We start from the raw sequence: 1,153,433 nt of genomic DNA, 5'->3' as shown, positions 1-1,153,433 counted from the left end.
AGATTTCCCCTCCTTCAGAGGTATGCAGTCTATGAGTTAACAGATGTTATGTAACCAAATTGATTGAATTAAGTCTCTGACACTGAAGATTCAAAACACAATTCTAATAAACACACCTTTAAGCCAGACACCAGAGTCACCAAAATGTGTGTAACCAAATTGATTGGATTAAATCACTTGGCACAGGTTCAGAACACAGTCAGACCAATGGTCCATCTAACTCAGTATCCTGTTTCCAACAGTGGCCGAACCAGGTCACAAGTGCCTGGCAGAAACCCAAATCTTGTCCAAACCTTTTTTAAACCCAGATACGCTAACCACTGTTACTACATCCTCTGGCAAAGAGTTCCAGAGCTTAACTATTCATTGAGTGAAAAAATATTTCCTCCTATTTATTTTAAAAGTATTTTCATGTAACTTCCTTGAGTGTCCCTTAGACTTTGTACTTTTGGAATGAGTAAAAAATTGATTTACTTCTACTCATTCTACACCACTCAGGATTTTGTAGACCTCAATTACATCTCCCCCTCTTTAGTCTTTCCTCATATGAGGGGACTTCCATCTGCTTTATTATTTTGGTTGCTCTTTGAACCTTTTTTAATTCAGCTATATCTTTTTTGAGATACGGCAACCAGAACTGAACACAATACTCAAGTTGCAGTCACACCATGGAGTGATACAGAGGCATTATAGTATTTTCAGTCTTTTTCACCATCTCTTTCCTAATAATTCCTAGCATCCTTTTTGATTTTTTGCCTGCCTCTTTACACAGTCAAGTTCACTTACTGTGAACTTGATAGTAGACCTTCACATTTGATGTGTTAACCTTCATCAATATTTCCTACATAAATGGAAAAAATTTACCAGCAAACAACAGGAAAAATAGGAGCCCACAACAAATCTCAGTAAATAAAAAATCTACCAATCAAATACAAAGAAATTTAACGCATACATTTATCTACATCACAGGCGCTTTAAAAACTTATTGAAGTGATATGGAAGAAATGCTGGATACTACTGCAGTTTTTCTCTACAATTTTGTGGATGAGTATTTATTTATTTATTTATTTATTGCATTTGTATCCCACATTTTCCCACCTTTTTGCAGGCTCAATCTGGCTTACAATCAACAAGAATGGTGGAAATAAGTTAGAATTAGACAATTAGTGTTACAGTAGGATCTTGGGTAACAAGATAATGAAAAAAAGAACATGATCGTGGTATAGCAAGTAAATATTGTAAGACATTTCTGATTATATGTGGAGGAGTTGTATATAATCACATTGGTTTAATACATTTGGTTAATACATTGGTTTAATACATTTGGACATTTTCTTTGTATTTGATTGGGAGATTTTTTACACATGGATAAACAAAACTATTCAGAAGAGACTATTTCCCATTCTGATAGGAGATATTGAGTAATGCATGTGGAGGGGCATTTTCAATATGAAGTCTAAATCCAATTTAGTAGCTAATCAGCTTTCTGATTATTTAGAACATATCATCTCAATCAGACACAATCAGGCATTAGAATGGGTTTCAGTACAGAAACTCTCCTAGGAACTTTGATTACAGACATACATAGAGGGGCATAATCAAAAGGGACGCCCAAGTTTTGTTGAAGACGTCCTCGCAAAATGTCCTGATGGAGGGGCGGGGAAACCCGTATTATCAAAACAAGACTCCCAAATCTTGAAATTTTGGTCATCCTTAGAGATGGTCATCCCAAGACTTGGTCGTTTCTGATTTTCGGCGATAATGGAAACCAAGGACGCCCATCTCAGAAACGACCAAATGCAAGCCCTTTGGTCATGGGAGGAGCCAGCATTTCTAGCGCACTGGTCCCCCTCAAATGCCAGAACACCAACCGGGCACCCTAGGGGACACTGCAGTGGACTTCATAAAATGCTCCCAGGAACATACCTCCCTTACCTTGTCTGCTGAGCCCCACACCCCCCCTAAAACCCACTACCCCAACTGTACACCACTACCATAGCCCTTATGGGTGAAGGGGGACACCTAGATGTGGGTTTCTGGTAGGTTTTGGAGGGAGATGGGCCTGGGTCCGCCTGCCTGAAGTGCACTGCACCCACTAAAACTGCTCCAGGGACCTGTATACTGCTGTGATGGACCTGAATATGACATCTGAGGCTGGCAAAAAAATTTTTAAAGATGTTTTTTGAGGGTGGGAGGGAGTTAGTGACCACTGGAGGAGTAAGGGAAGGTCATCCCCGATTCTCTTCAGTAGTCATCTGGTCATTTCGGCCACCTTTTTGTGCCTTGGTTGTAAGAGAAACAGGACCAGGTAAAGTCACCCAAGTGCTCGTCAGGGACGCCCTTTTTTTCCATTGTGGGTCGAGGATGTCCATGTGTTAGGCACACCCAAGTACTGCCTTCGCTACACGTCCAATACGCCCCCTTGAACTTTGGCCGTTCCTGCAACAGAAAGCAGTTGGGGACATCCAAAATCGGCTTTCGATTATACCGATTTGGATGACCCTGGGAGAAAGATGCCCATCTTCCAATTTGTGTCGAAAGATGGGCATCCTTCTCTTTCGAAAATGAGCCTGATAATCTTCTAAGTATGCTACAATTTGACCTATCTAGTGTTTTTGATTTGATAGTTCATGCACTGCTTTTGGAGTTATTGGATAAATTTGAAATTGCAGGAAATGTTTTGAGCTGGTTTAGGGGCTTTCTGTAATACAGATCTTAGTCATATTTATGGATAAGATATCCAACTACTGGCCATTAAATTGTGAAGTACCACAAGGGTCTCCTCTCTCTCTGACCTTGTTTAATATTCTTATGAGTACTTTAGGAAACATTTGATCAAATTACCTATTAAATACTATACATATACTGAAGACATAGCAATTCCTATATCAATACATACTAATCATACAAATTCTCTTTTCATTAGATCTGAAACAAATTATATGACTTTCTGTCAAAAGTTTAAAACTTTTTTTTACTTTCTGTATTACCCTAAGAAATAAGTCTCTGATTATTGTAATTCCCAAATATGACTGGTAATACTCATTTATAAATCCTCATTGAACCAAAAATATTTTGGTAGTAGCAGTATAGACATACCTGTATTGTATTATATTTATTTTATTGGTTAGGATTTATTTACCATGTTTTTTTAAAGAAATTCACTCAAGGCAGTGCACAAGAACAATCTGGACATAGGCATTACACAATTTCAGCAGAAGAAAATGTTCAAATAAACTACATATTATGGCATATGCTACTTACAATGTCAACACAAAATGCAATAAAACATATTAACAGACAGCATAAGGTGTAAGCAGAGGTGGATCATATAGACAGATAAGAGAGAGTAGCAGGAGTTAGAAAATAAGGGGACTAACTTAAAGAAAGCTGTGTGTGGAGTCAAAAAGGTGCATGGATATAATCTCAGCTAGGGGAGGAATGAATAAGCAAGTCCTGCTACAGTATGTATAGCTGGTGTAAGTCCCTGTGTGGGTGTGAGTAGCAAGTTAGTTGCTAGTCTACCGCGCTTGCTCTGATCTCCTCTGTCAGGTCCCAAAGCTCTACATTTGCTGATAGCTCCACCCCTCGTGGGCTCTGATGCTCAATTGCTTCTCAGCTACTGTACTTCCCTTCACCTGAGGCTGTCACTTCCACTACCTCTCAGTCATTGGATGCCAGTTCACCTGGGACCTAGGCTCTGTTGGCATGTCCAAAGCCTATAGCATCTTCCTCATTGGGTGGATTGTATATTGCCTGAGTTTACAATTGTGCTGGGTCCACAGCTCAGTAATTTGCTTAGTGGTTCTAGCTGTGATTTCAGCTGGCTATACAGTTTAAAACTTTTCCCACCGGGAACGAACCCCTTCCTTTCTCAGCTGTAAGGCCAAGAGTCAGGCAGGATGATGCAAAAAGAATGTACAAGTTTGTCCCCTACCATAGCCCCTTCTTTTCATAGCCTGAAACCCAGCTGTCCAGATTTTCAGTCCTATGATCAGCGTGAGAATCTACTCAGTGAATGACATCCTGAAACCTTGTCTCAGTCTACCCCAAATCAAAGATCTCTCTCTCTCTGTCTCAGGCTACAGGTTTAGTGGCATATTTTGATTACTCATGTAGTAATATGTAGTTTAAACTTATCAGTAAAAGTCAGGAATGTACAGTTCCTGCCCATATGCAGATTCCTTTAGTCTGAATTTTCCTAGGCATTCCTTTCCAGGATTCTCAGCAGGTGTCTCTACTAATAGTTTATATTAAATTGCATGAGTTTGTCTTTCCTGTTTTTTATGCTTGAAGTTCATTACAGCTAAAAAAAAAAATTTTGATTCCTCTACCCACAAACATGGAGGAGAGGTTCATTTATAAATAGGTTCCATTCTTAGCTGCTAGTAGAAAGGGAAAAGGATCTAAAAGGAATAATGTCAGGCAGGGCTGCCAAGAGACAGAGCTGGGCTCGGGGCAGGGCCACCGCCCACCCCCCAAGGATCGTCACTGCAAATGCCAATGCCTCCCCCCCCCCCCCCCCGGATCGCTGCTGTCTGCCATAACTGTAAATGCCTTGTCTGGCAGGGATTCCAAGGCCCCGTCAGCAGAAGAGTCTTCCTCCAGTGCTGACCTTCTTCACTCTGCCGCATGGCCTTCCCCTGCGGCTGCTTTTCTCTCAAGTCACGCATGCTCAGTTTCAAAACTGAGCATGCGCAGCCTGAGGGGAAAAGCAGCCACTGGGAGGCAATGCAGCAAAGCAGAGTGAAGAAGAGCAGCGCTGGAGGACGATCTCCTCTGCAAGCGGGGCCTGGGGGGGAATCCACCAGCCTGCCATGTCTGCTCCTCTGGGTCCTCCCTGCCAGCTTGCAGTGTCTGCTCTTCCGGGTCCTCCCCAGCCTCCAAGAGGGGCCCGGCGCCGGAGTTTTCTCTGTCCTGCTCCTGTCACCTGGGTCCCGTCAGGAGCAGGAGAGAGAGACTCCAGCACTGGGCCCCCCTTGGAGGGAATTTTGCTCCCCACTTGGCAGCTCTAATCTCAGGAGCTGATGTAGTACACCCTGTGTTAGAGCCACGTACTAAAGCTCAGCATATATCCTAGCACACATGTAAAAACAAAACTTTGTATTCCAATGCAGTAACCAAACAGCATGCAAAAAAGTTATGCGTAAAAATTATGTGTATACAGGGGAGAGCACATCAGAAGCAAGCACACACAGATCTGTTCTAATAGCAGCTAGATTTAGTGCACACAAAAAAAAAGAATTGTATTGGCCCATATACACATGTACTGCAATGCTATATTCCACATAAATTTGCAGTCCAGTACTTTACTGTTCATAATGGTGGCACCTCTCCCTCAGCTCCTTCCCTGTGGGTTTTTTGTAATCCATACACATCAACTCATTAAGAAAAAACTTGGAGGTCCTTCATACTCGTAGAATAAAGAAGAAGCAGACATGAGATCCCTATTAACACCAGCCACAGAAGAATGAACTAAATTGTACTCCTCCTCGGACTTGCCTTTAAAGCCCCAGTTTTGGGAAATTCTGCGCTTAGCCTTCAGGTCTTCTTCACACTTCTGTGCATCTGAATTTAATTGCTAGTACTTCCATTACCATGAGGTTCAAACTGTGAGCTGGTGTCAATGTGAGTGTGCACAGTTTTTGTTTTGATGTTAACAGTTTTAATCCTGTATGTTTCATTTTGTGAATAGTGAGGAGTATCTTCTGACAGAAGCTATTACCACGCTCAGCACATGTGAATGGTTTTACTCCTGTGTGTATTCTATGGTACTTTGTTAGCTGTGATTTATGAATAAAGCTTTTTCTACATTCAGTGCATGTAAATAATTTCTTCCCTGAAGGGATTCTATACTGCTTTCACAATAATTTCTTGCAACTGAAACGTTTCTTACACTCCATACTTGAAACTGGTCTCACTCCTGGGTGAAATTTTCCATTTCTTGTGGAGCTTTCTTCCTGGTTGAAGCTACCATCATAACCAGGACATGTTTGCTTTATTGATACAGCTTTTTCCATATTCTATACTTGTACATATCTCAGTTTCTTTATTATTTCTCAAGTGATAACTTTGCAGATGACACAAAACTATTCAAAGCTGTTAAAACACATGCAGACTGTGAAAAATTGCAGGAAATTGGAAGACTACATGGATGAAATGTGTTTTACTTTCATATTCCATAAAGGAAACTATTTCATGTTTCCTTATTCACACCTGTATTTTCAAGATATATATTTATGGTTTATTCTATGGCTTATACTTGCTCCATGTAATCAATAGCACAATCAACAGATTTTCACAAACATTTCTTTTTTATATTCATTAGTTAATTGCTGCCATCACTGAGGCACTTCATAGCAGATTAGATTCAGTACTGTATAGATCTAAATATCAAATCAGAGCTTTGGAATATCACGAAGTATCAGTCTGGGATAAAGTAACTAAAGATATCCAAAAAATAAACTTTAAAGTGATGCGTCGTCCTTTATGCTTAAAAGAGGAAAAGCCTCAAATGCTAAGAGGAACTCCGTTGTTGATTTATCTTACAACCTTAGGGAGCCCCCTTTCATTCATCATAGGCTTCATCATAGGTTTTTGAAGCCTATGATGAATGAAAGGGGGCTCCCTAAGGTTGTAAGATAAATCAACAACGGAGTTCCTCTTAGCATTTGAGGCTTTTCCTCTTTCAAGCAAAAAGGACGACGCATCACTTTAAAGTTTATTGTTTGGCTATCTTTAATTACCTTATCTCAGTATTGTATAGACCAGGTATGCTTTATCTTAAGCACACTAATTGACATCAATTGTTGGTCTATCGCCTTTTTTGTATTTATAATTGGCCATTGCAATTAGATCATTTACATTATGAATTTTTACATATATGCAATTCATTTTTTGTATTTCATATTTCTATCCCATTCATATCATATCTTATGTTCATATATATTCGTTTTTATATTTTTAATATTGCATGTTCATTATTTCTTTATTGTTTTATTTCTTTTCATATTTTATGGGTTTTTTGATATTTTACAATGTTTTTCATATGTGGGTTTGTTTGTGATTATTTATTTATCATATTATTTGTAACATTTATTCCCCTGTTTACTAAGCCGCTCTAGCGGCTGCCTTGCACCAATGCAGACACAGACATTCACTTTGAATGGGCTGTGTCATCATTGCCACGTGGCTTAGTAAACAGGGGGGTTAGTCTAGTAGCGCTATAGAAATAATACGTAGTAGTAGTAGTAGATATTGTGACACCTGAAGAAGGCATTTCTGTCAAAATACAGATCTGTGACAGGTTCATCTGCTCATTTGTGCTATTTTCTGGTGTACATTGTGATGTGGGTCCATCTGTTACTGTACTATCCTCTGATGGACATTATTATATGGAAATTGTTAAGCCTCTGGCTTTTTTACAGTGATTGATTTCATTAAAGGAGTATTGAACTTTTATCCTCTGGTTCCTCTTTCTCCTCTCCTGTGCAAAGCCCTTGGTCCATCCCTACTCATATTTGCTGCTTAGGTTTCATGGGACCTGAGGGCCTAGGTCAAGGTCTGTGGGTTCTCAACTAGAATTTCCAGTTTTTGATGGCTGATATTTTCTTAATCTGTTAATGATTTTCATTGACGTCAATGAGAAGTTACAACTTTACCTTGCTTCTGGAGATGAACCAAAGATTCAGGGCTAGTGAAGAAGTAAAGAACTGTGCTACACTTAGCACAGTTTTCTGTGTCATAATCAATTCTATATGCAGCTGATTAGTATGCATTTCCAGGCTAGCTGTGCTAAGATTAGTGCAGTGCATTACTTCCTGGTTGGTGCAGACTTTTATTGGACTGAAACCCTTGTTAAATGGGAAATAATCTAAGCACACAAAAAATATATATACTAAACATGAAGGGAGTGGTTTAGTTTAGTTCAGTTTGTTATACTGCTTTTCAAACCTTTTTTAGAGGCAAAGGGAGGTGGTTTACATATTAATTCAGAACAAGGGGGTGGGGGGGAGTACAATAATCCTAGAAGGAGCAGGAATGGGAGGGAGATAAAGAGGGGAAAGAAAGTTGGTCACGAGTCACTGTTTGCACACAGCCTTGTTTATGCAAGATTCTCACTTGGCCAAGGAGAAAAGGTGTGTCTCCAGAAGGATGTTGAACCAGGATCAGTCCTGCTTTCTCCTTTTCTCAGGATGAAGGGCATTCCAGAGTTGAGGACCAAAATAAGAAAAATATGACTTTCTTGTACATTCCAGGCAGAGGAGGAGGTTGAGGGAAGGCAGGTTGATAACATTATTAAGGGTGTGTAGGATACAATGACGTGAAAGGAGGTAAATAAACTGGAAAGATAACAACAGATGCATGTTCTTGTACTTTTATACACCAGAAGTAAAATCTTGTATTGAATGTGACAAGTTATTGGAAGCCAGTGGAGTTCTGAAGTGAAGGAGTAATGTGACCATATCTTCTGGCAAATGTAAGGATCCCAACCACTGTGTTTTGAATAAGTTGCAATATATGAGTAGTTTGCAGCATTAAGCAATGGTAAAGGGAGTTAAAATAATCAAGTCTACTCCATACAAAAGCAGAGATTAGTATCTTTAAATATGGATGATCAAAAAATAGTTTGACTTGAGTGCAGCTGGTGCAAGGTAAAGTGTAAGATTTAATAACAGAAGCAATGGGTGGGATCCAAAATTAGATATAAACAAGTTTTGATGCCTAAAATCAAAATGCAGTTGCACAGAAGGAGGGAAATATAGGGAGAGAAGGGCAGTGAGAGACTTAATTTCTCGCGGCAATATTTAAGTCACTCTGGGTTACATAGCAATCAGATGCAAAACATGCAAATGCATACTTTGAATCTCATTACTATGCAGATACTCTACCGTGACTTGCAGTGATACATTGTAAGTCATGTTGGGGCCAAAAAAATCTTTTATTTATTTATTTGTTGCATTTGTATCCCACATTTTCCCACCTATTTGCAGGCTCAATGTGGCTTACATAGTACCGTGTTGGCGATCCCCAATTCCGGTATGAGAAATACAGTGTAGCATTACGTTAGAGTTCATGAGTGACAGAGTGGATTGGTAATCAAAGAGGAGGAGTTAAGTTTTGTCCAGTTATGGTCTAAGTTTCATCATGGGAAAATAACCCCAGCTTTTTGGTGGGGTTATTCCACTGCCTGAGAGAATCAGGCCACAAAGCTGCAGCTTGATGCTCTAGGGCTGACAGAGCAGTGCCCCCCTATCTATTAGGCCCCCCTCCCAGGTCATGCCCCACCTACCTCCCACCCTCACTTTTAAGATAGCCTTCATTCCTTCAAAGGGCTACATTTAGAATATTGGTGGACTAGGGGGTCTTCAGGCAGGAGCAATGCCCAATCACTTCTGCTGATTCCAGCACCAGCTGCAAAATTGTGCTACTACTGCTACTGATCTTATTTCCATATAAGGAAACATGACCCCTAGCTATAGTCATGCCATTTTGCAGCTGGTGCCAAGCTGGGCAGGAGTAACTGGGCATTGCTCCTGCCCAAGACCCCCCCCCCAGACCACCAATGTTCTAAAGGTAGCCCTTTGAGGGGGCAAGGGCTACCTTAGAAGTAGGGGAAAGGGTGCACCTCAAATAATGTGTTCAATTCTGGTCGCCGCATCTCAAAAAAGATATAGTGGAATTAGAAAAGGTGCAGAGAAGGGCGACAAAAATGATAAAGGGGATGGGACGACTTCCCTATGAGGAAAGGCTGAAGTGACTAGGCTCTTCAGCTTGGAGAAAAGACAGCTGAGGGGGGATATGATAGAGGTCTATAAAATAATGAGTGGAGTGGAACAGGTAGATGTGAAGCGTCTGTTTATGCTTTCCAAAAATACGAGGACTAGAGGGCATGCAATGAAGCTACAAAGTATTAAATTTAAAACGAATCAGAGAAAATATTTCTTCCTTCAACGTGTAATTAAAATCTGGAATTCATTGCCAGAGAATGTGGTAAAGGCGGTTAGCTTAGCAGAGTTTAAAAAAGGTTTGGACAGCTTCCTAAAGGAAAAGTCCATAGACCATTATTAAATTGGACTTGGAGAAAATCCACTATTTCTGGGATAAACAATATAAAATATTTTGTACTTTTTGGGGATCTTGCCAGGTATTTGTGACCTGGATTGGCCACTGTTGGAAACAGGATGCTGGGCTTCATGGACCTTTGGTCTGTCCCAGCATGGCAATACTTATGTACTTATATGTACTTATATAAGGAGGAAGACTTTGTAAGGGAGTGGGGGGATAGCCGGGGCATGACCTGGGGGGGGGGGCTTTAACTGAGGGAGGCCTGCTCTGTCAGCCTGGGAGCATTGGGCCACATCTTTGTGGCCCAATGATCCTTACCCCCTGGAATAGCATTGCTTGTGAGATGGCCAGGGCTGCCAAAAGGGAGGGGCAGGGGGGATAAAATTCCCTGGGCCCAGGCCTCCAAGGGGGGCCCGGCGCCGCAGTCCCACCCACCGGGCCAGGCCCCCTGAATTGAAATCACAGTGCCTCTCACCTCCATGTGAAAGCACTGCAGGCAGCAGCAGATCACCTCCCTTTGGTCCTTCTTCCCTCCCTGTGTCCCGCCCTCGTCTGACGTAACTTCTGCGAGGGCGGGACACAGGGATGGAAGGATGCCCAAAGGGAGGCGATCTGCTGCTGCCTGCAGCGCTTTCACATGAAGGTGAAAGGCACTGTGATTTCAATGCAGGGGGCCCGGCCCAGTGGCAGATGGAGGGGGCGGGTGGAGGGTGGGAGTGGCGGCAGCGACATAGGGGGCGGGGCCCCGGGGGCGGCCTTGCCCCGGGCCCGGCCCAGTCTTTCGGCGGCCCTGGAGATGGCTTGCAAACAGTGTTATTCCTTTGAAAAGGGATTCATTAACTTGTGGGACTGAGATACTGCAGGTCGTTAAATCCCATAGGAAATCAAAATGTGGTAAAAGGCAATCTTTTACCACACCTATATAAATTCTGCCCTATCTTTAAAAGGGGTGACAGAGGCAGGTGCCACCTTATAGAATAACCAGTTTATTGAGGCAGGAGCTTTTTTTTGATGACCAGAGTCCAATTTGTCAGATGCATAAAGTGAAGTTCAGAACATATGAAGAGATTCATAGGAGAGGGAAAGAGATATAAAGTATTATAAAGTGCAGGGCAGGGTGTGAAAAGGTAGATAATGGCTGCATAGTTCAGTTACCTGACACTGGCAGTTCTGGTGAGTGAGAAAGAAGAAAGAGTATTACCTCTTGTTTTAGTATGAATCCATTTCCTAAACTAAATTGAAGTAGCTGTTGGTGATGGTGCCTTCGATATAGTGATTTGCTACTGCCCCCTTGTGACCAGTTAGCAGCAAAGCACTAAAGTGTGCCATGGTTCATATATCTTCCATTTCACCTGATTTTAAAAGCCTAGCATCATGACACTTAAGTGCAAATCAGTGAGCACAGGCTGCTAATAGTAATGTAAGCTTTAGGTAATGCACTTCTGTTTTTGAGAAGGCAGCAGTTCATTGGTACATAGACGAGAACTAGTGTTACTTAGGAATGCGTTTGCAGTTATGCTACTCTTATTTGCCAAAACTGTTTTGAGGGCCATCTCAAAAACAGGGGAAGCACAGGTGAAGGGAAGGGCATAATAAGTAACATATGCTACACTTGTGACATCAAAGCTGGATGTGCAAGCATGCATTGGCTATTCTCTTACAAACTTTCATATGTAAAGCCCCTGGATCTGTGATTGGGGCACCACTAGGGGTGATAGGGCTAGGAAGTTCTGCAATTCATGGGTACCTCTAGATTCTAGAACTTTTCTGGCCAAGGGCTATATTTTTCTTTCTGGAAGACTTTATGTTGGGGTGATTATGACTTTCAAAGAGCCTGAACCTCAATTAAGTGGGCACAAGGCTGAAGGTTTGCACCAGTGGCATAGCTACGTGCGGCCATGGGGGCCTGGGCCCCTGGTTTTGCTGGCGGGGGTCCCCAACCCCTGCCAGTTGAAGCCTTGTCAGTGCCGGTCTCTGGCTCCACCACGTTGCCTGCCCTGCTCTGTCTTCCCCTCACGTCCGGCATTCTCCTTTTAGTTAAACTGAGCATGCTGAATTTCACAAAAAGGAGCTTGCAGGATGTGAGGGGAAAATGGAGCAGGGCAGGCAATGTGGCAGCCAAGGTATTTGCTGTGGCAGTGGGTGGAGAGCAGCAGGGCAGCGGGAGGGCGGTGAAGCAGCAGGGGGGGTGGCAGACCAAAATGTGCCCCCCACCTCAGGCTCTGGTCCCTTCCCACCGCGAGGTCTGGCTACACCCCTGGTTTGCACAGGGCACCCTGTACTCTTGCACCGGCCCTGGTTTTGCCCAAATATATAAGGAAGAGACTGCATTACAATAGTATTATGGTGGTGCTGATTTTGTTTATCTTATGATACTAACTGTTCAGAGTGTAGATGACAAGAAATAAAGACATTGGCACAAGCTAATGGAATCTTAGATAAAATTGGTGCTGCTATGTCCCATGTCATTGTCAATTTCATTATATTCACTCTGTAGTTTCAAAGTTATTTGGCATGAGCTCTCTCCTAATTAAGTCTTCTTGGGTGTTTATTTTACAGATAATTAGTAGGGATGGGCTGTCATTTGCAATGATATGGGAAATGTCAGCATCATATCATTAACAAATGGAAATCAACAGAAAAATACCATGTATTTCATGTTTTTCATTCACCAATAATACTGTGCCATTTTTGCACAGAGTGTGCACTATTAGCAAGGAGTTGCACTCTTTTTCCAGTAGTTCGTGCATGCATGTCACATGCATGAGGGTTCACATATGCACACACTATCAGGAAAAGAGTGTGAACTCTTTGCTAAAAGTGCACCCACTCTTTAGGAAGAGTACAGCCTCTTTCCAAATAGTGCACACTCTTCCTAAAGCAAGCACCCTCTTGATATTTGGCCCAGACCAAAAAAAACCTGAAAAAGTGAACAAAACAAACATTCCCGTATACGACATGACAATTTTCCAGCTGCTCATCCCTAATAATTAGGATTTCTTTGAGAATACAAAAAGCCAGTATTTCCAGGCTTGAGATGCTATTCTTTTCCTTGTCCCTAGTTCCCACAGGCAGCTTCCTGTAAATGGCTTATGTGCCTGCCACACAAAGGTGATGGTTTCAATGACAGGATCTAAGGGGCCCTTTTACCAAGCTGCAGGAAAAAGGACCCTACACTGGTGGCGGGGGCCAGGGTCCTTTTTACCGCAGCAGGTAAAAAGACCTCAGGCACACATGGCCATCAGGTAAGAGAACTCTTACTGCATGGCCATGTGACAGGGAGCCCTTATCACCACCCATTGAGATGGTGATAAGAGCTTCCGTGCTAACCCAGCAGTAACCGGGCAGGGTTATCACTGCTCAAGCCATTTCCTGGGGTTTTCTTTTTCCTCCGGAAATGGCGCATGCTTGGGGCAGGACTACTGCCAGTGGCTGCGTTGGGCTGGCGGTAGTCCTGAAAAAGCGAGCAGTAAGCCCGCATTGGGCTTACCGACGCTCTGTAAAAGGGCCCCTAAATGGGGTGAGATTGCCAGTGCTACTCCTAGCTATTCCAAGGCAACGGAGGGTTAGGTGGCTTGCCCAAGGCCACAAGGAGGAGTTGTGGGCATTATCTATGTAATGTGGGCATTACTATGTAAGCCACATTGAGCCTGCATTATGTGGGAAAGCGCTGGGTTCAAATGTAATAATAATAATTATCAGTGCAGAAGAGACATAAAACTTCAATGGAATATACAAGATGGGGTGAAAGAGCAGTAGAGGACATCTTTAAACAGACTGAACATTTTTCTCAGTAGTAGATAAATAGTGAAAGGACATCTAAATTTTCTCATACCACTCTGTGCTGATGAGTTTAATGTCTTTTTTTTTTTTCAGAACAAGGCTGAGACTATCTGAGGGATTGTGATACTCTTGATGTTGGGTGAAGAAAAGATTGTGAGTTTGGTTCAGAGGGTTAATATTACCACTTGTTACTTTGATCTATATCCAACCTCATTAGTTCAGATTGCTCATGAGCAGGGCCGGTCCTAGGGTCTCTGGTGCCCCCCTGCAGACTATGAGTTGGCGCCCGCGCGCCCCCGCCCCCCCAGCATCTCCTTTCTCTCTTCTCCCACCCTGCCCCTGTCCAGTGATTCTCCTTCGCCCCCATCCCCCGCCGCCCTTGGTGCTTTAAATCTTTAATTTACCTCCGTTCCAGCAGCCGCATCATTTGAAAGCCTTGCCCTGACTCTAGCCTTCCCTCCCTTCGTGAGTTCGTTCTGCAGTCCCGCCCTCTAGGAAATGATGTCAGAAGGCAGGACTGCGGAACGAACTCACAAAGGGAGGGAAGGCTAGAGATGGGGCAGGGCTTTCAAATGATGCGGCTGCTGGAACGGAGGTAAATTAAAGATTTAAAGCACCAAGGGCGGCACGTTATGGCAGCGCAGCGCCGCAGCGGCACCCTTGAAGGCAGGCGCCCTCCTGCGGCGCTTACCCCGCTTACCGGGTTTGACCGGCCCTGCTCATGAGAGGTTGAAATCTACATTGCAGAACCTAGCTTATTTCTTGTTGGCAAGGAAGTAGTGCTGCTAGAGATCTTGATGGAGTTTCTGGAGCAAAGGTGAAGGAAGTGTTTGAGAGTAGCAGTGAGAATATTTAGTGTTTGTCTTTATTACCTGCAAAACCAGCTGTGATTACATTGGAATCGATATGGGATGCCCTGGTGAGTCTGGAAACTTCTTTTTCAACTAAAATTTCAACTTTCATGACTCAAACCAAATTACTTCCTGGTAAAGTTGCAGATTTGGAGTTAAAGGTACAGAATTTGGAGACTTTTGGTTCATCTACTAAACTTGATATTGGGAAACTTCAGGAGGGACAATGCATTGATTAAAGAGAATTTAGTATTACAAAGGAAAATAGAAAATTTGGAGAATCAGCAAAGATTGAAGACACTACATTTTATTAATTTTCCAAAGTTACTTGCTGTAGCCCCTCTAATTACTTTTAAAATATATCTTGCTGAAATACTAAAAATACCAGAAGAATCATATCCATCTGTATCTAGAATATACTATTTGTTGCCCTATCTAAAGAAAACTACAGGTCAGGTGATAACAGAGGGATCTGAAGTACCTTTTGATCATTTGAATTTGACGCAGACAATAGAAGATGAAACCATTGGAATCCAGGCTGCTACTTTGATTGTAGATTTGTTGCAACCAGATCGTGATTGGATTTTGAAGATGTTTTTTTGTCACAGACATGATTTATTTCTTAATTATAAGATTAGAGTTTTTCCTGATGTCTGCAGACAAACCCAGCAGGGACGTCAAGCTTTTTTGAAATTACGTCCACGTGTTTTGCAGCTAGGAGGCGTATTTTGGCTTACTTTTCCATGCAAATGTGTGATTCAAATTCAGTCAATTAAATATGTTTTTTGATCCTTCACATTTAGTGACTTTTTTTGGACTCTAAGCTGATTATTACTCTTCCTCCCCTCCCCTTGCTTTGGTACTTACAACATCTACTCCATAAAATATAATTAGCTTGGACAGGACTTTCTGCTTATTTTTTCTTTTTCTTTGGTAACAATATTTCTTTGAATTCTGCCTTGCACTCCATTAATTGTGGACTTTAGATATAATTCTCTTTTTTTGTATATTTCTTTAGTTCTTTGTGAGATATATAAGGAGGATTAGTCGGATTTGTATTAATTTTATATTTTGAGTTTTTTTTCTTTTTTATGAGAACTTTTACTTCTTATTAATAAGATTTCATATCCTTCTGTTCAAGAGTTTTCTTGTAAAATTTGAAAATTACTTATAGATTAAAAAAAAAAAGTAAATTTGTTGGTTCAGAACATCAAACCTGGAGTGATCTGCCTTATTGACAAAAAGTTTGACTAAAAAAAGTGTACAGCTTGTGTGGTATAAGTACGTAAACCTCTCAACTTCTGACGTTCCTGGCCTGGTTCCAAACTAATAAATCCTTTTAGCTTAATTGTTTGATGATTGGCTTACACTAACTCATGCATGAGCCCTTTCTTGATATGTGCCTTCTCTGTAGAGCATGCTACCAGCTGTGTGATTTTCATAGGGTTTTTAAAGGACTATTTATTTAAAAGTGCTGACTTGTGTTAGACTTTTGTTGTCTTCCATCTGTTTCTTCTGAGTTTGTGCATTATTTATTGTAAATATTTGATTGTATCTCGCCTTGACCCATGGCAATTTGGTGGGTTATAAGCTTTGTAAATAAAAAATAAATAGAAAGCACCTAAACAAAGACTTTAGGGGACCTTTTACAAACATGTGCTTAACGTGCGGGAAAATGCATTAAAGCGATTTGTAATAATTTTGCATTTTCCATACACTAACGCCCAGCTTCTATAAAGGGCACTGAACATTTTGGATGCAATCCTGAGTTGTGTGTGCAACTCAATTGGTTAACAACCAATTAACAGTCAATAATTAGACACAATTATTTGCATTACTTGGCATCAACTCACTGCATGCTATTCAATAACACAGGTCTTGTAGATCCCACAGTGTGCCACCCAAAAAGGGGTGTGGCCATGAGAGGGGCATGAGCAGGTCAGGGGTGTTCTGAAAAGCTGAAGCTGGTATAGAATTCAACAGAAGCATGCTCAACTTGCATGTCAGGATTTACACCAGGTTTCAGCTAGTGTAAGTCCTTGTGACCAAAGTTGGCCATAGGAATCGGCACTCTGTGCTTTTCTATAAAGAGTGCCCATCTCAGAGTGCCCTTTTTAGAATAGCGCTGAGCACTGATTTCTCCCAGCGCCTAATTTTCGGCACCATTTACAGAATCCAGCCCTAAACGTGTATTAATGAATTTTTTCAATTACGTTTTGGAAGGAGGCTTGCCATGGATGGGGGATGACATCAGTTTCACAAAATGACAGGTACTTAGCTAATGCAAAATTGTAATCAGTACTTCTGTAAATTAATATAAAGGAAATGCCCTCAGATTATTCCAATCACTCATATAGTATTCATTAAGGGATACCTCAAAAGTGAATATATATGGAAATCTACATCACTGGAACCACCACACCAAAATTCAATGAAAAGTGTTAAAGTATCCAAAAACAAAATCAAAATCGTTCATAATATAAGCAATGATACAACAAAGTACAGCTATATATAGAAAAGAGAACTGAAATATTGCTTATCTTACAGTTCACTGTGTGTCAAAGTAACTTTTTCAAGCCCTCCAAACAGAGTATTTTTCTCTCACAAACTCTTGTGTCAATGCCCCTTCATAAATCATAATAACACGCCTGACCACAGGAAAATCCAGTGCCCTGAGGTCAACAGTTTTTGTACCTGGAAGCCAATTGAAGAAGGCTCGAGCCTTGAAGGTGCCACCTGAGTCCTTGTGAAGACGCATCAACACGAGAGTTTGTGAGAGAAAAAAACTCTCTGTTTGGAGACCTTGAAAAAGTTACTTTGACATACAGTGCACTATAAGATAAGTGATTTTTCAGTACTCTTTTCTCTATATAGCTGTACTTTATTGTGTCATTGCTTATATTGTGAACAATTTTGATTTTGTTTTCAGACACTTTAACACTGTTTATTGAATTTTGGTATGGTGGTTGAAAATGACCCGGTGATGTAGATTTCCATATGTATTCACCTTTGAGGTGTCCCCTGGTGGATACTATATGAGGGGTCCTTTTACTAAGCTGTGGTAAAAAGTGGCCAGCGTTAGTGTGAGCGTGTCTTTTGGGTATACTGGACCATTTTTTACTATGTCTAGGAAATAGGGCCTTTTTTAAGGGGCCAGAAAATGGATGTGTGTTAAAATTGAAATCAGTGTGCGTCCATTTTTGGCCTGAGACCTTACCACCACCTGTTGACCTAGCAGTAAGGTCTCATGCGCTACACGCATGGTAAGCATGCAGCATGCTCCAACTGCTGTTTACCACTGGGTAAGCGACCTGCAGTACAAAATAGATAATTATTTTCTTCTGCAGGATTTGGCAGGCGCCAAATTTGGAATTACCATCCGGCTCACATGCTAGCTGGGCGGTTGTGCCGATTTGTTGCATGCTGTACGCAAATAGGCCCTCCCGCACCTTTGTAAAAAGGGCCCCTGAGTGATTGGAATAATCTGAGGGCATTTCCTTAATATTAGTTTACAGGAGTATTGGTTATAATTTTGCATTAGCTATACCTGTTATTTTGTGAAAGTGACGTTGTTTGATCAGACTGGTATGATTTAGAACTATTATATGGGTGGGGAATGGGCATGGATGTGTTAACCAGCTAGCATGTGCTAACTGGTTAATACAGAGTTAGGGGCCCTGGCACGGGAGGGCCTACGTGCATACAGCACATGCCAAATCTGCACTACCACCCAGCTAGCATGTGAGCTGAGCATTAATTCTGAATTTGGCGCGCACCAAATCCTGAGGAAGAAAATAATTTTCTAATTTCTACCAGGGGCTGCTTAGCCGGCGGTTAAACAGCAGTTGGCGCACGCTGCATGCTTACTCTTCAGGTATTGTGTGAGACCTTACCACTAGGTCAATGGGTGGCTGTAAGGTCTCAGGCAGAAGATGGATGTGCGCTGGTTTCAGTTTTAGCGCATGTCCATTTTCCGGCCCCTTCAAAAAAAGCCCTTTTTCCTAGACACAGTATAAAATGGCCCAGCATGCACCCAAAAGACGCACTCACATGACCACAGGCCACTTTTTACCACGGCTTAATAAAAGGACCAGTCAATGAGGGAACACATAGCATCCCCTAAATAGGAAGCCATAAGTGCTCCAGTGTTAATTATTTTTGCAGGTCTCATACACTAATGGAAAAATTAGCGCAGGACCTGCAAAAAGAAAAAATAGTCCTATTTTATAGCCACTTTAAAAATGGGCTTAGCACGTGGGAAAGACCTGCATTAAAATGCACTATGAATTTTGTTTATCACATTTTTAACACATTTTAGTAAAAGGGCCATTTAATTTTGGCAGAAAAATTCATACTTCTTAAATTTAGGAAAAAAGACTTTAAATCGGCTTAAATGGGGGCGTGCCAAGATGGTGGACTGACTGGTAGACGCTCTGCAGCATCTCTGAATCTTTCCCTGGTCGTTGAGATTTTCTCCGATGGAGTAAAGAAGCTGTTTTTTCCTCTCTAAATATGCCGCATACCAAGCGGAAAGAAGTAGTCAAGGGCTTACTGGTGACAAACTCGGAAACTGCTCTACTTCAGACGACGCTCGACAGATATACCACTAGTACTCCACGACAGACCGGTTTGAGTCAAATTCCCGCAGTGGGAGACGTTGGTGTATCATCTTTCTCACAGGGAATAGAAACATTATTATCCTCACCGGAGGTTAATCCCCCGCCTTGCCCAGCAGGTCTCAGAAGTGGGCTAGACTTCCTGGAGACGTCCGAAGATGGCGCAATAGGAGATCTCGTTACCAGAGCCCAAGCTGAGACGCTGGAAGAATTAAGCAAAGTTGAACTAAAACTTCCCGAGGCGGTAACTTTAGATTCCATCTGGAAAGCGATACAGACGCTGACTACTACAGTTGCTCCAATCGTGAGTAAATTGGACTCTTTAACATCCGCATTAGAGACTTTTAAAAAAGAATCAGAAAAAACTAATGGTGCTGTTCAACAAGATCTCTCTACTCTAAAAGTAAAAATGGACTTGCTAGTAAAAGATAAATTGATGATACATTGAAAGATAGAGCAGTATGAAAACTACAACAGGCGTTTGAATCTAATGTTGTTGAATTTTCCAACTTCTTCAGATATGAATGCGATGGCTATGTTCAAAAAATATTTGACTGAAAACCTTCAATACTCCCCAGATTTAATTCCCCCAGTCAACAAAATATATTATTTACCTGATTTAAAACATGGGGAGAAATTGAAGGAAGTACAGGGATTACAAAATTTAACTGCTCTTCTAGAACAATCTGTTATTGAGATTTCTGAAAGGAAAACATTACTTGTTTCGTTGGTCTTTGAACAAGATCTAAACTCCACTTTGAAAATGTTCTTTAAAAATTCCACAAAAACATTTCTTGGAGATAGAATATGGATCTACCCAGATGTGGTGAAAACCACACAGGCTAGAAGAAAAGCTTTCCTGGCTCTTAGAGAAGAGACGCGATTGTTGGGGGCAAGATTTATTCAATCTTATCCTTGTAAATGTTTGGTAAATTACCTAGATAAAAAATATGTCTTTTTTGAACCAGAGCAGCTGAAAGTGTTCTTAAAAATGAAAAAAGTGACCAGATAGTCTCTGAATATTAAGAAAATCTGGATTGAGATATAATTTACGTGAAGTTAACCAGGCCTTCTATGTTAAGATGTTTTTCTTCTTATTTTTCTTCCACCAGTGATACTTAATGCCCCCTACTAGTCTGATTAGGTGGTCTAAGAAAGAGTTATATTTTCTTTAACCTTCTCTTAAATTTTAAGAGAGGTTAACTTACTTATTTTCTAATGTTTAGCATATGTGCTGTGTTTTTCTGTAACAAGATTTAATGCTTGTAATTTAATGTTGAAATTATAAATAAATAATTTTTAAAAAACACTTTAAATCTGTGGCAGAGAGGCATAATTTTGTCAGGAGTACAGAAGAAGGAATTGAACTATTACCTGATTGTATGTTCTGGCAGAGAGTAGGTAGATAAGGAAATACGTGTACAAATTAAATATTGCTGAGCTTCAATAATGCTACAAAGACGGGAATTGGTGTGTTTTATAGCTGTTTTGTCAGTTCCCACCCTGGTCCCAAACCAATAAATTCTTTATGTCTGCAATCTCCCTTAACATTATTTGGGCATACATTGGGATTTCCCCTTATACAGCCAAGATTCATTTATCTAGTTTTAGGGCAAAAATGTTTCAGCTTCCAAAATGTGGAATTAAATTCCTTATGATTTATATGTCAAAACAGATTGCATTTCAGGAAGAAATTAAAAGCTCATTTTTCCTCCATTGCCTTTTTTAATCCATGGATCTAAGAAGATGAATTGTGTTTTATGAAGAAATTACAAATCCATTTATTCTATATAGTTTTCAATATACAATAAGTATAAATATTTTATGTATTTTGAATTATTTGATTTGATTTAGAAGGTATTATGTTTTTCTGTAATTAAGTTGTAATATATGTTTTTTGATGTAATTGAGTTGTACTCTGCATTGAGTGCCTTGTATAACCAGTGGTAAGGGCGAGAGTAATAGGATTTAATATACCACCTTTCTGTGGTATAAAGTGGTTTATAATTATTATATACAGGTACTTTCTTTGTCCCTAGTAGGCTCACAATCTAAGGGGCCCTTTTATCAACCAGCGATAGAGTTACTTTTTTTTAAAGAGCCAAACTGGCCAGATCTGCCAGTCACCTAGGGCGGTATATAAAGTTTTAATAAAATCCCTGATTGACAGAGTTATCCTGGTCCCTATCCTTTAGCACTCTATCTCTCAGAGATTTGGTCTTGTATGAATGTATTTTACTATCCTGTCTAATTTTGGGAATTGGTCTTCTAGTGGAGAAGTAGCCTAGTGGTTAGTGCAGTGGACTTTGATCCTGGGGAACTGAGATCAATTCCCACTGCAGTTCCTTGTGACTCTGGGCAAGTCACTTAACCCTCCATTGCCCCTGGCACAAAATAAGTGCCTGAATGTATGTAAACCACTTTGAATGCAGTTGCAAAATGCCACAGAAAGGCAATATATCAAGCCCCATTTTCCCTTTTCTGTGCCTGATGTTTTAGTATTGTTAACCACAGTGACCTGCTTGCTCAGATACTGCAGTATATCAAGAAATTGCAATAAACATAAACATAAATATACTGCCTATCTCAAATACTACCAATCAGAAAAATCTAGTACTCAGACAACAAAGGTAGAAAATAAAAAAAAGTATTTTTATTTAATACTTTTTTAAGGACTAAGATGTGCTTTGTGAAATGTAATTTTTTTTTCTATTTTTGTGTTTTGCAGAGTACAGGAGAAAATTACATTTCTGTTTCTCTTTTATCAGTATTTGCACTTCTTATAGTGTCTGGCTTTCCTGGGGTTCTCCATTTCAGTTTTTATCTGCATGATTTTTTGTGGTTCCCTATTCTGTATAATGTAAGGATCTGTCCATGATCTACATGTGCAACTCAGTGGCTTAGCTACGGGTAGGCCTGGGTGGGCAAAGGCCCACCCAATCTTGGCTCAGGTCCACCCACTTGCAGCATGAATTTAAAGACTTACAATGCACTGTGATTGAACAGCTGAAGATTTGTATTGGGGGGGGAGGGTGTTAAAAATGGTTAAGGCAATGAGACAAGGGATTATCAACTTAATATAATTGAGCCTAAAGGTTTGAATTGCTCAATTGAATGGCAGGCTTTCTTTAAGTGACTTTAATTGACTTTCAATTATGTCATTAATGATTCTTGCAATTGGATACTCTGATCTTATGGGTGTTATTTGTTGGATGCCAGCTTGTTGCCTTTCAGATTCAGTTCTGCCCTCCTGACGTAGCAACTATGTGAAACAAGGCTCTTGTTGGGTGATCTATTTTGGATGAAGCTACATATGAATTGTGGATTACTATCGTCGGTTGATAAAAGATTTGCTTTTGGGAATCACTGACATTTGTGACGCTGGAGTATTTAGATAAGTGTTGCTTGCTTGAGCATTTTTAGTGCACATTAGCATTCTTTTTTTCCTGCTAGTAGAACTGAATGCTTCCTGCCATCATGTGAATAATTTGAGCTGGTTTGATGCTTCACCTGTTTTTTTGGATTGGGATTTTTCTCTCTATGAGAGTTTATCTCACTCTTTTTTTCTGGGTGTTGCTAGCCTGTGATAAGAATTGTCTCTTTTTGAACATTTTGTGTTTACACCAGTGTTTTGGAGCGGTTGAGACTAATTTTGATAAAATAATTTATGAAATCTGTTTATTAGAAACATAAATAAATGACAGCGGATAAAGGCCAAATGGCCCTTCCAGTCTGCCCATCCTCCATAACTACTAACTTTTCCTTTTCCTATGGGATCCCACGTGCTTGTCTCACGCTTTCTTAAATTCTGATACAGTCCTCGTCTCCATGACCTCCACCAGCAGGCCATTCCATGCTTCCACCACCCTTTCCGTGAAAGAATACTTTCTTAGATTCCTCCTAAGCCACAGGTCATTTTCAAAGTATTTTTCATCTTTTTAAGTATGGAACAGATTTTATTGTCCTTTTGAAGCTTGCTTACTTGCTTTTATGAGATTTAGATAGTCTTGATGAATTTTAGAAGCTTTTCAAAGTGTTTTAAGATTTGACCCCTGACTTCTTTGGCTAGAGACATAAGCAGCAATGAATCAGTGCCAGCAGTTTCACTACAAGCTGTCATTGCATGCTGCTATTTCAGAGACAGCTGGTAAGTGCTATCCATCCTGTTCATCTTGGTATTTTTATTCTGTGCTCATATGGTTGCTTGATGGTTTTTGCTCTTTTATTCATTACTTTTTAGCTTTTACCAAGTAGGTGGAGCCATCACTTTGGTATGTCTGTTTCTGTTTCACCTCCCACGTTTGAACAAGTTTTTGACACTATATTTGTTTACACTCTTAATTTTAGTCTTTGTAGTTGCATTCAGATATTATTTGTCTTTTATTAATTTTTCTCATGATTATTCAATTAAGTTCTTATGATTTCCATTATTTATGTTTTCATAAATCGTGTCATATTAGTTTAGTTTGGTTCTTACAATTTTTGCTAACATGTGTGTTTATTTTTTGACAGCTGTGTCAGGCTTTTAGGTCTGTTAACTGAATGTTGTGGTCAATAAACATGTATAAGGACTTTCTTCATTGATCTGCTCTTTGCACTACCTTGATGTTGATTCATCCCCAGTGTCCAATGTAGCTCCAGGAGCCATAGGGGTTGATGGATCAGTCTTCTCTGCACCAAAAAGATGTCATGCTATCTTTCTCAACCTTTAATTCCGTTTTTGACATCTGTAAACAGAGTTTACAGGAAGAGGAAAAGTGGTCAGGCCTCAAGCACTTCAGGTACCAATTATGAATGTCTGTGGGGGACATGGTTCTACTGAACCGGGTGCACTTTTAAAACCACTGGGAGTTTTCAGGAACATGTCGGGAAAATTGGTTGAAGTGAAATCAGGAAAAAAGAATATCCCAACCAGGATGACTGAGGCCTAAAGAGGCTGAGTGAGCCACAAAAAAAAATAAAGAAAACTTAATAAATACTGAAAACCTGACGGGGAATGTTAAGAGGGAATAAGGAATTGGCCCCATGTCAGCACTTTCACAACAGAAAAAAAAATAGGAGAAGTTGCTCTGAAGGTAAAACCTACACAAGCTAAGGGGGAGAGCAACAAAATGCAACCTCACTACTCAGTGGAAGAAAACAGACTGGCATGGTTCCGTGCAATGTCGGTGAGTGGGAAGGTGTGTCCATGCGTGGTGCACTGCCCTAAAAGGCTTCTGGAAGTTGCTGGAGAACTTTTTGGCCCGAGGGTCCATCAGATGACATCACTCGTCAGTGTGGACAATTTAGCCTGCTTGTCCTGGGAAAATGCCCCCTCCAAAAAATACTTCAATACATTTCTATGAGGAAAGCAATTCCACAACTGCAGTATATATAACTGATTCATAATGATTATGGAATTGGAACTTTCAAACTGCCTTTCTCTCTCATCTGCTCTCCTGAACACAGACACACAGAAAGTATGCGTGTGTGCCTGTGCACACACACGGAGATACTTTCACATGCAGAGGGGTTATAAGGAATTCTATGAGCTATACTCTGCTTGGTTTCCTAATTTGTTTCTTTGTTTATTTGATTTTACTTCATTTGTGAATTGCTTTGTTACTATGCTCTCCTCTTATTGATTTGCTTTTATAAATCTTTAGAAAAAATATATACACACATGGTTATTGGGGGGGGGGGGAAGGAACCTCTAGATTTTGTCATCTAGATTTTTTTGTTTAAGTGTAATTTAAGCATATTTGGGTAATTTATACCAAAAAAATCAAGCAAACACAAAGGATTGATTTTATAAAGAAATCCAGCTATTAAGGCAAATATATAAATTATATCATGATTATTCTTGGAGCCATCCTGTAGACTAAAGTGGAGAACCAATGGTATAAGGAATGGAAACTGATAACACTAATGTATTGTGGTGGCAGCTGTGAACTGTTAGAAATTCACAGACCTCCTATTTCTGCCTCTGTTCACTGCAGAAGAGCCAAATTGCCATAGGTTATAACTGCCAGCACTAATACAGGAGTGCAATAGGCAACTAGAAGACAGTAGAATCCATTTAGATCTATTAACTTATCATTACATCTTTTGTTGCATCTCTAACATTCTTTAAAAAGCTCATAATTGGTGATCCTCCAGTCCCTCGTTCTTCTAAAGCTGAGGAAGGGACATAAAGGCTTCCAATCTTTCCTCCTTTTGCTTTGGCATTGACTCCTGCCAAGGAAACATACTTGCTCACTATGGCAATGTGATAGGTCCTCAGTTTGACTAGGGTGGCCACACATTCATTGTAGGCATGGAAGAGTTGCTGGTTTTTAGTGGTGAGAATGTGCTGTTGAAGGGAGGGGCTGGCATTTATTTCCTCTATGAATGCCTTGTGATGCGGTGGCATGTAATCTCTCATCCGGTGAAGAAATGCAGCTGAAACAAACAAGCAGAGAGAGTCTATCAGTCATCACAACACAGTGCAAAGTGTATGCCAAATATAACAGATGAATCAAAGCTATTGTCCATAACACAAAGGTGTGCTTATGACATGAAAGTGTCACACGAACTGTATCCTCAATAAAGTCTGAATGGGATCTACACATGTTATAGAAAAATCTACCACCAGTATTTAAGTTAATTTATTCTATCAGTATGGGATTTAGCCAATAATTTATCACTCAGTAATGTAGCAGTTAGCTATATATTTATAATTCCCCCAATATTCAGCTGCTGACCAGTTAAATAGCATTTAACCAGTTATCCCCCTCTGAATATCCCTGGTTAGTGGCTAGTAGGTAGCTGGTTATATCAACCTATATAGCCAGATATCCACTGATTTTTAAAGTGATTTTAGCGGCCATATTTGGCCACGTGAAAATGTGGGATATCTTTAGTCGGTTTAAAAATAACCGGCTAATTCTGAATATAGAATGATATGATGAATTTTCAGAGTTATTGATTTTACTGGATACAGAAATGTGTGGCAAAGACTTTGAATGTAACTTGCTCACAAAGTAGAACTGGCTCCATCCTCCCCCTTTCAGACCACTGCTCTTCATTGTCTTCAAACAATTCAGAATACTGCCACCAGGATCCTCTTACATGCTTCCAGATTTGACTGTGTCACACTCCTTCTTACTCAATTGCACTGGTTACCAGTCTCTTCTCGTATTCTCTACAAAATTCTGGCTCTCTCCCATAGGGCTTTCTACTCCGGTCACCCAGCCTAACTCTCTTCTTCCCTAATCTCATATACTCCTCCCAGACTCCTCTGATCACTTAATGATAATCGTCTTTAAATTACACCTCAGAAAGAAGCTCATTTGGACTCCACCTATTCCTGTGCCTTTTTCTGGCTTGCCTTCTCCCTCTGGAATGCTCTTCCTGTGCCTATCTGCCTTGAGCAGTCCTACCCTAAATTTAAGACCCTTTTGAAGTCATACCTATTTGAAATGGCTTTTGCCACCTCCCCAGGCCCAGCTGGCTCTCTCTGAATCCACTAGCCTTCTCTCTTAAAATCCCCTTCCTCCTTTGTTAAATGTATCTTTCCTTTTTATAAATAGTGTTTCTTTCTGAACTCTATTTATTTTAATTTCTATGTACATCACCTTGTTATCTTTGTGATGAAAGATGATTAACTAAATGTCAATAAATCAAATCAAATCCACTAATATTCAGCACATTGCAGCTACGTTTGGTGGCCAAATTGGGCTGCCGAAATAGCAGGCTTATCTTTGGCCGGTTTCAACTTAACTGGTCAGCACTGAATATTGACTTGGCCGGTTAAGTTGAAACCAGCCAAAAATAAACTGGACATTCAATGCTGGTCACCATTAATGGCATGACATTGAATATTCGTGCTCAGTGCTGACCACAGGAGATAGCCCGGCTAACTTCTGCAGTCTGAATATCAGCCCCATATTCTGTCCTTTCAGGGACCCACTTCCAACAGATTCTCCCATTAAGAATATTCTTGCACATGGTACCTACACCTGTTTTTCAGCTCCTGAGTGAGGTTTCTCTTCCTTGTCCGTTCAACTTGAAGGCCAATTAAATATCAGTCAAAGGTGTGGGTAAAACCTCTGTCCTGTCACATTCACTTCACACTGGACACAACTCAAAAGTCATGGGAGACTTCACACAAGACACAAACAAAGTAGACCTAATGGTTGAGCCTTAGACACACATTACTGTACTTCCACAAAGAAATCTTCCACCACATCATACACTCTCTAGGGGGATCTCTGATTTATATAAGGGCAGGCAGTACCATTGCAACAATCCCAGAAGAGGGATGCTGTGACCAGATAGTATACACCTCCTCTATACTTTGACTTGGTATAGTCCTGAGCATACTGGGCTAGTAAGGGTCCTGCAAGGATCCTTACAAAAACTAAAAGAAAAAAAATTGTGTCTGAGTTCCATCAGCTTTGTACCCAATCTGCCATTCATCCAAATGGCTGATCTACCAGACTTACGCCATTTTGTTATACAATATAACCCAAAATGGCCAGTGCCTACCACCCACCCCTGCATTCTCCAGCATCTACTGGAGATACCCCTGGTGGGTAGTGGGGAACAAGAGTATTCTGTTATTTGAAACCTAACCCTTGAGGTTGTACTATAAGACTTTAACTATGGCATCTGAGACTGACATTTCTGCTGATGGAACCACTGGGGCAAGAGTGACCAAAAATTGATTCCGTCCGTCACTACCCAAAAGAGAAGACCCCCCTGATAGATGCCAGAAGGGTGCAGAGAAGATTCAAAGGTTGGAGCATGTCTGAAGGGGGAGGGGGTTCTTTTAAAGGGTGGGAGGGCAGTTCAAGAGGGCATTCTTATTTCTTTAGGGATCAGAGTGTGTGGGAACTAATTTCTGCTAGGTTCCAGCTTCTAAGTTGCTACCTGGGAGCACTGGGCTACATGTTAGTGGATCAATCTCCTGGGGAAGAAAGTTAACTCTATTTCTTGAAGTGTGGTGACTTTTCCATGAATAATACAACTTGCTGTGTTATTCATTTTGGAAAATAATGAACTGCTCTACTTTGTAGCTCATTCCTAACTTGCACTGTAGTAAAATATGCTGTCTTAAGCATTACTGGCAAACAATGTACAGTGATAGGCAAATAGTGCTTGCTATTGCCTTAACACAGTTTTGTAAATAGGGGCCTTAGTTTTCAATGAAAGAATATCCCTAGAAGCCACAGGAGGTTTGTCACATAATCTCTTTCTCTCTCTTCCTCCCATGGACTAAGACTAGCATCTTAAATTCAATTCTGTAGGGTACTAAGAGCTAACGATGTTGTCTCAGCAGAAGCATCATATATCAGAACACCGTGCATTACATAATTAAACAGCTGTATTCTGAAGTATCTGAAGACGCTTAACATTAGCCAAAAGAATGCCAACATAAACAATGTTACAATAGTCCAAGTGGGAAACCAGTAATGCATAAAGTAAAGAGTGTAAGACACATTGTCAAAGTGGGTCCTAACAGACCTGAGTTGACGGAGGACATAGAAAACCTTCGCCATGCAAGAGTACTGCTCTGTGTGAAGAACAGCTGGTAATCAATCAATACTCCTAGATACTGAAAGGAGTCCACAGCCTGCACAGGCAAGTCAATCAACCCCACAAGTCAGAGAGCAGACCAATAAAACCATATCCTCAGTGGAAACAGAAAACGAGCCACCAGAAAGAAAGGAGGCAAATCAGTTAAGTACCTGATCTCTAAGTTCAGTAGTATGCAAACGAGAAATCAAGCGCTAATGTTCCCATCAGATTAAAGAATAGATCACATGGATGAAAGGTGAAAAGGTACTGTATATCTATATATATTTACCTCCTCATAAGAGGCCTGTTTGTGCACACTTTTTAAGCTGGTTCCCTCACATTTTATTCATTTATTTTCATGATTCATAAAACTGATGTATTTGATATGTTTATGTTATTATTTAACTCTTTGAAGTATGCTGCCCGTTATTCAAAATGATTTAGCCAACCGGTGACTGGTTAAATCGCTTGGTCGAGGCTAGTTGCTAATATTCAGCGGCACTTAACTAGCTACGTGCTGCTTAATATCATGTTTAGCGCAGAACACAAAGCTGGCTGTCTTAGGGGTGTTCCGGGCCCCGAGTCAGCACTTGGCTGCTTAACTGCTGATATTCGGAAGGTGCTGCTATAGAATAAGTTCATGCCGCATGTCCTTGGGGCACCTAATTGAAGGGCCCAGTTGTATAATTTTCCCCTTGATGCACACAAAATTGATTTAACATGCAGCAACCTATCAAGAAACATCATTCAATAGATTTACATGCTTCAAAAAGTTCCAGCAGATGCTAAAACATTTTTCTTAAAGCGAATGCTTGAAACAAACAAAAATGTCTGAATATTAGGGAGAAATCTGAAAATTCAAAAACAGACTGAAATTTTGTCTGTGCATGTCCTTACATGTTCGAGAGCCTACTTTGTATAACAGAAGTGAAAGAGGTAAGGAGAGAGTTTATTTTTAAAACCATTTTAAACTTACCACTTTCCTGGCTGTGGCTGATCCCTAGCAATTCATCGAAGGCGTGTAGTATTGTGCTCTGTGCCGCACTGCCTCCAGAGTATGCCTTTGGATCTTCAGCGACCCCCTCATAAACCAGCCCTTCTGGCATTGCTGCATTATCTTTCCATCTGAGGAGGAATATAGGATTGATGAAAATGAATGCCACTGAACTATGCTATGAGCGAGACAGAGTTAGGTAATGTGCCGTCTAACATTGCCCTTCCAATCAGTCAGCACAGCTAATGGTTTTCTTTGACACACGTGTATTTACCCTGACTAAGATATACAAAGATACACTTCCTTAGTCAGTTGTACTTGACTTGTAAAATAGTGTAAACAAAGAAAAATACTTTAGTGACTGACATAGTCCATCTACACATAAAGACTTGTCAGCAACAGCATACTGTGATTTCTAACATAGAATCTTATATGGTAGTTAGGCCCTGCCCAGTGCATCCCAGGATGTTTGAAGATAGTGGCTTGGAGAAGCAGGAGTGAGTGGGCATTGCTCATACTTCTGATGAATGGTTTGGAGGTCTGGAGAGATGGGCTAGGTTACTAGACCACTAGATCACCAAGTCAAAGTTGCTGGGGTCCTGGCCTAGACTAGCCAAGAGGGTGCTGACCCATGAGCCTATTTATGACTGGGGAGCTGGGGTTCCACCAGACCACTTGGGCATTATTTAAGGTTTGGAGAGGAGAGGGCGGATGATGCTTTGGGAAGAAAGGGCTATTAGTCCACCAGTCTTTTTTAATTGGAAAAAGCCAATCCAGGGCAGGGTGGTCGGGTTGGAGAGAAAAAAGAGGTGACGCTAGACACCTCTTCTTTCAACCAACCCTTCTACCACTGCCCTGGACATAGTGAAAAATTCCCAGTGCTAAACGTGCCTAAAAAGCTTTGGGGCATTGTTGCGGGGTACCGAATGACTGCATTTAAATGTGGTCTGTGCTAATGGTTTCAGTGCCTGTGCTGAAACCAATAGAGCATTCTACACATATTAATGTGCATACAAACCCAGCATTCATAGGAGCTGACTCTGTGGGTGCTGTGGGTGCTTGAGCACCCCCAATATTGAGAAAATTCCTTGTATGTGTCCAGGGAGGGGTTATTTCCACTGGGCTTAGCACCCCCAATAATTTTGAAAAGTTGGCTTCTATGCCAGCATTAATCCCCTTTTCGCACAGGTAGCTTTGAGCATGGACCCCATAGTCACTTGTATTGGCAGTGTCCCCATTCAAATAATACGTCCATCCACATCTAATAAGTAAAGAGAATGCTAGATTGTTTGGCGTACTTCTAGCTATAGCAATGCAGACCATATTTTTGGAGTGGAAGGATAATACTGCAATTAAAAGGCAAACTTTCTCTATATTTAAAAGTTTGGGCTCCTTTAGATTTGTATTGTCAAACTGCTAATGTGTGGTTTTGAATGAAATCTCAGCTTATTTGGAATATGGGACAATGTAATGTATTTGTATAACCTGTGTCGTGGGGGATTGTATTGTTTGTTTTCTTTCTTAATAAAGAAATTGAACTACTTATCATTATAGTGCCACTGAACATTATGTAGTAATTAAGAATGAGGTCCCTGGCCAAAAATATTTAGGGACCGATATTTTAAAGGTCCTTATCCAGTTAGCAGATGCTATTATCTGAAAAATGGCTGATAAGAAAGATTTTTAGTGGTACTAACTGGTTAATTAGCGCCACTGAATATTTTGTCTGACCATCTTAGTACTATCCAGACAGTGCCAGGGTAGTCTGTGGACAGAACTTGGGCACACTAGGCCTTTTTTTCCACTGCTGGGAAAAAAGGCTTTTTTAATGTGTCAGTAAATGGCCGTGCGCTAAAATTAAAAGTAGTGTGTGGCTATTTATTTATTTATTTGTTGCATTTTTATCCCACATTTTCCCACCTATTTGCAGGCTCAATGTGGCTTACATTGTTCCGTCATGGTAATCGCCATTCCAGAATGAGAGGTACAAGTGGTATTACATAGAGAACATGAATGACAAAATAAAATTGAGCAAACAGGTATAAAGAGAACACATTCAGGATAATAAGTAAAGAGGTAATGCGTTAAAGCTCATATGAAGGATCATTGCGGTATGCCTTCTTAATGAGGCAGGTTTTCAGTAATTTCCGAAAGTTGGTTAGGTCGCTTTGTTTTTTCACGTCAAGTGGTAATGCATTCCATAGCTGCGTACCTATGTAGGAAAAGCTGGATGCATGTGTTAATTTGTATTTTAGTCCTTTGCAGCTGGGGAAATGAAGATTTAGGAATGTGCGTGCTGATCTTTTAGTATTTCTGGGTGGCAAGTCTATGAGGTCTGACATGTAAACCGGGGCATCGCCATAAATGATTTTATGAACCAAGGTGCAGACCTTGAACGTAATATGTTCTTTGAGTGGGAGCCAATGCAGTTTTTCTCTTAGGGGCTTGGCACCCTCATATTTTGTCTTACCTAATATGAGTCTAGCTGCAGTATTTTGGGCTGTTTGAAGCTTCTTGATGATTTTTTCTTTACAACCAGCATAGAGTGCATTGCAGTAGTCTCACGTGACTTAGTACCATTGATTGATTGTACTAGAATGCGAAAAATGTCTCTTGGGAAGAAAGGTTTACTGCCTAAGCCCTTACCAACACCCAATGACCTAGCGGTGAAGGCTCACGCACTACTCTTGCAGTAATCATTCAGCACACACCAATGTGGCCTAACGCCCCCCAGTAGAAAATTAAAAAATATTTTCTACTGCAGAAAACAGCGGACGCCAACTTTGAAATTACCACTCTAACCCGATGGTAGTGTCGATTTGGTGCATGCTACCCGCATGTTAGTCCTACTGCTTAGAAAAAGGGCCCCTGTGTTAGCTACTACTACTACTACTACTACTATTTAGCATTTCTATAGCGCTACAAGGCATACGCAGCGCTGTACAAACATAGAAGAAAGACAGTCCCTGCTCAAAGAGCTTACAATCTAATAGACAAAAAATAAATAAAGTAAGCAAATCAAATCAATTAATGTGAACGGGAAGGAAGAGAGGAGGGTAGGTGGAGGCGAGTGGTTACAAGTGGTTACGAGTCAAAAGCAATGTTAAAGAGGTGGGTTTTCAGTCTAGATTTAAAGGTGGCCAAGGATGGGGCAAGACGTAGGGGCTCAGGAAGTTTATTCCAGGCGTAGGGTGCAGCGAGATAGAAGGCGCGAAGTCTGGAGTTGGCAGTAGTGGAGAAGGGAACAGATAAGAAGGATTTATCCATGGAGCGGAGTGCACGGGAAGGGGTGTAGGGAAGGACGAGTGTGGAGAGATACTGGGGAGCAGCAGAGTGAATACATTTATAGGTTAGTAGAAGAAGTTTGAACAGGATGCGAAAACGGATAGGGAGCCAGTGAAGGGTCTTGAGGAGAGGGGTAGTATGAGTAAAGCGACCCTGGCGGAAGATGAGACGGGCAGCAGAGTTTTGAACCGACTGGAGAGGGGAGAGGTGACTAAGTGGGAGGCCAGCAAGAAGCAGATTGCAGTAGTCTAAACGAGAGGTGACAAGGGTGTGGATGAGGGTTTTGGTAGAGTGCTCGGAAAGAAAGGGGCGGATTTTACGGATGTTGTAAAGAAAGAAACGACAGGTCTTGGCGGTCTGCTGGATATGAGCAGAGAAGGAGAGAGAAGAGTCAAAGATGACCCCAAGGTTTCGAGCTGAGGAGACAGGGAGAATGAGAGAGCCATCAACAGAAATAGAAAACGGGGGGAGCGGGGAGGTGGGTTTGGGGGGGAAAATGAGAAGCTCGGTTTTGGTCATATTTAATTTCAGGTGGCGTTGAGACATCCAGGCAGCAATGTCAGACAAGCACGCTGAAACTTTGGTTTGGATGCAAGGTGAGATATCAGGGGTAGAAAGGTAGATTTGGGAGTCATCAGCATAGAGGTGGTAGGAAAAGCCATGGGATGAGATTAATGAACCAAGGGAAGAAGTGTAGATAGAAAAGAGGAGGGGACCAAGAACAGAACCCTGAGGTACACCGACAGGCAGAGGGATAGAAGTAGAAGAGGATCCACCAGAGTGAACACTAAAGGTGCGGAGGGAGAGGTAGGAAGAGAACCAGGAAAGGACAGAGCCCTGGAATCCAAGTGAGGACAGGGTATCGAGAAGTATGCTGTGATCGACAGTGTCAAAAGCAGCGGAAAGATCAAGAAGAATGAGGATGGAATATTGACCTCTGGATTTAGCCAGTAATAGGTCATTGGAGACTTTAGTAAGCGCAGCTTCAGTTGAGTGGAGAGGGCGAAAACCAGATTGTAATGGGTCAAGAATAGCATGTGAGGAGAGAAAATCAAGGCAGCGGCGGTGAACAGCACGCTCAAGTAATTTGGAGAGAAAAGGAAGGAGGGAGATGGGTCGGTAATTAGAGGGACAAGTAGGGTCAAGTGAAGGCTTCTTAAGGAGAGGTGTGACCACAGCATGTTTAAAGGAAGCAGCTACTAGACTACTCTTGCTACAACAAAAGCTGTAACCCTCATGAGGTGACATGCAAAAACAGCATAATAATACCTAGGTTATGAAGGTAAATGAGGTTTGTATCTTAATAAGGAGATTATTGCCTCCAAGATAAAGATTATTTAGTAAACTGGGGTTTAGCTATCAGAATTACCTATAGGAAAAAAAAAAGAGGCAAAATATCTCTATTGAAGTTGCAAACATCTGTGTAAAAGGAAAGAAAACGACCTTTAGAAAAGCTTGCTAAAATTCAAGTCACCTACACAGCAGCAAAACCTGTAACAGAAGCCAGAAAGTTGATTAATCTGACCCATGGATAGGTATCAAAATATGTAATCAAAGCTAATGCAATGACACAAATGATTGATGTGAAAAAATATTGTGATGCACCCATTCATCACAAGAGATAATTCAGAAAAGTGGGAGCAGGACCTGGATCCACCTTTCCTGGCAGCATACTTGAAAAGTGGAAAGAGTTAGCTGCAGCTGGCATTCGATAATTTTATACGATGATCCAGACAGAACTCTGGCACATACTGAAGATCATTTTGGAGGCCCAGATGCAGCCACTTCTATGGTGGATGGCCAGTGTGCAGATTCCTGGTACTCTGTATTTCAGCACGGCTTTTGGGAAGGGGTACTATTTTGTTAATGATACAAATTGTGGACCAGAAAGATAAAAGAATCATGATCAGACAGATAATCCACTAGTAAGCAGGAATGCACCTTTACTATTCAACCACCTGGTTACACCCATATGTAGAATTATTCGATCAGAATTAGTGTTTCTGAGATGATAGTCCTCCTGTTCTGTGCCGATTGTGTTCATTCTGAATCAAGAATATGGGTGAACATCTCGATTGTTAATGAGAAAAGATCTGGCCCTAGTCTAATTTACTCCTGGGCCCCCTCATCTAGATGTTAATTAGGACTAGAAATATTTACTGAAGCTAAGGCAAAAGACTAGGATATTTTTATTTATTTGTTGCATTTGTATCCCACATTTTCCCACCTATTTGCAGGCTCAATGTGGGAAAATGCATTACATAATGCATTACATAATGCAGTAGTGGCAGTCGCCAATATCGGCATGAACAAATACAAAGTGAGGTTATGACAGACTAATGATCAGAATTGATAGACATATTGGGGGTCAAGGGGGAGAGTAGGTTATGTCGAATATGAACATGTATGTTGTTGTGTTGCGGGTTTAGGCATTTAGGTTGAGTCGTTTGAGTATGCCTTTTTGAACAGGTTTAGGAGTTTCCGGAAGATTAGGTGGTCGTATGTTGTTTTCACATCGGTCGAAAGCACGTTCCATAGTTGTGTGCTTATATAAGAGAAGCTGGATGCATAGGTTGATTTGTATTTAAGTCCTTTGCAGCTTGGGTAGTGGAGATTTAGGTATGCTCGTGTTGATTTTGTTGTGTTTCTGGTTGGTAGGTCTATGAGGTCTATCATGTATCCCGGGGCATTGCCGTAGATGATCTTGTGAACCAGGGTGCAGATTTTGAATGCAATACGTTCTTTGATTGGGAGCCAGTGTAGTTTTTCTCGTAAAGGTTTGGCGCTTTCGAATCTTGTTTTTCCGAATATAAGCCTTGCTGCTGTGTTTTGAGCAGTTTGGAGTTTCTTTATGATTTGTGCTTTACATCCCGCATAGATTCCGTTGCACTAATCTAGATGGCTTAGTACCATGGATTGTACTAAGTTGCGAAATACTTCCCTCTGGAAGAAAGGTTTCACTCGTTTGAGCTTCCACATTGAGTTAAACATTTTCTTTGTTGTGGCTTTCACTTGGCTCTCCAGTGTGAGATTTCGGTCGATTGTAACTCCGAGAATTTTCAGGCTGTCTGAGATAGGGAGGGTGTGATCTGGGGTGGTTATGTTGGTGGGTTTGATTGTGTTATATTGGAATGTGAGGATGAGTCAATGTGTTTTTTCCTGTGTTGAGTTTTAGTTGAAATGTATTCACCCAAAATTTCATGATGTTCAAGCTGAGTTTGATTTCTTTGGTAATTTCCGTTAGATCATTTTTGTAAAGGATGTACAATGTGACGTCGTACACATATATGAAAGGGTTAAGGCCTTGATTGGATAGGGACTTGGCTAGTGGGGTCACCATTAGGTTGAAAAGGAGCGGTGATAGTGGTAATCCTTGAGGTACCCCGCAGTCTGCTTTCCATGGTGGTGATATGGTCGATTTCGATTTCACTTAATAGGTTCTGATCGTTAGGAAGCCCTTGATCCAGTTAAGTACACTTCCACCGATCCCAAAGTATTCTAGTATGTTTAGTAGTATGCTATGGTTCACCATGTTGAATGCGCTAGACATGTCGAATTGTAGGAGAAGTATGCTTTTGCATGTTGCAATTTCTTGTTTGAATTTGGCTAGGAGTGTAGTTAGTACTGTTTCGGTGCTGTGGTTGGAGAGGAATCCTGATTGTGATTCGTGTAGTATTGTGAAGTTGTTTGTGTAGTCAGTGAGTTGTTTGGTAACCACACTTTCCATCAGTTTGACTACCAGTGGGATTGAGGCTACTGGGCGGTAGTTGGTGATATCATCTGTTTTTTTCTTGGTATCTTTCAGTATTGGGGTGAGTAGGATGTTGCCTTTTTCCTTCGGGAAAAGCCCATGTTGAAGCATATAGTTTAAGTGGGATGTGAGGTCTGCTATGAAGCGGTGGAGAGCAGATTTTAATAGGTAGCTAGGGCAAGTATCCAATTTACAGTGAGTCTTAGAGAACCTATTAAGCACTTGATTGTTTTTTTTTTAATAATTTTTTTTTAATAATTTTTTTGAATAATTTTTTGAATAATTGAGGCCAATATTCTTTACAACAAACTCTTTTATGTCAGCTGGAGGATACACAGAGTTTTAAATAGACTGAGCACTAAATAAAAGGCTTATATTTTGATCTTGCTTACACCCAAGGGACTAAGCAACAAGCAGAACAGCTGTGTCAGGGACTTGAGAGAACAAATAGCTGAAATATCCTTTCCCAGTTATTTTTAGCATCCCTAAAAATACATTTTAGAATACCAAAAAGAATGAGAGGTTGTAAACATTTTTTTTAATTGTAAAAGTATGCTTTTTTTTTAATGCTTCAATGTATCCACAAGATAAGGTAGCTAGTTTTAGATGCAAGGGTGCAGTTGTACTACCAAAAGTCCCCTTTTGCTTACATGGAGGGCTTAACTGGCTGGTTCAAAGCAGACAACATGAGTTTGCTTCCTGAGGCAATTCATCTGCTTCCTGGGTCAGCCAGAATGGGTGTGGTGCCAAGGAGTCATTCAAAAGCCCTGGTGGGTAGAGGGAAGAGAATCCTAATCATCATGCAATGGTGACACCTAGAGGCCAGCAACAGTTCTTGGTCAGCAGGCCACACATTAGGGTTCTTTCTAATATCCTGTAATCATGGTCTCTATTTCAGGTTACTGGGTGTTATCACTCTGCGATGACTAGGATTCCTTCCCTTCAGGAGCTGTGAAAGTTGCTTGTGCAACATCCGCAGCTCCAAATGACCTATGGAGCAGAGACTTGGCTCAGGCATCGAACCTAAGTCCCTCCACAAAGCAGTACTGTTAGTGAAAAGAAAGGTCTAGACCAAGAGTTCATTGTATTAGACTGCAAGTGGATACACAGAAGTGAAATCTAAAAATATTCCTTCAGAAATATAGTGGTGGATGCTTAGAATGACTTTCCACAGAAAGTGGCAAAGATTAAAATTAATAAATAAATAAATAACAGAATTCAAGAAAGCCCAGGATAAGCACAGAGATTCCTTAGCTGTGAAAGAGTGAAAGAGTGAAAGGAAAGATGGAGATCAACTGCTATCTAGAACTTTCAGTCTTCCTTTGTTATTTCACACTTCTGTGTCATCAATGGTGAAGTGATACATACCCAGAGAGGAAGATACGGATGACTGTGTAGAATATTTCTGAATCAACGTAATCTGCAAGAGAAAGTGAAAGCCTGAGTGTCACTTCTGGCAAAGAGCTGACATTTTGACATTTGTAAATGTTGTTAAAATGACAGAAACAAGTTCACCTACTCTTATATTCCCTTAATAAGATTCCTTGGTATGTAACCCAAGATCAAGTACAATAAAAAAGCATGTTAACAGGGTACTGTTTAATTAGGTTTTCCACATTATTAGACAGGTTTCTGATGACTTATTTTGAGGAATGGGGATTCTATTAACTCTGTCCATGTGGCTATCAAAAAACTTCAGCTACACTATCACCAGTCCACTATCTGCTGATAGCATCCTCTTATGAAGAAAGATCACAGGCTCAAAATGATATTGCTTCTTTCCTGTTTTGCAGGAGCACAGACAGATTCACTAGTACACAATTATATGGCATTTTCCCCGTTATGATCTCATCCCCCATGGACAGCTGCTCCAGAACAGCAATATTTCAGCATGGTTTCTGAATTAACCATCATCCATCCTGCTCCACATAGCTGCTTGGCATGTATTCCACTCCTGGTTTTCAGGTTCCTGTACTGTTTAGTCTGACTTTTGCAGGTTGCAGTGGGATGGGAATTAAAAACTCAGTTGTGAACTAACATCGTATGTTGACATGCAGTCTATGGCTCAGTTCAGGTATCACTCCCTCAGTCCCTCCTCCCTTTCAATACTTCAACAATGCAACGATACAGCTAGGTTGATAATAGGAGATATTTGTATTCTGAGGTATGCTTAATTAAATTTCAATAACGTTTTTTTTTAAAGGTGGTGTACTGTACTGATCACATTAAGAAAAAGCTTGAGTGCTCCACCTACACAGTCTACTGGCTACCTTTGTTGCTGAATTGTTTAAGTACTGACAAGGGAATGGGAATAAATTGTAACAGTCAAATTTGATCTTTCTTCCCTATACAAAACAATTGTGGGGGGGATTTTTAGTGCTTGGTTCAGACACCACACAGAATCTAAGTTACAAACTCAGATTTGTGTCACAGATTATCCTCTTTTTAAATATTTGATCCAGCCCTGCCACTTCCCTGTGCTATAAAAAAGAAAGAGAGATAACTTTTGCAGGATCTCTCTACCCATCCCAGCTTCCTGCTCTGGTCCCTTCCCTATACATCAGGTCCTCACATGGAAGGAGAAATCCCTATTCACTCTTGTCAAAGAAGACAGATACAGCCTAAACAAAATGTGTTAGGTGATTTAGAAAAACATGGAAATAGCATGTGCAGTACGCAGATGTATGTCTATGTCCAAAACATACTGATTGAGAGGAAAGAAAAAATAAAGAACACTGACTATGTCCACATTAAACAGAAATAGGCAAACATTCAAAGTAGATATAGGGGGTTAATTCTCAAAAGTCCACCTATAGTTAGGCATCTCAAATGTGTGTCTCAATGTAAATTTTATAATGACAATTACACGCATAATTGCTGTTATAGACTACAGTTACATACCTAACTTTAGGCGTAAGCATTTTTGCTAGCTCAATGGCTGGTGTAAATGCTGTCACCTAACTGCTGTCAATTAGGCATTTAACTGACAATATTCTACAACAATGCATAAGTACTAGGCATACCCATGATCTGCCCATGACCCTCCTATATCTACACCATTTAGCAGTTGTACGCTAAAGGAATTATGTGCTATGGCTATAGAATACATATTAAGTGCAGTTATGTGTGTTGACTACAAGTCAGTGCCAATTAACACCAATTATAGCAAATTCTTGATTGTTAATGCCAATTAGCACCTACTTTAACAATTAAGCTACATGTATAACTGACATAACAAAGACTAGGGGGCACGCAATGAAGCTCCAAAGTAGTAAATTTTAAACAATCAGAGAAAATATTTCTTCACTCAACGTGTAATTAAACGCTGCAATTCGTTACCAGAGAATGTGGTAAAAGTGGTTAGCTTAGCAGGGTTTAAAAAAGGTTTGACTAGCTTCCTAAAAGAAAAGTCCATAAGCCATTATTAAGATGGACTTGGGGAAAATCCACTGCTTATTTCTAGGATAAGCAGCATAAAATGTATTGTACTGTTTTGAGATCTTGCCAGGTACTTGTTACCTGGATTGGCCACTGTCGGAAACAGGATACTGATGTCCTAGTATGGCAATGCTTATGTTCTTATGTCATAACCTGTGTGTGCAATTTTGTGTACTACATGCAAATATGAGCACATAAGATTATGAAAGTAGGGGGATATATAACTAATGCATGACTTTTCTGGAGGCATTTTTTAAGACCAGAAAGTTTGCAGCTCCTGAAACCAGATTTAGTCACAAGCACTTCATTATCAAGAGGAAATATAATCTGAATGAGCCCATACCGTGCATCTGTTTCAGAGCCTCTGTCATCTTCTCAATTGACTTTGCCAGATCATGCAGCGCATGGTGCAGCAATTTGGCATTACGCTGTAGTAAGGCATCAACCGTCTGAACAATAGCCTGCAAGCCATTGAAAAGCAGAAGAGTTTGAAGGTTAAGCTTTGAGGTTGTTTCACCACCATGAAGCCTGGTTTTGCATATGTTGTTTAAATAGGAGAAGAGATTAACTCTGGATGTTCCCAATCAGGAGAGTATTTTAGAAGAGGTTCTCTGGGTGTGGAACAGTTTATAAAATAACTAGTTAAAAAGGCCCGTTTCTGAGACCAATGAAACGGGCGCTAGCAAGGTTTACATCATAGTGTGTATATTTGAGAGAGTGTGTGTGATAGTGACTGTGTGAGAGAGAGAGACAGAGTGAATGTGCGAGTGTGTGTGTGACATAGAGTGAGGCTGTCTGTGTGAGAGTGTGTTGGCTGACTGGCTGGCTGGTTGGTTGGGTGGCTGGCTGGCTGTCTCCCTCCGACGTTCAGGCTGGCCGCCTGTCTGCCTATGTGCCTGCAGGATGCGAGGGCAGGGCAAACAGTCATGGGCAAACTTTGATCTACACCACCACAGATTTAGAATGTTGGGACTTATGGAGGCTTCATTAGAATGTTGGAGGTGCGTTTTATATAGAGAGATTATAAGGGCATGGGAAATACACAGGTTAAGTGCAAGCACAGAGGCAGTGCAACATCTTTTTGATTGGAAGGTCCACCCAAACCAATTTCCTGCCCTGTCCCCCAAGCTGTCTAGTTGCTAATGCTATGTTGGGCATAATATTGGTGGCCCCTGTGAACTACCCTATTCCACTGCCTATGTGCCAGCATATACAATGGGAGCATCAATTTTAGAAATAACGAAATTCAGAAAAAGAGCAGCATCATTCAGGGCTTAGCACGTGTAAATGCTGACATACATATGAGAAGCAGGTTTTGCAGTCTACATAGCTAAGTGCATCCACATACACATATATATGCCAGTGTTTACAAACCTCCACCAAAAAGGAGTCAATTAAAGATCCAAGGTGCAAACTTTGATTTTGTGGTTTTTAATGTGGTTTTAAACTCCAGAGAGGGAAGCACAATTGCCCCTCTTAATCATTTGTCTAAAGCCAAATGAGCACTTAGCTCTCCACTTTGGACTACTGTAATACTTTACTATGTGGGATTACTCAGAAAGAAACATGGCGTCTTCAGTTGGTGCAGAATGCGGCCTAGCACCTGGGCATTTTGATCATATTACCCCACTCTTGAGGACTGAACATTGGCTCCCTCTATCTTTCTGGGAGTCCTTTAAGCTACTTATTTTTGTATTTAAGGTTTTACAATCTGATCTCCCTGTTTATCTTTCTCAATTTATTTTGCCTTATACACCCTCCAGGACACTTTCTCTTCACAAAGGGGGTCTTTTACAAGCCACACTAGCATTTTTAGTTTGCAGTAAAAATCAGCTGGCGGTAAACGCTGAGATGCCATGGGCATCTCAGTGTTTACCGCTAGCTGATTTTTACCACAAGCTAAAAACACTAGTGTATTTTTGTAACAAGCCCCAAGAGTTGCCTCCTTCAGGTTCCCTCTTACACCTCTGTTCATCTTTTCTCTATTAGGAATACACTATTTAGTGTGCAGGGCCCTACTTTATGGAATTCTATTCCACTGGATTTATATATTGCATATTCTTTATCAGACTTTAAGATTAGACTGGAAACATATTTGTTTTGTCAAGCATTTGGGTCATAGGCGCTTTTGGGGCCTGGCTGGCATATGGGTATTCGATATGTGGCAGTGTTGGTTTTCTAGGTTTCTTTTTCTTTTCTTGGTGTACCTCCTATTCTATTTTGTATCATTGTAGTTCCATGTCTCTCTTTTCTTTTTAATATATTAATATTGTAAACCGCTTTGATAGCTTTCTCATAAGCAGTATATTAAGTTTGAATAAACTTGAAACTTACACATGCCTTGGAGCAGGTATAAATGCCAATGTCTTGATTTTTTTAAATATACAGGCATACTTTTCAGAGTTGCTTAAACCACACCTACAACAAGCAACCTTTCAAAATAGTGCTATGGAATTACACATGTAAGTAGCAGTAGCGTAGCCACAGATGGGCCTGGGTGGGCCCACTTAGGGCTCAGGCCCACCCAACAGTAGCACACATTTAGCGGTAACTGGTGGGTGTCCCAAGCTCCGCCAGCTGAAGACTTCCCCCTGATGGTAATAAAAATGCTACTCTCCACGATACTGGCACCTATGCTTGGAAGAACACTTGGTGCCCACCCACGTCTTGCCTAGGTCCACCCCAAAACTGGTTTTCTGACTACGCCCCTGGTAAGTAGTGGCTTTTCTAAAACTGATAATTACATGTGTAAAGTATTTACACGTGTAAAAACTACTATTTTTATGTGCAAATGCTCCACAAGCTTTCTGCAGCTTGACAGTGTCCATCCATCACCGACATTGTCTTCATTAGTCACATCTGCAGAAATAAGTCCATTGGTGTAAAACTCACTTGCATTTACGATAGGCAGAATGCCTCTTTTCTTTCATTTATATAGGGGAGAACATGGGAAGAAAATATATATTAAGGCTGTCAGCAAAATGCTGAATTATTTCAATGACACTGTTTCAAATACAAGGCCTTGGAGAAAGGGCCTTCCAAACTGTATCTACCTAACTGGGTTAATCTTTTTATCTCTACTTTTACTGATCTATACTTTGCTTTGTATAGCATTGTGCACACCATCAGTGTTGTCTAATTATAAAACACATCACATAACAAATTCTCTCTTTCATTCAAAATTTATTTATTTATTTATTACATTTGTATCCCACATTTTCCCACCTATTTGTAGGCTCAATGTGGCTTACATAGACAAAATCCCTTGGTGATGCCAACTGTGGTGAATGCAAATGTAGCAACGTATTAAAATCTGAATATTTTTACTGCTTTAATTGTCTATTGCCTATATTTGACTTATTCTTGCTATATAACGCATTGAGTGAATTCCTTCAAAAAGGCAGTAAATCAATCCTAATAAATAAACAATAAAAAAAATAAATGTGGGAGTTAGAAGGGGAATATAATCCAAGGATACAAAGTCTGTTGAAAACATATTATTTTACTCATGCCTTTGGCTTATAGGTGGCGGGGGCTGTATAGTTGCTTTAACTACTGCCTGCAAGGAATTGTTTTATAAATGTCTGTATGACTTTTTTTCCATTTTCTTGGTTTGATTGTGTAGGTCTATCCTATTTTTAAATGGAGTTCTTTTTTTATTTTATATGTTTATTTTTTTTTATAAACTGCTGCAACCTGTATAGTTTTAGCAATATAACACATACTACTACTACTACTACTTATCATTTCTATAGCGCTACTAGATGTATGCAGTGCTGTACGCTTGAACATGAAGAAACAGTCCCTGCTTGACAGAGCTTACAATCTAATTAGGACAGATAAACAGGACAAATAAGAGATACGGGAATTACTAAGGTGGGGATGATAAAATAAGTATTCTGAACAAGTGAGTAAGGGTTAGGAGTTAAAAGCAGCATCAAAAAGGTGGGCTTTTAATCTAGATTTGAAGACAGCCAGAGATGGAGCTTGACGGACCGGCTCAGGAAATTTATTCCAGGCATATGGTGCAGCAAGATAAACAATGTCTTATGTTTTCCTTTCAAATAATCTTTATGGAAATGTTTATGATGAAGAAAAGGGAAAAAGATGGCAAATTGTAAGCAGAAACATATCAATAGCAAGCTGATAATAGTTTTCTAATAGATTTCAACCCACTGAAAGATGTGGTTGTTAAAATGAAGGCACCTAACAGTTCTGGAGACGTGCATCTTTAAAATATCATTTGTCTAATAAAAGAATTATTTCCACTTAACAGATGCTGGTTTTAGTGACCTACCAAGCATTCCTTTTTTCTTATTTCTGAAGCATGTAAAGTTAGTATTGATGGACACTTCTTTTAATTCAAGCTCAGGAGTCAACAGAATAGGAGCAGTTGCTTCATGTGATAATTCTTTGTCTGAATATGATTGAATGTGATCTGTGCCAGAAGACTGTGCAGCTCAGGAACTGGCTTGTATTTGCATACAAAGCATCAAATTGACTCACTCCAGGCATGTGCAAATCATATGAAGAAGTAAAGAAATGTCAGAGAATCTCAACTGTGTTTTGGGTCACTGTAAGAAGAGGTCAACTGGCAGACTGAATGGGTGTTATGGTCCTTATATCTCATCATTTTCTGTCCTTCTATAGGTTACCTTAAGTCCAGGCACAGCTGCTAATTCAACCAGGAAGGTAACCAAAATGAATCCTCTCAGGCTCTCTCCACCAGGCAATGAAACAATGGGATCCAAATTCCTTGCAAGAGACATTAAAATGGCACCCCGAACAGCAGCAAATTAGAGTGAGGCATTTTAAACTTTTCATACACTGCATTATATCCCAGGTTATTTTCCTCTGCTTATAAAACTTGAATACTGAAAGCTGCAAGTCTTCCAATTCACAACAAATATGATTCTGGATGGCATGCAACAATTAATAAACAGTTTTGGTGGGAGTGGCTCTAGGACAGTCAGTGTGAGGGATGGGAATAGCTGGCAAATGCCAAGGGTGAGAGGGAGCTTCCCCATACCAGGATTCAGCCAGCAACTCTGGGATGAAGCAATGGAATCCACATCTCCTCCCACCCCAAGATACCCATAAAAGCTTTAAAATATAATCTGCACAGCAGCTCATTAGAAACATGTGTCCCTTTTTAATTTTTATTACCAAATTACAGAAGAGTGTCACTAATTAATTTTGAATGCAGAGCTCGGCTGAGAGGCTTAAGCAAAATTTCAAGGGGTAGTTTTTCCTACAGCTGTAAATACATTCTTACGCATGAGAGCTTTCTAGCCAGGAATTAAATAATGTAGTAAGCTTACTCAATTTTCAGAGGTCTACATGGAATTTCCAGGCAGCAGTGACAGATGTGTTGGGAAGAAAAAGAAACAGAAATTAGTTTTCAGTGTGAATTTCATATTTAACATTTAATACGGGGGCAATTCTACAACAATTCTTCCATTTAGGTGCCTCGAGGATACACAGTAGAAGCCTATTTTGTAACAGAACCTTGAAGTCCATGTCCCATTACAGAATACTAATATAACCTGGTATCGGCTCACCTAACATTTACCTTCCCACAGTTACACCAGCCATAGACATGGCATAATTGTAGGTGGTGCATAAATGCAGCAGGGAGATGCATAATTGACAATATTCTGTAAGTTACACACATAACTAGGTCACCTGAGGCGGGGGCCTCAGGCAGCATTCTTGTGAAGCAGCATCGCCCTCTGCCCTTCCCTCCCCAACCTAGATCCACTGAGAGACATAGCCGGGCCCAGGACAGAACTGGACCGCTGCAAACCACCCCCCTTGCGTCACCCCCTTGCACCGCCACTCCCACCAGCCCCCTTATCTTTCTGTGTTTGTCTTCAAGGGGGGCCCAGGCCTGGTGCCGGCAGCAAGAAGGAGCGGGGGAAGACAGACTTGGAAAAAGGGAGCAAGAAGAAGCTTGCCAATGCCGGGCCCGGGCCTGCCCCCTCTCGGCGGCCCTGCCCCCTTCCCTGAAATTACCTTTTTCTTTTCTTTTCTTGTTTTTCAAAAGAAGGTAGCAGCAGCGACTCTCATAGGCTGCCCTGTCGCAGGTCCCAGCCCCTTCTTTCTACCGTGAGTGGTCCACCTCTTTGGAAACAGGAAATTATGTCAGAGAGGTGGGCCACCTGCAGTAGAGAGAAGGGGCTGGGACCAGTAATTTCGGGGAAGGGGTTGGGAGGGGGCAGCAGCTCATTTTCTGCCTCAGGCAGCAGATTTTCTTGGACCACCCCTGTGTCCCCCTGTATGCTCAAATGCATTTACATGTTATGTAAGTCAGGCACGCCATTACAGAATAATATTTTGGTCCCCTACTGTCACTTTTGTGGTTAAGTGTACAGTAACGTGTAAGTGCTAGTATTCTGTACATTTACATGTGCAAGAGTCAAGGCTTTTTTTGAGGGGGTACTTGGGGGTACTGAGTACCGGCACCTTTTCCATTGTCTGCTTAAATTGACCCATGGTCCCCAAGTTTTAATGAAAGAGCTCAGGTTCTACACACCAGTTCTGCTTTGCCATAGATTCTGTGACTGGTTGCAAGGGGCCTGGCTATTGTGGGGTTGGTCCCTCAGTGATCACCCCACCCCTGAAGGGTGGTCTGGCATTTGAGTACCGGTACCTTTTTCCCTAAAAAAAAAGCGCACTGGCAAGAGTCATGTAAATGCCAGCGCCCAGATCACAGAATTGTCCTTCAAATGACTTTTGAGGGTAACATATCCACAAGCCTAGTGATAATGTTTAGGATTGTGTTGCAATTTACATCTGTTTCATGTATCTGACATTCTCTCTCCTACACCAACATCATTTTTGGGAGGAATACGTAAAATGAAACATGGTATTCCATTATTTCCCCCTAAAACACATCAAGGGCCAGATTCTATATATAGCACCTAGAAAATCCATGCAGAAAACATTTCCACCTAAGCGTATTCTATAAGTAGCGCCTATATTTAGGCACGGTAAATAGAATACGCTAAGTTGATATGCAACCGCCATTACGTCAAATGTAAGGCACATTGAGCCTGCAAATTGGTGGGAAAATGTGGGATACAAATGCTACAAATGCTCATTTCTTCAACAAGACACATCACTAAGATCATCACATGTGAAACCCCCCACATGTACCCAGAATTATCTTATAATGTTTTCTTGTTATCTCACTATTATGCTTTATCATTATCATGTAACCCAAAATCCTTCTGTAACACCAATTGTCCATTCTCTTCTCATTTCCACTATTCATGATGTATTGTAAGCCACATTGAGCCTTCAAAGAGGTGGGAAAATGTGGGATACAAATGCAACAAATAAATAAATTAAATAAATAAATAAAATAAAAAAATAGTGCCTAAAACTTCACGCATCTATTTACGCCAACAAAAACATGGCATAAATCCTAGTGTGTAGATTTAGGCACAGAGGGCCATATTCTATAACAACTCATGTAAATTTTGGAACACTCATGAAATGCCCATTTCCCAACCATAACCATACCCTTATTTGCCTGTGCGCATTAAAATTTAGACACAGTGCATTACAGAATACGCTTAGAGAGTTGTGCGAGTAAATTTTAGTTATCACCAATTAGTGCTCATTATTGCTTGTTAAGTGCTGTTGACAATGCTGATTGGCTTGTTAAACCAATTAAGTTCCACACATTGTTACAGAATACGCTTGGATTTCAGCGAGGAATGCTAGGTGCGCTATATAGAATCCAGGGGCAAAGGGCTAAAAGACTAATTGAATACTAGAATTGTGACAATCAACTTTCTTTAAACTGGTTCCCATTTGACCTAGCACTGCCAACTATTTAAAATTTTACTTTTATATCCAATGAACATAAGTTCTCAGCAAGAAACAAATAGCATAGAAACATTTTTTAAAACCTTTTCAAATAAGGGGTGAAAATGAAGAAAAAACCAAGCAGGCTGTGTTTATCAGTCCACAGATTGGAGGTGCAGTCTAAATCCATATTTAAAAATATATTTTTACAAAATTAGGTTATAACTGTTTAAGTGAGTCTACTCCTATACTATTCCAGTGCATATTAATAAGAAGGTGGCGAAAGAAAACCACACCAAAAATTGAGCCAAAACAAAATTCCCTAGCTGTTAGACCCCAGGATGCAAAAGGAAATTTTTTTTTCTTCTATGGGTAAATTTGGAAACATCAGAATACTTTTTGCTGAAACCAGCTTCTCTTCTTTACTGGCTTCTGCTGCAGCAAGTCACAAGCAAGCAGAAAAGCATTAAAACAAATAAAGAAGAAAAAAGCCAGCAAACTACTGTGAGTCTAGCATTTATATCCACTGGAAGTCACTGCTGACATCATCCAGCCTTAAAGGCACAACATTGTTATACCAACTCTACCGACTGGACTCAAAAGGATAAACACACTTAGAGGTAAAAGTTTGCTAGGTTTATAGACCTAAAGAGCAAATTGTGACCAGGTTCACCCTTTCAGAAGTGTCAAGGGGGAGCATTTTTTGAGGAGGCTTTAACGCAAACACCCTGCTCTGCTCCACTGCCTCCAGTCCCAACCACTCCATCCCATGCACATTCACTTTGCCTCTTATCTCCACCCCTGCCTCACTAGAAACTACTCACCTACTCACTTGATGCTCTTTCCCCGATTCTCACACCCTCCAATTCACTCACTCAACCTCATGATGTTTTTCACCCTCTCTTATCCCCACTCATCCATTTGATGCTTTTTCACCCCATCCTTACCCCCCTCCCGCTCAATATTTTTCCCTATTCTAATCCCTACCCATTCAATGCTTTTTCCTCTATTCTCACCACTACCCACCCACCCATCTGCTCACTCATCCATCCATTCACACACTTGCCAACCAACTAGAGGTATTCCTCCCTCCCTCCCTCCCTCCCTCCATTCCTTCAGAGGGGTTCTCCCCCTTCTTTCTCACCTGTCATTTCCATAGCCAGCAGCAGGAGATACATTAATAAGATATCCTCTCATGGTGTCACTGGAAAGCTGTGAAATTTTGCAGTTCTTATTGCGAGGTTGGTCTCATGGCAGCAGAAGATGATATCTTATTAATACTTCTCCTGCTGCCAATGGAGGAGGAAGCTGCCAGAGCACATCTGACCTGCTGAGCAGGAGTTTATGATTCCTCAGGAGTGTGGGAGATCACCCATGAAAGGGGAAGTCTCCCTGAATGCAGGAGACTTGGCAATGGATGAATCAATTCATAGAATATGAAGAATTATAACACTCTTCATTGACTCATAAAATAATATTTTATACATTGATCATTATGGGCCTTCCTCTCCCCTTAATCACCGTGTCCATTAATCACAAATCACCTTTGCCTTCCCTGTTTGGTAGTTTCTAACAGATTGGCTTTAGTATGCTAACATTGTGGTCCTTTCAGATATTAACGTCAAACAAGAAAGTGAAACCAGGGCCGGTCTTAGCAATTGCGGGGCCCTGTGCAGACTAGTTCAGTGGGGCCACCTGCCCACGCCCGCCACCGTAAGCAATAATTTATCAGAGTTTAAAAGGAGGTTTAGAGCTCTCAGAATCCCACCTCACCCCATACCTTGATGTACATCCACCACGTTTCAGTAGAGAGCAGCAGACAACAGCAGCGATTTTCATATCCCATCAGCTGCCGAGCCCAGAACTTCCTAGCTGCTGCATCCCGCTCTTGTGGATGCAAGAAGTGACATCAAAGGGGGGCAGGACATAGCAATGAGGAGGCTCTGGGCTCGGCAGCAGATGGGATATGAAAATCGCTGCCGCTGCCTGATGCTCTCTACTGAAATGTAGATGCACATTAAGATATGGAGCAGGGAGGTGTTCCAAGACAGGAGGACAGACATGCCAGAGATGCGGGATCCTTAGGAGCACGGGGCCCTGTGCAACCGCCCCTGTCGCCCCTGCCTAAGACCTGAATAAAACTCCCTTCCTGGAAAGTTTCTAACCTTCCAAGAGTTCTACCTTCTATGAAATCTGTCTGTTTCCAACATAGTACAATACAAGTTTAGATAAAGGCAAAACAATGTGCTTTTTTCATGTGCCTCTAATTATAATAATTTAGCTTGTGGCATTATATCTGCAGTGCTGAGCAGTTATTTGTTAGATGTCTGGATGATAACCTATGTTTGTCTAAAAGTTACAAGGAGCCTGAGATCTGCAAGAGGGTATTAAATCTCAGGTGAATAAACCAAATGCAGTGATCTGCAGAATTACATGGTAAGAGTGAGTGGATACAGTTTCTGCATATGTATTCTTTTGGTTTGCTTGATTTACATACCCATTTGGGTTTCTTTTTTTCCAGTTAGCTAGCACTAAATCTGCATGAACGAGAATAGGTGGCAGCCCAAGTGTCTGAGAGATCTCATAATATGGAACTGCAAGATTACGTGGCAGAACCTGGAAAAAAAAAAAAAAACATTAGTAATGAAATGTATGTGTCTATTTTCATTTTTCATTTAAATTTCAAGTATTACCCTCTCTCTTCTAAAAGACCTAGAGTATCTTACAATATGAAAGCAGCAATACAATAAGTTACAGAACACAAATCACAAGTAGTATGAACATTTTGATTAAAATACATTTCACAACAAAATCAGTCACACTTTTCCACAATCCTTAATCAGTTCCCCTCTCCTACAGAAAGGTCATAGGTGCCGACTCTATGGGTGCTGTGGGTGCTCAAGCACCCCCAATATTTCACCCACCGGAAGTTCCCTTCCAGCCCAGAATTTTAAGTCCCTCCCTCCGAGTTCCAGGGCCCGCCCTCCGTCCCTCCGAATTTTAAAAGCCATCTTCTTACCTCATTGGGTTACTGCGGCAGCAGCACGCAGTGAAAAGCGTGAAGGCTTAGCGCTTCAGCCTTCCCTTCTGTGTCTCTCAGCTCTGGTCCTGCACTCATTTCCTGTTTCCACAAGGGCGGGACCAGAGCTGAGAGACAGAGAAGAGTTATGCTGCTGCCCGCCATAACTCCGAAGAGGTAAGAAGATGGCTTTTAAAATTCGGTCGGACGGAGGGCCCTGGAACTTGGAGGGAGACCCTGGAACTGGGAGGGAGGGACGGAGACCCTAGAACTGGGAAGGAGTGACGGAGGGAGGGAGGGAGACCCTAGAACTGGGAGGGAGACCTTGGAACTAGGAAGGAGGCCTTGGAACTCGAGGGAGGGAGACCCTGGAACTCGAAGGGAGGGAGGGAGGGAAAGGAGAGAGAGAGGGGAGGGAGGGGGGCTGGAACTGGGAGGGAGGGTGGAACTGGAACTCGGAGGGAGTGAGGGAGGGGGGCCTGGAACTGGGAGGGAGGGGGACGAGAGAGAGAGGGAGGGGGAATGCACCACCTGTAAAAAAAAAAAAATTTTTTCAGCACCCCCAATCATTTTGAAAAGTTGGCTCCTAAGAGAAAGGTTACAGTAAGGTTGCATGGCTCATGCACTGGAAACTATGGGCCTTTTACTAAGCTGTGGTAAGCACTAACGCGTTCTTACCGCAGCAAAAAATGGCTTGCCGTAGGGCATGCTGAGGTGTCCCGTGGTAATTTTTGGATGTGCACACACTACCCACATGCTAAAATAGAAAATGCATTCTTTAGCACTGAGGGTGACTCTGGGGGCAGAGAGTGGATGTATTAGGCACTAATTGGTTAACACAGTTACATTGTTGCATGCTAAAGGGCCCTTTTACTAAGGCGCGTAGGCGCCTATGCGCATACAACACATGTCAAATTGGAACTATCACCCAGCTACCGCATGCCCCGGGCGGTAATTCCATTTTTGATGTGCATCCAAAACACACAGTAGAAATTTTCTACCATGTGGTGCTTACCCATTGGTAATCGGCAGTGTATGTGCGTTGACGATTACCACCTACTTAATGCTTGAGATCTTACAGCTAAGTCAATGGGTGGCAGTAAGGTCTCAGGCCGAAAATGGACATAGGCTCATTTTAATTTTGCCACACGTCCATTTTCGGCCACAAAAAAGGCCCTTTTTGCAGGCCTGCTGAAAAATGGACCTGCGCACGACCAAAACACACGCCTACACCAGTGCCGGCCATTATTCAGCATTTCTTAGTAAAAGGGCCCCTAAGTGATTAGTGTGTGGTTAGCGTGTGAGCCCTTACCGCTTACATAATGCAAGGCGGTAGGGACTCATATGCTAATGGCCACACACTAATAGGAAAATTAGTGTGTGGCCATTAATAAGGAAAATAGAAAAATCGGCTGTTTTACCCTAGTGGTAAACATAGCCATAGCGCACACACATAAGGATGTGCTAAGTCCATTTTTTACCACAGTTTAGTAAAAGGACCTATATGTAAATACCATGACTTTGCTGTACCAGGAATACTTTGGGATCACAACCCTGAAGAACTGTGAAGCTTGAGGAGGTTGTAATTATCTAGGACATTCCAGTTCCAACTGACAAAATGTTTGAGGAAAGAAAACTTGCCATAGTGGTAAAAGACAAACAGCATTGCTAATAAAAATGTCAGTGCCAAGCAATTATTCTACAGAATGCATGGAGAAACAGAAAAACTTCAAGTTCCAAGAATAATACAGAAATATTCTATTTTTTTAAATTTATTTATAAAATTACAACTTTACAACCAAGCAAACAATACTTGTACTTAAAAGTGATAACCAAATATAATCCTAGAATAAAGTGATAACCAAATATAATCCTAACAGTAGGACTAATAGTATACAAAAGAAAAATCATTCAGATCTACATAATAGGATCCACGATTACAAAGAGGAGAGAAAAAAATCAAAAAAAGAAAAATAAGCAAAAGAAATACCGTATTACTGACCCAACTGGGTTGCAAAATACATTTCACTCCATGGATTTCAGTGACTCCTCCTGAAGCAATCCTGTCTTGACTGCTGAACTAGTATAAATCACAGATTTCTTGCAAATTTTGTCATCTAGACATCTAACAACTAACTCCCTGAAGCTCAAGACCCTAGTGTTTTGAGACAGATACATTTAAAAACTGATCTGTGCATAGCTATCTATCTATATATCTATAACTATATCTAATATACTGTATAGATACAGATAAATATACTGCCTTCTTCTTTTGATGTGGAAATTAGTGGTTATCTGAATTTGCCTTTCTTCTGACCACTAGCATTTGAGTGATAAAGCAATTAAGTCTGCAGTTAAATATCTCAGAATAAGAACAATTTGCATACATTAATGGCAGCAGCAGAAATTATGCAGATTGAGAGCACTTCAAAAAAAATTATTGAAGGAAACTAGACACTGAAATAGAGTCACTGGGTATTTCAAATCATTTTGTGAAAAGAAAATGTTCCAAGTGTGTCTAGATCTAAAACTTTTCAGGTGTTAGTATTTATTAATGTATTTAAACATTTCTAATCTGCTTGATTGCCATGCTTCTAGGCGGGGAACAAAGAAGGAACAATAAAATGCACAAACATATATACAAAACATTTAATCCAGACTGCCCCAATTTGACTGCCCCTATCGGACTGACCGTTCACTCATCTCTTAGATTGTAAGCTCTTTGAGCAGGGACCGTCCCTCTATGTTAAATTGTACAGCGCTGCGTAACCCTAGTAGCGCTTTAGAAATGTTAAGTAGTAGTAGTAAAACCCCATCATAATAGTAACATTGTAAATGATGACAGATAAAGACCTGCATGGTCCATCCAGTCTGCTCAATAAAATACCCATACTTGATTCTGTCTTTGCCATTTTCGAACAATAGAAACAAGATCAGACCTAGAGTCCAAGGAAATCTTTATTGAAATGTTATGTGGGTTGTTTTGTTTTTTTTTTTGCTGCAAAGGGAAGGGAGAACAAAACCTTGAGATAGAATCCCTTGCCCTCAAGGGACTCTAACTGGGGGGGCAGTGTAATACCCAGGGCCGCCAAGAGGGGGGGCAGGGGGGACAAAATTCCCCGGGCATAAAGCAGCATTTGGATGTTTTTCTCATAAAAACGTCCAAATCAGCATTTTCAAAACCTATGTTTAGACATTTTTCTTTGAAGTCCTTCAGAAGTGCGTCCAAATCTAAAGGGGGCGTATCAGGGGCGTGTTCAGGGCGGGACTTGGGCATTCCTGAGACTTAGACATTTTTTAGCCATAATGGAAGAAAACAAAACCATCCAGGACTAAAACTAAGACATTTTGAGCTAGACCTGTTTTTATAACGAATAAGGCACAAAAGGTGCCCTAAATAACCAGATGACCGCTGGAGCGAATCAGGGATGACCTCCCCTTATTCCCCCAGTGGTCACTAACCTTCTCCCACCCCCCAAAAATGCCACCCTCAGATGTTATACTCAGGTCCATTAGAACAGCATGCAGGTCCCTGGAGTAGTCTAGTGTTGGGTGCAGTGCACTGCAGACAGGTGAACCCAGGCTTCTACCTGCCCCTACCTGTTACACTTGTGGAGGAAGCTGTGAGCCCTCCAAAACCCACCAGAAAACCACTGAACCCACATATAGGTGCCCTCTTCACCCATAAGGGCTATGGTAGTGTTGTACAGTTGGGGGTAGTGGGTTTTGGGTGGGGCTTGGGGGGCTCACCAGACAAGGTAAGGAAGCAATGGTGAGATGTGTACCTGGGAGCATTCTATGAAGTCCACTGCAGTGCCCCCTAGGGTGCCCTATTGCTTTTCTGGGATGTCAGGGGGGCCAGTGTACTAAAAAGGCTGGCTCCTCCTACATCCTAATGGCTTGATTTTGTGCATTTTGCACTTGGACTTTTTTTTTTTTTCGAAAATAGACCGAAAAATAAAACGTCCAAATCACAAAATCTTCTATTTTTGAAAACAAAAGGTAGACATTTTTCTTTTTTTGAAAATGACCTTCTTTGCTATTCAGATTTTGGACGTTTTTTGCAAAACATCCAAAGTTGGACTTAGACGTCATATCGAAAATGCCAGTCTATATCCAGCATGTGTCCATGATCTAATTCTCTGGTTACCTGGCAAAGAAATCAATCAGATTCATTTGGCACAATTTTTCTTTTCTAAAACTATGTTGCCTTGGCTCTTGAAACACATTGAATTCCAAGTTCACTATCCTTTGTTTCAGCACTACCTCCATTACTTTTCCAGCCACCAAAGTGAGGCCTACCAGCCTATAGTTTCCCAAATATTATTTATTTATTTATAATTCCACATGTGCTTTTGTCAGCTGTATTTCTCTCCGCTTTTATATTTCATTAATGCTACTTCTTTTGTGCTTATTTTTTCAGCCACTTTTTTGGAGAACTACATTGGTTTCATCTTTTTCTCTTGCTTTTTTTAAATTTACTTTTCTCAAAGTTCTGTTGCCATTTTGTTCAGTTTGGACCACTGTCTTTTCACTTCCCTTATGTTCTCTCAACTCCTCATCTCTTTCTTGAGGTAATCCCCCATTTTACTAAAGTCGACATGTTTGAAATCCAGGACTGAGTTTTGTGTGTTCTGCAGTCCACTTTAGCTCGTATACCAAACCATATGGTATGATGATCACTACTGCCCAGGAGGACACCCACCCAGAAGTTAGACACAAAATAAAAAATTACTTTATTAAAAATATTGACTTAATACATTACATCATAAATTAAATACACAAGCAAATAAGAAAGTCTTCAATTTTTTTCCAAAACTCAGTTCAACCAATACGTGCTCTCATACCATCAGGTAAAGAATTCCACAAGCTTGGGGCACATATTGCAAATGCCCTAACACATGTAACTTATAGGGATGGGCTATCATTTGCAACGATATGGGTAATATCAACGACATATCCCATGTCATTCCATATCATTAACAAATGAAAATGATAGTAGTGTACCTTCTTTGCACATAGTGGGGTGAATTCTATATATGGTGCCAAATAAATTGGTGCCAAAAAAACACACTTAGCGCTATTCTATAAACCTCGCCTAAAGTTAGGCACAGCTTATAGAATATGTGTAGTGCCCATTCCTGTGACTAAAATGTAGAAGCGACCATTTATGCCAACTAAAACCTGGTTTAAATACCCGCATCTAACTTAGGTGCAGATCGGGCATATTCTTTAAAAATGTACACAATTTTTAGGAACGCCAATGTCCCACCCATATCCCTCCCATGGCCACACTCATTTTGAGATCAATGCATTAGAATTTACCCGCACCATTTTACAGAATACGCTTACAGGCTTATTTTCAAAAGAGAAGGGCGCCCATCTTTCAACACAATCGGGAGATGGGCGTCCTTCTCTCAGGGTCACCCAAATCGGCATAATCAAAAGCCGATTTTGGGTGTCCCCAACTGCTTCCTGTTGCGGGGACGACCAAAGTTCCCGGGGGCATGTCGGAGGTGTAGCGAAGGCGGGACTGGGGCGTGCCTAACAGATGGGCATCCTCGAGCGATAATGGAAAAAAGAAGGGCGTGCCTGATGAGCACTTGGCCGACTTTAATTGGTCTATTTTTTCTTATGACCAAGCCTCAAAAAGGTGCCTGAACTGACCAGATGACCACCGGAGGGAATCGGGATTACCTCCCCTGACTCCCCCAGTGGTGACTAACCCCCTCCCACCCTGAAAAAAACAATTTAAAAACTTTTTGCCAGCCTCAAATATCATACTCAGGTCAATCGCAGCAGTATGCAGGTCCCTGGGAGGGAGATGTGTGTGTGTCAGCGGAGGCATAGCGAAGGCATGGACGTCCTTCTTTCAAACATTTTGGACGTCCTGAACTGCCCCCCCCCCCCCCCAGGGATGGACAAATTCCAAGGGAGTGGAGTGGAAGAGTGGCCTAGTGGTTAGAACACTGGTTTTGCAATCCAGAGGTGGCCAGTTCCCACTGCTGCTACTTGTGATCCAAAATCCAAATAAATAAGTAAAGGGGGTGTCGGAGGCATAGCAAAGGCATGGATGTCCTTGTCACAGAAGCATCCACATTTTGGACATCCTCAACTGCCCATCGCAGGGACGGAAGCATAGCAAAGGCACCCAACACTTGGACGTCCTTCACCCATACTCAAAAAAAAAAAGATGTCCCTGATGAGCACTTGGATGTTTTCACCTGGACTTGTGTTTTCTTAAGGTTGTAGACGGCTATTATATATGCAGCTTGTCTGCGTGTATGAAGCCGTCTTTGGCATGCGCAGAGAAGCCACGCATAACGCTTGGCTGCTCTGCACTGGCTTCCCCTCCTTAGGAAGGAAATCGTGAGGGCCATGTCCTGTACTAAAGACACAAAAGTGGACATCCCACAACTTAAAATCAGAGTTGACATCACAGTTGTTAAGCACATACTGAAAGGGTTTCAGAAATTGAGGATCCACTTTGATGAGAAAAAAAGAGGTGTAGTCGTGTTAGTCCACTTTTTAAAGGTAATCAATAGAAATAAAACATGGAAAAGAAAATAAGATGATACCTTTTTTACTGGACATAACTTAATACATTTCTTGATTAGCTTTCGAAGTTTGCCATTCTTCGTCAGACCTCTTCCGCCTTTGGGGCAGGAAAGAGCCCCCTCTTTCCTTCCCAGAGCGCTGCCCTGCATGCATCCTTCCTGTTGGTGATCTCGGCGCCGATTCAAAATGTCCGCCAAGAGTTGAAGTGACCTCGCGACACTTCAACTTTTGGCGGCCATTTTGAATCGGTGCCGAGATCACCAACAGGAAGGATGCATGCAGAGCAGCACTCCGAACAGGAAAGAGGGGGCTCTTTCCTGCCCCGAAGAGGTCACTAGACTACCAGGGCAGTAGTAAGGTAAGGGGAGGGGAGTGACGGGGTGTGTGATGGGGGGGGGGGGAAGTTGCAGGGGGCGGAGCGAGGGCATGAAAGGGGGCAGGGTGGGGTGTGTGGTGGGGCGGGGCATGTGTCCTCCTTTTTGGGGGACAAAATATGGTAGCCCTATAGGTATTAGTATTTACACCAGCTCTATGGCTGGCATTTAAGTGCTCACGCCTAAGAGCATGTGTGTATAAGTACATAAGTACATAAGTAATGCCACACTCGGAAAAGACCAAGGGTCCATCGAGCCCAGCATCCTGTCCACGACAGCGGCCAATCCAGGCCAAGGGCACCTGGCAAGCTTCCCAAATGTACAAACATTATATACATGTTATTCCTGGAATTGTGGATTTTTCCCAAGTCCATTTAGTAGTGGTTTATGGGCTTGTCCTTTAGGAAAACATCTAACCCCTTTTTAAACTCTGCCAAGCTAACTGCCTTCACCACGTTCTATGGCAACGAATTCCAGAGTTTAATTATGCATTGGGAGAAGAAATATTTTCTCCGGTTTGTTTTAAATTTACTATACTGTAGTTTCATCGCATGCCCCGTAGTCCTAGTATTTTTGGAAAGCGTGAACAGACGCTTCACATCCACCTGTTCCACTCCACTCATTATTTTATATGCCTCTATCAAGTCTCCCCTCAGCCGTCTCTTCTCCAAACTGAAAAGCCCTAGCCTCCTTAGTCTTTCTCCATAGGGAAGTCATCTCATCCCCGCTATCATTTTAGTCGCCCTTCACTGCACCTTTTCCAATTCTACTATATCTTTCTTGAGATGCGGCAACCAGAATTGAACACAATACTCAAGGTGCGGTCGCACCATGGAGCGATACAACGGCATTATAACATCCTCACACCTGTTTTCCATACCTTTCGTAATAATACCCAACATTCTATTCGCTTTCCTAGCCGCAGCAGCACATTGAGCAGAAGGTTTCAGTGTATTATCGACGACGACACCCAGATCCCTTTCTTGGTCCGTAACTCTTAACGTGGAACCTTGCATGTATATACCCTCTTAAGCAAGTATCCTATAAAGAAAAGCAGGCAGCCACTTTTCCTTATAGAAAATATGCCAATCAGATGCCCTCTGGAAGCACACCATTGCAGAATTTTCTCCCATGTGCTGTATTTGCAATGTAGTTATTCATAGCCCAGCAAGGGGGTACTTTCACGTTCCTGAACAATTTGCTGCCTTCAAATTTAAAATATACCATTATCCTGTGAGTCTGCTCATTAATCGCATTTAAGTATTTAGTATCTGAGTAAAATAAAGCAAAGGTTTTCATCTTACCTTTACAGTACTCTGTTCTCCTTCCTGCCATACATAGCCCATAGTAATAAAACTAAGAGCTAAGTGAGCCAGGCGCAGTTCTCGATGGCCGTTCAGGTACTGAATGTTCAATTCAGGCATCTGACAAAGAGAATTTTATCAGTAGGGGGCTGATATTTAAAACCATTTGCAGATTGCCTCAGCATTTTCAAGATAGGGGCAATGCTAGAACTCGGCTTCTCCATCTGGGCGTGCCAATACAGTGTGCTGACTGTCACTTCTATAAACAAGCATCTAAGCATTGAGATGCCGTTAAAGAATACTAGTGTCCCAAATCGACATGTCTAAATTTAGGCACAACCATTTATGCCGAGTCAATGGCAGGCATAAATGGGCACACATAAGTGCGAAAAAACCATAGAAGAACCAGGGCTTTTTTTGAGGAGGTATTTGTGGATACTAAGTACCGGCACCTTTCCCGTTGTCTGCTAAAATTGACCCATGGACCCCAAGTTTTAATGAAAGAGCTGAGGCTCTACACACCAATTCTGCCTTGTCATACATTCTGTGACTGGTTGCAGGGGGCTTGGCTATTGTGGGATGGGTCCCTCAGTGATTACCCCCTCCCCTGAAGAGTGGCCTAGCATTTGAGTACCGGCACCTTTTTTTTTACTAGGAAATACACACTGAGAAGAACCAAACAACAAAAAGATACCACAGTAGAGGTGATAAAGAAAACAAAAATGACTTTATTCCAAATCTTTGCTTTCACTGTTTACAGTTTTGGCAGGCAGAGTGGTTGCTGACTCTTTGTTGGTATTGTGGTTCAAGCCACATTTATAAGCATCTCTGTGGGTGTTTCAATTGCCTCATTTTAAGCATAAGAACATAAGTATTGCTATACTGGGACACATTGAAAATCCATCATGCCCATTTCCAACAGTGGCCAATCCAGGTTACAAGATCCCAAAACAGTACAATACATTTTATGCTAGAAATAAGCAGTGGATTTTCCCCAAGTCCATTTTAATAATGGCTTATGGACGTTTCTTTTAGGAAGCTATCCAAACCTTTTTTTAAACCCCGCTAAGATAACTGCTTTTACTGCATTCTCTGGCATTGGATTGTACATTTATGTAGCGGTGATTTAAGACTAAATGTGTTGACTCCTGATACAGGCGCTGTGGCCAAAACCCGGCCACGACTAAGTGCACCATGCAAAATGTATAACATAGTTTTCCATAAATTACATTCATAAGCTGGACCAGGCCCATAGCCAACCCATGCTCCATCTACATATGCGCCCCCTTACTGTTATACACTGTAACAACCGTATAAAAATAAATCCTACTGTGTTTATACATATAAATGCTAATTTCAACATCTTTGATGCCTCTTTGTGGCGCATAAATGTAGGCATCAAATTATAGAATGGCAGCGCTTGGGCAGAAACACAATTTATCCAGATAACTTAGGAAAGCAAAAAAGCTGTCTTAATGGTACCAGATAAGCTGACTGGATAGCCTGATTGAATTTAACCGCTGTCCGCAGAGTGCTGGCACCTTACCACTCTGGCTAGAGACTCAGCAACAGCCACTATCCAGATGGTTCTACTGAATATCCAGATTCACTAAGCGCCACAGGCTCAGTATCAGAGGGAAGGAGTTTAAATTGGTTCCTAAATTTAATATTATAACAAACTGTTTAGGTGCTCAGTCTCAACACCAGGGAAGAGGCCATGACGTCAGATTTGAATCAAAGTTCTTGGTTTATTCTTGGTGCTTCCCAATTTTGCTTAATCCATAAAGTCAAGAAAGGTATTTCCTTGTGTTACACCTCTGGAGGAAGTTCCTCAGTAATTAGGACACAAACTTTATATCTATAAAGAAGGATATTTCAGTTTAACAGAGATTTAAGGCTATATCATCTATAAGGGAGGTGACGTGGGCCCCCAGTTGGATTGGGAAAGATCTCTGGATGAACACCCACTTTATGTGGCCTTAAGTCAAGTCACCCTACCTTGGCCTCACTTTACACAGCTGTAACCGGCTATAATGCTATGTTCATTCTGCCCTCTGGATGCTTTGTAGTGATAATTTTATAAAGGATTCTTCACTCTTCAATTTCTCTTGGTTTACCCATACTATTTGATAAGATCAAACCTATATGTCTTTATAAAATAGGCTAAATAGGTGTCTGCTTGCTCTCTAACCCTAGGTAATCTGTTATAGAATTTCCTTCCAAATGAATAGTCCAAGCACCAGTAGTGTACAACCACACCAGAGGTGGCTGAATACATGATTCTGAAGTGTTACATAATTATATTATTCCAGGATCCATAAGACAAGAGATTCCTCCAGTGGTGTTCCGAGGGCAGGGCGGTCCACCCCGGATGCACGCTGCAGGGGGGGCAAGCAGGGAGCAGCCGCATGGCTGTCGGCTCCGCCGGTTCCCTGCTCCCCCTGATGTTATTTCCTGTTCAAGGGCAGAGGGAGCAGGGAACTGGCGGAGCCAAGAGCCGCACAGCTGCTCCAAGCACCCCAGGAGGTAAGAGCAATGCACTCGAGGGGGGGGGGAGGTGTTCTGAGGCGCTGGGAGGGGGACACTGCTGCACCTGGGGAGACAAAGCTGCATGGGGGGGGGTGCACAGCAGCGAACCACCCCAGATGGCAGCCAACCAAGAAACACCACTGGATTCCTCCAAAGCTACACATATTGCAGAAGCCCAAAAACTATGGGTCAGTATCCAAAGAGACTTGTAAATGTAGCAGCAGCCACTAAAAATATGTCATCTATCCATACATTTTGATTGCCAATATTTGCATAAAACAACTGAAAAGTTTCTGTAACTTCATCACTATCCTTGCGTTCCCAGAGCAAAGCAAGGGTATTTTGCCCAGCTTTACATATAAAAGGCAATTCTATAAGCTAGGCATTTATATTTACATGCATAATATGTGTGATATAGAGGAGGTGTACCCTAATGGTTAGTGCAGTGGCCAAAGAATCAGGGGAACCTGGTTCAATTCCTACTGCAACTCCTTATGACTCTGGGCATTTTGTAATTTGTATTTGTGAAACTGTGGTGGGGAAACTTGTGTAATGGTGAAACTTAACAACTTCCCTGCTTTTCTGTTTGTTTGTTTTTAATCCTAGTTAAAACAACCCATTGTTCTGTGAGTTTACACTGACATCTAGTGGAAATAGAAATTAATGTTTTAGAATTTGGTAGAGACAAACTTAATGCTTTCACTCTTTAAGCTAATCAAAGAATATTCTCAGTCTAATACAATGGCACCAGCTGAAACCCAGATACTGACTTATTGCCCAAATCTCTCTGAATATCTGGCTGTGCACCATGAGAAAAGTGGTGCTGTGTACTGAGTGCTCACAAATAGTTCTTTGTTTGCTCAGTTTAGCAAACTTGCAAAATTGTGAGACTGTTCTTAGTAACATTGACCATCTAGGAGATTATATTACTCCTTCAAGCATGAAGTACATCCAGCAATAAAGAACATTTACCATGTGAACTTCGGAGCGCAGCTGACGTTTTTCAATAAGGTGGGGCAAGTTCTTTGCAATCTTCATCCAAGGTCCATAATATTCTGGAAGTTCTGTCTATAAAACACAACATTAAATATTAAAGCAGATTTGCAGAATTCTAATGGCCTTTTGAAAAAAAAATTCTTCCATCATTATGAAAGTGTCTGAGAAAAGATGTTCACATTATTCTCTGTGTAAAGGTGAAACATACCATTCTCTGCGTTTTCCGCTGTTTTTACATTCAGGTAACTCTGATTGTATATCTGAGGCACTGAAGCTGTAGATCACAATTAAATATACTTTATTTGATTTTTAGCCATCCTGCTTTGGATGTGGATGTAATGTTATTGCATCTGCTAATTGCTCCTTATATTGTACAGGTTCTCAGGCCCAGCTAACAGAGAAAGGGGACTGGATTTGATATACCACCTTTCTGTGGTTACAATTCAAGTAGTTCATATATTATGTGTAGGTGCATATTTTGTACTGTGAGCAATGGAGGGTTAAGTGACTTGCCCAGAGTCACAAGAAGCTGTAGTGGGAAGGGAATTGAATCTATTTCTCAGGGCATTGCACTAACCATTAAGCTACTCTTCCGCTCCTAAGGAATGGTCCATAGTTCATAACTCAGATCAAATTTTTCAAGTTTCATTATTTATAGCCTGCATTTTCAATATTGTTCAAGGCAGTCAGCAGTAATAGTCTGAGATACTGAGTTTGATTAAAGACAGACTTTCTTGAAGACTTACAGCACAGCAGCCAAAATAATAATGGGGAGGACAACTTTCAAAGCCATTTCTGCAGGTAATTCAGCATTTTACCTGTTAAAATGAGCTTTAGAAAACTGCCCACCCTCTATCCATGTACTTTTACCTGCATGCTTAGAAGTATGCATAAAAAGCAGGCATCCCATTTGAGTAATACTATTGTATAAATTCCATTAAGCAGCCTTTGTGGTGCAGAGGAGTCCAAGGAAGGAGGGGGCCCACTCACAGGCGCCTCCAAATCCTGTAAGCAGGGATGTAGCTACCACTGATTAAGCCCTGCAACATTCCCAGGGCACCCAATGGTAGGGGCTGCCTGAGGTTTACCACCACATCAGTTTTAAAGTTTTGGTCCTGATCTTTCAAATTTCCCACTCAAGTTTACTCCCTTTTTCTTAACAGGGCTCTTATTCCATACTTATCCACTCGTTCTTTATGCTCTGCCCACCAGAACCTTCTAATGATTTCCCGCCCATGTTCAGGTTCGTTCTCATTCTGCCCATATTTCCTGATTTTTCAGTTTTTACCCCTACCTTATGGAATGCTTTACCCACTGAATTACGGTTAGAACTTGCTTTTTTAAAATTAAAGACAGCCCTTAAGCAGGGGCATAGCCAGAAGTCCATTTTAGGGGGTTCCCAAAGGTGAACTGAGGGGGCCTGGCATTCTCTCCCCCTTCCCCCTTCTCCCTGTCACCACAATAAAGTATTGCCTTTGCCGGCAGGGATTCCAAGCCCCACCAGCCGAAGACATCTCCTGCAAGAGTCTCGCTTGTGCTGAATGAACAGCACTTAATTCAGCAGGCCGAAGCACACCTGCTGAATTAAGTGCTGCTCATTCAGCAGAGGAGGGACTCATGCAGGAAATGTCTTCAGCTGGCAGAGCTTGGCATCCCTGCCAGCCATGAAAGCAGAGGGGGCCTGAGCTAAAGGTGAGAGAGTCCAGGCCCTTGAGGCCTCCTTTCCACTTCCCACACCCCTGCCCTTAAAGACCAGCCTTTTTGTGAAGGCCTTTCCTTTTCAGACTTGAAATATTATGCTGGATTCTTATCTCTCTCTCATGACCTTGATGGAGACTACTTGTTAGCAGAACCCCCCCCCCCCCCCCCTCACAGTCTTGTCTACTTCTTCACCTCCTTCCCTCCTTTTGTGTGCTAATACAATTATACATTTATGTTTACTTATATAATCTATTATAGGATTTATAAGTTTTATATCAATATTATAAACTAGGGACTCCTTTTACAAAGCAGCATTACCGCTTAGCGTGCACTGAATGTGAAAAAGCCCATGGGAATTGAATGATCTTTTTCATATTCAGTGACTGCTAATTGATAGTGCCACTTTGTAAAAGGAGCCCTATTACTTTGGACTACATTTAGTAAATGGTGCCCAAATTTGGGCACAGAAAAAAATGCGCACTGAGCTCTATTTTGCAAATAGCTCTTCGAATTGGGTGCCATTTATAGAACAGAGCCTAGTGCCGGGATCTGCGCACAACTTTTAGGCATGAGGATTTACACCAACTGAACCCTAAATTAGATGTGGATCACCTGAATTCTATAATAATGCACACATCTTTAGTGGATGCCCATGCCCCTCCCATGTTGGAAACTGTACAAAGCAGATCGTAGATAAACCAAAAAATATATTAAAAAATATATTTATTGATATAGTAAAAATCAAAATAAAATATGCATACAGTGGATAGCCACTGTATGCATATTTTATTTTGATTTTTACTATATCAATAAATATATTTTTTAATATATTTTTTGGTTTATCTACGATCTGCTTTGTACAGTTTCCATCTTGGAGTTTGCAGATCGTCTGCCCCTTTGTTTTCTTGGACATGCCCCTCCCATGGCCATGCCCCCTTTTCAGTTATACACTAACCCCTGGATTCTATATAGTGCGCCTAAAGATTGGTGCTGAAATCGATGCAGATTCTATAACAATACGCATAATTTAGCAAGCTAATAAGCGCTGATAACAGCACTTAAGTAATAATGAGCACTAATTAGCACTGATTAGAATTTAGGCTCACAACTCACTAAGCATATTCTGTAATGATATGGGCCAAACTTCTAACATGCACAGGCAAAAAGGGGTGTGGTTATAGGTGGGGAAATTGGTGTTTTCTGGACACTCCGAAATTTAGGTGCCTAGTTATAGAATATGGCCCAGTGCACCTAAATCTACATGCTGGGATTTACACCATGTTTTACTTGGTGTAAATGGATGCGCATAGATTTAGGCACTGAAATATCAACTAAGCATATTCTATAATCGGTGCCTAAATCTAGTTGCCGATTAAAGTATATGCTTAGGTTGGCACTGATTTCAGCGCCAGTTTTTTAGGCGTCATATATAGAATTTCCTCCTAAAGGATTTGCATATGCATCTTTATTTATTTATTCAACGTGGTTCACATTAGAAGTAGAACATTTGATAACAAATCCGAGTTACATAAGTTATAAAGACAGAAATTTACGGGAATACAATGTAATAACAATAATAGAATGCAAAAAGCAACAGGAATAGTATATCTTAAAGATTGAACAGTGAACTAGATGCTTTCGTCAATGAAAGATGATCTTAATAAGTACGTTTTTAGCAATTTGCAAAACATGAAATAGTCAATTATATGATATAATCACTTAGGAAAGGAGTTCCATCTCTTAGCACATTGATAAGAGAATCCAGCATTATGAATTGTTTTGTATTGAATTTTATTTTAATTTGGGAAGTGGAGAACAAGGAAGTCTCTGGAAGATTTCAATGTGTTGCGCATTGGCACCTCAATAAAGGTCTGCATACAAGATGGAGATATGCCATATATTTTTGAATAGGTGAATATACATAATTTGAAAGTGATGCATGCATTTTTTGGAAACCAGTGTAATTTATAGAATAGTGCTTAACAAGATGCACATGTAAATCCAAATTTTTGCCAATTGACATCAGTAATTGATTGTTAGCACCAAATTAATGGTTCTATTAGGCCTTGTTACTCAATTAAATTGTGCACGCTAATTGAGAGCATGCCCTAATTTGCACACAGAATTTTAAATGCGGTATATTAAATAAAGGTGAAATGTGAAAAAAAAATAGGATATGAAAGTATGATGAATAATTTTGGCCAATCTAATATTTCTTTTATAGGCTACTATGTTTGTGATGTAGTTAATATAACTAATTTTGTAGCTCTGGGGAATGACGTACGATGCATAGAACTTAAAAGTAGAGTTATATGAGTACATACAGTTTTGAAAAAAACCTTTAGCTAATGACTCAGATTCTGTATATGGCTCTTAGGCAGAAGGTGGAGGAGGGGGAGATGTGTAGGAATATGAGTGTATACACATGTGCACTTTAGATTCAGCAGTGAAAAAATAAAGGAGTATGACTATTTTATTCACACATGGATGCTATACAAAACTTCATCGACACAGAAGAATCCTGGCACTGCCAATCTGATTAACCTATTGAATTTGTTTTTCCAGTGCTTATATAGAAGGGTTTGAATGAAGGCCAGGGATGTTTTTCTCAGGTTGTACTAGAGAATAAAGGTCTTCTTTTCTGTTGTAGTGTTGGCTGCAGGACAGGAATACAATGTGAGGTAACTAACCTTGTAATTATCTGCTGTGCTTAAAAGAAACAGTTGGCTTTTCTTTTGTGACCCTTTGCCCTATTACTGTCTGAAAGTGTGCAGGATATGCAGCCCTTGTGGCCTGTTTCCTAACAGATAGACTACCTGAGGATCCAAGGCTTCTGCAAGGGTATTAGGTACCCTAGGCAAATCTTCAGCCTTGCGCTCCCTACCCCCTCCCACCACATAAATATGCACTATGTAAGTTAAGCAGGAATTTGCAGAATCAGCACTAAGGTACCAGCCTAGCATTTATATACATAAGTACATAAGTAATGCCACACTGGGAAAAGACCAAAGGTCCATCGAGCCCAGTATCCTATCCACGACAGCGGCCAATCTCAGCTCTCAGGCTTCAACATTTTCTTCCTTTCATTCAACCATCTTCATTCTAAGTGCATCTCATCTTCATCGCTGTGATCATGCCTCTCATATTCTTCTCCGTATTCTCCTGCTCTCTGCTGGGGATTTCAGTCCTAATCCTAGTCCTTCAAATCAACTCTCACTCTACCCAAGCAAATCCCACCACAAGGTCTCCAATCTTATTTCTGTTCTTCTCCTTTCCCCTTCTTCTCTGTCTTTCTCACGTGCCCTGTGGAATGTCAGCTCTGTCTCCAACAACCTTGCCTGCATCCACAATCTCTTTCTCTCTCATACTCTCCATCTGATTGCTCTAAATGAGACTTGGCTTTGCCCTAAAGACTAATTATTTGCTGCCCTGTGTCATGGAGGTTACCTTTCCCAGTTGGCCACGAAGGTGGTGTCAGGCTGCTACTCTCATGTTCTTGTAGATTTCAAACTCTTCTTCCACCTTAATCTCACTGCTTTTCTTCATTTGAAGTCCACTCCATCCATCTATTCATTTCACTACCTCTCCAGGTAGCTGTCATTTATCAACCTCTCAATAAGTCTCTTTCTTCTTTTTGACTGACTTTAGCTCCTGGCTTTTCTTCTTTCTCAAAATTTCATCTCCTTTCCTCATCATGGGGTTTTTAACATTTATGCTAATGACCACTCTGACTGTTATGCCTTAAGTTTCTCTAACACCCTCATTCATTGATTTCAGCTGTCCTTTATTACCTATACTCACCAGAATGGCCACTATCTTGGTCTTGTCTTCTTCTGCAACTGCTCACTCTTCAATTTCTTCACCTCAGTTTTTCTCCTCTCTGACCACCATCTAATAACTTTCACACTTAATCACTCCCCCCACCATCTACCCAGTCCCATTGAATCCCCACCAATACATTTAGAAATCTTCAGGCTATTGACCCTTGCACTCTGTCCACCACTGTTTCATCTCTCTTCTCATCCAGTATATTATCCAAGTTGGTCAATGAGTCTTCTCCTACAGTCACTTCATTGGCTTCCTATCCATTCGACAAACTCCTCTTATTGACTTACAAGTGCATTCATTCTGCAGCACCTCAGCATCTCTCCACTCTTATCTCTCCCTACACCCTTCCCCGGGAACTCTGTTCATCAGGTCAGTCTTTCTTATCTGTACCCTTCTCCTCCACTGCCAACTTCAGAGACCATTCCTTTTATCTTGCTGCACTGTATGCCTGGAATAGATTTCCTGGGTCAGTAAGTCAAGCTCCATCTGTGGCCATATTCTAATCTAGGCTAAAAGCCCACCTTTGTGAGGTTGCTTTTAACTCCTAACTTCTATTCACCTGTTCAGTACCCATGTCTGTTTTAATCATTACCATAATACGTATTTCCCTAATCCCTTATTTGTCCTGTTTGTCTGTCTCGAACAGATTTTAAGCTCTGTCGAGCAGGGACTGTCTCATACTTGTTTAGTGCACAGCACTGCATATGTCTAGTAGTGTTATAGAAATGATACGTAGTAGTAGTAACATAGTAACTTTCCTGTGCTCTTCTGGGCTCTAGGAGGGTGGATCCAAACTGGCGCTGTCGGAGATGATGACAATCGCGTGTGGCTGATTTATTCTTGCTGAACACATAGGTACAGGTAAGCAACTTCTCTAATGTGAAACTGTTGAAGTTAAAGCAAGATCTGGAAGGCTAAGAAAAAAATCTGATAAATTGCCTGAAAATTGGTCAGGTTTGCAAAACAGAACCCATGGGTCACAGCAAACATACCCAGCAAAGTTTAGTTGGTACTGGAATAGTTGTCCACAGTACAATGTTACTTATACAACAATACTGTGGGTGGAGGTTTTTTTAACATCCTTTAGATTGTAAGCTCCTTAGAGCAGGGACTGTCCTTCTATGTTAAATTGTACAGTGCTGCGTAACCCTAGTAGCGCTTTAGAAATGTCAAGTAGTAGTAAATGATGGCAGATAAAGACCTGTACGGTCCATCCAGTCTGCCCAACAAGATGAACTCATTTTACATGGTATGTGATACTTTATATGTATACCAGAGTTTGATTTGTCCTTGCCTTTCTCAGGGCACAGACCGTAGAAGTCTGCCCAATACTGTTCTTGTACTAAGTTCTGAAGTTAACATCGAAGCCCATTAAAATTTACACTCCAGCCCATCACTATCTATTCAGTCACGCACGATCAGGGCTTAGACCGTAGAAGTCTGCCCAGCTCCCGTTTTGTTTCCAATTACCGGCGTCGCCACCCAATCTCCGCTAAGATTCCACGGAACCATTCCTTCTAAACAGGATTCCTTTGTGTTTATCCCACGCATGTTTGAATTCCATTACTGTTTTCTTCTCCACCACCTCCCCCAGGAGGGCATTCCACATATCCACCACCTGAGGCTGCCCCCCTTCAACCCCAATTCATGTCCTCTAGTTCTACCACCTTCCCGTCTCTGGAAAAGGTTCATTTTTGTATTAATACTTTTCAAATATTTGAATGTCTGTATCATATCACCCCTGTTTAGTATATTCAAATGCTAGCATTCCAAATATCTATATGCATAATCTACATGTAAGTGTGAGTGCCTAGCTTCTAGAACTGCCCTGATAATGTCCATTTTCCCTGCAGGTAAAAGTACATGCTGATGGCCCTTAGAATTTGTGTCTATCTGGGCCTATTGCTTTCTGTGGATGCTTTTTGCTGCATTCCAGAAGCTGCCACCCCAGGCAACTGCCTAACTTGTCTAATGATAATGCAAGCTCTGTGAGAGTATCATTTAAATAAGACTAGGGGAAAGTGATCTTTCAAAATGTCTACATATGATAATGCCTTTAAAGATCATTTTGACTTGGTGCAACTAATACTCTTCCTTTGCTGAAACCCAAACCAGAATTGGTTTCAGTGGTATAAATTCCACTAAGCAGCCCCTGTGGTGTAGAGGAGCTCAAGGAAGGAGAGGGTCCATTTGCAGCCACTCCCATATTGTGTAAGCAGGGGTGTAGTTACCATTGAGTAAGCCCGGAAAAAATGCCCTCAGTCGCCCAGCGGTAGGGGCCACCTGAGGTTGAACCCTCCTCCCCAACCAACTCTGGCATCACTCCCTTCCTGTGCCCTCCTGCAGGACCAACATCTCTCTAACCCTATCCCTCCCTCTCTCCCCCCATTTCCTCTCTGATGTTACTTCCTTGGATAGGTCACGGCAGAGGATAGACCCTACTGGGGCGGGGCAGATGTAGAATGTTTTCATCACTTCCTCTGCCTGTGACCCGTCACATATTGGGAGGACCATGGTTTGGGGGGAGAGAGGGGAATTATAGGGATGCTGGACTCATGTGGAAAAAGAGAGGGTCAGAGAGAAGCTTGACTTGAGGGTAGAAGGAGAACAATGGGACGAGAAAGAGAGAGAGACCTGGGGCAAAGGGATGAGGGAGAGAGGGGCATTAGAGGGATGTCAGGCCTGCACAGAGGGGGAGAAATAGATATCGGGCTTGATGGGGTAGCAGAGGGAAGAGCAAAAGGAAGGAGCAAGAGTGGGGGAGAGATGCTGGAACTGGGAGGGTAGCACAGGGCAAACAGAGAAAGAAAGCGACCTGGAACAAAAGGTAGGAGATGTAGAGATAATGGATCTGTTGGTTGGCGGGGAGAGGGGAAGACAGAGGGAAAAGAGAGAGAGAGAGATGTTGAGCAAAAGAGAGGAGGAAGAGAGAAGGAGATGCTGGCCTTGGGGGGGGGGGGGGGGTAGAGGTAGATGATGGACCTGGGAGGGAAGCAGAGGGAAGACAGACAGACCAAGAATGAGGGAAGGGGAGAGATACTAACCTGGGGGGGAGGGGATAGATAGATAGATAGATAGATAGATAGATAGATAGATAGATAGATAGATAGATAGATAGATAGATAGATAGATAGATAGATAGATAGAAACTGGACCAAGTGGAGGGGAGAGATTATGAAACATAATGAAGTGGGCAGGAAGAAGGGAAGAGTGAGGGGGAAGCTGGACACTGGGAGGGACAGGAACACAGAGGGGGGATGCTGGACAGAGGACAGATGCTGAAGATGGAGGGAAGATAGGGATAGGAACATATAGGAGAGACACTAGACAGAATGGATAGGGACACAGAGGGAAGATGGACATAGAGAGAGAGAGAGAAGAACTAACAAAAGGACAGGCGAACCAAGAAAGAGAGTTAAGAAAAAACAGATAAAAGCGGAAAAGAGACACTAGTGCCAAATGCAATGCTTAGACATTAAAGGTAAAAAAAAAAAGGTCTTTTGTTAAAATTTATTAATTGTAATATGTCATCTTTGAGAAACATGCATTTCTGATATCTTGCATTTCAATTTCTATTCTTATTAGTATGACAGGTCTTGTAGATGGGTCTGGAATGTGTTTGCTTTTTGCAGGGCTTGTTTACTGGAGTTCTGAAGGGATTCCTTCTCCACCCCACCCCCTCCGATCCCCACTACCTTGGGAGAGAGGTTGTTATGTGCTTTAATAATTTACTTTAATAGGGTAATTTAGTTAAAGGCTTTTCTGTATGTAAAGTCAATTTCTCATATGAAAAATGGCTTTTATAACATTGGGCAGCCATATACACACATATAAGTACAGTATGATTCTGATTATCCAGACTATCCTCGGCAGGAGGTAGTCTATATAATCATATATCCAGATAATTGGACATACATAGAGCACAAAATAGAACATTGAATAATGAACATATCTGTTTAATTTCAACAGTTAGTGATGAAAAAAGGCAGACCACAGTACAGTACTGTATTTGCAGTATATATACCACTGTATTTCTATTTTAAAAAGCAAGTTGTTTTTTTAAGTGAAGTATGAACAGTACAGTATTTGTTGTACAAACAGTACTGTATTTCTATTTTAAAAAGGAAGTGATTCTTAATTGCTTCAGGGCTGACTTTCATTTCTCTGCTGCAAGATCACGTAGTCTTTTCAGACAAAGGAGCATGGTCTTACTGCTTTCTTCCTGCTTTTCCAGCCAAGTCATTGCTGTATTTATATATTCAAATGCTTCCGCATGTGTTGGTCTCAAATCAGCATTAACCTAGTGATCATCATCTGTTTCTGATTCCTCATGTTCCTTGTCCTGTACTGATTCACTGACACCTTGGATCATTAGCATCACTGCATATCCATTCACCGACATCTTCAACATTATTATTATTATTATTATTATTAGCATTTGTAAAGCGCTACCAGACGCACGTAGTGCTGAACACCTGACACAGAGAGAGACAGTCCCTGTTCAAAAGAGCTTACAATCTAAAAAATACAGACAGACAAGACAATTAAGGGCGAGGGAAGTATTGGGTGAGAAGGAACAAGGGGAGGGCAATTGAGAAGTGGCTAGGAGCCAAAAGCAGTGGTGAAAAGGTGGGTTTTCAGCATAGATTTGAAGACAGGTAGAGATGGAGCTAAACGTACAGGCTCAGGAAGTCTATTCCAGGCATAAGGTGCCGCGAGGGAAAAGGAACGAAGCCTGGAGTTAGCAGTGGAGGAGAAGGGGGACGACAAGAGTGATTTGTCCAGTGAGCGGAGTTCACGGGGAGGACTGTAGGGAGAGATGAGAGTGGAGAGGTAATGGGGGGCTGCAGAATAGATGCATTTAAAGGTCAGTAAGAGAAGTTTGAACTGTATGCGGAAGCGGACAGGGAACCAGTGAAGTGACTTAAGAAGTGGGCTAGTGTGGGTATAACGATTTTGGCGGAAAATAAGTCATGCTGCAGAATTTTGGACAGACTAGAGAGGAGAGAGATGGCTGAGTGGTAGACCAGTGAGAAGTAAATTGCAATAATCCAAGCGAGAGGTGACAAGGGTTTGGATAACATCACAATCAGAGCAGCCAGGAACCTATAGAAGATCCTTGGTGATGTTTTTAAGGATAACTTCTTCTTCTTCTTCTCCATGTCATTCTGATTTATTTAGAATGATGCCTCACTCATTTTTCAGTGTTTGTTTTTATTCCATGCATTGGCAACCATGTAGGAACAATCTTTTAAGGTCAATCCTCTTTTAAATTGTATCATGCCACATTCATTTTCAATATCACCCAAAAGAAGTTTTTGTACCAGTTGTTTCCTGTAAAGTCATTTTTAAAAAAACAGTAACTTCTTGATCCATTGGCTGCATCACAGATGTCACATTTGGAGGCAAAAAAGTACTTTGAGTCTACCCTACTCTCGCTCTAGGCTTTCTACCATGGGATGTAATGGTGCATTGTCCAACAATAAAATGGTGTTGTCATCTTTTTCTGCTTGAAGCTGAAATCTTTTCACCTCTGGTATGAAGCAAGTGTCATACCAGTCGAGGAAAACCTCATTGCTCATCCAGGCTTTTATTTTTTGGCTTTTCTATAACAGTGGCAGCTTAGATATGTTTTTGAATGCACATGGATTTTTAGATTTACCAATCAGCAATAACTTCAATTTATGACTACCAGTTGCATTTCCACCAACCAACAGTGTGACACGTTCTTTGGATGATTTGAATCCAAGAGCAGATTGCTCCTTGTGACGAACCAGAGATTTACTGGGAAGTGATTTCCACCTGGGACCCATTTATAAACATAGTCGGAGTCATAGTTCTTTATAATGTCATTAATTTGAACAAGAAAGTCATTAGCTGCTGGTAAATTCACTGAAAGCTTTTCACCATGGATTTCTATCTGCCTTATTCCGTGGTTTTTCTTGATATTTCCATCCAGTGCTAGCTTTGAAATCAGATTGCCCCCCACCCCACAGTAGATAATTGAAAAAAAGGCCACCTTTTCAGCTAATAGCAGCCCAGAAATTGGATGGCCCAATGATCTTTTTTGCAGAAACCAAAGATATAGAGCTATATTTACCTGTTCAACAGGTGACCTTTTCATGGTTTTTCTGGAACAAATCCCTTTTTTTCGAACAAATCCCTTTTTTTGAGAACTGAGACACAGTTTACAATAGCATCACTTTATCTTTTTTGTGTCAGATATTATAGATGTATCTATGCCATACTTTTATGCCAATTTTTCCCAGACACTCCCTTTCTTAATTTCTCCACAATGTCAATTTTTATTTTTAATGACAAAGTGATGCATGTGGGTAAGAGGAACCCGAATTATAGCTACGTCTTGCAAGGTTCCGCGTTAGGAGTTACGGATCAAGAAAGGGATCTGGGTGTCGTCGTCGATGATACGCTGAAACCTTCTGCTCAGTGTGCTGCTGCGGCTAGGAAAGCGAATAGAATGTTGGGTGTTATTAGGAAGGGTATGGAGTCCAGGTGTGCGGATGTTATAATGCCGTTGTATCGCTCCATGGTGCGACCGCACCTGGAGTATTGTGTTCAGTACTGGTCTCCGTATCTCAAAAAAGATATAGTAGAATTGGAAAAGGTACAGCGAAGGGCGACGAAAATGATAGTGGGGATGGGACGACTTTCCTATGAAGAGAGGCTGAGAAGGCTAGGGCTTTTCAGCTTGGAGAAGAGACGGCTGAGGGGAGATATGATAGAAGTGTATAAAATAATGAGTGGAATGGATCGGGTGGATGTGAAGCGACTGTTCACGCTATCCAAAAATACTAGGACTAGAGGGCATGAGTTGAAGCTACAGTGTGGTAAATTTAAAACGAATCGGAGAAAATTTTTCTTCACCCAACGTGTAATTAGACTCTGGAATTCATTACCGGAGAACGTGGTACGGGCGGTTAGCTTGACGGAGTTTAAAAAGGGGTTAGATAGATTCCTAAAGGACAAGTCCATAGACCGCTATTAAATGGACTTGGAAAAATTCCGCATTTTTAGGTATAACTTGTCTGGAATGTTTTTACGTTTGGGGAGCGTGCCAGGTGCCCTTGACCTGGATTGGCCACTGTCGGTGACAGGATGCTGGGCTAGATGGACCTTTGGTCTTTCCCAGTATGGCACTACTTATGTACTTATGTACTTATGTACTTATGCCTTTTTCGCTTTGACATTCTATGCTGAGTCCCCGCTCTCATTGTCAGTTTTCAGGGCAGACCTTTTCTCTGCTTGCTTTCGTTAACTTTATTTCCTGAGGGGGAAAGTGCGTACCGCAAGGATGAGTCACTGAAAAAGGTACAGTACAACATTGTAGATTTAGGAGGGGGGATGCTAGGGAAATGGAGATAGGGAGGTGATGTGCTACAACTGTTCCCATTCTGGGCCACATGTATGTACAGTACTGTACTCTGTACAGAACCACTCTGGATAACTGGACATCTGGTTGATTGTCATTCAGATAATCGACGTTGTACCATACATACACTGAAAAGATTGCATAGACTTATAAATGCAGAACACTTAAGGATTCCCATGAGGTGTAGTTTGGGCAGGGACAGAGTTGCGATGTATACATATATTTTAGAAAATACTCATGTACACACATACAGAACATACACACATTTATACTTTCAGAACAGGTGTCAATTTGTGCATGAGAATACTGTTGGAGTTGGTTCTGGGTTCTTATTTTATAAAGCCACGTGTTGTCTTTATAAAATAAAAACCTTTTTTGTACTTCGACATAGTCGCCCTCTTATAAAATTATCCCCTAAAAGTGTTCTAAAATAGATTGCATCCCTAGATGAAAAAGTACAGCACGGATAAAGCACAACATTTTGTGTGGGTGTAGTCATGCCCACCTGTCCTCTCAAAAGTATAGATGATTGTGGGTGCAGTAGGTGCAACTTCCTTCACTGTGTCCATGGAAAAGTAATTTGTGTTAAGTTTAGCACACCCCAGCCATCTTGAAAAGTTGGCGCCTATGTTCAAAGAGCAAACACAACTTTCCTTTTTCAGACCCCCCCTTTAACCTACAACAAAATGTTTATGATTTCTTGGCTGAAATCGGCACTTTGACCCCATGAAATGAGATGCTTTGCCAGGCTGCAGTACAAAACTGGGATGGACTGTGGACAGTAACATTTCAGAAATACTTTTACCCCTTTCATACATAGGCATAATTTTCCTGCCAAAGAGAAGGGAGGTCATACAGGTGCTGGAAGAGGGAGCCAGTTCAACTCTTGCTCCTGTAACATTTGAGAGGATGCTACCCTTCATGTCCTCTCAAAAACTACACTTAAGCTTTAATGCCAGAAGGATTTAGAGATTATTTTTCTTCAGGCACTGTAGTCCAGGACAATTTCCATTAAAGGTTCCTTTTACTAAGTTGCATAAAACAGCTAACATACTGTAGGTTACATGGCACAGTAGCTATTAGTGCAGACTCATGGTAGCAGCTTTCATGCATTAAGCCAACACTATAAAACACATATGGTAGCTGTTTACAATGGGTAGGGGCAGCTACAGTGCATGCCTTGCCATGAGAGCTAGCACACGGCCAGTGCCATGCACTAGCTATCATGATTGCCAAAAACACGGCTGCAGCAAATGCCACCTCAAGAAGTGGCCTTAGATGGTGTCCAATAGTGAGACTGTAGCCCAAAGTTAATGAAAAAGAGGCACAGTGGTGGTTTCATTCCTTTCTAATCCCCCAGCACTTCAAGAGCTCCCCCAGAGACATTCTCCCTCCCCCCACCCCCTACCGGCATGGTCCAACCTTCCCCATCACCACCCCAGGACTCATTCAGGGCTTCCCTGATGGTCTAGCATCACTGGGTAGGTGCATGTCCTCTGCTCCTACCCCATATAGATCTAGGGTCATCTTTCCATATAAGGAGTAATGAATTGCCTTATAGTAGTATTAAGTATGATTAATGTTAAACATTTCAAGAAGTGCTGGCAAGCAGTTTTAGAAGAAAAACCTAGGGTAACTAGGAAGAATCATTTTTACTGAACATTTTGCTATCTTGTTTTGACCCAGAAAGATCCTCCTGCTTTCTAGTGTTTTGAGCTCAGCTGGAACTGGCTCTGGTGATCTTTCTCCTATTTCTATTTCCCCTCCAGTTCACTATGAACTATGATTTGATCATTGGGGTGAGGGCTAGAGGCTATGCACTAGGGCTTCTAGCTGAATCCTGCAATATTTGCCTTAAATCTGGCCACTATTGGACTCTTTTTCAAAAGAGAAGGACGCCCATCTTTCAACATAAATTGGAAGATGGACGTCCTTCTCCCAGGGTCGTCCAAATCGATATACTCAAAAGCCAATTTTGGACATCCCCAACTGCTTTCCGTCGCAGGGATGGCCAAAGTTCAAGGGGGCGTATTGGAGGCATAGTGAAGGCGGGACTTGGGCATGCCTAACACTTGAACGACTTCGACCCATAATCGAAAGAAACAAGGACGTCCCTGACGAACACTTGGACTTTACCTGGTTGTGTTTTTCTTACGACCAAGGCACAAAAAGGTGCCCAAAATGACCAAATGACCACCGGAGCGAATTGGGGATGACCTCCACTTACTCCCCCAGTGGTCACTAACCCCCTCCCACCCTCAAAAAATATCTTTCAAAATATTGATTGCCAGCCTCTATGCCAGCTTCTGATGTCATACTAAGGTCCATCAAAGCAGTATGCAGGTCCCTGGAACAGTTTTAGTGGGTGCAGTGCAGTTCAGGCAGGCGGACCCAGGCTTATCCCCCCCTACCTCTTACGTTTGTGGAGGAAACATCGAGCTCTCCAAAACCCACCAGAAACCCACTGTACCCATATCTAGGTGCCCCCCTTCACCTGTAAGGGCTATGGTAGTGGTGTACAGTTGTGGGTAGTGGGTTTTGGGGGTGTTTTGAGGGGGCTCAGCACACAAGGTAAGGGAGCTATGTACCTGGGAGCAATTTATGAAGTCCACTAGTGTGCCCGGTTGGTGTCCTGGCATGTCAGGGGGACCAGTGCACTACAAATGCTGGCTCCTCCCACGACCAAATGGCTTGCATTTGGTCGTTTCTGACATGGACGTCCTTGGTTTCAATTATCGCCGAAAATCAGAAACGACCAAGTCTAGGGACGACAAAATCTAGGGATGACCAAATTTTAAGATTTGGACGTCCCTGACCGTATTATCGAAACGAAAGATGGTTGTCTCTTGTTTCGAATATATGGGTTTCCCCACCCCTGGATTGGGACGTTTTGCAAGGACGTCCCTTTCGAAAATTTCCCTCCACGTGTCACCATTCCTTGGTCAATGTAGAAGAGTAGACAATCTGAGCTGGGAATTGAACCTAGTTCTCATTACATGGCAGTGCATAACACGAGCCATTGGGCTGGTGCAGCCTTTTGTTTTTTTTAAGAAACCTATTGGGTTAATATTCAGTGGGACTGTACATGTGGGATAAGGGTACAGATAATACCACGGAACATCTGGACAGACCTTCTCTGCACTATCCATGCAATGCTGAGGCAGTCTAATGGCATAGCCTGGACAGAATTGATATATACCCTGTTAGTGGCAATATTCAGTCCCCTATCCGGGTAAATGCCCAGATAAAGTTAGGAAAGCAAAATGGCTTTTCTGACTTTATCCAATTACTTATCCAAATACTGGTCTGAATATTGCTGGCACACAGATAAGTAGTGGCCGCTCAGAATCCAGATTCCCAGCACTCAGTATCCGGGTATAACCAAAAAACCTGAGGTGGCCAGCATTTTTAAAAACGCTGATCACCAGGGGGTGAATATAAGTGAGTATATTTATTTTGTGTTGTGGTTCTACTATGGTTGTCAACCAAAACTGCAACAATTTCATATGGGGGATGGGAAATGTACCCAGGCTTACCTCTAAGTCACTAGTACTGCAGACTAACCATTTTGCGGATCATACAGCTTTTTATTCGGTTGATAACATTCCTGAATTTTACTATTATTAGCCTCTTATGTACAGATTTGCCATCGTCATCCATGCTGTCTTAACATTAGGACCATTACCCTCTGAAGAGTCAGTCCCTTTAATGACTGCATGTTTTTAGATATTGTACATCTTAAGTCCCATAACCACAGTTTCTGGTAGCTTTGTAGGACCAGAAGCAAACTTCATTACCCACAATTCAAGTTACCTCCTCCTGCTGCTGCTGCCACATGCATTCCCATTTGATTTATAGCCTGACTTTTTAGTGAAAAAAAAACCCCAAATACTATGCAAAGCAGCAAAAAGTAGATAATTCAAAATACAGCAAGCAAACAATAATCATCTCTCTATGTAACCTGATCATTACATTTCGCTCAGTTTAACACTGTTTAATCAACCAATTAAATGATAAATCCTGCTCAATGAGACACTGAAATTAAAAAGAGCATGTACTTCATGTCTGCATGGAGGTAATCATCTCCACACTTCATTTGAGTCTTCAAGAAAACAGAAAGGATCCTTACCAGTGGGTTTGGAAGAATAAATCCATATTCTTCGGATATATAGAACTTTTCTAAACTAAAAGGCTTTGACGTCTTTTGATGGGCACTGTTGATATCCATGATGTGATGCTAATCTGAGTCTATCTTCCTTGTGAATCAGCAGATTGTATTATCTTAATGTGGTACCGTCAGGGCACAGAGTACCGTATTAGATGAAACGATGTTCTGGTCTGGAGGCACAGAACGTTTTACTCATTAAACACGCTGGTTTACAGCATGTCATAGCACAATCCTTCCTGTAAAAGTCAGGTGGAAATGAGAAAGCACAGCTTAATGTTGTTTGCCGGAAGATTTGACAGGAATTTCTAAGTACCTTGTCCAGGGGTGGAATATATGCTGACCAATGACTTTCAGACCAAGCTAAACATTACTGAATGCCAGCTGATAACACTCTGTTATAGGTTGGCCAACATAAAAAAAAACCTGGATTAAAGGAACAGCAGAAGAGGTCAATGTCCAAGGACCCTCCAAGTTCTGAGTGCATCCAGTGTCCCTTAGCAGTTCATACCTGAATTTCCATTTTCTCCACTATCATGATTTACATGGACAATGGCTCAAAGGACCCTGATATTCCTGGCCCTGTTTGGAATGGCTCTGAGTTTTCCAGTTCATGTTCACTTAGTATCCTTTTTTTTCTTTCTTTCTTAGTAGTGTGCTATCTGCACTAAGAACTGGCACCAGCCATGGAACTATTAGGGCCAGGGCTGCAAAGTTCCATTGTACATAGGTTTAAAGTTTTCCACATCCCACACTATAAAAATTGCTTCAGCTTCCCCAAGAGGAATTGTGTTTTGCATAGTTCATGGGTTCTTAATGGAGGTCCTCAGCAGCTAGCTAGACCACATTATGCAAACAGATTCAATGAATATTCATAGTGGATATCCTGATAGCCAGATCAGCTTTAATGCTACACTAAGCACCTTTCCTGTAATTTATTGTGTTTTACTTACTTTTCAAAAGGAACAGTCTGACATTTGTATTCCATTTTCCATGCATAGTAGCTAGGTTTGCAGAAAATCATTTGAAGTAAACTAAGCAGACAGAATTAAAAAAAAAAACACCAGTAAAAGCTGAAATGGAAAACCTTAATTCCTAAACAAAGCGTCACCTAAAATCATAACACTGCCCATGAAAGATGTGTGTGATTTGCTTAGCATTATTGTATGGCTGCATAAGGAATAGGTAACTATAACATGACAGCTTTCATGGGAAAGTAGGGCCCACAAATGGTGTACTCAGGAATTACAACTTGGTACACACAGACTTCAGCAGGTCAAGAAATCCCTAGCTAACATATGATGAACCTTTATCTGAATAAGAATATCCCCTATATCTACCCAAGCTCCCTAGCCCCCCCCCCCCCCCAAATACAATCTCCTGCTTCTAGTTTTATTCCATAAGCAATCTTCTAGCCTGAGCCTTTTACCCACAAAACATCCTATCCACCTTGCCTCAAAAGCTTCCTTCCTTCTCAGTCCTTTCCCCTCTCCTGCACATATAGCACAACCTGCCCAGTGTGCAGCAGTGGCAGACAAAAAAAAAAGCAAACAGAATGCTAGGAATTATTAGGAAAGGGATGCAAAATAAGACCAAGAATATTATAATGCCTCAGTATCGCTTCATTCAATTCTGGTTGCTGTATCTCAAAAAAGATATAGCGGAATTAAAAAATGTTCAAAGAAGAGTGGCCAAAATGATAAAGGGGACTGAACTTCTCCCATATGAGGAAAGGCCAAACAGGTTAGGGCTATTCAGCTTGGAAAAGGGACGACAAGGGGAATATGATTGAGGCGTATAAAATCCTGAGTGGTATAGAACGGGTAGAAGTGAATCGATTTTTCGCTCTTTCAAAAAGTACAAAGACCAGGGGACACTCAATGAAATTACATGGAAATACTTTAAAAAAAATAGGAGGAAATATTTTTTTCACTCAAAGAATAGTTAAGCTCTGGAACTTGCAGCCGAAGGATGTGGTAACAGTGGTTAGCATATCTAGGTTTAAAAAAGGTTTAGACAAGTCCATAGTCTATTATTGAGATGGCTATGGGGGAAGCCACTGCTTGCCCTGGGATTAGTAGCATTGAATGTTGCTACTAATTGGGTTTCTGTCAGGTACTTGTGACCTGGATTGGCCACTGTTGGAAGCATGATACATGGCTAGATGGACCTTTGGTCTGACCCAGTATGGCTATTCTTATGTCCTTTATGTTACTCTTTCTGGCAGTCACTCCACTCTCCACCTGTATAGCATTACCAATATTTGCTTCACTTCCTCATGTATACAACCTCCTCTTTGCTCACTCTGTCCCTCCCATGTACACCTTGACCCTTGTCTTCAAATACACTGTCCACACCTCACCTAATACCCCTCATCCTACACACAAACACCACCTCTTCTCTTCAATTCCGCAAACTTAACCTCCATGCTCCTCACCCCCATCTTAACCTCACAAACACTCTTTTCACTTCTCCTATATACCATTTTCCTACTTCTTGTCCCTATCCCACAAGCACACTTTCACCACTTTATCCCCTTCCCCTTCTGCTCCTGATATACAACTTTCCTGTCTTCTACCCCATCCCACAGAAAACCCCTTGACTCTTTCATTAACTTGCACAACTTTTGAAGAATGTCCAACAAGATCACTTGTGGTCATGTTTGCTGTAATTGATTTTGCACCAGAGCCAGAATTGCATGACTGTATTAAGCAAACCACTGGACTACCTAACTGTTATTACACAAATGTCTACTTTATTGACAATTTTACAGATAGATTTATGCACAAGCACTTCTTTGGTACCATACATTATGAAACAAAGATAATTTGGGCATATACAGGACTACAGTGGGTCTTACTGCTATAATTTGGGGAAAATCCACTGCTTATTTCTGGGATAAGCAACATAAAATAAACTTTTTCAGGATCTTGCCAGGTATTTGTGACCTGGATTGGCCACTTTTGGAAACAGGATGCTGAGCTTGATGGACCTTTGATCTGTCCCAGTGTGGCAATACTTATATACTTATGTAATTTATTTATTTTCATTTCTCTCTCAGTAATCTGGTTGTGAGTTATAACAAAAGCATTAAAACAGACAAGACTGCAACCTTTACAATATATCAAAAAATCCCAACATAAACAAATTGCCAATATAAAGGATGAAAAGCAATCCTAACTGAACCAAGGGACAAAAAAAAAAGATTAAAATATAGAAATAAAACAGAAGCCCTGTGCTTCTAAAGAACAACACATAAACATAGCTGGGATTTCTAAGCTAAATCAATATTTTAAAAGTGCAAAGGGGTGCAGAAGTATACATCCAACTTTAGGGTAGAAACCTTGGCCATGAGGTTAGGTGCCTGATCATTTCCGAAGAGGAGATGGAAGAATGCTATGATTTATACTCGTGACCTTCATAACTCTGCAGAGTGTCAGAGAGATGGATATGATAAGTGATTTCCAGAAGTTCTGGCTTGCCCTTTATTGTTATACACTTTCAACTAGGTCTCCTCCCATACATAGTAACACTGTCATAGCTACCAGCAGGGGTGGACTGAGGGTGGTCTGGGCCCCCGTGCATTGAGGGCGGTCTGGGCCCCCAACCCAGCCGCTGCCTGACACCCCCCCCCCTGCCGCCCCTGCTGCCACAGCTGACACCCCCACTGCGCCGGTCCTACCTGAGGGGTCTTGGTAGTCTCGTGGCCTCTGCGGGGGGGACATGTTCTTTCCTGCCCATTGTGCTGCTGCTATTCCCCCACCTGCTGGCGCTGCTATGTTTTCAAAATGTCAGCCGAGACTTCCTGTGGTAGTCTCGCAGGTCTCAACAGTCTTGCGAGACTTTCGCAGGGAGTCTCGGCCGCCATTTTTAAAATAAGGTGGTGCCGGACAGGGGGGAATAGCAGCAGCCCAGCGGGTCAGACAGGAAAGAACATGTTTACCCCCACTGAGGCCACTAGATCACCAGTGGCACGCCAGGCATCCGGGCAGTGCCTCTGGGTCCTCGGGCACTGCCTGGTTGCCCAAATGGTCAGTCTGCCCCTGGCTACCAGTTCACAGCAGCCACCTATACACAGCTAAGGTAATAATGGGCCCAATATTCAGCCCAAGGCAGTAGAAGCTTTAAGCCACTCACTTTGTTTCCTGCGCTGTGCTGGCTAAACTGTAATTCAGAGTCTGCCCACCAAATACCCTTTTTTTGGTGAAGACTGGTTATACCTGTTGTGACATCTGATTACTACGTATATAGCACCTTACCTTCAGCACTTAACCACATAAGTTAACCCGGACAAATAGGACCCCATAAAACACAGACCTCTCTTTGTCTGGTTTAACTTATGTAGTTAAGTGCTAGGTGGCCGCACATAGCCTGGATATTCAATGCCATTGACCAGACATGTCCCAGCATTGAATATCAGGGCATAACAGTGCTGACCACCATCAACTGAATATTTACCCTATTCTCAAAATGTCCTGGGGACCCACAGCTATCTGGTTTTCATGTTATCCATGATTTATTTTTATTACATTTGTACCCTGCACTTTCCCACTCATGGCAGGCTCAATGCAGCTTACATGGGACAATGGAGGGTTAAGTGACTTGCCCAGAGTCACAAGGAGCTGCCTGTGCCAGGAATTGAGCTCAGTTCCTCAGGACCAAAGTCCACCACCCTAACCACTAGGCCACTCCTCCACTCCATTTTGGAATATACATCAAAATATCAATACTCCTTGACTAATACAATATTTTTTTCTCTCTCTTAAACAAACTCCAAACTCATAATTATGTGTATTAAATTTTATAGTCTTTATTATGAAATCAATTTAATCTAACAATAAAATACTCTCTATCACATACTCTCACAATATCCTACTCTCTCCACACAGCGCGTTCTGCAAATGTCCTTCTTCAGTACTATTGAATGAAGTCAGAACAGCTGTGACACAATCATCAAGTGTTCCAAAATGATGGCCCATTTCACAATATGGAGGAGTGGCCTAGTGGTTATGGTGGTGGACTTTGGTCCTGAGGAACTGAGTTCAATTCCCACTTCAGGCACAGGCAGCTCCTTGTGACTCTGGGAAAGTCACTTAACCCTCCATTGCTGCATTGAGCCTGCCATGAGTGGGAAAGCGCGGGGTACAAATGTAACAAAAAAAAAAAATATATATATATATAGTTCCCACTGTTCTCATTCCCTCAAATCAGGGTCACTAACAGGCTTCTTTTTGAAAAAGAAAGATGCCCATCTTCTGACACAAATCGGAAGATGGGCGTCCTTCTCACAGGGTCACCCAAATAATCAAAAGCTGATTTTGGGCATCCCCAACTGCTTTCCATCACGGGGACGACCAAAGTTCCCAGGGGCGTGTCGGAGGCATAATGAAGGCGGGACTTGGGCGTGCCTAACACATGGGCTTCCTCGACCCATAATGGAAAAAAAGGGCGTCCCTGACGAGCATTTGGATGACTTTACCTGGTCCTGTTTTTCTAATGACAAAGGCACAAAAAGATGCCCAAACTGACCAGATGACCACTGGAGAGAATCAGGGATGACATCCCCTTACTCCCCCAGTGATCTCTAAATCCCTCCCACCCTCAAAAAATATATTTAAAAATATTTTGTGCCAGCCTCAAATGTCATACTCAGGTCCACCACAGCAGTATGCAGGTCTCTGGAGCAGTTTTAGTGGGTGCAGTGCACTTCAGGCAAGTGGACCCAGGCCCACCCCCCCCCCCCCCCCCACTTGTCACGTTTGTGGAGGAAACATCAAGCCCTCCAAAACCCACCAGAAACCCACTGTACCCACATCTAGGTGCCCCCCTTCAACCGTAAGGGCTATGGTAGTGGTGTACAGTTGTGGGTAGTGGGTTTTGGGGGGCTCAGCACACAAGGTAAGGGAGCTATGTACCTGGGAGCAACTTATGAAGTCCACTGCAGTGCCCCCTAGGATGCCCGGTTGGTGTCCTGGCATTTCAGGGGGACCAGTACACTACGAACGCTGGCTTCTCCCACTACCAAAGGGCTTGCATTTGGTCGTTTCTGAGATGGGCATCCTTGGTTTCCATTATTGCCAAAAATCAGAAATGACCAAGTCTAGGGACGACCATCTCTAAGGGCGACCTAAATTTCAAGATTTGGGCATCCCCGACCGTATTATCGAAACAAAAGATGGGCGTCCATCTTGTTTCGATAATATGGGTTTCCTGCCCCTCCATCGGGCCATTTTAAGAGGACGTCCTCAGCAAAACTTGGGCATCCCTTTCGATTATGCCCCTCTAAGCGTTGTTGAACAATATATTGCTTTTAAATTGCTGATAGCATCTAAAGATGACCCGCTGATCCTTGAGAGAAAAAACAGTATTCCTTCTGTTTCTTCCCTTTCCCAAGATGTCCCACCACCGCCGCAGCTGCCTCCATGCCCCCCCCCCAAACCGGAAACTTTCATGTCTTTACTTCCTCCTTCCCTCACTCCCTTCTTGCCATGCAAAGCCCTTACCTGCCTGACTCATCCATAGGCCCCTCCCCAGGCCTACCTGAAAGCACTGGTGGCCCAGTGGTGAGCTGGGGCAGGAGTTATCCCTCACACATTACTTCCCTCACAGTCTTTATAACGAGAATGGCTGCTATGAGTTCCAGCGGCAATCTCGCAAAAGTTCCACCAACTAGTGGACCATTCAGTACCAGCATGAAAGTCTACACATCTTTTGAGACAAACACCTTCTGTAGTCCTAAGATAAGGTGTTCAATATCCAGAGTCCTTGTTTATCTTGTTTTTCTCAAAAATGTCTGTATCATCCTGACACGACAAGTTTTGTCTGTAAAAGTCTGTACTTTGATGCCTGTAAATTGTAGAATATCTGATTCAGGGTACCATGCTGTCACTCTGGTTTTTGATCTATTCTCCTTTTGCTAGCAATTAGTTTTATATACTACAGTGAATAAAGCAATCTCCTACTGATATCTTTGTTAGATTGTATTCTTTTTCAGTCTAAATCTTCAGAACAATAGGCAGCCTGTTACCTTAAAAACTAACCAACTAATTCAAAAGGGATCACAGACACAGAGAAAGAGCATGGCGTCTTACAGTGTTGTACAACCTCAAGACAGAAAAACTACCTCAAAGAAGTACTTGTTTTGCACGCACCACATTCAGTAAAGAGAGCTGGAGCACCACGTATCTGTTTTCTGAGATAGCTTTTGCAGGGACTTCTAGGCCAGCTCCCACACCCATCTGGAGAGAACCCACTACCTGCTTCCTTGTAGCCAAGAGCAAAGTAGGAAAGGACCAGGAAGAAATAAGTGATCTGTTGGGCTCTGGGGTATAAATCCAGCAATGGATCACTCCATGACTAAGATACCCCCTTACACAAACATAAGGGAACACTGGTCCTAGAACATTCTTATATTACTGCAAACCTGTCCTTGGCCAAAATACTCAGCTACCAGGAGCTGGCAGCCAAAAGGGGCTGAACAAAAAAAGAAGAAAATAGGTAAATCACTCTGCAAGGTATACACACAGTTTAGTTAGTAACTACTATGAAATGTCATTGTTTTAGTTCTCCTAGGCAGTTCCTTAAGTATTCTGAACGTGGATAAATCTACATTTGGGGGAGAAACCTCTCAACTATATGGTTTATGTATGTTGTGCTCGAAAACAATATTTTTAGAGCTCTGCAGGGACTGTATCTCTTCCTGGGCTCAGGTTGACTGGTCTCATACCCTGTTCCTGCCTACTCCCGAGCGCTGAGTAAAATTTGTACATTTTACCTCTTGTTAATGGTGGGGATTTTAACTATGGAAGTCCCTCTGTGTCTGCTGTGGCTTCAGGCAGGGTAAGACACAACTTCAGATACAGAGGAGCCTTTGACCACAAGGCAGGCAAATACCGTTCTTCTCCCTTCTACAGCTCTGTAGTAGGTCAACTGCTTTCTGGCAAACGTTTTGCTTGCTGAAGTCCTTGGGAATCAGGGGTTAAAAGCTATGCATTACTTTATTGTAGCTTCAGCAGCACACTAGCATCTGCTGTATGCTGGGGCCACATCTCAGTTTTTGCATGACTCTTTTGCAAGGAGCAAATAAACTCACATCACACACCCCGAAATAGGTACAATTATACTTAACTCTTTATTAGCAGCAGGTAAAAAAAATCTGGAATCACAGGGATCTAGCACAACTGCTATACATCAGATAATAATCAACACAAGAAACAAGCACAGGGGCTCCTCAGCTCTGTCCAGCTCCCAGGGACTGAGAGTGCAAGACATGTCATAGACACCAGTTCCAAAGTCACAAGGTATTGTAGAGGTCTCAGCACCAGCACAGACACAAAATGTTTTAGCAAACTGTCCCAAGCAAAAGTTTTAAGCAAAATCTTCACAGAATATCCCTGAAGATGTTGCAGAAGATAATTAACATGGAGTCCCGAAAGTAAAAATATGCATTAAGGATTAAGCTTTCTTCAGATGGGAGGTGATGTCTTCTGAAGCCAAACAAAACCACAGAAATATGTTAAAAACCTGTTTACAAAAGGGGCAGGATGGGGTGAGAAAGATGGATATGCTTTCCTTCTCAGTGTCTTGTAGTGTCTTTCACGGACTGATAAGAGGGAACCAAACATGTATTTTAGCTAAGAAGGCTCTCCCTAAAGCAGAATTATAAAGCAATATGTTAGGACAAAATAATAATTTTAAGCATGCCTTTTTAGCAATCTGAAAAATCTCTTAGAAAGAGAAGAAAATGTGGTTTTAAAAAGACAGTGCACTTCAGCAATGGGCTAGGCCCAAAACATAGCCATGATTTTTCCATCATGCATCAGCCTCTCCTGCCAATATTAAACTCACGCACTAGTTATATTAGCAGTCTCCTAGAGTTCAAGAAACAGCCCATATGGAAGTTAACCCTGTTACTGCAAGTAGATGCAGAGTGAGTCCTGCAACTTCCTGCGAGTTCCACTGGCATGATTTAAAGGAATCCACTCCAGGTTTTGACACTAGCTGCCTACAGGCTTTGCTTTGAGTCCCATCACAAACAGCAATGTCTTTGTTTCTGGTTTTACTCCATTTAGGGAAAGAAAACTTCAGAAATTTGGTTAGTTTAATACTCAATTCTTTATAAGCTCAAAGGGAACTTGAACCTCTTTAAAGTGAGGCCCCTTCACACTTACACTGCATGGTAAACTGGAAAGGGCTACCAGGGTTAGTAAGCAATGAACAGGATAAAGAGTGTTTTGTTTAATTATTGGACTTTAGAATGTGTTTGGTATGTTTGTTTGTTTATTTATTTATTTATTTATTGCATTTGTACCCCACATTTTCCCACCTATTTGCAGGCTCAATGTGGCTTACATAGTACCGTGAGGTGTTAACCACCTCCGGTGATGAAACAAATACAGTGTGATGTTGTTATAGACACATTAGAGAATTAAGAGAAGAGTGATATATTGTTCATTGCAGGTTATGGTTTATAGAAATGCTAAATAGTAGTAGTAGTAGGTACTTAAGTTGGATCAGTAGGGTATGCCTTTTTGAACAGATCGGTCTTTAGTGATTTCCGGAAGTTGAGGTGATCCTGCGTTGTCTTTATGGCTTTCAGTAATGCGTTCCATAGTTGCGTGCTTATACAGGAGAAGCTGGATCCGTAAATTGATTTGTACTTGAGTCCTTTGCAGTTTGATTCAATTTTTCTATTTTTATGGTAACATATTGCACATGACATGTAGTAAACTGGAATGTCTTCATTGGAACAATGGTGCAATACTCTAGTAGCCTTGATGGTCCTCAAGAAAATTGTAATCTATGGTATATCTTTGTGTGGGTCTTTTTTGTGGATGCCAATAGAAATTGTCTTAGAATCATGGCAGGATTCTTAATATCTAGTTTCTTTTAAGAAAATAGATTCTGAGATTGAAGAAACTGCATGTATTTACTGTAGGTTACTTTTTGTTGTTGTTGGGCCACATTCTTTAAGTACTCGCACAAAAGTACTCCTGTATATGTGCTTGTGTTTACTGCAAGAACAGGATAGGGAAAAGGTTATGGTAGTGGCAAAGAGCAACGCCATGCCCTAAAAATCTTCCTTTTAAAGCCTGTTCCTCATTGATAGTTCTAAGGAAAGGATGCAGGGGCAGATGCCGAGGATGGGGTGATAAGAGACATGGGAAAAGATGCTGAGTCGTCATTAAAATTAGAGGGAATGTTGGTGGTATTACCAACACTTTTATTCTCACAGCATTTTAACACCTAGTGTTTCAGAGATATATATGCAGCCACCTCTGAGGTAGACGGTGCCTGACTCATATGGCAATGTGCCACATGCACTGTAGTATAACTCTCCAATACTGGATATGATTACATTTAGCTGCCACAGTGAAGAGCAGGAAGGACATCATAAGTGCTCCACATTTGGTATGATTCACACTCACAGTGTCTTGATGTCAAGCAGCTGAGCATTTTTTGTTAAATCTCTAATAGTCTTTAGGAAGCACATGAAGCTTGTGCCTCCCGTGCCTTTCTCTGGTAAAGGCACTACAGCACTGTGGAATAAGCACCCTCTCCGTTTCTGCTTTCCTGCAGGTATCGTGATATACTTAGTGACAACTTGGATGTGGTAGTCCCTCAGAGCCAGTAGGGCAGAAACACAACTGTTAAAGGCTTCCTGTAGCCTGTCGTTTCCCGCTGCCAGAACAAAGTGGCGAAGAGATGGTCCAGAAGCTAGGGCTTGGATGAAGGCCCGGTGAGAGGCAGGCATGTAATCCCGCAAACTCTGAAGGTATGCAGCAGCAGAGTCTAAAACCACAAAAAAGTGTAAAATTTAGTGTACAAATACATTCTCCCAGCTCCAATGAAGGAGTAGCATTCTGTCATCATTCGGATGACTTCTTTGTGCTCCTCACTTACCACTTTCAGGGCTGGAGTGGATTCCCAGCAACACATCAAAGCACTGAAGTGTGCTACTCTGCCCTGCACTTCCCCCTGAAAATTCTCGAGGAGTCTTCCACACCCCCTCATACAACAAACCTCCTGCCATCAACGGGTTATCCTTCCAGCTAAAGAAAAAGAAAAAAAACAGTGCGCTATGTAGCCTGCATTACTTGGAACTGCAATCACACCGGCAATAAACATCATCTGCTCTTTTATATCCATTTTACACTACAGTGAGAAAAATGGATAGGTCCATTGCATTTTATTAGTGATGCTGTCCCCTATACGACAATGGTGGATACAGTTAATTTGGTTGGAATATGATATTGGTTCTTCAGACTACCCTTCTTGCAACAACCCACAATTTGAAAAATGTATGTATTGTTGGGGGAAAAATAAATAAAAATAAAAACAGAGATTCTTCCCATCTAGATTCACAAGATAGAAAAGAGTGCTTGAATGAAATTCATGGATCACCTACAGCCAGCAAGTATTCCCTTCCCAAACCAATTCCATTACTAATTGTTTGCTTAGACAAACGTGGCAGTCAACACAAAGCAATCAGTTTCAATAAAAATGTTTTTGAGGTAAAAATGAAAATAGAAAATACTGCCAAAATACTTTTTGAATGCAACTAAAGCTATAACAAAATGACAAGGGAGAAGATTTAAAATCAGAGTTAAGGATCCAGGCATAATAAAATGCAACAGAAAAGGGAAGTATTGCTTTATGGTTTCCACTCTTATGCAATAGTATGGTGGGGGAGGAGAAGCGGGCTAAGCTGGTAGTTTCCTCCTGCTCTTTTGGGCTTCTAGCTAAGCTGCAACCAAAGCTGAAATCTGGAGCCATAAGTCTTTCTTCATGCCCAGCCAGTTTTTCCCCTCTGTATCATTTCCCCCAACCAGCCTGCTCTAATTTAGTTAGGGTCCCTTTTACTAAAGGGTTGCTGCATGGCAACCCGGAACTACTGCAGGCCCAATGTGGCTGCCGGTGGTACTTCCGCCTCAAGCGTGCACCATTTCTGGCACTATGGAAAATAATTCCGTATTTTCTAATGCAGCGCTAACCCAGCAGTGATCGCTGCCCAGTTACTGCCAGGTTAACGCAGGAGCCCTCCCCCCCCTCCCCCCCAATGCGGAAAGAATAATCTTGTCACATGGTCATGTCTTTTTTAGGGTTTTTTTTACCTGCTATGGTAAAAAAGGTCCTGGTGTGCTGCAAAAACAGCCTCCACCGCTACCACAGGGCCCTTTTTACCACAGCTTGGTAAAAGGACCCCTTATTGCAGTGACAGTCTGAGTCATGTACTGGAGCTCGTTCCAAAATCTTGAAATCATGGGTCCTAAATCTGACCACTAGGTGTCGCTATTACACAAACTGGCTCTCATCCCAGGGACTGTGAGCACTGCCTTTACAGCATCCCCAACCGTGGGTGACCTGACAAGCAGAAGACCTGAGCCAGGAATTAAACCAAGGCCTCTTTCCACAGCCATCCACCGCACTGTCACAGGACATCCAACTGGCTCTCCCATTCAATAGTTGCTCACAAATGTCCATAACAGGGCAAGAAATCATTTTCTTATATCTACTTTGACCAGGCTAAGAAACACATACATTTTCTATGATTCTTTATTGTAACCTGAAAGTGTGCTGTACAAGGGAATATTAACACATCCACAAAATAGTCATATAAAGTACAGTAATATGTAGCCATTCTACATGGCAAAACGTAAGGAGTGGGTGAGACTGGGAAGGTGAGAAAGAATGTGGTGGGTTGGGGTTACAGAGGGAACAGTGATTGGAGGATGTCGGTGTGCAGAGCAGAGGGTAGGAGAAGATGCTGGGGATGGACTGATGGAGAAGAAGAAAGGAGAAATGCTATGCAAAGACAGAGATACAGAGATGGGGGGCGGGGGGGGGGGATGATAGGCACTATGGCCAGGGAGCAAAGGAAGAAAGGATGCCTTCCTGTTGTCACAGCCACCAAAGGAGGAGAAAATGCTGGAGCTACTACTGGTAGGGAAATTGAGGTGGGGGGAGAGAGTGGGAGAATGCAAAATAGAAGGTTATTCTAGGGCACCAAATAGCCTTCTATTAGTTCAGCTTGTGCATCAGGACAACAGAGTGAATATTTCTGTACAAAGAATAATGTCTCTACTGCTCTTCCTGTTGAGTTAGAAATGAGAAAAAAAGGAGGAAATGAGAGACAACTCACCCAGACAAGTAGATGCGTAATGTGTTAAAAAAAACTTCTGGGTTTACATAACCTGCAAAACAAAGTTCAATTTATTTTTCTTACGGAAATACCCTTACACTGGCAAGCAGACAAAAGAGAATGGTATAATTAATGTACCTCAGGGCCGGATTTCCTATTAGAAACAGCAGATATGTGTCTAGGAGCACCATGAGTTAAATGTGGGTAGATAAACATTTTATATATTATAAACAGATGATACTATATGAGAAACCACTGGAAGTTTTCTTTTTTTGGTGGGAAGGGGCATGCTTAGACCTTACATTGTTGGAGTTTACAGAGGATCAGGTCCTGGAATGGCCAGTCCCACTTTACCAAGAGATAGACACATGTTCCACTTGCCGACCAGTAAGGGCCATTCTTTCATATTGTAATGTAATTGTAAAATGCAAGTTATGGCTATTGTAATCTAAGAGCCATGCAGAGAGCAGTTTGATACATACTGAAAGTTGCTTCTGATGTGATTTGTACCTTTTGTGAGCTATTTTCTGGCACAACAAACTTATACGGATCAATTTTCAGCCCACAGCAGTTAGTGTTTCTTTAAATACTGCTGCCAGCTAAATTAGACCAGGACATTTTTTTTTTTGTTACATTTGTACTCCGTGCTTTCCCACTCATGGCAGGCTCAATGCAGCAGGCAATGGAGGGTTAAGTGACTTGCCCAGAGTCACAAGGAGCTGCCTGTGCTGGGAATTGAACTCAGTTCCTCAGTTCCCCAAGACCAAAGTCCACCACCCTAACCACTAGGCCACTCCTCCATCCTCCATTAAGTGCTGGGCTACATCCAGGTGCCGGCACTGAATATCTGGCTCATTGGCAGTGCCCAGAAGTTATGCAGGTATGGCTGATACTCAATGCTATACCCACATAGCTAACTGGGCAAAGTGAGGACTGCCTTTTGTGCAGTCCAACTGGAGTGCTGTGGTAGTCAGAACAGATATCCAGCAAAACTCACTGGTTAAGTGCCGCTGAATATTGACTCCAAGCCTGCTCAGTGTGATTTAAGCTGGCAGGAGTCTATCTTGCCTGTTTAAACCATGCTGAATATTGACCCCATGAAGGGGAAAGGAAAGGGAAATGGGACTTGATATACCGCCTTTCTGAGGTTTTTTTACAACTACATTCAAAGCGGTTTACATATATTCAGGTACTTATTTTGTACCAGGAGCAATGGAGGGTTAAGTGACTTGCCCAGGGTCACAAGGAACTGCAGTGGGAATTGAACTCAGTTCCCCAGGATCAAAGTCCACTGCACTAACCACTAGGCTACTCCTCCACTAGCAGCATTCCATGTAGAAGCCTGCCCTTGCAGATCAGCAATGCGGCCGCGCAGGCTTCTGTTTCTGTGAGTCTGACGTCCTGCACTAAAAAAAACTATGGGGCTCTTTTACTAAAGGGTTGCTGTGCAGCAACCTGGAACTACTGCCAGGGACTTTCTTTTAAGTTTTGTAGTTCTTGTTATGTCCAGTCTTTTTATTATATGTAAATCGCACTGAACTTCATTGGGGTATGTTGTGATTCATAAGAAATAAGCTAAAATGCAGTAAAGTGCTACAGGTTATAGGGGTTTCCTCCAGGGTGCTTTAATCCTCTGCTTGGCATGGGATCAAGTACAATGAATTTGGTGGGGTTTTCTGTGCAACAGATGAAAGATTTTTGTCATTTAATTTATTTGCATGAATAATCCCCTTCTGATACAAAGTGGGGTTTCTACCCTTCAGACAAGTTTAGGATTAGATTTACAACCTGCATTATTGTAGTTTAATGTGCATTATTTAACATAGAGCATGTTATTCTCTATGAGACCTATCTATTAATAACACTGCCATTTTACTAAAGGGTTGCCACGTGGCAACCCGCAAGTACCGCTGGTTGGCATTGCAGTTGATTGGCAACGCGGCCACTGGTGGTAGTCCACCTCGAGTGCGTGCCATTTCTGGTGCTATGGAAAATAATTCCATATTTTCTAGCATGGCACTAACCCGGCGGTAATCGGCGCTGCCTGGTTACCACAGGAGCTCTTACTGCCACCTCAATGGCTAACTTTGTCCCCTCCCCCCCCCTCATGGCCATGTCTTTTTTTAAAGACTTTTTACCCGCCGTGGTAAAAAGGGCCCTGGAACACAACAAAAATGACCCCTGCCGCTACCGAAGGGCCCTTTTTACCGCAGCTTGGTAAAAGGACCCCAATGTGTATTAAACAGCATTACTATGTATTTAAATAGCAATAATGTGTATTAATACAGTGCAAGTTAGTAGGTTTAACCCTTAGTTTGTTCTGTTTAAGAGAGAAAAATTGTAAGTTGCTGCTTTGTTCTTTTTGACAAGCAAAATGATTACATGATTAGTCATGGTTATACACAGGGTACATACCATGAATTAATTTAAAGGCATCCCGCATCTTGGAGATAGATGAGGTTACATCTTGTAGTGCATTTTCCAGAGATGTGATGTCTTGATGGAGCATGGCACTAATAATCTTTGGAATAGCCTTCAAAATAATACATTAAACACATATTCAGGACACATTAGTACATTCTGTATGAATGACAAGACAATTTACAAGTACCATCTACTCTCATGATGAGAATTCTGATCTTTCTGACATCATTGCCTTTCAGGATATGCATGAAAAAAATATATTGTTAGTCATTTTGTTTCACTCAAGAGCAATTTCTCTAAAAGGGTTAGTTTTGCACATCTTATGTCAGTAATGAGCCTCACTTCTAAGCCAAGATATGTGGCTTCATTTGTTTTGTTATAGCACATGTAATATTTTTAAATGGCATATATTTTCTTTTGAATTGTATTTTCATAATAATAATACATGCTAAAGCATACAACAAAACATAACAGAGATAATATTCAGCCGGTAGAGCTCAGCATTTTTTTAAATGCTGACAGTGGCCGGCTAAATAAGCCCCAGATATTCAGTGCCGAGGTAATGTACAGGTACTAGCACTGAATAACCAGAGCTAAATATTCCAGTGCTAGCCACTGGAGCTTCATGGCCAATATTCAGCTGGGGCCCATATAACTGTCATATGTGGACCTCGGCTGAATATTGGCCGGGATCTGCATAACCCAAAAATCTTTCAGAGGCCCTCTGAATCCCCCTTATATAGGAGTCCCCCACCCCTCCCACACTTCAAACATGCAGGATAGGCCCCCGGGCCTACCTGCAATCCCTTGTGGTCTAGCGGGGATGATGGGGGCAGGATCAAAACTCACTTACTCCTGCCCCTAGCAGCTGCCTTTCCAAAATGGCTGCCACGACCTCTAGTGGCAGTCTCACATACTTCAGCAGTATCACAAGGCTGCTGTGAAAGGTCACAACAGCCATTTTGGAAGGGCAGCCGCTAGGGGCAGGAGTGACTGGGCTTGACTCCTGCCCCTGCTGGACCACTAGGGATTGCAGGTAGGCCCGAGGGGGCCTATCTTCCATGTTGGAAGGGTAGGAGAGGGTGGTGGGTTGCATGATTAGAGGAGGGGGCAAGGGGCTCCTGAATCAGAGGGGGAGTGGGACTGATGGGGAGAACCAAGGGCCTCTAAAGGTTTTGGAGGTTATGCAGTTGCCAGGCGATATTCAGTGCCAGGGCCTGCATAGTTAACCGGGTGAATTTAGGACAGCTTTTCACTTGTGCTAAATTTGCTGCTTAGCTACGTGGATGCTGGCACTGAATAATTACGGCACCCGCATACCTGATGGATCCTCTCCAACTTTGCTCCCTGTACTGCCCCCGTATCGCCTCTGTCCCACCTTTTTTGTTGGGTGGTCAGAGCCCATATTCAGCGGCACTGACTGGTTAAGTACCACTGAATGAGCAATTTAAGCAGGCAGGAGTCTCTAGGGTGAAACTGTTATTTTGGATGGAAATGGACACATATATAATATAACTAACATTGCTGATCTTCTAATAAAATTTTAAAAATCACAGTATGTCTGTAATTTATTTTGTTAGTAAATAAGGAGCCATTTTACTAAGCCATGTTAGAATATGGGCCTAGCACATTTTAATGCAGGAATTTCCTGTGTGCTAAACCCATTTCTACTGTGGCAGTATTTTTGGCATTTTACCATTTTTTTTTCAGGTCATGCACTAATGTTCACATTAGCGTGCATGACCTGAAAAAGTTAATGAGGAAGCACTTAGTGCCTCTTATATCTAGGAGATGCTAAGCGCTCCCGCCTTAACTCTGCATTAACCAGTTAACATGTGCTAATGCGAACATGCTAGCTGGTTAAAGCTTCCATACCAATAACATGCCCCAAGCAAAACTTATTTTTAGAAAATAGCTAACACTTGAATTAGCACACGTTTACAAGCAAACTACTGCAAAATGCTTTAATACATTTTGTGGTAAACATTTTTCCCTGCATTAACGTGGTTTAATGGCTCCTAAGTTCTACCATGCCTGGATTCTGTTTCTGTCATTGTGCCTGAACGTTGTACCTGTGGTAGAGTATTAGTTGTACACATGTGCTGGAGAAAATGGGATTCATCACAGGTTGTGACACCTTCCATTGCAGCAACATAAACGTTATCCATAAACCTTGTACAGAGTTTGAAAAACTATATCAGCCCCTCTAGAGTGCTGAAGAAAGGTTGAAAAGGCCGCATACAAGATGTTTGAAAAATTCATATGTTCTGACAGCTTACAGAGAATCTAGTTTCCTTCCAATAAAAAGGTTTTAGGTTTGTGATACTGTAATGATATCTTTTATCACAAGATTATTTGTTACTGATAATTGAATCCCAGGTAAGAAAAACAATAAGGGGAAGATTCAAGAAAAAGTATCACACTTTAGGCACTGGGATGATGCGTGCTAAAAACGAATTCTATAACGGCAGTTCCACATAGAACTTCCATTATAGAATACTAGTTTAAGTCGCCATAACTTTAGGTGCAAGCACTTACGCCATGTCAAAGCCTGGTGAAAGTGCTCATACCTAACTGTTGGCAGTTAGGCGCATAACCCCTAGTATTCTACAACCTGAGCGCCTAACTCCTAGGCATATCCTTGACCTGCCCTTGCTCCTCCCATGTCCATGCCCCCCTAGACATTGTGCATAATGGAAATTAAGTGCAGAATTTTTAGAATAGCGACTAAGGGCAGATGCGCATGCAACTGGTAATTGCTGCCAATTACCGCCAGTTACCCCCAATTTAAGTTGCTCATTGGTTCACTCCAATTAATTGCCAATTATTAAGTTAAGCTGTATGCACCACTGACCTTATTCTATAAATTGCATGAACAAATTTGTCCGCTAAGCGTAAAGTTGGCCGCCCTATTTTATAGAATTAGGGGGTAAATGACCATTAATAATCATTAAATCTCCTTATTATTCTTTCCAACTCACCTAAGGGGCCAAGACTTTTTGTCTCCTATCTGTCCATCTGTTGCCTGCTTGTCTGGGAGCAAAATAGCTTTCTGAAAATGTAATCAAATGGGACAAACTTTGGCATGGCATCGAGTTCAAAAACAGGTCAGATAGGACTGAGGTTTCCAAAACAGGTAAAGTCCCCCAAATAATACCTAATACATTTCTGTGAAAGAAGCTGTTCCAGCTTTTACAACATAGACATTGAAACACAACACTTAGAGAACTACTCTTTTCAAACTGCCTCATCTGTCTGCTCCAATCACGAAAAGACATACATATATATACACAAACACTCATAAAACACAACAAAACACTGAGACAAAAATACATAAAACACAGACACATACAAAGACACATATACCCACACACAAACAGACTGAAATTAATCCACGTGGCATGTTGCCATGCTTTACGTATTATTTACCTTCTCATCTTACCTCTAACCCACCCCTGTGCTGCACACCCCTATCACTACTGGGCTGGTTCTTAGTGATTCAGAAGTGCATTTTATTGTCTTTGTTGTAAATTCTACTATAAAACCCAGTGACAGAACTGTATAGCTTTCTTAATGTTTGCTATGTATGGTGACACCTAGAAACTGAACCTCATAGTTTGCTACTGATCATGTCTACTGCCAACTAGTGGTAGAGAACTATGGCAATGTCTGATGCCATCATAAGGGGCACCCAGCGGTTAAACTGTAAATTCCATCCTTTGAAATGCATTCACAGTGTCATATAATCGGTTTATATTTTATCACACTTGGTTTCATTTAATTATTATTCTTTCTGAACCAACAGAATGTTTGAGTACTGTGCTGTTCAAACTGTACCCCTCCTCTTCCTTTCAGGTCAGAAACACATACAGAGACAATACTGATATACAAAAAACCCTCCTTCTTCCCCAAAGGGATCAGAAAGAATTAGATTATTCGTGTTCTGTATCCTTTCCCCTCTTATTCATATATGCCCAATAACACAGCTTATTTTTTTTTCCAGTTATAGAGAATACATCACACAAGATTACATCAAACTATGGACCCTACCCTGATTCCTGGAGCAGCTGCCATCTCAACCAGAAGTGAGACCAGGAAAAAGCCTTTAGAAGTTTCTCCACCAGGGAATGAGAAAATGACATCTAGATTTCTAGTAAATAAATATTTAAAAAGTATTTAAAATCATCTATTAATTAAAGTAATACAGTAACAGTAAATATTGGCAGATGAAGATCTGTATGGTCCATCCAGTCTGCCAAACACTCTGCAGGTTCCACTTTTTCATGATTAAACACCAGCATCATAAACAGGGCAGTCAGAAACTTGCCTTGCCAACCTCATATGTGCAATTATATGATGCAGTCTTAGAACATACCGCTGCTTTCAACCCTAAGAATAGCTTCCCCTCCCCCACTGCTAACATCATTTATTTGCTAATACCAACTTTATTATTCTATCCCTCCCCCTCCCTCACAGAGATATGCAGCACCTGCAATCATAGCATATGCTTTAAAAGAGATTAAGTATGAATATATCATATCACAGTTTCTCCCTGCCAATTTTGGGGCATATACTGTAGAAGTCTGCCCGCCTCCAGTTCTACTTCCCAGGCATTGGAGTTGCTGTCGAAACACACTCCAGCCATAATCCTGATCTGACTTTGCAGTTTTTGAGACCCAGACTATAGAAGTTTGACGACATTAGTCTTACTTGCCTACCTCTGGAGCTGATTAAGCATTAGAGGAAGCCTGTTCAGAGTTGGGGACTCAAACCCACCCAACTGAATTTAAATCAACAAAAGAAAGTTTATTCTTGTTGGGTATCCCATATTCTGATGCAAACAGACACAATTCTATCTTCTACCAAGGAAGGATATTGGAAATGGATTGCATAGAGCTAATTCCTGGAACACCAGATTTTCATAGCTCAAGCAGTTTTCGGAGTCAGGATTTGAGTTGGTTACAGCTGAATTTGGCCATTCTTACTCTGTAGCTCACTCATATTCTTAAACAATATAAATTGAAGCCCAATACTCATACTGGGACTTCCTGTCATGGGGCTGAATGTTCCTTTCCTGACCTCCTTCTTTGTCATAGCTTGTGGAGGTTTGAAGGGTAGTGGACTGATGGGGTGAGTAACCTATAGGTGTTAAGGAGCAGAGACAGGAAGGCATTTTCTACTCCTGTGTGGTTCAATGCAGTTTGCTCACTCATCCTGCCTGATTTGTGGAGTCCTGTGGGTTGATCCATGTTGGGGTGGGATTTTGTCATATCTTGGTGGGTTTGGAAAGGTGAGCCCTTTAAAAGTCCAGCTGAAGGTGTATGGGAACTGGAATTTGACCTTGAGTGACTCATGTTCTCTTACACTGTCACTGGAGAAATTGTGTGAGTGCAATTTAATAAAGACGTGGGACTTTGAACAAAGCACCTGGCCTTACCGCTGGATTTTGGATGGCCAAAAATGAGATTTGAGCAACACCTTCTAGTCGTAAGGCTGAATTTGATGTATATGTTCTCTGTTTATGGCTAGAGGTGGTGAACCCATGTTAATGTTGAATTCTATTTACCTGACATTCTTTTGTTGTATAAGGTCCGTTAATAAAGCTGCAGCCCTATTATACATATAAGTTGTATCTGTAATTTTGGGGGGTGGGATGAAACTGTGAATACCTAAGTTACATTTTAGAATTAAGAAGATACACGTTGTTTTGTGAAGGCTATGCCAGTGGAGAGAGAAAGACAAACACATAACTTATCATTAACAGAGCTGTATTGCTTTTGAGATGTCTAGCTATAAACATGTATAGCATCTTTTGTGATTTGACACAAATGTTCAGGCTCTTGTTGATCTGTGAGCTGACAGTGCATAGCCGGTGGTAAGAACACTGCATAGCACCACACCTTATAATTCATTGGCATTTACTAAAAGACGGGCTAATCATGCAGAGTAAGACTGGAACGTACAGAACTCCTGTTTGTTTATAACTATGCTAAGTAGCAAAGAGATGCGAATTGAAGCAATAGGATTGGCTGAGACTCAAATGCTGTTATTTCCAAATTTGTACTTTTGAAACAAAAGCATCAAGTGGAACCAAAGCTGTCAAATTTTCATTATAAAAACCAAAATGTTAAAAGTAATGTGAAGCATAGCTTAATGTACAACAACCGATGCACCTACAACAGGATATCTTCTAGGTCTGTGGTTTCTAAATCTGTCTTGGGTGATCCCTGGCCTGTTGGGTTTTCAGAATACCCACAGTAAATACACAGGATATAAATTTGCATGTAATGAAGGTCAATCATGCAAATCTATCTCATGGATGTTCACTATGGATATTCTGAAAACCCAACTACTTGGAGATCTCACTGAATCACTATTTTAGACAGTTTGCCAACCCACATAGTGGTGCTTTAACTTAAATATAGGTTCTAGGCTCTCAGAGGAAAGAATCAGTTAAGAATTTGATTTATTTTCCATATCATTGGGAAACCCCCACAACATTCTAAAAACAACATTTGTGGTCAAATTATTTTAATATATAGTGAAATTATTTCAACATCTATAACTTATCCTGGCAGATCCCTTCCAGCAGAGATCCTTCTTATTCTATCTTTTTTACATTTTGTGTAGATTGTTTTTTCTCTGTCTGAATGAATGATCTCTCTCTCTCTCTCTCTCTCTCTCTCTCTGTATATATATATATATATATATATATATATACAGTACATCTGTATCTACATCTATAGATATGTATATCAATAATTTGACCATAAATGTTGTTTATAGAATATCATGGGGGGTTTATCCAACAATATGAAAAATAGTGTTTATGTATTTATACGCACACACACAAACACACACATATCTATCTATAGATCTAAATACACACACACACACACACAATATGTATATCATAATGTTGTCAGTGGTGCCTTCAGCCTTAGAGCTCAAAAACAAAACAAAACACTCCCCCCCTAAAGTCCAAATCCAAACAAAAACAATCCAGTCCAGGTTTTCTTTTTTTCCCCCAGCCAGTCACACTTAGACCTGATATTGTCCCAAAATAAAACAAAAATCTCATCTGGCTACTGTGACCAAAAAAATATTGTTCCTTAAAGATTAAATTAGATCCAAGCAGGAACAGCCTTCCCTCCCCTTCCCCACCTTTAAGAGCACACCCGTAGTATGGAACTGTTCTCTGTTCACTCATAAGCAGTTTGTAATCCACACCAGGCAAACAGCCTTGAACACTTTTTTTATAACCCCCCAAGAACTAGTCCCAGGAAAGTTCCCCAAATCCGGTGCTTGCACCATCCCAAGTCTTTTCAATCTCTTCAATTCTGGCTCCCTATAGCAGTGTGAGAGGGTTAAAAAGTTTCCCCTCCTTTTGTATACTAAGCAGTTCTTTCTCTGATAAAGAAAAAGTCTGTTCAGCTTCTAATAATATATAATTAGCTCATGACTTCCAACAGTTGTGCTGGTAGGGCTCCTTGTTACAACTAGCAGTAACCTTAAACCCAGAGTCATAGTTCAAGCTCTGGTTCACTCTGCAGCAATCTCTGTCTCTTCCTCAGAACAAAGTTCCCCTTCTAAAAACTCCATGCTGTCTACTGGCTACTCAAAGGTCATGCACTCAGGCTGCATCTCTTCCTCCCCTCTGACAGCATTTTCCCAGGGAGCTGTGGGGTGCACTTCCCCTCGCCAACCTCTCTTTGGTTCTAGCATATATTGTTTTCTAAGCTATGGGAACTGGACTTTATCAAACTCTGTCCCCTGGCCTGCTGGATGACTGACATTTGCTCTTCTAATAAGACCTGTGTTCTGCAAACTACTCCATTCCTAGGGACATGCCAGATCTTCCCTGTTCCCCAGGGTTCTATATTTGCCCTGAGGCAAGCTTGGGGGGGGGGGTATTCTTTGTACCCTGGGAACTCTCTCTCTCTCTCTCTCTCTCTCTATCTATCTCTCTATCTATCTATATGATATTAGCTGTAATCTAATTCACAGAAGATATTTGGCCTTTGTCCCCCTTCCCAGTCTGTCCACAGCACTCTTCTCCCAGCTTTCCATCTCCCCCCCCCCCCCCCCCAATTATGTAATTCCACTTGGGGCATCCTCTATGTTGCTCCCTGGCCATTCCATGGTTAGTTCTCAAAGAGTATGCATCAGACAACTCACAGTGACCCTGGTAGTCATAGCCAAAACAGCATGGACAGAAAACCAGCAGGCAAAGGATATTAAATATATAAATATATACTTACTCAATACTCAGTGGTCTTCAACATCCAATACATATGGAAGATAAGCCAATGCAAATAAAAAAAAAAAACAAGAAAAGTAACTATGAGTAATATAATGGCAGCAATAATGGTTTAGTGTACTATTAGTTCTGTAAATGACCTCCACGTTGAACCTGTATCTGGAATACTTCAAGGACAACATAATAAAGTGTGCTAAACTCTGTGCATTATTATATTTTTGGCTTAGCACATGCTCATGTGTTTAAAAAGGGAGAGGTAAAGTGAGCTAATTTTAGTGTACTTTCCTTGCAATTTCATGGTAATAAGCTACACAAGACGTTACTTCCACTTTTCAGCTTCCCTTTGTTCTTCACCCATGACGTGGCATTTAACTTCTATTTATTGTAAAGGAAAATAAAAGGCAATGGAACTAACAAAAAACTTTAGACGAGAGCCATAGTTCTCCACACATTAGAAAAGAAAGAGAAATCGGTAGAGAAGAATAACAAAGAAACAATAAAAAAGATAAAGTGCAATTGACTTGACAAATTGGTTAGTGAAATAAATAACTCTAGGGGCAATTCTATATATGAGCACCTCCTTTTAGGCACCCCTGTTCCATGTGGTGAGAGCCTATTCCATAATGAATATTAGCATAACCTGCTATCTGCATGCCTAAAATTTAGATACCTGCAATTATACCAGGCGTAGATCTGGTGTTACTGCAGACGCCTAAATGCAGCAAGGGCAAGCGCAACTCATTGTGTACATAAGTGGCAGCATCACTGGTGCCCCTCCCTAGCATTTACACTTATGTGGACCCTTACAGAATAGTGCTTAGTTATTTTGCTGTCACTTATGTTTATATGTCTACACTTACCCACAAGAGTGCTGGTGTCCTGTGTATTTATGCAGGTAAGTGTCATGTAAACGTGGGCATTCAGTTATAGAATTATCCTTCACATGATTAGAAACCACTACAGCAGCAAAAAATTTCCTTTATGATAATTTATGGTTTTTACCAGATCATTCCATCAATCATACCATGTATATTTGGTATGATTGATGGAATGATCTGGTATATTTAGCAATAAAAATGTGTGCCCTGGTTCTCAGACGATATAAAAATAGAAGCCTTGATATGGCCATCTTCATGTTTTGGCAACCAGTACCTGCTTCAGGGATTAGCTTAATAAGCATCTTTGAGAAACAGTGAACAGAACCAATCTCCCTTCTTCAAGTAGGCGAGAATGGAGGGAGGAATGCTCATCTTGAACTTTTCCTTATACCGGAATAGGTTGATATCCTTGAGATCTAATATGGGATGCAATCCTCGTGTCTTTTGGGATATGTGGAAGTACCTGGAGTAGAATCCTTGATACTTTTCTATACTGGAGCCAGCTCTATTGTGTTGAACTGCAGGAAAAGATTGGTTTTATCCAGGAGCAGGTAGGTATGGGCTTGGGGTGTCTAAAATCACGCCAAAGATTAATCTGTTGGCAGATACTGAAATATTAGGTGTTAGCCCATTTTTATGATGTTGACAACCCATAAATATGCTGTAATCTATTCTATCTTCTGAAAAGAAGAAGTATACCACACCCCTACAGGTAAGACTGATTGGGTATTCTGGAGGCACACTCACTATGATTGTAGGGGATGGTAGGGGATGGTGAAAAAGTAAAATGTTGCTTCAGTTGCCCAGGTATAGTCTTCTTCACTTGCTTTCTTTTTTGCTGATGAGTCTTATTGAAAGTGGAATGTTGAGCCTGTTGTGGTTCTCTTGTCTGGATCTTCGTATGTTATGATAGTAGAATCTTCTGCAGTATTGGAATATGCTCGTTTATTAGAAGATGTATATGGCAGTGACACAGCTGAGAGGTGTAAATCTTCCTTACTATGTTACCAAAAAAAGAATCTCTCATACAAGGAGCATCTACTAGACATATATGAATTCCTTTACAGAAGCCAGATGCATGCAGCCTTGCAAATCTTGTGGCAGTAATGTCAGAAACTGAGGTATCCTTTTACCAAGCTGCGGTAAAAGGGGGCATGTTTTTGACGCGTGCTGACGCCCCCTTTTACCACAGTGGGTAAAAGGCTGCCTTTTTTTTTTTTTAAAGAAATGGCTGTGCAGCAAGTGAACCACTTGCCGCACGGTCACTTCAGGGTGGAACACTTACTGTCACCCATTAAGGTGGTGGTAAGAGCTCCTGTGCTAACCTGGTAGTAACTGGGCAGTGTGCAGCCCAGCCCTGCCCGGCGGCTAAGCACGGTGTTTATGATTATGTTTACTCTGGCTTGATAAAATCGCTCTATTTACAAAGCAAGTCACAGCGATGAACAATCCAAATAAATAGACTAAAATGTAAGAAAATAACTCCATAAAATTATGGGAAAAGGGACCTTCATTTGTACAATATAATCCCAAAAGTAAAAGAAGAGAGGACAGAGAAAAATTAATAGGGTAAGCATCTTGCTTCTTAGCTTGCTAACCAGGCTGCCCAACCACATGTAAAGTGAAGACATTTGTAAGAGACAGTGGTGCTTGTTTTCAAGGTGCATAGACTTACAAAGTTACGTGGAGGGGCATAATCGAACATGAACGCCTATCTCCATGGGCGTCTATGTCCGAAAACGGGTACGTGAAGAGGCAGGACAGACCGTATTTTCGAAAAAATGGACGTTTTTCAGCTGGGCGTTTGGTTTTTTTTAGCGATAATGGAAACTAAAAACGCCCAGCTCAAAAACGTCCTAATCCGAACCATTTGATCATGGGAGGGGCCAGGATTCGTAGTACACCCCTGATATGCCAGGACACCAACTGGGCACCCTAGAGGTCAGTGCGGTTGACTTCAGAAACAGCTCCCACATGCATAGCTCCCTTACCACGGATGCTGAGCACCCAACCTCCTCCCCCAAAACCCACTACCCACAAATGTACAACACTACCATAGCTCTTAGGGGTGAAGGGGGCACCTACATGTGGGTACAGTGGGTTTTGGAGACCTCCCATTTACCAGCACAAGTGTTACAGGTAGGGGGGGATGGGCCTGGGTCCACCTAGCTGAAGTGCACTGCGGTACCCACTAAAAGTGCTCTAGGGACCTGCATACATGCAGGCCTCTAGGACTTGTTGCTGCTATATAACATTGGCACACCAGTTGACACCTGAAGACTAATCTCTCCGAAAACGTCCTTTATTGGAATAAGCACGCTTACTCTACTACTACTACTACTATTTAGCATTTCTATAGCGCTACAAGGCATACGCAGCGCTGCACAAACATAGAAGAAAGACAGTCCCTGCTCAAAGAGCTTACAATCTAATAGACAAAAAATAAAGTAAGCAAATCAAATCAATTAATGTGAACGGGAAGGAAGAGAGGAGGGTAGGTGGAGGCGAGTGGTTACAAGTGGTTGCGAGTCAAAAGCAATGTTAAAGAGGTGGGCTTTCAGTCTAGATTTAAAGGTGGCCAAGGATGGGGCAAGACGTAGGGGCTCAGGAAGTTTATTCCAGGCGTAGGGTGCAGCGAGACAGAAGGCGCGAAGTCTGGAGTTGGCAGTAGTGGAGAAGGGAACAGATAAGAAGGATTTATCCATGGAGCGGAGTGCACGGGAAGGGGTGTAGGGAAGGACGAGTGTGGAGAGATACTGGGGAGCAGCAGAGTGAATACATTTATAGGTTAGTAGAAGAAGTTTGAACAGGATGCGAAAACGGATAGGGAGCCAGTGAAGGGTCTTGAGGAGAGGGGTAGTATGAGTAAAGCGACCCTGGCGGAAGATGAGACGGGCAGCAGAGTTTTGAACCGACTGGAGAGGTGACTAAGTGGGAGGCCAGCAAGAAGCAGATTGCAGTAGTCTAAACGAGAGGTGACAAGGGTGTGGATGAATGTTTTTGTAGAGTGCTCGGAAAGAAAGGGGCGGATTTTACGGATGTTGTAAAGAAAGAAACGACAGGTTTTGGCAGTCTGCTGGATATGAGCAGAGAAGGAGAGAGAAGAGTCAAAGATGACCCCAAGGTTTCGAGCTGAGGAGACAGGGAGAATGAGAGAGCCATCAACAGAAATAGAAAACGGGGGGAGCGGGGAGGTGGGTTTGGGGTTTGGGTTGTGCCCCACTGGCAACGAGTCTCGCTGGTACTGAGATGAGCAGTAGGTCCGAGCTGGCAGAATGCTGTACAATGCCCTCTTTCAGCCACATTCAAGGGAAGAACTAAGTTCTCTAACGTGGCTAACACGTGAACGGAATCTAAAACTGGCTTACAAAAATGGCCACTACCTCATGGACTACCGGAAACAAAACAGGGCACACTCTGACCCAGTAAGCAAGGGGAAAAGCACCATGGGAGTAGAGCCTACCAACTACCAACATCGTGAGCATTTGCCACAAGCTAGTGGAAACAAGGAGCCCAATACCCTACACCCACCACAATGCATTGCTGATGTGACTCTGCAGTGCGCATAACAGAAAAGGTGTCACACTCACCCGAGAGCCACATCAGAACCAGGGAAAGGCTGTCATAGGATAGAACACATTCTGCTGTCATAGAGGTGGGTACGGCATTTGAGGCTGGCATAGAGGCCGGACAAATGTTTTTAAAGTGGGTTTTCTTTTGGTGGGAGGGGGTTAGTGACCACTGGGGGAGTCCGGGGAGGTCATCCCCGATTCCCTCCAGTGGTCATCTGGGCAATTGGGGCACGTTTTTGGGACTTGTTTGTGAAAAAAAAGGGTCCAAAAAAAGTGACCCAAAATCACGGTAAAAACGCCTTTTTTTTTTTTCGATTATCAGCTAAAGACGCCCATCTCTCCTTGGCCGATAACCATGCCCCAGTTCCGCCTTCACCACGCCTCCGACACGACCCCGTCAACTTTACCCGTTTCAGCGACAGATTGCAGTTGGAAACGCTCAAAATCGGCTTTCTATTATACCGATTTGGGCGTCCACGGGAGAAAGATGCCCATCTCCCGATTTGGGTCGCAATATAGGCGTTTTTCTCTTTCGATTATAAGCAGGATAGTAATATAAGTAACTTTGTAAGTCTATGTGCTTCAGTGTGTACAAAGAAGTGAACAGACAGGTACAGTAAGGGGGAGGAAGAGGAGAAGGAATTGGAATGCTGTTCTCTGTCATTTGCCCACAGTGACTGTAAAAATACACTTTAAGGGCTGGGAAACCGAGTGGAAGAGGGGAGATCTGCTGGGCTGTGTTTGAGAGAAAGGGGATAGCTTGCTTTTCTTTCAGCTCAGAGTGCACAGGAGGGGTAATGAGGAGAGTGTTGGTATTTGTAAAAGCAAAAGCCAGGCTAAACACAGACTGTGGTGAATATCTGTCTGACAACACAAATTGTAAAACAGAAGGTCTGTTTAAAAAAGACAGCGAGAGGTTTGCAGGTCTGGCAGAATCATAAAGCAGTAATGCTATGCCTATGATTGAAAAAACAGAAAGAAAGAAACAGCTAGTCTTGAGGGTGAAATGCTTTTTGTTCCTGAAAGATAACGAGCCATGAAGTTCTCAAAACGAAAGGCTGAGTCATTTGCTTACAGTTGACCGTAAAAAACCCCACACTTTAAGGGGTGGAAAAATAAAAGGAACCCAACTGCATATACTCAGTGCCTGCGCAAACTGCACATACTCCTCCAAGGCTGTAGGGGGCAGTTTCTGGCGATGGATGTCATGTCCTGTGATGTCACTAATCCAAAATGGTAGCAGATAGTGTAAAACGGGAAGTGATGCTATGGGTTCCACTAGCTTGGATTTGTGCAACCCATAATCACAGCTTTCTTGGAAAAGTGGTTATAACATCTCTTCCAGTGATATCTCCAAAAAGGGCAGGGTTTAGAGAAGAGCTCATCAATAGAGGTGGGGTGGGAAGGGAATGGCTTTGTGGAGAATGGGTGTGGTTTGGTGGGAAGTGGATACGTCTTAGGTGGGGCTTGAATGGATCCTCCTGACTGGCTGTAACCAGAAGTGGGCATGACCATGTGATAAAACTACTCAAAATAGGTTTGACACTCTGCTAGCCCAGTCATCAACCAAGGGCTACACACTATGGATCCTTTTGAAACCCCCCATTCATGGGCTCTAAATTTGATTCCTAGGTTTCACCACTCCTCGATGGCTGAAATTCTCTCCCCCCAGAGGTTGTGAGCACTGTATCTATTCCATAGCATCTCCAGATCTGAGTTGAGACAAAAACCCAAGCCCCTCCGAAAGACAGCACATCCCAGTCACTGAGCCATCAATTTGGCCTGAGTTGCAGTCATATTTACCATTGTAATTTTTAGTACAATGTTAGACCTTCTTTCTCTTACCTCTTCATCCCTTTCTCCGATGCCTTTAGATGGCTAGATACTGCTATAATGCTTTTGCACCCTGTGTTGAAAATATTTTTTAAAAAGTCTTGGTATTCCAAGGGTTGTGCTTTTTTACCACTGCCTAATTGGCAGCAGAAACCCTATGGAGGTTAAGTGAACTAGAATCTTCTTAGCTAGCCAATACTAGAATAGGTAAAGCTTTATCCTGAGTGAGCTTTTTATAACTCATATTTGATTTTCAGAAGAGGGCTGGATATATTGCACTAAACCAGTAGTTGGGAAACTTATTGACTGAAGATCTGTGTTGGCAGTTCCTGGGAGGATTCTTCCCTTAAAATTTCATGAACCAGAGGTCCTCAACAAAGATTTCATAAGTAAGTATTTTCCATCTCCTTGCTCTCCACTTTGTCCCCATTCCCTTCCTGCCTTCCAATCCCCTCTCTCTTCCTTTCCTGCCCCAACTGCTCTGTTTCTCTTATTTAAGGTCCCTTCTGCATGGAACAAGTAAGGGAGAAGAGAAGCAGTAATTACAGTATACAACAATTAGGAGGTGGTGAGAAAGCACCACATGAAGTTTTGCCTCCTGCTCACCCCCACAGTGAGCTTCAGTCATTGCTGCCCCTCCTTTCCTGTGCCAGATGGAGGCCGTTGCAACAGAGGATCCTCATGATGTCAGCACACTTGGGGCAAGCAAAATAGCAAACAGAGCAGAAGGTGGGAGCTTGGATGCATTATCACGGACCAAATGAAAAAAACCCTACAGGCCCGTGGTTTCGCACCCCTCAGCTGTATCCTATTCTGTGCTGCTGCATTCTACATACCCAGATGGATCTTTCTTCTTCCAATTTGCCAAAACACAGTCTGCATAGACCAGAACAGGAGGCAGATCAAGGACCTCAGATAGCTTGCAGAATGGAACAGCAAGTGTTCCTGGAAGGACCTAGTTTAAACAAAGAATTATTATGAATTTGATTGGAGGAAATGAGAGGGACCCTTGGGAAAGAATGATTTATAGCTATCCTGAAATTACAGGGATGAAAATCTCAAAGTCAAGCCTCGACTAGCATCTCATGATACAAAGCCACTATAGGTGATAGCCTTAATTTAATTTATTGCATGGCAAGAAAACAATAAGGATAAAGAACATAAAGTAAATCAATTAAAACAATGGAAATAATAAGAATAAAAAGAACAGTAAAATGTTCTGGAAATATGTAGCACAACTAGACCTATGTATACAAACTATTTCAAGCCTACAGAAGGATGAGATTCTCAGCAACTTTGCTTAACATTTGCTTATACCTGTTACAGGCTACTGTGAAGCATGAGTGGGGGTGGAGGGGGTAAAGGAGGCATACTGTACAGCTACAATGAGGATTAATTATTGCAGTCATTTATTTATTTTATTTGTACCCTGCACTTTCCCACTCATGGCAGGCTCAATGTGGCTTAGGTACTTATTTGTACCTGGGGCAATGCAGGGTTAAGTGACTTGCCCAGAGTCACAAGGAGCTGCCTGTGCCTGCAGTGGGAATCGAACCCAGTTCCCCAGGACCAAAGTCCACCACTCTAACCACTAGGCCACTCCTCCACTTATTGACCTTAGAACTATCGTAACTGAAACCCAGGACCAATTTTTGTACATTTACTATTGTCAACTGTTTGGTACCTCTTTTGTGAAAGTTTATCGCTTCTATGAGCTGTTTGAAGAAATATAAGCCAAGAACAATAGGGGCCCGGATATCCCTAGCGTTAGTAGACGCTAATTTTTAGTGCACACTAAAAATGCTAGCGTGCCTTCAGCGACTTCGTAAACAAGTCCCTAAGCCTTTTGAGGGGGCGAGGTTAATTTTATAAATGATTTTACTAGGGATGGGCTTTTAGTGCACTATTAATTTGATTAATTTTGTAAAATTTTAACTAGACTAATCCAGACCAAAATTTTTAACTCCCCTCCATTGTCCAGCATCGTTTTCTCTCCCTGCCTATCCTATTTCACCTTGGCATAACGCAGCAGAGGAAAAGCATCAACATCAGTTGAAAATAGCATGTGGGAATCGCTGTTGGAGACCCTATGAAGAGCCAAATAAATGTTAATATAAATGCATGGTGGGGGAGAGGAGGAGATGCTAGACCTGTGTGCTGGGGGGGAGGGGTAATCAGTAGCAGTAGCAGGAGGAGAGAAATAGGTATCTGTGTGTCAGAGGTAAGAGGTTTAGCAGCAGAAGGGGAGATACTTGGATGTATGTACAGGGCAAGGAAAGATGCAGCAAGATAGGAGAAATGTCAGTACCTGACATACAGTCTGCACAGTGGAAATTTACTAGTACAAAGCCATCCAGCCCAGAAGTATGACTAATCATGTGATTGAAATTTTTAATACCACGATTAATTTTGATTAAAAGTTTTCATTGTTGGCCATCCATAGATTTTACACAAATAAACTCTTAAATGCATAAAAGACATCTTATAAAATTACTCCAGGAGTTATGCATGTTTATGCATGCACAGTGACTAAAAGGTGCATAATGTTACATAACTTGGGTACAGGCATGTTCAGGGGCAAGTTTTGGGCACAGCGTGGGTGGAGTTGCAATTAACCTACATATTGTATAAATTATAGGTGTACATGCATACTTTACATGTAAACATTTATGCCTGCCCCTAAGTAATTATAAGTCTCTGCAGCTTTTGCCCTAGTACTTCACAAAGATATATAGACACTTATGGTGCTCATATTCAAAGCAGATAACCATCTCAAAATGGCCAAAAATGACCAAATTGTGATTTTGGAATGGCAGAATTTGGACATTTTGTACTGCTGTTCATCCAAATAGCATGGGGACATGTTGTGGGTGTGTTTTGGGTAGGCCCCAGATTAGCCAACAGTGATAATTGAATAGGAAGAAAAGTCCAAGTCTAAAAAGAAGGATGTTTTTATATTTAGACCTATTTCAATCACACCCGGGATATAAAAAGGTTCCCTGACTGAGTAGCTGACCACTGGAGGGATTAAGGCATGACCCCTTCTTAATCCCCCAGTGGTTACATTACCCCTCCCTCACTGGAAAGGGAAACTAAGCTCCTTGACAACATTAGGTATTAAGAACTTTCTGAACACAGCAGCAAGCAGGTCTGTAGGGTATCCTAGTGGTCAGTGCAGTAGACTGTAAACCAGCAGACTCAGGTTCAAATCCCACTTCAACTCTCTCTTTTTAACCTATTGTGAGTCCTACAGAGTCCAGAAACAGAGATAAACCTAGTGTTTCTAAATATTAAAGATACCTGCAAGCCTGAGGGCTATTGAGGTGGTACATATCTAGATACAATAGGTAGTTCCCTGTTTTTGGAGAGCTCACCATTTAAAATAAGAGTTGTAATGGAATACAAATCTGGGGGCCTCAGATTAAAGTCCACTGCACTGACCACTAGGCTGCTCCTGAACTCTGCAGCGATGTCTGTGTGGCTATTTTTGTGCAAATGCTACCAGACAGACATAGGCGCTGACTCCATGGGTGCTGTGGGTGCTCGAGCACCCCCAATATTTCGCCGACCGGAAGTTCCCAAAGTCCCTCCCTCCAAGTTCCAGGGCCCCCCCTGCCCATCTGTCCATCCCTCCAGGGCCCCATCTGTCCATCCCTCCCTCCGAGTTCCAGAGCCCCCCGCGTTCACCCCTCCCTCCCTCCCTCCCTCCCTCCGTCCGTCCAAATTTTAAAATCCATCTTCTTACCTCGTCGGGGTGTTAAGGCGCCAGCTGTACATAGTGAAAAGCGTGCATGCTCGCGCTTCAGCCTTCCTTCGTCTGTCTCTGACCTCTGGTCCCGCCCTCATTTCCTGTTTCCGCTTGGGCGGGACCAGAGGTCAGAGACAGACGAAGGAAGGCTGAAGCACGAGCATGCACGCTTTTCACTACGTGCAGCTGGCGCCTTAACACCCCGATGAGGTAAGAAGATGGATTTTAAAATTTGGACGGACGGAGGGAGGGAGGGATGGAGGGGTGAACGCGGGGAGATCTGGAACTCGGAGGGAGAGAGGGAGGGATGGACAGATGGGCGGGGGGGCCCTGCAACTGAGGGGGAGAGGGGAATGCACCACCTCTAAAAAAAAAAGAAAAAATTGAGCACCACCAATCATTTTAAAAAGTCAGCTCCTATGCAGACAGATGACCTTATCCCTAATTTTGAAAATGGCTGTTCAATTTGGGTGTTCTCATGCATTTTTAAACAGAAAACCCTAACATTTTTTCTGTTCAAAAATGATTATGAGATTGATGGGGATGTTTTGGATGTTATGAGTGGGATGCCCCAATTCTGACTTGGACATCTGTTCGAAAATGCTGCTCCATGTGTCTTTAAAAAGTAGTCTCAAAATGCAATCTGTTATAAAATTATCCTCCTCATACGCAATTGCTTGGTAGAGGAACACAATATCATTTGGTATCTTAGTTTAACACTATCAAACTATTCTAGAAAGAATTTCCAAACCAAACTGTTGCACCCCAAAAGAAACCTCTAGTAGTTCTCCTAAATTATAGGATTGTGCTCTTCATATGCCACCCAGTACTTTCCAGAATTGTGAGGGCTCTCCTTACTATTGAAGTAATCATAGGAGGAGACCTCAGCTTGGAGGGGACCTTATTGTTTAAATACCAAGCCCAGAGACCACTGTGCCAAGAAAAACAGAAATTAGAAATCTTGGGTTAACTCAACCATTGTACCATACAGGAGAAGGAATCTCTTGCTATCCCATCTTTGAACCAGAGTAAGGTTACAGAGCTGCTTAGGTCACTGCACTGTACAGGGTGAAAGGAAGGAGAATAAAAGGTTTCCACTGATCCTGGCAGTGAGCAGAAGAATTCAAAGAACAACCTCAGTAGCTGAGACCAGGAGGGCCCAAGGTTCTACAGGAAAGAGAGTGCCTGCAATCACATATCTGTCCAGTATCCAGAAAATATGAGACATCATTCAGTATCCAGTAATTGTGAAATATCTGAGCATAGTGGATTCCAGGAAGATTCAGGGTTCAAGAAATTAGTGCCTTCAGTCGGCACCTGTGATCTACCTCTAAAGAAGAAGTAACAAGGAAAGAGATGGAAAGTACCAGAGCCCTCAGCTTACGGTGAAAATACCAATGCAAGGAGAAGACTAGTTTTTCCATATCCAAGGAAAAATAATTATGTGAACTATATTTTGACTATTTTGTAGTTTTCATTCCTTTTTAATTTAATTATTGTTTGCTCACTTAAAAACTTTCAATAAACTGTGTTGGTTCAGAACAAAACCTGGACTAGACTGAGTTTTTGGAAGTGAAGCAAGTACCAGTGTGAGTGATTCCAAGAGCCAATGGCCTTCCATCCCCAGCTGGTCCCATTACAGAGCCCTTTAAACTCCAGGTGAAAGTCACCGAAGCAGTTTGCCTCCCAGGAAGTCTTCCCACATAGTACTTAGTGCTCACTGAGGACCCAAAACTAAGGGGCTATATTCTGAAAATAAGAAAGATAAGAATTTGAGAAAAGTACAGTGGGTACATAACAATTCAGCAGTACTTTTGAGAATGGCAGCTGACCCAAGCTTAGCTATTTCTATTTTAGGAGGGAAATTAGGACGTAACATAAGAGAGGGTAGAAAAGCCCACAGACCTTCTGAGCTTTTTCACTTCCATTTTGCCAGACGTATCCCATTGTGATGAACCCAAGAGCCAGGTGTGCCAGTCGCTGCTCCTTGTAGTCTGTGAGGGCATGCGTGCTAAGCAGTGGCATCTACAAGGGCCAAAGAAAGTAATAACTCAAAGTATGTGTATAATCTACAGTTAATAAGCCAAAGGCAATTGGCAGGAATACAAATTTAAATAAAGAGTATCAATAATAAAGAAAAATCACAAGATACCTTCTCCACTTTTGAGCAGAGCTGACAATTTTCAATCAGCTGGGACAAATTGCTGGCAATCTCCATCCAAGGATCATAGTAGCTTGGCAGCTCTGTCTACAAAAAATAATAATATATAGATACAGAAATCAACTGCACACTAAGAAAAAGTGTAGTAAAAGTTTTTCTCTAGACACTCAGGAATCAGATTGAAATATTCACCACCATAGATAAATAGACCTGCCATGTCCCCCATATTCAAAGGAAGACGCCCAATTTGGTGGGCCATCTCTCACACTTCAGCTGAGGAGGCCAATACTCCCACTCAGCTGAGTGAGGAGATGTGGAGACTTAGAAGGTTAGTCTGAAGTGGTCAGCATGGCAGCCTGTGCATACTATAGTACAGCAAAGAGAGGAAGCAAAGTGCAAACACAAGCCCAAACAGCAAAAATAAAGTACCAGGCGCCTCAAAAATAGGGACATAGATCTTTTAATCATACACCTTTGTAAAATAATCTTCAAAAAGACCCAACACGGGCCATGTTTTGGCGCACAGTGCCTGCGTCAGGGGTCACAAAAGTAGCAGGGACAGTGTGCAGCGATGTAAATCAACTCAACAAAACTATTGATGGTCGTAGGCTGCAATAACATCTATTCCTCCATGTATAATACGCGCTCCTGCAGGTGTGGAGTCCAACACATTAAAGGTTTTGTAAAGTGTTGCCCCACAGAGGTGACATCCTGGTTGGTACTAGCATTTTTCATAGGTCTCTAACACTGTACCAGTGATTTTATGGTAAGAATCCTAAAAGGGAACTTTAAAACAATACAGGAACGTAAGACCTTTGAAGTCAGAATGATTAAATATTTTGACATCCACCAGACAGGACTTAACAAAGATCTGGGTTTTCTAGCCCATTATAAACCATAAAATTGTACTGCTTTGCCATCCTCTTATCTGCATGCATATCTCCCTGCCCCTCATCCACTCGACTCTCCCCGTCTCTCACCTAACCCACCCTCATCCTGTTAGACTGTCACTGGACTGCTTTGATGTTTCACTTATATATATTGTCATCTACCAACATTTGCTTATTTCCAATCTGCCGAAGAAGGGCTACCTTCGAAATCTAATCAAAAAATGTATTATGTCCAATAAAAAAGGTATCATCTTATTTTCTTGTCCATGTTTTATTTTGTTTTATTTCTATTTATTACCTTTAAAAGAGGACTAACACGGCTACCACATCTCTCTACTCAACATTTTTTCATGTTTCCTCTTCCCCTGGCACATTCATGCACATAAATTCATGCATACATACCAGAACTGAAGTGGCAGACCCATTCACTTTACAGTGGTGAGAGGTTAGAGACCTTTGCTGAAAAGAATAGGGCTGGCCCAAGGGTATGTAAACCCCCCCCCCCCCAAATTTTGTACTATAGCATCTGCCGTTCCATAGTCCTCAATAATCCAGCATCTCCCTTTGCCTCCCTGCCCCTTCCCCCAGTATCCAGCATTTTTCCTTCCCTACAGCCCAGGTGTCCATTATCTTCCTTTCCCAGTGTGATGAGTTGCTGAACTATGGGGTCCAAAGACAAGCACTGCACTGTCTTGCTACCTTCTGTGCCTTTGCTTCTGTCCAACCCACCATCTAACTACCAACTGGGTTCTTGCATGCCTCTGAGCAAATAGCCTGCCCAGAAACTACTTCTTGGTGGTTTCATTGTCACCTCACAAAACCCCAGGCTCACATAGCTCCCAGAAGGGTGCTTAACACTCATTAAACCACTGGGACTCATTCATCGGTCTCAAACATACTAGTAACTAAAAAGTTTATTATCTACAATTATATACAGTGAATGCAAAAATCGAAAAAAAAAAACCCCCTAAACTAAAACTGCCAACAAGCAGAGGAAAAGTGGATTTTTACAGTTTGCCTGCAAACCTAAGTACTACAGTTTTCCCCAGCAGGCATGGAGTTACAACCAGATTTTGTGGAATATTATACTAAAATTATTTGAGAAGCAAAGTGCTGGTTTTCTCACTGTTTCTTTTCGATTAGAAAAAAGCTGTTACTTAGATGTGTATATCTGCAACATGCACAAATTTGAAGGGGCTTTTCCAGGGAATAGTTTGAATTTCTACTTATCAGTAAATATCCTTCAGTATAAGGTCAAAAATGTTTGTTGTTGTTCTGCTATTTTGTGGCAGAGACATTGGTGAAAAATACCTTGCATTGAATGCATGCAGAGACAAGGTGGAAGGGCATGATAAGCTGGTGGAGTTGGTGTTACTCCTGATGAAGCTGTAGTGAAACAGTGTGCTCTAATGAGCACACCAAACACCAATTCAGATAAGTGGCCTTCATTTAAAAATCTTTTATTGAAAAGGTATTTTTGAAAGAGACAAATTAAAACAATAAAAAATTGAAAGAAACATATACTGTATACTAGATAGTAAATCAGAATAATTGTTAAAATAAATGAGAGGTTTTTCTGGATTCATGAGGAAACTGCTCAGCTTTAGTCCTATTTTGAAAGTGGGACACATGGAGGGGCATTTTCGATATGACATCTAAGTCCAACTTTGGATGTTTTGCTAAAAACGTCCAAAATTCAAGTGGGGAATATAGCCATTTTCAAAACAGAAAAAATGTCTATTTTCTTTTTTCAAAAATGGCTATTTGCTAGATATTTTTGTGCTCTGTGCATTTATCTTTTTGGTCCATTAAAAAAATGTTCACATGAAAAACTAAGAAAATCAAGCCACTGGGTTGTAGGAGGAGTCAGCATTATTAGTAGACTAGCCACACAGACATCCAAGGAGAGCAATGGGGCACCCGAAGTGGCACTGCAGTGGACTTCAAATAAGTGCTCCCAGGTACACATCTCACCATTGCTCCCTTATCTTGTCCGCTGAGCCCCAAAAAACCCACTACCCCCATCCGTGCAACACTACACTAGCCCTTGTGGGTGAAGGGGGCACCTATATGTGGGTACAGTGGGTTTCTGGTGAATTTTAGAGGGCTCACAGTTTCTACCACAAGTGTAACAGGTAGGGGAAGGTATGGGCCTCGAGCCACCTGTCTGCAGTGCACTGCACCCAACACTACACTACTCAAGGGACCTGCATGCTGCTCTAATGGACCTGAGTATTTATTTATTTATTTATGTGTTTGTTTGTTTGTTGCATTTGTATCCCACATTTTCCCACCTATTTGCAGGCTCAATATGGCTTACATAGTACTGTATTTGCAATCGCCAGTTCCGGTATAACAATTACAAAGTCAGTAATGGTATAATAAGTTTATGTTTTGTATAACATCTGAGGCTGGCATAGAGGCAGATATGTAATATTTTTAATCATATTTGGGGGTAGGAGGGGGTTAGTGACCACTGGGGGAGTAAGGGGAGGTCATTTGCTCATTTAGGGCATTTTTGTGGCTTTTAATAAAACAGGTCTAGATCAAAATGTCCAGCTTTTAGCCCTGGATGTTTTTTGTTTTCTTCCAGTATGGCAGAAAAACGTCCAAGTGTTACGAATGCCCAGATCCCGCCCTTAACATGCCCCTGACATGCCCCCTTGTGACTTGAACTCACTTCTGACAGACTTCATAGAAAAACATCTAAAAATTGGTTTTGAAAATACCAATTTGGATTTTGTGAGAAAAACGTCCAAATGCAGATTATTGCCACTTTTTGGATGTTTTTCTCTTTTGAAAATGAGCCGCATAGTCTTCACTTCTGAAGTCCTTTTCTCTCTTTTTATTGAAGAAATAGATTTGAAGCGTTAGCCTCAGTAGCAATTTGATACATATAGAATGCATCTTGCATTGTTGTTGGAAGTGAAGTTTATTCTTTAAGCAAGATCGAAGCCATCCTTAGTAGTAATCAACGAAAAATACCTTGACAATATCTATGCTCTTCTTACACTTCTACAAAGCATGTTCAAATTGTAATTGTGGCTTTTGATTATTCTAATCATTGCAAGTTCTTTTGATTAGAGGTTTATTACTTTCCAGGTTTGCTGTATTTAAACCTAATTTTGAAATCTTCCTTTCAAAGTCAATTTAGTGTTAAACTCTAAAGCTCAGCTTAATTATCCCTTTATCCGCAACTATCCATTAGATATTGGAACAGGTGTTAATTGGATGCTTCCATTAAAAAGACAGCGAATCAGGTCAGTCATGACATAGCCATAGGAACTTAAGAGTACAAGCATTGCACTTTCTGTAGTCATAGTATTTCCTCCATTCTGTTTTGTGCTGTTTGAAATGTGCCTTTCCTATAAAAGATCCTCTCTGAGGACTTTTATCCAGTGCATATTGAAATAACTTGGCACATGGCAAGTTTTACAATAATGGTAGATTCCTTGATACCACTGAAAGCAGTTGGGCCTTCAGGAAATCCAAAGTATACATATATTCATTGCAAGCTCTGTACTTTTACCAGTGGCTTCTACTATATTTGGTGCAAACTTTCTAGAAGCTAAATCTACAAGCGATAACGTTCTTACATAGGAAAATACATCTCTGCCAATATGTATTATCTTCTTATAGTTTTACAGCTCATAGGTGCTATATTACATATATATTAAAAATTGTACTGCAGGAAAACATTAACTTTCTCTAATGACATTAGATGTAAGGAGTATGGCACTCTTTTGAGGAATCCTATCCTTGAAATGCCCATTGAGGCTTCATCATAAATTTATTCAGCCTACCTGTGGATGTGGAAGAACAAATCCATAGTCTTCTGAAATAAGATATTGGTCAATTTTGATGAGCAGATTTTCAGCAGAGGTTTTACCTTTTCGTTCCATTACCCAGCTACAGTTGCTACTAATGTCTGCCTCTGTTCAAGCCATCTATATAAGGAGCAGTCGAAATTTAGCTGTTCACATGTTCCCCAAGCATGATTAGCAGTGGAATTTCCAGTGTCCTCATATGATATGTGATCGGGAAGGAGTATTTTCTATTTTTTACCTCATTCAATAATGCCTTTACAACTGTTTACTTTCACTTCCTTTTGTAATGAGTTCCTTTATTACTGAAGCGTGGCTGCTGCTAGTCCAACTCAGCAACGTGGCATTCAGCTACACCTTCCCACTCTTCTGGGTTTTTTTTTTTTTGTTTTTTTTACATATCCTTTTCAGAGGAGGCAGCCTGGTTTTTGTAGGTTTAGGAGGAAAGTTATAAATGTGGGCTACCATTATGATGGATTATTTTACCACAAGTCATGCTATTTTAGCAGAGGGTCCCATTTTATACAGTGAGACCCTGTACAGTAATAGCACACCCTGTGGTAAAATAAAATGGTAGCCCTCATTGATAACGTCCCCCCTCCCCCATACTCACTTAAAGTGATCCTTGTCCTCAACTCTGTTTGTAACCCCAGGTTTGTGTAATCACCTAGACAGTCACCTAGGGCTGGATTCAGTAAATGGCATTGAAAACTAGGTACTGGGAAAAATCAGTGCTTAGCACTAATCTATTAAGGGTGCTCTGGGATGAGCATCTTTTATAGAATAGCACCTAGAGGGGATTCCCGCACCCAACTTTGGGCTCGAGGACTTATGCCAGCTGAAACCTGGTGCACAAGTTGGGCGCTGATCCCCAGAATTCTATAACACTGCATGTATCTTTTGAGAATGCCCTTGACCCGCCCATGCCCCTTCCATGGCCACGCCCTGTTTGGGCTGCATGCTATAGAACTTGAGTGGCCAGAATTATAGAATAAAGCATAGCCAGATGAGTGCAACCTCCAAATGGTACCAATTAACATCAATAACTGATTGTTAGCATTCAACTGAGTTTAATTGGCTAATTAATCAATTAGGTTGCATGCGTATTTTGGGATTGTGGCCAAATTTGGACACCAATTACTGGGTGCCCTTTATAGAATACAGGAGCTAGTGCATGCCCTGAATGGTGGGAACCCAGCACATAAACAGATTTATTTGTTTGTCAGGACCAGAGCTGGGACTGGAATAATTGAGGAAGCCAAATAAGTAGTTCTCTGACTTTAAAACTACTCCATCAATACATCAGTTGACTTCAGATATTGTGTACTGAACCAAGTATATACTAACTCACTCATAAGATAAATCACAATGTCTCAATATAGTAGAGGCAACAAAACAGGTTACAAACAGTAGCAAAACAGTTTAATTTATTGGAGAATAAGAATGTTCCTTTCAGGCCGTTAACACTTCTCATTAAACAGTTCAACTACTGTACAACTTATTTGGCTCAGATTTTACTTCATTCTATTCTTTCTCATTCATTTTTCTCCTTCTCCATCATGACTCCAAGTGTCTCCCTCTTTAGGTTTCAGCTCCAATGATATTAGCCCTTCACCAAGGGAACTCCCTTTTCCCTTTCAGAAATCGGTCCTCTCAAATCAGTCTCTTAGGTACTTTTCTCCTTTTGTCAAGAGCATCACTCTCCTTATCTCATAAGTCCCACCACTGGGAGTGACAGGGGTTAAACTCGGTCCTCCTTATCTTTAGTCCTGCTGCTGGAGCGGACAGAAAGTATAAGACAGTGGTGTAGCCATGGGTGAACCCAGCCTCGGCTCAGGCCAACCTAAAATTCTGACACTCTTATGGCTGGCAGGGATCCCCAAGCCCCGCCAGATGAAGATGTCCTTCGGCAGCCAGTATCCTACCTACTACAGCCGGTGGCACTTTCCACTCATTGCCACAGCACCAACCCCCCCCCAACTCACCTCATGCAGATGCTTGTTTTTTGTACATGCCTGAAAACCAAGCATGTACAGGAATGGAGAGGCTAGCATGGCAGCAATGGGTGGAAAGTGCCGCTGATTGTATCAGGTAAGAAAATCATTTGCTCTGGCCGCCGAAGGACATCTTCAGATGGCGGGGCTTGGGGATCCCTCGCTAGCTCAGGTATTTATTTTATTCTTTGGGTTTAGTGGTGCAGGTCAGGGGCAGAAAGCATGCATGGGGGGGATGATTGTATGCCCACCCAGTTTGGGCTCTGGCCTACCTAAAATACTATGTACTACTACTACTACTACTTAACATTTCTAAAGCGCTACTAGGGTTACGCAGCGCTGTACAATTTAACATAGAGGGATGGTCCCTGCTCAAAGATCTTACAATCTAAGAGACAAATGAACGGTCAGTCCGATAGGGGCGGTCAAAATGGAGCAGTCTGGATTTACTGAATGGTAAGAGTTAGGTGCCGAATGCAGCATTGAAGAGGTGGGTTTTAAGCAAAGACTTGAAGATGGGCAGGGAGGGGGCTTGGCGTAAGGGCTCAGGAAGGTTGTTCCAAGCATAGGGTGAGGCGAGGCAGAATGAGCAGAGCCTGGAGTTGGCAGTGGTGGAGAAGGGTACAGAGAGGAGGGATTTGTCCTGTGAACGGAGGTTACGGGAGGGAACGTAAGGGGAGTGGCTATGCTACTGGTTTAAGACACTGATTGGATTCACTTAGAGTTCTTAAGATTCTAGCTGTGAGCTTCAGGTCCCTAGAACTCCTAGCTCTTTTGAGCACAGTTTCCACCACCAGAGAATGATGAGGCAACTGTGGCCTGTTAAACCCAGGGGAACTCTGGATCTAATACATGGTGTCAATTTTCTTGAGGAGGACAGGGCCCAACAGAAGGGACTCCCAAGTTCTTCACCTGAACATCTAGCAGGATCTTGTGAAGTGGCACCGTCACAGCCTCTCTAGGAAGACAGTCATAGTCCAAAACCTTGAATATCTCAGCCCTGGGCTTGTCCTCAGTCTTCAACTGAATTGGAATGATACTGCCATTTCCCTGACAAAAGCAGGGAAGGAAAGTCTCTCAGGTGGAGACTTCCTCCTTTCCTCTGGAGGAGTCCTATGGGATACTATAGGACTCCTCCTCCGAGAAATACCTAGGGACCTAATTAGACGTCCATAAGTGCTCCTCATTGGTGTCAGCAAAGAACTCCTCATGGGAGGGCTGAGACCAAGCCTGCCTCAAGATAGAAGAACTATGTCCCTGTCTAGAAGTGTCAAGATGCAGGCTCCACCCTTGAATCAGGTAAAGCTTCCTCCATCAACATCGAGGGGATGCCAGTACAGGCAGCCATCGACACTGGTACTGCATGGAGTACGGTGTCATAGACCTCACCGCAGGCTGAGGGTCCTATAGGGGAGCAGGAAGAGGCATGACTGGTGCAGGCATTCCAGATGCCAATGTACTGTGTTGCAAGAGCCCTGCCAAGTGCTCATGAAGCATGAATCAGATGCACTCATCGAGGGCTGACATTGGGAATGACTGGGGTGTCAGTTCAGAGGCAGCCTGTTGAACTGTCGGGTCAATGCAGGCACCTGGTCCTGGCTGAATGGAGACCCTCGCATCGGCACTTCTACAATGGAGGGGGAATGCTCCTCCCGGTGCTGACATGTCTCGGAGACTGGATCTCTAGGTGCTCCAGTGCTCCCAGCATCTTGCATCAAGGAGGATCGATGCTTGTGTTTCTTGGCATTCTGTTGATGCTGAGCATCGACACTCCTCAGTGCTGACAAGGATGATGTCGAAACCCCACATGTCCTCAGTGTTGGGTCCCATGCTGACCAGTGCCGGAGGCCTGCACAGTGGTCAGCATTGAGGCAGGTGGACATCCATTCCCAGCGTTAGACCTGGGAGACCGATGCACCTGATACTGAAATCAACGATTCGGACCGGGCTCCAAAAATGTTATCTCTTTGAGCTTCTCTGGACAGCCAGGTTCTATTCTGCATACACAAAGAATACAGCTTCTGGCCTCAGACACTGAAGACACCAAGAATGGGTGTCTTTGCCAGAGACGGTCCTATTGCACCAGGTACAGTGCTTAAAGTCACTGGGAACCTTCAATGAAATGGAAGGAAAACAGCCATGGCCAAATCAAACAGCTTTACGGTGACTAAAAAACGGGCAAAGCACCAGAAAAAATAGAGGGACAAAAGCCCGACCAGAGCTTAAGCCTAAGAAGGCCTACTGAGTGTGTAAAAAAGAAAAGGAATCCTAAAAGTGGGGAAAAACCTAACTAAAAAAGTAAAGGAAGGAGAGGATAATTTCCAAAGAAAAAATAACATTCAGGAAAAAAAAAACCTGCAATGAAGGCACAAAAAAGCTAAAAGAAAAAAAAAAAGATCAAACGTATGCACCAGATGCTGTGAGGAGTGCAGGACAATATGTTCTCTCCTCATTTTGGATGAAGAGAGATTGTACTGTTGATGGATTTACTGCTATCCAAGGTTATTAATAATTAACTTGGTCTCATTGCATAAAATGGGTCCTGTGCTAACATAGCATGAGTTAGTGATAAAATAACATATCTTAATGGTAGCCCACATTGATAACATCTCCCCTTAATCTTTTATTTGCTTTATTGATTATCACTTAGAACCAATATGCCTAATGAAAGACCTTCAATATGAAAAATGAGGCTGTTTAAAGTGTTACGCTCTGCTACACTTCTCCGGGATGGGTCGATTTCTGTTTCCTAACCTGGCAGCCGTCATCCGGCTTGGAGCAAGAGCAGCAGCCATCTTGGCTAGCTCAGGAGGGGGCAACCATCTTGTCTAAACGAGAACAGGAAGGAACTCCATATCTGGTCGTGGGAGGATCTCCTATGGGGGCTGCCATGTTGGATGCACCTGAGTTTGGTTTGCTCTGATTGCTTCACTATTTAAAGCACTGCCTCCAGGCCTTCTTTGCTTTGGCCTCAATTGTTCTGAGGAGTTGCTGTTCACCGGCTATCGTCTGTTCCTGATTTCCTGTGTACCGGACCTTGGCTACTTCTTGGATTTCGCTTGTTTGCTGCCTGCCTTGACCCTGGACTGATTTTTGACTATTCTTACCTATTCAGAGTTCTGGTGCTGGACTGTGTCTGAATTCCTGCCATCCTGGTCAGCAGCTGTGCAACCCCGCCGGTTCCAGAAGTCCTGGTGGCCACCTGCAGCTGAGGGCTCAACTCTTGGTGAACGGTGGTCGCTTCCCAGGTGAAGCTAGGGGTTGTCTGGCTGCCTGACTGAGTATGGCATCTCTCCATCTTCGCCGTGCTCAGTTGGGGCACAACGGCTCACACATCTCCAGTCATAACATAAAGTGATAAGCAACCCTAAGACCCCCACAACCAGCATAGCCATGGATCGGCGTAGCCACAGTTCAGCAGATGAGCTTGTTCTGTCCTCTGACAGCCTTGCACTAGTTTATAATGTGACCCTAAAATGTGTTTCAAGCCTTTATGGTTATTCTCATTTCTAAGGATTTTTATTGCTGCAGTTCTCACTGCAAAGATACGTGAGCAAGGCATTGTGTGTAATGTAGTTCACAGGCAATGCAGCCACACTTGCCTATCTGAATAAGAACTGTTACCATTGGTTGTGCTGCTGCCTAGATCTCTTCTCTTTCTCAGCCAAGCTTGGCTCCTTTGTCTACCTGCTATCATTTCCTGGTCATTCTTACTATCTCTGTCCTGAGAGGTCAGCCAGGTACGACCTTTCCTTCCAATCGAGGGCTGTCCCCTAGGACCACTCTTGCCACCTGGTGGCAGGCTCTGTCCCGATTGGTCTTTACCCCCTCCTCCCTGAGCTTGTGTGAGCCTTCTTGACCTCCCTGTCTCTGTCTCCATGAAGCATTCTCCATCTTGCTTCAGACAGCACTTGTCCTGCCAAAACTCCTGGGAGCAAACTTGTTTTTTTTACCTTGAATATATTTTCCTGGTGAGATATTGCTCTCCAGTCACCCAGCTCTGAGCTATTTCTGCCTACTTAACTATTCTCTCTCCTCTGCAATAAAGCTGCCTCTCCTCAGATTTCTACCTCCAACCACTGATACAGCTCTCAGAATTTCACAGTCTCTGTGCCCTGGGGCAACACTTCGGAACATCTGACTGTGAGTGTGATTTATTCAATAAAAGAAACTTCAGAAAATAAGAGACTTCAGGTGTGTACTGGTGTGCCAAGGTTATACTTCAAGATTTCCTTGTATGACAGTACATTGTACAAAGAGGACAGCCAGAAAACATTTGTTAATGTCAAGGCTTAAAAACATTTTGCAGATTTCTGTGTTGTATTAAAACATGCACTGATTAGGTATTCTTTCCGTACAAAGGTGAACAGACTTTTTTTTAACCGGAAGGTCATGTTGAGTGTGCACTGGGTGCATGTGAAGCTGCTATTAGACAGCTGAGGAGAAAAGGGAAGGGGAAGAGGCAAGCTCTGTCTCCTGCTTCAGCAACCTAATTCCAGGAGAAAGACAGCCACACCTCTGCCTGACTTGCAGGAAAGAGCCACCACACTCCACATGCCAGAATCAAGTTTATTCCCACAAGCTGGGTGAAAACCCACTGTGTTAGTGCCATCACTAATTTCCTGACAAATCCTCATCTACACTCATTTCCAGCAAGTTCTCATAAACACTGTTAATATATTTTTTTACATGGGGCTAGATTTACTAACACGTGCTGCCACAATACTGTGCAATAGCAAGCATTAACACTTATTATTTCCTGCTTGTCCTATTCTATGCAGTGAGATCTATTTGCTGATAATGCACATTAACCCCCAGATTCTATATATGGTATCCAAATTTGGGCCCTCTTCCAAGATGCACACGCTCAACCATCAATAATTGGATGCTAACAACCAATTACTGATGTTAATTATCACCAATTAGGATTTGCAGGTGCATCTGGCTACACTTTATTCTATAACTCTGGATACCAACACCCCATAATACTCAGCCCAAAAGGGAGCAAGGCCATGGGAGGGGCATGAGCGGGCCAGAGGCATTCTAGAAAGTTGCTTGCTGTGTTATAGAATGGGTCTCCGCACTCAACTTGGGTGCCAAGATTCACACCGTGTTTCAGCAGGCATAAGTCTGGTGCCCAGAGTTGGCCATGAGAATCGGCGCTAACCACTATTCTAGAAAGGGCACACACCCTTTATAGAATAGTGCATAACGCTGATCTTTTCCTGCGCCTATTTTTCAGTGCCATTTATAGAATTCCCTTCTAATGGTGTTAGCACATGCTAATATGGTTGTGCACTTTTTAAAAGTCTGACCCTTGCTAAGCTAGTATATAGTATTTTAAAGGAACTCACACATGCATCGGAAAGGACAGTTGGAAACTGGACAAGGAATGAATGGTATTGCTACAGTAAACAGGGTTGCTGTAATGAGGATGCTGCTAGTGGTACAAAATAAGGATGATGAAGCCCTTCCAAGAAAATCTGTGTTTATTAGGCTTCAACACATACTGTAAGACACTATCTGCCAGATTCCATATAGTTCGCCTAGTGTTCTGCACTGAAATCTAAGCGTATTTCAGAAAAATGCACATAAGTTATTTGGCTTAACAAACTAATCAGTGTTGATAACAGCACCTAACAAGCAATAATGAGCACTGATTGGCAATAATTAGAATTTACACACACAACTCGCTAAGCGTATTCTGTAATGAACTGTGCTTAAATTCTAATGCGTGCAGTTCAATAGGGATTTAGTCATGGTCAGAGAAATGGGCGTTTCATGGGCATTCCAAAATTTACATGCATAGTTATAGAATATGGCCCAGTGTAAATCTACATGCAGGGATTTACGCCATGTTTTCATTAGTATAAATGAAGGCACATAGTTTTAGGTGCTAGGATATCAACTAAGTATATTCTATATACCGTGCCTAAATATTGGTTCCCTTATAGAATACGCATAGGCGGAAATGCTTTCCATGCAGATTTTCTAGGCGCCATATATGGAATTTGGCCCTGTATGAATTGCTCCTGCAAGAGCTGCTACTTTAACTTTTGACTTTTATAAAGAACACAAATATCATCTTCCAAAACAAAAAAACATGCTCAGGGCCATACATAACCAAGAAGTCAGAAACATACAACATGCCCAATCTCCCTTCCCTACTCCCCCCCCCCCTCCCTAGATTTGAGTGTTGCAGTTTTAGTATATGTTAAATACAAGAGTGATTCTGTAAGAAACTACAAGCAAATGGTGTATGCTAATCAATTCATTGGGGTAAGTTGTTAATTTGTGAATTAAATCGCTCTTCTGTTGAGCTCAGAGAAACCACAGCTCATGGTCACATGCTGTTTATTATATACTGTTTGAATGAATTTTGTGACTCAGAGTGAATTGCCACATTCTGGAATATTATTTTTTCAAAATAATGAAATGGTTTTGTGACCCAGCAGTTTCCTTCTTATTTGCATCTCTGGCTCAAAAGGACACTGGGTTGGCATTTGGGGCAATACGCCTTCATTCAAAACTACATGGGAATTTTTTTTTCTATCTTTGTAACCTCTCTACATTATCTACTGCAGTCTTTGCAGAAAAAGCTCTTTGGCCAGGGGCTATAATCTAGGATTTCTTTTAGATATCTGTAAATCTAGTCACTGGAGGTCACAACTGAAGAATTCAGTGAACCTGCAATCAGCAAAAAGTCTGTCCTTCATTTTATTAAATATTTTTCTGATAACGAGATTTGAATTTAAAAACTTGTGTTCAACATCTCTGCGCCTTTTCTGTTTTCTCGTTCATGAAGCCCTTGACAAAAAAATGTCCCATATTGGAGCTTTTTGCCCACTTAAACTGTGCTCAGCAGCTGGCTGCCAATATTCAATAACGCTTCACTGGGCAGTGCTTCTGAATATTTGCACTAACCAGCCAACTCTAATCTGGGCAGGAGAGGATCATTCCAAGGGTGGAATTGGGGGAGGAGCCAGGAGTCATGCAGGTGTTGGCAATATTTAGCACCAGCACCCGCATATCTAAGTAGGCAGATAGGACTGCACAAAAAGCAGTCCTATGACCACTTAGCTATACGGGTTCCAGCACTGAATATCAGATAGCACCCATGTAGCTTCTGAGTCAAGGTCCAACTCCCATCCTGACCCCAACATGACTCCACCCTTCAACATTAATCAACCCCCTCCCACCTCCATGACCCAACCCCACCTCCCAATAACAAACTCCCTTCTCAAAACTCCCCCCATATAAGATCCCCTCTTGGCACTCCCCCTGAGAATAGGTCCCCACTTCACCAACCAGCTGTAGACCCCCCCCCCCCTCCCTCAGGCTGACCTTAAGCTCCCTGGTGGTATAATGGGGTAGGCTACACAGGAGCAAACACTAACTGCTTCTGCCCCTGGTGGCTCTAGCCATAAAAGGCCAGATTCTATGTACACGACGCCTTGAAAATCCATGTGGAAAACATTTCCGCCTAAATGTATTCTATAAACGGCACCTAGATTTAGGCGCAGTATATAGAATATGCTTAGTTGATATCCTAGCGCCTAAAACAACGTGCCTCCATTTACACCAATGAAAACATGACGTAAATCCTGGTGTGTAGATTTAGGCGCAGAGGGCCATATTCTATAAAATACTTGTAAATTTTGGAACGCCTGTGAAATGCCCATTTTCCTACCCATAACCATGCCCCTTTTTGCCTGTGCACATTAAAATGTAGGTGTAGTGTGTTACTGGCTGCTCATGGTTCTACACTTCAACATTAGCACACCATAATGATAACAGCTGAGAATAGAATGTTTAATGATTAGAGACCTTTTGCATGCCAATAGCCATCAGTTTCAGGCCACTTGGGAGCCTTCTTGGGATGCTCTTACACCAAGAGTGCATAGCTCCCTTTTAAATCTTTAACTGTTTTATTTGTTCGGGGATCAGGAGGGAGGGGTAGGAGGGTGGTTGGGGTTTGTAATGTTGATAAGCTTTGTACTTAGTCTAGTTGGATGTTGTATCTGTTTTTCTTGGCTTTTTAATAAATATGATTTAAACATAAAATAGGCTACAAATAGGTACCCTTTTGTCCTTTCGTGTGTGACATTTTATTACAGGTCACCTATGTGCCAAATAGACACTTATTTCTAGCCTATTTTATAGAGGCACATAAGTGTCTTCAGGATGTGTCATTATAAAATACTAGGGGCAAAGCAGCAGAAGTGGTGCCTAAATTGCAGTCACAGACTGTCTACAGGAACCGCCAGGGCCTTTCCCACCACGTGTACGTGTGTGTACGTGTGTGTGTACGTGTGTGTGTGTGTGTGTGTGTGTGTGTGTGTGTGCGCGCGCGTGTGCGCGCGTGTGTGCGTGTGTGCGTGCGTGTGCGTGTGCGTGTGCGTGTGTGTGTGTGTGTGTGTGTGTGTGTGAGTGTGAGAGAGATACTGGACCTATAAGAGAGGGAGGGGTGGGGGTCAAAGCAGAGGGACCACAGGAAGAAAAGGTGAGAGATTATGTTGGACTCAAGGGAGTGGAGTGGAGAGGATGGAAGAGATAGAGACAGGAAAGGGGGAGAGATACTGGAACCTAGAGTAAGTAAAGGGAAATGAGAGCGTGTGAGGGAGACTGACTGGGCCCTGAGAGGGAGAGATTGATGCCAGACTGTGGAGGGGGAGGGGAGAGAGAGGGAGACGGTCCTGGGGTTGGAGGTGTGAAAGGAGGGGAACAGAAAGGCAACAAGCTGAATATGTAGAGGGAAAAGGACATAGAGAATAGATGCTAGACACAGGGGAGGGATGGGGACACTGAGAGGGCAGGTGCTGAAATGGGGAGAGGATAGGGATAAAGATGCAGAGGGAAAATGGATAGTGGACTTAGAGAGAGAAGAAATGTTAAAAGGACAGGAGACCTTAGAAAGAGATTTATGAAAAAGCAGAGGAAAGCAGAAAAGAGAGACAACAAAGGTCAAAAAAAGTTTTTTTTTCTGAATTTATTAATTGTAATATGTCAGCTTTGGGAAATGGGCATCTCTGATGTCTTGCATTTCAGTTTCTATTTTTGTTACTATGAAGGTTTTCTATATAGGGCCGAGATGTGTTTGCTGTTTACAGGATTTGTATACTGGAGATCTGAAGGGATTCCTCCACCTCCCCTCCCGGCCCCTACTACCTTAGGAGAGATGGAGTTATAGGGGACCCATCTTAATTTTTCCACCCGGAGCCCATTTAGTCCTAGCTACACCACTGATGTAATGACAGTCCATGGCAGGAACCCTCATTGCAGACAGAATTTCATTGATCTCATGGGTACTTCTGTCACCTGTTTGCAAATCCCTGCTACTTATCAGGCTAATAGGGATAAAAAGAATTAACAATACAGAAAGAAGAACAGTCCAATTTTATTAAATGAATATTAGAACTACAATTATTTTAAAGAAATTAAAAAAAAAAAGCACAAATCCAGTTTTAACTATGACAAGATTGAGGAATAGATTTATACTAATGAATTATCAGAAACATCAATGATCTACTACTTTTAGGGCACAAAACTGAAGGAAAGCTGTTGACTGTTCAGGACCTCTACTTCCATCTGTTCTGTCATCAAACTGCTTGTCCTCTAATCACTAAACCCTAGAATTTGGGAGTAAAGCACATAATTAGTTGATTCAAGGCAATATCATTACTTAGAACACTAGGGAGACAATTCTATAACATAGGTGCTAACATTTACAAGCCCATTACATGCATAAATATTCAGAATCATTGCATGTATGTGTACACATAAATGCTTAGCTACCAAATGTACACCTAAGCACTATTTTGTAAATATATGTGTAACTTACATAGCACAAATTTGCAAGGGGGCATACACATGGGTGGAGAATGAACGGGGCTCCAACTTTAACTTATAGAATACTGTAAATTATGCACATCTCTGACATTTAGGGGCAAGCAATTACACCAGCTCTACAGCTGGCTTAAGTGCATGTGCCTGGGCACATACAAGCATATATATCCCCTGTAAGGCTAGTATTCTATAAAGGAAAGGAGGTGCCTCTGCTCCTTTATTGAACAGCCATCTATCAGGCACCCTCTGGGGGACTAATTGTAGCCACCCTATTATAGAAATGCCCTTCTCATGTTAATTTCCTAGAACAGTACAAATGTATCTGTCATGCCTTGTTCTAGACTAACATGGACAGCTGAAATAGAGAATGCTATCTATATTCATTGTGAACTACTTTGAACAGAAAGCAAAAATAAATTATGTCCAAAATAACTTTTACAATGCTATTTTAAACCAGTGGGTGAGGTTTCATGTTGTTACTTGAATCAATAAATATTTTATAATCACTTGTGATGGAAAATGGCATAAATGTGGTAATAAGAAAACAGTTGAAAAACAGTTGATAAGATTTCTACAAGAAGTGACACCTACCTACCTATTGATAAGTTAGTGCAATATGTTTCACTATATTTGTGCAATAGACAGAACTCTACTGTAATAATAATAAACACCTCAGAAACCAATTTCAAAAACCTCAGCAGTACCACTCCGGTAGCTCATAAAATCATTGCTACCTAAGCTTTATGTACCAAATCGTCATTGCTTCTAAATTTTGAAAATAAAATTTTAAAACGTTTTCTTTCTTGATTTATATTCTAGTTTATTAACTTAATACATAAATGTAAAAGCTGGCAAAGTAGTCTCCATACCAATGCTGAAAACTAGCTTTAAAATTGCTACAGTTGCTATTGCCTAGTTTATAGAATTTCCCTTCATATGTACAGCAGTTATATTCAGCCCCTGTACACATAGCTCGACAGTTTAGTATACCACAGTCTTTTTTCCGGTTTAAATTAAATCACTAAACTATACATATAGCAGCTGAATATCACTGCTATACGGTCCATGTTTCATTGAAACCACCTGTGTCGGGGGTCTTGTACAGTGTCAAATGTATCAATCCTTCAGTAGAAAGATACAGTCACCTATAACAGGCATGGAGCAAAAAGTAGTATCCAAAGCACTCTCGCACAGTGTAAACAACTTTCTCAGAGCAATCCACTGGTGGTTTGCTGTGAGAAAGAAATTTACAGCAAACCACTGCTATGACATGCCATAGTGGTGGTTTGCATTGGTTGACTGTCGATGCATGAGTTAAATTTAAAATTTGTTGTCTGATTTTCAAAACTCTGGTGATGTTCCTGATAATTTTCCTTTTTTTGATTACGATGCTAGCTGGATCTCGTAATAATGGACGTTTGATGTTGTCTTTTCCAACTGTTAAAGGTATACATTATAGGAAAGTTCATGAAGGGGTCATGTTATTATTATGTGGTTATGCAATGGAATGGAATGCTTTGCCTTTAAATATTCCTCAGAGTCCAACATTGTTTAATATCTAGTATTTGCTACTGTATTTTGTTTCAAGTTTGTAACCTGGTCTGAACCTGTAATTACAGGGATTTTGCAGGATATAAGCCTTGTTAGCATGGCATATTGCCTAAGACTGTTCATGTTTACAAAATTGGACTGTATATTTTTACTGAAAGATTGATACATTTGATACACTGTACAAGACCCCTGACACAGGCCATCGAGGGGGAATCGACCTGGGTTGCGGCCGACGCCAGTACCACAAGCGGCACCGAAGATGGAGACCTCACCACAGGTGATGGCCCAGATGCCACCTTCGCAGTCGGTACAGAAGGTGCAAGCACCCCCGACACTGAGGCAGACTGGCGAAGCAACCCGTCCAGAAGCTCTGGAAGAAGGGCCCTGATGCGTTCATTGAGAGCTTCCATCAGAAAAGGCTGGGGGACCAGTGCAGGAGTTGGTGCCAGAATCTGAGGGCCGGTACCTGGCTGCCAGATGACCGACGCATCGGCACTTCTTGGATGGAGGGTATGCGATCCTCCCGGCGCCGACGCTTCTCGGGTGCCGACTCCTTCGGCTCCCTGGTGCTTTCAGTACCATGCATAGAAGGAGATCGATGACAGTGCTTCTTAGCCTTCGCTCGACACCTGTCATCGAGACTCCTCGGTACTGAAGAGGAGGACGTGGAATCCTCACGCCTCCGACGAAGGTCGGTCCCGGGGAGCCTGCATAGCAGGAGGCCTCGAGATAGGTGGAGACCCACTCGATGCCTCACTGCTCCCAGCGTGATGCGGTTGTTCGGCAGCCATTACCTGTGCTGTCGATGTCGCTGCTTCCCTCGACACCGCCGACCTCGGTACTGATGTCGATGCCGAAGGACCAGACCGGTTAGAAAAAAGTTTCTCAAGCTGGGCCTCTCGTTTATTCATCAAAAGACACAGCTTACAGGCAGCTGGCAGATGGTCACTGAAGACACCATGCGTGGGGGTCGGTACTCCAGATGGTCCGGTTGCAGTGAGTACAACGCTTGAAGCCACTGGGAGTCCTCAATGACATGGACGGAAAAACAGCGGCTGCGAAATTAAAAGGCTCGATGGTGCCAAATAAAAACGCACAAAAAAGGGAAAAAAGGCCGGCCGAGCAGCCTAAAGGCGGCTGCAATGAAAAGGAAACTTGAAAAAAATGAGAAAAAACTAATATAAAGGGGAAAAAAACTACTTTTTTTTTTAAAGACTAAAACTAATGGAATGAAAAAAAACTAAACAAGAGGGTAGCGATAAATGCTGAGTGAGTCTCCTGGACCAAAACCTTGAGCAGCAAAAAATCGTGACCGCCAAGGCACGGACAAAAAGAAACTAAGTGCACGCTCGCGTCACGGGCGGGAAGCCGTTCGCGCATGCGTGGTGCGTTCGGCCCATGCAACGGAGCATTCTGGAGTCTTTTTTTTTGCTTTGAAGTTTCCTTCCAGTCTCCTGGGCCGTCGCGGACGACGACCCATCAGTGAGAATTTTTGTTTTGTATAAGAACTAAAATATTGTCCTGCCACACCAAAAAGATTCCTTTGGGAGTATTAAAACCTCCCTGACATGTCCACTTTCTTTAAGGTAAAGTTGTCCTTTTGGGTCATAACCTGTTGCTTAAGAGCCATTCCAATGTTCCTATATCACAAGTATCAGAGATTGTAAAATAGAAACTTGCACGTTTATATATACATCAAAAAAACATTGTGGTGGGAGAGCTGAGAATCTACACATGGATGTTTCTAAAATTGCAGGCAGCTGTGAATGGTTAAAGCTTCAAACCATCTATGTCTGCCATTTTATAATAGGCAAATAAATGTTGAAACTGGATACACATGTTTGTATTAATTTGCCATTAAAGCTAGGATGTTTTGAGCCATGGTTTACTATCATTAGCTAATAAGTTTCCACTACTACTGTGATTTCCAAATTAGTACTGTAAGCAATATTCTATAGATCTGGGGGCTGTGCATATCTGATAGCTAACCGTTGCCAGGTATCTACTTTAGAAGGAGCCTAAGAGGAAAGGAAAAAAATGCTTTTTTTCTATTGCAGGTTCTGTCCAGATATATGACAGCACTTTCTTGTAGATAAGGTATACAGTGGTATATGTGTTTTACTAAAAGTGCCCTTAATGTCAATTTTTCCATGTCCCTCAGACAGCACACCTGGGAGTACAGCAGAGGATCTCTGGAAACACCTCTGATTTCAGTCCAAAACAGTTTGCCAGTGTCTTCATAATTCTAGACTACTGATTGGTGTGTGTGGGGGGGGGGGGGGGGGGGGGAATATATTAAACCTTTTGTATACAGTTCATTCTGTTGGATGAGGGTGACACTGCAGCATGTTGATAATTGTAGATATCGGGGGGGGGGGGGATATTTTAAACCCTGTTTGAATGGCCGGCTCCAGGGGGGCAGCAGTTACAGGGGCAAACCTTGCACAAGATGTCTTATGTCTGTCTCATGCAGCCGATGTTCCTCAGGCTCCCCAGCCTGCCCTTGTGGTGTTGGGATAGGCCCTTGATGTGGCATTGAGTCCAATGAACCCCCTGCCCTTGCCACCCCATCTCCTCTCTACCCTTCTCCTCCTTAACCTCCAGAGGCGGAAGAGACCAAAGTGTCTGTGGGGTCCCTCTTTAACCCTATCTGTGGCATGGTGGGGTCAATGCTGCTCCCCAACTTTCTCAGGCCTCCTCTTCCTTCCCTGTCTCCAGGTCAGATGTAGAAGAGCTCTATTTCTGTTCCTCCTCCTCCTCCAGCCTCATCTCAGCTGTAGAAAGACCCACTTTCTGCATTTTTGACCCCTTTTATAACACATTTGAATCTGCACATGTACCAATGCAGTATTTAGTAAAGATCCCCATCTATGTCCTATATATTTATTCCACTTTTAATAGGTGATGGGGTAGAGATACATCGATTTTATTTGGCACATACATGCACAGCCCTGGTCTTGTAAAATATCCCATGTACTGCAGGAGTTTTACTAACATGTGTTGATATTCACACATCTGCGACCTACAAAAATGGCTACTCATATCTTTATCAAATAGGCACCTTTTGCCCTCTTTGGAGGGTAATTTTATAACAAGATGGGTATGCTTAAAGGAAAGCAAAAGAAGAGAGAGAAAAGAGAGAGAGGGAGAGAGAGAGAGAGGAAAGAGAGAGAGAGAAGAGAAAGAGAGAGAGAAAAAGAAGAGAAATAAAAGAAAGAGTAATTTAAAGAATACTTACCTGATACACCAGATGAACCAGATACTCTAGTTATCCTAGATCCACCCGATTCTGAGGACGTTGGAGAGATCCTGGAAAGATAAAAAGTAGCAAAGAATCAATTCAAGCTCTTCGTAGCATATTTTATAAAGTCCCATAGGTGTTTATCAGGCTTATTTTCGAAAGAGATCGCCGGCGATCTTCCAACACAAATCGGGAGATGGCCGGCCATCTCCCAAAACCGGCCAAATCGGTATAATCGAAAGCCGATTTTTGGACACACTCGCCGGCATTCTGTCGCGGAGGTGGCTAAACTTCAAGGGGGCATGTCGGCAGGGTAGTGAAGGTGGGATGTGAGCGTGCTTACGAGATGGCCGGCTTCAGCTGATAATGGAAAAAAGAAAACCGGCGATGACGAGCATTTGGGCGGTTTTACTTGGTCTATTTATTTTCACGACTAAGTCTCAAAAAGATGCCCAAACTGACCAGATGACCACCGAAAGGAATCAGGGATGACCTCCCCATACTCCTCCAGTGGTCACCAACCCCCTCCCACCCCCCAAAAAAACTTTAAAACATTTCCTTCCTAGGAGGGGAAGCCAGTCGGCCAGCTCGTAAAAAAAAAAAAAAAAAAGGATCTTGCTGATCAGTTATGTTATGACTTACTTGTTCTGGAGTGTTGTATTTTGTGATACTGTTTTGAGAAATGTTCAAGAAAGACTTCATACAAATTAAAAAAGTCCCTGCCGTTCATTTTCCCTTGATGGCCGTCCCTGACGTGCACACTTCCCTTAATAGCCGTCTTTCTCTCCGAAAGTGCACTTCTCTTAATGGCCGGCTTTCTCCCCAAACAGGGATATCAAAACAGTTTTTGCAGTAGTAACAGTGGGATTTGAAGCAGCCACCTCTGCATTACAAGAGCCATGATGTAACCACTTGGCCACAGCTCCACTTACTTGGCTGTCCCTCCCTTTTGATTATACCCCTTCAGGTCTCTCTCAGCCAATCACAGTGCGTTAAGCTGTCTGTGAGTGGCTGAGAGAGACCTGGAGGGGTATAATCAAAAGGGAGGGACACCCAAGTAAGTGGAGCTGTGGCCAAGTGGTTACATCACTGGTCTTGTAATGCAGAGGTGGCTGGTTCAAATCCTACTGTTACTACAAAAAAAGCAGTGTGCAAAAACTTTTGATTTCCCTGTTCAGGGAGAAAGACGGCCATTAAGAGAAGTGCACTTTCGGAGAGAAAGACGGCTATTAAGGGAAGTGCACGTCAGGGACAGCCATCAAGGGAAAATGCACGGCAGGGACTTTTTTCATTTGTATGAAGTCTTTCTTGAACATTTCTCAAAACAGTATCACAAAATACAGCACTCCTGAACAAGTACGTCATAACATAACTGATCAGCAAGATCTAAACATCCAGAAGTACCAGTGCACTACGAATGCCGGCCCCTCCCACGGCCAAATGCCTTGGATTTGGCCGGGTTTGAGATGGCTAGTTCTAGTTTCCATTATCGCTGAAAAACAAAGTCAGCCATCTCAAATCCGGCGATCTGTGGCATTTGGCCAGCCCCAACCGTATTATCGAAACAAAAGTTGGCCAGCCATCTTTTTCGATAATACAGTTCCAGCCAGCTGTTGCAGCACCGCCAAAATAGATCGCCGGCGATTGATTTCGCCGGCGCTGTTTGATTATGCCCCTCTACATATCTTTATAAAATACTAGGGGCAAAATGGCAGAAATTGCACCTAGACTGAAATCACTGACACTTATACCTGCTCGGGAGAAAGCATACATGTTCATAAGTAAAGCATTTGCATACATACATATTTTGTAAAACACATGTGTAAATTATGATTCCACCTGTGCTGTGCCCAAACTCTATCCCAGATCACACCGATATAGGGTAAGGCAAAAAATAAATAACCCCCTCAAGTTTTCTGCTGTTTCCTCAGCAACCGCTTGGAATTTCAAAGTGGAAATTTTACAGCTTTATTTGCTGTTACTATCTATATTTATGTACCAAGTGGAATGAGATTATCTTTAAACATGGTGAAGTTACAGACTTTTTAGCATGATCACCCAGCAATTTTCGCATGTTCAAAAATGTCACAGTGATGTAGACTTTAGTAAACAATAATCTGAATTTAAATAATTTCTATTGGATAATATGATAATTTCCAGATAATTTCTTTTAAAAGCATTTTGGATTGAAATGGCAATCATGGGCAAGGTGTCGTTAGCGGACAAAATGAGAATCCAAACACTGATTGAACAAGGTTTCGGAGCAAAGGCAATAGTGGCCGCATATCATCTCAAGAACTGGAAACTCAACACTGTAAAGAAAATTTGTTGACATGTCAAGGTGACAGCAAAATTCTTACACATTGTTAATTGTATCGTTTCAATGACATTATTTTTACTGTGTTTTAGCTCAAACATTTTTAACATGCAAAAATTGCTAAGTAGTAACGCTACAATGTCAGTAACATCAACATAGCTTAAGATAATTAAATGTTGTATAATAGTAATACGTAAGTATGATGACTAACCCCCCTGGTTTACTAAGTCGCCCTAGCAGCTGCCACTTGCCAATGCCGACACAGCCCATTCAAAGTGAATGGACTGTGTCAGCTTAAGCACACAGCAGCTATTAGTGTGGTTAGTAAACAAAGTGGTTGCTGAGAAAACTGTAAGGATTTACTTTTTTTTTTTTTTTTTGCTTCACCCTGTACATGGGTTGCAAAAGTACATGCCTTCTTGGCATCAAATATGCTTTTATATGTGTAACCCCTGAAGTAATATTTACAAAAACCCTTTTACATGTGTAAAAAGGGCTTTTATAAAATTGCTCCCTGATAGCTTGGCTGAGCGATTGAGCCCGGGGCTTCTAAGAAGCCTGTAAAGAAACAACCTTAAGCAGCTTAAAGTCCCTTTGTTCAGGACATTAACTCAATCAAAAATGGGGAGCCAGTCCTATCAGGCAAACCACATCTGAGCAATAAAGGTTCTTTATATATACAGGTGGAGGCATAATCTGTTGTAGGCCTCCATGACCTTCCACAACTCTGGGTTTTTATTTTTCTGGTTGGACCAGTCCCTCCTGACAGTTTCCCAGCTCTGGCTCTGTTAATGTGGTCCAGTGAGGGATGTCTATAAGAAGGACTAGGATTCTTCTATACACTCCCTCACATCCCCTATATGTATAGTTGTACTGAAAAATTATATATAAAGAACTTACATGTTTATTTATTTGGTTTTTGCTCACAACTTTTCAGTAGTAGCTCAAGGTAAGTTATGTTCAGGTACACTGGGTATTTTTCTGACTCTGGATGGCTCACAATCTAAGTTTGAACCTGAGGCAATGGAGGGTTAAGTGATTTGCCCAAGATCACAATGAGCAGCAGTGGGATTTGAGCCAGGAGGGTTAAGTGACTTGCTCAAGATCACAAGGAGCAGCAGTGGGATTTGAGCCAGCCACCTCTGGATGTCAAGACGGGTGCTCTAACCACTAGGCCACTGTTTAGTGTGAGTATTTTATGTATAAATCCCTTTAAATATTACCCATAGATGTCTAATGCTCCATGACAAACTCCTTTCCACACAAAGGCTATAAATGCTGTTCCTGCAGGCAGCCTAGGAAGCTTGAGGGAGGATCTTAACCCAGATTCTTCCACATGGTAATGCTCAGCATTCCAACTGAGCCACTGAGTTATCTTGATCTGAATCATTTTAATTAACTCAGGAGTAAATATTCTTCCAGCAAGTAGTCAACAATTTTTTGGCCACTACTAGCAGGCTGGGAAATCCAATGTCAGGCCATATCTGTGCACCAGCATTGAATAATGGAAATATGCAGCCAGCTGTCACTTATCAAGCCCAGTTTCCTGTTTCCAACAGTAGACAATCCAGGTTACAAGTACCTGGCAAGATTCTAAAACAGTACAATACATTTTATGTTGCTTATCCTAGAAATAAGCAGTGGATTTTCCTCAAGTCCATCTTAATAATGGTCTATGGACTTTTCTTTTAGGAAGTTATCCAAACCTTTTTTATACTCTGCTAAGCTAACTGCTTTTACCACATTCTCTGGAAGTGAAGTCCAGAGTTTAATTGCACGTTGAGTGAAGAAATATTTTCTCCGATTTATTTTTAAATTTAATACTTAATAGCTTCATTTCATGCCCCCTAGTCCTAGTATTTTTGGAAAGAGTAAACAAGCAATTCACCTCCACCCATTCCACTCCACTCATTATTTTATAGACCTCTATCTTATCTCCCCTGAGCCATCTCTTCTCTTATCCATGAACACAGAACAGAAATAATTGTTAAGCAGTTCAGTTTTATCCTTACCGCTTCCATGTATTCCTCCCCTTCTGCTTTGAGCCTCACAATGTTAGTTTGGCATTTCCTCCTGTCATTTACATATCTGAAAAAGTCTTCCCCCCCCCCCCCCCCCCCCCCCCCAATTTTACTGTAGAGGGTAGTTATGAGCACTTCCTTCCTCCCTCCTCCCCCCCCCCCCCAAAGAAAGAAAACAATGTCTCAAACTAAGGAAACAAAGGAAAAAGAAGAAATAAACATGAGAAGCTGGAATAACAAAGGTCTCTCACAAGTGAGAAGAACGGCAGGAAAAATTCATATGGCTGCATGGTACCCTGAAGACTAAAGAGGTCCTGTACAAGGGTAGGAATTTGCATGCATGTGCAGTAGGGCCTTGCTGGAAAAGCCTTTTCCTGCATAGGATCCATCAGATAAAATTAACCATGTCAGGACTTGATATCTTGCTTGCCCTCAGAAAAACAACAACAGGGATAGATATTTAAAAGAATTTAACCTGGTAGGAAGGCTCCTGCCAGATTAAGTCCCACTGGTCAGCTCTGCTGCTGATATTCAGTAGCACAGACCACCATGGCACTATCTGGTTAGTTCTGGGGTGGTTAGTAGCAATTTTCAGTTCGCTAATCAGGTACATTATCTGGACACCAGTCTGAATATTAGCTGACACCCAGACAGCTGCTGGCAGGCTCCAAAATCCCATATTTTCAATGCCTATGCCCAGATTAGGCCCAGCATTCAATATCTGGCCATTTTCTTCTCACAGTGGTCAGTGCCTCTGTAATCACTGACTGCTGCTATGTCAAGCTTTGTGTTTTATGTGTGCATTAAAGATTCTTACACCTTTACTATTGTGTGCTCATCTGTGATGTGTTCTTGTTGCTGCTGAAGAGGAAGAAAATGACAAATATTCATAAAGCACAAGAGGTGGGTGTTTATTGGTGGAAACAAGGTTTGTGACCAAGGAATCCTGATAACAGGATATGTGGGAAAAGATTAAGTAGTAACATAGCAAATGTCGGCAGATAAAGCCCCACACAGTCTATCCAGTCTTAGTAACAAGTATTTCTTTAATGAAAGATGTGACTGCATGGAATAGCCTTTCAGTGGAGGCAAATATGACACCGGGATTCAAAAAAAAAAAAAGGGGGGGGGGAATAGGGGCTCTTTTAACAGTGGGAAACAGATGTTTGAACTTCAAAATAAGTAAGATCTGTGGCATTATAGTAGCAAGGGAAAACGCAGAGGCTCAAAGAGCAGTCTAGTGTGTTTTTAAAATACTGTCAAATAAACACTCCCAGTAACGTCAAAGATATAATAAGACTTTTTTTGAACATGGTAGAAATCTTTCTGCATATAGAAGTCACTGGGAAAAGGAATTATCCCTTAAGATAAATGAATATTGCTGAATGAGTTCTAAAGTTGAAAGGATTAAGCTGTGGAATAGCTGCCCTTAGAAACCATTGTAACACAGTAGATGATAGCAGAATATAATATCTAAACAATGAATGTACAGTGTAGTGCATTAAATATACTGTCCATATATCTCCTATGATTTTTAAGTTTAGAAATACAACAACCTTATACTATAGTTGCTTCAGTAAACAAAACATTTGTCTAGAATATTTCAGTACAATACCTTTTATACCACATTCCTAATGCAATAGATGCACAAGTGGCAGCAAAAATAAAAGGAAGAGCGATGCCAAGCGTTACTGGAATGACACTTGCTGACGTAGGATTACTGACCTTGGTAGTACCAATACCAACCGTGGCAGAACCTACAAAACGGAAAATACTACTGAAATGCTGACAACAGTTCAAATAAATGTAATTAACAACCTTCCTCCATTCTATCAAAAAACATTCTTATTATGTGCCTTAGGACAAAATGTTCCAATTGACTTTGTATTACCTTTGTCTAATGTAGAGCATCCACTGTTTGCTTCTTACATTGTTAGTAGTAAACATTCTGACTGATGTTAGGTAAAGGATGAACACAGTTCAGCTACCCTCATCCCCCCCACCCTCAACTTGCCAAGTTGGTTCTAAAAAATCTGAAACTAACATAGCAGTGCTATTCATTGTCTAGCAAACAACAAGGCCAATTTTACGTGATTAGCCCATATAGTTTTAGCATATGCAAATGAGCCTAGAAGAACGATTTCATGAATAATTCTTCAAAGGACTTATTACCAAAATCATAAATATACCTCTGAAGTGTAGCTAAATTTCCTCCATGGACAAGTAGGATGAGTCAGCCACATACTGGTGACATCATCAAACGGTGCTGAGTCTGGACTTACTCTCCAAGAGTCTACAAAAACTTAGAAAGCTTTTCTGAGTCTGTACCAAAACTACCACTCATGATCAGCCCATATTCCCCCATCAGTTTGTTTCATCCATCTGTCTGCCAGAGCCAATTTCTCTGCTCTCCTCAACTTATTAATAGATCATAAAAAAAACAGAAAGGAACAGAAAAAGAAAAAAATAGAAAGAAACAAGCAAAACTGTTTCACATCTTTCATCAACTTTTGACATCAGCATGGCCAGCTACAAACTGGCCTTTAAAAGTTCCCCAAATGTGGTAATATTACATTAACTGACGCAAATGATCTGTGTTTCAAGTGCCTGAGGTCTTCCCACAAAGCTGATTGCTGCCCAAGGTGCATTAAAGTGTCCCTTGAGCCTGAAGAAACAGGAACCTTACCTGAAAGAATCCCTTGCAGCTTCTTCTGACAGTATCTGCACTCCCCTATCGCACACAGATCCAAAGCACATGGCTGTCTAACACTGCAGTATGTCCATATGGCAAGAGGCCATGGTCTAGGTATGTTCTGGGCAGGACTAGGGACAGCCAAGAATATGGATGTCCAACTCTGATCACAGAAGGGCTATATCCTGTTCTAAAATACATGTGAGATGGACATCCATTTGTGATGTTCTGACTTAGACGTCCATATTCTGAGTTGGACGTCCTTTCTAAAATGCCGCTCCACATCTTCCAACACTGAACCATCTTCCATAGTGGCTGCCTTGTGATTACCACAGCCCCTTTTTTCTCCCCAAATCTCTGCTATCAGATAGCAATGAAGTCAAAGCTTATCTGCTCAGTCTAGCATAGGACTCAGATAACACTAAATTATCCTTCAGGTTTCTACAACCTTATTCACCAGATAAACAATCAGACCGCTTGCTGCCACCTCCTCAAGTTAAGTCACCTCCAGAAGACCTATTCTATCCTAAATTTTTGCAAAAACTTATCAACCATCTTCTCCTGACTCCAAAGGACACTTTTGACCTCAGGAACAAATTAGTAGGAGTTCTAAAGTATCCTATCATAAAATCAACAGTAGCTGTTATTAAGACTCTCATAGACTTATTACTGTAAAGTCATGATATCTTAGAGTATAACCTTGGCACACCAGTCACACCTGGAGTCTCTATTATTTTTATGAAGCCTCTTTTATTTGAATAAATCACAGATAATTTACTCACAGACAGATGTTCAGAAGTGCTGCTCCAGGGCACAGAGACTCCTTAATCTGAGAGCTGTTGGAGGTGGAGATCTGAGGAGAGGTAGCTTTATTGCAGGGGAGAAAGACAGTTGAACAGGTAGCGGTGATTCAAAGCTGGGTGACTGGAATGTGTGATATCTCATTAGGGAGGAGATATTTTCAAGGTAAAAAACCAAGTTCGTTGCAAGGAGTTTCAGCAGGACAGAGCTGTCTGGGCCAAGATGGTGAATGCCTCATGGCTGAAGGGACAAAGGGGTGTTGAGGCTTCACACAGGCTCAGGGAGGAGCAGATAGAGACCAATGGGGACAGAGCCTGCCACCAGGTGGCAAGGGAGGTGCTAGAGGACAGCCCTCGATTGGAGGGAAAGGTCATACCTGGCTGACCTCCCAGGACAGAGATAGTAAGAATGGCCAGGAAATGATAGCAGGAAGACAAAAGAGCCAAGCTTGGCAGAGAGAGAGACAGAGTTCTGGGCAGCCTCACAACCAGTGGTAACAGTTCTTATACAGCCAAGCAAGTGTGGTTGCATTGCTTGTGAACTATATTATACACAATGCCTTGCTCACGTATCTTTGCAGAGTGAGAACTGCAGCAATGATACTCCTTAGAAATGAGAATAACAGTAAAAGCATTACACACATTTTAGGATCACATTATAAACTAGTGCGAGGCTGTCAGAGGACAGAACAGCTGTATCCATTCATAAGATCCTGATGGACATCATCACAAAAATATGTCTCTCAGACAAAGTAGTGGAGATAAAATACCAAGTTCAATCAGCTTTGGAGTTTGCTAAACTTTGGCTATGCCATTATCCAATAGTGAAATCAGCAACGTAAAGTCCAAAAGCACTTGAACACATCTTCAAGAAAGGAAGAGAAGACCCTAGACATGATGGCCATGTTGGGCTCCAGAATTTCTGCCCACTGGTTTCAATACAGTAGTAGGATTTCTTGCTGAACAATGATAAGGATTCTACACCTCTGCCATCAGAAGTTAAGTCCCAACTATCCAGATCTTTCAAAACATGGACAAATGTTTAAAACACCTGATCTGCTCAGCATTTAAAAAGAGCTCTTGTACAGCAGGCATAGTCATCAGCACAAGACAAATGGTGAGGCTTCAAGCCTCAGGATTCAGGGAAGGCATTCATTAGCAGATGCCCCTTATACAGCCAAAAACTTCTTTGGGAAGAAGCTCAAAATGACTGTGAATGTCATTGAGGCCAACTGCACCCTTGTCTAAATACTATCTCCAGATGGCTTGGGACTGCATATTTTCATGCATCACTATGAAAATCCTTTTCCTGGCCTGTCTCAGAGCCCACACTGGCAACTGTACCACAGCTGACAGGATTAAGAGTCACTTAGAAGCTGCTGGCCACAGATGTGTCCTGAAGGATGCTGCTAGCTTTGGAAGCCCAGCAGAAGTAGCAGACCTCATCGCTGAAGAAAACTTTGACGTGGCATTGGCCATACACCTTTATAAAGTAGGAAGACTTCTGCTAGGTCATGGAATTCCTTTTGGTGCAATCTTTGGTGGAACTGATATAAATGAAGACATCAAGCATGAAGAAAAGTTGAAGGTGATGGGGGCAGTGGTGGAAGCAGCCAGGTTTTTGGTGGCTTTCACGGTCAAAATGAAAGAGATGGCAGAAGAGCATTGGATCCAATGGTGGTTCCTCCTGAGGAAGATCTAGTGAAATGTGGATCAGCATCGGGGAACTGACACACACTGGAGACACCAAGGGTTAATCAATGACCTATTCACCGACTTCTCAGCACCTGTACAATGCTGCATAATTGTGATTTTTGACTTGGTGGTGGTAAATGGAGGATTTACATTTGACTTGAGTGTGATACATCTGGGACAAACACAATCAGCATTTGTTTGCTCTAAGAGTGCAGTGGCCAAGTGGAAAGCGTGGCGTGAATCGCTGCATTCTACAGACTGAGCAGTGCTTTTGTAATTGTGAATTGAAGTTGGAAACAACGTAAATAGAATATAATGTGAATTTTGCAAGTTAATGTATATATTGTTTAGTGCAGCACAAGGCAAGAAGGGTGATAGGATGGTAGGAGTGGAAGGTTTTAATGTAATTATAGTAATAAAAGTGTCTTTTTGATAAATAAAATATATAAAAATACTGGAGCTTCTTTGAGAAAGATTCTAAGTTTTGCTCTGGGAGTTGAGTTGTATCCCGATTAGTGGTTTTGTTATCAACTGCATATTTATATCCAAAAAAAACAGAAGAGGGTCAGAATAAAGGCAATATTTCCAATCATGTTACTATCAACCATACTCAAAATGGTAAGCATCAACAACATTACCAACAGGCATACCACTCAGCATGTAGCAGAAGACATATCTGATAGAATACAAAGATGCATTCTACTCCCTCTCTGAACAAAGCCACTTCAATTTTGACTATCTGGAAAAGGAAGACCTGCCAGTAGAAAAGCATCTAACATTCTTTACAAAACAATGTTACTGAAACAACAAATCAGTGGGTACTGGAAATAATATGCATCGGTAACATTATCAGCTTCCACTCCCCACCAAGCCTCCTTATATCTGCAGGATATCAGAAAGCAGCTTATCATCATCCAAACAAAAATCCACTCTCTCTTCCACAAATACGAGTAACAAAGCCTGTTCCACCCTCTAAGCTGCACCAGGAATTCTACTCTTAATATTTTCTCAAATCCCAGAAAACTGGCGGCTTCCGGCTCATTTTTGATCACAGAAAACTCAGCTTGCTAGTATGCAAAGGTAAGTTCAAGATGAATTAATCAGGGCTTTAGCTAGTATGTGTGGCTGGTGTGGCTGCACAGGGTACAAGTGAAACTGGGGTGCCAAACTTGCACCATGTCCATTGGCTTCCATTGTTGGAATGATGCAAGGGGACATGGTGGGAGTGCACCAGGAGTGTTTGGGGGCATGTCACACAGGGCGTGTTTGAGGACAATCCTTTATTTCTTTTAGCTTCTACTAAGTATTCACACCATTGCAATCCACCAGAACCAGAAGCATTTCCTTTGCTTTTCAGTCTTGAATCCATATTACCATTATTATGTCTTTCCATTTTGATTCTCCATGCACCAAGAGAATATAAGAACATAAGAGTAGCCATACTGGGTCAGACCAATGATCCATCTAGCCCAGTATCCTGTTTTCCAAACAGGTTGTACCAAATGTGTGGTTGCAATGTCAGTACACATCCAAAAAGTCAGAGGGTGCATCTTTCCCTATTTGGACAATTGGCTTCTCACAAGATGAAGCACATCAGGAAACAGTGGCAGTACTCCAGACAACCACTATCACCTTGAAAACCCTTGGCTTTATCATCAAAAAACCAAAAACACACCTGACATGTATACAATTCTAGGATTTCATAGGGGCTTTTTAGAACATTCTTGCCACTTCACCAAGGTCAGACAATAACCAATCTTATTCAGAACTGCCATCAGCTCAGATACTAAGAAAAGCTTTCTAGTCTGGACTTAGTGCTGTTGGATGATGTTACTAGAAAAGCCTAGAAATCTTTTCATTGAGTTCCAAACTAGGGTACTTTAGCCGAAACAGAGAGGTGAAGGTTCATGTCGCTGATTTAATCCTGCTGTCTATGGAGAACCCCTGTTTAAAGGTAAGCAACTGTACTTTTTGTGAAATTGCACCTGTGAAGCATTTGCTAAGAACAATTTAATTATGTATTCATAGCTAGTGAGCTATTTTGCATAATTCTGCATCATAGTAGCTTACTAGCTTGAAGTTATGTGCTTAAACATGCAAATATGTATGCTACTTATGACTGAAGTGTGATTTCCACATGAACAAATATAAACATTAACAACATTTTTAACTTGTGCAATACCATTTACAAAATCTTAGCACACTGGCCCCTAAGGAAGCATAAATGTCACAAAAGCACTTACTATATCTTTGTTTTTGCAGTGTGATAAATTTTAATAGGTGAAAACTAAGTCACCCCTATGTTATTTTTCTAAAGAACTTTGGCCCCAATGCACAAAGACAGCCGTAAAATACGTCTGCCTCACTAAAATTTAGCAAATCGCTAACAGCCAGCAGTGTACAAAGGGGATCACATACAAATGAGCTGCACGGATTCTCCTTTGTGCATCCTCACTATTTGCAAGTTTGAGCTGTCAAATCCATTTGACAGCTCTGATACACTGGAACTCCACTGTTTTTTAAATTTACCCTGGTGGTCCAGTGGATCCTGACCCCCTAATCTTTTTTAAAACTTTTCCTGGTGGTCCAGTGAACCATGATTTCCCCCCCCCCCCCCCCCCCCCCCCGTGACCTCAGAACCTTTTAAAAAGTTTTTCCCTGGTGGTCCAGTGGCCAAACCCCTTCCCCTGCGTAGGCACACACCCCTCCCTCCCGCACCCAACCCACACCCCGCCCCTCCCTGTACCTTTACAACAAGGTGGAAGCAGGAGAGCAGGAGCAATGGTTCCTCCCTCCTGCCTCGGGCCCACCTGGAACAAAATGGCAGCGCCCAGGCCCTGCATTCTGGGATGCACTGAGCAGGGCTAAACACCATATAAGGAGTTTTTTCCCCTTATATGGAGCCTCAAGTTGGCTTCTGCTAACATCATTTGTGTTCTTTTCAGCAGGTCGATGGCTTTTGTTTCGGTGGACAGGGACTTCAACCCATCATCCACATAGAATTATATAGTATGCCATACTTTGTATTGATTTTGAATATTTTTACTGCTGTAATTGCCTATTGCTGATGTTTGATCTATTTTTACTGTACACCGCCTTGAGTGAATTCATTCAAAAAGGCAGTAAATAAATCCTAATAAATAAATAGTTCAGATAAAAGACTTTGGAGTTGGCTGAGTTATTTGTGAAGACAATGCTAAAGGTCTGAACTGCATATTCAGCCTCCTGGTACAAACCAGTCCTGGCCCTGTCCACAACCAAGAAGTATGACTGTGTACCTGGTCCCTATTCCACAGAGTTTAATTTAGCCAACCACCTAACTAAATACACCAACCAGGGGTTACAGACATAAAAAAAAACTACCTCAAAGCAATTTGTGTTTTCTATAAATCTTCAGTATAGTTTAGTTGGAGCACCCCTTAAGAGGCTCTTTATGTTACTGGCAAAATATGAAAACATGCTCCTTTGGTTTTGAACAGAAATCTCTTATCTTTCTCCCCCCCCCTCCCCCCACCTCTTCAGAGAATCTGCTGTTAGAGGTGAAACAGCATATACTGACTGACTGTGGAAACTGCAGCAGGAAAATAAAAAAATATGTGTGCACGTGGGCAAGCATCACACTCTATGGTATACCCAAACAAGGGACTACATTTTCTGAAAATTGGCCATGTTAGATTTTTAATAGGACTGTTTTCCTGGAATATTTATTAACCTAATATTCAAATACTGTTACCTGCATAAGTGCTATTGACTGGGGCCTTCTTATGATTTTCAACAGCATTATCCTGACAATGTTGCTGAAAATCACTGCTTGGTACTATTTGAAAATTAATTACAAACTCGCTCCAGTCTATTAAGTACAAAATATCTTTATTGAACACATATGCTTCAAAACAGTGCACATGTATTTAAAATCAACTATAATAAAAATACTCACTCGTACCTTTCATACACATTCATTCATTCATAGTACCTGTCTAGTGGATCTACATGTACAGTGGTGGAAATAAGTATTTGATCCCTTGCTGATTTTGTAAGTTTGCCCACTGACAAAGACATGAGCAGCCCATAATTGAAGGGTAGGTTATTGGTAACAGTGAGAGATAGCACATCACAAATTAAATCCGGAAAATCACATTGTGGAAAGTATATGAATTTATTTGCATTCTGCAGAGGGAAATAAGTATTTGATCCCCCACCAACCAGTAAGAGATCTGGCCGCTACAGACCAGGTAGATGCTCCAAATCAACTCGTTACCTGCATGACAGACAGCTGTCGGCAATGGTCACCTGTATGAAAGACACCTGTCCACAGACTCAGTGAATCAGTCAGACTCTAACCTCTACAAAATGGCCAAGAGCAAGGAGCTTATAAAAACAGAGGAACCGATGTTTGTATAAGGACCAAGTTAACAACAGATGTGGGAGCGATAGATTCATTCTGTTCATCTAGTACCTGAAGATGACTGAAAGTTGTTGGATTCATTTGAGAACAGTGTTAGAAACCAGTACAACAACTTCCAGAAATTCATCGTGGAACTGGGAAATCACAGATGACTGTGTCAGAGACTGTTTTTTCCAAGTTTGTTGAGATCACTTGTGATTTGTGAAGCGGCAAACATTTATGTAATGAGTGGTGTTAAGATATCTAGGGAAACACCATTAAATTGAAAATGTAATCAAACGTAAAAGCACAAGTAGTATAAGAAAGAACAATACGAGTAGTATATACATGTAGATCCACTAGACAGGTACTATGAATGAACGAATGTGTATGAAAGGTACGAGTGAGTATTTTTATTATAGTTGATTTTAAATACATGTGCACTGTTTTGAAGCATATGTGTTCAATAAAGATATTTTGTACTTAATAGACTGGAGCGAGTTTGTAATTAATTGTTGGCGTGTTCCAGTAGCTCTATTGGGTCCCTACTTGAGTGGTACTATTTGAAAATACCAGACATCTCAGGGATTGATTGAGGGCAGTCCCCAGAGTTATCCAGTTAGTGGCAAATTTAGCTAACTGGATTAACTAAATGTATAAAGTTAAGACAGCAAATATATCACTGCTGTCTGGATAGAACCAGCTTCACTGTTGAATCCAATATTCAGCACTGGCCGCTATCCAGATACCAGAACTGAATATTTAGATTTATTTCAGACATGGTAGCTAGCATTTTAAAAACTGCTGACTCTCCCCTCTCCCCAAATTTTGACCTGTATATGTGTGGTTTCCCTGTAGATTATACATAGAGTCATAAACTCAATATTTGTTAATAAAATGCTTGTATTTTTTGACATTTGTTTTGTAATTCTTGCCATTTGTACATTCCTTGGCTGGAAGCCATCCCCTTGATATTCAGAGCAATTTAAGCAGGCAGGAGAAGCTCTGGGTCACTTAAATCACTCAGAGCTGCCTAATTGACGATATTCAGTGGCACTAAACTGGGCAGTCACACAAAACAAGAACCAAACAGGTAAAGGAACCCCTACACACAGAACAGTCACATCCAAAAGCAGGGGTGGACCAAGAAGACTCTTGCAGCGAGCTAGATACTATCTATAACTTTATTAGGCATCTCTCATCTACTGAACCCTACTTTTGGATGTGACTAAACTGAGCAGTACCACTGAATATCGCCTCTGACCACCCATGTCAAAACTGGGCTGCTCAGGGGCGGAAAACAAAAAGAGCAGATCGTGTGAAAGGAAAAATATAATTTATTTCAAACGATAAAACAATTTATGTAAATATATAAAATCAGCCCGACACAGGCCGTGTTTCGCCCAACTGGGCTGCTTCAGGGGCTATAAGAGAAACATATAAATTGTCTATTATGATATTAAAATATAACATATATATATATATATATACACATACATGTATATGCACATACAACAAAGATATCGTATATATAGAGATGTATATACATAAATCTAAAATGATACATACCAGAACATGCTCTGTATAAAAACACTTAATTTAAAAATTATATATATAATATAATATAGAAAACATCATCTCAAATTATATTGGATATTGATATAAAAACATAAATTAAATGATAAATACAAAGAAGAGATGCCAAAAATAGCTGTCTCATATAGTTGTAATAGTGTTTCCTGGTATATTTATAATTGCAGTGATTAATTTGCACATATAGTAACAGGCAAAAATGGATTAAGACACCCACCTATACATGCGTCCTTTATTACCAAATAAAAGGCGTATTGAAAATGTCCTGTCAATCACTATAAAATAAAAAGCAAATTTAATTTTCTTGGACCCTGCTCAGGGGCGGTACAGGGGGCAGCACTGTGGAGGAGCCAATAGTTATGAAGGTGGCAGCTATATTAAGTGCCAGCTCAAAAGCTGTCTTTAACTTTGGCTGGCTTAGCTATGCGGGTCCCAGCACAGAATATCTGCCAAGTCCTGCATCATTTTTTTTTTTAGTTCCCTGATCCCCGAAAAGCCCCCCTCCTTTCTTCCCCCTCCCTCCAGCCCTTGAGTTACAAACCCTCTTCTACCCCACAACCCCCCCCCCCCCCCCATCTCAGCAGGTCCCCCAAGGCCTACCTGATATCCCTGGTGATCAAGTGGAGTCGATGAGGGCAGGAGTGAAGGCTACTCACTTCCTTCCCCTTGCAGCCACTAAAATAAAATGGCTGCTGCAACCTCTCGCAGCAGCCTCACAATACTACACAAGTACTGTGAGCTGCCACAAGAGGTCGCAACAGCCATGTTCCCAGCAGACGCAAGTGGCCTTCACTCCTGCCCCTATCAACCCCACTGGACCACCAGGGGAGGTCGGGGGGACTCGCTGACTGGAGAGAGGGGGAAGAAAAAAGGTGTAGTTTTGGTGGATCAAGGAACTTAAAAAAAAAAAAAAAAAAAAGATATGTGGATTCTGGCCAATATTTAGCTGGGGTCAGAAGGCCCCAGCTGAATATGGGCCCTTTCAGTTAGCCCCAGATATTCAGTGCCAGTGCCTGGACATGGTCCAGCACTGAAAATTGTGTGTGGGGGGGGGGGGGTGGTGAGGGGTCTAATCTAGCTGTGACGTAAACTTTTTTTTTTTAAATGCTGCCTGCCACCGGCTGAATATTAGTCAGCATGTATCAGGGCTCACTGTGAAACCCTGTGACTGTGATTACTGAAACTCCCCACCAAGGCTGTGAATGCTCTCTGCAGCATCCCCAGCCAGCCCAAGAGTGGAAGACTTACTTTGTGGCAGTGCACAGCGCTATCACTGAGCCTCCAGCCTGGCTCTAATCTAATTAATGTTAGCATATTTTCTTGGTGCTTACGCTTAGTGATGTATGTCATTTCAGTTGTGGTAGGGACATCGACATATGAGATATCACGCATAGGTCCACTGTCGATACTTCCACCAAATCCACCTCTTGCACAGTCTGGGGGGGTAAACCCCCTTTTACAGTGGCAGTTGTTTTTATTATTGCACACCTGAAAAATATAAGAATGGTTATCTGCAGAAGCAAATATTAAACCATATAGAAAATGACTCTGTCATACGTATCTTCAGTAGGACTCATAAAATTCCATTTCTCTTATTTTTAAATACTAAACTGTAATAAAAGTACAACGAATCCTGACTCAGTAAAGCCATATCTTTTAATTCATTTCATATCCTAAATTAATGTGACGGAGAAGCATGGTCCCAATAATCTATTTTCTGAAGCTTTGGCTCTGTTTCAGGTTTTCACTTTTTGCAGTATAACATGATGTATACTGCTATATATGTTTTAAACAAGATATACCTACATTTGGTTGAAATCTCATACACAACTGTTACACAGTGCAGAATTGGATCAAACCAATCTGAAGCTGTTAGGCAGTGAAAACTTTCTGGTGAAATCTCCTGAAGCAGGGAAGAAAAGGAAAAGGAACCCTTGTCAGGATATTAGTAATTCGAAACCCCTACTTCATGAATGGAAAGTGTAGCACCTGTTTAAAGCTAAGTATTGTGAACTTGTAGAGAACATATCACCACCGTGGAAAGCAGTCTGCGGAGTATCTCATGGATCACCATTATCACCAATACTCTTCAACATGATGATGATTCCACTGGCACAGTCCTTATCCAACCGAGGCCTTAACCCATTCATTTACACAGATGATGTTACAATATACATCCCCTTCAGACATGATCTGACAGAAATAACCAACAAAATCAACAGTCTGAACATCATGGACTCCTGGGCAAACTCATTCCGACTGAAACTGAACACCGAAAAAACACATTGCCTCATCCTCTCCTCTCCATATAACAAATACAAACCCACAACCATAAATACTCCAGGACATACCCTCCCTACCTCAGACACTTTGAAAATACTCGGTGTCACACTCGATTGCAACCTTATCCTCGAAAGCCAAGTAAACTCTGTAACAAAGAAAATGTTCTATTCAATGTGGAAGCTCAAACGATTAAAACCTTTCGTCCCAAGAGCAACTTTTCGATACCTAATACAATCAATGGTCCTAAACCATGCAGATTATTGCAATCTATGCGGGCTGCAAAGAACAACTCATAAAAAAACTTCAGACCGCCCAAAATACAGCAGCCAGGCTGATATTCAGCAAAACACGCTTCAAAAGTGCCAAACCCCTCCGAGAAAAGTTGCATTGGCTCCCAATCAAAGAACGGATTATCTTCAAAATCTGCACCTTAGTCCACAAAATCATGTACGGCATACATGACAGATCTTATAGACTTACCAATAAGAAACAAAGTCAGATCGTCAAGATCCTACCTAAGCCTACACTACCCAAATTGCAAAGGACTGAAATACAAAACTACTTACGCAGCCGGCTTCTCCTACATAAGCGCACAACTATGGAATGGGCTCCCAAAAGCTGTGAAAACAATCCACGACCACTTGAACTTCAGGAAATCACTAAAAACCTACCTCTTCAAAAAGGCCTACCACAACGACCCCACGTAATCCTCTTCACCTACCAACGCAGCATGACTATGATCGAACAGGATATCACGCAATCTTCATCCATTCCAACCCTCCACTTATACCTCATACGATCACTATACAACTTTGTATTTGTTATCCACCGACTGGGCAAATGCCTTTGACGGTACTATGTAAGCCACATTGAGCCTGCAAATAGGTGGGAAAATGTGCGGTACAAAAGCAACAAATAAATAAATAAACTGATGGGCCCACGCACAAAGCCCATAATGCAAAACCCCATCCTATATAATAATTCTCACGTCCAACGTTCTGAGGCTGCCTGGAACTGTGGCTTCCGGCTGCAGGTTCAGATGGAGTAGATAAAAGTGAAGTCATACCACCAAGACAGCTGAGTGTCACGCGAACGATAACAATAAAACAAGGCTCGAGCCTGTCTGCCAGCCTCCCGCGCACAGTAACCGCTTTCACAAAAAAAAAAAACTGCTGACGGAGCACTGTCCCAAATCTGCAGTACTCCTCGACAAAACCTGCAGCGCTGTCCCAAGAAAAGAAACAGTTGAGCGCTCTCACAAAACAATCCAGCTGACGGAGCGCCATCCCAAGAAAAGAAACAGCTGAGCGCTCTCACAAAACAAACCTGCCGACGGAGCGCCGTCCAAAATCTGTACTCCTCAACAAAAATTGCAGCACTGATAAAAGAAACAGTTGACGTTCTCCCGCCAGCAAAAAAAGAACCAGCCTGCAAAACAGCGCCGTCGTGAACCTGCCTTACTCCTTAAAAAAAAAAAACCATAACCAGTTCACCATATTGATGAGTCGCCCTCCTGAACCTACAGCACCAATAAAAAAAAACAGCTGCACTACTACCAACAGCACGAACCCAAATGGACAGAGAAAAGTACCGGATTAAAAAAAAAACAAACACCCGCTGAGAAGACTGACGCCCTGCACAAGGTGCATCAGAAAACAACGACGAAAAGCTAGAGAACTGTCAAAAAGCACTGAATAGCCAGCAATGACAGCACAGAGAAGTGATGCTGCCATGAGACAGGTGCATGAGACACAACTGAAAGAAGAAAAATATTTAACTACTACTCCAAACCCTCAAACTGATCTGGGTAAGTGTCATACTGCTTATTATGTCATTCAAGAGGGGGGGAACTTCATTCAAAATAACCTTACACTGTCAGTCACACATGAGGGAGAGAGGGCATCAACTTGGAACTAAGAGAGGGGGCGGAACATGCACCACTGACAGAAGGAGGGGTTCATGCACACACACAGACACATACTCTGCCCCACACAGACACACTCTCCTGCTTATTTTCGAAAGGAGAAAAACGCCCATGTTCGGGAGATGGGCGTCCGTTTCCCGTGGGCGGCCACAAATCGGTATAATCGAAAGCCGATTTTGGTCGTCTTCAACTGCACTCCGTCGCAGGAACGAATAAAGTTGATGGGGCATGTCGGAGGCATGGTGAAGGTGGTACTGGGGCGTGGTTATCGGCCGAGCAGAGATGGGCGCGCTCGGCCAATAATGGAAAAAAGAAAGGCATTTTTAGCGAGAATTTAGTATCCTTTTTTTGGACCCTTTTTTCTCACGAACAGGTCCCAAAAAAGTGCCCTAAATGACCAGATGACCACCGGAGGGAATAGGGAATCACCTCCCCTGACTCCCCCAGTGGTCACTAACCCCCTCCCACCAAAAAAAACCCACTTGCAAAAACCTTATTTCCCAGCCTCTATGCCACCCTCAAATTCCGTACCCACCTCCATGACAGCAGAATGTGTTCGATCCTCTCACAGCCTTTCCCTGGGTCAGATGTGGCTCTCGGGTGCACTGCAGGGTCACATCAGCATTGCATTGTGGTGGGTGTAGGGTATTGGGCTCCGTGATTTCACTAGCTTGTGTTACAGTCTCACAATGTTGGTAGTTGGTAGGCTCTTCTCCCATGGTGCTTTTCCCTCTGCTTACTGGATCAGAGTGTGCACTGTTTTGTTTCCGGTAGTCCACGAGGTAGTGGCCATTTTTGTAAGTCCGTTTTAAATCCCTTTCGTGTGTTAGCCACGTTACAGAACTTAGTTCTTACCTTGAATGTTGCTGAAAGAGGGCATTGTACACCATTCTGCCAGCTCTGACCTTCTGCTAATCTTAGTACCAGGGAGACTCGTTGCCAGTCGGGCACAACCTCTGATCTGCAGTTAACTGTGAGTAAACGCGGTTATTAAAATAAAGGACGTTTTCAGAGAGATTAGTCTTACGGTGTGAACTGCTGTGCCAAGGTTATACAGCAGCAACAAGTCCTGTCCCTGGAGCAGTTTTAGTGGGTAATGCAGTGAACTTCAGGCAGGCGGACCCAGGCCCATCCCCCCCTACCTGTACCACTTGTGGTGGTAAATGGGAGCCCTCTAATCCCCCCCCCCAAAACCCACTGTACCCACATGTAGGTGCCCCCCTTCACCATTAAGTGCTATTGTAATGGTGTTGAGTTGTGGGGAGTGGGTTTTGGGGGGGATTTGGGGGTCTCAGCACCCAAGGTAAAGGAGCTATGCACCTGGGAGTTAATTTAATGTTTTTTCCTATTTTTTAAAAGTGCCCCCTAGGGTGCCTGGTTGGTGTCCTGGCATGTGAGGGGGACCAGTGCACTACGAATCCTGGCCCGTCCCACGACCCAAAGCCTTGGATTTGGTCATTTTTGAGTTGGGACACTTCGGTTTTGATTATCGCTGAAAAACGAAAACGCCGAGCTCAAATAAACGCCCACATCTCAAAAACGCCCACATCCAATGCATTTGCCTGGCACAAACCATATTTTCGAGACTAAAGATAAACGTCCATCTTTTTCGGAAATACGATTCGGCCCACCCCTTCACGACCCGTTCTCGAAAAGTTTGCCTATTTGCGGATGATACTAAGATCTGTAATAGAGTGGACACCCGGGAGGGAGTGGAAAACATGAAAAAGGATCTGAGGAAGCTAGAAGAATGGTCTAAGGTTTGGCAATTAAAATTCAACGCGAAGAAATGCAAAGTGATGCACTTAGGGAATAGAAATCCTCGGGAGACATATGTGTTAGGTGGGGAGAGTCTGATAGGAACGGACGGGGAGAGGGATCTTGGGGTGATAGTATCTGAGAATCTGAAGGCGACAAAACAGTGTGACAAGGCGGTGGCCGTAGCTAGAAGGTTGTTAGGCTGTATAGAAAGAGGTGTGACAAGCAGAAGAAAGGGGGTGTTGATGCCCCTGTATAAGTCGTTGGTGAGGCCCCACCTGGAGTATTGTGTTCAGTTTTGGAGGCCGTACCTTGCGAAGGATGTAAAAAGAACTGAAGCGGTGCAAAGAAAAGCTACGAGAATGGTAAGGGATTTGTGTTACAAGACGTATAAGGAGAGACTTGCTGACCTGAACATGTATACTCTAGAAGAAAGGAGAAACAGGGGTGATATGATACAGACGTTCAAATATTTGAAAAGTATTAATCCGCAAACAAACCTTTTTCGGAGATGCGAAGGAGGTAGAACGAGAGGACATGAAATGAGATTGAAGGGGGGCAGACTCAAGAAAAATGTCAGGAAGTATTTTTTCACGGAGAGAGTAGTGGATGCTTGGAATGGCCTTCCGCGGGAGGTGGTGGAAATGAAAACGGTTAAAGAATTCAAGCACACGTGGGATAAACATAAAGGAATCCTGTTCAGAAGGAATAGATCCTAAGGAGCCTAGCCGAGATTGGGTGGCACAGCCGGTGGCGGGAGGCGGGGACAGTGCTGGGCAGACTTATACGGTCAGTGCCAGAGCCGGTGGTGGGAGGCGGGGTTGGTGGTTGGGAGGCGGGGATAGTGCTGGGCAGACTTACACGGTCTGTGCCCTGAAAAGGACAGGTACAAATCAAGGTAAGGTATACACAAAAAGTAGCACATATGAGTTTATCTTGTTGGGCAGACTGGATGGACCATGCAGGTCTTTTTCTGCCATCATCTACTATGTTACTATGTTCTTACACATGGGCATTTGCGTTCGATTATGCCCCTCCACGTCTCTCTTTCAGACAGTCAGTCACACATGAGGGAGAGAGGGCATCAACTTGGAACTAAGAGAGGGGGAGGAACATGCACCACTGACACAACAAATTACTTCGTAATCTAAGTTTACTTACATGAGTTACATGTCTTACAAACACTTTTAAAGAAACTATATGGGTAAAAACAAAAACAAAAAGAAAAAAAAACCTTGCTAGCGCCCGTTTCCTTTAAAACAGAAACGGGTCTTTTTTACTAGTAGCACAATAACAGTGCAGAAAAATAGCTAAGCGATCCTCAAAGGAAATGATATGCAAATAATATATGCAGCTAATTGGAGCTAACAAGCGGAAAGCATGGCACATGCGCACAAGGGTTTTGCGGCAAGTGCAGCTTTTGTTCACATGTCCATACAAAACCAGAAGTGCAAGTGCACATCAGCACTGTTCTTCTGCGCTTTTACTAGTTTCAAGTGTACACTAATGGATATTAGTGCTAAATGCCACATGGGTCATATGTACAGAACACTTACAGGTGAATTTTCGAAAGAGAAGGGCGTCCATCTTCCGACACAAATCAGGAGATGGGTGTCCTTCTCTCAGGGTCGCCCAAATTGGCATAATCAAAAGCCGATTTTGGGCGCCCTCAACTGCATTCCATCACGGGGATGACCAAAGTTCCTGGGGGCGTGTCGGCAGCGTACCAAAGGCGGGACGGGGGCGTGCTTAAGAGATGGGCGTCCTCGGCCAATAATGGAAAAAAGAAGGGCGTCCCTGACAAGCGTTTGGCCGACTTTATTTGGTCCATTTCTTTTCAGGATCAAGCCTCGAAAGGGTGCCCAAACTGACCAGGTGACCACAGGAGGGAATCGGGGATGACCTCCCCTTACTCCCCCAGTGTTCACTAACCCCCTCCCACCCACCCCCAAATTTTTTAAAACATTTTTTCCAGCCTCTATGCCAGCCTCAAATGTCATACCCAGCTCCATGACAGCAGTATGCAGGTCCCTGGAGCAGTTTTTAGTGAATGCATTGCACTTCAGGCAGGCGGACCCAAGCCCATCCTCCCTACCTCTTACACTTGTGGTGGTAAATGCTGAGCCCTCCAAACCCCCCCAAAACCCACTGTACCTACATGTAGGTGTCCCCCTTCACCCATAAGGGCTATGGTAATGGTGTACAGTTGTGGGGAGTGGGTTTTGGGGTTTTTGGGGGGGGCTCAGCACACAAGGGAAGGGAGCTATGGACTTGGGAGCAATTTAGGAAGTCCACTGCAGTGCCCTCTAGGGTGCCCGGTTGGTGTCCTGGCATGTCAGGGGGACCAGTGCAGTACGAATGCTGGCTCCTCCCATGACCAAATGCCTTGGATTTGGTCATTTTTGAGATGGGCATCCTTCATCTCCATTATCGGCGAAAACCGAGGTTGCCCATCTCTAAGGTCGGCGATCTCAACATTTAGGTTGACCATCTCTAAGGTCGACCTAAATGTTGAGATTTGGGCGTCCCCGACCGTATTATCGAAACGAGTCCATCTTGTTTCGATAATATGGGTTCCTGTAGGAGTATTTGCTGTGATCTCACCCACCCTGTGTGCATATGAGAGCACCTTTACAGCCAAAATGGACGCTGCAACCTTTCACCTATATGTCTGACTACCAACTGTGCAGAAGTCAGCATTTCAGCTTGTAATAGATTTACTGAAGCCTGCACCACCTCCAAGGTTACTCTGTATCGGGGGAGAATGCATGTCCTTGAGGGAGAGAGAGAGAGCTTACGAGATAAGACGGACAAAGGAAGCTTCATACAGATGCTGGGAGTACATGGTGGGATTATTTCTGATTGGCTCCCAGAAAACTGATTGATCTGAGAAGCGGGAACAGAAAGAGAAGTTGCTGAAGAAGAAGAGAGAAGAACAGAAGAACAGAAGAGGAGAACACTTGCATTTCTGCAAGCACCTAATTTACCTGAGAGACTTACTGATAATACCTGGCAAAGCTTTTCCCCAGATTACAGCTGTCTACAGGATCTATACTGAGTCTGTATCATCTGTGGCTGATCAAGACAAGTGCATCACCTGAGCTTGTGGGACCTCGCTGAGACATTCGGCTGAGGCATCGGAAGGAATCTGATCTGGTGACCGGGACGGTGAGATCATAGTTTACTTCCTTCAGGCTGGGTTAGATAATTAGTCTGTGCTCGGACCCATCAGATGTGTGACGTCAGGATTTATGATCTCTAGTTGCTGTTAGCCTAGTATAAGATTTGTGTGGTAATCATTAGGATCTTGGTATTGTGTTTATCTGTCATTACAGATTTTAGCCAATAGGATAATCATAGGTATTCTCTATATTTTGGTATCATTGTGCATGCAATCAGGAATTGCTGATGCTATAAGCTGATAAGAGTTTTCTATATTTTTGTATATAACGCTGTATAAATAAACTAATATATTCCATTGGTCTGTCCGTTATTTTCCATGCAGCTAAGGTTGGGCAGAGGCCACGCCCCCTAGACATAAGCGAGTACATAGGTAGGAATTGGCCTCTTACAAAAACATATATATATAACCACCTACAAATTGGGGCTCTCGTCCGGGACGGTTGGTGCAGGAATAGCAGAAGTTAAAACTTTTCTGGGTTTTTTCAGAAAGCTGGCTTAACTCTCTGTTTCTTTTTGCACGAACTGCAGTTTTACCCTAGCTGACGGCAGAACTTTGTTTATACAGCTGTGTTTTATTGCTGTAATTGGTTGACAGATTTATTACTCTGAGCTCCAAAAGTGAGAAAAAACGGTTTCTCTAACTCTCTGTAAGGAAGGAAAACAGGGTGTGTTTAGTCTTTAACATGGCGACCGGCACGGTTGGCACATTGCCTGACATGCTCCTGAGTGAACAGGAGAAGGGCGTGCTGAAAATATTACTGCCACTCTCTCATAGTAAGACAAAACCAGCACCTCCTACAGTAGAGTCTGTACGTGCTTTATTTAGTAGCAGTTCACCGAATAGCTCAGAAGCATATGCTACGGTTTTAAATACAATTATAAAAGAGAAACAGCATTTGTCACAATGGATGCTTTGTGAACTGGGCGTGTCTCTTTTGGCAGTTAAAGACTCTTTGATGAATGAGATAAGACAGGTATCTGTACCTCTAACAGATCGCATAGCAGAGTTGCAGTTAGATTTGTCCCAGACTAGGGAAACTGTCCAGGAGCGAGACAGCGAGTTAGCTGCATTACGAGTTGATTTAGAGACTGCCAAATCTGCTTTAGCAGGGACCAATGTAAGCCCCGCCCCACCTCATTCCTCTGAAGAGATTTGTACGGAGTGCCAGACACTGTATGATAAGTGTAAAACTTTGCAGTGTGACATAACTGATTGTGAAGCACTTAATTACACATTAAAGCAAGAAATTGCCCAGTACCTCGTGTCTTTTGATTCGTTGCAAGAGAAATTTTCTCGTTTGACTGATGCATTACACAACCAGACTAGGGAAACAGATAAGTTGCAGACATTAAATCGGGAGCTAAAACAGGTCTCAGAAGGTGTTCAGAGTGAGTTGCGCAGGGAGCTAGTGGCCACTCAAGAACAATCTGTGTCTGTGTTTCAAGATTGGCACGCAGCCAAGCTAGAGTTGGCGGAGTTAAAAGAGAAGCAGGAGACAGTCTCACTACAATTAGAATGTACAGTGAAGGACAGAGATTCATTGTCTAAAGCATTAGATGAGTGCACTGTAAAGATTTCCACAATGCAGCAAGAGCTTACGCAAATGGCGCAGGAAGAAGTACAGTATACCTTAGAGTTCCCCGACAGTTTTGCTGTGGGTCACCCAAGCCCAGCTCCCGAAATGAACCGTTACGTGAGCCGGGAGGGACCCGAGTTAAACACACCCACTGGGGGCATGGCTCCGGCTCTTTCCCGCCCCTCTGTACAATTCAGCCCCATAGTGGCTGGTGAACGAAGCAGCAGACCCGAGACAGTGCCACACCCATTGGGGGCACGGGTCCAGGGACTGCCTGCTGAAATCATCAGCTCACTTTGGTCAGGTTGCCTAGCTCAGGGCCTCAGCCTTCGGCAGATCCACCCAGTTTAGCAACGCACCTGCCCCGAGGTTCTCTAACACCTGGTAGTGATCAGCGGGCACTTCAAGCCGGAACCCAAGAAAGGAATGTCTATGGAGAGGCAGGCATATGTTTATAAAGATGCTACGCACCGTAATAGCGCCTTTAAAGAGTCTGCCTTGGTATCCATAGAAACCCATCTTAAGGCAGTGCATGAACTCCTGCAGACCATGCACGTCTCTTCTGAGAATGACATCATAGCCCTCCTCAAATGGACCTTTAGTACCGAGTGCCATGAAGTTCTAGATTTGATCATGTCCGATAACCCCGATTTACGGTCAGTGGAGCAAGCCTTAGCTGAAGCGCTACGGTCTCTTGCCAACTCTCTTGAAGCTAAGCGTGCAGCGTATACTATTAGTTGTAATCCGGAGGAGAGAGTCCGCGGGAGTGGGCCCATCGCTTGAAGCATGCATTTTACCAGGGGGGGGGTCCGCCTGATTCTAAAGATCTTGAATTTGGTGATTTCAGGGAACTTTTATACAGGGTCTGCCTGATCGATAAGATTCCCTTGGCAGGAAAAAACGCAGAACCCTATTCCAGCCTTCTAAAGCAGGCTGAAGGAATTTTTGAAATCTGCCGCGCCAGCCAATCGCAGAGACTCCGAAACCGGCAATCCAGAGTCGCAACAGGGTGATCCCACCGCTGTTTGTGCGGTCACTTCCACGCTTTCTCTGGAAAACAAAGCGCCGAGACCACTACGTCCGCCGGGCTCTCAGGCCCTGCCGCGGGATGCAGCACCCCCTATTGCACAGGAGGGACAGCAACAACCTAAAAAGAAGCGGTTTAATCAAAGAAGTGGAATGCAGAGAAGATTCCGCGCTAGGCAAGCTCAGCTGGACCAATTGATGGCCAAGATGTTCAATCGCGGAGTCTAGCAATGTACCTAAGACACCTCCATCTCATAAAAAGGTCAAATTCCAGAAGCAGAAGGACCAGTCTTCTAGACGCCGACCCCTCCGGGGCTTAGTGTTAAATCTGTTGAGGTGGAACAGCCATCCTCTTCGGAGGAAGAACAAGCAGACTAGACGTTGGCCACAAAACCTGTTACCGCAAGCGTCCCCACTGTCCACGTGGATGCGTTGTTCCCCATCTAGTGAGGAGTCCCCCGTGAACCATGCTGCGTCGCAGCCCTCGAACGCCGGAAGGGCCTCTTTCAAAGGACTCATCCCAGGAAGTCAGGTATTTCTAGGTAAGCTTATATCTAAAGGTTACAGATATACCGTGGAGTTGTTAATTCAACAAGTACTTTCCTGTGAAGGTCTCCTGGATACAGCCTCAGAGGTACTTTGGTCACCCAGGGCCTGTTTCAGAAACTAGAGGCATCTCTAGGGGGGGTCAGGATGTTCTGCGTGTCACACCGTGCGACTTGTCACTGGTGGCCTATGGCAATCAAAGTATTGGAACTGTGGGACAGGTTTGGCTATCTTTACAGCTTGGACAGATGACCGTCAGGCACCCAGCCATCATCACTACCAGTGAGGGTGAAGAATTTCTGATTGGAAATGACCTTTTGAAGAGATTTCGGGCCTGTTTGGATTACGACGAGGAAACGATCTGGTCTAAAGTCACTCGACCCCTTAAATATGTGCGAGGGAGATACTGGCGTACAGTCAGTGATGCCAACTCTGTGGAGCTACAGGACACTCCCCTGCGGACTGATCTCCGGTGTTCCGCGGATCCGCCCATGCGGGAGCCTCCTTTGACAGATGCACCACAAGGGGGTCAGAAGCATGAAGAGCTGGTGCAACAAGCGGACCAACTAGAGATTGTTTCACAGGACTCAGCCAAGACGGATGACTTAACAGATACTGTGTCTCCCGTATTACTTGAAAAATCACCTCCTATCTCTGGTCCTGATTTTGCTCATCCTTGCAAGGTGACTGTCATCACCCAGAAAGGTGATGAATTCACCATACCAGTTCAAGGGGCTAACACCCAATTGCTTCAAGCTACTTTACTGTTCACTAGTGATCTCTCCTACATCAGTGACTCGTTGTACAGCCAAATTCGTAAGTCTGTACAACTTCCCTTCAGCAGATGTTCCTCTACTTCGGTACAGGTACCGGGACAAGGCTCCAAGCCGCTTGACGGAATATGTGGCCTTCCCTTGACTGTGGGAAAGAAGACATTCACTCACCACTTCTCTATTGTCCGGGGCTTGAGGGAACCCTTATGTTTGGGGTCAGATTGCCTTGCACGACTGGGAGTTTATGTGGACCTGGTGAATCTTGTCCTGTGGAGTAGAATGCAGAACAACCCAGTGGAACTTGAACCTACGGCTGTTTGTTTGAAGTCTGGACAGACCATTCCCCAGGTCTGTGAGGTAGTCTGTGACAAGGATGTAACCATTCCAGGAAGAGTTCGGGATTTTTCCCTCAAGCTTCGCCTCGCTCAAGGACAACGTCTGCTGGATGATGTAGTGTTCTTTAACCCACATGCCCACTTTCGAGACCTTGGATTGGCAATTGGTGTTCTGCCATGTTTGGAGGTCACCGGTACCACCTTATACCTGTTGGTCACCAATCCACAGTCTGCTGAAGTTGAGCTATCTGCTGGAGATTCTTTTGGCTTTCTGGTTGGCCAGTCTTTCCATGATGTCGAGGTAAGTTTGCCTATCCTTGGCAGGCTGCCTTCTTCTTGGGACACCTGCCAGGGGGGGGAGACGACTGACAGTTGGTATACCTCTCCCAGGGGCCTCATATCTCTCGAGTTTGTTTGGCCCTATGATGCGACGTGTGCTCAGGTACAGGTGGAAGATGACTTCTTGTTTCTGTCCAGGGAAATGTCTGTACCTCAGAAGCCTCGAAGGGTGAATTCTGTGGAAACCTCAACCTTGCAGGAGGACATTGAAGAACAGGTGGAAATTTCATCCAACCAACCTTTCTCAGAGTTTGATGCTATGGTGAAAGAGCAAGTGGAACAGGCTGATGCTTGTACTACTCACACAGAGAAGAGGAAGTTGACTCAGTTGTTGTACAATTACAAGGACCTTTTTGCTGTAGATTCGTATGACTGTGGACTTACGAACCTACATGTCACCAGAGTGCCTACGGAACCTGGTAGCAAGCCTGTCTTTGTGCGTCAGTATAAGATTCCATTGGCTTCCTATGAGTCTGTACAAGAGATTCTCAACACTTTGGAGACCAGGGGTATCATCAGACAATGCAACAGCACGTACAACTCCCCTCTGTGGCCCATCTTGAAAAAGAATAACAGCTGGAGAATCGCTCTGGATTACCGTCAGTTGAATAAGCGAGTACCCTTGTCCCGGTGGCCTATGGCTCCACTGGATCAGAACCTTGCAACCATCAGGGGGGCTAAGTATTTCACCAGCCTGGATTTGGCATCAGGGTTTTGGACAGTACCAGTCCATCCCTACGATCAGCATAAACTGGCTTTTACGTTTGGGAAGAAGCAGTATACGTGGAACAGGACACCCTTTGGGTTTCTCAATTCACCTGCTGAATTCAACATTTTCCTACACAAGGCCCTACCAGATGCTGAAGCTCGAGGAACAGTGGTCTATGTGGATGACATTCTGATCAAGAGTCCTACCTTTCAGGAACACCTGGAGGAGATGGAGCATGTCTTCACACAGTTGGCAGATGCTGGAGCTAAACTGACTCTTGCCAAAGGACAATGGTGCAGGAAATCACTGAATTACTTAGGGTATGAAATTTCTGCTGAGGGTCTGCGACCCCAGAAGAAGCGAGTGCAGTCTTTACAACAGTTGAAACAGCCCACCAATATCACTGAACTTCGTTCCTTTCTAGGAATTTGCAACTACTCCAGACAGTTCATAGATGAGTATGCGGAGATCACCCGACCGTTGGTCAAGTTGTTGAAGAAAGATACACCTTGGGTCTGGGGGCCAGAACAGAAATCTGCTATGCAGGAGCTGAAAGACAAGCTTAGCTGCTTCCCATGCCTCGCATACCCCGAGGGAGGTCGTGAGTTCTACGTGGACTTGGGATATTCCCAACACTCTATGAGTGCTGTCCTATATCAGAAGTATGACACGGATAAGAGGGTAGTGGCGTATGCCAGTAAAGGACTAACGGATGTGGAGAGGAAGTATTCCGACTGTGAGAAAGCGCTCCTGTCTACCGTTTGGGCTTTGCAACACTTCAGAAGTTACATCCAAGGTGAGAAGCTAATTGTGGAGACTTGCCACCAGCCCATCAGTTTCTTGGGTAGTGACCGAATTAAGACCGGTCGAGTGTCAAACAGCAAAATAGTCTCCTGGACATTGGCTCTTCAAGGCTGGCCTCTGGAGGTAAGGTATGCTCAGAAACATCGTAACGCAGTAGCCCAAGGTATGGCTGACCTACATGATTGTGCAGAACAGGATTCCATTGCAGGTATTCCCGAAGCAGATGTTCCCCCGCTAGAGAAAGAACCTCATCGACACCATCTGTATGATGAACAGACTTGTGCTACCATGCCTAAGGTCTATGTAGATGGTTGTGCTTACCGTCGTGATACAGTCAAGGAATTGGTTGCAGGAGTAGGAGTGGTATGGGATCCAACCAATCTTGAAGAGACCCTGAAGCACAGCTTGGGCTCGCGAACTAATCAGTACGCTGAGATTGTGGCAGCTCTGGTGGCGGTACAGTCTGCAATTCAGAAAGGAGTCCGACAGTTGGTCATATGTACGGATTCGGACTATGTGAGACAGAATTTTGTGTCCCATTTGCCCATCTGGAAGCAGAAAAATATGTTAAATTCCAAAGGAAAACCAGTACATCATGGAAACTTGATCCAGATTTTAGATCAACTGGTAAAGGACCATGACATGACCATCTATTGGAAGAAGGTCAAGGGTCATGCAAAAGTTGACAGTCCCGACAAGCTGGGAAACGACTTGGCCGATCACCTGGCCAAGGAGGGTGCGCTTACAGGAGAATTATGGCGACCCCCAGAAGGGGAGACTGCGGCTGTCCATGCTGTCACCCGACGACAGGCGAAGCAGTCCAACGACACGCCGGTGGTCCAGTGGTGCAGTGAAGTCCCATCCTTTGATCTTGTCATGGCACAGAAATCCGACCCGGTGATCGGGAGATTTTATGAGTACATATGGAATCCGCAAGACTGTTCCCTGACGGAAGAAGACAAGTAAGATGAGGAAATGAGGATCCTCTATGCCTCCCGAGAGAAGTTCAAACTTCACAAAGACCTGCTTATTCGGACGAGTAAGCATGGCATTGAGCAATGGGTGGTGCCTAAAGAATATCGAGGCATTATGTTGCAGCATGCCCATGACGAACCATGTGCTGGACATCGAGGGGAGAATATCACCTATGAGACCCTAAAGCAAGTAGCTTATTGGCCTCACATGTGACAGGATGTACAGTTGTACACGCGAGGGTGTTTGACCTGTTGTCGTTTCCAGCCATCTTCACCCTCTCACCGAGCACCACTTAGGAAGAAGGGTATTGCCATGCCCTGGTCAGATATCCAGATTGATTGGGTTGGTCCTGTAGTTCGATCCACTCGTGGTAACAAGTACTTGCTCACAGTCACCTGCTTGTTCACCAAGTGGTTGGAGTGTCTGCCTGCACCCAACTGCACTGCAGAAACCACGGCTACCTTACTACTGAATCATGTGTTCAGCCGGTGGGGTTTGCCCATGCGAGTGGATTCAGACCAAGGTTCTCAGTTCACGGCGGAGGTGATTCAACATATGTGGAAGATGCTTGGAGTAAAGAGTAAGTTGCACATAGCTTACCGACCTCAATCTTCGGGACAGGTGGAAAGAGCTAATCGCACCATCGTGACCATTCTGAAGAAGTATGTGTCATCCTCAGGTAAGAATTGGGACATTGTCTTACCATTGGTCCTTATGGCGATTCGTTCTACACCCCACCGTTCCACCGGAGTGTCTCCTTTTGAGATGATGACAGGTAGGGAAATGACATTACCAATTCATTTGTTGTACAGGACTAATGATGTGAACTTGTCCAGTGCTACCTCCACTCATGAATATGTCACCCATTTGCGTAAGCATTTGCAAAGTGCCTTTGCCTTTGCTCAGAAAAATTTGGAAAGTAGCGCTAGAGGTAGAAAAGCCTATTATGATCAAGGGACTACCTCTAAAGAATACCAAATTGGCGACAAGGTATTCTACTTCAATTTTGCCAGAAACAAGGTTAAAGAAAGGAAGTTTCTGCCTAGTTGGCGTGGTCCATTCCCAATAGTGGAAAAAGCTTCACCTGTGGCTTACCAAATTTGCCTCAAGAAAAATACTAAGGGTGAAGACACCCTTAAATGGGTCCACATCAATCAGTTGAGACCACGTCATCCCAGTCATTTGATTCCAGACGTATGTGTTGATGACACGAACTGTACTAACACCCCAACAGCATAGTCTGTTTTCTTTGTACCTTGCAGATGCAGAAAAGAACCCTGATGATCGTGTTCTTGATCTCCGTGCTGCTGGGATCGTGGTCCAAGATGATCGAACCTGGTCCCATGTCTGGAGTTGTTCTGCAAGATACCCCTGGCTTTCTGATCACCCAGTCCCAGATTGTTCCACAGAAAGTAGTTGTGTCCCTTGACCCAATGCATGTACTACTGAAACATTTCAATACGAGTAACTTATCTCTGTCTGCTGTCACCCATTCCTGGTTTCTCAATTATATGCAAAATGCCCGTGCACAAGTGAAGAACATTTTGCATCAACTGGACAAAGTCATGGTACAACCTATGCAACCTTATAATTCCAGGTCCAGATCTAAGCGTTTTCTTGGTCTGGCCGGTGGTTTGATTTTTTCGGCCATTGGTTCACTTTTTGGTATTTCCATGTCTGTTGCCAACGTAGTTTCTGTCCAAAAGCTGCAGGCCAATATACAAGCCATCCAAGCAGACTTGAAAGCCATTGAGACCAAATTGGTAGTCCAACAGAGCCAACTTGTGGCCCAGGGTAAAACTATTGCTGATACGGTCACTCTTGTGAATTTACATACACATAAAATTAGTGCTAACACAGCTGATTTGTTGACAATTAAAGGTACCATGAATGAAGACCGTGTGTTTATACAACCTGTTAAGGACCTTATCCAGGATTTATTTAGGGAAGTAGATACCAGTGTTAGTAAGCTAATGCAGGGACAGATACCAACGTACCTGATACCATCTGATGTTGTTAAAGATGCCTTTGCCAAAGTTACCCGTTTGTCTATTGAACCTTTTCAAATTCAAATCGCATTTCATTTAGGTACTGCCCTTCCCCTTTATTTGGATATGGAGCGTATGGAAATTGCCTTCATCCTTAATTTGCCATTTATTATGCCTGAGAATGTATACCAGCTTAAACAAGTTGTAAATGTAGGTACCTGGCATGAGAATTTGTACCTTAATGTTGATACACCTAAGTATGTTGCTTACCAACAGGATGCTCCGCAACATTATTTGGTCCCTAACTTAGACCTTTGCCACAAAACTAAAGATGTTAATTGGCTATGCCCTGGTAAACCTTTCCTGAAAGACACAACAGAAGCTCTTTGTGGCTTGTCCACAGAGAATGTCCAAGAGAAGTGTAAGGTTACCGTATCAAAATATGACGATTTTTCTGATACCACTGTAGCTGTACTGGATACGGTATGGTTAGTTAGCACACCTAGTACGGAACTTACTGTCACCTTTCAGAAGCATGATGTAATCAACCGTTACACTCTTCCTTGCAATGTTTGTGTGATCGCTGTACCCAAGTATGCTGTTGCCCATGTAGGAGGAGTTTCCCTGTTTTATCTTGACACAGACCCGGTTGTTTCTGAGTTGGAAGTGCTTGATGTATTTCGTGGACATCCTATTGACTTTGCTATGGACCTTATACCATTTTTACAGTCCAAAGACTCTCACACTGTTGAATTATCTGTTGACCATGAGACTCTCGAGGTTGCAGATTACAAACGTCGTTCATCTGATGTCACCCAGTTCCACATGTCCACTCACGTTGTCATCCCACTTTTGACCATCTCGTGGGTCATCATGCTCCTGTGTGCTGTAGTGTTTTGGAGAGACCTTCGTCATTTACGCTATCGCGTAAACACTTTGTCACCTACGGCGATGAGATTGCAAGACTTTATGTAGTTACATCTGACCAGAGTTTTGCCACAATTTATTCCAGTTTCACTTTTCTGTACTAATATGCTTTGCTTTGCATGATGGTGATTTTCATGATCTATTGTGATTATGGTTCATGATTTGTTTGATTATTTTCATGTGTTAAGACTTTAACTAACGGCACATGCGGTTCTATATTCAGATATTTGCTGTATTAGCATTTGTGATTTCCTTGGAACATTATTTGCTTAATTGAACTGTTTGAAGAGTGTTAGTTTGCATAGTTGAGATTTACTTTGAAACTTTTTGTAGTTTTGACCATGAGTTTGTACCTGAATCCTGACTGAACTGTCTGGCTTATTTTTGTAGTTAGGTTTGAGAAGGCCTTTACTCCTTTGCAGTAATTTCCATCTCCAAGGGGGGGGGGGGGGGGAATCTTGTAGGAGTATTTGCTGTGATCTCACCCACCCTGTGTGCATATAGGAGCACCTTTACAGCCAAAATGGACGCTGCACCTTTCACCTATATGTCTGACTACCAACTGTGCAGAAGTCAGCATTTCAGCTTGTAATAGATTTACTGAAGCCTGCACCACCTCCAAGGTCACTCTGTATCGGGGGAGAATGCATGTCCTTGAGGGAGAGAGAGAGAGCTTACGAGATAAGACGGACAAAGGAAGCTTCATACAGATGCTGGGAGTACATGGTGGGATTATTTCTGATTGGCTCCCAGAAAACTGATTGATCTGAGAAGCGGGAACAGAAAGAGACTAGTTCCTGAGAGAAGAAGAGAGAAGAACAGAAGAACAGAAGAGGAGAACACTTGCATTTCTGCAAGCACCTAATTTACCTGAGAGACTTACTGATAATACCTGGCAAAGCTTTTCCCCAGATTACAGCTGTCTACAGGATCTATACTGAGTCTGTATCATCTGTGGCTGATCAAGACAAGTGCATCACCTGAGCTTGTGGGACCTCGCTGAGACATTCGGCTGAGGCATCGGAAGGAATCTGATCTGGTGACCGGGACGGTGAGATCATAGTTTACTTCCTTCAGGCTGGGTTAGATAATTAGTCTGTGCTCGGACCCATCAGATGTGTGACGTCAGGATTTATGATCTCTAGTTGCTGTTAGCCTAGTATAAGATTTGTGTGGTAATCATTAGGATCTTGGTATTGTGTTTATCTGTCATTACAGATTTTAGCCAATAGGATAATCATAGGTATTCTCTATATTTTGGTATCATTGTGCATGCAATCAGGAATTGCTGATGCTATAAGCTGATAAGAGTTTTCTATATTTTTGTATATAACGCTGTATAAATAAACTAATATATTCCATTGGTCTGTCCGTTATTTTCCATGCAGCTAAGGTTGGGCAGAGGCCACGCCCCCTAGACATAAGCGAGTACATAGGTAGGAATTGGCCTCTTACAAAAACATATATATATAACCACCTACATTCCCCCACCCCTTCGCGGCGGCGCCCGTAGAGATGGTCGTCCCCGTTCGATTATGCCCCTCTTAGCATTTAGTATGTATTAAGCTTTAGTAAAAGGGCCTCAGAGTTATCCTACACCCACATCACCCAAGAGAAAAAGTAACTGTCCCCAAAAAATTGGTTGCACTGTCTTTAGCAGCGATAATTGCAATCAAACACTTCCTATAATTTGAAATGAGAAATCTTAGACTACTCTTCTTTGAAGAACTGCTTTAATTGAGACATATTCATAGGTGTTCATGCATGAACTGATTGTTTCAGGCCCTGCCATAGCATATCTATTGGGTTCAAGTCAGAACTTTAACTAGCTCAGTCCAAAACTTTAATTTTGTTTCTCCTTAGCCATTCAGATGTAGGCTTGCTTTTATGTTTTGGATCACTGTCTTGCTGTATACTCAATTACACTTTACCAGAAAATTTTTGAGATGAACGTCTAGTCACCTGTTAGCTGAAGCTAAAGTGCAAAATTCATAGTTCCTTCAGTAACGGCAAGTTTCCAGGTTCTGAGGCAACAAAGCATCCCCAACCCATCACGCTTCCACCACCATGTTGGTATGATGTTCTTACTTTGGAATGTCCTATTTACTTTACGCTAAAAATAATAGGACCTGTGTTGTCCAAAAAGTTTCACTTTTGATTTCTCTGTTCATAGAACATTATCCCAAAAAGCTTGGGGATCATCCAAGTGTGTTTTTGCAAATGTGATGTTACTGTTGGATAGCTGCGGTTTCCGTCTTGCAACTCTCCCATGAATATCATTTTTGCCCAGTCTCTTTCTTATTGTGGAGCCATAAACACTGACCTTAGCTGAAGCTAGAGAGGCCTTGCAGTTCTTTGGATGTTCTTCTGGGAAGTTTCGTGACTTCCTGAATGACTGGTATTGCACCCTTGGAGTAATTTTGGCTGGTTGACCACTCCTGGGAGATTCTGTTACTTTCTGGATGATTGGTATTACACCCTTTGGAGATAATGACTCTCACTGTGGTTTGGTGGAGTCTTAGAGCTTTAGAAATGGCTTTGTAACCCAATCCGGGTTATATTTCAACAACTTGTTTTCTCATCTCTTTGACCGTGGCATAGTGTTCTTGTAGAAACTTTGTGGTGATTATTTTGTTTTAATGGAAAGTTTCAATATATAATGAGGTTTAGCTTCAATAGAGCAGGTTGAAAGCAAGCCTGGCTGTCTTCAAACTGCTGAATTTAATTATCAATTACATTTGGTCAACTTGAGTTAAGGGGGCAGTTACTTTTTCACATGGGCGATATGAGTGTTGGATAAATTTGTTCCTTCAATAAATGAATTTAAAAACTGTTTTGTGCTTACTCAGATTCCCTTTGTCTAATATTATATTTTATTTTAAGATCAAAAACCATTCAGTGTGACATATATGCAATAAAGGGGAAAACTGAGTGTGAGAAACTTTTTCACATCACTGTAAGAGTTCATTTTTTTTTAATTGTGGGCGCATAAAAAATGATGGCAAACAAAAAACATTCAGCAGACTGCCCATTCATACCAACTTATATGTTCTACAATTCTTTCTTCTCCCTAAGAGATCCTTTGTGCATGTCCCACGGATTCCTGAATTCAGATTTAGTCCTCATCTCCATTACCTCCACAATGAGGCCATTGCACACATCTATCAACTTTTCCATAAAGAAGGCTTTACCTAGATAATTCGTAAGTTTATCCCCTTTCACCATCATCCTACACCCCCTCATTCCAGAACTTCCTTTCAGTTAAAAGAGACATGCCCCTCTGTGTATTTATGCCACACAGATAGCTAAATGTTTCTAGTATATCTCCCCTCTCCTGCCTTTCTTCCAAAATATACATATCAAGATCTTTAAGGCTGTCCCCAAATGCTTTATGACAAAGACCATGACCACCTTCAGGACTGACTCTATCCTATTTATATGTTTCTAAAGGTGTGGACTCCAGAATTGTACATAGTATAATAATCTAATGCACTTATTTTGTGTTTCTCATAAAACTTTGAATATAACACACCAAATCTCAAATTGAATTTTTTTTTCTTGGAATGTCTTAAGTGGGGGAGTAGATAAAGTCTGTGTATTAAGGCTAAAACAAAAGGTTTATTTATGCCAGTGAGTATTAAATCAGAAAACTGAGTAGCAGTAGCACACATTTCTTTGAAAGGAAAGTTTTTAATTCAGTAATGCTGAGTTTAAATTAAAACCTGTTTTAATTACACAACTCATAGTTCTAGCACATCAGCATTCTAATAGGGTAAGAGTACAGCAGGGAGCAGACTTAGAGGTAGATGCATTTACCTTCCGTTAGAGCTATACTTTAATGCTTGGAACATGGTTGCCTAACTCAACCATAATGCAAACATTTTGCTCTCCAAATTACCACAGCATTAAAAGTGTGGGCTGTCAGAAACTAATAGTGCACATCTTGTGGTAAGATGCAACTGTTTCTTGAATCAGGGAGAAAAATATTTCCCTTCCCATCAGAGCATGACCTCTCTCTTTGACAAGAAGAAAGATTAACAGTCTAGAAGTCTCAGATCTCCCCTCTCTCCCAATAGTTCCTTGCTGACTCAATGGATCCAGAACCCCCAGTACTTCTAACTCTGCCCCAAAACCCCACAAAAAAATCCCTGATGGTCCAAAGGCCCTTAGTCCCTGGCTCCAAAGATTTCCCTGAGGGCCAAGTGGCCCGCTCATTGGTCCTCAACCTTCCCTCCAACCCCACTCCTATCCCAAGGATTTCCCTGATGGTCCATCTGCCCCATTCCCCCTCCCTTACTCCACAAAAAATTATCCCAGGGACCAAGTGGACCATCCAATGACCCCCAACACCTCGCAACCTCCAAATCACACCTTTAAATTTAGGAGGCAGGAGCAATGCCAAATCACTCCTGCTTCCATGTCACTATCTTGGAAAATGGTGGCATCTGACCTTAAGCGGTGCATCCCAGGATGCACCATGTGGGGTTAGTCTGCTAATATATGGTGTTGTTTGACAGACTGATCCTGCACGGTGTATCTCAAGATGCACTGTGTGGGGTTAATCACCACCATTTCCCAAGAAGGCAGCACAAAGGTAGGATGAAGTGGGCATTGTTCCTGACTCCCAATTTTAAAGGAGTAATTTGGGGGGTTTAGGAGGGACCCTGGGGTTATTTTGATGGAGTGGAATAAGAAAGTGGAGCCCACAGGCTACCAGGGAAATCCTTGTGGTGGAAGGGGAAGAGTCAGGAGCTAGGGGGCCGGCCACTGGGAAACCAAGGCTGTTTTTAGAGTTGAGGATGGGGAGGTCCAAGGTTGTCAGCAACATGAGGGGGAATAAAATGGCCCAGGTTACCAGTGACTTTGGATAATCTGAGGTGAAGTGTCACATTTCACCTCAGATAATCCCTTTGCTTCTTATACTGACCCTCAGATGGGACAAAGTTGCAGTGTTAAAAGTATAAAAACTGCATTCAATTCTAGCACAGATTTTTTACACATTGGAATAATTACTAGCTCATCTATGTTATATGCATTTTGCATGCCCACCAAGCTACACTTTAGTGCAGTGGTTTTACTCAAGATTCCCACACTAAACGTTTTTCTGCATTGGGGAGTAAGACTAACATGGGAAAATCTTGAGTTAAACCGCTGTGCTAAAGCATAATGGAGTTTACTGTATCAGTCCCTTGGTCTATAGCAGCAGGAATGAGAGAGTGCTTTCTCAAAATGCTTGGTCAGTGTAAACAGCCTGTGAGAGACAAGAGGATTAAGAGTTACACTTGACAATGTGGTGTTATTATAAAGCATATTAACTCTCAATGCCTTACTTCTTTTTGTTTTCATTCACTGCAAATTAGAAGCCCCCTCTCAGAAAACAAGTTTGTTTATTTAATGTTATTTACTTAAATATTAGATTTATATATTACTTTTATGAATAGATTCACCCAAGGTGGGGCACAGCAGATACAGCTTGATATAAAAATTATCCCAACTCATGGCCACTTACCTAGATGATTGTCATTCTTCTTTATGCCCTCATCACCTCTTTAAAGTTGTCTATGCTGGTCTCCCTAACTATTTGATTAAATGTTCGCAACTGATACAAAATACCACAGTTCAACTTCTCTCACATGCTAAGAAACATGATCATGTGTCTCCTCTTCTAATTCATCATCATTGTCTTCTCATTTCTTTTCAAATGTAGTTTAAACTCCTGACACTAGCACACACAGCTATTTCCTCAGATGTATATTCCTGTTTGGCATCTTTGATCATGCCCTATATCCTAGCCTGAATACTTTGTTCTGCCCATGAGTGCAGACTTTTCATCCCTTCAGTTTGGTAGGCTGATCTTGAGTCCAGTAGAAAATCTGCCTTATTCTCTGCTTTATTCTGCACTGTCCCCTTGCTATGGAATGCCCTTCTTGTGTACCTTCCCACCCCAAGTTCAGGTCAAGATTAAATACCCACCTATTCATGAAAGCCAATAGGTGATCTCTGGACCCTGTGGGTGCTTACAGCAGGTCGCAGTCTGCTGTTTAATGAACTTTTGGCTATCCCAGTCTTATTGGATCTCTCGAGCAATGACTCAGTTTTTTTTCCTGTATGGTATGTGGGGCACACGAAGAGACAGATTAAGCTCCGCCTTACAGAGCACAAGAGTAGACTTAATAAGCAAGTAATGACAGCACCACTGGTAGCACATTGTGTGGAGAAGGGCCATCAGTTCATTCAGTTAAAATGTCTTATTATAGATCAAGTGATTTGTCCTACCAGAAGAGGGGACATGGATCAGATGTCGAATAATAAAAAACAATATTGGATTTTTCAATTAGAAACAATGGTTCCCAATGGATTGAATGACTTCATTGAATGGAATACTATAATCTGATGGACTCGGTTGATTTTATCAGCCGCGCCTTTAATTTTTGAAGTTTCTCTATTCTGACTTCTGACCACTGCGTGATGACATCATTTCCTGCTGGGGAGTATTTAACAGCCTCATTCTTAATGATAGGTTATCAGTATGGAGGAGCGCCACTCATTCAAGTGATTTTGATTAGAGGAGAATTACAATTTTTGAGTTCCTGAGGAAGATTCCGAAACCCTGCAGAGTCGAACTCGTTTTGTCTCATTGAGAAAGAATCCTTGGAGATGACAAACTGAGAGGCGGGATTCCCGTTGAGGAACCCGATAACAGCTATCCTTTATAATCCGGCCACGACTGAATTCATTGATCTGGACAGAAGTTAATATTTATATTTCATGAAGGATTGCAGTCATTGATGTGGACAGATGTTTTAAAGGACTTGTTCGATCATCTCCTAAGCTAAGTGCCGATATGATATTTATATTTGAGAAGCATGAAGTATATGAGGTTTTACAGGAGTAAGTGACAGGATTGATTTGCTCAGCTCTGAGATTTGTGAGTGTTGAGTGTTTATTTATTTATTACACTTTAATTTGCACTTTAAGTGAAGCACGGGTGGTGCCATTTTCAAAAAAACACTATAGTGAGAAGTTCCATGATAGAGAACCTTAGCCACCCTTAGAGGTGCTACTTATTGTGATGCCTCGTTGTTGGGTGAGTTCATTACTCTGAGACCTTCTCTACTAAAAATAAATATATTTTTTGTCACCCAGAGTAGGATCAGGTCAATCCTCGCACTTAATTAACTCCTGGTAGTACTCTGGTATTATTTCATATAAATAAAAACATAACACGTGGCAAAGCTAGGTGTGTCTGGATAAGTCTGCAGACAGAATGCAAAGACCCTAATAAGAACAACAGGTGACTGGTAGATATTTAAAAAAAAAAGGTGTTACCACCATTCTAAATACTTTCCATCTATCGAAGATCAGAAAGAAGCAACAGCTAAACATGGAGTCCCACGAACCCCTAATATACAGAGGACCAAAAGGGGTAAACAACACTTATTGTTAAAGAGAAGTCTTTATCTTACTACTACTACTACTACTACTACTTAACATTTCTAAAGCGCTACTAGGGTTACGCAGCACTGTACAGTTTAACGAAGAAGGACAGTCCCTGCTCAAAGGAGCTTACCATCTAAAGGACGAAATGTCAAGTTGGGGCAGTCTAGATTTCCTGAATAGAGGTATAATGGTTAGGTGCCAAATGCGACATTGAAGAGGTGTGCTTTGAGCAAGGATTTGAAGATCTTAAAGGTCTCGATGCCGAGACTGACAACTACCCACCGGTATCAACCTGACAGAATCACAAGCATCGTTAGTGACCAGAATGTGCAGTGTATGGCTGAAAGGGAACATGAGGACCCGTTGCTGGACCAGGAAAATTACATAGCACTGGATGAAGTGTTATGTGGGCAAAAGCTGTTTGACTCTCAAGAAGTCAACATCTTACTAACAGAAGACCTAAATTGTGAACAGAATATAACCATGACTGAAAATGCTGCAGATTTTCCAGAAGATACATTTGATGATGACGTTATTGATGTAGGTCTGAGGCTGAGGACATGGAACTCATGGATCTTCTAAATTAGACAGAGGCGTTGTGTTCCCCCATTTCACAGGTAAGTATGTAATTTTGTTTTTTTTCCACAAAATATGCTCTGGGGTATACCTTTGTGGATATTTTCCTTGATCCACCTTTTAGCAGACTGTCCATATTCTTTTGTAGGTGAATGGCAAAGGGTATAGAGACACCACGAAGCCATAGCTTGGAAAGATGGAGACTGAGCCAACACACGTGCCTGAGATGGCACCCTGATGTCAAAATGCAGAAACTATGAACGCTTTGCAAGAGACTTAGAATGTATTATAGGCATCACTCTGATAACTGGGTATAAAATGGAACTACTGATGGTTTTTAATGAAACTAGAGAGCTGCAAGAACGAAGCCCAGGATGCCAGAACAGTGATAGAGACCTGCCACGGACCCTGAAGAAGGTTTGAAACTGTATTATACGTGAAAGAAAAGTTGATTACTTTTACAAATGCGTGTAGTTCTCAATATGATTGTTTCTGTTTGAGACTGAGGCATGTTTATAGCAACTGTATTATACTTGAAAGAAAATATGATTCCTTTTACAAAAGTGTGTACTTCCAAACATGTTTGTTCTGTTTCAGACTTTGGGACATGTTGAACAGGGACAATGCATACAAGCGTAGATTATGGCCTGCGCAGGCTACTGTCACAGAATAAAAACATATCATTATAATAAAAATAATAAAACTAATGAAGCATCACGTGTGTACTTATGAAACTGTGTAAAACACGGTTCAGGACATTTTGTTTTTCCCCAACATTAGCACATCTGGTCACAATTGACCTTTTGGACGGTCGACCAAAAATATAGGGGGTGGGTGTCACAGAGAAGGGAGTCTCTCATCCTTTGTCCAACCATATTTCACATAAGCATGTTTATCCTGAAACACCCCCCAACTGGGTAGACTACTATAGCACCAGGCTTGTGCCAGAAGGATAGTATGACTGCTACTACTTAACACTACTACTTAACATTTCTAGAGCACTACTAGGGTTACGCAGCGCTGTACAAATCAACAAAGAAGGACAGTCCCTGCTCAGAGGAGCTTACAATCTAAAGGACGAAATTTCAAGTTGATGCAGTCTAGATTTCTTGAGTAGAGGTGTGGTGGTTAGGTGCCGAAGGCGACATTGAAGAGGTGTGCTTTGAGCAATGATTTGAAGATGGGCAGGGAGGGGGCCTGGCGTATGGGCTCAGGGAGTTTGTTCCATGCATGGGGTGAGGCGAGACAGAAAGGGCGGAGCCTGGAGTTGGCAGTGGTGGAGAAGGGTACTGAAAGGAGGGATTTGTCTTGAGAGCGGAGGTTACAGGTAGGAATGTAAGGGGAGATGAGGGTAGAGAGGTAAGGAGGGGCTATAGATCGAGTGCATTTGTAGGTTAGTAGGAGAAGCTTGAACTGTATGTGGTACCTGATCGGAAGCCAGTGAAGTGACTTGAGGAGAGGAGTGATATGAGTATATCTGTCCAGGCGGAAGATAAGATGTGCAGCAGAGTTCTGAATGGACTGAAGGGGGGATAGATGGCTGAGTGGGAGGCCAGTGAGGAGTAGGTTGCAGTAGTCAAGGCGAGAGGTAATGAGAGAGTGGATGAGAGTTCGGGTGGTGTGCTCAGAGAGGAAAGGGTGAATTTTGCTAATGTTATAGAGGAAGAAGCACAGGTCTTGGCTATCTGCTGGATATGCGCAGAGAAGGAGAGGGAGGAGTCGAAGATAACACCGAGGTTGCGGGCAGATGAGACGGGGACGATGAGGGTGTTATCAACTGAGATAGAGAGTGGAGGGAGAGGAGAAGTGGGTTTGGGTGGGAAGACAAGAAGTTCGGTCTTGGCCATGTTCAGTTTCAGGTGGCGGTTGGACATCCAGGCAGCAATGTCGGATAAGCAGGCCGACACTTTGGCCTGTGTTTCCGCAGTGATGTCTGGTGTGGAGAGATAAAGCTGGGTGTCGTCAGCATAAAGATGATAGTGGAAGCCATGAGATGAGATCAGGGATCCCAGGGAAGAGGTGTAGATTGAAAAAAGAAGAGGTCCAAGGACAGATCCCTGAGGGACTCCAACAGAGAGCGGGATAGGGGTGGAGGACGAACCATTAGAGTGTACTCTGAAGGTACGATGGGAGAGATAAGAGGAGAACCAGGAGAGGACAGAGTCCTGGAATCCAATAGAGGACAGTGTGTCAAGAAGTAAGTTATGATTAGTGTCAAAAGCGGCGGATAGGTCGAGGAGGATGAGGATGGAGTAGTGACCTTTGGATTTGACGAGGAACAGGTCATTGCAGACTTTAGATAGTGCCGTTTCTGTCAAGTGCAGGGGGCAAAAGCTGGATTGAAGCGGATGGAGGATGGCATGAGAGGAGAGAAAATCGAGGCAACGGTTGTGAATGGCGCGTTCAAGTATCTTGGAGAGGAAAGGTAGGAGGGAAATGGGGTGGTAGTTGGAAGGACAGGTAGGGTCAAATGGTTTTTTGAGGAGAGGTGTGACTACGGCATGCTTGAAGGTTTCCGGGACAGTTGCAGTGGAAAGAAAGAGGTTGAGGATATGACAGATAGGGGGGGTGATAGTAGGAGAGATGGTGTTAAGTAAGTTGGTGGGGATGGGGTCTGAGGAACAGGTGGTGCATTTCGAGGAGGAGAGGAGATGGGCGGTTTCCTCTTCGGTGATATCAGAAAAAGAGGAGAAGGAGGCCTGGGTTGGTTGGTTGAGAGAGTGGGTTATAGGATGAAGAGGAGGAGAAGGTTTAGTGGTGAATTCAAGGTTGATCTTCTGGACCTTGTCACGGAAGTAGTCAGCCAGTGATTGATGAGAGAGTGAGGGGGGGTGGGAGCGGAGGGCACTTTGAGGAGGGAATTGAGGGTAGCGAAGAGACGACAAGGGTTAGAGCTGAGGGAATTGGTCAATTGGGTGTAATAGTCCTGTTTGGCGAGGAATAGGGAGGACTGGAAGGAGGATAGCATGAATTTGTAGTGAATGAAATCAGTATGGGTGCGAGATTTCCTCCATAGGCGTTCAGCCGATCGGGTGCAGGAGTGAAGGTATCAGGTGCTGGGGGTCAGCCAGGGCTGGGAATTAGTACGCCTTGTGGGACGGGAGACGGATGGTGCAAGGGTGTCTAGGGCCGAGGAGAGAGTGGCATTGTAAGTAGAGACAGCCTTGTCGACAGATTCAGAGGACATGATGGAAGGGAGGAGATCAGAGAGGATAAGGCGGGGGGGTCCACAGCCTGGAGATTCCTGGAAGTGGTGGTTAGTGTTGGGCGAGACTGAGGGGGAGGGTGATGAAGTGTGAATGTGATCAGGTGATGGTCAGAGAGAGGAAGAGCTGATGCACAGAAATTGGATGGTGAGCAGGTAGAAGAGAGGACGAGATCAAGACAGTGACCAGATTGGTGAGTAGGGGTGGTGGAGTTCACCTGGAGGTTGAAAAAGGCGGTTAGAGTGAGGAATTGAGAAGCGTATGAGTTGGATGGGTTATCAATGTGTATGTTGAAGTCACCAAGAATGAGGGATGGGGATGAGGGCTCAAGAAAAACGGAGAGCCAGGCATCAAAGTCAGTAAGGAAAGAAGGGAGGAACTTATCAGGGGGGCGGTAAATGACTGCAACTCTGAGTGGCAGCGGGTAGAATAGACGGATGGAGTGGACTTCAAAGGATGAGAAGCAGTGAGACTATGGTAGGAGGAGAGGTTGAAAACTGCAGGAGGACGAAAGTAGTAGACCAACACCGCCACCGCGGCCAACTGGGCGGGGCGAATGGGAGAAAAGATAACCTCCGTGGCATAGGGCCGCGACTGAGGCAGAGTCGCCAGGGTTGAGCCAGGTTTCGGTTGGGGCGAGCAGTTGAAGGGAGTGGGAGATGAAGAGATTGTAGGTGAAGGAGAGTTTGTTGCAGACTGAGTGGGCATTCCACAGGGCACACGAGAAGGGGAGGGAGGAGGGGGGGAGGAGAATGGAGATGAAATTGGAGATATTGCAGAAACGTTTGCATAGATGAGACGAGGACAAGGACAGGTGTGGGGGACCTGGGTTGGGGTTGATGTCTCCCGCGGATAGCAGGAGGAGCAAGAGAGAGCGGAGAAGGGTGGGGGAGATAGGGCGACGAAGGCGACGAAGACGGGATGCGCTTAGGAGGAATGGGGAAGGGTTCATGGCAAGAAGGAGGTGTTGAAGGTTGAGAGCTAGGAAGGAGGAGGAGGAGGACAGTAGGGATGTTGAGGTGGTGGGGGACAGGGATAGGTAGGGTATTGCAGTGGTGAGTTGGATGGGAGAGGACATGGCTGGGCAGTGAGTTTGTGTGGTATACTGCGGTGGGAGGGGGAAAATATTAGGGAGGGATAGGGCAAGGAATAGAATGTGAATGGGGCCATAAGTAGTAACTGAGGTGTTAGTGGGGGCAGGTAGCTGGGCTGTGAGACAGGCAGGTTGAGGTGACCAGTCGGGCAGGAGAGTGATGAACTGGCAGAAAGATGGACTGGGAGACAGGCAGGTAGGTGAGCAGTTGGGCAGGAGAGTGATGAGCTGGTAGGAAGATGGACTGGGGGCAAGCAGGTTTCAGGAGGATGAAGCAGTCAGTCAGGAGGATGAAGGGCTGGCAAAGTGGCAGGTTGTTGATGGGCAGGTGGTTGGCTAGTAGGCAGGTTGATTGGCTAGCAGGCAGGAACAGGTGATTGGGTAGCGGGTAGGCAGGTCGATTGGCTAGCAGTTCGGTAGGCAGGAACAGGTGAGTGCGGTGGAAAGCACAGCAGCAGGACTGGAACAAGCTGGAATGGTTTGGAGCAGAATAGAGCAGAGCTGGATCAAGCTGGATCGGGTGGGCTGGAACAAGCAGGGAGAAGCTGGATCGGGCAGGCTGGAGCAAAGTTGATCAGGCGGACTGGAACAAGCAGGGAGAAGCTGGATCGGGCGGACTGGAACAAGCTGGAGCAGATGGACTGGAGCAAGCAGGGAGAAGCTGGATCGGGCAGACTGGAACAAGCTGGAGCAGATGGACTGTGTAGCTGGGTCCCCCTTCCAGGACCCAGCCGGGCTCGACCCTGCTTAGCTTCCTTCTTCACCCGACTGTTGCCTCGCTCCACACCACCTTGGCCTGTTCTGGGAACTCAGTGCCAGACCCCCTGAGAGCTTGCAGGACTTCCTCCTCTCTCTATTGTTTTCACAGAGGCTCAATCAAAGCAAAACGTTTATAGAAAAAAAACTTTATTTTCTTGCTTCCATTCAGCATAGACACAAAAGGAAAACACCTTACTCCCAGGTTGTTAAGGTTTGCTGCCAAAGTCTCATTCAGGGTTTAAACAGTCCATATAACTTCACTTTAGCCAAAATTACTTCTTTTAGGGAGCAGTATATTATCAGAAAGAAAACACAATAGCTTGGTAGGTTGCAGGCCCAGACCTTTCCAGTATGAAACAGTTTACACAGTCTTTCTTACAGCACAGCTACACAGCTTTGGTCCCACCTGGTTCAGACTGGGGTTTCAATTGTGCCCAGCCCTCTTTCTCTCCCAGGGGCTGCACCTGTTTCCTCTTTAGTAGAGATCTCCCCCAGCGCCTCAGTCTCTCTCCTCTGGTCTTCCACCAGTCTCTCCAAGGCACAGCTAGCCACCCTCTTACAGCAGCTTTTCGGGTTTGAGCCAGAGCTCCAATCTCCATCTGTTCCTCCTCTAGTCCTTCAGTAACCTCCATTTTATCCTCCTCTTCAACTTCCCCCACCCCCAACCTCTCCAGCTGGCCCTCATCACCTCCCTCAGAGACCATTTCCCAATCTTCTATCTCCTCCCCTAATTCTTGCACAGCCAGGTGGGGAAGAAAGGGATTCTGGGACTGGTAGTTCCTCCTCTTCTTCCTTAACCCGGCCAACCTCTCTGCTTCCGGTAGCGCAGCTTTCTGAATGTGGGTGTTGTGCACATGAAGTCTGCCCCGTTGGGGTTGCCCAGCTGCCTGCACCCCCCTTCTGCGTGACTTCCCGGATCCCCTTTCACCTACCCTCTCACAACTGGAACAAGCAGGGAGACGCTGGATCAAGCGGGCTGGAACAAGTTGGAGCAGATGGACTGGAACGAGCAGGGAGAAGCTGGATCAGGCGGACTGGAACAAGCTGGGGCAGATGGCTGGAACAACAAGGAGAAGCTGGATCAGGCGGACTGGAACACGCAGGAAGAAGCTGGATCAGACGGACTGGAACAGGCTGGAGCAGGTAGCTGGAGCAAGCAGGGAGAGGCTGGAACAGGCGGACTGGAACAAGCAGGAGCAGATGGATTGGAACAGGCAGATGGATTGGAACAGGGAGAAGCTGGATCAGGTGGACTGGATGGAATGAGCAGGGAGAAACTGTGGGTCAGGTGGACTGGAACACTCTGAAACAGATGGACTGGAACAGGCAGATGGATTGGGGCAGGCTGATGGGCTGGAACAGGCAGATGGATTAGAGCAGGCAGGAAAAAACTGGGTTGGCAGAGTGGAACAAGCTGGTGCTGATGGACTCTGCCTCCTCCCGGTCTAAGTCCCTGCCCCCGTCGGCCCAATCGCACAGGTCGCTGGATCGGCGGGCTGGAATAGGCCAGGGCTGATGGACTCCGCCTGCTCTCGGTTCTTGTCCCGCCCCTGTCGGCCCGGTCGCACCATGAATCCACCAGGCAGTCGTCTCTCGTGGTCTGCAACCGCAATCTGCGCCCAGGCCGTTCCGGCCAGGGAGTGTGGTGGCAGTGCACCGGACCTCGGGCACGACCAGTGCGGCAGACCACGGCCCACCTGACCTCTCCATGCAGAGACCCCGAGCCCGGGTTCCCCCGGAGTGCACGGGCCAAGGCAGAGAGGTTGCGGGAGCCCCAGGAAGCCGGACTACAATGAGGGGATAGGCCGCAGCCACAACACAGAAATGGAATCTACAGAGAGCAGCTGCAGTGATATGGTAAGGTTTTTAAAACATTACATTTTCTCTTCGCATCAACTAACATGAATGCATAACTTACTACAGGCCTATGTGTTGTACACAGAAAGAACACAATGACAGTGTGTCAGGGGTCTGGGAATAAGAACGGAAAAACCAACCATAAAGCATTGCTGCACATACTGTTAAAACATGCTTACAGCAGAAAAGAAACGATACAGGGGCCACCAAATTGGTATGTCAAACCTAGAGATAAGTTCAATCATTTGGAAAAATGACTGAGGAGCACAAGTGAGAAAAGAGGAAAATGCACGAGTAGCCTTCCCATGGAAAAAGGGAGAAAAAAGGTGCTCTGTGATACCACAACCGAGAGCAGATCTTCAGACGTGGACACCACTGGTAGTGATTATGAGGCCAGTAAGATTCTGAAACTGTGATTGGGCCTGCTATAGACAATGCATCTGAAAATGATACAATGGACCCTGAAATTGGGCCTGTTATACACAATGAGAGGCATTTTCGAAAGAAATGTCTAAGTCAGAATTTGGACATTTTACAAAGACGTCCAAATTCCGAAGCAGGGAGAAGGTCATTTTCGAAAAAAGTGGACATCCATTTTTTGTGTTCGAAAATACCATGGACGTCCTTGGATTTGGATGTTTTGCGATTTGGACGTCTTTGATTTTTGGTCATTTTTGAAAACAAAAATGTAGTCTAAAACGTACAAATTCAAGCCATTTGGACTTGGAAGGAGCCAGCATTTTTAGTGCACTGGTCCCCCTGACATGCCAGGACAGCTATCGGGCACCCTAGGGGGCACTGTAGTGGACTTCATAAAAAGCTCCCAGGTATACATCTGACCATTGCTCCCTTACCTTGTGTGCTGAGCCCACCAACCCCCCCCCCAAACCCACTACTCCCAACTGTACACCACTACCATAGCCTTTACGGGTGAAGGGGGCACCTATATATGGGTACAGTGGGTTTCTGGTGGGTTTTGGAGGGCTCGCTCTTTCCTCCACAAGTGTAACAGGTAGTGGGGGTATGGGACTTGGTCCACCTGTCTGAAGTGCACTGCACCTACAACTAAACTACTCCAGTGACCTGCATGCACTGTAATGGACCTGAGTATGATATCTGAGGTTGGCATAGAGGTTGGCAAGTAATATTCTTCATCACAATTTTGGGGGTTAGGAGGGGTTAGTGACCACTGGGGAAGTAAGGAGATTATACCAATTTGGATGTCTCTGTGAGCTGGACATCCAAATGCTGATTCATGTCACTTTTTGGACATCCATCTCTTTCGAAAATGAGCCCGAGTGTGTCTGAAAATGTTACAACGGACTATGAACCGGTGAGATATATAGAGTTTGTGAACAGGTGGACTAGGCCTTCTCCGAACTTTAATGGTGTGAGCTTCTCAAACCATTTTTGTTTTGTTAATATAGACTTTATAAGATCGTTCAGCAATGTTCAAAATGCTATACAACAAGTTATCCAACAAGCTTTAGATATCAAACATTAGAGCATCGCTCGAGGATTACTTACAAATAAGATTTATGCCTTGGGGTTTATATAATTCCTTGTATTCTAGAAGTCACCAACTGGAGGGGGAGCGAGGCAGGGCATTCCTTAGGACAGGTCAGTAATTTTCTGCAGAGCTTCAGAGAAATGCACATCAATGAGAACATGTATCTCATTGTAACGGAGGGGGTGGGGGTTGTAACAGGTCTTTATAAAGTGTTCTCGATAGCCAAATTATTGGGGGAAAAAAGAAGACATTTAGTAGATCTAAACAACATGGGATTAACTTGTGCTTTGTGGGGAGTCTCAAGGCACTCACCACCATTGTCAAGCTAAAAAAATGTAGAATTGTTACACGAAGCCAGAAAACTACACACCGAGCTAGTGTTGTCAGAAAATAAAAACCCTATGCTGAGCGACGTAGTGGTTTCTGAACAACATCTGGGTGTAAATATACGAGTTCTACATTGTATAGACAGAAATGGCTGGTGTCTTTTTAAAACAAGCGACCGTCTGCCATTCCATAAGACTGTATATCTGTTACTCCATCATGATCATTTTTATGGTATCTTAGATATCAAACAATTCTATGGTAAGAAAAAGTTCTATAAACACTGTAAAATGCCTTATAGCCACAACCACATGTGCAAATCACTCTGTCATCTGTGTCTATCCAACACATGCATGGTTTGGGAGGGCTGTAGAAAGAGGTGCCCTAACTGCTGGTTGTACTGTCCTTCTAAGAAATGTTCAAAATGGCATACAACAGTGGCATCCAAAAAAGAGATAGAATGCTTGTCTAAAATATTTTGCAATAAGTGTGACTCTTACACAGAAAACCCCCCCACAAATGCAAAGTCATAAAGAGTCTGCAGTATGGTGATCCTTTACTGAATGGGGAAAACATTTATGCTATATGACAAGATTGGCAAGGCCTAAAACATCCAAAAGATATATCATTTATGACTGTGAATGTATGCAAGAAACAGGGATACATAACCCCAGCTAGACCTTTGCAACGGATCTTTACTGTGAGCATAAATGGAAATTCAAGGGGGTGAACTGTCTCTCCGAGTTCATAGGTTCTTTTATTGACAAGCGGTTCAAGGACTACACTTTCATTGCACACAATTCGAAAGGTAAGGACAGTTATTTCATCATCAGTCAGCTGTTGTGGGAAATGGTGGATATCAGTTTGTTAACACAGGGCGGTAAGCTTTTACAAATCATTGTTAAAACGCTGGGCATTCGCTTTATAGACTCTAGAATTTTCTGCCCATGAAGCTTAGCAAGCTCCCGCAAGCCATGGGCTTTGAAGGCAGCAAAGCGTACTTTCTTCACTTTTTTAACACCGTGGAAAACCAAAACTGTGTGGGGGAAATGCCGCAGAAACAGTACTATGGCATCGAAAGCATGATGCCTGATGAGAAAGAGGTTTTCATATACTGGTATGTTGAGAATAAGCATGAGGTTTGATTTACAAAAAGAACTAGCCTTCTATTGTAAGCAGGATGTCTATATTTTACAAAAAGCATCTGTCCTGTACAGAGAGAAGTTATGGAAATGATGGAGAGGGCTTTGGAGGTAGACATAGAAATAGCGGGGTGGGGCAGAGACCCTAAAGAATTGTACAGACCCGTTCCAGTACATCACACTCACTTCCATTGTATGGCCATGTTCAGGTTCATTTAAAACTGAAAACAATAGCTCTGCCAGCAGTCGACGATTATCATCGGCAGACCAAAAGATATTCAACCACTAGTATCCACTGGCTGATGTTCACCAAGGACAAAGAACACATACAAATCAGGCATGCTTTAAAGGGGGGCGAAATGTGTGTGGGTAACTACTTTCTTGATGGGTATGCCATCGTTAACGGCGAGTACACTGCCTTTAGTGGATGCTCTTACCACGGCTGTACAACTCCTATGATTCTAAAAAACAGAACCCTTTGATGGGCACCACCTTCGGTTTCTCAACTACAAAAATATTGCATCATCTCCAAAATGTTCATGTGAAGGGGAATAACGTGGCATTACAAAAGAAAATAAGCAAGTACTAATAATCAAAAAACCCTAAAGTTCTGATATTATTATCAATACAAAAGAAAATAGATCTTCCATTACTGATGGCCTAGAACTAATCACCCATTATGAACCAACAAGAAATTTTCCAACTGTAGAGAATCCCAGAAACATAATCCTTATTTTAACAGGAAATCAAGCATTTACAGGGAATTAAAACAAAGAAAAAACTGGCATCAAGGACCAACATTCTAGGTTTCAAAACCAAAAACTTTTTCTAGGTTGTGTACACCTTCCAGCATCAGGAGACACGTGGATCCTGGCTCCATTAAAGGAAATATCCTTTAAAAAAAATATTATTTCACTACTGTGAATTTGTCATGCTCGTTTGCAAAGGTCACAAGGAAAGCAGACTTAGAGATTGCATCCTGAGAGTCTTCAAGGAGCCCAGTTAAGTCAAATTCCAAAGAAACTAACTGATCCATATCCTGGAGATCATCTGTTTCTTACTAGAGATGTAATAACAATTAGATACAATCATAATATCTATCAGAGGAAGACAGTGCTAGAAATTTCTTTGATATAAGAATCTCAGGTGACAATAAAAATAATTAAAACATAAGTTTCTAGCCTTACAGGCATTTTCCATTGCTTCTAACTTTAAGTGAGTATTTAATTGCTGAAGCAAAAGCTGTCTAGAAAGATCTGAGTTTCCAAGAAACACAATCACTTATCCAAAACAGTATGATTAGTATCCACAGTCATACGTTTCTAAACAGTCTCCTCAGAAAAAGCCACATTATGAGTGATTACAGTTTTAAGCAAACCCCTTCATACAAGAACCAACCAACCTAACATCTTGCCTTCAGAACTGAGTTTCTGGATCTCTTCTGGAAACAGTAGAAATCCAGGAAAATTAAGAATATACCAAAGAAGTGGATAAAGGCTTAGCCCCCTGATGCCCCAGTTCTAAAGGCAAAGAGGTGCATGGTTGTAGCACCCCCAAAGAACAGGCATTATCTGGAGGAGGAGGAGAGGAGGAGTTTTATTATTATTTTAATCTATTAGGTTACAAAAAAAAAAAAGATTGCTTCATAATAATGTCCAAAAGTGAACATAAGCATTGTCTAGGCTTGCAGCAATGAATGCAACCTCTAATGGGTTATATTCAAAGTTTTAAGAGAAACACAAGAAATTCTAAGTCAGTTTTAGAGTGCATACAAATAAGGAAAGGAAGGTAAAAGTCTTGAGACATATTTAGTCCTTGGTACTTACCCCCCGTCCACTGCATGTTGTTGCATTATTGCAGTCGCTTGAAAGAGACGATAAACTAACACACTTCCTATTTACGCAAATCTGCAACAAATGGTATTGTAATTCCATTTATACAATTACAGACATAAAACAATGACCTAAAATATCAAAGTAGAAATACTGGATTATCAATTCTGCTTTTTCAACATCATTCACACTTAAATATGAAGAATGCTTTCTCATGACATATGAGAAGCCAAGAATGGAAGAAAATGTTCTAGGATTTATAAAGCGAAGATACATACCTGTAGCAGGTATTCTCCGAGGACAGCAGGCTGATTGTTCTCACATGTGGGTTGACATCTGCCTCAGTCCGGGAATTGGACGGCTATTTTGCAAGCAAAATATAAAAAACCTTTCCAGAGTCTTCTGGCACGTGTGCAGCGCGCACCGCACATGCGCAGCCATCTTCCCACCCGTCGCGTGAGTGTTCCTCCTCAGTTTACTCAAAAAGCAAATAACAAACAACAACTCCAAAGGGGAGGTGGGCAGGTTTGTGAGAACAATCAGCCTGCTGTCCTCAGAGAATACCTGCTAAAGGTATGTATCTTCACTTTCTCCGAGGACAAGCAGGCTGCTTGTTCTCACATGTGGGGTATCCCTAGCACTCAGGCTCACTCAAAACAATGAACATTGGTAAATTTGGCCTCGCAACAGCGAGGACAGAACATAGAATTAACTTGAAACATAAACAACTGACTGAGAGTGTAGCCTGGAACAGAACAAAAATGGGTCTAGGGGAGTGGAGTTGGATTCTAAACCCCAAACAGATTCTGCAGCACCAACTGCCCAAACCGACTGTTGCGTCAGGTATCCTGCAGGAGGCAGTAGTGAGATGTGAATGTGTGGACTGATGACCACGTTGCAGCTTTGCAAATCTCCTTAATGGAGGTTGACTTCAAGTGAGCCACTGACGCAGCCATGGCTCTAACATTATGAGCCGTGACATGGCCCTCCAGAGTCAGCCCAGCTTGGGCATAAGTGAAGGATATGCAATCTGCTAGCCAATTGGAGATTGTGCGCTTTCCGTTGGTGACTCCCCTCCTGTTCGGATCAAAAGAGACAAATAACTGGGCAGACTGTCTAAAGGGTTTTGTCCGCTCCACGTAAAAGGCCAATGCTCTCTTGCAATCCAAGGTGTGCAAACTGCTTTCGCCAGGGCGGGAATGAGGACGGGGAAAGAATGTTGGCAAGACAATTGACTGGTTCAGATGGAACTCTGACACCACTTTCGGCAGGAACTTAGGGTGCGTGCAGAGGACTACTCTGTTGTAATGAAACTTGAGGTTGCATTATCCTGCTAAGTCTGTCGGCCAGACTGTTATTTACACCTGCCAGATAAGTGTCTTGGAGAAACATGCCGTGACGGTGTGCCCAAAGCCACATCTGAATGGGTTCCTGACACAGAGGGCGAGATCCGCTGCCCCCCTGCTTGTTGGTGTAGTACATGGCAACCTGATTGTCTGTCTGAATTAAGATGACTTGGTTGGATAGCCGATCTCTGAAAGCCTTTATAGTGTTCCAGATCACTCTTAATTCCAGGAGGTTTATCTGCAGACCTTTTTCCTGAAAGGACCATGATCCCTGAGTGTGGAGCCCATCTACATGAGCTCCCCACCCCAGGAGAGATGCATCCGTCATCAGCACTTTCTGTGGCTTAGAAACTTGGAATGGTCGCCCCCAAGGTCAAATTGGATCGAATCGTCCACCCCTGAAGAGAATTCCGAAAGCTGGTGGACAGTTGGACTACATCTTCTAGATCCCCCGCAGCTTGAAACCACTAGGAAGCTAGGGTCCATTGAGCTGATCTCATATGTAGATGTGCCATGGGAGTTACATGAACTGTAGAGGCCATGTGCCCCAAAAGTCTCAACATCTGCTGAGCCATGACCTGCTGGGACGCTCAAACCATGGACACCAGGGACAGAAGGTTGTCCGCCCTTGCTTCAGAAAGGTAAACTCGAACTGTCTGAGTGTTCAACTGGGCTCCAATGAATTCCAATTTTTGGACTGGGATGAGATAGGACTTGGGTTAATTTATGACGAACCCCAGTAGCTCTAGCACCCAAATAGTCATCCGCATGGACTCCAGAACACCCTCCTCTGAGGTGCTCTTCACCAGCCAATCATCGAGATAAGAAAACACATGCACTCCCAGGCTCCGTAGCGACGCAGTGACTACAGCTAGGCATTTGGTAAACACTCTGGGTGCAGACACCAGGCCAAAAGGCAGTACACGGTACTGAAAGTGTTGTGTTCCCAACCAAAATCGAAGATACTTCCTGTGAGCTGTAAGTATCAAGATGTGTGTGTAAGCATCCTTTAAGTCCAGAGAGCATAGCCAATCGTTTTCCTGAATTATGGGAAGAAGGGTGCCCAGGGAAACCATCCTGAACTTTTCTCGGACAAGAAATTTGTTCAGGGCCCTTAGGTCTAGGATGGGACGCATCCCCCCTGTTTTCTTTTGCACAAGGAAGTACCTGGAATAGAATCCCAGCCCTTCTTCCCCTGGAGGAATGGGTTTGACCGCTTGGGCCTGTAGAAGGGCGGAGAGTTCCTCTGCAAGTACCTGTTTGTGCTGGGAACTTTAAGAATGAGTTCCCGGTGGACAATTTGGAGGTTTGGATTCCAGATTGAGGGTGTACCCTGACTGGACTATTTGAAGAACCCACCGTTTGGAGGTTATGAGAGGCCATCTTTTTCTGAGACTATGCTGAACTGGAGCCAGTCAAAAGCCCGTCCCTTGCTTTTGCTGGGGAGCTGCAGAGGCTCTAGGCGCACGCTGTTGACGAGAACGAGCGCGCTGGGACTGAGCCTGGACAGGCTGCCGAGAAGCAGGAGTGTACCTATGCCTAGCATAGGAATAGGGAGCACTCCTCTTCCCTCCAAAAAACCTCCTGGATGAGGAGGTAGTAGCAGAAGACGCCCGGTGGGAGAGAGAATCCATAGCATCGTTGTGCTTTTTGAGCTGGTCAACCAGATCCTCTATTTTCTTATCAAAAAGGTTATCCCCCCGGCAAGGAACATCCACTATCCGATGCTGGACCGAATGATCCAGGTCAGAGACACGCAGCCATGAGAGTCTGCGCATCACTATAATTTGGGCAGCAATTCTGGATGCTACATCAAAAGTGTCGAACGTACCCCTGGCCAGGAATTTGACATGCCTCCTGCTGCCTGACCACCTGGCGAAAAGGCTCGGCCTGCTTCGGAGGGAGCACATCAACCAAGCTAGACAGTTGCCTCACCGAGTTCTGCAAGTGGATGCTCGAGAACAGCTGGCATGTTTGGATTTTGGCAGTGAGCATAGCGACCTGATACGCCTTCCTCCCAAAAGAGTCCAAGGTTCTAGGTTCTCTGCCTGGGGGAGCCAAGGCATAGTCCCTAGTACTCTTAGCTCTTTTGAGAGTGGAGTCCACACCATGGAATTGTGAGGTAGCTGAGACTTCATCTATCCAGGTTCCCCGTGGATCCGATATTGGGATTCAGTTCTCTTCGGGATCACGGGGTTAGACAGAGGGAACGACCAGTTTCACATAAGGACTTCCTTGAGTACATTATGCAAAGGAGCTGTTGCAGCCTCTCTAGGCGGAGAAGGATAAACCAGGACCTCAAGCATCTCAGCCCTGGGCTCATCCTCAACCTCCATAGGGAAGGGAATAGCCGCAGCCATTTCCCGGACAAAGGAGGTAAAGGATAAACTCTCCAGTGGAGACAGTCTCCTTTCTGGAGGAGGGGAAGGCTCAGAAGGAATCCCAAAGAACTCGTCAGAAGAAAAGTACCTGGGATCCTCCTCTTCTTCCCACGAACGCTCATCTTCAGTATCGGACAACATTTCCCTCAAAGCAGTCCGAAATTGAGCCTGCCTCGACGCCAAGGAATGACGTCCTCGATGGCGATGCTGAGAAGTTGACGCCTGCCTGGACTCCAGTGAAGCTTCCTCCACCGACGTCGAAGGAGAGTCGACCTGGGTGGCAGCCGACACCGATGCCACAGGCGGCACTGAGGTCGGGGACCTCACCACAGGCGAAGGGTCAGGTACTGCTGCAGCAGACGGTACACAAGGCACAAGCACACCCGACACTGAAGCAGACTGGCGCAGTAACCCTTCCAGAAGCTCTGGAAGCAGGGCCCTGATGCGCTTGTTGAGAGCCGCCGTCGGACAAGGCTGCGAGGTCAGTATAGAAGTCGGTGGCAGAATCTGTCGAGGCTCGGGAGCAGGTACTGGGCTGCTAGACCGACGCATCAGCACTTCCTGTATAGAGGGAGAGCAATCCTCTCGGCGCCGACGCTTCTCGGGTGCCGAATCTCTCGACGCCCCGGAGCCCCTGGCACCATGTGTCGAAGGAGAACGATGACGGTGCTTCTTTGCCTTCGCTTGACGCCCGTTGAGACTCCTCAGTACCGATGAGGAAGACGTGGAATCCTCACATCTCCTCAGGGCCAGGTCCGACGAAGGTCGGTCCCAGGGGGTCTTGAGACAGGTGGAGACCCATTCGATGCCTCACTGCTCCCAGCACAAGTTGGTCGTTCCGAAGCCATTACCTTAGCTCCCGACGTCGATGCGTCCTTCGATGTTGACGCCGCCGACTTCGGTACTGATGTCAATGTCGACATCGAAGGACCGGACTGAGCCCCAAAAAGCTTCTCTCTTTGGGCTTCTCGAGACGCTTGGGTCCGTGTCTTCATGCGAAGACACAGACTACAAGCAGCTGGGCTGTGGTCGGACCCAAGGCCCCGAATACACCAAGCATGGGTATCGGTACCTGAGATAGTCCGGTTCACCGAGGACAACGATTGAAGCCGCTGGGTGTCTTCGATGACATGGAAGAAAAAACAGCTTCAGCGAAATCAAAAGACTTGATCGTGCCTGTTAAAAGAGAAAAGGGCACGAAAAGAAGGGAGCAACCCGGCCACGTCGAAAATAAAAGGAACCTTAAAAGGGCAAAAAATAAGGAAAACTATATATTCCACTATAAAAAAAAAAAAATAAAGAAGAAAAAGACAAAAAAGTAGACAGAAAACTCTTTCCCAGGCCTGCGAGGAGCAGGGAAAACTCGACCGCACCTCACCGTGGAGAAAAAATATCTGAGCAAGAAAGCTCAAGCGATGGGCGGGAAGACAGCCGCGCATGCGCAGTGCGCGCTGCACACACGCTAGAAGACTCTGGAAAGGTTTTTTTTAATATTTTGCTTGCAAAATAGCCGTCCGATTCCCAGGCCGACGTGGACGTCGACCCACATGTGAGAACAAGCAGCCTGCTTGTCCACGGAGAATGTCCTACTATCATCCTAAATTAGCAGAAACAAGGTAATATTCTTCTAAATATGTGGCTTACCTTCTCAGACTCACATTTGGCACCATCATGTACTGCTCCAAAATCTATCATATCCATACCAAAGTGATGGTCTACCCCATAGCACAGATTCTTCTCAACGGTGGCTTGTATGATGGTACTGTGATCTGGAATACTGGACGGCAGACTGAACACTTGCACACATTGTAACCTTCCACACATGACATCGCTGAATGGAAAATAAATATAACAATCCCAGTTCTCATGTATTTTTACCAAATGAATAGTACTGAATTCTACATATGGCCTCAAGAACAATTTTTCTTGGATCTATAGCCCAAAATTATGGCAAGGAATATCATAAATGATTATTGGAACTAAAAGGAAAGACCACCAAGAAAAAAACATTGTTATAAATCAAATCAATCAATTAAACCTTTGAAGGGTATAAAAACTGGGATTTTAGACAGTTACTCTAAAGCAGTTAGCTAATGTTCTCTTGGGAAAGTTTTTTTTACCAGTCACACGCATAGTTGATGCCGACTGTGATGCTGTCACATAGTTTCCTTTTCCTAACCTTTCTTATAAAGTTTTATTGCTTCTCAGCATGTAGAGATAATTCCTGTTGAGCTATAGCATGCCTTAAAACTATCAATAAGGAAATGAGCTCAGTTCCAGAAGAGGATGTGTGTGTGATGAACAAAACTGATAGAACAAGATTTACCTGTAGTTGATGTTCTTTGTTACCTCTAAGGTCAAACTCTTTGGAGGCAATTCTGCAACAAGACATCACCTTTTAGGTACCTCAATACAGCGCAGAAAGTGCTTATTCTATAAAGGAACTGGGCAATCCAATTCAGTTATAGAATAGCATTAATGCACTTAAATTAAGGCATGACTATTTACATCAGGTCAATGTCTAGCATATACAGGCATGCCTAAGTGCACCAATCATTACATATAACTTATAGTATTCTATAAATTATGTGCATAATTTGGAAACATGCCCATGCCCCTCCTATGTTCTGTCCACATGCTGCAGTTATGTGCTATAGCACTTACATGCTATCTTATAGAATAATGCAAAAAAAACAGAAGAAACCAGTCTTCGCAAGAAAAACAGCAAATGGCAAAACAGCGAAGATGACTAACAAAAAAAATACCATAGATAAAAAAATAAAATTAATAAAAATATCAAAATCTAAAAATAATAAAATATGTATTTAAAAATATAAATACATAAAAAAGACGACACTGATATTAAAATTAAAAATATGTACTTTATTAGCCATAAAAAAGGGAGAAAAAGACGCGACACAGCTGTGTATTGGCTGTTCAGGCCTGGGTCAGGAGTCTTCTCACCAAATAATGGTGGCTTATTCTATCCAAATGTCAGAGGAATGTGTCAATCTCTTTCTAATCTGGTAGCGCTAAAATCTACTCAAAACAATGTAGAACGGAAAAGCTTAGAGCAGCGTTTTCTATCTGAGCTTTTCCTTTCTACATTGTTTTGAGTAGATTTTAGCGCTACCAGATTAGAAAGAGATTAACACATTCCTATGACATTTGGATAGAATAAGCCACCATTATTTGGTGAGAAGACTCCTGACGCAGGCCTAAACGGCCGAAACACAGCTGTGCCGAGTCCTTTTCTCCCTTTTATATGGCTAATAAAGTACATATTTTTTAATTTTAATATCAAAGTGTCGTCTTTTTTATGTATTTATATTTTTAAATACATATTTTATTATTTTTAGATTTTGATATTTGTATTATTTTTTTTTTATCTATGGTATTGTTTGTGTTAGTCATCTTCGCTGTTTTGCCTTTTGATCTTATAGAATAACGCATTAAGTAGCACTTTTCTGTACATTTTTGCATGCAAGGTGCATGTGACTGCACGTGTCCAGTTACAGAATTGCTTTTTTTGTGTCAGTCACACTTGTAGGATTCTCTAGCTAAGGGGTCATCCTTAACTAAAAAAGAAAATGCAAACCACCATAAGTTTCCAGTCAATACAGCACGGAAAACATTTCTGTGGCAAGTTTAAATTCCCATTTGTTCTGCACAACCCAAAAAAAAAATAACCCTCAAAAAATGCCTGGAGTAGGGCACTGAACTCAAAGTGAATCTGAGGAACTGATTGCCTGAACATGTTGCTTTGGGAGTCATTATTAAGGGAGCAATGCAATGGAATGCAATGCAAATGTATGGTCTGAATTCCAAGTCACAACATTCTGCCCCCCCGCATCTATTTGTGCGCAAGTTTGACTTTGATTTGTATTGCATTGACAGTCTAGGTAATGTAAGATACTTTCTGCTTGGTCCTGTAACCTTTGTACTCATAGGTTAAATATTGCATGTGACCCCATCTCTCATGTCTCCTTGAAACCTGCCTTGATCAAATGTAACTTTTGGCCCTATTTGTCAATTCTATAGCCCCTAGCCCTGTGGGGTGTCCTCTGTATCCTTCCTCCTAGTTCTTCAAGCAAAGTCACACAACGTATTTTCCCCCCTCACTGTCCCTGCAAGCCTATTGTCTTTTCACCAGATCTATGTTCAACAATCTGATATTCATTCCCACAGAGGTCATGCAGTTATCAGAAGAAACAATTCAGACAGACTCTACCTGCTACTTTCTTGTTTCAAAATTCTGCATGCAGTAAATTGGTTGCTCATTACTTGCCTGAATCAAATATTTGGAAACTAAGGGGCCCTTTTACAAAGCCGCAGGAGGGCTAACGCGCAGGTACTGCACACCAAATCAGCACTATCGTTAGGGTAGCACATGCGCCTGGTGGTAATTACAAGTTTGGCGTGCATTGAATCCCACAGTAGAAAATATTTTTCTATTTTCTACCGCAGGGGGTGTTCCCTTATCTCTTGTTTGTTCTGTCTGTCTGTCCTAATTAGTTTGTAAGCTCTGTCGAGCAGGAACTGTCTCTTCATGTTCAAGTGTACAGTGCTGCGTACGTCTAGTAGCGCTTTAGAAATGATAAGTAGTAGTAGGAGGATTTAAATTTTTGTACATGCCCATTTCCTGGGCTATTATAACAATGGCCTTTTTTCCGGCCACAGTAAAAGGTGGCCCAGCGCACACCCAAAAGATGCACCCACACTACCACGGGCCACTTTTTCCGCAGGTTTGTAAAAGGACCCCTAAGAGACTGAATCTCTTCAATGAATACTGAACTGAATTAGAGGCCAGCGAATTTTAATTTGATTACAGTGCTGAAACTAGCCCAAAATCCTTTTTCTGCCTGGTTTCAGTTTCGGAACAAGGCTATGGTCATGGTTTCAGTTTTGGCTGAAACTGAGCTGTGTTTTCAGTGAAAGCTGAAAATTTGTAGTTTATCTTATCTATTTCCCTCCCTCTCTCTCCCCTCTCCTCTGAACAGGAGTTGCCTCTTCCCCCTGGTCCAGCTGTAGGCACTTGCTTCAGACCTATTTTATAATCCCTGGCAATCTAGGGGTGTAGTAAGGGCAGGAGTGATCCCCAGTGGCTCCTGCCCATGCTGATTCTGCTCTCAAAATAGCTGCTATGACCTCTAGTGGCAATCTCATGAGACTGCTGGAAGAGGTCATGGCAGCCATTTTGAGAGTTGAGCTGACATGGTCAAGAGCAACTGGGGATCATTCCTGCACTGAATATACCACTAGACCACCAGGGATGTAAAAGTCGGGGGGGGGGGGGGGATATTCTTTGCATTCTTGTTTTTATGTGTGTATGTAATGCAATTGCAAGTAATGAAGTTATGATCTTGCATAGTAGTTTATATAGTAAATAGAATATTCCAAATAAATGCTTTAGAAAAAAAAAGTTTAGCGGGATTTAAGTCTGTAAATTTGGAATGAAAAGCTCCTTAGGAATTAGCCTCTCTGTGGAGATATGACAACAATTGTCACTCCAAATGTAGTGCAAAGTCAGCCATTAAAAAAGCACTGTGGCTTTTAGTTTATTTTCATTAGATAAGGTCTATGTGTGCAGAGGCTGTTTTGCTTGGAGGTAAAATATGATCTTTCATTATTTAAATTGTACCTCTTCTGGCTTGGATACTATTTGGGTCATTCTAAAGAATTTCCAGGCTCTGTCATGAAGAAGATACAGCATTTTAATCAAAATTATGGTGTGCAGAAGCTAAATTCTATGAAAAAGGAGCCTGCAATGATTGCTTTCAAGTACAAGTACTGATCAGCTTATAGTGTTAGTACGGAAATATTAGAAAGTAATTTGATCACTGTATTGCTCTTGATTGCAGTTTTTCAGAGCATATAGTCCTCACATTCAGTGACATCAATATGCTTTTTTTTTATTCTGGATTGTGCATCAGGCTGGTATAATATTTGCAGTGTAGGCCAGTGTCTGGACTCCTATACTCCATTTTAGAAAAAAAATCTGTATCATGTTTGTCCTTAATCAGTTTTATAACAAAACAGGAAACATCTCAATGCTACTTTCTCTTGCTACTTGTGCACAGTTTGGGTAAGCATAAAAAGCTGATAATCCTGATTTTTTTTTTACATGTTCTCAAAGTTCCTATCTTAGAGGATATTTAACTATATCTGCATTAACTTGGAAACCTAAAAACATTCAAATACCAATACAATTCCCAATGGGTCCAATGTGGTTTACAACAAAAATTTAAACATACATCCATACAAGATGCTATCTGACTAATTGTACCCTTCATATCTTCAAGAACTAGTACAAGTATCAAAATATTGTCCCTATAGGACAAAAGCAGTTCATCTGGGTAATACGACCTAAAGAGGCCATAAAAAAATGAAAAAGGAGAGGAGATAAAGGGGGCACCCACAACTTGGAGACCAAAATTGTGAAATGGAACCATCCTTCCACACACAATAACATACCACACTTGTTGAGAAGTCCTTGTTAAAATAGCTCTCCCAGTGGTCAGGCTGTGCTTGCAGTCCCTGAGACTGAAGGGAAATAATCTCCTGTGGGTTTAGCAAAGGAATATAGACTGCAAGCTCTGACAATCCTCAGTGGCCCTCATTGGTTCACATTCACACATAGGCGCCCGGTATTGGAGGCTTGGGGAGGCTAAGCCTCCCCAGCCGAAGATCAGATCCTGATGACGACGCTCGTCCCAACTGCCCACCCTCTTTCCTCCAAGATCCGTTTCCTTTTTTAAAAAATTTACCTTCAGTTTGGCAGCGCAGCAACAGACAGCGTCAGTGAAAGTGCTCCCAGTAAAAGCGCTTCTCTTCGCTCAGTGCCCCGCCTTCTTCTGACGTCGTGACGTCAGAAGAAGGCGGGGCACTGAGCGAAGAGAAGCGCTTTTACTGGGAGCGCTTTCACTGATGCTGTCTGTCGCTGCGCTGCCGGACTGGAGGTAAATTTGAAAGAAAAAAAAAGTAAAGGGATCTTGGGGGGAGAAGAGGGTGGGCAGTTGGGGCAGGGGAGAGAGTGAGATAAATGGGATGGCAGGGCTCAGGGAAAGAGGGGAATTGCTGAATATGGGTGAATGGAGGGGGGCAGGGGAGAGAGGAGCATGGATGGGATGGCAGGGCTCAGGGAAAGAGGGGAATTGCTAAATATGGGTGAATGGAGGGGGGCAGGGGAGAGAGGAGCATGGGTGGACATGGATGGCAGGTTACCATATGGCTCCAGAAAAAGGAGGACGGATTGAGCCAGCCGGGTTTTACTTCCATTGCTTTCCATTGAAAGCAATGGAAGTAAAACCCGGAGGGCTCAATTACTTCCATTGAAAGCAATGGACGTAAAACCCGGCTGGCTCAATCCGTCCTCCTTTTTCTGGAGCCATATGGAGAGGGGAGGGAAGAGAGATGACGGAGATGAGATGAGGGAAAAGGAAAAGAGAAGAAAAACTGCACATGGATGGAGAAAATAGGCAGAAGCTGGATCCACTGGACAATCAAGTCTGCGGAGGACCCAGCTTTTACTTAGGATATAGAGCAAGAAATGAAGAAGAAAGGCAGAAAGTAAAGAAATAAATGGAAAGGAAGCCCTGGAAATGGAGTTAAGAGGACAGATAGCAGCAGAATCGGATACTGGGCCAGCATGATCAGAAAAACAAAGTCACCAGACAACAAAGGTAGAAAAGATAATTTTATTTTCATTATAGTGTTTAGAATATGTCCACTTTGAGAATCAGGTGCTCAACATTAAAAGTTTATATTTATTTACTTATTTATGGCATTTTATCCCACATTAAACATGAATTAGGGTGTTTTGTGGCTGTACATGAGAATTGTGATATTATGATCCCTTGTTTCATATTGTTGACGGTCTGCATTTTCCGTATGGGTGGTGTATTGGTGTATTAAGTTCTGCCCAGTGTAATATTTATGGTACAGTAAGGTTCTGAGTGTGTTTTTGCACAAAGTTGTGCATAGTGTTTTGCAGTTGAGCGATTGTGGTTAGTATATGCTTTGAGCAACCACTTTATTCTTTGACATACATATCTAATATCTAAATTTAATAAAAGGTATTAATTGTGACTTTTATTTTTATTTTTTTTCTGTGTGTTATCAGACAATTATGGATTTAAGCTCCCCCCATTTTGGTTATCCTCTAAACTGAGTATTAGACTGGTTTAACTGTTGATCACAAATTGCACTAAGAAGTGAAATGCAGTATGTGAATGGTGATGCAATCCTACATCTTTATTCAGCAGGAGTTGACTTTAGATGGGCCATTCATGCAGCAATAGCTCTGATATCCCCTTCAAATGTCAAACCGACTTGGGCATTTGCAAAGGATATATAGAGGCGCATTTCTGATAAAACGTCTAAGTCTGATTTTGGATGTTTTGCTAGAAATGTCAAAAAATTGAGTGCTGAGAATAGCCATTTCGGAACCAGAAAAACGTCTCTATCTTTTTGGTTTGAAAATTGCCTTTTTCCTAAACTCCCAAAAAATAGCCATTGGGATGTCTGGGGGGGGCCATCATTCTTAGTAGACAGGCCACACAGGGAAGTGGGGGCAGCCCAGGGGGCACTGCAGTGGATTCACATAAAAGGTCCCAGGTACACATCTCACCATAACCCCCTTATATTGTATGGTGAGCCCTCCAGGAACAGAAAAATACCTATGATACCTCACTGCACACCACTACAATAGCTCTCAAGTTTGCAGGTGTCACCTATTTGTACATACAGTAGATATTTAGTATATTTTAGAGGGCTCACAAATTCCACCACAAATGTACTAGTTAGAGTGGGTTATGGGCCTGGGTCTTTTCCTCTACAGTCCACTGCACTGACCACTAGGCTATTCCTGGGACCTGCATGCTGCTCTAATAGAAATGGCCATAATACGTGAAGTTGTCTTGGAGCCTAGTATATACTGTCACTGTCCCATCTTAGGGGGCTGGGAGGGGGTTGCTGACCATTGGGGGACTAAGGGGGGTTATGCCTTAATCCCTTCAGTGGTCATCTTGTTATTGAGGGCACCATCTGTGATTGAAACAGGTCTAGCCAAAAATGTCTTAATTTTGGCCCTAAATGTTTTTGTTTTGTTCTGTTATTGTAGAAAAATGTTGAGTCGCTCATGTCCCACACAAAACACGCCTCATCACGCCACCTTGAAATCTGGATGAATTGTGAAACAAAACATCTAAAACTGAGGTGTTGAAAATCGCAACTTGGATTTTTTTTTTTTTTTTTTTTAGAGAAAACACCCTTCTGCCACATTGCAACATTTTTTGGACATCTTTTTGTTTTGAAAATGCGCCCCAAGTCTATTACTCAATTAAAAATAGTTCTATCAAAGACATCTATTCAAGCTTTGGTTTTAAAGAAATAAATAAAAAGTTGGATGAACTTTTGGCTAGTAGTTCAAATAGAAGACAATAACTTATTTTGCAATTCAGAATGAAGAGCAAGTTCAACTTTTGTGGCACAGGGCTTGAGAAAAGTAGGATACTGGGCTAGACCCAGTATGGCAATTCTCATGTTCTTCCTCTCTTTCTTTTTTTTTTAATGTGTAAATCTTTTTATTGCAATTCCAACAAACAAACCCGATGCCAACAGAGGTATCCCAGACCCCAAGGTTGAACCGCTCTTCCTTTTCTGTCATTGCAGTTAGCCTACTTTCCTTCCGAGGACAGAGTAGAAAAAAGTCATTTCTACTCTCAGAAAGCTAGATTGGCATTCCAAGCACACCATCTCAGGTAAAGAGGTAAAATGTCTGACTGCGTTCTAGGAGGGAAGAAAGTTGAATTATTGTGTGTAGGTACAGCATTTTTGTGGGCAAGTGTGGGTTTTTTTTAATGCAGGTTTTCTTTTTGAGTTTAACCTCCCCTTATTTTGGTAATTATTGTATTTTCTCATTCCCCTTCCTTATGTATGTAGCCTGCACATTCACCTGAACCCAGCCCAGGTGGTTCGAGGCAGCCCAAAGTCTGTGAGCTTCTTGCAGAAACCTGTGGTGCTAAAAGCAGAATTATCCTCGCCTCCCCCACCCCATCCCTCAGAGTTTGTTTTACCAATTGTAGCCAGTCCATGTAGCATAAACTCTGCTCTCTAGTTCACAAAATCCTATATGGTGAGGTACCTGGCTACATGTTATATCTCATCATCCTACCTCTCTGGAATACATTTAGACTCTCCCGTTCATATCTTACCCTTCATTATCCAGAATGCAACGGCATCAAGTACAAATCCACATATGCTACCTCCTTCTCTTTCATCAGCACTCAGCTTTGGAACTCTTTGCCAAAGCCATTAAAACCATCACCAACCATCTAACTTTCAGGAAATCTCTAAAGACCATGTTATTTGGAAGTGCTTATCCCACTGCCACTGCATGTGTCTCCACTGTTGGAAGCGCATCGATCTACAGACATTTTGGACACATTCCCCTTCACTCCAGGTTTCCCTAATCCTTCCGTCCATTCCTACTCTTCCCCAATATCTCTTGTAGGTTTTTCTGCTGTATTAGCTTCATTTTACTGCATTGGCGTCTGCCTCTGTGGTCCGTTGTAAACCACATTGAGCCTGACACTGTTGGGAAACTGTGGGGTACAAATGAGATAAATAAATAAACCCAGATCTGCCTAATTGCTCTGCATGGTTCTAAATGGACAAATGTTATCGGTATCAATATTATCAACATTTTAACTTACTGTTCTGCACATTTAATGTATGATTCATCAAATCCACAATTACCAAACCTGTCACCTTTTACATTTGCCGATTTAAAGCAGGCTTTGGGGGCCACTTCAGCTTCTGCAAAGAGAAAAGACAACCATAAATTATAAACCAGGTTGATCTGGGGACTAATGTGTCTTTTCAACAATACTTCACATGCTGCTTAATTTCTCCCCCTCCCTCCCACCCCAAATATTTAAACTCTGCAGTCATTGCTTTGAAATGCAGGCTGTGGTGTTTAAATTTATAGGTGGATATTCTATGCTGGCCTATACATGGATACTGAGAATGAATAACTGGGTATAAACTGCACAATGGAAGTTATTCAGGTAATGGTGATATTCAGACTGGTACCCAGATAAAATTTGGATAGCGAAGGTACTTACCTGTAGCAGGTGTTCTCCGTGGACAGCAGGCTTTATATGCTCACAATTGAGTAATGCCGACCTGCGTCGACTGGTCCAAAATTTACCAAAGCTAAATGAGAGCTTTGTGGAGCTCGAAACGTGCTCCGCTGTGCAACCTTTCCACCCACCGTGACAACGCAGTCTCCTCAGTTTAATATTTTAGTAAAAATAAAGTAAAATTAACAAGGAGATAAGAGGAGGTGGGAGGGATTGTGAGAATATAAAGCCAGCTGTCCTCGGAGAACTTTTGCTTTCTCAAGGACAAGCAGGCTTATAATTCTCACGTGTGGAATCCCTAGCATCCAGGCTCACCAAAAACAACAAACATTGGTCAGTTGGGCCTCGCAATGGCAAGGACATAACACAGATTAGCCTGCAAGGACATAACACAGATTAGCCAGAAACTATATACAATCTGTTTGACAGTGCAGCCTAGAACAGAAGAAAACGGGCCTGGGAGGGTGGAGTTGGATTCTAGACCCGAAACAGATTCTGCAACACTGTCTGCCCGAACTGTCACGTTGGGTATCCTGCTCATGGCAGTAATGTGATGTGAATGTGTGGACTGAAGCCCACGAGGCAGCCTTGCAAATTTCTTCAATGGAGGCTGACCTCAAGTGGGCTACCGACGTAGCCATGGCTCTGACATTATAAGCCATGTCATGACCCTATAGGGCCAGCCTAGTCTGGGCATATGTAAAAGAAATGCAATTTGCTAGCCAATTAGAGATTGTGCATTTCCTATTGGCAACCCCCATCCTGTTGGGATCAAAATAAACAAAAAGCTGGACAGACTCTCTGTGGGGCCTTGTCCGCTCCATGTACTAGGCCAGTGATGGGCAACCTTTTGAGCTTGATGTGTCAAAATTCGCCAAAAAACCGAGCATAACTCGGGTGGTGTGTCACTTCGAGAAAAAAACCATAATTTCGCGATATTTATAGTTTAAATAACAAAAATGTATAATTGTAATATATAACTGTATTTAATAAACCAAAACCTAATTATTTAACTTACCTGCTTAGTGACTTCTTTGTTCATCTGTCAGTTGGTTTCTTTTGTTGGTCTTGATATTATTTAACTTGTGTGGGGTGCCGTGAACTAAGATAAGTGAGGGGGAGGGGGAATTCTTTAACTAATCTGCCTATTAGTGACTTTTTTGTTGCTGAATTTCATTGGCTAAATCTTCAATTGAAGGTTGGTATTTTGTACACTTCAAGCCCAAGCAAGCGCTACTAACTTCATCTTTCAATCTGTTTCTTTTGTTGGTTTTGATATTATTTAACGCTGAGAATAAGGTTTCACAAAAGTACGTAGAGGGAAAAATTGTGAGTAAAGCCATTGCTATATTTTTCAGGGTGCTAAAAGTGTCTGGTAATCGGGCACTCCAAATTTCCTGGTAACTCAGATATTCTCTTAATAATTGCATCTTTATTCTGCATATCGTGAAATAGAACTGGTGCACATCTTAGGAGAGTTTCTTTAATAAATCCTCCCTCACTGAGTGCTTTTCCATGCTGAGCTATGGAGAGAGCAATGCTCAAACTTGCAGATGTTAAATTTGTAGAACCTTTTACAAATGTAAGGATGGAATTAGATTGGCACTTATAAAAGTGTAGCTGCCTGGAAATGTATTCCTTCCTTTCATCCTCACTTTTTTTCAAGAGCTGGGAATGATTAGTTTCAAAATGTCTATTTATATTCCACGTTCTGCTTACTACCGTTTCAGTACATAGAACGCAAAATGATCTGCCATTTTTTTCTATAATGTCATACATCTCGGTCCATGTCTCTTGAAAGGGTCGGCTACTGCTACTACCACTTCCTTTACTTAACCTTGGTTTTTTATTTTTTGGGTTCTCCATCAGGGGGGCAGTGACAGAAGATAGAATTATAGATAGCCTGTTAGCCCTGCAGGCAATTAGGGGTTAACTAGCCTAACTGACCACCTTATGTAAATTAAGATGGCTGCCGCTATTTCTAATGGTGGGAAACGGCACCCATAGCACATGCCCTCACCTCTCCCAGCCTCCCCCTCACCTATCTCAGTAATGATGGTCAATTAGAAATCCACGACACCCCAAAACAGTAGATTGGATGATGGTTGCTGTGGTTATGTGGTTGCTGGTAATGGCGATCACAGGGCTCTCAGAGATGCGTCCCCCACTGCATTCCGCCGCTCTCTGCTCCGCCGGCTGGAAGTGAGGTCAAACGGCCGTGCAGGAGCCGGGGCAGAGGGAGCAGCAGGGAGGGAATGAGCGGAGGACTCGGAGGGAGCCAATAGGAGCGCACACGGGTAAACATGCACCGGGGGGGGGGAGGTCGCGCTGCACCTTGGGGGGGGGGTGCATCGGTGATCCGCCCGGGTGTCAGCAAGGAACGCCGCTGGTTCTCTGTATGCGGCCACATGCGGCCGCGTGTCATCGAAAATGGCTACGCGTGTCAGTACTGGCACGCGTGTCATAGGTTCGCCATCAGGGTACTAGGCCAATGCTCTCTTGCAATCCAAGGTGTACAAGCTGGCTTCGCCAAGATGGGCATGAGGTCAGGGAAATAATGTTGGCAAGACAATTGACTGGTTCAAATGGAACTCCAAAACCACTTTTGGCAGGAACTTAGGATGCATGCAGAGGACTACTCCATTGTGATAAAATTTAGAATAAGGTGCATCCACTACTATGGCCTGAAGCTCACTGACCCTACGAGCTGAAGTAACAGCCACCAAGAAAATGATCTTCCAGGTCAAGTACTTCAGATGGCAGGAATTCAGTGGCTCAAAATGAGCTTTCATCAGCTGGGTGAGAATGATGTTGAGATCCCAAGACACTGGAGGAGATTTGACAAGGGGCTCTGACAAAAGCAAATCTCTCGTGAATCGAACAACTAGAAGCTGTCCAGAGATGGACTTACCTTATACACGTTGATGATAAGCACTAATTGCACTAAGGTGAACCCTTACGGAGTTGGTCTTGAGACCAGATTCTGATAGGTGTAGAAGGTGTTTAAGCAGGGTCTTTGTAGGGCAAGCAATGTGATCTAGGGCCCTGCTCTCACATCAGACGGCAAACCTCCTCCTTTTCATTGAATAACACCTCTTAGTGGAATCTTTCCTGGAAGCCAGCAAGAACCGGGAGACACCCTCTGAAAGACCCAAAGAAGCAAATTCTAGGCTCTCAACATCCAAGCTGTGAAAGCCAGACACTGGAGGTTGGAATGGAGACCCCTCATTCTGCATGTTGAGGGTTGGAAAACACTCCAATCTCCAAGGTTCTTCTGAGGATGACTACAGGAGAAGAGGGAACCATATCTGCCGTGGCCAGTATGGCAGGATCAGAATTATATCTTCACGGTCTTGCTTGAGTTTCAAAAAAGTCTTCCCCCCTAGAGGTATAGGAGGATATGCATACAGAAGACCTCTCCCCCAATTGAGAAGGAAGGCATCTGATACTAGTCTGTCATGAGCCAGAAGCCCCAAACAGAGCTGAGGGGCCTTGTGGTTGAGCTGAACGGCAAAAAGATCCACCAAAGGGGTACCCTATGCTCAGAAGGTCTTACGGGCAATGCCCATATTGAGAGACCACTCATGTGGTTACATTATCCTGCTCAGTCTGTATTGTTTTTGCCCGCTAGATAAGTGGCTCGGAGCATGCCATGTTGGCAATCCCAATGCCACATCCAGTCAGCCTCCTGACACAGAGGGCGTAATCCAGTACCCCCATGCTTGTTGGTGTAACAGGGGATTGATCTGAAGATTCATTTCCTGGGAGGACCAAATTCCTTGAGTGTGAAGCCCATCTACATGATCTCCCCATCCCAGGAGAGATACATCCATCGTCAACACTTTTTGTGACTGAGGAATTTGGAATGGAAGTCCCAGAGTAAAAGTGGATTGGTTGGACAATCACTAAAGGGAGCGTACAAGCTCTGGGGACACTTGGATGACATCTTCCAGACTCCCTGTGGCTTGATATCACTGAGAAGCCAGGGTCCACTGAGCAGATCTCAGGTGAAGGCGTGTCATGGTTGTAAGATACACTGTAAAAGGGTAGCTGGTCAAAATAGCCCCGACAAAAAAACTCCAAACAAAAAAAGCTCCCGACATAATAGTCCTTGACATAACAGCCACTGTCAAAATGGCCTACCCACAATATAACCCTTGACAAGTTAGCTGCATGACAAAAGGGCCCAATCAGGCTGTCCAGAATATGGCACTGCATTTTTTTCCTAGTAATCTTAGCTTGCCAAACAGGATAAGGTTGGTAAGACTATGAAAATGATGACTATATATATATATATTTTTTTTAATTAGCATGTTGATGGAAGAATAGTTTCTGTAAATAGCAGATCAGATCATGAATACCAGTTTGTAGCTATAGAATTTTGTTTATTTATATATGCTTTATGCTGGTAGGAGTCTTTATCAGTGAGTATTTCAGTTGTAGTTTAATATACTTTTTGTGATCTGTTATTTTTTCTTAGGTGGCTGTTTTGTTAAGGGGGCTGTTTTGTGTAGAGACTATTTTGTCAAGGGTTGTTTTGTGGGAGGGGCCATTTTGTCAAGGGCTATTTTGTTAGGGTGTGAAATGTCAAGGGTTATTTTGTTACAAGGCTGTTTTGTCAGGGCTTTTTTGTCAGGGCTATTATGACTGGGTGCCCTGTAGAAGCCATGTGGCCCAACAATCTCAACATCTGCCGAGTTGTGACCTGCTGAGAAGAACAAACTTTGGACCCATGTGCGAGAAGATTGTCCTTGCTCATGTCTGGGAGGTAGGCTTATATCATTCGAGTATTGAGCAGGGATCCTATGAACTCCTAACACTGGACAGGGTGGGTTTGGGACTTGTGATAGTTTAAAATGAACCCTAGTAGCTAGAGCACCTGAATAGTCATCTGCATGGACTCCTGAGCACACTCCTCCAAGGTGTTCTTTACCAGCCAATCGTCGAGATATGGAAACACGTGAACTTCCAGTCTGTGTAGCGATGCTGCAACTACCACTAGACATTTGGTGAAGACCCTGGGAGCTGATGCGAGGCCAAAAGGCAACACATGGTACTGAAAGTGATGTGTTCCCAGTCGAAATTGAAGATACTTTCAGTGGGCTGAAAGTATCGGCATTTGAATACATGTATCCTTTAAGTCCAGAGAGCATAGCCAATCGTTCCCCTGAATCATTGGGAAAAGTTTGCCCAGGAAAACCATCCTGAACTTTTCTCAGACTAGGAGTTTGTTCAGGATCCTTAGGTCTAGGATGGGATGCATCCCCCCTGTTTCTTTTGCACAAGGAAGTACCTGGAATAGAATCCTTGCCCTTCTTTCCCTGGTGAAATGGGTTTGATCACATGGGCCTTCAGAAGGGTAGAGAGTTCCTCTCCAAGTACCTGCCTGTGCTGAGAGCTGAACGAATGAGCTCTCGGTGGGAAATTTGGAGGTCAGATACCAATTGAGGGCATATCCGAGACAGACTATTTGAAGAACCCACTGGTCGGAGGTAATAAGAGGCCACCTTTGATGAAAAACTTCAACCTCCCCCCGACTAAGTCATCCAGGACGAACACTTTTACTGAGGCTATGCTCTGCTGGAGCCAGTCAAAATTTTGCTCCTTGCTTTGCCTGCACTGGGGTTGAGCCTGAGCAGGTTGGTGAGCCAAAGGGTGGTACCTATGCCTAGGATAGTAATAGGAACTTCTCCTTGGCTTGCCAAAAGTCCTCCTAGCTGAGGAGGCTGATGCAGAAGGCGACCGGTGAGGGAGAGAAGAGATGGTACCATTGTATTTTTTGATTTGGTCTGCGACCTCCTCAACCTTCTCTCCAAAAAGGTTATCCCCCGGCATGGGGCATCCGCCAACCTCTGCTAAACACGCAGCCATGAGAGTCTGAGAATTGCTATGGCTTCAGCAGAAATCCTGGATGCCACAACAAAAGTGTTGTAAGTGCCTCTGGCCAAGAACTTTGAACACGCCTTCTGCTGCTTGATCATTTGGTGAACTGACTCAACCTGCTCAGGCGGGTGCGTGTCAGCCAGGTCGGACAAATTGCACATCGAGTTTCGCAAGTAGACACTCATGAAGAGCTGTTAAGATTGTATATGGGAAACAAGTATTGAAGCCTGGTACATCTTCCTCCTAAAAGAATCCAGGGTTCTAGCTTCTCTACCTGGGGACGACGAGGCATAGTACCTGGAACTCCTGGCTCTTTCAAGAGCAAATTACACCACCATGGAATTGTGCGGCAACTGAGGCCTATCAAACCAGGTGCACTGTGGAGCCAATACTGGGTGTCAATCTTATTGGGCATAACAGGGATTGACAGAGGGGACTCCCAGTTCCTGACGAAGACTTCCTTGAGTACCTCATGGAGAGGTGCAGTCACAGCCTTCTTAGGAGGAGATGTCTAGTCCAGGACCTCAAGCATCTTGGCCCTAGGCTCATCCTGCACTTCCAAAAAAATGGAATGGCATCAGCCACTTCCTTTACAAAAGATGGAAATGAAAGGCTCTCCGGAGGACTTTCTCTGTTCAGGTGGAGGGGAGGGTTCAGAGGAAATACCATAGGACTCATCTGAGCAAAAATACTTTGGATCCCATGAGCACTCCTCCTCAGTGTCAATCAATACCTCCCAATGATACTGTCTCAATTGAACCTGCCTCGATGCAGAAGAACCACGTCCTCGAGAATGGCATTGAGAAGCCAGCTCCTGCCTGGACTCCGGCAAAGCTTCTTCCATTGACGTCGAGGGAGTGCCGGCTTGGGTGGCAGTCAACACAGGAGCTGCATGCGGCATCAGTGTCGGAGGCCACACCGCATGCTGATGGCAAGGCGGGGCCACAACGGGAGGCAGGGTAGGTGCAAGCACTTCCGATGCACGTCATTGCATGACACCATCCAGCAGCTCAGGGAGCAAGGCCTGGATGTGCTCATCGAGGGTCGAGACCAGGAAAAGCTGGGGTACTGCCTCAGGTGCAGGTCGCAGAACTGCTGGGATCAACACGGGAGCTGTATGTTGGCTGCTGGGAGACCGGTGCATCGGCACCTCCTGTACAGAAGGGGAGTGGTCCTCCCAGCGCCAATGCTTCTCAGGTGCAAATCCTTCGACACCTTAGAGCTTCTGGCACCATGCGTCAAGGGGGACAGATGACGATGCTTCTTGGCCTTCACCCGAAGCTATCACTGAGGCTCCTAGGTGCCGACAAGGACGATGTTGGGGCCAGTTCCAACGATGGACGGTCCCCGGGGGCCCTGCACAGCAAGAGGCCTCGAGGCAGGTGGAGACCCACTCAATGCTTCACTGCTCCCAGTGTCTAAGGTCTAGTAACAGCCAGATGCCAATGCCGACGTCAAGGAACCAGACTTGACTCCAAAAATCCTCTCTCGTTGAGCCTCTCTGGAAACCTGAGTCCTCTTCTTCATGCGAAGACACAGTTAGTGGGGCTACGGTCGGGCTCAAGACACAGCAGACACAAAGAATGGGTGTCTTTTCCAGAGACTCAGAGACTGTCTGATTGCACCAGTTACAGTGCTTGAAACCACTGGGAACTTTCGTGGACATGGAAGGAAAAACTTTGTTGGCTAAATTAAATGACGCGATGGTGCCTGAAAAAGAGGCAAGGCATGGGAAAGGAAGGGAAAGTTCTCGACCGAAGTCAAGGCCTAAAAGCAGCCTGATGACACCAGAAAATAAAAGGAAACTTAAAAGCAGGCAAAAATCACTAACAAATTAAAGGGAACTTAAAAGGACAGAGGTTCCAACAACAGGAACACAATAAATGATGAAAAAATAAACAGAAAAAGCTGAAAGGCACAAAAAAAGCTCTGTAGGACCGAATGATGTGCGGAGACGGTAAAAAAACATGCCCTCTCCTCACCACGGAAAAAGAAGAACTGAGGAGACCGCAGCGGGCAGGAACACACTCATGCATGTGTGGTGGAGAGCATCTCTCTTTCCATAAAGCTCTCATTTAGCTTTTGGTAAATTCCAGACCAGGCAACATGGGTTGGCGTCACCCACTTATGAGAATTATAAGCATGCTTGTCCTTGGAGAAAGACCTTTTGCCATCCTAATGTTATCCGGGTAGTTACCCAGTTAGCATACTAAATATTGCCACTAATAGGGTAAGTGGAAACTCCATCCAAGCCTTGCCTCTGGATTACAACAGCATTACTCAGCTAGCGCCAAGGCAGACTGGATTTTCAACAGCATTATCTGGATAATGCCACTATTAATATGGGTATGGTGAACCTCATTAATCTGGATAGGAGGTACTCCTACCTAGATAAGAGCCACTGAATATCAGCCTGTCCTCTAAAAGGTGCAAGACACTTATTCTCTTTGTATGCTTCTTGCCAGCCTCAATCTGCCTTACTGCCAGTAAGCTACAAGCACACCTCTCCTAACAGGGAAATATTTACTTTTCCAAACAATGTTTGAATATCAGGGTGAAAAAGTGATCACGAAGCCCTTTGCCTATAGTCTGGGAGTTTTCCTAGACACCAATCTGACAAAAGTTGATTACTGTAACTCTCTATTTCTGGGAATACCATCATCCCAAATCCAAGCTCTGCGGGTCATCCAAAATGCATCTGTGCGATTGATTACTGGAATCTTAAGGTCTGAACACATCACTCCAACATTAAAAAAAATTACATTGGCTCCCTGTAACGTACAGAGTTCAATTCAAGACTCTTGTATTGACTCATCAACATATATCTGGGACTGTTTCAGCCTACTTTCGAAATACCCCGCAATCATATAAACCAAAATAAACACTGAGATTTGAGGTGTCCTATCAGCTCTGTTTAACTTCCATGAAGTCATAACAATGTAGAAACAAAAATACGGGCCTTCTCTATCGCTGCCCCATCCTTGTGGAATGCTCTACTTGGATACCTAAGATCATGAAAAGATATTCAACAATTCAAGCGGTTGCTAAAAACACATCTATTTGTAAAAGCCTTTTTGGCTACATGAAGAACTATCTAGTTTTTTGGGTTTTATCCATTTGGGTTTTTTTTTTGGGGGGGGGGGTTCTGTTTGTTTGTTTTCTTTTTGTCTTTTCTGTTATTACAGCCATGTTATTAATCATGTTTCATCATCATCATCATATACCTAGCGATTGTTATGTGTGTAGGACCATGTATGTGATTATTGTTTAAGACTATGTATGTGACTATTGTTACCCACCTTGGATAAAGGCGGGATATAAATGTATTAAATAAATGAGTTAATATGGTTATAGTACAATGATACAAGATGGTCTGAGGGATAGTGGGGGATGGAAGACCATGTGCAGAGACTTCCTGTAGGCCTTCATTTACATAACTACTACTACTATTACTACTTATCATTTCTATGTGCTTCTAGATATACACAGCGCTGTACACTGGACATAAAGAGACAGTCCCTGCTCGACAGAGCTTACAATCTAATTAGGACAGACAACGAGGACAAATAAGAGATAAGGGAATTACTAAGATGGGAATGATAAAACATGGGTACTGAACAAGTAAGTAAGGGTTAGGAGCAGTGGCGATCCTAGCCTGCATGACACCCGGGGCGGATCGACGATGTGCCCCCCCCCCCGGGTGCAGCGTGGCCCCCCCCCCGGGAAATGACACCCCCCCCCCGGGTGCATGCCGCTGGGGGGGGGGGGTGCCGCGGCACGCGCCTGTCAGCTGAGTTCGCTGACTTCGCTAACTTCGCTGCAGCTCCCTCTGCCCCGGCCGGAACAGGAAGTAACCTGTTCTGGGGCAGAGGGAGCTGCAGCGAAGTTAGCGAACTCAGCTGACAGGCGCACACCGAGGCACCCCCCAGTGGCGTGCACCCGGGGCGGACCGCCCCCACCGCCCCCCCCCCCCCTTGGTACGCCACTGGTTAGGAGTTACAAACAGCATCAACAAGGTGGGCTTTTAGCCTAGATTTAAAGATGGCCAGAGATGGAGTCAGTAGGGACTGAAAAGGAGTGCAGAAAATTGGGGCCATGTGTGAAAAACCTAGTTGTAGAGTTGGCCCCGCAACAGTAGAAAATCTAGAAGGAAATACTGTTGATCAAGGGGCGGCCACCTAGAAAGAGTTGCCAAGTTATCCAACTCCAGGAGAGAGGCCTTTTGGCCAGTCTTGCTTCAAACTCACATCCTAACAGACAGAGCCAACCTAAGGGATCCTGAAGCCCTACACAAAGCCTCCCACCTCCAAGAATGGCTAAAGGCCCTATCCCTCTTGTAATCCAGCATCTCCCTTTCCCCTAGGTGTCCCCAACCCACTTTCCCCTCTCTAATCCCCCTCCCAGGTGTCCAGCATCTCCCCTTAGCCATCCATCCCCCCCCCCCCCGAGTTCAACATCTCTTCTCTCCTTCCCTACCCCACCCTTAATAATCAGAACTCTTTGGTAGTGGAGGAGTGGCCTAATGGTTAGTGCAGCAGGCTTCGATCCTGGCATCCTGGGCTTGATTCCCACTGCAGCAACTTGTGACTTTGGGCAAGCCATTTAACCCTCCATTGTCTCAAGTACAAAAACTTAGATTTTGAGCCTTCTATGGACAGAGAAAGTACATGCATATAATGTGTACAGCTCTGCGTACGTCTAGTAGCGCTATAGAAATGATTAGTAGTAGTATGTTCAATATCTCCTCCCATCTTCCTTTTTCCCTGCTACCACCACTGCCATCCTATCTGTTCCCCACCACTGCACAAGTACTTAGCACTAGTGTGGGAATTCTCAGTAGAGGCCCATGCTACAGCTCTCCATCCTCCTGAATGCATGTCCTATTGGAGGAGGTAAGGACACTGCAGTGCTTGCTTGCATGAAAGTCTCTACTGAAAGATCCTGCATCAGTGCTAAGTACAGTTTGGAGTGGCAGAGAAGTGGTAAGGCAGCAATAACAGAGAAAAGGGAATGGGTAGGAAAGATACCACTCTACTCTGTGTCGCTGCCTCCCCAATATTGCTACCTTAGGTGGATGCTTAGTCTGCCTAGTGGCAGGGCTAGCCCTGTAAACACAATGATATTCTACCCATTTAAATCAGTACTGCAGGTCTCATAATGCATCTAGATGTCATTGTTAGAATTCCAGGGTTGGCCTTCAATCTCCCTCCTGCAATCAGGTAACTCAGCATCTCTGTATAGGAGGCTCTGAACAACATGCAGGGCCCTCAAAAATAGCATACATGTTTTCAGTGGTGCAGCAAAAGCACAGTTTTTAGAAGCACTGTGCAAACACTATTTAACTGTGTTTCCCAGTTCTGGTGCCTTTGGAAATCTTAGTCTAATCTAGGCACTGCTTTTATAGAGTGCAAGCTGCTAACTGCAATTACTTTCATGGATGTGGAAATTGCAAATCTAAATCCTGCAGCACTATACCAAGGGCTGTGGGACCGGTGAAGTCACATAGAGTGCAAATATAGAGTGGGGCAAAAATTGCTCTCAGCCCACTCTCTTCTCTTATTGGCAGCAGTGAAACTGACAGTGCAGTGTTGCGGGAGGGGGGGTTGGAGAGCACATGTGGTGAGTCACATAGGGCATAACTATAGCTCAATATAGCATAACTATAGTTCAATATAGTCAAACTCCACTGCCTTACATCATTGGTGCCCAAGCTTTTTCAATAGAGGGCCAAATGATTACAAATGCATGTGTGTAGGGGCTGAACAAATGGTTTTAGTTGATAACTTTGTTGAAGAATAGCCTGTTTCAATTGCAATTGCTCTTAAAGTTTTAATTATAAATATAGTTAATTACTTTGTCACAATAATCTCATATTATAATTACAAATTCAAATCACAAGTTCACATAAGCTAGATAAGTTAAAAATCTCAAGTACACTGCATTTAGTCCACAGATTGCATTTTGGATGTTTCTGCTGCCTTACATGGAGCTAAGCCTAGATTAATTTTCATGCATCTGCTCATTACAACCCCTTTGCACTGATCTGTAGGGATGTGCATTTGTTTGAAAAGTTGTTTTTTTCCCCACAATGAAAGGAAAACCCTCAAATTTTGTTGTTTTGTGTATATGTGTTAATAGTGTGCACTTTTACAAAAAAAGTATGGATGTTTATGAAAGAATGCACACTTTTGCAAAGCGTGAGCAGTATTCACGAAGAGTGCAAACTATCTGCAAAGATGGCACACTCTTTTGGAAACAGTCCGCATTCTTTCCAAAAGAATGCATCCTTGTTGCAAATAATGAGTACTCTTTGGTAGTTATTTAGAAGCTCTATTCCTGTTTTGGACCTCTGAAAACCAGCATTTATACATCCATATTGCATGTACATCCAAATCCTGATTTTATAAAGCCAAGATATGCACACCTACAACAGCAGTACATCCATATGGCAAGGGGGAGTGGTCTGAGTGTGTTTTGGGCAGGAGTAGAGAGGAGCCAAAAGATGGATGTCCAACAGCTACTGAAGAAAGGGTAGAGATGTCCATGTCCAAAAAAGATAGATACCCGTATTTAGACCTGGTACTTGGCACTTCCAGGTTACAGAAAAGTGCTCCAATTGAGCAGTGAAATTTAAAGCCAAAGAGTGTGACATACTGCTAATGACTGCATACTGCGCATATCGTCGTGGTAAGACACTAGGTGAAATGCTGACGTATAAGCGCTCGAATTAGAATTGGAAATGAAAAAGAGTAAGACCTTTCTTCCCAAGGACTGTTTTCCGTAACCTAGTACAATCAATGGTGCTCAGTCATCTAGACTACTGCAACGCACTCTACGCCGGCTGTAAAGAGCAAATAATCAAAAAACTTCAGACAGCCCAGAACACTGCAGCTAGACTCATATTCGGTAAAACAAAATATGAAAGTGCTAAACATTTACGAGAATAGCTACACTGGCTCCCACTTAAAGAGCGTATCACGTTCAAAATATGCTCTCTAGTTCACAAAATCATTCACGGAGACGTACCAGCCTACATGTCAGACCTGACAGACTTACCGCCCAGGAATGCTAAAAGATCATCCCGCACATTCCTTAATCTGCACTTCCCCAACTGCAAAGGTCTAAAATACAAACTAATGCATGCGTCAAACTTTACCTACTTGAGCACACAGTTATGGAATGCATTGCCGCGCAACTTAAAAACGATTTATGAACTAACCAACTTCTGCAAACTACTGAAGACCCATCTCTTTAATAAGGCATACCACACAGATCAATAAATGTGAATATACACCACTCTACTACTACTACTACTACTACTATTTAGCATTTCTATAGCGCTACAAGGCTTACGCAGCACTGCACAAACATAGAAGAAAGACAGTCCCTGCTCAAAGAGCTTACAATCTAATAGACAAAAAATAAATAAAGTAAGCAAATCAGATCAATTAATGTGAACGGGAAGGAAGAGAGGAGGGTAGGTGGAGGCGAGTGGTTACAAGTGGTTACGAGTCAAAAGCAATGTTAAAGAGGTGGGTTTTCAGTCTAGATTTAAAGGTGGCCAAGGATGGGACAAGACGTAGGGGCTCAGGAAGTTTATTCCAGGCGTAGGGTGCAGCGAGACAGAAGGCGCGAAGTCTGGAGTTGGCAGTAGTGGAGAAGGGAACAGATAAGAAGGATTTATCCATGGAGCGGAGTGCACGGGAAGGGGTGTAGGGAAGGACGAGTGTGGAGAGATACTGGGGAGCAGCAGAGTGAGTACATTTATAGGTTAGTAGAAGAAGTTTGAACAGGATGCGAAAATGGATAGGGAGCCAGTGAAGGGTCTTGAGGAGAGGGGTAGTATGAGTAAAGCGACCCTGGCGGAAGATGAGACGGGCAGCAGAGTTTTGAACCGACTGGAGAGGGGAGAGGTGACTAAGTGGGAGGCCAGCAAGAAGCAGATTACAGTAGTCTAAACGAGAGGTGACAAGGGTGTGGATGAGGTTTTTGGTAGAGTGCTCAGAAAGAAAGGGGCGGATTTTACGGATGTTGTAAAGAAAGAAACGACAGGTCTTGGCAATCTGCTGGATATGAGCAGAGAAGGAGAGAGAAGAGTCAAAGATGACCCCAAGGTTTCGAGCTGAGGAGACAGGGAGAATGAGAGAGACATCAACAGAAATAGAAAACGGGGGGAGCAGGGAGGTGGGTTTGGGGGGGGGGGAAATGAGAAGCTCGCTTTTGGTCATATTTAATTTCAGGTGGCGTTGAGACATCCAGACAGCAATGTCAGACAAACACGCTGAAACTTTGGTTTGGATGCAAGGTGAGATATCAGGGGTAGAAAGGTAGATTTGGGAGTCATCAGCATAGAGATGGTAGGAAAAGCCATGGGATGAGATTAATGAACCAAGGGAAGAAGTGTAGATAGAAAAGAGGAGGGGACCAAGAACAGAACCCTGAGGTACGCCGACAGGCAGAGGGATAGAAGTAGAAGAGGATCCACCAGAGTGAACACTAAAGGTGCGGAGGGAGAGGTAGGAAGAGAACCAGGAAAGGACAGAGCCCTGGAATCCAAGTGAGGACAGGGTATCGAGAAGTATGCTGTGATCGACAGTGTCAAAAGCAGCGGAAAGATCAAGAAGAATGAGGATGGAATATTGACCTCTGGATTTAGCCAGTAATAGGTCATTGGAGATTTTAGTAAGTGCGGTTTCGGTTGAGTGGAGAGGGCGAAAACCAGATTGTAGTGGGTCAAGAATAGCATGTGAGGAGAGAAAATCAAGGCAGCGGCGGTGAACAGCACGCTCAAGTAACTTGGAGAGAAAAGGAAGGAAGGAGATGGGTCGGTAATTAGAGGGACAAGTAGGGTCGAGTGAAGGCTTCTTAAGGAGAGGTGTGACCACAGCATGTTTAAAGGCAGCAGGGACAGTCGCAGTGGAAAGTGAGAGGTTGAGAATGTGACAGATAAAAGGAATAAGAGCAGGAGAGATGGCATTAAGAAGGTGGGTGGGAATGGGATCAGAGGAACAGGTGGTACATTTTGAGGAAGAAAGGAGAAGTGTAGTTTCCTCAATAGTAACTTCAGGAAAGGAGGAAAGGGAATGAGGGGAAGGAGACAGAGGGGAACGGACTAGTGGAGGGAGAGGTGGTGAGGTAGAGAAAGCATGGTTTATCTCTTGAACCTTGTTGTGAAAGAATTCAGCAAGGGTCTGAGGAGATAATGAAGGGGGAGTTGGGGGAGGGGGCACCTTGAGGAGAGAGTTCAATGTGGTGAAGAGAAGTCGAGGATTACAGCCAAGAGAGTTGGTCAGTTGGATATAATAATCCTGTTTGGCACGTAAAAGAGCAGATTGGAAGGAGGTCAGCATGAACTTAAAGTGTAAGAAATCAGCAAGGGCCCGAGATTTCCACCAGAGGCGTTAGGCGGAGCGGGTACAGGAACGTAGGTAGCGGATATTAGAAGTCAGCCAAGATTGGGGTTTTGTACGCCTTACAGGGCGGGTCAACAAAGGTGCAAGAGTGTCTAAGGCAGAGGATAGAGTATTGTTGTAAGAAGAAACAGCCTCGTTGACAGACGTGGATGGTGCCACAGTAGAGAGGAGGTTTGAAACATGGGAGGATAGAGATGAAGGGTCAATATCATGAAGATTCATAGATAAATTAGATAAGATAGGACGGGACTGGGAGGGAGGAGATTTAAGTGTGAAAGTTATAAGATGGTGATCAGAGGAGGGAAGATCAGAGGCAAGGAAACTAGAGGGTGAACAGTTGGAGGAGAAGATGAGATCAAGACAGTGACTATTTTGATGAGTGGGGGAGGTGGAGCTTAGTTGGAGATTAAAGGAGGACGTTAAAGGGAGTAACTTGGAAATATAAGAGTTGGAAGGATCATTAGCAGGAATATTAAAGTCATCAAGGATGAGAGAGGGGGAGGAAGGATCATGGAAGAAGGCAAGCCAGGTGTCAAAGTCACTGAGAAAGGATGAAAGGGACTTATCAGGGGGACGATAAATGACCGCTATTCGAAGAGGCAGAGGAGAGAAAAGGAGGATAGAGTGGACTTCAAAGGAGGAAAAACAGTGAGATTGAGGTGGAAGAAGGGGTTGAAATCTGGAGGAGGGAGAGAGAAGTAGTCCAACACCGCCCCCACGGCCAGCAGGGCGAGGAGTATGTGAAAATAGATAACCACCATGGCACAGGGCTGCGACTGAAGCAGAGTCATCAGGGCAGAGCCAGGTTTCTGTTATGGCGAGCAGATGGAGGTGACGCGAGATAAAGAGGTCCTGGATATAGTGAAGAGTTATGCTAGCCCTTGCTCTCAGTAAAATACAGGCCAATGGCTCATAATAAGAGCTAGGCTTCTTAAAATCAGAATCATCTCTGATACAAAAGAGAGCTAGCTTGTAAAAATCAGAGATCACCTTTGACACAGTTACATTTCACTGTGGCAAGTGCTGAACTGGCAAGGGTGGGGGCAATCTACTCTATAAACAATCCTGAGATTGGCACCTGCAAGACGTCATAAGCAAGAGTTGCTATGGTTACGTAGAGATAGTGCTGGGTCAGCTGCACCCCGGGTGAGAATATCCAAAGGGGGGGCTACAGGAAGGTTTGGGAACATGTGAAGTCATTCTGATCAACTGATAAGGACTAGGAGCCCTGTTGAGACAGCTGGGGTCCATTGAAATGAATAGGGCCAAAATTGTATATAAGCAGCAGTTTGAGGAGTATTAGTTCAGACGAGACGAGATGAGAAGAAGAAGGAGACGAGAGGAGAAGACGAACAGAGAAGGGAGACTCCAGAAGGCTAGAGAGAGAGGACGTGCCATGATATGCGGTTCCATTATGTGAATGCTTAACCTACCTGTATTACCATTGGTAAGATTGTAATAAACTATCTTATTATATCTACTACATACTGGGGTCCTTTCTAATTACAAGAGTCCATACTGCCTGACGGTGTAAGCCTGTCATGAGCAGATTCAAGGTTGGGAAAGCTAGATATTTGGAGGGCATATGTAACATTGCCCAGAGAGATGAGAAGGGCCACTGCTTCCGCTGCTTGATTAGCAAAGGCAGATTCAGAGAAAATAAACAATAGGCGAGTTTGTTACAGATAGAGCGGGCATTCCATAGGGCGCAAGAGAAGGGCAGAGAAGAGGAGGGGAGTAGAGAAATAGAGATGAGGTTAGAGAGGTCGCGGTGAGATCTGTAGAGTTGGGATAATATTTGGTGAGGGGGGCCAGGATTGGGATTGATGTCACCGGCTGAGAGAAAGAGAAGGAGTAAAAGAGAGCGGAGGAGAGTAGGAGAGGTGTGGCCACGAAGGCGTCGAAGGCGAGAGGTATTTAGGTGGAATGGGGAAGGCAAAATGGATGGAAGAAAGAGGCGGAGATTAAAAGCCAAGAGGGAGGAAGAGGGTAGGAGAGAAGGTGAGGTGATGAAGTCGATGGATGGGCAGTGAGTTCCTGTAGCGGAGAGAGGTAGGGGTGAGGGAAAAGATTAGGAAGGGACAGGGCTAGGAAGAGAATGTGAATAGGGGCCATAAACGACTGAGGTACTTTAGCAACTGGGAAGAAGATTAGATGTAAAGAGAAAAATGCCCCGGCGCGCAGCACCTAGAGCGGAGGCCCTGAGTGGATCGGAGTGGACCTGGGTGTCACCCCGGAGAAGGCTGTAAGGATATGCAGATGAGCTGCAAGTCCTCCACAGCACCTGAAAGGCAGCCGGTGGTAGAGCAGGGCACCTCTCAGCTGAGGAAAGGCTTACCAGGGGTTAGCCGAAGCCAGCATTCCTCCCCCTGAGGGTTGCCTGATCCTCCACATATATTCAGACCTGTTTTATAATATCTGCTTGTTATATTACTATCATGTTTTATCATTACCATGTAACCAAGATTCTTCTGTTACACTAAATGTCTATTTTCTATTTTCTAATATATTTCCACCATTCAAGATGAATTGTAAGCCACATTGAGCCTGCAAATAGGTGGAAAAATGTGGGATACAAATGCAATAAATAAATAAATAAATAAATAATAGTCTCCCTGAGGAGCTTCCATGACATTTTAAATGCAATAGCTGTCAATGGTGTGCAACTACCATTAAAGGCTTGGACTGGGAACATCCAATTTCATGACGACGGATTACGGCACGCAACAGGACTGACTCCACTTCAAAAAATGTAATCTACTTGATTTTATGTCCATGCCCCCTAATTTATATAGGCAGGTCAGCATGAACGATTAAAAAAACGTTTAAATGAACACAAATCAAGAATAAAGAATGCAGTTATGAGCACTCCTCTAACACAACATTGGATAGAGAAGAGACATGAATTGAAAGACATCAAATGGAGAATTCTAGATAGTGTCCAGTTGGGGTGGGAGGGAGGCAATGTGGACTATTTTCTACATTTAAAAGAGCAAAAATGGATATTTGATCTAAACACGTTGTACCCAGCAGGGTTAAATGCTGAATTGGATTGGTGGTCAGTGATCTGATTGGTGTAGCTTAGGAGCTAGTCTTCCAATCAGGACATGGATATGCATGATCAGCTGATTAGGATATAAAGGTGGGCAGGTTGTAAAGACGCCGCAGCCATTTTGTTTCAGAATAAGAATAAGAGAGGAGATGTAAGAGGTATGTTATAGATGGAAGAATGGGTATTATAAATAAAGATTTTAAGGTATATTGATATACTAGTAAAAAAGGCCCGTTTCCGAAACCAATGAAACGGGTGCTAGCATGTGGGTTTTTTTTTGTGTGTGTGTATGTGTCACAGAGTTATTTTGTGTGTGTGTGAGTGTGTGAGGGTGCGGTGTGTGTGCAGGTTGTTGATGTGTGTCTTTGTTTTGTTTTTTGCTTGGGGGTTGGGGGATGTGCTGTGCTGTGCTGGCAAAGTGGGTTGGATTGGTGTGTGGCTTTGAGGGTGTGTTTCTGTTGTATTGTGTGTGTGGTTTTGTCTGTCAAGGAGGTTTGTGGAGGGGGGTCTTTCTGTTGGTGAAATGTAAATGTGGTTGTAGGGGGGGGTCAGCCTTTGTTGAGTGTTGTTTTTTTCTTCCATGTTTTTTTTTGTGTTGTGCTGAGGCAGCAGTGTTGTTTTAGATGGGCGGAAGGTTGAGGAGCACGTTCTTTGTCTGTCGGTATTTTTTGGCCGTTTCATGGCTGCTGTAGGGGAATGCTGGAAGAGAAATCTGCTGTTGGAAGCAGCGCCATCTTTTTCCATTGGGCTGGGGTTCTGGGCATCCTGGAGGTGGGTGACGGCTTGCCTGAGGACGGGGATGGTTGTTTTAAGTTGGCGGAAGGTAGAAGAGCACGGTCTTGGGCCGTCAGGGGGTGATCCGGTATGTTTGGTCCATTTCAGACCGGCTGCAGGGGAATGCTGGAATATTTATGCGCTGCAGGAATCAGCGCCGTCTTTTTCCGGGTGCTCGGGGAATCCCCGAGGTGGGAGACAGCTTGCCTGAGGCTGGGGATGGTTGGGCACGTCCTTGGTCGCTTCGGCAAAAGGGGAAGAGGAAGGGGGTGGGGAGTTACCTGCAGCCGCCTGAGAAACCATGTATTCTTTGTTTGTTTTGTATTATTAGTTTGCATTTCTGTTGAAGAAAGAGTGGATGCCTTTCGAATGATGGAGGTGGTGCGTCGGTGTGCGGTTGTTTCGTTAGTTTGGCAGCCAGTCTCCAGCGATTCCTAGGCAGGGAAGGAGTAGGGAAACACGCTGTTTGCTGCTGGCTGGGTCACGGGTAATCCTTCCAGCTGGGCCGCAGCTTGTCCTGTTCGCCCACGTCCCAGATGGTGACGGGCACGTTGTTTTCCGGCTCCTCTGACTCCATGTCAAGCGATCCCAAATATAGTCTGTGCTATAGGCCCTCTGGCACTCTTCACTACTGGCATTAGGCATTTAAAAAATTCCCCCCCCCCCCCCCCAAAATGCCTCATACCAAAAGGAAGGGGATAGTAAAGAGCCAGACGCCAACGGCTCGAACTTCCTCCCCATTTCAGCAAACACTGGACCGGTTCACAACGCCCCTCCCTGTTGTAACGGCGAGCGATGCCGATTTGGGGGCCGTTGGAGGAGCTTCGGCCCCCTCGGATTTAGAAATATCACTTTCGCCGCCAGACAATCGACCTCCGCACCCAGCGATTACGGGGCAGGGAGAGGAGGAAGAGCCTGCTACGGAAGTCGTTTCAGACCAAACCTCGGTTGGCGCTAACCCTCCCCTGTACGCTGAGGTAACAACTTTGGAGGGGAATCCTCCGGCGGAGATAAGCCTACAGGCGATATGGAGAATGCTGCAGGCTTTGAACCAGACACAAAATCTGCCCGAGATACTTCTCAACTAGTAAGTAAAATTGACTCTGACCAATTCTTTAGAAAAAACTAAACAAGAAGCGACGTTACAAACTGAGGTATTTCAGCAGGAAGTAAAGTCATTAAAAGCAGTGACTGAATCCTTAGTAACGGACAAAATGGTGATACACAGAAAAATTGAGCAATTTGAAAATTTCAATAGAAGACTTAATCTTAGAATATTAAACTTTCCTTGGATTCAGGAATTGAGTCCTACTGAGCTCTTTAAGAAGTATTTAAAAGAAATTCTACTGTACCCGGACTCAGCTATTCCTCCCTTAAATAGAGTATACTATTTACCAAGTCCTCTATCAGCTGAGCCGGGAGATAGTGGCAAGAAAAATAATTTGGACAAACCTTCGAACCTTCAAGCACAGTTGGATATCTCATTAATTTTGGAGACATCTATATCTGATATCGAGCAACGTAGAACTCTTTTAATATCGTTTGTCTTTGAACAGGATTTGAACGCTGTATTGAAGTTATACTTTAAAAATGCCTTGAAAATGTTTTGTGGTCAAAGAGTGTGGATATACCCGGATGTCTGTAAAACAACGCAAGACAGGAGAAAGAAATTTTTATTGTACAGAGAAGAGACCCGAGCTCTGGGGGCAACATACTTATTGGCTTACCCATGTAAATGTCTGGTTAAATATTTGGGCGTAAAATATACCTTTTTTGAACCGGAACACCTTAAAGCATTCTTGGAGATGAAAAAACTAGTTAATAAACCTGTAGAGTAATCAATATCATTTAAGTATTAAACTAAGTGGGGGGGGGGGGGGGGGGTAGAAGGCCAGGCCATATATGCATTTTCTTTTTTTTTTTCTGTTTAAGATCTCCTATTATCTAAATCACTTCCCCCTCAAGGCAGAATTGTGGTCTAATTAATTGTATAGCTTGCTCTTTTCCTTATTGAAAGTAATGCTGTAATTACCTTTGTTTTTGATCAAGTTGTACTGTGTATTACATATTGCATGGTTCACATGTAAAAAAATTAAATGATAAATAAATAAAATTAAAAAAAAAAAAACATTTCCCCCCCCCTCTCCCCCGGTCTATTTTTGCACAGCAGGAATATTCTTCTCTCGTTCCAGCGGTGGTTCTGTGCTCTCCGTGCTGCACAGATAATGAGCCATTCTGCTGGGGAATGCTCCCTAGTGTTGCCTCAGAACAGTGTTGTGATGGTCCTTTGTGTTTCAGAATGTTGAGGGTGTTTTTTCTGATTGGTCTGTCATGCGAGGGCGGGGCAGAGAGACATGGTCAGTGTTCTGGTTTCACCACCATGAATCCATGAACCCTTCAGTGAGTGACTGAGTGACTTCAGAACGTTGTCTTCAGAACGTTGAGGGTGAGTTTTATTATAGTAGATAAGAGTGAAATGATGATGTCTAATGCCCATATGGTTATTCGCAGAGAACCTCCGCCCTGAAGAAGTTTCGAAACCTGGCCAAGTCGGCTGAGGTTCTTAGTGGGTGAAAGTTGCGGTTGCGTTCAGTGTTCTGCTGCCAGTTAAGTAATGAAGAAGTTACATACATATATACATTATATTGGGTTAAGATGGACATATGATAAGAAAATGTGAAAAAGAAGACTGAAGTTAATAGGAAATAAAAAACAAAAACAATTTTCAAAAAAATGTTTTATATAAAAAATGCAGATGAACACAGAATTAGTGAGTGGAACATCGATTAGATCAATGAGGATCAATGAGGATGTGCATCTGACTACATAAAATATCACAGATATAGTAGCCTAGAGACAATAGGTCTGAAGATCCTCTATAGCATACCCGATATGATAATCTTTTGAAGATTAAGAATTGTTGTGTGCTTGGGAACTACTTAAAGATACCCCGCAGCCTGAAAATTATTTTTTGTTCACATCAAGTTGATTAATGAGTAAGACTTGGCATCACTGAGAAGACTGTTTCCTCATAGTCTTACCTGGGCCAAAGATCTCCTTACAATGCTGCTTATAGTCATAGCAGACCTTATTGTAACAAATAAGTTTATCCTGCTTGCATGGCAATCCATTTTTCAAATATACATCAGGTGGACATACCGCTGATATCCCAGTACAAACTTCAGGCAAGTCACACTCACTAACACTTGGTCTGCAAAGTTTTCCTGCAGGAGCAAACTGACAAAATCAATGAGAAACTGAGCTTTCCAAGCTTTTGATACCATTTCACATTTGGACAGGTGGTTCTTATCTGACTTGGTACCAATTTAAAAGTAAAACTACTAGCATTTAACCTACAAAAGATATTCTATGATAAAAGCAGTGCAGTAAAACATATATACTCAAAAATTATATTACACAAAATCAAAATACATTATTATATACACATTTTTAAAACCTTAATGCATTTGCATGAAGGACATTTGTTTATCTTGTTTCAACTGTACACAAATATATTCTGAAAGGCAAACTAGATAGTGGCAGTTGAGTGACACCCAGAGTATGACACAGCTACTGTATACCAATAAGCCATCATTAGGTCTTCAGTTTATTGTTTGCTTTTGGTTTTTTTTATTGTTGTTTTTGGTTGGTTGATTTTTGTCTAACAGAAGCCAGCAAGTTAACTTGCTTCACACAACAAAATCTATGCAAGTAGAGCTCATAAATTTTCATTGCGGGTATAGTAAAATCCAAATGATTCATGTACTGGTCCCTTTCTTGATATAGTGAAGAAATTACTGGAAGAAATAACTACAGTAGATGAGTCATTTGATTTTTTTCCATGGTATTTTATTACCTCATCCAAGTTTATTTAGCGCTTAGTATCCCACATATCATGCATAATATCTGAGCAGCTTACAAATCTCACTCACACACACAAGGAGTGACATAGGCTGCACATACTGCAGCAAGACAAGTTTATCCACTCCTACCCTATCTGAGATAATATTTAACCATCTCTATGACCCCATGTGCAAATTTCTTTAAATTAGTCACCTTACTTCCTAGCATTTCTTACTCTCTTACCTATCTTATCTGCACTCCAGACTCTGTTCCCTTTATCTTGCTGCACCATATGCCTGGAATAGACTTCCTGAGCCAGTACGTCAAGCCCCATCCCTGACTGTCTTCAAATCTAGGCTAAAAGCCCACCTTTTTGATGCTGCTTTTAACTCCTAACCCTTACTCACTTGTTCAGTACCCTTATTTTATCATCCCCTTCTTAGTAATTCCCTCATCTCTTATTTGTCCTGTTTGTCTGTCCGAGCAGGGACTGTCTCTTCATGTTCAAGTGTACAGCGCTGCGTATGTCTAGTAGCGCTATAGAAATTATTAGTAGTAGCAGTAATACTATATGTTCCATCTTTGCTTTACCCTTTATTAGCAATTAAAATGTTCTATTACATATTGTATTGACATTGTAAGTAGTATACTATTAACACATTTTCTCAAAGGTTTGGCTTAGATCCGGACTACAAAGAAGAATTTATTTTAAACCGCCCAGGCAGTTGAGGTTTCTTTTGTTTAAAATAAATTCTTCTTTGTAGTCTGGGTCTAAGCCAAACCTTTGAGCAAATTTTTTAGTAGTTTTCTGATACCTTTTGCCCTTCAGCATTTTTCTGAATTTTTGAAGTAGTATACTATGCCATTGTTATTTGAATATTTTTACTGCCGTAATTGCCTATTGCTCATGTTTGATCTATTCTTACTGTGCCCGCCTTGAGTGAATTCCTTCAAAATGGCGGTAAATAAATCCTAATAAATAAAAATAAAATAACAAGGGTCAATTTTCGTCACAGGCATAAAAAATCCTTTCAAAAAGCTATTGTTAAAACTCCACTCGTCTTCAATTGCACTGGATCCAAAAACCTCTATGTGACTCAAAATAGGAAAGAAAGACAAAAACTTGATTTTCAAAAAACAAGTGCTCTTCCACTTTTAGCATCAATCACACTGACTGTGGCCACAATTTCACTGCAAAGCTGTCTCAAGGTGTGACCAAAGGATTCAGCGTTTTCAAGCACAAATTTTTAGTGTCACTCAGATCCCTCTCTTCATCTGTGTATATAAAACCTGTGAGGCCAATGGACTGAATGAGGGTAAGTAGTGGGGCCATAAAGATATTAAACAGGGTTGGCGGCAGTATGGATCCTTGAGGAATGCCACAAGTTGCAGAGAATGGTCTAGAGATGGTTCCTTGGTAGTTCACATATAGAACAGGGGTGCTCAAGCCTGTCACAGGGGTCCACAGACCAGTTGGGTTTTCAGAATATCTTTAATGAATATGCATTAAAGAGATTTGCATGCCTGTCACCTCCATTGCATGCATAACTCTCATATGCATATTCATTACGGATATCCTGAAAACCAGATTGGCCTGTGGAACCTTTTGAGTATCCCTGTCCTAGAAGGTTACTTCAAAATATGCCTTGAAATTAAGGCATCTGCAAATGTCCCATACTGGGGAAGCATGCATTTTTTAAAAAGATTTCCTGATTAAAAATTCTCAGGGAAATATTCAGCCCACAACAGTAAACATTTTTTAAACACCAGCTACTGCAGGCTTTTTATACCCAGATATTTAGCACCAGGCTGAATATCTGGATATAAAGCAGGCAGTGGCACTTAGGAGGAACTTATCAAGGTGTGGTAAAATGAAAGCATTTATTGTACCTTGATTTAGCACAGAAGTTACCAATGTGTGGTATTACACTACCACAGGTTGCTGACATCTGTGGTAAATGAATAATGGTACTTAAATGTCACCTCACAAGCAGCATTATTGAAGCAGCCTGGGAGTATTGGACCTCAAAGGTGCAGCCCAGTGCTTTCAGGCCACATCTTAAAGGGGAAATAGTGCTGCCCCCCCCCCCCCCCGATCAACACCCTAACACTTTGATCATCACCTCCCCCCTGATCAGAAGTTCCCTAACCGTTCCCAAATTCCTCCTTGATCAGAAATCCAAGTTACTCACCTATAGCAGGTGTGCTCTGAGGACAGCAGGATGAATATTCTTACTGATGGATGACACCATTCAATGGAGCCTGGCATGGGAAATGCTCCCCCATATCCATTCTGGAAGCTCTTGGAAGCAGCTTACCACACATGCGCACACCTTCCTGCCCACCATTGTTGAACAGGACCAGCTCAGTCTGATGTAATACCTGAAAGAATACAATTCCAAGTGGAGGTGGGTGGGGCACTGAGAACATTCATCCTACTGTCCTTGGAGTATGCCTGCTATAGGTAAGTAACTTCACTTTCCCTGAGGACAAGCAAGATGAAATAATCTCACTGATGGGAATCCCTAGCTAGCAGGCTATCTTAAAGGAAAAGGGGAATGTAACTGGGGCCTGTAACAAGCAAGACCTGTAATCCAACCAAAATAACAATTAACATACGTTGTATTTTGAGGGGAGAGAGTTGACAGCCTGGATTAGAAATCAAATGGATCTAGGGGGTGGAGTTGGATTCTAGACCCCAAACAAATTCTGAAGAACTGCATGACCAAACCAGCTGTTGCATCAGGAGTCTTGTTCTAGACAGCAATGAGATGTGAATGTGTGGACTGAAGATCTCCTATACTGAGGCTGACCTCAAGTGGGCTACAGATGGAGCTATGGCTCTGAGATTGTGAGCCATGACATGACCTTCCAGAGTCAGCCCAGCTAGCCAATTTGAGAGAGTGTGTTTACTGATGGTAACCCCTATCCTGTTGGTGTCAAGAGAAACAAAATGCTGGGTGGACTTCCTATGGATCTTTGTCCACTCCAGACAGAAGGCCAAGGCTCTCTTGCAGTCAAGAATGTGCAGTGTGCTTTCACCTTGATGTATGCTGAAATGACTACCATCATAAACAGGACCTTCCAGGGAAAAGGTAACAAGTGGCTGAATAGGAGCTTTCATCAGCTAGGTAAGGACAATGTTGAGAACCCATGACACTGTGGGAGGCTTCATAGGAGATTTTTAGCAGACAACTAAAGGCTAAGCAGAGATGGGTTTATCCTCTACGTGATAATAAGCTCCAATTGCACTGAGATGAACCCTTATGGAGTTGGTCTTTAGATCTGACGGACAGTTATAGAAGGTATTCAAGCAGTTTTTTGTAGTGCAGAAAAGGGATCTAGGACCTTGCCCTTACACCAGATGGCAAATTTCTTCCATTTGAATCCATTTGACCTCTAATGGAATCTCTCCTGGAAGCAAGCAGAACTTGAGTGATACCCTCTGGTAAGTTCAAGGAGTCCATTTCTAACCTCTTGACATCCAAGGCATAAGGGCTAGGGAATAGAGGTTAGGATGGCAGAGGGACCCTTCATTCTGCGTAATGAGGATTGGAAGGCAGGCCAATCATGGCTCTTTGGAAGCTAGCTCCAGAAACTGAGGGAATCACATCTGCCATGGTCAGTATGGCATAATGAGAATCATGATCCAATTCTGTTTGAGTTTCAGAAGAGTTTTCAGTATGAGAGGCATTGAAGGATATGCATAAGAAGACCCCTCTTCCAACTGAGAAGAAATGCATCTAAGGCTAGTCTGCAATATGATCCTGGTCTGAAGCAGAACCAAGAGCTTTCTTGTTGAGAGGCAAAAAGGTCTATTGATGGGGTGCCCTACTTTCAGAAGATCTTTCGGGCAATGCTCTTGTTTAAAGATCACTCATGTGGCTGCACAAACCAGCTCAGCCAGTCCACCTGACCATTGTTTTTCGCCACTAGGCAAAGGTTCTGAGCACCATCCCATGAGAGTTGGCTCATCTCTACATTCTGACTGCTTCCTGACACAGGAGATACAAACCCATGCCTCCATAGTTGTTGACATCATACATTGCAACCTGGTTGTCTGGAGCAGGATAATTTGGTTTGCCGATACCTGATTGCCTATAGAGAGTTTGAAATAGCTTTTGGCTCTAGGAAAATTATTTGGCGTTGTTTCTCTTGAACAAATCATTGACCCTCTGTGTGAAGCCCATCTACATGAGCCCCCCACCCCAGGTTGAATGCATTTGTCGTAAATTACTTGTGCGTTGAGAAATTTGGGATGACAGACCCTTGTCCAAATTGCTGTGAATTAGCCACCAACACAGAGATTCCTTCAGAGGAACTGTAACAATGATTACATCCTAAAGATTCCCCATGGTTTGAGTCCATTGAGCCTGCCTCAAGTTGGTATGTGCCATGGGAGCGACATGGATGATGGAGGCCATGTGACCCAGCTGTGTTAACATCTGCCGAGCTGATACCTGCTGACTCTGATTCATCTTCCGAGAGCCTCTATCCTGTGTGGTGGGAGGAAATTGCTTGCCTGAGTCAACTGAATTTAAAATAGCAAACATTATTAACTAGTCTCTGTTGTATAAAACTCTTTTCCCCATAGTTTTAAACTTGAACTTTATGCCACAGCCTACAGCATTAACAAATAAACACTAGAAGGCAGAGCAGGGACTAGTTCAGTCACAAGTACCTAGTAAGATCACAAAAGAGTAAATCAGATAATGCAGATATTCTCTAATAAGCAGCAGCAACTTGAGATCATGTGACCTATGCTATGTTTACTAGGGATGTGCATTCGTTTAAAATGGGATGAGATGCGTCAACAACATTCACCATGCCATTTCATGATGCTTCCCCCTTTCCCACCAAATAACAGGAAAAAAACATTGATAGTACACACTGCCAAAAAAGTGCACACTTTTCACAAAGAGGGCACACTAATGCACACTATTTGCAAAGAGGGCACAATCTTTTCTGATAAGAGCACAGATGAACGCACTATTGCACATGTACAATTGTTCACACATACATGAACTCTTTCCTGATAATGCATACTTTCAGAAAGAATGTGCATTCTTTACAAAAAGGTCATACTCTTTTCAAAGAGTTCATATTCTTCCAATAAAGTATGCGTTCTTTCTGAATGTTCATTCTTAACAATACCGCTCCCATATCGAAAAAAATACAAAGAAACAAAAAAAAATCCCCTGAACAAAACAAAAATTCCCATGAACAACATGGGAAATGATACAAAATGAAAATCTTCGGGCTGCATACTCTGTTTACTGGTCACATGACTTAAAAGTGGGATTCTGACATCTACATTTAACAGAACAAGCAATTTTCTCTTAGTTAACCAATTTCAGAAAACCCAAACAATCTCACCTTACAATTTGTGCAACAATTTCCATGAGCACATTCTACACGCGTTTTAAATTTACAAGTTCCAGGTTCACAACATTTATTTTGTGCACACTCCTGTAAGGAAAAAGATATATTAATTTTCTTCTGGACAACTTTGTAATAAATTTTGTAGCAAAATATCAAAGCCAAACAAATTGAAAAGTATACATATATACCCCTAGATTCTGTATAAGTTGCCCATATTTGGGTATAGATTGTAGATGCGCACATAAACTAGTCAATTTGGTGCTAACAATTAATTGTTGGAGTTAATTGGCATGTAATTGCCACTAATTAGGAGTTACATACCTTATTCTATAACATGCACACCTAAATTTCATAGAACGCAATTCAAAAGAAAGCATGGCCATAGGAGGGGCATGTGTAGGTTGGGCATTCCCAGAAATTAGGTGCAATGCTATAAAATACGTGGATTTGCCTGCCCAACTGCCATCAGTTGACCATGAGCATTTACACTAGCTTTTGGCAGGCATGAGCACTTGTGCCCAAGGTTAGGTGCAGGAAGTACACCAAGCCACCAGAATGCCCTTTATACAATACTTAGCGCGGATCAAAATGGTGCCTAACTTTGGGTGCTATTTGCTAAATATGTCCCATAGTGTGACAAAATGGTTCATTTCCTCTTCCTCTATTTGCAAATTCATGAATGCCTGGGGACCCTTGTGAAAAGGCATAGCAATTTGTGTCTTGTTCGGGTGATAAGAGGCTGTATGAGGTATGTGCTTGTGTGTCTTTGTGCCTATGAATACGGACAGACATATGCATATGGATGGACAGACAGGTGGAGCTTCCCCAATAGGCACTATCCCTTGGGCAAACTGCACCTATAAATGAGTTGTATGACACTCAAAGTCTTCTCTTTATTACTTTGGCGTCTTATTCAAAGATTAACTGTGATCCTTGCTTGGGAAGCACTGAATATACAAGCACTATATTTACTAACCTTTTGGGAGCCACAGTCACATTGTTCACCTGTTTCCACAATCCTATTTCCACAGCGTTGCATAACATAGGTTGAGCCTGGTGGTGGGTAGTTCCACAGGCATCTTGTACTTTCAAAGACAGTCTGTTTTACCAGGGCAGCACGACTGCAATTACTGAAGGTGGTAGCAAGTCTAATGAAGAGATACACAAAAGCAAGTCGTGTATCAAACAAGTTTATGTCCTACAAATAAATACATTTCAATTAAACTGCTTAAGGTGAGGTAACAAGATTAAAATAAGAAAGCATGCAATAATAATTAGAAAAGTAACAATAATAGTTAGAGACCCCATTTTACGCCACCACTACTTTCCAGAATTGGGAGGATTCTCCTTACTATTGAGCTAATGGTAAGAGACCTCAAAATCAAGGGAAAACTGACTGGTATAAATATTCAGTTCAAAGGCAATTTCCTGCCTTTTTATGCTCTGGCTAGCTAAGTAAGAATACCAATATAAACAAATTAAGAAGTCAGTGATAAGTAGTAGCCTCTGGGAGGAGGCGAATTAAGGGTTGCTACTGACACTTGAAGTGAAGAAGAGGGTTCACAGGACAACCCAGGGAGCTGAGACAAGGAGGTACCGGCTGATGCATCTGCATCCAGTTTCCAGAACTGCAAGGTATTCTGTTTGTGTAAGGGAGAGAGTAGGTTTCCTTTTACAGAGGGAGATCCCAGAAGGATACGAAGAAGAGTTTCTCTACCCAAGAGTAAAGAGTTAGGAGTACAGGTGAATAGTGACTTTTACTATTTTATATTCTGTGAGGTCGATATTCAGCCAGCAGCGGTGAGTGTTTTCTTAGCTGCCATCAGCATTATTCATGGATATTCAATGCTGGGCCCTATCTGGGCACTGTTATTAAATATCTGGGTTTATGCAACCCGCTATCTCTTATGCAATTAAGTGCAATATTCAGCACTTAACTGCAGGAGCAACATCGCATAAAGGTAAGACTGACTTTTATGCAGTCCGATATGATAACTAAACTTAGGTGTTTAAGTGCTGAATATGTCTATGTTTATTAAGTGGTTTACAATCAATCATACTAAAAGCAAAACAGTAGGAGGGAACACAATTGCATAAAAGAACAGACAATCATCCAAGAACAATCAAGACAATTCAAGACTAATTATTTAAGACCAACTGCAGCATCCCAGGCCATTCCCTGGACAAAAGACTCACTAAGAGCAGGTTTGAAAAGCCAAAGAAAAATAGAGTGTTTTGAGAAGTGCCTTGAATTTAGGAAAAGGCTCTTCAATAAGAATGTGCATAGAGAAAGAATTCCAAAGTGTAAGAGCCAAGAAGTAAAAGGCTGAATGCTGTGTGGATTCTAGAGAACAAAGTGAGAGAGAGATGGAGTGTATGTAATAGTTGAAGTTGAGACAAAAAAGGGACACCAGAATAAAATGCTTTATGAGCAAGAACTAGGATTTTGAATGGAATCTGGAACTGAACAGGAAGCCAATGTAACTGGATGAAGAGAGAATGTAACACCCAATGAACCGAAAAACCAGATTTTATAATTCCAGAGACTTGCAAACGCCAGAAGAGAATCAATCCAAATACCTAAGTGTAACCTGGGCCTCACCCAGTTCTAGCTCCGGACCCGGGTACATAACACAGTCACTGCTCATTCAGGCAACACGTATCACACTCGGACCTTCAGTCAAACTCCAGTTGAGCTGGGAGTGGGTCAGTGGTCCAGAATAGCAATCCAAGGGGTTGGGAGATACTTTACCAGGCAGGATTCCACCCTGCTCTTCAGTCCAGGAACCACTCTGTACTTCGGGGGGTTTACTAAATAAACTTAACTTTTATTGAACTTGGCTGCAACAGGCAGTTAGCAACTTGAACTTTCTTTCAATACATTCCAAATGCTTCAACTCTCAAACAGTTTTAGTGCCAAGACTACTGATGTTTGGGGGACCCCATGGACTCCAGTCCTTTCTCACAGGTATATTTACAGGGAATTCTTAAATCCGGTTATTTACATATAGACAAATACTCCAGTCCATGCCTCACCTGAAAGCCAGGTGTTGGTTTTCAAGGGCTATATTTCTCCTACTCCCAAGCTCGCCTCTTCCATCAGGCACAGTCCCCTTTAGGGCTGTCCTCCTTCCGCAAGTGCACCTCGCTAGGTTAAACCCTAGCCTTTAGCAGACACTCCTGCTTGAAAACCCGCTCCTGGATAGGACTCCCCAATCCTACCAGAGCTCTCTCTCTCCTTCTCCAGTACTGTGAGAACCACAATAATTGCTCCTTAATTTCTGCCCAATCTGGTCCATCTGCCAAAAACATACAAATTGCAATTTTCCAAAGCTACAATCTGGACATCCTACACTGCAGTTTGTGCAAATGACACAGGGGTATGTTGTAGGAGTGTTTAAGGCGGGACTAGAATGGACCCAAATATAGGACATTCAAGTAAAAAAAGAACAACTATGTCTTAAGTTAGACCTGTTTCAATCACGTCAAGGGTACAAAAAGGGGCCCTGACTGAGTAGCTGACCACTGTAGGGACATCTGTGTGGCCATTTTTGTACAAATGCTGCCAGACAGATGTCCTTGTGTCTGGTTTTTTTTGGCATTCATAATTTGGATGGTTTATTTTGGAAAATGGCTGTTCATATTTAATGTGGCTTACATAACAATTAGAAAACATGAACATGTTTAAAATATATTAACAGAAAGTAAAATACATCATATAATGTTAGACCAGTAAAACTTGAGTTAGGCGCAGATTTAATTAAAAATGGTGGAAGAATTCACCTTCAGAAGTTTTATATTTAATAATTTTTATTATTATTTGCAAACTTTAACAGGTATAATAAACTGTCAAGTTAAACACAGCCATAATAGTCATACAGATATAGTCATTTCAAACTTACAATCCAATACAGTCTGGCTTACTTAGACCTCAAAGCCTAAATAAGGCAAAAGAAAAAAAGGGGGGATAGGAATTAGTGAAGTTTAACAAAAATCAAATTATCAAATAATTTATCCAAATTTGGAGTCGTATTTCTCTACATTTCTTTTAACTCTGACTCTGTTCTACTTCCAGAAAGGATTTAAGCTGATCAGGAACATAAAAAACATATTTTGTCTGATTAAGCCTTATGAGACATTTACACGGGTAAGCCAAGAGGAAAGTTCCCCCTTTATCAACAACTTTTGACCTCATAGAGAGAAACATTTTTCTTTTTTCTTGAGTTGATTTTGTCACATCGGGGTAAAGCCAAATCTTTTGACCTGCAAAAATATGATTAGTTGATTTAAAATATAATCTCATAATTGCATTCAGGTCTTGCTGAAAAACAAAGGACACCAACAGTGTCCCTCTTTCACTTGCATCATCTATAGATTTCTCCAAAATAGCTGTGACGTTTTGTAAATTATTTGAAATCTCTCCTTCAACCTTTTTCATTGTGCTAGGTATATAATAAAGGTATATAATAAATCTTATTTAATGGAGGAACTACTTCCTGTGAATAATTCAAGTTTTCTTTCAAGAATCTAACAAACATATCAATTGGAGATACACCCAACAGTCTAGGAAAATTTAAAACACGTAAGTTCAGTCTCCTGTTATAGTTCTCCATTTGTTCAATCTTCCTTCTAATATCCAAATTATCCTTAATCACAGCCACCTTGAAATCTACAGTCTGCTTAGTCTCTCTCTGTAAGGCCTCAATTCTTGTGGAAAAATCTTGTTTGGCCATATCCAGGGAGTCTTTCACTTCTTTCACGTGTAAATTTAAAGATTTTCCCTCTTCTGAAGAGCGTCCCAAGGCTTTCTCAATATCTAAGAGCTTCAGCCAAATCCTGTCCAAATTTACCTCTGTGTCCTGCAATCGCTGTTGTCTCAACTCTACCGCGTTCCCCTATGGGCCTCTCTGAATCGCCCCTTCCGGGCTCCAGGGTAGATCCCGTACGGCTGGCAATCGTTGCAGGGCACGGAGGAGGTGTCGAGCATGGCGGGGAAAGAGATATTTCAACTTCCAGCGGGGGGATCGCTTCACCAATTCCCTCCGTCAAGGAATCCACACCGCCTCGACGAGAAAGAGCGGGGAAGAAGCGCTCGAGTCCTTGTCCTACCGGTGTGGACGTTCCCGAAGGTAGGGGAATCCCTCGGAGCGTCGCCTTATGCTTAGTATGCGGCATATCACCAGGGATTTGTTTAGTTGGAAGGAAAGGGTCAGAGCTCACTTCCAGCACGTCCGCTCACGACGCCATCTTGTCCCTCACCTTCAGAAGTTTATATTTGTATGTGTGTCTGTCCCTCTAAATAGGATGGGTGAGATAACTTGTGTAACAAGTTGGTTTCTTATTACCGGTTTGTACTTTCAAAATGTCGTAATTGTTCATACACCAGAAAAAGCTAGGGCTTCTTATACAAAGCCATGCTAACGATTCCCACGCAGCAAATGAGAGGAAGCCCATTCAGTTCCTATGGGCTTCCTCTCATTTGCAGCACCGGGAATCAGTAGCATGGCTTTGTAAAAGAGGCCCTGAATGTTTAACTTCCAGCCCCCATCTGCAATATCCTAATTCCAAAGCTCACGGGAGAATGTACCTCATGATTCTCTTCTCTCAGTAGGAAAATAACTACATTATTTTGCTTTTGAAGGATCAAATGAGACAGACAGAAGTAAAGTTTTTACGAGCAAAATGAAACAAAGCATGGTTAAAATAGCAGAAAAAGAGGAGGCAGAACAGTGCAGGGCACACAAGGTTTGTTTCTTGGTTTCATCCAATAAATTTCACTTGTGGTTCATGAGGTGTTCGGGAAATGGCTGATGATGACCTTGAACTATTAAAATCTACTGTAGGTCATCGATGGGTCTGGGTAAAACTTGGGTCCACGGGATCCAAGTTTTACCCAAACCCATCGTCAATTTCTTCATTTTTTATATTCAATGGAATGGTAACAAACTCTGAAAAGGAAAAAAAAAACCTCTTGCTTCTGTAGAAACAAAATAAAATGATTACAGCTGTAAACCTTATAACAAATGCAAGAGCAATCTTCCCTAACAAATATCAATTTGAAATTTTTTTTGTTATGCATATATATATTTTTTTTTTATTTAAACAAGAGTCTTTATTGAACAAGTAAGACAAAATGTGAATACAGCCACAACATTAAGCTCACAGGCTCTAGTATATACTGTAAAACTGGGACCTTGTTTCTTCAATACTCATCCATTGAGTAATAAAACATTCAGTATTCTTGTTGTTTTACATATTTTTCTCAACCTTCTTCCCCCTGTACAATTTGCATCAAAACATTTCCACGTTATTAATCAAAATCCCCTCCAAATCCCCCTCCCCCTTACAGTGTCTAAGGTAACAACAGTAATTCAACATATCAGATGTTTCTCTATAGCTCATAAAGTCTTCGATATATCCAAAGGTTCCCAGATCTTAGTCCATTTCGACAACTGGTGTCTCTCTTTTGCCATCAATCGTTCTCTCTCTGCAATGTTCCGCAGTAGGGTCATCCATTGGACTACAGACGGGCTATTTTTTTGCTTCCATGAGCGAGCAATAAGCAATCTGCCCGCACATAAGCAATGTTTGATTAACACTTGACCATAGTCATTCACCCCCAGGATAGTTTTATGAAACAGAAATACAGCAGGGTCATATGGTATCTCAACTCCCACCCAATATCCAATCCGGGCCTGGATGGCTTTCCAGAAGGCTTTTACTTTGTAACATGTCCACCAAATATGACCTAATGTACCACGTTGGCCACATTTACGCCAATAAGTCGGGAAAGCCGATCCAAACATATGATTCAACCTTACCGGGGTTAGATACCAATGGTATAGTACTTTTGTTAAATTTTCTTGAACATTTACGGCTGGAGGTATGCGTACGGAATGCCTCTCCATTCTCTGCCACTCCCTCTGCCGAGTAACCCACCCCTAATTCTTTCTCCCATAGCACCCTGTGCTTATGGCTAACATACAGGTTATCTCGCAAGTGCCCATAAATCAAAGTGATAAGGCCTCGTGTCCCTTGTTTCCGAACACAGAGTTCTTCTAAAAAGGTCACGTCACCAAATAAATAGGCACGTCTGCCTTCTGATGACAAAAAATGAATCAATTGAGTGTAGGCATAATGATCTGTTGAAGGTAACGTGTATATATCTGCCAATTCCTGGAATGATATAAAATTATCTTTATTGATCAACTGTCCCCATAGATCTAACCCTTGCCTTTTCCATCTAGTAAAAACTGAGCGTGAGCAGCCTAATGGAAATGCTAAATTACAAGCAATAGGTGATAACCGAGAACAATAGATTCGTTTTAAACGTTCCATTTTATCCCAACAAGATAAAGTAAACTCAATGATTGGGCTCACCTCCTCCCCCAAACAACGATGTTTAGGCGGCAGCCAGAGTAAATGGCCTAACTTCAAAGGGCTATGTAGTATATATTGTTCCATCTTTACCCAAAGTTTGTGAGGGGCTTCTTGAAACCATTCCACTGCGGATTTAACCTGAGCCGCTTTATGGTATAAATCTACCCTAGGGATCCCCAAACCACCCTTGGTCTTTATACATTATGGAGGGGTGGATTCTAGATTTGCCTCCTTTCCAGATAAACTTCTGCAATCGTATCTGCAGGGAGTGAAGCACATGGTCACTAATAGGGAGTGGCAGGGCCTGGAAAAGATACAGTAATCGCGGTAATATATTCATTTTCACTGTAGCTATTCTCCCAAACCAGGACAAACCAAGGGGCTCCCATCTCTCCAAATCCTCTCTGATGTCTTTCAATAACGGTGTATAGTTGGCCTCAGTAATGCCCTGTAATTTAGCAGTAAAGAAAACCCCCAAATATTTAAGACCCTTAGTCACCCACCTCAAAGGATATAGTTGCTTACAACGCTGATAGTGTTCCTCTGTCATACCACCTGCCATTGCTTCCGTTTTCTCATAGTTAATCTTAAATCCAGACATCCGTCCATAAGTTTCCAATTCACATATAACCTGGGGTATAGAATCTAAAGGCGAGGTAAGGGTTAAGAGGACATCGTCTGCAAACAATGCCACCTTTGATTCCCAGTCTTTCACCCTCACTCCCCTTATCCCTGGATGATTCCTAATAGCCCACGCCAGTGGTTCCATTACTAAAGCAAATAAGAGTGGCGATAGAGGACACCCCTGGCGTGTTCCTCTGTTCAGCTCAAAGAAAGCGGATATCTACCCATTAATCTTTACCCCTGCTTTCGGCTGAGTGTATAATTCTTTAATCCAGTCCCTAAAATTAGAACCAAATCCAAACTGTTGTAAAACCTGGTGTAGAAATGGCCAATGCACCCTATCAAATGCTTTTTCAGCATCCACACTTAATAGGCAATACGGTGTTTTACTCTTCCTGGCAATATACATAGCATTCAGAGTTCGTCTAATATTGTCTGAGGCCTGTCTATTGGCGACAAAACCCAGCTGATCTGGATGTATTAAGGTCGGCAGAATTTCTGTTAATGTACTTGCTAATACCTTAGCTAGGATGCGGACATCCACATTGAGCACAGAGATGGGGCGGTAAGAAGAGCACTCAGTCATCTCCTTCTTAGGCTTCAGGATCACTGCAATCCATGCCTCTTTCATAGTTGGCGGGAGATTATTGCCTTTCACTATTGCATTAAGCACATCCGTTAAAACAGGTGCCAAATAAGGGGCAAATGTTTTATAGAATTCAGCCGTATAGCCGTCCAATCCCGGTGATTTGGCTGTTTTCAAGGTTTTTATAGCTGCTAGTACCTCGTGCATGTCAATACGGGCATCTAGCACTTGTTGTTGATCTTGTGTTAAGGTTGGCAAAGCCATTTTTTGCAAATATGACCGAATACTCTCCTCCTGTATACCCCCATCTCCAGCATAAAGCTTAGCATAGTATTCATTGAAACAGGCTCTAATCTCTGGAGATGTTTGGAGCACCTCTCCTTTGGGTCCCTTAATACGATAGATATTACGATCTGCCCTTAGTTTTCGCAATTTAATAGCTAACTGCCTACTGATCTTATTTCTGGTAGTATATGTGTGAAGCTTTAGTTTTTCATTAATATATTCAAGGTCTTGAGCTAGCAAGGCATCTAGTTGTATTCTGGCAGCTTGCAAAGCTCTATATATCTTAAGAGAGCCTGTGACTTTATGTTTACTTTCTAGGATCTCAATTTTCTCTCTTAGCTGCAAGGTGGCCAGCAACCTCTGTTTCTTAAGCTTTCCGGCTACCTTAATAAAGTGACCTCTGGATACTGCTTTAAGGGCTTCCCATACTATAGCAATCGAGGGCCCTGAGGTTAAATTAAAAGACAGGTATTCCTTCAGGACCTTTACATATTCCTGACAAACTGCTTCCTGTTTTAACAGCCCGTTATTTAGTGTCCAGTGCCCTACCCGCTGTTTTCCTGTCTGCCAGTCCAGTTGTATCACACAAGGAGCATGATCCGACACAGTAATATTATTTATATGTGCTTTTGTGAGTTGATCTCCTAATAACTTATCAACCAACAAGTAATCAATCCGTGAATATGTAGAATGTACTGGAGAATAAAAAGAATAGTCACGCTCAGTAGGGTGCATGTCTCTCCAAGAGTCAAAAAGTCCCATATCCCTGACAAAAGTAGTAAAATGTTTGGCTAAGACTTTGTCACTACCAGAGTTGCGTCCCGATTTATCCACTTCGGGGCATAGAGTGGCATTGAAATCACCACCCAATATAAGCTGACCTCCCAGCACTGTATGTATTTGTTTCTTAAGTAATTGAAAAAAGGATGGTTGATTAGTATTTGGCCCATATATAGATCCCAAAGTAACCTCCTGATTTTCAAATGTCCCCTAAGTAGAAGATATCTGCCCTTTGGGTCTCTTTTTACCTGATGGATTTGTATAGGCAGGTCAGATTGGAGCAATATCGCTACCCCTCTTTGTTTCTTGTCAGATATGTCCGAGGCAAAATAAATCTTAGAATAATAAACATGTCTAAACAAGTATTCATGTGCCCTTTTCAAATGGGTTTCTTGCAACATAACCACCTGGGGTCTATGTCTATTTATCTCTTGCCAAATCAGCTGTCGTTTTCTAGGAGCATTTAGGCCTTTGACGTTGAAAGTCATAATCTTTAAAGTAGATGCCATAGAGTATACTTAAAGAAAAAAAAGAAAAATCATTTGCATGTCTAAATGTCACCTGCGAACACTGTAATGCCCCTCCCTCCCATTTCCCCTTGACCCATCCCCCCCAGCCTCCCACATCCCGTCCTCCCCTATCCCCTTCATAAGTAGAGTAACAAACTTCCACGAGAAATAGAATTCCCCTGAGGAGTCTACTTACTCACTTCCTAGCAAGATCAACCCCCACAGTATACAGCCCGCCCACACCACCTCCGCCCAACCCCGCATGACATCATCCATATAATCGACAGACTTATCTCCGCTGTAAATATAGATCATAAAGAAATGAAGAAGAAAATGTCAACCTTCGCTCACTCTTTCAACAGCCTCACTTTGGAGCAGTATTACAGTCAAGTATTGTGCACAGTCAGCCGTGGTTTCTTTGCCTTATTAAAAACTTGTTGCCATTGTCGCACTTTATCTCTCTTGTCAACAGTAGTCTCCAAGTGTAGTTCTGTAGTCGGCCCCATCATACCTGCTGCTTGTAGAATCTGCTGTGCCGCCTCTGGGGAGCGAACTTTGTGTAGCTTACCAGCAATAGTAAAGCATACTGCAAAGGGAAAAGCCCATCGGTATTTTATGTTATGTTGCCCCAATACCTCCAGAATCGGTTTCATATTTCGTCTTTGTTGTAAAGTATAGGCTGATAAGTCCTGAAATACCGAAATAGGTGTATCTTGAAAACACAAGTCCTTTTGTTGCCTAGCCAGGCCATATAGGTGTTCTTTCTCTGAGTATTTCCAGAAGCGAACCACAATATCTCTGGGTTTATTGGGGAGCGACTTGCCTAGCGCTCTATGGGCTCGTTCAATTTCCGGGACCTGTTGGTCTGGATTTCCCTTCAAAATATGCTTACACAGTTCATGTACTAGTTTGGGAAAATCTTCTTGATCTCCAGCCTCCGGAATGCCCCGAAACCGTAAATTATTTCGTCTCCCTCTGTTCTCGATATCATTAAGTTTATATTGTAATTCCTCCATTTGGTTAGCAAAATCCACCTCCTTCTCTTTCATTTGGTTCATCAGTTCCACGTGTTCGTCCACCCGGCCTTCAAGGTCCTCCACTCGATTACCAATTTCCTTGATCTCACCTCGCACATTTTCAATGCGTTCCACAATGTCTGATTTCATGCGAGCTAAATCTTTACGGAGGTCTCGAAGCACTTTGGTAAACTGTGAATCCTTATTGTTACCAGTATCTTCGTCGGAGTGAGCCGAATCAAAATCTGAGGCCTCCTCCTCCCGAGATGAAGCATGGCTGCTAGCAGTTTTAGCATTGCAGAGGCTGCCATGCACTCCTGCTTTGGCATCCGCGATTTTCGATTTCTGTGACATTTCTTTTCTGTAACTACCACTTGTATATTCCTCCTGCCTTCGTTTCGCGGTAAAGTCCGCCGGTTATACAGTGAAAAAGTAGCGATTTTAGCGGGGCTGAGCCGGAGCGACGGGTTCAGGCTGCCATCGAGGTTGCTGATGTCACCGGAAGTCCGTAATGCATATATTTCAACGTCACTTAAAGGACAGAAAAACTTCACAGCACGTGGGAACTCACCTAAGTTGGGGAAAGGATGGGAGGCCGCCTGAAAGATCTTTCTAGCTTATAAAACCTCCTTGGCTACACTGCACCATGCAGCACTCCCACACCACCAGCACTGCCCTCCTGCAGCATGAGGTCTGGCTGGGGCGGACAGAGCCGAAAGCAGAGATGCCTGCGCGGTTTCAGCTACCGCTGCAGTGTTCAGTGGCACCGGCCTGGCCTCGGTCAGTGGAGACACACAACAGGGCTCCTCGCTTTCCCCTGGCAGGGTCACCATATTAACACAATTTCACATATATTTCTGTAGTTCTTCTACTAAACCTTATTCAAATTGTAAGTTATTGAGAACCATCAGAGGTGGACTTCCTTGAGAGAATCTTCTCTTCTATACGGGAAGCAGGTAAAATACCTAGGTCTTCATTGGTCCCAGAGTTAAGCTTTTTTGTTTTTTCTTTTCTGTAAATATTACTCTCTCTTTAGCTTTACATAATAAATTGTTTACTTATCTTAAGTTGTAGAGATACTGTGCATTGCACTGCTCAGTCTCCTCTTTTATCATAGTCAGGGATGTTCTTGTGTTACCATATTAGCCAGGCACTGAGACGGTGGCTGAAGTTACTGCTGTTCCTCCTCCTCCTGCAGTTGCTTTTTTAGTGCCTTCTGGGCCGCCATAATTTTTTGGTGTTCGCTAATCAGATTGCACTTCTTGCACGCAGCAGCTGCGGCACTGCTTGTGCTTCCATCTGCACTTGCGATGGCAGGCCAGGGGCGAGGCAAGGCATTTAAAGTCAGCCGGATCCAGTCTCCCTCACCCTCCTATTGGTTTAATTTGACCAACAGAAGGGCGAGCAGACAGAGCACAGGAAAACCGACCAACCCGTGGACCACAGCCAGTGTTGCCATATAAAAAAAAAATTCCCACCCAAAACAGCCCAAAACCTGCCCAAAAACCGCACACACCCCACCCCCGATGTCATCACCCCGCCCCTTCCGTCATCACCCCCACCCCTGCCGTCATCAACCCCGCCCCTTCCGTCATCACCCCGCCCCCACCGTCATCAGCCCTGCCCCCACCGTCATCACCCCGCCCAATACGTCACCAAACCCCGCCTCTGTCGCCGTTAGCCCCACCCCCCGCTGGCCGAAAAACCGCCCAAAACCCGCACGAAAAAAAAAACCAAGCCCATAAAACCGCAACCCGCCGTGGGCAAAAGTTTCCCGCGGCGGGTTGCGGAAAACCGCCCATCTGGCAACCCTGACCACAGCGATGAAAACCGCCAAAAAAGTCATGACCTGCGACCTTTTGCAGGGGGCCGTGAGAACCCGCCCAATTCCACAGGAAAACCATGGCCCTGGCAACTTCCCCCAGAAGTGCTCCAACATACTATGCATTGGTCCCTTCCTTTGTCAGCAATAAAGCAAACAGCACAATTGGTGCAAAGGAGTAATCCCACCTCACAGGGCCTTCGTTGAATCTCCAAAGATTTAGGGGGGCTTTATCAGATGTGCTCAGATTCAGGAAGCTAGGATTGCCAACTGTCTGGATTTTTTCAGGATTCTAAAATTTGTAAATTACCTGTCTCAAAGTCAGAAGGATGGCTAAGTGTATGGATATTTTTCAGAGTTTAGCCCACTTCAGCTGCTCTCCAATTCCACCCCCCCCCCCCCCTTTCAGTATAGAGGCTGTGGTAGAATCCAGCCAATGGGAAGGCTTCTAGTCACAGGAAGGATGGGTTGAGCTGCAAGGGCTCGGGGCTGTAGATTGGAAGCTGAGCACTGCATGCAGTGTTGCCAGGTGGGCGGTTTTACCGCCCAATTGGGCGGTTTTCCGCGACCCGCCGCGGGAAATTTTTGCCCGCGGCGGGTTGCGGTTTTTTGGGCGGTTTTTTAAGCTTCCGGGCGGCTTTTTGATTTTTTTCGGCCGCGGGGGGCGGGGTTAGTGACGTTTTTGGGCGGGGTTAGTGACGTTTTGGGCGGGGCCGATGACGTGGGAGGCGGGGCCGATGACGTGGGAGGCGGGGCCGATGACGGGGAGGCGGGGCTGATGACGGGGAGGCGGGCCCGATGACGTGGGAGGCGGGGCTGATGACGGGGAGGCGGGCCCGATGACGTGGGAGGCGGGGCCGGTGACGGCGGGGGCAGGGCCGGTGACGCGGGGGTGGGGGTGTCAGGGGCGGGGTTTGTGTTTGGGCGGGTTTTGGGCTGGTTTCTGGCCCGGATTGGGCTGGAAAAAAAAATTCTACCTGGCAACCCTGACTGCATGGAGTCTCAGAGAATCTGTAAGTTTTCTGGTGGGCAGCATCAGTACCAGCCCACTACCTGAACGAGCATCAGAACATCAGTAGAAAAGAGAACTAGAATGTGAATGCACTTGTGTACGTTTCTGTATTTCTGGTGAGGATAGTCTCATATGAACAAAGTTTCCCATTGAAAATCTGGGCTGAAGTGAAGAAGTTCAGTAAAGAGAAATTTTCAGCACATGGAATTTACCCTGTTAACTATTAAATTACTTGGGCAGCAAATTCCTTTGAACACTGTCCTAATGCTGCCGCTACTCTGCCTATATTCTTTCAGAAGCATCAAAAAAGGCTAAAATATTTTATTTTGCTTTTTCCAGTTGTGAACCTTTTTTCACATGTAAAACTTTGTAAATTTATATCTTGGACACATTGCCCTTAAATATCGCTCTTTCTGGCAGTGCATCCTTGGAATCTCTAGATTGTATCCGAGGCAATAGTGAACATGACTTGCCCAGTTTCCCTCGTTTTTCAGCCCACTGCTGCAGAGCTGCCAAGCTACCCAGCTTCATCCAGGAGGGAGACTTTTGTCAGTCCTATTTTTGAACATATATCCCAGTTCAGTGCTCTATGTAGTCCCTGATACCACCACTAAAATCAACACGTCGGGTCCCATAATATACCAGGATAGGGTTGCAGAATTCCAAGACTGGCTCAATATTTCTTTCCTGGAACTGGGTAACTTAGCAGCTCTCCAGCTCTAACCATTAAGCATATACTTGCATTTGCTCACTCACAACTATAATGTTATATACCCACAGCTACGCTGTGTACTTTTTTTGCTTCTACTTCTGGAGAGATAAATGATAGTTGGGGGTGGGGTCCCTGGTGGGGGTGTGGGGGGGGGCACAAATATATGTTTGCCTAGGGAGCCAAACCAAGAAACAGTATGTCCCTTCTCCCCCCTCCCTCCAAGTTTGTCTTCCTGCTGCTGCTCTGCTACTTATTGAGGCTCATATAGCCCAGTGCTCCCACCATTTCTACCTCCTGTGAGATAGAATGGGGTAATAATATTTTTAATTTTTGTGAGGAATGGAAACAGTGCTACTTATCAATCTGTGTATAACTCTGAAGGATAGATTTCGGAAAGGTGATGGTGATACAGAACTTAAGTTTCTTCAAATCAACACAGAAGTCAAAAGGAGAAGTGACAAGTGTTATAGGTGACTCTGAGAAAGAGACCAAGACCTGACATTGTTCAGCACAACCAGTGAGTACATTAATCTTAGTTGAGGGTATGCATTGCACAAATGTTTAGCACATCTGCTGGACAATGAGGAGCCGGTTGATATTGTATATCTGGATTTTCAGAAGGCGTTTGACAAAGTGCCGCACGAAAGACTCCTGAAGAAATTGCAGAGTCATGGAATCGGAGGTAGGGTATTATTATGGATTAAGAACTGGTTGAAAGATAGGAAGCAGAGAGTAGGATTGCGTGGCCAGTATTCTCAGTGGAGGAGGGTAGTTAGTGGGGTCCCGCAGGGGTCTGTGCTGGGTCCGTTGCTTTTTAATGTATTTATAAATGACCTAGAGATGGGAATAACTAGTGAGGTAATTAAATTCGCCGATGACACAAAATTATTCAGGGTCGTCAAGTCGCAGGAGGAATGTGAACGATTACAGGAGGACCTTGCGAGACTGGGAGAATGGGCGTGCAAGTGGCAGATGAAGTTCAATGTTGACAAGTGCAAAGTGATGCATGTGGGTAAGAGGAACCCGAATTATAGCTACGTCTTGCAAGGTTCCGCGTTAGGAGTTACGGATCAAGAAAGGGATCTGGGTGTCGTCGTCGATGATACGCTGAAACCTTCTGCTCAGTGTGCTGCTGCGGCTAGGAAAGCGAATAGAATGTTGGGTGTTATTAAGAAGGGTATGGAGTCCAGGTGTGCGGATGTTATAATGCCGTTGTATCGCTCCATGGTGCGACCGCACCTGGAGTATTGTGTTCAGTACTGGTCTCCGTATCTCAAAAAAGATATAGTAGAATTGGAAAAGGTACAGCGAAGGGCGACGAAAATGATAGTGGGGATGGGACGACTTTCCTATGAAGAGAGGCTGAGAAGGCTAGGGCTTTTCAGCTTGGAGAAGAGACGGCTGAGGGGAGATATGATAGAAGTGTATAAAATAATGAGTGGAATGGATCGGGTGGATGTGAAGCGACTGTTCACGCTATCCAAAAATACTAGGACTAGAGGGCATGAGTTGAAGCTACAGTGTGGTAAATTTAAAACGAATCGGAGAAAATTTTTCTTCACCCAACGTGTAATTAGACTCTGGAATTCATTGCCGGAGAACGTGGTACGGGCGGTTAGCTTGACGGAGTTTAAAAAGGGGTTAGATAGATTCCTAAAGGACAAGTCCATAGACCGCTATTAAATGGACTGGAAAAATTCCTCATTTTTAGGTATAACTTGTCTGGAATGTTTTTACGTTTGGGGAGCGTGCCAGGTGCCCTTGACCTGGATTGGCCACTGTCGGTGACAGGATGCTGGGCTAGATGGACCTTTGGTCTTTCCCAGTATGGCACTACTTATGTACTTATGTACTTATCCCCTGCTATAAATATGTCACCGCACGCCACTGCACGGAGGTAGTTCTAGCTGAGAGGACAGGGAGAGAGAATGGTCTAGGCAAGACAACAATACAGATGTGCATTCCATATTTCACATAGGGAATCCATGTCTACAGTAGGAAACCCAGATGCTGGAATTTATACTTTGTCCGAGCACATCAAAGTGTCTGCTTTAGAGGCGGCTGTGTAAATCCTGACATTCTGGGTCTCACAGTCCCAGCGCTCCTCCTTCCTCTGAAAGCATAACCTGACAGAATGCCTCCCCCCCCCCCCCCCCCCCCACATACACAGCACACTAGACTACCATCCAGCACAAACTCCCACTTTTCCCAGCAGCATCATACCCCCCTCTTAGCACAGACATCCACTTCTGAGCATACCGAAACCCCACCACCACCAAGACCCCTCCCTCTTTCCGCTAGTAGAGAGACTCCCTGGACCTCTCCCCTGGGTGGAGAAGGCCCCCTTTTGCAGACACATTGCAGACTCACCCTTCCTCCTTCTAGGACCCAAGGTCCTGAAAACCAGTCTTGCAGATGCAAGTCCTCCCACCCCACTTACTGAGTTCCCAGGCTTACTGGGGGATCCTGGTGAGTAGTGGGATAGGAGTGATGACCGCTTGCTCCCACTTCATGTCCACCACTGCACAAAATGGCCACCGAGATCTCTAGTGGTACTATTGTGATATTAATGCTAGGGGGGGGGGGGGTTCAGGCTTCCATATATGGGCAAAATGCTTCCGATGATATCACCAGAGGACTTAGCAGCCATTTTGTACAGCCGTGGATATAAGGTAGGAGTGATTGGGCATTGTTCCCACTCCACTACTCACCAGACACCCTCAGTAAAACCAGGGACTTGGTTAGGGGGGTGGGGACATCTCTGTTTAAGAGCCCCAATTCCATGTGGAGAGAGTCTATTCTATAATGGCATTTGGGCAACCAAGTTATGTTATAGAATACTAGCATAACCCAGGATTAGCATGCTTTATATTTAGGCACCTGGTGTAATTACGGGTGTCCAAATGCAGCAAAGTCTGCACAGTCATGCCCCTCTGTGGCCCCACTCTTATGAATGCCTTTACAGAATAGTGCTTTGGTGTTTTGCTGCCACTTATGTGTATAAGTATACAAAATACTGTCCATTTAAAGGTAAGTACACACTTAAACGCTCAAGTGGTGTGTAAATGTGGTACAAAGCGATGAGCCAGGATGAGTGCTCATATTCTTTAAGCAACACAAAATAAACAAGTCCCAGATGAAACATATAATGTAACGCTTGCTTGTAGATGTAATACAATAAAAACATTTGCTTGGAGATGAACTCAACACGGTCCATGTTTCAGCAAGCATGCTTTCATCAGGTGTCCTCATAAACAAAGAACAAACAGAATACATATAAGCAAGCGTTACTGTATGTGCTTCATCTAGTGGGAAAACAAGAAGGCAAACGAACCACTAGATCCAGTGTGGAACAGAAAGAAAAGTAGACCTTGTAAAGAAAAGCAGTTTTTATTGGTTCACCAGTGCTCCCAGGATTCACATACAAGTGTCCAACGTGGCCATGTTTTGCCACAATCGGCTATGTCGGGGGCAAAAAACCAGCTCATGGAGGACCTTAAACTTCACCAACACCATTCTGTAATATGAGTGCCTAAATGTATGCGCCATTTACACACTCAGATTATAGAATGCTAGCACTTACGCATTTGACTGTTACATATTTGTACATAAGTGGTAGTGGGATGCTAGGCGATATTCTGTAATCTTAAAGTGTAACTTGCCTAGCGTGCAATTGCAAGGGAGCATTTACATTAGTGAAGAATGAGTGTCCCCCAGTTACATGCACATATTATAGAATAGTGTCATTGACACACCAAAGTGCAGCATTTAGGCATGTGCACTTAAACTTGCCATAGACATGGCATAAGTGGGTGCACCTAAATGCCAACTTATATTAATATTTTACAACAGGATCTGGGTGCCCAGCATTTTAGCACTTGAACTCTTAGTGCACTTTATAGAATTGTCCTATATATATGTACATGCATATTTTATCAAATATCTGTGTACACTACAGCTCCATCCCTGCTCTCCCAACACTATGCCTCCAGAAATCCTTATGCGTGGTACAAATAAAGGCAGGCTCCGTCTTTCATTGACCCTTTTTTTTAGATGCACATTTTATAAGAGCCATTTTCCACATGTAAAACATGCATTATACAGGGAAAATAATTATACAATTGCCCTCTTAATTTTCTGGACAATAATTTTTTTCATCATCTTTAATCAGATAAAGACAGAAAAAAAACTTTACTTACGAGGCATATTTGTACATGATGCAAACTTTTTCTGTACAATGACAATACTCATCATCATGCAGAAACCCAAGGGTATGGCCCAGCTCATGGGCATATACAATTGCATTTGCTAGCATGTTGTTAGATGACAACTATATAAAACAGCAGAAGAGAAAACATTCAGAAAATACTTATATTTATAGTGCTTTAAAAATACTCCTATAAATAAACATCTAATTATGTCATGTAATAATTGCCTTTACTCCATGAATGAATTGATCATTTTCCATCAACAAGCAGGACTGAGTCAGGCATAAAAGTGAATGACATCAAATCTAGCCAGGATGGAACAGCTCTCCTAGAACTCAGAACTAAATGTGAAAGCTCTGAGTACGTGAGGCCCTTCCCAATCACAACACTCCTCAGCACTTCAGTTTTGTTTTTCCTCGCTGCCAAAATAATGTGAAAACTAAGCTCAATAATATGTACAAGAAGTTCACCTGTTGTTCTTTATAATTTCATTCCTAAATAAAAAGCCATTTAGGAGCTCATTTTCGAAACAGAAAAATGTCCAAATAGTGGTACAAAGCAGCAAATGGACTTTTTTTGCCAGAATATCCAGATTGCTAGTTTCGAAACTCATGTTTAAGACATATTTCTATGCAGTTCATATGCAGTGCATCAAAATCACAAGGAGGCATGTTAACATAGTAACATAGTAGATGATGGCAGAAAAAGACCTGCACGGTCCATCCAGTCTGCCCAACAAGATAACTCATATGTGCCACATTTTGTGTATACCTTACCTTGATTTGTACCTGTCTTTTTCAGGGCACAGACCATATAAGTCTGGCCAGCACTATCTCCGCCCCCCAACCACCAGTCCCGCCTCCCACCACCGGCTCTGGCACAGACCATATAAGTCTGCCCAGCATTATCCCCGCCCCCCAACCACCAGTCCCACCTCCCACCACTGGCTTTGGCACAGACCGTATAAGTCTGCCCAGCACTATCCCCGCCTCCCACTACCGGCTCTTGTTGGTGGCAGGATTTGGGCATTCCCAAAACTTGAATGTTTTTCTGCCATAATGGAACAAAGGAGAAACATCCGGGGCTAAAAGTTAGACGTTTGGTCTAGACCAGTTTCAATCACGACTAAGTCACAAAAATATGCCCTAAATGGCCACTCTAGGGATTAAAGCAGGACCCTTCCTTGCTCCCACAGTGATTACTGACCCCCTCACACCCACCCCCAAAGATGTGAAAGAAACAGTACAAGCCAGCCTCTATGACAGCAAGATGTTATGGCCAGTCCTATAGAGTAGCAAGCAGGTCCCTGGAGTTGCCTACTGGTCAGTGCAGTATAGAGAAGGGGACCCAAGCCCTTATCCTACTCTAACTGTTACACTTGTGGTAGTGGTAGAAAGTGTAAGCCATCCAAAACCCACCAAAAACCTATTGTACCCACATATAGGTGACACCTACAGCTATAAAGGACTATTATAGTGGTGTACAATTGAGTACAGTAGTTTTTTGATGGGTTTTGGAGGGCTGCCCATACAATAAAAGGGGATAATGATGAGATGTGTACTTGGGACCTTTTAGGTGAAGTCCACTGCAGTGCCCCACTGCTATGCTGGAATGTCTGTGATGTCTGTGTGGTCAGTCTAATAATGCTGGCCCTCCATACTTCCCAATGGCTTAATTTTGTGTGTTTTTCCTTTGGATGTTTTTTTTTAAATGATCCAATGAGATAGATGCACTGAGCACAAAAACATCTAGCAAATGGCAATTTTCGAAATAAAAAGACATTTTTCTGGTTCAAAAATCACTATGGGATTCTTTTACAAAGGCACGCTAGCGTTTTTAGCACACACTAAAAATAAACATGCTAAATGTTAGAGACGCCCATATATTTCTATGGATGTCTCTAACATTTAGCGGGTGCTAATCATTAACGCGCACTAAAAACGCTAGAACACCTTTGTAAAAGACCCTCTGTTCGATTTTGGATTGTTTCCGTACTTATCTTCTGTTCTCTTGACACCTCAGAGAACTACATCCTCGGGAAAGGCAGATGAAGAACCTTAAAATTACCTCACAAGTTATATAGATAAAAGTAGTGCCAAGAAGCTGCATACTTTTACACAACCCTCTGTAGATGGGTTCTGTGGTAAAGTGTGGTTGGAGCACAGACAGGCATAGAATTTATAAAATATGCACATACTTTTTATGCACATCATTTATGCCTGCTCCTGAGCAAGTGTAAAAGTCAATGCTTTCAATCTAGCCACAATTTGATTCATAGATTCAAAGCAGCTCTCTCACCTGTGTGTCCTTCTCTCTTTATATCTATCCTATACAGGAAAAACAAACTCCCTTTCCTATCACTTGCAGAGTGATCTGAGAAGATAGTAAGGATTTTAATACTGATATTGTAATCCACCTGGGGAAAGTGACCTGGCCAACAATAGCAAGTTTGGATCACAGAGAGTGTTCCAGAAGCTTGGGGAGAGACTCAGGTCTTTAGTTTTGAGTGCAGCTTTCTCTGAAGTTATTCCTATGTATGGGAAGGAAGAGGAAAGACTGCAAAACAGAGAAATTCAAAAAGTGGCTTGACGATGGTATAAAGAAGAAAGTTTTAGTTACATAGGAGGATGGGACAGTACATGGAAAAATAACAGGCTGTACTGCAATGATGGGGGGAAATGATCCTGGGGAAGAAAATCAGACAGTATGTTTCTAGACATTTAAACTGGAGGGTGGGGGTGACAAAGAGAAGCAAGGGAATCTATAAACTCACTCCCAGGAAAAGCATGGCAGCAGTGGGGAAGGTAATGTTAATATAGAAAACCACCTAAACTCACTCAATAACACATGGAAAGCAATGAGCACAAATACTTTCAGTCTAAGTAAAACGGTTCAAGATTTGAAAGTCCTAATGTTTGAGGAGGACTTGGATATTGTTGCTATTACAGAGACATGGTTCAATGATTCTCACGAATGGGATGCCACCACACTGGGCTATAATTTTTTTTAGGAAGGATAGAGAGGGTCGAAGAGGTGAAGGAGTGGCACTGCATGTGAAAACTAACATCACTGCGGCTGAAATGAAAGGAACTTGGGAAAAGGAAGAAGCTAAATGGATCATCCTAGAAAGAGAAGATGGAACCTGTATCCACATAGGTGTTATCTACAGACCTCCTGCATAAATAGAGAAGCTAGACAAGGATCTGAGTTTGGAATGAAAGGGGAAGCACTGTTGCTGGGGGATTTCAACTAGTCTGATGTGGATTGGAACTTCCTGTCGGCAGAATTGAAAAGAAGCAGAGAGATTGTGGATGCCTGTCAAAGTGCTTTGCTCAGACAACTGGTGATAGAACCCATGAGGGAAGGGTCAACGCTGGATCTAGTGCTCACAAATGGAGGAAGCATTTCCAACCTCCAGAGGGGTGTCAACCTAGGCAATAGTGATTATCACACTACATTTATTTATTTATGTATTGTGTCATTTATACCCCACAGTATACAGTAGTCAATTGTTTCAAAGTGGCTTACAAATAAAGTTGTAAATATACAAATTGTGATTGAACATAGTGTGGGTTAGTAGCGAGTTCATCTGAATCTGAGAACATATAAATGAATACAGTTATATGAGATTATATTGGCAGCAATTAGTGTTGAAGAAGGAGTGGATTGATGAATAATAGATTAACTCTCCATAGGGATCTTTAAATAGCCATAGTCCTTAAAGCATTCGTGTGTATAAGATGGGGTCTAGTTGAGACTGGCAATTGGTTGATTGGTTAGTATTAACAGATTCAATAGTTCGTTTGTGTGTCATCTTCCTGGAAGTGTTTTTTTAAAGAAGAAGGTCTTTAGATGTTTTTGGAATCTTAAATAATTGGTGATTTTTCTTAGATCTTTAGGTAGCGCACTCCAGAGTTGAGAGCCTAGGTAAGTGAGGTGTGATGCATGTACATTTATGTATTTGATACCCTGGCATTGTGGGGGGTGGTGAGTCAGATAGTTTCGGGTGTCTTATTTTGAGTTCCATATTGGAAGGTTGATTAGGGTTGTCATGTAGTTTGGTGCTAATCCAAGATTATTCTGTAGACTAGTGTGCATATTTTGAATAATATTCGTGCTTTGATTGGGAGCCAGTGGAGAGCTTTTAACAATGGGCTTGCCATAGATGAGTCTCATGGAGGTATTCTGGGCTGTTTGTAGTTTTTTGAGGGTTGAATCTTTACAGCTTGCTTGTACTCCATTGCAGTAGTCCATGTGGGTCAATACCATGGTCTGAGTTAACATTTTTATTTACCACCTTTTTGAAACAATTCACTCAAGGCGGTGTACAGTAAGAATAAATCAAACATAAGCAATAGACAATTACAGCAGTAAAATATTCAAATAATAATACAAAGTATAGAATAGTATACAACTTACAATGTCAACACAATATGTAATAGAACATTTTAATAGAACATGCGGAAAATGGATGTAGGAAAGTAGTTTCTTATTCGTTTTAGTTTCCACATCATGTTGAACATGCTTTTGGTGATGTTCACAACTTAAACAAGTTTATCTATGGTCAGTTCCTGATCTAGAATGACTCCTTGAATTTTCAAGTGATCTGCTATGAATAGTCTTTGTGCGTCCAGTTCAATTAATGATGTGGTATATTGCTTTCAAACATGCTGTTGTCACTCCACTTCTTAAAAAACCCTCACTTGACCCTACCTGTCCCTCCAACTATCTCCCCATCTCCCTTCTTCCTTTCCTCTCCAAATTACTTGAACGCGCTGTTCACCACTGCTGTCTTGACTTCCTTTCTTCTCAACCTATTCTTGACCCACTCCAATCTGGTTTCCGCCCTCTTCACTCTACTGAAACTGCACTTACCAAAGTCTCTAATGACCTGCTGCTGGCTAAATTCAGAGGTCTCTATTCTATCCTTATCCTTCTTGACCTATCTGCTGCTTTCGACACTGTTGACCACACCATATTCCTTGATACGCTATCCTCGATTGGATTCCAGGGCCCTGTTCTTTCCTGGTTCTCCTCTTACCTCTCACTTCGCACTTTCAGTGTTCACTTTGGCAGTTCCTCTTCAACTTCCATCCCGCTTTCAGTTGGTGTCCCCCAAGTTCCGTCCTTGGACCCCTCCTTTTCTCCATCTATACCTCTTCCCTTGGTACCCTGATTTCATCTCATGGCTTTCAATATCATCTTTATGCAGATGACTCCCAGATCTACATCTCCACCCCTGAAATCTCAACCGTAATCCAGGACAAAATTTCATCCTGCTTGTCTGACATTGCTGCTTGGATGTCTCAACGCCATCTGAAGCTGAACATGACTAAAACTGAACGTCTCATTTTGCCCCCTAAATTCACCTCCCCTCTTCCCCCATTCTCTATCTCTGTTAATGGCTCTCACATCCTCCCTGTCTCCTCGGCTCATAACCTTGGAGTCATCTTTGATTCCTCTCTCTTCTTCTCTACGCATATTCAACAGATCACCAAAACCTGTCGTTTCTTTATCTAAAACATTAGCAAAATCCGCCGCTTCCTTTCTGAATACGCTACCAGAACCCTTGTTCAAACCCTTGTCACCTCTCGTTTGGATTATTGCAATTTACTTCTCACTGGTCTTCCTCTCAGCCATCTCTCTCCTCTCCAGTCTGTCCAAAATTCTGCAGCACAACTTATTTTCCGCCAAAATCGTTATACCCACACTAGCCCACTCCTCAAGTCACTTCACTGGCTCCCTCTCTGCTTCCGCATACAATTCAAACTTCTCTTACTGACCTTTAAATGCATCCATTCTACAGCTCCCCATTACCTCTCCACTCTCATCTCTCCCTACATTCCTCCCCGTGAACTCCACTCACTGGACAAATCTCTCTTGTCGTCCCCCTTCTCCTCCACTGCTAACTCCAGGCTTCGTTCCTTTTCCCTCGTGGTACCTTATGCCTGGAATAGACTTCCTGAGCCTGTACGTCTAGCTCCATCTCTACCTGTTTTCAAATCTATGCTGAAAACCCACCTTTTCACAACTGCTTTTGGCTCCTAGCTACTACTCAATTGTCTCCCCTTGTTCCTTCTCACCCAGTACTTCCCTCACCCTTAATTGTCTTGTCTGTCTGTATTATTTTTAGATTGTAAGCTCTATTGAGCAGGGACTGTCGCTTTATGTCAGGTGTTCAGCGCTGCGTGCGTCTGGTAGCGCTATACAAATGTTAATAATAATAATTTGCGGTGGTGTGAGGTTAATAGCAGGCATTGGGTTTGTCTTTGATTAGTTTGAGCTTCCCCAAGATTGCATGATGTTGATGCCTGATTGTATTCTGTGTTTAATTTCTGATACATCCTTTTCAAACGGGATGTATATTATGACATTGCTGATGTAAATGTAAATGTAGTCGGTTTTTTTTTGCAAGTGTGTTGGCCAAGGGTGCTATCATTATGTTGAATTGTAGCGGGGATAGTAGTGAGCCTTGTGGGACTCCGCATTCTGCTTTCCAGGGCATGGAAGTTGTGTTTCCCATTTTTACTTGATAGGATCAAGTTGTTAGGAAGCCTTTAAGTCAAATTTAGCACGGGTCCTCCAATGCCAACTTTGTCTAGTAATCAAAGTAGTATCAAGTGATCTACCATGTCAAAAGTGCTCGACATGTCGAATTGAAGAGAAATTTTTTGCCTTTACTGTTTTCTTGTCTGAATTTTGCAAGTAGTGTTACTAGTACTGTTTTGGTGCTATATCCTGGTCTGAATCCTGATTTAGATTCATGGAGGATTGAGAAGGTGTTTAAATATTCCATAAGTTGTTTGGTGACTATGCTGTCTGTGATTTTGGTCATAAGGGGTATAGAAGCTACAGGTCTGTAGTTGGTGATTACGCTTATATTTAGATTCACATTTTTGTTTTTGGGTATGTGTGTTAGTATTATTTTGATTTTGTTGGTGGGGAACAGACCATGTGATAGCCAGAATTTCAGGTGAAGTGTGATTTGTTCAATGAAAGTTGTTGAAGTAGTTTCCAGTAAGTATCTTGGGCAAGTGTCTAGAGTGCACTGACTTGTAGGATTTTTTGATGGCTGTGTGTACTGTATCAGGTGTTGGAGGTTGAAAGGTTGTCCATGTTCTGTCAGCTATGATATGTTCCTGGGTGCTATCGAAGTCATCAATGAAGGTCTCCAGTGAGGTGACTGAGTGATTGATGTCCTTTCTTAGTTCAGTGATTCTGATTTTGAAGTGTGTGGCTAGATCTGTTGCTATAGGGAGAGGGTTATTTGTAGTAGCAATAGGGGGGTGTATTAAGCATCCAGCTTATTTTCGAAAGTGATCCCCGGCCATCTTCCGACATAAATCGGGAGATGGCCGACGATCTCACAAAAGCGGCGAAATCGGTATAATCGAAAGCAGGTTTTTGGACACCATCGCCGCTTTCCCGTTGCAAAGCCGGCGAAAACTCAAGGGGGCTTTCGGCAGCGTAGCGAAGGTGGGACATGGGCAGGCATGGGCGTGGCTATCAGATGGCTGGCTTTAGCGTATAATGGAAAAAACAAAAGCAGCGTAACAAAGCATTTTGCCGGTTTTACTTGGTCCTTTAATTTTCGTGTCCAAGCCTCAAAAGGTGCCCCAACTGACCAGATGACCACCAGAGGGAATCAGGGATAACCTCCCCGTACTCCCCCAGTGGCCACCAATCCCCTCCCACCCAAAAAAAACCCAACAAAAAAACTATTTTTCCAGCCTCTATGCCAGCCTCAAATGTCATACCCAGCTCCCTGACAGCAGTATGCAAGTCCCTGGAGCAGTTTTTAATGGGTGCAGTGCACTTCAGGCAGGCACACCAAGGTCCATCCCCCCCACCTGTTACACTTGTGGTGGTAAGTATTGAGGCCTCAAAACCCCCCCAAAACCCACTGTACCCACATGTTGGTGCCCCCCTTCACCCATAAGGGCTATGGTAATGGTGTAGAGTTGTGGGGAATGGGTTTTGGCGGGGATTTGGGGGGCTCAGCACCCAAGGGAAGGGAGTTATGCACCTGGGAGCTATTTGTATATTTTTTGTAACTTTTTAGAAGTGCCCCCTAGGGTGCCCGGTTGGTGTCCTGGCATGTCAGGGGGACCAGTGCACTACAAATGCTGGCTCCTCCCTCGGCCAAATGCCTTGGATTTCGCCGGGGTTGAGGTGGCTGCTTTTATCTTCCATTACCGCTGAAAACCAAAACCGGCCATCTCAACCCCGGCGAAATCCAAGCCATTTGGCCGGTTCAAACCGTATTTTCAAAAAAAAAAATATGGCCGGCCATCTTTTTCGATAATACGGTTCCAGCCAGCTGTTGCGCCACCGCCAAAATAGATCGCCGGCGGTCTATTTCGCCAGCGACGTTTGATTATGCCCCTCCATGTTGACTAGTTTGTATAGATTTTTGATATTTGGCTGATCTGAGCCTAATTGTTCATTGTAGAATTTCCATTTCTTGTGCCTTATTTTTTATTTGTATTGTTTCATTGTTTTTCTCCATTCCTCTCTGTTATGTGTTTTGATTTTGTTCCATAGTCTTTCTTTCCTTCTGTATATGTTTTTTAGTTGCATAGTTATTTGTTGAACCAGGGTGCTGGTTTATATCTTGAACTTTTTTTCTCTTCTTCACTGGGGCTATTTTGTCTAGTGTGGTTTTGCATTTATCATCCCAGTCAAGTAAAAAGTTGGTGGATTCCAATGTTTGCCATACAGTTTCTCCCAAAATAAATCTCGGTCTATCTTTCCACATATTTCATGAGTGATTTGTATTTTTTTCTTTGGTTCATTATTTTCTTTCCAGTAGAGAGTTAAGTGGAGTTTAAAGTGGTCGGACCAGAGGGATTCCTCCCAACTGTGGTTTCCTAATTATAAATTATGGTTTGGGGAGAATCTGGTTGCAGCTATGTCTAGGGCGTGGCCTTTCATGTGGGTAGGGGTTGGATGTCCCAGAGTTTGAGGAATTATTTTAAGTCTCTGGTATGGGTGTCTTCTTTTTCCTAAGTGAAGGTTGATATCCCCAATCAGTAAGATGTTGTTAAGGTTGACGCATATTGTTGAGACGAGTCCATGAATTCGGTCTGGGCATCCGATCAATTTCCTGGTGGTCTGTAAAAGACGACGCAGCAGATTTGACCATGCAGAGTTTCATCGTGAAGTTTGAGGGTGGATATTTGCAGATGAGGAGTTATCAACTTTGATACGGCTTCTGTTTGAAAGAAGGACCTGTATATCAGTGCTATATCCCCTTCTTTCTTCTTTTCTCTGGTCTAGTGCATGATCTTGTAGCATAGTTCGTTGATAGAATCATCTTTGGAATGGAGCCAGGATTCAGTGATGGACACCATACCTAGGTTCTCCTCTTCAATCCAATTTATTAGTGATGTGGTTTTGTCAATCGCCAATCTTGTATTGGTATATCCAATGGGGATGGGTTGACAGTTGTTGTCATTCATGGGTGTGGGTATGATTTTTTCAGTTGACATTGGATTTCTTTCTTGGAGGGGGTGTGTTCATTCCAGGTTGGTGGGTGTGATTGGTGCGTTGTTGTGGTAGCAGTGTGGTCAGTATCTGATAGATAACTGAATTGGTCCAAAACACGTGGGAGAAAGTAATTTCTATTTTCTACCGTGTGACACTAACTGGGCGGTAATTGGCAGTGTACGCGCGCTGACGATTACTGTCCAGTTAACGTTAAAACTAAAACTAGCACGCGTCCAGTTTTGGTCTGAGACTTTACCGCCACCCACTGACTTAGCAGTAAGGTCTCAGGCCAAAACTGGATGTGTGCTGGTTTTAATTTTGCCGCACGTCCATTTTCGGTCACAAAAAAAGGCTTTTTTCCCAGGTGCACTGAAAAATGGACCTGTGCGCATCCAATACACAAGCCTACACCAGCGCAGGCCATTTTTCGGCGCACCTTAGTAAAAAGACCCCGAAATGAAGAGATGTGCTAGGGGTGGGTGGGAGTTGGGGAGGGAGTGGACCTAAAAACTGAACTAGGCCCTACTGTGACTAGAGACTGCTAATGCTGTAGGCTGTAGCAGAAAGTTCAAGTTTTAAAACTATGGGGAAAAGGGTATGGGGACTAAAGTTTGCTTTTTTACATTCTAACTGTCTTTATCAATAAACCTACAATTCCTCTTTTAAACCCCAATCTTTAAATCACCAAAGGTCAGAGCAAAAATAATGTTCACTTACCCAAAGAAATGTACTCTTCTCTAAGAACTTCTCAGAAGGAATATTACCTGGGGACCTTTCCTTTCTATTGATTCCCCACCCCTCCCACCCTATTATATTTTAAACTCTCTGTAAACTACTTATATTTTAACTAAAGGGGCATATCAAATAAAATTGAACTTGAAAGGACGTGCTCTTTTATTTGGGAGGCTGAACCCAACAGTGCCATTCACAGTACTGCAAGGAGTCAGGAGCCACTATTTTCAAGATGGTAGTGGAAGATGCTGCCTCTGGATGCCTGGTCCACATGGAGTGGCATTTTCAATATTATGTCTATGGCTGGTCCAGTCTAACAGACTGAAACAACAATTGATGCTAGCATCACCATTCCAAAAGTCAATTAGAAATCAGAAGATTTTCAGCTCCCTATTCCCCGTTCTTGGAGTCAAAATATAGAACTCTCTACCTATTCCTGTCAGAACAGAAAACTACTACATCAGCTTCAGGAAGAGTGTGATATCCCCCTTCTCACTCAGGGTGACCTGGTTCCCACTAAGCAAATTAAACAGGTCTCACCAACTACATATTTCTCAGGCAACTCTTTATTCCAGCCCCTGGGCACACTTCTTACTACTACTACTACTATTTAGCATTTCTATAGCGCTACAAGGCATATGCAGCGCTGCACAAACATAGAAGAAAGACAGTCCCTGCTCAAAGAGCTTACAATCTAATAGACAAAAAATAAATAAAGTAAGCAAATCAAATCAATTAATGTGAACGGGAAGGAAGAGAGGAGGGTAGGTGGAGGCGAGTGGTTACAAGTGGTTACGAGTCAAAAGCAATGTTAAAGAGGTGGGCTTTCAGTCTAGATTTAAAGGTGGCCAAGGATGGGGCAAGACGTAGGGGCTCAGAAAGTTTATTCTAGCTTAATACTATGTTTTCATAGGTCTTCACACTGAGCCACCCCACACAGATATATGGGCTCAATACTAGCTTCAATACTTTGGGGACTCCCAACCTCAGGCTTTGCAGCCTACTTCTCTCAGTACTCTGGACACACAGTCCTCACTTTGAACACACAGTTCTTTACCAGTACTTGGGACACACAGTCCTTCCTTTGAACACACAGTTCTTTACAAGTACTGGGGGACACACAGTCCTTCCTCCTTTGAACACACAGTTCTATAAGTACTGAGGACACACAGTCCAACACTAATGCTTTAGGGACTTCTTACTCCAGGATTTTCAGCCTGCTTCTCTCCTTTGGACACACAGTCCACCACAAGTCTATAGGGTTAGCCAGTATCTTCCAGGGGGATCTCTCTTCTTCTGCTGCCCGCTCACCTCTCTCCTTTCACAACTCAGGTGGGGTATAAAGTGGTTAATTAGCTACACAGGACCCAGCCCACAACCCCCTACACCTGTGGACATCCCAGGGCTCTCCCCAGTCCTAGCGACCTCCACCTATTCTCCTACTAGTGCTCTCTAGTGGCCTACCCCGGATAGGACAGCCTCATACTTATCACATATCCCCACCCTTAAAATAATTGCTGCTCTACCTCAGCAACCCTCTAAGCCTTCTCCACTGAGGAGCAGCAATTCTTCAAAGAGGGCATACACTTTTCCCGGCTCATCCCTGCTCTAGCCATGGGCCTCACCACCCCCCATCTAGGCTCCTCATCCCCCTCTTAGCACATCACATGGCCCGGGCCCTTCCCATTCACTAGGCCTTGAGGGGCTCTCACTGCAGCAGGCCCTACCTGACCCTCTTCTCCTGCAGCCCCCTGCTACCTCCTGGGCGCCCGACGATACCATGATCCCTCCGAGGGAGGGGTCACCTAGCTCGCCTAGGTCCCTTATCTTCCCCTTAGCACCTCACATGGCCCGGGCCCTTCCCTTTCACTGGGCGCCCGACGATACCATGATCCCTCCGAGAAAGAGGTCACCTGATGACTCCTTTGGGCGTTCTTACAGCAAGTCCCCTAAAACTGGGTTCTCAATGTCCATCTTTCCCAGATCTTCTCCATCAGCCATTGACTCAGGCAAGTGCTCTAGCCTTCTCCTCTCCGGCTTCTCAGGTCTCCATCCTTCATGGCCGTCCGATGGGGTGCACCCTGCAAACACAAAAAAACACATCCAAGTGTGGCCTGTTCACTCTCCTGGCCCCCACACTTGCACTGCACCTGTGGTCTGTGGCCTCCTCCATCCCCTACAGCCACTCCCAAGCCTCCAGATCTTACAAATCCACCCTCACCTCCCCCCTAGTTACCCTTTACCTGGGGAAGGTGAGCAAAGTGCTTTTGCTACTGTTGGCCCCCTTGACGGGCTTCTGGAACACGGCCTCTGGTACCTCCAAGGACACCTCCATCTCTCTTCACTGGGGATACACCGACTGCCTGAGTCCACACCCGTCCTCAGCTCTTCCCTTGGCTTCACCTTTCTACCAGTGGTATTCAACTGCCAAGGGTAGCAGAGATCCTCTGACAACCTTATCATCCAGTGGTTGTTCAACAGTCAAGTCCCATCTGGGAAAGTGCCATTTGTGATATCCCCCTTCTCACTCAGGGTGACCTGGTTCTCAACATGCAGATCATATGCAAATTAGTGTGCTACCCTTTCTCACTCAGGGTGACCTGGTTCCCACTAAGCAAATTAAACAGGTCTCACCAACTGCATATTTCTCAGGCAACTCTTTATTCCAGCCCCTGGGCACACTTCTTCTAGCTTAATACTTTATGCTTTCATAGGTCTTCACACTGAGCCACCCCACACAGATACATGGGCTCAGTACTAGCTTCAATACTTTGGGGACTCCCAACCCCAGGCTTTGCAGCCTGCTTCTCTCAGTACTCTGGACACACAGTCCTCACTTTGAACACACAGTTCTTTACCAGTACTTGAGACACACAGTCCTTCCTCCTTTGAACACACAGTTCTATAAGTACTGAGGACACACAGTCCAACACTAATGCTTTAGGGACTTCTTACCCCAGGATTTTCAGCCTGCTTCTCTCCTTTGGACACACAGTCCACCACAAGTCCATAGGGTTAGCCAGTATCTTCCAGGGGAATCTCTCTTCTTCTGCTGCCCGCTCACCTCTCTCCTTTCACAACACAGGTGGGGTATAAAGTGGTTAATTAGCTACACAGGACCCAGCCCACAACCCCCTACACCTGTGGACATCCCAGGGCTCTCCCCGGTCCTAGCGACCTCCACCTATTCTCCTACTAGTGCCCTCTAGTGGCCTACCCCGGATAGGATAGCCTCATAATTATCACAAGAGGCTAAAAACTTTTCTCTTCCCAAAGACTGCTTCATAACAATTCATCATGACTTCTATTTCCTAGTATCATCCATTATCCTTTCCTTAATGTTTTTAGTCTTATGCATTAATCCAATGGTCTCTAATGTTTCTCAGACCTCACACTAACACTATTTGCTTTTGTCTCACCTAGAATGTAAACTGCACTGAACCCTGGAAAGGGGATATTAGTGGTATACAAGAATTGATTTGAATTGAATTAAAGACTGATTGTAGCACCTTCATTCTCCAGAAAAATTATTTCAGCCCAGCAGATAGCCATCCACAAAGTTTGCAAGGTAACCCACAGTAGCACAGCTCAGCTCAGCTCCCAACATTGAAAAATAGAAACATGATGGCAGATGGATGAAGGATCTTACCTTTTGTTAATTACAGTCATTCCCTTGTATCTCCTTGAACTCTCCTTCAGCCTATCCAAATAAAACACCTGCTAAATGAGAAGCTGCAAGGCTGGACACTTCTAGCTCTGCTGTATTCCATCTTTCACCCCACCCCCTTCCCCATGTGGGCACCACTACAAGAAAGGCCTTAAAGTTCCTAGATCAGGAGAGTGGAAACTTCAAAAGGTAAAAAAGAAACCTTTGCTACGACCATCATCTTGGCTGGCAGGAAAACTATGCTAGATGGTGTTTTGCCCCCCCCCCCCCCCCCCCACACCACTTGCTCAGTTCAGAAACTGGTGTGGAGGATGCAGCTCTTTGCAGCCTGTTTGAGTTCCATCGCTTTGCTCAACAAGGCTCAGCAGGACAAAGGGTAGATTAGCTTCCCTTTTTGTTTGCCTGTCACCCAGACATTAAAAAGAAATGAAGATCTGCAGAGAGTAGCACTTTCAAAAAACAAACAGCTACTATTCTTGCCCTGCAGTTATACTATATATAAAAATATAAATTATGTTTCTGCAGTCTTCTGGGGACCAATAATTAAAACAATCATGGAACATATTTTTGTTTATTACTATTATCATTATTTGTATAGTACAAGCATGGTATATATGGTACTTGACAGTTGGGTTTATGAATTTAATTTATGTGTTTTTGTCCAGACTTGGAAATTTATCTTTCAGTTTATAATCATCAAATTGTCATAATTTATTTATTTATTGCATTTGTATCCCACATTTTCCCACCTATTTGCAAGACCACCACTACAAAATCATGCAGACTGTAAGCCTCCTGGGGCAAATAAATAAATCCTGAACCTGAATTTGTAGCTGTCCTTGTGCTCTAATTGGAAAAGGCAAATAATAAATCTAAAAGCCAAATATTTCCCAGTTCCCAACAAATCTATTGTCTTCTCCTCAGCACCATTTACACAAGGAGGCACCAGAGTTCTGCCTGCCTCTAGAGTCCTGCATGTGAAACAGAAGGCATTTATGAAAATGCCATATTGGATGTTCTGGATTTGAACTTTTTACCCAAAAGCCTATATTTGGCTTCTGAGGCCTCCCTCTCACACCCTCCCATGCATGTCAATATAGTCAGCTTCTCTCCAGCATTAACTAAAATCCTATCTAGGTGACAAACAAGGTCCACCACCTTTGCACCAGGTAAGTCAATTATCAACTGATCCTCATACCCACCAGACACTCAGCTATCTACATTTCCAATGATTATATTGCCAACTACAATGGCTGTCCCTAGCCCCTTGAGACACATACTTTATTATCTGTTATATACTGTTACATATTTTTTATGATTATGTATTGTTATAATGCAGTTTTGCTATGTATTATTCTTTTTGATTATAATTTCACCAATAGAAAGGCATGGTCAAAACTGAGATAGGACATGATGATGTTACCATCCACTCTGACTACTCATTTTTTAATCAACAATTACAGTCTCTAAGAAAAAGATGGAGTTGTGCCAGGTTATCTTTTGTGTATTGTTTGCACAATAATACTGGCAATTATCTTTACATGCTTACTATAAGTAATTTATCCTAGATGTGTATCTAGACCAGTCAATAGTTACCGTAGCAAAAAAACCAGATTGGGAAGGGATGCAGATGGCACCTATAAAAGCTAATCCATGAGCACCAGCTCCTTTTTGCCTGAAAAATACAAAATATCAACTATAAATCTAGTATCATTTAAGTATCAGATATGTATAAACAGTTATTAGAGAAAAGAAAACAACAAAATGCTGTTACACCCACAGAGATATCCTAAATGTTAAGATGTATAATACACTAACAACTACAGGAGAATACAAACTCTAAAGAAAATATTCCAACCTGCTAAAAGGAGTTTGATTTATATGTATAAAGTTAGTTTGGAGGTGTCCCTTTAAACTGATGGAAAAAAAATTTCCAACCCATACAAAGAATATGTATCTCACAAATGGAACCTCAAACCTCCTAACAAGGAACAATATTGAAGTATTCACAATACCTTGTATAAACAGGAGTAGGTTAATATCATGGGTTCCTATTAAGAAGGAAAAAGAGAAAAAAAAACCCAGACGCAAAAACTCATGCTACATGAGAAAAACGAATGGGATGAAAAACTCTCTTTCCCTCTTATGAATAACAATTAAACGGACACCAAAAACCAAACTACCCCGAACTAACCCCAGCCCAAAAAAAGACTACCTCAAAGGAGCCCCCCCGGGAGGAAAAAGAACCCTGAAATTTAACAAAGTTTAACAAAGAGCCTGAAATAGCCAAGGCAAACACTTATACCCACTCTTACCTAATGAAGCATACAACAAGCATGCCAAATACAATGGCTAAAGAGTTACTTAGCTTAATCCAAGCAGGGCAGCTTCAGTCAAAAATTCCCCCCCATGGACTCCAGAGCCTTACAAAAATTCTTCAACCGTCTGGGTTTTTTTCTCTTTTTCCTTCTTAATAGGAACCCATGATATTAACCTACTCCTGTTTATACAAGGTATTGTGAATACTTCAGTATTGTTCCTTGTTAGGAGGTTTGAGGTTCCATTTGTGAGATACATAGAGGGGCATAATTGAACAAAAACGCCTATCTCCATGGGCGTTTATCTCCGAGAACGGGTCCGTGAAGGGGTGGACCGAACCGTATTTTGGGAAAAAATATACGCTCATGTTTTATTCAACAATGTGTGAGCTGGGCGTTTTTGTTTTTCAGCGATAATGGAAAATGAAAGCGCCCAGCTCAAAAACGAATAAATCCAAGACATTTATTCGTGGGAGGGGCCAGGATTCGTAGTGCACTGGTCCCCCTCACATGCCAGGACATCAACCGGGCACCCTAGGGGGCACTTTTACAAAACCAAAAAAACAGGTAAAAGAGCTCCCAGGTGCATAGCACCCTTCCCTTGTGTGTTGAGCCCCCCCAAATCCCCCTCAAAACCCACTGCCCACAAGTCTACACCATTACTATAGCCCTAAGGGGTGAAGGGGGGCACCTACATGTGGGTACAGTGGGTTTGGGGGGGTTGGATGACTAATAAGCATTAAGCAGCACAATTGTAACAGGTAGGGGGGATGGGCCTGGGTCCACCTGCCTGAAGTCCACTGCACCCCCTAACAACTCCTCCAGTGACCTGCATACTGCTGCCAGGGAGCTGGGTATGACATTTGAGGGTGAAAATAAAAAGTTGTGAAACATCATTTTTTTGTGGTGGGAGGGGGTTAGTGACCACTGGGGGAGTCAGGGGAGGTCATCCCCGATTCCCTCCAGTGGTCATCTGGTCATTTAGGGCACTTGTTGGGGCCTTATTCGTGAAAAAACAGGGTCCAGGAAAAGTGTCCTAAATTCTAGCTAAAAACGCATACTTTTTTCCCATTATCGGTGAAATGCGCCCATCTTTGTTCGGCAGATAACCACGCCCCAGTTCCGCCTTCGCCACACCTCTGACACGCCCCCATCAACTTTGTCCGCATCCGCGACGGAGTGCAGTTGAAAACGTCCAAAAATCGGCTTTCGATTATACCGCTTTATTCGTTTTTGTGAGATAAACGTCCATCTCCCTATTTAGGTCGGAACTTGGGCGTTTTTCTCGTTCGATTATAAGCAGGATATTCTTTGTATGGGTTGGAAAAATTTTTTCCATCAGTTTAAAGGGACACCTCCAAACTAACTTTATATATATAAATCAAACTCCTTTTAGCAGGTTGGAAGATGTATAATACAACCATATGAAACTGGTATGGCTCCAACGGCTATCCTGGGGTAGGATTTAGTTATGACTTTTGACTAATTTTGTCATTGGTATTAGCATAATCTTGTTTTCTATTTTATTCAGTCTTGTAATACAGTTTATACTTCACCTTAGACAGTTTTGTTCAGGGAAAAGACAAGATATAAAATTCAACAACAAATGGAAAAGATTTGCTTAGCTAATTCCAAAAGTCAATAAGGGTCCCTTTTACAAAGATGGAAAGCACTAATACGTGCTTACCGCAGCTTAAAATGATGTAACAAGGGGCACTCTCAGGCACTCCCTGGTAATTTTTTAATGTGCGCATGCAAATTGCATGTTAAAATGTTTAAGTATTTTTGCAGAGAGGGTGACTGGGGGTGGAGAGTGGGCATGTCTATGCAAGTTGGTTAGCATGTCGGCATTGCTGCATGCTGACTAGTACATGTTTATCATATGAGTCCCTACACCTACAAAATAGGTGGCATTAGGGGCTCATGAGCTAATGGGAAAATTAGTGTGTGGCCATTAATGGGAAAATAGCAAATTCGGCCATTTTACCCCTAAATGATTTAAAACAGAAAATTACCAAGCACTTTATGTCAAATTTCAAAATATTATAAGAAATAAAAATCACATCTTACAATGCAAAAGCTGCACTGTCGCACTTTACACGTAAATCAAGATTCGTAGTCTTCCACTTATTAAAATTGCCTAAAACACCACTTTCAGGGCTGATAAGTTCTTTAGTTGTCCATATCTCTAGTCCAACCAGCACAATCTTCACATTCAGTGACTGAAATAGCTAAAACATAACATTAAACAGATTACAAGAAAGCACTAAAAACCTTGGGCTCTACAGTAAAACAGTCAAATTGCAGCACTCTGATCACTTTCTTCAGCACACATACTATTATATGTGTCCTTATTCAGAAACATGACCCCTAGCAGTAGTCACGCAAGACTACCGCTAGGTGCACCAATTAGAGTAGGAGTGACTAGGGATCACTCCTGCCCGAGGAACCCTGAAATCACCAGGGAATTAAGGTACAGGCACAGTGGCAAGGGCAGAGCCTTTGGGGGTGGGGGTTTGATGGAAGGGTCTTCTTTGGGGGAGGCAATGATCAGGGGGGGGTCATTCTGAAGCCACTACTTTGAGGGGAGGAGCCAGATCAGGGGGTGCTCTTGGTTGAGGGGGAACCTTGGAGATCATGGCCGGAAGGATTGGGCTGCAGCTAAAAGCTGGGGTTATTGTATCATAATTTTAGAGCAATAACGCAACATGTGTACACCCAGTTCTCTTTGCAAGTTGCATTACGGATATTACATAGTTTTAGCTGTTTTTCATACATTTCCATGTTTTGCATCTGTTCTACCCGATGCTTGCCTCCTGGGTGGCTAGATACAGACTCTGCATAAGGCAACAATTCTGTCTAAGCAACTGAATTGCAAGTTGGATTTTCTTTATTTATTCAAATACTATAATAAAGAAGATTACTTAAGAACTGAGAGTCTACTGGTAAAGCTTCTACTTGGGGATGGTTTAAGGTGGCTGTTGAAGCTACTCTATATTTTGCCTAGAATAGTACAGCATCTTATTACTATGTAACTCACGATGATTTAAATGTTAGGGCAAGACAAGCTGCACTAGTATCCTTTAAGTTGTGTTAAGGGGCACATAATGTGACAAAGCCCCAATGCAGCTTGATAATGTCCACCCAAAGGTATTAAGAGAAAACGTTTGTTCCCCTAACCCTCCTCCAAAAAAGTTTACAAGAATAAGCAGTGACATTCTAAAAGAAAATGAATATTGTAATTATTTTGTGTTTAAAATATCTAATAGTTAAAACAGCAACTTACAGTGTCAGCAATATTAACAATGTCGATAACCTGCATTATCATGGCAGTTTCGTTATTGACTTTATCATACTGTAAGAAAAAACAGAAAGAATAGTGCTCTTTTCCCATATAACCTCTTTTTGCAAGCTACAATTTTTTGATAGTCCCTATTACTGGCTGTATGCAGACAGGTGAATTGAGGCTCATCTGCACATATGTAGAATGTACATAACAAATTGCTTACTGGCAATTCTATCATATGTGTCCTGTCAAGGAAGATAAATTGATATATTAATATATTATGGAATACAGAGTGCTGTCACAACAGTAAGCCAGCACACATACACAAACATAGGGGAGGAGGCTGGGCTTGGCTTGTTTTATGAAAAGCTATAGACTGATTGGACCTGATTAGGTAGGCTTCCTAAAAGATTGTTCTGTTGGTGACATCTTGCGCATTTTATGCCTAAGTGTATCTTAGAGCCTGTGGTAGGTTTGGCCCTTGACAAGGAGAAGGTTTTTTACTGCCTTGAGTGGCCATACCTGCTTCAGGTTCTTCGATGGGTTGGCTATAATGAATCATTTATAAATTGGATTAAAACCTATATTCAGAGTATTACCAAGTAACATTTAAATGAGATATTCTTCTACAATGTGGCACTCATCAAGTGTGTCCTCTCTCCCCCTTAATCTATAACCTAGCCCTAGAACCCCTCTTGTCTGCTATCCAGCAATCTCCTCTCATCCAAGACATTAATATAAAAGGTAATCAAGTAAAATTAGTTACATAGGCAGATAATGTATTACTCTTTATTAGGAATCCTAAGTCCTCTTTACCTGCATTTATTAGTTTGGTTGAAACTTATTCCTGTTTCTCAGGTTACAAATTGAGGTGTATTTTCAAAGCACTTAGACTTACAAAGTTACGTGGAGGGGTATTTTCAATATGACGTTTTAAGTCCGACTTTAGACTTTTTGCAAACAATGTGCAAAATCTGAATAGGAAAGAAGTTCATTTAAAAAAAAAAAAAAAAAAGTCTATCATTTGTTTTCGAAAATACTGTTTCTAACAAGGTTTTGTGCTTTGGACGCAAGTGAAAAACAGAGAAAATCAAACACTGGGATGTAGGAGGGGCCAGCATTTTTATCCCAGGAGATAAATGGGGCACACTGCAGTTGACTTCAAAAACATTCTCTCAGGTACACTTCTCACCGTTGCTCCCTTATCTTGTCTGCTGAAGCCCCTAAGGCCCACCCAAAACCCACTGCCCACAATTGTACACCACTACAATAGCCCTTATGGGTGAAGGGGGCACACAATTTCCCCCACAAATATGACAGGCAGAGGGAGATAGGGACCAGAATCCCCCACTCCATGGTGCACTGCACTGCTCACTATACTACTCCAGGGACCTGCATGCTGCTCTAATAGACCTGGCTCTAACATCTGAGACCGTCATAGAGGCTGCTAAATCATACTTGTATTCACATTTGTGGGGGGTGGGAAGGGGTCAGTCAACACTGAGGGGTATTTAGGGCACTCTTGTGTGCCTTATTCATTATAAAAACAGGTCTAGCTCAAAATGTCTTAGTTTTAGTCCTGAGCACTTTTGTTCTATTATGGCTGAAAAAGATCCAAGTGTTAGGAACGCCCAGACCCCGCCCCTGGCACACCCCCTTGTGATTTAAACATACTTTTGACAGACTTCATAAAAAAATATCTAAAAATTGGTTTTTAAAAAACCAATTTGGACGTTTTTGTGAGAAAAACGTTCAAATGCAGATTTATGCCACTTTTTGGACGCTTTTCTCTCTTTAAAATAAGCTCCATAGTAACCTATGGAACGTTATAAGTTTAAATGCTTTGAAAATGAGCCCCAGAATTTTAAAGTAAACTAAGATAAATCTGAACTCATCCCTTTAAATGATCTGGCCTTGCCTTCTGACAATTCAGATTTGAAGTTTATTTGGACGTCCCAAACCCCTAAATACTTAGGCATTTTGATTCATAAAGATAGTGATCACATTTTATCTGTAAACATGGAAAAAATTAAAACCATTGTTGAACAAACCATTACACATTGACCACCATTGAATCTCTTTCGTGGCCAGGTTGAATATCATTAAGTTGTCACTAGATCCCCCTATTTTATATATTTTATCTATGCTCCCTGACTTATGCCCTAAATCCTTTTGCAAATGGATAAATAAACTTTCCTCTTTTTTATGGAAAGGTAAATCACCGCGCATAGCATTACAAAAATTTAAAGCATCCAAACCTCATGGGGGAATAAACGTACCTGATTTCTACTTATACCATGTGGAGGGGCATTTTCGATATGACATCTAAAATGTCCAAAAATCAAGTGGTGAACATGGTCATTTTCGAACCTGAAAAACATCTATCTTTTTGTTTTGAAATGGCCATTTCCTAAATGCTTTCTAGATGTTTTGTGTTTAGTGAATCTATCTTCTTGGACCATTAAAAAAAATGTCCAAGTGAAAAATGCACAAAATCAAACCATTGGGATGTAGAAGGAAATAGCATTCTTAGTTCACTAGCCAGACAGACATCCCTGCAGAGTAGTTGGACACCCTAGCGGGCACTGCAGTGGACATCACATAAAAGGTCCCAGGTACACATATCAGACTTAACCCCTTATGTTGTATGGCGAGTCTTCCAAAACCCACCAAAAATGTACCCAACTATACACCACTACAATAGCCCTTATGCCTGCAGGTGTCATCTATATGTGGGTATAGTAGGTGGTGGGTTTTGGGGGACTGACACTTTCCACCACAGGTGTACCAGTTAGATTGGTTTATAGGCCGGGGTCCCCTTCTCCACAGTACACTACAGCGACCACTAAGCTACTCCAGGGACATGGTTGCTGCTCCAATAGGACTGGCCATAACATCTGAAGCTGTCACAGAGGGTGGTAAGTACTGTTTCTTTCGCATCTTTTTGGTGGGTGGGAGGGGTCAGTGACCATTGGGGAGTAAGGGAGGGTCATTTCTATTTCTCCACTGGTCATCTGGTCATTTATGACACTTTCTTGTGGCATAGTCGTTATTAAAACTGGTCTAGACCAAAACGTCCAAATTTTAGCCTTGGACATTTTATCGCAGAAAAAAATCCAAGTATTAGGAATGTCCACATCTCACCCTTAATACACCCCCAACACACCCCCTTGTGATTTGGATGCACTGCCAACAGGCTGTATAGAAAAACATCTAAAAATGGGTTTTAAAATTTATGATTTGAATATTTTGGGAAGAAAGATGTCTAGATGGCACTTTATGCCATTATTTAGACATTTTTCTCTTTTTGAAAATAAATTCCGTAGCATCCGTATATAGTACTTTTTGTTTGCAATATTCTCTGAACACTTTAGATACCCCTTCATGGCTTCAAGTAGATAATACTATTTGCCCTCCTATTCTATTAGCACTGTTAGCCACCATGTATCCTCCCTCACATCACAAATCTTATGGACTCTTGTGTGCAACTCATGCTGCTTTACATATCTACTATAATAAAAAGCACCTCCAACGTTCTGAAGCTGACTCCATGGCAGTGAAGGGTTTGTAGGGTTCGTGCTGCCTGTAATGCTGTATCCATCTCCTGTGCTGACGTTAGTGTGCTTCCTGGTTCGTCACAACCAGCAGTGACCAATCACAGGATAGCAGCACCAGGAACACCAACTTACGCTGCCCCCCCCCCCCACCCTCAGTCTGCACCCAATGTCACTGGCATCAACGCTGCCGGTACTGTCACCGCTACCACTCCCCTGCAAGCTACTCGCTCCCTCCCTCACAACCCCCCTCCCAGACACACGACGCCCTCCCCCTAGGTCCGCAGCCAACATCACCGGTAACAACTGTGCCAATAGCGCCACCACCACCGCAAACACGCTCTGAGACACACGCCCCCCCCCCCCCCCCCCAGGAAAGGAGGGAGGCTGGAAGGGAAAAGTCCCCAGCTACTCCCACACGGTCTGCCTCTAACGTGTCTGCTCTGCAACACACCCGCGCTTCTAAGACGCACCACCCTCACTCACTTTCTGGCCACTCCCCCCTCCCAGTTCCAGGGTCATCGTCCCTCCCTTCCTCCCTCCTTTCCAGTTCCAAGCCCCCTCCCTCCAAATTTTAAAAGTCATCTTGACTTACCAAGTCGGGGTTACGGGGGCCGCCAGCAGCGGTAAAAGGCGTGCAGGCTCGGCCCTTTCTCTCTCTCAGCTCTGGTCCCGGCCTCATTTCCTGTTTCCACAAGGGTGGGACCAGAGCTAAGAGAGAGAGGGGGGCCGAGGCTGCACGCCTTTTACCGCTGCTGCCGGCCGCCGTAACCCCGACTTGGTAAGTCAAGATGACTTTTAAAATTCAGAGGGAGGAGGCCTGGAACTGGAAGGGAGGGAGGGAGGGAGAAAGGGAGGGACGACGACCCTGGAACTGGGAGGGAGGGGGGACCCTGAAACTCGGAGGGAGGAGACGACCCTGGAACTCGGAGGGAGGGAGGGGATGACCCTAGAACTCAGAGGGAGGGAGGGGGGATGACTCTGGAACTCAGAGGGAGGGAGGGAAGGGGGATGACCCTGGAACTGGGAGGGAGGGGGAAAGACCCTGGAACTGGGAGGGAGGGGGGACGACCCTGGCACACACTCATTCTCTCACACACACACTCTCTCTCTCACAAACACACGCACCCAGTTTCACTCTCTCTCTCTGTCACACACACACACGCACATTCACTCTCTCTCTCTCACATGGGAGGGAGGGGATGACCCTGGAACTCAGAGGGAGGGGACGACCCTGTAACTCGGAGGGAGGGAGGGAGGATGACCCTGGAACTCGGAAGGAGGGAGGGAGGGGGGCGACCCTGTAACCGGGAGGGAGGAGGGGGACCTGGCATACACTCATTCTCACACACACTCTCTCTCTCACAGACACACTCGCACCCAGTCTCACTCTCTGTCACACACACACACACATTCACTCTCTCTCACATGGGAGGGAGGGGACAACCCTGGAACTCGGAGGGAGGGAGGGGACAACCCTGGAACTCAGAGGGAGGGAGGGGGGGATGACCCTGGAACTCGGAGGGAGGGAGGGAGGGGACAACCCTGGAACTCAGAGGGAGGGACGGGGGGATGACCCTGGAACTCGGAGGGAGGGGGGGAGGGGGGACAACTCTGGAACTTGGAGGGAGGGAGGGGGGAAGACCTTGGAACTTGGAGGGAGGGGGCCCCTGGCACACACTCTCATTCTCACACACTCTCTCTCTCACAGACACACTCGCACCCAATCTCACTCTCTGTCTCACACACACACTCGTACATTCACTCTCTCTCTCTCTCACAGTCACTCTCGCACATACACTCTCTCTCTCTCAAACATACACACTCCGAGGAAAACCTTGCTAGCGCCCATTTCATTTGTGTCAGAAACGGGCCTTTTTTCCTAGTAACTAATAAGATTGCTAAGCTTTCTTTATGAGAAGAACTACATATGAGCAGAGATGGGTAGTAAGTACTTAAGTACTACTGGCAGTACTTTTGCTTGTAATTAGAGAATGACATGGGGACAGGGACTCGCAGTAACTGTGGGGTTGCGGACGAGGACAGAGCTTGCGGGGATGGGGTAGGGACAGAGCCAATCTTTGTCCCCATGTTATTTTCTACTTTGAAGCCTGTTAATGAACTGGACTGTTATTTATGTTTGAGTGATGCAGACAATATTTTGATTTTTTGGAAAAACAAGCAAATACGCTGGCCATATCTAGCAAAATTTGCATGGGGGATCCTGTACATCCTGCTACCAGCACATCTTCTAAGAAGACATCTTCTATTGCAGGAAGGACTGTGGAAGACAGGAGAGCTAGACTGAATCCTGAGATTGTTGATGACTTATTCATCCACAGATTAAAAATCATAACAATGCTTCATAGGGCATATTTCTCCCCTCTAGGGCATACAGAATGGGTTGCATTTTGTACCCCTGGACATTTTAACAGGGTGGATTAGGATTTCTTGGGATAGTAGAAATCAGCTGCTGTTGGGATTGGAAGGGTAGAGGGTGGTGGTGAGGAGGGTTATTATAGCTGCTCTCTGTTATTATTTTCTATTTGTAATTTATACACAATAGTTGTACAGCATATTGTTCCTTTTTATACTTTAATAAAAAGATTTAAATATAAGATCATAATTGTTCGAGGCTTCTGCAAATGAGGACAGAGCCCATGGAGACGGAGACAGGGACCGTGATTACTTTATCCCCATGGTAATGGGGATAAAAGGATGGCTGGCTGTCCTGCCCACCTTAACATGCCCTGGTGTTGTAGTCTTTCCTTCCCACTGTCAATTACTTTAGCCCTCGTTAATGATAAAAGGCTGGCTGGCTGCCCTGCTGCACTGCCTCCCCCCCCCCCCCCCCAAGCATACCTTAACATGCCTTTGTAGTCTAGTGGGCTCTTTGGGGCAGAATTAAACCCCACTCTTTCCTGCCCGCTGCCGCTGCTCTCAATACTGCCGCTTATTCAAAATGGCTGCTAAGGCTGCCGCTTGAAATTTTGGCAGCCATATTTAAAAAGCAGCAGTATTGAGGAGAGCAGTGGTAGCGGGCAGCAAAGCGTGGAGTTCTTTCCTGCCCCAAAGAGGCCAGCCAGCCAAGCCTAGCCAGTGAGTGGGGGGCTGTGGTGTGTGTGAAGGGAGGGGGGCTGTTTCTGTTCCATTGTACCCTCAGATCTAGACAGATCTCAAGTTCATATATACATATTCACAGTACTGCTTGTAAACATGCTAGATTATGTGGTCCAACTTGTTAAGAATACTTTTTACTTTGTAGTAATTTAAGAATCTATACTTTATTACTTTTACTTAAGTTTTTTTTTGGATAAGACTTTCTATTTTTACTTTACTACTTTTGAAGTCAGTACTTCTACTTTAGTACTTTTAAAAATTTTACTGCAGTACTTTTCTTCACTTTAAATTGTAAAGCGCTGCAGAAATGATTTATAGTATTAGTAGTATTTTTGAATACTAACGACCCCATCTCTGAAAATAAAATTTAAAGGTAGGCCTGTATTTTGGAAAAGGTGGCAAACAAATTTCATCTGGATGCTAGACCAATTTATTACTAAATAAACAAATTCTTTCATTTGAAGCTTTCTGTGCATTATACCCATCTTTGAAATCTTATTACTCACAATAGTTATGCTTAACTCAATGTATTTTAAACAGCTTCATACCCCTGAGATCGGTGTGATTTACAGGAAGCAAAGCTGTGTTCACCTTCTACATGACAGGTGCTGGACCCAGGGATAGAGAGATGGAGGTTCTATTCTATTTGATCTGGGATGGGGGAAGGGAGGAACAAAGAGATAGGAAGAGTTGCTGGACCCATGTGTTAGAGGGAAAGGTAGAGAAATAGGGATAGATGCTGGACTAGTGGGGGGGAGTAGAAGGGAGGGAGAGGGTGAGAGAAGGGAGGAGAGGAAGTGGGGGGGGAAGACACTGGACCCAGGAGGGAGAGAAGGGAAAAGACACTGTAGCCAAGAGGGCAGATGATGGAAGTAGGGAGGAGAGAGTGGCAAGTTGTAGGTAAAACAGTCAAAAGAAGAAAATTGATAGAAAGAAATATGGACAGGCAGAAAATAAATTAAAGAAAGCTCTAAGGAACTGGAGGAGATAAAAATGACAAAAACAGGAAATCTTGGCAATAGAGTTAAGAGAAGATGACAAAAGTAGAAACCACAGACAGAGACTAACACAATTAAAAAAAAGTACATGGCCAGACAACAAAGGTAGAAAAAATAATTTTATTTTTAGTTTAAGATAAAGTAGTGTGGTAGCTGTGTTAATTTTTTGTTTTACTTGTAGTTGCTAATATGTAATGTAGTGAATGGAAATGTCAGTTTTTGAAATTCACGTCTGCTATCTGTATAGCAATATAAAGGGAAAATATTTTTGTTTTTTTGGTGTTGCCCTCCATGTTAAGAGCCTGGTTTTGGGCGTTTCAGCTGAATTTGTGTCTACATAATTTATTAGTTTATGGTCACTCTTAGGGTTTTTTTTTTTGTTGTTGTTGTTGGACCTAGGGACTGGTGTACTATTTTCAATTATGCCTTTTTATAAGAGCCATGGCTGGTAAAATGGGTGTGGCTACCTTAGGGACGAAGCCATATATAGTAACCCCACCCTTGTTTGGCCCTATATGAGTACTGGTACCTTTTTTATTACAAAAAAAGCACTGGGTAGCTTAATCAGCTATTTAGCATGCATTTTAATATGCTGTACACTGATGTCAGCAGTGCAGAAACCCTTTCAGCATACAATAGCCATTAACAAGCAAGCAAACTGCTCATTAAGGCTGCGCTGCAGCCCGCGGTAAGCTTTCTGCATCAGCCCCCCCCCCCCCCCCCCCCAGTTAGAGGCAATATTCAGTATGTTAATTGGGTAACTATTCAGCTAAAGTTAGACCAGGAAAAAGGCTGTCCTAACTTTATCTGGACAGGTATCAGTTTGAATATTGCTAGTGCCAGAGGCTGCATTATACTGTACCTGGATATTTGGCACTGGTGTTCAGATATGGCCTGCAGCTGAATATCCGAGTATAAAAAGCCTGCAGCAGCCAGTATTTTTAAAAATATCTGACCACTGCGAGCTGAATATCAACTGTAGACTTATAGGGACTGCTGTTCTAGAAACACTGGCTATGACAGGGTTGATATCCAAAGCAATTTAACTGGCCAGAAATGCTCCTAGCTGTTTAAATTGCCTATTCGGGACTATGCTAATTTTCAGCAGGACTTAACTAGTTAGTGCTGCTGAAAATAACCAGTGTGCACTGAACCGAAAACTGGCTATTTTGGGGGCATTCCGGAGCTAGAGTCGTATATTGGCCAGTTAAGTGCCAGATTAACTGCATAAATAGGACCACACAGAAGTCAGTCCAATCTTTATGCAGTAACCCACAGCCGATTAAGTGCTGAATAGCACACTTAACTGGCTATGCACTAGCTGGCTCCACAAACCCGGAAATTCAATGCCGGTGCCTGCACATCGCCCAGCATTGGATTTCCGGGTTTAACACCAGCAGCGGTCAGCACAATATTGATCACCGCCGGCTGAATATCAGGCCCCAAATTTTCATCTTTAGTTCTAAGAATGAAGATTTATTCTGATAGTTACCCTGTATAACTAACACATTGAGAGGCATTTTCGAACGGGGATGCCCATCTCTGAGGATGTCCCCACGAAGGGGCGGGGAACCCGTATTATCAAAACAAGATGGGCGTCCATCTTTCTTTTCAATAATACGGTCGGGGACGCCCAAATCTCAACATTTAGGTCGACCTTAGAGATGGTAGACCTAAATGTTGAGATGGTTGACCTTAGAGATGGGCGACCTCGGTTTTCGCCGATAATGGAAACTGAGGACGCCCATCTCAAAATCGACCAAATCCAAGCCATTTGGTCGTTGGAGGAGCCAGCATTCTTAGTGCACTGGTCCCCCCTCAAATGCCAGGACACCAACCGGGCACCCTAGGGGGCACTACAGTGGACTTCACAAATTGCTCCTAGATGCATAGCTCCCTTACCTTGGGTGCTGAGCCCCCCAACCCCCCCCCCCCAAAAGAAAAACCCACTACCCACAACTGTACAACACTACCATAGCCTTTACAGGGTAAAGGGGGGCACCTAGATGTGGGTACAGCAGGTTTCGGGTAGGTTTTGGAGGGCTCCCATTTACCACCACAAGTGTAACAGGTAGGGGGGGATGGGCCTGGGTCCGCCTGCCTGAAGTGCACTGCAGTACCCACTAAAAACTGCTCCAGGGACCTGCATACTGCTGTGATGGAGCTGGATATGACATTTGAGGCTGGCATAGAGGCTGGAAAAATTTTTTTTTTAATTTGTTTTTTTTTAGGGTGGGAGGGGGTTGGTGACCACTGGGGGAGTACGGGGAGGTGATCCCCAATTCTCTCCAGTGGTCATCTGGTCAGTTCGGGCACCTTTTCGAGGCTTGGTCGTGAAAAAAATTGGACCAAGTAAAGTCGACCACATGCTTGTCAGGGATGCCCTTCTTTTTTCCATTATCGGCCAAGGATGCCCATCTGTTAACCATGCCCCTGTCCCGCCTTCGGTACACTGCCGACATGCCCCCATGAACTTTGATTGTCCTCACAATGGAAAGCAGTTAAGGACGCCCAAAATCGGCCTTCGATTATGCCGATTTGGGCAACCCGGACAGAAGGACGCTCATCTCCCGATTTGTGTCCGAAGATGGGCATCCTTCTCTTTCGATTATGCAGCTGATAGTCACTTACCCTTTGTTTTGACACTACTACGAAGGCTTCTACATATTGGATATCAGTCAAAACAATACCCGTCTCCTATTACAAATAAGAAAAGAGAAGACTGGATTTGTCAGTTATTATTATTATTATTTATTGCATTTGTATCCCACATTTTCCCACCTATTTGCGGGCTCAGTGTGGCTTACAATAAGACATGAATAATAGAAATACATTTGATTCGACTAAGTTATGGATTACATTGAACAGAGTTGTGCGAGACATTCGAATGTCAATAGGAGTATAACAATGGGACATCAACATGGAAACATTAGAAGGAGACAATGGGAAAAAGGGCATTGTTAGAAACCTGGTATATAATGTACTTTGTTTCATGAGTAAGTGAATGATTGACAGGATAGAGGGATGGGGGATCAGAAGTGGATGTGTGTTGAGTTGGTGACCAATGAGTGTGGTTTCTAAGTGTTTTGGCTCTTTCCGTAAGTTTGTTCAAATAGGTGAGTCTTCAGTAGTTTACGGAAGGAGGCTTGTTCACTAATCGTTCTTAGGTTGCGCGGTAGTGTATTCCAAGACTTAGTGCTCATGTAGGAAAAGGTTGACGCGTGTATCGTCTTGTACTTCAACCTCTTGCAAGTTGGGTAGTGAAGGTTGAGGTGAGTTCGGGATGATTTTTTGGCGTTTCTGGGTGGTAGGTCTATTAAATCAGTCATGTACGCTGGGGCTTCACCGTGAATAATCTTATGGACTAACGTGCAAATTTTAAAAGTAACGCGGTCCTTGAGTGGAAGCCAATGTAGCCTCTCACGCAGTGGTTTTGCCCTTTCATATTTAGGTTTTCCGAGGATGAGCCTGGCTGCTGTGTTCTGGGCTGTTTGAAGCTTCTTCAGTATTTGCTCTTTGCAGCCTGCGTATAATGAGTTGCAGTAATCCAAGTGGCTGAGGACAAGGGATTGCACTAGGCTGCGGAAGACGAATCTAGGGAAGAATGGTCTTATCCTTTTCAATTTCCACATGCTGAAGAACATTTTCTTGGTTATGTTGTTTGCGTGAGTTTCAAGTGTTAGGTGGCGGTCGATTGTCACACCGAGGATTTTTAGCGTTTCTGAGATTGGAAGTTTTAGGTTTGGTGTGTTTATCACATTGACTTCGGTTGTGTTGTATTGGGAGGTGAGTATCAGACATTGGGTCTTTTCCGCGTTTAGTTTCAGGCGGAATGCATCTGCCCATGTGTTCATGATATGTAGACTTTTATTGATTTCGTTGGAGATTTCTTTGGTGTCTTGTTTGAATGGGATGTATATTGTCACATCGTCGGCGTATATGTATGGGTTTAGGTTTTGTTTTGATAGGAGTTTTGCTAGAGGGATCATCATTAGGTTGAATATGGTTGGCGATAGAGGTGATCCTTGTGGGACTCCACATTCCAGTATCCATGCCTTGGACTTGGTTGAGTTTGATGTGACTTGATACGAGCGCAGGGTTAGGAACCCCTTGAACCAATTCAGGACGTTTCCTCCGATGCCAAAGTATTCAAGTATGTGTAGTAGGATTCCATGGTCAACCATGTCGAAGGCGCTTGACATGTCGAATTGTAAGAGGAGTATATTGTTGCCCGTTGCGATTATTTGTTTGAATTTAGTCATAAGGGTGACTAATACTGTTTCTGTGCTGTGATTTGAACGGAATCCTGATTGGGCATCATGCAGTATTGAATGTTTGTCTAGGTAGCTTGTGAGTTGTTTAGTTACCACACCTTCTGTTATCTTGGTTATTAGTGGTATGGATGCTATTGGCCTGTAGTTGGTTATTTCGCTCGCGTTTTTCTTTGTGTCTTTGGGAATTGGTGTGAGTAAGATTTTTCCTTTTTCTTCTGGGAAGAGTCCGTTTTGTAGCATGTAGTTTATGTGGTTAGTTAGGTTTATTATGAATTGTTGAGGAGCAGATTTCATGAGGCTATTTGGACATATGTCTAGTTTGCAGTTGGATTTGGCATATTTTTTGAGAGTTTTGGAGATGAGGTTTTCTGATAATAGTTCAAATTCGGTCCAGGTTCTGTCTGCTGGGTGTGTTCCTTCTTCTGGGTCTAGACAGTCTAGGAGAGTGGTGTATTCTGTAGGGCTGGCGGGTATTTTGTGTCGTAATAGTACAATTTTCTCCTTGAAGTGATTTGCAAGGTTGTCGACACTTGGTATATCTTTGTCATTGGTTGTAACAGGTGTGGTGTCTAACAGTTTGTTCACGAGGTTGAAGAGTTTATGTGTGTCTTTGTAGTTTGGTCCTATTAATGTTTTATAATGTAGAATTTTTGTCTGTTTGATAGTGTATTTGTATTTTCTCCGTAGTTGTTTCCAGTCATTTAGTGTTTGTTCGTCTCTCTTTTTATTCCAGGCTCGTTCAAGTCTCCTGACTTGTGATTTCAGTTTTTTTAGTTCTTCGGTGAACCATGGATTTGCATTTTTCCTGTGTGATGTTCTGGTTTGGGCTGGGGCGATTTTGTCTAGTGTCGTTGTGCTTATATCGTCCCATTCTTGGAGGAATTGGATGGTGTTAGCGTTTGTAGTCCATTCGCTCTGGTAGATTTGTTGCCAGAATGTTGTGGGGTCTATTTTTCCTCTCGTTGTGTAGGTTGTTCGCTCATGTTTATTGATTGTGTTTAGTTGTGTTTTTCGCCAGAAAAGAGTAACGTTTGCTTTATGGTGGTCTGACCATAGTGTGGGTGTCCATCTTGTATTGGTGAGTGTGATAGTTGAGTCCGGTTCGAGTCTATTTGTTATTATATCTAGTGTGTGTCCTTTTTTGTGGGTTGGTTGTAAGCTGGGTGTTTGCAGATCCCAGAGTTGTAGGAATTCTTTGAATTCTCGTGTGCTTGGTAGGTTGTCATCTTCTAGGTGTAAGTTGATGTCGCCTAGTATGAGGATGTTTGAGGCTGATACGCAGGTATTCGAGATGAAATCCATGAGTTGTGTTTGGGTGTCTTGCCATTTTCCTGGCGGCCTGTAGAATAGGATTGTGTTGAGGTGTCCTATTAGGCTTGGATGGTTGATTCTTGTCGATGCAATTTCGAGTTGTGGTGAGGTAGATTCACCTGTGATTGTGATGGTGAATTCAGGTTTGTATATTATAGCTATTCCGCCTCCTCTTTTTTCTCCATTTCTTGTCCAGTGCGTGATTTTGTATTCTGGTGGGCATGTTTGTAGGATGGCGGGGTCTGTAGGACTATGAAACCAGGTTTCTGTGATAAATAAGAGGTCTAGTTTGTCTGTGGTAATCCAATCTAGTATGTCTACTGAGTTGCTTACTGCTGATCTTGCATTGACGTATCCTAGTTGGATTGGGTGATGTGGTTCCGAGGTGGGGTTAGATGTGTTTATTTTTATTAACTGTCTGTTTCTTCGGTGGTTGGGTTTGTGGTTGTCACTGTTTTCCTTATTTTGTCGGTGATGTACATATCCGGGGTTTATTCCAGTTGGTTGGTTGTTGTGTCTTTGATCTGGTAGGTTGTTTAAAGGTTGTGCATAGGATTGGTGATATGTAAGTGGGTTGTTGTGGTTATTGTTTTGGGCGTGCATTATGTGTATGTGAGTGTTATGGGGATTGTGAGTAGTGGGGTTGTTGTTGTTTAGGTTGTGGGTTGTGTTTGGGTGTAAGAATATAATCAGACACTGGATGGTTATGAGTATATTGCTGGTGTTCATTTCTATGTGTTGTACGCTGTGACAAATAGGCATCTGGTGTACATTTGAGCGATACAAGGTTTGCAATTGCATTTGAGCTTAGCTACAATTCAAGCGGGTAGTGCTGACATTTTCAATTAAGCTTAGTAACAATTTAATTTAATTTAGAGCTGGCAGCATTTCAGTGCTAGGCAGGCGCAGTGTTGCTTATATTTGTATCCATCATTTTCTAAAAACAACCCACCTGGTTATTTCTGTACACAATTTAAGGCTCTATGTCAGCTGCCAGGTATAAGTTGTGACACTTGTAAGATATCAATCCCTACCCAAGGCAGTTTTTATCATTTTCTTCCTCAGTACTTCAGCATCTTGGGTAGAAGAACTTGCTGCTGAAGCAAGAGCTGGTGGTAACAATACTTCATACTAGGTAAGAACTGGGTCTATGTAATTTGTAAAATTGTTTTTTTTTTTTTGCTATTTGGAATGAGAGTGTTAGCAGTTTCAGCGGTTTGTTTTTCCCTACTAGCCACATTTGTCTCAATAGAGGTCAATTAGTAGTTTACATTAAAAAGTGCAAAATTAACCCCAACCATAAATTGGGTTTACTTTAGGTAAACTGTAGGTCATTAGCAGAGCAAAAAAAAAAGAAAAAAACAAAAAGGCACACAACTGCTTACAAAACAGTATATAAAAAACAACAAAGCAGTGGAATCAAATGCATTTATTGGAACAATACCCGACGTGGCCACGTTTCGCCCTCAGGCTGCGTCAGGGGTACAAACTATGAAAACAAAACACAAGTATAAAAACATATACAGCCATACATAATAACAATGTCATAAGCATGATTCAACAAATAAAAAACGATGTCATAAGCAAGATTCAACAAATAAAAAACAATTATTTAAAAATTTTAAACGATTGTTTATATATGTTGAATCAATTTTTAAATAATTGTTTTTTATTTGTTGAATCATGCTTATGGCATCATTTTTTATTTGTTGAATCATGCTTATGACATTGTTATTATGTATGGCTACATATGTTTTTATACTTGTGTTTTGTTTTCATAGTTTGTACCCCTGACGCAGCCTGAGGGTGAAACGTGGCCACGTCGGGTATTGGTCATTAGCAGAGTAAACAAAAATAAAGGAAAGGTTAAAGAAGATAGAGCTCTAATTAGACATAAGCACTCTGTCTACACTCCAGACCTTAGAAATCTCCCTGAGCTACTGAGAGAAGCAGTTGGAGAAAGAGTGATCAAAGAACCAGAATGCATGGCCCAATTGAAAGCTAAGACTCAGGAAGTCCTGTCTCAAGCCAGTGAAAGAGAACAGGTCACATACTTGAGAGGTTGTCCGAAGCATAAGTCAGAAGAGGTTAACCAAGCTGCAGGAGCAGGTAACCCTTATGACAAAGGGGCTGCTTGCTGACCTGAAGGAGGCAAAAGGAGCCCAACTGAGTTGCAAAGAAGCGACGGGAGAGTGCCTTGGCTAAATTTTGCCTGTTCCATGAACAGTATAGACAGCTGGAGATTCAGGTGGAATAGCTGTGCTGTGAAGAGGCACAGCTCAGCAGAAGTTGCCAAATGCTGGTTGAGACAACCAGTTGGGAGAAAGAGAAGGAAACGTCAAGAACAGTTGGAGAGAAGTGTTCCAGCTGATCAGTTTCAGGAAATGAAGGAAGGTAGCCAAGAAAGTTCAAAAGCTGACAGAAGATCCAAGTGCTGAAGAACCAAATGAACTGGTTGACAGTCCAGATCGAGGGCTGTCAGTCCACAGCAGAGACTGCAGAATCTGAAGTGGAGCAGCTGCAGCAAGAGGTGGCAGCAATAGTGCCATTGTGTCAGCATACTGAGCTGCAAGGGCAACTAGATGGAGTCTTGCAGAGTTGTGAGGAGCTGAAAGCAAGGGCAGGAACTGAGTCTTCATGAGGAGGGGGGCAGCTAGAGAGAGAAAGCAGTCCAGCTAGAGTGTACCAGGCTGGCAGAAGTGAATGGATTGTTGACCCAGCAGCTGGTAGAAATGGAAAAGAAGGTGTGCACAGAGTATGTCAACGTGCAGCAGCACCGAGAGGAAATGGCAGTGCTAGGGAGTAGAGTGTACATACTGCAAGGCCAGCTGGCCCAGACGGAAGTCTCCAGGGGGAGGCATAGAAATAGTTGGAGGATATGTCTTCAGCCATGTTATAAAAAATCCCTGATGAAGCCGGACACAGTGAAACTGGGACCCCCAGTTGGAGTGGTAAAAAGATTGGCGCTATTTGCTAGAGACATGAAGGGATCAGCATATTAATAGAAGGCACACTTTGGGATAAAATTGCGAAGATGATAAGCTGAAGATATTTTGATTTTTTTGTCATTCAAGTTTGATATTGTTTTCGAGATTAATATATTGGTGAACTGTATTAATATTAATATATTGGTTAAAAGACCTTACCTATAGGGTTGTGCTATGATGGAAAAAATAGTGCTGACCATCTCCATTAGACACTAATTCTGCACAATTTGATTTCTGAGCACACACTATAAAAATTAAAAAAATTATAAATATATCATAATATATTGAAAAGTGTTAAAATTGATACAAAAGGAAGAATAGTTAATCACCCATGATCATGGTACTATTGGAATCAAAAGTCCCACAATGGACAGAGAGTGGCCTCACCAGTATTGAGAAGGAGACCCAGTCCAGTGTCCCGGAGGTTTGGAGAACAGTAACAGAGAATGTGGGTGGATTGAGTGAACTGTTACAGGCATATGAGGAAGCCACTGTGAAACAGTTGAAGGGCATTACAATAACGTTCTCAGAGAATGGGAAACCCATGAGCTTCATTTTGGAGTTTTACCCTGCAGCTGAGGACCAGAATGCAGTCAAAGAATGCAGAGCTATTGACAAGCTCTTAAGAGACTGGGCAAGTACTTCCTTGCTTGTGGAGTGTGAAAGCTCCCAGTGTTAAGTAGCCCAGAAAAGGGTGCCAGAGTAAGCAAGGAAGATCTATCGCACAGACCCCCTTGTTTACTAAGCCACGCTAGCGGCTGCCATGCACTAATGCCAACACAGCCCATTCACTTTGAATGGGCTGTGTCAGCATTGCTGCACAGCTTAGTAAACAGGGGGGAGAATGTTTACTTTGAAGATAAGTAGAGTGAAGGAGTGGGCTTGAAAGAGCCGACATGTTTTGGACAAGGATGCCTCAGGCAGAGACAGTGTGGTCTAAAAGAATCCCTGGCTGTGAAACTGAGTCCTGGAGCAGCGGTTGCGTGAAGATGTGGCTCCAGAATAGAGGACAGATAGACAAATCCAGATAGTGCAAGGCCATTGGTGTGATGGGGCAAATTATCATTGTCAACTGCTGACCAACTTCATGGACTTCATTTCAAACACATGTGTAACCAACTCCAATACACTAGTACTAGGAGACATCAACCTTCACTTAGAAGACCCGAACTCTATCAACGCACGAGAATGTAAGAAATTTCTCCATTTATGCGATCTCAAATGGCCACAAATGCAAGCAACCCACGTCAAAGGGCACACACTTGATCTCATCTCACACAAACTCTCAACAGACCAGAACCTAACAATAACAAATGCGAAATGGACAGAGACACCCTGGATCGACCACTACAAACTAAATTATCCCTACATTGGCGGAAGAAGGGTATACAACGAATACTAGAACACACATCCTACAGCACAAGAGGTCAAGTAGACACGAAAACATTCTGGCAACTAATATACAATAACGAATGGGCAACACAGACTCTATATACTACCTCATAGAATGGGACAAAAGATGCAAAAGCATACTAGATGAAGTTGCGCCCTTACGAACAAGAACCCCACCAAGCATAACTCGACACCATGGTTCAACGATGAACTGAAAAAGTTAAAAACACAAACCAGGAAACTCAAACGAGCATGGAACAAAACAAAAGATGAACATACACTCAACACATGGAAACAAATACAAAGAAAATACAAATACGCAATAAGACAGGCCAAAAGATCATACTATAAAACCAAAATAGGGACAGATTACTAAGACATGAAGAAATTATACCAACTCGTGAACAAACTCCTAGACACCAACTTGGTCACTACCACGAATACAGACATCCCATCTGCACATAAACTTGCGAAGTAATTCAATGAAAAAATTGTAAACCTACGCAACACGCTACCCTCAGAACACCGACATTGAAAACTTCCTTAATGAATTGGACCCAACCATTGGAGAATACCCAGCAGATCGGACCTGGTTAAACTTCGCCCTCCTTACCGTCGAAACAGTTACCCAGGCGATTAGTAGGTTTTCCAGCACTCACTGTCAACTAGATACCTGTCCCAGCTACCTAATGAAATCCTCCCCTGACCGCTTCATAGCAGACCTCACATCCCACCTAAATTACGTGCTTCAGCAAGGCCTCTTCCCTAAGGAAAATGGCAATATCCTACTCACCCCAATACCAAAAGATACCAAGAAAAAAACCAAACGAAATCACTAACTACCGTCCAGTAGCACCTATCCCGTTGGTGGTCAAACTGATGGAAATCATGGTAACCAAACAACTTACAGATTACATAAACAAATTCTCAATATTACACGAATCACAGTCAGGCTTTCACCCCCTCCACAGCACGGAAACAGTATTACTCACTCTTCTAGCCAAATTCAAGCAGGAAATAGCAACAGGCAAAAACATCCTTCTCCTCCAATTCGACATGTCTAGTGCATTCAACATGGTAAACCATAATACATTAATAAGATTACTAGATAAGTTCGGGCTTGGTGGAAACATGCTTAACTGGATCAAGGGCTTCCTAACCACAGGAACATATCAAGTAAAATCAAATTCAAACATATCACCGTGGAAAGCAGACTGTGGAGTACCACAAGGATCGCCATTATCACCAATGCTATTCAACTTAATGATGACCCCACTTGCCAAGTCCTTATCCAACCATGGCCTTAATCCTTTCATATATGCAGACAATGTCACAATATACATTCCTTACAAAACCAAACTGACAGAAATCACCAAGGAAATCAAGCTCGGCCTGATCATGGATTCATGGGCAAATGCATTTCAACTAAAACTCAAAGAAAAAACTCATTGTCTCATCCTCTCATCCCAACACAGCGCGGACATCCCCACAAGTATCAACACCCCAGATCACACCCTTCCTATCTCAGACAGCTTGAAAATCCTCGGCGTTACAATGGACCGTAACTTAACACTAGAGAGCCAAGTGGCATCCACAACAAAGAAAAAGTTCCACTCAATGTGGAAACTCAAACGCGTGGAGCAATTCTACCAGAGGGAAGCATTTCGCAACCTGATACAATCAATTGTTCTACATCATTTAGATTACTTGAATGGAATTTATGCGGGATGTAAAGAACAAACCTTAAAGAAACTTCAGACCGCTCAAAACACGGCAGCTAGGCTTATATTTGGTAAAACGCAATTTGAAAGCGCAAAACCCCTCCGCAAAAAACTACACTGGCTCCAAATCAAAGAACACATCGCCTTCAAAATCTGCACCCTGGTTCACAAAATCATCTACGGAGAAGCCCCGAGTTACATAGCACACTTGATCGACTTACCAATTAGAAATACATCCGAATCAACATGATCTTATCTAAATCTGCACTACCCAAGCTGCAAAGGACTTAAATACAAAACAACTTACACATCTAGTTTTTCCTACATAAGCGCACAACTGTGGAACGCAATACCAAAAGCCTTGAAAATGACGCAAGACCACCTAAACTTCTGGAAATCACTAAAAACCAACCTGTTTAAAAAGGCACACCCTACCAATCCAACTTAAATGCCTATCTCTGCAACACAACCAAACTAAAGCACGTAATGGACATAACACAACTCTTCCGTTCTCCGATTCCCTAATGTGGCTGTGCCACATGAACTTGATCTTACCACATCATCACTCTGTATTTGTTCACACCGGAGCCTGCAAAGGCCTCTCCAGTACTATGTAAGCCACATTGAGCCTACAAATAGGTGGGAAAATGTGGTGGGATACAAATGTAACAAATAAATAAATAGGAACAACAAACATAGTTTGAAATATCTATATGCAAATGCCAGAAGCCTAAGAAATAAGATGGGAGAGTTAGAATATATTGCACTAAATGAAAAATTAAGATATAATAGGCATCTCTGAGACCTGGTGGAAGGAGGACACCAGTAGGACACTGTCATACCAGGGTACAAATTATATCGTAGTGATAGGGTGGATGGATTGAATTGATGGAGAGGTAGCACTTTATGTTAAGGAGGGCCTTGAATCAAATCAAAGAACTAGTGGTTAGAGCACTGGTCTTGACATCCAGAGGTGGTTGGTTCAAATTCCACTGCTGCTCCTTGTGATCTTGGGCAAGTCGCTTAACCCTCCATTGCCTCAGGTACAAACTTAGATTGTGAGCCCACCAGGGACAGAGAAATACCCAGTGTACCTGAATATAACTCACCTTGAGCTACTACTGAAAAAGTGTGAACAAAATCTAAAAAAATAAAAAACAGACTATAAATTCTTCAGGACACAAAACACAATATTATCAGAAATGAGGGAGGCTCACAAACTGGGGAACACAATAATAATGGGTGATTTCAATTACCCCGATATTGACTGGTAAATGTCACATCTGGGCATGCTAGGGAGGTAGCAGGTACAAGAACCAACACGAGGAGGAAAATTCTAGACCTAGTCCTTAGTGGAGCGTATGATCTGGTGCAGAAGGTAATGATGCTGGGGCCACTAGATAACAGTGATCATAATATGATCAGATTTGATATCAGCTCTGGAGTAAGTACACATAGGGAATCTAATACATTAGCATTTAACTTTCAGAAAGGAGACTATGATAAAATGAAAAGAACAGTGGAAAAAAATACTTAGAGGAACAGCTGCACCGGTCAAAAATTTACATCAGGTATGGATGCTGTTCAAAAATACCTTCCTGGAAGCCCAGGCCAGTTATATTCCATGTATTAAAAAAAGGAGGAAGGAAGCCAAATGATAGCTGGCATTGTCACAACGTTAGATGAAGGAAGTTATTAGAGCTAAAACAAAATCCTTCAGAAAATGGAAGAAGGAACCGACTGAAAATAATAAGAAACAGCATAAGGAATGGCAAGTCAAATGCAAAGCTCTGATAAGGAAAAAAAGAGAGACTTTGGAAAAAAAAAAAAAAGATTGTATTGGAGGCAAAAAGACATAGTAAAAACCTTTTAGGTATATTAGAAGCAATAAGCCAGCAAAAGAATCAGTTGGACTGCTAGGAGGAGTAAAAGGGGCACTCGGGCAAGACAAAGCCATACTACTACTACTACTACTTAGCATTTCTATAGCGCTACAAGGGTTACGCAGCGCTGTACAAGTTAAAACATGGGGAAGGACAGTCCCTGCTCAAGAGAGCTTACAATCTAAAGGTAACAAGCTATGTAGTCAGTGTAGGTATCATGAATGGGGAAGGTGGTTAGGTGCCAAAAGCAAGGGAGAAGAGATGGGCTTTGAGTAAGGACTTGAAGATGGGCAGGGAGGGCGCATGGCGTATGGGCTCGGGGAGTCTGTTCCAGGCATAAGGTGATGCGAGGCAGAAGGGGCGGAGTCTGGAGTTAGAGAGATAAAATGAATTCTTTGCTTCTGTCTTCACCGAGGAAGATTTGGGAGAAATACCGGTGCCAGAAATGGTATTCAAAGCTGACAAGTCAGAGAAACTAAATCAAATCTCTGTACACCTGGAAGATGTAATGGGGCAATTTGACAAATTGAAGAGTAGCAAACCTCCTGGACTGGATGGTATTCATCCCAGAGTACTGATAGAACTGAAAAATGAACTTACAGAACTATAGTTAGTAATATGTAATTATCTTTAAAATCAAGCATGGTACCGTAAGATTGGAGGGTGGCCAAGGTTCCAGAGGTGATCCGGGAAATGATAGACCGGTGAGCCTGATGTCGGGTGCTAGGCAAAATGGTAGAGACTATTATAAAGAACAAAATTACAGAGCATATTCAAAAGCATGGATTAATGAGACAAATTTCAGACATATTTTCAAAGCACTTAGCCTTCCAAAGTTCCATAGGTTTCTATGGAACTTTGGAAGGCTAAGTGCTTGAAAGTAAGCCCCTGTCAATATGGATTTAGTGAAGGGAAATCTTGCCTCACCAATCTACTACATTTCTTTGAAGGGATGAACAAACATGGATAAAGGTGAGTCAGTTGATATTGTGTATCTGGATTTTCAAAAGGCATTTGACAGAGTACCTAATGAGAGACTCCAGAGGAAATTGGAGAGTCATGGGATAGGAGGTAGTGTTCTATTATGGATTAAAAACTGGTTAAAAGAAAACGGAGGAGGAAGTGATGTCACCCGTGCAAATAGCAACTTAAGCTGTTACCTCTGTGGCAACTTTCTGGGAATTTATATGTAGCAGCTCCTATCGGCGGTGCCTGGCTGTGATTCCTGCCTGGCAGGACTGTTTTGAAGGAAGGCAGTTTTATGTTGTCTAGCAAGAAGCATCCCCTTAATGTCAGCTGGGATGACTTTGGTACAGAGTGTGCACCACGTGTGTACAATGGCAGCAGGCATGGCGGCTCCACCAAGTCCAGCGGCACCCCAGGAAATAGATCTCACCTCTTGTCTCACAGAGATGCACGCCTGGTTCCAGGAGTTAAAATCTGATCTCACTTAGGTGAGATCGGAATTACAGGACACATTGGAAGAGTTGAAAAGGGACATGGGAGAGATTGGCAAATGTGTGGACAAGACTGAAGCACAGGGACTAAAATACAAGCAGATACACGCCACCACCTTCTAAAATACAAGCAGATACACGCCACCACCTTCTCTTACATGAGCACGCAGCTGTGGAATGCATTACCAACAGCCCTGAAAGCGATTGACGAAATAACTAACTTCCGCAAAACTTTGAAGACACATCTCTTCAACAAAGCCTACAAAGAGAACCCATAGCCTTACAAAACCACCTTACAAAAATACCTCACCAATCCATCCAGTTATTATAGTCCACCTTCCATCCTGCCTAACACCTTCCTTCTCTCTTCCCTTAATTAATCTTTGTACATTACTAACTGTATCTGATATCATGGAATGATTATGTCATAACCAAACTCTGTAAGCCACATTGAGCCTGCAAATAGGTGGGAAAATGTGGGATACAAATGCAATAAATAAATAAACTTCTACTTTAACAAGTACTTGTTTAAGTCCCTTAGGTCTAGGATGGAGCAAAGCACCCCCATCTTCCATCTTCTTAGGGACCAGGAATACTTGGGAGTAAAATCCCTTCCCTTTTTCTCCTGGTACAACGGGTTTGACTGTTCTGGCCTGTAAAAGGGAAGAGAGCTTCTTTATAAGAAATTGCCCACTGAGAGCATCAAGATTAAGCTCTCAGCACTGGGAATTTGGAGGGGATTTTCCACCAATGAAGGGTTTAGCCCATCCAGACTATTTTTAGAACCCACTGGTCTGAGATTACAAAGGGCCACCTTTCTTAGAAAAAGTCCAGCCTCCTTCCTATCAACAGGTCATCCAGAATGGATACTTTTACTGCGGCTATGCTTTCTTGCTGCCAGTCAAAAGTCTGCCCCTTGATTTGACTAGTGACCGGGCTGGAACTTCTGAGCTCTCTGCTGCCATTGTCGGAGACAGAAGCTCTGGGATGGTTGGGGTGGATGAGAGGGAGGAGTGTAACTATGCCTGTCTGAGTAGTAGGTCCTCCGGCCAACTATGTCCTACAAAAGGAGGTTTCACTGTGAATGGGCCAGGACAGTGAATTGATGGCATCAGTAAATTTCTTGATGAAGCTGGTGACCTCCTCCACCTCATCACCAAAAAGATTGTCTCCCTGGCATGGAATGTCGGCCAGCTTCTCATGAACTGCTGGTTCTAGATCTGAGGCACACAGCCTGGCAAGTCCGCTTTTCCTGATACCTATGGCAGAGGCCCTGGGCACTTTATCAAAAGCATCATAGATTACCCAAACCATGTGCTTTCTACACTTCCACTGCTTGGCTACTAGCTGGTGAGGTTCTGCAACCTTCTCAGGTGGTAATGTGACTGCAAACTCCACCAGAACACTATGTTCCGCAAATGCATGCTCATGAAGAGCTGGCAAGAATGTATTTTGGGAGGATAGCATAGCCTTCCAAAAGGTTCCAAGGTCCTAGCCTCCCTCCTCAGGCATACCAAAGAGTAAGTCTTGGAAATCTTCACCTTTTTGAGAGCAGATTTGATGACCATAGAATGATGCAGAAGCTGAAGCTTCTCAAATCCAGGAGCTTTTGGATTCTATGTATAGATTCAGCCTTCTTGTGAATGGGCTGTACAGAGGGCAGTTTCCCGATTAGAGAGAAGAATTTCCACTGAAGTCTGAGGATGCTACAGGCAGGATGCCACGTCCTGGAGATGGAAAAGGTACTCAGGGAAAAAGTGTGCTATATTATATTGTAACTTTGGTATGGACCACAGTGTGGAAGCAACTCTGTGCCATTTGAAGTAAGACTGTGAGATTAACAGTCAGGGGTGAAGGACAGGACCATAAGATTATGATGGAAGTTAAAAGTCCTGTCCAAGGGGTGGTGGCTGCTTAAATGAGATCCCAATTCTCCAGAAGTAGGGCTCAGTTAGAAGATTTACTTTATGAACTGTCTTTTTGAAGAAGAATTCCCCCAACAAAGTGATTAGTGAAGGCTAGGAGAATCTGATCTGCATGTCAGCTGCCTAATTTGCATAGGATCTAAAGCTTGCTAACCAAACATTTTACTCCTATGAAAGGAGCCATGTGGTGCATCAGGGGTACCAGAACTATGGTTTGATCCAAGAAGAAAACAACCGGGGGGGGGGGGGGGGGGGGTGAAAGTCACCATGAGAGTAAAGAGGTCCCCTATTACTAACCCTGAGAGTACTAGCTGGTACAGTTGGCTATCTCTGAGCAATTGTTAGAAGCAAATCTCTAGTTGGCACTAGAGTGGGCCATTGGCTACAAAAGGCCCATCACAATACAGTGCTGTATAAAACTCATTGTGCACTAGAATCTTACCATGGTTCAGTTTCTGCAAAAGCACGGTCTCAGATCAAAAATGGCTCACTGACAGGAAAAGCAAGGTCTCATCTCAAAACATCTTTAATGTTCACTTTCTTTAGCATTTTCTTTGCCATTATCCATTGCTCAAACAAGCCTTGATAGAACCAGTGTCTCAGATCAAAAACAGTTGCATTGCAGAAAAAGCACAGTCCCAGGCACAAGTTATGGTTCCCTTTGAATAGAGGCCAGGGCCGGCATTAGGGGGTGGCAAACAGGGCATCTGCCCTGGGCTCCCATACCATAGGGGGCCCCAAGTCTGCCTCAAGCTGAAGGAGACATAGGCTGAAGGCTAACTTTTGGGCCCCTTCCCCGATTTCTGCCCTGGGCCATTGAATGTCTAACACCAGCCCTGATAGAAGCATGATCTAAGATCAAAAATGGTTCCCTGTCTGAAAAAGCAAGTTCCCAGGTCCAAAAACTTTGCTTCCCTTCCATAGAAGTATGGTTTTGGATCAAAAGGTTCCATTAATAAAAAAGCAGAATCCAGGCCCAAAAATTACTTCACGTACAGTACTGGCAAAATGGAAGAAAAGCCATGTGCTTCTTAACGGCAGTGAGGGGTGCATGAAGGAGTATCAGCTGTTACCCCTTATCTATTTCTTTCCATCTTTCTACGCCTACCTCCCAACGCTCATTTCCTTCTACACCCAATTCCTCTTATGTTCAATTTACTTAACCGTTAACCCCATTAATTTTGCGTTTCCTACATACTGTATATTCTTCTTACAGCTTTGTAATTCTTTATATTGTTACTATGTAAGCCGGATTGAGCCTGCCATGTGTGGGAAAGCGCAGGGTACAAATGTAATAAATAATAATAATAAAGCATAGTTCCCTTGCAGAAAAGCACGATCTCCAGATCAAAAACATGGCTTCCCTGCAGCATGTGAAGCCAGAAAACAGGAAGACAACCTGCACACTTCTTAATGGCAATGCAGTGGCATCACTGGGGGGGGGGGGGGGGGGGGGTCTATCGGATATGCCGGATGGTCAGATTAGCGTTTAAGTCTTAGCAATGAAATTAGCGAAATGTCTGACGAAAAACTGAGAAGAGGAGAGCTGCTGATATGTCCCGTGGATGAAGAAGACTGAAGGGAATAGAGAGCCTGAGGCAGCATGGTGTGATACAGAACGGATCCAGCAGACTTAAAGGTTCCCTGTCGCAGGGTAGCAATGTCTTTACAGCAGGTATTAAAGGAAAAGAGGTAGCCATATCCCTTTAACGGAAGGGGAATGGAACTCTTATGTAGGCTACTAGTCCTCTATTAGGGAGACCCCCCAGCTCCAATTAATTTGATAAATCACAGAGAAGGGTGAGAAGAGATGTTAATTCCCCTGTGAGGTATGTAAGCTTTCCTGAGAAGAGAGAAGGGGAGAAAGGAAGAGCCCCAACTTGACAGCTGGAAAAAGTGAACCCTGAGAAGCCCTGAGAGAAAACACTGCCATTTGAACACAGATTAGAAAGACTGAAATGGAACAGGACCTTTGACAGAATTTTGTGTACTCTCTTGATGCTGTTGTACTTTAAGAAAGAGAAATGTAGACTGTTTTAATTGCAATAGAGCATTCCTAGAAAGCGTTATTGGATTTTCTGGAAAAATTCACTCTGAGTGGGAAGGACCTAAAAGGAGGAACCCTGTCAGCTTTAATGCCTGTGGAGACAGATTCCTGCATTAATAAAGATCGGTTTAGAATCTTTATTGGGTTGTCCTTTGCGAATGGTGGATCTTTTACCTTAGGTCTTTATCTGTCATATACTATGTTACCTATGTTACAACTAGAGTCCTTCTCTGGCTGTTCTCTGGTTCTGGTGGAGTTTCTTTGACACAGTAGGAACCCCCACACATGCTCAAAGAAGTCTTATTTAGACTTTTCTGAGCTACAGAAAAGTCCAGTACACTGGCTGTCAGTGAGCAGGAATTTGAATTATTTTAGATGACTTTGAAATGTACCTGCCTTCCCCTGCTTGTCTGTGGAGAAACTATGCTCTGGCCTTAAACACAATCTCAAAGAGCCAAAATTTTGAGATTTAGAACTCCTCTTATACTGGCCTCCCTATGAGGAAAGGTCAAAGCGTCTAGGGCTCTTCAGCTTGGAGAAGAGATGGCTGAGGGGAAATATGATAGAGGTCTATAAAATAATGAGTGGAGTGGAACGGGTAAACATGAATCATTGTTTACTCTTTCCAAAAATACTAGGACTAGAGGACAGGCGATGAAGCTACAAAGTAGTAAATTTAATATGAATCAGAGAACACGTTTCTTCACTCAACGTGTAATTAAACTCTGGAATTCATTGCCAGAGAATGTGATAAAGGCGGTTAGCTTGGCAGGGTTTAAAAATGTCTGGACAGCTTCCTAAAGGAAAAGTCCATAGACCATTATTAAATTGACTTCGGGGAAATTCACTGCTTATTTCTAGGATAAGCAGCATAAAATGTGTTTTCTGGGATCTTGCCAGGTATTTGTGACCTGGATTGGCCACTGTTGGAAACGGGATGCTGGGCTTGATGGACCTTTGTTCTGTGCCAGTGTGGCATGTACTTATGTATATATAGTTTTACAAAATTTGGTACAGATACATATACTCGTTTTGCTTGTGTTTAATAAAACGGCTATTCCCACTGTACCGTGAATATTCTGAAGGACATTCCTTTTCCCAACTAGATGTCCTATGCAAAATGGGTCTTTAGAACTGTTTGTTCTATTTCATGGCTATCAGTACACTGCTGTTTTGTCACCTCTTGATTGATGTAGTGTATCTACATTTTCAGAAAGCTTTTGAAAGGTTCCTCATGAGAGATTCCTGAGAATTAAAAAGTCATGGGATAGGAGGCAATGTCCTTCTTTGGATTATGAATTGGTTATTGGACAGAAAACAGAGGGTAGGGTTAAATGGCCATTTTTCTCAGTGAAGGAGGGTGAATAGTGGAGTGCTGCAAGGATCTGTACTGGAACCGGTACTATTTAACATATTTATAAATGATCTGGAAATCGGAATGACAAGTGAGGTGGCTAAATTTGCAGATCACACACAATTATTCAAAGTTGTCAAAACACATGCGGACTATCAAAAATTGCAGAAAGACATTAGGAAACTGGAAGACTTAAAGTATCCAAATGACAGAGCTGATTCCAAGATGGCGCTGTGAATAGATGCACCTGTGTTTGCTCCTGGAGGCTGCTGTGTTTGTGAGTTTCTTTCGGTGCCTCTGTAGCCTCGTTAACCATGGGGAAGCGGAGGGGGAAGGTAAAGGAATTTCCCTCGGTTCCTGTGACCTCCTCGACGTTGAAACAAACAACCCTGCAATTTCCCAGGCAGCAACCGGGTCCTCAGGGAACTTCGACCCCCACTGCAGCTCTCGGCCCTTCAGAGTCGATTGAGAGTGGAAACGGGGCTTCCTTGAGCCCTGTGGAGCGAAATGCACCTCCCCAGCCTGGAAGAGAGTTGCTGGCTGTTCAAACAGAGACAGACGCCGAAGTGGCTCAGCTGGTCCTGTCTGAGGGTGTGACTGCAGCAACGGAGTTAGATTCTCAACTTCGGGGAAACATTACTACAACAGGCTTCAAAGGTATTGCCTCAAGCTATTGTTTCCAAGTTAGCTCGAGCTGATAGTCTATCTCAATCTCCTCCTGTGGCTAGTGGAGTGATTAGACCAGCAATTGTGACTCTGGAGTCACTATGGGACATGGTTTACAATATCCAAACCTCTATGAAAACTACTTTAAAGCAGAATTCTTCTGATATTGAAGTTCTTTCTGAGGCTGCCCTGCTTCAAGCACAAGTGACTGCACAGCAAACCCAGAAATTGGAACGTGTGGATATCAAAATTCAAGAAATGGGATCTATAGAAACAGCTTTGGTTAAAGACAATAATTTCCTACATAAACGACTTGAATACCTTGAAAATCAGACTAAAAGACTTAACCTTAGGTTTCTTAATTTTCCCAAAACACCGTTAATTTCTCCTTTGGAGATGGTCAAAAAATATTTGGTGGACATCCTGGGAATGGACAAGGACTCACTCCCTCCCATTACACGGGCTTATTACATCGGGAGTACTGGAGTGGTGGTGGGAAATCCCCCCGTAATAGGGGAGGGAATGAATCTTACCTCATTCCTAGAAAGCTCATTAGAAATAGTTACTCAGAGGTTAACTCTGCTTGCCACTTTTGCGTTGGAGCCTGATAGGAATGCCGTACTACGGTTTTCATTGAGACACTTAGAAAATCTGTTTTGGGGCTCAAAGGTCCGTATCTTTCCAGATCTCTCACGGCCTACACAGATGAGACAAAGGGCCTTTTTGGAACTTCGCCCCAGGGTGGTGGCATTGGGAGCAAATTTTGTTTTGCGATTTCCTTGTTTTTGTAATGTGATGCTTGAGGGTAAACATTTTCAGTTTGTAGATCCAAAACAGTTGAAAGAGTTTATTGATGCAAGAGTTGATGTGAATATAGTAAACCTTCCCTAATTTAGCAGGCTGGGTCTGAACCAGAGGAAGCATCTATTGATTATTAATTTTTGTATTTCTTTTTCTTTTTTTAATTTCCTTAATCTTGGAATCAAATTTCTTTAACTTGTGGACAAATGGGCTGTAAAGATATATACTTATTTTTGTTTCCTAATGTTAAATAATGCCGATTGCATATTCACTTTAAGTGGTGATATATTGGAAAATTTAAATAATTAAAAAAAAAAAAAAGTATCCAAATGACAGATAAAATTTAATGTGGACAAATGCAAAGTGATGCACATTGGGAAGAATAATCCGAATCATAGTTACCTGATGCTAGGGTTCACCTTAGGAGTCAGCACCCTAGAAAAAGATCTAGGTGTCATTGTAGACAATACACTGAAATCTTCTGAAAGCAAACAAGATACTAGGAATTATAAGAAATGGTGGTAAATAAGACCAAAAAGCGAATGCTACATACCTGTAGAAGGTATTCTCCGAGGACAGCAGGCTGATTGTTCTCACTGATGGGTGACGTCCACGGCAGCCCCTCCAATCGGAACACTTTACTAGCAAAGGCCTTTGCTAGTCCTCGCGCGCTCATGCGCACCGCGCATGCGCGGCCGTCTTCCCGCCCGAACCGGCTCGTGTTCGTCAGTCCCGTATATAGCAAGACAAAACAAGGGAAGACACAACTCCAAAGGGGAGGCGGGCGGGTTTGTGAGAACAATCAGCCTGCTGTCCTCTGAGAATACCTTCTACAGGTATGTAGCATTCGCTTTCTCCGAGGACAAGCAGGCTGCTTGTTCTCACTGATGGGGTATCCCTAGCCCCCAGGCTCACTCAAAACAACAACCATGGTCAATTGGGCCTCGCAACGGCGAGGACATAACTGAGATTGACCTAAAAAATTTACCAACTAACTGAGAGTGCAGCCTGGAACAGAACAAATAGGGCCCTCGGGGGGTGGAGTTGGATCCTAAAGCCCAAACAGGTTCTGAAGAACTGACTGCCCGAACCGACTGTCGCGTCGGGTATCCTGCTGCAGGCAGTAATGAGATGTGAATGTGTGGACAGATGACCACGTCGCAGCTTTGCAAATTTCTTCAATAGAGGCTGACTTCAAGTGGGCTACCGACGCTGCCATGGCTCTAACATTATGAGCCGTGACATGACCCTCAAGAGTCAGCCCAGCCTGGGCGTAAGTGAAGGAAATGCAATCTGCTAGCCAATTGGATATGGTGCGTTTCCCTACAGCCACTCCCCTCCTATTGGGATCAAAAGAAACAATTGGGCGGACTGTCTGTTGGGCTGTGTACACTCCAGGTAGAAGGCCAATGCTCTCTTGCAGTCCAATGTGTGCAGCTGACGTTCAGCAGGGCAGGAATGAGGACGGGGAAAGAATGTTGGCAAGACAATTGACTGATTCAGATGGAACTCCGACACAACCTTTGGCAAGAACTTAGGGTGAGTGCGGAGGACTACTCTGTTATGATGAAATTTGGTGTAAGGGGCCTGGGCTACCAGGGCCTGAAGCTCACTGACTCTACCAGCTGAAGTAACTGCCACCAAGAAAATGACCTTCCAGGTCAAGTACTTCAGATGGCAGGAATTCAGTGGCTCAAAAGGAGGTTTCATCAGCTGGGTGAGAAGGACATTGAGATCCCATGACACTGTAGGAGGCTTGACAGGGGGCTTTGACAAAAGCAAACCTCTCATGAAGCGAACAACTAAAGGCTGTCCTGAGATCGGCTTACCTTCCACACGGTAATGGTATGCACTGATTGCACTAAGGTGAACCCTTACAGAGTTGGTCTTGAGAACAGACTCAGACAAATGCAGAAGGTATTCAAGCAGGGTCTGTGTAGGGCAAGAGCGAGGATCTAGGGCCTTGCTGTCACACCAGACGGCAAACCTCCTCCATAGAAAGAAGTAACTCCTCTTAGTGGAATCTTTCCTGGAAGCAAGCAAGATGCGGGAGACACCCTCTGACAGACCCAAAGAGGCAAAGTCTACGCTCTCAACATCCAGGCCGTGAGAGCCAGGGACCGGAGGTTGGGATGCAGAAGTGCCCCTTCGTCCTGTGTGATGAGGGTCGGAAAAGACTCCAATCTCCACGGTTCTTCGGAGGACAACTCCAGAAGAAGAGGGAACCAGATCTGACGCGGCCAAAAACGAGCAATCAGAATCATGGTGCCTCGGTCTTGCTTGAGTTTCAACAAAGTCTTCCCCACCAGAGGTATGGGAGGATAAGCATATAGCAGACCCTCCCCCCAGTCCAGGAGGAAGGCATCCGATGCCAGTCTGCCGTGGGCCTGAAGCCTGGAACAGAACTGAGGGACTTTGTGGTTGGCTCGAGATGCGAAGAGGTCTACCAAGGGGGTGCCCCACACCTGGAAGATCTGTCGCACTACACGGGAATTGAGCGACCACTCGTGAGGTTGCATAATCCTGCTCAACCTGTCGGCCAGACTGTTGTTTACGTCTGCCAGATATGTGGCTTGGAGCACCATGCCGTGACGGCGAGCCCAGAGCCACATGCTGACGGCTTCCTGACACAGGGGGCAAGATCCGGTGCCCCCCTGCTTGTTGACGTAGTACATGGCAACCTGGTTGTCTGTCTGAATTTGGATAATTTGGTGGGACAGCCGATCTCTGAAAGCCTTCAGAGCGTTCCAGATCGCTCGCAACTCCAGAAGATTGATCTGCAGATCGCGTTCCTGGAGGGACCAGCTTCCTTGGGTGTGAAGCCCATCGACATGAGCTCCCCATCCCAGGAGAGACGCATCCGTGGTCAGCACTTTTTGTGGCTGAGGAATTTGGAAAGGACGTCCCAGAGTCAAATTGGACCAAATCGTCCACCAATACAGGTATTTGAGAAAACTCGTGGACAGGTGGATCACGTCTTCTAGATCCCCAGCAGCCTGAAACCACTGGGAAGCTAGGGTCCATTGAGCAGATCTCATGTGAAGGCGGGCCATGGGAGTCACATGGACTGTGGAGGCCATGTGGCCCAGCAATCTCAACATCTGCCGAGCTGTGATCTGCTGTGACGCTCGCACCCGCGAGACGAGGGACAACAAGTTGTTGGCTCTCGCCTCTGGGAGATAGGCGCGAGCCGTCCGAGAATCCAGCAGAGCTCCTATGAATTCGAGTTTCTGCACTGGGAGAAGATGGGACTTTGGATAATTTATCACAAACCCCAGTAGCTCCAGGAGGCGAATAGTCATCTGCATGGACTGCAGGGCTCCTGCCTCGGATGTGTTCTTCACCAGCCAATCGTCGAGATATGGGAACACGTGCACCCCCAGCCTGCGAAGTGCCGCTGCTACTACAGCCAAGCACTTTGTGAACACCCTGGGCGCAGAGGCGAGCCCAAAGGGTAGCACACAGTACTGGAAGTGACATGTGCCCAGCTGAAATCGCAGATACTGTCTGTGAGCTGGCAGTATCGGGATGTGTGTGTAGGCATCCTTTAAGTCCAGAGAGCATAGCCAATCGTTTTCCTGAATCATGGGAAGAAGGGTGCCCAGGGAAAGCATCCTGAACTTTTCTTTGACCAGATATTTGTTCAGGGCCCTTAGGTCTAGGATGGGACGCATCCCCCCTGTTTTCTTTTCCACAAGGAAGTACCTGGAATAGAATCCCAGCCCTTCTTGCCCGGATGGCACGGGCTCGACCGCATTGGCGCTGAGAAGGGCGGAGAGTTCCTCTGCAAGTACCTGCTTGTGCTGGAAGCTGTAAGACTGAGCTCCCGGTGGACAATTTGGAGGTTTTGAGGCCAAATTGAGGGTATATCCTTGCCGGACTATTTGGAGAACCCACTGATCGGAGGTTATGAGAGGCCACCTTTGGTGAAAAGCTTTCAACTTCCCTCCGACTGGCAGGTCGCCCGGCACTGACACTTGGATGTCGGCTATGCTCTGCTGGAGCCAGTCAAAAGCTCACCCCTTGCTTTTGCTGGGGAGCCGAGGAGCCTTGCTGAGGCGCACGCTGCTGACGAGAGCGAGCGCGCTGGGGCTTAGCCTGGGCCGCAGGCTGTCGAGAAGGAGGATTGTACCTACGCTTGCCAGAAGAGTAGGGAACAGTCTTCCTTCCCCCGAAAAATCTTCTACCTGTAGAGGTAGATGCTGAAGGCTGCCGGCGGGAGAACTTGTTGAATGCGGTGTCCCGCTGGTGGAGCTGCTCTACCACCTGTTCGACCTTCTCTCCAAAAATATTATCCGCACGGCAAGGCGAGTCTGCAATCCGCTGCTGGATTCTATTCTCCAGGTCGGAGGCACGCAGCCATGAGAGTCTGCGCATCACCACACCTTGAGCAGCAGCCCTGGATGCAACATCAAAGGTGTCATACACCCCTCTGGCCAGGAATTATTTGCATGCCTTCAGCTGCCTGACCACCTCCTGAAAAGGCTTGGCTTGCTCAGGGGGGAGCGCATCAACCAAGCCTGCCAACTGCCGCACATTGTTCCGCATGTGTATGCTCGTGTAGAGCTGGTAGGACTGAATTTTGGCCACGAGCATAGAAGAATGGTAGGCCTTCCTCCCAAAGGAGTCTAAGGTTCTAGAGTCCTTGCCCGGGGGCGCCGAAGCATGCTCCCTAGAACTCTTAGCCTTCTTTAGGGCCAAATTCACAACTCCAGAGTCATGAGGCAACTGAGTGTGCATCAGCTCTGGGTCCCCATGGATCCGGTACTGGGACTCGATCTTCTTGGGAATGTGGGGATTAGTTAGAGGCTTGGTCCAGTTCGCCAGCAATGTCTTTTTGAGGACATGATGCATGGGTACTGTGGACGCTTCCTTAGGTGGAGAAGGATAGTCCAGGAGCTCAAACATTTCAGCCCTGGGCTCGTCCTCCACAACCACCGGGAAGGGGATGGCCGTAGACATCTCCCGGACAAAGGAAGCAAAAGACAGACTCTCGGGAGGAGAAAGCTGCCTCTCAGGAGAGGGAGTGGGATCGGAAGGAAGACCTTCAGACTCCTCGTCAGAGAAATATCTGGGGTCTTCTTCCTCTTCCCACGAGGCCTCACCCTCGGTGTCAGACACAAGTTCACGGACCTGTGTCTGCAACCTCGCCCGACTCGACTCCGTGGAGCCACGTCCACGATGGGGGCGTCGAGAGGTAGACTCCCTCACCCGCATCGGCGAAGCTCCCTCCGCCGACGTAGTCGGGGAGCCTTCCTGGGAGGCGACGGCAGCCGGTACCGCACGTGGCACCGACGCCGGAGACCTCACCTCGGGCGATGGACCAGCCGACGCCACACTCGACGGTACCGGCGGCGCAAGCACCGCCGGTACCAGAGGGGTAGGGCGCAACAGCTCTCCCAGAATCTCTGGGAGAACGGCCCGGAGGCTCTCGTTCAGAGTGGCTGCAGAGAAAGGCATGGATGTCGATGCAGGCGTCGACGTCAGAACCTGTTCCGGGCATGGAGGCTGTTCCGGGCTGTCCAGAGTGGAGCGCATCGACACCTCCTGGACAGAGGGTGAGCGGTCCTCTCGGTGCCGATGCCTACTGGGTGCCGACTCCCTCGGCGACCCAGAGCTCTCGGTGCCAACACGGGAAGGAGACCGGTGACGATGCTTCTTCGACTTCTTGGGACGAAGCATGTCACCGGAGCTTCCCGGCACCGACGAGGAGGACGTAGAATCCAACCGTCGCTTCCTCGGGGCCGAGGCCGAAGGAGGTCGGTCTCGGGGGGGCTGTACCGCAGGAGCCCTCAGGGTAGGGGGAGACCCACCCGAAGGCTCACCGCCACCAGCAGGGGAATGGACAGCCCTCACCTGCACTCCAGACGAAGCACCACCGTCCGACGACATCAGCCGACGAGGTCCCGGTACCACCGACGTCGATGCAGCTGTCCGATGTCTCAGCGCCGATGCAGAGGGCTGATGCCTCGATGCACTGGCGGCCGAGGATGAAGCTCTGGATGCTGAAGACGTCGATGCACTCGATAACCCAATCTCGCTACCTGAGTCCGCTTTTGCAAAAGGGAACACAGACTACAGGCCTGCGGGCGGTGCCCAGCCCCCAAGCACTGAAGACACGACGCGTGCCTGTCAGTGAGCGAGATGACCCGGGCGCACTGGGTGCACTTCTTGAAGCCGCTGGGAGACTTCGATGTCATGGGCGGAAAAATCACGCCGGCGAGATCAAAAGTCGAAATGGCGGAGAAGGCACCCGAAAAACAAGGGGAAGAAAACTTCGACCCGAGGCCTAAAAGCGGCCTACCCCGACGACGAAAGAAAACTTACCGGGGCGAAAAAGCTGGAAATAGCGGGGGGAAAAAAGACTGAAGAGTCTCTTTCCACACACAGAATGGATTTTTTTTTTTTTTTTTGAAACAACACGAAGAACGCGCGAGGTCGACTTTGCGGGGCACGACACGGCGAAAACACGACCGTACCGAGCGCGGACAAAAGAAGACTGACGAACACAAGCCGGTTCAGGCGGGAAGACGGCCGCGCATGCGCGGTGCGCGGTGCGCATGAGCGCGCGAGGACTAGCAAAGGCCTTTGCTAGTAAAGTGTTCCGATTGGAGGGGCTGCCGTGGACGTCACCCATCAGTGAGAACAAGCAGCCTGCTTGTCCTCGGAGAAATATTATAATGCCTCTATCGCTCCATGGTGCGACCTCACCTTAAGTACTGCATTCAATTCTGGTCGCCGTATCTCAAAAAAAAAAAAAAAGATATAGCGGAATTAGAAAAGGTTCAAAGATACAGAGACATTATAATATTTTTGGTCTTATTTACCATCCCTTTCCTAATGTCCCCTTTGGTCAGAATAAGTAAAAGTGTATTGATTTTTCATTCTTTCAAAAACTACAAAGACTAGAGGACACTCAATGAAGTTATATGGAAATACTTTTAAAACAAATAGGAGAAAATATTTTTTCACTCAAAAGAATAGTTAAGTTCTGCAACTCGTTGTAGCAACTGGGCAGCAGTGACCATCAAACGGTTTGGTTTGATATTACAGCTAAAGTGGAGAGCGGCCACTCAAAACTCAAAGTTCTGGATTTCAAGCGGGCCGACTTTAGTAAAATGGGGGAATACCTGAGGAAGGAGATGATGGGCTGGGAGGAAATACAAGAAGTGGAATGACAGTGGTCCAGGCTGAAAGAAGCTATAAATAGGGCCACGAACCTTTATGTAAGGAAAGTAAATAAAAGCAAGAGATAAAGGAAACCGATATGGTTCTCCAAGCAAGTGGCTGAGAAAATAAAGGCTAAAGAGTTGGCGTTCCAGAAATACAGAAAAACTCAAGAAAAGGAACACGAGGAGGAATACCGGATGAAACTGAAAGAAGCCAAGAGAGAGATATGTCTGGCGAAAGCGCAAGCGGAAGAACAAATGGCTAGAAATGTAAGGAGGGGTGACAAAAAATTTCTTCAGGTATATAAGTGAAAGGAGAATTACTAAAAAGGGAATTGTGAGACTAAAAGATACTGCGAACCGCTATGTGGATAATGATGAAGAAACAGCAAATTTGCTAAATAGATACTTTTGTTCTGTTTTCACAGAAGAAAATCCTGGAGAAGGACCGCGATGGACTGCAAAAAGTACAAATGAGATTGAAGTGGATAGAGCACCGTTCACGGAAGAGAGTGTGTATGAACAGCTTGAAAAGCTAAAGGTGGACAAAGCCATGGGACCGGATGGGATCCACCCCAGGATATTGAGGGAGCTCAGAGAGGTTCTGGCAGGTCCTCTTAAAGATTTGTTTAATATATCCTTGCAGACGGGAGAGGTTCCGAGGGATTGGAGAACGGCGGAGGTGGTCCCTCTTCACAAAAGTGGTGATAGGGAAGAAGCTGGAAACTACAGGCCGGTAAGCCTCACTTCGATTATTGGAAAAGTAATGGAAGCGATGCTGAAGGAAAGGATAGTGAATTTCCTGGAAGCCAATAAGTTGCAAGATCCGAGACAACATGGTTTTACCAAAGGGAAATCGTGCCAAACGAATCTCATTGAATTTTTTGATTGGGTGACAGGAGAATTGAATCAGGGACGAGCTATAGACGTAATCTACTTAGATTTCAGCAAAGCTTTTGACACGGTTCCCCACAGGAGGCTCTTAAATAAACTGGATGGGCTGAAGATAGGACCCGAAGTGGTGAACTGGATTAGGAACTGGTTGACGGACAGAAGCCAGAGGGTGGTGGTGAATGGAATTCGCTCGGAGGAGGGGAAGGTGAGTAGTGGAGTGCCTCAAGGATCGGTGCTGGGACCGATTCTGTTCAATATATTTGTGAGTGACATTGCCGAAGGGTTAGAAGGTAAAGTTTGCCTATTTGCGGATGACACTAAGGCCCAGATGCACTAAACGTTTTTCATCGTTAAATGAGCCCTTAAGGAAGAATTTCCTATCCTTTCCATGCACTAAAGCCTATTTTTCGACGGCAGTAGCAGCTAACGAAACTGGAATGCAAATGAGAAACTACCATTGAAATGTAGACAATTTGGAATGCACTAACCATACCGACGATAGCAACGATTCACTTACCGCCAGAAATTTAACGTCAGCTCAGACCTGTCGTTAAAGCCTGAGCTGTCATCTCCCCACTGCCCCCTGCACGATGAAAAACCAAATTGCTGGCATGTTTTAAAAGAAAAGTGGCTCCCTGCTTCCCTGTGCCTAAAATAAAAAAGGAAACTAAATTAAAAAAGGATCGGAAGGGGGCAAAGGCGCTCATCAGCAGCGTCCTGTATGGAAGGCCTTGCCTTGCCCCCCCCCCCCCCCCCCCCCGAAGTCCCCGCTGCTCCGTTTGTGAAATAAAAGCTTTTAAAAATGAAACCTTTGCAGTTGCTGGGCTCCCCCTCCGTTCCTGTCTCTCTCTTCTTCAGTCGGCAATGCTCCGCCTCCTGCCCTCCTCCACCTCCGTGCCCCGCCCCCCCGATTTCGTCCCCGCCGCTCCCCCCCCACCGGACCCCCCCCCCCCCACCATAATGGCTGGTGCAGCGCCTCTCACCTATGTATGAAGGCGCTGCACAGGATGGATCAGCTGTTCTTGAGCTCTTCTGTCTCCTCCGATGTCTCCTTTTTCTTCCTGTGTCTGCCCTCCTCTGACGTCAGCTATCTACGTAGATAACGGACGTCAGAGGAGGGTGGACACAGGAAGAAGAAGGAGACATTGGAGGAGACAGAAGAGCTCAAGAACAGCTGATCCATCCTGTGCAGCGCCTTCAAACATAGGTGAGAGGCGCTGCACCGGCCATTATGGTGGAGGGGGGGTCCGGGGCACGGAGGTGGAAGAGGGCAGAAGGCGGAGCATTGCCGACTGAAGAAGAGAGAGACAGGAAGGGAGGGGGAGCCCAGCGACTGCAAAGATTTCATTTTTAAAAGCTTTTATTTCACAAACGGAGCAGCGGGGAGCAGCGGGGACTTCGGGGGGGGGGGCCAAGGCAAGGCCAGGCCGTCCATACAGGACGCTGCTGATGAGTGCCTTTGCCCCCTCTCGATCCTTTAATGTTTGTGGAGACATGCAGGGGAAAGTGGGGAGCCACGTGTTTGTGTTTTCTTTTTTTTCTTACGTTTCTGGCATGCGCAGAGCAGCCAGCATAACGCTTGGCTGCTCTGCGCATGCTTTACGAGCCAATTACCGACGGGGTTTAGTGCATCGTTCTTTGCAATACTGCACCGAACTTGTGCGACTTGTTTTTTTGGAGCATTGGTCGTTTTTTAAAATTCGGTAATGGCTTTAACGATTCTGCTTTTTTTACGTTTGGTTGATGCATCTGGGCCTAAGATCTGTAACAGAGTGGACACCCGGGAGGGAGTGGAAAACATGAAAAAGGATCTGAGGAAGCTAGAAGAATGGTCTAAGGTTTGGCAATTAAAATTCAATGCGAAGAAATGCAAAGTGATGCACTTAGGGAATAGAAATCCTCGGGAGACGTATGTGTTAGGCGGGGAGAATCTGATAGGTACGGACGGGGAGAGGGATCTTGGGGTGATAGTATCTGAGGATCTGAAGGCGACGAAACAGTGTGACAAGGCGGTGGCCGTAGCTAGAAGGTTGTTAGGCTGTATAGAGAGAGGTGTGACCAGCAGAAGAAAGGGGGTGTTGATGCCCCTGTATAAGTCGTTGGTGAGGCCCCACCTAGAGTATTGTGTTCAGTTTTGGAGGCTGTACCTTGCGAAGGATGTAAAAAGAATTGAAGCGGTGCAAAGAAAAGCTACGAGAATGGTAAGGGATTTGCGTTACAAGACGTATAAGGAGAGACTTGATGACCTGAACATGTATACTCTGGAAGAAAGGAGAAACAGGGGTGATATGATACAGACGTTCAAATATTTGAAAAGTATTAATCCGCAAACGAACCTTTTCCGGAGATGCGAAGGAGGTAGAACGAGAGGACATGAAATGAGATTGAAGGGGGGCAGACTCAAGAAAAATGTCAGGAAGTATTTTTTCACAGAGAGAGTAGTGGATGCTTGGAATGCCCTCCCGCAGGAGGTGGTGGAAATGAAAACGGTAACAGAATTCAAACACGTGTGGGACAAACAAAGGAATCCTGTTCAGAAGGAATGGATCCTAAGGAGCTTAGCCGAGATTGGGTGGCAGAGCTGATGGCGGGAGGCGGGGATAGTGCTGGGCAGACTTATACGGTCTGTGCCAAAGCCGGTGGTGGGAGGAGGGGCTGGTGGTTGGGAGGCGGGGATAGTGCTGGGCAGACGTACACGGTCTGTGCTCTGAAAAGGACAGGTACAAATCAAGGTAAGGTATACACAAAAAGTAGCACATATGAGTTTATCTTGTTGGGCAGACTGGATGGACCATGCAGGTCTTTTTCTGCCGTCATCTACTATGTTACTATGTGGTAACAACGGTTAGCGTATCTAGGTTTTAAAAGATGTGGACAAGTTCCTGGAGGAAATGTACATAGTCTGCTATTGAGATAGAGATGGGGGAAGTCACTTCTTGCTCTGGGATTGGTAGCATGGAATGCTACTACTATTTCAGTTTCTGCCAGGTACTTGTGACCTGGATTGGCCACTGTTGGAAACAGGATACTAGGCTAGATGGACCATTGGTCTCACCCAGTATGGCTGTTCTTGTTCTTTTTTCCAATTATGTATCGCCTAATAACCCATCTTTGGGACCCCAAGCCACAGGATGTGTCCGAACAACTGTTTTAAGCCCTGCTATGCATATTAGGTTCAACTCACGCTTGGTGCAGGTGCAAGATCCTCGCTGATAACGGGCAAAAACAGATGCTCATTTGTTTCATTTATTCCACATGGTGTCCCTTCTAAGTGTCGATCCTCCGTCCAATATATACGGTGCTGAAATTTAGAAAAAGGCTGTAGAGGTTCAATTCCATAGTTGAAATCCTTGATCTTTAGAAATCCCCTGAAAGTTGAAATAAACATCAATGAGGGATTCAAGTAATGCCATAGCATGAAACAAGCAATATCACCAAAAGGTCAGGTGGATTAAAATGGCTACTGTACCACATGCATCTCTAGTTTTGCCATGGTCTACATATGAGTTATTTCTGATGTGCACTTACAGTTCATAGTTAAGAAGCCCACAGACCATATCATCCCCAAGCTATCTTTGCCACGAATGGGAGAAATTTGATCAAAACTGATAGGAAATAAGTTTTGTGCTTTCATTGCTTCAGTGGACTTTTCTGTGCTGTGCTTTGTCTTTCAGAAGTCACTGGCAGCCTATCTTGCCCTGTGCTCATGCCCCGTGAATGTTTGACCCTGCCCACTGGCATCGCGAGTGACGTGGTGTCTTTTCCAGTACAACTAGAATTATAGTAGCAGCGACAGCTTACTTTTCTGTGCTTTTGTTACTTAACTGGACTTTGCTTTGCTGTGCTTTCTTTTTCAGAAGTCTCTGACAGCCTATCCTGCCCTGTGCTTCTGCCCTGCAGCAGTTTGAGCCCATCCACTGGCGTCGTGAGTGAATGGCGTCTGTGTCTTTTCCAGTATAAGCATCCAAGGAACAGAACATGCTCCGTAGACAAGCTTCTTGGATGAGCTCCTTGGGGCAACAACTCCGTGCGCCTCTCTGGATACTTTGTCTGTTGATCCGCCTCATCTTTTTGGTTCTGGGCGGTATGTGCTGTTCCCCTCTTACCATGTCCCTTATCCAGTTGTCTGGGGCCATTGCCCTCTCCCTCCCTCCTTCTCCCCACCCTTGCTTCTTGGTTCCTTGTAACTTGGCCCTTTCTTCTCCCCTTGTCCCCTCCCTATCCTGTCCTCTTTCCTTCCCTTGCTCCCTCCCTATCCTGTCCTCTTTCTTTCTCTCTTTGCTCCTTCTTAACTGTAGGTCACTCTGTACTACAAGGATGTCTTTGCAGGACATCCTTGCTTCTAATCCTCCCTCCCTCTTCTTTTTTTTATGGAAACATGGCTTCAGGACTGCAAAGGTGCCATTCTATCTCAGTGCCTTCCATCAAACTTCTTGGCAGTTTTGGCCCCCAGACCAACCTGCAAGAAGTGTGTGCCACGGCTGTGACCATGTCCTGACTCACCTTCTGTGCTCAGGGGGTATCAGGGTCAGGATCTGTGACTTTTTCCTGGACCTCAGACTGCCTCTCTGTTGTGGCGGGGCACCCACGCTGTTGCTCCTGGTGTTTCAGGGCACCCTGACAGTTGTGCAGACAGGTTTTGCTCTGGTGCAGGATCGCTTAAGCACTCTGAGGATCAAACCTTAAAGGGCCAGTGGCAGGAAAACACCTGGACACCTGCTGATGACATCACAAGCTGGGGCCTTATAAGAGAGTTTGGGACTCTTCTGCACTGCCTTTGCAACAAGTTTTCTAGCTTTGCCTAGTGTGAGTTGTTTCAGCCTTTCTGATCCTGTTACAATCTGCCACTCCAGCCTGCCCGCTCCTGTTCCAGCCCATCTCTCCAGCCTGTCTGCTCTTATTCGAGCCCATCTCTCCAGCCTGTCGGTCCTTGTTCCTACTCCCTTCCTTGAATTAACTTCTCGGCTCTGACCCTGGCTTGTTTCCTCAATTCCTCTGGACCACCACCTGCTCTGACTCCTGCTTGCCTGACTGTGCCTTGATTGTATCGTTCCCTGCACTCCGTGATTGTTTGGACTTTCTTGAACCTCTTCAGTACCATTGTTGGTATCCGGACCAGCTTACCTGCTGTTGGCTTCTGTTACAGCACTCCCTACTTTCCTGGTCAACCTCAAGACTTGACCAGTCCTGATCCTAGCCTGGGTGTGACTCACCTGCCGCCAGTCGAGACCTACCTAGCCTCCGGGTTAGTTAGGCAGTGTAAACTCGGCTGCAGGCCAAGGGCTAACCCTTCCTGGCCTATGACAGAGTGGTGGTCTCGCTTGTTTTGGTCCCATTTGATTCACCTTCTGCGCTGAATGCTCTACTACTTCGCACTCCACCACGCATGCAGAAGTGCCTTTCCGCTCGTCGTGTGAATGCTGTTTCCTCAGTTTTAATACTATAGTAAAAAATAAAGTAAACAAAGGAGACAAATCCAAAATGTTTCTCCTGTTGGACCTGACGCGCACTCTCCAGCTTATTTTCGAAAGAGAAAGACGCCCATATTTCGACCCAAATCAGGAGATGGGCGTCTTTCTTCCGTGGGCGAACAAATCGGTATAATCGAAAGCTGATTTTGGTCGTCTTCAACTGCACTCCGTCGCAGGAACGAACAAAGTTGAATGGGGCGTGTCGGAGGCGGGACTGGGGCATGGTTATCGGCTGAGGAGAGATGGGCGTCTTTAGCTGATAATCGAAACAAGAAGGCGTTTTTGACGAGAATTTGGTCCGCTTTATTTGGACCCTTTTTTTTCAGGTCCAAGTCCCAAAAAACTGCCCCAACTGACCACCGGAGGGAATCAGGGATCACCTCCTCTGACTCCCCCAGTGGTCACTAACCCCCTTCCACCAAAAAAAACCCACTTTTCTTTTCCAGCTTCTATGCCAGCCTCAAATGCCGTACCCACCTCCATGACAGCAGAATGTGTTCTATCCTCTGACAGCCTTTCCCTGGTTCTGATGTGGCTCTCAGGTGTGTGTGCCACCTTTTCTGTTATGTGCACTGCAGAGTCACATCAGCAATGCATTGTGGTGGGTGTAGGGTATTGGGTTCCGTGATTCCAGTAGCTTCTGTTAATGCTCACAATGTTGGTAGTTGGAAGGCTCTACTCCCATGGTGCTTTCCCCCCTGTTTACTGGGTCAGAGTGTGCCCTGTTTTGTTTCCGGTAGTCTATGACGTAGTGGCCATTTTTGTAACACAGCTTTAGATCCCTTTCATGTGTTAGCCACGTTACAGCACTTAGTTCTTACCTTGAATGTTGCTGAAAGAGGGCATTGTATAGCATTCTGCCAGCTCTGACCTACTGCTAATCTCAGTACCAGGAGGACTCTTTGCCAGTGGGGCACAACCTCTGATCTGCAGTTAACTGTGAGTAAACGTGCTTATTCAAATAAAGGACTTTTTCAAAGAGCTTAGTCTTCAGGTGTGCCAAGTTTATATAGCAGCAACAAGTCCTAGAGGCCTGCGTGTATGCCGGTCCCTGGAGCACTTTTAGTGGGTACCACAGTGCACTTCAGGCAGGCGGACCCAGGCCCATCCCCCCTACCTGTAACACTTGTGCTGGTAAATGGGAGCCCTCCAAAACCCACTGTACCCACATGTAGGTGTCCCATTCACCCCTAAGAGCTATGGTAGTGTTGTACATTTGTGGGTAGTGGGTTTTGGGGGATGGGGGTTGGGGGCTCAGCACCCGTGTTAAGGGAGCTATGCATGTGGGAGCGTTTTCTGAAGTCCACCGCACTGACCTCTAGGGTGTCCAGTTGGTGTCCTGGCATGTCAGGGGGGGCGCGTGTACTACGAATCTTGGCCCCTCTCACGACCAACTGGCTTGGATTAGGATGTTTCTGAGCTGGGCATTTTTATTTTCCATTATCGCTAAAAAAAAAACAAACGCCCAGCTCACAAACGACTAAATCCATGGCATTTTGGTCCGTACAAACTGTATTTTCGAAACGAAAGATGGACGCCCATTTTTTTCTAAAATACGGTCTGTCCCACCCCTTCACGTACCCGTTCTCAGACATAGACACCCATGGAGATGAGCGTTCTCGTTCGATTATGCCCCTCCACGTGTCCTCAGCTGCATTTGTAAACACATCCTCCCAGCTCCATGGAAGAGACTGAAGTACCTGCACTTGCACGTCAAGCAGGAAGGCACCTGCACATGCGCAGTGTGACACTGCCAGAACTTTCTTAAAGCTTTGCGCACTAGGTAGCATCTGCACTAGGCTCCTTCAGATGACATCACCCACATATAAGAATACATTGGGCCTGTTTGTCCTTAGAGAACAGAGCCTTCCTTATGAGACTGAACCCAAATGGAAAATTGGCACCACTTAGACTAAAGACTTTGGGTTGCTGGTTTCCTTGAAGCCATTCTGTGAAAGATAGATTCTCAGCGACAAGGGCCTAAGATTGGGGTGTAAGATTTGACTGTGTGCCTGTCATCATTGGTTGGTCCAGAAATAGATTTAATAGATGCAGACACCAAATTTGTCTTGGCCAGTGATGATCTACAAGGATTACTTGCAGTCTGTCTGTTCAAATCTTTTGAAGAACCCTGGAAATGAGGGGAAAGGGTGAGAAAACGTATAGCAGCTTCTGGTTCTAAGAAATGACAAATGCATCTGATATGATTCTATGTCAATTTGGAAATAGGAAGCATTGTCCTGTGAAGTAAAGACATCTATTGAGGGTGTTCCTCATAGACTGAATAACATTTTGGGGCAGTGTTTGAATCTAGAGACCATTCGTGAGGATTTAATTTTTGGCTGAGGGAAATATGCTATGTGATTCTGATGCCCTGGCCTGTACATCGCTTGAAGAGTGATTCACAAGTGGACCACAAGGTTCCAGATATTTCGAGCCTTTCTACAGTGGGTGAGAGATCCAGCCCCCCCCCCCCCCCCCCCCCCGCTTGTTTATGTAGAAAATGGTGACTTGATTGTCTGTCCAGACAAGGAGAACCCTGGAGTGGATCTAACGTGAAAAGGTTTGTAGTGCATTGAAAACAGCCCTAAGTTTAAAAAGATTTATGTTTAAGTTTTGCTCATAAAGGCTCCAAACCGCCTGTAAACCTCTGTGAGTGTCTTCTTGTACAGTGGTATACTAAATACGCAAGACAATAAAAGCTTTGGAAAAGGTGAGCCCTCTCATTCCATAGTAGATGCATCAAATAAGTAAGATGTAGAAGTTAAGGTTGGAAAGGGCACCGCACAGTAAGATTGAAACATTGAATTCACCATTATAGTGAAAGGTCTATTGTGTTTGTTAAAGGAATCTTTTTGCTGAGAGAACGGAGATGTCTATTTTAGAATTTTCACACCCTGACATATCTACAGCCGTTCATACAAGCTGTATTTAGACTTTTTTTTACATTATATTTTTTATTTTAATAATCCTTGTTCACATCATGCCAGTTCCGAGGATTTTCATAGAGATAGCTCATGCAGGCGTCATTTAGGGCTTCTTTTACTAAACCGTGCTAGCGATTCTTAGCACGGCAAATGAGAGGAAACCTATAGGAACTGAATGGGCTTCCTCTCATTGCCGCACAGGAATCACTAGCGCAGTTTAGTAAAAGCAGCCCTTAAGTAGTTTGTAAATTTTATCATTCTTTGGCTGATTATTTTATGTGTGCAACTGTTATCCCTTATCACTGCTCGCTAGCAACATGTCTATTACAAACAAGTGAATTATTTTTAGACTTGATTTTTAATACATTTATATATAATTTGACCAGGAATTACTATGTTTAGTAGTTCCTTCTGCTTTTTGTTCTCTTACTAGCTTTACTGAGCTTTAAAATGGTAGGCAAGACACGGCAATGTCATTACTTGATTTCCATATTGTAATAATCATTAACATAGCGATGAGGAGGCAACTGTGTGAGCTGTTTACATGCTAGCCACGTATTTTAAAAAGATTTTAATCATTATATAGCAATTTGATAGTTTCCTCACTTATAAGATTTTCATCACTTCTTGTTTAATGTTTTTCACAGACCTTAGCGCTCTTGGTGGCTGTGTTCCTGTGAGTTTCTAGTTTTCAATTCTTGTGCCTGTAGACACTGGCATTAGTGGTTTCTGGATACATTTGTATTTGTTCATACTGCTGCTTTTAAACTTTACTGCTTTCTTCATTTATTGTTATTTTTTCACTTTTTAAAATTTAGTATCATGATAATTTAATTACTACTTATCATTTCTAAAGCGCTACTAGACGTACATAGCGCTGTATATTTGAACATGAAGAGACAGTCCCTGCTCGACACAGCTTATAATCTAATTAGGACAGACAAACAGGACAAACAAGAGATAATGGAATATTAAAGTGAGGATGATAAAATTATCTTGTAAGCCTGGAAACTGCTGTGGTCCTGCTCACCTACAACCACCAGAAGACAATGGGAAAATTAATGGGTTTATTACTACTCATATTATAACCATGCTGATGATTACCACATATATAGCTTAAGTAGAGGTGACTGAAGCAATTAATACATCTCATCGGGTAATAATGCCATATAATTTGGTCATATATGTGTACACTGACTTCTCCATAGGGGTTATAGTTAACATTTTTTGTTATTTTTCTCAGTAACATCTGGACTGTGATTTATAACCAATATGTTCGTTACAGCACTGTGTGCATGATTATTATACTCTTAAAAGATTTCTTTGATTTTAATTTTTATGCAGCTCACCAACTAGTTTGTTATGCCATCTTTTCCGGTTGACCTTATTGTATTTTTAGCAAAACGTCCAAAGTTGGACTTAGATGTCATGCTCCTGCTTATATGTATAGCCTGATTGACCTTCCTCCATGAAATTCCATGAGGTCATCCCGCACCTATCTCAATCTTCACTTTCCAAACTGCAGAAACTTGAGATACAAGCTACTTTTTGGATCCTCTTTTAGCTTTATGAGTCCCCGTTATTGGAACGCATTACCACTATCGTTGAGAGATATCCGATCACAGCCTGTTCAAGAAGTCCCTGAAGACATACCTATGTGATCTATCATACTCCTCTGCTGCTTGACCTCCTGCAACTCCTTATCCCTTTATCCTTTTGTTTCCCTCCCTTCCCCTCTTCTGCCTTATTCTCTGTTGCTCTAGCATTACTATGTTACTACTTTACTTGAATGTTGTAAGCCACATGGAGCCTGGCTCAGTGGGATTTTGTGGGATATAAGTGTTCTGTCAGGTTCTCAGGTTCAGAGCCCGCGGGGCCGGGCTCTGAAGCAAACATGAGCCCTTGGGCTGCTGACGAGGAGCGACAGCAGCAGGCAAAACCCACCAACGCTAGGCAAACACACCCGCACCGGCAGGGACTGCAGACACCGCCCAGTGAGCCGGAACACACGGACTGGAATCCCCCGGACTGGAACACTGGACTGTAATCCCCCGGACTGGAGGACACAGGACTGGAACACACGCCGGACCGGCACACACTGGACTGGAGCACATCAGACTGGAACACACACCAGACCAGAACACACTGGACTGGAGCACACTGGACTGGTCCGTACAGCTTCACCTGCGCTTGGCCACTACCCCCCCAAGGGTTGAGCCCTTGGGTTCGAGTGGCCGGCAGGACTTACCGGATACCGGATGACAGAGACCAGGACTGGAAACAGAAGAGACAGCAGTGCTTCAAGGAACTGGACTAACCAGGGCACTCCTAGGCCTACACTAACAAAAGGACTTCCTAAGCCCTATACTAACAAACTAAACACAAAACTAACAAGGTGCTTCCTAAGCACTACCCTAGCAAGCTAGACACAAAACTAACAAGGTGCTTCCTAAGCCCTACCCTAGCAAGCTAGACACAAAACTATCAAGGTGCTTCCTAAGCCCTACCCTAGCAAGCTAGACACAAAACTATCAAGGTGCTTCCTAAGCCCTACCCTAGCAAGCTAGACACAAAACTATCAAGGTGCTTCCTAAGCACTACCCTAGCAAGCTAGACACAAAACTAACAAGGTGCTTCCAGAACCAACAGGGAAAAGCAGGAAAGCTAAACAACACACAGACCCCAGTGCACACTGCACAACAATAACCTGGACCTTAATAAAAGCAAGCAGGGAAACTAGACACAAAGTCAGAAGTGCACACTGCACCACCCTACCTAAAGCAAACACCACTGTTGCAAAAGGCTCTGAAGGAAAGAGCACCACTTCCTTATCAAGGCCCTCCCTGATGATGTCACACTCCCTAGACCCAGGCAGCACACTGAAACACAGAGAGCACACTGAAGCCCATAGAAGCCCAACCCACACCAATGCAGCACCGTGAAGCACTTGAAGCCAGTACACCCAAAGAGAGGTGGAGCTAACTCAGTCCACACACACACACACACACACACAGCTGTAGTAAAGTGAGACAATTAGAGTCATGCTGCTGGAAGCTGCCAGCACAGAGAGAGCGAGCCAGCTCAGACAGGACAGACAAACGAAACAGAAGCCAGCTAAGCTGACCACCAGGAAAAAGGTAAGTTTGAGAGGGGTTATGACCACAATCATAACATGTTCACAAATAAATAAATAAATATTGAAAATGCCTCTCCATGTTATGTAGTAATTTTTGTATTGATTGAGTGCTACAATAATTGAGATATTGATTGAATGTTGCAATATTTGAGATAATTATATGTGTGGTTTTTTGGTAACACATTAATTTGCTCTATATTGTTAAAATTCTTTACAACAATATTTCTCATTTAGTATGAGAAGATATATTGAAGACTAACCATTGTAGTGTTTCCATATTTGGTATTTATATTATTCATATTTTGAGTATGTCTTTTTTAAATTTTAAGTACTGTTTTTTAATTCGTATATTTATGTGTTTTGTTTTTTTAAATATTGTTTAGAACCCTGATGCAGGCTATTGCCAAAGCACGGGCAATAAAGTCAGCTTCCATCTACTGTTTGGCTCAGTTGTTCCATCTGTGGCCCACTTCGCTGTTTTGCCTCTCATTGCATAAGTGTTGTTGCTTCCCTCTTTGTTTTGTTGACCATTGATAGAAAAAATGCTAGAGCCTGCCACCCACAGGGAAAGGAGTCAAAAAGCAGTGAAAATTAGGCACGCGGAGCAGCCAGCAGTGTTTGTAACTTACATTCTCCTGGAAGTTACTTCTGAGCATATGATTGCATTTTGGCTGACTTTGAATTTGTAGTCAATAAAAAGAAATTTAAAAAAAAAGGCTGGTAATGTCTTCTGGGCTAAAACTTAGAAATATTGGTTTTGCGAAGGTCTTTTTTTTAGTGGTATTGCTGTTTGTTTTTGTGTTTTTGGATTGAACGTTAGCTTCCTGGCTTCCTTGCAATGAGAGCTACCTGATTGAAGAATGGTATTTTACTTGACATACATCTAACTTTTTCAACAGAGACGTTCTCCCACACAAGGTGCACCTGTTAGTCTATCATGAAGGTCTTTTCTATGACTGAATGCTTTTAGCCAGGCAATGCAATGAGGAGCAATGGCTGCTGCTGATGCTTGGGAAGAAGTATCATAAGCATCATATGTGGATCAAATGAGATGGAGGTTTATAAGACAAGAGGAGACTTAGGGGCCCTTTTACTAAGGTGCACTGAAAAATGGCCAACGCTAGTGTAGGCGCGTGTTTTGGAGCGCGCAGATCCATTTTTCAGCGCACCTGTAAAAATGCCTTTGGGGGGGGGGGGGGGACTGAAACTAGACGTGTCAAATTGAAAATTGGTGTGCATCCATTTTGGGTCTGAGACCTTACCCCCACCCATTTACTTAGGGGTAAGGTCTCACGCATTAACCAGGTGGTAATGGTCAATGCGCATTCAAATGCTGATTACCGCCCGTGTGCAGGAAAATAAAATTATTTTCCGTCGCACATAGTAGATGCACGTAGAAAATGAAATTACCACCCGGGCCATGTGGTAGCCTGGCTGTAATTCCAAACTGACATGCTTTGGGCACACGTAGGTGCCTACGCAGCTTGGTAAGAGGGCCCCTTAATAAAGAGGTGGAAGTATGGCAGCATAAAAATCTTCTAGTTGATGCTTGGAGTGCTGGTAATATTACATTACATTACAGTGTGTTTATTATTTACATGGTGCTCGTGCCATAACTAGATCAGAGCAGCTTACAGTATTAGAAATAGAGCAATTTCTAAGAAAAGCAGAATACTCATCAAAACAATATAAAAAAAATATGAAACAGCATTTGCAACTAGTACACTACAATTTTGAGCATCAGCATAGAACTTTGGTATACTTTCTTTCCCACAAAATCTAGGAACTTGTTATCCTTTCCTGGTGGACCATAAATCTGTAACTGTGACCTTGTTCTTCTTTAATGCTACCAATACTACAGATTGAAAAGAAAATTGATGCTGATCATGTTCTGGTACTTGTAGGACATAGTATCAGAGCTCCAGACATCTTGATGCTGGTAGTGTAGAAGAGGTCTTCCACATATTTACGGTTCCTGCAAGAGCTCATCAGTAGGAAGAGCTATAATTTCTTTAGTTACTGACAAAGGTTGGAGAATGGATCTAAAATATCTCCTGTCACCCAAAGAGATGTTTTGTAATATTCTGGACAAATTTCATATAAGACATTTAGGTGGGTGCTCCCCTTATGGTTCCTGAGATATGGAGTCTGCTTCAGACTGGATGAGGTAAAGTCCCCAACAATGGGAAAAGTGAAGGCTCTGAGATTTGTCATGTGCTAGTGAATGCTGTGTAGACCAGACAAGCAGTGAAGAAAAGTGTATACTACCCTATACTTCTGTGGAAGGCTGAGGGACAACTGGTAGAGATTCAGTTGATCGTGAGAGCATCAGTGTCCTGAACAAAATGCTTGAGAAGCTCTACAAGGTTGTAGAGGCTTGTGAGGATGAGCCAGATCTTGCTGGGGCTGCTGGGCTGAGGAGAAGTATGGTACTATGTTTTAATTTTTGTTGTTTTTGTAGGGGGGACCTCTGATGGATGAAGAGTTTTCTGCCTCTTTAGGGTGATCATGGTTGTCTGAGGGATTGTGATACATGATTCCCAAACCTTTTTAGGGAGGAAGATGGACTGTTTAGCATTTTTCCCTTTATCAGGATGAGCAGATTGACTTATGGAAATAGTGCTTCTTTTTCCATTATGTTTAGTTAGGTTACTCACAGTTTTGTTTTTGTCCCTCTGCAGGTTTTGGATAGAAGGTAGGAAAGTGGATTGTAGGAGGTGGGAAAGTGGATTGTAGGTCCTGATTCAACAGAACTGTTGCCTCAGAGCACCCAGCCACAGGTTGCATGATTGTGGCATGCTGAGTGGCTATATTTGAATTGATAATGCCTTTTGGTCCCAGTGGGGGACCCAAAGACTGCAAGGGACGCTGAGGTATTGATGGAGAAGCTATTGATTGAAGCATTGTCATAGTGTAGTTGAGTGCAAGGGAGCCACTGTGGAAACTGACCCAAAAAATAAACACTTGCTCTGACGAAAACTTGGAGGTGCGAGAGAGGTTGCCGACACGTCCCATGGACAAAACAGACTGAGGGGCAAGTGAGAGAGCATGGTAGCATGGGAAATCCTTTGCATGCTCAGAAAGGTTTAATCAAACCTCTCTGGGCTACTGAAAGAATCTGGCATGCAGGCTCAGTTGGATGACATCTGATTATGCCTTTAGTCCCCTATGCTGTCTGAAGAGAATATAACACTACAATAGCCCTCGACAACCCACCTATAGGATGTGTAAAAAGAGATGGAAGATAGCATAATTATTGACTTCATCTTCCTGTTACCTCCACCTATTTATTATCTGTCTCAATAACACTTAAACCAAAGGATTTTTCTGGGTTACCATTCTTCTACAGCAAAAATCCTCTCCCAGATCAGGAACGTGAGAGGTTAACACCAAGTCCAATGTGTTATTTTGTTATGTAAACTGCTGTGACCTACTAAAATCAAGCAGTATAGTAAGTTTTAAAAAACAACAATATTTTTTAAAAAGCCGAGCTCCTAAACTTAAGCGCCCAAGTGTCTAAATGTGTTCCCTATTTTCAGTCAAACACAATAGATTTCTTCTGAAAATTCATCTAAACTTAGAAACTTAAAAGCTATGCTCCTGAATATAGGTCTGTCATCCCTTTGCCTAGAGTTATGAGCATAGGCATAATTTGACTGTTTCATTTGGGGTGGGGGAGGGGAGCTGTGACATATTAGCATATTCATTTGTATGTATACATCTCATACGTACTCATTACGGTTATCTGAAAAAATAGACTGGTTAAGGGAACCAGTTTATTAAACAGTGGAGATTTTCATTTCACTGAAATGAGCTAGCACAAAGGAAACTTGTCTCATGGTGCCCTCGCTCACATCCCCATGAATTGGCAAGAGGAACACACACACTCAGTCTCCCCTTCCCCTCATTACTGTAGCCTGCTCTCTCTCCCTCCCTCCTTTGGCCAGCACTCCCTCTTCCCCCAATACTCCATTATTTTCCTCACACCATGCCAGTCTGAACCTTAGAAATATGTAGGCTCTAGATGTAAAATTTTGTATTTGGGAAGCAAAATGGTTGACAGTGACAGAAAGTTTTATGTTTCAGAGTAACATCTTCAGATGAGTTAGTTTTGTGTATTTCATAACAGCTACAGGAATGAACCTCACTCTTAAATCATAGTATGTTGCCTAGAGATGATCTCAGACTCTCAGATATACTGTTAATGCTCATCTCAACACTTTTCTTTGTGTAAAAAACAGCCTCCTTCAGAAGACTGTAGCATCGACAAGCAACATATACACTTTATGTTGCTTGTTAATATTACACCTTACATAGTTCTGAAAGAAGCTGTTCTAAACACACTGAAAAGGTCAAGATAGCATTAATAGTATACCAGTTTACCATGATCACTGGTTAGAAAACACTTCCCTAGAATATCAATACACCTCCTACTGGGAAAACAGAGCAAGCTGGACTGTTACAAATCCCTAGTCAGAAAATATATCCTAGCAGAACTGGGCTGAGGGTCCACAAAAGGTAGTTTGAAGAAAGGGAGCGGAGGAAGGTAGATCGAAGTATAGGCAGTAGGTAAAGAAAGGGTTAAGGAAAGGGAGGGGGGAGGTCATAAAGAGGAGTGACGCAGGTAAGAAGGGCATTTGGAGCGGGTAGCGGCATGATCAACGGAGCTGCTGGGTGGAAAGACTGACCAGACCACGAGGTCTGACTGGATCACTCTTACCTCCTACACAGGGGTGCTTCAGCCTTCAGGTTGTGCATTAAGGCAGCAAGGTTTGTTCTTTTTCACCATGCTCCGTTGTTTGCTTGTGTTGGGTTTCTTTTGTTTAAATTCTCCATTCTGTGCGGTGGCTGGGTCCCTGAATTTCCGTTAAAAAAAAACCATATCCTCGCTGGGAAGACGCTCTCGAGCCTTCGTTTAAAAAAAAAAAAAAAAAGCGTAGCCCCTGGAGCGAGGCAAAAGGTTATGAGCGGTGTTGTGTCCATTTCCTACGCTCCAGAGGTAACAGAGGACGGAATGGCGGTCTTTGCGGGAGGTTTTGTTGCGGTGGGTGCTGGATCAAGGCGAAAGGTGATATGGGGTGTTATGTCCACTTCCCGCACTCCAGAGGTGTCAGAGAGGGCGGGATGGCGACCTTTGTGGGAGGTTTTGTTGTGGTGGGGACTGGATCGGAGTTCGCCGTCCGTTTCGGGCACTATCGCTGCTCCGCCGCGCGGATCGCGAAGTGGGGGAAAGTCAGCGGTTTGCGCTGCACGAGGCTGCAGATGCAGGAGGGCGCGGTTTTTTCCTTTTTGTGCCGCGCTCCCACAGAACCAAAACATTTATAGACACATTGCGATTCTGCATGATCCCGCACTGTGCCAGGTGATTTTAAAACGCTCGTGGCTGCCAAGGAGGCTTTGCCTATTTCCCCACGTGGCTGCTGTGTTGGCGCCATGATGTTGGGGGTGGCGCGAACTCTGGACACGATTCTCCCGCCGCTTGTATCTCCTTCCTCTTCCCTCGATAGGCCTCATGAGGGGCGGAGACTCGAGAAGGCGGTCCTTATATTGCTGGTTTCTGATTCATTTTGCTATTCAAATGTTGTTAGGGCTTTAATTTGTCTGTCGGCCAGCAGAGGGCATGGTTGTACTGTACATCTCCAAGGGCTAGATGCACTAAACCTTAACGACCCTCTAACAAGCCTTTAACGAAGGAAATTCCTAACCATTGCATGCATTAAAGGCCTTTTTCCTACGAAGCAAGCAGCTAACGAAAACGGAATGCAAACGAGAAACTACCATTGAAATGTGGACAATTCGGAATGCACTAACCATACCGACAATTGCAACGAATCATTTACCGTCAGAAATTTTACGTGCGCTCAGACCTGTTGTTAAGGCCTGAGCTATCATCTCCCCGCTGCCCCCTGCACCATAAAAATCCAAGCCAGCATGTTTAAAAAGAAAAGTGAGATACAAACACAAACACGAGGCTCTCCGCTTTCCCCTGCATCATTACAAAACAAAACATACTGCTTCTCCCTGCAGCTTAAAAATCCTGTCTCTCTCCTTCTCCCACAGCTTTGAAAATTAACACTCTCTGCTATCCCCTGAAGCCAATTTTCCCAGTACTGTAAACAAGCTGCAAAGAGGTCTTTTGTTACAAAAGGGGATTTACGAGGGTCGTTCTTTTTAGAGTTATCTTCAACTGCACTTTTCTGCTAGATCAGACAGCTAAAAGGCTTGCAGGTCGCGATCCCTCCCTCGCACGCCCCAGTCTGAGGTAAGCAACCTACATAGGTTTAATACGTTTGTGGCTGCTCTGCGCATGCTTAAGGGGCAAATTAATGACGGGGATTACGAACGTAGATACATTGTACTTTTCAATACCGCACCGAACATTTCTGAGCTGTTTTTTTTGTGCATTCTTCGTTGTTTCAAATTTGTTAAGCACTTTTATGATTTAGATTTTTTAACGTTTGGTTGATGCATCTAGCCCCAAGTGATCTGAAACTGCATGTGTATTGAAGGATATGGAACTTTGCCATTCCACAGGTATTTTGCATATATTTTCATCTTTAAAATCTCTGTGTTCTGCTTCCTAGCACTACCACTTTAATTCCTTGGTACTTACACACTGCTTAAGAGGAAATTATGTATGTGGAAGGTTATTCAGTTGTATGCTAACTGCCTTTCTTTTATAGTGCATTTATTGCAGACATGCCTGCTCATCGCAAGGTGCAAGGAAGGACTCCGTCAACGCCTAAACGCAGCTCTAAACCGCGGACCAGAAAGGGATCATCAGCAGTGCATAGTACATCGTCATCTGGTATGGACGCCCTGATGGCTGAACTCCAGAGACAAATTGATCAGCACGGGGTGGCATCTGTTACCCAACAGCTGCAGACCATGGGATGGGCAGCGTCGGCGGCTATGGCAACAACTTCACAGCAACTGCAGACTGGAGAAGCTGAGCCATCAGGCATGTCTGCTCCTGTTCCTGTAGTGCCCGAGGCACTGGCTGCGCCGGGTAAGTCTGCTGAGTATCCCTCATCACAGCACATGCAGGACACATCTCTGGTGGAAGTCCTTAGGAGGGTGCTAACAGAGTTTGACGCTTGGCCGGGCGCAAGTATGATCCCAATTGAGGTGCAAGACAGAGTCAGTAAAGACATCTACACCCGTGTTGAGGGCAGATTTGTCCTCTTTGCCACCTAGCAATGTAGGTTAATTAATTTGCATGGAGCCAAAGGGGTTTGTCGACAATTTAACAGCAGACAGTGTACGTGGCACCCCTGTAAATTCCGTCATACCTGCTCCCACTGTGGTGGCGGACGTTCAACAACGCAATGTAGACTCGCAAAGGAGAGACAGGCCTCCTCTTTCCCGTCTACCCAAGCCGCTGAGGGAGCTGGCCCCGTCTCCCATTAAGCTGCAGCCCATGTTGTACTGGCTGGCTAAGTACCCAGACAGGGCGAGTGCGGACGCAATTCAGCAGGGATTTCTTAACGGCTACTCAATTCCTTATAAAGGGCGTTTGTTTAAGTCTATTGTTTGCCCGAAAAACGCCAAATCTATTGATACTTACCATCACGTAGCTAGGAACAAGATAGAGAAGGAGCTGTGGTTGGGTAGGGTAGAGGGTCCTTTTGATACACTACCTTTTCCAGCCGCGATTATTTCCCCTATTGGCATTGTCCCAAAGAAGGAGCCGGGTAAATTTAGGCTTATTCAAACCTTTCTTGCCCTTTGGGAAGGTCTGTGAATGCCTTTATCGACCCGGAGGATTGTTCGGTGCAGTTCACTTCCCTAGACCAGGCCATTAAGATCATTAGGGAACAAGGGGGCAAGGCTTATTTGGCGAAGGCTGATATTGAGTCAGCTTTTCTCTTGCTCCCAATTTGCCCGGACTCTTTCCACCTTTTGGGTTTTCGTTTTGATGAACATTTCTATTTTGATCAGTGTATGCCAATGGGCTGCTCAATTTCTTGTGCCTACTTCGAACAATTTAGTACGTTTGTGCAATGGGTGGTGGAGCAAGTGGCCCTAGGGGGGGCCTTGGTCCATTACCTGGATGATTTCTTGTGCATTGGACGGGATGCTCGCCAGTGCGCAGCCATGTTGCAGACTTTCTCGGAAGTAGCACAGCAATTAGGTATCCCATTGGCAGTGGACAAGACGGTGGGGCCAAGCAGTGCTCTCACCTTTCTGGGTATCGAGTTGGATGTCAGGGGTCAATTGTCGCGGCTTCCTGAAGACAAGATTGCCAAATTAAAGGCTGCTGTTCGGCAGTTAAGGCAGGTGCGTAAAGCCACGTTACGCCAATTTCAAGAATTGCTAGGGCTTTTATGCTTTGCCACGAGAGTCATTCCCATGGGCCGAATTTTTGCTAGGAAACTAGCTTTAGCAACTCGGGGGGGGGGGGGGGGGGTATCGCAGGCCTATTACCATATACGAGTCACTCGGGATATAAAGGCAGACCTTGGGGTTTGGGAGACCTTTTTGACAAATTTTAATGGAATTTCCTTTTGGCATGATGCCCCTACCACCTTGTCAGCTCTCCATGTGTTCACAGATGCTGCGGGAGGAGAGGGTTTCAGTATCTGCTTCCAGGGTGCTTGGTGCGCGGCTCGCTGGCCCAAACTGTGGGTCGAGTCGGGGACCACGAAAGATATCACATTCTTAGAGTTGTTTCCCATCAAGGCGACCTTCCACATTTGGGGTCAATGACTGGTGAATCAGGCACTGTTATTTCAATATGGCTGTAGTGGAAGCTCTTAACAGGTTGTCGGCACATACGGTGCGCACTGTCAACTTATCAAGGGACATAGTTTTACAATGTTTATGTTTGAATGTTGTCATTAAAGCGCTACATGTGCCGGGCAAGCTGAACTCGATAGCTGATGCTTTGTCTCGTTTTAAGTTTGCAGAATTCAGAGTGCAGGCACCGTCGGCAGATCGATGGCCGACACCAGTACCGGGCAGCGTCTGGCGGTTTGGCCTGTAGCGGTGTGGGAACTGATGCTGCATTCCCTGTCGGATGCCACAAGGAGAAGATATCTAGCTGCTCTGGCGACTTTTCTTGATTTTATGGATGACCAGGGACAGACGGCAGTATTTAGCTTAGATGCCATTCTGCGCTATCTACTGGCCTCCAGGGCGCGAGGGGTGGGTAGGGGTTGAGTGGCTGTCACATTGGCCAGTATCGGCTTCTTTGCAAAGGTTATGGGCTTAAACAATACGACATGAAATTTTGTAGTCACCAAACTTTTAAAGGGATGGCACAGGGAAGAGGGGAGTAGTCTATATGGCAGACGGCCTATCATGCACAGTGAGCTGCTTCAGCTGTTTTCTGCGGTGGAAGCGGTATGTGCTTCCCCATATGAAACCTGCCTTTTTCTTTGTGCATTTTCTTTGGCATTTTTTGGGGCGCTGCGTTTGAGTGAGCTGGTAGCCAAATCGACTGCGGCTTCCCCGGATATGGGGCTTTTGATGCGGGATGTCACCTTGCAGGGATGCTCCTTGCAGTTATTGATCAGAAAATCAAAAACGGACCAGATGTCCAGGGGAACTCGTCATTACAGTGACAGGGTGATGCGAGGACATGCCCTGTGCGTTCTCTGTCGGAGTACTTACGGGCGAGGCCTGCGGGGGTGGGTGGCTGCTCGTGCATCACAATGGGGCACCTCTCACTCGTTTCCTGTTCACACGCGTACTTTCTTTATGCGTCTAGCGAGCGGGGCTGCCATCCAATTTTTTCAGTTCACACTCCTTTCGCATTGGGGCGGCTACAACGGCGGCCGCCTTGGGCTTGCCGGCGCAGCAGATTATGAATTTGGGGCGTTTATAAGTCGCAAGTTTATAGGTCCTATATCAGACCTCAGTCTGCAGGGGCAAGCTAGTAGGCCTTGTACTGTTCATCTCATGCTGGATACTGTTCATTAGGTTCTTGTGCTTTTTATTCAAGTGATATGCAATTTTATTTGTTAATAATCATTGTCTCACTTACTGCTATTTTTTCACTGTTAACCCCCCTTGCTTTGCATATTGCTGGTGGCCGGAAGGCAGAGCGCAGGATCTGGATCTGCGGTCATTCCTTTGTGCACTGAGCTCGTAGGAGGGTGGCGATGCAGCCCCATGGGGAGAACTTGGGTTTCCTCAAGAGACAGGTGTCTGTCACTTGGCTGGGACTAATAGGGATGCTCTGGGCGCAGTTGCTGCCGACCTTGGTATGGAGATTGAACTCTCAACCTACCCCACAAGTCTTGATCGTGCATCTGGGAGGGAATGACTTGGCCCTGGTTAATGGGATCCTCCTTTTGAAAACGATACAAAATGATCTCATACAATTGGTATGCTTATGTCCACAGGTGCAGTTAGTCTGGTCTGACATTATACCACGCAGAGTGTGGCGGGGGGAGCGTTGCCATATGGCCGTGGAGCAAACTAGGAAGAAAATTAACAGGTGGATGGCCAAGTTTATATCCACCCTGAAGGGTCATGTGATTGCCACCCCCTCCTCACGGAATCCTGTGAAGGTTTGTATAGACCAGATGGGGTGCATTTATCGGACATAGGGCTGGATATATTTAATTCTGATTTTCAAGATTATATTTAAGCCACTAACTTGGGTCATTGGCGCTAATGCTTAGAACTTTACGGCCCTGGTGGGCCGCAGCCAGGTGGGGGGGGGGCCCTCGGCAAACGAGGTGTCGTTGCCGAGCGCTGTGGCGGTAAAGGACAGTGATTATGTAAGAATATGGCGGGTACACAGCATGTCAGCACATAATAGGGCGTAATGGTTGGGGAATAATTGCTGAAATGTTACGTTCAAGATGAAGTTCATTCTTACGCCTATATGTTGGCAGATGGCAACTAATTTACTGTGAGTACCTTGTCTCCTGGCTTAGACGGCCGGGAGACCAAGAGCTTACGCGGGGTGCATCCTTAAACGGGATACACCATAATCATTGGGTGCTATAAGAAACAGCACATATAGGAGGGGGTTTGCTTAGACGGCACAACCGGAAGCGTGTTAAAACACAATGGGAATGAAAGCTGTGTACCCAGGGGTTTCAATGGATTGTCATGTTATTATACTGTTTGCAACATATCTAAATAGCATTTATGAGATTGAATGTTTAAATTGCCTGGCTGCGGCCTTAATAAATTCCAAATTCGTTCAAAGAAAGTGGCTTCTGGATCTTTTTTGGCGGTAGAAGGAGAGTGGATGTGCGGAGTAGTGCCAAATGCCCCAGTTGATTAGGTGTTAGGAGTATCAGAAGGAAAAACCTCAGATCCCACAAATTGCACTCTTCAGTGCTCAGGTGTCTCTCAATCACTGGCATAAAAACCTTCTGTTAAATGTCTGTGACTGTTTAATAATATAAACTTCTCTTACTTTTCACTCTAAGTTATGTAAATTTCCACTATTTCTCAATACAGTTTTCTAAAGTGTATTCCATGGATTAATAAACTCACTTAAACTTATCTTCAAAGTGTGCTGGAGCTTCTAGTATAACAGGTCTGCCTGACGGTGGGCAGCATTTTGCTATGAACACATCGCTGCTTCAGGGGCTGTCACTCAATATTCATACTGTTTATTATTCTATCGCCTGCTTCTGTGAAACAGGAAGTTACATCATGAGGAGGGGTAAAAGGAGAGAAACCGACAGCCCCGTGCACAGTTTCATTTTATTTGCAACCACAGGGTGGCAGCAGGGCAGTGGGGGGAAGTAAGAGGCAGGGAAGAGAAGTTTGTAGTTTCTCCAGGCCACTGCGGACTCCAGAAAGAAGCAAGCGGGAGGAGAAGTTAGTGGCTGAAGCTGGGGAGGCTTATACAGGCTGCCTATGTCCTTGCCCAGGTAGGGGCAGTTCATTTGGGGGGGAGGGACAATGCCCCCTCCCCTCACCCCAAATTGTACCTATGATTATGCCTATTTTAGGTGCTTAGTGCTGAAATTCAGTGCTAAGCTATTAACTCTTTTTTCCTTGTCCTAAATCTGATCCTATTGTTCTACATTTAGCAATCTAAAAAGTGAGTGAAGTTCAGTGAAGCTTTGAGCATAAACATAAGGACTTTTTTACTAAAGTGTGTTAAGCACACAGGGGTAGATGCTACAAAGCGCACCAAAAATTAGACACCAAAAACATGGGCACTAAGCACCAATTCTGTATCAGCAATTGTTGCCATTATAGATAGATGCATGCATGCCAACATATACACTAACAAAGGCTGGTGTCCAAAGTTGGCAGTTGTGCAAGTGATGGTGTTCTGTAACTTACACAAATGCAGGACATGCCCCCTTTCTGGTTGTGAGATACACAGCATTTACGTGCTATGTTTATACAGCCTAAGAGCAGTTGCACGTGTAACTACAAATTAATGTCAATTAACACCACTTAAGAGCTATTATACTTAATGCCAATTGAAGCCTAATTTGACAATTAAGTTAGGTGCACAACTGGCACTATTCTATAACTGCAAACGTATGCACTAGTGAGAAATTTGGGCACCCATGGTTAGAGTGCGGCAACAAATTACCACACAAAAGTGTTAAGAGATTGTGAAGAAATTTGCCTGTTACCTCAACTTAAACCGAGTGTTATATTTTTCTAAATTTTTCCCATAAAGGGGCAATCCCCTTAGGCACTCTGCCCTGGTAAATAAATATTCAGAGAAGACCATTTAGGAACATAACTTTCAAGGTTAGGAACATAAATCCTTTCAACTGTGTAGTTACTTGATGACAATAAAGGATTTCTATCTTTAGTCCTCCACATCCTAAAGATCTTATTGCTCTCATCTGCTCCTATCATTATGCATGTCCTTTCCCATCTCTTCTGTACACTGACTAAAAATGGCAATGACATGTTGCCGAGTACACAACACCAAGATCTTCTAGTGCTGCTCTTGGCCATCTGCTATGTATCACTTTAACAACAGCACTTGCTGTTCCTGCCTAGAAAACCAGTACTACTACTACTTATTTCTAAAGTGCTACTAGACGTATGCAGCGCAGTGGCATAGCCACAGGTGGGCTTGGGTGGGCCGGGGCCCACCCAGTTAGGGCTCAGGCCCATCTAACAGTAGCACATGGTAATGAAAAAGCTGCTCTCCACAATACTAGCACCTTTCAGCGCATGCCTGCTGCAGACTACCAAGGTGGAGACTGGAGACAAGCATTTTCCCACAATCTGAGATATTTTTTTGGTGTGGGGGTGGGGGAGAGAACATTTTGTGCCTACCCAATTCTTGCCTAGGCCCACCCAAAATCTGTCTAGCTACGCCCCTGATGCAGCGCTGTACATTTGAACATGAAGAGACAGTCCCTGCTCGACAGAGCTTACAGTCTAATTAGGACAAACAAGAGATAAGGGAATATTAAAGTGAGGATGATAAAATAAGGGTTCTGAACAAGTGAATAAGGGTTAGGAGTTAAAAGCAGCATCAAAAAGGTGGGCTTTTAGCTTAGATTTGAAGACGGCCAGAGATGGCTCTTGATGTACCGGCTCAGGAAGTCTATTCCAGGCATATGGTGCAGGAAGATAAAAGGAACGGAGTCTGGAGTTAGCAGTGGAGGAGAAGGGTGCAGATAAGAGAGATTTATCCGGTGAACAGAGTTCCCGGGGAGGAATGTAGGGAGAGATGAGTGGAGAGGTACTGAGGAGCTGCAGAGTGAATGCAATTATAGATCAATAAGAGGAGTTTGAACTGTATGTGGAAACGGATAGGAAGCCAGTGAAGTGACTTCAGGAGAGGGCTAATATGAGCATAACGACACTGGCAGAATATTGAAGAGGAGAGAGATGGCTAAGTTGGAGACCTGTGAGAAAGAAGTTGCAATAGTCTAAGCAAGAGGTGATAAGAGTGTGGATGAGGTTTCTGGTAGTGTGCTCAGAAAGGAAAGGGCGAATTTTGGTGCATTTTGTCTCAATTCAGTTACTTTTCATATATGGAACTCATTTGGGGTTCTCAAAGAGCAGATTTCAAAATCTTTGGTGTACAATCAGTTTCTTCCTGTTTGTTTAGCTATTCTAGCCATTGAGGCATTATGTTGCTGCAAGAATCCATTGCCAGGCCTTTCTGTCCTTTTTTACCTCTTCTGTTCATATGGACAAATCCAAGGTATCCCAAGCAGGGGCATAGCTATAAAGGTGGGGGGAGACTGGGCTCTCCCACTTTGGGCTCAAGCTCCCTCCAAAATTGTAGCACCAGTTTAATGGCTGGTAGAGATGTCCAAACACTGCCAGCTGAAGAAGTCTGCTGCCTAAGTCCTAGTACATGCTACCTCAGCAGCGTTGAAGTCAGTGGTATGCTTTAGCAGCTGAAGGAGGCTGCTGACTTCCACGCTACTCAGGCAGCAATCCTCTTCCGTTGTTGGGGCTTTGATGTCCCCACCATCAAAGGTAAGATTTAAACACAAGGGTTTGGAGAGCTGAAAGGAAATATATGGCCCCCTCAGTCTACCCCTGGGTCCCCCCTCCAAAAGGACTTCTGGATACTCCCTTGGTCCCAAGTCCCTGGAAGTACCACTGATTTGTCTCTTCATCCACTTATATCAAGAAGAGCTAGAGAATGGTTAACTGTTGAATACTGTGGGCCCAATATTTAAAAGCATTTATCTGCATAATGGTGGTTGTTATCTAGATAAACACCTTAGCCATTGTTGGCTATAGAATATTTGATGGTTGTAAATGTACATGTACACCACCTAGGTATGGTTAGGGTAGTTGCTGGGGGAGGGGGGAAGCAAGGGTGGAACTTGCTTACAAAATATAAAATGTAAGTGGAATAAACTAGTACTGAATTTACAAAAAAAACATAGGCTGCAAAATTAAAATTACTACCATATTTATATTTCTGTTTTGTACAATGCCTTGTCTTATTTCATTAAGATTCATTTCTTCATAGTAGAACAAAGTTGTAGTACCTGAGTCCAGCGCAGGTGCTGAGTGCCACAGATGAATCTGCGATTCCTTCCACATATCCATTAAAATAGCAATCATCCTGAAATATATAAACCATAAAATAGCTAATAATGTCAAATGAGCATTAATACATATGTATAAAGGATGGAATTCAGAAATGGCATACCATCGCTAGCATACTGCATCTGTCTAAAAAATATTCTCTTTTCTCTCCCACTATTGCAACAATAGAAAGTCTTATATCCATCCTAGCACTAATGTGCAAACTAATCTTCTAAAGATATATTTTTTCAAAGATTTTCAAAATTCTTTGTGACCTCAGCGGTGCCACTTGCCTGTGTCTTCACACTTTGCAAGATAATCTGCACCCACCTCCTCATCAGAACACCTGATTTAACAAACTTAAATTTGAATCTAATTTTAAAGTGATTATTTAGTACTCATCTTAAATATTGTCAGATGGGGGGGGGGGGGGGGACATAACGTCCGACATGCAGAGTCATGCACTTGGGTCACAAAAACCCGAGGGAACGGTACAGTATAGGGGGGTGAAGTGCTTCAGTGTGTGAAGGTAGAGCGGGACTTGGGGGTGATTGTGTCTGATGACCTTAAAGCTTTCAAACAGGTAGAAAAAGCAATGGCCAAAGCCAGAAGGATGCTTGGGTGCATAAAGAGAGGCATGACCAGCAGGAAAAAGGAGGTGATAGTGCCGTTGTATAAGTCTCTGGTGAGGCCCCATTTGGAGTACTGTGTGCAGTTCTGGAGACCGCACCTACGGAAAGATATGAACAGGATGGAGTCAGTCCAGAGGGCAGCTACGAAATTAGTAAGCAGTCTTGAATGCAAAAATGAGAGGGACAGGCTTATGAACCTCAACATGTATACGCTGGGAGAGAGGAGACATGATAGAAACATTTAAATATCTAAAGGGCATTTATGTACAGGAAGAGAGCGTTCTCCAAATGAAGGAGAGCTCTGGAATGAGGGGGCATATGACAATATGACAAAGTGAAGAGGGAATAGGCTTAGGAGTAACCCAAGGAAGTATTATTTCACAGAAAGAGTGGTAGAGGTGTAGAATGGCTTCCCGGTGGAGGTAGTGGAGTCAAGGACTGTTCCAGAATTTAAAAAGGCATGGGATAAGCATGTGGGATCGCTTAGGAACAGGTAGAATTGGGGGTTACAGAGGATGGGCAGACTGGATGGGTCATATGGCCTTTATCTGCCGTCATGTTTCTATGTTTCACCTCCACAGGCTGTCTCAAGGACTGTCCCCTATAGCCTTCTTTAGCGCCAGTTCAGCTTTAGTTCATGGGAAACTCCTGCTAATGTCTCAAAAAAAATGACATTGCCTAGCTGGAAAGAAAGCAAAACTGTTCTAAAACAAGCCTACATGGAACCCTCCCTACTTTAAATATAGAATACAGGGCTGTGGAGTCGGTACAAAAATCCTTCGACTCCGACTCCTCAGTTTATGGTACCTCCGACTCCGACTCGGACTCCTCAGTTTTTAATATGTATTTTTTTTTGCATGTTGACTGAAAGAGTGCAGCATGCAAGGCTGCATGTTAATGTTTGGGTTTAAAATCTATGTCATTGTGACTTTTTATTTTATTTATTAAAGAAACTATAAATATTCATTAATCCTAAAGTTTAAACAAAAAAACACACATAAAAAAACAAGGTTATGTTTATTGTTTTTTTTATCAAGTATAAAGTCATCATAGCATTAGCAAGTATAAAAATCTGGAACAACCACATCCTTTGGAAATTCTAGAACATCATTATATATCAAGCCCTTCCATTCCAAGAAGAATTTACCTGGTGTTAAATCTTCATATTGCCAGCTTCTTGGTAACAGCAAAAGGGTAAGAAAGTAGCCTAATTCTGTAACTTGAGCCCACTGGTTTTCTTTTAATGAAACATTTACATTGTCCAGTTCTTCAAGAAAGTATTTTAGTTCAAGCAAACCCTTTATCATCAAGTAAGTGCTTCCCCAGCGCGTTGCTTGATCCAAAATGGCTCCTTTTCCAGCACGTCTCTTCAGAATAGCATCTGTTTTAGGGATCCTTGCTGCAACAGCTACTTGCCTCAACTTGCTAATTAGTGTAGTCGCATGACGATCCTTCAATCCATCTCTTATTGCTAGTTGCAGAGTATGAACAGCACAACGCATATGTTGAATGGTAATAAGCTTAGATGCTTCTTCAGCAATATCATCCAAACTTTCACAGCTTTTTTGAATTGCAGAACTGTCATCTTCTGATATTTGTATGCTGCTTTCTTCATTTTTTTCAATTGTGCTTAACATATTTGAAGCATTATCAGTTACAATACATAGAATGTGTTCCTTTTTAATTTCAAAATCTTCTAAAACACCTTCCACTAACTTCTGCAGATACTCACTGGTATGATGTGCCTGAGTGTCCTTTACTCCTAATGTCCGGGTTATTGTTTTTTTGTTTTCATCAGCAAATCTAACATTAATTGCAAAATAATTGACTCTGTGACGTGTGCATGCATCCATTTTAATAAAGACAAAACGTCCTTTCAGACTTTTTCTTAGTTCTTCCTTCTTACATTTGGCCTCTTCAAGTATAAGTTTCCTTATACTTTCTCGTTCCAGAGAAACTCCAAGCTTTTTAGCCATTTCTCTATTTAAGCCTAAAAAGGCTGGTTCTGAAAAAAAAGATAGTGGTATACTATTCTTTACTGCCATTTCAATAATGTGGTTTTTGAATTTTTCTGGTGTCATTGTTATAGTAACTGTCAGCTGTAAAAAATCTTGATAGTTGTGTCTGGCCTCCAGTAGATTTCTGATCTTTTATTGACCCTGAAGTAGATGGAATGTTTTCATTGCTATATTTCTCATTCACAGCTTCTAACACTTTAGGATGGAAACGCTGCAAGTGTCTTTTTAAATTTGATGCTCTTGTAGGTGCATTTTTTTCATAACCACTGAAACTGCTAATTTTTGCATCACATGCTTTTTCACCATCATCATCTTCTATAATACATTGACATACATAATGTTTCCCATCTGTTGATATTGTAAAGTGTTCATAAACAGCAGACTTTGTCATGTTTCCTGACATTCTTTTTGCCATTGTGAATGGTGTGCCACTTCCACTAAAATATAAAGCTCTTCTTGCAGAGAGAGAGGAAGTTGGGTGGAGTCTCTCTGCTGCCTTATCTGTGTGTGCTGAATGATCTTCTCTTGGAGTTTAAGTTCACTGTGGGGTCAGACAGGAGGTGCTCTACAGCAGGTCAGTAAATGCAAAGGGAGACTGAGCAGAGGGAAGCTCTCCAGCAAAATAGTTCAGCTGGACTTCACACTAGTGAAACAACTAGGTACTAAGCTTTATTCACAGCAGAGAAGTACTTTATTCAAATGTATGAGGAGTTGGAGTCGGTACATTTTTGCAGACTCCAACTCCGACTCAATGTACCCAAAATTGCTGCCGACTCCGACTCCACAGCCCTGATAGAATATGATCCCTGTTTCATAGTTTGTTTTTTCTCTCATTTACTGATGGAGATTCAAGTGAATAAGAACTACTAGATTGTAAAATATTGAATGAAAGACAAGCTTCCTTAGAAACTGACCCCTTTGAGGTATGTAAAGTCCAAATCACATGATTACCTCAACCCACCTCCCCGCTCCCCCCGTTTTCTCTTTCTGTTGATGGCTCTCATTCTCCCTGTCTCCTCAGCTCGAAACCTTGGGGTCATCTTTGACTCTTCTCTCTCCTTCTCTGCTCATATCCAGCAGATCACCAAGACCTGTCATTTCTTTCTTTACAACATCCATAAAATCCGCCCCTTTCTTTCCGAGCACTCTACCAAAACCCTCATCCACACCCTTGTCACCTCTCGTTTAGACTACTGCAATCTGCTTCTTGCTGGCCTCCACTTAGTCACCTCTCCCCTCTCCAATCGGTTCAAAACTCTGCTGCCCGTCTCGTCTTCCGCCAGGGTCGCTTTACTCATACTACCACTCTCCTCAAGTCGCTTCACTGGCTCCATATCCGTTTTTGCATCCTGTTCAAACTTTTTCTACTAACCTATAAATGTACTCACTCTGCTGCTCCCCAAGTATCTCTCCACACTCGTCCTTCCCTACACCCCTTCCCGTGCACTCCGCTCCATGGATAAATCCTTCTTATCTGTTCCCTTCTCCACTACTGCCAACTCCAGACTTCGCGCCTTCTACTACTACTTAACATTTCTAAAGCGCTACTAGGGTTACACAGCGCTGTACAATTTAACATAGAGGGACGGTCCCTGCTCAAGGAGCTTACAATCTAAGAGACAAGTGAACGGACAGTCCGATAGGGGCGGTCAAATGGGGCAGTCTGGATTTAGTGGATGGTAAGAGTTAGGTGCCGAATGCAGCATTGAAGAGGTGGGTTTTAAGCAAAGACTTGAAGATGGGCAGGGAGGGGGCTTGGCGTAAGGGCTCAGGAAGGTTGTTCTAAGCATAGGGTGAGGCGAGGCAGAATGAGCGGAGCCTGGAGTTGGCGGTGTTAGAGAAGGGTACAGAGAGGAGGGATTTGTCCTGTGAATGGAGGTTACGGGCGGGAACATAGGGGGAGATGAGGGAGGAGAGGTAGTGAGGGGCAGCAGACTGAATGCATTTGTAGGTAAGAAGGAGAAGCTTGAATTGGATGCAGTATCTGATTGGAAGCCAGTGAAGTGACCTGAGGAGAGGGGTGATATGAGTAAATCGGTTTTGGCGGAATATGAGACGTGCCGCAGAGTTCTGAACGGATTGAAGGGGAGATAGATGGCTAAGTGGGAGGCCAGTGAGGAGTAAGTTGCAGTAGTCAAGGCGAGAGGTAATGAGAGCATGGACGAGAGTTCGGGTGGTGTGTTCAGAGAGGAAAGGGCGAATTTTGCTGATGTTAAAGAGGAAAAAGCGGCAGGTCTTGGCAGTCTGCTGGATATGCGCAGAGAAGGAGAGGGAGGAGTCAAAGATGACTCTGAGGTTGCGGGCAGATGAGACGGTGAGGATGAGGGTGTTATCAACTGAGATAGAAAGTGGAGGAAGAGGAGACGTGGGTTTTGGTGGAAAGACGATGAGCTCGGTCTTGGACATGTTCAGTTTCAGGTGGCGGTTGGACATCCAGGCAGCAATGTCAGATAGGCAGGCTGATACCTTTGCCTGGGTCTCTGCGGTGATGCCTGATGTGGACAGATATAGCTGGGTATCAGCATAGAGATGATACTGAAAACCATGAGATGAGATCAGGGCGCCCAGGGAAGAGGTGTAGATTGAGAAGAGGAGGGGTCCAAGGACCGATCCCTGGGGAACAACAGATAGGGGGATAGGGGTGGAGGAAGATCCATGAGAGTGAACTCTGAAGGTGCGGTGGGAGAGATAGGAGGAGAACCAGGAGAGGGCAGAGCCCTGGAACTCAAATGAGGACAGTGTGGCAAGAAGTAAGTCATGATTCACAGTGTCAAAAGCGGCGGATAGATCAAGGAGGATGAGGATGGAGTAGTTGCCTCTGGATTTGGCAAGGAACAGGTCATTACAGACTTTAGAGAGTGCTGTTTCTGTCGAGTGTAGAGGGCGAAAACCGGATTGAATTGGATCGAGGATGGTTTGAGAGGAGAGAAAATCAAGGCAGCGACTGTGAACGTCATGCTCAAGTATTTTGGAGAGGAAGGGTAGGAGGGAGATGGGGCGGTAACTGGAGGGACAGGTAGGGTCAAGTGATGGTTTTTTGAGGAGAGGTGTGACTACGGCGTGCTTGAAGGTGTCAGGGACAGTTGCAGTGGAGAGAGAGGTTGAGGATATGACAGATGGAAGGGGTGGCAGTATGAGAGATGATGTTAAGTTGGTGGGGATGGGATCAGAAGAGCAGGTGGTGGATTTCGATGAGGAAAGGCGGCGAGCGGTTTCCTCCTCGGTGATGACAGGAAAGGAGGAGAAGGAGGCCTGGGTTGGTTGGGTGAGGGAGAGGGTTGCAGGGTGAAGAAGAGATGGCTTGGTAGTGAACTCAAGGTTGATCTTTTGCACCTTGTCGCAGAAGTAATCAGTCAGTGATTGAGGAGAGAGCGAGGGTGGGGTGGGAGCGGAGGGCACTTTAAGGAGGGAGTTAAGGGTGGAAAAGAGATGACGGGGGTTGGAGCTGAGAGAATTGGTCAATTGGGTGTAGTAGTCCTGTTTGGTAAGGAAAAGGGAGGAGTGGAAGGAGGATAACATGAATTTGTAGTGAAGGAAATCTGAATGGGTGCGGGATTTCCTCCAGAGGCGCTCCGCAGATCGGGTGCAGGAGAGAAGGTGACGGATGCAAGGGGTCAGCCAGGGCTGGGGATTAGTATGCTTTGTGGGACGGGAGGTGGAAGGTGCGAGGGTGTCCAGAGCAGAGGAGAGAGTGGCATTGTAAGCGGAAACAGCCTTGTCGACAGACTCGGAGGACATGATGGAGGGGAGGAGATTAGAAATATTAGAGGATAGGGTGGGAGGGTCGATAGCCTGGAGATTCCTGGAGGTAGTGGTTAAAGTTGGACGGGGCTGAGGGAGGGGTGAAGAAGTGTGAAGGTGATTAGGTGATGATCGGAGAGAGGAAGAGTTGAAACATGGAAATTGGAGGGAGAGCTGGAAGAGGAGAGCACGAGGTCAAGACAATGGCCGTCTCGGTGAGTAGGAGTGGTGGAGCAAAGCTGGAGGTTAAAGGAGGAAGTTAGAGTGAGGAACTGAGAAGCGTGAGGGTCGGACTGGTCATCAACGTGTATGTTAAAATCTCCGAGAATAAGGGACTGAGATGAGGGTTCAAGAAAGATGGAAAGCCAGGCATCGAAGTCGGTGAGGAAGGAAGAGGGGTTTATTAGGGGGGCGGTAAATGACAGCCACTCTGAGTGGTAATGGGTAGAATAGCCAGATGGAGTGAGCTTCAAAGGATGAGAAGCAGTGAGACTGCCTTCTGTCTCGCTGCACCCTACGCCTGGAATAAACTTCCTGAGCCCCTACGTCTTGCCCCATCCTTGGCCACCTTTAAATCTAGACTGAAAGCCCACCTCTTTAACATTGCTTTTGACTTGTAACCACTCACCTCCATCTACCCTCCTCTCCTCCTTCCTGTACACATTAATTGATTTGATTACTTTATTTTTTGTCTATTAGATTGTAAGCTCTTTGAGCAGGGACTGTCTTTCTTCTATGTTTGTGCAGCGCTGCGTATGCCTTGTAGCGCTATAGAAATGCTAAATAGTAGTAGTAGTAAAATATTGAATGAAAGACAAGCTTCCTTAGAGACTGACCCCTTTGAAGTATGTAAAGTCCAAATCACATGATTACCTCAACCTTCCACCCCTGAGTTATAAGCATGTCACATTTCTGGCCCTGATGGACTGTAGGATATAACCTTAAGAAATATTTCATAACACATGTTGGGTTTCAATCACACAAACCATGAAAATATGGTTAGTAGTTCATACACTAAAAACTTACCTGGATATGAGGTTCTTCAAAAATTAAGGCACCACTCTTGCTGTAGGTAAACACTGGAAAATGTGGGGATAGCAGAACACTGCAAAAACAAACCAAAGGCAGCATTATAACTGCTAAACTTCTAGGCACTGTCCACAACTCTGAGGTTCAAGCTAAATTCTATAGGAAGTCCAACAGGTATGGTTTCTCTGACACATAAGCAAGAAAAGAATTACAGTGCAGTTTCTATGAGTAGTTTTTTGCGGTAAAACAAACAAAAATACTATGGCTGTTAAACATCTGATAAGCTGGTTTCAGTTCAACAATCCCTCCAGTAGGGAGCCAGCCTTAGGAAGGCCAAACTGGAATTTTAGGTGACACCACATTGCTGGGATATCCCTGCCAAAGAGGTTGAATAAAACAGGAGATGAATTGAGCCTATCTAGTCCAGTGTATGAGCTGAAAGCAGTAGGCAGAGCTTGCCACGGTTTTAGTACACCCAAAACAATAGCAAAGGGTTATTAGAAATAAGGGACTGCCTATGTGTGGTCCATCTGTAACAAGTCTAAAGCTGTTTCAGTTGGATAGGCAGTGCCTTTAAAAGGTGGAGGAGAAAAGATTTTTTAAAATTTATTTGAAAGCTTCCCATATATAGGTATAAATATCATGAAATAACAATTGAATATCACTATAACAGCTTCAAAAATTATTGTAGCTGGTAGAAACAGCAATTATAAACTATTTTGTGCTCATTTTTCTACACTGTTCTATACAATACAGATGGCCAAATATCCTGTTTCCTGATGGATTCATCTTAACTGTTGTAATCTGCCTTGGGAAGCCTGGTGTTATAAAGATGATGGAATATATTGAAATTAAACGGAAGCAGAATTAAGCTCTCCTTTCATTGGGGCACATGGAATCATATCTTCATCTGTTTTGTAGACGTTTACCTTATAGATTGTGATATCCCCCTTCTTACTCAGGGTGACCTGGTTCTCAATATGCAAATCATATGCAGATTAGTGTGCTACCCCTTCTCACTCAGGGTGACCTGGTTTCCACTCAGCAAATTAAGCAGGTCTCACCAACTGCATATATCTCAGGCAACTCTTTATTCCAGCCCCTGGGCACACTTCTTCTAGCCTAACACTTTATACTTTCATAGGTCTTCACCCTGAGCCTCCCTACACAGATACATGGGCTCAGTACGATACCAATACTTTGGGGACTCTTAACCCCAGGCTTTGCAGCCTGCTTCTCTTAGTACTTCGGACACACAGTCCCTCTTTGAACACACAGTTACATAGTAACATAGTAGATGACGGCAGAAAAAGACCTGCATGGTCCATCCAGTCTGCCCAACGAAAAACCTATAAGTGTATACCTTACCTTGAATTTGTACCTGTCCTTTTCAGGGCACAGACCATATAAGTCTGCCCAGCAGTATTTCCCGCCTCCCAACCACCAGTCCCGCCTCCCATCACTGGCTCTGGTACAGACCGTATAAGTCTGCCCTCCCCTATCCTCGCCTCCCAACCACCACCCCCTCTTCCCCCCAACTGCTCCGCCACCCAATTTCAGCTAAGCTTCTGAGGATCCATTCCTTCTGCACAGGATTCCTCTATGCATATCCCACGCATGTTTCATCTGTGGACACACAGTCCCTCTTTGAACACACAGTTCTAGACACACAGTCAAACTCTAATGCTTTAGGGACTTCTTACCCCAGGACTTTCAGCCTGCTGATCTCCTTTGGACACCCAGTCCACCCCCAACTCCATCAGGTTAGCCAGTATCTTTCAGGGGCTCTCTCTTCTTCTGCTGCTAGCTCACTTCCCTTCCTTTCACAACTCAGGTGGGGTATAAAGTGGTTAATTAGCCACCCAGGACCCAGCCCATAATCTCCTGCACCTGTGGACCTCCCAGGGCTCTCCCCGGTCCTAGCGACCTCTATCTTCTTCTAGCGCCCTCTAGTGGCCTACACCCTATAGGACACCCTCTTACTTATCACAAGATACACAAATGGATTATTCTGTTTTGAACATGTTTCAGGGGCAAGTGGTTTGATAAGTAAAAATAAAAACAAATATTTTGTTTCATGCAGATCTTTTGTTTAAACATAACTAAATGGGCTATAATGCAGTCCATTGGTTTTCTTATATTTTGTTCTTTTGAGATGACTTATACTATGCCAAAACTGAAAACTCTTATCTCTATCTGGTCGATAATAAAAAGAGCTCTGTGAACACTACCCCCCCTAAAAGGTTCTTTTGTGGCTGTACATGAGGAATTGTGATATTGAATAAATAAGACTATGTTTGTATCCCTAGTCATGCAACCAAAGTTTATATAATCCTTTCAAGAAATGTAGTTCATTGTGTAACTTATTAGTGGAACATAACCACAGAGGCATGGAGGGGCATAATTGAACGCAAACGCCTATCTCCATGGGCGTCTATATCCGAAAACGGGTATGTGAAGAGGCGGGACAGACCGCATTTTCGAAAAAATGGACATTTTTCAGATGGGCGGTCTTTTTTTTTTTTGCGATAATGTAAACTAAAAACGCCCAGCTCAACGTCCTAATCCAAGCCATTTGGTCATGGGAGGGGCCAGGATTCGTAGTATACTCACCCCCCTGACATGCCAGGACACCAACTGGGCACCCTAGAGGTCAGTGCGGTGGACTTCAGAAAAGGCTCCCACATGCATAGCTCCCTTACCACGGGTGCTGAGCACCCAACCCCCCTCCCCCAAAACCCACTATCCACAAATGTACAACACTACCATAGCTCTTAGGGGTGAAGGAGGCACCTACATGTGGTTACAGTGGGTTTTGGAGACCCCCCATTTACCAGCACAAGTGTTACAGGTAGGGGGGGGGATGGGCCTGTGTCCACCTGGCTGAAGTGCACTGCGGTACCCACTAAAAGTGCTCCAGGGACCTGCATACACGCAGGCCTCTAGGACTTGTTGCTGCTATATAACATTGGCACACCAGTTGACATCTGAAGACTAATCTCTCCGAAAACGTCCTTTATTGGAATAAGCATGCTTACTCACAGTTAACTCCAGATCAGAGGTTGTGCCCCACTGGCAACGAGTCTCCCTGGTACTGAGATTAGCAGTAGGTCAGAGCTGGCAGAATGCTGTACAGTGCCCTCTTTCAGCCACATTCAAGGTAAGAACTAAGTTCTGTAACGTGGCTAACACATGAAAGGGATCTAAAACTACCTCATGGACTACCGGAAACAAAAACAGGGCACACTCTGACCCAGTTAGCAGGGGGAACAGCACTTTGGGAGTAGAGCCTACCAACATTGTGAGCATGTAACACAAGCTAGTGGAATCACGGAGCCCAATACCCTACACCCACCACAATGCATTGCTGATGTGACTCTGCAGTGCCCTTAACAGAAAAGGGGTTCACACTCACCCAAGAGCCACATCAGAACCAGGGAAAGGCTGTCAGAGGATAGAACACATTCTGCTGTCATGGAGGTGGGTACAGCTTTTGAGGCTGGCATAAGAGGCTGGGAAAAAAGTTTTTAAAGTGGGGTTTTTTTGGTGGGAGGGGGTTAGTGACCACTGGGGAGTCCAGGGAGGTCATCCTCGATTCCCTACAGTGGTCATCTGGGCAGTTGGGGAACTTTTTTGGGACTTGTTTGTGAAAAAAAAGGGTAAAAAAAAAGTGACCCAAAATCGCGGTAAAAACGCCTTTTTTTTTATTATCAGCTAAAGACACCCAACTCTCATCGGCCGATAACCACGCCCCAGTTCTGCTTTCACCATGCCTCCGACACGTCCCCGTCAACTTTACCCGTTTCCGCGACAGATTGCAGTTGGAAACGCCCATCAGCTTTCAATTATACCGATTTGGGCGCCCACGGGAGAAAGACGCCCATCTCCCGATTTGGGTCGCAATATAGGCGTTTTTCTCTTTCGATTACAAGCAGGATAGTATGGTCACATCCTATATAATAATTTGCACCTCCAACGTTCCATTGCTGTCTGGCTGCCTGGGTTCATAACATCAAATGACATCAGCCAGCCTCCAGCATTCCGTTCCCCCTCACTGCCCCGCCCTCGCGTCAAAACATAATGACGTCAGAGGGCGGAACAGTGAGAGGGAAGGGAACGCTGGAGGCAAGCTGAACTGACATTAGGGGATATTACGAAAAACAGGCAGACAGCGATGGAACCCCGAGGTACAATTTAGGCAGCAGGGTGGCGGGAAGCGGGCGAACGCAGTAAGCAATGGTGCGAGACAGAGGTGAAGGACAGCAGCCTACAACGCTACGTTCCCCCTCACTGTCCCGCACTCGCAAAAAGATGTTATGATGTCAGAGGGTGGAACAGTGAGAGGGAAGGGAAAGCTGGAGGCAAGCTGAGCTGATGTTAGGCAGACACGGAACCACGAGATACCCAGCGGATGATTCAGCACATAAATTTATATATAACAGAAAAAAAAAACAGGACAATAAAAAAGAAAAGGATACAAAAACACACAGACAGTGCAATCACTGTCACACACACTCACTGTCTCTCACACACACACAGACACACTCACTGTCTCACGCACACACACTCACTCTCACACACACACACACACCGACACACTCATTCTCACAGACACTTACTGCGTCACACTCACTGTCACACACACACAGGCAAATTGCAGGATATGGGAGGCAAGGGGAGGGGAGAACATAGAATCGGTGTACATCATGTAGAGGCCACAATCACTGGAGACATAGGGAAGGGGAGGGAACGGCATAGGAGAATTGCATCGGAGAGGATGAGAGCATAGGGAAGAATTGCAGCACATGGAGGGGAAGGCAGGGCACCGAGAAGCATGCTACGATGTGAATCTGCTTGCTATGCTGTACGTACAGCATAGCAAGCAGATTCACATCGTAGCATGAGGTTGTTCCCTTGATAAAGCCTGCGACGGCAAAACGGGACCCCATCGGGCGTACAAGAGTGAAACCAAATTGCAACTGTATTGGCGGCACTAAAGATAAGAGTTCGTTAGATGTGATCATATGTTGATTAAAGTTACAATTGGAGGTTTTTTAGCCAATGAAGATTCCATCCCGGTATAACAGACACGATTATGTTCTGAAGCGAGAATAGAGAGGCTTTTTTCCTCCATTTACGTAATACAAATAGCAACTGTTGAACGTAATACAAACAGCAACTGTTGAATGATTTGGCCACGTTAGTTGATGCATATATTAAAACAGAGGCAAACAGATTTAATTATATTCAACAAAATCAAAAACTGTTAAGAGTTGAAAAATACTCTGGGTTAATAGACCACCTTGCAAGTGAGGCTGCAAATGGAGGATTTACACCTGGCCAGGCATTTATTTTACCATTATCATTTGCTGGCAGCCCAAGAAATATGCATCAAAATTTTCAGGATGCAATGGCAATAGTTCACATATATGGCAAGCCAGATCTTTTCATTACTATGACCTGCAACCCAAGATGGGAAGAAATTACTCAAAATCTTAAAAAAAAAAAAAAGGTCAGGCACCAGAGTTTCGACCTGACTTATTGGCAAGGGTGTTTCATTTAAAACTAAAAGAGTTACTACACAATAAATGGAAAAAAACATATACTTGGTGTCCCTCTTGCAAAACTTCATGTCATTGAATTTCAAAAGCGTGGTTTACCTCACGCTCATATATTAATTATCATGAAAGAGGAACACAAGCCGAAAAGAAAGAAAATAATTGACAAAATCGTATGTGCTGAAATTCCTGAAATAAACAACTTTCCACGTCTCCATGCAACAGTTGCTAAACATATGATACATGGCCCATGCAGTGACCATAACTTAAATTATCTCTGCATGCTTTATGGGAAGTGCTCTAAACAGTTTCCAAAACCATGAGAACTGTGACAGATATCCTAAATACTTCAGAAGGGATAACGGCGTCGGTACACTCTTAAATGGAAAATTCATTAACAGTTGGGTAGTCCCTTATAACTCTTATTTACTTGTAAAGTACAATTCCCATATAAATGTGGAAGTATGTGCATCTATTAAAAGTATCAAGTACCTAAATATGTCTATAAAGGACACAATTGTGCGAATGTGGTTATTACAGAGCACCAAACTTTACAACATGATGAAATTAAAACGTTTACTGACTCTAGATATGTTAGTGCTCCTGAAGCTGCATAGCAATTAAACAGTTTTGAAATGTATCACCAATCACATACTATTCTAGAGATTGGAAGTACATTTACCAGATCAACAAAGTACCAGATCAACAAAGCAATGTTTTTCACCCTAACGAAGTTGAGGCTGCAGTACAAAGAGCCAGAACTGTTTTTAGGCCCCTTGTACCCCTTCCCAAATTAGCATGTACCAGCCATCCACAATTTGGGGGGATAAAAGAAACCAGGGCTACGTGCATATGAGAAAGTCAATTTTTTTATTTACTTACCAAGTACAGATACAATTAATAGTTTCTCATGAGAGATCAGTACAGTTACATAAAGAGATGTTCACTGTGACTGCGTCTCTAAAATACTGTTCTGATACGGCTGCTTATATCATTTGTTTCAGACAATGATTTACATTACTTTTTATTTATTTATTTTAGTGCATTTCTATCCCACATTTTCCCACTAGCGCAGGCACAACGTGGCATACAGTAGCTCAAGAAAAATTACAATAAAAGAAAGGTAGAGACATAGGATGACAGAGTGAGGTTGAATTCACAGGAAAGACATGGGAAGGAAAAACAGTCCAACAAGTGCATTTGGGATATAGTCCCACTTCAAACTACAATGGGAGAGTCAATGGAGGGGTTCATTAAGGAATAGGCTTTCATAAAAAGGAATGTCTTTAAGAACTTCTTAAATAATTGGTGGTCTAATATCCCTTTTAATTGCCTCGGCAGTTCATTCGAAGTCTTAGCACTGGTATATGGGAAAGACAAAGCAAACATATGTTTGTATCAGACTTTTCTGCAGCTGGGATAGTGAAGACAGAGAAAGTTGCGCGACGTTGACAAAGCATTTCTTGGGGGCAGATCAATTAGGTCAAGCATGTATTCAGGGGCCTCTCCATATACGATCTTGTGCGTTAAAGAGCAGACTTTGAAGACGATGCAATCTTTGACTGGGAGCCAGTGCAGGTCAAAACACAATGGTTGTGCATGGGCAAAGCGCGATTTGCCTAGTATTAATCGAGCAGCCGTGTTCTGGGCTGTCTGGAGTTTCCGAAGTAAATAGTCATGACAACCAGCATATATCCAGCTACAGTAGTCCAGGTGAGAAAGGACCAGCCAGTGAACGAGAGTGCGGAAGAGATCTCTAGGTAGGCAATTTCTGATACGTTTCAGCCGCCACATTGCAAAAAAACATTCTCTTCGTGACAATCTTCACTTAATGGTCCAGAAGCAGGTGATTGTCTAGCTCGACCCCAAGGATTTTCAGGCTATTTAAGATTGGTAGCTTAAAGTCATTGACATCAAGTGAAGTTGGGATTACTTTATTGTGCTGAGATGAAAGCATAAGACAATGTGTTTTGTCTTTGTTTATCTTAAACTGAAATATTTTCGTCCAGGAGGTTAGAATGTAAAAGTTAGCTTCGATCTCATAGATCTCTGTCAGCGTAGATTTGAAAGGGATGTAAATAGTTACATCATCTGCATAAATAAATGGATTGAGATCCTGTTTGGCAAGCGCTTTCACCAGAGGGGTCAATACGAGTCTCCAATGGTGCGGAAATGGTCAAGTTAGCTTTAACTTGGTAAGTTCTTGAAGCCAGAAAACCCTTAAACCAGTTAAGCACGTTGCCTCCAATTCCAAAAGTGACCATAAGACAAGTTAAAAGCCCATGGTCCACCATGTCAAATGCACTGGACATGTCGAATTGTAATAAGATTTTCCGCCCCAAGGAAATTTCTCTTTTAAAATTTGACATAATGGTAACCAATACAGTTTCAGTGCTAAATTGTTTCTGCAAATAATCCTTCTCATAGATTATTATCTGGTTCTCACCATCTGCTTTCCTTAACATGTTAAACCACATTCTTCCTGTTGTTTATACTAGTTTCTTTCCCAAGCCTGCTTGCTTGCCCTTAAGGGCCTTTTGACCTATTCCATAGTGCATGACTGTGATCATAATTCTACAGAACCAGGGACACCACTTTAACAGCGTGGTTTAAACTTAATGCAGAAGAAAATCCTCCAAAGACCATTTTGTATGTAGATATTCCTATGAACTATACTTTTGACAAAAGAGAACGAAAGTGGAAATGTAGAAAGCAGGACATGACAAAACAGGAGAATGTATGCAGTTCATTTTTCAGCAGACCCTGAGCGTTACTGTTTAAGGCTAATTCTACTACACAAACCAGGGGCTAAGTCCTTTGAAGACTTAAAAACAGTTGCATGTGTTCTTTAAAATACATTTCAGGATGCAGCCAAGAAAATGGGGCTCATTGACGATGAAGCTCTGTGGGGGAACACCTTAGATGATGCACTCACATGCAGCATGCCACAGCAAATCAGACACCTTTTTGCATATCTTTGTATTTTTGCCGTACCATCAAATGCTTTCCAAATTTTCCAAAAATACAAACTTAATATGACAAGATTTTCAACACATCTATGGTTGCAAAGGTGATTGCTCGATTTGTGAACAATTGTGCCTTCAGAAAATCCAAGCCGTTCTGACTACACATGGCAAAAAATATGAACACTTTGGTTTACCAACAGTCGTCCACAGAATAGAAGATCCTAAACTTGCCTTCAATGGTGGAGATGAAAAGCAGAAAGCTGAACAAATGGTAGAAAAACTAAATGATGAGCAAAGGGAAACATTTCATACTATACTTTCTGCCTGCAATACAAAAAACATAACCCACACGTGCTTCTTCCTAGACAGTCCTGCTGGAAGTGGAAAAATGTATACGTATAATATTATCCTGAGCTCCATCCAAGGATATGAAGGAATTGCACTACCTATTGCTTCTACAGGAATTGCTGCAAATCTCCTTCCAGGAGGACGAACTTATTATTCACAGTTTAAGTTACCTGTTCTTCTACTGGAAACGTTAACATCAAATGATGCTTCCATCATTAGAGATGCTAAAATCCTTATTTGGGATGAGTCAACTATGGCACCCAGTATGGCACTTACTACTGTAGATAGAATCCTCAAAGACATCATGAACAATCAGAAACCATTTGGCGGGAAAGTTCTCATTGGTGGAGATTTTCGACAAACTGTACCAGTGGTACCACACGGTGATCGAGCTCACATTATTGAAGCCAGCATTAAGTTAAATAAACTATGAAAAGAATTGAAATACTAAAATTAAACAACAATGTCTGCTCTGTAGACCCAGATTACAACAACTGGCTTATTACTTTAGCAGACGGAAATCTTCCATGTCCAGACGGTTTCAAAGATATTATCGAAATCCCACAGAAGCACATTTATGGCGGCGATATAGTTAATACCATTTTTGGAGAAAACATTACCACAGATACTGTTTACAACTTTGCTAAAAAGGCTATTCTTTGCCCAAAAAATGCACATGTTGACAAGATAAATGAGGCTGTTCTAAATATTTTAGAAGGTGAGCCAATTACTTATTTAAGTAAGTGAACTATATGCTACAAAATGGACTTTTTCCGAAGGAGAAAGGAAACATCCTACTCACCCCCATACCCAAAGACACAAAAAAAATGCTAATGAACTAACCAACTACAGGCCAGTAGCATCCATTCCCTTAATAACCAAACTAACGGAAGGGATGGTGACCAAACAACTCACAAACTACTTAAACAAATTTTCAATACTACACGACTCCCAGTCAGGATTTCGGTCTAACCACAGTACCGAAACAGTACTAGTTACTCTGATGAATTTCAAACAAACGATTGCAACTGGCAAGAACATACTACTTCTACAATTTGACATGTCTAGCGCCTTCGACATGGTTGATCATAGAATACTATTACATATCCTCGAGTACTTCAGAATTGGAGGCAGCGTTCTCAGTTGGTTCAAGGGGTTCCTAGCCTCACGATCATACCAAGTGACATCTAACTCGACTACATCAGCTACATGGATACCTGAATGCGAAGTTCCACAGGGATCCCCCCTCTCACCGACCTTATTCAACCTAATGATGATACCCTTGGCCAAATTACTATCAAACCAAAACCTCAACCCATGTATATATGCAGACGATGTAACGATTTACATCCCATTTAAACAAGATTTAAAGGAAATTTCCAATGATATCAACCAAAGCCTACATATCATGCATTCATGGGCGGATGCATTTCAACTGAAACTCAATGCAGAAAAAACCCAATGCCTAATCCTCACCTCTCAACACAACACGAACAATTCACCACCATTACCACATCAAAACTGAACCTCCCAATTTCGGATACCCTAAAAATTCTTGGAGTTACCATTGATCGACACCTAACTCTTGAGAGTCACGTGAAAAACACAACTAAGAAGATGTTCCACTCAATGTGGAAACTAAAAAGAGTAAGATCTTTCTTCCCAAGGACCGTCTTCCGCAATCTGATACAATCAATGGTACTCAGTCATCTAGACTACTGCAACGCACTCTACGCTGGCTGCAAGGAGCAAATAATCAAGAAACTTCAGACAGCTCAGAACACAGCAGCTAGACTCATATTCGGTAAAACAAAATATGAAAGTGCGAAACCCCTACGAGAAAAGCTACACTGGCTCCTACTTAAAGAAAGCATTACATTCAAAATATGTACCCTAGCTCACAAAATCATTCATGGAGATGCCCCAGACTACAAGTCAGACCTGATAGACTTACCACCCAGGAATGCTAAAAAATCATCCCGCACATCCCTCAATCTTCACTTCCCCAACTGTAAAGGTCTAAAATACAAACTAACGCATGCCTCTACCTTTTCCTACTTGAGCACACAATTCTGGAACGCACTGCCGCACAGCCTGAAAACGATCTATGAACTAACTAACTTCTGCAAACTACTGAAGACCCATCTCTTTAACAAGGCATACCACAAAGATCAACAAATGTGAACTCCTACAAATATACCCAGAATTGTCTTACAGCATTTGCTTGTCACTCTACTATCTTATTTCATCATTATCATGTTAAACAAGATCCTTATGTAATACTAAATGTATATTCTCTTATACATTTCCAACATTCATGATGTATTGGTAGCCACATTGAGCCTGCAAAGAGGTGAAAAATGTGGGATACAAATGCAATAAATAAATAAAACTCATCCTCACTTTTGTGTCCATTGCTTTTCCTATACGAACTGGACAATGTTGGCATATTAAGACTGACTCTAGACTTCTGCATGAAGGTAGCTCTGCTCTTATTATTCAATGTTTGTCTTTTAAATAGTAGTAATAAAAAATATCAAGTGCATATACCACTGTAATCCACAAAACAAAAAGGAGCAAGTTCACACTTGCCATTCTTTTGATCTAAGCACAGGGGGAAAAAAAGATTTTAAATGCTCCCAGGTTTCAACCTAATTAATGTTTAATGTGGGATATAACTGTCATAAATAAGTAAATAAATCAATAGATAGAAACTCTGAATGTTATGCACGTGATTCTCATAACATGATGTCTGTTTTAATGGCTCTGTACTAGGAGAGAAAAAATGTCTGCATGAATATAACACGTGCTAGGGTGTCCCTATAACCAGCCCCACCAAAAGTAAAAGCGTACCTTGTGTGAAAAATAGCACAAAGCTCCCAGAAACACATCAAAATACCAACTTTTAGGCATTTTGCACTATTTTTTTGCAGGAAGCACACTTTTGCCATTAAAGAGCTGCTGTGATGCAAAATCACACAGAACCAAAACCATCTTTCCTTCCTCTCCTTTGTTCAGGTATTGACAGTAAGTGCAGGTTATTAAAATTTAGGCACAGTCCCCCCTGATATTCAATCATCGGCAGGCAGCATGGTTAACTGCCACCAGCAGCGCTGACCCTGGATATTCAATGCTGGGCTGTTTCCGGTGACCAGCATTGAATATCCAGGGTCTTTTGTGGTTGGCTCTAACTTAACCAGCTATGTGAATATTCTGTGCTGGCTGGTTAAGTTAATAGTGGGTAAAGATAGGACTGCTATTTATGCAATCTGATTTGCCCACTAACAACTTAGCTGGCCAGAGCTTGAATATTCGCGGATAACCTGTTATTGGCCAGCGGCTAAGCACTAATATTCAGTGGAGATAATCGGCTATCTCATGCTGAATATTAGCGCTTAGCCAGCTAAGGACTATGTAACCGGCCAGGAACGGCTCCTGGCTGGTTAAATAATGCTGAATAATCAGGCCCAGTATCTTTTGCTACAGTTTTATGATGGCTCTGTATAAGACCATTTGTTAATGTACTATGTTCATTTCATTTTTACGATATCACACTTAATGCATTTGAAGTCCTTTTACTAAGCTGCAGTATAAAGTGGCTTTAGCACACCCTTACATAGATTTTTCCTGCACGATCTGGTCATTTTTACTGCAGCAGTAAAATGGCCGATTTTCCATCTTCTGCATTAATGGTCATGCACTAATGTCACCATTAGCATGCAGCCATTTAAAAAAATTACCAAGTACCTACCTATTGACACCCATTTTGTAGGTGGTAAAGGCTCACAAGGTAATCCTGTGCCAATCAGTTAGTGCACAGTAATATGCTTGTGCAAGCTGATCCCATTCTCCAAAACAGTAATAAACTACTAGGTGCTAATCATAAAACCATATATAAGGGTAAGTCACCCACAATCAAGTGCACTTTCAAAAGATCTATCTAACAAAGTTTTTCTTGACCTCAGCAACGCAATTCAATGGTCTCTTCTTCACCAATGAGCATTACGCATTATAGTCTTCACTGGTCAAGTTTTTTTATCTTCACAAGACATCTATGTCCAAAAAGCACCCACTCTCTACTCCAGACACGCCTCTCCATGCAAAAAACAAAGTTTCATGCAAATAGCATGCATCAATTTTAAACTTATCGTAGGATGCCTGAATTTGCCCCATGTAAAGCCACTTTAAGCTGCGGTAAAGCAGTCACTTACCTGTAACAGGTATTCTCCAAGGACAGCAGGTCAATTATTCTCATGCGAGTGTTGTAATCCATGGAGCCCAGTGCGGAAATGCTACTTAATATACTATCCATTTAAGAACTTGAAACAGTGTTCTCATTGCAAATGCGCAGATACCATCCCGCATGACTCACAAGCGCGGGACCAGCCGTACAACAACATAGCCATAAACTAAATTCAACTCTTAGAGAAGGTGGGAGAGTATGTGAGAATAATTGGCCTGCTGTCCTCGGAGTATACCTATTACAGGTAAGTAACTTTGCTTTTTCGGAGGACAAGCAAACCATACAATTCTCACATGTGGGAATCCCTAGCTACTAGGCTCACCAAAAACAATATGATTAGGACAATAGTGACTCGCAACAGTGAGGCCAAGTAGATCAACTGACCTGAAACTATATACAAACTGGTTGTAAAGGTACAACCTGGAACAGAATAAAATGGGCCTAGGAGGGTGGAGTTGGATTGTAGATCCAAAACAAATTCTGCAGGCTTGTCTGACTAAACTGGCTGTCACATCAGGTGTTCTGATCAAGGCAGTAGTGGGATGTGCATGTGTGGAATGAAGACCACGTTGCAGCCTTGCAAATTTCTTCAATGGAGGCTGATCTCAAGTGGGCTACTGACACAGCCATAGCTCTGAAATTATGAGCTGTGACATAGAGGGGCATAATTGAACGAGGCCGGCCAGCTATATGGGCGGCCATCTTTAAGGCCGGCCCCATCAAACAGCATACAAGACCATATTATCGAAACAAGATGGGGAGTGGGTTTGGGGGGGGGGGGGGCTCAACACACAAGGTAAGGGAGATATGCACCTGGGAGCTTTTTCTGAAGTCCACTGCAGTGCCCCCTAGGGTGCCCGGTTGGTGTCCTGGTATTTCAAGGGGACCAGTGCACTACGAATGCTGGCTCCTCCCATGACCAAAGGGCCAACCATCTTTCGTTTTGATAATACGGTCGGGGCCAGCCAAATCCCTTAGAGATCGCCCAGTGATGTAGCAAGGTGGGGGCGGACCGCCCCGGGTGCCAACCAATAGGGGGGGGTGTCCTGCTGTGGTCTGCCGATGCGGCGCGCAAGCTTTATACCTGCTCCCACGGCGCTGCTCGTCTTCTGCTTCCTCCACTGTCCAGCGCCGGCTCCGCTGTCGACGACGTCACGACAATGCCTCCTTCCCCTGCGGCACCCTGCGTGGTGCGTGCGCGTCAGTGCGCTGCGCCTTGCGGTGTTGTGGCCGAGAAGTGAGTAGCGCTGTAATCGTCGTGAGTCGCATCTCCTCCCGGTCGGGTCTCCGAGTCCTCTCTGGCCCAGGCGCTGAGGCTCTGCCTCTGACTGCCCTGACTCACTGCGTGACTGGCTGCCCTAAGCTGCTTCCTCCCCTGCCCTGGCCTGACCTTTTCCTGCACTCACTGCAGTGGCTCCACTCCGTCCTCCTCCAGGCTCCACCCCTGCCGTCCACAGGCCACGCCACCAGCAGAAGAGAACTTAGAGAAGAAATCTCTGGTCTCAATCAAGTCTTTATCCAGGTAATGGCCCTGCGGCATGGATCTCTTTATTTATTTCGGCTGCTGCTGTTGCAGTCACAGTGCTGCTGCTAGAAATTTGATGACGAGCACTAGACCAGCAAGCTGCGGTGGGGGGGTGTTGATGGGTCATAATAATAATGTAAAAGATCAGGACGGGGGGGTGTTGACTTGAGGGGTCATAATAATAATGTAAAAGATCAGGACGGGGGGGGGATGTTGAGGGGTCATAATGTAAAAGGTCAGGACGGGGGGGGGGGGGGTGTTAAAAAAAAAGGTCGGCCCCGGGTGTCAAGTATGCTAGCTACGCCACTGAGATCGCCGATAATGGAAACTAATGCTGGCCATCTCAAACCCGGCCACATCCAAGCCATTTGGTCGTGGGAGGAGCCAGCATTCATAGTGCACTGGTTCCACTAACTGAATGGAAAAGCCTTTCCCTTACCTGGAAAGGAACGGGCATGCATGAAGGAAATTGCATGCAAATGAGCTGCTCGCTGTTAGCTCATTTGCACACGATTTCCTTCCTAAGAAGGGGAAGCGACGGCAGTTGAGGATGTCCTTCCCTGTGACGGCAGTTGAGAACATCCAAAATATGGATGTTTCTGTGAGAAGGACATCCATGCCTTTGCTATGCCTCCAACACCCTCTTTATTTATTTATTTGGATTTTGGATCACAAGTAGCAGCAGTGGGATTTGAACTGACCACCTCTAGATTGCAAGGCCAGTACACTAACCACTAGGCCACTCCACACCTTTGAAATTTGGCCATCCCTGTGGGGGACAGTTGAGGACGTCCAAAATGTTTGAAAGAAGGACATCCATGCCTTAGTTATGCCTCTGCTGACACACACACATACCCCCCCCCCCCCTCAGGGATGGCCAAATTTCAAGGAAGTGGAATGGAGTGGTGGAGTGGCCTAGTGGCTAGAGCACTGGTCTGGCAATCTGGAGGTGGGTGGTTCAAATCCCACTGTGGCTACTTGTGATCCAAAATCCAAATCAATAAATAAATAAAGGGGGTGTCAGTGGCATAGCAAAGGCATGGACATCCTTCTCACAGAAATATCCACATTTTGGACATTCTCAAGTGCTGTAACAGGGAAGGAAGTCCTTGAGGACGTCCTCAACTGCCATTGCAGGGAAGGATGTCTTCAACTGCCGTCGGACGGAGGCTTAGTGAAGGACATGCTCTAAAAAAAATAAAAAAGACAAAAGTTTATGAAGCTTTTTTTTTCGGGGTGGGAGGTGGTTAATCACCACTTGAGAAGTCAGGGGAGGTCATCCCCGATTCCCTCCGGTGCTCATCTGGTCAGTTCGGGCACTTTTTGATGCTTGGTCGTGAAAATAAATGGACCAAGTAAAGTCGGTCAAATGCTCGTCAGGGCCGCCCTTCTTTTTTCCATTATCAACCCAGGGCGCCCATCTCTTACCCATGCCCCTGTCCTGCCTTCGCTATGCCTCCAACATGCCCCCTTAAACGGCCTGCAGTTGAAAGCGCCCAAAATCAGCTTTCCATTATACCGATTTGGGCGGCTTCAGGAGAAGGGCGTCCATCTCCAGATTTGTGTCAGAAGATGGGCGCCCTTCCCTTTCGAAAATGAGCAGGATGGCGTTCCAGAGTCAGCCCAACCTGAGCATAAGTGAAAGAGATGCAGTCTGCCAGGCAATAGAAAAGAGTGTATGTACCGATGGTCACCCCCATCATGTTGGGATCAAAGGAATCAAAAAGTTGAGTGGATTGTCTATAGGGTCTAGCCTGCTCCAGGTAGAATGCCAAAGCTTGTTTGCAGTCCAAGGTGTGCAGTGCGCTTTCACCAGGATGGGCATGAGATCTGGGGAAGAATGTTGGCAGGATGACTGACTGGCTAAGATGGAATTCTGACACTACTTTAGGAAGAAACTTAGGGTAGGTGCAGAGAACTACTCTGTTGTGATGACATTTTGTGTAAGGTGGATCCACTACTGGGGCCTGAAGATCACAGACCCTGCGAGCTGAAGTAACTGCTACCAAAAACAAGACCATCAGAGGACAGTAAATTAGTGGCTCAAAATGAGATTTCATCAGCTGGGTAAGGATGAAGTTGAAGTCCCAGGACACAGTTGGAGATTTAACAGGAGGCTTTGTCAAAAACAAACTTTGTATGAATCAAACAACTAGAGGCTCTCCAGAGATGCTCTTACCTTCTACATGGTGACGATAAGCCTATTGTTGGTCTTGAGACCAGACTCAGAGGTGCAGAAGGTATTCAAGCAGGTTCTGTTTAGGGTAAGAAACAGGATCTAGGGCCTTTCCCTCACACCAGATGGCAAACCTCCATTTGAAATAATATCTCTTAGTAGGATGTTTCTAGGAAGCCAGTAAGAATCTGGAGACATCCTCCAGGAGATTCAAGCAGGTAAATTCTATGCTGTCAACATACAAGCCTTGAGGGCCAGAGACTGGAGGTTGGTATGTAGGAGACCCCTCGTTCTGCGTAATGAGAGTCAGAACACAGTCCAATCTCCATGGTTCTTCAGAAGATAACTCCAGAAGAAGCAGAAACCAATCTGTTTGGGACAATATGGGGCAATCAAGATCATGGTTCCCCAGTCTTGCTCGAGTTTCAGCAAAGCCTTCCCAACAAGAGGAATGGGAAGATATGCATACAGAAGACCTGTCCTCCAATGAAGGAGGAAGGCATTCAATGCTAATGTCATGCGACCTGAGCCTGAAGCAATACTGAGGGACCTTGTGATTGCGTTGAGTGACTGATGGACTCATTTTCAAAAGAGAAGGGTGCCCATCTTTCGACACAAATCGGGAGATGGGCATCCTTCTCCCAGGGTCACCCAAATCGGCATAATCGAAAGCCAATTTTGGGCGCCCTCAACTGCTTTCAGTCACGGGGATGACCAAAGTTCCTGGGGGCGTGTCAGAAGCATAGCAAAGGCGGGACTGGGGCGTGCTTAACACATGGGCGTCCTCGGTCGATAATGGAAAAAAGAAGGGCGTCCCTGATGACCACTTGGCCGACTTTACTTGGTCCTTTTTCTTTTACGACCAAGCCACAAAAATGTGCCCTAAATGACCAAATCACCACTGAAGGGAATCAGGGATGACCTCCCCCTACTCCCCCAGTGGTCACTAATCCCCTCCCACCCTAAAAAATGATAAAAATATTTTTCCAGCCTCTATGCCAGCCTCAAATATCATACCCAGCTCCATGACAGAAGTATGCAGGTCCCTGGAGCAGTTTTAGTGGGTACAGCAGTGCACTTCAGGCAGGCGGACCCAGGCCCATCCCCCCCTACATGTTAAACTTGTGGTGGTAAATGTGAGACCTCCAAAACCCACCACACCCACATCTAGGTGCCCCTCTTCATCCCTAAGGGCTATGGTAATGGTGTACAGTTGTGGGGAGTGGGGTTTTTTTTTTGGGGGGGGGGCTCAACACACCTGGGAGCTTTTTCTGAAGTCCACTGCAGTGCCCCCTAGGGTGCCCGGTTGGTGTCCTGGCATTTCAGGGGGACCAGTGCACTATGAATGCTGGCTCCTCCCATGACCAAACGGCTTGGATTTGGTCGTTTCTGAGATGGGCGTCCTCAGGTTCTATTATCGCCGAAAATCAGGAACGACCATCTCTAGGGATGACCATCTCTAATGTTGACCTAAATGTGGAGATTTGGGCGTCCCTGACCATATTATTGAAATGAAATATGGCCGCCCATCTTGTTTTGATAATACGGGTTTCCCCGCCCCTTCACAGGGAAGTCCTGCGAGGACGCCGTCAAGAAGACTTGGGCGCCCCGTTCGATTATGCCCCTCAAAGAGAGCTACTGAGGGGGTGCCCCACTCTCAGAAAATCTCACAGGCAATACCCATACTGAGAGACAATTTGTGAGGTTGCATTAACCTGCTCAGTCTGTCGGCCATGCTGTTGAGGTTTCCCGCCAGGTATGTGGCTATGAGAACTATCCTGTGTTGGACGGCCCAGTTCCACATCCTGACAGCCTCTTGACACAGAAGGTAGGGAACCTATATCTCTCCTGTTTGTTGACATAATTCATTGAAACCTGATTATTTGAATGAGCACAATTTGTTTGGACAGCCAGCCAATTTCTGAAAGCCTTTAGGAGCATTCCAAATTGCCCAGAGCTCTTTAAGTTTGATCTGAAAATCCATCTCTTGGGCTGACCATGGACATTGAGTGTGAAGTCTGTCTAAATGAGCTCCCCACCCCGTTGGATGCATCCATTGTTAGCACCTTCTGGGGTGGAGGAATTTGGAATGGTAGTCCCAGGGTCATATTGGACCGAATTATCTACCAGAGGAGGGACTGAGTAAGCCCCTGTCCAGAAAAGTTTTGTATTAGACTCCTGATGCAGGCCTAGTTGGCCGAAACACAGCTGTGTCAAGTCTATCATCCTTAATAAAAAAAAAATTTTCTTCTGGAGCGTCATCCATTGCTTTTGAGTCATCTTCACTGATTTTGGTCTATGCTAATCTGGAGCCAGTCAGGAATGCTTTAACTGGGGAGCTGGTTGGGCCTTTTGCGTTCACTGTTGAAGAGAACAAGCATGCTGGGGGCTGAGCAGGGCAAAAAGGAATGTACCTACAGCCTCTACTGCTTCCTGTGCTAGTCCCATTTACATCACAGGAGATAGGACAAGCATAGGAAGCAGTAGTGGCATGCAGACAGCTGCAGTCCCTCGCAACTTCCTTGGTTGTTTATTAGCATGGACCCGGCGGAGATACAACAGGAGGGAGGAAATTGTAGCTGCATGAAGTAGGTGGATGGGAGGGAGGCAAATGAAACTGATAATATTGTAAGCATAAACAACCCGTGTGTAGGAGGAAAACCTCAAGAAGCACCTTTTCCCACTCACAAGGCAGGCAAAAAGGGCTAGGGCTTCTTCATCATTGGAAAAACCTCCTGGGGTTCAAAGTACCTAACATTTCAAAAATCTTAGCTCGCACCTTCTTTGAGCTTATTCAGATGTTAAGAACAGAGGTACTTAGCTTAACTGAAAAGCCCTCAGTCTCCTCTAAGGCTCCTTCGTTACTCAGACCATGGTCAACGTTTTGCCACTGCTGCATCAGAACCTCCGGTCCAGTATTATTCCGTTCAGACTGCCGATGGACACATTTTTGCCTGCCTTGTGAGTGGGAAAAGGTGCTTCTTGAGGTTTTCCTCCTACACATGGGTTGTTTATGCTTACAATATTATCGGTTTCCAAGAGCCTATGTCTATAGGGTGCACCTTTATAGGAAACTGTTTTCCCAATTTGTACTATAGTTTATGTCAAGGGAGGCAAATGAGCCAAGACTGGATGGGTAGAAAGGAAAAGAGAAACAGGGCAAAATGAGAGAGAGACTGGAGAGAGAGAGAGAGAGAGAGAGAATGTTGAATGGTGCCGTGGAGGGGACGGAGAGGCAGGGAAGACAGAGACAGGCAATGATGGATGTCATGTGGGAGGAGGAGAGAGAGGCAGTGCATGATGATGGGGGGAGGGAGAGAGAGAGAGAGAGAGAGACAGGGGCAATGCAGGATGTGGGGTGACAAAAGGAAAGAGACAGGGTAATGGCAAATGATGCACAGGGGGAGAGGAGGGAGGAAGAGAGAGGACAGATAGGGACAATGCTGCATGCCAGGGGCAGAGAGGGAAATAGACAGGGCCAACACAATTAGAGAAAAATAAATGGCCAGACAGCAAAGAATTTTATCTTTAATTTAGGATTAATAAATATGGTAGCTGTGTTAAGCTACTTTAAAAATATAAAAAGAAAAATGGAAATAAAGGTGACACCTTTTTATAGGCCGGTAAACTTCACTTTGGTTATTGGAAAAGTAATGGAAGTGATGGTGAAGGAAAGGATAGTGAATTTCCTGGAATCCAGTAGGTTACAAGATCCAAGACAACATGGTTTTACCAAAGGTAAATCGTACCAAACGAATCTGATTGAAATCTTTGACTGGGTGACCAGAGAATTAGATCAAGAATGTGCACTACATGAAATCTACTTAGATTTTAGCAAAGCCTTTGACACGGTTCCTCATAGGAGGCTCTTGAATAAACTTGACAGGCTGAAGTTAGGACCCAAAGTGGTGAATTACATTAGGAACAGGTTGACAGATAGACGCCAGAGGGTGGTGGTTAATGGAATTCAATTAGAGGAAGGAAATGTGAGAAGTGGAGTGCCTCCAGGATAGGTGCTGGGTCCCATTCTGTTCTATACAGTGGCATACCTAGGGTAGTTGACACCCGAGGCTGGTCATTTTTTAACACCCCCCTCCAAAATCCAGTACTAGGCATACCGAGAATACAAAACACTCAGGACCTATCGAGCAATTTTTGCATACCATAAGCAGTAATTTCTACAAGTCACACAAGGGAAAGGAAAGCATCTTAAACACTACAGTGAGCACTAGAACATCAATTCATCTATTGTAAAACGAAACCAGACAGAATAGTACAGATCGTCGATCCTGCACAGTCAGTGCCAACTGAAAGCCATGTCTTTTTCACAAACACAGATACACCCTAAACCACTATAGAATAAGTAATCATAAACTTTCTATTTAGACAAAAATTAAACTGAATCCCCAAGATACCAGACTCTGCATACAATGCAACACCACAGAAACAGAAAATGTCCCCTAGTACTGTGCAAAATAAAAAGACAGTAGATGTAAATTTGAAAAAACGAACAAATACCAATCACCACTTTACAAATTTACAAATAGAAATAAAACAAATATAGAAAATAAAATACCACTTTATTGGACTAATACATTTAGCTTTCAGAGGCCAAAATTCCTCAAGTCAATACAGTATAGTGCTGTTACAGTATCCTATCCTGACCTGAGGAAAGGGGTTTTGTTCTCCGAAAGTTAGTCAAAATGTATTAAAATTAGTCCAATAAAGAGATTACCTTATTTACATGTTCTATTTATAAACATTTATTAACACATCTACAATACTACTTTATCCTAAAGCAAAAAAATAAAAATATATATTTTATTTATAGTTTGTTGTCTCTGGTTTCTACTTTCCTCATCTTCTTTTCACTGTCTTCCTTACATCATCTGCCTTTGCTCTCTCTCTCTGCCGTCCCCTCCATCCAAAATCTGACCTCTCTCCTTGCTCCTTCCATCCACTGTCTGCCCTCTCTCTCCCTTCCATCCAAATCTGCCCTCTATCTCTGCCCCTTCCATCCACCATATGCCTGTCTGCCCTCTCTCTCTCCCCCTTCCATCCACTGTCTGCCCTTTCTCTCTGCCCCTTCAATCCACCATTTGCCCTCCCTCTCCCATCCATCCAGGGTCTGCCCTCCCTCTCGCGCCACCTTCCATCCAGGGTCTGCTCTCCCTCTCACTCCCCTTCCACCAGGATCTGTCCCCTCTCTCTCTCTGCCCCCTCTTTCCGGCCCCCAGTTTCAGCCCCACTATCCCACAGTCCCCAGCTTCAGCCCCAGCCCTTTTCTCACACCAGTCCCGAGCTTCAACCCCAGCCCTTTTCTCACACCAGTCCCGAGCTTCAGCCCCAGCCACTTCTCCCTGTCCCCTTTTCAGCCCCCAGTCTCCAATTTCAACCCCAGCCCTTTTCTCCCACCAGTCCTGAGCCCCCAGTCTCCACAGTTTCAGCCCCTGCCCCTTTTCAGCCCCCAGTTCCAGTACTAGCCCCCTTATCCCACCTACCCTCCTTTTCAGCCCCCAATTCCAGTCCCCTTCATCCACATGCCTTGCATTAGGGCCCCCATTTTCAGCCCCAGACCCATTCTCCCACCTACCCCAGGCATGGCCCCATTCTCCCTCCTGCCCCCTTCTACTACTACTACTACTACTTGACATTTCTATAGCGCTACTAGTAGCGCTTTAGAAATGTTAAGTAGTAGTAGAGGATTACGCAGCGCTGTACAATTTAACAAAAAAGGGGGGGCAGTCCCTGCTCAAAGGAGCTTACAATCTAAAGGACGAAATGACAAGTTGGGGTAGTCTGGATTTCTTGAATAGTGGAAGGCGACATTGAAGAGATGGGCTTTCAGCAGGGATTTGAAGATGGGCAGGGAAGGGGCCTGGCGTATGGGCTCAGGGAGATTATTCCAAGCATGGGGTGAGGCGAGGCAGAAAGGGCGGAGCCTGGAGTTGGCGGTGGTGGAGAAGGGTACTGAAAGGAGGGATTTGCCTTGAGAGCAGAGGTTACGGGTAGGAACGTATGGGGAGATGAGGGTAGAGAGGTAGGGAGGGGCTGCAGAACGAGTGCATTTGTAGGTTAGGAGGAGAAGCTTGAACTGTATGCGGTACCTGATCGGAAGCCAGTGAAGTGATTTGAGGAGAGGGGAGATGTGAGTATATCGGTCCAGGCGGAAGATAAGACGTGCAGCAGAGTTCTGAACGGACTGAAGGGGGGGATAGGTGGCAAAGTGGGAGGCCAGTGAGGAGTAGGTTGCAGTAGTCGAGGCGAGAGGTAATGAGAGAGTGGATGAGAGTTCGGATGGTGTGCTCAGAGAGGAAAGGACGAATTTTGCTAATGTTGTAAAGGAAGAAGCGACAGGTCTTGGCTATCTGCTGGATATGCGCAGAGAAGGAGAGGGAGGAGTCGAAGATGATACCAAGGTTGCGGGCAGATGAGATGGGGATGATGAGGGTGTTGTCAACTGAGATAGAGAGTGGAGGGAGAGGAGAAGAGGGTTTGGGTGGGAAGACAATAAGTTCGGTCTTGGCCATGTTCAGCTTCAGGTGGCAGTTGGACATCCAGGCAGCAATGTCAGACCCCAGTTCCAGCTCCAGTCCCCTTCTCCCATCTGAGCACCCCCAGACACAGTCCCCCTTCTCCCATCTGAGCCCCCACGGACACAGTCCCCCTTCTCCCATCTGAGCCCCCCCACCCAGTCCTAGTCCCAGTCCCCTTCTCCCATCTGAGCCCACCCATACCCAGTCCCCTTCTCCCATCTGAGCCCCCCTCCCCGACCCAGTCCCCACTACTACTACTACTACTTAACATTTCTAGAGTGCTACTAGGGTTACGCAGCGCTGTATAATTTAACAAAGAAGGACGGTCCCTGCTCAGATAAGCTTACAATCTAAAGGACAAAATGTCAAGTTGGTGTAGTCTAGATTTCTGAGTATAGGTGTGGTGGTTAGGTGCCGAAGGTGACATTGAAGAGGTGGGCTTTGAGCAGTGATTTGAAGATGGGCAGGGAGGGGGCTTGGCGTATGGGCTCAGGGAGTTTGTTCCACGCATGAGGTGAGGCGAGGCAGAAAGGGCGGAGCCTGGAGTTGGCGGTGGTGGAGAAGTCCCCACCTGCCCACCAGCTCCGTTGACAGATGACACTCTTCTGCCACCCGGCACCCAGCCTTAAAAAAAAAAAAATCAGTGAAGCGCCTCGCATCTGCTGTGCTGTAAAAGAAGCAAATCGCCTCATCACGTCGGCCCTTCCCTCATTGTGTCCCGCCTTCTGATGTAACTTCCTATTTCCGCGAGGGCAGGACAAAGTGAGGGAAGGGCCGACGTGACTAGGCAATTTGCTTCTTTTACAGCACAGCAGACGCAAGGCGCTTCACTGATTTTTTTTATTTTATTTTAAGGCTGGGTGCCGGGTGGCAGGAGAAGAGTGTCGTCTGTCGATGGAGCTGGTGGGCAGGTGGGGACTTCGGCGCCAGCGGACCCCCCCCCCCCCCCACCTGCTGACACCTGGGGCGGACCGCCCCCAATGCCTCACCCTTGCTACGCCACTGGTTCTATATATTTGTGAGCGACATTGCCAAAGGGTTAGAGGGTAACGTTTGCCTTTTTGCAGATGATACCAAAATTTGTAACAGAGTGAACACCCCGGAGGGAGTGGACAACATAAAAAAGGATCTGCAAAAGTTAGAAGAATAGTCTAATTTTTGGCATTTAAAATTAAATGCAAAGAAGTGCAGAGTGCTGCACTTAGGGAGTAGAAATCCAAGGGAGCCATATTTGTTAGGCGGTGAGAGGCTGATATGCACAGACACGGAAAGGGATCTCCTCCCCCATTCTCTATTTCTGTGGATAACACTCTCATCCTTCCTGTCTCATCAGCTCGTAACCTTGGAGTCATCTTCGTCTCCTCCCTCTCCTTCTCTGCACATACTCAGCAGACTGCTAAAACCTGTTGTTTCTTTCTCTATAATATCACCAAAATTCGCCACTTCCTTTCTGAGCACACCACCAAAGCCCTCATCCACACTCTTATCACCTCTCGCTTAAACTATTGCAACTTGCTTCTCACAGGTCTCCCACTTAGCCATCTCTCTCCTCTTCAATCTGTTCAAAATTCTGCTGCACGACTAATATTCTGCCAGTGTCGTTATGCTCATATTAGCTCTCTCCTCAAGTCACTTCACTGGCTTCCTATCCATTTCTGCATACAGTTCAAACTCCTCTTATTGACCTATAAGTGCATTCACTCTGCAGCTCCTCAGTACCTCTCCACTCTCATCTCTCCCTATATTCCTCCCCGGGAACTCCGTTCACTGGGTAAATCTCTCTTATCTGCACCCTTCTCCTTCACTGCTAACTCCAGACTCTGTTCCTTTTATCTTGCTGCACCATATGCCTGGAATAGACTTCCTGAGCCGGTACGTCAAGCTCCATCTCTGGCCGTCTTCAAATCTAAGCTAAAAGCCCACCTTTTTGATGCTGCTTTTAACACCTAACCCTTATTCATTTGTTCAGAACCCTTATTTTATCATCCTCACTTTAATATTCCCTTATCTCTTGTTTGTCCTGTTTGTCTGTCCTAATTAGATTGTAAGCTCTGTCGAGCAGGGACTGTCTCTTCATATTCAAGTGTACAGCGCTGCGTACGTCTAGTAGTGCTATAGAAATGATAAGTAGTAGAAGTATATAGTATCCGATGATCTGAAGGTGACAAAACGGTGTGACAAGGTGGTGGCCGTAGCCAAAGGATGTTAGGCTGTACAGAGAGAGGCCTAACCAGCAGAAGAAAGGAGGTGTTGATGCCAGGAATGCCCTCTCAAGGCAGATGGTGGAGAAAAAAAAAACTGTGGCATAATTCAAAAAGGCATGGGATTAACACAGTGGAACTCTAATTAGAAAATGAATGGTATAAAAAACATGCTTGTAAAGTGGTGCTTAGATGGCTACTCTGGCTGTAAAACTAAGGCCAGTGCTGGGCTGGCTTGTACAATCTATGTCCCACATACAGCAATCCAGTTTAGGATAGGCTGGAGAGTGCTTTGTTGGAAACTCTAGTAATTTGGAGAAGAAAAGAGGACAGTGCCAGGCAGACTTTCAAGGTCTGTGTCCCGCAAATGAAATGACGGATCCAGATAAGCTGGAGTGGGCTTTAACAGCAACTCCAGTAGATAGAAATAAGGACAGAGCCGGGTGGACTTCCATGGTCTATGTCCCAGAAACACCAAAGAAAGACCATGATAAAGCGAAGTTTCTTACCTGAAGCAGGTATTCTCCGAGGACAGCAGGCTGGATATTCTCACGTGTGGGTGACGTCACGTTGGCCTCTGGAGGATTTCTAGCAAAATTCTCTAAAAGTCTCTTCTGGAGCGTTCCATCGCGCGTGGCATTCGTACTGCGCATGCGCGCACGTAGTTTCCCGCCCGTCACGCGGTCACGCTCCTCAGTTGAATCCAATAGATGAAAAGAAAGGCAACTCCAAAGGGGAGGTGGGAAGGTTTCTCCGAGGACAAGCAGGCTGATATTCTCACGTGTGGGGTATCCCTAGCCCCCAGGCTCACTCAAAACAATAACCATTGGTCAATTGGACCTCGCAATGACCTGAAACAAGAAACATCTAACTAAGAGTGCAGCCTGGAACAGAATAAAAATGGGGCTAGGAGGGTTGGAGTTGAATTCTAAACCCCAAACAGATTCTGTAGCACCGACTGCCCAAACTGACTGTCGCGTCGACTGTCCTGCTGAAGGCAGTAGTGACGTGAATGTGTGGACTGATGACCACATCGCAGCCTTGCAGATCTCTTCAATAGTGGCTGACCTCAGATGAGCCACTGACGCAGCCATGGCTCTAACATTATGAGCCGTGACATAGCCCTCTAAAGTCAGCTCAGCTTGGGAGTAAGTGAAGGAAATGCAATCTGCTAGCCAATTGGATATGGTGCATTTCCCGACAGCAACTCCCCTCTTGTTGGGATTAAAAGAAATAAACAACTGGGTGGACTGTCTGTGGGGGCTTCTCCGCTCCACGTAAAAGGCCAATGCTCTTTTGCAATCCAAAGTGCACAGCTTTCTTTCGCCAGGATGGGTATGAGGACGGGGGAAGAATGTTGGCAAGACATTCGACTGGTTCAGATGGAACTCTGACACCACCTTCGGCAGGAACTTAGGGTGCGTGCGGAGGACTACTCTGTTATGATGAAATTTAAGATAAGGAGCATGAACCACTAGAGCCTGAAGCTCACTGACCCTACGAGCTGAAGTAACAGCCACCAAGAAAATGACCTTCCAGGTCAAGTACTTCAGATGGCAGGAATTCAGTGGCTCAAAAGGGGGTTTCATCAGCTGGGTGAGAACAACATTGAGATCCCATGACACTGGAATAGGCTTGACAAGGGGCTTTGACAAAAGCAAACCTCTCATGAAGCGAACAACTAAAGGCTGTCCAGAGATAGGCTGACCTTCTATACGTTGATGATAAGCACTAATCGCACTAAGGTGAACTCTTACTGAGTTGGTCTTGAGACCAGACTCTGATAAGTGTAGAAGGTATTCAAGCAGGGTCTGTGTAGGACAAGAACGAGGATCTAGGGCCTGGCTGTCACACCAGACGGCAAACCTCTTCCACTTGGAAGCATAACATCTCTTCGTGGAATCTTTCCTGGAAGCAAGCAAGACTCGGGAGACACCCTCAGAAAGACCCAAGGAGGCAAAGTCTACGCTCTCAACATCCAGGCCGTGAGAGCCAGGGACTGGAGGTTGGGATGCAGAAGTGCCCCCTCGTTCTGAGTAATGAGGATTGGAAAACACTCCAATCTCCACGGTTCTTCGGAAAATAACTCCAGAGGAAGAGGGAACCAGATCTGACGGGGCCAAAAGGGTGCTATCAGAATCATGGTCCCTCGGTCTTGCTTGAGTTTCAGCAAAGTCTTCCTCACCAGAGGTATGGGAGGATACGCGTATAGAAGGCCTGTCCCCCAATGAAGGAGAAAGGCATCCGACGCTAGCCTGCCATGGGCCTGTAGTCTGGAACAGAACTGAGGGACCTTGTGATTGAGTTGAGGGGCAAAAAGATCCACCGAGGGGGTGCCCCACTCTCGGAAAATCTTTCTGGCTACAGCCATGTTCAGCGACCACTCGTGAGGTTGCATTATCCTGCTCAACCTGTCGGCCAGACTGTTGTTTACGCCGGCTAGATAAATGGCTTGGAGAAGCATGCCGTGTTGGCGAGCCCAAAGCCACATCTGAACGGCTTCCTGACACAGAGGGCTAGATCCAGTACCCCCTTGCTTGTTGAGTTAGTACATCGCAACCTGATTGTCTGTTTGAATTAGAATAATTTGGTTTGATAGCTGATCTCTGAAAGCCTTTAGAGCGTTCCAGATCGCTCGCAACTCCAGGAGGTTGATCTGAAGACACTTTTCCTGAAGGGACCAAACTCCTTGAGTATGAAGCCCATCTACATGCGCTCCCCACCCTAGCAGGGATGCATCCGTCGTCAGCAATTTTTGTGGCTGAGGAATTTTGAATGGGCGCCCCAAAACTAGATTGGATCGAATTGTCCACCACTGAAGGGAATTCCGAAAGTCAGTGGACAGCTGGATCACATCCTCTAGATCCCCTGTAGCTTGATACCATTAGGAGGCTAGGGTCCACTGAGCTGATCTCATGTGTAGACGTGCCCTTGGAGTTACATGAACTGTGGAAGCCATGTGCCCCAGAAGTCTCAACATCTGCCGAGCTGTGATCTGCTGAGACGCTTGAACCCTGGAGACCAGAAGGTTGTCTGCTCTTGGCTCAGGAAGATAGGCACAAGCTGTCTTCGTGCACAACAGAGCCCCTATGAATTCCAATTTTTGAACAGGCCTGAGATGGGACTTTGGGTAATTGATTACAAACCCTAGTAGCTCCACCACTTTAATAGTTATCCGCATGGACTGTAAAGCTCCTGCCTGGGAGGTGCTCTTCACCAGCCAATCGTCGAGATAAGGGAACACATGCACTCCCAGTCTGCATAGGGACGCTGCAACAACTGCCAGGCACTTGGTAAATACCCTGGGCACAGACGCCAAGCCAAAAGGCAGCACACAGTACTGAAAGTGCTGCATTCCCAGCCGAAACCGCAGATACTTCCTGTGAGCTGGAAGTATCGAAATGTGAGTGTAAGCATCCTTTAAGTCCAGAGAGCATAGCCAATCATTTTCCTGAATCATGGGAAGAAGGGTGCCCATGGAAAGCATCCTGAATTTTTCTCGAACCAGATATTTGTTCAGGGCCCTTAGGTCTAGGATGGGACGCATTCCCCCTGTTTTCTTTTCCACAAGGAAGTAACTGGAATAGAATCCCAGCCCTTCTTGCCCTTGTGGAACGGGCTCGACCGCATTGGCGCTGAGAAGGGCGGAGAGTTCCTCTTCAAGTACTTGCCTGTGGTGACTGCTGAAGGACTGAACTCTCGGTGGGCAATTTGGAGGTTTGGATTCCAGATTTAGGGTGTATCCTAACCGGACTATTTGAAGAACCCATCTGTCGGAGGTTACAAGAGGCCACCTTTGGTGAAAAAATTTTAACCTCTCTCCGACAGGCAGATCGTCCGGCACGGACACTTTGATAGCAGTTATGCTCAACTGGAGCCAGTCAAAAACCCGTCCCTGTTTTTTGCTGGGGAGCTGCAGGGGCCTGCTTCGGCGCACGCTGTTGACGAGAACGAGCGCGCTGTGGCAGAGCCTAAACTGGCTGTTGAGAAGCAGGAGTGTACCTACGGTTCCTAGATGCATAGGAAGCACTTATCTTCCCTTTAAAAAACTTCCTAGATGAGGAAGTAGATGCAGAAGGTGCCCGGCGGGAGAGAGAATCCATAGCATTATCACGCTGATAGAGATGATCAATCAACTCTTCAACCTTCTCTTCAAAAAGATGATCCCCCCGGCAAGGGATATCCACAATCTTCTGCTGAGTTCTTTCCTCCAGGTTAGAGGCATGCAGCCATGAGAGTCTGCGCATCACTATACCCATAGCAGAAAATCTGGAGGTCATATCGCAAGTATCGTAAATGCCCCTGGACAGGAATTTGCGACACGCCTTCTGCTGCCTGACCATTTGACGAAAAGGCTTGGCCTGCTCCGGCGGGAGCGCATCAACCAAGCTCTCAAGCTGCCTCACTGAGTTCCACAAATGAATGCTCGTAAAGAGCTGGTAGGATTGAATTTTGGATGCGAGCATGCCAGCCTGATATGCTTTTCTCCCAAAACAGTCCAAGGTTCTATGTTCCCACCCCGGGGGCGCCGAGGCAAAGTTCCTAGAACTCTTGGCCCTTCTGAGAGCGGAATCCACCACTGCAGAATCATGAGGCAACTGAGGCCGGACGAAACTGGGTTCCCCGTGGATCCGATACTGGGACCCAGCCTTTTTGGGGATAGTTGGAATGAAAGAGGCTTCTCCCAGTTCCTCATCAGCACTTCCCTGAGTGTATCATGAAAAGGAACTGTGGTAGAAGACTTAGGTGGAGATGGATAATCCAGGACCTCGAGCATCTTGGCCTTGGGCTCATCCACAGTCTCCACAGGGAAGGGAATGGCCTCAGACATTTCCCGCACAAAAGATGAAAAAGACAAGCTCTCCGGAGGGGAGAGCTGCCTCTGAGGTGAGGGAGTTGAATCAGATGGAAGACCTAGAGAATCCTTGGCAGAGAAAACTCCATGCCTGCCATCCTCATCAGATGAGTCATCATCGGATGGGGCCAACAGCTCAGAAAGAGCAGCCCGGATCTGAGCCCGTCTCGACATGGAGGTGCGGTGACCTCAATGACGGTGTTGAGAGGTTGACTCCCCAGGAGATTCCGGTGAAGCTTCCTCCACCGATGGCAATGGAGAGTCGACTCGGGAGGCTCCCGACACCAGTACCGGTGAAGGAGACCTCACCACCGGCAAAAGGCTAGATGCCACAGGAGCCTCCGGCACCATCAGTACCGGTACCTCTGATGCCGGGCGCAAATGGTGCAGCACCGCTTCCATAAAACCAGGAAAAATAGCCTTGATGCGCTCATCTAGAGAAGCTGTCGAGGAAGGCTGCGGTGTGGGCTTTGGAGACAGAATCTGCAGAGGCTGGGGAGCCGGTACCGGGCTGCCAGATGACCGTTGTGTCGACACCTCCATCACAGAGGGAGAGCGATCCTCATGGCGTCGACGTTTCTCGGGTGCCGAATGCTTCGACGACCCGGAGCTCCCGGTACAGTGTCGAGAAGGAGAACAATGACGGTGCTTCTTGGCCTTCGCCCGACGCCAGTCATCGAGACTCCTCGGTACCAGTGAGGACGTGGAATCCACACGCCTCCTCGGGGCCGGGTCCGATACAGGTCGGTCCCGGGGGCCCTGCAAAGCAGGAGGCGCCGAGGCAGGTGGAGACCCGCTTGATGCATCACTGCTCCCAGCATGCATTGGTCTTTTAGCAGCCTTCACCTGGTCTCCCAACGCCAAAGCTGCCCGCGACGTCGACGGTACCGATGTCGACGCCGAGGTAACAGACCCAAAAAGTTTTTCTCTCTGGGCCTCTCTGGAGATCTGAATGCCCTTTTTCATTTTTAGGCACAACTTACAGGTCTCCTGAAGATGGTCGGGCCTAAGGCACTGAAGGCACCAGGAGTGCGGATCAGTGCCAGAGATGGTCCGGTTGCAGCGGGCGCATGGCTCGAAGCCGCTGGGCGTCTTCGATGACATGGCGGGAAAAATTGCGTCCGTGAAATCAAAAGACGCGATTTTGTCAGAAAAATCAAGACAAAGCAAGGAGAAAAAACCCGACCGAGCAACCTAACCATGGTCGCGACGAAAAATAAAGAAAACGTATAAAGAGGGAAAAAAACTGAAAAATAAAAGGGAAAAAGTTTTTGTTTTTTTAAACAGTCCTCGTAAAAAGGAACGGAAGCACGGTCTTCGACGAAGACGAGAAGAAACTTCACTCCGGGAGCAAGGAAACGCGAAGCGCTCAAAAAGAACTCCGTGTCTCCTCAGACGCGGAAATGAAGAAACTGAGGAGTGTGACCGCGTGACGGGCGGGAAACTATGTGCGCGCATGCGCAGTACGAACACCACGCGCGATGTAACACTCCAGAAGAGACTTTTAGAGAATTTTGCTAGACATCCTCCAGACGTCACCCACACGTGAGAATATCAGCCTGCTTGTCCTCGGAGAAAGTACTCACGTTCATTGATTTAGTTTTGAATTGATAATGAATGTGACTGTTGGGCAGAGTAGATGGACTGTTCAGATCTTTATCTGCCATCACTTATACTATCAGGCTTATTTTCGAAAGTGATCGCCGGCCATTTCCCGACATAAATCGGGAGATGGCTGGCGATCTCTCAAAAGTGGCGAAATCAGTATAATCGAAAGCAGTGTTTTTGACAGCATCGCCGCTTTCCCATCGCCTCGCCGGCGAAAGTTCAAGGGGGCGTGTCGGTGGCTACCAGATGGCTGGCTTTCGTGGATAATGGGAAAAAAAAGCGGCGTTAAGCAGTGTTTTGCTGGATTTACTTGGTCCTTTAATTTTCATGACTAAGCCTCAAAAAGGTGCCCCACCTGACCAGATGACCACCGGAAGAAATCGGGGATGACCTCCCCGTACTCCCCCAGTGGTCACCAACCCCCTCCCACACCAAAAAACACAATTATAAACATATTTTTCCAGCCTCTATGCCAACCTCAAATGCCTTACCCACCTCCATGACAGCAGAATGTGTTCTATCCTCTCTCTGACAGCCTTTCCCTGGTGGTGATGTGGCTCTCAGGTGAGTGTGACATCTTTTCTGTTAGGTGCACTGCAGAGTCACATCAGCAATGCATTGTGGTGGGTGTAGGGTAGTGGGCTCTACTCCCATGGTGCTTTTCCCCCTGCTAACTGGGTCAGTGTGCGCCCTGTTTTGTTTCCGGTAGTCCATGAGGTAGTGGCCATTTTTGTAAGCCAGTTTTAGATCCCTTTCATGTGTTACCCACGTTAGAGAACTTAGTTAGTACCTTGAATGTTGCTGAAAGAGGGCATTGTACACCATTCTGCCAGTTCTGACCTACTGCTAATCTCAGTACCAGGGAGACTCTTTGCCAGTGGGGCACACAACCTCTGATCTGCAGTTAACTGTGAGTAAACGTGCTTATTCAAATAAAGGACTTTTTCAAAGAGCTTAGTCTTTAGGTGTCAACTGGTGTGTCAAGGTTATACAGCAGCAACAAGTCCTAGAGGCCTGCGTGTATGCAGGTCCCTGGAGCACTTTTAGTGGGTACCGCAGTGCACTTAAGGCAGGTGGACCCAGGCCCATCCCCCTCTACCTGTAACACTTGTGCTGGTAATGGGAGCCCTCCAAAACCCATTGTACCCACATGTAGTTGCCCCCTTGACCCCTAAGAGCGACGGTAGTGTTGTACATTTGTGGGTAGTGGGTTTGGGGGGGTTGGGGGGGCTCAGCACCCAAAGTAAGGGAGCTATGCATGTGGGAGGTTTTTCGGAAGTCCACCGCACTGACCCCTAGGGTGCCCAGTTGGTGTCCTGGCATGTGAGGGGGACCAGTGCACTACAAATGCTGGCTCCTCCCACGATCAAATGCCTTGGATGTCGCCGGGTTGGAGATCGCTGGCACTTTTTTTCCATTATCGCTGAAAAACAAAACCGGCCATCTCAAACCCAGCGACATCCAAGGCATTTGGCTGGGCTAAACCGTATTATTGAAAAAAAAGATGTCCGGCCATCTTTTTCGAAAATATGGTTCCGGCCAGCTGTAGCGCCACCGACACAATAGATTGCCGGCAAACTATTTCGCCAGTGACGTTCGATTATGCCCCTCCACGTTACTATGTTGTCCTTACTTAAGGAAGGAGGCTTTGGACTCCCAAAATAGTTAAAATGTAATAAGTTAGTCCAATTAAAAGGTATAGGCTTGTTTTCCAGAGAGCATGAGTGCATGCACGCACACATGTTTTGGCTCTCCAAGAGTTACAAAATTTACAACGGGGAGCCTGATAAAAAAAGGTTTGGACAAGCTTGATTGAACAGCATTTTCTGGTGGGAGAAAAGGGCCTATGGTTACCAGAGGATGTGGTAACAGTGGTTAGCATATCTGAGTTTGGACAAGTTCCTGGAATAAAAAATAAACCATCATCTTAATGGTGCAATCCATATAATAAATGATTTTTGTTTAGGACTCAAGCCTCCTTTCATTCATGGGTGGAGGTTCCCACCTTATTCTCTTGTGTCCCATCAGTCTGCCTCAGTATGGCTATTCTTATGTTGATTATTTTTGTTGTCTTTACTGTATTTATTTCAGAGTACACACCGAATAGGAGCAATAAAGTCCAATGATCGAAATTAAATCATTCAAGCAAGTTCTGTTTCAATACTCAATGAACCTAAATAATCACTACCTAGGTTGTAAAAAGGATAGACATCTCCCCATTAGCACTTCTGCAGGTGTTATTTTAATTTTAGCTTTAATAAATACTTTAAACATTTTCACCATCATGTTCCAAAGGATCTATTCCTATTTAAAAGGAGAACATAGATTTCTGATCACTTGAAAGGTAATTTCACCTTGCTGGAATTACCTGGCAACTTGATCAGACAATATCCTACAGCCCTCTGAAAATAGAAATCTAGCAAAAGTATCATAATAACAGCAATTTACTCTGCATGAAGATTTAGAAGGAAAAATGTCACTTACGTCTTCTTTTTCAGGCGAAGGGTATATTGTTTCCCTGTTACTACAATCGAATAAGACAGCTGAATTTTTCAGAGCAAAAAAATGAAACATATGTGAAAAGTAACATCCATACAAATAGTTTTGTGATATTAATTTCAGTTAGATATTTATTCTATAGTGTAATGCAGTCCATGAGGTCAGTGTTTTTAAACTAGAGGGGACATACACCTATGCTGGGCACAAAAAGTGTTTTGATGTAGTCATTTGAAGGACAATTCTACTACAGGGCACTCGCATTTACATGCCACTTGAGCACATAAGTGTACAGAATACCGTCTCTTTCACACATAATTACATGTGAAAATGACAGCAGAGCAACTAAGTGCTATTCTGTAAGGGCACGCATAATTGGCACAACATGTAAATGCAAGTGGGCATATATATGGGTGAGTATAATATAGGTGGGGCTCTCATTTACATGCATAATTTACAGAGTACTACTCAGTTGCATGTCCTTGCCACATTTACTTGATCGTAGTTATGTCAAGTCTATGGTTGGTCTAACTGCGGGCATGTAAATGTAAGGCATATCATTACCCGGTTAAGTTTATAGAATCAGCTCTCACCACAAGGTGCCCACTTACAGAATTGACTCAAGGTATCTTTATAAAGATTTTTTTATTATTATTATTATTTAAATTTTCCAATATATCACCACATAAAGTGAATATGCAATCGGCATTATTTAACATTAGGAAACAAAAATGATAAGTATATATCTTTACAGCCCATTTGTCCACAAGTTAAAGAAATTTGATTCCAAGATTAAGGAAATTATAAAAGAAAAAAGATACAAAAATTAATAATCAATAGATGCTTCCTCTGGTTCAGACCCCAGCCTGCTAAATTAGGGAAGGTTTACTATATTCACATCAACTCTTGCATCAATAAACTCTTTCAACTGTTTTGGATCTACAAACTGAAAATGTTTACCCTCAAGCACCACATTACAAAAACAAGGAAATCGCAAAACAAAATTTGCTCTCAATGCCACCACCCTGGGGCGAAGTTCCAAAAAGGCCCTTCGTCTCATCTGTGTAGGCCGTGAGAGATCTGGAAAGATACGGACCTTTGAGCCCAAAAACAGATTTTCTAAGTGTCTCAACGAAAGCTGTAGTACGGCATTCCTATCAGGCTCCAACGCGAAAGTGGCAAGCAGAGTTAACCTCTGAGTAACTATTTCTAATGAGCTTTCTAGGAATGAGGTAAGATTCATTCCCTCCCCTATTACGGGGGGATTTCCCACCACCACTCCAGTACTCCCGATGTAATAAGCCCGTGTAATGGGAGGGAGTGAGTCCTTATCCATTCCCAGAATGTCCACCAAATATTTTTTAACCATCTCCAAAGGAGAAATTAATGGCGATTTGGGAAAATTAAGAAACCTAAGGTTAAGCCTTTTAGTCTGATTTTCAAGGTATTCAAGTCGTTTTTGTAGGAAATTATTGTCTTTAACCAAAGCTGTTTCTATAGATCCCATTTCTTGAATTTTGATAGCCACACATTCCAATTTCTGGGTTTGCTGTGCAGGCACTTGTGCTTGAAGCAGGGCAGCCTCAGAAAGAACTTCAATATCAGAAGAATTCTGCTTTAAAGTAGTTTGCATAGAGGTTTGGATATTGTAAACCATATCCCATAGTGACTCCAGCGTCACAATTGCTGGTCTAATCACTCCACTAGCCACAGGAGGAGATTGAGGTAGACTATCAGCCTGAGCTAACTTGGAAACAATAGCTTGAGGCAATACCTTTGAAGCCTGTTGTAGTAATGTTTCCCGAAGTTGAGAATCTATCTCCGTTGCTGCAGTCACACCCTCAGACAGGACCAGCTGAGCCACTTCGGCGTCTGTCTCTGTTTGAACAGCCAGCAACTCTCTTCCAGGCTGGGGAGGTGCAATTCGCTCCACAGGGCTCAAGGAATCCCTGTTTCCACTCTCAATCGACTCCGAAGGGCCAAGAGCTGCAGTGGGGGTCTAAGTTCCCTGAGGACCCGGTTGCTGCCTGGGAAATTGCAGGGTTGTTTGTTTCATCGTCGAGGAGGTCACAGGAACCGAGGGAAATTCCTTTACCTTCCCCCTCTGCTTCCCCATGGTTAACGAGGCTACAGAGGCACCGAGAGAAACTCACAAACACAGCAGCCTCCAGGAGCAAACACAGGTGCGTCTATTCACAGCGCCATCTTGGAATCAATACGCACCTCTTTATAAAGATTTGAGTGCATATATCCATTGGAGGAGTGGCCTAGTGGTTAGAGCACTGGTCTGACATCCAGCGATGCCTGGTTTAAATCCCACTGCTACTCCTTGTGATCTTGGGCAAGTCACTTAACACTCCATTACCTCAGGTACAAACTTAGGTCCTCTTTTATCAAGCCACGCTGGCTGCTCCCGTGCGACAATGCAAGTGGAGCCCATTCAAAGTGAATGGGCTTTGTCAGCATTACCGTACCGGAAGCCGCTAGTGGGGCTTGATAAAAGAGGCCCTTAGATTTTAAGCCCTCCAGGGACAGGGAAAATACTCAGTGCATCTGAATGTAACTCACCTTGAGATACTACTGAAAAAGGTGTGTGCAAAATCCAAATAAATAAATATAAATATGCACACTGGTCACAGCAAGTCCATATGTAGAGTGCATGCTTCTTCAGAGAAGATGTAAGTTTATTGATGAGAATTCGCATACTATTGGGGCTGGTTCCAATTGCTTGTCTTATAAATGCTCAAAAATGCACTACCAACTAAAGTGAGAAAAATTAATCAATAATGACATCCGTCTTCTCCCACTCAAAATTTAACTGAGCCCTGAAAACCTCAGTGGTGCATCTTACATATGATTTAAATTAATGTAAGGATTTCCTGCACCCACCTTGTCATTGGTTCTCAAGAGGTTGAATAGCCAATTTATTATGGACTTTAACGTTAATTTCTTATCTTCCCCATGGATACAAAATTTTTCATATACACATTCTCCAGAAACTCAAACTGTATAAATCTTATAGAATGCACTTACAGACAGGGATAAATCGTCCAACACAATCATGGTTCGCCCCGCAGGGCTGTTTCAAAGAACATCCCCTCAAAGAATCAATAGTGCCAGCTTAGCTCCTGCATATCAGGTCTTCCAAGCTGTCTCTCTCTCCTTTCATCCAGCAGTACTCTATGGAGGAGGAGAGAGAGAAACAGACAGACAGACAGACAGACAGACAGAGCAATGCTGGATGTGAGGAGAGAGAGAGAGAGATGAGGACAATGCTGAATGGTGCAGGGGGAGGTGGGAAGGAAGAGAGATGGGGTAATGCTGTATTCCAGGTGCAGAGACTAACAGACAGAGGCAATGCTGGTTGTCAGATCAGGGGAGAGAGACAGAGGTACTGGATGGCAGAGTGGGGAAAGAGAGAAGAGAGGGGATGCTGGATGGCAGATGGTAGAGAGAGACATAGAAGCCAGAGATACTTGATGGCAGAGGTAGAAAGAGAAGATTCTGGATGGCAGGGGGAAAGAGGAAAGAATTATTGAAAGACTGGGAAAGAAGAGGAAGAAGAATGGGAGGGAAATAAATGGAAAGCTGTAGGTAGACACAGTAAAAAGAAGGAGAGAAAATAAAAGACAAATGGACCTTTGGAAAAACTCTACGTTACCAACATGCCATACATGTACTCCAAGCTGCTAAAGCTCACATTCCCCTAAAACTTGAAGGACATAACTTTATAATTGTTGGGATTTGCACAAGCATACCATCTTATTCTACAATTTAATGAATCTCTCTCCTCTAAACATGTGGTATGGAAATCAAATGCTTTACTCTATCCATTAACCAGGGTGGGACCAGGCTGCTGGCATCCTCATTTAAAAAGGAGATACAGCAGCTTTTAAACTAGAAGCGGGGGGGGGGGGGGGGGGGGGGGGAGGCCAACAGTCGTTCAAAAGCGCATGGTTCGGGATAAGGTATCTTTCAAAGATATCACGAAAACAGGGAAGATAGGGTATCCTGATAGTGAGGTTGCAAAAGAGGCCATAGTGGATCAGGTGTCCTTAAAGAAAAATAAAATCAGACAAAAGATTGCAAATTAATACTGTCAAGTACTGAGCATGATGTAAATAGGAACAACAAACATAGTTTGAAATGTCTGCATGCTGTGAAGCCTCCAGCTTCAGATCCCCCTGGGCATGTCCTACTCCGCCCTCTAAGTACAGGTCCAGCTCATCACGGAAGCACTTTGCAGTTTATTTAGACACAAAACATATAAGATAATCCTCCAGGTAACAGATAGTATGGTAATCCACCGAGTAAATTTGAGCAGGGACTGTCTTTCTTCTATGTTTGTGCAGCGCTGCGTACGCCTTGTAGCGCTATAGAAATGCTAAATAGTAGTAGTAGTAGTAGTAAATAAGGTACCGACTCTGTTGTCCAAGCGGCTTGGCCCCCAATGTCCAAAACCCCGCACTGCAAAAAGGAATGATTCCCAAAATACAGTAGTTAACCCAAAGAAAATAGTTCAAGCACCCCAGCAGTTCATATAAAGCAGTTTATGCCAAGCAATTCCCAAAACACAGCAGTTCAAAGGGTTCAAAGAAAAAAAAAAACAGCAGTTCATATAAACCAGTTTAAGCAGAGCACTACCTTTCCCCTCTCCCTCCTCTCTTAATCACCACAGGGAGAGTAAAAGGGTCCCACCCAACTTGGCCAGCACTACCTCCTGACCACCACCCCAATACCCAACAGTTTTAAACATTCTCTCTTAACTCCCCTTCTGGACTAGCCACCTTTTCCCTTTTTCTACCAAGCCTTCATAACATGCAGCCAGCTGCTGTTTCACCTGGGTGCCTCCCAGTTTAGCCAGAGCAAAAGTACCCATCAGCCCTCTTATCTTCCCTCCTCCTCCTTTTCTTCCCCTTGCCAGTCCATGGGTTCTTCACCACACCCACTGCTCAGCTGCTCCTCATCTCCCTGATTGGGTAGGCTCAGAACCTCTTCCCTTAGCCTAGTTCTCTGTGACAGGTTTTCCCAATTCCCCCCTCTTGTCCTTCTCCTAGCAACCTCTGGGGGCTGTTGGGAATGGAAGTCCCTGTTTCTATGGTATGTCCTAGTCAGGGGCTGTTGGGAGTTGTAGTTTTTCCCTTTCCTCCATTCTTCAGGAGAAAAAGAACCTTTCTCTTTCTCTCTCCAGCACCCTCCTTCCCCCTTGCGTTTTCATTCTCCCTCTCCTCCTCATATTCTTTACAATGCAAATGCCAGGAGCCTAAGAAATAAGATGGGAGAGTTAGAATATATTGCACTAAATGAAAAATTAGATATAATAGGCATCTCTGAGACCTGGTGGAAGGAGGATAACCAGTGGGACACTGTCATACCGGGGTACAAATTATTTCATAGTGATAGGGTGGATCGAATTAGTGGAGGGGTAGCATTGAATATTAACGAGAGCCTTGAATCAAATATATTGAAAATTCTACAGGAAACAAAACACTTCTTGGAATCACTATGGATGAAATTCCACGTGTAACAGGAAAAAGGATAGTGATAGGAGTGAATTACCGTCCACCTGGCCAGGATGAACAGACGGATGCAGAAATGTTAAAGGAAATTAGGGGCGCAAACAAACTGGGCAACACAATAATAATGGGTGATTTCAATTACCACAATATTGACTGGGTAAATGTAACATCGGGGCACACTAGGGAGGTAAAATTCCTTGATGAAATCAAGGACTGCTTTATGGAGCAGCTGGTACAGGAACTGACGAGAGAAGGAAAACATCTAGACCTAGTCCTTAGTGAAGCGCATGATCTGGTGCGGGAGATAATGGTGCTGTGGCCGCTTGATAACACTGATCATAATATGATCGGATTTGATATTAGCTTTGAAGTAAGTATACATAGGAAATCAAATACGTTAGCGTTTAACTTTACAAAAGGAGACTATGATAAAATGAGAAGAACGGTGAAAAAAGAACTTAGAGGAGCGGCTGCGAGGGTCAAAAATTTACATCAGGTGTGGATGCTGTTCAAAAACACCATCCTGGAAGCCCAGGCCAAATATATTACGCGTATTTAAAAAAGGAGGACGGAAGACCAACCAACAGCCGGCATGGTTAAAAAGTGAGATGAAGGAAGCTATTAGAGCTAAAAGAAAATCCTTCAGAAAATGGAAGAAGGAACTGACTGAAAATAATAAGAAACAGCATAAGGAATGTCAAGTTGAATGCAAAGCACTGATAAGGAAGGCTAAGAGGGACTTTGAAAAAAAGATTGAATTGGAGGCCAAAACACATAGTAAAAATGTTTTTAGGTATATTAAAAGCAGGAAGCTGGCAAAAGAATCAGTTAGACCGCTAGATGACCGAGGAGTAAAAGGGACGATCAGGGAAAACAAAGCCATAGCGCAGAGATTAAATTAATTCTTTGCTTCGGTCTTCACTGAGGAAGACTTGGGTGGGATACCGGTGCCAGAAATGGTATTCGAAGCTGACGAGTCAGAGAAATGTAATAAATTCTCTGTAAACCTGGAGGATGTAATGGGGCAGTTCTACAAACTGAAGCGTAGCAAATCTCCTGGACCGGATGGTATTCATCCCACAGTACTGATAGAACTGAAAAATGAACTTGCGGATCTATTGTTAGTAATGTGTAATTTATCCTTAAAATCAAGCGTAGTACCGGAAGATTGGAGGGTGGCCAATGTAACGCCGATTTTTAAAAAAAGGTTCCAGAGGAGATCCGGGAAATTATAGACCGGTGAGTCTGATGTCGGTGCCGGGCAAAATGGTAGAGACTATTATAAAGAACAAAATTACAGAGCATATTCAAAAGCATGGATTAATGAGACAAAGTCAACATGGATTTAGTGAAGGGAAATCTTGCCTCACCAATCTACTACATTTCTTTGAAGGGGTGAACAAACATGTGGATAAAGGTGAGCCGGTTGATATTGTGTATCTGGATTTTCAGAAGGTGTTTGATAAAGTACCTCATGAAAGACTCCAGAGGAAATTGGAGAGTCATGGGATAGGAGGTAGTGTTCTATTGTGGATTAAAAACTGGTTAAAAGATAGAAAACAGAGAGTAGGGTTAAATGGTCAGTATTCTCAATGGAGAAGGGTAGTTAGTGGGGTTATCCAGGGGTCTGTGCTGAGACCGCTGCTTTTTAACATATTTATAAATGACCTAGAGATGGGAGTAACTAGTAATTAAATTTGCTGACACAAAGTTATTCAAAATTGTTAAATCGTGGGATGATTGTGAAAACTTACAAGAGGACCTTACGAGACTGGGCGTCTAAATGGCAGATGACGTTTATTGTGAGCAAGTGCAAAGTGATGCATGTGGGAAAGAGGAACCCGAATTATAGCTACGTCATGCAAGGTTCCACGTTAGGAGTCACGGACCAAGAAAGGGATCTAGGTGTTGTTGTTGATGATACGTTGAAACCTTTTGCTCAGTGTGCTGTTGTGGCTAAGAAAGCACATAGAATGTTAGGTATTATTAGGAAAGGAATGGAAAACAAAAATGAGGATGTTATAATGCCTTTGTATTGCTCCATTTGTGCGACCGCACCTCGAATATTGTGTTCAATTCTGGTCGCTGCATCTCAAAAAAGATATAGTAGAATTAGAAAAGGTACAGAGAAGGGCAACAAAAATGATAAAGGGTATGGGACAACTTCCCTATGAGGAAAGGCTAAAGTGGCTAGGGCTCTTCAGCTTGGAGAAAAGGCGGCTGAGGGGAGATATGATAGAGGTCTATAAAATAATGAGTGGAGTTGAACAGGTAGATGCGAAGCTTCTGTTTATGCTTTCCAAAAATACTAGGACTAGAGGGCATGCGATGAAGCTGCAAAGTAGTAAATTTAAAACGAATCGGAGAAAATGTTTCTTCACTCAACGCCACAACAAAAAAGGAGGTGAGGGTCTTCACTCAACGTGTAATTAAACTCTGGGATTCGTTGCCAGAGAATATGGTAAAGGCGGTTAGCTTAACAGAGTTTTAAAAAGGTCTGGACGGCTTCCTAAAGAAAAAGTCCATAGACCGTTATTAAATGGACTTGGTGAAAATCCACTATTTCTGGGATAAGCAGTATAGAATGTTTTGTACTTTTTTGGGATCTTGCCAGGTATTTATGACCTCGATTGGCCACTGTTGGAAACAGGATGCTGGGCTTGATGGACCTTTGGTCTTTCCCAGTATGGCAATACTTGCGTACTTATGGACAAAGGTTTATTTGATTTCCTTATCTCTATTGCCTAAAAACTTGTGATTACTGGAAGGATAACACTCAACTCTTCATCCAAGAATGATGGAATTGGATTTTGTTTTACAGGAAATATAAGATAGGCAGCTCCTTGTGACTCTGGGCAAGTCACTTAACCCTCCATTGCCCCATGTAAGCCGCATTGAGCCTGCCATGAGTGGGAAAGCGCGGGGTACAAATGTAACAAATAAATAAATAAATAAATACTGGCTTCCAAATCCATCATTAGCAATAAGCACTGCCACATCTGGAAAAAATTGGACATAGGCATCTTACTGTAAATGTATTCAAATTTCCACTTACCCATGTGAAACTTCTGTTTCTGGTTATATGTTTTGTTATGGTTTTATGTTTGTACTTTCCTATGAAAACCAATAAATGTAGTCTTAGAAAAGAAAATATTCTAACACGTAACCAAAGTGAGTTGGGGATGTTATCAAGGAGCAGGGATGTGTAGGACCTTGCAGCTTTCACTCACAAAGTTCCACTTCTTTCTGAGTAGTCAATAAAAAATTTAAATTAGACATAAATACTACCTCTCCATCGCTGACACCTTTGGGTTCTAGTTTCTTTGGGATCACAATTTCATAGGAAGATAACCATGAAGTCTGGTTCAAGTCTAAAGATACAATCAAAATGAAGTTTGAGGAAAGGGGGATTTGGTTGAAATACAGCTTTTTTGGTTTCTAAAAGATGCAAAATTCTAATGCCAGTTAAAATGCAATTCAAGGACTACCATGTATTAGAAAACAATATAACATGCACTGGTTTCGGATCCATTGAATTTAATGTATGACAAGTACCTTTCAGTTCATGAACCTCAATGTAAAATTTGAAAAGCATAACTTACATGTTTTTATATCATACATATATTCAGAGACACTATCCATGTAGGTAGTGCTACTAAATATCCACATATAACTTCAACCATCTAAATTAAAAATGGTTCAAGTTATACTGGGTATTTGTGCCCTAACCTAGATGCATAATTTATATATTTAGTGGTTGAATATTGGTGCTTTGATATTAAGTAATACAAATAAGTGTTGCTGCCACCAGAATGCCTCAAACCTCTTTCCACCATTTTCAGATGGATAATTTGCCATATGAGCTGCTAAGTGCACTTTAACTGTAAACAGTCAAAGCACAGTAAAGAACACTTCAATGCAGTAACTGCAGAGGACATGCCCCTCAGAGGTAATTCTATAATTGAGCAATTCTATTTTGGTGGCCCAATGCTGCACAGTAAGAACCTATGCTATAACAGCACTTTGGCACCCAGATTCACTTATAGAATACTAGTGTAATTCAGCATCAGTGCACCTAACATGTCTGCACCTGCATTTACACAAGCCATAGAAGGGCATGTATACTTTGCAGTACTCTGTAAGTTGCATGCAAAAGTGGCAGCATTGCCCATGCCCCTTCCATTCTCCACCTATATGAACCCTCTTGCATTTATATGCTATGCCACTTACACATACACTTACAGATTAGTGCACATTCACTTTGCTGCCACATATGTTTGTAAGTGCACACCTACCAAGGAAAGTGCTGACATTCTATACATGCACACAAGTGGTGCACAAATTTGAGCACCTAGTTATAGAATTGCCCTTTATGTGTGCAACTCTAAGGGAATATACGTGAACTGGGTGAACCATTAATCAACTATTATTAGAGTTTCCAATCTATGGGTAAATAATGTCACTTTCTCTAACTGCATCAGTCCCAATGGACACAAATGGGGGACTCCCAAAATTTACAATGCCTGTCAGACTGCAATACACATGAACATCCATAATTAGAAGAGATCTGAAGGGAAGGAGTCGTGCATATAGGGTATAGATTAACAGGTACTACAGATGCAACCAGAAGTTTCCCGTACTAAAATAGCTTCAGGTTTCTACAATCCCTAGCAGTAATTAATTTGTAATGGGAATTATCTATATTGATGACAATACCCATAGGAAGGATGTCAAGGGATACATTTGTGGTTAACAAAAAGTCAGTGTTAGGTTTGGAGCAAGTCCTTTTTGACTGCCCTTCCTGCACTTTGTCAGGGCCTATGGGTGCTTCTGGGCTATGGGGCCTGGTAGATTAGGGCTTTGGGAGAGGAGGTGCACATTGTACTTTTGGGTGTTGGAGTTGCCTTGGTGCAAGTCCTACTATTTTAGATACCAATAATTGTATTGTACCAGCCTACCTGCTGTTTGACCTGAAACTAAGGAATTCAACAGAACATTCTACCTTTATTTCCTACTAGTAAAACATGCCCATTTCTGGAGGAGATGAAATGGGCGCTAGCAAGGTTTTCCTCCTGAACCCCCCCTACCCACCCCTTCGGCATTGTGAAGCCACTGACCACCATTGCTCCGCACCTCGTCAGCGCACGCCACCTTCATCCACTGACGCCATTGCTCCGCCCTCGACGTCATCACGTTTGACACGAGGGCGGGGCCCAGACAGTGATTTCGGTGGCTTCACCACCACGAACCCTTCGAACCCGAAGGAAGTGCCCGCAGGAAGTGACACTGACGTCAGTGTCCTCAGAACGTTGAGGGTGAGTTTTATTATATAGGATAGCCATCCTGAAAGGATACTTTGCTTTATTCAAGTAACAAAGTACATCTAGATGGATTTCTGTGAGCTTTCACAAACAAGATTCCTGGAAGATATCTTCCACCCTTTCCACCTCCCAAGCATGGTCCAACTAAGGGTCCTGAGGGCCAAAAGCAAGAGATGTAAGACTGCTGTCTCCAGAGGCAGAAAGGATGCTAACTTCAGCTGCAGGTGAGCAAGGGTGCTGGATTTGAGCATGGGCCTGGAAGAAGCAAGGACACTGTCCCAAAGAGGGCAAGTTTATAAGCTTTTTGTACACAAGCAACAAGTGCAGGCAAGAGTGCTTGCCTTGGGAGCAGAGGGGGAAAGAGCATTTGCCCCATGCGCAGGGCTGGGACACAAATTATGGTTTCAAATGCAAACCCCAGGGAGGACACTAGAGCTAAAGTCCAAGTGCTAAGCAGTAAGATCACTTGCATCAGAAGTTCAAGAGCACTGCTCTTGAGTGCAGGCTCTAGGCATGGGGAACAGGAGTGGTAATTTTAGCTGAGCACAAAGACATTACTGTACTGCTTTGTTTCAGTTACAGTATGAATTGGCAACCTGACATGGAGAAATAGTCTAGTGATTACAGTAGCAGGCTGAGAACCAGAGAAATTAAAGTTCAAATCCTGCTGATGCTCTTTCTGATCTTGGGAAGTCACTTCACCATCCATTGTCATGGGTACAAATTTAGATTGTAAGCCTTGTGGGGACAGATAAAACACCCACTGTACCTGACTGTAACTCGCTTGAGCAATTAATGAAAAGATTTGTGCTAAATCCAATAAATAAACTTTCTGAGCACTGAAAATAATATCCAGCAGATCACTATAGCACTAAAAGACTATGGAGTCTGTGATGGCACAGCATCTGGCAGTCATTAGCTCTTTATTAGCCAATCAAGAACGGAGATTACAGTCTATATTGTCTATGAGAAGGCACTGCAGTTCTCCCAAGACGGTACTGCTTGCCAGATTGACAAGAACCTGGAATGGCAGGGATCCCATTATCAAGGGAAATGTCCACTGAGCCCAGTGGGTGGAGTTAGCCACAGCATGATGGGCAAATCCGGGAATGAGGACAGTATCCTCAAAGGAAGAGAGCATTATTCTCCCAACATAGTACTGAAAGTTTTAGCTGCTTAAGGTTAGTCTGATCCATGGAACAGATTATGAAAAACATATCAGCTGCAATCTGATGAAGAAGTCCTGAGAAAAGAACATCTGACTGAAAAAGTAAGAAAACTGGGACCTTGATTGATAGCTGGCATTGTGGTTGCCTGGCAACCAGTTCAAAAGCATCAAGTTTCTAAAACTGTCAGTGTGGGATCAGCACCCTTAAATGACATCACCCATCTGTGTAACTCCACTAAGGTTGCTTCTGATTAGACAGTATCTATATTTTATATCTATTTTTCTTCCTTGTACACTCTAATGTCCACAACTGCCTGTGTCATGCCAGGGTGGCCTTCTCTGCTTCCTTTCCTTCTCAAGCCTATGCCCATCAACTGACTCTGAGTGATGAGGCATCTGAACCCGAATAGTCCAAGGTCTGATCTTAGCCACAAAGTCAGCTCCAGTAACTGAATTTCATTCTCACTGAAACCAATTCAAACATAGTTCTGAAACACTCATTTTAGGATTATATGGCCTTTCATAGTGAAATTGGAAGAGTGGAGGAGTGGCCTAGTGGTTAGGGTGGTGGACTTTGGTCCTGAGGAACTGAGTTCAATTCCCGGCCCAGGCAGCTCCTTGTGACTTTGGGCAAGTCACTTAACCTTCCATTGCCCACTGCATTGAGCCTGCCATGAGTGGAAAAGCACAGGGTACAAATGTAACAAAAAAAAAATTCTTCCCAAATTCAAAACTAAAAATGTCTGGGGAAGGTAGAAGAGTGACCTCAAAAAATGCAAATAAAAACATTCTGAATTTTAACTTTCCATTACTTGCTTTTTCCCAATAGTAATGTACAGCCCTGTCAGCTCACTGTATTATAAATGCTTATCTGTGTCTTTAAAACCCAGGGTGACAGAGAGAAGTCCTTGAATCCTATTGCAGAGTCTGCCAGACTACATGTGGCTAGAGGATGAGGGTCAAGTCTAACTCCATAGGCAACATATCTCACCTTTGCTAGAAACCAGTAATGGAGGCAGAAGCTGTGGCAGAAACAGCAGCAGCCCTGGGCCAAGCAGGCTCTCTGACTTCCACATTGTTCACAGCTCTGGCTAAAGCTCACTTCCTTCACACTTTAAAGACCTAGCTGCAGCTGCAGCCTCTCCTTTTGAAGCACTGCCTTTAAACCTCTCCTCAGATGAAGGATGGTGCTTATATTCCAGCTCAGTGAAGGGAAACACGCCTTATGAGACTAATGAAATTCCTGAAAGTACTATTGAGATGGGAGATGTGCAGGGTGTACCTGAGCTGCATGTGCTGAGTGGCCTGAGTTCAACGGTCAGACTATGGATTAGTGATGTCACAAAGGTTCAAAATTCCAAGGCTTCATGGGGGACTCCATGGAGAGCCCCAATACAGTATATGGTGCCAGATTATGAACAGATTTCGAAAGGAAGGCTGCCTATGGCTAAACCTGGAACAAAATAGATTAGTTGTGCCCAACTGTAGCTTGAGACCCCAATTGCAGTCACATCAGTGGATGGGATCTGAGAAACAGGGCTGCTCCCCTCCTTCTGGGCTTCCTCTCTGACCTGTATCCTGAAGTAGTGGTCAGCAAGGGGCCTATGAGTCAATGAATGTTCACAGGTTCTGTTCCTTCCTTCTCCAGTGCCAGTTTCTTGAGTACTGTGGTCTCTCAGCCCACACTGGCACACAGAACCTTGTGCTCAGCAATGTTATTATTACCCCAGCTCCTGCTACTTTCATGCTTTTGACAAGTGTGGGGAGGAGGAAGTGAATCAGTGGCACAGACAAGGGTGGGCCCAGGCCCACCCACTTTGGGCTCAGGCCCACCCAGTAGCAACACACCTATGATTTGGCTGGCAGGGATTCTTCCCAAGTCCCACCAATCGAAAACTCCCAACAACTGTCCCTCCTGCATACCTTGTAAATAGCAGATCTTTGAATGTAGCAAGCAGTTACTGATACATGCTGTGGGACCAACATGACCAGTGTGTATTAGTTGCTGCCGGTGAAAATCTGCTATTTAAAAGGTATGCGGGGGGGGGGGGGGGGATGTTTGAGAGACCACATGGTATGCAGATGACAGAGGGAAAGACCAAATCACTTGTGGGACAAGGCAGAGTTCTTCTGCCCACCCATCTTGGGCCCAGGCCCACCCAAAAGCGAAAGCTACATACCTGTAGAGGGTATTCTACGAGGACAGCAGGCTGATTGTTCTCACGACTGGGTGACGTCCATGGCAGCCCCCAGTATCGGAAGATCTTCCTAGCAACAAAGTTTGCTAGCTCTCGCGTGATCCGTGCGCATCGCGCATGTGCGACCATCTTCCCGCCCGAACGCGAGCGTGCCCGTTAGTCAGATAGAAAGCAAAAGACCAGGGAAGACACAAATCCAAAGGGGAGGTGGGCGGGTAGGTGAGAACAATCAGCCTGCTATCCTCGGAGAATACCCTCTACAGGTATGTAGCTTTCGCTTTCTCCGAGGACATGCAGGCGGCTTGTTCTCACGACTGGGGTATCCCTAGCCCCCAGACTCACTCAAAATAACAAACATTGGTCAATTGGGCCTCACAACGGCGAGGACATAACTGAGATTGACCTAAATAACAACAACTAACTGAGAGTGCAGCCTGGAACAGAATAAAATGGGCCTAGGGGGGTGGAGTTGGATTCTAAACCCGAACAGATTCTGCAGCACTGACTGCCCAAACCGACTGTCGCATCGGGTATCCTGCTGAAGGCAGTAGTGAGATGTGAATGTGTGGACTGAAGACCACGACGCAGCCTTGCAAATCTCTTCAATAGTGGCTGACTTCAAGTGGGCCACGGATGCTGCCATGGCTCGAACACTATGAGCCGTGGCATGGCCCTTAAGAGTCAGCCCAGCTTGGGCATAAGTGAAGGAAATGCAATCTGCTAGCCAATTTGAGATGGTGCATTTCCCGACAGCCACTCCCCTTCTATTGGGGTCGAAAGAAACAAACAATTGGGCGGACTGTCTGTGAGGGCGTGTCCACTCCAGATAGAAGGCCAATGCTCTCTTGCAGTCCAATGTGTGCAAATGACGTTCAGCAAGGCGGGTATGAGGACGGGGAAAGAATGTTGGCAAGACAATTGACTGGTTAAGATGGAACTCCGACACCACCTTTGGCAAAAACTTAGGGTGAGTGCAGAGGACTACTCTGTTATGATTAAATTTGGTATAAGGAGCATGAGCTACTAAGGCTTGAAGCTCACTGACTCTACGAGCTGAAGTGACTGCCACCAAGAAAATGACCTTCCAGGTCAAGTACTTCAGATGGCAAGAATTCAGTGGCTCAAAAGGAGGTTTCATCAGTTGGGTGAGAACGACATTGAGATCCCATGACACAATAGGAGGCTTGATAGGGGGCTTTGACAAAAGCAAACCTCTCATGAAGCGAACAACTAAAGGCTGTCCAGAGATAGGCTTACCCTCTACACGATAATGAAAAGAACTAATTGCGCTAAGATGAACTCTTACAGAGTTGGTCTTAAGACCAGCCTCAGACAAGTGCAGAAGGTATTCAAGCAGGGTCTGTGTAGGACAAGAACGAGGATCTAGGGCCTGGCTGTCACACCAGACAGGAAACCTCTTCCACTTGGAAGCATAACACCTCTTCGTGGAACCTTTCCTGGAAGCAAGCAAGACTCGGGAGACACCCTCAGAAAGACCCAAGGAGGCAAAGTCTATGCTCTCAACATCCAGGCCATGAGAGCCAGGGACTGGAGGTTGGGATGCAGAAGTGCCCCCTTGTTCTGAGTTATGAGGGTTGGAAAACACTCCAATCTCCACGGTTCTTCGGAGGACAACTCCAGAAGAAGAGGGAACCAGATCTGACGTGGCCAAAAAGGAGCAATCAGAATCATGGTGCCTCGGTCTTGCTTGAGTTTCAGCAAAGTCTTCCCTACCAAGGGTATGAGAGGATGCGCATACAGGAGGCCCTTCCCCCAATGCAGGAGAAAGGCACCCGACGCTAGTCTGCCATGGGCCTGAAGTCTGGAACAGAACTGAGGGACCTTGTGATTGGTCTGAGTGGCAAAATGATCTACCAAGGGGGTGCCCCATGCTTAAAAGATCTTGCGAACGACTCTCGAGTTGAGAGACCACTCGTGAGGTTGCATTATCCTGCTCAATCTGTCGGCCAGACTGTTGTTTATGCCTGCCAGGTACGTGGCTTGCAGAAACATGCCATGACGGCGAGCCCAAAGCCACATCCTGACGGCTTCCTGACACAGGGGGCGAGATCCGGTGCCCTCCTGCTTGTTGATGTAATACATGGCAACCTGATAGTCTGTCTGAATTTGGATAATTTGGTTGGATAGCCGATCTCTGAAAGCCTTCAGCACATTTCAGACCGCTCGTAACTCCAGGAGGTTAATCTGGAAACCTGTCTCCTGGAGGGACCAACATCCCTGGGTGTGAAGCCCATTGACATGAGCTCCCCACCGCAGGAGAGACACATCCGTAGTCAGCACTTTTTGCGGCTGAGGAATTTGAAAGGGACGTCCCAAGGTCAAATTGGAGTGAATTGTCCACCAATGAAGGGATTGGAGAAAAACTGTGGACAACTGGATCACGTCTTCCAGATCCCCCGCAGCTTGAAACCACTGGGAAGCTAGAGCCCATTGAGCTGATCTCATGTGTAGACGGGCCATGGGAGTCACGTGAACTGTGGAGGCCATGTGGACGAGCAATCTCAACATCTGCCGAGCTGTGATCTGCTGAGACGCTCATACCCATGAGGCCAAGGACAGAAGATTGTCTGTCCTGGCCTCGGGGAGGTAGGCATGAGCAGTCTGGGAGTCCAGCAGAGCTCCTATGAATTCTAGTCTTTGGACTGGGAGAAGGCTTTGGATAATTTATCACAAACCCTAGTAGCTCCAGGAGTTGAATAGTCACTTACATGGGCTGTAGAGCTCCTGCCTCCGAGGTGTTCTTTACCAGCCAATCATCGAGATAAGGGAACACATGCACTCCCAGTCTGCGTAAAGACGCCGCCACTATCGCCAGAGGCGAGACCAAATGGAAGCACACAATACTGAAAGTGCCGTGTCCCCAGACGGAATCGAAGATACTGTCTGTGAGCTGGCAGTATCGGGATGTGAATATAAGCATCCTTTAAGTCCAGAGAGCATAGCCAATCGTTTTTCTGAATCATGGGAAGAAGGGTGCCCAGGGAAAGCATCCTGAACTTTTCTCGGACCAGATATTTGTTCAAGGCCCTTAGGTCTAGGATGGGATGCATCCCCCCTGTTTTCTTTTCCACAAGAAAGTACCTGGAATAGAATCCCAGCCCTTCTTGCCCCGGTGGCACGGGCTCGACTGCATTGGCACTGAGAAGGGCGGAGAGTTCCTCTGCAAGTACCTGCTTGTGTTAGAAGCTGAAAGACTGAGCTCCGGAGGACAATTTGGAGGTTTGGAAGTCAAATTGAGGGCATATCCTAGCCGGACTATTTGGAGAACCCACTGGTCGGAGGTTAAAAGAGGCCACCTTTGGTGAAAAAACTTTAACCTCCCTCCGACCGGCAGATCGTCCGGCACAGACACTTTTATCTCGGCTATGCTCACCTGGAGCCAGTCAAAAGCCCGTCCCTTGCTTTTGCTGGGGAGTTGCAGGGGCCTGAGGAGGCGCACGCTGTTGACACGAACGAGCACGCTGGGGCTTAGCCTGAGCAGGCTGGGAGGCAGGTGGATTGTACCTACGCTTACTATAAGTGTAAGGAGCATTCCTCCTTCCCCCATAAAAACCTCTACCTGTTGAGGTATATGCTGAAGGCGTCCGGTGGGAGAGCTTGTCGAATGTGGTGTCCCACTGGTGGAGCTGTTCTACCACCTGTTCGATGCGCTCACCAAAAATATTATCCCCCCAGCAAGAAGCATCCGCAATCCGCTGCTGGACCCTATTCTCCAGGTCAGAGGCACGCAGCCATGAGAGTCTGCGCATCACTATACCCTGAGCAGCGGCCCTGGACGCTACATCAAAAGTATCGCAGGCACCCCTGGACAGGAATTTCCTACACACCTTCAGCTGCCTGACCACCTCCTGAAAAGGCATGGCCTGCTCCGACGGGAGCTTATCGACCAAGTCCGCCAGCTGCCGCACATTGTTCCGCATGTGGATGCTCGTGTAGAGCTGGTAGGATTGGATCTTGGGCACGAGCATAGCAGAATGGTAGGCCTTCCTCCCAAAAGAGTCTAGAGTCTTAGATTCACGCCCCGGTGGCGCCGAGGAGTAATCTCTACTACTGTTGGCTTTCTTGAGAGCCGAGTCCACAACTCCAGAGTCATGAGGCAACTGGGTCCTCATCAACTCCGGATCCCCATGGACTCGATACTAGGACTCAACCTTCTTGGGAATGTGGGGGTTACTTAATGGTTTCGCCCAGTTCGCCATCAATGTCTGCTTGAGGACATTATGAAGGGGAACAGTGGATGATTCCTTAGGTGGTGAAGGATAGTCCAGGACCTCGAACATCTCAGCCCTGGGCTCGTCCTTAGTAAACACTGGGAAGGGAATGGCCGTAGACATTTCCTGGACAAAGGAGGAGAAAGACAGACTCTCGGGGGGAGAAAGCTTTTTCTCAGGAGAAGGAGTGGGATTGGAAGGAAGACCACAAGACTCCTCATCAGAGAAATACCTGGTGTCCTCCTCCACCTCCCACGAGGCCTCACCGTCGGTATCGGACACAAGTTCATGAACTTCAGTCCGAAGCCGAGCCCATCTTGACACCGAGGAACCCGGTCCTCTATGGCAGTGCCGAGAAGAAGACTCCTGCACCGGCGGCGACGAAGCTCCCTCCAGCGACGTCGGCGGGGAGTCCTCCTGGGTGGCAGCAGATGCCAATGCCGCAAGCAGTACCGGCGTCGCAGTCCGCACCACGGGCGGAGAGCCAACCGCCACATCTCTCGACGGTACCGCCAGTGCAGGCATTGGTGGTACCGGAGCAGAAGGTCGCAGCAGCCCTTCCAGAATCTCTGGAAGTATGGCTCTGAGGCATTCGTCCAGAGTCGCTGTCGAGCAAGGCAGTGGGGCCAGTACCGGCGACAAGTAGAGAACCTGACTGGAGCGCGGAGGCGGTACCGGGCTGTCCGGAGCAGAGCGCATCAACACCTCTTGTATGGAGGGCGCGCGGTCCTCCCGGCGTTGACGCTTCATGGGTACCGAATCCTTCTGTGTCCCGGAGCTCTCGGTACCATGATGGGACGGTGACCGATGACGGTGCTTCTTTGCTTCCGCGTGAAGCACAGAAGAGGACGACGTCGAATCCAAACGTCTCCTCGGGGCCGGGTCCGAAGGTGGTCGGTCCCAGGGGGCCTGCACCGCAGGAGCCCTCGAAGTAAGTGGAGACCCACTCGATGGCTCACTGCTACCAGCGTGGGATCTCTGGACAGCCATCACCTGCGCTCCGGACATCGATGCTCCCTCCGATGCCGACATCAATACCGGCGATGACCTCGGTACCACTGGCTCCGTCGACGTTGAAAGACTGGATGAGGCTCCGAACAGGATGTTCCACTGAGCCAATCTTGCCGCCTGGGTCCTCTTCTTGAGCTGGAGGCACAAAGTACAGGCGTTAGGGCGATGACCAGCCCCGAGACACTGAAGACACGAAACGTGCCTATCAGTGAGCGAGATCGTCCGATTGCACCGCATGCACTTCTTGAAGCCGCTGGCAGACTTCGAGGACATGGGTGGAAAAATTGCGCCGGCGAGGTCAAAAGCTATGATGCCAGAAAAAGGGGTACCAAAAAAAGGGGAAAACCCGTACGGGCGGCGAAAAAAGCCGCTAACGCAAGAAAAAAGGAAACTTACGGGAAAAAGATCTAAAATGAAGCGGAACTCTTTTTTTTTTTTTTAACAGGAACACATGAGGAAGATGCAAAAAGGCACGAAAACCACGTGAAGAACGCGATGGGGGCCTCTCTGGGGGAGAGAACACGTCCATTCTGACCACGGAAAAAGAGAGACTAGCGGGCATGCTCGCGTTCGGGCGGGAAGACGGTCACGCATGTGTGATGCGCACGGATCACGCGAGAGCTAGCAAACTTTGTTGCTAGGAAGATCTTCCGATACTGGGGGCTGCCATGGACGTCACCCAGTCGTGAGAACAAGCAGCCTGCTTGTCCTCGGAGAAATTGGGTATCTGGCTAAGCCCCTGAAGTGAATGAAGGAAAGGAAGGGACTAGAGGTCTCTTATTTTGTTTTCAGCATCATCTGGAGTTGTAAATTTTTAAGTGTTAAAATGGAGTCATATTAGATAAACATTTGGAAGCCACTGAAACACAGGTTGAAAACAAAAAAACAAAACAAAAACAAACAAACAAAAAATGTTTGGCCAAGGTAGCATTTTTCTTTCTTTACACCTTGGGGAATTATGTGATTATACATGCACATAATTTTCTGCATAGTAAATGATCTACACAGAATTGTCTAAATCTGCAATAATGTTTTGCTGCATCAGATATCAGTGGTTGGTTTACAGCAGGCTTTGGCGAGCAGGCAATCTGGGATGTTTCTACAATGGCGTACGTGTGGAATAATGTTGTCCTTGTATTTCTGCCCCCTCTCCAACCCCAATGTGAGGCTAAATGTCATAAATAACCCCACTCCACTTCCAGAAGCCCCACTCCATACATATATATTTCTAAGGGTTGACCTGCCCCTTCCTCTCCTCTTCCCTTTACTCCTCCCCCATCCCTTCTTCAGGACCTCCAACTCACCATAAGGCCTTATTTGATGGTCTGACCCCTAGTGTTAATACCACAAGACTTCTGACAGGAGTCAGGGTGGCACCATTTTTTCGGAGGCAGTAATCAAAGCAGGAGCAATTGGAATCATTTTGGCTTCCATTGCCCCCCAGACCCCTTAGGGCTGCATAGAAGTCTTGGAGAGGGGGAAGGAGGAGGCAGGCAGGCTGATCCTCAGAATTATGGAGGAGGGATGTGGCTTCAGAGGGGGCTTTTTACAACCTTTTAATCCCACACTGGAGCTGGGTCAGGCCATTGGCCCACTGGAGATCAGCAGTCTGGAATGGTGCATAAGTATTGCTATACTGGAACAGACTGAAGCCCAGCATCCTGTTTTCAACAGTGGCTAATCCAGGTCACAAGTACCTGGTAAGAACCAAAAACAGTACAATATATTTTATTCTGCTTATCCTAGAAATAAGCAGTGGATCTTCCTCAAGTCATTTTAATAATGTCTAATGGACATTTCTTTTAGGAAGTTATCCAAACCTCTTTTTAAAGCCCGCTAAGCTAACTGCTTTTACTACATTCTCTGGCAATGAATTCCAGAGTTTAATTACAAGTTGAGTGAAGAAATATTTCCTCTGATTCGATTGAAATTTACTACTTTGAAGCTTCATTGCATGTCCTCTAGTCGTAGTATTTTTGGAAAGAGTAAACAAGCCATTCACGTCTACCCATTCCATTCCACTCATTATTTTATAGACCTCTATCATATTTCCCCTCAGCCGTCTCTTCTCCAAGCTGAAGAGCCCTAGCAGCTTTAGCCTTTCCTCATAGGGAAGTCATCCCATCCCCTTTATCGTTTCTAATTCCACTATATCTTTTTGAGATGCGGTGACCAGAATTGCACATAATATTTGAGGTGCGGTCGCACCATGGAGCAATACAAAGGCATTAAAAAATCCTCATTTTTGTTTTCCATTCCTTTCCTAATAATACCTAATATTCTATTTGCTTTCTTAGCCACTGCCACACACTGAGCAGAGGGTTTCAACGTATCATCAACGATGACACCTAGATCCCTTTCCTGGTTGGTGACTCCTAATGTAGAGCCTTGCATTATGCAGCTATAGTTCGGGTTCCTCTTTCCCACAAGCACTCAATACTACATGACTCACAATCAGGATTCCGCTCCCACCATAGTATCGAAACTGTCCTAGTCACTCTCCTGGCCAAATTCAAACAGGAAATAGCCATAGGTAAAAGCATACTTCTCTTTCAATTCGACATGTTGAGCGCATTCGACATGGTAAACCATAATATACTACTAAGACTCCTTGCCCACTTTGGGATTGTTGGAAACGTACTCAATTGGATCAAGGGCTTTCTAACCACCAGAACATACCAAGTAAAATCAAATTCAAACATATCACCACTGTGGAAAGCAGCCTGTGGAGTACCTCAAGGATCACCATTATCACCAATACTCTTCAACATGATGATGATCCCACTGGCAAAGTCCTTATCCAATCGAGGCCTTAACCCATTCATCTATGTAGATGATGTTACAACCTACATTCCCTTCAGACATGCCTTGACTGAAATAACCAATGAAATCAATGATGGCCTGAACATCATGGACTTTTGGGCAAACTCATTCCGACTGAAACTGAACACTGAAAAAACACACTGCCTTATCCTCTCATCTCAACATAACTACAAACCAGCAACCATAAACACCCCAGGACACACATTCCCTATTTCAGACAGCCTAAAAATACTCGGAGTCACAATCGACCGCAACCTCACTCTGGAGAGCCAAGTAAAAACCATAATAAATAAAATGTTCTACTCAATGTGGAAACTCAAGTGAATAAAACCTTTCTTCCCGAGGGATACCTTTCGTAAACTAATACAATTAATGGTCCTATGCAGATTACTGCAACAGAATCTATGCGGGATGTAAAGAACAACTCACAAAAAAACTCCAGACAGCCCAAAACACAGCAGCCAGACTGATATATGGTAAAACATGATTCGAAAGTGCTAAACCCCTTCGAGAAAAGCTGCACTGGCTCCCAATCAAAGAACGGATCATCTTCAAAATCTGCACATTGGTCCACAAAATCATCTACGGCGTAGTCCCAAGATACATGACAGACCTCATAGATATACCAACTAGAAACAGACTCAGATCAGCACGATCATACCTAAACCTTCATTACTCAAACTGCAAAGGGCTAAAATACAAAACAACTTATGCATCTAGCTTCTCCTACATAAGCGCACAACTATGGAATGGACTCCCGTATGCAGTGAAAACAATACATAACCACCTAAACTTCAGGAAATCATTAAAAACTCACATCTTCAAAAAAGCTTATCCCACCGATCCAACAAAAATCCCCACACCCAGCAACACAACATAATCAATGATCGTACTGGACAATTTACTATCCTCTTTCCCCTCGACCCCATGATGCCTGATTCACTTCTACCCCATTTGACCACAACACAATCTTGTATTTGTTAGCAACCGAAATGGCAAACGCCTTTACGGTACTTTGTAAGCCACATTGACCCTGCAAATGGGTGGGAAAATGTGGGGTATAAATGTAACAAATAAATAAATAAATTTTGCACTTGCTCATATTAAACGCCATCTGCCATTTGGAGCCCAGTTTCCCATTCTCGTAAGGTCCTCTTGTAATTTTTCACAATCCTCTTTTCCGATTTAATAACTTTGAATAACTTTGTATCCTCAGCAAATTTAATTACCTCACTAGTTAGTCCCATTTCTAGATCATTTATCAATATGTTAAAAAGCAACAGTCCTAGCACAGACCCCTGCGGAACTCCACTATCTACCCTTCTTCATTGAGAAGACTGACCTTTTAACCCTACTCTCTGTTTTCTTTTAACCAGTCTTTAATCCACAATAGAACACTACCTCCTATCCCATGACTCTGCAATTTTCTCTGGATTCTTTCATTCATGAGGTACTTTGTTGAATGTCTTTTGAAAATCCAGATACACAATATTGACTGAATCTCATTGTTCAGGAGGTCTCTTAAAAGGTGGTCTTGGTTTTATGAGTCCTTTCATACTGTAAATCCACGTTTGTTCACCCCTTCAAAGAAATGGAATACATTGGTGAGGTAAGATTTCCCTTCACTAAATCCATGTTGGCTTTGTTTCATTAATCCATGCTTTTGAATATGCTCTATAATTTTGTTCTTTATAATTGGCCAGTGAGACCTTCAATTTTTCATCAGCCGCTGCCACACAAAGAGGGAATATTTTGACTCCTGCAGATCTTGAAAAACGAACTAAATCTCTTGAGCTGTAGTTATTTCTTCTGCAAAATAGGCTCTCAAAGAATCTTAACTAGAGAGAGGGTTTCAAAAGGCAGCAGAGATGCCTGAGCAGGGGAGGTGGAGGAAGGAGTGCTTGATGGGGAAAGACTCAGGGAGGCTGAGAGGGGAGAGAACTGAGATGTGGAAGGATAGGGTTCCCTAATGAAGAAAGGGAGAGGAGCAGGGCCGTGCCTAGGGTCTCTGGTGCCCCCCTGCAGACTATCAGTTGGCGCGCCCCCCCCCCCCCCATGTGGCACAAGATGGCAAGGCTTACAAGCCTTTCTTGCAAAATACTTGATTGCAAATAATTTTTTATGATTTTTAACCGTGAAAATGATCGCTCACCACTTGCCACACTGACAGGAATTGTCAGCAATATTCTTAGAAAACAAATTGCTATACATTGCAAAATAAGATAGCAGATGTAAATTCTCAAAGTGGACATATTCCAAACACTAAAATGAAAATAAAATGATTTTTTTCTACCTTTGTTGTCTGGTGACTTTGTTTTTCTATCCATATTGGTCCCAGTCTCTGATTCTGCTGCTCTCTATCTGTTCTCTTAACTCCGTTTCCAGGGCTTCCTTTCCATTTATTTCTTTACTGTCCTCCTTTCTTCTTCATTTCTTGCCCTATATCCATAAGTGAAAGCTGTGTCCTCCTCTGCGGAATTGACTGGAGGAGGTATAACGTGGATCCAGCTTTTGCCTATTTTCTCCATCCATGTGCAGTTTTTCTCCTCTCTTCCCTTTCCCTCATCTCCATCCATGTGCAGTTTTTCTCTTCTCTTCCCTTTCCCTCATCTCCATTCATGTGCATCTTCTTCTTTTTTCTTTCCTCACCTCTATCCATGTCCAGCACTTCTCCTCTCTCATCCCCTCCATCCATGTTCAGCATTTCTCCTCGCTCGTCCCTCCCCTGTATCCATATAAAGCAATAATTCTCTCTCCCCTCTCCTCCATCCAAGACCAGCATTTCTCCTCTCTCCCCGCCAACTCCTCCAGCCATCCATGTCCAGAGAATCTCTTCCCTGCCCTCCCCTCTCATCCATGTCCAGCGATTCTCCTCTCTCCCCTGCCCTCCCCTCTCATCCATGTCCAGCGATTCTCCTCTCCCCTGCCCTCACCTCCCATCCATGTCCGATTCTCCTCTCTCCCCTGCCCTTCATGTCCAGCGAATCTCTCTTCGCTGACCTCCCCTCCATGCCCAGTATGTCTCCTCTGCCTCCTGCCCTCCCCTCTCATCCATGTCCAGCCATTCTCTCTTCCCTGCCCTCCTCGTCCCTCCATGTCCAGCATGGAGAGGGGAGGGCAGGGGAGGGAGGCGACATGCTGGACATGGAGGGGAGGGCAGGGGAGAGAGAATAGCTGGACATGGAGGGGAGGGCAGGGGAGAGAGGATAATCGCGACTTCGGGTAAAAGATTTTGGATCGCGAGAGCAGGAACAGAAGGGAGCGGGCAAGTGAGCCGGACCTCAGGAAAAAGGTGCCGGTACAAAAAAAAGCACTGAATGTATCCCTCATTGATAAGTCTCTGACTCTAAAGTTTAGCAATTTCATTAAAGCAAAACGTATATTCACATATCACAAACTCTTCCTATCCAAGCAGAATGTTTTATATTTATTTATTGCATTTGTATCCCACATTTTCCCACCTCTTTGCAGGCTCAATGTAACATAGTAAATTACAGCAGATAAAGACCTGTACAGTCCATCCAGTCTGCCCAACAAGATAAACTCATTTTACACGGTATGTGATACTTTATATGTATACCTGAGTTTGATTTGTCCTTGCCATTCTCAGGGCACAGACTGTAGAAGTCTGCCCCGCACTCTTCTTATGCTAAGTTCTGACACTAACAATGAAGTCCCTTAAAATATACACTCAAGCCCATCCATATCTATTCAGTCACAATCAGGGCAGAGACCGCAGAAGTCTGCCCAGCAATGTTCATATACTAAAAGTTTTGAAGATTCTGATGGCTTACAATACATCATGAATGGTGGAGATATATGTTTAAATCTTTTTATTATAACATATAAGTAACATCACTTCAACAAAGTGTTAAACCAATTGAGATACATGAAGTCATCTTCTCAAAAGGTACCATCATACATTTTACTTTCACCCCACCCCCCCAAAACTCGTACCCCCATGGGTTCTACTGTCACCTCCCTTGTGCTGTAATAATAGATACATCGCATTAAAACTTTGCTGAGATGTGAAAATATCCGCAAAGTCTTCTGTGAGGCGTCCTGGATGATATGCATTATTAACTAATGCCTGAGGTTACATATCAATTAATGCCTGGAGCTGCCGCGGGCCCTGACTCTTGTAGCCCTTCACTGCAGGATGTCACCTCTAGTATGTGTGTACAGGCTTCTATTGGTGAAAGCACATTACTAACAGACTTCATAGCTTCTATCTTTCTAATCCCACCCCTTCCCTTTAACCCCCCCCCCTTAAACTCTCCCCCCTCTCCCCTCCCACACCTACCCCTTCCTCAACACAAGATAACAATCTCTGGTCCAACATTGCATTATCTGCGGAGCTGCTAATTGAGAATTCTACTGCATGCTGTGGGTTGTAGAGTGTCCCAAAAGTTCGCCCATGTAGTTTGAAGCTTCTGGCCCTCATTTGACTCCAAGTCATGAATTCCACGCCTCTCCATCTTCAGAAGTTCTATCATTTGCGACCTCCAAACTCCTATTGGCGGTGCCTTATTTTCTCTCCAATAGAGCAGAATGGCTCGCTTCCCCATCAATATGGCCCTCCGAAGGAATTGACAAAAGCCCGGGAGGGCGGGTTTTGTGTGTTTGAATTCTCCAAATAAGAGAAGAGGCTGTCTTGGAATCGTGCGTCCCCAGTATCTCTTTATCTCGTTAAGAATATGAGTCCACATTTGAGATGTATTTCGGCAGGACCAGAACATGTGACCAAGTGATGCTCGAGCTGTGCCACACCACGGGCAGGAATCTGTTTGTCCAAAGCCTGCCTTAAATGCTCTGATGGGGGACACATAAAGTCTTAGGGCAAATTTGTATTGCATCTCCCAGAAACGGGTGAAGATTGTGGTTCTCTGTATGGAGCCCAAGAATGTGCACAAAGTCTCTTCTGTGATCTCGATTTGTAAATCTATGGCCCAGCTGCGCGCTCTGGTGCGATAGTCTATGTCCTCTGTTGAGTCTTGCAGATATCTGTGGTGATGTTTTAGTGGTACTAGATTCTGTGCTCCCAGCGTCAATGCTGTATTTAATGTGTCTTGGACATCCTCGCTCAAATTGCTCCAGCCCAAAGCTGTGATGTAGTGGTGAATTTGCAGATAGGCAAACCGGTCACCTTCTGTCAAATTGAAGTCCCGTTGCAACTCTGTGAATGGCCGTGTTTTGCCTTCCTCTGATACCAGCTGGTAGATGTATTGTATTCCATTTCTCCTCCAACGGGCAAAAGCCGACGAGGAGGTCCCCTCTGGAAAGTCTGGGTTATGAAATAGCGGCAAGAAGGGAGTCGCCCTCCAGTCAAAGTGATGTCTCTTACAGAGCCATTTCCAAGCTGCTCTGGCTGCTGCTATTAATGGGTGTGCTCCCAACCCCTCCCCCAGCCCCTGTCCTGGTGTATGTAATCCCCAGCCCAGGTGTGCAGTGGGAGCCAGACCCATTTCCAGGGGGGTCATTGAGAAATCTTGTTTGCCTGTTAGCCAGTCCCGTATGTGCCTCATTGAGCACGCTATTGTTAGATATCGTATACTAAGAAGACCCATCCCCCCATGTGACTTTGGTTTCTGTATTACATGTATTGGAAGTCTGGGCCTTTTCCCACCCCACAAAAATTGTTGTGTAAGATGGTTAAGCGCCTGTTCCTCTCTCCTCTTTAGGTACAGGGGCAGCATCTGAAACGTATAAAGCCACTTAGGGGCAATCATCATGTTGAAAAGACCTACTCGGCCTGAGAGAGAGAGAGGACACTTGCCCCATAGTTGTAATAATTTCCTAGTGGTGGCCAAAAGCGGGCGGACATTGACCTCGTACAACATGGTTGTGTCGATCGGTATGGTGACTCCCAAGTACTTTATCTGGTGTTGTGCTCACAATAGTGAGAATGAGCCTCTCCATGTCAGCCTCACCGCCTCACTGAGTGGCAGGGCTTGTGATTTTGCTCGATTGAGTTTGTAGCCCGAGAGTTTCCCATAATTATCTATAATGGAAAGGAGAGACGGTAAGGAGATCTGCGGTTCGCTCAACAACATCAGCACGTCGTCAGCGTATGCGAGCACTTTTATCTCTTTCCCTGACACCTGGATGCCTTTTATGTTTTTATGTGCACGGATCTCAGCTAATAGGGGCTCCAGTGTTAACAAAAAGAGCAACGGGGACAGGGGGAACCCTGTCGAGTGCCCCGTCCAATGGCAAAACTCTCTGTAAGAACCTCATTCACTCTTATTTTGGCCTGAGGGCTGACATACAGTGTTCTAACTGCTTGCAGGAACCACCCCGTTAAACCTCAGTCCTCCAGAACTTCGAACATGAATGGCCATTCTACCTGGTCAAAAGCTCGTTCCGCATCTAAACTCACGAGCAACCTGTGAGCCTCTGGTTGTGCACTCGATAACATAGCTAATAATAATTTCCGGACATTAAGCACAGACTGGCGGCCCCGGACAAAACCCATCTGTTCCTCTTGCACCAACTGTGTCATCAGGGGCGCCAGCCTGTCTGCCAATATGCAGGACAGCAGTTTTACCTCCATGTTGATAAGCGATATTGGTCTGTAGGAGCTGGGTTCCAAGGGGTCCCTGTCTTTTTTGGGAATAAGACTAATGGATGCCATGTTCTCATGTAGAGGGAAGCAACCTGTCTCTACCACAGTATTAAGATAATCAGCTAATGGGCCTACTATCTGCGTTTTCAACATTTTGTAAAACTCTCCGGACAGACCGTCTGGTCCTGGAGCGGAGTGCAATTTCAGTGCTCCAATGGCCTTTTGAAGCTCTTTTGCTGCTATTGGGTAATTAAGGAAGTCTAAATGAGCCGCTAATGTAGCACCCAAACCCAGCTCCTGCAGATATTCCTGTATACGTGTACGCGAGATCACCTCTTCCTGTCTCCCCTCATACAGAGCGGCAAAATGCCCCCGGAAAGTCTGGGCTATCTCCGTTATGTTGTTTGTCACCCCCCCCCCCCCCGGACCTCCTGGCTGCAATAAAGTGAGGCTTGCGAGCCCCCTTTACCAACCTAGCCATCATTTTGCCTGCTCTATCTTCAAACTTATAAAGCCGATATTTCCTAAACAGCAGGGATTTCATGGTCCTCTCTTGCAGCAAGCTGTTCAATGCTGTTTTGGTCGACAGGAGGAGCTCGTATTTCGACTGGGATGGAACTCTGGCGTATTGTCTCCTGGCCCCTCTTAACTTCTTCTCTAATTCTACTATTCCCTGTGTTAGTTGCCTGTTTCGTTTACTTACATAGGCTATTATCTCACTCCTGAGTACTGCTTTGGCCGCGGACCAGAACAGAACAGTGTCCTCTATGTGCTCAATGTTGTGTGTTTGAAACTCCTCCCATTTCTTTTGCAAATGCTCTTGGAACTCCCCAGAGGTGAATAGATATGCTGGGAATCTCCACCCCGGCGACCCCTGAAAGAATGTTCCTGCCTCCATATCTATCCAAATAGGAGAGTGATCAGAAATCTCTTCCGGGCCGATCGTAGCTGCAACTATTCTAGCGAAGAGATCCTGTGTGACAAAAATGTAATCTATTCTGGATTGTGTTTGATGTGCTCTTGATGTGTGGGTGTAATCTCTCTCTTCCCCGTGCAAGATTCTCCAGGGGTCCACCAGACCGATTCCCTGACAAAAGACTTCAAGGGTGGAGGGGGATGGTGCTAGCCTCTGCGAGGGTGGGTTAGATCTGTCTAAGTCCGTGTCCATTACCAAATTCATATCACCTGCCAATATTAGCGGCAATGCCCGTTGACCCTGGAACCGTGCTAACAATTTGGCATAAAACTTCTGTGCCATCATATTAGGGCCATAAACTGATGCTAGCAAAATTTCCCTCCCTTGCAAATTAAGTTTAACTCCCACCAGTCTCCCGTCTTCATCTTTTATCTGCAAACTCGCTGTGCACATGAGTGCTTTGTGTATCAGAATGGCAACTCCCCCCTTCCTACCCATAGCCGGGGAGCAGAATACTTCTCCCACCCAGTTTTTCATGCTCTTCTTGCGATAGCCTGGGCTCCTGCAGGCATGCCACCCTAACTTTATGTCAATTAAGAGCTGTTAAAATTTTTGATCTCTTAATTGGGGAAGAAATGCCTCCCACGTTCCAGACCAGGCGAACCCTACTGTTCAGCGTGTGGGCTCATGTCTTGTCATTTTATCAAGATTCCGGTGGTCCATAACTCCAGAGCACTCAGCCTTGCCCCAGAGCGCCTTTCCTCCCACTGCACACCTCCTCTCTGCTAGTCTCTGCCCAAAATAAAATGGAAGTGCGCGCCGTGTAATGCTGTCCCAGTGAGGTGTACCTCGTGTTGTGTTGTTACCCTGTGTTGCCTCCCTCTCTAGCCCTTTCCCAACCCCATGAACTAATGAACTGCCCCCCCCCCCAAACTGAACCTCTAACTCCCATTCCCTGTTCATCTTCCCGTAACTGATTTAAACTGGGGGGTTACTGCCATGCTTGAGGCTTCCCGCCCTTGCATGGATGTAGTGTTGTGTGCTGTCCTCACTTACTATGTGTGCCACAGCCGCCATTATCCGCTTTTTGTGTCGCTCTCACTCTCCCACTTCTTGGGCTTTCCGATCACTCACAGTGTGCTCCAGCTCAGCGATGTAATCTTTTGCTGCCTGCTCCGTATCGAATGAACGCCATCTGTTAGCGTGTCGAACGCGCAGCACCACTGGGTAGATAAACATAAATCTTATCTGCATGTCTTGAAGCCGGCGGCATAGCGGAGTGAACTTCTTCCGCCGTTCTTGCAGGGACATCGAGTAATCTTGGAATATTCGTATAGGGTGGCCTTCATACTTGGTGTTCTCACACTTTAACCTGTAGCCTCTCAGGATCTCCAACTTGTGCAGATAATTGTGCACCTTTAAAATGACCGCCCGGGGGGGTCTGGCGGCCATCTTGTATTCTGCCTACTCTGTGCACCCTCTCTAGGCACAAGGCCCCGGCGTGATCTGACCGGGCGAATTCCGACTTCAGCCAATTTTCCACCACAGTTGTTAAAGCGGTGTCACTGATCGACTCTGGCAGTCCAATTAGGCGCAGGTTACTGCGTCTCGATCTGTTTTCGAGATCGTCGACCTTTTCGTTCAGCACGTGCCCTGTGTCTCGCAGCTGCTTTAGTTTCTGTTGTATCGGAGGCTGTCTTCAAGATCCGATATACGCTTTGCGGCTTCCGTCAGTCTGGTTTCAAAATTACCTATCTGTTCTGACAGCTTTTCAAATCGCGGTTCTAGTGCTTGAGTTGTAAAAGTTGCTCTTCTGTGAAGGCATTCCCACCTCGTGGCGTCTGTTGGTCCGCGCCTGAGTCTGCTGCTCGCAGTTTCTCTTTATCTTTTTTTGCGCTACGGGTGGGCATTGTTTTGTTCAGCGTTTCGATGAATTTATCCATCAATGGATTAACTTTGCCAAACGGAGTGGAGTTCCTTCCAACTGATTCTGAGCTGCTTAAAGTAGATAGTTGACTATTTTGGGCGTTAGGCCTCGGAGAGCAGAGATCTCACGTCTTGCTCCCTCAGCACATCACGTGACCTCCCCCGTGGTGGAGATATATAAGAAATAAACATTTAGTAATTACACACAAAACCTTTAGTAATTACACACAAAAAACAATCAGATTTTCACTTACGAGCTCTAAGCTAAACTTCCTCTTTGAACCTACTGTTTGAACCATCAGCCAATAAAATGGCTTTTAGCTGTAGATATCTCAGGTTACCTGATAATTATGCACACATCATTGCAGTCATGCCCTCCACTCAGTGTACATGCTTAGCAAAAAAAAAAAAAAAACAACAACTTTGAACCACTTACAGATTTTAACAAACAATTACACTATTTATTTTTTTATTTCTCCCCAGTCTCACTTGCACACCTCCCTCCAAACCTGTTCTCTTTAATCTGAATGTTGTTCAAGTTCATCCTGAATGAGGAGTTCTTCCCACACCAAAGACATATATAGCACTGGTTGTACTCTTTGAAGCAACTTTAGCAGAGTGTGTCTGCCTCAGCACTGCTGGGCTATCTTCACTTCCTGAGGCGGAGAGGGAAGGGCAGGGGTGAGAGGTAAAAGATTTTGCAAGTGAGCGGACCTGGGCGGCGCCCTCCAGAGGTCGGCACCCCCCTGTGGTGCTTACCCTGCTTACCGTGTTGGCACGGCTCTGAGGAGGTGTGCCTGATGAAGAGATGTAAGGGAGAATAGTCTTGTAGGCAACAGGGATCAAAGTCTCAGGGTGGCAGAGGTATCTTAAAGTAGTGGAAGGAGGGAGGTATCCATGCATGGGGGAGAGACAGTAGAGTGAGGGGAAAAGAGCCAGAAACTGGTTGTAAAGAAATCAAAACACCACATGTAGACTTTAGTCGCATACGTGCATATACAGAAACACAAACACACAGAGGGAAATCAACAGTGTGTCACAAGAGCACACTTATCCACTTTGCCTCATTTACAGACTTTAAATCATGCATACACAGACCTAAACTGATTTTTTTGGGTGCATAATTCCCTGGGGTGTAGTTCTTTACCCACAGTTAGTGTGAGTAACCTTACATATCAGCCCACCAGTGTTCTGCCTCTCAGTTAATCATTCTTGCTCCTACAGCGTTTCCTGCCTATTTTTAAGATGCCATTAAATTTAGCCTCAAGTGTCAAGCCTACAAGTCTAGTGTGTGAATGCTTCTTCCATTTATTCCCTATTACAGATTCAATCTGTTACTGCAATCGGGACCACATATGGGGGGCTCTTTTGTTTTTCCCCAAATTAGCCCTGTCCCATATAAGAAGCAAATAAACCCCACTTTTACAAAATAATGCTGAAACTGCCCATTCAAAGTAAATGGGTTGAGTCAGCATTGCCACGCAGCTTTGTAAAAGGGGAGGGTAATTTATACTATATAAATTTTTATTTTGAAGCAATACCTAGCATTCCTGAATATTTGCATACAAAGATTATTGTCAAAACATAAAATAATTCACAGCCAGGCAGATTTGGGAAAATTAATTTTTATCCCTGGATGTAACAGGGAATACATGTACCCTCTGAGATCCTGCTGGCTACTTGTGACCTGGATTGGCCACTGCTGGAAACGGGATGCTGGGTCTGATTTATTTTGTCAGACTCAGTATGGGATTTTTATGTTCTTCTATCATTTGCGTAAAAAAAAAATTGGATCAAGATTTTCATAGGGCAGGAAAAGTGAATCCACTTTGAGGGATTCTCTTCTGTTTGGCAGTTCAGGGTTGTATGCTTCCTTGTTGAGAGAGAAGCTGGGAGTGAGTCAGAGGGGTTGCCTCTGCTCAACCTTAATTGTTCCCTCATCTCAGTTCCTGTTTTTCTTCAGAAAGGAAGGGATGGATTTGAGAAAGAAATGACAAGCTTTAGCAGTCTATGGATATGTGGAGAGAAAGAGAGAGAGGATTCAAAGATGACCCCAAGGTTATGAGCTGAAGAGACAGGGAGGATGACAGTCATTCACATGGGAAAAGGTGGGTTTAGGAGGAAAGATAAGAAGCTCAGTCTTGATGTTTCTAATTTGAGAAGAAAAATTGAAAACCTGGAAAATGCTCAAAGATCTAAAAATCTGAGGTTTTTGAATTTCCCTAGGGTAGTTACTACTACTCCTAGAGAAATGATAAATAGATATTTGAAAGAAATTCTGGGTTTTACAGATGACATTTTACCTCCAATGACTCAAGTATATTACTTACCTAATAAAAATTTCGATGAACCTGAACAACAGATGAATCAATCACTGGATGTTTCCGCAATTTTAGAAACACCAACAGCAGATTTAACAAGTTCCGCAACTTTACTAGTTACATTGGCCTTAGCCATGGATAAAACAGTGGCGTAGCCACAGGTGAGCCTGGGTGGGCCGGGGCCCACCCACTTAGGGCTCAGGCCCATCCAACAGTAGCACATGGTAATGAAAATGCTGCTCTCCACAATACCAGCACCTTCGCATGCTCAGTTTTCAGCGCCTGCCTGCTGCACACTACCAAGGTGAAAACGGGAGAGAAAGCATTTTCCCACCAGCTGAGATATTTTTTTTGATGTGGGGGTGGGGGAGAGAACATTTGGTGCCCACCCACTTCTTGCCTAGGCCCACCCAAAATCTGCTGTCTGTCTACGCCCCTGGGATAAAACTTTAATTATGAAAAAATTCATTAAAAGTAGAGAGAAAGATTTCCTAGGACTTAAGGTCCGTATATTTCCGGATGTATGTAAAGATACCCAAAAGAGGTGTAAACAATTTCTTTTGTTAAAACCAGGGGTGCTTCAACTGGGAGCTACTTTTATGTTACTATTTCCTTGTAAATGCATAATTTGTCATCAATCGGCTAAATATGTTTTTTATGAATCTGTTCAATTATCTGAATTCATAGCCGCCAGAAGTTCTATGAGGTAAAGCTCTTAAATGGAAAAGGACACTGTCAAATAGATCGGCTCTTTTTTCCTTTATTTAATTTAGTTGTAATCCCTCTTAGTAGTAAATCTTGGATTAGATGTTGTGAACTTGAGTGTACTTAGTCATAAAGTTAATTTTGGAATGAGATTTCTTTGTAAAATTGACGAAGGTACCTTTTCTGTTTCAAATGTATTATTTGTTAAATTTTTTTTTTGAAACTAATAAATAAATTACAAAAAAAAAGAAGCTCAGTCTTTGCCATGTTCAGTTTCAGATGACAGTGAGACATCCAGGCAACAATGTCAGCCAATCAGGCTGAATACAATGAAAGGTGATCAGAGCACTAAGGCAACAATATATAGAGAAGAGAAGAGGTTCTAAGACGGAGTCTTGAGGTACACCGATTGACAGTAGAAGAGGAGGAGGATCTACCAGATCATACTCTAAAAGTGCAATGGGAGAGATAAGAAGAAAACCAATCCAGAATAAAACCCCAAAAATCCAAGTGAGGACAGCATATCAAGGAGTTGGTGATGATCAACAATGTCAAAACCCACAGATATGTCAAGAAGGATGAAGATTGAGAAACGTCCCTTGGATCTGGCCAGGGACAGGTCACTGGAGACTCTAGCAAGGACTAGTTCTTTAGAATGTAGAGGGTAAAGCCATATACTGGATCAAAAATAGTTTGAGATGAAAGTCAAGACTGGCATTGAGCAGTACATTCAAGTAGCTTGGATGTGAAAGGGAGGAGGGTGATGGCACTACAGTTTGAAGGACCAGTGAAGGTTTCTTGGGGTATGATGTAACCATAGCATGTTTGAAGGCATCAGGAACAGCTACAGTGGAAAATGATAGATTGTGGATATGATGACAGTAGGGGAGCAGTGATGTATTGTAACTAAGTAAATGTAGCTAGTTACTTGTACTTAAGTAAAAGTTTTGTTACTTTTACTGGTACAGAAGTACAGGATAACATTTGTTACTTTTACTGAAGTAATAATTTTGCCAATTTTTACTACTTTTACTCAGTTACATCTGATGCTTGCAGTTAAAAGTAAAAATGGAACAGAGATGTAAATGATGATTCCTCAATAAACCAAATGAAACAGCAAACCTTTTTACACAAACAGTGGATCATCTCATCTTAAATTCTGCTGTTCAGTGAGTATAACTCAGTGGAGTTGTCTGTTTGTTGAACTGGTTACTAGTCTCCAGCCACACAGAACAGTGATGAGTTGGGTCACTTTAAAGTGGAGATGAAGCTCAAGCTGGTAGCAATTCTTCGTGATATGTCTCTACCACAACAGACTGGGGTTAACTGTCCACTGTAACTGGATTGATAAGAGTTTTTAGGGATGAAGTCTGCTTGTCTGGACTTAAGATTGAAGGGTTCCTACACATTTGACATTGACAACCCTCTGCTCAGTGTGCTGCGGTGGCTAAGAAAGCAAATAGAATGTTAGGTATTATTACGAAAGGAATGGAAAACAAAAGTGAGGACGTTATAATGCCTTTGTATCGGTCCATGGTGCGACCACATCGTAAATATTGTGTTCAATTCTGGTCACCGCATCTCAAAAAAGATATAGCGGAATTAGAAAAGGTACAGAGAAGGGCGACGAAAATGATAAAGGGGATGGGACGATTTCCCTATGAGGAAAGGATGAAGTGTCTAGGGCTGAGGGAAGATATCATAGAGGTCTATAAAATAATGAGTGGAGTGGGACGGGTAGACGTGAATCGCTTGTTTAATCTTTCCAAAAATACTAGGACTAAGGGGCATGCAATGAATCTACAAAGTAGTAAATTTAATACGAATCAGAGAAACTTTTTCTTCACTCAATGTGTAAGTCAACTCTGGAACTCATTGACAGAAAATGTGGTAAAGGTGGTTAGCTTAGCAGGGTTTTTAAAGGGTCTGGACGGCTTCCTAAAGGAAAAGTCCATAGACCATTATTAAATTGACTTGGGGAAAATCCATTGCTATTTTTGGGATAAGCAGCATAATATGTATTGAACTTTTTTGGGATCTTGCCAGGTATTTGTGACCTGGATTGGCCGCAGTTGGAAACAGGATGCTGGGCTTGATGGACCTTTGGTCTGTCCCAGTGTGGCAATACTTATGTACTTATGGTTGTCTGTGGATACTATCAATGTGCAGCCATTTTACAGTGGCTTGTTGTGATGTAATATATTTCTTGTGTACCACTAACTCCATTTTAAGAGGTTCAAAGCAGTTAACAGAGCCAAATGAATACCTTTAAACTGATCTTAATAACTTACTCCTTAACATTGATTTACACTACTCTAACCACTCAACTCACAGAAACTAACATGATACCCATACTACACACATATCAAAGACCAATTGGACATAAAACACCTTATCAATCTGACAAGAATTCAAATAATGAAAAAACACCAACACGCGGACATCCACAACAGAAGGGAAATATAGGTACTACCAAAATAAAGGAACGACAACTAATAAAAATCAACACATCACCAAACACGGACCCATACCAAAAAATTCTAGTGGGATACACAAACGCCAGATCAGTAGTCAATAAAACAATAACCATAACAGATTGGATCACAACAGACAATCTTGACCTATTAATTATCAGCGAAACTTGGATCCATGACCAAAAGGACCCCATAATTTTGGAACTTTGCCCCCACAGGCTACAAAATTACCCACTGGACAAGGAAAGAAAAAAGAGGAGGAGGCCTAGCACTAATCTACAGATCTCACTTTACTATAACAACAACTACCGAATCTATAACTCCGAAACTTGAAATCGCCTCAGTTAGAATTAACCATAATGCCCTGATTGACAACTTAAATGTGGTCTTGTTCTACAGACCACCAGGCAATTGGCAAGAATGCCAATCATATTTTATGGATTTCATATCGAATACCTGTGTATCTAACTCCAACTTAATCATAATTGGTGACATAAATTTACACCTAGAAGACCCTAATGCAACCAATGTACGTGAATGCAAGGACTTCCTCCAGCTATGGGACCTTAGCTGGCCTAGCATGCAAGCTACCCATGTCAAAGGACACACAATTGACCTCATCACACACAAACTATCCTCAGACCTAAACCTCACACTAACAGATACAAAATGGACAGAGATACCATGGTCAGACCACTGTAAACTAAACCTCACCCTACAGTGGCGGAAAGAAGGTACGCACCCCAAACAAGAACCCACAACCTACACTACGAGAGGCCAAATTGACCCTGTAACATTCTGACAAGAGATCTACAATAATGAATGGACAGCACAAACAGATTCCAAACACTTTCTACTAAACTGGGACAACAGATGTAAAAACACACTAGACAAAATTGCACCATTACAAAAAAGGACTACACGAAGACAAAACTCAATACCTTGATTCAACGAACAAATGAAACTACTAAAAACACATGTTAGGAGACTTCAGCAAGCATGGAAGAAAATGAAAGATGAACAGACACTTAATTCATGGAAACAGCTACAAAGAAAATACAAATACTCAATAAGACAAACAAAAAAAGCATATTACAAAACCAAAATAGGACCAGACTACAAAGACGCACATAAACTCTACCAACTCGTGAACAAACTAATAGACCCTACACCGGTCACCACAACCAGCACAGACACACCATCGGCAGACAACCTTGCCAAATAATTTAATGAGAAAATTATAAAACTACGATCCGCGTTACCACTTAACACTACGGATTGCGAAAAATTCATGGATTGCCTGGACCCGAATCCCGATGAATACCCTGCAGATCGAATCTGGACTAACTTTGATCTGCTAACCGAAGAAACCATTACTCAAGCAATCAATAAATTTTCCAAAACCCACTCCAAACTGGGTATCTGCCCCAGCAATCTAATAAGGTCCGCCCCCAAACGCTTCATAACAGACCTTACGTCACACTTGAACTACATGTTGCAACATGGACTTTTCCCCAAGGAAAAAGGAAATATATTACTTACACCTATACCCAATGACTTAAAGAAAAAATTAAGCGACACAACCAACTACCGACCAGTAGCATTCATCCCCCTGATAATCAAACTAATGGAAAGTATGGTAAACCAAACAACTTACCAACTACTTAAACAAATTCACAATATTACATGAATCACAGTCAGGATTTCGATCCAACCATAGCACTGAAACAGTGCTAACCACTCTCATAACTAAATTCAAACAACTAATTGCAACCGGAAACAATGTGCTGCCCCTACAAATTGACATGTCCAGCGCGTTCGACATGGTCAGCCACCAAATACTCTTGAACATCCTAGACTACTTCGGGATTGGAGAAAACGTACTAAAATGGTTTAAAGGCTTCTTAACAGCAAGAACCTATCAAGTGATTTCAAAATCAAAAACGTCAAAACCATGGAAACCCGAATGTGGAGTATCACAAAGATCACCGCTCTCACCAACCCTTTTTAACTTAATGATGACACCTTTAGCCAAATCGTTATCCAACCAAGGACTCAACCCGTACATCTATGCAGACGATGTCACGATATACATCCCGTTCAAACACGATCTAACCGAAATCACAAACGAAATCAAACACAGCCTCCAAATAATGAACTCATGGGCGGATGCATTCCAACTAAAGCTAAACGCAGAAAAGACACAATGTCTCATCCTATCCTCACAATATAACACAAACAAACAATACCATAAACACCCCAGATTATACCCTTCCGGTCTCTGACAGTCTAAAAATTCTGAGAGTCACAATTGACCGAAATCTCACAATTGAAGAACACGCGAAAAATACAGCAAAGAAAATGTTCCACTCAATGTGGAAACTTAAAAGGATCAAACCTTTCTTCCCAAGGGAAATATTCCGCAGCCTGGTACAATCAATGGTACTAAGCCACCTAGACTACTGTAATGCCATCTATGCCGGATGCAAAGAACAAATCATTAAAGAAGCTTCAAACCGCTCAAAACACAGCAGCCAGACTCATATTTGGGAAAGCGAATTACGAAAGCGCCAAACCCCTAAGAGAAAAACTACATTGGCTCCCATTAAAAGAACGAATTGTGTTCAAAGTTTGCACCCTGGTCCACAAAATTATACACGGGGAAGCCCCGACCTATATGTCAGACCTTGTAGACCTACCTACTAGGAACGCAAAAAGATCAGCAAGCACATTCCTCAAACTCCAGTACCCCAACTGTAAAGGACTAAAATACAAATCCACATTCGCAACCAGCTTCTCCTACATTTGCACGCAACTATGGAACGCACTACCAAAGGCCATAAAAACAACGCAAGCCCTAACTATCTTCCGAAGACTACTGAAAATTGACCTGTTCAAGAAGGCATACTATAAACAACCATCCTAATTACTAAATAATAAGACTGATCATGAACTAGACAGAACCAAATTCTTATCACTAGACTGATTAACCTCATTGCTATGAATGAACAAGCACTACCACTTGGTGGACTTTGGTCCTGGGGAACTGAGTTTGATTCCCGGCACAGGCAGCTCCTTGTGACTCTGGGCAACTCACTTAACCCTCCATTGCCCGTCGCATTGAGCCTGCCATGAGTGGGAAAGCGCGGGATACAAATGTAACAAAAATAAATAAATAAATATGTCGAAAATGATTTCTCTATAACTGATGACCTAACATATGTTACAATACAATCTATTACTCAGGAACTTATATGCAATACCATAACATATTCTTCTCTACTACTAATAAAGCCAATTTGGTACTGAAGGGGGGCAGTCTCAAGAAGAATGTCAGGAAGTATTTTTTCACGGAGAGGGTGGTGGATACTTGGAATGCCCTCCCGCGGGAGGTGGTGATGAAAACGGTAACGGAATTCAAACATGCGTGGGATAAACATAAAGGAATCCTGTGCAGAAGGAATGGATCCTCAGGAGCTTAGCCTAGAATGGGTGGCAGAGCTGGTGGTTGGGAGGCGGGGCTAGTGCTGGGCAGACTTATATGGTCTGTGCCGGGGCTGGTGGTTGGGAGGCGGGACTAGTGCTGGGCAGACTTATACGGTCTGTGCCGGGGCTGGTGGTTGGGCGGCTGGGATAGTGCTGGGCAGACTTATACGGTCTGTGCCAGAGCTGGTGGTGGGAGGCGGGACTGGTAGTTGGGAGGCGAGGATAGTGCTGGGCAGACTTATATGGTCTGTGTCAGGGCTGGTGGAGGGAGGCGGGGTTGGTGGTTGGGAGACGGGGATAGGGCTGGCCAGACTTATACGGTCTGTGCACTGAAGAGGACAGTACAAATAAAAAAGTAGCACATATGAATTTATCTTCTTGGGCAGACTGGGTGGACCATGCAGGTCTTTTTCTGCATCATCTACTATGTTTACTATGTATGTATGCACCTTAACGCAATACCACTTTAATCCTTATGTCAAAATTGATGACTTAATATACGTTGCAATCCAATCTATCACTCAGGAACCTATATGCAATGCCATTATGTATTCTTCTTTACCATGTATGTACGCACATTAATGCAATACCATTTGTAATTCATTAACCAGAAATGGCAATCACCATTACAGCAAATATAAGCCACATTGAGCCTGCAAATTGGTGGGAAAATGCTACAAATAAATAAATAATAACCAGAAAGAGAAATGACATAAGGCGCTTATACAGTGTGAAGATGAAGCTAAGATAAGGCTTCTGCTCCCCACTGGCCTGTGGCCTCTGAACAGCACTCCAACCAATCTCTACCCAGCAACCTAAGCAATCCAACCTCAAGATCCTGGGCCCCTTTTTCACTCAGGGTGAGCTGGTTCTCAATATGCAAATGCTATGCAGATTAGCATGCTACCCTTTCACGCTCAGGGTGACCTGGTTCTCCAGAGGCAAAATTAAACAGGTCTCACCAACAGCATATTCCGCAGGCAATTCTTTATTCCAGCCCCTGGGCACACTTCTTCTAGCTTAAATACTTTATACTTTCACTTGTCTTCACACTGAGCCTCCCCACACAGATACCTGGGCTCAGTACTAACTTCAATACTTTGGTGACTTCTACCCCCAGGCTTTGCAGCCTGCTTCTCAGTACTGGGACATACAGCCCCCCACCTCCTTTGGACACCCAGTCCTACTTCTTCTTTGGACACCCCGTCCTTCCTTCTTTGGACACCCAGTCCTTTCTTTGAACACCCAGTTCCTCTAAGTACTGAGGCTACACAGTCCAACACTAATGCTTTAGGGACCTCTTACCCCAGCCTGCTTTTCTTCCTTGAGCACACAGTCCACCACAAGCCCATAGGGTTTAGCCAGTACTTTCCAGGGTGATCCTCTTTCTTCAGCTACCAGCTCTCTTTTCTCCCTTTCACAACTCAGGTGGGGTATAAAGTGGTTAATAGCTAAACAGGACCCAGCCCTTAACCGCCTGCACCTGTAGCCATCCCAGGACTCACCCCGGTCCTAGCGACCTCCACCTATGCACTTCTCCTACTGGCACCCTCTAGTGATGCACCTGTACATTTTCCCTGGCCATTTTTAAGGGAACAGTGTCATCTAGTGGCCTGCCCAGGATAGGACAGCCTCTTACTTATCACAACAGATAGGTCTTTGCTTTATAAAGGAGAGGTAATTGGAAGACCTGCACAGTTCCAAAGGAAGTGAAAGACAGAAATGTGATGCCTGAAAGCAGAAAGACATCTCCAAAATCTGTTGAACAAATCCTTTGCTTTCAGAACTCCATATGCAAGAGGAAAATATTCTGGAGCAGAGCCATCAAACATTTTGAAAATTAAGCAGGCTAACTAAAACAAAACTCTGGAATGAATAGGTAGCAATGTAAAGCAACAAGTGCGGCTATTGAGCTGTCAGATTTTTATGGCTCAAAATAAGTTTTGCTGCTGTATTCTGTAATAATTGTAATTTGAGTTGAAATTTTAACATGAGAGAGACATAAAGGGCATTGCAATAGTTTAGAAGGCTCAAAATGCATGCTCGCACTAGAATGGTAAAACGGGATTTATCAAAATACCATCTGATATGGCGCAAGTGACATAGCTTAAAACAATTTGTGATAAGTGATTGTCCTGAAGCTCTAAGGAAAGAGAAGAATCTAGAATAGCACCAGGAATTTTAGAGGACAGATCAATAGCAAAAGATATGTTTGTAGATACAAGAAGAGAATCGGGAATAATAGTACCCTTACATGCTAACCAGAGTAACTTAGTTTTGTCAGCATTTAATTTAAAACCATGAATAGAACTGTAGTGTTTGATCATATTAATACATTTAGCCACTTTCAATGTGGTATCAGACCAATTTTCGCAGACTGGGACAAGCAACAACATATCATCTGTGTAGGAATAAAAGTTCACTCCCAGTTAACAAAAAACATTGAGCAAAATAGGTGACAATGGGGAGCCCTGTGGGACACCATTGGACAGTAACCATGGAGCTGAGAGATCACCCTTCATTTTAACAGAATAATGTCTGTTACACAAAAATTCTCTAAATCATGTACGGACTTTGCCAGAAATACCTATTGAGTTCAATTTAAATAATAAAATTTCTATCCACTGTATCAAATGCAGTGGTCATGTCAAACTGCAATAATACTAAGTCTTTATCCCTTGCCATGAGACATTTAGTATCTGATACCAATGCTAATAAAGCCAATTTGGTACTATGAAATGCTTTAAATCCAAACTGAAGTGGGCTAAGACAACTATATTTACACAAATGAGATAACTGAGTAGCTGCCTCCCTCTACAGTTCTTCTTCAACCCCCTCCAGATAGTTCAGCTTTTTCCTCTTTAGATATCATACTCTTTTCCTGAGGCCTTCAATCTGTGTGGACAAGGGAAAGGGTGAAGAAAGCTGAGTAACTATTTGCACACTTGGGAGGAGATACTCGAAGCAAACCAGGCTTGCAACGTTTCATTTAGATCGGTTTTAGCGCACGCTATTGTGCACCTAATGTACAAAGGGTCTTGGCACAGCTTTTACCATTTGCAGAAAGCACTGAACGAAAATGCAATGCAAATCTATGAAAATAAGCTCATTTGTACTAAAATGAGCATTTTAATACAACATGATGCACAGATGTTTCTGAGCACCTACCTGTAATGTTCAAAATGTTCCTGCAGGTCTCAGCTGTTGTTGCAAGATGGTGACTTCTCAGTGGAGCAGTCTGCTTGCATTAATAGGATCTGCATGCCAGTGTGTGGGAAATGTGCGAGTGGAAAATATGCCATTCTGTGTATTTATATGTGTGTATTATGCCTGTCAGAAAGCAGTATGCTTGCATTTTTTACTAGTATCTGCACACATGTGGGAAATGTGTTCTGTGCATTATCTATGGGGAATGTACCATGTGTGTTTATTATATGGGTGCGTGTTCTGCATGTAGCAGGATTGTGGAACATTTAAACAAACAATGAATCAATCTTCATGAACTCATATGACATCTGTCTATGGTGCACAATCACAAAAGCTTTCATGGCCGTTGTGAACAGCAAAGAGGCCAACATAATACTCGTACTGGCTTTTAAAGCAGATTTATAACACATTACTACACTTCGGTGCCTTACAGTGTAATGTTACAATATATACCTATGACATGTGTCTTGGATGCGCATCTATGATGCAGTTATCATTCTGCTTTTTGTTTTGTGTAAAACATCGATGTTTACCACGAGACTGTCCTGTGCACGTGCTAGGTGCTTTCTCTACCAAGCTGCATGTAGACTTTCTGTGTAGCTCATTTGCATGCAATTTCCTCTGAACATTGATCGCTGTTCCACGTTCAGTAAATTCAGCAGTGGCTATTTACATATGCAGATGTTAATGGTGACTTTTGTGCATCCCCCCCCGGTTTCCTCTGTGCTAGCCTTCTTGGTCCACTTTGTATACACCTTCTGCAGAACAGTTCGCTTATTGATACAGCATGCCACAGGTTTGCAGCAAACCCAAGGACATCAAACAGATACACTATTCCTATATTGATTACAGAATGAGTGGTTGCTATTTGGAAGGTTTGGAGGAAGGGTGAACTGAGGGGTTTGTTTAGGAGTGGGAAGGATCTTTGCTCCCACTGCCAGACAGAAGGCCAGGCCAACAGCCTCAGTGGAACTAAATGGTATGGGCAGTCTGGAGGATTGGGTGTTGGGCCTCATTTTGGGGGGGGGGGGGGGCTATAGGTATAGCAGGTTGGGGAGAGGTAGGAGAGCTCTTTGGAAGACCAGGAGGGAATGGGGGGGGGGCGCTCTCAGGGCCACCAATAGTTATATGGGTTCTGGCCAATATTCAGTGCCAGGACCCCATAGTTAACCAGATTTAGGACAGCTATAATTTCTAAAGATTGGTGGGTGACCAACATAAAGCTTATTTTTTAAAAAGGGTTCCAGGCATTGGCACAACCATGGGTGGACCTAAGTGACCACAGACCTACCCAGCAGCAGTGCACAGGGCCAGTCTTAGCAACTGCGGGGCCCTGTTCAGACAAGTTCAGTGGGGCTCCCCTGGCCCCTTGCCTAGCCCTGCCCCCTGTTGACACAAAGCTTTTTTTTTTAATGAAATTTCAAATAAAGACCCACAGATGGTGGATAGGAAACAAGGAAAATTCTATACGATTAGATATAAACAGCATCCTAGTCTATGTTAAAAAAAAGAATGAGCCAAAGACATTTTGGGTACAGTACAATAAGCTCTGTCAGAGTTTCAAATAGTAAATTTATTATCACAGGCAGGAATCATAATTTCACCAATTATCCTCCTTTTAACAGGAAAGCTACTCATTCAAATAAAAATAACTATCTGGCCATTATTATTATTCCAAGAATTCTAGAAACAGGAAGGTAATTCATTATTTGTTCCCTATGCATTTGGACAATGCTCCACAGCCAAATTTGCAGCTCTTTGAGCAGGGACTGTCTTTCTTCTATGTTTGTGCAGTGCTGCGTATGCCTTGTAGCGCTATAGAAATGCTAAATAGTAGTAGTAGTAGTAGGGATACAATTTGGTCCACAGGAGGGTCAAGGAATACTTTTTTGATGGTCTGGTTCTACAAGAACTGTACAAGTAAATACATCCACTAGGCTCTGTACTGACTTTTTAAATAACTGGTTAGATGAAAGACTGGAACTGAAATAAATAGGAAAAATTAGATTTTTTAAAAATCTTGGTTGAAAGCATAGGTGCCAGCTTTGCAGGTGCTATGGGGGCTTGAGCACCCCCAATATTGTGCAAACTCCAAGACTGTGTCCAGGGAGGGGTAATTAATTTCTATTAGGGTTAGGAGCTCCAATAATTTTGAAAAGTTGGCTCTTATGGTTTGTCCTTCTCTCACTGAAGTTCAATAGCTACAGCTGTCCAAATTGCACAGATCAGCCTTATATACGTCATACGAGAACTGGAGAGACATATGTCAACATTCCAATTGTTATATTTTCTACCTTCTTTCCCCACTTAGAGAAAAACAGATTTGAATAGGATTGTCAATTGAGGTTGACTGTATCTGCTGTGCCTGCAAACAGTGCTTTGAATCTGATCTTAAGAATAGCCCCTTACTCCTATCTCCTGAGAGAACTATTGCTAGTTTGTGGAGTCTTGGGGATGGATCTGTGACAGTCTGCTTACCAATTATCAGTTCAGTTTTGGTGTTCCTGTTTCCCTGGCTTCTTCGGGGGGGGGGGGGGGGGGGGGGGGGGGACTTGCCCAAGCACAGCTGGGTTGACACCCGACCCAGATTGCGTTCAATGTTGTTTACAGCAGCAGCAGCCCGGCTCCTAAGAACAAATGGGCCGGATCACTCCCATTCACAATCATAGTTGCACTTCTCAGGACTCAGCCACAGTTTTTTCACATGGCTGAGCTGCTACAGAAGTGCAGCTGTGATTGGTCAGGGAGCCCTGTCTAGCACCTAAAAGAGCGTTCCTGATTGGCCAGATGTGGGCACTAACTCAGTTACTCCTGGTGTCTGGCCAATCAGGAGTACTCTTTAGGTGCCAGACAAGACTCAGACACTCGGACTGGTTGTTTGCCACATGGCGCAGAAACAGGTAAATCCTGCCAACCAATCTAATCTCCTTGCTGCTGACCAGGTTGACTTGTGAACATGGCGGGGTTCCGGCGAGACTGAGACTCGTTGATGCCATTATACTGGGGCAGCTTGGGGCCCCTGGGAGTGTGAAGCCCTGTGCAGCCACCCCTATCTAAGACTGGCCCTGGCGGTGCACCTGTAATGTGGCTGGCATGGATCCCCAAGCCCTGCCAGATGAAAACACCCAGCATCTCTTCCTCTCCTCCCCTGCAGGTGATTCAACATCTCTCAATACACTCCTCCCTCACCTGTGTACCTTTTAAGCAGTTTGTTTTGCCAGCAGCGTCAGCAACTCATACAAATTGCTCATGCCAGCCTCAAAGCCTTTCCTCTTATGCAACTTCCTGTTTCTGTATAGACGGGACCACGTCAGAGGGAAGGCTCTGGGGATGGCATAAACAATGCATATGAGTCGTTGAGAACTGAAGTGTTTCAAAGGTATGGGGGGAGGAGGATGTTGAGATGCCAGATCATCTGCTCGGGGGGGGGGGGGGGGGGGGGGGGGGGAAGATGCTAGGCAGAGGGTGAGGTTCTTGTGCCTACCCACTTTGGGCTCAGGCCCACCTAAATTTGGGTGTCTAGCTATCTCACTGGTTCCAGATGTGATCCAAGAAACTGTCTGTAGACCAATGAGCCTGATGTGGTAGCTGGGCAAAATGATGACATAATTAAAAAAAAAATACTGAACATATAGCTAGTTGTGGTTCACCAGGCAGCATGGATTTAACCAAGGCATGTCTTGATTTACCAATCATCTATCTATATACACACACACATTGTTAAAAGCATTAAAAAACATGTGGATAAAGGTGATCCAGTTGATACCTGGATTTTTAAAAAGCGTTTGATAAAGTCCCTCATGAGACACTCTTCAGGAAATTAAAAAGTCATAGGACAGAAGGCAATATGGTCTTATGAATTAGAAAAAAAGTTAAAAGATAGAAAAAAAGTGAGCATGGTTAAAAGCTCAATTATCTCAAGAGATCTAGGATTTTAGGGGAGTGTCCCAGAGATCCGTACCAGGGATATACATCTATGAGGAAGTATTTGAGTCATATGAGTGGCTAAAAATTTAAAGGACATGCAAATTGCTTAGGTATGCATACACCTAGCCTCAGAGTCACATAGCTAATGTTATATTCCTCTCAACACCTTAAAATAGGCTCGGAGTGGATTACAATTCAAAATAGAACCAGTCTACAAAATTGGGAGCTCACAAAAAATCCTATATAATAATTTGTACCTCCAACATTCTCTGGCTGGCTGGCTGGCTGGGTTCGTAACATCTCCTGACATTACAAGCCTCCAGCGTTCCCTTCCCTCTCACTGTCCCGCCCTCGTGTAACGACATAATGACGTCAGAGGAGGGCGGAACAGTGAGAGGGAAGGGAACGCTGGAGGCGAGCTGACGTCAGGATGTTACGAACAGAACGGAAGCCAGCCAGCCAGAGAATGTTCAGGTACAAATCGCTGGACATGGAGGGGAGGAGAGAATCGCTGGACATGGAGGGGAGGGCAGGGCAGGGCAGAGGAGAATCGCTGGACATGGAGGGGAGGGCAGGGCAGGGCAGAGGAGAATCGATGGACATGGATGGGAGGAGAGAATCGCGGGACACGGATGGGAGGGCAGGGAAGAAGAGAATTGCTGGACATGGAGGGCATGGGATGGGAGGGAAGAATCGCTGGACATGGAGGGGAGGGCAGGGGGAGAGAGAGAGAAAAAACCACTTACACGAGAGCCTTCCTAAGGCTCGTTTCATTGTTGACGAAACGGGCTTGGTTCCACTAGTAGGCTGATAAAATAAGGTACAAAATGGAAACAGCATTATCTAACTAAAGAGCACATATTTTCTAAATAAATTTGTTTTAAAAATCTTATTTATTTATTTAGCCATTTATACCCCACTTTTTCCCACATGTACCTTATGAAATGCTAAGTAACATCATTGAGATTTCACCAAAGTTGGTAAAAGATTCCAAACTTGAGAGGCTTGATATGAAAATAAAGCTGTAAAATATTTCTGTGAACATGAGCCTCTATAAGAAGGAAGGGATAGATTTAAATTATTATGACTATAATGCTTAAAAGTCCAGCTTCTCCTACATGCACGACCTAACAAACTTCTGAAAATCACTAAAAACTCACCTATTCAAAAAGGCATACCACAATGATCCATCCTAAATACCAAAAAACAAAACTTATACCAAACCTGGACAAAACCGAAGTTCTACACCTGACTACCTCAACTACTTTGATATTAATGAACTTTAACGCAATACCACTTTATCTCTCATTCCGGAAATGAACTCTCTATACTTGACTGCTTAAATTACTCTATCACTTATGAACTGTAATGCATTACCTATATGTATTTCTCACTCCAGTAATGGTGATCACCATTACGGCATAATGTAAGCCACATTGAGCCTGCAAATAGGTGAGAAAATGTGGGATACAAATGCAACAAATAAATAAAATACATTAATCACTGAATATGTATAGCATGGAGTCATTCCCTTCAAAATTTTATAAACAAAACCGCAAAGCTTAAAAAGAACCCTAGCTTCCACCGGCAACCAGTGGAGTTTTTCATAAGCAGGGGAAACTCTATCGAATCTACCTAAACCATGTATAAGACGGATGTCTCTATTTTGATTGGTTCTGAGTCTTCTTAATAAATGTTTTTGTACAACCAAGATATATGTTATTACAATAATCAAGCTTCATACGCACTAATGCTTGAACAATTGGAATGACTCTAAGGTCAAATACTTCTGAATACGTCTTAAATTACCCATCATCCAAAACCATTTTTTTAAAACAAGACAATGGGAAAGGGACTTGATATACCACCTTTCTGAGGTTTTTGCAACTACATTCAAAGCAGTTTACATATATTCAGGTACTTATTTTGTACCAGGGGCAATGGAGGGTTAAGTGACTTGCCCAGAGTCACAAGGAGCTGCAGTGGGAATTGAACTCAGTCCCCCAGGATCAAAGTCCACTGCACTAACCACTAGGCTACTCCTCCACTGCTAACTTTCAGATTCTTTTCCAGAATTAAGTTGCCAAAAGAAGTGCACAGTCTGTAACTCAGCTGTTTCTTTCAGCAGTTGCTTTCACTTTTGTGTCACAGCCAAATAGTGTGCTAGGCTGTTTGATGCTGCTCTGTTTATATCTGTCTTTAAACAGTATAAAGGATTTACAAGTTCAATTTGAGACTCCTGAGGCAGGCGTTCACTGCATGCTGAAACGCAGGATCGTTCACTGCATGCTGAAACGCAGGATCGTGTCATCTTGAAATCAATTAACAGATTTTTATAGATCCCTCTGGACTGTATAGTTTTTAGTTGGATAATTTTAATAAATATCCCTTGGTACTGATCAGTCCCCTCTTTGTTCTCCTTGAATACATAAAGATCATAGAAGTCTCTGTACAGCACCATTTTTTTTTTTACCTAATCAAGATTACTGTTAAAGCAGTAGTCCCAGGATCAGGTGTTTACACCCCCTGTTCTTTCCATGCTGGAGAATTATGAAATGCTCTTTTCCTCCATGTTCTGCCCTCAGTTCTAATGCATAGATGGTGTAGACCAATTATTCCACCAGCAAATTTGTACAATTTTGTTGAGCATGGATTAGCCTCTAGATAAAAGGCAATTTTGTATTAATTGTAGCTAGAGTTCTACTTGCTGCTCCATGCAGCTGCCATCCCCCTCATGCCCTGTTCAAAGTGTGAAGGCTCCGCTCATTCTGCCTCGCCTCACCCTATGCTTGGAACAACCTTCCTGAACCCTTACGCCAAGCCCCCTCCCTGCCCGTCTTCAAGTCTTTGCTTAAAGCCCACCTCTTCAATGCTGCGTTCGGCACCTAACCCTTACCGTTCAGTGAATCCAGACTGCCCCAATTTGACTGCCCCTATCGGACCGACCGTTCACTTGTCTATTAGATTGTAAGCTCTTTGAGCAGGGACTGTCTCTCTTTGTTAAATTGTACAGCGCTGCGTAACCCTAGTAGCGCTCTAGAAATGTTAAGTAGTAGTAGTAGTGAAGGTCATTTAAAATGTTTTGCTTTTATTCCACGTTTTTTCTGTATAGGGATTCTCTGTATTTATTCCATGAGTTTTTGAATTTGGTCACTGTTTTTGTTCCCATCACCTTCCCTGGATGGGTATTCCAACACCCTCTCAGTGAAAAGTATTTCCTGGTGTTATTCTTAAGTGTACCCCTTGCAACCTTGATTCATGTCCTCTAATTCTACCATTTCCCCATCTCTAAAAAATAATTTTGTGTATTAATACTTTGAAGTACTTAAACCCCTTTATCATATCTCCCCTGCCCCTCCTTTCCTTTAGGGTATAAATATTCACCAATGGATTGTATACGTCGCCCAAAGTTGGCTGAGTAATTTTTCACATGGATCATAGATCCATGCTTAAACTAATAGGCATAATCTAATATAATAAAACGCACCCTCAACGTTCTGAAGCCAACGTTCTGAAGCCATCTGACGTCACTCCCAGGCTGAAGGATTCGTGGATTCATGGTGGTGAAGGTGGGAAAATAAGCCAGGCTATCCAAAGAATGGAACCAAATAATCTTTACTTAAAAAACAAAATTTTAATAATCTTCAAACAAATAATAATATAACAATAACACATTAAAATTGACTCGACCCAACGTTGTGTTTCGGCCAAATGGCCTACATCAGGAGTCTATAGACATAAACAAAACAATAAATAAATAAATTAAGCATATAGAAATAAATATTAACAATATGGAACAAAAATTATACTAAAAGAGGAACATATATAAATTATCAAATAATGAAAATCTATAAATATAAAACCCAATAAAAACTATACATGTATATATACGTATATGCCAAACAATATGTTGAACGAACTTTATAAGGGAAAAACAAATCAAAATATACATACATGGGGGTAAAAATTGAATGAAAAAAACTAACCTTATCTATCAAATTGAAATTAAATATAACACATCAAGGGAATCTCAAAATGCAGATAAAAGATTCCAAAGATCTACAGATGAGATCTTGAAAATGGTCTGTAGAAGACAAAGAAAAATTTTTAGTGGAAGCCAGAGAAGAAAACCATCAGAAAAATACAATGTGATTAGCATTCACAAGAATCACACCAAGCAATTTAATTGAAAAAAGCCAAAGGATAAAGAGTCATATGATCTACCTATTTATCCTTTTTACAGCACTGGTCCGAGATTGAAATACAAAATAAAGAGTCATGTGATGTACCTATTAAACCTTTCTGCAACACTAGTCCGGGACTGAAACGCAAGACTAGCTCAAAAACACAAGGTTAGCTGCAAATGAAAAACTGCGCACTGCATATTTATAATAGAAAAACAGCGCTCAAGTGAAACAAAAATGATAAATATGATAAAACGCTGCGGAATCAGAGGCGCGAGCCGCATGTGTTGGAAAAAAACGCGAGACACGTACCTTGAGAAAGACCGTTGCACAAGTGGACCGTCTGTCACAGTGATTTCAGCAGTTATAATAAAAGAAAAATTGAGCTACACGACACTTTAAATAGCCAAAACAGCGCGTAACTTCTAGAAGACGCTGATATCAGCTGATACAAAAAGTGAAAACAGTGAAAACAGGACGCTGTGTAACCGTCCGTACGTCTAGCATACGTAAAATAGGCGGAAATGCGTCATCGCTTACCTCAAAGTATGTATATGTGGAGAAGTGAGGTTTAAGCGCTATTTTGCCGTCCGTGCGTTTGGAATACGTAAGATAGGCAATATGCGTCATTACGTTGCTCACAAGCTTTTTTAAAAAAAATATATATATATATGAAGATGTGGAGCAGTTAAATAAATTGATCAAATTAAAGTGCTGTCGATACTAAATGAGATGCTAATCATCATGGAAATGAAGTGGAACTTTTAAAAAACAAACCATACTAATGAAATGAATATATAAAATATGTGTTAGACAATATATATATTATTAAGGGATGCAAATATTAAGTATGAGAAAAAATGGATGAAAAAAAATATATAATTAAAAAAAGGTCAAAAATATGTATATATGTAAAGAAATAATGAATAGACAAAAATAAATGAAACAAAAATTTAAAATTAAAAAATACTTAAATTAAATTAAGAGATATTTTTGAATAATGGATCACAATTTAAAAACCTAAAATATCCCATGTATGTATAATGAGATGCATTGGGATATTTTAGGTTTTTAAATTGTGATCCATTATTCAAAAATATCTCTTAATTTAATTTAAGTATTTTTTAATTTTAAATTTTTGTTTCATTTATTTTTGTCTATTCATTATTTCTTTACATATATACATATTTTTGACCTTTTTTTAATTATATATTTTTTTTCATCCATTTTTTCTCATACTTAATATTTGCATCCCTTAATAATATATATATTGTCTAACACATATTTTTATATATTCATTTCATTAGTATGGTTTGTTTTTTAAAAGTTCCACTTCATTTCCATGATGATTAGCATCTCATTTAGTATCGACAGCACTTTAATTTGATCAATTTATTTAACTGCTCCACATCTTCATATATATATTTTTTTTTTTAAAAAAAGCTTGTGAGCAACGTAATGACGCATATCGCCTATCTTACGTATTCCAAACGCACGGACGGCAAAATAGCGCTTAAACCTCACTTCTCCACATATACATACTTTGAGGTAAGCGATGACGCATTTCCGCCTATTTTACGTATGCTAGACGTACGGACGGTTACACAGCGTCCTGTTTTCACTGTTTTCACTTTTTGTATCAGCTGATATCAGCGTCTTCTAGAAGTTACGCGCTGTTTTGGCTATTTAAAGTGTCGTGTAGCTCAATTTTTCTTTTATTATAACTGCTGAAATCACTGTGACAGACGGTCCACTTGTGCAACGGTCTTTCTCAAGGTACGTGTCTCGCGTTTTTTTCCAACACATGCGGCTCGCGCCTCTGATTCCGCAGCGTTTTATCATATTTATCATTTTTGTTTCACTTGAGCGCTGTTTTTCTATTATAAATATGCAGTGCGCAGTTTTTCATTTGCAGCTAACCTTGTGTTTTTGAGCTAGTCTTGCGTTTCAGTCCCGGACTAGTGTTGCAGAAAGGTTTAATAGGTACATCACATGACTCTTTATTTTGTATTTCAATCTCGGACCAGTGCTGTAAAAAGGATAAATAGGTAGATCATATGACTCGTTATCCTTTGGCTTTTTTCAATTAAATTGCTTGGTGTGATTCTTGTGAATGCTAATCACATTGTATTTTTCTGATGGTTTTCTTCTCTGGCTTCCACTAAAAATTTTTCTTTGTCTTCTACAGACCATTTTCAAGATCTCATCTGTAGATCTTTGGAATCTTTTATCTGCATTTTGAGATTCCCTTGATGTGTTATATTTAATTTCAATTTGATAGATAAGGTTAGTTTTTTTCATTCAATTTTTACCCCCATGTATGTATATTTTGATTTGTTTTTCCCTTATAAAGTTCGTTCAACATATTGTTTGGCATATACGTATATATACATGTATAGTTTTTATTGGGTTTTATATTTATAGATTTTCATTATTTGATAATTTATATATGTTCCTCTTTTAGTATAATTTTTGTTCCATATTGTTAATATTTATTTCTATATGCTTAATTTATTTATTTATTGTTTTGTTTATGTCTATAGACTCCTGATGTAGGCCATTTGGCCGAAACACAACGTTGGGTCGAGTCAATTTTAATGTGTTATTGTTATATTATTATTTGTTTGAAGATTATTAAAATTTTGTTTTTTAAGTAAAGATTATTTGGTTCCATTCTTTGGATAGCCTGGCTTATTTTCCCACCTTTTTATTTTTCGTTTCACGCCTCGTGGGATCTATTGAGTTCTCCACCTTTTGTGGATTCTCTTTAGTTCATGGTGGTGAAGCCATCCCACTCACAATGTCTCTCTGCCCTGCCCTCGCGTCAAACGTTATGACGTCGAGGGCGGATCTATAACAGTGAAGGGATCGCTCGAACCACCAGACCACGCCCCCAACCTCACAGATGTCACTCTGTTCCTACAACGCTGCCACTTCAACGCCCCTCCCATCCCTCCCACTGACTTCAACACTCACCCCTCCCTCCAATTTCAACACCCCCCTCCCTTCGTGTTTCTGCCCCCCCCCCCGGACCCCCCCTGGCAGGAACCTGAGGACAACACGCTTTCCTGCGCAAAACATCCCACAAAGCCTCTGGCCGCTACCCGCCCCAGGTCCATCGCTCGCTCACCCACCGATGCTACTACGCCCACAACTTCGCTGCTCCACCCGCCCCCCCTTCCTAGCAACGGACCACGCCCCCTCCAATGAACGAACACTGCCTCTCATATCGCTTCTCTTCGGGTCGACTTCCCTCCCTGTGTCCCGCCCTTCCGGAAATTACGTCACAAGAGGGCGGAACACAAGGAGGGAAGACGACCCGAAAGGAAGTGAACTGCTGGGTTGGCGAGGCGTACTGCGTGCAGCACTACACCGGAGCTTCTGTGGGACAAGAAAAAGGTTGGTGGGCCAGGGATGGAAATGGTGACCGCCGATCTCAGGGGCAGGAGCGACTGGAGAGCTCAGGGGGAGGGGCATGGATGGCCTGGCCTGCTGCGTGCAGCACTTTATAACGGGGGTAAGACGCGGGGGGGGGGCGGTGACCGGCGATCTTGGGGGCAACCGCAACCGCATAACTCAGGGGGAGGGCCATGGATGGGAACAGAAAGGGAATGATGGTGGACATGGGGTTCTTGGGGACAGATACCGCATGGCAGGGCAATGTAGGAGAAAAGGCAGAAAAGACAGGGAGCACTCTGGAACTGGGAGGGAGAGAGGACCCTCCAACTGTGACGGACGAAGGGATCCAGAAACAGGGACGGAGAGAGGGAGGGAGGATCTACAAACACAGAAGGAAGGAGCAGGAACCTGGAGGGAGGGAGGGAGTGGGGGACCAGGAACTGGGAAGTAGGGAGGGACCAAACCTGGAACTGGGAGGTAGGGATGACCATGGAAGGGGGGGGGGGGAGTGGGGAGTGACAACAACCCTGGAACTGGGAGGGAGTGAGGAGAGGGGACCCTCCCCCCACAGACTCTCATTATCACACACACTCTCTCTCTCATACACACACGCACACACACACCCCCAGTCTCACTCTCTCTCTGTCACACACACACACTCGCATATTCACACTCTCTCTCTCTCATACACTCACTCTCACACACACTCTATCAGACATACACACTCTGAGGAAACACCTTCCTAGCGCCCGTTTCATTCGTTTCAGAAACGGGCCTTTTTCACTAGTAGGTAATAATAATCAATTACTGGCATTCACAAGTGCTAATTGGTAGTCATTCTCTTTGCTTCCTGTACAATTTCTCATTCATAACAGATTTTCTAAATGTTAAACATCCTTATCTATCCCAGTACGTTTATGGTACTGTATTGTAATATTGGATTCTTTCAACAAACTACTTTATTATGCATTATTCTTTGTTATGTATTCTATACTATTTACTATAAGCCACATTGAACTCAAACTTGTTTGGGATAATGTGGGATATAAATGTCACAAATAAATAAATTAGTAGTTATACACAGATCTGCCCTAAGCCCACTAATCTGTTTGTGTCTAACTTATTTTGTGTGCAACTCCAAAGGAGGCATGGCCTGGGGAGAGGCATGGGCAGGTCAGAGACATTCCCAGGATTTAGGTCCGTGGTTATACTTTACTTGAATTTCCATGCCTGACTGTATTTGGGTGTGAGCATTTACGCCAGCCAAAGTGCTCATGTCCAAAGTTAGGTTGAAATTGTGCACTAAGCTATTATTCTAGTGTCCTTTAGAACTGAACACAATGTTCCTAGTGTGGCCTCACCAACAATTGGTACAAGGGCATTAACACCTCTTTTCATCTACTGGTTATCCTCTCTCTATGCAACCTCGCATCCTTCTAGCTTTGGCCACTGCCTTGTCATAAAAAGACACTGTGACCCCAGGTCCCTCTCTTGATCTATGCTCATAAGCCCCCCCCCCCCCCCCCCCTTTTGGTACTACTAGGCGAATGCCTATTGCATGTCCAGAAAGCTGGAAAAGGGACACACACTCTTATTTGTCATGGAACTAGAGCTGGGACCAAGATTTCCCTAGGAGGCCGAGCAAGCACACTCCAGACTTTATATTCCATTCCAAAAACGCAATCCACACCAAACGTCTTTGTCTGAACCAACACTTTACTAAGTTAAATTCAACTGATGAATTAACAGCTCCCTTCAGAATACATGTGGCCAACTATACACAGGATTTGTTATTTTCTTCTCATTCCTCCACTGGCAAACAATGCAGTAAAGTAATTGTACTGCTCTACCCTTTACTTTCTCACTGGATTGGTACATATACATCTTCAGTTCTCTTTTAACTGTTCTGATTGTGTCAGCATCAAATTACAAAAAGATGATTCACTTACATATATCAGCAGGCTAATCAGAGGCAGATTCTTAGGCATCTACTGAATGATGGTTTTACCAGTTCACCTCTACTCCTGATGATACATATGGAGGGGCATTTTTGAAGAAAACGTCTAAGTTGGAATTTGGACGTCTTTGTAAAACGTCTAAATTCGGAGGCAGGGAAAAGATCATTTTCGAAAAAAGATGGACGTCCATCTTTGTGTTCAAAAATACTATGGACGTCCTTGGATTTTCGGCCAATTTTCGAAACCAAAAATGTCCAAGTCTAAAACATCCAAATTCAAGCCATTTGGATGTGGGAGGAGTCAGCATTTGTAGTACACTGGTCCCCGTGACATGCCAGGACAGCAATCAGGCATCCTGGGGGGCACTGCAGTGGACTTCATAAAATGCTCCCAGGTACACAGCTCCCTTACCTTGTGTGTTGCGCCCCCCCAAAAACCCACTACCCCCAACTGTACACCACTACCATAGCCCTTACGGATGAAGGGGGGCACCTATATGTGGGTACAGAGGGTTCACTGTTTCCTCCACAAATGTAACAGGTAGGAGGGGTATGGGCCTGGGTCCACCTGCCTAAAGTGCACTGCACCTACTACTAACTACTCCAGGGACCTGCATGCACTGTCATGGACCTGAGTATGACATCTGAGGTTGGCAAGTAATATTTTTAATGATGTTTTCTGGGGGTGGGAGGGGGTTAGTGACCACTGGGGGAGTAATGGGAGGTCATCCCCGATTCCCTCCAGTGGTCACCTGGTGAACCTTTTTGTGCCTTATTCGTAATAAAAACAGGTCTGGGTGAAAATGTCCAAGTTTTAGTCCTGGACATCTTTGGGTTTTTTTCCATTATGGCTCAAAGACATCCAAGTCTTAGGAACTCCCAAGTCCCGCCTCGACCATACCTCCAATACGCCCCCTTCCGATTTGGACGTCTCTGTGAGATGGACGTCCAAGTGCCGATTTATGTCACTTTTTGGACGTCCATCTCTTTTGAAAATGAGCCTGATGGGCTCCTGGTTCTGGGTATCTAATATAATAAAACGCACCGTGAACGTTCTAATGAGGACAACGTTCTGTGAAGCCCTGAAGCCCTGAAGCCATCTGACGTCACTGAAGCTGTAGGGTTCGTGGATTCGTGGTGTGAAGCCTTCAAGCCAGCCAGCCGTCTCTGCCCCGCCCTCGCGAAAAAAACAAACAAATCGGGAAGCGAAACGTCAGGGAAGGAGGCGGCGCTCCCGACGTCTAGCCTTCCCTTCGCTGTGTTCCGCCTTCAAAACAAGGCGGAACACAGCGAAGGGAAAGCTAGACGTCGGGAGCGCCGCCTCCTTCCCTGACGCTTCGCTGCACGAACCGCCACGGAGGTAAATTTAAAAAGAATAAAAAAAAAAAAAAAGGGATGCATGGATGCGAAGGGGGGGGGGGGGGGAGAAGAGGGCGGGCCAGGCTGGGACATGGGAGAGAGAGTAAAATGGATGCGAGGGGGGGGGGGGGGTCATGGAAGGGCGAGAGGGGACTTGCTGGAAAAGGATGAATGGAGGCGGCAGGGGACAGAGGAGCATGGATGGGTATGGATTAGGAGGACAGGGCACAAGGAGAGAGGGGAATTACTGGAAATGGATGAATGGAGGGGGCAGGGGACAGAGGAGCATGGATGGGCATGGATTGGGAGGGCAGGACTCAGGGAGAGAGGGAAATTGCTGGATAGGGAAAAATGGAGGGGCCAGGTGACAGATGAGCATGGATGGGCATGGATTGGAAGGGCAGGACTCAGGGAGAGGGGAATTGCTGGATAGGGATGAATGGAGGGGACAGATGGGCATGGATGGATATGGATTGCAGAGCAGGCCTCAGGCAGAGAGGGGAAATGCTGGATAGGGAAAAATGGAGGGGCCAGGTGACAGAGGAGCATGGATGGCCATGGATTGGAAGGGCAGGACTCAGGGAGAGGGGAATTGCTGGATAGGGATGAATGGAGGGGACAGATGGGCATGGATGGATATGGATTGCAGAGCAGGCCTCAGGCAGAGAGGGGAAATGCTGGATAGGGAAAAATGGAGGGGCCAGGTGACAGAGGAGCATGGATGGGCATGGATTGGAAGGGCAGGACTCAGGGAGAGGGGAATTGCTGCATAGGGATGAATGGAGGGGACAGATGGGCATGGATGGATATGGATTGCAGAGCAGGCCTCAGGCACAGAGGGGAAATGCTGGATAGGGAAAAATGGAGGGGCCAGGTGACAGATGAGCATGGATGGGCATGGATTGGAAGGGCAGGAGTCAGGGAGAGGGGAATTGCTGCATAGGGATGAATGGAGGGGACAGATGGGCATGGATGGATATGGATTGCAGAGCAGGCCTCAGGCAGAGAGGGAAATGCTGGATAGGGAAAAATGGAGGGGCCAGGTGACAGAGGAGCATGGATGGGCATGGATTGGAAGGGCAGGACTCAGGGAGAGGGGAATTGCTGCATAGGGATGAATGGAGGGGACAGATGGGCATGGATGGATATGGATTGCAGGGCAGGCCTCAGGCAGAGAGGGGAAATGCTGGATAGGGATGAATGGAGGGGGCAAGTGACAGACAAACATGGATGGCCATGGATTGGGAGGGCAGGGCTCAGGGACAGAGGGGAATTGCTGGAAAAGGATGAATGGAGGGGCAGGGGACAGATGGCCATGGATTGGGAGGGCACGGCTCACACTCTCTCTCTCATATACAATGTCTTTCTGACTCTCACTCTCACACACTCTGTCTCACACTGTATCACATTCACTCTCTATGTGCCACACAGTCACTCACACACTCGCTTGGTGTCATACACTCACTCTCACAGAGAATCTGTGTCTCTCACACACTCTCTCTCTTGCCCACACACACACACTCTCTCTCACACTGTGTCTCACATACACACTTGCACACACTCTCATTCTCACACTCACAAACACACTCACACCCAGACTCACTCTCTCTCTCACACACTCACACTTTCACTCTGACTCTCAAACAGTCACTCTCACATACACTCTCCCAAACATACACACTCCAAGGAAAACCTTGCTAGCGCCCGTTTCATTTGTGTCAGAAACGGGCCTTTTTTACTAGTAATTTATAATTTCCTCCTTCAGCCCCAGATAGAACCTGCTCTTGGTATGTTAAGGGCAGGGTGCTTGCTTAGTTGGTAAAGCTGGGAACCTGAGGACTCTCTCCACTTCTCTAGGAACTGTTTAGGGGTTCCCCATATCCCTGCACTACACAAGGAAGCAACTTCTTAGATTCTGTTTCTTGACCCCAGGCCCTTTATCATCTTTCTTCCTGAGCAAGTGCCATATATTGTTAAACTGTGAGGATGTAGCTGACAGGATATTCTTTCAGATACAAAGCAATAGACTAGGCATGATGGGATCTCCTTGTGAATGCAGGTCAGAGATGGGATATAGAACCTAAGACAACTGTAGGAAGCATGAAGTGGACTTATATGCTTGGGGTTGGCTACTGTTACCATCAGACTCCCTGATTATCACAAGGCACTCCTATGCTTCTACTAACTTCTAGAACCCCTACACTGTTATATACAGCTATACTCCTTTCTGGATGTTTCTGGTGCCTTCTGCAACAGGTGCAGGAAATACCAGGATTCAGCAAGATGCCACAGTTAGAATGGGCCTCAGGGAAATTGGCTGAAAAAAGTAAAGAGCTTCTTACTATTGACTGGCTCACATCAAAAAGCCAGCAGTGAAAACACTGAGGGGTCCTTTTACAATGGCGCACTGAAAAATGGCTTGCGGTAGTGTAGGTGCGGATTTTGGGTGTGCGTCAATCCATTTTTTAGTGTGCCTGTAAAAAAGGCCTCTTTTTTTTTTTTTTTGCTGAAAATGGATGTGCGGCAAAATCAAAATTGCCACGCATCCATTTTGGGTCTGCGACTTTACTGCCAGCCACTGACCTAGCGGTAAAGTCTCATACGGTAACTGGGCAGTAATAACCTACATGCATCAAATGCCATTTGGCGCATGTCCTATATGCGCCTCCAAAAATAAAAATTTTATTTTTCAGCAGTGCGTATCGGATGCATGCCAAAAATGAAATTACTGCAAGAGCCACGCGATAGTAGGGCGGTAACTCCATTTTGGCATGCATTGAGTGCGCGTAGATGCTTAAACGGCTTAGTAAAAGGGCCCCTGTATTTCTTATGATGTTACACATACAAGTCCTTTGGATTTCAACACCTCAGGTGGATCATTGTGCACTTCTTTGCATTACATTTTAACTGCCAAACCATTCTATCTATTTTTGTAGATCATTTCTCATCTTGTCCACTACCTCAGGGGTGTCCACTCTGTTGCACATTTTCGTATCACCTGCTAAAAGGCCAACTTTTCCTTTATCTCTTTGGCAATGTAGCTCACAAATGTATTACATAAACATTGCCATACTGGAACAGACCAAAGGTCAATCAAGCCCAGCATCATGTTTCCAACAGTGACTGATCTAAGTCAGAACTATCTGGCAAGATCTCAAAAGAGTAAAACAGATTTCATGCTACATATCCCAGGAATAAGCAGTGGATTTTTACAGTCCTTCTTAATATTGGTTTATGGACTTTTTTTTTAGGAATTTGTTCAAACCGTTTTTAAACTTTTTGTTTTGTTACATTTGTACCCCACGCTTTCCCACTCATGGCAAGCTCAATGTGGTAGGCAATGGAGGGTTAAGTGACTTGCCCAGAGTCAGAAGGAGCTGCCTGTGCCGGGAATCAAACTCAGTTCCCCAGGACCAAAGTCCACCACCCTAACCACTAGGCCACTCCTCCACTCAACCATGCTAACCTAATTGCGTTTTCAACACTCTTTCACAATGAATTCCATGGTTGACCATATGAGCAACTGGGCAGTGCCCGAGGGCCCAGAGGCCTCCCCGGGCCTACTTTGAAGGGACCTGGTGGTCTAGTGGATTCTTTGGGGCAGGAAATAATCCCACTCTTTCCTGCCCACTGCTCTGTCTGGCACTGCTGCGTCTTCAAAATTGCTGCCAAGACTTCCTGTGTTAGCCTTGCAAGACTGCTGAGACCCACAAGACTACCGCAGGAAGTCTCAGCAGCCATTAAGAAGCGGCTGCGGGCAGGAAAGAGTTGGGTTCTTTCCTGCCCCCAAAGAGGCCACTAGACCACCAGGGCTCTTCAAGGTAGGCCTGGGGAGCTGTAATGAGCATGGTGGGGGGAGTGCTGGAAATAAAGTTGGGGGAAACAGCGGGAGCACCAATGATCCTTTCTACCCAGGGGCCCAGATCACTGTCAGTCCACTCTGCCAGGGTTTAATTGCATGTTGTTTAGAAATATTTTGTCTAATTTAAATTTACTACTTAAAAGCTTCATGTGTGTCCTGGACCTTGTAGTTTTGGAAAGGGTAAACAAGCACATGAACATTTAATGTGAGAAAGTGCAAAGTGATGCATTTAGGAAAGGGGAACCCAAACTATAGCTAAATCACCACCCAGGAAAAGGATCTTGATTTTGAATTTCTCCCCCTCTTATTGGTTCCTGAACTAGCTGCTCCATAAAACAGTCATTGATTTTATCTAGGAACTTTACCTCTCTAGCATGCCCTGATGTTAAATTTATCCACTCAATATTGGGGTAAATGAAATCAGCCATTATTATTGTTATCCACTTTGTTAACCTCCCTACTTTCTGCTACATATCTGTTTGTACATTATGGCCAGGCATATGGTAGCATACTGTTATCATTATCCTTTTCCCCTTTACAGATGGAATTTCTATTCATAAAGATCCCATGGTGTATTTTGTATCCTGCAGAACTTTTAGTCTATTTGATTCAAGGCAACATTCTAGAAATACAGAATTCAAGGAGAGGAACACAGAAAAGGTTACTGGATAAAACGCAAAAGAAGCAAAAGAGAGAAATGCGTAGTCCGGTAGCACTATAGAAATGATAAGTAGAAGTAGTAAATATGTCTAGCAAAAGCACTGGTGGAAGAAAAATGGCTGGAAATGTAAAGACATAGAAAACTAGAAATGGAATTTTAAGAATGAAAAATGCTGAGAACTGTAATGGGAGAGTTATCAGGAAAAAGCGGACATGCTAAACAAAAACTTTTGTTCAGTGTTCACTGAACAGAATCTTAGAGAAGGCCCAAAACAGCTGAAAAAGGAGAGCTCTAAAATATAGAATTAGGATCTTAACCTGGATGTAACAGTGGACCGGGAAGCCAGCATTTCTGCAACAAAAGAGGCATTGTATGATTGATTCTTTTGGTTCTGCAGAGATACGGACTGCAGTATTGTGAAGCGTCTGTAGACTTCTCATGACCATTTGGGTAACACCTGCATGACTAACACTGTAATAATTGAAACATGAGATAAGAAGTGCATGTAAGGTTGAATAACTGAAAGAGCTACAAATGGAGTGCAGTTGACGCAAAACAAAAAGGCCCTTTTTGATCACGGAGGACACTTGTAGTGAAAGTCAGCTCATAATCAATCATAATACATAAATACTTAAGAATGCACAAGGTGCACTGGGTAACCAAATAATATAGGAGTGAGAAGGATGAGCAGAATGATATGAAGTCCAGCAAGCTATGTTTTGTTTTTACATTGTTAAGCACTGGACAGTGGGAATGCAGCCAAGAGGATACAGCATCAAAACAGTGGAAAAATGGACTTAAGTCCAGATTTTGGGGAGAGGTGTGATAAATTAACAGGATTCCATTTGCATAATAATACCCACAGATGCTAAAATCCTAAATAAGTGTAGCAAAGTGCATAAAAATATTAAACAATAGATTTTTCCAGACTGTCGAAAATATGAGCAATCTGTAATTTTCTTTTAAACTTGACTAAGTCAATCCAAGTTTGGAAAGCATCGTGAGGTTTTTAGGTACAAACTTAAGTAGAGAGGTGTGGTAGCCGTGTTAGTCCACTCTTAAAGGTTATCAATGGAAATCAAACAAAATAAAACATGGAAAAGAAAATAAGATGATACCTTTCCGATCTGACGAAGAAGGGCAACCTTCGAAAGCTAATCAAGAAATGTATTAAGTTATGTCCAATAAAAAAGGTATCATCTTATTTTCTTTTCCATGTTTTATTTTGTTTGATTTCCATTGATAATCTTTAAGTACAAACTGAAACCCTTTCTGTGATACAGAAAGTTGTGACTGAGAAGAATATTACATTAATTATAGGGATCTCAGGGGTCAAAGGGGGGTAATCCCTGGAGTAAAATGTCTGTCTTCCTCCGTCTCTCCCTCAGCCCCTCTAATTCATGTGGTGACCTCTGTGGTGCATACTGTGATATGTGTTCCTGCTTGTGGATTTCGTGGTGGTTCTTCTCTCCCAAAGCCTGTCTAAAAAAAATCACTCTCTTCAGTATTTCTAATTGTAACATCAGATGTGTTTTATGTGTTGAACATGGTGAAATAAATAACTCCTCCGAGTCATTTCGTAGAAGTTTACAACTTCTTTCAGATATATCTGGTTCTCTAGTTTTTTAATCATGCCTTTCATTTGATCTATAGTCAGAATCTAATCTAGGTCTGCTGAGCTAGGGATCCCTTGCTCAGTAACTGTGCCTTCATGGAAAAAAAAAGTCTTTTTTAGTTACTGCCAATGGGTATATATTACCTTGTTTATAATCTATTTTGTCTCTTTTATATTTTTCATATTTACCCCTGTTTACTAAGCCGCGCTAGCGGCTGCCATGCAGCAATGCCAACACAGCCCATTCAAAGTGCCGGCATTAGCATATGACCACCGCTAGCAAAGCTTAGTAAACAGGGGGGTTAGTTTTTTACAGTCTCTATGAAAATCTTCTAACTTAGAATTAAGATCTAATATATATCTATCATAATTCTTGTCTATATTCTTAAGTGTCTCCATCTTACTACTGACATTTTTTATAATATCCAATTTTTCTTTGGCAGTTACAATGAGTAATATCATCAGGTCTAGGGAACATTTATTAAGAACTACAAACCATTTTTCAGTAAAAGATTTATCATCCTTACACATCTGTGGTTCTTTTTGGATACACAATCCTCTAAGGATGTGCTGGACTCTACAGTATTGCAACAAGGTAGCATAATGCTGCTGAAATACAACAGCATCTTTTTTCAAAGCAATCAAGTCTTGCTATTCATCGACATTAGATTTCTCCTCCATATCATTAATAGGAGGAGGATCCTGAAGTAAATGTTGAAGTCTGTCTTCCTGGTACAGCTGACGACGTTCTCCCAGTTCTTAATGGCCATCCCTCAAAGGAATACTAGAAACACAGAAGAGGGAAGGTAAAATTATGTATTACCTGATAATTTTCTTTCCTTTAGTTGCAGCAGATGAATCCTGGAACTGGTGGGTTGTATCTACCTACCAGCAGGTGGAGATAGAGAACATTGAAAGCAGTGACCCTGGATGCCCAGCTCCCTGTCTCCTCAGTATTGGTCATATCCCAAAGCAGAGAAACAAAGGGAGGCAGAAATTGAACACTCGCCTCACAGCAAAAGGGCAACAAGCCAAACACAAACAATCTGAAAATGTAACCAAGTCCAACTCCATGAACTGAAAAGGAGTCAAATGAACGGTTAAAATTAACTGTCTTCTATCAAATTCTGCTTCTTTTTCTTCTATCTTGCTTAAATGTCTGCAAATGCCAAAAAAACACAGCAAGGTATTAGAAAGTAGGGAGGGATCCTGGATTCATCTGCTGCAACTAACGGAAAGAAAATTATCAGGTAATACATAATTTTACCTTCCTTAGCATTAGCAGCAGATGAATCCAGGAACTGGTGGGATGTACCAAAGCAATCCCTAAACAGGGTGGGAAGATGCCACACCCTGAGAGAGCACCGCCGTCCCAAAACTCGCATCCCTCCTCGCCTGTACATCAAACCTATAGTGTTTAACAAACGAATGGCGCGAAGCCCAAGTAGCTGCCCGACAAATATTCTCCAAGGAAAGAACTGAAGTTTCCGCCCAAGAAACCACCTGCGCACGAGTCGAATGAGCTCGCAGACCTTCAGGAAGAATGGAACCCTTCAGCAAATACGCAGACGAGATGGCTTCTTTAATCCAGCGAGCAATCGTCGCTTTGGAACCCCGTCTGGGTCCAGCAAAGAGGACAAACAAATGATCCGAACACCGGAACTCATTAGTCAATCGCAGATACTGGATAAGCGAATGATGCACATCGAGAAGATGCAGCGGAGCAAAGTGATGAGGAAAATCCTCTTTTCGAAAAGAAGGAAGAAAAAGAGGCTGATTTAAATGAAAGGCTGAAATCACCTTAGGTAAAAAGGAAGGAACCGTCCACAAGGTGACGCCCGAATCCGAAAACTGCAAAAAGGGCTCACAACAAGACAGAGCTTGCAATTGTGAAACTCTGTGTGCCGAGGAAATAGCCACCAGAAACAAAGTCTTCAAAGTTAGATCTTTCACCGAAGCGGCACGCAATGGCTCAAAAGGGGCTCCCTGAAGAGCACTAAGGACTAAATTCAACTTCCAAGACGGACAAGGACTCCGAAAAAGGAGGACTGCACCACGTCCGAATGAGCTGCGAGAGAAGCACCCGCAAGCCGCCCTCGGAAACAAGCTAGCGAGTTATAAGCCAGCCCCTTCTTTACACCATCCTGCAGAAAGGCTAAAATCTGAGAAATCAAGGCCTTAAAGGGAGACCAAGCACGTTCTGCGCACCACGCCTCAAACATGCACCACACCCGGGCATAAACTGAAGTAGTAGAACATTTACGAGCATGGAGCAAAGTGGCAATCACTGACTCATCATAACCCTTTTTCCTCAACTTCGCCCTCTCAAGAGCCAATCCGTAAGACCAAAGCGGGAGACGTCCTCCATCTGAACCGGGCCTTGATGAAGCAACCGGAAGCTGCAGCGGGGACTCTACAAGAAGTCACATAAGATCGGCATACCAAGGAAGGCGAGGCCAGTCTCGGGCTACCAACACCACAAGACCCCGATGACTCCTGATCAAATGTAGGAGACATCCGAACGCGTAGAGGAGACTGACTGTCAGTAAGGTTGAACAAGAGCGTCCAGACCTGCCGAATCTGACTCTCGCCTTCTGCTGAAGAACGCTGGCACCTTTGCATTCCGTTTGCTCGCCATGAGATCAATTACTGGAGTGCCCCACTGCTGACAGATTAGCCGAAAGGCCTTCGTCGAAAGTTCCCACTCTGCCGGATCGAGAAGATTCTGGCTGAGTAAGTCTGCTTGCAAGTTGCTCTGGCCCACAATGTGCGCACTTGAAAGACAAAGAAGATGGTCTTCCACCCAAGGAAGCAGGTTGTCTGCCTCTGAGGCCAACGCTACACTCTGAGTGCCTCCCTAGCGATTTATGTAAGCTACCGCTGACATGTTGTCTGACAGGACTCGAACTGCGTGACCCTCCAGAAGATCTTGGAAGTCCTGGACAGCTAGGTTGATTGCTCTCAATTCCAGACGGTTGATAGACCACTTTGCCTCCGTCTGAGACCCCAGTCCCTGAGTCACCCAATGAAAACAATGCATTCCCTAGCCTGAGAGAATGGCATCCGTCACCACAATCACCCAAGGAGGAGACGCTAAAGGCATCCCCCTCCGTAGATTGCTGGCACAGAGCCACCAGGCCATGCTGATTCTGGCACCCAGAAGCCACGCCAGACGACAAAGATAATTCTGAGACATGAGAGACCAGCAACTTAACAAGGCGCGCTGGAGAGGACGCATATGAGCCCTAGCCCATGGAACTACTTCCAGAGAGGCCGTCATCGATCCTAGAACTTGCACGTAATCCCAAGCTCCAGGATGAGAGAACTGCAACAGACTGCGAACCTGCGAACAAAGCTTGAGCCTCCTGCTCTCCAGCAGGAAGATCCGTCCCCAAGCCATATCGAATAGCACCCCCAGATATTCCAACATCCGGGAGGAAGTAAACGGCTTTTGGAAAAGTTGATCACCCAGCCAAGGGACTGAAGAAACTCGACTCGAGAGGTCGCCGTCAGACTTTCCTGAGCTGAATCCGCCCGAATGAGCCAATCGTCGAGATACGGATGAACTTTGATTCCCTCTTTCTGAAGAGAGGCCGCCACCACGACCATTACTTTGGAAAAATTACAAGGTGCCATGGCCAGGCTGAAAGGGAGAGTGCAAACCTGAAAATGGCACCCCAAAACCGCAAAGTGCAGGAACCTTTGATGAGGGGGCCAAATGGAATGTGTAAATGGGCCTCTTTCAAATCCCAGGCAGTGAGAAACTATCCTGGCTGAACAGGGGAGATCACCGATCGAACTGTCTCCATATGGAAATGACAAACCCGGAGGCAATTGTTCACTTTCCGGAGGTCAAGAATAGGCCTGAAGGCGCCCCATTTGTGAGGGACCACAAAGTAAATTGAATACCGTCCGGTGCCCCATTCGGTTTGTGGAACAAGAACCACCGCCCCAATATCCAATAGCGCTTGAAGGGTATCCTGAACGGCCTGCTTCCCGAAAGACGTGACACAGTGAGACTCCAAAAATCCGTCTCCGACGGGAAAGCCAAACTCTAACTTGTAGCTGTTTTTTTATAATATCCAAGACCCACTGGTCGGACGTTATAGTGGCCCACACCTTGTGGTAGAGGGACAGCTGACCTCCTATAGCAACATTCAAGGGATGGACCTGCGCTCCATCATTGGGGAGGCCTACTGGTAGTCTGAGATCTGTTGGCAGCTCCTGCTGCTCTTTTATCGTTCCGAAAGGAAGGCTTCTGCTGGAACTGGGAACGCTGAAAGGAAGAAATATGACCCGGAAGATAATGGCACATCACACAAAATCGAGGTCTAGCCGCATTACATTTAGGAGCAGACCTAGTCCTGTCCTCAGGGAAACGGTGAGATTTAGAATCTCCCAAATCCTTAACTATCTTTTATAGATCCTCCCCGAAAAGTAACTTCCCACGAAAGGGAAGCCTCGTGAGACGCTGCTTAGAAGCCATATCAGCCCAGTGACACAGCCAAAGCAAATGCTGAGCTGACACCGCCAGAGCCATCTGTTTGGCCGAGGCCCTGACCAAACCATAAAGAGCATCCACTAAATAAGCGAGCGCTGACTCCATCGAAGCAGCAGCCAAAGACCCAGAGGTTGAATTCTGATCTTGTTCCAGACTCTGTTGAAACCAGGCCAGAGAAGCTCTGGCCGCATAAGACCCACAAACAGCAGCATGTAAGGTTAACGTGGCCATCTCAAAGGAACACTTAAGGGAAGCTTCAAGACGTCTGTCCTGCATGTCCTTAAGTGCCACTCCCCCTTCTACTGGGAGAGTGGTTTTCTTGGTGACAGCAGTCATCAAGGCATCCACCTTAGGCAGAGAAAAGGCCTCCAGGGAAGGAGCCACTGGATAGAGGCAAGTCATTGCCCTAGCCACTTTTAAAGATCCCTCAGGGTCGGCCCACTGAGCACAAATAAGTTCTTGAGAAGACTCATGCATGGGAAAGGCCCTAGAGGGTTTCCTCGTGCTCGCCATCCGAGAATTAACCACAGCCGTAGACAGTTCCTCAGGATCAGAGATATTAAGAGCTGCTAAAGCTTCGCATATGAGAGAAGAAAGCTCCTCATGATGAAAAATGCGCACAGCAGCAGGATCAACCTGTTCCCCCATCAGAGGCTCACCCTCTCAAGTCCTCCAATTTAGAGGTCTAGAGGATTCTCCGGACCCCATCACTACTGAAGGAGGGGTAGACCCAGGCAGCCTGGACCCCCATCAGGGACAACAGACAAACGTCTGCGTTTAGAAGCCATGTCCTCAGCAGACAAAGGAAGCCAAATCCTCCTGAGAAGCAAGAGCCTCCCTGCATTCAAAAACAGACTGCGGGAAAGGAGTCCCCGAAGACATACCCCTCTTGAGCAAATAAGCCTGGTGCAATAACAGAACGAAATTGCGGGAGAATCCATCTCAACCCCAGCAGGGCAAAAAGCACCTCTGAAAGCACCAGGAGGCGCTGCAGCACCGCTGCTCCCCATAGCACCGAAGCGGGAAGACTCCAGAGTCCAGAGGAGAAAAAAGCGCACCGCGGGCACTAAAGGCGCTTCCAAAAGTGCTGCAGAACCGCGGGCCATGTAGTCCCAAAACGCAGGCAGAGTCACTACTCAGCTCCCCTGCCTCTGCCATCGCTTCACGCAATGCGCCACGCAGAGCCCCGCTGCCAAAACGGTGAGAGCCGCAGCGGGAACACCTCTTTACCGCCTCCGCAGCCATAACTGCCTCAAACGCACCCGCCAGACCCGCCTCCCCGACCATACCAAGAAGCGCGAGGTACTTTCCGGCGCCGGCGGTAACCGTATGGAAAGGCTGTCACTCTCCCAGGGAGCCCAAAATGGTGCTCCCGTCCTCCCACAGCCTGAAAGAAAGCTGAGTCAAAGCAGCCAATTCCAGCAGAGAAAAATAAATAAATTCTCTGTTTCACCCTCTGAACTTTAAGCAAGACTGAGTAAAAGGGCTAACAGGCTTTTCTCTGTAGATTTTTCCTCTTTTTTTTTTTTTAATTGGCTGCCAGCTGCACAAGGTGTGAGAAGAAATTTTGATTTTTTTTTTTTTTGCAGCAAAGAGGGAGGCAACATAAAGAGAGGAAGAGATGGGTAGGACAGGGATCTGCAGCACAAGCATGTCCTTAAGGTCGGCACCCTCAGCCAGACGCCCCCATACTCAACTGGCCAAAGGGCCCAGGAGAACTCCAAGAATCCAGGAGCAGGGTTGCCAGGTGGAAAATTTTTTTCCCACCCAAAGGAGCCAAATCCAGCCCAAAACCCGCCCAACTCAAACGCCGCCCTGACACCCCACCCCGCGTCATCACCCCCGCCGTCATCGGCCCTGCCTCCCCCGTCATCGGCCCCGCCCAGAACGTCACTAACCCTGCCCAGAACGTCACTAACCCTGCCCAAAACGTCACTAACCCCACCCCCCGCGGCCAAAAAAAACGCCTAAAAAAACGCCCAAAGACACAAAGAAGCCCAAAAACCGCAACCCGCCGCGGGCAAAAATTTCCTGCGGCGGGTTGCGGAAAACCGCCCACCTGGCAACACTGTCCAGGAGCTGGTAAGGATCTGTCCACCACCTGTGGAAGATAGAGATATACTGAGGAGACAGGGAGGGAGCTAGGCGTCCAGGGTCACTGATTTTAGTGTTCTCTATCTCCACCTGCTGGTAGGCAGATACAACCCACCAGTTCCTGGATTCATCTGCTGCTAATGCTAAGGAATTCAAAGTATACTGAACACAAGAGCAAAAATAAAGCACAAGCAGCCTTCAAGGGTGGGATATCAACTCAAATTTTATTAACAGACCCCACACGGTCCGTGTTTCAGTGAAACCACCTGCACCAAGGGTCTAGATAAATGTGTATATATAAATACATAAACCAGTGGCGTAGCTAGGTGGGGCGCCAGGGGAGCAGCCGCTCCCCCAAACGGAGTTTCTGCTGGCGCCTATTTTTTTCGTTGTGTAGCACTGAAAATGTGCGCCGGCAACCTGGCTACACTTCTGACATAAACATGGATAAATTTCATGGTGCATGAAATAATAAACAGTAAAAATTAAAAACACTGATAAAATAGTCAACATGAACAGATCATAAAAAAAGGTGTGATAAACCGTATCAAATGGATGATCTTTAATTTTGTCAAATGAGTAAAAAAAAACCCTATGTCTGGGTTGGTAGTCTGAAAGAAACAGAAAATGATTACAAAGGGGGTTGTGAAAAATGGAAAAAATGACAGAGGACATTACCAAGATGTGAATAAGTGCTTTATAATTTATGTTTATGAACACACAAATGAGAGATTATAAGTGGTAGTGAAACTAAATAATACTGAATGCTGAACGTACTGAAAATGAACTGTTTACTCAAAAGCAGGGATGCCTACACAAGGAAAACTCATACTGTGACTGTGCCAAATGCATAAATAGTTGAAAGGTAAAAAATACAAACAGTGAGAGCTACCATATAGTGTTATATTTAAAAATACTAATTTATAAACAGGTGTCATGCTCTAAAAATTGAAAATGAGGGAAATGCTAGAGGAGTAATGGTGGCTGCAAACCTCAGAACAGTGAAAGAACACCAAAACAGAGCGCATTCTGGGGAAGAAAAGAAACAGTTTAATTCTTGAATACCAAGTAATAGAAAATAATACTGAACAGTAAGTGCTTACTAACAAACAGCTTCGTGAACAATAACCCACACAAGGAAAACCTGACGGAGAACCGGCAGAGTAACGCTTCTAAAAATAAAACTGGTGATGCTCTGGGAAATTTTGAATATAGTATTATAAGAAGGGAAAATACGTGCTCACTTAATAGAAACATTGCAATGTACATGAATGAACATAAATGCATGAATAATAAATGGTGACAATCAACAAAAAATATCCAATTAATATACTTTCAAAGGGAATAAATAAAAACATCAAAACATAAAACATCTGTCTTAAAAAAATATTGTAACCAACAATTGTAACGTACTAAGGATAAAATATTGATGCTGTAAAAATATGAATGCAGTAGAAAATAAAACAGAGCAAACTGTACTAAAAATGAAAAAGTATAACCAATAGTAAAAGAGACTAACACCCGTTTACTAAGATGTGCTAGTGGCTGCCGCACATTAATGCCGACACAGCCCATTCAAAGTGAATGGGCTGTGTCAGCATTAGCGCGTGGCTTAGTAAACAGGGGACGTAAATTTTCTATTTATAGAGTGTATTGTGAAAACTACTGCATATATATTATATATAATATATATATATATATATATATATATATATATATAATATATATTATATATATATATATAGGTGTGTGTGTGTATGTGTGTATCACCTCTAATGAACACACATCACACATACGCAGTGGAAGAAATGTTCAACTACAACACAAATCTGACTGCTTTACACAAAATGTTATATATAATCATATGTCCTTGTTCCTTGATGAATATAGGAAAATCCATCAGACAAGTCAAAATAGAATCATTGAACATAAGAATAACGCTAGAAGATGTAACAAGGAAGCCCCCCTTAAATTAAATAACATTTTTTGTTCCGAAAACATTGAACCACCACATGGTGAGCAGGTGACGCTGAACGCATTTATTACAAGCGGAACGTCTCATATTTAAGTTTGCTACAGTTGGTCCAGCAGGTCTAAACAATGAATTAGACCTTATGTTTTCTTATAGATGCATTTCATTGCATTTATTTTAATTTTATGATACAATCTGCATTTTGTGTAACATGTACGTGTTTCTACAACTTTGTATTTCTATATTTTCAGCATTGGTAAAATTTTTCCTCAGCATATTTGAACATTAAGGTTAGAAAGGCATAGAGCTTTTACTGCTCTATATGGGACCTCATCGTCTTTCCATTAGAGACGACACAACACACACACACAACACACACATATATAATATATATAGTTTTCACAATACACTATAAATAGAAATTTTGGTCTCTTTTACTATTGGTTATACTTTTTCATTTTAAAACAGGTTGATCTGTTATATTTTTACTGTATTCATTTTTTACAGCATCCCCAGACTTGAAAACTCAGACACTGCCTGTTAAATTATTCAAAGGAAGATAAAAGAAGAATTGCCATATAGGGCTTCCAGCTCTTTCAGTCTCAAACAAATCCATTTGGGACACATCTCCTTTGCTTACAAAAGGAAAAAAAAAAAAAGAGGGATAGCCATATATAGACTTCTTAGCCTCTCAGGAATCATAACATTTTTGGCACAGAGTCAAGATTTGCAGTCACACTTAAGATTTCCTGGCTCCCTGCAAAAGGGCAGTGTTGCTACGTGTTTGTGTTCACCAGAACTACAGAGAACTCTTCCACCTGTTTATTTTACCTGTGCAAGCCATGACAGAGCCTATTGAGTCAAGACAAACAGTAACTGAGGAGCTGAAGTAACTGAACAGTACACAACACACCAACAATAGCAGTGAAAAGGGGTCAATGTCTGGAAGACCACACATACTTACAGAGAAAGTCAGAGAGATGTAAGAAACTGAACTAGACAAATATGTCTCCCTTTTAAACAACTCTGGCTCAAGTAGTGCAGAAAATAAGTGAGGTATCAGAAAGAGACCAGACTGAGAGCCATTATGAAGACCAATTGAAAAACCCTATAAGCAGATCAGCAAAAATCACTAGAGTACTGTCAATTTCTAGCAGGAAAAATACAGCAGATAGTCTGGGCCAAAAGAGAGAGACAAGAAACACAGACCTCACATGCCAGGCCATGGTAGCCGAAGTAATTAAAGGTATAGCAACACACACAGCCCTGCAGAGCAAAATCTGCTCCAATACTCTGGCAGCACTAGAGACTGTAAAGCAGCCATTAAGTGTAGGGGAGTAGTGACCAGGAATGTCAGTGCCTTACACCCTGACAAGAGTAAGCCTACATACAGGAACCCCAGCCCCAGAGTCAAGTCACAGCGGGGAGAAGGAGGGTAGAGCGTCACCACTGAACCTTACTCCAAAGTGTACAACAAATGTGCGGAGGGCTGCAGTGGGCGGTCGTGCATCAGATATGTGTAGCTAAAGTATATCTAAAAGAGCAACCAGAAAAGGCAGTAAAGATGTCATCATAGGTGAGCAAAGTAATCAGTCCCTAGCAAGGACAGAGTTCTTTGATCTATTTGACATCCAAGGAGCTTGCTATCCCTACAAGCTCAAGACCTGTTCAGGGATGAGAAAGAGGACAGGGAGAAGATCAAGTGGAAACATAATAGAAGTGATGGATGGTAACAAACAAGACTTATCTACCGACTCTTCTTGAATGTAATCAGATGCCTGATAACCAAGAATTCCTACACTGCAGGTTGCACAACGCCATCGTCATCTCCAACCTATAGCAGGCCTGCAGACCCAGAGGCCAAGATCTAACTCTTGTTGGGAAAAGATGCATCAACATTAATCAGAATTTGTGGGACTGGGCAGGTCCACCTGATGCCCCGTACGCCTACCAACTCACCCTAAGATAGGTGATAGTAGGTGAGGTCTGCCTTAACAGACTAAGGAGACCAAGTGTAAATGACTACAACAGTGCATTTTGGAAAATGGGCGCACCACCTTGTACAAGCCTTGTCATAAACATCTGCACGTGAAGGAGGTTTACAGCTGGGAAAAGACCCTGGCCAACCATTTGTCAGGACACCTCTCCACCAGATTTAGGAGAACATTTGGGGAATATGGTGTTCCAAGTCACCAAAAATGATGACAACTCAACTCTTTCAGTAGAAGACAGAGAGTTCTTGAGAATTATGGATAAGGAATTCTATAAGTCCAATAGCTAGGTGGATCCACTACCATTCTGGACACCCAGAACATGACTACCTAACATTAGAGAGCAGGCTCTCTCTTGTCTCACTTCATTGCACCAGACTCTAAGAAGAAACCAGAAAGAAAACAGCACTTTACAACATTCATGCAGCACATGCTGGGTAATGGCCATGCAGAGACATCTCCACCGTTAAAAGACAACAAAAAATGTTTGTACTTACCTACCTTTGGAGTGTATCATCACAAAAACCAGGTCAGATTAGAATTGTGTTCAATTCCAGTGCTTAATTTTAAGGTATCCCATCAACAATGTGCTGCTTACTGAGTCTGACGTGATCAGCAGCCTAATAGGAGTCTTGATTTGCTTCAGAAAGAACCTTATCGCCATAACAGCAGACATCCAGCAAATGTTCTACTGTTCTGTTGTACACCTAGACTGCAAAACTACTTGAGATTCCTGTGGTACCATGATAATGACTTCAACCAGGAAATTGTAGAATACAGAATGAGAGTTCACGTCTTTGGTAACAGTCCATCCCCTGCAGTAGCAACCTATAGGCTTAGAAGGACAGCCTGAAAAGGTGAAAAAGAATATGGCACAGATGCTTCATTGAAAGAGACTTTTATGCGGATGATGTTTTGAAATCCTTGCCTACTAAAGGAGAGGCCATTGACTTACTACAGAGAACACAAGCAACGCTGGAAGAGGTTAATCTGAGACTTCATAAATAGCCTCCAACAGTCCAGAAGTAATGACAGCATTTCCTGTAGAGGATCATGACAAAGATTTAAGAAATCTAGTTCTAGGAGTAGATACCCCTCCACTTTAGAGAAGCCTTGGATTAAATTGAAATCTAAAAAAAGACATTTTATCTTTCAAGTCTCCACCCAAGAAAAAACATATACACCTAGGTTTCTTGTCCACAGTCATAGTTTGTATGACCCACTGGAGTTTGTGGCTTCTATCACCATTCAAGGAAGATCCCTATTGAGAGAACTTTCCCAAATATTGATGAGTGGGATGTTCCATTGCCACCAGAAATGCAACAGGAATGGGAGAAATGGAAAAATTCTCTAAACACTCTTGAACAATTCACTCTTGCACATTATTAACAACATTTGTATAGCACTACCAGACGCACGCAGCGCTGAATACCTGACACAGAGAGACTGTCCCTGCTCGATAGAGCTTACAATCTAAAAATACAGACAGACAAGACAATTAAGGGCGAGGGTGAGAAGGAACAAGGATATGGGAATTGAGTAGTGGTTAGGAGACAAAAGCATCCTTGAAGCACTCAGCATTGCCTCTCACAAAGACTTCTGCATCTTCTCAGATGCTTCTGAAAAGGCCATAGCAGCAGTGTCCTACTTGAAAGCTACGAACATAGATGGGCTCTCTCATGTGGGATTCATCTTTGGCAAAGCTAAGTTAGCATCACAACCCAATCATAACAATCCACGATTAGAATTTTGTGGAGCAGTGTTAGCAGTAGAAATCGTAGAAATGATACTCAATGAAATGAACATTCAAATAAATACTATCAAATTCTATACCAGCAGTAAAGTCGTCCTGGGTTACATGTACAACCAAACCAGGAGATTTTACATGTATATCAGCGACAAAGTTGAGCATATCCAAAAGTAAACATGACCAGAACAGTGGCATTATGTACCAACTGACCAAAATCCAGCAGATTGTGCCAGCATCTCATCTAATAGAAAGGCTTAAGGGTGTAGTTAAATGGCTACGATATATAGATGACATTTTGGTAATATGGCAAGGGACAGAAGATAATTTATTGAAGCTGTTGGAAATTTTGAACACAGTGAGCCCCCATATAAAATTTGTACATTGTATTGGTCGTCGAAAGGTGAATTTTTTGGGTTAATATCCAATGGGTTGATGGTAAATTATCACCAAGATTTACCGCAAGGAAACTGATCGCAATACAATACTGCATTATCGCAGCCACCATCCTTCTGGGTTAAAAAACAGTATACCATCGAGCCAACTGTCGAGTCCGTAGGTTGTGTAGTTCTCGTGAAGAATATACTCATCAAGCTGTTCAGATGATTTCACGCTTTCAATGTAGAGGTTATCCTGATAGAATTTTAAAGAAAGCGGCTAAGAGAGCGTTTAATAATTATAACGAATGGCATCCATCATGTGATAACCAGAAATATAGATCTGTAAAAACTGATTCGCTGACTTGTGTGTACCTTACACCAAGTCATCTAGTCAAATCATACAAATTATGAAGCGTCACTGGTCTATATTGGGTATTCATAAAGTTTTTCAACAACTCCCTCGGTTTGCATTTTCTCGAGGTAGAAATTTAGGTGAACAATTGGCAGGGAATAACACTGTTTGTAATGTAATACATGAGGATTTGGCCCATGTGAGTTGCAATCGGTGTGTATATTGTAGTTATGCTATGCAAGTTAATGAAGTGCATGTTCCTCATTCAGAGAAAATATATCGTTTGCAGGCTCACACTGATTGTAACACTGCAAATTGTGTGTATGGCATAAAATGTCCCTGTGAATTATGGTATATTGGGTTAACTACCAAGAAGATTAAAGTTAGGATAGCGCAGCACCTTAGCAACCTTCGTACTAAACGAATGGAAGCTCCATTGGTTTCACATTGGGTAGATGCCAAACATGAAGTTCAGGATCTCCGCTTTGTAGTTTTGAATCATATCAGTTTTGAGAGGGGAGGTAATGTACCTCGCATGCTATTGCGAAAAGAACAAAGGTTAATTTACCTTTGGAACACTGTAAGCCCTAATGGGTTAAATAAAGAAGTGGAATGGTTAAACTTGTGAGAGGGTACTCAAATTCAGCTTCTTTCATGCCTTGATATGCGCAAGTGTGGACGTCTTTTGAGGCGTGGCTACCGGCGCGTCCAGGATTGGTGAATTTGTGAGAGGGTATTTAAACTTAGTCTCCTTGAAGCCTTGGTATGCGCATGTGTGGGCGTCTTTCGAGGCGTTGCCACCAGCACATCCAGGATTGATGAATGTTTGGCCACTTGTAGAGCCGGTAAGAGTTTACAATGTTGGGTTTTAAAAGGGTTTAAATAATGTTTGTGAAATACAAATGTATGCTATTATTGTTGTTTACTTAGATTACTGACCCCTGAAGACGCAAAAATTGCGAAACACGATCGTGTAGGGTCCGTGTACAATTGTTTCAGTAAACAAATGAGAAGACAGCTTCAGTGAAGCAGTTTGAAATTCAAGGAAAAGATTCAGCATTAGTCCCGTGAAGAGTGGAGTCACGGTGAATGGAACCACTGTCATTCAGGATTACAGCACACAGTAAATCAGTTGTGGTTCATGATATATATCTTTGCTTTAAACCTGCTGCGGTGGGTAATTGACTCAATCAATGGACTGATTTTTATACGGTTACAGAGAGTTTACATCAGGTTATGAACAGATTAAGATAAGTTCGTAATGAAGAAATTATGCTTTTGACTGACAGTGTAATTAACAAGTTTCACACCAGTGGTGTTATTGAAAATGGTACATTTTGTTAAAAGATTATAATTGACACCATGATTCCGGGAATTCTAATGTTATAGAGTTTGATAACAAGTTTTTGATATTAGATTTGAATTAGAGTGAATGGATGAATGAATGATAGATGTATGGGGATTTTAGACAATAATTGTTAAGTTTATGAGATTAATTGATGTAATAAAGATAAATACAAGTGCAATAGTTGTTGAGTATATTGTATGAATTTAATACAACTATTTTATTGAATGATACCTTGGACAACATTGTGATCTAATAGAAACCACATGGTTGTCAGGATCCGACTTGCTTCTAAAACCTGGTCACACATCTCCAGTGAAAGAGAACTCCCTTGAACTCATAAATCCTGACTTTGACACAGAGATCTGTCCAGAGATGACAATTCTTGCCACCAACATTGCATCTTCATTTCATCAACCAGCTGATGAAACAGCAGACATTTGCACCAAAGTACCATCAGAGATATAGAACTATGGATCATCAATGAAAACTTGGCACCATTTGAGAGCTTCAACACAAGACTTCCCTGGAAGACAAGGAGTTTCTTCAGCAGAGCAATCACTGAGCCAGTGACCCACACCATGAAGAGATGCAAGCAAGAAGTTGCCAAGATCCATGATCCAGCTTTATTTATGGACTTTGCATGGACTTTGTGGTATTTATAAGTTTAAGAAATTAAATAGTGGGTCTACCAATACCAGGTGGGAAGTGTCTGCACCTTATTCATGGAGGCAGGGTGCTTGTTGTTTATATGTGTCCTGTGCTCTTTAAATGGGATAGGACTTCAAAATGATATAATTGTAGTTCTCTTGTGATAGGCTTTTCCTGAGCACCTGTCCCTGTTCAGTAGGCCTTATAGGACTTTTCCTATTGGCTGGCCTCTTGTCCCTATGTATGTGGGCTGTAGCCCGCCCCTTCTCTTCCCAATTTGGGGATGAGAGTGTGCTTGCAGCATGGTTTTCTAAGAGCTGTAAGCTGACTTTGCTGTACCTGTTGCATACTCCCCTTTCAAGCTACTGTAAATGACCAAGATTTTGCCAGTTTAAAAGTATTCATAGCATTTACTCCTAACTCCCCTGGTATGCAGGGTGAGCTGGATCAGACTCCCAGTTCTGCAAGGTGGAGACTCTTGTCCAGCACATCTAACTGTAATATTTCCCTTTGATTTGCTTTAAAGAAGATTTTGGTTCAAGAGCACTGAGTCTTCACAGTGATGTTCTATACTATGGTATCTACAATGCTAATCTCCTGAGTAAAAAGCCTAGCAGGAGAGAGAGCAGAACACAGTATGTTCAACATTCAGTATTATTTAGTTTCACTAGCACTTGTAATCTCTCATTTGTGTGTTCACAAACCTAAACGTCAATATCTTTCTCCTACTTATGCATTTGGAACAGGTTCAGTATTATTCAGTTTCACTAGCACTTGTAATCTCTCATTTGTGTGTTCACAAACATAAACATCAGTATCTTTCTCCTACTTATGCATTTGGAACAGTCACAGCACAACTTTTGCTTACTCAGGCATCCCCACTTTTGAGTACACTGGTCACTTTTAGTATGTTCAGCATTCAGTGTTATTTGGTTTCTCTAGCACTTATAGAGGCATATTTTCAAAGCACTTAGCCTTCCAAAGTTCCATAGGTTTCTATGGAACTTTGGAAGGCTAAGTGCTTTGAAAATATGCCCGATAATCTCTTATTTGTGTGTTTACAAACATAAACATCAATAAATTATAAGAGCACTTATTTACATCTTGGTAATGTCCTCTGTCATTTTTTCACAACCCCCCTTGTAATCATTTTTTCACAACACCCTTTTTTAATCATTTTCCATTTCTTTCAGACTACCACCCCAGACATAGGTTTTTTTTTTACTCATTGACAAAATCCATATTGATAGTTGTGAGTAGAATGGAGTTTGCATTTACTTATTTTACCTATTTATGTTTTTATTTTATCCATTTATGATTCTATTTGATATGATTTATCACACCTTTTTTATAATCTGTTGATGTGACTATTTTATCAGTGTTTTTAATTTTTACTGTTTATCATTTCATGTACCATCAAATATATCCATGTTTATGCATTTATATATACACTTTTTATCTAGACCCCTGATGCAGACGGTTTCGCCAGAACATGGACTGTGTTGGGTCTGTTCAATAAAATTTTGAGTTGACATTCACACCCTTAAATAACATATTCAGGTAAAGCGAAGATACCAACCTGTAGCAGGACAGCAGACTGATTATTCTGACAAGTGGGTTGACGTCTGTGTTGGCCCAGGAAGCGGCAAACTTTTTCCAGAAAAAATATAAAACTTTGCCAGAGTCTTCTGGCGCGCAAGCAGTGCGCACGACTTCCCGCCCATGGCAAGTGTGTCTCCTCAGTTAAATCAAAAAGCATATAAATAAATAAGAAATAAACTCCAAAGGGGAGGTGGGTGGGATTGTGACAACTATCAGCCTGCTGTCTTCGGAGAATACCTGCTACAGGTTAGTAGCTTCGCTTTCTCCGAGAACAAGCAGGCTGCTTGTTCTTACAAGTGAGGTATCCCTAGCATCCAGGCTCACTCAAAACAATAAATATTGGTCAATTGGGCCTCACAATGGTGAGGACATAACATAGGTTAACCTGAAACTATATACAGCTAGCTGAGAGTGCAGCCTGGAACAGAATAAAACGGGCCTAGGGGGGTGGAGTTGGATTCTAAACCCCGAACAGATTCTGCAGCACTGACTGCCCAAACCGACTGTTGCGTCGGGTATCCTGCCGAAGGCAGTAGTGAGATATGAATGTGTGGACTGATGACCACATTGCAGCCTTGCAAATCTCTTCAATGGAGGCTGACTTTAAGTGAGCCACTGACGCAGCCATGGCTCTAACATTATGAGCCATGACATGGCCCTCTAGAGGTCAGCCCAGCTTGGGCATAAGTGAAGGAAATGCAATCTGCTAGGCCAATTGGAGATTGTGCGTTTTCCGATGGCGACACCCCTCCTGTTGAGATCGAAAGAAACAAACAACTGGGCGGACTGTCTGAAGGGCTTTGTCCGCTCCACGTAAAAGGCCAATGCTCTCTTGCAGTCCCAAGGTATGCAAACTGCTTTCGCCAGGGCGGGTATGAGGACGGGGAAAGAATGTTGGCAAGACAATTGACTGGTTCAGATGGAACTCCGACACCACCTTCGGCAGGAACTTAGGGTGCATGCAGAGGAGTACTCTGTTTTGATGAAACTTGATATAAGTTGCATGCACTACCAGGGCCTGAAGCTCGCTGACCCTATGAGCTGAAGTAACAGCCACCAAGAAAAAGACCTTCCAGGTCAGGTACTTCAGATGGCAGGAATTCAGTGGCTCAAAAGTAGCTTTCATCAGCAGGGTGAGAACGACGTTGGACAGCTGATCTCTGAAAGCCTTTAGAGTGTTCCAGATCACTCTTAATTCCAGGAAGTTGATCTCAGTGGAGGAGGGTAGTTAGTGGGGTCCCGCAGGGGTCTGTGCTGGGTCCGTTGCTTTTTAATATTTATAAATGACCTAGAGATGGGAATACTAGTGAGGTAATTAAATTCACCGATGACACAAAATTATTCAGGGTCGTCAAGTCGCAGGAGGAATGTGAACGATTACAGGAGGACCTTGCGAGACTGGGAGAATGGGCGTGCAAGTGGCAGATGAAGTTCAATGTTGACAAGTGCAAAGTGATGCATGTGGGTAAGAGGAACCCGAATTATAGCTACGTCTTGCAAGGTTCCGCGTTAGGAGTTACGGATCAAGAAAGGGATCTGGGTGTCGTCGTCGATGATACGCTGAAACCTTCTGCTCAGTGTGCTGCTGCGGCTAGGAAAGCGAATAGAATGTTGGGTGTTATTAGGAAGGGTATGGAGTCCAGGTGTGCGGATGTTATAATGCCGTTGTATCGCTCCATGGTGCGACCGCACCTGGAATATTGTGTCCAGTACTGGTCTCCGTATCTCAAAAAGATATAGTAGAATTGGAAAAGGTACAGCGAAGGGCGACGAAAATGATAGTGGGGATGGGACGACTTTCCTATGAAGAGGCTGAGAAGGCTAGGGCTTTCAGCTTGGAGAAGAGACGGCTGAGGGGAGATATGATAGAAGTGTATAAATAATGATGGATGGATCGGGTGGATGTGAAGCGACTGTTCACGCTATCCAAAAATACTAGGACTAGAGAGCATGAGTTGAAGCTACAGTGTGGTAAATTTAAAACGAATCGGAGAAAATTTTTCTTCACCCAACGTGTAATTAGACTCTGGAATTCGTTGCCGGAGAATGTGGTACGGGCGGTTAGCTTGACGGAGTTTAAAAAGGGGTTAGATAGATTCCTAAAGGACAAGTCCATAGACCGCTATTAAATGGACTTGGAAAAATTCCGCATTTTTAGGTATAACTTGTCTGGAATGTTTTTACGTTTGGGGAGCGTGCCAGGTGCCCTTGACCTGGATTGGCCACTGTCGGTGACAGGATGCTGGGCTAGATGGACCTTTGGTCTTTCCCAGTATGGCACTACTTATGTACTTATGTACTTATGCAGGCGTTTTCCTGAAAAGACCAGGCTCCCTGAGTGTGGAGCCCATCTACATGAGCTCCCCACCCCAGGAGAGATGCATCAGTCATCAGCACTTTTCGTGGCTGAGGAATTTGGAATGGTCACCCCATGGTCAAATTGGATCCAATCGTCCACCACTGAAGAGAATTCCAAAAGTTGGTGGACAGTTGGATTACATCCTCTAGATCCCCCACAACTTGAAACAACTGGGAAGCTAGGGTCCATTAAGCTGATCTCATATGTAGACGTGCCATGGGAGGCCATGTGCCCCAGAAGTCTCAACATCTGCTGAGCCGTGACCTGCTGAGACGCTCGAACCATGGACACCATGGACAGAAGGTTGTCCCCCTTGCCTCGGGGACATATGCTCAAGCTGTCTGAGTGTTCAGCAGAGATCCAATGAATTCCAATTTTTGGAGTGGGGTGAGATGAGACTTGGGATAATTTATGACGAACCCCGGTAGCTCCAGCACCTGAATAGTCATTCACATGGACTCCACAGCACCTTCCTTGGAGGTGCTCTTCACCAGCCAATCATCGAATTAAGGAAACACATGCATTCCCAGTCTGCGTAGCAACGCTGCGACTACAGCTAGGCATTTTGTAAACACTCTGGGCACAGACGCCAGGCCAAGGGGCAGTACATGGTACTGAAAGTGTTGTGTTCCCAGCCGAAATCGAAGATACTTCCTGTGAGCTGGAAGTATTGAGATGTGTGTGTAAGCATCCTTTAAGTCCAAAGAGCATAGCCAATCATTTTCCTGAATGATGGGAAGAAGGGTGCCTAGGGAAACCATCCTGAACTTTTCTCAGATAAGAAATTTGTACAGGGCCCTTAGGTCTAGGATGGTGCATCCCCCCTGTTTTCTTTTGCACAAGGAAGTACCTGGAATAGAATCCCAGCCCTTCTTCCCCTGGTGGAACAGATTTGACCGCTTGGGCCTTTAGAAGGGTGGAGAATTCCTCTGCAAGTATCTGCTTGTGCTGAGAGCTGTAGGACTGGGCTCCCGGTGGGCAATTTGGAGGCCTGGATTCCAGATTGAGGGTGTATCCTAACCGGACTATTTGAAGAACCCACCGGTCGGAGGTTATAAGAGGCCACCTTTGCTGATAAAACATTAACCTCCCCCAACCGGCAAGTTGTCCGGTACGGACACTTTTACTGAGGCTATACTGAACTGGAGCCAGTCAAAAGCCCTTCCTTTGCTTTTGTTGGGGAGCTGCAGTGGCCTTAGGCGCACACTGTTGACGAGAACGAGTGCGCTGGGACTGAGCCTGGGCAGGCTGCCGAGAAGCAGGATGTACCTACGCCTAGCATAGGAATAGGGAGCACTCCTCTTCCCTCCAAAAAACCTCCTAGACGAGGAGGTAGTAGCAGAAGACGCCCGGCGGAGAGAGAATCCATAGCATCATTATGCTTCTTGATCTGGTCAACTAGATCCTCTACTTTCTCACCAAAAAGGTTATCCCCACGGCAAGGAACATCCGCCATCTGCTGCTGGACCGAATGATCCAAGTCAGAGACACGCAGCCATGAGAGTCTGCGCATCACTATACCTTGGGCAATGATCCTGGATGCTACATCAAAAGTTTTGAACGTACCCCTAAGCCAGGAATTTTTGACACGCCTTCTGCTGCCTGACCACCTGGCGAAAAGTCTTGGCCTGCTCCGGAGGGAGTGCATCAACCAAGCTGGACAGTTGCCTCACTGAGTCCAGCAATTGGATGCTCATGAAGAGCTGGTAAGATTGAATTTTGGCAGCGAGCTTAGCGGCCTAATACGTTTTCCTCCCAAAAGAATCAAGAGTCATAATTTTTCTGCCTGGGGGCGCCAAGGCATAGTCCCTAGTACTCTTGGCTGCCTTGAGAGCGGAGTCCACCACCATGGAATTGTGGGTAAGTGAGACCTCATCAACCCAGGTTCATCGTGGATCTGATAATGGGATTCAGTTTTTTTCGGGATCACGGGGCCAGACAGAGGGAACGACCAGTTCCGCATAAGGACTTCCATCAGTACCTTATGTAGAGGAGCCGTCACAGCCTCTCTAGGTGGAGAAGGGTAATCCAGGACCTCGAGCATCTCAGCCCTGGGCTCATCCTCAACTTCCATAGGGAAAGGAATAGCCATAGCCATTTCCTGGACAAAAGATGTAAAGGACAGACTCTCCGGTGGAGATAGTAGTCTCCTTTCTGGTGGAGGGGAAGGTTCAGAGGGAATCCCAAAGGACTTGTCAGAAGAAATGTACCTGGGGGTCTTCCTCTGACTCCCAGGAACGCTCCTCTTCAGTATCGGATAAGACCTCCCTCAGGGCACTCCAAGACTGAGCCTGCCTCAACGCCGAGGAACGACGTCCTTGATGGCGATGTTGAGAAGTCGACCGCCCGCCTAGACGGCGGTGAAGCTTCCTCCACTGACTCGAAGGGGGAGTTAACCTGGGTGGCAGCTGACGTCTATGCTGAGGCGCACCGAGGCCGGGACCTCACCACAGGAGAAGGGCTAGACACCGCTGCAGCCGGCGGCACAGAAGGCGCAAGCATCCCCGACACCGAAGTAGACTGGCGCAGCAATCCCTCCAGAAGCTCTGGAAGCAGGGCCTGGATGTGGTTCATCAAGAGCCGCCATCGGAGAAGGCTGTTGTGTTGTGTGGAGCAGCTGGTGGCAGAATCTGTCGAGTTCGGAAGGAGGTATCGGGCTGCCAAGAGATCGACGCATAGGCACTCCTGTATAGAGGGGGGAGCGGTTCTCTCAGACGCTGACGCTTCTTGGGTGCCGACTCTCTCGATGCACTGGAGGCTCCTGGCACTGGTGTCGAAGGAGAACGATGACGGTGCTTCTTAGCCTTCGCTCAACGCCCATCATCGAGACTCCTCGGTACTGATGAGGATGTGGAATCCTCACATCTCCTCAGAGCCGGGTCTGACGAAAGTCGATCCCGGAGGGCCTGCATAACAGGAGACCTTGAGGCAGGAGGAGACCCACTCGATGCCTCACTGCTCCCATCATGAGTTGGTCTCGGGGCAGCCATAACCTCTCCTTCCAATGTCGATGCTCCTCTTGAAGTCGATGCTGACGCCGCCGACCTCGGTCCCGATGTCGTTGTCGACGGACTGGAACGAGCCCCAAAAAGCTTTCTTGCTGGGCTTCTTGAGATGCTTGAGTCCGTTTCTTCATACGAAGACACAGACTACAAGCGGCTGGGCTATGGTCGGGCCCAAGGCACTGGATACACCAGGCATGGGTATTGGTATCTGAGATGGTCCGGTTGCACCGAGAACAATGTTTGAAGCCGCTGGTGTCTTTGATGACATGAAGGAAAAACGGCTTTGGTGAAATCAAACGACGTGATTGTGCCAAAAAAGTGAAGGCACAAAAGGGGACAAACCGACTGTGCAGCATCAAAAAGAAAATAACGTAAAATAGGCAAAAAACACTAAAGGAAACTACGTGCAGTAAAAAATGTACAGAATAGAAAAAATAGAGGAAAAAAAGGTGGTCAGACTCTTGTTCCTGTGCCAAAAAAACGAGGAGAGCAGAAACAAATGCTGTCACCTCGTCCGGACAAAAAAGAACTGAGGAGACAAGCTTGCGACGGGCGGGAAGTCGTCTGCGTATGCGTGGTGCGCGCGTGCCAGAAGACTCTGGCAAAGTTTTATATTTTTGCTAGAAGAATTCTGCCGCTTCCTGGGCCAACGCGGACGTTGACCCACTTGTGAGAACAAGCAGCCTGCTTGTCCTCGGAAAATGTCATTACTGTGTACTACACATTAGTAAATAGAGGTCTAAGTAAAACTGCATTTCTTGCTATCATTACAAAAATTAAGAAGTAAATGAATATTGCTTACTTCCAGTAAATCTCATTAGCACCACTGTTCCAACAACAGCCATAATTAAAGGAACGCCAACCCCAGCTGTTATCCATATTGTGCGTCGCATATGGTCTTAAGGCAAAATAGTAAAACAGAATATACATCAGACATGGTCTCTGAGGAGTGAGAAACTAACTGAAGATTACAATGTAGTACAGAGGAATAAAAAAACCTGTGAATACTGAGAAATGAAAACCTAACTTGGGGAGAAGGTACACTTGTTCACTTAGAACAGTGTTTCCAAGCTGGTCTTAGGAGTACCCCCTTGCCATTCAGGTGCTCAAGGATATCCACAATAAATATGCATGAAGAGATTTGCATACAGTAGAGGCAGTGTATGCAAATGGATCTCATGCATATTCATTGTGGATACCCTGAAAACCTGATTGGCCTAGTGGTTAGGGTGGTGGACTTTGGTCCTGAGGCAACTGAGTTCAATTCCCACTTCAGGCACAGGCAGCTCCTTGTGACTCTGGGCAAGTCCTTAACCCTCCATTGCCCCATGTAAGCCGCATTGAGCCTGCCATGAGTGGGAAAGCGCGGGGTACAAATGTAAGCAAAAAAATATACATATTCTAGGACCAACTTGGGAAGCACTGACTTAAAAGGCAAGTTTCAGAAGCTATTTACTAAATTAAATATACCAATCTTTCCAAGTAAAGCTAGTTGCTTACCTGTAACAGGGTAAGGAAGGGACAAGGTGCTCTGCAGATTGAAAGAAAAATTAGATACACAATGGTGATATTGAAAATTCTTGGTGTTACCATTGATCGGCACCTACCACTTGAGAATCACGCGAAAAACACAACCAAAAAGATGTTCCAATCAATGTGAAATTAAAAAGAGTAAGACCATTCTTCCCGAGGACCGTCTTCCGTAATTTGGTACAATCATTAGTACTCAGTCATCTAGATTACTGCAACTCACTCTATGCTGGCTGCAAAGAGCAAATACCTCAAAAAACTTCAAACAGCCCAGAACACAGCAGCCAGACTCATATTTGGAAAATCAAAATACGAGAGTGCAAAACCCCTACAAGAGAAGCTACACTGCCTCCCACTCAAGAACGCATCACGTTCAAAGTATGTACCCTAGTACATAAGATATCCATGGCAATGCCCCAGCCTATATGTCAGACTTGATAGACCTACCATCCAGGAATGCTATAAGATCTTCTCGCACTTCCTTAATCGGCATTTCCCCAACTGTAAAGGTCTAAAGTACAAATTAATGCACGCATCAACCTTTTCTTATACGAGCGCACAGTTCTGGAACGCATTGCCACGTAGCCTGAAAGCGGTCTCTGAACTGACCAACTTCCGGAAACTACTAAAGACCCATCCTTCGACAAGACCTATCACAAAGACCAAGTCATGTGAAACTCCTACATATACCCTGAATGTAAATAATGCCTTCTGTTTTCACTATTATGTATTCTATTATCATGCAACCCAAATCCTCTGTAACCCAAATGGCTACTCTCTTCTCATTTCCACTATCCTGATGTATTGTAATGCCACATTTGCGCCTGCAAAGAGGTGGGGAAATGTGGGATACAAATGCAATAAATAAATAAATAAAATAAAATATCATCAGATGTACCAAGAAAGGCAGTAAAAAAACCAAAAACCCCTCCAGGTTATTCTGAGGTACGCACAGGACTTCCTGTGCAGCTTCTGACTGAGTCCCAATTCCCTTAATTTACCAAGCTTAAAAGTCTACTCCATAGCGAATTAATCAGCCATACAAGTGGGAATCTCAAGCTCAGATTTGTTCTATTCAACTTTAATTGACTTGGCTGAATATAGCAATCCAGGGCAGTAAAAGGAAGGTGTTAACAAGAACTGATCTACTATGGCACTCATCTCTTTCAGAAATGTTATTCAAGTAGTAATGGGAAAGGGAAATATGGAAGTGCCAAACTGCTTAAGAAAAATTACACTGGGCTCCCATTAAACTGACTGAATTACCTTCAAGATCTGCACCTGGCTCATAGATCATCCACGGAGAGGCCCCGTTATACATGTGTTGACCTTATAGACCTACCAGCAAGAAATACAATAAGCTATCACGCACTTTTTTAAACCTCCATTACCCTCAACTGTAAGGGTTAGGATACAAATCATTATATGCATCAGCTTTCTCATACATCTGCACAGCAACATTGGAATGCACTACCGATTGCCTTAAAATCAACATATGATCTGACAGCCTTCCGGAGGTCGCTGAAAATTAACTTATTCAACGACACTTATACAAAGAATCCTTCATAAAAGATTCACCATCAAAACTGTATAAGAACTAATCAACATTGAACTCCATAATCTGACTACTTTAATTTCACTATTATTAATTAATGCTACTCTTTATTCTACACTTTACATACCTAATATGTATTATTTCTTTACTTCCAATTTTCTTGACATCTTATGTACCTTAATTGTATATTATTCTGTTCTCTCATTCCGTAAATGGTGATTGCCATTACGGCATAATGTAAGCCACATTGAGCCTGCAAAGAGTTGGGAAAATGTGACATACAAATGCAGCAAATAAATGTATTTATTTATTTTAGTTACATTTGTACCCCGTGCTTTCCCACTCATGGCAGGCTCAATGCGGCTTTACATACTGTATAAAGGTACTTATTGTACCTGGGGCAATGGAGGGTTAAGTGACTTGCCCATGAGTCCAAGGAGCTGCCTGTGCCTGAGTGGGAATCAAACTCAGTTCCTCATTCCCCAGGACCAAAGTCCACCACCTAACCCTAGGCCACTCCTCCACGCCAATAAATAAAAAATAAATAAATTAAAATGTAACTGTGGGAAGAAACAGCACAGAATCAGGGCTCTTTCAGCTGCTGATGAAGTGGTGAGGGTGTTTAAAAAAATAAAAGAAATCATCCAAAGAGACACACAACTCTGTGACTGACACAAATCTGTGTTAGAAGACAAAATTGTATTTTAATTTAATACAAACTGATATAAACTGTACCATACCCCAGTATATAGCTAAGTCAATATGACGGTTGCAAAAGACAAAAATTACATCAAATTAAACATTATACACCTGATATTCAAAGGATTTAGCAGGGCAAGAGGGCTCATGAATGACTCCTGAGTAAATTAGAAAGTCACAGGATAGATATTGGATTAAGACTGGTTAAAAGACAGAAAACAGAGAGTAAGGTTAAATGGTCAACATTCTCAATAGAGAGGGTAGAGTGGGATTCCTCAGGGGTCCGTGCTGGGATCGATACTTTTAACATATTTATAAATGATTTAGAAATATGAATAACGAGTTAGGTGATTAAATTGCTGACAACACAAAGTTATTCAAAATTGTTTGCTGATGACACTCAGGGAGTTAACTTTCAAAGAACTCAGACCTATGGTACTTTGTGGGTCTTAGCGCTTTGAAAATGAGCTCAGAATAATTCAAAGTTGTTAAATCACAGAGGATTGTGAAAAATTGCAAGAGAACCTCAGAAGACTGGGCATCCAAATGAAAGATGACATTTAATGTGAGCAAGAGCAAATGACGTAAGTAAAAAAGAGAAACCCAACTATAGCTGTATTATGTAAGGTTTCATATTAGGAGACAATGCCCAGAAAAAATATTTAGGTGTCGTTGAAACCTTCTGCTTAGTGTGCAGTAGCAGCTAAGAAAGCAAATAGAATGTTAGGAAAGGAATGGAGAATAAAACTGACAATATTAGAATACCTTTGTATTGCTCCACGGTGCGACTGCACTTCAAATATTGTGTGCAATGTTAAGAACACAAGAACATAAGCGTTGCCACACTGGGACAGACCAAAGGTCCATCAAGCCCAGTATCCTGTTTCCAACAGTGGCCAATCCAGGTCACAAGTACCTGGCAAGATCCCAAAATAGTACAATACATTTTATGCTGCTTATCCTAGAAATAAGCAGTGGATTTTCCCAAGTCCATCTTAATAATGCTTATGGACTTTTCATTTAGGAACATATCCAAACCTTTTTAAAACCCTGCTAAGCTAACCACCTTTAACACATACTATGGCAGCAAATTCCAGAGTTTAATTACACGTTGATTGAAGAAATATTTCTTCAATTTGTTTTAAATTTACTACTCTGTAGCTTCATTACGTGCCCCCTAGTCCTAGTATTTTGGAAACAAGGCAACAGGCGATTCAAGTCTACCTGTTCCACTCCACTCATTATTTTATAGACCTCTATTAAATCTTCCCTTAGCCGTCTTTTCTCCAAGCTGAAGAGACCTAGCCGCTTCAGACTTTCCTCATAGGGAAGTCGTCAGATCCTCTCTATCATTTTTTTCGCCCTTCTCTGTACCTTTTCTAATTCCACTACGAGATGCGGTGACCAGAACTGCACACACTATTCAAAAGTATTCAAGGTGCGGTTGCACCATGGAGCGATACAAAGGCATTATAGGATCCTCATTTTTGTTTTCCATTCCTTTCCTAATAATACCTAACATTCTATTTGCTTTCTTCGCCGTCACATCTCAAAAAAAGATATATCTCACAGAAATATTCAAATCAGTATTATCAAAACCTCTTGTTGGATGTCTTTCTCTGAAGTCCGTCAGAAGGACATCCAAATCTCAAGGGGGCATGTTCAAGGTGGGATTTGGGCATTCCTAAGACTTGGACGTCTTTCAGCCATAATGGAACAAAACAAAAACGTCCAAGACTAAAACTTAGATGCTTTGAGCTAGACCTGTTTTTATAGCAAATAGCTGCAGTGGAAATTGAACTCACTTCCCCAGGATCAAAGTGTGCTGCACTAACCACTAGGCTACTCTACTCCACACAAGAGGTGCCTGAAATGACCAGATGACCACTGGAGGGACTCAGGGATCACCTTCCCTTACTCCCCCAAATCACAAAACATTTTTCCAAAAGGAAAAGATAGACTTTTTTTTTGTAGAAAACGACCTTTCCTGTTCTGATTTTGGACGTTTTATAAAAAACATCCAAATTCAGACTTAGATGTCATATCCAAAATTGCCCCTTGTGCATTTGACTTGCCCAAAGTCACAAGGAGCAGCAGTGAGAATTAAACCCATGTTACCAGGATCAAAGCCCGCTGCACTAACCATTAAGCTACTCCTCCTCTGTTTGGACATCTTGCATTTGGACGTTTTTTGTTCGAATATGGACCAAAAAAAGGACGTCCATAGTATTTTCGAACACAAAAGATAGACGTCCATCTTTTTCGAAAATGACCTTCTTTCCTGTTCAGAATTTGGACGTCTTTGTAAAACGTCCAAATTCTGATTTAGACGTTTCTTTCAAAAATGCCCTTCCAAGTGACTCAGGATCAGGCTAGGAGGAATAACCGTAACGACACCTAGATCCCTTTCTTGGTCCGTGACTCCTAACTTGGAACCTTGCATGACGTAGCTATAATTCGGGTCCCTCTTTCCCACATGCATCACTTTGCACTTGCTCACATTAAATGTCATCTGCCATTTAGACGCCCAGTCTCCCAGTCTTGTAAGGTCCCTTGTAATTTTTCACAATCCTCCCGCGATTTAACGACTTTGAACAACTTTGTGTCATCAGCAAATTTAATTACCTCACTAGTTACTCCCATCTCTAGGTCATTTATAAATATGTTAAAAAGCAGTGGTCCCAGCACAGAGCCCTGGGGAACCTTACTAACTACCCTTCTCCATTGAGAATACTGACCATTTAACCCTACTCTCTGTTTTCTATCTTTTAACCAGTTTTTAATCCACAATAGAACACTACCTCCTATCCCATGACTCTCCAATTTCCTCTGGAGTCTTTCATGAGGTACTTTGTCAAACACCTTCTGAAAAATCCAGATACACAATATCAACCGGCCCCCTTTATCCACATGTTTGTTCACCCCTTCAAAGATATGTAGTAGATTGGTGAGGCAAGATTTCCCTTCACTAAATCCATGTTGACTTTGTCTCATTAAACCATGCTTTTGAATATGCTCTGCAATTTTGTTCTTAATAATAGCTCTAACTAATTTCCTGCTTATTGTATAATATGTACTAAATCAAATTGTATAAATGTGAGTGAGACTTATGTAAAGGGGGGCTTAGTTCTTCCCCCAAGCCAGGGAACTGACTTGGGAAGAAGGGCCTCCCAAACTGTCTCTCTTTTATATTTCAGACTTGCCTTGGGCTTATGCTGCTGAACTAAACTTATTTTTTTTCTTTTTCCTTTCAAATAAACTTTCTTTTATATCTAAGTAATTTGTGAGTTGTTTTTATTTGTATAAGGTATAAAGCTAAGGACCAGGCTGGTGGGCACTTCAGCTATAATCAGCTGAGGTAGGGTGATTGAATTGTGATCATAATCTGACCCACACAAGTCTTCAAGGTTCCCAGTATAGCTAACAGGATCCTTAAGAAGACATTTATCCCAGAGTCTCAACAATGCTGCTTATCATCCTGCAAGTGATACTCAACTTTGAGATAACTGTTAAATCTTTTTAGAGGGAAATGATAACTCTAGCTGCATCTAACCATAAAGAGCACTGTGTTTGACTTCTGTCACCCCTAGTGGTAGAATAACAGATTTGAGAGAGTGCTTATAATTGACTTTTGAAAGATATTATAAAATCTTGGTTCAGAACAGACTTTACTGAAATTGGCTGAATTATTGTATGGAGAATTATAAAAGTGAACTGCTTATTTGGCCTTCTGAATTTGTCAAGCCCCATCTCTGGTCCTGCTAAATCAATACCCACTCCATGGGGAAAGCACTAGGCAGATGCTTAGGCACACACACTGAACCCAGGGTTACAGAAGGAAAATACTTTATAAAATTACCCCCGCAGAGCACAGTTTAGCACTAATTTTGAGTGTTTGTTCAAGGTCTACATTTTCCAGTAGCAAAAAAACAAAACAAAACAAAACAAAACATTGACCTGATTTTCTGCCATGGGGTCAAATTAAAGTCCATTTTATTCAAAACCTGTTAACCTTTTTTAAAAATTTGTGATGGTGGAAACCCTGTGGGAAGCAAAGGGAAAGCTTAGAAAACGAAAAATTTGGCTGAGCAGTAGCAGATCTCAAGAAAGCAGAAATATGCATCTAGGTGAAGAATGGATGAAAAAAGACAGAAAATGTGTAAGGAAATGGCTGTGCAGGAATTCCTGTACACGCCCAGAAAAAAACATATAGATTTTTCCGAGTTCAGAAAGAAGATCTGCTTTTTCTAGGCACCACTAGATACTGTCACTTTTTTTGTGGCTGATTCATCCTAGTTGTCAACAGAGAAATGGGCTGTCAGAGTTGCACGGGGACAGAAATCTTACCCATCCCCGCCCATCCCTGCTAGAATCTCACCCATCCCCACCCGTCCCCACTGGAATCTTACCATCCCCGCAAGAATTTAATACATCCCCACCCATCCCCGCAAGAATTTAATGGTACATAAAAGAAAATTCTGGTCAGCTCCCTCAGTCTCTCTCTGGATTTGAGCCACATCACTGTAGGCAAGGAAGGCATGGAAGCTGAAACTTGGAACACTCTGGTGTGCACATGTAAGATTTGTCTCTGATTTCTGGCACTGTGTGCTGAGAGGTCAACACATGCACGCGCCAGTAGTTCAGGTGACATCCGATGCTCTTGCCTGTGTCAGAGCTGAGGTCTGCGCATCAGCCCGGTAGCAAAGAGGATTAATTGTAACATAGTAAGTGACAGCAAATAAAGACCTGAACGGTGCATCCAGTCTGCCCAATAGTCACATTATCAATTCATGATTAAATCAACGAGTGTGATATTATATACTTTCTTTCGTGTTTCTGGAACATAGACCATAGAGGTCTATCTGGCCCTATACTTATGTTCCAGCTGCTGGAGTTCTCGATGAAGCCCACTCCAGTCTATTCGTCTTCTCATTTGTGGGATACAGACCGTAAAAATCTGTCCAGCACTGTCCTTATGTTCCAGCCACTAAAGTTGCTGTCTAAGCCCTTTCTAGCCCATCCTAAACCAGACTGCCATATATTAGACACAGACCATACAAGTCTGCCTGGTATCGGCCCTAGTTAATCACAGCCAGAGTCGCCATCTAAGCATCACTTAACACATCCACACACATGCAGCCATTTAAGGTTAGGATTTTTATAACTTCCATTTTCTAATTAGAGATCCTCTGTGTTCATCCCAAGCCTTTTTGAATTCCATCATCATTTGTGTCCCTACCACTTCCTTAACGGAAGACTTTCCACATTTGTGCTGTTAAAGCAAGGAGGAAGAGGAGGAGGAGGAGGAGAAGACAGCACTCAAGGTACTTGGTAGATGACAGGCTGATGCAGTGCAGCTCACACTTCCACGGGAACCCCGCAGAACTGCTTCCATCCCCGCAGGAACCCTGCAGGACCTGCTTCCGTCCCCACGGGAATCCTGCAGAACTGCTTCCGTCCCCACGGGAACCCCGCAGGAACCCCGCAGGACCTGCTTCCGTTCCTGCGGGAATCCCGTGGGTTCCGCGGGATTCCCGCAAACCCCGCTCCCTTGCAGCTCTCTAGTCTGAATATTTCTCTGTCCTAATCCAATTAAAACTGCACATTGGAAACAACACAATTACCTTTTGCTAGTTAAGAGTAGACAGGCTAAAAGGATATGTTTGGGTTGATGGAGGAGAGAAATAAAATGAGTAGCTAACATTTCAAAATACATCAGCTAGATTTACTAACATGCAGTACTGATAAATGTTTTATTCAGGTCCCATTTTCGGCAATAGGACCCAGTTACTAATAACACATGTTACTGTTAGTGCATGATAATGAGTTAGTATGCATTACTAACTCTAGCTATGGTAAAATTATGTATCATACCTGATAATTTTCTTTCCATTAATCATAGCTGATCAATCCATAGACTGGTGGGTTGTGTCCATCTACCAGCAGGTGGAGATAGAGAGCAATCCTTTTGCCTCCCTATATGTGGTCATGTGCTGCCGGAAACTCCTCAGTATGTCGATATCAAAGCTCCATCCGCAGGACTCAGCACTTAGAGAATTACACCCACAAAGGGACACTCTGCCCAGCTCACCACCGGCGAAACGGGGGAGGGGAATCAACCCAGCTCATCCCCACACAAGTGGGGGAGGGGAATCTGTCCAGCTCATCCCCGCGGAGCGGGGGAGGGACACCACACCCGCCGATGCGGGGGGATCTGGCTTATCCTGCGACCGCAACCGCGGGAGGAGCTGGCTGACCCTAACACCGCCGAAGCGGGAGGGATATAAGGCTACCCAACTGCCGCACGAAGCGGGAGGGAGCGCTGGAAGAATTTAGGTCTCAATCTAGCCCCATAAAACGGAGGGGAGAGGAATGCAGCAGCTCACTGTAACACAAAATCATCTCAACTCCAGAAGAATTCAATCGAAAAAACTTGAACACGAAGATCCTCCTGAACAGGAACTGAAGACTAAACTTGAACCTGAAATGCAACCAGAATATAAACAGTACAGATATCTGGGAGGGGCTATGGATTGATCAGCTATGATTAATGGAAAGAAAATTATCAGGTATGATACATAATTTTACCTTCCATATCATCATGCTGATCAATCCATAGACTGGTGGGATGTACCGAAGCAGTACTCACCCAGGGCGGGACATAGAAATCCCTGACCGCAACACTGAAGCTCCAAACCGGGCCTCCGCCCGAGCAGCCACAGTCAAGCGGTAATGACGGGAGAAGGTATGAGCTGATGCCCAAGTTGCCGCCTTACAAATCTCTTCCAAGGAGACGGACCCGGGCTCTGCCATCGAGGCCGCCTGTGCTCTAGTGGAGAGAGCCTTCAGCTGGATAGGCGGCATCTTCCCCGTGGCCACATAAGCCGCTGCAATGGTTTCCTGACCCATCGTGCCACTGTAGGCTTGGATGCCTGCAGACCCTTACGAGGACCTGCGAACAGCACAAACAGATGATCCGACTTCCGGAAATCATTGGTCACTTCCAAGTATCTGATGATGACTCGTCTCACATCTAGATATTTGAGAGCAGAGTACTCCTCTGGGTAGTCCTCCCTATGAAAGGAGGGTAGACAGAGCTGCTGACACATGGAAACGAGAAACAATCTTGGGCAGGAAGGAAGGCACCGTGCGAATAGACACTCCTGCCTCAGTGAACTGCAGGAAGGGCTCTCGACATGATAGCGCCTGGAGCTCGGAAACTCGTCTGGCTGAAGAGATAGCCACCAAAAGACTGCTTTCAACGTCAGGTCTTTCAGAGATGCCCTCGACAAGGGTTCAAAAGGCGGCTTCTGCAAGGCTCTTAGCACAAGATTGAGATTCCACGCAGGCCCCACAGAGTGCAGAGGAGGGCGTGGGTGATTAACTCCCTTGAGAAAGTGCACCACATCTGGCTGCGAGGCCAGGGAAGCACCCTTCAGGCGACCCCTGAGGCAAGCCAGAGCTGCTACCTGGACTTTAAGGGAACTGAGCGACAGGCCTTTCGCCAGACCTTCTTGCAGGAACGCCAACACTGAAGAAATTGGAGCAGTGAAGGGAGAAAGAGAGCCTGCCTCACACCACGATGCAAAGGTACGCCAAACCCTGGCGTAAGCAGTAGAAGTAGAGCGCTTCCTCGCTCTCAGCATAGTGGCGATGACCTTGTCTGAGAAGCCCTTCTTCCTCAGACGCTGCCGCTCAATAGCCAGGCCGTAAGACCAAAGGGGGAGGGATCCTCCATCACCACGGGACCCTGATGCAACAGGCCCTGCTCCGCTGGCAGCCGCAGAGGGCCGTCCACCGAGAGCCTGATCAAGTCCGCATACCAGGGATGTCTGGGCCAGTCCGAACCCACCAGGATTATCCGGCCCGGATGCTTTGCCACCCGGTCTAGCACCCTGCCAACATGGGCCAGGGCGGGAACACATAGAGAAGCTCCTGTGTCGGCTACTGTTGGAGAAAAGCATCTACTCCCAGAAATCGAGGGTCCCGTCCTCTGCTGAAAAAGCGCGGCACTTGGCAATTGGCCGATGACGCCATCAGATCTAGGCTCGGCTGGCCCCAGCGTTTCGTGATGTCCAAGAACGCCCGAGCAGACAGTTGCCACTCTCCGGGATCCAAGGTATGGCGACTGAGAAAGTCCGCCTTGACATTCATGACTCCCGCAATGTGAGCCGCCGAAAGCTGTTCCAGATTCGCTTCCGCCCACAGGCATAGCTTCATGGCCTCCTTGACTAGAGGGGCACTCCTGGTACCTTCCTAGTGATTGACATAGGCCACAGCCGTGGCATTGTCCGACAGGACCCGTACAGGCCTCAGCACCAGTACCGGGAGAAACTCTAGAAGCACCAACCGAATGGCTCGGAGCTCCAGGAGGTTGATGGACCATTTCGTCTCTGCAGGAGACCAGAGCCCCTGCGCTGTCCGTCCAAGGCAGTGGGTTCCCCAGCCCGTCAAGCAGGCGTCCGTCGTGATGACAACCCACTCCGGGGTCGTTAGAGGCATTCCTGCGGACAGCTTGCCCGGCCTCAGCCACCAGCTCAGCGCCTTTCGCACCGCTGGATCCAAAGGAAGGCGTACGGCGTAATCCTCCGAGACTGGAGTCCACCGCCGCAGAAGAGAGTGCTGTAGTGGTCTCATATGAGCCCTGGCCCAGGGCACTACCTCCATCGTGGCCGTCATGGAGCCCAACAGTTGCACATAGTCCCAAGCTCGAAGAGTAGAGGAGGCTAGGAACTGGCCCACCTGGGTCTGAAGCTTGACGCTCCGGTTGTCCGGCAAGAACACTCTGCCCACTTGGGTGTCGAATCGAACTCCCAGATACTCCAGGGACTGAGTCGGGCGCAGCTGGCTTTTCTCCCAGTTGATGATCCATCCCAGGGAGCTCAGAAGGGCAATGACCCTGTCTGTAGCTCTCCCGCACTCCGCATAGGAGGGGGCTCGGATCAGCCAGTTGTCCAGCTAAGGATGGACTTGCACTCCCTCCTTGCGGAGGAAGGCCGCGATGATCACCATTACTTTGGAGAAGGTCCGCGGAGCCGTAGCCAACCCGAACGGGAGGGCTCTGAACGGGAAGTGTCGGCCCAGCACTGCAAAGCGCAGAAAGCGCTGATGAGGCGGCCAGATGGGAATATGTAGGTAAGATTCCTTGATGTCCAGGGAGGCCAGGAATTCTCCCTTTTTCACCGCTGCTATTACGGAGCGGAGGGTCTCCATCCGGAAGTGCCGAACTTTCAAGGCCTGATTGACTCCCTTGAGGTCGAGAATAGGCCGAGCAGATCCTTCTTTCTTTGGCACCACAAAGTAAATGGAGTAGCGCCCCTTGTCAAGCTGATCTACTGGCACCGGGACCACCGCGCCCAGGTGGATCAGGTTGCTCAAAGTCTGCTGCACGGCAGCTGCTTTGACCTGAGACTTGCAAGGAGAGTTTATAAACCCGTCTCTTAGGGGTCGGCAGAACTCTAGCTTGTAGCCGTCTCTGATGACTTCCAGAACCCAAGCGTCTGAAGTTACCCTGGTCCACTCGTCCAGAAACAAGGACAACCTTCCTCCTATCTGCACTGGGCCATGGACCAGGTCCCCGTCATTGGGTACGTGACCCTGGGGGCGGGCCGGAGGACGAACCTCCGGGACGGCGGTCCCTACGAAAGGAATGCTGCTTGGGGGAGAAGTTCCGTTTGAAGGAAGTGGAAGCAGAGGAGGCCGACTTGCCCGGGCGATACCGACAGGCTTCCTGGAATCGGCCCTTAGAGGAACCAGGACGGGCACTGCTGGCCCGAGTCCTGACCTCCGGCAACCTCTTGCCCTTGGCCGTGCCGAGCTCCGTCACGATCTTGTCCAGCTCGTCCCCAAAGAGTAGCTTGCCTTTAAAAGGCAACTTGGCTAGGCGAGTTTTAGAGGCATGGTCAGCAGACCAGTGCTTCAGCCAGAGCCACCACCACGCAGAGACTGTCTGAGCCATGCCCTTGGCCGAGGCTCTCAAAACATCATACAGCAAGTCTGCCAGGTAGGCCACACCCGACTCCAGGGTCGGCCATTCCGCCCTCCAGGAAGGGTCCGAGGGGGAAGCCCGCTGCAAAACAGTCAGGTACGCCCTAGCCACGTAGGAGCCGCAAACTGAGGCTTGCAAACTCAGAGCGGCCGCCTCAAAGGAAGACTTTAAGGCCGCCTCCATTCTCCTGTCTTGGGCGTCCTTCAGGGCAGTGCCACCTTCCACCGGTAGCGCCGTTTTCTTAGTCACGGCAGTGATTAAGGAATCTACCGTGGGCCAGACAAAGGCTTCCTGTTCCCCCTCAGGAAAGGGGTACAGACGGGACATAGCCCTGGCTACTTTCAGGCTCGCCTCAGGGGCATCCCATTGCGCTGAAATTAAGGTCTGCATGGCTTCATGAACGTGGAAGGTTCTAGGCGGGCGCTTCATTCCCAGCATAATGGCGGAGCCAGTAGAGGCTGAGAGAGAGCCTTCCTCCAGAGAGGCAATCTTCAAAATGCTCATGGCCTGCACAAGCAGGTTGGGCAAATCCTCTGAGCGAAAAAGCCGCGCTGCAGAGGGGTCGTCCGCTCCATCCGAGCGGGGATCAGTCTCTTCCATCGATTCCGCTAAGGATCTCTGGGAGAACTCAGACACGCTGCCGTCATCCACATCAGAGGAGACCGAGTCCCCCGAGGGTGGAAGATCCAACCGAGGGCGCTTAAGCATAGAGGCCTCATCACCCCGATCAGAGAGGTGGGCAGGGGCAGTGTTCTGCATAAGAAAGGCCTGATGCAGCAGCAAAATGAACTCAGGGGAGAAACCCCCCAGTCTGTGCATATCTGCAGCCTGTGCCACGGCCCTAGAGGCGCCCTACATCTGCACTCCCAGTAGCGGGGGAGAGGCGTGTTGCATGTCCAAAATGGCGTCCGGCACGAAACTCTGAGAAGGAGCCACGCGGGAAGAAGGGCGTTTTAATTTCGCCGACTTCTTACTGTCGCCCAATTCAAGGGCGACCAAGCTGTTAACGTCTCCCATCTCGAGGGTGGCCCAAGAAGAAGCCGACCGAGCCGCGTGGCCAGTCACGACCGGGAGGGCGGCCAGCGGGGGATGGGCGCCTAAGGCGGAAAAGGCCGCCGCGCCGGAGGAAAAACTGGTGAACTCTCCCGGTTCCGAAAGGGCACCCAAAAAGGGCGACTCTACCTTCGATCCCCCCGCTTCCCCGCTAGGCGTGCGAACGCGTTCCGGGGAGCGTCTTTTCGCACCCTTGCCATCCGAGGCCATAGCCACGTGGAGACTGTTCGGGGAACCCCCTGCCCGCTAGTAAAAGGTAAAAATTACCTGCTTCTTGCTCCGAGCAGCGACGACTTGTTCCAGTGAGCAGCTGCGAATGGATGTCCTTTTTGAACGTTCAAAAATTATTATTATTTTTTTTTTAACGGAGCCAGCGGGAGGGGGGAGAAAAGGAGGGACATGGTGTTTGCACTTGCTCACGAAGAGCCCTCAACCCCAGGTACTCAACAAAACCTAAACAATTAAGCTTGGAGACCTAGCCAGAGCTGCTGCTGTGTGACCACACACCTGCTGAGATAGAGAACATACTGGGGAATTTCCGGCAGCACATGACCACATATAGGGAGGCAAAAGATTGCTCTCTATCTGCACCTGCTGGTAGATGGACACAACCCACCAGTCTATAGATTGATCAGCATGATGATATGGAAATTTGTGTTATTTGCAAGGGAAAAAATACAGGCCCGATATTCAAAGTTACTTATTCATATGGCAGCATCCACTACTTGGATAAGTAGCACTGGCCAGGGTCATCCATTGATTTTCAGCGGCATTATCCATATTGGACTAGATTCTATATATCATGCCTAAAAAATTGGAGCCAAAACAAAATACCCTTGACATATTCTATAGTTGTCCTCTTAAAACCCCAGTGCTTAATGTCCACCCCCCCCCCCCCCCCCCCACAGAGATGCCAGGCTCTGTGACAGCTTTATAAACATTTATATTTCTAAAATGGCTAAGGTACATCTTTATGTTTAGGCAAATAAACATTTACTATGCTATTCCTTAGCACATAAATGTTAATGTGCTCATTTGAATCCATTGATGTTTTAGATGTTTATTTTTTTAAAATGGATGTTCATTCTGCACATAATCAGTACATAAATGTCTATTTCCCTGTGTATTTTAGAATACGCTCTATGTCAGGGAGGGTTCTGTTCTAAAACAGTAGTGGAACTCCACATATCCTGACCCAAATCTAATTTGAACATCCTTTTAAAAATGCTGCTCATTATTAATAAGCCCCTTTACAAATAATGGACCTGTGGTAAAATAATACGCATTCAGGGAATGAAGCATACAATAACATACTAGTGCCTTTTTAAAAATCTAGCCCTTAGTGTGCTAGACCTGTAAAAAAAAGACCTAATCATTCCAGACTTTTCATATCCTATATAATAATTTGCACCTCCAATGTTCCATATCTGGCTGCCTGGGTTCGTAACATCTCCTGACGTCAGCCAGCCTCCAGCGTTCTATTCTCTGTCACTGTCCCGCCCTCGCGTCAAGACGTAATGACATCAGAAGGCGGAACAGTGAGAGGGAAGGGAACGTTGGAGGCGAGCTGACATCAGGAGGGATGTTACGAACGGAACGGACGCCAGCGCCAGCCAGAGAACGTTCAGGTACAAATCGAGGGGAGGAGAGAATCGCGGGACATCGAGGGGAGGGAGGGAGGGAGGAAGGGAAGGGCAGGGCAGAGGAGAATTGATGGACATGGATGGGATGGGAGGACAGTAGAGGAGAGAATCGCGGGACACGGACGGGAGGGCAGAGAAGAGGAGAATCGCTGGACATGGAGGGGAGGGCAGGGGAGAGAGAAAAAAAAAGCTTACGACAGCCCTTCTAGGGCCTGTTTCGTTGTTGAAGAAATGGGCATGGTTCCACTAGTTATTTTAATATATGGTAGGACCATCTCCTCCCCCTGTTAACTTCTGTAGATATCAGAATGCATTTGAAACTCAGATGTTAAGAAAGCTTAGATGTTTTCACTTCAAAAAGGTATACAGCAACATTCTAAAACAAGACTATAGGTCTTTATTTCTGTTTTTTCTATAGTATATTTATGTGTTTTAAATTGGTTTAGATTTACTGTTTTTTTTCACAAGCTTTCCTATACTTTGCTATGTTTTATTACATGCTCCCTAAACTTTTAATATAATATTCAGATTTGGTTTTTTTTTGTCTATATTTTTTAATTTTCAGCATTCTGATTTAAGGGGCTAATCATGTTAGAAATAAAGATTTAAAAGAAAAAAATATATATTTACCATCTTCAATCCAATATGTCAGTACAGATTTAGGCCCGCTGTCAATGCTTCCTCCATATCCTGTATTATGACAGTCTGGAGGGGACCATCCTCTGTTACAGTGACAGTGCTTTTTACTATTGCATACCTGTAAACACAATTTGAAAAATATAGGCTTATTAAGAGACAAGCTGATTTATCAAGAGCTTGATCTGATCAAAACCAGAGAACTTTACTTTGAATCAGTAGTGAATTGATGCAATTATAGAATATGCATATACACAACCTTCACTGCTCTCATTAAACAAAAATTTCAGTTTTGGTAATTTGAAGGAATTTTATTGGAAAAGTGAGGAGGTTCAATTATAGTTAAATCAAACTACAGCAATGTGTATTTACTATTGGGTTTCTCTTTTAAGAAGAATAGAAACTGCAATAAAAGGGTCTCCTATTAGATCAGTGAGAAAAGCATTGTTTTCATTGACTTGCCATTGGCTTCAGGGTCCAAGGTGGATAAGGACTCTCTAAATTACCAGAATAAAGGGGTTGGAGGAGTAGAAGATTCTAGTCGAAAGTTCACCTAAAGCTGAGGCTGAAACTGAGACAAAGTTTACTTGTATATAGCTACAGGAAGACTGGACCCAAGAGGCCTTTCCCAACTTGCATAAAAACCACTGCAAAGGACAACCAGGAAGAAAAGAGGACTAAAGAACACCAACAGGACAGATCCAACAAAAAACAAAAAGAACAGTCTGAGAGATCCTGTCAGAAGACTGAAGAAATCTAGATCACTGCAGAGGATCTGCAGCCTGTGGCCTATTGTTCACTGGATAGACCTTTAATCTAGCAGATCTATCTCTGCCCTCCTCCTGTTGATCATTCTTTGCATCCTGCCTCACAGGAGCTATTGCCTCTGGAATCTTATTGTAGGGGGCAAAACTTGCAAAACTTGACTTGCACTGTTTACTCTATTTGGACTTTTGTGGACTTTTGCACTAGCAGGATTTTCTATTTGGACTTTGCATTCACACTTGCACCTTTGCTTTGTACCAAAACCTCAGCTTTTCTATAATGAGCCTAGACTAAAACCTAAAACTGTGGGACTTTTACTAGTAATATCTATTTGTTAACCAGCAGCTAGATAACAAGTGGTAGTAGTCAGCAATTTAGGTTTGTAAGGGAGGCAGCTGGCTCTGCCCGTGCAGTCTCGTGATCCATGTATAGAGGCTGTATTGTGTGAATGTGCTGGAACACTGTAATAAGTTACATTTCTTGCAAAGTAACAATTTCTATGAAAGCTATGAAACTGACGTATCTTTTCTCTGTGAGAACTACAGAACTACTAATGTATTGCGCATGTGCACGTACTGCGCATGTGTATGTGTGATATATGGTGTGTTTTATGCGCATGACCACTAATTTGTATAAGAACGAGTGTCAGGTGACGCTCGGGGCGCAGTATCCTGAGTCTGAACTTAGTACTGTGACAGCTAGCTAATAAAAGTTGCCTTGCTTTGGAAGTCTGTGTCTCGGCCTCCTGATTTACTTGCTGATCAGTCCGGTTACATTATCAGCTCTGCAACCCACATTCCTCCTCCCTCACTAGGCCACTCTGGCCATCCTCCATCTCCTCTGGTCTTGATCTCTTTTGCCCAGTGGCATAGCCAGACCTGACATTTTGGGTGGGCCCAGAGCTAATATGGGTGGGCACTATGTATATATAGGTGTGAGTAGTTTTTTTGGGGATCCTAAATAATTTTTAATAAACAGTCTGCCCAAAAACTGTCCGACAGCAACATAAACCACATACATATTCGGAACCTATGTTGCAAACCTTAAAACCACCATACCGAGAATACAAAACACTCAGGACCTATAGAGCAATTCTACGAGTCACACAAGAAAAAGGAAAGCATCACAGTGAGCACTAGAACATCAATTCACCTATTGTAAAACGAAACCAGACAGAATAGTACAGATCCTCAATCCTGCACAGTCAATGCCAACTGAAAGCCATGTCTTTTTCACTAACACAGATACACCCTAATCCACTATAGAATAAGTAATCATAAACTTTCTATGTAGACAAAAATTAAACTGAACCCCCAAGATGCCAGACTCTGCATACAATGCAACACCACAGAAACAGAAAACGTCCCCTAGTACTGTGCAAAATATAAAGACAGCAGATGTAAATTTGAAAAAACTAACAAATACCAATCACCATTTTACAAATTAACAAATAGAAATAAAACAAATATAGAAAATAAAATAATACCATTTTATTAGACTAATACATTTAGCTGCCAGAGGCCAAAACCTTCTTCCTCAGGTCAATACAGTATAGTGCTGTTACAGTATCCTATCCTGACCTGAGGAAGGGGGTTTTTTTCTCCGAAAGTTGTCAAAATGTATTAAAATTAGTCCAATGAAAAGATAGCGAATGCTACATACCTGTAGAAGGTATTCTCCGAGGACAGCAGGCTGATTGTTCTCACTGATGGGTGACGTCCACGGCAGCCCCTCCAATCGGAAACTTCACTAGCAAAGTCCTTTGCTAGCCCTCGCGCGCCCGCGCGCACCGCGCATGCGCGGCCGTCTTCCCGCCCGAAACCGGCTCGAGCCGGCCAGTCCAGTATGTAGCAAGACAATACACTTCAAGGGAAGACACAACTCCAAAGGGGAGGTGGGCGGGTTTGTGAGAACAATCAGCCTGCTGTCCTCGGAGAATACCTTCTACAGGTATGTAGCATTCGCTTTCTCCGAGGACAAGCAGGCTGCTTGTTCTCACTGATGGGGTATCCCTAGCCCCCAGGCTCACTCAAAACAACAACATTGGTCAATTGGGCCTCGCAACGGCGAGGACATAACTGAGATTGACCTAAAAAATTTACCAACTAACTGAGAGTGTAGCCTGGAACAGAACAAACAGGGACCTCGGGGGGTGGAGTTGGATCCTAAAGCCCAAACAGGTTCTGAAGAACTGACTGCCCGAACCGACTGTCACGTCGGGTATCCTGCTGCAGGCAGTAATGAGATGTGAATGTGTGGACAGATGACCACGTCGCAGCTTTGCAAATTTCCTCCATGGTGGCTGACTTCAAGTGGGCTACCGACGCTGCCATGGCTCTAACATTATGAGCCGTGACATGACCCTCCAGAGCCAGCCCAGCCTGGGCGTAAGTGAAGGAAATGCAATCTGCTAGCCAATTGGATATGGTGCGTTTCCCTACAGCCACTCCCCTCTTGTTGGGATCAAAAGAAACAAACAATTGGGCGGACTGTCTGTGGGGCTGTGTCCGCTCCAGATAGAAGGCCAATGCTCTCTTGCAGTCCAATGTGTGCAGCTGACGTTCAGCAGGGCAGGAATGAGGACGGGGAAAGAATGTTGGCAAGACAATTGACTGGTTCAGATGGAACTCCGACACAACCTTTGGCAGAAACTTAGGGTGAGTGCGGAGGACTACTCTGTTGTGATGAAATTTGGTGTAAGGGGCCTGGGCTACCAGGGCCTGAAGCTCACTGACTCTACGAGCCGAGGTAACTGCCACCAAGAAAATGACCTTCCAGGTCAAGTACTTCGGATGGCAGGAATTCAGTGGCTCGAAAGGAGGTTTCATCAGCTGGGTGAGAACGACATTGAGATCCCATGACACTGTAGGAGGCTTGACAGGGGGCTTTGACAAAAGCAAACCTCTCATGAAGCGAACAACTAAAGGCTGTCCTGAGATCGGCTTACCTTCCACTTGGTAATGGTATGCACTGATTGCACTAAGGTGAACCCTTACGGAGTTGGTCTTCAGACCAGACTCAGACAAGTGGAGAAGGTATTCAAGCAGGGTCTGTGTAGGACAAGAGCGAGGATCTAGGGCCTTGCTGTCACACCAGACGGCAAACCTCCTCCAATGAAAGAAGTAACTTCTCTTAGTGGAGTCTTTCCTGGAAGCAAGCAAGATGCGGGAGACACCCTCTGGCAGACCCAAAGAGGCAAAGTCTACGCCCTCAACATCCAGGCCGTGAGAGCCAGGGACTGGAGGTTGGGATGCAGAAGAGCCCCTTCGTCCTGCGTGATGAGGGTCGGAAAACACTCCAATCTCCACGGTTCTTCGGAGGATAACTCCAGAAGAAGAGGGAACCAGATCTGACGCGGCCAAAAGGGAGCAATCAGAATCATGGTGCCTCGGTCTTGCTTGAGTTTCAACAAAGTCTTCCCCACCAGAGGAATGGGAGGATAAGCATACAGCAGACCTTCCCCCCAATCCAGGAGGAAGGCATCCGACGCCAGTCTGCCGTGGGCCTGAAGCCTGGAACAGAACTGAGGGACCTTGTGGTTCACTTGAGATGCGAAGAGATCCACCAGGGGGGTGCCCCACGCCTGGAAGATCTGTCGCACCACACGGGAATTGAGCGACCACTCGTGAGGTTGCATAATCCTGCTCAACCTGTCGGCCAGACTGTTGTTTACGCCTGCCAGATATGTGGCTTGGAGCACCATGCCTTGACGGCGAGCCCAGAGCCACATGCTGACGGCTTCCTGACACAGGGGGCGAGATCCGGTGCCCCCCTGCTTGTTGACATAGTACATGGCAACCTGATTGTCTGTCTGAATTTGGATAATTTGGTGGGACAGCCGATCTCTGAAAGCCTTCAGAGCGTTCCAGATCGCTCGCAACTCCAGAAGATTGATCTGTAGATCGCTTTCTTGGAGGGACCACCTTCCTTGGGTGTGAAGCCCATCGACATGAGCTCCCCATCCCAGGAGAGACGCATCCGTGGTCAGCACTTTTTGAGGCTGAGGAATTTGGAAGGGACGTCCCAGAGTCAAATTGGAGCAAATCGTCCACCAATACAGGGATTCGAGAAAACTCGTGGACAGGTGGATCACGTCCTCTAGACCCCCGGCGGCCTGATACCACTGGGAGGCTAGGGTCCATTGAGCAGATCTCATGTGAAGGCGGGCCATGGGAGTCACATGAACTGTGGAAGCCATGTGGCCCAGCAATCTCAACATCTGCCGAGCTGTGATCTGCTGGGACGCTCGCACCCGCGAGACGAGGGACAACAAGTTGTTGGCCCTCGCCTCTGGGAGATAGGCGCGAGCCGTCCGAGAATCCAGCAGGGCTCCGATGAATTCGAGTTTCTGCACTGGGAGAAGATGGGACTTTGGGTAATTTATCACAAACCCCAGTAGCTCCAGGAGGCGAATAGTCATCTGCATGGACTGCAGGGCTCCTGCCTCGGATGTGTTCTTCACCAGCCAATCGTCGAGATATGGGAACACGTGCACCCCCAGCCTGCGAAGCGCCGCTGCTACCACAGCTAGGCACTTTGTGAACACCCTGGGCGCAGAGGCGAGCCCAAAGGGTAGCACACAGTACTGGAAGTGGCGTGCGCCCAGCTGAAATCGCAGATACTGTCTGTGAGCTGGCAGTATCGGGATGTGTGTGTAGGCATCCTTCAAGTCCAGAGAGCATAGCCAATCGTTTTGCTGAATCATGGGGAGAAGGGTGCCCAGGGAAAGCATCCTGAACTTTTCTTTTACTGAGATATTTGTTCAGGGCCCTTAGGTCTAGGATGGGACGCATCCCCCCTGTTTTCTTTTCCACAAGGAAGTACCTGGAATAGAACCCCAGCCCTTCTTGCCCGGATGGCACGGGCTCGACCGCATTGGCGCTGAGAAGGGCGGAGGGTTCCTCTGCAAGTACCTGCTTGTGCTGGAAGCTGTAGGACTGAGCTCCCGGTGGACAATTTGGAGGTTGTGAGGCCAAATTGAGGGTGTATCCTTGCCGGACTATTTGGAGAACCCACTGATCGGAGGTTATGAGAGGCCACCTTTGGTGAAAAGCTTTCAACCTCCCTCCGACAGGCAGGTCGCCCGGCACTGACACTTGGATGTCGGCTATGCTCTGCTGGAGCCAGTCAAAAGCTCGCCCCTTGCTTTTGCTGGGGAGCCGCGGGGCCTTGCTGATTCGCACGCTGCTGACGAGAGCGAGCGCGCTGGGGCTTAGCCTGGGCCGCAGGCTGTCGGGAAGGAGGATTGTACCTACGCTTGCCAGAAGTATAGGGAACAGTCTTCCTTCCCCCGAAAAATCGTCTACCTGTAGAGGTAGAAGCTGAAGGCTGCCGGCGGGCGAACTTGTCGAATGCGGTGTCCCGCTGGTGGAGAGACTCTACCACCTGCTCGACTTTTTCGCCAAAAATGTTATCCGCACGGCAAGGCGAGTCCGCAATCCGCTGCTGGATTCTATTCTCCAGGTCGGCGGCACGCAGCCATGAGAGCCTGCGCATCACCACACCTTGAGCAGCGGCCCTGGACGCAACATCAAAAGTGTCATAAACTCCTCTGGCCAGGAATTTTCTGCACGCCTTCAGCTGCCTGACCACCTCCTGAAAAGGCTTGGCTTGCTCAGGGGGAAGAGCATCAACCAAGCCCGCCAACTGCCGCACATTATTCCGCATGTGTATGCTCGTGTAGAGCTGGTAAGACTGGATCTTGGACACGAGCATAGAGGAATGGTAGGCCTTCCTGCCCAAAGGAGTCTAAGGTTCTAGCGTCCTTGCCCGGGGGCGCCGAAGCATGTTCCCTAGAACTCTTAGCCTTCTTTAGGGCCAAATCCACAACTCCAGAGTCATGAGGCAACTGAGTGCGCATCAGCTCTGGGTCCCCATGGATCCGGTACTGGGACTCGATCTTCTTGGGAATGTGGGGATTAGTTAATGGCTTGGTCCAGTTCGCAAGCAATGTCTTCTTCAGGACATGGTGCAAGGGAACAGTGGACGCTTCCTTAGGTGGAGAAGGATAGTCCAGGAGCTCAAACATTTCAGCCCTGGGCTCGTCCTCCACAACCACCGGGAAGGGGATGGCCGTAGACATCTCCCGGACAAAGGAGGCAAAAGACAGACTCTCGGGAGGAGAAAGCTGTCTCTCAGGAGAGGGAGTGGGATCAGACGGAAGACCCTCAGACTCCTCGTCAGAGAAATATCTGGGATCTTCCTCTTCCTCCCACGAGGCCTCACCCTCGGTGTCAGACACAAGTTCACGGACCTGTGTCTGCAACCTCGCCCTGCTCGACTCCGTGGAACCCCGTCCACGATGGGGGCGTCGAGAGGTAGACTCCCTCGCCCGCATCGGCGAAGCTCCCTCCGCCGACGTAGTCGGGGAGCCTTCCTGGGAGGTGGCCGCGGTCGGTACCGCACGCGGTACCGACGTCGGGGACCTCAACCTGGGCGATGGGCCAGCCGGCGCCACGCTCGACGGTACCGGTGGCGCAAGCACCGCCGGTACCGGAGGGGTAGGGCGCAACAGCTCTCCCAGAATCTCTGGGAGAACGGCCCGGAGGCTCTCGTTTAGAGCGGCTGCAGAGAAAGGCTGAGAGGTCGATGCAGGCGTCGACGTCAGTACCTGTTCCGGGCGTGGAGGCTGTTCCGGGCTGTCCAGAGCGGAGCGCATCGACACCTCCTGAACAGAGGGTGAGCGGTCCTCTCGGTGCCGATGCCTGCTGGGTGCCGAATCCCTCGGCGACCCAGAGCTCTCGGTGCCGACACGGGGAGGAGACCGGTGTCGATGCTTCTTCGATTTCTTCCGAAGCATGTCACCAGAGCTCCCCGGCACCGACGAGGAGGACGTCGAATCCATCCGTCGCTTCCTCGGGGCCGAGACTGAAGAAGGTCGATCTCGGGGGGGCTGTACCGCAGGAGCCCTCAGGGTAGGAGGAGACCCACCCGAGGGCTCACCGCCACCAGCGGGGGAATGGACAGCCCTCACCTGCACTCCACCCGATGCACCACCGTCCGACGACATCAGCAGACGAGGTCCTGGTACCACCGACGTCGATGCAGCTATCCGATGTCTCGGCGCCGATGCAGAGGCCCGATGCCTCGATGCACTCGATGCAGGGGCGGCCGAGGAAGATGGTCTGGACGCTGACGACGTCGATGCACTCGAAGATCCCGGTGCCGATGCCGACGAAGAGCCCGAGAACAACACTTTCCACTGGGCTAGTCTCGCTACCTGAGTCCGCCTTTGAAGCAGGGAACACAGACTGCAGTTCTGAGGGCGGTGCTCGGCCCCCAGACACTGAAGACACGACGAGTGTCGATCAGTGAGCGAGATAACCCGGGCGCACTGGGTGCACTTCTTGAAGCCGCTGGAAGGCTTCGATGTCATGGGCGGAAAAATCACGCCGGCGAAATCAAAAGCCGAAATGGCGAAATTTGAAGCACCAAATTTAGAGGGAGAAAAAATCTCGACCGAGGCCGAAAAGAGGCCTACCCCGACGACGAAAGAAAACTTACCGGGGCAAAAAAGCTGGAAGTACGGGGAGGATTTACACGAAACCCGGCGGGGGGTTTCCGGAGCACTTCCCGACTAGGACAAAGCTTTCCCGAAGGAAAAAAAACACGTTCAAAACAAATTGGACGCGCGAGGTCGACTTTCCGGGGCTCGACACGGCGAAAACACGACCGTACCGAGTGCGGACAAAAGAAGACTGGCCGGCTCGAGCCGGTTTCGGGCGGGAAGACGGCCGCGCATGCGCGGTGCGCGCGAGGGCTAGCAAAGGACTTTGCTAGTGAAGTTTCCGATTGGAGGGGCTGCCGTGGACGTCACCCATCAGTGAGAACAAGCAGCCTGCTTGTCCTCGGAGAATACCTTATACTACTTTATCCTAAAGCAAAAAAATAAAAATATATATTTTATTTACAGTTTGTTGTCTCTGGTTTCTGCTTTCCTCATCTTCTTTTCACTGTCTTCCTTCCATCCAGCATCTGTCTTCGTTCTTTCTCTGCCATCCAGTGTCTGCCCTCTCTGCTGTCCCCTCCATCCAATGTCTGCCCTCTCTCCCTGCCCCTTCCATGCACATCTGCCCTCTATCTCTATCCCTTCCATCCACCGTCTGCCCTCTCTCTCTCCCCCTTCCATTCATTGCCTGCCCTTTCTATCTCTTCCATCCACTGTCTGCCCTTTCTCTCTGCTCCTTCAATCCACCATTTGCCCTCCCTTTCCCACCCATCCAGGGTCTGCCCTCCCTCTCACTCCCCCTTCCATCCAGGATCTGTCCCCTCTCTCTGCCCCTTTTTTTCAGCCCCCAGTTTCAGCCCCCTTATCCCACCTGCCCCGAGTTATAGCCCTAGCCCACATCTCCCACCTGGCCCCCCTTTTCAGCCCCCAGTTTCAGATCCAATATCCCACCAGCCCCCAGTTTCAGCCCAGCCCTTTTCTCCCACCAGTCCCGAGATTCAGCCCCCAGCCACTTCTCCCTGTCCCCTTTTCAGCCCCCAGTTTCAACCCCAGCCCTTTTCTCTCACCAGTCCCGAGTTTCAGCCCCAGCCACTTCTCCCTGTCCCCTTTTCAGCCCCCAGTCCCCACATTTTCAGCCCCTGCCCCATTTCAGCCCCCAGTTCCAGTGCTAGCCCCCTTATACCACCTACCCTCCTTTTCATCCCCCAGTTCCAGCCCCCTTCATCCACATGCCTTGCATTAGGGCCTTCCTTTTCAGCCCCAGACCCATTTCTCCCACCTGCCCCAGACACAGGGCCGCCAAGAGGGGGGGACAGGGGGGACAAAAGTCCCGGGGCCCGGGCCTCCAGGGGGGCCCAGCGCCGCCTGGCCCACCCTCCGTCGCCGCCTGGCCCGCCCTCCGTCACTCCCGGAACTAACCTTAAGCCTCCTTTCACTTCGCAGCAAGCAGCAGTAGGTCAGGCCACTCCTTCCTTCCATGTCCCGCCCTCGCCTGATGTAACGTCTGCGAGGGCTGGGCACAGAAGGAAGGAGGAGAGGTCTGCCCTGCCGCTGCTTGCTGCGAAGTGAAACGGAGGCTTAATGTTAGTTCCAAGGGCTCGGCCCGATAGCGGGTGGGGGGGGGGGGGGCCCGGCGACCTCGGGTGGGTGGGCGGCGGGGGGGGGGGGGGGGGTGGCGATCTTGGGTGTGCAGGGCCCGGCGATCTCGGGTGGGCGGCTACTTCGGGTGGGGGGCCCGGGGGGGGCCTTGTCCCGGGCCCGGCTCTTGGCGGCCCTGCCCAGGCATGCCTCATTTTCCTACCAGCCCCAGGCATGGCCCTTATTTTCCCTACTGGCCCCTTCTCAGATCCCAGTTCCAGCCCCCTTCTCCCATCTGAGACCCCCCTCCCCTTCCCTCCTCCCATCTGAGACCTGACTCCCTCCCTTCCCCTCCCCCCATCTTAGACCCCCCTCCCCAACCCTCCTCCCATCTGAGACCCTCCCCGACCCGACTACCAGCTCCATCGACAGCCCTCACCCTGCCTTAAAAAAAATCTATGAAGCCGTTTCGCAGGCAGCGCTTCACGTCTGCCCTGCGTGCATGGCAAAAGAAGGAAATCGCCTCGTCTTCTTCGGGCCTTCCCTCACTGTGTCCCGCCCTCCGAGGGGCGGGACACAGTGAGGGAACGCCCGAAGATGATGAGGCGATTTCCTTCTTTTGCAATGCACGCAGGGAAGACGCGAAGCGCTGCCTGTGAAACGGCTTCACAGATTTTTTTTTTAATGCCCGAGTTCCCAAGCGCTGACTGGGTGGGCCTGAGTTGTGATTGGGCGGGCCTGGGCCCACTCAGGCCCACCCATAGCTACGCCCCTGCTTTTGCCTGAATATTGGACATAGGAAGGGATACCTAGTACCCTAGACATAAACAGAGGGGAACATTTGTTACATGAATTTCATTTCATTTAATACATTTGAATACTACAAATCATACAGTTTCTGAGTGGCTCATATAGTTATAAACATTTTTACTGCTCACTTTCTATTTCCTGAATTAATAACCATATGCTAATGTTGCCATTAGTAAGCAGCCATTAACAGAAATTAGCATTTGAGCTCTTACTGCCACCCATTTTATATGAAGTAAGAGCTCACATACTAATCCTGAACGAATCAGTTAGTGCATGCTAACTGATTCAAGCTGTCACACTTACTCTCTGCCCCAGACATGTCCATTTTGAGAAAAATTCAGAATTTCTTTTAGTACATAGTTTGCGCGCACACATTGAGATCTTACCACAGGATGCCTCAATGCATCCTGCAGTTAAGCCCTTTCAAACTGCAGTAAATACATGCAAGCGCTTACCACAGTTTAATAAAAGGAGCCAATAATCAGGGAGCTGAAATTCAAGAAAGTCAAAGTCTTTGTACAATAGGGCATTACCATAGACACTAGTTATGGCAGCACCTATTTTAAGGCTATTCTATGAAAAAAAAGGTAGGTGCCTACTTTTCTTTATAGAATACAAGCCGTAAAGCCCGTTACAATGGGCAACATTGCTGTTGTGTGCAATGTAATGAAATAGCCAAACGGGCAATATGTTTTATTTCTGAAATGTAAAGAGAGAGAGAGTGAGAGTGTGTGTGTACATTGTGAGTTAAGAGAGAGAGAGAGTGTGTGTATATGTGTGTGTGAGAGAGACAGAGAAAGTGTGTATGTGTGTGCGTCTGTGTGAGAGAGAGAGAGAGAGAGTGTGTATATGTGTGTGTGTTACAGAGACATAGAAAGTGTGTGTGCCTCTGTGTGCAAGAGAGTGTGAGTGAGTTGAGAGAGAGAGAGACAGTGTGAATATGTATGTGTGTGAGAGAGACATAGAAAGTGTGTGTGTGTGTGTGCGTCTGTGTGCAAGAGAGTGTGAGTGAGTTGAGAGACAGAGCGAGAGTGTGTATATGTGTGAGAGAGACATAGCAAGTGTGTGTGTGTGTGCGTCTGTGTGCAAGAGTGTGAGTGAGTTGAGACAGAGTGAGAGTGTGTATATGTGAGAGTGAGTTGAGAGACAGAGAGTGTGTGCCCCCCCTTGTAGCCACCCAGTGATTCTCCTGTCTCCCCTGTCCCCCTCCAGCCACCCAGCGATTCTCCTGTCTCCCTTGCCCCCCCTTATCCAGGCGCCCAGCGATTCTCCTCTCTCCCCTGCCCCCCCCTCTCCAGCTACCCAGCGATTCTCCTCTCTTCCCTGCTCCCCTCCAGGCACCCAGCGATTCTCTTCTCTCCCCTGCCCCCCCTCCAGGCACCCACCGATTCTCTGTGGCTCCTTTGAAAGCCATGCCCGTCTGTAGCCTTCCCTTCAAGTTTGTTCCCTCTGAGACCCGCCTTCTGACGTAATTTCCTCTTTCCGCGAGGGCAGGACTCTGAGGGAACGACCTGGAAGGGAAGGCTACAGAAGGGCAGGGCTTTCAAAGGAGCGACGGAGACTCGGTGGGTGCATGGAGGGGGGGCAGGGGAGATAGGAGAATCGCTCGGTGTCAATGACGGACCGGGCAGGCGCGTTGGGGGTTTGTTACAGACCGCCGTTGATCCGCTGGTCCTGCCTCTACGTGCCGCTGTCACTGCCTCTAACAACGTCGGGACTAGGGATAGATCTGTGACGTGATGTGCATTTTCCATCTCACAGATAGGCTGCAGAGAATACCTTCTCCTGCTTTAGACTTAGCCTGGCCTCAGAATGACATCCTATAGTATATCTCCTATCAAACTGAGCTCTCTTTTTCATCAAGCACTGCCATTTCCTCCCCTCACCCTCCCCACTGACAGTTTGAACTTCGTGGGTGTGGCTTGGATCTCTTTCAGGGAGAGAAAACTAACAACTTATAGCAGCAGCTTCAGAGAGCATTTTCCATCTCACAGATAGGCTGCAGAGAATACCTTCTCCTGCTTTAGACTTAGCCTGGCCTCAGAATGACATCCTATAGTATATCTCCTATCAAACTGAGCTCTCTTTTTCATCAAGCACTGCCATTTCCTCCCCTCACCCTCCCCACTGACAGTTTGAACTTCGTGGGTGTGGCTTGGATCTCTTTCAGGGAGAGAAAACTAACAACTTATAGCAGCAGCTTCAGAGAGCATTTTCCATCTCACAGATAGGCTGCAGAGAATACCTTCTCCTGCTTTAGACTTAGCCTGGCCTCAGAATGACAACCTATAGTATATCTCCTATCAAACTGAGCTCTCTTTTTCATCAAGCACTGCCATTTCCTCCCCTCACCCTCCCCACTGACAGTTTGAACTTCGTGGGTGTGGCTTGGATCTCTTTCAGGGAGAGAAAACTAACAACTTATAGCAGCAGCTTCAGAGAGCATTTTCCATCTCACAGATAGGCTGCAGAGAATACCTTCTCCTGCTTCCACCCACCCTACCCCTCTACCCACCCACCCCTAGAGTGACATGTCTTATATAACCTCCCTATCAACCCACTCATTACTTTACCTCACCCATTTCTATTCTTCTATCACCTTCTCCCACTACTCCAACCAGAGTTACACCTAATCACACTGACCACCCTTCAACATCTTCTGTCCTTCTGTGACTGTTCTCTTGTGCTTGACTGCTTAAATATTTTAAATTTAAATGCTTTACTTTTTGTCTATTAGATTGTAAGCTCTTTGAGCAGGGACTGTCTTTCTTCTGTGTTTGTACAGCGCTGCGTACACTTTGTAGCGCTCTAGAAATGTTAAATAGTAGTAGTAGTAGTCCTGCCACTATGTACCGCTGTCACTGCCTCTAACAACGTCGGAACTCGGGATAGATCTGTGACGTGCCACGCATGCGCAGAACAGCTGTGCTGCTCTGCGCATGCGCGGCATGTCGGTCACTCTTCATTTATATAGTAGGACTAGCACAAATGGCCAAAACACATATACATTAAAGCACAATCACCAGGTCCCAACAGGGTAAGTAGTACCACATAGCCCGATAGTGTCGCTAAATATCCTGTCTGACCGCTGTAGAACTATCCCACTAATGTTAGAGACAGGGAAGAGTTGGGGATTACCGTCGCATTGCCAATATTCAGCAGTACCTAGATAACTATCTAGTTCACTTAGGACAGCCTATCCACGTATTGCTACTGTTATCCACGTATTGCTACTGAATATAGGTAATATCTGGGTAACTCCAGGCAAGCTACCAAATACCTGGACATTCGATGCTGGTAGCCAGATAAGGGCCAGCACTGAATATCAGGACATTACTTAACCAGTGTTTAAAAAAATGCTGACCCCCATAAACTGTAACTTAACTGGAAAGCTTTTAGGGAGCAATATTGAGCCCACAGTGATCTGTGCTTTTTTTAAATGCTGGATGTCAAGGGTATAATAATCAGAATATTTAGTATAACTCTCCATATTGTGTGGATATTCAGCTACTATCTGGATAGCCAATCCACTTACACTAAGGACAGCCTTTTTTCTGTCCTAAATTATGTGAATACTTAACTAGATAATGGTGCTGATGCTGAAACTGCTGTGTCATGAAATGCCTAGCCACCTGCTTGGGGTAAACTGCGGCCACTTAAAGGGTCTATCCCCAGCACAGCTCAGGTCTGCCTGCACCTGCCGCTTGTACTCTACATTAGCACCCACCTCCCACTGACTGGGTCACAACCGCCTCTGGGAGTCTCCCAATCTCAAATTACCCCCAGTGATATCTAGGCTACTAGGGCCACACTCCCAGTGGTTCCACAGCTCCCAGAAAGCACTCACAGACCCAACACACAAACCACCAGGATTCTTTATCAGTCCAGACAGGCAGAGTCAACAAACTGAAAATTGTTTATTGTCTTAAAAATATTGAACAATGAACAGAAAAAGTGCAACCAGCAAAACAATAACAGGTAACTGAAATATGGATCAATTATAACACTAGCTAAACATTTGTTTACTTTCTAAAAAGTACCTGGGGAGATCAGGAAACAAACTAAACACAGGGCCTCAGCAAAGAGATCTCCCTGACTAAGACTGAGGAAAAAACCTGTAAAATCTAAATGAAAATGAACTCTTGGGCCAATCAGAGCGCAATCTTTAAAAGCATACTGCAGACTACCTTTCCAAAAGGCTTAAAGAAAGAAAACAGCCTCATTCCCTAGCAGCTTCAAAACATAACCATGCACCACTTGCTGGCCAAACTATTGAAATACACTTCAGGAAATACCCAATACATTTTACAGGCTTAAAACACACTGTTCTGTCACAGTGAATACTTAACTGGATAATGGTGCTGATACTGAAAACTGCTGCTATTTGGATAAATTCTGGTTCTCCAGCTGTGCCTCTGGATGCCCTTGTACTATCCTGACAGTGCTATAGCAGTCAGATAGGGTTGCTAAATATTGGGATTATCAGGACTTATTCCGTTAGCAGGTCTTGCTTACCGGATAAGGTCTTTTGAATATCAGCCCCTTAGTTGTTTGCAGAAAGTTGAAATAATTTGGGGCTGATGCAGAAAGCCTCGGAGTAGAACCAGCTTAGCACACAGCTCTACAATGAAACTATCACAGGAAAATAACTGTGGAATGCTATAATCAATGAGCATGCAAATTACTGCCATGTTCAAATCATGGTGCTAATCTGCAGCTCATTGTAAAATGTCACCCTTCCTGTCAGTTCATGAGCTGTGATTGGCTCAGGCATTGACAGGAAAGGTGACATGGGCTCTCTATTCCTGTCTGATACTCCCTCCCCTTCCCAATATTAAAATCACCCTAGTAGTCGAGTAGGTATTGCTCCTGCTTCATTTAAGGTGTGGGAATATGTGGGAGGGATCGTGTATTAGACACCATGGATTTGTTTTGAGTTAGGGGAGGGGAAGGAATGCCGCTAGACACCAGGGAATATTTTTTAAATCAGGTGGTGGGGGGGAGGGGGATCCTAGGGCACATGTAGAAGGGGTCGGTTGAATAGGTGGGTGTGGGGGTGGGGGTGCCACTAGACACCAGGGATAACTTTTTTTTAATCGGGTTAGTGTGTGTGTGGGGAGGGGGGAATACAGATAGATATTCGGGGGTTGAGAGGAGAGAAGGGAAGGGGTGCCTATACTCCCTATCTAACCCTTCTACGCTATCTGGCATACATTTTCCCTCAGTAGCTGCACGGCCAAAACTTTTTTAAAAAATTGTGTGTGGGGGGAGGGGGCATGGCCAAGAAGGGGGCACATTGCTGGTGGTGGTTCTGAGCTCTCTTACTTGCTGATTTTTTGCTTTTCCTTTGACCATTATGCCACATACTGAATGGAAAGGGGTTGTTAAAACCGCTCCCTCAGCAGTCAACACATCCTTCCCTCAAAAGCAGATGATTAAGTTCGCTGCCAGAAATCCCATGCAAATTATCAGAAGGGGTCCTGCTGCCATTATGGGTGGAGGAGAGCCCAATGACTTAGGTCTAGATATTACTCTTTCACCTCTGGTTCCCAACCTGCCACCACATCTGAATGAATCAGTGGCACTGCAGGGGCCTTTCCAGGTGGATGATGCTGTATTGGAAACCCCATTTTGGGAGGCAGAGGTCACTGGGACAGACAGAAAGGTAGACAATGTTGGAATTCCTGCTGTGCAGCTTTCTGCACAGAGTTGGAAACCTGTGGTAGTGACTTTAGAGATCATTTGGAATACTCTACAGAAGCTGGATTCTACAGTGGCAAATTGCCTCAGAAGAGAACTTTAAAATCTCAGCCAGATACCTCTTAAAGGCCTCTTCTGAGGCAATTCGTCCATTAAATCAGATATATTAAATACCTGTTAAAAATTTCACAGAACAGACCCGGGGACTGAAGTTCGAGATTTAAGTAACAGAGACACATTGAATATACCTGAATTATTGAAGACGTATATCCGATAGTACAAAGAGCTACTTTGTTAGTATTGTTTGTTTTTGAACAGGATATGAATGCAGTGATGTGGTTCTTTTTCTGCAATTCACAATCTCACTTTTGTGGGAAAAAGATCTGGATGTCACAAGGCAAACCCCAGAGAGAAGAAATGAGATCTGAGACTTTGGCATTAGGTGCTTCCTTTTTATTAAGGTTCAAAGTTACATTTATTTGATTGAAGTGACAAGATGGCCACGGCTTAGTAGGTTGCACGAGTAGTTAGCTCCGTGTAACTAAGCGGAAACTAGCCGTTGGTAAGCCTGAATAACTGATCCGATAACTCTATATTGTGAAGGCAGAGGTGCCACAGAGCCTGGATTATCTTTTGGTCAACTGATCTAAAACAGGTCATTGCAAGGAGGCAGACAAGATTATTCTCAATGTGTGCGCCTCAGACAGCGTGGCAACCCGGTCCCGACCAAACTGCTGTTCGGTGGTACCTACTCCATTATTGCCAACGAGCCGCCCGCTCACCAATAACTCCACTTCTAGCCGTCTGCTATGAGTTAGGCGAGATTACTTTCAGTGTGCATGTTCTAATTTCATGTGGCAGTCCGGTCCCAGCCACGTTACAGTTCGGCGATACCTACCTCCTGTTAACATCGGCGGGACGTCCGCCCACCAATCTCATTACCAGCCGTCAGTTGTGATTTCTATCCCAGTATTACTGACTACTAGCCATCCCCAGTGTTATTAATTGATCGTCCACCTGCCCTCTATTATCTTTGGCGGGACGTCCGACCGCCATCAACCTACCAGCCGTCAGTTGTATTCCAGTCCCAAACATTACTACTAGCCATCTCCAGCGTTATCTATAGATCATCCATCTGCGACTTACTTCATTGCCACCAGTTTGCCGTCTGTGGTGATTCTGATTCTTAGTAATCAGACTATACCATAAATGCGAAAGGCTAATTGCTTACAAGCGTCTATCTCTGAATGGTTAATTGTCCATTTGAACTAGCCCGAACATCTGCTAACTAAGCTATTAATGCCGTTCCGATGAGGTGCACTGACTGGTAGGGAAGGTGAAAGAACGACACGCAGTCTGCACTAAGAAGTGAGGAAATTCAGACGGAGTTCAACGAATGTGAGACCTCAAGGCTGGAGATTAGCTACAGGGTCAACAAGTGAGAGCATCCCATTCCAGTTTGAAGTAAATATAAGAACCTGGAGATCGATGTTGTCAAATGGCTCAACTTTAACAATTGGTCGAATTCACCTGCCTCTAACACTACTAACTGACTGCAATTGCCTCGCTTTTGCCATCTTTCCCCATACTTTATTGAGCCACAAACAGACATTACTTATCCCGACATCTTGGACTGGCGGTCCACGTTCTGCCCCACCTCAGCTGATCACTAGTGGTTGCTGGGACCGAGATTCTTCATTTATCACCAATTTCTCTAACTTCAGTGTCCCAAAATGACGTTACTTACCCTATCATTGATACAACGCGCGATTGCATTTTTAACCAGTGGACCACGTTTTGCCTTCATTACAGCTAAGATATTGTCTGCCCTTCTATCTACCACCACAGGACCCTGTTTAAATTAATACTAAGTTTAGTTAGTCCTGCTAATTGTCCTCTTTATTCCTTAATTCTTTTAGAATCTAGCTATTCAGTCCTTCTAATTATCCACTGTATTTCATAATACTGTTATGAATCTAGCTATTTAATCCTGCTAACTATCCACTGTATTCCTTAATACTGTTGTAAATTTAGCTATTTAGTCCTGCTAATCATCCACCTTATTCTGCTGTAATTTAGCTTTTAGTTTTGCTAAATATCCACTGTATTCCTTAATACTGTTGTGAATGTAGCTATTTAGTTGATTCCATCTCTAAACAGTTCTGCTAATTAATCGTCTGTATTCCATAACATTATTGTGAATTAACCACTCTTCAGAATAAGCATTCCTTAATACTGCTGTGAATTTAGCTATCAGTCCTGCTAATTATCCACTGTATCCCTTAGTATTGTTTTGAACTTAGTTATCAGTCCTTAATACTGTTGTGAAATTTAGATATCAGTCCTTAATATTGATACGAATTCAGCTATCAGTCCTGCTAATTATCCGCTGTATTCCTTATTACTGTTGTGAATTTAGCTATTTAGCAGAGTCTTTCTCTTGACAGTCCTGCTAATTAATTGTCTGCATTTATTTGCATTCCCTAACATTGTTGTGAATTAACCACTCTTCAGAATGAACTTCCTTAACATTCTTATCACTATTCATTCACTTGCTCTTATTCTTGCTACCTTTCTTGCTACCTCCAAAGCCCTCCCACCGGATCTTAACTTCATACCAGTTCTTCATCACTACAAAAGGCCAACTAAATTAATTACATCTTCACGAACTCTTCAAAACCATAGAAACCCATCTCCACTTCACCAGTCTTCATTGGAAGAAGATAGTTTAACTAGTACCATAACATCAAAAATGTCAAAAACTATTAAAACCAAAGAAAAAAACAAGACAAATTATAAATATTCTCCCATCTTTGCATACCACCAAACCCTACTTATCTATACATATGGGATACATTAATGCCAGATCTACTGTCAACAAATCTGAAATCATTTATGACTGGATTAAATCTGATAATCTTGACTTGCTCTTCATTACAGAAACCTGGATCCATGATTCTAATGACCCCATTACACTTGAACTTTGCCCTCCTGGCTACAAAATCTTACACTAGCCTAGAAAAGAGAAGATTGGAGGAGGTATAGCGTTAATCTTTAGATCCAACTTTTCCTCTGAAGCCATATCTGAAAGCATTACCCCGCAACTGGAAATCGCCTCAATCAAACTACACAGCCCTATGCTATGCGATCACCTGACCTGTATTTTATTTTACAGACCCCCCTGCAATTGGAACCACAACCATTCTACCTTTATGGACTTCATATCTAACTCGTGCATCAATGATCCCAATGTAATTTTATTAGGCGATTTAAACCTCCTTATAGAGGATTCCAAGTCTACTCAAACAAGAGAATGCTTGGATCTTCTTTATCTATGTGACTTCATCCTACCTCCACCGCAACCCACTCACACCAAGGGTCACGCACTTGATATTATCTCTTATAAATTTTCCACCGACCAAAATTTCATTTTATCTGACATTAACTGGTCTCCCATACCATGGTCTGATCATTACAAAGCATCCTTCACCTTGCAATGGCGTAAAAAGGGTCAGTCCAAACCACATGACCCTATAACAATCCTCACCAGAGGACGAATCGACAATGATAGTTTCTGGAAACGCATCTATGCGAATAATTGGTGATCACAACCAAACTCAGATCTCTTCCTTACAATCTGGGATAATAGATGCGAAATGATTTTGGACGAAATTGCACCACTACACCCCACGACTTCACGTAAACGCAACCCATCATCGTGGTTCAATGACATACTGAAAGACTTAAAATCTCAAACCAGTAAACTTGAAAAAACATGGCGCAAATCTAAAGATAACCTCACCTTTAATGAATGGAAACAATCACAAAGGGTCTATAAATACGCCATTCAACGTGCCAAAACAGCCTATTATACACAAAAAAATACTGTGATTGGCACAGATATAAAAAAAACAATTTCAACATAAAAAATCTTCTAAACACTGATCCAGTGACAACTTCACCTTCTATTTGTCCTTCGGCTGACCAGTTAGCAAAATACTTCAGTGACAAAATCATCAATCTTCGTAAATCGATTTCTCAAGACACTTTCACTGTGGATACTTTTCTTCAAAGGAGACAACTTTTCAAAATTATTGAGGGTGTAAAGCCCAATGGAAACAACCCCTCCCTGGACACATACAAGGACATTTTCTTAATATTGGGGGTGCTCAAGCACCCACAGCACCTACACAGCCGGTTCCTATGCTTTTCTTGACGAACTTTACCCTGGATTAGATGAAGTACCGGCAGACCATTCTTGGACTAATTTTACCCTCCTTACCACCGAAGAAGTCACAAAAACCATCTCTAAACTTTCCAAGTCACACTGCCACCTCGACCCCTGTCCCAATTACCTTTTGAAAGGCGCACCAGCATGCTTCATTTCAGATCTCACCACCCACATTAACTTCCTACTTCAACGAGGTTCCTTCCCCACCAAACATGGCAACATATTACTAGCACCTATACCAAAAAACCCAAAGAAACCAGCAAACGACATTACCAACTACCATCCAATTGCTTCCATCCCTCTAATCACTAAATTAATGGAAAATAGAGTGACCTTGCAACTCAATGAATATATTCAGAAATACTCCATCCTTCATGAGTCACAGTCAGGTTTCCGTTCTGCCCATAGCACTGAAACGGTCCTTCTTTCCTTAATTTCTAAATTCAAACAACATCCTCCTCTTACAATTTGACCTGCCCAGCGCTTTTGACATGGGTGATCATACCATACTTACTAAACTTCTGGACAAACTTGGAATTGGCGGCAATATTATCAACTGGATAAAGGACTTCATCACCACAAGATCCTATCAAGTCAAAGGGATCACAAATATATCATCCCCCTGGACATCAGATTGCGGGGTACCACAGGGATCTCTGCTTTCCCCGATACTCTTCAACCTTATGATGATCCCTCTGGCCAGGCTACTGACCAGACACGGCCTTAATCCCTTCATATATGCTGACGACGTCACCATTTTTATCCCCTTTAAATCTAGTTTATCAGAAATCTCTGATAAAATTGCTATTGGTATGACTACCCTAACTTCCTGGGCTAATGCTTTCAAGATGAAATTAAATAAAGAAAAAAACTCAGTGCCTTGTCCTTTCATCTCAATACTCTCCACTCCTCCTGACTACTCTCAACACTCCTGACGTTACTCTCTCCATATCTAACAGTCTAAAGATCCTTGGAGTCATGATTGATAGCCATTTATCTTTCGATAAGTACGCCAAATTCACCACGAAAAAAAATGTTCAATATGATATGGATTCTGAAACAAGTAAAATCATATCTTCCCTTGAACACTTTCTGGAACCTGGTACAATTCACAGTCATTACTCACGTTGATTATTGCAACAGTGTTTTCCTAGGCTGTAAAACCCAAGTCCTGAAAAGATTTCAGACTGCCCAGAACACAGCAGCCAGATTTATCTATGGCAAGTCAAGATTTGAAAGCGCATCACCTCTTCAGATAAAGATTCACTGGCTCCCCATCAAAGAGAGAATATACTTCAAGGTCCATACAATGATTCATAAGATCATATACGGAGAATCCCCTAGCTATATGAATGGCTTGATCGATCTTCCAATTAGAAATAGATCAATGTCTTCATGTACTTACCTCAATTTACACTTGCCCAATTGCAAAGGAATTAAGTACAAAACCTACTACGCATCCAACTTCTCCTTTTTGGGCAGTCAGCTTTCGAATGCCCTACTAAGATCCATCCGAACAATTAATAACTATCTACCCTTTAGGAAAATGTTGAAGACACATCTTTTTAAGCAAGCTTATACTAGCGACCCAACTTAATCTTATCAGTCCACCTGCACTACTCCTGCTCTGACACTTACACTGTCTCTGATACCAATTATACCTTTGACCTTGTCTCCTAATCCCCTTATACTCTTTCTCCAAATTTTTCTTCTCCATCTTTCTATACCATACCCATCCCAATCTCCTTCCTTTTCCTATCTTTACCTCCCCTTATCAAATTAATTCATATATTCTTAAATCTACTATTATTATAAGTACATAAGTACATAAGTAGTGCCATACTGGGAAAGACCAAAGGTCCATCTGGCCCAGCATCCTGTCACCGACAGTGGCCAATCCAGGTCAAGGGCACCTGGCACGCTCCCCAAACGTAAAAACATTCCAGACAAGTTATACCTAAAAATGCGGAATTTTTCCAAGTCCATTTAATAGCGGTCTATGGACTTGTCCTTTAGGAATCTATCTAACCCCTTTTTAAACTCCGTCAAGCTAACCGCCCGTACCACGTTCTCCGGCAACGAATTCCAGAGTCTAATTACACGCTGGGTGAAGAAAAATTTTCTCCGATTCGTTTTAAATTTACCACACTGTAGCTTCAACTCATGCCCTCTAGTCCTAGTATTTTTGGATAGTGTGAACAGCCGCTTCACATCCACCCGATCCATTCCACTCATTATTTTATACACTTCTATCATATCTCCCCTCAGCCGTCTCTTCTCCAAGCTGAAAAGCCCTAGCCTTCTCAGCCTCTCTTCGTAATATTCATATTACAGGACTTTGTAATTTTTTTACTATGTAAGCCGCATTGAACCTGCTGTGTGGGAAAGCACGGGGTACAAATGTAATAAATAAAATAAAATAAAATTGTCTACTTAGGGTCAGACCATCAAAGCGGATTACATACAATAATATTATATGGAAACGAAAAGTTACAATTTAATAAAGTAACAAAAAATATAAAACAACATAAAACACCACTCAACTGCTCGCTCCAATAGACCCCAGGATCTGAAGTAATCCACTTCCCTAGGTAGGCCTTGATCAAATATTCCTTAGAATCAGCATCAGTTGAATCCAGAGACTTGTGGGTTCTGACCATCTACCAGCAGGTGGAGATAAAGAGCACTGAACTGCAGTGTCTTATAGGATGGAATGCTCCTTGGTCAGTTAGTATTCTCTATCTCCAGCAGGTGGATGGATGGTCTCTCACAAGTTCCTGGTCTCGTCTGATGATGGCTTCTATTCTAGGTCTCTCAGTTCAATAAAACTTTGGGGTGGCGACTTCCGGTGATGCGGTGAGCGGGTCGGCAGCAGCTCAACTCGGCTCTGAGGTCCCTCGCTGTTGAGCGCTAACATTTATGTGGAATTAACTTAAAACAACCGCCTGCCACGATAGCGCACAGTGCACACACTGTATGGACAAGTTCCTCCACAAATCGCCGACGGAAATGGCACAGAAATCATCAAAAAAAGAAAAAAACTAAAGCGGGGGGAAGCGAGTCCAAAATGGCGGACGCGATCGCGGTCGCAGCACCAACTCCTATATTTACAGATGCGCAGTTAGAACAAATAACGGCGGCAGTAATAAAAGCCATGGATCCGCGCTGGAACACGCTTTCGGAACAATTGGAGTCCTTTCAGGCAAGATTGGACGGCTTGGGGAAAAGAACTGGAGATTTAGAAGCAAGAGTTTCGTCTATGGAGGACGAAACCCAATTACAGACCCCAGATTTAGCTTTGTTAAAAAAACAATTAGCAGAGCAAGCCCAGAAACTGGAAGACCTGGAAAACAGATCCAGGAGAAACAATATAAGAATCGTGGGCATTCCGGAGAAGGTTCCAGAGAAGAACTTGGAAACGTGGCTGGAGGCATGGCTGGCAAAAGAGCTAGCAGTAACGGATTCTGGAAACCCTCTAGTGGTGGAACGGGCGCACCGCGTGGGCCGCAAAGATGACTCTAAAAACCGCCCCAGGGTGATTGTGGCGAAGATACTTAATTTTAAACACAAAGTGGAAATAATGCAAGGATTTCGCCTCAAGAGAACAGAACTTGAGTATGAAGGGCACAAGATATTGATTTTCCAAGACTACTCTCAGTCTGTTCAGGAACAGCGGAGAGGATTTCACCCATTATGCTCCTGGCTAATTACAAATCATTTAAAATTTGCCTTGATGTATCCAGCCCGCCTTAAGATTTTGTTTCAGGACAAGTGGCATCATTTTCAAACTGTGGCTGCAGCTAAATCCTTCCTCGCAGACAAAGGGCATGCAGTGGAAGGCTGAGTAGATGCATGTTAACTGTTGTGCACTGTTATGTGTTATGTGAAACTTTGTGGTCATATTACAGAGTGGTGGTTGTTACTTGAGATGTTACAGGGAGCGCTGGGAGCGAGGGCCTCTTGCCTCTAACGGGAGAGAACATTCTGTGTTGTTCACAGAATGACTGGGGAGCAAGATTGGGTATTGGGGAATAGGGATGGGGGGGGAGGAAGGGAGGGGGGTTGGGAGTTAGATAAGGGGGGTAGGGCCAAATATGGGAAAGGGAACAAGGAGGTCAATGAGGAATGTCATGTGCTCCAGAGAGTGAGGACAAGGCCACTGTTGCATAGGATGTGGAGAAGAGCTGTTAACATCAGAATGATTATTTATACAACTCACTGGGGGGAGGCTGGGTCCCCTGGGGAGAAGATTAACGATGGGATTGGTTACTGGGGAACGATACACATAAGGTATGACACATATTAGGAAAACACGTTTCATTTCATGGAATGTGGGAGGGATTACGTCGCCAGTAAAGCGGGCAAAAATTTTAGCGGCATTGCGGCGACATGAAGCAGATATCGCTTGTTTACAAGAAACTCGACTTTCAGAGGCAGAACACACGAAATTAAAGAGGTCTTGGGTGGGGGAAGTATTCTCAGCCTCGGCAGATGGGAGGAGGCGAGGGGTAGCGGTCCTCCTCAAAAGGAGCGTGGCTGCTAAGGCAGAACTAATATCAAAGGACGAACAGGGAAGATATGTTTTAATAAAATTGTGGCTACAGGGGAAGGAAATGGCGTTGCTGGGTGTCTACGGCCCCAATATATATGAACCTACATTCTACCAAACATTAATACGTCAATGCGCCAAGCTGCAGTGCCCGCTGATAGTACTGGGTGACTTCAATTTAGTGGTGGACCCAACACAAGACTGCTCAACTCCTAAAGGGGACACATGGGGAGGAAGTAAGGCAAAGGCGCTAAAAGTGTTTATGAACACCTTGGGGGTGCTGGATACTTGGAGAACAATGCACCCAGGTGAGAAAGAGTTCACCCACTTGTCACGAGCACATGGGACTCTCTCCAGAATAGATTACATTATGGTAAGCAGAGAGCTGTTCCCGGTTGTCTTGCAGGCAGAAATAGGCCCTGAGGAGATATCAGATCACAGCATGGTGTGGGTGGATATGGAGGCGCCTAGTTATTTTCAAACTAACCTGGGATGGAGATTCCCAGGGTATCTCTATGGGAATAAAGACTTTGCGCAATTCATTGTAACAAAATGGGAAGATTATGCCAAATTCAATAGCCAACATTTAGATAACCCCAATTTATATTGGATGGCGGCGAAAGCGGTCCTTAGAGGGGATGTTATAGCATATGTGACGGCACGGAATAAAAAGATAGCTAGGGCTATAGTGCAACTGGAAAAACAGGCACAGAGGGCAAAAAGACAGTATGCGGCTAACCCAAATAAAAGGACATGGGAACATTATAAGACAATACAAGTAGGCCTTAACTCATACTTGCATGAGAAAACCACTAGAGCGATGTTTTATCAAAAATACAGATTGCATAGGTATGGGAACAGAGCAGGCCCCTTATTAGCAAAGTTAGTAACGAATTGGAAGCCCCACCGAGTGGTCACAGCTGTGAGAGACAGTCAGGGGGTGCTACGGACCAAAAATGAGGACATCAGACAGATATTCGTGCAATTTTACTCTAAGCTATATCAGAAACAACAAATGATTAGAGAACAGTCTTTGGATAACTATTTGGGGAGGCTAGGTGTTCCGCGCTTGCAGGATCAAGAAATAAGACAGCTAAATGAACCTATCCAGGGCCAGGAACTCCAAAGAGTGGTTAGAGGATTGGCGCTCTCCTCTGCACCGGGCCCTGATGGCTTCTCGGGGGAGTTCTACAAATTATTGCCCGAGGCTTCCCTGGGCGTCCTTGGGGCATACTATGATACGGTGGTGGAGGCTCGGAGGTTTCCGCTTTATGCAAATTCAGCGCTTATAACTCTGTTACCGAAACCGGGCAAGCCCGAAGACCAAGCTGAGGGCTATCGGCCAATATCACTACTTAATGTGGATAACAAAATTTTGGCAAAGATATTGGCTGATAGACTAGCAAAAATTCTGCCGGGGCTAATCGGGGAAGACCAGACGGGGTTTGTGCGTAACAGACAAGCAGGAGGGAATGTCCGTAAGTTGCTCTTGGGAATGGCCCGTAGCAGACATGAGGAAGTACCAGCACTTCTTCTGAGCCTTGATGCCGAAAAGGCATTCGATAAAGTGGACTGGGAATTCATGTTTGATACGATGCGCTATATGGGCTTTCATGGCTGGTTTTATGAGGCTATCATTGCATTATACACAGAGCCCTCAGCCGCGATCCTTCTTAATGGAGTGAAAAGTGAGAATTTTCAGATATGCAGGGGGACACGTCAGGGATGCCCCTCGTCGCCCCTATTATTTATCATAGCGTTGGAACCCTTGATCAGAGCAATAAAATTGGAAAGGGCAATACAAGGGGCTAAGATAGGAGTCAACGAGATTAAAGTGTTGGCATTTGCTGATGACTTGCTAATTTTGACTACTAACCCCAAGGAAGCACTTCCGATATTATTAAATATAATTGAGAGGTATAGCCAACTCTCGGGGTTCACTCTTAACCTTGCAAAGTCAACAGCCATGATGGTGCATGGGGAAGGGACTCATATTTCCAGGCAACTTAAGGTGAATTGGGTGGATAGTGAGATTCGGTATCTGAGGGTCCGTATACCAAAAGATTTAACACAATTGTACCACCTAAATGTTTCTAAATTGATGAGGGACACAAGTACAAGATTGCAACTGTGGCATGATTACCCACTTTCTCTGTTGGGTCGTATTGCTATAATTAATATGATGATAGTGCCTAGGTGGTTATATGTTTTTCAGGTACTTCCGCTATTCTTAACAACTTCAGTGGAAAAGAAATGGACTAAAGCCATCCAACGTTTCCTCTGGCGGGGGAAAAAGGCACGAATACCGTTATGGATACTTCATACCCCAGTGGAATATGGGGGCTTGGGACTTTTGAACATCAGACATTTAACAATAGCGAGCGGTATGCGCCACATAAATGACTGGCTCAGAGGAACGAGCTACTTTTCAGCTACAGCAATAGAAACCGCAGCGCTACAGCAAGTACACCCTGGATATATGCTGCATGCTCCAAAAGCGATACTAAATACGGAGTTTGTGGACACAGGAATCTTCACATCAGCACGAGCGGTTTGGAGATGGGTTTGCAGACTACACCACTTCTCCGCAAAGACGACACCGTACCTGCCCATATGTGGGAATTTGGACTTTCCACCAGGGCAGCTACATAGCGCTTACCGGAGATGGAAAACGCAGGGATTAATTTTTTTGGCACAGGCGTTGACAGCGGAAGGAAAGATTCAGCCCTTTGGGGAATTAAAAAACAGATATCAATTATTACCATCGGACATTTTCTACTATTATCAATTGAAACACTATATCACCGGGTTACCATGGGACGATTTGACAGAGGATGTCCAGGAGGAGTTGGCGGAGGCATTTTCCATCAGATCCCAGCAGAAGGTTCCTCTGAAATTTCATCATAGACACCTTAAAGATGCAAATACAGAGCTTGACGCTGGAAAGCTGGCAGAGGCATGGAGTGTGGAGCTGGGTGTAACTATAAAAGCTGCAACATTAAAGGAACATATTTTGGGACTGAGGCAAATAACCCAATCCTCAAAACATTGGGAGATGCAGTACAAGGTAGCGCTCAGAGCATATATACCGCCAAGGCGGGCCTTTCATATGGGCTTATCCCCAGATGGGGCATGCCCAAAATGCGGGGCTGTAGGAGCCACTCTTGGACATATGTTCTGGGTCTGCCCGCAAATACGCACTTTCTGGGACAAACTTTTGAAATGGATTTCATTTGCTTGGCAGGCTGGTTGGCAGCCCAACCCGGAGATGCTGTTTGGAAAATTGCACATTCCTAAACCAATCCCGCAGGGCATGCGTGAATTCTCGATCAGAGCTATAATTGTGGCAAAATCAAACATTTTAAAATCCTGGTTGTCCACAAAGCCTCCCTTGCTTCAGGCTTGGAGAGGGGAGATGATACAGCTACTGAGATATGAAAGGTTGGAAGCAAAACGACAACCCCCCGTCAGAGAGAAACGATTCTTTCGCAGATGGGGCCCCTTTTTGGACACATTGACTCCTAGAGCACGAGGCCATTTACTGAATATGTGAAAAGTAAAGTAAGGACTGGATTAACAGGTTAAAAGACTGAGTTACCTCCAAAAGGAAAGGGGGGAAGGGAGAGGGTGGGTAATGGATTAGTTAGGAAGGGGGGAGGTGGGAGGGAGGTGGGAGGTAAGGAAGATTAAAGGGTTGAAATTAGTTGTTAAATGCAGAGACTTATAATGCTGGTAGTATGTTGCATAATGTTGAATTTATATGTCTTCAAAAATTAATAAAAATCATTTAAACATAAAACTTTGGGGTGTATGGTTGAATGGTGCCACCTTTAGGAGGTACACCTGTTCACCCCAGGTCCCTCCCCCACCTTTCTCCCCTCTCTAGCCCTTCCTCCATTATCCTTCCTCACTGAAAAACAATTTGGGGCATAATTCTTTAAAGCCCACAGCCTTGGCTGCAGGAGAGATACTGGTTTGGGCCAGTATATTATTATTATTATTATTAGCATTTGTATAGCGCTACCAGATGCACGAAGCGCTGAACACCTGATACAAAGAGACAGTCCCTGCTCAAAAGAGCTTACAATCTAAATAAAGGGCTTAGTGATGGAGAGGATGTAAGTGTGCCTCCAGCAGCACTGAGTTCGACAGGCAGGACTCCTGATGGCTGGCTCTCCCAGGGTGAGTGTATCTTTACATTTTCTTTTACCTTTGGGTCAGTGCGGTTTTACCTTTGTTTTCTTTACAGTGGCTGCTGAAGTTGTTAAAAGCTGGTCCCACTGTGGGAAGCAGGGAGAAGCATTGGGGCAGTGTTCAGGTGGCTGTGCAGGTTCTCCTCTGGCAGAGGGGGCTGTGTTCAGGGAGGCCTCATTAGCTTCCTGAGCAAGGAGAAATGTGGGTTCATTCCCCTCATGGGGCCGAAAGTGATCCAGCAGCCTTTTTAACAGCAGCGTGATTCGGGAGCAGCGCTGTCAACGGCTCCTTTACCTGGTACTGCTTCAGAGGTACTTATTCACACCAGCCGCTCTGGGAGTTTCTCTGGTGCTGGGGGTCTTCTGACCTCCCCCCCCCCCAAATTTCATTCTGCTGCTCCATGATGCCTATATGTTGCAGAAGTCTGTTAGGGGAACTGACAGTTCCTTTTTAGTTCCGCCTTTGGAGATTTCTGGCTTGTTCCCTGCCTCAGTCTCCACTGATGGACCCTGCCCCAAAGAGGAGACGTTTGCACTCCAGCTCAGAAGTAGGGTCTATTGCTCCCCTGCCTCCCTATTATTCTGAGGGAGTCATTTTAGGGCAGCCCCTTTCTGCACAGATGCAGGGGAAATTGGAGGAGGGGCAGCTATTTACAGAGGTCTCTGATGATCCCACCGCAGTGTGGGTGTTTCATAAGGAGCAGTTGCCTTCCTTTATACCTAAGGCAGAAAAGGTTCTTAATCTGCTAATCTTAAAATGGTGAGCACTAGAAGACCGCTTCAGTCTTCTCCAGTGCATGAGGCTATGCAGGAAGTCATTTCTACTCAGTGAGTCACCCCAGATATTGCCCTTCAATTGGCGGCGGCTATGTCAAGTTTTTACCTCATTTTTTTTGTTACATTTGTACCCCGCACTTTCCCACTCATGGCAGGCTCAATGCGGCTTACATGGGGCCATAGGCGCCCGGTATAAGAGGCTTGGAGAGGCTAAGCCTCCCCTACTGCAGCAGGATGGATCAGCTGTGGAGTCCCACTGCTCTGAGGGGTTTAAATTGTTGATTTACCTCCATCCTCACAGCAGGAGCTGCAGTGAAAGCCCTCTAGCCTTGTGTAACCAGTTGTAGAAATTGGTTTATGGTTTAATTTGTTTACCTTACTGCTGGGAGAGCAGGGGGGGGGGGGGGTTGGATGGAGGTGTCCTGGGTTGCCAGGGAGATATTTAACGAGGATGACTTCCTGACCTGTACAGAGGACAGATAGCAGCTGAATCGGATACTGGGACAGCACGATCAGAAAAGGTCACCAGACAACAAAGGTAGAAAAGATAATTTAATTTTCATTATAGTGTTTGGAATATGTCCACTTTGAGAATCAAGTGCTCAACATTAAAAGTTTATATTTATTTACTTATTTATGGCATTTTATCCCACATTAAACATGAATTAGGGTGTTTTGAGGCTCTACATGAGAATTGTGATGATATGATCCCTTGTTTCATATTGTTGACGGTCTGCATTTTCCGTATGGGTGGTGTATTGGTGTATTAGGTTCTGCCCAGTATAATATTTATGGTACAGTAAGGTTCTGAGTGTGTTTTTGCACAAAGTTGTGCATAGTGTTTTGCAGTTGAACAATTGTGGTTAGAATATGCTTTGAGCAAACACTTTATTCTTTGACATATCATACATATCTAATATTCAAATTTAATAAAAAGGTATTGTGACTTTTATTTATTTATTTTTTCTGTGTGTTATCAGACAATTATGGATTTAAGCTCCACCCCTGGCCCCACCCCTAATCCGGCCCCCTTTAGCCTCCCCAAACAGTTGGGCCACTGACTGCTGTGAAGGAGAGGACCTGGGGGTAGATAAGATGGAAGAGGAAGAAGGGGGGAGGCTCACGAGCAGACGTAGGCAGAACAGAGCCTTGCCTCCATTCCATCCCCAGAGAGCGAGAAAAGTAGTAATGCCCCCTAGAAAAGGGTGGAGAGAAAAGGACTACATTACCCAGCATTCCCCGAGAGAGAGCAGAGAAAGGGTCATGACCCCTGTAAAATGGAGGAGAGGAAGAGACTACATTTCCCAGCAACCTCGGGGCAAAGCCTGGAACAGAGATTACCTTCCCCAGCAGGAACAGGGGGAGAACTCTAACAAGGAAAGGGTGGTGCCCCTGCAGGGTAATCAAGGGAAAGAGGAACAGCTGCAAAGTGGGTGGGACGGGGAGCCCATGGAGTATCAAGAAGCTGGGCAGAGAGAAAGAGAGGAGAGCGAGGAAGAGCCTATGGACCTCTCAGCCTGGGCTCACTCCTTAGGTAACAAAATAAGGGACCAGGTAACTTCATGGTATGGTAACTGGGCTAAAAGAGGAAAGAGGAAAGGTCATGTGGGAGGATGGGTCAGTGCTTAGAGAGAGTGACCCAGATGGGTGGGGCCTTTTCATTTTCCAGAGCTCAGGCTGTGATTGAACTGTGAGTTTAAAGAGTTCTGGTTGAAGAGGGATGAGAGATTTTCTCGGAGTGGGCTGAGCCCAGCAGGAAGAAGGTGGAGTGTGAACTGTGGCTAAAAAGCCTAAAAGAAGCTGAAGGGGTTTGAGCTGTGTGCTGAAGCCTCAAGAACTGTGTTTGTTTTTTTTTGTTGGAACTGCTTGCAGTGTGTTGCCCCCTCCCAAGGGAGAGGGGGGGGGGGGGGGAGAAAGAAGACCCAGGGCTATAAAACTGTCTGAAAGGAACCCAGCTGGGTGCTGGAAGCCTGGGAGTTAAAAGTTGTTTTTTTTTCTTGCTGTGTTTGTACCCCTGAGAGGAGCAACAGGGGGAATTGTGAGGTTTTTTTGTTGATTCAAGTATTGTGTCTTTTTGCACTGCTGGACTGTTGGATCCCAAGCAAAATAAAAAACTTGTTAGTTTTGCTTTGAAGTTGATTTCTTTGAGCCCTGCCCTGTGGACTGCAGTGAACCAGGAGGTTGGGCAGCAAGGGTGAAGGGGAGATCCCGAGGACCCTCAGGCGGAGGGGAGGATCATTTACACTGCCTATGCATGGGGCAATGGAGGGTTAAGTGACTTGCCCAGAGTCACAAGGAGCTGCCTGTGCCTAAATTGGGAATCGAACTCCGTTCCTCAGTTCCCCAGGACCAAAGTCCACCACCCTAACCACTAGGCCACTCCTCCACGCCTGAGCTGGAAAAGCTATGTTTGCCTAAGATGGATTCATTAGTGGCAGCAGTCACCAAAAAGCCATGCTGCCTGTGGCAAGGTAAAATTATGTATCATACCTGATAATTTTCTTTCCCTTAATCATAGCCGATCAATCCATAGACTAGTGGGTTGTGTCCATCTACCAGCAGGTGGAGATAGAGAGCAATCTTTTGCCTCCCTATATGTGGTCATGTGCTGCTGGAAATTCCCCAGTATGTCGATATCAAAGCTCCATCCGCAGGACTCAGCACTTAGAGAATAACACCCACAAAGGGACACTCTGTCCAGCTCACCACCGCCGAAGCGGAGGAGGGGAAATATTCCAGCGCACCACCGCCGGGGCGGTGGGCGGGAAACCACACCCACCGACGCGGGGGGAACTGGCTTATCCTGCTACCGCAACTGCGGGAGGAGCTAGCTTACCCTAACACCGCCGAAGCGGGAGGGATACAAAGCTACCCTACAGCCGCACGAAGCGGGAGGGAGCGCCGGCATAATTTGGTTATCAATCCAGCCACCGCCGAAACGGGTGGAGAGGAAGCAGCAGCTCACTGTAACACAAAATCGTCTCAACTCAAAGAGACTTCAATTGGAAGAACTTGAACACGAAGTCCTCGTGAACAGGAAATGAAGACTAAACTTGAACCTGAAATATAACCAGAACACAAACAATACAGATATCTGGGAGGGGCTATGGATTGATCGGCTATGATTAAGGGAAAGAAAATTATCAGGTATGATACATAATTTTACCTTCCCTATCATCAAGCCGATCAATCCATAGACTGGTGGGATGTACTGAAGCAGTACTCACCCAGGGCGGGACATGGAAATCCCTGAATGCAAAACTGAAACCCCAAATTGGGCCTCGGCCCGAGCAGCCACATCCAAGCGGTAATGTCGTGAGAAGGTATGAGCCGACGACCAAGTAGCTGCTCTGCAAATCTCTTCCAAGGAGACAGATCTGGACTCCGCCATCGAGGCTGCTTGTGCTCTAGTTGAGTGTGCCTTCAGCTGAATAGGCGGAATCTTCCCTGCCGTCACATAAGCTGACGAGATCGTCTCCTTGACCCAACGTGCCACCGTAGGCTTAGATGCCTGCAGACCCTTAAGAGGGCCTGCGAACAGCACGAACAGATGATCCGACTTCCGGAAATCATTGGTCACTTCCAAGTATCTGATGATGACCCGTCTAACATCCAGGTATTTGAGCGCAGGGTAGGTAAAGCTGCTGATTCACATGGAATCGAGAAACAATCTTGGGCAGGAAGGAAGGCACTGGGCAAATCGATACTCCTGCCTCAGTGAATCGCAGGAACGGTTCTCTACACGAAAGCGCCTGGAGCTCGGAAACTCTTCTGGCTGATGTGATAGCCACCAGGAAGACTGCTTTCAACGTCAGGTCCTTCAGCGATGCCCTTGGCAAGGGCTCAAAGGGCGGCTTCTGCAAGGCCCGTAGCACCAGATTGAGATTCCACGTAGGCACTATCGAGTGCAGAGGGGGGCGCAGGTGATTAACTCCTTTGAGAAAGCGTACCACATCCGGCTGTGAAGCCAGGGAAGCCCCCTTCAGGCGACCCCTGAAGCAAGCTAGAGCCGCCACCTGGACTTTCAGCGAACTGAGCGACAGGCCTTTCTCCAGCCCCTCTTGCAGGAACGCCAACACTGAAGATATCGGAGCAGTGAAGGGCGATACAGAGCCTGCCTCGCACCACGACGCAAAGGTACGCCAAAAACCCTGGCGTAAGTGGTGGAAGTAGAGCGCTTCCTCGCTGTCAGCATAGTGGCGATGACCTTGTCGCATAGTGGCGATGAACTTGTCTGAGAAGCCCTTCTTTCTCAGCCGCTTCCGCTCAAGAGCCAGGCCGTAAGATCAAAGGGGGAGGGATCCTCCATCACCATGGGACCCTCATGTAAGAGGCCCCGCTCCGCTGGCAGCCGCAGAGGGCCGTCCACCGAGAGTCTGACTAAGTCCGCATACCAGGGACGTCGGGGCCAATCCGGACCCACCAGGATCACCCGGCCCGGATGCTTTGCCACCCGGCCTAGCACCCTGCTCATCATGGGCCAGGGCGGGAACACATAGAGAGGCTCCTGTGCCGGCCACTGCTGGAGAAGAGCATCGACTCCCAGAGATCGAGGGTTCTGTCCTCTGCTGAAAAAACGTGGCACTTGGCAATTGGCCGAGGACGTCATCAGATCCAGGTTCGGCTGGCCCCAGCGTTTCGTGATGTCCAAGAACGCCCGAGCAGACAGTTGCCACTCTCCGGGATCCAAGGTATGGCGACTGAGAAAGTCCGCCTTGACATTCATGACTCCCGCAGTGAGCCGCCGAAAGCTGTTCCAGATTCGCTTCCGCCCACAGGCATAGCTTCATGGCCTCCTTGACTAGAGGGGCACTCCTGGTACCTTCCTAGTGATTGACATAGGCCACAGCCGTGGCATTGTCCGACAGGACCCGTACAGGCCTCAGCACCAGTACCGGGAGAAACTCTAGAAGCACCAACCGAATGGCTCGGAGCTCCAGGAGGTTGATGGACCATTTCGTCTCTGCAGGAGACCAGAGCCCCTGCGCTGTCCGTCCAAGGCAGTGGGTTCCCCAGCCCGTCAAGCAGGCGTCCGTCGTGACGACAACCCACTCCGGGGTCGTTAGAGGCATTCCTGCGGACAGCTTGCCCGGCCTCAGCCACCAGCTCAGCGCCTTTCGCACCGCTGGATCCAAAGGAAGGCGTACGGCGTAATCCTCCGAGACTGGAGTCCACCGCCGCAGAAGAGAGTGCTGTAGTGGTCTCATATGAGCCCTGGCCCAGGGCACTACCTCCATCGTGGCCGTCATGGAGCCCAACAGTTGCACATAGTCCCAAGCTCGAAGAGTAGAGGAGGCTAGGAACTGGCCCACCTGGGTCTGAAGCTTGACGCTCCGGTTGTCCGGCAAGAACACTCTGCCCACTTGGGTGTCGAATCGAACTCCCAGATACTCCAGGGACTGAGTCGGGCGCAGCTGGCTTTTCTCCCAGTTGATGATCCATCCCAGGGAGCTCAGAAGGGCAATGACCCTGTCTGTAGCTCTCCCGCACTCCGCATAGGAAGGGGCTCGGATCAGCCAGTTGTCCAGCTAAGGATGGACTTGCACTCCCTCCTTGCGGAGGAAGGCCGCGATGACCACCATTACTTTGGAGAAGGTCCGCGGAGCCGTAGCCAACCCGAACGGGAGGGCTCTGAACGGGAAGTGTCGGCCCAGCACTGCAAAGCGCAGAAAGCGCTGATGAGGCGGCCAGATGGGAATATGTAGGTAAGATTCCTTGATGTCCAGGGAGGCCAGGAATTCTCCCTTTTTCACCGCTGCTATTACGGAGCGGAGGGTCTCCATCCGGAAGTGCCGAACTTTCAAGGCCTGATTGACTCCCTTGAGGTCGAGAATAGGCCGAGCAGATCCTTCTTTCTTTGGCACCACAAAGTAAATGGAGTAGCGCCCCTTGTCAAGCTGATCTACTGGCACCGGGACCACCGCGCCCAGGCGGATCAGGTTGCTCAAAGTCTGCTGCACGGCAGCTGCTTTGACCTGAGACTTGCAAGGAGAGTTTACAAACCCGTCTCTTAGGGGTCGGCAGAACTCTAGCTTGTAGCCGTCTCTGATGACTTCCAGAACCCAAGCGTCTGAAGTTACCCTGGTCCACTCGTCCAGAAACAAGGACAACCTTCCTCCTATCTGCACTGGGCCATGGACCAGGTCCCCGTCATTGGGTACGTGACCCTGGGGGCGGGCCGGAGGACGAACCTCCGGGACGGCGGTCCCTACGAAAGGAATGCTGCTTGGGGGAGAAGTTCCGTTTGAAGGAAGTGGAAGCAGAGGAGGCCGACTTGCCCGGGCGATACCGACAGGCTTCCTGGAATCGGCCCTTAGAGGAACCAGGACGGGCACTGCTGGCCCGAGTCCTGACCTCCGGCAACCTCTTGCCCTTGGCCGTGCCGAGCTCTGTCACGATCTTGTCCAGCTCGTCCCCAAAGAGTAGCTTGCCTTTAAAAGGCAACTTGGCTAGGCGAGTTTTAGAGGCATGGTCAGCAGACCAGTGCTTCAGCCAGAGCCACCACCGCGCAGAGACTGTCTGAGCCATGCCCTTGGCCGAGGCTCTCAAAACATCATACAGCAAGTCTGCCAGGTAGGCCACACCCGACTCCAGGGTCGGCCATTCCGCCCTCCAGGAAGGGTCCGAGGGGGAAGCCCGCTGCAAAACAGTCAGGTACGCCCTAGCCACGTAGGAGCCGCAAACTGAGGCTTGTAAACTCAGAGCGGCCGCCTCAAAGGAAGACTTTAAGGCCGCCTTCATTCTCCTGTCTTGGGCGTCCTTCAGGGCAGTGCCACCTTCCACCGGTAGCGCCGTTTTCTTAGTCACGGCAGTGATTAAGGAATCTACCGTGGGCCAGACAAAGGCTTCCTGTTCCCCCTCAGGAAAGGGGTACAGACGGGACATAGCCCTGGCTACTTTCAGGCTCGCCTCAGGGGCATCCCATTGCGCTGAAATTAAGGTCTGCATGGCTTCATGAACGAGGAAGGTTCTAGGCGGGCGCTTCATTCCCAGCATAATGGCGGAGCCAGTAGAGGCTGAGAGAGAGCCTTCCTCCGGAGAGGCAATCTTCAAAATGCTCATGGCCTGCACAAGCAGGTTGGGCAAATCCTCTGAGCGAAAAAGCCGCGCTGCAGAGGGGTCGTCCGCTCCATCCGAGCGGGGATCAGTCTCTTCCATCGATTCCGCTAAGGATCTCTGGGAGAACTCAGACACGCTGCCGTCATCCACATCAGAGGAGACCGAGTCCCCCGAGGGTGGAAGATCCACCCGAGGGCGCTTAAGCATAGAGGCCTCATCACCCCGATCAGAGAGGTGGGCAGGGGCAGTGTTCTGCATAAGAAAGGCCTGATGCAGCAGCAAAATGAACTCAGGGGAGAAACCCCCCAGTCTGTGCATATCTGCAGCCTGTGCCGCGGCCCTAGAGGCGCCCTACATCTGCACTCCCAGTAGCGGGGGAGAGGCGTGTTGCGTGTCCAAAATGGCGTCCGGCACGAAACTCTGAGAAGGAGCCACGCGGGAAGAAGGGCGTTTTAATTTCGCCGACTTCTTTCTGTCGCCCAATTCAAGGGCGACCAAGCTGTTAACGCCTCCCATCTCGAGGGCGGCCCAAGAAGAAGCCGACCGAGCCGCGTGGCCAGTCACGACCGGGAGGGCGGCCAGCGGGGGATGGGCACCTAAGGCAGAAAAGGCCGCCGCGCCGGAGGAAAAACTGGTGAACTCTCCCGGTTCCGAAAGGGCACCCAAAAAGGGCGACTCTACCTTCGATCCCCCCGCTTCCCCGCTAGGCGTGCGAATGCGTTCCGGGGAGCGTCTTTTCGCACCCTTGCCATCCGAGGCCATAGCCACGTGGAGACTGTTCGGGGAACCCCCTGCCCGCTAGTAAAAGGTAAAAATTACCTGCTTCTTGCTCCGAGCAGCGACGACTTGTTCCAGTGAGCAGCTGCGAATGGATGTCCTTTTTGAACGTTTAAAAATTATTATTATTTTGTTTTTAACGGAGCCAGCGGGAGGGGGGAGAAAAGGAGGGACGTGGTGTTTGCACTTGCTCACGAAGAGCCCTCAACCCCAGGTACTCAACAAAACCTAAACAATTAGGCTTGGAGACCTAGCCAGAGCTGCTGCTGTGTGACCACACACCTGCTGAGATAGAGAACATACTGGGGAATTTCCGGCAGCACATGACCACATATAGGTAGGCAAAAGATTGCTCTCTATCTCCACCTGCTGGTAGATGGACACAACCCACCAGTCTATGGATTGATCGGCTTGATGATAGGGAAGTTAACATTTTACTTATAGTTCCAGAGTTAGTTAAATGCTGTTCCTACTGTGGAAACCAGTGAACAGCATCAGGGCACTCCACCATATGTGTTAGGTCCTCTGAAAGGGCCTATTTAGTTCTCATATTCTTAGATACCTTTCATTTAGAGAATGAGTCCCCTCAGTTTTTTCACAGAGAGCAGTTACTTAAACACCCTGAAAGTTTTCTTCACTTCTTTTGTGGAACTTTCTTTTTCCTACAAGAACTCTATTTATATTCACAGTACAGGAATTCCTTTTTTCAGCACCTTTACTTAGTCAGGCTTAGTGCTGTTGGCTCCATGTTTCTGTGAGAAATGTTAAATATTGTTATTTTCTGAGGCTAGTGCACTAGTCTCCATGATAACCATGGAACCTCAGTGCTGCCATGAGGGCATTTTCTCCAGGTGCAGTGTTTACAGCAAAATAGTTTTATTCTGGAAGGTGGCTGGCTTTCATCCTGAAGGTCATAGGTTCAAAGCTGGCCTGTGCATCATATTAGAAGCTGTGGAACTCAGCTCTGTTTCAAATGGGGCATATTTTACTTTAATCTCCCATTTTGCTTGCCTTGACAAGCAGTTCATTGCATGGCTGGGACAGCTAATACTACACTACAGTGCTAAAGGTTAACTGTGTTGGTTTGCTACAGAAGCACTGCTCTCTGATACTGCACATTTGACACTGGCCAATACTATTGCGTACCAGCTTCAGCCACCACTGTTACCAGCGGCACCACTAACTGTATGCTGTAGTGCAGGGGCGTAGCCACGGGTGGGTCTGGATGGGCCCAGGCCCAGCCACTTTCCCTCCAGGCCCGCCCAACCAACGTCCACCCCGCCCCCACCCGCACCTCCCTACCAGCTCCGTCGACGAAGAGATGACCCTCTTCTGCCACCCGGCAATGGCATCCAGCCTTCAAAAAGAAAAGCAAAGAAGCGCGTCGCGTCTGCTCTGCGCTCATCGCGTCGGCCCGTCAATCACTGTGTCCCGCCCTCTGATGTAACTTCCTATTTCCTCGAGGGCGGGACACAGTGATTGAAGGGCCGACACGACGAGCGCAGTGCAGAGCTGACGCGAGGCGCTTCTTCGCTTTTCGTTTTGAAGACTGGGTGCCGGGTGGCAGAAGAGGGTCATCTCTTCGTCGACGGAGCTGGTACGTTTGCTTACTATTTATAAGAGAACCCCCTTGTATTTTGTATGATTTGCTGATTGGGTATCTCTCCCTCTAATTACTATCAAGTTGTATGGCAGCCATATCAGTTTTAAATAGTGCCATTTTGGGGCTAGTGTGTGTTTGCATATGCAGATACTTGTCTAGGGATAGACATATAATATACAGATATCTTATGGGGTTTTAAAATGTGGATTCAGGTTTGTGCAGTTGTTTTTAGCTGGCTATTTAGCCACTAACCAGATTTATGAATATAGACTGAGCTGTTTTTATGACCCCTGGTATAGTCAATATGCCAACACATAGCCTTATTGGGACTTTAACTTTTTTTTGTATTCTCCATTTGCTAATAAGCGGATCAATATTTAATGGCAGCAGTGAACCCCATTTCTTAAAATGCTGACTGTAGCATTTTGAAAAAAAAAAAAAATACATATGTTGAATGTCACATTCAGGGCAATCCCAAGAAACACTACTCACACCTAGTGCCCACCCATATTAACTCTGGGCCCACCCAAAATGTCAGGTCTGGCTACGCCACTGCTGTAGTGGGAAAGCGCGGGGCACAAATGTAATAATCAAACATATAAAAGACACGTGACCGACTCACCCACAAATGCGCAGTAGACACTTCCATCTTTGTCCCGCCCTCGCATCAAGACATGATGACGTCAGAGGGTGGAACAGAGGGAAACGGACGCTGCCGGCCTGCCGCTGCTGCTGGAGAGCCTGGAGGCGAAGGAAAGGAACATCGCCGGCGCACCAACCTCCACTCTCCCCCCATCCCCGAAGTCGTCACCGCCGCCGCTCCCTCCCTCCTCCGTATCGGGCCCCCTGCACTGACATGACAGCGCCTCTCACCTCCGTGTGGAAGCGCTGCAGGCAGCAGCAGAGCGATCTGCTGCTGCCTGCAGCGCTTTCACACGGAGGTGAGAGGCGCTCTCATGTCAATGCAGGGGGCCCGGCATGGAGGGGGGAGGGTAGCTGGACATGGGGGGAAGGCAGGGGGGAGAGAGGAGGGTTGCTGGACATGGGGAGAGAGCAGGGCAGAGAGGAGGGTTGCTGGACATGGGGGGAGGGCAGGGGAGAGAACAGGGTGGGGGAAGGCCAAGGGAAAGAGGAGGGTTGCTGGATATGGGGGGAGGGCAGGGGAGAGAGGAGGGTCGGTGGACGGGGTGAGGCCAAGGGAGACAGGAGGGCTGCTGGACATGGGGAGGAGGGCAGGGGAGAGAGCAGGGTTGCTGGACATGGATCGATGGAGGGAGGGGAAACAGGAGGGTTGCCGGACATGGGGGGAGGGCAGGGGAGAAAGGAGGGTTGCTGGACACGGGGGGAGGGCATAGGAGAGAGAGCAGGGTTGGTGGACAGGGCGGGGAGGCCAAGGAAAAGAGGAGGGTTTCTGGATATGGGGGGAGGACAGGGGAGAGAGGATGGTTGGTGGACGGGGGGAGGCCAGGGGACACAGGAGGGCTGCTGGACATGGGGGGAGGGCAGGGGAGAGAGCAGGGTTGCTGGACATGGATCGGGGGTGGGGAGGGCAGGGGAGAGAAGAGGTTTGCTGGACATGGAGGTAAGAATTACAAATCTCGCCCGTTTTTTAACGGCTAGTAAATAAATAAATGCTTCTATTGCACTTTTGCACCTTTTCATTGTGATAAGTAATAAGCTAGCGATTATTACTAAGCTACTTCAATGTAGAGGAATAGCTTAATGGTTAAAGCAACCAGCTGAGAGTGAGCATGGAGAACTAGAAGTTGCTGGTTCAAGTCCTACTGCACCTTGCCATCAATAGTGAACAATGGTACAAACAGCCATATTCTGCTACATCATCTAGCTCTGGCTCTCAGCTACACTAGTTAGCTTTAATGAGCAGCCAGTTCTAATGCAAAGCCAAACAAGCCATTCTTGACCCTCTCAGAAAGAAAGATAGCTCTGGCTTAGGTATTGAGCAGCTGATTTGGCTTCTAAGTCATATTTAGCAAGCTATCTTTTGGAGGTAAACTTTTGTTTGGAGAAGATCTAGAGAAGTTGGGTAAAGACCTAGGGGACTTCAAGTCTCGGAGATTGCCAGAGGACAAATCTAAAGAATCTTTTAAATCCTCTCAGTATTATCTTAGGTTTCATGAGGCCAAGTGCTACAGGCCAGGCAAATCTAACTTTCAGGGTTCCCACTTCAACAAAAGGCAAGCTGTCTTTCAATCTACCAGAAAGAACTCTGCTTCAAACTCCAGGTCTACCAATGCCTTCTGCATCTCCCAATGATGGAGTTGCAGTTCGCTCCCTGGGTTTCATAATAGAAGAACTCCTCTCCAGGTTCCATAAGGAGTGGACCAAAATTACCTTAGACCAACGTGTCTTGGAAATACTAAAGCAAGGTTAAAAACTGGAGTTCTCTCATTTCACTGCACATTTTTTTTAAATCTCCATGCAAACTCCAGCCCAAATATCAAGCAGTTCAAGCCACCTTGCAAATGCTTCTTCATTTAGGCACAGTCGAGACTATCCCCAGTTGGAATTGGGGAATGGGAACTTATTCCATTTACTTTGTAGTTCCAAAGAAGGAATCTTCCTTCTACCTGAGTTTGGATTTCAAAAAAGTCAGAGTGTTAAAGGTTCAACATTTCACAATGGGAACACCACTGTATGTAATAGTTTAAAGTCCAGCTGGGAGAGTTTCTAAACTCTCTGGATCTCAAGGAAGTGTGCTTTACCTTCCCACAGAAGACTTGTAATTTGCAATCCTTGGAGAACATTATCATTTATGACCATGTCAGTCATCCTTTCCACATCACCAAGGGCATTTTATTTCAAGGTCATGGTAGTAGTGGCAGCCTTCCTTCGCAAGTATGGATTGCAGTTTAATCCATACCTCACAATTGGCTGATTTGCGACTATTCCTTTCAAGAGAGTCTGCAAGTTTCGTCCAAGATAGCTGCTCTTCTTCAGTCCTCCGGATTGGTATTCAATTTCACCAAGAGACAGTTGTTTCCAAAACAAATTTTGTCGTATCTGGGAGTGATATTCGACATAGGCTTAGGAAAGACATTTCTTCCTGTTGCTCATCAGCAAAAGATTCAAACCCAAGTCAGGCTCTACTTTCCTACCAGATCCTGGGGTCTGGGAGTATGTTCAAGTTCTGGGTGCAATGGCCTCTATCTTTGACATTCTTCCATGGACCAGATTCCACACTAGACCACTTCAGGGGTTTCTTCTCAGTGGTTGGTCTCCATCTCTCTTGGACTCTCCAAGCTAAACTCAGCCTCAACTGGTGGATTCAGCACAGCCTTCCTCTGACAATTTAGAAGTTCTCTCTCTCTCTCTCTCTCTCTCTCTCTCTCTCTGCAGCAGCTCGTATGCTGCTAGGGTGTGCCTTAGCTGGGTGCAACAGATTTCAGATTCCTTCCTGAAGTCCAACAGTTAACCTCCTCCTGAATTGCCAGATGTAAAGACAGGGCTGGCATTTTTGGCAGATTCCTTGTATGACTTGATTTGGGCGTCGACAAGCAGATGTCTTTGGTGGTCACAGCCTGTCGTTTGCTGTGGTTGCACCACTGGGCGGCAGATGCAGCTTCAAACAGCGGCTGCTTAAGCTCCCTTTTAAGGACAAGCTGTTGTTTGGTGAGGATTTAGTGAAGTTGGTGAAAGATCTCGGTAACAAAAGACTCAGCGTTTTCCTGAGGACATATCTAAATATTGTTTCCGGTCAGGTCAGGATTGCCCTCGTTTTATGGCTATCATCCAGGGCAGCCTAGTTTTAATTAGCGATCCAGGTGTCTGTCTAAGCAGGGTTTCAGAACTCTAGACTTCGCCCTGTCGAGATATTCCGGATTTCTCCTGAAGGGGTGATGGGGCACACAGTCCCATCTTTTCTTCCTAAGGTGGTTTCTGCCTTTCATCTCAATCTTTGTTTCTTCTGGCTTCCTTGAAGAGTCACTAAAAGTGTTTCTGTACTAGAATGAGTTCTGAAGCCAGATTGTTTGGGATGGAGGGCCAAAGATTTCTCCACAAAAGAAGACAATTGAGTGAATCCAATTTTCTCCAGGGCTTTTGATAGGAAGAAAACAGGTCCAAATCCTACTGTAACTATTTTTTTTTCTGATGCTCCCTCCTGAACAGAAAAATACTTTCTTTACCTAAACATATAAGACACCTGCAAGCCTGAAGGCTATTGAAGTGATGTACATCCAGGTATAGTTAAGTATTTTTCAGGTCCTGGAGGGATCACATAAAAAACGTTATAGTGGGATCTGTACCTGTGTCCCCTGGTTTACAGGCTACTGCATTAACCACTAGGCTACTCCTCTGTTCTGCAAAGATGCCTGTGTGGCAATTTTTTAAGATTGCTGCCCAACAGACGACCCTGTGTCTTATTTTCCCCCCATTTTTAATTTATATGTTTAAGTTTATAAAACAGTTGTTGAGGATGGAAGTCTCCAGTCTAAGGATGTCCTTCTCACATATTTTTGAACAGGAAATCTGGACATATTTCCTGTTAGACATCAGTTGTGGACAGGACTTATCAATGATTTTAAAGGACTTGCACTGGCTGCCCGTTCCAGTCATACTTGTTTTCAAGACCTTATGATTAGTCTACAAAACCTTTTTTGTACACTCTCCTGGACAGGGCCGTGCTGACACGGTAAGCGAGGTAAGCAATGCAGGGGGGCGCAGACGTCTAGAGGGCGCCACTCACTTGCAAAATCTTTTACCTGAAGTTGTGATTCTCCTCTCTCCCCTGCCTTTCCGCATCAGGAAGTGAAGGTAGCCCACCAGTGCTGAGACAGACACACTTCAAAGAGTACAACCAGCAGCTATTTATGGCCTTGGTGTGTGAACAACTTTCATTCAGGGTGAGCTGGAACAACATTAAAATTAAAGAGAACAGGTTTGGAGGCAGGTGTGCAAGTGAGACTGGGGAGAAATAAAAAATAAATAGTGTAATTATCTGTAAGTGGTTCAAAGTTTTTGTTTTTTGAGCATGTACACTGAGAGGAGGGCATGACTGCAATGATGTGTACATAATTATCATAGCTACAGCTAGAATCCATTTAATTGGCTGAGGAAGTTTAGCTGACGTATAGTGTAGAATAGCTGGTAAGTAAAAATCTGATTGCTTTTTTTGTGTGTTTGTTTTTATATAAAACATTCTGCTTGGATAGGGAGAGTTTGTGATATTTGAAAATACATTTTGCTTTAATGAAATTGCTAAACTTTAGAGTCAGAGACTTATCAATGAGGGATACATACAGTGGAAAGGAAGCCCTGGAAACAGAGTTAAGAGGACAGATACCAGCAACAGAATCAGATACTGGGCCAGCATGATCAGAAAAAGAAAGTCACCAGCCAACAAAGGTAGAAAAAAATCGTTTTATTTTCATTTTAGTGTTTGGAATATGTCCACTTTGAGAATTTACATCTGCTATCTTATTTTGCAATGTATAGCAGTCTCCAAGAGACTGGGCTCCCAGTGAGCCAGGGTCCGAGGTCAGACTGTGTAAATGAGATGAAGAGACCCCCCCCCCCCCCCCCACTGTAACAAAGACAGGAACATGCATAATCAAAGCTTAGGTCTCTGCAGTTACAAGGGCTGGCCATTCCTAATTATGCTAATAGTTTTTAATAGGCTAAGTCCCACTGAAAAGCCTTTATAAAGGCAGTGCTTTCTCTGGAGAGCAGTGTTAAGAAACAGCAGGAATTGTGTTTATTTTTTAATACTGCTTTCCTGTGTAAGCTAATTTACAGTTTTCTAGTATATGCTTGACATTGAAGGGTGTGGTAGACCCTTTTGTCAGGTCTGGCTGGGCCTGTAGTTTTCAGTCTAAAGGAAAGACAGGTAGCAATGGAGAAACATCTAATGAAGAAGCGAGACGGGGAGGGGGGAGGGGGGGGGGGCACCAACTGATAGTCTGCAGGGGGGCACCAGAGATCCTTGGCACGGCCCTGCTCCTGGATATCTTTCTAAAATTTTGATTCAGCGAGATCAGCAGCGATTACTTCTTTGTTCTTCACGGCAAAGTTTATTGCAACTTCCTTTATTCCAAGAGATCAAGCTGACCTCTACCAGAGAGCTTTCAGTTACTTGGGGCCTTCATTATGGAACTCTCTTCCTGCTAATATTAGCAGTATGACTAGTTATCTAGGGTTTCGTAAAGTTCTTAAAACTTGGCTTTTTGAAACTAAATTTTCTTAAATCTGACAGTTTGTTAGTTATTTTAGGTTATTGCTGATTTATTGTTAAATCTGCTATCATTTATTGATTGTTAATTGTTTAATTATTGTTTTATAATTATTTTTTTCATTTTATAAACTGCTATAAAACTTATGTATTGAGCGGTATATCAAATGAATAAATCCAATCCAATTTGATAGCCTTATTGTTGTACAAATAAACTCACTAAACCATAAATTGGAAAAGATTACTAAATGGTTAGCTGACCACAAAATGAAATTAAACCAAGAATAAACAAAAGGCATTATTTTTAATAAAAAGGAATCCAGCAAATTCTTCTCCACTATTCAATGGCAAATGCTCCCTTAAACCAGGCCACATCCATGAAAATATTGGAGGTGATCTTGGACGATGGGTTTTAATTCAAGACACACATCTCTTACATTGTCAAAAAATGTTTTTACAAGATACATATGATCCATTCAAGGAAATCTCTATTCTCTTTTGCTTTGTGAAAAATGATTCTTTCCATTCCATGATAATTACAAACACTGACTATTGCAGTTCATTACTGGTAGGGATCTGATGCACAGAACTTCACTGATTACAACTTTTATAGAACATTGCAATAATGCTTATAAAAGGAGCTAAGAAGTGGGACTATGTAACACCCTTCGTCTAGAGGAACATTGGTTTCCTGTGGTATACAGAATTAGGTTTATACTGTTAATTTTGGTTTATAAACTCTTTCATTCTGGAATCCCCACCTTGCTCTTTAGATATCTCATAACTTACACCTCCTCTAGACTACTGTATTCATCCAACCCGAAATTATTGGTTGTTCTTTTTTTTTCTCTCTTTAAATTTTTTTTATTGTACTTTTAACTTCCAACATACACAAAATAAACGCAAGTTTCCCACTGCTGCAGTCGCTGGGACAAATTTTATCTGAGTTACAAAACCATGAAATACATCCACCTGTACATTTGACACAGCTTTGAACTTGCTATCCTTGTTCCTCAAAACTTATTCATGCACAACCAAACTTTTATGTTATTATTCCCTCCCCCACCCCCACATCCACTTCACGCTCCACTGCGTCATGAGAATGCCCCTTGTTTTCTTCAGGACAGTCTCCCCCTCCCCATCCCCCCTGTACAACCTCCCCCTCTCACCTCATTAGAGCTCATGTCTCACCTCTTTACTTCCCCTCCTTTTCAGATACACGCTAAACATTGTTGAAATCTATCCCACTCCCTTTTGTGTCATAAAAGCCCCTCCCTGCGATATGCTGTAAGGCATTCCATGTATCAACTGCCCCAGCTTGCACTTCCAATCTCCCAGAATTGGGGGATCCATTTTCTTCCATTGAAGTGCTATAAGACACTTAGCCGCTGCCAATCCTCAACGCATCAGTTTACCCTTTTCCCAAGAGTCCCTCTCATTGTGTAAACCCAAGAGGCATACTGAGGGACTACACACTAAAGATGTTCCCAACAAAATTATTAATGCTTTCATAACTTCCTGCCAGAACAGGACTATCCGGGGGCAGGACCATCATATATGTAGGAATGTACCCGTTTGAGACTGACACCTCCAACAAATGTCAGATGTACTAGGATACATCCGCTTCAGCCGATCAGGTGTATAATACCATCGGGTAAGGACCTTATAAGCATTTTCCTGCACCAACACACACACTGAAGCTTTTTGAACCTCACCACAAATTGTTTCCCATTCTTGGCCAGAAAATCTACAGTTTAAATCTGTCTCCAAGCCCCTTGGAAGCTAAACGGTTTGGGATCTCATCCCCTAATATATCTATATATAGGCACTCTCCGCAACAGGACTCATAAATTTTCCAAGCTTTCCCTTTTTTGAGGGTCTTCTCGCTGCCAACCCAAAGTACCTACATAGTGTTGAATTTGTAAGTAGGAGAAAAAGTCTCCATCAGGAAGAGCATACATGGAGCACAAATTTTCAAAGTTCTTTACCCATCCCCCTTGCATAACATCCCTAAAACACAATAGTCCTTTATGTTCCCATCGTATATATGTAGCATTTTCCCTCCCAGCCACAAATTTCGGCTCCCACTGTATCGAAGCAAATGAGGACAACCGGTCCCCTATCTCTTCCGTACTTCTCCCCACAATCCTATCAGATGTCTTACGTATGGATTCTGTATCCCAGCCAATACTAATCCCACTCCTTCAGTAGTCCACAACCAAGAGTTCAATGAATGATGAGGGCAATAAGATTGTTCCACCTGAATAGCTGGCTTATTTTCCCCCCTCTCCCAATCCATGATCAGCTGACTTTGAGCAGCCAGATAATACCATTCAATATTAGGCACTGCTCTCCCACTCAGTTCAGGAGCCCCCCACAAGACCCTTCCAGCCAGGCGGAGGTGCCTGCCTCCCCAAATGAACTGTGAGAAGGATCCCTGCAATTAAGTATGCATCGCGGGACCGCTACCGGCAATGATTGGAATGGAAACAACCTAGGCAACACATTCATCTTCACTACTGCCATACGCCCCCACCAGGAAAGCCACAATCCCTTCCATTGGGACAACGCCACCCGAATTTGATCTACTATCTTACCGTAATTTAAACAGTAAACTCTACCCAAATCCTTGGTGATCTGGATTCCCAAATAACTGAATGCTAGTTGAGGCCCATTTAAAAGCAAATGCTGCTCTCAATCTATCTTCCTCCACTTGGGATAAAGAAATCCCCAACAATTCACTTTTATCCATATTAACCCTGAGACCGGCATACTTCTCGAATTCCCGAAGAATCTCCATCACCATGGGTAATGTCTGTCCGGGGTCTTTAACATAAAGCAGCCCAACATCCGCAAAAAGAGAAATGCAATGTTCCACCCCCCCCCAACCGTAATGCCCCGAATATCTGGATGCTGACATATCAATTCTGCTAGAGGCTTAATATACATACAAATAAAAGGGGTGATAGGGGGCATCCCTGCCTAGTCCCTCTACCAACTGAGAAGAAAGATGTGTACCCACCATTAATGTTAAGGCAACCTTTTGAAGCCGCATACAGTGCCGCCAGCCAAGTACCAAAATTATCTTCAAGGCCCATGCGATGCATCACCTCTCGCAAGAACGTCCAACTAACTCGGTTGAACGCCTTTTCTGCGTTGACGGCCAACAAGGCTGTTCCGGGTAGGGAACACTGCGCTTCCCAAATCAAATGAAGAGTACGCCTAATGTTATCTCCTACCTGCTGCCTTGGGATAAACCCAGATTGGTCTATATGAATCAATTTCAGCAGTACCCTAACTAGTTTGTTAGCTAAGACCTTAGCCAAAATCTTTGTGTTCACATTCACAAAAGATATGTCTATATGATCCACACACAGTGGGATCCTTCCCAGGTTTAGGCAGGACCGTCACGCCAGCCTCAGACATTGGTAACCCATTACCAGCCAGAACTCCATTACCCACCCTTACCAACAGGTCCCCCAGCTCCCCCATAAAGCACTTATAAAACCTTACCGTGTATCCGTCTAGCCCAGGAGCCTTACCATTTGGGAGCCTCTTTATCACCCCCTGCACCTTTCCTAGTCTAATGGGCTCCCCCAGCTGTGCACTTTCTGAATCTTTAAGGCTTTTTAACAGAATGCAATCCAAATATTGAACTATTGCCGCAGCCAACTCTCCATCGGGGGCACTATATAAATCCAGAAAATATTTCAGAAAGCATTTTGCTATTTCAGAGTCAGCATATTGCCAGCTGCCCCTACTGTCCCTCATCCTTTGAATAAGAGACCTCACTCTGCGAGCCCGTAAATAGCGAGCCAGCATAGCACTTGATTTATTGGCAAATTCAAAATATTGTTGCTTAAGCTTAGTTCTTATAAAATCTACTTCCACCATCTGCAGTTGCGCTAATTCCCCTCTCACTTTTTTAAGATCCTTCCAGTTCTGCGATGTAGGGTTCCGCTTATGTTGGTTTTCTAAGCACAATAATCGTGTGCACAAGCTAAATGACTATTGCCCTCTTTCCCTTTTCTTTCGTGCCCCCCACTTAATTAGGGCCCCCCTCAACACTGCCTTCAGAGCGTCCCATAGTACACCATCAGTTACTTCTCTATTGTCATTAAATTGACAAAATTCCTGTATATTGTAATAATCTTCGTATCAGTCCGGGCGGAACGCTCGAGCCTCTTGGCCCCGCCAAGCGGGTCTGTTTCCGCCCTGCTCAATAAAGTCAGGCTGTGTTAAGACCAGTCCTTTCCAGCTCGGCTTCTCCTAGAAAAGTTCAATTAGCCAAGCTTTTAAACCCAGTACAGCACTGCTTGGCTTCTCCCAGCAAAGTTCAATCAGCCAAGCCTTTAACCACAGTCCAGCAGTGCTTGGCTTCTCAGAGCAAAGTTCAATTATCCCAGCTTTTACACCCAGTCCAGCACTGCTTGGCTTCTCCTAGCCAATTAGCCCAGCTTTGAAACACAGTCCAGCAGTACTTGGCTTCTCAGAGCCACGTTCAATTAGCCAAGCTTTTAAACACAGTCCAGCTCTGCTTGGCTTCTCCTAGCAAAGTTCAATTAGCCAAGCTTTTAAACACAGTCTAGCAGTACTTGGCTTCTCAGAGCCACGTTCAATTAGCCAAGCTTGTAAACACAGTCCAGCTCTGCTTGGCTTCTACCAGCAAAGTTCAATTAGCCCAGCTTTTAAACACAGTCCAATAGGGCTGGGCTTCTCCTAGCAAAGGTCAATTAGCCAAGCTTTTAACCATAGTCCAGCACTGCTTGGCTTCTCCTAGCAAAGTTCAATTAGCCCAGCTTTTAAACACAGTTCAGCTTTGTGCGGGCTCAAAGCCTCAGGTCCCACCCTCTTGGTCAGCCTTCTACTTTCTGACCTCCTCCCGCTTGACCCGGGCAGCCCCACTATACCTCCTGCTCTGGTCTGCTGAGAGCCAAGAGTTCCATGGGTTCCTCTGAGATGGGTTCCGGTTCTCCTACTTCCATCCCCTCTGGCTCCTCTATCTCTGGAGCCCAGTCCATTTTCTCTCCTCCTTCCCCTTCCTCTTGTTGAATCACTTCCCTCTCCTTAAATGGGCCTGGGTATTTTTCTTTCCCCGCCCATTTGTGCCACCACCTCTTCCACCAGGGAGGTGACTCAACCTTTTCTTTTCCCTGTTGGCCCTCTACTGGAGCTTCATGGGGGAGCAGCCTATTCCGCCTCCTTATCCTAGCTCTCCCGGGGCTTTCTGGGAGTTGTAGTTTTCTCCTCCTAGGTTCCTCTTTCTCCCCCCCTGGCGCCCTCAAAGGAGCTTCTTTCGGCCCTTTGGAGCTGGGCTTCATCCCTAGCCTTTCTTCTTCTCCATAATCCTTACAATATTAAGTTTAATTCCTTCCCGCACCCTCTCCTTCCCCAGTAGTGATTCATTAATTCTCCAATATACCCGCCGCGTAATATGGCCCATTCCGCTAAGTTTAATCCACATTAGAGCATGATCCGAGATTTGTATGTTCCCAATATTAGCTTTCTCCACCATAACCCATCTATTCGAGTATAGGTTTGGGCAGCATGTGAGTAAAAAGTATAATTACGTTGCACTCCATGTAGCAATCTCCAGCAATCTACCACCTCTACAGCCCATAAGAAATGCAATAGTGCTTTGCGATTGGGACCACTATACTGCCCACCACCAGTGGAATTATCTAGGTGTGCATCAGGGGCAACATTAAAATCACCACCCACCACCACCTGTCCCCTGACGAATCTCTGAATCTCCCCTAGCAGGGTTTGAAAAAATTCCTCTGACCCACATTCGGGGAATATAGATTAATCAATGTAAGTTCCTTGCCCTGGAATGCTCCTCGCAGGGCTACACATCTTCCACTTGTCCCGAAACTCCTGCTGTATAATGAACCCACAACTTTGCCTAATTAGGATAGCAACTCCCCCAGTCTGTTTACCTCCTATTCCCTGATGAACCACCACTTCCCAAAAAGGCCTACGATGTAACATATGGGCATCTCGCAATCTCAAATGTGTTTCTTGCAAGAATGTCACATCTCACTACAATCTGTTCAGCTCCTTAAAAACCAAACTACGTTTCCCCTGATTATTAAGCCCATTTACATTCCAAGTCCCCACCATTAGTGACTCCCCCTTCCCGCCCTGCCCCTCACATCCGCCCTATATTGCTCCCAGAAGTAGTCCCCTTATTAGCCCCTTTTTGCTGATCGTGTCCCCTCCTCTGCCCCCTGCCGCAGACTCCACCCCTATCCACCCCTTCCCTTCCCCTCCCAAACTACTACTACTTATCACTTCTATAGCGCCACAAGGCATACGCAGTGCTGTACATCAAACACGAAAAGACAGTCCCTGCTCAAAGAGCTCACAATCTAAGTAAGACAGGTAAACAGACAGAACAACTAAGAGGTAAGGGAATTAAAGAGGTGGGGTACAGGGCAAGTGAGTAGAGGTTTGGAGTCAAAAGCAGTGTCAAAGAAGTGGGCTTTTAGCCTGGACTTGAAAACGACCAACGACGGAGCTAGACAGGCTTGGGAAGTTTATTCCAGGTGTGAGGTGCAGCGAGATAAAAGGAACGGAGTCTGGAATTAGCAGTAGAGGAGAAGGGGACAGCGCGTAGGGAGAGACAAGAGTGGAGAGGTATTGGGAAGTAGCAGAGTGAATGCACGTATAGGTCTGCTGATCTCTTCCCTGTCAGATCAGTCATCCCCAGAGGCATAAACTCACTCTCCCGGAGGCTTGAACCTCCCTAGCCCAATTCCCGAGACTTCCCCCTGCATACATCATTCCTTTACTCCCTCTCCACACACACACCCCTCCTCACCATCCATGCATTCATCTAAACGGCCCATCCCCCTTACCCAATCCTTATATGGATTTCCAATAATGTCCCAAAATGTTTAACATCCCCTCAACTCTTCCCCATAACATCAAAACATTTTCTGTCCTCCAAAAATCACCCCATAGTCCCCCACCTCCTTCTCCCCAATCCACAACAGATTCACATGCAAAGGCACAAAAAAAAGGGAAGAAAAAGGGAGGAGGGGAGCGAAGAGCATCAACCCTCTGATATCATCTTGTCTACACAGTGTCCTCAATGTTCAATAAGACCGCCAAGTAATCCTTGATACTGGACACTCCTCAAGAGACATGTTTGTATGATTTCTTCCCTCGATCCACAACTTGCTGCCATGCCGAATCCACTCTGGGTGTCATAGATGACACCATTTGCTTTGTCTGTTAAGGAATCCCAATACACCCTAGGGACCTCAGTGTTGTCCATGCTTCATCCGGGGTCTTCACTTTAAGCGATTTGCCCTCCACAGTAAGCCACACTGCAAACAGAAATAGCCACCTATATCGAATCCCCTTGGACCTCATGAACTCTGTGACCTCTCGAAAAGATCTGCGTTTCTGAAGAGTAGACAATGCCAAGTCCTGGTACACCCCAATCTTACAATTTTTCCAGTGAATTTCCTTCTGTTGCCTTGCTTTAGCTAGGATCCGCTCCTTGGTGGGAAAGTCTGCAAAACATACCACAATATCCCTCAGGGTGGAATCCCGTTGGGGGCCCATAGCCCGATACCCTCTCTGAATCTGGAGCTCCACCTGTTGTTCCTCACCAGCTGGATTTAACAAATACGAGCAAAACTCTTTGATTACTGCCTCACAGTTACTGAAAATATCCATTTCCGGAATTCCTTTAAATCTCAAATTACATTGTCGAGACCTGTTTTCCAGATTTTCCAACTGTTCTTTCAGCTGAAGTATTTCCATAGTATCTGTAGTCACGGTTTTGTGAAGCATTCCTATATTGTTTTGAGTCCTGATCCCATCCTCCACCTCACTTATTCGGGTGCTCAATTCTCTGATTTCAGCTTTAATATCTTTCAATGTATTTTGTATATCCTTGCGTACCCCCGCCAGGTCGGCTTTCAAATCCTGGAACCAGCCCACCACATCTGACTTAGTTATCTCTCCAGTGCTCTCTGAGCCTTCGTTGCAGTGTTTCTCCTCTGAGTCAGAGGGAATCAACGCCATCTTTTTTACATTTGACCCTGGCTCCGACTTCTGTTTTTCGCTCTGTTCAGCTGAATATCAAAACCTTTCCAAGCTCCTTTCTGGTGGCATGACTCTGGGACCTCTCCCCCAACAGTTCCAACCTCGACAGGGTTAGCAATATCTCTGGAATTGCTTTAATTTTCAATAGCCCCTGTGGAGCCTCTCGACTATGCTTCCATCCCGGACAGTGACGTCACTTCCTCCCTTATTGGTTGTTCTTTCCTTTAAACGTATCCATTTACAATCTATTCATGAATATTTTTAGTGTTTCCGGTTCAACATTATGGTCCCATCTACCTAATTACTTATGAGCAGAACTCTCTGAAGAGTAAATTGAAAATTTTATTTCAAGAAGCTTTTAATCTAGATCCCGACGGCAAGACAGTGATGTATGGCAGATACACTGAGTTATGGTCTGGATCCAATGGTTAATCCATGTGCTTTCATTCGTAATAGGAATAATTGTAAGTTTCTTTTCCCATGTATCTATTTTAGTTATTGTATGCCTTTGTGATACTTTGAGGGGCATAATCGAAAGGGGTGCCCACGTTTTCCTGAGAAAGTGCTCGCAGGACGTCCCGCGAAGGGGCGGGGAAACCCGTATTATCAAAACAAGATGGGCGTCCATCTTTCGTTTCGATAATATGGTCACGGACGCCCAAATCGCAAAATTTAGGTCGACCTTAGAGATGGTCGTCCCCGATTTTTGGCGATAATGGAAACCGAGGAAGCCCATGTCAGAAATGACCAAATCCAAGCCATTTGATCGTGGGAGGAGCCAGAATTCCTAGTGCACTGGTCCCCCTGACATGCCAAGACACCAACTGGGCACCCTAGGGAGCACTGCAGTGGACTTCAGAACTTGCTCCCAGGTGCATAGCTCCCTTACCTTGTGTGCAGAGCCCCCCAAAACCCACTCTCCACAACTGTACACCACTACCATAGCCCTAAGGGATGAAGGGGGGCACTTACATGTGGGTACAGTGGGTTTCTGGTGGGTTTTGAAGGGCTCACATTTACCACCACAAGTGTAACAGTTAGGGGGGATGGGCCTGGGTCTGCCTGCCTGAAGTGCACTGCACCCACTAAAACTGCTCCAGGGACCTGCATACTGCTGTCATGGAGCTGGGCATGATATTTGAGGCTGGCATAGAGGCTGGATAAAATATTTTAAAAAAATTTTTTTGAGGGTGGGAGGGGGTTAGTGACCACTAGGGAAGTAAGGGGAGGTCATCCCCCATTCCCTCCGGTGGTCATCTGGTCATTTAGGGCACATTTTGTAGCTTGGTCGTAAGAAAAAAGGACCAGGTAAAGTCATCCAAGTGTTCGTCAGGGACGCCCTTCTTTTTTCCATTATCGGTCGAGGACGCCCATGTGTTAGGCATACCCCTGTCCCACCTTTGGTACGTCTCCGACACACCCCCTTGAACTTTGGTCGTCCCTGCGATGGAAAGCAGTTGAGGACGCCCAAAATTGGCTTTCGATTATCCCAATTTGGGCGACCCTGTGAGAAGGATGCCCATCTTGCGATTTGTGTTGAAAGAAGGGCACCCTTCTCTTTCGAAAATAAGCCTGTTTGTGTCAAGGTTGTAGAAATAAGGTAAATACTTTATTCACTAAACCTGAGGCCAGCTACTTCACAGGGTGAGGAACAAAATGGCAAAATCTCTTTAATTCAGAGGGAAAAGTCTTGACATGGGCTTCTGGCTGACTAGGCCTAAATACAGTCCATGGCTTATGATTGCCATGCCCCAAACACAGTTTGTAAAATTTCTCTCTCTCTGGGCCAGCCAGGCCTCAGAACTGGGTTTACAAGTGTCCAAATGAAAAGATTGGCTTACCTCAGACAGGTCATAGTAGCTGGATGTAGATAGTGAAGGCATATGCTGGAGATCACTTTTTCCACCCCTGGGCCCTCGTAACCCTACTCTGGCCCTGCCTTTTATATTTCCTGGTTCCTGTCCTCTCTGGGCGGGACCAGGGGTTTGAAGGTGGTTCAAACTACCTGAGGGACTATTCTTATGGGTGAGGGGCAGTGTTCTATATACCCCTTCAAAACCTTGTAAACCACTGTGTCGGTCATTCCTAATTATCAAATTCTAAATAAACTGTAAACTTTAAACTGTAATGTTCTACTTCCAGATGTTCCTGGTGAAATACGATACTACCCTCTGCATCGGCCAACTGTCTCTGTATCCAGGCATGGCACCAGTAGTTAAGAATCCCTCAACTACTAAAAGTTGTCCTGGAGAGCACTTGGTAATTGGGGGCTACGAGATGTAGCAGTCTCTTGAACACAATGTTCTTGCAGGGCTGGTTATAAAAGGAAACCATTTCCATGAAGCATGGTGTCACCATCTTCAATGCTGCCTGCTACTTGCTCTGGGATAGTGATGCCAAACAGAACACCATCTTCTCTATGATGACTTGATAACATGGGCACTGGAGTGGCTTGCCTGCCATTTCACTAAGAGAAGAGGTTGGAGCTCAGTTAGGAAACAATGTCCTCTTTTCTGTAGGTTTCTTGCAATGCAGAATGGAATCCTAAGCCTAGTATAGCACCATGTCTTGAACTTAGCTTGAAAGGGTGTTGTTTTTGCAAATGTTGCAATATGCCATTGTTCAAAAGATGAGCTTTTAATTTTCCTCTACTAATGGTTTTTCAACAGTACATGCAGTCTTTATTACATGCATCCTTGAGCACCTCAAGATGCCTTCACAAACCTGATCTTTTAAGGGATTTCCTCACTGACTCCTTGGGGCCTGCTGGTGCTGATGTGGGGGTGAGAGCAGAAGATGAGAAGCCAGAGGTAGTATCACTTCATACCTCTTCACCACTTAGCACAATTATAATTAGATTTTCAAACTTCTCAGTTACAAAACTTTCCATAACTGATTCTGGAAGTCCCTCAAATGAGGATTCATTGGATTCTGTAGCCGCCATACCTTCCTTCTTAGACTTTTTATTAGGGGATGGAGTGTGCCTGCTACTCTGCTCTGTTAGCAAAATCAGATGAAGAATTTGGAATTTAATCTCTGGCTGACTGACAGCTATCAAGAGTGGAGAGACCCTGTCTCAGGGCTTTCTGCCCAGGATAATTTTTGCTGTCATGTCCTGGATAACCTGTAGCCCCTAAAGCAAGTACTTGGGGCCATCAATATAGCTGGTTTACAGTAGTCTAGATAGCTAAGGATGAGCTCCCGAGTCACAACCCTGAGATCGTCCTTCTGCAAGAATGGCCTCAGTTGCCTTATCAGCCTTTACTTACTGTTGTCTTTACTTACCACCATGGAAACCTGACTCTAACTGATGTGAGGAGCCCAGGGGATTAACTTCCTCCTGAATTGTAAGGAACACCTTCCCAAATCTTCTAACTGGGAAATCCTCAACCTATAATATCCCACATCCCCGTAATATCTTAATACAGTGTCACTATTTAGTATCACCTGTGAGCAGCCTCATAGAACATGGAACATACTGTAGTTAAATTTTTCATTTTAAGGCAATCACTAGAAATCAAACAAAATAAAACATGGAAAAGAAAATAAGATGATACCTTTTTTATTGGACATAACTTAATACATTTCTTGATTCGCTTTCGAAGGTTGCCCTTCTTCGTCAGATCGGAAATAAGCAAATGTGCTATTTCCGATCTGACGAAGAAGGGCAACCTTCGAAAGCGAATCAAGAAATGTATTAAGTTATGTCCAATAAAAAAGGTATCATCTTATTTTCTTTTCCATGTTTTATTTTGTTTGATTTCTATTGATAACCTTAAGAGTGGACTAACACGGCTACCACACTCCTCTACTTAAGGCAATCACTGAAACTCATAAGACCTTCCAATTATGTGCTCTAAAGTCACTTACCCCTCTTCCACTGCACTTTAGCTCTTCATTGCAATCAAAATTCAGTACTGACATATTGACACATTGCCTCTTGATACAAACCTTTATTGTAAGAAAGTATAGTATGCCTTATTAACACATTGTTAACTGGTCATCTGGCAATAATTAACAAGTCATAACACAGTGAGCCATTATCAGATAAACTTTCATCTCCTATCAATACAACTTACATTTATATGTTTCTTTTGTCATCTGTTAAACAGTGAAGCTAAATTTAAAATGCTGTTTTAAATAATAGACTACATTTTAAATCTCTTGGTAGCAGGTATCCACTCCCAATATTTATTTTTTAAATCTTATTCAGAAATTATAAAACATTTTAAGCTGTATCTTTATGGTTCTTACAATGGCTGCATGCCACTTAGAATTTTGAATCGCGATTAATCACGCAATTAAAATTTTTAAAATTGTGATTAATTGCACAACTAAAGGGATTTATTTTCCACTGCAGCTCCTTGTAACTCTGGGCAAGTTGCTTAATCCTTCATTGCTCCAGGTACAAAATAAGTACATGTATATGATATGTAAACCGCTTTGATTGTAACCACAGAAAGCTGGTATATCAAATACCATCCCCCCCTTCCCTTCCCTAAAAAACTAAAATACCAACCCCCTTCCCTCCCCTAAAGAACTAAGGCCCAGATGCACTAAACCTGAACGACCCTTTTAATGACCCTTAATGAAGAAATTTTCAAACGTAGCATGCATCAAAGGCCATTTTCCAAGGAAGCTAACAGCTAACGAAACTGGAATGCAAATGAGAAACTACCATTGAAATGTAGACAATTTGGAATGCACTAACCATACCGACGATAGCAACGATTCACTTACCGCCAGAAATTTAACATCAGCTCAGACCTGTCGTTAAAGCCTGAGCTGTCATCTCCCCGCTGCCCCCTGCACGATGAAAAACCAAATTGCTGGCATGTTTAAAAAGAAAAGTGGCTCCCTGCTTCCCTGTGCCTAAAATAAAAAACGAAACTAAATTAAAAAAGGATCGGGAGGGGGCAAAGGCACTCCTCAGCAGCGTCCTGTATGGACGGCCTTGCCTTGCTCCCCCCCCCCCCCCCGAAGTCCCCGCTGCTCCGTTTGTGAAATAAAAGCTGTTAAAAATGAAATCTTTGCAGTTGCTGAGCTCCCCCTCCCTTCCTGTCTCTCTCTTCTTCAGTCGGCAATGCTCCACCTCCTGCCCTCCTCCACCTCCGTGCCCCGCCCCACCCGAGTTCGTCCCCGTCGCTCCCCCCTCCACCGGACCCCCCCTCCACCATAATGGCCGGTGCAGCGCCTCTCACCTATGTTTGAAGGCGCTGCACGGGATGGATCAGCTGTTCTTGATCTCTTCTGTCTCCTCCGATGTCTCCTTCTTCTTCCTGTGCCCGCCCCTCCTCTGACATCAGTTATCTACGACGTCAGAGGAGGGCGGGCACAGGAAGAAGAAGGAGACATCGGAGGAGACAGAAGAGATCAAGAACAGCTGATCCATCCCGTGCAGCGCCTTCAAACATAGGTGAGAGGCGCTGCACCGGCCATTATGGTGGAGGGGGTGTCCGGTGGAGGGGGGAGCGACGGGGACGAACTTGGGTGGGGCGGGGCACGGAGGTGGAGGAGGGCAGGAGGTGGAGCATTGCCGACTGAAGAAGAGAGAGACAGGAAGGGAGGGGGAGCCCAGCAACTGCAAAGGTTTCATTTTTAACAGCTTTTATTTCACAATCGGAGCAGTGGGGACTTCGGGGGGGGGGGGGGGGGGGCAAGGCAAGGCCGTCCATACAGGACGCTGCTGATGAGTGCCTTTGCCCCCTCCCGATCCTTTAATGTTTGTGGAGACATGCAGGGGAAAGTGGGGAGCCACGTGTTTGTGTTTTCTTTTTTTTTCTTTTACGTTTCTGGCATGCGCAGAGCAGCCTGCATAACGCTTGGCTGCTCTGCGCATGCTTTACGAGCCGATTACCGATGGGAATTAGTGCATCGTTCTTTACAATACCGCACCAAACTTGTGCGACTTGTTTTTTTGGAGCATTGGTCGTTTTTTTTAAATTCGGTAATGGCTTTAACAATTTTGCTTTTTTTACGTTTGGTTGATGCATCTGGGCCTAATAATCTTCCTCTCCCCCACTCCATGTCCAACTTTCTCCCTTTCTCTTCCCTCAGGTCCATTATCTCTCTTTCTCTTCCCTCCCTTCCTGCCTCCCATTGTCTAGCACCACTCTCTCCCTCCTCTCCATCCCTATCAGCAGCAAAACAAATTTGGTGGTGAACAGCACCAAGCTCTTCTCCTGGCTGCTGGAGCTAACTGGTGGTTCCTTCAGTTCTGTGTGTGGATCTGCAGCTCAGTAACCTTCATCCCCTCTCAGTCTCTCCCCCCAATGATGTATCTTAAGGGTGGTCTTCTATTGATCCCCAGCAGCGACAGTGTGGCACATACACTGCCTGCGGCCTTCTCCGAAGCTTTCCCTCTGGTCCTTCCCGCTTTCTGTGACATCACTTCCTGTTTCTGCATGCCCAGAACAGGTCAGAGGGAAAGCTTTGGACCAGGTGCAAGGCAGTATATGCTGCTGCTGCCACAGACCAACAGAAGACCACGTTTAAAGTAGACCAGCATGAGGAAGGGGTGATGTTGAATCATGGGGGGGGGGGGGGGGAATGCCAGATTGTGCCGAGGACAGGGGTTGGGAGTGGAGTACAGCAGAAGATTTTGGAGGACATGAGAGATGCTGCAGCCTTATTTTAATAGTGATTAATTTTTAAAATTGTGATTAATAATTAATGCATCAATCACATGGAGGGGCATAATCGAACGTCGCCGGCCAAACAGTTCACCGGCGATCTATTTTGGCGGCGGCACTACAGCTGGCCGGAACTGCATTATCGAAAAAGATGGCCGGCCATCTTTTCTTTCGATAATACAGTTTAGCCCAGCCAAATGCCAGAGTTCGCCGGGTTTGAGATGGCCCGTTTTGTTTCTCAGCGATAATGGAAAAAAATGCCAGCCATCTCAAACCCAGCGAAATCCAAGGCATTTGGTCGTGGGAGGAGCCAGCATTTGTAGTGCACTGGTCCCCCTGACATGCCAGGACACCAACCGGGCACCCTAGGGGGCACTTCTAAAAACTTTAAAAAATACAAAAAAAAACCTCCCAGGTGCATAGCTCCCTTCCCTTGGGTGCTGAGCCCCCCAAATCCCCCACAAACCCACTCCCCACAACTCTACACCATTACCATAGCCCTTATGGGTGAAGGGGGGCACCTACATATGGGTACAGTGGGTTTTGGGGGGTATGGAGGGCTCAACACTTAGCACCACAAGTGTAACAGGTAGGGGGGATAGGCCTGGGTCTGCCTGCCTGAAGTGCACTGCACCCATTAAAAACTGCTCCAGGGACTTGCATACTGCTGTTAGGGAGCTGGGTATGACATTTGAGGCTGGCATACAGGCTGGCAAAAAAGTTTTTTATTTTTATGTTTTTAGTGTGGGAGGGGGTTGGTGACCACTGGGGGACTACGGGGAGGTCATCCCCCATTCCCTCCAGTGGTCATCTGGTCAGTTGGGGACACATTTTTGAGGCTTGGTCATGAAAATAAAAGGACCAAGTAAACCCGGCAAAATACTGATTAACGCCGTTTTTTTCCATTATCCGCAAAAGCCGGCCATCTGGTAGCCACACCCATGCCCGCCTATGTCCCGCCTTTGCTAAGCCGCCGACACGCCCTCTTGAACTTTCGCCGGCGATGCTGTCAAAAACGCCGCTTTTGAGAGATCGCTGGCCATCTCCCGATTTATGTCGGGAAATGGCCGGCGATCACTTTCGAAAATAAGCCTGAGAGTTAACTGCAATTAACTTTCAGCCCTAGTTCTTACTAATTCCCAAACGGACCCTTAAGTTGGGCTTTTGTTCAAGGAAGGTGGTATATAAGAGTAATGTAACATAACATTTACACTCATTTTAATACTAAAATAAATGCCATAAATTAATAAGATTTAAGAATAGTTTACAAGATACAATTAAATATTGTTGGATCCATCAGAAATGCATAGTTCAACCCCCAGACAATCATTTAGCCATTTAGGAACAGGGTGAATATGCAATTGTCAATGATCCATCAGAATTAGCATAATTTTCAAAGTGCTATTTCTAAATGATTGCCTGAGGGTTGAACTATGTGACTTTGATGGATCCAACTATATTTAATTGTATCTTCTAAACTATGCTTTAAATATTATGGGAGCAAGGTTTCAATATGTTATAAGTCTATTACCTCCTCCTTATTGAAGACATATTTGTGTGTTTTGGGATAAATTAATAAGAAGCATAAAAAATTGAAAACAAAGGGCTATGGTTATAAAGAATGTAGTCAATATTTAGTAGAACTGATCCAGGTAAGTATGTCTCGCTGATTTAGGTCCATACCTGGATTTTCAGTGGCACTATCCAGATAATGCTGCTGAATATCTGATCAGAACACTTCAGTGCTCTCTGGGTAGTGTTGGCACAGTCCAGGGGCAGAGCCTTGTCAGATCTGGGAATTCCTTGGTTAATGGCGATATTAAGTATGCTCACTGGATAACTGCCCAGGTAAAGATAGGACATAAAAAAGCTGCCCTAACTTTAACAGGTTACCTATATAGATACCAGTCTGAAAACCCAAATATTTAGCACCAGCCAGTCTCCAGATACTAGTGCTGAATATCCCAATATAAAAAGCCCATGATGACTGATATTTAAAAAACAAACAAACAAACAAAACACCACTCTCAGGGACTGTCATAGGCTGTATGTTGGGGGGGGGGGGGGCATTTTTGTTACAGACAGAAATGTTAAATTATATTCAAGTCCTCTATTTACTAACCAGTGGTAAAATAGCATGTTGTTGAGCTACTGTGCAAAAATTTACTGTACGATCACTAATCTGCAGTACAGTTAGTGAATTGTGTGGTAAATTTACTTTTGCAATGCAACTGGGAACACAAATGTAGCAACAAATGATTGCAGCCCCAAATCACCCTCGCTATCTTTAAAAGGCCAGTGTTTAGTCAAAAATAAACCCCACTCCAATTTCAAAATACCACTCAAACCCTCAATCATACTAGCAGTTATTGGGGTCTCCCTAGTGGGTGGTTGGGGGAGTCAGAGAAAGGTGATAAAGTAGGGCATCACTGTGAAATTGGATTCGGATATCATAGAACTTTCCAAGATTAGTACCCCTCCCTATACTCCAATCCACCAGTGGACCTGTTAGAAAGTAGTTTACCTATCTAGAATGACTTTGCCATGCCTAGATGAGGAAAGTCGGACAAAGCTTAACCAACCTACTGTTGAAAATGAGGTGGATTGGTCTTTTCCATAGGGCTCTAAGGATGGATGGCTTAAGTGTGGTATTTTACAAAATCCTTAAAGATGTCATATTTAACCTGTGAACTGATATGTTTAAATGTATTACTAATTCCTAAGCTATGCCAGAAACATTACAAATGAAGCAGATTTAGTACTGCCAAAATGAGGTAAGGATCACATGCAGCCAGATACATACTGGACCATATCATTTTTAAAATATGAGACAAAATTGCTGGCAAAAATTATTGCTAACAGTCTGGCTCAGGTATTCCCCTCTCATGTTGGGGATCCTCGGATAGGCTTTGTCTGTGACATGCTGTTAAAAACATTCGGAAGATTCTTGCTATGCTAGAAACTATCGCCTGGAAATTTCATCCCTGTGAATTAGTTTTGATGCAGGGTGACAGTCATTTATGTACGGCATGTTGGAGACGTATGGATTGGGGGAGCACATTATTAACATGGACTTTATACCATGATCCTAAGGCACTAATTTGGGTGAATGGGCTACTTTCAGATCCATTTGCTGTAGAGGCACGAGACTGCTTATTGTACCCTCTCCTATTTGTCCTAAACCTAGATCCCCTGATTAGGGAAATCCAGACTAACTCAGGTATCATTGGGGTAAGGTGGGGACTCAGGAATTCAAGATATAGCTACTTTTGCTGATGACCTGCTAGTCCTTATCAAAGGTATCTTAACTGTACTGAACAATATTTAAATGGAAAAAAAATGTGACTGCAGTAATATCACAAATGGGCTGGGGCCACCATTTTATTTATCAGGGAACTTAAGATAGCAGGATTGCCCAGGGATCACTTCTGCCCCCTCAGATTGTCTACCAAGGAGACCCACTAGTAGATGGTAGAAGTGTATGAGGTGGGAGTCTCAGGAGGAATTTTATTTGAAAGGGGATAGGGGAGCGGGGATCAGAGGTTTAGATGTCTGGCAGTATATTTTAAAGGAGGCTGGGGATTAACGGAATTAGGACTGGGGGAGGGGGTTATTTTCTAGTAAACACTTTAGGTTGCTTACTAGAAACATTGGGCCACACATTAGTGTCTGATGCTCTCAAGGAGAAAAGATAATACTACCTCTTTACGAGGAGTTATCTTTTTATGTTTCAAAGTTTTTATTGATGATGCCACAGATTAACACAATCATTTGATTAAGTACATAACAATTTAAACTTTGTCAGTCATATGTACACCAATCCGCTGTCATTATCATCAAATTTGATTTACAATTTCCTTCCCAATTCCCCCCTTCCCCCCCTTAATACTGTCTTTAACATAATCCTTGTATCAAAATAGAACAATAAACAACAATGAACATTACCCGCTATCTGCACTTTCCAAGAATAATAACTTGTATTTGTATCGCGGTTAACCCCTTATCTAATATCTCCCTCCCTTTCATCCCCTTCCCCCCTCCCCCCTTTTATCATGAAATATTCCGCATTCACTTCGGAGTTATCTTTTTATAAATAACATACACCAACTTTTACTAAGCGGTGGTAAGCCCAACGCGGGTTTACAGCTCACTATACAGGAAGTACCACTAGGCTACTGCAGCAGCCTGGCGGTACTTCCCACCCCTAGCGCGCCGTCATTTCCAGCACTACAAACAATTTATTTATTTTTGCAGTGCTAGAGTGTACTCGGCAGTGCCGTGTGCTGCCCGGTTACCGCAAGGTTAACGTGTGAGCCATTACTGCTACCTCAAATGGCTGCACGGCAAGTGCTTTACTTGCTGCCCAGCCATTTCCTGTAGGAAAGCGAGACTTCCCTTTTACCAGCTGCGGTAAAAGGAGGCCTCGGCACGTGTGCAAAACACGCCAGTGATGCCCCCCCCTTTTAACGCAGCTTGCTAAAAGGACCCCATAGTTTGCAAGGTGTAATTCAAGGTGCATTATTTATTTTGCATAGCAGTGAGCTGATTTGTATGCATTTGCATGCTTCACAGCTCATTATTATTTGACTTGTATTGTGGGAAAATAATCCCAAGTTAAGCTGTGTTGATTGGGAAATAATGAAGGTTATTAATAATCATGCATTAACTGACAATGCATACTACTGTCTTAACGCAACTTAGTACACAGAACCCTAAGTTGTGAATTAGTCATTTTGAAGTAAGAATTTACAATATTTGGCAAAAGTAAGTGAACACAATTTGAGCATTTTCTGAAAGTCACTGAACTTAGTGCATTATCAGTGCGTCAAAATCTAGGTAAGAATGGAAATGAGATATTAACTTGTACAGTAAAATAATGGTAATAACTATCTTGATTACCTTCTTATCACCACACCGTGCACCATCTTTTACAACTCCATTATCTATTTTGTCTACTGCAAAATCATGGTCCACACCCCAACACATAATTTTATCAAAGGAAGTCTGAACTATACTTGTTTGATTCTTGAACATGGGCATGCCATTAATGTCCACACACTGTATTCTTCCACACATGGCATCTCTTAAGAGAAGAAAAAGAAAAATTAGTCATATGCTTAATAAAACAATTCCAAAAGTGCAAGGTTGTATAACAATTCAGTTCCAAAGACTCTACATTTTGGCGTCTTCAGGATTCAAATCAAAAATCTCTGTACAAAAAACATAGACATAAATATTTAAAAATATATTAAAATATAGTTCAACATACATGTTAAATAATCAACATGAAACATAAATGAATCAAAAAATATAAAAATATATAAATACATAAATTGTCGCATATAAATGTATTTGAATATATATTAATCAATAAGTGCACAAATCAGATTTAGAAACTTGTAAAAAAAGGATCTAAGAACACATTATTTAACATACTATTGAACCCCACAAAATGATGCAGAAATGAAACAAAACATACCAGCTACTGATGATAAAAACACAAACTGGCTAAAGAATCTAAAATGCGACATCTAATAGAGAATAAAAAGTAATCAAATTTTCAAAATAATACAAAAATGAAACAAAACCTACCATCCACTGATAATAAAAGCACATGAACTAGCTAAAAAATCCAAGGTAAAGCATCTAATAAAGAATACACAGTAGTCAAAGATACTTTAACTTTTAAAACAGATTGTGAAATATCAAAAGTATAATGAAAAAAGAACCTAAGATGATTCATATAAAACTATGTATAACAATTGCAATAAACAAATCTCACAGAATATATTGAATATGAAATGATTAGTAAAAGATCAAGGAAATAGCAAGCGTTAAAAACATAAAAGGATAAAAGACAAAAAAAGGGTGAAAAAGAAAAACATTGACATGTATATAACAAAATATAGACCAAAGTCACTAAAACAAAGAAAAGAGAAAAAAAGGTGACAAAAAGGGGAGAACAACTGACCTATATAATACCATTTGTAGTGTTCTATGATTGTAGGTGTGCTGACAACAATGTGAATATAATGAAATGACACAAACAAGAATAAGCATGTGGGGACTAACAAGCAGGAAACAGACCTGTGTCTAAATTTGTGGTAAATACACTCCTTGATACAGCGATTTTTTTTGCCAAACTGAGGCCTGAGTCGGTGTGTTTGGAACCCATGACACTTCTTTATCTATACCTGCATGCTAAAAAGTTAAGTTCAACTTGGGGTGGGGGGGATCCATATGAGAAGAACTGTGAATTCTTTTAGTATCTCTTACCTTTTGAAACACAAGGGTTTTTCTGTCTGTGATGACAACCCACTCCGATGTTAGAAGAGCACCACGGCTCTCAATGTGAAGCCTTATATATGTATAGGCTGGAGGTTGGGGAATTCTGAGGCTTTTCCCTTGTTCTATTTTAAAAGTTAGAATAGATACATTCCATAGAATCTCTAGTGGGATAGATTTAAGTACTTTTTTCTGTGCCACTGTTACTGTGAGAGCTTTTTTCTTTTTTTGACTACTTGGTAGTATTGCTCTCTTTCTCTTGTGTGATATAAGAAAAAACACTTATACATAATTGAAAACTGAAAGTTCTACTAGCAATATTATATTGTCCAAAAGTCAATATAATGACATCTCGGCAAAACTGTAAATTTGAGAGCAAAGTACATTTCTGCAAATTCATGTATATATTTTTTCAGAGAAAAACTAATGAATCGCTTATGTATATTGCTATTTACTATCATATACATAGAAAGACTGTCATAAAGCGGTCAATCAGAACACAGTGAAAAAGTCTATAATGGAACCGAGTTTTTAAATAGTCACGATGTTTAACTTATGTAAAAAGAATATAAATATACTGAAACCGACACATAAACAATAAAAAAGGTAACTAGTAAGTACTAAGTACAAAAGAATAGTGAAAAGTGATGACTATAAAAGATAACCATAAACAAACCTTTTTTAAAAACAACACAAAATAAAGAATACTATTGCACTGTGACATAACGATAATTGCTAAAAAGAAAACTGTACTTACCACACTGAAATGCGATGAGCAGTGGTCAAATCGGCACAAAGCCAAGTGCGTGTCAATAACGGGCAAGCGTGAACCGCTGAAAAATGATGGTCTTAAATAGAAAGGTAAGTGAATTGGCAAAACGCTGTTGAAAATGGCAAAAAAAGTAATGACTGGTGGTAAAGGATAAAAAATTTGTTTTCAAAAGTGAAGCCTCGTTTTCAAGAATAAAATGAAGCTTCGATATGAGGAAAAAATTTACATAAAGGATGGTGGAATACCAAGTCTCGATTTCAAAAAGAAATGGTGAATGGAGCCAAGACTCGTTTCATTTTCAAGAATAAAATCAAGATTAAATATGAAGAAAAAATCGACATAAAAGATGGTGGAATACCAAGCCTCGATTTCAACAGGAAGTGGTGAATGGCACCAAGCCTCGTTATGATGAAAAAGAATGTGACTGTACTATGAAACTGAATCATAGTGTAAAATCCACATCATACTGAAAAACAGAAGAAACCAGTCTTCGCAAAAAAACAACAGAAAACAAAACAGCGAAGGTGACCCACAAAAACACAAACAAAAATAAAAATAACTCAAAAATGAAAATAATAAAATTATCAAAATATGAAAATCACAAAATATGTATTTAAAAATATAAAAACATCAAATAGACGACACTCTGATTATAAAAATTAAAAATCAACTTTATTAGCCAAAAAATAGCAGGGAAAAAAGGACACGACACAGCTGTGTTTCGGCCGTATAGGCCTGCGTCAGGAGTCTTCTCACTGTGTGTGGATTATAAATTCTATCCAGTTATTGCAGAATCATATATCTCTTTAGAATGATATAGCGTTGAGTCCTGCCCGAAGTGAAAACAAGCGGGAAGGATCGGAGCAGCGTCTTGTGTCAATGCATACAAACAGAACTAATGCTGTGCAGCCTTTTTAAAAGAAATTCCACCAAAAGCAAACTGAAACCAATGACGTCATTTCCTCCCCATCATATACACACTCCATTTACAGATAATATTAAAAAACTGATTAAAAAAATATGCCACAACTAAAAACAGAGACATGGTAGTAGCAATTGACTGTTGAAAAGGGGGCTGTATATAGGAAGCCTTCATTTGGAAAAAGAAATATGAAAATATATAAAACTATATCGTGAACCAAACATAAAAGTAATGCAAAAAAGGTTATGCAAATAAATTCTATTAAAAATGTAATGCAAAAAAGGTTATACAAATAATTCATAAAAAACGTTACTGTAAAAAAGGTTTGTAATCAATTTCCATATTCAGACCAAACGGTGTCACAGAATTAAATTGATAAATCCATTTTTGTTCCTCTTTAAGCAAAACTAGATCTCTATCTCCTCCACGCCATCTAGGGTGTATAATTCTCAAAACAAAACATTTTGGATTACTAATAGAATGTCCACTCTCATTCCAATGTGAACCCAGCGGAGCTGATTCAACATTGCGGCTCAGTCAGATGCGATGTTCGATTATCCTGGTTTTAATAAGGTGGCTTGTTTTACCCACAAATATTTTACACCAGGGACATGAGATAACATACACCACACGAGAGCTGTTGCAATTAGAGGTGTGCTTTAATGGATATATATGTCCAGTGGTTGGATGACGAAACTCTTTAATTTCCAATGAGTGGCCACACTGTACAAACTGCATTTTGCATGACCAGTATGATCATTTGTATTATTTGATACTGTGAGATTAGATAGGGCAGAGGGAATCAGATGGTCTTTAAGATTTTTTGCCTCTAAAAAGCAAAAGATGTGCTCGCACCGGCTCGCAAGAGCCGGTTGTTAACTTTGCTCGGCTCTTGCGAGTCGGTTGTTGAAACGCACGAGCCGGCACTTCCCCTCCCTCCCTCCCAATCCGATTCGGTCCCTCCCTCCCGATCCCTCACGTCACCAACCCGACCTGACTCTTCGAATTCTTCGGGGCAGGCAGTCTTGCCTGCCCGCCCGCTGCCAGAACTGACTCTCCCCCGCTGGCGCTGCCGGTTCGCACTTTAAAAATGGCCGCCGAGACCTCCAGAGGCGGCCTTGCGAAACTTCTGCTTAAGTCTCGGCGGCCATTTTGAAGCGCGAACCGGCAGCGCAAGTGGGGGAGAGTCAGTTCTGGCAGTGGGCAGGCAAGACTGCCTGCCCCGAAGAATTCGAAGAGTCAGGTCGGGTTGGTGACGTGAGGGAGGGACCGAATCGGGATGGAGCAGGGGAGGAGAATTCGCCAACAACTCGGGAGGGGGTGGCAGGGGAGAGAAGGGAGTCGCTGGGCATTTGTGAATGGAGGGGAAAGGAGGGTCACTGAGTATGGCTGGGTGCATGCAGGGCAGGGGAGAGGAGGGTCACTGCTGGGCATGGATGGAGGGCTGCGGAAAGGGGGGTCACTGGGTATGGGTGCATGCAGGGCAGGGGAGAGGAGGGTCACTTCTGGACATGGGTGGATGGAGGGCAGAGGAAAGGAGGGTCACTGGGTATGGGTGCATGCAGGACAGGGGAGAGGAGGGTTGCTGGGCATGGGTGCATGCAGGGCAGGGGGAGAGAAAGGTCACTGGACATGGGTGGAGAGGAGGGGACAGAGAAGAAATGCTGGACATGGATGGAGGGAAGGGAAGAGTGAGGAAGGAGATGAGATGAGGGAAAAGAAAGAGAGGAAAAAAACTGCACATGGATGAAGAAAATAGGCAGAAGCTGAAGACCAGAAATGAAGAAGAAAGGAGGAAAGGAAAGAAATAAATGTAAAAGAAGCCCTGGAAACGGAGTTAAGAGGACAGATAGCAGTAGAATCGGATACTAGGCCAGCATGATCAGAAAAACAGTCACCAGACAACAAAGGTAGAAAAAAAATCATTTTATTTTCATTATAGTGCTTGGAATATGTTCACTTTGATAATCAGGTGCTCAACATTAAAAGTTTATATTTACTTATTTATGGCATTTTATCGCACATTAAACATGAATTAGATTGGAACCTGGGATCATTTAATTTTTTTTTCCTGTAGTAATGCATTGCCCCCCCACCAGGCTCTCTCCCCGGCTATAGCCAGCTCTGCAATTTGGGGGGGGGGGGGCACAGAGGGGGACCGGGGAGAGAGCCTGTTGTTAAACATTTACCAGCACACAACTGGATACATACCTGTAGCAGGTATTCTCCGAGAACAGCAGGCTGATTGTTCTCACTGATGGGTTGACGTCCGACAGCAGCCCCAGGTCCGGAATTCTTCCTAGCAACAAAGTTTACTAGAGCCCTCGTGCGCATACGAGCGACCATCTTCCCGTCCATCGCACGAACGTGCCCTTCAGTTAACTTACAAAGCAAGACAAGGGAAGGGACAACTCCAAAGGGCAGGCGGGCAGGTTGGTGAGAACAATCAGCCTGCTGTCCTCGGAGAAAACCTGCTATAGGTATGTATCTTTCGCTTTCTCCGAGGACAAGCAGGCTGCTTGTTCTCACTGATGGGGCATCCCTAGACCCCAGGCTCACTCAAAACAACAAACAGGGTCAATTGAGCCTCGCAATGGTGAGGACATAACATAGATTGACCTGAAAATAACAACTGAGAATGCAGCCTGGAACAGAACAAAAATGGGCCTAGCGGGGTGGAGTTGGATTCTAGACCCCAAACAGATTCTGCAGCACCAACTGCCCAAACCGACTGTTGTGTCAGGTATCCTGCTGAAGGCAGTAATGAGATGTGAATGTGTGGACAGATGACCACATCTCAGCCTTGCAAATCTCTTCTATAGTGGCTGACTTCAAGTGGACCACTGACGCTGCCATGGCTCTAACACTATGAGCCGTGACATGACCCTCAAAAGTCAGCCCAGCTTGGGCGTAAGTGAAGGAGATGCAATCTGCTAGCCAATTCGAAATGGTGCGTTTCCCGACAGCCACTCCCATTCTGTTGGGATCAAAAGAAACAAACATTTGGGCGGACTGTCTAAATGGGCTTGTCTGCTCCAGATAAAAGACCAATGCTCTTTTGCAGTCCAATGTGTGCAACTGACATTCAGCAGGGCGGGTATGAGGACGGGAAAGAATGTTGGCAAGACAACTGACTAGTTCAGATGGAACTCTGACACCACCTTGGGCAGGAACTTAGGGTGAGTGCAGAGGACTACTCTGTTATGATGAAATTTAGTATATGGAGCATGGGCTACCAAGGCTTGGAGCTCACTGACTCTACGAGCTGAAGTAACAGCCACCAAGAAAATGACCTTCCAGGTCAAGTACTTCAGATGGCAGGAATTCAGTGGCTCAAAAGGAGGTTTCATCAGCTGGGTGAGAACGACATTGAGATCCCATGACACTGGTGGAGGTTTGACAGGGGGCTTTGACAAAAGCAAACCACTCATGAAGCCAACAACTAAAGGCTGTCCAGAGATAGGCTTACCTTCTACACGGTAATGATAAGCACTAATTGCACTAAGATGAACTCTTACGGAGTTGGTCTTAAGACCAGATTCAGACAAGTACAGAAGGTATTCAAGCAGGGTCCATGTAGGACAAGAGCGAGAGTCTAGGGCCTTGCTATCACACCAGACGGCAAACCTCCTCCATTTAAAAGAGTAACTCTTTTTAGTGGAATCTTTCCTGGAAGCAAGCAAGACTCGGGAGACACCCTCCGACAGACCCAAGGAGGCAAAGTCTACGCTCTCAAAATCCAGGCTGTGAGAGCCAGGGACTGCAGGTTGGGATGCAGAAGCGCCCCCTCGTTCTGGGTATTGAGGGTTGGAAAACACTCCAATCTCCACGGTTCTTCGGAGGACAACTCCAGAAGAAGCGGAAACCAAATCTGACGCGGCCAGAAGGGAGCGATCAGAATCATGGTTCCATGATCCTGCTTGAGTTTCAGCAAAGTTTTCCCCACCAAAGGTATGGGAGGATATGCATACGGGAGGCCCTTGCCCCAATGTAGGAGAAAGGCATCCAACGCTAGCCTGCCATGGGCCTTAAGTCTGGAACAGAACTGAGGGACCTTGTGATTGGTCTGAGTGGCAAAAAGATCCACCGAGGGGATGCCCCATGCTCGGAAGATCTTGCGTACCACCCCAGAGCTGAGCGACCACTCATGACGTTGCATTATCCTGCTCAACCTGTTGGCCAGACTGTTGTTTATGCCTGCCAGATAGGTGGCTTGGAGAAACATGCCGTGTCGATGAGCCCAAAGCCACATCTGAACGGCTTCCTGACACAGGGGGCGGGATCCAGTGCCCCCCTGCTTGTTGATGTAGTACATGGCAACCTGATTGTCTGTCTGAATTTGAATGATTTGATTGGACAGCTGATCTCTGAAAGCCTTTAGTGCATTCCAGACCGCTCTCAACTCCAGGAGGTTGATCTGAAGACCGTTTTCCTGGAGGGACCGAACTCCTTGAGTGTGGAGCCCATCGACATGAGCTCCCCACCCCAGAAGAGACACATCCGTCGTCAGCACCTTTTGTGGCTGAGGAATTTGAAAGGGACGTCCCACGGTCAAATTGGATGGAACTGTCCACCAATGAAGGGAATTGAGAAACACTGTGGACAAATGGATAACATCCTCTAGATCCCCAGCCGCCTGATACCACTGGGAAGCTAGGGTCCATTGAGCTGATCTCATGTGAAGGTGGGCTATGGGAGTCACATGAACTCTGGAGGCCATAGGGCCCAGCAATCTCAACATCTGCCAAGCTGTGATCTGGTGAGACGCTCTGACCCAAGAAACAAGGGACAGAAGTTTGTCTGCCCTTGCTTCGGGGAGGTAGGCGTGAGCCATCTTGGAGTCCAGCAGAGCTCCTATGAATTCTAGTTGTTGAACTGGAAGAAGATGGGACTTTGGGTAATTGATAACAAACCCAAGTAGCTCCAGGAGTTGAATAGTCATCTGCATAGACTGCTGAGCTCCTGCCTTGGAAGTGCTCTTCACTAGCCAATCGTCGAGATAAGGGAAGACATGCACTCCCAGCTTGCGTAGAGACGCTGCCACTACCGCCAGGCATTTGGTAAACACCCGGGGTGCAGAGGCGAGCCCAAAGGGCAGTACACAATACTGAAAGTGCTGTGTCCCCAGAGGGAATCGAAGATACTACCTGTGAGCTGGCAGTATCGGGATTTGTGTATAAGCATCCTTCAAATCCAGACAGCATAGCCAATCGTTTTCCTGAATCAGGGGAAGAAGGGTGCCCAGGGAAAGCATCCTGAACTTTTCTCGAATCAGATATTTGTTCAGGGCCCTTAGGTCTAGGATGGGATGCATCCCCCATTTTCTTTTGCACAAGGAAGTACCTGGAATAGAATCCCAGCCCTTCTTGCCCCGGTGGAACGGGCTCAACTGCATTGGTGCTGAGAAGGGCGGAGAGTTCCTCTGCAAGTACCTGCTGTTAGCAATCGTTGTCTAGGGTTGGTCCCGGGTCCAATTCACAGAGGCAGTGGGTTCCCAAAGCATACACACTCCACACGGGTTTGGATATATAAAGTATATTATATTTTGCAGATATATATAGGCTCACAGCCCTTAGTACAGGTAAATGGTACCGGCTCTCTCTAGGTATGTGTTTAGAGAGAGAAAGAAAGGATAGGGTGTTTGTTCAGAGGAAGAGAGAAGCCTTGGGGTTGTGCTGCAAGAGGTATATATGTGGGCAGAGGGAAAGAGAGAGAAGTGCAAGCAGAGCTCTGGGCTCTGTTGCACTGAGAAAGACAGAGAGATGTAGTGCCCCGGACAGAGAGCAGTGCCCTGGACAGAAAGAGAGGGGGGAGAGGTGCCCCGGACAGAGAGCAGGGCCTTGAGCATGTGCTCTGCTTTTAAACCTCCAGAACAAAGAGATAAAAAAACTTATCTTCCTTTCCAGCCAAACTTCAGTGCACTTTCTTTGAAGTCAGGAGAGGTGAGCAATTTCACAGGTTCTCCTGTTTGAAGTTACTAGTGATGGAGCCTCTATGTCTGGCCTCCTTTGTTCTCAAAGAGAGCTCTGCTCCCACATGGAACAAAAGGTATGTTAATCAGGAGTAAACACAGGGCTAGCATGCAGCTCAACACCATTTGGTCTATTTTGTCATCCTCTGATTCCTGAAGGGGAGGGGGAACTTTTCAGAGGTCAGAAGCTGGTTTAATATTATGTCAAGCTGGTTTCATATTAATATAAGTATGTCAGAGTATGTCCAGGAATCCAGACATCTCCACCACTTTTTTTCTTCATGGAGGCAAGATGGAAGCAAACCTGGGTAACCTGATCTGTCACTGTAGTGAGGACTGTTCATGTTCTCATACCTCCAGTTATATTGTTCCTGCTCATTCATATCTCCACAGTAGTGAGATGTTTAAATCCCATTATGAGTCCAAGCCTCGTGTCTTAGGTTGGGCAGTCCTTAATATGCCACCTTACCTGTCTTAGAGCAGAATGGACAGTGCATAAGGGATGCAGACATTTGGGAGGTTAATGCCTACAGGTACCAGGATGCCCGGTATAAAAAGCTCAAATTAACCTGCCAGACTAGAGCGGCTCCAAAGTAGATGATAGGATTGTTAAAAAAAACCAAACCAAATCACCATGCCAGATTAAAAATGTAAATGCTGGGAAGAAAGTAGTTTAAAAAAATTCAGATGGAAAGGAAAGTAGTGTGTGTGTGCATAGCTGCCTTATAAGGGTGAGGGTATTTTATAGGTTAAACTTTGCACAGAGTTGTACATATGTCTAAGTTTACAGCACATGAAAATCATACCAACGCATAGCAATACTTATACACCAGTTACAATAATGATAGGGTGAATTAAAACATTAAAGACATGATCAGCAGTAGGTGAATATCCAAAGAATAATTCCCATACTGAGACATGGGAGTCTTGTACCAAACTTTGAACAGTTTGTCTAATTTGTCCATTCTCATAGGTGATGGTATGATTCACGTCTGTGGAGGTTGTTTTCAAATGGTCCATATAGTCATGGAGTTCAGTAAAGTTCATTAGTTTGTGTAAAGTCTCTTCTCCCATGCCCAGAGGGAGTGGATGTACAGCATATGGAATAAAATCTGGAATGTCAATAGAGTCATTGGTAACCAGAGGTGCAGAATAGTTGTCTCATTAATGGTGATGGACACCAGCGGTGTATGACTGCACCAAGTATTGTTCTGTAAATAGTTCGAACTGTACAGCAAAGTGTTCTTAGGGAGGTGGATGTCATGTACTTGGGGAGCAATGGAAAAAGAAATATTTTGAGGAAAGAACAGATTAAAACAAAAGTGTCCAGCTCGAAGTTAGTACACTCTATGTGAGACAGTGGGTGAATACAAAAGTTCGGCAGAGTACTGGAGGATGAATTGTTCTAGCAGGAGCTGTCACTCTCTTTAAACTGATGAGGTTCACACTGGAAATGAAAGGGCGTCCGCTGGCACAGGCTAGGGTCCATTGGTTTGAATGATGTCCACTTATTGTCCAGGGGCTGCACCCATGCGAGATGGTCCAAAGGATACATTATCTCATTATTAACTTGCACACCAATATTAACAACAGGGTAAATAACTGTATGTTGTCCTGACCATGGGATCAAAGTACAGATAGCATATGTATGTGGTTGGCAACAAATTGAGAGCAGTTTGGATATTTGGTAGTGACTAGAAATACTTTAGGATACAGATGCCAAGTAAGAAAGTGGTATTCTACATCATATAACACATCATGGGGTGCATCGTATTTAATCTGGTTTCCGCTCCTGGAACAAATTAATATCTGAGAGGTACAGAATAGGAGGAACTGGAGTGGTAGGGGAGGTGGGAGAAGGGGTGGTAGGTAAACAAAGTACATAAAAAAAGAAAGAAGTCTCAGTAATGTGCTGTTGATTACTTTGAATCCACATATAAGTGATCTGCCAAGTCCCTTTATCCTGACAGGAAATATTGTATAGAATCAAGACAGGAGGGCCTAGAAAGTATTTCTCTGGGGGTGCAATCAATTCTTGTGTTCTTTCTAGGGAAGTGGAAATTGGTGGAATCCACTTCATGTGCATGATGTTTAGGGAATAGTAGACTGGTCTGTCTTGCACCGAGCAGAAACTCAGGATAACCAGGTCTTTTCCTTCAGGGAATGGTGGGGTTATTTCTTGATAGCGATATACCCCATCTGTGGAATTGGTCCAACCAATTGTGCATATTTGGACGATAGTTCCTGTAATGAGACTTGGGTAAAGGAGAACACATACCACACTAAACAGAAAACGTGCCATACTAGAAGCATACTGATTATTAAAGTATACTAACTAACGTACTTACTTACTTATAAACTTACTTATATAACACCTCAACAGAAATAATGTTTACTAAGTATTACTATCACTATTGAATGCTTGTATCAACTATACAGATACTATACATTATGAGTGGCTACTATAGTTACCACTCTTCAACATCTTTTGTTCGGGGGCAGCCTTCTGTGCTGTATTCCGGAGTCAGTCGTCTGTGCTGTTTTCAGGAATCAGTCGTCTGTGCTGTATTCAGGTGGAATCTGAGAACAAAAACTGGTAACCACTAATTATCCATAAGGTTTCAACTGAGTGATGTGTTTCCAACATCGCTGGTTGTCCGGCCTTAGGATCTGATATAGGCTTGGGCCTAATGTATCTGTAACCAGGTGTGGTCCATCCCACTTTGCTGTGCCAAAGGGGAGGTTTGGTCAAGGGTTTAGGAGCATGACCTTACTCCCCACTTTGAGTGGTCATAAATCAGAATATTTGGTCTGCACCTCCTGCAGATAATCCCTAGACTTTTCTGTGTTTGCCAGCACAGTGGTCTAGATTTCTTTTAGGTGTTCTTGCAGGGATTTCTTCCACTCATTTGCAAGAACTACAGTCTGATTCTCCGGGAGAAAAGGGTGTAACAGGTTTTCCCATCGAGGCATTGGCCTGCCCATTAAGGCTTCATAGGGGCAAAACCTGTGGACTTACAGACATTGGCTCTGATACGTACAAGGACCAAAGGGAGGGCCTGATCCCAATTTTTCCCTGTCAGATTCACCATAGGGCTGAGATGTGCTTTGATTGTTTGATTCATAGGTTCTACCTGCCCCGCTGCTTGGGGATGGTACGATATGTGTAATTGCTGTTCTATGCCTAGAAAAATCAAAGAATTCCTTGACTAGCTGAGAAACAAAAGTAGGACCATTATCAGATTCAATAGTCTTAGGAATTCCCCAACGTGTAACAAATTGCAAAGTTAAGACCTCAGCTGTGGTTCTGGCAGTTTGATCGGATACAGGAAATGCTTCTACCCAGTGGGAAAAGGAATCGACTACCGTGAGTAAAAATCTGTTTTTCCTAGCTGGGGAGGAGGGTCCACATGATCTATCTGTAGTCTTTCAAATGAGCCCCGTGGTGGCACTCTCATCAGCTGTCCCCTTTTCTTTTTATGTTGTCTCCATTTTCCACAAATACATGCAGGAAGCCCTAGCTCAGGTGTCTTGTAGAGACAATATAATCCAATATGTTGATGACATTCTAATTCAATCTGAAACTGAATCTGACAGAGCTCTGCTCCCACATGGAACAAAAGGTATGTTAATCAGGAGTAATTAAACACAGGGCTAGCATGCAGCTCAACACCATTTGGTCTATTTTGCCATCCTCTGATTCCTGAAAGGGAGGGGGAAGTTCTCAGAGGTCAAAAGTTGGTTTAATATTATGTCAAGCTGGTTTCATATTAATATAAGTATGTCAGAGTATGTCCAGGAATCCTGACACCTGCCTGTGCTGGAATCTGAAGGACTGAACTCCTGGTGGACAATTTGGAGGTTTGGAGATCAAATTGAGGGAGTATCCTAGCCGGACTATTTGGAGAACTCACTGATCGGAGGTTACAAGAGGCCACCTTTGGTGAAAAAATTTTAACCTCCCTCCGACCGGTAGATCGTCCGGCACAGATATGTTTATGTCGGCTATGCTTGCCTGGAGCCAGTCAAAAGCCCGTCCCTTGCTTTTGCTGGGGAGCTGCAGGGCTTGTTGAGGCACAAGCTGTTGACGTGAACGAGCACGCTGGGGCTTAGCCTGAGCAGGCTGGCGGGAAGGAGAATTGTACCTGCGCTTATTGTAAGCCTAGGGAGCATTCCTCCGACCCCCGTAAAAACATCTACCTGAAGAGGTAGATGCTGAAGGCGTCCGGTGGGAGAGTTTGTCGAATGCGGTGTCCCACTGATGGAGCTGTTCTACCACCTGCTCGACCTTCTCGCCAAAAATGTTATCCCCCCGGCAAGGAGCATCCGCAATCCTCTGCTGGACTCGATTGTCCAGGTCAAAGGCACGCAGCCATGAGATTCTGCGCATCACTATACCTTGAGCAGCGGCCCTAGATGCAACATCAAAAGTGTCATAAGCACCCCTGGACAGGAATTTACGACACGCCTTCAGCTGCCTGACCACCTCCTGAAAAGGCTTGGCCTGCTCCGAAGGGAGCTGATCGACCAAGTCCGCCAAATGCTTCACATTATTCCGCATATGAATGCTCGTGTAGAGCTGGTAGGACTGGATCTTGGCCACGAGCATAGCGGAATGATAGGCCTTCCTCCCAAAAGAGTCCAGAGTTCTAGACTCCCGCCCCGGGGGCGCTGAGGCGTAATCCCTAGAACTCTTGGCCCTCTTGAGAGCGGAATCCACAACTCCAGAGTCATGAGGCAACTGGATCTTCATCAACTCCAGGTCCCCGTGAATCCGGTACTGGGACTCAACTTTTTTTTAGGGATGGTGGGATTAATTAATGGTTTCATCCAGTTCACCAGCAATGTCTGCTTAAGGACATTATGTACGGGAACAGTGGATGACTCCTTAGGTGGTGAAGGATAGTCCAGGACCTCGAACATCTCAGCTCTGGGCTCATCCTCAGTGACCACTGGGAAGGGAATGGCCGTAGACATTTCCCGGACAAAGGAAGAGAAAAACAAACTCTCGGGGGGGGAGAAAGCTTTCTCTATGGCGAAGGAGTAGGATCAGAAGGAAGACCACAAGACTCCTCATCCGAGAAATATCTTGGGTCTTCCTCTGCCTCCCACGAGGCCTCTCCCTCAGTATCAGACATGATCTCTCTGACCGCAGTCTGAAGCCAGGCCCGTCTCGACGCTGAGGAGCGATGTCCTCGATGACGGTGTCGAGAAGTAGACTCCCGTGCCGACGACGAAGAATCTCCCTCTATCGACGTCAATGGGGAAATCACTTGGGTGGCAGCCGACCCCAGCACCGCAAGTGGCACCAACGTCAAAGGCCTCACCACGGACAGGGAGCCAGCCGCTGCATCTATCGACGGTACCGTAGGCGCAAGCACCGCTGGTACCGGAACGGGCGGTCGCAGCAGCCTTTCCAGGATCCCTGGAAGAATGGCTTCGAGGCGCTTGTCAAGAGTGGCTGTGGAGAAAGGCTGGGGAGTTGGTGCAGGAGTCGAAGCTCGAATCTGCTGAGGAGATGGAGGTGGTACTGGGCTGTCCGGAGAAGTGCGCATCGACACCTCCTGAATGGAGTGTGAGCGATCCTCCCGGCGTCAACGCTTCACGGGTACCAAATCCTTCGGCGTCCTGGAGCTCTCAGTACCGTGACGGGAGGGCTACCGATGATGATGCTTCTTTGCCTTTGCTCGAAGCACAGACGAGGATGACGTGGAATCCAAACGTCTCCTCGGGGTCGGGTCCGAAGAGGGTCGGTCCCGATGGGCCTGCACCGCAGGAGCCTTCGAGGCAGGTGGATACCCACTCGATGGCCTACTGCTGCCAGCGTGAGATGGTCTCTGGACAGCCATTACCTGCACTCCGGACATCGATGCACTCTCCGGTGCCGACATCGACACCGCTGCCGCCGAACTCGGTACCGCTGCTGACGTCGACGCCGAAGAACCGGGTGAAGCGTGGAACAGGCGCTCTCACTGAGCTAATCTCGACGCTTGAGCTCGCTTTTTAAGACCGCGGCACAAAGTACAAGCATTGGGGCGATGACTCACCCCAAGACACTGAATACACGAAGCATGAGGATCAGTGACTGAGATTGCCCGGCTGCACCAAGTGCACTTCTTGAAGCCGCTGACGATCTTCGATGACATCGACGGAAAAATTGCAGCGGCGAAATCAAAAGACGTGATGGCGCTCAAAAAAAAGGGGAAAAACAAAACCCCGTACGGGCGGGCTAACAGGGCTGCACACGAAATGAAAATAAAAATACCTCCGACAAACTAGATAGGAAGGTGAAGTCGTCTAACTTTTTTTTTTTTTTTGAAAGAACAAGCGAGCGTACTCGTGAAAAACGAAGGGACAAGAGAAAAAAGCCGAAAAATCGCAAAGGGCTCTCTCCTGAGGCGCAGAGCGACCGTAAAACAGCCACCCTGACCGCGGAAAAAAAGAGACTGAAGGGCACGTTCACGTGATGGGCAGGAAGATGGCTGCGCATGTGCGATGCGCGCACTTGTGCGCACGAGGGCTCTAGCAAACTTTGTTGCTAGGAAGAATTCCGGACCTGGGGCTGCCGTCGGACATCAACCCATCAGTGAGAACAAGCAGCCTGCTTGTCCTCGGAGAATAGGATTTATAGCATTGTACATTTAGGAAGCTATTTTAGAAGTCCTATTTGTTATTGGCACATGTGAATCCTGGCATTTACATGCAAAAAATATGATAAGATAGGCAAAAAGAGAATTTGAAAAGCTTGCTATAGTGGTGAAAAATGCATAATAAAAACCATTCGATAATCAAAGAGCAAAAAGGGACAACAGGGAGGCTAAGACCATATTGGAAACACTATGGTGTTTATTTTTAGAACTATTGGAGTTTTAGACGTTTATAAACTGGCACTTAGATGTCTGTATTCTATGGACGTCCAAATACTGATTTAGGAATGTCTAAAACTGAAGAACATGCACCTGACAAGAGGTTACGATCTGGGCGGGCTAAAAATATGGACGTTCATTCCCCATTGCAGAAGAGGAAGGAACGCCAGTGACCATAAAGGTTGATGTCAGGAGTTAGATCTGATACCTGGAATGTACAGGGAACCCCTGGTGGCAGGGTCAGTAACTGTTTGCATTTATCCTGCGTTCACTGCAAAACATAACACAGGGTGAGTGCAAAGCCTGTGTGGTATATGCAGGGAGAGTGCCCAGAAACTAACCTGCATCTACTGAACAGAGTATGTAGAGTCCCCATACCTCATATTTAATGGTGGTGCCCCCCCAAACCCATGTACCCACTCCTCACTCCCTCTGGCAGGTCCAACGCCCCATCCCAACCCCTCACCACTGTATGCTCTCCTGACCCCCTCCCCCTTATGTCCATTCTCTCTCCTAAACCACTCCATGCTTTCTGATATCCCCTACACACAACTCCACTGGCACAAAGACCCATGGCACCCTCACTCAATCATCCTTAAACTGCAGATGCTATCATAGAGGGGGATCTCAACCCCTCCTAACTCTGGTAGGTCAACGCGCATCATTTTACATGTACCTTCTACTCTAGGATTCATTTTTAACTTATTAGCTCTCTTCTAATTCTCAAACTGCCTTTTATTTTAGCTTCACATTCAAATGTTTAAGTGTTAGATTTCTGCATTTTGGTAGAATTATCTGGACATCATCTATAAACAAATAATGTGAAGTGCCCAGATTCTTAAATACTGGGCCAAAAGCAGTGAGAAATACATTCAAGAAAACAAGTGACAGGGGAGAACCAGGGATTGTATTTCTCAAATTGTTGATAACCTAATACTATTTACCCAAAAAAAGCTGATAATTTCAAACCTTCCCAGCAATTTACAGTTATGTACTTCTATGAAAAAACAAGTCTGTGTAGTTATAAGAATGTCCAATCACCAAATCAGTAATACTTCACTATAAACACTGTGTTCAGTCTTACATACTCCAAAGAGTTATATATGTTTATATATGTGTGACCCCACTGACAATACATTTTTATCTATAATGTTCTACTTCTGGTATGCTGCACAACTTCCCATCCCCCATCTTTCTTTTCTGTATGTGGCTGTTAGTCTTTACTGTCAGCCATCACATGCAGGAATTTCTGGCTGGTCATAGACTCTGATGGGGCCTCCCATTGCTAGGGCAACTCAGCTACCTTGTGTAACTTGTTACAAATGTAATTTACTGAGAAGAGGTGTGGCAAGGACACCAATTGCAAGCTTCCAGCACATATGAAAGACCCAATTACAAGTCTCCAGCACATACAGGGCCGGTCTTAGGCCGAGGCGACCGAGGCAGCCGCATAGGGCCCCGTGCTTAGGGGGGCCCCGTGCGGCGCACCTCAGTCAGCCTCTTCCCAGGGCCGGTCTGACACGGATGGTAACCAACAAGCAAGGTAAGCATGGCAGGAGGCTGCCAACCTGGAGGGCACCGCTGCGCCATGCTTACCGCCACTTATCTGCCCGCCCTGGCGCCCTCTTCTTCTCCCCCCAACCAAGGATCATTTTTCTTTTAAATTTACCCTCCGTCGCCGGAATCTGACTGGACAGCACAGCAGCGTCACTAAAAGCGCTCCTCTCCTGCCAAGCCCCCCCCCCCCCAACGTCTCTAGCAGAACGCAGAAGCTCTTCCCTTGAGGGCGGGACAATGAGAATGAATGAATCAGGAAGAGCTTCTTCGTTCTGCTAGAGACGTCGGGGGGACTCGGGAGGGGAGGAGCGCTTTCAGTGACGCTGCTGTGCTCTCCAGTCGGATTCCGGCGACGGAGGTTAGGTAAATTTAAAAGAAAAACGATCCTTGGTTGGGGGGAGAAGAGGGCGCCAGGGCGGGCAGGCAGTTGCACATGGGAGCGGGAGGGCAAGGGAGAGAGGACCTGGACATGGATGGCAGGGCTTAGGGAGAGAGGGGAATTGCTGGATAGGGATGATGAATGGAGGGGGCAGGGGACAGAGAGGAGCATGGATGGGAGGGCAGGGCTCAGGGAGAGAGGGGAATTGCTGGATAGGGATGAATGGAGGGGGCAGGGGACAGAGGAGCATGGATTGGGAGGGCAGGGCTCAGGGAGAGAGGGGAATTGCTGGATAGGGATGAATGGAGGGGGCAGGGGACAGAGGAGCATGGATGGGAGGGCAGGGCCCAGGAGGACAGGAGAAATTGCTGGACATGGAGGGCAGGGGAGAGAGGAGAAATGTTGGGCAGGAATGGAGGGAAGGAAAGACAAAGGAAGGAGATGCACATGGATGGAGGGGAAGGGATAGAGGAGAAATGCTGGACATGGATGTAGGGGAGGGGAGAAAAGTAGATGCACATGGAAGGAGGGGAGTGAGGAGAAATGCTGGATATGCATGGAGGGGAAATTGCTGAATTTAAGGGCTAGATCGGAACACTTTGAAGGCAGATGCTGAAACTGGAGAAAGGACAGGGACAGGGCTACAGATGGTAGATAGGACACATAAGGACAGAGGAGGATGGTGGACATGGTGAGAGAAAAAATATCAAATGGAAAGAAGACACTGCATAAAACAGAAGACACTGGGACCAAAGCGAATAGAAAAAACAAAATCAGACAACAAAGGTAGAAAAAAGTATTTTATTCAGAATTTATTAATTGGAATACGTCAGCTTTTGGAAATGTGCATCTGTGATATTTGCATGTAAGTTTCAATTTTTCTAGTATTGCTGCATGCTGAGTCTGACTTCTTGAGGTAACTTTCCAGTTCAGTATTTTGCCTTCATATCTGTTGTGTCATGTGTTTTTCATGTGTGATCAAGGTGCAGTATCCTGCTAGCGTGTAGCATTTGCAGCCCTTTTTGTTTTTTTCACGAGGTAGTGTATTGGTGTTTTAGAGCCTGGTGTAATTACAGTTCTACCTTTCCACGCATAAGGTTGTGCTCGTCCTGTCCTTGGAATTAGTGCTGTTATGGTTTGGTAAGATTATGAGTGTGTTTTTGCACAAGTTTGTGTATAGTGTTTTGCAGTGGAGAGATTGTGTGTCCGCACCTCTGACCACCCCCCACCCCCCCGGGGTTATGAGAATTGGAACTACTAATTGTAGTGGACTTGAACTGAATAATTTCTGGGGAGTGGGGGTTTCATGATGGCATTGTGCTTATTATTTCAATCAGTTTTTCTGTACAAGTTTAGCTTCATTTGTCTTTATTTGAAATTTCATAAATAAAAATTTTTCTAAAAATTGAATATTATCATCAATGAGGTGGAGCTGGGGTGGGGCTAGGATGGGGCCCCACCAAATTGATCTGCATAGGGCCCCGCACTTGCTAAGACCGGCCCTGAGCACATATGCAGCACCTATGATTGGTCCAGGGTAGAGGAGAAGTGAATGCTCACTACAGGCCTATAAAAACACATTGCAGACAAAGAAACTCTGAAAACTAGCCATGTTGGAAAGAGAGTTTCATAGCCTCCCATGGCCTATTTTTGCCAAAGGGGGGTACTCTCCCCCCTTGTAAAAACTAATTCTCTATAGCTAAGAATCTTTCTTTCATTCATTCTTTCTCTCTCTTCTTTCCTATTGTTAGACTCTGTTCTGTAAAACTACTAATGCCAAGAGTCAATAATATTTCTTGTGCTGTTTGTTAATGAGAAATAAAGATTCCTTTTCTTCTTCTTACTTAGTCTGAGTTTCTTATAAGAATAGCAACCAAACGCGCAGCTAGTACAAATTAGTGACCTCCCGATGTTTAGTGGAGCGCTATAATTTACAAGAATTAATTTTTTTAATGACATATTTTTCTTCTTGCTCCAAGTTTTTTAAATTTGTTCATAGTTATCATAATGTAGCCAAACAAATTGTCCTGAACAAGTGGAGACCAGGAATAGTACTGAAAGAGTGTAAGAGAAGTGAAATCCATCTGATCAATGGTACCCAGGCCCTTTTGTTCCCCAGTATCACCACGATTCGTGTAATTGCTATTCTGTTAGGGAAGATTTTCTTATCTTATTTGAGCTCTGTTTCAAATCTTAGTTCACATTCTTTGAAGTTTTCCTTTGTTCCTCACCATGTCTCCTTTTTGTGCTCTGAGTTTTCTGATTACTAAAGCTATAGTCCTTTGTATTTAAAAAAATGGGATTGCTAAAGAGAATTCCTTCTTTGTGGCCACAGGAGGCTTCTTTAGATCCTTGTTTTTTTTAATGTTTGCTTTCATAGTTCTAAAACACTGTAACTAGGAATATATTTTATTTAGTTGTAATCAGTTACAACTGTCTGAATTAGTAAAATTTGGGGACTGTTTCAGCATTTATCTTTTCCTGCAGTTGAAGAAAAAAGCCCCTTTCTTTTAAAACAGGGAATTTTCAGACTGAGAGCACAGATAAGTTCTTTCCTTTTGTTCTTCTTGACACTAAATAAATTGTAGGTGTCTTTTCCAGAGGGACAGTGAGCTGTACTTTATGGCATGTTTACTTAGCAATATTGATTTGTTTTCAATTCAGTGCTAGAAACTTAACTCTGTTTGAGAGCACTACACTTTTCTTTGAAATGAACTGGATTTTCCTGTACTATCTCTTGCTACCTCCTTCTGTCTGAGCCTTTGGTAAACCTGCATTCCAGCAGTACTGATAAGGATTAAATTACCTTTTGTCTCTAGCCCAAAGCAATTAACTGAACACAAGTGAGCTAAACTGGCACTGCTTTTGCATCATAAAAGAAGAAAAACAGTTTGCCCCTACTATTTTCAGTTGCAATCTTACTTCTCCAAATTTCTTATTTGATACAATTCTATGTCACTGTTTCCTTTGCGTACATGATTTCTAGATACCTAGTTTGTTTTCCTGATAAACTTGCTAAGAATTCTAGTTTTACTTTCAGGATGTTTAAGCTATTAGGAAACTATCCACCTTATAATTGAAAGAGAAAAACGCCTAGATTTTGACCCAAATTGGGAGATAGACGTTTATCTCACAAAAACGAATAAATCGGTATAATGGAAAGCCGATTTTGGACGTTTTCAACTGCACTCCATCGCGGAAGCGTACAAAGTTGACTGGGGCGTGTCGGAGGTGTGGCGAAGGTGGAACTGGGGCATGGTTATCGGCCGAGAGATGGGCGCCTTTCGCCGATAATGGAAAAAAGTATGCGTTTGTAGCTAGAATTTAGGGCACTTTTCCTGGACCCTGTTTTTTCACAAATAAGGCCCCAAAAAGTGCCCTAAATGACCAGATTACCACCAGAGGGAATCGGGGATGACCTCCCCTGACTCCCCCAGTGGTCACTAACCCCCTCCCACCACCAAAAATGATGTTTCACAACTTTTTATTTTCACCCTCAAATGTCATACCCACCTCCCTGGCAGCAGTATGCAGATTCCTGGAGCAGTTGTTAGGGGGTGCAGTGGACTTCAGGCAGGTGGACCCAGGCCCATCCCCCCCTACATGTTACAATTGTGCTGCTTAATGCTTAGTCGTCCAACCCCCCCAAACCTACTGTACCCACATGTAGATGCCCCCCTTCACCCCTAAGGGCTATAGTAATGGTGTAGACTTGTGGGCAGTGGGTTTTGAGGGGGATTTGGGGGGGCTCAACACACAAGGGAAGGGTGCTATGCACCTGGGAGCTCTTTTACCTTTTTTTTTGTTTTTGTAAAAGTGCCCCCTAGGGTGCCCGGTTGGTATCCTAGCATGTGAGGGGGACCAGTGCACTACGAATCCTGGCCCCTCCCACGAACAAATGCCTTGGATTTATTCGTTTTTGAGCTGGGCGCTTTCATTTTCCATTATCACTGAAAAACAAAAACGCGCAGCTCACAAATTGTCGAATAAAACATGGACGTCTATTTTTTTTCGAAAATATGGTTCGGTCCGCCCCTTCACGGACCCGTTCTCGGAGATAAACGCCCATGGAGATAGACGTTTTCGTTCAATTATGCCCTTCCACTTGGTCCACATTCCAGTATGAACATTTATGGTGGTTTTCCCCTGCTTGCTTTAAGAAACTATGATGAAACGTGCATGTGTGTCCTAAGAATGACTAGTCAGACCAATGGAATATAAAGAAATATTTTCTCTCTTTTTTATTATCTGCATGCACTCCACCGAGATTTGCTATCAGCTGCAGAGATAGCAAATCTACAAGGAGTATTTAAACAGTCCCGTTGTACATTTTTTTAAAACTTCTGGAGTGGCTATGCCATGTTATTAATTTGTGCACATAAGAAGTACTTCTAGCTCTAAGAAACAGTTTTGGTAATTTACTTGGATACCATATATACTTGTGTATAACACCATGTTTATTTGCAGGTTATGCCCAGTACTGAATTCCAATATCCTGATCTGATTTACAACCTCTTGATTCTTTGTCTTTTATTTGTTAGTCTGTTTTTGTGTTACCCCTTACATACGATCAGTATAAGTGATGACTTCTGACTTTTTTCCCAATTTTGTGAGTCATACCATCAGTACATACAAACAGTTTCTCTCCTTATTACATATTAGTTATGTATGCAATATAACAACATATTTCTTTTCTGCATTCCCTAGTAGGCATGTTAACTACTTAGAATCTGCCTTTTATTAACATTTTTAATACATTAGTTACAGCTAAAGTTGTAATTATTCCACACTCAGTACAGAATTATGGTCTCCCTTTCTTCAAGATATACTTTTCCTTCAAGATGACTTTTATCTGGCTGATATCTTTGCCCCATCTTGATTGTAGAGGTATATGTGCTATATTTCTTGCCTGATCTATGTGAATCTTGTAAAGATCAGCCAAGGATGCACCTTTTGTCTGCCTCATTAGGATTTCTACTTTTTTTTAAAGTTTGACATTCACTTTTTAAAGTCTGATTAGCATGTTTTCATAGAAGGATAATTTTTACATTAACTGTGAGGTTTACTGTAAGGCTCCTGCCTGTACTTTTCTGTTATGTCTATATGCCACATACTTTTACAATTTAAACTTTGTGATGCAGTTTTATTATTCCCATATGGTTGCACTCTATTCCTCCCCGATGACCCCGAGGGATCAGTAGTTTGCCAGTGAAATTCATTAACATAGAATTTAACAAAGTCCTGCTGAACGTTTGTTTTGCTAATGTGATTACTGCAAGGAAACATTTATCTCCTGATTTACTCAATGTGTTTAGTTCATCACTCTCATGATAGAGACCTACAGTACCCAGTATAATACCTTAGATATACTTTCACCAAAACAGAGGTAAAGGCCCAAATATTGACACTAACCTCTCCGTCCTATTTCAAAAATAGGAGGGAAAATATTTAAATTGAATAACTCAAACAGGCAAGTGTTCTATTTTAAGATAAAATAATTTTATTACTATTATTTAATATCAAACTTGAATTATATTTAACTATGTTTTTCTTATTCTATAGATTACCATACCATTGCTCTCCAGAACTCTCACAGAAAATTTGTCAGATAAGTATATTCCTTTAATAAACAAAATTTGTATTCTAACACAGATTTAACATTTATAATTTACTCTAAGTTATTTTAATTTGTAGAAATTGATTCTTTGTGTTTTGTTTGTTTTACAGTTTCCTCACCGGTCATGCAGGTAAGTATTATATATTTGTTTAGCTCTAGTCGCTTAGGTATCTCAGTTTTCAGTGTATTTGTTTAGCTGAATAATACATTTAGCTGTTTCTTCAAGTTTTCTTGAATTTATTCTGATCTTGGTCTTTCTTTTAACGTTGGGTACCATAGAAGTTAAAAGTAACTGGAACCAGATTGTTATGATTGGGGTCTGAACCCCTCTCAAACTTACCTCTTTCCTGGGGGTCAGCTTTTTAGCTGGCTTCTGTTTCTTTTCTCTGTCCTTTCTGAGCTGGCTCTGTCTCTCTGTGCTGGCAGCTTCCAGCAGCATGGGGTTAATTGTCTCACTTCACTACAGCTGTGGGTGTGGTCTGAGTTGCTCTAACTCTCTTTGGGTGTACTGGCTTCAAGTGTTTCACGGTGTTGCATTGTTGTGGGTTGGGCCTCTCGGGGTTTGAATGTGTTCTGCCTGGCTCTAGGGAGAGTGACATCATCTGGGAGGGCCTTGATAAGGAAGTGGGTTCTTTCCTTCAGGGCCTTCGCAACGTTTGTTTCTGGCTACTTGCTTTAGGTCCAGGTTAGTTTAGTGCAGTCAGTGTGCACTTGTGCCTTGTGTGTTTGACTTCCCTGTTTTTCCCTTTTGCTACGGTGTGTAGCACTGCTGTTAGTGCAGTACTGGAGTTTGGTGCTGGGAGCACCATTGTTAGTAAGTGTTTAGGAAGCACCCTTTGTTGTTTGGGTATTTGGCTTTCCTGCTTGTTTCCTTGTGCTTTCCTCGCTTTTCCTTGTGACCTGTGTTTAGCTGCTGTAGCTGGGTGCTTAGGAAGCACCAGGGTGAGAACCCATGTTTAGCTGCTGCAGCTTGGTGCTTAGGAAGTACCAGTGTTAGGTCTGGCATTTGTCTTCCCTTCCTTTTCCCTTGTGGTTTCCCTGCACTTCTGTTAGTGTAGGGCGTAGGGGCACCCCTGTTAGTTTCTGCTAGGAGCACTGCTGTTAGTGGAGGGCTTAGGAGCTTTTCTGTTGGTGCTGGGCTTAGGAACACTTTTAGTCACTTTAGGAGTTAGGTGCACTTCAGTTACAGCTTGTTCTAGTCCTGGTCCCTGTGTCGTCCAGTAAGTCCTGTCGGCTACTCGAACCCAGGAGCTCCTGGGGGGCTCCTGGGGGGCTTAGTAGCTAAGTGCAGGTGAAGCTGTGTGGACCAGTCCGGTGCTCCAGTCCAGTGTTCCAGTCCTGTGTCCTCCAGTCCAGGGACCAGTCCAGTGTGCTCCAGTCCAGTGTGTTCCGGTCCGGTGTGTGTTCCAGTCCTGTGTCCTCCAGTCCGGGGGATTGCAGTCCAGTGTTCCAGTCCTGTGTCCTCCAGTCCGAGGGATTCCAGTCCATGTGTTCCAGTTCGCTGGGCAGTGCCTGCAGTCCCTGCCGGTGTGCTTGCCCAGCGTTGGTTGGTGGGTTTTGCCTGCTGCTGTCGCTCCTCGGCAGCAGCCCAAGGGCTCACGTTTGTTCCACAGCCCGGCCCCGCGGGCTCTGAACCTGAGAACCTGACACAGATCCAGCTGTGCTTACTACACTATTCTTTAAAAAAAACTTAAAGGGAAAAAACCTGTTCCTTAACTAATTCAGCTGACCAAAGAATTCTGCTTAAAATTTATATTACTTCCCTAACTAGCTTTCCCAGCAAAAAGAATTTATAATTATTGAGCCCTATGTTAACCCACCCACAAATAATTTTCCTAAAGAGTTTTAAATCTCAGTATATTTATCACAAACATGGACTCACTGGGCTCATGATGAAACACTCAAGAGACTTTAAAGTTCTCTGATAAGTATCAGCACTCTGCTGTAATAAAATTCCAATTTAAATTCCAACTCAATTTTATCACTTTTTCCAAAGTAATTTATTTTGGATTTCTGTTGAGATATATTAATTAGTTAATTCTCACAGAGCATACTCCGAAATGAACAAGTTTAGGTATGGACATAAAACTCACTCATTTAATACTAATTCTCAGAGTGTCAAGTTATGAACTTAATATGCCACACTAGAAACTCAAACAATGAATTATATTGTTTGAAATATTTAATTGGTTTTCTCTTTAATCAGGAGCTTCTCACCTCAGCTCTCAAACATACCTCTAGAAGCCAAAAACAACCCGCAAGGCTTTTTAAATTAATTAATTAAGCCCAGTCACTTTCACACTTCACAACCACTCAAAAATCAACCCAATCTGTTTTTAAACAGGTTTTATTTACTATACTGAACTGAGACCAATACAAGTCAGTTCAGCACTAAACTCACCTCCCAACTACCAGCCTGAGCTGTCTGTAACTCTCCTGAGAGTTCCATCATCCTGCGGAACACTCAGCGCATGCACACACACTATTCAGTTTCACAGCACTGTTCATTGCCACTATACCAGATCTAGGAGCCAGGTAATCTTTTAAAATTTAACCCATAGGGTTACATATGAAAAATAGGAAGGAAAAACCTCAGACTTCTGACAGGTGCCTTTATACTTTTCTACCCGTTCATATATTCATTACAGGAATAAAAACCTTCCAACCTCCCTACTTTCACACAAATGTTATTTTTGATTAACATGTTCCAAAAAACTTTAATTTAAATTGTAAGCTTCTCAGCTTAGTTTCATGGTATTCATAGTTGTAAGAATGTCCTACACTAATCTTTATTTAGCTCAACAGATTCATTCCTTGTTATCTAATGATGACTAGATGGCTGATTTCCACATTAGTCCTGTCTAGAATACTGTAATACAGTCTATTTAGGTGTGCCTAATAAATCAGTAGTATATATATTCACAACTGTTGCAGAATACTATGGCTAGTCGATAGGTGAATACAACATCACTCTTGATACATTCCTGCATGAGTGGAGTTGAAATTGTTGATTACCATAGTCAAGATTCTTTAGGGCTTAACACGAGATTATTTAAAGGGGAGAGTGGAAGTCTATGCCCCCTTACAGAAGTTACATTCATAGGCAGATTGTAGATGAAAAACTCCTTTTATGAGACAATCAGGCTCATTTTCAAAAGAGAAAAATGTCCAAAGTGTCTGCATTTGGACGTTTATCACACAAAAATGTCCAAATCAGTATTTTCGAAACCTCTTTTAAGATGTTTTTCTCTGAAGTCCATCAGAAGGACATCTAAATCTCAAGGGTGCCTGACAGGAGCGTGTTCAAGGCGGTACTTGAGCGTTCCTAAGACTTAGACGTCTTTCAGCCATAATGGAACAAAACAAAAACGCCCAAGACTACAACATAGACATTTTGAGCTACACCTGTTTTTATAACAAATAGCTGCAGTGGGAATTGAACCCACTTCCCAAGGATCAAGGTCTGCTGCACTGACCACTAGGCTACTCCTCTACTCCACAAAGGAGGTTCCCCAAATGACCAGATGACAACTGGATGGAATCGGGGCTCACCTCCCCTTACTCCCCCAGTGGTCACTATCCCCCTCCCACCCCAATAAATTGTGATTAAAAATATATGCCAGCCTCAGATGTTATACTCAGGTCCATTAGAATAGCATGCAGGTCTCTGGAGTAGTCTAGTAGTGGTGCAGTGCACTGCAGACAGGTGGACCCAGGCCTCTATCTCCCCGTACTTGTTACACTTCTGGAGGAAACTTTGAGTCCTCCAAAACCCACCAGAAACCCATTGTACCCACATATTGGTACTCCCTTCACCTGTAAGGACTATGGTAGTGGTGTACAGTTTGGGGGTAGTAGGTTTTGAGGGGCTCAGCAGACAAGGTAAGGGAGCAATGGTGAGATGTGTACCTGGGAGCATTTTATAAAGTGCTCCCAAGGATGCCCTATTGCTTTCCTGGGATGTCACTTTTCCACTATTCTACCTGATGCCAAGCTTTCTATTTTTTTAATAACATGTGAGCCTTGTGTCTATTGTTTAACATTACATTTGGGCTTTGAATTCAGATCTATAGATGAAAAGGAGGTCTCATTACATATCTCTATATACAGTATAAAAGGCACCACCAAAGTTCTAATGAAGCCTCCAGCCGGAAGAGTGAAGCGCCAGAGATATCCGGTTTCCCCATGAGTGTCTGCCCCACCCTCGCTCTCTCTGTAACACAAACAGTGAAGGAAAACAGCACAGCACGAAATCGCTCTCTCTGTAACAGTGAAGGACTCAGAGGGGGGAGGGGAGAGACGCCCTCACTCTCTCTGTGACACAAACACAGCAGGAAACTTAACACTGAAGGACTCCACTCGGAGGTGGAGGGGGGAGGGAACAGACAGCACAGGGGGAGAGAGGGCAGAGGGCAGGGACACACACACTCCCACATGCACACTCTGAAGAAAACCTTGCTAGCCTCCGTTTCATTTGCATCAGAAACGGGGCTTTTTTACTAGTATCTAAATATACGTGCTATTTTTTAATACATGTGAGCCTTGTGTCTATTGTTTAACATTACATTTGGGCTTTGAATTCAGATCTATAAATGAAAAGGAGGTCTCATTACATATATCTAAAATATATGTGCTATTTTTCCATACTTCATAGCAAGAGTGTACATTCCCTAATTACCTGTCCCAATGCAACTGAAGCTTTTACTTCCTCAGTGCATGTAAATGGTTTCATCCCTGTGTGGATTCTCTGATGCCATGTGAGGCTTTCTTTCTAACCAAAGCTTTTACCACACTCAGGACATGTAAATGGTTTCACTCCTGTGTATATTCTCTGGTGCATTGTGACGTTTACCTTCAGACCAAAGCTTTTACCAGACTCTATACATGCAAATGGTTTCTCTCCCGTGTGGACTTTCTGATGAACTTTGAGATTTACATTACAACCAAAGTTTTTACCACGCTTAGAACATGTGAGTGGTTTCACTCTATTGCAGATTTTCTTGTGTATTTTGGATGTTTTGCATTTGGATGTTTTTTGTTTGAAAATGGACCAAAAAATAAAACATCCAAATCACAAAATGTTTTTCCAAACAGCATTTTCAAAAGCAAAAAAGAGAGACTTTTTTTTGGGAGAAAATGACCTTTCCTGTTCTGATTTTGGACGTTTTACAAAAAATGTCCAAATTCAGACTTAGATGTCATACCCAAAAATGCCCCTTATGCATTTGATTTGCCCAAAGTCACAAGGAGCAGCAGTGGGAATTGAACCCATGTTGCCAGGATCAAAGCCCGCTGCACTAACCATTAAGCCACTCCTCCTCTGTTTTGGATGTTTTACATTTGGAAGTTTTTAGTTCGAAAATGGACCAAAAACAAAAACGTCCAAATCACAAGACGCCCATAGCATTTTTTAAACACAAAAGATAGACGTCAATCTTTTTCGAAAATGACCTTCTTTCCTGTTCAGAATTTGGAGGTTTTTGTAAAACCTCCATATTCTGATTTAGACATTCAATCGAAAATGCCCCTCAATGTAAACTAGCCTCCATGCCAGTGAGATTCCTGCATGGACAAGCTCCATTTCTTTAGAACCAATTGTCTTTAGAGTTGAGTTTGGAATCCAATTACATGTTTTCTCAAAATAAGTTGAAAACTTGGAGTTCTTTGATAATTTTGTTTTATCAATTTGTATTATTTCACCCTTATGGTGCTTTGATAGGTTTAGATTTGCCTTCTTTTTAATTATCTATGGTGGTTTCTTTAGAAGTATTATGCAATTTGCACATGTAAATACAAGTGCACATATCATGAACATAGAAAATGTTGATTTAGAAAGCCAGGATTTAAACATACAAATCGTGAATACATGTATACAGCAAGTGTGCATGTCCTGGGCATGGTTAGTTCAGGTCTATGTCTGCACTAGGGTGGGATCCAAATATATACATATATTCCCTATTTCAGAAGGGGCATGCATGTCTATGGGCACCAAAATTAATGTCTAAGCCTCAGAAAGTCCTCATTTAGGGCAGTGTTCTAAAGAAGGAATTGGATGGGTTACCCCCTTAATCCCCCTCTATTTTCACCCCTCAAATTGTGATTCTATACAATTATTGCTAGGCTTGTACCTAATTGGGTGCAGACAGATATGTAGGTTTCTAAAATAGCAAACATACACATCTATGTGTTGACACTTATACATCTACTAGTAAAAAAGGCCCGTTTCTGAAACCAATGAAACGGGCGCTAGCATGTGGCTTTTTTTTGTGTGTGTGTATGTGTCACAAAGTTTTCGTGTGTGTGTGAGTGTGTGAGGGTGGGGTGTGTGTGCAGGTTGTTGATGTGTGTCTTTTTTTTATATTTGTTTTTGGGTGGGGGGTTGGGGGATGTGCTGTGCTGTGCTGGCAAAGTGGGATGAATTGGTGTGTGGCTTTGAGGGTGTGTATCTGTTGTATTGTGTGTGTGTGGTTTTGTCTGTCAAGGAGGTTTGTGGAAGGGGGTCTTTCTGTTGGTGAAATGTAAATGTGGTTGTAGGGGGGTCAGCCTTTGCTGAGTGGTGGATTGTTTTTTCCGGGTTTTTTTTTGTGTTGTGCTGAGGCAGCAGTGTTGTTTTAGATGGGCGGAAGGTAGAGGAGCACGTTCTTGGTCTGTCGGTATTTTTTGGCCGTTTCAGGGCTGCTGTAGGGGAATGCTGGAAGTGAAATGTGCTGTGGGAAGCAGCGCCGTCTTTTTCCGTTGGGCTGGGGTTCTGGGCATCCTGGAGGTGGGAGACGGCTTGCCTGAGGACGCGGATGGTTGTTTTAAGTTGGCGGAAGGGAGAGGAGCACAGTCTCGGGCCGTCGGGGGGTGATCCTGTATGTTCGGTCCATTTCAGGCCTGCTGCAGGGGAATGCTGGAACATTTATGCGCTGCGGGAAGCAGCGCCGTCTTTTTCCGGGTGCTTGGGGAATCCCCGAGGTGGGAGATGGCTTGCTTGAGGCTGGGGATGGTTGGGCATGTCCTTGGCCGCTTCAGCAAAAGGGGAAGAGGAAGGGGTAGGGAGTTACCTGCAGCTGCGTGAGAAACCGGGTATTCTTTGTTTGTTTTGTATTATTAGTTTGCATTTCTGTTGTAGAAAGAGTGGATGCCTTTCGAATGATGGAGGTGGTGTGTTGGTGTGCGGTTGTTTCGTTAGTTTTGCAGCCAGTCTCCAGCGATTCCTAGGCAGGGAAGGAGTAGGGATATTTGCTGCTGGCTGGGTTGCGGGTAATCCTTCCAGCTGGACCACAGCTTGTCCTGTTCGCCCACGTCCCAGATGGTGAGGCGCACACTGTTCTCCGGCTCCACCGACTCCACGTCTAGCGAACCCAAATATAGTCTGTGCTATAGGCCTTCCGGCACTCTTCAGTACCGGCATTAGGCATTTAAAATTTTCTTCCCCCCCCCCCCCCCCCCCCCCCCCCCCCTTCCGGTCTATTTTTGCACATACCCACAGCAGGAATATTCTTCTCTCGTTCAAGCGGTGGTTCTGTGCTCTCCGTGCTGCACAGATAATGAGCCATTCTGCTGGTGAATGCTCCTCCCTTATTGCCATGTAGTTTCCTCTGATAGGTCCGTCTTACGTTGCCTAGCGTTGCCTGGGAACGGTTTTGTAATGGTCCTTTGTGTTTCAGAACATTGAGTGTGTTTTTTCTGATTGGTCCGTCATGCGAGGGCGGGGCTGAGAGACATGGTCAGTGTTGTGGCTTCACCACCATGAATCCATGAACCCTTCAGGGAGTGACTGAGTGACTTCAGAACGTTGTCTTCAGAATGTTGAGGGTGAGTTTTATTATAGTAGATGTTCTGAAATTACCAACATACAAATGCAACTGCTGACACATAGACTACACATGTTGTGAGTTACCACCAGTAATGTAGCCCTGGGCAGAAAAATAAGATTGGCTCCCTATAACACCATCTCTACCAAGGTAGTGGGGTGGAGGGGGGTGGGCAGAGAAGGAGAAACCTCCTTCAGAGCTCCAGTAAACAAACCCTGCGAAAAGCAAACACTTTCCAGACCTATATAAACACAGTGTCTGGAAAAAATGGGACCCCAAACATTTTTTCCAAATAACCCCAAAACAAATGTATTATCAAGAAAATATTATTATTGACAAGTATTGCTGCAAGATGCTGTAAAAACTGCAGGTATTATGAGTATTCTGAACACAGCAGCAAACAGCTCTGAACGGTGGTCAGTGCAATTGACTGTAAACCATCTCATTTCAACTTTCTTTTTTTTTTTTTTACCTTTAAATTGTGAGCCCTCCAGAAACAGATATACTTATACCTACAACCCTGAGGGCTATTGAGGTGGTGCACATTCAGATACAGTAGGTTATTTCCCTGTCTCTGGAGAGCTCACCTTTTAAAATAGCAAAATTCAAGTAGAATGTGAACCTGTGTGCCCCAGATTAAAGTCCACTTCATTGACCATTAGCTGCCCCTCTGCTCTGCAGGAATGTCTGTGTGGCCACTTTTGTATAAATGCTGCCATACAGACATCCTTGTCCATGTTTTTTTGGCATTCATAATTTGGACATTTTATTTTGGAAAATGGCTGCTCATTTGAAACAGGAAACCCCAATATTTTTCATGTTCAAAAAAGGCCGTTTGATAGACTTTTTTTTTTTTGGGGGGGGGGGGGGTGTTATGAGCGGGATGTCCCAATTTTGACTTGGATGTTCTTTGGAAAATGTCCCTCTAATTGGCTAAGAAGAATATTAAAGCTTGATTATATTAAATTAAATGTAATTTAATTTCATGATAGATACAAAATTTAAAACTGCTCTCAAAGCATTTCTTTTTGTAGATGCTTTTTCTCTACTTTTTTCCTTGTACAGTAAGTCAGATGTGAGAATATGGTGCTATCCCAAGAGTATCGTCCCTTCCCTCTCTGTCCTATCAGATATTGTAGATCTATCCTCTTTTCCTCACTGTTGCTGTTGTCTGTACATGTCCACAACCTGTCATTAAGGGGACTTTATACTAAGCTACTTACGTGCGTCCTATGTGCGTCGATTTTGAACTACCACCCAGTTACCATGTGGCCCAGGCAGTAATTTCATTTTCTACACGCACCCACTACGCGCCCTGGAAAATTTCTGGCATGTGGCGCTAACTGGGTCTTAATCAGCATTGTACGCATGCTGACAATTACCGCCTGGTTAATGAATGAGATTTTACCGCTAGGCCAATGGGTGGCAAGTGTGCTGAAAAATGGATCTGTACGCATCCAATACATGAGTCTACACCAGCACAGGCCAATTTTCGGCACACCTTAGTAAAAGGACCCTTAAAATCGTTTGTAGTACCTGAAGATTGGAGGATGGAAATGGCCAACATAATGCCAATTTTTAAAAAGGGTTCTAGGGGGGATTCAGGAAATTATATATCGGTAAGCCTGACATCAATGCCAGGCAAAATAGTGGAAACTATTATAAAAAGAATAAAATTAAGGAAAGCATGACAAACATGGTTTAATGGGGCAGAGTCAGCATGAGTTCATCCAAGGGAAGTCTTGCCTCACCAATTTGATTAATTTCTTTGAAGGCATGAATAAATACGTGGATAAAAGTGAGCCGGCTGAATAGTGTATCTACATTAACAGAAAGCTTTTGACAAAGTTCCTCATGAGAAACTCCAGAGAAAATTAAAAAGTCATGGGATAAGGAGGCAACACCCTTCTGTGGATTAGGAATTGGTTACTGGACAGAAAACAGAGAGTAGGGTTAAAGGTGAACAGTGGAGTGCCACAGGGACCTATATTGGGACTGGTGCTATTTAACATATTTATAAATGATCTGGAAATCGGAAAGACAAGTGAGGTGATTACATCTGCAGATGACACAAAACTAATCAAATCTGTCAAAACGCATGTGGAAAAACTGCTCAAGTCCTTAGCAAACTGGAAAACTGGGCATCCAAATGGCAGATGAAATTTAGTTTGGACAAATGCAAAGCGATGCACATTGGGAAGAATAATCTGAATCATAGTTACCTGATGCTAGGGTCCATTTTAGGAGTCAGCATCCAAAAAAGACATCTGGTTGTCATTGTAAACATTATGCTGAAATCTTTTGCCCAGTGTGTGGCAGCGGCCAAAAAAGCAAACAGGATGCTAGGAATTATTAGGCAAGGATGGTAAATAAACCAAGAATATTATAATATTATAATTATATTATAATATTATAACACAGCTTCATCTACCAACACAGCATGACTATGATCGAACAGGACAACACGCAATCTACATCCATTCCGACCCTCCACTTATACCTCATACGATCGCTATACAACTTTGTATTTGTTATCCACCGTCTGGGCAAACGCCTTTGACGGTACTATGTAAGCCACATTGAGCCTGCAAATAGGTGAGAAAATATGGGGTACAAATGCAACAAACAAATAAATAAAATAATGCCTCTGTATTGCTCCAGGGTGCAACCTCACCTTGAGTAATGCATTCAATTCTGGTTGCCGTATCTTAAAAAAGATACAGCGGAATTAGAAGATGAGCAAAATGATAAAGGGGGATGGAACTCCCCTCATACAAGGAAAGGCTAAAGAGGCTAGGGCTCTTCAGCCTGGAAAAGAGATGCCTAAAGGGGGATATGATTGAGGTCTACAAAAGCCTGAGTGGTGTAGAATGGGTAAAAGTGAATCAATTTTTTACTCTTTCAAAAAGTACAAAGATCAGGGGACACGCAATGAATTTTTATGGAAATACTTTTAAAACAATAGAAGGAAATATTTTTTCACTCAAAATAATAGTTAAGCTCTGGAACTCGCTGCCAAAGGATGTGGTAACAGCAGTCAGCATATCTGGGTTTAAAAAAGGTTTGGACAAGTTCCTGGAGAAAAGGTCCATAGTCTGCTATAGCGAATGATACATACCTGTAGCAGGTGTTCTCCGAGGACAGCAGGTTGATTGTTCTCACGACTGGGTTGACGTCCACGGCAGCCCCCACCAACCGGAACAAAACTTTGCGGGCGGTCCCGCACATAGGGCACGCCCATCGCTCATGTGCGGCCGTCTTCCCGCCTGTGCGTGACCGTTCCCGCTCAGTTGAATGACAAGCAAAAATGATCAAAAACGCAACTCCAAAGGGGAGGAGGGAGGGTAGGTGAGAACAATCAGCCTGCTGTCCTCGGAGAACACCTGCTACAGGTATGTATCATTCGCTTTCTCCGAGGACAAGCAGGCTGCTTGTTCTCACGACTGGGGTATCCCTAGCTCTCAGGCTCACTCAAAACAAGAACCCCGGTCAATTGAACCTCGCAACAGCGAGGGCATAACAGAAATTGACCTACGAAGAACAACTAACTGAGAGTGCAGCCTGACCAGAATAAATACGGGTCCTGGAGGGTGGAGTTGGATTTAAACCCCAAACAGATTCTGCAGCACCGACTGCCCGAACCGACTGTCGCATCGGATATCCTGCTGGAGGCACTAATGTGATGTGAATGTGTGGACAGATGATCACGTCGCAGCCTTGCAAATCTCTTCAATAGTGGCTGACTTCAAGTGAGCCACCGACGCTGCCATGGCTCTGACACTATGAGCCGTGACATGACCCTCAAGAGTCAGCCCAGCCTGGGCGTAAGTGAAGGAAATGCAATCTGCTAGCCAATTGGAGATGGTGCGTTTCCCGACAGCGACCCCTTTCCTATTGGGGTCGAAAGAAACAAACAATTGAGCGGACTGTCTGTGGGGCTGTGTCCACTCCAAGTAGAAAGCCAATGCTCTCTTGCAGTCCAATGTGTGCAACTGACGTTCAGCAGGGCGGGTATGTGGTCTGGGAAAGAATGTTGGCAAGACAATTGACTGGTTAAGATGGAACTCCGACACCACCTTCGGCAGGAACTTTGGGTGGGTGCGGAGCACTACTCTGTTGTGATGAAATTTGGTATATGGAGCATGAGCTACCAGGGCTTGAAGCTCACTGACCCTACGAGCTGAAGTAACTGCCACCAAGAAAATGACCTTCCAGGTCAAGTACTTCAGATGGCAGGCATTCAGTGGCTCAAAAGGAGGTTTCATCAGCTGGGTGAGGACGACGTTGAGATCCCATGACACTGCAGGAGGCTTGATAGGGGGCTTTGACAGAAGCAAGCCTCTCATGAATCGAACGACTAAAGGCTCTCCAGAGATGGCTTTACCCTCTACACGATGATGGTAAGCACTAATCGCACTAAGGTGATTCCTTACTGAGTTGGTCTTGAGGCCAGACTCTGATAAGTGCAGAAGGTATTCAAGCAGGTTCTGTGCAGGTCAAGAACGAGGTTCTAGGGCCTTGCTCTCACACCAAACGACAAACCTCCTCCACTTGAAAAAGTAACTCTTTTTAGTGGAATCCTTCCTAGAGGCAAGCAAGATACGGGAGACACCCTCAGACAAACCCAACGAAGCGAAATCTATGCCCTCAACATCCAGGCCGTGAGAGCCAGAGACTGAAGGTTGGGGTGCAGAAGCGCTCCGTCGTTCTGCGAAATGAGGGTCGGAAAACACTCCAATCTCCACGGTTCTTCGGAGGACAACTCCAGAAGTAGAGGGAACCAGATCTGACGGGGCCAAAAGGGCGCTATCAGAATCATGGTGCCGTGGTCTTGCTTGAGCTTCAGTAAGGTCTTCCCCACCAAAGGTATGGGAGGATAAGCATACAGGAGGCCGGTCCCCCAATGGAGGAGAAAGGCATCCGACGCTAGTCTGCCGTGTGCCTGTAGTCTGGAACAGAACAGAGGCAGCTTGTGGTTGGTCTGAGAGGCGAAAAGGTCCATCGAGGGGGTGCCCCACTCTCAGAAGATCTTGCGTACCACTCTGGAATGGAGCGACCACTCGTGCGGTTGTATGACTCTGCTCAGTCTGTTGGCCTGACTGTTGTTTACGCCTGCCAGGTATGTGGCTTGGAGGAGCATGCCAAACTGGCAAGCCCAACGCCACATGCTGACGGCTTCCTGACAGAGGGGGCGAGATCCGGTGCCCCCCTGCTTGTTGATGTAATACATTGCAACCTGATTGTCTGTCCGAATTTGGATAATTTGACAGGACAGCCGAACTCTGAAAGCCTTCAGTGCGTTCCAGACCGCTCGGAGCTCCAGGAGGTTGATCTGAAGATCTTGTTCCCGGAGGGACCACAGTCCTTGGGTGTGAAGCCCATCGACATGAGCCCCCCAGCCCAGGAGAGACGCATCCGTCGTTAGCACTTTCGTGGGCTGTGGAATTTGGAATGGGCGTCCCCAGGTCAAATTGGTCCGAATGGTCCACCAGTGCAGTGAATTGCGGCAACTGGTGGAGAGACGGATGACATCTTCTAGATTTTCTAGATTCCCTGTGGCTTGATACCACTGGGAAGCTAGGGTCCATTGAGCAGATCTCATGTGAAGACGAGCCATGGGAGTCACATGAACTGTAGAGGCCATATGACCCAGAAGTCTCAACATCTGCCGAGCTGTGATCTGCTGAGACGCTCTGTTCTGTGAAGCCAGGGACGAGGTTGTTGGCCCTCGCTTCTGGAAGGAAGGCCTGAGCCGTCTGAGTATTCAGCAGAGCTCCTATGAATTCCAGAGATTGGGCAGGCTGGAGATGGGACTTTGGGTAATTTATCACAAACCCCAGCAGCTCCAGGAGGCAAATAGTGCACTGCATGGACCGGAGAGCTCCCGCCTCCGAGGTGTTCTTGACCAGCCAATCGTCGAGATATGGGAACACGTGCACTCCCAGCTTGCGTAGATACGCCGCTACCACCACTAGGCACTTTGTAAACACCCGTGGGGCAGAGGCGAGCCCAAAGGGCAGCACACAATACTGAAAGTGCCGTGCGCCCAGGCGGAATCTGAGATACTGTCTGTGAGCTGGCAGTATCGGGATGTGAGTGTATGCGTCCTTTAAATCCAGGGAACATAGCCAATCGTTTTTCTGAATCATTGGCAGAAGGGTGCCCAAGGAAAGCATCCTGAACTTTTCTTTGACCAGGAATTTGTTCAGGCCTCTCAGGTCTAGGATGGGGCGCATCCCCCCTGTTTTCTTTTCCACAAGGAAGTACCTGGAATAGAATCCCTGCCCTTCCTGCCCAGGTGGTACGGGCTCGACCACATTGGCGCTGAGAAGGGCGGAGAGTTCCTCTGCAAGCACCTGCTTGTGATGGGAGCTGAAGGATTGAGCTCCCGGAGGACAATTTGGTGGAAGGGAGGCCAAATTTAGGGCGTATCCGCACCGCACTATTTGGAGAACCCACTGGTCGGAGGTTATGAGAGGCCACCTTTGGTGAAAAAATTTTAACCTCCCCCCGACCGGCAGATCGTCCGGTACGGACACTTTGAGGGCGGCTATGTTCCCATGGATCTAGTCAAAAGCCTGTCCCTGGCTTTTGCTGTGGAGGCGCAGGGGGCTGCTTAGGCGCACGCTGTTGACGAGAACGAGCGCGCTGGGACTGTCCCTGTGCCTAACGAGGCCTTCGGGCCGGCTGGGTGTACCTACGCTTGTTAAAGGCGTAGGGCGCAGCCTGCCGGGCCCGGGAAAAACGTCCACCTGCTGAGGTGGATGCTGAAGGCGCCCGGTGGGAGAGCTTGTCGAGGGCGGTTTCCCGCTGATGTAGTTGGTCCACCAGCTGCTCGACCTTCTCACCAAAAATATTATCCCCCCAGCAAGGGACGTCGGCCAGTCTCTGCTGGGTGCGGTTGTCCAGGTCAGAGGCACGCAGCCATGAGAGCCTGCGCATCACTATACCTTGGGCCGCAGCACAAGATGCCACGTCACAGGTGTCATATATACCCCTGGACAGGAACTTTCTGCACGCCTTCAGCTGCCTGACCACCTCCTGAAAAGGCCTGGACTGCTCCGGCGGGAGCTTGTCAACCAGGTCCGCCAGTTGCTTCACATTATTCCGCATGTGGATGCTCGTGTAGAGCTGGTAAGACTGGATGCGGGTCACGAGCATGGAAGATTGGTAGGCCTTCCTCCCAAACGAGTCCAGAGTGCGAGACTCCCGCCCTGGGGGCGCCGAGGCGGTATCCCTCGAACTCTGTGCCCTCTTGAGAGCAGAGTCCACAACCGCCGAGTCATGAGGCAATTGGGGCCGCATTAACTCTGGGTCCGAGTGGATTCTGTATTGGGACTCTGCTTTCTTGGGGATGGTGGGATTAGATAATGGTCTCAGCCAGTTCCGAAGCAGTGTCTCTTTGAGGACATTGTGCAACGGCACCGTGGAGGACTCTCTAGGTGGTGATGGATAGTCGAGGACCTCGAGCATCTCAGCCCTCGGCTCATCCACAGAGACCACAGGAAAGGGAATGCAAATAGACATGTCCCTGACGAAGGAGGCAAAGGAGAGGCTCTCAGGTGGGGAGAGTTTCCTCTCTGGTGAAGGAGTGGGGTCTGAGGGAAGGCCCACAGACTCCTCTGAGGAGAAATATCTGGGGTCCTCCTCCTTCCCCCACGAGGCTTCTTCCTCGGTGTCAGACATGAGCTCATGCAGCTCAGTCCTCAACCGGGCCTGGCTCGACGTCGAGGCACCGAGGCCTCGGTGTCGTCGTCGAGCGGTGGACTCCCGCGCCGGCGGGGATGAAGCTCCCTCCATCGACGTCAACAGGGACTCCACCTGCGTGGCGGTCGAGACCAGCGGTGCAAGCGGCGTCGGTGTCGAAGGCCTCGGCACCGGGCTAGAGCACGCCGGCGCCACCATCAACGGCGCCGAGGGCGCAAGCACCCCCCGGCGCCGGCACAGGCTGGCGCATCAGCCCTTCCAGGATCCCCAGAAGGATGGCTCGGAGGCACTCGTCCAGGCCCGCTGTCGGGAAAGGCGAGGGGGCCGGTAGAAGTGTCGGTGCCGGAAGCTGTTCGGGTCCAGGAGACTGCACCGAAGTGCTGGCACCCTGCCGTGGCGGTACCTCTACTACAGAGGGGGACCTCTCCTCTCGACACTGCCGCTTCCTCGGCATCAACTCCTCCCTGGCGCCGGGAGCCGGATGCATCGTGGGCGACCGATGATGGTGCTTCTTCGCCTTTTTGCGGTGCCCGTCATCGGTGCTCGGTGGAACAGACGAGGAGGAAGTCGATCCCCCTCGGCCTCGAGTCCGACAGGGTTCGGTCCCGAGGGCCCTGGGTAGAGGGAGTGACCGGGGCCAATTACCCACGCGGCCTCTCACCCCTGCCTTCACCGGAGGTCCGGCGGGCCGACGGGACCTGTGCTCCTGGGGTCGATGCCGTCGGTGCCGATTTCGTGGACATCGATACCGGTACCGAAGAACCGGCCGTCGATACCGATGCCGTCGAAGTCGACGTCGAGGGGCCGGCGCAAGTTCCAAAAAGACGGTCCCGAAGAACTTGCCTCGCTACCTGTGTCCGTTTCCGGAGACCGAGACACAAAGTACACGTCTTGGTATCGTGCTCCGGCCCGAGGCACTGGAGGCAAAAAAGCGTGAGTGTCGGTCTGCGAGATATGCCGGCCGCACCGACCACACTTCTTAAATCCACTCGGGACCTTCGAGGACATCGACGGAAAAATCGCGTTGGCGAAGTCAAAGCCGTCGATGGTGGAGGTAAAATTCACACCTCGAAAACAAATCAACCGTGCGGCCACAAGGCCGCAACGCGACGCCCCCGCTAAGAGACGAGGGAAAACAAAGTTAGTGTTTGGTTTTCTTTTTTTTTTTTTAAACCAAAAGGAAAAAACGACGAATCAACGAAAGAAAATTGAAGAAAATTCGCGGCGAAAGCGCGATCCTGTTTCCGGGGCTGACAGAGAGAGAGCCGAACGCGGCTCTCTCCAGCGCGGAAAAAGACTGAGCGGGAACGGTCACGCACGGACGGGAAGACGGCCGCGCATGCGCTGTGGGCGTGCTCTGCGTGCGGGACTGCCCGCGAAGTTTTGTTCCGGTTGGTGGGGGCTGCCGTGGACGTCAACCCAGTCGTGAGAACAAGCAGCCTGCTTGTCCTCGGAGAATGTGAGAGACATGGAGGAAGCCACTGCTTGCCCTGGGATTGGTAGCATGGAATATTGCTACTATTTGGGTTTCTGCCAGGTACTTGTGACCTGAATTGGCCACCGTTAGAAGCAGGATACTGGGCTAGATGGACCATGGTCTGACCCTGTATGGTTATTCTTATGTTCAATAAACTTAGAAACGTTGTTGTGAAAAATCATCTTAACAAGAACCTTACCAAAAACCTAGGATTCCAGGTGGAGGAGTGGGTGGTTAGGGTGGTGGACTTTGGTCCTGGGGAACTGAGTTTGATTCCCACTTCAGGCACAGGCAGCTCCTTGTGACTCTGGGCAAGTCACTTAACCCTCCATTGCCCCAGGTACAAATAAGTACCTGTATATAATATGTAAGCCACATTGAGCCTGCCATGAGTGGGAAAGCGCGGGGTACAAATGTAACAAAAAATAAATAAAAAACTCATCACCCTCTCCCCTAAGCAATTGATTTGGGCCTGCTAAAACATATTATAATAAATTAAAAAACATAAATAGCCACAAAACAATACAACAAAAAGGTGGACATTGTCAACCTTACAGCTGAAGTACTAAGACATCATTCCCACTAAAATAGGATCAAAGCAGGTAGTTCAAAGTTTGATAACTAAGAGGCTCATTTTCAAAGCACTTAGCCTCCCAAAGTTCCATAGAAACCTATGGAACTTAGCCTCCCAAAGTGCTTTGAAAATATGCCTCTAAGTAATTTAGCCCTACCTTGATGTTACGTGTTAATTGCAGATTCCAAAAATAAAAAATCTTATTTCTATCAACTTCATACATGAAATATGAAGTCTATCAAATGTGATATGTCTTAGGATAATAGCCAATTTATTGTTCTCATTTACTTGCCTACATAAATTATGTACAACTTCCATCTTCATTTGCTGAAGAATAAGTATCTTAATGATCAACTCACGGCAACTTACTTGACATCACATTTTCGGTAGCCATCTATAAAACCACAATTGCCAAATCTGTCACCTTTAGTATTCACTAAAGTGAAACAACCTTGTGGGGCAACTTTCGCTCCTGCAAGATAAAGTATAAAACATTGCAAGATGAAAGATTGATATCAGTAGGCTGCTGACTATAGAATCCTTTAAAAGTCAGTATATATGCTCTCTAAATCCCCCACACAAATGTGGATGTTAAGCAACATCAGGAATTCCTTCCCCTAGGGCTATAACACTGCCTCTACAGTATCCCTAGCTCAGTGGTTCCCAAACTGTGGATCAGGACTCCACATGGGGTCACAGCATCAGGGGATGAGTTCACAGAAACAGAGCTGCTCTGCCTCCCTCTGGATTTCCACTGTGATCTATGCCCTGTAATGGCAGTTCGCATGGGACCTGTGAGTAAGTGAACGTTCACAGGCCTTGCCCCCTCCTCCACTGTGGGTTTCCTATTAATCTGGAATTATACAGGCATATTTTCAAAGCACTTTGGGAGGCTAAGTTCCATAGGTTTCTATGGAACTTTGGGAGGTTAAGTGCTTTGAAAATATGCCTATATGTAGCACATTGAGATCTGTGAGTGTACCTTGATACACAAAGAACTGTGCTGAGTGCTGCTACGGTTGCTGCTTCTGCTCTTCATACCTTAGATAAGTGGGGGGAGGAGGAAGTGGATGACTGAGGTCAGGGGAGTTGGGGATCTATTTTTATCGTTGTCTGGGGTCACATTTATATTTAATGCTTATTGATCATACGGTCACATCAATTTTTAAGTGTTAAAATGTGGCCATATTGGATAAATGTTTGGGAAGCACTGCCCTAGCCCTTGATAACCTGAGAAGCAGATTGCCTCTGAAGTATCAGAAGGAGCAGAAGATGGGTACAAAACTAGGTACTTCGCCACCCCACCAAACAATTTGCCCTTCAGATAGACAGAAAAAGGTAGACCTCTTACCTTGGCCAAACAAAGCTGTACAGTGTTCATTGTAATCATAACAAACTCCATCCTTACAGAGAGAAGTATTTTTATTACAGTATGTGCCATCTTGTTTATATACATCGGGCTGGCAATACATAGATGTTCCATTACAGTACTCTGGAAGGTCACATTCTGTGGCTGCTTTTCTGCATGGAGTTCCTACAGCAACAAACTAGTTAATAAAACAAATCCACAAATAAATATGTATTTATCATATTTAAAAAATCTTTGATTCAAATTTTTTTATTAAAGTAGCACATTGTAAGGGTTAATTCCATAATACAGGCACTAACATTTACACGCCTCTTACATGCATAAATCTTTAGAATAATGGCATGATTCAAAATAACTAGAGGAAAGCTGAAAGGAAAAGATCAATGTAAGAAATGGATATAGTGGACAAAATGAAGAAGGCAGGAGGGGAGTAGTGTGGTAGCTGTGTTAGTCTATTCTAAAGATTAATAAATAAAAAATGGAAAATAAAGTGATACCCTTTTATAGGGCTGACTTAACACATTGTATGACTAGCTTTCAGTAGCCAAAACCACCTCCTTCAGGTCAGGACCATATACTTAAGGAATGAGGTTTTAGCCTCTGAAAGCTAGTCATAAACTTCCCCAATATTCAGCTTGTGGTGGTCAGTACTTTTTTAAATGCTTACCATTGCTGGCTGAAATAGCACCCACATAGCTAAGCAACCTAATTTAGGCCAGGTTTTGAGCTGTCCTAAACTAGGCCACTTAGCTATGCAGGTGCTGGCACTTAATATTGCTGGCAAATGTATAACCTCAGGCTCCTCCCTAATGCTGCCCCCTGTCCCGCCATTGACCACTTTCTTTTGTGAGCTGTCAGAGGCGATATTCAGTGGCACTGCCTGGTTTAGTGCCGCTGAATATCAGGGGTTAGGCAACCCCAGGGGATATAAGTGGGCAGGAGCCTCTCCTGCCCAACTACATCCCTTTGACTATGAGCCGAAAATGTGTTCAGGTAGTCCAATAAAAAGGTATAGCGTTATTTTCCTTTTTTTTTTTATTTTCTCCAAACTTTATTAATCAAAAAGCATATAATAGCAGTTAAGAGCAAAACAGTGACAATTACAATATTCAAATTCCCATTTTTCCACTCTCCCTCCCCCCAGTGATTCCAAATAGAGTCTCTATCTTAAGCAAAATTATCAGCGCTTGTAAGCAGGAGGAACAGACATACAGTCCACACAGTGAGTATAAGGTGAAGTTAGGTTTGAAGAGCATATTTCCACTTTTGATACAGTCCCAAACCTTATGAAAATTGGTAATGTGTCTGTTCTTGATAGCCGTTAACTCTAACATTAAACACAGATAGTCCAATGTCCGCAAGTATACCGTACGAGTTGGTATCATCTGACTTTTCCACATCGTTGCCAAAGCCAGTTTGGCCGTTGTAAACACATAGATTGCAAACGTATGTTGCGAGGGCTTTATCCCATATTGTTTATGATGCAACAGTGTTCTGCTTTGAATGGATATAAGTCTCCTACTAGTTTTTACACCAAGGAGTATATATTCTGCCAATATGGCTGAACAATAGGACAAGTGCACCAAATATGGTACATATTCCCCCGCATCCCACAATTACGCCAGCAGAGTCCAGACCCACTTCTAAAATCTTGCAGCAAATGCTGCGGTGTATAAAACCAATGATACGACATTTTGTGGTCATTTTCAATCATTGCACTACTTACCGATGGCGTAAGTATTTAAAACTCCTGTCCTAATTCTTCCCTTCAGGTGTGACCCCTAGATCACGCTCCCAGCGAATATAAAAATCCACAGGTGAATAGGTCAATTGTAAAGCTTGATACAGAAGAGATATACAGCCCCACCCCCTCGCACAGATCTCTCTAAAACAGTCTCATTTAGGCTACGGTCCACTTTAGTTATCCGCAAAATGTAATCTTTAAGTTGCCCATATTTGAAAGATCTGGTGCGAGGACAACCCATAATTTTCCTCAAGACCCTGATAGGTATGGATTTCTCCTTCCTCCCAAATTTGGCCCAAAGTCCATAGTTTCTAAGGGAGGGTAAGACCTCAGAAGGTCTGGCGCACCATTGTAATAACAATGTTGTGCTTCTGATAACAACCCCGTTGCAATCACAAGTCATATTAAGATTGAATGTATATTACAGTCTACTTGATTTGAAGAAAAGTTATGGGAGATTTTGACCTGTGATTGCAATGGAGTTATCGGAAGCACAATGCTGTTATTAAATTAAGGCACCTTATTGGGCAGACAGAATGGAATGTGCAGGTCTTTATCTGCCAACATATACTATGGTATTCATTTTCTAGACATTTAAACAAGAGGGTGGGGGTGACAAAAGGAAACAAAGGAATTCAGAAAGTCACCCCCAGAAAAAAACCTAATGGCAGACAGAAAGGTCATGTAAATAAAGAAAGCCATCCTAACTCAATTAGCACATGGAAAGCAATGAGCACAAATGCTCATAGTCTAAGTAGAAAGGTTCAAGATCTGCAAGAACAAATGGTTGAGGATACTTTACAAGCTAAAGTAAAAGCTCTAGAGTACAAATCAGACGACATGGAAAATCGTTCCCGACGGGGGAATTTAAGATTAGTGGGGCTACCCGAATCCATCCCAGAAGCAGAATTGTGGAAATTTCTGGAAGAACGGCTAATGTCAACATTAGGACTGCAGTCGGCTACTGGGCCTTTAAGAATAGAAAGGGCGCATTGCTTGGGACCTCGTCGGGCAGCAGAAGATCGCCCTCGGGTAGTCATATGCAAGATACTGAACTATGCGCATAAGCTGGAAATCCTGCGGGCAATAAGAGCGAGAGGTCCTTTAAAGCATGACAACAAAACAATCCTGAGCTTCCAGGATTTCTCGGCATGAGTCTCCAACATGCGGACAGAGTACGCGCCAGTCTGCACAGAACTTCACAAGCATCACATACAGTTTGCTTTGCTATACCCAGCGCGCCTTAAAGTTTTCCAGGCGGGCAAAGCAAAATTCTACAACTCGCCGGAATCAGCAAAAACCTTTTGCAGGGGCTGCCTAGCCTAACAAATCCATAGAAACACAGAGGATATGGTAATTACGATTTGAGAGGACTAGGAACTGGACTGAAAGACCAAAGGTTGGTGAGGACGACAGATATAGAAGCTGCTTGGATTTTGGCCGGATTCGCAGCGCGGAGCTGAGAGATAGATGCAGAGGCCGGACCGAGAAGCGTCAACCTAACAGAAATTATACCCATGCAAACAATGGCATGGAGAACAACAGAACCAGAATAACGGACTACACTTATCTTAAACAGACTTCCCCTGGAGCGAGTGGAATGGGTGAGATGGATAGCATGAATGGAGATGTGAATGGAGGGGAAGAATGGGAGTTAAAGGGTTGAATATGTAGGGGAGAAGAAAAGGTCATTTGACGGGAAAATACCAGGTATTATGGTCAAGAAATGTTGTGCTGCAGGAGAGGTTATAATGTTGGGTGCTGGGGCTGATATGATTTTGGGAATCAGGCTGCATAAATGTTTTTGTGGGGTACAATGTGGGTAGTTTATTGGAGGTGGAGGGGGGGGATTGGAACCGGGAGGTTTCCACAAGGGCCTCAGTCCATTAAGAGCAATGGACGGGATTAAGGGGCAGGGGTTGAGGGAGGGAGATTTGGAGGGGGGAGGGAGGGAGGGAAGGCATGAAGACTAATATAGATAGCGGGAGGGTAGGGCAGGGAGTAAGGAACAAAGGAAAAGTCAGCACTTATTTATTCAGTTGGTTGGTCAACCTTGTTTTTTGTGGGTTTTGCACTTTTTTTTTTGGGGGGGGGGGGGGGGGGGGGGGGGAGTCCCACACGGTGTATTATCAAAGGAGAGGGGTCAGGGGGCTGCTGGCTGGGACAGCTCTCAGACAGCTAAAACACAATGGAGCTGGAATAAGTTATGTTGGATACTATACTATGAAAAAAGTTAAATTTATATCTTGGAATGTTAACAGAGTGTCCTCACCCATTAAGAGGAAAAAAATTATGAGGATTTGAATAAGCATGGGGCACATACTGCATTTTTACAAGAGACCCACTTATCAATGGCAGAGCATCTAAAGTTTGGGTGTTGGTGGGTGGGTCAAATAGCGGAAGTGCCGGCCGTGGGGCGCAAAGCGGGGTTGTTGGTGTTGGCACGGAGGGGATTAGACTTAGTTGTCCAGCAGACATTGAAGGACCCCCAGGGAAGATTGCTGACATTAAAAGTGCTTCTTAACAAAAAACCATTATTGTTATGTAATGTATATGGGCCTCATACATATAATCACAAATGGGTGAGAGGGCTGGTTAATAAGCTAACAGACATGGGGGAATCACCTTTGATGCTCGAAGGGGATCTCAACATGGTGCATGATGCCTCCCAGGACAGATCTAGAAAGGAAGCAAGGGGCGGGCATATATTATATAAAGGTATTGCATTGTTGTGCTCAGGGTTAGAGCTGTTAGATGTGTGGAGAGTACTGCATCCCACAGAGAGGGAATATACACATCTATCTAGAGCCCATGGAACACAATCTAGGATTGACTATTGGTGACCTCCAGGAGATTGTTTTCACAAGTGGGGGAGGCGGGAATCGGGCCATATGGGTTATCAGACTACGCATTTGTGTGGTGCTCCATAGAGTATGGGAAAAAGGGTGGTCCGCAATTTATGTGGTGTTTTCCCCAGAAATTATATAAAGATCCTTTGTTTAGAGAGCATCTTCTGAAAAAAATGGGAGGAATACCAATTTCACAATGGAGATTTTAAATGCCAACCGATTTTGTTTTGGGAGGCGGCTAAGGCCGTGCTGCGGGGTGAGATACTAGCCTACTCCTCATTCAAAAAGAAAGCGAGAGACAGGGAAATATTACGGTTAGAGAAAAAAGTGGGCCGCGCTAGAGTTCAATATGGGAAAAGTTCTACTCCTAAGGGACGTAGTCTTTTGCTTACCCTCCACACAACTTTAAATGAGTTGTTATATGAAAGAGCAATGAAGTCACTTAAATACTATCAATATCAGTTATTTCTGCATGGAAACAAAGCAGGGAAACTTTTATCACATCTGATACGGGAAGTTGGGGGGATGCGCACCATAGTCCAAATACAAAGAGCCAAGGGTGGGTTGGTGAGAACGGACCAAGAAATAGCTATGGTGTTCCGTCAATATTACCAACAACTATATGGGAAGCCGGTAGAGGAACCAATGGATGGGAACATGTACCTAGATAATCTGCAATTGCCCACATTAAGAGAAAGGGAAGTGCATAAACTTAATAGACCCATCACGATAGAGGAAGTAGACTTAGTCATCAAGCAGAGTACTTTGTTTAAAGCACCAGGATCGGATGGGTTTAGGGCGGAATTTTACAAAATGTTAGCGCCCTCGATTCTGCCCACGCTGCAATCATACTTCACACAATTTGTGATAGACGGAGAGATCCCGCAACCACTCCAATTGGCCCAAATAGTGCTGTTGTTGAAACCAGGTAGGGATCGGGAAAATCCTTCTTCATATAGGCCAATCTCGTTGCTCAACGTAGAAATGAAACTATTTGCAAAGATCTTGGCCAATAGACTAGCGCAAGTACTACCGACATTAATCTCAGAACAGCAAGTGGGCTTTGTGGCAGGCCGTACAGTAGCGCAGATCATGCGACGGTTGCTGATCTCAATGGAATATGTGGAAAAAGTGGAGGCGCCCTCATTATTGATAAGCTTTGATGATGAAAAAGCATTTGACCGGGTGTATTGGGAGTTTCTTTTTACAGTGTTGAGAAGATATGGATTTTCTGGATTTTTTCTAGAGGCGCTGCAGGTGCTATACAGGTCCCCCAGAGCTAGGAACCAAGTTACCGGAGTAATATCCTCGGAGTTTGACATCCACCATGGGACTAGGCAGGGTTGCCCACTGTCGCCGATGCTTTTTATTTTAACACTGGACCCCCTGATTAGAGAAATTAGGCATAATCCAGACATCAAAGGAGTAGAAATAGGATCTTACATTTTTAAGACATCGGCATTTGCAGATGATTTATTAGTTCACTAGTAACGAAGGCCCGTTTCAAATCGCAATGAAACGGGCGCTAGCAAGGCTCCCCTCCGTCCCTTTGTGTCTCCATGTGTCGCCGGCCCCCCTGCAGCCTCCGTGCGAATGTGCTGTGACCCTGGCCCTTTTGGCATGCCCCCCAGCGTCCGTGACCGTTCCCCCCGATGTGTGTGTTGCCAGTGCACCCCCTTCCACCTCCACCGGTCATCGCTGTTGGCGCTCCCCCCTCTCCGAAGGCCCCCCCACCCCACTGACCTGCCGAAACAGAAGATTTCTGCGTCATGTGAATGCCCCTGCGGTAGGAACTGATAGAGTAACGTGCGCTCCGCCCTCGACGTCATCGCATTTTGATGTGAGGGCGGAGCAGAGGTACAGTGCAGTACAACGTTGGAGCTGAGAATGTGCTCCGCCCTCAACGTCATAACGTTTGACGCGAGGGTGGGGCCCACAGACTGTGATTTTGTGTGGCTTCAGAGCTTCGAAGTTACGAACCTGGCTTCAGTGACGTCAGTGCAAATAGAACGTTGAGGGTGAGTTTTATATATATAGATATGGTAGACACCCGGGTCTCGTTCCCGACACTCATGGAGCGCTTTGAAGAGTATGGAGAATACTCTGGGTTTAAGCTGAACTTAGACAAATCTATAGCAATGCCCACGGAGTCCGCAAGGGTGGCCAGTTGGGTGGGTTCTTTCCCGGTAAAATGGGAGTCAATTTCATTCAGGTACTTAGGGATCCAACCACCCCGTAGCACGATGAGGTTATATAAAGCAAATATGGATATTTTGTTGGCTCACTGTAAATCTACTTTAGCAAACTGGCAACATCTTCCTCTTTCATTAAATGGCAGAGTTCACTTGTTTAACATGGTGCTTTTTCCAAAATGGCTGTATGTAATACAACTGCTACTGATTCGAATGTTGACCTTAGAAGTCTAGAAAGGATGATTTCCTTTTTCTGTTGGGGAGGTAAGAAGCTGCGAATGCAGTTTAAACACTTGTTGGGAGCATGGAAGTTTGGAGGGTTCGGTGTTCTAGACATATCCCTGTATAACTATGCCTGTTTATTCCGGCATTTGGGAGATTGGGCAATGGAAGACAGCAGATATACCCCTAGAGACTATGAGGTGGCATTCTACTTCCCTTGGCATGTGAACTCTCTGCTACATTGCTCACAGGGCGCACTCCCGGGATGGCTGCGGCGGAGTGTGGTGTTGAGAGCGCTATGTCAGGTGTGGAGATTTTTGATATCACTCCTGGGGGGATGGGAGGACATGTCGGACCAAACTCCGATTAGGGGTAATGTGCAATTTATACCCGGGAATGACAATGTAAGCTTCACTCAATGGGCCGCAAAAGGGCTCGTACTATTGCAGCATGTGCTGGATGCAAAGGGCAGATTGCAATCATGGGAAGCTCTCCTGAGCTCTGGGAAGGTAGAGCAGAGAGATATGATGGCCTATCTACAACTACGACACTATATAGCCTCATTGGAGAGAGATGCCTTGATTCCATCTTTGGGTGGGAAGATACAGGAATTTTTTGCTAAATTTAAGGAGGGAGGCCTGTTGATATCAGGATTGCATAAGGCTATACAGCTGCACTCACAGGGGAGGACACTCACAGAGCTTGCTCAACGGTGGGCTAACAAAGTGGGCAGAGGCATATAACCATTAAAATTAATAAAAAGAATCCCTGAGATCTCAGTTAACGCTACATTGCGGGAATGCCAATTCCGAATTATACATAGGGCATATTTCACTCAAGAGCGGCTGTTTAAGATAGGGGCGATAGATACCCTGGTGTGTCTAAAATGCAAACAAGGAGTGAATTCCTTTTTCCATTCATTGTGGGAACGTTATAAGACCCAGGTTTTCTGGAGGGAGGTACTCAAGTATCTGGAGAAATTACTGGGATGTGTCATACCAATCTCCCCGACAGCAGTATTGTTAGATTACTATGATATATATACTATGAGGATTACCACTTGACCAATAGATCAAATACACTGCTTGTTAGGAAGGCGGGGATCATGGGGAAGAAAGTGATATTAGGAGTGTGGGTTGGAGATGAAGCACCCTCGTTCTGGGTATGGAGGAATAAGCTACATGCCCTGATGACCTTGGAATGCCAATATGCTAGGTCTACACCCAAGCGGATGAAGCAATTCCATGCAGTGTGGGGTGAATATATCGCATCCCTCCCGCATAGGGCTAGGAGTCTGTTGTTGAATCCCGGTTGAGAGTGAAAAGGGGAAGGTGAGGATGCTCTGTTGTAGCCGGGAGAGAGGCTAGTCAGGTAAATGTGGGTTTGGGGAATGAACCGGTGGACCCTAACCCCCCCCCCCCCCTTCTTTTTTTTTTCTCTTCCCTTTTGGCTCATTTTGTCTCAAGACGGCTTGCTGAACAATGGGAGGAAGGGAGAGGTGGGATAGTAAAAGACTGAAGGGATAAAGGAAGCAAGGGAGTTCACTGGATATTTAGGATGGTTACATTGCATATATTGGATACATCAGGGAAAAGGCTGACTTGGGGGGAGGAGTTATATGGGATAGAAGACGTCTGACAAGTCATGTGATCATATAGCTTGGAAAAGCATTGATGAGAGGGGAGGGGTGGGGTGGGTAGGGACAGGGGAGGGTATGGCATGGTGTACAACACAGCAATGGATTGTATATTGACAAGGACAATTTTGATAGGGTAAGATTCATCAATAAAAAGGGGGAGAGAGAGGGGAAAAAAGAAGAAAAGGGAAAAAACTGTTGTTAGCCAGATATAAACACTGAGGGGTGGGGGGCTAAAATGTTAAAAGTTTGATGACGGACTGTTTCAATTTGGTCTTACTGAATGCATGTTCAATTTTGAATTTCATCAATAAAAAATGTTGAAACATAGAAGGGATAGGGAGAGCTGAAGAGGTGGAGGAGTGGCGCTGTATGTGAAAAACAATATTAGAGCGGCTGAAATGTGGGGTACCCGGGGAAAGGAAGAGGCTTTATGGATTGTCATGGAAAGAGAAGATGGAACCTGTATCTACAGACTTCCGGTACAAGTGCAGGATTTGGACAAGGACCTGATAGAAGATAGTCATAAGCTAGGTATGAAAGGGGAGGTGCTATTGTTGGGAGATTTCAACTTGCCTGGTGTGGATTGGAACGTCCCGTCGGCAGATTCAAAAAGAAATACGCACAAACTCAAAATACTGGATTTCAGACGTACTGATTTTGGTAAAATGGGGAAATGCTTAAAGAAGGAGCTGGTGGCAGGGGCAGGAAATGGAGAAGTGGAAGTGTAGTGGTCGAAGCTGAAAACTGCAAGCAAAGAAAACAAGTGGCTGATAAAATAAGGGCAAAAGAGGCTTTGTTCAATAAATACAAAAGAACTCAACGAGAAGATCAAGGAAAAGATTACAAGATTAAGCTCAAAGAAGTGAAGAAGGAAATATGGCTAGCGAAAGCATGGGTGAAAGAAAAAATGGATAAAGGGGTAAAGAGAGGTGATAAGACTTTTTTTTAGATATACTGGGGAAAGGAGAAAAAATAGAAATGGAATTACAAGACTGAAAGATAAAGAGAATAGCTACGTGGAGAGTGATGAGGATAAAGCGAACATGCTAAACAAAATACTTCTCTTTGGTGTTCATGGAAGAAAATGCTAGAGAAGTACTGCGATCGGTGGAAGAGGGTATATCTGGGAATGGAGTAGATATTGCGCTGTTCATGAAAGAAAGCATTTATAAACGGCTTGAAAATGTGAAAGTGGACGAAGTTATGGGGCCGGATGGGATACATCCCAGGGTAGAGGGAACTCGGAGAAGTCCTGGTGGGACCTCTTAAGGATTTAATAGATCTTTAGAGACAGGGGAGGTACCGAGGGATTAGAGACAAGTGGATGTAGTTCCTCTTCACAAAAGTGGAGACAGGGAAGAAGTGGGTAACTACAGACCGGTAAGCTTCACATCGGTGGTAGGAAAAATAATGGAATCGCTTGTAAAGGAAAGAATAGTGGGCTTTCTAGAAGCCAACGGATTACAAGATCCGCGACAACATGGCTTTACCAAAGGAAAATCCTGCCAAATTAATCTGATTGACTGGGTGACCAAAGAACTGGATGAAGGATGTGTGCTAGATGTAGTCTACTGGGATTTCGGCAAAGCCTTTGATACAGTCCTTCACAGTAGACTCGTGAATAAGCTGAGAGGGCTGAACTTAGGACCCAAAGTGGTGAACTGGATTGGAAACTGGTTGACCGGCATGCGGCATAACGTGGTGGAAAATGGAATCCGTTAGGAGGAAAGGAAGATGAGTAGTGGAGTACCTCGGGGGTCTGTGCTGGGGTCGATTCTTTTTAATATATTTGTGTGAGACACTGCTGAAGGATTAGGAGGAAAAGTTTGCCTTTTCACTGATGACATAGCCAACAGAGTGGATATCCTCATCCTCCTCGATCTATCTGCTGCTTTTGACACTGTTGATCACAGCCTACTCCTTGATACGCTGTCCTCACTTGGATTACAGGGCTCTGTTCTTTCCTGGTTTTCTTCTTATCTCTCCCAGCGTACCTTTAGTGTATACTCTAGTGGATCCTCCTCTACTTCTATCCCACTGTCAGTTGGTGTACCTCAGGGATCTGTCCTGGGACCTCTTCTTTTCTCCATCTATACTTCTTCCCTTGGTACTCTGATCTCATCCCATGGTTTTCAGTATCATCTTTACGCTGATGACTCCCAGATCTACCTCTCCACACCAGAAATCTCTGCCAAACTCCAGGCCAAAGTATTCCTGCCTGTCTGACATTGCTGCCTGGATGTCTCAACGCCATCTGAAACTAAATATGACCAAGACTGAGCTTCTTATCTTTCCCCCTAAACCAACCTCTCCTCCTCCCCCATTCTCTATTTCTGTGGCTAACACTCTCATCCTTCCTGTCTCATCAGCTTGTAACCTTGGGGTCATCTTCGACTCCTCCCTCTCCTTCTCTGCACATATTCAGTAGACTGCTAAAACCTGTTGTTTCTTTCTCTTTAATATCACCAAAATTCGCCCTTTCCTTTCTGAGCACACTACCAGAACCCTCATCCACACTCTTATCACCTCTCGCTTAGACTATTGCAACTTGCTTCTCACAGGTCTCCCACTTAGCCATCTCTCTCCTCTTCAATCTGTTCAAAATTCTGCTGCACGACTAATATTCCGCCAGTGTCATTATGCTCATATTAGCCCTCTCCTCATGCCACTTCACTGGCTTCCTATCCGTTTCCGCATTCAAACTCCTCTTACTGACCTATAAGTGCATTCACTCTGCAGCTCCTCAGTATCTCTCCACTCTCATCTCTCCCTACATTCCTCCCTGGGAACTCCATTCACTGGGTAAATCTCTCTTATCTGCACTCTTCTCCTCCACTGCTAACTCCAGACTCCGTTCCTTTTATCTTGCTGCACCATATGCCTGGAATAGGCTTCCTGAGCTGATACGTCAAGCTCCATCTCTGGCCATCTTCAAATCTAAACTAAAAGCCCACCTTTTTGATGCTGCTTTTAACTCCTAACCCTTATTCACTTGTTCAGAACCCTTATTTTATCATCCTTACTTTAATATTCCCTTATCTCTTGTTTGTCCTGTTTGTCTGTCCTAATTAGATTGTAAGCTCTGTTGAGCAGGGACTGTCTCTTCATGTTCAAGTGTACAGTGCTGCGTACATCTAGTAGCGCTATAGAAATGATAAGTAGTAGTAGGAGTAGAAACCATGAGAAGGGATCTCCAAACGTTAGAAGAATGGTCAAGAGTCTGATAGTTAAAATTTAATGCTAAGAAGTGCAGAGTGATGCACTTGCGGTGCAGAAATACAAAAGAGATGTACCAGATAGGAGGGGAGAGATTGGTAAGCTCGGCTCAGGATAGGGACCGTGGGGTGAAGGTGTCTGAATATCTTAAGGTGACGAAACAGTGCGACAAGACAGTGACTGCAGTCAGAAGGATGCTAGGCTGCATAGAGAAGGGTATAACCAGCAGCAGAAAGGAGATGTTGATGCCCCTGTACAAGTCATTGGTGAGGCCCTACTTGGAGTATTGTGTTCAGTTTTAAAGGCCATATCTTACTAAGGATGTAAAAACACTTGAAGCGAATCAGAGAAAAGCAATGAAAATGGTAGGGGGTTTAGGCAACAAGACGTACGTGGAGAGACTTGCAGACCTAAACATGTATATACACTGGAGGAAAGGAGAAACAGAGGTGATATTTGAAAGGTATTAATTTTCAAACAAACCTTTTCCAGAGATGGGAAGGTGATAGAATTAGAGGGTATGAACTGAAATTGAAAGGGAGCAGACTAAGGAATAATGTCAGGAAGCATTTTTTTCACTGAGAGGGTAGTAGATACCTGGAATGTGCTCCTGTGGGAGGTGGTGGAGATGAAAAGGTAATGGAATTAAAAAATGCATGGGACAAACACAAAGGAATCCTGTTTAGAATGATCGGATCCAAAGACGCTTAGGGGAGATTAGGTAGGAAAACCGGTGCTGGGTTGACTTCTGTGGTCTGTGCCCTTATGGAGGCTGAATAGATTTGGATGGGCCGGAGTGGAGGTTTTTGGGTGCTTTCACAACAACTTCAGAAATTTTAGAACAAGGCCAGTGCCGGGCAGACTTCTACAGTCTGTGCCCTAGAAATGGCAAAGATAAATCAAGAACAGGTATATATATGATGTAACACTTCATACCATATGTAATGAGTTTATATTGTTGGGCAGACTGGATGGACCATACAGGTTATCTGCCACCATCTACTATGTTACACGTCACTCATTTTCAAGAGAAAAATGACTCAAAAAGAGGCACAAAGTGCCAGACAGCCTTTCTTGATAAAACGTCTAAATTGTGATTTTCAAAAAGGCAGAATTGGAACTTTTTTACCGAGTATGTCCAAAATAGCAATGGTATTGGAGACATGTTTTGGGCGGAACTTGAGCAGGCTTACAGTCTGGATGTTTTTTCTGCAGTAATGGAACAGAAAAAAAGGTCCAGGGCAGAAAAGTTGTACGTTTTTTTTTAGACCTCTTTCAGTCATGACTAAGTCAGAAAAAGGTGCCCTAACTGACTAGCTGACCACTGGAGGAATGAAGGAATGACCCCCTTTAATTCCCCAGTGGTCACTGAACCCCTCGCACCCCCAAAGATGTGACAGTGACAGTAGATACTAGGCTCTATGACAGCTCTAGATATTATGGCCATTCTTATGAAAGCTGCAAGCGATGGAGTAGCCTAGTGGTCAGTGCAGTGGATAGTGAACAACAGGACCCAGGTTCAATTATCACTATAACTCTTTCATTTCATTACAAATATGTGAGCTCTCTTTGAACATATAAATACCTCCTGTACCTAAATATATGTGACCCGCAAGTCTGAAGGCTATAGTGGTGGACCTTTAGGTACAGTAGGCTTTCTCTGTTCCTGGAGGGCTCAACATACAATATGAAGGGGTTTAGGTGGAGTTCACTGCACTGACCATTGGGTTGCTCCTCTGCACTGCTGGGATATCTGTGTGACCAGTTCACTAGGGATGCTGCCAGAAAGATGTCCCTATGGCTTGTTTTCCTATATTTTTTCCTGGGACTTTTTTTTTCCTGAAAATGTCACAGGTGGATGTGTTCAGCCTGAAAACGTCTAGCTCGAAGCCATAATCAAACTAGAAATTTAGACATTTTATTTTGGCTGTGTGTTAGACATTGGATTGAGACTTTTTGGTAAAATGTCTCAATTAAGATTTAAACTTCATATCGAAAATGCCCTTCCATGTCATTATGGGGCTCATTTTCGAAACAGAAAAACGTCCAAAAGACTGTGTAAAGTGGCAGATGGACATTTATCTTGGAAAAACATCCAAATCATGTTTTATGAAACTCATATTTGGGACATTTTTCTCTGCAGTTCATCTAAATCGCAAGGGGGGCTTGTTGGAGGCATGTTTTGGGCAAGACTAAGGCAGGCTTATGATCTGGATGTTTTTCTGTGATAATGGAACATGAACAAAACATACAGGCCAAAACAATAGAACATTTATGTCTAGACCTGTTTCAGTAACAACTAAGTGCTAAAAAGGTGTCCAAACTGACCATGGGAGGGATGAAGGCATGACCCCTCCTTAATCACCTATGAGGTGCAAGTGACAGTACATACCAGGCTCTATGACAGCAGCAGATATAATGGGTATTCCTCTTAGAGCAGTAAGTCCTTGGAGCAGCCTAGTGGTTGGTGAAATGGACTGTAGACAAAGGTATCCAGGCCCATATCCCACTTTAACTGTGGAAAGTGTGGTGGAGGAAAGTGTGAGCCCTCCAAAAAACACCAAGTACCTACTGTACCTACATATAGGTAACACCTGAAGGCTTAATAGCTATTGCAGTGGTGTACAGTTGGGTACAGTATGATTTTTGCTATTCCTGGTGAGCTCACTATACAAGATAAAGTAGCTTCCTGATTTCCAATATTAAAGATCTCGGTAGTGTTTCTGTACTATAATTACTCCAAAATCCTGATTGTGAAGAATGAAGAATATTATGATGCTCATTTTCAAAGCAAATGGATGTTTCAAAATGGCCAAAAAAGCCCATCTGCCAAAAATGTCCAAATAGCAATTTTCAAAAGGCAGAATTAGGACATCCTACACTATACTTTGTCCAAATTGCACGAGCGCTGTTTGTGTGACAGATTTAGATACCATCTACTGTTTGTTGTTTGTTACACTACTCTCGTCCTCCCATTACCATCAAGGCTGACAGCCCCTGCAGGGATAGAGCTGGCCCCATCTACCAGTGACACCATCGATAGTACATGAGTGAAGAGTAAGGGGCTGATGCCAGAGGCAGAACTGAGCAGCTGGAGAGCAGTTTGTGTCCCAAGTTTGGGCAGACACTGGAGGGAACGCACAGACAGAATTTCAGTTGTTACTGGTAATGGCTGTTATGGAACAATCCCTCCAAGGCATCTTAGGTCTCAGGTGGGAGAAGGTCGTTATCTTACTGTTGTTCGTTGTTCCCACTGTGCTTGAGCAGGCCACGGTGGCACTGGGTTTATTAAATGTATGTTCTGTGCGAAACAAGACTTCATTATTATTTGACCTGTTCTCTCAGCATTCTATTGATATTCTTGGAGTCACTGAATCATAGTTAGAGCCCTCTGATGTTGTATTGGTTCAGCGGTGTTGCCCTGTGAGTTTTACCTGGGATTGGACCTGTAGAGAATTTAAAGTGTGGGTGTGCTTTTAATTTATAGAGAAACTATGCATTTTCAGTGGAGTTTTGCTGGTAATGTTGATTAAGCTGTTTTAGTGTTGAAAAATGATGAGTGGTCCACTTATTTAGCTTACTGCCCACCAATGATGTTTGTGATTGTTCTTCTTTACTTAACTTGTTTGTTACTCTTTCTGTTGAGTACTCTCGACTGGTACTTTTGAGTGATTTTCATTTGCTTTTAAAGCAGCGTATTGATTTTAGTCATTGTTTGATGCCCTTTCTGCTTTGGATTTATGTCAAATTGTTTATCAGGTCACACATTAGGCATGTCAAATTTTAGATTTAATTTTTGTTCCCTCTGGTTGGACTTTGATATCTACTGTAACCAGCCTGCCGATGGTGTGGAATGACCATTTTTTTCACTGTTGTTTAATGTTTTAGAGCTTCTTTGAGTGACCACTCTAGGGGTTCCGCCTCTTCTAGGATGATTAGGTCATATATGGAGGCTACCCAATTGATGGATGCTTGGGCCCTGTTATTGGAGTTCGGGGGTCACTGATGCTGTGGCTCAATGGAATCACTCACTGTTTGCTGCTTTGGATCAAGTGGCCCCCTTGAAAGTCATCCATAATGGTGGCTCCTATAAAATGTTTTTGCAATGGTTTTCTTCTGATCCAAGGACCCTTAGGCATCAGCTTCGCCGATTGGAGAGAGTGGAGGAGTAGTGAGGATATAGAAGCAAGGGATTCTTTATTTTATTAAGTTAAATGAGTACAAATTGACTGTAGCTAATGAGCAAAAAGCAAAGTTACTTACCTGTAGCAGGTATTCGCCGAGGACAGCAGGCTGACTGTTCTCACGACTGGGTCGATGTCCAAGGCGGCACTCAGGAACGGAATTTTTCCCAGCAAAAATCTTGAAAGCTCTGCGACAGCCTCCGGAGCGTGAGGGAGCCACAGCGCGCATTCGTGGCCATCTTCCCGCCCGCGAGCGTCCGTTCCTGCCTCAGTTATATCAAAATGTATACTAAACCTCCCACCGTTTTTGGCAAAAATAACTACAAAATTACAAAACCAAAAACCTTGATACTGCTAATCAGGACTGCTAGCACACTTCATAAATCTAATTTTTTATTTATTGTTTTAAGAACTTTTTTTATCAAGAGAGCCCTCAGATCATACCACCACTTTAGAGGCAATATCATTTATTTTTTGCCTGGTGGGCTAGCACTTCATTCATAGGGCTTTTTCTTGTGTGTATATGTACGAGCACGATCCAGCTTCTTCCTGCTTGTTCCAGTCCACCTGCTCCAGCGTCCTGCTCATTCCAGTCCATCTCCACCACCCTGTTCCAGTCCGTCGGATCCAGCTTCTTCCTGCTTGTTCCAGCCACCTGCTCCAGCTGTTCCAGCTCGCCTAATCCAGCTTCCCCCTGCTCGTTCCAGCTTCTCCAGCCGTTCCAGCCCGCCTAATCTAGCTTGCTCCAGTCCGCCTGATCCAGCCTCTCCCTGCTCGTTCCAGCCCGCCTAGTCCAGCTTGCTCCAGCCCGCCTGATCCAGCTCCCCCTGCTCGTCCTAGTCCATCTGCTCCAGCCTCCGTCGGATCCAGCTCTTCCTGCTCGTCCCAGTCCATCTGCTCCAGCCTCCGTTGGATCCAGCCCTTCCTGTTTGTTCCAGCCACCTGCTCCTGCCATTCCAGCCACCTGCTCCTGTCGTTCCAGCCCACCTAATCCAGCTTGCTCCAGTTAGCCTGATCCAGCTCTCCATCCATCTGCTCCTGCTGCTCCAGCCTGCTAAAACCTGCTTGCTCCAGTCAGCCTGCTCCAGCTTCCCCCGCTCGATCCAGTCCATCTGCACCAGCTTGCTCCAGCCCGCCTGATCCAGCTCCCAGTCCATCTGCTCCAGCTTGCTCCACCCCACCAGCTTGTCCAACTTGCCTGCTCACCCACTCCCTACCTCTCTCACTACCTATGGCCCCCTTTCACATTCTATTCCTCGCCCTATCCCTCCCCAATCTCTTCCCCCTCCCTTCGCTGTCTACCACACGAACTCACTACCCCCCCCCCCCCGTCCTGCCCACTACTGCAATACCCTACCTACCCCTATCCCCACCACCTCACCATCCCTACTGTCCTCCTCCTCCTCCCTAGCTCTCAACCTCCAACACCTCCTTCCTGCCATGAACCCTTCCCCATTCCTCCTCAGCGCATCCCGCCTTCGGTGCCTTCGTTGCCCTACCTCCCCCACCCTTCTCCGCTCTCTCTTGCTCCTTCTCCTGCTATCCGTGGGAGACATCAATCCCAACCCAGGTCCACCACACATGTCCTCGTCCTTATCTCATCTATGCAAACGTTCCAGCGATATCTCCAATCTCATCTCCATTCCCCTCCTCCCCCCTTCCTCCCTCCCCTTCTCGTGTGCCCTGTGGAATGCCCACTCAATCTGCAACAAACTTACATTCACCCATGATCTCTTCATCTCCCATTCCCTCCATCTGCTCGCCCTAACCAAAACCTGGCTCACCCCCAACGACTCTGCCTCAGTCGCAGCCCTTTGGCATGGAGGCTACCTTTTCTCCCTTTCGCCCCGCACAGCTACCCGCGGTGGCGGCGTTGGCCTACTACTTTCGCCATCCTGCAGTTTTCAACCCCTCCTCCTACCACAGTCTCACTGCTTCTCATCCTTTGAAGTCCATTCCATCCGTCTATTCTACCCGCTGCCACTCCGAGTTGCAGTCATCTACCGCCCCCCTGATAAGTCCCTCTCTTCCTTCCTTACTGACTTCGATGCCTGGCTCTCCGTTTTTCTTGAGCCCTCATCCCCATCCCTCATTCTTGGTGACTTCAACATACACACTGATAACCCATCCGACTCATACGCTTCTCAATTCCTCACCCTAACCTCCTCCTTCAACCTCCAACTGAGCTCCACCACCCCTTCTCACAAATCTGGTCACTGTCTTGATCTCGTCCTCTCTTCTACCTGCTCACCCTCTAATCTCTGCGTCTCCGCTCTTCCCATTTCTGACCATCACCTGATCACATTCACACTTCATCACCCTCCCCCTCAGTCCCGCCCAACTCTAACTACTACCTCCAGGAATCTCCAGGCAGTTGACCCCCCACCTTATCCGCCAGTATCTCTGATCTCCTCCTGTCCATCATGTCCTCCGAGTCCGTCGACAAGGCTGTTTCCAATTACAATGCCACTCTCTCCTCCGCCCTAGACACCCTTGCACCGTCTGTTTCCCGTCCCACTAGGCGCACTAATCCCCAGCCCTGACTTAACCCTTGCACCCGTTACCTTCGTTCCTGCTCCCGATCGGCTGAACGCCTATGGAGGAAATCTCGCACCCATACTGACTTCATTCACTTCAAATTCATGCTATCCTCCTTCCAGTCCTCCCTATTCCTCGCGAAACAGGACTACTACACTCATTTGACTAATTCCCTCAGCTCTAACCCTCGTCGTCACTTCGCCACCCTCAACTCCCTCCTCAAAGTGCCCTCCGCTCCCACCCCCCCCCTTTCACTCTCTCCTCAATCACTGGCTGACTACTTCCGCGACAAGGTCCAGAAGATCAACCTCGAATTCACCACTAAACCTTCTCCTCCCCTTCATCCTATCACCCACTCCCTCAATCAATCAACCCAGGCCTCCTTCTCCTCTTTTCCTGATATCACCGAAGAGGAAACCGCCCATCTTCTCTCCTCCTCAAAATGCACCACCTGTTCCTCAGACCCCAATCCCCACCAACTTACTTACCACCATCTCTCCCACTATTACCCCTCCCATCTGTCATATCCTCAACCTCTCTCTCTCCACTGCAACTGTCCCAGACACCTTCAAGCATGCTGTTGTCACACCTCTCCTCAAAAAACCTTCACTTGACCCTACTTGTCCCTCCAACTACCGCCCCATCTCCCTCTTACCCTTCCTCTCCAAAATACTTGAACGCGCCGTTCACAGCCGTTGCATTGATTTTCTCGCCTCTCATACCATCCTCAATCCGCTTCAATCTGGCTTTCGCCCACTTTACTCAACAGAAACAGCATTATCCAAAGTCTGTAATGACCTGTTCCTCGCCAAATCCAAAGGTCATTACTCCATCCTTATTCTCCTCGACCTATCCGCCGCTTTTGACACTGTCAATCACAACTTACTTCTTGACACACTGTCCTCTTTTGGGTTCCAGGGCTCTGTCCTCTCCTGGTTCTCCTCTTATCTCTCCCATCGTACCTTCAGAGTACACTCTCATGGTTCTTCCTCCACCCCTATCCCGCTCTCTGTTGGAGTCCCTCAGGGTTCTGTCCTTGGACCCCTTCTTTTCTCTATCTACACCTCTTCCCTGGGCTCCCTGATCTCGTCTCATGGCTTCCAGTATCATCTCTATGCTGACGACACCCAGCTTTATCTCTCCACACCTGACATCACTGCGGAAACCCAGGCCAAAGTATCGGCCTGCTTATCCGACATTGCTGCCTGAATGTCCAACCGCCACCTGAAACTGAACATGGCCAAGACCGAACTTCTTGTCTTCCCACCCAAACCCACTTCCCCTCTACCTCCACTCTCTATTTCGGTTGATAACACCCTCATCGTCCCCGTCTCATCTGCCCGCAACCTCGGTGTCATCTTCGACTCCTTCCTCTCCTTCTCTGCGCATATCCAGCAGATAGCCAAGACCTGTCGCTTCTTCCTCTATAACATTAGCAAAATCCGCCCTTTCCTCTCTGAGCACACCACCCGAACTCTCATCCACTCTCTCATTACCTCTCGCCTTGACTACTGCAACCTACTCCTCACTGGTCTCCCACTTAGCTACCTATCCCCCCTTCAGTCCATTCAGAACTCTGCTGCACGTCTTATCTTCCGCCTGAACCGATACACTCATATCACCCCTCTCCTCAAGTCACTTCATTGGCTTCCGATCAGGTACCGCATTCAATTCAAGCTTCTGCTACTAACCTACAAATGTACTCCATCTGCAGCCCCTCCTTACCTCTCAACCCTCATCTCCCCTTACGTTCCTACCCGTAACCTCCGCTCTCAAGACAAATCCCTCCTTTCAGTACCCTTCTCCACCACCGCCAACTCCAGGCCCTTTCTGCCTCGCCTCATCCCACACGTGGAACAAACTCCCCGAGCCCATACGCCAGGCCCCCTCCTTGCCCATCTTCAAATCTCTGCTTAAAGCCCACCTCTTCAACGTCGCCTTCGGCACCTAACCTCTACACCTCTACCCAGGAAATCTAGACTGCCCAACTTGACATTTCGTTCTTTAAATTGTAAGCTCCTTTGAGCAGGGACCGTCCTTCTTTGTTTATTTTGTACAGCACTGCGTAACCCTAGTAGCGTTCTAAAAATGTTAAGTAGTAGTAGTAAAACAGTCCAAAAGTGAAAAACCACTCGTAAACCAGTGCTCATATAAAACAAACATCTTTTTGTCGATACTCTTTTTTCTTTATTTCTTATGATGAAGCACCCTTGTTGCATTCCTTTTACAAACTCGTTAACGTTAATGCATTAAATTTCCCCTAGTCACGCCCGACGCCGCGGGTTTCAATGCTTTCTTTGGGGATGGGTTAAATATCATGCCACCATCTTTTGAAGGACTTCAACATCATAGATCTTTGATGGTCAGTTATATCAAAAAGCATAAAAGCAAACAAACAAACAACAACTCCAAAGGGGAGGTGGGTGGGTTGGTGAGAACAATCAGCCTGCTGTCCTCGGAGAATACCTGCTACAGGTAAGTAACTTCGCTTTCTCCGAGGACAAGCAGGCTGCTTGTTCTCACGACTGGTGTATCCCTAACCCCCGGGCTCATTCAAAACAACAAAGATAGGTCAATTAGGCCTCACAATGGCGAGGACATAACAAAGATAGATCTACGAAGAAAACATCTGAGAGTGTAGCCTGGAACAGAATAAAATGGGCCTAGGGGGGTGGAGTTGGATTCTAGACCCCGAACAGATTCTGCAGCACCGACTGCCCAAACCGGCTGTCGCATTGAGAGTCCTGCTTAAGGCAGTAATGAGATGTGAATGTGTGGACTGATGACCACGTCGCAGCCTTGCAAATCTCTTCTTTAGTGGCTGACTTCAAGTGGCCCACTGACGCTGCAATGGCTCTAACACTATGAGCCATGACATGACCCTCAAGAGTCAGCTCAGCTTGGGCATAAGTGAAGGAAATGCAATCTGCTAGCCAACTGGAAATGGTGCGTTTCCCGACAGCAACTCCCCTTCTGTTGGGATCAAAAGAAACAAACATTTGGGCGGACTGTCTGAAGGGGCTTGTCCGCTCCACATAGAAGGCCAATGCTCTCTTGCAGTCCAATGTATGCCACTGACGTTCAGCAGGGCGGGCATGAGGATGGGAAAAAAAATGTTGGCAAGACAATTGACTGGTTTAGATGGAACTCCGACACCACCTTCGGCAGGAACTTAGGGTGAGTGCGAAGGACTACTCTGTTATGATGAAACTTAGTATAGGGAGCATGGGCTACCAAGGCTTGAAGCTCACTGACTCTACGAGCTGAAGTAAGAGCCACCAAGAAAATGACCCTCCAGGTCAAGTACTTCAGATGGCAGGAATTCAGTGGCTCAAAAGGAGGCTTCATCAGCTGGGTGAGAACGACGTTGAGATCCTATGACACTGGTGGAGGTTTGACAGGGGGCTTTGACAAAAGCAAACCTCACATGAAGCGAACAACTAAAGGCTATCCAGAGATAGGGTTACCTTCTACACAATAATGAAAGGCACTAATTGCACTAAGGTGAACCCTTACGAAGTTGGTCTTGAGACCAGACTCGGACAAGTGTAGAAGGTATTCAACCAGGGTCTGTGTAGGACAAGAGCGAGGATCTAGGGCCTTGCTGTCACACCAGATGGCAAACCTCCTCCACTTAAAAGAGTAACACCTCTTCGTGGAATCTTTCCTGGAAGCAAGCAAGACTCAGGAGACACCTTCAGAAAGACCCAAGGAAGTGAAGTCTACACTCTCAACATCCAGGCCATGAGAGCCAGAGACTGGAGGTTGGGATGCAGAAGCGCTCCCTCGTTCCGAGTGATGGAAAACAGTCCAATCTCCACGGTTCTTCAGAGGATAAACCCAGAAGAAGAGAAAACCAGATCTGACTGGGCCAGAAAGGCGCAATCAGAATCATGGTTCCGTGGTCTTGCCTGAGTTTCAGCAAAGTCTTCCCCAGCAGGGGTATGGGAGGATAAGTATACAGAAGGCCCTTCCCCCAATGTAGGTGAAAAGAAAGTCTGCCGTGGGCCTAAAGTCTGGAACAGAACTGAGGCACTTTGTGATTGACTTGAGTGGCAAAAAGGTCCACTGAGGGGGTGCCCCACGCTGTGAGGATCTTGTGCACAACGCTCGAGTTGAGCGACCACTGGTGAGGTTGCATTATCCTGCCCAATCTGTCAGCCAGACTATTGTTTATACCTGCCAGATACGTGGCCTGGAGAAACATGCCGTGATGGTGGGCCCAAAGCCACAACTGGATGGCTTCCTGACGCAGGGGACGAGATCCGGTGCCCCCCTGCTTGCTGATGTAGTACATTGCAACCTGATTGTCTGTCTGAATTTGAATGATTTGATAGGCCAGCCGATCTCTGAAAGCCTTTAGAGAGTTCCAGACCACTCGCAATTCCAGGAGGTTGATCTGAAGAGCTGTTTCCTGGAGAGACCAACGTCCTTGAGTGTGACGTCCATCGACATGGGCTCCCCACCCCAGGAGGGATGCATCCGTTGTCAGCACTTTTTGTGGCTGAGGAATTTGAAAAGGACGTCCCAAGGTCAAATTGGATCGAATCGTCCACCAGCGAAGGGATTTGTGAAAATCGGTGGACAGCTGGATTGCATCCTCCAGATTCCTGCAGCTTGATACCACTGGGAAGCTAGGGTCCATTGAGCTGATCTCATGTGAAGACGGGCCATGGGAGTCACATGAACTGTGGAGGCTATGTGGCCCAAAAGTCTCAACATCTGACAAGCTGTAATCTGCTGAGACGCTCTGGCCAAAGAAACGAGAGACAGAAGATTGCTCTCGCCTCGGGGAGATAGGCATGAGCCGCCTGAGAGTCCAGCAGAGCTCCTATGAATTCTAGTTTCTGAACTGGCAAAAGATGGGACTTTGGGTAATTTATAACAAACCCCAGTAGCTCTTGGATTTGAATAGTCATCCGCATGGACTGTAGAGCTCCTGCCTCTGAGGTGTTCTTCAGCCAATCATTGAGATAAGGGAACACATACACTCCCAGTCTGCATAGTGACGCTGCAACTACCGCTAGGCATTTTGTAAACACCCTGGGCGCAGAGACCAGCCCAAAGAGCAGCACACAATACTAGAAGTGCTGTGCTCCCAGATGTAATCAAAGATACCTCCTGTGAGCTGGAAGTATCAGGATGTGTGTTGTTAGGACGAGGCCCTTGTTCACTCAGGGTGAACTTGTTCCTTCTGCCCTCCAACTGCTGATGGTCCTTCTGGGGTGCACCCTCTGTTCCTTGGTCACTCCTCAGGCCTTCCTGTGCTGTCCTCTGCACTCCTCAGGAACTATAACCTGGTTTCTTTATCTTGTATTAATATGCAAATTAGATGTAGATTAGACAGTTCTCAACAACAGCATATTCATCAGGCAGCTCTTTATTCCAGCCTCCTGGGCCCACTTCTTCCAGCATAAACACCTTCACAGCGATATCCCCACTGAGCCCTCACACACAGACACCTGGGCTCAGTGCTAACAGCCCCTCTGGCCTGAACAGGATGTTCTTCCCTCACTCTGAGGGTACAGCTCTGTCCTCCAGCCCCTGTCTGCTAGTTCCTTGTTCTTAATAAATTGCTCTATCTACCCACAGTCCACCAAAAGTCCACAGAGTTCAACCAGTACTTTCAAGGGGATCTTCTTCCTCCAGCTGCCAGGTCTCCAGCTCCTCTCTTCTCTTTCACCACTCAGGCAGGTATAAGGTGGTTGATGAACTTATCCACACCTTTAGGCTCTTCCCCCTAATTCCAGGCTGGACCCAGCCCACAACCACCTACACCTGTTTCCAGCCCAGGACTCTCCTTGGTCCTAGCAACCTCCACCTGGACATTCTCCTACTGGCTCTCTCTAGTGACTCATCCTGGACATTTCCCCCCATTTCTATGGGAACAGTGCCATCTAGTGGCCTACCCAGGATAGGACAGCCCCTTATTCTTCACAGTGTATAAGCATCCTTTAAGTCCAGAGAGTATAGCCAATCGTTTTCCTGAATCATGGGAAGAAGGGTGCCCAGGGAAAGCATCCTGAACTTTTCTCGGACCAGATATTTGTTCAGGGTCCTTAGGTCTAGGATGGGACCCATCTCCCGTTTTCTTTTGCACAAGAAAGTACATGGAATAGAATCCCAGCCCTTCTTGCCCCAGTGGAATGGGGTCGACCGCATTGGCGCTAAGGGCGGAGAGTTCCTCTAAAAGTACCTGCCGATTTTTAAAAAAGGTTCCAGGGGAGATCTGGGAAATTATAGACCGGTGACTCTGATGTCGGTGCTGGGGAAAATGGTAGAGACTATTATCAAAAACAAAAATACAGAGCACATCCAAGAACATGGATTACTGAGACCGAGTCAGCACGGCTTTTGTGTGGGGAAATCTTGCCTGACCAATTTACTTCAATTCTTTGAAGGAGTAAACAAACATGTGGATAAAGGGGAGCCGGTTGATATTGTGTATCTGGATTTTCAAAAGGCGTTTGACAAGGTACCTCATGAAAGGCTACAGAGGACATTGGAGGGTCATGGGATAGGAGGAAATGTCCTATTGTGGATTAAAAACTGGTTGAAGGATAGGAAACAGAGAGTGGGGTTAAATGGGCAGTATTCACAATGGAGAAGGGTAGTCAGTGGGGTTCCTCAGGGGTCTGTGCTAGGACCGCTGCTTTTTAACATATTTAGAAATGATTTAGAGATGGGAGTAACTAGCGAGATAATTAAATTTGCTGATGACACAAAGTTATTCAAAGTCGTTAACTCGCGACACTGGGGCGTAGCCACGGGTGGGCCTGGGCCCACCCAATTTGGGGTCAGGCCCGCCCAGCAGCACAGCGATACCATTCCCCCGTGGCGTGCCGCAACTTTCATCCCCATCTTCCCTCACCCTCACCGGCCCGCCCAGCAGCGATTTCGATCGCAGGCAGCTCCTTCGGCTCGCACACGCTGCCTGCCGGCTGGGCTGCCACTCAAATCTCCTTGCAGCTACTAGCAGCGCTAACCCGGAAGCCTCTCCTCTGAGCTTCCGGGTTAGCGCTGCTAGTAGCTGCAAGGAGATTTGAGCGGCAGCCGGCAGGCAGCGTGTGCGAGTCGAAGGAGCTGCCTGCGATCGGAATCGCTGCTGGGCGGGCCTGCGAGGGTGAGGGAAGATGGGGGTGAAAGTTGTGGCACGCAACGGGGCAAGGTATAATGGGGAAAAGATGTTGGAATGGGGGAGGGAAGACGGGGACAGCAGCTGCAAGGGGGGGGAGGGAAGAAGATGGAAGGAAAGATGCTGCACAGGGAGGAGGGAAGATGGAATGATGAGGCATGGAGGGTGGGGGAGAAGCTGCGTGGGGAAGAAGGGAGAGATCCAGTAAAGGGGTGGAGGGGTCAGGAAGGGAGAAGTCTTGGCTGCATATGAGGTGGAGGAGAGGGAGACATGCTGCATAGAGAGGGGATAGGTGGTGAGAGGGGGAGAAATGTTAAACATAGTGGTGGAGAGGAGGGCAAAATAATGGGCATAGGGGTGGAGGGAAGGGAGAAATGTTAGACATGCTGGTAGAGGGGAGGAAGGTAGATATGCTGTATGGGAAGGGGAGAGAGACGTTGGACAGTGGGAATGAGAGGGGGAGATAGACATGGGGGTGGATGAGAGGTACACAGTAGGTGGTGAGGGGGGAAATGCTGGGCCATGGGGGAGAGGACTACTACTATTACTATTTAACAGGAATGAAGAGAGAAGGGGCAGGAAAATATAAGGCTACCATGGTGGGGTGGGGAGGGGATCAGATGCTGGTTAGAAGGGTGGAGGGAGAAGATGATGGGAATGGTGGAACCCTGTGGGAGAGGGCAAGGAAATGAGAGATAGTGATTACAGAGGGTAGAAATATGGTAATGGGAAGTAGATTAAAGATAAAAAGAGAAAGTAGAGATGGGGAATGGGAGAGCTAGTGGGTGAAAGAAGAAGATGGAAATTTGATAGGTAGTTGAAAAGTAAAAAGGAGACAAAGAAGGGTGAGAGAGAGGCAGAAAAGAGCTACAAAGGAATGACCAACATGTCAGAGGCAGGAATATTGAGGGAACAGACATGAGAGAGGAGAAAAGACAAATGGACTACAGCCGCTTGAAGAAGAATTAGCAGACGGCAGAGAGGAAAGCAGAAAAGAGAAATTGGAACCAGCAAGATGGAAAAATAAAACGTCCAGACAACAAAGGTAGAAACAAAGCATTTTATTTCAAATGTTTTAAATGGAATATGTTAGCTTTTGGAAATGTGCATAGGAAATGTCTTTGTATTGTGTTCTGTAGAAAAGGAAATGCATGTTTTGTGTCTCCAGTGTTGCAGTAATGCTATGTTTAACTTCTTGGGGTTCCTTTTCAATTTTTGTCTAAATATTTTTATTTCTAATTTGTGATCCCTTGTTCTGTGTTTGGTGAGGTTCTGTTGGTGTGATAGTAATGGCAGGTGGAAAATTGGAAGGGAGGCAAAGAGGAGAGGGAATCGGGGAGAGGAGCCCTCCTTTATTTTCTGACCTGGGCCAAGTAGGTCTTACAACAGTCCTAACCCTTGCTGTATAGCTGGTGAGGATTCCCAGGCATCCCCAGCTAAGGACCTCCTCCAAAGGCGGCCAGAACTCCCTTCTACCAAGCTCTGGCAACAGCATCCTTGAGCCATCGACAGCTAAGCATGTGTGGGGTGCTGGCATCAGTGGCTTAGGGTCATTGCTGCTGCCTGCCAAGCTTGGTAAAAGAGAGTTCTGGCCACCTTCAGAGAAAGTCTTCAGCTGACTGAGCTTGAGGATCCTCATTAGCTAAAGTATTTATATTTTGAGGTGGAGGTAGGGCGGAGCAGAGAAAATTTTGTGCCCACCCACTTTGGGCTCAAGCCCACCCAAAACTGGCTGTCTGGCTACGCCACTGTCGCGACAGGATTGTGAAAAATTACAGAAGGACCTTACGAGACTGGGTGGCTAAATGGCAGATGACGTTTAATGTGAGCAAGTGCAAGGTGATGAATGTGGGAAAAAAGAACCCGAATTATAGCTATATCATGCAAGGTTCCACGTTAGGAGTTACGGACCAAGAAATGGATCTGGGAGTCGTCGTCGATAATACACTGAAACCTTCTGCTCAGTGTGCTGCTGCGGCTAGGAAAGCAAATAGAAAGTTGGGTATCATTAGGAAAGGTATGGAAAATAGGTGTGAGGATGTTATAATGCCATTGTATCGCTCCATGGTGCGACCGCACCTTGAGTACTGTGTTCAATTCTGGTCGCCGCATCACAAGAAAGATATAGTAGAATTGGAAAAGGTGCAGGGAAGGGTGACGAAAATGATAGCGGGGATGGGACGACTTCCCTATGAAGAAAGACTAAGGAGGCTAGGGCTTTTCAGCTTGGAGAAGAGATGGCTGAGGGGAGACATGATAGAGGTATATAAAATATTGAGTGGAGTGGAACAGGTGGATGTGAAGCGTCTGTTCACGCTTTCCAAAAATACTAGGACTAAGGGGCATGCGATGAAACTACAGTGTAGTAAATTTAAAACAAATCGGAGAAATATTTTCTTCACCCAACGCATAATTAAACTCTGGAATTCGTTGCCGGAGAACCTGGTGAAGGCGGTTAGCTTAGCAGAGTTTAAAAAGGGGCTAGACGGTTTCCTAAAGGACCAGTCCATAAACCACTACTAAATGGACTTGGGAAAAATCCACAATTCCAGGAATAACATGTATAGAATTGTTTGTATGTTTGGGAAGCTCGCAAGGTGCCCTTGGCCTGGATTGGCCGCTGTCGTGGACAGGGTGCTGGGCTCGATGGACCTTTGGTCTTTTCCCAGTGTGGCATTACTTATATGTACTTATGTGCTGGAAGCTGAAGGACTGAACTCCCGGTGGACAATTTGGAGGTTTGGAGATCAAATTGAGGGAGTATCCTAGCCGAACTATTTGAAGAACCCACCGACCGGAGGTTATGAGAGGCCACCTTTGGTGAAAAAATTTTAACCTCCCCCCGACCGGCAGATCGTCCGGCACAGACACTTTTATAGCGGCTATGCTCAACTGGAGCCAGTGAAAAGCCTGTCCCTTGCTTTTGCTGGGGTGCTTCAGGGGCCTGCCTAGGTGCACGCTGTTGACGTGAACGAGCACGCTGGGGTTGAGCCTGAGAAGGCTGTCAGGAAGGTGAATTGTACCTACGCTTATTGTAAGCATAGGGAGCATTCCTCTATCCCCTGAAAAAAACGTCTAGATCCTGAAGGCGCCCGGTGGGAGAGTTTGTCGAGGGCGTTTTCACGCTGGTGGAGCTCCTCTACCACCTGCTTGACTTTCTTGCCCAAAATATTATCCCCCCAGCAAGGGACATCCACAAGCCGCTGCTGGACACGATTCTCCAGGTCAGAGGCACGCAGCCATGAGAGTCTGTCCATCACTATACCTTAAGCAGCGGATCTGGATGCAACATCAAAAGAGTCGTAAGCATCCCTGGACAGGAATTTACGACAAGCCTTCAGCTGCCTGACCACCTCCTGAAAATGCCTGGCCTGCTCCGCAGGGAGCTTATCAACCAAGTCCGCCAGTTGCTTGACATTGTTCCGCATGTGGATGCTCGTGTAGAGCTGGTAGGACTGGATCTTGGACATGAGCATAGAGGACTGATAGGCCTTCCTCCCAAAAGAGTCCAGAGTTCTAGATTCTCGTCCCGGGGGCACCAAGGCAAAATCGCTAGAACACTTAGCTCTCTTGAGAGTAGAATCCACAACCATAGAGTCGTGAGGTAACTGCGACTTCATCAACTTAGGTTCTCTGTGAATTCTATACTGGGATTCAACCTTCTTGGGAATGGTGGGATTAGATAGTGGTTTCGTCCAGTTCGTCAACAATATCTGCTTAAGGACATTATGTAGAGGAACAGTGGACAACTCCTTAGGTGGCGAAGGATAGTCCAGGACCTCGAACATCTCAGTCCTGGGCTCGTCCTCAGATACCACAGGGAAGGGAATCGCCACAGACATCTCCCGAACAAATGACGAGAAGGAAAGACTCTCCGGTGGAGAAAGCTGCTTCTCAGGTGAAGGAGTTGGATCAGAGGGAAGACCACAAGACTCCTCAGAAGAGAAATACCTGGGATCATCCTGCTTATCCCACGAGACATCCTCCTCGGTATCGGACAATAGTTCTCGAACTGCAGTCCGAAACCGGGCCCGTCTCAACGCCGAGGAATGATGTGCTCTATGGTGATGCCGAGAAGTCGACTCCCATGCCGACAGCGGCGAAGCTTCCTCCAACGATGTCGACGGGGAGTCGACCTGGGTGGGAGCTCCGAAAAGACGGTCCCAAAGAGCTCTTCTCGATGCCAGTATCTGCTTTTTCAAACTCAGACACAACTTACACGCATCTGGGCGATGATCGGGCCCAAGGCACTGGATGCACCAGGAGTGTGGATCAGTGCCCGAGATCGACCGCTGGCACCGAGCACGCTTCTTGAAGCCGCTGGAAGGCTTTGATGACATCAGTGGAAAAATCGCGGCGGCGAAATCAAAAGGCGCGATTGTGCCGACCAAGGGGACAAAAAGGAGAACCGCGAATGTAATGAAAATGAAAGGAAACTTAAAAGGGTTTTTTTTTAAACAAAACTGGGAAAAAAAGAAAAAGACACAAAAGGCGACGAAAAACAAAAAGAAAGCGCGAAAAAGCAGTGCCAAGGACGCCTAAGTCTTTCTCAAGCCTGAGGGAGAGAGACTGACACGCAGCCACTCTCCACCATGGAAAAAGAAAAACTGAGGCGGGAACGGATGCGCGCGAGAGGGAAGATGGCCGTGCATGCACGGTGTGGGTCCCTCGCGCTCCGGAGGCTGTTGCAGAACTTTCAAGATTTTTGCTGGGAAAAATTCCGTTCCTGAGGGCCGCCGTGGACACCGACCCAGTCGTGAGAACAAGCAGCCTGCTTGTCCTCGGAGAATTGTTATTACAAAAAGAAAGTGCAAGAATCCCTGAATTGGTCAAAGGAGCTTTATGCTGCTGTTCACTTTTTAATGCAAGTGAAAAAGGATTTGGAATCTTGTACTCCATTTCAACCTTAAAACATTAATGTGTTTGTTGAGTCTAAAATACAATGTATAATTGACTTTCTGGTGAGCCACCGATGTGGGATTTGGAAGCAGCACAAAGCACTTGGGATGTGTTTCCTGTTGTAAGAAGGAAGTAAGGGTGAATATGCGGTTGTGTCGTAAGGCTGCTTCCTCTTGTGATGTTTGCCACCCTTGCCTGTTGCCTGCAATGGATGGTCTTTTTGTACCTGCAATGACTGTGATTGTTAATCAATCTTTGCAAGAAGGGTTTCTCCCAGGTGACTTGAAAAGGGCAACTGTATGTCCCATTGTGAAATTTCAGACATTGGGCTATACTACTACTTAACATTTCTAAAGCGCTACTAGGGTTACGCAGCGCTGTACAATTTAACATAGAGGGACGGTCCCTGCTCAAAGAGCTTACAATCTAAGAGACAAGTGAATGGTCAGTCCGATAGGGGCGGTCAAATTGGGGCAGTCCGGATTTACTGAACGGTAAGAGTTAGGTGCCAAATGCAGCATTGAAGAGGTGGGTTTTAAGCAAAGACTTGAAGATGGGCAGGGAGGGGGCTTGGCGTAAGGGCTCAGGAAGGTTGTTCCAAGCATAGGGTGAGGCGAGGCAGAATGAGTGGAGCCTGGAGTTGGCGGTGGTGGAGAAGGGTACAGAGAGGAGGGATTTGTCCTGTGAATGGAGGTTACGGGCGGGAACGTAAGGGGAGATGAGGGTAGAAAGGTAGTGAGGGGCAGCAGACTGAGTGCATTTGTAGGTAAGAAGAAGCTTGAATTGAATGCGGTATCTGATTGGAAGCCAGTGAAGTGACCTGAGGAGAGGGGTGATATGAGTATATCGGTTCTGGCGGAATATGAGACGTGCAACAGAGTTCTAAACAGATTGAAGGGGGGATAGATGGCTAAGTGGGAGGCCGGTGAGGAGTAAGTTGCAGTAGTCAAGGCGAGAGGTAACGAGCGTGGACGAGAGTTCGGGTGGTGTGTTCAGAGAGGAAAGGGCGAATTTTGCTGATGTTAAAGAGGAAAAAGCGGCAGGTCTTGGCTATCTGCTGGATATGCGCAGAGAAGGAGAGGGAGGAGTCAAAGATTACTCTGAGGTTGCGGGCAGATGAGACGGGGAGGATGAGGGTGTTATCAACTGAGATAGAAAGTGGAGGAAGAGGAGACGTGGGTTTTGGTGGAAAGACGATGAGCTCGGTCTTGGACATGTTCAGTTTCAGGTGGCAGTTGGACTTCCAGGCAGCAATGTCGGATAAGCAGGTTGATACCTTTGCCTGGGTCTCTGCGGTGATGTCTGGTGTGGAGAGATATAGCTGGGTGTCATCAGCATAGAGATGATACTGGAAACCATGAGATGGGATCAGGGAGCCCAGGGAAGAGGTGTAGATTGAGAAGAGAAGGGGTCCAAGGACAGATCCCTGGGGAACACCAACAGATAGGGGTGGAGGAAGATCCATGAGAGTGAACTCTGAAGGTGCGGTGGGAGAGATAGGAGGAGAACCAGGAGAGGACAGAGCCCTGGATCCCAAATGAGGACAGTGTGGCAAGAAGTAAGTAATGATTGACAGTGTCAAAAGCAGCAGATAGATCAAGGAGGATGAGGATGGAGTAGTGGCCTCTGGATTTGGCAAAGAACAGGTCATTACAGACTTTAGAGAGTGCTGTTTCTGTCGAGTGAAGAGGGCGAAAACCGGATTGAAGCGGATCGAGGATGGTATGAGAGGAGAGAAAATCAAGGCAGCGGCTGTGAACGGCACGCTCAAGTATTTTGGAGAGGAAGGGTAGGAGGGAGATTGGGCGGTAGTTGGAGGGACAGGTAGGGTCAAGTGATGGTTTTTTTGAGGAGATATGTGACTACGGTATGCTTGAAGGTGTCAGGGACAGTTGCAGTGGAGAGAGAGAGGTTGAGGATATGACAGATGGAGGGGGTGACAGTATGAGAGATTATGTTAAGTAAGTTGGTGGGGATGGGATCAGAAGAGCAGGTGGTGCATTTCAAGGAGGAAAGAAGGCGAGCGGTTTCCTCCTCGGTGATGACAGGAAAGGAGGAGAAAAAGGCCTGGGTTGGTTGGTTGAGGGTTGAAAGGTGAAGAACAGATGGCTTGGTAGTAAACTCAAGGTTGATCTTTTGCACCTTGTCGCGGAAGTAATCAGCCAGTGATTGAGGAGAGAGCGAGGGGGGGTGGGTGGGAGCGGAGGGCACTTTGAGGAGGGAGTTAAGGTTGGAGAAGAGACGACGGGGGTTGGAGCTGAGAGAATTGGTCAATTGGGTGTAATAGTCCTGTTTGTCAAGGAATAGGGAGGAGTGGAAGGAGGATAGCATGAATTTGTAGTGAAGGAAGTCTGAATGGGTGCGAGATTTCCTCCAGAGGCGTTCAGCAGATCGGGCGCAGGAGCAAAGGTAACGGATGCAAGGGGTCAGCCAGGGCTGGGGATTAGTACGCTTTGTGGGACGGGAGGTGGATGGTGTGAGGGTGTCCAGAGCAGAGGAGAGAGTGGCATTGTAAGCGGAGACAGCCTTGTCGACAGACTCGGAGAACTTGATGGAGGGGAGGAGATTAGAAATATTAGAGGATAGGGTGGGAGGGTCAATAGCCTGGAGATTCCTGGAGGTAGTGGTTAAAGTTGGACGGGGCTGAGGGGGGGGTGAAGAAGTGTGAAGGTGATTAGGTGATGATCGGAGAGAGGAAGAGCTGAAACGTGGAAATTGGAGGGAGAGCCAGAAGAGGAGAGGACAAGACAATGGCCGTCTCGGTGAGTAGGGGTGGTGGAGCAAAGCTGGAGGTTGAAGGAGGATGTTAGAGTGAGAAACTGAGAAGTGTGAGGGTCGGACTGGTCATCGTGTATGTTAAAGTCTCCGAGAATGAGGGACGGAGATGAGGGTTCAAGAAAGACGGAAAGCCAGGCATCGAAGTCGGTGAGGAAGGAAGAGAGGGATTTATTAGGGGGGCGGTAAATGACTGCCACTCTGAGTTGTAATGGGTAGAATAGCCAGATCGAGTGAGCTTCAAAGGATGAGAAGCAGTGAGACTGCGGTAGGAGGAGGGGTTGGAAACTACAGGAGGGTGAGAGTAGTAGCCCGACGCCTCCACCGCGGCCAGCTGGGCGGGGAGTGTGGGAGAAGAGATAACCTCCATGACAAAGGGCCGCGACTGAGGCAGAGTCGTCAGGGGAGAGCCAGGTTTCAGTTAGGGCGAGCAGTTGAAGGGAACGAGAGATGAAGAGATCGTGGGTGAAGGGCAGTTTGTTGCAGACCGAGTGGGCATTCCACAAGGCACATGAGAAGGGGAGGGAAGAGGGGGGGAGGAGGGGAATAGAAACGAGATTGGAGACATCATGGAATCGTTTGCATGGATAGGAGGAGGACAGGTGAGGGGGGCCTGGATTAGGATTAATGTCTCCTGCGGATAGCAGGAGGAGGAGCAAGAGGGTGCGGAGGAGGGTGGGGGAGGTCGGGCGACGAAGACGGGGTGCACTTAGGAGGAATGGTGATGGGTCAATGGCAGGAAGGAGGTGTTATACAGTGAGTTGTAAAATTTTGCCCTATTTCTACACTGCCTGTATTAGCAAAAGTGATTGAGCACTCATTTTGACAGCTAAGTGAGTGTGTAGATCAGACATCCCTTTTGGACCCTTATCAATACAGTTTTTGCAAGGCGCACAGTACAGAAACACTTGTGGCAGCTACTTTGGATGAACTACACAGTGGTACAAATCAACAAATTAGTTATTTTTTGTGGGGTTTTTTTGGACATTTCTGCTGCATTTAATTCCTTGGATCATGGGATATTGTTACATCATCTACAAAGTTGCTGCTCTATGGGAGCTGCTTTGAATTGGTTTGTATCTTTTTATCTGGCTATAGCCATGAGGTGTGTGTGGGAGCTAAAATTTCTAAGGCCCTTTTGCCACATACTTGGGTGCTGCAGGGTTCATCTCCGTCAGTGTTGTTGTTTAATTTATATCTTTTGCATTTGTGTCATTTGTTCAGTTCTTTTAGGTCTCATATTGCATATGTGTGGATGACATACAGTTTTTTCTTCCACTGACAGTTGACGTTCCTTCTGCAACTCTCCAGTTACAGACCATTTTGGATAGTGTTTCAAACTGGATGAAGGACAATTGGCTTTTTTTTGAATGTTAGTAAGACTAAGTTATTATTTGTTTCAGTTCATGAGACTTCTGAAATTCCATCTGAAGTCTTTATTTCAGGGAAGCATGCTCAAATTTTGAAGCGGGTGAATCATTTGGGGTGTTTATGGATTCTAGTTTGTCTTTTACATCTCGTGCAGGCTGTGGTCTGAAATTCTTACTTTAAGTTACATTTGGTGAGTAAGTTGTGCCCTTTGTTGGCGTGTTCAGACTTTCAGCTGCTTTACAGTCTATGATTTTGAGCAGTTTTTCAGCCTCGTGTTTTCAATCTTTGCAGATAGTCCTGAATTCAGCAGTATGGTTGCTGTATGGTTTGTTGAAATTTGAACGTCACCCCTTATCTGATTTAATTACATTGGCTACTTGTAGCCTATCGCATTAAATATACATTGTTGTTGCTTGTTCATGTGTGTTTGTACCAGGACTCTTCTTTGTATCTGAGTTCTGAACTGCAGCAATACGTTCCATCTTGCACACAGTGCTCTGCAACTATTTGTAGACTAGTGGTTCTGGACTTTTGTGCTTTCTGACTTGAAAACACAAGAGTATTTTTACTTTTGCTGGTCCTCTGGAGTGGAATGCATTGCCATAAAAGATTCGGCATGAGAGAAACCTGACAGCTTTTAAGCGTTTGTTAAAACAGCATTTATTACGTCTGGCATATGGATTGTCTTGACTACACTGACAGCCACCGTTTTGACTTATTGTACCTGCAGTTCTAGTTTTTGTGAAGATTGTTTTTTATTGTCAGTGTTGTTTGTTATTTACAATTATGTATGTTTTGTTTGTTCTCTGCTCTGGATAAGGGTGGAGTGTGAAGCCCATTTACATGACGCAGGCTTACCGCTCACTCTTCCGGGACTACCGCTGGCCCAATGTGGCCGCCAGCAGTAGTCCTGCCCCGAGTGTGTTATTTCTGGGGGAAAAAGAAAACCCCAGGAAATGACTTGTGTGGTGGTAACCCGGCGGTAATTGGGCATTGCCATGCGCTGCCCAGTTACCACCTGGTTAGCGCGGGAGCCCTTATTGCCATCTCAATGGGTGGCAGTAAGGGCTCTCTATCGCATGGCCATGTTTGCTTGGGGCCTTTTACCTACTGCGGTAAAAAGGGCACCGGAAAAATGGCCCCCATCACTAGCGCAGGGCCCTTTTTCCCACAGCTTGGTAAAAGGACCTCTAGGAATCTCTCTTCTCAAGGTTTTTAACAGATATTTGGTAGCGGTACTTAAATATTCCCCTGATGCTATTCCACCTTTAAATAAAGTTTATTATATTCCTTCTTCTATTAGAAAGGTGGGGGACCAACACGGGACTGTAAATCAAGAACCAAAAGCAGATGATTGAAATATTTCAGCAATTCGAGACATCTTTATCTGAGGAATCTGAAAGGGCTAGGCTATTAGTATCACTTGTATCTGAACAGGACTTAAATGCTTTAATGAGATTTTATTTTAGGAATTTCAACTCTCCTTTTTATGGCAAGAAAATTCAGATACAGTGGTGGAAATAAGTATTTGATCCCTTGCTGATTTTGTAAGTTTGCCCACTGCCAAAGACATGAGCAGCCCATAATTGAAGGGTAGGTTATTGGTAACAGTGAGAGATAGCACATCACAAATTAAATCCAGAAAATCACATTGTGGAAAGTATATGAATTTATTTGCATTCTGCAGAGGGAAATAAGTATTTGATCCCCCACCAACCAGTAAGAGATCTGGCCCCTACAGACCAGGTAGATGCTCCAAATCAACTCGTTACCTGCATGACAGACAGCTGTCGGCAATGGTCACCTGTATGAAAGACACCTGTCCACAGACTCAGTGAATCAGTCAGACTCTAACCTCTACAAAATGGCCAAGAGCAAGGAGCTGTCTAAGGATGTCAGGGACAAGATCATACACCTGCACAAGGCTGGAATGGGCTACAAAACCATCAGTAAGACGCTGGGCGAGAAGGAGACAACTGTTGGTGCCATAGTAAGAAAATGGAAGAAGTACAAAATGACTGTCAATCGACAAAGATCTGGGGCTCCACGCAAAATCTCACCTCGTGGGGTATCCTTGATCATGAGGAAGGTTAGAAATCAGCCTACAACTACAAGGGGGGAACTTGTCAATGATCTCAAGGCAGCTGGGACCACTGTCACCACGAAAACCATTGGTAACACATTACGACATAACGGATTGCAATCCTGCAGTGCCCGCAAGATCCCCCTGCTCCGGAAGGCACATGTGATGGCCCGTCTGAAGTTTGCCAGTGAACACCTGGATGATGCCGAGAGTGATTGGGAGAAGGTGCTGTGGTCAGATGAGACAAAAATTGAGCTCTTTGGCATGAACTCAACTCGCCGTGTTTGGAGGAAGAGAAATGCTGCCTATGACCCAAAGAACACCGTCCCCACTGTCAAGCATGGAGGTGGAAATGTTATGTTTTGGGGGTGTTTCTCTGCTAAGGGCACAGGACTACTTCACCGCATCAATGGGAGAATGGATGGGGCCATGTACCGTACAATTCTGAGTGACAACCTCCTTCCCTCCGCCAGGGCCTTAAAAATGGGTCGTGGCTGGGTCTTCCAGCACGACAATGACCCAAAACATACAGCCAAGGCAACAAAGGAGTGGCTCAGGAAGAAGCACATTAGGGTCATGGAGTGGCCTAGCCAGTCACCAGACCTTAATCCCATTGAAAACTTATGGAGGGAGCTGAAGCTGCGAGTTGCCAAGCGACAGCCCAGAACTCTTAATGATTTAGAGATGATCTGCAAAGAGGAGTGGACCAAAATTCCTCCTGACATGTGTGCAAACCTCATCATCAACTACAGAAGACGTCTGACCGCTGTGCTTGCCAACAAGGGTTTTGCCACCAAGTATTAGGTCTTGTTTGCCAGAGGGATTAAATACTTATTTCCAGTGCTTTTTTTTGTAGAAAAAAAGGTGCCGGTACTCATTGTGGGCGGGGTCATCACACATGGCACCGCCCCTATTATAGCCACACCCACATTAGTCACACCCCTTGTACCAGCCATGGCGCATATAAACAGACATCATTGAAAATATTATACTAGTATAGGAGAAAAAATAATTTGATTTTTTTTCATTATAAATAATTTCTGTAAGCTGTTACAGCTCCAGTATACCCAGTGCAAAATAAGACAAATTCCAAACACTAAAATGAAAATAAAATGATTTTTTCTACCTTTGTTGTCTGGTGACTTTGTTTTTCTATCCATATTGGTCCCAGTCTCTGATTCTGCTGCTATCTGTTCTCTTAACTCCATTTCCAGGGCTTCCTTTCCATTTATTTCTTTACTTTCTTCCTTTCTTCTTCTTTTGTTGCCCTGCATCCATAAGTAAAAGCTGGGTCCTCCTCCATGGAATTGACTGGAGGAGGTATAACATGGATCCAGCTTTTGCCTATTTTCTCCATCCATGTGCAGTTTTTCTCCTCTTCCCTTTCCCTCATCTCCATCCATGTGCATCTTCTTTTTTCTTTCCTCCACTGCATTCATGTCCAGCACTTCTCCTCTCTCCTCCCCTCCATCCAAGTCAGCATTTCTCCTCTCTCCTAGCCAACTCCTCCATCCATCCATGTCCAGCAGTTCTCCTCTATCTCCTGCTCTCCTCTCCATCCATTTCTAGCATTTCTCCTCTCTCCCCTCTCATCCATGTCCAGCAATTCTCACTTCCCTGTCCTCCCCTCCCTGTCCATCGATTCTCCTCTCTCCCCTCCATGTCCAGCAATTCTCTCTTCCCTGTCCTCCCCTCCCCATCCAGCGATTCACCTCTCTCCCCTCCATGTCCAGCAATTCTCTCTTCCCTGTCCTCCCCTCCCCATCCAGCGATTCACCTCTCTCCCCTCCATGTCCAGCAATTCTCTCTTCCCTGCCCTTCCCATGTCCAGCAATTCTCTCTCCCCTGCCCTTCCCATGTCCAGCAATCCTCTCTCCCTTGCCCTTCCCTCCCATCCCATGTCCAGCAATTCTCTCCCCTGCCCTTCCCTCCCATCCCATGTCCAGCAATTCTCTCTCCCTTGCCCTTCCCTCCCATCCCATATCCAGCAATTCTCTCTCCCCTGCCCTTCCCATGTCCAGCAATTCTCTCTCCCCTGCCCTTCTCACCCATCCCATGCCCTGCAATTCTCTCTCCCCTGCCCTTCCCTCCCATGTCCAGCAATTCTCTCTCCCCTGCCCTTCCCATGTCCAGCAATTCTCTCTCCCCTGCCCTTCTCTCCCATCCCATGCCCTGCAATTCTCTCTCCCCTGCCATTCCCTCCCATGTCCAGCAATTCTCTCTCCCCTGCCCTTCCCATGTCCAGCAATTCTCTCTCCCTTGCCCTTCCCTCCCATCCCATGTCCAGCAATTCTCTCTCCCTTGCCCTTCCCTCCCATCCCATGTCCAGCAATTCTCTCTCCCTTGCCCTTCCCTCCCATCCCATCCCATGTCCAGCAATTCTCTCTCCCCTGCCCTTCCCTCCCATGTCCAGCAATTCTCTCTCCCCTGCCCTTCCCATGTCCAGCAATTCTCTCTCCCTTGCCCTTCCCTCCCATCCCATGTCCAGCAATTCTCTCTCCCCTGCCCTTCTCTCCCATCCCATGTCCTGCAATTCTCTCTCTTGCCCTTCCCTCCCATCCCATGTCCAGCAATTCTCTCTCCCCTGCCCTTCCCTCCCATATCATGTCCAGCAATTCTCTCTCCCCTGCCCTTCCCTCCCATATCATGTCCAGCAATTCTCTCTCCCCTGCCCTTCTCTCCCATCCCATGCCCTGCAATTCTCTCTCCCCTGCCCTTCCCATGTCCAGCAATTCTCTCTCCCCTGCCCTTCCCATGTCCAGCAATTCTCTCTCCCCTGCCCTTCCCTCCCATATCATGTCCAACAATTCTCTCTCCCCTGCCCTTCCCTCCCATGTCCAGCAATTCTCTCTCCCCTGCCCTTCCCTCCCATGTCCAGCAATTCTCTCTCCCCTGCCCTTCCCATGTCCAGCAATTCTCTCTCCCTTGCCCTTCCCTCCCATCCCATGTCCAGCAATTCTCTCTCCCCTGCCCTTCTCTCCCATCCCATGTCCTGCAATTCTCTCTCTTGCCCTTCCCTCCCATCCCATGTCCAGCAATTCTCTCTCCCCTGCCCTTCCCTCCCATATCATGTCCAACAATTCTCTCTCCCCTGCCCTTCTCTCCCATCCCATGCCCTGCAATTCTCTCTCCCCTGCCCTTCCCATGTCCAGCAATTCTCTCTCCCCTGCCCTTCCCATGTCCAGCAATTCTCTCTCCCTTGCCCTTCCCTCCCATCCCATGTCCAGCAATTCTCTCTCCCCTGCCCTTCCCATGTCCATCAATTCTCTCTCCCCTGCCCTTCCCTCCCATTATTTCCAGCGATTCTCCGCCTCTCTCCTGCCCTCCCATCGACGTGCAGCGATTTTTCCGTCCCTCCCCTGCCCTCACCTCTCCCATTTCCAGCGATTCTTCGTCCCCCAGCCGTCCTCCTTCACTGCCTGCCAGCCAGCGTCGGACGCAGAAGCGAACGGTGCAGGCAGCGATTGGCTGGCAGCGTCGTAGCTTCCCTCTGCAAGTCCCGCCTACAACTTCCTGTTTACGCATAGGCGGGACTTGCAGAGGGAAGCTACGACGCTGCCAGCCAATCGCTGCCTGCACCGTTCGCTTCTGACTCCGACGCTGGCTGGCAGGCAGTGAAGGAGGACGGCTGGGGGACGAAGAATCGCTGAAAATGGGAGAGGTGAGGGCAGGGGAGGGACGGAAAAATCGCTGCACGTCGATGGGAGGGCAGGAGAGAGGCGGAGAATCGCTGGAAATAATGGGAGGGGAGGGGAGGAGGAGAAAAAGGTGCCGGTACGCCGTACCGTTGCGTACCGGCACAAAAAAAGCACTGCTTATTTCCCTCTGCAGAATGCAAATAAATTCATATACTTTCCACAATGTGATTTTCCGGATTTAATTTGTGATGTGCTATCTCTCACTGTTACCAATAACCTACCCTTCAATTATGGGCTGCTCATGTCTTTGTCAGTGGGCAAACTTACAAAATCAGCAAGGGATCAAATACTTATTTCCACCACTGTATATCCTGATGTGATCAAGCAAACACAGGAATGAAGAAAAGCTTTTTGGATCCTAAGACAAAAAGCAATAACATCAGGAACTTCTTTTTTGTTAGTTTAGCCTTGCAAATACATTATAAAAAATTTGTGTATGAAGTACTTGTTCTTTGCTACTGAGCAGTTGAAGGCTTGTTTTTTATTTAAAGAAAAATTTTACTGGAAATGTCTAATTTCTTATTAGAACATTGTATTTAGGAACAGGGATGGAAGAATTCACATAATAGCCTTAGGGGCCCTTTTACAAAACGGCAGAACTACCGCCGCTTTGTCTTGCGTCAATCTGGCACTACTGCTGGCCTAATGGAGCCACACGCCATTTCTGGTGCGACCGGACGTTTTGTTTTTTTACTGCCAAATTGGGAGCCCTTACCATCACCTAAATAGGTGAAGTAAGGGCTCCCCCTCCCCCCGGAAATGGCCATGTGGCAAGTGTCTACTTACTGCACAGCCATTTCCTTTTTTTGGCTTTTTACCCGTTACAGCAAAAGGGGCCTCGGTGTGCGGCAAATAAATGCACCAACGCTAATACAGGCCCCCTTTTACCACAGCTTGGTAAAAGAAGTTCTTAGTTTTTCGCTTTGATCTCCTATTATATTGTCTACTCCCCTTCATTTTGTGGTCTAAGGAAGAGATATATTGTTTTCATTTTGTATTTTTCTTTAAATGTTACTTATTCTGTTATGCTTTAACAAGGGATTGCATGTGAAATATTAAAAAACAAATAAAAATAAACAGAATATGGCCACAAAGCTTCTCTTTATCATCTAAGAGCACGAGTAACAACACTGAGAGGGAATGTGATCAGGCCCAAGGCACAGCAAGCCCAAACTGTGGTTATCTACCTTTTTTTTTTTTTTAATTTTTATGAAGTCTTTATTAATAAGTAATACATAAAATCGAATACATAGCACATCATGCACAACATAGTACAATTCAATTATACAGAACCAATCTCTGGTAATGTGGCTAACAAATAATACAGCACATGGTGAAACTCTCATTGCACACCCAATAAATCAAACACATCTTACTATACGAGTGCGCCCAGTGAACTGTTCAGAATAGCCAGTCCAATATTTATAGATTTTTTTTTTAGTTCCCATCCCCCTCCCCCCCATTCCCCACCCCTCCTATCCCGCCCTTTATCGAGCACCACCGTAACCCATAACAGCAATCAAGTTATACATGAAGATGAAAAGGATCCCATATCAGGTGCCATCTACTCAGTTGGTTGCGCCTCTCAGCTAGTAATCTTTCCATCTCACAAACAAGCCTCAATTTTTGGATCCACTGAGTTATCGGTGGGGTTATGGGCTGCTTCCAATGGGCAGCAATTACGACTCTGGCAGTGCATATAGCCTGCCTCAGGAAAATTTGTTGGGTATGAGGACGAACTGCAACCCCCGCCAGAAATAGGAAAAAGGTCGGGCTCCATGGTAGCGGGCTGCCCGTCCACCTCTGCAGCCTGCTGCGTACTGACCACCAAAAGGCACTAACCTTCCTACAAGTCCACCAAGTGTCCCGCTGTGCCCTTCACGCCACAACCCCTCCAGCACAGCCCCATCATAGTGGGGAAAATGCGCTGAAGGCGCCCAGGCATCAAGTACCATCTATACAACACCTTCACCGCATTCTCCTTAAAAGGTACGAGACGACACTCCCACGACATCCCGCTCCAGTCTCTCCCACGTCGCCTCCTCCATTGCCAAACCCAACTCCCCTTGCCAGCTCTTCCTATAAAGTGTGTAATTCTGGGACTGCCTATTAACAATGTGGTAGAGACGTGAGACCAGCCCACTCGTCTTGGGTGGCCCCTCACAGATGGCTTCAAGTGTGGATTTTTCCCGGGTCACCACCTCCCGAACTGCCCTTGTCTTAAGAAAGGTGGATAACTAAAGGTAAGCATACCGGTCAGACCCAATTATCGGGAATCTCTCAAGAGCCTTTGGGTACGACAATAAAGACACTCCTTCAAACAGTTGACCCCACATTCGTAGGCCTCCCTCGTACATCTTGTGAAAACTCCTTCTATCGTACCTGGGTAAAATAATGGATTGTGCGCTATAGGGGACAGACTAGAAAGTACTGTACGTCCACGTGGAAACATACTATCCCAGTTGGAAATGGTGACATATATGGAAGGACACAGGCCCCCCTCTAGGGATCTAAGTGAACTCGGGATCCACAGGAGCGCCCCCAGGGGCCGCGCACCTAAGGTGTATTGTTCCAGCTGCACCCATTGCCGATCTGGGTAATCCTGAAACCATTCCACTGCTGCACGCGCCTGAACTGCTCTATAGTACCAGGCCAAATTGGGTACCCCCAGCCCTCCTCTCTTCTTCTCCTGATACAAGACCGAGCGCGCCAACTGCGGACGTTTCCCTGCCCAGATGAAGCGCATAATACATTCCTGCAATGTTACTAGAAATTTATGGGGCATTTTGATTGGAAGGGCCTGAAAAAGGTAGAGCAGGCGCAGCAAAACATTCATCTTTACAGCAGCTATGCGGCCAAACCAAGAGAGGACAAGGTCGCCCAAATTACCAAGGTCCTCAGTGAGTGTCCCAGCCAAGCCCTTATAGTTTACCGCAAAAAGATCAGAGTGGTGGGCCGTCAGGTTGACCCCCAGGTAACAAATGCTCTTGTCAGCCCACCGGAAGGCATAGGAGGATCTCAACGATCCCACAAGCTCCCCCGGAAGAGACACATTCAAAACTTCAGATTTTGACATATTCACTTTAAAGCCTGACACAGTCGAGAATTCCTCAATCTCCCTCAGAAGCCCAGGGAAGGTGGATAGGGGGCGAGTGACAAACAGCAGCACATCATCCACGAAGAGGGATAGCTTATGCTCTCTCCCACCTATGGAGACACCTGAAATATCTGGGTTGGTGCTGAGCCTGGTAGCAAATGGTTCCATCACCATTGCGAACAACAGGGGGGACAGGGGGCAACCCTGTCTAGTACCCCTATATAGAGGGATCGCTGCAGAATTGCCCCCATTTACTCGTATACACGCCTTAGAAGAGCTATAGAATGCATGAATCCACCTCCGAAACTGAGGTCCTACCCCAAAGGCCTCCATCACTTTGTACATAAATGGCCAATGCACGCAGTCGAAGGCCTTTTCGGCATCTAGGCTAAGGAGGCAAAGAGGCTTGTTCATTTTCTTAGCCAGATACATTAAGTCAACCACTCGCCTAGTATTATCCGATGCCTTTCTATAGGAAACAAATCCCACCTGGTCGGGGTGGATGATGGCTGGGAGCAAAGGTGCCAGGCGGTTGGCCAAGACTTTAGCTAAGATTTTGACATCAGCATTCAAAACAGATATTGGGCGATAAGACCCACAGTCCGTATGGTCTTTGTTCGGTTTAGGCAGTACTGCAATCCATGCTTCCAACATGGAAGTAGGCAAAGCCTCCCCCTTCCCAATCAGGTTAAACAGGTCGGCTAACAGCGGGGCCAACTTGGGAGCAAATTTCTTGTAGAATTCATTGGGGAAGCCGTCCAACCCAGGTGATTTACAGGAAGGCAGATGTTGAATAGCTTTTTGTATCTCAACCGGAGTGACCGGCGAGTCAAGTATGATCCTCTGCTGATCTGTAAAAGACGCCAGGTCCCCCTCAGCTAAGTATTCTAGAATAGAGTCAGCAGGAGGATTAATCTCCTGTGCATATAGCCCCTGATAAAATTCACTGAAGCGCCACCGTATGGATTCAGATGTATTCAACAATTTACCCCTCTCGTCCTTAATGTGGGTTACCGCTCGGTCCACCCTTCGTCTGCGTAGCTTTATAGCCAAGAGACGTCCTGTTTTATTAGTGAATTCATAAGATCGAACCTTATTTCTATTTTGTATCCAACTTAATTGTTCAGAGAAGATAGAGTCCAGCTGAAGCCTCTGCCCATGCAGCTCCTCCAATACAGCTGAGGACCCACTCGACTTGTGCTGCGCCTCCAGGAACTTGATCCTTGCCAAGCATTGTGCCAGCTGGGCTCTACGGACTCTCGCACCCTTACTAGCTAACTGTATAAAGTAACCGCGCGAGACTGCCTTCATGGCATCCCACACAACACAAAGAGGTGGCCCCGACTCCATATTGAATTCCAGGTACTCCTTCAGGACCTTTCTGCAGCCCTCCACCACCTCCCCCTCCTGCAGTAAGTTTGTATTAAGCATCCATCGTTTGTTTTTGTCCTCAGCCCTAATGGTTGGCAAGATAACCCATACTGGGGCATGATCAGAGATTGTTGCACTACCAATTCCTGTTTGCGGCCCCCTCTCCGCCAGAGTAACATCGAGAAAAATATAATCGATACGGGAGTACGACTTATGTACGGGAGAAAAAAAATGTGTAGTCCCCTCATGGTCGTGTGACTAAGTCTCCAGATATCTAAAGTCCCCAGGGAGTAAACCAGGGAACCCAAGGCCAGAGAATCCTTAGATACCGATTGCTGGGATCTCCCGGATCTATCTAGCGCCTGGTCCATAACTTCATTGAAGTCACCCCCCAAGATCAGAGAGCCCCGGGTAAATGTAGCTAATATGTTCTTCACTTTGGTGTAGAAGGACCCCTGATGGTTGTTTGGTGCGCATATGGATGCGAGGGTGAGTTCCACTTGGTCTATGACAATGTGCAATAACAAAAATCTCCCTCCCGGGTCTCATTTAATGTTTAGTATTTGGGCCGATATGGATTTGTGGAACAAGACCGCCACCCCACGCTTCTTAGTTCCATCAGCGGAGGAGGCGAAAAAGGCACTGGGATAGTCTGGGTGGGAGAGAAGTCGCTCATGCACTCTGTGGAGATGGGTCTCCTGCAGCAGGACAACATGCAGTTTTATCTGCTGTAGCTCTTTGAACAATTTCTGCCTTTTTGAGGCATGTTCAACCCTTTCACATTGTATGATAGTATCTTTAGACCTGTACTCATTACTAGGATCTCATGTACAGGTGCTCCCCTAATCCGGTGATGCCCCCAACCCACCCCACCCCCCTTCCCCTTCTCAATGACCCCTTACCCTCCCGTGTCCCCCCCAACCCCCCCTGTCTAACACCAACTAGGAGGCACAAGGCCCCATAGTGTGAAATGAGAAAGTAACACACCCGCATCCACACCCCTCCCCGAATTACCCCATAAACCACCCGGGTCTATTAGTTTTCTTACCCATGCCAAATGCACTCATCCTCATAAGAGACCCCAGCGCGCCCCCCAATCATTTAAGCTACCTCCCCCCTATAGCCCCAGCAACATTACATTCCCCCCCACACTTCTGTTGCTCCCCCATAACATCCATTAATAAAGGGTCTTAAAGTCCCTTTTGCAAAGGTAACAGAAAGCTTAAAACATAACATAACATTTGTTACTCCCTGCTGCTTTTCCAGCCATTGGCACAGACATAACCATTGTCCCTGCAACCGCCTTGCAGAGTGAGACCTCGAATAAGAAATACCAACCAGGCTACCACAGCAATTCAGGTTTCTTCCGCGGTCACTCTTCTTTTAGGGTTGTTCCTTTTAGTAGTGGAAGGAACCCGCTGCCATTTTTGAAGTTTAGCCTTCTTAGCGGACGCTAATTCACCTGGGGGCTTGCTCGTTTTCACCAGGCCCGCCATGTGCAGGGATGCCCAAGCTTCGGTCAATGATGTTACTCTGTTTTAGGCTCCCTGGAGAGTATAGTTCAGAGAGAAGGGAACGCCCCATCTGTACGTGATATGCTCTTTAGTTAGAATGTCCAGGGCCGGTTTCATGAGGCGTCTCTGCTGTAAAGTGAACTACGAAAGGTCTTGAAGCACAGATATTTTAGCTCCTCCATATTCCAGGTCAGGCTTTTTCCTGGCGCAATTAAGCAGTTGTTCTTTCACTTCATATCGGTGAAACCGTGTAATAATGTCCCATACTCTATTCTCCTGCCTCTGGCCAAGGGATCTATGATCTCTATCTATCTCTATCTTTGCCACTGCAGCATTGGCCCCCAGCAGAGTGGCTCACAGTGTTTGTATAATGTGCAGGACATCCTCGTTCTCGCCGCCCTCGGGGACTCCACGGAACCTAAGATTATTCCGCCGTCCCCTGTTCTCAAGATCATTAAGCTTATATGTGAGGTCTTTATTCTGTTGATCCAGGGCTTGAAGATGGGCCTCATGCGAGAGCAGGGACTCAGAGTGCTCTTCCAGCTTTGCCTCTGCGTCTTCAACTCTGTTACCCAGCTCACGGAGGTCAGAGCTCAATATCTCCATCTTGTCCAAAATCTCGTCCTTAGATTTTTTATATCCTCCTGTATTCCTGAAAGCAGCTGGCGAAGTTCGCCTAAGATTCCTTTTTTTGCTGGCGGCTTCCGCGATTCCGACATCGACAGCGCGGAATCAGAGTCCGAAGGGGATGCTCGCGCCATTACCTCGTGGTGCTTAGCGGTTTTGCTCGTCCCGCCGCCCGCCGACGTCGTGCCGAAGACACTCTACTCATGCTGTTACCGATGAGGAGCAATAAGGAACACTGCAATCAATTTTAAAGTAGCTGGTGAGTGCTTTTCATAGCTATTTTGTGATTCAGGGAGCGGGAGCTCAGAAACTAAGCTGCCATCGGTAGCGGTGACGTCACTTCCTCCTCTCGGTTATCTACCTTTTTTAAAAAGCTCTCTGGCTTTCTGGGACATGTCACCAAAAAGCTGCAAGAAAACCTCAAATGGCTCACTTTTTAAAACTGAAAATAGTCTGGGTCAACTGTATGCTTGTGAAGAAGCCTGAGTGGGTGAATATATAAAAAATCAAGATGAATTGTGACTAGGGTTGCATTTCAGTTAAAACTTTAATTGCACAATTAAAGGTATGTTATTTATTAAAATTTAATAAAAATGCAGCCCTAAAAAAATTAAAGAATAAAAAGTAAAAATGACAAATTAAAGATTCTAAAACAGCATGCAGAATAGCTATAAACACAGTTTTCACAACCTACTTCAGAAAAGCCATCCTACTTGTGAATACTTAAAAAAAACAAAAATCAACCTGACAGAGCTACCAGGATGAAAATCAAGAAGTCCTGCATGACAGCAACAAAGAAAAATCCCCAAAATAATTGAAACAAAAACTTCTTCACAAGTGCAGCAGACATGCATCTAAGAAAGAAGAGCGAGTGAGGTCCCGCATGACAGTGATGAGAAAAACTTCATGCACATATGCAGAAGAACCTCTCAAAAGCTTCCAGATTTATCTAAACTGGGAAATATTCTCTGCACAGACTCCATTTGATGATATCACCTATCTGTAAGGACTTGCTATCTGGCTTGCCTTGGAGAACACGTTTAATTCTGGTTTCTCTAGGTGCTGGAATCTGAACCAAAATCTCCTGCAAAGGAAAGGTTTAATTCTGACCTATAAATCCCCACACTTCTCAACTAGCTGGTTTCTCTAGGTGAGCTACCTGATAATCTCTTTAAATTTTAATGCTTATTGCTTAATAATAATTATTGGGAATATTTAGACTTAGTGAAAAGGAAAGTTAGCAATATCAGTTTTAAAAGTTAAATCAAGTGAAAATTCGTGCTCAGACTGGACCATTTGGGTTCATTCAACTAGAGCATTCCCTTGATAACAGCAGCATTTAGCTGACACTTTGGTTTGTTTTGATGTAACGGTTCATGTGGACGGCGGCCACTCTAAACTCAAAGTCCTCGATTTCAAGCATGCTGACTTTAGTAAAATGGGAGAATACCTGAGGAAGGAGCTGATGGGCTGGGAGGACATACGAGAAGTGGAAGGACAGTGGTCCAGGCTAAAAGAAGTAATAAACAGGGCCACAGACCTTTATGTAAGGAGAGTAAATAAAAGCAAGAGAAAAAGGAAACCGATATGGTTCTCAAAGCAAGTGGCTGAGAAAATAAAGATTAAAGAGTTAGCGTTCCAGAAATATAGAAAATCTCAAGAGGAGGAACACGGGGAGGAATACCGGATGAAACTGAAAGAAGCCAAGAGAGAGGTACGTCTGGCGAAGGCGCAAGCGGAAGAACAAATGGCTAGAAATGTAAGGAGGGGAGACAAAAACTTCTTCAGGTATATTAGTGAAAGGAGAAAGACTATAAAGGGAATTGTGAGACTAAAAGATACAACAAAACGCTATGTAGAAAATGATGAAGAAAAAGCCAATTTGCTAAATAGATACTTTTGTTCTGTTTTCACTGAAGAAAACCCTGCGGAAGGACCGAGAGGGACTAGCAAAAGTACACCTGAGAATGAGGTGGATAGAGCGCCGTTCACAGAAGAGAGTGTGTATCAACAACTTGGAAAGCTGAAGGTGGACAAAGCCATGGGGCCGGACGGGATCCACCCCAGAATACTGAGGGAGCTCAGAGAGGTTCTGGCGGGTCCTCTTAAAGACTTGTTTAATAAATCCTTGGAGTCAGGAGAGGTTCCGAAGGATTGGAGAACGGCGGAGGTGGTCCCTCTTCACAAAAGTGGGGATAGGGAAGAAGCTGGAAACTACAGGCCGGTAAGCCTCACTTTGGTTATTGGAAAAGTAATGGAAGCCATGCTGAAGGAAAGGATAGTGAATTTCCTGGAAGCCAATAAGTTGCAAGATCCGAGACAACATGGTTTCACCAAAGGGAAATCGTGCCAAACGAATCTCATTGAATTCTTTGACTGGGTGACGGGAGAATTAAATCAAGGACGTGCTATGGACATCATCTACTTAGATTTCAGCAAGGCTTTCGACACGGTTCCCCACAGGAGGCTCTTAAATAAACTAGACGGCCTGAAGATAGGACCCGAAGTGGTGAACTGGATTAGGAACTGGTTGACGGACAGACGCCAGAGAGTGGTGGTGAATGGAGTTCGCTCGGAGGAGGGAAAGGTGAGTAGTGGAGTGCCTCAGGGATCGGTGCTGGGGCCGATTCTGTTCAATATATTTGTGAGTGACATTGCCGAGGGGTTACAAGGTAAGGTTTGCCTTTTTGCGGATGACACCAAGATTTCCAACAGAGTGGACACCCCGGAGGGTGTGGAAAACATGAAAAAGGATCTGAAGAAGCTAGAAGAATGGTCTAACGTTTGGCAATTAAAATTCAATGCGAAGAAATGCAAAGTGATGCACTTGGGGAGTAGAAATCCAAGGGAGACATATGTGTTAGGCGGGGAGAGTCTGATAGGCACGGACGGGGAGAGGGATCTTGGGGTGATAGTATCTGAGGACCTGAAGGCGACGAAACAGTGCGACAAGGCGGTGGCAGTAGCTAGAAGATTGCTAGGCTGTATAGAGAGAGGAGTGACCAGCAGAAGAAAGGAGGTTTTAATGCCCCTGTATAAGACGTTGGTGAGGCCCCACCTGGAGTATTGTGTTCAGTTTTGGAGGCCGTATCTTGCGAAGGATGTTAAAAAAATGGAAGCGGTGCAAAGAAAAGCTACGAGGATGGTATGGGATTTGCGTTCCAAGACGTATGAAGAGAGGCTTGCTGACCTGAACATGTACACCCTGGAGGAAAGGAGGAACAGGGGTGATATGATACAGACGTTCAAATATTTGAAAGGTATTAATCCGCAAACGAATCTTTTCCGGAGATGGGAAGGCGGTAGAACGAGAGGACATGAAATGAGATTGAAGGGGGGCAGACTCAGGAAAGATGTCAGGAAGTATTTTTTCACGGAGAGGGTGGTGGATGCTTGGAAAATTCGTTTATTAATGGAAACGGAAAACCAAATACATAAAAGCTAAAAGGTACATAAATACCCCTCAATCCCCTATTTACAAAGACAGACCAAACCCCCTACCCCCCCCCCCCCCCCAACACAGTCAAATAAATTCAAACAAATTCAAGGTGGCTTCAATCGCACATGTTTCCACCATTTGCAAAATGTACCCCTCCCTACTTCTACCCGCTCCCAACGTGCCACTTCCCACACAGCTCCAACAATATCCCAGCTAACCCGTTCTACTGACCTGAACTTCTGGCACAGGGAGACTCCGCACCGTGCCATCCAAAGATAGAAACGGACAATGACCGAGATCAAGAACTCCGTCCCTGGGTCCAAGCCCCCCGACCCCTGCCCCCGCCCATACACCCAATCCGCATAAGAGTAGGTGCAAAAGCTGGGGATATGAAGCAGGGAGGCCACACGTTTACATACCAGAATCGAAAATGGACATTCCCTAAGGAAATGATCCATCGTCTCAGTACAACCAACACATTCCCCCCTTGGGCAATCACGATCTTGTACGTTCCTATAATTCAAGTTTGCTCTCACATACAGTTTCCCGTGTAGGGACAGCCAGGCAATGTCACGATATTTGTGTGGAATCCGCTTTGATGCCACAAACTGCAAACCTTGTTGCAGAACTGGCTCTGGAGCGTCCCGAAGTGCCAAAGGAGAGGAGAATCGCTGCATCCGCACTCTCTCTACCCATACCTCCCTCCTTCCCTCTTTAACCTCCTCCACCGTAATCCCCCACAACCGCACCAGTTTAGTCAATGTCCTGTAATACCCAACGCTTCCCGGGAAACCCCTCCGTCGGCCCACCACTTTCCCCCCTTCCAACCACGGACCCCAAAACTCCTCCCACCACTGCACAACACTACACGCCCATCCTGGAGCATCTCGCCCCACCGCCTTCCCCAAATTAAACTGGATAAAGAAAGAACTGAACGTAAGAACCGGATTAACCATCCCAACCCCCCCCTTTCCCCGTGGCAGATATGTAATATTCCTCTTTACAGGGTTCATTCGGTTCCCCCAGAGTAACTGAAAAAAAACACTATAAAGCCCTGTATAACAACATTCCGGCAACAAACAAATATAACTAAGAAACAAAAACATGGGCACCACCTGCATTTTCAGTAATCTCACCCGGTCAGTCATCGACATCCTCCACCCTTTCCACCTCTCTACCTTAGCCTTGGCCTCCAAAATCTTCCGTTCCCAGTTCCACTGTCCATAATCCCCCCCCCCCCCCCCAAAGTAAACCCCTAGAACCCGCATCATTTCCACCCCTGGCGGAAACCCTCCCCCTAACTCAAAACGAGCCCCTTCCGGACCTACCCACAAGGAAGTACACTTTTGCAGGTTAATCCTGGATCCTGTCGCCCGAGAGTACTCCGCAATCTTCCTGTGCAAAATTTCCCCTTCCCCTTGATCCGCCACCCAAACTGTTATGTCATCTGCGTATGCCACCACACGCAGAGACACCCCCGTACACACTTCTATCCCTCTAAGCCCATCCACTCCCCCCCACTCTAACCGGCGCACCAGGGGATCAATCGCGAAAGTGTACAGCAGGGGGCTCAACGGGCACCCCTGCCGCACCCCAGCCGTGATGTCAAATTCCCTTCCTTTCCACCCATTAACTAATGGAAAGCAGCGAACACCGATGTACAACAACTGGAGCTGCTCAACCCAAGCCCTCGGAAAACCATAGTACCGCAAACTCTCCCAAAGAACCCTCCACTGCACCCGGTCGAAGGCCTTATCCTGGTCCAAGACCACTACTAGACGACCCTCCTGCCCCCCCCCCCCCGGCTCCGCTCCACCCCCTCCCGAACCCAGGCCACTGCTGCCAACACCCCCCTCCCTGGGACCCCACACCCCTGAGACACCGCCAACTCCCTCCCTGCCACCTGCCGCATACGTGCCAACAACATGTGAGCAAAGATCTTACGGTCACTGTTCAATAAGGCAATGGGCCTCCAATTTACTATATCTCGAGCATCTTTCCCCTTACTGAGAAGAACCAAGGCCGATTTCCCAAAGGACTCTGGCAGAGAACCTCCCTTCCGGGCCTCCTCCCATACCTCCAACAAGATAGGTGCCAACTGAACTTTAAATCGTTGATAGAACTCTGCCGGGAGACCGTCGGGCACCGGTGCCGTCTTGCGCCGCAGAGCCTCAATGGCCGCCTCCACCTCCCTGACTGTCCAAGGCTGCAGCAAGGCCTGAAGATGGGGCCCCCTTTGTCCCACCCCCGGAGTCCCTTCCACATACCTCTCCGTATGTCTTCCTCATCCAAATGTAGATCGGAGAAGAAATGTCCAAAATGCTCCTCCACCACCCGCAAAATCCCTTCCCTCGAATCCTGAACAACCCCGTCCCTGTCCATTAACCCTTCCATGACCCTACGTTCCCTTCTTTCCTTACAGCACTCAAACGGGTCCGGACTCAATAATTTGCCAAAATCCCTCTCATAAACTAATGAGGAGTACCGGTCATACTGAACTCGCTCAATTTCCACCTGTATAGTCTCTATATCCTCCCTCTTCCCTCCCCTGGAAATTAAATTATCCCTCCTCTTTTTTAATGCTATTCCCAACCATGTCGCCTCCCTCCCTTCCTGCCTTGCCTGTCTAAGAAAAAACCCCTTCGTGCGTTGTTTCACCGCTTCCCACCACCTCCCTACCGAGGGGAAGATGCCTAAGATAGTCTGCTGATCCCCCCAAAACTCCACATACTCTCTATGCACCTCCCCCTCCTTTAACCATTTCAAATTTAATCTCCACATCCCCTTTCCTGGCCTATGGACCCCCGACCCCCCTACTTCTATCCGCACCGCCCTGTAGTCCGAAAACTCTACCACCACCAACTCGGGAGCCTGTACGCAGGTCCCTCTCCTAACCAAAAACCGGTCGATCCGACTTCTACAATTCCCTCTAAAAAAAGTAAAACCCCCTTGCCCACCCCCGTGCTCCAAGTAGACATCCACTAACCCTGCCCCCCTCATTATCCCCACTAAACGAACTCCGTCATACCTCACCTGTGCACACCTGCCCCCACTGTCCTCCTTCCTCAGAATCGTGTTAAAATCGCCCCCCCCACACTAACTGACGTGAAGAATACAAATAGGGTTTGATTTTCCCAAATAACTGTGACCTCCCCTTCTTAGTTTGTGGCCCATACACATTTATCACCCTTAACGCCACCCCGTGCAACACAACATCCACCACCAAACACCTACCTACCCCTAACTCCACCACCCGTTGAATCACCGCTTTGTGAGATTTAAACAAAATTCCCACCCCCCCATACTTCTCCCCTGCCAACCCCCACACTGAGGGTCCCCATCTCCAAGCCTGCTTTGCTCTTCTCACATCGGCCAAAGACTGCAGCCTGGTCTCCTGCAGGAGAAAACAATCAGCCGACATGGAGGAAAGGCCCTCAAAGGCCAGACACCTCGCCCTTGTGGAGGCAATACTTGCCACGTTCAGCGTGATGAACGCCAACAAGGAACCTGCCATCATTATCAATTAGAAAACCGCCTCCCCTGGCCCTGCCTCCCCATCCTTCCTTCTCTCTGCTCCAGACCTCCCTTTGAAGGCCCAGCTTCTTCCTCCACCTCTTCCTCCGCCCAGTCCCTAACCCCAAACTCAAAGGTCCCCCCCTTCCATCTTTCCCTGGTCCTTGCTTTCTTCCTCCCCTTCTTCTTCCTCTCCTCTCCCCCCTCCCCCTTCACCGGAAAAACCCCGGTCTCTCCCCCTTCCCCCCATCCCACCCTCCATCCCCCCTCCCTCCCCTCCATCTTCCTCCCCCCTCTCTACCCCCTGCTCCCCCTGAACCTTTCCTAATTTCCTCTTCTCCCCTTCTCCCCCACCTACCTCTGCTCTCCCTCCCTCCTCCTGCACGTCCATACCATCTCCTATCTCCAACCTCCCCATCCTCCCCCTTCCCCTCCTCGTACCCTTCCCTCCCCCCTCTGTCCCTATCTCCCCCTCTTCACCTACCCCCTGCCATGCCTCACTGTGCTCTCTTTCGTTCTCCTCTCCATACTCTTCCCCCGTCCCTCATCTTCGAGGACCCGAAATCTATTCTCCACCGCTATTCCCTGCCCTAACTTCCTTCCAGCCTCCACCAGAAGTCCCCCCCCTTCCTCCTCCTAGAGACTCGCGTCCACCCTTCCCCCTCCCCTCCTTGCCTCTTCTCACCCTTCCGAACTTTCGCCCCCTGCTCCCCCAACTCTTCCTCTACCCTCCCCCCCTTCCAATCACTTCTACTGCCCGCCCCAAACCTCCACCCCTCCCCCCAGCACGATCTCCCCTTTCATCACCCTGCCCTCCCCCTTCCTCCCCCTCCCCCCCCATTATGAAAGGCTTGCGGGCAAGCCCGAAAGGCGTGCCCCAGATCCCCGCACAAATTACACCGGATGGAGGTACATTGTTCTGCCACGTGCTCCCTCGCCCCACACTTTGCACACTGAACCACTGGGCATGACATACTATAATGCCGGAAGGAACCACACTTAAAACATTGCCTAGGCTGTCCCTTATAAAAACACAAGATCCGATCTCTTCCGAAGAAAGCCGCTGAAGGAATGTGTTGGGTGACGTGCCCCACCTGGTATAACCTCACCGTCGCCCCCCACCCCCCTGCCCATACCCTACTAGGGTCTGGAAGCTTGACCAGAGGAGTCCTTAACTCTGCATACCTCTGCAGCCAGTAGGTCAAATCCGCCCCCGAGATTGACTCATTCCGCACTAACAGAGTCACCTGCACCAGGTCAGGTTTACTAATAGGCACAACTCGAAAATTTCTCCAGTCCCCCCCCCCACCCTTTAACCTCCCCGTATTTCTCCCAAAAAATCTCCATTCCCCGTTGGGTCAAAAAACTGACATCATACTCTGGAATGTTCGCCGGGTGAATGCAAGCATACAGATCTTCCGGGAGAAATCCTAACCCTAGAACCATTTTTAACACCACATCCCTACTTGGCATCCCCCCTCCCCCACCCACCTCAATTGAACCACATTCCGGCGTTTGGTAACAGACCCCCAGACCACCCATCACCCCCGCCCTGTGCCCCCTCCTCTGCCCAAATCCCCCCCTACCACTCCCCATACCAACCACCGCGGCAAAAGAAGGAGCCCCCCCCCCCCCACCCTTGACGCTCGAGGCTTCCTGCCCTGCACACCCCAAACCCCCCTTTACAAAACCCTTCTGGCCCCCTCCATCCCCTTCCATGATCCTATCATCCCCCCTCCCTTCCCCCCTTCTCCAACCTGAACCTTATCCCCCGGACCCCCCACACCTGCTAACCTATTCCCCTCAACAGGAAGAGACATGTCAATCACATCCCCCCCATTCCACAATCCCTGCCCCCCTCCCCCTTCCTGCAAACCAAGCCTCCCCCCATCGTCCTTGCCCAAACATGGAACAGAGTCAACAGTCGGACACAAACCCTCACAGTTCAACACTCCCCCACTTGAGTCACAGCAATGTCAGGAAAAGTGTTCAGCAACTTATCTGCCGTCTGTTGTAAAGCTGGCTCAGCATGCCGCTCCTCAGCCGACAGGTCCTGCGCGAGACGAACAGGGAGTTCCATTTCAGTCAGTTCCTTCTTCTGATCCAAAGTCCCTGTTGCCTGCCTGCCAACGACCAGCAAGTTTCGTCCTTCTCCTGCTGCCTGCTTGACCAGAGTCTCCTGGTGCTCCGTGTCAGGTGGGTGGGGCCTCTCCAATCCAGCAATCGCCGCCACTCGCCCCTCTGTACCGTCTGAAATGCCACCATCCAGTAATGAACTGCCAGCCTTTCCCGGTGCCTCTGGAAACCGTTCTCTGCCGGGGACAGCGCATCCACCACCCGACTCACTGTTTGCCAGCTCTCCCTCCAGAAGACTGCCGTTGTGCACCCCGGACGCTGCGCGGGGGCAGGGCTTCTCCAAACATAGAGGCAGAGATGTAGCTGCAGATAAAGACACCTGCTTCTGCTGCAATCCTTCCGGCTCTGCTTCCGCTGCTGCAATCTTTCTTTCTGGAGGTTCTAATATTGGTAAGTCACCATCTCCTTCACTGGACACCTCTGCCACTACTTCTGTAGAAAAAAGCCGACAGCCTGAAGCTCCCTCCTCTGTCTCCACAATCTGGAAGGTCTTAACCAGCTTTTTAATTACTTTCTCTTCTCCAACAGGTGCAGTCACCAACCCTGCCCCCGAACCACATCCTGCTGCTGCCTCCCTGCAGTCTGCCTGCTTAGTAAGTCCCCTGGACTGAGTTGCCAGGTTTTTCATAAATGCTAAAGTGGATGTACTAGCAGAGTCTGGCAAGTCTTCTGGTTTAGACAAATCCTGAGACAAGGAGGCTAGACCCGATGTCCGCAGTTCTGTTTCCCTGGGAACTGCAGACTCTTGCTGGGGCACAGTTCTCCCTTGACCTGAAGACTGTGACCTTAAAGCCATACGTTCTTGATTACAATATAGTTCTCTTAAAGGGTTCTCAGGTCCCTTTTTTAAACCCCTCAGCAACAGTTCTTTCTTTTGTATCAGTTTTCTCAAACGGGCTTCCTCCTTCACATAACCTTTCTTGTGCTCTGCTGGAGCAAGTTTACTCATAACTTTTGTCATTTTCACACGCTTTCCCAAATCAACCAGTTCTTTCTCCACACGTTTAATTCTTCGCACTGTACAGATCAAACTACGTGCCGGGTCCTCAGGGTCATAAGGAATATCTAGGAATTCCTCCTCTTCCTCCTCTGAAGACCCACTCTCTTCACTTTCTGCCTCATCAAATGCAGGAAAAAATTCTGAGCTAACTTCCATAGCTTCATCTTCCAGGGCCTCCACCAGCTTTCTCCCCTCCCCACAATCTTCACTCTCACCTTCCAGATGTTGCTGGAGCGTGGGGGGGTTACTGGACTGGCTTCCACCCTTGGGCCTCCGCTCTCTGCGATCAACAGGACTCCTCTCCCTCCTGTCAGAAGCTCGACCGGAAAGAGAGCTGCTTCTCCCGGCCTTCTGGTCCCTGGCCCCAGAAGGCCCCATGGCCTGGGCCTTTCCTGAGGACCGCTCCCCAGGGACCCTCCGCATCCTCAGGGAAGGAGCTAGGCCTCACTCCCTTCCCTGGAACCTACAGAGCTTCCGGCTGCACCTCCTCCTCCTTTCAAGTCTGAACAGCAACTAACTTGGAATGCCCTCCCGCGGGAGGTGGTGGAGATGAAAACGGTAACAGAGTTCAAACATGCGTGGGATATGCATAGAGGAATGGATCCTCAGAAGCTTAGCTGAAATTGGGTGGCGGAGCAGTTGGGGGGAAGAGGGGGTGGTGGTTGGGAGGCGAGGATAGGGGAGGGCAGACTTATACGGTCTGTACCAGAGCCGGTGATGGGAGGCGGGACTGGTGGTTGGGAGGCGGGAAATACTGCTGGGCAGACTTATATGGTCTGTGCCCTGAAAAGGACAGGTACAAATTCAAGGTAAGGTATACACATGAGTTTGTCATGGGCAGACTGGATGGACCATGCAGGTCTTTATCTGCCGTCATCTACTATGTTACTATGTTACTATGATAATTTAGAGTAATATTGCATAGACAGGCTTTAAAAGCAAAATATACCATTATTACATTTCATTTATTTCTAGAAATGATAAGTAGTAGTAGTACCACAATAGTGCCCTAAGTGGTGTACACTATCATACTAAAGAACCAATTATACATACCCTTGTACTTCCTGATCAGAAATTTGTATCTGCTAATTCTAGGGGGACATTTTTACTCCACCAGGCCCAAAATTTTAAAAGGGGAACTCCCTGTGCGCTTTCAAGCTCAGTGGAATCTGAACGTTGGCTTGTAAATTCCTTCATTATACTAACATGATGAACAATATTCAAGGTGATATTTTGGACCCCGTTTACAAAGCCACACTAGCAGCTGGCTGTGTACTACTGCTGACACAGCCCATTCACTTTGAGTAGGCTGCGTCAGCAATGCCGTAAGGCAGCCACTAGTGTGGCTTTGTAAACAGGGGGTTTGTGTTTTTTTAAATGTTTACCGCAGCAGACAGATTTGGAACTGGATATTCAGCACCAAACAAGGGGTACTTTTACTAAACTGCGCTAACAGATTTAGCACACGCTAAATGATAAGACGCCCATAGGAACATAATGGGCATCGTATCATTTAGCGCACGCTAATCAGCGCATCTAAGTAAAAGAACCCCTAAATCTGGATACTGGTATAGAATATCCAGTATATCAGATGCTGCCAGAAGTTATCTGGGCATTGCCTATATTTAGCACTAATACCCAGATAGCTATCTGGTCAAGATAGGATAAAATTTTATCTAGCCCCTCTTGCCCAGATAGTTATCTGGACACCAGCACTGAATATCAGTACTGCTTGGACAACTCCCAGCTCCACCTTCACTTGCTTCAGATCACCACGGCACTAACCAGAAAGTCTGTGCTGAAATTCAGCGGCACTCACTGATTAAATGCCGCTGAATATCAGCACCAGAACAAGTATATTTCCAGAAGAATCAGTTATGAACAATTAACATATCTGAGAAAAATTACCTGACAGCTCCTGCAGCACTCGCCAAAAGCACACACTGCACCTTTCCTCCACTGGCAAGTAACTGGGTGACAACAACCATTTCTTTTGCATTGCTATAAAACAACAACAAAAAAACCCCCCCAGAAAATAATTTGCCCCAATTAGAAATCCATCAAATTCCTTACCTATGACAAAGCTAAGGCACTTACATGTAGCAGGTGTTCTCCGAGGACAGAAGGCTTTATATTCTCACAAGTGGGTGACGCCGACCTGCGTTGCCCAGTCCAAGACTTATAGCTTTGTGGAGCACGAGACACACTTCACCAAGCCTGTGCACGTGCCTTCTCGCCTGCCACAAGAACACGGTCTCCTCAGTTTAATGCTATAGCAAAAATAAAAAGAACAAAGGAGACAAGTCCAAGGGGAGGTGGGAGGGACTGTGAGAATATAAAGCCTGCTCTCCTCGGAAAACACCTGCTACAGGTAAGTACCTTCGTTTTCTCCAAGGACAAGCAGGCTTATGTATTCTCACAAGTGGGGAATCCCTAGCATCCAGGTTCATTAAAAACAACAAACATTGGTCAGTTGGGCCTCGCAACGGTGAGGACATAACACAGATGAACCTGAAAACCATGTACAATCTGAATGAGAGTGTAGCCTGGAACAGAATAAAATGGGCCTACGAGGGTGGAGCTCGTCCCTTGCTTTGTCTAGAGAGCAGCAGGGGCTTTAGGCGCACGCTGTACACATAAACGAGCGTGCTGGGGCTGAGCCTGATCAGGCTGGCGAGCCGAGGGATTGTACCTATGCCTCTGATAATAATAGGTACTCCTCCTTGATTTGCCAAAAATGCATCTAGCTGAGGAGGCAGCTACAGAAGGCGCCCGGCGGAAGAGAGAGAAGAGATGGTATCAGTATGTTTTTTTGATTTGGTCAGCGACCTCCTCAACCTTCTCTCCAAAATGGTTATTCCCCCCCCTGCCCCCCCCCTCGCATGGGGGATTCGCCAACCTCTGCTGAACAAAATGTTCCAAGTCACAAACATGCAGCCATGAGAATCTGCACATTGCTATACCAACAGAGGGGACTCCCAGTTCCTAACAAGGACTTCCTGGAGTACCTCTTGGAGAGGGACACTCATAGCTTTCCAACGAGGAGACGTGTAGTCCAGGACCTCGAAAATCTTCCCTGGCTAGTCCTCCACTTCCAAAGGAAAGGGAATAGCACCAGCCATTTCCTTAACAAAAGATGGGGGTGAAAGGCTCTCTGGAGGAGACTTTGTCCTTTCAGGTGGAGGGGAGAGTTCAGAGGGAATTCCATAGGACTCATCAGAGGAAAAATATCTTGGATCCTCCTCTGAATCCCATGAGTGCTCCTCCTGAGTGTCAGACAATACCTCCTGATGGGAGTGCCTAGACCAAATCTGCCTTGACATGGAGGAGCCATGTCCTCGAGAACTGTATCGAAGATTTCTCCACCGACATCGAGGGAGTGCCGCCTTGGGAGGTAATCGACACCGGAGCCACATGCGGCATTGGTGTTGGTCATTGTACTGCAGGCTGAGTGCCAAGTGGGGCTGCAATGGTAGGCAGGATAGGCACAAGCACCCCCAATGTCATTGCACACCGTTGCATTAGGCCATCCAGAGGCTCAGGGAGCAAGGCCTGGATACGCTCATTGAGGGACAACACCGGGAAAGAGTGGGGTGCCGTCTCAGGCACAGGTTGCAGAATTGCTGGGGTCGATGCAGGAGCTGGGTCTTGACTGTTGGGAGACTGACGCACTGGCACCCCTGTATGGAGGGGGAGCGGTCCTCCCGGCGCCGCCACTTCTCTGGTGCTGAATCCTTCGATGCCCTGCTGCTCCCGGCACCACACATCAAGGGCAACCAATGACAATGCTTCTTGGCCTTCACCAAAGCGTGTCACCGAGTTGGTGCTGACGAGGATGACGTTGAATCCACGTCTCCTCGGGGTTGGGTCCGATGATGAACAGTCCTGGGGGCCCTGCATACAGGAGGCCTCAAGGCAGGTGGAGACCTATTCAATGTTTCACTGCTCCTAATGTCTAAGGGTCTAGCAGAAGCCATGCTTACGGAAGCTCCCAATGCCGCTGTGAAACTTGACATCGATGCTGATGCCTCAGACCTCAATCCCGAAGTTGAGGAACCAGACTTGGTTACAAAAATATTCTCTTGTTGAGCCTCTCTGGAAATCTGGGCCCTTTTCTTCATACAAAGATGGAGAACACAGCTAGTGGGGCTATGGTTGGGCCCAAGACACTGTAGTCACCAAGAATGGCTGTCCTTCTCAGAGATCATCCGATTGCACTGGGTACAGTGCTTAAAGCCACTGGGAACCTTTGTGGACATGGAAGGAAAAACTTTCTCAGCTAAATTAAACGAAGCGATGGTGCCTGAAATTGGGCAAAATAAACTAAAAAAATAAGGGAAAAACAAAAAAAGGAGGTTCCACATCCGGGAACACAAATCTGAACAAACAAAAAAATTGCCGAAACGTACGAAAAAGCTGTTTTGGACTGAGTGATGTGAGGAGATGGTAAAAAAATATGCACTCTTCTCACTGCAGTAGAAAAAGAACTGAGGAGACCGCATTTTCGTGGTGGGTGGAAAGGCACACACACACACGAGTGGTCCAGCATGTCTCGTGCTCCACAAAGCTCTACTTATACTTGCTAAAAGTCAGAGTCACCGACTTGTGAGAATATATGCTTGCTTGTCCTCGGAGAATCTATAATATAAAACTATAAAGCTGATTAAAATAATCACATTGTTAACCAAATGTCTAAAGAGGTACAATTTTCTGCCCAAGAAACAAACTATGTATAGTAAGAATAGTACAATTTCATTACAACTAGTAACTGATTTATCTTCACAGTTCTATACTTCAATACATGTCAAACATTGAACTGGATTCCAATGTGCGATATCTTAAATACCTCTGCTATCAATGAATATATAATAGTGTTATAAGCTACTAGGCTCACGGGACCTGATACTCAAAGATGCTACCTGGATAAAACCAATCACTTATCTGTAGTAGGGGATCGCCATAGAATGCAAGTCCTCATTATTGATAGAGTCTGCACTAAAAAGCCTCTCCATCTTAGTATATACTAGAAGCTTTTCACTATCTTCATCATGCATATCCAAAAAGCGAAGGTATTCTCTGAGGACAGCAGGCTGATTGTTTTCACATGTGGGTCGACATCCACATAGGTACAGGAATCGGCATTTTGCAAGCAAAATATTAAAAAAAGATTTGCCAGAGTCTTCTAGCGTGCGTGCAGCGTGCACTGCGCATACGCGGACCGATTTCCTGTCCGTCGCGTGAGCGCGTTCCCTTAGTTAAATCAAAAAGCATAAAAAGAAGCAAAGAACAACTACAAAGGGGAGGTGGGTGGGATTGTGAGAACAATCAGCCTGCTGTCATCGGAGAATACCTGCTACAGGTATGTATCTTCACTTTCTCCAAGGACAAGCAGGCTGCTTGTTCTCACATGTGGGGTATCCCTAGCAACCAGGCTACTACTACCACTATTACCATTTAGCATTTCTATAGCGCTACAAGGCATATGCAGCGCTGCACAAACATAGAAGAAAGACAGTCCCTGCTCAAAACAATGAACATTGGTCAACTGGGCCTCGCAACGGCAAGGACATAACTTAGATTCACCTGAAAACATAAACAACTAACTGAGAGTGTAGCCTGGAACAGAACAAAAATGGGTCTAGGGGGGTGGAGTTGGATTCTAAACCCGAACAGATTTTGCAGCACTGACTGCCCAAACTGTCGCGTTGGGTATCCTGCTGAAGGCAGTAGTGAGATGTGAATGTGTGGACTGATGACCACATAGCAGCCTTGCAAATCTCTTCAATGGAGGCTGACTTTAAGTGAGCCACTGACGCTGCCATGGCTCTAACATTATGAGCCGTGACATGGCCCTCCAGAGCCAGCCCAGCTTGGACATACGTGAAGGAAATGCAATCTGCTAGGCCAATTGGAGATTGTGCGTTTTCCGATGGCGACACCCCTCCTGTTGAGATCGAAAGAAACAAAAAACTGGGCGGACTGTCTGAAGGGCTTTGTCCGCTCCACGTAAAAGGCCAATGCTCTCTTGCAGTCCCAAGGTATGCAAACTGCTTTCGCCAGGGCGGGTATGAGGACGGGGAAAGAATGTTGGCAAGACAATTGACTGGTTCAGATGGAACTCCGCCACCACCTTGGGCAGGAACCTAGGGTGCGTGCAGAGGACTACTCTGATGAAATTTGATATAAGGTGCATGTACAACCAAGGCCTGAAGCTCACTGACCCTATGAGCTGAAATAACAGCCACCAAGAAAATGGCCTTCCAGGTCAAGTATTTCAGATGGCAGGTATTCAGTGGCTCGAAAGGAGCTTTCATCAGCTGAGTGAGAACGACGTTGAGATCCCATGACACTGGGATGAAAGGGGGCTTTGACAATAGCAAACCTCTCATGAAGCGAACTAAAGGCTGTCCAGAGATAGGCTTACCCTCTACACGGCGATGAAAAGCACTAATCGCACTAAGGTGAACTCTTACAGTCTTGAGACCAGACTCTGACAAGTGTAGAAGGTATTCAAGCAGGGTCTGTGTAGGACAAGAAAGAGGATCTAGGGCCTTGCTGTCACATCAGACGGCAAACTTCCTCCATTTGAAAGAGTAACACCTCTTCATGGAAACTTTTCTGGAAGCAAGCAAGACACGGGAGACACCCTCAGAAAGACCCAAGGAGGCGAATTCTAAGCTCTCAACATCCAGGCCATGAGAGCCAGAGACTGGAGGTTGGGATGTAGAAGCAACTCCTTGTTCTGAGAGATGAGGGTTGGAAAACACTCCAATCTCCATGGTTCTTCGGAGGACAATTCCAGAAGAAGAGGGAACCAAATCTGACGCAGCCAGAAAGGTGAAATCAGGATCATTGTTCCACGGTCTTCCCTACTAGAGGTATGGGAGGATACGCATACAGAAGGCCTGTCCCCCAATGTAGGAGAAAGGCATCTGACACTAGTCTGTTGTGGGCCTGAAGCCTGGAACAGAATTGAGGGACCTTGTGATTGATCTGAGTGGCAAAAAGATCCACAGAGGGGGTGCCCCATGCTTGGAAGATCTTGCGGACTACGCCCATGTTCAGTGACCACTCGTGAGGTTGCATTATCCTGCTCAACCTATCGGCCAGACTGTTGTTTATGCCTGACAGATAAGTGGCTTGAAGAAACATGCCGTGACGGTGAGCCCAAAGCCACATCTGGACGGCTTCCAGACACAGAGGGCGAGATCCGGTGCCCCCCTGCTTGTTGGTATAAAACATGGCAACCTGATTGTCTGAATTAAGATTACTCGGTTGGACAGCCGATCTCTGAAAGCCTTTAGAGCGTTCCAGATCACTCTTAATTCCAGGAGGTTGATCTGTAGACCTTTTTCCTGAAAGGACCAGTTCCCCACCCCAGGAGAGATGCATCTGTCGTCAGAACTTTTCGTGGCTGAGGAACTTGGAACGGTCGCCCCAAAGTCAAATTGGATCGAATCGTCCACCACTGAAGAGAATTCCGAAAGTCAGCGGACAGTTGGATTACATCCTCTAGATCCCCCGCAGTTTGAAACCACTGGGAAGCTAGGGTTCATTGGGCTGATCTCATATGTAGACATGCCATGGGCGTTACATGAACTGTGGAGGCCATGTGCCCCAGAAGTCTCAACATCTGCTGAGCCATGACCTGCTGGGACGCTCGAACCATGGACACCATGGACAGAAGGTTGTCTGCCCTTGCCTCGGGGACATAAGCTCAAGCTGTCTGAGTGTTCAGCAGAGCTCCAATGAATTCCAATTTTTAGACTGGGGTGAGATGGGACTTGGGATAATTTATGACGAATCCCGGTAGCTCCAGCACCTGAACAGTTATTCGCATGGACTCCAGAGAACCTTCCTTGGAGGTGCTCTTCACCAGCCAATCGTCGAGATAAGGAAACACATGCACTCCCAGTCTGCGTAGCGATGCTGCGACTACAGCTAGGCATTTTGTAAACACTCTGGGCGCAGACGCCAGGCGAAAAGGCAGAACACGGTACTGAAAGTGCTGTGTTCCCAGCCGAAATCGAAGGTACTTCCTGTGAGCTGGAAGTATCAAGATGTGGGGTAAGCATCCTTTAAGTCCAGAGAGCATAGTCAATCATTTTCCTGAATCATGGGAAGAAGGGTGCCTAGGGAAACCATCCTGAACTTTTCTCAGATAAGAAATTTGTTCAGGGCCCTTAGGTCTAGGATGGGACGCATCCCGCTGTTTTCTTTTGCACAAGGAAGTACCTGGAATAAAATTCCAGCCCTTCTTCTCCCAGTGGAACGGGTTTGACTGATTGGGCCTGTAGAAGGGCGGAGAGTTCCTCTGCAAGTACCTGCTTTTGCTGGGAGCTGTAGGACTAAGCTCCCGGTGGGCAATTTGGAGGCTTGGATTCCAGATTGAGGGTGTATCCTAACCGGACAATTTGAAGAACCCACCAGTCTGAGGTTATAAGAAGCCAACTTTGGTGAAAAAAACATTAACCTCCCCCCAACCGGCAAGTCATCCGGTACGGACACGTTTATTGAGGCTATGCTGAACTGGATCCAGTCAAAACCCCGTCCCTTGCTTTTGCTGGGGAGCCGCAGTAGCCCTAGGCGCACACTGTTGACGAGAACGAAAGCGCTGGGACTGAGCCTGGGCAGGCTGCCAAGAAGTAGGAGTGTACCTACTATGCCTAGCATAGGAACAGGGAGCATTCCTCTTCCCTCCAAAAATCCTCCTAGATGAGGAGGCAGTAGCAGAAGATGCCCGGCGGGAGAGAGAATCCATAGCATCATTGTGCTTCTTGATCTGGTCAACTAAATCCTCTACTTTCTCACCAAAAAGGTTATCCTCCCGGTAAGGAACATCCGCCATCCGCTGCTGGACCAAATGATCCAGGTCAGAGACACGCAGCCATGAGAGTCTGCGCATCACTATACCTTGGGCAGCGATCCTGGATGCTACATCAAAAGAGTCGAACGTACCCCTGGCCAGGAATTTTCAACACGGCTTCTGCTGCCTGACCACCTGGCGAAAAGGCTCGGCCTGCTCCGGAGGGCGTGCATCAACCAAGCTGGACAGTTGCCTCACTGAGTTACGCAAGTGGACGTTCGTGAAGAGCTGGTAAATCTGGATCTTGGCAGCGAGCATAGCGGCCCGATATGTCTTCCTTCCAAATGAGTCCAAGGCTCTAGATTCTCTGCCTGGGGACGCCGAGGCATAGTTTCAAGTGCTCTTGGCTCTTTTGAGGGCGGAATCCACCACCATGGAATTGTGTGGTAGCTGAGACCTCATCAAACCAGGTTCACCGTGGATCTGATATTGGGATTCAGCTTTTTTCGGGATCACGGGATTAGACATAGGGAACGACCAGTTTCGCATATGGACTTCCCTCAGTACATTATGCAAAGGAGCCGTTGCACCCTCTCTAGGCGGAGAAGGATAATCTAGGACCTTGAGCATCTCAGCCCTGGGCTCATCCTCAACCTACATAGGGAAGGGAATAGCCGCAGCCATTTCCCGGACAAAGGAGGTAAAGGATAGACTCTCCGGTGGAGAAAGTCTCCTTTCTGGTGGAGGGGAAGGTTCAGAGGGAATCCCATAGAACTCGTCAGTACAGAAATGTACCTGGGATCTTCCTCTTCCCCTCATGAATGCTCATCTTCAGTATCGGACAAGACATCCCTCAGAGCAATCCGATACTGAGCCTGCCTTGACGTCGAGGAGCGACGTCATTGATGACGGTGCCGAGAAGTCGACGCCCACCTGGACTGCGGTGAAGCTTCCTCCACCAACTTCGAAGGGGAGTCGACCTGGATGGCAGCCAACACCAAATAGAAAAAGACACAAAAATAAGGGAAAAAAACCCGACCACGCGGCCTGAAGCCAGGCATGTCAAAAAAGAAAGAAGACTATAAAAGGGAGAAAAAATAACAAAAGTAAAGGTACTCTCTACTTTTTTTTTTTTTTTCAAAACGATAACAAAAGAACAAAAGAAAAAACTGGAAGAAAACAAAGACTCTCTCCTGGGCCTGAGAGGAGCAGTGAAGCAAACACCACAACTCAACGCGGAGAAAAAACAACTGAGGGAACGTATTCACACGACAGGCGGGAAATCGGTCCGCGCTGCACGCAACTTTTAAATATTTTGCTTGCAAAATGCCGATTCCTGGACCAACGCGAACGTTGACCCACATGTGAGAACAAGCAGCCTGCTTTTCCTTGGAGAATAAATAAATACAAACCGCTTTCTCCTGCCGCTATCATGCAGAACCACTTCAGTGTACTATTCATCATGAATAGAATACGACTCTTTGAGTAAGTGGGGAAGTATGTGAGGACTTGTATTCTGCTGCAGTAGAGAATATCTGCTACAGGTAAGTAATTTGGTTTCCCCATGGACAAGCATGACATCAATCCTCACAGTATGGAATTCCCTAGTTATAGGCTGCCTTCAACAGAAAAAAATGGGAAAATAACAATAAGGTGCTGGAATAGGCAGATGCTAATATATTTTTGGTAGCATCTAGCCTTTTGCATATTTTTAAATTTTTGTTTCTTTTTTAATCTGAAGGCAGCCTAGAACAGAAAAGAAAATGAGCCTAGATGGGATAGAGTTGGAATAAACCTAATGTCACACAGGGAGTTCTTTTCCAAATAGTAGGCTCGAACGGAGGAGTGGCCTAGTGCTTAGGGTGGTGGACTTTGGTCCTGGGGAACGGAGAAACTGAGTTCGATTCCCACTTCAGGCACAGGCAGCTCTTTGTGACTCTGGGCAAGTCACTTAACCCTCCATTGCCCCAGGTACAAATAAGTACCTGTATACAATAAGTAAGCTGCATTGAGCCTGCCATGAGTGGGAAAGCGTGGGGTACAAATGTAACAAAAAAAAATAGTAGTGGGCTGTGAATGTATGAACAACTGTCCATGTTACAGCTCTGTAAATTTTCTCCATGAAGGCTGATCTCTAGTGGACTATCAAAGCCACCATAGCTCTAACATTATTAATTGTAACATGATCCTCAAGAGTCAAAACTGCTGGGGCATAAGCAAAGGAAATGCAGTCTGCTAATCAATTAGTGTACAGTTGTTGATGGCAGCCCCCCCCCCCTCCCCCCGTCCTATTCCCTTCAAAAGAAACAAAAAGCTGGGTTTATTTTTTTTTTTTTTACTTTAACCTTTATTGAAGGTCTTTAGTCCACTCCAAATAGAAGGCCAGGGGTCTCTTGCAATCCAATGTGTGCAGTATGCTTTAGGGTGAGATCAGAAAAAAAAATGTTGGCTGGATGATGACACTACCCTAAGAAAGAACTTAGAATGAGTGCGCAGAACCACCCTGTTGTTAAATAATTTAGTGTAATGGGCTAGATTCTATATATGGTGCCTGAAAATTCCACCCAAGAAATAAAATATGCTTAGGTGCATTCTCTAAAGTATACCTAAATTTTATAGGCATACCTTAGAGTTTTATACTCTTAAATTTCCACGTGGTATATAGAATTACGCTGAGTGTCTCTCCACACGATCAAAGTTAGTTGTGGCCATGTTTTACTTAGCATAAATGCTGATGCCTAAATTAGGCGCAGAGTGGGTGTGTACAGCGAATGCTACATACCTGTAGAAGGTATTCTCCGAGGACAGCAGGCTGATTGTTCTCACTGATGGGTGACGTCCACGGCAGCCCCTCCAATCGGAACACTTTACTAGCAAAGGCCTTTGCTAGTCCTCGCACGCCGATGCGCACCGCGCATGCGTGGCCGTCTTCCCGCCCGAACCGGCTCGTGTTCGTCAGTCCCATATGTAGCAAGACAAAGACAAGGGAAGACACAACTCCAAAGGGGAGGCGGCCGGGTTTGTGAGAACAATCAGCCTGCTGTCCTCGGAGAATACCTTCTACAGGTATGTACCATTCGCTTTCTCCGAGGACAAGCAGGCTGCTTGTTCTCACTGATGGGGTATCCCTAGTCCCCAGGCTCACTCAAAACAACAAACATGGTCAATTGGGCCTCGCAACGGCGAGGATATAACTGAGATTAACCTAACAATTTTTCCAACTAACTGAGAGTGTAGCCTGGAACAGAATAAACCATGGGCCTAGGGGGGTGGAGTTGGATCCTAAACCCCGAACAGATTCTGAAGCACTGACTGCCCGAACCGACTGTCGCGTCGGGTATCCTGCTGCAGGCAGTAATGAGATGTGAATGTGTGGACAGATGACCACTTCGCAGCTTTGCAAATCTCTTCAATAGTGGATGACTTCAAGTGGGCCACCGACGCCGCCATGGCTCTAACATTATGAGCCGTGACATGACCCTCAAGAGTCAGCCCAGCCTGGGCGTAAGTGAAGGAAATGCAATCTGCTAGCCAATTGGATATGGTGCGTTTCCCCACAGCCACTCCCCTCCTGTTGAGATCAAAAGAAACAAACAATTGGGCGGACTGTCTGTTGGGCTGTGTCCGCTCCAGATAGAGGGCCAATGCTCTTTTGCAGTCCAATGTGTGCAGCTGACGTTCAGCAGGGCAGGAATGAGGACGGGGAAAAAATGTTGGCAAGACAATTGACTGGTTCAGATGGAACTCCGACACAACCTTTGGCAAGAACTTAGGGTGAGTGCGGAGGACTACTTTGTTATGATGAAATTTGGTGTAAGGGGCCTGGGCTACCGGGCCTGAAGCTCACTGACTCTACCAGCTGAAGTAACTGCCACCAAGAAAATGACCTTCCAGGTCAAGTACTTCAGATGGCAGCAGTTCAGTGGCTCAAAAGGAGGTTTCATCAGCTGGGTGAGAACGACATTGAGATCCCATCACACTGTAGGAGGTTTGACGGGGGGCTTTGACAAAAGCAAACCTCTCATGAAGCGAACAACTAAAGGCTGTCCTGAGATCGGTTTACCTTCCACATGGTAATGGTATGCACTGATTGCACTAAGGTGAACCCTTACAGAGTTGGTCTTGAGACCAGACTCAGACAAGTGCAGAAGGTATTCAAGCAGGGTCTGTGTAGGACAAGAGCGAGGATCTAGGGCCTTGCTGTCACACGAGACGGCAAACCTCCTCCATAGAAAGAAGTAACTCCTCTTAGTGGAATCTTTCCTGGAAGCAAGCAAGATGCGGGAGACACCCTCCGACAGACCCAAAGAGGCAAAGTCTACGCTCTCAACATCCAGGCCGTGAAAGCCAGAGACTGGAGGTTGGGATGCAGAAGCGCCCCTTCGTCCTGTGTGATGAGGGTCGGAAAAAACTCCAATCTCCACGGTTCTTCGGAGGACAATTCCAGAAGAAGAGGGAACCAGATCTGACGCGGCCAAAAGGGAGCAATCAGAATCATGGTGCCTCGGTCTTGCTTGAGTTTCAACAAAGTCTTCCCCACCAGAGGTATGGGAGGATAAGCATACAGCAGACCTTCCCCCCAGTCCAGGAGGAAGGCATCCGATGCCAGTCTGCCGTTGGCCTGAAGCCTGCAACAGAACTGAGGGACCTTGTGGTTGGCTCGAGATGCAAAGAGATCTACCAAGGGGGTGCCCCACACCTGGAAGATCTGGCGCACTACTCGGGAATTGAGCGACAACTCGTGAGGTTGCATAATCCTGCTCAACCTGTCGGCCAGACTGTTGTTTACGCCTGCCAGATATGTGGCTTGGAGCACCACGCCGTGACGGCGAGCCCAGAGCCACATGCTGACGGCTTCCTGACACAGGGGGCGAGATCTGGTGCCCCCCTGCTTGTTGATGTAATACATGGCAACCTGGTTGTCTGTCTGAATTTGGATAATTTGGTGGGACAGCTGATCTCTGAAAGCCTTCAGAGCGTTCCAGATCGCTCGTAACTCCAGGAGATTGATCTGCAGATCGCGTTCCTGGAGGGACCAGCTTCCCTGGGTGTGGAGCCCATCGACATGAGCCCCCACCCCAGGAGAGACGCATCCGTAGTCAGCATTTTTTGTGGCTGAGGAATTTGGAAAGGGCGTCCCAGAGTCAAATTGGACCAAATCGTCCACCAATACAGGGATTTGAGAAAACTCGTGGACAGGTGGATCACGTCTTCTAGATCCCCAGCAGCCTGAAACCACTGGGAGGCTAGGGTCCATTGAGCAGATCGCATGTGAAGGCGGGCCATGGGAGTCACATGAACTGTGGAGGCCATGTGGCCCAGCAATCTCAACATCTGCCGAGCTGTGATCTGCTGGGATGCTCGCACCCGCGAGACGAGGGACAAGAAGTTGATGGCTCTCGTCTCTGGGAGATAGGCACGAGCCGTCCGAGAATCCAGCAGAGCTCCTATGAATTCGAGTCTCTGTACTGGGAGAAGATGGGACTTTGGATAATTTATCACAAACCCCAGTAGCTCCAGGAGACGAATAGTCATCCGCATGGACTGTAGAGCTCCTGCCTCGGATGTGTTCTTCACCAGCCAATCGTCGAGATAGGGGAACACGTGCACTACCAGCCTGCGAAGCGCCGCTGCTACTACAGCCAAGCACTTCGTGAACACTCTGGGCGCAGAGGCGAGCCCAAAGGGTAGCACACAGTACTGGAAGTGACGTATGCCCAGCTGAAATCGCAGATACTGTCTGTGAGCTGGCAGTATCGGGATGTGCGTGTAGGCGTCCTTCCAGAGAGCATAGCCAGTCGTTTTCCTGAATCATGGGAAGAAGGGTGCCCAGGGAAAGCATCCTGAACTTTTCCTTGACCAGATATTTGTTCAGGGCCCTTAGGTCTAGGATGGGACGCATCCCCCCTGTTTTCTTTTCCACAAGGAAGTACCTGGAATAGAATCCCAGCCCTTCTTGCCCGGATGGCATGGGCTCGACCGCATTGGCGCTGAGAAGGGCGGAGAGTTCCTCTGCAAGTACCTGCTTGTGCTGGAAGCTGTAAGACTGAGCTCCCGGTGGGCAATTTGGAGGTTTGGAGGCCAAATTGAGGGTGTATCCTTGCCGGACTATTTGGAGAACCCACTGGTCGGAGGTTATGAGAGGCCACCTTTGGTGAAAAACTTTCAACCTCCCCCTGACCGGCAGGTCGCCCGGCACTGACACGTTGATGTCGGCTATGCTCTGCTGGAGCCAGTCAAAAGCTCGCCCCTTGCTTTTGCTGGGGAGCCGAGGGGCCTTGCTGAGGCGCACGCTGCTGACGAGAGCGAGCGCGCTGGGGCTTAGCCTGGGCCGCAGGCTGTCGAGGAGGATTGTACCTACGCTTACCAGAAGAGTAGGGAACAGTCTTCCTTCCCCCATAAAAACGTCTACCTGTGGAGGTAGAAGCTGAAGGCTGCCGGCGGGAGAACTTGTCGAAAGCGGTATCCCGCTGGTGGAGCTGCTCTACCACCTGTTCGACCTTCTCTCCAAAAATATTGTCCGCACGGCAAGGCCAGTCCGCAATCCACTGCTGGATCCTATTTTCCAGGTCGGAGGCACGCAGCCATGAGAGTCTGCACATCACCACACCTTGAGCAGCGGCCCTGGACGCAACATCAAAGGTATCATATACCCCTCTGGCCAGGAAGTTTCTGCACGCCTTCAGCTGCCTGACCACCTCCTGAAATGGCTTGGCTTGCTCAGGAGGGAGCTTGTCCACCAAGCCCGCCAACTGCCGCACATTGTTCCGCATGTGTATGCTCGTGTAGAGCTGGTAAGACTGAATTTTGGCCACGAGCATAGAGGAATGGTAGGCCTTCCTCCCAAAGGAGTCTAAGGTACTAGAGTCTTTGCCCGGGGGCGCCGAAGCATGCTCCCTAGAACTCTTAGCCTTCTTTAGGGCCAGATCCACAACTCCAGAGTCGTGAGGCAACTGAGTGCGCATCAGCTCTGGGTCCCCATGGATCCGGTACTGGGACTCGATCTTCTTGGGAATGTGGGGATTACTTAGAGGCTTGGCCCAGTTCGCCAGCAATGTCTTTTTTAGGACATGATGCATGGGTACTGTGGACGCTTCCTTAGGTGGAGAAGGATAGTCCAGGAGCTCAAACATTTCAGCCCTGGGCTCGTCCTCCACAACCACCGGGAAGGGGATGGCCGTAGACATCTCCCGGACAAAGGCCGCAAAAGACAGACTCTTGGGAGGAGAAAGCTGCCTTTCAGGGGAGGAAGTGGGATCAGAAGGAAGGCCATCAGACTCCTCGTCAGAGAAATACCTGATGTGCTCCTCCTCCTCCCACGAGGCCTCACCATCGGTATCAGACACAAGTTCATTAACCTGTGTCTGAAGCCGTGCCCGGCTCGACTCCGTGGAAACACGGCCACGGTGTGAGCGTCGAGAGGTAGACTCCCTCGCCCGCACCGGCGAAGCTCCCTCCGCCGACGTCGTCGGGGAGCCTTCCTGGGAGGCGACCGCAGTCGGTACCGCAAGCGGCACCGATGTCGGAGACCTCACCCCGGGCAAGGGGCCAGCCGGCGCCTCACTCGACGGTACCGGTGGCGCAAGCACCCCAGGTACCGGAGGGGAAGGGCCCAACAGCTCTCCCAGGATCTCTGGAAGAATGGCCCGGAGACTCTCGTGCAGGGCGGCTGTGGTGAAAGACGTGGAAGCCGATGCAGGCGTCGAAGTCAGAGTCTGTTCCAGGCGTGGAGGCTGTTCCGGGCTGTCCAAGGTGGAGCGCATCGACACCTCCTGAACAGAGAGTGAGCGGTCCTCCCGGTGCCGATGCCTACTGGGTGCCAACTCCCTCGGCGACCCAGAGCTCTCGGTACCGATGCGGGAAGGAGACCGGTGTCGATGCTTCTTTGACTTTTTCAAACAAAGCATGTCACCGGAACTTCCCGGTACCGATGAGGACGTAGAATCCAACCGTCGCTTCCTCGGGGCCGAGGCCGAAAGTCGGTCTCGGGGGGGGGGGGGGGGGGGGCTGTACCGCAGGAGCCCTCAGGGTAGGGGGAGACCCACCCGAAGGCTCACCGCCACCAGCAGGGGAATGGACAGCCCTCACCTGCACTCCGGTCGAAGCACCACCGTCCGACGACATCAGCACTAGTGGAGGTCCCGGTACCACCGACGCAGCCTTCCGATGTCTCGGTACCGACGATGCAGAGGGTCGATGCCTCGATGCAGTCGATGCCGAGGTTGGAGGTCTTGACGCTGACGACGTCGATGCACTCAATACTCCCGGTGCTGTTGTCAACGAAGAGCCAGAGAACAACACGTTCCACTGGGCCAATCTCGCTACCTGAGTCCTTTTTTGTAAAAGGGCGCAAAGACTACAGGCCTGCGGGCGGTGCCCAGCCCCCAGACACTGAAGACACGACGCGTGCCTATCAGTGAGCGAGATTACCCGGGCGCACTGGGTGCACTTCTTGAAGCCGCTGGGAGACTTCGATGACATGGGCGGAAAAATCATGCCGGCGAAATCAAAACTCGTAATTGCGGTAAGGCACCAAAAAGAGGGAGGCCCTTGACCCCAGTTTTTATTTTCTACCAAAGAATATACTATTTTGACACCTGAGGCAGGTGCTTTTCTGCACTGAAACACGGCCCGTGTCAGGTCTTTGGCATTAAAGATCTTTACATTGTTCAAGTCTTGAGAGCTCCTTTGTGCTTTTTTGCTGTCTTGATTTGTGTACTTTTGAATCCTATCTTCTGCTGCTTGGAGAATTGAAGGATGTCCAATGTTTCTGCCCTGGATTCCTCCTCTATCTCTAACTTAAGGTAAAATTATGTATAATCATACCTGATAATTTTCTTTCCATTAATCATAGCTGATCAAACCATAGACTGGTGGGTTGTGTCCATCTACCAGCAGGTGGAGATAGAAAGCAAACTTTTGCCTCCCTATATGTGGTCATGTGCTGCCGGAAACTCCTCAGTATGTCGATATCAAAGCTCCATCTGCAGGACTCAGCACTTAGAGAATTACACCCACAAAGGGACACTCTGCCCAGCTCACCACCGCCGAAACGGGGGAGGGGAATTAACCCAGCTCATCCCCACACAAGTGGGGGAGGGGAATCCGTCCAGCTCATCCCCGTGGAGCGGGGGAGGGACACCACACCCGCCGATGCGGGGGGATCTGGCTTATCCTGCAACCGCAACCGCGGGAGGAGCTGACTGACCCTAGCACCGCCGAATTTATGTCTCAATCCAGCCCCGTAAAACGGAGGGGAGAGGAATGCAGCAGCTCACTGTAACACAAACTCGTCTCAACTCTTGAAGAATCCAAGTGAAAAAACTTGAACCCGAAGTCTTCCTGAAGTAACTGAAGACTAAACTTGAACCTGAAATGCAACCAGAATAGAAACCATACAGATATCTGGGCGGGGCTATGGATTGATCAGCTATGATTAATGGAAAGAAAATTATCAGGTATGATTATACATAATTTTACCTTCCATATCATCAAGCTGATCAATCCATAGACTGGTGGGATGTACCGAAGCAGTACTCACCCAGGGCGGGACATAGGAATCCCTGAACTCAACACTGAAGCTCCACACCGGGCCTCCGCCCGTGCCGCCACAGTCAAGCAGTAATGCTTGGAGAATGTATGGGCCGATGCCCAAGTTGCCGCCTTGCATATCTCTTCCAAGGAGACGGACCCGGCCTCTGCCATCGAGGCCGCCTGAGCTCTAGTGGAGTGAGCCTTCAGCTGGATAGGCGGCACCTTCCCCGCGGCCACATAAGCCGCGGCAATGACTTCCTTGACCCATCTTGCCACTGGAGGCTTAGCAGCCTGCAGACCCTTACGAGGACCTGCCAACAGGACAAACAGATGATCCGATTTCCGGAAATCATTGGTCACTTCCAAGTATCTGATGATGACTCGTCTCACATCCAGATATTTAAGAGCAGAGTACTCCTCTGGGTAGTCCTCCCTACGAAAGGAAGGGAGACAGATCTGCTGATTCACATGGAAGCGAGAAACAATCTTGGGCAGGAAGGAAGGCACTGTGCGAATAGTCACTCCTGCCTCAGTGAACTGCAGAAAAGACTCTCGACATGAGAGTGCCTGGAGCTCGGAAACTCTTCTGGCTGAAGTGATAGCCACCAAAAAGACTGCTTTCAACGTCAGGTCTTTCAGAGATGCCCTCAACAAGGGTTCAAAAGGCGGCTTCTGTAATGCTCTGAGCACCAGGTTAAAATTCCACGCAGGCACCATTGAGTGCAGAGGAGGGCGCAGGTGCTTAACTCCCTTGAGAAAACGCACCACATCTGGCTACGAAGCCAGGGAAGCACCCTTCAGGCGGCCCCTGAAGCAAGCCAGGGCCGCTACCTGGACTTAAAGGGAACTGAGCGACAGGCCTTTCTCCAGACCTTCTTGCAGGAATGCCAACACTGAAGAAATTGGAGCAGTGAATGAAGAAAATGAGCCTGCTTCGCCACGCTGCAAAGGTACGCCAAACCCTGGCGTAAGCAGTAAAAGTAGAGCGCTTCCTCGCTCTCAGCATAGTGGCGATGACCTTGTCTGAGAAGTCCTTCTTCCTCAGACGCTGCCGCTCAATAGCCAGGCCGTAAGACCAAAGGGGGAGGGATCCTCCATCACCCCGGGACCCTGATGTAACAGACCCTGCTCCACTGGCAGGCCCACCAGGATTATCCGGCCCGGATGCTTTGCCAATCGGTCTAGCACCCTGCCCAACATGGGCCAGGGCGGGAACACACAGAGAAGCTCTTGTGTTGGCCACTGTTAGAGGAGAGCATCTACTCCCAGAGATCGAGGGTCCCGTCCTCTGCTGAAAAAGCGCGGCACTTGGCAACTGGCCGATGACGCCAATAGATCTAGGCTCGGCTGGCCCCAGCGCTTCGTGATATCCAAGAACGCCTGAGCCGATAACTGCCACTCTCCGGGATCCAAGGTATGGCGACTGAGAAGTGCGCCTTGACATTCATGACTCCGGCAATGTGGGCTGCTGACAGCTGCTCCAGGCTCGCTACCGCCCACTGGCATAGATTCATGGCTGCCTTGGCTAGAGGGGCGCTCTTGGTACCTCCCTGGCGGTTGACATAGACCACAGCCGTGGCATTGTCCAACAGGGCCCGTACTGGCTTCAACGCCAGTACCGGGATGAACTCCAAAAAACGCCAACCGAATGGCTCTGAGTTCCAGGAGGTTGATAGACCACTTTGCCTCTGCAGGAGACCAGAGCCCCTGCGCTGTCCTTCCCAAGAAGTGGGCTCCCCAGCCCGACAAAGAGGCGTCCGTCGTGACGACAATCCACTCCGGGGTCACCAGAGGCATTCCTGCAGACAACTTGTCTGTCTGCGTCCACCAGCTCAGCGCCTTGCGCACTGCTGGGTCCAAGGGAAGGCGCACAGCATAATCCTCCGACATCGGAGTCCAGCGCAGCAGCAGAGATTGTCGAAGTGGTCTCATATGAGCCCTGGCCCAGGGCACTACATCCATCGTGGCCGACATAGAGCCCAACCGCTGCACATAGTCCCAAGTCCGAATAGGAGAGGCTACTAGGAACTAGTCCACCTGAGCCTGAAGCTTGACAATCCAATTGTCTGGCAGGAACACTCTGCCCACTTGAGTGTCGAATCGAACTCCCAGATGCTCCAGGGACTGAGTCGGGCGCAGCTGGCTTTTCTCCCAGTTGATGATCCACCTCAGGGAGCTCGAAAGAGCAACCACCCGGTTCACAGCTTTGCCGCACTCTGCATAAGAGGGGCTTGGATCAACCAGTCGTCCAGATAAGAATGGACTTGAACTCCTTCCTTCCACAGGAAGGCCGCGATGACCACCATTACTTTGGAGAAGGTCCGCGGAGCAGTAGCCAACCCGAACGGGAGGGCTCTGAACTGGAAGTGTCGGCCAGTACTGCAAAACGCAAAAAGCGTTGATGAGGAGGCCAGATAGGAATATGCAAGTACGCGTCCTTGAAGTCAAAGGATGCCAGGAACTCTCCTGCCTACACTGCCGCTATAACAGAGTGGAGGGTCTCCATGCAAAAGTGCCGAACTTTCAAGGCCCAATGGACCCCTTGAGGTCGAGGATAGGCCGTACAGAACCTCCTTTCTTTGGAATCACAAAGAAAAAGGAGTAACGTCCCTTGCCAGGCTGATTCTCTGGCACCGGAACGACCGCCCCCAGGCGGAACAGATTGTCCAAGGTCTGCTGCACTGCCACAGCTTTGACCGGAGACTTGCAGGGAGAGAGTACAAACCCGTCTTTTAAGGGTCGGCAGAACTCTAGCTTGTAGCCGTCTCTGATGACTTCCAGCACTCAAGCGTCTGAAGTTATTGTGGTCCACTCGCCCATAAACGAGGACAGCCGTCCTCCAATCTGCACTGAGGCGTGGACCAGGGCCCCGTCATTGGGTACGATACCCTGGGGGAGGACCGGAGGGAGCACCTCCGGGACGGCGGTCTCTGCGAAAGGAATGCTGCTTGGGGGAGAAGTTCCTCTTGAAGGAAGAGAGAGCAGAGGAGCCCGACCTGCCCGGGCGGTACCGACGGGCTTCCTGAGCCCGTCCTCTGGAGGTACCAGGGCGAGTACTAGCCCGAGCCCTGACCTCTGGTAACTTCTTGCCCTTAGACGTTCCGAGATCGGTCACGATTTTGTCCAGCTCGACCCCAAAGAGCAGCTTGCCTTTAAAAGGCAATCTAGCCAGGCGGAATTTAGAGGCATGGTCAGCAGACCAATGTTTCAGCCAAAGCCACCGCCGCGCAGAGATTGTCTGAGCCATGCCTTTAGCTGAGGCTCTCAAGACATCATACAGCAAGTCTGCCAAATAGGCTAAGCCCGATTCCAGGGCCGGCCAAACAGCCCTCAAGGAATGATCCGAGGGGGAAGCCCGCTGCACCATAGTCAGGCACGCCCTGGCCACATAGGAGCCGCAAACTGAGGCCTGCAAACTTAAAGCAGCCGCCTCAAAGGACGACCTTAAGGCCGCCTCCAATCCTCTGTCTTGGGCGTCCTTTAGGGCCGTGCCACCTTCCACTGGTAACGCCGTTTTCTTAGTCACCGCAGTGATTAAAGAATCCACGGTAGGCCACAGAAAGGCATCACGTTCACCTTCAGGCAAAGGATAGCGGCGGGACATAGCCCTAGCCACTTTAAGGCTCGCTTCCGGGACATCCCATTGAGCCGAAATTAAGGAGTGCATGGCATCATGCATGTGGAAGGTTCTAGGCGGGCGCTTCGTCCCCAGCATAATGGCAGAGCCAACAGGGGCTGAGGGAGAGACGTCTTCCGGAGAGGAAATCTTCAAAATGCCCATGGCCTGCATTAACAGGTTGGGCAAATCCTCTGAGCTAAAGAGCCGCTGCAGAGGGGTCATCCGCTCCATCCGAGCGGGGATCCGTCTCCTCCAAGGAATCCGCAAAGGACCGTTGGGAGACCTCAGACACGCTGCCCTCATCTACATCGGAGGAGACAAAGTCCTCCAAGGCCTGGGAATCAACCCGAGGGCGTTTACCTCTGGGAACCTCAACCTCTTTACCAGACGAGGGAGCAGGGGCAGCGTTTTGCATGAGGAAAGCCTGATGCAGCAGCAAAACAAACTCGGGGGAGAAACCCCCCAGACTGTGCACTTCCGCAGCCTGGGCAACAGCCCTAGACGCACCCTCCACCGGCGCTCGCAAGAGCGGGGGAGAGACATGCTGCGCATCCAAAATGGCGTCCGGCGCGACACTCCGCGAAGGAGCCGCGCGGGAAGAACGGCGCTTAACTTTAGCCGCTTTGTGCCGTCGCCCAAATTAAGGGCGTTCATGGCATTAATGTCTCCAACCTCAAGGGCGGCCCACGAAGAAGCCGTCCGAGCCGCGTGGCCGGCCAAGATGGCGGAGGCGAGGAGCGGGGGATGGGCGTTTATGGCGGGAAAACCCGCCACGCCGGAGGAAGGACCGGGACATTCATCGGTCACGAAACTGTCACCCAACAAGGGCGAATCAGGCTGTAAGACCCCCGCATCCCCTCTAGAAGCGCTCAAGCGATCCGGGGAGCGACCCTTTGCGCCCTCGCCCTCCGACGCCATATGCCACGAGGAGAAGAATCGGGGAACCCCCTGCCCGCTATAAAAAGGTAAAAATTACCTGCTGTCCGCTCCGAGCTGTAACGAACTGGTGTCCCAGTGAGTAGCTGCAATGAACGTTTAAATAAACGTCGAAATAAACGCCTTTAAGGACGTTTAAAAAATTTTTTTTTTTTTTTTTAAACGGAGCCAGCGGGAGGGGGGAGAAAAGGAGGGACCTGGCCCCACCAGGTTTGCACTTGCTCAAAAGAGCCCTCAACCCCAGGCACTCAACAAAACCTAAAAATTAGGCTTGGAGGCCTAGCCAGAGCTGCTGCTGTGTGTGACCACCACCTGCTGAGATAGAGAACATACTGGGGAGTTTCCGGCAGCACATGACCACATATAGGGAGGCAAAAGTTTGCTCTCTATCTCCACCTGCTGGTAGATGGACACAACCCACCAGTCTATGGATTGATCAGCTTGATGATATGGAAATGGAACAGCTTTAACCTACCTACCTACCTAATAACAATGAGGCATAAGTTCTGTGGAGATAAGTACTGTGGTAACTTTTTCTCATAGCTGCATTCCAATCTTAAGGTCAATTACTTTGTCTTACAAATACCTATCCTGTCCCCTCTCCATTGCTCACCTCCCCCTCCCCGCTCCATTACTTAAAGTAATTCTAAACAAGCAACTTGAAAAAGAGAACTGTCAAACAGCAAACTAAGGAAACTGTCAAATCCATGAACATGAGAGCTACACTGTGACCTGAAGACTGCTCTAAACTCTCCCTTCACAACTGCACAACTAACTATGGAAGAACAGCAGCCTGAAAGAGAACCCTACCTAGTAATAAGGAGGCAAACACTCTTTATTTCATGGTCTCTGTGTCCAGCTCTGATTGACTGCGGAGCCCCCTAGATATGATAGATCGGATTCCTGTCACAAGTTTTTAGTTCACTTAGAAATAAGGTATATATAAAGAATAAAAATACAAAATAATCAAACAAACTAAATATAAGCAAAATATACTATAAATATTAAAACTGAAGATTAAAGAAGTGCTCAGTTCAACTGTCAGTCATATGAAAGTGACCGGCTGAGTGGAGAACCATCATCACACCGCTTCTGTTCTCATAAATACAGCCCGAACAGAGCTGCCACTGTATTGGAATAAAGCAATCTAGTTGGCTCATATATATAGAAAATACTTAAATATATTCCTGGATTATTCAAAATAAGCACAAAGAACGGATGACGACACAACACTATAGCAAGACCGAAAAGAGTAATTCACAAAAAAGAGTTAAGTCCCAAAAAGAAAAACAGTGAAAAACAATAGAAAACAACTCTGTCACAGGTATCACTGTTCTGTACTTACCTGGACAATCCGTATTCTTTAGCCAGAGCGTTACAGAGGTGAGCAATCACTTAAGCTGTTAAGCGGTGTGGGTCCAAACTCAGTCCAGGATTTTCACATGATAAAAACAATTCCTTTTAAGAAGCACCAGTTTCAACAAATCCTAATGTTCAATTCCCTCAACCCAAGCTGAATTTTGACAGTCATCAGGAGGAAATAACTACAAAATAAACCAAAACAAATACATGGGCACTCCCTCCTAAACTAACCAAACCCATAGTAACTACAAAAAGGATTAGCCCCGGTGTTAGTACTGCTAGATTTTTCAGCAGCTTTTGACACTGTGGATCATGATATCATGCTAGCACAACTGACAGAAATAGGAATCAATGGAACAGTATTTGCCTGGTTCAGATCCTATCTATCAGACAGTCAACAATCCATAATGCTTGGCACCACCATGGACACTGACCTGCGGGATACCACAAGGATCGATACTGTTACCTATTCTGTTCAATACCCACCTCAAGCCACTAGATGAGCTGATTCGGTCAATGGACACTCAGTTCTACATCTATGCGGATGATGTGCAATAACTCATACCCACTGAACCTGACTTACCCACAACCTTGAATAAACTGATTACCTGTCTAACATCAATTCAAGAATGGGCTAAACACAACGAACTTTGCCTGAACCGAAGTAAAACTGAGCTTCTCTGGATCCCTAACATAAGTGGATACATACCTGACATCAAAATCCCTGTTGGGAAGTACGAACTCCCCCTCAAATCACAAGTTAGGAACTTTGGAATACAGTTAGATTCAACACGTACTCTGATTCCTCAAATCCAAGCAACCTTCAAGAGCTGCTTCTACTATTTGTGACAGCTATGTTGCCTCTCTCCTTGCATCAAGAAGGTAAATCCTTCCCAGTTGTGCATGCCATAACATCAAGACTGAATTACTGCAATGCAATTTACAATGGTCAGACTACAAAAGGACTGCACCAGCTCCAGTTGATTCAGAATGCAGCAGCTAGACTCAGAGAAGGCTGCAAGCGATGTGACCACATCACACCATTTTTGCAAAAGCTTCATTGGCTACCAGTATAATATAGGGCTAAATTTAAAACTCTATGTCTGATCTTCGAGGCCCTCAAAGGAAATGACCCTGAGTACCTGAAGAATAGGATGATCCTCTATGTCATCCAGTTGATTCAGAAGGCAGCAGCTAGACTCAGAGAAGGCTGCAAGCGATGTGACCACATCACATCATTTTTGCAAAAGCTTCATTGGCTACCAGTATAATATAGGGCTAAATTTAAAACTCTATGTCTGATCTTCAAGGCCCTCAAAGGAAATGACCCTGAGGACCTGAAGAATAGGATGATCCTCTATGTCACGTTCCCTGTCTGTGCAGAGAATGGGGACCGGAGGATGGGACGGGCATCTTGGATTTGGGCTTATTCCAGGTTTGGGCGGCCATCTTAGTAGGGGGCAGCTTAAGTTATGGCAGCCATCTTGGAGTAGGGCAGCTTCAGGAAGGAAGCCCATATTTGGGCGTAGGGTGTCACCGATGGGGGCAGCCATCTTATTTTCAGCTGTGCTTGTTTGGGCCTAATTTCTACACTATTTAAGACTCTGCCCTCAGGCCTTCCGTGCTTCGGCTTCTACTCAGTTCGCTGTTTAGTTGCAGTGCTTTTGGATCTGCTATTGACCGCTGCCTGGTACTGACCTTTGTCTGTCCCTGGATCTGCTATTGTCTGCTGCCTCGTACTGACCTTTGCCTGTCCCTGGATCTGCTATTGACCACTGCCTGGTACTGACCTTTGCCTGTTCCTGGATCCGCTATTGTCTGCTGCCTGGTACTGACCTTTGCCTGTCCCTGGATCTGCTATTGTCTGCTGCCTGGTTCTGACCAATGCCTGTCCCTGGATCTTCTGTTCTCTGCTGCCTGGTCTAACCCTGTGGACTTTGTCCTGGACTTTATTCTCTCTGCTGTTGGCTACCTGCACTCCGGGGCTCAACTCCTGGGGAACGGTGGGTAACACAGGGGGAACTCGGGGTTTGACCGACAGCCCAATGAGGGGTTTTCCTCATCGAGTACAAGGGCTCACCTCTCCTTGTGGGAAACAGTATAGAAAGCCGAAGCCATGAGCTTGTCAGACAAAACCGAGCTTACCGAACTTGCTTGGATTGTACAGCAGCAGCAGGGTCAGTTGAATCAGTTATCCACTGCACTACAGAACATCTGTTCCCAACTACAGAAGATGCAGGCGACCCGCGCCGCCACTTCGCCTCCTCCAGAGCTGACGGGACCTCCCGGAGGGTTCCGTCTTCCTGACCTGCCTGCCGGGGATTCATCAACCAGTGCCGAATGTTGCTTGACCTGCAACCACGAGCCTTCCCTTCCGATCAAGTCAAGGTCACATATATGATGACTCTCTTGTCAGGACCAGCCCTAGCATGGGCCACCCCTCTGTGGGAACAGAGGGATCCAGTTTTGTCCAATTTCAACAAGTTTTTACACCAATTCAGAATGGTATTCGATGTGCCCGGAAGACCCTCATCCACAGCCGGTGAGCTGTTGTGTGTACAGCAGGGCTCCGACTCCATTGGGGTATACACGATCCGATTCTGGACCCTTGTGGCCGAACTGGGCTGGAATCAGGAGGCGCTGACCGCCATATTTTGGCAAGGATTGAGTAGCTGAATCAAGGATGAACTAGCCGGACGAGAAGTACCCACATCTCTAGATGCGGTGAGCTCCTTATGCACCCAGGTAGACGTCCGGTTCCAAGAGCGAGCTCGGGAACGGGCGGGGCAGCGCTCTGGGACAAGATTCTCCTCGAAACCGCAGGACCGGAAGGTCCCAAAAAAGGTACCGGAACTACCGACAGAGAATTCAGAAGAGCCCATGGTAATGGGCCAATCACGGCTCACCGAGAAGGAGCGACTACTCCGCCGTAGGAACCGACTCTGTTTTTACTGTGGAAAGTCTGGCCATATGGTAGGCCAGTGTCCTAATAAGTCGGGAAATGACCAGGCCCAGGACCACTGAGGCGGGTGGCCCTGGGTCATGTATCTTCTAAGCCTGAACAAGAATCTCCGCCAGCGGAGAAGCTGGTGATGGGTCCCTTGACCTTACAAATTTCAGGACTTTTCAACCTCTGCATTGATTGATTCCGGAGCCGGGGGGGGGGGGGGGGGAATTTCATTGCCGCGGGACTCTTGCCTAAATTGGGAAGTCCCTGTGTGACCTGTAAATCACCGCTGCAGGTAACTTCGGTCCAAGGGATAGCCTTGCCCCATGCTATCACCCAGGTCACCAAACCCCTACAAATGCGATTGGGGGTATGTCACACGGAAACCATTCAACTCTATGTTCTACCTCAGGCCATTCACCCGGTGATCCTGGGCATGCCCTGGCTACGCCAACACATGCCGCAGATTAATTGGAGGACAGGGGATGTGGCCAGTTGGAGTCCTCAGTGCCATGGGACCTGCCTCAAATCCGTGGTTCCACCAGGTGGTAAGGTGGAGGTGGCCACCGGGAAAGTGGAGACCAATTGTTCCGGGCTTCCCACAGAAAATCGAATGTTCCAGGACGTTTTTGATGCCCAGTAAGCAGAGATCCTTCCTCCCAATCGTCCATTTGATTGTGCCATCGATCTGGTGCCTGGACATACCCCACCCCGGGGACGGTTGTACACCTTATCTCGTGGAGAGTTAGACGCGATGCGTCAGTATATCCGGGAGAATCTGGCTAAAGGATTCATTCGACCCTTGTCCTCGCCGGCTGGTGCGGGATTTTTTGTTGTGGCCAAGAAGGATGGATCATTACGGCCTTGCATAGATTATCGGGGATTAAATGCCATCACCATCAAGAATAAATATCCTTTGCCTCTCATCCCAGACGTCAGGCTTCTTCCCTGGAAGCACTGGGTTTGTGAGCCCTTGGACCACTACCGTGGAGCGGCAGTGGCAGGCAAGGTCACCTTCAAAGCAGAAACAAGGCAAGGCTGGACTGGAACCCCGGACTGGAGTTCTGCACTGGAATACACAGGACTGGAACGCACCGGACGGGTGCATATTGGACTGGAACCCACTGGACTGGTACACCATGGAGTGGAGCCCACTGGACTGGAACACACGGGACCGGAACCCGCTGGACAGGAACACACTGGACCTAGGCTTCGCCTATGCTTAGCCACCGTTCCCCGAGGGTTCAGCCCTCAGATTCGGGCAGCCGGCAGGGCTTACAGGAAGACCGGAACTGGAACTAACAAGCAGGAACAACAGGAATCAGGATACAGAAGTGCCCCCAGGCACCTAGGCGAAAGGAAGGCAGACAGGCAGGCAGGGAATGTCCAGGTTCCGGCAATAGTCAGGTCTGGCCACAGGCAGAGAATATCCGGGTACAGGCAGCAGTCAGGTCAGACAGCAGGCAGAAAGTAGTCAGATTCAGGCAATGGTCAGGTCAAGTAGCAAGCACAGAATATCTGGGTACAGGCAGTAGTCGGGTCAGGCAGCAGGCAGATTCAGGCAATGGTCAGGTCAAGTAGGAAGACTATAACTGGAGCTCCAGTAGCAAGGAGTACTGGCAGCGGACAGGACTAGGGCTGAAGCTCCAGAAGCAAAGGAAAACACACACGGGAAAACCAGAAAGCTAAACCCAAGAAAACTAGTAAAGCTGTACACAAGCTAACAAGAAAAGCTATGCCCAAGCTACTAATAACAAGCTAGAAACTCACACTGAACTGGACAAGGTAGCAGTGCACAGAGCACTCTAACAAACCAGGGACCTAGACGCTGCAAAGGCAAAGGCTGCAGTCTCTAAGTGATTAATAAAGCCCTTCAACACCTGAGGAGCACCAGCAGCCATCAGTAAGCAACTATGGAGGCTGTCCAGGCACAAACAAGAGAGACAAGTCCAGCAGCCTGCAAGAACCGGACCGGACTAAAGTCTGGGACGGGTAGGAACAGCAAGACAAACTATGGCAGCCACTGGCTCTGGCCACCAGTGGGTGAGAGGAGCACAAACCAAGGAGCAGGCAGAGCGCACACAGAACATAGAGAGACTTAGAATACCTAGGTGCAGCACAGAGGAGCAACCAGAGCCAGGCTGGAGACAGAGGTAGAGCTAACTCAGGCAGCACCCCCAGGTGCAGTAGAGTGGAGTAATTAGAGCCATGCTGGAAGCAGCCAGCACACAGAAGAAAAACTACTCCAGAAAGGATAGGCAGAAGCCAGCTTAGAAGCTAACCCCCAGAAATAAGGTAAGTCTGAGGGTGGTCACGGCCACAGACGTGACACCAGAGCTCTTCGACCGGATCCAAGGGGCCAGCATTTTTTCTAAATTGGACTTACGTGGTGCTTATAATTTAGTACAAATCTGGCCAAAGAGATGAATGGAAGACGGTCTTCAACACGCACGAAGGGCACTTCGAATATTTGGTCATGCAGTTTGGCCTGTGTAATGCCCCAGCCGTCTTCCAGGACTTTGTGAACTCCATCTTCCAAGACCTATTATACACATCTGTCATAGTATATCTGGATGATATCCTTGTCTTTTTCTCCTCATTTCAGGAACATGTGAAGCATGTGCATACAGTGCTTCAACGGCTGCAAGTCAATCATCTCTTTGCGAAGCTCGAGAAATGTGCGTTCCGTCAGCACAGCATTCCCTTTCTGGGCTATATTCTTTCAGCGACTGGATTACGGATGGACCCCGGGAAGGTCCAAGCCATTCAAGATTGGCCCCGACCACAGGGATTGTGAGTGCTCCAGCGGTTCCTCGGGTTTGCTAACTATTACCGACAATTTATACACCGATACTCGGTAGTGGCAGCCCCCCTTACCGCCTTAACTAAGAAAGATGCTAATATGAGGGAGTGGTCTCTACAAGCCATCGAGGCCTTTGAGACCCTCAACAAGGCTTTTCTGTCCACTCCAGTTCTCCACAGTCCAGATCCCCAGCGACCTTTTATTTTGGAGGTGGACGCCTCAGCCTTGGGAGCGGGGGCAATCCTGTCACAGACTTCGGAGGCAGGGAAAAGGAATCTGTGCTTCTTCTTTTCTAAGAAATTCATAGCGGCCGAACGGAATTATACAGTGGGAGATCGAGAGCTGTTAGCCTTCAAGCTGGCCTTGGAAGTGTGGCGGTACCTCTTGGAGGGGGCAGTCCATCCGATTTCTGTAATTACTGACCACAAAAATCTACTCTATCTGCAAGACGCAAAAAGACTTAACCCCTGACAAGCTCGATGGTCCCTGTTTTTTGCTCGATTCAATTTTCAGCTCAGCTTTCGCCCTGCAGCAAAAAATGTCCAGGCGGATGCATTGTCCCGAGCCTTTGACCCACCGGAGGAAATTGAGGAGTATCAGCCTATGCTTGACCTGGCTTGCATTGCGTCTGCTACTCTTACGTCGCCAGGAACTTCCAGGATTTCAGTATCTCCACGGTTCCGCAAGAAGATAAGTAGATGGGGACATGCATCTGCGATCGCTGAGCATCAAGGATACCATAAGACACTACATCTCATTTCTCTCTTTTATCGATGGCCATGCCTGGCCCAGGATGTCCGGCAGTTCGTCACTACCTGCCCCACTTGTGCTCAATACAAGAGACCTATTGGGAAGCCATGGGGGTTGCTTCAACCTTTGACGGTGCCACAAGCTCCCTGGCAAGAACTGTCAACGGATTTTATTACAGAGTTACCGCCCTTCCAGGGGTGTACGGTCATCTGGGTGGTGATAGACCGTTTCTCTCGCATGGCCCACTTTATTCCCCTGAAGGGTCTTCCATCAGCGGCAGTTCTTGCCCAACAGTTTATTCTCCACATCTTCCGCCTACATGGGTTGCCCATTCGTATTACCAGCGACCGAGGCCCTCAATTCACCTCTAGATTTTGGAGGGCCCTGTGTTCCAGTTTTGGCATCACGACCCAATTCTCCTCGGCATACCATCCCGAGACCAATGGCATGGTACAGCGCTTAGGAACAGTGACTTATAGACTACGCTTGCTACCACGTTTCAAAATACACAATGCATTCCACGTCTCCTTACTCAAACTTTTGTATCTTCTAAGTGGCACCCTGCACCCAAAGTAGGGCCAGTCCTGGACGTATCCTCGGAGCCAGAGTTCGAAGTACAAGACATCCTGGACTCAAAATTTAAGAACGGACACCTATACTATCTCTTGGCATGGAAGCACTATGGGCCGGAGGATAACTCCTGGGAACCAGCTAGTCAAATTCACGCTCCCAAGTTGCTTCGAGACTTCCATACCCGAAACCCCTCTAAACCCGGTCCGGGGTAGAGAGGGGGGCCTTTTGGGGAGGATACTGTCACATTCCCTGTCTGTGCAGAGTATAGGCACTGGAAGATGGGACAGCCATCTTGGATTTGGGCTTGTTCCAGGTTTGGGCGGCCATCTTAGTAGGGGGCAGCTTAAGTTATGGCAGCCATCTTGGAGTAGGGCAGCTTCAGGAAGGAAGCTCATATTTGGGCGTAGGGTGTCACCGATGGGGGCAGCCATCTTGTTTTCAGCTGTGCTTGTTTGGGCCTAATTTCTACACTATTTAAGACTCTGCGCTCAGGCCTTCCATGCTTCGGCTTCTACTCAGTTTGCTGTTTAGTTGCAGTGCTTTTGGATCTGCTATTGACCGCTGCCTGGTACTGACCTTTGTCTGTCCCTGGATCTGCTATTGACCGCTGCCTGGTACTGACCTTTGCCTGTCCCTGGATCCGCTATTGACTGCTGCCAGGTACTGACCTTTGCCTGTCCCTGGATCTACTATTGACCGCTGCCTGGTACTGACCTTTGCCTGTCCCTGCATCTGCTATTGACCGCTGCCTGGTACTGACCTTTGCCTGTCCCTGGATCCGCTATTGATCGTTGCCTGGTACTGACCTTTGCCTGTCCCTGGATCTGCTGTCTGCTGCCTGGTTCTGACCACTGCCTGTCCCTGGATCTTCTGTTCTCTGCTGCCTGGTCTAACCCTGTGGACTTTGTTCTCTCTGCTGTTGGCTACCCGCACTCAGGGGCTCAACTCCTGGGGAACGGTGGGTGACACAGGGGGACCTCGGGGTTTTGACCGACAGCCCGGTGAGGGGTTTTCCTCATCGAGTACAAGGGCTCACCTCTCCTTGTGGGAAACAGTACACTCTACATACCACCAAGGACACTAAGGTCCTCTCAAGGACTATCACTAACCACCACTCCTTCTCCAAAAGACATTGCACGATGCGATACCCGCATGCGAGCCTTCTCAGGAGTAGCTCCCACACTCTGGAATGAACTGCCTGAAAGGCTCCACTTAATACAAGACTATCTGTACTTCAGGAAGCAGGTGAAAACTTGGCTGTTCAACCTGGAAGAAGTAACTAACTTGTTAGTCTCACTCACACACACAAGGAGTGACACAGGCTGCACATACTGCAGCAGAACATGCTTATCCACTCCTAACCTAGTTGAGATAATATTTAATCATCTCTCTGACCTCATGTGCAACTTTCTTTAAATTAGTCACCTTACCATCTAACTCTTCTTACTCTCTTACCTATCTATATGTTCCATCTATGCTTTACCCTTCACTATCAATTAAAATGTTCTATTATGTATTGTGTTGACATTGTAAGTAGTATAATATGCCAAAACACAGCAGCCAGACTCATTTTTGGCAAACCACGATTTGAAAGTGCAACACCACTTCGTGAAAAACTTCACTGGCTCCCTATCAAGGAACGCATAAATTTCAAAGCCCACACAATGATCCACAAGATCCTCCATGGCGAATCTCCAAGCTACATGACCAACTTGATCAATCTCCCAGCCAGAAATGGGTCCAAATCTTCCTGAACATATCTCAATCTTCATCCTCCCAATTGCAAAGGCCTCAAATACAAAGCCTACTATGCATCCAACTTCTCCGTTATAGGTAGCCAACTCTGGAACGCAATACCACAATACATCCAAACAACCAATGAACATCTACCCTTCTGAAAGCTGCTGAAGACTTACCTCTTCAAACAAACATACCCAAACAACCCAACTTAAATCTCGAACATAACTCCACACCACCAACACTACCCATATTCCAATCCTCTCCCCCACATCTCCCCCCTTTGTTCTACTTGCTTAACTTAAACATCTCTTGATACTTTGTATTATACGTTGTGTATCTATGTAACACTCTGTACCATATCTTGTACCACACTTTGTGTTATCTCTATGTATCTTGCACCATAGCTTGTAAGCTGCACTGAGCCTGCTATCAAGCGGGAATAAATGCTATAAATAAATAAATAAATACTTTGTATTGTTACTTGAATATTTTTATTGCTGTAACTGCTTATTGCTCATGTTTGATCTATTCTTACTGTACACCCCCTTGATTGAATTCCTTCAAAAAGGCACTAAATAAATCCTAATAAATAAAAAATAAAGTTAGTCAATATCATTTATAAACAATCTTACTTATATAAGTGGAAAACATATATATAAATCTATAGGCAGCTTACCAAATGGGAACTCCCACTAATATCACAGTAACAGTACTCAACTGTTGCAAAATGCCAGGTTTAAATGCTCAGACTCACCACAATGACATCATAAAGATGAGAAAAATACCAATCAGGCAGTAAAAAGTGTTCAAAGCCACTCAACTTCTTTATTCAATCCCTTAGGGCCATGTCCCACATATAAATAACTTGCACTTATATATTGCGTCTACTCCCACAATCCCTCTGTTCTTAAGTCCAAGCATTCATTTCAATAATTTTTATCTCTTAGTGTCCTCAGTTGTGCACATTACCAAGATTACTAAATGGCAATGGTTCCTGCACACCTCTCTTCATCGGTACACTTTACCCACCCTTTTTACTTATTTAGCACATGAGCCACATATAAATAAAGCATTGTTCCTTGGAAATAAGTATCTCCAAAACATTTCCACCGTGTGTAGTCTGTATCTGTAGAAGAACTACAAATCGCAGATCTATTAATGTATGTCCTAGTTCTACCCAGTGGGAAACTAATGGCGCCTCCTCCCTTCTGCAACGAAGACTACTCAAGTGTTCACAAATACATAGCTTAATATTGCGGCTAGCTTGTCCAATATAATATAAACCGCATGGACAGATAATACAATAAACTACATTCTTACTATAATAGAATCTTGTTTCAAATGGAATAGTCGTCAGATCCAGGTATTTTTATGTTGTCCGTTTCCAGAGCATAACAACAGTATTTGCAATGGCCACATTTAAAGTAGCAATGTGGCTCCGTGGATGGTGATTTAGACATCATCAAATTTTCTCCCACATTGCGAATTCGTGTGCATGCAAAACTTAGGTGCACTTGTAATTGTGGATGAATTTGTAAAACATGCCAATATTTCTTTATTATCGAGTGTATCTGGTAAACTTGAGATGAATAAGGACAACTTGAGATGACAACCATTTGGTATGGAGCACATACCAAATGGTTGTCATTCCTCAATGTTTCATCCAGTAACAGTCACTCACAATTGGTATACAATGCTCACTGAGTTTGGACCCATGCCACTTAACAGCTTAAGTTATTGCTCACCTCTGTAGCGATCTGGCTAAAGAATATAGACCCTCCAGATAAGTACAGAACAATGACTGATTTGTTTTCTATTGTTTTTCACTAGTGTTGTGTCATCATCTGTTTATTGTGCTTATTTTGAATAATCCAGGAATATATTTAAGTATTTTCTATATATATATATATATATATATATATATATATATATATATATATATATATATATATATATATATATATATAGTGACTGGCTGCATGGAGAGGCATCAGTGGCAGCTCTATTCGGGCTGTATTTATGAGAAACGAAGCGGTGCAATGATGGCTCTCCACTCAGCCAGTCACTATTCATAAGACTGATAGCTGAACTGAGCGCTTCTTTAATCTTCAATATAGTGAATGATACATACCTGTAGCAGGTGTTCTCCGAGGACAGCAGGCTGATTGTTCTCACGACTGGGTGACGTCCGCGGCAGCCCCCATCAACCGGAAGAAGCTTCGCGGGCGGTCCGCACGCAAGGCACGCCCACCGCGCATGCGCGGCCGTCTTCCCGCCCGTGCGTGACCGTTCCCACCAGTTGAATGACAAGCAAGAAAAGATGAAACGCAACTTCAAAGGGGAGGAGGGAGGGTAGGTGAGAACAATCAGCCTGCTGTCCTCGGAGAACACCTGCTACAGGTATGTATCATTCACTTTCTCCGAGGACAAGCAGGCTGCTTGTTCTCACGACTGGGGTATCCCTAGCTCTCAGGCTCACTGAAAACAAGAACCCAGGTCAATTGAACCTCGCAACGGCGAGGGAACAACAGAAATTGACCTACGAAAAACAACTAACTGAGAGTGCAGCCTGACCAGAATAAATTCGGGTCCTGGAGGGTGGAGTTGGATTTACACCCCAAACAGATTCTGCAGCACCGACTGCCCGAACCGACTGTCGTGTCGGGTATCCTGCTGGAGGCAGTAATGTGATGTGAATGTGTGGACAGATGACCACATCGCAGCCTTGCAAATCTCTTCAATAGTGGCTGACTTCAAGTGGGCCACCGACGCTGCCATGGCTCTGACACTATGAGCCGTGACATGACCCTCAAGAGTCAGCCCAGCCTGGGCATAAGTGAAGGAAATGCAATCTGCTAGCCAATTGGAGATGGTGCATTTCCCGACAGCGACCCCTAGCCTGTTAGGGTCGAAAGAAATAAACAATTGGGCGGACTGTCTGTGGGGCTGTGTCCGCTCCAAATAGAAGGCCAATGCTCTCTTGCAGTCCAATGTGTGCAACTGACGTTCAGCAGGGCGGGTATGCGGCCTGGGAAAGAATGTTGGCAAGACAATTGACTGGTTAAGATGGAACTCCGACACCACCTTCAGCAGGAACTTTGGGTGGGTGCGGAGCACTACTCTGTTGTGATGAAATTTGGTATACGGAGCATGAGCGACCAGGGCTTGAAGCTCACTGACCCTACGAGCTGAAGTAACTGCCACCAAGAAAATGACCTTCCAGGTCAAATACTTCAGATGGCAGGAATTCAGTGGCTCAAAAGGAGGTTTCATCAGCTGGGTGAGGATGACGTTGAGATCCCATGACACTGCAGGAGGCTTGATAGGGGGCTTTGACAAAAGCAAGCCTCTCATGAATCGAACGACTAAAGGCTCTCCAGAGATGGCTTTACCTTCCACACGATAATGGTAAGCACTAATCGCACTAAGGTGATTCCTTACTGAGTTGGTCTTGAGGCCAGACTCTGATAAGTGCAGAAGGTATTCAAGCAGGTTCTGTGCAGGGCAAGAACGAGGTTCTAGGGCCTTGCTCTCACACCAAACGACAAACCTCCTCCACTTGAAAAAGTAACTCTTTTTAGTGGAATCCTTCCTAGAGGCAAGCAAGACACGGGAGACACCCTCAGACAGACCCAACGCAGTGAAGTCTACGCCCTCAACATCCAGGCCGTGAGAGCCAGGGACTGAAGGTTGGGGTGCAGCAACGCTCCGTCGTTCTGCGAAATGAGAGTCGGAAAACACTCCAATCTCCACGGTTCTTCGGAGGACAACTCCAGAAGAAGAGGGAACCAGATCTGACAGGGGCCAAAAGGGCGCTATCAGAATCATGGTGCCACGGTCTTGCTTGAGCTTCAGTAAGGTCTTCCCCACCAAAGGTATGGGAGGATAAGCATACAGGAGGCCGGTCCCCCAATGAAGGAGGAAGGCATCCGACGCTAGCCTGCCGTGTGCCTGAAGTCTGGAACAGAACAGAGGCAGCTTGTGGTTGGTCTGAGAGGCGAAAAGGTCTACCGAGGGGTGCCCCACTCTCGGAAGATCCTGCGTACCACTCTGGAATGAAGCGACCACTCGTGCGGTTGCATGACTCTGCTCAGTCTGTCGGCCAGACTGTTGTTTACACCTGCCAGGTATGTGGCTTGGAGGAGCATGCCGAACTGGCAAGCCCAATGCCACATCCCGACGGCTTCCTGACACAAGGGGCGAGATCCGGTGCCCCCCTGCTTGTTGGTGTAATACATTGCAACCTGATTGTCTGTCCGAATTTGGATAATTTGGCAGGACAGCCGATCTCTGAAAGCCTTCAGTGCGTTCCAGATCTCTCGGAGCTCCAGGAGGTTGATCTGCAGATCCTTTTCCTGGAGGGACCACAGACCCTGGGTGTGAAGCCCATCGACATGAGCTCCCCACCCCAGACGAGATGCATCCGTCGTCAGCACTTTCGTGGGCTGTGGAATTTGGAATGGACGTCCCAGGATCAAATTGGTCCGAATGGTCCACCAGAGCAGGGAAGTGCAGCAACTGGTGGAGAGGCGGATGACATCTTCTAGATTCCCGGTGGCTTGGAACCACTGGGAAGCTAGGGTCCATTGAGCAGATCTCATGTGAAGACGAGCCATGGGAGTCACATGGACTGTGGAGGCCATATGACCCAGAAGTCTCAACATCTGCCGAGCTGTGACCTGCTGAGACGCTCTGGTCTGCGAAGCGAGGGACAGGAGGTTGTTGGCCCTCGCTTCGGGAAGGAAGGCCTGAGCCGTCTGGGTATTCAGCAGAGCTCCTATGAATTCCAGAGACTGGGTTGGCTGGAGATGGGACTTTTGGTAATTTATCACAAACCCCAGCAGCTCCAGGAGTTGAATAGTGCACTGCATAGACCGGAGGGCTCCTGCCTCCGAGGTGCTCTTGACCAGCCAATCGTCGAGATATGGGAACACGTGCACTCCCAGCTTGCGTAGATACGCCGCCACCACCACGAGGCACTTTGTAAACACCCTTGGGGCAGAGGCGAGCCCATAGGGCAGCACACAATACTGAAAGTGCCGTGTGCCCAGGCGGAATCTGAGATACTGTCTGTGAGCTGGCAGTATCGGGATGTGAGTGTATGCGTCCTTTAAATCCAGGGAACATAGCCAATCGTTTTTCTGAATCATTGGCAGAAGGGTGCCCAAGGAAAGCATCCTGAACTTTTCTTTGACCAGGAATTTGTTCAGGCCTCTCAGGTCTAGGATGGGACGCATCCCCCCTGTTTTCTTTTCCACAAGGAAGTACCTGGAATAGAATCCCTGCTCTTCCTGCCCGGGTGGTACGGGCTCGACCGCATTGGCGCTGAGAAGGGCGGAGAGTTCCTCTGCAAGTACCTGCTTGTGATGGGAGCTGAAGGATTGAGCTCCCGGAGGACAATTTGGTGGCAGGGAGGCCAAATTCAGGGCGTATCCGCACCGCACTATTTGGAGAACCCACTGGTCGGAGGTTATGAGAGGCCACCTTTGGTGAAAAAATTTTAACCTCCCTCCGACCGGCAGATCGTCCGGCACGGACACTTTGAGGGCAGCTATGTTCCCGTGGATCCAGTCAAAAGCCCGTCCCTGGCTTTTGCTGTGGAGGCGCAGGGGGCTGCTTAGGCGCACGCTGTTGACGAGAACGAGCGCGCTGGGGCTGTCCCTGTGCCTGTCGAGGCCTTCGGGCCGGCTGGGTGTACCTATGCTTGGTAAAAGCATAGGGCGCAGCCTGCCGGGCCCGGGAAAAACGTCCACCTGCTGAGGTGGATGCTGAAGGCGCCCGGTGGGAGAGCTTGTCGAGGGCGGTTTCCCGCTGATGCAGTTGGTCCACCAGCTGCTCGACCTTCTCGCCAAAAATATTATCCCCCCGGCAAGGGACGTCAGCCAGTCTCTGCTGGGTGCGGTTGTCCAGGTCAGAGGCGCGCAGCCATAAGAGCCTGCGCATCACTATACCTTGGGCCGCAGCACGAGACGCCACGTCACAGGTGTCATAGATACCTCTGGACAGGAACTTTCTGCACGTCTTCAGCTGCCTGACCACCTCCTGAAAAGGCCTGGACTGCTCCTGCGGGAGCTTATCGACCAGGTCCGCCAGTTGCTTCACATTGTTCCGCATGTGGATGCTCGTGTAGAGCTGGTAAGACTGGATGCGGGTCACGAGCATGGAAGATTGGTAGGCCTTCCTCCCAAACGAGTCCAGAGTGCGAGACTCCCGCCCCGGGGGCGCCGAGGCGGTATCCCTCGAACTCCGTGCCCTCTTGAGAGCAGAATCCACGACCGCCGAGTCATGGGGCAATTGGGGCCGCATTAACTCTGGGTCCGAGTGGATTCTGGACTGGGACTCTGCTTTCTTGGGAATGGTGGGATTAGATAATGGTCTCGTCCAGTTCCGAAGCAGTGTCTCTTTGAGGACATTGTGCAACGGCACTGTGGAGGACTCTCTAGGTGGTGATGGCTAGTCGAGGACCTTGAGCATCTCAGCCCTCGGCTCGTCCACAGAGACCACGGGGAAGGGAATGCATATAGACATATCCCTAACAAAGGAGGCAAAGGAGAGGCTCTCAGGAGGCGAGAGCTTCCTCTCAGGTGAAGGCGTGGGGTCGGAGGGAAGGCCCACAGACTCCTCTGAGGAGAAATATCTGGGGTCCTCCTCCTCCCCCCACGAGGCCTCTTCCTTGGTATCGGACATAAGCTCATGTAGCTGAGTCCTCAACCGGGCCCGGCTCGACGTCGAGGCACCGAGGCCTCGGTGTCGTCGAGCGGTGGACTCCCGCGCCGGCGGGGACGAAGCACCCTCCATCGACGTCGACGGGGACTCCACCTGCATGGCGGTCGAGACCGGCGCCGCAAGCGGCGTCGGTGTCGAAGGCCTCGGCACCGGGCTAGAGCTCGCCGGCGCCACAGTCAACGGCGCCGAGGGCGCAAGCACCCCCGGCGCCGGCACAGCCTGGCACATCAGCCCTTCCAGGATCCCCAGAAGGATGGCTCGGAGGCACTCGTCCAAGCCCGCTGCCGGGAAAGACGGGGGAGCCGGTAGAGGCGTCGGTGCCGGAAGCTGCTCGGGTCCAGGAGACTGCACCGAAGTGCTAGGACCCTGACGCATCGGTACCTCCACTACCGAGGGGAACCTCTCCTCTCGACGCTGACGCTTACCCGGCGTCGACTCCTCTCTGGCGCCGGAGGCCGGGTGCATCGATGGCGACCGATGACGGTGCTTCTTTGGCTTCTTGCGGTGCCCGTCATCGGCGCTAGGTGGTATGGAGGAGGAGGAGGTCGATCCCCCTCGGTCTCGAGGGGCCGGATCAGACAGGGTTCGGTCCCGAGGGCCATGAGCAGAGGGAGTGACCGGGGCCGACTGCCCACGCGGCCTCTCACCCCTACCCTCACCGGAAGACCGAGCCGGAAGCTCCTGGGGTCGATGCCATCGGTGCCGATTTCGCGGACATCGATACCGGTACCGAAGAACCGGCCGTCGATACCGATGCCGTCGAGGTCGACGTCGAGGGGCCGGCGCAAGTTCCAAAAATACGGTCCCGAAGAACTTGCCTCGCAACTTGAGTCCGTTTCCGGAGACCAAGACACAAAGTACACGACTTGGTATCGTGCTCCGGCCCGAGGCACTGGAGGCACCAAGCGTGGGGGTCGGTCTGCGAGATAGGCCGGCTGCACCGACCACACTTTTTAAATCCACTCGGGACCTTCGAGGACATCGACGGAAAAATCGCGTCGGCGAAATCAAAGTCGTCAATGGTGGCGGTAAAATCACACCTCGAAAAATAATCGACCGCGCGGCCACAAGGCCGCAACGCGACGCCCCTGCTAGAAAACGAGGGAAAAAACAGCGCGTTCTCTCTCTTTTTTTTTTTTTTAACAAGGAAAGAAAAACCCTTGCGGAATGCGCAACAACAACAAGGAAAAAAACAAAGAAGGTTCGCGAACAACGCGACGGTTTTCCGGGGCTGTACGAAGAGAGAGATGTGCGACACGTCTCTTTCCAGGCGCGGAAAAGAAAAGACTGGCGGGAACGGTCACGCACGGGCGGGAAGACGGCCGCGCATGCGCGGTGGGCTTGCCCTGCGTGCGGACCGCCCGCGAAGCTTCTTCCGGTTGATGGGGGCTGCCGCGGACGTCACCCAGTCGTGAGAACAAGCAGCCTGCTTGTCCTCGGAGAATAATATTTATTGTATATTTTGCTTATATTTAGTTTATTTTGATTTTTTGTATTTTTATTCTTTATATATACCTTATTTGTAAGTGATTTATTGTTGGGCATAGTTGGTTTTGTATTATTTCTCCTAGATTTTTTATTCTTTACAAGTTTTTAGTTGACTGTTCTGTCTCAGTCTTTATAATACACAATTGTGCATCAGGGAAAAACTGTGGAATAAAGCCAAGTTTACTAAGCGACTTGGGTAGACCACTGGTGGTTCTGGCAATTAACCCCAATTACCACCGCTCTACCACAAGTCCCACAACATATCCCATTATGGCCAATATTAGATCATGGTTTTTCTACTGCGTGATAATACTATGGATAATGGGGATACAAGCCGTCTCAATCAACGAATGGAACAATATTTCGGTACTTATTACAGCAAGATGATGCCCCCTCAGCAACTGGAACGACCAAACTATAAAAACCAAAACAACCAGAGATCAACAGTCTAACCAACGCCAAAACGATAAGCACAAATAACATTCGCAATGGCCACAACATCAAAAAAGATAGAACGCACAGACATTTACGGACTGTTAAGTATCCTAACATCAACACAAACATATGTACCCATTCCTATAGGTTACATAAATGCGAGATCAATGGTTAACAAGTCAACCATAATTAGAGACTGGATTGACACTGAGCAATTAGGTATACTATTCATAAAAGAAATGTGGCTGCAAATGCAAGACGACCCAGTACTGCTGGACTTAATCCCACTGGGATATAAAATAACACACATAATCAGAACTAAAAAGAAAGGAGGCAGGGTTGCCTTAATATACAAATCATTCTTTACAGTAGAAACCATAGCTGAACTACAGCCGAGATTCAAACCATGGCATTCAAAATCACAGACTCAACATTAATTGATCAATTATACAGTATTCTTTTCTACCGCCTGCCTGAAAGATGATCCAAAGCCCAAGATGACTTCATGGACTTCATATAAAACATATGCACAAACTTCTCAAACATCTTTCTACTAGGTGATATCAATCTACACCTAGACAAGCAACATGATGCCAATACCAGGCTTCTAACAAATTTCCAGAATCAATGGAACTTCAAAACAGCAACAGCCACCTCATCTCATGCAAAAGGTCACCAATTAGACATACTAGCTTACAGACTCTTAACAATAACAACCATATAATAGAGAATCATAATTGGGCAGAGGTGCCATGGTCAGACCATAACAAACTCACCTTCACACTTCAACAGAAAGAGAACGGCAAAAACAGAGAACCAAGGACACCACACTCTGCCCTAACTAGAGAAAAAAGTGGACAACCATAGCATCTGGTCAACAGCGATGAACGACCAAATGAACATAATACCCACTAACAGATGGGCTCCCACAGTATTTCAAAGAAAAAATAGTAAAAATAAGATCAAACCTAGCTGCAACACAAACAACACTCAGATTTCCTACACAAATGTGAAATCAACGAAGACTACATCAAGGCAGACAGAATCTGGTCCTCCTTTAAGATACCAACAACCAACTCAGTTAAAGCACTACTGACAAAATATGCACACACCAATTGCCTACTAGACAGCTGCCCAAACTACATGATGGAAAACCCACCAGATTGGTTCATCAAACACTAACTAAACACACAGAATACATGTTCTCGAAAGGCCGTTTCCCTTCTGACAAGGGCAACATCATACTCAGTCCAATTCCTAAAGATGCCACCAGAAAGATCAGTGAACTCACTAATTACAGACCAGTGGCATCAATACCACTGCTGACAAAAACAATAGAAGGACAACAATTAATGGAATACCTAACGCACTACTCAATCCTTCACAGCTCTCAATCAGGTTTCAGACCATGCTACAGTACTGAAACAGTCATAACCACCCTGATCACAAAATTCAGAAGAATAATAAGCCACAGCCAGTCAATACTATTACTACAATTCGATATGTCAAGCGCCTTTGATCTAGTAAATCACACATTACTAATGACCCTGCTCGACAACATAGGAATAACTGGAGCAGTAGCAGCCTGGTTCAATGGTTTTCTAAGAACTAGATCCTACCTTGTCAAGATGTCCAATGAATTTTCAACCTCCTGGATCCCTGAATACGGGGTGTCCCTCATGGTTCCCTGATATCACCAATATTAATCAATGCCCAAATGGCAAGACGCAGACGATGTCACCATCTACATACCTTGGAGGAGTGGCCTAGTGGTTAGAACAGTGGTCTTGCAATCCAGAGGTGGCCGGTTCAATTCCCACTGCTGCTCCTTGTGATCTTGGGCAAGTCACTTAGCACTCCATTGCCTCAGGTACAAACTTAGATTGTCAGCCCTCCTGGGACAGAGAAATATCCAGAGTATCTGAATGTAACTCACCTTGAGCTACTACTGAAAAAGGTGTGAGCAAAATCTAAATAAATAATAAACAGCATCACAGAGATACAGGATAAGGCCAAAAAAGGACTCATCCTCATGGAATTTGGGGCACAACTGTCAAACTGAAACTGAACCGAGTGAAAACCAAACTCTTGGTTTTATCCAGCCACCACAATTCCACTACTTACCAAAACCTTATAACAGATCAACAATCTTACAGAATCAAAACAGAATCTAAACACAAATAAAAACAAGCATCTGACCCTGGAACACCAAGTTACTGAAATTCACATCAAAAAACTTCAAAACACTATGGAGACTGAGAAGTGTCAGAGACTATTTCCCCAGACAGTCATTCCGTTTATAGTACCGACGCTGATATTGTCCCAACTAGACTACTGTAATGCAGCATATGTAGGCTACAAAGAAAACCTACTATGATCGTTGCAGACCATCCAAAACACAGCAGCGAGACTGATATTCAAAAAGTTGAAATATAATAGAGCAAAACCAGTACAATCATCTTTGATCGAAATACTGTTTGGCACATCACCAGACTACATGCTAGACATGATCAAACTACTGCCAAGAAATGCAAACCCAGAGGTTACCTACTACTTCACCTGCCCAACTGCACAAAATTACAAGTCCACCAACATGGCGGGATTTAGCTACCTGGGCTGAAAATGGTGGAGCTCAAATCCCATAGCTATAAGAAGCATCATGAACTATCTCCAGTTCAGAAAAGACCTACAGACCTACCTCTTCTATGAGTAAAATATGCACTAATCATTCTGGAACAACAATACACAACACAACCTCAAATTGTAACGCATCTTTTCATTTAAGAAATGAACTAAGACATATCATGTCAAGAAACCCAATGACTAATCCATACGCACTAACAGTTATCTTGCCAACCACTGTAAAACACAGCATCGTACAGCCTAATAAATCAATGTAATCTCGAACAACTGTTAAATGTAAGCCACATTGAACTGAAACCCATTTTTGGATAATCGTGGGATACAAGAATGAATAAATAAATAAATACACAAATTTCCTTACAAAATCAATGAGTGAAATATCTGGTGGAGATTTTCTTCTTATGAGGGGGAGATGAGTCTAATGGTAAGCCAACTGAACCATCTTCATAGGAAAACATCTGGTTTATAATCAGAGGACCAGGAGTTTTCAGTCTGACCCCAAAAATACTCCAGAGGAAAAGTCTAGGTTTCTGTCTGTCTTGACTTACTGACACTGGAGTTAGGCCTTGGACAAAGGCATCATGACACTGAGGGTCTGCAATTCCTCAGTGAAGTTTCTCCACCAACACACTGGAAATCTACATTGCTGTTGCAGAAACTGACATCAAGACCAAGGTCTCAGCATCGATATCTCTTTTATATGAAATCTCCAGGACTAGCTAGATGTCTCTCTGTATTGATATTGATGGAGTTGAAGCTGCAGTATTTTGTCAAGCAAAGAACTGTTCCATCTGTACTTGGCTATTCCTCATGACTTGTTCCCCAAAGGCTGCTATTGATAAAGGTGTAAGGAAAACAGCGGGAGTGGTCATACGTTCTCCTGAGTCACCTGGGGAGTACTGGAAGTCAGGTCTTGGGCCATTGGTGGATGTTGCACTCCCTCTGATACCAAGGAAGTTGAGAAGTGCTCACTTTGGGGGCACTTCAAGGACATCAGTGACTTTCCTGCTTATTTTCGAAGGAGAAGGGCACCTATCTTCCGACACAAATCGGGAGATGGGCGCCCTTCTATCAAGGTCGGCCAAATCGGCATAATTGAAAGCCGACTTGGCCCTTCCTCAACTGCTTTCCGTCGAGGGGACAACCAAAGTTCACGGGGGCGTGTCAGCAGTGTACCGAAGGCGGGACAGGGGTGTGGTTAAGAGATGGGCGTCCTCGGCCGATAATGGAAAAAAGAAAGGTGTCCCTGACGAGCATTTGGCCGACTTTACTTGGTGCATTATTTAACGTCCAAGCCTCGAAAAGGTGCCCGAAATGACCAGATGAACACCGGAGGGAATCTTACTCCCCCTGTGGTCACCAACCCCCTCCCACCCCCCCAAAAAACAAATTAAATAACATTTTTTTCCAGCCTCTATGCTAGCCTCAAATGTCATACCCAGCTCCATCACAGCAGTGGCGTTCCTAGGAGCGCTGACACCTAGGGCGGATCGCCGATGTGCCCCGCCCCCCGGTGCAGTGGCCCCCCCGTGCAGCGCGACCCCCACCCCGGTGAAAAAACCCCCTCACCCCCGGGTAAACGCTACTGGGGGGGTGCCGCACGCCGGTCAGTGTCGTTCGTTTCCGTGCTCCCTCTGCAGAGGGAGCATGGAAACGAACAACGCTGAGCGGTGCGCGGCACCCCCTCAGCGGTGTGCACCCAGAGCGGACTGCCCCCACCGCCCCCCCCCCCCCCTTGGTACGCCACTGCATCACAGCAGTATGCAGGTCCCTGGAGCAGTTTTTAGTGGGTACTGCAGTGCACTTCAGACAGGCGGACCCAGGCCCATCTCCCCCTACCTGTTACACTTGTGGTGGTAAATGGGAGTCCACCAAAACCCACCACAAACCCACTGTACCCACATCTAGGTGTCCCCCTTTACCCTTTAAGGGCTATGGTAGTGTTGTACAGTTGTGGGTAGTGGGTTTTGGGGGGGGTTGGGGGGGCTCAGCACCTAAGGTAAGGGAGCTGTGCACCTGGGAGCAATTTGTGAAGTCCACTGCAGTGCCCCCTAGGGTGCCCGCTTGGTGTCCTGGCCTGCACTACGAATGCTGGCTCCTCCCACAACCAAATGGCTTGGGTTTGGTTGTTTTTGAGATGGGCGTCCTCGGTTTCCATTATCGGCGAAAACCGAGGTCGCCCATCTCTAAGGTCGGCGATCTCAACATTTAGGTCGACCATCTCTAAGGTTGACCTAAATGTTGAGATTTGGGCGTCCCCCACCATATTATCGAAACGAACAAGGGATGCCCATCTTGTTTCGATTATACGGGTTGCCCCGCCCCTTTACGGGGCCGTCCTCAGAGATGGGCGCCCCCGTTCGATTATGCCCCTCCACGGTGCTCTCAATACTGCACTCTGATGAATTGCAATGCTAATGCATCCCAGCCTCTGCCTGGTAGTTGTTATCATGAATCCTTGCCATCAAAGATGAGGAAGAATCCTTCCTTTTCATCAGGCAGGATTCAGATGAATGATCCTGATGTCCTCTGTTGATGCTGAGGGTAAACGGTTTATGCTTCATGCTGATGCACCCCCTGCATCTAAAGGAACTCTAGCACTCATGGAGACCAACGCTTCCAATGCCCAAGTCAATGGACAGGGCTTCTCAGCACCAAAAATACATTTGTGCTGCTTTTTCAACAACAAAAACCTCTTCTGGATATCTGTAAACATAATTTACAATGAAAGGGATCATGGTGGACTCCAGACACTGCACGTACCAGTTATGGTTACTCATAATGGAAAACGGTCTCATTGTATAGGGTGTACTTCTTAAAGACATTGGAAATTAGTTTTCTGGGAAATCTGATCTGTAAAAATAGCTGCTCAGAAATCAAATGACTAGGTTTTGAAAAAAAAAAAAAAAAAGGCGCCGACTGGGGAGCCTACCCCGGGAGATGTGAAAAAATGAAGGAAACTTAAAAACAACCAAAAACCTAAAACACTAACAGAGAATAATTACCTCACAACAATAACAAGACATGAGAAAACGTGCAAAAATGAAATTTAGAAGAAGCTTCTTGAAGCAAGCTCCAGTGACACATGTCCAACCAATTCTGCAGAGATGAAGACTGAGGTGGCGCCACACAGTAGTTACAGACAGGAAGGGGTGCACATGTGCAGTGAAGCAACTCAAAAGCTTCAAATACATATTAAGTTCAAAAAGCTTTGTGTGCTTACTGTGAGGATTTGTTATCCTAGTTGTCCTTGGAGAAGTAGTACTGACTAGGTGGGGCAGGTCAATACTTTTCAGCAGTATTATCTGGATAATGTTGCTGAAAATCTGGATAGCACCAGGGCAGAGCTAGGATTTATCCAGCTAGGATTTATTTGCGCAATGATCTGCGCAAGTATCCAGATAACTATCTAGGTAACTTAGGACAGGGAAAAACTGTTTAAGTTTTCTAGATTCATATCCATTTAATAGTACTGTTTTGTTTTTTCCCTAAGTTTCCTGGATACTGATGCTGAATATTGCTGGTGTTCTGATAAATCCCAGCTCTGCCCACGGACTTCCCTGGCTCTAGTTGGATAGCACCTAGGAGGTCTGCAGTAATTTTCATTATCTGGATATTGGTTATATTTTACTCTTTTGGATTTGTGAGGTACTTGTCACCTGATTGGCCTGTTGGAAACAGGATACTGGGTTTGATGCCCTAGTACAGCAATGCTTATGTGGTGGCCAGTGCTATACCCAGATATTCAAGTGTAAATGCCGTGGCCAGGATTCAATCGGAACACTGACTGTAGAGTTTCAATAGTACCCCAACAATGTATGTCAATAGCCACCATTTGTCCCACCCAGTTTGCCAAGTTACCTTTGCCTATAAAATTCTTACTCTTCCTTGCCTTTATCACTGTACCCCTGTGATAAAGATCTCAGCTGTTAAGGCTGAACACATGCCAAGTTTAGCTCCTTATTCCCTTTTATGGGTCTGGCACTTTCCTATTGCTTATCCTAACTGCAACAGAGCTTCATTGAGATATAGTACCATGTTTTTAATAGCACCTATCCAAGAATTTTTCCCTTAATTTTTTGCCTAATTTAGTCCAGTCATTAGCCAAAATTCACACTTCATGGCTCACTAAAGAAATCAATAAACATGGGCCTAAGCCTGTCTAATAGATACAACTATTAAGTAATGGCTGAGTCCACCCTCTTCCCCAAAGCCTGTGAATTCCATATCTGTAGCTTCTCCAGTGCTGACTGAGCCAGGGAACTGAAACAACTTCTGCATCACACTAAGTCTTCAGTATGGCACAGCACAGTTACAAAGTACGTCTTACTCCTTAGTCTTTTTTGCCTTTAGCAAGCTATCTTGGTACTCTTCCAATTATACTTTATATTTAATTCTGTTTATTGGCAGAAAAGGTAACATACAAATAACACTGCAAAGTAACAATCTGAATACCAATTACCTTCAGCATATTCATGAATTGTGGTATGTTCTACATTTTATTTATCCCCTCTCTCTAGTCTCCCCCACTCTCTCATCCCTATCCCCAATCCCTCCCTCCCATCCCCTCCCACAACATAAATGACCCTGTTAACAATTATATCTATGATATGAACTCTGATAAAATCAGTTTAAGATTCGACTCCTCGCTAACGGTTGCAGTGTGTCCCAGAAATTCGCCCATGTCCTCTGAAATCTCAGTCCTTCTCTGGAGGACAAATCCAATAGTCCGCACCTCTCCAGCTTTAGGAGTTCTATCATTTGTATTCTCCAGGTTCGTACAGCAGGAGCTCTGATGTCCCGCCAGTGTAATAAGATGACTCTCTTTCCCATCAATATTGCTCGCTGCAGGAAGGACAGGAATCCTGGCAGTGTTGGCTTAATACATTTATATTCACCAAACAATAGCATTGGGTGTCTCTGTATTGTGCGTCCCCAGTATCTCTTGACTTCACCCAAAATTTGGGTCCACAGTTGCAGCGTGTGTGGGCAAAACCAAAACATATGGCCAAGCGTAGCCTGGGCCTGTCTGCACCAAGGGCACGCATCCGAGTCACTGTACCCAGCCTTGCAAGCTCGTGCTGGCGAAATATATAGTCGCAGAGCAAACTTATATTGCATCTCTAAGTATTTAGTAAAGATGGAGGTTTTCCACATGGAGGATACAAATTTGCTCAATATCTCTCCAGTAACTTCAGTCAGTAACTCTTCCTCCCAGCGCTGAGCTCTACTTCTAAAGTCTATGTCTTCTGTGGAATCTTGCAGAGCTCTATGATGATATTTGAGAGGCACCGATTCCTGTGCCCCCAATGTCATGTCCGTGCTCAACATGTCTTGTACGTCTTCACTCAAGTTAGACCAGCCCAGTGCTACTATGTAACGCTGCACCTGTAAGTAAGGAAAGCGATCTATCTCCCGTAATTTGAATTCCTGACACAAATCTGTAAATGTGCGGGTTTTACCCTCCTCAGACACCAATTGATTTACATACTTTATTCCAAGTGCCCGCCAGCGGCCAAAAGCCACAGATGATGTGCCCTCAGGAAAATCCGGATTATGAAGCAATGGCAAAAAAGGTGTCGCCCTCCAATTGAAATGGTGCCACCTGCAAAGCCATCGCCACGCTGCTCTCGCTGAGGCAACCAGGGGGTTCCTAACCAGTTCTCTACTTAATCTCCTTCCGGGCACATGAAGTACCCAGCCTAGGTGTGCAGTGGGGGACATGGCCAGCTCTGTTGGAGTTGCAGAAAAATCTTGGCTCTCCAATAGCCAATCCCTTATGTGCCTCATAGCACAGGCCACTGTTAATTGTCTTATATTAAGCAAACCCATCCCCCCCCTGAGGTCTCGGCTTCTGAATCACATGTAAGGGGAGTCTAGGCTTTTTGTTATTCCAGAGGAAATTCTGTACTAGCCTGTTTAGAATCTTCTCCTCCTTTCGCCTCAGATACAGCGGTAACATCTGAAATTTGTAAAGCCATTTCGGGACTATTATCATGTTTATAAGGCCTATCCGACCCATAAGCGAAAGTGGGCATGAGCTCCAAAGCTGCAGTAAGCATCTCGTGGTATCTATGAGGGGTTGTACATTTCTATCGAACAGGGTCCCCAGGTCAGTTGGAATGGTGATTCCCAAATAGTTAAACTGGTGCTCTTCCCATTGCAGTGAGAGGGGACCCCTCCATGTAGTTCTAATTGTAGCATCTAAGGGTATCGCCAGCGATTTTGTTTTGTTAATTGTGTACCCAGACAACTTGCCACATGCACTGGTAACTCCTAGGAGATTCTCTAAGGAAGTCTGGGGGTCACCTAGCAGCAGCAGGACATCGTCAGCGTATGCAAGTACCTTGTGCTCTTTCCCAAAGACCTGTATGCCTCTGACGTCCCGCTGCGTTCGGATCTCGACCAAAAGGGGTTCCAGTGTCAATAAAAAAAGTAGTGGAGAGAGGGGGCAGCCCTGTCGTGTGCCTCTGCCTATGTCAAACTCCAACGTTTGAACCCCATTCACTCTAACTGCAGCTCTTGGTTGCGTGTACAAAGTTGTTATCGCTTGCAGAGTCCATCCCTCCAAACCTATGATCTTTAATATTTCAAACATGAAGGACCAATTCACCTGGTCAAATGCCCGCTCTGCATCTAGGCTCACAATCATTCGGGGGGCCTCAGGTTCTGCCCCGGATAGCATAGCCATAATTAGTTTCCTTACATTTAAGACTGAATGTCGGCCACGAACAAACCCCGTTTGGTCTTCCTGAATGAGTAAAGGCATCAAGGGTGCCAGACGGTCAGCCAAAATCCGGGATAGCAATTTGGCCTCTACGTTTATTAAAGAAATTGGCCTGTAGGAATTAGGCTGCAAGAGGTCCTTGCCTTTTTTTGGAATCAAGCTGATTGTCGCCGAGTTTGCATGTCTTGGGAATTGACCTGCATCTACTATGGCATTAAGATGTTCAGTTAGTGGCCCTATTATCTGTGGGCTCATCATTTTGTAAAACTCTCCAGACAGACCGTCTGGCCCCGGTGCCGAGTGTAGCTTTAAGGCACCTATAGCCTTTTGCAGCTCTTTTGTCTCTACTGGATTGTTAAAGGGAGCCAGCCGGTCTAAAGGGATCGTCCCTAATCTTTTCGCTTGCAAATATCTCTGTATCTCTTCCCGAAGACCTACCTCCTCTGAGCCCTTTTCGTATAAAGTGGCAAAATGTTTCCTGAATATGAGTGCAATCTCTTCTAAGTTAGTTGTTACCCCACCTGTAGACTTTTGTATAGCTGGGATGAAGTATGATTTCCGGGCCCCCTTCACCAGTCTAGCCATCATTCCTCCCGCCCTGTCTCCGAATTTATGGAGTTTATATTTCCTGTACAATAGGGATCTCATTGTCCTTTCGTGTATTAAGCTGTTTAATGCTGCCCTGATGGACACCAGTAACTCATGCTGTGGCTGTGTGGGATTCCTAGTATAATTCCTTTTTACCTCTCTTAGTTTCCTCTCTAGGCCTATTATACCCTGTGTGATCTGTCAGTTGCGTTTACTAACATAGGCAATTATCTCGCCTCTTAATACTGCCTTGGCGGCCGACCAAAACAAAATAGAATCCTCACTATGAGCCTGGTTGTGTACTATGTACTCCTCCCATTTCTTCTGTAGGAAACTCGCAAAATCCTTAGAAGTGTAAAGATAAGCTGGAAACCGCCATCCCGGCCTCTGCTGAAAAAATGGCATGGATTCTAGGTCCACCCAGGTGAGCGAATGATCTGATATTTCTTCCGGGCTGATTTGGGCGCTGATTACTCTGGGGAAGAGATCTTGGGATGTGAATATGTAATCTATTCTGGACTGTGTGCAGTGCGCTCTAGAAGTATGCGTGTAATCTCTCTCCTCCCCGTGCAACAATCTCCATGTATCTACTAGGCCCAGTTCCTGGCAGAAAGCTTCCAACATAGCGGTGGCGGGCTCCCGCCGCATCTGACTAGTGCCTGATCTATCTAGCTCCTCATCCATCACTTGGTTCATGTCACCTGCTAGGATCAAGGGGAATTTTGCCTGACTTTGATAGCGTGCTAACAGCTGGGCGTAAAAAGTATGTGCTGAGGTGTTCGGGCCATATATAGAGGCTAGATGTAATTCCTTCCCCTGTAGGTTCAGTTTAATCCCTACCACTCGTCCTTCTCCATCTTTAAACATCATTTGTGCTTGACATAGCAAGGCTTTATGGATTAGGATAGCCACCCCCCCCTCTCCGCCCTGTTGCTGGGGAGCAGAATACCTCACCCACCCAGTGTCTCTTTAATTTCTCATGCTCTTCCTGGGAGAGCCTAGTCTCCTGGAGGCATGCTATCCCCACTCCGTGACGTTTTAAGGCCGCCAGTATTTTAGTTCTCTTAATGGGGGAAGTAATGCCGCCAACATTCCAGGAGATTATTCGCACTTTCCTAGGGGACGTGTCAGCTCTCTGACTGTCTGAACTTTAAATGATCTCTGTGTTCTTTCTCCCCAGGGCACCCAGCCTTGCCCCAAGGGAGTATATACCCCACCGCACACCATAGCATTAATAGCATAAATTGGTACCAGTTAGACAAGCAATAAAGCGAATGCTACATACCTGTAGAAGGTATTCTCCGAGGACAGCAGGCTGATTGTTCTCACTGATGGGTGACATCCACGGCAGCCCCTCCAATCGGAAACTTCACTAGCAAAGTCCTTTGCTAGCCCTCGCGCGCCCGCGCGCACCGCGCATGCGCGGCCGTCTTCCCGCCCGAAACCGGCTCGAGCCGGCCAGTCCAGTATGTAGCAAGACAATACACTTCAAGGGAAGACACAACTCCAAAGGGGAGGCGGGCGGGTTTGTGAGAACAATCAGCCTGCTGTCCTCGGAGAATACCTTCTACAGGTATGTAGCATTCGCTTTCTCCGAGGACAAGCAGGCTGCTTGTTCTCACTGATGGGGTATCCCTAGCCCCCAGGCTCACTCAAAACAACAACATTGGTCAATTGGGCCTCGCAACGGCGAGGACATAACTGAGATTGACCTAAAAAATTTACCAACTAACTGAGAGTGTAGCCTGGAACAGAACAAACAGGGCCCTCGGGGGGTGGAGTTGGATCCTAAAGCCCAAACAGGTTCTGAAGAACTGACTGCCCGAACCGACTGTCACGTCGGGTATCCTGCTGCAGGCAGTAATGAGATGTGAATGTGTGGACAGATGACCACGTCGCAGCTTTGCAAATTTCCTCCATGGTGGCTGACTTCAAGTGGGCTACCGACGCTGCCATGGCTCTAACATTATGAGCCGTGACATGACCCTCAAGAGCCAGCCCAGCCTGGGCGTAAGTGAAGGAAATGCAATCTGCTAGCCAATTGGATATGGTGCGTTTCCCTACAGCCACTCCCCTCTTGTTGGGATCAAAAGAAACAAACAATTGGGCGGACTGTCTGTGGGGCTGTGTCCGCTCCAGATAGAAGGCCAATGCTCTCTTGCAGTCCAATGTGTGCAGCTGACGTTCAGCAGGGCAGGAATGAGGACGGGGAAAGAATGTTGGCAAGACAATTGACTGGTTCAGATGGAACTCCGACACAACCTTTGGCAGAAACTTAGGGTGAGTGCGGAGGACTACTCTGTTGTGATGAAATTTGGTGTAAGGGGCCTGGGCTACCAGGGCCTGAAGCTCACTGACTCTACGAGCCGAGGTAACTGCCACCAAGAAAATGACCTTCCAGGTCAAGTACTTCGGATGGCAGGAATTCAGTGGCTCGAAAGGAGGTTTCATCAGCTGGGAGAGAACGACATTGAGATCCCATGACACTGTAGGAGGCTTGACAGGGGGCTTTGACAAAAGCAAACCTCTCATGAAGCGAACAACTAAAGGCTGTCCTGAGATCGGCTTACCTTCCACTTGGTAATGGTATGCACTGATTGCACTAAGGTGAACCCTTACGGAGTTGGTCTTCAGACCAGACTCAGACAAGTGGAGAAGGTATTCAAGCAGGGTCTGTGTAGGACAAGAGCGAGGATCTAGGGCCTTGCTGTCACACCAGACGGCAAACCTCCTCCAATGAAAGAAGTAACTTCTCTTAGTGGAGTCTTTCCTGGAAGCAAGCAAGATGCGGGAGACACCCTCTGGCAGACCCAAAGAGGCAAAGTCTACGCCCTCAACATCCAGGCCGTGAGAGCCAGGGACTGGAGGTTGGGATGCAGAAGAGCCCCTTCGTCCTGCGTGATGAGGGTCGGAAAACACTCCAATCTCCACGGTTCTTCGGAGGATAACTCCAGAAGAAGAGGGAACCAGATCTGACGCGGCCAAAAGGGAGCAATCAGAATCATGGTGCCTCGGTCTTGCTTGAGTTTCAACAAAGTCTTCCCCACCAGAGGAATGGGAGGATAAGCATACAGCAGACCTTCCCCCCAATCCAGGAGGAAGGCATCCGACGCCAGTCTGCCGTGGGCCTGAAGCCTGGAACAGAACTGAGGGACCTTGTGGTTCACTTGAGATGCGAAGAGATCCACCAGGGGGGTGCCCCACGCCTGGAAGATCTGTCGCACCACACGGGAATTGAGCGACCACTCGTGAGGTTGCATAATCCTGCTCAACCTGTCGGCCAGACTGTTGTTTACGCCTGCCAGATATGTGGCTTGGAGCACCATGCCTTGACGGCGAGCCCAGAGCCACATGCTGACGGCTTCCTGACACAGGGGGCGAGATCCGGTGCCCCCCTGCTTGTTGACATAGTACATGGCAACCTGATTGTCTGTCTGAATTTGGATAATTTGATGGGACAGCCGATCTCTGAAAGCCTTCAGAGCGTTCCAGATCGCTCGCAACTCCAGAAGATTGATCTGTAGATCGCTTTCTTGGAGGGACCACCTTCCTTGGGTGTGAAGCCCATCGACATGAGCTCCCCATCCCAGGAGAGACGCATCCGTGGTCAGCACTTTTTGAGGCTGAGGAATTTGGAAGGGACGTCCCAGAGTCAAATTGGAGCAAATCGTCCACCAATACAGGGATTCGAGAAAACTCGTGGACAGGTGGATCACGTCCTCTAGACCCCCGGCGGCCTGATACCACTGGGAGGCTAGGGTCCATTGAGCAGATCTCATGTGAAGGCGGGCCATGGGAGTCACATGAACTGTGGAAGCCATGTGGCCCAGCAATCTCAACATCTGCCGAGCTGTGATCTGCTGGGACGCTCGCACCCGCGAGACGAGGGACAACAAGTTGTTGGCCCTCGCCTCTGGGAGATAGGCGCGAGCCGTCCGAGAATCCAGCAGGGCTCCGATGAATTCGAGTTTCTGCACTGGGAGAAGATGGGACTTTGGGTAATTTATCACAAACCCCAGTAGCTCCAGGAGGCGAATAGTCATCTGCATGGACTGCAGGGCTCCTGCCTCGGATGTGTTCTTCACCAGCCAATCGTCGAGATATGGGAACACGTGCACTCCCAGCCTGCGAAGCGCCGCTGCTACCACAGCTAGGCACTTTGTGAACACCCTGGGCGCAGAGGCGAGCCCAAAGGGTAGCACACAGTACTGGAAGTGGCGTGCGCCCAGCTGAAATCGCAGATACTGTCTGTGAGCTGGCAGTATCGGGATGTGTGTGTAGGCATCCTTCAAGTCCAGAGAGCATAGCCAATCGTTTTGCTGAATCATGGGGAGAAGGGTGCCCAGGGAAAGCATCCTGAACTTTTCTTTTACGAGATATTTGTTCAGGGCCCTTAGGTCTAGGATGGGACGCATCCCCCCTGTTTTCTTTTCCACAAGGAAGTACCTGGAATAGAACCCCAGCCCTTCTTGCCCGGATGGCACGGGCTCGACCGCATTGGCGCTGAGAAGGGCGGAGAGTTCCTCTGCAAGTACCTGCTTGTGCTGGAAGCTGTAGGACTGAGCTCCCGGTGGACAATTTGGAGGTTGAGAGGCCAAATTGAGGGTGTATCCTTGCCGGACTATTTGGAGAACCCACTGATCGGAGGTTATGAGAGGCCACCTTTGGTGAAAAGCTTTCAACCTCCCTCCGACAGGCAGGTCGCCCGGCACTGACACTTGGATGTCGGCTATGCTCTGCTGGAGCCAGTCAAAAGCTCGCCCCTTGCTTTTGCTGGGGAGCCGCGGGGCCTTGCTGATTCGCACGCTGCTGACGAGAGCGAGCGCGCTGGGGCTTAGCCTGGGCCGCAGGCTGTCGGGAAGGAGGATTGTACCTACGCTTGCCAGAAGTATAGGGAACAGTCTTCCTTCCCCCGAAAAATCGTCTACCTGTAGAGGTAGAAGCTGAAGGCTGCCGGCGGGCGAACTTGTCGAATGCGGTGTCCCGCTGGTGGAGAGACTCTACCACCTGCTCGACTTTTTCGCCAAAAATGTTATCCGCACGGCAAGGCAAGTCCGTAATCCGCTGCTGGATTCTATTCTCCAGGTCGGCGGCACGCAGCCATGAGAGCCTGCGCATCACCACACCTTGAGCAGCGGCCCTGGACGCAACATCAAAAGTGTCATAAACTCCTCTGGCCAGGAATTTTCTGCACGCCTTCAGCTGCCTGACCACCTCCTGAAAAGGCTTGGCTTGCTCAGGGGGAAGAGCATCAACCAAGCCCGCCAACTGCCGCACATTATTCCGCATGTGTATGCTCGTGTAGAGCTGGTAAGACTGGATCTTGGACACGAGCATAGAGGAATGGTAGGCCTTCCTCCCAAAGGAGTCTAAGGTTCTAGCGTCCTTGCCCGGGGGCGCCGAAGCATGTTCCCTAGAACTCTTAGCCTTCTTTAGGGCCAAATCCACAACTCCAGAGTCATGAGGCAACTGGGTGCGCATCAGCTCTGGGTCCCCATGGATCCGGTACTGGGACTCGATCTTCTTGGGAATGTGGGGATTAGTTAATGGCTTGGTCCAGTTCGCAAGCAATGTCTTCTTCAGGACATGGTGCAAGGGAACAGTGGACGCTTCCTTAGGTGGAGAAGGATAGTCCAGGAGCTCAAACATTTCAGCCCTGGGCTCGTCCTCCACAACCACCGGGAAGGGGATGGCCGTAGACATCTCCCGGACAAAGGAGGCAAAAGACAGACTCTCGGGAGGAGAAAGCTGTCTCTCAGGAGAGGGAGTGGGATCAGACGGAAGACCCTCAGACTCCTCGTCAGAGAAATATCTGGGATCTTCCTCTTCCTCCCACGAGGCCTCACCCTCGGTGTCAGACACAAGTTCACGGACCTGTGTCTGCAACCTCGCCCTGCTCGACTCCGTGGAACCCCGTCCACGATGGGGGCGTCGAGAGGTAGACTCCCTCGCCCGCATCGGCGAAGCTCCCTCCGCCGACGTAGTCGGGGAGCCTTCCTGGGAGGTGGCCGCGGTCGGTACCGCACGCGGTACCGACGTCGGGGACCTCAACCTGGGCGATGGGCCAGCCGGCGCCACGCTCGACGGTACCGGTGGCGCAAGCACCGCCGGTACCGGAGGGGTAGGGCGCAACAGCTCTCCCAGAATCTCTGGGAGAACGGCCCGGAGGCTCTCGTTTAGAGCGGCTGCAGAGAAAGGCTGAGAGGTCGATGCAGGCGTCGACGTCAGTACCTGTTCCGGGCGTGGAGGCTGTTCCGGGCTGTCCAGAGCGGAGCGCATCGACACCTCCTGAACAGAGGGTGAGCGGTCCTCTCGGTGCCGATGCCTGCTGGGTGCCGAATCCCTCGGCGACCCAGAGCTCTCGGTGCCGACACGGGGAGGAGACCGGTGCCGATGCTTCTTCGATTTCTTCCGAAGCATGTCACCGGAGCTCCCCGGCACCGACGAGGAGGACGTCGAATCCATCCGTCGCTTCCTCGGGGCCGAGACTGAAGAAGGTCGATCTCGGGGGGGCTGTACCGCAGGAGCCCTCAGGGTAGGCGGAGACCCACCCGAGGGCTCACCGCCACCAGCAGGGGAATGGACAGCCCTCACCTGCACTCCACCCGATGCACCACCGTCCGACGACATCAGCAGACGAGGTCCTGGTACCACCGACGTCGATGCAGCTATCCGATGTCTCGGCGCCGATGCAGAGGCCCGATGCCTCGATGCACTCGATGCAGGGGCGGCCGAGGAAGATGGTCTGGACGCTGACGACGTCGATGCACTCGAAGATCCCGGTGCCGATGCCGACGAAGAGCCCGAGAACAACACGTTCCACTGGGCTAGTCTCGCTACCTGAGTCCGCCTTTGAAGCAGGGAACACAGACTGCAGTTCTGAGGGCGGTGCTCGGCCCCCAGACACTGAAGACACGACGAGTGTCGATCAGTGAGCGAGATAACCCGGGCGCACTGGGTGCACTTCTTGAAGCCGCTGGAAGGCTTCGATGTCATGGGCGGAAAAATCACGCCGGCGAAATCAAAAGCCGAAATGGCGAAATTTGAAGCACCAAATTTAGAGGGAGAAAAATCTCGACCGAGGCCGAAAAGAGGCCTACCCCGACGACGAAAGAAAACTTACCGGGGCAAAAAAGCTGGAAGTACGGGGAGGATTTACACGAAACCCGGCGGGGGGTTTCCGGAGCACTTCCCGACTAGGACAAAGCTTTCCCGAAGGAAAAAAACACGTTCAAAACAAATTGGACGCGCGAGGTCGACTTTCCGGGGCTCGACACGGCGAAAACACGACCGTACCGAGTGCGGACAAAAGAAGACTGGCCGGCTCGAGCCGGTTTCGGGCGGGAAGACGGCCGCGCATGCGCGGTGCGCGCGGGCGCGCGAGGGCTAGCAAAGGACTTTGCTAGTGAAGTTTCCGATTGGAGGGGCTGCCGTGGACGTCACCCATCAGTGAGAACAAGCAGCCTGCTTGTCCTCGGAGAATAATAGTATTTAGGTTCATTATCATCTTGTGCTTTTTCCTTACCCCTAACCCCCCTCCCCTTCTCCTCTCCCCTTCCTTCCCCATCCCTCCCCCTCCCCCCTCTCATTTGGTTCCCCTTTTCTTCACCCCTCCAGCCCTCATGACAACTGCCCATTTACTGTGGGTCTTAGGGGTTTCCTAGCCTCCTGGCCCCCGACTCTTATGTTCTAATTTTTAATCAATATAACAACCCTGCTTATCAACCAACAATGCTTAATGTCACAGCTTTAGCCAAGTACATTCATATACACAGCAGTTCAATCAGTCATTACCCACAGCTGCCCTTTCTCTCTGTTCCAGCTGCTGTACATATTTCTTTGCTTCTTCAGGTGATCCTAGAACTTTCCATTGTCCTTGCTCTTTGATTTTTAGAATCGCTGGGTATGTCAGCATGAACTGAATATTCAGCTCATGCAAGCGTTTGCAGTGCGGGGAATACAGTTTCCTCTTCTCTTGTAAGGCTGCAGAGTAGTCTTGGAAGATGAGGATTTGATGACCATCAAACTTAGTCTCGTTCCGTTTTTGTCTGTATCCTCTTAAAATCTCTTCCTTATGGATGTAATTGTGAACCTTCAGAATCACAGTTCGCAGGCTGCGTCGGCCATCTTGCTGTCGGCCTATGCGGTGGGCCCTCTCCAAACATAAAGGCCCCACATGGTCGGACAATGCAAACTCCTGCGACAGCCATTTTTCCAACACCGACGGCAGCACTGAGGCTCCCACAGATTCCGGTAAGCCTATTATTCTTAAATTTGCCCGACGAGATCTATTTTCAAGTTCATCAAGTTTTTCCGCAAGTGACCCGGTTTTGGTCTCTAGCACTCTCACCTGCTGCAAAGCAGGGGGAAGTGCCTCCTCCATTGCCACCATCCGCTGTTCTACCTCTCCAGTCCTCCTCACTGTGTCTGTTAAAAGTTCTTCCAGCGTCGTCAGCTGAGCAAAGACCTTATCAAATTTTATCTGGATCGGCTCGATCACTGTTCCTACAGTGCTTGCTATTTGACGCAGCTGCTCTTCCGAGAATACCGCGGCGTCAGATTGTGGCGGGCTCTCTTCCACTCCGCCAGTCGTCTTCGGCTTCTCTTTTTCTTTTTTAGTGCTTTTTGGCGCCATTGTTGCTGTTGAAGCACTCAAAAAGTTTTCCATGCGATGTGCTGTCGCTATTCCTATCAGTCAGCAATTTTTCTCTACGGTTTGCAGGGTTTTTTGAGAGTTAATTCGAGTCGGGGCCCAGGAGAACTCGGCACCACGTCTGCCTTGCCCTAAAGCATCACGTGACCCCCCCAATTATACTGTATCAGTGCCATGTGCTGAATTATCTTGAAACCTCTCCTAGGGAGCCTAATACAGCTGTATTTCAACCCCACATGCTGGTTTGTTGTCTTCCCTTTTAGCACTCTTCCTTTCAGAGTAGCTTGTAACATCCTACTATATAAATGAGCTTTGACCGACGTGCTGCGCATGTGCAGAACAGTGCAGCGTCACTTCACAGGTCTCTACTGACGTGCAGTGCATGCGCATTCTGCGCATGCGTCCCTACACCCACTACGCCGCCACTACCACCCCTCCAACCCCACGAGGTCGACGCCGCAAGCTCTGACCGCATGCACAGAACAGCGCAGCTGTTCTTCGAATGCTTCCCTACACCCACTACGTCGCCGCTACCACCCCTTCAACCCCATGAGGTCGATGATCTTTCCAATAGCATTTGCTGTTGTTCTGAGTGAACTATCGGCGCCAAGCTCCGCCTACTGGCTTCAGCTCACATGATGGACTAGGTAGGTTCACTTCATCTCCTGTTCATTCAACCTCCTTGGAACCACTCCCCCAACGCGCACAAGAGGCGGGAACGTGTGTGCGTGGCCTCTGTTAATGACATCATGAGTGCGTTCGGGGTGTCAGTCTCAGCGCCTTTGTGACATTGTGCGCACACGCCGCAGCCTCGCTTCCCCATGAGCAGCCGGAGCGCAGGCCTGCCCAGGCCCCGCCCTGTCATGAGCAGCTTTGGATTCGGGTTTGGTGCGGTTGGAGGAGGTTCAGAGTCCCGATCCTCCACTGTCACAGGGACTCCTAGCAGCTCTCTCCCTCACACAAACACACACACACACACTCTCACTCTCTGGAACTCACTCTCACACTCTCTCTCTTTCACACAGACACACACACACTTTGTCTCTCTCACACACACACAGAGCGGGACAGTGATGCTGGAAATGGATCCGAGGCACGTCGCTCACACACACTACACATACAGTCAACTCATTGAAGTCCAATAATACCGCACCATACCCCATATAGGTTACAGGAAGATGTATGGGGGGGGGGGGGGGCAGGCGACTCAAAAACGAGCCCTGCTTTGCTGCCTCAAACAACTGGCTATAAGGAGCGACTTACCCTCCACTGTCACAGGGACTCCTAGCAGCTCTCTCTCTCTGTCACACACACACACACACATATACACACTCTCTCTGTCTCTGAATTCACTCTCACACTCTCTCAGACAGACACACACACATTCTCTCTCTCTCTCTCTCACACACACACACACACACACACACACACACAAAATATTAGAACAATAAGGGACATGGGAAATCAAATAAGTCAAACAATAACAAGGTTCAAATTCTGTTTACACAAAGAACGTAGTATATAAAAGTGTACTGTAGACATCCACTCTCATTTCTTGCTTTGGATATTTCATTACATTTTTCACAACAAAAATGTTGCCTGTTTTAAAGGGCTTTATGGCTTGTATGTTTCATATTTAAATCGGGTCCACCCTACCATATCTTCTTCTTGCTTCTCTTTCTATAGCAACCTAGTTCAAAGCTCTTTTTAGACATAATTAAAATTGTAAGCCATTATAACAGAAGTTACTGACCTTTATGTTACCACAGTCACATTCTTCCCCATCTTCCACCAAACCATTACCACAGGTCTTTGCAGTAAAAACTGAATCGGCCACTGGAACGTTTTTTAGACATTTTGTGCCACCAAAGAGACTTAATCGTTTAAAATGATTAGCACTGCAGTCACTAAATTTCACAGCATTTCTGCAGCAGAAAAAAATGGAACATTTTGTAGCTACAAGCATGATTACTTTCCCCACAAAGAAACTTAGAAAACTTACCATACAATGGTGGTCTAAGAACAGTGGAATAAATCCTTCACTGGATTGGGGGGGTGGGGGTGGAAAAGGGTTATCGATATCAAGTACAAAAATCACCAAGTAAAATAGCAGGGTGACTGATTTCAATCCATGTAAATTACTAGTCAAGAAAATGTGGTTTGGTCATTTTTGTTGTTTGATACAACTCATACATATTCATTAGTACTCCGGCAGATAAAAATTTCAAGTCCAATATTCAGCCGGCGGCGATCAGCGTTTTGCTGACTGCATGTGGCATTATCCCTGGAAAATCAATGTGATATTCACTACTTAACTAGCTATGGTGACCCGCATAAAGATAGGACTTTTATGTGGTCCTATTTATGCAGTTACCTTGGCTGGTTAAGTGCTATATATTGGCACTTAACCAGTAAATGCTGACTCTGCCCTCAGAACGTCCCCAAAACAGCCAGTTTCACGTTGGGCGTTAAACAGACTTTCAGCAGCACTATATGGTTAAGTGCTGCTGAATATGACTGGTTAGCCTTGAACAAGTGATTTAACTGGACAGAAGGCATTTCTGGCTGGTTAAAACGCTTTGAAAATCGACCCTTTCATTTTTAGAAGAGAGGTGGGAACACATTATATATTATAAAACATTTAAAATGGTTTTATTCCCAGATTAATTTTTATTAAAAGTTGGTCATTTTGTTTAATATCAGAGCTAATTAACACTTGTGAACCAGCTCCAGTTCAATTAGTCATGGATAGTTGGAAGATATTTAACCACCGTCACCACCAAAGAGGCTTTTAAACTGTATTAATAGTCTTGTTTATTATAGTTAGTTTTCTTTGAATAGATTGCTTAATTATAAATGTAAAGTAAAAAAAAATAAAACTAAGGGATTGATAATCAACGGGGTTTAAGTGGGCAAGAGAAGCTCTTGTCCACTTAAATCCCACTCCTCAGGGCATCCCTAGATATTCATCAGTGCTTAACAGCACAATGCCACTGAATATCCCCTCTGACAGCCACGAAACTCTGCAGTTAGTGCTGGAGCGATCCCTGGGCAGTGTCACGAAGAAGACAGCAGTTATGTGGGTACTGGCAATACTCGGTGCTGGTGCCCACATAAGTAAGCCAGCAGATAAGACTGTGAAAACATAACTTCCAGATCAGTGGCTGACCTGGATGTTCAATGAGGGTGCCCAGATCTGGTCCCGGCATTGAATATCCAGGTTAGATTCAGTTTGCAGTGGTGAGCGGCTTGAAAACCGCTGTCAAGGGCTGAATATTGGAGGATTAAACTGGAAGTTTCAGCCAAATCAACACGAGAAACAAAACTACTGGGTGGTACAGTTAAAACAGGTACAAATAAGTACCTGTATGGGGTACAAATGTAACAAAAAAAAAAAAAAAGTCTTGATCTGTGCCTTCTGGTTTGTAAATAGTCAAGAAAAGAAAGGTGAGCTTTCTCACTTTTTTGGTTCCCACATTACACATATTTTAAAACTTAGAATTAATTATTCCCAAACGAGAAAAATTCCTACATCTCCCGAGCAGCTATGCTATTAAATGCAGGGTTACCCCTTCAGTTGTCTCTGAAGTCAAATGTTTTATGCGTCTTCCACCAACTCAGCTGTGCGACTCTCTTTAAAACCTCACTAGCAAACACACTTTTCAATGAGTTACTCTTGGCCCCAACATATAAACCAGTTTAGCTGCACTCTTGTAACTCACATAAGAGCTCAATCCACCACTGTAAGTTCTATAACTAAAAAGCAAAGTTACTTACCTGTAGCAGATGTTCTTCAAGGACAGCAGGATCTAAATCCTCACTCATAGGTGACATCACCGATGGTGCCTAGCACAGGAAAACAGCTTAAAATTTCTAGAAGCTTTTGAGGTGGCTCACCTTGCATATATGCCTGTTTCCACTGCTGCTGTCATGTGGGACTACCTCAGTTCATTATAAGCATAATGGAAGGCAAATCCTTAGAGAGGTAGAAGGGTTGTAAGGATTTATGTACTAATTGTCCTCAGAGGACACTAGCAACAGGTAAGCTACTTCCCTTTCTCCAAGGACAAGCAGGACAGTAAATCCTTACTCATAGGACTCTCTTAAAGGCTGACTTCAACAGAAAATGAAGATACATTCCTGTACCAGGTATTCTCCGAGGACAGCAGGCTGGATAACATCACTGATGGGTCGTCGTCCACGACGGCCCAGGAGACAGGAAGTCTAACAACAAAACTTTAGAAAGTTCGGGAGCGGCACAGCAACAACGCACTGCGCATGCGCAAGTGCCTTCCCGCTAGCGACACCCCCACGCTTCCCTAAGTTATATAAAAAGCAAAAAGATGAAGAACAACTCCAAATGGGAGGCGGGTGGGTTGTGATGATTTCCAGCCTGCTGTCCTCAGAGAATACCTGCTACAGGTATGTATCTTCATTTTCTCCGAGGACAAGCAGACTGGATATCATCACTGATGGGGTATCCCTAGAACCCAGGCTCACTCAAAACAATGAACATTGGTCAATTGGGCCTCGCAACAGCGAGGACATAACAGAGATTGACCTGAAACAAACACAACTAAGTGAGAGTGCAGGCTGGAACAGAACAGAAATGGGCCTAGGAGGGTGGAGTTGGATTCTAAACCCCAAACAGATTCTGTAACACTGACTGTCCAAACCGACTGTTGCGTTGGGTATCCTGCTGAAGGCAGTAGTGAGATGTGAATGTGTGGACAGATGACCACATTGCAGCCTTGCAAATTTCTTCAATAGAGGCTGACTTTAAGAGAGCCACTGACGAAGCCATGGCTCTAAAATTGTGAGCCGTGACACAGCCCTCTAAAGTCAACCCAGCTTGGGCATAAGTGAAGGAAATGCAATCTGCTAGCCAATTGGAGATGGTGCGTTTTCCGATGGCAACTCCCATCCGATTGGGATTAAAAGAAACAAACAGCTGGGCGGACTGTCTATAGGGCTTTGTCCGCTCCACGTAAAAGGTCAATGCTCTCTTACAGTCCAAGGTGTGCAACTTGTCCTCACCAGGGCGGGTGTGTGGAAGGGGAAAAAATGTTGGCAGGACAATTGACTGGTACAGATGGAACTCCAACACCACCTTCGGCAAGAACTTAGGATGAGTGCGGAGGACTACTCTGTTATGATTAAATTTAATATAAGGAGCATGGACTACCAGGGCTTGGAGCTCACTGACTCTATGAGCTGAAGTAACAGCCACCAAGAAAATGAACTTCCAGGTCAAGTACTTCAGATGGCAGGAATTCAGTGGTTCAAAAGGAGCTTTCATCAGCTAGGTGAGAACGACGTTGAGATCCCATGACACTGGTGGAGGTTTGACAGGGGGCTTTGACAAAAGCAAACCTCTCATGAAGCGAACAACTAAAGGCTGTCCCGAGATAGGCTTACCCTCTACACGGTGATGATAAGCACTAATCGCACTAAGGTGAACTCTTACGGAGTTGGTCTTGAGACCAGACTCTGATAAGTGTAGAAGGTATTCAAGAAGGGTTTGTGTAGGACAAGAAAAAGGATCTAGGGCCTTGCTGTCACACCAGACGGCGAACCTCCTCCATTTAAAAGAATAACTCTTTTCGTGGAATCTTTCCTGGAAGTAAGCAAGACTCGGGAGACACCCTCTGAAAGGACTAAAGAGGCAACTTCTAAGTCCTCAACATCCAGGCCGTGAGAGCCAGAGACTGGAGGTTGGGATGAAGAAGCGACCCTTCGTTCTGAGTGTCGGAAAACAGTCCAATCTTCACGGTTCTTTGGAGGACACGTCCAGAAGAAGAGGAAACCAGATCTGACGGGGCCAAAAAGGTGATATCAGAATCATGGTTCCGCGGTCTTGCCTGAGTTTCAGCAGAGTCTTCCCTACTAAAGGTAGGGGAGAATACGCATACAGAAGGGCTGTCCCCCAATGTAGGAGAAAAGCATCTGATGCTAGTCTGTCGTGGACCTGAAGCCTGGAACAGAATTGAGGGACCTTGTGATTGGTCTGAGTGGCAAAAAGATCCATCAAGGGGGTGCCCCACGCTCGGAAGATCTTGTGGACAACGTCCATGTTCAGTGACCACTGTCGGCCAGACTGTTGTTTACACCTGCCAGATATGTGGCTTGGAGAAGCATGCCGTGTTGATGCGCCCAAAGCCACATCCTGACGGCTTCCTGACACAGAGGACGAGATCCGGTGCCCCCCTGCTTGTTAGTGTAATACATCACAACCTGATTGTCTGTCTGAATTAGGATAAATTGAATGGACAGCCGGTCTCTGAAAGCCTTGAGAGCATTCCAGATCGCTCGTAATTCCAAGAGATTGATCTGAAGACCTGTTTCCTGAAAAGATCAAACTCCTTGAATGCGAAGCCCATCTACATGAGCTCCCCACCCCAGGAGGGATGCATCCATGGTCAGCACTTTTTGTGGCTGAGGAATTTGGAAGGGACGTCCCAAGGTCTGATTGGAGCGAATGGTCCACCACTGTAAGGAATTGCAAAAATCGGTGGAAAGATGGATTACATCCTCTAGATCCCCTGTAGCCTGACACCACTGGGAAGCTAAGGTCCACTGAGCTGATCTCATATGTTGATGTGCCATGGGAGTCACATGAACTGTGGAGGCCATTTGGCCCAGAAGCCTCTCTGCTGAGCTGTGATCTGTTGAGATGTTCGAGCTGAGGACACTAAGGTCAGAAGATTGTCCGCACTTGCCTGGGGGAGATAAGCTCGAGATGTCCTTGTGTCCAACAGAGCTCCTATGAATTCCAACTTCTGTACTGGAATCAGGTGGGACTTGGGATAATTTATGACAAACCCCAGCAGCTCGAGCAGTTGAATAGTAATCTGCATGGATCGTAGAACTAATGCCTCCGAAGCATTCTTCACCAGCCAATCGTCGAGATAAGGGAATACATGCACTCCCAGTCTGCGTAGCGATGCTGCGACAACTGCCAACACTTGGTAAAGACCCTGGGCGCAGATGCTAGATCAAAGGGTAGTACACAGTACTGAAAGTGCTGAGTTCCCAGTCGAAATCGGAGGTACTTCCTGTGATTTGGGAGCACCAAGATGTGAGTGTAGGCGTCCTTTATGTCCAGAGAGCATAAGCCAATCGTTTTCCTGAATCATGAACTTTTCTCGGACTAGGAATTTGTTCAGGGCCCTTAGGTCTAGGATGGGACGCATCCCCCCTGTTTTCTTTTGCACAAGGAAGTACCTGGAATAGAATCCCAGCCCTTCTTCCCCTGGTGGTACGGGTTCGACCACACTGGCCTTTAGAAGAGAGGAGAGTTCCTATGCAAGTACCTGCTTGTGCTGAGAGCTGAAGGATTGAGCTCCCGGTGGACAATTTGGAGGTTTGGATTCCAGATTGAGAGCATATCCTAACCGGACTATTTGAAGCACCCACCTGTCGGAGGTTATGAGAGGCCACCTTTGGTGAAAAAATATCAACCTCCCCCCAACAGGCAGCTCGTCCGGCACCAATACTTTGACTGCGGCTATGCTGCTCTGGAGCCAGTCAAAAGCCCGTCCCTTGCTTTTGCTGGGGAGCCGGAGGGACCTTAGGTGCACGCCACTGACGAGAGCGAGCCTGCTGGGAGCGAGCCTGCGAGAGGCAGGAGTGTACCTATTATAGGAATAGGGGGCACTCCTCTTCCCTCCAAAAAACTTCCTAGTTGAGGAGGTAGTTGCAGAAGGCATCCGGCGGGAGAGAGAATCCATCACATCATGATGCTTCTTGAGGGTATCGACCATATCCTCAACCTTCTCTCCAAACAGATTATCCCCCCTGGCAAGGAACATCCGCCATTCGCTGCTGGGTCTTCTGATCCAGGTCCGAGACACGCGACCATGAGAGTCTGCGCATCACGATACCCTGAGCAGCTACTCGGGATGCGGCATCAAAAGTGTCATAAGACCCCCTGGCCAGGAATTTGAAACGCGCCTTCTGCTGCCTGACCACCTGGTGAAAAGGTTCAGCAAGCTCCGGAGGAAAAGCTTCAACTAAACTGGACAGTTGCCTCACTGAGTTCCGTAAGTGAATGCTGGTGTACAGCTGGTATGTTTGGATCTTGGCGGCGAGTATTCCAGCCTGATACATAAGCCTCCCAAAAGAATCCAAGGTCCTAGACTCTCTGCCTGGGGGCGCCGAGGCATAGTCTTCTGAGAGCAGAGTCCACCACCATAGAATTGTGAGGAAGTTGGGCCTTCACCATCACAGGTTCACTATGGACTCTGTACTGGGACTAGCACTTCTTGTTGACAACCGAATTAGAGAGAGGGCAAGAAGAATTCCGCAACATCGCTTCCCTGAGCGTACTGTGCAGCGAGGCCGTTGCAACCTCTGCAGGAGGAGAAGGATAATCCAGGACCTCGAGCATCTCAGCCCTGGGCTCATCCACAACCTCCATGGGAAATGGAATGTCCTTAGACATTTCCCGCACAAAAGATAAAAAAGTAAGACTATCAGGTGGAGACTGCCTCACTTCAATAGGTGGAGTAGGATCAGAAGGAAGCCCACAGGAGTCTTCTTCCAAAAAATACCTGGGGTCTTCCTCATCTCCCCATGAACGCTCCTCTTCGGTATCAGACAGAAGCTCTTGAAGAGCAGCCCGAACCCGAGCCTGTCTCGACTTCGAGGATCGATGTCCTCGTGGGGGATGTTGAGAAGTCGACCCCTGCCTGGACTCTGGCGAAGCTTCCTCCACCGACATCGAGGGAGAGTCAACCCGGGTGGCAACCGGCTCCTTTCCTTCTGAGAAGTTCTGAGAGAAGAAGACATTTCTCTGGTAAGTGAACACTACTTTGCTTTGTGCTTTGGGAACTTAAAGATTGGGGTTTAAAGGGGGAATTGTAGGTTAGTGTTAGGCAAAACTAAAAATATAAAAAGCAAATTTTAACAACAAATCTCCATAGTCTTTTCCACTTAGTTTTAAAAGCTTTGTACCACAGCATTAACAGATAGAATCTAACAGCCACTGCAGGATCTAATTTAGTATTCCCACCCACCCCTAGGACAACTCTTCATTTATAGTCAGTTATTTTAATTAGGGTAACAAGCAAGGAGTGCTCCTACAGAGTTTTAAATACATTCATTACCATCTAAGAAGGAAACGCTAAATAAATCACAAAATATACTATCTAGCTTATTTTCAAAGCACTTAGCCTCCCAAAGTTCCATAGAAACATATGGAACTTAGCCTCCCAAAGTGCTTTGAAAATATGCCTCTATATAAACTAAAAGACACTTTTATATTAGGCTAATATCCTTAATACTGTAGCAAGTTTTAAATTATTGAAAAACTCAAAAAAAAATTAGATGGAGTCAGCAGTCCAGCAGTGAGAGGGGTGCTATCCACTCTTTTGCATTGAGTGTCACATGTAAGATTATCTCCCAGTTCGTGAGATGTCATATGTGTGTGCCCAATGCAAAGAGCTCCTAGCTCTTAGAGAACGTGTCCGTTCTCTTGAGGCTAGAGTAGCAGACTTGGTGGAGCTGAGGGAGACAGAGAGGTACATAGAGGAGACCTACAGGGATGTTGTACAGAAGTCCCACCTCCAGTCTGGTAGCCCTTGTGCTACCCTGGAGGAGGGAGGTCTCCTAGAAGGAGAGCATCACCCTGGTGAAGTAGGAAGTACTCCTGTAGCCAGGACCTGCCCACCATCCTCTCGCACCGTGGATATGTCTCCAAGTGCTTCTCGGGAGGGAAAGGTTAGGACAGCTGTTGTAGTTAGTGTTTTGATCATTAGGCATATAGATAGCTGGGTGGCTGGTGGACGTGAGGATAACCTGGTGACTTGCCTGCCTGGTGCGAAGGTGGCGGACCTCACGCGTCAACTAGATAGGATTCTAGATAGTGCTGGGGAGGAGTCCGCTGTCTTGGTACACGTGGGTACCAATGACATAGGAAAATGTGGGAGAGAGGTTCTGGAAGCCAAATTTAGGCTCTTAGGTAGAAAGCTCAAATCCAGATCCTCTAGGGTAGCATTTTCTGAAATGCTACCTGTTCCACACGCAGGGCCCAAGAGACAGGCAGAGCTCCGGAGTCTCAATGAATGGATGAGACGATGGTGCAGGGAGGAGGGTTTTAGATTTGTTAGCAACTGGGCAACATTCTGGGGAAGGGGGAGCCTATTCCGAAAGGATGGGCTCCACCTTAACCAGGGTGGGACCAGGCTGCTGGCGTCAGCATTTAAAAAGGAGATAGAGCAGCTTTTAAACTAGAAATGGGGGGAAGGCCGACAGTTGCTCAAAAGTGCATGGTTCGGGATAAGGTATCTTGCAAAGATACCTCACAAACAGGGAAGATAGGGTTTCTGGATAGTGAGGTTGCACAACAGACCGTGGTAGACCAGGTGCCCTTAAATACAACTAAAGATCAGACAAAAGATGGCAAATCAGTAGTGTCCAGTACTAAGCATCATGCAAATAGGAACAACAAACATACTTTGAAATGTCTATATGTAAATGCTAGGAGTCTAAGAAATAAGATGAGAGAGTTGGAATATATTGCAGTTAATGAAAAATTGGATATAATAGGCATTACTGAGACCTGGTGGAAGGAGTATAACCAGTGGGACACTGTCATACCAGGGTACAAAGTATATCGTAGTGATAGGGTGGACCGGACTGGTGGAGGGGTAGCATTGTATATTAACGAGAGCCTTGACTCAGATAGATTACAAATTCAGCAGGACACAAATCACACCCTTGAATCATTGTGGGTTGAAATTCCATGTATAAAAGGGACAAGGACGGTGATAGGAGTGTACTACCGTCCGCCTCGCCAGGATGAGCAGGTAGACGCAGAAATGATAAAAGAAATCAGAGACGCAAACAAAATGGGCAATGTGATAATAATGGGTGACTTCAATTATCCAAATATAGACTGGGTAAATGTAATATCGAGACACGCTAGAGAGGTACAATTCCTTGATGAAATCAAGGACAGCTTTATGGAACAGCTGGTGCAGGAGCCAACGAGAGAGAAGGAAAAATTCTAGACTTGGTCCTTAGTGGAGCGCATGATCTGGTGAGGGACGTTATGGTACTGGGGCCGCTTGATAACAGTGATCATAATATAATCAGTTTTGATATCAACCTTGAAGTAACTATACACAGGAAGTCAAATACATTAGCGTTTAACTTTAAAAAAGGAGACTATGATAAAATGAGAAGAACAGTGGAAAAAAAACTTAGGGGGACAACTGAGAGGGTAAAAACTGTACAACAGGCATGGACGCTGTTCAAAAATACCATCCCGGAGGCCCAGGCCAAACATATTCCACAAATTAGAAAAGAAAGACGGAACTCCAAAAGACAGCCGGCGTGGTTGAAAAGTGAGGTGAAGGAAGTTATTAGGGCTAAAAGAAATGCCTTCAGAAAATGGAAGAAGGAACCGTCTGAAAATAACAAGAAGCAGCATAAGGAGTGTCAAAGTAAAAATGCAAGGCGCAGATAAAGAAGGCCAAGAGGGATTACGAAAAAAGATAGCATTAGAGGCAAAAAAGCATAGTAAAAGTTTTTTTCCGGTATATTAAAAGCAGGAAGCCGGCAAAAGAATCGGTTGGACCGCTGGATGACCGAAGAGTAAAAGGGGCAATCCGTAGCGGAGAGATTGAATGAATTCTTTGCTTCAGTCTTCACCGAGAAAGATTTGGGTGGGATACCGGTGTCGGAAATGATATTTCAAGCGGACGAGTTGGAGAAACTTACTGACTTCACGGTAAACCTAAAGGACGTAATGGGGCAGTTCAGCAAACTGAAGAGTAGCAAATCTCCTGGACCAAATGGTATTCAGCCTAGCAGGGCTGTGGAGTCGGAGTCGTGGAGTCGGCAGCAATTTTGGGTACATTGAGTCGAAGTTGGAGTCAGCAAAAATGTACAGACTCCGACTCCTTATACATTTGAATAAAGTACTTCTCTGCTGTGAATAAAGCTTAGTACCTGGTTGTTTCACTAGTGTGAAGTCCAGCTGAACTATTTTGCTGGAGAGCTTCCCTCTGCTCAGTCTCCCTTTGCATTTACTGACCTGCTGTAGAGCACCTCCTCTCTGACCCCACAGTGAACTTAAGCTCCAAGAGAAGATCATTCAGCACACACAGATAAGGCAGCAAAGAGACTCCACCCAACTTCCTCTCTCTCTGCAAGAAGAGCTTTATATTTTAGTGGAAGTGGCACACCATTCACAATGGCAAAAAGAATGTCAGGAAACATGACAAAGTGTTACGTCTGTGGCCGTGACAACCCTCAGACTTACCCTGTTTCTGGGAGTCAGTGGCTGTGCTGGCTTCTGCTTGTCTCTGTGTCTGTCTCTGTCTTAGTTTCTCTCTGGCTCTGTGTGCTGATTGCCCTACTGAACCTCACCTGTGTGGGCTATGCCTTTTCCAAAATGGCTGCCGCCGACTCCTCTATGCCAGTATCCAAGATGGCTCCCGCTGGGCTGACTTCTCTGTGTGTCAAGCCTCTGTTTGGATGCAAGGTGATTGCTGCAGCTGTGCCTCTGGTGTGGAAGGGCTTTATTAATCACTTAGAGACTACAGCCCTGGCCTTTGCATTTCATCGAAGGGCCCTGGTGTATAGAGTGCTCTGTACACTGTTTCAGTGTTTGCTCTGTGTGAGTTTCTATGTTTGACTAGATAGCTTAGGCACCGTGTGGCTTGTTAGCCTGTGTATAGCTTAGCTAGTTCTCTGTGTTCGTTCCTAGGGTTAGACTAGCCAGCTTAGGCACCGTGTGGCTTGTTAGCCTGTGTATAGCTTTGCTAGTTCTCTGTGTTTGTTCCTAGGGTTAGACTAGCCAGCTTAGGCACTGTGTGCCTTGTTAGCCTGTGTATAGCTTTGCTAGTTCTCTGTGTTTGTTCCTAGGGTTAGACTAGCCAGCTTAGGCACCGTGTGGCTTGTTAGCCTGTGTATAGCTTTGCTAGTTCTCTGTGTTTGTTCCTAGGGTTAGACTAGCCAGCTTAGGCACCGTGTGGCTTGTTAGCCTATGTATAGCTTTGCTAGTTCTCTGTGTTTGGTCCTAGTGTTGACTAGCCAGCTTAGGCACCGCTTGGCTTGTGAGCCTGTGTATAGCTTTGCTAGTGCTCTGAGTTTGTTTCCAGTGTATGACTTGTTAGCTTGGGCACAGCTTTGTTGTTAGCTGGTGTATAGCTTTACTAGTCTCCTGAGTTGCCTAGTGTATGTTTCTTGTGTATGACTGGTTTGCCTGGGCATAGCGTTTCTATTAGCCTAGGTACAGTTTACTAGTCATTGTGTTTAAACCTGCCGACTGCCAGAACCCGGACAGTCCCTGCCTGTCGGCCTTGCCTGCGCCTAGGTGCCAGGGGGCACTCCTGGATCTTCATTCCTGCTGTTCCTGCTTGCAAGTTCCAGTTCCGGGTTTTCCTGTAAGTCCTACCGGCTGCCAGAACCTGAGGGCTCAACCCTCGGGGAAAGGTGGTCAAGCGTAGGTGAAGCCTAGGTCCAGTGTGTTCCAGTCCAGCGGGTTTCACTCCTGTATGTTCCAGTCCTGTGGGGCCCTCCAGTGTGTTCCAGTCCAGCGGGCTCCACTCCAGTACGCACCCGTCCGGTGCGTTCCAGTTCCGTGTATTCCTGTGTAGAACTCCAGTCCGGGGTTCCGGTCCAGTTTTGTCTTATCTCTACCTTGGAGGTGATCTTGCCTGCCACTGCCGCTCCACGGTAGTGGCCCAAGGACTCACGAATCCAGTGCTCCCGGGGAAGAAGCCTGACAGTATGCCAAGGTCCTCGAGCACGCGACACAAAGTCTGCTGTTTATGAACACTTTACAATATCAACAGATGGGAAACATTATGTATGTCAATGTATTATAGAAGATGATGATGGTGAAAAGCATGTGATGCAAAAATTAGCAGTTTCAGTGGTTATGAAAAAAATGCACCTACAAGAGCTTCAGATTTAAAAAGACACTTGCAGCGTTTCCATCCTAAAGTGTTAGAAGCTGTGAATGAGAAATATAGCAATGAAAACATTCCATCTACTTCAGGGTCAATAAAAGATCAGAAATCTACTGGAGGCCCGACACAACTATCAAGATTTTTTACAGCTGACAAAGTTACTATAACAATGACACCAGAAAAATTCAAAAACCACATCATTGAAATGGCAGTAAAAAATAGTATACCACTATCTTTTTTTTCACAACCAGCCTTTTTAGGCTTAAATGGAGAAATGGCTAAAAAGCTTGGAGTTTCTCTGGAACGAGAAAGTATAAGGAAACGTATACTTGAAGAGGCCAAATGTAAGAAGGAAGAACTAAGAAAAAGTCTGAAGGGAAGTTTTGTCTTTATTAAAATGGATGCATGCACACGTCACAGAGTCAATTATTTTGCAATTAATGTTAGATTTGCTGATGAAAACAAAAAAACAATAACCCGGACATTAGGAGTAAAGGACACTCAGGCACATCATACCAGTGAGTATCTGCAGAAGTTAGTGGAAGGTGTTTTAGAAGATTTTGAAATTAAAAAGGAACACATTCTATGTATTGTAACTGATAATGCTTCAAATATGATAAGCACAATTGAAAAAATGAAGGAAGTTGATGAAGAAAGCAGCATGGATGATATTGCTGAAGAAGCATCTAAGCTTATTACCATTCAACATATGCGTTGTGCTGTTCATACTCTGCAACTAACAATAAGAGATGGATTGAAGGATCATCATGCGGCTACACTAATTAGCAAGTTGAAGCAAGTAGCTGTTGCAGCCAGGATCCCTAAAACAGATGCTATTCTGAAGAGACGTGCTGGAAAAGGAGCCATTTTGGATCAAGCAACGCGCTGGGGAAGCACTTACTTGATGATAAAGCGTTTGCTTGAACTAAAATACTTTCTTGAAGAACTGGACAATGTAAATGTTTCATTAAAAGAAAATCAGTTGGGCTCGAGTTACAGAATTAGAAAGGCTACTTTCTTACCCTTTTGCTGTTACCAAGAAGCTGCAATATGAAGATTTAACACCAGGTAAATTCTTCTTGGAATGGAAGGGCTTGATATATAACCTTAACAAAAGTGGGGGGTTAATTGCTGATAGCATTGTATCTTCGATGAGGAAAAGAGAGGAGCTCTTGCTGGATAATCAAATTCTCTTAGCTGCTATTTATGTTGATCCAATGAGCCGAATTTTGTTGAGCAGTGACCAAATTGCTACAGGAAAACAGGCACTCTATGACATAGCAGTTCGCATGAAAGGGTTGCTACCTGAAACTCATAAACCACTGGATGAAGCTAAAGCTATAAATACTGGTGGTAATGGTAACTCAGGTTCATCCTCTTCAAATGAAGAAGAGAATTTTCAAGCCTATTTGGACAAAATGGAAGCTTCAAAAGCAAAGCGATGTCGGTTAAGCATGGAAAAGCAACCTGTAAATGTCCATATAAAGAAATTCATGCAAGAGTTTTTTAAAGGATTAAAAGAAGTGGAAAAGTTTGACCGCTCATCAAAACTGACTATAGAAGAAGCCATCATTGTTTATCCAGAGATTGTCAGTGATGCAGCTAGAACTGTAACAGCAATGCCACCCACCCAAGTCAGTGTTGAAAGACTGTTTTCAGCACTGAAAATAATCAAATCAGATTTAAGGGCTTCTATGAAGGAGGATCTGGCAGAAGCAATTCTGTTTCTAAGAACAATATATTAGTTAATTTTGGATTATGTTTAACAGCTATTCTACAGCTATATATGCCAAGTTTAAATAATATATAAGTTGTTTTAGGTTTTCCAAATGTTTTTGGTTTATGTAGGTTAACTTTGATTTTGTTCTAATTTCCAAAGGATGTTGTTCTAGAATTTCCAAAGGATGTGGTTGTTCCAGATTTTTATACATGCTAATGCTATGATGACTTTATACTTGATAAAAAAACAATAAACATAACCTTGTTTTTTTATGTGTGTTTTTTTCTTTAAACTTTAGGATTAATGAATATTTATAGTTTCTTTAATAAATAAAATAAAAAGTCACAATGACATAGATTTTAAACCCAAACATTAACATGCAGCCTTGCATGCTGCACTCTTTCAGTCAACATGCAAAAAAAACTCAGTCAGAGTCGGAGTTACCATAAACTGAGGAGTCGGAGTCAGAGTCGGAGTTGAAGGATTTTTGTACCGACTCCACAGCCCTGCATCCTAGAATACTGATAGAACTGAAAAATGAGCTTGCGGAGCTACTGCTACTGATATGCAATTTATCCTTAAAATCGAGCATGGTACCGGAAGATTGGAGGGTGGCCAATGTAACGCCCATTTTTAAAAAAGGTTCCAAGGGAGATCCGGGAACTTATAGACCGGTGAGTCTGACGTCGTTGCCGGGGAAAATGGTAGAGGCTATTATTAAAAACAAAATTACAGAGCACATCCGAGGACATGGATTACTGAGACCTAGTCAGCACGGCTTTTGTGTGGGGAAATCTTGCCTGACCAATTTACTTCAGTTCTTTGAAGGAGTAAACAAACATGTGGACAAAGGGGAGCCGGTTGATATTGTGTATCTGGATTTTCAAAAGGCGTGTGACAAGGTACCTCATGAAAGACTACAGAGGAAATTGGAGGGTCATGGGATAGGAGGAAAAGTCCTGTTGTGGATTAAAAACTGGTTGAAGGATAGGAAACAGAGAGTGGGGTTAAATGGGCAGTATTCACAATGGAGAAAGGTATTTAGTGGGGTTCCTCAGGGGTCTGTGCTAGGACCGCTGCTTTTTAATATATTTATAAATGATTTAGAGATGGGAGTAACTAGCGAGGTAATTAAATTTGCTAATGACACAATGTTATTCAAAGTCGTTAACTCTCTACAGGATTGTGAAAAATTACAGAAGGACCTTTCGAGTCTGGGAGACTGGGCAGCTAAATGGCAGATGACGTTTAATGTGAGCAAGTGCAAGGTGATGCTTGTGGGAAAAAAGAACTTGAATTATAGCTACGTCATGCAAGGTTCCACGTTAGGAGTTAAGGACCAAGAAAGGGATCTGGGTGTCGTCGTCGATAATACACTGAAACTTTCTGCTCAGTGTGCTGCTGCGGCTAGGAAAGCAAATAGAATGTTGGGTATTATTAGGAAAGGTATAGAAAACAGGTGTGAGGATGTTATAATGCCGTTATATCGCTCCATGGTGCGACCGCACCTGGAGTATTGTGTTCAATTCTGGTCGCTGCATCTCAAGAAAGATATAGTGGAACTGGAAAAGGTGCAGCGAAGGGTGACTAAAATGATAGCGGGGATGGGACGACTTCCCTATGAAGAAAGACTAAGGAGGCTAGGGCTTTTCAGCTTGGAGAAGAGACGGCTGAGGGGAGACATGATAGAGGTATATAAAATGAGTGGAGTGGAACAGGTGGATGTGAAGCGTCTGTTCACGCTTTCCAAAAATACTAGGACTAGGGGGCATGCGATGAAACTACAGTGTAGTAAATTTAAAACAAATCGGAGAAAATGTTTCTTCACCCAACGCGTAATTAAACTCTGGAATTCGTTGCCGGAGAACGTGTTGAAAGTGGTTAGTTTGGCAGAGTTTTAAAAAGGGTTAGACGGTTTCCTAAAGGACAAGTCCATAAACCACTACTAAATGGACTTGGGAAAAATCCACAATTCCAGGAATAACATGTATAGAATGTTTGTACGTTTGGGAAGCTTGCCAGATGCCCTTGGCCTGGATTGGCCGCTGTCGTGGACAGGATGCTGGGCTCGATGGACCCTTGGTCTTTTCCCAGTGTAGCATTACATATGTACTTATGTACAGAACCGACGGCAGGGACCTCCTCACAGGGGATGGGCTAGCCGCCGTCTCAGCAATAGGTATGGGAGGCGCAAGCACCTCCAGTACCGAAGCAGATTGATGAAGCAGTCCTTCCAGAAGTTCTGGAAGAAGGGCCCGGAGACGCTCATTGAGAGCTCCCATCGGAAAAGGATGTGGGGCCGGTGCAGGAGTTGGTGCCAGTATCTGAGGGGGCTCGAGAGCCGGTACCAGGCTGCCGGACGACCGACTCATCGGCACCTCCTGAATGGAGGGTGAGCGGTCCTCCCGGCGCCAATGCTTCTCTGGTGTCGACTCCCTCGGCTCCCCGGAGCTCTCGGTACCATGTCTGGAAGGAGATCGATGACGATGCTTCTTTGTCATCGCTTGACGCCCATCATCGACACTCCTCGGTACCGATAAGGAGGACGTGGAATCCTCACACCTCCTCGAGGCCATTTTTGCAGATAAAGGGGAGAAAGCTGGGAGACATACCAATAAGCCAAATAGTAGGTGCTGCAGAAGGGAAAGGACATATCACTAACATTTTCAAAACTTGACATTTCCACTTCTGTTGATCTCACAGTGTAGGAGATTATTTATTTATTTATTTATTTATGGTTCATTTGTATCCCACATTTTCCCACGCATGCAGGCACAATGTGGCTTACAGAAAAATTACAAATTGAGAAATACAGTTAAAGTTGACAAGGATAGACAAGGGGAGCAGTAGCAGATGTCAGAAGTGCCAGTGAATTTTGAAAATGTTGGCAGCATTGAAAAAAAACAAGTAATCTGTGGCAAGATCAAGGCTTATGTGTGACAATCTTTAATATGGGTATTGTGAGAGGGTTTAGAACACTGCCCCTCACCCTTAAGAAAAGACCCTCTCTAACTAGCCAAGTCCCTCTCTAACTAGCCTGGACCACCTTAAGAGCATTGGTCCTGCCCCAGGAGGAAGTCAGCCGGGTGGAGCAGAGTTAATACCTGGGAGTTTAAAAGATAGGGCAGGCTGAGGTTAAGGAGGCCCAGAGAAAGGAAGAACTGAAGCCCAAGTTTATGCCTTTACTGAATACATTTAACTGCTGTGACCTGGCTGATGAAAACCAACATTGCTTTTTAGTTAAGATTTGCAATCCTTGCAGAGGTCTGGCTGGAGCCAAACCTGAATTCTCAGAAGAACTGAGAACTTACAGGCTGTGTTTGGGGCAGGGCAGCCCCACCAGCAACAGACCACTTGGCCTGCTAGCAGAGGCCTACTCAAGACTGTTACTAAATAAGTGAACAATTGCATCTGATGTTCCTGGCCTCTAAGGCAACAGATCATAGGGCTCAGGTGAATAAAACCTTTATTTTCGCATTTATATATGTTGCCTGGCTGAGGGCCACACCATAACCCTCGCTGGGGATCTCACAGGTATGTTAACAAATCAACTTATTACATGGTATCAAGCTGAATACTAATAGGGAGATAAGCAGTATAGCATTTTGGCTTTTAAATTCTTAAAAACAATACTCACAGTTTCATCACTGCAGCCATGATACAGGCCTCTTCTCCACATGAACAGCTATTCTTATCATGGTACATACCAACTGTATGTCCCAGCTCATGGGCAAGAATGGATGCAATTTGTTTTACATTATCATCTGGAAACTGAACAGCATAAAGAGTAGAAAAAGGATTAACTTTAGCTTAGAACTGTGCATACTTTAACTTGTACTTTACTCTGGAAACATTACTGGCAAATGTTCCATTAACAAATATTCTTAAAATAGTTTGCTTGCTATTTGCAATTAAAATGAGATAGCATCCATCACGTTCCATCTGATGTTATCCAGAAACTTGATTTTCTTCAAGCCAAGAACCCCCTAAGTCAAACAAATTTCAACGAAGTACCCCGGACCTCTGAGCAGCAGAAATATTGAAATTTACATTTTATTGTTAAACAGTTAACTATCTAGGCAATATATATAAATATAGGTCACTGTGACTGGCATACAGACCAAGATACAGTTGGCATGATTTGTTATATTTCACTCTCATGTAAACTGTTTGGACCCTTGACAGGTTTGGTGTGTTATTCTTATAACCACACTGTGAATCCAATTAGACAACCCAGTATATCAGTGCAATATTGTATTTGGATTCACAGTGTGGTTATTGTTTCACAACTTGTTAGGATAGTGAACTGGATTGAATTGTTATTCTTATAAACTGAGTAAAAATGAACAATGACACTAAGGCCCAAATGCACAAGACCTAACAAGCCAGAAATGTGGTTTTTATACTAGTTCTAGCCGGTTTAGCGAGAAAGTAAAACGAGACACACACTGCTATCATGGTAGCAGTTAACAAAAATGGCGTGCAAAGCTATTATAATGAGCTAATTACTATACAAATGTGCATGCAAGGCGATGAACAGCCATTTTCTGACCTGATGTACAGAAGCAGTCCCTAGCTTTAACTTGGAAAAGTTAACAGGAGGTCTGGAGCTGTCAGTCCTGACAGCTCCAGACCTCCCATTAAATTTGAGTGAGCTTCACACAACAAGATATCAGGACAGAGGGACTGCTTTTAACCAGAACACAAAAAAGTGTGACAAAAATCCAATCTGAAAGGCTGTATGTAGCTGGTGGGTCCCTGCAATGGGTAGAAAGGATCCTGCTTCAGCTGTCCGGGGCCAGGCAGAGATGAGGGAGAGCCACAGGAGTTCTTGTGCTGCCGCTGTCCCGTCCTGCTCCCTGCCAAAGAAGCAGGGGTGGCAGATGAGAGAAGAGAACCCTGGAGCTAACGAGCGAGAACCCAGGGGGGGGGGACTGCTCTTCCTGAGGGCTGCAGGTGTTTCAGCTGTCTCTCTCCTCACACCTTTTACGCCGAAGAGAGTGGCAGATTGCTAACACCAGGCTACCAGCATCAGCGAAACCCCCCTCCCTCCCAGGAGACTGCATGCTCCTGACTTGTTTTTGAAAAAAAAAAAAGCTACGCCGGCTCTCATACACGCAGCTTGTCTGTATGTACGAGAGCCGTCTGTAGCATGCTCTGCGCATGCTCAGCTGGTCGACTGGCTTCCCCCATATCGCATGCAAATAAGCTGGGTAGTAAAAACAACGAGTAGCTCATTTGCATGCGATTCTCTTTAGGAATCCATATGTATTTCCAAATTGGTACTTTTTACCGATTTGAAAATACAAATGGATACTTAATGGGAATCTTAGTGCATCTGGGCCTTAGATGGGGCCTATTTATTAGGACAAAAGAAAAGCAAGTTCTCCACAAAAACTGCCAATAGTGACCAATCTAGTTTCATTTCTCTGGGAAAATGAAACATGAAATCTAGTCACTATGGGCAAGAAGACATGGTCCAATTGATAAATTCTAAAGTGTATTTTTCTACCTTTGTAGTATGAGCATTTTATTTTTCCATTCGATTTTGTCCATGTCTCTTCTACTTTTCTCTGTTTTTCCAGTCTTTCCAGGGTCTCCCGTCCATTTGACATATCTACTATCTCCATTTCCACCATCCATCTTCCCTCCATATTCCTATCTGTCCAGCATCTATCCTCTGTGTCCTAGTCCCTTTGCTCCCCCTATATTCAGCATCTGCTCTCTGGGTCTCTATCTCTCCCCCTGTGATCAGTATTACCCTTCTGTGTCCCCATGCCCAACATCTCTTCTCTGTGCCTCTTTTCCTCACATCTCTTTTCTTTTCCCACCCACACCCCCAAGCCTGTAGATAGTATCTCTCCCCCTCTCTTCCTTGCTTTCCCCCTGCCATGCGCATCTCTCCCTCCCCGAGTCCAGTGTCTCTCCCCTCTCTTCAGTCTCTCTCCCTCTCCCACAGTTCAGCAGCACATCTCTCTCCCTCCCCTGACCTAAATCCAGCAGCACTTCCCCCTCTCCTCTCCCCCAGGTCCAGCAGCACCAGTCCAGCAAGCATCTCTCCCTCCCAACCCCCCCCCCCATATCCAGCAGCACTTCTCCCTCTATTGTCCCTAGTCCAGCAGCACCTCTCTTCCTCTCACTCTCCAGATCCAGCATCACTTCTTCCAAGAACCAGCAACAGCTCTCTCTTTCTGCATCCCCCATCACCAGCTCCTCCCTTTCTGCACCTCCCTGACCAGCAGCAGCTCCTCTCTCTTTCTGAACCCCCCCAACAAGCAGCAGCTCATCTCCCTTTTGAACCCCTGCCAACCAGCAGCAGCTCATTTCTCTTTTGAACCCCCCGTCCAACATCTCCCTTTTGAAACTCCCCAACCAGCAGCAGCTCATCCTTTCTGCCCCCTCCAACCAGCAGCAGCTTCTCTCCCTTTTGACCCCCTCCCCAACCAGCAGCAACTTCTCTGCATTTCTGGCCCTCCCTCACCAACCAGCAGCAGCTCATGTTTTCTGCCCCCCCCCCCCCCAGCTCCTCTTCCTTTATGTCCCTCTCATGGTCTATGTTCACTTGCCTAGAACCCAGCCAGCCTGCCTCTGGGCCTTCACTAGGCCTTGGCCCGCCACCAAGGAAAGAGGAAGTTGCATCATCGGGGCGTGGCCTAGGAAGGCACAGAGGCAGGCTGGCTGGCTGAATCGCTGCACTGCCACTACCAACAACATTCTTGGCATGTGAAGACAGACAGCGGGAGGGAGAACTGTTGTTTGTCCGGGAGGAGAAGAAAGGAGGGTGGATGACGTGCAGGCGCTGTGCACCCTCCTGCTAGTGATTCGCATACCATGTGTTGGGAAACTCTGGTACAGTGCGTAAGGTCTATTCAGCAAATACCCACTTAACTTACATAGCATATACTTGCAAGGGGGCAAATGCATAGGAAGTGGATAGGACAAAGGGGTGCTCCTGGTGTAAATGCAAGTACTTCAATTTTAGAGGTGTTGATAGTTGGTTATGATAGTATTCTAAAACAAAACCTAGGCATCTAGATTCCTATTTGTAGAACAGACTGCTACTATGCACCCCCCAGGTGCCTAACTGAAGCATCCAGTTATAGAATTGTATACTAAATTTGATTACAGACCAACATAGCAAATGATGACAAATAAAGACCAGATTGATCCATTCAGTTTACCCAGTAAAATGGCTGGAATTGTAACTGCTATTCCATGCATGTCACCCCTCCCCATGCTTTGGTTTTGGGTTCTGTGCAAATTAATAACCCCCCCCCCCCTCGCTTTTTATGGTGTGCAAACGTCTTTTAACTTTTGTTTTGAGGAAAAATTATCCACGCTTGGATTCTATCCTCTTGCAAGTCAGGGATTCTCTGTGTGTATTTCACTAATTTTTAAATTCCTTCACTATTTTTAGCCCCACCACCTCCACCAGGAGAGCATTCCAGGCATCCATCACCCTGAAAAAAAATATTTCCTGAAGTTGCTCTTAAGTTTGCCTCCTTGCAACTTCATTTAATATCCACTAGTTCTACAGCTTTCCCTTGTTTGGAAAAGATTAATTTGTTCAGTAATACTTTTCAAGTATTTAAATATTTATCTTATCTCCCCTGTCTTTCCTCTCCTCTAGGGTGTACATATTTAGGCCATCAAGTCTCTTTTCATATGTCTTCTGAAGTAGACCCCTTACAACTTTGGTCATCTTCCTCTGGCCTATTTCCTCTCTCTTTATATCCTTAGTGAGATATGGCCTGCAAAACCTAACAGTATTTCAGATGAGGCTTCATCAACAATAAATATAGGGCATTATCACTTCCTTTCTGTTGATGTTTTATTTTTTTCATAGTTTTTATTGCAAGTAGTGAACAATGCATTTCAAAGTACTATAACCTTCTAGCTGTAGCCACTGATTCACCATATTGTTTCACCAACTTGAGATCCCCAGGCACTATCACCCATGAGGTCTCCATCCTGTCAAAGCAAGCAATGGGTCTTGCAAGCTGACCTAGGTAACCCATGACCCAATCCTTGCATGCCCCATTATATTCAAATATATTGTAGGCGGGTCACAGATAATCAATGACAACTAATTTTGTGACTTTTTATCAAAGAGAATTTGCTCAGGGCCCTTAGCTCTAGGATGGAACAGAATCTCCACCCTCTCCACCCCCATTTTTTTGGGACAAAAGAAGGTACCTGGAATAGAATCCCTTCCCTTCCCCTGGTGGAACGAGTTTGACTGCATTGGCCTATAGAAGGGTGCAGAATTTTCTACAAGTACCTGCTTGAGCTGAGAGCTGATGTAAGATGCATTCGTAACAGAGATGGTCTATTTGAAGAACACACCAGTTGGTGGTTATGAGAGGCTACCTTTGTTAGAAAAAAGCTAAGCCTCCATCTCACCGGTAGGCTTTCTAGGACCGTTTCTTGGATTGTGGGTATGCTCTCCTGGGGCCAGTCAAAAGCTCGCCCCTTGCTTTAACTGGAGAGCTGGCTGGGCTTTTGTGGATGTGACTGATGTAGCTGGGAATGCTGGGGCTACTGGGTAGAGCGGGAAGGCAAGAGAAACCTACGCCTTTGATAGTAATAGTTTTGTCATCTAGGCCCACTTGAGAATCTCCTTGTAGAGGAGGATGTAACTGGAGGCTGCTGAGACAGAGACTGAATGGTGTCAGTATGTTCTTGATGAGGTCCGCTACCTTCTCCATCTTTTCCCCCAAAAGATTATCACCTTGGCAAGGTGTGTCCGTTAACCTCTCTTGAACTGCTGGTCCTAGGTTACAGACACACAGCCATGAAAGTTTACACATCCCTACATCCATAGCAGAGAGTGTTCTACACTCCAGCTACTTTTTGGCCAACTGAGGAAGCTCAGTGGCCTGTTCCTGAGGGAGAATCCATGAGACTAAGCATACCGTACACCAGAGACTTCAAGTATATGCTCATGTAGAGCTGGTAGGTGTGGATGCGGTTAATAAGCATTGAGGCCTGATAAAGTTTCCTCCCATATGAGCCCAGGGTTTGAGCCTCTCTACCTGGAGGAGCCGAGGCATGAGTCCTGGAACTTCTGGCTCATTTGAGGGTGGATTTGCCCACCAGGGAGTGGTGAGGCAACTGTGCCCTCTTGATTCCGAGAGCCTTCTGGATATGATATTGAGTATCCATCTTCTTTGAAACAACCTGCACCGAGAGGGAAGATACCTAATTCTTCATCAGTGCAGGATAGGGTTAACGGAATTATGACCCCCTTCGTTGGGAGGAGATTCATAGTCCAGGCACAGATAATATCTCTGCCCAAGGCTGCTTCTCCATCTCCAACTTAAATGGGATGGCCAAATCCATCTTTATAAAACCTGTGAACTGAGGCAAGGATGGGTCCGAAGGGATTCCATAGGACTCCTCCTATGAGAAGTATGTGGATCATCCTTTGACTCCCATAAGCAGTCACTCCTCACAGCAGTCCAGATGGAAGAGCGAGTCTGTGCCTGCCCTGGCTCAGCGGAACCATGCAGCAGAAGAGAGGGTCCAAAAGTACAAAAGTCCAATAGGCAACACAAAAAAGCACAAAAGGGCCTCCAAGGATGGGACGCACAAACTTTAATGGAAGGAGACTTGACATGGGCCGTGTTTCGACACTCAGCACCACGTGGCTCATTTTAGTTAATGTTTATTCCGTCCAATTTCCTACTATGTAACATTATATATTAACATTAGACAAGATGATCCGTTTAAGGTTCTCTGCTAAAACGTATATTGTAGGTTCCTGCTTGATAGTTGTATCCTCACATACTGCAGCAGGACGTGTTTATTCTCTCCTACCCTAGCTGAGATAATATGTTAACCATCTCTCTGACCTCATGTGCAACTTTCCTTAAATTAGTCACCTTACTTTCTAATTTTTCTTACTCTCTTACCTATCTATATGTTCCACCTTTGCTTATACCCTTCACTGTTAATTAAAATGCTGTATTCCGTATTGTGTTGACATTTTAAGTAGTATACTATGCCATACTTTGTATTATTTGAATATTTTTACTGCTGTAATTGCCTATTGCTCATGTTTGATTTATTCTTACTGTACACCGCTTTGAGTGAATCTTTCAAAAAAGTGGTAAATAAATCCTAATAAATAAATAAAAATATCTGCGCCAGCTCCTCCCTGAGCATGGTCTGGTACCGCTCATCGAGGGCAGCCATTGGCAAAGGCTGGGAAGCTGGTTTAGGGACAGCTTAAGAAAGAGTCAGTGCCAAACTGTAAGCAGGAACCTGACTGCTCAGAGACTGGTGCACCAGCACCTCCACCAAGGAGAGCAGCAATCTTTTTGATGCCAGCGCTTTTTGGGTACTGGCGATGCAGGTGCCCCATTGCTCCCAGAGCCAAGCTTTGAAGAGGACCAATACTTATACTTCTTTGGTTTCCCTCAACGCTCAGCATCGTGGTCCCTCGGTGCCAATGAAGGTGACATGGAACTTCTATGCATTCTCGGGTGTCAGGTCTGATGCTGACTGGTCCTGAGGCCTACTATCAGCTCTCAATGTCGAGGGAGATAGAGACCTCCACAATGTTGGTGTACTCCCAGAGGTAGATACGTTTGAGCAGCCACCGTGCTTCATACATTTGGTGCCAATGTCGACAGACGGGCATTTAAGAAGCCAAAAAGGTTCTCCTACTGGACCTAATGTGCTCTCTGTGTCCTCAACTACTTTTTTAAACAGAGTTTGAGTACATTTTGTTGTATGATTATAAAAAGATCATTTCATTTGACAATTTATTATTATTTTTTACAGCATACAGTTGCTGTTATCACCAACAGAGGTATGAATGTTACTGCTCAGATTTAAATATAGCCAGTTTTTGACAACATAATGATACTGCCAGAAAGTTCTTTTCGGCATAGACAGAGATGAGTTAACCAAGGTTACTATAATCACTCACAGTGATACAAATTCTCCTCAGGCAGAATCTCAGTCTGTATAGTAGGCAGTGGGTTTGTTAAATGTTTTTTTTAATTAAAACAGCAACACAGGGGAGTTGGCAGCATGATAGGAGGAACAGGTCCCCAGTACACAACAGTGTGAGGGAGAGGAAGGTAATTTGAGCCCCAGCAGACCACAATGCAGGACAGTGTGTTAGTTGAGCCTGGTAGCCAGGGTCTCTCAGTGGTCAGTTGCATAGAAGAGATGAGTGCTGCAGCAGCTTGCTTGGACAGGATATGTCCACCCATAATTTTACAATGGCTTTTTCAGCTAGTGATCCATAAAATAATTATTCTGATGAAGATAGATTTATGGTATCTTGCACTAGAATGCTGATAAAGCACTACAAAAAATATATCTAGCAGTCTCAAGTGGCAGGATTTCTCTGTTGCAAAAAACTGATGAAAAGTATCATTCAGATTCTGCCAGTGCTCCATGAACAGCATCCTCTACAGTGAGGTCTGGACAACAGTGCTAGGAGGTTATTCCCTTTCCAGTTACTAGATGGAGTTATGGGACACACCCATTTATCGATGCAGAATTGCTGAAAATTATCAAAAGAGGTATTATTAAACCTAAAAATGACAAAATCATAACATACCACTCCTAAAGCGCCTGAATTGTGACCTGAACAGATTGTCCCTATTCTTGAAACACCACGAACATCTCCTGATATCCCCTGTCTATGGTATAAAAAAAACAACATTAAAGTTCAACTACAGCAGGATCATAAAGACAAAGAAGTTCATAGACTCTTCTGTTGACTGGCTTTCACATCGTACAATCAACTAAATAAACAATTGGTGGTGTGGAGATACAATATCTAAATATTCAAACATCCACTCATGCCTAAAATAACAATGTTAATGGGGAAAAGCCTCAAAGAGCTCCTAGATTATATATTCATCTATCGGACCTAAAACAGACCAACTGTTCTTCTCTTCATCATAGGCAAAAACCCCAATAATGCAGTTCTAAATAATCTTAATAGACTGCAATCAAATACTCTATAGTTACTAATTTGTTTTTGCTTTAATGCTGCTCCACGCTGTGCTGTTCCCCTCTTTGTTGCCCTGAGCCCACGCTGAGCTGTTCCCCTCTTTGTTGCCCTGAGCCGACGATGGCCAGCGTTTCGCTGCTTCTTCAGGGTCTCAGGCTACAATTGGAACACTCTCACAGCTTTCCACTGCAACAAAGAGGGGAACAGCACAGCGTGGAGCTACATTAAAGGGAATGTCATGCAATAAGCTAAGTGCAATACACTAGATAGTTTGGCATGTTCCAATAATTATCACGCAACTTTGATGATATTTTAGTTAATTTACAAAAAAAGCAAAAACAAATTAGTAACTATAGAGTATTTGATTGCAGTCTATTAAGATTATTTAGAACTGCATTATTGGGGGGTTTTGCCTATGATGAAGAGAAGACCAGTTGGTCTGTTTTAGCTCCGATAGATGAATATATAATCTAGGAGCTCTTTGAGGCTTTTCCCCATTACCATTGTTATTTTGGACGAGTGGATGTTTGAATATTTAGATTTCACATTGTACATTCAGTTTTAACTGCACATGACTGCTTCCTCTTGGCAAAGCAAGTTTAAAATAATATTTTAATATTGCAAAAACACTTCAACTGTATAATTATACCCCATTTCCTAAAATGAGGGAAAGAATGTGCTATTCTTTAAGAGAAGTGGTATTCTTTTGTATGTGTGGTGTGCATAGCATACCTACCTCTTTTTCTGCTTTCCTATTGTCTATCATCTAACTTCTTTTCCAGGCTCTCCTTTCTAGTATATTTTCTTCTCTCATCCATCTTTACCACTTCCTTCCTTCCTTACCCCTTTGGCATCTATCTTTCCTTTCATCTCACTGTCCTCCATTTCTCTCTTCTCCATCTCAAAATCTCTTCTTTACATCATGTCTATCTACTTCCACCTTGACCTTACCCTCTTCCCCCACACTCCTCTTTCCTTCTCTCTCTCTTCTCCCTGTCTGATCGCTTGACCCTCACAGCCTTTCATCTTCCCCTCAACTAGGCTGCCCCCCCCCCCACATCAATTGCCTGCTATCAGTATCTTTTCTTCCCCAACAACCACCCTCTCTCTGACCCTCCCACCTCTTTTATCCATTTCACTTACCCCTTCTCATGTCCTTCTATGCATTCCATTCTGACTTCCTCACCCCATTTATCTTCTCTCATGATCTCCCAGTTACCCTCTCTGGATTCACTTTCATCCCCAGTCATTTCCTCGCACATTCTCCCCTTCCTTGTCTCTCCCTCACCTACCTTACTCCATTCTCTCTTTCTGATTCTGACAGCATATGTACTTTTGAATATCAACCCTATTAAGATACAATATCTTTACTGCCTTGCTCAGATTTGACCAAAATTGAGCAGTGCTTTAAAGGCAGATATGCAATGTGGTTCACATCCCCACTTCATCCGTTTGGTGTGTTCTCTCAAACCTTTGCCTCCTTCCTACCATCATCTCTGTTGCTCTCCCCCACTCCATACCCACATTGCAGTCTACCGTCCATGCTGCCGACCATGTCATTGACCACGTTGCTCGTCTGACCCATTACAGCTCACAGAGGTCAGGGCATGATCCTTCCCACGGCGTTGCACAAACCACTCTCACAGCGGACCACCAGAACATGCACCTCGCTTGATGAAACACACAGACCAACGCCAACTCAGACGACCAGTATACAACTCCATCCCAACCAACAGGTTAACGCCCCCTCTAACGGAGCCTCCCCTACCCCAACCAGCAGAGCACCGACCAAAGCCATAGTGGGCTGCGCCCAGGACACCACTCCAGTGCATATAACTGTGAGTAATTTATCTATTCTATACTGACACGATAATGAACAGAACCAAAATACTCCTGGTAATCTACTGCCTTTCACGGATCCACCTAACACTATCCATCCCACTTACAGAACACAACACTATATCCATCCTACAAAACCACCAAAGACTGATCAAACATTCCACACTCCACCAAACTGACACCCACCAAATCAAAGGAAGATTAACTTAACATGGACAATGCCAATAAAACGGAGGGAATGATCACAACAAACGCACACCACCCAAAAAACGACAACAAAATCCACATAACACCAAACCCAACAGCCCCATAACAAAATATCCAAGTGGGCTACATCAATGCTAGGTCCGTAATTAATAAAACAGCAATATCAGACTGGATCAGCTCTGAAAACCTCAATCTCATCTTTATCAATGAAACATGGATCCACAATCAAAAGGACCCTATAATCTTTGAACTATGCCCCCCAGGTTATAAAATTACTCACTGGACCAGGTTGGACAAGAGAGGTGGAGGCATAGCACTAATACACCGTGAACAATTCACTACCGAAACCATAGCCGAGTCCATAACACCCCAACTAGAAATTGCCTCATTAAGAATACATAACAAATCCCTGATCGATCACCTAAATTGCGTCCTATTCTACAGACCACCCGGTAACTGGATCGAAAGCCAGCCTATCTTCACGGACTTTATATCAAACACTTATGTAAACAACTCCAACACACTAATACTAGGTGATATTAACCTTCACCTAGATGACCTCAACTCCCCCAACGTACGTGAATGCAAAGACTTCCTACAGTCCTGGGATCTCATATGGCCTCACATACAAACAACCCATATCAAGGGACACACACTAGACCTTCTATCACACAAACTGTCCACAGACCATAACCTATTAATAACAGACATCAAATGGACAGCAACACCATGGACTGACCATTACAAACTGAACCTATCTTTAAACTGGTGAAAGAAGGAATTAAACCGCACACCAGCACATACAATTTACACTACAAGAGGGAAAAATAGATCCACAAGTATTCTGGCAACAGATACATGACAACGGATGGACAACACACACTGATTCCATATGTTACCTCAATCGCTGGGAGGATAGATGCAAAAATGTACTAAACGAAATAGCGCCCTTAAAAACAAGAATATCTAGAAGACAGACCACGATACCATGGTTCAATGAGGAACTAAAAAAACTCAAAACACAATGCAGGAAACTTGAACGAGCATGGAAAAAAATAAAAGATGAACATACACTCAATGCATGGAAACAAATACATAGAAAATACAAATATGCAATAAGACAAACCAAAAGATCCTACTACAAAACCAAACTAGGACCAGATTACAAAGATATGAAGAAACTCTTTCAACTCGTAAACAAGTTACTAGACACCACCCCTATCACCACAACCAACACAGATATCCCACCCGCAGCCAAACTTGCCAATTACTTTAACGAAAAAATAATAAAATTGTGCAGCACTCTCCATCATCACAACACAGACATCAAAAACTTCTTCAACGATCTGGACCTAACCCCTGATGGATACCCAGCTGACTGCATTTGGACAACATTCAATACCCTCAACACTGAGTCAGTTACACAAGCAACTCATAGGTTCGCCAACACCCACTGCAATCTGGATATATGTCCCAGTCATCTACTTAAATCCGCACCTGATTGCTTCATAGCAGACCTCACATCCCACCTAAACTTCATTCTACAAGGTCTCTTCCCCGAGGAATATGGCAACATCCTACTCACCCTAATACCAAAAGACACTAGGAAAAGCACAAACAATCTTACCAAGTACCACCCAGTTGCGTCTATCCCACTAGTAGTAAAACTGATGGAGAGTCTGGTGACCAAACAGCTTACGGAATACTTGGACAAGTTCTCAATATTACACAACTCACAATCAGGATTCCGCTCCCACCATAGTACTGAAACTGTCCTAGTCACCCTCCTGGCCAAATTCAAGCAGGAAATAGCCACAGGTAAAAGCATACTCCTCCTCCAGTTCGACATGTCGAGTGCAATCGACATGGTAAACCACAATACACTACTAAGATTCCTTGGCCACTTTGGAATTGATGGAAACGTACTCAATTGGCTCAAAGGTTTTCTCACCACCAGAACATATCAAGTAAAATCAAATTCAAACGTATCACCTCTGTGGAACCCAACCTGCGGAGTACCTCAAGGTTCACCACTATCACCAATACTCTTCAACATGATGATGATCCCTCTGGCTAAGTCCTTATCCAATCGAGGCCTCAACCCGTTCATTTACGCAGATGATGTTACAATCTACATTCCCTTCAAACATGACTTCACAGAAATAACCAATGAAATCAATGACGGCCTGAACATCATAAACTCCTGGGCAAATTCATTCCAACTGAAACTGAACACTGAGAAAACACACTGTCTTATCCTCTCCTCTCAACATAAAGCAAAAGCTACATACCTGTAGAAGGTATTCTCCGAGGACAGCAGGCTGATTGTTCTCACTGATGGGTGACGTCCACGGCAGCCCCTCCAATCGGAGATCTTCCCTAGCAAAGACGTTTGCTAGGCCTCGCGCATGCGCGACCATCTTCCCACCCGAACTCGCTCGTGTTCGTCAGTCCAGTAAATAGCAAAAACAAAGACAAGGGAAAACACAACTCCAAAGGGGAGGCGGGCGGGTTCGTGAGAACAATCAGCCTGCTGTCCTCGGAGAATACCTTCTACAGGTATGTAGCTTTCACTTTCTCCAAGGACAAGCAGGCTGCTTGTTCTCACTGATAGGATATCCCTAGCCCCCAGGCTCACTGAAAACAACAAACATGGTCAATTGGGCCTCGCAACGGCGAGGACATAACTGAGATTGACCTAAACTTATTCAACTAACTGAGAGTGCAGCTTGGAACAGAACAAAAAAGGGCCTGGGGGGGGTGGAGTTGGATTCTAAACCCCGAACAGATTCTGCAGCACCAACTGCCCGAACCAACTGTCGCGTCGGGTATCCTGCTGTAGGCTGACTTCAAGGCTGACTTCAAGTGGGCCACTGACACTGCCATGGCTCTAACACTATGAGCCGTGACATGACCCTCAAGAGTCAGCCTAGACTGGGCATAAGCGAAGGAGATGCAATCTGCTAGCCAATTAGAAATGGTGCGTTTCTCGACAGCCACTCCCCTCCTGTTGGGATCAAAAGAAACAAACAATTGGGCGGACTGTCTGTGGAGCTGTGTCCGCTCCAGATAGAAGACCAATGCTCTCTTACAGTCCGTGTGCAGCTGACGTTCAGCAGGGCGGGTATGCGGACGGGGGAAGAATGTTGGCAAGACAATTGACTGGTTCAGATGGAACTCCCGACACCACCTTTGGCAAGAACTTAGAGTGAGTGCAGAGGACTACTATATTATGATGAAATTTGGTATAAGGAGCACGAGCTACTAGGGCTTGAAGCTCACTGACTCTACGAGCTGAAGTGACTGCTACCAAGAAAATGACCTTCCAGGTCAAGTACTTCAGATGGCAGGAATCCAGTGGCTCGAAAGGAGGTTTCATCAGCTGGGTGAGAACGACACTGAGATCCCATGACACTGTAGGAGGTTTAACAGGGGGCTTTGACAAAAGCAAACCTCTCATGAATCAAACAACTAAAGGCTGTCCCAAGATCGGCTTACCTTCCACACGGTAATGGTATGCACTAATCGCACTAAGATGAACTCTTACAGAGTTGGTCTTGAGACCAGACTCGGACAAGTGCAGAAGGTATTCAAGCAGGGTCTGTGTAGGACAAGAGCGAGGATCTAGGGCCTTGCTGTCACACCAGACGGCAAACCTCCGCCATAGAAAGAATTAACTCTTCTTAGTGGAATCTTTCCTGGAAGCAAGCAAGACTCTGGAGACACCCTCTGAGAGACCCAAGGAGGCAAAATCTACGATCTCAACATCCAGGCCGTGAGAGCCAGGCACCAGAGGTTGGGATGCAGAAGCGCCCCCGCGTTCTGAGTAATGAGGGTCGGAAAACACTCCAATCTCCACGGTTCTTCGGAAGACAGTTCCAGAAGAAGAGGGAACCATATCTGACGCAGCCAAAAGGGAGCAATCAGGATCATGGTGCCTCGATCTTCTTTGAGTTTCAGCAAAGTCTTCCCCACCAAAGGTATGGGAGGATAGGCATACAGGAGGCCCTCCCCCCAATGCAGGAGGAAGGCATTCGACGCTAGTCTGCCATGGGCCTGAAGTCTGGAACAGAATTGAGGGACCTTGTGATTGACTTGAGCGGCAAAGAGATCCACCGAGGGGGTGCCCCACACTTGAAAGATCTCGCATACCACTCGGGAATTGAGTGACCACTCATGAGGTTGCATGATCCTGCTTAATCTGTCGGCCAGACTGTTGTTTACGCATGCCAGATACGTGGCTTGAAGAAACATGCCGTTCCGGCGAACCCAAAGCCACATTCTGACGGCCTCCTGACACAGGGGGGCGAGATCCGGTGCCCCCCTGCTTGTTGATGTAGTACATGGCAACCTGATTGTCCGTCTGAATTTGAATAATTTGATGGGACAGCCGATCTCTGAAGGCCTTTAGAGTGTTCCAGACTGCTCGTAACTCCAGGAGGTTGATCTGTAGACCTTGTTCCTGGAGGGACCAACTCTCTTGGGCGTGAAGCCCATCGACATGAGCTCCCCACCCCAGGAGAGATGCATCCGTCGTCAGCACCTTTTGTGGCTGAGGAATTTGGAAAGGACGTCCCAGAGTCAAATTGGACCGAATTGTCCACTAATGGAGGGACTGAAGAAAACTCATGGACAGCAGGATTACGTCCTCTAGGTCCCCAGCAGCTTGGTACCACTGAGACGCTAGGGTCCATTGAGCTGATCTCATGTGGAGGCGGGCCATCCTGCTTATAATCGAAGGAGAAAAACGCCTATATTGCGACCCAAATCGGGAGATGGGCGTCTTTCTCCCGTGGGCGCCCAAATCGGTATAATCGAAAGCCGATTTTAGGCGTTTCCAACTGCAATCCGTCGCAGAACGGGTAAAGTTGACGGGGGCGTGTCGGAGGCGTGGTGAAGGTGGAACTGGGGCATGGTTATCGGCCGAGAGATGGGCGTCTTTAGCTGATAATCGAAAAAAAAAGGCGTTTTTACCGTGATTTTGGGTCACTTTTTTGGACCCTTTTTTTTCACAAACAAGTCCCAAAAAAGTGCCCCAACTGACCAGATGACCACTGGAAGGAATCGGGGATGACCTCCCTGGACTCCCCAGTGGTCACTAACCCCCTCCCACCAAAAAAAAACCACTTTAAAAACTTTTTTTCCAGCCTCTATGCCAGCCTCAAATGCTGTACCCACCTCCATGACAGCAGAATGTGTTCTATCCTCTGACAGCCTTTCCCTGGTTCTGATGTGGCTCTCGGGTGAGTGTGACACCTTTTCTGTTAAGGGCACTGCAGAGTCACATCAGCAATGCATTGTGGTGGGTGTAGGGTATTGGGCTCCGTGATTCCACTAGCTTGTGCCACATGCTCACAATGTTGGTAGTTGGTAGGCTCTACTCCCATGGTGCTTTTCCCTCTGCTGGGTCAGAGTGTGCCCTGTTTTGTTTCTGGTAATCCATGAGGTAGTGGCCATTTTTGTAAGCCAGTTTTAGATCCCTTTCACGTGTTAGCCACGTTAGAGAACTTAGTTCTTACTTTGAATGTGGCTGAAAGAGGGCATTGTACAGCATTCTGCCAGCTCTGACCTACTGCTAATCTCAGTACCAGGGAGACTCGTTGCCAGTGGGGCACAACCTCTGATCTGCAGTTAACTGTGAGTAAGCGTGCTTATTCCAATAAAGGACGTTTTCGGAGAGATTAGTCTTCAGGTGTCAACTGGTGTGCCAATGTTATATAGCAGCAACAAGTCCTAGAGGCCTGCGTGTATGCAGGTCCCTGGAGCACTTTTAGTGGGTACTGCAGTGCACTTCAGCCAAGTGGACCCAGGCCCATCCCCCCCCCACCTGTAACACTTGTGCTGGTAAATGGGAGGCCTCCAAAACCCACTGTACCCACATTTAGGTGCCCCCTTCACCCTAAGAGCTATGGTAGTGTTGTACATTTGTGGGTAGTGGGTTTTGGGGGAGGGGGGTTGGGTACTCAGCACCCGTGGTAAGGGAGCTATGCATGTGGGAGCGTTGTCTGAAGTCCACCGCACTGACCTCTAGGGTGTCCAGTTGGTGTCCTGGCATGTCAGGGGGGCGAGTGTACTACGAATCGTGGCCCCTCCCATGACCAAATGGCTCGGATTAGGACTTTTTGAGCTGGGCATTTTTAGTTTCCATTATCGCTAAAAAAAAACAAATGCCCAGCTCAAAAACGTCCATTTTTTTCGAAAATATGGTCTGTCCCGCCTCTTCAAGTACCCGTTTTCGGACATAGATGCCCATGGAGATAGACGTTCGCGTTCAATTATGCCCCTCCATGGGAGTCACATGCACTGTGGAGGCCATGTGGCCGAGCAATCTCAACATCTGCCGAGCTGTGATCTGCTGGGATGCTCATACCCAAGAAACAAGGGACAGAAGATTGTCGGCCCTCGCTTCCGGAAGGGAGGCACGAGCTGTCTGAGAATCCAGCAGAGCCCCTATGAATTCGAGTTTCTGAACAGGAAGAAGGTGGGACTTTGGATAATTTATCACAAACCCTAGTAGCTCCAGGAGTCGAATAATCATCTGCATGGACTGTAGAGCTCCTGCCTCGGAGGTGTTCTTCACCAGCCAATCGTCGAGGTAAGGGAACACGTGCACCCCCAGTCTGTGTAGAGATGCCGCTACCACAGCCAGGCACTCTGTGAACACCCTGGGCGCGGAGGCGAGACCAAAGGGTAGCACACAATACTGAAAGTGCCATGTACCCAGACGAAATCGGAGATACTGTCTGTGAGCTGGCAGTATTGAGATGTGAGTATAAGCATCCTTTAAGTCCAGAGAGCATAGCCAATAGTTTTCCTGAGTCATGGGAAGAAGGATGCCCAGGGAAAGCATCCTGAACTTTTCTCGGACCAGATATTTGTTCAGGGCCCTTAGGTCTAGGATGGGACGCATTCCCCGTTTTCTTTTCCACAGGGGAGTACCTGGAATAGAATCCCAGCCCTTCTTGCCCGGGTGGCACGGGCTCGACCGCATTGGCGCTGAGAAGGGCGGAGAATTCCTCTGCAAGTACCTGCTTGTGCTGGAAGCTGAAGGATTGAGCTCCCGGTGGGCAATTTGGAGGCTTTGAAACCAAATTGAGGGAGTATCCTAGCCGGACTATTTGGAGAACCCACTGATCGGAGGTTATGAGAGGCCACCTTTGGTGAAAAATTTTTTACCTCCCCCCCTGACCGGCAGATCGTCCGGCACAGACACTTTGACTTCGGCTATGCTCTGCTGGAGCCAGTCAAAAGTCCGTCCCTTGCTTTTGCTGGGGAGCTGCAGGGGCTTGCTGAGTCGCACGCTGTTGACGAGAACGAGAACGAGCGCGCTGGGGCTTGGCCTGGGCAGCAGGCTGGCAAGAGGGAGGATTGTATCTACGCCTATTAGAAGGATAGGTAACAGTCCTTCTTCCGCCATAAAAATGTCTACCAGTTGAGGTAGATGCTGAAGGCGCCTGGCGGGAGAATTTGTTGAAAGCGGTGTCCCGCTGGTGAAGCTGCTCTACCACCTGTTCGACCTTTTCACAAAAAATATTATCCCCCCGGCAAGGAGAATTCGCAATCCGTTGATGAATCCTATTTTCCAGGTCGGAGGCACGCAGCCATGAGAGTCTGCGCATCACCACACCTTGAGCAGCGGCCCTGGACGAGACATCAAAAGTGTCATAAACACCCCTGGCCAGGAATTTATGACACGCCTTCAACTGCCTGACCACCGGTGAAAAGGCTTGGCTTGCTCAGAAGGGAGCTTATCCACCAAGTCCGCCAACTGCTGCACATTGTTCCGCATATGAATGCTCGTGTAGAGCTGGTAAGACTGGATTTTGGCTACGAGCATTGAGGAATGGTAGGCCTTCCTCCCAAAAGAATCCAAGGTTTTAGAATCTCTGCCCGAGGGCGCTGAAGCATACTCTCTAGAACTCTTGACCTTCTTAAGGGCCAGATCCACAACTCCAGAGTCGAGAGGCAACTGAGTCCGCATCAACTCAGGGTCCCCATGGATCCGATACTGGGACTCGATCTTCTTGGGGATGTGGGGATTAGTTAGTGGCTTCGCCCTGTTCTCCAGCAGTGTCTTCTTGAAGACACGATGCATAGGTACGTGGACGATTCCTTAGGTGGCGAAGGATAGTCCAAAAGCTCAAACATTTCCGCCTTTGGCTCATCCTCCGTAACCACAGGGAAGTGAATTGCCGTAGACATTTCCCGGACAAAGGCCGCGAAAGATAGACTCTCGGGAGGAGAAAGTTGTCTTTCAGGGGAGGGAGTGGGATCAGAAGGAAGACCGTCAGACTACTCATCTGAGAAATATCTGACGTCTTCCTCTGCTTCCCAGGAGGCCTCACTATCGGTGTCGGACACTAGTTCATGAACCTCTGTCCGAAGCTGTGCCCGCCTCGACTCCATAGACACATGGCCACGGTGGGAACGTTCAGAAGTAGACTCCCGCATCGGCGGCGATGAAGCTCCCTCCATCGACGTCGTCGGAGAGTCTGCTTGGGAGGCAGCCGATGCGGGCACCGCAAGCGGTACTGGCACCGGAGACCTCATGACGGGCAAGGAGCCAGCCATCGCCTCACTCGACAGTACCAGAGAAGGGTGCAACAGCTCCTCCAGGCTCCCTGGAAGGATGGCCCTGAGGCTCTCGCTTAGAGTGGCTGTCGAGGAAGGCTGGGAGTCCGGTGCAGGCGACGAACTGAGAATCTGCTTAGGGCGCGGAGGCTGTACCGGGCTGTCCAGGGTAGAGCGCATCGACACCTCCTGAATAGAGGGTGAGTGGTCCTCCCGGCGTCGAAGCCTATCAGTGAGCCTATCAGTGCCTATCAGTGAGCAAGATAGCCCGGTTGCACTTCTTGAAGCCGCTGGGAGGCTTCGATGACATGGGCGGAAAAATCACGCCGGCAAAATCAAAATTCGCGATGATGGCAAAGGCACCAAAAATAAAAAGGGAGAAAAACCCGTATGGACGGCCAAGGGACTGGAGCAGAAAGCTGTGTACAGTAGCACCATAAATGTCACTATAGCATGGTGCCACTTCAAAAAAACAGGCTTGACACCCCAGTCCCAGACATCACATTGATCTTGAGGCAACCCATACCCTTGCCTTATCTAGAAGGGTTTGGGTTACCTCTTCTGTTTCTGATTCTCCTTCCAATGGCATCTCTAGATAGAAGTATTTAGCTAGGTAATAGAAGGAGCAAGCCAAGTGACATTTCTGCACATCACATCCCTCTCCTTACCACATGTAAATTTGCCAAGAAAAGATGCTACAAAAAAAACAACTTTCAACAGTATTTTATATATAATGAAAACCCCACTCAGTTTCAGCCACCAGTGAAGTCTAGAATCTATATAGAATGGAACAGAATCTACTATAATAAAACTCACCCTCAACATTCTGAAGTCAACGTTCTGAAGTCACTCAGTCACTCACTGAAGGGTTCATGGATTCATGGTGGTGAAGCCACAACACTGACCATGTCTCTCTGCCCCGCCCTCGCATGACGGACCAATCAGAAAAAACACCCTCAACATTCTGAAACACAAAGGACCATCACAACACCGTTCCCAGGCAACACTAGGCAACGTAAGACGGACCAATCAGAGGAAACTACGTGACAATAAGGGAGGAGCATTCCCCAGCAGAATGGCTCATTATCTGTGCAGCACGGAGAGCACAGAACCACCGCTGGAACGAGAGAAGAATATTCCTGCTGTGGGTATGTGCAAAAATAGACTGGGAGAGGGGGGGGGGGAATTTTTAAATGCCTAATGCCAGTACTGCAGAGTGCCAGAGGGCCTTTAGCACAGACTATATTTGGGATCGCTTGACATGGAGTCAGAGGAGCCGGAAAACAACGTGCCCGTCACCATCTGGGACGTGGGCGAACAGGACAAGCTGCGGCCCAGCTGGAAGGATTACCCGCGACCCAGCAAACAGCGACCAAGGAACGGGGAGGAGTACTCCTTCCCTGCCTAGGAATTGCTGGAGACTGGCTGCCAAACTAACGAAACAACCGCACATCGACGCACCACCTCCATCATTCAAAAGGCATCTACACTTTCTTCAACAGAAATGCAAACTAATAATACAAAAGAAACAAAGAATACATGGTTTCTCAGGTGGCTGCAGGTAACTCCACACCCCCTTTCTCTTCCTCTTTTGCCGAAGCGGCCAAGGACGTGCCCAACCATCCCCAGCATCAGGCAAGCTGTCTCCCACCTCGGGGATTCCCCGAGCACCCGGAAAAAGACGGCGCTGATTCCTGTAGCGCATAAATGTTCCAGCATTCCCCTGCAGCCGGCCTGAAATGGACCAAACATACCGTATCACCCCCCGACGGCCCGAGACTGTGCTCTTCTCCCTTCCGCCAACTTAAAACAACCATCCCCGTCCTCAGGCAAGCCGTCACCCACCTCCAGGATGCCCAGAACCCCAGCCCAATGGAAAAAGATGGCGCTGCTTCCAACAGCACATTTCTCTTCCAGCATTCCCCTACAGCAGCCCTGAAACGGCCAAAAAATACCAACAGACAAAAAATGTGCTCCTCTACCTTCCGCCCATCTAAAACAACACTGCTGCCTCAGCACAACACAAAAAAAAAAAACATGGAAAAAAAAAACAACACTCAACAAAGGCTGACCCCCCTACAACCACATTTACATTTCACCAACAGAAAGACCCCCCTCCACAAACCTCCTTGACAGACAAAACCACACACACACAATACAACAGAAACACAGCCTCAAAGCCACACACAAATCAAACCCACTTTGCCAGCACAGCACAGCACATCCCCCAACCCCCAAGCAAAAAAAACAAAAAAACAAAAAAAGACACACATCAACAACCTGCACACACACCGCACCCTCACACACTCACACAAAATAACTCTGTGACACATACACACACAAAAAACCACATGCTAGCGCCCGTTTCATTGGTTTCGGAAACGGGCCTTTTTTACTAGTCTTAGTATAAATCCCACAACTCTCAGTTCTGTAACATTCTCCACATTCCCGCAACAATGAAAATAGACACTTCCCCTTGCAACTCACCATACAATATATATAAATATTAAAACTACAGTATAGACACAACACACTTAATTTCTAGAAGTAACATACAACCCTGCTAAAAAGATAATCAAAACCTACACAGCAAACACTATAGCAAAACAGCACTAACTCCTAGGACTCAAAGTACAAGAACCCTACCTATGAAAAGGCAACACTGCAAATATCACACTAGGTTCTGGAACAACCATGCTTCTCCTATTGGGGAAACAGAACAAACAAGACTGCTATAGATTCCTACAGAGGAACTAGCAGAATCCTTCATCTTGCTCACACATTCAGAACATGAAAAGTTCAGGGCTGGTTTAAGCCAAGGGCTAGGTAAGGCACTGGCTCAGGGTGCAGGAGATAAAGGGCACCATAATCCCTAGCCTCAAACATTATTAGCCTGGATTACCTTTTTTAAATACAGTGAGACAGACAGGTTCAGGCAGGCACATAGAGGGAAGAGTACAGCTGGGATGCAGAAGCAGTTTCCCCCCTGCGGCCACAGCACACTGCATCTCAATTTCAGCATGCCCTGCAGAAAGGAATAAATGCAGAAGCCACATATTTTTTTCTTACTGCTGCTGAATAGAACATTGCTGGTCCTATAAAGATTACAGGTTGACTTCCTGCCCATGCCTCAGATGCAGAACTTCCAAGTTACTCAGTCCCAGAAGGGAGATTTTAGGCTTGTCTTGGATTTCTGCAGACATGCCAAGTCACACACATTTGGCATGTGACATATGCATTCAGGCCCCTTCTCCAGCTCACACACTTGTGACATGATCTCACACACTGGTTCCAGCTCCCGCCAGTATGCTGGCATCTTTAGTTTCCTTCTACTACTCCTGCAGCCTGGCATCTTACTTTCTCCTCCCCTGTGATCCTCCAATCTTACTTTTGCCAGTAGTCCTGCAGAGACAGCTTCCAGTCAGCACGATACATTTCTTCTGCCATATCCTGCTTCCTCTGATGCTACTTCCAGTTTCTGGGGGCAGGGCAAGGCAGAAGGAAGGCAGTGGGCCAGCAAGAAGCAGCGCCTCTTCAGCACTATCAGTAGAAGCAAAATTTTGAAGACCATCGTGGGGGGGGGGGGGGGGTTTGTAGAGGAAGTGAGAGAGATGCCGGGGCCGAGTAGGGGAAGGAAAGGGAGAGAGAGGGTTGGGGGGGGGAGAGAGGAACACTTGTTGGACCTCTGGGAAGGAGGGAGAAGAGAGAGGGAGTGTTGCTGGCCTGGAGGGGGGACAGCAGGGAATGTAGTGAGAGGGAGAGATGCTGGAATATGGGAGAGGGACAGGACAAGAATAAGGTCAGAGAGAGGGTAGATTATCAACAACATGGGAGGATAGGGGCAGGGACCCAGGGATGGAAGAGAAAAGATATAGTGGGAATGCAGAGAGAAACCATGCCAAATGGACAAGGAGACCTTGTCAAGACAGTAAGAAAAGACAGAAGAAAGGAAAGCAGAAACCAGAGACTGAAACCAAATGATATGACCAGACAAGGAGATCATGTGATGTGCTGAGCAGGGAGGCAGCATTTTCCAGAGCTACCGGCACTCTCCCCCATTGTGAACTTTTTTTGTGAACTTCAGCATTGATTCTTGGCACAATTTGCATCTATATAGTTTGCTACTTCTATGCACAGATTTGTATGATGCTCACCTGGGGCTATGAGCAACAAACCCACCTGCCAGAACAAGAAACAGCCCACTGACGGCATCAAGATGGTGGAGCACTCAGAACAGCAAAGCACGGATCTGTCAGACATGATGTAGCAGATTACCGTGGCAGTGGTGCATGCCTTAAAAGAACAGTTTACAGGGCTTACTGAGCAATTTGCAGCTCTATCCCAGATAGCGGTAGATTTGGGGGCTCGTGTTACCGACTATGACACGTGGATCAGTGCAATGGAGAACGAGGCTGGAAAGGCCCAAGAAGAGCTTACCACTTTTTTAAAGACAGCGCTGGCAGTGTGAATCTAAGCTTGAGGATCTGGATAATCGATCACGAAGGAATAACCTACATTTTTTAGGTTTTCCAGAATCGGTGAAAGATGCATAACTTGTGGGGTTTTTTGGAAACATGGCTTAAATTGGAACTTTTGCCTGACAACCGATTGGGGGAACTCCGCATTGAGCGGGCTCAATGTTTGGGCCGCAGCATGGTTGGAGATCGCAGACCACGTGCAGTCCTTGTCCATTTTCTTCACTCATGCCATAAGGATTTAATCTTTCGGACTTATCATCAGTGTACTGTGTGAGAGTCACATCCAGGATAGTTGGGTTAAGACAGTTTCAGTCTGAAATACAAGTCCCAGAAGGCATTGCAGGCAAGGAGCCAGGGGGTGAGATGAAGAACCCGGACTGGACTCCTAGCTGTAATAGGGGAAGACATGGCTGTAAGCTGGCATGACGTGTAGATGGGCTGCCACTAGGGGGAAAGAGAGATAGGAAACCTGTGTGCAGGAGCTCATCATTAGTCTAATGCTTAATTCAGCTGGTATGAGTGTGGGGGAGGCTAATGAGAGGAGAATGACTGGTTGTCAGAGCAGAAGCCAGGGATTGATTAGGTAGAGGGGAAGGAGTCCCAGAGGAAAGAGGGAGAAGGGGAGAGAAGAGGGTAGAGTGACGCAGAGGCAGGGTGAAATCCCTTGGGTGTGAGAAAGTCCCAAAAGTATTTGCAGGGTGAAAACCCTTGGGTAAGAGAGGTCCCTAAAGTATTGAATCTACCAGTGAAGCGGATGTAAGGGGAAATCCCTTGGGTATGAGAAATCCCTAAAATATTGAACCCATCATGAAGGTAAAGAGAGTAGAAGATAGAAACTTCTGCTTTGTGGTTTAACTGTGATGATGAACTGAATGAACTGCTTTTATTTGGAATTGAACTACTGTTACTGGGCACTGGATAAAGAGCCCAGACTGGAGCTGACTGTGAGCCTGGATTGAATCCTGGTAGGTGCTGATAGCCTACTGCTTAAAGGGAACTATTTGCCACACACTTTCAGGTGGCTTACACGTGCTTAAGATTGAAGGTGAATGCTGCTGTTGGAACTGTGTAGCAGGTCTACTAGAAACCTGCATGGAATAAAGTCCTTAAGATTGAAGTTGCTGGTGGACATTTATTTTTTGACTGTACCGGGAGCCTGTGGCTGGAGGAGATTGTTCTATCCTTGGCTGCACCTGTAGAGGCACCAGGATACAACTGATATGCGGTATAAAGGCGCCCAGATTCTGATTTTTCAGGATTATTCTGCTGGCGTTGCAGCAAAACAAGTGCTTTTCACTCTATATGTAAAACTTTGGTGAATAACCACGTCCATTTCACTTTTCAATATCCAGCATGCTTACGGGTGCTCCATAATGGAGTACCTCATTTTTTTTTTTTTGCTATTCCAGAGGAAGACTACCAGCAACTGCACACATTCTTCCCCCATCCTTGCTGAAGGATCCCCAGTGGGAGATTCTGGGTAAACTTTTTTTGACTGTTTCTGATTATTGTTGATCCTTGCATTATGCCTTTATGTAATAGGGTGCTACACAATTGTCTTATGTTATGGCTTCTGTATGTGGGTAATAGGGGATGAGAGGAGCACAAATGATCCATGATAGCTGTGTATTTGGGGTTGGGGGTGATGTAAGGGAGGGTTGTGAGTGGAGAATGTGGCTCTTGTGGTGGACTCAGTATCTCATGATGTGTATGTGTGTGTTGGGTTAGTTGTTTGATTCTATGGGTTGGGGTCTATGTCTTATGCACTTTCTTTGTATTTGCTCTGTGTGGGGGTCCGGTGAAGGCTGGGCATTGGACAACCTTGTGTTTTTCTTTGCTTATTTTAAGTAGAGGGCCCTTTTTACTCTTTTTTTCTGAATGACTGATGTGTCTATGGTCTCTTGGAATGTGTCTAGCATTGGCTCCCCTATAAAGCGACAACAAAATTATTGGCAGCCTTATGGCGGCATAAAATTCACCTGGCCTGTCTTCAGGATATCTGGCTTTCTCACTCGGCGCATGCCAAATTACGGAGTGATTGGGTGAGGTAGGTGGTGGCTACATCTTCTGGAGAAAGAAAGGTTGGGGGTGGCTATTTTAACTGCTAAATCCTTTCCTTGTGTAGTGGAGCAAACAATATGTGATCCTGAAGGGCATTATGTGATCATAAAATTGAAGTACCATAATTCTGTTATCCCTGTGGTTAATGTTTACTGTCCACTAGTTCATGGTTATGCTTTTTTTTTTTTTAATTGAATGTCATCTGCAAATGTTGGTCCCTGGGTAGCATTCCTAGTTTTGTTTTGGGGGATTTTAACATGGTCATGGATCCTAGTCTGGATAGTTTGTCTACAACCTCCCAAAAGGTTAATCCCCTGAGGGGATTTCCCTATTTCGCTTCCAGTTTGGATGCAGTACTACTGCTTACTACTACTACTTATCATTTCTAAAGCGCTGACATACGCAGCGCTGTACACTTGAACATGAAGCGACAGTATTAGGTTGCTGAGAAAGCTAAGTTACTTACCTATAGTGGGTGTTCCCAGAGGACAGCAACCATATATTCTCACATGTGGGTGATGTCATCCACGGAGCCCGGTGCAGACACTGCCAAGTGCACTATTACTTTAAATCTTTGAGGCACTACCTCCACCGCGCATGTACAGGTGCCTTCCCACCCAATGCTCATTCGCGGGACCAGCAGTAAAGTACTAAAGCTAAGACAACTCCAAGGAGAGGCGAGAGGGATGTGAGAATATATGCCTGCTGTCCTCTGAGAACACCTGCTACAGGTAAGTAATTTAGCTTTCTACAAGGACAAGAAGGCAAATATTTTCATATGTACGACTAACTAGCTACCAGGCTCGCACAAATGAGTTTTTATGAACTAAGTACTCAGTGAGCCTGGTGAAAAAAAGGGTTGGAGGGAGGAGTTGACTTGAGTAGTAAAAAGATTCTGTAGGACTGCTTGTCCAAACCAGCTATCCCACCTAGAATGCTGCTCTAGACAGTACTGAGCAGTGAAAGTGTGGATAGAAGACAACATAGTTGCCTTGCAAATCTCTTCAATGAAGGCAGAGCGGAAATGGGCTACTGAAGCCACTATGGCTCTTACACTGTGAGAAGTGACCCGGCCATGAAGTGTCAGCCCAGCCTGTAGAAAATGGTCAGCCAACCAAGAGAAGAGAAGATAGTATGTTTGACGGGAATCTCTAATCTAGGGTCAAACGATATAAACTGCTGGGAGGACTTCTTATAAGGTTTTGTACACTCCAGATAATATGGTAGAGCATGCTTGTAGTCTAAGGTATGTAGTGCTACTTCTTCAGGATGAGATTGTAGCTTAGGGAAGAAGGCAAGAAGTACAATGGACTGATTGAGGTGGAACTCAGATACCACTTTAGGGAGGAATCTGGGGTAGGTTTGGAGGACAACCCTATCTTGGTAGAACCTGATGAAGGTGGGTCTGCCATTAGCACTTGAAGTTCACTTACTCTTCTAACAGAAGAGGTGTTAAGAATACTACCTCATAAGTGAGGAATTTTAAGGTACAGGAGTGAAGTGGCTCGAAAGATTTCATGAGAACTGTGAGGATGACATTGAGATTCCAAACCACAGGGGGTTGGGTTTGATAGGAGGTTTAGTATGAAATAAACCCTTCATGAATCTTAGTATCAATGGATGAACAGAAACCGGTTTATTATCAATTCTGAAATGAAATTCACTAATCGCACTCAAGTGTCCTCTAACAGTTCTTTCTGAGGCCAGAATCAGAAACATGGAGGAGATACTCCATAAGAGTGGGAAGAGAGCACCTAGCAGGGCTGAGTGTTTTGGCTGCACACCAAAGGGAAAAAAATCTCTTCCACTTGAAGTTTTAGGATTCAAGGTGGTCTATTTGTAAGGAACAACACTGGATTTATGTACTTAAAACAGTTGCACCCTCAGGATTAAATAAAAACATCGAGTGGAATGCTTATTATTAATTATACAGTTGGAGGTGTGGTTTCCTTCGCTTCTTCATGAGGATTGGAGATGATAGGACGTCATTACGTTATGACGTCAGGACGTTGTAGCAATACTTAAGAAACTTAATTTGAACCGGAGTTCCTGCTCCTATACCATCTTTGGCACATATACGACAGAGACTCGGTTTCCAGTGTCGTTTACAGTAGCAGATGGATTCAAAGCGCCCTTCCTGAAGCAGCCACGAGGGTGGTGAAACAAGGCGCTCTTGTTGGAGGGTCGGCGTTTTTTCGTCGAATTAAAGATTTTTTGCAAGGCTCCGGAGCCCTTGGGGAACTGTTGATCATTAATTGCCAGCATTCTCAACAAAACAACTACGCAGGTTCCTTTTGAAGCTTTCGTGTTGGGACTAAGCTAAGTATAAAATCTTTTATTTGGTTGCTTGGCAATGGGGGGCTACCAAGTTTACTAATAGAGTGGGTAGGTTTGGATTTTCCCTTACTGCTATAGTGCTCGAGTTGGTTACTTTGGGGCTCTCGTCTCTTGAGGGGTCTCCTTATAGGTAGTCTGGTTCTGGGTTGGGGTCAGTTTAGGTTGGTTTGGTTTTGGTGTTCCTTTAACATAGTTAATATATTTTTATAAGAGGGGAGGAGAGTTTTTCATCCCATACGGTTTTCTCATTTAAGTTGAGTTTTTGCGTTTGGGCTTTTTTTCTCTTCTTCCTCCTTAGTAGGAACCTATGATAGTAATCTACTCCTGTGTATACAAGGTGTTATGAGTACTTTGGTATGGTCCCTTGTTTGGAGGTTTGAGGTTCCATTTGTTAGATAAATTTTGCAAAGGTTGGAGTTTTCTCCATTTCTTAAAGGGACACCTCCAAACTCACTATATTTTTACATCAAGCTCCACTTATCAGGTTGGAATGTTTTACACTATGAAATATAGTCAATTGTTGATATGATGAGAATTTTAATTGAGCTGACTGGTGAGATGTAGAATTTGTGATACATGGGCTGATCAAGATGGGATTAATGTATATCTTTTTAATTTTGTTTTAGGCTTTTTTTGAAGGGGTATGTTGATCACCCCTGATTTTTAGGTATGTGTTGATACATTATTGGATTTGATTAAATCCATTCAACGTTTTATACACTTTTATATGTTTGGAATGTGGCTTGTCTTATCTACTCCTCCATTTTACTTTTGAACGTGTGATGCATTTATTGTACTTTATTTTATCATTTGCTGTTATGACTTTTTATATATTTGAGAAGATATATATATATATTGTAAAGAGTATGTAGGCAGCTCTGGGGAACAGAAAGAAAAGAGGAGAGCAAGAAACTACAACTCCCCGCATGCCTCAGGGGAACCCTGGGCTAAGCAAGAATACCCCCGTTACAGGCAGGCATCCCCCAAGAAAGAACCAGAAATAAGGAACTACAACTCCCAGCATGCCCAAAGGGAACTTGGGGATAAGAGAAACTATGTGCATTCCCATGAGTCACCAGAGGAGGGCCGCAGGGGAAGGAACAAGGCTGATTCTCCAACCTGGTGGAAGAGGTGGTGGAACAGGTGGGTGGAGAAAGAAGAGACACCAAAGAGCTTTAATGAAAGAAAGGGTGAGCAGCTGGGAGAAGGGCGGGGTGAAGAGAATATGGATTGGGCTCCTGAGGAGAGAGAAGAGGAGAGTGGGCCTTGCCCTATGGAGTTAACTGAACCGGAGAGCGCCCTGGAAGAGCCGATGGACTTTTCAGCTCTGGCTCAGCGAAAACCAAGAGAGTAGCGTGGCCAAGCCGGGTCAAGCGGGAGGAGGTCAGGTAGGAGTATGACTGACCAAGAGGGTGGGACCCTAGGCTTTGAGCCCGCGCAAAGCCATTACTGTGTTTTTGAAAGCCTGGCTGGACTGAGCTGTGTTTAAAGCCTGGCTCAAATTGAACTGTGTTTTGGAAAGCCTGGCTGGACTGAGCTGTGTTTTAAAGCCTGGCTCAAACTGAACTGTGTTTTGGAAAGCCTGGCTGGACTGAGCTGTGTTTTAAAGCCTGGCTCAAATTGAACTGTGTTTTTTGAAAGCCGGGCTGGACTGAGCTGTGTTTAAAAGCTTGGCTAAAATTGAACTGTGTTTTGAAAGCCCGACTTGACTGAGCGGTGTTTTAAAGCAGGGCAAAAAGGTGAACTGTGGTTTAAAACCAGGGCTGAATTGCGCAGTGTGTTTTTTTTTCTTTTACTGCTACTCTCCAGGTGACAGGGGGGAGGAAGCAGATGTTGAAGCCTGTACTGCGTAACCTTGTTTGGTGTTTTTGGAGACGTAACTGAGGGAAGGAGGGACGACCCTCCTGTTTAATAAAAAGCTTCATTGTTTTTTTTTTGGAGTCTGTTTTTTTTGGGGTTTTTGGAAGAGCTGCAACCACGGAGAAAAGGGGATCCACTTTACAATATACACATACATACATAACTTGAGATGATGTTATCACTATTTTTATGTTTTTATTTGTAGTTTTACCCCTGACGCAGCCTGAGGGTGAAACGTGGCCACATCGGGTACTGCTTTTATCTTGGTTTGAATAAATTATTTCTTTGTTTTTATATATGTGTATCGGTCTACTTTTTATAATAGACTTTTATGTAGCAAGTAGACTGTTGCCTTTTTTAGTTTTCTTTTTAGGTTTAAGGAATGTAAATCTATGTCATCAGGAACCAAGCCATCAGGGCTAGGGAGCAAGGGTCTGGATGGAGGAAAGACCTTTTGTTCTGTGTTAGTTGGGTTGGAAAAGGATCTAACCTCAATAGTTCTTTGGATTATAACTCTAGGAGAAGAAGGAACCATATTTGATAAGGCCAGTATGGAGCAACTAAAATCATGGCCCCTTGGTCTTGGCATAGTTTAAGAAGAGTTTTCCTTATGAGAGGCAGTGGGGGAAAGGAGTATAGGCCTATCCCCCAATGGAACAAGACAACATCTGGGGCTACACAATTGGGAGCACAGTCTGGAACAAACGTGCGGAAGCTTGTTGTTCTAAGGCGAAGCAAACTGGTCTATCTGTGGGGTTCCCCACTGCTGGAATAACTATTGGAATATTTGACAAGCTACAGGCATGCTTAGAGACCATTTATGAAGCTGAAGGACTCTGCTCAATTTGTCTGCTACAGCATTCTGTTTGCCGGCTAGGTAAAGATGTTTTGAGAAGCTGCCCAAGTCCATATCTAGATTGCCTGTCAACAGAGATGGTAAGAACATATTCCTCCTTGTTTATTCAGGTTGTCTGTGCAAACTAATATTGTCTGATCGAGTAGGCGGTCCTGGAAAGTCTTGAGGGCGTTCCAAATTGTTTGCAATTCTAGGAGATTGATATGAAATTGTTTCTCTCATGGGGAAAAAAGATACCTGTGTATGGAGACCATTGAGATGAGCTCCCCATCCTACCAAGGAGGCATACATGGTGAAAACCTTGTGAAATGGAGGACGCTAAAATGGACCCCGGGTTAGGTTCTAGGACACCATTCACCACTAGAGAGTTGTGCAGTTGTAGAGTAACTCATATGTAGGCTAAGACTAATCCCATGGCCTGAGACCACTGAGAGGAGAGCGTCTACATAGGAATGCAGAAATTATTTGTTACATTTGTATCTCACATTTTCCCACCTATTTGCAGGCTCAATGTGGCTTACATAATACCGAAGAGGCGTTTGCAGACTCCAGTGTGAACCAATACAATAAGAAAATAAACTATGGAAAAAAAATTGAAATACTAAAATTAAACAACAATGTCCGTTCTGTAGACCCAGATTACAACAACTGGCTTATTACTTTTGCAGACAAAAATCTTCCATGTCCAGACGGTTTCAAAGATATTATCGAAATCCCACAGAAGCACATTTGTGATGGCGATATAGTTAATGCCGTTTTGAGAGAAAAAATTACCGCAGATACTGTTTACAACTTTGCTAAAAAGGCTATTCTTTGCCCAAAAAATGCACATGTTGACAAGATAAATGAGGCTGTTCTAAATATTTTAGAAGGTGAGACAATTACTTATTTAAGTTCGGACTCCAGTATCTCGGGGCGTGTCAAGATGGCGCCGTGAGCAGGTGTGCTAGAAGCGAGCTCCTGCCTTTTGCTTGCGGAATTTAAAATTATATACCTGTTTTTTCCTGTAATGCCGCATACCAAGCGTAAAGGGACGACTCGGGGGATTCCCCTTCACCCCGCGACGTCCACACCGGCAAGCGGAGGTTTGGAACGCTTCTTCCCTGCATTGTCCCGAAGAAGCGGAGCGGAGTCCTTAGCGAGTGGGGCCGGTGAAGCGACCTCCCCGCAGGAAATAGAAGTTTCTCTCTCCCCGCCTTCTACGACGCCTCCTTGCCCTGCAACTGCCTTGAGCGAGTCGGGGTTTCTCTTGGAGCCCGGAAAGGGCTATCCTGGGGAGCCCAGAGGGGAGCCTGGCTCTGTAAAGACAACTGCAGCTGCAGAGGAGACGGAGGTGAGCCTGGGCAAGATCTGGCTGAAGTTATTGGAAATAGAAAAAACCTTGAGACAATCTTCGGATGAGGTAAAGACTTTGAATTTCAATGTACAGGAAGTGAAAGGCTCCCTAGATTTGGCAAAACAAGATTTTACTTTAAAGATTGAGGCCTTAGAGAGAGAGACAAAACAAACAGAAGATTTCAAAATGGCAGTGGTAAAAGACAATATGGAAATTAGAAGAAAACTGGAACAGGTAGAGAACTTCAATAGGAGATTAAATCTTCGAATGTTGAATTTTCCTAGAATACTGGGAGAATCTCCAAAAGATCTGTTCCAGAGATATCTAAAAGAAAATTTAAACTTTCCCCAAGAAGTATTTCCTCCTCTGGATAAAATATATTATATTCCAAGCACGATGAAAAAAGTTGGGACAGAAAATTCTATTGATCTACAAAATGTCACAGCCATTTTGGAGCAAACAATTGAGGAATCACCAGAAAGGGGGACATTGATAATTTCCTTTGTATTTCAACAGGATTTAAATGCAGTTATGTGTCTTTACTTTAAATCTACTAATCGAGAATTTGCAGGTCAAAAGATTTGGCTTTATCCGGATGTGATTAAATCCACACAAGAAAAACGTAAAAAGTTTCTATCTATGAGGTCTAAAGTATTGGAAATGGGAGGTTCTTTCCTCCTGGCTTACCCATGTAAATGTGTCATCAGGTTGAATCAAGCTAAATACATATATTATATGCCTGAACAGCTTCAGACTTTTCTAGACACTAAACAACGATAGAATTAGAATTATAAATGGGACTGACGGTACCATAAAAGTTTCACTAATATGTTTTGATTTTGTATATCTTCACTATTTCCTGCCTCCCCACTATTGAGGTCTAAGGAAGCCAATATTTGTCTTTATTTAGATGATTTGTTGTATTTAATGGCTGTATTACACTTTTGCAGTATGATAATTTCTGTAATAAGTATATAAAAATTAATAAAAATTATGAATCATAAGTTCGGACTCCATTCATGACTCCAATGATGAGGAACATCAGTTATATCCTGTAGAATTCCTTCATGAACAAACTCCAACTGGCATGCCTTGCCATAAACTGCATTTAAAAATTGGAGCCATAATTATCCCACTCAGGAATTTAAATACCAAGCGAGGGTAATGTAACGGAACTCGCTTAATAGTGAAAGACTTGAAAACTAACCTCATTATTAGTCAAGTAATCACTGGGTCAACTGCAGGGAATACTGTTTTTATCCCACATATTGAACTAACACCATCTAACACTGACCTCCCATTTACAATTCGTCGAAAACAATTTCCTGTGAAACTGGCCTTTGTAATGACAATTAACAAGTCACAAGGACAAACATTTAAAAAAGTTGGCATTTTCCTCCCAGAACCAGTGTTTACACATGGGCAAATGTATGTAGCATTTTCAAGAGTTTGAAACTCTTCTGATGCAATTGTAAAAGTCATAGATGGTCCTGAACAAGGAAAGCTTTTCCCTCAATGTAACAAAGTTTTCACTAAAAATATTGTTTATAAAGAAATCTTGCAAATATAAACAAGCATTATATTTCTAATAAAAAAAATTTAAATTTCTGCATACTCTTTAGCTTTTTGGAAATATATTATAAATAAAAATTAAAACAAAACACAAAGATAAAAAAAAGAAGAAAACAATCCATGTCATACCCCTGGACCATATTACTCATTGTACACCCTTCCCAATTATTCTTTATCATCACAGCACATTCTTCCTAACAAGTTCCCTTAAAAACATAATCTCCATTAGATGATAACCTTGCTAGCACCCGTTTCATTGGTTTGAGAAACGGGCCTGTTTTACTAGTATCTCCATAAAACATCCCCCAAACCTATCCATAACTCTCCCACCACCAAAATTCCTTCCACAACTACTTTCTCCTACCCCAAACTGTGACCCCCTATATAACTCCCCAAAACTACCATACTCCAATTAACCCCAACTACTGATTCACCTTTCAAACTGCCCCCATTAGCAACATCAACCCCATGTAACTATTCCCACCTTCTCCAATCCATCTATCTTTAAACCCCCTACGAACTGCACTCTCCATCAATCTACCAACTTCCTCCATCCTCCAAAACTGCACCCCACAATTACCCCACAGTCCTCATGAATAATACCACCCCTACTCTCTCTCCTCCTTACTTAATCAGTAGTTAATTTTGCTGATATAAATGTGCTGTAAGATAGAGTTTTAAAAAAGTGCACTAACGTAGCACATTTCATTACTTTGGCCTCAAAACACAGGGCAGAAATTCTGTCATTACTTCCAACATTTATATAGACTTTATAAAATAAACACAAGGAATCCATACGCTATTAAGACAGCCGTGTCAAACTGCACACGTTGTTCAAGTGTAGCTTCCTTCCACTCCAGAAATCTGTCCAGAACTGTAGAGGGATCTCCATTAATGTCTATAAAATTATATGTTGTCCAGATCTCCATTCCTACCAGTCTAACACTAACTGACAATGGCTTAAACATCTGAAATGCAAAAAGGAAAGTGAGAAGAAAAAGCTATTGACATGAAATTTTTTTAAATTGAAAGAAAGAATGCTGGTGTAAGCTACCTACCAAATCCTATTCCAAATACATGCTTACGTGGAAATACAAATTGTAATGTATACCTGTGAGCACCAGTATATGTTCATTTTCTATTTCTAATTTACCTATTTATGAAGCAGTAAAAATTAGAAATGCACTGAAAGCCCTACAAGAGTGCACACTGTACTAACTGAGAATGGCACATATTTTTCTTTTTACAACTTTAGAGTAACATGTTCTAATACAGATTTTTAACAAAGGGCTTCAAAAAAGTTTTATTAAAGATTAATAAATATTGTCTCTTAGTTGTATATCCTAGGCAAAAACAAAACAAAAATGTACAATAAAGAAACATATAAAAACAGTTTGGTGACACTTCATCACCTGACAGTTCATCACTGAGACACAGCATCACGTGACACTTCATCACCGTGGGCATTAGAAGAAAGATCGATTCTAAACTTTTTTTGGAATAAATTGAAAAGTCTTTGTGAGACCATACGGAAGATGGTATGCACACATTTCAGGTATGCTAGATGATATAGCTCCATATAAAATCAAGACTAAGATTATACATAATTCAAAGAAATGATTTAACGAAGAACTTTTGGCCTTAAAACAAGGCTGCAGAAAGAGTGAAAGAGTTTAGAGAAAGTCACTGTTAATTGATGATAAAAAGAGGTGGCGATTTAAGGTATTGTCAGATAAACAATTGATTAAAAAAAAAAGAATTTCATTCTAGCCAAATTGCTACTACTACTTACCATTTCTATAGCGCTACTAGACGTACGCAGCACTGTACACTGGGCATGAACATAGTAACATAGTAGATGACGGCAGAAAAAGACCTGCACGGTCCATCCAGTCTGCCCAAGAAGATAAATTCATATGTGCTACTTTATTTATTTGTACTGTCCTCTTCAGTGCACAGACCGTACAAGTCTGGCCAGCCCCATCCCCGCCTCCCAACCACCAACCCCGCCTCCCAACCACCAGCTCTGGCACAGACCGTATAAGTCTGCCCAGCACTATCCCTGCCTCCCACCACCGGCTCTGGCACAGACCGTATAAGTCTGCCCAGCACTATCCCCGCCGCCCAACCACCAGCCCCGGCATAGACCATATAAGTCTGCCCAGCACTAGTCCCGCCTCCCAACCACCAGCCCCAGCACAGACCGTATATGTCTGCCCAGCACTAGCCCCGCCTCCCAACCACCAGCTCTGCCACCCATTCTAGGCTAAGCTCCTGAGGATCCCTTCCTTCTGCACAGGATTCCTTTATGTTTATCCCACGCATGTTTGAATTCCGTTACCGTTTTCATCTCCACCACCTCCCGCGGGAGGGCATTCCAAGCATCCATCACCCTCTCCGTGAAAAAATACTTCCTGACATTCTTCTTGAGTCTGCCCCCCTTCAATCTCATTTCATGCCCTCTCGTTCTACCGCCTTCCCATCTCCAGAAAAGGTTCGTTTGCGGATTAATACCTTTCAAATATTTGAATGTCTGTATCATATCACCCCTGTTCCTCCTTTCCTCCAAGGTATACATGTTCAGGTCCGCAAGTCTCTCCTCATACGTCTTGTAACGCAAATCCCATACCATCCTCGTAGCTTTTCTTTGCACCGCTTCAATTCTTTTTACATCCTTAGCAAGATACGGCCTCCAAAACTGAACACAATACACCAGGTGGGGCCTCACCAACGACTTGTACAGGGGCATCAACACCTCTTTTCTTCTGCTGGTCACACCTCTCTCTATACAGCCTAGTAACCTTCTAGCTACGGCCACCGCCTTGTCACACTGTTTCATCGCCTTCAGATCCTCAGATACTATCACCCCAAGATCCCTCTCCCCATCCGTACCTAGCAGACTCTCACCGCCTAACACATACGCCTCTCTTGGATTTCTACACCCTAAGTGCATCACTTTGCATTTCTTCGCATTGAATTTTAATTGCCAAACCTTAGACCATTCTTCTAGCTTTTTCAGATCCTTTTTCATGTTTTCCACTCCCTCCGGGGTGTCCACTGTGTTACAAATCTTAGTATCATCCGCAAATAGGCAAACTTTACCTTCTAACCCTTCGGCAATGTCACTCACAATATATTAAACAGAATCGGCCCCAGCACCGATCCCTGAGGCACTCCACTACTCACCTTTCCCTCCTCCGAGCGAACTCCATTCACCACCACCCTCTGGCGCCTGTCTGTCAACCAGTTCCTAATCCAGTTCACCACTTTGGGTCCTATCTTCAGCCCATCCAGTTTATTTAAGAGCCTCCTGTGGGGAACCGTGTCAAAAGCCTTGCTGAAATCTAAGTAGATTACGTCTATAGCACGTCCACCGTTCAATTCTCCGGTCACCCAATCAAAGAATTCAATGAGATTCGTTTGGCACGATTTCCCTTTGGTAAAACCATGTTGTCTCGGATCTTGCAACTCATTTTCTTCCAGGAAATTCACTATCCTTTCCTTCAGCATCGCTTCCATTACTTTTCCAATAATCGAAGTGAGGCTTACCGGCCTGTAGTTTCCAGCTTCTTCCCTATCACCACTTTTGTGAAGAGGGACCACCTCCGCCGTTCTCCAATCCCTCGTAACCTCTCCCATTTCTAAGGATTTATTAAACAAATCTTTAAGAGGACCCGCCAGAACCTCTCTGAGCTCCCTCAATATCCTGGGGTGGATTCCATCTGGTCCCATGGCTTTGTCCACCTTTAGTTTTTCTAGTTGTTGATACACACTCTCTTCCATGCATGGTGCTATATCCACTCCATTCTCAAATGAACTTTTCCCAGTCCATCGTGGTCCTTCTCACGGATGAAGAGACAGTCCCTACTTGACAGACCTTACAATCTAATTAGGACAGACAAACAGGACAAATAAGGGATAAGAGAATTACTAAGGTGGGAATGATAAAATGATACAAGTGAGTAAGGGTTAGGAGTTAAAAGCAACATCAAAAAGGTGGGCTTTTAGCCTAGATTTGAAGACAGCCAGAGATGGAGCTTGACATACAGGCTTAGGAACTCTATTCCAGGCATATGGTGCAGCAAGATAAAAGGAACAGAGTCTGGAGTTAGCGGTGGAGGAGAGGGGTGCAGATAAGAGAGGTTTACCCAGTGAACGGAGTTCCCAGGGAGGAGTGTAGGGAGAGATAAGAGTGGAGAAGTACTGATGAGCTGCAGAGTGAATGCGCTTGTAAGTCAGTAACAAGACTTTGAACTGTATGCAGAAACGGATAGGAAACCAATGAAGTGACTTGAGGAGAGGGCTAATATGAGCATAGCAACACTGGCAGAATATAAGTCATGCAGCAGAATTTTGAACAGATTGAAGGGGAGAGAGACGGCTCAGTGGGAGACCTGTGAGAAGCAAGTTGCAATAGTCTAAGCGAGAGGTGATAAGAGTGTGGATGAGGATTCTGGTAGTGTGCTCAGAAAGGAAAGGGCAAATTTTGGTGATATTATAGAGAAAGAAACGCCAGATTTTAGCAGTCTGGTGAATATGTACAGCGGGGAGAGTCAGGAGTCGAAGATGACCCCAAGGTTATGAGCTGATGAGACAAAGAGGACGAGAGTGTTATCCACAGAGACAGAGAATACGGGAAGAGGAGAAGTTGGCTTAAGGGAAAAGATAAGAAACTCAGTCTTGGTCATGTTTAGTTTCAGATGGCAGTGAGACATACAGGCAGCAATGTCAGACAGGCAGGCTGATACTTTGGCCTGGATTCCTGCTGAAATTTCTGGTGTGGAGAGGTAGATCTGGGAGTCATCACCATAAAGGTGATACAGAAAACCATGGGATGAGATCAGGGTACCAAGGGAAGAAGTGTAGATGGAGAAAAGAAGAGGTCCCAGGACAGATATGTGAGGTACACTGATAGTGGGATAGAAGTGGAAGAGGATCCACCAAAGTATACACTAAAAGTACGATGGGAGAGATAAGAAACCCAGGAAAGAGCCTGTATGCCTTAAATATACACAAACTGTTTAATTTGGTTGATAACCACTTTAGTATCTCCAATTTAACATCTAATACAGTTACCATTTGTCCTGCTGATATGACTTTAGCTACTTATTTTGAAGAAAAGTTGCAACTATTCGTAGAAAGGTGACTACTGATATGCCGAAAGTACCGGTTGCATCTTATTTCATACCTGATATTGCCGTGGATAGACTATGGTGTAAATTTCTACCTATGACTACTGCAGATGTGAAACTGTTATTAAACAAATCTACTAAGCCTAACTGCAGCTTAGATCCATGTTCAGCTTTTTTAATGAATGACAGATATTTTTTGTTTACTTTTGCTGATTGGTTAAAACAGCTGCATGGTAGATGGTAGGTTCCCTGTTGAATAAGAAAAATAAAAAATTAAACAAGATCACAAATGTACCATAACAAATTGTACCATTTAAGTATTGAAGGGCAGCTTCCAGGAACATGCAATCACCAGGCATGCCACACTAAAATAATAATTTGCAAACACCCGGCCTACACTACTGATTCCTGGAAGAGTCCTGTTGAATAAGAAAACAGCAGGATCCCAGGAAATTGTATGTCCAAGCCAATTTTGCAACCGAATATGAACAGATTTCCAAAAGGCCATTACCTTCTTGCAAGACCACCAAATTTATTTATTTATTAGTTACATTTGATTCCCACATTTTCCCACCTATTTGCAGGCTCAATGTGGCTTACATAGTACCGTAAATGTGTTCGCCAATTCCGGTATATACAGTTATACAGTGATGTTATGGTACATTAGGGTTCATGTGGAACAAACATATTAGGGAATCGTATAGAGGAAGAGTTACGTTATGGCCGTTACGTTCTTTGGTTTGGTAGTGTTGCTGGGTTCAGGTATTTAAGTCGGTAGGGTATGCCTGTTTGAACAGGTAAGTTTTTAGTGATTTCCGGAAGCTTAGGAGGTTATACGTTGTTTTCACTGCTTTTGGTAGTGCGTTCCATAGTTGTGTGCTTATGTAGGAAAAGCTGGATGCATAAGTTGATTTGTATTTGAGTCCTTTGCAGCTTGGGTAGTGGAGGTTTAGATATGTTCGTGTTGATCCGGTTGTATTTCTGACTGGAAGGTCGATGAGGTCTGTCATGTATCCCGGGGTCTCGCCGTAGATAATTTTATGAACCAGAGTGCAGATTTTGAAAGCAATACGTTCTTTGATTGGGAGACACTGCAATTTTTCATGGAGGGGCTTGGCGCTATCGAATCGCGTTTTTCCAAATATAAGCCTAGCTGTCGTGTTTTGAGCGGTCTGAAGTTTCTTTATGAGTTGTTCTTTGCATCCCGCATAAATTCCATTGCAGTAATCTAGGTGGCTTAGTACCATTAATTGTATCAAGTTCAGGAATGTTTCCCTAGGGAAGAATGGTTTCACGTATTTGAGTTTCCACATTGAATGGAATATTTTCTTAGTTGTGGATTTCACGTGGCTCTCTAGTGTTAGGTTGCGGTCGATTGTAACGCCGAGTAGTTTCAGGCTGTCTGAGATGGAGAGGGTGTAGTCTGGGGGGTTCATACTTATGGGGTTGTTCACGTATTGGGATGAGATGAGGCAGTGTGTTTTTTCTGTGTTGAGTTTTAGTTGAAATGCATTTGCCCATGAGTCCATGATGTTCAAGCCGAGCTTAATTTTGTTAGTTATTTCTGACGGATTGTGTTTGTAAGGAATGTATATTGTCACATCGTCTGCATAGATTAAAGGATTAAGACCTTGGTCAGATTAAGACTTGGCTAGTGGGGTCATCATTAGGTTGAAGAGGATCGGTGATAGTGAGGTACTCCGCAGTCTGCTTTCCATGGTGATGATATGTTTGAATTTGATTTCACTTGATATGTTCTAGTGGTTAGGAAACCCTTGATCCAACTGAGTATATTTCCTACGATCCCGAAGTAGTCGAGGAGTCTTAGCAGTATATTATGGTTTACCATGTCGAATGCACTGGACATGTCAAATTGGAGGAGAAGTATGCTTTTACCTGTTGCTATTTCTTGCTTGAATTTCGCTAAGAGAGTAATTAGTACTGTTTCAGTGCTCTGGAGGGGGCAAAATCCTGATTGTAATTCATGTAATATTGAGAATTTGTTTAGATAGTCAGTAAGTTGCTTGGTTACCATGCTTTTCATCAATTTGATTACCAGTGGGATAGATGCTACTGGTCGGTAGTTGTATTTTTCTTGGTGTCTTTTGGTATTGGGGTGAGTAGGATGTTGCCGTTTTCCTTAGGGAACAGACCTTGTTGAAGCATGTAGTTTAGGTGGGATGTGAGGTCAGTTATGAAGCGGTCAGGAACGGATTTTATTAGGTAGCTAGGGCAGGTATCCAATTTACAGTGGGTGTTAGAGAACCTTTTGATCGCCTGGGTGACTGTTTCGGCGGTAAGGGAAGTGAAGTTTGACCAAGTTCGGTCAGCTGGGTATTCTCCGAGGGTTAGATCCAGACTGTTTATATCGGTATTGTCCTGAGCTAGCGTGTTGCGTAGGTTTGTAATTTTTTCATTGAAATATTTAGCAAGTTTGTCTGCAGATGGAATGTCTGTATTGGTTGTGGTGACCGCCGTAGTGTCTAGTAGTTTATTCACGAGTTGGTATAGTTTCTTCATGTCTTTGTGATCAGGCCCTATTTTAAGTTTAGAGTATGTCCTTTTGGCTTGTCTTATTGTGTATTTGTATTTTCTTTGTAACTGTTTCCATGCATTGAGTGTGTGTTCGTCTTTTATCTTTTTACATGCTCGTTCGAGTTTCCTGAATTGTGTTTTTAATGTTTTCAGTTCATCGTTGAACCATGGTATAGTGTTATGCCTATGTGAGGTTCTAGTTCGTAAGGGTGCTATTTCATCTAAGTATACTTCTGCATCTTTTATCCCATTCTGTGAGATAGTGTATGGAGTCTGTTTGCGCTGTCCATTCGTTATTGTATATCTGTAGCCAGAATGTTTTTGGGTCTATTTGGCCTCTGGTACTGTAGGTTGTGTGTTCTTGTGTGTGGTTTGAGCCCTTCTTCCGCCAATTTAGGGATAGGTTTAGTTTGTAGTGATCGGTCCATGGTGTTTCTGTCCATTTGATATCTGTTATTATTAGGTTCTGGTCTGTTGACAGTTTATGTGAGATAAGGTCGAGTGTATGCCCTTTGGCATGGGTTGCTTGCATTTCTGGCCATCTGAGATCCCATGAGTGGAGGAATTCCTTACAGTCTCGTGCGTTAGAGTTTGGGTCTTATAGGTGAAGGTTGATGTCTCCTAATAGTAGTATGTTAGAGTTGGTTGCACACGTGTTCGAAATGAAGTCAGTGAAGATTGTCTGGCCATCGATCCAATTACCTGGTGGTCTATAAAACAAGACACAATTCAGGTGATCAAGCAGAGTTTTGTTGTGAATTCTGACTGAGGCAATTTCAAGTTGGGGTGTTATGGACTCGGCGGTGGTTTCGACGGTAAACTGTGATCGATAGATTACTGCTATGCCTCCGCCTCTCTTTTCCTTTCTGGTCCAGTGAGCGATTTTGTATCCTGGGGGGGGCGGAGATCTAGGATTATGGGGTCCTTTTGATCATGGATCCAGGTTTCAGTGGTGAAAAGTAGATCAAGGTTTTCTGACGTGATCCAATCTGTTACTATTGTTGTTTTATTACAGATCTGGCATTGATGTAGCCCATTTGGATTTTTTGGTGTGGGTCGTCTATGTTTGGTGTTATGTGGATTTTTGTTAGTTGTTGTTTCTATGTTATTGTGGGTTTGTTTTAGGGTTCCCTTCCCTTCTGTTGGGGTTGTCCGCACGTTGGTGTTTGTCCTTTGTTTTAGTTGTTGTCGGTTTGATGAGGTGGGGTGTATCTAATCGGTCTTTGGTGATTATGTAGTATTGGGATGATGTTACTTTCTGTGAGTGGGTTAGTTAGTGTTAGATGGATCAGTGAGAAGGAGTAAGTTACTAGGAGTAATTTGATGGTATTCATTTTGATATTGGTTCACTTTGGGCTCCTGGTATGCCCTGTTCGATAGGGTATGTGGTTGGACTTGGGTCCTTGATTTGTTTTTTTTTATTATTATTATTATTTTTTTTAATAAATACAGATAATTTACTCACAGTCGGGTGAATTAGTGGTGTTGCTCCAGGGCGAAGAGTCTCCATGACTCTGAGATCTGTAACAATGGTTGGAGGTAGGAAACTGTTTAGACATATTCAAGTTCAAGTTTTTACATCATTTGTACGTCTTTACAGAAGTGCCCTTCCATTAGTCGGGGTCAGGTGTGCTGTCGGGTTGCTAAGGGTCCGCATCTCCGGCGCGGCGTTTGTGGATGTGCAGGGGTGTTAGAGCATGTCCAGGCGTTTGAGCCCGGGAGAATGGCCAAGTCGAGGTCGCCACCAGACTCCACGTGCGGAGCTGCCACCGCTCTCTCTCTCGGTCCCTGCAGCTAGCAGTAGCCACTGTCCGCACCGGGGGTGGCTGTCCAGTGCCGAGGTCAAGCCGCCCAGCACTGGCTCGGGTCACGTCCCGCGGTGGCCGAGCCCAGGCGGATGGCCGAGCCGAGGACACCACCGGACCACGTGCAAGGCTACCGCTGCTCTTTCTCTCGATCCTCGCGGCTATCAACAGCCACTGACCGCACCGGGGGTGATCACTCTGCACTGGATCAGGTCGCATCTCGGGAGAATAGCCAAGCCGAGGCTGCCGGTAGACTCCACGTGTGGGTCTGCCACCGCTCTCTCTCTCAATCCCCGTGGCTAGCAGCGGTTGCCACCTGTGCTGGGGGTGGTCGCCCAGCACTGGCTCAGGTTGCAACCCGTTCAGGTCACGAGCACCGTCCTTACCCAATCCAGGCCTCGGCCTCCAGCACGGAACTCATCCGGTCTGTCCCCTTGGGTCGGGCGCTGATCCGACCGGGAAGGATCGTTGTGGGACGATCGCGTGGTGCTCGGGCCACTCCCATTTCCAGGAGTCCTAAAATAATGTGGTTAACTGCCATCTGAAGAACGTACAAGAAGGTGGCTTCTCTGTGAAGGACTCAGATTCTCAGACGCAGAACCCCTGGATGTTCCTCTATACCAAGGAGACCGGTATGGGATTGGGGAGTTCTCAGGCTGGGATGCTGTAGTTTCGGGCAAGCACCTCACTGAACAAGCGCCTCATCGATGAAGCTCCCTCCTGCTCCAAAATCGAGGGAGGCCTCAGTGGCGGATGATCCTGGTCCAGTTCTAGGGAAGTGGGAACCAGAAGTTGAGTGTGGACCATACACAGAAGTCTAGCTCTGCTTTCCTGGCCAAGGCTAGGTTCAACAGTTTCCCATTTTTGGTGGGTATCTGAGAGCATAGTGGCCTTTCTCCCCACAATGCAAAAACAGACCCGGGACCAGTGTCACTGTTTCTCCTGATCAGAAAGAATGGATCGGTCCACTTGCATGGGCTCCCTGATGAAGGCAGGTGAGAAAGTCTTAGAAGGCATGCAGAAAACTGGGTGCTAGACGGACCATCTTGTGAAAAGACCGTCTCTCCTGTGCATGCTCATAAAACCAGATGTCCACCTGGGTACATAGGTGGATAAGGTCATCCAGTATCATTGGAAGGTCTCACCCAGCCAGCTCATCTTTAATTTGGGGCGCCAGTCCCTGCCAGAATACGGCGACTAGGTTTGCCAGTCCAGCGTTGACACCAGGGTCCGGAACTGATTTCCTATCTTTGTCGCAGGTTCAAAAGTTCAGAAGTTGAGGAAGAGGCCCTCCCAGGTTTCTCAAAGATCCTACGAATTTGGCCCAGAAACTCATTCAGGTTGTTCAGTAAAGGATCACTCCAATCTCAAACTGGAGAAGTACAAACAAGGGCTAGACTCAAGAGGAGCGAGATGATATACGCCACTCGGGCTCTGTAAGAAAGGAAGTCCGTACCTGTAGCTCGAAGATGATCCAGCACTGATTGAGAAACCCCCTGCAGGTCTTAGGATTCACATCGTACTGGGGCAGCGGTGAAAGTCGTATCCCAGAGACTGCCAGAGTAACTGGTGGGTCAGGACTCTCTTCCGAGGGTGCAGGTGGCCCATATGCAAGGTCAGATCCTAGACTGCACCAAAAGATGATGGAATTGGGAATGCCAGCTGTTGGAGCAACTGCAAGGCCGGCGACTCACCCAAGCTCATGGCCTTTGCAATCTGTCACAGTCCAGGAGGGTGAACCCTTAGGCCACAGCCGGACAGGTGGTAGAGAAATGAGTCCCAGCTGGAGGCAGGCGATGTCATGTCCCCTAACTCAACCCAAGCGGCGTCCTCGGGCTGCGCAGGGTCCCGCCGACACGCACACTTGACTGGCACAGCCCTGAGCCATGTGCGTGTGGTTCTTCTCTGGCTTATTCAGTACATAAGTACATAAGTAATGCCACACTGGGAAAAGATCAAGGGTCCATCGAGCCCAGCATCCTGTCCACGACAGCGGCCAATCCAGACCAAGGGCACCTGGCAAGCTTCCCAAACGTACAAACATTCTATACATGTTATTCCTGGAATTGTAGATTTTCCCCAAGTCCATTTAGTAGTGGTTTATGGACATGTCCTTTAGGAAACCGTCTAACCCCTTCTTAAACTCTCCCAAGCTAACCGCCTTCACCACGTTCTCCAGCAACGAATTCCAGAGTTTAATTATGCGTTGGGTGAAGGAGCTGCAGGCTCCTTGATTGCTTGGCTTCCATGCACCTCGCTCTGCTCTCTCTCTGCCTGGCTTCCAGGCTCCTTGATTGCTTTGCTTCCACCCACCTGGGTCTGCTTTTCCTCTGCCTGGCCTCCCTTGCTTCTCTCCTATTGGTCTTCCGGTTCCTCCTTCCCCTGCTCTTGTCCTATAGCTGTGCCCCTTCTCCCTGCTAATGTCAGACGCCAGCACTTTTATCAGCTGTGCTCTCCCTAGACTCCTTGCTTGCTCAGTAGTGTGCCTCTCCTCTACTTTGTTCTTCGTTTCTGACTCTGCCTGTACCTGGATTACTCTCGTGTCTGCTGCCTGCCTACTGAATCTGCCTGTACTTGGATTACTCTTGTGTCTGCTGCCTGCCTCCTGACCTTGCCTGTACATGGATTACTCTCGTGTCTGCTGCCTGCCTACTGACTCTGCCTGTACCTGGATTACTCTCTTGACCTGCTGCCTGCCTACAAACTCTGCCTGTGCCTGGATCACTCTCTTGACCTGCTGCCTGCCTACTAACTCTGCCTGTGCCTGGATCACTCTCTTGCCTGCTGCCTATCTGGTTGTCACGTTCATCACCCCGCTTCCTGCTCTATCTCGTAAGCCCTGCAGGCCACCCGCACCTACGGCCTCAACCTCTGGGGAACGGCAGTCAGCGCAGGTGAAACCCAGGGTTGTCCGGCCGCCAAGCAGAGCCTGGTCCGAGTACCGGGCTCGGCAGCGCTCTACTTGGTACAAGAACTCACAGGTCTGACAGTAAGCCGAAGCCATGAGTTCGCCGGACAAACCCAACTTGGTGAATTTGGCCCAGGTTCTTCAGCAACAACAGGCCCAGCTGAATCGTCTGTATAGAGTCCTGCAGGACGTTTCTTCCCAGTTGTCTACTCATCAGTCCCAATGGCAAGTTCCTGCTGTACCGTCCAGACCAGTTTTACCCACTCCTGGATTAAGGCTCCCTGAGCCTCCCCGGTTTGACGGTACCCCTTCCGCTTGTCGAGGGTTCCTCAACCAATGTCTTATGTTTTTTGAAATGCAACCCAGAGTCTTTTCCTCCGATAAACTCAAGATCACTTATATAATCTCCCTGCTTTCCGGACCAGCCCTAGCTTGGGCTTGTCATCTCTGAAAGCAGCGGGATCCTCTACTCACTGATCTTGGGGAATTTCTTTGCCACTTTAGGTTAGTTTTCAACGTGCCTGGATGTCCCTCCTTGGCAGCCAGAGAACTTTACCGGATTCAACAAGGCAATTGTTCTTTAGGGGCATATGCCGTACACTTTCCAACCCTAGCCTCCGAGGTGAGGTGGAACCAGGAGGCCCTCACGGCCATCTTCTGGCAGGGGTTAACGGGCCAAATCAAAGACGAGTTGGTAGGCCTGGAACTTCCGACCACATTGGATGCCCTGATTACTCTCTGCATCCGTATCGACGTTCGGTTTCAAGAGAGGACAGAGGAACGTTCTGCTCAGCGTCAATCACAGAGACCATCTCCTCGGGTGTCGCATCATTCTTCTCCTAAAGGAGCTACTGGCACCACTTCTGGAATCTCTGAAGAGCCGATGGTTATCAGGCGGCATCGCCTCTCTGAGAAGGAAAGGGCTCACCGTCAGGACAATCAACTCTGCCTCTATTGTGGGCAGGCTGGCCATTTCCTGAGATATTGCCCAAATAAACCGGGAAATGCGTTGACCCAGGGCCGTTGAAGGGGGTGGCCCTGGGTCGATTCTCACCTCTTCCGGATAATCTTGTCTCCGTCCCTATTTTCCTGTGCTGGAAGGAACTTTGTATTAGCACTATGGCTTTGATCGATTCAGGGGCCGGAGGGAAAATGAAGATACATACATGTAGCAGGTATTCTCCGAGGACAGTAGGCTGATTGTTCTCACTGACTGGGTGACGTCCACGGCAGCCGTGAGGAACGGAATCTTCCTAGCAACAAAGCTTCCTAGAGCCTTCATGCGCAGCCATCTTCCCGCCCGACGCGCGAGAGTCCCGCTTTAGTTCGATAACAAAGCAAATAAGAAAAAACAAAGGAGAGGCGGGCAGGTATATGAGAACAATCAGCCTGCTGTCCTCGGAGAATACGTGCTACAGGTATGTATCTTCATTTTCTCCAAGGACAAGCAGACTGCTTGTTCTCACTGATTGGGTATCCCTAGCCCCCAGGCTCACTCAAAACAACAAACAGAGACAATTGGGCCTCGCAACGGCAAGGACATTACAAGAATTGACCTATGAAGAAACATCTGAGAGTGCAGCCTGGAACAGAATAAAAATGGGCCTAGGGGGGTGGAGTTGGATTCTAAACCCCGAACAGATTCTGCAGCACTGACTGCCCAAACCGACTGTCGCGCCGGGTATTCTGCTGAAGGCAGTAACGCGATGTGAATGTGTGGACTGAATACCACGTCGCAGCCTTGCAAATCTCTTCCTTAGTGGCTGATTTCAAGTGGGCCACTGACGCTGCCATGGCTCTAACACTATGAGCCGTGACATGACCCTCAAGAGTCATCCCAGCTTGGGCATAAGTGAAGGAAATACAATCTGCTAGCCAACTGGAAATGGTGCGTTTCCCAACAGCAACTCCCCTTCTGTTGGGATCGAAAGAAACAAACATTTGGGCGGACTGTCTGAAGGGACTTGTCCACTCAAATCTGCTAGCCAACTGGAAATGGTGCAAAGTGCTAGTAAGAATGTATGCCGGAGGCTAGCATTCCAGAACACTTTACTCCCAAAAGATTCTAAAATCCTCACATCCCTCCCCAGGGCACCGAGGAGTGAATCTGGGAGCTTCTAGGTCTTTTGAGAATGGACTCGAAGAACATACACAGGTAAGGAAGAGTTGGTCTTATGAATAGGCTGTACAGAGAAGGGGTCACCCATTGTTTCATCTGTACTGCCTTAAGAATGCTGTGAACAAGAACTGTCACAGCTTCCTTATGAAGAGCATCAAAATCAAGGATGTTCAACATTTCTGCCCTTGGCTCATCCTCAACATCCAACTTAAAAGGATAATCTCAGCCATCTCCCTAACAAAATTAGTAAAGGAGAGCTCCTCAGGGGAAAGTTTTCTCCTTTCATGAGTAGGGGAGGAGTCTGATGGGAGACCAAGGGATCTCTCCTCCAAAAAGACCTCTAATTCCAGGTCAGATTCCCAGGAGCGGTCCTGCTTCGATCTGCTGGACTCATGTCCAGACTCTGGGCAGGAGTGCCGAGAAAGAGTTTCTCCTGGGTCCCAAGTGAGCTTGGTCCCTTGAGAGACTGGAGAATAGTCTCAGCCAGTATCGACTCCAATGCGCTTCTGGGTACATGCTCTTCTTATATTAGACTATTATAACTCCATTTACGTGGACCTTCCTCAATCACAAATCAAACACCTTCAAACCCTACAGAATTCAACTGCTCACGTTCTTTGTAAGGCCAGGAGATGCGATCATCTCTTCTTATTCTGTTTCACGGCTTCCTGTTCAGTTTCGAGTTCCATTTAAGATCCTCTTGCTCATAAAGCATTTTAATGTTGTGACTGATCTTAATAAGGTACCTCTCAGCTTTAACCATTCCATATACCCCACCCTCTTGATGCTAATTGTATGTTTCTCCTATATCCTCGACAGACCCATTTGCAATTGACACAGCACTCTTTTTACATCTTTGGAACCCATACTTTGGAATTCTCTTCCAGCTCATATTCATACTGAGCAGTCCTTTTCTCAGTCCAAGATGCTCCTCAAAACGTACTAGTTCTTTTTCACTTTCCAAATTAGCCCTCAGTGACTCTTCAGTTGGGGAGTTAACCTGGGACTCCACAGTTGGCTTCGATTGATTGTTTTTGATTTATTTTTTACTGTCCTTTTATATATTAGCATTATTTTCATTTGTCTGTTTTTAGTATGATTGTACACGGCATAGATCCACTTGTTTGGAATACGCAGTATAATACATTTTTAATAAACATACTGATGTCAAGATGGGAAAATTAGGTTCTTACCTTGGTAATTTTCTTTCTTTTAGTCATAGCAGATGAAGCCATTACGAATCGGTTGTGTCCATCAACCAGCAGGGGGAGATAGAGAGCACTCAAAAACCATAGTAGCTCTTGGCTAGCTAGCTCCACTGCCTCTTCAGTATTTGAAGCTTCCAAAGCAGTATACAGACCGCAATGGGAATAATATGAACTTTCCTCACAGCGAACAATGGCCCCATAACAGGAGCATTAACTCAAAAGGAGGGAATGAACTCATCCTCCTGTAACTCAAAAGGAGGGAATGAACTCATCCTCCAGTAACTCAAAGGAGGGAATGAACTCATCCTCCTGTACTTGAACAGTAATCCTGAAGACTGTTTTCCAACTTTCTCCCAAGGAAGGACTAAATCTTCAGGAAAGAAACTGAACATCAAATAGAGTCACATCAGCACACAGTCAATCAGGCAGTCAATCAGACAGGGAGGGCTCATGGCTTCATCTGCTATGACTAAAGGAAAGAAAATTACCAAGTTAAGAACCTAATTTTCCCTTCCTTGTCATCAAGCAGATGAAGCCATTACGAATGGGATGTAACAAAGCAATCCCTAGATAGGGTGGGAACAAGCCACACCACGCGCTAACACTTGAGCTCCAAAGCGCACATCCCTCTTAGCAGCCACATCCAACCTGTAATGTCGAGCAAATGAGAGCTTAGAAGCCCATGTTGCTGCACTGCATATCTCATGAAGAGAGAGTGCTCCAGTTTCAGCCCAAGAGGAAGAAATCGCTCTTGTAGAATGCGCCTTAAAGGCTACAGACAGAGACCGGCCGGCCAGCAGATAAGCTGAGAAGATAGTTTCTTTGAGCCAGCGGGCAATAGTGGCTTTAGACACTGAAGACCCTCTGCGAGGATCTGATAACAATACAAAAAGATGATTAGAGGTCCTGAAAGATACTGCAACAGAGTCCTGCGCACATCCAAAAGGTGCAACTGCCCAAAAGATTCTGGAAACTCCTCCCTATCAAAGGAGGGTAGAAAAATAGGTTGGTTTAGGTGAAACGCTGAAACCACCTTAGGCATGAAGGAAGACACGGTAGGCACCGTGACCCCGGACTCTGAGAATTGCAGAAATGGGTCTCGATAGGACAGCGCCTGGAGTTCTGACACCCGTCTCACCGAAGTAATGGCCACTAAAAAGACGGCCTTTAGGGTGAGATCTTTCTCAGAAGCATGCCGCAGCAGCTCAAAAGGAGAACCCTGAAGAGCCTTTAAAACCAGCCCCAGGTTCCAAGCTGAACCGGGTGCCCGCACGGGAGGACGGAGCCGAAGCACCCCTCTAAGAAACCGTGCAACATCTGGAAGTGCAGCTAAAGACACGCCTTCAACCTTACCAAGAAGGGAGGCTAATGCTGCCACTTGCACCAGCAGGGAATTGTAGGCCAAGCCTTTTTGTACACCCATCCTGCAAAAAGTCCAGAATCGGCGAGACAGGAGCCCGCATGAGTGTGATCGCATTTGAAAACACACCATGACTCAAACAGTCTCCAAATCCTGGCATAAGCCACAGAAGTACCGCTTGCGGGCCTGAAGGAGAGTGGAAATAACATTGTTAGAATAGCCTTTGTCTCTCAATTGCGCCCTCTCAATAGCCATGCCAAAGCGGCAGGCATCCTCCATGGTTACCGGGCCCTGTGACAAGAGGTTCGGTACCAGAGGCAACGGCCAGGGAGCCTCCACCAGCATCAGCCAAAGGTCCGCATACCACGGACTCCTGGGCCAGTCCGGGGCGATGAGAACCACTTCTCCTGGATAAAGCCGAATCCACAGGAGCACTCGCCCTATCAAAGGCCACGGAGGGAACACATACAGGAGGCCCATAGGCCAGGGTTGAGCCAAGGAATCCAACCCCGCAGCGCGAGGATCTCTCTGTCTGCTGTAAAAGCACGGGACTTTGGCATTTGCACTTGAGGCCATAAGATCCGCTACAGGCGTCCCCCCTTTGGCACAGATCTGCAGGAATACTTCGTCTGCAAGTTCCCACTCCGCTGGATCGATTTGATGCCTGCTTAGATAATTGGCTTGCACGTTGCTCTGGCCTGCAATATGAGCTGCTGACAGAAACTGCAGATGTAGCTCGGCACAGTGGCAAATTTGTTCGGCCTGCGCGGCTAGAGCTCTGCACTGAGTGCTGCCTTGTCGATTTATGTAGGCCACTGCTGTCGTGTTGTCCGACAGAACTCTGACAGCCAATCCTTCCAGGGTCAATTGAAAGGCTAGTAGTGCCTGAAATACCGCTTTCAACTCTAAGCGGTTGATGGACCACTCCGACTCGTCGGGTGTCCAGAGACCCTGGGCATGCTTCCCCTTGCAATGTGCGCCCCAGCCCTGCAGGCTGGCATCTGTTACCACTAGGCATCAATCAGGGAGCGCCAGCGACATTCCTCGCCGCAACATGCTGTCTGAGAGCCACCACTCCATGCTGAGCTGGGCCGCAGGGAGCCACGTGAGTCTGCATTGATAATCCTGAGATCGATGAAGTAGAGAATACTGCAGAGGTCTCAGGTGCGCTCTCACCCAGGGCACCAATTCCAAGGTGGCCGACATCGATCCCAATAGCTGGACAATGTCCCAAGCTCACGGGCGGGGCATCCTCAGGAGCAGACGGACCTGATTCTGAAGCTTGCTCCGCCTTTGCTCGGGTAAGAATACATATCCCGAGTCTGTGTCGAACCGTGCCCCCAAATATTCTAGTGATTGTGATGGGGTCAGGTGACTTTTAGCCATACTGACGACCCAGCGCAGAGATTGAAGTACTGAGACCACTCTGGCTGTAGCTTTATGACTCTCTGTAGCAGAGTCCGCTCTGATGAGCCAGTCGTCTAGGTACGGGTGAACCCGGATACCTTCTCGCCTGAGAAAAGCAGCTACTACCACCATTACCTTGGAAAAGGTTCGGGGAGCTGTGGCGAGGACAAAAGGCAAGGCCCAAAACTGGAAATGTTTTCCCATCACCGCAAACCGCAGAAACTTCTGGTGCAGGGGCCAAATTGGAATGTGCAAGTAAGCTTCTTTCAGGTCCAGAGACGTGAGAAACTCTCCTGGCTGTACCGCCGCAATGACGGAGCGCAGGGTTTCCATGTGAAAATGCCGCACTTTTAGGGACTTGTTTAGCTCTTTTAAGTCCAGAATCGGGCGAAAAGACCCACCTTTTCACGGCACCACAAAGTAAATGGAGTAGCAGCCTAGACCTTGTTCGGCGGGAGGCACCAGGGTCACAGCCCCTATCTGCCTCAGACTGTGCAAAGTCTCCTCTACCGCCGCCCGTTTGGCGGCAGAGCCGCATCGGGACTCCACAAACACATCTCTTACCAGGGCATAGAATTCTATTCGGTAACCATCTCTGATCCGGTCCAGAACCCACTGATCTGAGGAAATCTTGGCCCACTCCTCGAAAAAGAAGGAAGGTCTTCCTCCTACTGCAGGAAATGAGGAGGGGGCCGGCGCACCATCATTGAGAGGGTCGCCCCTGAACTCCAGGCCTTGAGCCTGAGGCTCCGGAACGTTTGTCCGAGCGAAAGGAGTTCCTCTGCTGAAAACGGCCACGCAAAGTGAACCCAGCAGAACACCCCGGGCGGTACCTTCACGGAAGCGAGGTTTATAAGAGGAGTGAACCGCCTGACCCTTGGAGGAAGGCCGCGGCCTATCCTCGTGTAAGCGCTGAGGTTTGGAATCCCCCAGGCCTTTCACAATCTTTTCCAACTCCTCATCAAACAGGAGAAGGCCTTGAAAGGGCAACTTCACCAGCCTTTGCTTAGAGGCCATGTCCGCCGCCCAATGTCGTAGCCAAAGAAAACGGTGAGCCGTCACTGCTACTACCATTTGTTTAGCCGAAGCTCTGACAATATCATAAAGGGCGTCAGCCAAAAAGGACAGGGCCGACTCCATCCATGGAGCCACCTCAGAAAGGGGCTCCGCTCCATCACCGGGCTGTTCAACTGCCTGTTGCAACCATGCTAGGCAGGCTCTCGCAGCATAACAACTGCATGCAAACGCCCGAATAGTAAGACCTGCAATTTCAAAGGACCGCTTCAGCGCTGATTCCAGCCTTCGGTCTTGAATATCCTTCAGGGCAACACCTCCTTCCACAGGGAGGGTAGTCCGTTTTGTCACAGCCGTGACTAGGGCATCCACTTTAGGCATTGCAAAGCGAGCCAAATGCTCCTCACTTAGACGATATAATTGCCCCATAGCCCTGGAAACTTTCAAAGGTCCCTCGGGGTCAGCCCATTGAGCAGAAATAAGCTCTTGGATGGAGTCATGCAAAGGAAAGGCTCGAGCAGGCATTTTGGTACTTGCCATCCTCGGATTCCCAGAGGAGGCTACGCCCCTCCCAGGATCTTCAATAGAGAGGGCCTGTAGGACATCAGAAATAAGTGCTGGCGATGGATAACACTGAGCCCACGGGCCTCGGGGAGTAATCAAGATGGCCGCTGCACCGGGTGGATATGAAAACGCTCTATGAGAGTTGAGCCGAGTAATTTCTTTTTTCCTGTTCTACAATGCCCCATAAACGTAAAGGAGTGTTGAGGGTAGTGCCTCCACCTACCTCAACTCCCTCAACGGGTCAAACTTCGTTGGAACGTTTTTTCCCCGGTACCTCCAGGACTCGGAGAGAGGATCCCGTTGTGGGGATATCCGGAGAAGCGGAAACCTCACCGGGAGAGGAAATCTCCCTATCACCACCATCGCTTTCGCTCGTCCCTCCTAGCCCGATGTCGAAAGTGGCCCTGGTGGGAAACCCCGACGACCCGGAAGGCGGGCCAAAAGGAGCTTCCAGTGAGGACCCAGGAGCACAAACAGCGACTCGTGGACCCATGGGGAATTCACTCCATATGGTACAAACTTCGGAGGTGACCCTGCAAACGTTGAAGCTGATGTTGGACCAAATCACCACAACGATTCAGAAGACTTCAGGTGATGTACTAACTTTAAATACTAAGTTTATGGAACTAAAAGAGACTGTAGACTCTGTTAAAGAGGATATAACTACTCAAGTAAAATCGATACAGAAAGAAGTTGAAGTATTGAATGCCTTTAAAAATACAACGGTGAAAGATTCAACAAATATGAGGCAGAAAATTGAACAAATTGAAAATTTTAATCGGCGCCTTAATCTCCGACTCTTAAATTTTCCATTGGTAGCGGGGCTAACCCTACTTGAGACTTTCAAGAAATACCTGACAGAAATTCTTCATTTTTCCCCAGAGGGTATACCCCCGCTAAACAAAATATATTATATTCCTAAGAGTAGAGAAAGAGAAGGAGTGCAAGGCTCTGAAGAAGCTAATCCAAATTTACAAAATATTTCTGACATATTGGAACAATCTTCAGACATTATAGTTAACAGAGTCACAATGATTATATCCCTGGTATTTGAACAAGACTACAATGCTATTTTAAAGCTTTATTTTAGAAATATGAATGTTCATTTCTATGGTTCCAAAATATGGATTTATCCTGATATCACCAAAGCCACACAACAAAAAAGGAAATTATTTCTGACATTAAAACAAAAGACTATAGATATAGGGGCTTCTTTTTTTCTTGCTTATCCATGCAAGTGTGTGGTGAAATTGGGACAAACTAAGTACATCTTTTTTACCCCGGAACAACTAAAATCGTTTGTAGAAATGAAACAAGTGAAATGAAAATGAAAATTACTGGAGAAAAGTAGCTTGAACTATCATTTGTTATTTGCCTCTATATAATCTTCTCTAACTCCTTTACTCCCCCTTTGCCTTTAATTGGGGTCTAAGAAAGGTTGTAATTATTATAATTCTATACTTTATTGTTTTCTCTTATTATTCCATTTTGTTAAATATTTTCATTTGATAACTAGATTATGTGAATTCCTTGGAATAATATGATATTGATTTCTACCTGAATTGCTGAACAAGGTTTATCCTTGAAAGTGTAATAATTTAAAATTATAAATAAAGAAATAAAAAAAAGAAATAAGTGCTGGCAGCTCTTCATGGTGGAAAATCCTCACCGTGGACGGATCAGTTATCAGGAAAAAACGCCTCAGAGGGCAATCCCAGGCCAGTATCCACCGGAGGGGAAGTTATGGTGGGCCGTAGAAGACCCCTGCGGCTGAGCTCTTTTAAGCATATATGCCTTATGTAGCAGTAACACAAAATCAGGGGAGAAAAACTCGCCCTGGTCACCCGATTCTAGTCCGGGGCTAGTAGCTCTTTGAACCGCCTCAATTTGAGAGCCCCCTCCAGTTTCTATACCCTCCTCCTCAGCAGGGTTCGTGCCATGTGGCGTTTTCAAAATGGCGCCCGCTGCCAGCTCCATCGAGCGGGAAGAATCATCGCTCGCCATGCTCAGGCCGGCTCTTACGCCTGAACAGCACATTTTACAGAGCCCCGCTGCTGATCTGCGCTTGCCACAATTTACACAGCGCTTAACAACCTCCGCAGCCATCGCCGAAAAAACAGTGGAAATTTTCAAAATGGAGCTCATGCCAAAAACGTCCCGATCGCGGGCCCTCCCCGGAGGAGTCAGAAAACACTCTTACCTCACTGGACCGAGTATAGCAGCTCCGGTCTAGCTGTAGAAATTGAAGAAAAACCTCTTTTTTTTTTTTTAACGCTTTGAGGAAAGTAGAGGAAACAGCAAAAGAGGCAATCAAATCAACTCCGGAGGTACAGAACAGTGGGAAAGGCAGGGAAAGGCGAACCAATGTGCCTGCATCCACATGGCAAAGTGGGAAAGAGCAGGGAAAAGCGAACTAATGTGCTCACATCCACAGGGGGGATGGGTGAGGCAGGGAAAGGGCTGACCTATGTGCCTCTTAAGTGAAGCTGCAATAGCCTCAACACCCCTGCTTCCACTGGCAAAGCTCAGGAGCCACCCCAGGCAGTTTTTTAGAAGGAGCTGAACAAGTTGCAACCACCCTGCTTGGGGAGATAGAGAATACTGAAGAGGCAGTGGAGCTAGCTGACCAAGAGCTACTATGGTTTTTGAGTGCTCTCTATCTCCCCCTGCTGGTTGATGGACACAACCCATTTGTAATGGCTTCATCTGCTTGATGACAAGGAAACAGCCAATAGGCGAGGCATAGGTCTCCACTATGGGCTGGGGTGGCACAAAGGCCAACACCGATGCACTCAAAGCCTCTGCATCACACTGAACCAGGACACACTCCAGCTTTCCTGCAAAAGGATCCAGAACTGCTTGTTGAGGGCAGACATCTGGAAAGGCTGGGCCAGTGCAGTAAGGTCCACAGAAATCGAGGTTGAATCAGAGGCCTGGTCTTTGCATGTAGGTGGCGCATCAGTGCCGAAGTCATGCAGAGGTAGCAGCCCTCATGACAGTGATGCTTCTTGGGTAGTGACAATGTTGATGCCCAGGAGCTCCCAACATCTTGTCTAGAAGGGGGCCGATGAGCGTGCTTCCTTGGTGTAAACAAGATACTCGACACTGGAGTCCCTCAGCGCCGACAAGGACAATGTTGAATCTTTATAGGTCATTGGTATCTGGTCTGAAGATGTGCAGTCTTGGTGGACACTAACGATGCTCAATGCTAAGGCAGGGGAGACCTGCTCAATCCAGTGAAGCTCTTGACATCCCAGCAAGGATGCCCAGACCTAAGGGGATCCAATGGGCCATGAAAAAGCAAAGAAACCTAACTTAAAAGTGCCAAAAACTCTGAGAAAATACATAGGAAAAAAGAGAAAGGTCCCACGCAGTACTTACAGGTAAAGGGGGAAGAAAAATGGAGACATCAGGCCAAAAAATAGCAAAATCGAGCACACTGTGAGATGAACACCAAAGTATGTCAGCTGTACAGAAAACGCAGTACCTTGGTCCCAGGCAGTACTTGCAGGCAAGAAAGTGCACACATGCACGGTGCCCCTTCCAAATAGTTTTAGAACACTGGTGAGCATGTCCGGTTCAGGCTCAGTGAGAAGATGTCACCCATTCATGAAAATATCATGTCCTGCTTGTCCTCGGAGAAAGGTACACTTCGTTTCCTCTTGAGGCAGAAAAGGAGGTAGAGGCGGCTTCAAGATAAGGAGAATCTTAAGAACAATCACAGGGTTAGCATTAAGGGGGAAGCAAACAAGGCAGCTTCAGGGGGCCCCCGTGGTCCACCCTCTTTCCTTTCTCCCCACTCCAGTCCGACATCGCCCCCCTCCCCCTTAGAACTCATTTTCCTTCAGAGTTTGCCGACGCAGCAGTGGAGCTCATTTTCAAAGCAGATAAATGTCTCAAATGGCCAAAAAAAGTCCATCTGCCAAAAATGTCTAAATCTCGATTTTCAAAAAGGCAGAATTTGGATGTTTTCTACAGCGTTCATCCAAATAGCAAGGAGATGTGTAGGAGGCATGTTTTGGCCAAGCCCAAAATGAGGACACCTTTCAGCGATAATGGAACAGGAAGACATAGCTAAGTCAAAAAAGTACCTTTGTATTTGGGAACTGTTTCAATTATGTCCAAGTAACAAAAAAGTGCTCCGATTGACCAGCTTGACCATTGGAGAGATTAAGGCATAACCACTTTATAATCCCCCAGTTGATGCTATTCCTCTTCCACCCCCTTAAGAAGCAAGACTGAAAGGGGATAGCAGGCTGTATGACAGCGTCAGGTATTATGAGCATAACCAACAGAGAAGCAAGCTGCTGCTAGTAGTAGCCTAGGATCCAGGTTCAAATCCCACTCTACCTAGTACATTTGTGGTAGAAATTGTGAGCCCTCCAAAACCTCCAAATTACTAAACTGGGTAAAATATATGAATACCTGTACTCTATATATTCAATACTCAACTATATTTCAACTATTTCAATTGCACTTTATTATATATCACAAATATCAAAACATTATAAAATCATCAATCAAAAATTAACCCATATACACACACACACCCCATTCATCCAAACCTTACATCAATCCTCACTAATACATCATATATGCCTGCCTACTACAAAACCTAGCAATTAGCTCTTGTTACAAAATGCTCCATGGAAGTACTAATGGGTTCCTGTCCACCCGATATCCATGAAGTGGATGGAATCAATAACTGAATCCGACCCATGATGATGCTCTAGTAGCGAAACACAGGCTCTGTTGGGTATGGGAAACTGTGTGCGATGAAGGGTTGCCTTGCCATGCGAAGACTGGCTTTATGGATCCAGACGTTGTAATTGAAATTTGTTAGATGAAAGTGATGCCTGCTGGTTTTGAAAAGCTAAACGTGGAGTTGAGGAGAATGCTCCGGAAGCTGTAACAAGTACAGTGACAACAGCGTGGACCGAGAATATGGACAATCAGAAAGTATTTAAAGGAAAGTTTGTGGAGGAGCTGTTTATTGGAATGGCAGTAATGTGAACAGTGATGACAGCGTGGGCTGACAATATGGATAAGTAACAAACTATTTAAATGAAGGTTCCGATGGGATTGTCAATTGTAACAAGAGCTAACTGCTAGGTTTTGTAGTAAGAAGATATATACGATGTATTAGTGAGGATTGATGTAAGATTTGGATGAATGGGGGTGAGGTGTATGTGGGTTAATTTTTGATTGATTTTATAACGAAAAGCCACCAGGCCGCCCTCCCTCTTCCAACCAACAAAAAGCCACCAGGCCGCCCACCCGCCCTCCCTCCCAGCATCTCCCAGCACCTCTCAGCACCAGCGCTCGCCCTCCTCCTCTGAAATTGAAAAGGCGTCGGCAGCTGCAGCGAAACGTGTGGTCTTCACTCGGTGCGCCTTCGGTCTTCGCTTGTGTCTCTCAAGCTCTGGTCCCGCCCTCATGGTTGGAAGAGGGAGGGAGGGAGGGCGGGCGGCCTGGTGCCTCGTTGGTTGGAAGAGGGAGGGAGGGCGGGCGGCCTGGTGCCTCGTTGGTTGGAAGAGGGAGGGAGGGCGGGCAGCCTGGTGCTTCGATCATTGGAAGAGGGAGGGAGGGAGAGTGGGTGGAGCGGACCACCGACGGCGTGCGTGCCAAAGGAGAGGGCTCTGAGTGCCCTCTCTGGCACGCGTGCCATAGGTTCGCCATCACTGCCTTAGAACAAAGACGGCTATCTTATTTACAAACTCAGGTAGCAAAGGTGAAGCCAAAGCTTAAGTGAGCAACAGAAGATGTGATGATTTTTAAAGAAAGCTTCTCTTACAAGGACAATATCTGCACCATAGAGGCTGTCACAGCACAAAGGTTTAAAACAGCAAGATCAGTTTATAAATCAGAAAAATGTATGACTATAATGTGCAGATAAGAAAGCTACTTACAGAGTCAATGAGATTCACAATGTTGATAACCTGTGCAATGATGTTAGATTCCTTTTTTTTGGAGAAGATATACTATATAAAAACACAAAAAAACCAACATAACCACATAATGAAAATTCCTGAACACTAATTTGACAAGATGCAATTTTGTATTTGCCATATTGTATCTGTTTAATTAGCATTAAGAAAACAAAGCATTACAGTGAAAAGGAAAAAAAATGATAGTTGGTATGCTTGCCACAAGCTTCCATGTTTTTGCCAATCATGAACACAGATTGACTACTGCTCACACCATGACCTGTCAGAAAACCAATGGTACAAAAATGTGATCCAATAAGTGAAAGCTTGTTTCTATTAACTATTTAGGCAAGGACATCTGTTTCACTGAACTCTTCATTCAGAAAGTTGGGATACATTTAAGGCCATTAATTTTTCTAGAATGCATTAATGCCCTATGCCATTAAATGACCCTTACAGAATAACATTTGGAAATCATGGAAGTCAAAGCACGTTAAAATTTGTGCATACGGCATTGACTACTTGAAATAATAATTTATGGGAGGCTCCATTTAAAGCATTTCACAGGGTGCCAGTTGGAATGTGCAGCTTTTATCAGTCTACACATTAATATCTGAAATCCATGCAAATGGAAAGGCCTCTGCCAACACATTTGTCAAGACATGGAGCTTGCCCAAATGATTTCTGATTTTAGCTTTAATGAATTTCAAATGTTGGACTTCAGAGATGTTTTTAACATCCTATCTCAGCTAAAAATGACCATCACTTAAGTTTTCTCTTTTTGGGTAATATGTGAGGGAACTATGTGAATAAGGCTCAAAGCTTCTTCAAACTTGCATTCAAACTTGGGGTTGAATGGGTGATTTCACTGTCTTTTTTTTTTTTGTTATATTACTCTACTTATTTAGCAAAGTTAGTTTATACAATAGAGTAGCCAAGAAAAAAGGATCAACACACCATATATCAAAAAAGCACAAGATAATTGTAAATATCAATTATGGTGTGTATGTAGGAAATGCAGATATCTTAATTCAATTATCTAAATGTAAGGAGAAAAGACCTCATCAAGACCTTATCAATAATACTGAGGCTCAATGCCACATATCAATGTGATTGGTCAAAAAAGTCATCATAGGTCTGAAAAACCTCCTTAATGGTGGTATGGTAGGAAAACCTTTAATCATTAATTCAAATCAAAAACTTCTAGCAACTGCCAAATAAAGATCAAGAGAATTGATACTTAGCTTTAAGCTGCACAGCAAAATAAACTTCACTGTTCTTCTCATGAAATTCTTGGAAATACAATTGTTCTCCGAGGACAAGCAGGCTGCTTGTTTTCACTGATGGGTGACGTCCAACGGCAGCCCCAGGATCGGAGATTTCCCTAGCAACGAAGTTTGCTACAGCCCTCGCGCGCACGTGCGCACACCGCGCATGCGCAACCAACTTCCCGCCCGTAACGCGAACGTGCCTCAGTCTCTTCTTTTCCGCAGCTCAGGGCAGCTGTTTTTCAGTTGCTCCGCGCCCCATAGAGAGCCCTCACAGCCTTTTTTGCTGTTTTCGCCATGTTTTTGCGTCTTTTTCAAGTGTGTTCGCTCGGTTTTCTTCGATTAAAAAAAAAGAGAGCTTCCTTCCTTTATTTCTTAGTGTTTTCCCCAGTAAGTTTCCTATCGTTGTCGCGAACGGCCCTTTTAGCCGCCAGTCCGGGTTTTCCTTGTTTTTGTGCCTTTTTATTGGCAACATCGCGGATTTTGACTTCGTCGCCGTGATTTTTCCATCCATGATCTCGAAGATCGCCAGCGGCTTCAAGAAGTGCACGTGGTGCAGCCAGGCAATCTCAGCCACTGATCCACACGCTTCGTATATTCAGTGTCTTGGGGCTGGTCATCACCCCGATGCTTGTACTCTGTGCAATACCCTTAAAAAGCGGACACAAGCATCGAGATTGGCCCAGTGGGAACGCCTGTTCCAAGCCGTGCCCGGTCCTTCGGCGTCGACGTCGGTAGCAGTACCGAGATCGTCGGAGACAGTATCGATGTCAGCACTGGAGAGTGCATCGACGTCCGGAGTGCAGGTAATGGCTGTCCAGAGACCATCCCACGCTGGCAGCAGTGAGCCATCGAGTGGGTCTCCACCTGCCTCGAGGGCTTCTGCGGTACAGGCCCACCGGGACCGCCCTTCTTTGGACCCGGCCCCGAGGAAACGTGTGGATTCCACGTCTTCCTCGTCGATACCGGGAGGTGCCGTGACGTGCTTCGAGCGAAGGCGAAGAAGCACCGTCATCGGTCACCTTCCCGTCACGGTACCGAGAGCTCGGGGACATCGAAGGAGTCAGCACCCATGAAGCGTCGACGCAGGGAGGACTGCTCACCCTCCATACAGGAGGTGTCGATGCGCTCTTCTCTGAACAGCCCGGTACCGCCTCCATTCCCCAGGCAGATTCTGACTTTGTAGCCTGTAGTCTTTTGGGAGGAAGGCCTACCATTCTGCTATGCTCGTGTCCAAGATCCAGTCCTACCAGCTCTACACGAGCATCCACTTGCGGAACAATGTGCGGCAGCTGACGGACGTGGTCGATAAGCTCCCGTCGGAGCAGGCAAAGCCTTTTCAGGAGGTGGTCAGACAGCTGAAGGCGTGTTGCAAATTCCTGTCCAGGGATGCTTACGACACTTTTGATGTTGCATCCAGGGCCGCTGCTCAAGGTATAGTGATGCGCAGAATCTCATGGCTGCGTGCCTCTGACCTGGAAAATAGAGCCCAGCAGCAGATTGCGGATGCTCCTTGCTGGGGGGATAACATTTTTGGCGAGAAGGTCGAACAGGTGGTAGAGCAGCTCCACCAGCAGGACACCGCCTTCGACAAACTCTCCCACCGGACGCCTTCAGCATCTAACTCATCAGGTAGATGTTTTTATGAGGGAAAGAGGAATGCTCCCTATGCTTCTAATAGGCGTAGTTACAATCCACCTTCCCGACAGCCTGCTCAGGCTAAACCCCAGCGCGCTCGTTCACGTCAACAGCGTGCACCTCAACAGGCTCCTGCAGCTCCCCAGCAAAAGCAAGGGATGGGCTTTTGACTGGCTCCAGGCGAGCACAGCCGATATAAACGTGTCCGTGCCGGATAATCTGCCGATAGAAGGGAGGTTAAAGTTTTTTCACCAAAGGTGGCCTCTGGTAATCTCCGATCGGTGGGTTCTTCAAATAGTACGGCTAGGATACTCCCTCAATTTGATCTCAAAACCTTTTCAAATTGTCCTCCAGGAGCTCAGTCCCTCAGCTTCCAGCACAAGCAGGTACTTGCCGAGAAACTCTCCGCCCTTCTCAGTGCCAATGTGGTCGAGCCCGTGCCACCGGGGCAGGAAGGGCTGGGATTCTATTCCAGGTACTTTCTTGTGGAAAAGAAAACAGGGGGGGATGCGTCCCATCCTAGACCTAAGGGCCCTGAACAAATATCTGGTCCGAGAAAAGTTCAGGATGCTTTCCCTGGCCACCCTTCTTCCCATGATTCAGAAAAACGACTGGCTATGCTCTCTGGACTTAAAGGATGCTTAGTGGAAACTGTACAAAGCAGATCGTAAATAAACCAAAATATATTTTATTAATAGCATAAGAATAAAATATGCATACAATAGATAGCCCGACACATTTGGAGATACGAGACTGTTTATATGACCTCAGGTCCTTAACCATTTGTTTCTACATTTCTGAATGAGCCGTTTTTTCAAGATACTGACCATATACTATCTACCAGCACATTTCTATTTTGATAGTAGAGAACTACTATATAGCCCCTGAAGCAACCCATTTGGGCGAAACACGGCCTGTGTCGGGCTATCTATTGTATGCATATTTTATTCCTATGCTATTAATAAAATATATTTTGGTTTATTTACGATCTGCTTTGTACAGTTTCCACTTTGGAGTTTGCAGATCGTCTGCCCCTTTGTTTTCTTAAAGGATGCTTATACTCACATCCCAATGCTGCCAGCTCACAGGCAGTATCTTCAATTCCGTCTGGGAACACGGCATTTTCAGTATTGTGTGCTACCCTTTGGTCTCGCCTCTGCGCCCAGGATGTTTACAAAATGCCTGGCAGTCGTGGCGTCGTCGCTACGCAGACTGGGAATGCATGTGTTCCCTTATCTCGATGATTGGCTGGTGAAGAACACCTCGGAGGCAGGAGCTCTACAGTCCATGCAGATGACTATTCGACTCCTGGAGCTAGGGTTTGTGATAAATTATCCAAAGTCCCACCTTCTTCCAGTTCAGAAACTAGAATTTATAGGAGCTCTGCTGGACTCCCAGACAGCTCATGCCTACCTCCCCGAGACGAGGGCAGACAATCTTCTGTCTCTTGTTTCCTGGGTCCGAGCGTCTCAGCAGATCACAGCTTGGCAGATGTTGAGATTGTTGAGCCACATGGCCTCCACAGTTCATGTGACTCCCATGGCTCGTCTTCACATGAGATCAGCTCAATGGACCCTAGCTTCCCAGTGGTTTCAAGCTGCGGGGGATCTAGAGGATGTGATCCAACTGTCCACGGTTTTTCTCAAATCCCTACATTGGTGGACAATTCGCTCCAATTTGACCTTGGGACGTCCCTTTCAAATTCTTCAGCCGCACAAAGTGCTGACTACGGACGCGTCTCTCCTGGGGTGGGGAGCCCATGTCGATGGGCTTCACACTCAAGGACGTTGGTCCCTCCAGGAATCAGGTTTTCAGATCAATCTCCTGGAGTTGCGAGCGGTCTGGAACGTGCTAAAGGCTTTCAGAGATCGGCTGTCCAAACAAATTATCCAAATTCAGACAGACAGTCAGGTTGCCATGTATTACATCAACAAGCAGGGGGGCACCGGATCTCGCCCCCCTGTGTGAGGAAGCTGTCCAGATGTGGCTTTGGGTTCGCAGTCATGGCATGTTTCTCCAAGCCACGTATCTGGCAGGCGTAAACAACAGTCTGGCCGACAGGTTGAGCAGAATAATGCAACCTCACGAGTGGTACGTCAGATCTTCCAAGCATGGGGCACCCCCTTGGTCGATCTCTTTGCTACTCAGACCAATCACAAGGTCCCTCAGTTCTGTTCCAGACTTCAGGCCCAAGGCAGACTAGCGTTGGATGCCTTTCTCCTACATTGGGGGAAGGGCCTCCTGTATGCATATCCTCCCATACCCTTGGTAGGGAAGACTTTGCTGAAACTCAAGTAGGATCGTGGGACCATGATTCTGATCGCTCCCTTCTGGCCATGTCAGATCTGGTTCCCTCTTCTTCTGGAGTTCTCCTTTGAAGAACCATGGAGATTGGAGTGTTTTCCAACCCTCATTACTCAGAACGAGGGGGCGCTTCTGCATCCCAACCTCCAGTCCCTGGCCCTCACGGCCTGGATGTTGAGAGCGTAGACTTCGCCTCCTTGGGTCTTTCTGAGGGTGTCTCCTGAGTCTTGCTTGCTTCCAGAAAAGATTCCACGACTGATGTGACAGCAAGACCCTAGATCCTCATTCTTGTCCTACAGAGGCCCTGCTTCAATACCTTCTGCACTTGTCTGAGTCTGGTCTCAAGACCAACTCTGCAAGGGTCCACCTTAGTGCAATTAGTGCTTATCATTATCATGTGGAAGGTAAGCCTATCTCGGGACAGCCTTTAGTTGTTCGCTTCATGAGAGGTTTGCTTTTGTCAAAGCCCCCTGTCAAACCTCCAACAGTGTCATGGGATCTCAACGTCGTCCTCACCCAGCTAATGAAACCTCCTTTTCAGCCACTGAATTCCTGCCATCTGAAGTACTTGACCTGGAAGGTCATTTTCTTGGTGGCTGTTACTTCAGCTTGTAGAGTCAGTGAGCTTCAAGCCTTAGTAGCTCATGCTCCACATACTAAATTTCATCATAACAGAGTAGTCCTCCGCACGCACCCTAAGTTCTTGCCAAAGGTAGTGTCGGAGTTCCATCTGAACCAGTCAATTGTCTTGCCAACATTTTTTCTCCGTCCGCATACCCGCCTGCTGAACATCAGTTGCACACGTTGGACTGCAAGCGAGCATTGGCCTTCTATGTAGAGCGGACAAGCCCCTTCAGACAGTCCAAATGTTTATTTGTTTCTTTCGATCCCAACAGAAGGGGAGTGTCTGTCAGGAAATGCACCATTTCCACTTGGCTAGCAGATTTCATTTCCTTCACTTATGCCCAAGCTGGCCTGACTCTTGAGGGTCATGTCACGGCTCATAGTGTTAGAGCCATGGCAGCGCCAGTGGCTCACTTGAAGTCAGCCACTATTGAAGAGATTTGCAAGGCTGCGACGTGGTCTTCAGTCCACACATTCACATCTCATTACTGCCTGCAGCAGGATACCCGCACGACAGTTGGTTTGGCCAGTTGGTGCTGCAGAATCTGTTTGGGGTTTAGAATCCAACTTCACCCCCCTAGGCCCATGTTTGTTCTGTTCCAGGCTGCACTCTCAGTTAGTTGTCTGTTTTTAGGTCAATCTCAGTTATGTCCTCGCTGTTGCGAGGCCCAATTGACCCTGTTTGTTGTTTTGAGTGAGCCTGGGGGCTAGGGATACCCCATCAGGGAGAACAAGCAGCCTGCTTGTCCTCGGAGAAAGCAAAGTTACTTACCTGTAGCAGGTATTCCCCAAGGACAGCAGGCTGATTGTTCTCACCAACCTGCCCACCTCCCCTTTGGAGTTGAGTCTTTGCTTTCTATACTGACTGAGGCACCTTTGTGTTACAGGCGGGAAGTCAGTTGTGCATACGTGGTGCACGAACGTGCGCGCGAGGGCTCTAGCAAACTTTGTTGCTAGGAAAATCTCCGATCCTGGGTCTGCCGTTGGACATCACCCATCAGTGAGAACGATCAGCCTGCTGTCCTCAGAGAATACCTGCTACAGGTAAGTAAATTCGCTTTTCCACAGGTGTCGTCCAAGCTGCATTTAAATGATTGCTTTTTCTAGGCAAAGGTCCCTATGATGACTCGTTTCACAAAGGCTTCTTCTGGAGACCCTGCAGGGTGACGTCCAACGGCAGCCCCAGGATCGGAGATTTCCCTGGCAACAAAGTTTGCTAGAGCCCTCGCTCGCACGTTCGCTCACTGCGCATGCGCGACCAACTTCTCGCCTGTAACGCGAACGTGCCTCAGTCAGTATAGAAAGCAAAGACTCAACTCCAAAGGGGAGGTGGGCTGGTTGGTGAGAACAATCAGCCTGCTGTCCTCGGAGAATACCTGTTACAGGTAAGTAACTTCGCTTTTCCACAGGTGTCGTCCAAGCTGCATTTAAATGATTGCTTTTTCTAGGCAAAGGTCCCTATGGGGACTCGTTTCACCAAGGCTTCTTCTGGAGACCCTGCAGAGCTAGATAGACCATTGGTTTAATCCAGTATGGCTATTCTTATGTTCTTATGCGGTGGACTATTAACAAGCTCCATTCTGAATTTGCCAGCTTTTGATCTAAAATAGTGAACTAGATCATCCGCATTTGGAATGTCTAAGTTGGTCTATGCCGTCAGAAATTCAACTTTGGTTAAATTATTATTTTTTTAAATATATTTTACAAATGTCAATACAAAGAGAATACATCCAAAATGGTGTACACACAACCACCAAAGCATCACTGTAATACCCAAAGATATAAACAAATTTATCTATGCAGATAATTCCCGCATTGACTTTTGTGCTTTTTATATAACATCTAAACTTCCCTTCTCTCCTACTAACAGCCCATATATCCATACCTGAAAAACAACAAGCATATTAATCACTAACTCATCATATACACATTTCCCATCCTAACCCATTCCCCTAACCTCACCCAGCCCCATCAGTCTTGTGGTACCCGGAAACATGGCGAGGTCAAAATGTTCAGATGATGTTGCCAAAGAATAGCATATTGTCTATTACCAACAAGAACAGTTTCTTATTATGAAGTCTATTCCTATTACTTCAGAAAAACTCTCTCTTTTTAGAATGTGTCAATTACAATTTATATTTGTGAATCATCTTCCTCCAGTTTAATCTACATTCCTTGCTCTTAGATTTCTTCCAACCTTTCTAATTTTCTACGCTCTTGTTTTAATAAAACTAATTCCCCAATGAATCACTTGATGGAATCTTGTTTAACCCTCAACTTCTTGGTAAGGGGTGCAACATCATCTAGAACAGATTTACTAAATGCATTACAGTTCCTAATCAATTCTACTCCTACCCTTCACACAAGGAATTTCTATCCCTAAAGATTCCGCTATTTCCTGAATAATTTTTTTTTTGGCTCAGTTCCCTTTTTAACATATAGGACTTGACTCATATAATCATGCCTAATCACGCCTAAAAAAAAAATCGGCACTGAAATGAAATATGTCTAAGCATATTCTATAAAGTGCACCTTAATTTAGGCGTACTTTATAAAATAAGCCGAAATTTCCACACGGTTTATAGAATATGCCGAGCACTGGTCCACACAACTAAATTTAGTCAAGGACAGGTAAGTAAAACTTGGTGTAAATCACGACGCCTAAATTAGGCAAGGACTGGGTGTGTTCTATAACACCACACATAGAATTCAGAAATGCTCATGACAACTGTATGACTTAGAATTTACTAACATCACGTTACAGAATATACTTAGACAGTTCTGCACGTAAATGCTAATGCCAATTAGTGTCAATAATTGCTTGTTAACTGGCAATTATCAGCACTGATTTGCTTAACTAATTAAGTTGCACGCACAAATACAGAATACATCTGTATTTGCATGTGCAACTTAAATCGCGCTATATAGAATCCAGCGGATAGTGCAGTCCCCCCCCCCCCCCCCACCATTAGATCCACCCATTGGTTGTCCTCCTTCCACAGGTCTGAGATAGCAAATGATACATACCTGTAGCAGGTGTTCTCCGAGGACAGCAGGCTGATTGTTCTCACGACTGGGTTGACGTCTATGGCAGCCCCCTCCAACCGGAACAAAAACTTTGCGGGCGGTCCAACACGCAGGGCATGCCCACCGCGCATGCGTGGCCTTCTTCCCGCCCGTGCGTGACCGTTCCCGCTCAGTTGAATGACAAGCAAAGGAATGAGGAAAAACGCAACTCCAAAGGGTAGGAGGGAGGGTAGGTGAGAACAATCAGCCTGCTGTCCTCGGAGAGCACCTGCTACAGGTATGTATCATTCGCTTTCTCCGAGGACAAGCAGGCTGCTTGTTCTCACGACTGGGGTATCCCTAGCTCTCAGGCTCACTCAAAACAAGAACCCCGGTCAATTGAACCTCGCAATGGCGAGGGCATAACAGAAATTGACCTATGAAGAACAACTAACTGAGAGTGCAGCCTGAACAGAATAAAATCGGGTCCTGGAAGGAGGAGTTGGATTCAAACCCCGAACAGATTCTGCAGCACCGACTGCCCGAACCGACTGTCGCATCGGGTATCCTGCTGGAGGCAGTAATGTGATGTGAATGTGTGGACAGATGACCACGTCGCAGCCTTGCAAATCTCTTCAATAGTGGCTGACTTCAAGTGGGCCACTGACGCAGCCATGGCTCTAACACTATGAGCCGTGACATGACCCTCAAGAGCCAGCCAAGCCTGGGCGTAAGTGAAGGAAATGCAATCTGCTAGCCAATTGGAGATGGTGCATTTCCCGACAGCGACCCCTTTCCTATTGGGGTCGAAAGAAATAAACAATTGGGTGAACTGTCTGTGGGGCTGTGTCCGCTCCAGATAGAAGGCCAACGCTCGCTTGCAGTCCAATGTGTGCAACTGACGTTCAGCAGGGCGGGTATGTGGTCTGGGAAAGAATGTTGGCAAGACAATTGACTGGTTAAGATGGAACTCCGACACCACCTTTGGCAGGAACTTAGGGTGAGTGCGGAGGACTACTCTGTTATGATGAAATTTGGTATAAGGAGCATGAGCTACCAGGGCTTGAAGCTCACTGACTCTACGAGCTGAAGTAACTGCCACCAAGAAAATGACCTTCCAGGTCAAGTACTTCAGATGGCAGGAATTCAGTGGCTCAAAAGGAGCTTTCATCAGCTGGGTGAGGACGACGTTGAGATCCCATGACATTGCAGGAGGCTTGACAGGGGGCCTTGACAAAAGCAAGCTTCTCATGAATCGAACTACTAAAGGCTCTCCAGAGATGGCTTTACCCTGTACACGATGATGGTAAGCACTAATCGCACTAAGGTGATTCCTTACTGAGTTGGTCTTGAGACCAGACTCTTATAAGTGCAGAAGGTATTCAAGCAGGTTCTGTGCAGGGCAAGAACGAGGTTCTGGGGCATTGCTCTCACACCAGACGACAAACCTCCTCCAATTGAAAAAGTAACTCTTTTTAGTGGAATCCTTTCTAGAGGCAAGCAAGACGCGGGAGACACCCTCAGACAAACCCAACGAAGCAAAATCTACGCCCTCAACACCAGGCCATGAGAGCAAGACTGAAGGTTGGGATGCAGAAGCGCTCCGTCGTTCTGCGAAATGAGAGTCGGAAAACACTCCAATCTCCACGGTTCTTCGGAGGACAACTCCAGAAGTAGAGGGAACCAGATCTGACGGGGCCAAAAAGGCGCTATCAGAATCATGGTGCCGTGGTCTTGCTTGAGCTTCAGCAAGGTCTTCCCCACCAAAGGTATGGGAGGATAAGCATACAGGAGGCCATTCCCCCAATGGAGGAGAAAGGCATCCGACGCTAGTCTGCCGTGCGCCTGTAGTCTGGAACAGAACAGAGGCAGCTTGTGGTTGGTCTGAGAGGCGAAAAGGTCCACCGAGGGAGTGCCCCACTCTCGGAAGATCTTGCGTACCACTCTGGAATGGAGCGACCACTCATGCGGTTGCATGACTCTGCTCAGTCTGTCGGCCAGACTGTTGTTTACGCCTGCCAGGTATGTGGCTTGGAGAAACATGCCGAACTGGCAGGCCCAACGCCACATCCCAACGGCTTCCTGACACATGGGGCGAGATCCGGTGCCCCCCTGCTTGTTGATGTAATACATTGCAACCTGATTGTCTGTCCGAATTTGGATGATTTGGCAGGACAGCCGATCTCTGAAGGCCTTCAGTGCGTTCCAGATCGCTCGGAGCTTCAGGAGGTTGATCTGAAGATCCTGTTCCTGGAGGGACCACAGTCCCTGGGTGTGAAGCCCATCGACATGAGCTCCCCACCCCAGGCGAGATGCATCCGTCGTCAGCACCTTCGTGGGCTGCGGAATTTGGAATGGACGTCCCAGGGTCAAATTGGTCCGAAGTGTCCACCAGTGCAGCGAATTGCAGCAACTGAGGGACAGGCGGATGACATCTTCTAGATTCCCGGTGGCTTGGCACCACTGGGAAGCTAGGGTCCATTGAGCAGATCTCATGTGAAGACGAGTCATGGGAGTCACATGAACTGTAGAGGCCATATGACCCAGGAGTCTCAACATCTGCCGAGCTGTGACTTGCTGAGACGCTCTGGTCTGGGAAGCGAGGGACAAGAGGTTGTTGGCCCTCGCTTCAAGAAGAAAGGCCTGAGCCGTCTGTGAATTCAGCAGAGCTCCTATGAATTCCAGAGATTGGACTGGCTGGAGATGGGACTTTGGGTAATTTATCACAAACCCCAGTAGCTCCAGGAGGTGAATAGTGTACTGCATGGACCGGAGGGCCCCTGCCTCTGAGGTGTTCTTGACCAGCCAATTGTTGAGATACGGGAACACGTGCACTCCCAGCTTGTGTAGATACGCCGCGACCACCACGAGGCACTTCGTGAACACCCGTGGGGCAGAGGCGAGCCCAAAGGGCAGCACACAATACTGAAAGTGCCGTGTCCCCAGACGGAATCTGAGATACTGCCTGTGGGCTGGCAGTATCGGGATGTGAGTGTAAGCGTCCTTTAAATCCAGGGAACATAGCCAATCGTCTTTCTGAATCATTGGTAAAAGGGTGCCGAGGGAAAGCATCCTGAACTTTTCTTTGACCAGGTATTTGTTCAGGCCCCTCAGGTCTAGGATGGGACGCATCCCCCCTGTTTTCTTTTCCACAAGGAAGTACCTGGAATAGAATCCCTGCCCTTCCTGCCCGGGTGGTACGGGCTCGACCGCATTGGCGCTGAGAAGGGCGAAGAGTTCCTCTGCAAGTACCTGCTTGTGATGGGAGCTGAAGGATTGGGCTCCCGGCGGGCAATTTGGTGGAGGGGAGGCCAAATTCAGGGTGTATCTGCACCGCACTATTTGGAGAACCCACTGGTCGGAGGTTATAAGAGGCCACCTTTGGTGAAAAAGTTTTAACCTCCCCCCGACTGGCAGATCGTCCGGTACAGACACTTTGATGGCGGCTATGTTCCCATGGATCCAGTCAAAAGCCCGTCCCCGGCTTTTGCTGTGGAGGCACAGGGGGCTGCTTAGGCGCACGCTGTTGACGGGAACGAGCGCGTTTGGAAAGTCCCTGTGCCTGAGGAGGCCTTCGGGCCGGCTGGGTGTACCTACGCTTGTTGTAGTCGTAGGGCGCAGCCTGCCTGGCCCGGGAAAAACGTCCACCTGCTGAGGTGGATGCTGAAGGCGCCCGGTGGGAGAGCTTGTCGAGGGCGGTTTCCCGCTGGTGTAGTTGGTCCACCAACTGCTCGACTTTCTCGCCGAAAATATTGTCCCCCCGGCAAGGGACATCCGCCAGCCATTGCTGGGTGCGGTTGTCCAGGTCAGAGGCACGCAGCCATGAGAGTCTGCGCATCACTATACCTTGGGCCACAGCTCGAGATGCCACATCACAGGTGTCATAGATACCCTTGACAGGAACTTTCTGCACGCCTTCAGCTGCCTGACCACCTCCTGAAAGGGCCTGGACTGCTCTGGAGGGAGCTTGTCAACCAGGTCCGCCAGTTGCCTCACATTGTTCCGCATGTGAATGCTCGTGTAGAGCTGGTATGATTGAATGCGGGTCACGAGCATAGAAGATTGGTAGGCCCTGGGTAGAGGGAGTGGCCGGGGCCGATTGCCCGCTCACCCCCGCCTTCGCCGGTAGTCCGGCGGGCCAACGGTACCTGTACTCCTGGGGTCGGTGCCATCGTCGGTGCCGATTTCGCTGACATCGGTACCGGTACCGAAGATCCGGCCGTCGACACCAATGCCGTCGACGTCGAGGGGCCGGCGCAAATTCCAAAAAGACAGTCCCGAAGAACTTGCCTCGCCACCTGTGTCCGCTTCCGCAAGCCGAGACACAAGGTGAACGTCTTGGTATTATGCTCCGGCCCAAGGCACTGGAGGCACCAAGCGTGGGTATCGGTTTGTGAGATCTGCCAGCCGCACCGACCACACTTCTTGAATCTGCTCGGGACCCTCGAGGACATTGACGGAAAAATCGCGTCGGCGAAGTCAAAGTCGTCGATGGTGGCGGTGGAAAGCACACCTGAAAAAAGAAAACGACCGAGCAGCCACAAGGCCGCAACGAGGCGCCCCCGCGGCTAAAGACGACGAGGGGACAAACTTCTTTTTTTTTTTTTAACAAAAAAAAGGAAAGAAGCGCGAACGCGTATAAAAAGAGAAAAACTCGTGGCTAGGCCACGATCCGGTTTCCGGGGCTGACAGAGAGAGAGACGATAACACGTCTCTCTCCAGCGCGGAATCGAATAAAACTGAGCGGGAACGGTCGCGCACGGGCGGGAAGACGGCTGCGCATGTGCGGTGGGTGTGCCCTGCGTGCGGGACCGCCCGTAAAGATTTTGTTCCGGTTGGAGGGGGCTGCCGTGGACGTCAACCCAGTCATGAGAACAAGCAGCCTGCTTGTCCTCGGAGAAGCCTTTATACCTACCTCGTCATTTATAGTACTATATATTCTAACTCTCCCATCTTATTTTTTAAGCTTCTAGCATTTATATACAGACACTTAAAATTTTGGTTTCTTTCACCTTGAATCTACAAACTGTTTATAAATTAACATGGATAATTTGCAACCTTTACTCTACTCTTCCCTCCCCTTAAACACTCCTGGCTCTTTTTCACCTTTGCTGAAATCTATCAGTATTCCCTAAATGTTTTGTTTTGATAGTAGCCTTCAAAGGTACCTTACTCCGAAACATACGCTCTTGAGAGACTTTCAGCTTTCCCCTCATTCTAGTTTAATGATTTAATTTAATTAATCTGAACCCTAGTACATTTGCTAGAGCAAGTAAATTAGAGGGCTTTTAAAACTTTGGTGTCAGCACCTCTTACACCCATAGTACAGATTCACAGTTTGGAAGTGCTATTTGCCTGGGTACCGAACACAGAGCTGTGTTCTGTGGCCAGTCAATAGTGAATGCATCAGCACCCTCTCATTGTTTGCTGGTTCTGGATTTTAAGCTTTGACCTGCTTGACAGAAAAAAGCAGTATAGCAAATTCATAATTCATATATGGTCACTCAATTCTAATCTGGATTATTCTAATAGCATTTGGGGGTCATTTTAATAAAGTCATACCCATATAAAGGGTCTCTTATAAAATGCCAACTGGTATAAAGGTATAACGCTGACTACCGCTGAATATCGGCTGATTAGTTCTTAGAATCTAGTCATTTATTCTACGTTTTGTTCCAACTGTATTCTCATGCCATCAAGATTTTGTTTTCCACTAGCCACCCCCCCCCCCCCCCCCCCATATTCAGCCGGCAACATGGCAGGCTGTGCACTGAATATCCGGTTTCAATTTTGTCCATGACAATTTAACCATTTAAGCCAATATTCTGCACTAACCGGTTAAGTGCTTAGCGGTTAAAGAAAGGCCACATAAATAGAAGGCCTATCTTAACCGCTACACTTAGCTGGTTAGTGATGAATATTTGTGCTTAAGAGGCTAACCTTTAACATTCAGCAGAGATAACCAGTTATCTCGCATTGAATATTACGGGCTAGCTGGCTCAGCATTATTTAACCGGCAAGAAGTTGTTCCTGGCCGGATAAATAGCACTGTTATCAGGCTCTAAATGTATATTTGTGTAACTAGTTCAATAATTTTTGTCTTTATTTTATTAGCTAAGGGTACTGCTATTTTTCACTGCTGCTTTTGTTGATTCTTTTTGCTTTTTGGCATTGTTACATATGTTATTGATCTTGATGTGTTTTATTGCTGTTGAGTGTGCTTGCTCATTATGTATTTCTCTCACTCAGTGCTTTACTATTGCTGCTTTTATATTATTTGATGTTTTATTATTGCTATGTATTGTCTAATATTGTTAGCTGCTACTTTGATCCTTGAGAAAGGTGACTTCTAGAAATCCAAAAAAACTGAATACACATATTACAAGTGCATCATGCTCACCCTTTCATTTTCCACCACAACAAAGAGTTCTATACAATATGTACTTGATAATTCGACAGGCATTTTCCGCTTGAAAAAAAAAAGAGAGACATTGGGCTAAAACATCAGTAATACTTTGGTGTTATCATTATTATGTACTACTTGTATACTTTTCTAAAAACAGAAAATACAATCAGTCCACTTCTACAGCTAAACAAATGTAAAGATGGAGGTAAAATATTGTGTCACAACTGCTATTTAACTTTAAACATATAATTGAGCATGCAGATGGTAATATAACAGGTTGTTTAGGTTCAGGGGAGCAAGAAACAAGAGCTGCCACATAGGTAGCTATGGATCTTTATAAAATATGAGGGGTAAATAAGGTAAAATTATGCCTTACCTGCTGATAATTTTCTTTCCTTTAGTAGCAGCAGATGAATCCACGAACTGGTGGGTTATGTCCATCTACCAGCAGATGGAGATAGAGATTACAAAGCTGAAGGCAGTGATACCAGATGGCCAGCTCCTCCTTCATCTCAGTACATGTCTCATCACCAAGCAGAATCAGACAAGAAACCAGGAAGCCTTCCTCACCAAAACAGAAACTTATCTGACTTAAGAGAAACTATGACTCTTCAGTGGTTTCTGTTCTCTTTCCTCTTCTTTTTTTTTTTTGGAAACTAAAGACCATAACAAGAACAGATAGGCAAAACAAGTGCAGCTGACAAAGGGCGGGATCCTGGATTCATCTGCTGCTACTAAAGGAAAGAAAATTATCAGCAGGTAAGGCATAATTTTACCTTCCTTAGCGTATGCAGCAGATGAATCCAAGAACTGGTGGGATGTACCAAAGCAATCCCTAAGTAGGGTGGGAAGTCGCTGCTTCCCGAGACAGAACCGCAACTGCAAAGGCAGCATCTGAATAGTGAAAGTACACCCTTTCCGCCCAAGAAGTAGATAGCAAACTCGTGAAACGAGCCTGGAGTGCCACAGGGGGGATGCAACCTTTCCAAAAAATCCACAAATTATCTGCAATCCAACGACAAAAAAATCAGATCAGACCAGAAGCTGCTGTTCCACAACAAGAACCAGCGACAAAGACAAAGAGAAGATCTGAATGCTGAAAAATATGCGGCATCTGCAAATACCGGAGAGCCCTCTGATCATCCAGAAGACGAAGCGCCATGTACTCCGTGTGAAAATCTCCCTCCCGAAAGAAGGGAAGAAAGAGAGGCTGAAAAAAAAAAAGCCAAACCACAATCAGAAAAAAAAGAAGGAACCGAAAGCAAGGTCACTCCAGACTCAGCAAATTGCAGACAAAAAACAGCTCGGAATGGCTGCACTAAAAATTCAGACACTCTGCGTGCCAAAGAATTGGCGACCAAGAACACTGCTTGTAAGTTCCTAAGCGAAGCATTCTGCAAAGGAACAAAAGGAGTCCGAAGCAATGCTCGGTAGACAAGGAACCCAAGCTAGACTTGGAGAATACAAATAAGGTTTCAGGGAGAAGGTCGCAGCAGCGGAGGAGCAAAGCACTCTACAAGAAATGCACCACCTCTGAGTGCAAGGCCAGGCCCTTCTGCAACCCATCCTGCAGAAAGAACTCAATCACTGAGGAACAGACGCCCACAATGAAGACCAAGCATGGGCCGCAACCAGCCTCAATAAATCCTCAACACCTGAGAATACGCGGTTGCAGTGGACCGAGGACCACATGCAAGATCGCAACAGAACAGTAACCATAGCGTCCAAAGAACTCTGTTCCTCAGAGTTGACCTCCTCTCAAAACACCAGGCCATAAGACCAAAGCGAGAGGGATCATCCACTCAGGAGCAGACCCAGAACGAAAAGCCCGGAGTCATACCAAGAGCACCATGGTTAATCCGGAGCTACCAGAATGGCTCGACCCCGGTGGAGATTGAACTGAAAAGAACTCGGCCGCAGAGAGGCCACGGAGGAAACACTATCGAAGAACGTCCTCCGGCCAAGGATGCAATAGAACAAACAGCACTGCCGAATCACCCTCTCTCCAATGACAGAAGAAAAAAGGCACCTGGGCATCCAGCCGGGACGCCATCAGATCTACCTATGGAGCTCTGTACCTGAGGCTATGTAGGAGAAGCACTGGTGCGGTATAACCATTCTGCCGAGACCAGAAGATAGCAGAAAAGAGAACTCACCGTAGGAAAAGCCCGCAAAGTGGGCCGTGTAGAAATGGAACACGAGGTCCTCTGCCCCTTTCCATGGGGGCGACATGCCCTGATGGCCACAGTCTGATTCTGAGTCCCATTCTGTCGAAGAAACAGCCACCGCCTCATCTTCTCCGACGACAGAAGCACCGCCTAGCCCGCAACGTGTCCTGAAGTGCTAGAAGACAAACAGCACCAAAAGCAGGTCCAGGTGGGGGAGACGGCACAAGCACCGCCTGGCCTGCAATGTGTCCTGAAAGGCTAGAAGACGAACAGCACCAAAAGCAGATCCAGGCGGGAGATCGGCTACACCATCCCCTGTGCCATCCACCATCCCGGAGACGGAAGGAGGAGGCAAAGGACTTTCCAGTCCGAGAGACTCGCATCCGTGACTACCACTATCCACTGCGGAGGCGCCAAGGCATCCCTTCCACAGGAAGGAACTGCAAAGCCACCAGTTCATGCGCCGGCGTACCGAGAACAGCCACAGAAGACACTGCTGACACTCCTGGAACACAGGAGACCACCCGTCGAGGAGAAAGAGCTGTAGATGTTGTCTATGAGCACCGCCCACAGCACTACCTCCAAAGTGTCCGCCACAGAGCCCAAGACATGAATGCATAGCCAGACCCGAGGACTCAGCACCCTGAGCAGACTGCGCACCCAAGTCTGAAACTAGATCCTCCAGTCCTCAGTTAAGAAAAAAATCGTACCAGAGCTGTCTGGAATGGGATAAGGTGGCTCATTTGAAGGGTGACCACCCAGCTCAAGGATTCCAAGAAGACCCGGGAAGATAAACTCTCGGATCTCATCTAGAGTGAGGTGCACTCTGATGCTGTCCTTGCGGAGAATGTCGTCAAATTCCCAAACCTAGGAAAAGGTGAATGGAGCCATAGCCATGCCAACAGGCAAAGCCTGGAACTGAACATGAGAGCTCAGAACGACCAAATAGAGAAACCGCAGATGATGGGGCCAAAGAGGAAAGAAAAGGAATGCTTCCTAAGGGAGACGTGCAGGCTAAATTGAAGTAGCTCTGAATATAGCTAGCTGTCTAATATAAAGAAAAAGTGCAATAAAAACCTTAGAGACTGCAACAAACAGCTAGCTAGAAGTGCCATAGATACAGTGGAAGCTGGAGCTGGAATGCAATACTTTGATCAGAGTCAGACAGCAAAACTAGAAGAGCAGAGCTGCTGTGGGAAACCACCACTGCTAACCTTTGGCACTGTAGCCTAGTGTAAACTGTCCCAGCTATGGAAAGGGAAGTAAAATATGCCCCATAGAAAAGGAGCTGAGGGCCACAGTTTCTAATATGATGCACAAACCAGCCTTAAACCTGTGACCTTCAGGCTGAAAGCCAACTATGTTCCGGAAAAATAAAACTATTTTGCTGAAACTACTACACCTGGAGCAAAAGCCCCCATGACAACAGCACTGAGGTTCCATGGTTACCATGGAGACCAGAGCACTAGCCCCATAAAATAACAATATGCAACATTTCCCACAGAAAGGTAGAGCCAAAGGCACTAAAGCCTAGAAACTCCCACTTGTAATTATAAAGGAGCAAAAGGTGCAGGAAAAAAAAACAAAAAACCTTCTGCACCTGGTATTCCCAAGCAGTCAGTCTCCCATCCATGTAGAAACCAGTCAGGCCCAACCCTGCTGAGCTTCCAAGATCAGAGATCAGGCACACTCAGTGTGGTGTGCTCATAGGCAATGCCTGTACTGCCAGTATAAAAAGAGCTTCACAAAGGAAGGAGGGAAACTTCCAAGCTGTCCAAGCAACTGCCCTCAGAGAAAAACTGAGGGGACAGAAAAGTCTGTTAATAAAAACACACAAGGAGCCCTGCTCTGATGCTGTTCACCGTTTCCCACACCAGGAACAGCCTTAGCTAATTCAGGAACTATAAGAAAATCTAAACTCACCACAGTGAGGCCTATTGCTATCAATGTACCCACTTAGGCAAACATGGCTGTCCAGCTCAGGAGATTCTTGCTGCCTTTGTGCAGAAAGTGACTGCCCTGAAAAGACTCCCTCCAAATAGAGGAAGACAGGGGAGAAATGGACCCTACTGCTCAGCTGGAGAGAAAACATCCCCTCTTTGGGGCAGTGTCCATCAGATGAGTCTGAGACAGGGAACAAGCCAGAAAACTCCAAAGGCTGAACTAAAAAGGAACTGTTAGCTCCCTTACCAGACTTCTGCAACATATAGGCATACAGAGCAGCAGAATGAACTATGGGGGGGGGGGGGGGGGGGGGGGGGGTAGGGAGGTCAGAAATCCCCTGTCCCAAAGAAGCCCCCAGTGACTGACGTGCACCCTGAAAATAACAAGGCACATCGCAGGACCATCAGATTCCTTCTGGAAAATGTAGCCCTCTAGAACCCATCTGCTCAAGATGGGCATAAAAACTCCCCCAATCACGAAAGGGGCTACTGAGGCCAAGCTCTCTTAAGAAGAAAGGTTCAAATTAAGGGTCCCAGAGCAAAGGAGATCCTGCTCAGAAGATATAGAAACAGCTTAAAGTAATTCTGTTCTTTCCTTGGATCCCCTTACATAGTGGGGGCAGTTTGAGAAGAATTTGTGCAACTGCCCCAGCTACATGCAAACAGTTTCTGACTCAACAGTGATTTTGGTAAAGGAAACCAAAGGCTGGAGAAAATAAAGGGGAATACCCTGGACCAGCAGTCTCTAATGAAACACAAGGTCCTTTAGGAGAAGCCGCCCCTCCCCCCTGCCCACATCAAGGCTGCAGGACGATAAAGGATCAGAGTTGATATTAGGAGAAAAGAGAGGGCCACACCAGCAAAAAGGCGCACATTCCCGCCATTTTAGCGCGGGAAAAGGCTGCTCAGGGAAGGGGAACTTCAGCACTTCCCTCCCCAGCGTTCAAACACGCCACCACACAGCATCCCGGTGTGCAGCATCTGCTACCGCAGCGGGAATAGCTTTCAAACGCCAGCGTCGCCCATATTAAAGCACGGTACCCCCGCACCGAAAGAGAAAGGCAGGGGCTCAATGAACAGCAGGTGTCTCCGGAGGAGAAGCAGAGTCCCACAGACGCAGCAGCCTGCTGCCTAACTGGCACACAAACTGAAAATACAGCACTAAGACAGGGAACCCCTGTACTGCCCTCTGTACTCAGAGATCTTCTGTTTCTTCTGTTTTGTTTTAACACCAAATGAAGGCAAAGGAGCTCTCTTGGTTTTTTTGTTTTTGTTTTTTTTACTGGTGAGGAAGGCTAGAGCTCTAAAGACCGGGAGGCAAGGAGGGAAAGAGTGAAGCAGGGACCCAGAAGATTGAGTATGCTCCCAAAGTCGGCACCACCAGCCAGACACCCCTAAACTCAACTGGCCCACAGGACCCAGGAGTATCCCCAACAGACAAATCCAGGCGCTGCTGAAGCGCCATCCACCACCTGCTGGAGATAGAGATGTACTGAGGTGAAGGAGGAGCTGGCCGTCTGGTATCACTGCCTTCAGCTTTGTAATCTCTATCTCCACCTGCTGGTAGATGGACACAACCCACAAGTTCTTGGATTCATCTGCTGCATATGCTAAGGAACAGCAATTGCAGTAGACTGAAGCCATGGACACTGAGCAAGTGTAAATGTTAGAACATTGTGTATTAATTATGGGGTAAATATACAACTGGGGGTAGGAAGCGTTTTGCTGACTTCACCAGTGTTATTCCCAGATACTCAATGTTCGGCAATGCCTAGGCTTTGGCACTGAAAACCTGGTTTAAGTGGCCAGTTGCCTGAGTATTCAGGCAACTGGGCAGTGCTTGAGGGCCCAGAGGCTCTGCCCAGTTGCTCTTGCCTGCTGCTGCCGCTGCACACTTTAGCCACCCTGGTGGTCTAGTGGCTGCCGCCGCACATTACAGCCGCCCTGGGCCCTTGGCGAAGTGACGATTCTCCCCGTCGCTTTCTGTGTCCTGTGCTGGCTCTGCGGTTTAAAATGGTGGACGCAAACTCACGAGACTACCGTGAGAGGTCACAGATGCCATTTTGAACTGTGGAGCCGCCACGGGCAGCAGCAACAACGTGCTCAGCAGCAGCAGCATGGAAGGTGACAAAGGGGAGTCGGAGGGACACGCTGGGCATGAGGAGGGTAGAGGGGGAGATTGTGGGACATACTGGAAGGTGGGAAGGGAGATTAGAGGGACACACTGAGTAAAAAGGAAGGTGGAAATGGAGATGGGGGGGACATGCTGGATATGGTGGAAGGGGAGTCTGGGCACAGAGGAATGGGGAAGGAGAGATTGGGGAACATTCAGGCCTGGGTATGGAGGGAGTGGAAAGAGAGATTAGGCGGACATGGTGGAAGTGGAGATTGTGGGATGTGCTGGGCATGGAGGAGGGTGTAAAGGGAGATTAGGGTGACATGCTGTGCACAAAGGAATGAAGGTGGAAGGAAAAAATCAGGGGGTGGTGTTGGAGAGGAGGAAAGGTGGAAAGAGATTGGGGAGATGCTGGATAGGAAGGAAGGTGGAAGGGAAAACCAGAAAGAGATGCTGGGTAAGAAGGAACGGAAGACAGGAGAGATGCCTGGCATACTACTACTTATTTCTATAGCGCTACTAGATGAACGCAGCACTGTACACTTGATGGAAAAGAGAAGGGAGATGTTAGAAATGGGTGGGGGAAAGAGATGGAGCACTAGGTAGAAGCAGTAAAAAGAGGGAGCTGGAAGACTGAGGATGAGAAAGAGGGATAAAATTTGAGAGGCAAAAAAAAAAAAGTATTAGAGGAAGCCGAGAATGAAAAAAAATCAATGTCTGATTGGAAGAAATTAAGAAGATAGGTGGAGAGAAAAACATGGCAAATGGACAGGAGGCCCTGGACAGCGATCTAAGAGATAAGAAGGAGTAGAGACTGGAACCACTTACACTTAGAAAAATAAAATTACCAGGCATAAAGGTAGAAAAATAATTTTATTTTCCATTTATTGATTGCAGTGTGTCAGTTTTGGGAATTGACATTTGCTATCTGACTCAGCTAGATTACAAATTCAGCAGGACACAAATCACACCCTTGAATCATTGTGGTTTGAAATTCCATGCATAAAAGGGAAAAGGACGGTGATAGGAGTGTACTACCGTCCGCCTCGCCAGGATGAGCAGGTAGACGCAGAAATGATAAAAGAAATCAGAGACGCAAACAAAATGGGCAATGTGATAATAATGGGTGACTTCAATTATCCAAATACAGACTGGGTAAATGTAACATCGGGACATGCTAGAGAGGTACAATTACTTGATGAAATCAAGGACAGCTTTATGGAGCAGCTGGTGCAGGAGCCGACGAGAGAAGGAAAAATTCTAGACTTGGTCCTTAGTGGAGCGCATGATCTGGTGAGGGACGTTATGGTACTGGGGCCGCTCGATAACAATGATCAAAAAATGATCAGTTTTGACATCAACCTTGAAGTAACTATACACAGGAAGTCAAATACGTTAGCATTTAACTTTAAAAAAGGAGACTATGATAAAATGAGGAGAACGGTGAAAAAAAAAAAACTTATGGGGGCAACTGAGAGGGTAAAAACTGTACAACAGGCATGGATGCTGTTCAAAAATACCATCCTGGAGGCCCAAGCCAAACATATTCCACAAATTAGAAAAGAAAGACGGAAGTCCAAAAGACAGCCGGCGTGGTTGAAAAGTGAGGTGAAGGAAGCTATTAGGGCTAAAAGAAATGCCTTCAGAAAATGGAAGAAGGAACCATCTGAAAATAACAAGAAGACGCATAAGGAGTGTCAAAGGAAATGCAAGGCGCAGATAAAGAAGGCCAAGAGGGATTACGAAAAAAAGATAGCATTAGAGGCAAAAAAACATAGTAAAAAAATTTTTCAGTATATTAAAAGCAGGAAGCTGGCAAAAGAATCGGTTGGGCCGCTGGATGACCAAGGGGAAAAAGGGGCAATCAAGGAAGACAAAGACGTAGCAGAGAGATTGAATGAATTCTTTGCTTCGGTCTTCACCAAAGAAAATTTGGGTGGGATACCGGTGTTGGAAATGGTATTTCAAGCGGACGAATTGGAGAAACTTACTGACTTCACGGTAAACCTGGAGGACGTAATGGGGCAGTTCAGCAAACTGAAGAGTAGCAAATCTCCTGGACCGGATGGTATTCATCCTAGAGTACTGATAGAATTGAAAAATGAGCTTGCGGAGCTGCTGTTAATGATATGCAATTTATCCTTAAAATCGAGCATGGTACCGGAAGATTGGAGGGTGGCCAATGTAACGCCAATTTTCAAAAAAGGTTCCAGGGGAGATCCAGGAAATTATAGACCGGTGAGTCTGAAGTAGGTGCCGGGGAAAATGGTAGAGGCTATTATTAAAAACAAAATTACAGAGCACATCCAAGGACATGGATTACTGACACCAAGCCAGCACGGCTTTTGTGTGGGGAAATCTTGCCTGACCAATTTACTTCAATTCTTTGAAGGAGTAAACAAACATGTGGACAAAGGGGAGCCGGTTGATATTGTGTATCTGGATTTTCAAAAAGCGTTTGACAAGGTACCTCATACTACTACATAACATTTCTAGAGCGCTACTAGGGTTATGCAGCGCTGTACAATTTAACAAAGAGAGACAGTCCCTGCTCAAAGAGCTTACAATCTAATAGACAAGTGAACGGTCGGTCCGATAGGGGCAGTCAAATTGGGGCAGTCTGGATTCACTGAACGGTAAAGGTTAGGTGCCGAACGCAGCAATGAAGAGGTGGGCTTTAAGCAAAGACTTGAAGACGGGCAGGGAGGGGGCTTGGCGTAAGGGCTCAGGAAGGTTGTTCCAAGCATAGGGTGAGGCGAGGCAGAATGAGCGGAGCCTGGAGTTGGCGGTGGTGGAGAAGGGTACTGAGAGGTGGGATTTATCCTGTGAACGGAGGTTACAGGCGGGAACGTAAGGGGAGATGAGGGTAGAAAGATAGTGAGGGGCAGCAGACTGAGTGCATTTGTAGGTAAGAAGGAGAAGCTTGAATTGAATGATACCGCATTCAATTCAAGCTTCTAGATACCTCATGAAAGGCTACAGAGGAAATTGGAGGGTCATGGGATAAGAGGAAATGTCCTATTGTGGATTAAAAACTGGTTGAAGGATAGGAAACAGAGAGTGGGGTTAAATGGGCAGTATTCACAATGGAGAAGGGTAGTTAGTGGGGTTCCTCAGAGGTCTGTGCTAGGACCGCTGCTTTGTAATATATTTATAAATGATTCAGAAATGGGAGTAACTAGCGAGGTAATTAAATTTACTGATGACACAAAGTTATTCAAAGTCGTTGACTCGTGACAGGATTTTGAAAAATTGCAAGAGGACCTTACGAGAATGGGAGACTGGGCGGCTAAATGGCAGATGACGTTTAATGTGAGCAAGTGCAAGGTGATGCATGTGGGGAAAAAAGAACCCGAATTATAGCTACGTCATGCAAGGTTCCACTTTAGGAGTTATGGACCAAGAAAGGGATCTGGGTGTCGTCGTCGATAATACACTGAAACCTTCTGCTCAGTGTGCTGCTGCGGCTAGGAAAGCGAATAGAATGCTGGGTATTATTAGGAAAGGTATGGAAAACAGGTGTGAGGATGTTATAATGCCGTTGTATCGCTTCATTGTGCAACCACACTTTGAGTATTGTGTTCAATTCTGGTCACCGCATCTCAAGAAAGGTAGAGTAGAATTGGAAACGGTGCAGCGAAGGGCGACTAAAATGATAGCGAGGATGGGACGACTTCCCTATGAAGAAAGACTAAGGAGGCTAGGGCTTTTCAGCTTGGAGAGCAGACGGCTGAGGGGAGACATGATAGAGGTATATAAAATGAGTGGAGTGGAATAGGTGGATGTGAAGCGTCTGTTCACACTTTCCAAAAACACTAGGACTAGGGGCATGTGACGAAACTACAATGTAGTAAATTTAAAACAAATCCAAGAAAATGTTTCTTCACCCAACGCATAATTAAACTCTGGACTTCATTGCTGGAGAATGTGGTGAAGGCGGTTAGAGTTTAAAAAAAGGGTTAGACGGTTTCCTAAAGGACAAGTCTATAAACCGCTACTAAATGGACTTGGGAAAAATCCACAATTCCAGGAATAACATGTATAGAATGTTTGTACGTTTGGGAAGCTTGCCAGGTGCCCTTGGCCTGGATTGGCTGCTGTCGTGGACAGGATGCTGGGCTCGATGGACCCTTGGTCTTTTCCCAGTGTGCATTACTTATGTACTTAGATATCTAGTTACACCTTAGAACAAAAAGAACAATATGCCCTTGCAGCAATATCCAATCGAAAGGGCTTCATAAACCTATGAAGGGAGGACCAAGTTGCCACTCTGCAAGTATCATCCAGCAACACCACATGTAACTCAGCCCAAGAGGTCATTATGCCCCTTGTGGAATGTTCCTGCAAAGGCACAGAACCTGCTTTTCAAGACACAGGCGGGAGCCACCATGCTGTAGTGGCCTTTGAAGCTGCCTGACCTTTCTGAACACCTCCAAAAAGGACAAACACTCAGTCTGACCTCAAAACTTATTGGTAAGCTCCAAGTAAAGTATGAGAATTCAGCAAACTTTTAAAAGATGTAGAGCTTTAAAGTCAGCTTCACTATCCTACCTCTTAAAGGAAGGATGATTGAGGAAATTGATTCAAACTGGAAGAAAGAATGGTACTATACAGAGTATGACTCCTGCATCAATAAACAGCAGAAAAGGATCTATGTAAGACAATACCTGTAACTCTGACACACTGTGAGCTGAAGAAATGGTGAGGAGAGTCATCTTTAAGGTAAGGTCCTTAAGAGTCAAATTATTCAAGTGCTGGAAAAGCGATTAACCGAAGGCCCTGAGGACCAGATTTAAAATTCCAGTCAAGACATGAGGAATGTAGAGGAAGTCCGATTTGCTTCACTACCTTTGAGAAACGGACTATGTCAGGATGGGTTGCCAAACAAGATCTTCTAACAATTGTACATTCTTAAAACTGACATATTCTAATTAAGACATAAAAAATAATTGTGTTTTATTAGAACATTTACTACACAGTACTTAAAAACAGCTTGACAAACATACATCACAAAATCTACATCAATAAGAAGAGAAAACCAAACATTAAGCTAAGGAACACAACAAAACCTCTCTCCAGTAGCAGGCATATTATGAATGTATATAAAACCCTACAAAAGTCATTCGGGGCCTGTATGACACAAATCTGCCATTCCATAACAGCACCAACAAGGACCTTCCTAGGAAAAGGCAACATTGGAAACAGCGCGGTGAGCTCAGAGCATTAATACACTTATTGGGAAAATTTAATAAACTGGATTGGGACTACATGCAAGTCTTGGTGTCTATGGCAGGGACCATAGAAGTAGTTCCCCAGAATTGAGGATGTATGCACCTTTACATATGTGCCCTTTACAAAAATTTCTTCTCACTCATTGGTCAGCACATTCAGATCAAAAGCACTAAAGACAGACCTGTTCAGAAGAGCATACCCCACCGACCCAACATAAAAATGTTCACTTGCGACACAATGCAACCAAAAACCGTAACGAACATTACCTGACTCTTCTTCCCCCTTTTCCTCTCTAAGTTCCCCCAACTGTACCTACCTTACATGTACCTCATTCTACCACAATATCACTTTATATTCATTTATAGCATGTATTTGTTCAGACCGTAATCGGCTAACGCCGTTAACGGTGATATGTAAGCCACATTGAGCCTGCAAAAGGTGGGAAAATGTGGGATACAAATGTAACAAATAATAATAATAACTGATCTTGTCCCTCGGTTTGGTATTCCTCATCGCATTGTTACTGACTATGGGACACATTTTCATAACTCTCTTATGACTCTTCTTTCTGCAGATCTCCATTTTGATTGGCGATATTTATTTATTTATTTAAAGCATTTATACCCCGCTCTTTCCCGCTTGATAGCAGGCTCAGTGCGGCTTACAAGCTATGGTACAAAGTATCACAGAGATAACACAAAGAATGGTACAAGGTGTGGTACAAAGTATCACATAGATACACAAAGTATGATACAAGTATCAAGAGATGTTCAAGTTAAAAGAGTTAAAACAATGGGGAGAGATGTGGGGGAGAGGATTGAAGTATGAGTAGTGCTGTTGGTGTAGAATTAGGTTCGAGAATTAGGTTGGGTTGTTTGAGTAAGCTTGTTTGAAGAGGTAAGTCTTCAGCAGCTTTTGGAAGGGTAGGTGTTCATTGGTTGTTCGGATGTGTCGTGGTATTGCGTTCCAGAGTTGGCTGCCTATCACGGAGAAGTTGGAAGCATAGTAGGTTTTATATTTGAGGCCTTTGCAGTTGGGAAGATGAAGGTTGAGATATGTTCGGGATAATTTAGACTTATTTCTGGTTGGAAGATCGATCAGGTTGGTCATGTAGCTTGGAGATTTGCCATGGAGGATCTTGTGGATCATTGTGTGGGCTTTGAAATTTATGTGTTCCTTGATAGGGAGCCAGTGAAGTTTTTGACGAAGTGGAGTTGCACTTTCAAATCGTGGTTTGCCAAAAATGAGTCTGGCTGCTGTGTTTTGGGCAGTTTGGAGTTTTTTCATGATTTGGGCTTTGCAGCCGATGAAGATGCTGTTGCAGTAGTCGGCATGGGTGAGTACTGTGGATTGTACTAGGTTGCGGAAAGTTTGCTGTGGGAGGAATGGTTTTATTCTTTTCAGTACCCACATCATGTTGAACATCTTCTTCGTCGTGGCTTTTGCATGGGTTTCCAAAGTTAGGTGGATGTCTAGTGTTACTCCTAGGATTTTTAGATTGTCAGATATTGGGATTGTGACGTCAGGGGTGATCAGAGTGGTTGGGAGCAGAGTAGCATGTTGTGATGAAAGGATTAGGCATTAGGTTTTTTCTTTGTACAATTTCATCTTGAAAGCGTTGGCCCAGGACGCTAGGATGTTCATGGCAGTGATTATTTTCTCCGAGATTTCAGTAAGGTTGGATTGGAAAGGGATGAATATTGTGACGTCATCAGCGTAGATGAAGGGGTTAAGGCCGGATTTGGATAGGGATTTGGCCAGGGGAATCATCATAAGGTTGAAGAGGATTGGAGATAGAGGTGATCCTTGGGGGACTCCGCATTTAGATGACCATGCAGGCGATATTGATGAGGTTGATTTGACCTGATATGATCTGGTGGTGATAAAACTTTTTATCCACTTAACGATGTTCCCGCCGATCCCTAGTTTGTCCAGTAGTTTTGTGAGAATATTATGGTCTACCATGTCAAATGCACTGGATAGGTCGAACTGTAGAAGAAGTATTTTGTTGCCAATTGAAATTTCCTGTTTGAATCTGGATGTGTCTGTGTATTCTCCCACTTCAAATGGCTTGGTGGAGCGTTCTAATGGACTTCTGCAAGTTAAACTTCGACAGTTGACTGCATCTTATTCCCAAACATGGTTAACTGCTCTTCCTGCTGTTCTATATGCTTTGAGAAATTCTCCACTAAGAGTTTCCAAATTAACTCCATTTGAACTTTGCACTGGGAGACTCATGGTTCTCACTCCCCAATCCCAGTTTCCTTTACCACCTTGCAAACCTGATGAAATTTCTGTTTTTGTTCATAATTTACAAGTTTCTACACAACACCTTACCATTGGAGCCAACCTTTCAAAATTACTGGGGTTGCTAAGCCCAATGGAAATGACCCCTCCCTGGACACATACAAGGAATTTTCTCAATATTGGGGGTGCTCAAGCACCCACAGCACCCACAGAGTCGGCTCCAATGCACCTTACTACCCTCCGCAGCTCACCTACTACCTCTGACGTCATATCTCCAGTGACCTATCGTTACCAGCCCAGTGACCTGGTGTACCGCAAGAATTTTACACATAAAGTTTGGACTGCTCCTGTCTACTCTGGGCCTTTTCACATTGGGACTCTTACTCCAACATCTGCTTTACTTGAAGAAGATTCTTCCTGGACTCATTTATCTGATCTTCGCCCTTCACCTACTGTTTTGCCTGGAACTTGAGAAGAACTTTGAATCTTGGACTTTGTAGTGTGGACTTTTGCCATAATGATGAATTTGTTTTTTATTCTTACAACTTTTTGCTGTTCTTCTGTTTTTGTTGCTCACTCTCCCCCCTCTGTTTCTCTTCTTACCCTTAATTCTACTTTTAATATGTCTGCAGCTTCTGTTGCCTGGTCTTCTAATGCTTGGTACCATATGGTGTCTGCTGCTATACATGTTAACTGTTCCTATATTGCTTGTGTATGTTCCTTCTTTGCTCTTACTTCTCTTTCTTTTGTTCTTACTGAACCTTTACCTACTCATGAAGTTTATTGTTTGTTACATGCTGGTACCTGTCAGCGTATGCCTCTACATCTCCAAGTTCAGGCTGAACAGTGGACCACATATAATTGTGAGCGTGCTTGTGGTCCTAACCCTTATGATATTTTTCTGTTATTTCTCAAACTCCTTCCCCTCCTATTGCTTCTTCCTGTACTCAGACTTTCATTGGTGCATCTCTTAATGTGTTTTCTTGTTATGCAAAATATGGTTCTGCTGTGGTTATCACTTAGTTAGTTTCCACAATTTTTAAAACTTTTTTTGGCTATCTTTCCTCTAACTATTCTATCTGTAAAACTTCTCATATATCTCCTTGGTTTGATACCTCCTTTAACTCTCCTTCTCCTAACCGTACTGAATTTTTTATTAGTCGTATTAATCGTCCTCTTTCTCCTTCTTACATACCTCTTTCTCCTGTCTTAGTAGCTGATCCTCTCATTTCCGCTCCTCTCTGTATTTCCTTTTCTGGTACAGGTCAACACTTAGGTCAACTATAGTCTTGTGTGACCACAGCGAATGCTACATACCTGTAGAAGGTATTCTCCGTGGACAGCAGGCTGATTGTTCTCACTGATGGGTGACGTCCACGGCAGCCCCTCCAATCGGAAAACTTCACTAGCAAAGGCCTTTGCTAGTCCTCGTGCGCCGATGCGCACCGCGCATGCGCAGCCGTCTTCCCATCCGAACTGGCTCGTGTTCGTCAGTCCCATATGTAGCAAGACAAAGACAAGGGAAGACACAACTCCAAAGGGGAGGCGGGCGGGTTTGTGAGAACAATCAGCCTGCTGTCCTCGGAGAAAGCGAATGCTACATACCTGTAGAAGGTATTCTCCGAGGACAGCAGGCTGATTGTTCTCACTGATGGGTGACGTCCACGGCAGCCCCTCCAATCGGAATCTTCACTAGCAAAGGCCTTTGCTAGTCCTCGCGCGCCAATGCGCACCGCGCATGCGCGGCCGTCTTCCCGCCCGAAACCGGCTTGTGCCGGCCAGTCTCATATGTAGCAAAACAAAGACAAGGGAAGACACAACTCAAAAGGGGAGGCGGGCGGGTTTGTGAGAACAATCAGCCTGCTGTCCTCGGAGAATACCTTCTACAGGTATGTAGCATTCGCTTTCTCCGAGGACAAGCAGGCTGCTTGTTCTCACTGATGGGGTATCCCTAGCCCCCAGGCTCACTCAAAACAACAACCATGGTCAACTGGGCCTCGCACCGGCGAGGACATAACTGAGATTGACCTAAAAAATTTACCAACTAACTGAGAGTGCAGCCTGGAACAGAACAAACAGGGCCCTCGGGGGGTGGAGTTGGATCCTAAAGCCCAAACAGGTTCTGAAGAACTGACTGCCCGAACCGACTGTCGCGTCGGGTATCCTGCTGTAGGCAGTAATGAGATGTGAATGTGTGGACAGATGACCACGTCGCAGCTTTGCAGATCTCTTCAATGGTGGCTGACTTCAAGTGGGCTACCGACGCTGCCATGGCTCTAACATTATGAGCCGTGACATGACCCTCAAGAGCCAGCCCAGCCTGGGCGTAAGTGAAGGAAATGCAATCTGCTAGCCAATTGGATATGGTGCGTTTCCCCACAGCCACTCCCCTCCTATTGGGATCAAAAGAAACAAACAATTGGGCGGACTGTCTGTTGGGCTGTGTCCGCTCCAGGTAGAAGGCCAATGCTCTCTTGCAGTCCAATGTGTGCAGCTGACGTTCAGCAGGGCAGGAATGAGGACGGGGAAAGAATGTTGGCAAGACAATTGACTGGTTCAGATGAAACTCCGACACAACCTTTGGCAAGAACTTAGGGTGAGTGCGGAGGACTACTCTGTTGTGGTGAAATTTGGTGTAAGAGGCCCGGGCTACCAGGGCCTGAAGCTCACTGACTCTACGAGCTGAAGTAACTGCCACCAAGAAAATGACCTTCCAGGTCAAGTACTTCAGATGGCAGGAATTCAGTGGCTCAAAAGGAGGTTTCATCAGCTGGGTGAGAACGACATTGAGATCCCATGACACTGTAGGAGGCTTGACAGGGGGCTTTGACAAAAGCAAACCTCTAATGAAGCGAACAACTAAAGGCTGTCCTGAGATCGGCTTACCTTCCACACGGTAATGGTATGCACTGATTGCACTAAGGTGAACCCTTACAGAGTTGGTCTTGAGACCAGACTCAGACAGGTGCAGAAGGTATTCAAGCAGGGTCTGTGTAGGACAAGAGCGAGGATCTAGGGCCTTGCTGTCACACCAGACGGCAAACCTCCTCCACAGAAAGAAGTAACTCCTCTTGGTGGAATCTTTCCTGGAAGCAAGCAAGACACGGGAGACACCCTCTGACAGACCCAAAGAGGCAAAGTCTACGCTCTCAACATCCAGGCCGTGAGAGCCAGGGACCGGAGGCTGGGATGCAGAAGCGCCCCTTCGTCCTGCGTGATGAGGGTTGGAAAACCCTCCAATCTCCACGGTTCTTCGGAGGACAACTCCAGAAGAAGAGGGAACCAGATCTGACGCGGCCAAAAAGGAGCAATCAGAATCATGGTGCCTCGGTCTTGCTTGAGTTTCAACAAAGTCTTCTCCACCAGAGGTATGGGAGGATAAGCATACAGCAGACCCTCCCCCCAATCCAGGAGGAAGGCATCCGATGCCAGTCTGCCGTGGGCCTGAAGCCTGGAACAGAACTGAGGGACTTTGTGGTTGGCTCGAGATGCGAAGAGGTCTACCAAGGGGGTGCCCCACGCCTGGAAGATCTGTCGCACTACACGGGAATTGAGCGACCACTCGTGAGGTTGCATAATCCTGCTCAACCTGTCGGCCAGACTGTTGTTTACGCCTGCCAGATATGTGGCTTGGAGCACCATGCCGTGACGGCGAGCCCATAGCCACATGCTGACGGCTTCCTGACACAGGGGCGAGATCCGGTGCCCCCCTGCTTGTTGACGTAGTACATGCCAACCTGGTTGTCTGTCTGAATTTGGATAATTTGGTGGGACAGCCGATCTCTGAAAGTCTTCAGAGCGTTCCAGATTGCTCGCAACTCCAGAAGATTGATCTGCAGATCGCGTTCCTGGAGGGACCAGCTTCCTTGGGTGTGAAGCCCATCGACATGAGCTCCCCACCCCAGGAGAGACGCATCCGTGGTCAGCACTTTTTGTGGCTGAGGAATTTGGAAAGGACGTCCCAGAGTCAAATTGGACCAAATCGTCCACCAATACAGGGATTCGAGAACACTCGTGGACAGGTGGATCACGTCTTCTAGATCCCCAGCAGCCTGGAACCACTGGGAAGCTAGGGTCCATTGAGCAGATCTCATGTGAAGGCGGGCCATGGGAGTCACATGGACTGTGGAGGCCATGTGGCCTAGCAATCTCAACATCTGCCGAGCTGTGATCTGCTGGGACGCTCGCACCCGCGAGACGAGGGACAACAAGTTGTTGGCTCTCGTCTCTGGGAGATAGGCGCGAGCCGTCCGAGAATCCAGCAGAGCTCCTATGAATTCGAGTCTCTGTACTGGGAGAAGATGGGACTTTGGATAATTTATCACAAACCCCAGTAGCTCCAGGAGGCGAATAGTCATCTGCATGGACTGCAGGGCTCCTGCCTCGGATGTGTTCTTCACCAGCCAATCGTCGAGATATGGGAACACGTGCACCCCCAGCCTGCGAAGTGCCGCTGCTACTACAGCCAAGCACTTTGTGAACACCCTGGACGCAGAGGCGAGCCCAAAGGGTAGCACACAGTACTGGAAGTGACGTGTGCCCAGCTGAAATCGCAGATACTGTCTGTGAGCTGGCAGTATCGGGATGTGCGTGTAGGCATCCTTCAAGTCCAGAGAGCATAGCCAATCGTTTTCCTGAATCATGGGAAGGAGGGTGCCCAGGGAAAGCATCCTGAACTTTTTTTGACCAGATATTTGTTCAGGGCCCTTAGGTCTAGGATGGGACGCATCCCCCCTGTTTTCTTTTCCACAAGGAAGTACCTGGAATAGAATCCCAGCCCTTCTTGCCCGGATGGCACGGGCTCGACCGCATTGGCGCTGAGAAGGGCGGAGAGTTCCTCTGCAAGTACCTGCTTGTGCTGGAAGCTGTAAGACTGAGCTCCCGGTGGACAATTTGGAGGTTTGGAGGCCAAATTGAGGGTGTATCCTTGCCGGACTATTTGGAGAACCCACTGATCGGAGGTTATGAGAGGCCACCTTTGGTGAAAAGCTTTCAACCTCCCTCCGACCGGCAGGTCGCCCGGCACTGACACTTGGATGTCGGCTATGCTCTGCTGGAGCCAGTCAAAAGCCCGTCCCTTGCTTTTGCTGGGGAGCCGAGGGGCCTTGCTGAGGCGCACGCTGCTGACGAGAGCGAGCGCGCTGGGGCTTAGCCTGGGCCGCAGGCTATCGAGAAGGAGGATTGTACCTACGCTTGCCAGAAGAGTAGGGAACAGTCTTCCTTCCCCCAAAAAATCTTCTACCTGTAGAGGTAGAGGCTGAAGGCTGCCGGCGGGAGAACTTGTCGAATGCGGTGTCCCGCTGGTGGAGCTGCCCTACCACCTGTTCGACTTTCTCTCCAAAAATGTTATCCGCACGGCAAGGCGAGTCCGCAATCCGCTGCTGGATTCTATTCTCCAGGTCGGAGGCACGCAGCCATGAGAGCCTGCGCATCACCACACCTTGAGCAGCGGCCCTGGACGCAACATCAAAGGTGTCATACACCCCTCTGGCCAGGAATTTTCTGCACGCCTTCAGCTGCCTGACCACCTCCTGAAATGGCTTGGCTTGCTCAGGGGGAAGCGCATCAACCAAGCCCGCCAACTGCCGCACATTGTTCCGCATGTGTATGCTCGTGTAGAGCTGGTAAGACTGGATTTTAGCCACGAGCATAGAAGAATGGTAGGCCTTCCTCCCAAAGGAGTCTAAGGTTCTAGAGTCCTTGCCCGGGGGCGCCGAAGCATGCTCCCTAGAACTCTTAGCCTTCTTTAGGGCCAGATCCACAACTCCAGAATCATGAGGCAACTGAGTGCGCATCAGATCTGGGTCCCCATGGATCCGGTACTGGGACTCGATCTTCTTGGGGATGTGGGGATTAGTTAAAGGCTTGGTCCAGTTCGCAAGCAATGTCTTTTTTAGGACATGGTGCAAGGGAACAATGGACGCTTCCTTAGGTGGAGAAGGATAGTCGAGGAGCTCAAACATTTCAGCCCTGGGCTCGTCCTCCACAACCACCGGGAAGGGGATGGCCGTAGACATCTCCCGGACAAAGGAAGCGAAAGACAGACTCTCAGGAGGGGAAAGCTGTCTTTCAGGAGAGGGAGTGGGATCGGAAGGAAGACCCTCAGACTCCTCGTCAGAGAAATATCTGGGGTCTTCTTCCTCTTCCCACGAGGCCTCACCCTCGGTGTCAGACACAAGTTCACGGACCTGTGTCTGCAACTGTGCCCGACTCGACTCCGTGGAGCCACGTCCACGATGGGGGCGTCGAGAGGTAGACTCCCTCGCCCGCATCGGCGAAGCTCCCTCCGCCGACGTAGTCGGGGAGCCTTCCTGGGAGGCGACGGCAGCCGGTACCGCAAGCGGCACCGACGCCGGGGACCTCACCTCGGGCGATGGGCCAGCCGGCGCCACGCTCGACGGTACCGGTGGCGCAAGCACCGCCGGTACCGGAGGGGTAGGGCGCAGCAGCTCTCCCAGAATCTCTGGGAGAACGGCCCGGAGGCTCTCGTTCAGAGCGGCTGCAGAGAAAGGCATGGAGGTCGATGCAGGCGTCGACGTCAAAACCTGTTCCGGGCGTGGAGGCTGTTCCGGGCTGTCCAGAGTGGAGCGCATCGACACCTCCTGAACAGAGGGTGAGCGGTCCTCCCGGTGCCGATGCCTGCTGGGTGCCGACTCCTTCGGCGACCCAGAGCTCTCGGTACCGACATGGGAAGGGGACTGGTGACGATGCTTCTTCGACTTCTTGGGACGAAGCATGTCACCGGAGCTTCCCGGTACCGACGAGGAGGACGTAGAATCCAGCCGTCGGTTCCTCGGGGCCGAGATCGAAGAAGGTCGGTCTCGGGGGGGCTGTACCGCAGGAGCCCTCAGGGTAGGGGGAGACCCACCCGAAGGCTCACCGCCACCAGCAGGGGAATGGACAGCCCTCACCTGCACTCCAGACGAAGCACCACCGTCCGACGACATCAGCAGACGAGGTCCCGGTACCACCGACGTCGATGCAGCTGTCCGATGTCTCGGCGCCGATGCAGAGGGCCGATGCCTCGATGCACTCGATGTACTGGCCGCCGAGGTTCAAGGTCTGGACGCTGAAGACGTCGATGCACTCGATACCCCCGGTGCCGATGCCGACGAAGAGCCTGAGAACAAAATGTTCCACTGGGCTAACCTCGCTACCTGAGTCCGCCTTTGCAAAAGGGAACACAGACTACAGGCCTGAGGGCGGTGCCCAGCCCCCAGACACTGAAGACACGACGCGTGCCTGTCAGTGAGCGAGATTACCCGGGCGCACTGGGTGCACTTCTTGAAGCCGCTGGAAGGCTTCAATGTCATGGGCGGAAAAATCACGCCGGCGAAATCAAAACTCGTAATGACGATAAAGGCACCAAAAAGAGGGAGAGAAAAACTCTAACCGAGGCCTACCCCGAAAACGAAAGTAAACTTAGCGGGGCAAAAACTGGAAATATGGGAAGGGGAAAAAGACCGAAAAGGTCTTTCTCCAATATCCCTTTTTTATTTTTAAAGCAAAAAAGTCAAAGACGCGCGAGGGTCAACTTAAGAGGCGCGAACGGCGCAAACACGACCGTCCCGAGCGCGGACAAAAGAAGACTGACGAACACGAGCCGGTTCGGGCGGGAAGACAGCCGCGCATGCGCGGTGCGCATCGGCGCGCGAGGACTAGCAAAGGCCTTTGCTAGTGAAGTTTTCCGATTGGAGGGGCTGCCGTGGAAGTCACCCATCAGTGAGAACAAGCAGCCTGCTTGTCCTCGGAGAATAATCCTTTTAATTCTTCTCGTGCTGTTTTTCCTTTTATGGATATTTTCTGGCAGTGTTCTACTCACTTATATCCCTATATTCCTGGGAATGCTTCTGGTATCTGTACACCTGTGCGCTTCTTTTCCCCTGTTGCTGTTTTTCCTGTTTCTGATTTTCCTTTTCTTTCTAAGCGAACTAAGAGGTCTAATTATTTTACTTCGTCTGAAACTTCTATTCCTGCTGAATTTTATTTTCTAGCACTGAACTAGGTGCAGCTTCTTTCTTTACTCCTGGCGTGCAGGCTGCTACTAATGCTAAGTGGCTTCAGAAAATTCGATATGACATGTCAAAATTTATTAATTTAACAACTGAAGGTATTAATGCTAATTCAGAAGAATTAGCTGCTAATACTCAAATGACTTTACAGAACCATATAGCCCTTGACTACCTCCTAGCTAGTCAAGGTGGTGTTTATGTCCTTTTTAATTCTACTTGTATGTACAGTGGGGGAAATAAGTATTTGATCCCTTGCTGATTTTGTAAGTTTGCCCACTGACAAAGACATGAGCAGCCCATAATTGAAGGGTAGGTTATTGGTAACAGTGAGAGATAGCACATCACAAATTAAATCCGGAAAATCACATTGTGGAAAGTATATGAATTTATTTGCATTCTGCAGAGGGAAATAAGTATTTGATCCCCCACCAACCAGTAAGAGATCTGGCCCCTACAGACCAGGTAGATGCTCCAAATCAACTCGTTACCTGCATGACAGACAGCTGTCGGCAATGGTCACCTGTATGAAAGACACCTGTCCACAGACTCAGTGAATCAGTCAGACTCTAACCTCTACAAAATGGCCAAGAGCAAGGAGCTGTCTAAGGATGTCAGGGACAAGATCATACACCTGCACAAGGCTGGAATGGGCTACAAAACCATCAGTAAGACGCTGGGCGAGAAGGAGACAACTGTTGGTGCCATAGTAAGAAAATGGAAGAAGTACAAAATGACTGTCAATCGACAAAGATCTGGGGCTCCACGCAAAATCTCACCTCGTGGGGTATCCTTGATCATGAGGAAGGTTAGAAATCAGCCTACAACTACAAGGGGGGAACTTGTCAATGATCTCAAGGCAGCTGGGACCACTGTCACCACGAAAACCATTGGTAACACATTACGACATAACGGATTGCAATCCTGCAGTGCCCGCAAGGTCCCCCTGCTCCGGAAGGCACATGTGACGGCCCGTCTGAAGTTTGCCAGTGAACACCTGGATGATGCCGAGAGTGATTGGGAGAAGGTGCTGTGGTCAGATGATACAAAAATTGAGCTCTTTGGCATGAACTCAACTCGCCGTGTTTGGAGGAAGAGAAATGCTGCCTATGACCCAAAGAACACCGTCCCCACTGTCAAGCATGGAGGTGGAAATGTTATGTTTTGGGGGTGTTTCTCTGCTAAGGGCACAGGACTACTTCACCGCATCAATGGGAGAATGGATGGGGCCATGTACCGTACAATTCTGAGTGACAACCTCCTTCCCTCCGCCAGGGCCTTAAAAATGGGTCGTGGCTGGGTCTTCCAGCACGACAATGACCCAAAACATACAGCCAAGGCAACAAAGGAGTGGCTCAGGAAGAAGCACATTAGGGTCATGGAGTGGCCTAGCCAGTCACCAGACCTTAATCCCATTGAAAACTTATGGAGGGAGCTGAAGCTGCGAGTTGCCAAGCGACAGCCCAGAACTCTTAATGATTTAGAGATGATCTGCAAAGAGGAGTGGACCAAAATTCCTCCTGACATGTGTGCAAACCTCATCATCAACTACAGAAGACGTCTGACCGCTGTGCTTGCCAACAAGGGTTTTGCCACCAAGTATTAGGTCTTGTTTGCCAGAGGGATTAAATACTTATTTCCCTCTGCAGAATGCAAATAAATTCATATACTTTCCACAATGTGATTTTCCGGATTTAATTTGTGATGTGCTATCTCTCACTGTTACCAATAACCTACCCTTCAATTATGGGCTGCTCATGTCTTTGTCAGTGGGCAAACTTACAAAATCAGCAAGGGATCAAATACTTATTTCCCCCACTGTATATCCCTTCACATTCCTCTGCTGAAGGTAATCTCACCAAAATCATTGATGACCTTCGTCATTTAGAATACAGTATGCGAACTTCTGCTCATCCTGTTGATTTTTCTGCTCATACTTGGTTTTCAGGTTTGTTCTCCTGGTGGTCTTCCTTAGAAGTAACTATCAAGGGGATTCTTTTTGCAATACTTGGTTTTCTCTGACTTGCTTTCCTATTTTGTTCTTCTGTCTCTTGTTTTGTTTCCTTGTGTAAGAAATATGCCACCAAAGTTTTAATTGTTCATGCTCCCACTTTAACTCATGATACCATACCCTTGCTTCATGCTTCCCCTTAGACATATTCTCTCCTGCACCTCATTTTTGTCCTCTTATATTCTATTTTTTCTTTTCCATCATTGTTTTTTTAGCCCAAACATCCCTTGTGATCTTTTCTCTCTGAGGCACATCCAGTACTAGCTCTGAATAACCCAGTCCTCCCCTCCTGTCTTCTGTGTGTTCTCTGTGTGTGTGTGAAAGGCCTCATGCTCCTCGCTTATCGGCCTTTCAAGAGGGAAATGTATATTTCTTCCTATGCTAGGCCTGTTACAAAAGCCTTTACATTGCTCTGTTTGGTTCTCACAAGTTAGCCTAATAAGTTAGCATCTTTGTAACATACAGTGCTTTCTCGGGAACTGAGGAATGACACTCCAAGGATGCACATTTGGCTGGAGCTGAGACCATGCCTTTCATATAAGGTGGATATAACCTTGGGAGGTGGTGAGAGACGGAGGATACAGTGAGCCTAAGATGTCCAGAATGTTTCAGTTTTGGGGAGAGAGGACACAAGGGGATTGTAATATGTATTAGTTGCTCTGTAACTACATGCTGTACTCACGCTGTACTGATAACTAATTAGCCAATAGCCACCGAGTGTGCATGTGCACACACATCAAGAGAGACTGATATAATATAGGTACATCCATATATGGTACAGGCTACTTTACGATTTTAGTTTAGGAGAAATCACATGATTTGGGAGAAAACAAAACTTACAAATGGTATATATGTGATGGCTAAGAAAGGTGTTAGTGAGTAGACTTTGTTATCCAGTGTTATCCAGTGCCTGGCTTTGCTGTGTGACAACTTGCTCCAGAGAGAACAATTATTTTGTATTTTGGCTTAGTGATATACCAATAAAGATTTTTACTGGTTGTGCCTATAACTAAGTCTAATTGTCTCTCTTATTTTTCAGCCCCACGTTGGACTGAAGTGTTTCCCCTCCCTAGGGACAAGGAACAGGGATTACACAATAGCCTATAGGGTCGTTGCCTAACCACCTTCCCAGGCTCCGTTATAACCTCATGGCAAAGGAGTTGTTTCTCCGGGACACGAGGTCAACATATCTTTGTATTCATCTAAAACCTGGGCTAAATACTCCTGCTGCCTAGGGAGAAGATGTGGGTTAATGCCCAGCTTCTTGGATTTAAAAATCTCCGTTATCTGAGGGCCTAACTCTTCCTCTTGTTCCTCCCTCAAGTTAGCCATAAGGACTGCCCTTTCATGCCAAGGTTTCCTTAAATTAATGTGGTAGGTTTGCCTACGCCCCTGGCCATTTTGTACCTCATAGGTATAGGGGCCTAACTTGCACTGCACAGTCAATGGCCCTTTCCACCTAGTCGTTCATTTATGCAGGGATCCTGAAACCATAATTAGGACCTTGTCCCCCACCTGAAACTCACGCTCTACTGCACCCTTGTCATAATTTGCCTTCTGACGCTCCTGGCTTTGCGAATATTCTCCTAACCATCTGAGACACCCCTTTAAGTCCCTCAAGCAGGATACAACCATTCGGTCCTCCGGGCCTAGAGGTATCCATTGCTCCTTTAAAATATCTACGACCCCCCGTGGCAAGCACCCATACATGAGCTCAAAAGGGGACACCCCCATCAAAGCCTGCCCACACTCTCTATAGGCATACAACACAAAAGGCAAGAGCTGGTCCCAGTTTTCATAATCTTGCCCTAAGCCTCTTCTAAGCATAGATTTTAAGGTCTTATTAAAGCACTCCACCAGCCTGTTTGTTTGAGGGTGATAGGCTGACGTACATATATGCTTAATGTTGAATGCCTCCCAGACTTGGGCCAGGGTATGGGACATAAAATTGGTACCCCTATCTGTCAACACCTCCCTCGGGAAGCCCACCTCACAGAATATACGAATCAATTCTGCGGCAATTAGTTTTGCAGATATGCTATGCAAAGGAATCGGCCCAGGGAAACCGGGTAGAAATATCCATGACTACTAAAATATAAGAATAACCACGGCTAGACTTAATAATGGGCCCCACTATATCCATAGCGAGGCGGGCTATGGGTTGCCCCATTCGCGGGACAGGGCACAAAGGAACAGGCCTGGGAGATTTATCTGTTACCCTCTGACAATTCTTACAAGAATTACAGTACAGTTCTACCTCTTTATAAAACCACAGGCCAATAGAAACGATTTAAAACCTGGGCTAGGGTATTTTGCACTTCTTTATGCCCCCCAAGAGGATGGTCATGAGCTAACCGTATCACTAACTGCCTAAACACCCTAGGAATACTACCTGCTTTTTCACTTCATCCCTTCCATTCCCCTTCGCTAGGTGAAATAGTAGGCCGTTCTCTAGGATAAACCTAGGGTGTCTGTCCACCTCTCCCTTTCCCGCTTGCTCTAGGGCAAACTTTAAGGATGGGTCAGATTCTTGCTCCCTATGGAATTGGGGAAATTGTTCCCTAAGGAGGCTTGACTCTGTGGGGAACTCCTCCTCCCATTCAACTCTGTTCATAGTCTGCTTCCTGATTCTACGGGCAGCCCTCTTAAGAGCCCTACCATTTCGGGTCTTCCCAGGTGGGGCAATTACCTCTGGGTGAAAAGGGAAGAGCTGCTCAAGGGAGGGCTCCCTATCCTGATTTTGTTTCTCCTGGGCAGATGTAGTAACCAATGCCTCCTTCTCCTTTATACACTGGAAGAAAGGAGGCCAGCCACACCCTAATATTAATTCCTGGGGTAATCGAGGAAGGACCACTACTGGGAGAAAATGCCTGCCCAAATGTCCCCTAATCCCCACCCACTGCAAAGCATAATGGGTGGTGGCCCCATGGATACACTGTATAGCTACATCACCTCTATAAGACTTCTCTTGAGAGTCCCCTTTCCCCCGGATACGCTGCCATAGCCCCTAGGACATCATAGTCTGATTGGCCCCCAAATCCAGCAGGGCTACAACAGGAATCCCCTCCACCTCTACCCGCTGGGTATACCGGGGCGCTACTCCCTGATCCGAGTGAGAGGCCAACCCCAACCTCCCAGGGCAATCTCTGCGGTAATGTCCTCTCCTCCCACATTTATAACACAGCCTTTCTCTATACCCTCCCTCTGGCGCCGGAAACCTTTCCCCTTCCCCCCTTTTGGACCCTAGGGAAGGGAGGCTTAGGCCCTGACCGACTTCCACCCCTCCTGAGCCCCTTATCCGGCTTCCTCACCTGTTGGGATTCAAGGAAATACTCCATGTTCTTCACGACCTCCTCCAGGGTCCTACAACCCCTTCTAACCAAATCCACCCTGAGCTCTCTAGGGAGGGCTTCTAATATTGTTCGAGGATCAGCTCCCCCATTATCTCCTGCACAGTTTTAGTCTCTGGTTCAAGCCACTTCTTGGCCAGATCTGTCAGTTTTTGGGCTAAAGCCCTAGGGGTCGCCCCCTCAGTCCAACAAGTTCCCCTAAATTTCCTGCGATAGGCTCCCTTATTCAACACAAATCGGTCCTGAATGGCGGCCTCTAATTTTACATAGTCCACCGCCTCGTTCGGTGGGAGATTCCTGAAGGCATCCAGGGCCTCCCCGGATAAGGACAGGGCTAGGCATATGGCCCATTGCTCCAGGGGCCACCCTGTGGACGTAGCAACCCTCTCAAAAGCACAAAGAAAATCATCCACATTATCTGTTTCAGAGAGTTTGCCCCAAGAGAGCAAATGAAGGTTGGATGGTCCTACCATTCCCAAAGCCCCCTCCGCTCCACTTGGCTCTAGTGAGAAACCTCGTCTCCTACCAGGCACTCCTTCCTTCTTCAAAAAGTCTTGGAACATGTCCAGCAAGGGCTGCTGCTGGGCCCTTGCAGCAGCCAATGAGTCCTCCATCACTTTCTGGGCCAACTCCTGCTGCTTCTGAAACTGGTGGGTCATCCACTGGAACAGTTCCTTCGGGTCCATACTGCTCTCGCTCCATCTTCCCACCTAAAAAGAACAAAAAGAGAAGCACAACCCCAAGTGCGGCCGCTTTGACTTGTTTCCCCTTCCCAGGATCTGCAGAACAAACAGCAATTCCTGCTGCTTTGATATGCGCTTATATGAAAGAGGAAAACATGCACCTGTCAGTAATATCCTCCAGACCGGACCTCCGAATCGCTTCTCACAACGTCCGCTGGCCAAACTCCTGTTCTCTGGTTCTCCACAAGCATGAAGGTTCAGCAGATCCCTCTTCTAACACCACTTGTAAACACTTCCCACATCCATTGGCTGTGCTTCGACTTCCAAGTCCTGGGCCCAACTCCACACCAGGTTTACCAGGTAACTCTGGATACTTGGCATTTCAAACAATATCAAACCAGGCAGAAATTTCCTATATTTAATTAAGAACAGTCTCTTCCCTGGGGCTTAGTACATAGCCCCAGCACTCTTATACCTTCAACTCAGCAACAAAAAGGAAAACCAAAAAACAAGCCCTTTTCCAACAGGTATTAACCCAGCCCTGAGTCACACAGTCCAAATCCTTCCCTCCCCAAATTCATCAAGTCCACTAATCCTTGGGCAAAAGTTCCAGCACTTTCCCCAGAAAAAAGGTTCCCAAAGTTCATTCAGCAAAAAGCCCCAAAGTTCTTTCACCCAAATGTTCCCCAAAGGTCATTCAGCAAAAAAGGTTCTGCTGCGCGCTTCACACTCACCCTAGCAATCCCTCACCTCAGAGCAACCTGAGGAAAGGGGACCCCTCCCAGTCATACCAGCCACTAACTCCTGGTATCCTCCCCAAGGGTCATGCTTAAGCCCAGGGCCAGGTGGAAGCTACTTCCCCAGGGAACCCGCTCAGATACTTCTCTGGGTTTTTCTCTCAATGAATTGAATTTACCGGTTCCTCAAGGTTGCTAACAGGCCCTGAGATTGCCCCTTTTCCACCCGGGCTAAGGCAGAAATATCCATGGGCTCTACCTGCATTCCTTCACCAACCTCTTTGGCCTCGGTAATCACCTCCTCAGGCATCCATACCATAGGCTCTATCTGTCTCTCCCCTCTCCTCAGCTGCTCCCAATCTTTATAATGAGCCTGCTCAAAAATCTCCTCCTCCTCCTCCCCACTGGGAACCTGGGAGTTGTAGTCTGGTTCACCTTCTCTAAGGGAGTCTAGTGGCCTCCTTCTCTGGGAGTTGGGGGTATTGCAGCGTTGGTTAGCCTTCCTAGAGGATTCAGGTCATCCTTCCCGAGGATGCTGGGATTGGTAGTCCCTTCATTATTCCCACCCATGCCGGCCTTTCCAGCGCCCCAGTCCAGAGTTCCGGCTCCTGGATCTACCTAACTCTTCACAAGTGTAACAGCGGCCTCCCCTTCGATTACATCAAAAAGACTGAAAGGACTGCCCGTTATTCTAGAATCAACCAAGCTGGGGACCAGCCCCTCTGCCCGGGTGATAACGCCGAAACTCCTGAAGGTACCCCCTACTTGCCGAACAGCCAGTTGAACGGGATCTGTCCTACAGAAGCCTTGGTATCTTGGACTCCCCCAAGCTCTTGACCAGCTTCTCCAACTTGTCCCCGAAAAGCAACTTGTCTTTAAAGTGGAGCTGACTCAAATGGACCTTCGAGGCCACATCTGCTGCCCAATTTCTGAGCCACAGAAAACGCCACTCAGCAACCATGAGAGACAGGCTCTTAGCAGAAGCGCGGACCAAATCATACAAGGCATTTGGAAAGAAAGGCAGTACCCAACTCAAAACTTAAGACATCTGAGGACAACCACAAAGAAAATGACTCCGGACAGCCTGGCAACCTTTAGGCCCACCAAAAAAAGGCCTAAGCCACATAACCACCATAAATGGCCATCTGCAAGGTCAAAGCTGAACCTCAAAGGACTGCTTTAGGATAGCCTCCATTCTGCGAACCTGAGAATCTTTAAGGCCCGCCCTGCCTTCCACAGGGATAGCCATCTTCTTGGTGACCGCCGTCACCAAAGAATCCACCTTAGTACCCGAAAGGATTCCAAGTCTGTTAAAGGGAGCTGGTAAGCCATTCCATCGCCTGACCAATGCGTAAAGGAGCATCCGGGGACTGACACTCACCCTCTACCAACTCCTTCTTCATGGTAGGGGAAGGTCTGCGGCGGCCAGCAAAATCTTCAGAGCTTGCAACACACCCCTGACAATAACCCAGGAGACTCCTGACATCTAAAAACCCGCATAACCGACAGATTGTCCTCTGGAACCACCGATAGGTCTTCCAGAGAATCCGCGTACCAGAGTTCCCTCCTGGACATCACATCATCTACTGGAGGCTTGGATCTCAGGGGCAGAACATCTTCAAAGTCCTCCTAAGGGGACAGGCAGGTCCTCTTGGCTCCACCAGTCCCCCCCCCCCCCCCAAATGCCTTGAGAGACCCTTCTGGAGCCTTACTGACCAGCTGTTCCCCTAAAGAATCCATAGGCAGACCCCTCTTCAGGCAAAAAGCCTGATGAAGCAAGAGGACGAATTCAGGAGAAAAAGCAGAAGCCACAAAGGCCTCTTGCCCAGCAAACACTGGCAGTGCCAGTCCCAAATCCAGCCCATGTGCAATTGGAGCAAAAATGGCGGGCGTTCTCGCCACCGCCATGTTAGACCCAGTACGCGCTGCCAAAGCAGGCTCCCCCGATACAGTATCCTTAAGCTGCCGAGGGGTCTTATCCATCCCCAGTAAGAAAATCTTATGCAAACATTTTTTAACAAAAGATTTTTTGGACAAGGAGAAAACCCCTCAGAACCTATCGGACCACAGTCCTAGGTTACAACGTTCCAAAATATTTGGCCGTTGATAGTTTCTATCATGGGGGGTTTTAAATTTCTCCTTGTTTTATTTTATATTTTTTTCAAATTGTGCTCAACATTAAAGATAAAGCATCAGATTTGTAAATGACGACTGTGCTCACGCATACAGGTTTAAACAGAAGCGCCAGATAGTAAAGAGCAACACTTAGCTTTGTCCAACGGCACCACCGTTTCACCTTGTGGCTTCCTTAGGGACTTAGTGCTGCAAATACTGACTTCTGGTTCTCTGGAAAAATGCAAAATCAGTCATAAATACATTACAAAATACAGCGTAGGATAATTCTTAAACACCGGTACACATACTTTCAAGTTCATGTACTTCAAAACAAAATGGCGCTGAAACGTCACACGCCAAGCAGGACCTTTAAATGGATTTTATGCAGCTGATGTTAAAGGGCTCTCAATTGCTAAGTAATTTAGTAGAAAACATGCCAATCAATTTTGTTGTTGAGTTCCGATGATGTCTCCACACATACGCAGAAAAGGCCGCTGTGCAAGGAGACCATGCAGCGCATAGAGCAGGCAGGTCAATGCTGCACCTTTTCCTCCAGCGAAAACATTTCGCGATCTACAGAGAACCTGGCAGCTGCAATGGTACTGACTCTGTGCCAACGTGAGCCTCTCAACTCAACCGGTTACCGCTTTCTTCTGTTTTCTTTTTTTTTTTTCCCTACAGTAAGTCGGTTCTCCTTCCCAGCGGTGTTCACCGCAATTCATGGGCCAGCCTAAAGGAATTCCTCCCAGGCATGTAGGGGAGAAGGCTAAGGCACACCACTCACAAAAAGACAGGAGGAGGGGGGAGGAAGAGAGGAACCCGGAGACCAGAGTTTGCACTTTTTTTTTCTCAAACAAATCAATTCCTTATTTTCCTTTTTTTTTTTTTTAACCTGGGGCCAAAATTGCACACTCAACCAAACTGCAGGGCTGCACAGACTCACCTACCTCTGCTGGAGACTGAGAAATAGTGAGCAGTTCAGGGTTGCACAGTCCCTTATACAAGTATCACTAGTCAGTAGTTTTCAGTCTCCCTCTACTAGTAGGAGAGCATATTACCAACTCGTCAGGAATCGTGTAGAGCAGACGATAAGGAATTGCCTCTTAATCTCGGAAATATACGCATCAGTGTTCACCACAACATTTGTTCCACCCTTATTGGCTAGTTTAATTACAACATTTTTGACAGTTCTAAGAGTTTCAATGGCTGCCTTTTCTTCTCTCGTAATATTATAAAAAGTCTTTTTCTTTTGCTCTTGTATTAACAACTGGTATGTATAGAACTTCTATTTAAAAAGCTTTTTGGTCCTATGATTTGTACTAATATATTTTTATGTGTTTATTAACAGTATACTTGCAAGCCCCTGATGAAGCATTTGAGAGGGCAAAGCATGGCCATGTTGGGCTTTTTGCTATTTATTTATTGTTTTATGTGATCAATAAAAAGGGGAAATCACAATCGAAATGGCAACATCCTCCTGTATTACTTGAGGTTTATATGGAGCTAGTTCTCGACTCTATGGATGCTGTCTTGCCCCCTTGAATACCACAGAGGATCAGCTGTTCTTACTTCAGAAGCGTTTTGGTACCCTTGGACCTGCACTCCAAAAGTGCTCGATGACTGCACTCTAGCTTCCTCCTGACATCCAGTATTCTTGACCCTCAGCACCGATGAGGCTGATAGGGAGGCCAATGCTTCCAATCTCAATGTTGATGAACCAGACTCATTGGCAACAAAAATGTACTTGTACTACTTCTCATGACCACAGATACCCTTTTTGACGTCTGTCAGCACAGAAGACAATGAGAGGGATCACGATGAGGTCCCAGAATTTGTAGATACTGTCTATAAATTTTTAGCTATAAAGTTCTACTTCAGGTATGCTGCACTATTTCCCATCCTCCATCACTCTTTTCCTATCAGCCACATGAAGGAATTTCAGGCTGGTCACATGCTCTGATGGTGCCTCATGTTGCTAGGCAACTCAGCCACCTGGTATATCTTGTTACAAATGTAATTTACTGAGAAGAGGTATGGCAAGGACACCAATTGCAAGCCTCCAGCACATATACAGCACCTATGATTGGTCCAGGGTAGAGGACAGGTGGATGGTCCAGGGTAGAGGACAGGTGGATGCTCACCACAGCCTATAAACCAATGCTGCAGACAAAGAAACTCTGAAAAACTAGGCATGCTTGAAAAGAGAGTTTCAGATCCGTCCAATGGCCTATTTTTCCCAAAGGGGTTGCTCTCCCCCCTTCGTAGAAACTAATTCTCTATATCTAAGAATCTTTCTTTCATTCATTCTTTTTTTTTATTTCTCTCTGTTCTGTGACTTTTGTATAAGAAGCAAACTTTCCTTCCTTCTTTTTCTCTTCTTTATATAATTAGTCTAATTACTCATAATTACCAGAGGTACTGATGTTAGATTTTGTAAGTTTGTTATAACTTGAAACTGATGTCTGATGCTGTGCTGGTGGGTGAGTAATTAAAGACTTAATTCTCTGATTCTTGTACAATTAATATTTTATAATATTTCATAAGTTGTTTAGAGAATAGCGAACCAAATGCACAGCCTACTACAAAATGGTGGCCCACGACATCTAGTAGAGCGCTACATTTTTTCTTGCTCCAAGTTTTATATTTGGTTTTTATAGTTATTATAATGTAGCCCAGAAATTGTCCTGAATGCGGCAAGATCAAGAATAGTGGTAAAAGAGTGTAAGTGAAGCAAAAGCTGTCTGATCAACGGCAGCCACGCCCATTTTCCCACCAATTTCACCAAAATTCGTAAGTATATAATTGCTATTCTGTTAGAGAAGATATTCTTATGTTACTTCAGCTCTGTTTCAAATCTTTGTTCAAATTCTTTGAGTGTTTTCTTTGTTCCTAATAATGTTTCCTTTTTGTGCTCTGAGTTTTCTGATTACTAAAGCTACAGTCCTTTATAAAAAAAGAAGAAAAAGGCACAGGATTGCTAGAGAATCCCTTCTTTGTGGCCACAGAAGGCTTCTTTACATCCTTTTTTTTAAAATGTTTGATTACATGGCTCTAAATCACTGTAAACTAGGGATATATTTTACTTAGTTATAGTCAGTTACATCTATCTAAATTAGTAAAACTATCAGGCTTATTTTCGAAAAAGATCGCCAGCAATCTTCTGACACAAATCGGGTGATCGCCGGCGATCTCCTGAAACCGGCCAAATCGGTATAATCGAAAGCCGATTTTGGCCGGCTTCAACTGCTTTCCGTCGCAGAGCTGGCGAAATTTCAAGGGGGTGTGTTGGTAGGGTAGTGAGGGCGGGACAGGGGCGTACTCACGAGATGGCCGGCTTCCCCGATAATGGAAAAAAAAGCTAGGCTTGACGAGCATTTCGCCGGCTTTACTTGGTCCCTTTTTGTCCCTTTTTTTTCACGACCAAGCTTCAAAAAGGAGCCCCAACTGACCAAATGACCACCAGAGGGAATCGGGGATGACCTCCCCTTACTCCCCCCGTGGTTACCAATCCCCTCCCACCCAAAAAAAAAACTGAAGTGCTCGTCCTAAATCAAAACTATTTTGCTTGGCTTTTTCAGTAGTACCAGTGGGATTTGAACTAGCCACTGCTGGATTACAAGACTGGTGCTCTACCCAGTTGACCACAGCTTCACTTACTTGGATGTCCCGGCCTTTTGATTATGCCCCTTCAGATCTCTCTCAGCCAGTCACAGACAGGGGTCTCTCTCAGCCAATCACAACGCATTTAGCTGTCTGTGAGAGGCTGAGAGAGACCCCTGTCTGTGATTGGCTGAGAGAGAACTGAAGGGACATAATCAAAAGGGAGGAAAATCCAAGTAAGTGGAGCTGTGGCCAAGTGGTTAGAGCACCAGTTCTGTAATCCAGAGGTAGCCGGTTCAAATCCCACTGGTACTACTGAAAAAGCTGTCCCTGACGAGCACTTTGATTTTTTTTCCACTTTTTTTGAAACTGGCCATCTGTAAACCTGGCGATCTCAACATTTGACCTAAATGTTGAGATTTACCCGGCCCCAACCGTATTATCGAAAGAAAAGATAGCCGGCCATCTTTTTCAATAATATGGTTGGCACCGCCCCTTTGCGGAGCCGGCCCCGAAGATGGCCGGCACCATTCGATTATGCCTCTCTATGTGACTGTTTCAGCATTTATCTTTTCCAGCAGTTGAAAAAAAAAAAAAGCCCCTCTCTTTTAAAACATTTTTCTTTTGCTTTTTGGAGGGAATATTAAACTGAGAGCATAGATAAGTTCTTTCCTTTGTTCTTGACTACATCGCTTGGCCTAAACATGCCGGTTCCAATGCTGTGTGGAACTGATGTGGGTCCAATGAGCATTACACCCTTGATAGCAGAGACAGCGTTTCCACTATAGTGACCTGTAGTCAGGCAGGGGCAGCCCAACAAATGGAAGCAGCAAAGATCACCTCTCCAGTACCAGATCCTAAAGTCCAGGTGGAACCAGTTGACCAAGCATCAGGAGGAGGCACTCCAGTGCTTCCAGCAGAACTAGTTCCTGAGGTGACTGGAACCGTATGGGACTGCCTGACTTATCTGACACACTGATCAGACTGTTGACGCTGATTTGACAGTCACCACTGCTGCTACTCATTTCTATAGCACTACTAGACATATGCAGCGCTGTACACATTACATGCAGGTACTTTCTCACAATCTATGTACCTGGAGCAACAGAGGGTTAAATGACTTGCCCAAGTTCACAAGGAGATGCAGTAGGAATCAAACCTAGGTTGCCAGGATCAAAGCCTGATGCATTAACCATTAGGCCACTCCATCTTCTACTCTGTTCCCTTTCTCTCCCCTACCCCCTAGTACAGTCCATCTTCTGTTTCCCTACCCCCCACCTCCTACTGTCATCCGCCTTCTGTTCCCCTTCTTCCTCCCAAATCCCATCCTTCTTTTACTTTGTTCCCCTTCTTTCTTCCCCCATTAAGTCCCATCCACCTTTTACTCTGTTCCCCTTCTTTCCCATCCCAAGTCCCATCCTCTTTTGCTCTGTTCCCCTTCTCCACCCCACCCCCCATCCATCTTCTGTACTTTCCAGGATCTCCTGTTTTGATATTTCTTCTCTGTTCCCCTTCTTCCTCACAAATCCATCTTTTATTTTGTTCCCTTTCTTCCCCCACCTCAAGTTTCATCCTTTTACTCTGTTCCCCTTCTCCACACCCCCCCCCCCCCCCCCACCAAGTCCCATCCATCTTCCGCTCTTTCCAGGGTCTCTTGTTTTGATATTTCTTCTGTCTATATCCCCCTTTGTAACATATAACATAGTAACATAGTAGATGACGGCAGAAAAAGACCTGCATGGTCCATCCAGTCTGCCCAACAAGATAAACTCATATGTGTATACCTTACCTTGATTTGTACCTGTCTTTTTCAGGGCACAGACTGTATAAGTCTGCCCAGCACTATCCTCGCGTCCCAACCACCAACCCCTCTTCCCCCCACCGGCTCCGCCACCCAATTTCGGCTAAGCTCCTGAGGATCCATTCCTTCTGCACAGGATTCCTTTATGCATATCCCACGCATGTTTGAATTCCGTTACCGTTTTCATCTCCACCACCTCCCGCGGGAGGGCATTCCAAGCATCCACCACAAGAGACTCGCCTCCTGTGCACTTATGCCGCATAGTTATTTAAATGTCCCTATCATACCTCCCCCTCTCTCGCCTTTCTTCCAAAGTATACATATTGAGATCTTTAACTCTCTCCCCATATGCTTTACGACAAAGGCCACTGCCATTTTAGTAGCCAGTCCCTGTCCCTCTCTGTCCTCTATTCTCCCCTTCTCCCCTCTATCTTCTGCATGCATCTCCCATCCCAGGGACAGCATCTCTCCCCTGGAACCTCCCCATGGTACAGCATCTCCATCTCCCCTCCAGTCTTCCACATTTCCCTCTGCTCACTCGCGCTCCAAGTCCCAGCATCTCTCTCTCTTTCTCCCTCTCTGGGTCCATCTTTTCTCTCTCCTCCTGTGAGTTTAGCATCTTTCCTTATGCCTTCATCTCTTCCCATCCCCACTTCTCGCAATGCATTTCTTTTTTCTTCTCTCTCTCTCCTCTCCCACAACCCACTGCGGGTGAATCATCCATCTCTTTTTCTCTCCCCCCCCCCCCCGACTTCCCCCCTTTTTCAATCTCTCTCCCCCCACAATGGATGCATCATCCATTTCTCTCCTCCCCCCCCTTGCGGGTGCAGTGCATATCTCTCTCTTCCCCCTCGGACTCCCCCCCCCCCCCCCCCCCGGTGCATCATTCATATCTCTTTCCCCTTTGGATGTTCTCCCCACAGCCCGGTATCTATCTCCCTTCCCTTCACCCACCTGTGTTCTGATGTCTTCCCCTTCTCTTCCTGCCCCCAGCACAGCAGTCTTCCAATCTTCCAGCAACATCGTAGACCAACGCAGTCTCATCCCCTGCTGGCCCCTGCTTCCCTCTACATCACCCCGTCCCATCCCACCAAACCTCCTTGATCCTGCCTACACCAGAACACAGAAAGTGGTGCAGAAAGAAGACTTCCCAGGGCCTGCAGGCAATGATGAGGATGCGATGCTGCTGGAAGATATGAAGACTGCCATGCCGTGAGCAAGGAGAGAAGGGGAAGACACTACACAGGTGGGTGAAGGCTGCTGGAAGGTTGGAAGATTGTAACACCGTTTTGCGGGGACAGAAAGGAAAGAAACGTTGAACTGCAAAGGGGTGGAGAAAAGGAAAAGAGATACCGGACCGCTGTGCCCTGAGAAAGGCAGGGACAAATCAAACTCGGTATAAAGTTTACATACCATGTAAAATGAGTTTATCTTGTTGGGTAGACTAGATGGACCGTTCAGGTCTTTATCTGCCGTCATTTACTATATGTTACTCTCTGCTGCATCACTCAAACATAAATAACGGTTCAGTTCATTAACAGGCTTCAAAGAAGAGAATGACATGGGGACAAAGTTCATCCCTGTCCCCACAGGCTCTGTCCCCATCCCCACGCTCTTGTGATCTATCCCCATCCTGTCCCTGTCCCCATAGGCTCTATCCTCATTCCCACCCCAGTGGGATCTGTTCCTGTCCTGACCTGTCAGGCTCTGCCCCCGCCCCCTGGGGGTTCCCATGTCATTCTCTAGTATACAGGTACTGGCCCCAAGCCTTTCAGATCTAAGACTAGGAACTTATCTCTAATAAATGGATAAAAGACAGACTACAGTTATATTTCTTGTTAGCAATAATAGCTCTTATGTTTAGTTTCTAAGACATTCAGGGTGAATTCCCCAAATTACTCTGAACTTCAGTTGCTGCAAGTTGAGCATGGCTTTTTCTGTGGTAATAACTCTCTTCCACTCTCTTTTGGCTCTCATATTTATACAAGAGAAACATGAAGGAAAAACAACAAATAGGTTGTTAGAGTTCTTTGGACTATGCAAATTAGGTTCTAGTCTCTCTCACAGACTTATGAAAATTAGCCTCCAGTCTCTCTCAGACTTCCGTATTTCCACTCTAACAGGGTCTGGGTTTCTCTTCTTAGTATCTTTCAAATATTTAACAAAAAATATTGTCTCTTTTTCTATAAGAACTGGGCGTTCTAGTTTAACCGCCTCCTCGCCCTGGATAGCACTAAATTCATTGTAACTTAACTGCACTATCCTTCACTTCTGTTCTTCTCAGGCCAAAGAAACATTGCAAGAAAACACTGTCACAACTTTCAAGGTAGGTACTTTGTTCCCTCTTTGTCCAACTTTGAACCTTTCCCCATAGGCATTCCAGGCTGGAGATTCACAGGTTACTTAATCTCTCCCATCTCTAGGCTATGGGTTCTTTTTTCTTCTGCTCCGTTTTCTGTAAGCTTTCTTATTGGTCACCTGGTAGTAACCCCTGATCTATCAAGGAGCTCCATCCATTCCCTTATAATTAGGATCAGAAGCTTCTCTTCTCCCTAGAGAAGGGTTCCGCCATGTAGCCTTTCCTAATAAGGGAGTAAGTTCCTGTAGGTTTCAAGCTTCCCTGTCCCCACCCTTCTGGGACAACCCTCCCCACTGGTGGTTCGTTCTGGGCTGGAACCTTTCTACAAGACCCTCCCCTTTTGGGCTCTTTGCATCTCCTGCTCTAGCACAGATATGGGCTCTGTAGTTTTGTTCTTTCTTAAGGAAAACTCCATTTCTTCTACTACTTTTAACTCAACAAGCTATCAGAATCCCAAAACTCTCCCCCATGGCACCCTCATGACAGTGCTCAACCTTTACCTGTCACAATATACATCAGAGAGATTTGCATATAATGGAGGTAACAGGCATGCAAATCTGTCTCATGCATCTTCATTAAGGATATCCTAAAAACCTGACTGGCTGGTGGTCCTCCAGGACAGTTTTATAACCACTGCAGTATAACATATGTATCAAACAGAGCAAATCTATAACATTAGCTTATCCTCATTCTACTAAAAGGGTGAACAAACCATGAATAATTCTAATATTGACCATAAGATGAACGTGACCTGCAGCACCACATTCAGCTGGAAAAACTACTTACTTGTAGTGCTTGATCAAAGTGATGGGAATATTCATAGGAATAACTTTTCTGATCTGCATTAGTTACACCACATTTAGCTCTTACTTCGTCCATTCTATAGATGAAATGCTGAAATGTAGCAGATGACTTCACAGGATCAATTCCGTATGTGAAATTGCCTGTCCTCACAAAGCCCCTGAAAAATTCATTAGAAACTATCAGTACAGGTACATAAGAATATAAGATGTGCTATGCTGGATCAGACCAAAAGCCCATCAAGCCCAGAATTCTGTCCCTACCAGTGGCCAATCTGGCACAATTACATGGCAGGATCCCTGAGAGTAGATTCATTACCTTAATGCTCATTCTAATACATACGCAGTGTTCTATGTTTATAAGGGTAAATGTTTATGGACCTTTCTTCCAGAAACTTGCTAAACCCTTATTAAACCCAGGTATGCTGTCTCGACCCCATCCTCCAGCAACAAATTCCATATTTCAATTGTGTGTTGAGTGAAAAACTACTTTCTCCAATCTGTTTTAAATGTACTACCCTTTGGTTTCATATTGCATACTTTCAGTTCTATCTGAAAGGGGAATCAGCCCTACTCCATCCCACTGATGTTATAGAGCTCTACCATATCCCCTCTTGGACATCTCTTCACCAAGTTGAAGAGTGAGGGCTGTACTGAGGTCTGTGTGAGTGGTGCCACTGCACAGGGTGCAAGGGAGGCAGGGGTACCAAAATTGTTCCCTGTTCATTGACTCCTCTACTTGGCTGCAGTGCAGTGGGCAGGGCATGTCATAAATAGCGCAATTCTAGCTTGGTACAGTCCTGTGAAGAGTGCTAACCTGTTTGTCTTTACTCATAGGGGAGCTCTCTGATCCCTTTATCTTTTTGGTTTCCCTTTTCTGTATCTTTTGAGAAGGTGCAGCAGATGCACCAGGGATAAAGAGAAATTAAATTATTCCCCCTTTTGTTCTCTGCTTCCTTCTGAACAAATTCCTAATTTCTATTTGCCTTTTTGATCACCACCGCATACTGAACTGAGGATTTCAACATGCTGTTCAAACAGGGTCAATATTCAAAGCGATTTAAACAGTCTCTCCTAGCTGTTTAAATTGCTTATACAGGGCTATTTAGGGATATTCAGCGGCACTAAAGCAGATAGCGCTACCGAATATCCCCCTCTAATCGCCCAAGCCAAAACTATCTAGTTTGTGGAAAGTCTGGGGCAGAGTTAGGGCAGAACGGAAACTTAGCTGGTTAGTAGTGATTTTCAGTCTGCTAACCTTCTAAACAACTGCATAAAGCTAGGACAACAAAACAGAAGCAGAATTTGTTCACCTCACTCATTGCTTCCTTTTCCAGATTTATAAGTGCATTGTAGACCCCATATAATGCTGATATTGGGGTCTTAGGTATTTTGACTTTATAAATGAGACTTTGTTGGTATCCTCTCCAGATGTATTAAAGCAGGGGATTGATAAAGGTCATACATTTTGCCTTGGCTCTCTGGATGTGTCATCGGCATCTAACACAGTTGATACTGATCTTTTGTTATTGAAGCTAAAAGGAATAGGGATTGGTGGAGCAGAGTGGAACTGGTTTGCTTCTTTTTTGAAGGGTGGTAAGATACAAGTTATTAGTAAGGGAGAGGTATCTACAATGAAGACTGTCACTAAGGGAGTGCCACAGGGCGCTGCACTTTCTGCCTGTTTAACATCTATATGGCTTCATTGGGTAGAGTTTTTTAAGAATTTGCGAGTAGAGTACAGGATCTATGCTGATAATGTGCACTTTTTTTTCCAGTCCAAGGAGGTTTCACAGGATTGACAATGACTGAGTGACTGTATGTCTGCAGTACAAAAATGAATGTGTTTGAATAGATTAGTTTTAAATTTTAGTAAAACTGAATTGATGTTTGTAGGAAAGGATGTGAATCTTTTACAATGTCGGTCTGTGGACATGGATGATTTTGTGCTGCCAGTACAGGAATGTATGCATGTTTTCAGTGTAATTTTGGAACCCTTTATTGTCTATGAAGAATCAAGCATTGCAGGTAAAGTCAGCATTCTTTCAGCTTCATTTGTGAGCAAAGTTGTGACCAATGTTAGCACAATGTGATTTTCAGTCTGTGGTACAAAGTTTAGTGATATCACGTATCGATTTCTACGAAGTGCTGTATTTGAGTTTGTCGAAATCAAAAATACAGGCATTGCAGGTGATACAAAATGCCTCTGCACAACTGTTGGTGGACATGTCCCAGTTGCCAGTACATGCTCGAGTATAATACAAGGTGGTAAGGTTAGTACACCAAGCATGTACTCTGATTGTGTTCCTAGATATTTTAAATATGTAATTCAGGAATATCAACCTGTTAGATCTTTGCGGTCTGAAAATTTGAAGTTTTTGGTACATACTAAATTGCAAATTGTGGTATATGTTAATACTAGCCGTTAAGCCCGTTAAAACGGGCGAGATTTCCAGCTACCCTCCTCGCCGCCGCTCCCTCCCCCCTCCATGCCGGGCCCCCTGCACTGACCTGACAGCGCCTCTCACCTCCGTGTGAAAGCGCTGCAGGCAGCAGCAGATCGCTCTGCTGCTGCCTGCAGCGCTTCCACACGGAGGTGAGAGGCGCTGTCAGGTCAGTGCAGGAGGCCCGGCATGGAGGGGGGCGGAAGTGGCGGCGGGGATGGGGGGGGAGGGTGGAGGTTGGTGCGCGCTATGTTCGTTTCGAGGCTCCGGCGGCAGCGTCCGACAGTCCGATTCCGTTTCCCTCTCTATTCCGCCCTCTGATGTCATCACTTCTTGACATGAGGGCGGGACAGAGAGGGAAGTCTCTACTGCACATTTGCAGGTGAGTCGGTCACTTGCCATTTATATGTTTGATAGGGAACACTGTATTCTCAATAGTGGGTCCACAAATCTGGAACAAATTACCAGGTTATTTGAGACTGTGTAGTAGTGGGGTTCAATTCAGTAAGTTACTGAAGACATATTTGTTTAACATGCATGGGGCTGATTTTGTCCGTTTCCTTGTATAATCCAATTATTGTTATTATTGTTATTGTTGTTTGTTTTCTTTTATTATGTATGTTGATTTGAGATCTGCCTAGCTGTAGGCAGACTAGAATTTTTTAAACAAATAAAATAAATACAATTTGTTCCCCATCTATGTTCCAGCATTCCCTTTCCTCCCCCCGCCCCCCCCCCATCAGCTCCCACCCTTCCATCTGTTCCCCATCTATGTTCTAGTACTCCCTCCCTCAGCCAGCTCCCAACTTCCCATCTGTGCCCCTATATTTTCTAGCCCTCCCCTTCCCCCACTGACACACCCTGTTACAGAAGTCATGGCTTCTAGATGTCATTCTACTGCTATCTGAGGAGTTCCCAAACCACTCATCCAGTAGTCATGTCCCTGAGGTAGACCCCGTTGTGACTGTGGCTGCTGAAGTAGAGGGCATTGGGTCACAGAAAGTGGTAGACACGGTTCTGATGCACCCTTTCTTGTAGCTTACTGCCTTACAGATGCCCTCCACGTATTGTATGTAGATAGTTTCGATATAAAAGTGATGCACTGGGTGGTCCTCTGACTCTCCTATTGAGACTATTCATCTTATCACAGATGACCTGTATCCCAGAATATACAGAGCACATCACATGCACCATGGCCTGACTTTCATGCAGTTGCAGTTCTTATAGTTACACCTAGTGTTCCTTCCTGTTCATATCTTTTTGAAGGTGCAGTCTCCAGAACTGTACATAATATTTTAAATGAGATCTCACCAGAGTCTTATACAGGGGCATCATTACCTCCTTTTTCCTACTGGATATTCCTCTCCCTATGCATCCAAGCATCCTTCTAGCTTCCTCCGTTGTCTTTTCTACCTGTTTGGCTACCTTAAGATCATCACATATTATCACACCCAAGTTCCACTCCTTTTTCATGCACAAACGTTCTTCACCCCCTAAACTGTACCGTTCCCTCATTTTTTAGCATTAAATCTTAAGTTACCAAATTCTAGGCCACTCCAAAGATTTGCAAAGTCCTTCCTCATGTTATCCACACCATCAAGGGTGTCTACTCTATCGCTGTCTACATTTTGCACTGTACAGGAGGAAATGTGAAGGGAACACTTTAAGTGATTAATTGTGAGAATCATGATCGATTAAGCAATTACATTTTTTAATTGATGTGCAGCCCTAGTATAAAGTGTTACCTCTGTCTAAATGGCTTCCAGGAAGGCATGTGGGCCAATGTGTTGTTTTTGTTTTTTTTTTTGGGGGGGGGGGGGGGGAACCACACGTACATACCGTATTTTTCGGACTATAAGATGCACCGGACCATAAGACGCACCTAGGTTTTAAAGGAGGGAAATAGGAAAAAAAATTTTTTCCTTTTTCCCTCCTCTAAAACCTAGGTGCTCCGGTGCGTCTTGTCCGAGTTCGGGATCGCCCTCCCCTACTTACGTCACGCGATGTTCCCTGGTGGTCTAGTGACGTCGGGGCAGGAAAGAGCCCCCTCTTTCCTGCCCAGCGCGCTGCTCTCCGTCCTCCTGAATGCTGCCTGACGGTCTCGGCGAGATTCAAAATGGCCGCCGAGAATTGAAGTCTCGGCGGCCATTTTGAATCTCGCCAAGACCGTCAGGCAGCATTCAGTAGGCCGGAGAGCAGCGCGCTGGGCAGGAAAGAGGGGGTTCTTTCCTGCCCCGACGTCACTAAACCACCAGGGAACATCGCGTGACATAAGTAGGGGAGGGCGATCCCGAACTCGCTACCTTCGGACTATAAGACGCAAACCCCATTTTCCTCCCAAATTTTGGGGGAAAAAAGTGCGTCTTATAGTCCGAAAAATACGGTAGTTTTCTCTCTTTGGGCGGTTATATAGTGAAGGGTGTCCAATATACAAACTGTGTTCACTGTCTGGGGAGGTTATGAATGCATGTGGGGAGGGGGCTAACAACTTGTACATATTAACCGCTGTCTGATGATGGGTCAACTGCAGACCGTGTTCGGATATATGTTGGGATGACTATTAGGAGGTATCTTGAGGGTTCTAACAGGTGTTCAGTGCTAGACCAGTGACACCCAAATCTGGTGGAACCCCAGCCAGTCAGGTTTTCAAGATGTCCACAATGATGTATATTCATGACATTGATTTCCTTTTCATGCCTCCTTGGTATGCAAATCTCTCTCATACAAATTCATTGTGGATATCCAGAAAACCTGACTGGCTGGGGTTCCCATAGGTCTGGTTTGGGAATCACTGGACTAGATAATGTGTTTGAACAAACTACAGAACTTGCATTGTGCACAATTACATACCTGTGTATAAAAGTGTATATGTCATAACAGGTAAACAGGAGTCAATTTACAATTACAATTTATTTATACTTATATACTGCTAATACCAAAAGTTCAAAGCAGTTTATAATAAGAAAAATCAAGATAGTCTCTGGAGAATACAATTAAAACTAGAACTTCAGTAAAATTATAGAACACTAGAATAAAAGGCCCGTTTCTGAAACCAATAAAACGGACGCTAGCAAGGTATTGCCTTTCTGCAATTAATGTTTTGAAAGGGATTGTTAGGATAAATGTGTTGTCACCCTCCCTCCCTCCGAGTTCCAGGGCCGTCCCCCCCTCCGAGTTCCAGGGTCGTCCCCTCCCTCCCTCCCTCTGAGTTCCAGGGTCCCCCCTCCCTCCCAGTCCAGGGTCCTCCCTCCCAGTTCCAGGGTCCTCTCCCTCCCACTCAGTTCCAGGGTCCTCCCTGCCAGTTCCAGGGTCCTCCTTGCCTCCCAGTTCCAGGGTCATCGTCCCCCCCTTCCTCCCTCCCTCCCTCCCTTCCAGTTCCAGGCCCCCTCCATCCGAATGGTTAAAGTCATCTTGACTTACCTCGTCGGGGTTACGGTGGCCGGCAGCATCACTGAAATGCATGCAGGCTCGGCCCTTTTCTCTCTCTGAGCTCTGGTCCCGCCCTCATTTCCTGTTTCCGCAAGAGCGGGACCAGAGCTGAGAGAGAGAGGCCGAGCCTGCACGCTTTGTACCGCCCTCGTGCTGCTATCGTGTGGTTGGTCAGTGCTGCTTCTGACGAACCAGAAAGCACGCTGACGTCAGGACAGGAGATGGACCTTACAGGCAGCACGAACCCTACAAACACTTCACTGCAACGGAGTCAGCTTCAGAACGCTGGAGGTGCTTTTTATTATAGTAGATTCTTAAAAATAATTATATCAACAACTATCCATAAGATATATCAAGAGTGGTCAACAAGCCTAAACATGCTCAATCAGACTTATCAAGAAATTTTCTAAAAAAAAGTGATGTCTTTAACAGCTTCCTAAAAAATGTGTATTGAGGACTGATAGCAATATAGTAACACAGTAACATAGTAGATGACAGCAGAAAAAAAACCTGCACGGTCCATCCAGTCTGCCCAACAAGATAAACTCATATGTGCTACTTTTTGTGTATACCTGACCTTGATTTGTATCTGCCTTTTTCAGGGCACAGACCGTAGAAGTCTGTCCAGCACTAGCCCCGCCTAACCACCAGCCCCACCTCCCACCACCGGCTCTGCCACCCAATCTCGGCTAAGCTCCTGAGGATCCCTTCCTTCTGAACAGGATTCCTTTATATTTATCCCACGCATGTTTGAATTCCGTTACCGTTTTCATCTCCACCACCTCCCGCGGGAGGGCATTCCAAGCATCCACCACTCTCTCCGTGAAAAAATACTTCCTGACATTTTTCTTGAGTCTGCCCCCCTTCAATCTCATTTCATTTCCTCTAGTTCTACCCCCTTCCCATTTCTGGAAAAGGTTCGTTTACGGATTAATACATTTCAAATATTTGAACGTCTGTATCATATCACCCGTTTCTCCTTTCCTCCAGGGTATACATGTTCAGGTCAGCAAGTCTCTCTCATACGTCTTGTAACGCAAATCCCATACCATTCTCATAGCTTTTCTTTGCACCGCTACAATTCTTTTTACATCCTTAGCAAGATACGGCCTCCAAAACTGAACACAATTCTCCAGGTGGGGCCTCACCAACGACTTATACAGGGGCATCAACACCTCCTTTCTTCTGCTGGTCACACCTCTCTCTATACAGCCTAGCAACCTTCTAGCTATGGCCACCGCCTTGTCACACTGTTTCATCGCCTTCAGATCCTCAGATACTACCACCCCAAGATCCCTCTCCCCGTCCGTACCTATCAAACTCTCACCGCCTAACACATACGTCTCTCGTGGATTTCTACTCCCTAAGTGCATCACTTTGCACTTATAATTATAAGAGACATACTCATGCCAACTTTTTGGAGCTTCATAAACAAGAAGTCTATCACAATTTTCAAATGTTAGCTTCCATAACATACATTATAAGCCTTCTAAAACACAACCTTATTCACTGTGTTAGGCAATAAAGCTGTGGCTACATACTGATGATGTTATTTTGGAGGCCCTTGGCCAGCTGACAGCCAGATCTTCATTTGTCTTTAAGGCTCTGGGTGAGAGGGGCTGGGATGGGAGACCAGAAATACACGCCCCATGCTAACTCATCGCCTTTGTGAGGACACATATCTCAGCCCGCAACCCCTCTATAGTGGTGACCATGAGGACCACGATGAGGTGCATATCTCCTCGAAGGAATCAAACTGCTGCCAGATTTCATGTACTCACCATAGTCATCATCCTGGTCATTAGCTGCTGGTGCAAGCCTGGGCCAGTATTTCTGTTATCTGGCCCCTGCAGTTGATATTCTCCCAGCTACCCTGCTTCCCCTGGTGTAGTGGGGATGGGCTCTAGGGCTGGCATCAGGCCAAGGCCACCCATCACCCCTGCCTCCCCCCCTACTCTACTCTCTCATCCTCCCTCCCCTCTTTAGATGTCAGCTCTGCCTCTAGGGGTACTGTCACGTCTGTGGCCGTGACTCCTCTCAGACTCACCCTATTTCCGGTGGTCAGCTTCTGAGCTGGCTTCTGTCTGTTCTTTCTGAGTTTGTTCTGTCTCTGTGTGCTGGCTGCATTGGATTGTCTGTGTTCTGTTTCCCGTTCCAGACTTCAGCCCAGTCCAGTCCGGATCTTCCGGCCTGCCAGACTTGCTTGGCTTGTATGAGCCAGCACAGTACCCGTAGCTGCCTGGTGATTGCTGCAGTTGAGTCTCAGCTGCTGCTGGGCTTATTAGCCATTTGAATATTCTCTGCTTTGCCTTTGCATCACCTAAGGCCCTGAGGTTTGTCGGTGTGCTGTGTGCCCATCTGCCTAGTCTGGTTGTATTGTATTGATTCTTGTCTGATTTCTAGTTAGTCTGTGTGTAGTTTAGTTTAGGGTTATTGTTTGTTTCTTAGTCTTGTTCCCTGGTTGTAGTTCTTTGTGTAGTTCTTAGGTTATCTGTGTTGTCTGTCTTCAGTGGCTGCTTGCAGCTTTCAGTCTCTGTCCCCTGGCTTGTCCTCTCCCTGCCTTGTGTTGTATTGTCTGTCTGTCTGTGAGTCCTAGCCCAGTTTCCTGCCCTTTTGCCCATGTTCATTTCTTTCCCCTCTGACCCTCAGTCCCTGTTCAGCCTAGTTGGGATCCTGTTCCTGCCCTGTCCTATAAGTCCTGACAGCCACCTGCAGCCAGGGGCTCAACTCCTGGTGACAGGTGGCCATGTGCAGGTGAAACTACTACTACTACTTAACATTTCTAGAGTGCTACTAGGGTTACGCAGCGCTGTACAGTTTAACAAAGAGAGACAGTCCCTGCTCAAAGAGCTTACAATCTAATAGACAAGTGAACGGTCTGTCCAATAGGGGCAGTCAAATTGGGGCAGTCTGGAATCACTGAACGGTAAGGGTTAGGTGCCGAACGCAGCATTGAAGAGGTGGGCTTTAAGCAAAGACTTGAAGACGAGCAGGGAGGGGGCTTGGCGTAAGGGCTCAGGAAGGTTGTTCCAAGCACAGGGTGAGGCGAGGCAGAATGAGCGGAGCCTGGAGTTGGCGGTGGTGGAGAAGGGTACTGAGAGGAGGGATTTATCCTGTGAACGGAGGTTACGGGCGGGAACGTAAGGGGAGATGAGGGTAGAAAGATAGTGAGGGGCAGCAGACTGAGTGCATTTGTAGGTAAGAAGGAGAAGCTTGAATTCAATGCGGTATCTGATCGGAAGCCAGTGAAGTGACTTGAGGAGAGGGGTGATATGAGTATATCGGTTCTGGCGGAATATGAGACGTGCAGCAGATTTCTGAACAGATTGAAGGGGGGATAGATGGCTAAGGGGGAGGCCGGTGAGGAGTAAGTTGCAGTAGTCCAGGCGAGAGGTAACGAGAGCGTGGACGAGAGTTCGGGTGGTGTGTTCAGAGAGGAAAGGGCGAATTTTGCTGATGTTAAAGAGGAAGAAGCGACAGGTCTTGGCTATCTGCTGGATATGCGCAGAGAAGGAGAGAGAGGAGTCAAAGATGAATCCGAGGTTGCGGGCAGATGAGATGGGGATGATGAGGGTGTTATCAACTGAGATAGAAAGTGGAGGAAGAGGAGAAGTGGGTTTTGGTGGAAAGACGATAAGCTCGGTATTGGACATGTTCAGTTTCAGGTGGCGGTTGGACATTCAGGCAGCAATGTCGGATAAGCAGGCCGATACCTTTGCCTGGGTCTCTGCGGTGATGTCTGGTGTGGAGAGATACAGTTGGGTGTCATCAGCATAGAGATGATACTGGAAACCATGAGATGAGATCAGGGAGCTCAGGGAAGAGGTGTAGATTGAGAAGAGAAGGGATCCAAGGACAGATCCCTGGGGAACACCAACAGATAAGGGGATGGGGGTGGAGGAAGATCCATGAGAGTGAACTTTGAAGGTGCGGTGGGAGAGACAGGAGGAGAACCAGGAGAGGACAGAGCCCTGGAACCCAAATGATGACAGTGTGGCAAGAAGTAAGTCATGATTGACAGTGTCAAAAGCGGCGGATAGATCGAGGAGGATGAGGATGGAATAGTGGCCTCTGGATTTGGCAAGGAACAGGTCATTACAGACTTTAGAGAGTGCTGTTTCTGTCGAGTGAAGAGGGCGAAAACCGGATTGAAGCGGATCGAGGATGGCATGAGAGGAGAGAAAATCAAGGCAGCGGCTGTGGACTGCGCGCTCAAGTATCTTGGAGAGGAAGGGTAGGAGGGAGATGGGGCAGTAGTTGGAGGGACAGGTAGGGTCTAGTGATGGTTTTTTGAGGAGTGGCGTGACTACGGCATGCTTGAAGGTGTCGGGGACAGTTGCAGTGGAGAGAGAGAGGTTGAGGATATGACAGATGGAGGGGGTGATAGTAGGAGAGATGGTGTTAAGTAAGTTGGTGGGGAAGGGATCAGAGGAACAAGTGGTGCATTTTGAGGAGGAAAGAAGGCGGGCGGTTTCCTCCTCGGAGATATCAGAAAAGGAGGAGAAGGAGGTCTGGGTTGGTTGGTTTGTCAGAGTTCTGTCCTGTCTCTGGTGTAGGGTGGTTTTGCCTGCCGCTGCCACTCCTCGGCAGTGGCCCAAGGGCTCACAAACCTAGTTCCTGCTTTGGAAAACGTGACAGGTACAGGGAGCACAGTAGGGTGCATGGTAAAATTATGTATCATACCTGATAACTTTCTTTCCATTAACCATAGCTGATCAATCCATAGACTGGTGGGTTGTGTCCATCTACCAGCAGGTGGAGATAGAGAGCAAACGTTTGCCTCCCTATATGTGGTCATGTGCTGCCGGAAACTCCTCAGTATGTCGATATCAAAGCTCCATCCGCAGGACTCAGCACTTAGAGAATTACACCCACAAAGGGACACTCTGCCCAGCTCACCACCGCCGAAACGGGGGAGGGGAATCAACCCAGCTCATCCCCACACAAGTGGGGGAGGGGAATCCGTCCAGCTCATCCCCGCGGAGCGCGGGAGGGACACCACCCCGCCGATGCGGGGGGATCTGGCTTATCCTGCAACCGCAACCGCGGGAGGAGCTGACTGACCCTAACACCGCCGAAGCGGGAGGGGTACAAAGCTGCCCTACAGCCGCACGAAGCGGGAGGGAGCGCCGGCAGAATTTAGGTCTCAATCCAGCCCCGTAAAACGGAGGGGAGAGGAATGCAGCAGCTCACTGTAACACAAACTCGTCTCAACTCTTGAAGAATTCAATTGAAAAAACTTGAACACGAAGTCCTCCTGAACAGGAACTGAAGACTAAACTTGAACCTGAAATGCAACCAGAATATAAACAGTACAGATATCTGGGAGGGGCTATGGATTGATCAGCTATGATTAATGGAAAGAAAATTATCAGGTATGATACAGCGAATGCTACATACCTGTAGAAGGTATTCTCCGAGGACAGCAGGCTGATTGTTCTCACTGATGGGTGACGTCCTCGGCAGCCCCTCCAATCGGAATCTTCCTAGCAAAGTCCTTTGCTAGCTCTCGCGCGCCCGCGCGCACCGCGCATGCGCAGCCGTCCTCCCGCCCGAAACCGGCTCGAGCCGGCCAGTCCAGTATGTAGCAAGACAATACAGTTCAAGGGAAGACACAACTCCAAAGGGGAGGCGGGCGGGTTTGTGAGAACAATCAGCCTGCTGTCCTCGGAGAATACCTTCTACAGGTATGTAGCATTCGCTTTCTCCGAGGACAAGCAGGCTGCTTGTTCTCACTGATGGGGTATCCCTAGCCCCCAGATTCACTCAAAACAACAACCATGGTCAATTGGGCCTCGCAACGGCGAGGACATAACTGAGATTGACCTAAAAAATTTACCAACTAACTGAGAGTGCAGCCTGGAACAGAATAAACAGGGCCCTCGGGGGGTGGAGTTGGATCCTAAAGCCCAAACAGGTTCTGAAGAACTGACTGCCCGAACCGACTGTCGCGTCGGGTATCCTGCTGCAGGCAGTAATGAGATGTGAATGTGTGGACAGATGACCACGTCGCAGCTTTGCAAATTTCTTCAATGGAGGCTGACTTCAAGTGGGCTACCGACGCAGCCATGGCTCTAACATTATGAGCCGTGACATGACCCTCAAGAGCCAGCCCCGCCTGGGCGTAAGTGAAGGAAATGCAATCTGCTAGCCAATTGGATATGGTGCGTTTCCCTACAGCCACTCCCCTCCTATTGGGATCAAAAGAAACAAACAATTGGGCGGACTGTCTGTGGGGCTGTGTCCGCTACAGGTAGAAGGCCAATGCTCTCTTGCAGTCCAATGTGTGCAGCTGACGTTCAGCAGGGCAGGAATGAGGACGGGGAAAGAAAGTTGGCAAGACAATTGACTGGTTCAGATGGAACTCCGACACAACCTTTGGCAGGAACTTAGGGTGAGTGCGGAGGACTACTCTGTTATGATGAAATTTGGTGTAAGGGGCCTGGGCTACCAGGGCCTGAAGCTCACTGACTCTACGAGCTGAAGTAACTGCCACCAAGAAAATGACCTTCCAGGTCAAGTACTTCAGATGGCAGGAGTTCAGTGGCTCAAAAGGAGGTTTCATCAGCTGGGTGAGAACGACATTGAGATCCCATGACACTGTAGGAGGCTTGACAGGGGGCTTTGACAAAAGCAAACCTCTCATGAAGCGAACAACTAAAGGCTGTCCTGAGATCGGCTTACCTTCCACACGGTAATGGTATGCACTGATTGCACTAAGGTGAACTCTTACAGAGTTGGTCTTGAGACCAGACTCAGACAAGTGCAGAAGGTATTCAAGCAGGGTCTGTGTAGGACAAGAGCGAGGATCTAGGGCCTTGCTGTCACACCAGACGGCAAACCTCCTCCAATGGAAGAAGTAACTCCTCTTAGTGGAATCTTTCCTGGAAGCAAGCAAGATGCGGGAGACACCTTCTGACAGACCCAAAGAGGCAAAGTCTACGCCCTCAACATCCAGGCCGTGAGAGCCAGAGACTGGAGGTTGGGATGCAGAAGAGCCCCTTCGTTCTGCGTGATGAGGGTCGGAAAACACTCCAATCTCCACGGTTCTTCGGAGGATAACTCCAGAAGAAGAGGGAACCAGATCTGACGCGGCCAAAAAGGAGCAATCAGAATCATGGTGCCTCGGTCTTGTTTGAGTTTCAACAAAGTCTTCCCCACCAGAGGAATGGGAGGATAAGCATACAGCAGGCCTTCCCCCCAATCCAGGAGGAAGGCATCCGATGCCAGTCTGCCGTTGGCCTGAAGCCTGGAACAGAACTGAGGGACTTTGTGGTTCACTCGAGATGCGAAGAGATCCACCAAGGGGGTGCCCCACGCTTGGAAGATCTGGCGCACCACTCGGGAATTGAGCGACCACTCGTGAGGTTGCATAATCCTGCTCAACCTGTCGGCCAGACTGTTGTTTACGCCTGCCAGATATGTGGCTTGGAGCACCATGCCTTGACGGCGAGCCCAGAGCCACATGCTGACGGCTTCCTGACACAGGGGGCGAGATCCGGTGCCCCCCTGCTTGTTGACATAGTACATGGCAACCTGGTTGTCTGTCTGAATTTGGATAATTTGGTGGGACAGCCGATCTCTGAAAGCCTTCAGGGCGTTCCAGATCGCTCGCAACTCCAGGAGATTGATCTGTAGACCGCGTTCCTGGAGGGACCAGCTTCCTTGGGTGTGAAGCCCATCGACATGAGCTCCCCACCCCAGGAGAGACGCATCCGTTGTCAGCACTTTTTGTGGCTGAGGAATTTGGAAAGGACGTCCCAGAGTCAAATTGGACCAGATTGTCCACCAATACAGGGATTCGAGAAAACTCATGGACAGGTGGATCACATCTTCTAGACCCCCCCAGCAGCCTGAAACCACTGGGAGGCTAGGGTCCATTGAGCAGATCTCATGTGAAGACGGGCCATGGGAGTCACATGAACTGTGGAGGCCATGTGGCCCAGCAATCTCAACATCTGCCGAGCTGTGATCTGCTGGGACGTTCGCACCCGCGAGACGAAGGACAACAAGTTGTTGGCCCTCGCCTCTGGGAGATAGGCGCGAGCCGTCCGAGAATCCAGCAGAGCTCCTATGAATTCGAGCTTCTGCACTGGGAGAAGATGGGACTTTGGATAATTTATCACAAACCCCAGTAGCTCCAGGAGGCGAATAGTCATCTGCATGGACTGCAGGGCTCCTGCCTCGGATGTGTTCTTCACCAGCCAATCGTCGAGATATGGGAACACATGCACCCCCAGCCTGCAAAGCGCCGCTGCTACCACAGCTAGGCACTTTGTGAACACCCTGGGCGCAGAGGCGAGCCCAAAGGGTAGCACACAGTACTAGAAGTGGCGTGTGCCCAACTGAAATCGCAGATACTGCCTGTGAGCTGGCAGTATCGGGATGTGAGTGTAGGCATCCTTCAAGTCCAGAGAGCATAGCCAATCGTTTTGCTGAATCATGGGGAGAAGGGTGCCCAGGGAAAGCATCCTGAACTTTTCTTTTACGAGATATTTGTTCAGGGCCCTTAGGTCTAGGATGGGACGCATCCCCCCTGTTTTCTTTTCCACAAGGAAGTACCTGGAATAGAATCCCAGCCCTTCTTGCCCGGATGGCACGGGCTCGACCGCAGTGGCGCTGAGAAGGGCGGAGAGTTCCTCTGCAAGTACCTGCTTGTGCTGGAAGCTGTAGGACTGAGCTCCCGGTGGACAATTTGGAGGTTTGGAAGCCAAATTGAGGGTGTATCCTTGCCGGACTATTTGCAGAACCCACTGATCGGAGGTTATGAGAGGCCACCTTTGGTGAAAAGCTTTCAACCTCCCTCCGACTGGCAGGTCGCCCGACACTGACACTTGGATGTCGGCTATGCTCTGCTGGAGCCAGTCAAAAGCTCGCCCCTTGCTTTTGCTGGGGAGCCGCGGGGCCTTGCTGAGGCGCACGCTGCTGACGAGAGCGAGCGCGCTGGGGCTTAGCCTGGGCCGCAGGCTGTCGGGAAGGAGGATTGTACCTACGCTTACCAGAAGTATAGGGAACAGTCTTCCTTCCCCCGAAAAATCGTCTACCTGTAGAGGTAGAAGCTGAAGGCTGCCGGCGGGAGAACTTGTCGAATGCGGTGTCCCGCTGGTGGAGAGACTCTACCACCTGCTCGACTTTTTCTCCAAAAATGTTGTCCGCACGGCAAGGCGAGTCCGCAATCCGCTGCTGGATTCTATTCTCCAGGTCGGCGGCACGCAGCCATGAGAGCCTGCGCATCACCACACCTTGAGCAGCGGCCCTGGACGCAACATCAAAAGTGTCAAACTCCTCTGGCCAGGAATTTTCTGCACGCCTTCAGCTGCCTGACCACCTCCTGAAAAGGCTTGGCTTGCTCAGGGGGAAGAGCATCAACCAAGCCCGCCAACTGTCGCACATTGTTCCGCATGTGTATGCTCGTGTAGAGCTGGTAAGACTGAATTTTGGCCACGAGCATAGAAGAATGGTAGGCCTTCCTCCCAAAGGAGTCTAAGGTTCTAGAGTCTTTGCCCGGGGGCGCCGAAGCATGCTCCCTAGAACTCTTAGCCTTCTTTAGGGCCAGATCCACAACTCCAGAGTCGTGAGGCAACTGAGTGCGCATCAGCTCTGGGTCCCCATGGATCCGGTACTGGGACTCGATCTTCTTGGGGATGTGGGGATTAGTTAAAGGCTTGGTCCAGTTCGCCAGCAATGTCTTTTTGAGGACATGGTGCAGGGGAACAGTGGACGCTTCCTTAGGTGGAGAAGGATAGTCCAGGAGCTCAAACATTTCAGCCCTGGGCTCGTCCTCCACAACCACCGGGAAGGGGATGGCCGTAGACATCTCCCGGACAAAGGAAGCAAAAGACAGACTCTCGGGAGGAGAAAGCTGTCTTTCAGGAGAGGGAGTGGGATCAGAAGGTTGACCCTCAGACTCCTCGTCAGAGAAATATCTGGGGTCTTCTTCTTCCTCCCACGAGGCCTCACCCTCGGTGTCAGACACAAGTTCACGGACCTGCGTCTGCAACCGTGCCCGGCTCGACTCCGTGGAGCCACGTCCACGATGGGGGCGTCGAGAGGTAGACTCCCTCGCCCGCATCGGCAAAGCTCCCTCCGCCGACGTAGTCGGGGAGCCCTCCTGGGAGGTGGCCGCAGTCGGCACCGCACGCGGTACCGACGTCGGAGACCTCACCCCGGGCGATGGGCCAGCCGGCGCCACGCTCGACGGTACCGGAGGCGCAAGCACCGCTGGTACCGGAGGGGTAGGGCACAACAGCTCTCCCAGAATCTCTGGGAGAACGGCCCGGAGGCTCTCGTTCAGAGCGGCTGCAGAGAAAGGCATGGAGGTCGATGCAGGCGTCGACGTCAGAACCTGTTCCGGGCGTGGAGGCTGTTCCGGGCTGTCCAGAGTGGAGCGCATCGACACCTCCTGAACAGAGGGTGAGCGGTCCTCTCGGTGCCGATGCCTGCTGGGTGCCGACTCCCTCGGCGACCCAGAGCTCTCGGTGCCGACGCGGGGAGGAGACCGGTGTCGATGCTTCTTCGACTTCTTCCGAAGCATGTCACCGGAGCTCCCCGGCACCGACGAGGAGGACGTAGAATCCATCCGTCGCTTCCTCGGGGCCGAGGCCGAAGGAGGTCGGTCTCGGGGGGGCTGTACCGCAGGAGCCCTCAGGGTAGGAGGAGACCCACCCGAGGGCTCACCGCCACCAGCAGGGGAATGGACAGCCCTCACCTGCACTCCACTCGATGCACCACCGTCCGACGACATCAGGAGACGAGGTCCCGGTACCACCAACGTCGATGCAGCTATCCGATGTCTCGGCGCCGATGCAGAGGGCCGATGCCTCGATGCACTCGATGCACTGGCAGCCAAGGAAGAAGGTCTGGACGCTGATGACGTCGATGCACACGATGACCCCGGTGCCGATGCCGACGAAGAGCCCGAGAACAAAACGTTCCACTGGGCCAATCTCGCTACTTGAGTCTGCCTTTGTAAGAGGGAACACAGACTACAGTTCTGGGGACGGTGCTCGGCCCCCAGACACTGAAGACACGAAGAGTGCCTATCAGTGAGCGAGATTACCCGGGCGCACTGGGTGCACTTCTTGAAGCCGCTGGAAGGCTTCGATGTCATGGGCGGAAAAATCACGCCGGCGAAGTCAAAATCCGAAATGACGAATTTGGAGCACCAAAACTTTAAGGGAGAAAAATCTCGACCGAGGCCGAAAAGAGGCCTACCCCGACAATGAAAGAAAACTTACCGGGGCAAAAACTGGAAATACGGGAAGGGGCAAACGAAACCCAAGGGGGTTTCCGGAGCACTTTCCGAACGAAAGAAAACTTTTCCGAAGAAAAAACACGTCGATTAAATAACGGACGCGCGAGGTCGACTCTCCGGGGCTCAACACGGCAAAAAACACAGCCGTACCGAGTGCGGACGAAAGAAGACTGGCCGGCTCGAGCCGCTTTCGGGCGGGAGGACGGCCGCGCATGCGCGGTGCGCGCGGGCGCGCGAGAGCTAGCAAAGGACTTTGCTAGGAAGATTCCGATTGGAGGGGCTGCCGAGGACGTCACCCATCAGTGAGAACAAGCAGCCTGCTTGTCCTCGGAGAAATAATTTTACCTTCCATGTCATCATGCTGATCAATCCATAGACTGGTGGGATGTACAGAAGCAGTACTCACCCAGGGCGGGACATTGAAATCCCTGACCGCAACACTGAAGCTCCAAACCGGGCCTCCGCCCTAGCAGCCACAGTCAAGCGGTAATGCCTGGAGAAGGTATGGGCCGATGCCCAAGTTGCCGCCTTGCATATCTCTTCCAAGGAGACGGACCCGGCCTCTGCCATCGAGGCCGCCTGAGCTCTAGTGGAGTGAGCCTTCAGCTGGATAGGTGGCACCTTCCCCACGGCCACATAAGCCGCTGCAATGACTTCCTTGACCCATCTTGCCACTGTAGGCTTAGCATTCTGCAGACCCTTACGAGGACCTGCAAACAGGACAAACAGATGATCCGACTTCCGGAAATCATTGGTCACTTCCAAGTATCTGATGATGACTCGTCTCACATCCAGATATTTGAGAGAAGAGTATTCCTCTGGGTAGTCCTCCCTACGAAAGGAAGGGAGACAGAGCTGCTGATTCACATGGAAGCGAGAAACAATCTTGGGCAGGAAGGAAGGCACTGTGCGAATAGACACTCCTGCCTCAGTGAACTGCAGAAAAGGCTCTCGACATGAGAGTGCCTGGAGCTCGGAAACTCTTCTGGCTGAAGTGATCGCCACCAAAAAGACTGCTTTCAACGTCAGGTCTTTCAGAGATGCCCTCGACAAGGGTTCAAAAGGCGGCTTCTGCAAGGCTCTTAGCACCAGGTTGAGATTCCACGCAGGCACCACTGAGTGCAGAGGAGGGCGCAGGTGATTAACTCCCTTGAGAAAACGCACCACATCTGGCTGCGAAGCCAGGGAAGCACCCTTCAGGCGGCCCCTGAAGCAAGCCAGAGCCGCTACCTGGACTTTCAGGGAACTGAGCGACAGGCCTTTCTCCAGACCTTCTTGCAGGAACGCCAACACTGAAGAAATTGGAGCAGTGAAGGGAGAAAGTGAGCCTGCTTCACACCACGCTGCAAAGGTACGCCAAACCCTAGCGTAAGCAGTAGAAGTAGAGCGCTTCCTCGCTCTCAGCATAGTGGCAATGACCTTGTCTGAGAAGCCCTTCTTCCTCAGACGCTGCCGCTCAATAGCCAGGCCGTAAGACCAAAGGGGGAGGGATCCTCCATCACCACGGGACCCTGATGCAACAGGCTCTGCTCCACTGGCAGTCGCAGAGGGTCGTCCACTGAGAGCCTGATCAAGTCCACATACCAGGGACGTCTGGGCCAGTCCGGACCCACCAAGATTATCCGGCCCGGATGCTTTGCCACCCGGTCTAGCACCCTGCCCAACATGGGCCAGGGCAGGAACACATAGAGAAGCTCCTGTGTCGGCCACTGTTGGAGAAGAGCATCTACTCCCAGGGATCGAGGTCCCGTCCTCTGCTGAAAAAGCGCGGCACTTGGCAAATGGCCGATGACGCCATCAGATCTAGGCTCGGCTGGCCCCAGCGCTTTGTGACGTCCAAGAACGCCTGAGCCGATAACTGCCACTCTCCGGGATCCAAGGTATGGCGACTGAGAAAGTCCGCCTTGACATTAATGACTCCGGCAATGTGGGCCGCTGACAGCTGCTCCAGGCACGCTTCCACCCACTGGCATAGATTCATGGCCTCCTTGGCTAGAGGGGCGCTCTTGGTACCTCCCTGGCGGTTGACATAGGCCACAGCCGTGGCATTGTCCGACAGGACCCGTACTGGCTTCAACGCCAGTATCGGGAGGAACTGCAATAGCGCCAACCGAATGGCTCTGAGTTCCAGGAGGTTGATAGACCCCCGCTCCCCCCGTTTTCTATTTCTGTTGATGGCTCTCTCATTCTCCCTGTCTCCTCAGCTTGAAACCTTGGGGTCATCTTTGACTCTTCTCTCTCCTTCTCTGCTCATATCCAGCAGACCGCCAAGACCTGTCGTTTCTTTCTTTACAACATCCGTAAAATCCGCCCCTTTCTTTTCGAGCACTCTACCAAAACCCTCATCCACACCCTTGTCACCTCTCGTTTAGACTACTGCAATCTGCTTCTTGCTGGCCTCCCACTTAGTCACCTCTCCCCTCTCCAGTCGGTTCAAAACTCTGCTGCCCGTCTCATCTTCCGCCAGGGTCGCTTACTCATACTACCCCTCTCCTCAAGACCCTTCACTGGCTCCCTATCCGTTTTCGCATCCTGTTCAAACTTCTTCTACTAACCTATAAATGTGTTCACTCTGCTGCTCCCCAGTATCTCTCCACACTCGTCCTTCCCTACACCCCTTCCCGTGCACTCCGCTCCATGGATAAATCCTTCTTATCTGTTCCCTTCTCCACTACTGCCAACTCCAGACTTCGCACCTTCTGTCTCGCTGCACCCTACGCCTGGAATAAACTTCCTGAGTCCCTACATCTTGCCCCATCCTTGGCCACCTTTAAATCTAGACTGAAAACCCACCTCTTTAACATTGCTTTTGACTCGTAACCACTCGCCTCCACCTACCCTCCTCTCTTCCTTCCCGTTCACATTAATTGATTTGATTTCCTTACTTTATTTATTTTTTGTCTATTAGATTGTAAGCTCTTTGAGCAGGGACTGTCTTTCTTCTATGTTTGTACAGCGCTGCGTATGCCTTGTAGCGCTATAGAAATGCTAAATAGTAGTAGTAGTAGTAGTAGACCACTTTGCGTCTGCAGGAGACCAGAGCCCCTGCGCTGTCCTTCCCAAACAGTGGGCTCCCCAGCCCGTCAAAGAGGCGTCCGTCGTGACGACAATCCACTCCGGGGTCACAAGAGGCATCCCTGCAGACAACTTGTCTGTCTTCAGCCACCAGCTCAGCGCCTTGTGCACTGCTGGGTCCAAGGGAAGGCGCACAGCATAATCCTCCGACACCGGAGTCCAGCGCTGCAGCAGAGAGTGTTGAAGTGGTCTCATATGAGCCCTGGCCCAGGGCACTACTTCCATCGTGGCCGTCATAGAGCCCAACAGCTGCACATAGTCCCAAGCCCGAAGCGGAGAGGCTACTAGGAACTGGTCCACCTGAGCCTGAAGTTTGACAATCCGATTGTCTGGCAGGAACACTCTGCCCACTTGGGTGTCGAATCGAACTCCCAGATACTCCAGGGACTGAGTCGGGCGCAGCTGGCTTTTCTCCCAGTTGATGACCCACCCCAGGGAGCTCAAAAGAGCAATCACCCGGTCCACAGCTTTGCCGCACTCTGCATAAGAGGGGGCTCGGATCAACCAGTCGTCCAGATAAGGATGGACTTGTACTCCTTCCTTTCGCAGGAAGGCCGCGATGACCACCATTACTTTGGAGAAGGTCCGCGGAGCAGTAGCCAACCCGAACGGGAGGGCTCTGAACTGGAAGTGTCGGCCCAGGACTGCAAAACGCAGAAAGCGTTGATGAGGAGGCCAGATGGGAATATGCAAGTACGCTTCCTTGATGTCCAAGGATGCCAGGAACTCCCCTGCCTTCACTGCCGCTATAACAGAGCGGAGAGTCTCCATGCGAAAGTGCCGAACTTTCAAGGTCCGATTGACCCCTTTGAGGTCGAGGATAGGCCGTACAGAACCTCCTTTCTTTGGTACCACAAAGTAAATGGAGTAATGTCCCTTGCCACGCTGATTTTCTGGCACCGGAACGACCGCACCCAGGCGGATCAGATTGTCCAAGGTCTGCTGCACTGCCACAGCTTTGACCGGAGACTTGCAGGGAGAGAGTACAAACCCGTCTCTTAAGGGTTGGCAGAACTCTAGCTTGTAGCCGTCTCTGATGACTTCCAGCACCCAAGCGTCTGAAGTTACCCTGGTCCACTCGCCCAGAAACGAGGACAGGCGTCCTCCAATCTGCACTGGGCCATGGACCAGGGCCCCGTCATTGGTTACGAGACCCTGGGGGAGGACCGGAGGGCGCACCTCCGGGACGGCGGTCTCTGCGAAAGGAATGCTGCTTGGGGGAGAAGTTCCTTTTGAAGGAAGAGGGGGCAGAGGAGCCCGACTTGCCCGGGCGGTACCGACGGGCTTCCTGAAACCGTCCTCTGGGGTTACCGGGGCGAGCACTAGCCCGAGCCCTGACCTCTGGAAACCTCTTGCCCTTAGACGTGCCGAGATCGGTCACAATTTTGTCCAGCTCGACCCCAAAGAGCAGCTTGCCTTTAAAAGGCAACTTAGCCAGGCGGGACTTAGAGGCGTGGTCAGCAGACCTATGCTTCAGCCAAAGCCACCGCCGCGCAGAGACTGTCTGAGCCATACCTTTAGCAGAGGCTGTCAAGACATCATACAGCAAGTCTGCCAAATAAGCCAAGCCCGATTCCAGGGCCGGCCAATCAGCCCTCAAGGAAGGATCCGAGGGGTAAGCCCGCTGCACAATCGTCAGGCACGCCCTGGCCACATAGGAGCCACAAACTGAGGCCTGCAAACTTAAAGCAGCCGCCTCGAAGGACGACCTTAAGGCCGCCTCCAATCTTCTGTCTTGGGCATCCTTTAGGGCTGTGCCACCTTCCACCGGCAACGCCGTTTTCTTAGTCACCGCAGTGATTAAAGAATCCACGGTAGGCCAAAGAAAGACCTCCCGTTCACTTTCAGGCAGAGGATAGAGGCGGGACATAGCCCTAGCCACTTTGAGGCTCGCTTCCGGGACATCCCATTGAGCCGAAATCAAGGTGTGCATGGCATCATGCACGTGGAAGGTTCTAGGCGGGCGCTTCGTCCCCAGCATAATGGCGGAGCCAACAGGGGCTGAGGGAGAGACGTCCTCCGGAGAGGAAATCTTCAAAATGCTCATGGCCTGCACTAACAGGTTGGGCAAATCCTCTGAGCGAAAAATCCGCGCTGCAGAGGGGTCATCCGCTCCATCCGAGCGGGAATCCGTCTCCTCCAAGGAATCCCCAAGGGACCGTTGGGAGAACCCAGATACGCTGCCCTCATCTACATCAGAGGAAACAGAGTCCTCTAAGGCCTGGAAATCCACCCGAGGGCGTTTACTTCCGGGGGCCTCAACCCCTTTATCGGACAAGGGAGCCGGGGCAGCGTTTTGCATAAGGAAGGCCTGATGCAGCAGCAAAATGAACTCGGGGGAGAAACCCCCCCAGACTGTGCACTTCAGCAGCCTGGGCCACAGCCCTAGACGCACCCTCAACTGGCGCTCGCAAGAGTGGGGGAGAAACATGCTGTGCATCCAAAATGGCATCCGGCGCAACACTCCGCGAAGGAGCCACGCGGGAAGAACGGCGCTTAACTTTGGCCGCTTTTTTGCCGTCGCCCAAATCAAGGGCGGCCATAGAACGAACGTCTCCCACCTCAAGGGCAGCCCAAGAAGAAGCCGTCCGAGCAGAGTGGCCGGCCAAGATGGCGGAGGCGAGCAGCGGGGGATGGGCGTTTATGGTGGGAAAAACCGCCGCACCGGAGGAAGAACCGGGACACTGACCGGCCTCCAAACTGACACCCAACAAGGGCGAATCAGACTTCAAGACCCCCGCATCCCCTGCTAGAAGCGCACACGCGGACCGGGGAGCGATTCTTCGCGCCCTTGCCCTCCGACGCCATAGGCCACGTGGAGATCGATCGGGGAACCCCCTGCCCGCTATAAAAAGGTAAAAATTACCTGCTTCTCGCTCCGAGCTGTAGCGAACTGGTGTCCCAGTGAGTAGCTGCAATAAACGTTTAAATAAACGTTGAAATAAACGCCCTTAAGGACGTCCAAAATTTTTTTTTTTTTTTTCAACGGAGCCAGCGGGAGGGGGGAGAAAAGGAGGGACCTGGCACCACCAGGTTTGCACTTGCTCAAGAAGAGCCCTCAACCCCAGGTACTCAACAAAACCTAAAAATTAGGCTTGGAGACCTAGCCAGAGCTGCTGCTGTGTGTGACCACCACCTGCTGAGATAGAGAACATACTGAGGAGTTTCCGGCAGCACATGACCACATATAGGGAGGCAAAAGTTTGCTCTCTATCTCCACCTGCTGGTAGATGGACACAACCCACCAGTCTATGGATTGATCAGCATGATGATATGGAAGGAACATTTCACCAGTATATGGGGTGGATTAATTCTTCACCTCCCACTATAAGCACATGCTTTCCCACATACAGAGCCTGTTCGGTACCGATCATGATTGTGAGCAACACAGCACTGCAAATTGGAGTGGATTGTACAGGTATGTTGACTTGGGATCATGTAACATAGTAGATGATGGCAGATAAACACCTGAACAGTCCACCCAGTCTGCCCAACAGTCACACTCATTTTCAATTTGTGATTAAACCAACAATGAATGTGTATAAAATACTTGAGTAAGAAAACAAGAAAGCAACTAATCCACAGTATCCACCGTGGAACAAAAGACAAGAAGCAGACCTTCATGAAGAAAATAACTGATGCTCCCAGGGTTCACACTCAAATGCCTGGCATTGCCATGTTTCGCCAAGAGTGCAGGCTAACATGATTTATTAAAGACTGCATTTTCATGCTTCTTGTCTTTTGTTTCAATACAAAAAAAAAAACTTGATCCTGATCTTTCTTTGCCATTTCTGGGATATAGACTGTTCTCCCGGCATGTTCCAACTACTGGAGTTGCTGTTGAAGCCCACTCCAGCCTATCTTAATCTGTCTTGTCATATATGGGAAACAGACCATAGAAGTCTGCCCAGCACTGGCCTTAGTTCTTCACAGCCCAAGTCACCATTCTAAGCACTACTCAACGTATCAATGCACATACAGAAATTTAAGTTTTGTTTTTAAACCATTTTCTAATTAGGGATCCTCTGTATTCATCCTACACCTTTTTGAATTCCATCATCATTTTTGTATTTACCACATCCCTCGGGGGGGATTCCAGGCATCGACCACCATGTGAAAAAGAATTTCCTGATATTACTCCTAAGTCTAACACCTTGCAACCTCAATTAATGCCCTCTAGTTTTACTGCTTACCGGCAATGTTCCCCCATGTGTCTGCCACATAGGGAACACTGCCACTTATTTGTAAGTGTCTGGTCAATGATTGACATCATCCCCTGTGTAGCTACTTATCCCAGACATGGTCCTGCACATGATATATTATCATTCCATGTCAAGTGGTCTGATTTCAGAGAAGTGCCCTGCGCGACCATCACCAGTATGGGGTCAAACAGATTACTATATCTCAGCAAGTATTGCATCGGCGAACGTAAAACTTTACCAATGTTCATTGGGGACATGTATGAGTGTTCACAGAAAATTTCATCAAAATCCGTGATGGTCGCGCAGGGACCACCAGACCACTTGACATGGAATGACTTTATAATCTTTATTTAATTATGTATTCATTCATTCATTCATGTATTTAGCCAGCTCTTCTAATTACACCAGAATGGATTACAAAAATAACATACATAAAACTTAACCGGCCAGCCCTGAATATTAACTTGGCCGGTTAAGTTTGAGCTGGTAAAAAAAACCCAGATATTCAATGCCAGTCACCGGAAATGGCCAGGCATTGAAAATCCGGGCTCAGCACAAATCATGGTACTTAGACGGCCTGCCTTCCTCTTGCTGAATATCGGCTGGAATATGTATACTTTGGAAGAAAGGCAGGAGATTATAGGTAGGTATTCAAATGTGCATCATATGTGGCATAAAAGGAGGAGAGTCTCTTTCAACTGAAAGGAAGTCCTGAAATGAGACAGCATAGGAGGAAGGTGAAAGGAGACAAACTAAGAAGTAAACTGAGGAAATACTTCTTCACGGAAAAGGTGGTAAATTTGTGGAATGGCCTATGAAATTCTGTTTCTATGAAATTATCTGCAAATCAGAACAACGAGTGAGGTGATTAAATCTGCACAAAACTATTCAAAGTCGTCAAAACTTATGCGGATTGTGAAAAATTGCAAGAAGACATTAGGAAACTGGAAGTCTGTGCATCCAAACGGAAGATGACATTTAATGTGGACAAATGCAAAGAGACACACATTGGGAATCGTAATTACCTGATGCTAGGGCCCAACTTAGGAGTCAATACTCAAGCAAAAGATCTAAGTGTCATTGTAGACAATACGCTAAAATATTCTGCCCAGTGTGCGACCAAGAAAGCAAAGAGGATGCTAGGAATTATTAGGAAAGGGATGTAAAATAAGATCAAGAATATTATAATGCCTCTGTATTGCTCCATGGTGCAACCTCACCTAGAGTACTGCGTTGAATTCTGGTCACCGTATCTCAAAAAAAGATATAGTGGAATTAGAAAAGGTTCAAAGAAGAACGACCAAAATGATAAAGGGGATGAAACTCCTCCCATATGAGGTAGGGCTCTTCAGCTTGGAAATGAGATGGCTGAGGGGGGATATGATTTGAGGTCTATAAAATTCTGAGTGGTGTAGAACGTGTGAAAGTGAATCGATTTTTCAAAAGTACACAGGCCAGGGGAAACTGGATGAAATTACATGGAAACACTTTAAAACAATAGGAGGAAATAATTTTTCACACATAGAATAGTTAAGATCTGGAACTCACAGCCGGAGGATGTGGTAACAGCGGTTAGCACATTTGGGTTTAAAAAAGGTTTGGACAAGTTCCTAGAGGAAAGGTCCACAGTCTGTTATTGAGAAGGACATGGGGGAAGCCACTGCTTACCCTGGGATTGGCAGCATGGAATGTTGCTACTAACTGGGTTTCTGCCAGGTACTTGTGACCTGGATTGGCCACTGTTGTAAACAGGATGCTGGGCTGGATAGACCAGTGGTCTGACCCAGTATGGCTATTCTTGTGTTCTTATTGTACACTTCTCAAGCTGCTAGCTTAATTGAATCTATTCTATGCTTATTAATGAGCTAGTGTGGTTTTACTCTGCATGTTACAATTACACCTTTTTAGAGTGGTAAAGGAGGAAAAGACCTCAGAAGCTCAGCCTGTGGGATTATCAATGTACCACAGTAGCTGGGTTAACCTCCTCATAGGTCCGAAAAACCTCCTGTGCTGGTTTAGCTTTTTTTTATAGATTTGTTCAAGATTTTTGTTGTTTTACGTGTTTCTCTTGCTGTTGTTTTTCAACAAGGAAAGGCACTTATCTGAGAATGTTGCTGCTGTCACGGTGAGCTCAACAGAGCGCTTCTGTTTCACTTTAGGCTTCTTCGGGAGCTACACTCGTGTTCGTTTCTCCTCAGAAAGTCCTAAACCCAAAAGAGATTCAAAAAGTAAAAGTCAGGATTTCATGGACTTGTTTTTTGTATGCGTGCCTTCGTTCTCATGCTTCCTTAATGACAGCTCTCTACAAAATGGCCCCTATCCGTTTTTATAAACGACGCCCTCAGCTCTGAGCCAATCACATATTGTTTCCCCCATTTTGTAGAGAGCTGTCATTAAAGAAACATGAGAACGAAAGCACGCATACAAGGTTAAATAAAAATCATTAGCGAAAGAAACAAGTCCATGAAATCCTGACTTTTACTCTTTGACTCGACTGTGGCTCCCAAAGAAGCCTAGAGTGAAACGGAAGTGCTCTGTTGAGCTCACCGTGACAGCAGCAACGTTCTCAGATAAGTGCCTTTCCTTGTTGAAAAACAACAGCAATAGAAACACGTAAAACAACAAAAACCTTGAAAAAAATCTATTAAAAAAGCTAAACCAGCACAGGAGGTCCTATGAGGAGGTTCACCCAGCTACTGTGGTATATTGATAATCCCACAGGCTGAGCTTCTGAGGTCTTTTCCTCCTTTACCACACTAAAAAGGTGTAATTGTAGCACGCAGAGTAAAACCACACTATTCTTATGTTCTCTAAGATCCTCAATATTTCTTATATGTAAGGGAATGCTATTCCATTAAAAAGCCAAAGAACAAGAATATACCCGCCTATGGGAACATTCAAGCCTAAAGAGATTAGCAGGGGGAAAGAGAAAAACGTCTCTCATTTTGTGAACGTAAAGAATGATGAGGTACCTAGACTAGCAATTTCTTCAGAAAATATTTTGGCCCTATCCGATGAAAGACTTTAAAAGTCAAAACCAACAATTTGAAACAACAGCGTTTCTCAACAGATAGCCAATACAAAAATGAAAAAATAGGACTAATGTGACAGGACATGGCAGAATTAGATAGACGGGCAGTCACATTTTGTACCCACTGATGAGACTTTTAGATGGCAAGCCCACAAACATAGCATTACAGTAATCAATGTGTGAAATTACAAAGGATAAGCCAGTTGCGAAAATCAGCAGCAGAAAAGTGTTGATTGTTACCATGAGTGCAGCAAGGACAGGTGAGTGACAGCTTGGCTATCCACCATGTCACAGTAGGGATGTGCATGCAGTAGTGGCATGGGGTGAGGACTGAAGTTTTAGCTGAGCTGGGGGAGGCAGTGAAGGTGTGCATTTGTTGGGGGGTCATACCTCTCCATTGTCGCAGGTGACACGTGATATGCACCAACAAGAAAGGGTTGATCTCCAGATCATCCTGTAGCGGGCTCTTCAGTCCCTCTAAATCCCTAGCGATGCCGAAAATTCTAGAAAATATGAGGGGATGCCACAAACCTTATTCCAGTGTCACTACTCACTACTGATGTGTTAACAACAAATTTGTTACTATATTTTCAGGATCTCCCTGTACAGGAGCCTGAAGAAATGGTAGGGCTATCCCTCAAGTGCATGTGGTAGTTAGGAACCATTTTGCCCAGGCCTGTATGCATTATGGAATTACGCTCCCTGGATCATGCTAACTATGAGTGCCACACTCTGGGTGGTACATGGGGGGTTGGGGGGTGCTGTTCAGGTCATCTGTTAGACATCTTCCAAAGCAAGGTCTTTCTGGTGTCACAACACTGTGGTGTTTGGGATATGAGGGGCATGATGAAAGTATGACAGGTGACTTATCTAATTGTGGCCAGTCCTGCCAGGGATGGCTGGTGGAGGTAGATGCGCTAGACAGGTGTATTTGGCATTATGGGATCAAAGATTGTCATAGTGCTCAAGTGAGCTGTGCTATGCAGCATGTGTGCAGTGTGTACTGGCAACGCTACTGTTGTAATCTCTGCCATCTGCAGCTGGGTGCATGTGTGGTCAACAGCATGCTGGCTTGCCATGGTCTCAGATAGGTGTGTAGGCTTGTGGGCTGTTATGTGTCCTTACCTTGCCAGGGTCTTATGTATCTCCTCCTAGATCCTTCCTGCCGATGCCTGCGGGACCTCCACCTGCCCTCCCTGAAATGTGCCTCATTTTGTAGAATGAGGCGTTCCAGGTCACTCTCTTTTCTCAAAGGTTGCTCTCTCTCCTGGTCTCCATCTTCCCATGTACATGTTACAGGTTGATAGGGGCACTGCCCGCTGGCACATAGCTACCTTGGTAATTGCTGCAAGGGGCCATCTCCATGAAGCTTGTATGTAGACAGTTACCTCTGCAACTGGGGCCTGTATGGATAGCTCTGCATGTTTTGTGCTGCTGTATGTATTGTGCTTCACAGTTAGTGCTGCTATACGTATAGCACTGCATATGTTTGCTGCTGCTGGGAATCCTGGTAGATATTTTGACACACAAGCGCTACACGAGCAGCTTCCACAGCTAGGAGATCTTGTGAACGCTATTTACTCCACTTGTAAGGGCAGTGCATGCCTGTGTTTGCACTAATGGACACTATCTAGCTTATTTTCGAAAAGGAAGGACACCCATCTTCCGACACAAATTGGGAGATGGGCGTCCTTCTCCCGAGGTCGCCCAAATCGGCATAATAGAAAGCCAATTTTTTGCGTCCTTAACTGCTTTCCATCGCGGGGACAACCAAAGTTCACTGGGGCGTGTCGGCAGTGTACCGAAGGCGGGACAGGGGCGTGGTTAAGAGATGGGCGTCCCTCGGCCGATAATGGAAAAAAGAAGGGCATCCCTCATGAGCATTTGGTCGACTTTACTTGGTCCCTTTTTCACAACCAAGCTTCGAAAAGGTGCCCGAACTGACCAGATGACCACCGGAGGGAATGGGGGGTGACCTCCCCTTACTCCTCCAGTGATCACAAACCCCCTCCCACCCAAAAAAAAATTTAAAAAAAATTTTCCAGCATCTATGCCAGCCTCAAATGTCATAACCAGCTCCATCACAGCAGTATGCAGGTCCCTGGAGCAGATTTTAGTGGGTGCATTGCACTTCAGGCAGGCGGACCCAGGCCCCCCCCCCCCCCCACACCTGTTACACTTGTGTGGTAAATGTGAGCCCTCCAAAACCCACCCCGAAACCCACTGTACCCACATGTAGGTGCCCCCCTTCATCCCTATGTGATATGGTAGTGGTGTACAGTTGTGGGGTAGTGGGTTTGGGGGGATTTGGGGGGCTCAGCACCCAAGGTAAGGGAGCTATACACCTGGGAGCAATTTGTGAAGTCCACTGCAGTTCCCCGTAGGGTGCCCGGTTGGTGTCCTGGCATGTGAGGGGGACCAGTGCCCTACGAATGCTGGCTCCTCCCACGACCAAGGGCTGGATTGATCGTTTTTGAGATGGTCGTCCTCGGTTTCCATTATGGCCGAAAACCGGGGACGATCATCTCTAATGGACAACCATCTCTAAGTCGACCTAAATGTTGAGATTTGGGCGTCCCCAACCGTATTATTGAAACGAAAGATGGACACCCATCTTGTTTCAATAATACGAGTTTCCCCGCCCCTTCGCCGTAACGTCCTTAGAGATGGACACCCTTAGAGATGGTCGTCCCCGATCAATTATGCCCCTCCACATCTGCACCACAGGCACCCTTTAAGAGCATTCTGGATTTGTATGTGTATCATGGCTGTATGTGTTCCAAGACGTCTTTGATATGGGGGTAGAGATATTTTGATTTTTGTATACACATGTACATATAGCCCTGGTCTTCTGAAATATGTCTATTTCAATAAAATATGCACATTTTCAATAAAATGCGATATTCCCACATCTACAACTTATCAAAAATGGTGGTGTAAATCATGATGAAACAAACTTATACTGCAAAATAGTTGCAGCTATTTTATAAAACAGCCTCATTTTGATAGCTACCAACACAAATTGAAAAAAAAAAAAAGAGATCTCACTCATTAGAAATGCTCAACAAGGCAACTTAGTGGTAATCCCCACAAATACAATATCATCAAAATACTGATCTAGGTGTTGTAGATAATACATTAAAATCTTCTGTTCAGTGTGCGGCCGCGGCCAAAAAAGCAAACAGGGTGCTAGGAATTATTACGAAAGGGATGGTGAATAAGATCAAAAATACTATAATGCCTCTGTATCATACCATGGTGCGACCACACCTTGAGTATTGCGTTCAATTCTAGTCGCCGTATTTCAAAAATATTTAGCAGAATTAGAAAAGATTCAAAGAGAAACCAAAATGATAAAGGGGATGGAACTCCTCTCGTACGAGGAAAGGCTAAAGAGGTTAGGGCTCTTCAGCTTAGAAAAGAGAGGGATGAGGGGAGATATGACTGAGGTCTACAAAATCCTGAGTGGTGTTGAATGAGTAGAAGTAAATCAGTTTTTTACTCGTTCCAGAAGTACAAAGACTAGGGGACACTCAAGGAAGTACATGGAAATATTTTAAATAAATAAGAGGAAATATTTTCTCACTCAACGAACAGTTAAGCTCTGAAACTCATTGCCGGAGGATGTAGTAACAGTGGTTAGCATATCTGGGTTTAAAAAGGTTTGGACAAATTCCTGGAGGAAATGTCCATAGTCTGCTATTGAGACAGACATGGGAAGCAACTGCTTGCCCCAGGATTGGTAGCATGGAATGTTGCTGCTAATTTGGTTTCTGCCAGGTACTTGTGACCTGGCTTGGCTACTGTTTGGAAAACAGGATACTGGGCTAGATGGTCCATTGGTCTGACCCAGTATGGCTACTCTTGTGTTCTTATGTACTGTGATGGGCCATCAAAGTGGAAATGAAAGCTGTAATATTATTCACCCATCATTCCACACCATTGGGTCCTTTTACTAAAATGTGCTAATTTTGCACTTACTGCATAATTCACAGAAAAATTAGCATGCGGTAATGATATAAGATAAATGCACAGGGTGTGCCCAACACAGGATAGCAGGATTCGACAACACATCACATTATATGTAGTGCCAGATAGGGTGGAGCACTTGCACTATCAGGTAATGCACATATCATTGTGCTGGCCCAGACTGGAAAAAAAAGCAAACAAATAACCAGCACAAAGCCATAGCAGTGTATGTCCCCCCCCCCCCCCTTACATATACCCCCAAAACCTGCCCGGCCCAAGTCAGAAGTCCCACTCACCCACAGCTCCTCTAATGACAACTTGCCCCCCACCCCCCGAAATCATGCTTTCTGAACCCCCTGAGTCTGCACCCCAAATTCCCCAGGCTAAACCAAAAGGCCTAACATCCCCCCCCCCCCTCCCCCCCCCGGGAAACTCCACCACCTGGCCCAACCCTCCCTCCTTTCCTCCAATCCCCATCAACACCTACCCATGGGTGCTCCTGATCCTGTAATGTAGCTGTTGGTACATTTCTGCTGCTGCTTGGGTTGGTATTTTCATTAAAATTGGCAACCTGCCCCCTTACTGGTAGTCTTGTGGTACTACCACTAGATGTCATCTAACTTCGACTTGGGGGCAGAGAATGGGGGGATGAGGCAGCCAGTGTTACATTTTGGAAGCCACACTACTGACTTGCCAGTAACACAGCTGCACTTATCACCTCCTCTTGAGGAGGAAGTAAGTTTGGCTGCGCTATCAGCAATCCTGAGCTACAGTACGGTAACAACCCTTACGCTGTCACAGCTGGCTAGCCACTCCTCCAACTCGCCCATGTCACGAACAGATCCAGACATCTCTTGTATAAAACAGCTAAGTAGTCTGCGCTACTGTCTACTGCACAGTAACACTTTATGTTAATTACTTAACACTCTTCAGTAAAAGGGCCCTCCAATATCATCATCAGTCCAGTAATGAACAATGATAAAATTGTGTACATATATCAAACATAAATCTTCAATTGTCAAAAAATCACCAACATCACTTGAAACCAAAATAATTATACTTATCTCAAATGTTAATGTTCATCAATCAGCAATGAGTAGACTGATACATTTTCATCTCTTGCTTCAGGTACTCTTAGCAGCCACATCTTTAGAGAGCTGTTAAAGAAAAATATGGAGTCAGTATTTATTTTTTAGTCACTCAGAGCAAACACCAAGTAGTGCAGTACTCTCCTGAGCTACCTTTAAAGGGGAGGAGTGAATTATAAATGTGGGCTACCATTAAGACATGTTATTTTACTGTTAAGTCCAGTAATTAGTAACTAGGTCACACTGCATAAAATGGGACCTGTGGTACAATAGCACAGTTAGTGGTTAAAACAGCATGTATTAACAGTATCACATGCTAGTAATTACGCCCTTAAGAGACAATCAAAAATGAGTAAATTCATGATCCTCGTCAGGATCAAGGCTTCCAAAATGGTGGACATTATGTTGAACTCATCTGACCTGCTCTTACCTTATACACTTGTACTGTTATGAGCAAGTGAAAAGGGAAGTCAGCCAGCATAGCTCTGTCGGCTAGCAACCCCTCTTTCTTTGGGCCCCAATTGACGCATTTGTCAGCAGGATGGGAGCTGGCCTGCTGAAGCAGCCCCATGGAATGAAGAACCCAAGATCTCCTATGGGTCGATGTTACACTTAGCCCCTGATCTTCGCGCTCCTCCACTGCAGCCCTCTGCACAGAGCTCACCAGTCCTGTCGTCCCTGCGCCTACCACGGAAGTTGCTGTGGTGTTCGGGGATGAGAGACAAGATCAACTTGAAAAGCCCACTGGTTGGAAGCTTAGCACCAATACCTGCAGTCGCTTCCAGTGAGGTGGGAGAAGGTTGGCAACGACTAGGGAATCCTATATGCTTCCACAGGTACCTTTGATAGTCTATGGTGGCAAATGTGGGAGAAGAAACTATGTCAATTGCCACAATTGTTGTGCTACCCTTAATGTTTGCAAACCCATCCCCTGGTAGCTCCTCTTGACATTAATTGGGAGGCCACAGCAGATTGGCTAAAGTTTTGATTTCTGGTGTGAATATCCAGTCCCCAAAACTTAACTGTGGTTATAATTACAAACTGAAAAGAATAGAACTGAATTGGAAAGGCTGATTTATTCGAGTGGCTGAATAGAAAAGAAAGAAAATATGAAACTGTTCAAACTGCAGCAATTAAAGATTTGACCAATATAAGAGGAAAAATTCAGACTTTAGAGAACATGATTAAAGCAGGAATCTATAAATTTAGAATTTTCCTCACTCTAGATATATTTCCCTTCGAGACATTTCAAAATATTTAATGAAAGTCTTGGAGATTTCAGAATCTAATTTACCACCTTGTTAAATCTCACAGCTGCAAGATTAGCAGCAAGACTGCACAGCATTTGGATTTGGGGAATATGGCTGATTTTCTGGAAATCTCTGGGTTTGAAACTACGTTGGCCTTCACTCTAATGTTATCTTAACTTTATCTACTGATGGGACTGGTAATAAGAACCTACTTTAAACACTGTCAAAAATGTTATATAATAGAAAATATGGATCTTTCCAAATGTTTCTAGGGAACCCAAAGAAACAGAAGCTAATTTTATGTCCAGGGGTTCTGAAATTTTTTTGGGGGGGCTGTTCTTCTTAAATATTCCTGTAAATATGTGATTACATTGAATTTAACTCCCAAAAGTGCCTAAGAGTAGCCATAATGGGTCAGACCCATGGTCCTTCTAGCCCACTATTCTGTTTCCAAACAGTGGCCAAGCCAAGTCACAAGTACCTGGCAGAAACCCATTTAGTAGTAACATTCCGTGTTACCAATCCTGGGGCAAGCAGTTGCTTCCCCATGTCTGTCTCAATAACAAACTATGGACTTTTTCCTCCAGGAACCTGTCCAATCTTTTAAAACGCAGATATGCTAACTGCTGTTACCACTCCTCCGGCCAAGAGTTCCAGAGCTTAACTATTCATTGAGTGAAAAAAGAATTTCCTCCTATTTGTTTTAAACGTATTTCCATGTAACTTCCTTGAATGTACCCTCGTCTTTGTACTTTTGGAATGAGTAAAAAAAGAAATCGATCTACTTCTACTCGTTCTACACCACTCAGGATTTTGTAGACCTCAATTATATCTCCCCTCATCCGTCTCTTTTCTAAGCTGACAAGCCCTAACCTCTTTAGCCTTTCCTCTTAAGAGAGGAGTTTCCATCCCCTTTATCATTTTGGTTTCTCTTGAATCTTTTCTAATTCTGCTAAATCTTTTTTGAAATACGGCGACCGGACCTGAACTCAATACTCCAAGGTACGGTCGCAACCATGGAGCGATACAGAGGTATATAGTATTTTTGGTCTTATTCACCATCCCTATCCTAATAATTCCTAGGATCCTGTTTGCTTTATGTCTGTCACCGCACACTACGCAGAAGATTTCAGCGTATTATGTACAATGACATCTAGAACTTTTCTTGAGTGCTGACCCCAAAGGTGGACCCTAGCATCAGGTAATTATGATTTGGATTATTCTTTCCAATATGCATCACTCTGCATTGTTCACATTAAATTTCATCTGCCATTTGGATGCCCAGTCTTCCAGGGGTCCTTTTACCAAGCTGCGGGAAAAAGGGCCATGCGTTAGCGGCAGGGGCCCTTTTTCCCGCACGCCAGGGCCCTTTTTACCACAGCAGGTAAAAAGTCCCCAGACACACATGGCCATGCAGTAAGAGAACTCTTAAAGTGTGGCCATGCGGCGAGGAGAGCCCTTACCGCCACCCACTGAGATGGCGAAAAGGGCTCCCTAGCTAACCTGACGGTAACTAGGCAATGAGCAGCGATGCATGATTACTGCTAGGTTACTGCTGCGCAAGCCATTTCCACGAGTTTTCTTTTTACCCTGGAAATGGTGGTGTGCTCGGGAAGGGACTAACATCAGTGGTCACGTTGGGTCAGTAGTAGTCCCAGAAGAGCGAGAGGCAAGTCCATGTTGGGCTTACCGCTGTCTGTAAAAGGGCCCCCCCCCCCCAATTTCCTAAGGTCTTCCTGCAATATTTCACAGCCCACACTTGTTTTAACAACCTTGAACAGTTTTGTGTCGTCTGCAAATTTAATAACCTCACTCTTCATTCCGATTTCCAGATCATTTATAAATATATTAAATAGCACTGGTCCCAGTACTGATCCCTGCAGCAATCCACTGTTCACCCTCCTCCACTGAGAGAAATGGCCATTTAACCCTACCCTCTGTCTTCTGTCCAATAACCAATTCCTAATCCACACCAGAACCTTGCTTTCTATACCATGACTATTTAATTTTCTCAGGAGTCTCTCATGAGGAACGTTAGCAAAAGCTTTCTGAAAATCTAGATACACTACATCAACTGGCAACCTTTATCCACATGTTTATTCAAAGAACTGAAAACAAATTGGTAAGGAAAGACTTGCCTTGGCTGAACTCATGCTGACTCTGTCCAATTAACCATGTTTGTCTATCCAGCTCATTTTCGAAAGGATCGCAGCCATCTTCTGACATAAATCAGGAGATGGCCAGCGATCTCAGAAAAGCGGCGAAATCAGTATAATCGTAAAGCTGCTTTTTTGACAGCATCGCCGCTTTCCCGTCGCCTCGCCGGCGAAAGTTCAAAGGGGTGTGTCGCTGGCAAAGCAGAGGACATGGGCGGGCGATGGGCGTGGCTACCAGATGGCGGCTTTCGCGGATAATGGAAAAAAAAAAGGGGTGTTAAGCAGTATTCGCTGGGTTTACTTGGTCCTTTTTATTTCACGACCCAAGCCTCAAAACGGTGCCCAAACTGACCAGATGACCACTGGAGGGAATGGGGATGACCTCCCTGTACTCCCCAGTGGTCACCAACCCCCTCCCACACAAAAAAAATAAAATAAAGCACTTTTTTGCCAGGCTCAAATGTCATACCCAGGTCCCTGGCAGCAGTATGCAAGTCCCTGGAGCAGTTTTTATAATGGGTGCAGTGCACTTCAGGCAGGCAGACCAGGTCCACCCCCCCCCCCCTACCTGTTACACTGTGGTGCTACTACTACTACTATATTAGCCTTTCTATAGCGCTAAGTGTGAGCCTCCAAACCACTTGCACCCACAAGTACGTGCCCCCCTTCATCCATAAGGGCTATGGTAATGGAGAGTAGAGGTGTGGGGAGTGGGTTTGGGGAGGTTTGGGGGCTCAGCCACCCAAGGTAAGGGAGCTATGCACCTGGGAGCTTTTTTTTGTAGTTTTTAAACATTTTTAGAAGTGCCCTGGCATATGAGGGGGGACCAGTGCACTAAAAATGCTGGCTTCTCCCATGCCCAAATGCCTTGGATTTCGCCGGTTTGAGATGGCCGGCATTTTTTTCCATTATCGCTGAAAAACAAAACCCGGCGATTTCAAACCCGGCGACTCTGGCATTTGGCCGGGCTAAACCATATTATCGAAAAAAGATGGCCGATCATTTTTTTCGATAATACTGTTTCCGGCAGCCAGTGTTGCGCCGCCACCAAATAGATCGGCGGCAATCTATTTGCCTGCGACTTCGATTATGCCCCTCCACGTGTTCCATAATTTTATTCTTTATAATAGTTTCCACTATTTGCCTGGCATTGACATCAGGCTTACCAATCTAATTTTCCGGATCACCCCTAGAACCCTTTTTAAAAAGCAGCACCACATTGGCCACCCTCCAATCTTCAGGTACTACAGATGATTTTAACAACAGGCTACATATTACTAACAGCAGATCAGCAATTTCATGCTTGAGTTCTTTGAGTATCCTTGGATGTATGCCATCCGGTCCAGGTGATTTACTACTCTTTAATTTGTCAGTACACCTTCCAGGTTCACTGAGATTTCTTTCAGTTCCTCCGCATCACCACCCTTGAAAATCATTTCCGGTACAGGCAAATCTCTTACATCTTCCGTAAAGAGAAAAGAAAAGAATTCATTCAGTTTCTCTGCTATGGCCTCATCCTCCCTGAGCGCCCCTTTGCTCCTTCGTGATTTAATGGTCCCACGGATTCCCTAACAGGCTTTCTGCTTCTGATGTACCTGAAAAAGTTGTTATTGTGAGTTTTAGCCTCTGCGGAAAGTTTCTCTTCATATTCACTTTCAGCCTTCTTTATTAATGCTTTGCATCTGACTTGCCAGTGCTTATGATGCTTCTTATTTTCTTCATTTGGGTCCTTTTTCCATTCATTGAAGGACAATCTTTTGGCTGTAATAGCCTCTAACTTTCTCTTCTTTCCACATTTGCAAATACATGGAATGCATCTGGTCTGAGCTTCCAAGATGGAATTTTTGAATAACATCCATGCCTGATTTAGTATCCTAACCTTAGCAGCCGATCCTTTTAGTTTCTTTTTAACCATTTTCTTCATCTTATTACAGTCGCCCTTTTGAAAATTAAATGCAGCTACAGTAGTCTTCCTTTGCGGGTTCATCCCAGATAGTAGCTCAAACTTGCTCATGTTATGATCACTGTTTCCCAGGGGACCCAACACCGCCACATCTCACACTATGCCATACATGCCACCAAGGACCAGATCCAAAATGGCTCCCCATCTTGTCATTTCTTGAACCAATTGCTCCAAAATCAGTCGTTTATTACATCTAGACATTTTATCTCCCTGGCACTCCCCGATGTAACATTTATCCAGTAAATATTGGGGTAACTGAAATCACCCATTATATTAGCATTATTCTTTCCCAGTTGTCAGCCTGGTCAGCTAAGGAGTCAATATTCAAAATGATTCAAATGGCCTGAAACAGCTCCTGGCTGTTTAAATTTCTTGTGTGAGGCTACCCACTGATATTCAGCAGCATTTGACTGGTTAGTGCCACTGAACACCAGCCCTAACTACCAAACACAAAACTGGATACTCTGGGGGCAGTCTGGGGACAGAGCAAACATTACGCGGTTAAGTGCTGACAATCAGCACTTAACCGAATAAAGTGACTGCATAAATAAGACCACATAAAACACAGCCCTATCTTTATGAGGTTCATCTTGCAGTTAAATGCTAAATACTGCACTTAAAAGCACAAGTTTTAGCCAGCTGCATACAATTGGATATTCAGTGCTGGTGCCCAGACATGTCCTGGCATTGAATATCCAGGAATAAAGCAAACATCAGACAGCAAAATGCTGACTGCAATCAGTTGAATATCGGGCCCTAACAGGTTAGCTGCTAGGAGGTATAGGGTTAGTTCTGTTCATGTTCCAACTTAAAATGCTCTGACTTTTTGATAGATTGTTTGTTTGGATAGAAGCTTTGTAAGTTTTTATTTATTTTGCCCATTTTTCTCCTTTAAAAACCTTGGAAGCCTCTATATAAAGTGGTGGTACAAAAATTGTTGTCAAAGTTCATATGTCTTAACTTTAAGATCTTGCAAAAATAAACAAATCCATCGTAGCCAAAAAAACAAAAAGGAGGCCAACAGGTAAGCCAGACTTAAGACAATATGGATGACTTTGAAATTTCAAGTAATTTTTATGGCCCACTGATTTTAAATATAAGGTTATGGCTAAACGATCACCCTCTTTCATAGCACAAACATATGGGAAAGTAATGGTGGACTGATGATATTCTATTTCAAACTGAGTATCTTCATCAAGAGAACTTAACCAAATATGAAATTGTTGTAACTCAATTAAAGATCCCATCTAAACAACAAGAAAGTTATCAATAAATCTCTTCCATAAACGAATACAGTAATACTATTCAGAACAATACAACTGCCCTTCCAAAAGTGACACACAGAGGGTCACAATTGATGGGACACTTGCATCTCCCATGGTGATATCATAGTAACATATAGTAAATAACGACAGATAAAGACCTGAACAGTCCATCTAGTCTGCCCAACAAGATAAACTCATTTTACATGGTATGTAATACTATATGTGTATAACCGAGTTTGATTTGTCCCTGCCTTTCTCAGGGCACAGACCGTAGAAGTCCGCCCTGCGCTAGTTTCATTCTCCAAATACCGGCGTCACCACCCAATGTCTGCTAAGATTCCATAGATCCATTCCTTCTAAACAGGATTCCTTTGTTTGAATTCCATTACCGTTTTCATCTCCACCACCTCCCACAGGAGGGCATTCCACATATCCACCACCCTGTGAAAAAATACTTCCCGACATTACTCCTGAGTCTGCCCCCCTGCAACCTCAATTCATGTCCTCTAGTTCTACCACCTTCCCATCTCCGGAAAAGGTTTGTATAATATAATGGTTTTGCTAACAACAACAACAAAAAAAAAACCACCGCCAAGCAAAACTACATAAGTACATAAGTAATGCCACACTGGGAAAAGACCAAGGGTCCATCGAGCCCAGCATCCTATCCATGACAGCGGCCAATCCAGGCCAAGGTCACCTGCCAAGCTTCCCAAACGTACAAACATTCTATCCATGTTATTCCTGGAATTGTGGATTTTTCCCAAGTCCATTTAGTAGCGGTTTATGGACTTGTCATTTAGGAAACCGTCTAACCCCTTTTTAAACTCTGCCAAGCTAACCGCCTTCACCACGTTCTCCAGCAACGAATTCCAGAGTTTAATTACGCGTTGGGTGAAGAAAAGGTTTCTCCGATTTGTTTTAAATTTACTACACTGTAGTTTCATCGCATGCCCCCTAGTCCTATTATTTTTGGAAAGCGTGAACAGACACTTCACATCCACCTGTTCCACTCCACTCATTATTTTATATACCTCTATCATGTCTCTCCTCAGCCGTCTCTTCTCCAAGCTGAAAAGCTCTAGCCTCCTTAGTCTTTCTTCATAGGGAAGTCGTCCCATCCCCGCTATCATTTTAGTCACCCTTCGCTGCACCTTTTCCAGTTCCACTATATGCGGCGACCAGAATTGAACACAATACTCAAGGTGCGGTCGCACCATGGAGCGATATAATGGCATTATAACATCCTCACACCTGTTTTCCATACCTTTCCTAATAATACCCATCATTCTATTCACTTTCCGAGCCGCAGCAGCACACTGAGCAGAAGGTTTCAGTGTATTATCGACGATGACATCCAGATCCCTTTCTTGGTCCGTAACTCCTAACGTGGAACCTTGCATGACGTACCTATAATTCGGGTTCTTTTTTCCCACATGCATCACCTTGCACTTGTTCACATTAAACGTCATCTGCCATCTAGCCGCCCAGTCTCCTAGTCTCGTAAGGTCCTTCTGTAATTTTTCACAATCCTGTCGCGAGTTAACGACTTTGAATAACTTTGTGTCATCAGCAAATTTAATTACCTCGCTAGTTACTTCCATCTCTAAATCATTTATAAATATATTAAAAAACAGCGGTCCTAGCACAGACCCCTGAGGAACCCCACTAACTACACTTCTCCATTGTGAATACTGCCCATTTAACCCCACTCTCTGTTTCCTATCCTTCAACCAGTTTTTAATCTATAATAGGACTCCTATCCCATGACCCTCCAATTTCTTCTGTAGCCTTTCATGAGGTACCTTGCCACACGCCTTTTGAAAATCCAGATACACAATATCAACCGGCTCCCCTTTGTCTACATGTTTGTTTACTCCTTCAAAGAATTGAAGTAAATTGGTCAGGCAAGATTTCCCCACACAAAAGCCGTGCTGACTTGGTCTCAGTAATCCATGTCCTCGGATGTGCTTTGTAATTTTGTTTTTAATAATAGCCTCTACCATTTTCCCCGGCACCGACGTCTGACTCACCGGTCTATAATTTCCCGGATCTCCCCTGGAACCTTTTTTAAAAATCGGCGCTACTTTGGCCACCCTCCAATCTTCCGGTACCACGCTCGATTTTAAGGATAAATTGCATATCACTAGCAGTAGCTCCGCAAGCTCATTTTTCAGTTCTATCAGTACTCTAGGATGAATACCATCTGGTCCAGGAGATTTGCTACTCCTCAGTTTGCTGATCTGCCCCATTACGTCCTCCAGGTTTACCGTGAAATCAGTAAGTTTCTCCAACTCGTCCGATTGAAATATCATTTCCGACACCGGTATCCCACCCAAATCTTCCTCGGTGAAGACCGAAGCAAAGAATTCATTCAATCTCTCCGCTACGTCTTTGCCTTCCTTGATCGCACCTTTTACCCCTCGGTCATCCAGCGGCCCAACCGATTCTTTTGCTGGCTTCCTGCTTTTAATATACCGAAAAAAATTTTTACTATGTTTTTTTGCCTCTAATGCTATCTTTTTTTTCGTAATCCCTCTTGGCCTTCTCTGCGCCTTGCATTTGCTTTGACACTCCTTATGCGTCTTCTTGTTATTTTCAGACGGTTCCTTCTTCCATTTTCTGAAGGCATTTCTTTTAGCCCTAATAGCTTCCTTCACCTCACTTTTCAACCAGGTCGGCTGTCTTTCGGAGTTCCGTCTTTCTTTTCTAATTCGTGGAATATGTTTGGCCTGGGCCTCCAGGATGGTATTTTTGAACAGCGTCCATGCCTGTTGTACAGTTTTTACCTTCTCAGTTGTGCCCCTAAGTTTTTTTTCCACCGTTCTTCTCATTTTATCATAGTCTCCTTTTTTTGAAGTTAAACGCTAACGTATTTGACTTCCTGTGTATAGTTACTTCAAGGTCGATATTAAAACTGATCATATTATGATCACTGTTATCAAGCGGCCCCAGTACCATAACGTCCCTCACCAGATCATGCGCTCCACTAAGGAGCGAGTCTAGAATTGTTCCTTCTCTCGTCGGTTCCTGCACCAGCTGCTCCATAAAGCTGTCCTTGATTTCATCAAGGAATTGTACCTCTCTAGCGTGTCCCGATGTTACATTTACCCAGTCTATATTTGGATAATTGAAGTCACCCATTATTATCACATTGCCCATCTTGTTTGCGTCTCTGATTTCTTTTATCATTTCTGTGTCTACCTGCTCATCCTGGCGAGGCGGACGGTAGTTCACTCCTATCACCGTCCTTTTCCCTTTTATACATGGAATTTCAACCCACGATTCAAAGATGTGATTTGTGACCTGCTGAATTTGTAATCTATCTGAGTCAAGGCTCTCGTTAATATACAATGCTACCCCTCCACCAGTCCGGTCCACCCTATCACTACGATATACTTTGTAGCCCGGTATGACAGTGTCCCACTGGTTATCCTCCTTCCACCAGGTCTCAGTAATGCCTATTATATCTAATTTTTCATTTAGTGCAATATATTCCAACTCTCCCATCTTATTTCTTAGACTCCTAGCATTTACATATAGACTTTTCAGAGTATGTTTGTTGTTCCTATTTGCATGATGCTTAGTACTGGACACTACTGATTTGCCATCTTTTGTCTGATCTTTAGTTGTATTTAAGGGCACCCCACGGTCTGTTGTGCAACCTCACTATCCAGAAACCCTATCTTCCCTGTTTGTGAGGTATCTTTGCAAGATACCTTATCCCGAACCATGCGCTTTTGAGCGACTGTCGGCCTTCCCCCCATTTATAGTTTAAAAGCTGCTCTATCTCCTTTTTAAATGCTGACGCCAGCAGCCTGGTCCCACCCTGGTTAAGGTGGAGCCCATCCTTTCGGAATAGGCTCCCCCTTCCACAGAATGTTGCCCAGTTCCTAACAAATCTAAAACCCTCCTCCCTGCACCATTGTCTCATCCACGCATTGAGACTCCGAGCTCTGCCGGTCTCTTGGGCCCTGCGCTTGGAACAGGTAGCAGTAGCATTTCAGAAAATGCTACACTAGAGGATCTGGATTTGAGCTTTCTACCTAAGAGCCTAAATTTGGCTTCCAGAACCTCTCTCCCACATTTTCCTATGTCATTGGTACCCACGTGTACCAAGACAGCAGACTCCTCCCCAGCACTATCTAAAATCCTATCTAGGTGACGTGTGAGGTCCGCCACCTTTGCACCAGGCAGGCAAGTCACCAGGCGATCCTCATGTCCACCAGCCACCCAGTTATCTATATGCCTAATGATCGAATCACCAACTACAAATATAATTCTTCTTCAAAACAAATTCCAATTGCAAACGAATTTCATCCATAATCCTAGGAGATATCTGAGTTTCAGAAAATATTAGCTGAACCATTGCAAGGGCATTGTTTTGTAATATCTGCATATATAATGAAACCACATCAAAAGTGAAAAGCCATGTGGTCTGACCCAAACAAACAATCTAACTCTTGAATAGTTCCTCAAGAACTGAATGATGGACATTTAACATTTTGAGAAGTGCAATTATTTTGGCTTCAAATGATGTTGGCATTTTTTGCAAACTGAAGATTGATATATTTAAAATATATGTACAATTTTTCACTATGGGGCTGATGATGATATTTACCCCATTTGCAAAGCCATGCTAGCAGCTGCAAAGCGGCAATGCCGACAACGCCCATTCAAAGTGAATTGGCTGTGTCAGCATTACGGCACCAACAGCTGCTAGTGCAACTTTGTAAACAGGGGGGTTAATGTGGAATGACAGCTGAATAATATTAAGGCCTTAATTTCCACTTTTGATAGTTCATCACAATATTTTTATATTATTGTATTTGTGAGGATTACCTTTATTGTTTTAACTACACAAACATGCATTGTGGCTGCGGCTACCCACTACACAACTGAAACACCTTATCCTGTGTAAATTAATAACAGACCTTACAACAAGATGCTTACCCATTTCGAAGAATATGAATGAATATTTGAGTAAGCAACATATGGCTTCAAAAAGAAAACTAAAATGACTGGATGTCACCATTTTATATATGCCTACTGTTGACATCATTAAGGATAGTCAAACCAACTATATTTATTTATTTATTGCATTTGTGTCCCACATTTTCCCATCTTTTTGCAGGCTCAATGTGGCTTACAATACATCATGAGTTGTGGAAATCTGCCTGAAAAAATACATTAAGTACAGCAAAAGGATCTACGGGTAAGGTGATAATAATAAAACATGATAATATCTTAGCAAGTAATAGAGTAGGACAGTTCTGGTTCCATGTGGAAGAGTTCACATGTGTTAATCATTGTGGTATGTTCTGTCAAAGAGGTGGGTCTTCAGTAGTTTGCGGAAGTTAGTCAGTTCATAGACCGTTTTTAAGTTGTGTGGTAATGCATTCCAGAATTGTGTGCTCAAGTAGGAAAAGGTTGACGCATGTATTAGTTTGTATTTTAGACCTTTGCAATTAGGGAAGTGAAGATTAAGGAATGTGCGGGATGATTTTTTAGCATTCTTGGGTGGTAGGTCTATCAGATCTGTCATGTAGGCTGGAGCGTCACCGTGGATGATTTTGTGAACTAGAGTGCATATTTTGAACGTGATGTGTTCTATGAGTGGGAGCCAAAGTAACTTTTCTCGTAGGGGTTTGGCGCTTTCATAGTTTGTTTTACCGAATATGAGTCTAGCTGCAGTGTTCTGGGCTGTCTGAAGTTTCTTGATTATATACTCTTTGCAGCCAGCGTAGAGTGCGTTGCAGTAGTCTAGATGACTGAGAACCATTGATTGTACCAGGTTGTGAAAAACGGTCCTTGGGAAGTAAGGTCTTACTCTTTTTAATTTCCACATTGAGTAGAACATCTTTTTGGTTGTGTTTTTCACGTGATTCTCGAGTGTTAGGTGTCGATCAATAGTAACTCCAAGAATTTTCAGGGTGTCTGAAATTGGGAGGTTCAGTTTTGGTGTGTTAATGGTGGTGAATTTGTTCATGTTGTGTTGAGATGTGAGTATTAAGCATTGGGTTTTTTCTGCGTTGAGTTTCAACTGAAATGCATCCGCCCCTGAGTGCATGATATGTAGACTTTGGTTGATGTCATTTGAAATTTCGTTTAGATCTTGTTTGAATGGGATGTAGATTGTTACGTCGTCTGCGTATATGTATGGGTTAAGGTTTTGATTTGATAGTAGTTTGGTCAACGGTATCATCATTAAGTTGAATACAGTCGGTGAGAGGGGGGATCCCTGTGGAACTCCGCATTCAGATGTCCATGTGACTGATGTGATCGAGTTAGGTATCACTTGATATGAGCGTGTGGTTAGGAACCCCTTGAACCAGTTAAGAACTGTTTTGTTACTGTTTTGTTTGACCTCGTTTTAGTCCTCTTTGAGCTATTCCATATGGAGGATTGAACGTATCAAGTTCATCCAGAAGATTCTGAATTGTTTTTCTTACGTCCACTGTCACCCAGTCCCATGGGGGTCTGTTCTGGGCAGGCATCAACAGCCGCAATTCGAAACTAATTCCCATAACTACTGCTTTCTGTCTTTCTGGATCTAGGTATATTCTGGGCCATTTATGTTCCCACATATATGCTGTTAGAATCTATCAGTATTTTATGCACCAAATGAGTGTCTGGTGTGCGTTTAGTTTTGTTTCGTGAGTAAAATAAGGAATACTTAAAAATAAAGACAGAAATAGATTTCAGATAGAAAGATATTTATTCTTACCAAAGTTTCAATCCAGTACAGACATCGGACAGATTCTGGGTTCAATAGCACAGCGTTCTGCCGTCTGAGAAGTGTGGACGACGACTCCTTAAATTAAGCCAAAATCTCTCTTCTTTTATACCCTTACCTCTCCATAGAAGTCTATGGTGAGGTACAATTTTTTTCAGTTATTTCTCAATTTCTGCGGTTATACTTTCGCGTCCTGCCATCTGTGCATTTGTACCCAGCTCCTTCCGTACCATCTATTTCAACAGGTTGCCACATTTTCCGGTTATGTCAACATGTTTTTGGAACAAACTGTTTTTGCGGTTACTAACATATTTTTCTGTTGAGATACCAGTTTCACATAATGTTTTTGCAACACCTCTCATCACATCTTCTGATCTCTGTATCATTTTATACATTAATATACAAAAATAAACCCCATTTTGAGAGCCACATTTTTTTTTCCATTTTATCCATCATTCTTTCATTACAGGTGCTATATTTTATTTGAATATTGTACCTGTTTGTGTTAAGACTCATTGTTCAGACCTGCTTTCTGCAGATTCTCAAATTTTAATTCATTTGTTACTTATTTGGCCTTGTCAGTACTTTTTCAGATGTTTTTGGCTCTGTGGCTTTGTCCACCACAATTCCAGTGGTAGATCTAAAACCAGGCCATATATTAACATTCCCCTCTTCACCCTATCCCATAGGGTGACACCAGGGTTAATGTACCATGGTACCATCCATTCCAGAAGGTATCCTACAAGGCCATCAAATTTTCTGTGTCTCAATGCAAACCGGTACAGTCTGAATTATTTGGTTTCAGATTACCATCCTGGCACCACTTCAATTCTTTCTATCCTTCCTACTTATCTATATCTATGGTTATACAAAAAAACTTATAGTTACTATACTTCTACCCTTTAATATGCAGATTCTATCTTATTCTTACCTATTTTATCATTAATTCTTTGGTTATATACTGATTAAATCTTATCTTATAAAGCTTTATATGGTTATATTGTATCCCTGTGTGTGCTATTACCTGATTATACAGATGCAGACATCTCTCTAGTGTCTCTAGCAGTTGCATAGCGATTGGTCCTTCTCAGAGGGAGATAGTCCAATGTGTCATCTCCTGTGGTGTTGGGAAGGAGATTTTCGTACAGGACATATTGTCCTGCTGTTGTCTTTTTCGTGATTGCAGTTTCAATTAAGCGTTCTACTAAGCCTCTAGCACAAGGGATTATGCAACACCCTACTAGCACAAAAATTGCTACCACTATGATTATAGTTGTGGCTGCTGAAATGATAAATGTCTTCCATTTACCAAAAGCTTTATCCATCCAACCAGTCCAGGATGTGTCAACGCCAGAGTTTTCTGCCAATTCTTGTGACAGTGAGGTTAAGCCTTCCAAAGCTCTGGTGATTGATCCATCTGGAGCTGTATTGTTGGGGATAAAGGTGCAACACTGTGTACCTATCTTTTGGCACACCCCGCCATCCGCTGCTAGAAGTTGGTCAAGAACTAATCTATTTTCCAACGTCATCCTGCTGGTGGCGTCTAATTGTGTTGCAATTCCTTTAACTGCATCCCTGGTGTAATTAACAAATCTCTGCTGGTTGTAATATATATAGTTGATCCAGTCTACATTCTTATTTATAGTAGACCACCAAAAGAAAGCTGATTCAAATCCTGCAGCTATTTGGTTTCTGGCTTTGAACTCATCAGGGACCCCTCTTGGAACACCAATAGCATCTATATAGACCCGATCATCAAAAGATCCAGTCATTGCATTTCTCTTCACTCGTGAGGAAGAGCTGCTGTGAGGAGGGAGTAAGGATGCTATTATGATTGGAATTACCAATTTTACTAAAGCACATCTGCCTGTCCAACTTCTGTGAAGTGTATGGTGGATAGTATGGGCTCCACAGTACCACCATATGTCTGCTCTAGCTTGTGAAAAGTCTGTGAGATTAAGATTTCGCAGACTCCCTGTTCCTAAGGTTGTGTTACAATTAGTCAAATTTCCTAAAAACCGTGTATTTTTCACCCTATATCGTTCTATACATGTATGATATCTGGTAGCAGGATCTGGAATCCTGAATGCAGGTGGAACCCTCATCCGAGGGGGCAAGTAGGGGTGGTGCTTGTCAAGATGCTGACAAGACTGATTGACTTCTTCTTTTACCTGCAATAATTCTAACATACACCAAAAACCATCTGGATCATTGTGGAGATCTAAAGGGAAAGGAACTACCGTTGGTTCTGCTCTTGCATGGGAACAAAAATAACAATTAGAGACATTCAAGCTCTTTGTAGTATAATGTGCCCATTCGAGCCATAGGTTTGTTTCTCCAAATCCTGTTTCTAATGCTATTAAATCTTTGGAATTATTAATTGGCACGATCTGGTAAGGAATTTTTACTTCTGGGATCTTTGTTGGCACAAAAGGATTTGCTTCTGGTTGAGCTGGGGGTGGAATAATCTTGACCGTTCCAACCGGATCTCTACCTGTGGCATCAATTCCTATGGAATAAGTTCTGTATGTAACAGCCGTTACTCCTCTGAAAGTGATAGCCACTTGATTACATTTGGTCATTGGACAAAGGCCAGTCACTCGCAATTTCATGATGGAAATGCTCTTTTTGAGATCTGGAATCTCACTACCTGAGTAGGGAACCCATGAACCTGTATACCACCATACTTGTGCCCAACTTCCGCAATTGGAGAAGGGACACAGGTATACCTCAAAAGCTGACAAGTATTGCTGTACAGGATGTGCCCCACACATTGTGTAAGCACAGACATCAAGGGTTATTGTGGTTGTGTCCGTGGTGGTGGGTAATGCTATTTCGTAAGTGATAATGAATTGTTTTAGAAAACTTTCTAGTTGCTGTGTTCCTTGTATCATGGGCATGGTGTGCACACACAACAGGAGGAAGACTAAGGACTTCATGTTGGTAGTTTTCATGGTTAAATGTAAGATCTGGATTGTACCAAAGGTAATTGGCGGTTAATGAAAATGAGTAACACAATAAATCCTAGGGTCCTAACCAGAACTGTAATTGCTATAAATAATATTCCTAGGTATACCAAAGCTTGATATATCATTAGGAAGAATTTGGGTTGGGTTGGTAAATTCTAATAACTGGGTAGGGTGGGTAAATTCTAATAGCTCCTCTTTCAGGAGGGTCGGGGATATCGAAAAGACTGTATACTTCCAAAGGTCCCAATCCAACCTCTCTAATGAACAGAAAGGGTATCCAATCAGTGCCCAGTACGGCGTATGTGATTATCCAAAAATCTACAACGTCACCAGTTTCTGGTCTTATTAGGAGGTCGTTCGGTTTTGTTCTATTTGTAAACCTAAGGTTCCTCCCAAACAGATCACAGTGTCTGTAACCGTTCGGGCTAGGACCTAGTTCCAATTCTCAAACAAAGTTTCACACAATGTCAGATATCGGGTGAAGGGGTCACCAATTGGGATCGTCTTCTGGAGCAGGGTCCCAATGAGGATGTATTACACTCTTAGATCAAAAAGGTACTCTGGGTTCAGGGATTAAGTGTACACCTAAACTAAAAGGCGATGGTGGGGGAGATCAGGTGGAGAGGGCGGGTTATCTGGTAAAATTCTGGGGACATATATTGATGGTTACTTAAGGATGATGACATCGGGAGGTTGAGTGGCTGGGACGTGATGTTTGGAGTCGGCTAAAGTAGTATTCGTGGGAGGAGGAAGCGTCAATAGGAGAACCAGAGAATAAGGAGGAGGGGTGGGTCCGTAATTCAAGCAAGGTAATAATATCCTCAAAAGTAGTTGTAAGATTGGGGACAATATGGACCGAGCTACTGATATTATTGGGAACAGTTGTAGAATGCAAAACAGGAGAATCAGTGAGGATAGGAATAGTCGCAGAGGTTGCAATAGGCTCTGGAGGATTGCCAGTTGAAAAGTCTGTTGTGGCAGATGTGTCTGCCCAGGGGGTGGGATGACTGGGTGGCAATGGGAGTTATCTTTGAGGTCGTCCTGGGTGGGATCTGTATCAAACAGGCGTGTAAATGCGGTGTTATTGTTGGGGCTCTGTGTAGGCTGCTGTAGTAAGTGGTGGAGCAGGAGTAGATGTAATTACCGAAGTAGTTACAAGTACTGCTGGAGTAGTTGCAAGTACAGAGGTAGTTGCAAGTACCGTGGCGTTTCCCGGCTGGCAAAGTAATGTTGCCAGTGGGAAAGGCAGTAAGTGTGATCCAAAGATCAAGGAGGGTTACTATCCGCAGTATAGGTAACAGGGTAGTGAAAAAACAAAACCAACCTATACAAAGTAGGATGATGCACACGAGTCCAACAGCAACAATCGAGCAGATGGAAAGCAGAAGAAGAGGGTGTATTGATGTAACACCGTCACTGCTGCTGAGACACGCTCGGACGGGTGCTGGTTCCGTCCGTGTCGTCAGGATTGGTGTCGCCTTCCAAATAAGTGTCGTCGAAGTCGTTCGACCATGGGAATTGGTTTCAGATACCTGCTCAGAATGACACTTATCAACAGGGTAAAGTCCAATGTCCAGTGGGTCAGGTGGATCAGGTTCCTTGATATTGTCCGAGGGCAGCAAGGTTCTCAGCGGTTGGTTCCCTGCGGAGACTTTTAACCAGCGGGGGAGGGTGGTGGTATCAACACTTTCACAGGAGTGGTTGGGAAAGGTGGTATTGGAATAGGAACTTTATGTAGAGAAATAGTCTGTAAGGGAATGAGTTCTTCTGGAGTGAACAGCGGCGGAAATTGCTGTGGCATTTATCTGGCTTGATTCGGGAAATACAAATGTAGAATGTCGAGCAGCTCACAGATGTTGCGGTGCAAACTCTGTACTGGTTGAACACGCAACGGACTCTTGTTCTGCCAGATTCAACTGTCCTGCTAAGTTGCGGACTTGGCTGAGATCTTCCGTAAGATTACGGGATTCGGATTAGACGGATGCGAAGATCACGTATGTAAGTGGGAGAGCAGGAACAGTGGTAGGTAGAGGTGAGGATGGCAACTCAAACGCAGGTTCAAATACAGGTGTTGTTCTGCTGGTGACTCTGGAGAATCAGCGAAGGCTGGATGACTATGTCAGCCAGATCAAGGAGGTGTGATTCGGGTGATGGATGGTCTAAGTTGATTAAGTGGTTAAGTCGTTGGTCGAGTTGATCAAGATGATTCAAAAGTGTTGGGTGCGGGGTCGGTGGTCTTGGGCTCAGTGGCGGTGGAGATGGAGTTTGTGGTGGGACAGGTCTCTCCAGTGGCTGCAGTGCTGGAAACAGTGGCGGTGGAGATGGGGTTCGTGGGAACATCAATGGAAACATCCAGGAGAGACCTGATGGGGTATTCGGATAAGCTCGTATATCTTTCAGATGGACCCAGATGTGTGGTCCTCCAGCTTAGCAGCTGTGGCTGACAGAGCTTCTATCTTGAAGGGCCCAACGTAGATGGGATCTCGCCAGGTCTTGTGCGTGTAATAACGCCGGTGCACTAGATCGCCCACTTTATAAGGGGGGGATCTATTGGCATCACAATCCCCTCTTCTGTCCGAAATGGCCTGTGGAATTGAGGACAGAGAACTTACAATAGTCTGCAAGATATCCCAATATACTGAGTATTGATCGGGTACTTGAGTGTCTGGATTGCCAGGTAGGAGTCGCATCTGGCGACCTGTACATAATTGGAACGGCGTCAGTTTAAGGGAAGAGGATGGAGTGGCACGGAGAGATAACAGTGCCAAAGGGAGGGCATCAAGCCAATTCTTATCCCATTGCCATAAGCTGACGCATTTTTGTTTTGAGCAACCCATTGTATCTTTCAACCAACCATTACTGGTGGGTTTGTAAACACAGACAGTTCTATGTGTAATGCCAAGTGCTGGAAGGAGGTTCTGCATGAGTTCATTCACAAAGTGTGTGCCATTATCTGTGGTAATTTTGCCAGGAATACCAAATCGAGGAATAATTTCATTACACAGTGACTGTGCCATGGTTTGTGCGGTTTCTCTAGTGCAAGGGAAAGCTTCCACCCATTTAGAGAAACTGTCCACGCAGACAAGCAGATACCGTTTACCACGAACAGGTGTCTGCATATCTGTGAAATCAATATACCAATGTTGGCCAGGTCCCTGACAACAGGCAAATGACCGGAAGGGATGACCGGTCCTCGTTTAGGTGTAGACAGAAAACATTTGTAGCAATTATGAACTATAGTGTGACACATGGCATCATTTGGGGAGCCCATAACTTGGAAGACAATTGATCATACAGGTATTAGCATTTAAATGTAAAGGATAATGGAGGGCATGCAAAAGAAAGGGATAAAACATGCTGTGAAACACATAATTGACCATTAGGATGGGTCCAAAATACCATTTGGATTAAGAAAACATCCAGCTTGCTTCCATAAACTGATTTCTGCTTGTGAAAGTGAGGAAGTGGAGGGTAGTAGAGAGTCTGAGGTTAGGGATTCAGAGGGAGGGGACGTAACAGGGGGCTCTGAATCAGGAGATAGTAAAGAGGTTATGACAGGAGGTACAGGGAAATTAGGTGGGGTGTTTGGAGAGGAGGATTCAGAGTGTGTGGAGTCCGAAGGAGTAGAAGGAGGTGTGTCAAAGGGAGGCACTTCGGTTGTAATTACCGGAAAGCGCCACATCAGTAGGGGACTCGGAAGGAAGGCTGGAAAGGAAGTGACCTCACGGGCTAGTTCATCAGCAGCATGGTTACCATTAATGGCGAAAGAAAAAACTGTCTCCTGATGAGCTTTAATCCAGAGATACTGGTGCGGAGGCCTTTTTGATGGCGCTTCTCATCCCAACGCATCAAAAAGTGCAGTCCACAAAGGTAAGTGACTGAGAGGTTGTCCCGTAGAGGAAATCATACCCCTCTGGTTCCATTTGCGAACATGGGAATGCAAGGAAGGCAAAAACATAGTCTGAGTCGGTGACAATGCTCAGATCAGAGTGTAGTGCTTTATACAGTAGGACGTATAAAACCGCTGCAAGTTCTGCGGTTTGGGCTGTAAATGCATCTGGTAACCTGAATTGTATAGGATCCAGTATGTTGTTCTTCCGGTGTATATATGGAGGGCGGCAAAACCAGCAACTCCATTTTGCTGAGAACCATCTGTGAACCAAACCTCGCCATTCTGCAAGATTTCTGAATGCAGATGGAGGGATTCGGGAACAGACAATTGGGTAGTGCACTCATGGGGAAAGATAGCATTCTGTGCTGTCTCTGTTACAGTGAGTAATGGATCTAGGCGTTGAAGGTCAGTTAAAGTTAATGGGTGAAGAGTAGTGCACTACACTGAACAAAAGTACTTGATACATTGTAACCGGCAGACAGTCATGTGACTAATCTGTTTGTCCAACAGATATTTAACATCATGGGACGTGTGAAGAATCACCGGAAGGTGAGGAATGTAGTTGTATAATTTTGTGACAGCTGTGCTGGCGGCAACAAGGCCTTTCTCACAAGTGGCAAAGGCTCTTTCAACAGGTGAAAAAGTTCCTGAAAGATAACCACATGCAAGATCATCATGTTCTTGTGTGATTAAGCAAGACCAAGTATCCTCAGTATGCACAACCCAAAGGTGCACATCCTGAGAAACATCAATGGTTGCTAATGGTGAGGAAAGCATAACATCTTTCACAAGAGCCATAAGATCTGATGTTTCCTGAGTCGTGAAGTTAATGGGTTCGCGTTTAATTTTCTGTTTACCTTGTAGTTTCATATAAAATGGCTGTGTTCGAGCTGAATAATTGGGTATCCAAAGGCGACAAAAATTCAACATGCCAAGGACACCTCTGAGATCAGAAACGGTAGTGGGCATTCGCAAGGAGGATACATGTTGGAGAGTATCGGGACCTAGGCCCTTCTGACGGGGGCCTATGTGGTGTCAAGGAAGGTAACATGTGTCTGAGCTACTTTAATTTCTTTCTGTTAACTTTATAGCCTTTCGTAGCAAGAAAGCCAAGAAAGTCACAGTGACCTGAACGCATGTGTTAAAGTCAGGGCAGGTAATGAGCATGTCGTCTACATATTGTACAATAGAGGTTTGTAGTGGGAGATCGTATCTGTACTGTTTAAATTCCTGTATGTGTCCTGCTAAAGTTTGAGAAAAGACTGTTGGACTGTCTGTAAATCCCTGGGGGAGACGGGTCCACTGATATGTTGTGTTATTGAATTGGAAAGCCGTTAACGGACGGCTTACAGGGTCAAGGGTGATCGAAAAGAAGGCGTTGGACAGGTCAATGGTGGAATGATATGTCTGCAAGGAGATACTATTGAGGAGTGTAGTTGGGTTTTCCACGTTTGGAAATACCGCGTAAGTGAGGTCATTTAGCGCGCGTAAGTCTTGTACTATACGGAAGGCGCCAGGCTCTTTCTTTGGCACTGGGAATAATGGAGTATTGTATGGTGAATTACACTTTTCAATGATACCTTGCTGTAATAAGGATCAATTTGTTCCTGAGCTCCAGCAATAACTTCTGGTTTTAGCGGATACTGGGCAATTTTAGGGCCTTTGCAACCCGGTAGCAGCTGAATACGATGGGGAGGGCCTTTAACCTCACCATAAGGTTTCTCAGGTGTGGCCCAAAGAAAACTTGGTAGGTCATTCAGAGCGACCTCTATCTGTTTCTCAACCATAGAGGTGACAGCCATCATGAGTGAAGTGGTTTCATTAGGGGAAGGATCAAAATGAATCTCAAAGTGAAATAATGTTAACAGATCTCTCCCAAGTAAATTGACCGGGCATAATGGAGCATACAAAAGGGAGCAGATAGTTGTTGATCCGCATATGTAATGGGCAAGGGCTCAAGCAGGGGTGTGTCTGTAGGGACACCATCAAATCCTGTGGTGGTAATATTGTTAGGAGAAACTTTAAGAAGTTTCTGCAATTTGTGCGGAACATGGGCTAGCACGAGCAGAGAGGGCGCCCGTGTCTATTAAAAAGGGAACGGGGACATCACAGATAAGCAGGGTGATCATGGGATCATCCATGCCTGCTTTAGTGTGAACTACGCCTAGTCCACTGCGGGCGGCGTTGGTCGGGGTTCCATAAAGGGAATGACTGGCGTTCTTGCCGTTCTTGGCGGACTTGAGCCCTGGGTCTATGTTGTAAGGGTTGCAGACATTCCCGTGCATAGTGGCCGTATTGCTGACAGCGATAGCACTGGACATCTGCATAACGATCTGGACTAGGTCGGGAACGGTAGTCCTCTGGGTGGTCTGTTGGAATCAGGCGTGCTCCTTGGGGGGCCTCTTTGAGGTTGGGGACGCGACCGCGTTCTTCAGGTAATTCAGTTCTACGGTCTGGACGGTAGGGCCGTGGGCCCTGATTTCGGGGGTTATAGTCGTAGCGTTGGTCAGCATACATGACTATTACTGGAGGAGAAGTCTCGGGGGTATTGGGATCTGTGTCAGAGTTCTTGGAGGCTCTTTTCCTCTTTGAGATCTTCAGTCTGCAGCACTTCTAGGTTAGTGTGTACTGTCTTACGATGTTGGACTTCATCTTGCTTGCTTTTTATAAGCTTTCTACAATGATGAAGGATGTGTTCACGAATCTTTGGCCATTTTTCTAGTTGGAGACCAACTGTGTCCTCTAGTTTGTTTTTGATCTGTAAAGGTAGGGTTCCCTTAAGTAAATGATAGAACAACCGGAAGAGCATTATCGGAGTCAAATGTCTCCCTCTGTCTCTTCTTTATAGAGGTCTGGGAGCCTGAGTAATAGCCTCAATAGGCTCCGAGTCCATTTCCCTCTTTGGAAGTGATTACCGAAAAATCTTTAAGGGTCGGGTACATGGTCCGGATTTCCTGGAATACTTTGGTCTGAATCTCTGTTAAAGGATTGCCATCGTACTGAGTATCTGTTACAAATTTGGCATATCCTGATTGGGTGAATATGTCAGTGACACTGGCGTGTGGGGTTCTGCCCAATAGCGCTTTCATGTCTCCAACTGACAGAGTGGTACCTAGTGTGATGTCCTGTAATTTCTTTAACCATCGGTTGCCTCCCATTGCAATATCCGGAGTTGCAGGTATGAGGCTATTTAATTCAACAGCTGAAAGTGGAGTGTATTCCGTATGAGGAACACCACCTGACATTTTATTTAACAAGGGAAAAAGTTTTACTTTTTCAAAGGGTTTAATCAATGAAGATGTAAGGAGATCAATTGATGCGGTTGGGGGAAATTGATTCTCGTACTTTTTCCAAACCTGGAGACCTTGGATTAGGTAGAGGGTTGTTTTCTGATCCCAATGGGGTCAGGATGGTCATAAATAAGATCTCTCACTAGTGAGAGTTTGTCAGACCGCAAGGATCCTTCACGTGGGAAGAGGGCGGACTGGGGCTGAAGCGCCTCCGACCATCCTGCAAGATTATCAATCCATGGTTGAACATAATACCATGAATTTTCATGTAATGCCACATATTGGGCGGGTGTGCTAGGCGGACCAGATAAGCCAAGTTCTGTATCAATGTTCAGACCTGTAGGGTGACGGGGACCGTCAATGACTGCAAGGCAGCGACTAGATCCCTCGTCAGTAAGATAACTTTGAGGGTGGCGCTGTCTGGTATGATGTGAAATAACATCATGTTGTTGTGGCATTTTGGATTTTGATGCAGCAGATGCAATAGTATCCGGGAGTGCTGAAATGGACTTACGTAAGGAACGAAGTCCTTCTGAAACGAATGCGAGGTCATCTCCCATACTGGCCAATGTGGTGCCATGTGGTGGCATACAACATGCCCCTGAAGGAATGTGAGTGTCAGGGGGACGGGTCTTGGGTAGTTCAAGGTGAGATGAATCTCCTTCCACCGAGGAGGAGAAATTTAGCACTGGGGGGGGTTCATTTCGAATATCCTCCAGGTCAGATTTAGCTGGGAGTTGTTGTTTTAAAACTTCCCATGCTTCTTCTAATGGGGAGGGTCTAGCCTTTGGTCGCGCACCCAATTGATCCCATCTAGGGGGAGTAGAACACTCAGGTTCTAGAGTCGGCATGGAAGGGTTCACTGGAACAGGGGGCGCTTTAATGAAACCCCGATCATAGAGTTCCTGACAAATAGCCCGTGTCTGTGTAGCAGGACTACATGGAATGAAGCCCATCTGTCGTAACTGAGACAGGATAGGGTAATGCAGGGATGCGGGAGGCAAGGAAGCAGTTTGGACAGAGGAGTCCAAATGTGACGGTGGAGGTGATGTCTGAGTTGAATGTCCCATGTATGGGTAGGTAGCCGTTTGAGTAGTCATGTGTGAGGTCAATCCTGATCCTGGCACAGGACAGGTGGAAGTCTGGGCGGCCACATCAGTCTGAATGATAGTTGGGTGGTGAATGGAGACCGGATCCGATGGATTCGGGACACAAGGATACTGCTCAATATGGAGGGGGGTATCTCAATCTCATAACCTCCAATAGTACGATAGACATGACGTGTCTGTGGAGTAAGAGTCTGGGTCTGGGTAGGTACTTGGATCGTTGGAGCAGTCGTGACCGTGGGCGACTGGGCGGTAGTCGGGGCCACTGGGATTGTTGAAGGAGTTAAGGGTGTCTGAGTTGTGGCAGTCCCATGAGATATAGGGATTGAATCTTTTGTGATGAGGGTAGGGATAGATCAACAACACCGGCGATGTGCACGGTAGTGGGTGGGTCAAATATCATAGGAGCGGGAGATACCGCAGGCAGCGGGGGTGTCATTGTCTGAGATCCTTGAGAAATCTGCAGCAGAGGACTTGTGGCCGGTTTATCACAATATCCTGGGGGTATCGGGGTATATCCCACTGCACATGGTAGAAGCTTTGTCGTACCTGCAGCGGTAGCAGCATCATAAGGTGGTGGGGCAGTAGGTATTACTGCCTCCTGGTAGGGAGCTTGGTCGCAATCGGACTTACCCAGAGCTCTATCGTGCTGGTTTTGTGCAATAAGTATGAATTTATTAATGGCAGCTAAATGTTTATCCCTAGATTTTCCTGTTTTGTGGGACTCATTGTAGCAGACCAAAGCTTGGAGTTTGCCCTGATCAAAGGAGCCCTTTGATGGCCATTCCAGTCCTTGATCCTTAGCAGACCAACCGGTATGCCAGGTTTGACATAAGCGGGTAAGTTCTTTTCTATCAGCGGGAAAGAAATTAAGGACTCTTTCCAGGGGACTAGGGGATGAGGAGGGGGACATAGTGGGATCTGAAATAGGGGGAAGACAATCCACATAGGAACTCATAGAAGAGCGTATTCAATATAACGCAATATGTATAAGTGAGATGGTTCAAGTCAAATTTCTAAGATGTATAACCGGGGCAGCTAAAGTATACAAACAATAACGTGCAAGGGAAAATTATCTAAACGAAAACATGCATCATGCATATACAAAACAATGTTATACTCACGCGTCTTCAAGAGCGTCCCGGTGGCGGAACCTAGAACAGAAATTACTAATTGGCGGAAAGCTCAATGCTTTTGCCGCAAGTTAAATGAACAGACACATGAACGTCACAAAGATGAACAGAGTATTTAAGGGAATAGTGTCAGTGTGTATACTACTCTACCCCTAATTATTAATAACTGCTCCCCAGAGTGTGCTTCTAAAGACAGGAGCGATTCCTGCTCCTACTGCCTGCCAGGAGTTATTCCTGCTACGATTGGCCATGGGTTCCAACCCATGATAGAGCCCCCAAAAAGGGACATTGCGAACACTCCCAAAAAGAACTCAGAAAACCAGCGAACAAGGTATCATGAATCAAGGAGCAGTGGTTCACAGGGTTTCCGCTGATTAGGAGTTTACTCTTCTGCAACTAACCTCCCCAATGGACCTTATAAACCAAGCAAAAATTTATGGTTAGGAGTCACTCTTCTACCACTAAACCTGTCTAAAAAATTGAAAAGTTAGGAGTTAAGCTCGTCTACTACTAACAGTTCAAAAGATATTGAGAAGCCCTCGTTAACATGTCCAAACTCGCAATGAAAAGCGTCAGACGTCTCTATATTACTCCCACGGTCATCTGGACTAGGTAACTCATATGTGGGCAATAAGGCCGAATCCGCAGGCCACTCTGAAAATTGAATGGAATTCTGCTTTACATCTGATATTTATGATACCGTCATCCATTGAAGGTTTTGTGGCCCTCAAATGGGTGTGAGTCCCAGACATCAGACATCGGTATCTAGCCCAATAGTTATAGCGTGACACTGGTATATAAGGGGAGAAAAACAAAAAAAAATTTTTAAATAGAATAAAAGGTATAGCCCATCCCAGGGACGAGTCCCTGAAACAAACTACAAAAATAGTAGAAATAAAATAAATTTGGTTAAAAGATAATTGAAAGAAAAATTTAACACTGAACACATGTAAGCTCTCGGGGGAAGGTACCATAAAAGAGTAACAAGACAAAAGATTTGCTTATTAAATAATTCATAAAAAGGAACACAAAAGCATTAAATAAGACAGCCGACAGTGAAGAGGCCCGCAAAACCAAAGCAATACAATAGAAAATAAAATCATTCACACTGTTGCACAGCATAAACATGCATAAAAGTTAAACACAAGAGTGACAGAAGCAAAGTAGGAGAGTAGGTGGGACTTGGAGAGAAAGAAAAAAATAAATTTGATGGACAAGCTGAGCAAACCAATGAACAGCAAACTTCGTCTGTTCCCCATATCAGAGGAGGAAAAAAACTATACAACAAAATTGGATTTTCAAGTAATGAAACAAAAAATCCCCTAGAAAAAAACAAACTATAAATCATTATAATGGAGCTCGCATAATATTATACTGCAAAAACAAAACCCATTCTAGACAAGCAATGATGTAGCGCTACGATCGCTAAAATTGAAACCGAAAGCATTCAAACACTGCTGTTTGTCATTACGCATACTGAGACTATATACCATAAAACAGGGTTAAAGTAAATATGTGATAGGACTAAGAACATTGCCGTACACTATCTATTTATAGAACGCAGGCACAGTATCGTAAGCTTAAATCACTTGTATGCAGGAAAGTTACGGGCAAGCGGTTCTACAGGAAATGAGTGCATATTAATCATGCCATATACTCAGTCTGAGTCCAAAACTCATACATTAATGGCCCGGGCAAAAGGTAAAACAATCAGATGTTTGAGAAGGTCCATAGAAATATGTGTATATCCGGAAACCCCCCCCCCCCCCAAAATGCATTGTTGATTGGCAAATAATTTAAAGTAAAGCTTCAAAATCCAGCAGATACAGCTCAAAGATCTGCAAACGTTATAACATAGAATAGTTAGAAAGTTAAAGAGTAGCAGATTAGGAAGGAAGTCCAAACAGCTCGGCACATACAGAAAAAAGAAGAAGTAGAGAAGCTACGCACTTTTAAATTGAGAGAATAAAACCCGGAAAGATGGCACTTATGAATGAGTGATTTAAAGACAAGGTTCCATACAGAAATAGTGGACAATACGTAGATATGTTTGTAGATATGTTAGACAAAAGATAGAAATGTTTTAAGGCAAAATATGCACATATAAGCTCTTCGGGTAAGGGACATTCACTATACAGTAGGAAAAAGACTTGCCATACAACAAACTATGGAGGGGAAACTGTAAAGCAATAGAGCGAAACAGCAGACGGAAATTAATCATACACAACGAGCAAAGCAGGGGAAAAACAAATTCTGAGAACTGCTTGACATTTCAGAACCTTAAACAAGCAGCATAATATTTTCTTTTATGGCAGACTAATTTTTCTTCCCGTAAAACGAATGGTAAATAAATAGTTGTAGAAAGTTATAAAGATTATAGATGAGCAGCGAGTCAGAGGAGAGAAGAGGAAAGCCGGCTTCAGAAGGGAAAAAAAACAGTACTTTAAGTTTTTAAGGGAAAATAAATATATATTTTTGTAACTTTGTAACCACGTTGTGGAGCACGATAAGGTCTATCGGGCAGTCGAAGATACCCCCGCACATTCTTACATACTCAGAAGTGCGCGTACAACGGACTTGGCAGCATGAGGCATGAAAAGATAAGTAATTTAACAACTCTTATAAAGATTCAGATAAGGCAGATTAGGCTTGTGTAAGGCAAGCTTTTTATAACTGGCAGGAAAAGGATTAGTTCAATTATGACTGCTACTAGCAATGTAATAAGCAAAGTTCCGGAAGTACAAAAAACTGTGTTACATGGGGCTGACAACAGAAAAGAATAACTTTGCAGGGCAGCAAAATAGAAAAATGATACTAATGTAGAAGTATTTGTAAAAGTCCGACGATAGCAGGAAAAAAGGGGGACAAGAACAACGCCCAAAAAAGTAACAAAATGTAGAACAAAGCTGCCGTAAAAATAAATAAAAAAAAAAAGGAGTCAGTTTGACAACGCCGGTAATAGTAAGGAACCGGAAATGAGCTGTGTACTGAGAAAAAATCAATATAGTGAGAATTAAACAGGTGGAAACCGGGGCTTCCTATGGCATACCGAGATGAGAAATAAAAAAACATAGGAGGTACCGTAGACTTACAGAATAGGGGACAAGAAAATTAGATTAGACGGACGAGAGAGACATGGAACATATAGAAAAAATGCAAACGGGAGGGCGCACGCCCACAAACGATAAGATGAGAACAGAAGGTAAAGACCAGGAAATGGGCGTATCAGCAGAAAAGATAGCAAAGAATCATAAAGTTAATTTTCACAGAAATGCTGCAATACAGTTTGAAAGAAGGGGAAAACCCAAATCACAGGTTTCAGCGAAGCCAAAGTGTTTTTAGATGGCAGGCAAGGGCAACAAAGAGTAGTGAAACAGAAGTGTTTGGGCAGGAAGAAGGGGGGGGGGGGGCCATGGGCGGTTAGAATGACAGAAGATAGAGAGAACAGAATGATTTGAAGGCAGACTTATAAGGTTATCAGGAAAGTAAAATACACAGGGGTTCAGGCAAAAATAAGGAATATAGGCTAGAAAACAAATGTGGGACAGAGACTAAAGACACGAAATGTCAAGGCGTTAGGCAAGGAATAGCCTGCATTAGACCGCACACTGACAATCGTGGTGAAAGAGAAAATACAGTCACCATCTGCTAAGTATGGTCTCCCAAAACTTAGAATCGAGATGGCATTCAGATTCTTTCATACAGCAAACACTCAAAAGGAACAGTATATAGGTGAGGAATATAAGATAAATATAAGGACCGTCAGATAAACAGAATCATAAAAGGACAAATATACAGGTGTGTTAGTCCAGCATAGGAAGCCAGTAAAATAGGAGACAATGGGGAGAAAGGTGAGAGGTAAGAAAAAAATGGACAGAATAATAGTGCCCAATACCCCTCAAGTGGGCAATGTCCGTAAGAGGCAGAAGTAAGGAGGGAAATAGAGGAATGACAGAAAAGGGACATCATAGAGATAATGGCCACGAGGAATAGAAAGAAAATTAAGGTGACAGAAAGAAAACATAGGACATTGAACGCACAGATTAAACATCCCCTCTTGCGTTCAAATGGGGGAGGGAAGGTCAGCGAGTACGCTCAGCGACCGGGGCTCACCACTGTTTTGTTACTGTTTTGTTTGACCTCGTTTTAGTCCTCTTTGAGCTATTCCATATGGAGGATTGAACGTATCAAGTTCATCCAGAAGATTCTGAATTGTTTTTCTTACGTCCACTGTCACCCAGTCCCATGGGGGTCTGTTCTGGGCAGGCATCAACAGCCGCAATTCGAAACTAATTCCCATAACTACTGCTTTCTGTCTTTCTGGATCTAGGTATATTCTGGGCCATTTATGTTCCCACATATATGCTGTTAGAATCTATCAGTATTTTATGCACCAAATGAGTGTCTGGTGTGCGTTTAGTTTTGTTTCGTGAGTAAAATAAGGAATACTTAAAAATAAAGACAGAAATAGATTTCAGATAGAAAGATATTTATTCTTACCAAAGTTTCAATCCAGTACAGACATCGGACAGATTCTGGGTTCAATAGCACAGCGTTCTGCCATCTGAGAAGTGTGGACGACGACTCCTTAAATTAAGCCAAAATCTCTCTTCTTTTATACCCTTACCTCTCCATAGAAGTCTATGGTGAGGTACAATTTTTTTTCAGTTATTTCTCAATTTCTGCGGTTATACTTTCGCGTCCTGCCATCTGTGCATTTGTACCCAGCTCCTTCCGTACCATCTATTTCAACAGGTTGCCACATTTTCCGGTTATGTCAACATGTTTTTGGAACAAACTGTTTTTGCGGTTACTAACATATTTTTCTGTTGAGATACCAGTTTCACATAATGTTTTTGCAACACCTCTCATCACATCTTCTGATCTCTGTATCATTTTATACATTAATATACAAAAATAAACCCCATTTTGAGAGCCACATTTTTTTTTCCATTTTATCCATCATTCTTTCATTACAGGTGCTATATTTTATTTGAATATTGTACCTGTTTGTGTTAAGACTCATTGTTCAGACCTGCTTTCTGCAGATTCTCAAATTTTAATTCATTTGTTACTTATTTGGCCTTGTCAGTACTTTTTCAGATGTTTTTGGCTCTGTGGCTTTGTCCACCACAATTCCAGTGGTAGATCTAAAACCAGGCCATATATTAACAGAACGTTACCTCCTATTCCGAAGTACTCGAGGATGTGTAGTAGAATTCCATGATCGACCATATCAAAGGCGCTGACAAGTCAAATTGCAGAAGTAGTATGTTCTTGCCAGTGGCTATCGTTTGTTTGAATTCAGTCATGAGAGTTACTAGTACTGTTTGGGTACTGTGGTTAGATCGGAATCCTGATTGGGAATCGTGTAGTATTGAGAATTTGTTTAAATAGTTTGTGAGTTGTTTGGTCACCATCCCTTCCGTTAGTTTGGTTATTAGGGGGTTGGATGCTACTGGTCTATATGACTGGGTATTTAAAAAATTTTTTGTTTCAATGTTTTTTATTGATGATATATGAAAATAAAGAGCCAACAAGCTCTACAAATCGCATATTACAAAGCCAAATCTTCCAAGTTAAGTGCAGAATAGTAATCATATCATCAACATTTTAACACTTTTCTTCCCGCCCTAACAACTCCCCTAACCCACCCTTCCCTCAAACTTCTGAACATCAGGGTTTATTTATTACAATAACAGCTCGTGCAACATTTGCTATCTTTTGCAAAACAGTCATATGGTCTGAGAACTAAAAAGATATGTTCAGTAGAACCACTTCTATCATGTAATATCTGGAAGTCCTTCAATGGTATAATTCAAAGTCCAAACAGGATGCTTTGTTTCTCACAGCCTCCCGTCTTCCATCCAGACCGTTCTTATTGATGTCAAACATGAATCAGCAACATTGCCATATGTCTTATACAAATTTCAGTTGCCCAACACAAGAAAAACAACCCAACAACATTACATTATTCATTATCATCTCTTACAAAAACAAGCTGCTTAACTAGCTAATCTTCTATGCCTACCCTTATCTCGTCCACCCCACCTTAGGAGGGGAAAGAAAAAGCCTTCCTCCTCCCCGCCTCCCCCTGAATCATCCTGGGAGAGAATTCATGACAAAATTGCAAGCCCTTGGAGACACATATTGAATGTACGAATCTCAAATAGCCAAAAACAACTTTCTCCTCCTGGGGGACGTTCCTACCAACCTACGTTCTTAACAGCAAAAGCTCATGAAGCTTATTTCGCCAGTGCCAAAAATCTGGCGGATGTTCACTAGTTCAAGTACTCAGAATAAGTTGTTTGCCCAAGAGACAAGCCTTACGGACCAGAAGTTGAGTACCTCTACCCTGCAGAGCAAAAAGTTTATATTTATCCAGGAGCACTCCATGAGGAAGACACGGGATTGGCACACCTAAACATTTTCCCAAAAAGTGAAATATGGCCAGCCAGAATTTATGGACCAGCAGACATTCCCAGAGAGAGTGAAAAAAGTACCCACCTGTCCTCTACATTTGGAGCACAAGGGCTCCTCTACTCCCCCCATTTTGAAAATTTGGGCCTTCGTGATATACACTCTGTGTAAAATACGGTATCAGCATGTACGTAGGTCCACATTGACAGTTAGTGAAGAATGGCAGCTGATAGCTGATCAAAGTCCAATGTCAAATCTGTGCAACCCAAGTCCAAGGCCCAGCGGTTCCTAATAGTATCTTTATTCTTATCAGAAGCTAGAAGTGTAAATGGTTTACATAGTCCGGAGACTGAAAGACGGTCTCCCAGGATAGAATGACAAAAGGCTGTAAGACGCCGACTATGCGTAGCTCCCAAAATCTCACCACCAATCATAAAAACATAATGTGCTAGTTGAATGTAGGCATATGTATTGCTGGAGTCAATACCAATACCCAAAGACCCCAGGGAAAGCAATGAGCCCTTTAAGTCCAAGATGTGTTCCAATCTCGTAATACCCAGAGCCTCCCATCTTCGAAACACCGAATTGTCCGAACCCGGAGGGAAGCTCAGGTTGCCCTGGATGGGCAACAAGTCAGAAGCTTCCGAGGGAATTCCCCAGTACTTGGTCAAATCTTTCCAGACTTCCCTCAAAGGCCGTAATAACAAGCTTGTGCCCATAGTAGATGGGATCTCCTTCCTAGGGGCTTGCAACAAATAATATAAATGGCATGGCTGAAAAAAACCTTTTCTATCTCCCTCGGGGTATAATCTTGTCTGTCTAAAATCCAATTTTCTAAAATGTCGAAGCAAACAAGCCTGATTATAATGTTATAAATTAGGAACCCACAATCTTCCCTCTTTCCATAACCCAAACAAAAAAGCGAAAGGACATTATAGATTTGCAGCCGCCCCAGATGAATTTGCGAAGGTGTTTATACAGCAGTGATAGATCCTTTTAAAAAATGTGCAGCGGTAAAATTTGAAGGACATACATACATCTCAGAAATTCAATCATTCGAAACAGGTGTATTCTGCCATGTAGAGACAGTGGGAGGGATCTCCAATTGGTGAAGCGCTCTACAGTATTTTCTAACTAGAGATATTTAACTGATATAAGGATGATACTTTCATTGAGTTTAATGCCTAGATATTGAAAAGGCCCATGTGCCCATTTTAGCGGAAATTCCGTTTCCCATTCCTGTCTTACCTGCTCCATAGAGGATAAGGCCAGCGACTTGGAAAATTTAATTAAAAGCCCGCAAAATCCCCAAATTCGTGAAAATGAGCTAGAATGGCCACCAAAGACTCGCGAGGGTTAGTAATATGGATCAACAGGTCATCTGCAAATGCTGAGATTTTAAAACAGGAACATCCAACAGCTACTCCAGATATCTTCGGATCAGAGACAATTTCTCTAATAAGGGGATCTAATAAAAATACAAAAAGTAATGGAGACAACGGGCACCCCTGTCTCATGCCTCGACAGATTGGGAACTCAGCAGATTGTTCTCCATTAACCCAAATGCTATTGGGACAGAATATAGCACCCTTACAGCCTATGCCTACCCTCTTCAACACTGCAAACATAAATTGCCAGGTAACCCAATCAAAGGCCTTCTCTGTATCAAAACTAATCAATAGGGAATGTACCTTTCACTGCTCGACAACCTCCAATGACGCTAAAATTGATCTAATGTTCTTGGCCACCAATCTGCCCTTTACAAAAATGTGCCACACATTTTTCTCTTTACATTTCTTTTTCTCCCAGTTACTACTCATGGCTCCAGTACACTTTTTCTTCTTGGTACTGTCCCTTCCTAATCTGTTTCTCCATCTGAAACCACTGTACACTGCAGGAACACATTGTCCACCCTCTGTATTCATCATCTCACCATCTTTTTCCTCTTCCTTTTTCTCAGCTCTCAACCTTCAACATTTCCTTCCTTCAATTCATCCATCTCCTTTCTGAGTACATCTCGCCTTCGTCGCTGACGTCATACCTCTCCTACTCTTCTCTGTACTCTCTTACTCCTTCTCCTGCTCTCCGCTGGGGACATTAATCCCAATCCTGGTCCTCCACACCAGCTCTCATCCTACTTGTGCAGGTCACACCATGATATCTCCAATCTAATTTCTGTTACTCTCCTCCCCCTTCTTCTCTGCCTTTCTCTTGCGCTCTGTGAAATGCCCACTCTGTCTGTAACAAACTTTCCTACATCCATGACCTCTTTATCTCTCGTACTCTCCATCTGATTGCCCTAACTGAAACTTGGCTTCACCCTGAAGACTCTGCTTCAGTCGCGGCCCTATGCCATGGAGGTTATCTTTTCTCCCATACTCCTCGCCCAGTTGGCAGCGGAGGTGGTGTCAGGCTACTACTTTCACCCTCTTGTAGATTTCAACCTCTTCTTCCACCTCAGTCTCACTGTTTTTCTTCCTTTGAAGTCCACTCCATCCGTCTATTTGCTCCTCTCCGAGTAGCAGTCATTTATCGACCCACTGATAAGTCCCTTTCTTCCTTTCTCACTGACTTTGATGCCTGGCTTTCCTTTTCTTGAACCTTCAACTCCTTCCCTCATTCTTGGGGATTTTAACATTCATGCTAATGACCCCTCTGACTCTTATGCTTCGCAGTTTCTTGCTTTAACATCCTCTTTCAATCTTCAACTATGCTCCACTGCCCCCACTCACCAGAATGGCCACTGGCTTCACCTTATCCTCTTCTCAAACTGCTCACTCTCCAGTTTCTGTGCCTCAGCTCTTCCCCTCTCTGACCATCATCTGATAACTTTCAAACTTAAACACCCTCCTCCCCAGTCCCATCCAATCTTAACCAATACATTTAGGAATCTTCAGGCTATTGACCCTTCTACTCTGTCCTCCAATGTTTCAAATCTCTTCTCTACAACTATGTTATCCAAGTCTGTCAATGAGGCTGTCTCTTCCTATAATACTATTCTCTACTCTGCTGTGGATACTCTCGCTCCTCCCATTCCCCGTTCTGTAAAATGTACTAAACCCCAGCCTTAGCTGACCTCTAGAATCCGCTACCTACATTTCTGTGCCCGCTCTGCCGAATGCCTTTGGCTGAAATCCCGTGCCCATGCTGACTTCATACATTTCAAATTCTTGATGACCTCCTTCCAGTCTGCTCTTTTACTTGCCAAACAGGACTATTACATCCAGTTGACAAATTCTCTTGGCTCAAACCCTCGACATCTCTTTGCCACACTGAACTCTCTCCTCAAAGTGCCTTCACCTCCAACCCCCCCTTCACATTCCCCCCAGACTCTGGCTGAGCTCTTTCATGATAAGGTTCACAAGATTAAACTTGAATTCTCAACCAGGTCACCTCCATCTCTCCTTCCCTTAGTCCATTCTCTCAATCCTCCAACCCCCGCCTCCTTTTCTTCCTTTTCTGAAATCACTGAACAGGAAAACTGCACATCTTCTTTCCTCCTCAAAACTAACTACCTGTTCCTCTGATCCTATTCCTACCCATCTACTTAACACTATCTCTCCTACTGTCATCCCTTTTATCTGTCATATCCTCAATCTTGTCCACTGCGACTGTTCATGATGCCTTCAAACAAGCCGTAGTCACACCACTCCTTAAAAAACCTTCACTGGACTCTACCTGTCCTTCCAACTATCGCCCCATCTCCCTCCTCCCTTTCCTATCCAAATACTTGAACGTGCTGTTCACCGCTGTTGCCTTGACTTTCTTTCATCTCAAGCTGTTCTTGATCCATTTTAATCTGGCTTTCGCCCCCTTCATTCAACTGAGACAGCATTTGCTAAAGTCTCCAATGATCTGTTCCTGGCCAGATCCAAAGGTCTCTATTCTATCCTCATCCTTCCCGATCTATCTGCTGCTTTTGACACAACCCACTCCTTGATACACTGTCCTCACTTGGATTTCAGGGCTCTCTTCTTTCCTGGTTACCTTCTTATCTCTCCCAGCGTACCTTTAAGTGTATACTCTAGTGGATCCTCCTCTACTTCTATCCTACTGTCAGTTGGTGTACCTCAGGGATCTGTCCTGGGACTTCTTCTTTTCTCCTTCTATACTTCTTCCCTTAGTACTCTGATCTCATCCCATGGTTTTCAGTATCATCTTTACGCTGATGACTCCCAGATCTACCTCTCCACACCAAAAATCTCAGCCGAAATCCAGGCCAAAGTATCAGCCTGCCTGTCTCAGCACCATCTGAAACAAAACTTGACCAAGACTGAGCTTCTTATCTTTCCCCCTAAACCAACCTCTCCTCCTCCCCCATTCTCTATTTCTGTGGATAACACTCTCATACTTCCTGACTCATCAGCTCGTAACCTTGGGGTCATCTTCGACTCCTCCCTCTTCTTCTCTGCACATATTCAGCAGACTGCTAAAACCTGTCGTTCCTTTCTCTATAATATCACCAAAATTTGCCCTTTCCTTTCTGAGCACACTACCAGAAACCTCATCATCACTTTTATCACCTCTCGCTTAGACTATTGCAACTTGCTTCTCAAAGGTCTCCCACTTAGCCATTTCTCTCCTCTTCAATCTGTTCAAATTTCTGCTGCACAACTAACATTCCGCCAGTGTCGTTATGCTCATATTAGCCCTCTCCTCAAGTCACTTCACTGGCTTCCTATCCATTTCCGCATACAGTTCAAACTCCTCCTATTGACCTATAAGTGCATTCACTCTGCAGCTCCTCAGTACCTCTCCACTCTCATCTCTCCCTACATTCCTCCCAGGGAACTCCGTTCACTGGGTAAATCTCTCTTATCTGCACCCTTCTCCTCCACTGCTAACTCCAGAATCCGTTCCTTTTATCTTGCTGCACCACATGCCTGGAATTGACTTCCTGAGCCGGTACATCAAGCTCCATCTCTGACCGTCTTCTGTTAATATGGATTGGAGCTTGAGTATCCACTGGAATGGTGGTAAGCCAGGTTACAGGACTTAGATCAGCAGAGGAGCCTTGACTAGGCCTGATAACCCACTAATGGCATAACAGTTGAGAACCTGCAAATGCAGGGCTATATGATGAAGTCTTAATAAAACCTGAAACAAATTACAAATTGAATATAGCATATATGATGATAGAATAATGGATAAAATGGTTTGAAAAATGAAGTTTGTATTTCTATAAAATGGCACACAGATCATAAAAATGGGTTGTGAAACTAATATACTATTATTAAGACAGTTTGGAAACAATAAAAACAAGATGTTCAGGGTAACGGAAATGGTACAAGGTTTTGAAATAGCTAAAGCAAGAGATGTTTACGAATACGGAAAAGACAGTTGGGTACAGATGGACACCTGGCCGGAAAAGAAATGTTTCAAAATAACTAGAACAGGAAAGAAGTTGGTACAAGATGGTACAAAGAGTACAAATGAACATCTGCCGGAAAAGGGAAAAAAATTGGTACAGAGATATTGGCCAATAAGATGAAAAAATAGGTACTGCCATAAGCTTCTATTGAGATCTGTGCCTATAAAGGAGCTAACATTCAGACAGAAAAGTTAGAAGCTTCTTCAACACTTGACCGACAGCAGAGCTCTGTGCATTTGAACCTAGATGTATGTATTAAACTGAAGACTTTATCTTGGTAAGAATAAACAGAATCTTATTCCTGATAATTATCATTGTCTTTATTCCTACATACTGTATTATATGTGCTCTTTCCTTATTATCTGCTATACACAAATAAGCCACACTCATTGAACCACAAAGAGTAGATTAAAAATATATATATGTGTGGGAACATAAATGACCCAGGATACATCTAGATCCAGAAAGCCAGAAACCAGTGGTTATGGGAATTAGTTTCGTATTGTGGCTGCTAATGCCTCCCCAGAACAGACCCCCCTGGGATTGGAGGGAAACTGTAAAGAACCTTTTGGATGAACTTAAGATGTTTAGTCCCCCATGTGGAAGAGCCCAGAAGGGGTCTAAAAGAGGACCATTTAAACAGTGGTGACCGCCGATCGCTGACCGTTCTCGCTGCCCTTCTTGTCCGCCATTTGAACGCAAGAGGGGATACTTTATCTGTGCGTTCAATGTTCAACGTTTTCTTTCTGTCACTTTATTTTCCTTTCTCTTTTTCTCTCATATTTCCCTCCCCAATCCCCCTGCCGTCACGATCTCTATGAAGTCCCTTACTTTTGTACTTTTTTTCCTTTTTCCTTTTTCTCTTCCCTCTTCTTCTCTCTCCTTCTGCATCTCACGGACATTGCCCACTTGAGGGGTATTGGGCACTATTATTCTGTCCGTTCTTTTTCTCACCCCTACCTTAAATACTCTTCTATTTTTCTGCCTTCTTACTTTGTTCCCTGAATGTCTTATTGTCCTGCGCTGGACTAACACATCTGTTTCTTTGTCCTTTTGTGATTCTGTCCATCTGATAACTGTCCTTATATTTCTTCACCTATATTCTATCCCTTTTTGAGTGCTTGCCGTATGGAAGAATATGACTGCCATCTCGGTTCTAGGCTGGGAGACCACGCCTAGCAGATGGTGACTGTTTTTTTCTTCTTTCACCACGAATAGTCATTAGCGGTCTCATGCTGGCTATTCTTTGCCTAACGCCTTGCCATTTCGTGTCTTAAGCCTCTGTCCTCCCTTTGTCTTGCTATGCCAAGTTTATGTTTCTTCAATTCTCTGCTATCCCTATCTGTTGATCACATGTTTGTACTTTTGCCTGCACCCTTGTTCACGACTGTTCCCTGAAATCTTATATCTCCTAACAAATCATTCTGGTTTGTGTGCCTTCTAAACAGCCCACAGCCCCCCCCCCCCCTCCTTCCTACTCTAAAAATACGTCGGCTCATTTTCTTTGCGCTGCACTGAAACCTTCACTGTGGTTTTCTCCTCATGCCAGTTTGCAACTATATTGCAGTGCTTCTGTGAAAGATTTATACTTTCAATCTTATACTTCTTTGCAATCTTTTCAGCTGATACACACATTTCCTGGTTTTTAATAAAGAACTGCGTTGTAACTCTTATTTCCCCTTTTTAACTACTGTTCCCCTACGGGGCCCTCCTGATGATAACAGACGACCCAGAGACTACCGTTCCCGGCCTAGTCCTGACCGCTTTCCCGATGTCATGTGCTACCGCTGTCAGCAATACGGTCATTATGCACGCGATTGTTCACAACCACCACACTGTATACCCAGAAGTCAGCTACGCCAAAACCCTCCAGAACGACAGTCATTCCCATTATGGAACCCGGATCAACGCCGTCCACAGTGACTAGGCGTGGTCCACACTACAGCAGGATTGGACGATCCTATGATCACCTTGCTAATCTGTGATGTTCCCGTTCCCTTTTTAATTGACACAGGCGCTTCTCGCTCTGTGCTTGCCCATGTTCCGCACAAACTGCAGAAGTTTCTCAAAGTTTCTCCAAACAACATCACCACCACAGGATTTGATGGTGTCCCAACGGACACACCACTGCTTGAACCCCTGCCCACTAAATATGCCGACCTACAACTATCGGCTCCCTTTTTGTATGCTCCACTATGTCCTGTCAATTTACTTGGAAGAGATCTGTTGACATTGTTTCATTTTGAAATTCATTTTGATCCTTCCCCTAATGAAAGCACTTCACTCATGATGGCTGTCACTTCTATGGTTGAGAAACAAATAGAGGTAGCACTGAATTATTTGCCGGGTTTCCTTTGGGCCACACCTGATAAGCCCTATGGTGAAGTATCCGGCCCTCCCCATCGTATCCAGCTCTTACCTGGCTGTAAAGGCCCCAAAATCGCCCAATATCCACTGAAGCCTGAAGTTATTGCTGGAGCTCAGGAACAAATTGATTCCTTGTTACAGCAAGGTATTATTGAAAAGTGTAATTCACCATACAACACTCCATTGTTCCCTGTCCCAAAGAAAGAACCTGGCGCCTTCCGTATAGTACAAGACTTACGAGCGCTAAATGACCTCACTTATGCGGTATTTCCGAACGTGGAAAACCCAACTACACTCCTCAATAGTATCTCCTTGCAAACATATCATTCCACCATTGACCTGTCCAACGCCTTCTTTTCCATCACCCTTGACCCTGTAAGCCGTCCGCTAACGGCCTTCCAATTCAATAACACAACATATCAGTGGACTCGCCTTCCCCAGGGATTCACTGACAGTCCTACCGTCTTTTCCCAAACTTTAGCGGAACACATACAAGAATTTAAACGTGACAGGTATGTTCTCCCACCACACACTTCGATTGTTCAGTATGTGGATGACATGCTTATCACATGCCCTGACTTTGACACTTGTGTTCAGTGTGACTTTCTGGGCTCTCTTGCTACGAAAGGCTACAAAGTTAACAGAAAGAAATTAAAAGTTGCTCAGACACATGTTACCTTCCTTGGCCATCACATTGGCCCCCGTCAGAAGGGCCTGGGTCCCGATACCCTGCAACACGTTTCTTCTTTGCGTATGCCCACAACAGTTTCTGATCTTAGAGGTGTCCTTGGCATGCTAAACTTCTGTCGCCTTTGGATACCCAATTATTCCGCCCGGACTCAGCCATTTTACATGAAGCTACAAGGTAAACAGAAAGTGAAACATGAACCCTTACACTTTACAGCTCAGGAAACAGCAGATCTTATGGCCCTTGTGAAGGATGTCATGCTTTCCTCACCATTGGCAACCATTGATGTTTCTCAGGATGTGCACCTTAGGGTTGTGCATACTGAAGATACTTGGTCTTGCCTAATCACACAAGAACATGATGATCTTGCATGTGGTTACCTTTCAGGAACTTTTTCGCCTGTTGAAAGGGCATTTGCAACTTGTGAGAAAGGTCTTGTTGCCGCCAGTACCGCTGTTACAAAATTATACAGCTACATTCCTCACCTTCCGGTGATTCTTCACACGTCCCATGATGTTAAATATCTGCTGGACAAACAGATTAGTCACATGACTGTCTGCCGCCTGCAAAAGTATCAAGTACTTTTGTTTAGTGTAGTGCACTCCATTCACCCATTAACTTTAACTGACCTTCAACGTCTGGATCCACTGCTCACCGTCACAGAAACAGCACAGAATGCTATCTTTCCCCATGAGTGCACTACCCAATTATCTGTACCCGAATCTCTCCACGTACATTCTGAAATCTTGCAGAGTGGCGAGGTTTGGTTTACAGATGGTTCTCAGCAAAACGGGGTAGCTGGTTTTGCCGCCCTACGCTACACACCCGAGGAACATATACTCGACCCTGTACAATTTAGACTGCCAGAGGCATTCACTGCCCAAACAGCAGAACTTGCTGCTGTTTTGTACGTTCTGCTATTCAAAGCACTACACTCAGATTTGAGCATCGTCACTGACTCAGACTATGTTTTTGCTTCCCTGCACTCCCATGTTCGCAAATGGAACCAGAGGGGTATGATTTCCTCAACTGGACAACCCCTCAGTCACTTACCGTTGTGGACTGCTCTTTTTGACGCGCTGGAGCAGCGCCATCAAAAAGGCCTCCGCACCAGTATCTCCTGGATAAAGGCACATCAGGAGACAGTTTTTTCTTTCGCCATCAACGGCAACCATGCTGCTGATGAACTAGCTCATGAAGTCACTTCCCTTTCCAGTCTTCCTTCCGGCACCAATGCCGATACGGCACTTCCGGTCATTGTGTCCGAAGCACTTCTTGACACGCCTCCTTCAACTCCTTCCGATTCCACACAATCTGATTCCTCCTCTCCAAGTACCCCTCCCCTTTTTCCTACTCCTCCCATCATTACCCCTCCCTTATCTCCAGCACCACAGTTTCCTCAGAACGAGCCTACTCCTCCTGTCACCTCAGAATCCCTAACTTCCGACTTCTCTTCTACCCTCATGTCCTCACTTACACAAGCAGAAATCACCTTGTGGAAGCAAGCAGGCTGTTTTCTTAATCCTAATGGTATTTGGACCCATCCCAACGGTCAATTATGTGTTTCACAGCATGTTTTATCCCTTCTTTTGCATGCCCTCCATTACCCTTTGCATTTGAATGCTAATACATTGTATGACCAACTGTCTTCCAAATTATGGGCCCCCCAAATGATGCCCATGTGTCACACTGTGGTTCATAATTGTTACAAATGTTTTCTGTATACACCTAAACGAGGACCTGTCATCCCTTCAGGTCATTTACCTGTTGTCCAGGGACCTGGCCAACATTGGTATATTGATTTCACAGATATGCTGACACCTGTTCGTGGTAAACGGTATCTGCTTGTCTGCGTGGACGCTTTCTCTAGGTGGGTGGAAGCTTTCCCTTGCTCTAGAGAAACCGCACAAACTATGGCACAATCACTGTGCAATGAAATTATTCCTCGATTTGGTATTCCTGGCAAAATAACCACAGATAATGGTACACACTTTGTAAATGAACTGCTGCAGAATCTCCTTCCAGCTCTTGGCATTACTCACAGAACGGTCTGTGTCTACAAACCCACCAGTAATGGTTTAGTAGAAAGATACAATGGATTGCTAAAAACCAAAATGCGTCAGCTTATGGCAAATGGGATAAAGAATTGGCTTGATGCCCTCCCACTGGCACTCTTATCACTTCGTGCCACTCCATCCTCTTCCCTTAAACTGACGCCCTTCCAATTATGTACAGGTCGCCCAATGCGACTTCTACCTGGCAATCCAGACACTCAAGTGCCCGATCAATACTCAGTATATTGGGATATCTTGCAGACAATTGTAAGTTTTCTGTCCTCAATTCCACAGGCTATTTCGGACAGAAGAGGGGATTGTGATGCCAATAGATCCCCCCCTTACAAAGTGGGTGATCTAGTGCACCGGCGTTACTATACGCACAAGACCTGGCGAGATCCCATCTACGTAGGGCCCTTCAAGATAGAAGCCCTGTCAGCCACAGCTGCTAAGCTGGAGGACCACACATCCTGGGTCCACCTGAAAGATATACGAGCCTATCCGAATTAGGCCTCCTTGATGTTTCCAGCTCAGCAGCCACTGGAGAGACCAGTCCCACCACGAACCCCATCTCCACCGCCACTGAGCCCAAGACCACCGACCCCACATCCAACACTCTTGAATCATCTTGATCAACTCGACCAAAGACTTAACCACTTAATTAACCTAGACCATCCATCTCCTGAATCGCACCTCCTTGATCTTGCTGATATCATCATCCAAACAATCCCTGAATCTCCAGAGTCACCACCTGAACAACCACCAGTACATGAACCTGCATTTGAGTGGCCATCCTCACCTCCACCTTCCAGTGTTCCAGAATTTCCACTTCCCTACGTAGATCTTCGTATCCGCCTTATCAGAATCCGCAACTTTGCAGCTGATTTGGAAGAATTGGCTCCGGGTGAACCTGGTTCTGTTCACTTTTCTACAGTACAGAATTTGAAGAGCAACATCGGTGAGCTGCTTGACATTCTACATTTGTATTTCCCGAATCAAGCCAGATAAATGCCACAAGTAGTTCAGCCGCTGTTCACTCCAGAAGAACTAATTCCCTTACAGACTATTTCTCTACATAAAGTTCCTATTCCTATGCCACCTTTCCCTACCACTCCTGTGAAAGTTTTGATACCACCACTCTCCCCCGCTGGCAAAGTTCTCCGCAGGGAACCAACTGCTGAGAACCTTGCTGCCCTTGACGACATCAAGGAACCAGATCCACAGAACACTGAACTTTACCCTTACCCTGTTGATAAGTGTGACTCAGAACAGTTATCTGAAACCAATTCTCATTGGTCCAACGACTTTGACGGCACTTTTCTGGAAGACGACACCGTTCCAGACGATACGGATGCCAATAGCACCCGTACAAGTGTTGTTTCAGCAGCAGTAACGGTGCTACATCAGTACACCCTCTTCTTCTGCTTTCCATCTGCTCGATTGTTTGCTGTTGGACTTTTGTGTCTCATCCTACTTTGTATAGGTTTGGTGTTGTTTTTCACTACCCTGTTTACCTATACTGTGGACAGAAACCTTGCAGATCTTTGGATCACACTTAGTGCCTTTCCCACTGGTAACGTCACCTTACCCGTTGGAAACGCCACAGTACTTGCAACTACTTCTGTACTTGCGACTACTCCAGCAGTGCTTGCCACCACCCCAGCAGTACTTGTTACTGCCTCGGTGTTTGCAACCACTCCGGTTCCAATAACTACTACTGCAGACTACACAAAGCCCCACCAGTATACCACATTCACACGCTTGTTTGGACACACATCCCTCCAAACGATTAAACAGATCAGTCCCATTGCCACCAGTAATCCCACCCCCTGGGCAGACACATCTGCCACCACAGACTTTTCAACTGGCAATCCTTCAGTGCCTATTGAGAACTCTGCGACTACTCCTGTCCTCACTAATTCTCCTATTTTGCATGCTACAAGTGTTCCCAATAATATCAGTAGCTCGGTCCATATTGTCCCCAATCGTACAACTACTTTTGAGGATAATATTACCTTGCTTGAATTGCGACCCACCCCTCCTCCTTATCCTTTGGTTCCAGATAGTGACGTTCCTCCTCCCACGAATACTACCTTAGCCACTCAAAGTACCAGAGTCCCAGCTACCCGTCCACCTAGATAGTTCCACACCCCAAGTATCTATCAATATATGTCCCGTGGAAGAGAATCTCCACCATTGTCGCCTTTCAATTTAGGTGAACAGGTAATCCCTGTACCCCCAGAGTACCTGTTAGATCCTCGTGAATTATTATTTCCCCATTGGGACCCCGCTCCAGAAGACAATCCCAACTGGGATCCCCTCACTCGATATCAGACACTGTGTGAACCTTTACTTGAGAATTGGACACTCGGCCCCAGTCGAACAGTTACTCACACTCTGGTATTGTTTGGAGGAAGTTTGGGTCTACAAGTTGAACAGACCGACGATCTCCTAATAAGACCAGAAACTGGTGACGTAGTAGATTTTTGGTTATTCACATACGCCGTACTTGACACTGATTGGATACCTTTTCTGTTTCTCAGAGAGGTTGGATTGGGACCGTTGGAAATATATAGTCTCTTTGAAGTACCCAATCCCATTGAAAGAGGGGCTATTAGAGTTTACCCCCCATACCCAAGTCACACTTAATGATATATCAAGCCTTGATATATTTTGGAATACTGATTGTTGTGATAGCAGCTCTTGCTAAGACCCTAGGGATAGTTTTGTTGCTTACCTTAATCATTAGCCGCCACTTACCCTTCGTACAATCTTGATACAGTGCTTGATTATGAAAACTACCAACATGAAGTGCTTAGCCCTCCTGTTGTGTGTGCTCACCATGCCCATGATACAAGGAGCACAGCATCTAGAAAGTTTTCTGCAACAGTTTATTACCACCCCCGAAATAACGTTACCCACAACTAAGGACACGACCACCATAACCCTTGATGTGTGTGCTTACACAATGTGTGGGGAACATCCTGTGCAGCAATATTTGTCAGCTTTTGAAGTATACCTGTGTCCCTTCTCCAATTGCGGAGGTTGGGCGCAAGTATGGTGGTATACAGGTTCATGGGTTCCATACTCAGGTAGTGAGATTCCAGATCTCAAAAAGAGCATTTCCATTATGAAATTGCGAGTGAACGGCCTTTGTCCAATGATCAAGTGTAATCAAGTGGCTATCACTTTCAGAGGAGTAACGGCTGTTACATACAGAACTTATTCCTTAGGAATTGATGCCACAGGTAGAGATCCTATTGGAAAATTCAAGATTGTTCCACCCCCAGCCCAACCAGAAAAGAATCCTTTGATGCCAACAAAGATCCCAGAAGTAAAGATTCCTTACCAGATCGTGCCAATTAATAATTCCAAAGATTTGATGGCATTAGAAACAGGATTTGGAGAAACAAACCTGTGGCTTGAATGGGCGCATTATACTACAAAGAGTTTGAATGTCTCTAATTGTTATTTTTGTTCCCATGCAAGAGCAGAACCAACAGTAGTTCCCTTTCCTTTAGATCTTCACAATGATCCAGATGGTTTTTGGTGTATGCTAGAGTTGCTTCAGGTAACAACTGAAGTGAATAAGTCTTGTCTACATCTTGACGAGCACCACCCCTACTTACCCCCTCGGCTGAGGGTCCCACCCGCATTTAGGATTCCAGATCCTGCTACCAGATATCATACATGTCTGGAACGATATGGGGTGAAAAATACACGGTTTTTGGGAAATTTGACCAATTGTAACACAACCTTAGAAAAAGGAACTCTGCGAAATCTAAATCTCACAGATTTTTCGCAGGCAAGAGCAGATGTATGGTGGTATTGTGGAACCCGTACTATCCACCATACACTTCACAGGAGTTGGACAGGCAGATGTGCCTTAGTCAAATTGGTAATTCCAATTATAATAGCCTCTTTGCTCCCTCCTCATAGCAGCTCTTCCTCACGAGTGAAGAGAAATGCAATGCCTGGATCTTTTGATGATCGAGTCTATATAGATGCCATTGGAGTTCCAAGAGGGGTTCCTGATGAGTTCAAAGCCAGAAACCAAATAGCTGCAGGATTCGAATCAGCCTTCTTTTGGTGGGCTACTATAAATAAAAATTTAGACTGGATCAACTATATATATTACAACCAGCAGAGATTTGTCAATTATACCAGGGATGCAGTTCAAGGAATTGCAGCGCAATTAGACGCCACCAGCAGAATGACGTTAGAAAATAGATTAGTTCTTGACCAGATTTTAGCATCGGAAGGCGGAGTGTGCCGGAAAATAGGTACACAGTGTTGCACCTTTATCCCCAACAATACTGCTCCAGATGGATCAATCACCAGAGCTTTGGAAGGCTTAACCTCACTGTCACAGGAATTGGCAGAGAACTCTGGTGTTGACACATCCTGGACTGGTTGGTTGGATAGAGCTTTTGGTAAATGGAAGACATTTATCATTTCAGCAGCCACGACCATAATCATAGTGGTAGCAATTTTTGTATTAGTAGGATGTTGCATAATCCCTTGTGCTAGAGGCTTAGTAGAACGCTTAATTGAAACTGCAATAATGAAAAAGACAACAACAGGACAATATGTCCTGTACGAAAATCTCCTTCCCAACACCACCGGAGATAACACCTTGGACTATCTCCCGCTGAGAAGGACCAATCGCTATGCAAATGCTAGAGACACTAGAGAGATGTCTGCAACTGTATAATCAAATACAGCACACAGGGATACAATATAGAACGTTAAGCTTTATGAAATGATGCAATAAAAACAAAGATATATACCTATATAATCAATGCAAAACTCTATATTTAACCTATAATCAGTATATAACCAAAGGAATGATTGATTGTTATGAATATATATATACACACCTATATAAGAGTAAGAATAGAACCTGCATACTAATGGGTTGAGAAAAAGTATTGGCATAAAAGAAATGACTGAAGTAGTGCCTATGTTATGATCTGAATCTCAGTAATTTGACCATATCAGGTTTTAGAATAGACTCCGCAGAACAACAGTTTTATAAGGATACCTTCTGGAATGGATGGTACCATGGTACTTAACCCTGGTGTCACCCTATGGGATAGGGTGAAGAGGGGAATGTTAATATGGATTGGAGCTTGAGTATCCACTGGAATGGTGGTAAGCCAGGTTACAGGACTTAGATCAGCAGAGGAGCCTTGACTAGGCCTGATAACCCACTAATGGCATAACAGTTGAGAACCTGCAAATGCAGGGCTATATGATGAAGTCTTAATAAAACCTGAAACAAATTACAAATTGAATATAGCATATATGATGATAGAATAATGGATAAAATGGTTTGAAAAATGAAGTTTGTATTTCTATAAAATGGCACACAGATCATAAAAATGGGTTGTGAAACTAATATACTATTATTAAGACAGTTTGGAAACAATAAAAACAAGATGTTCAGGGTAACGGAAATGGTACAAGGTTTTGAAATAGCTAAAGCAAGAGATGTTTACGAATACGGAAAAGACAGTTGGGTACAGATGGACACCTGGCCGGAAAAGAAATGTTTCAAAATAACTAGAACAGGAAAGAAGTTGGTACAAGATGGTACAAAGAGTACAAATGAACATCTGCCGGAAAAGGGAAAAAAATTGGTACAGAGATATTGGCCAATAAGATGAAAAAATAGGTACTGCCATAAGCTTCTATTGAGATCTGTGCCTATAAAGGAGCTAACATTCAGACAGAAAAGTTAGAAGCTTCTTCAACACTTGACCGACAGCAGAGCTCTGTGCATTTGAACCTAGATGTATGTATTAAACTGAAGACTTTATCTTGGTAAGAATAAACAGAATCTTATTCCTGATAATTATCATTGTCTTTATTCCTACATACTGTATTATATGTGCTCTTTCCTTATTATCTGCTATACACAAATAAGCCACACTCATTGAACCACAAAGAGTAGATTAAAAATATATATATGTGTGGGAACATAAATGACCCAGGATACATCTAGATCCAGAAAGCCAGAAACCAGTGGTTATGGGAATTAGTTTCGTATTGTGGCTGCTAATGCCTCCCCAGAACAGACCCCCCTGGGATTGGAGGGAAACTGTAAAGAACCTTTTGGATGAACTTAAGATGTTTAGTCCCCCATGTGGAAGAGCCCAGAAGGGGTCTAAAAGAGGACCATTTAAACACTTCAAATCAAAGCTAAAAGCCCACCTTTTTGATGCTGCTTTTAACTCCTAACCCTTATTCACTTGTTCAGAACCCTTATTTTATCATCCTCACGTTAATATTCCCTTATCTCTTGTTTGTCCTGTTTGTCTGTCCTAATTAGATTGTAAGCTCTGTTGAGCAGGGACTGTCTCTTCATGTTCAAGTGTACAGTGCTGCGTATGTCTAGTAGCGCTTTAGAAATGATAAGTAGTAGTAGTAGTAGTACAAAACCAACCTGAGGATGGGAGATCAAATCCGGAAGGATGTGTGACAGTCTGTTTGCCAAAATGTTTGCATATAATTTTGCATCACAATTTAGCAAAGAGATGGGGCAGTAGGACCCCAGATACTCTGGGTTTCTCCTAGGTTTTAACATAACAATCATCTGTGCCACTTTAAAAGACTCCGGGAGAGCCCCCTGATGTCGCTATAGAGTTAAAGAGATTCAATAGGGGAGATTGTATCTGTTCATAAAGCAACTTGTAAAATTCCACCCCATATCCATCCTGTCCCGGTGCCTTCTGGAGCTTGCTTTGATGTATTGCTAGTAAAAGGTCTCCTTCTATGATTGGGGCATTTAAAAATTCTCTTCGCGCCTCTGTAATCGTGGGTAATGTCAGATTATCTAAGAATAAGTCACTATCTGACATACCATCTGTGGGCTCCTGACTACTGATACAGTAATTTGTAGTAGTCCTGAAAGTGAGCTGAAATTTCAGGGTCCTTTCAGACTCAATGACCCCTAGAGGGACACAATCGAAAGGGACGCCCAAGTTTTCCTGAGTACGTCTTCGCAGGATATCCCCAGACAGGGGCAGGAAAACCTGTATTATCGAAACAAGATGGACACCCATCTTTCGTTTCGATAATACAGTCGGGGATGCCCAAATCGCAAAATTTAGGTTGACCTTAGAAATGTCTTCCTTACAGATGGTCGTGCCCGATTTTCGGCGATAATGGAAACCGAGGACGCCCATCTCAGAAACGACCAAATCCAAGCCCTTTGGTCGTGGGAGGAGCCAGCATTCGTAGTGCACTGGTCCCCCTCACATTCCAGGACACCAACCGGGCACCCTAGGGGGCACTGCACTGGACTTCAGACATTGCTCCCAGGTGCATAGATCCCTTACCTTGTGTGCTGAGCCCCCCCAACCCCCCCAAACCCACTCCCCACAACTGTACACCATTACCATAGCCCTTAGGGGTAAAGGGGGGCACCTACACGTGGGTACAGTGGGTTTCTGGTGGGTTTTGAAGGGCTCACATTTACCACCACAAGTGTAAAAGGAAGGGGGGATGGGGCTGGGTCCGCCTGCCTCAACTGCACTCCACCCACTAAAACTGCTCCAGGGACCTGCATACTGCTGTCATGGAGCTGCGTAAGCTATTTGAGGCTGGCATAGAGGCTGGAAAAAATATTTTAAAAAATTTTTTGAGAGTGCGAGGGGGTTAGTTACCACTGGGGGGGGGGGGGGGGGGATAAGAGGAGGTCGTCCCCGATTCCCTCCGGTGGTGATCTGGTCATTTAGGGCACATTTTTGTGGCTTGGTCGTAAGAAAAAAAGGACCAGATAAAGTCGTCCAAGTGTTCATCAGGGACACCCTTCTTTTTTCCATTATCGGTCGAGGAAGCCCATGTACTAGGCACGCCCTAGTCCAACCTTTGCTACGCCTCCGACACGCTCCCAGGAACTTTGGTCGTCCCCGTGACGAAAAGCAGTTGAGGACGCCCAAAACTGGCTTTTGATTATGCCGATATGGCCAACCCTGTGAGGACACCCATCTTGCGATTTGTGTCGAATGATGGGCGTCCTTCTCTTTCGAAAATAAGCCTGCTAGAGTCTCGTAGCTGCGTTATACAATTAGTCAGGCTAACATACTTCCTGCCTTATTGCCATGTAGAAATAGTTGATACCGATAATATAATTGGGAATTTCTGGCCCTCTGACAGAGCAATTCATTTAACTCTCTCTGGGAAGTCAAAAGGGCCTCTCTAGCAGTCACTGTTCGAGTTGCCCCGTGTACGATTCGTTTTTGTTGTATCACCTTCTCCAAACTCAAAATCTCTCTATCTCTAAGTTTACGACCGTGAGTACAATAACTAATTACTTCTCCTATCATCACCACTTTGGCCATTTCCCAAAATAGAGCATGCTGATGCAAATGCAAACTATTGCGCACATAATCTTCCCATTTTTCCCGAAGAAAGGAATGAAACCTCGTGTCCCAATATAGATATAGGAGGAATTTCCAGCATCCACTCTGCGGCGGCCTTCCTCCTCCAGCTAACTGAACCCAAATTAAAGCATGGTCAGATATCTCACAAGGGCCAATTTCCGCTTGAGAAATATGTGAAAATAGTGGGCTGGACAGGAAAAGTAATTGATACGTGACTGCGTTGAGTGTGCCCGTGAGAGATGGGTGTAATCTCTAGCAGTGGGATTCAACACGCACCATACATCTATTAAATCCAGAGTGCTGAAAAGAAAAGGCAATCCTCAGGCATAGTGACTCGAACTCGGGGATGCTGCTGAAGATCTATCTAACTGAGGATCGTATACCATATTGAAATCTACCCCCAGGATAATATTGCCATCCTGAAAGAGGGCTAATAGAGCAATCAGCTTACTGAAAAATTGTTTATCAAATACATTGGGGGCATAAACATTGCATAAAAAGAAAGGCTTCCCCTCCAGCAGCACCTCAGCTAACACAACGTCCATCCTGACTTCGTAAGGCTCAGGTCAGCAGCATCTGTCAGCTGTTTAACTTATGATTTCTGGAATCATGGTGTTCTATTCTTTTTCTTAAATATGTGCATAACAAAGAAACCAAAGTCAGCAGACACATTTGATTTATTTTGATCAGAGCTTTTTTTTTGTCTGTTTGGGAATTCTTCCAGTGGAAACTTGATTTCACACAGGGCAGTGGTTGTCAAGCCTCTTAAGACTTGTTAACTGTAAAGTCTCAATATCTTGAAGTATAGTGAATGATACATACCTGTAGCAGGTGTTCTCCGAGGACAGCAGGCTGATTGTTCTCACGACTGGGTGACGTCCGCGGCAGCCCCCACCAACCGGAAAAAAGCTTCGCGGGACGGTCGGCACGCAGGGCACGCCCACCGCGCATGCGCGGCCGTCTTCCCGCCCGTGCGCGACCGCTCCCACCAGTTGAATGACTAGCAAAAGATGAAACACACAACTCCAAAGGGGAGGAGGGAGGGTAGGTGAGAACAATCAGCCTGCTGTCCTCGGAGAACACCTGCTACAGGTATGTATCATTCACTTTCTCCGAGGACAAGCAGGCTGCTTGTTCTCACGACTGGGGTATCCCTAGCTTTCAGGCTCACTCAAAACAAGAACCCAGGTCAATTGAACCTCGCAACGGCGAGGGTACAACAGAAATTGACCTACGAAGAACAACTAACTGAGAGTGCAGCCTGACCAGAATAAATTCGGGTCCTGGAGGGTGGAGTTGGATTTACACCCCAAACAGATTCTGCAGCACCGACTGCCCGAACCAACTGTCGCGTCGGGTATCCTGCTGGAGGCAGTAATGTGATGTGAATGTGTGGACAGATGACCACGTCGCAGCCTTGCAAATCTCTTCAATAGTGACTGACTTCAAGTGGGCCACTGACGCTGCCATGGCTCTAACACTATGAGCCGTGACATGACCCTCAAGAGTCAGCCCAGCCTGGGCGTAAGTGAAGGAAATGCAATCTGCTAGCCAATTGGAGATGGTGCGTTTCCCGACAGCGACCCCTAGCCTGTTAGGGTCGAAAGAAACAAACAATTGGGCGGACTGTCTGTGGGGCTGTGTCCGCTCCAAGTAGAAGGCCAATGCTCTCTTGCAGTCCAATGTGTGCAACTGACGTTCAGCAGGGCGGGTATGCGGCCTGGGGAAGAATGTTGGCAAGACAATTGACTGGTTAAGATGGAACTCCGACACCACCTTCGGCAGGAACTTTGGGTGGGTGCGGAGCACTACTCTGTTGTGATGAAATTTGGTATATGGAGCATGAGCTACTAGGGCTTGAAGCTCACTGACCCTACGAGCTGAAGTAACTGCCACCAAGAAAATGACCTTCCAGGTCAAGTACTTCAGATGGCAGGTATTCAGTGGCTCAAAAGGAGGTTTCATCAGCTGGGTGAGGACGACGTTGAGATCCCATGACACTGTAGGAGGCTTGATAGGGGGCTTTGACAACAGCAAGCCTCTCATGAATCGAACGACTAAAGGCTCTCCAGAGATGGCTTTACCTTCCACACGATAATGGTAAGCACTAATCGCACTAAGGTGATTCCTTACTGAGTTGGTCTTGAGGCCAGACTCTGATAAGTGTAGAAGGTATTCAAGCAGGTTCTGTGCAGGGCAAGAACGAGGTTCTAGGGCCTTGCTCTCACACCAAACGACAAACCTCCTCCACTTGAAAAAGTAACTCTTTTTAGTGGAATCCTTCCTGGAGGCAAGCAGGACCCGGGAGACACAATCCGACAGACCCAACGCAGCGAAGTCTACGCCCTCAACATCCAGGCTGTGAGAGCCAGAGACTGAAGGTTGGGGTGCAGTAACGCTCCGTCGTTCTGCGAAATGAGAGTCGGAAAACACTCCAATCTTCACGGTTCTTCTGAGGACAACTCCAGAAGAAGAGGGAACCAGATCTGCTGGGACCAAAAGGGCGCTATCAGAATCATGGTGCCGCGGTCGTGCTTGAGCTTCAGTAAGGTCTTCCCCACCAAAGGAATGGGAGGATAAGCATACAGGAGGCCGGTCCCCCAATGGAGGAGAAAGGCGTCCGACGCTAGCCTGCCGTGTGCCTGAAGTCTGGAACAGAACAGAGGCAGCTTGTGGTTGGTCTGAGAGGCGAAAAGGTCCACCGAGGGGGTGCCCCACTCTCGGAAGATCTTGCGTACCACTCTGGAATGGAGCGACCACTCATGCGGTTGCATGACTCTGCTCAGTCTGTTGGCCAGACTGTTGTTTACGCCTGCCAGGTATGTGGCTTGGAGGAGCATGCCAAACTGGCACGCCCAGCGCCACAGCCCGACGGCTTCCTGACACAGGGGGCGAGATCCGGTGCCCCCCTGCTTGTTGACGTAATACATTGCAACCTGATTGTCTGTCCGAATTTGGATAATTTGGCAGGACAGCCGATCTCTGAAAGCCTTCAGCGCGTTCCAGATCGCTCGGAGCTCCAGGAGGTTGATCTGCAGATCCTTTTCCTGGAGGGACCACAGACCCTGGGTGTGAAGCCCATCGACATGAGCTCCCCAACCCAGGCGAGATGCATCCGTCGTCAGCACCTTCGTGGGCTGCGGAATTTGGAATGGACGTCCCAGGGTCAAATTGGTCCGGATGGTCCACCAGAGCAGGGAAGTGCGGCAACTGGTGGAGAGGCGGATGACATCTTCTAGATTCCCGGTGGCTTGATACCACTGGGAAGCTAGGGTCCATTGAGCAGATCTCATGTGAAGACGAGCCATGGGAGTCACATGAACTGTGGAGGCCATATGACCCAGAAGTCTCAACATCTGCCGAGCTGTGACCTGCTGAGACGCTCTGGTCTGCGAAGCGAGGGACAGGAGGTTGTTGGCCCTCGCTTCGGGAAGGAAGGCCTGAGCCGTCTGGGTATTCAGCAGAGCTCCTATGAATTCCAGAGACTGGGTTGGCTGGAGATGGGACTTTGGGTAATTTATCACAAACCCCAGCAGCTCCAGGAGTTGAATAGTGCACTGCATGGACCGGAGGGCTCCTGCCTCCGAGGTGTTCTTGACCAGCCAATCGTCGAGATATGGGAACACGTGCACTCCCAGCCTGCGTAGGTACGCCGCCACCACCACGAGGCACTTTGTAAACACTCGTGGGGCGGAGGCGAGCCCAAAGGGCAGCACACAATACTGAAAGTGCCGTGCGCCCAGGCGGAATCTGAGATACTGTCTGTGAGCTGGCAGTATCGGGATGTGAGTATATGCATCCTTTAAATCCAGGGAACATAGCCAATCGTTTTTCTGAATCATTGGCAGAAGGGTGCCCAAGGAAAGCATCCTGAACTTTTCTTTGACCAGGAATTTGTTCAGGCCTCTCAGGTCTAGGATGGGACGCATCCCCCCTGTTTTCTTTTCCACAAGGAAGTACCTGGAATAGAATCCCTGCCCTTCCTGCCCGGGTGGTACGGGCTCGACCGCATTGGCGCTGAGAAGGGCGGAGAGTTCCTCTGCAAGTACCTGCTTGTGATGGGAGCTGAAGGACTGAGCTCCCGGAGGACAATTTGGAGGCAGGGAGGCCAAATTCAGAGCGTATCCGCACCGCACTATTTGGAGAACCCACTGGTCGGAGGTTATGAGAGGCCACCTTTGGTGAAAAAATTTTAACCTCCCCCCGACCGGCAGATCGTCCGGTACGGACACTTTGAGGGCGGCTATGTTCCCGTGGATCCAGTCAAAAGCCCGTCCCTGGCTTTTGCTGTGGAGGCGCAGGGGGCTGCTTAGGCGCACGCTGTTGACGGGAACGAGCGCGCTGGGGCTGTCCCTGTGCCTGACGAGGCCTTCAGGCCGGCTGGTTGTACCTACGCTTTGCAAAAGAATAGGGTGCAGCCTGCCGGGCCCGGGAAAAACGTCCACCTGCTGAGGTGGATGCTGAAGGCGCCCGGTGGGAGAGCTTGTCGAGAGCGGTTTCCCGCTGATGCAGTTGGTCCACCATCTGCTCGACCTTCTCACCAAAAATGTTATCCCCCCGGCAAGGGACGTCGGCCAGTCTCTGCTGGGTGCGGTTGTCCAGGTCAGAGGCACGCAGCCATGAGAGCCTGCGCATCACTATACCTTGGGCCGCAGCACGAGATGCCACGTCACAGGTGTCATAGATACCCCTGGACAGGAACTTTCTGCACGCCTTCAGCTGCCTGACCACCTCCTGATAAGGCCTGGACTGCTCCGGCGGGAGCTTCTCGACCAGGTCCGCCAGTTGTTGCACATAGGTCCGCATGTGAATGCTCATATAGAGCAGGTATGACTGGATGCGGGTCACGAGCATGGAGGATTGGTAGGCCTTCCTCCCAAACGAGTCCAGAGTGCGAGACTCCCGCCCCGGGGGCGCCGAGGCGGTATCCCTCGAACTCCGTGCCCTCTTGAGAGCAGAATCCACGACCGCCGAGTCATGGGGCAATTGGGGCCGCATTAACTCTGGGTCGGAGTGGATCCTGTACTGGGACTCTGCTTTCTTGGGAATGGTGGGGTTAGTTAACGGTCGCACCCAGTTCCGAAGCAGTGTCTCCTTGAGGACATTGTGCAGCGGCACCGTGGAGGACTCTCTAGGTGGCGATGGATAGTCGAGGACCTCGAGCATCTCGGCCCTCGGCTCTTCCACAGAGACCACGGGGAAGGGAATGCTGATAGACATATCCCGCACAAAGGAGGCAAAGGAGAGGCTCTCAGGGGGTGAGAGCTTCCTCTCCGGTGAAGGCGTGGGGTCCGAGGGAAGGCCCGTAGACTCCTCTGAGGAGAAATATCTAGGGTCCTCCTCTTCCCCCCACGAGTCCTCATCCTCGGTATCGGACATAAGCTCATGTAGCTGAGTCCTGAACCGGGCACGGCTCGACGTCGAGGCACCGAGGTCTCGGTGTCGTCGAGCGGTGGACTCCCGCGCCGGCGGGGACGGAGCTCCCTCCATCGACGTCGACGGGGACTCCACCTGCGTGGCGGTCGAGACCGGCGCCGCAAGCGGCGGCGGTGTCGACGGCCCCGGCGCCGGGCTAGAGCTCACCGGCGCCACAGACATCGGCGCCGCACAGCCTGGCGCATCAGCCCTTCCAGGATCCCCGGAAGGATGGCTCTGAGGCACTCGTCCAGGCCCGCTGCCGGGAAAGGCGGTGGGGCCGGTAGGGGTGTCGGTGCCAGAAGCTGATGGGGGCCAGGAGACGGCACCGAGGTGCCGGAACCCTGACGCGTCGGTACCTCCACGACCGACGGGGACCTCTCCTCTCGACGATGACGCTTCGGCGGCGCCTCCTCTCCGATGTCCGGATGCACCGAGGGCGACCGGTGACGACGCTTCTTGTCTTTCTTCCGATGCGCGTCACCGGTGCAGGGAGGTATGGAGGAGGAGGAGGACGATCCCCCTCGGTCCCGGGGAGCCGGGTCAGACAGGGTTCGGTCCCGAGGGCCACGGGCTGAGGGAGTGACCGGGGCCGACTGCCCACGCGGCCGCTCACCTCTACCCTCGCCAGCGGACCGGCGGGCCGATGGGACTTGTTCTCCTGGGGTCGATGCCATCGGTGCCGATGTCTCGGGCATCAATACCGGTACCGAAGGACCGGGCGTCGATACCGATGCCGTCGAGGTCGACGTCGAGGGGCCGGCGCAAGTTCCAAAAAGACGGTCCCGCAGAACTTGCCTCGCAACCTGAGTCCGTTTCCGGAGACCGAGACACAGGGAACACGACTTGATATTGTGCTCCGGCCCGAGGCACTGGAGGCACCAAGCGTGGGTGTCGGTCTGCGAGATTGGCCGGCCGCAGCGACCACACTTTTTAAATCCACTCGGGACCCTTGAGGACATCGACGGAAAAATCGCATCGGCGAAGTCAAAGTCGTCAATGGTGGCTGAAATCACACCACGAAAAGGAAAACGACCGTGCGGCCACTAGGCCGCAACGCGGCGTCCCCGCTGGAAGCGAGGGAAAAAGGGAGCGCGTGCTCCACACGCGCAGGGTTTCTTTTTTTTTTTTTTTTTTTTTTAAAAAGAAACCGGACGGTAACTAAACAAAGTTAAACAAAGAAAAAGCACGATCCGCGTAAACGCGATCGAAATCCGGCGGCTGAATCAGAGAGAGCGGCGAGGCACGACTCTCTCCAGACGCGGAAAAAAAGGAACTGGCGGGAGCGGTCGCGCACGGGCGGGAAGACGGCCGCGCATGCGCGGTGGGCGTGCCCTGCGTGCCGACCGTCCCGCGAAGCTTTTTTCCGGTTGGTGGGGGCTGCCGCGGACGTCACCCAGTCGTGAGAACAAGCAGCCTGCTTGTCCTCGGAGAAAACCTTGGCACACCAGCACACACCTGAAGTCTCTTTATTTTTCTGAAGTTTCCTTTATTGATTAAACACAGATAATTTACTCACAGTCAGATGTTCAGAAGTGTAGCCCCAGGGCACAGAGACTCCGTAATTCTGAGAGCTGTATCAGTGGTTGGAGGTAGAAATTTGAAGAGAGGCAGCTTTATTGCAGGGGTGAGAAAATAGTTAAACAGGTAGAAGTGGCTCAGAGCTAGGTGACTGGAGAGAGCAATATCTCATTAGGAAGATATATTTAAGGTAAAAAACCAAGTTCGTTCCAAGGAGTGAAGCAGGACAAGTGCTGTCTGAAGCAAGATGGAGAATGCCTCATGGAGAGAGAGACAGGGAGGTCAAGAAGGCTCACATAGGCCCAGGGAGGAGGGGGTAAATAGAGCAATGGGGACAGAGCCTGCCATCGGGTAGCAAGGGGTGGTCCTAGAGAGAGGTGTGATCAGCAGAAGAAAGGAAGTGTTGATGCCCCTGTACAAGTCGTTGGTGAGGCCCCACCTGGAGTACTGTGTTCAGTTTTGGAGGCCATACCTTGCGAAGGATGTTAAAAAAATGGAACCGGTGCAAAGAAAAGCTACGAGAATGGTATGGGATTTGCGTTCCAAGACGTATGAAGAGAGACTTGCTCACATGAACATGTATACCCTGGAGGAAAGGAGGAACAGGGGTGATATGATACAGACGTTCAAATATTTTAAAGGTATTAATCCGCAAACAAATCTTTTCCGGAGATGGGAAGGCGGTAGAACGAGAGGACATGAAATGAGATTGAAGGGGGGCAGACTCAGGAAAGATGTCAGGAAGTATTTTTTCACAGAGAGGGTGGTGGACGCTTGGAATGCCCTCCCGCGGGAGGTGGTGGAGATGAAAACGGTAACGGAATTCAAACATGCGTGGAATATGCATTTGGAATCCTGTGCAGTAGAATTGGATCCTCAGCAGCTTAGCCGAAATTGGGTGGTGGAGCAGGTGGGGGAAGAGGGGTTGGTGGTTGGGAGGTGAGGATAGTGGAGGGCAGACTTATACGGTCTGTGCCAGAGCCGGTGATGGGAGGCGGGACTGGTGGTTGGGAGGCGGGAAATACTGCTGGGCAGACTTGTACGGTCTATGCCCTGAAAAAGGCAGGTACAAATCAAGGTAAGGATACACATATGAGTTTATCTTGTTGGGCAGACTGGATGGACTGTGCAGGTCTTTTTCTGCCGTCATCTACTATGTTACTATGTATGTTTTATCGACTTAATCTGTACATCTAGGCCTCGACGAAAAAGGATCATTACCCCCACTTTCCTCTGTAAAGCTGGAGCCTCTATTACTTGTCCAACCCACCTTTGCCGGAATTTAGTATGCTCTGCAGTAGTGAGGTGGGTCTCCTGAACAAACGCTACATCCGTTTTATGACGCTTCAGAGCTTGCAACACTTTTGTACGTTTAATCGGTGAGGATACTCACCCTAAGTTCCAGGATACAAATTTAATTGGGTTCATGGTTTCCAAGGGTTATAGAAATTGAGAGAAGCTGTAAATCTAATTTGGAATAAATAGAGGTGCCCCCCAGCCTTTGGGCCCCTCCACCATCTCTAGATATCTCAGGCTGCAAGAAAGAGACCTCAGTGGACTTAAAGTTAAATAGCTCATAATCACCGATTGCCTCCCGCCGAGAGAAACAAGAAGAGAAAAGAGACAGAGAGAGAGGGAGAGGAGATAAAAAAAAAAAAAAAAAACCTCTAACCCCTCCCCTCAAACCTGAACAATTCTATCAGGTGGATCAAATTGGTGGAGGGGTAGCATTGTATATCAAATAGATTGAAAATTCTGCAGGAAACAAAACACTTCTTGGAATCACTGTGGATTGAAATTCCATGTGTAAAGGGGGGAAGGATAGTGATAGGAGTGTACTACCGTCCGCCTGGCTAGAATGAACAGGCGGATGCAGAAATGTTAAAGGAAATTAGGGACGCAAACAAACTGGGCAACACAATATTAATGGGTGATTTCAATTACCCCGATATTGACTGGGTAAATGTAACATCGGGGCATTGTTACGTCTGTGGCCGTGACCACCCTCAGACTTACCCTGTTTCTGGGAGTCAGTGGCTGTGCTGGCTTCTGCTTGTCTCTGTGTCTGTCTCTGTCTTAGTTTCTCTCTGGCTCTGTGTGCTGATTGCCCTACTGAACCTCACCTGTGTGGGCTATGCCTTTTCCAAGAGGGCTGCCGCCAACTCCTCTATGCCAGTATCCAAGATGGCTCCCACTGGGCTGACTTCTCTGTGTGTCAAGCCTCTGTTTGGATGCAAGGTGATTGCTGCAGCTGTGCCTCTGGTGTGGAAGGGCTTTATTAATCTTAGAGACTACAGCCCTGGCCTTTGCGTTTCATCTAGGGCCCTGGTGTATAGAGTGCTCTGTACACTGTTTCAGTGTTTGCTCTGTGTGAGTTTCTATGTTTGACTAGATAGCTTAGGCACCGTGTGGCTTGTTAGCCTGTGTATAGCTTTGCTAGTGCTCTGTGTTTGTTTAGACTAGCCAGCTTAGGCACCGTGTGGCTTGTTAGCCTGTGTATAGCTTTGCTAGTGCTCTGTGTTTGTTTCCAGTGCATGACTTGTTAGCTTGGGCACAGCTTTGTTGTTAGCTGGTATATAGCTTTCAAGTCTCCTGAGTGTGCTCTGTGTATGTTTCTTGTGTATGACTGGTTTGCCTGGGTATAGCGTTTCTATTAGCCTAGGTACAGTTTACTAGTCATTGTGTTTAAACCTGCCGACTGCCAGAACCCGGACAGTCCCTGCCTGTCGGCCTTGCCTGCGCCTAGGTGCCAGGGGGCTCTCCTGGATCTTCATTCCTGCTGTTCCTGCTTGCAAGTTCCAGTTCCGGGTTTTCCTGTAAGTCCTACCGGCTGCCAGAACCTGAGAGCTCAACCCTCGGGGAAAGGTGGTCAAGCGTGGGTGAAGCCTAGGTCCAGTGTGTTCCAGTCCAGCGGGTTTCACTCCTGTATGTTCCAGTCCTGTGGGGCCCTCCAGTGTGTTCCAGTCCAGCGGGCTCCACTCCAGTGCGCACCCGTCCGGTGCGTTCCAGTTCCGTGTATTCCGGTGTAGAACTCCAGTCCGGGGTTCCGGTCCAGTTTTGTCTCATCTCTACCTTGGAGGTGATCTTGCCTGCCACTGCCGCTCCACGGTAGTGGCCCATGGGCTCACGAACCCAGTGCTCCCGGGGAAGAAGCCTGACAGTATGCCAAGGTCCTCGAGCACGCGACAGAATGCAAAGGCCATGAGCCCGGCAAGAACCCCCACCCAGCCGACCCAGCTGGGGTCCAGCTCCGTCATTGTGCTTGATCCTTCTATGACTCTTCGTCAGTATCGTGGGAAACTGTTGTCTCATCCTATTTTGAAGAAGACCCCTGAAGCGGCAGCGGAGAGAAAACGTGTCCGGTGGCTTGGAATCACTGAAAGCCCAGTTTCAGATATGGACCCTTTCATCACGCTCTCAGAGTATCGCCGCAGCCTTGTCCTGAATCCAGCTTTGTGGGATACTCCGGAAGCTGTCGCTGAGAGAAGACGTCTTGGGAATTCCACGCTCTGGGCCCAGCAGGGGTCCAGTCCCATTCAAGCAGAGCGTCCAGACAAGCCTCTGAATCCAGTCCGAGCAGCGCATTCAGCCAAGCTTCAGAGTCCAGTCCGAGGGACGCTGCTGACCGAGCCTCCGATCCCAGTACAGGTGGCGTTTCCACTCAAGCCTCTGAGTCCAGTCCGAGGGGTGCTTCTGACCGAGTCTCCGATTCCAGTCCAAGCAGCACGTCAAGCCAAGTCTCTGCGTCCAGTTCAAGTGGCGCTGTCTACGGAGTCTCCTAGTACCAGTTTGGATCCCAGTTCCAACCCCATTTTTGAGCTGGATCCGTTTATGACGCTGCAGGAGTACCGGGTTGCCCTTTTGTCTGATCCAGCCTTGAAGGATACCCCTGAAGCTGCCGCTGAGAGAAAGCGTGTCTCCTGGCTTGGGTTTGAAGAAAACCCAGTTCTGCTATTGATCCCTCTACCAAGCTGTTCTTTTACCGCTTCCAACTCCTCTCGGAGCCAACCCTACGGGATACTCTTGAAGCCCAAGCTGAAAGAAGGTGGCTTAGTAGTCCCAGACCAAGTGCCAGTCCCAGCCAAGATGCTGAGTCTGGATCGAGTTGGAGTTCCAGTCAAGATGCTGAGCCTGGATCGAGTTGGAGTTCCAGTCAAGATGCTGAGTCTGGATCGCGTTGCAGTTCCAGTCAAGATGCTGAGTCTGGATCGCGTTGCAGTTCCAGGCAAGATGCTGAGCCTGGATCGAGTTGCAGTTCCAGTCAAGATGCTGAGTCTGGATCGAGTTTGAGTTCCAGTCAAGATGCTGAGTCTGGATCGAGTTGCAGTTCCAGTCAAGATGCTGAGTCTGGATCGAGTTGCAGTTCCAGTCCAGATGCTGAGTCTGGACCGAGTTGGAGTTCCAGTCAAGATGCTGAGTCTGGATCGAGTTGCAGTTCCAGTCGAGATGCTGAGTCTGGATCGAGTTGGAGTTCCAGTCCAGATGCTGAGTCTGGACCGAGTTGCAGTTCCAGGAAAGATGCTGAGTCCGGATCGAGTAGCAGTTCCAGGCAAGATGCTGAGTCCGGATCGAGTTGGAGTTCCAGTCAAGATGCTGAGTCTGGATCGAGTTGCAGTTCCAGTCAAGATGCTGAGTCTGGATCGAGTTGCAGTTCCAGTCACGATGCTGAGTCTGGATCGAGTTCCAGTTCCAGTCAAGCTCCTGAATCCAGTTACAGTTACAGTCAAGGGGTTGATTCCAGTCCGGGTCCAAATCCCGGCTCCGTTTTGGATGCCAACCCAGGTTCCAGTTCCAGATCTGCTTCTGTTCAGACTTCTAGTTCCTGTCAAGACTGGGATGCCACTTCGGGCCCCAGCCCAGCTTCTGATGTCAGCTGGGGTAGTGGCTTCAGCCTTGCTCTTGCCATTGCACGGAATTGCCAAGAGGTCCAGGACATTGTGGGTTCCCTCTGGGAAGGGTTACTTTTGAATTTTGTTCCTCTTGATGCATCCATGTTCCTGAGGTTGCCCCGTGGTGATTCGAAGGAGCCTCCTGGTCACAGGTTCTACTTTTGTCTGCCAGTTTTGAACTTCCTTGTGACTTCCAGTCCAGTGATCTATGTCTGGCTTTTGAGACCCATCAGGAGGTTTCACCATAGTTACCCCTGGACACCTGAACTCCTCAGAGAGACCGAGAGGGGGGTCTTGAGGAGGGAGTACTGTTACGTCTGTGGCCGTGACCACCCTCAGACTTACCCTGTTTCTGGGAGTCAGTGGCTGTGCTGGCTTCTGCTTGTCTCTGTGTCTGTCTCTGTCTTAGTTTCTCTCTGGCTCTGTGTGCTGATTGCCCTACTGAACCTCACCTGTGTGGGCTATGCCTTTTCCAAGAGGGCTGCCGCCGACTCCTCTATGCCACTATCCAAGATGGCTCCCGCTGGGCTGACTTCTCTGTGTGTCAAGCCTCTGTTTGGATGCAAGGTGATTGCTGCAGCTGTGCCTCTGGTGTGGAAGGGCTTTATTAATCTTAGAGACTACAGCCCTGGCCTTTGCGTTTCATCTAGGGCCCTGGTGTATAGAGTGCTCTGTACACTGTTTCAGTGTTTGCTCTGTGTGAGTTTCTATGTTTGACTAGATAGCTTAGGCACCGTGTGGCTTGTTAGCCTGTGTATAGCTTTGCTAGTGCTCTGTGTTTGTTTAGACTAGCCAGCTTAGGCACCGTGTGGCTTGTTAGCCTGTGTATAGCTTTGCTAGTGCTCTGTGTTTGTTTAGACTAGCCAGCTTAGGTACCGTGTGGCTTGTTAGCCTGTGTATAGCTTTGCTAGTGCTCTGTGATTGTTTCCAGTGCATGACTTGTTAGCTTGGGCACAGCTTTGTTGTTAGCTGGTATATAGCTTTCAAGTCTCCTGAGTGTGCTCTGTGTATGTTTCTTGTGTATGACTGGTTTGCCTGGGTATAGCGTTTCTATTAGCCTAGGTACAGTTTACTAGTCATTGTGTTTAAACCTGCCGACTGCCAGAACACGGACAGTCCCTGCCTGTCGGCCTTGCCTGCGCCTAGGTGCCAGGGGGCTCTCCTGGATCTTCATTCCTGCTGTTCCTGCTTGCAAGTTCCAGTTCCGGGTTTTCCTGTAAGTCCTACCAGCTGCCAGAACCTGAGGGCTCAACCCTCGGGGAAAGGTGGTCAAGCGTAGGTGAAGCCTAGGTCCAGTGTGTTCCAGTCCAGCGGGTTTCACTCCTGTATGTTCCAGTCCTGTGGGGCCCTCCAGTGTGTTCCAGTCCAGCGGGCTCCACTCCAGTGCGCACCCATCCGGTGCGTTCCAGTTCCGTGTATTCCGGTGTAGAACTCCAGTCCGGGGTTCCGTTCCAGTTTTGTCTCATCTGTACCTTGGAGGTGATCTTGCCCGCCACTGCCGCTCCACGGTAGTGGCCCATGGGCTCACGAACCCAGTGCTCCCGGGGAAGAAGCCAGACAGTATGCCAAGGTCCTCGAGCACGCGACAGGCATGCTAGGGGGTAAAATTCCTTGATGAAATCAAGGACTACATTATGAAGCAGCTGGTACAGGAGACAACGAGAAAAGGAAAAAATTCTAGACCTAGTCCTTAGTGGAGCGCATGATCTGGTGCGGGAGGTAATGGTGTTGGGGCCGCTTGATAACAGTGATCATAATATGATCAGGTATACATAGGAAATCAAACAGCGTTTAACTTTTAAAAAAGGAGACTATGGTAAAATGAGAAGAACATTGAAAAAAAAAAAAACTTACAGGCGCGGCTACAAGGGTCAAAAATTTACATCAGGTGTGGATGCTGTTCAAAAACACCATCCTGGAAGTCCAGACCAAATATATTCCACATATTAAAAAAGGAGGACAGAAGACCAAATTACAGCTGGCATGGTTAAAAAGTGAGGTGAAGGAAGCTATTAGAGCTAAAAGAAAATCCTTCAGAAAATGGAAGAAGGAACCGACTGAAAATAATAAGAAATAGCATAAAGAATGTCAAGTCACATGCAAAGCGCTGATAAGGAAGGCCAAGAGGGACTTCGAAAAAAAGATTGCGTTGGAGGCAAGAATACACAGTAAAAAAAAATTTTAGGTATATTAAAAGCAGGAAGCCGGCAAAAGAATCGGTTGGACCACTAGATCACCGAGGAGTAAAAGGGGCAATCAGGTAAGACAAAGCCATAGCAGAGAGATTAAATGAATTCTTTGCTTCGGTCTTCACCGAGGAAGATTTGGGTGGGATACTGGTGCCAGAAATGGTATTCGAAGCTAACGAGTCAGAGAAACTTAATGAATTCTCTGTTAACTTGGAGAATGTAATGGGGCAGTTCTACAAATTGAGGAGTAGCAAATCTCCTGGACCGGATGAAATTCATCCCAGAGTACTGATAGAACTGAAAAATGAACTTGCGGAGCTGTTAATAATATGTAATTTATCCTTAAAATTGAGCGTGGTACCGGAAGATTGGAGGGTGGCCTATGTAATGCTGATTTTTTTTAAAAGGTTCCAGGAGATCCGGGAAATTATAGACCGGTGAGTCTGACGTTGGTGCCGGGCAAAATGGTAGACACTATTATAAAGAACAAAATTACACAACATATTCAAAAGCATGGATTAATGATACAAAATCAACATGAATTTAGTGAAGGGAAATCTTGCCTCACCAATCTACTACATTTCTTTGAAGGGGTGAACAAACATGTGGATAAAGGTGAGCCGGTTGATATTGTGTATCTGGATTTTCAGAAGGCGTTTGACAAAGTACCTCATGAAAGACTTCAGAGGAAATTGGAGAGACATGGGATAGGAGGTAGTGTTCTATTGTAGATTAAAAACCGGTTAAAAGATAGAAAACAGAGAGTAGGGTTAAATGGTCAGTATTCTCAATGGAGAAGGGTAGATAGTGGGGTTCCCCAGGGGTCTGTGCTGGGACCACTGCTTTTTAGCATATTTATAAATTATCTAGAGATGTGAGTAACTAGTGAGGTAATTAAATTTGCTGACAACACAAAGTTATTCAAAGTTGTTAAATCAAAAGAGGACTGGTAGAAATTACAAGAGGACCTTACGAGACTGGGAGACTGGGCATCTAAATGGCAGATGACGTTTAATGTGAGCAAGTGCAAAGTGATGCATGTGGGAAAGAGGAACCCAAACTATAGCTACGTAATGCAAGGTTCCACATTAGGAGTCACCGACCAAGAAAGGGATCTCAGCATTGTCCCTGATGATACGTTCTGTTGAAACCCTCTGCTCAGTGTGCAGCAGCGGCTAAAAAAGCAAATAGAATGTTAGGTATTATTAGGAAAGGAATCGAAAACAAAAGTGAGGACATTATAATGGTGTCACCGCATCTCAAATATTGTGTTCAATTCTGGTCACCGCATCTCAAAAAAGATATAGTGGAATTAGAAAACGTACAGAGAAGGGTGAAAAAATGATAAAGGGGATGGGATGACCTCCTTATGAGGAAACGCTGAAGCGGCTAGGGCTATTCAGCTTGGAGAAAAAACGGCAGAGGGGAGATATGATAGAGATCTATAAAATAATGAATGGAGTGGAACGGGTAACGTGAATCGGTTTACACTTTCCAAAAATACTAGGAATAGGGGGTATGCGACAAAGCTACAAAGTAATAAATTTAAAATGAATAGGAGAAAATTTGTCTTCACTCAACATGTAATTAAACTCTGGAATTCGTTGCCAGAGAATGAGGTAAAGGAGGATAGCTTAGCAGGGTTTAAAAAAGGTCTGGACGGCATCCTAAAGGAAAAGTTCATAGAGTATTATTAAATTGACTTGGGGAAAATCCACTGTTTATTTCTGGGATAAGCAGCATAAAATGTATTGAAGTTTTTCGGGATCTTGCCAGGTATTTGTGACCTGGATTGGCCACTGTTGGAAACAGGATGCTGAGCATGATGGACCTTTAGTCTGTCCCAGTGTGGCAATACTTATGTACTTATGTACAAAATAAAGGCCCCTTTTACCACACTGTAGTAAAAAGGGGGCCTACAATGGCATTGGCGCAGGTTTGCTGCGTGCTGAAACCCCTTTTACCGCAGTATTCATCCAAGAGTACTGATAGAACTGAAAAATGAGCTTGCGGAGCTACTGCTAGTGATATGCAATTTATCCTTAAAATCTAGTGTGGTATCGGAAGATTGGAGGGTGGCCAATGTAACGCCCATTTTTAAAAAAGGTTCCAGAGGAGATCCGGGAAATTATAGACCGGTGAGTCAGACGTCGGTGCCGGGGGAAATGGTAGAGGCTATTATTAAAAACAAAATTACAGAGCACATCCGAGGACATGGATTACTGAGACCAAGTCAGCACGGCTTTTGTGTGGGGAAATCTTGCCTGACCAATTTACTTCAATTCTTTGAAGGAGTAAACAAACATGTGGACAAAGGGGAGCCGGTTGATACGGAGTATCTGGATTTTCAAAAGGCGTGTGACAAGGTACCTCATGAAAGGCTACAGAAGAAATTGGAGGGTCATGGGATAGGAGGAAAAGTCCTATTGTGGATTAAAAACTGGTTGAACGATAGGAAACAGAGAGTGGGGTTAAATGGGCAGTATTCACAATGGAGAAGGGTAGTTAATGGGGTTCCTCAGAGGTCTGTGCTAGGACTGCTGCTTTTTAATATATTTATAAATGATTTAGAGATGGGAGTAACTAGCGAGGTAATTAAATTTGCTGATGACACAAAGTTATTCAAAGTCGTTAACTCGCGACAGGATTGTGAAAAATTACAGAAGGACCTTACGAGACTGGGAAACTGGGCGGCTAGATGGCAGATGACGTTTAATGTGAGCAAGTGCAAGGTGATGCATGTGGGGAAAAAAGAACCCGAATTATAGGTACGTCATGCAAGGTTCCACGTTAGGAGTTATGGACCAAGAAAGGGATCTGGGTGTCGTTGTCGATAATACACTGAAACCTTCTGCTCAGTGTGCTGTTGCGGCTCGGAAAGTGAATAGAATGATGGGTATTATTAGGAAACGTATGGAAAACAGGTGTGAGAATGTTATAATGCCGTTATATCGCTCCATGATGCGACCGCACCTTGAGTATTCTATTCAATACTGGTCGCCACATCTCAAGAAAGATATAGTGGAATTGGAAAAGGTGCAGTGAAGGGCGACTAAAATGATAGCGGGGATGGGACGACTTCCCTATGAAGAAAGACTAAGGAGGCTAGGGCTTTTCAGCTTGGAGAAGAGACGGCTGAGGGGAGACATGATAGAGGTATATAAAATAATGAGTGGAACAGGTGGAGTGGAACAGGTGGATGTGAAGCGTCTGTTCACGCTTTCCAAAAATAATAGGACTAGGGGGCATGCGATGAAACTACAGTGTAGTAAATTTAAAACAAATCGGAGAAACCTTTTCTTCACCCAACGCGTAATTAAACTCTGGAATTCGTTGCTGGAGAACGTGGTGAAGGCGGTTAGCTTGGCAGAGTTTAAAAAGGGGTTAGACGGTTTCCTAAATGACAAGTCCATAAACGGCTACTAAATGGACTTGGAAAATATCCACAATTCCGGTAATAACATGTATAGAATGTTTGTACGTTTGGGAAGCTTGCCAGGTGCCCTTGGCCTGGATTGGCCGCTGTCGTGGACAGGATGCTGGGCTCGATGGACCCTTGGTCTTTTCCCAGTGTGGCATTACTTATGTATTTATGCAGCGGGTAAAAGGCATTTTGTTTTAAAGGAAATGGATATGTGGCAAGTTAACCACTTGCCGAATGTCCATTTCCCTGGGGAGCCCTTACCGCCACCTATTTAAGAGGTGGTAAGGACTCCTGCGCCAACCCAGTGGAAACTGGGCAGCACCACATAAGTCCCCGGTGCAGAAAAAAAAACCCAGCACATCAGAAATGGCTTGCTGAGGGGGCAGGCAGTACCACTGGGCTCCTGCAGCAGCCCGGTGGTAGTGCCTGATTGGCATATGGCAACACCACGGTAGCTGTACCGCAGAGTTGTAAAAGGACCCCCAAAATATTAAGTGTGCTCAGAAATTATAGGCCATTCAGTGTTACCACTAAGGCACCATCTCAATCACTACACACTATTAATATAGCATTGTTCCAACAAAATACAAATCAAAAGTCAAAATCAAAACATTCAAAACTCATCCAGTCAAAGGCTATATTTATGGTAAAGCCTGGACCCTTGTTGAGGACTATGGCTACAGTGGACCTAAAAATTCATATCTTTTAGGAACTAATTTAGAAGTTGATAAAAAGAAAGGTAAAATTATGTATCATACCTGATAATTTTCTTTCCATTAATCATAGCTGATCAATCCATAGACTGGTGGGTTGTGTTCATCTACCAGCAGGTGGAGATAGAGAGCAATCCTTTTGCCTCCCTATATGTGGTCATGGGCTGCCGGAAACTCCTCAGTATGTCGATATCCAAGCTCCATCCGCAGGACTCAGCACTTAGAGAATTACACCCACAAAGGGACACTCTGCCCAGCTCACCACCGCCGAAACGGGGGAGGGGAATTAACCCAGCTCATCCCCACACAAGTGGGGGAGGGGAATCCGTCCAGCTCATCCCCGCGGAGCGCGGGAGGGACACCACCCCGCCGATGCGGGGGGATCTGGCTTATCCTGCAACCGCAACCGCGGGAGGAGCTGACTGACCCTAACACCGCCGAAGCGGGAGGGGTACAAAGCTGCCCTACAGCCGCACGAAGCGGGAGGGAGCGCCGGCAGAATTTAGGTCTCAATCCAGCCCCGTAAAACGGAGGGGAGAGGAATGCAGCAGCTCACTGTAACACAAACTCGTCTCAACTCTTGAAGAATCCAATTGAAAAAACTTGAACACGAAGTCCTCCTGAACAGGAACTGAAGACTAAACTTGAACCTGAAATGCAACCAGAATATAAACAGTACAGATATCTGGGAGGGGCTATGGATTGATCAGCTATGATTAATGGAAAGAAAATTATCAGGTATGATACATAATTTTACCTTCCATATCATCATGCTGATCAATCCATAGACTGGTGGGATGTACCGAAGCAGTACTCACCCAGGGCGGGACATTGAAATCCCTGACCGCAACACTGAAGCTCCAAACCGGGCCTCCGCCCGAGTAGCCACAGTCAAGCGGTAATGCCTGGAGAAGGTATGGGCCGATGCCCAAGTTGCCGCCTTGCAAATCTCTTCCAAGGAGACGGACCCGGCCTCTGCCATCGAGGCCACCTGAGCTCTAGTGGAGTGAGCCTTCAGCTGGATAGGTGGCACCTTCCCCACGGCCACATAAGCCGCTGCAATGACTTCCTTGACCCATCTTGCCACTGTAGGCTTAGCATTCTGCAGACCCTTACGAGGACCTGCAAACAGGACAAACAGATGATCCGACTTCCGGAAATCATTGGTCACTTCCAAGTATCTGATGATGACTCGTCTCACATCCAGATATTTGAGAGCAGAGTATTCCTCTGGGTAGTCCTCCCTACGAAAGGAAGGGAGACAGAGCTGCTGATTCACATGGAAGTGAGAAACAATCTTGGGCAGGAAGGAAGGCACTGTGCGAATAGACACTCCTGCCTCAGTGAACTGCAGAAAAGGCTCTCGACATGAGAGTGCCTGGAGCTCGGAAACTCTTCTGGCTGAAGTGATAGCCACCAAAAAGACTGCTTTCAACGTCAGGTCTTTCAGAGATGCCCTCGACAAGGGTTCAAAAGGCGGCTTCTGCAAGGCTCTTAGCACCAGGTTGAGATTCCACGCAAGCACCACTGAGTGCAGAGGAGGGCGCAGGTGATTAACTCCCTTGAGAAAACGCACCACATCTGGCTGCGAAGCCAGGGAAGCACCCTTCAGGCGGCCCCTGAAGCAAGCCAGAGCCGCTACCTGGACTTTAAGGGAACTGAGCGACAGGCCTTTCTCCAGACCTTCTTGCAGGAACGCCAACACTGAAGAAAGTGGAGCAGTGAAGGGAGAAAGTGAGCCTGCTTCACACCAAGCTGCAAAGGTACGCCAAACCCTGGCGTAAGCAGTAGAAGTAGAGCGCTTCCTCGCTCTCAGCATAGTGGCGATGACCTTGTTTGAGAAGCCCTTCTTCCTCAAATGCTGCCGCTCAATAGCCAGGCCGTAAGACCAAAGTGGGAGGGATCCTCCATCACCACGAGACCCTGATGCAACAGGCCCTGCTCCACTGGCAGTCACAGAAGGTCGTCCACTGAGAGCCTGATCAAGTCCGCATACCAGGGACGTCTGGGCCAGTCCGGACCCACCAGGATTATCCGGCCCGGATGCTTTGCCACCCGGTCTAGCACCCTGCCCAACATGGGCCAGGGCAGGAACACATAGAGAAGCTCCTGTGTCGGCCACTGTTGGAGAAGAGCATCTACTCCCAGGGATCGAGGGTCCCGTCCTCTGCTGAAAAAGCGCGGCTCTTGGCAATTGGCCGATGACGCCATCAGATCTAGGCTCGGCTGGCCCCAGCGCTTCGTGATGTCCAAGAACGCCTGAGCCGATAACTGCCACTCTCCGGGATCCAAGGTATGGCGACTGAGAAAGTCCGCCTTGACATTCATGACTCCGGCAATGTGGGCCGCTGACAGCTGCTCCAGGCTTGCTACCGCCCACTGGCATAGATTCATGGCCTCCTTGGCTAGAGGGGCGCTCTTGGTACCTCCCTGGCGGTTGACATAGGCCACAGCCATGGCATTGTCCAACAGGACCCGTACTGGCTTCAACGCCAGTACCGGGAGGAACTGCAATAGCGCCAACCGAATGGCTCTGAGTTCCAGGAGGTTGATAGACCACTTTGCCTCTGCAGGAGACTAGAGCCCCTACGCTGTCCTTCCCAAACAGTGGGCTCCCCAGCCCGTCAAAGAGGCGTCCGTCGTGACGACAATCCACTCCGGGGTCACAAGAGGCATCCCTGCAGACAACTTGTCTGTCTTCAGCCACCAGCTCAGCGCCTTGCGCACTGCTGGGTCCAAGGGAAGGCGCACAGCATAATCCTCCGACACCGGAGTCCAGCGCTGCAGCAGAGAGTGTTATAGTGGTCTCATATGAGCCCTGGCCCAGGGCACAACTTCCATCGTGGCCGTCATAGAGCCCAACAGCTGCACATAGTCCCAAGCCCGAAGCGGAGAGGCTACTAGGAACTGGTCCACCTGAGCCTGAAGTTTGACAATCCGATTGTCCGGCAGGAACACTCCGCCCACTTGGGTGTCGAATCGAACTCCCAGATACTCCAGGGACTGAGTCGGGCGCAGCTGGCTTTTCTCCCAGTTGATGACCCACCCCAGGGAGCTCAAAAGAGCAATCACCCGGTCCACAGCTTTGCCGCACTCTGCATAAGAGGGGGCTCGGATCAACCAGTCGTCCAGATAAGGATGGACTTGTGCTCCTTCCTTTCGCAGGAAGGCCGCGATGACCACCATTACTTTGGAGAAGGTCCGCGGAGCAGTAGCCAACCCGAACGGGAGGGCTCTGAACTGGAAGTGTCAGCCCAGGACTGCAAAACGCAGAAAGCGTTGATGAGGAGGCCAGATGGGAATATGCAAGTACGCTTCCTTGATGTCCAAGGATGCCAGGAACTCCCCTGCCTTCACTGCCGCTATAACAGAGCGGAGAGTCTCCATGCGAAAGTGCCGAACTTTCAAGGCCCGATTGACCCCTTTGAGGTCGAGGATAGGCCGGACAGAACCTCCTTTCTTTGGTACCACAAAGTAAATGGAGTAACGTCCCTTGCCAAGCTGATTTTCTGGCACCGGAACGACCGCACCCAGGCGGATCAGATTGTCCAAGGTCTGCTGCACTGCCACAGCTTTGACCGGAGACTTGCAGGGAGAGAGTACAAACCCGTCTCTTAAGGGTCGGCAGAACTCTAGCTTGTAGCCGTCTCTGATGACTTCCAGCACCCAAGCGTCTGAAGTTACCCTGGTCCACTCGCCCAGAAACGAGGACAGGCGTCCTCCAATCTGCACTGGGCCATGGACCAGGGCCCCGTCATTGGGTACGAGACCCTGGGGGAGGACCGGAGGGCGCACCTCCGGGACGGCGGTCTCTGCGAAAGGAATGCTGCTTGGGGGAGAAGTTCCTCTTGAAGGAAGAGGGGGCAGAGGAGCCCGACTTCCCGGGCGGTACCGACGGGCTTCCTGAAACCGTCCTCTGGAGTTACCGGGGCGAACACTGGCCCGAGCCCTGACCTCTGGTAACCTCTTGCCCTTAGACGTGCCGAGATCGGTCACAATTTTGTCCAGCTCGACCCCAAAGAGCAGCTTGCCTTTAAAAGGCAACTTAGCCAGGCGGGATTTAGAGGCGTGGTCAGCAGACCAATGCTTCAGCCAAAACCACCACCGCGCAGAGACTGTCTGAGCCATAGCTTTAGCTGAGGCTCTGAAGACATCATACAGTAAGTCTGCCAAATAAGCCAAGCCCGATTCCAGGGCCGGCCAATCAGCCCTCAAGGAAGGATCCGAGGGGGAAAACCGCTGCACAATCATCAGGCACACCCTGGCCACATAGGAGCCGCAAACTGAGGCCTGCAAACTTAAAGCAGCCGCCTCGAAAAACGACCTTAAGGCCGCCTCCAATCTTCTGTCTTGGGCGTCCTTTAGGGCTGTGCCACCTTCCACCGGCAATGCTGTTTTCTTAGTCACCGCAGTGATTAAAGAATCCACGGTAGGCCAAAGAAAGACCTCCCGTTCACTTTCAGGCAAAGGATAGAGGCGGGACATAGCCCTAGCCACTTTGAGGCTCACTTCCGGGACATCCCATTGAGCCGAAATTAAGGTGTGCATGGCATCATGCAAGTGGAAGGTTCTAGGCGGGCGCTTCGTCCCCAGCATAATGGCGGAGTCAACAGGGGCTGAGGGAGAGACGTCCTCCGGAAAGGAAATCTTCAAAATGCTCATGGCCTGCACTAACAGGTTGGGCAAATCCTCTGAGCAAAAGATCCGCGCTGCAGAGGGGTCATCCGCTCCATCCGAGCGGGAATCCGTCTCCTCCAAGGAATCCCCAAAGGACCGTTGGGAGAACTCAGATACGCTGCCCTCATCTACATCAGAGGAGACAGAGTCCTCTAAGGCCTGGGAATCCACCCGAGGGCGTTTACTTCCAGGGGCCTCAACCCCTTTATCGGACAAGGGAGCAGGGGCAGCGTTTTGCATAAGGAAGGCCTGATGCAGCAGCAAAATAAACTCGGGGGAGAAACCCCCCAGACTGTGCACTTCAGCAGCCTGGGCCACAGCCCTAGACGCACCCTCAACCGGCGCTCGCAAGAGCGGGGGAGAAACATGCTGCGCATCCAAGATGGCGTCCAGCGCGACACTCCGCGAAGGAGCCGCGCCGGAAGAACGGCGCTTAACTTTAGCCGCTTTTTTGCCGTCGCCCAAATCAAGGGCGGCCATGGCATTAACGTCTCCCAGCTCAAGGGCGGTCCAAGAAGAAGCCGTCCGAGCAGAGTGGCCGGCCAAGATGGCGGAGGCGAGCAGCGGGGGATGGGCGTTTATGGCGGGAAAAACCGCCGCACCGGAGGAAGAACCAGGACACTGACCGGCCTCCAAACTGACACCCAACAAGGGCGAATCAGACTTTAAGACCCCCGCATCCCCGCTAGAAGCGCACAAGCAGTCCGGGGAGCGATTCTTCGCGCACTCGCCCTCCGACGCCATAGGCCACGTGGAGATCGATCGGGGAACCCCCTGCCCGCTATAAAAAGGTAAAAATGACCTGCTTCTCGCTCCGAGCTGTAACGAACTGGTGTCCCAGTGAGTAGCTGCAATAAACGTTTAAATAAAAGTTGAAATAAATGCCCTTAAGGACGTCCAAATTTTTTTTTTTTTTTCAACGGAGCCAGCGGGAGGGGGGAGAAAAGGAGGGACCTGGCACCACCAGGTTTGCACTTGCTCAAAAGAGCCCTCAACCCCAGGCACTCAACAAAACCTAAAAATTAGGCTTGGAGGCCTAGCCAGAGCTGCTGCTGTGTGTGACCACCACCTGCTGAGATAGAGAACATACTGGAGGAGTTTCCGGCAGCCCATGACCACATATAGGGAGGCAAAAGGATTGCTCTCTATCTCCACCTGCTGGTAGATGGACACAACCCACCAGTCTATGGATTGATCAGCATGATGATATGGAACAAGCATCACAAGTTGATATTTTTTGGTGAAGGGTTTCTCTTTTACTTTTTTTACATTATATTCATCTTGATCTTTGAATGCTGGCTAGATAAACTAAAATAAAGCGAAGATACTTACCTGTAGTAGGTATTCTCCGAGGACAGCAGGCTTCATATTCTCAAAAGTGGGTGACGCCGATCTGCGTCGCCCGGTCAGGCATTTTGCCAAAAATAAAGAGAGAGCTTTGTGGAGCACGAGCCACGCTGCACAGCTCATGTGTGAGTGCCTTCCCGCCCGTCGTGTGAACGCAGTCTCCTCAGTTTAACACTAAAGCAAAACATAATGTGAAAATAACCGAGGAGACAACTTCAAGGGGAGGTGGGAGAAACTGTGAGAATATGAAGCATGCTGTCCTCGGAGAATACCTGCTACAGGTAAGTATCTTTGCTTTCTCAGAGGACAAGCAGGCTTATAATTCTCGCAAGTGGGGAATCCCTAGCATCCATGCTCACCAAAACCAAAAAACACTGGTCAATAAGACCTTGCAACGGCGAGGACATAACACAGATTAATCTGAAACTAAATACAATCTGAATAAGAGTGCAGCCTGGAAAAGAATAAAACGGGCCTGGGAGGGTGGAATTGGATTCTAGACCCCAAATAGATTCTGCAACACTGTCTGCCCGAATCAACTGTCGCGTTGGGTATCCTGCTCAAGGCAGTAGTGTGATGTGAATTTGTGGACTGAAGACCACATCGCAGCCTTGTAAATTTCTTCCACGGAGGCTGACGTCAAGCGGGCTACCGACGCAGCCATGGCTTTAATACTACAAGTGATATACTGAGTCCAATTGCTTTACAACGTGTTCAAGTGAAAAACCTAACGAGTTGAAGGGATTATGTTGTGGTGATTTCAGCAATGTTTATCTTTTGACAAGGATATCTCGATGGAGTTGGGTTATCTTCTTAAATAGCCTATAAGTTAAAATTTTAAAGTTATGGGCAAGTTAACACTGGACTCATTTGTTAAGAGTTTGTGATCTTTTTATTATCTTTTGTACTGGATTATGTGGTCTAAATGGTATGAATGAAAGGTTTGAGTGTGTTTGGTGTGATAATTTATTATCTAAATGATGTATAATTAAAAATCTTTATACAGCATGGTTTTGAGTTCTGGAGTAATATATTTTTATATGTATGTTAATCTCACATTATGAGCCATGACATGACCCTCCAAGGCCAGCCCAGCTTGGGCATAAATGAAGGAAATGCAATCTGCCAGCCAATTAGAAATGGTGCATTTCCTGATGGCAACCCCCATCCTGTTGGGACCAAAAGAAACAAGGGGTAGACTGTCTGAAGGGCTTTGTCCGTTCCATGAAGCAGACCAATGCTCTCTTGCAATCCAAGGTGTGCAAACTGCTTCCACCAGGATGGGCATGAGGTCAGGGTAAGAATTTTGGAAAGACAATCAACTGGTTCAGATGGAACTCCGACACCACTTTCAGCAGGGACTTAGGATGTGTGCAGAGGACTACTCTGTTGTGATGAAACTTAGTATAAAGTGCATCCACTACTAAGGCCTGAAGTTCACTGACCCCACATGCTAAAGTAAAAGTCCCAAAGGAAATGACCTTCCAGGTCAAGTACTTTAGATGGCAGGTACTCAGTGGCTCAAAAGGAGCTTTCATTAGCTGGGTGAGAATGACGTTGAGATACCATGACACTAGTTAAGGTATAACAAGGGGCTTTGACAAAAGCAAACCTCTCAGGAAGCAATGGGCTTACCTTCAAAAAGCTGATGATAAGCAGTAACTGCACTACATGAGTCTCAATCAGGATTTCGATCAAATCATAGCACTGAAACCGTACTAGTGTCTGCAATGAATTCATTCAAAAAAACAACTGCAACCGGCAAGAACATACTCGTATTACAATTCGACATGTCTAGTGCTTTCGACATGGTGGATCATGGAATATTACTACACCTATTAGATTACTTTGGTATCGGAGGCCCAGTTCTCAAATGGTTCGAAGGATTCCTCACCACCAGATCCTACCAAGTAACAACGAATACTGACAGATCACCACCTTGGATACCGGAATGTGGAGTTCCTCAAGGATCCCCCCTTTCACCAACCATTTTCAACCTAATGATGATACCACTAGCCAGACTTCTAGCTAATCAAAACCTTAACCCCTACATATGTGCTGATGATGTTATGATCCACATCCCATTCAAAAGTAACTTAAGCGAAATAACCAACGAGATCAACCAGAGCCTCCAAATCATGCACTCCTGGGTAGACTCTTTCCAGTTAAAACTTAATGCAGAAAAAACTCAATGTCTAGTTCTCACTTCCCAATATAATACAAACAACTACCCCACTATAACCACACCATACTGCACACTTCCTATTTCAGAAAATCTGAAAATTCTTGGAGTCACTATTGATCGAAACCTCACACTCGATACTCACGTAAAGAATACAACGAAAAAAATGTTCTACTCGATGTGGAAACTCAAAAGAATAAAACCTTTTTTCCCAAGAAACATCTTCCGCACTCTAGTACAGTCATTAGTGATAAGTCACTTGGACTACTGTAACACTCTGTACGTAGGCTGTAAAGAACAGATCATCAAAAAACTCCAAACAGCCCAGAACACCGCAGCCAGACTCATTTTTGGTAAAGCTAAATACGAAAGTGCGAAGCCCCTAAGAGAGAAACTGCACTGGCTCCCGCTCAAGGAACGAATTGAGTTCAAGATCTGCACAACCGTTCACAAAATCATCCACGCAGATGCCCCATTCTGTATGTTAAATCTAGTGGACTTACTGCCCAGAAACGCCAAAAGATCGGCCCGCAAATTCCTCAACCTGAACTTCCCCAGTTGTAAAGGAATTAAATACAAACAGTCATATGCCACTACTTTTGCGTACAAAAGCACACAGATATGGAACGCATTACCCATGGCCCTGAAAACCATGGATAATCTAACCAACTTTCGCAAATCTTTGAAGACACATCTCTTCAACAAAGCCTACAAAAGTAATCCTCAATGAAACTAATCATTCCTTAAACCACTCATGTGCATCAAAAAACACCTCTCACACTACCTTACCTAACACCTTTCCATCCTTATCCCCATTCACCTTTAGCCTATTATCGATTATATTTAAGATCTTGTAATGACTACTTCATAATAACACTCTGTAAGCCACATTGAGCCTGCAAAAAGGTGGGATAATGTGGGGTACAAATGCAATAAATAATAATAATAATAATAATAACCCTACGGAGACCAAACTCTGATAGGTGTAGAAGGTACTCAAGCAGGGTCTGTGTAGGGTAAGCAAGGGAATATAGGGCCTTGTTCTCACACCAGACAGCAAACCTCCTCCACTGAAAAGAGTAACACCTCTTAGTGGAATCTTTCCTGGAAGCCAGAAAGACCTGGGGAAACTCCCTCCAAAACACCCAAGGAAGTGAATTCTATGCTCTCAACATTCAAACAACTGTGAAAGCCAGAGATTGGAGGTTGGGATGAAGAAGAGACCCCTAGTTCTGAGTGATGAGGTTCGGAAAACACTCCAATCTCCATGGTTCTTCAGAGGATAACTCCAGAAGAAGAAGGAACCATATCTGCAGCAGCCAGTACAGCGCAATCAGAATCATGGTTCCGTGGTCTTGCTTGAGTTTCAACAAAGTGTTCTCCACTAGAGGTATGGGTGGATATGCATACAGAAGACCTGTCCCCCAATTGAGGAGGAAGGTATCTGATGCTAATCTGTCAAGGGCCTGAAGCCCCTAACAGAACTGAATGACCTTCAGGCTCATTTTCAAAAGAGACATCCAAAAAGTGACATAAGTCAGCATTTGGCCATTTATCTCACAGAAATGTCCAAATCAGAATTATTGAAACCTCTTTTTGGACGTCTTTCTCTGAAGTCTGGCAGAAGGACGTCCAAATCTCAAGGGGGTGTGCCAGGGGCATGTTCAAGGCAGGACTTGGGCGTTCTTAAGACTTGGACATCTTTCAGCCATAATGGAACAAAACAAAAACATCCAGGACTAAAACAGATGTTTTGAGCTAGACCTGTTTTTACAGCAAATAGCTGCCATGGGAATTGAACCCACTTTCCCAGGATCAAAGTCTGCTGTACTCACCACTAGACTACTCCTCTACTCCACACACGAGGTACCTGAAATGACCAGATGACCACTGGAGGGACTCGGGGATCACCTTCCTTTACTCTCCCAAATCACAAAACATTTTTCCAAACAGCATTTTCAAAAGGAAAAGATAGACTTTTTTTTGTAGAAAATGACCTTTCCTGTTCTGATTTTGGATGTTTTACAAAAAAACGTCCAAATTCAGACTTAGATGTCATATCCAAAAATGCCCTTGTATATCTGACTTGCCCAAAGTCACAAGGAGCAGTAGTGGGTATTGAACTCATGTTGCCAGGATCATAGCCTGCTGCACTAACCATTAAGCCACTCCTCCTCTGTTTTGGATGCCTTGCATTTGGATGTCCTTTGTTCGAATATGGACCAAAAAAAAGGACGTCCAACTCCCAGTACAAGAAAGTACAAGTACAGCGTCCATTTCCACGGATTTCAGTGGCATTAGATTTGTGCTTTCCAAGCACGCACAGTCGATTATACGTTCTGCAGAGGATCTATCGACCCCTGAGGAAGGCTTTTTGCCGAAACACGGACAGTGTTGGGTCCTAATAAACTTTGTTTGGAGCTCTCACCACTGTGTTTGGCTGGTCACTTGGATTTGTTTTTTCCTCCTCTCTGTGTTGTTTTCTGCGTCCAAATCACAGGACATCCATAGTATTTTCAAACACAAAAGATAGACGTCCATCTTTTTTGAAAATGACCTTCTTTCCTGTTGGGAATTTGGACGTGTTTGTAAAATGTTCAAATTCTGATTTAGACATTTCTTGCGGGCAATGCCCATATTGAGAGACCACCGTTGTGGTTGTATTAACCTGCTCAGTCTGTCAGCCAGGGTATTGTTTTTGCCCGCCAAATAAGTTGCTCGAAGGAACAAGCCATGTCGTGGAGCCCAATGCCACATCCGGATTGCCTCCTGACAGAAAGGGCTTGATCTGATGCCCCCCTGCTTGTTGGTGTAATACACTGCAACCTGATTGTCTGTTTAGATGAGAACAATTTGGTGAGACAGCCAATCTCTAAAAGCCTTTAAAGCATTCCAGATCGCCCAGAGCTCCAGGAGATTGATCTGAAGATTCGTTTCCTGGGAGGACCGAACTTCTTGAGTGTGAAGCCCATCTACATGAGCTCCCCATATCTGTAATTTGGAACTGAAGTCCCAGAGTCAAATTGGATCAAATGGTCCACCACTGAAGGGAGCGTACAAGCTCTGGGGACACTTGGATGACATCTTCCAGACTCCCCGTGGCTTAATACCACTGAGAAGCCAGGGTCCACCAAGCAGATCTCATGTGAAGACGTGTCATGGGTGTAACATATACTGTGGAGGCCATGTGGCCCAACAATCTCAGCATCTGCCAAGTTTTGACCTGCTGAGAAGTAGGAACCTTTGAAGCTAGTGCAAGAAGATTGTCTGCTCTCGTGTCTGGGAGGTAGGCTCATACCATCCGAGTATCAAGCAGGGCTCCTATGAACTCCAATCGCTGGGCAGGGCAGAGATGGGACTTGAGGTAGTTTAAAACTAACCCTAGTAGCTCCAGCACCAGAATAGTCATCCACATGGACTCCCAAGCACCGTCTTCCGAAGTGCTCTTCACCAGCCAATCGTCGCGATAAAGGAACACATGAGCTCCCGGTCTGTGTAGCAAAGCTGCAACTACCACTAGACATTTGGTGAAGACCCTGGGAGCTGACACGAGGCCAAAAAGCAACACGCAGTACTGAAAGTGATATGTTCCCAGCCAAAATCGAAGATACTTCCGATGGGCTGGAAGTATCAGGATGTGAGTATATGCATCCTTTAAGTCTACAGAACACAGTCAATCATTTTCCTGAATCAATGGGAGAAGGCTGCCCAGGGAAACCATCTTGAATTTTTCTCAAACTAGGAATTTGTTCAGGGCCCTTAAAATCTAGGATGGGATGCATCCCCACTGTTTTCTTTTGCACAAGAAGTACCTGGAATAGAATCCCTGCCCTTCTTCCCCTGGTGGAATGGGTTTAATCACATGGGCCTTCAGAAGGGCGGAGAGTTTCTCTGCAAGTACCTGCTTGTGTTGCGAGCTGAACGAATAAGCTCTTGGTGGGCAATTTGGAGGTTTAAGATACCAATTGAGGGCTTATCCAAGATGGACTATTTGAAGAACCCAACAGTCAGAGGTTATAAGAGGCCACCTTTGGTGAAAAAATGTCAATCTCCCCTCCCCCCCCCCCCCGAACAGCAAGTCATCGGGATGGACACTTTTACTGTGACAATGCTCTGCTGGAGCCAGTCAAAAGCTCATCCCTTTTACTGGGGAGCAGCAGAGGCCTTAGGTGCTGTTGACGTGAACGAGCGAGCTGGGGTTGATCCTGAGCAGGCTGGTGAGCCGAAGTAGAGTTTGTACCTCCAGCTAGAATGGTAATAGAATTCTCCTTGGGCTTGCCAAAGTCTTCCTAGCTGAGGCTGATGCAGAAGACACCCGGCGGGAAAGAAAAGAGATGGTACCAGTGTGTTTCTTAATTTGGTCACTGACCTCCTCAACCTTCTTTCCAAAAAGGTTATCCCCCTGGCATGGGACATCCGCTAACCGCTGCTGAACAGAGTGTTCCAAGTCAGAAACATGCAGCCATGAAAGTCTGTGCATTGCTATACTTTGAGCAGAGATCCTGGTTGCCACATCAAAAGTGTCTTAAGTGCTCCAGGCCAAGAACTTTTGAGACGCCTTCTGCTGCTTGACCAACTGGCGAACTGACTCAGCCTACTCCAGAGGGAGCGTGTCAGCCAGGTCGAACAACTTGTGCACCAAGTTTCGCAAGTAGACGCTCGTGAAGAGCTGGTAAAATTGTATTTGGGAAATGAACACTGAAACCTGGTACATCTTCCTCCCAAAAGAATCCAAGTTACTAGTTTCTCTGCCTGGGGGCACCGAGGCATAGGCTCTGGAACTCCTGGCTCTTTTGAGAGTGGATTCCACCACCATGGAACTGTTAGGCAACCGAGGCCTATCAAAAGCAGGCGCACTGTGCATCCAATACTGGGTGTCAATCTTCTTGGGCATGACAGAGACCGGCAGAGGGGACTCCCAGTTCCTGACAAGGACTTCCTTGAGTACCTTGTGGAGAGGTGCAGTCACAGCCTCTTTAGGAGGAGATGTGTAGTCTAGGACCTCAAGCATCTTGACCCTGGGCTCATCCTGCACTTCCAAAGGAAAACAGAATGACATCAGCCATTTTCTTTACAAAAGATGGAAATGAAAGGCTCTCAGGAGACTTTCTCCTTTCAAGTGGAGGGGAGGGTTTAGAAAGAATTCCATAGGACTCATCGGTGTCGGAAAACACCTCCTGACAGAAGTGTCAAGACCAAACTTGCCTCAATGCAAAGTAACCACATCCTCGCGAACGGCGTTGAGAAACTGACTCCCTCCTCGACTCCAGCGAAGCTTCCTCCACCGACATCAAGAGAGTGCCGGCTTGGGTGGCAGTTGACACCAGGGCCGCATGTGGCACTGGTGTCGGAGAAACACCACCAGGCTGAGGGCCAAGCGAGGCCGCAACGGGAGGACAGGATAGGCGCAAGCACCTCCATGTCGAGCAACCATGGCATGAGGTCCATTTAGCAGCTCAGGGAGCAAGGCCCGGGTTTGCTCATCACAAGACAACACTGGGAAAAGATGGGGGTGCCAGTTGAGGCACAGGTTGCAGAACCGCTGGGGTTTGGCTTGGAAGTGGATCTTGGCTGCTAGGAGACCGGCACATCGGCACCTCCTGTATGAAGAGGGAGCAGTCTTCCTGGCGCCGACACTTCTTGGGTGTTGAGTCCTTCGACGCCCCGGAGCTCCCAGCAACATGCGTCGAGGGCGACCAATGATGATGTCTCTTGGCCTTTGCCCAAAGCGTGTCACCGAAGCTCCTCGGTACTGTCATGTCTGTGGCCGTGCCCACCCTCATACTTACCCTGTTTCTGGGAGTCAGTGGCTGTGCTGGCTTCTGCTTGTCTCTGTGTCTGTCTTAGTTTCTCTCTGGCTCTGTGTGCTGATTGCCCTACTGAACCTTACCTGTGTGGGCTATGCCTCTTCCAAGATGGCTGCCGACTCCTCTATGCCAGTATCCAAGATGGCTCCCGCTGTTCCTTCCTGTGGGCTGACTTCTCTGTGTGTCAAGCCTCTGTTTGGAGGCAAGGAGATTGCTGCAGCTGTGCCTCTGGTGTTGAAAGGCTTTATTAATCACTTAGAGCCTGCAGCCCTTGCCTTTGCATTTCGTCTAAGGGCCCTGGTATGTAGAGTGCTCTGTACTCTGCTACATTGTTTGCTCTGTGTGAGTTTCTATGTTTGACTTGTTAGCTTGGGCACAGCTTTGCTTGTTAGCCTGTGTACAGCTTTACTAGTTCTCCCTGAGATGCTCTGTGTGTTTCCAGTGTATGACTTGTTAGCTTGGGCACAGCTTTGCTTGTTAGCCTGTGTACAGCTGTACTTGATCTCCTGTGTTTGTTGAGTGTATGTTTCTAGTGTATGACTTGTTAGCTTGGGCACAGCTTTGCTTGTTAGCCTGTGTACAGGTTTACCAGATCTCCTGGGTTTGCTTAGTGTATGTTTCTAGTGTATGACTGGTTAGCTTGGGCATAGCTTTCTTGTTAGCTTGTGTTCAGCTCTTAGTCTTCTTGTGTTTAGCCTGCTGGTTTTCCCGTGTGTGTTTTCTTGTGCTTCTGGAGCTTCAGCCCTTGTTCAGTCTGTTGCTAGTACTCCCTTGATACTGAAGCTCACAGCCATAGTCTTGCTCCTTGACCTGACCATTGCTTTGAACCTGCCTTCTGCCGGAACCCGGACATTCCCCTGCCTATCTGCCTTGCTTTCGCCTAGGTGCCTGGGGGCACTTCTGGATCCTGATTCCTGCTGTTCCTGCTTGCAAGTTCCAGTTCCGGTTTTTCCTGTATGTCCTGCCGGCTGCCCGAACCTGAGGGCTCAACCCTCGGGGAAAGGTGGCTAAGCGTAGGTGAAGCCTAGGTCCAGTGTGTTCCTGTCCAGCGGGTTCCGGTCCCGTGGGTTCCGCTCCAGTGTGTTCCAGTCCAGCGGGCTCCACTCCAGTGCGCACCCGTCCGGTGCGTTCCAGTTCCGTGTATTCCTGTGTAGAACTCCAGTCCGGGGTTCCGGTCCAGTCTTGTCTCGTCTCTACCATGAAGGTGATCTTGCCTGCCACTGCCGCTCCACGGTAGTGGCCCAAGGACTCACGAACCCAGTGCTCCCGGGGAAGAAGCCTGACAGTATGCCAAGGTCCTCGGGAAAGTGACAGGTACTGACAAGGATGTCGATGAATCCTCACGTCACCTTGGGGTCAGGTCCGACGATGGACGGTCCTGGGCGCCCTGCACAGAAGGAAGCCTCAAGGCAGTTGGAGACCTATTCGATGCTTCACTGCACCCAGTGTCTAAGGGTCTAGTAGCAGCCATCCTTACCGACGATCCCAGTACCAGTGCGACACTCCAACATTGAAGCCGACGCCTCCGCCTTGATGCCGTCGTCCGAGGAAACCAGGCTTGGCTCCAAAAATCCTCTCTCACTGAGCCTCTCTGGAAACCTGAACCCTCTTCTTCATGCAAGCACAGAAAACACAGTTAGCCGGGGCTATGGTCGGGCCCAAGACACTGCAGACACCAAGAATGGGCATCTTTTTCAGAGACTGTCCGACTGCACTAGGTAGAGCGCTTGAAGCCACTGGGAACTTTCATGGACATGGAAGGAAAAACTTTGTAGGCTAAATTAAATGACACAATGGTACCTGAAAAAGGTGCAAGGCAATAAGGGGCATAGCTACGGGTGGGCCCAGGTCCACCCAATCTCGGCTCCGGCTGACCCAGTTTTAAACACCGAAAAGTACACAACAGCCACAGCCTTAGTTTTTTCTGCCATTGCAGCGGCGTCCCGCTCAGCCACCTCCTCCCACCTGCTTTTTTTTTTGGCAGTCGGCAGTCACGGCAGGTCTAATGACTTGTTCTGGATCTGGACGGTCCTCTCCTCCTCTGCCAGCACTGCCTGCATTGCCATGATCCCCCATACTGCGCTGCTCTTGTAATCTTGAGCTAAAGTCTCGCTGCCGCTCTGGTGTTAATCTCAGTTGCAGGTCAACACTGCTGCAGTGCCTGCTCTCCCCCCTCAACCTGGCCCACAGTGCCCACTACAAGATGGTGCCGTGCCGCATGGGAAAGGCTGCTGGCCTGAATGTGCCATGGGCACGGCTCTTAGGCCACACTGTGCCTGCGGTGTCCTGCCAGCCGGCTGGGTCTATGATTTTCAGTGGGTGTCGGTTCTCTTCTCGAGTCAATCACAGTCACAGCAGCAGACCTCCCCCGCAACCCCATAACACTGCTACAGGAGCCAGGTAATAAATACATTTTTTTAAATGTGTAATTGTACTCATAGGGGAAAACAGGTGGGGTAAGCACTTCACTGCCTAGGGCAAAAAAAGTATATTTAATAATTAAAGTATACCTTTTTTTGCCCTAGGCAATGAAGAGCCCACCCTCATTCAGGCCCACCCGTAGCCACACCCATGGGTGTAGTTTGGGGGGGGGGGGGGCGAGGGGGCAGTGCCCCCCCCCAAATGGCTTGCCACCGCTTATATTGCCGATTCCGTCCAATCCCTCTCTTCCTCCCTCCCTCCGGTGCTGCAGTCTTCAATCTTTCTGTGCTCCCGGAAGCGTTAGCGATGTATACACGCTGCCTTCACACTACCCCAGAAGCCTTTTCTCTGCAGCGTCCCTTGGTGCTACCTATGCGGGAGCAGTAAGTTGAAGAGAAGGCTTACAGGGCAAACCGAAGGCAGCGTGTATACATCGCTAACGCTGCCGGCAGCACAGAAAGATTGAAGACTGCTGCGCCAGAGGATGGGGAGGGAATAATGATCCCAGTCCTCGAAGTGTGCTTGTGCTTGCTTGCGTGTGCGGGGGCACAGCCCGGACTGGAAGAGTGGGGCACAGCAGAGGGAAGAAGCAGGAGATGGATGGGACTGGGAAAAGCGGTGAGCAGAGGAAAGGAGCAGAAGATGGATGGGACTGGGAGAGGTGGGGCACAGCAGAAGGAAGGAGCAGGAGATGGATGGGACTGGGAGGGGTGGTGAGCACAGGGAAGGAGCAGGAGATGAATGAGAATGGGAGGGGTGGTGAGCAGAGGGAAGGAGCAGGAGATGGATGGGACTGCGGGGTGGGAGAGGGGAAGAAGCAGGATGTGAAATGAGGGATATGAGAAAAAGGGCAAGAAAAAGGGATGATGTGAGAAAAGGTTGAGACAATGTGAATGACCTGGAAGACTGGAGAAAGAATAAGAGACATTGAAAAGGGATTGGGGTACTGGTGAGGGGTATAGGAGAAAGGGATAAGTCTCTGAAGGGGGTTGAGTTAGGGTAGAAAGGGGTTAAAAAGATGGTGAAAGATAAGTTGTTGGGCATAGGGTATAAGGTAACAGGCAGAAGAGTGATCTTGGAGGCAAGGGAAGGAAGGAGAGACATGGATGGAGCTGGGACTGATAGGGTGATGAGATGCAGTGGAGGGTAGATGAGGGCAAAGGGGGTGAGTACAGAGTATGGGAATGAGAGACTAATGAAGTGGGTGAAAAATGGGGGAGGAATTTAGGAGACTGGGTAAGGGAGAGACAGAGGGGGGAATGGGAGTGCTGGAGAGGGAATGAGAGGGAGATGGTCAAAGCCAGTAGGTAGATGGATACTAAGGACAAAAGAGTGAGAGAAAAGTGTGGGGGGAGGGGGGAACATAAAATGAAAGATCAGTGCCAGACAGATGCAGAGAAGGACAGGAAGAAGACAAGAGAAGAGTGAAGAAATGGAAAGTCAACCTGGAAAAGAATTTAGGAGAAGACTGATACATGGAAAGTGGAAAAGAGACTGGGACCAGACCAACTAGAAAAATAGAATACTCAGACAACAAAGGTAGAAAAGAAAACATTCTTTTTATTTAATGCTTTTTAAGGACTAAGATGTGCCTGCTTTGTGAAATGTAAATTTTTTTCTATGGTATTTTGTAGAATACAGGAGAAAATTTCTGTTTCTCTTTTACCAGTATTTGCACTGCTTACAGTCTGGCTTTCTTGAAGAGATCTCTATTTCAGTTTTTGTGGGCATGTTTTTTGTGGTTCCCTATTTTGTATCACATAAGGGGGTCTGTCCATGTTCTGCATATGTGACTGACGTGACAGATTCTGCTAGCATGTAGTGTTTGCGTAGGAATGTGTAACAGTCCAGCTTGTTACAGTTTTCCAGTAGCAGGTATGTTGGTGCTCTAGGGTCCAGTGTAAAATTTATAGCACTGTCTTTTCATTGGTGGGTTAAGACTGTTGTGTGTTAAGTTTTCTATATAGGTTTTGAGTGTCTTTTTGTAGGGTTTTGTGGAATTTCATAAAGTGTCTGGCCCTATTGTTTTTGATATGCTGGCTTCATATTCAGCATTTTAGTCTGGTGCGTGTGTGTTTTTGTTGTTTTTCTTAATAGCCATAATGAATATGTATGAGATGTATGTATGCAAATGAATATGGAAATGTGCCAAGCCACACCCTTTGCCCCCACAAATGAAACAGTCAAATTACGCCCATGGCCACACCCATGGGGAGTAGGGAAGGGAAAAGCTGATGCCAGGCTGCAGCGATGGATTGGGGGGGGGGGGGGGGGAGGGTCTTTATGTTTTTGTAATATGTTTTTAAATTATGTGTGTTGAATCGTGATCTGCTTAGAATTGCAGAGATAGTGTGGCATAGAAATTTAGAAAATCAATAAATTTCTAATTTTTGGTTCTTTATTCTGTAATTGATGACGGGTTGGTCTGTGGTCTCCATGTGACCGAACAGGTAAGAGTTTCTGTTGGCATGTGGCTTGTATGGGGATCTATGAGTCTGACTTCTGTCTTTTCCAATGGGATGCATATTGCTGTTGTGTATATTCACTGCTGCCTTTTTCAAGGTACTGTGATTGGAACTGGTGTTATGATTTGTACTATAGGCTCTAAGAAGCCTGTTTGCAGGATTTAGTGTTACTTCACAAAGTACCTGGCATTTACGGGATTTTGTTGCTATTATTGAGGTGCTACCAGAATTTGAACACATTGTTATATGTCATTGCTGTAATTATAATTATAAAGGACCCTGTCATGTGCATTGAGATGTTTGCCATTATTGTAGACGTATGTCTGGTCAAGTTTGATATGGCATAATGTAAACTATATTTACAAATATAGGTTTTTCCATTATATGTGGTTTATGTTGATGCAGGGCAACTGTTGGGCAGCATTCTAAGGAATTATTTTGTAGTATCCCAAGAAACACTGCTCATACCTATATACATAGTGCCCACCCATATTAGCTCTGGGCCCACCCAAAAAGTCAGGTCTGGCTAAGCCACTGAAGGCACAGAAAAAGAAAGGAAAAATTCCCGACCGAAGTCAAGGCCTAAAAGCGTCCTAATGACGAAAAATAAAAGGAAACTTATAACCGTGCAAAATCACTAAAAAAATTTAAAGAAAAATAAGGATGGAGGTTCCAACAACAGGAACACAATAAATGATGAAAAAATAATGAAAAATAGTCGAAAGGCACAAAAAAAAGTTCTCTAGGACCGAGTGATATGAGGAGATGGCAAAAAAAACACATCCTCTTCACTGCAGAAAAAAAGAACTGACGAGATAGCGTGTTCTTGTGGTGGGAGGGAAGGCACTCACACATGAGCGGTGGAGCATGTCAATAAACTTCTACAATTTGGTTACTGGAAATTCTGGAAGTTTTTTTGGTCCACCCCTATTCTCTCTTCCAAGCACTTTTTATGTAGGGGTACTCTTCCTGTTTTTTTGTCTGTGATAAAGAAGACAAAGCAGAGGAGGAGGAAGAAGAGGCAGAGATGGAGGCAAGTCATGAGGCATCATCTGAGCTACCATGGCTCAAGCCTGTGCACCTGGCACCTGGAGGGAGGTACAGATGGACCCCCACCCTCAAAGACCTACTGCAGGGGAGATGAAAAAGGAGGCGGAGATGAGGAGAAACAGGTGCAAGAAACACCAGCATTCTTTATCCTGAAGAATGTCCCTCCTGGATGCGAAAAGGTACCCAGGGAGTCAGGAGCTGCAGGGGGAAGGGGACACATTCCCATTCTTGAGGACCCCTTTGCTATTGTTTGTTTAAATTTGTTCATGAGAGTAACTAGTACCGTTTCTGTGCTGTGGTTAGACCGGAATCCTGACTGTGAGTCGTGTAGTATTGAGAATTTGTTTAAGTAATTTGTAAGTTGTGTGGTTACCATCCCTTCCGTTAGTTTGGTTATTAAGGGAATGTATGCTACTGGTCTGTAGTTGGTTAGTTCACTGGCACTCTTCTTTGCGTCTTTTGGTATGGGGGTGAGTAGTATGTTTCCTTTCTCCTTCGGGAAGAGTCCAGTTTGTAACATATAGTTCGCGTGATTCGTGAGGTCTGTTATAAATTGTTGAGGGGCAGATGTCATAAGGTTGTTTGGGCATATGTCTAATTTGCAATGAGATTTGGTGAATCTTTTGAGTGTTTGGGAGATAAGATCCTCCGATAATATCTCAAAGTTGGTCCAGGTTCTGTCTGCTGGGTATACACCAACGTCTGGGTCTAGACAGTCAAGGAGCTTGGCGTAATCGGTGGTAGTGACTGGTATTTTAAGTCGCAATTGTACGATTTTCTTTGCTCCTGGTGTATCTTGGAGTTCAAACATGCGTGGGATATGCATAGAGGAATCCTGTGCAAAAGGAATGGATCCTCAGAAGCTTAGCTGAAATTGGGTGGCAGAGCAGTTGGGGGGAAGAGGGGGTGGTGGTTGGGAGGCGAGGATAGGGGAGGGCAGACTTATACGGTCTGTAACAGAGCCGGTGATGGGAGGCGGGACTGGTGGTTGGGAGGCGGGAAATACTGCTGGGCAGACTTATATGGTCTGTGCCCTGAAAAGGACAAGTACGAAAAGGACAGGTACAAATTCAAGGTAAGGTATACACATATGAGTTTGTCATGGGCAGACTGGATGGACCATGCAGGTCTTTTTCTGCCGTCATCTACTATGTTACTATGTTACTGTGGTTGTGATTGCTGTGGTGTCTAGTAGTTTATTTACGAGTTGGAAGAGTTTGTGTGTGTCTTTGTAGTTTGGTCCAATTTCAGTTTTATAGAATAATCTTTTAGTTTGTCTTATGGTATATTTGTATTTTCTTTGCAGTTGTTTCCAGGCGTTAAGCGAGGGGTCGTCTTTCTTTTTGTTCCACGCACATTCTAATCTTCTGACTTGTGTTTTAAGTTTTTTCAGTTCTTCATTGAACCATGGTGTTGAGTTCTTCCTATGTGAGGTTCTGGTTTGGGTTGGGACAATGTTGTCTAATATTGATCTACATCTATCGTCCCATTCTAGAAGGAATTGGTTTGTGTCTGCCTTTATCGTCCATCCATTGTGGTAGATGTGTTGCCAGAATGTTACCGGGTCTATTTTTCCTCTCGTGGTGTAGGTTTTTCGTTCTTGTTTATTAATTTTGTCTTTAGTTCGCCATTGTAAGGAGATGTATGCTTTATAGTGGTCTGACCACGGTATGGGCGTCCATCTTGTGTCTGTTAGTATAAGGTTTGAGTCTGGATCGAATTTGTGTGTGATAATGTCTAGTGTGTGTCCTTTATTGTGAGTTGGTTGTGTGTTTGGTACGTGAAGATCCCATAGTTGTAGGAACTCTTTGCATTCCTGGGTGCTTGTTGAATTAAGATCTTCAAGGTGTAGGTTGATGTCTCCTATTATGATAAGAGAGACACAGGTGTTCGAGATGAAGTCCATAAAGTGTGTTTGGGAATCTTGCCAATTGCCTGGTGGCCTGTAGAGTAGGACTGCATTAAGGTGTTCCTGCAAGTTTGGGTGATTAATTCTTACCGAGGCGATTTCGAGTTGTGGTAGAATGGATTCAACTGTGGTTGTGATGGTGAATTCGGATTTGTAAAGTATGGTTATTCCTCCTCTTCTTTTTCCGTTCCTTGTCCAGTGGGTAATTTTGTATCCAGGTGGGCATAGATCTAATATTATGGGGTCTTTGAGGTCATGGATCCAGGTTTCAGTGATGAATAGGAGGTCGAGATTGTCTGTGGTGATCCAGTCGGTTATGATCTCTGTTTTATTTACTGCTGATCTGGCGTTTACGTACCCCATTTGGATCGATTTGTAAGGTTCAGTTTGGGACATAGATGTGTTAATTTTTATTAGTTGCTTGTTTTCTTGGTATCTGGTTTTGTTGTTTCCTTTCTTCCCTTTCTGTTGGTCATTTCCGTATGTGTTTGTTTTTCTTTTTAATTGGTTGTTGTACTTTTGGTCTGGTGAATTGTTGATGGGTTGTATGTAGGTTTTGTGTATTGTGGGTAGATTGTTGTTTAAGTTGGGAATAGTCCTTCCGTGAAAGATTAGGGATAGGAGGTAAATTATCATGAGTATTTTGTTGGTATTCATGTTGGCTGTGATATGTGTTGCTTGGTTGTGCCTGAGGGTATTAGTGAATGAACTTGTGTATGAGTTTTAAGCAGTGTCAGCATTAGGCATTGTCAACATCAAGTAATATGAGCACTTGAGTAACGAGATGTGATTTCAAGCAGTGTCCACATTAATCAGTCTATACATCAATCAGTATCAACATTAAGCAGTATCAACATTTGAGCATATGTGATAAGAGTCTCATTTATAGTCCAAGGTGTGGTTCTCATCTATGACTCAATTCGGATTAGTATAATGCATTTAGTGCGTATGGAGCAATCAGAGCAAATAGGTCATGCATTGTTTCTATAGTTCGTAGTGCAGTTCTCAACCAAGCATGATTCAGACATACAAACAATAAGCTTTGAAATTTCATAGAGCATTTAAATCATATAGAGCAGTTGTAGGTGTAAAGCACTCACAGCATATATGCAATTAAATCATATAAGGCAATTGCTGGTGTACAGCACTCACATCATATAGAGCAATTCAGGATTTTTGTAGGACAGTTCTAGGCAGACTTCACCAGTCTATACCTTTCCTGGGTATTCTAACAAACGCCGCAGAGCAGATCAACATACCGTGGAGGGTCTCTGGTATGAATTCTGGAGCAAGTCTCTATTCATCTACCACCACGATGTGATGAGGTGGAGCTCCCGAGGTTCCACTACGCCCTTTGTTCCATCCACGAGGTTTCGTCCTGCGTTCCTTTTTCTTTGCTTCAGTTGCGTTTGGACGGCGCTTTGTATCCACGCTTTCTCATCCCAGAGTCGCGTGTGTGCCGCTTTCTTTCTGCTTTTTGATCAGTCAGTGTCTCTCGCGTTCCACGGAGGCTGCTCTAATCATCGGCGCTGCCGGCGCTGCTCCCCTGGATGGATGGAGTTCGTGTCGGTGGTCAGTTGCAGCGGTTCTCGGTTCAATCGTCAGGTCAGATTGCTATCTAAATCCTTCGTTCGGTTGTTCACATCGGGTTCGTGCGCTCGGTTGCTGTCCCCGTGTGCGTCCAGCTGATGTCAGCTCACGCCGGCGGGGTCGCTTTCCTCAAGGGTCACGGCTCGGCTACGAGGGAGGGTCAGGGCTGTGGACGGGCCCTAGCTCCAACTCACTTGTTCCGGGTGGTGCGCTTTACTCTGTGGGGATGTTTCGCATCCAGCGGTTCCCCTGTGTTGAAGATCTCTAGGATATGGGCTTTAGCGATTCAGGGTTGTATACCGGTCCTCTGATCTCCACTGTTTCATGGCCTCGCCGTCGTCAGTTGGCTCGTTGGGCCGACCCGACCCGGGTGAGATGGCAGCCCAGGTGATCAGATCATCTATCGGATGGCTCGGCGGTTCGGATCAGTCAGTGCCCGATTATTGGGTTGCTGTCCTCCCTAACCGAGTCTTTGCGCTCGTCAGAGCGTTCCGATTTTCGTCGTCTTTGGCTTGGGTCAGCGGAGCATTTCGCTCTCGTGACCTTCTAGTCGGCCTACTTCATGTCCTATTCTTTTTCCGCCTCCCTACTGAGTGTATTTGTTTGATTAAAACTATGCCTTAGTTTTCTAAGAAAAAGTATACACAATGTTCAGCCAAATACATTTCCAAGCATCCTGTATCTGGTGTGCAGCAGTTTAAAAACATTTTTTTTTTTTGGAGGTGAAACAGCTCTTTAATCCTAAGCATTCACAGTACTGTTACTGGTACCATAACATGCCATAATAATTAGATACAACAGATGTTTTGACCCTCTTTGGGCTGTAATCTCATACCACAACAGAATTAAATTACACTGATAGATCAGGGCACAAAATGCAAAACTTGCTCCCCATACCCCATCCTGCATAAATTTAGTTGAATTAAATCAAAGAAGAAAAAAAGGTTATTGCACATCCATTACTTGGAAAAAACTACATTTGCTGAGTAGAGTTTCAGTTCCAAGTGTTGTTTTCATCGTCATCATCCTGAGTCCTCAATCTATAAATTTTGCCTTCTTTTTTGAACTCATCTCCACGTTTCTCTGACACTCACTTCCTGTTTCCCTCTTTGGTTCTGAGGCAATGGATGCCGAAGTTTGAGGATAGTTTTGCTCACAGTTCCAGGGTCGTCGTGCCTCCCTTCCTCCCGTCCACTGCCAGCCCTCCTGCTTACGAATTTTTGAAGTCTCATTTACCCAGTCGGGGTTACGGCGGACGACGGCGGCTGCAGCAGCATCGGTAAACGGCGTACAGGCTCGGGCCGTCTCTGTCTCTCAGCTCTGGTCCAGCCCTCATTTCCTGTTTCCGCAAGGGCAGGACCAGAGCTGAGAGACAGAGACGGCCCCGAGCCTGTACGCCGTTTACCGGTGCTGCTGCCGGTGCCGTCGCCGTCATCCGCCGTAACCCCGACTGGGTAACTGAGACTTCAAAAATTCGTAAGGAGGGGGGCTGGCAGTGGACGGGAGGGAGGGAGGAAGGGAGCTATTTTAAGGGCAAAAAACCTTTTTGTAAGGCAAGTAGAATGGAAGTTTTGCCTGTTGCTCTCCTACTTCTTCCAGATGTTCCCATCCAGCTAACAACTTCTTGAGGTAATTCCCAAACTCAACAAAGATGTTGTAAATGCAATCGTAGGAGCATCGAGTTCTTTAATCGTGGAACTGACTTCTTTAACCTGACAGATAGCATCTTTAACCTTATCCCCAAAGAGGTTATCACCTTGACATGAACATCAGCAAGATTCTTCGTTGGCCCTGAAGTTTGTAGTCTGGCTGTTCTACAAGCTGATATGGAAACAGCTCCTATTCTTGAGGCAGTGTTCCTGATGAGATGTACTCTTCTATGATGTTAAGATGTTCAGAGATGGATCCTAAATGATTACTAACTAGTTATATCTAGTGCTTTATTTAATTCAGAATCTGCCTCTTCCCAAAGACTGCTACATAACAAACCTAAATTTGCTAACTTCCCAAACGGACTATGAATTTACCAAATGGAAACAACCCACTCTCACACCTTCTAGTATTACACAACATTACATCTAACCAACAAGACTGTATTCGCATAATGTCCTACCTATAAACAAGATTTATCCACGTAATGACCTATCTATAATATTGTACCAATGCTGTCCTACCTAAGTTGTAAACCACACTGAACCCTAAATAGGGAATATTAGCGGTATACAAGTCCTGAAATTAATTGAATTGAATGAATTCTGAATGTTGATAGTGCAACATCTGCACTTAGAGAGCATCTATTCTTTCAGCTAACATGCTTCTTAAATAAACCCTTGTCTTGTGTCAAAGACTTTGGGCTCCTTACCAGGAGGATACTGAAAGGAAGATCTACTGCGTGCTTGTCTGACATTGCTGCCTGGATGTCTCAACGCCACCTGAAATTAAATATGACCAAAACCGAGCTTCTCATTTTCCCCCCCAAACCCACCTCCCCGCTCCCCCCGTTTTCTATTTCTGTTGATGGCTCTCTCATTCTCCCTGTCTCCTCAGCTCGAAACCTTGGGGTCATCTTTGACTCTTCTCTCTCCTTCTCTGCTCATATCCAGCAGACCGCCAAGACCTGTCGTTTCTTTCTTTACAACATCCGTAAAATCCGCCCCTTTCTTTCCGAGCACTCTACCAAAATCCTCATCCACACCCTTGTCACCTCTCGTTTAGACTACTGCAATCTGCTTCTTGCTGGCCTCCCACTTAGTCACCTCTCCCCTCTCCAGTCAGTTCAAAACTCTGCTGCCCGTCTCATCTCCCACCAGGGTCGCTTTACTCATACTACCCCTCTCCTCAAGACCCTTCACTGGCTCCCTATCCGTTTTCGCATCCTGTTCAAACTTCTTCTACTAACCTATAAATGTATTCACTCTACTGCTCCCCAGTATCTCTCCACACTCATCCTTCCCTACACCCCTTCCCGTGCACTCCGTTCCATGGATAAATCTTTCTTATCTGTTCCCTTCTCCACTACTGTCAACTCCAGACTTCGCGCCTTCTGTCTCGCTGCACCCTACGCCTGGAATAAACTTCCTGAGCCCCTACGTCTTGCCCCATCCTTGGCCACCTTTAAATCTAGACTGAAAGCCCACCTCTTTAACATTGCTTTTGACTCATAACCACTTGTAACCACTCGCCTCCGCCTACCCTCCTCTCTTCCTTCCCATTCACATTAATTGATTTGATTTGCTTACTTTATTTATTTTTTGTCTATTAGATTGTAAGCTCTTTGAGCAGGGACTGTCTTTCTTCTATGTTTGTGCAGCACTGCGTATGCCTTGTAGCGCTATAGAAATGCTAAATAGTAGTAGTAGTAGTAGTACTGGATTTAAGCTTTTTAAAAACTCCTTCCAAGACTACCAAATACTGTGGTAGATGAGGATTGTGATGTCCAGGTGCAGACTGTACCTTGTATTTAGCATCTAGATGCTTATATATGAGTTAGATGGACTAAGGGTTTTGCCATATTTTTGACTTCAGACCCTGTAGAACTGGGACATCAGAGGATTTCATAATTGATTCAAAGTCTTTTCTGACAATAAAGCTGTCAGGTGATCCTAAGGCAAGGTCCTTTAGTGTTTTCTGTAAAGATTTCACAGTTAGGATCCTCCAGAGAGCTGTCCTGTTGGGATGGAATTATGTTCTGTTTGTTAGAGAGAGATGACCTCTTCATCTGATGAAAGAGACTCAGAATCATGCAGTGTAGTATTAGCAATGGGACTGAAGATAAGGTTATATGGCGGAGGTATTTTGCTTGAGGGAATGTCCTGTCCTGAAGGCAGTGGTGGAGCCATAAAATGAGCTGGTAGTTGAAGGGAGGGTTGCAACAAGGTAAAATTATATATCATACCTGATAATTTTCTTTCCATTAATCATAGAAGATCAATCCATAGACTGGTGGGTTGTGTCCATCTACCAGCAGGTGGAGATATACAGCAATCTTATCTCTCTATACGTGGTCATGTGCTACCAGGAAATCCTCAGTATAGTCAATATCAAAGCTCCATCCGCAGGAATCACCAAATATAGAGAATTACACCCACAAAGGAACACTCCGCCACCCAACCACCGCCGAAGTGGGGGGGGGGGGGCACCCACACCTGCCGACGTGGGGGGAACTGGTATGTCCGGCTACCACAACCGCGGGAGGAGCTGGCTTAACCCATCACCGCCAAAGCGAGAGGGAAACAAAGCTACCCTACTACCGCACGAAGCAGGAGGGAGCACTGGCATAATTTAGTTATGAATCCAACCACCGTCGAAACGGGGGGAAAGAAGCAGCTGCTCACTGTAACACAAAGTCGTCCCCACTCTAGGGAAATCCAAGTGGAAGAACTTGAACTCGAAGTCCTCCTGAACAGGAACTGAAGTCTAAACTTGAACCTGAAATATAACTGAACTAGAACAAACAGTACAGATATCTGGGAGGGCCTATGGATTGATCTGCTATGATTAATGGAAAGAAAATTATCAGGTATGATACATAATTTTACCTTCCATATCATCAAACAGATCAATCCACAGACTGGTGGGATGACCCAAGCAGTACTCACCCAGGGCGGGACATGGAAATCCCAACACTGAAGCTCCAAACTGGGCCTCAGCCCGTGCTGCCACGTTCAAGCGATAATGCCGTGAGAAGGTATGAGCCGACGCCCAAGTCGCCGATCTGCAAATCTCCTCCAAGGAAACAGATATAGACTCTGCCATCGAAGCCGCCTGTGCTCTAGTAGAATGAGCCTTCAGCTGGATAGGCGGCACCTTCCCTGCGGTCACATAAGCCGACGCAATCGTTTCCTTGACCCAACATTTTGATGCCTGCAGACCCCTATGGGGGCCCGCGAACAGCACGAACAGGTGATCCGACTTCCGGAAATCGTTGGTCACTTCCAAGTATCTGATGATAACTCGTCTAACATCCAAGCATCTGAGAGCACGATACTCCTCTGGATAAGCCTCCCTACGGAAGGAGGGTAGACAAAGCTGCTGATTCACTTGGAAGTGAGAAACAATCTTGGGCAGGAAGGAAGGCACTGGGTGAATAGACACTCCTGCCTCCGTGAACCGCAGGAACGGCTCTCTACACGAGAGCGCCTGGAGCTCTGAAACCCTCCTGGCTGAAGCGATTGCCACCAAAAAGACCGCTTTCAACGTCAGGTCCTTCAGAGACAGCCGCAATAATGGCTCAAAGGGTGGCTTCTGCAAGGCCCGCACCACCAGATTGAGATTGCATGTAGGCACTATCGAGTGCATAGGAGGGCCTAGGTGATTAACCCCTTTGAGAAAACGCACCACATCTGGCTGAGAAGCCAGGGAAGCACCCTTCAGGCGACTCCTGAAGCAAGCTAGAGCCACTACCTGGACCTTAAGAGAGCTGAGCGACAGGCCTTTCTCCAGACCTTCTTGCAGGAACGCCAACACTGAAGCAATTAGCGCCGTGAAGGGCGACAGGGATCCTGCCTCGCACCATGATACAAAGGTACGCCATACCCTGGCGTACGTAGTAGAAGTAGAGCGCTTCCATGCTCTCAGCATAGTGGTGATGACCTTGTCCAAGAAGCCCTTCTTCTTCAGCCGCTTCCGCTCAAGAGCCAGGCCGTAAGACCAAAGGGGGAGGGATCCTCCATCATCAAGGGGACCCTGATGTAAGAGGCCCCGCTCCGCTGGAAGCTGAAGAGGACTGTCTATGGAAAGCCGGATCAGGGCCGCATACCAAGGGCGTCTGGGCCAGTCTGGACCCACCAGGACCACCCGGCCAAGAATTCTGCCCAGCATAGGCCAAGGCGGGAACACGTAGAGAAGCTCCTGTACCGGCCACTGCTGGAGAAGAGCACTGACCCCCAGAGATCGAGGGTCCCGTCCTCTGCTGAAGAACCGCGGCACTTGGCAATTGGCCGAGGTCGCCATCAGATCCAAGGTCGGCATGCCCCAGCGCTTCGTGATCTCCAAGAACACCCGAGCAGACAGTTGCCACTCTCTGGGATCCAAGGTATGGCGACTGAGAAAGTCCGCCTCGACATTCAGGACTCCCGCAATGTGAGCCGCCGACAGCTGGTCCAGATTCGCCTCTGCCCACTGGCAAAACTTCATGGCCTCCCTGGCTAGGGGGGCGCTCCTGGTACCTCCCTGGCGATTGACATAGGCCACGGCCATGGCATTGTCTGACAGGATTCGAACTGGCCTCAGCATCAGTACATGAAGAAACGCTTGAAGCGCCAACCGAATGGCCCGAAGTTCCAAGAGGTTGATGGACCTCTTCGCCTCCGCCGGCGACCATATCCCCTGCGCTGTCCTTCCCAGGCAGTGGGCTCCCCAGCCCGTCAAGCAGGCGTCCGTCGTAACGACAATCCACTCCGGGGACGTGAGAGGCATACCGGCTGACAACTTGTCTGACATCAGTCACCAACTTAGCGCCCTTCTCACCTCTGGGTCCAGAGGAAGGCGAACTGCGTAATCCTCCGAAACCGGAGTCCAGCGCCGCAGAAGAGAGTGCTGTAGTGGCCTCAAATGGGTCCTGGCCCAGGGCACTACCTCCATCGTGGCCGTCATGGAGCCCAACAGTTGCACATAATCCCAAGCCCGAGGAGCTGAGGAGGCTAGGAACCGGCCCACCTGGGCCTGAAGCTTGAGGCTCCGGTTGTCCGGCAAGAACAATCTGCCCACTTGGGTGTCGAACCGAACACCCAGATAATCCAGGGCGCAGCTGACTTTTCTCCCGGTTGATGATCCATCCCAGGGAGCTCAGAAGAGTAATGACCCTGTTCGTTGCTCTCCCACACTCCGCAAAGGAGGAAGCTCGAATCAGCCAGTCGTCCAGGTAGGGATGGACTTGCACTCCTTCCTTGCGGAGATAAGCCGCAATGACCACCATCACTTTGGAGAAGGTCCGCGGAGCCGTAGCCAACCCGAACGGGAGAGCTCTGAACTGGAAGTGCCGGCCCAGCACTGCAAAGCGCAGGAAGCGCTGATGAGGCGGCCAGATGAGAATGTGCAGATAAGCTTCCTTGATGTCCAAGGATGCCAGGAATTCTCCTTCTTGTACCGCAGCAATCACGGAGCGGAGAGTCTCCATACGGAAATGCCGTATTCGCAAGGCCCGATTGACTCCCTTGAGATCGAGAATAGGCTGAGAAGAGCCTCCTTTCTTTGGCACCACAAAGTAAATGGAGTAACGTCCTGTGCCACGCTGCTCTACGGGCACTGGGACCACCGCCCCAAAGCGGAGCAAGTTGTCCAGAGTCTGCTGAACTGCTGCCACTTTGAGGGGAGACTTGCAGGGAGAGTTCACGAACCCATCTCTCTGGGGCCGGCAGAACTCCAACTTGTAGCCGTCTCTGATGACTTCTAGAACCCAAGCGCCTGAAGTTACCCTGGTCCACTCGCCCAGAAAAGAGGACAGCCTTCCTCCTATCTGCTCTGGGCCATGGACCAGGGCCCGGTCATTGGGTACAAGACCCTGGGGGAGGACCAGAGGAAGAACCTCCTGAGCGGGTCTCTGCAAAAGGAATGCTGCTTCGGGGAGAACCTCTGCTTGAAGGAGGAGGAGGAGCCCGACTTGCATGGGCGATACCGACGGGCTTCTTGAAAACAGCCCTTAGAGGAACCAGGGCGAGCACTGCTGGCCCTTGCCTTGACCTCCGGCAACCTCTTGCCTTTAGAACTGTCGAGATCCGTCACGATCTTGTCCAGCTCATCCCCGAACAGCAGCTTGCCCTTAAAAGGCAACTTGGCTAAGCGGGATTTGGAGGCATGGTCAGCTGACCAATGCTTTATCCAGAGCCATCGAAGGGCAGAGACTGTCTGAGACATACCTTTAGCCCAGGCTCTCAAAACATCATACAGCAAGTCTGCCAAGTAAGCCAAGCCTGACTCCAGGACCGGCCAATCTGCCCTCAAGGAAGGATCCGAGGGGGAGGCCCGCTGCACCACCATCAGGCATGCCCTAGCCACATAGGAGCCGCAAACCGAGGCCTGCAAACTCAAGGCAGCCGCTTCAAAGGCTAACTTTAAGGCCGCTTCCAATTTCCTGTCCTGTGAATCCTTAAGGGCAGAGCCACCTTCCACCGGCAAAGTCGTCTTTTTTGTCACAGCAGTGATTAGAGAGTCCACTACCGGCCAGTGCAAGGCCTCCTGTTCACCCTCTGGCAGAGGGTACAGACGAGTCATGGCCCTGGCTACCTTGAGGCTCACCTCAGGAGAATCCCACTGAGCCAAAATTAGAGTTTTCATGGCTTCATGGATGTGGAAGGTCCTGGAAGGGCGCTTGGTTCCCAACATAATAGCGGAACCCGCCAAGGCTGAAGGAGGGCCTTCCTCCGCAGAGGAAATACTCAAGATGCTCATAGCCTGAACAGGTTAGGCAATTCCTCTGAGCGAAAAAGCCGCGCTGCAGAGGGGTCATCTCCCCCTTCAGGGCGAGGATCAGCCTCCTCCAAAGCATCCCCAAGGGACCTTTGGGAGAACTCAGAAACGCTGCCCTCACCTATCTCAGAAGAGACAGAGTCCCCCAAGACCTGAAGGTCCACCCGAGGGCGCTTGATCAGGGAAGCCTCTGCCTCCATTTCTGACAGGGGAGCAGGAGCAGCGTTTTGCAGTTGAAAGGCCTGATGCAGCAACAAAATAAACTCGGGAGAGAAACCCCCGTTTGTGCACCTCTGCAACCTGGGCCACAGCCCTAGAGGAACTCTCAGCCTCCACTCCATAGAGCGGGGGAGAGGCGCGCTGCGCATCCAAAATTGCGCCCGGCACGTCACTCCGCGAAGGAGCCATGCGGGAAGCATGGTGCTTAAACTTCGCCATCTTCTTACCGCCGTCCAACTCAAAGGCGGCCATACCAGAGTCCGTCCGAGCTGCATGGGCGTCCGAAGTCGGAAGGGCAGACATCGGGGGATGGGTGCCTAAGGCGGGAAAGGCCACCGACATCCCAGCGGAGGAAAAACCGGCTAAATCAGCAAAGTCCGGAAGGGCGCCAAAAAAGGGCTTCTCTGCCTCCGATCCCCGCGCCTCCCCACTAGCCGCGTGATCACTGTCCAGGGAGCGCTTTTTTGTGCCCTTACCATTCGATGCCATGATCCACGAGGGAAACATTCGGGGAACCCCCTGCCCGCTAGGAAAATGTAAAATTACCTGCTTCTTGCTCCGAGCTGCAACGAATTGTGTCCCAGTGAGCAGCTGCAAGTAAAATCTTTTCTGCTTCAAGATTATGTTTTTGTATTTTTAACAGAGCCAGCGGGAGGGGGGAGAAAAGGAGGGACCTGGCACCACCAGGTTTGCACTTGCTCACGAAGAGCCCTCAACCCCAGGTACTCAACAAAGCCTAAGTAAATAGGCGTGGAGACCAAGCCAGAGCAGCTGCGTGTGACCACACACCTGCTAGATAGAGAGAATACTGAGGATTTCCTGGTAGCACATGACCACATATAGAGAGGCAAAAGATTGCTCTCTATCTCCACCTGCTGGTAGATGGACACAACCACCAGTCTATGGATTGATCTGCTTGATGATATGGAATATCTTTTGAAAAAGTTGAACCAGCAACAGTGCTGCATTCTGAGTGGATTGTGGTGGCATAGGGGAAGCAGACTGTTGTGGAATGGAAGGAGAATGCAGTGCTGGACTCTGAGTAACAAGTAATTGTTACACAGGTGAGAGCTAAGGCATGTCTAGCTTCGTTGACTTTCATTTTCCTAGTAGGCAGAGATTGCAGGGCAGGTGTCTGGACTAGTGAGGAAATGGGGTAGAATGGTGGGATTCTGAATTTACTGTAACCATGGAACTGAATGAAGAAATAGACATGATTTATCTGTTTGAACAGTGGATTTGACGGGCTTTTGTTCTCGACTCAGCACAACTTCTGCTGAACACTTGGATTTACAGTGTCATTCTGGTAGAGTATTTTCCTTTTTCAGTGGTTTCACCCATGTGGGGGAACCAGTTGGAGCCGTTAAGTTAGTGCTGGTTCCCACTGGTATTTTGACAGAGCCCGCAGAGAAAAAAGCATGATGAGGGCTCATGGATGGAGAGCCCTCCAGTACCTGAAAAAGGCTCTTGTCAGATATATTGAGGTGAAAAAGTGAAGAAATTGTCCCCTGAACTGTGAGGAGAGAGGGCTGGCACATCCGAAATGCAGCACAGAAGAAAAAAAAAACATAATCAGGTTAGAGAGGGCTGTTCCACTAACAGAAAATAAAACCAAGTATGGCTGTATTATCCTGCTTATTCAAGGAGAACAAATATCTACACATTAATTAAAATAAACAGCTGTATTCAGATAGGAATGTAAGCTAACAAGATGTATTCCCAGAGAAATAACAGCAGTTGACTACAGGGCCAGCCACATGTACGAGTTGGAAAGATTTTGCATGCTTCTATGTTTTGACTAGGAGGTATGTTCTCTCTGCTGTTACCTTTGCACGCTTCTATGCTCTGACTAGGAGGTATGTTCTCTCTGCTGTTACCTTTGACTAAGGATGTTCATGGCTAGGGATGGGCAACTGAAAAACCTTTGGTCTGTGTTGTTTCCCGTGTCATTTATGGGCCTTTTTGATTTATTTGGGAAGGTGGGGGTTGGCCATTTTGTTCTAAGAATTTATTTATAATTTTGCAAACAAAATACAAGTACACACTTGTTAGAGAAAAACAGAGCATAACTAAGAAAAACGACAAAGAAACAAAAACATATTCCGTCTTAAACCACTAATAGAGGGGAGGTGGACCAACTATACAGGAAATATCTTAAGAAATATTAAGGAAAAGGCCATAAACTGAAATAATAACCTGCATCACAATAATAATCGTTGTTAAGATGTTACTGTCCAACATGATATCTTCTTCATATCTATGAAAGTTCTTAAATGTTGTGGATCAAAAAAATATATACTTCACCCCTAAACACTGTACTAAGCATTTACATGGATATGCCAACAAAAAGGTTGTGCAAAAAGTACAAGTTTCAGCACACATGGCCAAGAATAATTTTCTTCTTTCATGCGTACATTTGGTGACATTTGGATAAACCCAGACCTTTTGTCTGTGAATTACGAAAAAAAGTCTTATCACTGCATTTAAATCCTGTTCATATACAAAAAAGAAACAAGAAGTGTAGCTCTTTTGGGCACATCAGAGTCCTCATGTAAAGCAGATAAATCCTTTAAATCATAATTAGCCCTTTGAACTTGCCCCCCCCCCCCCCCCCACACACACACACTTCAGCTGGTACTTCACCTGCATTTTTCAGTACTGATGGTAGGTAATAAACCTTGTTCAAGGAAATGGCTGATGAGGAATATTGAACATTTTGTTCTTAATGGAACAATGTTGTTAAAGTGTGCCATCTTTGCAAAGAGGGTACACTCTTTCCTGATAGTGTGTGCAGACAGTGTGTGATAGTTACATTACACACTATCAGGAAAGGAACTGCACATAGTACACATTATTATCAGCAAATGAAAAGCACAAAGTTTTGTGATTTTTCTGCTCATTTTCATTTGCTAATGATATGCAACAAAATGGGATATGTTGTTGACATTTCTCATGTTGTTGCAAATGACATCCCATCCCTATTGGCAGCTGTGAGAACATGGGGTCCATGAACTGAATCTACTTCCCTGTACCCATAGGAGACAACTTTTCAAAATGATTGGGGGTGCTGAATTTTTTTTTAATAGGTGGTGCATTCCCCCGCCCCCTCCCTCCCCCCTCCCTCCCCTCCAAGTTCCAGGCCCCCCTCTCCTCCGAGTGCCAGTCCAAACCCCAGCCTGACCTCTTCTCCCACAACAGTCCTCGGTCGGTCCGTCCTCGCCTTCCTGCATGCCGCCCAGAATTTTAAAACTCATCTTACCTTGGGGTCCCGGCGGCAGCAGTGAAAGGCGAGCAGGCTCGATGCTTCAGCCTTCCCTTCTCTCTCAGCTCTGGTCACACCCTTGTGGAAACAGAAAATGAGAGCGGGACCAGAGCTGAGAGAGAAGGGAAGGCTGAAGAGCCGAGCCTGCTCGCCTTTCAATGCTGCCGCCGGGACCCGAGGTAAGATGAGTTTTAAAATTCTGGGCGGCACACAGGAAGGTGAGGACGGACCGGCGGAGAACTGAGGGAGAATAGGGCGGGCACTGGGTAGGTAGGCTGGCTGCGAAGGAAACTTCCGACTTCCGGCGGGTGCAGAGCCAGTCCTAGGGTTTCTGGCGTCCTCCTGCAGCCTATTAGTCAGCGCCACTACACATCCAGGGGTGGGATCACTATGGCTCCGCCCCTACAGTAGTCACACTCCTTTTACCAGCCATGGCATCATTGCAAATATTACACCAGTATACAAGAAAAATAACTTTTTTTTGTTTTCATTATAAATAATTTCTGTAAGCTGTTACAGCTCCATTATACTCTAAATGACACAAACCATGAATTATGAGAACAGACAGTCTTGCCAACTCTGAAAAACAATGTGTTAGCAAAATCTCAGAATCTAACAAACAGATCCCTATTCAGACACTTAGCCTTGCAGTCACACATGCAGAACAGAGATAGCCCCTCTTCAAATTCTTCAAAAATTAACCTGAAATCCTAAGAAGTTAGACCCTGCATGCAGCACAATACCAGACAAACAGAAAGAAACACATTGCTATACATTGCAAAATAAGACAACAGATGTAGCAGATGTAAATTCTCAAAGTGGACACATTCCAAACACTAAAATGAAAATAAAATGATTTTTTTTTCTACCTTTGTTGTCTAGTGACTTTGTTTTTCTGATCATGCTGGCCCAGTATCTGATTCTGCTGCTATCTGTCCTCTTAACTCCGTTTCCTGGGCTTCCTTTCCATTTATTTCTTTACTTTCCTCCTTTCTTCTTCATTTCTTGTTCTATATCCATAAGTAAAAGCTGGGTCCTCCGCAGACTTGACTGTCCAGTGGATCCATGTGCAGTTTTTCTCCTCTCTTCCTTTTCCCTCATCTCATCTCCTTCCTCTCTCTTCCCTCCCCTCCATCCATGTCCAGCATTTCTTCTCTCTCCCCCCTCTATCCATGTGCATCTCGTTCCTGTCTTCCCTTCCCTCCCCTCCATCCATGTCCAACAATTCTCTCCCTGCCCTCCCTTCCACCCGCCCATGTCCAGCAACCCTCCTCTCTCCACTGCCCTCCCCTCCATCCGTCCAGCAACTCTCTGCTCCTTTCCATCCACATATGTTCAGCAACTCTCCTCTCCCATGCCCTCCATCCACCCATGTCCAGCAACTCCGCTGCCCTCCATCCAGTAATTCTCCTCTCTTCCCTGCTGCCCCCCTCCATCCATCCATATCAAGCAATTCTTCTTCCTCCCCTGTTCTCCCATCCATGTCTATCAATGCTCCTCTCTCCCCTGCCCCCTCCATCAATCCATATCCAGCAATTCTCCCCTCTCCCCTGCCCTCCTCTCCATGTCCAGCAATTTCTCCACTCTCCCTGGGCCCTGCCCTCCCATGATCCATGTCCATGCTCCTCTCTCCTCACCTCCATCCATCCATCCATATCAAGCAATTCTCCTTCCTCCCTGCCCCTCCATGTCCAGCAATTTCTCCTCTCTCCCTGGGCCCTGCCCTCCCATGATCCATGTCCATCGATGCTCCTCTCTCCCCACCTCCATCCATCCATATCAAGCCATTTCCCTCCTCTCTCCCAGGGCCCTGCCCTCGCATGATCCATCGATGCTCCTCTCTCCCCACCTCCATGCTCCATCCATCCATATCAAGCCATTTCCCTCCTCTCTCCAGGGCCCTGCCCTCCCATGATCCATCGATGCTCCTCTCTCCCCACCTCCATGCTCCATCCATCCATATCAAGCCATTTCCCTCCTCTCTCCAGGGCCCTGCCCTCCCATGATCCATGTCCATGCTCCTCTCTCCTCACCTCCATCCATCCATATCAAGCAATTCTCCTTCCTCCCTGCCCCTCCATGTCCAGCAATTTCCTCCTCTCTCCCTGGGCCCTGCCCTCCCATGATCCATGTCCATCGATGCTCCTCTCTCCCCACCTCCATCCATCCATATCAAGCCATTTCTCTCCTCTCTCCAAGGGCCCTGCCCTCCCATGATCCATCGATGCTCCTCTCTCCCCACCTCCATGCTCCATCCATCCATATCAAGCCATTTCCCTCCTCTCTCCAGGGCCCTGCCCTCCCATGATCCATCGATGCTCCTCTCTCCCCACCTCCATGCTCCATCCATCCATATCAAGCCATTTCCCTCCTCTCTCCAGGGCCCTGCCCTCCCATGATCCAGCGATGCTCCTCTCTCCCCACCTCCATGCCATCCATCCATATCAAGCCATTTCCCTCCTCTCTTCAGGGCCCTGCCCTCCCATGATCCATCAATGCTCCTCTCTCCCCACCTCCATGCTCCATCCATCCATATCAAGCCATTTCCCTCCTCTCTCCCTGGGCCCTGCCTTCCCCTCCATCGATCAATGCTAGTTTTCTCTCACCTACCCTACCCTCCCGCTCCCATGTTCACCTGCCCGCCCTCTTCTATTTAAATTTACCTCCGTGAAAGCACTGGCCGCTCGCTAGCAGCCTTCCCTTCACTTTGCTCAACAGTGTCCCGCCTTCTTCAGCGTCAGTGAAAGCGCTGGCCACTAGCAGCCTTCCCTTCGCTTCGCTCGGCAGTGTCCCGCCTTCTTCTGACATCATTTCCGCAAGGGCAGGACATTGTCAAGCGAAGGGAAGGGAAGGCTGCTAGCGGCCAGCGCTTTCACTGACGCTGAAGAAGGCGGGACACTGATGCTGCGACGGAGGTAAATTTAAATAGACGCTCAGCTGCAGTCTGCAACGTCGGAGGGGTAAGCGGCGGCGGTGCCCATCAGAAGTCGGCGCCCCCCGCCCCTGCCAGTGCCTGAGTGGCTGAAAATATTGGGGGTGCTTGAGCACCCACAGAGTCGGCGCCTATGCCTGTACCCTGAATCTTAAACCCATCATTCAACAAATTCTTCTACCCAGCACAGCATGCCCCATACTCCCTAGCTTAGATCAACCTACAGAGAGAAGATGGAAGTGAGCCATTGCCACTGCTGCCAAAAGAAGTCTTGCTGTCTCTTTCTCCCTTCCAGTCCCCTATGCACTAGCCTCCTGCCAGCAGAGGAAGTTAATATGTAGTGCTTGTTACCTGCTGCTGCTTTCTCTTTTACCTGCTTCCTTTTGAAATCAAAATTCACAAAACCTTCTGGCCTTGTGCAGACTAAGGGGTCCTATGTGGTTTTAACCTCAGAGGAAGAGATCCTAGCATATAAAGAGCACAACCTGCACAATTTCTTGTCAGCAGGGGATTAGGGAAGGAAATGTGGTGATACTAGGTGCATGGGGGAAGACAAGGAAAAGAACTGATGCCAGAACTGTTAGGAAAGACTCACAATGAATCTGCACATGGCTCCACATCACATCCCTCACAGGCCATCCCTGATTGGCTCGCTCTATACATCCCTCCAAGATGTATGTAATATGAATATTTATAAAATGCTATTAACTTTCATAATTCCATTAAGAATGTAATTTTATAAAGGAATTTTTGTGCTTTTATAAAATTAGATTGAGGTTAAGCATTTAAAAGTACTCACAGTGACAAGGTGTGTACTTTTACACTTTTACACCTATGTAGGCATGTTCAGAAGTGGAATTAAGGCAGAGTACAGGTGGCGTTGCAATTTACTTGCGTTAACTTACACCTGCTCTCTAGTATTTTATAAAGACACATAAATGCCTATAGGGCTCATTTTCATACCATTTAGACACACAAAGTGTCGTAGGTTATTATGGTACTTTGTAGGTCTAAATATATTGAAAATGAGCCCTTGTGTGTCTTTATAAAATATGCTTAAAATGGTACCTACATGGCACATACCAAATTTTTGTTAAGTATTGCCTTAATATACTCTCCTGAACAGAATGTAGGTATGTTATAAAGGACTAAAGCAAGCTATATGGAATAAGATGAATTTAATTTAAAAAACTGCTTATGTGGACCTATAGCGTATATCATAAAAAAACAAAATACTTAACCGGAGTCCAGAGCAGGTACTCATTGCTGCAAGTGAATCTTGGACACCATCGACATATCCATGGTAATAGCAGTTATTCTGAAACATCCATAATAGTTAAACTGAATATTTTCTTAAATACAAATGGAACAGCAGCATAAAAGTTCATGATTTCACATGGGTGAAAGAATCTGAATGCCCAAAAGACACCTTATTTTTGTAATATTAAAAACTGTAAAAGATGAAAATGTTTCTAAAAGTACTAGTCCCCTCCCCCCCCCCCCCCCCACATTCCTCTCAAAAAACAATAATAATAATATGGACTCTGTACTGCTGTTTAATGAACCAATCAATAGGAATATGAATTAGGGTACAAGGTCTAATATAAAGCGAACGCTACATACCTATCTATAGAAGGTATTCTCCGAGGACAGCAGGCTGATTGTTCTCACTGATGGGTGACGTCCACGGCAGCCCCTCCAATCGGAAACTTCACTAGCAAAGGCCTTTGCTAGTCCTCGCGCGCCCATGCGCACCGCACATGCGCGGCCGTCTTCCCGCCCGAACCGGCTCGTGTTCGTCAGTCCCATATGTAGCAAGACAAAGACAAGGGAAGACACAACTCCAAAGGGCAGGCAGGCGGGTTTGTGAGAACAATCAGCCTGCTGTCCTCGGAGAATACCTTCTACAGGTATGTAGCATTCGCTTTCTCCGAGGACAAGCAGGCTGCTTGTTCTCACTGATGGGGTATCCCCAGCCCCCAGGCTCACTCAAAACAACAAACATGGTCAATTGGGCCTCGCAACGGCGAGGACATAACTGAGATTGACCTAACAATTTATCCAACTAACTGAGAGTGTAGCCTGGAACAGAATAAACATGGGCCTAGGGGGGTGGAGTTGGATTCTAAACCCCAAACAGATTCTGAAGCACTGACTGCCCGAACCGACTGTCGCGTCGGGTATCCTGCTGCAGGCAGTAATGAGATGTGAATGTGTGGACAGATGACCACATCGCAGCTTTGCAGATCTCTTCAATAGTGGCTGACTTCAAGTGGGCCACTGACGCTGCCATGGCTCTGACATTATGTGCCGTGACATGACCCTAAAGAGCCAGCCCAGCCTGGGCGTAAGTGAAGGAAATGCAATCTGCTAGCCAATTGGATATGGTGCGTTTCCCCACAGCCACTCCCCTCCTCTTGGGATCAAAAGAAACAAACAATTGGGCGGACTGTCTGTTGGGCTGTGTCCGCTCCAGATAGAAGGCCAATGCTCTTTTGCAGTCCAATGTGTGCAGCTGACGTTCAGCAGGGCAGGAATGAGGACGGGGAAAGAATGTTGGCAAGACAATTGACTGGTTCAGATGGAACTCCGACACCACCTTCGGCAAGAACTTAGGGTGAGTGCGGAGGACTACTCTATTATGATGAAATTTGGTGTAGGGAGCATGGGCTACCAGGGCCTGAAGCTCACTGACTCTACGAGCTGAAGTAACTGCCACCAAGAAAATGACCTTCCAGGTCAAGTACTTCAGATGGCAGGAGTTCAGTGGCTCAAAAGGAGGTTTCATCAGCTAGGTGAGAACGACATTGAGATCCCATGACACTGTAGGAGGTTTGACGGGGGGCTTTGACAAAAGCAAACCTCTCATGAAGCGAACAACTAAAGGCTGTCCTGAGATCGGCTTACCTTCCACACGGTAATGGTATGCACTGATTGCACTAAGGTGAACCCTTACAGAGTTGGTCTTGAGACCAGACTCAGACAAGTGCAGAAGGTAGTCAAGCAGGGTCTGTGTAGGACAAGAGCGAGGATCTAGGGCCTTGCTGTCACACCAGACGGCAAACCTCCTCCATAAAAAGAAGTAACTCCTCTTAGTGGAATCTTTCCTGGAAGCAAGCAAGATACGGGAGACACCCTCTGACAGACCCAAAGAGGCAAAGTCTACGCTCCCAACATCCAGGCCGCGAGAGCCAGAGACTGGAGGTTGGGATGCAGAAGCGCCCCTTTGTCCTGTGTGATGAGGGTCGGAAAACACTCCAATCTCCACGGTTCTTCGGAGGACAACTCCAGAAGAAGAGGGAACCAGATCTGACGCAGCCAAAACGGAGCAATCAGAATCATGGTGCCTCGGTCTTGCTTGAATTTCAACAAAGTCTTCCCCACCAGAGGTATGGGAGGATAAGCATACAGCAGACCTTCCCCCCAGTCCAGGAGGAAGGCATCCGATGCCAGTCTGCCGTGGGCCTGAAGTCTGGAACAGAACTGAGGGACTTTGTGGTTGGCTCGAGATGCAAAGAGATCTACCAAGGGGGTGCCCCACACCTGGAAGATCTGGCGCACTACTCTGGAGTTGAGCGACCACTAGTGAGGTTGCATAATCCTGCTCAACCTGTCGGCCAGACTGTTGTTTACGCCTGCCAGATATGTGGCTTGGAGCAACATGCCGTGACGACGAGCCCACAGCCACATGCTGACGGCTTCCTGACACAGGGGGCGAGATCCGGTGCCCCCCTGCTTGTTGATGTAATACATGGCAACCTGGTTGTCTGTCTGAATTTGGATAATTTGGTGGGACAGCCGATCTCTGAAAGCCTTCAGAGCGTTCCAGACCGCTCGTAACTCCAGGAGATTGATCTGCAGATCGCGTTCCTGGAGGGACCAGCTTCCCTGGGTGTGAAGCCCATCGACATGAGCTCCCCACCCCAGGAGAGACGCATCCGTAGTCAGCACTTTTTGTGGCTGAGGAATTTGGAAAGGACGTCCCAGAGTCAAATTGGACCAAATCGTCCACCAATACAGGGATTTGAGAAAACTCGTGGACAGGTGGATCACGTCTTCTAGATCCCCAGCAGCCTGAAACCACTGGGAAGCTAGGGTCCATTGAGCAGATTGCATGTGAAGGCGGGCCATGGGAGTCACATGAACTGTGGAGGCCATGTGGCCCAGCAATCTCAACATCTGCCGAGCTGTGATCTGCTGGGACGCTCGCACCCGAGAGACGAGGGACAACAAGTTGTTGGCTCTCGTCTCTGGGAGATAGACACGAGCCGTCCAAGAATCCAGCAGAGCTCCTATGAATTCGAGTCTCTGTACTGGGAGAAGATGGGACTTTGGATAATTTATCACAAACCCAGTAGCTCCAGGAGGCGAACAGTCATCTGCATGGACTGTAGAGCTCCTGCCTCGGATGTGTTCTTCACCAGCCAATCGTCGAGATAGGGGAACACGTGTACTCCCAGCCTGCGAAGCGCCGCTGTTACTACAGCCAGGCACTTCGTGAACACTCTGGGCACAGAGGCGAGCCCAAAGGGTAGAACACAGTACTGGAAGTGACGTGTGCCCAGTTGAAATCACAGATACTGCCTGTGAGCTGGCAGTATCGGGATGTGCGTGTAGGCGTCCAAGTCCAGAGAGCATAGCCAGTCGTTTTCCTGAATCATGGGAAGAAGGGTGCCCAGGGAAAGCATCCTGAACTTTTCCTTGACCAGATATTTGTTCAGGGCCCTTAGGTCTAGGATGGGATGCATCCCCCCTGTTTTCTTTTCCACAAGGAAGTACCTGGAATAGCGCTGAGAAGGGCGGAGAGTTCCTCTGCAAGTACCTGCTTGTGCTGGAAGCTGTAGGATTGAGCTCCCGGTGGGCAATTTGGAGGTTTCGAGGCCAAATTTAGGGTGTATCCTTGCCGGACTATTTGAAGAACCCAACGGTCGGAGGTTATGAGAGGCCACCTTTGGTGAAAAACTTTCAACCTCCCCCCGACCGGCAGATCGCCCGGCACTGATACGTTGATGTCGGCTATGCTCTGCTGGAGCCAGTCAAAAGCTCGCCCCCTGCTTTTGCTGGGGAGCCGCGGGGCCTTGCTGAGGCGCACGCTGCTGACGAGAGCGAGCGCGCTGGTGCTTAGCCTGGGCCGCAGGCTGTCGAGAAGGAGGATTGTACCTACGCTTACCAGAAGAGTAGGGAACAGTCTTCCTTCCCCCATAAAAACGTCTACCTGAGGAGGTAGATGCTGAAGGCTGCCGGCGGAAGAACTTGTCGAAAGCGGTATCCCGCTGGTGGAGCTGCTCTACCACCTGTTCGACTTTCTCTCCAAAAATGTTGTCCGCTCGGCAAGGGGAGTCCGCAATCCGCTGCTGGATCCTATTCTCCAGGTCGGAGGCACGCAACCATGAGAGTCTGCGCATCAGCACACCTTGAGCAGCGGCCCTGGACGCAACATCAAAGGTATCAGATACCCCTCTGGCCAGGAATTTTCTGCACGCCTTCAGCTGCCTGACCACCTCCTGAAATGGCTTGGCTTGCTCAGGAGGGAGCTTGTCCACCAAGCCCGCCAACTGCCGTACATTGTTCCGCATATGGATGCTCGTGTAGAGCTGGTAAGACTGAATTTTGGCCACGAGCATAGAAGAATGGTAGGCCTTCCTCCCAAAGGAGTCTAAGGTTCTAGAGTCCTTGCCCGGGGGCGCTGAAGCATGCTCCCTAGAACTCTTAGCCTTCTTTAGGGCCAGATCCACCACACCAGAGTCGTGAGGCAACTGAGTGCGCATCAGCTCTGGGTCCCCATGGATCCGGTACTGGGACTCGATCTTCTTGGGAATGTGGGGATTACTTAGAGGCTTGGTCCAGTTCGCCAGCAATGTCTTTTTTAGGACATGATGCATGGGTACTGTGGACGCTTCCTTAGGTGGAGAAGGATAGTCCAAGAGCTCAAACATTTCAGCTCTGGGCTCATCCTCCACGACCACTGGGAAGGGGATGGCCGTAGACATCTCCCGGACAAAGGCCGCAAAAGACAGACTCTCGGGAGGAGAAAGCTGCCTCTCAGGGGAGGGAGTGGGATCAGAAGGAAGGCCATCAGAATCCTCGTCAGAGAAATATCTGATGTCCTCCTCCTCCTCCCACGAGGCCTCACCATCGGTATCAGACACAAGTTCATGAACCTGTGTCTGAAGCCGTGCCCGACTCGACTCCGTGGAAACACGGCCACGGTGGGATCGTCAAGAGGTAGACTCCCTCGCTAGCACCGGTGAAGCTCCCTCCGCCGACGTCGTCTGGGAGCCTTCCTGGGAGGCGGCCTCAGTCGAAACCGCAAGCGGTACCGATGTCAGAGACCTCACCCCGGGCAAGGGGCCAGCCGGCGCCTCACTCGACGGTACCGGTGGTGCAAGCACCCCCAGTACCGGAGGGGAAAGGCGCAACAGCTCTCCCAGGATCTCCGGGAGAACGGCCCGGAGACTCTCGTGCAGAGCGTCTGTGGAGAAAGACATGGAAGCCGATGCAGGCGTCGAGGTCAGAGTCTGTTCCGGGCGTGGAGGCTGTTCCGGGCTGTCGACGGTGGAGCGCATCGACACCTCCTGAACAGAGGGTGAGCGGTCCTCCCGGTGCCGATGCCTACTGGGTGCCGACTCCCTCGGCGACCCAGAGCTCTCGGTACCGATGCGGGAAGGTGACCGGTGTCGATGCCGACGCCGACGCAGCCTTCCGATGTCTCGGTACCTCGATGCAGTCGATGCCGAGGTCGAAGGTCTTGATTGCTGCCGATGCCTCGATGCCGCCGGTGCTGTTGTCGACGAAGAGCTCGAGAACAACACGTTCCACTGGGCCAATCTCGCAACCTGAGTCCCTTCTGTAAAAGAGCACAAAGACTGCAAGGCCTCGGGCGGTGACCCAGCCCCCAGACACTGAAGACACGACGCGTGCCTATCAGTTAGCGAGATTACCCAGGCGCACGTGGGTTGCACTTCTTAACGCCGCTGGGAGACTTCGATGACATGGGCAGAAAAATCACGCCAGCCAAAATCAAAATTCGCTGATGGCGACGAAGGGCACCAAAAATAAGGGAGAGAGAAAAACCCGTACCGAGGCCCCAAAAAAGGCCTACCCCGAAAGTGAAAGGAAGCTTACTCGGGGAAACAACTGGACACACGGGAAAGGACAAACACCGAGGTCCTTTTTTTTTTTTTTTTTTTTAGCGAAATCGCAAAGATGCGCGAGGTCAACTTTGAGGGGGCGCGAAACGGCGCAAACCACGACCGTCCCGAGCGCGGACAAAGAAGACTGCGACAACACGAGCCGGTTCGTGGCGGAAGACGGCCCGGCATGCGCGGTGCGCATGGGCGCGCCGAGGACTAGCAAAGGCCTTTGCTAGTGAAGTTTCCAATTGGAGGGTCTGCCGTGGACGTCACCCAGTCAGTGAGAACAAGCATGCCTTGCTTGTCCTCGGAGAATTATCTTTACATGTCAGTGTGGTAGATAAGGCAAGGCATATTTATTTTCAAAGCAGTACATGTTCCATATAATTTTCATGATTCCATGTGTCCATATAACCTAATAAATTCACAGATATGTAAGTATGAAAGCGATTAAAGAAGACTGGGGAGGAGAAAAGAATTAACACGAGAAGGAAATGTACTTTGTATGTGTGTAAATATGATTTTCCATAGACAATATCCAAAGAGATATTATACGTAACCGCTTGAGTAATTTGGCAGTGATGAGGTTGCCTGAATCTTCGGTGTGCTACTGCCATTATCCTCACTGATCACGTCTCTCTATTTATGTGTCATCCCTAGTTACCTGAAACAAAAAAATGCTGCCAGACAACATAGCATTGTGAAGTTTGCTGAGTAAGCTTGGGAAGCACTTATGTAAGGTGGTTATATGACTACTTTTATGGGGGTTCACTTTGCTTTTTACCCCTATTAGTTTTTTTACCCCTGACGCAGCCTGAGGGCGAAACGTGGCCACGTCGGGTAACTTGTAATAAACCACTTCTTCTGTTACCCTCCTGTTCTATTTTTTTGTCTTTTTTGATCTGCTTTTTTTCTTGTGATTTGTCATCCCTAGTTACCTGTGCAATGCCACTCTCAATATTAAATTCTCACTATGATACATAAATCACTATATTCAGATGTACCTTTGTATGTATCCTCACATCTATGCATCTTGTATCTTTGGCCCTGTTTTACTAAGCCACAATTAGAATGCGCTAAAAATTAGCGCACGCTAACAATACAGACACCTACTATATTCCTATGGGTCTAAACTTAAGACCTATTTGTTACTCAAGTTTTTTTCATAATGCTTCTCTATGGTGCAGTCATAGGGTAGGATACCTGTAATAGATTTGCTCATCTGTTATTTTACTCAGTTTATTTGATTTTGGATGTGGAGGGGTCCTTTTAATAAGCTAACGGCAAAAGGTGGCCTTAGCGCGCCCTCACACAGGTCTTTGTCCTGGGCACTATTATCACTTTTGCCGCGAGCTGGAAAATGCTCATGTGCTAATCTTGTCATTAGCATGTGGCCACTGACAAATGTAGCATGTGAGCCCTTACCACCACCCATATTGTAGGTGGTAAGGGCTCACAGGCTAATTCTGCAGTAATCCGTTAGTGCACAGTAATGTAGCTGCGCCGATTAGTGCAGACACGTCCTGTAGAGAAAATTTTGTTTTTAAGTGGCATTAGTAGCGCACGCAAATGTCAAAAGTACCAAGGGCACCTCAACACACCCCATGGTATGCCATTTAAGCTGTAGTAAGCGTGTGTTAGTACTAACTACAGCCTAGGTAAAAGGCCCCCCTTAGTTTTCTTTCAGATATCTGTTTTTTCTTTTCTTTCCCTTAGTTGATTTTTCCTTTCCTTTTATGTTCTCTTTCTCTCTGTTTTTAATGGATTTTATATTTTGCTGTCCACCGTTCTACTGTACAAGATATTAAGAGTAGTATATTAAGTCATTGAATAAACCATAAATCAAACTGTTTCACATTATCCTCAGTTCTGCTACTATAAGGTTTTAGCGCTGCTGAGGTAATCTACCAACAGAATAAAACCTTCTGTTTGACATCACAGGTGGTCAGGCAGGCCAGCTGTGTCCTTTGAATGAACGCTCTAACTTCCTATCTTTCCAGACAGGGGTAGAAGGCCCAGGGAAGCTGCAGAACAGTAGGATTATCCAGTAGAATGGTTCTGGTGGCAGCAGAGATCCTCCTCTGATTATAAAGAGACCCTTCCTTGTAACAGTGTCCGAGGTCTGAATCTCCCACCTCTGACCCTTCAGAAATAAGAGAGAACTTCTCACTAAGCCTAAGCAACATAGGACTCAGAGATAATTAAAAGACTTGCTTAGTCATCCAAACTAGCACATATAAAAGGCATAAAAAAGATAGGGAAGTGCAAGATCCAGAACCTGGAAAGCTGCTGTCTTGTACATTGCTGAGGAATCAGGGAACTTCTGCAGCCCAGATTATCACAAGGGGATAACCGAGTTACCTTGTTATTCACCCTGTCCATTATCTGCCATAGGACTCATTTTATTCCTTTGGGCCCCGCTGCAGATAACATGCTAATCTATATAAATAATTCTCACCTCCAACGTTCAGTGAAGCACTGAATCTACTGTTCCTAGGGGAGGCTGTCAGGACCACTCACCCTCACTGATAGACATGCCCTCAGCCACGCCCCTTCCGGACATAATTCGCAACCCCAATGTTCTACTGAAGCAACATTTCTCATCTCCAACTTCCGTCATGGTGTAGATCGCAGTGGAACCATGACTGTCTGCCCCGCCCTCGTGTACAATGTCATGACGTCAAGGGCGGGGCCACTGAGGACCAATCAGCACCCACAATGCTACGCTACCGAACGACACACACCCAATGCCTTACAAGCACGAAGCACCGATCGAGGAGCTGCAATAATGCAAGGATACGGGACCACACGGTGTCAGTATGTCACTCCCCCCCCACCCCGAACATCGCTCAAACAACAAAACCTCGCTAGCGCACGTTTCATTGCTCTCCGAAACGGGCCACTTTTACTAGTCTTTAATAAAAGACTCCCTAAATGAGCTAGTCATCACAGATCCAGGGAAGAGCCACAGTTGCCAGCACCAAAACATGGCTGGAAGAATGAGAAAATGAAGTGAAAAAAATTGAAAAGAAAAACTACATTAGAGCAGAAGCAAAGTTACTTACCTGTAGCAGGTGTTCTAGAGGACAGCAGGCAATATATTCTCACATGTGGGAGATGTCATCCACAGAATCTGGTGCAGACACTGAAATAGTGCACTGTCACTTTAAAACTTTAAAGCAGTGTCCCCACCACACATGACTTGCAGGGGTCCAGCAGTATAATACTAAAACTAACAACCCCTAGATGAGGCATGAGGGATGTGAGAATATGTCTGCTGTCCTCAGAGCACATCTGCTACAAGTAACTTTGCTTTCCTCCAAGGACAAGTAGGCATAACAGTCTCACTGAGGGACTCACTAGCTGCCAGGCTCACAAATATAATTATAATTTTGGCAACTAAGGAAAAAGTGAGCCTGGTGGGAAAAAAAAGGGCTGGAGAGTTGGAGTTGCCATTCAAGTAGTAAAATATTTTGAAAGACTGCTTGTCCAAACCGGCTAGCCCGCCTAGAACTCTGCTCCAGATAGTTAGTGAGCAGTGAAGGTTGTGGATAGAAAACCACGTTGAGGACTTGCAAATCTCTTGAATGGAGGCACAGCAGAAAGGAGCTGAAGCCAACATGACTCTTACACTGCGAGTGGATACACGGCCATGAAGAGGCAGCCCAGACCCAGCATATATGTAAGATATACAGTCAGCCAGCCAGCCAGCCAAGTAGAATAGATATGTTTGGTGATGGAGAATACCTAATCTGTTAGGGTTGAAGGATACAAAAAGCTGGGAGGACTTCCTATAAGGTTTTGTACAATCCAGATAATATGCTAGACCACGCTTGCAGTCTAAAGTATGCAGTGGCTCCAGGTTGAGAGTGTAGCTTAGGGAAAAAGACGATGGAAGTACAATGGACTAATTCAAGTGAAACTCCAATAGCCACTTTAGGGAGAAATTCGGGTATATTTGGAGAACAACCCTGTCCAATATAGAACCGGTTGAAAGGTGGGTCTGGCACACAGGGTCTTGAAGTTCACTTATTTCTTGCAGAAGATACATGCTACTAAGAACATACTTATACATGAGGAATTTTAGGAACAATGGAGTGGTTCAAATGGAGGTTCCCATGAGAGCTATGAGAGTATACTAAATCCCATGCTACCGAAGATGGTTTGATAGGGAGGTTTGGTAGGAAATAAACCTTCCATGAATATAACTATCAAGGGATGAATAGAAACTGGCTTACTATCAACCCTAAAGTGAAAAGCTCTAATGGCACTCGGGTGTACTCTGACTGAGTTAGTTTTGAGGCCAGAATTAGAAAGATGGAGGAGGTAAAGGGTAGGAAGAGAGCACTTAGCAAGGTCAAGTGCTCTGGCTGTACACCAGATGGAAAATCTTCTCCACTTGAAATAGTAACACTTCTGTGTAGAAGGTTTCATAGAGGTTAGGAGTATCCTAGAGACATCATCTAGAAGATTTAAGGAATATTTGTTGCATTTGTACCCCACATTTTCCCACCTATTTGCAGGCTCAATGTGGCTTACATAGTACCATCAAAGGCGTTTGCCCAGTCGGTTGGTAACAAATACAAGGTTGTATAGAGGGGAATAATCGAACGGCACTGGCGAAATACATGGCCGGCGATGTAATTTGGCAGTGCCGCAAACAGCTGGCCAGACCCGTATTTTCGAAAAGATGGCCTGCCATCTTTTGTTTCGATAATACGGTTCCGGCCAGCCAAATGCCTTGGATTTGGACGGGGTTTGAGATGGCCGGCTTCGTTTTTTAGCGATAATGGAAAGTTAGGTCGGCCATCTCAAACCCCGGCCAAATCCAAGGCATTTGGCCATGGGAGGAGCCAGCATTTTTAGTACACTGGCCTCCCTGACATGGCAGGACACCAACCGGGCTCCCTAGGGGTCACTGCGGTGGACTTCAGAAAAGCTCCCACGGCATAGCTCCCTTACTTTGGGGAGCTGAGCTCCCCAACCCCCCCCCCCCCCCCCAAACCCACTACCCACAAATGTACTGCACCCACTAAAATTGCTCCAGGGACCTGCATACAGCCTCTAGGACTTATTGCTGCTGTATAACTTTGTGCACACCAGTTTCACACCTGAAGACTAATCTCTCTGAAAAGAGCCTTTCTTGACAATAAGCACGTTTCTCACAGTTAACTGCAGATCAGAGGTTGTGCCCCACTGGCAAAGAGTCCCCTGGTACTAAGATTAGCAGTAGGTCAGAGCTGGCATAATGGTGTACAATGCCCTCTTTCAGCACCATTCAAGGTAATAACTAAGTTCTCTAACGTGGGTAACACAGGAAAGGGAACTAAAACTGGCTTACAAAAATGGCCACTACAGCATCGACTACAACAGGAAACAAAACAAGGCACACTCTGACCCAGTAAGCAGGGGGAAAGCACCAGGGGAGTACAGCCTACCAACTACCAATACGTACACCCACCACAACGCATTGCTGATGTGACTCTGCGGTGCAAATAACAGAAAACGTGTCATACTCACCCCAGAGCCACATCACAAGCAGGAAAAGGCTGTCGGAGGACAGAACACATTCTGCTGTCATGGAGGTGGGTACGGCATTTGAGGCTGGCATACAGGCTAGGAAAAAAAGTGTTTAAAGTGGGTTTTTTTTGGTGGGAGGGGGTTAGTGACCACTGGGGGAGTACGGGGAGGTCATCTCCGTTTCCTTCCGGTGGTCATGTGGTCAGTTTGGGCACCTTTTTGAGGCTAGGTCGTGAAAATAAAAGGACCAAGTAAACCCGGCGAAATACTGCTTAACGCCGTATTTTTTTTCCATTATCGGCGAAAGCCGGCTATCTGGTAGCCACACCCATACCCGCCCATGTCCCGCCTTGGCTTCGCCACCGACAAGCCCCTTTGAATTTTCGCCGGCGAGGCGACGGGAAAGCAGCGATGCTGTAAAAAAAAAGTAGCTTTCGATTATACCGATTTCGCCGCTTTTCCCAGATCGCCAGCCATCTCCCGATTTGTGTCGGGAAATGGCCAGCGATCACTTTCGATTATGAGCTGGTTATGTTCTATTCTATAGCAATAATTGTGTGTGAAGGGAAAATTAGGTTCTTACCTTGGTAATTTTCTTTCCTTTAGTCATAGCAGATGAAGCCATTTCGTATGGGTTGTGTCCATCAACCAGCAGGGGGATAAAGAGAGCACTCAACTTTTCACAGTGCCTCATGGCCAGCTAGCTCCACTGCCTCTTCAGTATTTGAAGCTTCCAAAGCAGTATGGCAAACCGCAATGGGAATAACATGAACTTTCCTCACAGCGAACGATGGCCCCTTAACAAGGGCATAAACTCAAAAAAAGGAGGGAATGATCTCATCCTCCTGGAGGGAATAAACTCGTCCTCCACTTTGTATAAACGGAGGGAATACTTGCATCCTCCTGGAGGGAATAAACTCATCCTCCCAAAACATGAACTGGAGGGAATTAACTCATCCTCCTATAACTGTAACAAGAATCCTGAAGACTGTTTTCCGACTCCCCTAGGAAGGAATATAACTTCAGGAAACAAGAACAGCACCTAAAATCAGAATCACTGCAATACAGACAATCATACAGGGAGGGCTCATGGCTTCATCTGCTATGACTAAAGGAAAGAAAATTACCAAGGTAAGAACCTAATTTTCCCTTCCTTGTCATCAAGCAGATGAAGCCATTACGTATGGGATGTAACAAAGCAATCCCTAAATAGGGTGGGAACAAGCCACACCACGCGCTAGCACCTGTGCTCCAAAATGCGCATCCCTCCCGGCAGCCACATCCAGCCTGTAATGTCGGGCAAAAGAGAGCTTAGAAGCCCATGTTGCAGCACTGCAAATCTCATGAAGAGATAGTACTCCAGTTTCCGCCCAGGAAGAGGAAATCGCTCTAGTGGAATGTGCCTTAAAGGCTTCAGGCTGAGCCCGGCCAGACAGCAGATATGCTGAAAAGATAGCTTTTTTGAGCCAACGGGCAATAGTGGCTTTAGACGCTGAAGACCCTCTGCGAGGACCTGCAAACAGCACAAAAAGATGATCAGAGGTCCTGAAAGAATTTGTAATTCGCAGATACTGCAACACAGTCCTGCGCACATCCAAAAGGTGCAACTGCCCGAATGAACCAGGAAACTCCTCCTCAAGAAAGGAGGGAAGAAAAACAGGCTGGTTTAGGTGAACCGCTGAAACCACCTTAGGCATGAAGGAAGGCACGGTCCGAACCGTGACCCCTGACTCTGAGAACTGCAGAAAAGGGTCTCTACAGGACAGCGCCTGGAACTCTGACACCCGTCTCGCCGAGGTAATGGCCACTAAAAAGACGGCCTTCAGTGTCAAATCTTTCTCTGAAGCATGCCGAAGCAGTTCAAAGTGAGCCCCCTGAAGGGCCTTCAATACTAACCCCAGGTTCCAAGCTAGACAAGGTGCCCGCACGGGAGGACGGAGCCGAAGCACCCCTCTAAGAAACCGTGCCACATCTGGATGAGCAGCTAAGGACACGCCTTCAACCTTGCCACGCAGGGAGGCCAATGCTGCCACTTGCACCCGCAGGGAATTATAGGCCAAGCCTTTGTGTACACCATCCTGCAAAAAGTCCAGAATCAGCAAGACAGGAGCCTGCAACGGAAAAAGCACTCTTGAAACACACCAGACTTCAAACTGGCGCCAAATCCTGGCATAAGCCACGGAAGTGGAGCACTTACGGGCCTGCAGGAGAGTGGAAATTACCTTGAGTAGCCTTTATCTCTCAATTGCGCCCTCTCAATCGCCATGCCATAAGACCATGTGACAACAGGTGCGGAACCAGAGGTAACAGAAAGGGAGCCTCCAACAGCATCTGTCAGAGGTCCGCATACCAAGGCCTCCTGGGCCAATGAGCACCACTTCTCCTGGATGCAGCCGAATCCGCAAGAACACTCGCCCTATCAAGGGCCACGGAGGGAAGACATACAGCAAGCCCAGGGACCAGGGTTGAGCCAAGGCATCCAACCCGGCAGAGCGAGGATCCCTCCGTCTGCTGAAGAAGCACGGGACTTTGGCATTGGAACTGGTCACCATAAGATCCATCACTGGCTTGCCCCATTTGGCACATATCTGCAGGAACACATCGTCTGCTAGTTCCCACTCCGCTGGATCGATCTGATGCCTGCTTAGATAGTCAGCTTGCACGTTGCTCTGACCTGCAATGTGAGCTGCTGACAGGGACTGTAGATGCAGCTCGGCCCAGTGGCAAATTTGTTCGGCCTGTGCGGCTAGAGCTCTGCACTGAGTGCCGCCTTGTCGATTTATGTAGGCCACTGCTGTCGTTTTGTCCGACATCACTCGGACAGCCAATCCTTCCAGGGTCACTTGTAAGGCCAGAAGAGCCAGAAACACCGCTTTCAACTCCAGGCGGTTGATAGACCACTCCGACTCGTCGGGCGTCCACAGACCCTGGGCATGCTTCCCCTGGCAATGTGCGCCCCAGCCCTTCAGGCTGGCATCTGTCACCACTAGGCACCAATCGGGGAGTGCCAGCGGCATTCCCCGCCACAACATGCTGTCTGAGAGCCACCACTCCATACTGAGGCGGGCCGCAGGGAGCCATGAAAGTCTGCACTGAGATACTGGAGACCATCGTTGAAGTAGAGAATACTGTAGAGGGTCTCAGGTGCGCTCTCCGCTCGCCATGGCACACTTCCAAGGTGGCCGTCATCGATCCCAACATCTGGACAATGTCCCAAGCTCGCGGGCGGGGCATCTCAGGAGCAACAGGACCTGATTCTGAGCTTGCACCGCCTTTTGCCCTCGGGAAGAAACCACATAGCCCGAGGCTGTGTCGAACCTGGCCCCCAAAATATTCTAGAGATTGCGAGGGGGTCAGGTAACTTTTGGCCATATTGACGACCCAGCCCAGAGATTGAAGGACTGAAACCACTCTGGCTGTAGCTAGATGACTCTCTTTTTCTGAGCCTGCCTCTAATGAGGCCAGTCGTCTAAGTACGGTGAACCCGGATACCCTCTCGCCTGAGAAAGGCAGCTACTACCACCATTACCTTGGAGAATGTTCGGGGAGCTGTGGCGAGGCCAAAAGGCAAGGCCCGAAAATGGAAATGTTTTCCCAACACCGTAAACCGCAGAAACCTCTGGTGCGGGGGCCAAATTGGTATGTGCAAGAAAGCTTCTTTCAGGTCCAGAGACGTGAGAAACTCTCCTGGCTGTACCGCTGCAATGACGGAGCGCAGGGTTTCCATGTGAAAATGCCGCACTCTTAAGGACATGTTTAGCTCTTTTAAGTCCAGGATCGGGCGAAAAGACCCGCCTATTCGTGGCACCACAAAGTAGATGGAGTAGCGGCCTAGACCTTGTTCGGCGGAAGGCACCGGGGTCACAGCCCCTATCTGGCACAGACTGTGCAAAGTCTCCTCTACCGCCGCCCATTTGGCAGCAGAACAGCATCGGGACTCCACAAACACGTCTCTCACTGGGGCATCGAATTCTATTCGGTATCCATCTCTGATCAGGTCCAAGACCCACTGATCTGCGGAGATTTTGGCCCACTTCTCGAAAAAGAGGGAAGTCTACCTCCGATGACAGGAAACGAGGAGGGGGGCCGGCGCACCATCAATTGAGAGGGTCCGCCCCTGAACTCCAGGCCTTGAACCGCAGCTTTGGAACATTTATCCTAGCGAAAAGGAGTTGCTCTGCTGAAAGCGGGGAACGCGAATTGAACCCACAGCACGCCCCGGGCGGTACCTTCGAGCTTCCCGGAAGTGAGGTCTGTAAGAGGAGCGGACCGCCTGACCCTTAGAGGAAGGCTTCGGCCTATCTTCGGGCAAGCGCTGAGGTTTTGGAATCCCCCAGGCCTTTAACAATGTTTGGTCCGAGCTCCTCACCAAACAGAGAGGCCTTAAAGGCAACTTCACACCACCTTTGCTTAGAGCCATGTCCGCCGACCAATGGTCGTAGCCGAGTGCGGCGAGCTGCCACTGCTACAGCCATCTGTTTAGCCGAAGCTCTGACCATATCATAAAGGACGTCAGCCAAAAAGGACAAGGCCCGACTCCATCCGCGGAGCCACTCAGATAAGGTCTCCGCTCCATCATCGGGCTGTTCCACTGCCTGCTGTAAACCAAGCCAGGCAGGCTCTAGCAGCATAACAACTGCATGCAGACGCCCGAACAGTGAGACCTGCCAATCAAAGGACCGCTTCAGAGCTGAATCAGCCTGTGGTCTTAATATCCTTCAGGGCAACACCTCCTTCAACAGGGAGGGAAAGAGAACTACCCCTACACATCCCGTGACCAGGGCATCCACTTTAGGCATTGCAAAGCGAGCCAAATGTTCCTCACTCAGAGGATATAATTGCCCCATAGCCCTGGCAACCTTCAAAGGTCCCTCGGGTCAGCCCATTGAGCCGAAAAAAGCTCTTGGATGGAGTCATGCAAATGAAAGGCTCGAGCAGGGCTTTCTGGTATTAGCCATCCTTGGATTTAACAGAGGAGGCTGTGCCACTCCCAGGATCTTCAAATCGAGAGGGCTTGTAAGGCATCCTGAAATAACGCTGGCAGCTCCTCGCGGTGGAAAAACCTCACCGCAGATGGATCATCAAGCTCCTGTGGCAATTCTGCACCCCGACTCTGGCTCCTCAGCCCAAGACGTTCTGCCAGACCCCTCAGAATCCTCATAGCCCGACCACAGGGGGGGAAAAGGGGGGTGCGCCACACTCAGAAGGGGAATTAGCCCTTCTGCGTTTATCAGGAGGATAAGAAACAGGCAAAGCAAACTCCAAAAGGCCAGGATCCACCGGGCGGGGGGGGGGGGGGGGGGCAGGCAGAGGGTCTGAAGATCCCTGTGGAAGAGCTCTTTTAAGCATGTACACTCTATGCACGCATTAAAACAAAATCAGGGGAGAAAACCGCTCCCTGACCGCCCGGATCCTGCCCAGGGCTATCAGCTCTATTATTAGCCTCACTCAGAGGACCCCCCCCCCCCCCCAGATTCAAGGCTCTCCGTCGCAACGGAGGCCGCGCCATGTGGAAAATCCAAAATGGCATCCGCTTCCAGCTCAGAGCGCAAAAGATCGCCGCTCGCCATGCTCGGGCCAGCTCTACCGTCTGTACAGCACGAATTACAGAGCCCCGCCGCTGATTTGCGCTTGCCACATTTAGAACAGCGCTTTACAGTCTCCGCAGCCATCACCGAAAACGGCAGTAAAATTCAAAAATGGCGGTTCGTGCCAAAAATCATCCCAATCGCGGGCCCACCCCGGAGGAGTCAGAAAACACTCTTACCTCACTAGACCGAGTATCACAGCTCCAGTCCTGCATAAGAATCTCAAGGAAAAAACCTCTTTTCCAAGATCGCTGCGCTAAAGCGCGACTTTAATTTTTTTTTTTTTTTTTTTTAACGCTGTTAGGAAAGCAGAGGCAAAAGAGGTAAAATAAAAACACTCCGGAGGCTCAGATAAGTAGGAAAGGCAGGGAAAGGCGAACCAATGTGCCTGCATCCACTGCGTGGGAAAGGACAGGGAAAAGCAACCTAATATGTCCACATCCACGGGGGCATGGGTAAGGCAGGGAAAGGGCTGACCTATGTGCCTTCAAAGTGAAGCTGCTATAGCCTCTAACACCCCGGCTAACAACTGGCAAGCCAGGAGCCACCCCCAGGCAGATTTTGGATGGAGCTCGAAGAAGCTGCAGCCACCCTGCTTGGGGAGATAGAGAATACTGAAGAGGCAGTGGAGCTAGAAGGCCATGAGGCACTGTGAAAAGTTGAGTGCTCTCTATCTCCCCCTGCTGGTTGATGGACACAACCCATGCGAAATGGCTTCATCTGCTTGATGACAAGGAAATTACTATTATAAATTTGTGCTTAGCGCACATCTTCCCAGTGCCTAACTGTAGGCAATCTATATAAATTGCCCCATTAAGACCACTAACCTGAACATCTGAATGTTTTGACTGCAAGACTCCGATCTTGTAAGTAAAAACCAGAAGGCTCCTGGGTACCAATATTCTGCCAAGGAAAAAAATATGAATACTAATACAGGCTTGAAAACATGTGATACTTCCACTTTAAAGAATGCAATAGGCTAATATACATCTGCCCAAATTACACACAAGAATGTCTACGCGCAGATCACATATAAGTTGGCAATACTTTCCACGTGCCTACCCAAAGGATGGTGGGGTCTGAGAAACAGGGAGTCCCCACAATGTTGCCAGAGAATGTGGTAAAGTCAGTTAGCTTAGCAGAGTTTTAAAAAGGTTTGCATGGCTTCCTAAAGGAAAAGTCCAAAGATCATTATTAAATTGGACTTGGGGAAAATCTACTAATTCTGGGATAAGCAGTATAAAATGTTTTGTACTTTTTGGGGATCTTGCCAGGTATTTGTGACCTGGATTGGCCACTGTTGAAAACAGGGTGCTGGGCTTGATGAACCTTTGGTCTGTCCCAGTATGGCAATACTTATGTACAGGTCTATGACTACATGCATTTGGTTGTGCATAGTTCTGTTGCTCCTGATGAGCAAATAAGTTCTAGATGTATTCAACATGTATCTGCATATGTCTCCCATAGTTAATATCCATACAATAATTCAAATAACTGGTACTATTTGTACTGAAAAAACACCAGTCAGTCCCACCAAGTGGGTTGAACTCCAGCATGACTGGGATTGTGCAGTGCTTCAATGAGTGTCACCAACACCATGGCCAAGCAAAGAAAATGTTAGCAAGGGAAGAGAAGAAAGGCTGCAGTGAAGATGAGGAGGAAATACAATACAAACCATTACAAAGTATGCTTCACTTGGTGGTGGTGTCAGTGCCACAGGACAAAGAGTGTACTAGTACTCCGCGCAGTCACTCTGCCAACAACATCATTAAGAGTCCCAAATGTCTACCTTTAATAGCGCATCACTGCTAAAGATGCCATTCTGGACTCTAAATGATGTGATCAAAATGACTGCAAGGTAGGTGTCAGTGGGAAAGGAACAACTAAAAACTGAGTGCAGGGTAAGCCAAAAATAAGGTGCTGGTGGATCAAATTTGACTACAGGCCTCAGTTTACCCATCCCAGCGTTAAGGTGATTTCTTAAAGTGGAACTGGGAATTGGGAAAGGGAACTGAATTGCATAAGAAGTTGTTAGCTCAAGTAGAAAAATATACCAACACATATTAAAACGATGTCACTGAATTTTAAGCACACACTTAGAATTCCATAACGATGATTTCTAACCAAACTAGTTCATTGTGCTCTGATCATAAATCGGTGTTAAGGTGTGCTGGAGAATTCTATGGGAGCTTGGGGGGTTCGGAACCCCTATGTTACCTGTAAGATTTTCCTCCCCCCCCCCCACCCCCCGCCATAATTATTCTCTTCTATATTTTCAGCCCTGGCTTGTAGGCTGCAGGATGCAATTGTGAAATAACCTAAAATATCTATAGGCTCCCACACTTCCCTTACCAGACTGGTCCAGTCATATTTACGCACCTCAAGTGAGGCCACTGAAGCAGCCATGGCTCTGACATTATGAGCCGTTACAATACCCTCCAGAGTCAGCCCATCTTGGGCATAAGCGAAAGAAATGCATCTGCTAGCCAATTGGAAATGGTGTGTTTACCGATGGCGACTCCCCTCCTGTTGGGAATCAAAAGAGACAAACAACTGGGAGGACTTTTTGAAGGGCTTCGTCTACTCCACGTAAAAGGCCAATGCTCTCTTGCAGTCCAAGGTGTGCAAGCTGCTTTCGCCAGGGTGGCCATGGGGACGCGAAAAAAATATTGGCAAGACAATCGATTGGTTCAGATGGAACCTCCGACACTACCTTTGGCAGGACTTAGGGTGCGTGTGGAGAACTACTCTGTTGTGATGAAACTTAGTATAAAGGTCATCCGCTACTAAGGCCTAAAGCTCACTGACCCTACGAGCTGAAATAACAGCCACCACGAAAACGACCTTCCAGGTCAAGTACTTCAGATGGCAGGAATTCAGTGGCACAAAAGGAGCTTTCATCAGCTGGGTGAGAACGATGTTGAGATCCTATGAAACTGGTGGAGGTTTGACAGAGGGCTTTGACAAAAGCAAACCTCTCATGAAGCGAAGCAGGATTCAAAACATTCATATATGCTGATGATGTTACCATATACATAACCTTCAAAAAGAACATTAAAGACATCTTACAAAAGGCAAAACTTGGCTTAAATTTGATGGAAACCTGGGCCTCAGAATCCAAATAAAGCTAAATAAAGAAAAAACTAAATTCATGGTCATTATCAACCTATTTGACCAAAACGACTACAACAGTTTCACAACTGACAACACTTCATTCCCCATTGACAATAATCTGAAAGTTCTAGGTATAATTATAGACAAACATTTAACATTTGATACTCAAGTTTCCTCAGTAATCACATACTCTTTCAGGTCTCTTTGGAAAATAAAAAGGATCAGACCCTATTTCTCATCAGAAACATTCAAACTATTGGTATAATCATTAACACTATCCCAATTCGATTACTGTAATGCCATATGGGAAAATTAGGTTCTTACCTTGGTAATTTTCTTTCCTTTAGTCATAGCAGATGAATCCATTACGAATGGGTTGTGTCCATCAACCAGCAGGGGGAGATAGAGAGCACTGAAAACTATAGTGCCTCATGGCCAGCTAGCTTCATCTGCCTCTTCAGTATTTGAAGCTTCCAAAGCAGTGTGGCACCGCCACATATAATAACATGAACTTTCCTCACAGCAGATGAACGCCTCTGAACAGGAGCAATAATTCAAAGGAGGGATGAACTGAACCTCCTGTAACAGAAGAGAAATCCTGAAGACTGTTTTCCAATTTCTCCCAATGAGGGAACATATCTACAGGAAAAACTGAACATAAAACCAACATCAATCACATAATGAACCACTGAGGGAGGGCTCATGGATTCATCTGCTATGACTAAAGGAAAGAAAATTACCAAGGTAAGAACCTAATTTTCCCTTCCTTGTCATCAAGCAGATGAAGCCATTACGAATGGGATGTATCAAAGCAATCCCTAGATAGGGTGGGAACAAGCCACACCACGCGCCAGCACTTGTGCTCCAAAATGCGCATCTCTCCTGGCAGCCACATCCAGCCTGTAATGTCGGGCAAAAGAGAGCTTAGAAGCCCAAGTAGCTGCACTACATATCTCTTGAAGAGAGAGTGCTCCAGTTTCAGCCCAGGAAGAGGAAATCGCTCTTGTGGAATGTGCCTTAAAGGCTTCAGGCGGAGGCCAGCCAGACAGCAAATATGCTGAAAAAATAGCTTCCTTGGGCCAACGGGCTATAGTGTTTTTAGATGCTGGAGACCCTCTGCGTGGACCTGATAACAAAACAAAAAGATGATCAGAGGTCCGAAAGGCATTTGACATGTGCAGATACTGCAACACAGCCCTTCGCACATCTAGAAGGTGCAATTGCCCAAAGGATTCTGGAAACTCCGCTTTAGAAAAGGAGGGCCGGAAAATAGGCTGGTTTAGGTGAAACGTTGAAACCACCTTAGGCATGAAGGACGGCACAGTACGTACCATAACTCCGGACTTTGAGAATTGCAGAAATGGGTCTCAACAGGACAGCGCCTGGAGCTCAGACAACCGTCTCGCCGATGCAATGGCCACCAAAAAGACCGTCTTTAGAGTCACATCGTTCTCCGAAGCTCGCCTAAGCGGCTCGAAGGGGCGAACACTGAAGGGCCTTTAAAACTAACCCCAGGTTCCAGGCCGGGCACGAAGCTCGCACGGGAGGACGGAGCCGAAGCACCCCTCTGAGAAACCGTGCCACATCCGGACAAGCAGCCAGAGAGAGGCCAGCGACCTTCCCTCGAAAACATGCTAAGGCTGCCACTTGAACACGCAGGGAATTATAGGCAAGGCCTTTTCGTAAACCATCCTGCAAAAAGTCAAGTATCGACGAGACAGAAGCCCGCATGGGTGTGATCGCTTTAGAAGCATACCAAGCCTCAAATTTGCGCCAAATCCTGGCATAAGCCACAGAAGTGGAACGCTTGCAGGCCTGAAGGAGAGTGGAAATGACTTTACTGGAATAACCCTTGTCTCTCAATTGCGCCCTCTCAATAGCCATGCCGTAAGACCAACGTGGCAGGCGTCCTCCATGGTTACTGGTCTCTGTGACAACAGATTTGGTACCAGAGGTAACGGCAGGGGAGCCTCCACCAGCATCCGCCAGAGGTCCACATACCACGGCCTCCTGGGCCAATCCGGGGCGATGAGAACCACCTCTCCTTGGTGTAGCCGAATCCGCAGGAGCACTCGCCCAATCAAGGGCCACGGAGGGAACACATACAGGAGGCCCTGAAGCCAGGGTTGAGCCAAAGCATCCAACCCCGCCGAGCGAGGATCTCTCCGTCTGCTGTAAAAGCATGGTACTTTGGCATTTGCGCTTGAGGCCATAAGATCCGCTACGGGCGTCCCCCATTTGGCATATATCTGCAGGAATACTTCGTCTGCAAGTTCCCACTCCGCTGGGTCGATTTGATTCCTGCTTAGATAACCAGCTTGCACGTTGCTCTGACCTGCAATGTGAGCTGCTGACAGAAACTGCAGATGTAGCTCGGCCTAGTGGCATATCTGAGCGGCCTCTGCGGCCAGTGCTTGACACTGAGTGCCGCCCTGTCGATTTATGTAGGCCACTGCTGTCGTGTTGTCCGACAGAACTCTGACAGCCAATCCTTCCAGGGTCAATTGAAAGACCAGAAGCGCCTGGAATATCGCTTTCAACTCCAAGCGATTGATGGACCACTCTGACTCCTCGGGTGTCCAGAGACCCTGGTCATGTCTTCCCCGGCAATGTGCACCCCAGCCCTTCAGGCTGGCATCTGTTACCACTAGGCACCAATTGGGGAGCGCTAGCGGCATTCCTCGCCGCAGCTTGCTGTCTGAGAGCCACCACTCCATACTGTGCCGGGTCGCAGGGAGCCACGTGAGTCTGCATTGATAATCCTGAGATATTGGAAACCATCGTTGAAGCAGGGAACACTGCAGAGGTCTCAGGTGCGCTCTCGCCCATGGCACCACTTCCAAAGTGGCCGTCATCGACCCCCAACAGCGGGACTATGTCCCAAGCTCGCAGGCGAGGCATCCTCAGGAGCAGGCGGACCTGGTTCTGAAGCCTGCACCGCCTTTGCCCGGGTAGGTACACATACCCCGAGGCTGTGTCGAACCAGACCACCAAGTATTCTAGAGATTGAGAGGGGGTCAGGTGACTTTGTCCAAATTGACGACCCAGCCCAGAGATTGAAGTATTGAGACCACTCTGGCTGTTATCTGATGACTCTCCCTTGCCGAGTCCGCTCTGATGAGCCAGTCATCGAGGTACGGGTGAACCTGGATACCCTCTCGCCTGAGAAAAGCAGCTACTACTACTACCATTACCTTTAAAAAGGTTCGGGGAGCTGTGGCGAGGCCAAAAGGCAAGGCCCGAAACTGGAAATGTGTTCCCATCACCGCAAACCGCAGAAACCTCTGATGCGGGGGCCAAATAGGAATGTGCAAGTAAGCTTCTTTCAGGTCCAGAGACAAGAGAAACTCTCCTGGCTGTACCGCCGCAATGACGGAGCGCAAGGTGTCCATGTGAAAATGCCGCACTCTCAGAGACTTGTTGACTTCTTTTAAGTCTAAGATGGGCCGAAAGGACCCTCCCTTTCACGGCACCACAAAGTAAATGGAGTAACGGCCAGAGCCATGTTCAACGGGAGGCACCGGGACACCGCCCCTATGTGAATAAAGCCTTGCAACGTCTCCTCTACCGCCGCCCGTTTGGCAGCAGAACCGCATCGGGACTCCACAAACACGTCTCTCACCGGGCATTGAGATTCTATTCTGTAGCTATCCCCTGATCAGGTCCAAAACCCATTGATCTCAGGAAATCTTGGCCCCACTCCTTGAGAAAAGAGGGAAAGTCGTCCTCCTATAACAGGGAGTGAGGAGAGGGCCGGTGCACCATCATTGAGAGGGTCGCCCTTAACTCCAGGCCTTGAGCCAGCCTGCTGCAGAACTTTTGTCCAAGCAAAAGGAGTTCCTCTGCTGAAAACAAGCACGTGAAGTGAACCCAGCAGAACGCCCCGGGCGGTACCTTCGAGCTTCATGGAAGCGAGGTCTGTAAGAGGAGGGAACCGCCTGATCCTTGGAGGAAGGCCGCGGCCTATCCTCGGGTAAGCGCTGGGGTTTAGCATCCCCCCAGGCCTTTAACAATGTTCTCGCCAACTCCTCACCAAATAGAAGGCCTTGAAAGGGCAACTTCACCAACCTATGCTTAGGAAGCCATGTCAGCCGCCCAATCCCGTAGCCACAACAGGCGGCAAGCCGCCACCGCCACAGCCATCTGCTTAGCCGAAGCTCTGACAAGATCTTAAATTGCGTCAGCCAAAAAAAGACAAGGCCGACTCCATCCCGGTGTGCCACCTCCGCAAGGGGCTTCCGCTCCATCTCCGGCTGTTCCACTGACTGTTGTAACCAAGCGAGGCAGGGCTCGGGCAGAGTAACAGCTGCATACAGACTCCCGTAAGGGGTAGGCCTGAAATCTCAAAGGACCGCTTTATAGCTGATTCCAGGCGTCGGTCCTGCATGTCCTTCAGGGCAACTCCTCCTTCCACTGGGAGGGTAGTTCTCTTGTCACAGCCGTGACTAGGGCATCCACTTTAGGCACAGCTAGGCGCGCCAAGTGCTCCTCCTTAGAGGGTATATTGCCCATAGCCCTGGCAACTTTCAAAGGCCCCTCGGGGTCAGCCCACTGAGCCGAAATAAGCTGCTGGATGCAGTCATGCAAAGGAAAGGCTCGAGCAGGCTTCTTAGTACTTGTCATCCTCGGATTAGCAGAGGAGACTTCAGCACTCGCAGGATCTTCAATAGAGAGGGCCTGCAATGCATTAGAAATAAGCGCTGGCAGCTCATCGCGGTGGAAAATCCTCACCGCGGAAGGATCATCTGGATCCAATGGCAATCCTGCCCCTTCCTCTGGCTCTCACCACGAGGGCCTGCCAGACCCCTTAGACTCCTCACATTCCGACCATGGAGGGGGGGGGGAAATGGGGGAGCGCCACTCTCTGAAGGGGAATGCACCCTTCTGCGCTTGTCCTGCGGCCATCTGTCAGGGGAAAACGCACCTGACGGCAATTCAAGGCCGGGCTCCACTGGAGCGGACACAGGCAGCAGGGCCGATTGAGACCCCTGTGGGAGAGCTCTTTTTAACATAAATGCTTTATGCAGCAGCAATACAAACTCAGGGGAGAATGGCTCACCCTGGTCTCCCAGTTCCAGTCCGGGGGTAAGAGCTCTCATATTTCCCTCCATACGAGGCTCCCCTCCAGGCTCAAACCCCTCCGCCTCAGCAGGGGTCACGCCATGCTGTTCCAAAATGGCGCCCGCTGCCAGATCCACAGAGCGGGAAGAAACCTCGCTCGCCATGCTCGGGCCGGCTCTAACATCAGAACAGCACGATTTACAGAGCCCTGCTGTTGATCTGCGCTTGCCACAACGGGAACAGCGCTTAACAACCTTCGCAGCCATCGCCGAAAACGGCGGGAAATTCAAAATGGCGGTTTCGCGCCAAAATTGTCCCGAACGCGGGCCCTCCCTGGAGGAGCTACAAACTGCTCTTACCTCCCCGGACCGAGTCCATCGAGCTCCAATCCGCTGCACAAACTGAAGAAAGCCTCTTTTCTGAGATCGCAGCGCTACAGCGCGACGCAATTTTTTTTTTTTTTTTTTTACGCTGTGAGGAAAGTTAGAGGCAACAGCAAGAGGCAAATTTTTTCCACTCTGGAGGATCAGTAGCGTGGGAAAGAAAGTGAAAGAGCGAACCTATGTGCCTGCATCCACAGCATGGGCAAAGACAGGGACAGGGCTAACCTATGTGTCTACATCCACATCGGGGGGACCGAGTAAGGCAGGGAAAGGGCGTACCTATGTGCCTTTAAAGGGGGCACCATCAACCACAACACCCCTGCTACAACTGGCAACAGCACATGAGCCACCCCAGGCAGATTTTTTGAAGGAGCTGAATAAGCTGCGTCTAACCCTGCTGGGGAGATAGAGAATACTGAAGAGGCAGATGGAGCTAGCTGGCCATGAGGCACTATGGTTTTCAGTGCTCTCTATCTCCCCCTGCTGGTTGATGGACACAACCCATTCGTAATGGATGGGAAAATTAGGTTCTTACCGTGATAATTTTCTTTCCTTTAGTCATAGCAGATGCAGCCATTACAGATGAGTTGTGTCCATCAACCAGCAGAGGGAGATAGAGAGCACACCTTTTTTCAGTGCCTCATACCAGCTTGCTCCACTGCCTCTCTTCAGTATTTGAAGCTTCCAAAGCAGTATGGCAAACCGCAATGGGAATAACATGAGCTTTCCTCACAGCAAACGATGGCCCTACAACAAAGGGCATTAACTCAGAATGGAGGGAATGAAACATCCTCCCGGAGGGCATAAACTCATCCTCCACTGAGACATAACTGGAGGGAATAAACTCATCCTCCCGGAGGGAATAAACTCATCCTCCAAAACGTGAAACTGGAGGGAATTAAGTCATCCTCCTTTAATTGAACAAGAATCCTGAAGACTGTTTTCCGACTTTCTCCCAAGGACGGAATCTCCAGGAAACAAGAACAGAACCTGAAATAGATTTACAGCAGATAGCATCAGACAGGGAGGGATCATGGCTGCATCTGCTATGACTAAAGGAAAGAAAGAAAATTATCACAGTAAGAACCTAATTTTCCCTTCCTTGTCATCAAGCAGATGCAGCCATTACAGATGGGATGTATCAAAGCAATCCCTAGATAGGGTGGGAACAAGCCACACCACGCACCACCACTTGCGCTCCAAAATGTGCGTCCCTCCTGGCAGCCATATCCAGCCTGTAATGTCGGGCAAAAGAGAGCTTAGAAGCCCATGTTGCTGCACTACAAATCTCTTGAAGAGAGAGTGCTCCAGTTTCAGCCCAAGAAGAGGAAATTCCTCTAGTGGAATGCGCCTTAAAGGCATCAGGCGAAGGCCGGCCGGCCGGCAAGCAAATAAGCTTAAAAAATAGATTCTTTAAGCCAGCGGGCAATAGTGGCTTTAGACGTTGGAGACCCTCTGCGAGGACCTGATAGCAAAACAAACAGATGAGCAGAGGTCCTGAAAGAGTTAGTAACTCGCAGCTACTGCAGCAGAGTCCTGCGCACGTCCAACAGGTGCAATTGCCCAAAAGATTCTGGAAACTCCTCCTCAACAAAGGAGGGCAAGAAAATAGGTTGGTTTAGGTGAAACGCTGAAACCACCTTAGGCAAGAAGGAAGGCACGGTCTGAACCGTGACCCCGGACTCTGAAAACTGCAGAAAAGGGTCTCTACAGGACAGCGCCTCGAGCTCTGACACCCGTCTCGCCGAAGTAATGGCCACTAACAAGACGACCTTCAATGTGAAATCTTTCTCTGAAGCACGCCAAAGCGGTTTCAAAGGGAGCACCCTGAAGGGCCTTCAGCACACTAGCCCCAGGTTCCAAGCTAGACAAGGTGCACACACGGGAGGACGGAGCCGAAACACCTCTCTAACAAACCGTGCCACATCCGGCTGAGCAGCTAAAGACACGCCTTCAACCTTGCCACACAGGGAGGCCAACGCTGCCACTTGCACCCGCAGGGAATTATAGGCCAAGCCTTTTGTACACCATCCTGCAAAAAGTCCAGAAACGGAGAGACAGGAGCCCGCAGGGGTGTGATCTCTCTGGAAGCACACCAGACTTCAAACTGGCGCCAAATCCTGGCATAAGCCACGGAAGTGGAACGCTTGCGGGCTTGCAGGAGAGTGGTAATTGCTTTATTGGAATAGCCTCTGCCTCTCAATTGCGCCCTCTCAATCGCCAGGCCATAAGACCAAATCGTCGGGCGACCTCCATGGTCACCGGACCCTGTGACAACAGGTTGGGAACCAGAGGTAACTGAAGGGGATCCTCTACGAGCATCTGTCGGAGGTCCACATACCAAGGCCTCCTGGGCCAATCCGGGGCGACGAGTACCACTTCTCCTGGATGCAGCCGAATCCGCAGGAGCACTCGCCCTATCAAGGGCCACGGAGGGAACACATACAGTAGGCCGGGAGGCCAGGGTTGAGCCAAGGCATCCAACCCCGCCGTGCGAGGATCTCTCCATCTGCTGAAGAAGCACGGGACTTTGGCATTGGTGCTTGTCGCCATTAGAACGATCAAGGGCTTGCCCCACTTGGCACATATCTGCAGAAACACTTCGTCTGCAAGTTCCCACTCCGCTGGATCGATCTGATGCATGCTTAGATAATCGGCTTGCACGTTGCTCTGACCTGCAATGTGAGCTGCCGACAGAAACTGTAGATGCAGCTCGGCCCAGTGGCAAATTTGTTCGGCCTGCACGGCTAGAGCTCTGCACTGAGTGCCACCTTGTCGATTTATGTAGACCACTGTTGTCGTGTTGTCCGACATCACTCTGACAGCCAATCCTTCCAGGGTCACTTGAAAGGCCAGAAGCGCCTGAAACACCGCTTTCAACTCTAGGCGGTTGATGGACCACTCCGACTCCTCGGGTGTCCATAGACCCTGGGCATGCTTCCCCTTGCAATGTGCGCCCCAGCCTTTCAGACTGGCATCTGTCACCACTAGGCACCAATCGGGGAGCGCCATGCGGCATTCCTCGCCGTAGTATGCTGTCTGAGAGCCACCACTCCATGCTGAGTCGGGCCGCAGGGAGCCAAGAGAGTCTGCATTGGTAATCCTGAGATACTGCAGACCATCTTTGGAGTAGAGCATACTGTAGAGGTCTCAGGTGCGCTCTCGCCCAGGGCACCAGTTCCATGGTGGCCGTCATCGATCCAAGCAGCTGGACAATGTCCCAAGCTCGCGGGCGGGATATCCTCAGGAGCAGAGGGACCTGATTCTTAAGCTTGCACCGCCTTTGCTCGGGTAGGTACACATACCCCGAGGCTGTGTCGAACCTGGCCCCCAAATATTCTACAGACTGCGAGGGGGTCAGGTGACTTTTGGCCAAATTGACGACCCAGCCCAGAGATTGAAGTACTGAGACCACTCTGGCTGTTACATGCTGACTCTCTGCAGCAGAGTTTGCTCGAATGAGCCAGTCGTCCAGATACGGGTGAACCCAAATACCCTCTCGCCTTAGAAAGGCAGCTACTACCACCATAACCTTCGAAAAGGTGCGGGGAGCTGTGGCGAGGCCAAAAGGCAAGGCCCGGAACTGGAAATGCTTTCCCATCACCGCAAACCTCAGAAACTTCTGGTACGGGGGGCCAAATTGGAATGTGCAAGTAAGCTTCTTTCAGGTCCAGAGACGTGAGAAACTCTCCTGACTGTACCGCCGCAATGACGGAGCGCAGGGTTTCCATGTGAAAATGCCGCACTCTCAGGGACTTGTTTAATTCTTTTAAGTCCAGAATAGGGCGAAAAGACCCTCCTTTTCGCAGCACCACAAAGTACATGGAGTAGGGGCCGCAGCCGTGTTCGGCGGGAGGTACCAGGGACACGGCCCCTATCTGAATCAGACCTTGTAAAATCTCCTCTACCGCCGCCTGTTTGGCAGCAGAACCGCATCAGGACTCCACAAACACGTCTCTTACAGGGGCGTCGAATTCTATTCTGTAACCGTCTCTGATCAGGTCCAAGACCCACTGATCTGAGGAAATGTAGGCCCACTCCTCGGCAAAGAGGGAAAGACGTCCTCCGATGACAGGACTCGAGGAGAGGGCCGGCGCACCATCATTGAGAGGGTCGCCCCTGAACTCCAGGCCTTGAGCCAGTGGCTGTGGAACGTTTGTCAGAGCGAAAGGAGTTCCTCTGCTGAAAACGGGCACGAGAAGTGAACCCAGCAGAACACCCCGGGCGGTACCTTCGAGCTTCACGGAAGCGAGGTCTGTAAGAGGAGTGGACTGCCGCACCCTTAGAGGAAGGCCGAGGCCTATCTTCGGGCAAGCGCTGGGGTTTAGCCTCACCCAGGCCCTTCACAATTTTCTCCAACTCCTCACCAAACAGGAGAAGGCCTTGAAAGGGCTACTTCACCAACCTTTGCTTAGAGGCCATGTCCGCCGCCCAATGCCGTAGCCAAAGAAGACGGCGAGCCGCCACTGCTACTGCCATTTGTTTAGCCGAAGCTCTGACAATATCATAAAGGGCGTCAGCAAGAAAGGACAAGGCCGACTTCATCCGCGGAGCCACATCTGAAAAGGGCTCCGCTCCATCACCGGGCTGTTCCACTGCCTGTTGCAACCAAGCCAGGCAGGCTCTAACAGCATAACAACTGCATGCAGACGCCCAAATAGTGAGACCTGCAATTTCAAATGACCATTTAAGTGCTGATTCCAGTCTACGGTCTTGAATATCCTTCAAAGCAACACCTCCTTCAACAGGGAGGGTAGTTCTCTTTGTCACAGCTGTGACTAGGGCATCCACTTTAGGCATAGCAAAGCGAGCCATATGCTCCTCACTCAGAGGTTATAATTGCCCCATAGCCCTGGAAACTTTCAAAGGTCCTTCGGGGTCAGCCCATTGAGCCGAAATAAGCTCTTGGATGGAGTCATGCAAAGGAAAGGCTCGAGCAGGCTTTTTGGTACTAGCCATCCTAGGATTCACAGAGGAGGCTGTGCCACTGGCAGGGTCCTCAATAGAGAGAGCCTGCAGGGCATCAGAAATAAGCGCTGGCAGCTCATCACGGTGGAAAATCCCGTGGAGGGATCGTCCAGATCCTGAGTCACTTCTGCACCAGACTCTGGCTCCTCAGACCATGAAGGCCTGCCAGAGTCCTCCGAATCCTCGCAGCCCGACCACGGGGGGGAAAATGGAGGTGCAGCACTCTCTGAAGGGGAATGAGCCCTTCTGCGCTTCATATTCTGCCAATTATCAGGGAATAACGCCTCAGAGGGCATACCCAGGCTAGAATCCACCTGGGGGGCATTAGAAGAGGCCCATGCTGGGCTTTGTGGGAGAGCTCTTTTAAGCATGTATGCTTTATGTATTAATAAGACAAAATCAGAGAAAAACTCACCCTGGGCACCCGGATCTCTGCCGGGGCTAGTAGCTCCCATATCAGCCTCACTCCGAGGCCTCCCCCCGGACTCAGGACTCTCCGTCTCAGCGGAGGTCGCGCCATGTGGTAAATTCAAAATGGCGCCCGCTGCCAGCTCAGAGCGCGAAGAATCGTCGCTTGCCATGCTCGGGCTGGCTCTAACGTCTGTACAGCACGATTTACAGAGCCCCGCTGCTGATCTGCGCTTGCCACACTTGGAACAGCGCTTTACTGTCTCCGCAGCCATCGCCAAAAACGGCGGTAAAATTCAAAATGGCGGTTCGCGCCAAAATCGCCCCGATCGCGGGCCCACTCGGGAGGAGTCAGAAAACACTCTTACCTCACTGGACCGAGTATCACAGCTCCGGTCCCACAGAAAAAGGCAAGGAAAAACCTCTGTTCCTTTTTTTTTTTTTTTTTTAAACGCTGTGAGGAAAGCAGAGGTAAATAGAACTCCGGAGGCTCAGGTGAGTGGGAAAGGCAGGGAAAGGGCGAACCTATGTGCCTGCATCCACTGTTGGTGGGGAAGGACAGGGAAAGCTAAGCAATGTGTCCACATCCACGGAGGTATGGGTAAGGCAGGGAAAGGGCGAACCTATGTGCCTTTAAAGTGAAGCTGCTATAGCCTCCAACACCCCTGCTAACAACTGGCAAAAGTACAGGAGCAACCTCCAGGCAGATTTTAGATGGAGCTCGAAGAAGCTGCAGCCACTCTGCTAGGGGAGATAGAGAATACTGAAGAGAGGCAGTGGAGCAAGCTGGTATGAGGCACTGAAAAAAGTGTGCTCTCTATCTCCCTCTGCTGGTTGATGGACACAACCCATCTGTAATGGCTGCATCTGCTTGATGACAAGGAATCATCTGCTTGATAAGGAAATGCTGGCTGTAAGGAGTACCTGTTGAAAAAACTGCACACAGTTTAAAACACTGCAGCTAGGTTCATATACAAAATCTCTCGTTTGAAAGTGCTTCCCCTTTATTAATCAAATTACACTGGCTTCCCATCAAGTGAGAATCACCTTCATCTTTCAAATACTAAATGGCACAGCTCCAGAAATGGTACCATTAATAACTTACCTCAATAAAACACTAAATAGGAGGCAGAAACTATGTCAGACTACACCTCCCAAATTATAAAAAGTGATCTACAAAACAGTCCACTGTGCAGACTTCACTTACCTAGAAACCAAATGGTGGAACTCCTTACCACCCAAAATAAGAAATATACAGGAATATACTAGATTCCGCAAAATCCTCAAATCGTTCCTATTCAAACAAACCCCCACAAAGAATAACCATATCTCAGCAATTAATTTATTACCTGAATTGGTATTACTCTATTTACCATTAACTTTCTCTTTGCTTCATGTACAATTTCTCATTCTTCTAAATGTTAATATCCATAGTTATCCCAATATGTTTATGACACTGAATTGTAAATTGGATTCTTACAACAAATTACTTTCTTATGCATTATTCTTTGTTATGTATCCTATACTGTTTATTGTAAGCCACCATTGAACTCAAACTTTTTGGGATAATGTGGGATATAAATGTCACAAATAAATAAACCAGAACTAAAGTCTGTCCATAGATAGGCTTACCTTCTACAACGCTGATGATAAACACTAATTACGCTAAGGTGAATCCTTACGGAGTTGGTCTTGAGACCAGACTCTGACAGTGTAGAAGGTATTCAAGCAGGGTCTGTGTAGGACAGAAAGGGGGATCTATGGCCTTGCTGTCACACCAGACGGCAAACCTCTCCATTTAAAAGGGTAACACCTCTAAGTGGAATCTTTCTGGAAGCCAGCAAGACTCGGGAGACACCCTCCGAAAGACCCAAGGAAGAAATTCTAGGCTCTCAACAATCCAGGCCATGAGAGCCAGGAGACTGGAGGTTGGGATGTAGAAGCGAACCCTCATTCTGTGTGATAGGGTCTGAAAACACTCCAATCTCTACGATTCTTCGGAGGACAATTCCAGAAGAAGAGGGCACCAAATCTGTCGCAGCCAGAAGGGTGCGATCAGAATCTTGGTTCCGCGGGTCTTGTTTGAGTTTCAACAAAGTTTTTCCCACTCGAGGTATCGGAGGATACGCATACAGAAGGTCTGTTCCCCAATGAAGGAGAAAGGTATCTGACACTAATGGGCCTGAAGCCTGAAACAGAACTGAGGGACCTTGTGATTGAGTTGAGTGGCAAAAAGATCCACTAAGGGGGTGGCCCCATGCTCGTAGATCTTGCGGGCTACGCCCATATTCAGAGACCATGATGGGGTTGTATTATCCTGCTCAGTCTGTCGGCCCAGGCCGTTGTTTGCACTGCCAGATAAGTGGCTTGTAGAAACATGCCATGACGGCGTGCCCAAAGCCACATCTGGATGGCTTCCAGACACAGAGGCGAGATACGGTGCCCCCCTGCTTGTTAGTGTAATACATCGCAAACCTGATTGTCTGTCTGAATGAGGATAATTTGATTGGCCAGCCGAATCTCTGAAAGCCTTTAGAGCATTCCAGATCATTTGGAGGCTCCAGGAGATTGATCTGAAGGTTCGTTTCCTGAAGGGACCAAGCTCCCTGGGTGTGAAGTCCATCTAGGTGAGCTCCCCACCCCAGGAGAGATGCACTCCATCGTCAGGACTTTTTTGTGGCTGAGGAATTTGGAATGAGAGTCCCAAAGTCAGATTGGACTGAATTGTCCACCATTGTAGAGAGCACACAAGCTCCGGGGACTCTCGGATGACATCCTCCAGTGGCTTGATACCACTGAGAAGCCAGAGTCCACTGAGCAGATCTCATGTGAAGATGTGCTGTGGGTGTAACATACACTGTGGAAGCCATGTGGCCCAAGAATCTCAACATCTGCTGAGCTGTGACCTGCTGCGATGCTCGAACCTTGGACCGAAAGGGAGAGAATGCTGTCCGCACGCACCTCTGGGAGGAAGGCTTGGACATTCCTCGTATCGAGAGGGCTCCTATAACTCCAATTGTTGAACAGGATGGAGATGGGACTTGGGGTAGTTTATTACAAACCCTAGCCAGCTCCAGCACCTGAATAGTCTTCTGTATGGATTCCTGAGCACCTACCTCCAAGGTGCTCTTCACCAGCCAATTGTCAGCTAAGGGGACACATGCACCCCCAGTTCTGCGTAGCGACGCTACAACTACCGCTAGGACATTTTGTAAACACCCTGTGAACTGACGCGAGGCCAAAGGGCAACACGCGGTACTGAAAGTGATGTATTTCCAGCCGAAACTGAAAATACTTCCTGTGAGTTGGAAGTATCGAGATGTGTGTATATGCATCCTTCATGTCCAGAGAGCATAGCCAATCGTTCTCCTGAATCATGGGAATAAGGGTGCCCAGGGAAACCATCCTGAACTTTTCTCGGATTAGAAATTTGTTCACGGCCTTTAGGTCTAGGATGGGACATATCCCCCCTGTCTTTTTCTGCACAAGGAAGTACCTGGAATAGAATCCCTTCCAGGGATTCGATCGCATGGGCCTTTAGAAGGGCGGAGCATTCCTCTGCAAGTACCTGCTTGTGCTGAGAGCTGAATGAATGAGCTCTTCGTGGGCAATTTGGAGGTTTGGATATTAAATTGATGGTGTATCCTAGCCAAACTATTTGAAGAACCCGCCAGTCAGAGATTATGAGAGGCCACCATTGGTGAAAAAATTTTAACCTCCCCTCAACCGGTAAGTCGTCCGGCACGGACAGTTTTGTAGTGGCTATGCTCTGCTGGAGCCAGTCAAAAACCCGTCCCTTGCTTTTGCTGGGGAGCAGCGGGGGCCTTGGGCGCATACTGTTGACGATAACGAGCGCGCTTGGGTGTAGCCTGAGCAGGCTGGCGTGCTGCAGGAGCGTACCTACAGCTAGCATAAGCATAAGAGAACTCCATGACCCACCAAAACACCTCTAGGTGAGGAGTGGTCGCAGAAGGCGCCCGGCAAGAGACAGAAGACATAGCATCAGTGTGCTTCTTGATCTGGTCAACCAGCTCAGCAACCTTCTCTCCGAAAGAGTATCCCCCCCCCCCCCCCGGCAAGAGGCATCTGCCATTCTCTGCTGGTCCGAATGGTCCAGGTCAGAGAACGGAGCCATGACAGTGCATATCTCTATACCCCTGGTAGAAATCCTGGCTGCCACATCAAAGTGTCATAAGTGTCCCTGGCCAAGTACTTGCGACATGCCTTCTGCTGCTTTGACCAGCTGGCGAAAAGGCTCGGCCTGCTCTGGAGGGAGTGCATCGACCAAGTCAGACAGCTTCCTCACCCAGTTCCACAAGTACACACTCGTGAAGAGCTGGTATGATTGAATACGGGTGATGAGCATAGCAGCCTGATACATTTTTCTCCCAAAAGAATCCAAGGTTCTAGTTTCTCTGCCTGGGGGAGCCAAAGCATAGTCCCTAGTATTCTTGGCTCTCTTGAGAGCGGCATCCACCACCATGGAGTTGTGGCGTAACATACGAAGACAAGGACAGAATTTGCTGGGCTATGGTCGGGCCAAGACACTGAATACACCAAGAAATGTGTATCAGTACCCGAGATGGTCCGGTAGCACCGAGAACAACGTTTGAAGCCACTGGGAGTCTTCGATGACACGGAAGGGAAAACGGCTTCAGAAAAATTAAAAAAAGACTCGACTGTGCCAAAAAATAAAAGCACAAAAATGGGAAGCCCGACCGAGCAGGCCTAAGTGCGGCCCGCAACGAAAAATAAAGGAAAAAAAAACTTATACTACGCGGGCTCAAAAAACTAAAAAGTATAATGGGGTTTTTTTTTTGGGGGGGGGGGGGGGGGGGGATTGGGAAACAATAGTAAAGGGAGAGAAAAGCACAGAAAATTTTGTGAAAAAAAGCACAAAAAGGCTCTTTCCTGGGCATAAGGAAAGATTGACGGCAAAAAGTCCGCTGCTCCTCACGCGGAGAAAATACTGAGGAGCGCAGTTGCGCGAAGGCACTCCACACATGCGCGGTGCAGCTTGTGCACCAGGCTCTAGCAAAGTTTTTTTTCTTTTTGCTATGCATTATGCCGATTCCCAGAACGATGCACATCGTCAACCCACTTGTGAGAATGACAGCCTGCTTGTCTTCGGAGAACAGTTGCACTATCACTGGCCAAAAACCTCCATATATACATATATACATATTTTTAATCCAGTTTTTAATATTTATTTCTTTTTTATTTCTTCCTGTATTTCTTTCTTCCTTTAAAATCTAGTACTCAAAATGCATCTTGCGCCACATGTCGTTAAACCGTTATAACAAAGTCTGCTTAAGATATTACAAGGCACTTAAGTTGCCCACCAGCTTTCTCAAAGGGAGCTGTTACTTCTGTGCTGTGGGTGAAATGGGTGCCAGTCAGATGGTGGTGAAAGCTGGGAAAACGTAAGAGATAAGTGCCATATATCTTCAGTGGACTTTGTTATAAAAGTTTAAAGACATGTGAATCAAGATGGATTTTGAGTACTAGATTTTAAATGAAGAAAGAAATACAGGAAGAAATTTAAAAAATAAAATATTAAAAACTGGATTAAAAATATTTACATGGAGGTTTTTGGCCAGAGATGATGTAAATATTCTGGTCAGTACTAAGAATTCTGTGATACCATCACTGAGTACTTATGCCTGGAATAGATTTCCTGAGCCATTACGTCTAGCTCCATCCCTGGCTGCCTTCAAATCCGGGCTAAAGGCCTACCTGTTTGATGCTGCTTTCAACTCCTGACTTGTAACTTTTATCTTATCCTTATGTGTCCTTCTGTCTGTCCTTCCCTTATCCTTTTTGGTCCTGTCTGTTTGTCCTGATTTAGATTGTAAGCTCTTTTGAGCAGGGACTGTCTTCTTCATGTTCAATTGTAAAGCGCTGCTTACGACTGGTAGCGCTATAGAAGTGATTTATAGTAGTAGTAGTAGTAGTAGTAGTAGTACTCCAGGTTGCTTAGAGGTCTTTTCCGTCAAGTTATTATATATGAAATATAGTTTATAGTGTTAAGTCGAGAAATGTGTTAAGTCAAAGGCATTTTAACAAGTTCCAAATTACTGGGTTTGAATATATTTTCTTGATTTTGTGGAAAAAGCTTTATTATTATTGAGACATGTACCTGGGACCTTATATGTGAAGTCCAATGCAGTGCCCCCAGGCCTCCCCCCTGCTCTGCTGGAATGTCTGTGTAGCCAGTCTACTAATAATGGCCTCGAGACATCCCAATGGCTGGGTTTTGGGTGTTTTTTTCTTGTACGCTTTATTTTCCAAAATTGTGCCAAAAGAAAAATGCACCGAGCACAAAACATCTAGAAAAAGGCAATTTTCGAACCAAAAAGATACAACTTTTTCAGGTTCGAAAACAGCTATCTTCACCACCAGACTTGGACATTTTATCAAAAATGCCTCTCTATGGGCCCTGTTTACTAAGGTGCGTTATTTTTTAGCCTGCCTACACTTAGCAAGCGCGCTAACCATGTAGGCACCTATAGGGATATTGTAGGCACGTACATGGTTAACGCACGTACATAGTTAACATGCGTTAAAAACTTTAATGCGCCTATAACATTGCTTAGTAAACAGGGCCCTATATATTCCCGTGCAACTACACAGGATGTACACCCCTAAACCTGGTCCTGCATGAAAGCTTCTACAGGTAAAGGAGGAATAACATCCATACTAATTTTACCAAGATAATCTGGGCACATTATTATATTTTTCATTGCCCTAATTTTAAATTTTTCAGTGCAAAACCAAGATTTGATAATCACACTTTCCTGACGAAGATTGTAGCTGTAAACCTATCACTAAAATACACTGTTCAAGTGAGCAGCTGCAGTTTTCAGAAATTAAATATTTTATCTACAAACAGATAAAACCAGTAAAAAACTAGATAAAACCAGCTGGAGAACTATCATTTTAAATATATTCTGCACGGTGATTATTATCAAAATATTAAGAGAAGGAAAGAAGGTTGCTTACTTTTTCTGTTGCAGATGAAGAACATGTGGCCTGCCATCTGCATTAATGACATATGATACTGTTTCCTGTGGTATTTGGAATAAAAATAAATACTTTAAAATGTATTCTCTATCTTTCCAGAGTCAGGTTGAAAATAAAAAAAAAAGAGACAGATAATAATAATAATAATAATCCTATATAATAATTTGCACCTCCAACTTTCCATGTCTGGCTGCCTGGGTTCGTAACATCTCCTGAGGTCAGCCAGCCTCCAACGTTCCATTCCGCCTCACTGTCCCGCCCTCGCGTCAAGATGTAATGAAGTCAGAGGGCAGAACAGTGAGAGGGAAGGGAACACTGGAGGCGAGATATTACAAACGGAACGGAAGCCAGCGCCAGCCAGCCAGAGAACGTTCAGGTACAAATCGAGGGGAGGAGAGAATCGCGGGACATCGAGGGGAGGGGAGGGCTGGGCAAAGGAGAATTGATGGACATGGATGGGATGGGAGGACAGTAGAGAATCGCGGGACACAGATGGGAGGGCAGGGAAGAGGAGAATCACTGTACATGGAGGGGAGGGAAGAATTGATGGACATGGAGGGGAGGGCATGGGGGAGAGAGAAAAAAAAGCTTGCATGACAGCCTTCCTAGGGCTAATTTCATTGTTGAGGAAACAGGCATGGTTCCACTGGTAATAATAATAAAAAGCTGATCACCAAACTTAGGGGCCCTTTTACTAAGGTGCACTATGAAATGGCTTACCACATCCTAACGCAGGACTTTTACAGTCACTAAGGAGAAATTAGGTCTTACCTGATAAAGATCATAAGTACATAAGTATTGCCATACTGGTACAGACCAAAGGTTCATCAAGCCCAGAATCCTGTTTCCAAAAGTGGCCAATCCAGGTCACAAATACTTGGCAAGATCTCAAAAATGTACAACACATTTTATGCTACTTTTCCCAGAAATAGTGGATTTTCCCCAAGTCCAATTTAATAACGGTCTATGGACTTTTCCTTTAGGAAGCCGTCCAAACCTTTTTTAAACTCTGCTAAGCTAACCGCCTTTACCACATTCTGTGGCAACGTATTCCAGAGTTTAATTACACGTTCAGTGAAGAAAAACTTTCTCAGATTCGTTTTAAATTTATTACTTTGTAGCTTCATCGCATGCCCCCTAGTCTAGTATTTTTGGAAAGCGTAAACAGACATTTCACGTCTACCTGTTCCACTCCACTCATTATTTTATAGACCTCTCATATCTCCCCTCAGCTGTCTTTTCTCCAAGCTGAAGAGCCCCAGCCGCTTTAGCCTTTCCTCATAGAAAAGTAGTCCCATCCCCTTTATCATTTCTGTCGCCCTTCTCTGCACCTTTTCTAATTCCACTATATCAACCAGCAGGTGGAGAAAAAGAACTGAAAAGTGAGCAGAGACATCTCTCTCTTGGCATCCAGTCCTGGCTCCTCAGTAGGAAAACAGAAAGGAGAAACTCAGAATAAAATATAACAACTTTAAACAACTCACTAACCAGACGAGGAAACACGTGTGGACCTCTCTTATCTCTGGACAACTTGTAGAGAACAAGAGATATGCAGAAACCATGAGCTAAAAACATGTTGCCAGCATACATGCTCGAAATTCAAAGCATATCCTACATATTCTTAAAAGCTGGCTGGTGGGGAGTATCGAACGCAAAAAGTAAGGGTGGTAGCTTTGAAAGTGTAGCAAGGTATTTTTGGCCACTTCTTTTTGATACACTGTAGTAGATAAGGAATTCCCATCACAAGTGAGACGGACATCAAGAAAATCTAACTTGTTGTTAGTCATGGTAAATTTGAGATTGGAGTTTACAGAGTTCAACCAATGTAAAAATTCATGTAAGGAGAATTCTCCTCCATCCCACAAGAAAAAGATGTCATCCAGGAAAAGTTTCCACAGCACAGTGGAACTAAACCAGTGGGAAGAGTACAACTGTTCATCTTCTAAAGCTCCCACATAAAAAGCAGCCACAAGGGGGCTGAGGAAGCCCTCATTGCCACTCCACAAATTTGCAAGTGAAAAGTGCCCTGAAACCAAAAATAATTACGGTGTATAACCATTTGTGCTAACTGCATCAAAAAGGCTGTGGAAATCCTCCGAGGACCTGCTTGAGCACTCAAGACTCTATGAATAATATCCAGCGCTTCCTGTTGGGGAATGTAAGTACTTATGTACAAGGCCGTTACATCTAAAGGTACTAACTTGCTGGATAGATTTTAAGAAATCTGTAGTGTCCTGTAGATAAGATCTAACCCACTTGGCTTGAGGAGCTAAAAAGTCTACAAATTTACTTAAAGGCTCCAATACTATATTACGCAGTGCCACAATTGGTCTACGCGATAGTATATTAATATCTTTGTGTACTTTAGCTACAAAATAAATGCAAGGGGTGCAGGGATGTTGTTTTTACACATAAAGCGAAGTTACTTTCCTGTAGCTGGTATTCTCCAGGGACAGCAGGGTATATATTCTCACAAGTGGGTAATGTGGTGCTGCATTGCCCTGTCCAGGCTTTATGACAAACCATAAGAGCTTTTGTGGAGTGCGAGACACGCTCCACCTCGCATGCGCGGGTGCCTTCCCACCATCCGCTCGTAAGCGGCTACCGCAGTTAAATAATACAGCAAGAAAAAATAAAAATAGGAGACAACTCTTAGGGGAGGTGGAAAGATCTGTAAAAATATAAGTCCCGCTGTCCTCGGAAAATACCTGCTACAAGTAACTTTGCTTTCTCCGAGGACACGGAATTCATTCTCACAAGTGAGGTATCCTTAGCATTCAGGCTCACAGAAAACAACAGGTCAACTGGACCTCGCAACAGCAAGGACATTACTTAGGTCAACCTGAAACTATATACAAACTGAGTGAGTACAGCCTGGAACAGAAAAAAATGGGTCTAAGGGCGGTGAAGTTGGGGTCTAGACCCCAAACAGATTCTGCAAGACTGTGTGCCCGAACCGACTATCGTGTTCAAGTAATGAGATGTGAATGTGTGGACTAAATACCACATCGCAGCCTTGCAAATTTCTTCAATGGAGGCTGACTGCAAATGGGCTACTGACGCAGCCATGGCTCTGACATTATGAGACTTGACATGATCCTCCAGTGTCAGCCCAACCTGGGCATAAGTGAAAGAAATGCAATCTGCCAGCCAATTAGAGATTGTGCGTTTCCCCGATGGAGACCCCATCCTGTTGGGATAAAAAAAAAAAAGTTGGGCGGACTGTCTGTGGGGCCTTGTCCACTCCACGTAGTAGGCCAAAGCTCACTTGCAGTCCAAGGTGCTGTCGCCAGGATGGGCATGGGGTCGGGGAAAGAATGTTGGCAAGACAATCGACTGGTTCAGATGGAATGCCGACACAACCTTTGGCAGGAACTTAGGGTGCGTGCGGAGGACTACTCTGTTGTGATGAAACTTAGTATAAGGGTACATCCACTACTAAAGCCTAAAGCTCACTGACCCTATGAGCTGACAGCCACCAAGAAATGACTTTCTAGGTCAAGTACTTCAGATGGCAGGAATTCAGTGGCTTGAAAGGAGCTCTCATCAGCTGGGTAAGAACGACATTGAGGTCCCATGACACAGGCAGAGGTCTGGAAGGGGGCTTTGACAAAAGCAAACCTCTCATGAAGTGAACAACTAGAGGCTGTCCAGAGATGGGTTTACCCTCTACACGCTGATTGCAAGCACTAATTGCACAGAGAACCCTTACTGAGTTGGTCCTGAGAGCAGACTTGGAAAGCTACAGAAGGTATTCAAGCAGGGACTGTGTAGGACAGTAAATAGGATCTCGGGCCTTGCCCTCATATCAGACAGCAAACCTCCTCCATTTGAAAAAATAGCACCCTTAGTGGAATCTTTCCTGGAAGCCAGCAAGACTCAGGAGACACCCTCTGACCGACTAAGAGAAGAAAATTCTAGGCTTTCAACATCCAGGCCATGAGGGCCAGAGATTGAAGGTTGGGATGTAGAAGAGACCCCTCGTTCTGTGTGATGAAGATCGGAAGGCGTGTCACGGGTGTCACATAAATGTGGAAGCCATGTGGCCTGCCAACCTCAATATCTGCTGAGCCATGACCTGCTAAGAGGCTCAAACCTGACAGGCCAATGCAACTAAAATGTCCGCCCTTGGACCTGGGAGGAAGGCTTGAATTTCCGCGTATCGAGCAGGGCTCCAACAAATTGCAATTGTTGAGTGGGGTGAAGATGGGACTTGGGGTAGTTTATATTGAAGCCTAGTAGTTCTAGCACCCGAATAGTTCACCGCACAAACACCCGAGAACTGTCCTCCAAGGTGCTCTTCACCAGCCAATCGTCGATGTAAAGGAACACATGGACTCCCAGTCTACGTAGTGACGCCACAACTACCACTAGCCATTTGGTAAAGACCCTGGGAGATGACAAGAAGCCATAAGAATTTGGATGAAATTGCCAATCATGTCACTCTTGGACTGTCCACAATGAACAATTGGGCTAACTCTTTCCACCTGAAATTAAATGCTGAAAAGACCCACTGTTTAATTCTGTCATCACAGTATAACAAATATAATCCCACCACTTCAAATACTCCCAACCTTTCTTTACCAATCTCAGATAGCTTGAAACTTCTAGGGATCACAATAGATTGACATTTAACATTGGAGACTCAAGTAACCATCACCCTAAAGAAAATGTTTTATTCAATGTGGAAAAGAACGGAAGAAGGCCTCTTTGGCCGAAACACGGACCGTGTAGGGTCTTAATAAAGGAATTTGGCTTTTTTACACCTGTGATTTTAGTTTGGTCTTTCTGTACATCTTCCGTTCTTGTTGTTTTTTACAGGAGATTTGGACTCTCTTTGTCGTTATTCAATGTGGAGACTCAAACGAATAAAACCATTTTTCCTCATGATGTCTTCCGCAATCTGATTTAATCTATGGTCTTAAGTCAGATGGACTACTGCAACGCTACATATGCAGGATGTAAGGAACAACTACTAAAGAAATTACAAACAGCTCAGAATACTGCGGCTAGACTGATCTTTGGAAAACCCAAATTTGAATCTGCAAAACCACTTCGAGAATTTCTGCACTGGCTCCCCATTAGAGAACGAGTAGCCTTTAAAATCTGCACACTAATTGACAGGATAATCTTCGGTGAAGTCCCAGAATATATGCTCGAATTAATTGACTTACCACCCAGAAACAGATTCAGTACCTCAAGATCATATCTGAACTTACACTAACCAGACTGTAGTGGCCTTAAGTACAAATCAATTTACGCCACCAACTTTACATATATAGGCACTCAATTATGGAATGCTCTACCCAAACAAGTAAAATCTACCCAGAACTACCTAAATTTCCGAAAATTATTGAAATCAGTATTGTTTAAGAAGGCTTATTCCCCAGGTCTAATCTAACTTGAATTAACTATTACTATAAATTCAGATCCAAGGACAATAATTACCTGTCATATCACTTGCCTTTTGATGTTTGTTATTTTATATCTTATTCTTCAATTTGTATAATTGTTTTTTCTTGTACTGTAGCTTGCACTACAGACTTTGTAAGCCACTTTGAGCCTGCGATCAGTGGGAAAATGTGGGATATAAATGTAATAAATAAATAAAAGGTAACACGAGACATTGGTAGTGATGTGTCAGACAAAATCAAAGATACTTCCAGTGGGCTGGAAGTATGTGAATGTGAGTATATGCATCCTTTAAGTCCAGAGAGCATAGCCAATTGTTTTGAATCAAGGGAAGAAGGATGCCCAGGGAAACCATTATGAACTTTTTTTTGACCAGGAATTTGAACAGGGCCCTTAGGTTTAGGATGGGACGCATCCCCCCTGCCTTCTTTTGAACGAGGAAGTACCTGGAATAGAATCCCTGCCCTTCTTTCCCTGGTGGAATGGGTTTGATCGCATGGGCCTGTAGAAGGGCGTAGAGTTCCTCTGCGAGAACTTGCTCGTGCTGAGAGCTGAATTAATGAACTCTCAGTGGGCAAATTGGAGGGTTTCAAATCCAATTTAGTGCATATCCGAGATGGATTATTTGGAGAACCCACCGGTTGGAGGTTATAAGAGGACACCTTTTGTGGAAAATCTTCTGCCTCCCCCCCCCCCCCCCCGACCGGCAGGTCGTCCGGTACAAACACTTTGATACCAGCTATGCTCTGCTGAAATCAGCCAAAAGCTCGCCCCTTGCTTTGCCTGGGGAGCAGCAGGGGCCTTAGGTGCACACTGTTGATAAGAACGAACGCGCTGGGGTTAAGCCTGAGCAGGCTGGCAAGAGGAAGTGACATATCTACATCTCTGTGAGTAGTAGGAACCTCTTCGACTTGCCAAAAGACCTCCTTGCTGAGGAGACTGGTGCAGAAGACACCTGGTGGGAGAGAGAAGAGATGGTATCAGTATACTTTTAGATTTGGTCAGCGACCTCCTCAACCTTCTCTCCAAAAATGTTATCCCCCCGGCATGGGTCATCCACCAACCTCTGCTGAACCGACTATTCCAAGTCAGGAATACGCAGCCTTGAGAGTCTATGCATTGCTATATTTTGAGCAGAGATCCTGGAAGCCACTTCAAAAGTATCATAGGCGCAACTGGCCAAGAATTTGAGACACACCTTCTGCTGCTTGGCCAAATGGTTAACCGGACTCAGCCTGCTCTGGTGGGAGAGTCTGCCAAGTCCATCAACTTGTGCACCAAATCCCACAAATAGACACTCGTAAAGAGCTGGTAGGATTGTATACATGGCACAAGCATTAAGGCCTGGAACATCTTCCTCCCAAAAGTCCAAGGTCCTAGCTTCTCTGGCTGGGGGCATCGAGGCATAGTCTCTAGAACCTCTGGCTCTTTTGAGAGCAAACTCCACCACAATGCTGTGAGGCAACTGAGGCCTATCAAACCCAGGTGTACTGTGGATCTGGTACTGGGTGTCAATCTTCTTGGGCATGACAGGGACCGATAGAGGGGGCTCCAAGTTCCAATTGAGGACATCCTTGAGTAGCTTGTGAGAGGGACAGTCACAGCCTCCCTAGGAGGAGACGTGTAGTCCAGGACATCGAAAATCATAGCCTTGGGCTAGTCTTCCACTTCCATAAGTACATGACTTGAGTTGAACGGGTAGATGTGAAGCGTCTATTTACACTTTCCAAAAATACTAGGACTAGGGGGCATGCGATGAAGCTACAATGTATTATATTTTAAACAAACTGGAGAAAACTTTTCTTCACTCAACATGTAATTAAACTCTGGAATTCGTTGCAGAGAATGTGGTAAAGGCGGTTAGCTTAGCGGAGTTTAAAAAAGGTTTGGACGGCTTCCTAAAGGAAAAGTCCATAGACCATTATGAAATGGACTTGGGGAAAATCCACTATTTCTGGGGTAAGCAGTATAAAATGTTTTGTACTTTTTTGGGATCTTGCCAGGTATTTGTGACCTGGATTGGCCACTGTTGGAAACAGGATGCTGGGCTTGATGGACCTTTGGTCTTTCCCAGTATGGCAATACTTATATACTTATGTACTCATCGGTGTCAGACAGAAACACCTCACAGGAGGGCTGACTGAGCCGGCCTCAACTTTGAGGAGCTATGTCCCCGAGAAGGGCATCAAAGAGTCACCTCCTGCCTCGACTCAAGCAAAGCTCCCTCTACTGATGTCAAGGAGGTACTGGCTTGGGTGGCAGTCGACACCAGGGTCACAAGCGGCGCTGGCGTCAGAGGCCGCATTGCAGGCTGAGGGCCAGGTGGGGCAGCAGCGGGTTGGACGGTAGGCGCAAGAACCCCCAATACCAATGCACAGCACTTCAAGATGCCATCCAGCAGCTCAGGGAGCAAGGCCCGGGTACGCTCATTGAGGGCCGACACTGGGAAAGACTGGGGTATCGGCCCTGAGACAGGCTGCAGAACATACGAGGCCAAGATGGGAGTCGGGTGCTGGCTGCCTGGAAAAAAAAAATGCTGAAAAAAAAAGAAAGGCACCAAAAATAAAGCTCTTCAGACCAGGCACGAAGAGAAATCACAAACGCAGTCTTCTCCTCTCCACGGTAAAAAAAAGAACTGTGGTAGATGCACACAAGCGGTGGATGGGAACGCATCCATACATGCGCAGTGAAGTGTGTCTCATACTCCACAAAAGCTCTTATGGCATTACCCACTTGTGAGAATTAATGTCCTACTTGTTCTCGAAGAAATGCTATTTCCTTAACAGTAAGCATGTTCTTATAAAATGCTTCACCACCAACTCCAGTATATCTTTCTGCAATTGAGGCAACAGATCTTCATATAATACTTGGTAGGTCAAGGGATCATTTAACTGTTGGATCAATTAGATTTTCTTGACACCCATACACAGATATTGATACGCTAAGGCACACTGCTATAGGAGCAGCCCCGACACAGCACGTCGAAATATGTCCCATGTTGGCGTGGGACTGTAGACTTTTTGTTTTTCCCCAACATTTTAAACTAATTGATCAATCAGCTAAGCTAAATGCTTTTTATTATATATCAAAATAAAGTTTAGTAGTTTATAAGAATAAACTTTGCATAGACTGATGACGATTCTAGTGAGTCACAGGGAAAGTGCCTTTTGTGTAAAAAGTCACTATCGAGGTCTAAATATTGACACTCCTTTATTAAATGCATTGGTGTTGGGTTTTTGGAGATTAAGTATAATTTTGGTGTAAGCACTTACACCAGCCACAGATCTGGCGTTAAGTGCTCACAACTAAATGCCAGAGATATCTATATAAAACTTATAGTACTCCATAAGTTACATGTGGGTCAGTTCTGCCCATACTCTGCCTATGTGTACGCCTACCTGTAAAATAACGCACTATGTAAAATATGCAATCTGCACATAAATGTTAGCACTGAATTTACAGAATTACTCCCCTTAATGTCCTTCCTAAGCAAACACAGTGGCAAGATCTGAAGTACATACAACCATTTTGGAAATACAGCTATTTTATACAGACGCCACATCTCAAATCTTTCTCTCACCTCTGACAGCACTCGACACATTAGCCCTACATACTCAGAATGACTCTTCCATCTATTCACTTTAAGGGGAACACAGGTCAGTGGCGTACCAAGGGCGGGGCGGTGGGGGCGGTCAGCCCCGGGTGTCAGTGGGTGGAGGGGTGCTCCGCTCCCGCTGCTCTTCTCCTGCCACCACCCTGCCTTTAAAGAAAAATCGGTGAAGCAGCATCGCAGGCAGTGCCTCGCGTCTGCCCTGCTTGTAAAAGAAACAAATCTCTTTCTCCTCGTCTTCGTCGGGCCTTCCCTCACTATGTCCCGCCCTCACGGAAGTTAGTTACCTCAGAGGAGGGCGGGACACAGTGAGGGAAGGCCCGACGAAGACGAGAAGGAGATTTGCTTATTTTACAAGCAGGGCGGACACGAGGCGCTGCCTGCGACACTGCTTCACCGATTTTTCTTTAATGGCAGAGGGCTGTCGTCTCTCGACGGAGCTGGTGGTCAGGTCAGGTCGGGTTGAGGGGGGGTGTCAGATGGAAGAAGGTGGGGGTCTCAGATGGGAGAAGGGGACTGGAACTGGGGTCTGAGAAGGGGCCATGCAAGAAAATGGGGGCCTTGCAAGAAAATGGGGGCCATGCCTGGGGCTGGTGGGAAAATGGGGCTGAAAAGGGGGTCCCTAATGCAAGGCATGTGGATGAAGGGGGCTGGAACTGGGGGCTGAAAAGAAGGGTAGGTGTGATAAGGGGGCTAGTACTGGAACTGGGGGCTGAAAAGGGGCAGGGGCTGAAACTGGGGGACTGGGGGCTGAAAAGGGGACAGGGAGAAGTGGCTGGGGCTGAAGCTCGGGACTGGTGAGAGAAAAGGGCTGGGGCTGAAACTGCGGACTAGTGGGATAGTGGAGCTGAAACTGGGGGCTGAAAAAGGGGGGGCAGGTGGGAGATGTGGGCTTGGGCTAGAACTAGGGGCAGAGAGAGAGAGGGGACAGATCCTGGATGGAAGGGGGAGCGAGAGGGAGGGCAGACCCTGGATGGATGGGAGAGGGAGGGTAAATGGTGGATTGAAGGGGCAGAGAGAAAGGGCAGACAGTGGATGAAAGGGATAGAAAAGGCAGTGAATGGAAGAGGGGGAGAGAGAGGGCCAACGGGCAGAAATAGAGGGCAGATGTGCATGGAAGGGGCAGGGAGAGAGGGCAGACACTGAATGGCAGAGAAAGAACAAAGATAGATGCTGGATGGAAGGAAGACAGTGAAAAGATGAGGAAAGCAGAAACCAGAGACAAACTGTAAATAAAATATATATTTTTATTTTTTTTGCTTTAGAATAAAGTAGTATTGTAGCTGTGTTAATAAATGTTTATAATAGAACATGTAAATAAGGTAATCTTTTTATTGGACTAACTTTAATACATTTTGACTAACTTTCGGAGAACAAAACCCCCTTCCTCAGGTCAGGATAGGATACTGTAACAGCACTATACTGTATTGACCTGAGGAAGAAGGTTTTGGCCTCTGACAGCTAAATGTATTAGTCCAATAAAATGGTATTTTATTTTCTATATTTGTTTTATTTCTATTTGTTAATTTGTAAAGTGGTGATTGGTATTTGTTAGCTTTTTTCAAATTTACATCTGCTGTCTTTATATTTTGCACAGTACTAGGGGACATTTTCTGTTTCTGTGGTGTTGCATTGTATGCAGAGTCTGGCATCTTGGGGGTTCAGTTTAATTTTTGTCTACATAGAAAGCTTATGATTACTTATTCTATAGTGGATTAGGGTTTGTGTTTGTGAAAAAGACATGGCTTTCAGATGGCACTGACTGTGCAGGATCAACGATCTGTACTATTCTGTCTGGTTTTGTTTTACAATAGGTGAATAGTGCTCACTGTAGTGTTTAAGATGCTTTCCTTTTCTAGCATACCATGCGTATGGTATGCTAGAATTGCTCTATAGGTCCTGAGTGTTTTGTATTCTCAGTATGCCTAGTGCTGGATTTTGGAGGGGGTATTAAAAAAATGACCAGCCCCGGGTGTCAACTACCCTAGGTACGCCACTGACACAGGTCCCCCACCATCTTCTCAAGTCACGGGCTAACTCAATGTAAGTAAATGACGGCAGATAAAGACCTGTATTGTCCATCCAGTCTGCCCAACAAGATAAACTCATTTTACATGGTATGTGATACTTTCTAACCGAGTTTGATTTGTCCTTGCCATTCTCAGAGCACAGACCGTGGAAGTCTGCCCACGGATTTTTGTCAGATTAAGCTTCAAACCAGCAAAGGACCCAAAAGTCTGAATCTTCTCCATCAAATTTTACAGGGAATTCATGGGATCAGATGAACCAAGAAGTCATCTGCAAATACAATCACTTTGAATTCTATCCTTCACAAGTGATCCCCTCAATATCCCCTCTCCCTTGAATGCACGCAAAAGTGAGTCTAAAGTAGGAACAACTGCAGTGACAATGACGAGCCTTACAGTGTGCCCCTCCGCAACTTGAATTTCAAATGCTGAGATAATTAACTAGTATCACTTAGAAGCAGAGTATAACACTTGCAGAGTATAACACTTGTGCTACTTTTGCAACATTTCCTTAAAACCCATATCCTTCTAGCACTCCAAAAAGATAATCCCAGCTGAAAAGAAACTCTGGATTCAAGATGGCCGATTAGAGCGAACTTGTGGAAGCAGTGCTCTCTACGTTCTGAGTCCTAGCCTCCACTATGCCTAAGCGAAGGGGCAAATCAACCAGCACAGTGACCTCCAGCCGACAAGCCATCCCGGTGATCGGACCTATGGACTCGTTCGTGCAGAACTTACAAGAAAGCGGGTCTGTGAGTGGCGCGATGGCGTTGACCAGTGTAAGTGGAGGCCCAGAGTCGACGCCGGTGCTTGAAACAACTTTGAGCCCAGATCAGAGGACCCCACCCCTGCAGCCGCAGCGAGCGAGCTTCACCCCTTTGATGATGTCGTCCGTGGAGAAATTGGATAGACATGAGGCACAGGAACAACAGGGGGTTGACCCGGAAAGTTCCACAGCAGTGGATACTGAAAACGCTGCGAGACAAACAGCTTTACCGGCGGGTGATCTCCTGGCTATGGGTAGCGAGATAAGTAATCCTCTTCAAAGTAATCTACCTATGCAATCGTTTTCTTCTTTAGAAAAACCATCTGAAGTGACTTCAGAATCATTGTGGGCCTTGATTGCCTCTCTTGGTAAAGCCTTATGTCCTCAAATAAGTCAATTAGAATTAAGAACTCAAACTTTAACAGATAATATGACAAAAATTAAAGATGAAGTTAAACAACTAAATGAGAAAATGCAGAATTATGATCAAAAGGAAAAACAAGTTCAAGAGACTCAAACGATAATGATTAAAGATTTGACAAACATGCGTAGGAAAATTGAATCGCTTGAAAATAATCAGAGAAGCAATAATCTTTGATTCATTAATTTCCCAAAAATTAAAACAATTTCACTGAAAGAAATGCTAGTAAAATATATGAAAGATATACTTCAAAATCCTGAAGAAGCTCTTACAAGTATATTATCTGCCGGTGAAAACAGCTGAAGTACAAGAGATTTCAGAATCCCCTTTGGATGTGTCAGCATTATTAGAGTCTTCGGACTCAGAAAAAGTTATTCCCTCGACATTGATTGCCACTGTAGTTTTGGCACCTGACAAAGTGTGGATGATGAGACTTTTCTTCAAAAACAGAAATAAAGATTTTTGTAGATTAAAAATAAGGATATTTCCGGATGTGACAAGAGACCCAAAAAAGAAGACGCCAATTTCTTCTAAGTAGACCTGGAGTCCTACAGTTGGGAGCTTCTTTATGCATTACCCCTGTAAATGTATAGTTAGATATCAGTCGACTAAATATGTATTTTTTGTACCTACACATCTCACTGAGTTCTTGGTAACCAAGAGAATTGGAAAAGAGACTCAAAAGTCCTAAGAGAGTAAATCTTCTTGTAGCTACACAGTTCTATCTTTCTTTTTCACTATAAAATTATGTAATTTCTTAATCCTCCAAATATGCAACCCTTGAATCGTATTTGTGGACTTGAGTAGTTAAAACATAATAAGTAATGAATCTTAGTGATTTGTATTCATTCTTTTTCCTACTTTCAATTTCCTTTATAGAAATGATGGTGTATTTAACGACTTTTCTGTACAAGCATATTGCTTGAAATGTAAACTGAAATTATACATAAATATTAAAAAAAAAAAAAAAAAGATAATCCCAGCTCACTCGAACAAATGCCTTTTCTATGTCAAAACTTATCAACAAAGATTGTTGTATGATGCGACAAGTGTATGTAATGGAGACCAGAATCCTACAAATGTTGATAATAGAGTGTGATCCCAGCATAAAAACCATCCGTCTTTCTTGTATTAATGAAGTGAATATCTTTAACAACTATCCGCTATCACCTCTGCTAATAGCTTAAAGGTCAAAATTTAGTAGTAAGATCAGACAGTAGGTTTCTAGTACTAAAGGGGTCTTTTCCAGTTTCTGGATCACCATTATTAAAACACGGTTTGGATCATATGGAAAAGATCCCCTCTCTATCAAGTGGTCAGAAAGATGGTAAAATTATGTATAATCATACCTGATAATTTTCTTTCCATTAATCATAGCTGATCAATCCATAGACTGGTGGGTTGTGTCCATCTACCAGCAGGTGGAGATAGAGAGCAAACTTTTGCCTCCCTATATGTGGTCATGTGCTGCCGGAAACTCCTCAGTATGTCGATATCAAAGCTCCATCCGCAGGACTCAGCACTTAGAGAATTACACCCACGAAGGGACACTCTGCCCAGCTCACCACCGCCGAAACGGGGGAGGGGAATTAACCCAGCTCATCCCCACACAAGTGGGGGAGGGGAATCCGTCCAGCTCATCCCCGCGGAGCGGGGGAGGGACACCACACCCGCCGATGCGGGGGGATCTGGCTTATCCTGCAACCGCAACCGCGGGAGGAGCTGACTAACCCTAACACCGCCGAAGCGGGAGGGGTACAAAGCTGCCCTACAGCCGCACGAAGCGGGAGGGAGTGCCGGCAGAATTTTAAGTCTCAATCCAGCCCCGTAAAACGGAGGGGAGAGGAATGCAGCAGCTCACTGTAACACAAACTCGTCTCAACTCTTGAAGAATCCAAGTGAAAAAACTTGAACACGAAGTCTTTCTGAAGTAACTGAAGACTAAACTTGAACCTGAAATGCAACCAGAATAAAAACAGTACAGATATCTGGGAGGGGCTATGGATTGATCAGCTATGATTAATGGAAAGAAAATTATCAGGTATGATTATACATAATTTTACCTTCCATATCATCAAGCTGATCAATCCATAGACTGGTGGGATGTACCAAAGCAGTACTCACCCAGGGCGGGACATAGAAATCCCTGACCTCAACACTGAAGCTCCAAACCGGGCCTCCGCCCGTGCAGCCACAGTCAAACGGTAATGCTTGGAGAATGTATGAGCCGAAGCCCAAGTTGCCGCCTTGCATATCTCTTCCAAGGGGACGGATCCGGCCTCTGCCATCGAGGCCGCCTGAGCTCTCGTGGAGTGAGCCTTCAGCTGGATAGGCGGAACCTTCCCCGCGGCCACATAAGCCGCTGCAATGGCTTCCTTGACCCATCTTGCCACTGTAGGCTTAGCAGCCTGCAGACCCTTACGAGGACCTGCAAACAGGACAAACAGATGATCCGATTTCCGGAAATCATTGGTCACTTCCAAGTATCTGATGATGACTCGTCTCACATCCAGATATTTAAGAGCAGAGTACTCCTCTGGGTAGTCCTCCCTACGAAAGGAAGGGAGACAGAGCTGCTGATTCACATGGAAGCGAGAAACAATCTTGGGCAGGAAGGAAGGCACTGTGCGAATAGACACTCCTGCCTCAGTGAACTGCAGAAAAGGCTCTCGACATGAGAGCGCCTGGAGCTCGGAAACTCTTCTGGCTGAAGTGATAGCCACCAAAAAGACTGCTTTCAACGTCAGGTCTTTCAGAGATGCCCTCGACAAGGGTTCAAAAGGCGGCTTCTGCAATGCTCTTAGCACCAGGTTGAGATTCCACGCAGGCACCACTGAGTGCAGAGGAGGGCGCAGGTGATTAACCCCCTTGAGAAAGCGCACCACATCTGGCTGTGAAGCCAGGGAAGCACCCTTCAGGCGGCCCCTGAAGCAAGCCAGAGCCGCTACCTGGACTTTAAGGGAACTGAGCGACAGGCCTTTCTCCAGACCTTCTTGCAGGAACGCCAACACTGAAGAAATTGGAGCAGTGAAGGGAGAAAGTGAGCCTGCTTCACACCACGCTGCAAAGATACGCCAAACCCTGGCGTAAGCAGTAGAAGTAGAGCGCTTCCTCGCTCTCAGCATAGTGGCGATGACCTTGTCTGAGAAGCCCTTCTTCCTCAGACGCTGCCGCTCAATAGCCAGGCCGTAAGACCAAAGGGGGAGGGATCCTCCATCACCACGCGACCCTGATGTAACAGGCCCTGCTCCACTGGCAGTCGCAGAGGATCGTCCACTGAGAGCCTGATCAAGTCCGCATACCAGGGACGCCTGGGCCAATCCGGACCCACCAGGATTACCCTGCCGGGATGCTTTGCCACCCGGTCTAGCACCCTGCCCAACATGGGCCAGGGCGGGAACACATAGAGGAGCTCTTGTGTCGGCCACTGTTGGAGAAGAGCATCTACTCCCAGGGATCGAGGGTCCCGTCCTCTGCTGAAGAAGCGCGGCACTTGGCAATTGGCCGATGACGCCATCAGATCTAGGCTCGGCTGGCCCCAGCGCTTCGTGATGTCCAAGAACGCCTGAGCAGATAGCTGCCACTCTCCGGGCTCCAAGGTATGGCGACTGAGAAAGTCCGCCTTGACATTCATGACTCCGGCAATGTGGGCCGCTGAAAGCTGCTCCAGGCTCGCTTCCGCCCACTGGCAAAGATACATAGCCTCCTTGGCTAGAGGGGCGCTCTTGGTACCTCCCTGGCGGTTGACATAGGCCACAGCCGTGGCATTGTCCGACAGGACCCGTACAGGCTTCCACACCAGTACCGGGATGAACTCCAAAAGCGCCAACCGAATGGCTCTGAGTTCCAGGAGGTTGATAGACCACTTTGCCTCTGCAGGAGACCAGAGCCCCTGCGCTGTCCTTCCCAAGCAGTGGGCTCCCCAGCCCGACAAAGAGGCGTCCGTCGTGACGACAATCCACTCTGGGGTCACCAGAGGCATTCCCGCAGACAATTTGTCTGTCTGTATCCACCAGCTCAGCGCCTTGCGCACTGCTGGGTCCAAGGGAAGTCGCACAGCATAATCCTCCGACATCGGAGTCCAGCGCTGCAGCAAGGAGTGTTGAAGTGGTCTCATATGAGCCCTGGCCCAGGGCACTACTTCCATTGTGGCCGTCATAGAGCCCAACAGCTGCACATAGTCCCAAGCCCGGAGAGGAGAGGCTCCCAGGAACTGGTCCACCTGAGCCTGAAGTTTGACAATCCGATTGTCTGGCAGGAACACTCTGCCCACTTGGGTGTCGAATCGAACTCCCAGGTACTCCAGGGACTGAGTCGGGCGCAGCTGGCTCTTCTCCCAGTTGATGATCCATCCCAGGGAGCTCAAAAGAGCAACTACCCGGTCCACAGCTTTGCCGCACTCTGCATAAGAGGGGGCTCGGATCAACCAGTCGTCCAGATAAGGATGGACTTGTACCCCTTCCTTTCGTAGGAAGGCCGCGATGACCACCATTACTTTGGAAAAGGTCCGCGGAGCAGTAGCCAACCCGAATGGGAGGGCTCTGAACTGGAAGTGTCGTCCCAGGACTGCAAAACGCAGAAAGCGTTGATGAGGAGGCCAGATGGGAATATGCAGGTACGCTTCCTTGATGTCCAAGGAAGCCAAGAACTCTCCTGCCTTCACTGCCGCTATAACAGAGCGGAGAGTCTCCATGCGAAAGTGCCGCACTTTCAAGGCCCGATTGACCCCTTTGAGGTCGAGGATAGGCCGGACAGAACCTCCTTTCTTTGGTACCACAAAGTAAATGGAGTAACGTCCCTTGCCAAGCTGACTTTCTGGCACAGGAACGACCGCGCCCAGGCGGATCAGATTGTCCAAGGTCTGCTGCACTGCCACAGCTTTGACCGGAGACTTGCAGGGAGAGAGTACAAACCCGTCTTTTAAGGGTCAGCAGAACTCTAGCTTGTAGCCGTCTCTGATGACTTCCAGCACCCACGCGTCTGAAGTTATTGTGGTCCACTCGCCCAGAAATGAGGACAGCCGTCCTCTAATCTGCACTGGGGCGTGGACCAAGGCCCCGTCATTGGGTACGAGACCCTGGGGGAGGACCGGAGTGAGCACCTCCGGGACGGCGGTCTCTGCGAAAGGAATGCTGCTTGGGGGAGAAATTCCTCTTGAAGGAAGAGGGGGCAGAGGAACCCGACTTGCCCGGCCGGTACCGACGGGCTTCCTGCAACCGTCCTCTGGAGGTACCGGGACGAGTACTAGCCCGAGCCCTGACCTCTGGTAATTTCTTGCCCTTAGACGTGCCGAGATCGGTCACGATTTTGTCCAGCTCGACCCCAAAGAGCAGCTTGCCTTTAAAAGGCAATCTAGCCAGGCGGGATTTAGAGGCGTGGTCAGCAGACCAATGTTTCAGCCAAAGCCACCGCCGCGCAGAGATTGTCTGAGCCATGCCTTTAGCTGAGGCCCTCAAGACATCATACAGCAAGTCTGCCAAATAGGCTAAGCCCGATTCCAGGGCCGGCCAATCAGCCCTCAAGGAATGATCCGAGGGGGAAGCCCGCTGCACCATAGTCAGGCACGCCCTGGCCACATAGGAGCCGCAAACTGAGGCCTGCAAACTTAAAGCAGCCGCCTCAAAGGACGACCTTAAGGCCGCCTCCAATCTTCTGTCTTGGGCGTCCTTTAGGGCCGTGCCACCTTCCACCGGCAATGCCGTTTTCTTAGTCACCGCAGTGATTAAAGAATCCACGGTAGGCCACAGATAGGCCTCACGTTCACTCACAGCCAAAGGATAGAGGCGGGACATAGCCCTAGCCACTTTAAGGCTCGCTTCCGGGACATCCCATTGAGCCGAAATTAAGGTGTGCATGGCATCATGCACGTGGAAGGTTCTAGGCGGGCGCTTCGTCCCCAGCATAATGGCAGAGCCAACAGGGGCTGAGGGAGAGACGTCCTCCGGAGAGGAAATCTTCAAAGTGTCCATGGCCTGTAACAACAGGTTGGGCAAATCCTCTGGGCTAAAAAGCCGCGCTGCAGAGGGGTCATCCGCTCCATCCGAGCGGGGATCCGTCTCCTCCAAGGAATCCGCAGAGGACCGTTGGGAGACCTCAGACACGCTGCCCTCATCTACATCGGAGGAGACAAAGTCCTCCAAGGCCTGGGAATCAACCCGAGGGCGTTTACCTCTGGGAACCTCAACCTCTTTACCAGACGAGGGAGCAGGGGCAGCGTTTTGCATGAGGAAACCCTGATGCAGCAGCAAAACAAACTCGGGGGAGAAACCCCCCAGACTGTGCACTTCCGCAGCCTGGGCAACAGCCCTAGACGCACCCTCAACCTGCGCTCGCAAGAGCGGGGGAGAGACATGCTGCGCATCCAAAATGGCGTCCGGCGCGACACTCCGCGAAGGAGCCGCGCGGGAAGAACGGCGCTTAAGTTTAGCCGCTTTTGTGCCGTCGCCCAAATTAAGGGCGTTCATGGCATTGTCTCCAACCTCAAGGGCGGCCCACGAAGAAGCCGTCCGAGCCGCGTGGCTGGCCAAGATGGCGGAGGCGAGGAGCGGGGGATGGGCGTTTATGGCGGGAAAAACCGCCACGCCGGAGGAAGGACCGGGACATTCATCGGCCACGAAACTGTCACCCAACAAGGGCGAATCAGGCTGTAAGACCCCCGCATCCCCTCTAGAAGCGCTCAAGCGATCCGGGGAGCGACCCTTTGCGCCCTCGCCCTCCGACGCCATATGCCACGAGGAGAAGAATCGGGGAACCCCCTGCCCGCTATAAAAAGGTAAAAATTACCTGCTGTCCGCTCCGAGCTGTAACGAACTGGTGTCCCAGTGAGTAGCTGCAATGAACGTTTAAATAAACGTCGAAATAAACGCCTTTAAGGACGTTTAAAATTTTTTTTTTTTTTTTTTTTTTTAACAGAGCCAGCGGGAGGGGGGAGAAAAGGAGGGACCTGGCACCACCAGGTTTGCACTTGCTCAAAAGAGCCCTCAACCCCAGGCACTCAACAAAACCTAAAAATTAGGCTTGGAGGCCTAGCCATAGCTGCTGCTGTGTGTGACCACCACCTGCTGAGATAGAGAACATACTGGGGAGTTTCCGGCAGCACATGACCACATATAGGGAGGCAAAAGTTTGCTCTCTATCTCCACCTGCTGGTAGATGGACACAACCCACCAGTCTATGGATTGATCAGCTTGATGATATGGAACAGGCATTGGCAAACAGTCCTTTACTTATAATATTTTGTAAAATTAAATGCTAAACCCATCTGGACTTGGGGCCTCGTAACTCTTAGAAGCTTTGATCTCTGCTGGATTTCTTTTACCATTATTGAGCTATTAAGCACTTCTCGATGTTGATTTATTTATGTAGAAGGGACAAGTTTTTATATCCTGCATTATCTCCAAATCTAGGTAGCTAACAAACATATACAATAAAACAATTATAAAGCAATATAAAACTCATAACAATGCTGATAATTAAAAAGCTCTGTCCTGAATTATAAATACTGTACATTAATATTTTTGAGAAAATGCTTGCTGAAAAAAAGGCGTGCTTTCAATTGTTTTCTGAAAGTAAGCAGTGCTAATATAGAGTACACACTGAGATAGGGCTTTTCAAAGAACTGGACCTTTTACCATGAAGCTGGATCACAATAAACATGAAGCTTAAATTTGTCTAAAGGAACGTACATCAAGCAATACCTTATCGGCAGCGCACAAAGTTCGTGCTGGTTTATAAAACTTTAAGACTGCAGTAATACAAGCTGGAGTATTTTCATGTAACACCTTTTGCTGACTGCTACTGGCGCTATACCCGGAAATTATGTACCGGGCCATGTACAGGCTCCGGCACAGAATTTCTGGGTTTATGGAGTCAGCAAATCCACAGCCGGTTAAGTTCGATATTCAGCACTTATGGCAAACCGCATAAAGACAGGACTGATTTTTATATGATCCTATTTATGCTGTTACCTTGGCCAGTTAAGTGTTGAATATCGGCACACCGGCAAAGTGCTGATTCTGTTCCCAGAACACCCCCCCCCCCCCCCCCCCCACCAAATAGTTTTTGTGTTAGGCACTAATTGGAAATTTTCAGCGGAACTTTCTGGTTAAGTGCCGCAGAAAATGAGCGGTTAGCCCTGAACAAGTGACTTAAGCAACGAGTCATTTCTGTGTGCTTAATCGCTTTGAATATCAACCCCCCCCCCCCCCCACACACACACACACACACACAAAGTAAGAACTTTACCTCGGTTTTAACTATGAAAGCTTTCTAGTTTAGGGACCCCTCATCCCAGGACACACCACCAAAGCAGGGATTCTACGCCCTCAAGGTCCCAGCAATGCAGAGTCCTTGACACCCATATCCCACCCCGCCCTATGAACCAGTAATACATACCTTGTCATACGGAAGCATTCTCCATCATCCGATAGCCACCATCTTGAAAAATGGCAGCAGATGTCACCAACATCAGCTAAAGTTAAGCTGACATCAACCAAGTCATCATTTTCCAAGACAGACTAAGAGAAGAGCTAAAAAGGTCATTGTTCCAAAGCCAAGTATTACTGCTTTATCTGGGGAGGTCTCCAATTTCTTTTTTGAGGGGCTTCCTTTGCCAGGTGCTTAAGCCAGCCCTGTGACCTGTAGGTCCCCAAAGTGGGGATCCAGCCTTGTTATTTTTTTTTTAACTTCCCCCTTGCTTTCCATTGAAGTTGAAAGGAACTTTAATCTTTATTTCACATATGGGGGTGGGTGGGAAGTTTCAGCAGTAACATGAAAGTCAAAACTGTACTAAATCTTTAGCAGTTTGACGTATTAGAAGTAATTTCATATGCAGCTCACTATATGCTAACTGCTCCAAGATTAATGCAACAATTTACTGCTGGTTTACAACTGAGGTTTTTTGTTTTTTAGTTACCATACTTGCTACGTAACATGAGAAGTAATCTTAGCCACACACAAAATGTGGGTTCAGGGTGCTAATAAGAAAATTAAAATACCTGGTGTTCTCTGCTTTCATAAGACAGCAACTGTCGCGGAACTGTAATTTCATATGAAGAAAAATTATCCGGACCTTGTGACCTAAAACCTAGACAGTGACATTAAAAAAAAAACATGTTAAATAAAGCTTAGGTTAAGATGAGCATTCTGCTCTTTGAGGCTTCTCTTCAAATTAATTTTTCTGTTATAAGCTACATAAAAGAAAATCTAGCTGTTAAAATGTTGTTCTCATCAAAAAGCGTCAGGGATCTCGAGAAAAGATATTATTTTGAAGTGGTCTCACTTCGTCCGCTAGGTCCCAATTTATACTGAAAGCGACCTAAAATAGAAAGCACCTCACCTACTTTGGACCTGAACTGCAGTAACAACAGAAGTACCGGTGCCAGCAGGCGTTTTGCTGCAGCCAGTAGGAACATCGCTGACCGAGTCTACTACCAGCCCCAGAAATGTGCGCACGAATCTTCCAGGCTTCCTCGTCAGAACGAATAACGTCACGATCTAGCGCGTGAGTTCAGACAACAACAACCGTTAAGCGGAATCGTTCCATCACGTCCTCCGAACACCTAACGGCAGGGAGGTGGGGACGACACTTTAGACTTCAATCGACACCGTGAACTCCTAACACGGGGGCATGGGGAAACACCGTAGACTTCAGTCGACACCGTCTACTCACTTTCTGATGGTTTAACTAGTATGCATGGGTTCGGACAAGTTGTTGTTCGAAAGTGTATAAATAATTATTAGCCAGATATATCTGGGGAAACCTCCGCTGGGACTGAGCAGCAAGCAAATGAAAATAAGCATTTGTTTGCTTTTTAACTAATGACTCAAATTAACCATTGCCAGAGATAATGTGGCACTTGTTTCAATGTTATTAGCCTATTTGTTTATTGAAAAAATTATATACCCTCTTCATTAGCCCTAAGAATTACCCTAAGCAGTTTAACAATAGTTGTTACATACATACATATTTCATTTTGTAGGGTGGCCAACTTTTTGACAAAAATAAAAACTGAACTCCTCCTCCCCAGCTCCATGCCCTGCCCTCATCCCTCCAGTTTGCCCTGCCCTCATGCCATGCCCCCAAGTCTCTTGCCCTTCTATTGTTGACACTAGAGTTAACATTGTTCTTTTACAATTCGACATGTCCAGCGCGTTTGACATGGTCGACCATGACATCCTAATAAACATCCTTGAGTATTTTGGAATTGGAGGCAATGTATTGGTTTCAAAGTTTCCTAACAGCAGGAACATACCGGGTAATATCTAAATCGATTATATCATCGCCATGGAGACCTAAATGCGGTGTGCCCCAAGGATCTCCGCTTTCTCCGATTCTCTTTAATGATGCTACTGCTGGCCAGATCTTTATCCAACCTAGACCTAAACCCATATATTTATGCTGATGATGTGACAATATATATTTCGTTCAAAAATGATTTATCAGAAATTGCAGATAAAATTAATCTCAGCTTCCAAATCATAAATTCATGAGCAGATGCATTCCATCTGAAGCTCAACGCAGAAAAGACACAATGCCTTATATTATCATCACATTATAATAAAATTAACTATACCAAAATAAATACACTAAACCACACTCTTCCTGTTGTGGACACCCTGAAACTCCTAGGCGTTACAATTTATCGTAATCTAAATCTAGATAGCCATGTGAAAAATGTTATAAAGAAAATGTTCTATGCAATGTGGAGGCTTAGAAGAGTGAAACCTTTCTTCCCAAGGGAGACATTCCGCAGCCTAGTGCAGTCATTGGTATTGAGTCATCTGGACTACTGTAATTCCTTATATGCATGATGCAAGGCTCAAACCATTAAGATGAAACAGGTGGGAAATCAGGAGACGAAAGGCAAATTTTGGTTCCAAACAAGGCAACTTTATTGCTAGCAAGTGAACAGCACCGAGTAGCCTCGGGACACTGTGTGTCATAAATCATCTGACGCTTACATTTATACTTCCCTACTGGGCCTGCGCATTTGGCCCCTTACACGTCATACCTGTCATGCGCAGTAAACATTTGTAGTTCTTACAGTACAAAATTGTAGTCCCAGTACGTACACACGTCATAACACTGAAATGATACTGGCAAGAAAAACGAAACTTAGCAGCTTATTCTGTACACACACAATGCTCCTTTCTAGCACAGGAGATAAGGTGCGGCTCAGGAATGCAGGGGGGGTGTCAGCACCCTCCAAGGTCGCCTATTCAGATGGCGTTGCTACGTGCAAGCTGGTCTTGTATAGGCCTTGCAAACTACTGTTACAAGCTATATATCTAATAGCCCTGCATTCTGTCTGTACATTAGTAAACAGCAAACTTGTCTTGTTAGTAAACAGTAAAACTGGATAAGGCACAAATGTCCAGTGCAGTAATAAGGTGTGGCCAAACAGCCAAAAGCAGAGGTAGAGTGCATAAGTAAAAGTCCATCAGTAGGCACAAAACATGAGGTTGTCCTGTTGCTCAGTAGTATTCAGGTAGTACCGGCGTTCCACTCCTTCATTCCCCCCTTTTGATACTTGAACATCCATTCTGGTGGAGAGTATCACCTCCATGAACCCTGAAAAGGAAAGAAAGGACAAGGATAGTTAGCGAGGGAGGCAACAAGCGAGCCCTAAGCCCTTGCGCAGCCGTTGGTTGCTTCGCCGGGGTTGAGACGGAGGGCCCCTAGTGGAATCCCCCCCCCTTTGTAGCCGGTCTTTTGCTGGCACAAGGGTGATGGCCCATTGAGTGACTCAGGGGGTTCAAAGTGCACATCAGCCACAAGGTGCTTCATCGTCAGCTTCATCAGACTGGGGAATGGGGGAGTACATCTGGAGAGCCATAAGTTGGGCAGCAGCACGGCGGTCAGCGATGCTTTCCATGGTGGAGCGGAGACACCTGAAAACTAAGGGGAGAGACAAAGGTATTATTAGGCAAGACAGCAAGAACAGGCCACCCATGACGAGGAGGCCTTGCAGGCTCCCGGAGGTTGGGAGCCAGCTGGTGAGGGAGGAAGTCCAATCCCACGCACTGTTCCAGGTCTGGACGGGGACGTGGGCTAGTTTGACCATCCGGTCAGTTATCTCCCTGATGACATGGCTCTGGTCATCAATCTGTAAGCAGCAATTACTGAGGTTAAACTTGCCACACACCCCGCCCTCCTGGGCTAAGAGGTAGTCAAGAGCCAAGCGATTTTGGTAGACGGCGGTAATGAGCTTAGTGTTCTGTCGAGCTAGGATATTGAGGGCCAGGGCAGAATCGTTAGTAAGGATTTCGAGTACGGCCTGTAGGCGAATAATGCGATTCAGCATGTAGATAGGGGTGCGGTACCCGTATGTACCATCTTCAGCCCATGTGGCCGGTCCATAGTAGTGAATGATACGTTCAGGCGGCCACTCGTTGTCCTTCCAGTCTCCAATCTGGACTTTGGGCTTGATGATTGGGAAAGACCGTTTTCGTCGGGTAGGGTTATCAGGCCCCTTTTCCACGTATAGGGGGATTCCCAAAGTTTCGCCGACTTGTATGGGCAGAAGGAAAAAACTAGGTCGGACCGTGCCCAAGAGGCAGGTACCGTACCAGCGGGTCGGGAGTTGTTCATAGGCCCTGCGTCCGCAGATATAGTAGTAGCCCGCCGGGGCTACCCACTTGAGGGAGGCGTTCCCTCCGTATGTCCATGTCGTGTTCAAGGTGGGTTCTGTCCAGATAGGCTCCGGGGCGGGCAGGTTGTCCGTTTGCCACCAGGTCGTCCGGCTGCCATTATACTGAAGAACCCCCGTACAAGCAGAGTCTCCCACTGGTACAGAGTAACGCTTCGATGGCGCTCGACTAGCGCAGAGGGTACCTATGATATTTGTTCTCAGGGCCCATTCGTACGGCTTCGGCCGTTGGGGAAAGGTAATGTTAGTGGTGTTGAGTGCATCCCATGTGTGTTGTCGGATCTCTCTCGCTTCCCAGGGCCATTGTTCACCCATGTCGGTGCCTCCACAGACGAAACAGTTGGCAATTCCGAGGGAGAGGGCGATGTTTTCAGCCAAATTGAGGAACATATTTCGGGCTTCTGGGGAAATGGGGAATTTAGTCTCGGTCTGCTCAGCACGAGCAATTTCATCAAATACGTCTTGGTAGCCGACAACAGTAGTCTGGTAGTGCGTAGGAGGCTTCATTTCGAGACTCTGATATATGGTAATATATGTCAACGGATCCATTCCTCCGCCGTCAATGCCGAGGCCCCACGTTCCTCTCCAGGGCATGTCGTGTCCTCGGATGGGCCAGTCTAGGGACACATAGTTACCAGAACCTCGACGAAATTCGCCCAGGCCGGCGCATCCGGCATATCCTCCTCCCGTATAAGCACATACTCGGTCCCAGCCCGAGGCTCGAGTGTCGCCGGCGCATGGGAGCCACACCCACGGGGAGCAGCATCTCATGTCTGGACTGAAGGGGCAGACATACTTGTGGTCCTTAACGTATGCCTCTCGCCAACTCTGGCTACCACACTTGCGAGACCAAGGGTGCTTGTCCATGGCGGCACAGACGTCGAAGGTGAGGGTTGCTACAGTTTGGATGCCACCGACAAGGATACGAGTAGAATTAATGTAATACAGAATGCCATCTCCCTCGACTCCCGGAGGTCCGGCCACATACGCAGGGAGTCCTACGCTGAGGGTGACATTGTAGTATCTTGGTTTGGTAGGGCTGTGGCAGATAGTGAGATTTCCTTGGAGGCATCTGTGGAACTGTTGGAGGCCATTCGGAGTGATGAGGGCACAAGTCGGGAGAAACTGGCAATCGCCTTCCGGGGGCTGCGTCTGGTGAATGAGGGTAGTGACTAGGTGATATCCTCCCTCTATACGGTGGCGCACGAGGCGCAAACATTCAGTGCAATTCAGGCTCAGGGTGGCAGGATGATAGCTCGGAACTGCACACAGGAGAAGGAAGATGGTCAGCATTATATATGTGGTGGGAGGTATCCGAGCTTTTGCAGCAAGAAGATAATGAGGCCCACGATGAAGGCTGCGATAAAGAGAGAGCCAAAAACGCAGTGGGTCCAGAAACTGAGTTCCTGTTGCTGGGCAGGCATGAATCTGGTGGTTCACGTCTTTCTTAGAGTCAGCCGTAATGGAGCGTCAGGATGTTGGTGCGCAGTCCAACGCTTCAGGGTGCTGCTAGTGGGAGCAGCAGGCTTCAATCGGGTCCAATGTATCCACACTGGGCTTCCTGCAATTTTAACAGCGGTGGAGGTCGTTAGGAGAACAAGGGAGGGCCCCTTCCATTTTGGCTTTAGGCAGTCAGATTCATCCCACTCTTTTACCCAGACCTCGTCTCCCACCCTGAACCTGTGCGTAGGATTGGTGAGGACCAAGGGAGCTACTCTTTCAGTGTACTGCTGGATGTCTTGCACTACCTGGTGTAAGGCTCTCATCTGTTTCACTAAGGAACTCTCACCCTGTATCTGCAAGGAGTCGGGAAAGGAGGGTAGTGGTGGTGGCCTAGCATACATCATCTCGTAGGGAGTAAGGCCGGTAGCCTTGGGGGTACACCTAAGATGCAGCAAGGCCAGTGGAAGCAGGTCGGGCCACTTGGCTTTTGCTTCTTGGCATAGCTTGGCTAGCTGGTTCTTCAGGGATCGGTTAGCCCTCTCCACTACTCCACTGCTTTGGGGTCTCCAGGCACAATGCAACTTCCAATCGAGACCCAGCCTTGTACTGAGTTGTTGTGTTACTTCACTAGCGAAGGCGGGGCCGTTGTCAGAGTTTATTTGCTTGGGGAGGCCGTATCTGGGTAGGATTTGATGAAGCAGTAGGGAGGTAACTTCTTTAGCCATTTCCGTTCTAGTAGGCTGGGCTTCAATCCATCCGGTGTAGGTACACACGGCGACGAGGATAGCTTTGTAGCCGCGCGCCGGGGGCATGTGTGTGAAGTCAATCTGGCACACGTGGAAAGGGCTGGTGCCTCGGAGAACATGTCCTGGCATAGGGCCGGGCCCCGTTCGAGGGTTGTTCCGGGCACAAGTCGCGCATCGGCTGGAAGCGTTTTTGGTCCACAGGGATAGTTTGTTGATGTAGTAGGTCTTCTCAAGTAAGCGCCCCAGGGCGTCCCTTCCCAGGTGGGTGCGGTCGTGAGCCTCCTTGGCCACCGTCCAGGCCAAGGCTTCGGGTATCCATATGCGCCCATCCTGTAGTATCCACCAGCCATTGCGTGACTGTAGACCCTCTTGTTGGGCCCATTCCGTTTCTTGGGGGGTGTAAATAGGGGTCTCCGTAGGGAGCTGGACGACGAGTACGGGGTCAGGAGGGTGAGAGGAGTAGGGGAGCTGACTTGCCCTTTTTGCAGCGTCGTCTGCCCGCTGATTTCCCCGGGCGATAGGGTCCGTTCTTCCAGTGTGGGCCCTGCAGTGCATCACAGCCACCTTCTTCGGCTTCCATACCGACTCGAGTAATTGGCAGATCTCAGCGGCATTTGCAAGTCCTTTCCCTTCAGCTGTCAGAAATCCCCTCTCCTTGTACAAGGCTCCGTGCACCTGGAGGGTGAGGAAAGCGTATTTGGAGTCGGTGTAAATGTTGACAACTTTTCCTTCAGCCCACAAGAGGGCTCTGGTGAGGGCGATTAGCTCCGCTTTCTGGGCTGATGTTCCGGGTGTCAGAGCCATAGCCTCGATCACATGGTCCTCAGATACCACCGCATAGCCAGCTCTTCGAATTCCCTCTATCACCTGGCTGCTTCCATCGGTAAAAAGGGTGATGCCCCCTTGCCAGGGTTGATCCTTCAGGTCAGGTCTGCTCGAGTGCACAGTGGCCATTACCTCTTCACAGTCGTGGAGTGGTGGTTCAGGGGCCGGAAGGAGGGTGGCAGGATTGAGGTTGGTCGTGTCCAGGATCCGCACCTCCGGATTTTCGCACAGGAGGGCTTGGTATTTGACCAATCGGGAGTTGGTCATCCATCTGGGTCCGTGGCTCTCGAGTAGGCCGCGGATGGTGTGGGGTGTGGTCACAAAAAGTGTTTGGCCGAATGTGAGTTTATTGGCCTCGTGTATCAGGAGACAAGCAGCCGCAATGCTTCGTAGGCAGCCCGGCCATCCTCGTGCCACGTTGTCCATGCTCTTGGAGAGGTATGCTACAGGGCGTTGCCAGGTACCGACCAGTTGGGTGAGGACTCCAAGTGCCAATCCCTTCTTTTCGTCGATGAACAAGTGGAACGGCTTAGTCACATCTGGCAGTCCGAGCGCTGGTGGAGCCGCAAGGGCATCCTTAAGGTCCTGAAGGGCTTTCAGTTCGCTTTTCTCCCACTGGAGATCCTGGCCCTCGAGTTCAGGCCCCTTCAGCTTGGCATACAAACTGTGGGTCAGGATAGCAAAATTGATGATCCAAATGCGGCAATATCCAGCGGCTCCGAGGAGTGCCCGTAATTCCTTCTTGTTTGCAGGAGTGGGTTGGTTGCGAATAGCTTGGGTTCGGGGGATACCGAGCCTTCGGGTTCCTTCTCGGAGGCGAAACCCCAGATACTCGACTTCGATCTCGCATATCTGCGCCTTCTTGCGACTGGCCCGGTACCCCTGGGCTTCCAGGGTCTTCAAGAGGTAGAGTGTAGCTTCAGCACATTCGGTGTACGTTTCACGGGCCACCAACAGGTCATCCACGTATTGGACGACCGGCCCATACTCGTCCTGATACGTCTTCAGGTCCTGGGCGAGTTGGTCGCCGAAGAGGGTAGGCGAGTTCTTGAACCCCTGGGGAAGACGGGTCCATGTATATTGCTGCTTGGTTCCCGTCTGCAAGTCTTCCCACGTGAAGGCAAACAACTTTTGGCTGTCGACAGCAAGAGGGATGGAGAAGAAGGCGTCCTTCAAATCAATGACACTGTACCACTTGGTCTGAGATGGCACTTGGGCTAGGATGGAGTATGGATTTGGTACGAGGGCAACTATGTCGGCTACCTGGTTGTTGACTTTCCTCAGGTCCTGGACGGGTCTGTACTCGGATGTTCCTGGTTTCTTAACGGGCAACAATGGGGTGTTCCATGCGGATCTGATTGGTTTAAGGACTCCCTGTTGAAGGAGTTTCTGTAGATGTGTATGCATACTATGCCGGGCTGCATAGGGGATGTGGTATTGTCCTTGGTTGACAACTTGAGCATTTGGTTTGAGCTCAATCCAGATGGGGATAGCGTTAACGGCCAGTCCGCCGGGGTTCAATTCTGCCCATACATCAGGCACTTCATCCATTATGGCTCGCCTCTGCTGGGCGAAAGGGGTGTTCTGGTCGTAACGGCAGTCGCCGGGTCCTACAGTTGGGGGAACGTGTAGTCTCCATTCTTCTCTTACTGGACAGATAAGTGTCACTGGCCGATCTTCAAAGCGAGCTTCCACTTCACCCGTAGTCTTGAACTTCAAGGTGGCCTGGAGCTTACAGAGTAGGTCTCGACCAATCAAGGGGACCGGGCATCCAGGGATGTGTATGAACTGATGGGACACCATCGTCCCTCCGATCTGGACTTGGCGCTCTTTGAGGAGGGGGGCCGCAAGGGATTTCCCGGAGGCTCCCACAATTGGTATAGTTTCTTTCGTGGCTGGGGCTATGGCAGTGGTGATAACAGATCGCTGGGCCCCCGTGTCTAGTAAGGCCTTCATAGATTCTGTCCCCACCCGAATTTCCACCAGAGGGTCAGTGGGGACTCTGCCCTCCCGGTTTCTTCATGCTGTGCTGTCTCGGGTAGCGTCCACAGCCATCTGCCATTCCCTCCGGTCATCCCGTCCTCTCTCTCTTCGGCCCCTTCCACGGCCTCGCCTAGGGGCCCCCGTGCGGTCGCCGGTCTCCTCCTCTCTCTGCCGGTCCCATGATTCCTCTTCTCTCGGGTTGTCCCGTATCTCCTCTGGACAATCAGCCCACCAGTGTCCTTCTTGTCGGCAATTTGCACACTGGTTACGCCCTATGGGGGACCGCGTTCCTCTTGTTCTCCTGCCCCTCCCCTTTGGTCTAGACCTCATTCGTTCTTCCAGCACCGTGGCCAACACATCTGCCTTCTCCCGCATCCGTCTGGTCGATTCCTTCCGGGCCTCCACCTTCTCCTCCTGGTCGCGATATCCGAATACGCGATCAGCTATAGCTTTCAGTTGGCTTAGGCTCATCCCTTCGAACCCCTCCGTTCTCTGTAGCTTTCTTCGTATATCCGGTGCTGACTGGCTAACAAAACTCATAACCACGGTTGGGAGGTTCTTAGGGTCTTCGGGATTTATCGGGCTGTGCCTTCTGAATGCTTCCATAAGTCGTTCAAGGAAGTCCCCTGGACTCTCGTCCTTTTGTTGGACTACACTGTGGATTTTTCCCATGTTGGTAACCTTCTGCTTCCCCTTCTTTAAGGCGGCCAGGTACGCCTGCTGGTATCGGCGGATAAAGGTTTGGCCTTCGGCGGTTCGGTAGTCCCACGTAGGGGCAGCGATGGGCGCCTCCGTTTCTATTAGGTTCTGTAAATTGGCATGGGCCGGATTCGCATCCCGGATGGCTTGCTCCATATTTTGTTGTAAAAGGCGGCGTTCTTCAGAGGTCAGGATGTGGGCGCTCAACTGCCTAAGGTCTGCCCAAGTTGGATTATAGCTGTATATAATGCCTTCCACCAGCTCTATCAGCTGCTCGGGTTTCTGGTCGTAGGACGGCCCATGGAATTTCCAGTTATACAAATCGGCACTTGAGAAGGGAACGTGGCTATAAACTGTTGATTCGATGGGCTGGCCCCCCCCTTCCGCCGGGTTAGGGGTATAGGTGGTGGACTGTCGAACTGGGAATAAGTGGGAGGTTCCCCCTTTTCGGCTGGACGGAAGGGCCTGGGCCTGTTGCGGACTCGATTGGGGGAACCGAGTAATGTTCTTCACAACCCGTTTACTCTTCCGTGTGGTTGCGAGGCCAGGTGACTCAGGTGAGGCTGGGCGGGACGTCTCCCCGGCCTCCGACTCTGACCCGGAAGTCTCGGCGTCAGCGGGGCCTTCTGCTAGGCCCGTAAGGTCAGGGTACATAGGAGCATAGGGCGGCGGCGCAATGTCGTCTTCGTATGCCTCCGCCGTAGCAAGTATCGGGGCTTTTGGAGGCTTCTTCTCGGCCAAACCCTGAACTTTCCCTGCGGTTTTCTTTGGGGGTTTTTTTCTAGAAAGTGTGTTGGTGGTACTGGGCGTAGTTCCTGCCTTGACTCTGGTAGCAGGGGGCGTGGTCTCAGTGGCTTCAGTGCTAGGGGCGGTAGGCCGTATGGGGGCGGTCCCTGCGGCCTTCGGGACGGCAGCGGTTGCCGAGCTTTGGAGAGCGAAGGCATGGGTCGGCAGGGTTCTAAGTTTGGTTTTCCGGCCTTTTCTCTGCTTTACCAACATAAGGGCGGCCTTTTCTACCTTCCGTTGGGCCCAAGCCGGCGGATCCCGGACTACATCCAACCACGCTTCTATGTATGGAATGTCCTCGGGACAGCCTGGGTTTCCCTCAATTATAACAATATTCATGACCGCCGCCACTTTTTCATACTCGAATGACCCTTCCGGGGGCCATCCAGCAATTCCTAGCCCTGGCCACATAAATTGACATCTCTGTATCATCCCGGCCCTGCTACATTTATCTAGGTCGAACACTTCGCTAAAGTGTTCCGTCATTAAATCTAACGGTGAGGACCCACCCCCGCCCATCCTAACCTGAGTGCCAAAGGACAGGTGACGGACAAAAGGGGGAAAGGGGAGGTGGAGGAGTAAGGGGTCTCGTTCCACCAGACACAGAAGGGTCAACACTCGGCCTGACCAGGACGCAGTCGCCCGGCCTGGAACTGCAAGCCCATTCACACACTTTCATACGCCACAAGAAACCCTCCCGTTCGCCGCTCGGTTTCGTCGTCGGAGCCTAGTGAGTTTCGGGACCTAGTCGGATACCAATAGTCCGTATTAGTCACTGGCTAAAAGAGGGTGATCACGCCTCTTCTTCGGTCCTTACTGGGCCGGTCACTACGTAGAGTATACTCGCCTGTCCGCCGGGGTCGCAGGCTGCGCCGTCGTACGCTTCTCTCTGAAATGGAAAAAGGTGCCTTGTCGGAACCACACAGCCCCCTCTACAGTCAGGCGGAGTGGATCGGCCCTCCTCCGGGAGATGGACGCTGAAATCAGCGGTGGCCACTCACCACCTTCTCAGGTGGGGGTCGATGACCCGATCCGACCGCAGTGGGGGAGGGGAAGAATATAATCCGATTCCCCTTTCTACTTCTGTCCCATCTGGGTCGCCAATGAAACAGGTGGGAAATCAGGAGACGAAAGGCAAATTTTGGTTCCAAACAAGGCAACTTTATTGCTAGCAAGTGAACAGCACCGAGTAGCCTCGGGACACTGTGTGTCATAAATCATCTGACGCTTACATTTATACTTCCCTACTGGGCCTGCGCATTTGGCCCCTTACACGTCATACCTGTCATGCGCAGTAAACATTTGTAGTTCTTACAGTACAAAATTGTAGTCCCAGTACGTACACACGTCATAACACTGAAATGATACTGGCAAGAAAAACGAAACTTAGCAGCTTATTCTGTACACACACAATGCTCCTTTCTAGCACAGGAGATAAGGTGCGGCTCAGGAATGCAGGGGGGGTGTCAGCACCCTCCAAGGTCGCCTATTCAGATGGCGTTGCTACGTGCAAGCTGGTCTTGTATAGGCCTTGCAAACTACTGTTACAAGCTATATATCTAATAGCCCTGCATTCTGTCTGTACATTAGTAAACAGCAAACTTGTCTTGTTAGTAAACAGTAAAACTGGATAAGGCACAAATGTCCAGTGCAGTAATAAGGTGTGGCCAAACAGCCAAAAGCAGAGGTAGAGTGCATAAGTAAAAGTCCATCAGTAGGCACAAAACATGAGGTTGTCCTGTTGCTCAGTAGTATTCAGGTAGTACCGGCGTTCCACTCCTTCAAAGAGACTCCAGACTACCCAGAACACTGCAGCCAGACTGATATTCGGAAAGGCGAAATATGAAAGTGCTAGACCCCTTAGAGAAAAATTGCATTGGCTTCCATTGAAAGATCAAATTACATTCAAGATATGCACCTTAGTTCATAAAATTATTGATGGAGATGCCCCATCTTACATGTCAGACCTAATAGATTTACCAGAGAGAAATAACAAAAGTTCATCACACACTTTCTTAAATCTCCATTATCCCAACTGCAGAGGACTCAAATACAAATCAATACATTCATCTAGCTTTTCATATATCTGCACACAACTATGGAATGAATTACCAACCACCATAAGAACACACAACCTGATGACCTTCCGGAAGTTACTGAAGACTTACTTGTTCAAAAAGACGTACAAAAAGATCCCCCATAAGGAACTGACGCCTAAACTTCACCAGATACAATTATAATGGAATTTTTCTAATTTGTCTATTTTAATTTACACCCAAATTACTGAACATTATATTTTGTCCTGATATCATTATGTTACGTTTTACCTATTTATCCACTTCTTATTATACATAATTTTCTTATGCACCTTAATTGTAACAATTCTGAAATTCTTACTCCGTTAATATGATTGCCATGATATTCTTATGCACTTTATCTGTTATCTATATTCTGATTTTCTTATTCCATCAGTGTGATTATTGTTGAATTATATTGTAAGCCACATTGAGCCTGCAAATAAGTGGGAAAATGTGGGATATAAATGCAGCAAGTAAATAAATAAATTTCAAAAGAAAAAATTGCCACATGTGATTATTTCACAAACTTTACATAATAGAAACAGCTCCAGTAACCAAACTGCAAAAAACAAACACATTCCAGACTTATATACTGTCTAAAACCTATCATGATAAAGCAACACTAATGTCCAGGGCAGAGGGGTAGCCTAATAGAGCAGCAGACTGGGAATCGAATCTTGCGGGCCCAAGTTCAAATCTCACTGCAGTCCCTTGTGGCCTTAGGCAAGTCCAGGGGTGGAGTAACCAATCAGGCAGTGCCTGAGGGCCCAGAGCATTTGGAGGCCTAGTACTTCCCACCTCACATGTCCAACATCTCTCATGCTCCTTCCCCTCCTCCCCACCCCCAGGTCCAGCACTGTTTCTCTCACTCAACTGCTCCCCCCTCCTATCTTCCTCTAAATCTGTGCAAAAGTCACCTGCAGCAGCAGCAGAAGCAATCCGCTTAAGCTGAGTGCCACCAAGCCCCAGCCTGCTCTCTGCTGTGCTCACCCTAGCAGAAGTAGGAACTAAATTACATCAGAAGGGGGCAAGACATAGCAAAGAGCAGGTTTAGGCTCAGCTGCAGACAGCTGAAGCAGATTACTGCTGTTGTAGGTGACTTTTGCATAGTTTAAAGGCGGACTGAGGAGGGAGAAGAGTACTGCCAAACCCAGGGTCGCAGGAGAAGGAGAGAGATGTTGAACAGGTGCAGTGGGGTAAGGGAAGGATGAGATTTAGAGCACCATTTATCTCCTCTATTCCTACAATCTTGAGGGAACAGGTTGGAGTAAAGGGTCCTTTTTCTCCCAAATTTATTATTGCACAAAGCATTCTTTGTTGTTGTTGTCATTTATTTATTATTAAGAAGATGATAACAAAGAACATAGCACAACAGCATGGACATGATGCTGTGGCTCAGTTTTCTCTTCAAAGCACAAAGTTAGGCCAGAGTTCTCATTTACATTCAACCAAACAATAAAATAAGCAACCAACATACACCCTCACCCGACCCAGAGTAAAAGCAAAATAAAAGCAAGATCAAAATTATGAACAATAATGTAAAGTATGCACTTAATAAGTGATATAAAAAGATTGCTCTATAACTCTGCTGTCCGTCTCATCTTCCGCCAGGGTCGCTTTACTCATACTACTCCTCTCCTCAAGACCCTTCACTGGCTCCCTATCCGTTTTCGCATCCTGTTCAAACTTCTTCTACTAACCTATAAATGTATTCACTCTGCTGCTCCCCAGTATCTCTCCACACTCGTCCTTCCCTACACCCCTTCCCATTCACTCCGCTCCATGGATAAATCCTTCTTATCTGTTCCCTTCTCCACTACTGCCAACTCCAGACTTCGCGCCTTCTGTCTCGCTGCACCCTACGCCTGGAATAAACTTCCTGAGCCCCTACGTCTTGCCCCATCCTTGGCCACCTTTAAATCTAGACTGAAAGCCCACCTCTTTAACATTGCTTTTGATTCGTAACCACTTGTAACCACTCGCCTCCACCTACCCTCCTCTCTTCCTTCCCGTTCACATTAATTGATTTGATTTGCTTACTTTATTTATTTTTTGTCTATTAGATTGTAAGCTCTTTGAGCAGGGACTGTCTTTCTTCTATGTTTGTGCAGCGCTGCGTATGCCTTGTAGCGCTATAGAAATGCTAAATAGTAGTAGTAGTAAAGTATCCACTTAATAAGTGATAGAAAAAGGTTGCTCAATAACAGATAGCCTAAATAAGCATATTAAAAGTTAAGACCATATACCAGACTGCATCAATCAGCTCCAAGTGAAGACCCTGAAGTTAGCAAAAAGTATGTCTCTCTCTCCATTCCTAGTAACAACCCAACTGATCCATACATTTAGTCACAGTATGATCCTTTAAAGCAGCTATTTCACACAGCTGATAAAGCCCCTCTATTTGAGTAATTTTACACAGTGCTTTTTTTGTAGGAGAAAAAGGTACTGGTACTCATTATGGGTGGGGTCACCACCTATGGCTCCACCCCTATGGTAGCCACACCCCTTATACCAGCCATGGCGCATATAAACAGGCATCATTAAAATTATTATACCAGTATAGGAGAAAAAAAATAACTTTTGATTTTTTTTCATTATAAATAATTTCTGTAAGCTGTTACAGCTCCAGTATACCCAGTGCAAAATAAGACAACAGATGTAAATTCTCAAATTGGAGATATTCCAAACACAAAAATAAAAAGATTTTTTTCTACCTTTGTTCTCTGGTGCCTTTGTTTTTCTGATCATGTTGGTCCCAGTCTCTGATTCTGCTGCTATCTGTTCTCTTAAAATCCATTTCCAGGCTTCCTTTCCATTCTTCCTTCTTCATTTCTTGCCCTACATCCATAAGTAAAAGCTGGGTCCTCCGTGGAATTGACTAGAGGAGATATAATGTGGATCCATCCATGTGCAGTTTTTCTCCTCTCTTCCCTCATCTCCATCCATGTGCATCTTCTTTTCTCTTTCCTTCCCTCCATCCATGTCCAGCATTTCTTCTCTCTCACAACCCTTGCGTCCATGTCCAGCATTTCACCTCCCTCCATCCATGTCCAGCATTTCTCCTCTCTCCTCCCCTCCATGTCCAGCATTTCTCCTCTCTCTTCCCTCCCCGTATCTATATCCAGCAATAATTCTCTATCCTTCATCCTAGTCCAGCATTTCTCCTCTCTCCCCTATCCACCCCTCCATCCATCCATGTCGAGCAACTCTCCTCCCTCCCCTGTGCTCCTCTCCATCCGTGTCTAGCAATTCTCCTCTCCTCTGCCCCCTGTCCTTCCCTCCATCCATGTCCAGAAATTCTCCTCTCTCTCCTTCTCTCCTCTCCATCCATTTCCAGCATTTCTCCTCCCTCCCCTGCTATCCCCTCCCATCCATGTCCAGCGATTCTCTCTTCCCTGTCCTCCCCTCCCATCCATGTTCAGCATGTCTCCTCTCTCCCCTACCCTCCCCTCCCATCCATGTCCAGCGATTCTCCTCTGCCCCGTGTCCTCCCCTGTCATCCATGTCCAGCGATTCTCCTCTCTCCCCTGCCCTCCCCTCACATCCATGTCCAGCCAGCGATTCTCTCTTCCCTGCCCTCCCATCCATGTCCAGCATGTTTCCTCTCTCCCCTGCTCTCCCACCCATATTCAACGATTCTCCTCTGCCCCCTGTCCTCCCCTGCCATCCATGTCCAGCGATTCTTCTCTCCCCCCTGTCCTCCCCTGCTATCCATGTCCAGCGATTCTCCCTCCCTCCTTCCTGCCCATCCTCCTTCTCCCACTGCCTGCCTGCTTGAAAATCTGGGCCCCCAACATCAGCCAGTGCAAGGCCCGCCCAGCACAAGCGCTAACGAGCCTTCGCGCCAATGCCAAGTGCTCAGGAAGGCCCTGTTAGTTCTGCCCTGACATGTCACATATGCATCAGAGGGGTGGTACCAACAGGGCCTCCATGAGCTGATAGGCTCGAAGGCTGAATGTGCTGGTGCCATCCGGGTCTTTTACTGATTGGTGGGGACCCAGATACTCAAGCAGGCAGCGAGGGGACTCGGGAGGTAAAATAAAGGTGCCGGTACGCCATACCAGTACAAAAAAAGCACTGATTTTACATAGCGTAGGAACACTAGAAGTCTTCCATCTTTCACTATCTCCAACCTGACTACAGAAATACAAGCCAAGACTCACTGTACCAGGTTTCCCTCCCAACCACAGGGAACCAATGCTGAAAGATGAGCCCAGGATCTATAACGATGTCTTTCCCACCTATTTCTTTGATTACAGACTTATGTCCACATCTTCTGATTATGAGAGCCTTTCCAGCATATATGCTCCAAATTCCCCTCCATCCCACACCCCCTTTGCTAGAGGTGGGATATAGATTAATACATCACGCCTACTTAACACCTGTGCAGCTCCATCCCACACATTCCCACTTGCTACGTGATGGAGCTGCACAGGTGTTAAGTAGGCGTGATGTATTAATCTATATCCCACCTCTAGCAAAGGGACAGAGAAAACTACCCTACCTATATTCTTCATTATTTGTAACCCCTCTGCTTCATCCTTAGTTTAACCCAACTTTTCTTCCCATTTAAGCATGAAAGGTGCCTTAAAAGAGCCATTGTCAAGCAGTATTTTATATAGAGCAGATAAAAGGCATTTGTTACCCCCATAATTTATTTATTTATTTTCTTTTATTTATTTATTACATTTATATTCCACATTAAACCAAGTAGAACTCAGGTTCAATGTGGCTTACATAACAATTAGAAAAGCATGATCAAGTTTAAAATATATTAACAGAAAGTAATATACATCATATAATGTTAGACCAGTAAAACTTGAGTTAGGAGCAGATTTAATAAATACTGTGGGGGTCTTTTACTAAATCTTATCTCGAGTTATCTGCAGCAGGGCCCATAGGAATAAAATGGGTTCTGCTGCAGATAACCGAGCTAAGCTTGAGTAAAAGACCCCCTAGTTATTTATGCAAGATAATTTAAATATGGAGGAAAAAGGTAAGGGCTAGGATTAGCGAATAGTGGGAGGTGGGATGAGGTTAAAATTAATGCCATGAGTTTATTTGAGAAGGGTGCTTATTTCCTTAAAGGCTAGACTGAAGAAGTGAGTTTTTAATAGACTTCGGAATAACAAATAATCATCTGTGCATTTGATGGTTTTAGGTAAGGAATTGCAAATTGTAGTGCCTTGATATAAAAAGTTAGCAGTGTAGATTGTTTTGTAGGTTGCTTTCTTACAATTCAGGAAATGTAGGATAAGATATTCTCTAGATAATTTAGAGGCATTACATGAGGGTAATTCAGTGAGGTTGTTCATGTATATTGGGCCCGAACCATACAAAATTTTGTGAATAAAGATACATAGCTTGAATGATATTCTATCTTTTATTGGCAGCCAATGCAAATCGAACAGAAGGGGGTTGCTTTGGCAAAGTGTAGTAATCTGAATATATGTGCGACAGTGTTTTGAGCAGTTTGTAGTTTTTTTAGGAGATCCCCTTTAAGTCCTGCATAAATAGAGTTGCAGTAATCAAATTTTGTTAGGACTAGGGATTGAACTAGGGTATGGAAGACTGATTTTGCAAAGAATGGTCTTAGTCTCCTCAGTTTCCATAATGAATTAAAGATACTTGAGACCACTTTGGAAAGTTGGTTATCTAGAGTGAGGAATTGGTGAATTGTGACTCCTAAAATTTTCATAGTTGAATCAAGGGGATATGAGATGTTCTCAGTGGTAAATGATTTAAGATTTATAGCGTGATGAGGATTAGTAATTATTAAGAATTTAGTTTTATTGGTGTTGAGTTTTAATTTGAAATTGGATGCCCAAGATTCCAATAGAGAGATACCTAATCTGATGATCTGAGTAATTTCTTTAGTGAATGGAATATAGATGGTAACATCATCTGCATAAATGAATGTTGGGAGACCATTTTACTCCAGTAAATTGCCTAATGAAATCAGCATAATGTTAAATAGGATGGGAGTCAATGGAGAGCCCTGGGGCACTCCACAAATAGGGGACCATGCTGATGAAATTGTACCTGATTGTTTCACTTGGTATGAGCCAGACATTAGGAAGCCTGAGAACCATTTTAACATAGCTCCACAAATTCCATAATGATCAAAGATGTTTAGAAGGATATTATGATCAACATTGTCAAAAGCACTGGACATATCAAATTGGACTATTAATATTTTATTACCAAAGCTAAGTTCTCATCTAAATTTAGCTAGGAGGGTGGTGAGAACAGTTTCAGTACTGTGAGAAGGTCTAAAATTGGATTGTGAGCTATGTAAAATGGAATAAAGTTGGAGATAGTCCATTGGTTGGTGCGTGACTAACCCCTCCATTACCTTTATCAATAATGGGATTGAAGCCACTGGTCTGTAGTTAGAGACTACACTTAGGCTGGTTTGGATATTCTTCAGTATGGGAGTCAAAATAATGTTCCCATTTTGAGGGGGGGGGGAATAGGCCCTGAAATAGTATTAAAGTTATGTTTGAGTGCAAATAGCTTATGAATAAATTGCGGGCTTATTTGAGAAGGTAATTAGGGCAGTTATCAAGTAGGTGTTGTGATTTAGCTTTGGGTGAAAGGCCGACCAGATCCTGTCTGCTTGGGAGCATAGTGGTGAAGGATCATATAGATTAAGAAAATGATCTATTGATGATAGGGAATTATTTAGCTCTGTCAAATTTTAGTTAGTTTCTGCTTGAAATATGACACCAATTGATCAGTTGTTGGAGTTGGTTCGTTTGTAGTAGTTACAGGTTGAGTATTCAGTAGTTTATTTACAAGTGTGTAAAGGTTTTGTGGATTAACTTTTTTTTTGCCTATAAGTTTTGAATAGTAAGTGGTTTTTGCTTTGATAATCATGCTCTTGTATGATTTTAGGAGTTTTTTTCCAATTAGTCCATTGTTCATTGAATTTGCTTTTGATCCAAATTCTTTCTTGTCTTCTACATTTATGTTTCATTAGTAGGAGGTCATTGTTAAACCATGGAGATAACTTCTTTTTTGATTGGGATTTGTTTGTAATTGGTGCAAGTTCGTCTAGAACAGTTTTGCAAGTGTCATTCCATTGTTGAATAAAATTAGTAGATGGATTAGAGGAAAGTAAGTTACCAAATTGTTCGTTTGACCCAAATTTTGAGGGGTCAGTTTTACCTCTGGTTTTGAAGGTATGTGATAAGTTAGTAGGCTTAGATGAATAGGTGGATTCTTTCCAGTTTAGCTTGAAAGAAAGGCTACTATGATCTGACTGAAGTATCAGGACCATTGTGGTTCAGATATGTGAAAGTTAATAGGGTCTGTAAATTTGGTTGCTAATGAATCTAGCTGATGTCCTTTGATGTGGGAGGACATTCCATTGAAGAGTGAGAATTGCCAGACATTAAGGAAAACATGGAATTGTTTAGTATGTAGATTACTAGCATTTTCAAGATGTAAGTTGATATCTCCAATCATAATGATATTATCATTATTGACACATATGTTGGATATAAACTCAATAAGTTCAGCCTCAGTCAGGTTCCAGCTATTGGGAGGACGATATAGTAATAGGAGGCAGATAGATGTGGATAGGGAATCATCTTTTATAGAGCAGGCAACAATTTATAGGTTAGGGGATTGACATTCAGTAATAGTTTTTACCTGGAGGAATGATTTAAAAATAATAGCTAAGCCACCTCCTCTCTTTTTGGCTCTGGGGAAATGAAGAATGGAGTATATGTCTAGGATTGCTGGATTATCTTTTGCATGTAGCCAAGTTTCAGAGATAAGGGCTAGACCGAATTGAGCTTCAGTTATCCAGTCTTTAATGATTTCAATTTTGTTGGCAACCGAGTGAGCATTGGTAAAACTTATGGGTAGGAGCAGGTAGGAATGCTTGTCAGTAATTGACAGTGGGACTTTAATTAGTATGTGTTTGTTGAATGAGTTTTTTTTTTAATTTTTTTGTTATGATACTTAGTGGGAAGTGTGATGTTTGGAGCATTATGAAGTAGGTATTGAGATTCTAAAGTAAAAGGATTATTTTGGTATCTGGTAGTGTCTAGGGGTAATGTAGCACAGAGTTAGCATAATTTAGCACAGATCTGTTCAAATGGCGTCAAATTCCGCTAGATCATCTCAGCACTTATCACAAAGAGAGGCATAATTGAACAGGGTGCCCAAGTTTTCCTGAGGATGTCCGCGCAGAACGTCCCCGCGAAGGGGCAGGGAAACCCGTATTATCAAAACAAGATGGGCGTCCATCTTTCGATTCGATAATACGGTCGGTGATGCCCAAATTACAAAATTTAGGTCGACCTTAGAGATGGTCGTCCCTGATTTTCTGCGATAATGGAAACCGAGGACACCCATCTCAGAAACAACCAAATCCAAGCCATTTGGTCATGGGAGGAGCCAGCATTCATAGTGCACTGGTCCCCCTGACATGCCAGGACACCAACCGGGCACCCTAGGGGGCACTACAGTGGACTTCAGAAAAAGCTCCCAGGTGCATAGCTCCCTTACCTTGTGTGCTGAGCCCCCAACCCCCACCAAAACCCACTCCCCACAACTATACACCACTACCATAGCCCTTAGGGATGAAAGGGGGCGCCTACATGTGGGTACAGTGGGTTTGTGGTGGGTTTTGGAGGACTCACATTTACCACCACAAGTGTAACAGATAGGGGGGGGGATGGACCTGGATCCGCCTGCCTGAAGTGCACTGCAGTACCCACTAAAACTGCTCCAGGGACCTGCATACTGCTGTCATGGAGCTGGGTATGATATTTGAGGCTGGCATAGAGGCTGGAAAAAATATTTAAAAATTATTTTTTTAGGGTGGGAGGGGGTTAGTGACCACTGGGGGAGTAAGGGGAGGTCACCCCCGATTCCCTCCGGTGGTCATCTGGTCATTTAGGGCACATGTTTGTGGCTTGGTCATAAAAAAAAAGGACTAAGTAAAGTGGTCCAAGTGTTCGTCAGGGACGCCCTTCTTTTTTCCATTATCAGCCGAGGACACCCATGTGTTAAGCACGACCCAGTCCCGCCTTCGCTATGCTTCCGACACGCCCCCGTGAACTTTGGTCGTCCCCGCGATGGAAAGCAATTGAGGACGTCCAAAATCAGCTTTCGATTATGCCGATTTGGGCGACCCTGTGAGAAGGACACCCATCTTCTGATTTGTGTCAAAAGATGGGCGCCCTTCTCTTTCGAAAATAAGCCTGAAAGTGTCACAACTGCCTGTAAAAATACCAATGTCCAGGTCCCAAACTACAATCCTCATGCAACTTCTCAAAAGAATATAAATTCACATTAACATTAAGTAACTGTATGATATAAACAAGACCTTTAGTAGCCCAATCTCTCTGTATAAGTGAGGACTCCTGACTAAGGGCTCGATGCACTAAGCTTACCATTCTGGGAACGTTTGCTTAAATGGGAGAAACCTACGTAAGACCTTTCAGTACAGTAACTGAACTGCTTTTTCCACCAGAAAAAAGTCAGGAAAGTCAGGAAGTTAGAAAGTTCACCTAAAGTACACCAGTCTGCCTACCTAGAAGCACTAAGGATTCATGCAACACTTCTAAATTACTTAGGCTGCTATATAATGAAGGGAAACAGCCTAGCCTACTGATTAACTCAGGGATGAACATGGTTACACAAGCAGTAGCTTTCATGGCAAGCACATTCCCTTTTCCCTCATCTTGATCATATGACTGCTATACAGATGCCTTGGACTGCTAGTTACTTCTGTGATAGCAAAATGCATCCTTCAAACAAAGCTTCTATTATATCCTGCACAATTAAAGGACAAGAGCTGTTGTGTTTGGATGGTGGCAGTATTGTTTGTACATTCACAGGTATCGCACATAAAAAGTACACATGCGGAAAACTTGATTTCAGGCTCTATATAGAAAATTTGCCAAGCAATCATACAAACATTTGTGAATTCTACACGTCATGGCCACTAGACAGTAGGGTGATGTTCCTGTTTTTCCAAATCTAAACACATGTTCAGAATGTTGTGGCTGTCCCCCCCCCCCCCCCCCCCCCCCCCCCACCAATGGCCTTTCTCCTTCAAAACTTTTAAAGCAGTTGCCTGTAAAAGCCATAGCTGTTCAAGTATGTCTGAAACTGTGTTTCCTACATCATATTTAGCAGGGGCATAGCTAGCAGTTCATTTTTGGAAGGGGGGGACCAGGGATGGACTGGTTGGGCCATAAATTTCTCCTCCAATCCCACCACATTCAAAATAATATCTTTGCTGGCGGGCCATCAGCCATTCAATTGGCACTGCTGTTTTCGAGGGAGCCTGAACTCAAAATGGGGTGGGGAGACCCTGGCCCAGGCCCCCAAGACCACCCTGATATTTAGGTATTGTTTAAGGGCAGACAGTGTTTACATGTGCACATATTTATAGCCATGACTAGGATAGCATTGTGACTCTAGGGGCAGTTATACTTAACCAACATACAGCAAAAGAGCAAACATTGTATGTGTGTAGAATCATACTTGAGAGTTATGGTGAGAATGAGGTAAGGTTTGAGGGTGAGGCACCGTAGCCCAATTCTTATAGGGATAATGGCGGGACAAGAGGGGTGCAGCGGAGTGATGTCATGGGCCTGGGCACTTTTAGGCAAGTCCAGTGCTGCAAAGTCCGCTTGCCTCCTACTACCAAGTCCACTTTTCTCCTGGTTCCTGCTGCCAAGTTCGTTTGTCGGCTTAACCTACGACAAGCCCAAAGGTCCTTGTTTTCTCATGTTTTGATTTCCAACTGCACTTTTGAACAATGGAGAAGAACAGTAAGGTGGACACCCTTGGAAATGGGTGAACATACATCCAACCTACCACATGTCATTGACCCAGCCCGGATCTTGACTGCTACTGTCACATCGGTGCTGCCATGCAAGACTATCATCCCCAGACGACTTCAGGACGATGTCTTCAAGTGGGTGCATGATTCTAAAATCGCTGGTCATCCTGGAATCTGAGGTACCTCGGACCTCATCTCCTGCTCATATTGGTGGCCCACTCTCAAGAAGGATGTAAGGGAATTCATTTTGGCCTGTCTTGTGTGCACCTGCTAGAAACCCTCCCATGCCTGTCCTTGGTGCCTTCTGAACTGCTTCCCTATCTAAGAAACCCTGGACACACATTGCGATAGATTTAATCACGGATATCCCAACTCTAATGGTTACACTACCATACGGGTGGTGATGGACTGGTTCTTGAAAATGGCCCATTTCGTGTCCCCTGCTGGATTACCAACAGCATTCACTTTCACAGCTCTTTCTCAAGGATGTCTTCTGATTGTATGGCTTACCCGTGTCCATCGTCTCTCACCGGGGTGTACAATTCACCTCCAAGTTCTGGTGAAGCCTCAGTCACTTCCTACAGGTGAAATTGAAGTTCTCTTCAGGGTACCATCCACAGACTAATGGTCAAACTGAGAGAAAGAATCAGAGTCTGAAGGCCTTCTTGTGGTCTCAGCTGTTACCGTGGGCAGAGTTCTGTCATAATAATCATGTGAGTGTGTCCACCGGGACCCCTCCTTTTTGGATTGTCTTTGGCCAACATCCCTGGGTACCTATGCCTGTACCACTGGCCTCAGAAATCTTAAAACACCTTCATCCCAGTTTGCCCCTCGGTTAATTGGGACATACCCAGTGACCCATAGATTGGCTCTGTCACATACCAACTAAAACTTCCAGCTAACCTTTCACATGTCCTTTTTGAAACCTCTGTTATTGAAGAAAATGACAAAGGCTTTCCCTACACCGCTACTAGTTGATGTGGACCCCAACAAGGAGTATGAAGTGCAGGGTATACTAGACTCATGAAGAGTATAACGCCAATTGCAGTATCTCATTGCATTGAAGGGCTTTGGCCCCGAGGACAATTTCTGTTAACCGGCGGCTCAAGTCCATGCTGCAGTCCTCGTCTGCCGGTTTCACCGCCTGTTCCCTCACAAACCCAAACCCAGGTCCGGGCGCTGCCGTGACCCCAGCCCCAGCACTGGCCCTTCCACGCTCTCTGTCATGCATGCCACAGCCCAATTGTTATAGGCTAGCAGCGGGATGATGGCGGGGCACGGCGGAGTGACATCATTGGCCTGAGTACTTTTAGATAAGCCCAGCCCCATTTCAAATGCCTTCACAACTGGTTGCGTTTGTCTCCTGGTTCCTGCTGCCAAGTCGTCTTGTTCCTGATTTCTGCTTGCCAAGCCTGCTTGTCCCCTGGTCCCTGCCTTGCCAAGCTTCAGTCTTGTCTCCTAGCTTCCTGCTGTGCCAAGATCGTGTCTTGCCTCTTCTCCTTCAACCCCAAAAGTGACCTGTCTGCCGTGGACGGGGATCCAGCTGCAGTCCTAGGGCTCACTACCCAGGATCACAACACTATATTGATGTAACTAATATTGTAGTGCAGGGGTGGACTGACCATTCGGGTAACCAGGCAGAGGCTCTGCCTGGTTGCCTTTGGCTGCCGCCGCTGCTGCTGACGACGACGCACACTACGGCCACCCTGATGGTCTAGTGGCCACTGCTGCCACACGCTCTAAAAAGAAAAAGGTAAAGCTGCAGTGCTGGTACAGAGCCCCGTGCTTACAACACTGACCGCGAGGCTTTCCTGAACCTCGCCCTGTGTGACACACTTCCTGCTGCAGTAGGGGAGGTTCCAGCAGAGCCTCACTGTCAGTATTGCAGCACACAGCTTTGTACTAGCAGGCAGGCAGCTTTATCTTTTTCTTTTTAGAGCTCAGAAGCGCTGTGATAAGGAGCCGGTTTGAAGCACGGTGGGAGAAGACGGACCACAGGAGCCAGAACCCCATGGGACCGACTAAGAAGGTTAGATTGAGAACAGGGGACACCGGGACAGCATGTTTTGTGGAATGCAGTGGTATATTATAAGGCTTCCCAGTGTAGATTTAACAGTTAAGATGAAGAACCCATCAGGAAACAGGATATCCTCACTGAAATTTGGCCTTCTGTACTACTGTATAAAAGTTAGAACAGTGTAGAAAAATGATCACACAAAATACAGTTTATAACTGCTGTTTCTACCACTTACAATAAATTTAAAGCTGCTTTAGTGACATTAAATTTTTTATTTAATTCATGAAATTTATATCTACATATAGGAAGCTTTCAAATGAACTGAAAAGCTTGTCAAATAAGTTAAAAAAAACTCTTTTGTCCTCCACGTTTTAAGGCACTGCCTATCCAACTGAACAGTTTTAGACGTTTTACAGATGGACCACGCCTAGGCAGTCCATTATTTCTAATCTTTTGCTGGACATGGTGGAAGGGGAGTTTGATGGGGCATGCTGGGCACAGAGGAATGGGGGAGGAGAGATTGGAAAACATTCTGGCCTGGGCATGGAGGGGGTGGAAAGGGAGATTTGGGGACATGGTGGAAGTGGAGATCAGGGGGACATGGGTGGGTATGGAGGAGGGTAGAAAGGGACTAGGGTGACATGCTGAGAATGAAAAAAAACAATGAGTGGAAGAAATTAAGAAGATAAGAGGAAAGAAAAACATGGCAAATGGACAGGTGGCCCTGGACAGCAATCTAAGAGATAAGAAGGAGCAGAGACGTGGACCATAAAGATAGAAAAATAATTGTATTTGCCATTTATTGATTGCAATGTGTCAGTTTTGGGAATTTGCATCAAACAAAGTAGACTGTAACACTCCACTGTTCCTACCTACTATTTTGTGTGCAAGTGTTGTAAGGAGGAGGTAGAAGGAAGGCAGAGAAGAGCTGATAGTGACAGTAAGCGGGGAAAGGAGAAAAACCCTCAGAGGGGAAAAGGGAGTAGGAGACTGATGAAAAGGGAAGAGAACTACAGAGCCCAGCAACACTTGCAAGGAAGGAGGGAACAAGAGAAACAGTACCACAACTCCCAGCAGGTAGTAGAGTCAGGGGGTGATTGGGAGATGGAGGATAATCAGGGGGAGGAGCAGCACCTGGGAGAGAGGGTGGGGGAAGACTCCATGGAGTGGGAGGAGATTGAACTAGGAGAGGAAAGCGAAAGGAAAGAGGTTGGTGAGGAGCAAATGGAGTTCTTTTGCTCAGGACAAAAGGAGGTGGAAAAGGAAGAGACTGCAGAGAGAGAGAGAAGCCAGAGATTTGGGGGCCGCTAAGTGACATTGCCTAGATGCGGTCTGGCTTAATGGAACTGTGGGAATTAATTACCTGAAGGAGGTCAGTCTGAACATTTGTGGGAGGTTGTCAGAGTGTTGGTGTCTGGCAAATGAGGGTGGTGAAAATGCCTCTAACTCCTAAGCAGTAGCAGAGAGGAGCGGAGAAATAGACTGAACCACAGGTTTTCCCAAGTCTTTAGCTAATTCTAGGACTGAATTGTTTGTTTGGTGTGTTGGAAAAGTGAAGCAAAGTGCACGGAGACCAACAGCTGTGGTACAGTGAACATACTGTTTTTCCCACTGGTACCGCGGTGTAATAAAGTATTCTGCAGGATAAATTTGGTACTGTGAATAATTACTTTTTGCAAGTGAGCAGAAGCAGTGCCTCTTAGGAGGTGGATTAGCCCCAATTGTGTGGGTGAAGACAGACAGCACGGAGAGGTGTGGGTCGAGAGCGGACAGCACGGAGAGGTGCTTGCTGACATTTTGTGGCATTGGTGGGATCTACAGTGAACTTCCACGTGGGTGAGGAGAGGCCTCAAGGAAGCGGAGGGAGTTCCACAAACAGGCCAGTCGAGTTGCCAGAACAAGGTGGTGGTGTCCTGGAGGTTCCAGAAGCCCGTCGAGGGGGCCAATGCTGACAAAGGCGCAAAATCTTTGGCTATCCGGTGAGCATATAGCAGGGCCGGGAGGGATTGTGCTTATGCATGTGTGGTGCCGCAGGGGGGCAAACCTATGAAAGCAGCTGCACTTCGATGTTGTTTTCTTTGGTTTGTCTAGGTGAGAAGAAGACCAGCCACAATGGATCCAAAGAAGATGTTTTCCTTCATGGCCCATCAATTCCAAAAACAACAGGAACTGGCACACAAGCTGATGGAGGACTCCTTGGCTGCCTCGAGGGCTCAGCAACAGCCGCTTCTGGAACTTTGTCAAGAGTTGTTGAAAGGAGGAGCACGGGTACAGGCTGGGCCGACAGTGCCAGAGGGAGCTGCAACTGGAGAAGGACCTTTGCCAGGAGGCATGATGGGAATGAACTGGTTACCCTGGGGTAAGCTGTCTGATAAGGACGACATTGAGGATTACCTGGGGGCATTTGAACGGGTAGCGATGGCTGCAGCCTGGCCAGGGGAGCAATGGACTATGAGGCTGGCTCCGGCGTTGTCTGGGGAGGCCTTGGCGGCTTTTCGCAGTCTCCCTGCTGTAGAGATTGCGGATTATGCTAAACTGAAACGGGCTATTTTGGACAGGTATGGACTAAGTAAGCAGTCATACCAGCGGAGATTTAGAGAATGGAGGTGGGCAGAGGGGGAGACGCCCAGGGCTTTGGCCCAGAAATTAATGGATTTGGCCACCAAGTGGTTAAAACCAGAAAAAAGCTCAGTGACACGAGTAATGTTAGAGCTGGTGTTGGAGCAGTTTCTGGAGGCCTTACCGGAAGAATTAAAAAGGGATTTGATTAGGCGGGGATGTGGGACCTTGGATGAAGCAGTTAAAAGTATGGAATGCTTTCTAGAGTCACAGCATGCGGGTGGGAGACGGGTGCGGGCGGGGAAAGAAAGCTCTATAACAGGGTCTAGGCCTCTGCAGGCAAGGAGTGTACCGGCTAATAAGGGAGAAAGGGGAGTGGAGGTCTCGGGGTATGCCGGGGATCGGATTTGCTACAGGTGTGGGCGTAAAGGACACTTAAGGAAAGATTGTAGGGCCAAAGAGGGCTTTACTTCTCACTCTTACAAGCAGGTTACACATCCCTTTTCTCAGGTCGTGGAGGTGAGGGGGTTGAAGGTGGAGGCTGATCAATCTATGCTTTCGAGGAGGTTATGGTCCCGTATAAGTAAGGGAAAGAACGAACAGGGAGGGTCTAGTCCTGGTGAGGTAGCTATTCAATGTATTCATGGGGCTAGTACAAGATACCCTTTACATTGGGTGACCATAAAAGGGCCTATGGGGACACACCGGATATTAGTAGCGGTGCTAATGAGGCAGTGAGCAAAAGAAATTGAATAATTCTGAGAAATCATATGAAGGGTTAATTTTGTTTAAAGGTGCTCAGATATTATTTTAAATTCTCAGTTCTGCTAGCAAGTGAAGGAATGTTATCTGGTTTAGGTTATTTACGTTTGCCGGGCTGGGTTAGAAAGGTCAGAGACAGGAATTTCTTTCAACCTTGTGAGTGATGGATTGCTAAGCAAACACATGTATTCTATTATGAGCCGGTATATAGCAGGCTGTTTGTTTAGGATTAGTTTAAAATGCTTAGAAGAAATACTGTTTAGAGAGAGGCAATAGATTAGTATTTACAAGTTTTTGATATTTAGAATATGTCTTATAAGAAATACTGATTCTGTGTAGTTAAATGTAGAATACCTTTTTAAATCTAATGTTACTCTCTGCTGTATTTGCAAGGACTGCAGTGAAGAGGTCAAACATGTGTTTTGACTTATCTGCAGTTCTGGCTGGTTCAATGTATAAGCTGATAGGTGAACGAGGTCAGGGCTAGTTAGCTCTCTTCTCCTTGATTAATTATAAGCTAAGTGTAGGACTGGCCTCCTGAAAGAAATAACAGACCATAGCCGTATGCTATTAAATAAGATTAGCTTTTGACCCCTTTAATGAATGCCAGAGTCCAGTAAGCAATTTAAGCTATAGATGAGAAATCAATCATGATGAGAAGATAAGAGTTCTAGTGCCATATTGTTTGGCTTGAGGGGCCCCAGGTTAGAGGTCAGTTTGAGGAATACCAAACCTATGTAACTGATATTTCAAAAGTAATGATTGGTTGAGGCAAGGTGACCAATCTATTCCTTAACCAATTGGGAGTAAAGGGGGCTAGGCTAGGAGGAGGGCTTAGGACCCTATTTAAGTAGGAGCAGAAGCAGTTTATGTCAGAAGGAGCTCAGAAGAAAGAGAAGGACAGAAGGAACAGATAGAAGAAGGAGAAGACACAGAGAGCTGAGAGAAAGACACAGAGAGCTGAGAGAAAGAGAAGAAGAGACTTAATGCTGATGTCCTGCTTTGTTTGCTGGCAAATAAAGAAGATTTCTCTCTCATTCTGGTGTGTGCTGTCTGACTCCTGAAGTATCACAAATTCCTATCTCAATTCCTGCAACAATTCTTGGTGGCAGTGGTGGGATAAATCCTGCATTAATCCCAGCACCCAACTGACTGGAGAACATTCGCCGGGTATGTATTCTGTATTTTGTATTGTAATCCTAGCTAGGAAGTTGTAAACCAGCCCCTCAAGAAAGAGGGAAGGAGAATCTGATCAATTCTCAGCGAAGGCCCTAGTACCTTCTAGTCGCGGGGACTAGAAGCGAAAACGCTTGAGCTTATCTGTATCTGAGAAATTTGAAATTGTTGGGTGGGATTTTCTGTATGGAATGTGTGATGCTTGAATGTTAGAAGAGTGCAGACCCCTTACTGCATTCTCAAAAACTCCTTCCCTCTTTGTGTGTTGTAACTGTAAGCATTATGGGTGGGACATCATCTAGAACAATTGCTACCCCCCTAGATTGTATGCTTAGAAATTTCAAAAAAGGCTTTTTAATTAATGATTATGGACAGACTTTAAGCTCAAGTACTTTAAGAACCTTGTGTGAAGTTGAGTGGCCATCTATGGGAGTGGGGTGGCCCCCTAGTGGCAGCTTAGATATTGAAGTAATCCGGAAGGTCTACAGCATAGTAGTAGGAGGACCAGAATATTCTGAACAACTCCCTTATATAGATTCCTAGGACAGCCTTGTGACTGACCCTCCCTCTTGGTTGAAAACTTATATGGGATCCCCAGTAAAATTCATGTTAGGCCGTGTTCAAAGAAAGATTAGAAAATCTAAACTAGAAGAGGGAAAGAGCCCTAGGAAGCCTACCACCCAATCGGTGGCTTCCGCCCCTACCCTGTCTGAGAAACCCATACTCTCTGATGACCCCTCAGATCTTGAGCCACCACCTTATGGCCCATTGTTGGGGTTCCGTGCTACCCCCAGAGATCCACGCCGCCCAGCCCAAGCCTCTCCAGCACAGGCTTCTCCGGATAGTTCTTCCCCTCCTGTGCCAAACCTGCCACACCCTAGGTTGGACTTTTCACCTGGCCTCTACCCTTCTGTGCCAAATCCTCTCCTGTTAACCTCTGAAGACCCGTTTTGGGTTCCACTCCCTGACTCCTCAACTCCCGATAGCCCAGCCTCTCCTTCTAATACCCCTACCCACTCATCAGGAGCCCGGCATCCCTTTCAATGGACTGACTCACCTGTGACCACCTCTCAGTCTATGAGTACCCCTCCCCATCCCTCAGGATTTCAACCTACCTCTACTGAATGGGTTAGACCCGCTGCAATTACCTTTGAGCATGATAGGAGGGTAGCTCCTAGCTCTACCTCAGGTTCCATTCCCACCTCCTCGAGAGTTCTGCCACTTCGTCAGGTAACTACCACTCGACCGGATCCTAATAATCAGGGTCAGGTTATACAGGCACAGGCCTATCAGTATGTACCCTTCACAACCACCGATCTCCTGAATTGGAAGACGCATTATCCCTCTTATACTGAAAAGCCTCAGGCAGTGGTGGACCTAGTGACTAGCATTATGGCCACCCATAACCCAACCTGGACTGATTGTCAACAACTTCTCCTGACCCTCTTCACAACTGAGGAGAGGCGGAAGATTTTGCAAAATGCTGAGGCCATCACGCGAGAGCGTGTCCCCGGGGGGATACAGGACCCAGAGGGATGGGTTAGAGCTCGGTTTCCTCGCGCAGCTCCAGATTGGGATCCAAATGATGGGCAGCACTATGAACTGTTGTCTGGCTATTGCCGGGACTTACTGGAAGGTATGAGGAAAGGCATAAAGAGGCCCATTAATCTGGCAAAGGTCTCTGAAATTCTCCAAGGGGCAACTGAATCCCCTGGGGCCTTCTTAGAGCGACTAATTGAAGCCTACAGAACATACACCCCATTTGACCCTGAAGCCCAAGAAAACCAGAGAATGGTGAATAGCGCATTGGTGGCCCAGAGTATGCCAGATATCCGGAAGAAGTTGCAGCGTCAGGAGGGATTCGCAGGGATGAATACCACCCAGCTAATTGAGATCGCAACCAAGGTTTTCATTAATAGAGATCAGGAGGTGCGCCGAGAGGCTGACCGGAAGATGCAGAAGAAGGCCGACCTTTTAGCGGCAGCCATTACTAATTCCACTCTTAATCGAGGTCGACCTCTAGCTAATGGGAAGCCAAAGTGGGATCCCGGACCACCAGCCAGGCCCCGAGATTCCTTCAATCAATCCCGGCCAAGGGGGGAGAATCCCAGACCAAGATTGGAGAAGGATCAGTGTGCCTATTGTAAGGAAAGAGGGCACTGGAAAGATGAATGCCCCCAGAGGCGCCAGGGACTGAGAAGGGGACCAGGAGATCGAGGAAGCCGAGGCCGAGTTCGAGAGGGAAGATATGAGCCTCCTGAATCTGACATCATCGGGATAGCCGAGATGGCAGAATGGGACGAATAGGACAGACCGGGTTCCTACAAACTGGGCTCCCAGGAACCTATGGTCAAGTTAACTATAGGGAGCCGCTCAATTCCATTCATGATTGATACAGGAGCTGAACATTCTGTTGTGACGGAGCGATTAGCGCCTGTGTCTGGAAAAACTGTCCGAGTGGTGGGTGCCACGGGGGTGCAGAACCGGAGGCCCTTCCTGACAACCCGTAGATGCCAATTAGGCTCACACATAGTCACTCATGAATTCTTGTATATGCCAGACTGTCCAATCCCTTTGTTAGGTCGAGACCTGCTGTCCAAGCTTAGGGCCCAAATTTCCTTTGACTCTGATGGCCAGACTTCAGTCTCCTTTCGGCCCCCAACATCCAGCCCTAAGGGTATACTGAGTTTCTGTTGCCCTCTTGAAGAAGAATGGCGGCTGCATCAGTCGCAGGGCCAAGTTGACCTACCCCTGGCAGACAGCTTTCAGGTCAGAGGGGTATGGGCAGAAGATAATCCCCCAGGGTTGGCCCGAAATATTCCTCCTGTACATGTAGATTTACTTCCAAGTGCCCGGCCAATCCATCTTCGCCAATACCCAATTCCCAGAAAGGCTCTGGAAGGGATCCAAGCACATTTGAATCGTCTGTTATCCCATGGAATTATTCGTCCTTGCCAGTCTCCATGGAATACGCCACTATTGCCAGTTCAGAAGCCAGGGACTGAGGACTACCGGCCAGTCCAAGACTTACGAGTGGTCAACAAATCCACTATCTCATTACACCCTGTAGTGCCTAATCCATATGTCCTGCTAGGATTGATACCTTCTGGAGCTACCCATTTCACAACACTAGATTTAAAAGATGCCTTCTTTTGTATTCGGGTGGCCCCCGCCAGTCAATTGCTTTTTGCCTTTCAATGGGAAAACCCAGTAACAGGAAGGAAGCTTCAGTATACATGGACCCGCCTGCCACAGGGGTTCAAGAATTCCCCCACTATTTTTGGGACAGCCCTAGGACAAGACCTTAAGACTTTTAAATCTGAGCCTTCCAGGCGAGTTTTACTCCAGTATGTAGATGACCTCCTGATTGCAGCAGTGACCCAGGAAGAGTGTTTTGAGGCTACTAGAGAATTGCTGGAGCTACTCTTGGATGCAGGCTATAAGGTCTCACGCTCAAAGGCCCAACTTTGTCAGTCAGAAGTGAAGTATCTGGGCTTTTGCATTTCCCAGGGAAGTCGGAGATTGGATGCTAGTAGGAAGCAAGCAGTAGCTGCAATTCCCCCACCCAAGTCCAGAAGGGAAGTTAGGGAATTTCTGGGAGCAGCTGGATTCTGCAGAATTTGGATTCCAAATTTTGCATTGATGGCGAAACCCCTATACCAAGCCACAAAGGGGGGTGAAAAGGAACCATTTGAATGGGGATCTACTGCTCAACAATCTTTCATTGCCATAAAGAAAGCCCTACTCCAAGCCCCTGCGTTAGGCCTTCCTGATGTGGAGAAACCTTTCTCATTGTATGTCCATGAGAGACAGGGGGTTACTCTGGGTGTGCTGACCCAGATGATGGGATCCTGGCAGAGGCCTCTTGCATACCTGTCTAAACAGTTGGATGGAGTGGCTAAAGGATGGCCAGCCTGCATGAGGGCCATTGCAGCAACAGCCTTACTGGTCCAGGAAGCTGATAAGTTGACCTTGGGGCAAGAACTGGTTGTTAAAGTCCCCCACGCAGTTCTTACCCTCATGGAGTATAAGGGCAATCACTGGTTTACAAATAACCGTATGGTTAAGTACCAAGCTAGTTTGTGTGAGAATCCACGGATACACCTGGAAACAGTGGCTACATTTAATCCTGCCACTCTTTTGCCAGCATCTGAGGGACCACCAGATCATGACTGTATCCAAACCATGGATGAAGTGTATTCCAGTCGACCAGATCTTAAAGATGTTCCATGGAGGGACCCAGATGTAATTTATTTCACAGATGGAAGCAGTTATGTGGAGAACTCCAAGCGACTGGCAGGCTATGCTGTGGTGACAGAAGACAAGGTGATAGAAGCAAGGGCCCTGCCCCAAGGAACTTCAGCCCAGAAAGCAGAACTTGTGGCCCTCATACGAGCTCTGGAGTTAGCAGCAGGACTGGTAACCAACATTTATACTGATTCCAAATATGCCTTCACAACTCTACATGCTCATGGAGCTTTGTATAAGGAAAAGGGACTCATAAATGCTGCAGGCCAACCTGTTAAGTATGGATCTGAAATACTTCAGCTGCTAGAGGCTGTGTGGGCCCCTAAGAAGGTAGCTGTCATTCATTGCAGGGGACACCAAAGAATAGATACTCCAGTGGCCCGAGGGAACCGCCATGCTGATCGGGTGGCCAAGGAAGCTGCTCGAGGACCCCCAGCAAGTACTGTGACCCCCCTGTTCCAAATCCGACTGCAAGAATGGACGCCTATATATACCCAAGTGGAAGAGAAATGGGCTCAAGAAGAAGGTGCAGTAAGGAGACCTGATGGTTGGTTACATCTCCCTGATACCAGAGTTCTGGTGCCACGCCACCTAGCTTGGCCTGTAGTGTCTCAAGCTCATGACCTATCACACTTAGGGAAAACAGCACTAGCCCGCCTACTCAATCGAGTAGTGGTGCTGGAAGGATTGGATAGTCTGGTTGCCACTGCCTCTGCCCGATGTACTCTCTGTGCCCAGAATAATGCCCGCCAGGGACCCCGTATTCCACCAGGAGTTCAGTCTAGAGGACTAACACCCTTTGAGTCCCTAGTTATAGACTTCACAGAAATGCCCAGGAGTGGTAGGTTCCGATACCTCTTAGTCATGGTCTGTACCTTTTCTGGGTGGGTGGAAGCATATCCTACAGTCACTGAGAAAGCCACAGAAGTAGCTCGAGCCCTCCTTAGGGATGTCATCCCCAGGTATGGACTGCCCCTTGCCATAGGTTCAGATAATGGTCCCGCCTTTGTTGAAGCTACACTTCAGGCCCTGTCCCGCGCATTGCGCATTACCTGGAAATTGCATTGTGCCTACCGTCCCCAGAGTTCAGGGCAGGTTGAGCGAGCAAACAGAACCTTGAAAAATAGCCTAGCAAAGATTTGTCAGGAAACCCAATTGAAATGGCCACAGGCACTGCCACTAGCCCTCTTCCGCCTCCGATGCACTCCAACTAAAGGAACAGCCCTTTCTCCCTTTGAAATTGTGTATGGGAAGCCCCCAGCCATTTTACAGGGAATTAAGGGAGACATAGGGATTTTAGGGTCTGCCCAGGTGCAGGAGCAGGTAGCCCTCCTGGGTAAGATAATTTCTGAGCTTCAGTCTTATGTGAGAGAAATAAACCCTGTCCCCTTCCAGGCTCAGGTACATTCCTTCCTGCCAGGGGATAGAGTTTGGGTGAAAGACTGGAAGCTCCAGCCTTTGGGGCCCCGGTGGAAAGGACCTTTTACTGTTTTGCTTTCTACCCCTGCAGCTGTGAAGGTCGCAGGGATTACTCCATGGGTCCATTGGTCTCGAATTAAGTCTGCTGACCAGACTGAGCCCAGCACGGATCAGACGGAGCCTAAACAGTGGAGAGCAGAAAGTGATCCAGCGGAGCCATTGAAGTTGCGCTTGACCCGAACCAAAGAATCTACTAGCTGAAAAGAAGGGTCAACTGCATACTGCAGGAGCGGCTGAACTTCGGCTTCATACTGAGACTCTTTCTTGCCTGATTCTGGCTTTCTTGGAATTTGAAAGCTTGATCCTTATCAGTTGAGGGTCTATCCCAACTGGTATAAGAACTCAAAGACTGAGAACACTATATGAGAGTAATCTGTGATTAGCACAGACTGTTGAAATATTACTGCTTAATTAGTTTGCTGTATTTGTTTTAGATTAGGAAGAAAGAAAATGTTAGTAGTTTGGATGCTTTTGTTGTTTTCTACTCCTTGCCTCCTTGTTCCTAATACCCCAACTCGCTCCAACCTTTGGTTACACTCTGTCCAGGAACTAATTAGCCAGGCAAAGATTACTTCCCCTTGTATTGTGTGTTCCCGATTTTCTCCTTATACCACAGATGTTCCAGCTGTTCCTGTTCCTGTGCAACTCCCAGCTCTTATACCTCCCTACTTTTCGAGTTCAGGTCCTTGGAGCCAGGATTATACTTGGTGGTCCTTTTATAATGCTACTTCCCCCTCTGACTCTTCTCTAAGGCCAGTCTTTACGTCTTCCTATCCAGCTTCTGGAGTGTTTTGTTTAACAAGAGACATCTCAACTGTTCTTCCCATTCCCTGTAACTATACTAATGTTCTCCCAGAGAAGGAGGAACCTGTGTGGGTAGTTTCTCCAGGTACTCCTATGTGCCCTATTACCATACCTGTAGATTATGACCAGGGTGATTACCTGGCTCCTAACTATACTACTGAGAAAACTATAGTGTCCCATCCCATTTTCTACTTTCATAAGTCCCCGGGGTATGAAGGGGTTGCATCATATGAGCGGTCTGTTACAATTGGGGATTGGCACCTATGGTGTACAAAGTCTCCATTTCTTCTTCGTTCCCCCTGGGATAGGGGCTCGCATTATGGGCATCCTAATCTCCATCCTGTGCCTACATTTATTGGGAACTTTCGTCGCCCTCTCCTTGGTCATTACTGGCTCTGTGATAATGTCCTCCACATGATTCTTCCCTCCACGTATGATTTTTGTGTATTGGTAACCTTGAATTATTTTCCTAAAGTTATTCCTCTTAAGCCACCATCCCCGCACCGCTCTAAGCGAGAGGCTTTGTCCTTACCTTCCTCCGTTGCCACAGAGGATGAGGCGATTGAATTAGCCCTCCAGTATATTAATTCTACTTATCCTCTGACTAAAAAGAGACTTGTAGCCCTTTCTGCCACGGCCTGGATTCCAATTGGAGGCCCGGTAGCGGGTATTACTGAACTAGGTATGGCTACTCGGAGACTTCAGTCCCTACTTCATGTTTTAGTTCATGAGTTGAATGTGGTAGTCAATGCATTGCAGGATCAAATTAATGAATTAAGTATAGTTTCTCGGTATAACCGTATGGGCCTTGATTATCTCTTTGCAGCCCAGGGTGGCCTCTGCACAGTGCTAAATTCTTCAGAGTGCTGTACTATTGTCATAAATAGGACGCATGTAGTTAGGCATGCCATGGATAAAGTCCTACAGTTGGCCAGCCTTAATGTGGAGGATTACCGAGGAGGATTAGACCTTACCTCCTGGTGGTGGTCATTGACCTCCTGGATACGTCCCTTGTTCATTTCCCTAATAGTCTTAGTTTTAGCAGGGTTTTTGTTTTGTTTCCTGGCCTCATGTGCTTCGGCAGTATGCCGTCGGACCTTAACAAGTAGGGTAATGGTGGTTCATAAGTCTATTCCTAGTTAGGACCACTATAATCTCCAGAGTCTGAGTTGTGAGACTTATCTCTGCATAAGCTGATTTTAGTCTCAAAGGGGGGAATGAGGCAGTGAGCAAAAGAAATTGAATAATTCTGAGAAATCATATGAAGGGTTAATTTTGTTTAAAGGTGCTCAGATATTATTTTAAATTCTCAGTTCTGCTAGCAAGTGAAGGAATGTTATCTGGTTTAGGTTATTTACGTTTGCCGGGCTGGGTTAGAAAGGTCAGAGACAGGAATTTCTTTCAACCTTGTGAGTGATGGATTGCTAAGCAAACACATGTATTCTATTATGAGCCGGTATATAGCAGGCTGTTTGTTTAGGATTAGTTTAAAATGCTTAGAAGAAATACTGTTTAGAGAGAGGCAATAGATTAGTATTTACAAGTTTTTGATATTTAGAATATGTCTTATAAGAAATACTGATTCTGTGTAGTTAAATGTAGAATACCTTTTTAAATCTAATGTTACTCTCTGCTGTATTTGCAAGGACTGCAGTGAAGAGGTCAAACATGTGTTTTGACTTATCTGCAGTTCTGGCTGGTTCAATGTATAAGCTGATAGGTGAACGAGGTCAGGGCTAGTTAGCTCTCTTCTCCTTGATTAATTATAAGCTAAGTGTAGGACTGGCCTCCTGAAAGAAATAACAGACCATAGCCGTATGCTATTAAATAAGATTAGCTTTTGACCCCTTTAATGAATGCCAGAGTCCAGTAAGCAATTTAAGCTATAGATGAGAAATCAATCATGATGAGAAGATAAGAGTTCTAGTGCCATATTGTTTGGCTTGAGGGGCCCCAGGTTAGAGGTCAGTTTGAGGAATACCAAACCTATGTAACTGATATTTCAAAAGTAATGATTGGTTGAGGCAAGGTGACCAATCTATTCCTTAACCAATTGGGAGTAAAGGGGGCTAGGCTAGGAGGAGGGCTTAGGACCCTATTTAAGTAGGAGCAGAAGCAGTTTATGTCAGAAGGAGCTCAGAAGAAAGAGAAGGACAGAAGGAACAGATAGAAGAAGGAGAAGACACAGAGAGCTGAGAGAAAGACACAGAGAGCTGAGAGAAAGAGAAGAAGAGACTTAATGCTGATGTCCTGCTTTGTTTGCTGGCAAATAAAGAAGATTTCTCTCTCATTCTGGTGTGTGCTGTCTGACTCCTGAAGTATCACAAATTCCTATCTCAATTCCTGCAACACTTCCTCGGCTGCCTCAGGACCTGATACTGGGGAGGGACTGTGCTCCGTTTTCCCAATATGTGAAGGGGGGAAAAGCCTTTGTAACTACCCGGGCTCAGAGTCAAGCTCAGCAGGAGGGTGGGGAGGTTCTCCCTTTGGATCAGGTTTTCCCCTTTCATCCGGAGATTTTAGGTACTCCGGGGAAAAGTAGGAAAGGGGGCCGACAAAGAAAAAGGAGCTCAATGGAGAAGAAGGCAGGCTATGACAGAGGTCGAGGGGGAAGGAGATTTTCCAAGGGACCCGGGGGAGCTCTTAGAGCAGTTTCCATCTTTCCCGAGGGAGCAGGAGTCTGATGGTACCTTGCAATATGCCTGGAGTAGGGCCCGGGAAGGTGATGGGGGCTCTTTCCCGCACTTTGTGGAGAGGGGGCTGCTATTTAGAGTTAACTCGACAGCAGGGAAGGGGTGTCAGAAACAGTTGGTGATACCAAAGGGGTTTCGTAGCCTGATAATGAGATTAGCTCATGATCATCCTCTGGGGGGGCATAAGGCAACACAGGGTACTCTGGACCAGGTTTTAAGAAGGTTCTGTTGGCCAGGGGTTTATAAGGAAGTGGAGGGGTATTGCAATTCCTGTGGACTCTGTCAGAAGGTAGCGGAGAGAGGGCCGGAGCGGGCGCCTTTATGTCCCTTGCCGCGCATTGGGGTCCCGTTAGGCCGGCTGGCTATGGATATTGTAGGACCGCTTCCCAAGTCCCGGAGGGGTTTTGTCTATATTTTGGTGGTGTTAGATATGGCCACTCGTTTCCCGTGGGCTGTGCCCCTACGTACTGTATCAGCCAAGGCGATTGCCGCTGAGCTTATTCATATTTTTTGTACGGTGGGGTTTCCTCGAGAAGTGCTTACAGATAGAGGCACTAATTTCCTCTCTCGTACATTGACTCAAGTATGGGAGGCTTTTGGCATTTCCCACATTCGTACTGCAGCTTACCAATGGTCTGGTAGAGAGATTTAATAAGACTCTTAAGACTCTCTTGCGAAGGGGATTGGGGGGCTGTATAGATGAGTGGGATCGCCTCCTGCCGTTTGTCTTATACACTTGTAGGGAGAGTGTTCAAGCTTCATTAGGAGTTTCTCCTTTTGAATTAATGTATGGGAGGGCTCTTCGGGGGATTTTGTATATTCTGAGAGAACAATGGGTGCCGCCGGATAAAGGAGACTGTACGGTGGTCTCTTATCTTTTTGACCTGAAGGGTAGGTTGCGACGGTTGGGGGGCTACGCTCGGGATAGATTGGGTAAGAGTCAAGAATACCAGAAATCATATTATGATCGGGGAGTGAAAGAGAGAGGGTTTGAAGAAGGGGAGAAGGTCATAATAATGATAGCGGATGCCCCTCATAAATTTGAAAGTAGGTGGAGGGGACCGGTGGTGATTACTAGAAAATTGGGTCCAGTTACGTATGAGGTGATGAATGAGAGGGGGAGAAAGCAAACATATCACGTTAATGTGTTGAAGTTGTGGAGAGAGAGGAAGGTGGGTGAAGACAGACAGCACAGAGAGGTGCGGGTCGAGAGCGTACAGCACGGAGAGGTGCTTGCTGACAGTGTCTTATCTAAAGAGGAGAAGCAGTCTCATAAATCACTGGGCTCTACTGCTACAAAGCATGTCTCAAATATTTAAATCCCTCTTAGTACCGGCCGTACCGTCCTCCTACCTTAAGTGTCGGTTTCAATTTTCTTTTTTCTTTTTAGATGTCACACAATTTGACGTGAAGCAACTAACAGTTCAGTTCTGTTGTTCACTTATCTTAATAGGTTCCACTGGTCCCGAGAAGCACTTGTTTTGCTGTTGCTTTCTCAGGGGACTTCAGCAAGGTACATCTGAAAAACCCAAATCGCATGTCATTCGATGCTTACACACAAGTGTTTTGACGGAACAGAAACACTTAATTTATGGCTCAATTTCTACGTACTTACTCAGAACCACCTCTCTCTTAGTGTGCTGTTGCTTCGTTCTAGTGCAAAATACAAAATGGCTACAGTGTCTTTTAAACTCTCTGAACGGAAGTTTCTAATTGGTGATTAATGAACCTCCATTTCCGGTTCATTTACATGTAGCAGCCCCATTGCATGTTAGTATTAAGGCCGTCAGGTTCTGTGGAGTGCAAATGCAATTTGGGTTTTTCAGATGTACCTTGCTGAAGTCCCATTTCCTCAGTGTCAAAGCCCAGTCCACAAACCATCATGCTACACCTCAACTCACAGCACTCAATTTTTGGGGGGGGGGGGATAGTAATTGGAAATACATTACTACTACTACTACTATTTAGCATTTCTATAGCGCTACAAGGCGTACGCAGCGCTGCACAAACATAGAAGAAAGACAGTCCCTGCTCAAAGAGCTTACAATCTAATAGACAAAAAATAAAGTAAGCAAATCAATTAATGTGTACAGGAAGGAGGAGAGGAGGGTAGGTGGAGGCGAGTGGTTACAAGTGGTTACGAGTCAAAAGCAATGTTAAAGAGGTGGGCTTTCAGTCTAGATTTAAAGGTGGCCAAGGATGGGGCAAGACGTAGGGGCTCAGGAAGTTTATTCCAGGCGTAGGGTGCAGCGAGACAGAAGGCGCAAAGTCTGGAGTTGGCAGTAGTGGAGAAGGGAACAGATAAGAAGGATTTATCCATGGAGTGGAGTGCACGGGAAGGGGTGTAGGGAAGGACGAGTGTGGAGAGATACTGGGGAGCAGCAGAGTGAGTACATTTATAGGTTAGTAGAAGAAGTTTGAACAGGATGCGAAAACGGATAGGGAGCCAGTGAAGCAACTTGAGGAGAGGGGTAGTATGAGTAAAGCGACCCTGGCGGAAGACGAGACGGGCAGCAGAGTTTTGAACCGATTGGAGAGGGGAGAGGTGACTAAGTGGGAGGCCAGCAAGAAGCAGATTGCAGTAGTCTAAATGAGAGGTGACAAGGGTGTGGATGAGGGTTTTGGTAGAGTGCTCGGAAAGAATGGGGCGGATTTTACGGATGTTGTAAAGAAAGAAACGACAGGTCTTGGCGATCTGCTGGATATGAGCAGAGAAGGAGAGAGAAGAGTCAAAGATGACCCCAAGGTTTCGAGCTGAGGAGACAGGGAGAATGAGAGAGCCATTAACAGAAATAGAAAACGAGGGGAGTGGGGAGGTGGGTTTTCGGGGGAAAATAAGAAGCTCGGTTTTGGTCATGTTTAATTTCAGGTGGCGTTGAGACATCCAGACAGCAATGTCAGACAAGCACACTGAAACTTTGGTTTGGATGCAAGGTGAGATATCAGGGGTAGAAAGGTAGATTTAGGAGTCATCAGCATAGAGATGGTAGGAAAAGCCATGGGATGAGATTAATGAACCAAGGGAAGAAGTGTAGATAGAAAAGAGGAGGGGACCAAGAACAGAACCCTGAGGTACGCCGACAGGCAGAGGGATAGAAGTAGAAGAGGATCCACCAGAGTGAACACTAAAGGTGCGGAGGGAGAGGTAGGAAGAGAACCAGGAAAGGACAGAGCCCTGGAATCCAAGTGAGGACAGGGTATCGAGAAGTATGCTGTGATCGACAGTGTCAAAAGCAGTGGCAAGATCAAGAAGAATGAGGATGGAATATTGACCTCTGGATTTAGCCAGTAACAGGTCATTGGAGACTTTAGTAAGCACAGTTTCGGTTGAGTGGAGAGGGCGAAAACCAGATTGTAGTGGGTCAAGAATAGCATGTGAGGAGAGAAAATCAAGGCAGTGGTGGTGAACAGCATGTTCAAGTAATTTGGAGAGAAAAGGGAGGAGGGAGATGGGTCGGTAATTAGAGGGACAAGTAGGGTCGAGTGAAAGCTTCTTAAGGAGAGGTGTGACCACAGCATGTTTAAAGGCAGTAGGGACAGTTGCAGTGGAAAGTGAGAGGTTGAGAATGTGACAGATAAAAGGAATAAGAGCAGGTGAGATGGCATTAAGAAGGTGGGTGGGAATGGGATCAGAGGAACAGGTGGTACATTTTGAGGAAGCAAGGAGAAGTGTAGTTTCCTCTATAGTAACTTCAGGAAAGGAGGAAAAGGAATGAGGGGAAGGAGAGAGAGGGGAATGGACTAGTGGAGGGAGAGGTGGTGAGGTAGAGAATTCAAGGTTTATCTTTTGAACCTTGTCGTGAAAGAATTCAGCAAGGGTCTGAGGAGATAATGAAGGGGGAGTTGGGGGAGGGGGCATCTTGAGGAGAGAGTACAATGTGGTGAAGAGAAGTTGAGGGTTAGAGCCAAGAGAGTTGGTCAGTTGGATATAATAATCCTGTTTGGCACGTAAAAGAGCAGATTGGAAGGAGGTCAGCATGAACTTAAAGTGTAAGAAATCAGCAAGGGCCCAAGATTTCCGCCAGAGGCGTTCGGCAGAGGGTTGATGACACTACATGGACCAATTTCAATGAGATATAGGCATTTCGTAAACATGTAGCAATTGTCACCATCTCAGCTGCCAATCAAGACAGTGTTGTATTTGCCCAGTCACAGCTCTACATGCTGCAAAACAGTCACACAGATTCTCCATTGTCAGAGATGGCTAACATGCATACATGTATTATGGGGGGAGGGGGGGAATGATCAGCCTTTGTAGGTTGTCTAACATTTCAGGCAGCCACCCCCCCAAAAAAAAAAAATTTCACAATTTGCATGCTGGGATAGAGTGGCTCTTGAACCAGCAACGTTCCACGCTCTGCATTGCCTACATGAAGACAGCTGATGCTGGGTGATAATTAAGGCATATTAGCTAAATGTACTATAGCACGTCATACAGTTGCCCTCTCCAGGTACCACACACCAAAGGCTGTACCCCCTCACTCTACAGTTGGTGATTTTCACTAGAACAGTGGTTCCCAAACCTGGTCGTACCCCAGCCACTCAGGGTATTAAAATATGTCCACAATGAATTTTCAAGAGATAGATTTGCATGCAGTGGTAGCAGTGCATGCATCTCTCTCTCTCTCTCTCTCCATATTCATTGTAGGTGTCTAAAAACCTGTCTGACTGGGGTGCCACCAGGACCAGGCTTCGGAATCACTGCACTAGAATTTTGATAATTACCCATCAATGTTGGAGAGCTTTATATATTTTTGAGGTATGGCAGGATTTGAAATAATTTCTTCCTTGAATTTGTTTGGTACCTACCTTCACAGAGAAGACTTCTTTATATACTATAATCTGATTTTAATATTTTTAGGGTGAGAGTGAAATATAAGACTCAGTATAGCATATGATACAATAGAATATGGCTAACAACTATCCTGTTGCCCTCTGAGAAGGGCCATCCAAGGAGTAGTGGCTTGACTATTTGTGACCCACTTCCTGACTAATGTGGTCACACACAGACAGGGTTATGGCCCCTCAGAACATGACACCAAGGAAAAACAGCGGAGGATTAAGATAGACCTCTTAGAAGCAGCTCACCCTGGCTAATGACATAACCAGAAATATGGATTACCCAAAGATGTGCACAAATGCACCCAGGGTGGCAGTATTTTTTGGATCCCCCAGGTTGACACAGGTCCACATACCACACATCCCCAACACAGCTGAGACATCTGTGGGCCCTGACCTTGGCACTTGTCTTTAGAGGACATGCAGCTGCACATACCCTTCCACAGACATCAAACCCAAACCCACAACAATGGTGGCTTTAGCACACATAGATGAGCTGTCTCTTACCTCTTTTTGCATCCACCTCTTCCCTAATCTGCTGGAAGAGGTCAGGGTGCTGTTGCCTGAAGTGGCAGACCTTAGGCATTCCAGCTCCCACTTGATGCCATATTTTCTGTGAGGACAGAGCAGTATAGATGTCACCATTTGTTGAGAGTCCTGGGACAACAGTCTACCACCAGGACCTCCCCACCGCTTATCCATGTTTGTCTGATCCACACTGATCTGGACGGCTTCCTAAAGGAATAGTCCATAGACCATTATTAAACTGACTTGAGGAAAATCCACTGCTTATTTCTGGGATAAGCAGCATAAAATGTATTGAACTTTTTCGGGATCTTGCCAGGTATTTGTGACCTGGATTGGCCCTGTTGGAAACAGAATGCTGGGCTTGTTGGACCTTTGGTCTGTCCCAGTGTGGCAATACTTATCTACTGTGAGGGGTTGGGAAAGAGACCCAGTCCAGTAGTGCCAAAACCGGGACAGAGGAGAAGTTTTCCCTTTAGACATAATGAATCTCACTCTCCTATTTCTTCTAGAGGAAATGTTCGCTCTCTAGTGGCCAAGTCTCCAGTAAGACTACTAGATAAGGGAAGGAACTACCATTCCCAGAAACCATCAGTACACATACAGGACTCCCAGGAAATGGAGGGAGGGGTGAATGATTGGGAAATTAGTTCAGATCAGGGGAATGAGCAGCAGCTGGGGGAACCCTGGGTGGAGGAAGCCATGGAATGGAATAAAGAGGAGGTAGGGGAAGGAGGGGGACGGGGGGAGTGCATAGAAGTCTCAGGTTTAGCACGGACTCCTGTTGAAAAGGTAAAGGGTTTTGTGGCTTCAGTTTTACCCAGACTGTTGAAGAGGAGAAAATGGTAAACTGGGGAAGGAACTTGTGGGGGAAGCTAACCACTTAACTATCTGAAGAGAGAAGATAGTGCTTGTGAGGGTTATGCTATCATTGAGAACAAGGAGGGACTCACTGCTTTGTTGCCTTTTTGGATTTAAGACTGAACTGTGTTAAAGAGATGAATGCTGGAAACTGGGACTGTAACTTTGTTGATTATGGAACTAAACAAAGACTAAGGCTGTATTAAGGAGAAGGTAACACAGCCCACTAAATAAACCTTTGCTTTAAAAGACGGTGAGCGTGCTGAGATTTTGTCTGACCCTGCTGCTGGGCCGGTAGAAGGTCAGAACCACAGTGGAGTGGCGAGAGCCGGGACGCCCCCCCCCCCCTTCACTGGAAGGAGAGGTAGTTCAGATTCAGTATCCCTTGATGAGACAGCCAAGTTAAGCAGGGTTTGCCCTGGCTCCCGGGTGGAAGGAGGACCTGGTTACTCTACTTATGTACTTATCTGTCCTGCATTATATATGCACCCTGCTCTCCCAGAGCTCTATTGAAGGACTTGTTGCTATGTCTTGGTGTTTGTGGCTAATTTGCACTTTTACCTCTTCAAGCAAGCCTACAATAAGGAACTGACTTAAACTGCAAGCCCATTTACACTACCTGGATCAGACTTCAAAGACAAAATCTGGAATATGTCTCCTGCCTATCCTTCTAGTACATCCCTCTTCTTCCCTCCCTTTCACTCTAACAACACTCCAATCCCATTACATATCTACCTCCCATTCCCTACCTCTACCACCCGCCTTCCTTGCCCTTCTCACCTACCCACATCTAAACGACCACCTCTTTATTTACTTTGTTTAACCTGTAATGCTATGTAAATGACCACCTCTTTATTTACTATATTACAGCTGAATCCATTCTTTGCTACTTGTTTAACCTGTAGTACTATGTAAGCCGCATTGAACCTGCTAACAAGTGGGAAAGTGTGGGGTATAAGTGTTACAAATAAATAAATAAATTGCAATGCACTGTCATCCCTGGTTTGTCCCTATTCTATCTGTGCATGTATTTATTTGCTTAGGATTTATTTACTGCCTTTTTGAAGGAATTCATTCAAGGCAGTGTACAGTAAGAGTAGATCGAACATGAGCAATAGACAATTACAGCGGTAATGTATGGCGGTATATGGCAGAAGGTTTGGGATGTTTTCTTGGCCCAGATGCATGCATGCATGCATGCTTGGGATCCACATGGCTTGGCTAAGCATGTAGAATAATTACTGGCCACCCCTACTATTGAGTGGACAACAATGGAGGGACAGCCTCAGGCAGCTGATGGCATGCAGTTTCTTTGGCCTCTCAACAGCTGTAATAGACGCTGCAGGGTTGGACCCCTTTTTGCACTGCGCTTACCCTACCACACTTGGCCCTTAATATCAGGCTAATTGGGATGCCTAACTTTTCCACTGAGGTTTCAGAAGTCTGTCAAATTTGCATAGTAGGACAGACCGAAGTATTCTGTTTCCAGCACTGGGAAATGAATATCACAAGTACGTGTCAAGATTCCAAAAATGTACAACAGACTGAATGTTGCTTCTCCTAGAAATCTCCATAGTCCATCCTTATAAAGATTTAGGTCTTTATTTTAAGAGACAGATCTCAACCATTGGTTTACCAGTGCTAAGCTAACTGCTTACACCACATTCTGGAGGCACAAATCAGGGTGGGGATGAGAGGTAATGGGCAGAAATTGATGCCTGTCATTTCTCATTCTTGATAGCACAGTCAGCTTCATGAGCTAAGTTGTGCACATTGTTTGCATCCTACTTTTGTTTTCATGTCCGATCTGCACCCCTGTTGGCACTCTATGATTCAGCTGCACAGTCAGCAATGCAGTGACCCTTTGCCATCATAATCATTGGTATCTGCACTTAGCCCTAACTTAGTACTAAAAATGCACACAGTCTGGGCTTACCAGTAAAAGTTGAGAGGAAAATGCCCTAGACTGTATGGTCCAACATGCATTACTCAAACTGGACAGTGTGTGGCCTACATAAATATCAAGGTCAGAAGGTCAGGGAATCTGTTTTACCTCCACAGCTGACTCTGGAACCTTCTCCAGAGATTGGAGGTACGCAGACTGGCCCTCTGATGGGTGGGATACAACTGGCCCTCATGCCAGAGGATCAGTCTGTACAATTCAACCACTTCTTCTCTGGAGAAGTTAGGCAGCCTCTTCCCCTGCAATATTCTCCTGTTAGAGATTCCTGGCCACAGAGGGAGCTATAGTAAAGACGGGCAGATGTTACAGTGTTTTCCAACATATCTGGTTATGAAAGTATCATACCCAGTTTATCACATAAACCTGCTTCTTGTGGCCGACATACCTGGTTAGCACGCATTTTGTATCCGTCTATCACAGTGGTGTAGCTACAGGTGGGCCTGGGTGGGCTATGGCCCACCCAATTTGGACTCAGGCCCACCTAAAATTGTGGCAGTCTTGCTGTGGAAATCCCCAAACCCCACCAGCTAAAGGTTTTTTCCTCCTCAGGCAGCCAATGCTCTTCCAAATGGCAGCTGGCACCGCACACCGGCCCCTCTCCACATTTCACCCGTGTGGAAGCACTGAGCATATACGGACTCCTGGCAGCGGTGTCAGCTCAAGTCAAGTGCCTGCCAGCTGCTGTTTGGAAGAGCATTGGCTGCCCGAGGAGGAGGAAATCTTCAGCTGTGCAGTTTGGGGATCCCCACCAGCTAAGGTATTTAATATTTTGTGTTTGAAGATAGGGGGAGAGGCAGAATGCAGAGAACAGAGTGGAAGGGGGCCAGAAGGGGCTGAATTCTGTGCCCATCCATTTTGGGCTCAGGCCCACCCAAAATTGGCTGTCTATAACGGTGACATTGGCTGAGGACATGGTCCGTCAAATATGACCATCTCGCCATCAGCAGGGAGACTTCACTTACCTGGAGATTTCATCGAGTTGTGGCCTATGGGATATGTGGGATGGCAAATTGTTATACTGTCACATATCTCAGAAGTACTTATGATCCCAAGCGATATTCAAAGGTGACTGGGCACTACTTTGCCACCTGGACTGTCATTTTGAAAACTGAGAGGGTTGGAGCGCGGCACAGCTGAAGGACTTTTTTTAAATTCACTGTATTAATGGGCTGGAAAAAGGTTTTGGGTAAAGATTGTTTCATTGTTAATTTTCCTAAATCTTTGAGTTTATGTTACCTGATTTATGGGTGAATTATATAGATGGTATTTCTTTATCTTTTTGATTTTTGTAATTGATTTCTTGCTTTCTAATCATGAAAGTTTTCTTCTGAAGTGATGTATTCTTGATAAATTTAATTAAAGGTATTACATTTGACTAGGTTGCTGACCTATCTTTCTGCATATTGCCAAATGATTATAGGCTCTGACCCCACCCCTGGCCCTGCCCACTTTAGCCTCTCCAAACAACTGAGCCACCAACTACCTATGACTGCCTCTACTACATGCAAATCCCTCTCATGAATATTGATTGTGGATGTTCTGGAAACCTGACTGGCTGGAGGGGCCTCCAGGACCAGGTTTGGGAACCACTGGTTTAGCACATTGCAGCTTGACATCAGAAAGTGGCACAAGTTGAGCTGACATGCGGTCCTTTCTTAGAGTGGGTTAAGAGGTGAGCTATGGGAGGGTAGTGGGTGGGGGTGAAGTGTTGGGGAGCAGATAAAGGAATGTGCAGGGATCAACATGGACTGTGGGGGGTTGGAAAGGGGTTTGAGGGTATAATATGATGAAACTGTTGTTAGTATATGTGGTATTTATGCTATGGTAATTGCTGTGGTAATATCAGATGTTCTGCATGATTTAAACTGCATTGAGGGTTAGATCCTGGAATGATTGAGGGATGAGGAGAGGAAGTAATTTCGGGTTTCATTTGGAATGAGGAATATGCAGTAAAGGACCTACACTTCTTTTTGTCACTCATGAATTCTGTTTGCATTCCTGCTGTTGGGGGTACTGAATAGTCAAGTGTAACTGTATTTGCTTGGTTTCAGGAAAAAAATTAATAAAAAATAAATAATGTAAAAGGATAAAAGAACACGGCTTGACCATGGAACAAGTAATATCAAAGTAGAAGCAGCTGCATTACTATCATAAGATTCTGAAATAAAAGCAAGATCTAATGTAGGAGCATTAACAATTTGAGTTAGCCCTAGGGACTGCAACACTGACAAAAAAACAAGTATGATCCAAAAGATCAGCCACAGGCAAGCAAAGTAAATTAAAAACTCCCATTAAGTTTTACACAACATTAATAAATGAAACAATGGGGACAAATCATGAACACCCTGATACACATACTGACAGTTGCTTATTGCAAATAAAAAAGCATCAATAGTATTAACATAATCAACCTTTTGTTCCATAAACGCCTATGTTTTTTTTAAAGCAGGTATAAATACTCCTCCCCTTCTCCTCTTCTGCCTATGTTGATGAAACATGAAGGCAGACATAATTGATTTCTAAGGAGAACATCACTATCCATAAGCCAAGAATTAGTAACACACAAAATGTATGGGTTAAAGATTTCATTCACATCAAAGAGGAATCTTATTTTTTACAGACCACATATTTATCAATACAATGAGGGCTATGAACACAATAAACATTCTTATAATTAGGACTGCAGGAAATAATAGGAATCAGGAAGGCCATAACAAGAATACTTAAAAATGGGGTTCCAGAGCCCATAACGTCCACAGTCTGCATAAGTGATATGGGACCCTGTAGTCAGACAAGAGTCAGAGCAAGGAATAACAAAAAGTAACAGACAAAAGTCTAATATACTAGTCATACAAACCAGTGCTGGTAGGTAAAAAGGTCATCTTAGGTTTGTGGGTTACCCCGGAGGGCCCCTACTCTCGCAATGGCGTGCAAGAATGATTTTTCTTTGCTCTTTGGAGCGTAGAGCTGTGAGTGACCTAGCCTCACCTAGAGGAGCTATTTTTTGTCAAATATGGGCCCCTTTTTGGGATTCTCTAACGTCGGTGGCACAGAGCAGGATACTTAACTCGTAAAGAATGGCATGTCATGGCATGGCAGTAGGGGGCGGGAGGTGGGAGAGTGGCTGGGAGGGGGGGGTAGGTTTACATAATAGTTAAAAAGGGGAAGGGTAGGGGGAAAGGGTGGGGGGGTGGAGCTAAAAGAAGGGGATGTTTTTTGGGGTTTTTTGTAAATGGTGACAATGTTGTGCTTGACGGCTGTTGGAAACTATGATTTATTGAATACTCTAGCATGGTATAGGTATTGAGATATGCTGACATCATTTAAAGTCTGCAACATAAGAAGGGGGGAGGCTTAAGGGGATAGGGGATGGAGTTGGGGTTTAATGGAAAATGACTGATGGTTTAAAGTTTTGTTTGTTTAAGCTTTAAATTTGAAATTTATTGCATTTGAACCATCAATAAAAATGATTTAAACATACTAGTCATACAAACATCATATTGTTCTTTTCTCAAAACAGTACCTGAAATAAAAAAAAAAGCCTTACTTAGAAACCAACCAGAGGAACTGGTAAAAAGAGAACAGAAACAATCCAACTGGAAAAATAAAATGACCAAAGTGACAAAAAAATTGTCAGCTTTGAAAATGTGCACTTTTTGTACTTTGTTTCTTACAGTTGGAGATGTATAGATGTATTTCTGTTTCTCTTTCTTTAGTATTCAACAACTCGCAGAGTGTTGTTTCTTGGGTTTTCCATTTAATTTTTTGTTTGCATATGTGTTTCTAATTTATAGTCTCTTAGAGGTCCTTTTACCAAGTGCAGGAACAAGGGCCCTGCGCTTGTGGCAGTGGCTTTTTTTCCTGTGCGCCAGGGCTGTTTTTTTCTGCAGCCGGTAAAAGCCCCCCCCCCCCCCAAAAAAAAAATGGCCATGTGGCCATGCAGCAGGGAGTCCCTGCTGCCGCCCATTGTGGTGGTGATAAGGGCTCCCGTGCTAACCAGGCAACATTTTACAGGACCAGGACACTGTACCAGTGACTTCACAGTGAGAATCCTGAAAGGTAACTTTAAAACCATACAAGAACGTAAGACCTTTGAAGTAAGAATGATTGAATATTTTAACACCCAACAGAAAGGACTTAACAAGGATCTGGGGTTCCTAGCCCATTATAAACCATAAAGCTGTATGTCTCTGTTGATCACCCTCCCCTCACCTATCCACACCCATCCTGTTAGAATATCAATGATATGCTTTGATGTCCCCATGCATACCTCCTACCCACCCCCATCCTCCCACCCTGTCAGACTGTCATAGTAATGCTTGAATGTTTTCACTTATATACACTGTCAGCTAGCACATTTGCTTATTTCCGATCTGACGAAGAAGGGCAACCTTCAAAAGCTAATCAAGAAATGTATTAAGTTATGTCCAATAAAAAAGGTATCATCTTATTTTCTTTTCCATGTTTTATTTTGTTTGATTTCTATTGATAACCTAATAGAACATTTGAAATTCTCTCCAGAGAATATACCACCACTTAACAAAATTTATTTTCTACCTACAAAAAAGAACGGTGAAATACCACCACAAGGAGACTTAAATGTATCAGATTTATTAGAATCCTCATTAACCTCTATAACGGAGAGAAGAACTCTTTTGGTTTCGTTTGTATTTCAGCAAGATCTGGATTTAGTGAGGAAGATGGCGCTAAGAAATATACAAACTCCATTTTATGGAGGGAAAATCTGGGTTTTCCCAGATATTACAAAACAAACTCAAGCCAGAAGGAAAGATTTTCTTTCATTGAGAGCTGCAACAATAGCGTTGGGAGCAACTTTTAATTTGAACTATCCATGCAAATGTAACATAAAATATATGGGTGTGAAATATGTTTTCCTTTTTCCTGAACATTTGAAAGTATTTATAGAACAGAAAAAAGTAATATAGTACTAGTTTATGTCTCGTAGCCTGAACAGAACCTGAATGGGTAATTAAGTAGAATTTAGTGTGGATATAATCGTTAAGCCTTTTCTTTTGCTATTTTAAAAACTATTTCTAATAGTTAAGAATCCTATCTCCGAAGGAACGGCTCCTAACCCCCTATTTTGGTGGTCTAATGTAAGTCATACATATTACTACGAAATTGTTTTCTTAATTTAATAGATTACTGACTGTTTTTTTCCTATTCAAGTGTAATACTTGTAACTAAATGAAAAATGATAAATAATTAAAAAAAAAAAAAAGAAATGGTGCGCGCTTGGGGTAGGACTACCACCAGTGGCCATGTTGGGCCAGTGGTAGTCCCGGAAGAGTGAGCAGTAAGCCCATGTTGGGCTTACTGCCACTCTGTAAAAGGGCCCCTTATTTTTTTTTTCTAGGTAATGGCCAATGTTGTCTGTGAGTAACTGAGGTGAAGGATTCTGTTAACACGTAGGTTCTGCATAGAAATCCATAGCAGCCTGGCTTGTTCTCTTTTCCCAAATGGAGTTTTATCAGTATTCTACAATATTTTCAGTGCTGACTTTTTATAGGTAGGGATGGTGCAGTTCCGGTACTGTCATGATATGGTAGGCTTCTGAGTGTCCATTTTCAGGGTTATGTGTTGAAAGGAGTTTGTGTTGCTGTCACTAGTGTGACACCAGAATTTGAATAGATTTTTTTTTGTGTGTGCAGTGAAAGGCCATACTTTTGCTCTGTACCTTGTTAGGTGACTTTTAAAGATCAATCTTGGAATGTCTCATATGAATGAATAATTATAATTAAGTGTAAATATAAAGTAAAATGCTGGGGTGGGAAATAGAAGAAATAGCTTGGGTCTAGGGTCCTTCCTAATTGAAAAGGCATTCTGCCTGCCCTCACACTTACAACATTCCACAACCCCGAGAGAGAGAGAGGGGAGAAGAGAAATTTGATGTTTTCTTAAGAGGGGAGGGGGAAGGGAAAGGGCCTAGTCCCTAATTTCTGAAAAGTGAGGATCTGTGCCTTCTGGTTTTGTTGCCCTTGGTTTGTGAAAGATGCCCAATCCTTGCCTAGTTTGCCTAATGGAAGAGCTGGCCCTGGATATAAAGATATTGAAAAAATTTGTCCAGCATACAATTAAAATTTCAATTTTATTTTTTAAATTGCAGAAATTAAGCCTACTATTCAATTTAATTAATGGTAGTAAACTATTGGATAAGACTATCTGAACAAGTTTAAAATAATGTTTCCAAATGATCTGAAAACAACAACTTTTATTTATATCAAAATAAGAGAGAACAATTCTAACATTATTGGTTCATATAATAGCTTTAGTATTGATTGATTTACTAGTTATGTAGAAGGTAATTTTATAACAAAGAAGTCCACATGGCACCTAGAACCAGCTCTTGTAGTGCCTAAATGTAGATGCACACATGTACACATCTACTTCAGATCAGGTTGAAATGTGCATGTGTACCCCAAGTATGTATATACATATGTGATATAATATGTGCGTATATCACAACACCAGTCCTGCTCCACCCAAGCCAAGGTTATGCACTCATGGTTTGTGTATAATAATACACTATATTGTCACCATGTATAATCATATGGACGTATACCATGAAGTAATTTTATAAACAAAACCTTTTCTGTGTGTAAAATTGGCATTATCCATGGGAAAATCTTCATAAAATGACCCTGAGGGGGTAGTTTATAAAGGTTTTCCTGTGGGTAGAGCCTGGTTTTAAGGCAGTAAAAACTTTAATAAAACTGCATGACTGTATAAGTATGAGCACCAAAAAGATTGTATATACTTATACATGCACCACACATAGGCTTTCCTGGGGGCATGGTTTGAGGAGAATGGAGGTGGCATTGCATTGTATATGCATATTTTATAAAACACATGGGTACATACATGGGAGCAATTCTATAAGGAAAGAGTAAAGATATAGATACCAGGAATGCATGTAAATGACCAGAACACTACCATACAAAAGCAAGAATGACCAGTCATTGTCATATGCAAAATCCAGCAAGTCTCATGCTCAAAATAATCTATAATCAAAGTGTAAATGAAACACTGCTATATATCTTCAACATTATAACATCACGCCACATATAAGAGGAATCCAAGCTGAAAACACTAACTACATAGGTGGAGCACTCTTTATAAAATAGCACTTAGCCCTGATTCCCGTGCCCAGATTTAGTTGCGAGGATTTACACCCACTGAAACCTGGTGAAAATTCTGGCACACAAGTTGGGCACGGATCCCCTGAATTCTATAACACTGCACACGACTTGGGAGAACATCCCTGACCCACCCATGCCCCTCCCATAACCACACCCCATTTTAGGTTGCATATTATGTTCTGGGCGCACAGTGTTATAAAATACGGCGCAGCATTCTATTAGTGTTAATTGGCTCATTAATCAATTGAGATGCACATGCGTCTCAGGATTGCACCCAGATTTGGGCGCAGAAAACTCAGCAACTTATACTGAATCCAGAGGTATATGCTTTACCTATGCAATTGGTGTTTTCAGCCTGAATTCTTCTTATAAGTGGCACACTGTTACAAGGAGAATTGCAGATATATGGCAGTGTTTTCATTTACACTTTGATTGTAGATTAATGTGAGTGTGAGACTTGCATGAGAGAAGAGTGCTTAATTTGTCCCTGATGCAGGCATTTGCTGAAACATGGCCGTGTTGGGCCCCAATGCACTCTTTTAGCCCAGATTATTAATAGTCAATTTTTGGGAACAACTCACGTTTTCTGGCTTTTGTTCCTTGGTGTAATATTTGACCTCTTGTGTGTTTGGATTACTGCCATGTACATACACATGTGTGCACGTATGCACATAAATGGTGGGTGGAGTCTGGGCAATGATAAAATACTATAATCTATTGCAATTTAGGTGTAATCATTTATACCGCTGCTATGGCTATTGAAAGGGATTGCAGCTTTATTCTAGGTGCATGTTTGACATATTACGGTGGTATTTCTATAAAGAAAAGTATTCTATTAAGAAAACCAGAAATGCAATTTGAGAAACACTTAAACCTTAAACATCTTTTTTTAAAATTGTAATTCTAAAGTAAATTTACACACCAAAAGGTTTTACTTTTGCAAGCTCTATCTACAATTAAGTAAATTTTATGTAAACATCTGGCATTGTCCATGACATCTGCAGCTTGAATCCACCATCTTGCTCAGTGACAATTTGTTAGTTTTCTGATCTTGTAGAATGTTCTGACTGTTCTTCTTCTACTGAAGTCTCGCTCACCTAAAAAAAATTATCAGAAATGAGTAGGTTGATAAATTTTAGTTTACATGATAAAAGTTTTGTAAAATGACTACTCTAGCCTTTTTATAGTGCAGAAAAGATGATTTCTTGAGAACAAACATATAGATAACATTAATGTCTTCCTCTTTCTTTTGATTTCATTTTCTCTGCAACCCTAAATAAAATCATGGCTGAGGGAGGGTGCTATCCTCAAAATGCATGACTTAAGACCTAAACAAAGGCACGGGATGGTTAGGGTAACTTGTACAAAGATGCAGTCACAACCTTAAATAAAAGGATGGTTGGAGGAATTAAAGCCCTATAAAAGGATAGTGGTGAGTAGTAGATATCTATGCTAGGGATTAGTAGATTACTAAACAACTATGTTGCTGATTTCAAGGTTATGCCAGCCATTACCCCCTACTCCTGCCCTCTTTAATTAAAACTGCTGCTTGGTAAGCCTACTGTAGGCTCAAATATTCCATATCTGTCAGACATGAATAATTTACAGATGTATATGGCAGTTCTGTGGGCATCGTCTTGATTTTGGGTCCTAGGCAAGTGACTGTTTGCCTATGCATCAATCCTGCCCATACTCTATCTATCCTAAAAAATTGATTGCTATAGGTTAAAGGGTTCAGGAAAGGATGTGCACACAGGAAAAAGTAGGGTTTCTGAATTTTTTGGACAAATTCTTTAAATTTTCTGGAACAACATTATATTAGTTTTTCGCTTTCTAATATATCTACCTATTCTGAAAATTTGGTTGCAGACAGACAGTAAAAGCATGTCATTTAGTGGAGTTTCTTTGCTTTCATTCACTAACTCAGAATATAATTTTTGATTCTATTGGTTATCTCTAAATACCCCTGATCGTTATGAGTAAGTAATTGTCCCCCTCCCCTAAGTCATTTCTATCCATTTAAAACTCAGAAGTCCTAAGCTGGTTCACTGTATTTTATCTCCCCTGTACCCTTCCTTGTAAGCAGCATCCTCTTTTCACCTGTATTTGACTGACATATCTACTAAAAAGTCTAGGTGGTTTGCAACAATAAAAACATAAAGTAGGAAAAGAACAGCAAAATGAACAGGAAAGAGACAGGGGAACAAAGAACCACAGCAAACACTCATATATATATATATATATATATATATATATATATATATATATATATATATATACACAATAGATCCCAGAGGTTCCCAATAAGTCACTCCCTGGTACAGTGAAACAAGGAAGGCAAAGCAGACCTTTAGATCAAGAACCGAAAGGAGCTGTAAACAACAGAGCTTTCAGTTTCTTAAAAAGGGCAGAGTCAAGTCCTTCTGAACATTCACAGGAAAGGCATTCCAGAGCATAGGGCCAGAAACCATAAACAACTGGTTTCAATCAGTTTGTAGGGCTATATCCTAGGGGGAGGGGGCAACCAGAAAATTCTGAGAAGAGGATCTAAGGTCTCAGCAGAAAGATAAGAGACCAGAAGATCCAACAGGTGCTGCGGACAACCTATATTCTTTAAGAGTCACTACACATCTTACTGTTTGTTTGATATACACCATGCTTTTATATTATGTATTTATTTATATTTGTTTTATAAGGACTCCTGATGAAGGCATAGGCTGAAACACAGAAGCCTGTTACTCTAGTTCTTCAAGGAAATGCTGTTCATTTATACAGTGCTTTTTTTGTAGGAAAAAAGGTACTGGTACTCATTATGAGTAACTTTAGGGCGGGGTCACTATCTATGGCTCTGCCCCTATGGTAGTCACACTTGCTGTAACCACACCTCTTTTACCAGTCATGGCGCATATAAACAGGCATCATTAAAAATATTACACCAGTATAGAAGAAAAATAACTTGTGATTTTTTTTCATTATAAATAATTTCTGTAAGCTGTTATAGCTCTAGTATACCCAAAATGACATAAACCAAATTAGCATACAGACCAAGCATTAGGAGAACAGTCTTGCCAAATCTGAAACACAGTATGTTATCAAAATCTCAGAACCTAACAAACAGATCCTTATTCAGACACATGCAGAACAGAGTAGATAGCTCTTCTTCAAATTCTTCAAAGATTAACCTGCAATCCTAGGAAGCTAGACTCTGCATGCAGCACAATACCAGGAAAACAGAAAGAAACACATTTCCTCCTATACAGTGCAGAATAAGACAGCAGAAGTAAATTCTCAAATTGGACATATTCCAAACACTAAAATGAAAATAAAATTATTTTTTCTACCTTGTTGTCTGGTGACTTTGTTTTTCTGAGCATATTGGTCCCAGTCTCTGATTCTGCTACTCTCTATCTGTTCTCTTAACTCAGTTTCCAGGGATTCCTATCCATTTATTTCTTTACTTTCTTTCTTCTTCACTCTTGTCCTACATCCATAAGTAAAAGCTGGGTCCTCCACGGACTTGACTGGAGGAGGTATAGCGTGGATTCTGCTTTTGCCTATTTTCTCCATCCATGTGCAGTTTTTCTCCTCTCTTCCTTTTTCCTCATCTCCATCCATGTGCATCTTCTTTTCTTTTCCCTTCCCTCCATTTATGTCCAGCATTTCTCCTCTCTCCCATCCATTGCATCTATTTCCAGTGTTGTTCCCCTGCCCTCCATCCATGTACATCTCCTTCCTCTCTCTTCCCTCCCCTCTATCGATGTCGAACATTTCTCCTCTCTCTCTTCCCCTCCATCTATGTTCATCTCACTTCTATCTGCCCTGCACTCCATCCATCCATGTCCAGCAATTCTCCTCTTTCCCTTGCCCTCCCTCCATCCATATCCAGCATTTCTGCTCTCTCCCCTGCACTCCCTCCATCCATGTCCGGTGATTCTCCGCTGTCCCCTTCATCCATCCATGTCCAGCAATTCTCCGCACTTCCCTTCATCCATGTCCAGCGATTCTCCTCTATCCCCTGCCCTCCCCTCCCATCTATGTCCAGTGATTCTCCTTTCTCCTCTGCCCTCCCCTCCCCTCCCATCCAATGGTTCTCCTCAGAAGAAGCCAAGTTCCTCTCTTCCCAGGTCCAGTACCGGGGCCGGGACACCCCCTCTCTCTCCCGCTAACACTCTTGTCTGGTGCAATTCTATAAGAAGAATAAACCGAGTCCTTTACTCTCCTGAGGCCTGATCCTCTGCGCTGACACTGAAACGTTCCTTTGCCATGACCCGCCCTTGAGGACGAAAGAAGTTACATCAGAAGGGAGGTGGGCCGCGGCATAGAGAAGTTCCAGCGTCAGTGCAGTGGATCGGTTCTCAGGCGAGTAAGTGCGCCATGTGGACTTGGTTTCTTCTTCTTACAGAATTGCACCAGACAGAGTGTTAGTGGGAGAGAAAGGAGGGCATCCCGGTCCTGGACCTGTGGAGTATGGGGGGGGGGAGAGAGGGGCCACATGGGATGGAAGTACTGACCCCCTCGCCCACTGCCTTGAACACTTGAGCACTGCCCAGTTGCCAGAACAGTCAGTCTGTCCAGAGAGGAAACGGGAGGTAAAAAAAGGTGCCGGTACGCCATACCGGCAAAAGAAAGCCCTGATTTTATATAATAGAATCTTGTCGTTTGCCTTGGCTCATTGCTCTGGTCATTCCCACTCTTTTGTTTGCTTTTACATAGTAACATAGTAGATGACAGCAGAAAAAGACCTGCCCGGTCCATCCAGTCTGCCCAACAAGATAAACTCATATGTGCTACTTTATGTGTATACCTGACCTTGATTTGTTTCAGCCATTTTCAGGGCACAGATCGTAGAAGTCTGCCCAGCACTAGGCCAACCTCCCAACCACCAGCCCCGCCTCCCCCCAATCTCGGCTAAGCTTCTGAGGATCCATTCCTTCAAAACAGGATTCCTTTATGTTTATCCCACGCATTTTTTAATTCCGTTACCGTTTTCATCTCCACCACTTCCCGCAGGAGGGCATTCCAAGTATCCACCACTCTCTCCGTGAAAAAAATACTTCCTGACATTTTTCTTGAGTCTGTATCATATCACCCCTGTTTCTCCTTTCCTCCAGGGTATACATGTTCAGGTCAGCAAGTCTCTCCTCATATGTCTTGTAACGCAAATCCCATACCATAGTAACATAGTAGATGACGGCAGAAAAAGACCTGCATGGTCCATCCAGTCTGCCCAAGACAAACTCATATGTGTATACCTTACCTTGAATTTGTACCTGTCCTTTTCAGGGCACAGACCATATAAGTCTGCCCAGCAGTATTTCCCGCCTCCCAACAACCAGTCCCGCCTCCCATCACCGGCTCTGGTACAGACCGTATAAGTCTGCCCTCCCCTATCCTCGCCTCCCAACCACCACCCCCTCTTCCCCCCAACTGCTCCGCTACCCAATTTCAGCTAAGCTTCTGAGGATCCATTCCTTCTGCACAGGATTCCTCTATGCATATCCCACGCATGTTTGAACTCCGTTACCGTTTTCATCTCCACCACCTCCCGCGGGAGGGCATTCCAAGCGTCCACCACCCTCTCCGTGAAAAAATACTTCCTGATATCTTTCCTGAGTCTTGTAGCTTTTCTTTGCACTGCTTCAATTCTTTTTACATCCTTAGCAAGATACAGCCTCCAAGACTGAACACAATACTCCAGGTGTGGCCTCACCAATGACTTATACAGGGGCATCAAAACTTCTTTTCTTCTGCTGGTCACACCTCTCTCTATATAGCCTAGCAACCTTCTAGCTATGGCCACCGCCTTGTCACACTGTTTCGTCACCTTCAGAGCCTCAGCTACTATCACCCCAAGATCCCTCTCCCCGTCCGTACATATCAGACTCTCCCCGCTTAACACATATGTCTCCCGTGGATTTCTACACCCTAAGTGCATCACTTTGCATTTCTTCGCATTGAATTTTAATTGCCAGACCTTAGACCATTCTTCTAGCTTCTGCAGATCCTTTTTCATGTTTTCCACTCCCTCCCGGGTATCCACTCTGTTGCAAATCTTAGTATCATCCGCAAAAAGGCAAACTTTACATTCTAACCCTTCGGCAATGTCACTCACAAATATATTAAACAGAATCGGCCCCAACAGTGATCCCTGAGGCACTCCACTACTCACCTTTCCCTCCCAGTAAATTCCATTAACCACCACCCTCTGGCGTCTGTCCGTCAACCAGTTCCTAATCCAGTTCACCACTTTAGGTCCTATCTTCAGCCCATCCAGTTTATTGAAGAGCCTCCTGTGGGGAACCGTGTCAAAAGCTTTGCTGAAATCTAAGTAGATTAAGTCCATAGCACATCCACAATTTAATTCTCCGGTCACCCAGTCAAAGAATTCAATAAGATTCGTTTGGCACGATTTATCTTTGGTAAAACCATGTTGTCTCGAATCTTGCAACTTATTGTCTTCCAGGAAATTTACTATCCTTTCCTTCAGCATCGCTTCCATTACTTTTCCAATAACCGAAGTGAGGTTTACCGGCCTATAGTTTCCAGCTTCTTCCCTATCACCACTTTTGTGAAGAGGGACCTGTTGTTGGCTCCTGTGAGATTGCTTGGATTCTCCTTTGTTGTTGGCCTGCCCTGTTTCCCCCATCTGGCTGACAGCCAGCCAGACACCTGTTTTTTTTTTGCGTAAGACTCGCTTATAACCAGCTTTCTGAAAGTATGAAAGGACAGATCCCTTACTTGCTATTCATCAGGGCCCACATCCCTTCATTTCTTACCTGTAGGCAAAAATATTCTGCTGTCTAAATACGTCAGTCATAAAGAAGTGGGGAAGCCAAATCTTGCTTTTCCCACTGACACACCTTGAGGCTTATTTTCAAAGCACTTAGCCTCCCAAAGTTCCATAGAAACCTATGGAACTTAGCCTCCCAAAGTGCTTTGAAAATATGCCTCCTTGTAACCTTGGTACTTCACTTTCCTTTTTCTTCCTAGGTATGAACTTAAGATTGTGCACCCAGCTGGACTGGGAAATATCTATTGTAGCCTGCTTTGAATGTGAGATGTTTGAAAGAGAAGTAAATCTAAAAATCAAAATCACAAATGGAGACAGCAAGACAGTTGCCATATTTTGCTGAAGAAGTGAAAGAGACCATTAATAGCTGACTGCCTAAGGTGACCTGCATCATTTCCCAACTCACACATACAGTATGTGTGCAATCATGGGTTTATTTTAATTTATCTTCATTTTCATCTCTCAGTACTGTACCTGCAGTACAGTAGTATTGGAAAAGTAGTTAAACCAAAGGAGGAGCAACTGCATAAAGGAAAAAATGGGAGAAATGAGGCATCACCTGAGTCAACATGCAAAGGAAAAGTTTTCCCTTTGAAATTTGATCTAAAATCTGCAGATAAAAAAAATATAGAATTTACACAAATCTGCATTGTTTGAAAGTTGTCCCCTGTAAGACGAGCTTTCTTAGAAGATGACAGATTTCTGTAAGAAATGAGAACCAAATGTTCAGATTGCAGTAAAGATAAAGCAGAGTACACGGGGGTTAATGCAGAAAAAGGAGGGAGATGGGGACATGGGGGGTTAATGCTGAGAGGGGGGAGATGGGGACACAAACAACAAAGGCAGAAAAGAGTATTTTATTTGAATTTCGTATTGGAATATGACAATTTTTGGAAATACACATCTCTGATATCTTGCAATTCAGTTTCTATTTCTCCTATTTATTGTGTATATGCAGAGCCTGATTTCTTGAGGTTCCAGTTTAGTCTTTTTGTCTATTATTGACGTGTGGTGAGGTCCCTTGTTTCAAATTTGTTGCGGGTATGTGTTTTGTGCATGTGGCCAAATGCGGTATTCTGCTAGCATGTAGTTTCTCTGTGGTGATCTTATTTGTTCTTTTTCTCAGTAGGTAGTGTTTTGGACTCATTAGGGCCTGGTGTAAACAGTAAATTTTACAGTGCTGGAATCTGGATAAGGTTGTTGCACAGGGAGCTAGTGCTGGTTTTTGCATACATTTGTGTGCAGTGTTTTGCAGTGGAGGGATGTTGGCCTTGCCAAGATTACATCAAAACGTTAGTATAATGTTTGTTAATTTCAGCTGGGGGTTTTCAACATATTGCAGGATCTGATGTGTTGACTGTTGCGGTGACTATCTTATAGCAGACTTTAGTCTGATCATATTTAAATTAAAAGGCACTCTCTCTGAATTGATTCCATAGATGTATATGTCGTTTAGTGTTCATAAGTGCTTGAAATAATTGTGTTTAAAATATGTAACATACCATGATACAGAAATCCATTTTTAGGTTCATCTGAAGTCATTACTTGTCAGGACTCTATCCGTTTACCAGTCCAGTGTGCCAAATTTACTCCTTAAATGTACTAGAAGAAAAATCTCAGTCATTGGCTGATGAAGTTAGAGTTTGAGGGGATGGGGACAGAGCTCACAGAGACAAGGCGGGAATGAAGACAAACTTTGTCCCAATGTCATCCTCTACTCTGTCCTGCAGAACTTGCCTGTCCCTCGCTATTGAAAATGTGATATTGAAACAGCACTGCCACTGGCAGAAATGTAGGTGGAGGACTCCCAGAAAGCTTAGAAGGAACATTGTAATGGTGTGTAGTTTGAAGGTGGGCAAACATATGGTGGAGTCTGGGTCAGGGCCGGCCCAAGGCAAGATGCCACCTGAGGCGGAGCTTGCATGCCGCCCCCCCCCCGGGCTGAGATGCCGCCTCCCTGGGGGTTTTACCTGGTCACAGTGACTTTACAAACCTGTCAATGCCAGCGATTCCCATACGCTGCCCTGCACTCACCTCTTCCCTTTACTGCGGCTGCCTGAGAGAAACAGGAAGTTATTTCAGGTGGCCGCAGTAAAGGGAAGATGCAGGTGCCAGTGGTGGAAGGCAGCGTATGGGAATCGCCGGGCTTGGCAAGTCACCATGACCAGGTATAATGCCACGAAGCCCCCCCCCCCTGCCTCAGGTGGGCTAATGGTCGGGCTGCTCCTAGTCTGGGTGGAACATGGCTAGGGCACACAATTACTATACTATAATTTTACATGCGTTTTTGAAAATCTAGTATGAGCATTTACATCTGCTATATGACTGGTATAAGTGGTCATGCCTAAAATATAATTGCGTTTTATCCCTGTTAAACTAGTAATATACAAAGTAGGTGCATACTTTTCTTTATAGAATAGACTCCACATAGGTGCCTAAAAATTGGTGCAATGTTATAGAACTTTGCCCTAAAAATCTAACATAGCTTAGTAAATAGCAGCCTTAAAGATTAAAGGATCTAGCTATGTTCTCTAAAATTTGCCTTGGATACCTCAGGTTTTTAGGATCGTCACAATGAATATGCATGAGATCAATTTGCCTACATTAGGTCCACAATATATGCAAATTGATTTTATGCATATTCATTGTGGATATCCTGAAAATGGGGCGGCTGTGGGGTTTCCAAGGCAGGTTTAGGAAGTCATGGCCAAACAATTGAGAAGAATTGAAGATTGATGTGAAGCTCTTCTCTAATGGGAAACATAGAGATGTTAATCTAAAGGACAGGGGTGGGTGTCACCTTTGGAGGATACAACCCACATATGCAAGGAAGAGAACATGAGAAAATGGAAATAGGTGCATGAAGACAAAATAAAATGTAGTAAGTAGAATGAAAAAACCTGGGATTTTAAAACTGGGAACATGTATGACAAACTAAATTTAGATATATAAAATAAAAGCGAAAAGTACTAAGAACAAACATTTATTGAGTCACTTACATTTGTTGTAGCTGAAGATATTCTTGTTCTTAATCTAAAAGTACAGTAAAATATATTTTAGTGAATTTACACCCTATGTTATTGATATAGGGCCTCTTTTATCAAGCTGCGCTAGTGATCCCTGATGCAGTAACGCCAACAGAACCCGTTCACTTTGTACCACTAGCGCAGCTTGATATGAGGCCCATAATTTGCTTATTTATACCATATGGGAGTAATTTTATAATAGGTTGCCTACATGAGAAGGCAAAGTAGGCACCACTTTTAAGTGTTCTTTATAAAGACACAGTATGTAACTTTGTAAGTCTAATTGCTTTGAAAATATGCCTTCAAGTGTCTTTATAAATTACTAGTGTTAAATAGGCAGAAATCATGGCTAGATTGAAGCCATGGGCATTTACAGTTGCTCAAAATTTGGTGTAAATATATGTGGGTATAATCTGCATGACTGCTCATATTTTATAAAAAAACATGCATACTTCACTACTTTATCCATGCTCTACCACAGAACATGTCTACAGGTGGGCTGCATAGAAATATGTACAATATAACTTGTATGTGTTTAACCCATGGAGTAATTTTTTTTAAACCCTTTTATGTGCGAGGAAAGTTTATAAAATTACCCTCACATGTACTTAAAAAAAAGAGTCTTTAATAAGATCATACTGCTCTCTTCTCTACATTCCTTTCATTTTTTGTTTTGTTTTTTATTTAGCTGACTCTACATACAAGCTCAGGGTGGATTACATAAAAACACTCAGAAAAGTGGATTAAACAACACTTACTAAAAATGTTGAACAACAACAACATCCAAGGGCCTAATATTCAGGCTCTGGCTGTCGGCGGTTTTTAAGCCGCTGACACCATGGGCTGAATATCTGGGTCAGTGTGATCACCTGAAAGTTAACCAGGCTCCTGCCAATATTAAGAACGATGCCCAGTTAGCTCAGTTGATAAAATTAAGTTAGCTTTTTTTGCTGTTCTAACTTAATGTGTTTACTTGACTGGTTAGTGGACTGAATATAGCCATCTCTGCCAAACTCCACCCACAGACTGCCCTGGCACTAACCAGACAGTTCCTGAGTAGTCAGAGCTGATATTCAGTGGGACTGACTACTTAAGTGTTGCTTAATATTGGCGGTTGGTCCACTCAGTATGGCTTAAGTACTTTTGATAGCTAAGAAGATATTTACAAAACTGTGCCTATCTACTTTTAACTCTGGCCCACCCAGCAGTGGTACACTGTTGATGTAGCTAGTGGGGATCCCCAAGCCCTGTGTAGAACTGTAATACTCAGGGCTAATTAATCTTTAAGTCTGAAAAAATAGTAGAAATTGTTTCTAGGTTACATGAGACTAACCTGCAGTTCTCAACTTTTCCACAAACCTTAGCAGAAGGCCAAATTAAGGTGAACTGAGCTGTTTATTTGTAGTTAAGGGGCACTATGAAGAAAAGTAAACTTCTTAAGGCAAAGTTGTTAGTGACAACTGTATTCTTTTCCAATTCACATGCTGCTTAAAGAATGATTTTAGACAGATAAGAATAAATCAGTAATTGTCCTCTTTCTGTTAACAATGTTTGAGAAAACATTACCTGAGATATGTTGGGAGATCACGTGATGCCATGCCAGAGGGAAGACACTAGTCGTAGCTTCTCCGGTCCATTGGGCATTTCCCCGCATCAAACTTACATTTGGACCCCGCAATACTGATCCCTGGCTGGGCAGGGAGAGTACAGGATTCCTCTCTTGTGGTGATTTGAGTGTTTGAGGGATGGCGACGAGAGTGGCGCACAATGACAAGACCCATGGAAAATACGCTGAAGACAAGATGGTGACGCTGCCGAGCCTGGCTGGCGCTACAGACTCATCAGCATGGATAAGTGAAATCATTTTGGAAGTGACAGCGGCTATGGAAGAACTTTTAGAATGGCGTTTTACACCTCTAGACTCTAAATTAGAACAACTACACACCTAATTTACAGAGCTTTCCAAAGAATGTGTGGCCTTTCAGCAGTGAACAAGTGCTGTGGAGGATCGGGTGACCTCATTAGAAGAGGTACAAGACTCAGCACGTGGATTTACTAGCACAGGGAGACTTGGGGGAGGTAGCGGAAGTGATAGTTCCTATGGGGGGAACACTATCTTGTGGGCTACCGGGGGGGGGGGGGGGGAGTGGGTTCTTGGGGGAGGGGGCTTGCGGGTTTGCAGGTACGTTTAAGATTGGGGTTGGATCTGGATGTTGACTTGTCACTTATTTGTGTGTGGGGTTGTGCGGTCTTTGAAGCATTGTTCTTGGGGGGGGGGCACTAGCGCTATCTTGTGGGTTTGGGGGAGGGGGCTTGCGGGTTTGCAGGTACGTTTAAGATTGGGGTTGGATCTGGATGTTGACTTGTCACTTATTTGTGTGGGGGGCTGTGCGGTCTTTGAAGAATTGTTCTTGGGGGGGGGGGCACTGGCTGGGACATCCCTCCTGGAAATATAACTTAGGAACAGTTCAGTTAGAAGTTTGGTATACTGTTATGGTGCACATGGTGACTTGGAATGTAGGGGGGGATAGGCTCGCCCATAAAGAGGTCAAAAATTCTGCAACATTAAAATAGACATAAAGTTGATATTGCCCTGTTACAAGAAACACATCTGACTGCCCAGTAACATGCTAAACTTAATAGGTGGTAGGTAGGAGATTGTGTTGCAGCTGTGGCCCAGGGGAAGAGAGGTGGGGTTGCTATTTTGATTAGGAAAGAGGTTGAGGATAAAGTACATCCTATAGTGCTAGACCCTGCAGGTCGTTATGTCTTGGCTGAAGTGACAGTCAATCATTGTGCTCTTCTCATCTGCAATTTGTATGCCCCGAACAAGTATGATAAACACTTCTATCAAACAATAACTAACCTCCTACTACATCATAAACATAACTCCCTAGTGGTGGTGGTGGGGATTTTAATGCGGTATGGGACCCTAGGGTGGATGTCCAAGCCGGGGAACCTTAAAACCTACCAAACTAATAAGGGTCTGCTTCAACTCAGCGGAGTGTTTGATTTTGTTGATGTTGGAGGTAGCTGCATCCTTTGGATAAAGACTATACCCATCTCTCCCGGGCGCACTCCACCCAGGCTAGAATAGATTATCTTTTGTTATCAAAAGGGGATTTTGGTAGGGTGGGGAAGGCGGAAATAGGTCCCTATCAGGTTCATTTTCGAAAGAGAAGGACGCCCATCTTTCGACACAAATCGGAAGATGGGCATCCTTCTCATAGGGTCGTCCAAATCAGTATAATCAAAAGTCGATTTTGGACATCCCCAACTGCTTTCCGTCCCTGCGACGGCCAAAGTTCAAGGGGCCTTTTGGAGGCATATCGGAGGCGTACCGAAGGCGGGACTTGGGTGTGTCTAACACATGGACGTCCTCGACCCATAATGGAAAAAAAAGGCGTCCCTGACGAACATTTGGACGACTTTACCTGGTCCTGTTTTTCTTACGACCAAAGCACAAAAAGGTGCCCAAAATGACCAGATGACCATCAGAGAGAATCGGGGATGAGCTCCCCTTGCTCCCCCAGTGGTCACTACCCCCCTCCCACCCTCAAAAAACAGCTTTAAAAATATTTTTTGCCAGCCTCAGATGTCATACTCAGGTCCATCACAGCAGTATGCAGGTCCCTGGAGCAGTTTTAGTGGGTGCAGTGCACTTCAGGCAGGCGGACCCAGGCCCATCCCCCTCCCTACCTGTTATGTTTGTGGAGAAAACAGTGAGCCCTCCAAAGCCCACCAGAAACCCACTATACCCACATCTAGGTGCCCCCTTCACCTGTAAGGGCTATGGTAGTGGTGTACAGTTGTGGGTAGTGGGTTTTAGGGGGGGTTTGGGAGGCTCAGCACACAAGGTAAGGGAGCTATGTTCCTGGGAGTAATTTATGGAGTCCACTGCAGTGCCCCCTAGCGTGCCCAGTTGGTGTCCTGGCATGTGAGAGGGACCAGTGCACTAGAAATGCTGGCTCCTCCCACGACCAAAGGGCTTGCATTTGGTCCTTTCTGAGATGGGCGTCCTTGGTTTCCATTATCGCCAAAAATCAGAAACGACCACGTCTAGGGGCGACCATCTCTAAGGACGATCTAAATTTCAAGATTTGGGCGTCCCCAACCGTATTATCAAAATAAAAGATGGACACCCATCTTGTTTCAATAATACGGGTTTCCACGACCATCGGGACGTTTTGCGAGGACATCCTCAACAAAACTTGGGCGTCCCTTTCGATTATGCCCCTCTATGTCATCTCGGATCATGCCTGGGTATCAGTGGATTGGTCCTTGGGGGTGGCTGGACAGCATCCCTGGCGCTGGGTGTTTCCCCCCGAGCTGTATAAAGACTATGTTTCAAGCACGCCTGCTGGAATGTTGAAAGCCTTATAAGCTTAGCAACGCAATACACGAATCAAACCCTGAGTTATATTGGGAGGCTGCAAAGACGGTACTGCGAGGAGAAATTATTAGTTATACACATTATCTCAGAAAGGTGCAGGATAGGGAGATTTTAAGACTAGGCTCGCAACTCCGTAGGGCTAGACAGCAGTTTGGGGATTCACACTCGAAAGAGCATCGTCAGCAAGTCTTAGATTTACAGTTGGCATTGAACACACTTCTTCATCAACGGGCTTTAAAGTCACAGGTGTATTATCATTATACGTTATATCGACATGATAATAAAACAGGGAGGCTATTGGCTCGCCTGATAGGTCCTAAGAGGAGTCCACAAAAAATTCTTACACTCAGTAATGAACAGGGAGAGAGGGTACACTCGTTTGAGGCCATACGCAACATTTTTCATAATTACTATCGTCGTTTGTATGCTGCACCTCAGGCGGAGGGCCTTCCCGGAAAGTTATACCTAGATACGTTATCACTGCCCTCTATTGGTCAGGATGATAGAGAGTTTTTAAACGCCCCAATACAAGAGGATGAAGTCACAGCCCTTTGTTGAAGGCTCCAGGAGAGGACGGCTTCTAGGCGGAATTCTATAAGCTTATGGGGGAAGAGGTTGTTTCACCACTCACCAAGATTTTTAATAAGATTATAGATGGGAAATCTCTTCCTCTGTGATTACACATGGCACAAATAATTGTCTTACTTAAGCTGGGAAGAGACCCCATGCGACCGGAGTCCTACCGTCCTATCTCTCTGCTGAATTATGAAACTAAATTGATCGCGAAAATTATGGCCAGTCGTTTCACTTGTGTATTACCAAGGTGCTTCATGAAGCTCAAGTGGGCTTCATGCAGGGTCACTTGGTGGCCAGGAATTTGCGGACAGTCTTGACTACTTTGGAATATAGGAGGTGGGAGGAAGTCCCATCATTGCTTGTTAGTTTTGACGCAGAAAAAGCCTTTAATAGGACACATTGGGACTTTCTTTTCACCTCTTTGGAAGTGTATGACTTTACTGGGTGTTTTCTCTCGGTTCTCAAGGTGTTCTTTTTGGCACCCCGGGCACGGATCTTGGTCAATGGGTGCAAGTCTCGGATTTTTCTGGTGCTTCGGGGAACTAGGCAGGGTTGCCCTCTCTCTCCTCTCTTGTTTGTGCTGTCATTGGACCCTCTTCTACGAGATATCCTGGGAAATCCATACATCCAAGGGATTCAGATTGGTTCCTCAAGTTTTAAGGTGGCGGATTTTGCTGATGACCTTCTGGTTCACCTCAAGAATCCCTGTGAATCGCTCGCAGCCTTACTAGAAACATTTCAGGAATATGGAGACTTTGCAGGGTTTAGGCTTAATCTGGAGAAGTGTGAGGCTCTGCCATCTTTGTCACAGCTGCAACAGACTTTCCTTTACAGTGGGCAGTTAACTCTTTTAGATATTTAGGTATCCAGTTAGCAATGGATGTGTCAGCATTATATCGGCTTAATATCTCAGCTCTATTGGAAGACACTAAAATGTGTTTGGCATGGTCGAGAGACCTCTCTCTATCTCTAGTGGGAAGGATCAGCCTTTTGAAGATGGTCCTGTTTCCTAGGTGGCTTTATGTTCTTCAAACCTTACCACTGAGACTCTTGCAAAGGGATTTGAAGGGTTTTCATAGAATGTTTAGTTGGTTCTGTTGGGCAAATAAAAAACCAAAAATATGTTTGGTGTATATGTTGGGGGATTGGAGCAGGAGAGGAATGGGACTTCCTAATTTGAAACATTATAACCAAGCGTGTTTATTGCGTTACCTGGGGGATTGGTTTGGTCAGACACAGATTTACACACCGGTTGAGTTGGAGCGCTTGTTCTATGCCCCGTATAATTTTTTCTCTTTGCTGCATTTATCAATGTCCCAAACCCCAGGACATTTGAGAGGGAGTGTATTATTGGGCCCTTTATAGGCAGTATGGAGGTCACTAGTGGGTACATTGGAAGGGAATGCCTACATCTCAGATCATCTCTCCATTTGAGGGAATGTTGCCTTTAGTCCGGGACTGAACAATTCTGAGTTTTTTTGGGTGTGAACGGAGGGGTTTTTCTCTCCTGGAACACTTACTGGGGGGGGGGGGGGTGAGCTTCTTCTGCTGGAGACTCTTCAAATTCGGTTGGGGGACACATGGCAAACTTGCTTTACATACGCGCAAATTAAGCATTACATCTCCTTTTTGAATGAGGCACACTTGGGGGGTACAATTGGGGGCACAGATTTGGGAATTCTTTCAGGGGGTGTCAGTTTCAGGTCTTACAGTCTTGGGATTGTGGAGAGCATTAGCTAAAAGGGAGCCGGGTAGGGATTTTTCCCCTTTATATACTAGATGGGTAGGGGACCTGGGAATTAACCTGGGAGGCTGGGATAGAATGTGGGTATCTGGTGGTTCATCGGGCTTACCTGACAAAAATGCAATTAGCACATATGGGTAAGATTGGAGAAGCTGGTTCTAAATGCGGTTGTACCCCTCACACCTTCTGCCATGCTTTCTGGTTTTGCCCCCAAGTTCAGCAGTTCTGGAGGCAGATCCAGAGATTCCTGTCGGGGATGCTTGAATATAATATTCAGGGGATGATAGAGCAATTTGTTTTAGATAAGCCTGGAGCTTTTCACCCCTTATCTAGAAATGCTATCCTATTGTGCCTTAAACTTAGCCTGCTGGCCCGGAAGACAGTTCTACAGTATTGGACGGTTCCGGACCCTCTGGCATTTTGGCATTGGAGGAACCAGGTTCATCTCCTGGTGACTTGGGAAGCCAAGGAGGCAAGGGGATCCCCCAAGCGAAGGCAGAGGTTTTTTGTTGCTTTGTGGTCCATACTTGAATACTTTAAGCCCTCGGGGGCGCAGCCTCATTATTAACAATTTCTAGTTGACAAATGCAACAGCTTCACTTTTGAGTCACTCAGTGTAAAACTTACATGTGTAAGAGGGGGAGGGGGGCTGATTCTCAGGGTTGGGGAACTTAATTTGTTGTATTTTAAATCTCCATTGCTATTCTGATGCTGTTTATTTTTGTTACATTTGTACCCCGCGCTTTCCCACTCATGGCAGGCTCAATGTGGCGGGCAATGGAGGGTTAAGTGACTTGCCCAGAATCACAAGGAGCTGCCTGTGCCAGGAATTGAACTTAGTTCCTCAGTTCCCCAGGACCAAAGTCCACCACCCTAACCACTAGGCCACTGTTGCAATTGTTCCTTGTTTTTCAATAAATTGTTTAAACATAAACACTAACCAAATTCAAAAATAGTAGAGAAAAAAAGACCTCAGAGTTTAAGCCATAGCTCATATAAGCTGCAAAAAGAGCTTCAGAAATAAACAACCATCATAGGTCTAAAACAAAATTCCACTTCATTACAGACAATCAAACAGAGTGAAAAAGTGCATTAGCAGCAACAGGAAAACAAACAAAAGGACAAGCAATATAGTACTAGATTCATATTCACTGTATATATATATTACTTATCTTCAAATGTCACCAAAAGTCAAAAACTGCTCAGCTTGTTCAACAGCACTTGACAGCTTGCCAACAACACCTGATGCAGCTACAAGCCCAGTTTGGCTTATAGCTGCTTCAGGGGAAAACAATCCTGTATGCTGCTCAGCTCAGGGGAAAACGATCCTGTATGCTGGCTGCAGCTCAATCTCAAAATGGCCATTTTGACATTGAGCTGAAGCCAGCATACAGGAAATTAAAAAGACATTGGATAGGAGGCAATGTCCTATTGTGGATTGAGACCTGGCTAAAAGATATAAAACAGAAATAGGAAGAAGGGTAAATAATGGGGTTCCCTGAGGTTCTGCTTTGGGACCTCTACTTTTTAAAAATATATTTATAAATGATCTGGAAACAGGAATAATGAGTGAGGTGATCAAATTTGCTGTTGATACAAATTTATTGAAAGTTGTCAAATCTCAAGATGATTGTGAGAAATTACAAGAAAACATTATGAGACTGGGAAACTGGGCATCCAAATGGCAGATGGCATTCAATGTGAGCAAGTGCAAAATAATGCATATAGGAAAGAAACCCAAACTATAGCTACAAGATACAAGGTTCCACATTAGGAGTCATTGCCAAGGAAAAGGATTGAGGTATCATCATGTATGATACATTGAAATCCTCTGCTTGGTGTCCAGCAGCAGCTAAGAAAGCAAATAGAATGTTAGGAACTATTAGGAAAGATATGAAGAACAAAACTGAGAGTATTTTAATGCCTTTGTATCGTTCCATGGTGCGATTTCTCTTTTTCCAACAGGAAAGTTTCCAAGTGGGTGGGATCTAGAAAAATATAGGAATCTTTCCCTGACGTGACCATTTACTGAGAAATTTAAGGAAAAAGGAAGCTCCCACAGCCCAGACACAAGCAGGCTTATTTTCGAAAGAGAAGGGTGCCCATCTTTTGACACAAATCAGGAGATGGGCGTCCTTCTCCCAGGGTCACCCAAATCAGCATAATCGAAAGCCGATTTTGGGCATCCCCAACTGCTTTCCGTCGCGGGGGACAACCAAAGTTCCTGGGGGCGTGTCGGAGGCATAGTGAAGGCGGGACTTGGGTGTGCCTAACACATGGGTGTCCTTGACCCATAATGGAAAAAAGAAGGGCGTCCCTGACGAGCACTTGGCCGACTTTATTTGGTCCCTTTTTACCTTACGACCAAGCCTCAAAAAGGTGCCCGAACTGACCAGATGACCACCGAAGCGAATCGGGGATGACCTCCCCTTACTCCCCCAATGGTCACTAACCCCCTCCCACTGTCACGTTCCCAGGCTTTGAACAACCAGGCGTGAACTCTGGAACAACGTGAGCCCTTGGCTTACTGTCGTCAAGCGACAGCAGGAGGCAACCCCCCCAAGCAAGACTGGGCAGGATTCAGGATGCACTTGGCTAGGCTAGAGTCAGATACTAGAACAAGCTTGGCTTTACTGGGCTGGAACCACAAGCTGGAACAAGCTTGGCTTGACTGGACTGGAACTAAATACTGGACCGGACTCGGCTGGACTGGAACCAGATACTGGAACAAGCTTGGCTTGACTGTCTGGAACCAAAGGCTGGCACAGCCTTGGCTGGAACCAGATTCAGGGATAAGCTGGCCTTGACTAGACTGGAACTGGATTCAGGAACAAGCTTGGCTGAATACAGGATACTCGAGCAGGATTCAGGATTTACAAACAGAAACAGGATTCAGGATACTCAGACAAGGCAGACACAAGCAGGGTAGGGCTGAAGCTAAGGACAAAAGACATTGGTTTTACTCTCCAATTGCTGGCGTCGCCACCCAATCTCCACAAAGATTCCGTAGATCCATTCCTTCTAAACAGGATTCCTTTTGTTTATCCCATGCATGTTTGAATTCCATTACGGTTTTCTTCTCCACCACCTCCCGCAGGAGGGCATTCCACGTATCTACTACCCTTTCCGTGAAAAAATACTTCCTGACATTACTCCTGAGTCTGTCCCCCTTCAACCTCAATTCATGTCCTCTAGTTCTGCTGCTCCCCAGTATCTCTCCACACTCGTCCTTCCCTACACCCCTTCCCGTGCACTCCGCTCCATGGATAAATCCTCCTTATCTGTTCCCTTCTCCACTACTGCCAACTCCAGACTTCGCGCCTTCTGTCTCGCTGCACCCTACGCCTGGAATAAACTTCCTGAGCCCCTAGGTCTTGCCCCATCCTTGGCCACATTTAAATCTAGACTGAAAGCCCACCTCTTTAACATTGCTTTTGACTCGTAACCACTTGTAACCACTCGCCTCCACCTACCCTCCTCTCTTCCTTCCCGTTCACATTAATTGAGTTGATTTGCTTACTTTATTTATTTTTTGTCTATTAGATTGTAAGCTCTTTGAGCAGGGACTGTCTTTCTTCTATGTTTGTGCAGCGCTGCGTATGCCTTGTAGCGCTATAGAAATGCTAAATAGTAGTAGTAGTAGTTCTACCGCCTTCCCGTCTCCAGAAAAGGTTTGTTTGCTTATTAATACCTTTCAAATATTTGAACGTCTGTATCATGTCACCCCTGTTTCTCTTTTCCTCCAAGGTATACATGTTCAGGTCAGCAAGTCTCTCCTCGTACGGTTTGCAACGCAAATCCCATACCATTTTTGTAGCTTTTCTTTGCACCGCTTCCAGCCTTTTTACGTCTTCAGCAAGATACGGCCTGCAAAACTGAACACAATACTCCAAGTGGGGCCTCACCAACGACTTATAGAGGGGCATCAACATCTCCTTTCTTCTGCTGGTTATACCCCTCTCTATGCAGCCTAGCATCCTTCTGGCCATGGCCGTCAACTTGTCACATTGTTTCTTCATCGCCAGATCCTCGGACACCAACACCCCAAGGTCTCTCTCCTGAGTTGAGCTTACTAAACTATCCCCTCCTATTCGGTATCTCTCTTTTGGGTTTCTGCACCCCAAGTGCATAACTCTGCACTTCTTGGCATTACATTTTAACTGAGGAACGATTGGGGATTTGGTCGATGGTAGAGGAACTGAATGAAGCTCTTCTACATGCTGGAGCATCATTGCAAAGAGAATTGACTGAACCATTTTACTGTGTATTCAAGGTTGATTACAATTATCTATTTGGGAGCAAGCGGTTTTATCTCATTCAGGAGCAACAGTTTTTCATGCTGTTTATGCTGTTTTTTCACTGCATGGATTTGTGATTATAACTGCCAGGTTTGGAGCAGACTGTGTTATTGGCAGTTTTTCACATGGACTTGTGGAATAGTGTCATCATGAGGGCACTGTGCGTTACGCCCACTAAGATTTTTGGGGGCGCTTGCTGACAAAAGAACAAAGAACTAATTGCTCATTAGTGGACAATTGGGCTCAGATAGTTTTGACATGTAATGTTCTACAAGGATGTGAATGCCATTAATTGATAATATTATGATTAGCTATGATGCTTTTATAGTTCATGTAAAACACTAGTCATGCAGATTAGTAAGTAGGATTGAGCTGATTCAGTACTAAGGGGGTGTTTATATGTTGGGGTTGGTTTGTTATAATAAAGATTATTTTGATATTTTTAAAAAAATGTCTGGAGCACAATAAATAAGTGACTTAATTTTAACTGCCAGACCCTCGACCATTCTTCTAATTTTTGGAGATCCCTTCTCATCATTTTCATGCCCTCTAGGGTATCCACTCTATTGGCTATCTTCATGTCATCCGCAAAAAGGCAAACCTTTCCTTCTAACCCTTCAGCAACATCTCTCACAAATATATTAAACAGAATAGGCCCCAGCACCGACCCCTGAGGAACTCCACTGCTCACCTTCTTTTCCTCCGAGCGGATTCCATTTACCACCAACCTCTGCCACCTGTCAGTCAACCAGTTTCTTATCCAGTTCAGCCCTTTCAGTTTATTCATGAGTCTTCTGTGGGGGACCATATCAAAGGCTTTGCTGAAATCAAGTACATTACATCTAGCGCACGCCCTTCATCCAGTTCTTTGGTCACCCAGTCAAAGAAATCAATGAGATTTGTTTTGACGGGATTTTCCTTTGGTGAAGCCATGTTGCCTCGGGTCCTGTAACCCGTTGGCCTCCAAAAAGTTAACTATCCTTTCTTTCCGCAGCGACTCCATTATTTTTCCTACCACCGACGTGAGACTTACCTTTCTGTAGTTTCCCACTTCTTCCCTGGCTCCACTTTTGTGAAGAGGGACCACATCCATTCGTCTCCATCTCCCGTCTCTAAAAATCTATTAAATAAATCTTTAAGAGGTCCCGCCAGAACCTCCCTGAGCTCCCTCAGTATCCTGGGATGTATCCCATCCGGCCTCATAGCTTTGTCCACCTTCAGATTCTCCAGCTGTTTACAAACTCTTTGTTCCATAAACAGCGCAGTATCCACTCCATTCCCAGATATTCCCTCGGCAGCTAACTGTGGTTCTTCTCCAGGATTTTCCTCCATGAATACCGAAGAGAAGTAGTTGTTTAGCAAATTCTCTTTATCCACCTCACTCTCCACATAACCATTCTCATTATCTTTCAGTCTCGCAATTCCATTCCTATCTTTTCTCCTTTCTTCAATATATCTGAAAAAGGTCTTGTCAGCTCTCTTTACATCTTTAGCCATTTTGTTTATTTTCCTCACATCAAGATCAGTTGCCATATTTATATTAGCCTTTAGCTTTGACCACTGATTTTCCACTTCTCCTACGCCTCCCCACTCCAACAGCTCCTTCTTCAGGTATTCCCCATTTTATCAAAATCAGTACGTCTGAAATCCAGTACTTTGAGTTTTGTGTGTCCACACTCCGCACTTGCTCTTATATAAAACCATATGATGTGATGATCACTATTAGATAGGTGGGCACCCACCTGGATATTGGAAACACTTCCTCCATTCGTGAGCACTAGATTCAGCATCGGCCCTTCTCTCTTGGGTTCCGTCACCATTTGTCTGAGCAAGGCACTTTGACAGGCGACCACCATAGGCGCCCCGTATAAGAGGCTTGGGGAGGCTAAGCCTCCCCAGCCCAACTGTAACCTTCCCCTACCTCCTCAGGAACAAAATTGTTGTATCTTCCACTCCCTGCCGGCGCCCACCCCACCGAGCATTTCTTTTCTTACAGGCTGACTGACTGCCTGCCTGCCTGAGTCGCTATCTCCCTAAGCCTCCTTCCCTAGCGGTTCCGGCAGCGGTTCCATCTCTGCCGGAAGGGAACCTCCTTCCGGTAGCTTCTCGCTGGGGACATGGGCCTGTAGCGAGTGCGGTGAAGGGTGCCGGGTTCCGTCCCCTTCTGCCTGTTATAGTGTCTCGGGGAAAGGGAGAGAGGTGCAGCGGGCCTAATCAGCATCCGGGGGCCTAGTCGGTGTGTGGCATGACATCCCTTTTCCCTTCACCTGTTTGGTCTGTGTCCGCCGCTCACCCTGACCCCCCCCCCCCCTCCCAGCCCCTGCTCAGTGTCTGACCCCTTTCTCCTGCTCCATCATCATCCAGGCCTGCTCGCTTTCTGTCAGCTGACCCCCGAGGCTCGCTTCATGTTTCTCTTCTGGCTCCTGATACCGAGCTATGCGGGGGGAGGGGGCGGTAGTATCACGGCTGCGGGAGCAGCAGCTGCAGCGCGTATGCGGTTCCGCGAAATGCTCTTTGCTCTAAGAAACGTTTATTTTCTTGAAGGTTGATGTTTTGTTTTTAAGATCTCTGGGGCGTTGTTTCAAATCAGCTTTAACAAGTTAACTTCGATTTACATGCAAGTTTGCTAATGATTTTGTAAGCAGTATATGTAAGTAAGGTGGGTTGTTTTGGAAATTGTAGCCAGTGTAGTGTTGAAATTGAAAACTCTTATCTCTATCTGGTCATTAATAAAAGGAGCTCACCCTAAAAGGTTGTTTTGTGGCTGTACATGAGGAATTGTGATATTATGATTCCTTGTTTCATATTGTTGATAATCTGTGTTTTCCTATAGGTGGTAATTGGTGTATTAGGGTCTGCCCAGTGTAATGTTTACAGTATTAATTGTGACTATTTCACTTTCACTTATTTCTTTTTCTCTGTGCTGTCAGACAATTATGGATATAAGCCCCACCCCTGACCCCACCCCCTTTAGCCTCCCCAAACAGTTGGGCCACCGACCGCCTATGGCGACCACAAACTCTCTGCTTCTTTCCGATTCTGCAGATGGGATGTTCCAATCCACATCAGACAAGTTGAAATCTCCCAACAATAGCACCTCCCCTTTCATACCAATCTTTTGAATATCTTCTATCAGATTCTTGTCTAGCTTCTCTGTTTGTGCCGGAGGTCTGTAGATAACTCCCGTGTGGATACAGGTTCCATCTTCTCTTTCCAGGTTGATCCATGAAACGTCTTCCTCTCCCCAGGTTTCCCGCATTTCAGCTGCTCTGATATTGTCTCTCGCATACAGCGCCACTCCTCCACCCCTTCAGGCCCTCTCTATCCTTCCTAAAAAGATTATAGCCCAGTATAGTCACATCCCATTCATGGGAATCATTGAACCACGTCTCTGTAATAGCAACAATATCCAAGTTTTCTTCAAATATCAGAGCTTGCAAGTCTTGAACTTTTTTTCCTAGACTACGAGCATTTGTGCTCATTGCTTTCCATTTGCATAGTGAGTTTAGGTGGTTTTCTATATTTAGATGACCTTTCCCTCTGCCATCATGTTTATTCCCTTGTTTCCTTTTGTCACCCCCGCCTTCTAGTTTAAATGTCTAGAAACATACTGTCTGAATTTCTCCCCAAGGATCCTTTTTCCAGTCACAGAAAGATGTAGCTCATCATTACAGTAGAGCCTGTTATTTCTCCACGTATTACCCCATGCTCCTATGTAGGGTTACCATATGGCTCCAGAAAAAAGGAGGACACATTGATCCAGTCCAGGTTTTGCTTCCATTGAAAGCAATGGAAGTAAAACCCAGACTGGCTCAATCTGCCCTCCTTTTTCTGGAGCCATATGGTAACCCTACTCCTATGTATCTAAAATCTTCTTATTTACACCAAGACTCAAGCCACTTATTGAAATCTACTGTTTTGTGTAGTCTTTCCTCTCCCTTCCCCCAAGCGGGAATTACTTCAGAAAAAGCCACAGTCCGAACCAAAGATTTCAGTCCCTCCTCAAGCTTCTGGAATGCTCTCTGTGCTGTAAACTTGCTATTGTTGGCCAGGTTATTTGTCCCCAGGTGAATTACAACATCAGTATTTGAAGCCTTGCTCTCTTCTCGGATCACTTTCTTACAATCTCTTCAATCCCAGTACTTGGAGACTGCTGATTCAAAGGAAAAGATATTTCAGGATTAGCTCCTTTCAGATCTTGAGTAGTATCCTTCCTAGATAGACTACTCATCTCAGCGGGAAGAAAAGGTTGGGGAAGTGAAGTAGGTTCTCCAGGAGAAAGCAACGCTTCAGATAAGGAGGAAATACAGTCGGAAGTGTTTGAGAAGCCAAGGCCTGCCAATGAAAAACTTTTTTGGTGCCTTCCCATAACTGTTTTGGCGAATCAGTTTCATAGGTGGTCTTTAAATGCTGATGGTATATTCTCAAGATAATACTTTGCTTGCTGTTTTTCAGTTTAGCTTGACTTTGCATACTAGTAACTGGTGATTTGTTCCACAGTTGACTCAGGTGTTGTCTTTGTTGTTGTTAAAGAGCTTTTCCATTGCTGACTTCCACAAAAGTAGTTAATTTGATTTTTGTAAAATCCATTTGGTGACGTCCATGTGTACAATTGCTGCTCGCATTGTTGGAAGAAGGTGTTTGAAATGAATAGATCGTTGATCATGCAGAACTATAACAAAACATTCTCCAGCTTCATTCCTGTTGCTGGCCTTCTCCTTTTTTTGTGGGTAAGCGGCCTGCTAATTTTAACCTGTTAAAAATTTGCTTTGGTTGCAATTTGACCATCTAGAATTTGACCAACTAGATTTAATGATGGGTGGGAAGTCAATATTCAAAGTGATTCAAGTGTGTAGGATGGACTCCTGTCCATTTAAGTCATGCTCAACTGGCCATTCATTGGTATTCACGAGCACTTAACTGGACAGTGCCACTGAATAATGGCAGTAACCGGCTAATCTGAAATAGGGCAGGAGTTGGGAGTTCCAGGGACGGAGTTGGGAAGAAGTCAGAAGTTATGTGGGTGCTGGCAATATTTGGTGCCAGTGCCTGCATAACTAACTGGGCAGATAGGAATGCTTTTTATGTGGTCCTATCTTTGCCTGGTCAGCTATCTGGGCACCGGCACTGAATATCAACTGGTGCCTAGACAACTTCAGAATAGTGGCCTTTAGTCCCTCTTCCCTCCCACTGCATCTCCCTAAAGAGCATGATTATCCCCCTTCCCCCAGAAGTGCATCAGGGCATCCCCCTGCCTCTCTCTCTCTCTCTCTCTCCTTCCATGGAAAAGCATCAGAACCCCCAATAGTGATCCCCCTACCCCATATTTACTACTACTACAAATCATTTCTATAGCACTACCAGTCGTACGCAGCGCTTCGCAATTGAACATGAAGAAAAGACAGTCCCTGCTCAAAAAAGCTTACAATCTAAATCAGGACAGACAGGACAAATAAGGGATAAGGGTAGGACAGACAGATAGGATACATAGGGAAAAGGGACTATTGAAGAGAGGACGACAAGAAAGGTTACGAGCAGGTGACAAGTTAGGAATTAAAAGTAGCATCAAACAGGTAGGCCTTTAGCCCGGATTTGAAGGTGGCCAGGAATGGAGCTTGACATAGTGGCTCTGGAAGTCTATTCCAGACATAAGGTGCGGTGAGATAAAAGGAACGGAATCTGGAGTTAGCGATAGAGGAGAAGGGTGCAATTAGGAGAGATTTGCCTAGTGTACGGAGTTCCTAGGAAGGAGTGTAGGGAGAGATGAGGTAGTGAGGGGCAGCGGAATGAGAATGCACCTATAGGTTAATAAGAGGAGCTTGAATTGTATATGGAAACGAATAGGGAGTCAGTGAAGTGACTTCAGAAGAGGGCTGATATGGGCATAGCGACTTTGGCAAAATATTAATCGTGCAGCAGAATTTTGAACAGATTGACTCCTGGGACTAACTTTCTGAGGCCTGGTGGTCTAGCAGAGAAAATGCAACCTCTATCTTTTGAAGAAACACATTTGTCAGGTGGAACACATTTGGCAGGGATCCAATCCTCTGACGGTATCTACTTCTGTCAGTAACTTCACCATTCATATCATTCCCAACTTAATGTCCTTTGATCATTATTACACAAGTCTAATTAACAGGTCCTTTAATTGTCCTAAGAAATTGTTTGTTATTGTATCTCATCTCCCTTCTGTTGCTCCCAAGATTTTGTGGCCTAGAAATCTCCCTTCTTCCGATTTTGCTCAGTACTTTTCTACGCAGAATATAAGAATAGCCATACTGGGTAAGACCAATGGTCCATCTAGCCCAGTAACCTCTTCCAACAGTGGCCAATTCAGGTCACAAGTACCCGACAGTATCCCAAATGGTAGCAAGATTCATGCTACTGATTCCAGGTACAAGCAGTGGCTTTCCCATGTCTATTTCAATAGCAGACTATGAACTTTTCCTCCAGGAATTTGTCCAAACTTTTTTTTTTAACACAGATACACTAACCACTGTTACCACATTCTCTGGCTATGCGTTTTAGAGCTTAACTGTTAGTTGAGAGAAAAAATATTTCCTCCTGTTCATTTTAAAAGTAGTACCATGTGTATTGTCCACAATCCAGCTCATTTTCAAAAGTGATCGCCGGCCATCTTCCGACACAAATCGGGAGATGGCCGACAATCTCCTGAAACCGGCCAAATCGGTATAATCGAAAGCCATCACAGAGCCAGCGAAACATCAAGGGGGCGTATCGGTAGGGTAGTGAAGGCAGGACGGGGGCGTGCTCACGAGATAGCTGGCTTCGCCCCAGTGGCGTAGCCAGAAGTCAATTTTTGGGTGGGCCAACAGGTTGGATGGGTGGGCACTAGACAGTGGTGTGCTGGTAAATGTTTAACAACAGGCTCTCTCCCTGGTCCACCTCTGCACCCCCCCATCCACCTGTGCACCTCCCCTCAAAATTGCAGAGCTGGCTATAGCCGGGGAGAGAGCTGGGGGGGGGGGGGGGCAATGCATTACTGTCTCCAGGAAAAAAAAATTTTAATGATCCCAGGTTCCAATTTAATTCATGTTTAATGTGGGATAAAATGCCATAAATAAGTAAATAAATATAAACTTTTAATGTTGAGCACCTGATTCTCAAAGTGGACATATTCCAAACACTATAATGAAAATAAAATGATTTTTTTCTACCTTTGTTGTCTGGTGACTGTTTTTCTGATCATGCTGGCCCAGTATCCGATTCTGCTGCTATCTGTCCTCTTAACTCCGTTTCCAGGGCTTCCTTTTCATTTATTTCTTTACTTTCCTCCTTTCTTCTTCTTTTCTTGCTCTATATCCATAAGTAAAAGCTGGGTCCTCTGCAGACTTGACTGTCTAGTGGATCCAGCTTCTGCCTATTTTCTTCATCATTGTGCAGTTTTTCTCCTCTCTTCCTTTTCCCTCATCTCATCTCCTTCCTCATTCTTCCATCCCCTCCATCCATGTCCAGCATTTCTTCTCTCTCCCCTCCCTCTCTTCCATCCATGTCCAGCAACCCTCCTCTCCCCTGTCCTTCCCTCCATCCATGTCCAACAACCCTCCTCTCCCCTTCCCTCCATCCAGCAACCCTCCTCTCCCCATCCCTCCATCCAGCAACCCTCCTCTCCCCTTCTTCCACCATGTCCAGCAACCCTCCTTCCCCTTCCCTCCATCCAGCAACCCTCCTCTCCCCTTCTTCCACCATATCCAGCAACCCTCCTCCCCCCTTCTTCCACCATGTCCAGCAACCCTCCTCTCCCCATCCCTCCATCCAGCAACCCTCCTCTCCCCTTCTTCCACCATGTGCAGCAACCCTCCTCTCCCCTTCCCTCCATCCAGCAACCCTCCTCTCCCCTTCTTCCACCATGTCCAACAACCCTCCTCTCCCCTTCCCTCCATCCAGCAACCCTCCTCTCCCCTTCTTCCACCATGTCCAGCAACCCTCCTCTCCCCTTCCCTCCATCCAGCAACCCTCCTCTCCCCTTCTTCCACCATATCCAGCAACCCTCCTCCCCCCTTCTTCCACCATGTCCAGCAACCCTCCTCTCCCCATCCCTCCATCCAGCAACCCTCCTCTCCCCTTCTTCCACCATATCCAGCAACCCTCCTCTCCCCTTCTTCCACCATGTGCAGCAACCCTTCTCTCCCGTCTGCCCTGTTTCCTTCCTCCCCCCCCCCCCGCCGTACCTTTAAATATTACAGTTTTGCTGGAGTCGCGGGCAGCCGGCATTGAAGATATCGGCAGGCTTACGCCGGTTCCAGCAGCCTTCCCTCTTCCCTCGTTGCAAGTCGGATGATGGCTCCGCCCTCGTAGATACAGGAAATACATCAGAAGAGGGCGGAGCCATCATCCGACTTGCAACGAGGGAAGAGGGAAGGCTGCTGGAACCGGCGTAAGCCTGCCGATATCTTCAATGCCAGCTGCCCGCGACTCCAGCAAAACTGTAATATTTAAAGGTGGGGCGGGGCAGTGGCGGGCTGGGGAGGCAGATGCGGGATCGGAGCTCAGCCTGCTCCCTCCGCTCCGCTGCCTCCACTGCTGGGTGGGCCTGAACCAAAACTGGGTGGGCCTGGGCCCACCCAGGCCCACCCGTGGCTACGCCCCTGCTTCGCCCGATAATGGGGAAAAAAAAGCCAGGTTTGACAAGCATTTTGCCAGCTTTACTTTGGTCCCTTTTTTTTCACGACCAAGCTTCAAAAAGAAGCCCCAACTGACCAAATGACCACCGGAGGGAATCGGGGATCACCTCCTCTTACTCCCCCAGTGGTCACCAATCCCCTCCCACCCAAAAAAAATAAACAAAAAAAACCTTTTTTGCCAGCCTCTATGCCAGCCTCAAATGCCATACCCAGCTCCCTGACAGCAGTATGCAAGTCCCTGGAGCAGTTTTTAGTGGGTGCAGTGCACTTCAGGCAGGCGGACCCAGGCCCATCCCCCCTACCTGTTACACTTGTGGTGGTAAATGTGAGCTCTCCAAAACCCACTGTACCCACATGTGGTGCCCCCCTTCACCCTTTAGGGCTATGGTAATGGTGTAGAGTTGTGGGGATTGGGTTTTGGGGGGGATTTGGGGGGCTCAGCACCCAAGGTAAGGGAGCTATGCACCTGGGAGCTATTTTTATTTTTAATTTTTAGAAGTGCCCCCTAGGGTGCCCGGTTGGTGTCCTGGCATGTGAGGGGGGCCAGTGCACTACAAATGCTGGCTCCTTTCCACGGCCAAATGCCTTGGATTTGGCCGGGTTTGAGATCGCTGGCATTAATTTCCATTATGGCCGAAAACCGATGACGGCCATCTCAAACCCCGCCAGCTCTGACATTTGGCTGGGCTGAACCATATTAGCGAAGAAAAAGATGACAGGCCATCTTTTTCGAAAATACGGTTGGCTCTGCCCAGTTGCGGAGCCGACCCCGGAGATGGCCGCCGCCGTTCGATTATGTCCCTCAATGACACCTAGATCTTTTTCTTGGTTGCTGACTCCCAGATTGTAACCTAGCATCAACAGTAAAAGAGTGGCCTAATGGTTAGTACAGTGGGTTGCAGACCTGGGGAACCTGGTTCAATTTCCTCTGATTCAAATTGGTGAGGCAAAACTTCCCTTGGCTGAATCCATGTTGACTCTGGAAATACTTTTAAAACAAATAGGAGGAAATATGTTTTTTATTCAAAGAATAGTTAAGCTCTGCAACTTGCTGCTGGAGGATGTGGTAACAGCAGTCAGCGTATCTAGATTTAAAAAAAACGTTTGGACAAGTCCACAGTCAGTTATTGAGATGGACATTGGAGAAGCCATTTTTTGTACTGAGATTGGTAGCATGGAATGTTGCTACTAATTTCTACAACTACATAAATTTGGGCCACAAACCACTACTTACTGATCAAGTACCAAATATATGAGAAATAGTGGCAAACAGGAACAGCAACACTCAAGAAGAGAAGAATATCAGCCTTTTTAAACATGGGCTTTATCTTGGGTTATTAACAGGCTCATTTTCGAAAGAGAAGGGCATCCAAAAAGCGACACAAAAGGCACATGGACATCCCCATGAAAGAAGGTCGCCCAAATCCAATAATCGAAACAGGGCCATAAGGACGTCCTCAGTGCGAGGAAGCCCATCTATGGTCGTCCCCACAGGGGGCGTGTTATGGGTGGCGTTACGAGATGGGCACCTCCAGCGTATAACGGCTAGCGAAATGGTTTCGCATGGGTGGGAACATGGGCATCCTTAGTTAGACCTGAAGTAAAAGTGACCAGGGTAAGGGGGAAGTCATCTTTAGACCCATTAGCGATTTTGTGGAGTTGGAGAGTGGCGAGATCGTTGTTGGGAGAGAAAGCTGAATTGTTGTTTGGAGAGAAAGCTGAGAGTTTGTTGAGTACCTGTTACCTTTGTCTGTGTGCCCTAGTCGGAACGTTTTCACCCTCACCTGCCTCATTTGTGTTTTACCTTTTCAGCTTTCCCTACCCCTTCTAGCCCTCAAACCCAGACACCACTATTCCTTCCTCTATCTCCCCCATCCCCTCCCCCTATCCCTCTCTATTCACTGTCCCCAAGTTCATATTTCATTCCCTTACCTGTTTGTAGTCTCTGTTTGTCTCTTTGTCCTGTGTACTGCTGCAACTTTTTTGTGAAGACTGCTTAGAGAGTGAGTGGCTAGAGGGTGTGGCAGGAGAGTTTGTAGTGGGTCAGAGAGTGCTTGCAGTGTGTCTCTGCTGTGTGTGACTGCATTGTTTGTCAGTGGTGGGACAGTGAGTGTCAGCTTCTGTTTGTTGCTGCTGTGTTTCACCAAGATTGTAGGGAGAGGCAGTGACGTAGGAGGGGGGAGGGGCGGTGCGCCCCGGGTCCACGCCACTGGGGGGTGTCGGCTCGGCTGGTTCCCCGCTCCCTCTGCCCCGGAACAGGTTACTTCCTGTTCCGGGGCAGAGAGAGCAGGGAACCAGCGGAGCCGACGCAGCTCCCAGCGACGTACACTCGGGGCGGACCGGCCCTCCCACATGCTCCCTTTCCTATGTGCGTGACTGGTAAGAATGCACTCCCGGGGGGGGGGGGTGCGCAGCGGTGAACCGCCCCGGGTGGCAGCCGCCCTCGCTAAGGCACTGGGGAGAGGTGAGCACTGGTGGCACTGCATTGCACCTGTAATGTGGGGAAATGGAGGCACTAAATGCACAGGTGGCTTACATGTTGGAGGAAGAGGGAAGGCACCGCAGGAGGTACTCACGCTCCAGAGTTTTCAGGCCCCATAGCATTTTCCTAGACCTCACTGACCTGCAGTGTCTCACTAGGTACCAGTGGCATACCCACAGGTGGGCTTGGGTGGGCCAGGGCCCACCCATTTATGGCCCAGGCCCACCCAACAGTAGCACATGTTTAGTGGTAACTGGTGGGAATCCCAAGCTCCGCCAGCTGAAGATTTCCCCTGATGGTAACAAAAATGCTACTCTCCACAACACCAGCACCTGCGCATGCTCAGTTTTCAGTGCATGCCTGCTGCCAAGGTGGAAAGAAGCGTTTTCCCACCAGCTGAGATAAAAAAAATGGGGGGGGGGGGGGGGGGAAGAACACTTGGTGCCCACCCAATTCTTGCCTAGGCCCACCCAAAATCTGTTGTCTGGCTACCTCCCTGCTAGGTACTGCTTTGATTGGGCTGCCATTCAGCACCTTTGTGACCAGCTCAAACCCCTCCTGCGGCCCAGGACCCATAGGAACAACCCCATCTCTGTGCACCTAAAGATCACTGCTTCTCTATCTTTTCTGGCCACTGGGAGTTTCCAATCTGTCCTATCTGTGAACACGGGTCTCACCCAGGCTTCTATTTCTAACTCTCTCACCCAGTTCCTTGATGCCTTCCTTACCCACATCTCTGAGTACATCACCTTCTCTACCACCCCCAGGCCCTGCAGAACAACATGGCTGACTTCTACGCCGTAGCTCGCTTCCCCTCGATCATACATGCCATTGACTGCACAAATGTCGCACTCAGACCCCCTCAGACCCCCCCCCCCCCCGGGCACGAGAGGCCACTTATAGGAACAGGAAAGCATTCCACTCACTCAATATGCAAGTTGTGTGTGACGCCCAGGGGGAGATTCTAGATGTGTGTGCCTGATACCCAGGTTCCACCCATGATTCCTACATATTGCAGCATTCAGGAATCTTCCGCAGGTTTGACCAAGGGGAGATCACCGGCGGATGGCTCCTAGGTAAGTGCAGCATGGATCTGCCAAAACTATACCTCCTCCACCGGGCAACCTTCAGCACTGTCTCCCTCCAACTCACTCCACAACCCACTATTCCCCCCACCCCACCTCCACAAGGTACCCACTCCAAACAATACACACTCATCTTTCTCATCCTGCTTCTCCCCAAAGGTGACAGAGGCTACCCACAGTGGAGTTGGCTCATCATGACCCCCATAGTGCACCCAGAAACAGGGTCAGAGAAGAATTACAACAGTAGACATTGGACCACCTGTGGCATCATTGAGCGCACCTTCGAACAACTAAAGAACAGGTTCCGATGTCTGGACCGTTCTGGAGGGGGGCTCCTGTACAGCCCCCAAAAGGTGGCAAAGATATTCCTGGCCTGCTGCATGCTACATAATTTGGCAATGTGCAGAGGATAGGCCCTCCCAGAAAAGCCACAGCAACCACAGCAGCAGGCCCCAGATGAACAGGATGAGGAGCCCCTTCCACCTCCCGCCCACAGAGCAGAGCAGAGTACACACCAGCTGGGGGTCAGAGCCAGGCAAAGACTGATCGAGACAAGTTTTGTGTGAGAATAAGTTGACATTTATTTCTATCACATAGTACTTACACACCACCACCGCCACCACCCCCTCCCACCACCATCACCCGCTCTGTGCATATTCCCCTCTTTCGCCCCCTCCCCTGGCCCCGTCCCCTCCTATCCCTCCCACCGTGTTCCTTTGCAGCTGGTGCTGCAGGGGAACTCTGTTGAGAGTCCTCTGATGAGCTCCCACTCTCCTCCTCTGTGTCAACAAGGCAGCCTGCTGCCTTGACTGCCCTGTGGAAGTCCGGCCACCTTGCGGTCTGTGGCTTGCCCTGCAACCTGAGCACAGGACCCAGAAGGGGAGCTGGCGTGGTGGCTGCTGGACCAATGGCTGGGGAGGCTGAGGATCTCAGGCTCCTCATCTTAGTGGGTGGTTGCTGTGCAGTGGTGGAAATAGATGCCACTTGTTGCTGCATCAGGGCTGTACTAGGTGCTTTCAGGTCACAGCGTAGGCCCTTGATGCTGTGCTCCAACCATTGGAGCTGCTGTACCACTTCACATTGGGCCTGTACTGCTTCCCATTGCACCTGGAGCGCTTCCCATTGCAGCTACAATTTCTGGTGCTGGTAATCTTCCATGTGCACATTCTGGCCCAGCAATTGTGTGGTGAAGCACAGTATCTGCCTCCTCTGGCTGGATGGCCTCTGCTGAGGAGGTGCCCCCCTTATGCATCTTCTTCTTCAGTGCCACTATCAGCAAAGGCTGCGGGTGGTGGAGGGACAGCCTCTGCTGCGGGTGGTGGAGGGAGAACCTCTGCTGCGGGTGGTGGAGGGAGAGCCGGCACTGCTGCTGCCGGGTCCTGTGGTTCCACCCCATGGTCCTGTGTGCTTTCTTGTGCAGGCCCACTGGTTTGCTGCTCTGTGTGCTGGGGCTGGTGGCCACTAGGGCCAGCTTCTTCCTCTGACTGACTGTCATCACCTGCTGAATTAAACCCATTTAATTGTTAAATGTTTAGGTCTTTTTACCACCTCTCCAAATCTTCATATATCAGTTACCCATGATTTGTAGAGATAAAAGACCAAGGCTACGTGCATATGAGAGAAGCAATTTTATTCATTTACCAAGTATTGATACAATTAATATTTTCTCATGGGAGAATAGAACTACTGCATAAATATGCTGGCTGTATCTATTGCTCCAACATACAGAACTGAAACAGCTACTTTTATACACTTTGTATTTAACAATGATTTACAACGCTTCCACAAGTTATCTTACCCAGGATCATCCAGTCTTCTTTCAAAGCCATCTGGTTTCCCTCACCTGCTAAACTACATTCCCATGTTTGTTTATGCTTCTTCCTTTCCCAGGCCTGTTTGCCCGTAAAGATATCATATCAGATCATAAGTTCCTGGGCCTCACGATTTATGGCCTTTGCCCTTTGACTCTACTCCAGGGTGCATAACTGTGTTTATTATCTACACTGCATAGCAAAAGCGGAAGAAGTGTGTTGGTCAAAATAACCCACTTTTGTTTTTCAGCATTCATATACATAACCCCACATGCAAAGACCCAGTAAAGAGATGGTGAGGAATGGGATTGGCAGGCAAGCCACAGATGTCATTGTACATGGTACAGAGCTGGAGACGAGGAGCGCAGTGTACTACAGAGTCTGATGTGGAAGAGAGCCACACAGGCAGGTGGGTAGACATAGAACTGTGGAAGGAGTGCAGAGGACACAATGGCTACAGCACAGAGGTGTGGGAAGGAGATATGTAGTTTGGTGATAGGAAAAGAGAAGGGAGTGGGGAAGGCCCCCAAAGCTGTGAAACAGTGGTAACCTACACACACACATTGCTGGAAACCCTCCCCCCTCCCCTCCTCCACCCGGCTACTCCTTGTGTCATGGTCTGTAATGAATAGTGATTTGTATTGCATGTGGTGTTCTCACCCCTTCCCCTACTGAGGAGCACCACATTATCCCCCACTTGTGTAAAACAGAGTGTAGTGCAGCACAACAGATACCCCAGCTTCTTAATGGTGAACCTACCTGAGCCCTCAGGCTCTGCTGATGTGTCAAGGGACCCAGTGCCATGGATCCCCTCCTGGGGCAAGAGCCCATGAATAATGCGCTCGATGGGGGTCAAGTTAACGGTGTCATCTGGTGGGGGGTTGACACCATCCTTCTTTCTGACATCACGCCTCAGTCAGCACCACTTCCGTTTGCAGTCTTCCACATCCTTGCCACAGTGGAAGACCGCGTTGACCCGGTCCCTTACTGCCTCCCATTCTCTCTGCTTCGTTGTAGCAACCAGCCTCTGGCCTGTGGGAACAAAGAGATGCGTGTGCCTCCTCTGGATTTCCTGAACCAGTTCAATTTCAGGGTTGCTGAAATTACCCTTGCAGGTGGGTGGTTGCTTTGGTGCCATTCTATCAATGCGATGCAAAGAATCGAAAATACTGAGAAGGGCATTTAAATACTATCCCAGGGATGCCCATGTAAGAACGCGATGGCTGTCCCTGAGATGGGCATCCTAATTTCGATTATTGACAAAATCCCGAAGTGTCCCCAGCTGCTCTGGCGACTTGTGCATCCTCATTTCGATTATGGGTAGGGAACTATGGACGTCCCCAGCTGCTCTGTGTTTTGGGTGTCCTCATTTCAATTATGGGTGATAATAATAAACGTCCCCAGCTGCTGTTCTCATTTGGAAGTTTGCATTCCCTTTATTGGCGCCTCTTTAAAATGGCTTTCTCTGTGCTTGCACTTTAGAGGTTTTTCTTTAGATTATGGGGTGGTATTTCAAAGCGTTTTAGCTTCAGTTATAGTAAACCTTGTTTTTGCCACTGTATGCTTTTGTACTCCTGTTTTTTTTTTGGGGGGGGGGGGACTTTTTGGCCAATTCTTGAAAGATAAGTGGTGTGTGGGTTTTGTTTCAGACTGGGTGTTAGCTGGTAGCTTAGCATATACTCTGCATTTTCTACATGTGACCAACTCTCCATTCTCTACCCTCTAGGAGCTCCTTGCTGTCTGTGATGTGCTCCCTTACTGCCCCCCATTCTCTCTCTCTCTCCTTTATTGAAGCAGGCAGCCTCTGGTCCCTTGGAGCCAACAGATTCTTGCACCGCAAGTTCAAGGTAAGCACATACTGTACCTCTCAGCCACCTCTTCCCTTTCTCTATGTAGGTGCTAAACAAACACTTCTTGCAGGACAGCTGGTCAAGAGGATTGCAAGAGACAGCAGTGGACTGTAATACACTGGACTCTGAGAGCCATGATTGTTTCTACCCAATTCATTGTACAGATGCCTTGTTCTCTATTGGACACACTCAGTTGTGGCTGCCTGTGGGGTGGGGGAGGGAAAGAGACCCTGAGAACGGATGTGTGTGTCCCTCATGGTCAAGGGCTCCCCATTCTCTGTATGTTCTCTGCATTCAAATCTTACCTCTATTTTCACCAGGTTCACAGGTATCCACAGCTGGTAGTTTTTCTCCCGCTTTGCACCTCATGTGTCTCCCTGCTAGGTTCCATCCTTGTTTATGTGGTGAACCCCAGTCCCCTTTTATGAAGTGCCCACCCATTCTCAAGGTTGCTGGGGGTGGGGAGGGGGGAACCATATATACACTGAATGTCTTTTCCACATTATTCAACACAGTCCTACAATCCTCCATAGTTATGGAACAACAACATTTCTCAATTCTATCCTGCAAACCATTTTCAAGGTGGCCAAAGGTACGTGCCTACCACGGCCTTGAGCCCTTAAGTCATGGTGAGGGAGAGGATTTCTGGTTACAGTTCCTATTCTAAATTACCTGCAGGTGGCTGCAGCCCGGTGCCTATATAATTCTCCTAGCCTGTGCCCTTCTGTACCTAATGTATTATATTGCAATTGTGATGAAGTAAACATTCATCTAATGCTTTTACCGTTGTTTTCCCTTTTCTCCTCAGCACTATATACCATTGCTAATACATTCAATGTGACAAAGATGACCCAGCTGTTTGTAGCTCCTTCCTGGCCCTCACCAATGTGGTTTGGTTGTGGGTAAGGGAGTCTGCTGATCAGAGAGCAAACATAGTCTATGCACTGCTTATCTGCAAGTTTGTACTTGGCAGATCACTAGTGCTAGACAACATACCTATTATTTACACAACTCTGTGCTGTGGGGCTCTATGGTAAGGGGGGAGAGGCTGTATGGGCATTTCTGTTCTTCAACAGAAATGCCCACCCAGCCTCCCCCCTTACCATACAGCCAAGCAGTTTGGAAGGAACAGGTGGCCTTCTGTATGGCCACACTTATGACACATATGTACCAAAGTTTCTCTGTCACAGTTCACCTGTCATGCAACCCAGATTGCTGCCTCCTCTCACATCAACCCCAGCATTTGATAATACCACATATGTAGTGCACAAAGTAGAGACACAGACCGGTGAAAAAACTTTAACATTGTAATACATACAGTGGGGGAAATAAGTATTTGATCCCTTGCTGATTTTGTAAGTTTGCCCACTGACAAAGACATGAGCAGCCCATAATTGAAGGGTAGGTTATTGGTAACAGTGAGAGATAGCACATCACAAATTAAATCCGGAAAATCACATTGTGGAAAGTATATGAATTTATTTGCATTCTGCAGAGGGAAATAAGTATTTGATCCCTCTGGCAAACAAGACCTAATACTTGGTGGCAAAACCCTTGTTGGCAAGCACAGCGGTCAGACGTCTTCTGTAGTTGATGATGAGGTTTGCACACATGTCAGGAGGAATTTTGGTCCACTCCTCTTTGCAGATCATCTCTAAATCATTAAGAGTTCTGGGCTGTCGCTTGGCAACTCGCAGCTTCAGCTCCCTCCATAAGTTTTCAATGGGATTAAGGTCTGGTGACTGGCTAGGCCACTCCATGACCCTAATGTGCTTCTTCCTGAGCCACTCCTTTGTTGCCTTGGCTGTATGTTTTGGGTCATTGTCGTGCTGGAAGACCCAGCCACGACCCATTTTTAAGGCCCTGGCGGAGGGAAGGAGGTTGTCACTCAGAATTGTACGGTACATGGCCCCATCCATTCTCCCATTGATGCGGTGAAGTAGTCCTGTGCCCTTAGCAGAGAAACACCCCCAAAACATAACATTTCCACCTCCATGCTTGACAGTGGGGACGGTGTTCTTTGGGTCATAGGCAGCATTTCTCTTCCTCCAAACACGGCGAGTTGAGTTCATGCCAAAGAGCTCAATTTTTGTCTCATCTGACCACAGCACCTTCTCCCAATCACTCTCGGCATCATCCAGGTGTTCACTGGCAAACTTCAGACGGGCCGTCACATGTGCCTTCCGGAGCAGGGGGACCTTGCGGGCACTGCAGGATTGCAATCCGTTATGTCGTAATGTGTTACCAATGGTTTTCGTGGTGACAGTGGTCCCAGCTGCCTTGAGATCATTGACAAGTTCCCCCCTTGTAGTTGTAGGCTGATTTCTAACCTTCCTCATGATCAAGGATACCCCACGAGGTGAGATTTTGCGTGGAGCCCCAGATCTTTGTCGATTGACAGTCATTTTGTACTTCTTCCATTTTCTTACTATGGCACCAACAGTTGTCTCCTTCTCGCCCAGCGTCTTACTGATGGTTTTGTAGCCCATTCCAGCCTTGTGCAGGTGTATGATCTTGTCCCTGACATCCTTAGACAGCTCCTTGCTCTTGGCCATTTTGTAGAGGTTAGAGTCTGACTGATTCACTGAGTCTGTGGACAGGTGTCTTTCATACAGGTGACCATTGCCGACAGCTGTCTGTCATGCAGGTAACGAGTTGATTTGGAGCATCTACCTGGTCTGTAGGGGCCAGATCTCTTACTGGTTGGTGGGGGATCAAATACTTATTTCCCTCTGCAGAATGCAAATAAATTCATATACAGTGGGGGAAATAAGTATTTGATCCCTTGCTGATTTTGTAAGTTTGCCCACTGACAAAGACATGAGCAGCCCATAATTGAAGGGTAGGTTATTGGTAACAGTGAGAGATAGCACATCACAAATTAAATCCGGAAAATCACATTGTGGAAAGTATATGAATTTATTTGCATTCTGCAGAGGGAAATAAGTATTTGAACCCCTCTGGCAAACAAGACCTAATACTTGGTGGCAAAACCCTTGTTGGCAAGCACAGCGGTCAGACGTCTTCTGTAGTTGATGATGAGGTTTGCACACATGTCAGGAGGAATTTTGGTCCACTCCTCTTTGCAGATCATCTCTAAATCATTAAGAGTTCTGGGCTGTCGCTTGGCAACTCGCAGCTTCAGCTCCCTCCATAAGTTTTCAATGGGATTAAGGTCTGGTGACTGGCTAGGCCACTCCATGACCCTAATGTGCTTCTTCCTGAGCCACTCCTTTGTTGCCTTGGCTGTATGTTTTGGGTCATTGTCGTGCTGGAAGACCCAGCCACGACCCATTTTTAAGGCCCTGGCGGAGGGAAGGAGGTTGTCACTCAGAATTGTACGGTACATGGCCCCATCCATTCTCCCATTGATGCGGTGAAGTAGTCCTGTGCCCTTAGCAGAGAAACACCCCCAAAACATAACATTTCCACCTCCATGCTTGACAGTGGGGACGGTGTTCTTTGGGTCATAGGCAGCATTTCTCTTCCTCCCAACACGGCGAGTTGAGTTCATGCCAAAGAGCTCAATTTTTGTCTCATCTGACCACAGCACCTTCTCCCAATCACTCTCGGCATCATCCAGGTGTTCACTGGCAAACTTCAGACGGGCCGTCACATGTGCCTTCCGGAGCAGGGGGACCTTGCGGGCACTGCAGGATTGCAATCCGTTATGTCGTAATGTGTTACCAATGGTTTTCGTGGTGACAGTGGTCCCAGCTGCCTTGAGATCATTGACAAGTTCCCCCCTTGTAGTTGTAGGCTGATTTCTAACCTTCCTCATGATCAAGGATACCCCACGAGGTGAGATTTTGCGTGGAGCCCCAGATCTTTGTCGATTGACAGTCATTTTGTACTTCTTCCATTTTCTTACTATGGCACCAACAGTTGTCTCCTTCTCGCCCAGCGTCTTACTGATGGTTTTGTAGCCCATTCCAGCCTTGTGCAGGTGTATGATCTTGTCCCTGACATCCTTAGACAGCTCCTTGCTCTTGGCCATTTTGTAGAGGTTAGAGTCTGACTGATTCACTGAGTCTGTGGACAGGTGTCTTTCATACAGGTGACCATTGCCGACAGCTGTCTGTCATGCAGGTAACGAGTTGATTTGGAGCATCTACCTGGTCTGTAGGGGCCAGATCTCTTACTGGTTGGTGGGGGATCAAATACTTATTTCCCTCTGCAGAATGCAAATAAATTCATATACTTTCCACAATGTGATTTTCCGGATTTAATTTGTGATGTGCTATCTCTCACTGTTACCAATAACCTACCCTTCAATTATGGGCTGCTCATGTCTTTGTCAGTGGGCAAACTTACAAAATCAGCAAGGGATCAAATACTTATTTCCCCCACTGTATATTATAAAATAATAAACTATTTACAAAACATTTTTGGGTCCCATCAATGAGGCCTCTCCTGTCCCTCCATGACCCTTCTTAAAATGTCTATTATCAGCAGCAGGAGACGGCTGTGTGTTTCCTGCCGCTGCTGTACAGAGTGCCGCAGTGCTGCCACCTCCAGCAGCAACTGGTTTACTACAGCAACCAGTTGCTGCAGGAGTTGCAGTACTGCAACACTGTTGTCCAGTGGTGCTGCTGGGTCTGGTGGTGGTGTTGCTGGGGCTAATGGTGGTGGTGTTGCTGGGGCTGGTGGGTGCTCCACCTCCTCCTCCCCCTCCAGAGGAGGCATATCTGCCCATTCACCACCTTCTACAAGCACCATTTGCTGTTCCTCCTCCTGGTCAGCCTCCTCCTCCTCTGGTGATGGCACTGCCTCCTCCTCCTCAGCTACTGGTGATGGTGCCACCTCCTCCTTCTCCGGCTGCTGCTGCTGTCACCCTGTGTATGTAAAAGGATTGTCCTTGAGATCAGCACATCCAACATTGCTTGCATAGTGCAGGAGCTGACTGGTCTGAGGCAGGGGATGGGGAAAGGTGTGGTGAGCCTTGGGCTATACCCATGGGATGTGAGATGCATGAGATGACATGACAGGGAACCCTGGAAGCTGGTCTGACACAGAGTACACAGGATATGTTGGCAGACCACACTCATTGGTCAGCAGCATGTTTGCATTATGATTTGTGACTATGGTTGGCTGACCAGTTTTTTTTTTGTTTGTTTGTTTGTTTTTTTGGGGGGGAAGCACATAACTTTAATATGAGGCAATGACATCCACTAAGAGTGGGACCTCAGGCAGGAATACCATGAAACAGTATCCACCCCAGAAAGAGGGATACAGAAGTGAGGCATGTCATCTCATTCATCTCAGAGGAGGTTAGTTGGAAGTTGCAGCCACACTCATGGGAGGGTAGCTGTAACCTCAGGCCTTGATCTGGGACAGAGGTGTTATGACTTACTAGTTGCCTATTAGCCACATGGAAACTGATATTGTACACAATGTTTGCATTATTAAATAAATACATTTACAAATGATTACAGGTGACCTGTTTATAATACTTACGTCGAGCCCTGAGGTGCCGTCTCACTGCCTTATGTCAGGGCTCTCCCGCTTGATTCGGCGGAACCTGCGCCACAGGGACTCGAGGTCCCTCCGAATGCCAAATCTTCTGCAAGATATAAGTTTGTACACCAGGAGTCAGGGGATGGCCCTTCTTGCCTTCAGCACACAAATTCATTTGGAAATCAAATAGGAGAGATACACAACACTGATTTGGGGGGACGGGACATTACATTGGTACAGGTGATGTCATTGACGTGGACATGAAGACAGAGAGTACCATTTGTGTGCAGCATTGTAGGGATGTGGGAATGGTTTTCCTTTCTAGTACATAGATTCTATTAATGAATGTGCATGTGCACATATCAATGATTACCCTTGAATGCAGACTACAATTAGTGCTTACATTGCTGAGGGAGCTCTTATATGTGTAGCTACAGGAGGGGGACCTGATAGCCTAGGAGGGAGGGGGGAAGCAAACACTTACCTTTCCAACCTGTCTCTTATTTGACACCAGGCATGGATAGAGACAGTCCTGGGGGGCAGGCGGTGTGGTGCATAAAAAGAATGCACTGGTGTTTTAGACAATTGTACATCAGGCATAAGCTTTCAGCATTGCTGAAATTTGGCTCTCGCTGTAAAGACATGTTTGTCAGGGAATAACCGTTGGAAAGCATGCATCGCCTTATATGGATGCCCATGCGTGATGGACGTCCTTACGTGCACAGTTCCATATATGGACGGGTCAGCACGTGGACGTCCTGGCATATAAAATGGATCCGCACGTGAACGGCCGTCACGCATGGACGTCCATAACATGCATGGACCGTCGTCACGCGTGTGGGGCCTTATCTGAATGAGTACGTGTTCATACATGCGGAGTCTTCCTTAAATGGATCATTATCAAGTGTACGAACCTATTCATATATAGACAATAAAATATGTATGTTCCTTATAGGTCCCATAGCTGCATGTTCCGCAAGTACAGTGCAGTTGCGGACATCCAGGTATGGGAAATAGAAGGAAAATTCATAGTGATAAATACATTAAAAAAGACATTTCTCACAGAATTGCCGAAGGACGTCCCTCGTACAGGCCCACCGTCCTTCGGCGGGCCAAGTAAGATGGACGTCCTTCGGCAGTTCTGCAAGAAACATGTCCTTGTTACTGTACTTTGCACTTATGAATATTCCATATATTTCCTGTACCTGGATGTCCGCAACTACATGCACTGTACTTGCAGAACAACAAGATACATCAGAGAAGTCTAAAGTATAGTAATAAGGACGTCTTTCTTGTAGAACCGCCGAAGGACGTTCATATGACAAATGTTGGCAAGTACAGTGAATGTTGGGGCTGTCCTTTGGCAGTTCTGGAAGATGGGCGTCCTTTTTCACTATACTTCGAGCGTCCCTGATTTGGGCGTTTCGCACTGCGATAATGGAATGTCTAAGGACGTCCATACTATTTTTCGATTATACCTACCAGATTTTGGACGACTTCGCAAGGGCGTCCTAATTCATACTTGGATGACCTTTCGAAAATGCCCCTCTAGGTCTCTTATGAGACATCCCATTCCAGGCTTCAACTTTAAGCTACAAGGTCTTCAAATCATTTATTCTTCTCAGTTCAATAATAATATTCAATAACAACTTCAAATGATACTTCCACAAAACTACTAAAAGCGATCAAAAACAGCACACACCATGAATGGACAGCTGTTCTCATGAGTTGAGCTGTCTTGACTCGATGCTCACAAATGCTGATCACTGCACACACCCCACAATAACTGTTGTCTAATTAGCATTTTGGCAGGATTCTCCTGCCTGCTTCTGGAGTTTTGTCATGCTCAGCGCAGATTGCTCATCATCAGACCCACTACTGGGTTCAGCTCTGGGTCAGTAGTCTCTTAGAAATGCCACCATTTATCCATTTAACGGCAAACTTCAACTACTAAATAGATAAATTATCCATTAGAGTTAGTCCTGCTATATTTGCAACCTAACTTGAAGGGATAAGTAGCAGCAGGGGTTGCAACATACATGTATAGTATTTACAGAGGCACCCCTTAAATCGATGGTGCTGCTAAGAACGTAAGAATAGCCATACTGGGTCAGACCAATGGTCCATCTAGCTCAGTATCCTGCTTCCAACAGTGGCCAATCCAGTTTACAAGTACCTGGCAGAAACCCAGCTAGTAGCAACATTCCATGCTACCAATCCCAGGGCAAACAGTGGCTTCCCCCATGTCTGTCTCCAGGATACTTGTCCAAACCTTTTTTTTAAACCCAGATACACTAACCGCTGTTACCACATCCTTCGGCAGTGAGTTCCAGAGCTTAACTATTCTTTGAATGAAAAAATATTTCCTCCTATTAGTTTGAAAAATATTTACATGTAATTTCATTGAGTGTCCCCTGGTCTTTGTACTTTCTGAAAGAGTGAAAAATCGTTTCACTTTTACCCATTCTACACTACTCAGGATTTTATATTTCAACGGTTTTTATTGATGACTCTTCATACATAACTCACATTCCACATTCTGATTATACATAGATGTTTCCCAAGACATGTAAATCATTGAATCAGTACGTTACTAACAGTCATCAAATTTTTTATCATTTTATCTCCTCCCCCCCCTTCCCGTCCCTCTTAATATTCTTCAACTATTAATTAAACAAGTTTCATGGAACCTACACAGAAACAATGCAACCATTAACTCATGTCAAGTGTTCAATCCCCCCCCCCCCCCCTTTTTACATTATTATTCTCACTTCCGCTGTTTGCAAAGCATAGTCTTATAATCATCAATCAATTTTGTAGACAATCATCAGTCATCACCAATTCAGTAATGTCGATAGGTCTCCAATGCTTCAATGACTTAAACAATGGAATCAAGTCTCCAGGTCTTCCCTAGAGACTAGTATGTGTCCCATCCTTTAGACATTATTTATATGTTCATCCCATAATATCATTAATATTGATAGAAATTGTAGTCCCCTACTATATTCTTTGCCCCAATGATACCCATCACCTCAGTAGCTCCCTTAGGCTCCCTTTATGTCTCTTCCTTGTCCCCCCCCCCACCCCCTCCCCCCTGATTCACCGCTCATGTCTGATTCCAACCTAATCAATTGCATCCCCTACAGTGTATTAAGGACCAAGCTTCTCCCTCTTTGAGACAAAGAGTCTATATATTTACCCCAAAGTTTCAAGAATTCAATTTTCCGTTTAGGCCACGTTTGGCTTCTTTTGCTTCCCACATCATCAACTGATGAACCAGGTTTCGCCAATGCCAAAACTCCGGCCCAGTATCAGATGTCCAATGCTGCAAGATACATTTCTTTGCCAGTAAGGTAAGTTTACAAAATAAGAGTGTCCCTTGACATGCTCCCTCCCCAACCGACCCCGGCATATTCAACAACAGCTGCTGGGGTGATCCCACTATCCTGTATCCTAATAATGTAGATAAGTAGTTAGATATTTTCCCCCAAAATGCTTTGATTTTCCTACAGCCCCAAAAGCCATGATAAAAGGTGTTTTCCGCATTCCCACAACGCCTACATATCGATGTCTGTGTTCCTCCAAACTTTGCTAGTTGTACTTGTGACATATATGCGCGATGGATAAAACGAAAGGCACATTCCCTATATTGCGCACCACCAACCACCCTTGGTATTCCTTTCAACTGCTTATTGATATCCCATGTCGTTAGACTAATCCCCAAATCTTTTTCCCAGCGCTCTTTCAATTGTTTCAGATTCCTAGTCCCTGCACACTCCCACAGCGCCTTATGTAACCTGGAAATGGAAGGATCTGTTATGGAAATTTTTTCAAAAAAGTGTTTCACCTTAGCTCCCAGATTCTGCACAAGTCGTTCTTTATTTAATGATCGAAGAAAATGTTGCAATTGACAATATGCAAATATGTCCTTCCATTGTGCATTATCAGTACCTAACAATTGTTCCTGAGTTTTGATCTCTCCATTTTCATTCAAAACATCTCCTAAGGTGATCAATCCCCGATCTTCCCAACTTCGAAATACCTGGTTTGTTATACCTGCTTCAAATAACGGGTTCCCTCTAATGCTTACAAGCTCAGTTATGCCTTTTCCTAGTCTCAATTTATTCCCCATAAACCTCCATGCCCTCCTCAAGGGATACAACAACACGTTTTGCTTGTATCTATCAGGTATCTGAGATTTCTCCAATTGCAACAAGGTTTGCGGTTGGTAAGGTTCAAAGAGTGCTTCTTCTATTGCAAGTGGAGTATGGCAACTGGTTCCAAAAATCCAGTCTCTAATATGCCGTAATAAGCAGGCCATATTATACAATTGCAAATCTGGCAATCCTAGCCCTCCTTGTTCCCAGCCTCCCTGTAACCATGTATATTTCACCTTTGCCTTTTTATTTGCCCAGCAAAATTTCCCCACCAACTTGTAAAAGGCATTAAGATCCTTGCGCAGTAAGCATATTGGGATAGTTTGCATCACGTAGAGCCACCTGGGTAGAATTACCATGCGAATCAGACAGATGCGTCCTATTAACGGCAGTTGCAGGATGCTCCAACTCTCTAATTGTTGTCTAGTCTGGGCTAGTAACAACTTAATATTAGCTGAGTAAAGATCCGCTGTCCTGGGGGTTAACTGTATTCCTAGATATCGGAATGTATCTGTCGCCCATCTAAGGGGAAATCCACCTTGCCAAGCTTCTCTGTAGCCAAAGTTACTAGCCAGTGCCTCGGACTTTTCTAAATTTAATTTAAACCCTGAATAAGTTCCAAATTCTTCAAATATTTCTAATAGGGCACGTAAAGACTCTACTGGGTTCGTAAGCATGACTAACAGATCATCGGCAAAAGCAGCTAACTTGAATTCTTGATTATTGATTTTAACCCCTCGCACTGCAGGCATAGAGCAGATATCTCTAAGCAGGGGATCCAAATAAAGAGCAAATAACAAGGGTGAGAGTGGGCATCCCTGTCTAGTACCTCGCTCTATGGCAAACTCCCCCGAGCAGTTATCATTGACCATAATACGTGCTATCGGTTGGGCATATAAAGTTGTGATCGCCTCTACAAACCACCCTGCGAACCCATATGCTTTCAGTGTCTCAAACAGGTACCCCCACTGCACTCGGTCAAAAGCCTTCTCTGCATCGAAGCTGACCATTATTGCAGGTTCTGTTTCCATCCCTATTTTCTCCAAGGCTGCCAAGATCTTTCGTAAGTTTTTTGATACTGATCTCTCTTTAACAAACCCTACTTGCACCTCCTGCACGATATTCGGCAAAATTTTCCCCAGTCGTTTAGCTAGTATCTTAGCAAATAATTTCATTTCACAGTTCAATAATGATATTGGTCGATAGGACTCTGGTAAAGTTACATCTCTTTTAGGTTTAGGAATTAAAATAATTTGTGCCGTATTTAATTGCCCAGGCAAGTTACCCTCTTCCACCCATTCCGTAAAGACTTCTACTAGAATTGGTTCTATCTCTGCGCCCATCAACTTGTAAAACTCAACTCGCATTCCATCCGGTCCCGGTGCTTTCCCCATTTGGCTATTAGCAATTGCCCAGTGAACCTCCTCAACTGTAATAGGGGCATTTAACTCATTTCGTTCGTTATCTGAGAGTGTTGGGTGTTTCACAGCATCCAGGTATAGATTACTCGGTAGACCTGTATCTTCTTCTGCCTGGTATAGTTTCTGGTAGAATTTTTTGAATATGTCTCGTATCTCCTTATCTGTATGACATAGTTTACCTGTTTCATCTTTTAGAGATGTGACTTTTCTCGAAGCTTGCTTACGAGCAATCAGTCGGGCCAGCATCTTCCCTCCCTTACTACCATGTCTGTACAGCTGAAATCTGTAGTAATCCTGAGATTTCTTCTCCCTCTCATGAATGAGAGAGTTCAGGGCCACTTGAACCGACATAAGATCTGTTTTCAGCTGTACAGTTGGCCTCTCCCCATATATTTTCCTCAATTCCCTAATTTGCTTCTCTAGTCTTAATATTTCTTTATCTCTTGTTTTTTTAAAATGGCTAACAAAACTAATGATCTCTCCCCTTATCACTGCCTTTGCAGCTTCCCAGAACATCATAGAACTCGATGTAGTGTGCTCATTGAAACGTTTGTATTCCTCCCAACTTTTCATCAGGTGTTCTCGAAATCCACTGTGATTGGTTAAATAGCTGGGAAATGTCCACTGTCTGTTCTTGGTTCCCACTCCCTCTGGGTTCCATATCGCCCAGACCTCCGCGTGGTCTGAAATGCCATACGGTCCAATCTGAGTGTCTTGTATTTCTCCCATTAGGGAGGGAGACATCAGCAAATAGTCTATCCTAGACTGCGTGTTATGAGCCCTAGACATGTGTGTATAATCTCTCTCCTGTGGGTGAAGGACCCTCCAAACATCTAATAGATCCAACAGGGAGCAAAGATTTGGCAGGCCCTTTGACATCCACCGGGATGGCGTGGGAGTAACAAGTGATTTATCTACCTGTGGGTTCCAAACCATATTGAAATCCCCCCCCAGGATCAGCGGGACAGAGCCTTCTTTTGATAGATGTCCCAGCAGTTGCTGATAGAAATTATTATCTATTTGGTTCGGAGCATAGATACTTCCTAGTATAAATTGTCTTCTAGCCATCTCTACCTTACAAAAAATGTACCTTCCTTCAGTATCTTTAACAATATTGCTAACATTCCCAGCTACTCCTTTTCGGATCAAAATAACCACTCCACCCTTCCTTCCTTTTGCAGATGACTCAATGTAATCCCCCACCCACCATTTTGCAAGCTTAGCATGTTCTGTGGAGTTCAAATGTGTCTCCTGTAAGAAAGCCACATCTGCTCGAATCCTCTGCAAATATCTTAGAATCTTAGATCTCTTCACAGGGGAACCTATCCCTCCCACATTCCATGTTACTATTTTAATCATAGCTATCAAAATTTTTATTCCCAATCCATTTTACTATTATTTTATCTCCAGTGGAGCGCCACCCCAGCCCATGGCCCTCCCCACTTTCTTTATGCCACTGTGTGAATTCCCCAGCTTCAGCATGAGCGGATGAATCCCTCCCCCCCTCCCTCCCCTCCCTCTGCATCCCTATCCCCCCCATTTTACCCGTTCCTATGAACCGAGTCACTTTAACGCTTCCTCCAACATTCCCCTATTTTCAATACTTATGTATTCATTACCCCTCAAGGATATCTTATAATCTCCCCACTCTATCTCCCCTTGGGGATTTTCCACAACTGCTTACATTCCCACCTTCGACTGTCATATATAATAATCACATATCTATACATTCAACTTTATAACAGTCTTAATATGCAAATCTCAAGACTCTCCTATAACGTGTATTATAAACAGTTAACTTGTAATAATTTTTATCCGTGGATCAGGAATTTCTTATCCCTACGGATTGAGGTACACATCACCAACATAGTTCACCTGTGAGTCATCCTAACCTTCTCAACCCGCTAGGCTGTATTCCCTTATGTTCCTTGTCCCAGATTTACTACAGTGGGGTTTCAGCTGGGTATCTTTTAACCGTTAACCCATTTGCCAAACCCCAGATATCTGTCAATTATGCCTGAACATATAAACACTCTACCCTTGTTGAAATGCCTCTTTTAACTACTTTATATTCTCTCTCCCATTGTGTAATGATCCCAGCATCAGATCTATTTCAATGCCTTGCTGTCCCATTGATTAAAGATTAATCAGGTCATTCTGCCCATTAGCATTTCAATAGCCATCTATCAACATATCTCCTTTATCTTTTAACGTTGTCCTTATAGTCTTACACATTACACCCTACCACATGGACAGGATCCCATTGTAGTTGGCTCTGATGAGCATCAGCCGCAGAATTGCCATGTGGTGCGGATTTATTCCCCTTTTTCTTCAGGTGTTATCCTCTTATTACATTGTCAAAATTCCCCATTCCTTGTGCATTGCCAATCCTCTTTAGTCACCACGGGTCACTTGTAAATTCTTATTAGAACTGAACAACAATTGTAATCCAAAATCCAACTGGTAACTTACTCTCCGGATCTACTATAAATGAATCCATTAGTCAACTGTTCATTCGTCTCCACTGCTTAGTATTTGTTTAACAAATTGCTGGGCTTCTTGAACCGAATTGCATATTTTAGTATTGGATTGGTGAAAGATTTTCAGCCGTGCCGGGTATAATAAAGCAAATTTTATTTTATGCTGTATAAGTTGGGAGCACACCGGGGCAAAATTCTTTCTCTGTGCGGCCACCGCCATAGAGTAATCCTGAAAACATAGAATTTTGTGATTATTGTAGCTCAGCCCCGTTCCTCCTCTTATGGCTTGCATTATTGCGGTTTTCTGCACGAAGTTGAGTAGCCGGCAAATGACGACTCGAGGCCTAGTGGAATTTGGTCGCACTGGCCCCACTCGGTGTGCCCTCTCAATTATGAGAGGGCCCATCTCTGCTGATAATTTTAGCTCCTTTACAAGCCAAGATTCCAAAAATGACCGAAGTTCTTTCTCTCCTAATTCCTCCGGAAGTCCAACGAAGCGTAAGTTGTTGCGCCTTGACCGATTTTCAAGGTCTTCAATTTTTTCTGCTTGCGTCTCCACCATTTTTATTAATTTGGAGCACTGCTGTTCCATGCTAGTTACTTGGTCCTCCAGAGTTCCTGTTCGCTGTTGGAACGATATCATATCCTGGCTTATCTGTGACATATCATTTTTAAGCCCTTCCAGCTTTACATCCAAGCCCTGCAATTTTTTATCCAATATTGCTTCTAGGGCTGTAGTCACTTCACCAACAATTTCAGCGGCCCACGCCGAGCTAACTGATGTTCCGGGCGGGCTCGGTGGCGCCGCCATCTTGTCTTCTCCTGCCTTACTTTTTTCTTTGTCTCGACGCAAGGTTTTAGTCGCCATCGCCGCTCCTCAGCCCCCAACTCTTTTTAAGTCAGAGTCTAGCTATGTTTATAGTCTAGTTCAAATCCTCAATCTTTATCTTGAAGGGATTTGTCAGCGGGAAATGTGGAGAAAGCACGGAGCAGCGCGATCAGCAGCCGCTCGTGTGCATCGCGTCACGTGACTCCTCCACTACTCAGGATTTTATAGACCTCAATCATATCCCCCCCTTAGTCGTCTCTTTTTCCAAGCTGAAGAGCCCTAACCTCTTTAGCTTTTCCTCATATGGAAGGAGTTCCATCCCCTTTATTTTGGCTGCTCTTCTTTGAACCTTTTCTAATTCTGCTATATCTTTTATGACATACAGTGACCAGAACTGAACACAGTACTCAAGGTGAGGCAGAACCATGGAGCTATACAGAACCATTATAATATTCTTGGTCTTATTTTGCATCCCTTTCCTAATATTTATGCTTATTCCGCACTTGATATACCGCCTTTCTGTAGATTCAGTCAAAGAGATTTACATATACTATTTATTTTGCAGGAACTTTTCTGTCCCTAATGGACTTACTATCTAGCATCTTGCTTGCTTTTTTAGCTACCACCACAAACTGGGTAGAAAATTTCAGCTTATTGTCTACAATGACACCTAGATCTTTTTCTTGAGTGCTGACTCCTAAGGTGAACCCTAACATCAGGTAACTATGATTCAGATTATTATTCCTAATGTGCATCACTTTGCATTTGTTCATATTAAATCTCATCTGCCATTTGGATGCCCAGTCTTCCAGTTTCCTATGGTCTTCCTACAATTTTTCACAATCTGCATGGTGTTTTGACAACTCTGAATAGTTTTGTGTCATCTGCAAATTTAATTATCTTGCTCATTATTCCCATTTCTAGATCATTTCTAAATATGTTAAATAGCACCAGTCCCAGTACAAATCCCTGCGACACTCCACTATTGACCCTCTTCCATTGAGAAAAATGGCCATTTAACCCTACCCTCAGTTTTCTGTCCAATAACCAATTTCTAATCTACAGAAAGACATTAATAAATATGCAAAGAAAATAAAGCTCCCAAGTCCACTCTTTATCCAGTGGCTGCAGCCACTGAATATCCGGCCCCCATCTGGCTAAGATTAGGAAGGCATTCTGACTCACCCAATTAGCAATCTTGGGAGTAATATTCAGCCTGCAGCATAAGTACATATAAGTACATAAGTAATGCCACACTGAGAAAAGACCAAGGGTCCATCGAGCCCAGCATCCTGTCCACAACAGCGGCCAAGCCAGGCTAAGGGCACCTGGCAAGCTTCCCAAATGTACAAACATTCTATACATGTTATTCCTGGAATTGTGGATTTTTCCCAAGTCCATATAGTAGTAGTTTATAGACTTGTCCTTTAGGAAACCGTCTAACCCCTTTTTACACTCTGCCAAGCTAACCGCCTTCACCACGTTCTCCGGCAACTAATTCCAGAGTTTAATTATGCGCTGGGTGAAGAAACATTTTCTCTGATTTGTTTTAAATTTACTACACTGTAGTTTCATCGCATGCCCCCTAGTCCTAGTATTTTTGGAAAGCGTGAACAGACGCTTCACATCCAGCTGTTCCACTCCACTCATTATTTTATATGCCTCTATCATGTCTCCCCTCAGCCGTCTCTTCTCCAAACTGAAAAGCCCTAGCCTCCTTAGTCTTTCTTCATAGGGAAGTCGTCCCATCCCCGCTATCATTTTAGTCGCCCTTCGCTGCACCTTTTCCAATTCTACTATATCTTTCTTGAGATGCAGCGACCAGAATTGAACACAATACTCAAGGTGCGGTCGCACCATGGAGCAATACAACGACATTATAACATCCTCACACCTGTTTTCCATACCTTTCCTAATAATACCCAACATTCTATTCACTTTCTTAGCCGCAGCAGCACACTGAGCAGAAGGTTTCAGTGTATTATCGACGATGACACCCAGATCCCTTTCTTGGTCCGTAACTCCTAACGTGGAACCTTGCATGACGTAGCTATAATTCGGGTTCTTTTTTCCCACATGCATCACCTTGCACTTGCTCACATTAAACGTCATCTGCCATTTAGCTGCCCAGTCTCCCAGTCTTGTAAGGTCCTTCTGTAATTTTTCACAATCCTGTCGCGAGTTAACGACTTTGAATAACTTTGTGTCATCAGCAAATTTAATTACCTCGCTAGTTACTCCCATCTCTAAATCATTTATAAATATATTAAAAAGCAGCGGTCGTAGCACTGACGACTGAGGAACCCCACTAGCTACCCTTCTCCATTGTGAATACTGCCCATTTAATCCTACTCTCTGTTTCCTATCCTTCAACCAGTTTTTAATCCACAGTAGGACATTTCCTCCTATCCCATGACCCTCCAATTTCCTCTGTAGCCTTTCATGAGGTATCTTGTCAAACGCCTTTTGAAAAAAATCCAGATACACAATATCAACCAGCTCCCCTTTGTCCACATGTTTGTTTACTCCTTCAAAGAATTGAAGTAAATTGGTCAGGCAAGATTTCCCCACACAAAAGCCATGCTGACTTGGTCTCAGTAATCCATGTCCTTGGATGTGCTCTGTAATTTTGTTTTTAATAATAGCCTCTACCATTTTTCCCAGCACCGACATCAGACTCACCGGTTTATAATTTCCCGGATCTCCCCTGGAACCTTTTTTAAAAATGGGCGTTACATTGGCCACCCTCCAATCTTCCGGTACTACGCTCGATTTTAAGGATAAATTGCATATCACTAACAGTAGCTCCGCAAGCTCATTTTTCAGTTCTATCAGTACTCTAGGATGAATACCATCCGGTCCAGGAGATTTGCTGCTCTTCAGTTTGTTGAACTGCCCCATTACGTCCTCCAGGTTTACCGTGAAGTCAGTAAGTTTCTCCGACTCTTCCGCTTGCGTATTTTACTGATGTACCAAAACAGTGCCGCTAGAGGTCGCATCAGCTATTTTGAAGTAACCTAAGAGGAACCAAAGTGAAGAGGAACAGTTTTTGCAGTTGAAGATTGCAGTCTAGTATTCTAGAGTGATGCTCAATCAAGCAATGGCACAGAGAGAGAAAATCAGAGGGAAATAAGAAAAAAAAAATGGTGGAAGCACAGCACTGTCAATAGATATAAAGTCTAGATAGGGGAGTAGAGTGTGTGAAGATGAAGTTTGGGAGAAACAAGTGAGGGGATAAGGAAATAGTCAGACCAGGGGACAGGTAGGGAAGAATAATCTGAAAAGGGTAAGGAAATTTGAATGATAAGAAGGCTAAATTACATTACATTAGGACATTTATATCCCACACACACCTCAAAAGTTTGGCGTGGCTTACAAAAATTGAGAGACTGAGTGTTACCCAGGAAATAGATTCCAAAAACAATGACATAGATAATATTGTTAAAAGATGTCTATAAGAAGATAATTTTATAATAGTTATCTTAAAACAACAAACCTCTGAAATAGATAAGTCTTTAGCAACTTACGAAATCAGATGGAACTAGTTCAGGCTTATCCAACTTTTTTTTATTGGGGGCCACATTTAATATTTTGTAGCATTCAGAGGGCCAAGACAAATGTGTGTATGCTTGAGCACACTCACGCTCTCTCTTTCTATTCCATACCACCCTGCCTTCACCCATTCTCTCTCTCTCTGTTTCTCATATATAACCCCCCCCCCCCCCTACTGTCACTCACTCTTTCTCTCTCTCTCACACATATATAGCCCCTCCCCGGCCTTACATAAATATTATTATCGGTATTTGAAAAAAATTGTATTGGCAGATGGAGCTGCATGCCATGTGCAGGAATGCTCTTTTGTACATAAATGAGAGTTCAGTGTTTTACTATTTATAATCCTGGTACAGTGGTGGAAATAAGTATTTGATCCCTTGCTGATTTTGTAAGTTTGCCCACCGACAAAGACATGAGCAGCCCATAATTGAAGGGTAGGTTATTGGTAACAGTGAGAGATAGCACATCACAAATTAAATCCGGAAAATCACATTGTGGAAAGTATATGAATTTATTTGCATTCTGCAGAGGGAAATAAGTATTTGATCCCCCACCAACCAGTAAGAGATCTGGCCCCTAAAGACCAGGTAGATGCTCCAAATCAACTCGTTACCTGCATGACAGACAGCTGTCGGCAATGGTCACCTGTATGAAAGACACCTGTCCACAGACTCAGTGAATCAGTCAGACTCTAACCTCTACAAAATGGCCAAGAGCAAGGAGCTGTCTAAGGATGTCAGGGACAAGATCATACACCTGCACAAGGCTGGAATGGGCTACAAAACCATCAGTAAGACGCTGGGCGAGAAGGAGACAACTGTTGGTGCCATAGTAAGAAAATGGAAGAAGTACAAAATGACTGTCAATCGACAAAGATCTGGGGCTCCACGCAAAATCTCACCTCGTGGGGTATCCTTGATCATGAGGAAGGTTAGAAATCAGCCTACAACTACAAGGGGGGAACTTGTCAATGATCTCAAGGCAGCTGGGACCACTGTCACCACGAAAACCATTGGTAACACATTACGACATAACGGATTGCAATCCTGCAGTGCCCGCAAGGTCCCCCTGCTCCGGAAGGCACATGTGACGGCCCGTCTGAAGTTTGCCAGTGAACACCTGGATGATGCCGAGAGTGATTGGGAGAAGGTGCTGTGGTCAGATGAGACAAAAATTGAGCTCTTTGGCATGAACTCAACTCGCCGTGTTTGGAGGAAGAGAAATGCTGCCTATGACCCAAAGAACACCGTCCCCACTGTCAAGCATGGAGGTGGAAATGTTATGTTTTGGGGGTGTTTCTCTGCTAAGGGCACAGGACTACTTCACCGCATCAATGGGAGAATGGATGGGGCCATGTACCGTACAATTCTGAGTGACAACCTCCTTCCCTCCGCCAGGGCCTTAAAAATGGGTCGTGGCTGGGTCTTCCAGCACGACAATGACCCAAAACATACAGCCAAGGCAACAAAGGAGTGGCTCAGGAAGAAGCACATTAGGGTCATGGAGTGGCCTAGCCAGTCACCAGACCTTAATCCCATTGAAAACTTATGGAGGGAGCTGAAGCTGCGAGTTGCCAAGCGACAGCCCAGAACTCTTAATGATTTAGAGATGATCTGCACAGAGGAGTGGACCAAAATTCCTCCTGACATGTGTGCAAACCTCATCATCAACTACAGAAGACGTCTGACCGCTGTGCTTGCCAACAAGGGTTTTGCCACCAAGTATTAGGTCTTGTTTGCCAGAGGGATTAAATACTTATTTCCCTCTGCAGAATGCAAATAAATTCATATACTTTCCACAATGTGATTTTCCGGATTTAATTTGTGATGTGCTATCTCTCACTGTTACCAATAACCTACCCTTCAATTATGGGCTGCTCATGTCTTTGTCAGTGGGCAAACTTACAAAATCAGCAAGGGATCAAATACTTATTTCCACCACTGTATATCTCTTTCAGCTGCTCACCCTCTGCTGAATTGTTTTCATCTGTACACTACAATAAATTAAGAAAAAGCTTGTAGGTCCCTCATGCTCTCAGAACAAAAAAAAGAAGCAGACAGAAAACCTATGTTTTAACAGAAGAATGAGCTAACTTTTTATCCCTCCTCAAACCTGGTTTTAAAGCCCCATCAGAAAAATCCCTGTGCTCACTCAGTGGTTGCTCAGTGGTTTCTATGCTCCTGGTAGGAGCTGTGCTATGCTGTGAGAAAGCCCCCAGCCCTTTATTGCATCAACCTCTAAACCAGGTTAGAAGCAGTGCTGCAACATTATTTCAAAATTGCTCTTCTCTACTTCTGTTCCTTACTGCATTTCCAAACGCATGTGTGTGTGCGCGCATATACACACACAACAGACAACTACTGAGCTATTAACATATTTTTGTAAGAAATGAACACTTGTTTTGGCAAACATTGAATTACAGTGAAGAAAGGAACATGTTTTATACTCACTACAAATAGTTCCTTTCTCGTCCTTGTTAGGGCAGTCTGTGTGAAAGTTGTAAACCTACTGGTGGCTGATGCTCCAGGTGAAGTCCTCCAATGGGATCCCTGCTTTTCTGCTGTGACTGGTTTCACCATGAGACTTGATACCACAAGAACAGCCTCAACTTCTGGTGCCATGCGAATCAAGCTCCCAGTTAGACCAGTTGTGGCAG

At 45.7% G+C, this 1,153,433-nt stretch overlaps 4 protein-coding genes and 1 pseudogene across 4 annotated transcripts; 1 reads left to right on the top strand and 4 right to left on the bottom strand.

Annotated features, from left to right (window-relative positions):
- Window positions 1-25,082: 25,082 nt before the first annotated feature.
- On the bottom strand, window positions 25,083-80,288 carry LOC115469301 (indoleamine 2,3-dioxygenase 2-like). The gene is made up of 10 exons (XM_030201808.1): window positions 79,970-80,288; window positions 62,898-62,993; window positions 59,397-59,516; window positions 50,639-50,757; window positions 45,648-45,662; window positions 44,982-45,081; window positions 40,670-40,787; window positions 38,257-38,308; window positions 29,835-29,983; window positions 25,083-25,738 (listed from the first exon to the last, which is right to left on the bottom strand). Exons 1-10 carry the CDS (start codon window positions 80,066-80,068, stop codon window positions 25,386-25,388), a joined length of 1,221 nt encoding a protein of 406 aa, XP_030057668.1. The 5' UTR covers window positions 80,069-80,288; the 3' UTR covers window positions 25,083-25,385.
- A 9,649-nt stretch (window positions 80,289-89,937) lies between these two features.
- LOC115469714 (indoleamine 2,3-dioxygenase 1-like) lies at window positions 89,938-120,814 on the bottom strand. Its single transcript, XM_030202500.1, has 10 exons — window positions 120,716-120,814; window positions 116,014-116,109; window positions 115,767-115,886; window positions 110,950-111,068; window positions 103,832-103,846; window positions 99,621-99,720; window positions 95,562-95,679; window positions 93,147-93,198; window positions 90,908-91,056; window positions 89,938-90,796 (listed from the first exon to the last, which is right to left on the bottom strand). Exons 1-10 carry the CDS (start codon window positions 120,812-120,814, stop codon window positions 90,429-90,431), a joined length of 1,236 nt encoding a protein of 411 aa, XP_030058360.1. The 3' UTR covers window positions 89,938-90,428.
- Window positions 120,815-146,492: 25,678 nt separating this feature from the next.
- LOC115469713 lies at window positions 146,493-146,900 on the top strand (annotated as a pseudogene).
- Window positions 146,901-154,019: 7,119 nt separating this feature from the next.
- On the bottom strand, window positions 154,020-392,455 carry LOC115469712 (disintegrin and metalloproteinase domain-containing protein 9-like). Its single transcript, XM_030202499.1, has 18 exons — window positions 392,371-392,455; window positions 388,176-388,261; window positions 379,360-379,418; window positions 344,857-344,935; window positions 337,400-337,476; window positions 314,138-314,321; window positions 283,704-283,769; window positions 273,401-273,469; window positions 272,185-272,345; window positions 269,393-269,471; window positions 253,900-254,030; window positions 235,951-236,122; window positions 234,969-235,061; window positions 228,791-228,986; window positions 206,199-206,301; window positions 197,128-197,314; window positions 191,751-191,831; window positions 154,020-154,358 (listed from the first exon to the last, which is right to left on the bottom strand). Exons 1-18 carry the CDS (start codon window positions 392,453-392,455, stop codon window positions 154,020-154,022), a joined length of 2,247 nt encoding a protein of 748 aa, XP_030058359.1.
- Window positions 392,456-444,730: 52,275 nt separating this feature from the next.
- LOC115469711 (disintegrin and metalloproteinase domain-containing protein 9-like) lies at window positions 444,731-982,965 on the bottom strand. Its single transcript, XM_030202498.1, has 16 exons — window positions 982,880-982,965; window positions 841,665-841,839; window positions 802,502-802,570; window positions 787,244-787,315; window positions 762,081-762,250; window positions 735,767-735,848; window positions 727,826-727,959; window positions 710,300-710,471; window positions 650,125-650,217; window positions 590,957-591,152; window positions 589,975-590,077; window positions 548,579-548,762; window positions 540,918-540,998; window positions 483,305-483,431; window positions 467,009-467,104; window positions 444,731-444,991 (listed from the first exon to the last, which is right to left on the bottom strand). The coding sequence occupies exons 1-16, from the start codon at window positions 982,963-982,965 to the stop codon at window positions 444,981-444,983; spliced, it is 1,851 nt and encodes a 616-aa protein (XP_030058358.1). The 3' UTR covers window positions 444,731-444,980.
- Between the last annotated feature and the right edge of the window lie 170,468 nt (window positions 982,966-1,153,433).

This window comes from Microcaecilia unicolor, chromosome 4 (genome assembly GCF_901765095.1).
Source record: "Microcaecilia unicolor chromosome 4, aMicUni1.1, whole genome shotgun sequence".
Lineage (NCBI taxonomy): Eukaryota > Metazoa > Chordata > Amphibia > Gymnophiona > Siphonopidae > Microcaecilia > Microcaecilia unicolor.
This window is presented reverse-complemented; position numbering and strand designations above follow the sequence as displayed.

Bases quoted from the DNA above. Each gene is read 5' to 3' on its own strand.
- LOC115469714 (XM_030202500.1), bottom strand. From the start codon at position 120,814: ATGGAACGAAAAGGTAAAACCTCTGCTGAAAATCTGCTCATCAAAATT. The intron at 116,110-120,715 runs GTAGGCTGAATA...TATTTTTTGTAG, and splicing joins TTGTTCTTCCACATCCACAG to ACAGAGCTGCCAAGCTACTA. The intron at 115,887-116,013 runs GTATCTTGTGAT...TGGCCCTTGTAG, and splicing joins TCTGCTCAAAAGTGGAGAAG to ATGCCACTGCTTAGCACGCA.
- LOC115469301 (XM_030201808.1), bottom strand. From the start codon at position 80,068: ATGGATATCAACAGTGCCCATCAAAAGACGTCAAAGCCTTTTAGTTTA. The intron at 50,758-59,396 runs GTAAGATGAAAA...TTTTTTTTCCAG, and splicing joins GAGAACAGAGTACTGTAAAG to GTTCTGCCACGTAATCTTGC. The intron at 29,984-38,256 runs GTATGTATCACT...ATTCCTCCTCAG, and splicing joins ATCCGTATCTTCCTCTCTGG to ATGGAAAGATAATGCAGCAA.
- LOC115469711 (XM_030202498.1), bottom strand. From the start codon at position 982,965: ATGTTTCAGAATAACTGCTATTACCATGGATATGTCGATGGTGTCCAA. The intron at 548,763-589,974 runs GTAAGTTGCCGT...TCTTCTCTTAAG, and splicing joins TACCGAAAATGTGATGTCAA to AGATGCCATGTGTGGAAGAA. The intron at 467,105-483,304 runs GTAAATATATAT...TTTTGCCTTAAG, and splicing joins GACATATTGGATTGAAGATG to ACCATATGCGACGCACAATA.
- LOC115469712 (XM_030202499.1), bottom strand. From the start codon at position 392,455: ATGTGGAAGTCAGAGAGCCTGCTTGGCCCAGGGCTGCTGCTGTTTCTG. The intron at 283,770-314,137 runs GTGAGTTGAACC...TATTTGTAATAG, and splicing joins ATCTTGCACCTGCACCAAGC to GAGACGGGTATTGTTTTGAC. The intron at 272,346-273,400 runs GTAAGTTGCTGT...GTTATGTTTTAG, and splicing joins TTGTTAATATTGCTGACACT to CTATTTCAGTCACTGAATGT.